Genomic DNA, 1,127,574 nt, shown 5'->3' with positions numbered 1-1,127,574 from the left:
CCGTAACCAGCAAAATAAAACCAAAAGTCTGTTTTCCGTCTTTAGATTTAAGCTCTAATAGTTTTCATAAATTTATTTTTTATTTTATAATGTGACAATTTGTATTGCACAGAACTGATCGATTTTACATTTTGTTTTGCCTGTAAAATCTAATCGTTTTAAACACGCTTTGTTTTAGAAACCCGTCAAGGACGTTCACAACTCAGATTCTCAGAATATGAAAACTTAAAAAAAAACATAAAAGTTGGCATATGATATTGCCCCCAGTTTGCTTTTTCAAAACAAGCGACGTTTAAGAAATCAATTAAAAATAATTTTTAAAAAAGAAAAACGGTACAGGGGTGTGTTCTTTAAAATCACATAGACGTGCAGGATGAAAAAGTAGACATCTTTTACATTTCATCTGCTATATATTTTTAAGAGTTTCAGTGTTTAATTATTGAAAGGACTACCTAGTGAAGGCCCTGTATATTAAGCAAAATGATTGCAATATTCTGACTGTGCAGGATTCAACAAAACCTGGCACATACTACAGAATACATTAAAATGCTCAGGTATTTTAAATCATGTATATTAAAAATGTACAAAAATATTACCATGAGCATTCGTTATAAAGAGTGGGTCAGATGGGGAAACAAAAACGTATTTACAGTTTTAACAATACATTTAAAAAATAGCAATATATCGTATTCAGAGATCTGAAGTAGTCTACAAAACGTCTCGTGTTAACAACTGCAGTAAGACAATATCCCAAATGAAGAGACCACAGCCTCCCATTATTAGCAACATAACTGAATATAAATTTTTAAAAAAAGGAAAGAAACTGCAAGGCACGCTCACCAGTGCTGGCCAAATGGAGAACCATAGTAAAATCCTTTCTTGTCTTTCAAACGCAGCGATTAACAGATAAAACCTCCGTAGAGACCAGCATTTGCAGCTCACAGGTCTCCCTTCCCCGCAGAGCCCATTCATTTCATTATTCTCATTCCCATTCAAGCTCCCCCAAAACAGAGCACAATCTAAACGACTCGTCACTTCATAATTGAAGATTAAATCATTTTAAACCCGAGCAAAATAAAACTGTCTGAGTGAGACAGTAGAACAAAACATAAATCTTTATTTCTTAACGTGAGCTTTCCCTCTGGCTACAGTAGCTTACAGAAGGGGAGCTGTTGTCACCAGAGCGACATTAAGCTCAGCTCCATCTTTCAGCGATCTTGCCAAAATTTAAGTCATGGCTACGGAGGAATGGTCTTGCTTGCGATATGCTGCTTTGTTGTACACATTTGGATATAAAAGGAAGATAATCTCCAAAATTGCTTTAATTACTTTATTTGACAAAAAGACCCGATTTGGGGTGTGAGTATTTTGTATTTAATTCAGAATATAACTGACGAACTAACTAAACAGGAACAAGTAATAGGTTTATTCCATGCTGAAAAAAAAGAAGAAAGAGAACACAACGTTTCGGCCGTGGAGCCTTCTTCAGGTGTGAGGAGTATTCTGTAGTATGTGCCAGGTTTTGTTACTCACACCTGAAGAAGGCTCCACGGCCGAAACGTTGTGTTCTCTTTCTTCTTTTTTTTCAGCATGGAATAAACCTATTACTTGTTCCTTTGCAGCCTACGCATGCTGACACAGCTACCCACCTGAACTAACTAAACAACTACTAAGATGAGTTCTCTTCAAGAAATATCATTCAGTGTTTAACTTCCATTTTAGGATAGTATTTTAAACATGCTATTATGATATTACCAAGCACAGATGAAGTACTGTCTCTACGAAATGTTGTTTCTCTAATGCAATCTGCAATCAAAAGGCACAGAGAGAAATTAATTGAATTATGCTTGAAATACTGATGACACGATCCAATTTTAGACTTTGTTTTAATTTAGAAAAATGCCAACAATTATCTAAAATGATGCAGACTAATGAACCACTGTCACTGATGTTGCAGGGGAAGGGTGTCAACATGACTCCAAGGTGTGTTGTTCAACAAGTGATTTCCAAAGACCAGACTGGGCCCTTCTTTGACAACCGACTGGCCTCTTAGAAAAGTGTGACAGGGTGTATTTTCTATTTACAAAACTGAAGTACACTTCACAAATATAAGTCATATTGTTTCTAATATTTTACCCACCTCAATATAATGTGTTGATCAAGACATCATTAAAGACTTTATGGCAAGATGCTGGATACAGCATGGCAGCCCAGGCAATCACACATTGTAAATACCCTTACACCTTAAGTCTTGATTTTAGTGATAGTTGTCACATTTGGGGTGAGGCCTCAGACATAGTTCCACTCTTATGGTCAAGAACTAGAGACTATCGCAATGCTTGAACAGATGTCAGAGAGCATCAGAACAGGATGTTACATATTGTGTGGGAAAGAAGTATGCAATTCCCTTCCTTTCCCCTTTCATATCATTATGGCTCCATTAACAGTAGTAGGAGTGTTAACCCCAGTGTCCTGGCCAAATTTCCCCCTGGCCTTTACCAGTTATGGCCTCCTAAAAATCCCCATCTATGAATTGACTTCATTACTCTGTTCTCCTCCCCACTGATAGCTGATGTGTGGTGATGAGGATTCACCTTGTGGGGGCTACACCTTGTATATGTAGTACCTGTAAAGCACTTTGAGTTTCCTGAAAAAGTGTAAGGATTATTATTATTATTATAGATTATATTATTTTGCAGAATTACAGCAAATTAAGGATGACATATAGTATAGTTCAGGGCATAAATGCTTGAGTACTGCTGTCCACTCTCTTCATGTTCATAACAGTTTCTTAGTTCTCTGCCAGCATAACTTAGTGTACATGTGGGATAGTACAAAATAGAATAACAATATTCACATGCAACAAGCAAACTGACTTAGTTCTTATCATGCAACAGAGATACAAAAGCCCTGATATTACAGCATTTCAAATATAAGAAGAATGCTACGAGATCTCAGATAGTTCAGGTGGGTACCTGCATCAGCATGCGTAGGCTGCAAAAGAACAAGTAAAGGTTTATTGCATGTTGAAAAGAGAAGAAAATAAACACAATATTTCAATGTTCTCACACCCGAAAAAGGCTCCACAGCTGAAATGAGTTTCTTTTCTCCTCTTTTCAACATGGAATAAACCTTTACTTGTTCCTTTGAGATCTTAGATAGTTAAACCAGTGAAGGCACTGTCCTGTTGAGCTCTGTGACCCAGAAATCTGTAATCAATTGAGATTGGGATTTCCAAAGCAGCACCTAACAGGATTAACACATAACAGCCACCAGATTCATGTGGAGAGCTAGTTGGGTAGGGCTATCTCTGTTCTCTAGCAATTATATTTTGAATGCCCGCAGTGTATTTGCAGTAACATCAGTGAGAAACACAGTGGGTGTATATAATTTAAAACAAAAAACATTCATATTGTAATTTTACGTTATTTTAGAAATTTAACATATGAACACTCAATGGTAGCCACAATGTGCTGGTGTCATTCTGGATGGAGAATGAAATTGTTGTAATATTTCTCACCCATGTAATGCAGAGGTTCAGCTGTGTCACACAAGGGCAATGAGACACCTTTGTAAACACGGGACTTGTAAGAACAGTTTAGAAAATTAGATCAAAGGTTCATTTTCATTACTTTTGATGGGTTTTTGATTTGTCGTTTGAACACAAGAGTACTAATGAATTGACCCAGAGCACAGCATGACTAGCTATTAGATTTCTGCTTTGGGAATAAGAGGGATTCTGTCTGACTCCTTATTATTAAATTTACTTAATGTTAAAATTAATTTTGATGGCAGAATGAACAATTTCATTTACACATGAACAAGTAATAGGTTTATTCCATGCTGAAAAGAGAAGAAAGAAAACACAACATTTTGGCCGTGGAGCCTTCTTGAGGTGTGAGGGCTTTTCAGCACGGAATAAACCTTTACTTGTTCCTTTGCAGCCTACGCATGCTGACGCAGCTACCCACATGAACTGATTTAATTTACACACCACTTACAAACCTTGAAGATACAGGACATATTGATGCGAGATACTCTAGTTCTGCTTTATGCTACAGGATCCATTTAAATCTTTTGCTTTCTTTTCCCACTCTTCAGGTTCTGACTTGTGCCATACATGTTTACCTTGGTCTGCTCTGAGCAATACTTATTAGGGGTGTTTAGTGCTAAATTCCACTCTTGTTATGTATAATCTGACCTAACTAAAGTTCATCTTTAATTTATTTATTGAAGCAATTTCTCATTTTTCTACCTGGACTGGTGTGCAGTGGGGCTGCCACATGTCATATGGGTGGGTCTTGCACTTCATTGCGTTCTCACAGATATTTATTTTAGAAACACAGGTATGAAGTAGCCTTTATAACAAAGCTACCATGTTAGTATTCACATATTAACTAATAGTTGAAAGATCTTTTCTTCTCTACATTTTAACAGTAATTAGTTTCAGCTTTCATTCTCTGCGTTTACAATGCTTTCACTTTCCTTACTATTCTGTATATTATGAAGTACCGTAGGAAGCACTGATGTGATCATGACACACTGATGCCAACAGAGAGTAGTCATCAAGGTTTTGAGTTGAGCCCACTTGTATCATCAGATGAACTAACAAAATACAATGAAGCTGTCAGAGGCAGCACTGTACAGTATCTTTCATGAATGCTCATAAAGGGAACACTACCATCTCAAGACAAGCAAATCCTCAAGTATACACTTACTGATGCTTGTGTACTGCAGGATGTGCAGGGATGTGCAATCCTGTATCAAGCCTCTCAACAGCAGACTTGTACTTCTGTTGGATTACTGTGCACTAAATACTAAAGATAAGATCACTTTATTAGCCATATACAATTTCTTGCACTAGGAATTTGTCTTTTCGCATACCCCAGCTTGCTCTCCATGAGACACACAGACAGAGAGAAGCTTGGTGTCAGAGAGCAGGGTCAGCCATTCTACAGCGCCCCTGGAGCAGCTGGGGTTAAGGACCTTGTTCAGGAGCCCAACGGAGTAGGATTCCTCTGACGGCTACAGGATGTGAACCGGCAACCTTCTAGCCACAGGCACAGATCCTTTGCCACAGAGCCACCGCTCTGCCCCCTAGGTTTTTTCCGACAGCTGAGCAAAGCGCCTGTACTGAGAGAGCAGCGGGGTACCAGCCGCCTCTCTCCCAGCCAGCAAGCTGCACAATAAAGCCTGCACAATGCAGATTCCTACTCCAGCTCTTTACCTCACTCTCTACCTTGAAAATCTCTTCACAGGAGCTTATTTTTCAGAAAAAAATAGCAAATACCAATCAGCTAGATCCGACCATGAATATGGAGAAGTACACATCACTGTCTTTAAATTAAAAGCAGCACATATCTACAAAATGTTATGATTTGTATTCTGAAAATACGAAAGAAGCCCCTCAGGAGGAAACAGAGAGGTGCATTTTGTAACGGACAAAATTAACTGGGTTATAGCATGTTCACATAAGGGAATGGGGACTTTGTTTAGGATTCTTTTCTCTGGATATGTGCAAAGGAGCTAATGTTTAATAAAACATAGCATGGCAAAAAATATGCACTGCCCAAAAAGAAGACACCAGCATTGATACTATTATACTGTGCAGTGATATGAGAGAGCAGAATATGCTGAGGATGTCTCCACATCTGGACACTACAAAATGTTAGAGAAATTGTCAAAGCTCAATCACAACTTTGTTACCAACTTACTTACCGTTTGGAGAGCAAGCTGAGCTCCACAGTTGAGACCTAGGTAGCCAATCAGTAGCTGTGACCAGAATTCCTCAAGCAGCATTACACAGCTGGTGGAGTGCTGCCATCTCTGTGTGCACTTGAATCACGAAGGGAGCCTTCAGCTTGCTGTGTGCCGCTGATCCCTGGGTCTTGCCCAGTGCTGACAAGCCTGCGTTTAACTGTCCTGTAACACTGAGGCCAAGCTGATTAATAATTTGGTTGTTCTGAACTGTCAGAATATAAAGAGAAACAACTGACAATGCATTTTAAAACTAAACATTTTTTTAAAATATTCCTGGAACAAAGGGTTCATTGTGTAGAAGGAGAAGCATCTAGCAAAAAATGCCACCCTCACATGGTTTGAAACTTGTAACAGAAAGTGTAAAGATAATGGTATTTTATGATGTGTTGTTAGTGCCAATCAGTGACCTGGTAAATTGAAACTTCATTCCAATAAATTGTGATTTCACCCTCTTCCAACAGCACATATAAGGCAGATATTTTGGATGCATTGCTCTAAAAATACTCTGCTCACAATGTACTGTGGGATGTATTGTAATCACCAGGTATTATGCCTTCTAAGTACATCAATTATTGATTATAATCAATAAAGTGATTACTTAATTATTATTAAAACATTTTCAGAACAAAATGAAAAGCTTGAGTACAACCTGGAACTCATGAGATTATAAAAAACATTTACAGGCACTTACTTGCTTTCACAGTGTTTCTTTACTTAATTAAAAAAAAACCTGTTGCTTTAAATTAGACGTTGATAACCTGCTGGTAGAATCTCTTTCTTTCTGGATTTCTGTGCCTGGGTTTCTGTGTGGACATAAAACCCTGTATATTTTTGCAACCATAGTTCTGGGGATCTACTGTCTCTACTAGATGTTGCTCTGGACAAACTCTTAATTGCAGGCAAATTAATTTCAGTTTTCTATTTTAGGTGCATTGTTTACTTTTCCTTTCAACTCTGAAAACATTGTTAGGGTTTGTAATTTGTCAACCTTGTGCCAGTTTCTGAGTTTCAAAACAGACAAGGGAAGTCAAGAGTGTTGACCAAGCAAGGAGGTGGCTGAGATACAGAGCAGTTTTACAGGAGGCAGAAGAAGCATGCTACTGTTTTGTATAGTTCTTGTTGAATAATTTACTCATATAGCCACTAAAGGTTAGATAAAACAGCCTCACAGTAGTTAACACATTAACCAAGTACAGTATGTGCAAAATACTGTTTACTTTTAAACATTTAACATAGATTTTCTCATTTGATAATGCAGTTTGCCATTTGTTGTGCAATGTTGCAGGATGGGGGCAAAGAATGCACGAAGGACATGTACAGTACATGTAACACACATCTTTCATGAAACATGCTGTCAAGACAGCCACTTGTGTCCCCACCACAGTTCTGAGACAATAAGCCTCACCAAGTTGTGATGCAGTACCTTTCAGCCTCAGTGCTCACGACCAAGTAGATTTCATAACACCAACATTCTAAGTTCGGATTTCAAATGAACTGATCGTTTTAAGACCATGTACTCATGTATGCAATTCTGTAGAATTCTGTACAGTTGCACAATTCTTCATTTTAGGGTTGGTGCAAGGACTGCACAAAAATATTTGCTAGTTTGTGTGAGAATCACATTTTTCTTTTTAAAAGCAAAGGCAGAATTGAAAAACTTCAACTGATTTGCCATAGCTCTGAAGGTCATTGATGTTAATTCAAATGTAGTACAGTTTGAAAGGGAAAAGTATTTGTCATGAATTAGGATGATATAAATGCCAAGAGAGAGATGTCATTTAAAGACGGATACTGTGAATCAACAGCTTTGAATCCATGAGCTACCTATTGGATCTTTGTCAATTCATCCATGGGTGAATTTATGTACCACAGCTGAATAACATATGTTCATGCAATCCACAATAAATGCATGGCACAGTGAATTGTTTTAATTGTGAGCAGCTACTGTATATGTTGCATAGAATTTCTGGAAATTCTCTGTAGTCCACAGCTTTTTCATAGATTTACAAAGATCTGCTCAGATTTCTATGTCAGCTGCATCATTGGTGCCCTTGTGAACCAAGCTTTCTGCATGCAGTATTAAGATTACCGTTCAATCACGCAAGCGTCTGTAATAGTGAGGGATCTCAAACTATAAACGCAGGCTTTATTTAAAAAGAAATGCCATCTGAAATGTTTAACAAGTACAAAATCAGTGAGGATTTCCTTGTCAGTAAACTCAATTCTCAGCACCATTTCACTTTAAATCAATTCCAAATGTAGTTTTGTAAATCAGTATAGCACACCGAAAATGACAACATTCAACATTAAAGTGGAAGTGATACACACTTTGAGTGCCACATGTGATAAATTGTGATACATCAGATTTAAAAGTCCAACAGTAGCTAGTAATTGCAGTAGTTTTCCTTCCATCTGAGCAATGTCCATAATGCTCACTGGCCTCTGTAACCCCTCACACTGCTTGTGGCCTGCTTGCTGACACAGTTTGTTTGTCTCCCAGCCTGTTTGATCACAGGAAGTCCCAACATGGGAGCCTGGGATTTGAATGGCTTCTTCTGTGATCATTTCACTATGTCTGGGTTGTAATCTGGATCAGGAGACCCCGATGAATTTGCAAGATTTAGGATAATTTGAACTGTTCTACAGGTAGGCCTTAAAGATGAATATCAATCATTTTATTTACTATTTTTCAGACATCGAACATGTTCTGAGATTTGTCAGTATCTCTTAGTGAAATACTTAAATTTGATAGAATTTACAGAAAGCTCCTAGTTTTCTACAATGGCTGCAGAAATGTAGACCACACCTTTTCCCCTCTACTTGTAGCCATTTAATATATTGCTGTCACACCAGAACAAAACATTAATACCAATAAATAACTAGATACAGAACCAGATGGATGCATACACTGTGAAAAACACTAAACCATCAACAGATGGATTTCTAACTTAAAATTCTACCATGTTATTAAATACTCTAATCCTCAAATGGCTTTTCAAAGCTGTGACCTTAATTTTCCATATGATAATTACCCTCAATGAAATATTTATAGAATTGTTTCAAATGAGACTACAAAGACGTTGCTACCATGTGACCAGCACTTCCTTTGGTTGTTACTATTCAGATGAAACATCAATACCCAGAGGGTATACTGTCTCACAGCGGCTTATAGCTGCTGAAGAGATGTGTGGCTTCTACAGAGAAATTCATCCTTCTGCCGTGGAACTCAATCATACAGTATAACTGCTCCTATCCTTCAAGGATCACTGGAATACCAGAGGTCTTACGGGTTTCAGCAACTCAATATATTTAGTTGTCACCACATCTGAGCTTGGCCCTGATATCAGGCACTTGCAAAACTGAAGATTTAGGATGAAAAAACTGCATAGAGAGAATGATATGTGATTTTGTAAACAGACACTTTTCTACCAGTCGGTTGCATTCAACCTTCACTCTAAAGTTTTAGAAAAAAGCAATCTGGGCCAGGAAACTAACCCAATATATATATAACCCAATTATGGAATAGCCTTCCCACTGATGTGCAGGATTCAGTCACACTCTCAATGTTCAAATCTAGGCTAAAAACATATTTGTTTAGTCAAGCCTACAGGTAAATATTTAGAAATAGCAGACCATGCAACCTACCAATCTTTTCTTTCATTGTTATTCACTAATACTTTATCTCTTTTCTATCTATCCCTTCTGAGGTGGATTGTTTTAAGGTCCAGGTCCAGAACACAGATCCTTCTATCAGTTGTAAAATTAATAGCCGATCCTCTACAAAGCCCTTCCTTGTCTACCTGTGTTAAAGCTGATATTGAGCACTTGTCAGACTCGACTTTACAAGGCCACCGGACAGACCGACCCTGATGTATTCTCTCCTGCCTCCACTCCCGAACTCAACTTCCCAGTGAAAATTATAACCGAAGGAAACTAACTGAACATTCTGGACATAGTCGGACATTACCATACAGTACATGACTGATCTAAAACTGCTAGTCTGCTTTTCCCACCATGTAATACAATATAGACGACTTATATATTTGTATATTTTAATCAATCAAGGTTTCTTCCTATTATAGTCTAAGGGAGTTTTCCTTGCCACTGTCGCCTTCGGCTTGCTCACTGGGGTTCAGGCCCAGCAATCTGTAAAGTTGCTTTGTGACAATGTCCATTGTAAAAAGCGCTATACAAATAAAACTAAATTGAATTTAAGTGAAACGAATGTATATTACCGAACATCAGGCAAGACCTACTGTGTGCATTCTAGGAACCATAACAGAGGGTGTTATGTTACAAACTAAAAAAAGCAATATAAGAAAATATGCCTATACAGGTAGAGGGAACAAAATGGAGATGCCAAAGTCACTTGACAGGGTGTTGGGTGCAACCTGTATGGTCTGTATGAGCCAGAGTCATACCTAGGTAATGTAATGGAAAACACCATCTCAGGCATCATTCCAGAATCTCCCATAAATGCTCGATTGGGTTCAAATCTGGTGCCTGAGAAGGCCTTTACATTTTGAAAGACCTTAGTGTCATACTTCCAAACCACTAGGCAACCATATGTACTGTACACTGTAGATGGGGGACAGTGTTATCTCCTCCCCACCCAGGAGGAAAGAAATGCTGCAACATGGTGAGAAGATGATCGTTCATCTTTTTAGAAATTAGCTTTGCATTCTAAGGGAATGAGTGCACCCAAACCGTGGCAGGAAATATTGCCCCACAACATTACAAAACCAGCAGTCAACTGATCTGCAGTTGCTTCTCTATTTTGCTTTGCACCATGAATTAATGCTCAGAGATCAGGAGTGAAACATATGCTTCTGCTCACTATTGCCCTTTGCTGAACTCTTTCAGTTAGATTTCCATGCTGAAATCATCTGAGACACTGTTTCATGAGCAACCTCAGCAAGTTGGACTTCCTTGGTCTCTGAAGCTCCTACCAAAAGCACCCACACATTCACCTCTCTTTTGAAGTCCCAGAGGTCTTTTCTTGTAGCTATGTTAGACATAAATTATAGGCAACCAGGTCTATCCAGCATTTTTCTATACATGACCCTAACCATTCTATGATGTTATTTGCTTAATTAACACAAGTGCTTGCCCTTTGTGGAATCCTTAGCTTGCAATACATTTGGCATCCTTCATTTAATCAGGTATTTCTATGTTGTTGTCCAATATCTGTATGGTAAGTCATGGAGCCCTCCATATCGATAAAATTTTCAGGACCAAATAGGACATCCTACACACAGCTAAAAATGTTTGATTAGTCCTGGTAAAATTGCCTCTGTGAACCTACTATCTTGCCTGATATACAGTGATTTATATAGTGATATATAGTGATCATCCAGGTGGATGCTGCACATTGGTGGTGGTGGAGGGGAGTCCCCATTACCTGTAAAGCGCTTTGAGTGGAGTGTCCAGAAAAGCGCTATATAAATGTAAGCAATGATTATTATTATTATTATTTCTAATGGGATATTCTTTGTACTTTGTGATACTGGCATACTGCCAAAATCTTCCTAAATACTGTTTTTTATGAAAAACTACATGAATCTATTTTCTGTTATATCCCAGATCGCTAGGGTTAAATTTGAATATGCTTATATATCTGCCTTCAATGAGTTGGAACTAAAAACAAGCATTTTTGGGAGTGTAAGAGAAAATAGGTAATACTATCCTCATAATTGGGATTGTCAATTCTGCCAATCAGCCGGGTTCAAAAAGCAACATTAAAGTGAAAATCACTTTTAAATCACCTACCCAATGCCTTCGGAAATGGTTTTGTAGAAACACCTTTTGCAGTAATGATAGCTTTGAGTCTTCTTGACTTCATACCAAGATTGTATGGCTAGGAATCTCTCATCAGCTTTGCACAACTGGATTTCAGGATTTCCGCCTATTCTTCCTCAAGCTCAGATTCTTCTTTTCTACAGATTCTCAGTGGGAGTCTAGGGTTCGTCTGGGCCATTCACCCTCTTGTTGTGAAGCCACTCTTGTGCCACTTTGGCAGTATGCTTGGGGTCATTGTCCTGTTGAAGATCCTTTGCTGACTGAAGCATGTTCTCCTCATGGCTTTACCCCCCAGTGAAAAGCATCCCGATAAGATGATGCTACTGCCACCATTCTTCACAATAGGGATGTTGTTACACTAGTGATGAGCTGTGTGTGCCCCAGGAATAGTGGTCTGAAGGTCTGACACATGCCTAGTAAATTAGCTTCCTCCTAGCCACTCTCTTGTAGTGGCAATATCTGAGAAGTGCTGCAGAAACTGTTGGTCTTGGACAGGTCCTCTGATCCCAGCCACGGAACTCTGCAGTTCTGTCAAGATTGTAACGGGGTTCTTAGTCACTTCTCTTCCTAGCAGCCATATCACTCTGCAGCTGTCAACTGGCAGCCCACTGAAGCTAAGCAGATGTGAGCCTGGTCAGTACCTGGATGGGAGACTGACTAAGTTGCTGCTGGAAGAGGTGTTAGTGGGGCCAGCAGGGGGTGCTCACCCTGCAGTCCATGTGGGTCCTAATGCCCCAGTATAGCGATGGGGACACCACACTGTAAACAGGCGCTGTCCTTCAGATGAGATGTAAAACAGAGGTCCTGACTCTCCGTGGTCATTAAAAATCCCAGGGCGTTTCTTGAAAAGAGTAGGGGTGTAACCTAGCCAAATTTCCCATTGGCCCTTACCAATCATGGCCTCCTAATAATCCCAATCTATGAATTGGCTTCATTACTCTGCTCTCCTCCCCACTGATAGCTGGTGTGTGGTGAGCGTTCTGGTGCACTGTGGCTGCCGTCGCATCATCCAGGTGGATGCTGCACATTGGTGGTGATGGAAGGGAGACCCCATTACCTGTAACGCACTTTGAGTGGTGTGTCCAGAAAAGCACTATACTGTATAAGTGTAAGAAATTATTATTATTTATTCTCTGACCAAGGTCATTCTTGCCCAGTTACTTAATTGGGAAGATGGCTTGCTCTAAGAAAGGTCTGTGTGGTTCAGTTCTTAGTGATGGATGTCACTGGGCTCTTGGAAACTTTCAACATCCTACACGTTTTTATACCTCTCCCTCGGTCTTCATGGTAGAGTTTCTGCGCTGACATGCACTGTCAATTAAGGTGCCTTATATAGATAGGTGTATTTCTTCTAAAATCATATTGACCAATTGAACAGGCTACAGGTGGACTCCATTCAAGTTTAAGAGTGATCTCACAAGGAAATTAGATGCAAGTTGGAGAAGGTGAATACTTATCAATACATTTCAGCGTTTTCTTTTAAATAACATAGAAAACATTTCCAGAATTCTTCTTTTTTTGACAATCCAGAGAAATGTGTAGAATGACAAATCATGTCACATTCAGTGACAAGAAATCCCATATAAATCTACAATATTTCTATTTGAGTTTGCAACAATTTGTGCAAAAATCTAAGAGGATGAATCCTTTCTGAAGGCACTGTAATGAGAGGTTAAGTTGTTTTATACTTACATCTATTTTAATAAAGGATAAATAATGGTAACTGTAACCTGAAATAGTACCAACTTAAGTTTATTCTTGGGTCTTTCACTTCTCCAGGAGGAAAAAAAGAATACGGAAACCATAGACTAAAAAGTGCCATTTTGATATACATTTATAACCCTAATTGGAATACTGTATATATTTAATATTCATTCAGTACATTTTAATGCCATGGTACTATCACACCTTGTAATGAGACATACACTCCCTTCTCAACTGTAAAACTGATTAATGTAAAACTGTTTCCATGTAGTGGAACAGAAAAAACCAGGCAAGGATGGGTGGCCCAAGCTAGTTCATTCCCTGCCTATTCAGAGAAGAGCAGCCTCTGTTACCCGAGTACTTGTAGAGGGCACTACAGTGAGCCTACCAAATTGATAACTAGTAGTGCCAATATGTGTAGAAGTGTAAAATGACAGAGCCACTGTAGAAACGGTACCACATGTTTTTCATTCCATGAAAAGGGAACACCTTTCTTGATTAATTAGCCAATTGTACTTGAAATAATGAGTGAAAAAACAAATACTAAGATCATGCTTATTTTATACACCTTTATTATCTCTTATGTTTTAACTATAACTATCTTCAATAAAAAGAGAACATTTTACCTTACAGTTTAAGAATTTAAATAGGTAGATTTCAATTTTCCTTTGTAATCTCACCTTTCAATTAAACAAGGCCATTTGAAAAAGTACATTTGTTCATTTTTAACTTCACTGCAGACAGCCTTGTACACTTTCTTGCCAGGCCTTGAACAATAATAGTTTATCCGTGTTTTGCTGCTGTTGAAAACTAGTGCAAAGAAAAAAAATTTTAGAACAGAAGAAAAAACATCCTTTCGCTGTATTGCTGTGGATTTTTGTAGACAGCATTGCCCCCTACTGGCTTCTCTGAATGAAAGCCTCCCTTTAGCCTTTCTCTGCACACACAACTGGTCAATATTGAAAACTGGATCAGTCAAAATAAGTTTCCAAGTCAGTTTTCATCTTACTTGAAAAAAAAAAATTGCATTAAAATTACACCTGTATGAATTAAAATTAAAGATGTTACTCCGACATAAATATATGCCTACACTATTTATATTAACAGATAACATTAAAAGGTCTTTTAATCTCCTATCAAGAGCTCCTATATAGATGCATATGATAAAGCAAGTTCAATCCTGTTGATTTACAGTCTCTGAATAATCATTTTCTCTTTTTCAAGAGCTCCTATTAAGTTAGCACCGTAGAACTGGTTTTGGAAAATTTCTTATTTTTCCAAAAAAGAACAAAGCCATCAAAAACAGGGGTCAAAGACTAAAAAGAGTTAAACCAACATTTTCATCTTTGACTGTTCTCCCATTCGTCAACACCTGGATAATTACAAGCACAGATGTTCCTTCATGGCTTTTTTTTTTTAAAGAATGTAAGACCTACAGAAACCTCTATTCCTTCTTATTACATTTTGGACAAACCCGTCCAACTGTACGTACCTGCTCTGTACTCCAGAGGCTTCCAAAGCCAGAATATGTCACTGCTCAAAACACAAGATCAACCACATCACCAGTAACCTGTCTTCTTGTTAATGAATTACCGATCTTCCCATTTATCAACCAATTTAACTCTCTCTCTCCTCTTGTTTATGAACACCTTCAAAATTCATTTTAATATTGCCTGATTCCACCACTGAATCACTTTACTGATTTCAGGCAAACTAAACAATGTAATCTTAAACTGCAGCTTCTAAGGATTTTATGCTACTGTATATAATTCAATACGGTCCTGAAGTAATTCACCATTCAGTTTATTTATTCATCCATGGGCAATTTAAAAGGAAAAAGTAACATTATTAGAGCAGCCCTTTGGTATAACATTCAACAGCAAAGGAATCCAATAGGAATCTATGAACAGAAGGATGATCACCTAACAGCTATCACAGGTCACAATCTTACAATGAATTGTCAAACCATAACTAAGAGCTAGCACACACTGCAGTTACCACGTTAAGCACTTTATTGTACATTGGCTAACCCCCTGGTTTTGAACTGTTCTCAAGATTAACTTTGTTTATCTATCAACCTGGTGGAAGACATCTATCCTTTCGAAATAGGTGTTAATTTCTCAAGTTAGGACTATTTCTTTAACACTTTTTAAAAGGTTGACTTCAATATACTTATACTTTTATACTTTCAAATCACTAAAAATACATCACACTGAATAAATTCAGTTGCCTTTTCTAACTGATTATTGGGTTAAAAACAATTCTATGTGTTAGTCTTCACTGCACAACTAGCCTGTAATGAGTTTTTCCTCCTTCTAATACCGCCATACTATTTCTCCTCAGGGCAAATATTTCTGAAAGCAACTGGTTATATTACTGCTAGCTTATCACTTATTTTGTCCAAAAAAGCGCTATAAAAGTGTAAGAAATAGTCTTGCCTTACCAATCCCAATTCATCAGAACACCATGATGGTAATAAAGAGAAGGCTATTCGCCCTATTTGGCGTTAGTGGTTATACTAGAAACAACCCCCGCCAAGAATTAATCCCCCTTTACCCCCCTGCAGACAAACTGATTTTGATTAAATTGACAATTTATAGTGGACAATTGGGATGTTTTTGTGAGGTAAAAGAAAACTGAACAGCTAGCAAAAATAATGCCAATAGGGAAAACATGCAAATTCCACACAGACAGGCACTCCATCAGAATACAGGACCCTGGACATCTGAGGCTGTAGTGCTAGCAGCCATGTAAATGTGACATTGTTACTTAATTGACCAGACAATGAAAAAGGTGTAGTTCTAATTCTGTTGGAGGAATGGGAAACTTTTCCAGTCCATTAGTAACTTGGCAGCTACATTTGAGAGTAAAAAACAGATGTACAGTTTTTTTTTATTTCATGGCTGAAAAGCAAGGCATAATTGTAATACTGCAAAATCAATCAAAACAACCGATTGCACATTGCATGCATTTAAATCATGCCTATTTCAAAAGCATAACATTTACCTGTTTAAAACCAGAGATTATTGTACTGCTATTTTAGATCACAGATATTAATACTCCCTTAAAAGAATTTATACACATCTTTGTTACTCTTATGATTGGTGTGTACTGTCTGGAATTAACCCTTATACCCTGGGAAAACAATATTTCTGCATACAGTCATGGTCCAAATCCTTGAGGAATGTTAAGCTACCCAACAAAGTAACTTGAGAGAGGCAAGAGTGCTAAATCAATCATATCTGGCCCATACTGTGAAACAAGAAAGACTTTCAGCTGTTGCAAACATGACATGTCTTGAGGTAACTCATCATGAGTGCCAACAAATGCTTCTTGGAGTCAATGAATAGACCAAATTTAAGATATTCTGAAATGAGATAGCTCAGATAATTGCAACTCATAGGACAACCACTCATAGGACAATCAGACAGCCGAAGATCAGAGTGTGGAAATGTATGGCCTGAGGATATGTACAGTATGTTCAGTACTAAACTAAAACAAAAACATTTAAGGATCAATTAATCTGTCAAAGAAATGTACAAAAACAATAAATATGTAAATATGTTAAATCATTTAACTATTAACACAATAGGACTGCATTTGAAATTATTAGGTGAAAAGGGCCTAATGCAAAAAATATATATCTAAAACGTCAGGCTACAAAAAAACAAGCAACCTGTAAGCATTTTAACTTCTGTGAGATCACTACAAGGTGGCAAAGGACTTTTTTTAATTGATGTTATTTACATACAATAATGGTATTAAATTTGGATTATTTCTGCAAAAGGCTTGTGAAGAACTACTAAAAAGAAAGACCTACACTCAGAGCAAAGCAGTATTTCAGCTAATTGCAGTATTACTGCTCCAGGAGCGCTGTACAAATGGCTGACCCTGCGCTCTTAACCCCAAACCTCTCTCCCAGTCTGTGTGTCTGCGTGTCTCATGGAGAGCAAGTTGGGGTATGCAAAAAAGACAAATTCCTCATACAAGAAACTGTATATGGCCAATAAAGTGATCTTATCTCTTATCTTATTAATAACTTCACCACAATGTTGGTGAAACAGACGAGCTCTCCAAGTGGGACCATTACTGGCTTTCACCTTTTTATCACAGCATCATTGCAGGGAGGCTCTCTGGGAACACAGAGGCACTGTAGATCAGTGTAGAATGAAACTATGGAAAGCAAGCAAAACAGTTAAATAAAATAAGGAAACTCATCTTTTTATTCACTTTCTACAGTACTAGGTTAGATCTTAACATAAGCATCACTCAAAGCTACTTTCCTATCTTCATTGTTCATTCTTTTGTACACTGCAAAAGCCAATGCATACAATTAAAAAATATAGGGAAAGCATGTTCCAGAACTTAATATAGAAGGGTTTTTCTTTTGCATCATCCTCATATTGACCACTTAAAGAAAGGAAAAAAAATCAAATATACAAAATACAGATGCTGACATTCTTAAAGCATAAACATTTTGGACAAAAAGCAGTCAAACAGAGGTTATGGTAAAAAGAGGAATATAATTACTTACTACAATTTGGGCACAATACAAAACACAACACAATGTAAGTACCATTGACAATTTTTTTTTTCAATTTAGTGTTCCACAGAAACAGAACTGCAAACCTGGAAAATAAATCCTTTATATACATTGAGGTAAAAATACATTGGTCTTTAGAAGAGGTATTTTTTAACCTATTTTTTAAAAGCAAGTGATGCAAACATCAGAATTCAATCACATGCAGGGTATCATCTCAGGCAGAAAAAAGGCCAATTAAAATAGTCAAACTTAGGCACTAAAATGTGAAAGCTTTCTTCTGCCTGCACCTATCTTTCAAAACAGCAGCCAAATTCATCAAGTGAAAAGCACCTCAGCTGACCCCAAATAAATCACACCCTTCTGTGACCCACACCAGAGCACAGTCACCAGGCAGTATGAGCAGAGCTTCAGCTTTATTTTCATACCACACTCAAAATGCCAACAAAAGGAATAGTGTATCATGGTGTTATGTGATTTTTAAAGTTAATGGCAGCAGAAAAACCCTAGCTCTCTTAAGTGTACTTTCACCCTGATACTTCCCAATTGATGACTCGGGATCACCTTCTAATGAGTGAAACATCACCCATTCTTCCACTTTTATCAAACCTGTCATCTTCAACTAATTTCAATTCTAACATTTAGTCTTCTACATTTTCCAAATTAAGTGTTCTACTGTTTGTTTGTAACAAACAGGAACTTGGTCTCTGGTTTGAGGTCGCAAAAGGGTTCAAAAATAAACCATGAAGAAAAAAGATCACCTCTTTTTATGTTTGGTAATGTTTTACACCTGTTAGCCCATGTCTTCCTCCACACTGTGGAGTGGCAAACAAAATCATGAGGCACGGCATCAAAAGGGGCACTGGTGCCAGCAGGTGACAGGAAACGGTGAACTCGTTATGGGAAAAAGTTAGGTCCAATTCCCAAACTAAGTTCAAGTTTTCCCAACTCGGAAAGCTAAGGGTTGGCTCAGAAATTCCCCTATTGCGAAAACCGCAGAGCAGCAGAAGGCATGGTTTGTAAAGCCACGAATTGGCAAGACCCACAGAGGCTGAGATATGTCAATTTAAAACACCTGGACGTATGCTTGAATTGTACGATTAAAAGGCTGCTGGTGATTTAAGACACGTCATGTGTGAAGTGATATGCGGGGGGGGGTCAGGGTGTTATGATCTCAATATGACATCAACTTCATGAGATGGTCTGTCTGATAAAAAGGTCTGAGGTTGACCTTGGTACTTAGTTCCCTAGATTTTTTAGCTGCAAGAAAAATATTCCACGTTTGTTCACTAGGTCACAGCTTCAATAAATGCATCTCCTCTGCACTGGGGTAGTTTTCACTTCTTTTGTTATGACACTTGCATTTCATACTGTGGAACTGCATTTTAAGTAACCTCTACATCAATACTATGTAATACCTAAGTTTTAGTCTATTTCAACTGGGTGATTACAATCTTAACATGTAACAGGAACCAATCACACATTATTCGCATGGCACAACAGATTTCAACGGCTATTTTCTTTCGAGTCATTCCATGACATTTTAAAGGAAATAGTTGTCATTTTAACATGCCGCCATCTGGGATTTTAATGAAAGCTGTTACCTGGGAAAAATTCACATTTCAAATAAAAGCTGGAATACAGCAGTGAAGAACATTTTTTGTTCTGAATGAAGTTGGAGACATGGTTTTGGAATAATTCTGCATAAATTCCTCGGTCAGCTGAGTTTGATCAAATTAACAGTGACCTTTGACCCTGAGAATTGCCTGCTTCCACACTTATAGAACTACTAATCCAACTAAGGTCCGGTTTGGGAATTGGAGTTGATAAAAAAAAATACACCACAGGCAACGAGTCACATTGAAATCTGAGACAGCGCTATGTTTGCAAGTCACTGTTTGTCACAGAATGAACCTTGAACATAGAATTTCATGGCACAAATCTGGCAAGCATTTTTGAATATGTACATCCAATCTGTGAGCTTGCAAGAACCTATTTTTCCTCAAATGTTCCTGTAAACAAATTGAACAAATGAGAATACTATTTGTAGCAGCATGGTGTCCATTACATTGCATTCAAAATAAAAAATACATTACATATGACCATATTACCACGCATTTGAACGTGCAGTGTTTCATAGAAGTGCACTTATTGCTAAATTGAACCAAAATACAGGCATTATTCTTAAACATGACCCTTTTTTAATGGTTTCCACATTATTTGTCAACATTGACTATTTGTCTTGTCAGAATAGTAAGAATTATCAGCAAAGTGAGGTTTTATTCTTATTCCCAGATGTAACAGCGCATACTTTATAATTTGGGTATATATACAGTAACAGACAAGCTTTGCCAGTCTTCATCTCAAGCAATGCTATTCACTAATGTACATTAACTATAAATGATGCTTGTCTTTTTTTCCACTTTTACTGGACAAGGATTTCGCCTAGCAAGCAGCAGCAATACCTGCTCATACCATTGCAGACTTAACTTCTGGCATCGCCTGTATGAACTTCGGATACAATTCACTTGGAGTCTGACAACTACTCATTAGGAAAAATCCGTGCTCAATACAAGTCCCAAAAATACCTTTGATATTTTATTTTTACTTATTACATCAATAATCCACAGTGTCCTATGGATAAAGGAATTAGTTACTTTTCAAATAAAGAATGATAACACTATTCAGTTTCTTTCTGTAACATACATAAACACACAAAATGTCCAATTTTGCTTTTAAACATACACGATTATGTGTGATAATATGGTACCTGAATTTGTTCAAAAATATAATTGATAATCTGGTGCTACTTTTTTATATGGTACCTACTATTTCTTCTACAAAAAGCCAACAAATTTGAAGCCTTCTGTTGGTCCCTTAAGGCTTTCTCAGAGTAATATGAAGTAGTCCATTTGTAACAGCTGATTGATTTTTGTACATTCCTGTAGAAAAAAAGGTTGCCACATGATGCTGGAAAAGCTATGGCTTCAGTAAAGATCCACTTTCTATATCTGAATGTACCACAAATTCTTTAAAAAATTATATGAACATGTAAAAAAGAAAACTTATGTTTATAAAGTGACTTTTTAAAGATTCCACCATTAAAAAATCTTAAATGACAATAAGAAAATCTAATGTATCATTTATGGAAAAAATGGAAACGTGTAAGAGAACTAAGCATAACATTTTAAAATAGCCACAACAAAATTAAAAATCCATTGTAGTTATATCAGGAACACAAGTTAATGAAACAAAGACAATGGCATGAGAGTGGGCTCATGGCTACCCCTGACCTTAAGCTCTACATGATCCTGTCTTGACCGTCACAGCATCCTGTGAATACCCTGAAGAGTTTCTCTGAAGACCTAATGCAAAGATGTGGGCTTTTCACACTGGCTGGGTGTGAATGGTACTGATTCAGAGCAGTGGCACTTTCTGGTTAACACCTGTCTTGGAAGGCATGGTTTTTTAGAAGAGAGCAGTAATATATAAAATATCTATTGCATATGTCATAGCATGTTCGCCAAGACTGAATGAGGTCATGTCCATATTTTCTTCAAAAATCATAAAGAAATAACTTATGTTGATCTGTAGAATAAAACACAAAGAAAAAGGTGCAATATGTTCCACAGAGATAATTCCACATCTCTTGAAGGCAAAAATGAATGGAAATGCTGATTATATAAAGTACCTGATACTAAAATAAGGAATAGTTAATTCCATCCTTCTTAACACTGTTCTTCATTGATTTGACCAGCCCAGCCCCCACTGCAAGTAAAATCATTTTACTTAAAGCACTGTTACCTATACGTTAAGACCAGCAAATATAAAATATTTTGTCAAATCAAGATGAAACGTTAATAAAAATAAAGCTAGTCTACAACAGAGTCTGTAAATATCCTGGGAGAAGGAGGTGCTCATAGTGTGCAGAGAGGATCCCACTCAGCTGGGGGGAGTAGTGTCTCTGTAGAGAGAGAGTTCAGCTTATAGACATGTTCCTATTAAGTTTCAAAAAGGCAGTGAGATCCCGCTTCAGTTACCTCGGTGAGGTAGAACAAGTATTCTTTCCAACTGATTGCAACCCAGGTGTTGAAATGAAAAACCACCTTCATAATAATGCTTTTTTTCTAAAAAAAAAAAAAGACGTATAAAAATAAAATAAAACCTTAGGTTTATCAAAGGCCTTCAGTTTACATTTTAATTCCTTCCTGCTGGCTGAGCTGTGACAATGTCTTCTTAATGCGAAGGGCTGTGAGGCGGGCTGCTCCGTTAGCGTACCAACACTCGCGCATGATCTTGGCCATCACGCGCAGAGCCTGGGGGAGAGAGGGTAGACCGTTACTGTGCTGAAAGCCACAGCCTCTCAGGCTAGCACCTGGGACTGTGACCATGTGGATGCCACAGTTTTTCATTTCTATTGGATGCTTTAAATAAAAGATCCACACCGGTATATTTGCTCCAAAATTTTGAAGTGGTAAATTTCTCAGTTATACAAGGAAAAGAGAGCCTGCTTGCATAGAGAAACCAAAACTCATGGAACTAACGGTTTTATGTTTAGAGCCTGTCACTGTGTTCCACTATATCACACTGTGAGCAGAGAGAACAGATAGTCTAACCACAGATTAACTTGTAGCACACACATTGGGTGATGGTTAATGCATGGTTCTTTTTTTGCATCCATCAGGAAAAAACACACAATTTTGCTATACTGATTCAAATTAAAAACTCTGGAAGAATACTATCTGGACATTTAAGAGGTTTGTATGTGTTTCAAAATTCCAGTTAAAATGCTGAAATTATGGATTTTTTTTCAACTTTAGTCTTCTTAAGCTGCAAGGTGGAAAACTATAGGCATGAAGACTGGATACTAATGCCCTACAGGAACCTATGTTTTGCTTATTATATGTAACATCTGTTCATAATAAAATAATTGACTTATTCTGACATGATATGGACATTAACAAACAAATGGTCATTAAACCAAGTAATACAGATTTACACAATGACACATCTAAAAATAAGAACAGTGCTTGTGAGCACCATCAGACAGGTGTACCAGAAGATGTTAGTAGTCACACATAACAGGAAATTACCTTTAACTTGCTGATACTGATTGTTGTTTGCAGCCGATTTATGACAAAAGGAGCTACAGTGCTGCTTGAATATCTGGAAACCCCTGTTGTAGTTTTTTAAATGTTGCATTTTTACTTTTAAATCCTTGTTTAGTCCTTACTCTTACAAAAGAAATGGTTTATATCCACAAATTCTATGTATTGTGTATTTAGAGGAATTGATGCATGCAACAGAAAGAGAAATAGGTAAATAAGAACTGGTGCGTGTGCAAAGGTAAGATTCATTAGCTACAATAGGTTATACAATAATTAGCCAATCAAACAGCCAATCACCAGGACCTGGACTGTTTGGGCGGCCTTCTATTAGATAAAGTAAGAAATCTAGTCAATTTGGTCTTACCCATACAGGTTAGCGTAAAACACCATGACACTCTAAAGAGACCTCAGACAACCTCAAGAATAGTGTTGTAAGTGCTCATCTGTCTGAAGGGGTTATAAAACCATTGCAAAATGTTTTGGAATTCAGTAGTCTACTGTACGATAGTCTACAAATGGAGAAAATTTAATACCACGGTGACTCTACTTAGATGTGGACATCCTTTAAAATTATCCTAAAGAGCAATATGCAAACTCATACAGGATGTCCAAAAGAACTCCAGGACCACATCCAAGGATCTCCAGGCCTCTCTTGCTGCAGCTGATGTTCATTCCTCAAAAATACAATGCGAGCTGAATAGCAAAGGCATTAATTGTAGGGTAGCCAGGAAAAAACCTTTGCTCTCAAAAAAGAACACTGCTGTTCATGTTAAGTTTGCAAAAGACCATCTGGATGATCCTTTACATTTTTGGAAGAACGAGTCTGAAATAGATCTTTTTGGCCACAACAAAACTACCACGTTTGGCAAAAACCTTACACTGCCTACCACCAAAATGACCTTATCCCCACAGTCAAGCACGGTGATGGAAGTGTCATGGGTTTGAGGCTGCTTTTCTGCCCTTGGACCTGGACAACTCGCGACCCCTGAAGGATCATTGAAGAAACTATGAATTTAAGATTGTTTAAGACGTATGAAAGATGAATGGTTCACATACTTTCAAGCAGAACTGTACAATGTGAAAACTGGCCTCTATCAATTAAAAAAAAAGAGTGACTAATCACATTACCACTTAAAAGCCAGATTATTCAGTGAAGCATCTGGTCCACAGAAAGATCATCCTCAATTAACATTTCAATCAACTTTTTTAACTGTAGTTAAGTACACTACTATAAATGTACCAAACTATTTGGTAGAACAACAGTGACATTGAGAATGCCTAAAATTGTGAACATTTCCACATGTTCTTCTACCTGAAAATTTGGAAATTCCCAGTGACAGTGGTTTATTGTGAAATGATGCATAATAGATGTGAAGTGCCTAATAGAGGCCTGACAAAGCCAACAATTTATTCATATTAAAAAAATGCTTACATTGCCTTTCTTGAAGGAAATGCCATTTTGAGCTTCCAATTTTCCTCTCCACATACAATTCACCTTTTGTAAAATTACCTTTTCTATTAACCGGCATTAAGATAATTCTATATGCCATTTATTGTTGACTCACCATATATTTTCCTGCAAAGTATTATATTCATGTTCAAGTACTGTACTTTAAAAAACAAAAACATAGTACTTCCTGCTGTCTGCTTTCACGTCTCATTTGTGGTTTGTGATCTAGACACTGTCTGAATAAAACAAGTCAGCATGCTGGTTGGCTTGGGTGTGGAGTGTTAGTCATGCTGAAAAGGTATAACTGTGCTCTGCACCAAAACATAAACAGATAATCACTTGTTCACTGTATGATTCCCTTACCATTCTTTAACTGTTTGTTGACTGCCTACCACATCACATTATAATGCTTTACAAATGGCAGGTTAAGAGTAAGACCATATATTATCGTAGGCTTCTATGTTTTGTGCAAAACACTTATTCACTAGAGAGAGAAAGTCAGACCTTGTCCATTTAATCTCCTAAGCTTATTTCATCAGTTGAGCCCTATTCCTTAAACAGCTTGGCAGCTATTGTAAATTCACAGCAGAAGATTAGATTACAGATTTTATTATTGTGAATTGGGTCTCATCTGATTATAGTCTGTTTCAGAGGACACTAATAAAGAAGAAAAGTGAATCCATCTTTCGCACACATGGTGCGGCAGTGAGAAGAGCGTGTACATTTCAAGTGCCTGCCAGCAATAATGGTTTTGGAAACTTGAGAAACTGTGCACGTCTGAAATTCCCATTTACAAGGGTGCACACTGAGATTCTGAGGTAAATCCAATTATGAAATCCTACACCGATAGGATTAGACAAGTAATTAAATTTCACTACAGATATACACAAAACCCACACATACTGTACAGTTTTGGCTGTGAAGATGGGGGTTGGGCATAAATCTTCTTGAAATCATACAAAAATGATTACAGGTATTTTATCTACTGCCTGATCTTCCTTCTTCTAGGGTGCCCTTTAAAAAGAACCCAGCCAAAAGACTTGTCCCAGCTTTTCACCCAGTTCTCTTGTCTCAGCTTAGTTAAGTTCGATCTTCAGTCCTCTGAGAGAAGGGAATGTTCTCTTCTTTAAAAAGATTAATGGGCATTTAATGAATAACCAAGATAAAATGCCAGTAAAATATATTTGCTTTTGTATTTCCTTTTGAAGCAGATAATAACATTCTGCACAAGCCAAAGGTGAGTGTACAGTAATGTATAGTTAGTTTCTGGCAACAGCCGACAGGTTTAACCCTAATTGTATGAATAAGGTTCTTTTGCCTCTACGCCAAGGAAGGAAACGGAAGACAAACCTCGCAGCTCTGCCACCTGTTGGGAATGTTGGGCCGCAGCTTCTGCTCACACACCACTTTCCTCATTTCCTCCACTGAGGGGTCAGACTGCACCAGATCATAGTAAGGGAGCTGGTAGTCTTCATGGATTCCTGAAGACAAAATAACTGTCAGATTTCACTTCATTTCATTTAAGCAATGCCTGTGAGTCTGAAGCTAATCTGAAGTGCTTTCACTTCCTAAAAGATGGCATTTGTTCGTTGAAACTGGTTAACAATATAATGCAACTAAATCATGAAGGGTTCACATTTTTTCAAACTGCTAGCACAGCCAAAATAGATTTAGACCACTCAGAATTATGAAATACAGAAAAAATGAGCAAGTTAAACGAAAAGATCCGTTTTGTACTTGATATTAACCATAAAATATGTGCACTATTGGGATGCTGCCTTTTTCTGATTTCAGTGGATTGTGATCTACTCCTGGCCACAGTAAGAATTTTACATGCAAAAGCTTAATTGAGTTGGACAAATTAAGTTCTCAAACTAAATTGCTCCCCAACAATCTAGATTAATAACGCAATCCAACAGGAAATCAACTTGAGTAAAGCAGAACGTTTGTTTTTTTAACCTATTGTAACAAATCTCGACTAATTATGATGAATAAGCAAAATCAGTAAAAAAATCCGCAAACTTTCTCTACAGTAAGATTCAACAACGGTATCTTAAACCCACGCAAAAACAGGGAGAACACAGAAACTATGCAAATAGCACCCCAGTTCCACAGTTCCCACTGTGGCATCCTCTACTATTAGTGTTGAACGCAATTACAGCAAAACAGTTGGAGTAATATGAGCCACAATTACATTGAGAATACCTGCTAATGAGTACTTAATAGCTTAAATGTTTGACTAGCGCATAATTCACTTCTATATCCTCAAAACCATGCTGAAATAGAGCCAGGGGATAACCTTCCTTTAAATATTTTTTTTAAATATTGAACTGTACTGAAACCTGGTATTAATATACAGCCAATGCACATTCTTGCTTTCTTTCCAAAACATCAACATGCCAAAACTGCGGACAGAAATGGACCAGCACTCACCACCAATAGAACACCTGCGAGCAATCTCCCAGAAAACCAGTCCCATGGCATAGATATCTGCTCTCTTGAACGACTCAAAATGCTTCATATTTATAGAATCATCCAGGACTTCTGGGGCCATGTACCTGTTGAGAAATGGAATGCAAAAAAAAAGACTAATTTCTTCTGATGTAATACATTGTTACAGCTTTGGGTGACTGAATTAAGTCTTAGATTTTAGATAAAGTTTGTGACACTGGGAAGAGTTAACTTATCTTAGTATGCCTAGGATGTGGATTGATAATTGCAAAGGAGCAGAGCAGAAAGACACAGTATAAGTTCACAATTAGAGGAAAGCAGGGAGAGAGAGAAAAGGAGGGTGGAAGAAGGAAGAAACAAAGAGAAGAGAGGAGTCCAGAGTAGTGGGGACTTGCAGCTTGCGCCAGGCGAGAGCTCCTACTTCATGATCATCCAAATCAAACCTGACTGGAGCTAAGTATTCATTAGAGAGAGTGTGCTTTTCTGTGTTTTAGGGAACTTGGGTTTCCTGGGTAAAAGATACCTCAGTCAGAAACATCTTTCCTGATTAGGGTGCATTTTACGGACAGGGATATAGACTCCCATTATTTTGTGGCATCCAGGGTGCAGAGAGAAAGATTTAACTGCAGATTGCTTTGTAACATGGGGCGGTGGCTCTGTGGCTAAGGATCTGCGCCCATGGCTGGAAGGTTGCTGGTTCATATCCCGCGACCAGCAGAGGAATCCTATTCTGTTGGGCCTCTGAAGGCCCTTAATCCCAGCTGCTCCAGGGGCACCATATAAATGGCTGACCCTGTGCTCTGACAGCAAGCTTCTCTCCCTGTCTGTGTGTCTCATGGAGAGCAAGTTGGGGTATGCGAAAAGACAAATTCCTCATACAAGAAATTGTATATAGCCAATAAAGTGATATTTAGTAAGAAGGCAGCTCATTTCTTGTGTGGCCTCGGTAGGCGTAATAAGAGTTTAGTGCTTAGTAACAGTCTGGGGTTTTCTGGGTGACCAGAATGTTAGGCCTCTGAAACGCCTTGTTTGTAAATACTGTATATAAAGTAACATACTGTAAATAATGTATATAAAGTTTGTTTAAAAATATCTGTCCAGCCCCATTTGTAACAATATAATGTAACTTGGTGTGTTGTATTGTGTCTTGTGCAGTTTATTGTAATAAATATTTGTTTTAGTCGAGGGTGCCTGGATTATTGCTCCTCTCAACAAAGCTGTGCCAGAGAATAAACGTCCCTCTAATTATACCAGCCACTCGGGTATATGGTTAGAAATCACATACAAGTTGGGGGTTATGAATAATTATTTCACTGATTGACGAAACCACTCAGTCAAATCCTGATTTTCACCAGTTTCCTGGTTTCACCTGTAACAATATTTATACATATTTCTTATTGCTGCTTCAGTAATTGATTTGTACTTACAGTAACACAGCTTCTTCTATTTAATCAAAGAACAAATGAAATAACACCTTTTACGGATCACACCACCAAGGATATGAGCGCAGGGGTATTTACCAATACAACTAGTTACTACAAGACGGTGAATAAAAGGATTTCTGCTGTACTAACCACTGCAAGACACTCACTGCATAAAAATACTGTGGACAGTCAAGAATGAAAAAATCTGAACACTAAAGCTATGTAACAGCAGGCACCCTTCCACAATGCCACAACTCAGTCTCATGGTACAGGTGTTTATTACCCCAGTTATTTTAATGCACAGTTACCGATTTTAATGTTTAATTTACTATACAGTCGTTACATCATTTTCATAACACATCCGAACAAAAAGTGACACCTTTAGTAACACCTCACTTTAGCTGTGCCAGTACAGCCAGCCTCTTGAATATAATTACAAAAAAAATCTTTACAAATGCGAACATTATGGAATTTGCTGTTCTCCATGTTTATTTCATACTATACCAGGCCAGGTTTCTCAGTCTGCTTCCTTTGTTAGAGTGAAGAAGTGGGTTAAGAAAGGACAAACCCAAGATGGGGTAACATTTTTGTTGTTTTTTTTTTGGTTTGTGAATGACACTGCAGTTTAAACTGTAATTTGTAAAAGTTTCTAAAGTTGTACATAAGTAGAAAAACAGTTATATGGACATGAAACTGATGATGTGACAAATAAACTACAGAAATGCACCCTGTTTTCAATTACAAATTTACAACAGGTTAAATTTTTTTGGGGTAGTTCCATAAACCACAACGTGGATTCTAGATAATGTTATCTATTAGGAAAATGTTTAAGGTTAAGAGAATAAAATTAAGTATGTTTGGATCTGCCACAGAAAAGCAGACAAATCATGTACATCACTGTCTAACGCACGGTTTGATACTAACTACATCAAAATCTACAGAAGCACAACAGTGCGAGAAAACTAATAATTCATCATATTTGTGGAAGACCTAATTTTCGTGCTCATGTACTACAATGTTCTTGAATCCACATGCAGACCCTTCCATACATCTTCAGCTCTGTTCATACTCTTTGTGCCAAGTCTCAGAGTATCTTCAGAGGCTCAACATGCCAGCAAGGAGAGTGATACAATGTTTGAGGTTTCTCAAGAGGCTTGCAACTGGAAGATCCAACTATTCTCAAGCAGATGGAGAGTAATAATCTAAAAACAGACTATAAATATACTAGACTAAACACTGACTTAAAATACTTGTTGGGATTTAAAACTACCATCTCTAATTAAAAATATAAACCAAATCCAAATCCCTTGCAAACCAAACACTACTGAAGAGCATATCAATGCCAAGAAATCAGTTTGATGACGTTTTCCTTGGCACACATAAGACAAAATTCAACTAATTTCCAACTAGCTTCTTATGAAGACATACCTGCAGTCAAGTCAAAATTAATATTCAAATTAACAGAGCTACAAGATGATTTTGTTCTCTTGGGAAAAAGTTGGTGATGGCCCTCTTCTTCCAGAATGGTATTATTTTTACAGTTTTAAAGACATGGTAAAAGATACATTTAAAACACTAAAATCAAGCATGATGAATTTCTGTTTAAAACATAATAAAGGGCTATATCTGATCTTTTGCATAGTAAAAAATGTTTGTCCTTTGCAGTCAAAGATGTTTGTCCTAGCTGTCAAGAGGGCACAAAACACAAGTCCTTTTCTATGTCTATGATGTCTCATAGAAATGAACTCAGCAAAAATAGCCACCTCTACTGAGCATACCTAAGGATACCACATGGATCAATGTGCTAAGTGTATAAACGTTACATAGATTATACATGTATGGCATGATCAAAGTTTGCATGGCACTACTTATCTCACAGTTAATGTTTCACTTAAACTCTAAATAATCACTCCTAAATAAAAAATTTAAAAAATCTACTTTATGATTCGCATCAAATATAGTCCATGAAATGTGTTAGCATTGCTAAATTATTCACAATGGAGAATATTTTTCATAAAACGTGTGAGAGTTATAAGTCAGTATGACGAAATATTCTGAAAAAAATGCCTCTACAGGAAGGAACATATTCCAGAATGAAACAATGACCATTGCCACAAAAACGACGCCCTCATCTTTCCTTTGTATTGTAACAAACATGCTGTGGGCCTAACATAACATTTACTAATTATATCTTCAAAGGCAGCCTCTGAGGCACACAATGTTGTGCACAGTTCAAGATTTAATGTTGTATTTTGTGTAATGACTTGTTTAATTGTGATTTTCTTCATTGTTATTAATTTGCTCAAGTTTTGGCACTAATTTTATTACTCTTCCCCCAAAGTTGTGCCAGAGAATATAAAGATGTCATGTGCCTCAAATTGTTACTACTGCTCCGGTCAAGTTTTGACATTCATAAATTTTATTATCCAAACTTTATTTCCCATACTTTCCTAGTCTGTAAGAGTATTATAAAATTAATGATTAATGATAAATTAATAAACGTGATGTTGTTAAATATTTTAAATCATTTTATAAATAAACTTCAGAGAGGAAATACACAAGATTCAAATCCTGTTAGTAAAGTATTAGTAAAGATTCTAGGCAAAAGGCAAAAAAACAACCTATTTTGTCTGAAAATATGCTTTGCAAACTAGGACAAAGTGAGCCACTGAAAAGGACGGAGGAGAAATAGGGCTTAATTATGGTACTGAAATTGTGTATTTAGCTTTATAGGAATCCACTGAATCATTATTTGTTTATGCAGACTTTTGTAAGTGATGTGTCCAAGTATTCAACAGTTTTCTAAATCTAAACAGATACTATCTAACAGGACTTTGTCCCATTCCTGTCTTAGATTTCCCTTGACAAGCCGGGTTGCAATTAATTGCTACAATTGGAGTGTTTTAGCATCTGCAAACACTCTTGACCAGACTACTGTACTTGCATCGTGGACTACCACTGATGGTGTGTTTTTGAATGTTGGAACCTGCTTGCTGTGAACACCCGAGATGGTCAGCAACAGACTTAGACTACCTTACATGCTGATGGCAAGGCGGCAAGTTGTCTTGATAAGTGGAGCATATTGATTCCTTTCTCGATTTTCACCAGCTTGATATTTAACAGGTTAAATCACCTCACCTCCTGTGCCCAGTGAACTGACTCATTAATTAGGTGATTTAATGCTTATGCGACCGTCAAAATCACTCATGTGTAACAGGGAAGTCATGAATGATAAAATAATCAAAATGAGTTCTACAGTAACTCAAACTTGCAGTCCTAAAGCTTTTGTTCCAAGTAGTGAACACCACATGTGTTCACTGTTTGGAAAGAACCTCTCCTCTACAGGAACTCTACAATGCTTCTTGCTGCTGAAGATCTCTAATACTGAGTTATCATACTTTGCATAAGCTACGCAAGTTTTACACCATGTATTACCTTTTCGTTCCCACTCTGTGGTTTGGAGCAATATCAATGGTGTCTGTAGCTGAATCATGCCTAACTGCTAGACCTAGATCCGCGATGCAGCACGTCCCGTTCTTTTTCACCAAGATGTTTTTGGACTTGAGATCTCTGTGGGCAATCGCGGGTTTACCTGTTCATTTATTAACAAGAGAAGAAATCATACTGTTACTGTTATGAGTAAAACAACATTGAAACCATCCATAAGTATACAGTTACAGAACAGAATTACGAAAGATGACTGCACTCTGGCTCAACAGGGAAGAAAAGTCCAGTAGTAGAAACTTGAGCAACAAGAAGAATTACTCAGCCTGTCAGATCTGACAATTTAAGAGGAAATAAAACTAAAAGGGTGAACATAGGTACCTTTCCTAAAATAGTTAATGCAATGAATGCCCACATAAAGTTACATCAAATGTCAGCAGTCTGTTCTGACATGCTGTTCTGTGTACCACTGGATAACGAGGGATTGCGAGTCAAAGGCTGCACCTGTATTGTTGACGATTTCAAATCACAGTTAAAATGTAAGCTCCACAGTCCATACAAGGTTCCTCTATTGTGGCCCTGTTATTGGAGCTGTACCTGCCTGCAGGGAATAATTCATTTTGAAAGCACTGCATTCTTGACAGCTCCATTCACTAAACAAATGGCTTCATTATTTCCAGTGCTTAGCTGCTGCCTGTTAAGGACAGCCTTGCATATTGAAGCTATTGCAAACCTATAGGCAGACAAAACAGGAAAATGTCTTTCACAATAAAAGGGAAAAATCAGCAGTTCTTTACTATTTCTGTGCAAGAAAATGGATCGTCCAAATATTTCACTTAAATCAACATATTCCATAGAGCCTGTTTTGACATAAAATTACTGGTTATGATGAAATACTGTTTGCTTTAAGAAGCCATTTACTTACTGATGAAGATCCAGAAACTGGGTACAAGCGTTAAAGAAATATGATTTGTGTGTGTGGACTCATACACCTCACTAGTTATGTAAATGACCGTAGCCTTAAATAATGCACTTACATATCATGTGGACAAGATCACCTAACAATCTGCAATGCTCTGAGATTCCTTAGCTGCCAATTACAATGTACTGGACTGTATTCACATATAATACAGTAGAGAATCCAGGCATATGAAGCAACCACACAAGCGTATCTGTTCGTTTCAGAACTAGGAAAAGTACAGATGTAAAAGAATGGACCTAATATTGCAGTGTTTGCAGAGGACTTTGATCTTTACTTACCTTGTGTTCCAACTATTTCCATGTGGAGATGGGCCAGTCCACTGGCTGTAGATAGCGATAGCTTAATCATGCCCTCGACAGTGACTGTGTATCTGTTTAAATAATCAAATAACGATCCATGCTCATGGTAGTCAGAGACCAGCCACAACTGAGTCCAGGTTCCATTATCTGAGAAAAACAATGCACAAAATAGTGTGAGAACAGACCTGAATTTTGCAGCATGTTTAAGCTTGTATAAAAGCATGTCAATTAGGAGGGACATTTTTTTTGGACATATCCAACTGATCTGCAATAGACAACTGTTTTTCATGTCTCACCTATCTGCTATGATCTCCACAATCACACACATCAGAATGAGAAAGTGGAGGAAGACCTCTCCCACATTCTCCCACTGCTTCTTCCCTCCCACCTTCAAGTCACTTGTCTTTGAGCATGTAACAGGCTAAGCAGCCCATCCTGGACTTTAAACATCACTAAAAGAGAGGGTTCCCCTAACCGACAACACGTGCTCTAGTGAAAGTTTGCAAGTGAGGTCACGGTGTTGCCGAGAGCTGAGCACACCCTGGCCAACTAATCCCATTCTACCCTCAGCCAGCTGTGCAACCCTGCTTTGGGGTTACTAGAGTCAATAAGGGTATCTTTTGCAAAGTAAAAGTGATCTTTGTGACTGGCCAGGTGTCTGTGTCACACCTTAAACTGGAGTGAACTAAGCTGTAGATATTGCAGCATGAAAAAGAGCACCAATATCGCACAATTCAGAAGAGGGGTGTAGCGGTCAGCTGAATACAGCAACAATTACCAATTACTACCTTCTTAAAGTATTGAATTTTGGCTTTTACTATGCATTTTGACATCTTAACAAATTATAGCTGAAGACACAAAAACATCAGACTACACCGAGATGTACACCCGTTACTTTTAAAAATCTAACAACGAGCAGTGCAAAACCTTTATTGTCAGCCGCAATGAATCCCAGGATATTTTCATGACGTAGCATGACGGTCTGGTAAATCTCCGCTTCTCGAAACCATGAACGCTCTTCCCGGGAAGAAAAGATCTTCACAGCAACTTCCTCTCCTCTCCACTTCCCCCGCCACACCTCACCAAAACGTCCTTTTCCAATGCTCTCCTGCAGAACTATTGTTCTTGCGATAGTTCTTTGAACCAACAAGGGCAGACCTGAAAGTGGAGAATTAATTAAAAAATAAGCATTTTGGACTTTGAACTTCAGGTCTACTGACAATGGAAGTATTGAATCATTGAAATGCAAGGGACAGTTTTCTAAGACCACCTAGGGACCCTCTTCAGCGCAGTGACAAGCAGGATCATTCTGTGCAGGACTACTGTATCTTTTTCAAAAGTAGCAGGTGCCCACATTGGACCTAACTTGCAGTCTTATGCTACAGATCATTACACATTAAATGAGGTGAGGCAATGTGCTCAGTTAATACTCATGAACCATAATGAACACAGTAAAACAATGAGCCTGGGAAGGCAATCATAACCTAATTCAGTCTTAAAGATTAGATAATTCTAAGACATACATGCACCTTTGACCTTAAATACCCACACACCCAAACCCCCCTAAAATGCACAATCAATTTCTAAGTCTGTCTTGTTGAACCACTGCATGAATGTAACAGGTGTACATTTGTAGTGATTTATGGAACTTCACTGAAACGCAGGACGATAAACAGAGCAATATATACTGATGGAAAAAAGAAACACAACGCCACTCTGGCACTCCCGTCTGTGTGGAACAGGCTGAAGAGTGACTCATCCATGAAGAGGACCTGATGCCACTGCTGACGAGTCCATCACAGCCTCTGTCTGGCCCAAGCCAATCGGGTGTGATGTCTAGGAGGTGTGAGCAGAGGGCTGACAGGTCGCCTTGCTCTAAGGCCAGCAGCATGCAGCCTCACTGTCCTGTCACTGATGCGGGCATTGTGTCTGCCGGCAGTTTCAGCAGCAGTACGGGTGGCAGATCTGAAACGATCTCTCAGATGGACCAGTCTGATGTGTCGGTCCTGCTCTGGTGTGGTCACTCGAGGGTGACCTGATCTTGGACCTTCATCTGTCCTGCCGGTCAGCTGAAACCTTCTCTGCAGTTGGGACACAGTGGAGCGGCTTACTCTATAGTGTCTGGCAACACTGGCACATGACATGCCTGCCTGCAGCATGCCAATGGCCCTCTCCCTTGCTTCTGGTGACATTCGAGGCATTATGGAATGCACAGAAAACTGACTAAGTGTGGCCTTGTTTTTGTAGTGACCTAAGCTTTGAATTAAGGCCCTTTTAAAGGTGACCTGATCAGGCATTGTTCCACCTGGACCTCGTATGGTAAAAGTGCACCTAACGAGCTTTCGTGTGATTGGCAAGTTGCATTGCCTCATTACATAAGCTGTATTGCTGATTAGAGGGCTTAAAACAAATTGACAACTTTTTGTGAAAGTACATAAGCTATAGTATTCTCATTCAAGCAAATGTTATGTTTCTTTTTTCCATGAATATATATTGTAGGTAAGGCAATATATGTGACATCAGCATTTAACAGTCTTTTTCAGCTTTACACACTTGCTTTAGCAGAAGTGTTATATGGCAACCCCAATACCATCACATTTTAAACAAAATCTGTTGTGTGTGCCTGATTAAAATCACCTTCACGTAGGATTTCACAAGGTCCAATCAGTTGTTGTCGTCAAATTAACATAAGTTAAAAAATGAAAACATAAAAGTCCATTGACTGAAGACCATTGAAAAAAAAAAAGCTAAGCTAATAACTAATGATGTCACACAAATTTATTTGAATGTATTTGTTGTGAAACCAGAGTCTCATAATTGTTCATATTTTAAATTTGATAAGAGCTGTTGAAAATTGTCAGTGTTTCCATCCCCACAGCACATTTTGAAGTTAACTTCATCCAAGCCCTTGAAGTTACTGAACAGAGTAATATCCAAGAAAATGATTCAAATGCTGTTTCAACTAAGCGTGTACTATGGCAATGACTAAATCACCACTGTGGAATACAATGAAAAACATTCAACTGTGGAGAGAAGAAGGAGGATTCTCCTCATATAGCAACATTTTTAAACAACTTTCATGTTAAATAACAGGAAAAACCTAGCAAATGAATGCACAAAGGTCTCTAGTCAACCATATCTAACTCCTTGGTGCAAACTGAATATGTTTTATGCCACTCTAGGCCACGTGTATTTTATGCAAATGCTAATACACTTCTTAGTTTCTACCTAGCAATTGATATGAGGTCCAATGAAGTCTGAAGTAAACTGGGCTCACTGTACCATGCAATAGCACTTACTATACATGACACAGAGAAAGACTTAAAATCATTCTGCCAAGTGCTTTATATCTAGCATGTGGTTGGTCTCTCAGTTTAGCAGCTTGTTTTCACATGCCTGGCACAACCTCTATCTGAAGTTTCACTGAACACAGAACTGTCATGACACAACCGTTTACTCGCAACACTCTTTGCGTCACCCCCAGGAAAGGCAGTGTTGCCGACTAAACCTAGAGAGCACAAGGCAAAGTCCAGAAGCACATGGTCCACTGTATGATCATACAAAAACATTTTTTCAAAGCAAGTAAAGCCTGCTCCAAAATTTAAAAAAGGCCCGATTGAAAAATATACATGAAAATCAAAACAAGTGTGATCACCTCTAATTTCTAAACAAAAAAATAGTTCTGAAAGATAACTGCTAAAAAATAGGATACATTCAACATCAATACATACCTTACAGAAAAAAAGCAAAAAAATAATATACATGAAAAATATACTTGAAAATCTTATTTCAAGATTAATGGACACTAACACCAAATGGTAACCAAATTAGTCTAATCATTCTTCAGACAAAAAAAACAAAGAAATGCTACCCTGTACACATGTACAGCACATTGCCAGGACTGTTCCAGATTTTCCCTGAACAAGATGTCTCCAGGTATATCTTCAAAGAAAAGCTAAATTGCATTTATGTATAAATGAAGGCCTAATTTCTGAAAAGACAATGTTGGCTCCTTTAAAGCTTGAAGTGCAGCCTACCTGATCCTGAGCCTGATGTTGTCATGTCATAGATCAGGTCCTTCAGGGTGGTGCCTTCTGTGATGAAGGGCCGATCTAAAGACGGGTCCTCTTCATTGGGAACGCGGTGGTGAATCACCGAGCGGCTGTGGCAAATATAGAAAACCAACACCAGGACAAAGCACAAGACGCAGACAGGCCCAGCTATCACTGCTGCCAAGGCCACAGGTCCCAGATACAGAGGAGTTGGGTTTGGAGGTTCTGGATCAAAAAACACAAGAAGGGGGAAAAAAGGCAGAGTCAAGTTTAACTAGGATTTAAGCATCTGACCACTTTTTTTTGTTGTTTTACAGTAATCTAACTCCTAGAGGGAAGGAAAAAGCCAGTGAAACACTAGCTCAATTTGACCACTGTTGGAAGAATGCTGAAATACAGAAAGGGCAACTGAACTGCTGACTTCAGCATTCTTTTGTGCCTCACTCTGCTGTTGCGCTGTCACAAAAACTTCAGAAAACAGAATATGATTGGAATTATCCCTCCAAAACCATGTAAAACACCGGAAACCACTGCACTAATCTTGCTGATATTCCAGGAGACTGCTTAACACAGTCATACTTTTGTGGACAGCGTCTATTACATTACAGAACAAGGCGATGCTCAAATATTTAAATTGTTAATCTAGGTTGCTGCATTTGATGACTTTTTTTTTTGTAATGCACTCCAAATGATTGTGAAAAGTACACATCTGTTTATAGCTGACACTAATGAAACTGCTAAATAGTGGATTATCATTTATGGCAGTGTGAATTTAGCATAAAATGAAATAAAAATGGACCAGAAAATGCATTAGCCCAGTGTCAAAAGGTAGAAGAGACTTAACTAAAAAGACTTGCAGCTTTAATTTTTTGGGGGGTTTGTGACAAAAAAGTATACTGTTATAAAAAGTGTTCTGGTGCAGCATTCAAGTTTTTAATTAAAATATTAACTTAAAAACCACAGATTGTCTGTAAGGCAACAAAAGAAGGATAATTGGAAAATGAGAAAATACTTTTGCAAGTTAAATGCCTTGTCTCTCAGTAGAATAGACAAGGATCTAATTTTCAACTGTTTTTATAGATTGAATATAATACAAAAAGTAATACTGTATTTAGATGCAAATATAAATATTGCTTTTCTCAAAGATTTTTAAGCTAAACACTGATGAGAATGAGATAATGATTAGATAAAGTAGGCCATTTCATCTAGTTACTGATAGCACCAACATTAAAACCTTTAATGAACGGTTTGATATCTTCGTGTTATATTGGACCCTGCTTTGTCATTTGAAAGTTGTGTTACTAACAACACCAAAGAGTCATTTTTTTTCATTTACTGTATGTAACATGACCCGATTAAGGTCTTTGCTTCAATTACTTCACTCAGACATTTGCACATCTTTATCAATCTTGCACAAATTGCAAGTGTCCTAAGTTTATTTTAACATCCTCTTACTTGCAAAGCATTCAACAATTTAGCTCTAGGTTATTTTAATGCACAACTATAGTCCAATGTTCAATCTCTGATTGACACAGGATTTCTCATTACACCCAAGAGTAACCTTATACCTAAGGTTCCCCAAAATAAGAAACAGCTTTCTCGTATGCAGCAGAAAGAGTGAAACTTGCTGTCCAAATCCATCTGAGAATGCAGCTGTTGATATTGTAAATGTAATCTAAAAGCAGCATATTTTACTGTATTTACTTTTTTGTTTTATTCAGTTAATTTGCTGCGAGATTCTTTTTCATCATGATAGTGAATGTATTTGTAAAACACCAAGTTCAAGAAAATTGTCTAAATAAAATATATTTAGTATTATTTAATGTATATTTCAACATATTAAAATCTATTATTTAGCTTTTGTACATAGCTAAAGACTTACCAACTGAAGACCATGCCATAAACAAGTTTCTTTAATGTACACTGATGAGGCATAGTAAGTCTTTCCTTTAAAGATGAGAAATCATCTTGGTGGTATCTGAACTATTTTGATACAGTGTTGTGTACACTAAAGGTGAGTAACTGTACAGAAAATCTACCTGAATCACATCCAGATAAATCTCTAGAGCAAGTATTTTAGGAGTACTGTAGAAGCCCCACATCTGGCAATCTCAGATTTTCTTACAGAAAAATATATTATCAGAAAGAGAACTAGAAGACATGAAGAAAAAAGACCGTACATTTCACATTCTTTATACACCTGCCTACAGCTGCTCAATCAAATTCAGTGATTTTATCAATTGAAAATGATTTTTTCAGATCCTGCCCTCCACCCCTGTCTGGAACAGGTACTCAAGGAGGCTAGAATGCCTCAGGGGGGGTTTCCTGTCAGCCACCCCTGTGGCACACAGCCAGCTGTGCAACACCGCTGGCGGCGCAGTCGCGGTTTCACAGGGTGCTTACCAAACAGGTCAGTGCCTGGAAAATATGCATGGGATACTTGTTTGACAGGCTTTCAAGAAACAAGTCAAGGAACCTCTCAGCTTATTCCTAACTCAGCTATTTACTCTTAAATCATGTAAAGCTCATAAAGCCATTTTGTATTCCTGAGCCTTTCTGAACAGGTTCTCTAGAGCTGGGGGACCAAAGATTAACACGCACACCAGGGTTGTAAATGGAACACTTACACGCAGGAAATTTCAGAGGTAAAAAATTAACTATTGTATACACCTGCACAGTTAAGACACAGGGTGACTTAGTGGTTACTCTGCAAGCCCACAGACCAACTCCCGGCTACAACTCCCAGCCTGCTCTGCGGTGCGCCCAGCGAAGGCACTATATTAATCCTATGGGTTACTTTTTTCAAGATGACTTTCATTTCCAGAAAGGAACAATTTTGCTTGTTGTATCGAAATCTGTAGGTTTTGTGCACCAACACAGAGTTTGAATTTGTATGAGAAATAAAGCTTTACATTTTAAGTGTCATGTAGATCAAAGCAAAACATTAAACACTAATTTTTGCAGTTAACACAGAGCTTTCTAAAAATATTCAGTTCCAAAATGTGGCACCTTAGTTATTGGTATCTTGATCTCCTTCATGCATGCTTAGAAGATGGCCCTAATTCTGTCTGGCAGCCTCTCCAGTGTCTGAAGCCTGTTTCAATCACTAGAAGAAGTCCTCAGATTACCTACTGCAAATGCTTTAGTGATGAGCTGTGAGGTGGGATGAGATGTAGTCACACACGCTTGCGCATTCCTAATGCCAAAAGTCACATCACTGTGTTTTGTAAAGTGAGATGCAACATTTGATTGCTGTAGATTTCCTGGCATCTCCTGGAAAACCCCTTCTAAAAAAATAAAATCCTTCTTGCAATAATAATGCAGCATGTGCTTTAGTGCTTAACCCAGTCACAGGTGTCACTACTGCAGAAGTGTAAAAATGCTCTCTCCATTTTTGTTTCATATTCTGGAATGTGTTCTTAACAGAACATTCAAACTCCTTTCGAAACACTGTTCCTTATCAAGTAACACGGGGGAAAAAAAAGACTTCAAAAAACTTTTTCAGGAAATGAGGAGGGGGGACAGAAACACAGGCAACAGTGTGTGGTGAAAATTGTTAAACTACTTTTCTGCCACCTTTTCTGTCCCATTAAAAGTAACTTAAGTTTTTCCAAAAGACAGTATTGCTGGAAAGGTTACTTAGCATAGTCCATCCATCCATTTCTAATCTCTTTATCCAATTAGGGTCATGTTTCCCAGGAAGGAAACAAGTCCAAGGTGGAATACACAATGGATGGGACGCCAGTCCATCGCAGAGCACACAAACACGCACACTCACACCAGGGCTAATTTTTCCAGAAGCCAATTAACCTACCAGTATATCTTTGGACTGTGAGAGGAAATCGAAGCACCCAGAGGAAACTCACTTGAACATAGGGGGAACATACAAACTCCACACAGATAGCACCCTAAGAATTGAACCCAGGGCCCCAGAGCTGCTAGGCAGAAATGTTAACCACAGCTCCTCCGTGCCACTCACTTAGTATAGTAAATTAGAAAAAATGACAGCTAACAGCCTGAATGGTACTTTGAAAAGTTCTTAGTACTGTATGATTATTTTGCACAGTGCTTTACAACCAGATTTTTTTTTATTTATTGATGCGGTTAAGGTTATTTGACTAACCATTGAACCGTTGCAGTCTGCATGGGAGACAAAATTACTCATATCTGAATGAAAAAAACGATATGCTCACCTTACACACTGCTTTCAAAACAAATCATATACAAGAAAAAACATGCTTAGTATGTGCACTGCAAATTTTGCTAGATTATCAAGGCAACAAAATCAACTCTAAAACAACAAAGTATTCATGAAGCAATACCATATTTTATTTTTATTTATCTTAATGAAAATGGATTAACAAGATCCTAAAACAAATACAGTGCAGTCTGTGTTTCCCCTAGAAGTTAGACAGCTCGTATAGAAGCCGAGTAAAGCCTCATACAAGTTTAATCTTGCTTTAACTCCTTATGACTTGTCAGGGCATGAAAGTCCCACCTAGTAAGAAAAGTTTATATATCTGGCTTTCTGGCCAAGTGAGACAGCAAAGGCAAAAGACATTAGACTGCAGAACCGAGGTGGACACTGGCCAAAGTTAATTTCCCAAAGAGCCAGATGTGAATTGTCTGCCACAAAAACTGAGTCTAGGCCATAATCAAGGTGCACACTCTGCAAAGTTTTCCTGTTTTTTCCAGTTGTGTGAATGAAAAAAGTGCTTCTTTGTATTTCACCACACAAGTTTTTTCTTGAGTCATTGTAACAGAATTATTGTGCTATGAATGCATTTCACTTACCAGCCATGACAAATGTGCAAAAATAATACTTTTTAGTATCTAATAACACAACATGCTTACCTTGCTTAAAATAATAATTTGACAACCTATAAACATCAGAATATTGCACATGGGTACGTTCAAAGTCCCACTACTTATATATACTATAATATTAATAATACTGTTTTATAATTCAGCAGTGGAAATATTGAGTTATTTCTCTTCCAAAGGAAGCACTGTTACTATATATATGAGCACTTCTTACATATTTTAAACATTAGCTGTATTGGATATTCTTTAAGACTTTTCTGTTTTACAAAGTATGGTGCGTTCTGTATTTAAATGATCAATTATTAAACAACCAACAACACAGCAAAAGCTTAAATTTAGTCAAACATAACCTTAATCTATCCGACGAACAGACTAAAATCCATTCTATAGTCACTATGGAGTGTTCATGTAAAAAATTAAATTACTCATTTATTCTTTTTCAAGTGCACAACAAGAAGCACTGTGAACATTTCAGCTGTAGGCCTTGAGTCTACTGAAAGATCAGATAATGAATGTTAGCTTGTATAACTTGAATGGCCTTATATTTGTGTCTATACATAATGGTTCAGTAGTAGTGCTCCTACCAGTAGAGAGAAATAACATCTTGACAGGACTTTACCTAATGATGGCAGAAGAGGGGGGTCTTTATTGCAGAGGTCAGTGTTGCAGCACAGAGGATAGATGCTGGTATCATCTTTGTGAGAAGGTGCACACACGAAGGGCCTGTCCCTGGGAATGAGGTCGTTCTCCCCTATGCACATGGAGCTCTGCTTTGTGATCTTGCTTCCTGACCGGGTGATCGATATGAAGCAAAGGCCATCTGTTTTACAGGTTGAGTTGAAGCAACGGTGGCAGTAACACTGTAAGGCTGAAAGGGAGAGAGAAAAGGTGTTATAAACAGTACAATTTGTCAGTAATCAAAACAAAGCATGAAGTAGTATGGTACCCTCTGCTTTATCCCATTAACTCATGTTGCAGACTGAAAATACAGGAAGGGAGCTCACTGCTGCTGTAACATTAGGCAAGGTCCTGTTTCCCATTTACTGAAATGATTGGGAACTTACCAAAGCAATTTTAAGGAACTACGGTGGTTTCCAGTGAAACATTTAATATGAGACATATTCCCAAGAATATGAGGTCAAAGCAAATGTAGAACATTTCTGAGAAATTATGTTGTGCAATTTAAAACACTAATAATAATTAATATTGCTATTTTTTTTCCCATTCTGAAGAAAATGACTCAACATTTTCTACAGGGAATACATGGGTGAAGACTGTTACTGGAAATTCATTGTCAAATTCCCAAGTTTAGACTGTCAAGAACTTCACAATTCACAGGTGATGTCTCAACATTGCTTATAGATGACGCAGAAGAATTTACAATCGTCTCTCATTTTTGTCTCGGTAAAATTCCTTGTAGAGGAGACTGCACTATTGTATCTGCTCAGACTAATTTTCATAATAGTAAACTTAAACCTTTGTAGCTCTCCATTTATGCTCTAACTTGTAACACTCTTCATTTTGAGAATGGTATTGTTTATCCAAGGTCTATTATATTTTGAGATTGATCTCCACAATGAAAATTACAGTAACCACAAAGAATATATTATACTAACTAAAAGCAACATTACATGTTACATGTCTACAGCAAGACATGGTCAGTTTCTGTGAAATAAAATACCAAAACAGACCATTAATTTTTTTATTTATTTATTATTTAATGACAGGAATACCAGAACTTTTAAACATCTACAAGCCATATGAAAAAAATGCAAAAATTTATCTAAAATCTATCTTTAATTTCTCTGTCAAAACAACATATCAACCATGTACTGATCAAAATAACAGCTAAACATACTTATACTACCATTTATATTACCTAGGGAAAATTATATGATCTTTATTTGTTGTGAACAAGTCTTGCAGTCTGAACAGAATCATGCACACAGAACACCTCAGTACAATACAGGACAAAGAATGTTTTAAGTCATTAACATCCATTATATAAACTGCTCCTTTTTTAAACAACCAGATATAGCATTATCCAAAGAATTATACTGTTTCATGGCTATGTCCATCATGTACATACAGTACTAATGCCATTTTCTATTATAAGTCAAGGATTGTGCCAGGCAGGAGTGGCCTTACTGCCTGAGACGACATTTTGCTCCAGAGACCAAAAATCTCTGCACTTCTAGACACAATGCACAAAACCATAACAGACTGTACAGCAGACACAACAGACATTTACATCTTCCCAAATTACAAAACCACAAGATTAAACAAGATTACTGAGCCCCAGCAGACGTCTGGCTGTGTTGATTCAGTGTATGCAAAATGGAGAAAAGCAGCTCTGTATCCTACTTCCTCTTGGCTCCTATTATGCTCTTAATCATATAGCAAAACTAACATAATTGTTGCGGTCTGGACATACTCCTATTATTCAAGAATTAATTCCAAAGGGTAAATGTTACGATCTTTATTCTCCTGTTCAACTATTTTTGACAAAAGCAGCGTTACATTTCGAGAGTTTTTATTGCCATAGTGGACACAAGCATTTAGTATTATTGTTGCAAGTAAAGATACACCACAGTAATTTGATAAAGCCTTCTGCTCCAAAGCCATTCACTAGGAAAGAGATCCCTAACTCTAGTCCTGGGGATCCACATGCCACCTGGTTTTCATCGCAAGATGTGCTCTCCGTTACATATCTGAGCCCTTAATTGACCTAATAATAAGGCTAATGGGACCTCTCTGTTTTAGTTCCTAATCATGTGGGACGTCGACTACTGCATTTCCTAACTTAAGATTCCAACTGCTAGGGGCCTCACAAGTGGTTAAACCAGGAACCTGGTTAAATCAGGAATTCACTCAAGTGCAGATGGAGCTCTTTGACCAATGGATTGAGCCTAAGAGCACTAGCAGACTGTGACCAGGGTTTCCAAAATCATTGGGGAGACGATCAATAGAATGATGTTCATTCTATTTCAGTTTTACCTCTCTTCCAGGTATCCTTTTTTTCCTCAAATCTCTTGGGAACAAGACGTGTGTGATTAGTACTACGGTAGCATACAGTTATATTATATCCTACAGAAGAAAAAACTTAGGTCATGTCCCAAATGCCACGCTAAGCCCTAAGCCCTTCCTCCAAGTCCGCATTTCTGTGATGTAGCACAAGTGTGGACTATAAAAAAGGAAGGGGTTATAAAAAGGGTAATGGGACACCCTCGCATGATATCACTTGTTGGTTACACGGCTCATGGTCAAAATGCCTTCTGTTCTGTGCTTCTTTTCCAGTGGCTAAGTGCATGTCGGCAGATAATTTTAAAAAATCCATTCTCCGCTCGCCGTTTGATTATAGTAAATTATATCGCGTCTATCCTTGCACAGAAGCGGCAACACATCGTGTTCATTCATGTTGAGCAGGCTCGACTCAAAACGGGCAAAGTAATCTAAGGAAAACTTGGCGGTACTGCTCTCTGTTTATTCAAAGCTGTACTACTACATTTCATCTCCTCATTTCCAGTACAAACATGACCGTATGGGGAACATACATAATGTGTTTATTCATGTTCAAAGTAAAGTAAATAAGGTCAACTTTGCAAGAACTCAAAGCTTTGGACTATTAAATACTTCATCTTTTCGTGTACAAAATATACCGTAGGTAAACAAAAATTCATCAGTCGAAACGGGGTGTCACGATTTTGTACCTAGAATACAAACAGTATCAATCTAAAGTAGCCTAATGATGATTTACGATTTTTTTTTACATGAAATATTGTTTTAAAACTGTAAAAAAGTTCAACTTTACCAACACTTGAATATTTTATTATTTAACTTCTTTCCGCTTTGATAGGTTAGAACATGAAACGTCACCATTCCTTGAGGAACTGGGGAAAATTCCTTCAGCAAAGTCTGCTCCTATGTGGTTATCGCAGAAGGGCACATTAGGGGCACTTGTGATCACCCTTGTGAAACAAACTGACAAATTAAAACCCTAAGAGCTTGCTGACTTAAGCAGGATCTAGCATATGAAGGGTACAAGACCACAAGTGTGCATATTGGGACATGGCCTTAGTTCGCAAAACAAATTTAGTAGTTGCCTTGCGCCTGTTGCTTGCCAGTTGCAGCTTGATTGAATTTCATCTCATCTATGCTTGCACACAAGTAGTGACACATCGTTTTCATTCATATTGAGCAGGTTCCACTCAAAATGGGAGAACTAAGGAAAACTTAACAGTACCTCAGGTAACCAAACCTGTGAAGTTCTGCAGGACAACAGCTAGACTCAAAAACTCAGGGAAAGCTTATCAAAGCATTTTCTTCCACCTTTCATGTGTCTTTAAAAATCTCTCTAAGTCTGCATCCCTGAATTTGGACAGGTATAGTCCTGGAGCTGTAAATAGGCAGAAGCCTAGTAAGCACGTTAATGTGCCCAGAAGCCTGTATATAACCAGCACAGCAGTCAGAAAAGCAGTCAGAAGGAAGACACTACTCTAAGGCCTCTCCTCTTGCAACTCTTGAGTCTCACTGCATTTTGCCAACATTGAAAATGCAAATTAAGAAGGCACTTACATGATACATTACTAAGCTAATAACCCACTTCTCTTATAACACTGTCACTCATATTCTTCGCTGTCCCATCAATTATTCTACATTTTTATAGCATCTTCCTACAATGTCTTCCTTTACCTGAAACCATAACCACACCCTAGTAAGCATAGAAAAAACATTCAAAAACAGAAACAGTGGTAGAAGGATATGCTTAATAAGCAATTTGGAGATCTAGATTAATTAACAACTAAAAAGACTGAAATTCTTTAAAATTAGGAGAGCTACAGGAAATTAAGATCAAAAACTAGAATTTTTTAATTTAAATTTAGACTTTTGATTTAATCTGCCACATACTGGAATTTCCTGTAACAGAAGCTCCTCAACCTCAATCATCTTTGGCTGTGTCCTTCACAAGTGTTCAATCTTTTTTTTAGCAGAAGTCTCCCTTAGCCTTGAAGAACGATATAAGATGTGATAAAAGGGTTAACTGATTTCTTTCTGCACAAAGACTTCTTTTGATAAAAGACATTCCATGCTTAAGCACTTTTGGGTTACGGCAGATAACTGATAAGAAATTCCAAGTGCGAGTTAGAGACCCCCTAACCATGGGAAGAAGAGACCAGCCATTCAAAGTGTTCAAGGTCTGGAAAATGTCCGAACACGGGTGACCTCCTACCATTACCATAGTAACAATTTGCATCAGAAACGGTTTGCTATATAAACTGGAGCTTTACAACAATTCTCTAAGCTTATTGTTCCTTGCATGTATTGCGCGCGGAGTTCGGACTGGTTGTGCCTTTGTTGCGCGCGGAGTTCGGACTGGCCTTACTCTGCCAGTCCTTCGTAACTAAAGAGACTTGACTAAAGCAAATAAAAAAGCAACTTCAGTGACGAGAAAATATAAGAGTCATCAGAATCATGACTGGTGGATAACGCCACTGTGGAATTTGCAGAACTGGCTAAACTCTGCCGACAGATTGAGAGAAATATGTTCACTAAGGTGCAAGCAGATCAAATGGGGGTGGATTCCACAGAAATTGGCTAAAGCTCAGAAACTAAATAGACAGGGTGACCGGGGGAGGTCTCCAGTTTACAATTATTGTAAACAAAAATATATAGGTCATTTTAAGAAAAAATTGCAAAAAGCGCATGTGGAATGAAGGAAGCAGGGATCTGCCCTGTGGTTCAGCTGACAGGGAAGAACAGAGAAGAAAATTATCTCCCAGCTGAAAGCTTTGTCTGAGGAGGATACACAGTCTTTTGAGAGATCTGTTTTTTTAGAGAGCTCCCTTGTAGCCTCCCTAAGTCTGTCCCAGCCCAATGAGCAAAATGAGTTAAAACTAAAATGTACCATTAACTGGGTGTTTGTTTCTCTGTTATGGGATACTGGAGCACAACTGTCATGCTTGTCTCATTTCACTGTCAATGGTGTGGTATAGAACATATGGGGAGACGGCAGGAAGCCACAGGAGTAGGGGGGCAGGGAGTCGTACTTGCTGAGTACAAGATCTTAACATTGATTTAGGAGGAGACATGTACTTTATCACCCGAATGTGGGTGGGTTCCATCCCAGATCTATTGGGCTGGGATGTCATGCAGCATTTACAAGGAATTACTTTATACAAAACAGTGTATCACATGGCTCTGAGACGGCATTTACGTGAACTACCTTAACTGACCTCTGTGATCATTCAGTATGTCGATGACATTCTGACTGCTTCCCCTGACGAGGAAACCCACAAGTCTGAGCTGCTTCAGGTTTTAGAGTTTCTGGCTAAAGGACATAAAGCTAGTTATGCGTCCAGGATTGTGTAATTTTAACAGGGCCTGGGTGGACTCCTTTTTCAGAGTGAGCACAACTCCTAACAGATCTGCTTAAGGGGGGAGTGCAGTCCAAGGACAAGATTGCCTTGGCTCTGGCAGAAAAGCCACCTTTAGTGATTTTAAACAAGCTCTTTTACAGGTGCTGGGATTGGGGTTTCCTCAGATGGATCAACCATTCTTTTGTATGTAAGTGTGGAAAATGGGTTCTGGGCAGCTGTGCTGACGCAGGAGCATGGAGGTAGGCACAGTCCGGTGGGACCATTCGGGATCATTAGATGCTGCACCCAAAGGGGTGGGAGGCCATGAAGATTTAATACCGTTTACCGAGGGAGAGCAGAGAACAGGCTGAGCTGTTACTACAGAATTTGATGTGCCAACGACCGGAAAGATGCCCCCCACTGCCTCAGCACAGCAAGCCAAGTTGAGAGCACTGATTGAAGCTGGTAAACATGCCAAAGGAAAAACTTTAAACAAATGTATATATGTATGCATATATCCATATATGTATTTTGTGTGCCACGATTTTGGATGGCTGTGGAGGAATAGGGATTTCCTCAACACGGCAGGGACTCCAGTTAAGAATGCTGGGTTGATCTTTGAACTGTTAGAAGCTTTGCAGCTGCTGACTGAAGTAGCTGTGGTAAAGTGTAAGTGACATCATAAAGAAATGTTTCCAGTAACTTGAGGGAACAACATTACAGAAGCAGCTGCCAGACAAGCGGCCCTGGGAGAGCAGGAGTCTGAGACCCCTGTGAGATCTCTGTTGGTAAAAAAGGGACAGCTACAGGACTTGGTTAGAAAAGAATGTGGCGCTGCCAGAACTCCAGACGCCCTGCATGCCCTCATAGTCTAATGCCCGACAAATGCATTCAAATGCAACCCGAGTGCGAGTCAAATGGTGTGCCGGTTTTCCCCAAATTACCTCCCCAGTGAAGTATGTCCCTAGATCAGAATCGAAGTGGCAAGGCAGTCCCCACCGAGGGCTTATCTCCGTCATCAAGTGGCCTCAACCCACTGGGATAACTGATCCACCACCATTATAAGAGCCCAGGTTTCCCTTTACATATTAGCAAGCTATAATAGTCAAGATGCCAGTGCATGAAAGGTCGCTCTTGAGCAGGCCTTTTGAGCTGTAGCACCCGCACCCGAGTTCCTTTGACAAGCATCAGAACGAGATACCACATCAGAAAAGGCTGAAGTTTGCTAAATAAACTGGAGCTTTACGACAATTCTCTGAACAATGATCTTATTGTTCCTTGCATGCATTAAACATCACCTCAGGATCCGGAACTTATTTGTCTGTTACAGCCTCAAACATATGTTATGGACTGTTAATGAATAAACCTATTTAGGGCACAGACACTCATTTCATGATTTTCCATTTTCCATTTCAATTGTGTGGATATCCATGGAATTATAGAATAAAGGATTCACATGTTGCCATATAATATGTAAGAGTTTAAGTAGGTAGGTTGTAGTAGGTTGACCTGAAGTAGACTCCACAGCTGAAATGCTGTCTCTCTTTTCCTTTCAGCATGGAATAAACCTTAACCTGTTCCATAGAATATGTAATATGCAAAAAATAAATGTTCACTGCCATTTGATAAGATCAAAAGTATCTAATACAATTACATTTAAATCTCCTCACATTTACATATTTCCAATGGGACAAAACATTTGACATTTGAAAGAGATCTCATTTTAGAAAAAAGTAGCTTCAGTTGAACTTGAGACAATAATAACAGCAAACTCACACTGATGCACCACAGAGGAAAGCAACAGCTACCCAGCACTACTGTGAAATCAATTCACTTCCATACCTTAAGCAGGAATTCAAGTATTAATAGTTAACCGGGACCTGATATCAAGTTTTTTTGGATTACAGATCAGTCTGCTGTGTGGTCTTGTGTTGACTAAGCTATTGAGTAGCATTTCTTGATATCCATCTTGCCCATCAGAGGATTAATGCCTGTGCTTTCAGACCAACTTCCAAAAGACAAACGAAGCTGAAATGATGCAGTGTTTTCATGGCAGACAATTTCCTTCTTTCAGTCCGGACTATCTCCACACATCCCCCTTTTAGCATGAGGGTTGCTTCACACAAACAAGCTTGTTAGAAAAACATTCCTACTATCCGCAGGCAAGAGGTCAGGCTGAAAGGAAGGGTTGCTGAGGGCCTGAAGTGTGAATTTGATAAGCTACATTCCCTTCCTTAAACCAAGCTGTCACAGACACAACACCGGCTTCACACTTACTAGGGGTGAAGCCATGAAGCATTTTCAGTCGCAGATAGGCATGTGGTTTATCTGAGCAATTAACACAGCGACGGACTAAGGGAAATTCAATCAAGGACTGAGGACTGAGTGTATTCTCCTCGTTCCTACTCCCATGATGTGATAAGAGACGATGCACTGCGAGGCTTAACTGCTACACTGGAGCTCTCTGCTGTCGCTTCATTATACTGGCAAAAACACTGGTTCGCAAAAAGAGAAGACACAAAGCCACAAACAGTATGTTTAAAGGCAGGCACACCAAAAAAATACTGTAGTAAAGGACGAGGCTAGAATATTGCACTTGTCAAGATCATATTGACTACTACAATCACACTCGCTTATCAATTTGTTATCAAAGGTTTCAATCCAGGATAATTGTCATAGTAAATCCCCTCTATCTTCTACTTTGACGTTCTGCGTGTACCAAGATTAACTCCCAATTTTTTCATTTTACATTGGGTCTCTGAGGCTGCCTTAACGTTTTATTAAATAAGTATTTCTCTACCTCTTTTAATTAAATAAACCACCTTCTCAAAGTACACATCTCCTTAAAATATTCCCAATATAAGGTATACGCTATAAACTTCTGGTTTGGTAAGTAGTTTAATATTATCAATTGCTTGCTGCTCAAAAATGATTAAAATGAAACAGTAATAAGATACTTGTGGAAACAGTGGGCTATATACTTAAGACTTTGGTTTTTCAAAAACTTGTCATACTGTCGTCTCCCTTGCACCTGGGAGAGGTATAAATCGGGACAAAACATTTTTGTCCAATAACTTTAATTTGCATTCAAGATGCAATATTGTGCATAAACATTACCTTTGTGGTATGATTTATGAATTAGTAATGAAGCATGGTAATCTATTGCACCACATATAGTAATGAGCTTTTATCCAACTGTTTTTTGGGACAATATCAACTGTAAAAAATATTATCCAAGCTATATATTCACTCTACAGCTTTGTCTGCCATGTACTTCAAATCCCAAAGCTAAGGAGGACGACAATCCTGTCAAAAAAGCAAGACTTTTCTAGGTGAAAAACGTCCAAACAGGTTTTATTATTAGATGAGAAATCATCTTCCCAGTTTCAGATATGTTGACAGAATAGCCTATAGATACAGTGCAAGCAGTCACATGGTAACCAACCCCTGCAAATAAGCAAGAAGATGTGGATAAATATAGTAATACTGCATGTCATTCACAGATATATCAGCTACATTACATACACCATGACTATCAGACGAAATGATACAATTTACAACGAAAGGGGTTTTGGTTATTAAATAATCTATCAACGTTTGATCAAGGCATCTCATTGTACTTTACAATAAAAGCAAAAATATTGGAAACCACGTTTTTATAAAATAAATTAAAACACTTAAAACCTTTGGAAATTAAGACTTGCAAGGTCTAACGTGCATGGAATTCATTTAAGTGTCAGGCAGGATTCAGAGCATCGCTGCTTGGACCCAGAGAGCACCAATGATGTGTAGGAGCCAGATCTCTGGAGCTCTTGAAACTAGTGAGCAGCAGTATTGAGAACTGAGCATGTGGATCGGAATCCCACAGGGAGCCAGTGCCAAGGAAGCTAAAACAAGAGAGGCAAGCCTGTCTTTCAGTAAAAATCCAAGAAGCTGTGTCCTGAACATATGGTAACTTAAAAACATGTTTTAATACACCAGTAAACACTGCATTACAATAATCCTGTAAAGATATTGCTGCTCAAGGATCAGTTCAGATAAACCAACAAAATACATTCCTGCACTCAAAGGAAAGTCATACACTGACAGGCAAAAGAAACAATGTCTTTAATCTTGAGTACAGGGGAATATGAGGAGACCTCATTCAAGTATCCAAAACCCCCAAAGGCACTGAAGAAGTCATCTGACAGACGTCTTCAAAATCACCACTGAATCTCATCCAGGTGGGTCCTGCACATTGGTGGTGGTGGAGGGGTGTCCCCATTACCTGTAAAGCGCTTTGAGTGGAGTGTCCAGAAAAGCGCTATATAAGTGTAAGCAATTATTGTTATTATTAAACCATAGTATACAAATAGAAGTGACAGGGAAGTCACCTGAAAACTGGAGAAAAGTGCCCAGTCGTGTTGTTGAACCCTTACTTCCTTTATGGAAAAAGCTGGATGAGATAATCGTTCAAAAGAAGTGAATGATCTGAATTAGTGTGCTAAATGCACATGCGTAACTGTTCTTAATCGACCACGAAAAAACAAATGCATATATAAGTGTCTGCGTAGAACACAATGACAGGCATGAATGCATACTGGTGATGTTATGAAAACCTGACAATACTGACATGAGCACTCAGAATGATTCCAACATCATCAGTCTAACCTAGAGTGACCAGGCTGCAGGTTGACAAGACCAGATTGGTCTAAACAAGCCAGTCTAAAGTAGCTTGTTCCTGGGTCCAACAGCAGTGTTCATGATGGCAATATAAACCCATAACCTCAGTCAGGTTCATAGAACCATGCTATACCTCCTTAACACAAACCAGGCATTGCTTGCAGTTGTAAGAGCTGAATAAAATCAAGAAATCAAAATGAGACTCCTCTGTCGTATGATTGCCTAGACCACAGATTAATTGACCTGAATGGCAAAGCTCACCCGTATGATTAAGTAGATTTTGAGGTCTGAACATAAATGCAGCAGCAGGGAAAAAAGAGCAGAAAAAAACCCTACAGCAGAAAAATGTCTCCAGCCCTGGCTCTGAAGATCCCAAATCCAGCATGTTTAGTAGTTCACCCTACAACATATCTGAGATAACTGGGGACCCCTAGAAGCAGCTGATCAATAAAGTAATTTGTTCAGTTATGACAACACTGGTACTTTAATGATCACATTTTAAGATAACACAGGTTCTTGTTTTTGAGTGAAAAGCTCTATGAAACACTAGTTAAGGTGCACAGCAATGTATAAAAACATTTTAGGAGTCTGGAAACCCCAGGTTAATGATGTGCCCTATAAGCAACAGTAAACCTGAACTTTGAATATGCTAATCCCCTTGCAGGTTTATGTTAATTTTTGCGATTCGATCGCCATTGGCAACAACCATAATTTATTTAACATTTCAGTAGCATTTTTACCTTCCAATCACATAGATTTGTGATCCTCACTTCTGGGTCTCAACAGACAAGTCATTAGAAGTTCAGGTCATTATTGACTCAGCTGGCCACAATTTACCACTGTTTCTAGGTTTGAGTTCCCTATAAAACCTTCAGAGCTGTGGCTCTCCAGGGCCAGGTGTGGGAAACACTGATCTAAAAAAAAAGAATCATAAGAACTTTATACATTGGTGATTTGATTATTCAGCTAAAAACAAAACTCAAAGTACGTTATAGACATATAATAAGGAATAAGTGAAATATTCACAGTAAAAGATCTTTAGGGAGAATTCTGATAATTTTGTTGAGAGTTGCCATATAAATCGCTTGACTAAAAATGTGTAATGAATGTGGAAACCCGTGTACTTTGATTTTGCTTCTGGCTTACTTTTCTCATAAAATGTACTCACTTTATAATTTGTAGATAATAAATTACTACTTAATACCAACTTACAATGATTCTTTCTTTTTAAGTGGCAGTAAATGGCTCAGTACACATTCCTTACTTTGTCATAACATCTTCAGCTTTTACAGTGATAGGCATACCCTACTGCCACTCTTGCCAGTGTATCAGAATTGTATCGTACAGCAGCCAGACAGGCAATACAATCCAAACACAACCCCCTCTACAACAAAAGCAGCTAAGACCCTTTATTTTTTACATATGATTTAACACAAATATTGCCTTCAATCTCTCCCACTTTTATCCAATAAGGACCATCACAGACAGGACAGATGATGTTTGGTGCTTTGCCATTCGTTCATTGAGCATACTCAATTAAAACATCAGTTCATGAGTATCTCCGGGGTTCTGAACCTACCAAACAAGCTCTGTTCCAAGCCACAGAGCTGAAACAACAAAATCACAAACGCAGATGTTTGCTATATACAGGGTAGGATAAGTGAAGTATATGCGCCCATATCACGTCTAGGTTAGAGAAATCAAATATTCAAAAGACATGTCTTGAAAGGTGAGGAAATGGGAGCAAGGGCATCCCGAAATTGCATTTTATCCTTTGACTAAGATGATTTTCTGCATGTGTGGAAACTCGTATTCAACTTAAAACAATAGTTTTGAGGCAAAAAGTAGTGCTGGGGGTGTCTTTTTATACAGTTATAAAAGGTAGCCATATTATGGAGATGTGATGGGGCAGCAAAATCTTTCACATTTTGTCCTCTTTCTCTCCTTTTGCTGTGTGACAGTTTGTCCCCGTTTTTCTCTCATTTGTGTTTATCTAAGTAATTTGTGTAATTTGTGTTGATCAAAGTCTAAACTAACCAATTAAAAGATACATTTAATATGTAATACTAAAGTATTAAATACAACATTTAACTGTCATGCCACACCCATAGATGGAGATCAGGGCACGGCAATGAATAATGACTGGAGAAGATGGATAGGTTTATTGAGTAATAAATGAGGTAATGGAGAGAATCCAAATGGGAGGGGTTCTAGAGAGTTCTGGAGGTTCCTGGAAGAGTCCTGGGGGAAGTTCTGGAGAGTCCTGGGACAGTCCTAGAGGAGGAATCCTGGAGGCAAAAACATGGCAAGTTAACACTACACCCTCCTGTGTGTAGCTCAATGACTGAGCTAGTGACTGGGGTTCCTGATTATTGGATAGGCCCTGCCTGTCCTTAATTGAGATGACCCTGACGAGCTCCTTCCATGTGTGGAATGTGGGCTGGAACGTGGTGCAAGTGCACCAGAGCTCATCGGGGCATCACAAAAACACTACAAAAATCTAAAAATGAGAAACTGAATGAGAAAGTTTGAATAAAATTGACTGAAAAGGTGCTGAATTTCAAAACATTGATTAGTAAAGCATGATTCCAGTAACTCTCACTTATATGCTATCTATTGAATATAACAAATTACAGATTGGGTAAGTCCAAGAACATGAACACAGGAAACTGTCTGATGGGGTAGATGAGAAAAAAGTTAATGTCTAGACCCACAATGACAAAGCTAGAGTAGTAAAACTTATGACCAGATGGCCATATTAGGAGAATATGAGTAATTGTTAGGGCATTGTTACACAAGCTGTACACCCTTAGAACAATAGTTATGCCATCTCTGGGTCCTTATTCAAAGAAAATGTATTGCTCTTTGGGTTCAGTAATCAGGACTCAATGCAAAGATTCTTCTAGTGTACACTACAAAATATTCTTCTTGAAGTGTATACTGCATCCTCACTGCTTTAGACTATTTTAGCATATTGACAGAACGCTTTGTTTTAAACTGTTGGAGAAAAAAAGCTCAACTGACCAAGCGCAAGTATCAAATGGCTTTGATGATGAGCAATCAAAGTCAGCTGTGTATGGGTTTACAAATAAGGCAGGAAACAAGCAGAAGGCTCCATTTAAACACAAACAAATCCTTTCATTATCAGCAAATTCTGACATTTCGGATTCAACTGAACTGAGTCAAAAGTGAAGTGTAAAGGGTGGTGCCATACACTCTCTTAAACATCCTGAAATCTCAAACCCTTTTAATTGACTTTCTGAACTGGAGATCACTGATAAACCCGAGGATCAGTAAGACACGAGACTTGTGCGTGAACACTCTGGAGGGGCCAAAGCTTGCCACACACTCAAGGCTGTCTACTCTACCCCAGTGTCTACCCCATAGGTATCAGTGTCCCTACCAAGAAATCCTTTTAGTCAGGAACGCAATGTACTAGAAAAAAGCATTAAACCACCAATCTGTTACAGTGTTTATGTCTCTGAAAGGATATTTTGACTACTGGAACAGTTCTGCAAATACAGTTCTCCTTCTGTGATGCTAGCTTTTTTAAACTTCCCCGTTTTTTTTACTCTGCTCAAATGCATTACGGGACTAGAATGTCATAACTCAATTTTTGCATTCTTTAAGTAAAAAGAACATTTTCAACCTAAGCAGTCCTGCTGTTTCAACCCATGAAGTGAAACAGGATAATTATTATAGAGCACTCATGCACAGGGAAAAGGTTCTGATCATAATACAGTCCACAGGGCATAGACCCAAGCTTCAAGAAAATTAGCAACACAGTTCAAACGTATTACAATCCACCTTTGAAAACTCAGACAATCTTACAACAAACCGATTATTAAGCTGATAAGTAACGAGAAAGTTAGAGGTGTCTGTTCCTAGACTTTTATCATAAAGCTAAAAGGACACCACCCATCAGCCTGGGTGTATGCTGCAGTGAAAGGGAAATTTATAATGATATAAAAAGGTTAAAAGTGTTTGCAGATGATGTCTTTGCGTCGGTGAGCAGGCCTGAAAGGGCAGGGAAAGCCACGAAGCCAGGACTAATTTTATGCCAAGGTCAACAAACTGAAATGGCTGCCAAAGCACCAAAAACAGAGCAGATGGATGCTTGACATCTAAATGCATATAAACAGAACGCTTGTGTTCAAAAAAATAACCATTTAGAAATTGTGTAATTGTACAATTCAAAAAATAGAACAGTAAAGGCAGATGCTTCAGATTTAAAAACTTTCCAGCTCATGAAGGAAGGAGCCTGCCTTCTGCAGTTTACCTCATGCACATTTGAAGCTATTCTTAGCTCTTCTGGCTGTTTATACCAGATAACCGTGATTGCTTCAGCATGGTTTTTATTGTTTTATAGGAGATCTGCCAGATTAAAATAAGCTGTACTGAGATGGAGATGTTGAATGAGGTACAACACCTAGCACATACAGGGTCTGATGTAGATGCAGAATGGCGTTATTCATATTAAGTGTTGTGCAAGAGCTAAAAAGTGTCACTTTGTTAAATTCAGACATATCTATATCTAACATGTAGTGCCTATACATTTCTGTCAATGATACACAGTACATTGTAAAAGTATTCATTCCCTTCCATTGATGTCCTATTTTATTAAAACGGGAATGACACATGCTCATTCTTTTAAAAGTGAAATGTTAATCAAAACCTGAATTTTGATTAACTAAAATTAGAATTTCACTTTTAATTTTGATTAAGGATGTATAACACTTTCATGGATGAGATATTAAATGGCAGCAAAAAATTCAAAGTCATGCAACTTGTTGAACAGCCTCCAATTTAAATAAGAGTGGTTCACACAATTTTAAAAAAGACCCCTTAGGTAGTGAATTTCAAGCAAAGTCCCTGAAAACAAAGTGAAGTCAATCATCAGGAAGTGGACAGTATATCACAGCACCCAGACACTGCCTATATCAACCTGCACCTCCAACTTAAACAGCCAGGTAAAATCAAAGAATGAGGATTAAACGTTGAGGTTAATGCTTGATGTCTTTATTACCACTTAAATTTATATGAGGAAAACCAGAGGAGAGTTAAGAAGTAAACTCATTTTAATTTTCGATTTTATGCCAATTTGCTTGCCTAACTACACAATGCGTTTTATTATTATCTACGCCAGATGCTAGCGAGAAACAATAGCAACAAACAGATTCGTTGTGTGCATATTATACAAGGCATCGAGCTAACTGGGACTAAATCCACTGTTTTTCCTATTGTTCAACATCACATCTTAACAATGTTACTGTATTTGCATGACAATGCACAGTGCTAACTGTGTAAGTAACTACATAAGGAACATCCTTAAGGTCTAAGAAGTAATTGTGAATTTTACTTCCCAACACATAACTAGTGTGTGACATAAAGCATGTCACAAAAAATGCTAACAGCAAGCAGCGTTACTGCCACATTACTGTTTAAAGGGGAAAAACACATTATACCATAATACAATGTTTTTTTCTATCCTACAGTGCCTTCAGAAAGTATTCAGACCCCTCCACTTTTTTTTTTGAGATGTCTCCAGAACCTGATTGTAATCCACCTGTGGCAAATTCACTTGATTGGACAAGATTTAGAAAGGCACACACCTGTCTTTATAAGGTCCCACAGTTCACAGTGCATAGCAGAGTAAAAACCAAGCCACTCTCTGTAGACCTCTGAGATAGGATTGTGTCAATGCACAGGTCTGGAAAAGGGTAGAAAAAAATTGGCAAAACTGGCAATTCAAAAATTGAAGGTTCCCAGGAGTACAGTGGCCTCCATCATTGTCAAATGGAAGACGTTTGGAACCACCAAGACTATTCGTAGAGCTGGCCGTCCGGCCAAATTGGTCAGGGAGGTGACCAAGAACCCAATGGTCACACTCACAGAGCGTCAGAGTTCCTGTGTAAAGATGGGAGAACCTGCCGGAAGGACGACCATTTCTGCAGTACTCCATCAATCAGGTCTGTATGGTAGAGTGGCTAGACGGAAGCCACTCCTGAGTAAAAGGCATATGACAGCCCGCCTGGAGTTCGCCAAATGGCACCTAAAGGACTCTGAGGAAAAAGATTCTCTGGTCTGAGACAAAAACCGAACTCCATGTCAGGCAAAAACCAGGTACCGCTCATCACCTGGCTAATACCAGCCCTATGTTGAAGCATGGTAGTGGCAGCATGATGATGTGGGGATACTTCTCAGTGGCACAGACTGGGAAACTGGTCAGGATTGAGGGAAAGATGAACAAAGCCAAATACAGAGAGGTCCTTGAAGAAAACCTGCTACAGAGCAAACACAACCTTGGACTAGGGCAAAGATTCACCTTTCAGCATGACAACGATCTGAAGCACACAGCCAAGCCAACGCTGGAGTGGCTTCAGAACAAGTCTCTGAATGTCCTTGAGTGACCCAGCCAAAGCGCAGACTTGAACCCCATACAAAATCTGTGGAGGAACCTGAAGACTGCAGTTCACCAAGTTCACCAACACTCCCCATCCAATTTGACAGAGTTTGAGAGAATCTGCAGGGAAGATTGGGAGAAACTGCCCAAATCTAGGCGTGGAAAGCTGGTAGAAGCATACCCTAGAAGACTCGCAGCTGTAATCGCTGCTAAAGGTTGTCCTACAAAGTACTGAATAAAGGGTCTGAATACTTATGTAAATGGGAGATTTCAGTTTTTAATTTTTAATAAATTTGCAAAAATTCCTAAAAACGTGTTTTCACGTTGTCATTATGGGGTATTGGGTGTCGATTGATGGTAAAAAAGGATCAATTCATCCATTTTAAAAAAAGTCTACAACACAAAGTTTGGAAAAAGTGAAGGGGTCTGAATACTTTCTGAAAGCACTGTACATATTACGAAGGATTAATGCTTCAAGTCTTATGGCTACCCAGCAACTAATCCACTTACGTATCAGGCACTCCATTTGTTTCAACATCCATACCTTATTGGAAAAAAAAGGATTCTGAAGCAGCAATTTATAATGATATAAGCACACAAAAACATGGTCTCTCAGCTACTACTAAAAAAAAAAAGGACACCACAGTTGTTTTGCAATTCAGGCAATTCGCAGTTCTTATTGGGGGGAAAAAAAAACAGTATTTTTCTTAAACCAGTATCCACAAAGTCTCTAAAAGCCCCAGAAGGTAGCACATCTGCTAATGATGTCAAGATGGGCAACATCAAAACAACATTTGCATCCATTATCTGAAATCCATTTATTCCATTAAGGATGATGGCATCCTATCCTAGAAGCAAGGTAGTTTATATCCTCAACACAAGGTAGGATTATAACGTGGAAGCAATGCCAGATGATCAGGGAATGCACACATTAGGGAACAACTTAGAGGTACCATTAACCTAAACAGCATGTGAAAAAAGATGGTTTACACACATGAACGGGGTAAAGAACATGCAAACTCTACATTTAAAACATCCAAGTCTGAAATCAAATCAGGACTCATGCACTGAGCTAACTGGCTACGTACCATGCCACCCCCAACAATGAGAATGATCTCAGATATCAAAAGTCTATGTGAAAGCATCTCAGAAATCAAATGGGCATTTCTATTGAATTTTTTAAACCACCATTAATCTCATGAATACACTTTGAAAAAACGTCATTCTGATCAAGTGCTGCCAAGTACAAACTTTACCATTTGTACTACAATTTGATTAGAATAAACATCTCATCTAAGAAATGCTGTTGTGCTCATATTGTACTCTTATAGATAAATAGATCTCGTCATGCATATTTCATAGCTCTGAAGTTTACAAAGCCAGAAAAGTATTGAAAGTACTCTGTGTTGGCTGTTTTTCTTTGACAGAGCAAACTATGCAGCAGTATCACACCCTGTGTTTCATTGGGTTAGAAGTGCCATAACAACAGTTTTCAGCTAAACTAGTGGTAGTGAGAATCCCTGATGTCTTCTGCTTATAGATTTCTACATTTGTATATTACCAGGGTCAATCAATGCTTAGCAACATCCTACAATTCAGGAGATGGAACAGTGACTGAGATGGTCAGGGCAAAGAGTGTGTGATCCAGGTACTGCCCCAAAGACAGATTTGTGTCAGTTTGTGCCATGTGCTTAGAGGAGAACCTGATAGTCTTGATTTTCCTGGTGACTTGCCCGTGTATTTCAGATACAAAGCCCCCAGGCATCACTAAAGCAGTTAATAGAAAAAAGGGACCATTGATTGTATGCACTAACATACTGACAGCATATAAAGCATCCAATTACTACATGGTTCAGTGGCCAGAACTGGGGATTTCAAACTACTATTAACTGACCCTTTTAAAATGGGGACTTCATTCAAGAGTTGTAGGATTTAGTAAGATCACTCAAAGAACTTAATGTAGTCATAGTAAAAGCTCATATAACTGCTTACAAGCCTGATATAGAAAGTGAAAATCCCCAAAACAGGTGTGTGCTACCTCAGTTCACAGACATCCAGTCAAGCTCACTGATTTACAAAAGCTATCGTGGAACTAGGATGGAATATTACAGGACCCCACTACTGGCTGCTGTTTGTTTCAAGTACTGATGAAAGGGGCAAGCTGGCACTTACTCCAGAAATGAGCAGTAATGGCCATGTAGCCTGACAAGACATACAGAGGAACTTTATGGTAAGAGCAAAACACTTCTGAACAGCAAGTCTGATAAGGCCAACTTTCTCAGCCAATGCCTGATCAAGTGTAAAACACCAAATGGATCAATAGCAAGAATCAGCTCTTAGAGAATTAGACAATTGCTTAGCAATATTTGATGGGTTTTTAAAATTGCCAGATTTCAGTACGACACAATATTACAACTAAATATTATAACTACAATGTGGAAACTTTAGCTGAAATTCTACGGGAAATTGGTTTTTCTTCGAGTGGATGGTGCCTACAGTTAGTACTCCAGTGCTCTTCATGGAAGATCTGTGGTCCTGTGATCTGCAGGCTTTATTTCCTTTAAAGCAGCAACACCACAAGAGCTGAAAGAATTTAAGTAAATTGCTCTAATTAAGCCAATAATAAGTCCATTTACGTCATTAAGAGCCAAACAACAGAAAAACCAACAGGCACACTGGATATTTCTGATTTAGACTAAGGACCTCACTTTACCAGAAAGGCACTTAAAATGTATTGCCAGATATTGTGCCACTACAAGACACCACTTTCACATCCCCTATCATCACCAAACCTCCATCAACCATATAAACCACACCCTCAAAGAGACTGAAAAAATCTTAGACAAGAGGACTTTTGTGGCCTGATGCCTTAATGCCAGTATTAATAGCACCACCATTTGATAGCCACAGGGATAAACCTCAAGAAATTCCCGACATGGCTGAAAACAACCCATGTCTGAATCCGAGCACAAAAAGGATAATTTGGAGTTAATATGGAGAGATATTAACTGTTCAGTGACAAGAATGAGAAGAAACTGTATAACAGGTCATCAAAGTGAAAATCAAAATGTTGATATTATCATACCTTACAAAGGTCTATCCTTATGTCTAATATTTACTCAATTTTAGTCTATCTTTACTAGAGCTGAAAATCTAACATAAGCTGTGGATCTGTGTATGCTGCTTCTTGTTACTGCTGTAACACCACAGAAAGCACTGCCTCAAACTAAGGCCATCAGGATGAAAGGACTGATAAACTGACCAAGGGTTAATACAAGAACAAAGCTCAAATGAGCAGGGACAACAGCAGCCTTCCCCACTCGACTATCACCAAACCCCTCATCATAAACTATATGAAATGTTATTCTGCTATTATAACACGACATTTACATTAAATTCATTAATAATAATTCCTTACACTTACTGTATATGGCACATTTCTAGAAACTCCACTCAAAGTGCTTTACAGGTAATGGGGACTCCTCTCCACCACCACCAATGTGCAGCATCCACTTTCTTGACGTGACGGCAGCCATGGAGTGCACAGGAGGCTCACCACACACCAGCTATCAGCGGGGAGGAGAGTGATGGAACCAATCCACAGATGGGGATTATTAAGAGGCCATGAATTTTAAAGCGCAATGGGAAATTTGGCCAGGACGCCAGGGTGACACCCCTACTCCTTTCAAGAAACATCCTGGGATTTTTAATGAGTCAGGACCTCGGTTTTACGTCTCATCCAAAGGACGGCACCTTCTCAACTTTTATAGTGTGCCAGTATACTTGGGCAATATGAATCCACACAGACTGCTGGGTGAACGCCCCCTACTGTCCCTACCAACACCTCTTCCTTAAGTTTTTCCCAGGAGGTTCCCCATCCAGGTACTGGTCAGTCTCACACCTGTTTAGCTTCAGTGGGCTGCCAGTTGTGAGTTGCAGGGTAATATAACCTCTTCAGATATTTCATGTATGAAAGCTGCCCTGGTTCAAGGCATCTAAAAAGATCTTCTAATTTCCAATAACTGCTTAGACCTGCTTAGGGTGAGCTGAACCCTTCCCTCACAGACAATGGGCACAAGGCAGGATACACCCTGGATGAGACACCAGTCCATTGCAGAGCACATACAAGCATGAGAAAGATTAACTGATAAAAAAAAAGAAAAAAAGTTGTTTCCACAGTGCAGGCAGAACAGCTCCTTAGGAGTCTTGCACTAAAAGCACAGAACAGGTCCAGAGGGACCCTGAGTCTTTTAAAGCAACTGCAAACCCTTAACATCTTACTTATGGGTATATGGAGCAGAAACATGACACCATAATGGTAAGATCCCTGTACACACAACATTGTGCACTTCTGAAACCAACTGTGGAGCCTACCCAGAGATCAACAAGTCAACACATCAATATGTGAACAGTGCACAGCAGCCAAGCAATAACTGGTGTAAAATTAAAGGTTTGTTGTTTTAAGCTAAAAATATTTTAACTATTAAGAACACACACATTTGTATTAAAAAAAACTCACAGTACAGTTGCAGAACCATTGTCATTAGCTCACATTCAATGTCATTTCAAGCCAAATGCCTTCTAAAACGTTTCTGAAATTTTATGAAAGATTTTCACAAATATAGTAATACCTGAACAGAAATAAATATAATTAGCATAAAAAACCCATCACTACCCATGTACATTTTTCAAAAAAAATCAACAGAATTTGATATACAAAATGCTTTTGGCATCATTGAATACATCTAGATTAATTAATCATTCAAGCCATACACGTGAGTAACTTGATCTATTGCCTTATAGTGATTTAATATGCTGAATTGGTCCAGTAGTGGTGGCCACTATTGGAAGCAATACAAGCGAATGCATGATTTGCACCAGATTGCTGGAGTCTTATTGGAGTCTGTCCCATCACTCTTGCAGAGTCTGGACAAGCTAGTGTCTGCTTCTTTCTCATCCCACATATGTTCAATGCACACTATTAGCCTGTGAATTGCACACCAGACTCCCCCCCCCCATTGAATGTTAATTGGCACAATTAATTTACCTTTGTCACTTCAATACAACATCAGTGAACCACCTACAAAAATGACTTTTCCCCAATGATAATTTGTTAATTTGTTGCAATTAAGATGTTTCTTTTGATGCGGAGTATATAAGCAAATTATAAATTAATCACACAAAAAGAAACAAAGAAAGAGGGAGGGAAGCAGCAGCATTAAAAAAATGTATGAGAAGATGCCTGGACTCTAGTTACAAGTCAAACGTACTGTAAACTACGGACAGTCATCAAAACTCAAATCCCTTTCTCGGGTACAACAGGACCATCTTCCAACAACCGAAGAAAAAAAGACAAAGCTTATATTTAATATTATGCCACATTGCGCTTTCTTTGTTAGAAACCATGCAACGGGTGTTTTTTTCTGTTTTTGTGTTATACTTTAATATTTTAACTTCTGCTTTTACTGAACCGTTTTCAGTGTTTCAAAGTGTCCATCTCCTCTGAAAACAATGCATCTTTACACTGCTTTCCAAAGGAGGAGTTTCCACCACACTTACAGCTTGACAATCTTTATTTTCCCTCAGTGTGCTTGGGTTTAATTGCAATGTGTGACAAGATTATAATAGTACAAAGCCTACACAATTTATTTCCAAAACATACAACACAAGCAACAGCTCAGATGGATTTTCTAGTGAATTAAGTCCATCCATCCATTTTCTGATGGCTTCATCCAATTCAGGGGCACGAGCAAGCCGGAGTCTGTTCCAGCAAGCAACAGGTACAAGGCAGGATACACGCTGGATGAGGTGCCAGTCCACTGCAGGGCAGGCACACAGACAAGCAGACTCACACACACTCCATGCCCAGAAGTCAATTCGCCTACCAGTATGTCTTTGGACTGTGGGAGGAAACCAGAGCACCCAGCAAAAACCCACAAAAACATGGGAAGAATATACAAACTCACTGCAGAGAGCTCCCCAGGGCACCAGCACTCCAAGGCACCAATGCTAACCCACCGCGCCACTGGGCTGCCTGTGAATTAAGTCATTTGTGATAAAGAACATACAAGTATGATGATGATGTATAGACGTCACGGGGGTGACAGTCATCTAAACTATAATCTTATAACTTAAGAAGCGTCATTCTAATGAGTAATAACTCAGCAGTGGACAACTGAAATTCTAAACAACTTTTCAAGAGAAAGGAAGCAGACCAAGGAGACCTCAGAGAAGGAATTATAAAAATATTTCTTTGTCCTGCTGCTACAATAACCTTCTCATGCAAAATAACACACAATTTGTATCTTCACCTTTTGCCACCATGAAAGCAGAGGAATCTCATACCACAAAAGCTGCAGTCGGCTTTGCTCAAAGCATTGTATTGTTTTGCATCCTAATACTTTCAATTGTTCTTTAACCACTGCAGTGCTTTATATCATGCTATTGTTACATCTGGGTAACTTTCAGAAAACACAAAGCCTACTCTACCCTTTACAGCTCTGCAGATCATTCACAACGCACTAACAAGTCACTAAGATAGCACCGACCGGTCTGCATGTAATTCCAGGAGAAATCAAAATTAGAGTACAGTGCCCTGGTAGAAGAAAATAAACACCGGTGTAATTTATATAAGGAGAGGCCTTTAAAACAAATGCTGTTCAGCGGAGTATTCCATTGTTGCACTTGTAATGCCCCCTGGTTTAGTTATGGCACGAGGGCACATATTTGCACTGGAGGTACAAACGAAATAAAGTTTACTCTAAAGATTTTTATGTGGGCCTGAAATTAGCACCCAGTTTACCCTCAGGCATAGCCTGCATACTGAAAATTCTGAAACATAATGGTTTCCTCTTTCCATCCCACAAGAAATAGCTGTAGTATTATTAAGTAGGCTAGGGGCTCACATGCGATTGCGTTCTGTGTAATAACTGTAACTGTGCTCATATGATAAAGAGAGTTCCTCCATCAAGGCTTCAGCTTCAGCAGGCTTTACACAAGTCAGGAATCCTTTCATTTGGCATCCAGCCCTTAAAAAAAACAAGATTAGACAGAAACAGAACTAAGTGGCACAGGACCAATATTCCTTTGGAGCAGAAAGGGTTACCAATTGTTCCCTCGCAACCACAAGGACAGCGACTCACACAAAGGACATGGACTCCTCTTCTGTTTCTGCTGGCCACAAGATTTTTTTTACAGCTTTCAAATAAAGAGAATATGCATACTTTTGTTGTACATAGTGGAGCATAAAAGTCTCGGCACATCTCTCCTTCTCCCTGTGACACTTTTAACCAGGGCTGGTGGATCCACACTCAGACAAAAGAGCTTCAACTCCTTTCAGTAACCATAGCCCTGATCTACATAAAAGCAAGAGATCCGTTCAACTAACACTGCATTATAACCGTCACCTTTATAAAACCTCACACTGCTGCATCTATCCTTCTGAATGCTTCAACACAAGCGTCCCAGATACTCCAGAGTAACAGGACCTCAGGTTGAAATTGTATGCTTCCATCAACTAGCAGTTTCATTACCTGAACCCGAGAGGGATGCAAATGAAATAATGAAAAGATAGTTCTACCATATATTCCACTGAGACAATGTTTCAGATTTCAGAAATCAATTGCAACTGAATTTCAGATCTTCAGAGCCCATGACCTCTAATTCAATTATTTTACTTTCAATGGCAGGAATCTGTTCAATAGCCAGCCAACAGTTGCAGTAAAATGCTTCAACAAAACCATGATTAAATATACTGCAGAACGATGCTTTCAGGCAAGAAAATCAAAACTGACAGTGTAGCATATGGCATTAACACAACAAAAACTCTGTATGTTGCCCTATACAATAACTGTCACACATCTAAACCAGCAAAAGACAAATTCAAATATGATTCAGCATAATTTGCAGAAGAAATCAATTATGAAATGTCATTTTTCCAACGTCAAATGCAAGAAAACAGCATTGCTAGAAACCAATATATCATTAATTTTGCACTTAAATTTTAGTGGCATACTTCACATTTCAGTAGAAAATGCCATCTGCAGCAAAAGTTATTTTGCAATTCGAAACCAGCTCTGCAGCGCATAAAATGTACACATCTCAGTCTAAACAGTGTGTCATGTTGTGCATCCTGTAGCATCAGTTTGGCTGAATCTGTGTGAATTTCATTTTGTATTCACCAGAAGGTGTAATTGTTTACACACAGCATGATCACCATCATCCCAGACATTGTTTCTCATCATACCTCCTAGAGCGACATGGACAAATTCCACAATTTACCAGTCCTTTCCAACAGTAAAAACAGACACATGCAAATGTGATGTTTGAAGAGATGACACATGAGCATCCGAGCACACGCTGAAAAGAAAATATTTATATCTATGCAAACAGCCAGAAGGCATTTTCTACGACCACAGATGAGGTGTCTGAAAAAAGGCCAAGAAATATTAACCAATGTCACCACCTCCCGTTTCAGCTTCAAAACAACTCACTGCCAAGGAGGGAACATGAAACATTCTTTGTGCACCGACTTCAGAGATAAAAGGAAATGTTAGTATACACGGTAACCAGAAAGCTACCCTCCTGAGTTATCGTGCATGCATTCTCCTTGGCCTGCACACAGCAATGCACTCAAAACCCCTCCCCCCCCCCCCAACACCAAATTCACAGTCATCACACACAGGAGCTGCACTGTTTTGCCTGAAGTCTACACTGCTTTCACAGTTTCGCAATTGCCCGTCTGCACCTTGAGTCGAGGGGGAAGATCTGAGGGTATGTTTTGAGGATTTCCATCCTCAATTACACTGTGAGAAAATGTCCACTCTCACTCGATGGGAGCTTGGCATGGTGAGTACAGGCTGGCAACAAGTGCACAAATAAGCAAGCCATCAACGCACTACTTTAACACTTTATAGTGACCAGATAAGTAGAGATCCACATACATTTATCTGGTCTCCTGGCAACCATATTCTATGTACCCTGCTGGCTCTGTATATATGGCTTTTAAATCATTTCATGAAATAATGCTGTTATTGTTTAAAGAATGTACAATTTTTATAGAACATAATGGCAGTCAATACTATGGGAAAGTGGAGTATATTATCAAATTTTAACTAAAAAAGAAGGATGAGGATAAATGTATGTGAAAACATACAAACCTTTTGAGAAGAAGATGTCACAGAAGATGTTTCTCATCAAAACATCACCCCTTGACGGCAATAACAGCTGCACATACTTCAGGCATTTTGTCACAACTTCAGCAATGGAGTGCCAGCTACTGCTGCCCATTCTGCACTAAGCCCGGAGCGTTTCTGGTCAGGCAACTGGGAAGGCCTTGCCTCAGTGTCAAAACCTGTTGCTCTTGATTACTACATTTGAAGTTAAATCAGCCTGGGTGTTCAGCATCATTATCATTTTGAAAAAAAAAACAGCATTCACCCACCGGTGACCTTCTCCATAACACTGCCGTGAAGAACAGACCAATACTATTTTTAATACATCTTGTGTTTGGACACCAGCAGAACAATGCCAGCCCTTCATATTAGTGTCAAATCCTGGGTTCGGTATAATATTTCAGGCATTCATGTGAAGGACAACAGAGCTTTCACTGGCCGATTATCAAACTTTATTGGTAAAACAAAAACAAAAACTAGCCGACCAAGCCAGAAGAAAACGAAGTATCCAAATAACGGACACAGCGCGAGCCTGCATTCTCTCCTCAACCGTCCACACCACACTTTTCCCTGGGTCAGAGATTAAATAAAACTTCACTCGCACCAAACAAATTACCACACACTGATCACTGAACATGTTAACCCAAATATGTCTCACATTAGTATATTAGCCCAACCACAGTGAGAGAAGCCCTTGTGCTTTACAGGTCAAACTACCACAAGCTCCATACAAATGAACAGGGTGGGCCTAAAGGAGCAACAGTTAAATATTTCAAACTGCAGAGCGACAAGTGAAAATAACTTGATTATGAAATGGAAACCAATGTCCTGATGTTGCCAAAATATACTCAGAACAAGTGTCAGGATTCACAAAGCAGGGAAAGACTGCCGTAGACTGCAAGGTGAACACAGATTATGGCTTTGTCAAAGAAATTAGGGAAACGGGTGTATCCAACACACTTCTACCTGTCTGACGTGTTCCTTTAAATTATGTTTCTTAAAAAACTGAGCACAAACTCCTCATGAATTCTGCAATCTGAGTGCAAAGCATAGTTTATATACTGAAAGAAGGTGAAGAAACCATATACACTTCAAGGAAAATCTATATGGGGAAAGTGGCACTGAAACTCTCTCCATCATATGTTTTATACCTTTTTATCTACTTTTATCTACTTATCAGCCTTTATTTTTATATCAATTTTAAATGATGTTTTGTTATACCCATCCAATACAGGAATCTCAAATTATGTGCTTTTCATGTCTCAGCTCACAGCTACAAACCCTGTGATCAAAACAAGAGAGAAAGAGGAAGTGTAAGCATTCTCCTCTGACCCGCCCACCTTAAACCTGTGATCAGTTAACACATCACATACCAGAGTGATCATATCAGATCACTTTATTGGCCATATACAATTTCTTGTATTAGGAATGTATCTTTTCACATACCCCAACTTGCTCTCCATGAGAGACAGGGAGAGAAGCTTGGGGTTAGAGCGCAGGGTCAACCATTTATACAGCGCCCCTGGAGAGCAGCTGGGGTTAAAGGCCTTGCTCAGGGGCCCAACGGAGTAGGATTCCTCTGCCGGCCACGGGATACGAACCGGCAACCTTCCAGCCACAGGCACAGATCCTGAGCCACAGAGCCACCGCTCCACCACAAACCTGAGGTTCAGCTCTTAAATGGAGCAGAGGCACATCCCTCACTGATAGTACTGGATCCCCTTCAACAGATCAGGGAGCACAGCGGTCTATTTGTCAAGAGGCCTGACCAGCTAATACCATCCTATCCCCCCCACAGAGCTCAACCTGTACTGGAGTGTGTGCTTTTACCAGTTACGCAACTTGGGACTCTATTTTTGCCTTTTACGGCAAATGTTGATCAATGTGCTATTCACACAGAAGGAGAAAGAAAAGACTCCTAAAAGTGGTATGCCAAATGAATGTTCCTTGCATGCACTACACCAAAGTCTCCTTAAAAACAGTCTTTCAGTTTAATATGCCTTTGATTTACAACTCTAGATGACTTATTTTAATGAAGACATAAATAATGTCTACACACAGTTTTGCCCCAGGAAACTAATTTCAGACAACTGCTATGCTGTCCTGACCATTCACAGGACCATCTTGCTTCCATTTGTGTAGACCAAAATACAAGCCAAAACATGGGAATGCTGTGAAGCAAAATCTAATCCCTCAAGGAAACTAAACTGTGTATTAACTTTAACAAGCCAGATTCACAGCCCAGTTCTCAATCTGACTGAAGCAGGGCTGTTTGAATGCATCAATGCCTTTGAATCCAATTACAACTGGCATATATACAACTTTTCAAATTAGTTTTGGTTCCTTAAGCTTGGACAACAGGCAGTTCAGGGTCATACAAATCTTTGAATGCTCTGGATTCTACTAGCCAAAAGGCTGAGCTACTGTATTTACCACGTACAAAACAAGCTTGCAAAACCAGTAACGGTTTTAACCTTCCCTCCCCCCCCTCCCCATTCAACTCCATGAGAACATGAATAATTACTCTTTTAACTATATTTAGATTTTATTTTTTGATTTTCATTTTCATGCAAACAGAACAGTCTGCAGATGCTTATGACTCATGTATTACTTTATTTGCTAAAGCAGCATCATATGTCAACTTGACTGAAACTGAGTTTTACTCTCACTACCGAACACCAGCAAGCTGGAAATGGAAGACAAATAAACACACTGCCAAAGTGTGTATGTAACCGTCTAGCCACTCTTTAAGAAAAACGAAAAGGTGCTCAGTCAATGACATCAAACAGAACGAGAACTGGGAAACAGTCCTACGTTAATCCTGGCAAAACTCAAGCAGAACAGCAGCTAGTCCTAGTCTTGAAGATCCACTGGGTTACCGTTTTTGTTTATCCATGTCTTTAATAGTTCAACTGGTTCAATTAAAGAGCTTAAATGGTAATAACCTCTGTTCCACTGTAACTAGTGATTTAGAACCTGAACTTCCCACCCTGGTCCAGGAGAGCTATAAGGTAAAAACAAAAAAATATATATATTGGCTAATCTGGTCAAATTTCACCAAACTGGGATTGTTCTTCAACAGTCAAATACAGCTATAAAACCTGAAGGTCTGGTGCCATACAAGACTTAAGTTGTAGAACTCCAGTGGTTTGAAATCTTGTACGTGCACAACATATCAAATACAGGCGATATGGACAGAGGCAGGTTAAGTTATGTCACTGATAAATTAATGACTTCTTCAGTAGTAGCTAAGGGTGTTTTCAAAAAACGTTCTCAAAAAGCAAAATGTCTTTCAGTCTGTCTAAACCACATAAATAATAGGGCTTAACACTGTACCAACCTGTTATAACAAATAATTCTTCACTACTCTTGTACACTTCAAAAACTGGAGATAAATTTATAGGGATCGGACTACAAGGTTTGATAACTCAACTCCACACGAAAGATTCTGGGGAAATGAAATCTAAGAAAACATTGTACAACACAACTGGTTTCTGTAAAACAGTTTTAAAACGCTCAGATTCTGCACTTTCATCTCAGTACACTATTCCTTCAGCTGCTGTGCTATGAGCTTCGGGGTGTCGATTTCGGCACATTGTCATGCAAATCTGATAGCTTAATTTCATCCGCGCATCGACTGTGCAAGGAAATCCTGTTTCACCAGTCAACAGCCTCAGTTCCATTAGAAAGAATCCCGCAACGCATCCCAACGTTTTAATTATCTTCCATTACCACAGGTGACAGAAAGCAGCCACCAATTAAAAAGAGAGCAAGAACTTTTTACCACCACTGGAGTCATATCTGAAGCACATCACAGACCAGTGGCACGACGCGTCTAAACACACGTTTGCGGTAAAACAAAAACTGCTTTCTGTTCACTTGAAAATCTGGGACACAGCACATGTGGTTTGTTTCTCCAGACAATTATTCCACGAGCGACACCTTAAAAGGCGTGCAGGCCTACAGGTTATATTTTCCCGTTTCTTTCGTTAACAGTGATCATTACAATTAATAACAATAGCACTACAGTCGTTTACAGGGCAAGAATGTCGTGACAACATCAAAGTCTTTGTGTCTGTTCCCATCACACGCTGGTGACACCGAAATATCACAACAGCAACAACCGTCCTTTTTGGGGTATTTCAAACCACAGTTCGATTCGTGTTAACAATTTACCTTTTACGTCAAGGTTTTTAAGGTTAAACGTAAACAAATAAGGTTTCTTTTACATTTCATTAATGACAAGGCACCCCAAACCCGATACTTTAAAAGGCACGGATTAGGCGTTTCTTTTATCTCCTAACTAATGTCACAAAACATTCAACTACACAGTAACAAGACAACAGAAAACAGCTAACCAGTAGCATGTTAATTGTAAATAAGCCTGGGTTCAGGCAACGTGTTTATGAGTTCAACTGCATTTCAAAGAGTCAAAATATGCATTTATCAAACAGAACCCTGATTCTAAACAATCATTTACCATATGCTAATAGATACACACGTAAATAGTGCGTTTTCCTTGCAATCAAAGTAGAAAAAAAATGCCGGACTGTGGAAGCGAGAAGGCCTTGGCTGTGCCCCCATCGGTGGACAGGGTCAGTGTCCGACGTGTCGAGAGACCTATTATCATTAAGGCCGAGAAGTACAAACACAGCGACTCGACTCCAGCTCAGGACATTTGCCGACCAGGGAATATCAATTCACCGCTACTCCACATCGGACTGCACATGAATTTGCCACTGTGAATCTCGCTTTGCTGTGTAGCTTTCTACTCAGGCCCGTCAGGCGTGCCACTGACTTTTCGATCTCTTTCCCTCCTGATTTTTTTTTCTACCTTGTCAGGAAATCACTCTTAACAATACACATTCCTGACAGCGCGGCTCTCTCTGACCTGCGCCATCTTTGACAAGAGTCTTTCGGGGCAGACGAGTCTTGAAACAAAAGAGCAACAGCGGGCATGAGAACCCCGCGCCAGACTCAATCCGAAGAAAAGAAATATCCAAATTGAGGATTTTTAAAAAGGAACACCACACCCCTCTCTTGCTTACCTTCGGTCTCCTGTAGTCCAGTCCCTAAGAGCAGGACTACGAATGTTAAACAACAACGAACTGCATCCATTGTGTTTCAGATTTACTCCAGACTGGCCGTCTCTCGCACACAACTTCGGCTGTCTTGGCTGGGAGAAATCGCATCCCTGATTGGCTGGCAAGGACGCCGCACCCCGCCCAGCTCTTACCAGCCAACACACATAACGGAGCCGCAAGTCAACACTCGGCTGCGAGCGCCTAGCGCAGTGTGCTAGGGCGCGGACAAGTGATATAGGCGTTGTATTAACTGGGGCTACAGATAAGCGACACAAACGTTAAACCTGTGTGGGAAACGTAGGCTGCACATTGTTCAGAATTACCGTTTTATTTTTGATTAAGCAGGTTACGCACTTAGGTCTAATATCTTATGAGAATTTACTTCCTTAGATAAGCATAGACATTTTGCACGTATTATCTCTGTATCATGCATGTCACTGTGCTTGGTCATGGTTCCCCACAGCTGGCCTCATGATTCACCGCACAGCTCTCTAAGCCTCATTCCACTGTTTACTTCTTCACTGCTTCTACCGTGAAAGTGCACAGCAAAATCGTACAAGAAAAACATTCCCTCTCAAGTAATGACGTTTTCTTAACAGGCAGTAAAGGAATTAATAACGTATTATATAAATATCATTAAAACGGATAGGGGCCAGATAGGTCTTCCAGTTAAAATGTACACTTTCAAAAATGCAGTTGGCTCTCCGGTTTTATTCACTTAGAAAAGCAGGTTGGTAAAATATTTTAGTCCCGTGAGAACAATCACTTAATCTTTACCAGTAAGCTAGACTTGACGTATTTATTAAATATACTGCTGCAAAAAACCCCGATGTCTGTATCTGGTAAACATAAGTGCTGAAATCACTTCTTCATCTATATTTGCTTATTTGTAAAGAGGATGCGATAATCCATTTAGGGAAAGGAATAAATTCCCATTACAGACGTCCTCTTTGGAATCAGACCATAATTCCTCGTTTGTAAAAGTTCTGTATGACCGCGTGTATCCTTTAAATTCACGTTGTTTGATTTAGCAGTAGTAGTTACACCGTTGACACTGTGCTGTAGCCGTTTTGCCAGGACGGTCTGTTAATTGGCCAAAAAGAAGACAAGCGATTCTGACTCGCCAGGGAAGCCCTACAGTCCAAGATATTGAGACCAAGTAATCAGAATACTCTGCTTTGTCAAACATACTGTAGGTGCCTAACTTGTAGAGCAACTGGTTGTATCGTTAAAAATCCGATTGCAAACATTTCTTACGTAGGCATTGTAGTAGAAGTAGTGACCCCAAAACTAATTAAAAAGACACGGTTTCGTCTTATAGGGACTTGAGTCTGCAATTTCATGCAGATTCTTTACAAAGATACACCTATCACGCCTGCTGTTGCCTTTATGACTACATGTACAAACGTTTTAAAAGTCTTTTATTTAGACCATGTTGCCAGTGCCGATTGAAGTGACCTCTTTTATGATCTGCCAAAGATATTTTCTATCTTTAATGTGCATTAACAGGTGTATTGTCAGCATTGCTATGTATGCCTCTGAAAATTTAAATCCAAGTTCAAAGATAAGGTCAGATCTGAGATTAAAATATTTTCTGTTTGATTAATTAAATTGATTGATTAAAATTGGCGACAAGCTGTTCGGTTTCAAAACAGAATCTTAACAAGCAGGTGGGTCCAGGCAAACAGACACAGCTGTGAGGTACAAGACACCAGCGAGCTTTATTTTATGATGTAGGGAAAATCAAACACAACAAAACAAAAGCCTAAACACTTTTTTAAGCTTCTATCTAAACTTCTTCTCAGTGTCCCTAATTACCCCAGCCAAGCAGTTAAACTGCTTAAGAGCCTCAAACAAAAAAATCTTAAAACAGTCTCACTGAGACTCTTCATAAAATTGCCAAATTAGAAAAAATCTCTCTGAGGCTCTTCACCATTTAAGGATTTCATTTCATACAGAATGTTGACAAAACTCTTAGAACTCACTAGTTCCTTCAGTCCATGGCCAGTCTTTCTCCCTCCTGTCAATAGCTCACAGTGGATCTGCCTTCTGGCCTTCAGACGGCAGACATCCCCTGTCTAACTGGCCCAGGAAGCTTCTTCTTCGTGCTTTTTAAACAGTCACCTGACCAATTGTCTTTCAGCAACTGGCTAGGTGATGGAGAGCAGCAGCTCATGTGGTCCCAACAGAAGGACCCCATATGCCCCCTCGTCATAAGGGAGGCCATTGGCCGACAGATTACACGCCAATTCCAAGGCTACATCCCCCTGGATTTTGAAGCGAATGGGGAGGGTGGGAGGGACATACTTTCTTTCCCCTGGATCATGTACCCTTTGGTTTTCCAGCTCCTGTTCTTCTAGTGGCAGCCATCACTCTTGGTAGCTCCACATGTACTCTCCCATCTGGATATTCAAAAGTCTTCAATACCCCCTTCATTGGGGGTTGCAACCATTTTCTTCCATTTCAATTAGTTGTCGGTCAGGCAACCTCTCCCTCTCTTCTAGCACAGGTCTGTGGTTCTCTAGCAACTCTGTTTCTTTCTCTGTTGGAAGATCTGGAAGTTCCACGTCTTCTCCTTTATTTGTCTGCCTGTCCTCAGGTTCAAGCCAGTCTTTCACTTGTTTTCTCACAGTCGTCATCAGGACAAAGGGCATCTACATGTAATTCTGAAGGTTCCACTCAAAGAGACCCCCGTATCGATCTCTAGCACTGGTGATGAGAGCTCCTCCTCCCTCACCTCTGAAACCTAGTAGCTTCTTTGTCCAATGGGTGACACCCTCTGTCTTGGACTGGCAATTCTCTGAAAAAGGCTTGTCTTTTTCCTCATACTTGCTCATTCATTCATATGGCTTGTAAATGTCCCTGTAGTATCTTGACTCTCTCCCTCTCCTGGATCAGTTACTCCTGAGTGGTCTTCAGCTCTACTCTGGCGTGATTCGGGTAAGACTGTAACCTCCTTTGCTATAACTCTCTTCAAATCTCAACTGCTTCTCTGTCCTTCATCTGTTGCAATGATTTACTTAGTTGCTACTGCATTAAAGCTAACTGCTCCCTTGGCTTCTCATTTTCTAATTTGGCCGTTTCTAATTGGCTCTGAAAGTCGTCCATCTTTGCCCACCACACCTGCTTCTGTTGTTAGTTTTGTGAAAAACATTCAGGGCCTCTTTTCCAGCTCATTGTTTAGCTGTTTTGCATGCTGCTCAGCCTTTCTTCTAGTCATGCTGCTCTGCTTCTCTTATAGTTCCTCCATCGGCTGAGAGGCTTTGTGTCACGGATGTCGGAAAGGACGAACCGTGGAGAGGCAGGAGAGCGAAAAGACCCTATGCGTAGCGGCGAGACGGGGGTTAGCCCAGGCCCAGCTGTTCAGGGAATGCCGTATAGAAACCTATGAAGGAAAACACCGGAAGGACAGCAGAGAACCGGAAATGAGAGACAGGACAGAGAAGGAGCGCCCTCTGGCTGCAGAGGGCGTGACACTTTGGCTTCCAAATGCCACTTCACATCTGCCAGTGCTGAGTTTCCCAAAATGTTGTTGGCCAGCTCTCCAGCCCGTTTTTACTTGTCAGCCTCAATCTGCTTGCATGCTTGCTCTGCTGCTGTCAGGTCCTCCTGTAACTGCACTAGCTCAGCCTCTAGGCTCTTGGCCTTCTCCTCGCTCTCCTTGACAGTGGTCAGCACTTTCTCCCCGACAATGCGGGCATCTCCCATCTCCCTTTGGAAGTCCTTCATCTGGGCCTGGTCCTGATCATGATTTGCTGTCTCTATTGCCAGCAGCCATATCACCCTGTAACTCACAACTGGCAGCCCACTGAAGCTAAGCAGGTGTGAGCCTGGTCAGTACCTGGATGGGAGACCTCCTGGGAAAAACTAAGGTTGCTGCTGGAAGAGGTGTTAGTGGGGCCAACAGGGGGTGCTCACCCTGCAGTCCATGTGGGTCCTATTGCCCCAGTATAGTGACGGGGACACTATACTGTGAACAGGTGCCATCCTTCGGATGAGATGTAAAACTGAGGTCCTGACTCTCTGTGGTCATTAAAAATCCCAGGGCATTTCTCGAAAAGAGTAGGGGTGTAACCCTGGTGTCCTGGCCAAATTTTTCCCATTGGCCCTTACCAATCATGGCCTCCTAATAATCCCTATCTATGAATTGGTTTCATTACTCTGCTCTCCTCCCCACTGATAGCTGATGTGTGGTGAGCGTTCTGGCGCACTATGGCTGCCGTCGCATCATCCAGGTGGATGCTGCACATTGGTGGTGGTGGAGGGGAGTCCCCATTACCTGTAAAGCGCTTTGAGTGGAGTGTCCAGAAAAGCGCTATATAAGTGTAAGCAATTAATTAATTATGTGACACTTGACTTCTTTGACGTCTCCCTCCAGCTTTTTCCCTGCGGCAGCTGCCATGTGTCTCTCTGCTTCCACTCATCCTCCAGCTTGGTCTCAAGATCATGCACCTGTTTGACAAAGACCAGCAGTTGCCTGTCTGATTTGGGCTTGAAGGCTTTCTATCCCAGTTTCCCTGTCCTTCAGTCTAGTCTGGAGTTTGGTGAGGGAAGTTATCTCTTGCCTGGCCTTTTCCGGTCTAACCTGGAGGTTGTCGTTACCGCTCGGAGCTGCCCTTATCCCTTCAGTTACTTCATCTCACACTCAATGTAAGGTACAGAACAGACAGCAAACAGCCATCTATGTTTTCAGTTTTCTTGCTGCTGTTTAGGCCGCAGGGCCTCACGTTTCTCTTTTAGCACATTAGTCCGCCTACTGCACTCTTGCAGCAGCATTCAAATCCGCCATTTTCTGCTTACTCACACTCTGGGTTATACCCCAATCCACAGCCAGGGACGTCTTCCCCTCATTTCCTATCTGGATCACTCTTCTCTTAGCCTTTTTCTTCTCTTCAGTGCTCAGTAGGACCTCAGGCTTTGCCATCATCTGGTCAATACGCTTGTTTTGCAGCTCTCCTCTTGAAGACTGCATCAATTGTTTTCTCTTCCCCTCATGAGAGTAGGCTCGTGTCTTGTGGCACAAGCTCTCCACTGAGACTCTTCATAAAATTTCCAAATAAAGCTACAAAATAAATATCTGCTCTGATATAGTTGATATAATATTTTGTAAGTAATAATGAATAGTATTATATGCATACAAAAATAGACTCAATAAATAAATAGTTGGTTTATAATAAGATAAAACAGTCGACAGCTTTATATGATTTTGACATGTTAGTCGTTATCATTTGTCATGAAGCAGGGTTTGTGAAGTAGAAATCAATTGAAGGAAGATTAAAAGACAGAGGCAGGCAAGGGCTTTGATCTCTGCTCTGTCTGTGATTGCATTGTCCCTTCTTTCCCCCAAGTTGTATGATACTAAAAAATCAAGCATGCAGGGACGGCCACAGAGAAAATGGTGACCTGCAGCTGGTACACGGCCCACATAAGGAGCTAATTATCTTAATAACCAGAACTTACAAGTTACAGACTTACAGACAGCTTACAAGACTTCTGATTGATTTAGAATGAATCTGAAGGCATATGTGTTCACTTTGATATTTGATTATTTTATGAACCAAAGTATCAGGAAAACAAAACTGCCCTTGGAGTGAGTGAAGTCTATTTTTGATCTGGCTTCTCTGGCTGAGGATTCATCGAACACAGACTGACCCTCTACCCTTCCCCCACGCCAGCCAGTGGACAGCAGAGATTGATGAGAGTCCATTGTCTGCTCTCCATCCCCAGGACTGTTGTTCTGAACTCTGGTTTTGTACGCACTGCAGTAAAATTTCCCTAAAGAGAGAATCAATGTGGACTGCTGCACTTTTGATTTTGCAACAGTGTCTGTTTGTCAAATTGTGAAACGAACTGTGCTCCCTGAATTGCCAACAAATAAGCAGCACCAGTGGATGCTGGCCAAAATCAGTGTGGATGGCCAGACCTGTTATCTTCCATCTTGTTTCTGATTTGTCTGACTTTCTGTAATCCCTGCCACACTTTTGCCAGCCATCTGGCACCAGACTGCTGTAATCTATCTCCATTACAATAGCACTCCTGTCTGAACAAAGGACTAAGCTACATGGTTATGGGTATTCCACCTCAGTAGTAGATATTACTGTATATTCTAACACTGATTGCCAAACCCTCTGACTCATGATCTGCCTTCACTATTGAAAGATTTAACAATATAGTGGATCTATACCTTACCCTTTTTTATAAAACACTGCCTTTTATAGTACTAAAACTGCCCCCTGGGGATAATATTCTCTCAAAAACTCTGTCAAATTGCATAGTGTACAAAATTAATTCCCTTTAAGGGGATTCATGTCAACTTTTTTATTACAGAAAATACCTATCATTGTTTGCATAAAATATTATGTTATTCAGTAAGTTTGAGTCCTTCATTTTGAACTCACTTTAGAACTGCCCTGCCTTTAGCCAAAATGGAGGGGAAAACACATTACAGGGGAAAATGTGAAAGAGAGAAAATTGTATTTTTAGTCTATTTGTTGACATGCAGAATGACTTGGTTATTATGTTTTACCCAGGGTTTAATTCTTATTTGTGTGTTCATGTTTCACTCACATGGGTTTTATGCCAGACGCTTCAGTTCCCACTCATCTGTCAGTGCAGGTTGGGTTTGCTTGGATTCTCAAAACTCTTGGTTTTCTTTGTCCTTTTCTAAGGGAATGGGGGGGGTTAAAAGGTATTTCATACTTTGGGGTTTGCTATTAGTGCAGTAAATGCAACTAGTACTGGTAATGGGACTTCAGAGAAATAGAACCAAAGCAAACCGATAGGCAAAATGCCTCCTCTCGTCTGTGGCTATTTTGATTATGAGGTGAGTATAGTGACATTGTTGGGAACGGGGGGAATATCTTTCTGTTGTCTTCATGTTTAAGGTTCACAGTGTTTTCAAATGCTTTTAACTTTTAAACTCTGTCTACTTTCTCTGCCATCTCTCTTGACAACATTTGCTTCGCACCTCATCATTGAACATCAGTGTTTGGGTCATCAGTCAGAAAAACAAATATTAAAAATCTGAATATAAGACTGTATTGTATTTGAAGCAGCAATTATTGTCACTTAAAAAACCGCTTCGCTTTAGAAGTCATAAACAAGAAAAAGAAAGATCTATTAAAAGCTGCATCTAATTTAAGAGATGCAGAATATTGTTTCTACAGGTTGACTAATGCTCATTGGAGCTTGAAGTAAATCCTTTAAAACCATGTATTTGCAGTATTTCAACTCAGTACCTTATTTCTGGGGTAGGATCTTCACAATCTGAGTTTTTAAACAATAAGGAAAAGGCTAAAATGGCAAATACATTTCTGACCTTGTTTGATATGTAAAGAACAAGCTTCTCCCCTGGTGTCCTGGACTATAAACTATCTGACATGCAGGCTAGAGTATGTACGGCTACAGAGCTGTGTGTCCGAACAGGTTGTTAGCAGTACTGGGACTCCACGGGGGACTGTCCTTGCTCCATTCCTGTTCACTTTTTACACCTCAGACTTCAAGTGCAACTCTGAGGCATGTCATCTGCAGAAGTTTTCAGATGACTCTGCAATTGTGGGGTGTATTAGTGAGGGGAGGGAGGAGGAATATAAGAGCTTGATTACCAGCTTTGTGGAGTGGTGTCATCTTAATCATCTCCAGCTAAAAACCAGCAAGACTAAAGAAATGGTCATGGACCATAATAAGTCTCCGCTGAACCCTGTTTTCATCCAGGGTGAGGACATAGAGGGGGTGCAGTCCTACAAGTACTTAGGGGTACACCTGGATGATAAACTGGAGTGGACTGTTAACACTGACACCCTGTACAAGAAAGGTCAGACCCGACTCTATTTTCTTAGGAGGCTCAGGTCTTTTGGTGTATGTGGAACACTGCTACACATTTTTTATGAATCAGTGGTGGCAGCGGCCATCTTCTACGCTGTTGAGTGCTGGGGGAGCAGCATCATGGCAAGAGATGTAAATAGACTCAATAAACTCATCAAGAAGGCTGGCTCTGTGTTGGGACTGAGCCGTGACCCCCTGGAGGAGGTGGCGGAGAGAAGATTGCTGACCAAGCTCACAGCCATCATGAGCAACGCCTCTCATCTGCTACATGGGATTGTTATTAGACAGCGGAGCACTTTTAGTAACAGACTGCTCCAGCTACGGTGTTCAAGGGAACGTTTCTGCAGGTCCTTCCTCCCGGCTGCTGTCAGGGTGTATAACACTGCCCTAGGCTAGGACTGCTAGCCCTTAATCTGCTCATCTATGGACAGCATGTTGCACTATTGTACTTTTTGTACTTATTGTTTTAAAGTGACTATGAGCATATTTTATTAGCACACACTAATTCTATATATTTTATTAAGTATTGCTGTACTTATTTTATTTTAATATTTAGTCTATTCTGATGTCTGTTTTTGCTTGTCTTGGGCTGGTCTGCTGTAAAACCTCAATTTCCCTTTAGGATCAATAAGGTCTTATCTATCTAAACTCCTGTTCACATATCATGAGCTTTTTTGGTCTGGCAGAAAAGTGACCTATTTCTGCAAGCTCTTCATTCTCCCAGTTAGCTTTCACTATAAAGTATTTAAAGACACTTCAACAGGAAACTACACTGACCCGATAAGTACATCTACTGTATGTTTCACTTTGATATTTAAGTCTTAGGCAGTTCAACACTTGAAATGTGTTGTCAAAGCCTTTAGCCAGTGACTTATAGTTCTGTAATGTTTAGTTAACTAATTCAAGAACATCAACTCTGAATCAAAGCCAAAGCCAAAGCCAAAAGCACTCTGAAATATTTTTCTACCTTGATTTCTTACTTCTGACTATGTTATGCTGAATTTTAACCTGTAAAAACTGTGAGGAAATAGTTTAATTAATTTAATGGCAGTCCAGACCACCTTGTAGATTTCATTACTCAAAGTATTAACATTAATAAAGCAAAGAGGTAAAAGGATAATATGAACACCAGAATGTTTACAAATGAGACAGGGCTATTTGACCTGTCTAGCTTGTTTGTTGTGGTTTTATAATTTACAGCAGCCTTCAGTCACAGAAATATATAGTAAACCATATTGATTATGTCAGTTTTTCCATTTTAAACACCTGTTTAGCTTATTTAAGCAGTTACCCTTTGTGCCTTCTTTATTACTATTTTGATGATAGAATCATGTGCATTTTCTATTCCAAATTGTAAAATTCTGAAAAAGACATACAGTATTTATCAAGTGGAGGCATTCCAAGTGCTCATGTTTATATAAGATCTTCACACAAATGTGTGCAGTAGCTCTAGATTTAATGAAAGTATCTTCATCCTAACAAAGGTGTTAAAATCATACGCTCCAGTTTGAAGAAAGTCTGTCAGCCAGGTGTGGAAAGCAAGTGGAGTTTGTGTCAAGCATGGAGTGTTGACAGGTGTGAATATTAATATGAAACACACCACAAAGAACTTGTTTGCTAATGACAGGAGATGTGGAGAGGGCAGATGGTGAGGTCCATGACATTGGATGTGTTATTCTGGACAACTGGTAGATGCCCATTAATATCATATCGAAAGTGCCCTATCTATGCCCTTCATATCCATATCCCCGTTATCTCTACATTGAAGTATGTATGATAAGATCATAGCCTGAATTTACGTACCGAGGAACACTCTCACACAATTCTAGATTATGAAAAAATCAATATAGTACCAATATTAAGATACTGTCATTATCGTTTTACTACTTATGTAAGCATTTTTAAACTTTGGTAAAGATGTTTCTGCAATTTTTGTATTAAGAATGTAAAAATAACCATAAGGGCTAAGCTCAACTGGAGAGTAAATATTGACTCTGGGGAGGTTAAAGAGACCAGAATGTCTGCAGTTAACCATTTCACTTGCTTCACCTAGAAAGTGACAGAATCACTTATTTACAGTTACCAGGTTCTCCACATTTACCAGAACTATTTACAAATGGTTTGTCTGAAGTGCAGAATCATTTTAAGAATGAACCATCTTTGAGGAATAATCTTCCTTTCAGGAACAAAGTGGGGTAGTTTTTGGATTTCCCTCTTGAACAGGAAATGCAGCTAAACAGTCTAAATTTATTCCACAACTGTAATTATTTTTTATTGTAAAAAAGGCAACAATGTGTAGCCTTACAAAATATTGACATCTGCTGGTTCAGACCCTGTGTAAACGAGTCATTTTTGTCACTCACGAGCCACAAAAAGAAGAGGACTACAAATGAAATGTCTCCTTACACTATTTTAGCAATTTTAAATGGAAAAAAAGCAAGTGTAAAGCACAACAGGTGTCACCTGATAACAAATAACCAAAACAAGTGTTCATAAATGAGACAAAGGTGAAAAGGGGTAGTTTCTCCCTTCTTCCTTTGAAATGTTTGTGTTTTTTGATGTAACTGTTGATTGAAGACATCTTCTTGAAGGAGATCCTGCAACCTGTGTATTCAGAAATTACCTGTTGTGACCAATTGTGAGGCCAAGGCTGGCAATGACCTGTTCCAGATCTGAATCTTTATCACCATCTAGTGGTCAATATGTGGACCATATGCAGTGCATTTTGTAACTCCATGAAGTTACCATGCCATGTTGCTGTGTATATTATTAACTGTACATGAGATATGGGTGTTCTTCTGTGATAAATGTAATCTCAAACCAGTTCAACAGATTGTGGAGAACAAATACAATGGTCTTGACTCATAATGCGAAAGATTCATTTTGGCATTCAACCACAGCAGCCTCAATGCACACACTGAAGAAACACAACAAGATGGAACACTTTTGACAGAGTTTTATTTTATAGGTAATAAAATATGCATTGTCGACATTTTAAGAACTCACAAATACTGGCTTTTTTGCTAAAACACGATGCAAAAAACTGAGGTTTAAAGTTATGCTTAAGTGCCTATATTTATATATGTTCTACATTTTGGCAGTACATATCACATTTACGTTGGCAAAAAAAACTTTGAAATATAAAAATAAAAACAAACAAAAACAGGAAAATGGAAACCCTTCTGTAAATGTTTAATTCTACAAAGCTGCCTAGCACAATAATACTGAGACAAATTCACTTCATGTGGCAGGTAGCAGGGATGCTTGGACAAACAACGCAAAAACAAACACACAACAGAGTGAGTCACCACAGTACATTCTGGAATAAAACACTTCATAATTAGTCATCATGCAAGTACAATAACATTTAGAATGGCACATCTACTGTATATCCTGCTTCTTAATTGTTTTTAAGAAAACTTGATGGATCCTATTTCAAGCATCCACACATTGAACAAAGTTCAAATTCTTAAAAAATACAATATAAACATTATAAAATTATTGCATTACTTTATATATGATTTATTTATATTTCTTTAGTAAGGCATGTTGTCATATTACCCACATGTGGATAAAGCAATGATTGTCATTATCATAAACATGGCTATTGGTTTTCTTCATCTGAGCGTGTTTTCTTTTAATAAGTTTACACAGGAACAAAATAAATCCCTTTTCTCTTTCAGCTTATGAATGATGGTGTTTTTATAGGTAATAGCTCTTCCAGTTTGATTTTCTTCTCTTCACCTTTCTTATTTACAATAAGAAATGTCTAAAACTGCATACTAGATTTGAATATAGTAACTTCATCCTCTGAGCCTTGGCAATTATTTCTGAGCAGAAGAGAGCTGGCATGTCCATAATACATCACCATCTTCCCAAACCATAATGCCACCAGCTTCTCTGCTGTTTTCCTTTCATTTGACTATAGCTATTTCTAGAGGAAACAAACTATGTGTCAGGGTGCAGAACTGTTCTCAGTCTCTAAACACAAAGAGCAGAACCTCAGCACGTGAAGCCCATCACTTTTCAAAAAAGCAAACGGATTGGTTAACATTCCCTAAGGAGGCAAATGTTTTAAGCCTTCATAGCAGCAGAAGTGATCATAACTGCCCTCATTAGGAAAATACAATTTTCTTTTTTCTTTTTCAGTATCCTAACACATTTTTTCAGGTAAAAGCATGGCCTTTACACACATACTTTAATTTAACTTTCAGCATTCAGTAAGAGGCAGCTACAATCTTAAAGGCTAACAAAAAGAGTGAAGGAAAAGCTCAGGAGAAGTGAGAAAAATACAGGCATGGCGAGAGCAGGTGCAGCAGAGGTCAATGTGGAGACCTTCACCTCTGATACAGTGAAGGCCGACAGTGGCACATGGGAAACTAGGGTGGGACTTCCATAGTTTATCAGGGAGTCAATCTTCTCAGCTTCCTTGTTGCAAGCCTCAATCTGTTCAGTGAAATACACAAGCATTAGGGTTTATCTGGAGCACACAGCTGTGCAAAACTTTATCGCCAAAGAACTGCATGTCCTGAGTATTTTTTTCTGGTCTTGGAAGGCACATGTTGACTTCATTTATACTGTACAACAGCGAATTTACTTTCTTCACAGATAACAGGTTTTTGGTGCTAAAAGTCAAGATTCTGTCCATGTTTTTCAGTTCTGTGGTACTAAGTGTCAGGCACTGTGGAATAACTGTCTGGTATAACAATCTTTCTGTGCAACTAAAAGCCAAGAAGATGTCCACTCTTGAGGATATGTTCTAAGTTTTAGTGGGGCAGCCACCTGAGCTGAACTTTCAAACTGCTTACATTAAGAGTATGTTAGTATATCCTCTGACCCCTTGCATGTTCTGCAAGAAGAATATCAAATAATGCCTTCAAACAGACATTCTAGTCCCTTAATGCAGACATAACAAAAAAATACAATTCCATACTCAGTCAAACTACTCAATGAATAAAGGAGTATTGGCTTACAGGTAAGTGCAATCAGTGGCAAAAATGAAGGGGTAATGTGCAATATAAGGGCCTTTGAATAATTGTGGGTGGAGTAAATTCACAGGTTCTGGTAAGCTGTGTGGATTCCTGTAGGAGTGATGTATAATGACTATGTATGGGTCGATGTCTGGTATTTTTAATGTAATGTTTTTTGTAAGTTTCTCTGTGTATAAAACACACATAACTGCTTAGATGCAAAAGATTGTGAGAATATCTACTCCATATGTACTGAAGAACAGCATGACATGCAAAACATACAACACATTAATCAGTATTCATCTTACATATAAAAAAGGATGAGTTTGTGAGATTTAAACTCACAAGAACTGGTTTAAATACATTAGTAAATAAAGATGTGTTTTATCTGTTACTCTTTAGCATACAGCTGCAATGCAGTTAACTAGCAAATGTGTTTAATCATGTATCACTCCAATAATTGTCACATATTACTATAATTAGTAATAACATTAATTTTAGAAAAATAAAATATATTTTCTCTTTCACATTAAAACAATAAAAATGTTTAATCAGAACAAGTTTCTCAGTCAGTCACATGGCTACCCTGATAGACTTCCTTCAGGAAGTCTTAAGCTATTTTTTAAAAGGACAAACCATGACATTTATACACGCGATGAATACAGCATCTTAGAATAATACAGCACTTCTTATAAGAAACCTAATATACAATGTGAAAAAATAGACTACAGTCTGTCATAATAAAACTATTCTTACCAGGAGCAGTGTGATGTGCTTTCTGCTTTCATCAAAATGTGCTGTTAATTTTACAACTTGATGACAAAATGACACAAAATTATGTCACTCCCACTATTAACAACTTCATGAAAAAACAAGAGTTACTTACCTGGAAAATTACAAACAGGCACAATCAGAACAGTGCCATCTCAGATCAGGTGTTACAGACATCGTAATGTTCTTTAATTTCAATACTTCAATTTATTTTAATTCATTTAGAGTGGCTATCAAAAGTATTCACCCCCCCTTGGACCTTTTACATTTGATAGTGTTTAAAATTGTAATTATAATGCATTTAACTGGAAGTTTGTGCTATTGACTGACAGAAAACACTCTCTGTTGGTGAACAACAATTTTCAACTTCTGCCACAGATTCTTGATTGGAATGAGGTCCAGGCATTGACTGGGCCGCTCTTTTTAAACCACTCCACTGTGGCTTTGGCTGCATGTTTTGGGTCATTGTCCTACTAGAAGATGAATTTTATCCCAAGTCCCATGTCTCTTGCAGTCTGCAGCATGTTTTCCCCTATACGATTTCTCTTTATTTTGCTGTTTTCATTTATCCATTTTTCAACAAATTATACAACTTCTAAAGCATTTGGTTGTACCGGATCTATTTAAGTATGACATAGTGAAAAGGGCTGAATACATATGTAATCACTTATTTTCTGTTTTACAGTTAATTTATATAATATAATTACTTAGTTACTTTATATAATGACTTTAGCAGGATCTGTAGAATTTTGTTTTTAATTTGACATTTATAGAATGTTTTGTGTTGATCAATGGCAAAAATATATTGAAATGAATAAATCGTGATTCTATATTGTGACACAGTAAAATGTGAAAAAGTCCAAGGGGGATAAATATTTTTGATAGTCACTATAATTCCACAGTTTGAACTTCCACTTTTCAACCAGTTAATAAATAAAAGATTTAAGAATAGATTTTTTAAGGGTCTCTAAAGTGGTGGAGGGGCAGACACACACACACACTGTTTCCACCCCACCGTGAAAGGTGCAGGAGACCTGTTTCCACCTCAGCCTCTGCTGTCCAGCCTGTAACAGGTATAGGGCAACATACCTGCAGGGGAGTGGGCCGCTCATCAACAGGCACAATGAGGATCACAATCTCTGAATCGATGCTTAGATAGCCGAATATGTCACACTGCGGTACTGAAATATGCAGTCGCAGTATCTGGAGGATATCATGGATTGTCACAGGCTTGTTGTTATTGAGCTGCAAAAAGAAGAAATAAAGAAGGTGTGGGCAGATTCACAAGTCAACAGATTAATCAGCAGAGTGCACTAGACTGTGGATAGATCTGAAGGGTATTTTAAATGCCACTAAAGGATTTCACCCATCCATTTCTAACTGCTTCTTCCAATTCAGGGTCAGAGAGGAGCAGAAGTCTATCTCAGCGGGTAACGGGCGCAAGGTAGGACACACCCTGAAGAGGATGCCAGTCCATAGCATCACCGCATGGCACATGCTGACACGCACACCAGGGCCACTTTTCCCAGAACCCAATTAAACTGCCAGTATGTCTTTCCTGTGAGAGGAAACCAGAGCACCTGGCAAAAACCCACACAAACAGGGAGAGATGCAAGAGATGCTTCCACTGACAACAAGGAAATCAAAATCATTCCCACTCAGTTTACACTGTTAATTTGAAGACAACTTGAAATACTTTAAAAGGCCATAAATCTACCGACAGTCAACTAAAGCTTGAGGTAGAATGATGGCAGTGGGGATGTCTCATGATCTCCACAATACAAAGACAGAGTGTGCTTTACCTTCGCAAAGACATTCATTTGCTCTTTAGTCCACAGAATCTGAAGCATTCCTGCACACAAGGGACAGCAGGCTCCTATGAACACAAACATTGTGATCAGTTTAATAGGAAAATGACAGTGGGATCCAATAGCACACCCAAAGCTGTTTCTTCATGCATGAACAAAGCTGGTGATTTATGCAGTCCAACACTATTGCTATTTTTGTTGTGTATTAATATTCATAATACTATTTATAGATGCTTCCTTTCAACACTTTAATGATGAAAGACCACACTTTTACTTAGAATCCCAAGAGTTAGTACTGTTCATGCTGATTTACTGCAGTGAATTAAAATGTAAAAATATAGACAAAGTAAAGCTGTGATTTGTGAGGGGGCCTGAGACCAGTCATTTAATCCATTAGTTTACTGCAATATCGTAACCAAGCTAAGTTTTTATATATCACTACAAGAATAACTTTGCAGCAATTTCTGGTGTCAGAAACCAACAGATTAATCCAATCAGCAACTTCCTGAATGGCACTGGACAAGTTTAAAGATCTTGGTATGCAAACAAAACCAAATCTAAAATGAATCAAATAGTAAAGACTTCAAGAGTTGCCTCCTCATCTTACCTGGTGGTATAACTGGATTGCATCCTTTTGTGGGGAGTGCCGGACAGTTGATGGTGGCACACCCTGAATCTGTGCTGACCTCAGACACCACCCCCACAGCATGACAGCGGCCAGGGTAGTCCACAGCCACGCGGTCTGAATAGGCAGCGCACACTGTGCAGTAGGTCTCCCCATTGTGACCACAGACAGGATTTGGTTTCTTGCAGGCATCCTTCAAAGAGCAGTGCAACAAATCAGTGATAGGAGCAGGATTCTGGGCTCTTGTTTCCTCACTGACTGATGAGCAGGCTTTTCAAGGTTCACCCTTAATGCTAATTTATCAGTCCTACTGATAAGCTTTAACAAAGGGTTTCAATAGGAGCCATAGTTTTAATCTTTCAGTACTTCTACAGACATGACTGTACAAAGGTAGAATATTTTAATTAAAACATTCATCTGCATCCAAAATGTAGTCAAGACTCAGGAAAATTGACTGCGATAAGCTTTTTTCAGGGATGGGGTGGGGTACAAGTGGAAGTACGACAACAGGTTAGAAAAAAAAAGAAATGTTAATGTTACATTCTGTTTTATGTTTACAAACTGTCGGTGTGGCGTTTCAGATAATGTTTTCCCACACTTGGGCTACTCTTTTTCGTTCCCACCAGTGCAGGTTTCAGATGCAACTAGCACCTGTCCAAATGTATCTAATATCTACACCGCTGCAAACTGCAACTAATACTCCGGTATTGATCAGTCTTAACAGCATACAGTTTAAATTAAATTACTTACAACCCACCTACAGTACACCTTTTAGAATATCTTGTGATAGAGCACTTTTAGGAAGGTAATACATAACTAATGTCCTTTAACATGCCGCTAAGCCCTGGGTTGCTCCTTCTTAATAATTACTCTTTAAATCCCTATTCATTTTCAGGGAGGATGTTTGCTGTTAAACCCACCAGCAAGACAAAAATCAATTTTATGAGGTGGCAGTATTTCTTATGACTCTTAAATGCATTCATTTGCAAAAATTGTTCTTCTGGAAAGAAGTACAGCTAGACTCCTTATTTCAAACACTATAACTGCATGGTCACATCTTTTCATTAAAAAGCTGTTAATTTAGCCTCCTTCTCATTTTTGTGTCGCACAGACATTTATGTGCCTCTCATTAAACACCCTGATGTACCTCAATAGCCATGATCAGTCCAATAAGTAGACTGTCCCACAGGTGTGTCAAGGACATACCATTGTGCTCACTTTCCAAACAAGTGGAGTACACTTCATTTGACTAAATTACATGTCATTGTGTCCACTTAATGATAATAACTATCCAAAATACATTCATCCAAACAATTTGAGAGACACACAGCTATTGACAGAGGCCAAATTATAGCTTTCAAAGCAGTGTTCAATTTGAAGTGCAATCTGAAAATACTTTCTATTTTGATGCCTTTGCAAATTAGCTTTATTTTATAATTAATATTAATTTTAAGACAGTCCTGCATCCTCTAGTTTGCTTAATAAGCAAGATAAAATGCCCATTAACGAGCGGATAACATTTATAGCTAGAACCCCTTCAAATCATCTAGTGATTTCATGATAATCCGCTAAAAGCAGGGCTGTCTAGTCTTGGTCCTGGAGGGTTTTCATTCAAATTCAGCTCTCAATGAATTCAACATGTAGCTTGAGCTACCTAAGTGGGTTTCTGGCTTAACTGAACTAGTTTAATAGTTACTGTCGGCTCTTCAGGTAATATAGATTTAATGAGACCTAGAAAACCTGTAGACATGCTCTTCAGGAACCAGTATTGGACACCCATGTTCTAAAAGAAAATAAGTTAAATTTACACAAAAGCAGTGAATATTTAGTCAAATATGAACACAATAGTGACTATACAGTGAGGCTCTAAAAAAAGACGGTAAACATTTTCTAGCCAAAATTACATCAACTTCATGCAAATATATTAGAGGGCAAACCTTCTTCTTGTACATTATTGAAGGTGCTTGCTAAAAAAACCCAGATGGAGAAAAGAGGGATACCTATAAGATGTAAGCCTCTGTCCATCGCTATCATAGTTCAGACTGAGGTAATCCCTTGTGATTGGCAAGATAAGAAAGACAAAAAGATGAGAACTGACACAAAAAGACAAAGGTTTCAGCATCTACAGAAGATGAGGAAGAGAAAAAAAAGTATACAAGAGAAAAGACAGACTGAATTATTATAACAGCAGTTGAAAACAAACGTAAGCGCCAGTATGTCTGTAATTGAAGGATGGTTTTTATGATTGGTCAGTTTAGCTGAACTTACAGCCCTGTACAGCCTGCATTTTTATAAGGAATAAAACAGATGTCACTGGCTTTCTTATAACAAAGTACCGCTTGCTCTAAATGTCACAGGCCTATCATTCAAGACTCATAAAGAGCAGTGAAATGCAGGAGTTATGTCACTGATTGCAAAGCTTCTTCTTGTGATGCTTATTTATAGAGTGGGCAAATTGCACGTTGGTCTTAATTAGAGGTGTATAATGGTAGTATTCTCAGAGTTGTTAATTTACCTTCACAACAGTCTGCTTAAAAACAAACTACAAGAGAAAAAAATTGCCCAGGTGTAAAAAAAAAAAGTAGATTAATTTGCAATTTTCCACATTAATAAGTTTGTTTTTCATCGGGTGCTCTGACAGGTCACAAGATGAAATAACTATGTTTGCCATTTGGCACAGAGGATTCCAGATATGACCTTACTAAAAACCTGTTCTTGTAACCTTGAGGTAAAACAACAGAATAATCATATTCTACAGAATTAGATAGTTAATTAACATCAGTGGTTCTCAGTCCTGGTCCTGGAGTATCCCTTTGTCTGCTGGTTTGTTTTCCAACAGTACTCTTCATAATTAATGTTAATTGGAGGCAATGCAAATCCTTCCTATGCATAATATTGTTAAAACTGCTATCACATATTTGGCATTGGGATGACAATAAAGATGATATTCCAGTAAGGCAAAAGTGGTTATAATCACAAAACGTTGCAAAAATATTAAAACTAATAAAACAGAGGAACACTGTATAGCCCCTCTTAGCAGATGGCCGTTGACATGAAGTCTCACCCTTATACTATTGAAACAGACTTCTTCTTGGCAATTCCATCTGATGTTTGTTTTTCCAATTTCAATAGTTATAATACCTATTAAGTCAGCAGGGCTTAAAATGTCCCCATGTGCAAATTGAGAGCTAAGTCCAGAGAACAGTAATGGCCTGTGTTCATTTATATAAAGATATTTATTTGTATTGCATCCCTTCTAACACAAATAGCACTTAAAACCAAAACCCTGAGTAGGACTGGTAAGGACACTCAATCCTGCACTGTGGAACAGAGGTCTATAACCAAGAGGCTATCAAACCCCATCAGGAATATATTTTTTTTCAAAATTATAATTTTCAGATATTCTTCCTCTCATGCCTTCCCAGTATAGAACTGCTTACTGCTAACGAATTCAGCTCACCACTCCAAATCATAAATCAGAACAGGAGAGGTGAAGACCTACAAGTGTCCTTTGAAATGATCTGTCTGGTCACCTGCTTTTCTAAATACAAAACTATCATATTACTGTTAGCACACAGACATGCTGTGCAGTCACTGAAGTTGCTGTTGTACAGGGAGCTGAGGAGAACCTGGACGACTGCTCCACCTAAATCAAGCAAATAAGTTTGAAACCAGTTAAGATGGTCAACCTGCACTGGGGGTGGAGCTTTACGGGTTGAGCTTCTTGGGAGCCATATTGGAGGCTCTTGATTTTAAAAAATTAAATGAAGAAGCCAACCATATTCTGCCAAGAAGCTTCCTCCTATTTGTTTATGTGTGAATGTCAAACACTCAATCCTGTGTCTTTGTCTTTACATTCAGATGGACACTGTAGATGGTGGTGATTCCAGATATTAAAGAAAGTCCTGGCAGCTTAGTTAGAAGTCATCAACTAATTTATCAAAATATATTGAGGAGCTGCAAAGAGAATCAGTCTGCATTCACACTTTCCTAACTCCTGATTAGAAGAGAAAACAAATGATGAAACAGAGATTTTACTGTCATTTTCACTAATCCAGACACTGAACCAGAATTCCTTTATGACACTTCAGCTGACTCCAAGTTTCAGCAGTCTGCTTATGAATGTGGGTCTCAGAGGAACGCTCAAGCCTGCATCTTGTTATCTCAGGGTGTACTGCTGTCTGACTGACACTTAGCCCAGCTGCTGCCATTCGCTGCTGAGAGACACAGTGTGTTTGTTATATTTATCTAAAACTGTCACAGCTGTACATTTGACAATAACTGTTATAATCTCTCTCCTTTTTTACCAAATGGTCATTTAAAAAACATAAAACCAGTTTCAGATGCTCTCCCACTAGGTATCACTGCACTGTGGGCACCAGACACGTAGCAGGAACCCAATCTAAAGACAGACCCTCAACAAAAAGGTACAGTGCGTGATCACGGTTTAACAAACTAAGCCAGTGATCAAGAGACATGTCAGGTCAGGAGGACTTCCATTTAGTGACTGAAAGTTGTACTCTTCTTTTTCAAGGTCTGATTTTCTAATTGCTAAAAAAACAAAGGAGAATGGCACCCTCACTATGTCATAAAATATTTCATTTTTTGAACAAGGAGCCTTGAAGTTTCCTAAAAAGGGTACTTAAAAATGGCCACACTATCAAATTTGTTTTTAAGATCTAGTTCATGTTTCCTAGTTTCAGTTTATTTTCTGTCCATGGTAAATTATTTTTTTTTTTATGTTAAAATGTAGGTACAAAGTAGAAAGGTAAGATCCTAACAAAATATAATTTTCTCTTTCTTACTTAAGTACAATTTAACAAGTCATATAATAACATTATATCATAAACAGTAGTGAAACTCAAAAAAGGAACCACAGACATGAAACCTTCAAATATGTTGGCCCACTAGATTCTATGTGCCAGAATTCAAAAGCAAGTACATTAGAGATCTAGTCCTACCTGGCAATGACCGATGTAGGCAAGGGTCTTTCCACTTTTGTAAAGCTCACAGAGATTAGGATGCTCCATATTGTCTATGTCACACACTGGATCCACCAAAGAGTGGTCACACGGCCCAGAAAATGTCAGACATTCATACTGAGTGCAGGGATAATCATCAATGCTTGTCAGGCACACTTTCCGTTTTGGTATACATCTGAAACAAGAGAAAAAATTCTCATTAGTACTACGGTCATTCAAGATACGATATGTAAACATATATATATGGTTTTAGTGCTATTTTTTTTAATGACAAGTAACAAGTGTGTTACCTCCATAGAACTGTTCATAGGAGAACATAAGAAAGGCCGAAAGAGCAAGGAGGATACATATCCTCTCCCTTTTAGCTCAATTGGTGGAGTGTCTAATTAATTGCTAATTGTCAAGGATCTTGTCCAGCTTTTTGTTGAAAGTCAGGATATAAGCATTGACGCCATGGATGAGTAGCGGTTGGTAGCCTATTCCAGACTGTCACAGCCATCTTTGTAAAATGGTGCTTCCTTCCTGATGTTCTGGCGTTGGTTTTAAATGAACCTTTCGGTAGTTTCCACTTTTGTCTCTTTGCTTTGTGATTCAATGTTGATTTTCTTGACTGGAAAAATTTCCCAGTCAATGGGTGTCACCTCTGTTTTGATTGACTGACAGATTAGTTTTGCTAGTCCATTAATAACATTGCTTGTTTCCTTAAGTACAATTGGAAAAATACTACCTGGCCCTGGAGATTTGTGCATCTAAAGTGTTTCTAATACCAGTAATATTTCTGCATCTTATATACTTAAATTTTATATTATGTAATATAGAGCTTTATCAAAGCACAACGTCTGAGAACAGTATTGCAGTATAGGCAGTGCAGTGTAATACTTATCTTCGTGCAGATAATTATTTATCTTACACTATCGAGTCTTAGTTTTTTGCTTAACCAGATTCAAGCACTTTAAAACAAGAAGCTTACAAATCTGCACTCACATTTCAAAAAAAGTTTAAAAAAATTCTTTAATCATTTATGTAATGCTTAAAAAGCTTTAAACACTAACTAGACACAATAACAAATAACACGTTTTAGCCCAACAGACATCATCAGTGTATTTTGACTTCATGCTGTAGCACTATGTTTTTTTTCCCCAAAACAAACTGCAGATGGTGCCCATGTATATCACCTTAACTGAAATGTCAAACAAACCATGCACTTAGCCAGAAAGCACAAAACCTGTCGTCGTGACAGGGAAGCATTCACTAGGAGAAAATACCGGAAAATTTATTTTTGTATAATAGAAGGTTTTATGCTGGAGTGCTTGCAGTTGGGAACATTTAAGATTAAAGGCTAGGGTTCCTTAATCTTAAAACTGTAGTTCTGCAAAGAACACTTCTAATGAATAGTGGTCCCTGCTAAAGCTTTTTTTCTCCACACCACAACTGTATTAGCCACTTGTCAACTTGGAAATTCAGCAAGAAACCCCTTTAACGCAAATACAAGTATTTTATAAACTAAATCATAACAGGCTTTGCTTTTGACAGAGCTCCTTTCAATCCTTTCCTTGAAAAGCAACCAAATGCCATAGCTAAGCTTTATTTAGGTGTTTTGACAACACAAAACAAACGTCATTTCCATTGGAATACTGGGAAAAAAATATTTAAAATCAGTTAAACAGACATAATTGCTGCATTCATTTAAGAATGCCGGTGCTTGTGTTTTTATTACTTGAACAGGAAAAATAGGCCGAGGTCAAATTGTAATGCAAAAAATTCTTAAATATTTCTAAAGTGCCCTTCAATTCAAGGGTGTTTTCAAAGTGCTTTACAGATTTTTTAAAAAAGGACAACAAGTAGTAATAACAACAATATGATTCCATGCCTTTATATAAGACTTTTTATTTGAACCCCCACTGAAGTACAGTTCCTTTATGGGTAATGTACAGTATCACAGCCATTATGTGTTAGCTATACTGGTACTACTATACTGCTAGAAACTAGTATTGAAAAATTGCTTCCATGTAATCAGGGATTTAATGACAGAGCCTCCTCAATTTGATTTAATTTGCCCTAAGGTATAGTGTCATTGTGGCCCTCGTTAATATAATGAGTAATTGGTTTGGAAATTATGGTCAGAGTGAACGGTGCTATCTACTGGTCACCAACACCACTTACAGCAGTTTTCCTTGGAGATCTCACATGCCAGTACTGAGCAGCCTCAGCCTTACTTAGCTTCTAGGACCTGAGGAGATCAGGCCACGAGCTGGTAAAGCTACTGTACTGCCAGTAACAATATAGACTATAAAATTACAGAACATTTATACTGTATTTAAAAACAATGAAAATGCATACAAAATAGCACACTGAAGCAGTAATTTAAAAGGAAACTGAAGCACCTGTTAGGAATGTTGTCAACCATGATTTCTCCACTGCAATAGGCCAGAATCAAAACAAGTGTCAAATGCCAAATCATCATGCCGTCCAGTAATAATGAGAATCTATAACTATGTGAATTTGGTTTTGGTTAATAAGGGGCTCTAGCAGCTGCATCTATAACATGGATTGTCTAGTAAGAGTTGAGAAAAAAACATTACAATCAGAGTCTGAATGAGTAGAAATTAGCTCATTATTAGAGGCCAGAGGAAAATGGCCTCACTGAAGAAATGTGACTGCAAATACACACAAAAAAAAAATTCAGACTACATGTTTTATCACAGGTGTTGGCAATATCATTCCTCATGAACTCTCACAGTTTTCATACGTACTTCAAATAGTAGGTCATTCATACTTAATTAAAACAATGCATTCATATCTGAAAGATTAGTTCTATTAATCCATGAAGTTCAAAGTTGAAATGAAGCTTTGTAGGGTTCCGGGAATTGAGGTCTACCCCTTCCTCTACAACGAAGTGTAGGAAGAGCTACCTCTGGTTTTATTACAAGAAGAAGCCCTTGAGGCAGGTAGGCAATTATGTAGTCCTGTAATCTTTTATTTCTACTCCCACCCACTGCATTAAAGCAAATGATATTAAAAGAATCAGGCAAGTGCTTTGTGGGTTCTCTCCGGGAGAGCAAGGGGCGTGTTGCTGAGGTTGCACATGGGATTGTGGCTTAGATCAGAGGAGAGAGCCAAGGAACGGGCATATTAAAAAAAAAAAGAATACTGTCGCAAAATTGCTTTATTCTGTTGTGTTTTAAGTTCAACCTGCTATTTTAAATAGCTAGATTCTCATCATCCAATTGATTTTGTAGTTAGAAAAAAAGGTGCATAAAAATAAATTTTAATAGTTATTGGTGGCAATAATTCACCTTCATTTAAACATTTCTGCTGAGTCAATAATCTTTAAAATAAGCAAACTACTTGAATTTTTCAGTCATTTCATCATTTATTAACATACACTAAGCAGACAACCGCTCTATATGCTATACTTGATATTATACTGATAGATAGGGTGGCACTGTGGTTAGCTGCCTTGCAAATTGGCCTTTTAGTGAGTGCATGTCTGTGTCTACATGTGCCTTGCGTCCCGCTTGCCAAGATGTGTTGTGGCTCCCCTATGACCCTCAAGTGGATGATGTGTTTAGAATGGATGGGTATTCTACTAAGAGTTGGGTTAGAGAAAGAGAGATTGGTGAATACTGAAAACCCTTGATTTTGTACGACTTTAATCCACCTGTACATATACTGTTTAAAAAATTACACCACATTTTCCATTCCCATCGTTTGTGTCCCAACAACTTTTATATCCATAAGCTGTCATTGGTTCAAAGTATAAACTTCTTTCTCAGCATTAGCAAGAAATAATAAAATATTTTAAATGTTTCTATAATGATAAAATGATACATTTGTAATATGCTTAATGGGCGAGTCAAAATATAGACCCTGCTAATGATAATGCTACTGTAAATGTCTCTCTTCAGGTTTCATATTGGGAGTCAAGACTCAGAAGACTATTCCTAATAAGTTAATCAGTTGCCCAGAACTTACTTATAATATTTTTGTCCTAGTAGAATTTAATTTTAGAAAATGGATACAATAAGATTTTTCTACCAAGGATAGAGCCCTGTGGGACATCATAGGCAATATTTGTTAAACCTGACTCAGTCAAGTTACAGCAGTGTCACAGGAAGCAATGGCCCTCTTTTACAGATCTGTCATTGAGAGTGTTTTGACCTTTTCCACCACTGTGTGGTACAGCAACACTTCTGCCCAGGAGAGAGGAGGAGGAGAGAGGAGGAGGATCTAAAGATCCTTTGTGGACCCTCCCACCCTGCCAACCCGTTTTACTTTCCTCCCCTCTTGTACTGTACATGGCTTAGGTCTACGAAGACCAGGACTACTAGGTTTCATAACACCTCCCCAGAGGCTGTGAGATGCATGAACTCTGCACTTTAATTTGGAATTTCTGCATGACTCATTGTTGCTTTATCTGGTCTCACTGTTATTTATCTGATTACTGGTGTTAGGATGGTATGTGAAGATGTGTTGGGTGGATGCTGTTTATTATAATAATAATAATAATAATAATAATAATAATAATAATAATAACAATAACAATAATAATAATAAAAATAATAAACTTTATTTTATATAAAATATAAAGGCGCTTATTCTTGGCTCTATGCTGTATACTTGTATGTCTTTTCATTGTATGAGTTCACCAAACAAAATTTCCTGCATCTTTTGGTTATGGCAAAAAAGTACCAAAGTGAATTTTGCAAAAGGAACAAAGTAGCGGTGACAAATCCGGTCCAAAACACATCTGCACACTTCCCGAAAGGCTGACTAATTTATTAAAATGTCAATAGCCTACTGAAGCCCAATAAACCTAGAACAGACAGCATTTGAATTTGTATCAGTAAGTCATTTATCTAAAACTGTCAAGAACTGAACTAGGTAATTTTAAAGTACTCACGTTACCAGAGAGCTATTTAAAGAAAAAAATATTTATCTTTTGGAAATATACATTTAAAACAAGAATTTTATTTTGAGTACAATGAAGTACAATTAACATAATATATATAATAGAAAAGCCACGAAAAAGAGGGGCTTATATTTCTTTGTAATCACGTAAGCAGTATTAGTTCTACTTGCAAAACCTCTCAAGTATGAAATACTATAACCCTTCCCCCCCATCCCTAAATAAAATGAAAGTTTATAACAGCCAATCAAACTTTACCTGCATGTCTCTGAGCGGTAGAAAGAAAGCAAAGCACTCAGTGAATACTTATATGAACATGGGGAGAACATGTAAACTCCACACAGACAGACACCCCAAGCTGAAATTGAAGAAAGTAGCCCTGAGCTTCAAGGCCTCAGCTGTCAGAGCTAACCACTACCATTGAGAGAAGATCACTGTGACGCATCTTGCTCAGTTGGTCCCTAATAATGAATTCTATCCATCCATCGTCTAACCGCTTTATCCAGTACAGGGTCACAGGGCTGTGACCAGCAAGCAATGGGCATATGGCGAGACACACCCTGGATGGGATGCCAGTGTACTGCAGGGCACATACGGACACATAGACAGAGATGCACACACTCACACCAGGGGCAATTTTCCCTTTAGCTAATTAACCTACCACTGTCTTTGGACTGTAGGAGGAAACCTGGAAGAAACTCATGTGAACATGGGAAAAATATAAGAACTCCACACACCACAGGAACTGAACCCAGGACCTCAGCGCTGCATGGCAACAATGCAAACCACTGCATCACTGTGCTAATAGTTAACTAAAATGAGGATTTCATCCAGCTATGTCTTGAAAAAAGCCAGAATACGAACTCTAACAACATGGCTGTGTAGCTTGTTTTCACTTGTGACTTATGGTATCATGGTTCACTGCTGATTCCTAAGAAGTCCTGTAGGTTGAATTTTTTGTGGTCAGGGCTTTCAAGAATTCTGAATACTTGGATCAGGTCCACTTGTAGTCTTCTCTGTTCAAGACTAGAAAGCTTCAGTTCTCTTAACCTAGCCAATGTAAGCACGCAAATACATTACCTCTGGCCTTTACGGCAGGGATTGGGAAAGCACGGATCACTGTCACGACAGGTGCCGAACTCAAACTGATTGTCTTTCAGGCCCATACAGCGAGCCACGCAGGCACTGGGGTAGGTGCGTCCATTCTTGGCACACACAGGCACAAACTGGTCGGCACAGCCACATGGCAGACCTAAAACACAAAAAAACATTTCCTTTCAATGGGAATTTATAGCAGCTCATTGGTAAGAGCCCTTTTAGAAGACTTTCCCAACTTCCCAGATGAACTGCACTCTCACTGTGTGGTTTAATTTACAATAGCTGTAAGCTAAGAGCCGACTTGTGGAAACCTGATCACAAAAGTAAACTGAAATGTACAGTATGTGTAAAGACACAAAGTTCCTGAAGAGGAAATGGGCTATAGAAATATAAAGGCAAAAAGACCCCTACTACAGATGGCGTAACTGCTCATTAACACTGAGACATGTATATATATTTACAGTCCTCAGAAAAAAAAATCTATCACTAGTTATGGAAAATGCTTTGTGAATATTGAGCTGTACATCAGCTCTCAAATTAATAGGATATTGCATTTATTAAAAGAACAGCTGTCACTCAAGCCTCTACAGCAAAAGTTTATTGTTTTGTTCCCAGAGATAGCTCAGGCCCAGTTCTGAGGTATGCCAATGCTTTCCTGTTCTGTACCAGTAAAGCGGTGCCTGTCCTCTTCAGAGCTCTGTTTGCTCAGGCACTGGCGGGTGGAGCAGACGATCTCTCCAGCAAAGCAGGAGCAGGTGTGGCAGTCCACTTTGAAGGATGTCCCATGGCCTAGGAAGAACACAAGGATCAGCCCTCAGAAAACAGGTTCCTAAAGTCTTGTTCGCTGTCTCCTACAGGACAGTCTTGTTCACTGTCATTGTCACCTACAGGTCAGTCTTGTTTACAGTCACCTACAGGATAGGTTTGTTGCATTCCCTGTGTCAGTTCCTAGCAGATTATCATTTACAACTCCTGTTAATGCAGTTTCAGTGCTGTGGCCTGGGCGGAAACCAGATTGGAATTTCTCAAGTATATTATATAAATCCAGATAAGACTGAAGTTTGGCCGCAACTATTCTCTCAAGAATTTTGGATAAAAATGGAACATTTGAAATAGGTCTGTAGTTGTTGAGAACTTGTGGATCCAAATCTGGTTTCTTAAGCAGCGGTCTAACAACTGCTACCTTAAATTGGTCAGGTACAACGCCTGATGCAAGGGACGTGTTCATCATACTAATTATAGGTCCCACCAGTACATCGGGGGAATCTTGAACTAGTTGGGTGGGGATGGGATCTAGAGGACAGGTGGTTGATTTTGTCTTAATAATTAATTTCTTTAGTTCATGTTCATTAACTAATTAAATTAAAAAGCCTCATACGATTGGCGAGACTCTTATTCACCCAGCAGCATTGGCTATTTGTCAAACTATGTACGGGTGTGACGAGGGTGTTCGCATTGTTTTCTCTATGGGTTTTGGGTTGGGGGACACAAGTTCAAACTTAGACAAACTGGGGGGGTGCATTTCAAAAATGGTTGAGAGCCCCTGACCTACAGGACAGTCTTGTTCACAGTCATCTACATGACAGGCGTGTTCACTGTCACCGTCACCTACAGGACAGGCTTATTCACTGTCGCCTACAGGACAGCCTTGTTCACAGTCGCCTACAGGACAGCCTTGTTCACAGTCGCCTACAGGACAGTTCTGTTCACTGTCATTGTCACTTATAGGACAGTATTGTTCACAGTCACTTACAGGACAGGCTTGTTTACTGTCACTGTCACTCTGGAACAGTTTAGCTCACTGTCACCTTTAGGACTGTCTTGTCCTACAGGACGGTGCACAAGGTTGTGCCAGGTCTTCTTAACACAAAAACAGTTTATACAGTATGTGCGATGTATGAGTTTACATCTTTTTCCTTCCTGTTTATGGAGCTATTCTCTCACTGTCAGGTAACATTTCATGCTACAACTTTCTTTCCCAAATTAAACAAATCTAATCTTTTTTTCCCCTTTACTGCTGAATATCAACTGGGAAAATTGGACATGTATCAGTCATGCAGATTGCTGCAATATTTTGTCAAATTAAACTAAATATAGCCTACATAATAATTTTATTAAACATTTATAACATTGTACTGAATAATTGATATATTTTTAACACAGAATGAAGTGATATACAAACGTTAAACATTGCTTAATTTCATATAATTGTACAACTACAAAAAATTAGATGAAAAACATTTAACACAAATTCTCCACTAAAATATTTTATATAAAAAGAATGCAGCAACATTAAAACAATGTTTTTGCATTCTGGTAAAAAATTCCAATTGTGCTTCCAAGGCAGGTTTAGAAATAGTCCTGCAATACAGTCTCTACCCTGAAGGTGACAGTGTTACAAAACATAAGTCTGTGTTTAGTCACTGCTGGACATGGTTAGCTCAGACTGAATTCCATGCGTACTCCTGTAAATATACATGGCAATGAAAAGCAAACAGAGTAGGGTATTTTGGCAAGATAATTCTTTCATGTGAGGACAGTGACATTCCGGGTATACCACAGAGACACCACAGGAAGGAAATTGCTGGGTGCGGTTGTTTATAATTTTGAGTTCGTAAAATACATTCTTATAAAGGAGGAATGCTGTTACTGGATACCCCAATAGCACCAACGAAATGTGTTTTACCTATCTTCACCTGAACACTTGACCCAGATCAGGAATTAATCCTGTGACTGCCAACTGATCCTGGTTTGGATGTTAGTATTCAAAGTGATGCAAAAGATTATAAAAAAAACAACAGAAGTTGAAACTCTAACAAGGCCAGGGGATATATGTTTCTGTAATAAACAATAACAACACTATTGTAGTATAAAAGCCTCAACGCTCTTGTGCTTATTTCCCAGTTGATATTTAGTAGAAATGTATTGAAGTGTCCTGTTACGAATGTGCTATAGCAGTATTTAATAAATACAAGCCCATTTTATGGGTCTGTATTTATTTAATACAAGCAAACACAATTTGCTTATATTTTTTTAGATATAGCACCTTTCTTTTTTCAGGGGGATCGTGTTCCTGTTGTTGCCTTTGTAGGGAGATGAGTGATGTCACATCCCCAAAACAAGAAGGTTGTACAGTATATCTCAGGAATGAAAGCAGCACAAACACTACTTTCCAGCCCAAACAGAGCAGAACAGTGGGTTTCACTGTTTGTACTGTTTGTGGGGAGCTAATGTTCATAGCATGTTGCACAATTAGCCAAATGAAGCCCATTTTATGGGTCTGTATTTATTAAATACAAGCAAACACAATGTATCTTGAAAAAATAATAAAATAAAAAATATATATAGTTTCCACATTTGTTAAAAATAAAATTGAAGATTCATATTAGCATAAGGAAGGAAATAATCAAGGGAAAAAGGAAAGAAACTATACTTTGTCTTTGGCCTCCAACAATGCAGGTTTTCTCAGTGTCAACACAGGGCATGTCCACACAATTCTCCAGATGGCCACTCTGACCACATGTGCATATCTCATAGCAGCCCACCTCTCCCTTAGGAGAGGGAACTTGGATCAGAGCCCTCCTGTGGACAAGGAACTCAGAAGCCTCTCCCAGCTTACAGCCTAGAATACATGTGTAAAGAGATTAATGAGAAATAGAACCATTTGCATGCTTTGGTTTTTAATTCCTAAAGTTAAACGAGACACAACATAGCTTTACACCTTTTTACACCTTCATTTGCTGGTCTACATATTCCCGGTTCGAGCCTGACTATGTCATTAGCTAACTGTGGCCAGGACTCCTTGACTAGTTTGGCTGTGACTGAGTCTGCCCAGGATGTGTTTGCAGAACCACCCCTTGCCAGGCACCTGTAAGCTTGCAGTGTTATCAGTGAGAGCTGCATCTCTCCTACCAACACTGACTGTCCTGTAGACACCGTCATGTTGATTACCTACCCTTAATTTATATTGTGGAGTATAAAGGGAAGGAAATTGGAAGTCCACTCAAAAAAACTGTCTGCTAAGCCTAATATAATATTGAAAATGAAAGCATAACCACAATATATCTGGGATAACTGTATAAGAGTTTTGAGTGGTAGAGCAGATAATCCTTGTGGTTAAAAAGGTATTTAACAAAATGCATTTCAATTGTCCTATTTCCATTTCTCAATACATACTTGTACATCTCAGTCTTGATGAAGGAATAGCCTGAGTGAAAATGTACACAATAAAATACAAAATTTTGTCAAGCTATACAAAAGGAGTTCCTCTGAGAACGTATTTCAACTTTTGCTCAAAGGGGTATTTACATAAAAAAGCGCCAAAATCAGGTTACTTATTAATTTATGCAATGAATGTCACCTTTCATGGAGTTTAAATCTCTGTAATCAGACTACTATACTGTACCTTGTACACAGAAGTAAGGTAGACACTCCTGCCCTGGCTGGCACCCTTTCCTGTTCACCTCACATAGCTGGTTGCTGGGGCAGGGGTTGGGGTTACAGGGGTGAATCACCTCCTCTATGATATCTCCTAGGGAACTGGGGCCTGGGAAAACAAGAAATAAAACCTTCAATCGAAATCAAGGAAGAAGGTAAGGATCGGGGCAGATGTATCAGTTTTGCCATTCCTGAAAAGAGATCACCTTGAAACGAAACACTGTTTAGGTCACAAAAAGGATTCCTGTTATTTTCATTCATTGTATGGTATGGTTGCTAGTTTCAGAAATGAATAGTTCCTGGGCTGCCAACTGGTTCAAATAGTGAAGGTGTGCTCCTGGAACATGGAATGAAGTTTGTCCAGGGATACTGTTGTCATCGGCCAATGGCCAAAGCTCTGTGAAGTTGCCCCCCCCCAACAAACAGCACAAAACAATGTAACAATGCTCAGAATGTGATGGTCTATGCAGCCAATAATAATGTCTGAGGCGCTTTCTTTTTTCAGGGGGATCGTGTTGTTGCCTTTGTAGGGAGATGAGTGATGTCACATCCCCAAAACAAAAGGTGGTACAGTATATCTCAGGAATGAAAGCAGCACAAACACTACTTTCAATGGTACAAACCAGCCCAAACAGAGCAGAACAGTGGGTTTCACTGTTTGTGCTGTTTGTGGGGAGCCAATGTTCATACAGTAGCATGCGGCACAATTAGCCAATTAGGTAATCTGGTGGAGATTACCAGAGTATTTTTGGAAGTGGAACAGTGACACCTGGAAGTGCATGCATGTGAGTGTGCAGTGTTGTCATTCAGAGATCAATCACTCCCTGCAGGTGATGGTAACTCATTTATAAGACACTGCGAAGGCTGCAGATTGTAAAATGATAAGTGACTCTGCAGTGCTCATTTTAGAGGCAAAATTAAGAGTCATCAATCCTTCCATGGTGGCACAAAGGTTGTAGTGGTCAATGCTAAGTTGATTAATGATTGATAAGCCAAAATTGATACAAAATATACAATAATTGCTTATTTAAAAGAGTTGTACTGTTATTATGTGTCATAACAGGAGAGCATCTTGCTAGGCATTATCACATGACAGATTTTTATCAGTTGATTCTTAAGGGTCCATTGTTTCCAGACTTCGCTGTGAAGTGGGGTGTTGCTAAGGGAGTACATGACTCTGAGGATGCAAAATACATGGGTTGAGATCACAATTTCAGATTTGGAATTGAAGAGGAGCTCCAAGAGTTAATAGTGACAATGCAGACAAAAAGCTTTTGCTACGGCCAGGTCAAGTGTGAAGAGAAATTCCAGTTACAAGTGAATGGTGTATCCAGATGTTTCCTTTTCTTTTATTGTAATCTACCAAAAAAAGACTACCATGCTATGCTTCATAAATCACCTTACCAGTACTAGAACATTGTCCAAAGAGCAGTCAACACCTAGTAAAAGCAAATGAAGACCTGATTGTTGTTACTCATGTTAGAATACATGACATTGGTATAAAAACACTCTTTTCGCAAACAACAAATTCCAAGCCCTTAAAACACGTGAAACTGAAGAAAAGGACTAAATCGGTGCATTTTGTGTGCCTCTGTCCTGTGAAGGTGAACAACTTGAAATATTAATCTGTAAAAACAACACATGGCTGAGTACATGGTGTGCTGAAGAAGGCCTTGCCTTGCCACTGGAATCCTTTCAAAGGCAAAAGCCTATTCTAATTTGTACAGATGTGATGGAGTATACAGCCTAGATTATCACCGAAACATGGGTAACAGAGGCGTCAAATACAATATGATTGGATAGACAGCATTACAAAGGAAATATAAGAGGCGAAGAAGAGCACTATACATCAAAACATGCATCCAGGCACCAGAACAGAGAGGAATCAAGGGACCTGAATCTTATTAAAAGCTGTTAAAGTCTTAGGAGTATCAGTGGTGAAGCTCTGATTTGACACAACTTGTTATAAAGCGGTCCCAATACACAATACAATATTGAAACAATATTAAAAGTAAACTGAGAAATAACTGAATATTTTTTTATAGCAGGCAAGACTCCATCATACTAGTCATGGAAACTTGTTTATACAGTAAGTCTCTATGTAGATAGTTGCATCAAATAATCATTACTGATCAATGTGAACTGAACTGATGTCAGCCAAAAAAGCTACACATGCAAACACTTAACTGAGTGAAGTCAATAAATGAGGTAATCAGTTGTAATATTTCCCTGTGACCTGTTTATCAACAAGCAAGTACCAATTAATTATTACCATACCATAATAAAATTGAGTTATTACAGTACATAAACTTGAAAGAAATACTGAATTTCTTCAAATTGTTTGGCAATTTCACACGGTGTTGTAAATAATACAACAGTATAATATAACTATCTTAAATCAGAACATCCACACTAGTTATCCGATTAGTATAAAGATTTTAACACATCTTTTAAGTAATATAGACTCTCCTTCAGTACTTTCAATAAACTCATGATAATAATTAAGGAGCCATCTGAATTAAGTTTTGTGACTTAATCTTAAAAAACACAAAAGGCTAATCTAAGAATTCTGTCAGTCTATTACAGTCAATGCAAAAGCAAACTTCTTTCACAAGATAATCAAAAAATATTATTTGAGAAAATGTTTTTGTAGTTTTATTAAAGGTTGCTTAAATACAGTAGATAAACTCAACAATTCTTGCTATAATTCATTTACTTGATGCTGTTATTCAACATGGCATACAAATATCACTAAAGGTTGCAGCTTTTCCCTGCAACTTTCAAAAATATGAAAAATCTGAACAACAAAACAAAATGCAGCCAGACTTCGTTTCTATGGTCCTTTCCTTTTTTGCCTCATCAAACCCTACATTTTCTACAAGTTCTTGAGAAGCAGAGAACTACAAATCAGTCTACAGCTAATAAAAAAGATCTGTGATTTGTCAGACTCAAAATCTACCCACAGAAGTCCTATCTGAGATGGAGATTTTGCACATCTGCTAACAAACAAGATGTAAATAAGTATTTTTCTTTAACTGTAAAAGATTAATACATAGAGGCAAAAATCACATGCTGAAAAAAAAATACAAAATGTAGTAGCTGTAATGAGAGATGAAGCACTTTTGTTAACACAGGATGAGACCAGGAATCTGTTATTTCAATGTAATATTTTCAAGGATACTTCTAATTTGGTCAAGTTCAATGTCAAGTTCTTTCCTTTCTTGCTATGTAATGTCACACCCAGAGCCACAGCTAAAAGTATCCACATTTGCTAAAACCTCTTAATGTTCACCTGCAAAAATTCAAACAAAATCAGACTTACTGTATGGTTACTTAGGATCAAATTTATTTGTAACGAAAAAGACACAAGGACTTTGAAATACAGTATATTACAGTAGGTCTCAATGTCCTGTAAAACAAGCAGAAAACCTGTAATAAGAACAATAAACAAATAATAGATTTCCAGTCTGGATCATGTTTCTTGCTTAAAAAATGTTACAAAGTAATGTTAATAGCACAGAGATGAGACTTATTTCTCATCTGATTGACTGACAGAAAACTAAAATATAAATGTGAGTTATAACCTGTGCTGTCAGATATCCTATAAGGAAGCCATGGTATATGTATAATCACAAAATATTTCTTTTTATGTGGAACTTATATAGCTATAAATCTATTTTTTTCTTCCTCATACAGGCATAAAAATCATTTCTGTCTTCTCATACCTAGTTTCAAAATAAATATAAATCACAAGTGACTGTAAGTGGTAAACTTACCTGGTAAACCTCATATCTATAGGAAATAAAGGACTCATATCCACTACCCAGAGGCTTAAGGCTGGAAGGAAAGAGATGCCAAGTACTTAAGTAACACACTCCCACTGTTAGTATGTAGGTACTCATAAGATGCTCTGAATGTATACTGTAGCATGATTTTGCCACTAACTACATCTGTCCTGCTGGTTTTTAGAAGCTCAGAAGGAGAACTCTTGAAATGACAGAATACAACAGACTAAAGAGAAGGAAGGTGTGGTTGGAAATCAAACTTTTTGAGAAACAGCTAAATATGAGTGTGTACTGTACACGCAAAGCATTTACTATAATGACTCGAGTCGAGTCCTTTTTTGGAGCGGATGTAACTGACTTGTAAATAATGTATTTTTATTGGGTTATTGCCTTTATTCCCCTAACAGTTTTAGTTGTGAATCAACTAGTATAGGTGAGATTTTCTCCCCATGTCCAGAAAGTCTCAAGTCTGATACAAATGTGATCTCAATATAATTGGGAATAAATACATCCTACAAAACTGGTCACCATTTAATTAAAATGACATTCTGATGTAATGATGTAATTAAAGTGATGCTACAGTGCACCCCTGCCATCCCTTTAAGCCGGGTGAATCGGAGGAAGGTCATCACAGGATACAGGTGGAATGGAGTAACTCTTTCCTTCCTTAGAGAGTCAATGCTATGTACAGTAGCATAGCATTTGTAACACTGATGTCATATGCCCTATCGGGGGCTACGCTCAGACCATTTAGACAATGTCAATATCCGAAATATCACCTCAACAGAGGTTTTTGTCTTTACAACAGCCCAGTTAAAGTGTTCCTGGGCTCTAAGATCTGGAACAATATAGAGAATCATTAAAAAGGTTGTGCATGTATAACTTCTATCTCTAAGAACAAAATGTAATTGCTTCACAACACATAGAATTTAAAAGCAATGATTGTTTTTTGTGCAGTATCTCAAATTTACCATAAATTGTGGAATATCCAAGAGTCATGGATATATTGCTGATGTGACACCATGTGTGATCATCTGATTATACCTATTGTAGACAGGCACATTTAATAACTTGTTGACTGATTTTTAAATTTATTGTGTAATCATATTTTCCTAGGTTAGAAATTATTTTTTACTTTTACATAGGGGCTGTGAATTGATTTTTTTGTTAATATCAGCTCTGTTTGACCCTGTGAGAGCTTTAATGGGGATTTCTGAGCCCGTTCAGAGGAATAATGTAATGTAATAATTAGAAAATCCTGCAAGAAAATGTGTTAATCACAGTATATAGCTACATGTACAGTGGACAGAACTGTATATGAGGACATTACCTGTTATTTCACTAAACCCCTATTTGAAGGTATTCATTAATTCAAGACTCAGAAACACCATGAATGCATGCAAAAACTGTTTTAGAGGCAAAGAAGGAAAACTCTTGAACAGATAGAATAATACAGACTAAATTGGATGAAGGTGGGGTTGGAAATCAAAATGTCAATCCCAAGCATGAAAAACCCATGTGTGAAAGCATCACTTTTTGCACGGCACACTGTTGCTTTGCTGAAGCTCTCTGAATCACCAACATAGTAATAATAATTAATAATAATTGCTTATACTTATATCGTGCTTTTCTGGACACTCCACTCAAAGCACTTTACTGGTAATGGGGACTCCCCTCCACCACCACCCATGTGCAGCATCCACCTGGATGATAGTGTGCACAGTACGCTCACCACACATCAGCTATCAGTGGAGAGGAGAACAGAGTGGTGAAGCCAATTCATAGATCTGGATTATTAGGAGGCCATGATTAGTAAGGGCCAATGGGAAATTTGGCCAGAACGATGGGGTTATACCCCTACTCTTTTCGAGAAACACCCTGGGATTTTTAATGACCACAGAGAGTCAGGACCTCAGTATTACATCTCATCCAAAGGACGGCGCCTTTTTACAGTATAGTGTCCCCGTCACTATACTGGGGCATTAGGACCCACATAGACCGCAGGGTGAGCGCCCCCTGCTGGCCCCACTAACACCTCTTCCAGCAGCAACCTTCCCAGGAGGTCTCACATCTGCTTAGCTTCAGTGGATTGCCAGTTGTGAGTTGCAGGGGAATATGGCTGCTGGCCGTAGTAAAAAACTGCAGCAGCCACAATAAATCTCTACCAAATGCAGAGGGTTTGTTTCTGTTAACATTGAGCTACAACATGTATTAGCCATTTACAGGCTATAGATAATATGAATGTAAATGATACCCTGTGTGCTAAAAAGTTTCTTACAAATAAAAATTATCAGCGAAATGTAAAGGTGTTTGACAATCTCTAATCTTTCTTTCTCTTCATAAAGCTCTCCTGTCAACTGAATCCCTTTAAAAAGGTAATGCTGTTTTTTATAAGGGACTGACCAGGTGATGAAATGTCTAAGTTGTTTGCATGTCACAAAGTATATCCAAGTTTGAACTAGACTTCACAGAGAAGGTGAGGAATAGAGGATGCGTGCTGCTTTAGATGATAAATCAGATACAGTTCAATCTTGCTTTGTAAAACCGAAAAGCCAGACATCAGTTAAGCAAGTCTACCAATCTGCTCAGTCATGTTGTCAAAGCTGGTGTTGTGTTTCTTTCAAGAAACAGCAAGACAGATTTTTGGATCAATTAGCAACTAGCAATGATGTTCGCTACATAGAACTATTTATCTAGCTGCAGTCAGGTGAGGCAAGAGCCACAGGAGGAATGAGACTTAGGACCCACTTTTCTGATCCATCTGCCATCAGAGTTAGCATCAATTAGAACCGTTTTGACATAACTATATTCAGAGCTCTCAGTTCCAAGTGTGTTTTGTTTAAAGGGCTTCATTGGGCTGTGATTCACTATAGTCTGTTCCAGCTCATTCTCACTCCTCTGACAGCATAGCAGAGGATATAGCTGGCAAGTTTTCATTGAATATTCTTAGAAAAAGAGTTCAAAACATCTTTCCAATTCTTAATTAACCATGTCGCTAAGAGTACTGTAAGAACTCTTCTAAACCACATTTTACAAATTAAACCATTTTACTGGAGATGTTAAGTTTACACATTCAGCTAAACCAAAAAACACAATAAAGCAAAGTCTCTGCATCAATTCTTACTGAGGTATCTCTGCAGGGGAATGCAGCGCTCTGGGTCATCTGTTGGTGAGAGAAGGTCACAGATGGTTTCAGGACTTTGTCCCTCGTTAAATTTACTGTGGTCTCCACAGTGTGTCAATATGTCCACACAATCTGACCTGAAGAAATAAAAAGAGATTTACATCAAAATCTTAACATGAATCCAGAAGCTTCCTCTTTTTTTTAAAAAAAGTAACTATACAAATTATGTTCAAGTCCTCCTGATTTCCTAATTAACTTGACTTCAGCTAATACATCTTATACCAAGAGCCACTCGAAGAATGAGAACTTGAACCCTCCTTAGTGATGTGCATTTTCTTACCCATAACTCATTTTCACACTGTATAGCCCACAGTACTCTCACTGACGTGTATGTAGTAAGTAACAGAAGTAGGTACTACATAGCAAGATAAGATCAGACCCTGGCTGATTCAAGTCCACTCAATCTTGGCGATTGTCATTGGCATTCATGTGTTGGCACTTAGGAAGTTCCAGTTACATTCAGCTACAGTATGAACAGAGCCTAGTTTGAAATGTTAATGTCTGGACTGCAGCACTCCTGTGCTCTGAATAAGAAATTGTACTGTCAGAGAGACTGTAAGGTGTTATCAACAGGAAATATATTCAAAGATTATATGTTCAAAGATCATACTTGAACAAAAATTGAAAGACAGAATGTGATCAAAGTAATTTAGTAAACTTATATTTTAAATAAAAATTAACAATTTTCTTATCATTCTGAAACTATGACACTTGTTTTGTGCTCTATGGCATATCATGTACTTTCTCTGCAACTCCCAGGTCTAATGGATTTAATTAAATATTAAGAATTATTAAAAATATTAAATAAATAAATCTAGACAACTTTTTTCGAAAACCTCATTCATTGATCAATCACTCACTCTGCTTCTTATCCCTCTGGTTCAACTGCATGACAGAATACCCTCCTGGCTTTCTAGCAAAGGACACCTTGTCTGAATGTACTGTCCTCTTACACTAAAAATTGATCCATCCATTTTCTAACTGCTTTATCCAATACAGGGCTGAGGGGGAGCCAGATCCTATCCCACAAGCAATGAGCTCAAGGCAGGGTACACCCTGGTGGTGTGTCCATGGTGGGATACCAAACCATAGAAGGGCACACACCGACACCGAAGGAGATCGAAGACCAAAAAGAGTGCCTGATCTGGTAGCAGATGAGCTGTGTATTTATTTTGCTCTGCCTCCTCCTCGGCTCAGAGAGGGTGAGAGTGGCCTGACCGCAGCACCTGGTCTTCTCCTTGAAACTTCCTTCTTCCTACTTTCTCTGCCTCCTTTACCTCAAGGCTCAGAGAAGGTGTACATGGCCTGACCACAACACTTTCCTCTTCTCCTGGAAACTCAGAAGCATTTTCCTCTTTGCCTTTCTCTGCTTCTTGGGTCACTGGTCAGGAGTGGGCATGCATGGCCTGAACGCGGAACTTGCTCATATCTCTGAGACCAAGAAGCACCTTTCTTTCACTCCGTTTTTCCTTCCTGCATCGCTTGCTTCCCTCCTTGAGTCCACTGAAGGCTTCCTTCATGAGCCAGCACCTTGTTGGGTGAACCCCACAAGGCAAAAGGCCAGGTTTCTTTCCTTTCTTTCAGACCACAGAAGAATACCTGGCTGGAACCAGACGTCACCTGTTGAGATTCACTATTGGGACTATCTGGGGAATATGTAGAGGTTTCCCCGGCACCCAGCGCTAGTTACCAGTAGGTAACAAAGAAATGCTGAGAGCTGGGATTTCAATTGCCTTGATGGATGCACAGCCATAAGGTGTCGTAACTATGGTACAGATGGACACACAGCCAAGGACTGCAAGCTCTCAAGAGGTGCAACAGATCTGTTTTGCCAGAAAATCAGATAGTTGGAACCAGCAGTAGGACAAGGGGAGAAACGAGAAAAAAAAGTGCCTGCTCCTCCTAGACAAAGGACAAACCAGAGGCCACACCACCAGCCTCAATGGCACTGGACAAAGATCTGGATCCCCGGATCACCCCCACCAAAGGAGGAAAGGGGAAGAGGCTGGATTCTGGTCGCGAACACTGATCAGAGAGGGCAGAAGTTGAGAGCGACTAATGTCTATGCACCGACTGAACACTCAAAATGGAAGGAAATGTTGGCTGACCTGGCCAGCTGCTGCATGACAAACAAATGGGTGGTACTCGGCGGAGACTTTAAGGTCGATCGGGAGAAGGGAGGCAACACCAGTTTGGCAGAGCTGGAGTCACTGCTAAGCAATTCTTCCAGGTCATTTGGAAAAATTCCAGGGGAGTGTGCAGTCTTCTGGATTACAACTCTGTGCACATGACCTGTTCTCTGGAGATGACAGCTGTGTCCCCACTGTGGTATTCCAACCAGGACCGTGTGTCTGTAGTGGCTAATGCCAACCTGCCAGCATTTGGTCAGGGCTATTGGAAGCTGAAGTGAACGAAACTGAACACTATTCAGGAAACACTATGAGGGCTGGGTTGAAATGAAGTGTGGCTAAATATCGGCGTGGAGTGGTGGGAAGCAGTGAAGGAGTGGACCAGAACCCTGGAGCAGGATCTACTGCAGATGAAAGGCAGCCAGGAGAAGAAGCTGTACATCTCTGATGAGAATAATGAAACCCATTCTTCTTATTTTTTTAGTCAGGTCTGGGGAGCCCAGAAAAAGAGGATGACCCACAGACGATGGAGAGATGGAGAGGTGGTGCTTGAAAGGTGTGATAAAGTGGAGGCGAAAGGCATAATGTCCCTGTTCTTCAAGGGGAGCGGGTTTAGCCGACCTCAATAAACAGAGGCTATAACAATGCTCTATACAGATGTCAGGATTTTGTCCAAGCTACTTGCCAGCAGGCTGAGGACTGCCCTGCCCCACACAATAAACCAGATGTGTGGGTTGGAGGGGCGATCTGTAAGTTGGAACCTCTAGCTCACTCGAGACGCTATCGCCTGGGCTAAGGACTGAAATGTGCCAAAGATGATAGCGAGCCTGGACTGGGAGAAAGCCTTTGATGGCGTAAACCATGGCTATCTGTTCAAAGTGCTGTAACACTTCAGATTAAGACAAAGTTTCAGCCACTGGATAAAGATATTGTACTCTGAAGTGGGCAGCAGAGTTAACATCATCTGGGGGACATCTGGGGGTTTTCAACTAATGCTGTGTTATTCCTGTGTAGATAACCTGTGTTGAAAGATCTTGTGTTCTGTATGAAGCCCTTTAAGATACTGGTGGTTTCATTCTAGAGCCAAGACAACAAGAACATAAACTAGTCAGAGAGGTATGCCTGGGTGAACATGAAGCTGGGTCTGTGGAAAACACGGTTGCCGATCCTCACAGAAAGTGATGGTCTTGAAAGTGGACATCCTGCCGCCTTTAGTATACCTGACTGTGGTGTACCCACTGCTGTCCAGATTCAGACGAGTGCTGCAAGGGATTGTCTTCAAAGTCATCTGGGGGGAGGGGGGGCTTGCACGAATACATCACAAGAAATCGGATGAGCCAGGTGGTTGAGGAAGAGGGGAGACACGTACTGAACTTCCCCTTAAACTCGACAGCATGTTTTTCTGCAACCTCTGTCGGGTGCTACGGGACCCAGTTGGCTAAAAGTACCAGTACTTTGTCAGGCTGTGGTTCAACACTGATTCAGTGTTCCAACACTGGACCAAAAGCAGGAAAGTGATCAGGAACCTACACCCACGTCGTCAAGTGGAGCCAGAAATACAAACCCGCGAGACAACCAACTTTGAACTAATCACAGGACCCAATATAAAGAGGTGAGAGGGGAACAGGTCACCGGGGAGAGGCTGATGACCCCAAAGGAGACCTGGGCACAGCCTCAACCCAAAGAACTTGTTGAGTGAAAAACAAGTTGAAAAACAAGTTGAGTGACCTCAACTGGATGCCTGTACACCAGAGGCTGGCGACCAGGAACCTGCACTTCCCCCGAGACATGTGTTTTGTCGAGGAGGCACCGAAACATGACTTCTGGGGCTGCCCCTTCACCAAATCGGTGTGGGGGAGAAATGGAAAACACTCTGCGACACCTGGAAGTGAGAACAGTGCTAAGCTACCATCATCTACCACCTGCTGGGGCTGACACTGACTGGACTGGACAAACAGACACAGTACCAGCTGTTGCTGTAAGGACAGTGGAATGCACAGAATGCTCTCATCCAGTCCAACATAGAGTGGAGGGCGAGAGAGTTGGAGGAGAGGATCTTCGTGAACCTCAGAGTCAGAATGTAGCGCGACGTAGCCAAATGGGGATTATTTACAGCAATGGAGCACTGCAAAGGACTGTGGGCCCTGTACAAGGAATGAAGAAGTAACATTAAAACCTGTTCCGTTGCAGTCCTGTGGAAAACTGGACTACAGCAACTGTCAGAGCCAGAATACGTTTCAGGGACAGTGAATGGATTACAGTGAGTGGTAACACCCAGAAGCTTGGAGGGACTCTTTGTTATATGAATCCAACCTCAAGGCCCACTGGCTAAAGAATTGATAATAGACAACTGCTGGTTTGAGAAATTTTGAAAGCATGTTTGATTTGAATTGTTTGTAAGAAATGTGTACAGTGTTTGTAATAAAATTTATTTAAATTAAATTTATTAAATTAAATTAAAAATTAAATTTATTAAGTTTACTCAGAGGCTTTGGGAAATGTTCTGGCACTAATCTGAGTTGTGACTAATGTCTCTGAGGTCAAAAGAAGCAATAATTCACTGTCACTCCACTTTGTTTATAAGTACTGATGAACGGCAAGAGTTTGCAAAGAAATTGAGTGACAATTATTGAAACTGGTAGGAAAAAAATTAACTTTCAGGTTTTAAGTCCATGCTTTCTATTTTTTTAAGACAAAAGAGATCTGTACACGTGGAAAATCCAGGAAAATACGAACATAAAGACACATTCTTCAAATGTAAATACAGGTGAATTATAAAAGCACAGAGCATTATGCACGTTTGACACTGAATAGAAATGCTGAGGCCAGCGCTGGGTCTCTGTTGCTCAGAAATGAAGTGTGCCCCGTGAAAAATGGAGGTCACAGCTTATCCTGTCTCACCCTATAAATTTTGCTTGGCTTTTAGCCTCATTCATGATGCAGCTCAGTCTGGATGCATTTATTCAAAAGCAACACATTACATAGACGCAAGAACTCGTCAATACTCACCTGTGGACCTGTATAATTTCATCCTCACCCTCAGTGAACTCAACACTGTTTAATAGTGAATTCAATCATTAGAACTAAAACTGCAGAAGTCGATGCCAAATTACAACCTAAATGAGTAATAAGTAAAACCTTTCTTTTAGGCAATGTACATTAGTTACACAGAATATGACCTGCATAATGAAGAATTTACTTGGACTGAAGTATTAAATGGTACTGAATGTTTTTAATATATTTATATGACTTTTTTCAAGAAAATGTCCACTAAGCTGAAGATGAACATACTTGCAGATGACACTTCCCCGTGATTTGCTGTAGCATGGCTTGATTTGCAGAGCACAGGCTACAGCCTTCCACATTTCTGGGCGACATTTCCGGATGTCCAAGACTGGGATGTTCATGAAGGGCATTTTGATGCTCCCTTCTTCCCAAAGTTTTATATCACTCATGGCTCCCTGGTCCGACTGAGCATTGCAGCTCCTGAAGAGCTCGGTAGGCCTTTAAAAAGCAGACAAAATGAAATCAGTGAAATCGAACTTACCTCTTAAATGTACGACTGGAGCCTTATGGTTCCACAACACCTCTGTAATGTTCTAAGTACTTTGAGAAAAAATGGCAGGATAGACCTCTAGTCACAGAGGCTGAACGATTGGAAATGGAATATTAAAAAGCTGTTTTTTGTGGGTCAGTAAACATAAATTCATATTATGCTTAAATCAACCCCATTTCCATAGGGCTTTTGCAGGATTTGACATTAGGTCATCAGCTTTTACCAGAGAGTTGTTTGGATCATTGCTTTTGCAACTGTCCAGGGCACCTGAGGAACTTCTGTCTCTTTTCTGTCTCAACAGTTCTCACCAGCTTTAGATAAATGGAGCACTATTCCTATAGGTCATCAGCCATGATCGTGGAGAGTTTACAGACACTTTAACACTCAAAAACAGAGCTTGTGAATTATTATAGGGTTAAGGGTTATGTTGAGAAAATAACGTTGTGATCTAGGATTCTGTTGGGCCTGGTCATACCGGGATGGGAGACCTCTAAAGAAAATGCAAGTATAAGTTGCTGCTGTAAGTATTGTTGATGAACCAATACGTTCCTCAACAATACTTCAGTCCAATTCAGAATTTCCAAAATAAAACCCCAGTATTGTGACCAGGAACACTGTGCTATAGGAGGTGCTTTGGATGAGATGTTAAACCAAGGTCTTGATCACTGAAGATCCCATGGCACTGTCTGTAAAAGTAGGGGTCTTAACACTGGTGTCCTGGCTTCCTTGCAGATCTAATGTTTTCCCTTACTTCAACTGGTGAAGCGATTTCTCACTTCTCCATCTGACCTGCTATGGACTGCTGGTATATAATTTCTGCTTGTCATCACCCAGAGAGATGGTGCATTTCAGAGGTGGATTTAGTTGGAGCCTTCACAATGTGAAGAGCTTTGCGATTCTTTGAGATGAAAGGCATTACATAAACATATGTTGATTCTCATAATTATTATTTATTTTAATTAGTGCATTTCTAAAGTCAATCTTGAAAATTATTAAGTGCTTCTCATCTTTTCAGATAAATAAATTGTTGAAATGGATTTCTGAAGGAATTTTACTTTTCCCCTTTTCTAGGTTATTCTTATTTGTAGGTGTTTCCAAGCTGCCATTTTATGTAAAAAGTTAACATCTTGGAATGCCCGAGTTCCCTCATACTTAGACAATGTTTTCTTAACTTGCTGGAGATGGGGTCAGGACACTGGGTTGGAGGAAGACTTCCCTTTGAATCCTGCAGTGTTATTGTTAATGCAATCTTTCAGAGGAATTTTGTTCAGAGGAAATTGAACTGAAACTTTCTGTAACCAAAACAGAAAGCCTGCCCCAGGAATGGCACTGCCAATATAAACAACATCCATAGGCCATATATGCAATATATGCAAACAAATTTTAGTCTTTAGTATATTTGTCTTTCCAGATTGTGCTGAGTGGAAGACTGACTGGTGAACTCCATTCACTCATAAAATGTTCAGCATTTATGTTTTGATTATACAGATTTACTTTCAATAACTGGAAGGGTATGAAGGCCTTTACAAAGCACTGTATGAACAAACAATCCTCAAACCATGCAAGTGGTAAATTAAGAACAATATAAATCATGCAATAATTTGATCATTTTAACGCATCGATCAATGTGATCTCGTGATGTGTTACTGCAGCTCTACTGACCAGACTCTGCTCTTTACATGCTCAACAATCTTCTTGCTACACATAACCAAAGAAAATCTCACTGCTGAGAAATTTCTCTTTGTATGACTTTGCCTCTCACCCCAACAATGTAGGCACAAGCAGGGATGCTAACATCATAAAGCAGCTGAGCACTCGCATAGTAAATAAATAAGGATCTTGTTTTAAGTCCTTAAAATATAAAGCAAGGAAATGAAAAAGTATTATTTTTATGGATACAAGGCAGAAGACATGATGGCTGCCCTGGATATTAACTACAGTCCAATAACATGATGTTACTGGTGCCAGACCTTGACAGTTTCTCAAAAACATAAATTCAGACACCTTTCACAACAGGATGGCAATGAATTCTATAGGTAATACGGAAATTAAAAATATTCCTTGATATATGTTTGGCTCTTCACACAACTGATTCCCATGCAAATTCATTTAACCCCCATGGAGTATCACCAGTGTTTATTTTGCTAAACTGTGTTTATTTGTCATTTTTCTTCCCTTAATTTTAACTGCTTCCGATTCAAAGCTATGTTTTACACTGAGTTCAAATGTATCAAGCTGTGGCATTTTTCATTCTGCTGCCAATTAACCATGTCTGAAGAGCAATATCAGAGGCTCTGAGTAGGGCTTTGTACAGTCCCTCTCCAAAAGCACCAGTCAACCAGGACCTCAATTTTCTCAGTGCTTTTAAAGATGACAGTACATTGTGTTCGACCATGACAGTTCAATTGTACTGTATACAGTCTGAGCACATTATAATTACTTATAGCCCCAGCATAATTTACTTTTAAAAATATTAGTTTCAACCGCATGTAAAATGCAAGATAACATAGTCTTAATTTATTTGTATGACCTAAATAAGCTGTTTCATTTTTCAGTTCTGGAATAAAAATTCACAATTTGAAAAGTCATATCTGTATAACTTTAAGAAGGAATTTCATACAGTATTTCAGTATTTTGTACAGTATTTCAATTTGTGATGAAAAGGGTACTGTTTCCTCCCTAGGCACAGACTCCACTGGATACACTGTAACTTGTCCATTAGAGTTTTGCTGGTTTGTGTCTATGTGTCTATGAAAAGGGTACTGTTTCCTCCCTAGGCACAGACTCCACTGGATACACTGTAACTTGTCCATTAGAGTTTTGCTGGTTTGTGTCTATGTTCCTTGCACATGGTAATTCTGAGTATGGCAGCTTTGTCCCATTACCACCTCCTGGCTGAGGAGTACATACAGAATTTCCCCTCAGGTCAATGTGGGGACTTAAACATTTCTTATACCGGTGGCCTGAATGAATTATTAAGGTGAGAGATCAATTTCTTTGTAACTGCTAACGGTGTCACCAATACAAACATGGGTCTGGCTGGAAAATTCTGAATTCCCTAAAAAACAAACCTAGCAAATAAACCTTCCCCTAATGCGAATATTTATCAAGTAGAAAGAATGTGAAGTGACATTCAGCAAAAAGAAATAGATAACTAAATCTATTTTAGTTATCTAACATTGTTCAGCAAAAAGATAAAAGAAATAGATAACTAAATCTGTTATTGTGAAAAACAAAGTTCCATGTACTCATAATGCACCTCTGGACCCCATTATTTGCCAAATATATGCACACTAAATACAATCTGCACAATAAGTTTTTGACTATCCTTCTGCAACTCCCCGAATTTTTAACAGAAACAAAATAAGCTATTTATAGTGGTATTCTGGATGACACATCTTCATCATTACCTCTAAGAAGTGCAGAAGCAGCATCACAGCACTGTCAGTATTATTATCGGAATACCTTCAATGCTATGTGTCCAAGTATTGATTTAAATATCAGGCTGTGATATTTTACTAGGGACACTTAAGAGAAACGTACCTGTTGTTGAAGTTTGTACAGTACGTCAGATCTTTACAGCCCAGCTGGCACGGCTCCCGAACATCAGCCAAGCAGTTCACCATTGCAGCCTCCATAGGGTTGTACTCACAGAACTGGTCAAACTCCTGCCAGCTCTGCGTGCTGCCCCAGTTGGTACTGACTGTGAAGCACAACTCCCTGGCAGAAACGCAATTTCAGCCCGTCAGGTTTAAAAAAGAAATGCACAGAACATAACACTATTTGTAGCATTATAGGAATATCATACTTCTTCAACTTCAATACTTAACCAATTTTTCTTTGTACTTTAATGATCATAAAACCTACACCCTATAAAGCCATTCAAGACAGTTTTACAAAGATCCTTCTATTTATAGAAACAGGTATTTGATGCAAGTAGGAGGTAATGTTTCACCACTCCTTCAAGCAGACAGCATAACGTAAATAACTGGCTTCAAACTGTTGCTATAATTTTGCCAAATGATCCTTTGGCCTAGAGTGAATTAAAACTTCAACCCACACACCTATCACTAATTACAAACTCATCGCTTGATGATGGCCTTGGGTTTGTCAGAGGTTTCTTTCGTCTGCCCAATGTAAAACCACCCACCAAGGGTCTGTAATTTGCAGTTGGCGGGTACGTTAACAGTTTTGATTTAATCCTGTTCCTTTTCTATTTCAAGTGTAAAAAATAAAGATTTTCCACTGACCTACAGATTGTGGTATTGGCTTTGTAACAGCAGTGCAGCTTTGCACTATCCAGCCCAGTAGATGGGGAAGTATCCACAGAAACACCATTGTTGCCAGATCCAGCATTTCCCAGAAAACACTGCCAGAGTGGATCCTGGGGCAAAGGCTGCTTATCACATTCCTTGATCAGCCCATCTATGATTTCATTTTCCGTCTTCATTGTCCTCAGAATTCTTTTGCAAGCAGTCTGGCAGTGAGCATCATCAGCTCTTTCACAGCAATACAAACCTGACAACCACAAGTTAAACAGAACCACTTTCAATTTCATATACTTTTAAATTCATTTCCTTTAAATTCTCTGTATAACACAAAAATGTCAGAAAATTCCACTGGTACAGTGCCACTACTTGATCACGCAAATGTTGAAAGAAACATGTTGTACACAGATTTAAGTTTAATCTGATCAATTTAGTTATTTTCAAAATTACAGCTAGTCAGAATTGTGATACAAACCAGCAGCAAATTCCGTGTCAAGCTTTTGCAAAGAACAGATGAGGAGCTGTTTGGATGCATACCCCAAAACTACAGCCAAAAAAAAGGGGAAATACCGCAAGAAAATGTTGATTTTGCTATGAAGGGTTTTTATTCTAAGGGATGGGTCAAATATTTAAAAATGAACATCAAAACAGTCAAATGATATATCACATGTGCCAGGATAATTAATACTTGCTTTATTTTGAATTCCCAACAAAAGAGAACAGAAGAGAGACACTTCCAGTCTGACTCACCATGTTAGTTTATACTCACTGTCAATAGGATTTTTAATTGGATAGGATTCTGTGTAGTTCTCAACACAGCTTATTAACTCTGGGCTGATGCTCTGGCAGTAATCTTCAACAGCCTTTATCTGGGAGAGAGTAGGTGGGGAGTCTGTCCGGAAAATTGCTTGACAATATTCTCTGCAGTTTGTGTGTCTTCCTGCATAACTGCAACACACCGAACCCACTTGGGGAAGAAGAAGACCTCAGTCAGAGACAAAGATATCTGCACTTTTCATGAGAAAAAATAAGGAGTTACAGACATGTGTAACTTACTGAACTGAATCATTCAATTGCATTGTTTCAAATAAAAGCTGTCTTCATACATTTGAGCATCACCATGCATATTACGAGATTAGCAGAGTTAATGCAGAGCTTAATTAGCAGTACGCAAATGTATGTTCACCTGGTTCACAAAAAAAACGAGACATAAGAAGAACAAACATGCATGTTACAGAGACTATTACAAAATATTGTCATTTGTTTTCAATTATTGAGACAATTTTAAAAACAATTTTCGAGAATCTGTTTGCGGATTGGAGCACTGGAACAAATTGAAGTCTTTTGGTTTGAAGGCCTTATTTCACATTCTGCAGTTTAGTTAAAAGGAAAAGATTTCTGTTATTCTCACAAAAAAATGTAGTAACTTACACTGTACATCTCAAGTACTAGTAAATCATATAACATCTATGTTAAGGTGCTAGCCTTATGTGTAAAGTCATGGGAAAATAGTTTTAAAGTTTTCATGGGCTAAGAATACAGAGTATACTTAGGATGAGGATGTACTGTAGGATTTTGTATAAAGAGTCTGTGCATGTTATTATGGCTTAGAAAAAGAAAATAAGCATTTAATTTATTCTTGAGATGTGGGACAAACTAATGCATTTTAGCTAAGCAGGGGTCTTGGCCTTTCTCCTGAGGCATGTAAACAAGGCTTATCAGCAAGGGTGGCACTCACTTCCTTCCTGTGTGAGACACTTGACCTCCTCCACTACGGAGGAAAAGAGGTATATCATAAATGTTAGAACATCGAATATATGCTGACCACAGGCCATGAGTATGAAGGCTACTGCAGCATACTGCTATAGATTCTTTGAGAATAAAGTAACTGACAATGCTTTTTGTGAGTGAAAGCTCAGAATTTGTATTCTTTCTAAATGGGGGCTTGAATATAAGTACAACAACACAAAATCCCTCCCTATCTTTTTATCAATAGTCCTCATTTCCTGATTTTCCATATTTCCTCATTTTTCTGTAGCTTCATTAACAGTAATAAAAAGCTACAGAATAATACTTGTTTCACATTTTGCTGCAAAATACGCAAATTAAAAACTATGGATCAAAATATATTTCTTTAGTCACTTTCTTAGCCTATAAACAATGGGGCGCCAATCTTGCAAGCGTATAAGATAATTTTTAGCTACTCTAAACTGTGATATTCCTTCTAATTACTATAACAAACTTTCCCATCTCTTTATTTGACCACTGGCAGGTTCTGGCTGATTCTGGGACTACATTTATATGTACTGACAGTCTGCAACATCAATATTAGAGCGCTAGACCCAAGATGGCAAAGCCAGGAAATCTCTGCTACTTAACTCTTGACTTTGACAGGGACTATAAATGATTTATTATGATTAATGTAACACAAACTCATTGCCTGGAGGAAGCACAGCTCCTGGAACTCTTTTACTGCTGACAGTTTTTGTTTCCCTCTCCTCCACACCCAAACATCCAGTGTACAATATTAATAACTGCTGTATAATAATGTAAGGAATTCAGTAGCTAATTGCTGAGAAGGACATTATACCAAATACAAGACTGATTGATTGATTGAAAACCTTATTGACGTTTTTCCAGAAATTTCCTGTGAGCAAATCACACATGGTGATGGGTTGGATGGGTAGGGATGCTGGGGTAACTCACACGCACCCTGTAAAGCTTTGTAGGAAATCATATTCTCTTCACTGTACAGCCTTCGAGCCAGAGAGCGTGCTGACACAGACATTAGTCACAAGAGCCCCACAAACCAGAAAACTGGGGCCGTTGGAATGTCGTGAACTTAGGTCTCCCCAGACAGCTCAGTTCCCTCCATTGCCAGCAACTCTTATTAGGCCTGTTCCCCTTCTAGGTCACAGGCTCCAGGCTGAGGGGCACTTCCAGCACTCGGACACATTCTGACAGCCCAGCTCTAATTACTGTTCACATGTTTTCCTCGTGTGTGAGCCAGTGTGAACATACATGTATGTATGATTTGATATTTTTATTTATTTTTGTAAGAAAAACCAGTACAAAAACCCCAACAAAACAAAGCACTTTGCTTTAGGAGAATGGATCACATACAGTACATATACTATACATAATACAGCAAAATATACACACTTCAACTGTATACAGAAAGAGATTATATATGTTATACACATTATATATGTTATACACATTACATTATATACTTATATAGTGTACAGACAAACATTAAAAATACTCACTTTCATTTCTGCTGATACAGCTGTAGAGCGCATTCTAAAAACAAAAGTGAAGTACCTGAATCAGTATGTTTGATACTAACACATTAATGGATGAATTATCCTTATAATAATGTGCTACAGGCAAATAATACTCTAGTTTATAACAGCAGGTATGTTAACACTCTAACTTTGCTCCTGTGCAGAAATTGTACACATGTACGTCACTACTAAGGATTAAATACAATTTATTTTGCACAAAGACCTGAGGTGAAGCAGCTTAATCCTGCACACACACAGGAAGGCAGGGACAATGACCAATTAGCTTATTCTCACAGTGTAAGATTCCCACAACAGTATAATATGGCAAGAACCTTTTCTACTGAACAGAAGACCCAGCTTTTGTATAGAGGGCAAAGTAATTTGACAAAGAGCTTTCCACATGTTTCTGTGTTTGAGTTTTGATTTTGTAAACAGAATAATCATTCAAAAAATGTTCCATAAACTTGTCCAGATCATTTTGCTAGAATTTATGGCTGTAAGAAATGCTAGCAATGTTCGTGATCACATCTTTCTGACGTTCACTCTATAAATAAAGAAATTATTGTTTAAATACCGATAAAGCGTTTTTCTCGTTTTTCCATTTCTCATTTTAACAAAGTCAAAAAGAAAGCAATACGATTAAATTTCCTAAATGCCTTCATTGCAACTGACTTTTCATTCCAACAAAATCAAGATGCTGAGAATAATAAATGAGACTAATTAGAACCAAAACATTCTGTGTTTCTGTATATTACTGAATACAAGATGGGCAATGGAATGAAAAGAAATCACTGGTTATGATGAGTCTCAATACGCCAACTAAAAAGTAGCGTACGAAACCAAAGTAACTGCAGAGGATGTGTTCAGAGATAAACCTGACCATCAAAAGAAAAAAAAGAATAATTGATTCCCTCTAGGCTTTTCTACAAAATTACACCATAAAAGTAGTGAAGTCAGAGCACAGCAATTAACACAAACAGCAAGCTTAGCCAGTAAAAAAAAGTTTGTTTTTTTATGGGACAGAGGGACACAACAAAGACTGACAGTAAAGGCAATCTGGGAAAAGACTCTCTCAGTCTGAACAAGCACAATAAATAAAAAGTTGACAGCAATGAACAATATGTCTTATTTTTTGGCAGATCACATTATTCAGTGAGACAGACAGGGGACTTGCCTTTTATCTCTTCATTACTCAGACAACAATTACAGAGCATAAGAATGATGCCTTTTTATTTTAGCCAATGCAAAAAAATATCTCCCTATACATCATAATAAAGTGCAGGAGTTCTATATTTAGGATGTTTCTGTAAAACCTACAACTGCATTTAAATACAAAAACATACCTATATCACAGTTATGCTTTTGCTGAGAAAACCATTTGTGAGGACCCATAAAAAATTCAGAAGTCATAAAGATGCATACCTCAAATCCTTTCTCACATTTTTTTCTAATGTCATTCTTGGATGATGCCTATGGGGGAAGAAGAAACGGTCTTTAAGTGTCTGAAGAGCCAAAATAACATAGATGATATGAGCCTTACTTAAGAAAAGGTCTGTGCTAAGGATAAGGTTGACTAGTTCAGAAGATGAAGAGGAATGATTCTCATAACCTGGAATGAAGTTTTCTAAACTTATACCCCGCAAATTTCTTACCAACTTGCACTCTTGCCGACAATCTGGGTCAATTGCTAGTTCACAGCACCCAAGGCCAACCCACCCTTCAGATTTCTTGGATGCACCTTTGAAATAAAGAAAAGTATTTTGGAAATGACAAGACTGACATGAGAGGCCAAGTGTTTACATTCAAAATATGCCACCGCCTCTTAGCTGCCTTTTAACAAAATTCTTCTTACAAGTGAGCTTGTTTAACTGGAGTAGAAACTGCTCCAGTTACATGTGCATTACCAATAATTAATTTCCCAACCGTGAGTTACTAATAATTCTGGACAAAACATGAAAATAAAAGTTGACTAAAAGATTTAATGACTCCACCAAAGTGACTTCAAAAATATGGATTGGTAATCTGCAGCAGAATAGCTTGCATCTCTTTGTCAAAGGAAATTATTCCAGCTCAGGCTTGAGACTCTATTCTCCATTCATGAATCCCACAAGGAGCTAGAGTTACCTCAGCATGAAGTTACCTGCTTCAGCACTCAGTCTAATTCCACTTCAGCTCTACATAGTAAATCTTTGCTCTAACCTTCAAACGATTCAATGTTTTAGCAAATCCGTGCATGTGATGCTTTTTAGTTCAAGAATTATTCTGGTTGCCCTGCTGTGTCAAAAAAAGAAATGCTTTGTAATGTGGTGATCAAAACGGATACAATATGTACTGTACTGTATGTTGTTCACCCAAGAGCAAGCTCTGTGAAGTTAACTCTGAAGCTTATGTTATTGCAAATAGTTTGACTTTATAAGGCTCTCTTTTAGAGCTTGTCAGTGAGATAAAAAAAAAACTCAGCATAGAACTGACCTTCCAGAGCATGCTTTTGAGAGAGCATGTTACATATATCAAGGCAGTTTGTATGACCTTTTGCAATGCTTTCTAAAGTTGTTGGAAAGAAGACTGACAAGTCAATATAAACACAAAAATGTTAATATATATTTTTACTCTGCAGGAAATACCAAAAAATAATTTTTCTTTAATTTGCAGATGTTATTCATTCCTTAATTTTTGTACTTCCTGTGGTGACCAGACATTTGCATGAGGAACTGAAGGTTTAGTTCCATTTTCGATAAGTTCTAATATTGGTTGTACAAAGAGAGAAGGTATATGGACCTTAAGACAACAAGCCACTTTGCAAACCCACCTCTAAGATGAAATTAAAAATGGTAATACGATTTACAAAAGATCTTACCAGGTAAGGTGGAATTGATGCAAACCCAAAGTTCATTCTGAAAGAAGAAAATTGGGAAGGCTGTATTTAAATTAGAGAAGAAATGCTTTATTTTTCTGGGGAAGGCTCATAAGGATCCTGATTTATCCTGGATCCTGGATAGACTGCTCACATTGTGGTAAAACAGTTCTATAAAGGCAATTGGCACATAGCTTGCCCATACGGAAATATCTGTACTGAAATGTAGAGCAAAAATGCCAACTGATTCATTATATCATCTAGATTTTTCATTAATATCATTAATTAATATAATATTAATATTAATGGCTGAGTTTAATCCTAATCTTCCCATACTCCTAGTTAGATCCACTGCTCAACCCAGGGTTACATTCCCCTCCCAAACTCAGTTGTGTTCCGTTGAAACACTGCTTAACTCTGAAGTCCAGTTACTTTTTGCAATAATTCTTTCACTGTTTTGAAAGTCATTTGCTGTTTGTGGTTGCTTAAGTTCTACAAGATGACAGAACCCACATAATAAAACTGAACACTAACAAAAACCATAACAAATGCTAAACAGAACAAACATTTGAGCAAAAGATTTGTGGCTAATAAAAATAATATGAAAAATTAAATAAAACAAACATTCTCAACTGGTTACTGAAGACAGAAAACACATATATGGATGAACAAAAAACCAAGCATAACAGGAACTGCATTAACCTTCAGAGCTATATTTTGAAAATTTTGTTTTTGTTGTGCTGTTTCAGATTAATTTAATAGTTTAGAGTAAATGTTTTGTCAGGAATTCTCCACTATAGACCATAATCAAGGAGTTCAAAGAAAAAATATATTTTACTAGAAGAATACGAACATCTAAGCTGGAAGAAACACTGGAAAAGCACAGCAGAGAGGGCAAAATAAAATGTTGCTCTCATTCAGTAGTAGTATAGACAAGTCTAGATCCTCATCAGTTTATCCTATTTGCTACAGTGTTAAGAGGATCAGAAATATGCAACTCTAGTCCATCACAGGGTTACCCCTATTAAAGCTGGAGATTCACCCTCTACAGGTAAAATATTACAATTTTTGTGACATGTGGACCCTGTGGACCTTGTGTTTTATACCTTTAGAACAGTGGCTTGAGAAACACTGAGCAAGTTTTTCCACTTGTATTAATAAATGTTTTAGTAATTGATTAAATGTTCTTGTAAAATAAAACTTACCATAGATTCTGGACAGTAGCTTGGTAACCGTTGTAGTAGATGTTTTAAACGGGATTCACTTTTTATGGTAGAAAGCTGTGAAGAGAGATAAATAGATCTGAAGACACTCCTGCCTACAGCAGCAATTCTACCTTACAGCGTGTATTTATCTTGCATATAATGAAGTGGAGAAATTAGAAAATGCTTTACCATCTGAATCAAGGTACAATTTTAAGCATGTCGGATTGTGCAAAAACAGAAGATTTAGGCCAGATACCAGTGTTAGGAGCTCTACTCTTCAAATAATTCTTTAACACCTACAAGAGTCACCAACACCACTTACAGCAGCAACCTGTATTTTCCTTGGAGGTCTCTGTGGCTGGCTGGTCATGACTGCCACTAGAGGCCGTCAAAGGCCTTCAGCACATGTAAATACCTGCACTGGTGTCAATTAGTATATTAACATCTCACATGGATGTTAATGAGTAAATGTTAAGAGTATAAAAAGGACTTGCACTGTGTTACTGGGGGTTGGGTTCGGGTTGGGAAGGCTGTCTCAAAGATTTTGCCATCTTTAAAAGCTCTGTCATACAGCTGCCTGGACTTTCCTTCTACAGTCCTCGTGGTTTTAATGTGTTCATACTCTTTATCAGAAATTTGTTAATGCACAGGAACATCTACAGTACATAAACATTTGATTACACCTCGTAGGAAGGTGGTAGGCTGAGACAAAATGGACTTCTGAGACCACACTCCTAGAAGACAGAAAGGACTGATTTGCCATCCTCAGTCACTTGAGCAAGCAGTAGAAGATAAACAGCTTAGTTATAATTTAAAGACCAAGAAGTGAAGCTTCCAGCGCTGCACAACTGCTATCAGGAGGCAGAGGGCAGATCTCCGGTAATGTGTGGCACCAATGGGATAAGGAGCCCAAATAAAAACAACTGAAGCATGACTTTTGGGGAAAAAAAAGTTTGAAAGAAACTTGTAGAGAGGAACTTTGCAAAAAGTCTAGTTAGAGAGTTACCAAAAAGTAGCGTTTGTGTGTATGTTATTCCTGTGACCAACATATAGATCCTGTTAAGGCACCATGTCTCAGGTATGTCATAATTTTACTGTGGTTAACACTGAAAAGACAAGTAGAGCTATCATTACAATATATATGACACTTAAGAAATTAGTTAATACATTTGCTTCAAAAAATGGTGCTAATACTAATGTAGTGCCCAACCGGTCGATCGAGGAGTGCTTGCCAGTCGATTGATCGCAAGAATGTTTGGCAAAAATAAATGGGCTATTTGACTATTTACTTTTTCCATAGGCTAAAAATTCATTCAGATCTGTGCATGGAATGTCATACATTTGACTGCCCTTGTGTGCCATTAACCCTTGTCGAATGGGTTGTAAGAGTCTCTTCCCTGAGTGCTGGCTGACATTGAAAAAAAGGCTACAGGAGCTCCATAAATAGTGTTGTGTGAGCTACCCAAGAACGTTCTCTTGGCTATTGCTGCACGAACTTTACAATCGCTACAGTGCATTGTGGAGCGAAACAGACTGGTCGTGACAAAATACGTTTGATCGCCTATTTGATAGTTGTAGTGTTTGAGCGAAAATGATGAAGCAAAGAGACCGAAAACTTACCGTTACCACAAGGAATGGGAGCATGATTTTTTTTTGTACTTTCTCATTCAAATCTGCAATGCTAGCGTGTATGCAAAAAAGGGAAATATAGAACAACATTTCAAAACTGCACACAAAATGTATGATGTGGACTTTCCCGCTAAAAGTGAGTTACAGAAAAGAAAACTGGAAAAATTAAAATCTCAACTAGCAGCAGTCGGTGTCCACTGTTCCTAAAATCTTCATGGCAGTGGCCAGGCAAAATCACAATATTCCAAACAACTAACAATTTTTGGCTTCCAACAAAATTACAGAGTTATAAGACAAACAGTTATGGTACTGCTATTTTTTAAAATATTCATGTAGAAAAATACTATCAACCTCAAAACTGTTAATCTCCAGGGCTGATTAATGTGTTGTGCAAATCCACTGGCAATGTTAGTGAAGAATGTCAATAAAAGCTGGCAAAGCAGCACAAATCTGAATGAAACACAAGCAGGGTTGGAACAGAACTCAAATACATATTAAATTTGAAAATACAAACCTTTGATGCCGTATTCTGTCACTAAGCCCTTTGAATCTTGTCATGTCTGACATTCATTTCAAGGGCTATTTAGTGTGTACAGAATAAGCTATACTGTAAGTCTCCATCATCCCTTTTTTAATAAGAAAAACACATTTTGTGCATCGTTCTTAAAAGCAGCTAAAATATACAGACTCCCGGTTTTTCAAAAAAAAATCCTGATCCTGATCCTGACCAGTATATTAGAAACACTTGTTGCACCCAGAAAAAAAGTTCTTACAAAGGGTAACAAATAAAAACACTAAGCTAAAATCAAATATAAACTTTCTGCAGACATCTACTAAGTATTAAATAGTATGCAAAACACAATGAAAAGTGTATTGTCACAAGGAGTGAATAAGAATATTATTTCAAAATTGTTTCCCCAATTTGCCTTTTTGAATGCTGAAACTGAAAATGTTTTTTTTTTCTTAAATTTGTTGAACCATCTTTATTTTGTTTTTTTAAATGTAATAATAAAAAATAATCATTTGTAAAAGGAGATTCTTAGTGTCCTTGGAAGGCAGAGAAAGAGGTCTGCACTGCATTATAAGTTGAGAGAGGCTTTGGCCATGAACGCTAATGATATAATCTGGAGAGCTGTTGTGCACTTCTACTGTCTCAAAGGCAGGGCTGCCAGACTTTCTATCGATCATTTCTTAATTGTTTTTTTTTTTTCAGCAGAGCAGGCAAGCACGCTCTCATCAAAGAGACAGCCTTCCATCTGGAGGACTTATAAAAACCCCTAAAGCACATCCAGCGCCTTTTTTTTCATAGCCCTGGCAGCAGTTCTGCAGCCGATAACAAGACTTGTATTATCTTTCACATTCTGCCTATATCTTTACTTCTGGCAGGTGCAATAAGAACAGGAAGCTGTGCAGCCAGTGTTCAGGGAACGGCAGACAGTTCTGAATGCCTCACTTTCATAGTTAGGGCAGCTCAGACCTCCACTACCAGTGGGGTCAATAGAGTTCTGTGGGTTCAGCACTTTATGCAGAAAATGGCCTTTCAGATATTTCTTTTATGTCTCAAATGAACAAGAGCAGGGAGGCACACAGACATGTATGAATGTCCTTGCACTGGATTCCTTTGTATACAATAAATCTCAAGAACAGTTTGCTTCTTATTGCAAGGAGAACCTTTTCATGAATGGCTCCACCTTTCTCATCTTGAAACTTCAAAAAGAAAACAGTTTTCTAATGCATTTGACTCAAAGATGATGGATTTTCCCTCCTGAAGCTAAAATTTAAATGTAAGTATTGTTGTTAGAATTTTAATGCTCAGATTAATGTGGACCTCAGGCCAAGCTTTTAATTTGTGAGAAATCAGGTCAGTGAAGATTTTAGGTCTGTTCACAAAAATAAATCCGCAAAAATGAAATGTTAATTTATCTGGTACTTTGCTTGTAGAATAAGACATTGAAATGTTTTTAAAAATGCTGAACTCTGTAAGACAAGACAAATCACTTTAACCCCACAACAGACTAATATCAGCTTTTTAAATGTCAAATGAAATGTGCATTAGACACATCAAATTTGTGTCTCTTCTGCTTCCAAACTTTCAACACAGATGATGGTTTTGGAAGGAACCATCAGGGCTGAGCTTATTCACATGTCTGAGTACAGCTTGAACTGATATTGTGAAAACTGTTCTTTGTTAAAATGGTTGAAACTGAACAACTTCACATTGTTTGAAGTCTTGGTCTGGACAGGAACATTATATGGAGAGAGGTTTCAATGAAGTTTTTTTAGACGGACCTCTAAAAAATGTAAAATAGCAGTCGTGTGATCTTGAAAGACGTTTTAAAAGATTTTTTATTAAAAGCTGCTGCAGTTATGATTTGCTATTTGTTCATGTTTCAAAGATTGTAAAGAAGAAATTACGTTCTAACAACTTGGCTCCCAAATCCACACCTATATTGCCTGAGCTGCGTGGCAACCCAACCAAGGTGTCACTAATTTTGCAATGCAATGCATGTTCATCATATAATCTAATAAGGCTGCATAATTTGTAGTATATCACAATACAACATATCACTTGCTAGACAGGTCATAGCTGCTCAGCCATTCTGAAAAATAACCACAGATATTTCAATGTTTTCTATATGTATACCTAAAATGATGATTAATTAAAGTACAGGTAATTCATAGCCTGTATTTATATCTAAAAGTAAGAAAATACAGTTAAGTTAATATAAAAAATTATATTTTTTTCTGCTTGGTACAAAGTCACTGAATCACATGCCTAAGCAAAGCATTCATCATCTGAAACTATGAACAGCTGAAGGAGTAATTAGCCAGTGGCTAGTCTACATTTTGATGACACTGTACTGTTTTTTAATCAGATGGCTCTACACTGTGCTGGGTAAACAGTGAAGGTGATGAGCCTTCAGCCCTGACTGAAGGATTAAGTATATTAAGTATATTAAGTACCCAGGCCATCTTTAGTAATATACAAGTAAAGGTATTTTTTTGTAAACCAATACAAAACAACGGAACATTCACCTGCCCCCACTGTCAGAACACCCCTCTGAGTTTCCCACCAAAGAATCCCTATATGGAAGGCAGAAAATTAAGCTCAACAACCAGGATTTGTGAATATTATTCTATTATCTTAAATATTGTCACAAGAAATTCTACACTATTCATATCCCTCTCTCAAGTAGCAATGTCTTGGATTTGCCCTTGAATTCCTGAAGATTATCCTTCCTGAAGATGCACAGGGCATGCAAACAATAACACCCCCCAAGGGACATGATAAGCACATATTGTAGAATGGAGACTACAAATAGTGCAGCACGCAAAGACCATCAAAGACTGATTTAAAATATCTGCTAGAATGTGAATCTCTTTATATAAGGCGGAAAAGAGAAAGGGTATTTACCTGTAAGGAGTTAATGATGATAAATGTGAATGCCAGGTTTTTGGGGATTTTGTGAATCTCTGTACCAGATGCTAAGTTGTAAATAGTGACTTAATTATGGGGTCACATTTCAATATTAAAAATGTCCAAAGAGAAAGTATAAATTAAATCTTGAAGTCTATATGGAGTGACCAGACTTTCTTCAAGTGGATGCCAAAATAATTTAATAACCTACTGCTTCCTCTTCCATACGAAACTAGAAATTGTACCACACAGTCTATTCCAGTAAACTAAGGGGGGAGAAATAGGAATTTAGGTCATAAAAATGAAGCATTTTGCATTAAGGAAATGCGAGCTTGGACAGAATGGGGGAACTGTGTCTACCTGTTCAAGTCAGTATCTGCCTGCCTAAAAAAGTTATTAATGTGACGAAATGTAAAGGAGCATGAATCACAATACCCATGTGTCTGAAGTCTTTGAACAGTGACAAAATCAGAAGCAGGCCAGTTTCTTGCACCGGAAAGTTTTAACAGCACTAACACAGACTTGGAACGTTAATCTTATACCCAGATAATGGCACCAAAACCACCATAGTTAGCATGAAGCAGGGATAAGGCGTTACTGTCTACATATATAGTACGCATATATTATCAGCATAGAGTGTAATGATGAGTACTGTTAATGGAAATGGGAGTAGAACTGACAGAAAGACAGACAGCTTGAGCTAGCGGTTCCAATGATAAAGGGACTTTACTGGAGCCAAACAGTCAGATAAAATTCAAGAGAAATGCTATCAATACCCTTTGTCATGAGCCCTGAGCCTCCTCTTTCAGTTTACACCAGAAGAAAGATCAGAAGAAAGACTAGGTAAATAAAAAAACAAGAAATCCCTTATATTTTTCCAGTTGTATCAGCTATCTGAAATGTATAACGTAGAACAAAAAAGTCAAAATATAAAGTTTATCTTAGTGGGATCCTACAGTAATATTCCTTGAGTCTATCTACAAAACAAAAATTGCTGTGGGATCTCTGTATACGATATAAGAAATACAGCACAATGTTTAATCAGCTTAATTTTATTTTCAAACAAAGTCAAATTTCAATGCAGTTGCATTAGGAAAAGCTGATCTGTTGAGTATGCACTACAACAATCATTGTCAAATGGTGGCTTTGTGACTCATTCACTAATGGGTTGCAGAACTGCTACATAATCAGCTTAAGTTCATTAAAATAATGTGTGTAAGAGAGACTGAATAAAGTATAATATCTTTTACTGTACGTTAGTGTCTGAAACTGGGCTGTAACAAAACAAGATGCACTCAAGCTATATTTTGGCTCCTCAGTGATCTGTGCTAATGAAAATTACAAGGCTTTCAGGTTTCGTAAAAACTGCATATGAATCATTTGAACGTCATCAATTATAGACAGACATGTTTACTGTTACTTTGGACAAGGGAGGGATACTACACATGTTTTCTGAAAATTATCAGAATCAGACAGTTATTTCAAAGGGGAAATCTCCTGGTATAGGAGAAACCTCTGGAGTTACTGAAAAGGTAGGAAAGCTTGTTGTCAGAAGATATGACCTGGAAAACATTAAGTGTAAATTTTCAGTCACAGGTGATGAAGAATCAAGGGCATAGTGTCAAATGTGGGGACGTGGATGTGCTGGAAAAAACGAAGGAATATGAAAAAAGTTGGATGAGTTCCAAATACAACAGAATTCAATACCTACAACAGGTTTACATCACTGTCAAAAAGTGCCTTGAAGGCGAGCTATCTTGTGGCTTCCTGTGTATCCCACAGTAAGAGTTTAGTACTGTGCTATGGACATGTGCCATGACACTGTGAGGAGACAAATAGCTGATAAGAGTGATGACACTGAAAGACAGATTTTGGAGAGAATAAAGAAAAGTCCATATTTTGCCTTATAAGCTGTACAAATCCACTGATGTTTGTATTGTTGCTTTAGTGCTTATTTTTGTGAGGTATAGCTGTGATCGCACCTTCTACAAACACTTTGTATTAATAGGTCCCTACAAGAACAGAAGCTGACTTCTCTCCAATTATGCACCAGCAGGTACCCAGCAAAATGCTTAAAAAACTTGTATGATCAGTTTTGTTCACCGAACGAGGATAGTGAAAATCCAGGTACAAGGCATCCACAGGTGATGCTCTTATCTCCCTAAAATGCTTCCCTACAAAGTGAGTCTTATTTTGTTAGCACCTAGCAATCTTACTAACAGCTAAAGAAAATAACAGATATTTTATATCTGTGATGTAGGTAGTATATGTACTACAGAGAGTTTGCATTTTTTCTGTTATTTTACATAATAAGCTTTTCAACAGAACAGCATTCTGTTGAGCAAATAAGATTGTTTTACAAATGGTCTGCATATGTTTCCTGTTTTTCTCAGCAATGCACACCAGAAAGCCAGCACTTTAACACACAAAAGACACTACAAAAAAGCAGAAAGCAAAAAAGCACACCTGTACATACATTGTACCTAAAGCATGAAGGATACATTAAATGACTTCTCACTTGGATTATGGGATTTTCAAAAGGCTCATAATAAGCAGTAGAGGAGCTGCTTATCTCTGCCTTAATCTCATAAGGAGTTTATAAAAGAGAAACATAAAGTAAATTGCAGGTGATATCCTCCAGTTCATCTGTTTGTCCCTGGCAGTATCTCTAAATTCATTAACATCCTCTTTGAATCAGTCTTGAAAACAGCTGACCACAATTTGTGTTACAGAGAATTCTGAATGTGCGAAGATCTTTCCCTCACTGTTGCATTTTAAAATCAAAGACATTATTCATCTGACTGACAACCATAATTTCCCAGACAGTGTCCTGAATGTACAGAAAATGTGTAAACAAACTTATCCAGAAATGAATTAGCAAATTAGGTCAACCTCTAAAGGGGGGGGGGGGGAGGAATTCTGTATCTCCACAGACCAACTTCACACTAGCAGGCCACTAAAGAATGCAAACAATGGCTGCCAAGGCTCCAGCCCCAGCCCCTATTAACAGCCAGAAAGACAAACTGTCCTGTGAAACAGAAACATTGAACAGACCTGATAAGAATGTCAATGTCACATCAATGAGCCTTGCAAATCCACCAAAAGGCACCAATAGTCTAAACCAATCAATTGATATTGACAGGCTTGCTTGGATGAAAAACCATCACTCATGTAGGGATCATTATGATCTCCAGCCTGGAGGCCCAATCCTCTACATGATATCTTCTTCAAAAAGTCAGAAACTTTGCTTTCTCTGTCTCTCTGGACCTGGACCATCTTGCCTTGTGCACCACCTCGCTCTCTAGCCAATAATCTCAAAAGTTTAAACAGTTTCTAAAGGCCAGCTACATGTGCATGCTATTTAGAGCAACAGTGCAGAGGTCCATATCCATAAAATTCAGAAGGTCCTGCAAATAACTTTCCTTATTATGTTTCTCCAGCTGCACCACTCTCCCGTTAAATAACAATGCATTTGCTGCCTGTCAAAAAGAATATTGCTACAATAACAATAATAACAATTCCTTATATTTACGTAGCACTTTTCTGGAAACTCCACTCGAAGCACTTCACAGGTAATGGGGGCTCCCCTCCACCACCACCAATGTGCAGCCCCACCTGGATGATGTGACGGCAGCCATAGTGCGCCAGAACACTCATCACACATCAGCTATCAGTGGGGCGGAGAACAGAGTGGTGAAACCAATTCATAGATGGGGATTATTAGGAGGCCATGATTGGGAAAAGTCAATGGGATATTCGGCCAGGGTAATACCCCTACTCTTTTCGAGAAATGCCCTGGGATTTTTAATTAAGAGAGTCAGGACCTCGGTTTTACATCTCATCTGAAAAACGGCACCTTTTATAGTCCCCGTCACTATACTGGGGCTTTAGGACCCACACTGACCAGAGGGTGAGCACCCCCTGCTGGTCCCACTAACACCTCTTCCAGCAGCAACCCCTCTTCCCTGAAGGTCTCCCATCCAGGTACTGTACATTCAGGCTCATACCTTCTTAGCTTTAGTGGGCTGCCAGTTGTGAGCTGCATTTCAATATTCACTTAAGTATCTACTGTAACTGTACTGAAACATCCCAGAACAAACTCCATGTGCAATCATGTAACACAGTTCAGTGAAAAATCTGAACAGACCGACCTGCAGTGGAAGTCTGAGTCAAGGACATCTGTTACCTTTGGAGAACTGCATATATCTGCTGTTAACCCATATTGTCTATTGGTTTGTCTTATTTTAGTTTTGTTGGCATTTGTTGTGTTTCTAAACACGTATGAGTGGTTTTTTACAACAGATCACGGTCTACTCAAATAAAGAATTATTTTCCTGTCATGCTATTATGAGTCATGTCATGCCAGGTTTGAAAAAATCAGACTTTAAACAAAATGTTATCAGCTATTTTATGAAGAACTATCTCAGAATATGTTTGCTCTAGTGTACTAGTTTTAAATGATGTTTTCATTCTTTAAAATCATAAAGTTCAAACCTCTTTCCATGTCTAGGCAGAAGGGACATGCAGAGCGGGGAGGCTACAGTGGCTCAAGCCCCAACCCTTTACCCTCATTGGCCCATGTGCCCTTTTTTGCTTGTAGAAAAAAAAAATCCAACCAATTTCTTTTTTTTTCCGCCATTTGTTATTCTGCTTCTGAATTTAGTATGGGCCTCCCATTAGGAAAAGAAATGCTGGACTTAATTACTCTCATCGGAGCATAAGTGCCCGCCTCTTGTTTGTTGTAAAACGTAGAGAAAAAAGCCGCAATAAGCCACATAGGTTACTACAACTACGGAGGTCGTGTTAAACATTTTTGAACGGTGAGACGACATACAGATTTTTTATAAGGACTGTACAAAAGTAACACACCAATGGTGTCCTATTGAGCACTGTGTTTAAGAAAGACTATTTTCATTCACCTATTCTAAGTTTGCATGGCTACGTAGCTAGCTAGATTTGAGATTTCCTTAAGAAAATTTAGTTAACTGAGGAGACAAACCAGTCATTTTGTATTTGATAGAAACAGCTAACATGCATATTCTTTGTTGTATATATATGGTTCAGTCACAAAAACAGGAGAGCATGCCTTCAGAAAAAAGAAGAAGAAAAAAAAGAGAAAACAATTTTGGGGAGGTAGCTAAAGGGATCATTTCATAACTGGGTCACAACTAGCGGCAAACAACCAGGTAAATGGTCATCAAAAAAGCCAGTTCCTTTGGCTACATTCTATATACGCCTCAATAACAGAAGAGTCTTGCCTCACAAGAATGATTACATTGGTAAATGTTGTACGACTTAAGTTTTGATGAATATCAAAACTGCCTGTAGCCTATTTACAAAAAATATACAGTCTATATGAGTAGTAATTCCATTATCATTTTTGGATATCTCTGCCAAGTTGTTTTAGGACATGACCAATAAATTATTGTATTGGAATTCAATTTATAACTTAATATGTTATTATAAAAATTGATGTTGATGTATAAAATAATGTTTAAACTTTTAGTCGAAATTTCAAGAGATATCCAGTACATAATAATAATAATAATAATAATAATAATAATAATAATAATAATAATAATAGAGATATAATGCTTTATAAGTAAATGATCTGTATCTTTTTATTTAAGGTGGCAGATGATAATTTCTAGCGGCTTCCTGAATATTTGTCCCACTATATACACTTTTTTGGGGAAAAAAATCTTTGATTTGATGTGCTATCATGTGAAATCGTGCTCTTAAAAGGTTGCATTTGGTATTGTAATTAGACGGTAATTCTTTTATTTGCTCTGTCCTCTTGTTAAGATGTGTTATATCAGGAAAATATGGTATATGCTCAGTAGAGGGGGTGTAATATCTTGTCTGTTAATCAAACAAAATCAGCAATTATGGACAAACGTTTTTTGCCAAGGTTGTGAGTATTATAATGCCTCTGAAGTCACATCCAAACTTCCTGTAAAATTAAAAAACACAGAAATACAAGCGGGCACTGATTTGTGTCCAGGATACTCTAATGTAACAAATCCTGCCCGAGAAAGTGCCCCTTCTCCCCTTTTGAGTCACTTCCCACCAGAAGGTCTCTGCACGTCTCTGCTAGACAGAATCTTAATCTTTTTATGTCATGGTCAGTCTGGAAAGTAAAAGGACTAGCTACTCACAGATCAATGAAAAATATTTGTTTGTTAAATGAAGCAGGTATTTTTCCTTCTAGTTTTGAGTTATAAACCAAAAGAGGAGAATGGTTCTTTATATCTTGGGAGGTAGAAAACAACTCTAGAACCCTGTGCTACTGTTGAAGATGTTGTCATAAAATGAGATGGGACAAACTTTTCATCTTAGTTCCAGTTACCAGATTTTGTCCATTTTGTCTGACATTTCCATATTGTGTGAGGTAATAAGCATTACTTTGAGTTATTACTAAACTGAGAAATGTTTTGAATTCTCTCAGCACAAAAGTTCTTTTTAATGAATTGGTTTTGATTAAGTTGCTTTGGATGCAAAACTGTACCTTGTCTGCTATTTGTAAATAACTTAAAGGAAATCATTCTTTATTTGCTTTGCTATGTGCACCATATTATTTCAGAGCCATTTAAGTGATGTTACTATACCGTGAAGCTGTCTTACCTGCTCACAGGCCTCCCTACATCGTGAAATTTCCCTTCCATGGTGACAGCATAATGAATCTATTCATCAAAAAGAAAGAAAAGTTTTTATTCAGAATTGCACTAAAATTCAAGGACATATGATTGATACCATACAAGAGTCTCACTGCTGATTACTTAAAACAGATGTCAAATATCACGGATTCCCTTGTGTAGTTCAGTAATTAAACATTTTCAAAAAACTCAAAGCTGGGTACAATTCCACACAAATAATCTAAACTACTTAAGTAAAAAAATAACTTTGTGAAATAAATGTTGGGTGCCTATGAGGATAACCTCAGTCTTTTCCAGTTTAGTTTATGATATTTTCATCCATATCCTCATAACAGATACCTGTAATGTGCAGAAACCACAGAAGGAATATCTGGCTTCACAATATCTTGTGAACCAGTCATCACCCATAGCAATGAAACCCATTGATGGATGATGGATATTTTGATCAAGAGGCAAAATGGACACCTCAAGACAATCTGTCACCAATGTTTCACAGTACAGAACAGGTCATTTACATCCTTTCTTTAAATCGTGGAGTTTCAACTTATACAGCTTATACAAAATAACCTGCCTGACTATGCCCAGGTAAATAAACAGTGTACTTCACTAATAAGTGCAACCATTTTTGCAAACATATCTTAAAGGATGTTCTCTTGAGATACAACCTTCCCCGTTTTGATGTTCAGAGAGTGTTAAAATAAATGCTACTAAAAATAAATGAATACAGTACATACCACACACACAAGTGCAAAAACTTATATTTGAAAAGCCAAGTCTTAGATGTTAAGTCTTAAGAATTACAGTAAACAAAGTCAGCTATTGAAGTAGAAAAGTACTTGTTTGTCAGAGAACCACTGGCATCTTCAAGCAGTGAAGCTTAAACAAAAGAAAAAGAGGACTTTCATTAACAGTAGATCCATTCAACAACTTGATCAGCCTAAAAGAGAACCGTACATTGAATGGAAATATCACAGTCAGCTGGATAAACAGCTTAACTGATCAATAACATAGCTGTACACCTAATCTTAATAAAACAGGCAAGGTAGTTTGACCTCTAAGACTAATGTCGGTGTCACACTACATGACTCGACATGACTTTTAGTCGGAGAGCATGTCATTTTTAACTGGTGCAGTTGCTTAATCTCGCTGCCTTGTCTGACCTAGAGGGTGTGAAATTATACGACTAGGAATCGCAGGGGGTGACTTATTACATGATTCTCTCACGACTCATCACGGTTCCAAATCTTGTATTGCACCGCCAAAGTACCATGAGGTCGCCTCATTTTGGCAGCCAATCCAAGTGGAGCACATCAGAATAAGAGGAGGATTAACGCACGAAAGTCAACAAACATGGAGAACAAGCAGGTAGTTGCCACCGTTGCTGTAGCCTGTGCCCAACTTTATGAGGAGAAAAAAAAGAAGAGGATACGCCGAAAAACTTGGAGTAGACCACATTTGTTTGGTCGTGGACAATATGGTTTGATCACCATTGTTCTTCACTGTTTGTGGGCATTGTAATTCCGGCTGAGTGCTCATTGGCTGTTGACTGGACAAGAGTCCACCCCTACGACCTGTGACTCGCGACGAGAAAATCAAACCAGTTTGATTTTGTTGTAGCCAGTCACAGAGAGTCGTAGGGGCTGTTAAAAGCGCTATGACTGAGTCGCTGGGGGTGTCACACTACACAACTGACGATATTGGGCGCTCGCTGCGACTCTCTGCAACTTGCTGTGATTTTATTACGATTATGTAAATGAAAGCTACGACTGAAAAGCCTAGGAAAAGTGTGTGGTGTGACGCCAGCACAACTGGACTTGGGCTCACCAACACCAGGGTAGGAGACCCCTGCTCTAAAGGAATGTCCAAAAAGGTATGGTCATTCTAGTTTGGATGGTGTTCAAAAACGTCAGGAAATGAGCTCCATCAATAACCATTTCTACAATAATAAATTAAACCAACTGTTTCCTTGAGACACTGAAACCCAGAATTCCTGCCAAAAAGGACCTCAATTTAACAAACGTTAGAAAAAAAGACACTAAAATAATATATATCTCATTAAAGATACAGTAACAAATGGAAAACACAAAAAGCTCACAAATTATTTTCATGTTGTCACGTAGCACTGTACTTAAAAAATTAAAGACCAAAACAATGTTAACTCTCTCTCACTTCAATCAACCAGTTCCCATCTTCACTATGTGCCTTAAGCTGAGCTCTATTATCAGCTTTATTCTTATCACAGCACTGTTAAACGACTCCCATATCAGACAGGAGCGAATCACACCAAACCCATTGCCTCATGTTTGGATTAGCTATACAGTATGTCAATGCTTACAGTTTTCATTTTCTCTGGTATCTAAATATTTCTGGGGTGAGTCAGTTAAAACAGTCTAAACTGTGTCTCTCTTTTAAAAAAAAAATCCATTAGTGGTGTTCACCACACATTCTTTATACTCTAGCGAGGAATGCTAGTGTTGGGATAAAATAGTGAAATCATTTTAATTAGACCAATTAACTTCAGTATTTTCCAAGCTCATTTGAATGCCAAAGAAACAGTCCATAAATGAACCTAAACCAATATCTTTAAAACATTTTGAATTGATTTTTAAACTTCTTTAACTGTTGCCATAAGTACCCATGTTTTTTGCGATCCAGCTTATTAGATATTAAAAGATGCCTTTTCACAAAGGGACTGTTAGACTCAAATGAAATTTTTATTAAAATGTCTTGGAATACTTTCATTTTTAAAGACATTTACTCAAAATGAAATATTTCAGAAACTTCAGATGCAATAAAAACAATATATACTTGAAATAAATATCCTATCTGATGTTTGTTTAGTTTATACATCAACAATTTTGACTGAACTGTTCTGCAATACCACCCTGTACCAGCAGACAAGAGATGAAAACACGCCCACTGATGATGTCAGATCATCTATACCGCTTTACCTGACGGCACCAGATTAAGAGTGAAGGCATCAACTCTGGGATTAGAGCAGTGGATTCTAACAGGCTGAACAAGCTCATCAGGAGAGCAAGCTCTGTTATTGGGTGTGGCCTGGACCCCCTGGAGGTAGTGGCTGAGAGGAGAATGGTGTCCAAACTAGAGGCCATCATGGACAACGTCTCCCATCCCCTCTATGACATGCTTGTGAAAATGAAGAGCACGTTCAGCAATACACTGATCCATCCACGGTGTGACATGGAACGCTACAGGAGGTCATTCCTGCCTTCTGCCCTAAGACTGTACAACGCAATTTCGTTTTTGTGCAATATATGCCAGGAACCTGTGCAATACATTTATATTTATAGTGTGCAATACAACTTTTTTGTGTACTGTTCTGTTCTTTGTGTGTTCTGGACTGTGAGTAACTCTTCGTAGTGCACTTGTCACTGTACTGATATGTATTGCATTATTATTATTATTGTATCATTCATTACACTGTTGCTGTGTTGTCTGTGTTAAGCTGCTGTTGCACTGCAATTTCCCTCACGGGATCAATAAAGTATTTATCTATCAGGAATCAGAACAAGACCTTGATACAACTTCCACTGATAAAAACAACTGAATTTACGAACTATAGAGCCCACCTTCTCAGTGAAGGCCTCATTCAAGACTGAAACTATTGTTTTTTTTAACATCATCCTCCACAAGGAATGTGTTCATAAATGTTTTTATAATAATAAATACAATTTATGGCAGGATTATGATAAGAAACCATGCATGAGCAACAGCAAGATGAAGCGGATGTTCCGGACTGTAAAACAGTTGCTAATGAAGGCCTCATACTCCACAACGAAGAGCCAGAAGCGACATCTCTTTCCGTGGGCGACTAGTAGCCCAGAGAGGAGCCCTATAGATCTCACATTGGGACATCTTGACTAGCAGTTGTGATAAAAGAGATTCCAACATCCCACTAATTTGCCCACTCTGAATAGAATTCAGAGGCACACAGCTGTTGCGATCACTGTATCAGGCTCTGATAAACCCACGGACTCCATGCTTGATTGTATTAAGGCACCACATGCTGTTAGCGCAAAGCTTCTTTTTTTGATGATTAAAGTCAAGTTTGCAGTGTCTCACTCAATCTTGGAGGACATAATTAGAATCTTCAACAGATGTTTAAGATTTTAATTATATTTTACATTTCAAACCTCTTTTGTGCCAAGCCAAAAGAACCATCAAAAGCGTATCCTACAGTATTCTGTATCTGAGACTATTACTACTTTATGTCCCTTATGAAACTAACCTCAATACAAAATATCATTACCTTCATTAGTAACACCCCGAGTGTGAAAAAATGTGATCTGAAAGTTTATGACTATATATATAGCCTTTAGAGAGAATTATTCTTAAATTTTGATATACTTCTCTAATACTGAACCTTAAAAGCAGAAAAACTGAAATAAGTTAGCAAGACGTACTGTACTCCGGGGCAGGAGACTTTCTCCCAGGTGCGCGGGAGCAGTTCGCTTTACACATTGCACACACAAAGGGTTTCAATCAACTTCAGAGCATGAGGGACTGCTTTTTATACGGAATGCACAGCTTTTTCCACTTTTAATTCATCAGGAACCAGAATGTTCTCCAATGCTCTAGTTACAGAGTATATCGTGCTAGCAGTTTAAGGGCTGCTACTGTGTCCTTGTTTTCTAGGGAATAAAAATAATGCCACCCACAAGCCACATCAAAGGAATTCCCAGATATCCACACCCCCCCCCCCAAAACCTGGCCCCAGGGACCACCCTCTCATCTGCCTTGAGCGCCAAGCTGTTTGCAGGAAGAGAACAGAACAGAGCAACTTCATGTGCGAAAGTCTATAAAGTACGCATTTGATGTTCAAAATTTGAATCTCTGGCAGGAATTAAAGCAACTTGAAAGGGCAGTACTTGACAGCGAGGCACAACTGATCAAACATGAATGGAAACCAGATACAGACAATTTACAATTTCAGACATGTACTCAGTGCCATTCTCTGGCCTGTTCAGTTTCTGTACTATTTTTGTAACAAACGGCAGAGTAAGATATCACAGACACAATTTCATTTATTTGGCAATTGTTCACTTCTCTCAACTACACTTTAAGCAAAAAATTCAGATGAACCACTGATTTTTCTCCCCCAACCCCAACCCACTGCCACCCAAGTGAAATGACTAGCTTTCATCATACAGTACTTTGACGTGGGTTATGTAAACCCATATGAAACATTTTCAGGTAACATAGAAAAAGGGCAGTACAGGCCCCCATGGGCAGTAAACAAATTAAACCAACATATTCTGCAAAATCTACAGAAAAAAAACACATCACTCACAATGTATGTATTTAGGGGGTGCATTGTTCAGTTTTCCTCAGTAATTTTGACTGAGCATAATACGATTAGTGACTGGTGTCAAGTGCTGGTGTTGTCTGTCCAGAGTCAGTTATTAGCTGAAGCTTCTCTCATACTGAACTGCCATATTAACTATACAGTTATAGATGCAGTGGACCATTGGTTAAACTCCCCATTTTCCAATGGAACTCTAGCTGTGCTCCAGGCAACATATGAATGTTCAGGTGGGTAGCTGCGTCAGCATGCGTAGGCTGCAAAGGAACAAGTAATAGGTTTATTTGATGCTGAAAAGAGAAGAAAAGAAACACAACGTTTCGGCTTTGGAGCCTTCTTCGGGTGTGAACATATAAATGTTGCAAATAATCCAGCCTGTACTCTGGCAAATCCTAAGTAACATCAACCCTGTCTCCTGTCATACATTTTCTAAACAATGTTTGAAGTTTTCCCACCACATACACTTTCAGAGACTTCACAGGTATTTTATTGTTTTTTTCTCATTCATTGTTCAGTGGTACCCCTGTTTTTAAGAGAAGCTGCTCTTCATTCTATCTTTACTGTTGTTGCTGATTAACAGAGTATCATTTGGTATAGTGTAGTACAGCATCTGAAACACTCGAAACACATACTGACAAAAGCACAGTGTTCTCATCAAGGAGATCACATTATTACACTCTCAAATTGCAGAACTCTGTCATATGTGTTTCTGCCAGTTTGTGTTTGGCTATGATACTAACTTGTATTCAAGAGCACCCTAATGTCAGACAAAATAATTATAATTTTAACTGGGAAAACACTGCCCTTTCATTGGCTACAGAGGAGGAAATTAAATTATAATAATAATTATAAAAATAACTTGTTCTCCCTGACAAGGAAATTAGGAGAAAGCTGTGTGGCAGCTATCCATGTTAATGTCACTCCTGCTGGGTGCAGGAACTGAGTGGTGCCTGCTGGTCAGGAGCCCACGGCTGAGACTTCAGTCACTGTCTCCACCAGAGGTAAGCTGAAAATAGATCTGGGTGTCTCGAAACAAGACCAAAAATAAACATTAAATAAATAAAAAACATTTACTTCTGCATGGTTTGGGTTCTGCTTTGGAAAAATATAATACAATAAGCCTCGAATTTCATACATCTTTTCACATTAAAAAGGCATTTGGAAAAAATAAGTCAGACCTGAAAAATGGCTTTTTTCTGGACAGGAATTCTACTACAAGGTTAAAAGCACACACCAGACTGTTTTAATTTTTTACTGAATAAAATTGCTTCATCGTGTTGAAAAGTGCATTCTATAATTTACCACCTTTGAAAACCACTGGAAAATTAAATACATAGTAACCTTTACTTCAGTGCTATATACACTGATCAGCATGACTAAAGTACAATTTAGCACAGTTTCGTTAAGCAGCTGAGTTTGAGGCCTGACAGTGAGAGACCAGTTTCTTAAAGTTCATACTGTACTGTTGATGTTACCTCCTTCCACAGAAGGGTGGAACCTAGGTGACTCATTAGGTTTTATACAATTTTCATTTGACTTCTCAACTCAGCCAGCAGCCATATCACCCTGCAACTCACAACTGGCAACCCACTGAAGCTAAGCAGGTGTGAGCCTGCAGTACCTGGATGGGATACCTCCTGGGAAAAACTAAGGTTGCTGCTGGAAGAGGTGTTAGTGAGGCCAGCAGGGGGCTGTCACCCTGCGGTCTAGGTGGGTCCTAATGCCCCAGTATAGTGACGGGGACACTATACTGTAAATAAGCGCCGTCCTTCGGATGAGACGTAAAACTGAGGTTCTGACTCTCTGTGGTCATTAAAAATCCCAGGGTGTTTCTCGAAAAGAGTAGGGGTGTAACCCCGATGTCCTGGTCAAATTTCCCATGCCTCCTAATAATCCCCCTCTATGAATTGGCTACATTACTTTGTTCTCCTCCACCCCCTCCCACTCCGACGGCAGGCTGAGCGATGCGCCGGTTGGAGTATTTCTCGGTCGCAGTTAATGGCAACGTCAGCTCAAAGATTTGGTTCAAACCACCAAATGGAGACTGGTGTGCCGACAAGCAGACCCTGCTGATGCGGGATTAATGCTAGGAAAGAGATTTGACTTCTCAACTTGTGGTATTGTGTTCATATCTACTTTTCCTTGAAAATGTTCCTCAATGCTTAGTTAAAATCATTAATTACAGGATAATGTGGTGTAAAAAACTTCACTTTATGGGACTTCGATATGGAACAAGCTTCCAATTTCTTTCTTTCTACAAAAATAAACAGGTTTTTAATTCAAAAGACTTTTATTCAACACTACCCAGAATAATCTTGCATATCCTGGGTATGGAACATGGGTAGGCAAATTTAAGAATGCTCTTTTCCCTTACCTTCACTTTATCTATGAGATCTTCCTGTATGTTCTATAAAATCTCAGTCAAGATGCTATCAACCACGAATTGAATTAAAGCACACTCTTCAGTTTCACTATCAAGACACTGGAATATATGCAAAAACGCACATGCAAAACACATGTATAATTCTTGTCAAGTCATTTAATGAACTGTTTTCAACATTTAAGAAAATTAAAATAAACAAGTACTACTTTCTGTATTCATAAGGAGAGATGATGCTGAATTAGTAAGCTGCTTGTTTATGCTGAAGTAGAACGAGCATTCTTTTATGTTGTGGAATGCAGTCTTTTCAGAGTTTTGGACAAGGTACAGAGATCACTCCTCATTACTGAGGTCAATCTCCATTAATGTATACAATAATGGCTTGACACAAAGTAGGACAAAGGGGTCATGAAAGAAAATATAAAAAAAGGAATACTGAGCACCCAGGTTGAGGTTCCACAGCATCAATGTGAACTTTGATTAGTAAAGCCGTGTGTCCCAGGGAGAGAGACAGGTTGTCTCCAAGCATCTGCAAACAATTTTTGTAATTATTCATTTGCTTCTACACAACTGTTATGAATCTGATCATGTGTTTTACTTCCTTCCAAGGATCTGCAAATAAAATCAAGCATCTCAGGTCCCATGTTTCTGTGTTAAAGGAGGTCTTTGTAACTATTAAGTTTAATATTGCATTAAGCATAATCTAAGATTAAAGACTCATAATAGGGAAAGTGTCCTCTCCTCCGCTGTCTTCTGGCTTTTTTTCTCTTTCTGTATTGTAATGTCATGTACTGTCACACAGCTTTGTTAAGTGCCTTGGGGCAACCTTGTTGTGCAAGGCGCTATATAAAAATAAATTGAATTGAAAAGTGCCCCGTGTTTTGCAAATCTGAGATATTTCTGATATAATTTGAAAAAAGAGGATAAAAAATATAATACTTATATTACACAAATAGTATACTGTAATTGTAATGCTACCTGGTGACAAAATTTTGACACATGCTCAACAAATAATATTATGCCTAAGGCAACACTTTTTACATTAAAAAATGTATTTCAAATGTATTTGGTCCACAATTCAGAATCCCCCCCATTGATGCTTGACCTGGGTAAGCCACTTCATGCTCAAGACATCTCTTAGCTCACCACACACTTTTTCCTCAGAATACTTATTAGCTGAAGCTGAGCAGCAGTACTACCTAACTGACTTCAATCATGTTATTGTAAGATTTTCAAAAATTCTCCCAAAGAAAAATGTAAATACTGTATATGTTAATGTAAATATATCGGGGCTTCACAAGATCAAGAAAAAATCTAAAAGACAATACTATTTTTTGAACACACAGCGGTTTTGTAGTAAAACTCATAGTTCAGTTGTATGACACTAAAGTCTGTAATTCAATATGAAAACCGGGCCTTCAGAATCACTCCTGTTCTAAGTAGTTTTCTGTGGGTTGGAGCAACGCCATCACCGAGCAGTTTCTTTGATACAGAAGAAATCACCCTAGATACAATTTACTGTGCACTGAAAATCCAAATGTGTGGACATCCACTTTTCTAAATGAAAAATAATGCAACATTTCTCTCCAAACTGCTGTTTAAGTGCATAACTCAAAATCTAAGACACAACAGATTTTTCCCCAGACAAAAGGAAAATCATTATCCTGTCTTACCAGTATACAGTTTATTAGTATTGAGGAAAAACCAAGAACAGGATTAAATGGAAAACCTGTGTAATTTAGCATAACAGCAACATTTAGAAATTAAATGCAACAATACAAAATGCAATAATAGTGCATATACAGTATCTGTTCTCCTATGTGTTTGTGCAACCTGTGGTCCCTTTTGCAAAATACTGTACTCTAAGATAAGATCACTTTATTGGCCATATACAATTTCTTGCATTAGGAATTTGTCTTGTTGCATACCACAACTTGCTCTCCATGAGAGACACAGACAGAGAGAGAAGTTTGGGGTCAGAGTGCAGGGTCAACCATTTATACGGAGTCCCTGGAGCAGTTGGGGTTAAGGGCCTTGCTCAGGGGGCCAACAGAGTTGGATTCCTCTGACAGCCGTGGAATACGAACCGGCAACCATCCAGCCACAGGCGCAGATCCTTAGCCATAGAGCCACCGCACCACCCTAAGCTGAAATTCTGTTCTGTACTGACAACATGTATGGTCACTTGCTTTGTTAATCGCCTTGGGACAACCTTATTATGAAAGGTGCTACATAAAAATAAATTGAATTGAATTGAAATTTACTAGCATGCAAGTGCCCTTTCCCCAGAAATATAGTACCTTATATGTCAATAGAACATCTAGCTTTACTTCTGCTCTTGGCAGCACAGTCAGTTAGTGAATGCCAGGGCAGATCTTCCAGAATGCCACTTGTTAAGAGAACACAGGCCATACAAAACTGCCATTAACAGTTTAATGGGCAATACCTTTTGTGGGCTTGATTGTTAAGTTTGATAAGCTCTGTACTGCACATATTTCCTCAAAAATCAATCATATTGATTTTTGAGAATATTAATGGATTCTACAGAACCAGCCCTAGCTATCAAAGGTGTTCTTATTTACTGTCAAAATGCTTAAAAGGGCACAAGCAAACCCTTTACAAAAACAGAAAAACAGCTAGACAACCTATTACTTTATTTTGTTGAATTCAAAAGAAATACAACTTACATAAATGTTTTTTTTTATTTATATATACAGTTCTGTGACAAACTATTCACCCCTTTCAAAGTTTCTGAATTTTTGCCAATGAATGTTATCAGACCTTCATGTTGGTCATAGTGATATATAAAGGAGCCCTGAACAACTAACACCAAGTTTGTTGTGTGTTTCATTTATTTTGCATACAACGTCATCCTAAATCCACTGTTCACTTGTGAAAAGGTCAACAGCCCCCTAGTTCAAGCAAACACAGGGCAAACATAATTAGAGCCAGCTGTGTATCTACTTTATTAAACAATCAGGGCTAATTTAGGCCAGCCCTCCTCCATATAAAACTCACAAACTTTGGCTCTCATCATCACAGCGAAGTTCTTCTCACCACATACATAGAATCTAAAGGAACATCCTGCCCCCTCAAAATATGTTGCTATATTTAAGACCTATGAAAAAAAATTATTGATGCATATCAGTCAGGAAAAGATTACATCGCTCCACAGTAGGAGACACTGACTTGAAATGGAGAAGATTTGGGACAATAGTAAATATTCCCAGGAGTGGCCATCCTGTCAAAATCAAGCCAAAAGGCTAGTGTAGAATTGTCTAGGAAGTCATAAAGCACCCTAGAGCAACATTCAGGAATCTCCCTAGCCTCTCTCACCTTGGCTAAAGGCAGTGTTCATGACTCCATCAGAAAAGCATGGGGTAAAATTAGGATTCATGGGAGGTTAGCAATGTGAAAACCACTACTCACTAAGAAGAACACTGATGCTTATGTCAAGTTACCTGGATGGCCCTCTAGACTTTTGGTGGAATGTTCTATGGACAGATGAGTCAAAAATTGAACTTTTTGGACATGGGTGCCATTATGTCTAGCAAAACTCAAACACTGTCTCAGAACCTGGATAAGTGAATTCTGCTTTTTTTTTATCAGAGAAGAATATCAGACCAGGAGAATATCAGGCCATCTGTCCTTCAGCTGAAATGCAATTAGGTCATGCAGCAAGACAATGATCCCAAACATATAAACAAGTTTACAAAAGAATGAATGAAGAAGAAATTCAATGTTTTGGAATGGCCAAATCAAAGCCCAGACCTAAACCCCAGAGAAATGTCAGGCAGGACCTGAAACTTGCAGTTCATGCTAGAAAACCCTCAAATATTACTGAAGTGAAGCAGTTTGTCATGGAGGAAGGGGCCACATTTACTTGATGATGGTGCAAAATGTTACTAAATCTAAGGTGTTAATGTTCACACAGGGACTTTGGATGACTTTGTTTATTAAATAAATGAAAGAAGCAACAATCTTTGGCATTATCTGTTCACTCAGACTCCCTTTATGTATCACTAGGGCCCACATGATCTCATAACATTCAGTAGTGCAAATATGCAAAAAGTCCAGAGATTGGAAAGGGAACATGGAACTGTACTGATATACATCCTATACCTTACATACAGTGCCTTACAAAAGTATTCCAACACTTCCCCTGGTGTCCCATTTTATGAAATTACACAATGATGCATACACATTTTTTCTAAGCTTAATATTTTATTCAAAAACTGAATGCTCAAACTGATTACTTCTATGAGTAAGTCACAGTAAATGTTAGCTAAAAGTAGAAACTAAAAGAAAAAAAGAATTCTTATGCAAAGGTGACTTACTCTTTTTCTTTCATATTAATTATATGATTTATTTACTTCTTTTGTTTCTTGCTCTAAGAAGAGTCCATAATTCTCCAGAAAGGGGATTAAATTTAACAATGTATACTTCCTCTTACAGATAGTGAAGCATAGAGTCCAGGGAAACTGAACATGTCACCTTGGTTGCAAGACTACATCAAAGGTAAGATGAACCAAAAGACCGGTCGTAAATAAGCTTAGAAGTCAGGTTCTCCTCCTCAGCCGCAGCCCGAACCAATGACCCTGTGTTCTACAGGCAAACATACAAAACTTGTCCAAATAGGAAATTCTCCATTCGTGGGTTTGTAGTAGTACAAAAGTTTTCTGTGTACAGATAGATGGGTTACGTGCCTCTCTGGTCAGCAGGGGTCAGTCATTTCATAAAACACTTTATGCCTTGTCTATATCAGGGGTCTCCACCCATGCTTCTGGAGAGCCCCTATTCTGCAGGTTTCATAGGCAGCCATTAAATCACTGATTTCTAAAAACCTTAAACAAATCTGCAATCTGTTGAACACATGATTTTTTTAAAGTAATTTAGTGAATACTTCAAATGAAAAAAACAGAATACAGTATCAAAGTTTCCTTAACTAAACAAATTATTGCTCAACTGATCAATAGCTTCCCAATCTCTGAAACTGTTCCTAATCTTAAAAAACAGGTGATTTGGGGTGAGCTATTAGACAAACTGGAGTGTGGTTCTCCAAAACGAATGTTGGAGACTATTGGTCCAAATGTTTCAAAAGAATTACAGTATGCCTTCAGAAAGTATTCAGACCCCTCCACCTTTTCCACACTTTGTGTTGTAGACTTATTTCAAAATGGATTGAATTGATTCTTTTTTTCCATAAATCGACACCCAATACCCCATAATGACAAAGTGAAAAAAAAGTTTTTGCAAATTTCTTAAAAATAAAAAACTGAAATCTCCCATTTACAAAAGTATTCAGACCCTTTATTATGACACTCCAAATGGAGCTCAGATGCATCCTATTTCTTTTGATCACCTTTGAGATGTCTCTAGAACCTGACTGTAATCCACCTGTGGCAAATTCACTTGATTGGACATGATTTAAAAAGGCACACACTTGTCTTTATAAGGTCACACAGTTCACAGTGCATGGCAGAGTAAAAACCAAGCCATGAAGTCCAAGGAACTCTCTGTAGACCTCTGAGATAGAATTGTGGCAATCTGGGAAAGGGTTTAAAAAAAAATGGCGACACATTGAAGATTCCCAGGAGCACAGTGGCCTCCATCATTGTCAAATGGAAGAAGTTTGGAACCACCAAGACTCTTCCTAGAGCTGGCCGTCTGGCCAAATTGGGCATTTGGGCAAGAAGGGCCTTGGTCAGGGAGATGACCAAGAACCCAATGGCCACACTCACAGAGCGTAAGAGTTCCAGTGTAAAGATGGGAGAACCTGCCGGAAGGACGACCATCTCTGCAGCACTCCATCAATCAGGTCTGTATGGTAGAGTGGCTAGACAGAAGCCACTCCTGAGTAAAAGGCATATGACAGCCTGCCTGGAGTTCACCAAAAGGCACCTAAAAGACTCTGAGGAAAAAGATTCTCTGGTCTGATGAGACAAAAATCGAACTCCATGTCAGGCAAAAACCAGGTACTGCTCATCACCTGGCTAATACCAGCCCTATGTTGAAGCATGGTTGTGGCAGAATGATGATGTGGGGATACGTCTTAGTTACAGGAACTGGGATACTGGTCGGGATTGAGGGAAAGATGAACTGAGCCAAATACAGAGAGGTCCTTGAAGAAAACCTGCTCCAGGGTAAACACAACCTTGGACTAGGGCAAAGATTCACCTTTCAGCATGACAACGATCTGAAGCACACAGCCAAGAAAACACTGGAGTGGCTTCAGAACAAGTCTCTGAATGTCCTTGAGTGACCCAGCCAAAGCCCAGACTTGAACACCATACAAAATCTGTGGAGGAACCTGAAGACTGCAGTTCACCAAGTTCACCAACGCTCCCCATCCAATTTGACAGAGTTTGAGAGAATCTGCAGGGAAGAATGGGAGAAACTGCCCAAATCCAGGCGTGCAAAGCTGGTAGAAGCATACCCTAGAAGACTCACAGCTGTAATCGCTGCTAAAGGTTGTCCTACAAAGTACTGAATAAAGGGTCTGAATACTTATGTAAATGGGAGATTTCAGTTTTTATTTAATACATTTGCAAAAATTCCTAAAAACGTGTTTTCACGTTGTCATTATGGGGTATTGGGTGTCGACTGATGGTAAAAAAGGATCAATTCATCCATTTTAAAATAAGTCTACAACACAACAAGGTTTGGAAGAAGTGGAGGGGTCTGAATACTTTCTGAAGGCACTGTAAACATTTACAGAGAAAAATACTCATACAGACTCTATTCAGAGTCTTTGGCTCTTAAATCCCAACTGCTTCCTATGTAAACACCAAAGTGCTTTGAGTACCCCAGGATTGTGGGACTGGGTGTGTTTCCTTTGGCATAGCAGCAGCGTGGCGTAGTGGTCAGGGCTCTGGGCCAAAGGACCGTAGATACAGATCCTGGGTGAGAACATGTTGAATTCCTGATAAAAAGTACTTCACTCAAATTGTACTAGAACATGCCCTGATGTATGAATGGATCTCCAAGATGTGACTGAGAATTTGTTCTCACTTGACCTACCTGGTATAAAGGTATAAAGAAAACGAAGAAAAAATAATTTACCACTTAATTCGTTTTGCACTTCATCACTGCAAACGTGAGCTAAGCAATGTGGCACAACATAAGTAAAGTATACTAGCATTTCAACAACATTAAAACATGTTGTTTTTGAACACTGTATCCAAAAAAAACAAACACAAATTTACAAGTACTTTGAAATCAATGAAGTTTTAGTATTGCAATATAAAAACTCAGTCAAACCTATACCCAGATTCCATTACAACGTCATCATCTCTTTAATGTATGATCACATTACAAAGTCATTAAAGGGCAATACACATTTTGTAAAGAAAAACACTTAAATTGCATTGTGCCTGTGTGTGTATAAGCTTTTTTCAGCAACCTGTAGACCTGTTCTGTGGCTACAAACATTAAGTTTATCGGCAAAGGTAACCTTACGTACCTACAGGGCAATATTGTACTGCAAATAAACTAACCATATTTATTATACATCAACCTCCAAATGCAACAGTTAAACATATCACGTTCTTATCAAAAACATATGTTAAAATAACTTCAGCACATGCAAAGAGCCAGAAAACAAGTCCCTCAAATTCAACGTCAAAATTGAAGGAAAGGCTGACATTTGTTTTTTGTTTTTTTTTCCGTGTTACCGAGTCTTTAAAAGAGAAAATTGGAAGCAGATGTATTGTCTGCAAAGGAGAATGACCAACCTGAACATAACAGGAAAAAGAGGGATTGCTGCAGCTGGGAGGCGGGGAAGGTGGGATGTGGTTACCATCTTTGAAAAAGCTTAAAACATGAAAAAACAGAGCTTCTAGAAAAACAGCGTTGTGGAGTGTGCCATACTGACAGGAGTTTAATACCTGCATATAAACCGTTAAGTTCCTCGACCAATCAGAAATACAGACAATTGAAGTAAACGAAAACGCCTTAGGTATACAAGTCAAAGATATTCAAAGTCTGTCAGGCTAACTCGTGTTAAATATAAATGCGTTTTGCCTCAAGCTTTACCCAGTTTAACTCTGAATACTAAACAAACGAGCTGGATCGTGTCTGGGGAGAAGTCCTAAAAACTGAATTCGCCTTTATGCGCTCCACGCTGTGACAGATGTCTCCTGTCAGTAACTCTAGAGCGGCATTTGCCCCCCAAAGAAATCCACATCCTGAGCGCATTTGGACAAACAGCGACTTTCAATACTTCAAAGTCGACCCAGATGTGAATGTAAAGCCCCCCCCCCCCCCCCCCATCTACAGAAGAATATTTCGATTAACAGTGATATGAAATTAATTACTATATTGAAAGGTTTCTGATGAATATAGCTCTGGGAACATACTGTACGTCACTACAAATTCAGACAAGGAGCTTTGGGTACGTATGACATTTGGATACAAGTAGGATAACCATTTACACAAATACAAAATATACAAATGTTATATGTATATATTATTTACACATTAGTTCTTCTGATTAAACGCATTTCCCCTTATTAAAATCAGTTTGAAAATCATGAGTTTTTTAGTAAAGTCACTTGAACGGCTAGTGTCTAGCGTCTTGCGCGCAACTAGCGGCTTCTCGTACATTAACTCTGCAGGACAACATGTTATGAATAAAAGCAAATTTCATAAGTGAAGAGACAAGCGTTTTATGTTAAATAACAAACTGCTACGTATTTGGGAGCTAAGTCCTGTTAACAACAACAATAACTACGAAAAATAAGAATGAATGGAACTTTGTCATCGTACACCGGTGCGCAGCCTACAAACACTATCCTTTCTCTTTCATAGAGTGACATTTTTTGTGGAGAAAAACCCAAAGTCAATCAATACACAAAATAAATATTAATTCACACGTGTTACGTGGTCATGTCAGAACTCGCATTTAATGCAAACGTACAAAAAAATGCCAACTCGGTCAATTGTTTAAACACACTAGATGGAGTAAAGAGCTCCCGAAAGTTTCGGAAAACTCGAAGCGATCACGTCGTTAGGAGGTGTAGCTTTCAGATGTTCAGTGCTGTCTGTAATACGGAGATTATCCACCTATATCTGCCTACAGTTCTCTTCTTTTGTTTTGCCAACAGTATCATTTCGGGTTTTACTGTACAGCTGTATTGTATGGTTCTCTCCTAGAAGTGCAACTGGTTTAAGTGCGTAAAAAAATTGTAAGCAATTTTACCACACTGCGATTCCTCGTATTTAACACGACAGACAAAAAACACACAAATTGTAATCAAGCAAAGGGCAGAAAGGAGAAGTGTAAATATTTTCTTAAAATTGTAGCAAAAAAGGCCCACACTGAGTTTTTTAAGACATAAAATCAGAAAAGTAACTTACCCTGAGCCTGCACGAAATCGTGGATGTTGAAGACGAGGAAAAAAATGATCATCTCAAAACACACAAACATCTTATTGAAATCCTAAAGCACATCGTGGACGAAAACATAAATCAAACTCGGGCGCAATGACAGGCTCCATGAGACCATCACTTGGGTATCGGCTTCTGCACAGCTTTTCAACAGCACGCAGGCCAAAGAGTGCAGGGGGGAGAACTGGCCCTGTGGCCTCAGCCCTGACTGAGCATGTGCAGAAACAAAACTCCCTGGAAGCGCCGCTCTCTCCGGTCGGAGAGGGCCGGATCAGCGGCGACATCAAAGGGAAACGCCGTTTATTAAGGAAAGAAAAGTTTCCTCTGAGCCATAACTGACATTTACAGTTAATCGTGTTCTATGCTGCAGTTTGAAAAAATACATTACTGTCATTATTACTACTACTATTATTATTTACATTAAATAATTCATATTATTTACAATAACTGTAGTTGGTAAGATGGCTTCGGGTGTGTTACTTCCAAGCACATTTGTACTGTATTATTTCAATTCGACCCTTCAATCACTTTTATTTAAATATTTTCTTAAGTAATTTCTTCAGAAAATAATATTTTGCATCACCACCTTGGCATGAGTCCCATGCTGTTATGGAGCGAAATAGCTCGAGTGGAGTTTGCTTTCATGATGAATACCTTAAATATAAGTCCACATGACAGCAGAATCACCCGTGAAGTACAAAAGAAATCAGTAATCAGCATTTTGTGCCTTTCAGCCTTGTTACAATAGTATTCATGCTGTGGCTTCTTAGAATGGATCTTACTTATCATAAATTAATAATTCCAGTTGTTCTTCCCTCCTGGCAGTGTTTGAAGTCCATTAACCTCTACATGATTCACATGACCCCTCTGAACTCCAGTGCAGGTCTGTAGGTTCAAGACTTAAGGACAGTGTGGTCAGATATGGAGACACTGGGGACACATGAAAGCAGCAACATCTGTGTCTAGATTATCATTCTTGAGGGGAGCCAAAATGGAGTAGCATCCAAACTATAGCAGCCCAAAAAATAGCACAGAAAGAAAATTTGTAGGTCCATTTTTACTTGTGGTTCTTCCTTACGCTTATACAGTATATACATCCACCCATTTTCTAAACTGTTTTGTTCAATACAGGGTTGTGGGGGAAATGGAGCCTAATCCAGGAAACAACAGGCGGAAGGCAGGATACATCTCAGACAGAACACCAGTCCAGTGCCAGGCACACACAGGCACAATACACACACTCACAGCAGTGACAGTTTTGCAAAAGCCAATTAATATATTTTTGGACCTTCAGAGGAAACCAGAGCACCTGGAAGAAACCCATATGAACATAGGGAGAACATACAAACTCCATGCAGATATCATCCCAGGAAATGGGCCCCACCACTGCAAGGTAGCTATACTAACAACTGTCCCATCATTCTGCCTGACATTTATATATATTATTAATATTAATTGTTTTATTTTAGGTAGTAATTAAACTGAATCAGCTGTTTAAGCTGTTGTTGGTAGAATCTACTGAATAGGATCAGAAATCCCAAATCTGGTTATAAAGTAAATGAATGTACAGCAAATTGATACACCAATAGATCTTAATGGCTATATTTCCAGGAAAAACAGTTAAAAAGAAAAGACTTGACCTTCCTTGAGGTGCCATTTACAAAGTCATTCACATGTAATTGTTTGAATGAAAAAACCCCCCCACAAACTGCAGTATATACATTAAACAAGACAAGGTTATCATTTTGATTAAAAATACTGAGGATGTGAAGTAGTGATGGACTTTTCCATTTCACACTTTTCTTTCCTTTTTAAAAGCTAGAGAAGCAGGTCAGAGTTTATTCTTAAATAAAGGCTTTGTTACACCTTTGAATTTGGTCATTCATATGATAAGAACAACAGGCCACTCAGTGGAAAACATGCAGTTTGTTCAAAGTGTGGCCCATATCGGCTGTGTTCTCCGATGGTCTTTCACACCTGGAAAAGATCCTTCTTGGCTATAAACCCACTCCATGTGTAGTAGCATATTTTTAAAGCTATAGTACTCACCACAGGACTCTAATATAGCCATTATAATCACTCAGATTCAGAGTCCTCCTTGATAGTACTGTATGTGGGCTTGTCTACATTTATAAAAACATTTTTTTTCTAATAAGTACAGTACTTACTTCTGTTGGTGACAGCTCTTTAAATGAGGCAAACATAATTTTTAACTGTGTCTGATTTATTTTTATATGCTACATGAAATTGTGATGGGTTTGCTTTACACCCAGCTGTCACCACATTCAGGATGTATATTTTTTCCCATTCATTCATTTATTCTTGGTCTGTAAATGGAAACTAATTTGTCTTTTATAATTGCCTCAGTGTTGTAACTGTGTATATGTGTATATACTGTACCGTATGAATCAATACACAACAGAGGTTTATGGATGTTGAGTGAAACAGACAAACTGAACATCCTAGTAAATCTTTACATCAGAAAAAGCAATTTATACAGTAATTGTATTTGAAAATGACTGAAAGACATTGACACACCATCATCTGTAACTAAACCAGCAGTGAGGTAGTCAAAGATATGCAGTTTATGTGATATTTCACAAATCAGGTTTGCATCAAAGCAAAACCTTCACATCAATTTTACATTCATAGAGATCAATAGAGAAATTTTACATCCATCAAATGTTACTCTCAATATTCAATTTTCCCCACTTTTATAGATCTTTTTCTTGTTTTAATTTTTGATGCTGTAGATTCTTGGTCTTAGTGTACTAACATTTTCAGTACACTACTGTAGTTTTTCAGTTCATCACATGCTGTAGTTTCCTTTCTTAAAAGAAACTTTACACATTTTTTCATATACTGTATAATTTGAACATTATTCTTGATAGTACTCTGTAAGCATTTGAGTTTTTATTTTTGTGGAATTTATATTGGAGTTATATAATGCAAATGTAATGCATATTACACATATTAATTGTTTTATTATTGGTGTTGTGCTAAGATAAGTGCTTTAGTTTTTGTCAAATTAGTTATTTTGTTAGTTTCCCCAAAAGCCCTAGCATATTTCAATGCAATTAATGAGCAGAGGAAATGACCCCATGTTAGAAATGAGCAATGAAAATCATTGGGTGCTGTTAAAACTAATTTTAATTAAAAATTATTTAACAGAAGAAATCTGGAAGATAATAATTTTAAACAGGAAATCTTTTGATTTGTTTAGGACCGGGTCTGCCATGCTGGTGATGGAGAGGTTTTTATTCCAACTGAGCTCTGAATGTTTTATTGTATCTGTCAACCACTTAATTAGGAGGATTTAAAATTTCTCAATTTCACTGAGGTCCTGCCTCTCAAAGACATGCTAACTAGGTTGGTTAGTAACTAGGTCTCTTAAATATCTCTGTGAGCGTGTATGTGTTCTCTGCAATAGATGGTTATGCTATTCGGGGTGGAGATCTTTGTGGATAGGCTTACGTTTACTGTGACCCTTGCAAAGATTAGGTGGCCTTCTGACAATGGATGGAACGACGTTGATATAGAGATTGTCTCATGAAGCCATCTAGTGACGACAGTATGAACTGCACAGAGGGTAGAGCTGACAACCAGCAGAACATTGATCGAACCTAATAGCATTAATTAAAAGTGTCATTGCATTACTTTTCTTTCCCCAGTATGTATGAATGAATTAAATTAAAAATAAAGTGAAAGAGGGTTTTGGATTCATCCTCAGTATCTGAGAACAAATGCAAATCTGAGTTATAAAGAGATTCTGATCATTTAAAAAGAAGAAATGTTTGAAAAAAATAAGCATGTAAGTCTGAGAACTGCAAGTAACTCTTCAGCTGTCTTATACTTTTCAGGACACTTACTAATAACCGTTTTTATAGGAAAATATTCTTTAAATTTAATTGAAATTCCCCAAATTAAAATGCTCTGTCACAATTCCCTGGTCCAAAAAATTAGTTCATTTTTAAAGAATTTACAGAACTTTCCTTGTGAGTTCAATCATGAAACCATTCTTGGGGTTCCTATGATGAGCTAGCATTTCCCTTCTTCGAGTTCACTTCCTGTTGCGGAGGAAACTTGATCCTATGTCTAGGTCTCCATTGAACAATGAGTCATGCTTCTAGGGAGGTTAATTGCAGAGGCCAGAGCCCACACTAGCAGGAAATTGTAAACAGAGTGTAGGAAAAGACTTGCTAAACCAGGAAGGATGTGCAGCTATTTTATAAAACTTGTTTCTATAGACAGTGGCACAGTATTTCTGGTACAATATATTAACCAAAATCCATGGCATGACATTTATATTTCAAATGGGAATCATATACATTTAGAAAGGCAAATAACAAATGAAAAAATAAATAAAAGAAGAGGAAACCTTCAACACACAACACAGGGAAGCAATTATGAAACAAAAGCAGGTATTGTAAGGTGTTGAGTTAAAATCAAAAGAAGGTAATATTAAAACAACACAACACACTAAACCACATTTATAATACAAGACAGAATTATACATATATACATAGTAGTACTGGAAAGAACAAAATCAAGAAGACAGCATAATTAATCTGTGAAAAGGTGTTATTAAAAGAACGTAATATCTTGGGCAAGTAAGAGAAAAGACTTTGCAGGGCTTCAATTCACAGTTTATTTGGAAAATTCACAGAATTCTCTGGTCACATCATTTTAAGTGCTTTAGATTCAGACCATTAGAAGATTCAAATGTTTGTTTTGCTGCTAGGTTAATTAGAACAGGGAACACAGGAGGCACTTTTATACATATCTGAAAATTAGTTTGTATGTTTGGGACCTTGTGACAGTATCCTTGAGTCAATGACTTACAAGTAAATAAATGGGTAAGAGGGACAGAATGGCCATCATTCTCTTATAGCCTGCTTCATACTCCAACATAGGGTCATCAGATGTGAAACACAGCAACAAGCTGATCAAAGACATAAAAATTACAAGTCAAATTTGAACAATTAAGAAAATTAAAGGGCATTTTTTTCTTTTTTCCACTTCCCTCCCTTAATTTCAGCATATTGAACATATTGAGCAGGAATCGACACAGGCGCTTTTCATTATTTCTCACTGGCAATTATGAGGCAAAGAGTGAATGCCATGGCCTGTTAATTAAAATTGAAAGCATTCTAATAATGGACTCTTTTTTTCCTTATATAGATAGATAAATCATCAAAGCATAACAAAGGATGACATCACAGCGCTGTGGCACAAACAGCTCATGTGTGGCTTCTGTAATTAGGTTACAGCTCTGCCCTGAGGCCAACCCAGCTGGGATTGATACCAACACTAAAATATTCTTTCATGCTCATTCCAAAACAGTTTTTTATGTGTTGCATGTTTTACAATTGGTAATGTTTTTTAGATACTTGTCTTACTCAGCAAAGGTGATACTAAAAATGCAAACTTTTTAAAGCAACTTGACATCTGGCACGGAAAATTTCCTTAGGTTAGAAATTACAACTGTCTGCAAACAGAGTTGGACTAGTTCTGCTAACATACTCTTTCAATAATTGGGTGTACCACACTTTTTAGTCATTGAAACCTTCTACTACATGGAGTAGGAAAGATGCTTGTTTTTTGTACTAATCTCATTACTTACAGTAACATCTGAAATAAACCAGTTTCTATTAGATGAAAAAAATAATCCTGAAGTTTTTTAACATGATTGGAGAATCTTTTGATTTAATCAGATTTGCTAAAAGAATGGACATTTCCTTACCTCTAGCTTCCACAGTAAAAAATAAACCCTCTTCCTCCTGGCATTCAAAATCATTTTTGATTATGTGTTTCTTAAAGGAATCAGGGTTATTGATGATATACTTATCATTAAAAGAAACTTCTTCCTCAATTTATGTATTTATGGTTTCAAGAAAATTGTCATTTGTTTATACAGGGATGCCAGTGTTTCATTCTGTGCTTTACGAGTGTTAGTGATGACGGTGTCTGAGATGTCACTGCTCCAAATCCGTTCAGGCACTGTGATGAACTGTGTCATGCACACAGGTACAGATTGACATACTCTAAACTATTCAGAATTATTTTATTCTACAATGTAAAAAAGTTAAAGGTAGTCAAAATCCTTTGAGGAAAACAGACAAGGAAAATGTGCATTTTTAACGACTAGAAGTTCAAGTAGGTAGCTGCAGGAACAGGTAAGTGTTTATTCTATGCTGAAAGGAAAAGAAAAGACACACAACTTAAAGGCTCCACAGCCAAAATGTTGTGTCCGTTTTCTTTTCCTTTCAGGATGGAATAAAGGATAAAAACCAAAATAAAATACCTGTTCCTTTGCAGTTCTGACTCTGTTCTGGAATGTCTTATGCCAATGGACATATACCGATTGCATTTTTTGGTTGTGTTTTGTTTTTTATTACGTTAATAAAGGAAATCAAATGAAGAGCAAAAAACTTTCTCCTTATATGTCACGGATGTTGGAAAGGACAAACCGTAGAGAGGCAGGAGAGTGGAAAAAGACCCAAATGCGTAGCGGCGGAACGGGGAATAAGCCCGGGCTCAGCAGTTCAGGAGTCGTATAGAAACCAATGCCCTCAGGCAGCGGACGTGGGGCGACCTGGATGCTAGGCGGGTCTCAGGACATCCGAACGTCAATGCTAAGCAAAGGTGAATTAGAGACCCGGAAATATATAGCACCAGAGAGAGAGACACCGGAAGGAGAGCAAAGCACAGGAAACAAGGGACAGAACAGTGTAGGAGCACCCTCTGGCTGCAGAAGGCGTGATACTATAGCCCTTCGTCCAACATGGTACTGCCATGGTACAGCTGGTACAACATGGTGCAACTTTCCACTAATAGGGTTCAGAAGTGAAATCACCTCTAAGACATATGCTAACATTCTCAGCAGCACTCCACGTCTTTACCACCTTCCCCGTGGCACCACTAATCTGGGCAGTACAAAGGTCTGTATGAATAATGTCAAGATGGGTCCATGCATGAAGTGATGGCAGGAGAAGGAATGCAGAGGCTCCCAACTCAGCATCAACATCTTTTCTGTTGTTGTGAGGCGAGCCTGACAAATCTGTTTCTGCTGCCATGAAAGACCAAGACCAGAGTCATTATTCGATGTGAGCAGCAGGTGTGAGCACAGATCAGTTTTGTGTAGAATAAAACAGCTGTTCTGAAGACTAATACCATTTAATCTTATGTATCATCAAATATAATTAGGAAATGTGGCTGGATTTTGGAGACATTTAATAAATGTAGAGTGATAATGCAATACTTAATATCCATCCATCCGTTTATGGTGTGGCATAAAGCAACCGTAGAGGAACATATAAGCTATCACACATGGATTATATAACTGCCTCTGCAGGAATAAGAACGGTTAAATAAAGATAACGGAGAAAACTCATACAATTTCCCCAGTCATGTTGAGTGCCTGAACTGTATAATTTAGAGTAAAAAGCAGATCCCTGTACAAGATTTTACAGTAATATGTTGATGTAATTACAGGACTGTCTCTAAAGTGTCTATTGCTGTGGAGTATAAAAGGTAGGAAATGACCAATGGACCAATTGCCATTTGTTACGTGGGAGCAAGCCAGAGCTCGCAGCCCCGGTCTTCACTGGCCACTTTCGCACGTGGAGTCACACACCTCCCTGTGCTTTGTGCTACTTGCCGCCACTTACGGGTAATTACCTCATGAGCGCCAGATAGGCCTTGTCTAGTCCACAGCCAAACACTTTGTCATTGAGCTTCCTACACGTATATGTAGGACAAACCAGTCTGCCAACAATAACTTCAGTACCACACCTGAATCACTCCGACTTCTTGATGCTGATTCCGAGATGGCCCACTGGATCCCTGTCTGTCTTCTTGTTGCTATGGAGCCAGCATTCTTAGCAACCAACTTGACCTGTTTGGCTGTGCAGCTTCCCTGTTCTGTCCTGCCCAACTGAGATGATTTCCAGCAGCATCAGAAAAACACAGCTGTTGAGCACATTTTAGCAAAAACAGCTTGTTTTCAAATGCACTAATTCTACTGGGATGAGATTTAAGCACTAGTGATCAAATTAAATACTTACAATACAAATTAAATAAGTCTTTGACTGTGTCCCATAAAAGCAAGGATGGGTGATTGAGCCTCTCTTAAAATCAAGGGACTCAATTTAGCTTGAAACTGCATCTTACTTTGTTATCGGGTGGCCAGACAAATTAGTTTGGACAAATTAGTCCAGAAATTGGTATGGTGATATGCACTGATCACCACAGAAAATGTAGTTTTATGTTGTTTGCAGTTTACGTTCAGATTAAAGTACTCAGAACTTTATTCAGAAAGCCTAATCCTGGGTTTCTGTAGGATATAGGCTTCTGAAATGCATACATTTGTACATATGTGTTATAGAGTAACTGGTGTATGAATTGTGTTGTTTATTAATGTTTATCATGTCAAGCCTGATTGTGTTACTCTTTCACCAGAGCTGTGCCAGAGAATATAAAAATCATGTGCCTAAGATTGTACCTAATGTTATGGTGATTTTACTTTTCTATTTTGTAACAATAGCTTGGAAGGAAAGAATTACAGTAGTTAATTATTGAGTAGTAAAAAACCAAATTGTTTGGCTATGAGGCTAAACAAATGACATATCTACCACACCCAGATGACAGTTTTTCAATGTTGTTTCATGCCAGAAAAATGACAGTATTCACATCAAAACCCAGAACCACTCTATAACTATTTCAAACTTCATGGATGCATAAATTGAAACCAACATTCTTTTACTTGAAATATCAGTTTCCTAGTTTCTAGTTTATTACACTCTGATCATAACACTGACTTTTGGAAGTGATAATTGCCATATAACACTATGAGCTAAGACTACCCTTTTAAAAAAAACTCTTTTCTTACCCACATGCACAGATGAGAAAAACTAGCAAATGCCACATGGACTGTTTATCCATGAAAAAAATAGATCGTTTTTCCTTCCAGTCTGATGCAGAGACTCCTTTATGGTCTTCCTTCGGGGGGGATTGTATGTTAGTGTAGCACAAACATTTGAAAATAAAAACCTGGGTCTTGTTTTGGTTTCTCAAGTCTCTATAGATTCTGCATGACTACTCCATATCACACTTCTACTGCACCAAACCTAGAATACAACCAGATCATCTCACTGACATCCCTCTTGGAGACAAAATATAAGGATGATGTTTTAATAAGCGCAGTCTTCTAGACAATGCTGCATTCCAAACTCTTAAGTTTCACTGAATCAGTATTAAGAGCTCTTTTCTGTTCCCTTTGTTCATCTGTATCCAAGTCCAGTTTTGAGATCAGTTGGTGATTGATAGTCATCGGAGAGTTTGTGTCTATTCATATTGCAACAGTCAATGATCTCACCACTGCCATGTCAGTGTTTAAATAGCATTACGTTAATGCTTGGTGTGTGCACAATGTCTGGGAGTTTTGTTAGTGCTGACTTTGTAGTTAACTCTGTAAAGAAGTAACATAAAAGCACTTGGACTTTACTTCTCATGGCCATTGTGTGGTTTTGTGTGTGTTGACTGCATATGTAGAGGTTTAAAAGCAATGAACATGAAATGACACTGTATGGATAAGCAATGTTTGCAGGAATTCAAAAAGCTGGAGTTTATAAATAAAAAAAACAAGAATATTGACAATATTAATGATAAAACATATTAGATTTTTTATGAATTCCTAACACCTGACAAACAGAACAAACAAACCATACACAGAGGACAGTTACAGTATTGGCTGACTCCTCTCACCTTCCCACCTTTGAACCCTTGTCTATTAACACAAAATTGCCAGTGCAGCCCTATACTGTTGTTTAAGCACAGACTGTAGTAGGAGAGCTCACCGACAACCCCACCTGCCTTTAAACAGCCAGAAGGCCACCGGACTTACTGTTTGGCAAAATGTTGAGATAAAAAATGTCACTGGCTGACTAATTTTACCCTTTTCTCAGCAGCACTAAGCAAATTTTGCATTGCAACTTGGGGTGTCCCAGTTACATGTGGCTAGTGACATGATCCAAGCCCAACCTCACGATCACAGAACTCAACCCATGACTTTACCAGCTGAGCCACTCAGAACGTCCAATGAAAGTGCCCCTTTTAAAACTGAGAAAATAAGATAAAATAAAATAAGACATTTGTATAAGATAAAAATGAGTTTATGCTTCCAGAAAAAGCTATATGAAGTCGATATTAATGTCCTGGAGCAGGAGCCATCCAGTTTGTTGTAATCAGATGAATCACTTTTAAGGTAGTCCACCTTACTATGCTAATAACATACGTTGCAGTAAAGTTTGTAAAAAACATTTATTCAATGAGCACCAGTAAAGCATACAAACATATTTTCACTTAATTACCATTATACTATTCATCCTTACAAATTGTCAAGATAGGAGAGTATTTTACTGTATGTGTTATTAAAAAATCATAAGATTAAGAAGAGCTTCAACTGAAAAATATATATTTTTAGAAACATTTACAGTCTTAATCATTTTACAGTCCAATAATGTAGTTACATATTGCTGAATTTAATTTTTAAATTAAAATTAATTTGGGATTCTTAATCAAGAAAAAAATGTGCCTTTTGAATAGACTGAAAAATGATCATTAACAGTGTTAAATCACCTTCTACTGAAAAAAGGTGTTTCTTTAGAAAAAGGCACTTCACCACTGTTATGTACAAAGATAGTAACATTATATCTTAAACCTTGGAAAATACTTTATTAAACTATGTGTCATCTCTTTTCATTAGATTATGTGCTGTTACAGTATAAATAAAACCTTGAATTTAACTTAAATAGAAAGTGAAAAAACATTGTTTGCAACAGATGTTACTAAAGTGGACATTTTCAAATACAGAAAAACTCCTTAATGGGAACTTAACAAGAAATACAGTGCACCCAGATTACCTTATCACATTAAAGGTGAAGCACTAAAACTTTCCTTTGTTGGTCAAAGGACATTTTATAATTTTCATTCATTTTTAGTACACTTTGCTTTTGGTCTTCTGTACCACAATTGCTCTTTTAACAATCAAAACACATTCAAGAATTTATAAAAGACATGTTAATATCACAGGAAGCTACTTATCGAATAACAATTGCATTTCAGAATTGTCAAAGGGAAATTATGGGCATGGTTCTAAAACTTTGCCTGTCTTGATAAGGTCAGTAGGGACAAACAAACAAAAAAATAATGCAGTTTTCTTAGAGCTATAGCTTGTTTCAGTACTTGCAATTAAGACCTGTTTCTCTTCCTTTTACACACAACTGAAGTATTGCTTACTGAGGTATCTGTTCTTTGGCATTGTTTCAGAACATGTGTTGGCTGAACAATGTCATCAGAAAGCAACTTATATATATTTACATCTTTCAAAAGTTACACGTATGAAAAAAATACAGTGTCAACTTTTCTTCCGATAAAACCTTGTGCCTTGTTTTCTCACAGGCTCATCGTGGCACTCATTTTCGCCTCTGATTCTGCACATAACTGTTCTCGATGCATAGCACGATAAAGTTGTTAGAACAGCTGCGTGTGTGTTGGTCCAGGAGTCTGCCACTGTGTAGCAGGGATGACTGGCCTGTGACTGCCATGTCTCCTGCTCGCCATGCTTCACAGTAATTGGATGTCAAGCGGATCCCAATTGGACTGGAGCCATGCCATACCATTTTCTGAGGCCTGCATTTAGACATAGAACCATTCAGATTAGAGAAGTGACATACTGTGTAAAACCATCACTATATACAATATATCAGGTGTATTCTGATCATAAAACATTGCATCTTAGTGGAGTCCCGCCTCTTCTTTGCTAAGAAAGATGATTTTTTTCCATGGGTAAGGCAAGGAATTGACTGGGGGTTGATGCATTTCAGTGTGTCACACCCGAGCAAGGATAGAGTCCATCACCACAGACTTGAAGTCCACTGAATGAAACCAGTGTTCCTCCATAAATCAGATTAATTAGTTCCTCTAAATTATTCACACCTGACTTATACCTGATAAAGTGCCTATCCAGTAAGTTCAGGGTCATCGTGGGATCCCACAAAATACACACAGAGATAAATTAAAGATCCAAATTAACCTATTAGGTATGTCTTGGTTGGAAAATGGAAGAACACTGTAACACCTGGTGAAAACCCACATGATCATGGGGAGAACATGCAAATTCCACAGAGAAGCCAGGGGTCTTCTCAGCCCAAAATCAAATCTAGGACCCCAAAAGACAAGTATGGTGGGTATTGAAAGTATTGACCTTGATTGTATTTTGACACATTTTGACAGACATACATATAATTTTCCTCTTTGATACATACAACAACATCTAAAATATCAATATGTTTAAAGTTAGGAGCAAAAAATAAAAATCTTCACTGGTAAAATATCCATCTCCTTAGCAATAATACTCCTTAATATGCTTAGCCTCTACCAGCTACCTTGCGAATTTGCACAAAATGTTGATTGGAATCCACCTGTGTGCAATTAAAGTGGTTAACTATTTAGATCGAACACACCTTTGAGTTTGTAACGCTAAAGGGGAACTGCAGTCCCCATTTCTCAGACTGGTTATTAAATCTCGGTAACAAACTGAATTCATTGAAGGAGTAGAAAATTTTTTGTTAAAGTACCGTAAGTTGCCATGTTGACGTAGTAGTCACTGTAATGACTAAAGTAATGACGTATAGCCTTCTTCAGGTGGAAACGTTGTGTTCTCTTTCTTCTTTTTTTCATCATGGAATAAACCTATTACTTGTTCCTTTGCATATTACATTGTAAACAAACAGGCTTATGAATATATCTCTTTTAATCCGATAAAAATAGTGTTCTTGGCTTCAAGATGGTTTTGCTGATAAATGGAACTTACTTGTTAGCTATGCATGCAAATTACATTGGAATCTTTCTGCTGTAAAATGTCTGTTTCGCAAACTGTACTTATATTCTCTCGTACATCGCATTACTTTAGTCATTACATCTTCGCAAAAAGGTACAGTATGTAGAAATCTCTGAAATAATGTGATAAAATTTGGGTCTGATGAGACAAAAATTGAGTTAGTTGGCTTTAATGCAAGCGTTATTTCTGGCGGAAGAGGAGCACTGCAAAATATCTGAAACTGGGACTGAGATTCATATTTCAACAGGACAATGATGCCAAACACAAAGCAACCCTTGTTGACTTCCAAACCAAGTGAAAGTCCTTGAGTGGCCATTCAAAGTCCAGACTTCAATCCCATAGAAAATCTGTGGCAGGAACTAAGGATTGCTGTAAACTACCTCTCTCCCAGTAACCTGCTACAGCTGGACCAATTTTGCCTGGAAGAGTGGGCAAGAATTAAAACCGTAAGACATGAAAAGCTGGTTGTAGCATACCGCAAAAGACTTGAGTCTGTAATTATTATATTATATTATACTAAATATAAAATACTAATTAAAAGGTCTCAGGGGGTGATACTCGTCCAAGCTGAATTTTTTAGTTTTCTACTTTTCATAAAATGTTCTGTTAAAATAAGAAAATGGTTATGCCCAATAACAATCTTAAGTATTTTTTGTTAATCATCCACAAACCCTGGTCAATTTGAGGTTGTAACACAGCAAAATGTTGTAGAGGTCCAAGGGGGATCAATACTTTCTACACTCATTGTACAGTATATGTCATGCAGGCACACACACCCGTTGTAATCCACCCCATAGCCTGTGATATTTATATTATATATAATCAGCTGTCACACAAACATATAGCAGCCATATCACTCTGTAACTCACAATTGGCAACTCACTGAAGCTAAGAAGGTGTGAGCCTGGTCAGTTCCTGGATGGGAGACCTCTTGGGAAAAACTAAGGTTGCTGCTGGAAGAGGTGTTAGTGGGGCCAGCAGGGGGCGCTCACCCTGTGGTACATGTGGGTCCTAATGCCCTAGTATAGTGACGGGGACACTATACTGTAAACAGGTGCTGTCCTTCAGATGAGACGTAAAAAAATGAGGTCCTGACTCTCTGTGGTCATTAAAAATCCCAGGGTGTTTCTCGAAAAGAGTAGGGGTGTAACGCCGGCGTCCTGGCCAAATTTCCCATTGGCCCTTATCAAGCATGGCCTCCTAATAATCCCCATCTATGAACTGGCTTCATTACTCTGCTCTCCTCCCCACTGATAGCTGATGTGTGGTGCGTGTACTGGTGCACTATGGCTGCTGTCGCATCATCCAGGTGGATGCTGCACATTGGTGGTGGTGGAGGGGAGTCCCCATTACCTGTAAAGCGCTTTGAGTGGAGTGTCCAGAAAAGCGCTACATAAGTGTAAGCAATTAAGCAATCATATTGTTCTTAAATGTTATATAATACAAAGCCCACCTCCAACAAGCACAAAATACATGACACCAGAGGTGCAAAGGGAAAAGGTTCAAATTCCTAAGTAATGTTCTGGTGCGTGGTGTTCAACAAAACCTAATGAAAAGATTTTGAAACTTTTCAATGAATTAAACAAAAAAAGATTACATATAATTAAAAAGAGATTACATATTAATTCAAAGGAAAAAAACAAGCAAATGCTATGTGATATCTATGTAATAATCATCAGCATAATTGGAAAGCATAGACAGAACAGAAAATTATTGGCAATTGATGTGCTGCAACTAAGATTTGTGGTATTAGATAAGTTACATCTCTCAAAACACAAGGCAGACCAGATATTTTTATTGACATATGTGCTGCTTGAGACATGTTCATGTTGAAGCATCAATAAACAACCCCAAGTGTTTGTGAGTTACTGTCAGATTATCCAAGATCCAACAATATATAAACAGAAATGTGGATTGTAAACCCACAATTGCCAGTTTCATATCAATGAATCATTTTCTATAATAAACAAAATGCTATATTTAACATACTAACATATAAATAGACATAAACACTGTACTAGGGTGTGCACTGGCTGCAAATAGGAAAGTCCTGCCAAGTAGGCTTGGAGAGAGACCTCTGTGAGCCTCAATCACAGGTTCCTCATTTGTGGGCAGAAGATTCCATCCTTTGGGGCTTCATAATGTGGATGAAAACTATGATTTCACATAAACCGCTTTTATTTTTCATTGTTTTCTTTCCACATCTATAAGTATAATTATTTAATTGGTTTCTAAGTCTGGGTTTAGTGCTTCCTCTCTGAGGGCCTCTGTCTCATTAAGGGTGACAAGTGCAAGCAGTGGTAACAAGGTCGACACGTCCACAGAGAAGAGCCCGGGCACAGAAGAAGGCAAAGTCGATATACATTTTAAGGTTCTTTTTGTGTTTGGTTTATTATTTTAGAACACACTTAAGACTCCTTGAAGAAAAATGGTAAAAATAATAGTCGGATACTGAAATTCAGTTATTATCCCCCACACACACCTTTAGCAGGTGAAAACAAAAACTTGCAAGATAAAAGCAGCAATATAAGTAAAATGACTAAAATATTCTAAATAAGTTAGTTTTAAAAAAATAATATACATTCATTTAAAAAATGTTTATTTTTCTCAAGGATAATCAAGACAATGTCTGATGGCTGCAATACATAGAAGGCACTGTAATCCAAGTTACAGAGAAGATAATGTGGCTGTACCAATGGATATTTGTGATGCTTTGGGGCTTTGCAGTTATAAACTTGTGATGGCATTTTATGGTCTTTCACATTTTTAAAAGTACAACTGGTGCAGATTCTGAGTCTAGAGTAACAGTAGCCAGAGTTGTTGTTCCTTAGCGGTCTATAGCACTGACCTATAAAACAAATAACAGAAAACAGGAAACAACTTGTGGAAACTTACCAAGATGGGTCTGTCATTACATTCCTCCCATCAAAAGAGTAGATGGGTATTTGTGGATCAAACTGGCCCCCATTACCAGAAAATATAGACATCCAATTGTTGAAAAGCACGTCTCCCTGTTGAGAACCATGTTACACAGATTACAAGAAAGCCACAAAAAAACTGGCCAGTGTTCTCTTTGCTCTCAGAGTTTTACAGAAATTACTGGACCAGCATATCATTACAAAAACTGTAAAAGGAAATCTGCTGTAATTTGCCTTCAATATGTCACAGATGTCTAAATGCAAAGGAAGCAAGGCAATTAAAAAAGACATCAGTAGGAAACCAACTGCATGATCCTTTAAATTACAGATTATCACTCAGATAAGTCTGAGATGGAAATTCCTTTTGGGTTCTTTTTCAGTTTGGCTTTGATCTAGATTACTAAATTGAACCAACTATCTGAATTAAGAGTAAAATCACCTGTTTTAGGCATTGAAATTACCATATCTATATCTATAATATGCTAACATGCTATCCTAGTGATATTATTAAGAAGTTTGCTTTATACTGTATAGATATTTTTGCCACTGAAGTTAATTTATGTATTTAAATGTATTAATCTATTTAGTTGACAAATACTACTAAGAAACCAAGGGTCCTCATTTTTGCTGCAATCAACACAATCTTAAAATGGAAATTGTGCTAGAAGATTTACTTGTAAGGTTTCATACAAACTAAAAAAATCTGTAAAGAGACATTGCTCTACCATTCAATTATGTATTTCTGAATACTAGCATTAGTCCTGAATAGCTGTGTGTTACTGCCCATATGGCTACAGTACAGTGACTATCTTGCCCCTACCCTCAGGTTGACAATGGGCATGCTGAAGCGGTCCGCCTTCTTCACAACAGTGGCTAGATCCTGAAGGTGGGAGGAGAGGAAGGCTCTGTATGTGGCCATCAGGCCCATGGCCCGAGCCTGCTGGAAACACTGGAAGTCAGCTCCTCGGATCCCATGCATGTCCCCCGAAAATGGAGCATTCAGGGCCACCAGGTGCAGCTGGAATACAGCACAGTGAAGTCAAACACAGACGCTCCAAAAAGAGTCATGGCTGAGACTAATGCTTCATAAACTAGCAACCGTGAAAAATACAGAAAAATACAGTACGCTCCAGATTTATTCATAGCTCTGATGAAATAAGAACATCAAACACCATATAACCATATAACGGACAAACTCAAATGGGAAACCGCTTTGTTTAAAAGGAGCAAGTAAAGGTTTATTCTACAATGAGAAGTAGAAAGAACATTGAACATTATCTCTTGAGTCTTCTTTAGGTGGGAGGGAGAGAGAGGAAGGTAGCAGCAATATATCCTCTCCCCTAGATCTCCCTGTACAGTGATCTCTGCTATTACGTGAATTTTCAAAACGTGAATTGGCTCATATGCGATTGGTAAATAGGGAAAAGATGTCTGTAAAATGCAAAACTCGCATTGGCTTATATGCGATTTCACCCCCGACATGTTTATGTTTTGCATCGTGGAGTAACATAACTTAATGTCGCGGTCCACAGAGGTATACACATGATGCTCAGTTGTCCCATGTGCTTTGTTTTGGTGATAGTTGGGAGGTGCCCCTCAATTTTTATGCTATTTTCACTAAATCGTCTGCATTGCTGTAAATACCGTATGAGTGGACAACGTGACAAGAATGTGTCTAAGAAGTATGTTGGTGATAAACTTTCAGGTGGTGAACTTCACTTTTTTTCAAGGTAAAGTCCTAAATTTACTGTAGTATTTCTTTACTATGAATTTAACGTATTTAAAGTGTGCTAAGATTTTTATTGGGATAATTTGGTAAAGCTTTGGTTAGACATTTTGGTTGGGTTTTGAGTGGTCTGCCCCTAACTATATTTTCCCCATAAGCCCTGTTATTTTTATTGCGCGATTTTGCATAACACGAGGTTTTACTGGAATGCATCTTTCACATTATAGCAGAGACACCTGTACTCTCATTTCTCAGTTTTGCTGCACTTAACATCATTGCTACTTTTCTCCCTGCTCTCTGCTGAATATACCTTATTCTACTGTATTGTCCATTTTAAGAATTTTGAAGCTACGGGTATAGTGGCACCCTGTTGGACAAATAGGACAAATGTGTATCTTCTCACTATAGACAAAACAGGTTAACTGTAAATCCAAAGGCAACAGTGGGAGATCTGAAGTGGGCATCATCAGGATACAGAGTGTCGAAAACTACCATTCAAAGTCGCCTGCATGAACGTGGCACTGAGATTTAGGTTGCAAGGAAAAAGCCCCTTCTGAGGGCAAACCACAGAAAGAGGCAACTCAAGCATGCCAAACCCCATCTGAATTACAACATGTAGTTCATTCTACAGTACATCCAGACTACCTATAAATAAACATATTCAGATATATGAAATCTGACATGAGAGAAGTGCTGAAATAATGTTTAATTTCTACAATTCAAAATGTAATTTGGTGGAAATGAAATACTTGCACCATATTATAACCATTTCAGATCAAGGATTAAAATACAAATCAAACAAATCTCACTTACCCCTGGGGTTGTGTGAATTGTGTGAGGAAGTAAACTGTAACCTGGTAGAAAACTCTGTAGCTCCTGAAGAAAGATCAATTTTTTATTTAAAAAAGGATTGTACAGCAAGATAGTAATTCTAACAATGTCATGGGATTATTTTACAAATAAAAAAAATACTCCAAAGCAATTTTGCATTATTATTATTATTTACAACTTTTTTCTGTGCAACACATTTTGCCCAGTAGTGAAAACCTTTGGAAGATGTTCGGTCAGTAAGTAAACCATTTGTCTGGGAAATAAGATAAGACAGTAGCCCTGGCCACTGCATCACTAGGTATTATTGAGCTACAGATGCTTGACTTACCAACCCTGAGGAAACATGAGAGGAAGGGCTGTCAGCTGGGATCGGAATCAGTTCTCCAAGCTGAGTGGAAAAAATATTTAGAAAAAATCAATAGCTTAATCACCACTGTTTTGAACTAAGTCCTGGTAGAGCTATAATTTATTTTTAAGACATACATTTAGAACTTAAAAGGGCTTTCATATAATATGGACTAAACTAAAATATTCTGAAGATCTGATTTACAACAAAAGTAATTATTAAAAAAGAAACAAATAATTCATAGCACAGGTGTTACCTGGATTTTTCTCCATCCTTCTCTTACGCGAATGTACACCTCACTCTTGTCAGCAATGTATGCCATTGTGCCCTCTGCTGTACGGTATGTCTCCTTCAACAGTGTTTCAAGACTTCTATAGGTGGTCACCTGTAAAATCAAAAGAGTTACAACATAGAAGAGTGCTTGAAGAATAAAACACTATAAAAAACGGCCTCCCACTCTCCATCTTTTAAATAATGCTCATTTCCCTCTCGGGGACTCTGCAGGGACTGTTGAAAAATTACCTCGGCAATCTGGTCTCCGAGTCCATTCACAGACCTGACTACCTAAAAAACTTTCACCTTTTTCAAAACATCTGAGTAATCTCTGAAATTCTAATCCCTGATCTGCTGTTGTCAATTACAACAGCGCAGTCAGAACACATAATGCACATAACTGTAGAAGAATGATGGGAAGGTAGGAGATGTGGCCATTTGAAGCCACATGAACTGTATGTCTGTTTTTTTCACTAAAGCAGATCTCAGTCATGGGCACCTGCATTTCAGTTAAACTGGACCATCCTGTTGATGCCTGCTTTACAGAGCAGAGGAGGAGAGTGAAAATATTGCATTACAAGTCACTGTTTTTTGGAAATACATGAAATTCTGAAATGAATAGGGTAATCTATGATGCACTTTTAGATGGAGTTCTTCTATGTACAATATGTGTCTTCGAAGATCAGAGGTATAGACATTATCAGCTGTTTTGCATGTAACCTTCAGCAGCAGAGGGGCAGCAGTAAGCAGTTTTTCACTTCCTGTCCCAAGCAGCTCCTACTTACTGGGTTTCCAATTCCAGGGGGCCCAGGCAGCCCAGGGGGTCCAGGTGGGCCAGGGATAGAAACAGCTGAAACAACACAACCAGCTATATGTTTCAGAAGAAGACTCTGGATAGGAGATGAAGTCATATTCATGCATCAGAAAAATATCCTAAATGAAGTTGTAATGCACTTTGTAGCAATTTCATATTATGCCTTCCTGTGTGTGTTCTCTGCAACAGACTGCTGCTGTTTCTGTCTACACCAGACAGTTTGCTTCCAGTTTTATTTTATAATAAATCATAAAAGATCATAAAACAGAGACAGACAAATGTATTCCATCGGAGAACATATCATTTGCTGTCAGGGTGTGGAAATTAAATCCTTAGCATCAGACTCAGAGTTCCTTACCAGAGCCGTATAGAGCAGGAGCCCCAGGAGGCCCTGGAGGCCCCGGGGGACCCTGAGGTCCTGGTCTCCCAAACCCAGGGGGTCCCGGCTGGCCTGGCATTCCAGGAAGCCCCTGGGGCCCAATAATAGACTCTCCCTTGGGTCCCTGAAACACAGCATGTTGTCTTTGTGAAAAAAATATTAAAAACAATTGTGTAAATTGTAGGTCCTTTAGATAGCACATAAGTACAAGTACCAAAGTATCACCTAACATAGAAAAAAAACTCTTTACACACATATTAAGTTTAAAAGAACTCCACTGAATTGAAATGCCCGCAAAACATTAAAAGTACCTAATCCATGTCAAAATAGATTTTATTTGACAATAACAGAAAAAAATTCTCTGGCTTACTAAAAACAGAAACAAAATAAATGCAGAGCAAAATAATTGGAAAAATATGTCAGATTTTCTTTAAATACATTGTCAGTTTGGGATGTCATGTAACCATCGGCTGGGATCTTTCAGTTGTGTCTTTAGTATAGCATGGGAAAACACTCAGGAGGCCAGCTTAGTGTTCTCTTTGCCTACCTGGAAATGTAGTTTCCACATTGGCACAGAACTGAGGAAACTAGAGACTTTAGCAGACAGGGTTATAGTGGGAAGAGGTTTCTCAAAACTCTTGGCCCAAATATATCCTCTCTATAATCCTGTCTCACTTTCTGTCACTATATACAGTATGTCTAATGCATACATTTTAGATGTAATGCCCTGCTTTGCTAATGCTTCAGTAACAGAAAAGGGAAATCCTTTTTTGGAGAAGTTGTCATTCAGGTGCTTGTTCAGGAAAAGAAAATGCTACTCACCACCAGACCAGACCTCCCAGGAAGGCCAGGGGGTCCAGGAATACCAGCTTCTCCTTTTTCGCCTTTTTCTCCTTTGTACCCAATGTCCCCTTTGTCACCCTGAGGACAGACAGCGTGTTCCATCGCATCACAATTGCAGCAGTCCAACAGAACAAAAAACTATTTACTTTAATTCTCACTGGATTTCTACTGTTGGTTTTAGTGGATAATAAGTAATTTTTGCATGTTCATATCAGCATGTACCTATATTCAACTGGCAAGAATATAGAGTCAAAAATACAAATAAACTATATTACAATAGACCTGAGAATTGTATGGCTGTGAGAAGTAATGAATGAAGAAAATGCAGTAAACTTTCCTGGTAATGCACAATGAAAAGGGCTCATCTACTGGAAAACCCATAGGCTCTTTCAAAATGAGGACAACACACCAAAGAGTAACAAAAGAGAAAGACCTACCACAAATCCTTTGGGAAACCATGGACCTGTGTAAAGATTGGATATTTTAAAAACTTAAAGATTGTATTGAGAGATAATCAAAGATAAAACAAACAACAATGACAACAGGTTAACAGGTCAATAAAACTCCTGATTTAGATATAAATCAACTACAAATTAGTCAAACAACAAATTTCCATTCAAGGAAAATTGAGAACAACAAGAACAAGACAGTTTTCTTATGCAGAAGCAGCAACATTCTGCTTTTATAAAAATACATCAAGATAAACAACTGAACAAAGTTTCCAAGTCATAAATCAACTAAATAATTCAGTCTAAACTATAAAGCCTAAGAAATATGGAGAAATGTAAAAGTTAAACACAAAAAAATAAAACCAAACACAAACATGAAGCTGTAACAGGGAGGAAAATCAAAGGAAAGATTAAAATCAAATTACCATAAGAGAGTGAATTAAAAAGTAATAACACCTTCAGTGGCTTATGGCTGTTTTTGGCAAAATTTCTCAATGGAACCCTTCAGTGTATCTCTAATTTTTTCAAGTTTGATAAAGCGCATTATGTCTCTGATCCAATGCTCATGCAAGGGGAGAGCAGTCGTTCTTCAGCTTCTTAAAATGAGACAGTGAGCCAACAGAGAAAAGAAAGCCAGCATTTCAGACTGATGTTTTGTCAGTGAAGTTCCTGTTAGGAGGATGTCAAACAAGGCTGTACGTGGTGTGGGTGAGACCACACATACTGTATAGTAAGTCCAAAACCAAATAGTATGAGACAGGACCAAAACATATGCACCAGGGAAGCAGGTGTTTGGTTATAGGATGTCTTTCTCAGTAGGGATCTGTATCAGGATAAATCCTGGCCAGTTTAGTTTTAAACATATGGAGTGGGTCTAAAACTTTAAATTGTAATTAACCTATAGTAATTGATGTCTTGATCTGAGAATGTAATATTGAGATCCTTTTCTTAGACAGCTCCCACAAAAGATAAACATGAAGAATATAAAGTGTGCATGTACAGTAGAGATAGCTCCTTTCTAAAATGGGACAAAGAGTATCTTTGTTTTTTTCAGTAAAAATGAAATTAGAAGCCTGATAAAGGGTAGGAGGGACATTTTCAGACTAAAATGATTGTGAAAAGACAGAATTTAAGGTGGGAGAGAACTGGGATAAAATTGTTTTGTAGAAGCCGTCTGGGCCAGGGGCCTTCCCACATTGCAGTGGTTTAATCACTTCTTGTAACCTCAAACACAGAGAAAGGCTCGTCAAGGCTGCTTTTTAAGTCAGTAGTGATGGAGGGGGCATTTAAAATATAAAAAATGCATCTAACAAATAGATATTGACAGTGGATTCTGAGGTGTATAAGTTACAGCAATACTGATTGAATTGCTCATTAATGTGACTGGGATTTCAGATTTGATGGCACAGCTGGCCTCTGAGAGGTGCTACTCATTCCATTAAGGGAGCATGAATTTAAATCACCCCCCATCACCTGCATAAGGTGATACATACAGTGCTGAGAAAAAATGTGTGAACCCCAAAGATAAATATGGAAATTTCAGTTTTATCACGATTGCCTTCTTGAATCAAAACCACTCATCCAATAGGGTTTTTGTCATAATTTATTCCATGTTTCTTGAAATAAAATGATATATGAATCGAAGAAACAATGACTAATTAAAGGGAACTGCAGCTATATTTTTATATTTTGGAATTAGAAAGAAGCATTGATCGGTGCGTTTTAAATTGGAATAAAAGTAAAATGTACACAGTAACTTGTAAAACCTCTAATTTAAACCACAAAATAGACAAAATTTCCAGATATGCGCAGAGCCATGTTCTGCTATTCAGAACAAGGCACCAAAACTTCTGGTGGCGTGATGCAGCCCTATGAAATTGTAATCAAGCAGGCTTATAAATACATCTCTTTTAATCCAATAGAAATATTCCTTTTGATTTCAACATGGTTTTGCCAACAAATTCTACTCACTTGTTAACTCTGCATGCAGAGCACGGTGGAACATTTCTGAGGTGAAATGTCTGCTGCACAACCTGCATTTATACACTCGTACATCACATTACATTAGTCTTTACGGAGATTAGTGAGGAGGAAGGGACGAATCATGTCACAATTTGTGGAAATTTGAATGCGAGTTTGGGACAACATGGCGACTTACAGTACTTTTACAAAGTTCGAAAATTGTAATTTTTTTCTATAACATCAAAGAATTTATTTTGTTACCAAGATTTAATAACCAGTCTGAGTGCGGTTCCCCTTTAAGGTACAGGGGATGTGAAAAAGTAAGTTAATTAGTAAGTTAAAAGTAAGATAATTAGCTTAATTAAGGGAATATTTTGAACCAGATGTTATATATGTTATATACTGTACTGTATATATATGTTATCTTATAGGGCTCCACCCTATATTAAGATTAAAAACATTGTGAGTTTGGCCTTTATCAAACAGGTATAGGAGGAAATAAGTCATACCACAATCTAAGGAAAAGTCTGAGGATCTAAGAAAAAGCTCATCGGTCTGGAGAAGGTTACAAAACCATTTCTAATGATTTGGGACTCCACCAATCGACTGTCACACAGTTTGTCAACAAATGGAGAATGTTAAAGACCCCAGTCACTCTACCCTGGAGTATTGTTCTATCAAAATCTCTTTAAGAACAAACTGAAACATCATCACGGAAGTTACAAAGAACCACAGAGTAACAAAAGAATGGCTGCAGAAGAAAAAAATGCATGCTTTACAATGGCCTAGTCAAAAGCTGTACCTAAAATGTCACGATTGTAGTCCCTCTTCCTTAAGGGCGCTCCGGTTCTTTCACTTCGGACCTAATTTTGTGCACCTGCCCCTTGTTCCAGCCTCCTTCCCGTCCCCCTTAAAAGCCAGACACTCACTCAGTTCGCTGCCCTGCATCTGATTCCCATATCATGCGAGCCCAAGTCCTGATGGGTCTGGCTCCGTCATGTTTTTAAGTCTCTGCTCCTGTTCCCCCTGCCGGTTCCGACCCGGTTCCTGGTTTTAACCCGTCTGTTCCTGATGGACCGCCTGGCTTTGGACTTTGCCCGTTTTTTGGATTCCCCGTCTGGATTACTTTTGGATTGTTTGCCTCGGCCACACCTCCCCCGTGCACCAGCGCACCATGGACACGCCCCCCTGTCCTCATTCCCGTCTCCTGCATGACTTTTCCCCCAGTGTTTCCTCACTTTTCCCCGGATTGTGTCGTCCGCATAGGGTCCGGAAAGAACTGTTTGTTACATAAACCCCGTTAAAAGTTGTGGCAACTCTCAAATGTTGAGCAGAAGGAGCTCAAAACCTGATGTGAGAGGCTAGTCAATGGCTATAGGAAACAGTTGCAGTCATTGCTGCTCAAAGGGGCACCACCAATTACTGAATCTAAATCTAAACTTATCTTTTATTACTTCTTTTACTATCTTTTATAGTATATTTCAATTGAAAAGCCAGTCATATTTCAACATCCATGCTTTATCCAGTACCATCCAACTGCAGTACAATAAGACAGGACTCCAGTCCATTGCAGGGCACACACAGACACAAACATACACATACTAACACCAGGGCCAATTTTCCCAGAAGCCAATTAACCTACCGGTATGTCTTTGGACTGTGGGATTAAACTGAAGCACTAAGAGGAAACCCACACAAACAGGGGGAGACCATACAAACAGATAGCACCCCCGGTCCAGAATTGAAAACAGGGCCCCAGCGCTGTGAGGAAGCAATGCTAACCACTTTACCACCACATATCAACATGTTGTGAAACACATATTTTTAAATAGGAATGTTAATGAACATTTTTAATAAAAAACTGACTGCTCAAGGGCAGCATGATGGAGCAGTGGTTAGTCTCTGTAAGGTTCTGCTTTCCGGTAGTAAAGTTTCAACCAAAAAGTCCAAGGAGCTTGGTTTCAATAAGAAAAGCATACATATGCTCAGTTAAATCCATTGATCTCTAAAGGAGCAGCAAGGAGTCCACCTACATTACTATGCTCGACACAAATAAAGGGTTTTACTGGGCAACAGACACTAAATATACACAGCATGGTACCTGCAGTTCCTGGTTTCCCAGGGAAGCCGACTTCTCCCTTATCCCCTTTAGGTCCCTGAAAACCAGAAGAACCTCTCCGTCTGCTGTTTCCTACTACAAAAGAGAAAAAAACAGATAAAAATAGATCCCATAAGCATGTCAGACAGCACAGAAACACTGTGATGTTTATAAGAAAGGTATGCAGCAGTTTCCTCCTCAAAATGTTTCTTATTAAGACCTCCTTTGTGCTTCTCATAGAGCTACTATACTCTGGGAACACATTCGATTTGGTGTTGCACCATAGATTTTTAATGATTTTTACCTATTAGCCAACTAGTAAGTGACCTAGACCAAAGATTAATGGTATGACATATACAAAAGCAAGTTTGTTTCCTTGGATTACACATTCATAAAGTGTTATTTGCTCCCGAACTAAAGTGTCACCACAACTAAGATATTTACCAATAAAACTGTGTATTAGCATAATAGCCAGTACCAATAAGAATCCTATTCTGTGCTTATTTGTTTTTAAATTTTTTTATGATTTCTCATTGCCTCAGTATTGTATGTTTCATATAGAGAAATGTTCTGGTTCAGAATCACTTACCTTGAGCTGAAGTGTCCTCCTGATTTGCATTCATCTGTACACAATAAGTGAAAAAGAACAGATCAAGAATGGCAGCAATTCTTATTCAACATCTACATATTTTGGGGGGAATTTCAGTCTTTTAAAGGCATTCATATAAAACATGTACTAATGTAGTGTGAATAATAATTTCTTATGTTTGTAAAGCGCATTCCATTATTTTATGTAATAAAATGCTTCACAATCAGTATTTTCTAACTCACAGTGCATTATGACTCATGTGTGTTTCAACTGAATTTTTCTTAAAATGCTCTCATTTATTATCCTCTATTGGTAAGTCAAACATGATTATTTTTTAGCATCTAATTTACAAGATATGAAGGCTGTGTGAAAGGAGATGTCAGAGAGTTCAAGATCCAAAGCACACAGGCCCAACTTATACAACAAGAGCAAGCGCTATAGAGCCTGACCTATCAAAATAAAAATATTTCAGAAATTTAATAGCTTACATAAAACATAAAATGTAATGCGCAGAAGCCTTTTTAAAGATACTGCTGTACAGTCACATATATTACCTAATACATGTAAATTGTATTATTCAAATATTTGAAATAATAACAAAATGTAATTAAATGGAAAATGTGAAATGTATGTAAAACATCAATGCAAATATGCTATTCACAGAGTGGCACCCCAAAAAAAGAGCCAGGATAATAGTCTATGAGACAACAATGACTGTAAAATCTAACATGACAACAGTTACCCAAGTAGTGTTAGACATAATGTAGACTGTTTTGGCTTGAACAGAGAGGCAGAGCTCCTTTCCAGATCCATGCTGGCTTTTTTTTAGGTTTAGTTAACGTCTTTTTACAGAATGTCTTCACCACTAATATTTAGGAGTCTTTGAAGGTAGTCACTGGTTATTAATTAATTAAAAAGTGACTTGCATTGGATCTCTTTTTCTGGGGTCACCCTGTTTGTCTCTTGTTAGTCTTTAACACAATGATATGTAATAAAAAAAGACCAAGACCATATACAGTATCAGTCACGGCAGCATTCTAGCTTGCTGATTCCCCTTCCGTTTTAACTTTCACCCATCATGCTTCATGCTTGCTGAGGTTTTTCCTCAGCCTTGTTTGAGTTAAGGACCATTCAAGCAACAAGCACATTTTGCCTTTCCATTAGAGCACCAGCATGTAGTAAGCTTAAATGTTCAGATTTGGGACAAAAAAATTCAGAAATAAAGTAATCTCTAAGTTTATAAACTTGAATACTACATTCAAATAATAAATCCAGTATAATTTTTATTACGCATGCATAATACCATATACTATATTATAATAACTATTACAACTATTACATTCATTTTAACAAGTTGGGAGCAAGAAGTATGAAAAGATTAACCATATCAGATGATATTATGTTTGCTGGCTACATGCAGTGGTGCTTTGGATTGAAACAAAAAAAGTCAAAGTAGCAGGAACACAGAAAACCAGTGGGTGAGAGAGAAGGTATCAGGAAGAGCTGGCAGCCTTCCTTAACGGGCGATCTTGTATGCAGACTCAAATGGACCACACCAAGGCACTTTGTTAAGCTGTAAAGTGTTTTGGAACACTTACTGGTGTTTTGCAGTGAGGTCTGGGAGGCACCGGAAAAACTGTCTTTAAAATTTAGAGGGAAATTATTCTGAGAACAATCGTTTAAAAAAAACAAACAACTAAAAACAACTTTACAAATACAGTAGTAATGAGGAAAACGAATGTGGAAAGATGTTGCGATATGATAAAAAGCTTAGAACTTACTCCTTTGAGGCCCAAAACTGCTCCAGGAGGTCCTGGGGGGCCAGGAGGTCCAGGGGGGCCCTGTGAACACATAATATTAGAAATACTGTTCCTAGATTCTGAGATCCTGATAGTCTTACATGGAATGGGGAGAAATCCTTCAGAACAAAGACAACAGACTTGAGGTGACTGCAACCCCTTCTGCTGCAGGTGAACAGCAAACTTCTATACTGTACATACCACTGGTTTTACTGCAGCACAGGTACTGGAGTTGCCTACCTAAATTAGCATTAGGTAATCCTATTAGTGCAAATTATGGCCTGTGACACTATTGCCTAATGCAGTATTCTAATGTTCAGAAAGCAATAAAAACATTTAGGTGCTTCATGTATACCCGTACTCAAGACCACAAAATGATCTTCATCTACTACACTTGGGGTGAATTCAAAGTGGAAAATTTTAGAACCCAGCACACCGTGTGTGTGACAGTGTATGAAATCCAGAACGTATATGAACAGAACGGGTTCTGGGTGTTCGCAATTTGTGAATCACAATGTTTGCACTTACTGGGATTGTGCTGTGCAACTTACACTGTTATTAAAACTCTGCTGATTGGTGGAAAAATTGTTTTCTTTTAAATTAATGTTACTGTATATAATCAGCTTTACTGCTTGTTTTTATACTTAATTATTTTAAATTTTCCAAACATAAAGAAAACTGGAAATGCATGGTAGTTTAGATTTTTGTGTGACCAAAATTTTAATTTTCTCAAATTAAGCCCATTTTTAAGTTAAAGATATTGCTCTTGATTTGGAACAAAACGTTGTATTTTACAGTTTTATTAAATGTAAGCTAGGCAGTATCTGGAGCTATCAGTATTTAATGAAACTGCCAGTTGCAAAGGTTGGGCCACAAGACACACAAATGCACACAAACACAAACAGTAAAAAGCAGGTTTATTTTCATAGTAGGTCTGGTCTGTTGTCTGTGTGGCAAAGCTACAGTAGTTGAACACTGCAATATGAACTGGAGGTTTTAATCAATGCAGAAATAACTGCTTTACCAGATTCATTTAAAAGGATTTTATTTAAAAGCATTTAACACACAGAATCAGAATTTGAAAACCTGGTCAAACATCACTGTGAATTTTATACGGGCATGTAACCTACATCTTGACATTCATATAAAGATATTTAATGGGAAATTCATCAGTTTTTGTATGCCTTATTCCGGATGTGTGAATACCACATCGCATACTGTGCACAACACAAATATGCACTCAGTACAGACCATGATATGGACCATGGCTCTGTCAGATTGTTTGTACAAGCAAATGTGGTGAAAGTCTACACTTTTTGAAATCTTTTTATATCCATCTCCTGCTGTGTGCCTTTCCACAGCACCCAGAAGTCTTCAAATAGCTCCTTGTTGTCCACAGATACACGTTAGAGGCACTACCTAGCTGAAGAAACCCACAGAGACATGTGGTTTTATTCTCAAATCATCAGAATCACTACAGCTGAATACAGGTGGAGGAGGCTAATTAGTCTGTTGTGTGATTTGGAAGGCAACTGTTTACACCAGAGGTAATTTACAATTGCTGTACACTTATCCTACCAATCATTTGAAGGCTGTGCTTTACAATGTGTAAAGGTAAAATAAATTCTGATTTAATGCATCTTGATTACAGGCTGTTCAGGCCACAAAACGTTTTTCTTTGGAAAAGGTATGTAGACTTTCTATAGGCAGTGTATTACTGTGTATATGCATGGTCTAATTAGTAGAATAAGGGAGCTCTTGCAGTTTGACTGTGGAGTTGATACCACCATGTATTCATGTTTTGATTCCTGGACCCAAGAAAAGAGGGAGCCAGATACCCGGACTTATTAACTGCCCCAGAAAAAAGTGGATCTGATACCATTTTCCCCATCCAGCTGACGGCTACAGGCAACTTTGATAAACATCATGAGTGTCAGTTAGTCATTGGCCAACAGTTTATTGGAGTTTTACAAATGAGAATATATTGAAGAACCGTTTTTGTGTAAAAAATATTTAATTTCAGCATGAAACTGACTGTCACACTTACCGGCAGCACCACCGCCTCCCCCTTCTCCCCCTTCTTCCCCACCATTCCTGGACGGCCCTGCAGGGGAGAAAACTCGGTGTATCAGAGCAATAATGATAGGGTGCCAGCATGTATAACTGGAGACTGGGAACTTAACGTGTAAGTTAATATCTGGAATATAGCCAAGTGTGTTATGATGGAGGTCACATGTCACAAGTCACAAGCAAATCTTGAGCTACTGTATGTGAATGTCTCTGTGTTGTAAAACACTGACTTCATCTGCCATGCTGAATTTACTACAGATATATCTGTGGTCCTCTACCTGTCTCTACAACACACCAACTTGACTTAAAAAGATAAAGAGACAAGTTCCCATGATTTCTTCCAGCATCTTTCTAACTTTATTATTTTAACCATTATTGTCACATTTCAGATGGAGAAAGATTAGCACTTACGGGCCGGCCAGGAAACCCAAATTCCCCTTTTAGACCAGGTCGTCCTTCTGGGCCCTTTAAAAATATTGTTTTAATCAATTATTAGTATTATTTCCTCAAATTATTAAATCATTGTTCATTTCATTATTATTTCCAAATTATTATTAATGTTCCTAAAGTGTCTTCATGCCTTCGTGTTTCAGTTCTCTATTTGCCATGGAGAGCAGTTAGGATATCAAAATGATTTATGTTGGTCAAAAAGCTACAACCACTTGGGTCTAGAAAATGTCTGACATTTCATCCCCAGATGAAAGCTGTTTTACTCTAAACAAAATAGGATTTTGTAGATTTGAAGTTTTTAACAGATAACTTTGTGTCACTCCATTCTGGAAGAATAGAAGGACACTTTAGACAGGACTCTGAAGGCTTTTTTAACTATGTAGATCTCACTAAGATAAGTCTTGTCCAAGAAATCCTGAGACAGAAACAAAATAGAAAAAACACAAGATAGTCTTTACTGTTAATTTAAACTTTTTAAAAGCCACACAGAACAAGCACAGAAATTTGGCCTTAAAACATTGATACATGATAAGATTTAGTGCATATCATACCATTACTCCGATGGGCCCAGGAAAACCACGATCCCCCTGTATAACGTGGACAAGAAAAAAGTTAGTAAATTTAAACCAGTAAATGAAAAATGGCACAATCACCAGAAGCAACATATCTGACCTTCACTCCTTTAGGCCCCTGTGGTCCTCTCAGTCCTGACATCAGGGATCCATCAGCTGCAATGGTCACCCCTGGCTCACCTTTCTCACCCTACAAACACAAGAGTCAGGGCACTGCACCAGAGCTTCATGAATATTATTTGTGGATAAACAGTTTCTACAGTTTAGACAATCCAAGGTAATGCATCCACATGGATTGAAAATCACTTTATGAATATCAATAAAGAGTTACTCTAAGTGGAAAGAACTCATAACTGGAGTACCACTGGTCTAGTACACAGGTTAAAAGCAACAAGGAGTTTTAAAAAGACTGTGACGGCATCCAGGACTAGAAAGGCCTTGATCCCAAGCCTTAAAAGAATATCTTACTAAGATTAAAGGAATAGCACCTCTTTGGTCTTCATATAGAGGAGAATACTAGGGGATGTCACGCAAGCATTTAAAGACCACCAGCTGACTACTTCAGAATCAACAATGAAACAACAACCCAATTTGAAATTAGGAAGCAGAACATCTAGGACTGAAAGACACCCTTTTACACAATAGGCTTTAGGGGGTTAAGAAGAAAACTGCACATCTATGTTGTTAAAGCAGATTCCCTGGAATCATTTAAGAAATGATAGATATCATATAGGATCAATAAGCTACTAACAACCAAAAGTCCAAGAAGTTGTGTCCAACAACCTCCTCTTATCTGTAATCCTTTTTACGTTATACTAAACATAAAAATAGTATACTAAAATAAAATACTAAAATTGTAGTATATCCATATACTAAAAGGTTGAGTGTTGTGGTTATATTTGCTTAGAAGGTCTAGATTGCTGTCAATGGACTTTTGTTTACAGCTGATGTTGCTTTTTTCAATGGATTTTGTAGAACAGGAGAATGAGAATTAACAGACATAGACACCCCTTATTCAAATCAAAGCACACTTATCATCTGTTGTCCTGTTCTGCAGGAGTACTGTAGGTGTGAGTGGAAGCAGTGAGTGAGTCTACATAGCTGAAGGAGCTGTTAGGGTTTAGCATCCTTTCCCCTAGGGGGCGCTCCAAATTCCGATTGCTGTATTATTTCCAGGTGTTAAGAATCAGTGTTGATATATAAGCCTAGAGCTTCCGAAGCTCAGGGCTCAACGCTAGGACATGGATGTCCAGAGGCCTGCCTAGAACCAGCCCGCGGAGTCGTCTGAGGGCACAGGCCTTGCCAGAGGCATCACGCCCCCTGAGCCAGGGGATCTGAGGACCGGGCCCTGTATGTTCTTGGACTGTTCCCGATTTCCCTGTGTCGGTCTGGTTGGATGGATCGCCCGGTTTAGGATTATTGGACTGCGCCCTGACTTACCCCCATGGATTAGCTTGTACCTGGATGCCTTGTTTTCCCCTGTTCACCAGACCACCTGCTGTCACTGAGCACTACCTTCGCTAATAAACCCTTGTGTGTTTTCTCTGATGTCTGCTTCCTATTTGTCCTGGGTAACACCGCACCGCATAGGGTCTAATCATCAACCCTTCGTGGAAGGCTGAGGCCCATCAGTCACAGGAGCCCTGCTGTTTCATTACCTTTAATCCTGGAGGACCCTGAATGCCCGGAAAGCCTATGTCACCTTTGGGTCCCCTAGGTCCCTGTGAAAAGATCAATAAATTTGACAACAAATTGATACTACTCCCACTTGTACAACAAGGAAATAGAACAAAAAGCAGAAAGTTGTTCAGGGCATATTCTGATGACATATTTTATGTGACCCCAAATAAAGTAGATTCATTTCAAAGACTGAATTTCAATGTATATTTTTGGAACTTTGTCTTGTCACAGAGGTGATGTCTTAGCACTAAAAATAAGCAGGCATTTGCATCTGGAGAGATAAACAAATATCATTAGTAGTATGTTTTACTTTTCCTTCTTCAAATACCTTTCTATTGAAACATTGCTTAATGGAATGCATACTCTGAGAAAACGTGACAGTGTGCAAAGGAGATTAAATTGAAAGAAGTTCTGGATAAAGTGATTTAAAACCCAGTAAGGTCTCAACCTTTAGGAAATATGATAGAAACTTAAACTGAAGACAAAACATTCAAAATAAGCTTACAGGAAATCCTGCTCGGCCAGGCATGCCTTCAGGACCCTGTAACATGCAAAACATTGAAACAAGCAAGCAGAACAGGCAAATGGGCATGTAACATGTGCTTCTGTTTATCTGAATGTGTTTCATGTAAGGTTTTTCTACAGCACTGAGAAAATAGAGAGGTGTGGCCAAGCCAATTCATCAGCTGCAGATAACAAGGGGTGCCTACTGTTAGTATACTGTAATGTCACATCTTTATATTATAGAATTTATAAATCATTGTATAGAATAAACAAATATTCTTTCAAAATATGCTCGGGAGGTATTTGGTATTGCTTTCTCCATTCCTTCAGCTTTGAAAGTTGTGGAGTAAACCTGGCTGCAAGAACAAGAGGTATTATTTTGACCAATTCTTTTCACCTGCAATGGACAGTACCATTTCATCTTTTAAAGATGTCTGAATGACATCAATTTACTGTCTAAGCCAGAGGTGTAGCAATTTGGTCCCTGATAGTCTCAGGCTTTTCTGGCTTTTGTTTATGCAATGCAGTGTTGGAATAAATCAAAATTGTCATTTCCCCCTCTTGCATCTGCTCAGTAGAAAGATACCAAGAAAGTACTACATTTGTGATTGCAAGGTATTAAATAATCATCTTAAAAATGATTTATTTCATCTAAATACTCTTTTACATGTAACAGTAATTATTTAAATCCAGCCTACAACACCTTTTGTGTGGTAAGTTTGAAGGTTCAGATTTGTGCACCTACATATCCAGCCATTCAGAATGCGCGAAGGATGCTACAGTAGGTTGCAGTCCAGCCACTACGTGAGACTGCGGCAGATTGCGGTATACCGCAGCATTTCAGAAATGTTCTGTGCATGTGAGTGCGCTTTGTAAAACCGCCAGGTGGAGCTGTGAAAGCTGATCATGGTGTGTGGAGCATTTGGGCTGTCACCAGAAAACGCCTGGTTACGAATCCCGCTCAATGCTGAGGAACAATCTTTTTTCAATTATAATAAAATAAAAAAAAAAATGTTACCTTTTGAGAAGTCATGTACTGCTTGCAAAGTAGCTGATTTTGACAAACAGCTAATTTTGTTTGAAAAATTAAACATCTGTCTGCTCTAGCTTTATTTTTTATTTAATTGAGCAGAAAGTCACCTTGCTCTTGTTTTTTATTATAATGGGAGTATGAAAATTGAGTGAGCACCGGGGCGCACAGTGAGATTACTGAGATGGATAATTTTAGTAAATATGTTGATATGTCTGGATATTCGGTTTCATGAGGCAAGTTAAAATTGTATCCAGCTGTGATTTAGTTACTTGATGTTACCCCTGTGAAGTCGCAGTGTAGTGCCCATAGAGTGTTAGTTTTAATAAAACAGTGTATTACTGTGATCTTGCAAGTACGTTTTTTTAAATGTTTGTAATCGCTATTCTTCTGTTATTCAGTTTGTGCATGTTAGTTGGTGGGCATACGTTCGAAGTTAAAATTATTCCATGAGGAGGGTACCTTTAAAGCACAGAAAATGGCACCAAACTTTTTTGGATCTGTATTTTTCAAATCTGTTCAGCTTAAGGAATGCCTAAGTCATTCCTCTTTGGCACTTTAGTCATAGGGGTTACATTTACAATTATATTACATTTTTATGTTTTTTGAGAGACTGCAGAAGGCTTCAACTGATGCATAAAAATGTAGCATAATACGTTGTCGCGTCATGAAGTCACTTGCACCTGGGATCTGCTTTATTTAAAAACTAAAGTTTCTAAAAATGCAACTAGGTACTGGATATTGTTTAAATAAAAGCTGTTACAATTTTCACAAATCGATATCTTTTAAATGCCTGTGGTTTGAAGGCTCTGTCATTTTTCACAAAGTTATTGACATCAGAAAAATTGTGGTCCCATAAATAGGCATTTTAATAAGTGAAGGTTGTGAAAACCGGAGAAAACAAATGACTCTAAACTCTAATATCGTATCTGATAATTATTAACAATATTATTGTATTAATACCAGCTGATAATTTTAAACTCCTTCTATCTGTTTCAATTTCAGCTGTCTTTTTAGTACCGCTTCGTTATTCTTGAATATAATTCTACGAATACACACTATTATTGTTCGACTAGCTTGCAGAGAAAGTCATTGCCCTGCTTTTTGTCTATCATTTAATAAAAAGGTCAATGTAGAACACATTATTTATTACTGTGTGTTTATTTTGGGTCTTTATATTTACGTTTATAATGGAGAGTCCCCGTTATTCAGTGTAATGTCTGGGAAAAGTTTCTTTCTTTGAATTGAACACACCAAAACACTGAAAATTGACACAATACACCAGGAAATGTGACAGACGCATTAGCAACTCAATGAGATTCTATTAAAAAGCAGTGTGTGATCTCCTGTCCCAGCCCCAGGTGAGCAAGAACTCATAGTAAATCAACAGGTTCTGTTTTTCAGTGTGCTAATAAAAATAAAATTACTTTCTCTGCAAGATAGTCGAAGACGTAGGTGACTCAAAGCTCGAAGCCCAGCGGGTGCAGCAGCAGCAACAACAATAATAATTTAATAATAATTTTATGAAACAGCTCGGGATTATTGTTATAATTTGTCTATTATTACTGAATCCCTCAACTCGTTCACTTGTGATTATTTTGGAAACATTTTGATATGTTCCTTTTAACCACATTGCTGTCGATACTGTTGCAATAGGCAATGAAACGCCCAGAGTTTGTAATGTTGGGAGCTGTGAACAAGTTAGACTTTGATACAGTACAAAAAAATGTATTTCCCACAAGCTGTACTGTAGTGGCTTTAAAACTATACAGCATCGAGCTGTATGCATGTGGCACATCTTTGTTCAAGTTTTAAAACTACAGTAAGGAACAACGAGTGTTTAGAAACAACAGGACATGATTGCTGATTGCCTTATGTTGAAGAGTGACAAACAACAGAGGGCATGCTACTGAAAATACATCCCCACCCCCAAGAACTGTCTATTCTACATAACAAACACAGCGTGATGTAACACTCCTAGCCTTTGTGACAACTATTTGTTAACGACGTACAGAGCTTACATAAAGTGACTGCAATGGAATACGTAAAAGTTAATTCCAAGCTGAAAATAAAGGACTCAACGTGTCTCCTCTATAATTCTTCAGCTTACAGATCGTCCAAGGTCTTCATTATTAATAATATTAATAATGCCTTTAGTAGTGCATTAAAATTGGAACATTTTTACAAAGTGTAAACCCTCCTGTCTATTTTCTAACCGCTTTATCCAGGACAGATAGGAGTCTCACCTGCACTATTTGGTTATTTTTTACGATTCTGACAGACTTCCGAATGCTTCGACTGTTGCTTAAAAATGGAACATAATGCGTACTGTCGGGAAAGAGCAGTTGAGCACAAAACATCATTCCGACTTCAAAAAGACTTGCATATGTAGTTTATTCTTATCTGTGTGAAAACAGGAAATACAGCGGGAGCTTCACAAATTAAAGAGGTCTGGAACACCCTGTCTCAAAAATAGGTGTTTTAACCAGCAAAGGTTGTGAAAACAGTGCCAAATCATTCCAAACAAAACACAATTTCGAACTACAAGCAATTTGAAATGTTTAGCTATTAATAAATTCATATTGTTAATAAATATCAGATATGTTATTATAGTTTATTTTCAGCTGTCTTTTTAATACTGTTTTGTTATTCTCAATTATAATTATAATTTATACGATTTCATTTTAAGGCTTGTTGTAAAAGCTTGTCTTTGTATGCCCCACTTGAATGAATAAGGTATTTTGAATTGACTTGAATTAAACCAGCTGAACTGCTTCTTACTCCCAATGTTGACAGTATACACGTTTGTCCATTCATGTTGTTGATCTAATTTAACTTTGAACATATTGTGATATGTAGAAATACAAAAGAATTCAATATTTTGTCCATAATATTGACTATTTTACTATTTTTTAAAACAAATGCGTATTTTTTAAAGGAAAACTCACGCCATAAGCAGGATTCGAACCCCAGCTTTGTTTGACAACAAACCGCTCAGCAGCTTAGGCTATATCTGAAAAGGGCAGGCAAAATGTTTCCAAGTAATCACGTGTGAATGAGTCAAATTGATGCAGATGTTTACAAGTGGACTACGGTAATACTTTGAGCTATATAAATATATTCAGATCCTTAAATTAATATTATTAATTTCTTTAGATACACCATTAAATATTATATTCTCTAAAAAGTATTCAGTTTTTAACTGTGATAATGAGCGCAAGTAACTACCACTAATGGCCATATGCAGTTTGATAATATATTTATATTCGTAGATTAATATCGTTTATGGCGCTCAGAGACGTTATGCTTCTCTTATTTTTATGCTCAGCTCCCAATATTTTCCCTTTAGTTGTAAAATTTCATATTAATATTCAATATTAAGCAGATTAAAACATGCACAGTAAAGAGATTAAATGAAGCAATCGTTTCATTGACAACCAATGCACCACAAGTGCCACCCGTCGGTCATGTTGACCAGCCTTAATACTGTGGTATTCCGCAGATAATTTTGCGCAGTACGAGTTTTTACCAGGCTTTTTGAATGGCTGCATATGTACAACTTAAGACACTTAACCTGGGGATGATTCCTGCACAGAAGAGTTCTAAGGCTCAAACTGGTAAAAATGGGAAAATCAAGTCATGTTGTTAAGTCTATGGTGGCTGTAGAAAATCCTATACTCAATTCCTGTTCTTATGACATTCATGTAATGTGATATTATGCAATGTTAATTTCTCGCACAGGCATCAGAGCAATAATAATAAAATAATGACACATGCAAGTAGTCATTTTTTTAAATGCCATCTTATCATTATTCAAAGCAAATGCAGTTATGAGCATGTGAAAAAAGATTTTGCTCATCATCTCACATGGCCAAACTGAAAACCACAAATCATGCAAGAGATGTTTTCTTCACGGTGTCCATGTGAGTACTCACAGGAAGTCCCGGTGGACCCTGAATTCCAGTGAAGTTAAGGATTCCTTCGGTACCATTGAGCAAAAGCTGAGGAAGAAAAATCAATGGTGACTACTGTAGCTTTCGTTTCATGTTATTACAACATATTAAAAATAAAATGTGTGATAATTTTCCAAATTTCATAATGTTCTGCAGAACAAAATCATGAGAAACAAACAGTTTGTGTGACTGTTACAAAAAGGTGCTGAGGATTTTGGTACAGGAGATTACTATTTGTAAAGCGTATGAACAATTAAAAACAGAGGACCAGAAGTCAGCCTGACGAGACAGCCCGGCCATATGCGGGATCATGCTCTCCTCTCCCAGGTCTGCCAGCCCCACCTGCGCTTTAAAAAAATACTTACTTCCTGGAGGGATATAATATCCCCTGGTGGACCTGGGGGTCCTGGAGGGCCTGTTATACTCTTTCCATCCTGTCCTGGCTCTCCCTGTAACACAGAAGGTATTTGTTACTAAAATTTGTTACTACGACAAAATTCTACTTGCCTCTTCAGAGTGAACATTAAAATGAGCTGTACTGTACCTTTGGTCCTTGGCTACCTTTTTCTCCTTTTTCACCCTGCAAAAAACACACTGGTTTAATCAATGTTAATGTTTATCAGTGTTTTGGTTTTCTTTTGGGTGAACCATAGGAAAAACATCTGAAAGGACTTTATATTCTTTGCCTTTGATTCCGAGAAGATAGTTTTGACTGCAATTCTGTTGCCACCTACAGGAAAACTGATGCTACTTATTTATTTCCATTTTTGAAAAGTTCCTGCCAAAGAGGTGTATTTTTTTCTCCCATGGTTAAAATAAAACTAGTTTACAAGCTCAACCGGTAACACAAGTGAGTTTTAACAGTTATTGCCAGCAGACATACTGTATCACCCTGCAACTCACAACTAGTAACCCACCGAAGCTCAGCAGGTGTGAGCCTGGTCAGTACCTGGATGAGAGAAATACAAGGAAAAACTGAGGTTGTTGCTGGAACAGTTGTTAGTGAGGCCAGCAGGGGGCGTTTACTCTGTAGTCTGTGAGGGTTCTAATGCCCCAGTTTAGTGATGAGTACACTATACTGTAAAAAGGTGCTGTTCTTTGAATGAGACATTAAAAATCCCAGGGTTCTTCTTGAAAAGAGTAATGTAGTTACCCTGGTGTCCCGGCCAAATTTCCCACTGGCCTTTACCAATCATGGTCCCCTAATAATAATCCCCGTCTATGAATTTGCTTCATGACTCTGTTCTCCTCCCCGCTGATAGCCGATGTATAGTGAGTGTACAGTACTAGCGACCTATGGCTGCCATTGCAGCCATCAAGGTGGAGGTGAAACATACAGTACTAGACACAGACAACACCCCGGCTCTGGAATTGCCACAGTGCCTCCCAATACTGAACTATCCCTAGAATACTTCTACAGTTTATCTACAGGATTTAAAAATGAGCTAACTGAAGGACATTTTAAACAATTGTTATTGTATGAAGGATGCTTTACAGAAAACTGTTAAGATACAGGATAAAACAAAACAGAAAAAATCAATAATCGTTGCTCATAGAGCACAATGTACATTAACTGTATATTGTAGTCACCTACATTAAAGTTATGGTCACTTGCAAAAGCCCATGGGCACACATAAGCCTTTAATCATTGTGCAATCCACAGCTTTTACAAAACGTTTCCATTCGACAGAAGAAAATTAACCTGGGTTTTATCAATGAACTTCACCTGAAAAAAATTATGAAATTTTGTCATATACTTTAGCACTGGTATACAACAGTCACCTTTATTAAAATAAAATCTATTTTTGTGCATCATTTAAACTCTTGAGCTCTCTGATAAGAAGCCCATGCCAAGGCCGAATTAGGTATTCTCGAATTTGGGTGGTGATGTTTCAGTTGTATACTGTAACAGATGGAAAAGTGACTGACCCTTGGCCCTGGCAGGCCTGCTAATCCTGGTTTGCCATCTAATCCTGGGGTTCCTGGGTCACCCTGGAGGGAAAGATGGAAACAGCATGTTGAGAAAAAGAGCACTAATGTAAAACATTACAAAACACAGGAAGTACAAAGGGATACAATTGCTGTTAATTTGAAAATCTATAAGATGCTCTTCATTTTACTTGCACAGTATTACAATATCAGCTTGCCTGTTATCATGGTAAACAATTTCAATACAGAGAAATATACTGATCCGCAAAGGAAACATTAATCTATTTTATCAATTCAAGTTTTTAGAAAAATAATGGATAAGGATTTTTGATATTTGTTAAATATTTTAGCTTTGTGTTCAGTGATTGTTCATTTATGACTGTGACAGGTACACATCACTGACTTTGACTGCTGCATAAGCACTAAGCGAAAAATATTTGGCAGAGGTCAAACATAGTGAACATGAAGAAGGAACCAATATGCCCCTCTTATAAAATAACTATGCCTTTACATCACTGGTATATTGGAAGCTGGACTAAGGCACATCAGGATGGACTCGCCAGTTACATTCAAGTCCTGTTTAGCGATGAGTTGTTTTACGCAGACTGCCTTGACAGGTGAGCAGAGTGCAGCTGTGTAGAATTATACACTAATTGTTTTGTATAAAAGCGCAGTCAGTGGGATGTTCCAAGAGTGCTGGTTTTGGCGGACGTTTCTAGTTGCTACAGAACTATACTTGTAGTGGTAGAATGCACAGGAATGCACAGTGATAAACTGACAAAGTCCTAGGAGCTCACTTGCTACTGCCCTTCCTGCTGGCTCATCTGGACATGACATCATTTCAGAAGGACACTGGCCCTGATGCTAAATTTTGTAACAACAGCTTTCTATTGAGATGACAATGTGACATTTATGCCAAGGACACGTTCCTAAATAGATTTGAGTGTTATTGATTTGAGTGTTATCTCATGAGACAAGCATTCTTGTACCGGGTTATATGTTTGTCAAGAGGAATTAGAAATGGGAAGTCCCCAACCTGGAGCAAAACATGAATCAAAGCTTCTATTGCTTCGCACAGTCACCACATACACAGTTTTTAACTTTTACAGATGATCCCCAGTTGATCAGCTTTTTGATGAAAATGTTAATCAGCATAATGAATGTTTATGGCTGTTCAAAAAACTGTCAGGGCACTTGCTACAGAAATAATTGTGTCATTTATCTGACAATCGCTTTGTGGTTGTTGCAGTCATATGTATTGTCTTTCTATGCTCAGTACATAACTACCAGGAAGACTGAAATAAATTAGATTTGTGATAAAAGCAATGTTTTTTTTTTACAATCAGGAATTCTTATAACTCCCGTCTAAAGGAAATGACTTACAAGCATTTTCACTACATATTTACCTTTTCACCAGGTTGTCCATCAAGCCCAGCTGCACCCTGAATGGAACACAGTAGCTTTTATTTTTAAAATAATTGATGTTACGTGTAGGACAATGAAAATAATGTATTAATAATACTATTTTAACACTTTGATGGCTAAACTACTAAACTATTAAACGTGTTTTCATTTAAGCTGTTTCAGAACAGTGAGGTTAACAGAGCAGTGGTGACAAGCATCCAAACCTGTGGGCCGAATCCCACACTCAGAACGTTTTACTAAACTGACATCTATTGATGATATAATATCTGCTAATTGCACTTCAAAAGTGGGTACAGTATATTATTGTAAAGAAAGCACCAAAGAAGTAAAACACTATGTAATGGTTGTATCTAGTATTTTAGGAATTCACTGTATGTACAGCACACATAAGGCTTGTTTAGATTAAATTTGACCTGTCATAGCAAATGAGTTTGACACCCCTGGTAAAGAGAGAAGGTGAGAAATACTGTATATGGAGAGGTGACCCATGCTGATTTATTAGGCTAGATAGCAGCTAGGTTACCTTCGGTCCAGGAGAGCCAGGAAGTCCAGGAGTGCCCTGTTAAATAAAGCCAAAAGTACAATTCAGTCTAGTTCAAGCATGAGGAAATACTCAGAGCATTCATATCATAGACATGTTATGTTACCAGCTAATGTACTGCACATTAAACATTCATGTAGGTAGTGTAAGAGGACCCGGGGAAGGGTCATTTATAACCGGTATTTCCGGAACGAAACACTGAAAATACTCTATATAGACCTGGGCAAGATGGCCACCCAGGATAACCAGCTGACCCGCTATTGGAAAAAGCCTGTCCAGTGAAACAAGGAGACACAGCTGAACTACATCAGGAAACAGGATATAAATGCCCCAGAAGCGATGAGCCGGCGTGGAAGCCGATAAGGTGAAAGCGTTTTGGAGGAAGGAGAGATATTAGGAGTGTGCTAGAAGAGAATTAAGAATAACAGACTATTGGATACGGATTTTAACTAGGATTACGGATTACGGCTTGGATACGACGCAGAGGAGTGTCGACATACGGATTTGGGAACTTGGATTGTTTAAGGATACTGACAACGGATTGCGGAACGGATTTGGGGAGACACACGGACGAAGAGCACAGAAGAACAGTGTGGTGTGAGTTAAAACTCTTTTATGCCTATTTTCCCCCGGCGACACCACAGTAGCAAGACAAAACATGCAACATTTAAGAAAAAAAATGCAACATTTCAGCTGTGGAGCCTTTGGCTGTGACACACCTAACACATCTGAAAAAGGCTCCACAGGTGAAAGTTTGTCTCTCTTTTCATTTCCTTTCAGCATGGAATAAACCTTTACCAGTTCCTCTTCTAAACATGCATGCCCATCAAGGCTTGCAAACGTTCTCTCATGATTTGTTACATTCTAAACCTGTACCTTCCAGCTAGAAACACAAGTTACATAAGGAGGGTTTTATTTTCCACCTTTTTTTAAAACCAAATCTGATTTTCTCCTTGGCTTTCAAAATGTTATACTGTATGTGTTTCTGAAATAAATGCAAAAATGTGGGATTCAAGACTTCTAATCATGAAAGGCTGGTGAAAGAGAGGGGAACACAGCAGCCCCAGTGGCTGTGATGGGATGTGAACTCTCTTCTCCTGCTCAGGCTGTCTGGCTGCTCACTCACTGGAGGTCCCCTCATCCCTGGCTCGCCGATGGGGCCAAGTCTCCCAGATCCTTCCATATCCTGCAAACATCAGAATATCAACACTGGAGGTGTTATCAACACGATACCAACACTTTACCGATGGTAAAAAAATTAATCATAATAATAACAAAGTTTAAATATTTTGGACTGGATTTTTATTAAACCTGTTTAAATAATTGGTTCACTTGGTTGGCACAACTGTCAGTGAATTCTAGATTCAAAAATAGGCTGTAAATTACAGACAGAAATGGTACATGGAACTAAAATATTTCACTGTTCTTGTAAGTGAAATACTGCAAATACAGCACATGCCAAACTGGGTTAAAGGATTTTAATTTCTGCTTTGAAAAGAACAATAACAAAACAGCTACTATAACGACAGCTACTAAGAAAATAGTAAACAATTAAAATATGTTTTTCTTATATCTTTTTTAAAAAATATAATTCTTATATTTATTTTCTGTCAGTAAGATTAATTAAACCCATTCCTTTACACTGTCTCATGTTTTTTTTCTGGATTATGTTCAATCTATGAAGGATGACAACACACCTCAAGTTCAAAACTGTAGCCCCTTCCTGGGGGCCCAGGTGGCCCAGGGGGGCCCTGGGGACCTGGAAGGCCTCTCTCTCCGTCAGACCCTGGAAGGCCAGGTGGACCAGTCATCCCAGGTTCTGCTGCATCTCCCTGTGAGGAAGCGAATGGAGTTTTGATTAAATGGCAGGCTGTGAAAAAGCAGAGGTGTGACCAGACTTTTACAAAAGCTGGGGCACATTAGAAGAAACGTTTCTCAACAAGTGAATCAGTATATTACCAATTACCTAATTGGTTAATTCGTTCAGGATTTTTCCTGGTTTGAATAAAGTCTGCAACTTTGAATCAGCCTAAGTTACTGTTCTAATCCCTCTCCAGCAAAGGAAGATGTGGACCGTGTAAATAGTCCCCTAAAATACTGGAGCGATGAGGCTGCAATGGACAATACTGCAATTGCACAGTTGCCTGGCAGACTCCAAGGGTTCCTGCTGTGAAGCAAGCCAATGACCCTCAGCTGACTCAAGCCTACGCAGCTCTGATGATGCTCTGCCTGTCGCAAGCAATACTGGAAAATCCCAGTTGCAAACACCAAAATCTAGCTAAAGACAAAATAACTTATTTTGACGTAACACAGAAATAAGGCAATAATGTGTTATTTTTACTGTAAGAAGATAAATAATGTCTTTGCAGAAACACTTAGTACAGCATGTGGTTACAGATACAAACATTCAACAGACTGCAATTTGTCATGGTTATTTTATGATTTGTTTACCATGAAATACATTTAAATTTTCATGTTAAAACATGAAATGTCATGAAAAGTTATTTTCATGATGGCAGACCAGGTGTTGTCATATTTCATTCACGTTTCCTTTGTTTCATATGTATGAAATACCTTTGGTCCACGCGGCCCAGCCAGGCCCGGATTGCCCTGTAAGAGAAACCAACATATTGTAGTCAAATTACAAACAAGTGACAAGCAACTTTTTAAGAATATTTAAGAATACCAGCTTGATAAAATAATTTGAATGTTCTCATAAATATTTTTTTTTCAGATCATTGTTGACATGCAGTAATTTCTCAGCAACTGATATACAGTAGGTTTTACTGTATAGTACACCAGGTGAAGAGGTGAACAGAATGTACTGTAGAAGTAGTGTCCTCTCACAGGTAGATAATTAGCTCCCCACTGCCAGCTGCAGTACTCAGGCCCTGTGCCATCCTGTCAAATCCTCTGGATACCCTACCATGATATTTTCTAATTTGTTTTAGGTAAGACTTCAGTTAACCTGAATAATAAGGTTTTAGATGTTTGTAGTTTTATGTTTAGTGATATTAGTGTTTTGTTGGTTAAGGTTTGAGTGTTTGTATTTGTTTTAAAGGTAGAAAAAATTTAAACAAGAGGGTGCAGGGCGTCAGATACAAGCACTGAACTCCACTGGTTAATTGCGTCAAGCCGTAAGGTTAACAATGTCTGTTTGTTGTAAGTAAAGTGTAATGTAATTATAATGTTAGAATTTTTTTTGTTGTGTTTGTGAATGAAAGATATATGAGGGTGATAATTCCCTGCTACTAGCTGCAGTGGTAGCTGCAGCTGAAGGGAATTCTTAAAAGAATATTTTCTATTCTTTTAAGAAAATAATACTTTTTAAAAAAAAAGCGATATGAGGTCATTCTAAGTGCGCCTGTGACAACAGACCATCACCAGTGAAGTCACCAGCACAGGATGAGACCTGCAGGACATCACCACAGCCTGGTAGTTTAGGAACTCACGAAGTAACGCTGTCAGGAAGTTGCCCAGTGGGTTTATGGGACTTGTAGTTCCTATAGCTAATGCAGCATCTGTGAGCTATAGTCGCTAGTTTCGGTATACAGCTCCCCAAGATTGAAGCAAACCTATGTGCCCTTGCAGGTGGAGTAAACTTGTAGCTTCTGCCTGCTATGGGCAATTATTAAGACAAGGTTACAAAAAGAGCACATCTTTCATAAAAAAGTACAGACTGATCATTGAAATGAAAACCAAAGGGGATTCTATCTTATCAGTGGCACAATATGTCACTCTGTATCTTTGTTATCACAAAATGCTGGCAGCTGCAATGCTTATAAAGTAGCTACAGTATATAGAGCTTGAACAACACAACATATTTAGTAAACAAAGGGAGCTGTGCAGAACTAGTATAAGTGTTTAGGGTATCTCTCCATTATGTAACAACAGGTTTCCCTTACCGACCACGAGACTGCCAATCATAGAACTCACTCATGCACAGTTTCCATGCTGAGTACTAGCCTTCCCAGCTGCGGCTTCTGCCAAAAGAACATGTGGCTTCTCCACAACCTCAGAACTCTGTTTTGTCACCTTGCCCCCCCTCACACATTTCCCTAACACCCCATGTGTCTCTCCACCCAGCAAGATGCTCCTTTGCATATTTTTCACACTAGTATGCACACTTAAATTTCAGTGCTCTCTTCAAGCTTTGGCTATTTTTATCATTTCTGCTTTAATATTTAAAACATATGCTACTACTTTCATAAGCTAATAATAATTCACATTATTTGTAATTTTTAAGGGACAATATTCCAGGTTATGGAAGAATCTGATGTGTCGGAACTAATCACGGGTGATTTCAGGAACATGACTCCTGCGGTTTGTGAGAAATCTGTATTCTAAAATGCAATCAGATCTGTCCTAGTACCCGTTGGGGTTTCAGTTGTATTGAATTAACAGAATTTATTAGAAATCACTTCTGGGACAGATAACACTAATATTACTATCACGTTGTAACAATGCCGGCTTTTCCACCACCATAAGTGCAATCCAGCTAGTGTGTCATCTTAGTTTTACAGACAGTGTACTACCTCTCATTCAATCTTGTGGACAGAACCCTTCTCTGGTCCTAGCTCTTGTGTTTGTCCCCTTCTGGAGGAGGTCTGCATGGCTTCTGTTTTGTTGGTCTCATTCTGGTTTATTCTTAACATCCTATCTTTACTAATTACCATTTATTAATCTAATCATGGACTCCATGAGAGTATGGAGGATTATACTCTGTGTCACCCAATCACAAACTTGTCTTCCTAAAATACACTTCTTCATTTCATTCACTCTTCACTAATTTACTCACTAGAACTCAGTCAACTGTGCTCTTTCAACTCTGTCTTTCCCACTTGCATGATCTTCAATAGCATTTACATCTTTAACTATACTGGCTGATTGTCAGAAGGCAAATGTAGGAACAGGCGAGGCAGTAGGTGGAATGTCTCCAAGATGATTCCGTAAAATTCCAAAAGCACCAAAACCTAAACATGTAGCAAAGCCGAAAAATAGGAGTTGAGTTAGGGATTCTACAGCCAAGTGTTCGATTATTTCTGTAAGGTAACCAAATACAAACTTGATGCAAAGCCGTAGCCCAGGAGTAATGGGAATGGGAGAGCTAGGGAAAACTAGAGCCGAGAGAGACGAAAAAGGTGTCAAAGGAAAAAATCCAAAAGGACGTTTGCGGGTGAGAAAACCTCAATACTGAGCGGGGACAGGAGTGGAGTGAGAGGGTATAAATAGGGAAGGGTGTGTGGAATGAAAGTTGATTAATTAGTGCATGAGCGTTTGTGGGGGGAGGCGCTTGTGAGAATGGGCAACGTTTCATCGCACGCGTGCAGTTTGTGACACTGATCCTGTCTGTTAGTAGCAACCAAGTGTGCTACCATCCTGACATACTGTAGTAGAAGCCTGTTTGTGGTTCTCTCACTCACTCCACACCCTTGTCTGCTGGTGGCAGAGCCAGGGGTACTCAGAACTCAATCTGTGTCATCTAGACTCCTTATACTCAGCTACAGGTACGTCTGTACTTTGCCAGGTGATGCCTTTTTTCCTCCATGTAGCAACGCCTCTAGCCAGCCCTGTTGCAGTTGGCCAACCCTGTCCCCCAGCTGCACTCCAAGCCCACAGATCCTGGCAAACAAACTGAGCTTTATCTTCAACCAGTAAATCAATGGGAAAGCCTGCATCACCAGCACAGCATAACCTTGGCTCAGTGTGAGAATCAGTTAAGTGTATTTTGCACTATTTTACATTTTTTTTCTTTTAAAAAAACATTTTTTTTTACAAATTAGGAATTTGTACACACGAGAGAGAGCAAAGACAAATGTTTTTCATACCATACATGTTCTCTGACTCAATTATAAACGTACCTTTTCACCTTTTTCGCCTTGTGGTCCCACACCTCCATCACGACCTGGCGGACCCTGAAAAACCATAACAACATATTTCAGATTTGTTGTGTAGGTGGCCTGTGGTTCTTACAATTGGCAATGAATTTCAGCTTCATATTACTGTAGGCTTTGTCTTGACCCTTGAATTACAAAAATCTGAAAATAAAACCTCTCTTTGGACATATAGCCCAGAAGCATAATCTGTAGACCTAATCTAGCACCATAAATAAGTCAGACAACAACATTATTTTATGGAAAAACCTTCTTCCTAGAGTATAAACTAATATTGTCATCTAGATCTTCTTTAAATATGTTTAACATCCTTTTAATGTAAAATAGTCTGACATGTGTTGTGGTGAACCCTGAATTGTATGGTATCTAAGTGATCAATTAATAGAGAATCACTAAATGGGAAACCCGCATAATGAGTGCTACCAAGCCATAGAGTCTGCATAGTCTTTGGAAAAGACTCAGCGACTCAAAAGAGTGAAACCGAAACCCTATCCCTAAACCCTTTTATCAAACCCAAATCTTAAACCTAACCTAATCCTTAAACCTAAACAGCAACTAACTTTAACCATAACCTATACCCTCATTCTTTCCTTAACTGTAAACTTCTAAACTTAAAGGTTAACACTCACCTCACACTTAGCCCTTACCTGACCTTAGTCTTATTTACACTTACTGAATTACCACCAGAGCTGCATAACCTTGATTCAGTGTGAGAATCAATAAAGTGCATTCTGGACCAGATTACATTTTGTGTTATTATTTAAAATAAAACAATGGCTTTACAAATAATGCAAATAGGGAAGTTATGTTTTAATGTAGTTAGTAAAAGCCTCCACCATTACTTAAATGAAAGGCAGATTATATCCAACAATGCAGACAAGCCATGTTTCAGAAGCACAAAAAAACAAAAAGCAACACAATGTCATATTTATGTAACACCTGAAGAAGGCTCCACAGCCAAAATGTTGTGTTCATTTTCTTCTCTTTGCAGCATGGAATAAACCTTTACTTGTTCCTTTGTCATATTTATAAACAGTTACAAAAAACAACTTGTGAACCCTTTAGAATTACCTGGATTTCTGCATTAATTACTCATAAAAATGTGGTCTGATCTTCAACAAAGTCACAATAATAGACAAACACAATCTGCTTAATCTAATAACACACAGACAATTGTACTTCTTCTTGTCCGTACTGTACACATTGTTTAAACATTCACAGTCTAGGCTGGAAAAAGCATGTGAACCTAATGACTTCTCCAAAAACAAATTGGAGTCAGCCGTTCCAATCAATGAGATGAGATTGGAGGTGTGGGTTGGAGGTGCCCAGCCCTATAAAAAGGGCACGCAAAGGTTGGTTACTGACAGAGTCTGCTCTTCTCAAGAAAGAGCTGTTCATGTGAACCATACCCTGATCAAAAGAAATATCAGAGAACCTTAAAAGAAGAATTGTAGAGATGCATAAAGCTGGAAAAGGCTAAAAAAGCATTTCTAAAGGCCTAGGTCTTCATCAATCCACAGTAAGACAAATTGTCTACAAATGGAGAAAATTCAGTACTGTTGCTACTCTCCCTAGGAGTGGGCGTCCTGTAAAGATCACGGCAAGAGCGCAGTGTGCAATGCTGAAGGAGGTGAAAAAGAACCCTAGGGTAACAGCAAAGGACCTGCAGGAATCTCTTGAACTTGCCAAAGTCTCTGTTCATGTGTCCACTACAAGAAAAACACTGAACAAGAATGGTGTTAATGGAAGGACACCACGGAGGAAACCACTGCTCTCCAAAAAGAAACATTGCTGCACGTCTCAAGTTTGCAAAAGACCACCTGGATGTTCCACAACGCTTCTGGGACAATGTTCTGTGGACAGATGAGACAAAAGTCGAACTCTTTGGCAGGAACGCACAACGCTATATTCGGAGGAAAAAAAAGCACTGCACATCAACACCAAAACCTCATCCTAACCGAGAAACATGGTGGATGGAGTATCATGGTTTGGGGCTGCTTTGCCGCCTGAGGGCCTGGACAGCTTGCTATCATAGAGGGAACAATGAATTCAAAATTGTATCAAGAAATTTTACAGGAGAATGTCAGGGTAGCAGTCCATCACCTGAAGCTTAAGAGAAGTTGGGTGATGCAACAAAACAATGACCCGAAACACAGGAACAAATCAACAACAGAGTGGCTTAAACAGAAGAAAATTTGTGTTCTGGAATGGCCAAGTCACTTTACTGTGGAATGACCTGAAGAGATTTGTTCACGCAAGGAATCTCAGAAATATCAGTGAACTGAATCAGTTTTGTAAGGAGTAATGGTCTAAAATTCCTCCTAAACGTGCAGGTCTCATCAGCAGCTACAAGAAACGTTTGGTGGAGGTTCTGCTGCTAAAGGAGGTTCTACCAGTTACTAAATAGAAGTGTTCTCATACTTTTTCCAGCCTGGACTGTGAATGTTTAAACGATGTCTTCAGTATTGACGAGAAGAATTACAATTGTTTGCATGTTATTAGTTTAAGCAGATTGTGTTTATCTATTAGTGTGACTTAGTTGAATATCTGACCACATTTTTATGTGTAATTAATGCAGAAATCCAGGTAATTCCAAAGGGTTTACAAAATTTCTTGCAACTGTACCTAATAATTGATCATAGCCTATGTTTTGATAACATGTTCTTTGGCATCTTGAGAAACACCAACGGCAGACCTCAGACCATAAAATAATTCTAATATTTTATTAACAAAGCACTAATGAGGCAGCACCTTGCAGTGGTTAGCATTGCTGCCTCACAGTGCTGGGGCCCTGGGTTCAATTTCAGAACTGGGATGTTATCTGTGTGGGTAGGGTACACCCTGGATGGGACGCCAGTCCATTGCAGGGCAGACACACACACTTACACCAGGGACAATTTTCTTTACAAGACAATTAACATACCAAAATATTTTTGGTCTGTTAGAAGAAGCTGGAGCACCACGCAGGAAGCACCCCAAGTCCAAAATCAAAAACCATGGCCCCTAAGCTGTGAGGTAGGAATGCTAACTACTGTGCCATAGTGCTGCCCTATTTAAAACTTCAAGATCAGAATTTAACTAAATATATTTGATTGAAAATTAATGTTGCAATGCAGAATTTAAGGTTACAAATCAGGCTGTTACTTCTTGAACTCACAGGACATCTACTTAAGGATGGTTTAACTACAAAGCTGTGAAAGTAGGAGAGCTGAACATGCATCCCTTCCTAACCATTGCAGTTCTGTTAGATATAACCATCACCAAGTTTTATACCGATACAAAAACGTTCAATATTAATGTTAATATTAATTTTATTGAAAATAATTACAGATCTGGTTCAAGGGGGATTCTGTGATGGAAAGGCTAGAGATACAGCAGTTGTGCTTGTAAGTGTGAAGGAAAGAAAGTGAGCAATTCAGGTGTGGATTATAATCAGGTCCTGAATTAATACAATCAAACACCAAGAAAATACTTAAATATCTTCCTCTGCTATCATAGACAAGCAGCACGATTCACAATATGATTTTTACTGTGGGATGCTGGAGTACTTACAAACATGGCACTTGTTTATGAGCCCAGGAATACAAAATGTCAACAAGTGCAAATTTGTTTGGAACGAGTAAGGATGGCATTAAAATGACATTCGGGGTGGAGCGGTGGCACTGTGGCTAAGGATCTGCGCCCGTGGCTGGCATGTTGCCCGTTCAAATCCCGCAGCTGGCAGAGGAATCCTAGGGGCATCATCCAGGGGTGACGTATAAATGGCTGACCCTGTGCTCTGACCCTAAGCTTCTCTCTCCCGTCTGTGTGCCTGTGTATCTCATTGAGAGCAAGCTGGGGTATTGCAAAAAGACAAATTCCTAATGCAAGAAATTGTATATGGTCAATAAAGTGATCTTATCTTATCTTAAAAATAGCAAACAGCAAGGACAGATTCACTTCAGATTTGGCAACACAGTAGTGACTTTAACTCACAAATTAGTGGTAACTCGTATTTGTAAAATTCATCTCCTATGTGAAGTACCCAGTACACACAGTAAACTGTTTTATACTGAGTTAATGTCCTATTCAGCTGAGCTGAAGTTGTGTTTGTCTTTTCAATTCAACGAATTTCCAATAATCCTGTATTGCTGCCTGAAATTTAATGAAGTACCCTGTGCTTTAGGAACCATGCACATTCATTCAATGCCCAAGAAGCAAGAGCTAGATTTTTTTTTAGATTTCCATCAAAGCATTTGGGGTTAAAAACAGTTCCTTTTGAGCAGCCTTGATTTAACTTGTTAGAACAACCTAAAAAAACTGAGGGTGCTTTAAAATTATAACCAATTTGACAAATCTTTAGCACAGGCTGGTCAGCTGAATAGTGTGCATACAGAAAACAACTATTTAATGGAAAACAATGGTGGATTTTTGCACAAAGACCTTTGTGTGCAAAGCATATACACTGTTAGAAAACATGGTGGATTGTGTGTTGGAGGAAAAATGCTGCCTTTATACGTTTCGTAGTAGGACCACTGTACTATAAGCAACCTGAATGAACCAGTGCTGTACCTTCCCAGAACCACTAAACTCCCCATCAAACACCTGCAAAAAGTCCAAGTCACAGCAGGTCAACACATGAAAAAAAAGAATTTTATGAGATAACATAAGATACTGAACGGTGTCACTGTTATCCCAAGACAATAGATAAAAAGGCTAAAATCTCAAAATTCACTTCACTTTGCTCAGTTTGGAATTCATACAACCAAGTTGAGTTGAGAGTAATTTGTGTAAGTGAAAAATTCAGCAGTTCTTCTGAGGCTACAGTGCCTTACAATTCTAACTTTAACGCATTACAAGGTAAGTCTATAGAGTATTCTTTAATTTGATTCCCCATTATTGAACTGCACTGTTTACAGAAAGTAAATGTCTTGATTATAGTTTATTAAATTATTTTTTTATTACTAAATGTAGACATATAGTTTATATGCTGTAGTATTACTACTATACACCACTATCACACTTGATATAATTAGGCATGTTTGACCTTGATTCCTGAATATATTCCTGAATACTCTGAAAGCTTTCAGCATCACCAGTACTTGTTTACCACAATTTACCTAGGTTTCATTATTTTATACATCATCATTATAAAACAATATTGCCAATATTAGCAATATTGCTAATTGTTGATCTACTTAAAAGGCATATAAAGTCCAGCTACTCTTTCATATAATTCTTATCTGATTCTTGGGTAATTATTCGCCCATTAAGATCCATCTATAGTTTTCCAAAAAAAAAATAATGCACTCAGTAAATTGGTTGAAAATAAAATTGACAAACATATCAAAAGTTAACCATAGGAAATTTGTAGTTGCAATTAAAGTACCTTGGTTAACTTTTAAATGGAGGAAATCCAGATTTCTCCTGTGTGCCCTGGTAATGACGGTCTGTGACACTTGCTGTGCTTAAATCATCATTGTTCTGGTCTTCAAACTAATCAAGCACTCATTGTACTTACGGGCAGTCCAGGTTTACCAATCTGGCCATCCTTGCCGTTTTGGCCTGGGGTACCAGGGAGACCCGGAGGACCTGGCAACAGTGCCGCTGAGGCATCCAAGGGTACACTTGGACCAGGGGGACCAGGCTTTCCAGGGGGACCAGGAGGTCCTGGGGGACCCTAAAATAAAAGAGCTCTTATCATTTGAGTCTATATATGAACAACGTTCTCATGATGAACTAATTAAGAACTTTAGGCATTTTCTATGCATTTCCTTTCATAATGGAAGCATAAGAGATGTTACAAACACAATTTAGAAAAAACACACAGATCCAGCCATTCAAAAAGAGGGAGGTACGCAGCAATAAAACGTAGTGGACGTAGCACAACATACCACATGTTTTTTGAAATAGGATAATAGTATCATGAAGTACCTTGTAAAACCCCCAGGTGGAGCTAATAAAGCATAACGTCCAGCATTTGAGGTGTCACCAGAAAACGAACGATTTCGAATCCCGATCACTGCTGAGGGACAATCTTTTTCCAATTAAGAATTTAAGTTGTATACTGTTTAGACTTTAAAAAGACTTTAAAATAAACCGTGTATTACAGAATGTTAAACATTAAAAAGTCGGTATATTTTATAAAAGCAAGATTGCTCAGTTGACAAAAGAACACAACCTTCTACCTTCATCATAAATAATTTAATTATGCATAAATATTTCCTTAACTTGGTAGGATATAGTGGGTCCTGGTTTTAACGTGCTTGTTCTAACATTATTAAGCTTATATTCTGTGCTTCATAAAAAGTTATAACGTTTTATCCTTTCTTAAGAATACATAGTTATTGTAAAAAGATAAATATTGTAGTGATTTAACATCACTTGATAGTAATGTGAATACGGAATCGTGTAGCGAAGAAGCTAAATATCACAAGTGGACATTTTGGAAACATTTTGACATTTGTTTCTTTTTTTAAAAAAAACCTCTGATGTCCTTGTAGTGGTAACCACCCAGGCGGTTCAAAGCGCGATTAGAGCCGAATGCATAAAAATAGTCCACTATTATAGCTTACTGTGAACATGATGTGTCTCTTTTAGGTTTACATCCGAATTGAGAAAATCTATATTTTCTATATTTTGTCATCAGCGTCATTCAAGAAGATACCAGCTGGCTGGGCTAAAGGAGACCTCAGCCCAGATGCCTGATTTGCTCTGGGAGGTTGTGTCTGGCATGAATTACTATATGTGATGGTTTTGTGTTTAAGCATTTCTTAATGGAAATCTTTAAGTTAAACAAGGGAGGGGGGAATGGTTATTTTTTTACAATTGCCAGTAATTGGAGAACAGCCTATCAACATGATGGCCAAGCGATTTTTTTTCATTTTTAAAAAGAAAAGAAAAAATAAGATAATGACGTGTCCCTGCCTAACATCACATGCCTTTAAAAGCTGTAAAAAACTAGTTTAGATAGTTAAAAACCACTTTTTATGTGTGTAAAACAGGTGACTGTTTTTCCTCATGATCAGCTTAGAATTTTTGTGTACGCTGTAAGATTTTTACTTTTTAATTAAATGTTTAAAATGCTTGAATTTCATAAATGCAAAGCACGTTTCAAAAAACTTTTATTGTCCTTGTAGTGGTAATGGACAAAGCACTGCAAGCAGAGTATTACTTTCAGTTTGTTTCTTATAGAGTGAATACATAAAAATAGTTCACTATTATAGCTTGTTGTTGGCTCTGGCATGAATTTCTGTATCTGGATAAATTGTTTTTGTGATTAAGGATTTCTTTGAAAAATTCTTTAAGTTAAACAAAGGAGGGAAGAAGGGTTATTTTTATTAATTATATTTTCCCTATCACAATAAAATTGGAACATTTTTTACAAGTGTAAATCCACCTATTTTCTAACCACTTTATCCAGACCAGGTAACAGTTTCACCAATACTATTTGGTAACATTTTTTACAATTTTGACAGATTTCAGAATGCTTCAACTGATGTTTAAAAATGTAACAATGTCTACTGTGGTAAGAGCACAGAACATCTTTCCGCCTGTGAAAAGATTTGCGTATGTAGTTTATTTATGTGTGAAAACAAGAAATACAGAGGGAGTTTCAGAAATTAAACAGAGGTCTGGAACACCCTGTCTCAAAAATTCACGTTTAATAAATTGAAGGTTGTGAAAACAGTGACAAATCACCCCGAACAAAATACAATTTTAAAATACAAGCAGTTTGAAATTATTAGTTGTTATTAATAAATCAATTCACTTTGAACGTGTTGTGTTATTCAGATTTTAATACCAACAAATTCAATATAGTGTTGATAATATTCACTATTTTAGTTTTTCAAAGAAATGTTTATTTGTTAAAGAAAACTCACAGCGAGAGCAGGGTTTGAGCCCCCCACCTCCAGCATGTGAATCACATGCTAAAAACCATTACACCAATATGCCGCTTGACAGCTTAAGCTATAGGACAGTAATAGAGGGTGAATGAGCGAAACTGATGCAGATGTTTACAAAGAAAGTGTACTATTGTAATAATTTATATTGAATATAATTATAATTATTAATTTTCTTTAGATACACGATTCCATATTAAATTCCCTATTAATCAGATTCTAAAAATAATGTTTTTTTAACTGCGATAATGATCACAAGTATTCATAGAAAAGGTTAAAACATAATAACTTTTTATAAAGTATATAAACTTAATTTAGTCAGAAGGAGCATGTAAAAACTTTTCCAAAATAACCACAGAAAGTAACCAAATGAAAGACTTTGATGCTTAAAATGTTTATGAAGAAAGTGGAATACCGGTGTGTATTTTTTATTTAAAGTACCAATATCAGCCATATACTGTCACGGAAGCTGGGGGCTAGCCGTGGAGAGAGACTGGCGAGACAAGAAGATCCTATGCGTAGCGGTAGGATCGGAACAAACATGGGGGTTCAGTCCGAGTTGGGGACGAGACATAAGCCCTCAGGTAGCGGACGTGGGGCAACCTGTTGAGGCGTGCCTCTCGACAACCAATCCCAATGCCGAGCAAGGAGGAGAGGGAGACCCGGAAATATATAGCCCCAGACAACAAGACACACCAGAAGAACAAGTAAAGCACAGAGAAACTAGGAACAGGACAGAGCAGGAGTGCCCTCTAGATGTAGAGGGCATGACATATACAGCTTACATAATATGTTTATATTCCTAAATTAATATCATTTATGGTGTTCAGACACATTATGTACTTGTTATTTTTGTGCTCAGCTACCAACATTTCCCGTTAGTTGTAAAATTCCATATTAATATTCAACATTAAGCGGATTTAAACATGCACAGTAAAGAGATTAAATGAAGCATTCGTTTCACTAACAACCAATGCACCATGAGTGCCAGCCAATCACGTACTGCGGTATAATGCGCTAATCTGCAGATATTTTCGCACAGTACAGGGTTTTACCGCACATTTTGAATGGCTGCATCTGTAATACCATGGCATTGCTTTATGACATGCACTTTAGCACAGGAATTTGCATAATTTCCCAATGTTCAACTGGCATAAACACAATTTTCCACAGGAAGACACATAATGTCAAATTCTTTACTTCGCTGATTCCTGACTTATTCATCTCCTAGCCTTCATTTATAGAAGCTGGAACTAGATATTCCTGTTTTAGATAAACAGGCATCACTCCTTAAAAAACAAAATTATAAAATTATGCCACTATTTAGATCAATTATTTTGGTCTATGGTTTTGTTATGCTTGATCCAGAAGGGTGGATCCATAAGAGTAAAAAAATAGCTTATGCTCATTGACACCACTTGACCTGACCATTACAGAAATAAAGCCCACTACTGTACCATCTTTCAGTGAACTCTTAAGTTCCCTTAACTACCAGTAAAAATCAGATCTAATTAAATATAAAGAAATTAACAGTAGTTAATGGAATAAAACATTTACATGGTTTTATTAGTGTTAGGGCATGAAAAAGTGCAGGAATTATCTGACATGCTTTGACCTCACAGACACAGTAACCTGGAGTATTGTTAAACAGCGCTATTAACTTTGAGAAAATGTACCTGTACTCTTGCAAACTATAACCACATGTCTGAGGCTGCAAGCAAAAGTGTTCTAAACAAGGTACTTACTCGGATAACTTCTGCATCACTGTCAAAGTCCCCGAAGCCTGAACCATAGCCATCAGCTCCACTCTGAAATAAGAAAGGCAACCTTAGCAAACCACCTTCTGTATATTTCACAACTGAGTCCAAATTCAGAACCTAAATTTCTAAGAAGACAAGGGGTGTTGCTTCAGTGGGATACAGACCAGAAATCGTGCAGGACTGGGAGGGCCAGGCGGTCCAGGCGGGCCAGGCAGCCCTACTCCCGGATCACCCTATGGAAAAATGAAAACACAGCTGTAACAGCAACTAATGAAACTGGCACAACTGGTTTTTTGTTTCAGAATTAAAAAAGCCTGTAGCTAGTTGCACAAAACATCTCTAATATTGTATACTGTAAGTACTAGTTATGGATAGATTTTCACCTTAACTGATGGTGTTTGTGTTCAGTTACTTTGTGTGATTCCTTAAAAACCTAGAAGCTCTAAAGGAGCACACTAATGTTGAATCATGCCAGTTTGGAAGTTTTACTTTTTGACTCACCATTTTATTTTTACCTTATGTATGAGATAAAGTCACTTAAAGCCAGACTGTGGAAGCCTCCTCCATTATGGCCACTGTTGTGTATAAAGGTGTCTCAGCTAAGGAACTTTAATCTTCCTTTAGCTCTTGGCAAAGCCAAGACTTGAACTCCCTCTGTATTTCTGTTAAACCTCTTGTCTTATCTATCTTTCCTATTTAAATGGATTTGATTTGTATATTACTGTTAACTGTCTTAATAAGACAATCATGAAAAGTGATAATTTTATATAATAAAATCTCAAAAACATTTACAGCACGATGGGGACTTCCTGTCATTTAATTTAAATAAGTAGTTGAAATGCCTAACGCATAATCTTACATAAGACAATAGTTACAATAAATAATGTATCCGTTCCTTCAAAAAAATCATCCACGTACTGTACATATCTTTTCCAGAAAGTGAAATCTGAGAAATCCACCGCAAGTGTCTGTGCAATATGAGAGCTGAGCAAACACTGCGATTTTCTGGTTGGCCAGCTCAGCTTACACACTTCATGATTGGAAGCCACTGGCTCCAGTATTAAGGCAACTACTCAGTAGACACATTTTTATGCTTATAAACATATATTACCTCAGACAATTAATTTGTACACAAAGTGTTAAAGAAGATTGAGTTAAACTGTAAACAAAGTTGGTTAAAAATTATGTATATCTTTTATGAAATATAAGAATTACATTAATCCAAAGTAAATTGACTTTGCATAAAAACATCCAATAATATTTATAACATTGCTGTTTAAGCAAACTATAATAAAAAGGAAGAGAAGATTTGTTGTTTGGGGATTGCACACTACTTTTCTGTTCCTATGGACTCTTAGTTGTCCAGTGCCGTAGGACAGTAGTTTCCATACCTTCTCTCCCTTTGCGCCAGACTCTCCAGGCAGCCCTGGAAATCCTTGTGGTCCCTTTTCACCCTGGATGGAGAGAAAATACCAGGATTTTATTTTTTAGACATACACCTTTAGTTAAGGCTTTAGTTAGACCTTAAATGGAAAGATTAGGTATAAGTGGTTTGCTTAAACATCACAACAAAATTGAAAATGTTTTGTTAACAGCTGTGATGATGACTGAAAGACTTGTTTAAGCACATCCAGGGACACTTTGCTTGCATAACACAAATTCAAAGTAGTTATTGGCAGTCTCTCAGTCCATGGTCTTTGTTTAACCGGCTACAGAAATGTAGCAAACATTTCAGCAATTGAAGAACAAAACCAGGATAAATTTACATCTGCCAGTTCTACATTTCAATTGTGTTTACTGTATGTGACACATCAGATTTTAGAGTTACAAAGCACAACTAGAGAATTCTACTACTCTACATGGGCAGAAGAAGTCTCCAGGAAATGTTATTTGATATAATAGTGCCAAATTATTTATTCAAAATAACTTGTGTTTCAACTAACTTTTATTTTCAAATTATATTATTGAAAGGCCCATCTTTCAGATGCCCTTAGAGGAGCAACAAGTGTACTGTAAACACAACAAAAGCATTTGGAAGAAAACAACCTGAATAACAATGAATAAATGGATTTAGATTTTATTCTTTTACCTTCAGTTCTATTTTCAAATTTGTTGTCCTTATCCTAATGGCATTTTCAATAAAAGCAAATTCACATTTTAATCATCAAACTCCATAGTTAACGGGGGAAGATTTGTGAATATCTTAATTCTTCTTCTTCAAAGTGGGCTTTTAGGAGCAAGCACTATTAATTAACATTTGAAAAAATAGATAATTTAAATCTCACCTCTGGAATTACTAAATGCATTTAGTGAGATTTAGTGAATTTATTAGCCTGGAAGTCGTGTGAATATTATTCAGATTGCAATTAATTAGAACTTCCCTAAGAAACTAATTAACCATCAAAAGAGACAGAAGATCTTGAATAAATAAATAAGGAATTCTAAAAAATATAGAGATCTGTGCAACTACCAGCAGTTAACTAATATTAGCAATGATTGCTTTTGAATGTACTTGATATTCGTGGGTGTTCAGAGAAAGAGTGGATTGTGAAAGTAGTTAAATACTCTGTGAAGACACACAGGCACACCACTGTAAAATAACCAAATTTTAGATTTATGATGAGTTTCAAGCATACTTCTCAAAATACAAGAAGTTAGAGGGATATCACAAAGAAGTCTTTGTGTCTTTCATAGGCTTCCTCTAACAATTCCAATCTGAAATGTAGTATAACAAGTAGAAATAATTTTCATTATCCATGATTATCCATTATTTCAGCCATTCAAAAGACCCAGTTGGCATTATGTATGTCTGAATAATACTTACGGGTGTCCCATCTTTTCCAGGAATTCCCTAAAAGACAAGGAATGTTACATTTTAACTGTGACAGTAAGATACAGTACACAAAAGCAAACACAAAGATCTTTACTCATGTTACTGCATATAACCCCCTACAGAAGAACATGGGTTGTTGGAAGGAGATGTGTGTAAAGACAATCTTTTCTGTGATTACAAATGGATGTAATCACTAGATGTTAGCTACATCCCCTGTCTCATGTGTATGCTAGGAATGTATCATGTTTTCTGCAGGGTCCACTAAATCATTTGTTACCAACATTGTGCACAGCAAGCTAAATGATACCTTTGGTGAACTACAGTAATATACAGTACAGTATATATGCATTACTGGGCATGACAATCACCATGTCTCACACTGCTGGGTTCCTAGTTATTATCCTATTGAAAAACAAATGTGTGCCTCAACTATCCACAGCTTCAACCATTGAGCCTCAGGTTCCTGCCAGCCACAACAATTAGCTGATCTCACTGCCTTTGGCAAGCATGCACCTCTGAAAAGCAATGGCAGTGGACATTGTGGAAATTTTCACAAGCACAAGCAACCCACCAAAATGTTACAGAGCATTCTGGTAACTATTTTTTTAATTGTGAAAGATGTCATCATACAGTAGTTTCAGCTGAATGTCACTCAGTAATGTAGCACTCCTTGTAGCAAAATCTATGAGCTCTTGGAAAGCACACAGCCTAACCTTGTAACATTGTAACAATACACCATGACACACAACAGCTTTGTCATGTTAGTACTCTCATTAGGTTATTCTGAAGCCTAGAACTAACATGGAGTTTGAATTCTCCCCAAAATCGGGACCAAAACAAATTGAATTGCTAAATTACAGGCACATTTTCATTCTTTTTTCATAATGTATAACAATGACAAAAATACAGTAAAGAAAATCTCCTTCCTGTTGAAAAAATATATTGGTCATTATTTATTTGTGTGATGCGTACTTTTGTGAAGTTTACAGAATAAACAAAGAAATGACTGACAGACCTCACTACACATTTGCATTAAAGCGGTTCTATTTAATTAACAGGTACAAAAAAGGACCATGTCTGAAAAATTAGTCACAAGGTTTTCAATAAGTGGGAAAAGCTAAGGCTGTTTTGACAGGTATTTGTGGTACTTTCTCCACAGGCCATGGTAATTAAAGGAAAATATGCATCTTACTTTCTAGTTATTGCTACTAGTGTACTTTCTGACTTAAAACACCAGGTCCATCTCTGTCTGTGTGGCTGAAAATAGTATGCAGATTTCCTGCATAAGTACCATATTTGACAGCTTTCATAACTGACCTCAACAAAAACATGATTTTGCAAAACGAGTGAAGAGTGAAGTAGTGTTATAAGAAATTTTGCATTTATTTAAAAAGGAACAAATATTTTATCACTTATTTTCATTATGATTCAGTTTGAGAATTTACTGTTGAAAGAAAAATGCCCGAAAATATTTCTAAAATTGTATCTCATGAAATTACTGCAATATCTGCAATTTGTTGTGGATAGCCTGAGATGACAAATGAAAGTGTTGCTGTTTTACTGTGAAACCCCCACAATAATAGCAGTAGACTTGGCCTGACATAACAGAGAGAAAAAACATATTTTGTTAGATTTTTCATTAAACAATTAAGTAATCAATTTGTTTTTTTCAAGTGTGCTTAAAAGAGTTGTTTCATGTGCCAAAGAAAAGTTCATTAGCAAATGAGAGTGCATCAGGAGACAAAAAATATATCAAGGTAATGTTACTTACTGTACATTCACCTCCCTCACATGTTATATGTACAGTATCTGTCACCAGTTTAGTAACTGCTGGAGGGTTCATTTACATCAGAGTTCAGAAATGGATCACACTGGTAAAAATTCTGTTCTTGTTTAAAGGAGGTCATACTAGGTCATACAAAAGGACATACTGGCTGGCCATCCTTTCCAGGGGGACCCACTGTCCCTTGCAGTCCTGGTGGCCCCCGGGCTCCTGGCTGGCCTTCAGCAGTTCTAGTCTCCCCTGGGGGCCCAGGAGGACCAGGGGGCCCACGTGGGCCAGGGTCACCCCGCTCCCCCTTTTGACTATAGCTTGAAGAACCCTAGGTGAAAAACACAGCAAAATAAGGAAAAATGAAATACATTTGTAAAAGTGCCTGCTGCCTTGTATTGGCCTTGATGACTGTATGGGTTATAAGAGTCATGGTGTTATCTCTGTGAAGTATTCCAGTTCTTTCAGTTTTGTTTTTCACACTGAAGAACTCTGAATCACAGCACGATGATATGCTGCAATGAGACTTTGAACTGAAGAACTGCAGCATGTAGTTGAATGTTAAGCTATTTGTTCTAATTATATACCAATACCAAGACTATACCAATTATACTTAGCACTGCCATTCTACAAAATAATTATTTAATCATACTTTCTCATTGAATTATTTTACAAAAACTGTTTGGGAGAATGTTAGCATTCATATTATTCTGCATTAAAAAAAAAATTAAAATCCACATATCAAACATCAAACATTAAAATTATGTCCAACGATATAATAACTGTTTATGGTTGAACTGCATAAAAAGCAGATAAGCAGTAAGGGATAAAGCTGTTAAGAGACTAGAACCATTCACTTCTGGTGCCTATATTTGTATGTTAATGTATGGGCAACATAATCTGAAAGAAACATTGGCTAATAATCCAGAGCAATCTATCTGGACACCTGCTCTGGAGATCTACTGACATGGCTCCAGCAGGTTTCAAATATACTTTACAGTGTCACCTGTACATGAGAGACTCACACTCTCCACTCTTTCAGCGGGGTATGATTCCACTCCAAGCTCGCTGTCTCCCCTGGACTGATCAGTAATCGAGCTAGATTCTGCAAATACAAAAAAATAAACAATTAAAGAAACTTTTTGGATTTTTGGCCCACAATGCTATCACTGCCTTTGTCTGCACCACTAAAAGAACACAGTAGAGGATCAGACTGACTGAAACTAGTGTTTGAAAGTTGTCACAATCCACAGGAACAGTGTTACTCCCTAAAGATGGGAAAGACTGGACTGGAATAACAAATTATTTGATTAAATTAAAGAGCCTCTTTGGTAGTGGTTGAGTGCTGCTGAGTCGGTATCAACTCATGGCAACCCTATGGACAGGTCTACCATCACTATCCATAGAGTTTTCATGGCAAGATACTGCCAAGACCACCCCAGACCACCCATGCTGCCCAGTATGGGTTATTAGAGAACCTTGCACCTGACATGGGACACGAACCCCCTCCCCTGAGATTATGAGTCTCATGCTCTGCCAACAGAGCTAGTCAGGGGATAGAGTCTCTTGAGACAATGTTTATGCTGCACCTTCTGTAATGACTAATAAATTAGTATAAAGAAACAAAAAGATTTCCTTATATATTTTTTGGGAATGTATAAAGCCTGGAAAGCATCTCTCCCAACTTGCACTAGGTTTTAGTTATAGAAAATGTCTGTACAGCATTCTGATTTTTTTTTATCAATACTTTTTTATTGGTTAAATGACAATTGAAAGAAAACCTGCCAGATGTAAATTTACATGTTTACACTGGTTTATCTCATGGACATTGCAACTACTTTCCATAATGTATACACTTTTGCATTAAATGTGTTGCAATTGGTGAGCTAATGATAACAACAATCATTAGAAAATAATTACAATTAATATTTACCTCAAGCTTTATGTTTACTTATAATTTAAGAATTATGAATTTTAAGATGCATGCGCAGCATGCCACTTCCCTTAACAAGCACTAATTCTCCAGTAAGGCGCTCTGCTGAATGACAATATGTGAGATATGGAGCAGAAAATGATTGGTGAATCCAAATTACCTATACAAAATTATAAAACCCCTATGAAGTGCTTCCACTAAACTAAAAAATGTACTCTCCTTTACTGTAATTAAAGCCTTTGAGATTCCAAGTGTGGGTCTAAGCAGTTGTGCATTTGAGTGGAATTGACCGCACCAAACATTTTGTTTCAGGTTCACAAACTTTATGCTTGCATAATTTTCTCGGTAGAGAACATTAGAAAAGGGTAGAAAAAAGATTAGAAAAAAACACCACATCAAAAAAATGATCTCTTTATTCTAGATTTCAAGTTTTTTTAATTAAATTGAGATCCTGAGTGAAAATGGTGCAAGGAGATCCTACCCCTCTCTTCTGCTAGCACAACATTTGGTGTGTGGGCCTCCTCCACAGCCTCTTCCACTAGGTTCCCGGAGTAATTATCAGTGTCTTCACTGGATTCTGTAGGAGGGGCTGGCACAGGCCTGCCCAGAGAGCCTTCAGGCTGTGGGCAAGAACAGAAGCAGGATTCTATTTACACAGGCAATTTATTTCTTCATTTATTTTTCATCATAATATGTAATATGTGCTCTTCCAAAAGGGCTCAACCAGAATAGACACTTGCCTGAGCACAGGTTCAGTTCTATGATCTAGTGGTCCATACCTGGGTCATGTCAATAGCTAAATGACAGTGATTCCCTGAGGGTAGGGGGGAAATAGTAGGCCAGGTAGAGATCTTTGCAAAATCCAGCGACACTACCTCACAGTCTCCTTCGGTGGTGGAGTTTGTACCATTCGCCAACAGATGAGAAACACTAAACTGGCAATTCCAAAATCTTATAGTAAAAAAAGGCAAATCCAGATCTTTCATAACTGGAAACAGCTGCATGTCAGTTGCTATTGTTATGTTTAAAGAGCATTCTTCAGGGTGAATTTATATTAGGATTTTAATACATTAATTTATCTACAAGTAGTATCCTTTGAACTGTCTGTAGTTTTATGCTTAGCAATGTCACAGTTTTGTTAAGGTTTAAGTGTCCAAATTTGTTTTAAAGGTATAACAATGTAATGTATATAAGAGGTTGCAGTAGGTCAGATACTGTACGTGCACTGAACTCCTTAGTTAAGTGCATTATAAGGTTAAACAGTGTCTGTTTGTTTGTTTTGAAAAAAGTGTAATGTAATTGGGAAGTTGGCAATTCTTTTTTGTCATGTTTGTGAATGTAAGATATAATGTAAGGCTGATAATTCACTGGTGCCAGCTGCAGTGATTGTGTCCTGTGCCATCCTATGAAAACCTTTAGAAACCTTCCCATGATATTTTCTGTTCTTTTTAGAAAATAAACCTTTAAAAATGTAATCCTGTGTGAGTTCATTCTCATTGCGCCCATGACAACAGACCATCACCAGTAATGCCACCAGCACAGAATGTCACTATGGCCAGGTAGCTTAGGGACACATGACATAAAGCTGTTAGGAAGTCCCCCCCAGTGGGTTTATGGGAATTGTAGTTCCTATAACTAACACATTGTCTGTGAGCTATCATAGCCATTTTCTTTGCCTGGCCCCCGACAATAGATGTTAATAAAACCATGTGTCCTGGCAGCAGTATAAACTAGTAGCTTCTGCCTGCTATGGGGAAGCATTAAGATGGGGTTGCACATATTCCTAATAAATATCTAGATTCTCCAAATGTGAGTTTAAAAATAGTACAGCCACATGCCTTTTTCCCCCCAGATTAATGCAAATTTTCAAATGTTTTTGTGTGAAATAAATCCATGAAGAATGCATATTTTTTATACTCTCTTTAAACACTTGGTGAAGATTTAACTGGCAAGTTAAATTTTAACAGCCTGAAAATAGATAATAGTTTTAGTTTCTTGACTATTTTGTTTTGCAACTCCAAATATAGCTGACACCCTAAACCTTTAGAATGCACAAATATTACCTATATTCCTGAGGTCACCATCTATCCTATCAATACTGTGTACCTGTGACATCAGTCTTCCTTAAGTAATGTTTTCACAGGTGTGTTTCACATGAAAGTTTTAACTAATTGAATGTATTAAATATTTTAGAAGTATAAATTAGACCTTAAAGTACAAATGAACATTTTTGAGTTTCGATTTTTACCTACATCTGAGAAGAATGTTTTAATTTTGGAAAATAAAGAGTTTAACATTAATCTAGGAAAGAAAGAAGCATGAAGCCTGGAGCGCTGTACAATAATGTAATTGGACATTATTTTAGGAGTACCTTATTTTGTACATCTGAAATAAAGAAACTCTGGTGGAAATGCTTTGTACTAAAAAACAGCTTTTTCCTGGCGGGGTTTGTGGCAACCTGGAACCGTCAAGTCTAGAGACAATGGGCACGAGGGATGTTCTCGGAGTGGGTGCCATTCCAGTGCAGTGTGCATCCAGAGAAAAAAACACACAAGCAAAGGTTGGATATAAAAACTCCCCACTGCCGTATCTGTTCAGAGTCATCTGTTCAGAACATTTGAAAACATTTTGCACCACAGAAGTATACACAGCAGGGGGCAGTGTGGCCTTTTTCAAAAGTGATCTGGGAAGCTGTGCAGAACAGTGGTTCTTACGTTCCCAGATCGTCACTGCCTTGAGGGTGGTCTTTTTGAGCAAGCTGGAGGCTCTTCCTTACTAATAATTACTGTGTTAATTTTGTGGAGGCCAAGCAGGTTTAGCACAGACCGAAGACTGTAGTTTTGGTTATGAGTGTGGTCAGACAAAAGGATAAGACCTAAACCTCTGTTCTGTGCATGTACTATGAATCTGTAAGTACCGCTGTTATGGGAGATGAATCTCATTCCATTCAACTGATGAGATGAGTTTATTTATAAACATTTCAAGAGAGGAAGTGAGACATAAGTGGAAACAATGCTTCAAACTCATCTGCATAACAAAAGGTTGTAAAGAATACACGAAAATGTATACATGGAAAAGATTTGTTTGGACTGCTGATGGGAATGTAGGAATGTAGCCTAAGAAATGTAAAAACATATTAAAAACATACACACAATTCAAGATTGGGCAAACACCTGGTAGTCAGATAAGTTCAGAGTTCTTCATGCAAGTAGCAAAATATAACTATAAACCTAAGATGGGAAACACCAAGCTAGAAGAAGCTATTTGGGAAAAAAATAGATAATGTGGAGATGTGGAAAACCACTTCTTAAACTTCTAACAAATTATTGGTTATCAGAACATAAACCCAATGACTTCTTTAGCATTAAAACTGAAACATGAAACAGAGGACACGGGAGGAAGCTTTGCTTTTAAAACTGAACTGAGAACAACAGACACTTTTTTTGCAAGAGAGTTGTGGGAGTCTGGAAAAGCTACCCAACAATGTTATTGTTGAAAACGTGATACCCTGGCAACTTCAAAGAAATTGTCTCAGAACAATTTTCTGCTGGCAATCAAAGAAGTGTGATAGGTTACATATCTTTCTTCTGCATATATGTTTATATAACATCAGCTAAAGATATCAAAATGTAATTTCACTTGCCACTGGCTTTTTAAAGTTAGATGAACCAAACTTGTTATGTTGTTATAGTAAAAGCAAGACCCATAAACTGAAATTTGTGGATTTCACAAATCAGAATACTGATTTTTATGTTTTACATACATTTATTTATTTATTTTTATTTAAGATAAATGTACAAAGCCTTTTTCTCCAAGCATCTGCTCTTCTCCTTTCCTTATCAAAAGAGATACCATGTTATCTGCGAATCAGATATGTGGAAAAAACCTTAGCATCTCATCAAAAAGACCCAAACTCATTTCAAGTATGTTGTCAAAAACTCCAGCCCTTTTTAGTAAAGCTCATCCATAAAAAACACCAAATCAAGTCACAGGGTCACAATTTCAGTTTTTTTGCCTACACTTTCACTTGGTAAAATGAAAGCAAATGTTCACTCTCAATGATTACTTTTAAATTGCATTTCAAGTTGCCATGTTTATTAATGGCCTTTATCATGTAAATGTTCCACTTAAAAAGCCTGAATGCTAGACAACTATAATGAGAAACTGAAGGCTCATTAGTGTGTTCCATAATTAATTCTTATCAGTGTTTGCCAGCATCTTTTGATTGTATGAAAAATGGTTTGGTTCTTTTAAGGGGAAACAAATACATTTAAGGTTTTGTGTGCTTGCATTAGACATTTCTTTGAGTATTTAAAATAATTTTGCAATAAGCTTTTGAGGCTTTCCAAAAACTGACAACTATGTGCTTTTGTGTCCAATACAAACAGAATTTTTAAAGCAAAGATGAGAAAAAAGTCCTGTATCTGCAGAATAACTCAGTGAATAAACTGGGAATTCTCCTTCAAAACCAACCGTAAATGTCAGTTGCTTAGGAATATGAATTTTACAGGATTCATTGTTTATACATCTCAATATTACCTATTGTATTAATATATATAAAGCAGACGTGACATGAGATCTTAGGTGTGTTTTACTATGGAATGCTGAATGTATCCCTAGTCTCTCTGCAGTATCTGCAAAGGAATTCCTAAACATTTCATTATAATATTGCTCTGATTCAATGTGTAATTTTATCAAGAAATACATTTAAATTGTCATAAGAATCTTTTTAAAAAATCAACATTGTTTTAGCTGAAAGTACAAATGATCTTTTAAATAACTCTCTATATGGAACAAACTACTAATTAAAGATAAAAAGCCACACAGTGACTTAATTTAAAATGCAGTGCCCTCCAAAAGCATTGGGACAGCAAAGTCTAAACTTTGATTTTCAAATATCACTAAAATAATAATTTCTCAAGAAAAAACAACTTTTATATATCTACCAGTGACTCCCAAGTATGATATTTTTAATAACATCATTTGAATTCTACCCTCAGTTAAACAAATGAATAGTGTTGAATTTCAGACCTTCAGACATTGCCTGACAGTCTATTGGTCAAGTGTTCGCTGTTGAAAACTTCAAAAAAAGATGTGAACATCCTATCATCCTGCCTAACCTTGATTAAAGCATGGTTTAGACCATAATTGAAGGTCAAAATGAAATACAAGAACTACCTGTTAACTACCTGTTAAAGAAAAGCAGACAATAAAGCTGAGGAAGAAATTAAATGAAAGAAAAATTACAACGAAACAACAGAACATAAATCGATCATACTAAAATCAATACTTTGGGAACATTCTATCGGAGGAAGAAACCACAAGTAAGTAAATGTGTTGGTAGGCCAAAAAACATCTGCAGTTGATAACAGATAAATTGTCCTGTAACAAAATCCACAACTGACTGAGACAGCAAAAGACTGAGACAGCAAGGCTACAAAAAGGCTGCATTGCAAAATGTAAGTCTCTCATCTGCAACAAAGAACAAAAAAGCCAGATCTGAATATGATTAATGAAACTGGGCCAGGAGAGTTTTGGAATAAAATTTTATGGACAGACAACAGCAAAATGAACATTTATCAAAATGATGGGAAGGTTAAAGTGTAGATAAAGAAAGGAAGTGTACTGTGAAGCATGGACATGCCAGGCTACCTCTGCAACTGGCTCGCTGGTCTTTACTGATGATGTAACTGATAATGACAGGGAAAGATTGAATTGAGAGGTTTACAGAAAAACACTTAGTCTGCTTTCTGCTTATGTATAAGCAAATGCTTTTATACTTTTTGGGCAGAGCTTGCACATGCACAATGATGTGACAATGGCCCAAAACACATGACCAGCTTGATCAAGTAATTCTTCAAGAGAAAGAAGAAAGTATTTAAGACGGGCCAAATCAACCACAGATTTAATCCATTTAATTACGCATTTTCATTGATGAAGAGAAAAACATGAAGTCAGTACATCCCAAGAATAAGCAAGAACACGAAGTGACTGCAGCAATGGATTGGCAAAGATTATTCCACAATCTCTTGCAAGTTCAGTAAGTCATACAAAGTTATTGCCTCAAAGGCTGATGTAACCAAATACTGACTTTTATGTTCTAAAATGTACTGATGCAAAGTGTCCCAATACTTGAAATCACTGGGTTGGACACACACAAAAACAGGTTTTGGCTTTGCTGTCCCTATAATTTTGGAGGGCACTATAATTCATTCACTTGTGCACTTCTGGGGTGTCTTACTATTTCATCTGGAGCGTCTTACGTTTTCCTTTGGTCTATACTCACCGGAAGCGGACTGTATTCTCTCTCGTTAACCTGCTTTTTTACTTCATCCACAGTGTCTCCATCCAAAAGAGCATCATCGCCGCTTCCAGAGGCCTGAATTAAAACAATTCATCAGTCCAGGTCCAGCCTTCATTCAGGCCCAACACACAAACACACACAGTTTTTCTAGTTATATACATGCTGCAATCATCATGCATAATGATGATTATATACATGCTCAATAATTGTGTTTTTATAATGGCAAATTCTGAAATGAAGCACAATTCAAAAATGATTTCTAGTGACGTAATACAATACATAATGTGCCCCTTCCATACAAAAATCACACTGCTGAAACACTGTACTGGATTTTACCACTAGAGGGAGAACAGGTTCCAGACGTGAGCGGGAAACAGCCTGGCAGTCTTGTCCATTAAAAAAAAGCCTAAACTGGTCCATACAGTATATACAGCATTCCCAGCTATGTTTTAAGGTTAGTGTTTGGGTCCTTAGAGTGTTAGGATCAACACTGAGTTGAGCAAAAAAGATAGGGCTCAGTTAAAGTTTGAGCACAGAGATGCACCACAGGACAAAACAGAATCATTTTAAACACACAAAGGAAGACCTCAGAGGGTTGACTCATTTGTTTAACAGTTAAGTACATTTAAAGTAATATTAGTTTGCACAATACTCACATAAGGGTCATCCTCTTCACACTGCTCTTCTGCAGCTCTGGGGTCAGGTTTAATAAGCAGCTGCTGGATTGAGCCCTGGACACAAGAGGACAGTTTTGTTAAAGGTCAGAAACACTGCAGACTCCAGTGCAATGCATAATCTGGGTTTAAATCTTCTGAACGTTTTGAAAACTTTCAAATCTGTTTTTTTTTCCCTCCAGTGTTCGTTACTTTGCAAATCTCCAAATAATATCTTATCAAAATGCCAAAAGCTGGTTTATGTTTTTTTAAAAAACAAGACAAAGAATGTGTTGTTTTTTTAACTTGATATATCTGAAATGTTTCTGCAGAAATGCATACTCTAATAGTTACATGCACACTCTAACTGTTACTCTTACACGTGTGTAATATCTTTAAAAGCATTATACATTTGAAAATCATAATTTAATAATTTATTATATTTATCATTTTTCAGAGCATGAAAAAGTCTCATACTTTCTAATCCAAGTGTAAAGATTTCTGGGTTTTTTAAATGAGACTCTGATACCATTGTAGCAGTTTGCTTAACAAGTCAAAAGGCTATAATGTCCTATCACAAAGTAGCAGACTCCAGGTATGAACTCAGAAATGTTCTTAAAATCTTTTTCTATTATATACAGTATGAAATTAAAAGAGGAAAAGAGGGTGTCCTGTAGGGCATTACATGATGCATTTTCATCGCTAGGCTTCTACAAACATTTGTGAGAAATATGATAAGGCATGTGCATTCATTCATTAAGGCATCTTTGAACAAATAAAAAATATTATAGTATTAAAAATGACATAGTCAGGGAAATTTATAAGCATCAATGACAAATCCAGGGCATATCTTTCAGAATACATTTATTTTGGTTCCTTAAAAATTAAAAAAAGGAGTAGATATCTGCATGGATACATGTACAGTGGCGTGAAAAAGTGTTTGCCCCCTTCCTGATTTCTTATTTTTTTGCATGTTTGTCATATGAAATGTTTCAGATCATCAAACAAATTGAAATATTAGACAAAGATAACACAAGTAAACACAAAATGCAGTTTTTAAATGAAGGTTTTTATTATTAAGGGAAAAAAAAAATCCAAACCTACATGGCCCTGTGTGAAAAAGTGATTGCCCCCTAAACCTAATAACTGGTTGGGCCAGTTTGCGATAACTGGCAATGAGTCTTTTACAGCGCTGTGGAGCAATTTTGGCCCACTCATCTTTGCAGAATTGTTGTAATTCAGCCACATTGGAGGGTTTTCGAGCCTTAACCGCTTTTTTAAGGTCATGCCACAACATCTCAATCAGATTCAGGTCAGAACTTTGACTAGGCCACTCCAAAGTCTTCATTTTGTTTTTCTTAAGCCATTCAGAGGTGGACTTGCTGGTGTGTTTTGGATCATTGTTCTGCTGCAGAACCCAAGTGCGCTTCAGCTTGAGGTCACGAACAGATGGCCGGACGTTCTCCTTCAGGATTTTTTGGTAGACAGCAGAATTCATGGTTCCATTTACCACAGCAAGTCTTCCAGGTCCTGAAGCAGCAAAACAGCCCCAGACCATCACACTACCACCACCATATTTTACTGTTGGTATGATGTTCCTTTTCTGAAATGCTGTGTTACTTTTATGCCAGATGTAATGGGACACACACCTTCCAAAAAGTTCAACTTTTGTCTTGTCAGTCCACAGAGTATTTTCCCAAAAGTCTTGGGGATCATCAATATGTTTTCTGGCAAAACTGAGACGAGCCTTTATGTTCTTTTTGCTCAGCAGTGGTTTTTGTCTTGGAACTTTGCCATGCTGGCCATTTTTGCCCAGTCTCTTTCTTATGGTGGAGTCATGAACACTGACCTTAACAGGCAAGTGAAGCCTGCAGTTCTTTGGATGTTGTTGTGGCGTTTTTTGTGACCTCTTGGATGAGTCCTCGCTGCGCTCTTGGGGTAATTTTGGTGGGCCGGCCACTCCTGGGAAGGTTCACCACTGTTCCATGTTTTCGCCATTTGTGGATAATGGCTCTCACTGTGGTTCGCTGGAGTCCCAGAGCTTTAGAAATGGCTTTATAACCTTTTCCAGACTGATAAATCTCAATTACTCTGTTTCTCATTTGTTCCTGAATTTGTTTGGATCACAGCATGATGTCTAGCTTTTGAGGATCTTTTGGTCTACTTCACTTTGTCAGGCAGGTCCTATTTAAGTGATTTCTTGATTGAGAACAGGTGTGGCAGTAATCAGGCCTGGGTGTGGCTAGAGAAATTGAACTCAGCTTTCCAAAGATGTGATAAACCACAGTTGATTTATGTTTTAACAGGGGGGGCAATCACTTTTTATCACAGGGCCATGTAGGTTTGGATTTTTTTTTTCCCTTAATAATAAAAACCTTCATTTAAAAACTGCATTTTGTGTTTACTTGTGTTATCTTTGTCTAATATTTCAATTTGTTCGATGATCTGAAACATTTCAGTGTGACAAACATGCAAAAAAATAGGAAATCAGGAAGGGGGCAAACACTTTATCACACCACTGTATATGTGGCCAAATGCATGGTTATATTAATGTACTTTAATTAATTCACTTCCCAGAAAAAGGCTTAATGGGGCATGTAATTTTATCCCAACAGAGACACTGTTCTCAGGATGCCCGATAATAGTTTTGGATCACATTAAAAACCAGGGATCCTGGCAGAACTGCTTCCCTTTTTCCTAGTGGGGGAATAGAACCCCTCATTTGTACATTTGGAAATGATGTCTATGGACCGCATTTTTTGTTTAGGTTGAATTTACTCTTAATAACTCCTGACTTAAGCTGACTCTCTGCAGAGTAACATGAGGCGGGTCTATATATTTCCATTTACTTCTCTTGGTTTTCACTTTGTCTGAGGCTGGATGTGTTGAACTAAACCAAGCTAAAGTGCACCAGGAAAAAATAAAATCATTGTTAAGACCTAAGCAACAGGTTTATTTATGGGTTTTATTTATGGATTTGTAAAGGTTATTTATTGTATCCGGATATTTTATCCAGACTTTTTAAAAATACAATTGGAAATGACAATATCCAAAAAAGGAGTTTGACATTTTATACCCATCAGAATTGTTATGTTAAATCATTAATAAAAATAAATGCTACAATTGCATGAGTATGGTAATTAGGTCAAGTAAAGTAGACCAGCCAGCAGCCATATCACTCTGCAACTCACAACTGACAACCCACTGAAGCTAAGCAGGTGTGAGCCTGGCCAGTACCTGGATGGGAGACCTCCTGGGAAAAACTAAGGTTGCTGCTGGAAGAGGTGTTAGTGAGGCCAGCAGGGGGCGCTCACCCTGCAGTCCATGTGGGTCCAAATGCCCCAGTATAGTGAGAGGGACACTATACTGTAAACAGTAAAAACGGTCCTTTGGATGAGATGTAAAACCGAGGTCCTGACACTCCGTGGTCATCTAAAATTAAAAATCTCAAAAAGAGTAGGGGTGTAACCCCAGTGTTCTGGCCAAATTTCCCATTGGCCCTTACCAATCATGGCCTCCTAATAATCCCCATCTATGAATTGGCTTCATTACTCTGCTCTCCTCCCCACTGATAGCTGATGTGTGGTGAGCGTTCTGGCGCACCAGGTGGGGTTGCACATTGGTGGTGCAGGGGAGTCCCCATTACCTGTAAAGCGCTTTGAGTGGAGTGTCCAGAAAAGTGCTATGCAAGTGTAAGCAATTATTAAATTAATTATAAAGTCAAAGGCAAAAGGTACCTTGTCCAGTCAAGCTCAACCAATAACTGTTGTCAAGAGCAAAACAAAACTGCAGGCAAATTATCAGCTAACACAGTCAAGGAAGTTGTGAAGCAGTACTTCATTCAGGAAAGCAGAAGATGTCCTCCATTCGTCTATTATCTGTTTAATCTAATTTAGGGTGACGGGGGGCCAGAGCCCATCCTAGCATTATGGACACATACTCACACCAGGGCCAATTTTTCCAGAAGCCAATTAACCTACCAGTATGTTTTTGGACTGTGGGACTGCCCAGGTACATGGGGCTGATTAAAGTTTCTATTCTATGCCCAGCGACTAACCAAACCCCTCTGCTCCTTTGTGAAAAAAGGCTCCATGGAGCCCCCCAGCTCCCACATACTGTACATTCACAAATTTAAAGCAACGTCATAATCTGGAGGATTAAAAAAATGAATCTGAAGTGAGAATGTCACCTCTGCCAGCAAGTCATTTCCCCATCAGCTGCACAGTGCAGATAGGAAGTGCTTTAAAACTGAGAAGAGGAGGCACTGTTGTTGAAGCTGAGGCCCTGGTTCCTTTTTAACACCACCGTTACAGATTTATCATCTAATCTCAGAAGCTCAGCAAAACTGGGACTGACCAGTACTGGGATAGGTCAAACTCCAAGGAAAACCAGTTTTGTGTTGGAAGTGGTGCTAGTGGACCAATAGGTGACACTCTTCCCTCACGACCATCTCCAAACAAATGTAATCAGTCATGGCAAGGGACTATGAGCTGAAAGAGGCGTCATGCTTCAGATGAGATGTTAATCTCAGGTCCTGACTATCTGGTTAAGATCCCGTGCTTTCATCCAGGATAAAAAGAATTATACACATGCAAGCAATTATTATAATTTACTTGTTCAGCTTCCTGTGACCCATTTTTCAGAAGCAAGTTTAATTTGAATAGTTTACTACCAAACATTGTACAGCTCTGGACTAAAGGATTTCTCAACTCATTTCTGAAAAATTAATTTGTATTCTCTACTCAGTCTCACAAATCTCATCCTTGAAACCATACAACCAGGCATACTGAACTTGCTTGTATTAACATGTAATTACCAACCTGGATCACTTATCAAACTAAAAAGTTGTCAGAAACACAGCACTCACAACAATGTTTTGTTATGTTCTGTTCACGAAGAATACAGAATAGATGTAAGATGGAACAATCACAGAATCAAGAATATCAAATAACATCTGGTCAAGGGCTGAATTAGAACTGGTTAGACTACACATTTGTATTTCTGATTCTATAAAATTTGAATGACTCTTAAATAGGAACACCAACAGGAAATGACACAGAATGCAAACAATGCAATACATAACAAGAAAGGAATATATAGACAAAGATGATATACAGTACAATACATGTTTTTTTAAAAAAACTTTGAAAGTTAAAATTCCTACGCCCTTAACTGGATGCTGAAAATCAGCTAAAATTGACTACGAATAAACAATTGTTTACTTAACAGTTGCCTTAGTGCTGCAGCAAGCTTGTCTGATTTCTGTGCAACCATCTGTCCTTGACGGTTGCACGAATCCCTAGAGGCCTATAAACTCAAACTTGGCCTGGACTGGTAAACAAAGTAAACAATACAACAACACCCACACAACTCACTGTCCCATGACATTAACGTTACAGCTGCATTCTTTCACAGTCATGTAATTCACTCACAGGGCTGTGCTAAGAGAGTTGTGATGCTGTGCCCATTTCGGATTAATTAGATACAGAACTCAGTTGCTTAGATATTAACTTAAACTAAAATAAATGAGCATATATCTCTTATTCTAGTTTTCTCTCAGTGGCTTCCTTCAGAATAAAATTTAAATTTCTACTGCTTACCTTTAAAGTACAAATGAGACTCTGAACACTAGGAGACCATGTTTTTGGTTCTGTATTTCCAAAACTGTGAAATGATTCTCAGCCCACTTCCAGATCTCAGATGCCAGTCAGTTTAAATCATGTCCTTTAAAATCTCTAGTTTTTTTATTTAATTTATTGCATTAATTTGTGTATTTATATATTTTTTATTTTAAAGCAACTTCTGATGATGAAATCATGAAATGTTCTGTATAGAATAAACAGTATTGCTGTTATTATTCATTTACTGTATGAGTTCTTAAAAAGAAAGTTGCGATATTTTATTTTTTATGAATAAATACTCTCTGGAACCAGAAACAGTTTTACAAAAAAAATTGTTCTTCAAAACCATATAAAGTAGTTATCTTTATGGAACTAATTAGAGGTGAAACAATATTTCCAACACAAATATTTTACCTCTTGGCAAAACTCTGCCTCTGCTTGTTAAAGCTTTTTCCATTCCTCAGATGGCAGGCACTAATGAGCCCAGCATATTTTGTGTTAAGAAGTGAACATGTTACGATTTCCCTCAGTACTTTTACAATCATGAGAGTGTGTGAGGTCTGCTACTGTCCTTTTGAGATACTGGATGTCTTTTCTCTTGACAACGGCATCCAGACCCTTGCTACACTAGAACATTTCTTAGTCCCCCGTCCAACAACAGCTGCTGAGTTTCCAATTTGAAGCGACAGTAATGATTGAGTGCCACCACAGGAGTGAGGAGGGCAGATAAATAGAGGAAAAATGACTAAGAAGAACAGACAGACCTATGAATATTGAAATTCTAGAAAATATTAAATCTAGAGTTAAATAAACAGTGATTACATGTTAGAAACGTTGAAATTTCATCATGGAAAAAAAATTAGAACAAGGGTCTTTAAATGAGTAACATTTGCAAAAATGCATTCTCTTGTTTCTCTACATGTTACTGTTAATGACTGAAATTATTTTTTCTCCAATTAGCCAAAAACATTGAGCCAAAGAATTTCCATTCAGTCTGCCAAATGGTAGTGGTCACTCTGCTGTCTTTTCCATCTAGTTGTTCAACAGCGCAAAAATTGTTGTTAGTATAGTTTACTGTGAGAAGACCGAGGACATTAAGTAAGAATCCTTCTTTTCATAACTGTTCACTTATCACACCACCCTTGCATGCTGCCACCACATCCACTTGAATGGCTTTACAACAATGTACTCCAGTCAAGCTGGAATGCAATAAGCTCATTAACATTTTTAATATAATGCTAGCACACTGGGACAGCTATTAAGTTTTGTTTTACATAGCTCTGTTTTATCTAGGGAGCAGATACTCCATTTTACATTTAAAAAATAATGTGTTAAAAGTTAATAGTTAAAACAACGGCCAAACAGACAATTCTACTTCAGACTACAAAGTCTATTTGTGAAACAACACAGCTGGAAAAACTGTCAATTATGTTTTAGAAAGGCATTCCAGTATACTTGTGATAGAAATGGGCAGGAAAGTTTCACAGTGGAAAATATCCATAAAAAACAACACGTTTGACAAGAACAATTTCACCACTCACATACCTGAATGCCATATAAGTCTATATCTTACCACTTTTCTGAAAGATTAAAAAAAATTGTTATGTTTGATAAAGTCATCATAACAACTATGTTTAATATTGCTACTTTTTAGTAACTAGAAATACATGAATTCTGAAGGTAACCTTAAAAATAACTTAAAAATTAATGGACATTTAAACTATATACTTGGAAGAAAAATCCTAATCTAAAGGTGAAAATTCTACAAATGTCTCTGGCCTCTACCATGTATTAGTATACTTACAACAAACTTCTCTAATCCGGTTCCACCTGCGTTGCCCACGAAGATGCCTGAACTTGACTCAAACTGCAGCTGGTCAGTGGTCCTCTGGAAGGTGACACGGTGATAATCCTCACAGTCCATGTACAGAGTGACCTCATTATCCTGCATGGTCAGTGTAAAGCGGCTCCACTTGTTGGTCATTCCAGGGACCTTGAAAGAGGCCACCTGACGGGACCGGGACGCACCCGGCTCAGTGTAGTACATTATAATCCTCTGCGTCTTGTCCTCCACTGGCGTCAGAGACAGGCCTAAGTGCACAATCTTTTGGAAGGCATCCGTGATAGCAAAGAGAACTCCTCCACGGTTAGTGGTTGGCTTTATGGTGACGATGATGGCAAAGTCCTTATAAAAGGGGTCTGGAATAAAAGTTTTGGTAAGCCGGCCTATGTTAGCATTCGGGCCAAAACTGTAAGCTGGAAACCCTTCATATCCAGTAATGAAAGAGACAGAAGGAGGAAGAGGGACTCCAATTAATGCAGTCAGATCAATGTGACCTTTTGATCCCCTTTCTGTAAAAAAACACACAACAAAAATTGAATTAATGCATTTACAGCAAGCCAGCATCCACATCACCTTGCAGCTCTCAAGTGGCAGCCCACTGAAGCTCAGGAGAGTTGAGCCTGGTCAGTACCTGGATGTGAGACCTCCTGGGAAGCTATGGGTGCTGCTGGAAGTGTTAGTGGGAACAGCAGGGGGTGCCCACCCTGCAGTCTGTGTGGGTCCTAATGCCTCGGTATAGTGGTGGGGACACTATAGTGTAGTGGTGCCGTCTTTTGGATGAGACATTAAACAGAGGTCCTGACTCTCTGTCGTTATTAAAGAGTAGGGGATTTATCCCGGTGTCCAGGCCAAATTTCCCCCCTCTGCCTTTACAAATTGTCCCCATGTTGGATTGGCTTGTACTTGCCCTGCGATGGACTGGCGTCCCGTCCAGGGTGTACCCTACCTTGTGCTCGTTGTTTGCCAGGTAGGCTCTGGCTTCCCGCAACACTGTATGGTATAAAGTGGCTTCGCAAATGACATGACATTTACAGCAAAAGGTGGTTTAGATAGTTTAGTTCATCTACTTTAACTGCTAGAAACAGAAAAGGGCACAAGCATATTGCAACAAACCAGACAGACTTTTAACTTGTAACCAGTGATGGATTCAGAGCTGGAGCTACCAGCAGGACTGAGCTTGTCAACAGTCACAGACACACTGGTATCCTATGAAGAACAAAGGCAGGCAGCAAAGGCAACTATCACGATACACAGGTCAACTTAGCATGTTACATTATGTTCAAGTTTAGCACAATCCAATGGATAGGATTCCTTTCCTTCCATGTAGCTTAAGAACATAAAAAATTGTTACAATAGAAAGAAGGTCTTTTAGCTTATCTAGCCTACTTGATTGTTCATAGCTTATTGATCAAAGATCTCATCTAGCTGTTTCTTGACTGAAGCCAGAGTCTCAGCTTCAACAACATGACTGGACAGCTTGTTGCACCCTTTCACAACATTTTGCCTAAAGAAGTGCCTCCAGTTCTGTTTTAAATGCACCTATAGCTAATAGTTACTATAACCTATAGTTTCCATCTGTGTTGAAGCTTAAACTGGTTTCTATTTTTAAATAGTTCATATTGCCCACAATTCATCAAATCAATGAGAGAATACAGTTATTATTCAAAAGAACTTTAAAGTCCTTTTCCCCTTTGCACTGCGCTATCCACCCCCCTCTGCCTTTGCAAGACTCTGCACATGTTGCTCATTAATCTGAAAGACCCACTTACAATACAATCAGTTGTTTTATAAAAGGTAGCACAATAAACAAGAGTCATCAGGGTTTCTATTAGCTCCGGGGAATTCTTATTAGAATTTCTTTGGATCTGAGGAACTGAAGTGAGTGAATGGACAATTTTGAAAATTAACAAATTAAAGGTGTTTTACTAGTTTAAAAAAGTAATTTCTTACAAACGTAACTTTCCCTAACATGGGAAGTATTCTACTACAATGTATAAAATAGTACAGGTGGGTAGGTGCATCAGCATGCGTAGGCTGCAAAGGAACAAGTAATAGGTTTATTCCATGCTGAAAAGAGAAGAAAGAAAACACAACGTTTCAGCTGTGGAGCCAAACGTTGTTTTCTTTCTTCTCTTTTCAGCATAGAACAACTAAAAATGTCAAGGTTACTTTTGTCTGTAGTACTGCATATAGCATGGGATCCATTTATTTTTAATTTGTAGCAGGCATCATCTCTGAACTGACCGAAGCTCATTCTCTCTGTCACAAAATAGGGCTGTCAATGAAAAATTCTTCAGGTGAATAAACCTGAAAGTCCATCTTCATGCATACAACATAGGGTGTTATTAATCTGGATCATTAACAAGTAGTTTGATCTATTTTCTCACTGTATGTCCCAGGTTAGCCCTGCTTATATACAGCATTTGAACAGTTTCAGTATTATTTAAAATATTAAATACCAAAAAAATCTTTTTTAAGACAGATACACCATAGATTGCATCTTTCAAGCTTTACAATTTCGGCTGACCAAAAAAAAAAGAAATGCAGAATGAAACTGTTAGTTCATTAAAAGGGAATAGCATAACATCTCATAATAGTCCAGAACAGGACTCTTCCAGGCTGGGATGACAATTTTTATCAATGTGGAATGATGCTGCAAATAATAGATGTATTACTTTTTAAAATTATTTGCAATGATTATGTGGTTCTGTACTTTACCTAATTATTTCTTTTTTCCATCCATCTATTTTCTATCTGCTTTAACTAATGCAGGGTTGCAGGGGAGCCGGAGCCTAACCCAGCAAGCAACGGGCACAGGGCACATCCAGCATGTGATGCCATTTCATTGCAGGATTGTTTTTTCGTTTTGTCAGAATTATGAGAGCATCTTGATGTTAACTTGAGAAACTGAAAGAAGTACTATTTTATGTTTTGTAATGATCATGCAGTACAACAAAGTTTATGATGCATGAAAACATGACATCCAAAGAAGCTAATGCATTACTTCTCAACAATAAGAATCATAAATGTTCACTGAAGCAATTATATGCTTGGCTGAATCTTCCCAGTCAGAAACAATCAGGTAATCATAGACTACTGAATTTTTCAAAGATGGCTGTTGGGTTTTTAAATGTTGCTCCTGCTGGGATCATCTCATAATCCTATTACTTTCATAACATGTGATACAGATTTTCTTTAAATAGTTCATTTAATAACAGAGCGAAGTAATTTCTCAAGGAATGTCTCCCTCAGTATTATTTCTCCTTTGTGAGCTAACTTTCCAGTCCTGTGATCATGTCAAAGTATAAAAATAAAGTATTACAGTGAAATGAATAATTTAGCAGGCAGTTTGGATGGAATTTTCGTTTATAATTAACACATACTTAAGGCCCATAGATTTTTAGGAACTTCTTATGCTTTGATAATACTTTTTAATAAATAATAATAATGTAATACTAGAGAACTTAAAAGGTCAGAGATCATGAAACATAACCTGAATGCCTCTAGATCCAAACTTCAGTTTAGCATTTATAGAAGAGTTAATAATAAACAATTACTTTACACAAATCAATTAATCAATCTTCTCCAATCAATTACAGCATTGTTTGATACTGGAAATTGATACTGGAAAATAACATAACAAATTATCAAAATATCAAATCTAGCACCATTTCACACTCAATCAACTTACCTATCTTCCAAAATTTTAGAAGTCTTTTCTTTTTCCTGGAATTACCAGGTACATCTACAGTCTCTGAAGAAGCTGGGTTTTGGAAGCTGAGTGAGGGGGCAGTAGAAAAGCCTATAGGTATTGCCTGTGCAGTCTCACTGTCAGCCTCATCGCTTCCTGCCCCTGTCACATAATTGGAAACTTTGCTTTCACCATTATCAGTCACTATTCCAGAAACATTCAAAGGGGCTGATGTTGCCTCCTGACTGCTCCAGAAGCGGGACCACCACCACTCCCCACAAACTGGACTACAGAGGATCAGAAAGTTACAAAACAAAAGTATTTTTGGCTCCATTGTCATGAGGAACCCAAAGCCTATGTACCCAGGGGAGTATTCGCCACAACGCCTGGTTTCTTCTCATGCTCTGAGGTCTATGCTTGCCATCAGCAGTGATTTTCCTTCTGCTGGGAAAACTGGAATGGTAATAAGAAGATCAACTCCAGATTTTCAGCATGAAACAGATTTCGGTATTTAAAAGAGCAGCTGAATAGCTGGCTCACAACACAAGAGTTTCCAGCAAAATGGTTTTGTTAGCTAAATGCACTGTTGGCAGTCTGCTCCCCCTACCAATCGCCCTCTCCCACTGCACCCCCCTTTATTATGCAAATTAAAGGCATTTTAGGCACTAGAAGGAATTGCTTAATTTAGACCAACCACGAGATTTGCTTACCAAAAAGGCAGTCTATAGCAAACAAAGGAACACACTTTAAAGAGCACTTTTTGACTTCAGCTCGGGTGTTTCCTCCTCCTGATATAGAAAGTTTTTGCTTATAAATGGCTATGGGATGAAATATAATAGATTATTTTGTCAGTTTAGAAAAAATGTTTCACAAACTTTCTTACAGTACAGAAACTACATAATCACTTTGCTCCTTAAACACAATACAGGCACCTAGCCACTGACCTACAAAAGTCCTATTGTCCATTGATGTCTTTTGCAATCCATACAGTGCAGAGAAAAGCTTGTAAACCCATTAAGAGTTTCACTTATTTCACATATTTGAACCCTAATGTACCCAAGTCAAGTCAAGTCAAAGTTTATTTATCAAATGCACAACAATACGGCGTGCAGCAGTAGTTGCTGGCAATGACATGTCTTTTTCTGCGAGCTCACAAAAATCACAAGAATCACAAAAATCACAAAATTCACAAAAACACAAAAATCACAAAACTGAGGTTACATTTTTGAAATTGAATAAAACCCAATATGAGTAGAGCTGTTATGTGTCCATGGTGTGTGCAATATATACAAGTAATGCAGTTATGCTGAATACAGTGAAAACTGTGTGTCCATGTAGCCATTACAGGTGATTTGCTAAAGGAGCTGCAGGTTGGCTATTTAGCAGTCTTATTGCCTGGAGGTAGAAGCTGTTCTGTAGTCTGTTGGACTTGGACCGAATGCTTTGGTACCGTTTACCAGACAGTAGGAGGGAAAACAGTTTGTGACTGGGATGACTGGGGTCCTTGAGAATGGACCTGGCCTTCTTCAGACATCTAGCTGAGTAGATATCCTGGATGCTTGGTAGCTCACAGCTGGTGATAAGCTGCGCTGACTTCACCACCCTCTGCAGTACTTTGCGATCCTGTGCAGAGCAGTTCCCATACTAGGCAGTGATGCAACCAGTCAGGATGCTCTCAATAGTGCACCTGTAGAAGTTGGCCTGGATATGTGACGGCATGCCGAACTTCTTTAGCCTGCGGAGAAAGAACAGGCGCTGCCGTGCTGTCTTGACCACGATGTTGGTGTGGTGGGTCCAGGTTAAGTCCTCTGAGATGTTAACTCCCAGGAACTTAAAACTGCTGACCCTCTCCACTGCAGTCCCATTGATGTAAATAGGTGTGTGGTCTCCTCCCTGATGTTTCCTATAGTCCACAATCATCTCCTTATTGTTACTGATGTTCAGAGAGATGGTGTTCTCCTGGCACCATGCTGTCAGGGTTTCTACCTCCTCCCTGTATGCAGACTCCTCACCTGTTAAATCCTCATAATACTGTTAAATCCTCATAATAGATTATGAAACAAATTACATAAAATATGATACTCTTTCGACATTTATTTGCCCTCAAATGATACAACATTCAAAATGATTTTACTTTTCCCTTAACAATATTCTTAAAACTATTTGTTCGCACTGCATTTATTAGCCTCCCAAGTTTGAAAGAAAACCTGTTTATTTTGGATCTGTGACAAACCATATGAACCTTTAGATTCAGTAACTCATGGCATTCCCTTGAGCAGCAATGACTGCAACTAATCATTTCCTGTAAGCATTGATAGGTTTCTCACATCGGTTTTGAGAAATTTTGTCCCATTCTTCCACCCAGAGCTTCAGCTCTCTGACATTTTGCATGGACAGATCACTTCAGGTCTTGCCACAACATTTTGGGGTTTTAGGACTAGACTATGACAAGGTCATTGTTAAACATAGAATTTCTTCTTTCACAGTCATTCAACCCACTTTCGGTTTACCTATAAGTCACAGATTTATGGCCTAACAATCATCTTTAGAATCTTCTGATGCAAGGCAGAAATCATGGTTGTGCCAATGATGGCAAGCTGTCACGATTCTGAGGCATCTAAGCAGCCCCAAACATCACAGTTCTATAACCATGCTTGATGGATGGGATGAGGGTCTGCTGTTTAAAATTGGTGTTTGGCTTTCGCCAAAGCATAACATTATTAATTGAAATTAAAAGAGTTCCAACTTTGACTTGTCTATTCAGAGACCATTGTTCCAGAAGACTTGTGGATCATCCATGTACAGATCCAGCCATTCAAAATGCGTTAAGTACGCTGTGTCATAACGCGATAGGCGTGGTGCATCATACCGCATTATACCGCATGCAAATTGAAATATGATAATAGTATCTGGAAGCACCTTGTGAAACCGCAAAGTGGATTTAATAAAGCTAAACGTCTCATGTACAGCATTTGAGCTGTCGCCAGAAAATGCCCGGTTTCGAATCTTGGTCGCTGCTGAAGGACAATCTTTTTCCAATTAAGAATTTAAGTTGTATACTCTTTAGACTTTTAATCATTTTAAACTGTGTATTACAGCATATTAATCATTAAACATTAAAAAGTCAGTATATTATATAAAAGCAAGATTGCTCAGTTGGACAAAAGTATACAACCTTCCACCTTTAGCTTGGTAACTTACATGGGTTCTGGTTTTAACGTGCTTGTTCTATTATTAAGCTTATATTCTGTACTTCATAAAAAGTTATAACGTTTTTCTCCTTTTCTAAGAATACGTAGTAAGAACACCACTTGCTGTTATTGTAAAAAGATAAATGTTGTAGTGATTTAACATCACTTGATAGTTATATTAATATAGAATCATGTGACTAAGCAGCTAAAATATCACAAGTGGACATTTCGGAAACATTTTGACATCCGTTTCTTTTTAAAAAACTTCTATTGTCCTTGTAGTGGTAATGGACAAAGCACTGCACCCAATGGTTCAAAGCGCGATCAGAGTATTACTTTCGGTTTGTTTCTTACATAGTGAATACATAAAAATAGTCCTCTATTATAGCTTGTTGTTGGCTCTGGCATGAATTTCTGTATCTGGATAAATTAAGGGATTGTATTGTGATTAAGGATTTCTCTGCGAAATTCTTTAAGTTAAACAAAGGAGGGAAGAAGGGTTCCCTAGAATCCGAGATTCTGACTGATTTAATTCCCCTCATTTAGTTGAAACGGATAAAGAAATCATGCAGTAGCTATTGTATTGGAAGTATTGGAAGGCACTCTGTTTTATTAACAGACACTCCGACTCAAACCTGTGCTGTACAGTGATATAGACGTGGGTAATGTCATCTCCATTAAACCATGTGCTTATCGTGCAAATCTAAAATAAAAATGTAAAGTTCTCTAAAGCTTTCTCAGTCAAGTATGAGAATTCACCTAAGGAGCTGTGTAAGCATGCACAGGCAGCAAAAGATCAGCTAACGAGGGAAGAAAACAATGTTTCAGGTGTGAGGAATACAGATCCCCAATTCAATTGCAGCCTAAACTTTTCCCCACAAACCCTGCCCCCGCTGCGATTAGAATATACACAAAGCACTGAAAGCTTTACAGTAGATGATCAGGTGTTTTGCACACAAAGGGATAGTATGTAATTCTGGCTTTATGAACTCACACCTGGGATTTGATTAATTCAAAATAAGTTTAAAAAAAAACTGCACCAGGTACTAGATCTTGTTTATATTAAAGTATTAAAGTTATATCACTGGGAAGTGGTGGACAGTGCGCTATTTTGTCAGCAACCTGCTAATCTGCTTAATACCTGTAGAAAACATGATTTTATTTCTGTACGGAATGCATGCTGAGTTTACAAAATTAAAGTGTTTCAAATGTTTAGTTAAGATGTAAAAAGAACTTACAGCTTACACAATGACTCAAAGACTCTACGTGAATAAAAAGTGTTTTTAACTGATTTATATTGTCTTTTCATGTTGATTTAAGTGTCCTTCTTTCAGCTGGATTGCATGATTATTGTTATGATTTCTCTATAATTTTCGAATCCATCAACTTGTTCACTTGTGATTATTTTGGAAATATTTTGATAATATGTTCCTTTTAACCCGGAGTTTGTAATGTCGTGCGCTCTGAACGAGTTAAGCTTTGATGCAATACAAATAAATGTATTTCCCACAAGCTATACTGTAGTGCACCTGAGGGCAAACTACGGCCTGTTTTAACCAGGCCTTGAGGTAAAAAATAAATTAATCAATATTGGCCATATTCCACTTTGTTTGGTGGCGTTTTTTCTTACATTTCATTATTCATGCTGTTAGATGGCGCATGAATGTTTTACCACAGTGACTCCAAACTGTGCATCGTGTCACCTAGGGGAGGCACCATTGTCGGTCAGGGGTGTTGCAGGTATCGCCAGTCAAAAACCCGCTGTTGGTGCACACAGAATGTATGAGTCACGCTCTACCTAGCTAGATTGTGTCACATGACACCGGCCACAAGAGTCGGCAGTCTATAAGCAGTGTACCAGTTGACCGCGGCTTCAGTGTTTCATGTTTCTATGCGTGGTCATTTTGTGAGTTTTTTGTTACGTGATCGCAGTTGAGATGTTTTTAAATATGAGTAAAAAACGTGAAGGACATGGAGCCTAGTTGTAGAGAAACGGAAACGCAAATACAGAAAGTATGACGACAGTTTCATGAATTTCGGTTTCACATGCACAATTGTGGACACTGAAGAATATCCTCAGTGTGTTGTCTGCTGAGAGCATGCTCCCCAAAAAATTGAAACGTCATTTGGAAACTGTTCACAGTAGTTTGATAAGTAACCCTCCTCAAAGCTGCTTTTTCTAACCAAACTACAGTCCCCAGCAAAGTTCTTTTTTTCATCATACAAAGTAGTATACTGAGTAGCACAATGCAGAAAACCTCATACTATTGGTATAGTGGTATACTGGTACAGGGCGGAGCGGTGGCTCTGTGGCTAAGGATCTGTGCCTGTGACTGGAAGGTTTCTGGTTTAAATCCTGCAGCTGGCAGAGGAATCATACTCCGTTGGGCCCCTGAGTAAGGCCCTTAACCCCAACTGCTCCAGGGGTGCTGTACAATGGCTGACCCTGTGCTCTGACCCCAAGCTTCTCTCCCTGTCTGTGTGTCTGTGTCTCATGGAGAGCAAGCTGGGGTATGTGAAAAGACGAATTCCTAATGCAAGAAATTGTATAGGGTAATAAAACAACATTACTATTATTATTATTGGAGTACCAAGGGATAAGCAACAGAACTCTGTGAATTCTGCTTCGCTTTGCAATATCCTGCCTTTGTGAAGCTGGGTTTTCAGCACTTGCGGTTATCAAAACCAAGTTCAGATCAAGAGTCAATGTTGAGAAGGAGATGCACGTTGCCATTTCAAAAATACTACCCAGTAATTTTGAATTATGTTACTCAGGTGAATTATGTTAACATAATTAATTAAACAAGCCCACCTACCCATTAAGAGGCACAAATAAAAAGACATTGTATTTCTCCCCCTTTTTAAAAAAACATTGGGTAGATTTTTACATTCTTTGCAAATAACTTCAATAAAATGTGTTGTCAAGTATTTTTACTACTTTGATCAACCCTATTGGTTTGAAAATGATTAAAAATATATAAAATGGATCAACTTTGTTTTTTTTTTTTACCCATCATTTCCTTTTCAAATTTATAATCTTTTGTAAAATATCGCACTGCCATAGAACTTATTTTTGACACAGGGGAGGCATGTGGAAAATTTGACAGGTCAAGGGAGGCACGGACTCAAAAGGTTTGGGAACCCCTGCTTTATTAATCTGATTCACCAGTCAGAGTGGGTCCATCATACTGTAAAGGAATCTGCACCAAAATGAGCGGATTGAGGAAGCAGAAAGTTGACAGTGAATGCAGAGTGTCCAACAAAGAATAGACTGCAAAATACTTTTTCACAGAGGTTGGAACAAAGGCTATATGTTTAATTTGTAAGGAAAGTGTTGCAGTGTTCAAAGAATACAATCTCAGTTGGCATTTTTCTACCAAACATGCCAACTATGCTACTAGCAATCTGTCACGCGAGGAGTGGGCTAATAGAGCTTCCTAACTAGCTGCTAGTTTACAGGCTCTGCAAAATGTACAGGTATTTTTCCACCCTTCTACCACCCAAGAGGCCAGCACAAAGGCAAGCTACCTGCCTGCATATAAAATTGCTAAATAAAGCAAGCCGCTCTCTGAAGGGGAGCTTTTAAAGGAGTGTATGATAGTGTTGTGTCCAACAAAGGAGACACAATCCGGGTGTGCATGGAGCAGGCATTTCCTTTATTACGTATGCATACGGGAGCCAAAGCCAATGAAGCACTGACTAAATTTACTGATACAAAAGGATGTTTTTTATACAACAGTTTCAGTACAATTTCATGCCATATATGGTGTAAAGCCAAGGCTGCTAGCCTTGGTACATGATAAACTATAAGAACTGTAAGAATATTCTTGGGCTCCTTTAATTATTATTTAAGCAGACATTATGTACTTCTAGATTTTGTTAATCATAGCTTAAGCAGATATCAGGCACTCTCAGTTCTGGTCAGGCTGCCCAAAGGTGGCTCTGCCCTCACATTCCAGGTGCGTAGCCAGCTCACACTTAAGTTGCACTTGGTAAATTTACATTATTCTAGCAGGATAGTTAGTAAATTATTTATACAGTAAAAGCAAACTAGTGAAATAAGGGAAATAAATGTTTGATCCGTCAATAGAAACCATGGATATTCATTGTCCAGAGAGCAAGAACAAATTTGAGAAATAAAGTTTATCAAGCAGAACAGTTGTGGTAATGGGTGAAGACTTGGCTTGTGAGTTGAACGTCAAGTTTTATTCAATTTTTATTTTTTTATATTTAAATTATTTTTTTCTCTCAGGTTATCGTTAACCTTGATCTAATAAGCCTATGTTGGATTCTAAACTTATATAAGGCATAGGCTATCTCTAACAGCAGCCTGAAGTGGCCCGCTCTACATTTTCAAAATTTTATGTGGCCCTTGGGACTTTAAAACTATACAACATCGCGCTGTTTGCATGTGTCTTTGTTCAAGTTGTGTTAAGTGTTAAGAAAAAACAGGACATTTGATTGCTGGTTGCCTTATATTTATTTTAAAAAATGAAATAAAAAATAAGATACAATGACGTGTTCCTGCCTAACTCAAACACTGCGTGACTTTAAAAGCTGTAAAAAATGGTTAAGATAGCAGAAAGTCACCTGGCTCTTACAAGTGGCTCTGTTAAGCAGAGTTTGTGTTAACACAAGACCCCCTTTGAATGAGTTTTAATCAACTTTGTCAGTGAAAAAAATGATTGCGGGCACTTTTCCTTCCCCCCTGGTGCGAGGCGACAAAGTGGGAAACAGGTTTTTTATTTTACTGGGAGTGTGAACATTGAGTGAGCACTGAAGTGTACAGTTAGACTAACACGGTGAGATGGATAGTTTTAGTAAATATGTTGACAAATATCTGAATTTTTGCAAGATAAAATTGTATCCAGCTGTGAATCAGCTACGTGACCTTGCCCCAGTGAAATTGTGGGAAAGAGCTCATACCACCATCTGTAATCTAAACACAACACTTGCTGGCACACCTGATCTCACAAGTGCGTGTGCATTTGAAAGCATTAATAACTTCTGTTTTAACAAATTCCATTTGTTTTAGAATTTGTATCTGTGGTAACTGTGAATACAATGGTTAATATTATTGTAATTCTGTTGTTTTATCACATAATAAGATATTGTGTGTAAGTCACTGGGAATGACTTTATTTAATAATCATTTATTTCAAAATAATGTAAATAACATCATTGAATTTTTTCTTTGAAAAGAGAAATCTGCTTCTTGGGTCCTGCCCAATTCAGCCTTGGCTATTTATAGTGATATAACTTACAGTATGTTTGTTCAAATATATATTTTTGTTTTTATTTTGAACATTGTAAGCATTCATGGAAAATGTGAAAGCGAGCATATTAAATCTTTCTAAAATAACCACAGCAAGTGACCAAGTTAAAGAATTGAATAAAAAAAATGCTTATGAAGAAGGTGGAATACTGTTGTGTGCCTATTTTTTTATTTTCAGCTACCACTACCAGCTATACAAATGTATTATATTTAGATTCTTAAATTAATATTTTAATGGCGTATTTTACTTCAGTTATTTTATTTCCAGTTACCAAAATTTCCCTTTAGTTAAATGATTCCACATTCAAATTCCATATTAAGTGGATTTAAAGAAGCATTACAAATAGTTAAATTCAACTACCGTTTCACTAACATCTGAAGTGCCATCTATCGTTCTTCCTTGGGAAAAGCTAAATGTGGCAAGCTGAATTGTCCTGCGGGACAGTGTACTTTGTTCTCATGCACATTCTGGTATACACATGGTATTGGGATGTAAAAGTCAAGCCAGAAGTGGGAAGAAAAATGTATGTTCATCAATCCAACAGGATTTGAAAATCCTACATTCAGATACAGAACAGTGATACCATGTCAATGTGTTACGCATAATTGCATTTGATCACATCACCAAGGTACTTAACGTTGATCTGCTGTGCGTAGCAAGAGTAGTAAGTGGATATTCCTGTTTGCAGACACTGGAAGGTCCATGGTGGGAGAAGCTGGATACATAACCTTGATCTAATTATGTGGAAAGAAGACCTGTCATTAGAAAAACAACATGGGACTCTTGTCAAATTGCCTGGTCTGCCAGCTCCATCATGTGGCACGAGAAGGAACTTAAGGCTGCATCCCAGCAGGGCTGACTGTCATGCACTTGTCCCGGAATCTGGTTAATAATAAAAATAATTGCTTACACTTATATAGCACTTTTCTGCACATTCCACTCAAAGCACGTTACAGGTAATGGGGAGTCCCTTCCACCACCACCAATATGCAGCCCCCACCTGGATGATGTGATGGTAACCATAGTGTGCCAGTACGCTCACTACACATCAGCTATCAGTGCAGAGGAGAAAAGAGTGATGAAACCAATTCATAGATTCCTTCTATCCCAAAATATAGCAGACAAATTGCTTGCTTGACTACTAACAGCAACAACCAGGCCATGTGATCTTAAATCACGTGCTGTCTGTACTCCCACCTTGAGTTCACTTCCTGTACCGACCCAGGTTCTCTACCACTAGGCATCCCATCAATCACATAACTATTCAGAACCAGATCTGAGTGTGAATCAACAGAGTATTGCAACTATCACTAGACTCAGATTAGAATTCAGACGTTCCTTTAGGGGCTCTTGTGTTTACAATTTAATCTCCATTCCACTGGTAAGCCTAAATCAGTTACAACATGAAACTACCATAAAATGCTCACTGTTAAATGTTCGCTCACTAGGCAACAAATCAGTTCTGGTTAATGATATGGTGCTTAACACCAACTCTGACCTGTGCCTACTAACAGAAACCTGGCTTAGACTCACTGACACTATTCCTTTAGTTGAAGCCTCACCTAATGGTTATACATTTTTACAGAAAGCTTGTTGCTCAGGACGTGGAGGTGACCTAGCAGCCATGGGGCAGAGTGGTGGCGCTATGGCTATGGCTAAGGAGCAAGGCCCTCAACCCCAACTGCTCCAGGGGCGCTGTACAATGGCTCTGCGCTTTGACCCCAAGCTTGTTGCTCTGTGCCTCTGTGCGTGTGTGTCTCATGGAGAGCAAGCTGGTGTATGCAAAAAGACAAATTCTGAATGTGAGAAATTGTGCATGGCTAATAAAGTGATCTTATCTTCAGTGACTCTCTGAGAATAAAATTGAAAACTAAGAATTAATTACTTTCACGCATTTGAAGCAATGCTTCTTAAAATAGCACCTGAATCATCTACATACATTCTTTTAGTGTACAGACCCTCAGGATCATATGCATTGTTTCTTGCCGAATTTGGTGAACTGCTCTCTGATGTAGTTATTAATTTAGACAAAGCTATAATATTAGGTGACTTTAACATACATATGGACATACAGACAGACACCTTCAGCAAAAAATTCTTGTCTCTCCGTGACTCTGTAGGTTGTAGTCAGCATATAACATGACCAACACACAAGTGTATACAATCATACACTAGACTTAATTATCACTCATAGAGCTGATATTCATCATGTACTAGTCCATCCCAACAATAACTCTTTTTCTGACCACTCTTTAGTTTTGAAATTTGAATACCCTTGATAGCTGCCAAGGAGAAGACTATTACAACACGACACATCAACGGGGGTACTTCATTAAATTTTATGAACACGATGAACAATGCTAACTTCATCTACAGTAATAATTTTGATGAAATCACACATAACTATAATACAGTGGTCAGACAGGCCCTTGATGGAACTGCCCAGTTAAAGACTAAGGTAGTCAAAGCCACTAGATACTCTCCATGGTATAATGATCACACACGATCCCTTAAACAGGAGTGCCGCAAACTAGAGCGCAAATGGAGGTCTACTGGTTTGCAGATATTCAAGTCGGCATGGACTGATAGCCTGCAACAACATAAGAAAGCCCTATATAAAGCTTGTTCAGTTGGTTCAGAGCAGTGGCACTGCAGCTAAGGATCTGTGCCTATGGCTGGAAGGTTGCAGGTTCAAATCCCACAGTTGGCAGAGGAATCCTACTACATTGGGCCCCTGGGCAAGGCCCTTAACCCTTGTTGCTCCAGGGGTGCTGTGTAAATGGCTGAGCCTTTGCTCCAACCCCAAGCTTGTCTCTCCCCACCTGTGTCTCATGGAGAACAAGATGGGGTATGTGAAAAGACAAATTCCTAATGCAAGGAATTTTATATGGCTAATAAAGTGATCTTATCCTATATAGTGGCAAAGACTGCTGACAGAGCAGGGTAGAAAAATTAATTCAAAACCTAAAATCTTTTTTGTTTTGGCTCAGTTCCTTTACAGGCAACCAAAATCAGCAGTGCTGACAAGCAGAGTGATACAGCTACTATTGACACTAGAGAGGGATGCCCACTATCAAATTTACATATAGGAGGGTCAATACAAAAACGTATGCTCTTCGTAAACAATACCTTCAGACCCAGGAATCGTAATTCCATCCCTTCTCAATACCTTAGACTCGCTTAACTCTCTGGTTAAAACTCTAAAATCTGAGGCTCAGAATTATTATTTCAAATAGGATTACTAGACAAGCTTACATTAGTTTTTCAGATACTTTGGTTATCTGGTTATGCAGTTAAGTGAATCAAGATAATATTGAATTCCGACTCAGACAGATTTCAGTGAATACTTAAGGATGATTTCCTCTGTATCTCTAATCAAGACTTCAGCTAAACCCCATACAGTGGTGTGAAAAAGTGTTTGCCCCCTTCCTGATTTCTTATTTTTTTGCATGTTTGTCACACTGAAATGTTTCAGATCATCAAACAAATTGAAATATTAGACAAAGATAACACAAGTAAACACAAAATGCAGTTTTTAAATGAAGGTTTTTATTATTAAGGGGAAAACAAATCCAAACCTACATGGCCCTGTGTGAAAAAGTGATTGCTCCCCCTGTTAAAACATAAATCAACTGTGGTTTATCACATCTTTGGAAAGCTGAGTTCAATTTCTCTAGCCACACCCAGGCCTGTTTACTGCCACACCTGTTCTCAATCAAGAAATCACTTAAATAGGACCTGCCTGACAAAGTGAAGTAGACCAAAAGATCCTCAAAAGCTAGACATCATGCTGCGATCCAAACAAATTCAGGAACAAATGAGAAACAGAGTAATTGAGATTTATCAGTCTGGAAAAGGTTATAAAGCCATTTCTAAAGCTTTGGGACTCCAGCGTACCACACTGAGAGCCATTATCCACAAATGGCGAAAACATGGAACAGTGGTGAACCTTCCCAGGAGTGGCCAGCCGACCAAAATTACCCCAAGAGCGCAGCGACAACTCATCCAAGAGGTCACAAAAAACCCCAACAACATCTAAAGAACTGCAGGCTTCACTTGCCTCAGTTAAGGTCAGTGTTCATGACTCCACCATAAGAAAGAGACTGGGCAAAAATGGCCTGCATGGCAGAGTTCCAAGACGAAAACCACTGCTGAGAAAAAAGAACATAAAGGCTCGTCTCAGTTTTGCCAGAAAACATCTTGATGATCCCCAAGACTTTTGGGGAAAATACTCTGTGGACTGAAGAGACAAAAGTTGAACTTTTTGGAAGGTGTGTGTCCCATTACATCTGGTGTAAAAGTAATACAGCATTTCAGAAATGGAACATCATACCAACAGTAAAATATGGTGGTGGTAGTGTGATGGTCTGGGGCTGTTTTGCTGCTTCAGGACCTGGAAGACTTGCTGTGGTAAATGGATCCATGAATTCTGCTGTCTACCAAAAAATCCTGAAGGAGAATGTCCGGCCATCTGTTCGTGACCTCAAGCTGAAGCGCACTTGGGTTCTGCAGCAGGACAATGATCCAAAACACACCAGCAAGTCCACCTCTGAATGGCTTAAGAAAAACAAAATGAAGACTTTGGAGTGGCCTAGTCAAAGTTCTGACCTGAATCCGATTGAGATGTTGTGGCATGACCTTAAAAAAGCGGTTAAGGCTCGAAAACCCTCCAATCTGGCTGAATTACAACAATTCTGCAAAGATGAGTGAGCCAAAATTCCTCCACAGCGCTGTAAAAGACTCATTGCCAGTTATTGCAAATGCTTGATTGCAGTTGTTGCTGCTAAGGGTGGCCCAACCAGTTATTAGGTTTAGGGGGCAATCACTTTTTCACACAGGGCCATGTAGGTTTGGATTTTTTTTCCCCTTAATAATAAAAACCTTCATTTAAAAACTGCATTTTGTGTTTACTTGTGTTATCTTTGTCTAATATTTCAATTTGTTTGATGATCTGAAACATTTCAGTGTGACAAACATGCAAAAAAATAAGAAATCAGGAAGGGGGCAAACACTTTTTCACACCACTGTATAGTGTATTGGTAACAACTCTCGCACCTGATTGTCCAAATGACCTGCCACAGTACACAAGATGTTGTTGCTCAAGCATTCCATGTTGAATTTGCGATGGGTTTGCCACTCTGCTACACAGGCCGGTTTTATGGAGTGACAGGGATAGTGTTGTCTCTTGCTGTCCTGTCACAGCTATTGAAGATTGTAACTAATTCAAGGTCACAGTTGGGCTCACTAGCGGCACTCATCACCAGTATCCTCCATACCCACCTGCTTAGTTTGAAGAGACGGCCTGATCTTTTGAAAGCTCCTTGATCTTCATGGATAAAGTTTTGCACGGAATTCACTACCTGACTGATGGTACACAGAGGCCAAATCAAATGTGTGGTTAGTTAAGGTATTTTTTTCTTTTATATCATGCATTTACTTCTTTCTTTTTGTCTCTCGCTGTGCAGTAGTTTGTTTATATAACGAATATTAATTGCTTCTTCAAAGTGTTGTGACTGCATGATTTAAAGCAACAGTGTGAAAACTGTGCAAGAGTCTGAATACTTTTGCAAGGTATTGTATGTGCATTTGATATTGTAGCTAACATCAGATAACACTGCTCTATATCAGATGTGGGTAACAGCTCAGCAGCTTCTTGCTGCCTGAACTGTACTTCCTGTTGGTGATTTTTTATCCACCCTTGAGAGTGAAGTGCGAGATTGACATATTATGCCGGTTTTTTGTTACTATAAGGGATGGTAAGATTCATAATCATCTTCTGATCAATAAATACACTGAATCCTAGACACACACTCACCAAAACAAATCCTGTATCTGAAGTCAAGTACATCAGTTTCCTTTTCAATAACATAACACCCTGAGGAAAAGGCCATGTCTGTTACTGCTTTTTCGGGTACATGACCTTCATGTTTTTCACTTTGAAGGAAAATAACTTCAGTTGGAATGTTTTTTTGTAATGCTACTCATTCCCACTGTTTTTTTTAAGTTGGATTTGAGTTCTTGTCACCTATAGGAGTTTTCTTTGTTTACAAGGAATTTCAGGGTCACATTCTGTTAGCAGTTGCCTGGCTGGTGATGATGCATGGAACCTTTGATGGATGGATGTTTGCCCATTATGGCTTCCAGCATGTAGGGGCAGAAACATCCTGTTGCTGTTTCCGTAACATTAGTTTTTTACAGGACAGGGCTGTTAGCCTTGTGCTCAACCTTCAATATGGAGGACCTGGCGTCCGACATGGGCCATGAACCCACTACCCTGAGATTATGACTCTCATGCTCTACCAGCAGAGCTAGGCGGGGCCCTGGAACCTGGAAAGTACAGTATATAATCATACATCAAGCAAACAGAGCCAATAATACTATATTTTTAATCAAAGAAGTCTTAATTTGTCCGGCTATGTCTTCATAGAGTACATATCTATGGCATTGCAAATATTAAGATAAATATTAATCTCATTGGTACCCAATGACCAGTGTCATCAAGGTTCATTAAACAAATATATCGCTATTAAGTATAGTTTATTAAACAATATTTATAGAAGAAAATGAATCGCTGAGTAACCAGTTGAAGGGTGTTTTTTTATAATAACAGCAATAACAGGCATTTCTTCTGAAGTCACTACATTTAATACTGACAACACGTCATAGGGCCAGTCACTGATAAAATACACTGTTTAAATTATTTAACTTCTATTCAGTCACAAATTTATTGTAATGGATTTCCTGAGCAGGCACAAGAAGCTGACTTCTTCTTCCAGACTGCAGCAATGAATGCTGTTATTCCCGTAACAGATGCAACCTAGACATCCATTTGGGGCTTGAAAGACATCAATGTGAAAGAACTAAAAGAAAGAACTAAACTTTGAACTGATATAACACCTCTCATCAGATTCACTTCTCCATAGAGTGCCTGCCTGCCAGCGATGTCCCTGTAAATGAACAAAGCAGGAACTACAGCTGCAAAGCCCACATCACACCACAGGGGTATCAAAACTAAACAACTAATCAGGGATACTCTCAAAGACCAGACAGGATTAATTTTAATACTGTAATTTGACACTCAGTAGTTAGGCTTTAGAGCAAAATCAGTGAGATAAGACTAGATGAGAGTCAATGTGGGACCTTTGAACCGCTGTACTGTTAGACAAACATTTTCTTTGATTTAACTGAATTGACGCACCTGGTATCATTTGCAAAAAAAACACCAAAGAAATTACATGGATGCATATACTTTACTTCTAGGACTACTGTAAGTGTACCTTTTAATCTTTCTACAACATATACATTCCATTTTTCATACAAAATTGAGAAGCATTGAAATGAAACAAATGAACAACAAAACCAAGAACATCAGCTGAATTTACAATTTCTCAGTATATGTTTTTATGTATATTATGCATCTAATATAAATGAAAAAGCCCATGCCTGCACTGTTAATTCAGATCTCAGGAGCCCACAGTCTAGTCTTTCAGTATTCTTTAATGGGATGTTAGGCCAGAACACATTACACCAACTCACCTGAGGAGCTCCTCACTGGGAGTGTGTGACAGGAGAGGGGGTATAAGCGCAGTGTCTTCACTTCCATGTTTACAAACAAATGCAAGCTCTGTCTTAACTGTTTTGTTGTTTTAATCTACCCTGCTTCATATAAACATTGCAAAATTATACATAGCTCTTTCAATTTATGCATATTTTGTATGTTGGTAATTTGTACCACCTACACTGTAACTGAAAGCAGCCCAAAACACATTCAATTTGAGTTTCCTTCTGATTCATCATTTATAATCATCCAGTGATTGATTGAAAAGATCTATGAAACGTGCAAAAGTTTCCAAAGTCAGATTTTCAGGCCCTGGGTTATACCATGCGTACAGAAAATATACCACCTGTAATGACTTGTTATTGCACTGTCATTAGATCCTGAACTTTCACAAGACATTAGCAAAAATGTCCTATTCTTTACTAGAAGAAAAAGCAAAAAGGTTCTGTATAATAATTAATTATCTTCAAATTGTACAAATTAGTGCCTTGTGGCATTGTCTTATAATGTCACATGAAACGTTATATAAAGGATTAATTTGAAGGAAATTATATAAGCTTTCTGGGTTTCTTCAAAAATGGGATCCTTACATTCAGGAAAAAATCATTTGGGTCCAATATTTTTGTATTGTTGGTTTTTACCTAGTAGGTAAGAAGCTAATAAAGATTTTGACATACTTGTTCTAGCAATATTTTATTATAGCATTAAGGAGGTAGGCATAATGAACAGAGGAACAGCTCCTGGTTGTTGAAGGTAATCTCAATTTACAGAATAATTTTTATGAGTGATCCACAAACCAAAACTGTGCCAACACTTGAGAGCTGTAGTATGTGTGTATGTGTGGTCTTGTCTGCTGCTCACGACTTTTTTTACTCAGAAACAACACTAGCCTTGACTGGACACAGACCTTAATCTAAGAGATGAGAAAAGAGGGGGTTATCTGCACTGAGAAATTATGAAAACAGAAACATTGTGTGCAGCCTGTCAGTATAAAAATCTGAATAGATCTGTAAGACGGTTGGTATTTCTGGTTTTGTTTCCACAACTTTCAAAATTTTAAGTTTTAACTGAAAGGCAAGAAAAATGTATGGGAAACACAGATTATGATAGTTTTGGTCACACAGAAACGAAGACAACCAAATGAAATCCATAACTAGCTGTTGTTAAGTATATATACACATATTTAGTAAACTGAATTTAATTTCACAAGGCAAACCTTTATTGTTTACACTATCATAAAGTATGAAAACAACAGCATCAGGACTTCCGGTTAGGATGCGGACGGGAATGGCAGCATAATACGGATCACCGCCCGACAATTTTGTAATAAAGCCCCGAAAAAGTTTTTTTTCTACATTACATTTGAAAAAATAATAACTATGGCTGAAGGGGCTGTCAGGAGAAGCAGGAGAAAACTACCGACCGTGGAAAATGTCGAAACTGCGACTTCTGACCGCAGTCGGAGCAGCTCAGCGAATTCTGAACAATATGGCGCAGACGCCAGTCTTCAGAAAATATTATACGAACTTACGAAGAATTATACGAAGAATCGGAGGGTCGCTGCATGGTCACCTTCCTTGAAAATTTGCTGAAGGGGGAACTTGATTTACTGAAGGATGTGGAACTGGGAATTGAAAGGGCGCATAGAGCGTTAGCGCCGAAACGCAGAGGTACTGACGGCAAACCGCGCTCCATTGTCACCAAGTTCTTAAGCTACAAGATGAAAGAGGAAGTGTTACGTAAAGCTTGGCAAAAGAAAGAACTTTTCCTTAATAACAAACGATTTTATGTGGATCATGGTTACCCCCTGACAGTACTCAAAAAACATGGAATATTCTGAAGTAAAAAGGTGCTGAAATCTTCAAAAACAAAAATGTATGTTTTTGTTTATATCTCAAAAGGTTCAATTTGAGTTGCTTACAGAAGTTAGAGATAAGGAGGGGAGATATGTATTAGCATTGGGAATAATGGAAGGGGAATTACTAACATTACTTAATGTATATGCCCCACCTGGTAATTTTAATTTTTATAAAAAAAATGTTTGATTTGATGGTAAATGCACAAAGGATACTGATTTGTGGAGGTGACTGGAATGTGCGTCTTAACTCCAGGCTCGATTCTACAAATATATCTTCTCAGAGAGATAAGTCATTGCATAAAAAGATTAATGTACTGATGGGGGAAATGGGAATAATAGATCTTTGGAGAGATTTCAATCTAAGTGGGCGAGATTACACTCACTATTCCTTCCCACATTCAGCATATTCAAGGATTATTTTTTTATACACAAGAGAGACAGACACAGGATTCAACAATGCAATATTGGTAGAACTGATTTTTCAGACCACGCTCCTGTGTCATTGTCCATACGATTAAGTAATAATTGTGGAAATGCAACATGGAGGATGAACTCCAGTCTGTTGAACAATCCACAATGTAAAGCACAGACAAATATTTTTGGAGGAGGATGATAATGGGGAAGTGGGACCAGAGATATGGGACACATTAAAGGCAGTTATAAGGGGGAAAATTATTGCTCTGAGCAGTCATAAGAAGAAGGTAAAGCATTTACAATTATCTAATCTGAATATTAAGTTAAAAGAGTTGGAGAAAAAACATCAAGAAAAACAGTATTCAAAAATCAGGCCAAGAAATAAAGAAGATTAGAAACAAAATAGATGTCTTATATACACAGGAAATTGAAAATATATATATATTTACCAGACAAAAATATTACAAGTCGGGGTCAAAATCACTAAAGCTGTTGGCAAGAAAATTAAAAAAACAACAGACCGATATTACAATATATAAAGTAAGAGACCAGAACTGTAATGATGTATTATATAAATGGGAAGAAATCCAAAACACTTTTACAAATTATTACAGAAAACTATATACACAACCCCATTCAGAAAGTGAAGAAAAGATGGATACTTTTTTGGAATCTCTCAGTTTACCAACTCTTACGGAAGATCAAAATAAAATATTAAAAGCGACGATAACACCAGAAGAATTGAATTCAGTGATTACGAGCCTCAGAGCTAATAAATCACCTGGAACTGATGGTTTTAATTCGGAATGGTATAAAGCCTTCTGAGCAGAATTAATACCAAATCTTCTTTCTGCTTGCAACTCGGCATTAATTGATCATGGAGAGAGGCTATTATTTCAGTTATCCCTAAGGAGGGGAAAGATAGATTAGATTGTGGATCGTTCAGACCAATCTCAGTCCTTAATGTGGATTATAAAATTTATACAGCAATACTGGCTAAAAGAATTGAAAAGATTCTCCCTCATTTGATACACTATGGTCAAACAGGGTTTATTCAAGATAGACAAACCCATGAAAACATTCGACGCACATTGCATATCATGAACCATATTCAACAATATAATTTAGAAGCTTCTTGGATGAGCCTAGATGCTGAGAAGGTTTTGACTCTGTTAGTTGGAAATACCTCTATAGGGTCTTAGGTAGGTTCGGTTTTAGTGAAAATATTATCAAAGGTTTTCAAACACTATATCATAGACCAACAGCATGAATTAAAATAAATGGTTATTTATCTGATAGACTAACTTTAGAACGAGGGACTAGACTAGAACGAGGGACTTGCTCTATATATAGAGCCTCTAGCCAAGTGGATACGACAACATAGCAAAATAAAAGGTATTTCTATACAAGGGAATGAGCACAAGATAGCACTGTACGCAGATGATGTTTTGTTATATCTGGAGGATCCCACTAGTTCATTTCTAGAACTAATGAAACTCTTAGATAGCTTTAGCTTGCTGGCAGGCTATAAGCTAAATGTTAAAAAAACACAAATTCTAACTTTTAATTACAACCCTCCTGATATTTTAAAAAGCAAATACCACCTTAAGTGGGACCAAAGTTTAATGATATATCTAGAAGTCTATTTACCAAAAGATATTTCTGTATTAGCAACAATTAATTATGGACCCCTTATACAGTAACTAAAATTAAAGCAGATGTATTGAAATGGAACCTAATCCCCTTTATGAGTTTCAGTTCTAGAACTGAATCTGTATAAATGAATTTACTGCCTCGAATACTATTCCTATTTCAAGCTCTCCCTGTAGAAGTCTCTGCAAAACAATTTTCAGAATGGGATAAGATGACTTCTAGGTTTATTTGGCAGGGGAGAAAACTTAGATTCAAAACATTGTAACTTTCAAAAGATAAAGGGGGTATGGCTTTACCAAATTTGAAAGATTATTATTATTATGTAAATAGATCCCCCCCCTCATTCAGGCATTATTAGGTAATAGGAATTTAGACAAAATTACTGAAAAAATATTCAATCCATGGATAAAGTTTCAACTAAGGACATGGAATATGATCATAAAAGAGCATAATTTAGGTGAGGCAGTAAAGATACTCAGATGGTGCGCCTATGATACAGAGTTTAGACCAAATAAATTGGATAATAGATTTAAAATTTGGATCACAAAAGGAATAACTGCATTTTGTAATAGTTTAACAGTGTAATAGATTAATGGATAATAATCAGTTAAAAGCTTTCAGTATTTAAAGGAGAAATACAATTTGGAGAATTCAGATTTTTACAGATATCTTCAAATGCAACACTATTTTAATAAGGAGATTATAAGGGGAGATTTAGATATTGTTAATGATAGGGTAGTGAAAATAGTTACAGAAGCCTACAAATCAGAATTAGGTAAAGGTATTATATCTAGATTAAATAAAAGTTTTAGGGAAAATTAATCATTTTCTACATAGTATATAAAAGATAAAGAGCGTGAAGGAAAGTGAAGTTAGAATTTCAAGTCAGAAGGCGCACTACACTAAGGAAAACTTTAAAAGTTGGAGACAGTCTGAAAACCAAGGTAATCATTGGCATATATTCTGGAACTGCCCTAAAATAAGGCTTATTTGGAAGGGGTTACATGAGCCCCTGGAAACTATATTTGAAAGGAATGTACCCTTTACATTTGAGGCTTTATATTTTGGTAAACTAGATTTTGACTGGAGGGGAACTGACAAATATTTGTTTGGAATCCTTATATCAGCAGGGAAGAAAGCTATAACAAGAAAGTGGCTTCTCCCAGATTTACCAACAATGAATGATTGGATTGAATTCATAAAGGAAATGTATATAATGGAAAAAATAACATTTTCACTAAAATTACAAAATGAAAGAAATTGTCAAATATTGGTCTAGATGGGTTCAGTACATTAAACCTTTAAGGTCGGATTTTGTTGAGATACAAAATAACTGATCTCCTCCCTTTTCATATTCATAAATGTATACCTCTTCCTTCTTTTGAATGTATACAGTTTTGTTAAAAAGTTATATAATTGTAAAATACTAGGGGAACAAACAGGAATAGACAATTTTTGCCTGTGATGTAAGCTGAATAATGGTGGGTTATATGTAAAAGGGTTTTGTTTTGTTCTTTAAAATAAAAAAAATAAAAAAAGAAAACAACAGCATTACTGCAGTAACTAAACTGCCCCACTATGGGCAGTTCAAAGACAGTTTCCTCAGTGTGACACCCATTGCTAAAATCTTCTAAATGTCCCACCTGTGTAACAAATACTGCCTGTTTTCAGCTTAAGGATATGTAATTATCCAATTTTTATATTTCTGGCTTCAATATATTCTAAGGGAGTTTTACGTTTCCGATGCAGTACTCAATGAAGCCTCTGTTTAAGGATAAGCAGACATTCTTGTCAATACATGGATGTTATTCTATGCCCCTTTCCATTTTTTCAGCTGAGTATACATTTTGTGACATATTTGTATTACACATTTTTAGGTGGGAAAAATTATAGTAATTGTTCTATTAAATTTAGATGGTGAAAAAATGATAAAAGGTACTTGTGGCAGCATGATTGAAATACAAGTAAAATTAAAGAAAATCATTTCAGGAGCTAATATGATGTAAGGTTAAACCCTCTTATCCAAAATGCAATAAAAATTAAATATTCTTCAGGGGTACAGTATGAGCACCATAAGAACACCACTGACAGTTTTGATAAGGGTCTGTGTTTGTTTCTGCTCATATATTCCACAACTTGGAAGTGTAAGCAAAACACAATAAGGTTTATATTCAGCTTTTAAATTAAAAACCAAGGTTGTCTTCTATTAAACTGACATGTTCCCTTTTTGCATATCACGTGCAAGACAGACTGTAAGAGACAATTAATGATTTTTTAAAAAATTATAAGAAGAATCCTGCTTTGGTCAAGATAACAGACATGTGGTCACGACAAGCAGAATCCAGAAATAGCAACAGGTCAGATTTCACTAAGGACAGAAACTTCCATGTTTTGAATGTTTTGTAAATGCCTGTAACACTGGGTGAGAAGAGTCTGGCCTAGTCCGTTTGGTTCATGGGTAACCTCCTGCCCACAGGACGAGGAGGCTCGATGAAGTAAACCAAGGGGTAACTGTAAGATGGAGATGGGGTAGAGGATGGATGTTTGAGACAAACGTGAAGGGAGTTGTTCAGAATATGTAGCTAGTTTTGTAATTATGGTGATTAGGTCCAGCTGTGTGAGACTGACTTGATGTTGTTGTGCTTCCTGATTTAACTATTAAGTGAGTGAACACTATGACATATAGTACATAATGTTAATCAAGTGTATATAATGGATATATGATAATACTAGCATGTGACTGCCTTTGTTAATATAGTCTTCAAAAATATTTTACAATTTTTTCTTTTCTGTTCTGGATTCAAAAACAAGTTTTTCAAAGCATTCACAATGAAAAATTCCCTGTGTTTTTTCCGGTCAGAGAAAAATGTTTAGGGAAGCCAATGATTTAAGTGCTGGCTGGGGGACACTGCAGGGCTGAAGCTGAGAGAGACTGTTGTAAAATCTCTGACTCAGACAGAAAAGATAAGACGTCTACTTAAATATCCATGAAAAATGAAGAAAGAAAAGGACTTCACTAGGGAACATCTGCTGTGAAGTAATAGCTTTATTTGATATACAGTGTATATAATGTTGATATATATATATCATTTGATTTGAGTTAAACCCACCTTTGTCTTGAAGGATGGTGGTCAGTTACAGCTGTTTATAGTTCACTCTCCTTACAAGTCACCTGCTACTGCAGGTAGTACATTATCATTTCCAGAGGAATCTTGTGTGTTTCAGAAGTTTCAGAGATTTGCTAACTTCAGATAGGAGTGAATATACAGAACCCTGTGCCCACACTGCAGGAATGGAGTTCTGTCTACCAATTTATATCTTCAACTAACATCATGTCACAGTAATCATGTCAAGGTGGATTTCTAAAAAGAAAAGTTGTAAATAACCTGGAGCAGTTTCACATTGAAAACAATTGCATGCTTGTCCACAGCGAACTAGATCAGAAGCTGTGTGAGAAAAGTTGGAAAGACATCCCCTTTAACAGATTCAGTGGACCTCCGCCTTCTCAACATGTTTCCACTGATGCCCAGCCACAAAGCTGAGCTTCTTTTAACCGTCTCTGTAATTCTACTTGGATTGTAATTGTTAGGGCAATTAAACTACAGGACATTTGAGCAGGATAACCGTCTTGACTGGTCTGTGGGTGCACTGGTGGCTCTGGAAGATGCAATGCACCTGTTGTGTGGAGAAGGGTCCTAGCACCCTTAACATTGCTAGGTGACATACAGGTAGTTGGCTGCAAGTTCAAAGTATCCTGCTTATTGAGGTGACTCTTTCTGCAACAGGAATTCTGATTCTGAGCTATAAGCACTGTTTTTCAAAGGAAAAACTGGGACAAAAGATATTTTATTCCATACATGGACAATATGTATAAGATGAATATCATGGAACTGATGATAACTGGTATAACAATTTGATTAATGTGTTCTATGGCAAATGTTTCTCTTTTTGTATATCTATTACATTAACTTAAAGAGGCTGTTTCTATTACATCTGCTGCTTAGGGCATAGACCCACAAACAGAATCAGCACTGTATTCCCCACAAGACAAGGCGGACCTTTAGAAGCACACATCAGAAGTCATGGCTCTGCTTATGTGCAATGCTTATGTGCATTTTCCAGTGAGAAATGCCTTCCACAGATAATTCATGTGAAAGGAAATGTTGAATAGTCCAGTTAGTAGGTCATTTGTTCAGATGACTGATCTTTCTTTACCAGAGAAATTTATTACTTAATGGGGTTTTCCTTTGTTGATTGTGCACTTATTTGGCCTAGCCAGCTGAGAGCTTGACAGTTTTATGGGTGGCAATAAGAGAATTACATTCTTTTTGTGAGTGGGCAGGAAAGGATTAGCAATTTTTTCCTATTAAAATCAAATTGTATGGATATTTTCAGTTTTCTTGGGACTTTTTCCATATTCATAAATGGTTTATTTTCTTTTATATGGCACTTTTCCTTTGCTTTGTTTGGTTTCTCATTGCTTGTATATTCCTTTGCCACACCTCTCTAAGCTTTACAAGGCAGTTACTATGATTTCACTGTGCTTTATGAAAATTTACCTTGATGTTTTTTAATGGAATAGCAGTTTAAATGTGTGTAAAGTTTCCTGTGGTTTTCAGAACTGTTGCCTGAGTTAGAAGCTGGGAATATCACAATAAACATGAAGAACACAGATTTCAAACACAAATACTGATTGTTTGCATTCTGTCTGCTAAAAAGAGCAAAGACATTTTTAAAGCCCATGAAGTCAAATTGAGAGATTCTAAATTCTAGTGTTTCTAAACAAAAGTATTCAGTTCCATATGTCAACAGCCAAAAATAATTCTGAAATCATTTTAGATGTGTAGCAAAACACATGCACACTAGCCCAACAGTAATGGTGCCATGATTTTTTCGGTATCCAAATTTGGCATACAAATTTATCTGCTGACATACAAAACAACTCACTTCTGGGGACATGTGCCTTCTGTTCAATGTTAATGTTTTAAATTGAAAATATATGTGATAAAATTGTCTTATCAAAAACATTGCAGAAGCCAAATAATTTCAAGACAAAGCTAATATCTAAGTGACATTGTCACAAATCGCACGGAAGCATCACCATGGGTATGTACCCACGCGCACTCCACACCGCACATACCCGTGCACGAATGGATTATCACGCTTCTTCCTATTTAAACCCTCTCTCCTCAATCCGTCCTCGCTCACCACTGAGACTTTTACTCAGCTAGAGCTACTCAACCCTTCGATCCCGATTCTCTCTCGACCTTTCGATAATGACCTTTTGCTTTACGTCCAAGACTCCTCCCTTGTCTAACGATTCGGATACAGTCACTTCGTTTTTGGATTTTCGTCCAACCACCTCTCCGGCCATGCACAGGGTCCAGCTATCAACCTAAGTTTGGGCACTACTGACAGATATATCTCTTCAAGGCAGCAACCCTGTGTTTAAACAGCTGTAGACCACAATGTAAACATACTGTAGGGGAAATGATAGTGTGGTTCGAACTGTTGGGTTTCCTAGCAGTTTGCTCCCAAATGTAACTCAAAACTTTAAAATCTTTTTAAATGAAGTGTGAAAAATCTCTCTGTTCTTCGGCATACGACTCAGCATGGCCCAGAAAAATCACTGTGTCACTCTAAAGATATAACTGGCTACAAATGAACAAAACAGCAGATGATTTTATTTTATTTTTTTCTGTAACAAATTACTTTTAATTCTTTCAGCTTTTCAACCAAAAAATAAAACCAAACATATAAAAGGAATTTTCTGGCCAAAATATGCAAAGGGTGAGACAAAGCCCTTTTAATTACATAAGATAAGACTACAAACCCCTGTTTGGAAATTAGACTTTCCTCCAGAGAACTGACTCATACACAATAGAGTTAGAGCAATACCATCTGTCTTGGCTGTGGAGTGAGTAAAATTTCAAGAGAAAATTTCAACTGGCTAATTTGCAACTATGCTGTAGCTGGGATGCTAAAAATGTCACTATTTGGTGACACCTCACCATCTAGCTGACCCATTAAGTTGTCTGGAAAGGAAGATCTGTTGAACTATTCAGTTCTGTGAAATCACAGTAAGAAAATACAAAGAAATCATGCAATTAATCAGAACTTCCTTAGAGTTAGTTGTGCTTCAACTCTTAAGCACCAGATGTTGAATAACTGAATCTCTAGCTTGAGACAGGTCTTCTACAGAAGTGAACACATGACAAAAAATATAATTCTAAATTTACCACTTCTAAACTGTCCTTGATCACTTCAAGAAGTTCTGTGTGCAGTGAATATTACTGATACGTTATTCCCAAGAGATGCTATTGTTCTTACTGCAGTCACGTTGAAGGATTAAGAATTTATATGAGTTTCCTGTGTTTGAATCAGAATAGTACATTGTTGAGGAGAGCAGTATAGTTAGCGTTTGTTTTTAATGTTTAAAAAACCTGAATGATGGAAACCAAGAGTAGCTCACTTGCTTAATTTACTTCCATATTAGAAAGATATGACAAACATGACCAACATAAACAGTCATACCACCAGTGTAGCATTTTCAGGATTATATTCCTGAATTATATATTGAATAATATTAACAAATTCCACAGCAGTTCTTTAGAAGGACTTACAAATTATAGCTATATATAAATCTTTATTGAAGCCAATATTTTGTTTCATTTCAAACAAATGAATAAATGCAATACTGCTTTGACCATATTTACAATGGCTTTCACATTTACTCATAACCTTGATAAAGTAGTAATAAAACATTTCAGATAACAAAAATATATGTGTGGTTTGCTTAAAAAATGTTAAAATTATTTGCAAAGAGCAAAATTATATTTGCAAAAATTAACTGACTTTCATAAAAGGTTATTCACACTTCTAACAATTCAACTAAAATAAATCAAGCAAAAACAAATCTACAGATTACATTTTTCTCTTTGGAATTGCAGTGAAAGCCTCCAGAAGAAGAAGCTTTCTGTTCCCTATTGTATAAAAGAGGTGATATACATGAGAAAGTAATGCATCATTATGGTTTGAGGGATGACTATAAAAGAATACAGAAAAGTTGAATCTACAACTTTTCATGCAGTCCTTTCATTAAGTCCCTTCAGTCCTTAAGAATTTAAAATCGAATTGTACTGTGACAACCCTGTCAGGAAAAGGATAAAAGTATATCTTGCCACCACAGGCTATGAGGCATGGGGTTAGGGAGGTATATCCAAGGACAACAGCTGGAGATGTTCAGCACTAACTGGCATCTTCAGAATAGCATCTGTCCAAACTATTTGACATAGCCAATAGGAATGTGACAAGCCTCTTATGAGAGTTAACCAGAACTAGAGGTAACCACAATTAGCCAAACTACTTACAAATGACAATTAGAACCATATATCTGTCAGATTAAATGAAAATGGAGCTTTTCAGATATGCTCAACAGCATTATATTTGGTATACAAATGTGAAGCTCATGATGAGAAAACACCTACTGTATACCTATTGCAAAATATAGTGTGGGTCTCTTATGTTTTGTGGGTTTTTTTCATGCATCTATAGGACCAGAAGCCATTGTTAATACAGGGGGAATTATAAACTCCAACATGTACCGAGACATTTTGGCCAAATATCTTCTCTTTTCAAGAAGCTGATGCTTGGTCAAGAATGTATGACACTGCATGTCAATGCTACAGTGTATCACAGAGATGCAAAAAGCTTACTGTACATCCACGAAGAAAAGATGACCTGCACAATAAATAAATGCTCTTGACTGGCCATCTCAATATTCATACCTCAATACAATCGAACATTTGTGATTAAAATTTAAGAAGGCATTGCACGAAACAAAACAAAAGAGTCTGAAGGACCTATAGTTGCCTGGAGGAATGTTAAGAAATCCCTTCTCAGACTTGACAGAACCTCAAAGCACTCTATAGAAGGAATATTGTCTGCATAATGCATACCAGAGGATGAATAACAAAATATGTAATAAAAACACTGTTCTAATCATTATTCTATAACAAATGTGACTCTCATGTTTTCTAGACATAATTATTCATGACAAATGTGACACATCTGACTTTCTGTACAATGTTATTAAGATTATAATATTAATAATATACTTTTATTTAAACAGGACACAACATCCAATCCATCTATCTTTCTTTTATACAAAGTTTTTGGCTCCTATTTCATCTACAACATTAATAAATTAAATGTTTTTTTTAAGGAAAGTTTAGGAGGCATGACAACAACCACATTTATTTTCACCCCAGCTGTCTTAGCTCATAATCATTTCTGACTTTATATCCCCAGAGCTATAAAGAGTATAAGGAAGCCTCTCTGTTCACAGTCATCTCTCTTCCTCCCCATCCCTTCCTTGAAAGCTAGCCCTTGGTTTACTCTTGCATGGGGGTCCTAGCCTCCTTATCTTATGGCTGGTGGGCTGGCCTTCAGCAAAGTGGGTTAAACAACTATTATTTAAAATTTATATTTAAGTTGTTAATCCTTGTGAAATAAAATTATGTTTTCCTCATCATGTTTAATGTTATATCCCATCTTACCAGACTATTCTCATGCAGGTGGATGCTGCACATTGGTGGTGGTGGAGAGGAGTTCCCATTACCTGTAAAGTGTTTTGAGTGGAGTGTCCAGAAAAGCGCTATATAAGTGTAAGCAATTATTAATTTACAGTTATGCTTGGGTCAAAGTAAAAAGCATATTAAAAACAAGAGCTTTGAGTAGTCCTAGCACATTATGTTGAATTTATTACATTATTATATAGTAATAATAATTTCATCCTAAAGTATCTTATACAGTATGTGCAAGGGGATTCACTTCAACCACCACTGGAGTGCAGAACATACATGTTGTTTATTTTGTGCCGGCAGCCCCACTACACAGTGGTTTAGGAAGAGAAGTGACTGTTACTTTAACCAATTGAATTGAGCTGTAACTTCTTCTGAAATTATGCAGTTCATGGCCAATGAATCAGATCACAAAGAGCTTAGCCAGGGGTGTGTAAGACCAGGAGTTCTGTTGATTTATCTCTTCCAGAATTTAAAGCGTTTGATGAAAGAGCTTTGTAACTTCTCCCTCCAGTTAATGGGCTGGTACCTTAATGTCCCCAGTGGTTCAATAAATCCGGGAAACCTCCTCCTCAACGTGTTCTCTCGCTCTATCTGCATGTTTTTAAAGGCACAACAACAGAATGCTCACAATGAATGGCCCTCCCCTGCAATTAGGCCAGAGCACTGTTACCACGGTGCCCAAAAGGCAGCTAGCTGCATGCAGCATCACACCCATTGTAAATATTTATTACAAGGACTCCCAGAAAGTAAAATTCCAAAAGTTGCATACATGACTTTATTATACAAAGTGTGATAAAAATGCCCTAAAGCACAGCAGAATACTTTGTTGCACCTGATATGCAGTGCCCTCCAAAAGCATTGGGATAATAAAGTTAGAACTTTTATTTTGCCTTTACATTCAAGCAATGTATATTTGTAATATATTATAATTTCAGAAATGTATCTGATCACATTACAACAAAAACTTACTTTATGTTCAGTACTTTATGTTAGTCATTTCAAGTGACCATAAATACTGGTACACATTCGCGTTCAGTAAATTTAGTCTAAAAGTCGAAAAGGTTTAAGAGTGTGAAAGCTAGTACGTGGTTGTAAAACCTTTTGAAGTAATAACTCAGTGGAGTCTGCATCTCACTGCACTCATCAGACTCTGTATGATCATTTGAGACGCTTTCCCCAGCCTTTATTGCAGCCACGTATTGCCCAAGACGTGATCTAACTTAAGCTTTTCTTCATTGTGTAAAATACACGAGGATTTGGATTTAAATCTAGAGTTTGCCAGTCTTTTTCACTTTGTTCTCCTGATGAACTCCTTTGGTTGCATGAGTCATATACTTTTGGTCATTGTCATGCTGCATGGTGAAACTCTATCCAATAATTACAGAAGTACTTTCTTCTATTTAAGCGGATAAAATGTTTCGTAAGCTAAAGAAATCATTCTGCTGCTTCTATATTTTATATCATCAATAAAAATCAGAGACAGTTCCAGGGGAGGAATTGGGAAAACCCATTTTTGTGAAGAGACCTAAATCATGGCAGCCCACACCGACAGTAGTTTTTAGTAGTTGGAGTACACAGACAACCCAAAATGGACTCTGTAGAAGGCACAGTCTTTCTGGTGTAGTGTGCTAGTATGTCTCCAGGCTAAAATGCCTACAGCTGCAGAAATGAAAGGTTCCATTGGTTTCCAATCATTTTAATAAAACAACATTTTGCCACTCCACAGTGTGAAGTTAACTCAAATTAACTCACCCTCACCCCACATTTCTCACAGACTTTTTTCTACACAGAAAATGAGACTATGGTTATTGCAGACCACATACAGTATGTATTAAAAGCAAACCTGATGGTCAGTTTTACAATGTTTCCATCATGTAAAAAAAACAGCTTATAGGATGCTGAGTGCACACAATATAATATAATACACAATATAAACAAAAACATGTGGTATACCGCAGGGTGATACACAGTGTGTAAAGTCACACATAAAACCATGGCCACAAAAGGAGGCAGGTGTGTTACTCTACAAAGCCATGTCCTGTAAATTGATTTTTGATACATAAAAACAGAAAGGACATTACAATCTAATGTGTTACCAATGAAACTTTAATACCCGTAGTTTAACCAGTAAATGCTAATACGATTTCACATGTCACCTACTTAAATAAACCTCTGCCCTCTCACAGCTTTTTCACCTTCCCCACTCCTTTGCATGACTAGTACTGCTCACTAACCCAGCTAATCACAGCCAAGCTGAATAAATACCCCCCTTTAGAAACAGATAGCAAACATCAATATGGACTGCACAAGGGGTCCCCAGTTAGCACTGAAAGTAAAGTTTTCAACCTAAATCCAGTAACCAAAATCAACACTCCTACACAGTGCATCTGCTCCAACTTTTTTGTCATATCTAGAATTTTGCAGCTTTGCTTCTATGACTTTAAAATGAATAGGGTTACCATTCATAAAAATCCATTCATCCATTTTCTAGCCACTTTATCCACTACAGGGTCACAGGGGAGCTGGAGCTATACCAGCAAGCAACAAGCGCACAGCAGAATACAGCCTGTATGGGATGTCAGTCTATTGCAGGGCACACACACACCCGAGCCAATTTTCCCAGACTCCAATTAACCTATCAGTATGTCTTTGGACTGTGGGAGAAAATCAGAGCATGCAGAAGAAAACAATAAGAACATACAAACTTCATGCAGGGCCCAAGACTGCGCCACCATTTTTAATCAATTTGTTTTTATGTTGAATGTTGTATTGGGAGGGATTAAACAGGGCTTGTAGCCAGAAATATCTGAAAACCTAAGCTTCACTGTGTACTGTATATTGTGCTCATTACAGTGATATCACTCCCTTGGGTTCTCAAATCTTTTTTTCTGGTCTTTAGTGGGTCTGATGGTAGTTATGATTGAGTGCATCTGAAGAGTTGGTTCAAATCTTCAACTTCCACCCCCTTAAAGAATCTTTGAGAAAGAAAATCTTTCTTTATGAATCGTTATATCTAAGGTTATGGGTCAAGCTGCAGGCAGAACAAGCTGAAGTTGCAGAATAAGGTAAAACTCTTGGTAACATGGCTTTCGGACACAGTAATTAATATAACCAGGTGTTACTTCCTTGTGAAGTGCTAAACTGAACACTGCTGAGAAGAAGACTGAGCTCTCTCTTAAAAGTTTTTAAATTGTTATTATTGGTCACTACGAAATTATAGAATATAGTAAATATAGTATATTAGTGCAAATTCACATATTGTTCAATAAATGTAACAGACACGTTATAAAACGGACATCTTTAAAGATCATACTAAAACCAAAAAGGTGATAGCTGAGATGGCAAGTTGAAAATTGTCTTTTAGATGTACTGTTGGTTAGGTTTTACACCATAGGAGTCTTATAAGCAAAAAGGTAATTAAATTTCTATATACATGGTAGTAAAACATAATTATGGAAGTTAAGCAGATTTTGCCTTTTTGACTAAAAAAGTTGTATTCTATTGGAGAGAATTTCATATATGAGGCCACATGTACTTTCAATTAAAATAGAACCACCTTTTAAAACCACCTCTATAGCTGTAGTTAAAACCTATTTTAAGAAAACTGGAAGTATTTATTAGGAAGAAACAACTTAACAGCTTTAAGACAAGAAATGTTTGGAAATTTGCTATAGAAACCGTGCTAACTTCCAGGTTGGATGCCTCGGACCTTATGTCAAACCATCATATGACATGCATAAATATATCTTATTGTTTATTAGTTCCAAGGAAAAAATTATATGGTATAAAAAACTGGAACCTCTTCCAAAAGTCTTTTAAAGGATATTTTCTTAGCCCTTTTGCCAGTGGCTGAGAGCAAGGGTACCTGTTTATTATATTACAGACTCATCAGGGTTTCTCCAGAAATAGCCTTATAAAGTCACTGCTAAACCACTGACTTTGCATTACAGCTGTGGGTCCAATTGCCAAAAAAGCACCACCCTCAAAATAACTTCATATGCTATAACAGGCCAGAAAATTCCACAACTGGGAGACTTTACAAACAAATAATTCAGACAACAGCAAATGGAGCAAAAACATTGTTCAGTTGGGTTAAACTCAATATTCTGAAATATCCATAATATATAAGCAGAGGGAACAGAGACCAATAAATATACTGTATTTAATTTAATGTGTATTGCACCGTGCATGGCTTCTGGGTGTTTCCCATTTGGTTCGAAGAACTGACAGTTATCAAAAACAGACTGTTGACCAAATTCAAGAAAACTTTCTGGTGACACATTAACAACATCACATCATTAAAACGCTCGGCTGCCCAGCCACAGATACACAATCTCTTCCAATATAACCAACATTAAAACACATTTTGAAATAATATTCAATCAACAATATTTCTGACAAGAATCCAATGAATATGATAGTCAAATAAGCAACTTCTATACTTGGAATTAACATGATAGTTCATGATTAATCTGCCAAGTCAAGAAGCAGCCAACTCTGGTTCTGTAAAACTGCTTATTATTTCATTTCATATGATCTTTGACTACTTAACCAAACCAGCTAAAAATGAAAATACATTTTAGAAATTAACTTAACTGACTTGAATTAAGTATTACTTATAGCATTTTCTGGACACGTGTCGGGCAACCCATGGAAATTATTCCAAATTGAAGGAATGTATCTGTTTTAGAAAATGACAAAAAAAATTAAAGTTTACTCATAAGAAATACCTTATATTAACGATTATCCTACTTCTGTTTTTGGAGAAAACAGCTGTTGAGCTGTTCAGGTTACTTTAGGGTCACCAATATGATTCTCCACGCCCTACAAGGTGCCAATCTCTGTTCTAGATCACCAGGGCTAGGACTGTGGTTATATTTACTCAATATAAGGATTCTAACACATCAGGAAAGAGACATCTGAAAGTTCACGTTTCACTTTTCACATTCCAGCTCCAGATGCATTTCTGCTACATTGTTTTACACTCACTCCAGTATTAGTACATAGCTGTACACTTACTGTGAAGAAGGCCAATAGTACAAGATGAAATGCAAATAATTAAAAATACAAAAAAAGCTCATCTACTGTAAGTTCCACACAGCCACGCGGTATAAAACAAATGTAAATTCCTAATAACGATTAGTGTAAAAAATGATGGCCAATGACAAGCAAAATTGGCTCCAGACTGCAGTGTCTGTTCCATCAGTGGTTCTCAGTGCTGGCTCAGCAGAACAGCAACCCTCACTCATCTGTGTTCCACTGATGACTTCAGGAATGCAGCCTGACTGACTGCTGGCTTGGAACACTCCAGCGCACTCTGAACTCTCAGAAGACAGTCTGTAGTGCTCTAAGCCAGGGCTCTCAATCTAGCATTTTTAGAGGTGGCAGTTCCTAAACAAACACAAACTACTGAAATGTATTTTTAAAAAGTGACTGGAATCACTTTTTTTACAAACCAAAAAGGTTTTAACAGCTAGAGACAGACAGATTGATGATACATTCATAGCTAAGACTTAACCTCATATCAAAATTAGCTTGCCTCTGTTGGGCTCCAAACATGAAAATGAATCTTTATGATTAAGTCAACACTTAAGGGCTGGACTCTATGATTAGGACCCTTGTATTTCCTACATACAGTTGTGAATAGAGGAAGGCAACAGTGTGGAATAATAGCAGCATTACACATTTATCAGGTAAGACTTATGTGCAAGAATCACATAAGACGTATGCATATTTTACTGAATTGAATCATTGTGATGCAGTAGACAATAAGAAGTCAGAAATCCTGAAGAAGGGCAAGAAAAAAGATCTTTTATCCCAGGGGTGCCCAGCATTTTTTAATGTAAGATCTACCAGTGTGAATTTGAAGCTCTGATATAAGAAAAACAGACTGTGGGCACATCAGTACAATAACGATACCCATCACTAAAATGACAGCAAATAAAAGCAAGTGATTCATGCTACAGTGAACAAGTGATGTTCCCTATTTTAGAAAAAAAGAATATCCTACCTTAATGTGAGCACTGGCACAGAGAAGCTTACTTGAGAACACTTGTAATTTTTTTTAACATATTGACACTGCTGATCATGTCGATAACATTTTTATTTTGTCCCTGCATCTTGAGGAATGCTAAATCCAGAAGCCACTGGTCATCTTCTAATTGGGCATATTCACCATGTTTAGATGACTTGAGAAACCTCGCCAAAAATGTTTTTGTTTTTGAAATCTCCAAACAGCAAGTCAGCACCCTCAGCAAACACTTTTTTACTTCTTAATCCCTGAAGGACTTCTTGTGTAACGCCAGGACGTGGCTCACACGGATCGATGCGTTTGCCACTTTCCCTTTTGTATTAGGCCTCATGAAAACCGACTGCTGCTAGTTGAGATTTTAATTTTTCCAGCTTACTTTTCCGTAACTCACTTTTAGCGGGAAAGTCCACATCATATGTTTTGTGTGCAGTTCTGAAACATTGTTTTATGTTTCCCTTTTTCACATACACGCTATTTCCGGTCTCTTTGCTTCATCATTTTTGCTCAAACACTACAACTCTCAAATAGGCAATCAAACTGTTGGCGAATTTGCCATGGCCAGTCTGTTTCGTTCCACTATGCACTATAGTGAATGTGGGGTTCGTGGTGGCAATAACCAAGAGAACGTTTTTGGGTAGCACACAACACTATTTACGGAGCTCCTGAAGCCATTTTTTCCATGTCAGCCAGCACTCAGGGAAGAGTCTTTTACAACCCATTCGACAAGGGTTAACCACACACAAGGGCAGTCAAATGTATGACATTACATGCACAGAACTGAATGAAGTTTTAGGCTAGCGAAAAAAGTAAATAGCCAAATAGCTCGTTTATTTTTTGTCAACCATTCTTGCGATTGATCGACTGGATCGACAGGCAAGTACTCCGATTGACTGGTTGGGCACCCATGTTTATATATATGTTGTTGTTGTTAAATATATGTTGCAGTTTAACCCAATGTCGATACTATAATTATAAATCATTAACTAAAATGAAAGAAGCCATTAGCGCCAAACACAAGGATGACATTTGCTTCTGCATATTCTAGATCTTTAGTGAAAAGTCATACACCACTGGATCTGCAAAAATATTTTTTTCGGAAGATATACAGTACTCACCTAATAATAAGGGGTAAAGTTAACAAATTTACTGAAAGGGTGTAATGCACTAGGGCTAGGCTGTCACCATGCTACAAGGATTTGCAAATATACAGAAACATTTGCATTCTTTTGGGGTTCTGCTTGGACCCAAAATTAAACTGTTGAAGTTTAATGAAGCAAGTGTGAACTAGGGAATAGGGACAATTTAGAAACCCCATTAGAGGTACAAACATTTGTTTGTTCATTAATTTAGAAAAAAAATACATTTCATATTGCAATGATGTGCACTCTTTGTAAGGGTTTTATTTCATTTTGGAAAGGCTGGACCTTATACAGTGGTGTGAAAAAGTGTTTGCCCCCTTCCTGATTTCTTATTTTTTTGCATGTTTGTCACACTGAAATGTTTCAGATCATCAAACAAATTGAAATATTAGACAAAGATAACACAAGTAAACATAAAATGCAGTTAAATGAAGGGACTTTGGAGTGGCCTAGTCAAAGTCCTGACCTGAATCCGATTGAGATGTTGTGGCATGACCTTAAAAAAGCGGTTAAGGCTCGAAAACCCTCCAATGTGGCTGAATTACAACAATTCTGCAAAGATGAGTGGGCCAAAATTCCTCCACAGCGCTGTAAAAGACTCATTGCCAGTTATTGCAAATGCTTGATTGCAGTTGTTGCTGCTAAGGGTGGCCCAACCAGTTATTCGGTTTAGGGGGCAATCACTTTTTCACACAGGGCCATGTAGGTTTGGATTTTTTTTTTCCTTAATAATAAAAACCTTCATTTAAAAACTGCATTTTGTGTTTACTTGTGTTATCTTTGTCCAATATTTCAATTTGTTTGATGATCTGAAACATTTCAGTGTGACAAACATGCACAAAAATAAGAAATCAGTAAGGGGGCAAACACTTTTTCACACCACTGTATATAGGGTGTATGCTGCAAGGAACATATATTAAAATGGTACGAGGTGTGTCAAAAACTGTTTGGGACACATGTCTAAATATGTAAACACACTAAGGCGCTGCAAAATGTCATTTTTTTCAGGATCCTGCTGAGTTTCTCAACTATTAAAGGTGAGCTTTGGAGTAGATGTCGATTTCCATGATCACAGGTTGGAGCTTGGGTCATTACATTAGCGAAATACAACCAGGATTCCCAAACAGCAGTGGATAATTGGCTGAGCACCACTGAGGGTAGGATGGGATTAGCTGGTCAGGGTGCTCTCAAATCTCAGTGACAGTGTGACTCCCTTGGCCACCTAGGCAGTGACGGTGAGGGACACACCTGTCCTCCAATTGGTTATGTGCTAAGAAACAAATAGGCTATTCCAGATCAGATATAACAAATATAAGTGGCAATTTTATTTTTTTTTAATGGAAAAAAACTATATTTAGTTTGATGGGTCAGAGTCGAGTGTGAAAAACAGGAAAGGAAAAGCAAGGACTTCTAAACGGGATATTTTCAACAGAAATTATAAAAAAGAAAGATTACAAATTCTTCAGGATGCAATAGGTTGTTGAACTCCACCATTGTGAATAATTCTTTACAAATAGCTTTGAAATACACCACTGGGATGGGTTCATAATTTAATTCAGTTTAAAACATTGCCTCTCTTAGCCCGTACAAGAAACAGAGAGATATGAAATACTGCTCAGTTCAGAGCCAACACCAACCAAAACAAATGATTCTATGAAAATCTCTTTATACTAGTACTTTGGGTTTCTTGTGATGTTTTCATCTTGGCCTCAATTTGGCCACACACATTTAGCCAAATGACTATGCCTGTCACTTGTGGCATAATGTAAAACTAACTTGAAACACATGTTTGAGAAAGCAAAACTGTCAATTCTAACTGTTATTCTTCATAACAGACACCTCTGCTGTTTTGACATCTGCATCAATGTACAGTTAACAAAGGGCCATATGAGAGGGATGCACTAGTCCTTGGAGTCAAACACAAAGAGCAGAGGTGGTTCAGAGAGGCAGAACGTCATCTTCTGACCGCCTTCTGCATACTGTACTCATATAGAGTACTACCTGCAACTAGTAACCAGACCTCTACACCTCTTACATTGTCTCCTTTTGAAATAACTGCACTTCACATGGTAAATTGAAGGTACGGTGTACCATTCAATGACTACTAAAAAAGAATGACATCTAATTAATTCACATCTTATGTCTGGCAGACATTGTCTGTAGCCAGTGTTCCAAACTTAGGGGAGATCAAACCTATTTGCTTCTGCACACTGGAAGAGAACTAAAGATCCAGTGGACATTTAGATAACACACTATGATGAACAAACCGACTTGTGAGAAATTATAATATGTATACAGTAAGCTTCTTGTTTAGCTGAATTAGTCAAAATAATTACAAAAAGCTGGTAAAATGAGGTTTAAAGCAAGAGCTAAACATGCAAATTTAACATTAAAAAGCACTTGCATACTCCTTTTTTTGCTAAAAAAAAATCAATTTATGTTCATATTACTTATATTTTAATCTTTACACATATAAATTACAATTCCACATTTTCAGCTCTATTCCCATGGAGAAATAGTAATTTTTAACAGAAAGATTCTGAACTGGCAGCCTTCAAGCACACAGACTCTGGGGAGAGGGATGTGAAAGGCTATTGCATCCAGCACTGCAACAGCCATTATAAAGTATAGCTAAGGTATTGTGTCTAATTTAGATTTAATTTCCCTTGGAGATTTGGATGGTGGCCTACACAGAAAAGAAAATGCTTTTACCATCACTAACTGGCAGCTCCTTTGGAAAGTAGATTTAAGAACTGAAACTTCAACAGAAGGAATAGGCTTTCATTAGGCAGGAATTATACTCAGGTCTTTGGTTTTGGATGTATAATTTGAAGGTTGCTTGAATGTCTAAACACATGTAAAATGTATAAGGAAAATGGTAATGTTCTATTGTTGAAAAAGTATACATTCAATCGTTAATAAATAAATGCAACAGGTCTGGGTCAGTTGTTCAGCAAGCAGCAAGACAAAATTGACCACATAGCTCAAAGGAAACAAGGCCACAATAATAAATCTTAGAACTGTTATAGAGATTTTTTTTTATTCCAAGTGGAGATTTAATAAGAAATGCTATTTTTTCTACTTCAAAATACTAATATTTTCCAAGAGGAAAAAAGAAAGCAACAAGACAATAATAAACCAAACAAAACAACAAACCTTACAAAACTAATTTTTCAAATGAGTGCATTTTATTATTCTAGGCAAAAAAAAAATGTGTTAAGCATTTCAACATTAATATACAATGCTCCTTTCAATGAACTGAGAAGGGCTTGAGTTGCAGTCCGTTTTGGAGTTTCCATGGTAACCAATACCGTAAAACAGTTTTTTTGTTACACGTATGTTCCATGTTCCAGTCTGGTGGGGAAATAAGTCTGTATCTGTTTGCCAGTTTATACACTACGACGGTTGTTTTAATGAATTAAACCACACTGCTGTGTAGCGTGCATTACGTCACATAAGTTTGGAAATAATTAACTTATTAGGTCATGATGCTTAAAAAGTTAAGAAGGATGGTCATGCTGATCATCTTAGCCTTACATCTGTCAGTGGAATGTTATAGTTGAAAACACAGAATGAAACTTTTGTTTTTCTAAACTAAAAAGACATTAGACATGGAAACTTCAGTCCACCTCAGTTATCCCTACGTATATGGCTTCTGAGTTTGTCTTATTTGCATTGTTGTCGACGCTTTCCGTTTCACTGGAGCTATACAATCCTTTAGGCCACAGAGGGACAAGTCTTATTTATTAGTCAGACAACAGCACTGACAGAGATTTCTTTATTATCGATAACGATTACATGATTAAATCTTGTTTATTTGCTTACTCTTCTATGAAGCACGTTTGGGTTATTGATTAACCCCAACGACAGCAGTTCGACGGCGCATTTGTCCTAAAATGGTCAGAACGTTGTACAGGATGGTGTACCACAGCGGTTTCGCACATTGCTATCAACTTGCAATTTTAAGTTCTTTTCAAAAGTAAATAACAACAAGATGGGCAGTAAGGGCCAGCCGTCTTAGACTCAATTCTTTTTGTCACTTCTTACTCCTACACGGGATCTCCGAGTCTAAATGATGCTATTGTCTTGCGCTATGTGACTTTCACTTTCCGCAATTATCCTTTCAAAGCTGACATAAAAATGCCGACTTCCTCGACAAAACTGTAAATATAGCACCACAACATCTAAAGTAATTGCTAAATAATCATTTAATCATTTAATTTTATAAGCAACCAAAATTAGAAGACTGTATTGAAAACTGCAGGTTTTGTTCTTTCTTTACTCGATACGATTACCGTTTAACGCTATTTATCTACTGATATGCCTGACTCACAAAATTTTGTGATCCCCCTCCCCCCGGTGAGCTCGCAGAAGAGACATTTCATTGCCATCAAATATTGCTGCATTGTTGTGCATGTGATAAATAAACTTTGATTGATTGACTCTGTCTTTAAATTTACCTTTTAAATGCTTCCATCACTTGACACTCTGTATCTGAGCAGTTTCCTGATTTACAACTGTTCCTTGCACGATTAGCAGTCATACACACAAAATAACATTCCAAAATCCTGCTCTTTAGAATGGAGTGAGAAGGACTCGTAATCCCACAAAATAAGTGTCATACTGTACCTTCCATAACCTGAGCTGTGCTGGAAAGATGGCAGTACCAAAGGAGAAGCTGTACCCCAAGAGGCCACCGGGAGAGCCTATATGGATGAAAGGAGAGTATGTATGTATTTTATGGAAAAGGCACGAGAAAGTTATTCATGGTGTGTAAAAACAATTGTAAACTACTTACCGAGTAGTCATCTTGGATTAGTGATAGGGCTTTTTGCGTAAAGTTTGTTCGTGCATAAGTCCTTCTGCTAGGAGTTGGAGCCCGCTCTCTCACTCACTCTTTCAGTCCCTCTTCTCTTTCTCCGTCTCCTCCTAACTGCCAGCAGTTCCAGATGAAACAAAGGCAGCTTTAGTCCTTCAGTGACTCAACCGGCCCTCAAACACTGAAACCTGACTCTCCTTATTCCTCCGGCAGACCACCGCCTTAAACTCCCCAACCTACTCTCCCACCTAACTTTGGCCACGACCCCCCCCGAAAACCAAAGTGGCCTGCCTGCTCATCCCTTCTGATATTCGAGTTTCAAAGGGAATAACCTTGAAAAAAACAGAGAAAAACCCAACGAGTCACTTAACTTCAGTTTTCTGTGTAAATGATGCAAAACTTTCTTATACTCACCGAGTTAATATATGAATTAATATTTGTTAGACAATTTCCAGATCAAAAGATGTTAGAACTTATTCGTGAATTTAATTTAAAAAATGTGTCATCTTGCAGTATGTGGCTACAGAATAACGTCATAACGACATCATGATAGAAAAAGTTGCTGTTGCAGAAACGCCGCGGCGATTGTAGGCTGTCCATGCCATGTTGTAGAAACATTTACAGTACAATGCTGCCATTATCTAAATATTTCATTAAAAAGACGGTGAAGCAGTGTTAACATTTACAACTTTGGGATTTATTAACATTTTGGAGTCTTAATAATATGTGTATATAACATCCTCAATAAACATCTTCAAAAAACTTACTGCGATAGCGTTGAAAAAGTCTTGCTAAAACATTTTGTGTAATTAAAAAAATACAACCTTATTTTAACTTTAAGAAATGTTAATATTCTGTTAGGTGTTCTCTCCTTGAAAGATGGATTTATTCATCAGCATTGCATTTAAATCAGAAAAGAACTCTATGCCAGAAACGTGTTCGAGTCCTTTCATGTTGTACTGTACTTATTCTAAGCTATCGAGCGAATGCCTTAGTCTCTTCTCTTGACCATATGCTACTGTAAACATGACATTTAGATTTCTCAGTTTTACCGCGCCGTTTCATGGTACAGGGCTACACTATATGCTGCTTTTAATATGTACAAGGTACAATTTTATCGGGGTCAGTTTATGTTAGATTTATGCCTACCTTGTACAGTATACTGTAGGTATGTAGGAAACTGCTCAGATCACTGTAGTTGTAGTCCCTGTAGTGTCACAAGAACACTTGTAATGATTATGTTATGAATCCATCTTTGTTATTATATCATACTAATCTATATACATATTACATCAAATACTTACTGTACTATTCTATTCATGTGGATTTAAGGCAACACATCAGATTTAACTCAGATGGAATATGGTACAGAGAGGAACAGCCACAAAGAAGGATGCCGCTCAGTCCAGTTTCCTCAGTCTCTGCAATGGTTGGGCATTCAGTGTTCAGTGTTCTCTCCTGGCCTGTTCATTTGCTCCCTGCCCCCAGGAGATCCCAGCACAGTACCTCCGTTTAGCTGCCCATGTGCTCTTTTGGTGGATCCTGGATTCTTTTTCTTCTCTCCTGCGGTCCCTCAGAATGTGTCGAGGCACTCATGGGAGGAAGAGAGAGCACCCGTCTGCCCAGGGTCAGATCTTTTTATCCCCATCATTAGCCAGTCCCCTTCAGAGGGGATTTTCCAAAGGCTGTGTCAGGGCCAAGTGTGTCCACTTCATTACGAGGAGGAAGCTTGAGTCGTTTGACAACTGCAGATCTGCGGGTGTCATGAGACCCTATCACTTCTTTGTTTCCTTTCCAGCTTTCCCCCTCTGCTCAAGGTCTGCTCCAAGCTGGCACAGCAACCCCATACACCTCCATGTGCCAATACCTAAGGTGTGGTAATCATGTTACTGTATGTCTGGATGACCAGTGTGTTCTCAATTCTTGCTAACTGTTTCCTTCCCCACTGTCTGCAAGACTTTGAAGTTGAAGACTTTGGGTGATGCACACATTGACACATTCCTGGCCACTAAATACAAACTTAATTACTCACAGCCTATTCCTTCTTCATCTGTTGGCACCTGTGACAGTTATTCTTGAATTCCCAGCCACAGATACAGAGCCGAGAATGCAAGTGATTTAGGGCATTAGGAATCCTAGAGTGCCATATTCCAAATATAAAACAATTACAAAGTCAGTTTTTAATAAATGCGAAAGAATGTTGAATAAAATTGTATAGGGTAATATTCTGTTCCAAAAAATATTTCTTCATGTAGGAAATAATTAAATAATCAATACCAAAAACAATACAATTTAAGATTAAAATGTGGTATATAGCCACATCTATGACATCATGTCACCCATCGCAATGAACAGTATATTTATGGATACCACTGAAAAAGAGCACACTTTGAATTGATGTAGGAATATGAAAACATCCTCCTGGAGCCATGTACAATCCGATGCATGGATTTTGCTGGATACACATTTTCATAACGCTTCATAGAGAAAATAATGTCAAGCAGATTGTGACAAAAAAAACTCTATTATTCATCAGACCTGGGTTAAATAAGAATTTAAGTATTTATATTTGAAAATGCATTTTCAAATAAAGAGCCCCAAAATACTTTTATTTCATTTATTTGAATGGCATTTTGTAAAAATCAAATATTTTGTCCAAGTCCCTCCATCCACCCATCCATTTTCTAACCACTATATCCAATACAAGGCTATGTGGGAGCTGAAGGGAGCTTACAAGCATGTCAGGTAGTATGTTAAGTTATTTTCTAATACTCTCCTAAAATACTATTTCAAACCATTTTCAAAATTTATATTTCAAATACCCTTAAATACGGTTTGTGCAAAATGGGTTCACACACAAAATGTTTGTACAGTATAGAGTTCTATAAGTTATTTAAAAAAGAACTATTTGCTACCAATTTATAACAAGGACACGTTAATTTCCAAAGTCTTCAATCTTGATTTGTAATCTGATAGACATTTAAGGGATATGAATGTTGGTTCCCACAAGGTGTCGTCAATCACACAACCCAAGTCAAGTTCAGGCTAATTTGCGAAGTGCATTTGAAGATGTTATTGGAAGAACAGTGAAGAAAGATATAAGATGTGAAAAAGGGGTTAACTAATTTCTTTCTGCATACAGACTTCTTGTAACACAAGACATTCCATGCTTAGGCACCTTTGAGTTATGGCAGGGTTGGGAGTTAATTGATATGAAATTCCAAGTGCAAGATGAAGACCCCCCTAACTAAGGAAAGATAAAACCAACCATTAAAAGTGTCCAAGGTCTTGTGAATGTCCAAACATAGGTGGCCCCCCCATTACCATGGTAACAATTTGCTATATAAACTGGAAGTTTTGTACCTATATTTCGAACAATACTTTGGTCTTATTGTTCCTTGCATGCAATAAACTCAGTTACTTAAACGTCATTTCAGGTTCCAGAACTTATTTGTCTGTTACTACAACAGATAATAGTAGACTGTGTGGACTGAGCTGGCCCCTTCTTGTCTGAGAATCTGTCCTGGCTACTAACCCCTGACATAGAGGGAGAACACCCATTTTGTTTATGTTTTTCTTGTTTATTTATAACCTTCTAGTAAAATCTTACCTTGAGACTAGTGAATTGTGACCCCAGCAATGGACAATCGTGGCTCCTGCGAGATCCAAGATTGTATATCACCAGAAGATACTGAGGGAAACATCAAAGCTCTTTGTAAACACTGCAACAGGAGACTTTCCTGTTTAATGGAGGCTCTTTCCAGCCTGCTTTCACATAGGGAGGTATGTCATGTATGTGAATTGTTTTATTGAAAGTATATATATAGATAATATATTGAACCTAATATATTGAAGTATTCTGGGATAAAGTATAAATATATATATACTGTATAAGTATAAGCACAGAAGACGTGTAGTTTTCAGAGTCAAAATCATTCACCTCCTGGGACACCACAATTCCCTATATCAAATTGTCATTCAGTTTGCAAATTGGTAGCTCTACAAAAGTATATTACTTAATTAAAAAAATGCAAAAACATCTTGACCTGATCAAAGAATTATGATTTGTGATTGATTTATGTGGTGCCGTATGTAAAGGCTGTACCTAAATCGATACAGTATATTTATATATATATAAATATACTGTATATAAAATATTGCGTTTTTGTAAAGGGTTTGTAGAGAACTTATTTGTTTTACTATATAATATTGCAATTTTGCATTAAATTGAGCTTTGTATTTCTTTGTAGGTCTTCTTTCAGAGCCTACACCTCAGCCTCATCTCTGTGCCCATGTCTAGAGCTTGTTCTCTTGTTGGCCTGTAATGGTGGTGCATAATATACTGAATTGTGTTACAGATTACAGGAGAATTCTGTGTTTCTGCATCTGTATAAATGCACTTTTATGTTTAGTTTTTTGTAACTGTATTGTTTGTATTATTTTGTATTGTATCGTCTTATTTTTTTGTTAAAAAAGATTTGTTCGTCCAGGTTGACCCTGATTCTATTACTCTTCTGCCAGAACTGCCAGGTGCCTCAATTAGTTACCTACAGCTTAGGTACACTTTAGACATTTAATTATACTGTATTTATTTAACCCCTCATCTTTAATTTAACAATACTAAATGTAAAGTGTGGGTTTTTATATTGTAATTAAAAAGATAAATGAGACATATAAATGCTGTATTGATTTTTATTACAAATGAGTCAACTGAGCACATGAAAAGGTACTGTATTTTCAAATACATCCAGAAAATCCAAAATCCAAGTCATTTGTTAAAAATACTTTGTTTCAAAAACGTATAAAAAGATGGTAAAGATGTAAATACATCTCAACACTTTCTAAATGTATTTCGAAATACAAATATTCAACAAGTATTTTCAAACAACAATTCCCTAAATATTTTTTCAGAAATGTATTTGAAAGGACCTAAAATATTATAAATATGTATTTGACTCTTTGATTACTTTAAAAGGCAAAATGTGAAACCTAAATAATTGTCTGGAATTACACGCATTATCAGCTCAGCCCAGCAATATAGTGCTGCTGTACACAAGAGGCTTGGTCTTAGATGTCAAGTGAGATAGGAAAAAAATGCTTCTGAAATCTGTGTGACAGGAAAGAGCATAAGGACAGAAGAAAAGTTCGAGAGCTGCAGTGGCTCAACAGGGAATAACACACAGACATTAACCCTGAAGGACATCTTTGAAGTTGATTCACTGTTTTGGGAAGGCCTGACCAAAAGAAGGCAATGTGCAATGATTCAGGGGGCAGGACTGGAGCAAAAACCGCAAAAAGTCCTGAGAGTTCCAAACTTGTAAACATTCCATTTTCTAATTCACATATCTTCAGCTCTGGTCCCAGAGAACTTTAGGTCCTGACCTTCTGGTTATAATTCCAGTGCAGCTCTCTAATTGTTATTTGAACCATTTGTTGTCCTAACAAATTAAGATTAAATATATTTTGCTACTGACTGACAACAATTATGAAACCTAAATAACTGGGGTTCTTTAGAATCAGGTTTGGAGACCATTGCTCTAAAGCTGCCTTGCTTTTATTTAATATAATCTAATGGATTTTAAAAGTGTTATCAGGAAATACCCTGATAACGTCTAATGTAAGAATTGAAGGCTAACAGATTATAACAGCTAGATTATAGTTAGACTAAAGTGTCACTATACACTATCTTTTGCATTTTGCATTTTGTATAATGCTACTATAGAAAATCTAAATTGTGATATGCTGTAAGCATTAAAGAGAAAATGGAAAATGAGCATCTCAACTGAGTTTATGTAAACACAATGAGTGATAAAGCTGCTGACAAGAACCTACCATTGACATCAACAAATAATAAAGCTGTAAATGTCTAATTTAGGGCTTTCCTTCCATAAAAGTACCACATATTTTAAAAATTTCTATATATACAATTAACAACCCAAACCAGGTAAATTAATAGTTTTCTAAAAGGCTCAGAATTGGCTAGAAACCTCACAGAATTTGTTAAACTAGTCCTCAGTTACTTTCAGTCAACTTATCTCATCGGAGATCAAATAAAGTGGTTGGGAGGAAAGGTTACAACATAACTCGGTTACCGAGTTTGTTCTGCCACTGAAATAGTTTTGATGACAAGAAAACACAGACTATCATGGCATTACTGAGAATTGATCATTTAACTCTACAATATTAGCTCTTCATATTTGTTTAAAAACATACACAGGCGCTAAAAATATGATTGTACTTCTTTCAAAAACAAAGAAATCCCTAGCTCTTTTCTAGGGAACAGCTCTTTTCCGTTCTTGAACAAAAGAAAGATGCAAGCTGATATGGTTTTGGGAATACTGTCAGAGGCATGCACTTAAGGGTTTATCATAGCATTCCCATCAGCTTTTCTCTTTACCCACCCTTAGGCAAATACTGTATACCATCCATAGAAACCTTTTCAACTTTTGAAGTAACAAGACCCAGAAGCCAGAGAGATCATAAGTGGAGACGTGGGAGCTACAGGGACACCAATATTAAACTCAAGACAGACTTCCAAGCAGACTAGGCAATAATGTAAAAAAGCAAAGTTAAAATGTTACCTACTGGCATTTTCTGCACTAACCAGACACACCATTAAACATCAATGACTGGCCAAAAAATTGAACTGTGCTGTTAGAACAGGTGAATAAAATCGGTGATAAATGATAAATGGTCTTCTAGTTAAAAACTGGAAAAAAAGTGTTTAGAATTTTTTTTGTCTCACACTCTTTGGTAATTTCACAATTCATGCTTTCTCAATATTTTTTGTGCTGCTTGTTTTCAGTTGCCGAGGGGAAGCTACTGCAGTTCCTGCAGCAATCTCTGATTTGTCTCCTTAATTTGTCTGTCACTATGAATTTCTGCTATGCTGTGTGGCACATTTGCCACATTGAATTTGGAAGCCTTGCTAATCAGCACTGGCTGTGTACTGGAACGTTTTGGTGATCTGTGAATGCTTTCTCCTTTGTGCTGCTTTGGATCCTTGGTTTTGATTGAGGACAGTTTTTGTTTTTTACTTCTCCTGCCTCAGTAGTGCCTGCTTATCTGTGCTCTTTACAGGATTGCCTTTTTACCTGCTGCTGTGCATTGTGCTGTTTATATCCAGCTTGCAGACTTACCTGATGTCAAGGAGTTCTGTGACTGTATTCTGTGGTGGTTTTATGGACTGCTTCTTTTGCAGTCTGACCATGCCAGGTGTGTGTGCCGATGCTTGATGACTTGTAACTATCTGATCTGTGGTGTCTTGCCAACATGTTGACATCTCGACATGTACTCTTTCTACATTCTAAGATCTCTTTGGTGAAAAACATGGTAAAATTTGCTATTTTTAATACCCAATCATTAAAGAACTGGATTTTTTCCTAGCTGAAATGTGGTACTTTTCTTTTGCTGTAGGATAAGGTCACTTTTGCTGTTGAATAAGGTTCTGTTGCAGAATTTTATATATTTTGAATGTATAGCAGTCCCACCTCTTCTGGTAGTTCTAATTTATTGTTCCCTACTACTACGTAGCCTTTTCAACTATTGACACTTTTAACTCCTGTTGTGTGAATGCTAAAGACTCAGATATCAAATATAGATATTGAGTATAATTCAATTGAATATATTTGTATATAGCGCCTTTCACAACAATATTGCCCCAAGGCACTTAACAAAGCTAAGTGATATAATGCAATGTGATATTTCAACCTTGGGAAAGACCCATAAGAATATCTGAAACAGAAACAGGAATGGTAGATATGGTTAATAAGGAACAAGTAATAGGTTTATTCCATGCTGAAAAAAAGAAGAAAGAGAACACAACGTTTCGGCCGTGGAGCCTTCTTCAGGTGTGCCTGAAGAAGGCTCTGAAGAAGGCACACCTGAAGAAGGCTCCACGGCCGAAACGTTGTGTTCTCTTTCTTCTTTTTTTCAGCATGGAATAAACCTATTACTTGTTCCTTTGCAGCCTACGCATGCTGACGCAGCTACCCACCTGATATGGTTAATAGTTGCTTTATTACCAGTTTGACAGAGTACCAAGAAAGGGAAATGCTTCTATAAATCTTGTCTTTTCAAACAATGAAGACAGAGTGAAAAAAACATTACAGAACTATAAACAATGTGGTATGAAGTATATTTTGAAGTTATTCTGGTTGAATCCAAAGGAAAAGTTTACAATTTCGATTCCAGAAAACAGAGTTTGAAGGAATGAGACACAGATTAAAAGACATTGCATGGAACAGGATAATTATGTAATAAGTGGAAAATGAATGGCAACACAGTTTAAGCAGTTTCTAACTGAAAAACTTTTCAGTTAAAGAAAAAAAGTACACTGAACTGCCTGCATGGTCCATTACTGCTCTCACAGGTTCATGTTTTTCTCATTTCATTGCTATGGGTGGCTACTTGTGTGACTGGATAGGTACTGTAGATAAAATGAATTTTACCACCTGTGCGTTGGACCCATTCTTATAAAAATCCTAAATCTCAAATTTAACATCTCTGCTCTTTATCCTTTTATCCATTTTCTATCCACTTCATTAGAGATGCCGAGTCAATCTCAGTATTCAAATCCAGACTGGAGACCTATTACTTCAGCCCAGCCTACTCACACCTTACATTATAGCCTGCTGCAACCATGGCTGCTGGTGCTGCTGTGCATGCCATTGTGTGTCTCTGTGTTGGCCCACCAGGTAGATACATCTGTTCTGACCAAACTATCCTATTCTCCTCCCCACATGTCTGAATGGCGCCCAGGCTTGGCACCATCTGAGTTGGATGCTGCATCACTGCCATGGATCCAAGAGGGACATCATGGATATAGCTATTGTTTAGGTGGATTTTGCTGGTCTACAGAGATCTGCATGGAGTACTGACATACAGAAGACATGATGGATGGATTAATAAGCTTATTCATTTATTCCTTTTTTTAATTGTACAATGTTAGCATGCCCAAAGGGGTTGGGCAGCCAGTTGACCTTGGACCCTTTTTTTCTCCTTACTAAGGAGGATTTGTTCTGTATTCACAGCATGCACTTGTTTTGTTAAGCGCCTTTGGGCAACCCTGTTGTGAAAGGCGCTATATAAAAATAAATTGAATTGAATTGAACGATGCACACAGTGTAAACCAGAAGATGCTGTTTGTTGTGAAAGATAGAGGTCCAAAAGACCGGGACAGTGATTCAACGAGTCCAGGCATAGAGTGTCGAGCGAGCATAAGCAGTGAGGTATGAGACAACGAGAGCATAGATATCGATTATTGATTAGCAATAATAATGCAAACAGCCAAGTTTGGTGTCTCACAGCTAGTCTCATGTGGTCAATTTTGTATTTTTCAATTGTCGACCATGTTTTTTTTATTATAATCATATCTTTTGGAAATTAAATTTTTTGTGCGCAGTTCAATTTCCTATGTGCGCTGATTTCACAACTTGTGTATGCGCGCACAAGTGCACAGCTTAGAGGGAACATTGATTGTGAGTCTCCTTCACTTCACAGAGAAGCCACCTTCCAGTGTCACAGTACAGGCCTTCTTGTTCCTGGGTTCCAGTGCTCTTGGGCTCCTGGACTCTGCCTGGGAGCTCTGCCCGTGGCTGTGCTGTCCAGGGCTTGATCAGGCTGTTTAGAGTGGACCTGAGGTTGGGACCCTGCTTCATACCCAGACCTCAGCAGATGACTGTCTTGACCTGGTCACCAGCGAGTGTCCTTATTCCTACCTGAGGATGCCCAACAGCCTCGTCTCTGGAGAAGCCTGATTGAGTGAGAGCCCCATTCGGCCTGGAGTCAGATGCACCTAGAAGTTGACCACCCTGTCTGGGAGTATCCTGCTTGGCTTCAGTGCCAGACCCCCAGTGGCTTGAACTGCACCTTGGAACGAAGCACAGCTTCAGACTTTGGTAGCTCTTCCCTGTGTACCAGCCTTCCCTGCACTTCAGTCCTCCAGTCCACCTACCTACATCCTGGGCAACCACAGTGGGCTGTCCACCACCCTGCACAACCCTTTCTCCAGGAACCTGGCTGCAGGAGTCCAGACCAATCCCAGCATGTCTGACTCCCTGTGCTGCCCTTGCCAACGTACCCTGGCCATGGACTTGAGCGGACATTTTTGCCCACTCCTCCCTGCACTGTCCAACCCTATATCTTGAGTATGTGACATCTACACTGTCCCCTTCCCCTGGGGGTGGCACATGGTTATACCAGAAAGAAGTCAACAATATGTTTTAAGATGAAAAAATCTCCAGGTCCTGATGATATCTTATTTAATGTAATCAAAGAAATTAGATGTTATTCAGCTGTCATTGACAGAACTCTTACAACTTCAGAGATTGTAGTTAGAGCTCCTTTAACCATTTGTGTGCCACATGATGATATAGAGGAAAGCAGGACTTTTATCTCATTCACATTCAGCACAGGCAGCAGAATTACATGCACTGGCAAGGATCTGTAAGCTAGCAGAAGGAAGGATTATTAATATCTATACTGATACTGATAATATCTTTACAGATATGCATGAGGAGCAATTAATAAATTTGCTAGCATATCAGAAGAAAGTTGGCTCCTTACTGCCAGTAAGACCCCTATTGCAAAACCTATCCTGAGGTGCAAGAGCTTACATTGGCATGTTTGTTACTGACTCAGTTGGCAGTAATTAAATGTGCTGCATATACTGCAGCATATACTACATATTCCTCAGCTATAGGAAAAGGGAATAGTTTTGTTGACACAGCTGATAAAGCAGCTGCTGTATCACAGTGAAGTTTCATATCATCACAAGCGAGGGTTGACTATTTTGATACAGATGGTTAAAGAATTGCAGGGATTAGCATTTTTAGAAGAGATTTGGTCTTGTATGGAGTAAGATTTACACACAGGGCATTTGAATTTATCCTCCTACTCGGGGTGTAGTAGCACCTACAGCTATTTATGATACTCTAGCAGAATTTTATCACGGGCTGGCCCATGTGAATTCATAAAGTATCTATCAAGTGTGTGAACACCACTGGTGGGGAAAAGTTTTACCAACAGCATTTAAACATTTTGCATTGCAATATGTGGTGTCTCAGAGTTATGAGTAAGGGTGACCCCGTCGCGTAAGTGCATCAGCTTAGGCCTGAAGAACCATTTCAAAATGCAAGTGGATTATATCAGGCTCTTACCTACTGTAAGTGCCGTGGTAAACAATATTTATTGGAGATTACAAGGAGGTACAGTAGTAGCCTCCCCAGTACTGAGTACTGAGTTGTGTGGTTTATTGAGAAATGTGTTTAACAAAAGTAATGTTCAAACACACAGAATATGAAATGGTGTACTCCGGTTTTCAGGAGACCTCTGATAAAGTTGCATATAAAAGATTCATTCTCAAATTACAGACATTTGGAATTCAGGTAAATGAATTTAAAATTGTTGAACAAATAGAAAACAGAATACAGAGTAGTAGTGAAAACTCAAACTAGGGTGTTGTAATTAGTAAAGTACTACTATCTGTAAAAGGACCACTGCTTTTCTTAATTTAGAAGAATGATGTAGATATGTTATAGTATGATTAGTCAGGACTAGTCAGGTTTGCAGATGATACCAAATTTGGAGGATTTTTGAACATTGTAAAATTCAGAAGGATTTTAATAAAATTCAAGACTAGACAAATCACCTGCAGATGACTTAATTCAGACATGCCAATGGCAAAAAACATTGACTATAAATACAACATGGGGAACAATCAGGTAGAAGAGGCTACTTACCATAAAATAAAGTTTTCTTTTTATGTGAACACACCATTTACATCTTCTAGACAATGTGGGGGAAGTTTTTGAAGAGAAATGTTAGATTTTAGTCAAAAGTGTGGAATTCCTTCCACCCACATGACCAAGTATGTGGTTGAAACCAATATCATTGCTTCCTTCAGGAAATGGCTGGGTGCTTCTCTCAGTGTAAGCGAACAGTTACTGTACCTGTATATTCCAGTTACACTATTTCAGAGATGCTTGAGATGTTGAACCAACTAAGCCACATGTTTTCATCTTTATTCACATAATCTTATTTGATTACCTCAGCCTAATCTTTTAAAAGTGTTATTTTATCCAGGATATCTAAGTGAAAAAACAGAAATAGTACATAATATAACACCACATTCTTAATAGCATTATCAAATGTTGGACGTGAAGCAAGGTCTAATATTAACAAAACAAGAATGCCTTTGAAGCTCACATAAAATACAAACAAGAACAAGATTTTACCAAGTTTTACCAAGCACAGTTCCGAATTAGAGGCTATGATTCATTGCATGATGACAAGTATTGAGATGCACATGGCACTGGTCTGCAGTTGCTGATGTGTTTCAGCAGTTTCGGAAGTTCAATATTATGTTTGTTTAATTTTGTTTTCATCCCCAACTTGAAAGACTAATTTGTAATTTTAATAATTGCTTTGAAGTCCCCTTACCAAAGTATGTCAATGAGTTCTCTAGTAGTACACATTACGAAGAATCCTGAGATTACATTAAAAGATAAGAAGTATGAATATTCTTTTCAAATATGTATAAGAAAAAAGTCCTGTCTGAAATTTGAAAATGTACTTCTACATATGTGGCATGGATTCATTTAAGAAAGAGCAAGAGTGTTTTGTTTATGTTTAAAATTGCCCTCCATAATATAAATATCTGGAAAAAAACATGTGAAATAATTTGGAAATCCTGACTGTTGAAAAAATATATTTATATTATATTGGTCTATATGACTGGCATCTTGTCCAGAATGTACCCTGCCTGGCACCCATTGCTTATTGGACAGACTCCAGCTTCCTGTAAGGCCCTGTATGGACAGAGCAATTACAAAATATGGATGGTGTACATTAACTTTTTATTTTAAGTTATTTGAATAATTTATCACCCCTTTGAGGTAACAATTCTTGCCCATGTCAGGAAAAAACATATGTGACCATTTTCAATTTTTTTGTTCCAAGTTATTTTTTTCAATGGAAGTCTTTCCCAAACTAAACAAGCACAATCCAGAAGGATTATGAGCATTTGCCGATTGGAGAAGTAATGTAATGTCTTAGCCATTATTTTCCACTATGCTATGTAGTATTCATAGTAAGAATACAGAAGGTTTAATTTAACCAATTATGTAAAAGTATCTTTAATGTAATGGGTCCAATCAAAATAACTATCTACTGCTTCTCCAATGGGCACATCTGGGCTCAGATCTGTAATTTCTAGACATGTCTAATATTCTCTTACTAGCAGGTCCTAAACCCTTTATCTAACCTTTTTATACACTGTTCCGATGTTCCTTGGTTTTTATGTATCTCTGACTTCTGATTTCAATGAAGTCTCTCATGTAAAATTAGTCTTATACAAGATTGAGAACTGGAAATGGATGTCAGTCTTAATTGAGATACTGTCTTCATGATAAAGACTATTCTCAGCTCTCTATGTCACTGAGGCGTTTAATGTGTACTCTGTGTTTATGAATTACCTCCCTTTTTTACTGTATGGTTTTTATATCTGTTAAATTATGTTGTTCTCTCTTGGTCTCACAGCTGATACTAATTCTTATAATCAGGTGCGATAAAAGGAAAAATTAGCCCAGTTAATTCTGATAACAGATTTATGTGTTTTGTTGTCAAGGACATTAAGGATTTTTCACATTTATACTATATACATTTAACTCCATTAAAAATATTAAAATATAAAATCTCAACCAAGAAAAGAGCCTTAGAACTGGAGTATTATTTCACTGTATGTCTACATTTCGAAAAGTAGGTGGGTTATCATAGTGAGACAATAATAATAATAATAATAATAATAATTTGCAAAAGCTGTTAGGCTGTCAATGACTTCTACTCTATTGTAAGGTTTTCTCTTTATTTGGTGAACAAGTTTACATATAAAATTTCACAAAATGGAGGCATTTAAGTGAAAATAAAGAATATTCTTAAAGTGTTTATTTTCTCTTAAACATTTTTTTTTACAGTTAGATGACATTTTCTTATAGACAGAAAAATAATTATCCCGTTAGAAGGCACATGTCCGAACTGGACTAATTTTTAAACTGTTGGCTGGGTTACTGAAATGATGTACAGATCACAGAATAAACAGAACAAATAACAGTCAGATTTTTAGGGAGTGTGACTAACTACCTAGAGTGAGGAGTCCGCCAAATTAAAACAACAGCACTGTACTCAGGGTGTACTCAACTCTGTTCTAGTTTGCTGTTGTATGCAGTATTTGTCAGCACTAACCTGGAAAACTGAACTGAGGCCAAAGGGCTGGCCTTGTGAGGATTTCTGATGCAATAGAAAGAAAGTCACATAAAGAATCCTAACCAGTAGCCAAACATTGTTCACTTATTTTATACGGTTGTTTTGCAGATGAATTAATTATTGATTAATTTTAAACTTTCCAAAAACACAACAAAATAACACATTTAGCTGGTTTTAGAAATTCTTTTACAAATACTAACTAAAGTTTGCATGAAGTCTTTAACAGAAAACATGAACAGAGGAAGTCAACTGCTTTTGCCCCTAAAATTTATTTTTTGCATGGGACGCATCCCAAAAAAGAAAGCAGAATGCAAAACGCAGATATCCTGACCATGTTGAAATTGAACTGAGAAAAAATAAATCACACAGCTAAAAACCAAAGCACTCGTGTGTAGCACATAAATGTGACATCCCATGGATAGTCTGCACTGGTCTCATCCTCAGTGGGCAGACTGCTCAGTAGGATCAGTGCCACACACAGCAGGCTGGATCAGTACTGGAAAGCACAGCAACACATGGGGCCCCCAAGCAGAGTCTGGGTGTGTCAGGAAGCAGCAGGGAGCGACAGGGAAAGTCTAGGTAGACAGGGAACCAGGAATGAGGCAGGTAGGACACCGCTGGGAACACAGACTGGTGATTCACGCATCAAACCCAGGGCAGGCATGCTGGTGACGCAATGTCAGATTGCCAAGGAGAAGATAAGCAGAGTTTAAATAACCTGCACCACCTGTTCAATTTCAATTCAATTTCAATTTATTTTTATATAGCACCTTTCAAAACAAGGTTGCCCCAAGGCGCTTAAATACCTGTTGCAGTATGACCTCTCATTACCAGGGCATTACGAGCCTGGTGCTTCAAGTATCCTGTCTCCTCGGCAATCAGTGTAAAGCAGGCAGGAGGGTGGAGTTGTGGCCCACAGGTACTATGGCTGTGACACACCCCACTGCTTTATAGCGGGGCAGATGTAATATTAAAGACTTTAAATTTCACAGCACCATACTGTATATTGTTTGTAGACACATACTGTATTGTATACACAGATTTGATTGGTTTTTCTTTAAGGCAAATGCCCTTTTAAGTTCTTCTGGATCGACTGACAACAACTATGTTTATTAAGTGTTATACAGATGTTGACCTACTGTAACATTTTTTCTCTTTCTGTAGAAGTGAAAGAAACAGCACTTACAAACTAACCATGTTTCCATTTCCTAGATTTATCTGGAAAGATTTTCAATTACAAATATTTCTTAATACTACAATAATGATAACATCACTTTATCGGCCATATACAGTACAATGTCTTTTTGCATACCCCAGCTTGCTCTCCATGATACACCCAGACAGGGAGAGAGCCTGGGGTCAGAGTGCAGGGTCAGTCATTGTACAGCACCCCTGGAGCAGTTGGGATTAAGGGCCTTGCTCAGGGGCTCAACAGAGTAGGATTTCTCTGTCGGCCAGAGGATACAAACCAGCAATCTTCCAGCCACAGGCACAGATCCACTGCACCACCCAAATCAGATTGCCCAACATGGGGCTCAAACCCATGACCCTGAGATTAAGAGTCTCGTGCTCTACTGACTGAGCTAGCCAGGTTGTGAATCTGATGTGTTCGAAAAACTTAGTTGTGGATTAAATTTAATATAGTAGTATTATATTATATATTTTATTCTGCAGGCTGTGATGGTCTGGCAAGCTCTCCCAATGATAATAATGGTTATAATGGTTTGCCCCTTGTGCTTCAGGGATACTCTCTACGTTGCCACAACGCTTACAAGGACAAAAGATTAACTGATCAGCACATCACTGTTTCTCAATTGTTATGCGTAACTAATGAGAAAGACATGAAAGGTACAATACTTTGCTTAGTTAGCTTTATAAAGAAGAAATAAAACCTTTCATCTTCTGTCAAAGGAACACAAAACCCACATGTATGTACAGTATAAATATCTGAAACAAGGCTTTCATCAGTTTATTAATTGTAACGAATGTTATTCTTTAAACTATAGTTTAAAGTCATACATAGTCATACATAGAGACTAGTATTCCTTCTGCGATTATCAAATATTTATTCAAAACAGAAAGCTGCAGCTGGCTAAGTTGTACTAGACGCCAATATTCATATCTGTAATTGTGCACATTGTTCTCAGCTATGTAATCACATTACAAAGAATGAAGCAATGCAATTAAAACAGGAATCAAGGACAAACCAGAACACACATGCAGTGGGAAGCATCAGAATTTAGCCAAATCACAGCATGCTGTAAGGACTGATAAATGTGCTACATGAAACAGACACATGTGACGGATGGTTTGAGTTATTAATCAGACTATCAGATCTCAAAAAGCTATAAACTTTTAATATTTCTGTAGGCCAGTCTCTGTCAGTTTAAACACTGACAAATAGCGGGAGGGGATATTTAGCTTTCCTTTCTTCAAACACCTTGTTCCATACAATGAATTTAGAGACTTTTGAAAAATTATTGACAGTGTGTTTGGGAGTTTCTACAGGAAAGAATCTGAGCCCCCTTTTGTCACCCCAAGGAGAATTGGCAATATGTTGCAAAATGGCTCACTGGAAAATTGCAATACTTAGATTTTGTAGGTATGGAAAAGCAAGCACAGGATCTCCACTTTAGCTGATCATATGTAACAGTGTTGCAGACTTCAATGGATGACTAGAAAATCCTGGATCTGAACATTAAAGCTTTTTCATGACTTCATACATAGAGACTAATAAACACATTAATAGACCATTAAAAATGCAAAAGTCAAAGTCAATACAGATGCAGTATGTGATTAGCTCTTTATGTGAAACCTACGCATCAATAGAGTGTGTATAAAATAGAAATGCTCTGTATCTTAAACATAGTGCATCTCTCTTGCAGAATTTCATGCAGATTCCCCCACCTGAACTTGCTAAAGATGGATTAATTACTAAAGACGGATTACTAAAATGAAATTCATCATGTTCATGTGATCATATTCCTACAGTTTAGCAGTGTACAGGCTTGTCTGTAAGTAAAATGTATGATCCGTTTTAATCATCGGACCAATGCAAAGTACAAAAAGAGCTTTTTAGGACTGATGTCTGCTATTTTGTTATGTTCTCTTATACCTTAGAACTTCAGTGTTACCTTTAATACTGCTGATCCAACCATCTTTCTGAATATATTAGAGAGGTTTATTGGTATTTCCAAAACTTTGTTGTGTAATTTTATATACTGTAGGTATAAATAAAATTGTTTATATAGGCATATATAAATACCTAGGTATAGGTAAATATAGGTATATATATAAAATCATTGTCTATTATTTAATTGTAAAGTGCCTTGTAATGATGTATTACAAAAGGTGCTTTATAAAATAATAATTATTAATATTATAATGTTGTTGAAGAGAGACTCAAGGCCATGAAAGAAAGAGCACAATCTGTGGTTATTTTCATCCTTGACCCTTCAGACGTTATTTCAAGTAGAAGGATGTGGTTTATGCATGTGGGCAGTGTTGGCAGCTCTATCAGGATGAGGTCACTGCACTTCATTTTCCCATCCCGCCATGGGAAAGTCATCTCTGCAGCCTGGATAATAATTGCAAAGAGGAAGTCGCAATGACTAAGTTTTAATTAGCCTGCACTCCATTTCTACCTGCTCACTGTGAAATCTATAATGACATGACATCTACTTTTTTTGAGAGAAGGAAAGTAGCATTTGTAAACACTCATAACTCAAAAGATGGGCTTAGAAACTCATCTCTTTATGAGGAAATTGTGATCTTGGCAAGGTACAGACTGCGAGCGTCTGTGAGCAAAAAGCTGGAAGGGCTACAGAGCAGCTGATGTGGCCTCAGTAAGACACTAATTTTCCTACTTCTTCCTGCAGCCCTTTAAACCCTTAATCAGAATTGAGGAAGCAGTTTACAATTACCTCACCATATTTTTTTCAAACTCAAATTGTTGTCAATATGGAAGGCAACTACTGGATAGGTTGGAATATAATAATGTTAGAAAATGAGGTACAGTACAGCAATGCTTCTGATCTTGTAATGTCTTTAAAAGATGGTTTTCTATGTCTGATCCCCTCCTACAGGAGTCTCCTCATAAAGCAATGTATTTAGATTTTATCTTACACATGTCTTTGACAACATTAAGAAATCTATTTCTTATACTTGAGATTTTGCACCAGAAAAATAACCCTGCCAATGTTTTGAATGAAAAATATAATTGGGTTAAGGTCATGGTAGAAGGCATTCTTAAAAACTGAGATACTGTACAGCAGGGCTCCACAGCATGTGGCCATTCCAATCCACTCATGTGTAATATTTTAACACAACCAGCCTTTCTTATTCAGACTTCCTGAACTGCAGTTAAAAAATTAAGGAACTTGATATAGCAATATTTTTCAATGGACTGGACTGGAAGGTTCCTGGTAATACAATAACTACACGAGAGAGTTAACCAAGAACTGTAACTGCAGATACTGTATGTCAATAGCCCACTACTTAGAAGAAACATCAGTACGAGATTTTTTTTTTATTCGGTCCAGAGCTGAATCATTTTCCAGCTGAAGACAGACATGTAAAACTACAGAGACAAAATTTAGGGCTTTTTAGAGAATTATGTTCAGGAAATAGACAACTGTTTCCCTCAGCCTATATGCTTCCACATACTGAAAACCTGTGACTAGTTAAAGTTTCTAGTAGGTTCCTTTACACTGTACAGTTCAAGAAAACTGTGCACCTTTAATGCGAATTTATAGTTAGGGCTCTCAGTGAGACCTTTGTTAACTTTTGCCATATCTTTGGAAAAAAAACTTCTAATGTCCTCCTCTGATGCAATTACAATGGCTAAACTGGGATAACAAGAAAATATTGTTAATGAATCATTGGTTATTTCTCGTTGTCTAGGAGAATGTCTTCCATGAACCCAAAGTGACAGATTAGACCTATATGAGATCTGCATGGTCGTGAAGTGCCTGCCTGACAATACCTAATTTTCTGGTTGTGTACTGTGCAATCCAGTCTAGATGAGATCTTTTTCATGCTCTTTGTTTACTTGTTTTGACACCTTTGGGTCATACAAGTTCTTAACTCCTTCCCATGTATTCTTTCACATGCTTAATGGTCAAGGGCTGTAATCTCTCTGGAATTTGATCTATGGTGCATTCCTTCACAGTGCTTTTGCCATGCTTTTGAAAAATACATATGTCCTCCTCTAATGCAATTGCAATTGCTAAACTGAGAGAAGAAGATTTTCTTTGGAGGCCTGGAGAATTACATCCAATTGGCATTACCATCCCAGTGGAGCTGCTGGCGGATGATCATAGCTTCAATGCTATGATCATAGCTTCATCTTTAGAAGAGAATACGGATGATGGTGCATCTATCCTGACACTTGATATGTACATGTCATGCAGATTAAATGCATTCACAAACAAGTTTAACAGAGAGATCTAACACAGCAGATTGCAGCTAGGATTGACTTTAAATTTGTAATAACACCGGACAAGAAGTCTCTCAATTAGACCATCTTATGAGTCCAAATAAAACCAAGTGCTGTTGTTCAGGGCTCACCTGTTGACTAAAATAATGATTGGCAATTTGGGTCCAGTACTTGGCAGTGTCTCCTGTGCATTGTTTATATTTAATTCCTGTACTGTAATCCTACTAGAACAATGACTGCAAAGTAAACCTCTCATTAAATTTAATTAATTTAAATGTTAATGTTCAAATCTTCAGAAACATGCAGAATGAGTGTGTGTATGTTTGTGTCTGTGTCTATCCTATGATGGACTGGTGTCCTGTCCAGGTGTACCCTGTTGCTTGCTGAGATAGGCTCTGGCATCCCCACTACCCTGAATTGGCAGTAGCCTTTAGAAAATGGATGGATGTTTTTTTTTTTAGATAGGATCACCAGTTATTTTCTTTATATGACTCTTTATATGACATACTTTTTATTGGCCACTTTTTAAGCTAAACGTTCTTACTGTTAAATATCCTGTGTTAGCATTCATAGGAGTGGCTGTTTCTCTGAACTGTCGAAGTCAATTTATGACACCAGAGGTTGGCTTAGGAACAGTTCAGAGAGATTTAATTCAATCAATCACAAACAAGTTTAACAGAGAGCTCTAACTCAACAGATTCCAGCTAGGATTGACTTAGAAAATTATTAAAACGATATGATTATATCATGAAACCTATACTGTATATATATCACCTATATATATACAGTACCTATATATATATCACCTATATATATATATCACCTGAGGGTTAATTCAACCTCAGCTCAGTCCTAATAGGAACTTCATGTGTTCAGGTCTTTCTCCATTTTAGTTACTGGCTAAAAGGGATCTTCCACAAAGCCCTTTCCTATTTTGACGTTTGCAATTCCTACTGCAGGGTTACCATCGAATGAAGAACACAGATGTCCAGCAAGTCACAGATCAGGCTTGGATACCAATGCATACTCCAGCCCACACAGTCTGTAGGTCACCTTTTGGGAAATATGGGCTAATAAACTTGACAAGAATTACCTAGACTTTCCCAGAATTGCCCAGACAGCAATATTTCCATTATAGTGCTCAACCTAAGCTAGACCTTCCTAATGAAATCAAAGTGTTACAACAAGAATGCTTTAACACACTTGTTCTGGGAAAGGTGGGTGACCAAATGACTTGAAGGAACAATTGTTAGGAATGGTGTCTTAAGAACAAATGCTCAAATTTTACATCTTTACATGATGCAAAAGTGACATTTACATAGTGTGTGTTTTTTCTGACAAACAAGGATTGATAGATTTCTCTCTTTACCTATATTGCTGTTTTTACTACGTTATTTTTCCAGGCTTCCTATGGTTTAATTTAAAATATACAGTATGTTACAGCTTTCACAAGTTACAGTCATGAAGACAACAAATACTTTTGCAAGATTCTGTCTATAATACAATACAATTCTACTTTTTACTCTGCTCAGAAATGTTTTCTATATATGCTGCACATACCTTGCCCTGAAAGATTATTTATACTCCTGAACAAACAAGAACAAAAACATCACCAAAAATATTTTGAATAATGTTCCTTGCTTAAAAAAATCCCAAAAGTCATACCTGATATAAAAAAATATTCAAGAAAACACAAAGATCACATTTATTCACACCCACTATTTTTGCTTTCACCCACAAAAGTTCAGTTTGAGCATTAAATTTTTTATCAGAAATCTTTACTAACATTTGACACATTTGTGTATATTTGTAATTAAACAAAACTGAACATTATTGGAAGACAGTGAATACTTTTGCAAGATTCTGTATGTAATACAATATAATGCTATTTAACAAGTAAAGGCTTAAAAGATGCATGTATCTGCTGACTAATTCCAGCCTTCTGGCATTGAAAATAATAGACATTTCTTAGATTCCACTGAAGTTCATCATGCTGCATGAAGCTGCAGTTTAGGTTCTACTGAATCTGTTGTTTGATATTGTTTTATAGCAACAGATGTAAAAACATAATTTAACAATCCTTGATGAGTGGTTCATCTAACTATACCCTGGCAAGTTTCCCGTGTATAAACCAAAGCTGCAAAATTAAACCTTGGCAAAATCAGATGAGTTATGACCCAAGAATGAACTGAAGGAAGGTTGTGCAAATACAGGAATATAGGACAGAGTTTTCCATTTACAGTTTGCTCTGTATCAGGAATGCTGGCATATCCTTGGCTATTTATATCCAATTACCTTCATCCAACACAGAGTCACTTGAGGCATTAAGAAAAAATAACAACCCTCATTTTAAATGAACACCAGGGTATTTCAGTTTTGAAAGGTTATCATATAAAAGCTATAAAAGGGATACAAAGCTCCATAAATTCTATATAAGTGGTCAAAAGGAGAGCTTCATTATAAAAAACAGTGGGGAACTGTTACCATAAAACATTTCAATATTAACACTGCAGGTTCATATGATGTTTGAAATTCTGTTGCTCACTTATGTACAGTATGGGTTTGGGCTTATACAGAATCAGAAATAAAAAATACATACATTGCAATACACTGGAAAATGAACATCTGTACTAACTAATCCCTAATGTAGTTAATCTAAATGCTCATTATTGAAGAAAAACAGATAGACACCACCAAACTATGTATAGTTTTGTACTATACTAATAAAATAGGAATTCATTTAATTCATTCATTTTTATTATCAATTATCTCATACTGTTCCCATTAGCTAAAACTTTACAGTAACCATGCAGTTTTGTCTTAGTTCCATTATGAAGTTCACAGCATCCTCTAATGATTGTATTATTTGTTTTTAACTATGAGTAAGGAGTTACCTTAACAATGCTATTTTCTACATTTTTGCTACTATGTATGTAAATCAGCTGTACCGCAGCATGTTTCCATTATGTCTTACATGAGAAATCAGTCCTGGAACAATCACAGCACCATGCCAGTATGTGTCTTCCTTCATCTGTGCACTTCAAGGGTACTGTCTGGAGTAAACCAGGATGCTGTTTTATCTTATGCCTCCCCATGCACACACATAGCACTAGTCGTCAGGATGTGAAAACTCTGCTCCTCTCCTCACACACTGGTCATATCTTTGTTCACATCAAAGTCAAGAGGCAAACAGTGCTGGAGCCCTGGAGGACAAGACAAAAGGGCGAGCAAACAAGCAAACAAGCCTTTAGCAGCTGATTGAGTAAGGGGAAAGCCAGTGCCTGTTCTGCATGTGTTCCGTGGTCTTCCACAGACTTTTATGTTGTGAAGAATGTCAAACTGTGGTCGCAGGCAGGAAAAGCTGACATCTTGCTTCATGATATTTTTTATAGTTATTCAGTCCTCCATGTCTTTTTCATGTGTATGATGCTGTTTTTATGTGCTGAAGCTATTAAATGTCCCTATATTATATTACTTTGTTTTCATAGTCTATTTCAGTGTTTTGAGTAAATGCCTGAAAAGTCAACGTATATATGATTTGAGTACATTTTTTAAAATGTAATAGATTCTTTAACATATTCAATCTACTGACTTGGAAAATATGAAAATATAAACCAGGGATTGGATTTACATTTACCATCTGCTGCATTACTTATCCACAATGGAGATGTATTATGTCAAAACATTAAGTAATATATGACATTAGGTAATATATGACTGTTTACTAGTCATATATTACTGTTTACAGACCTTGATATGTGTTAAGCAATTGATTTGAGGTCTGTTGGTAAACAACTCAAAACAGATACCTCAGGGGTTGCCAAGAATGAGGAGAGAAAAACACTTAATCTTCACTGAAGTTAAATTTAATATTCATAGGACTGAACTGCTGATCTTTTCTGCATTTTCTGAACTAAAATATCTTTTTTTATAATTTATCAATCTATAATTCCTTCTCTAACAGAAATATTTGTCACTGGCGCTTGAAACATGGATTGGATCGTTCCACAACTGAATATATGCAGAGAAAGGGTATTCAAATCTAAGTATATTTTGAAGAGGAATTACAGCTGTTTTGAAAAAGGAATAAAGGAAGTGACTCTGCCTTTCTAAGTATTGACTGAACTCTTCAGTGTTCATATCTATCTCAGACTACACCCTTGGGCAGAAAAGCTTAATCTACTGTAACTAGTAGTTCACATCTAAAAGCAGGAAGACTATTAATATTGTTTCCAAATTAAAGTCAGAAAAAACTCAGGAATTTTGCAAAAAAAACAGTAATATACAGTATATACTGTACAGGTTGTAAGTTTTTTCATATGTAAGATGTACTGCATTATTACAACATACTGTAACTATGTCTCTTCATTTTCAGTTCAAATGAGTTTGAAAGCTTTTTTGATCAAACATTTATTTTCCTTTCATGGATAAATATATGCCACCATTTTTTTACTTTTGGTAACAGCAGCTACTTCAGGTCCAGTTGTATAATACGGAGCCAGAGAAACTACTGAAATGTCTTCCAACGAGCATTTACAACAGGGAGCACATTTTGTTTTGGCTTTAAAATGTAGATCATTAAGCTAGTAAGACTCAGACAAACAAAATGAGCCAATGGCCTTCTGTTAAATGTTACTCAATATATTGGTGTATTCCAAAAACAATGTTGTTTTTTAATTTGTTTCAGCAGGTTCTGTTGTTTTGTGTCTGGTTAGATTCTAAAACATTTTTTTCAGATTTCTCTGATTATTCTCTGGAATGCAGTCTCTTTTGTATATTAAACCATTTCCTCTGGATCCAATTAGTGTGTTCCAGCATGTCACATTCTGGGTGACTGCATCTTAGCAAGCTAGTTATCAGATTCTTACTCAAACACATTTTCCCAAATGGTTTATGCACAGCTAGAATTTCATACTATATGTGGAACTTGTGAGAAACTTGTAAGTTGTGTGGTAAATGGAGATTATTACAATGTGAAACAAGTCAACCCTTGTAAATGTTTAAACACAAGTCAAAAACTGAGTATGGAAGGACAAAGTGAAATGCTGGGAGATGGTATAGCATCTATCCACCATCACACCATATAGGTTGGTGTGATACAAAAAGTGAAAACTGCAATAAAGAAGAGTAAATGCATGGTTTAATTGTTGTAAATACTGTGTTAAATTATAGTAAGGGACAATATGATGCATTATGTTTGAGAACATGTTTGCAATCTTTATGGTGCTTGGTTCATATCTAGGGTTGTTTTTTTCCTATCAAACACTCAGCAGCAGCCTGTGTCTCTGAGTGAGACTTTTCTTTACTTCTTACTTTTACTTTTCTTTACTTAAATACTTTTCCATCCATCCATTTTCATTGTCATTGTCTATACCGGCAAGCAATGGAAGCAAGGTGAGGTACACCCTGGAGAGGACGCCAGTCCATCACAGGACACACACACACTCACAACAGGGCCATTTTTTCCAGGAGCCGATAAATCTTTGGACTGTGGGAGGAAACCGGAGCTCTCGGTGAAAGTCCACATTCACAAGTGGAGAACATACAAATTGTACACTGATAGCACCCCAGGTCCAGAACCGAACTCAAGGGAACTGTAAGGCAGCAATGTTAATTACTGTGCTGCAATGCCACTGTGCCACTCCTCTTGAACAGTTCTCTCTGAGAGTTGGAAATGAATCGGCCTCTGCCAAACTTCATAGAAAGGCCAGTAGAAAAAACTTTTCTATTAAGAAAATTAAATGTATGCACTATGCAGTTACGTTTTAAGAGGGCTAGGAAGGCTTATTTTTTCCCAGCATCTTGCATTATTTCTATTATTGCCAGCCTTAAAAAAAACAGGTATGGTCTTCATCATTATTTCTAGGAACAAAACAGCTTTTCATTTTAGTAAATCACCAAATGTTATAGGAGGATCAAAGTAATTAGATGGAGTCAATCTCCAATAGAGCTCAGAAATGAAAGCACCACACAAGAACAGTATATTGAAAGTATGCCCACAGCTGTGGACAAAAATCTTCAAACTGCCACAGTAAATTATTATGGAGCACGGATTTGATTTTTTCATATGATACTTTGCTGTTTAACACTTATAGAAAAATACTTATATTTAAGATTGTAATGGGAAAACAAATTAAATGAATAAACTATTTAAGCATAGGTACTGGTTAGTGAAATCTTTGTACTCTGACAGCATGAACTTGGTGTGCTTGGATCTTTTTTTGTTTCAGGGTGATGTCATGTTCAAGAACACTAATGTGTTTCCTGTTCATGATTAACTGGCACAGATCCTCTGTATTATTGATAGGTATCTCATTACACATAAAACTCCTCACACAGGTCTTGTGAGTGTCCCAGTGTTAAGTCCTTTAATTTTTTTAACAGATACATGTTTTTTTTTAATTATTGGTACATCTGAAATAAAGAGTTTAAATTATGCTTTAACTCACAAGCAATGTTATTCTTCTGTTGGGAGGCATAAGTACATATAAACAAACCCTAAGCAATTTGAAAGAGCTTGAGAAATCTGGCCAGAAGAAGGTGCAACAATTGCACCAAGCCAGTTCACAGGTCTGAATATGTACAGTATGCACACTTATTTTATTTTTTGACATTCAATGTAACTTAACTTTGAAATCTTCAGATTGAAAAGTCAAGCTTTGAATAAAATATTGTTTAGAATGTAATTTGCAATACCATAGGAAGGGTCAGAATACTTTCACATAGCCCTGTATGTCTCCAGGTCAGTCAGGCTTCATTTGCTATTGCAGAAAGAGCACATTGAGGCTGTCAAATCTTTGCCTGTAGTTTCTTAGCCTTTCTACTTTGGTTGAGGAAATGTATGAGTATTTTGATTTTGTTGTTGCAAACATTTGTTCAATACTATTTTTGTTTTTAAAACAAATCCTAATTTGGACAGAGGGCGAGTTGGGAAACATTCTTAGCCATGTTATTTGCAAAACCACCATTTCGATGGCAGTGGATGCATGTTGTATTGAAATGTCATTTGCCTCTAGCCTGATTTACCTTTAGCCACAAAAGTGCTCACAGAAAATATAACAAATTTTGGAATTCCCTGTGGGGGTGTTTTACCATTTAACCTTTAGAAATTGCATGCATTCAAGTTGGTGTTCGGAAAAACTGGCTTTTGACTACTGTTACCCTCCAATATTTTAATAGTCACGATTTACACCAAGTATTACTCCTGGGTATTACAGTATCTTAAAAAAATTATGAAAAATCAAAAGTGATGGTCTACAAATAATCTTTCAATCGGTTCTGTGATCCCAGAGACAATTGGTGAGCCTCATGGATATTATAAGCGTTGTATTATATTAATTGTGCTTTAAAAACAAACTTATTGTACTATTGCTTTTTCATCTTTTTAATATCTCACACATAAAGATGTATGCCTGAGCTTGCATATGAAACTAATTTCAGTTGATTGTGCCAACAATGCTTGACTGCACAACTGATTTAGTATTATAAATACAGCTAGATTATCAGAAGTGGCAATTAAAATATTTTAATAATCTAGAGACAATCATTAACACCTGGCTAGTGTCAGCATTTATAGTTCTCCAGGAGCTTAAAGCTAGAAAGGAACTGAGGTGTTTACTGAGTTGTATTAAGTCTGAGACACGTTGATCAAAGTCATTGTCTGGTTTACCTAAGTTTTAGAGATAAATGATTGAGTGTCAGCAACAGTCCAGGAACACAGCATAAAAAAGGAAGGGAGACAGACAGAGAGGTGGAGGAGAGAGAAAGACAGGGAAGACAGAGAGGAGAGAGGAGAAAGGAGGACACAGAGAAAGAAGAAAGTGCCTGTCAAGAGCTCCTTGTCCATATTTGAGTTAAGTATTTGAACCTTGTTAAGAGAGCTTTCCATTCTGTTGTTTTTGGGAAACTGTGATTTCCTGTATAAAGAATTCCTAGGTTAAAAACAGCCTTACCATATTTTGCATTTTTTGGAATTAACAGATACTGTAGGTTCTCATTCATTTTGTAGTGTTTCGATTTATAGAGAGAGATATTTAACTCTAGGTTGTATTTTGTTAGGTGCAGAGGGCAGGGCACCCTTCTGCTGGCCTGTGTAGGTGTTATATAGGAGTTGAATACTTGTTAGGACCCTAGGTTTTTTTCTAGTTCATCAGTGTCCCTGACTTTTTGCTCTTCACCAAAGCTTTCCAGAGAACAAATAACTCAATTACACCATCCACTCTGTATATTCCTTCCCGTATCCTTTATAGTTTGAGGATTATCATTATTAATTTTAATTAGTGACTTACCCAATCAGTCTGATTTCTGATATTCTCTGTTTGTGTAACCTCTATGTGTATTACTTGAATCCAGGCTAGTGAAACATTACTTTAATATTAAAATAAACTTAACATTGATATGAATTTCTTTTATTTGAGGGAATGGTACTCAAAATGCTATTTGCTTCTGAAATTATAACAAGAGCAGAACAAAATTATGATTTATGCTATTTACAGGTATGACATTTTAAATGTTCTGGTGCACTAAATTAAATACTCTCAGAAAATTCCAATTTAAAAACATATACTGTAGGTATGGTGATACATACAGTATATGATACATATGTAATATACTGAATAAAATATGTTATGTTATGTACAAACATTACATACATCATTTCTGGAAATAAACCTTTGAGCATTGAGCAAAGCAACTTTGAGCATTCAATTTGGAACATGTCTTGATATTAAAAAAATAAAAATTTTAATTGACTTGAGGACTTGAGGATAACTTAGTTCACTGTCTACATCAGCTGTACAGATTCCAGTTACAATCTGGTAGTAGAACACACAGATGTGCAATCTGACACAGCCTCCTCTCCCTGTAGTCTGTGCATACAGTATTTTGTTACAGACAGATGTGAGCTTGGGAAGAAATATCTTTGCAAGGAAATAATTTTAATATGGTGATGGCATTTTAAATTGTATTTTATTGTAGACTGTACAGGATGTATAGCTACAGGCAGGATTAAAAGGTTTTACTACAGGAAGGAGGTTCAACAGGAACCAAACAAATGATAAAGTTAGGGCCTGAATATGATGAATAAACACTCACACTATGCCTATGTCACATTTCCCCAGAACTCTAGATTACTAGAACATGTATAGTCCACTGAAGTTGAAACAACTCATTCAGTGTTCATTACATACTTGTATTGAATATATTGCTTATTTTTTCTAATAATTATTATGCTTATAATTTATTTCAGAACATTTATAATATAGTATTTAAGCAATTGCCTACACAAACTCTTGCCCTTCTTAAAAAACAAAAATGTATTTAAATCAGAAATGATCTCCAGAGAGTGTCAGGTATCTCAAAGTAGATCCTTAATTTTTTGTTCTCAATAACTTGTGCTGAGTATTTTCAATTCTTCTGCCCTGAATATTCTAGGGAAGAATTACAGAGGTTACTGTACCTTAGGTTAAGAACAACCATCTCAGAATGCTACAGTATATGACAATAAATGAAAAATTAAAATAACTGGTATGGACTGAGCTCTTTCAATCTCACTCCTGGATCATGTAAGATAAGAAGTTATCAGAGCTCAGGAGATGCAAAGTCACAATGGAGATGCACTCCAGGCCCTGGTATACTGTAGGTCAAGGATACTCTGTGTCAAAGATATAATGTGCCACACACTTTGCAATGCAACTGCAGACAGTCCAAGAAGATGAAACTACTGTAGGAGTGAAATGTGATCCTGTTCAGGTTACTGCATTGAGAGCTTCAGGAAGATTGAATGATGGATAGGTACTGTAGATCCTGTTTAAATTGCAATTAGATTAAATTGCAACAATTTATGTCTACTATTAAAAGAAGTGACTGACATTTGGCACACATTGTCTTCCACTCAAGCTCATCAAAAAACATTTCAGATCCTGCTCCAACTTGGTCTTCACCCACAGTACATCCTTATTAATATGTCCAACCAGTGTTTTATAAATAGATAAAACGTAACCCTTTACATGTTGCAAGCAAGTAATCTTCATATCTAATTCTACTGGATTAAGGGGCACTTTGATGTCCTCTAAAGTCATTCCTGGCTTGTAAATGCTTAAAGAAATATGAAGTGTATAAATTATATTTCAACTTCAGCTGATTATGATCATTAAAACATTTTTCAGATAGATACCTAAATATCTGTATTCCTGTTTTGATCCATATTTGTGTAATTACATCTCTTAACGTCTGGGGAAGTGCAGGGTTAATTAATAGGATGTAGCTGTATAAATATGTTTCTGGGTTTTAAGCCTTTTATAAATGACATCATCTGACCTCTGACTACATCTTATGTGTATGTCTAATATGTGGGCTACTAGTGATGCTCTTAATGGAGTGAATTGAAAGGGATAAAACCCACGAAGGGTACCTGTCTGTAATCAGGAGGGAGTATTTAGAGGATTTGCTTGCCATATCCATTTAATCAAAAATTGTGCTGTCCAGTTTTACATTTGTAAATCAGGTAAACCCAGCCCTCCAGGATTTGGGGACTGACCTTAAGTTTAATGCTGGTTAATTTTCCTCTCCAAAGGAAAGTCAATATGATACTATTCAAACCTTTAAAAATATTGCCAGAAGCTGTATCACAACTTGCAACCCTCTGAAACTAAGCAGGTTTGAGCCTGGTCAGTACCTGGATGGGAGACATCTGTATATGAAAAACAAAGGTTGCTGCTGGAGAAGGTGTTAGTGGGGCCAGTAGGGGGCGCTCACCCTGTAGTCTGTGTGGGTCCTAATACTGTAATGTCCCTATATACAGTATAGGGAAACTATACTGTAAAAAGGCACTGTCCTTTGGATGAGACCTAACCTGACTCTCTGTGATCATTAAAAAATGACTTTTGCATTATTGTGCTTAAAACATATTCTATAAATATTTAGATCATTTACTATCTTTAAAATGTATTTAATATTAAATTATTTACAATAAGATTTTTGCTGCTACCTTAAAATCATCATGTCAACATCATATTTAAACACCATAGAAAGAAATCAATTCCTGATTCAATTCAACATTTCCCTTGACGTTACTGCTGAGGTATTTGGACCCTGTGGAACTGTGGGCTTGATACTGTCTCTGTCTTTTGCAGTTGTTCTGACAATTATGAAAGGCTCTTCTGATAAAATAGACAGAGTGGCCTTTCATCCTGTGCTACTGCAACATGTTACACTTCAGTTTAATAAGAAGAGCTGGGGAGTTATTTGTAATAATAAAGACTTCTGTGAAACACAGCTCTGATAAACTCTTCGGGGATACTGCGTTTTTATTTCTTAACATCAGGCAGCCTTAAGTTTTTTAATCATGTTTACTCTGAAAATTTCTTATTTAACTTTGAAACTAGCTACAGTTACAAAACTGTCATTAAAAAGTACAACATGAAGCCAGTTTCATGGCTCATGAAATGATACAGTATGTCACTGTTTACACAACAAATAGAAAACAAATCCACATGTGCATAACATCTATGTACAAAAGTAAACATTTCTAACGACACCATTTTGTTACTGTCTATAATAAGCTGTAAGCCCTTTCATAGGAACTGTGCTAATTTTTCAACTTCTAACAATATATGGGACTCTATATACTGCATGCCTGGGTCAAATAATAAAAATGTTTGATATTATACAGTATGCGGTATCTTATATTATCGATTACAGTTGTGAATGTCTTTGAAAGCTTCATATATAGTAAAGAGAAGAAAGAAAGCACAACATTTTGGCCGTGGAACCTTCTTCAGGTGTGTCAATCTTAAGGTTTATATACAGTAGGGTCTCAGTCTTAGTCTGAATTTAATGAAAAAAATTTTAAAAGGCTGTAATGTGCCAATAAAATCAATAAACCTTAAGATTATGTAAAACAGGAGGGAATTATTGACACAAATCCTAAATATTTCATTATCATATGAGAAATGTGATCAAGAAATTTATCAAGAAATATTATTGCACAGTAAATACTGTACCTACTGCTACTATTACTATAGTGAGAACTGTAAAGAAATTTTAAATTTTCTAATATCTATTGCACTTAAAAAAATTCTGTACTCTTTTTCAGATTACTGTTGTAGCATTCCTGGAAAAAGCCATACTTCTTACAAATATGACTTTCTCGCTGGATTCTAAAAATGTATTTAGACAAACCTCCTATTGAGAGAGTAGTAAGGTTCTGATTACTCTTATAAAAGGCCTTTTGATTTTGATCCTATACATCCATCATAATATCCTACAGTACAGTACAATGTTTCCAGAGGCTGGAGGAAGCTGTGGTAGTGCTACTGGGTGGCCTGTGCTTTTTTCCAATACGGACTTCGACAGAAAAACATGCCTGTGTAAAGAAAATATCTTTAATATAAGGGAATATCTTACTGTGAGAGGGCAGTAGGTTCAAATAAGGTGAAAGCTCATGTCTGAACTACAGTCTCCAGAAAGGCGGAGCAACAATCTACCATCCTCAGTCAGCTCAGCACAGTTTAAAAAGTGTGATGCCTGAAGAAAGAGGGCAGATCCTGCTATTCAAACTGCACCAGAGGGAGAGGGAGATAGAATGAGAGATTGAGCAAGGAAGTGAGTGACTTGTGGAACAGAATGAGTTTTGAACACATGCGTTTTCGAAGAGTCTCAGAGGATTACTTAGCTTCCTGAGTGAGCTTACAGAGAGCGCTCATGTAGATGATAAGTTGTCTGTTTTTTCTCTTGAAAACACAAAAAATGTTCTTCTACTGAAATTATTTGGAAGTTGTTTTTTTTATTAAAAGAAATACAAATTATTTTTATGCAGTAATTGAAAGAACCCCACCTTGTTGTAAAATAACTGCCAATCCTTGAGACTAACAGAACTAGAAGCTCATAAGAGTATGAGAAAGATGAGGAAAAAGACCCAAAAAAGACAAAAGGCTACAGTCTTAAAAGAAACACAGAGGTGACAGAAATGTCAAACACATACAATCAGGGGTCTTGTACTGATAATTGTTGCATGGGCTCCAGAACAGTAAGCACAAGTTATTTAAACTGACAAAACTCAAACACACCTAAAAATATATTGAGTATTTAGGTACACCATGTTCATAATTAAAGGGCAGTGTAAAACATGACTTTAACAGAGACATTCTCAATAAAAAGAGGCAATAAAGAAGAAAAAAGAGAAAAACAATTAAAGTTCAGAACTTTAAGAAACCTACTCAAATCAAGCTGGTGGAAAACAGGCCCCAACTTCTCTTTTGAAACAATATTTCAGGTGTTTACTGTGATACACACCTTATTGTATAAATATCATAAAAAGGGTTACTTTTAGGAAGAAGTCAACAGGCTGCAAAAGAAAGATCAGAGTATTTGATTTATTTAAAAAAGAGAGACTCAAGGGAATAAAAAGAAACAAAAGGTTACAAAATGCAAAAAAGCACGTACAGGATTGTGCTGTGACACAAATGGACACCTTTTTGAGAGTTTTACCATACACTTATTCTAGTTTTAATGCAACTGCCAATGCAATATTAAGTGCACAAAGTAAAAAAAAATTAAATTATGTCATTTTGTCTAGTCTTCCAAAAAAAAGGAAAAAAATAAAAATCCCACCACTAAAGTCATAGCAACGGATCAACAAATAGGACAACTTGTGAGAATTAAATCAAGATTTTAAAGAAATACTTGTGGTTAAAGAGTACTTACTGTAATTTCCACGGAATGTAACAGTCTAAAATACCCGCCCCCATTTGCCAATTCTAAATTATAGTTGAATCATAGTTCTAATCTGACTAATTCTGTGTTTTTGATCAAAAATCTATGCTGAGTCTTATTGATTATTTTCATGTCACATTTTTAATGTGAACAAACTAAGCATGTTTTCCTAGCCCCAGCCTAGCTACTGTACATCAACAATGTTGAACAGTATTGTGCCTCCCCAAGTCTAAATTATTGGAAAAATATCTAACTTGTAGTGAAAACTACAGTATAGTGAGGGCAGTTAGCACTGCTGCCTGACAGCTCTTAGGTCCTGAGTTTGACTCTTGCCTAAAGCACTAGTTCCACTTCCACGGTCCAAAGACATTCTGTGTGTCTGTCAGGTTAGACCCCAGCTCATTGCAACCCTCTACGATAAAGTATTTAAATGAAGGTAAGTGAAAGGTCAACTCAAATGCAGGAAGATCCTGCAGTCACAAAAATAACAAAAATAGATAAGGTTCAGAACCTTTTGACGAAAACTACTAAGAGCAGATGAAAAGCAGTTAAATAATTAAAGTTATAAAATGACAAAGTGACTCACTGAAATGGAATACATCTTCACTTTAGCATATGGCAAATGAAAAACTCCATATTTCAGTGCTCTAGACTGTGACCCTTTTGAGTCATGATGGGATTTCCTATCATAGCTTCCCAGAGTGGCCCTTCCTCTAAGAGGCCATGACTCTTATAGCTTGCCACTATGAAGTGTATTGCAGTACATTCCTCATGGCAAAATGGGGAAATGCTGCACAAAACAGCATTTGTACAGCAACAAATGTACATACAGTATGTAATCATATAAACACATATAGCTTACCACTTTGTCCTCTTTACCATTTGGCATGCATTAGTCTCAGCAAGCACTTTATTCTAATCATATTTAGTGACATGTTATTCTTCATGTCAGAGATCATCCAATTGGGGGTAATATCACACTTATTTTAGGAAATATTTTTCATTACTACTGAAGAAGACATAATATCCCATTAAAAGGAATATCATCTTTCCATTTAACAGTTTCAAAAGCAGTTTTTTACATACATATTTTGCTGATATTTAGTTGATACATTTGTATCATGAAAGTGCACATATTTGCCTAAATACTATGCTAAGAATTCCATTCCTATAGTAGTTCTGTATTAACTTGTGTTTCCACTGCTTTCTGGTGTGGTGAAATAAGAGAGAATTACAGTATATTGGAGCACACTAAAAAATGGAAAACATTTGGTAAAGCACAGAAATAGAGGTGAAAAAAGTTGAAGAATGATATTAATTACAGGAATCCATGTTAATGTGAAGTGCTATAATGTATATAGCATATACTGTACTGTATACATGGTATAAGCTTGGCAAAATCGTTATGGCAAATGAAATTAATGTACCTGTACAAGTTTACAGGGATAACTTTTAAAAAATATTCTGGCCAGCAGAAATCTAAAGAGACACTAACATTTTCCTGTTTAAGAAAAAATGTAATTTAAAACAAGGTCTGCTCTTAAACTTTGGCTGGACATATCTTGGCACTCACTGTGCTTATCCACCCCTGACAACTAGCTCTGCCAACTCATCTCTGTCTTGACCTGCTGGAAACACTCTCAGCCATTGGGTTCCTGACTGTGGGCACAAATAGAAAACCCTGAATACTCCACTTTAATGTGAGAAATCTGTAAGATTCACTCATTAAAGGCCAAAGGTTTGGTCCTCAGAATTTAAGTCATGTTCACTCAAAAAAAACAACAACAAATTACTGTAGAAAGTTAGTGCTTGAAATCTGTCTAAACATTGCTATGGACATCCTACAGACTGGAAAAGAACAATGTTATGGGCTTTATGCACTCTGTGTGGGAGTCACAGCCTTTGCAATTTGGTCTGCTGACCTTTTAAGGGGATGAAGTAACTCAGACCTGGATGAGAGCCCAGATGAAACTGCAGACAGATGTTCTGAGCAGTAACATATACTCTCATTCTAAAAACGTAAAACACTGCAAACAAATGGAATTTAAACCCAATTTTCTACAGTAAAATTTTACACAACAAGTGTAAAATTAACAACTAAAACATTAATTACAGAATGGCTATAGAATGCCCTGTGCTGGCAACAAAATAACAGGAAATAACAGGCCAGTTCCCTGTCCTCTTAAAGAAATTCCAAAAAATATATAAAAAAAATGTCCTAAGGTGCCACAGTGGTTTGGCGCTTTGTGTCAGGATACCTTCTGTTTGGAGTTTATAACTTCCCTATATGTTCACATGGGTTTCTTTAGTTTTCACCCACCCCCCAAAACCACTTTGTTAGGTTGATAAGTTTTCCTATACTGTATGTGTTAGGAGCAAGAGCCCTCATTACTCCACCCTGTTAAGAGAAGCTCTTCTGTAATGCTGACACCACCATAGACGTCTGATGAATTGACCTAAATTAAAAAAAAAAACAAAACCATGCCAAGTGCATCATTTTAAATAAGTAACCTGCTAAAGATGTTTGTTATGAGGCTTATATTAACACAGAAACCATGAAAATGACCTAAATCTCCCTCAAGACTTTGCTGTTGGAGAATAATACAATACATTTTGGTTTCAAATGAAAACACAGCATATAATTTTACTGACATAGAATATACCTTTTTCCTACAGTGGTACGCTCAGCTTTGGATGGTTGCTATTTATTGTCTTCAGCTCATCTTTACAGCAACACAGCCTAGTAATTTTCAGAGACAATGGGTCTATCTTTGACACACATGCTGCTGGGCAGGAGTTAGGAAAATCCAGTGAATCACAGACCCATTGGCCACATGTTATCAAGAAAATGTAAGAATGCTGAGAATGAGAATGCATGGATGAAATGCATGGAGCAAGAGTTTGCTCTTAATTCTTAGTTAAGTGTCTTAATTCTGATTGTATTAATTTGAACTTTGAATTGTTAGTTGTCTATATAACATGACTAAAGCAGAGGCCCATAACTGAACTGAAAAAAGAACAAAGAATACAGAACAGATTACCAGTTCATGAAGGGGAGGAGGGGGTTATAGGATGTTTTAAAACTAAACAGTCATTAGTTGTGTACTTACTTTAAAACTCTGTCAACAACACTGAGAGACTGTCACAATTTACACATAATAAAACAACTGTAGAATTCTAGATTACAGAATACAGATGTTTTATTCTGTCTATAATTTTCATATTGCATACTGAGATTATATAGAGAAATGTTTACAGTTTGTTTAGAATGTCAGTGGTTTCGAATTGTCTGACTTAAAAGACTATAGAAACAGTGAGCTGTGCGGATCAGCAATTTCAAGTCACATGATAAGATGATTTTGCCAGTGGAAAAAAATGGAAATAAAACCTCATGTGAGGCATTACAAATGCTCAATGCTAAAGTCTGGGGAAGAAAAAAATATAATTAATTTAAACATCTTGGCACACAGTAAAATACCCTAATTAAATCAAGCATTCAATAGTGTTCAAGAACACTATCCTTTTTGGAGTATATTTATAATTCTTATGGACTGGACCAACTAAAGTATATCTCTTGATGCATGTAGCTTATGTTAGCACCGGAGGAATGTTTTCAGTGCTATTGCATTGTATATTGATGGTGCTGGTTTAATCACTTGATAAGAATTATCTTTAATTGGCTTCTAATGAGTAGGTTAATTTAGTCACCGGTTTTTGATTAAGTCATAATCTTAGTCAACTAAAATGTCTATTAGTCATAGTCACTTGCTAGTCACCCACGTTTAGTCTTTAAATTATTTACTTTAAATTATTTTTATTGTTTGTGGTTTCATGTTTTTCTTTTTTATATTTATTTAACATGACATATAAATATTTAGTATCTGTTTACCAAAAGGACACCTCCAGGATTAAAGTTCTGATGTCAAAAACTGCTTTATGTACAACTAGTCTTAGATGAAAAACCCAAATTGCCAAGAAAGAAGAAGTGTAAAGGGCAAGGTGCAACTGCTCAGGGGTCCTGGAGGGTCTCAGATGTGCACTTACTTCAGTTCAGTAGTGCTGGGATCCTTTATGTTGACTGGCTTGGGCTTTATTGAACAAAGCCTGCATTAAAGTTAAATATAATTAATAATTATTATTAAACCTGTTTCCCACTCTGCATGTGCTCCTAATATAATGTACGTGTGTCATATTTGAGCTGTTCTGATCTAGTTTGTTTGTGTATGTATTAGCTCATCAGTGTGTTTATTATCACAATGGGTTTTGTCAAGGGAAGTAGTCAAGAAATATTAGTTGTACACTTACACTTTGACTGCAGAAAATAAACCTTTTGAGTCTGAATGCCAAACCTGAATGCCATGTCCTTTCTCTGACACCACAATTGCTCATCCAATTTAAGAACCTTGTACTTTGGGAATCTCCAGACTACTGAACTGGTCTTAGTACTGGTACTCTGAACTCGAGTACTCTGGCATTATCAGAATCGGTTTTCCCCTTTTTGTTATTTCGAGCTATTGATAAACAACTAAAAAATAAATATTTTTTTTATAAAATCTGGAAATACAGTCCTTGCCATTCTGAAACTTACATTTAGCAATATGAGGTTACAGGGTGTACACTCACAGCCATTTCTTTGGCCAGGTTATCTTGGCAATTTGCTGGTAGCAGAAATGGCTAAAACAGTTAGTAACTAGTAATGGTAACACTATAGCTTTAAATAATAAAAGGGGGAATATTTCCTTAGCACTGTTTGCCAGAGCAGGTGTGTTAATTGTGGTGTCCTGACAAAATTACTCTGTGTTTACACAATATAGCCTACCTACAGTTTCTCCTTACTCCAATTAGTAAGGTACTGTAATTTCCCACCTCTTTTTTTAATGTGTAGTGAAACTACTGACACATAATAGCACATCACATAGATACTGTAGGTGTCATGCTTCAGTAATGGTAAGGTGGATGTAAATCTCAAAGTTATATGTAAAACCCTTTGAAATTCTTTGAGATAAAAATATAAATTATAAATATAAAATGTACTGATTATCTGTTCCATGTTTATATCAGCCATGGAACAGATAAAGGGCAAAAAACATGACCTGAACTGTAAAATAAAACAAGGAATTTGGCTGCCTGCTTTCTGAAACACCACACATGGCACTGATATTAAGCACACTTTTGGCTCAAAAGCTCTTGTTGATCAATTTGTACAGTACATGAGCTGAACCTATTCTGTGCTTCCACTCATCCTGGCACTTTGCACAAGACAGAGATACACAGGGTTCCAAAATATATACATACTGTAAAATGCAATAGAAATGCAATAAATAAAGAGGAAGTTTTCAGAAATTAATTGATTACATTACTATTATTTTAAGAAATAATGATAATCTCTCATAGGCAACTGGTCTGATCTGTTTATTCTCCTGTACTTCTTTGAATTAATATGGTAGGAAGTGAATATTGTTAGGCAGTTTCTCATTTAGCTTAGGCTAAGCTTAGGCAACATAGATACTGTATATATGGAAGGAATTCAGCAAAGGGTCACTAGGAAGTGTACTATTTTTTGCAGCAGGAAACCCCACAGCTGGAGAATATTTTACATCTGGAATGCTTCCTTAATGCAAGGAGGATTTCTGACATAATTCAATGACAGACATCCTGAGGTAATCCAATTCATCAGGTTTCCCTAGTACTCTGAAATGAGCAAATACATAAAGTGTATTTGTAAGTATAGCATATATAGTATAAAGTACTGTTTATACTGTTTTCCCCATAAGAAATTGTCATAACCATATACAAGCACATACAGTATGGCTGTGACACAAATGTGGGATTTCTGAAATACTGCATTGGCCATTACAGCACTTTCACCCACCTTTCCATTAGGGGCAGATAGCAATGCTGTGAATATATATTAGGTCGGTTTATTGTTTTCTTAAGGTGCCCTTTCTTAGATATCGTTTTAAAGAAATAAAATATAAGTAAAATAACCTTCAAGTCTGGGTATTCAACTATATTTTCAGTTAATAATAAAAATTAATCAAATACTCTTCCACATCAGAAATATGTAAAGTCCCATCTTACCTCACACAAAAATTATTCAACATACTACCCATCCATTCTTTATTGTATCCACTTCTTCCAGTACAGGGTTGCAGGGGAGCAATGGACTCAAGGTGGGAAACACCCTGGATGGGACGCCAGTATAACACACCAGGACCAATTTTCCCAGAAGCCAATTGACAAACCAGTATGTTTTTGGACTGTGGGATGGGAACTCTCCCACATACGGAGAACATACCAACTCCATGCAGTTAGCACCCCAGGTTCAGAATTAACTCAGACCTCCAGGGCTGTGAGGCAGTAATGCTAAGAGAACTGCACCGCCGTGCCACTTCTAATAGATACTGTACATCAACCCAACTATAATTTTAAAAACTTTAGGCTGCGCAGAAATTTTACAGTATATACTCATCCTGGGGGAGCGCTCTTTGTAAAGCAGGTTTTATCGTAGTCTGTGATATTTTCCTCAGGGTACACAGTCCAAGATGTGCTCCCCAGATTTGCTAACGTCTCAATACTGCTCTATGTGTGTGTATGGACTGTCATCCAGTCCAAGTTGAAGTTCAGTGCTGCACCATGATATTCCAGTTAAGGCTCAATTCACTAAGAAACAATTGGTCTCAAATAGAAATTCTCCATTTTTAAAAGTAATAAAGTAAATTATTAAGACTTAGGAACATATTCTAATTCTAACCTTCTTTACACTGTATGTGGTATAGTTAAACAATAGTATACTGTATATTTTATTGGCTCTAGGTTTTTGCATTGCGGTTTTTATTAGGTTTTGTAAAAATAAGTTCAAAATTAAAAGAAATATTAATCCGCTAAGTCCCTATATATTTAAGTTTTTGGGTAAACTCTTCATAAAGTTTAAAGTTGTTATCAAAAATCAATGTTTAAGGTGATATTTTTCTCAATGTGTAAAAAAAGACGTGTGTAGATGTGTTTGCTCCTCTACTACATCTACGTTAAGGACGGGGCTGAAGTTGGCTTCTTATTTTCTTTCTTCTTCGATTTTCGTTCCACCTTAAATGTATGGAATATATTTCAGAAAATCGCAAACCAATTTTAAAAACTCACAATAACACGAATTTACACTGGGAAAAGGTGATTGCACTTTCTTTTTTTACTATGGCCCTCCCCTCCGATTATAAAATCGTCTCACAATACTGACACCGAGGTGTGAGAGACAATGTAACAGACTGTCAAAGTCCTGAAGTACAAGAAATTTTACTGTACCGTTTTTTAAATATGACCCTCTGAACATTGTCTGAACTTGTCTGTTACATTGTCTCTCATCTCCGTGTCAGAATTTTGAGGTTCATAGCAATAAGCAGAAAGTGCCATCCCCCTTTGCTCATCGGTTACCCACATATTCTCATACGCCATGTTCTAAATTTTCCATTTAATACTACTATATTAAAATTTCTAGTAAAATACAATACTTTGAGACTTTTAAAGATCAGAAGACAAGGTCGTGGTAAATTTGCAGAAAGTGCCAGTGAATTCACGTTTTGCCTTTGTCTTATTTACTCGTTGTCTAACATGCCAGTATGTGTTATTGTGAGTTTTGAAAATTGGTTTTCGATTTTCTGGAATGCAATTTGGACAGTCACTATTTACTTACATATTACCCTTTACTGAGGATATGCACAGTAATTCATCTGGATTAGTACATTTTAAAAAGACTGTAGTCATCTACAGGCGAAAGGCGACATAAGGTCACAGCAGCAGCATTTATGGTGGAACGAAAAACACGAATAAGAAGCTGGCGAATGAAGAAACCGAGTTCAGCCTCGTACGTTACGGTCTTTTGAAACAAATATATTTACAGGCGACAATAATAAATTAAGTGAATAAAATAAATAAATGAAGTAATTAAATAAATAGTAATAAATGAAAACAATAATGATTGAGTAAATAAATTACTTAACTTTGTTTAAGATTAAATTAAAAAAAGATCAATTCTCAGATCTGCCATTGCTGGCTCTAACGGCTGTTAGCAATGTATGTTCCGACTCAATGAACACGGGGATTTCCGCTCGCGCGTTTGCTCGCTACATCTTTGGTACTTGCTGATTTTAAAAAAAAACATCATTAGAAGAGTTGTTAATCCCCGCCATGACTAAGGTACAGAATTAATTAAATATAAAGCTGTTTTCTAAAACAGTCCTTAAAAAGCATAGAACCTAGGCTTTATTATTATTTTGTGCGACCATCGCATTGTAGATAAACGAATCGCACTAAATCAAAGAAGTGGCGAAATTAAGCTTTTGAACAACGCAGGAACAATTAGCGACTTATGTAGAAACAATGCCTTAAAAATATTATTAATATATACTGTATCTACATGCATCTCGAGAATGTAGTTTTTAATTAGGTGGTATTTGGTAATGTTTTGAAAAGCGTCGGTTCTCTTAAAAGTTTTGTAGTATTTTTGATAAATTTAAGAAATTACAGAAATATTCTATGGGTTTATGGTGGACAAAAAAACAGTGAATGAGGCAATAGTCTTAGATTTATCTAAATCTAAGGTGAAGCTTTAGACTGGACCCATCTCCATAGCACAAATATATCAATGACTAAAACTTAAACAAGTTTCTATAGATCTGTTCTCAATACTGTTGTACAGATGGGTTCTGAAGGTGCCAAAGGATTCCTGCTCACAAATGACAAAGAATGTGCTCTTTATGCTTTGGCTCCCAGCTCCATCTTCAGGCCTTGTGTTTCCTTCCTCTAAAGCAGGAAAGAAAGGCCCATCCCTTGACTCACATAGACTACTGAGTCCCACGTCACTCCTAACTCCTAAACCTTACCCCCTAAGACTATGACTGTGACTCCCAACCTCTGGTAATTAAAGGTCCATATTCAACTGGGGTTTGCAGAAACAAACACCAATATTCTATACCAGTGGAACATCCCAGATCAGCACTCCTATGGATTTGCTATAACAGGCTGTTAATGTAGAGAGATTTGTTGACCTAAAGTTTTGTTTTTAAGACTGTTTATTTGTTGCATTATTTATTATATTTACAGACTTTAATTTAAATTATGGTCCTTTTCTGGAAGAGATTTATTTTGATAATCCCTGATAAGCATCTGTCAATATGTTATAAACCTGTGTTTACATTCAGGAGCCCCAAACGTTTTAGTATGATATGGTTTCCATAACTGGTAGACAGTTTTAAAGGTTTTTATCAATACTAAGTTGCCATTTAAGAGTCCAAGGAAACACATCCTTCTGAGAAAGAACAAACTAAGTTATAGAACATGACCATGATGTGGTTAGATTTAGAGAAAGAAAGCGTTTTTCTAAAGTTTGTACAGTAGTTAGTGCTTGCATTTTACTCTTGATGTTGCAAAACATTACTGACAGAAAAAGGACTTGAATTGACAGAAAAAGATAAAAATAAAAAAACACCACTATACATGGGTTGTGAATGAAACTCCAATTAAGATTTAAACAAGAACGCAAATACATTTGTGTCCCCATTTATAAATCTGGTGGAACAAACAGAATAAACTGCATCATTAAAGGGTAAAACACCAGTGTCTGTAATAGGGATTTAGGGACTGTTGTATGGGAACCCAATCTCATATAGAGATTGCTAATCTGACATAATCGGTACAAAGGCTCACCCACTGAGGTACACCTCCCCCTAAGAAAGTGTGGAAATACCTACAAGTTTCTGAAATCAACTAAATGCAAGTTTAGCTGAGAAAAAAAATATAAGAAAATCAAAATAATATTAAATAAATTCAGTGCAGCTTTTTGGTACTTTTAGGAATAATCCTTCTGGATGCACATATTTGGAAAGCCCATAAAATACACATAAAAACAGTAGAGTACTCTATTTGATTAAAGCTTTCATAGTAGCTCTTATGGGGATTCTGATAAGTAGGCAAAGGTATTAGTTGTTATATTTTTGTTGTATAGTAGCCCTTGAGGTGAAGTATGTAGAAAGTCCACTAGAATCCAGCTTTCAAAATTCTCAAAATAAAAAAAAAATCTCAAACAGGCTTCAAAGACAAGAACTAAGAAAGAATCACATGTATGTAGACACAAAGTATGTTATTTTACAGAAGGTACCTGTAACATTACAGGAGGGGTGACATGGCTGAAGTAATACGAAGAATAGCAGCTCACCTGGACCAGCCTTTGAGCGACAGAGACCAGGAGCTCATTAATTTTATAAGGCAAAGGTTTTCCACAAATTTAAAAACAGGTGGGCATATTGTTCTTATTTTGTCTTCACATAAAATGTGTAGGATAAAACAGTACAGTACTCATTTTTTTTTTGGTTATACTTTTTCATACAAACTCTGTGACCTCTGTTTCATGATAGTCCATCATTTTTACACATACTTAAGTGATCATTTTTTAAATCCAGGTGGTTAGAAATTCATGTTCATGCCATAATCAAATCTAAAAAAGACAGAGTACCTTTTGTTATTTGGCCAAGAAATCCAAAATCTGAAAAGCAAACAAGGCTCAGAAGAAACACTATCCAATATTCAAAAGAAGATGGATTATAAAAGTGGAATTTTTAAAAACATAGTAGGTGGGTAAAACTGTAGAAGTTTTAGTTTATAATACATATTAATTTACAATGATTATTATAAGCATATATTTTAAAGAAATATTGTGTATTCAAAGATCAGGGCTATGTTCCGGTGAAGGTGACAACTAGAAATGACACTACATATATCCTTCCACATGAGCAACAGAAGAAGCAGAATTATGATAGGAGAAAAGATCTACTGAGCAATGGATTCTTCACTCCTGCTGATAAGTAATTTGTTAATATTGTTAACAAATATTGGTAATATATAATACTGTATGTAAGAAAAAGTTCTTCTTAACTTGCATTTCTTCAATTTTAGAATTTTTTACTTTAATAAGAACATTTAGTTGGCTTTTTGAATACTTGTGAATAATTTTACATTTTCCTCCTAGCTACTAAATCCTTTGTGGAAAAAAACCAAAAATATTGCTTATCACTTCTTATAAAATGGACAAATCAATTATTTTTATTATGTACGAAACAGTTTCTTAGTACTTTCTCAGTATAAAAAGATACTGTATGCTCACATTTTTCTAATATGTTGATATAAAACTAATATTTCCTCATTTACTGCACTGTGTTTCTCTTCTTCACTCTAAGAGCATATCAGAATGTTGGGACTGTAAGCCTGGACAATGTTGATTTCTTTTCCTACTGTCTGACCTTTGAGGATCAGGAGCAACTCAGGGTGAGAACTAAAAGGACCGATGCACCAAATTTCACTTGACAAAAGACAGGGCATGTGTAAAAACAGAGGTACTTTAGTTTTAGAATTAGTAAAGAAGAGCAAACCGTTCCTCTGAAGTGGTTTTCTCAAAACACTATATCTTGATTGATGTTTAATTAATGTCTTGTACATTTTATTCAAGATCGGAATGGAGCTGTCAAAAAGTATACAGGATAAAACCATGATTTCTAATATTCAGCTTAAACTATCTGTCTTTTAAGAAACAGGAAGCATCAAATGCTAAAATTGTAGATGTATGGATGAAGACACTTGAAAGTTTTGTGTTAATGGTCTTACATTAGTAGTAACATTAAATAATCCAAATCATCTTGAAATTTACATTCTTGTATCAAAATATCAAATCACATTGCACAAGTATGCAGTGGAAATGCTTAGTTGTTCAAGTATCCCCTAAGGTAAAATCCACATAGATTTAGATCAGGTAAAAGGTTGCTAAAATAGCTCTAGACTATGGATCTCAGGGAACATGTTTGAAACTGCTTTATTGTCAGTTTTTCAGTAAAAACTTCCTGTTCATTGCAAATGTCCATCTTTCTACAAAAACGCTAGGTGGGCCAAATGACCTTCTATTGTGTATAACATATCTCATTATACCAAACCAAAGTCTCATTGTGCAATCATGACTGAATTCCTAAACTGACTTTTTCACAATGAAAAAGGGTTTTGATATTCACACTATATGGCATCATCTTGGGTTTTTGTATACCAACCTTGGAAGGTTTCTTATCATTATCATTTCTTATCATTTGTGTACATGAAAACTTTATCTGACAAAAATCTATTTGTCAGATTTGACAGAATCTGTTGTATCCTTCTGAATTTCTGCTGTACATAGTTGATGAAAAAAAAAGGGGTATATTATATATGGGTTTATATAATATCGGTTTTTAAGGTATGTTAAATGTTATAATGTTTTCTGAGATATAATTCTGAAAGATGTAATTATCAAGAGTGTCTGAGAAATACAGATGAACAGAATTGCAACTGCAACATTATACATTGCATTGCAACATTCTACAACTTAATTGTATAATGGTAGCATGCCCAGAGGGGTTGGGCAGCCAGTTGACCTTGGACCCCTAGAGGTTTTTGTTCTCCTTACAGAAGAGCTTTTGGTTCCTCTCCTCCATTGTCTTCTGGCTTTTTCTCTTTCTGTATTGTAAAGTCATATACTGTCACACAGCTTTGTTAGGTGCCTTGGGGCAACCTTGTTGTGAAAGGTGCTATATAAAAATAAATTGAATTGAACTGAGGGACAACAGGAGCTGCCTTTACCTTCTTTTCTGCCATGGACTGAGTCAATCCTGCCAGACTCTCAGATTGCGCAGTCAGTCAGTGTGACTATTATGTATTTTAGTGTAACAATGTGGGATTAAGATTTCTCCAGGACCAATCCTCTTCTTGTTGTTAATGTTTATATATTTGTTTTAAAAAACAAAACAGAAACAGCTTGAAAAGAAATATGTCAAGACAGCAGGCGGTTCTGTGACCTTGAGCAAATTTAGCCAAGAGAAAGACAAAAAGGTAAGGGAAAAGGGGTAATATTTTTATTCTACAAAGAAAATTAAAAAATTTTAATATGAAAATCTACATGTCACGTACAGTATATAAGTTTGCAGGTGAGTCATTGTTTTGCTGGGAACTGAGAAATCTTTGGCAGATTAATCCCCTGGTGGCACTATACCCATTACCACCAGCTGTATAACCCTGCAACTCACAACTGGCAACCCACTGAAGTGAAGCAGGTGTAACCTTGGCCAGTACCTAGATGGAAGACCTCCTGGAAACGCTAAGGTTACTGCTGGAAAAGGTGTCAGTGGGACCAGTACAGAGAACACGTCCTGCGGTTTTTGTGTGTCTTAATGTCCCAGGACTCCCCTCCACCACCAATGTGCAGCATCCAATGATGAGTGAATGATGCAACGGCAGCCATAGTGTGCCAGAATGCTCAACACCCATCAATTATCAACGGGGAGAACAGAGCAATGATGCCAATTCATAGATGGGGATTATTAGGGTTATTATGGGAATTATTAGGCCAATGGAAAATTTGGCCAGGATACCGGGGTAACACACCTACTGTACTCTTTTCGAAAAACACCCTGGGACTTTTAATGATGACAGAGAGTCAGAACCTTGGTTTTATTCCTCATCTGAAGGACGGTGCCATTTTGCAGTATAGTGTCCCCGTCACTATACCCAGGCATTAGGACCCATACAGACCAAAGGGTGAGTGCCCCCTACTGGCCCCATTGACACCACTTCCAGCAGCAACCTTAGTTTTTTTCCAGGAGGACTCCCATCCAGCCACTGACCAGGCTCACAGCTGCTTCGCTTCAGTGGGTTGCCAGTTGTGTGATGCAGGGTGATATGGATTATTATTATTATTATTATTATTATTATTATTATTATTATTAACAGGATGAAAAAGTCAAACCTCCTACCAAGATGATTCACTCGCAGGCCAGCAACGGTTTCTTCTTTCTGAAAACTTATTTGGAGGAGATGGTTTGGATGAAGCATGCCTTACACACAGGACGACCTCTGGCAGTATGCTTAAGAACCCTGGTGTGGATGTTTTAGATGGTTGCAACATTTCTAAAAAAAACTGATGTAGTCCTTATTTCTGAAAATCTGATGGAGATGGTTTGGATGAAGCAAGAGTGGTTTGGAATTTGTAGTTTCAAAATGTTAGAAAATCCATAATGACTTGTGCAATGAGGTTTGAAATGTCTTACTTTATTGTTATATAAGTCATACAGTATATAGAAAGTATGAAGATAGGTATTAGCAAGTTCTATAATATTATTTTTTTACTTAAAAAGGCAAATCCATCATTTTCAGCAAAGAAGATTTTGCCCTCCAAAACACCCAGTGAACTGAATTTGTCAGGTTTGTAAATTGACAGGAAATCCTTAATACCATAGCTGTATTACCATTTCAAAATATTAACTCAATTTCGATATATACTGTACACTCAGAAGTAAAAGTATAAGGATAATAGTAGAACTGAAGAGTCACTTCTATTCACACTACAATAGGATAACAGTTGTGGTAAAAGGTATAGGGATACAAATCACTCTTTACTTTTGTTAGCTCTGTGATATGGATAGTACACAGTAAATCCATTGTCTTAAAATCCCCAGGTTTACTAGGTTATGTTTATAATCTGGTTCATTTCCAAGCCTCAGAAGACCAATTACATGTGGTTTACCTCTCTACAGGTCTAAAGTCTAAAGACTCTGGGAAGACATGCACTATGTCAATTAATACACAAGCAATTGACCCTGAGGAGGAGTACAGACTTAGGTAATGACTTAAAATTATTATACTGGATAAAATGTAATAAATATAAACAAATACATGTGATAAATGTGTAGTCTTTATTTTTTGCTCATGATAACACTGCCACATTATTGAATTGTTGTAGTATTTGCAGTACGTGCATCCATATTCCCTGCATTCTATGAAGAGGACAAACACCGTAAAATACTGTATGGACATGGATAGAAATGCTCTATCGTTTATGTTCTATCATAATATAAAGAAGTCCACGCTCTTATATTATCAGATGTATAATCTATGCCTCATTGAACTGCCATGTTTAACTGCTGTATGTGCATATAGGAATGTGTTGATTAGAAAACAGGAGCATGTTGCAGAGAAGCTCCAGTGGATTTACATGATGCTATGTGGGATAACAAACATGAAGAACAGAGACCTGAAGACTATGGTGAGTTGGGTATTCAGATTGAACTTAGATCCTTATCCATTAGGAGCAGATCAAGGGTTCTTAATGATCTGCATTCATCTATAAAGTAACCTACAGCATGAAAGTCTTGATCAGAGGTGTCTTGTACACATTACAATCTTATTATCCCTGCATATAGCAATGAAACACTGCTGATTGTCCTGTATCTTCTACACATCTTTTACTCAGGTCTCTTGAGGTATAAAGTACAATACTGTACAGTATATATTTGTGCATTTTTAAAAAAAATATGTATATTCATAAATATAATTCTTACACCAGCTGTTTTTTAATTTTTAAAAAAGTTGCATATAATTTGTGTATAGTGTACTGTATCACGCAAGATTAATATAATTTATCACAGAAACCTGGCAGGTAAATCTTATATTCAAAATAAAAAACATACAATAGCTTCCAAGCACACTATCATTCTTAGTGTCTAAAACATCTAGGCATAGAAAATTCCTTTAATAGTCATAAAAAGTGATGTACACATTTTACATTTATCAATATAAGTGCTCAATATTTTTTTCTAGGTCCCTCTCTCTCCTGCGTATGTAAAAGTCATAATGAAAGAAACCGAGATTCTTCCTAGAAGCTCAGCAAGGTAACTAGATAACAGATTAACTTTTCTAAATGATGGTTATCTCAAGTAAGATATTAAAATCAGAACTGCTGCACAGACCTCACGATCAGCATATTGTCCTTTATGCAATTTATCTTATAACTGGATTATAGCAGAACTTCAACCCATGAGCCAAGAGCAAATTCCACATTAATGTTAGCTTAGAAGCCTCTTGGCTTGTTCACAAGAAAACTGTCATCAAGCACTGTTTTGGTACTTCCTTTTGGTGGATGTGTTGAACATTATCCTCTGTGGAAACTAGTTAACTTGCAACTGGTTTCTTTGGATTTCAGCTCTATTCCTCCACCAAATACCAAAAGACAGCAAAGGTCAATTTCCCTGGCATCTGAAGACAGCCAGAGTATCACTCCAGATATATGGGAAACGTTCATCCATCATGATTCAGGTAAGAGTGGATGTTGTCACTCAAATTATTCACCTGTACATCAAGGCAGTTAGAGTGTTCCATGTTTGGTAGAACCTTCATTAAAACCTCACTGCACCAGTTCAATTAATTTTCACAGGTAATACATTCATATGTTCCTCTCGGGACAAGAACAGCAGCTACTTATCTCCAATTAGGGAAATGTGATTTTTAAATGACTTTTTAAATGCATTCACAAAAAGCAAATGAGCTAATGTCACTGTAAGGTGACCTTTCAAACAAGAACTATTTCTGCCTCGTACATGACTATGCCACCTATCAATTATAAAGAGTGCTGGGGCCCTTACTTCATTGCTACAGGTTCTTTTCATCTCCCAGAATCACCAGACCTACTAAAGTGCCATTTTTGTTAACAACATTCAATACATTCCACTCAACACAGAGTACAATATAATAAAAACTCAACAGTAAAAGACACTCATTCCAGAGTGGCTGCAAGAACCACTTTGGACCTCAGTTGCTCAACAAATGTCCCAAAATTATGCAGTCCTGTAGTTCTGGACTCTGTGAAGTTCCTTAGGTATGTTTTCCAATCCTGGACATCCCGAACCATGTATCCCTGGTTGAGAAAAGATGATGCCAGGGTCTTCTTCCACTGCTCCCACGCCCTGTTGTCTAAGTTCTTTCCTGCATCCAAGTGCCGCAATCTGCCCTGGAAAACGTACTTCTTCCAAAGGTCCCAGCCTTTGGGACCCTTTCATAAAAGAGGCTCCTGACTCTTCCCCTCTAGGTGGGAAGTTTGCGTGGGCAGAGCCAGCTGCCCGTGGTTCCTTCAGCAAGGTGCTGTCCAGATATGGCCAAGTGTATGTTTTATATGGCCAAGTGATGTACAGTATTGTTCCATCTCATCCTCTTTTCAGGCCCCCCTTTCAACCACAGGTCCAGTCAAACCTGTTTGCAACCCCACACATTACTCATGAATGGTGTGGCAATTGCTTGGCGCTTATGATAAGAGGAAATGCAGCCATCACTGACGTGTCACTAGCCCTTCAAGGCAATTCACATCCATACCACCCTCAGCTCCTGGCATTCACACACCTACCAAAAACGTTTGGGCATTACAATGCAATTCATACTGTAATTCAATTTACCATCAGAAAATCTGGCCAAACGTTAGAGCCTTTTAATATAGAGTAATTTTCAAAAGATACTTGAATACTAAATAAGTATTGTATATAACGGATTGTTCCAATTAACAGGTTCAAACTAGGAGGCACAGTGCAGTAGTAACAGCCTTACTCTCAAGATAAGACAAGATGTTTATAGCCCAATTCCAGTCAAATTCCAATCAATTCCAGATACACAGGCTTTATATTATGATTGCTGAGCAGGAATAGTTCAAAAAGGAATAACTATCTCCACCAGCTCATCATCATGAGTTTAAGAAGAAAATAAAATATTAATAATATATAAAATAATTAAACTGTTTTTATAATCACGTTAATAATTGTCCAACTGTATTCATTTTGTTGATAAGGTAAAATTAGAATTTGGAGAGCTTGTTGCTTCTCTTGCTACAGAATTCTTTTACATACTCTCTGAGCCTAGAGTTTCTTGAGCCCTAGTTCATTTCCTTGCAGCTCAGACAGTGGGTTTGTAGTCATATGGTTGGTTAACTTGTCAGGATGCCAGGCACTGAGTGAGAAAGAGAATTTCCACTGTTGTGTTCACCTCTTACAATATGTGTTCCTCACCTTGGAATTGCCAACCAAAGGACACTGAGCTGCTGGGCACTTAATCTGTGGTATATCAAAGATGGACCCACTTTATAATGTCCTGGTTTCTTGCTATATATTGTTACATATTCATGCTAATTCTAATAGAACAGAAAAAAACCTCCTATTACTGTATATGTTTATATATTTAATATGTGCAGCACACACATTCAGTATAAAAGTTTGTGAACTAAATGCATTCATATTTGAAAATAAATGCTCATGCTTCAACATAGATTAGAACTAATAAAAAGTAAGATAAAGTTATGAAGATGAGGAAATACAGTATTTATCTGTGGTTAAAACTGGGGTTAATCCCCACTTTTAGAATATTCAGGCATAATCCCACAGTTCAGCTTGACACCATGGCTCCTCAGCCAAGCACGGACATCAAATGTCTGGCAGAATTACTATTGCAGCAACACCATTAGTGTCCTGTCAGAATATGCATCTTAATGCCTACATTTTCTTGACTTTTACAGAAATAAAATCAGCTTCCACAAGATATGCAGGGTAAGGCTTTCTAAAACTTATTAAATAATAAGACATCATTTAAAAATCAACATTATTCAAAATACAAATGTTAAAAAACTGAAAGGCCTAGACAATAGAAAGGCTGTTTCAGGGTTTTTCTTTGGAATAAAGCAGATCAGATCCTGTTCTCCTAGGACTTCTTCTACAGAAGCAGATATTACCTCTGTACACTAAATTAAAAGAAGTGTGAACAAAGCAGACTGTTTGAAATAATTAAAACTGTTAAAGCATCTTGAATTCAATAGAACAACATCAATTCATAAAATGAAAAACAAATCCAATAGGTGTCTTATGGGTCATCCATTTCAGGTACAGACAGTTATTACTTGGGCCCAGGAGGAAGGCAGGACTTCGGGAACTGGAGACAGATGCCAGTGATTTGCCCCCATGGCTAATGCTGCTACTGGATGAGACCAGTTAGTTTCCGTGAAGGACATGTTTTCAGGGTGTCTCACTGCCTTACATCACATTGACAGACTGGCAAAGTTTGCATGAATTTTAGAGTAGAAACTAATAGTTGAGTATTGGCAGGGAAAAAAATGTTTAGAGCCAGTGGGAGACAAGCCAGGTTCACTCTGGTACAGTACAAGTACAAGAACGTGATCAAGGTAATGGAAAAGGTGGACCGTGTCATCTGATACCTTCTTAAACACTGTGCACTATGAGCTTTGTCATGCACTATTTTTACGCAGGTACAAATGCTGCTCTCACAACTGAAATAATGGACATAAGCAGGGTAATTGTGTTGACTTTCTGTGAAGTCACCATTGTGAAGACGTAGAGGGACACATTATTAAGCTTTGTTTCTAGATGTCTGTTTGTTCCACCTTTACAGAACATGCAATTGAAAATGTTAGAATAGAAGATCTCAACAAAACACTGTAGAGAGACAATATGAAAAAAACACTTAAATTGTTAAATTGTTACCAAAAATCTACAGGTCTGAATTTCCATTAGTGGAAAAAACAACAATAACATGTAAATATCCAGGCATAAAGATGAATAAGTCTGGTCCAGTACAGTGCTATGCAGTGCTGAATAAATGAGTATTTACTTCTAATTCATTTGCTTATATTTTTTGCTTTTCTTTATTACTAAAGCTAAATACGATATTGAGCACATGGTATTTAAAAATGTATGTTTTGCTAAATTGGAGTACGATCAGAATGGTTATATGCTTTGTTTTTCTTTTTACAGCTTCCCATGAAACTATTCCACAGAAGTGAGTACCTATAATTTTAAGCATTGTTTTTTCAGGGGGATTAATAATCAGCAATTCATAATAATTGAATCTAAAATTCTCAGGAATCCCCTTGGCGGGTATTACCTGAATGTTGTAAATTAACACCAAATTAAAGCTATTTCATGTCAAACAGAAACAGACAAAAGTAGATGCATTGTTAAATGCTACATGAGTCTTTATGTTGAATCAGTTCTTAAAAAAGCAAGTTGGAAGCATTTTTAAAGTAATTTTAAGGATTTTTAATGCTTTTTTATTTTTTTATTTTTACCACAGCATTTTTTATGCTTTTTTATTTTTATTTGGTAGGTTGGTTCTTATCTTTTTAAGCATAAGATAAATCAGAGCTGTATTCAGTGTTAGGAGAACTTAATTGTGGAGGTAATATTACTAAACATATTAAATAAAGTAGGTGAGAGAAGATTCCAAAAATGTTTTAAATTTCAGCTGGAAAACCATCCAATCCTGGTGATTTTCCATTAGACATGCTGAATAAATCTTTCTACATTTCAGTCAGTGAGAGAGGAGAATCTGTTTGACTCTTCAGCTGAAGGAGAATAAAACAGTAGGGAGTTTAACAGCCTTCAGGAATGATTGTGTATCTACATCATTAGCACAAGATCAGTACTATGATGATTAGAATTAAACTGTAAAAGTTGAATTAATCTCATATTGATTATCAATTAATAATTAGTTATGTAGGAAATAACATTTCTTTCCACGTTCCTCTTAAATTGCTGGGCCAACATTTGGCCGTTTTTTTTACCCTCTTCAAACTGCATAAAGCGATTTCTTTGGAGTAAAAAAATTAGTTTCTTCAGTTAATTTAGCATTTTATTTATATCTGGTTCTCAAAACATTAGCATACTGTAGTTCTCCTTTGTGGTACACTTTACATGTATTTTCTCCCTATCTAAAAGTTTCTTTTCTAGATCAAAATATTGTTTCCTTTTTTACTTTTATTAAAACAAGACAAAATAAAGATTTAATAGTTTATTATTGAATACTTGAATACTTAAGAATACTACAGATGTCATCATAGTCCCCTGCTCAAAACAAACCTCTTTTAGTAGACATTGCTTTAAAGCTACCTTTAAAACTACCTAATATGTACAATTAAAACTGCCTACAGTATGAAACTGATTTCTCACGTCTGGCTTTATTCCAAATAGCAATATTCTGTTGCAATGTGGTGAGCAAAATTGATCACAATTGTTTTGCTGTGGTTTTTATGATATGTCATTATCTACATTAAACAACACCTGTCATGTTTTCACCCAGTGTAGAAGTGAACTTACTATAAATATTTTTTAAATTACCTTTTAAATTAAATTTTAATTACCGCTTTTAACAGCAAATAACATTTACTAATCCTTGTCTTTTACTTTACTAAACTAAGAGTAGTGATCAATACAGATCCCTGGGTGTGACAGAGGAGCCTGTCACAAGGTACAGATAGCACCGGAAATACACTATTCATACACCTTCCATTGAGCGGTTGCTAGATAAGTTCCTGAGGGTGCGAACTCAGGGCTTGACTAGTAACTGCTATTACTTAATCTCATATACATTCACATACATAAAATACATCCTTAAATACAGGTATGAGCGAGTATTGTGGTGTGAATGGAGAGCGCTCTCAAAACGGATGATACTCACTGTTTGTTTGGTGTAGGTACTACCGGCGTGGATCAGCCTATGGTGGCCTCAGAAGGCCAAACCTAACCCCCCTTTTCAAGGTTTATTTATGGAGATGGGAAAAACCACATGCATTGAATTGGAGAAATGGTTTGTTCCAGAGGGGGAGGGGCTTACATGCTATTTAAGCTGGCTCCTCAGCCTAAGAGGGAGTTGGTTGTTGGTATGTCAGGTAGTGTGACTGAAAACAGAGAGAAAGCAATAAGAAAAGGAAGATTTATTTTTATTTGAAGAATTCGTTTTGTTTCTTTTTTGGGGTTTTGTTTTCTGGTGTGGGGGACTGAGAGCACTGTAAATAAACTGCACTTATTTTACTTGAGTGCTTTTGCAGCGGAGCCATTCTGTTATAAAATTGACCTACTTTGGCCTTCCTCAGGCCATTGTGTGACACTGGGGTACTCCACTAATTACATTACCTAATATAAATATTTACCCTTTATCTGTCCTCTGATTTCTTTCTGTTCACCTGTTTTCAAGTCCAAATACAGTGGTGTGAAAAAGTAAGTACACCCCATGAAAAGGTTTGTCTTTTTTTACATTTCTGGACAAAAGGATATTTGATCGTCATTTCAACATTACTGATAGATAAAGGTGATTTTATTTTTAACATTGAAAAATCACATTTTGCACTCATTTGTACAATCTAAATCAACAGAAATGCAATTTCCTTGTGGGGAAAAGTTAGTACACCCCTACCTTTATCATTGCATGAAATGCCTAAAAATAAGAATCAGGTGCACCAAAATAGGTGCAAATGACTAGAACATCATTAGAGAGTAACTTGGAGGTTTATGGAATGGCCAAGTCAAAGCCCAGATCTTAACCCCATAGAAATGATGTGGTGGGGACTTGAAACGGGCAGTACATGCAAGAAAGCCCTAAAGCATCACACAGTTGAAGGAGTTCTGTAGGGAGAAGTGGGCAAAAGTGTATCTACTGTAAGTCGATGTACAGTAGGAGACTGATAGACACCAGAAGAAATGCCTACAAGAAGTGATTTCTGCCAAAGGGGGCAACACCAGCTATTGAAGTCAAAGGGGTGTACTTATTTTTTCCACAGCAGACAATTGCATTTCTGACTTTTTTGTTGAAAATTCTTTGCAATCAAAGAAAATTCAATGTTATTTGTAAATTTGATCACCTTGATCTATCAGTATTGTTGAAATGAAGATCAAATATCCATACATACAGATATGTTCAAAAACACACACCTCTTCATGGGGTGTACTTACTTTTTCACAGTACTGTATATGCATATGCCTACTACATGGAATTTTAGAATGTTGAATCTGACTCATTTATTATGATTCCACAGAGAGCTCTTTCATTTTTCTGCCAAGAGCACATTAATTGCTGTAGAGTTTTAATCCCTGTGCTTTATTATTTCTAAAAACAGATATTCCCTTCTAATGGTTATTAATTTTTATTCATCATTATTTTATGTTATATTTATTCATCAGACAAAAGAATAAAACTGATATACTACAACGAGTGAAGACAGAGTTTTTGGAAGTAAAAAATTCTACAAATAACCTTATTGAGACTGGTATCATTGAGAAAAGAAAGTAAGTTTGCAAAACATAATTCACTGCTTACCGAAACTATATAATACTGCAAGAAATCATATTGTTTTTTGTCTTCCTTTAGTTTAGTAAAATTAATGTTACTAAACACATTTGCCCAGTTTTTCTTCTGTATTATTTTAAATATTGACATTTCTTCAACACCCTATACCAATGAAGTTTTAGCATTCTTAGAGCTCTATGTATATTAATAGTATATTAATACTAGCATTATTTTTTCAGAAACCGTGAAGTCAGAATTAAAACTCTACTTAATGCTTTAATGGCATCAAAAAATAAGACTAGTCTGTCTTTACTTCTGTTACAATTAAAGCATGGACTGAGAGAGCCCAAGTCTTGCAGCGTCTTTTGGTAAGCATACAATGTCTTTCATTCCCTATAATTCCCTATAATAAAATAGTCCTTTAACTAACTAAAGAAAAACTTTTTTTCTAAATAAAAGGAAATGTTATTGTTATACTTTTTTCTAATGATGAAAAAACATAATTACAGAAAATATTTCAGTGTTTGTGGGTGTTTTAGAGCAGCTCTATTGATTTTCAAAAGTTATAGCATGATAACAGCTCTCTTCCTTGCAGGTTGGCAATGCTGAAGAAAGAAGCTACTGAACTGGTCGGTGAAACAGATCAAAGACTTAGTGCCACATTAGAGAAACTCAGCCAGTTTCACACCTTTTCTAGCCAAGCTGTGCCATATTCCAAGGTAGTGCAAAAATCTCAGTCACATTTTAAAATTTCTATGAAGATGTATTATGTGAAAAAATGTTTAAAACACTTAAGATGGACTGTAGATTGTAAAATGATTTTCTTTGTCATTTCAGGAGAAAATGTGCCTGCTTACACTTTCACTTCCTTCTGATAAGCTTCTCCGGCCTGCAGTCCAGGACGCCCTATTATTTCTGACTGAAAATGTCATCCAGCTGCTGCCCAGGCACCTAAAGCACTGGTACCAATATCGGAAACTTCCGTTCTCTTCTTATAGTTAAATCACTTGAATATGTAGCATCTTGCTGTCACTTACAGCTCATTTTCAGGGTGTCGCTAATGTGGAAATGTATTGTGTTGTTCCATGTGTGTTATTTAAAAAGAATAACCTGAAGCAAGGTAACTTTGTCTTAACTTTTTCTTTGTTTGTTTTTATATATATCAAACTCTTTAACAAGGTTATATTTTCATAATAGAGGAACAGGTAAGTTCCTAAAAACTAGAATTTCCTATCTGCTCTTGTATATTCAGTAAGTGTACCATATATACTGGATCAATGGATCAATGGACAAGACAGCTTCTCAGCAAAAAAAGGACAAGCAAAAGTGTCCAGATCCACTGCAATGCATGGTTTAAAGTTTTAGAGACACAGAGGTGCACAGTAAAGGCAAGAAGGGAATTGCACAAGCTCACTTGAGCCAAGCGGGCTAGGTTCGTAGCACAAGAAATTCACATTTCAAATGGTAAAAATGGGCAAATCCGGAGACATATTCAGGGTGGAGCTAGGGTCAGGTATGTAGGAAAAATCACAAGTGAGAACACAGGAACTTGGGAACAAAACTAGGTCAGACCTAAACACAATGGCAAAAACCCCATACCAGAGCCCAGAGCATTGTCAGAGGAGACATAAAATATCCGGAATCACCTGAGGCAAGCTTGATTATTGCCCACAGGCTTCAGTCAGATATTGTATCAATGACAACCAGCACTAACTGACAGGTGGCTAGGGGTGTGTCTGGCTGCCATGGCATTGTTCACTTGCTCCGCAGTGCTCCAGCAAGAGCAAGCCTGACAGATACATTATTTTAACCCCTTTTTCAGCCATTGTATACAACATTATGAAATGGGCGCTTGGCAGGATACACTCTGAACCTCATGCCATTCCATCACAAAGCAAACACAAACACTCACACCAGGGCCAGTTTTCCCAGAAGCCATTTAACCTACCAGTTTAGTACAGTATGTCTTTGGACTGTCAGAGGAAACTGGAGCACCCATAGGAAACTCATGTAAACATAGGGAGAACGTTCAAATTCAATACAGGAATTGAACCCAGGGCTACAGTTCTGCGACGCAGCAATGCTAACAACTGTGCCACCGTGTCCCCTAGTCAGTATTTGATTTTTGTACAGGTTTAAACTTTTAAGTGATCTAGAGCCTTGCATTCTTAATGAAAAGCAATGATGAATTTACCTTCAAAATGCTTATGTTATGTCTTATGTTATTGCTCCAAGAATTCACTTTGTGAAGAAAACACTCTAAATTACATTTTCTAAGTGATTCAAGTATGTAGCTGCGTCAGCATGCGTAGGCTGCAAAGAAACAAGTAAAGGTTTATTCCATGCTGAAAAGAGAAGAAAAGAAACACAACTTTTCAGCTATGGAGTCTTCTTCGGGTGTCATGCTGAAAAGAGAAGAAAAACACAATGTTTCAGACTGAAACCTTGTCTTTATTTTTATTCTCTTTTCAGCATGGAATAAATATTTTTTTATTCATTTTCTAAATGATTGTGATTAGCCTGTAGCTTATCTGCACAGTGTCTATCTTTCTATAATTATTGTTACTATTAAGTCTCTCATTATGTTTGGTCTCCTAGGACATAAAAAGCATGATTCTGCACAAATGACCCTTATGTACTTAAAATACAGTATGTTTTAGATTCACAGATTATTTACGTTTCAAGCCTCACTAATGGCCTTTTGTATAGTACCCCATTTATACATTGATCATATACAGTAGCTTTAGCATGAGGCCTGTTGTGGAGCTGTACACAAGGCTCTAACATTGTTTATCATTTGGAACATTTAATGTAGTAATGTTATGTTACACTATTGAGAGGAACACAGTCATGCCCTTTTTCCTTGAGTGCAATTTCTTGTGCAGAACTGAATTTGTTTATGATTCAGTTAATCATGTAGAGATCATGTGAAATCATCTAACAACACTTTAAATCTTAGATTAAAAGTAGTGCTTTATCTCAGAACATCTGAACTTTTCAATTTTCAAACTGATGTTTTGCCTATAATAGTGTATATGTGCAGCTTTTTTAAAACTTTTAAATGGTCGTTAAAATATTATAAACAGACTTTTAAAAGCACATATAAAGAAGATGCTCTGAATAACAAACATATCATTAGTAAAAATTACTATAAAGCAGGATTTCCCTTAAGGTCTGCAGCCTTTATTCAAGTTGACTGATTGTCTACAGTTGTGGAACAAGTAAGAACCTTGGATACCATCTATAATGCATACACCAGATAAAAATACAATGTAGTCAGGTTCAGCAGCAGAGCTAGTGTCGGTGGCCAATAGGGTTACCATACATCTGGATTTTCCCAGCCATGTCCACTATTTTGATCCTTATATCTCTGTCCAGGGGTAATTTTCAAATATCCAAAAAAGAGGATACTGTTATTGCAGCAGAGGGGACTTGTGCATTTCACACAGTTAAACATCATCACAGTTACTTTACCAATAAACATAAAACGTGGGATATTTTGAAAACCCTCTCCATCCCCACCCCTTCCCAGATAGGGCATTTATTTGACACAAACTAATTTTATTAAAATAGAAAATATGGAATCCGTTCTCAAGCTTTCTAAAAGTAAATTACAGACGAAAATTTTACATAATTTATAATTCCCAATTTTTCAGTGCACACAACAAATTTCCAGGGTCATCTGGCATACCACCTGGGGGTGCTCCGTACCACAGTTTGAGAACCACTGTAGAAAGGCTTATATTACTACAGTAATACACAATAATATACATATTAACCACGAGATGGCACCAGAAGACCTATTTTTTTAAATATGGTTACCAGTGAACCCAATTTTCTGTTAATACTGTTTCATAAGACAAATGATTAAAATAATAATGTATAAATGTAATGTAGTAAAACTATATGGTTGCAGGTGATAACAGCAAATTTAACTTCATTAGTCTTTTGCTGGATGTGGACAACAAAGTTTTAGAAGAGCTACAACTTTTATTATTTTTCTGAATCTGACTTTACAAAAATAATCTCAATTGTGGGTATGAACATTTAGGAGCTGTGTGAAAGAAATGTATGTAGTGTATAAATATAGATTATATCTTGTGTTGTCAAATTGGTCAACACTTTTGTTTCCTCTCGAATTGATTACTGTAACGTCCTACTGATTGGGTTATCTAAATCCACACTAAACTCCAATTTGTCCAGAGTTCACCAGCCAGAATCCTGACCAAGTCTTGTGTTTCAGTGGTCACTTCACTCCTGTCCTGAAGTCCTTGTACTGGCTTCCTTATCAGGTTTCGTGTAGACTTCAGAATCCTCATGCTCACCTGTAAGACTGTACATGGCTTGGCACCTCAGCCCCTGTCTCACTAGCATCCCATCTCACACCGTTCTTTTTCATCTCAAAAGTTTGGTTTCCTGTCTGTCCTCCAAGCCCGTCTACACTCTATGGGTGACAGGTCCTTCTCTTGCTATGCCCCAAAGCTCTGGAAATCTATCCCTAAGGATATGGGAGAGTCACCTTCCCTGAGCACTTTCAAATCTAGACTCAAAACCTTATTCTTTATGAGGGCTTTTATTTAATTGGTTCTGTGTGTCTCTTTGTTTTCCTACTGTATTCCAAACCCTTGTAATTCTGCTGTCACCTCTCAATGTGTGCTTGTTTACTGTAAAGCGATTTAAGAAGCCACTTAAAGGCAATATATAATAAAAATAATTGTTTACACTTATATAGCACTTTTCTGGACACTCCACTCAAAGAGCTTTACAGCTAATGGGGACTCCCCTCCACCACCACCAATGTGCAGCCCCACCTGGATGATGCGACGGCAGCCATAATGCGCCAGAACGTTCACCACACATCAGCTATCAGTGGGGAGGAGAGCAGAGTAATTAAGCCAATTATTAGGAGGCCATGATTGGTAAGGGCCAATGGGAAATTTGGCGAGGACACGAGGGTTACACCCCTACTCTTTTTGAGTAGGGGTCTTGGGATTTTTAATGACCACAGAGAGATAGGACCTTGGTTTTATGTCTCATCTGAAGGACAGCGCTTATTTACAGCATAGAGTCCCTGTCACTATACTGGGGCATTAGGATCCACACAGACCACAGGGTGAGTGCCCCCTGCTGGCCCCATTAACACCTCTTCCAGCAGTAACCTTAGTTTATCCCAGGAGGTCTCCCATCCAGGTACTGACCAGGCTCACACCTGCTTAGTTTTAGTGGGTTGCCAGTTGTGAGTTGCAGAGTGAAATGGCTGCTGGCTACATGTATATACTGTGTACTGTATAATAAAAGTTTATTGTGCTTCAACAACTACAGACCAGCCTTTATGTCTGTTATTATGAAGGTTTTCTAGCAACTCCACCAATTTCATGTTTAATGTGCATTTGGACCAACGCTAGCTTGCCTACAGATTATGATGTAGTCTCCCTGGGGCTCCATGATATATTTCAACATCAAGAGGCACCCAACACGAACGTTCATGTCCTCTATATTGACTATAGTTCTGCTTTTAACAAAACCATGCCTCTCAAGTGTTTTGATACACTAGGAGAGATAGGTTTTAAACAGACCCCGTGTTTTTGGCTCCTGGATTTCCTTACAGGTGCTCCTCAGGGTTGTGTCTTATGACTTCTGCCTTACTCTCTGTACACAAACGACTGTATTTCACTTTCAGATTCAGTCGAAATGTTAAAGTTCGCCAATGATGCTACTCTTGTATCTCATACTCTCGGTTCATCACAAACAACAAGGAGTGAGAATTCAGGAATGAAGTGGCTGAATTAGTAGAAGCCTAAACAATGAGTAACTAATGTCAGTAAAACAAAAGAACTTGTGATGGACGATGGCAAAGCAAGGACGCACTCTCAATATTATACATCAATGGCCATGTTGTAGATGGGGTGGAGAATTTTAAGTTCCTGGGAACCACCATCTCCAACACTTTAAAATTGGAGGTCAACACATCCATTTGGTCACGAAACCTCACCAGAGGTGGTTCTTTCTGAGAACAATTAAAGACATTTTGAGTGTCACAGGACGCAATAACCCTGTTTTACAGATCTGTCATTGAGAGTGTTTTGACCTTCTCCATTACTGTATGGTTTGGCTTCTGCCCAGAAGAAAAAACAGCTAGAGAGAATAGTGTATATTTCCTCTAAAATTATAAGATCCCACCTTCCCTCTGTGGACTCTGGAGCATTTTTCTAGAATGAAATGCATAGTTCTAGAGATCCTTGCTGAACCCTCCCACCCTGCCCACAAGATTTGTTTAACTTTTCTCCCCACTGTTCAGGTCTTAGGTCTATCAAGACGGACTACTAGGTTCCATAACAACACCTGAACTCTGTATTTTGATTTTTGAATTTCTGCATGGCTCATTGTTATTTTATCAGGTCTCAAGTGTTATTTACTCCTGGTGTGTGTTTAGGATGGTACAGTATGTGAAGATGTGTTGGAAGGATGCTATTTATTATTGGCTTTATTTATATATTTGTATTGTGTTGTTTATTTCACACCCGGGCTGGGAGCAGCTTGCAGCCTGCGGTTGCTATGGGCCACCACAGCATTTGCATGAGTGCTCACCCTCCAGACAAGCCCGTGCGAACGAGATTGGGCTGCTTGTCTGTTCGTCCAGCTGCCTTTCAAACAGGCAGCCACTCTACTAATCAAGCCCCTAGTTAACACAATTATAAAGGCTTGATTCACAGTTTATTTGGCACTCTGATATTGTAGCTCTGATACTGAGCAAGACTGCCATAGATGATCAGCTCTGTGTTCAACCATATCAGATTGGACTTCTGACAAACCCTGCATATGCTGTCAGTCTCCGTCTGCCTAGAAAGCAGGCAGCTTCACTAACTCTGAAAGGCTCAGGCACTCCTGCTGCTGTCATCTCTGTCTAGATGAAACTTGGCCAGTCCAAATTCTGACAGCCATCCTGCCTGGACAGACCTTTTAATTTCCGTGCTTGTTGTACTCGACTCTCCCTGAATAACTCTGGAGAAGCCCTGCGCTTGGATCTCAACTAGCTAACCCGCACGTGGCACTTTACTGCAAGTACTTGCGGTGTAGCATTTTAATTGTATGAGCTCACCAAAGCAAATTCTATGCAACTATACCTGTACGTTTTCTTTTTCAAATGTAATTCGTTCCCAGAAGCCTTTTTGTATAGAAAAAAATAAAAAAACTATTTCCAATAGTTCTTATAAGATAAAATTATGAACTGCTCCGACCCTGAAAATGTCACCCCTACCTTTACTTTTTTCAACAAAAAAATAACTAAAGAAACAATAACAACTAACACTTATACTGTGGTATATGTTTTAGTAATAAAACCACTGCATCATTAATCATACCTAAGTATAGTACTCTATAGTACCAATTTTTGTGTAATTACTGTACACACACACAGTTTTTAGTTTCTTAACACCTTTAGGGTCCAACGATAAAGTCTAAACCTCAAATAATCTTACAAAAAGTAAGAGTGCACAGAATAGCACGTCTTACATCTCTCGTGCCACTTCTTAGGCTCTGTACTAGCTCTCACCTATACTAGTTAGTAGAATGTGATGTGTACACTCAATATGAAAAAAGTCGTACTGTATGCCACCTCTTCACTGTCTACATCTGGCTGAGGTTTTGCAATTTTTCTTTGCATCACTTCTTTGTAGTTTCAAAGGTGGCTTTTGTTATTCGAAATGTAGGTAATGATTCACATGCTTCATAATATTGAATTTTCATTTTCAAGAACATTTGGAAAAAGATGTACGGGTGTAGCTGTATGGCAATAAAGTATTGTATTTGAACTTGAGCTTTAATTTAACACATTCTTCTATATTTAATCCATCACTGTGACCATGTTCATGTTATTAGACAGCATAGGTGATATTTCTGAAAGCCACTTCAACCTATAGATGCAGTGCAGGGAGTCAAAGCCCAACCTGGCAGACAGAGCTCAAAGTGGGAGTATGCCCTGAAGGAGATGTTTGCAGAGCATGAACATATTGACAATTAAGAGATACTAATTAACTCATCCAAAATGTCTTTGGAAGTTTGGATCAAACTGGAGAAATTGGGAAAAACCCACTCAAACACAGAGAGGAAAAAAACAGAGAAGGTGTTCTGGTCTAGAATCTAGACCAGAATCAGACCTTCACCCAAAAGTTGTGAGAAAGAAGCCTTAACCCATATGCCACTGCATCACCTTCACTGTGTTTTGGAGATACCAAATCTAGTTATTCACAGAGGTTTAAGTAATAAATCATGGGAGACATACAGGACAAGACTCTAGATACTCACCAGAAATTAATCCCATTGAGAACATGAGAGATATATCATAAAACCCTAGTAAACATACTTCTTGGAACTTTTAATTCAGATTCCTTGCACACAATTGACAATTATTTAGTCAAGGATGAGCATGGAAGCACTTCATTATAAGTCATTGTAACCTTGTAATAAGTCAAAAAATGTCTGCACCAATGAGACACTACTATTCTAAGCAATACTGAAAAGCTGTCCCTTAGAGAATGATGATCTCTCTCTATGCCATACGCACAATTTACTATCAACAGAAATACAAACTAGCAAGCATTTCAAAAAAAGAGTTAATTTAATTTTTGTATTTTTTATTTCATTATAACTGAAGTATCGAACAAATACTGTAGTTGTAAAGCACATTGCAGGCTTCACATACCAGACTTTACAGGTCAGACAAACATTCCCCATGAAATGCAAAGCAGCAATGCAGATTACTGAAGCACAGAGCAGATAGGTTACTCACACAGGTTCACAGAACCAAGCTGTACAAAGGAGTTAGATTTGAGACATTCAAATTCCATGCCATTTCATTTAAAACAAAAGGAACTCATAATTTAAACACTGGTTTTTGCAACAGCTCTCTCCATTATATAAATATAGAATTTATATACCTAAAGTACATTCTCTATTTTATGTTGATAAACATTTTGTTGTTGTCTTAAAATATATACACGTTCATGCAACCATAATATCCATAAATTACAATAATTATATTCATCATCAATATATTACCAAAAGGAAACAACATTTTTGTATAAAAAAAAATAACATGAACATTGAATAAAGGCAGGACACATTCAGGCTGGCTTGCCTGCCTCTGACTAACCACTTCAAAAGGTCAACTAAATAGTTTCTAACCCATTCCAGAATGTCAGTGCACTCTGTTCTCCAGGTTGAAAAAGCTGCTAGACTTATTTGCATTGGAAGTTTGACAGCTGGCACTAGAGATACAAATGATTGATTTCCCCAATTCATTAAAAAAATATCATTCACTTACCTGTTTATTTTTGAATAGGTTTGTTGGGACAATGTTTTTTCTCATTCAGAGAGAACTGATCAAATCCAAAACACTGTAGGCATAGATTAAGCAATGGAGTAAAGCAAGCTGAAAAAAAGCAACTGCTCCTTTAAACAGCCAAAATAAGCTCAATGTGACAAAGAAGCCAAGGAATCTCCATTTTAAAACAAATATCTTTCAATCCTTCCAAGCTTCCATCAGCCTGAAAAACTACACATAATAAGATTACTTGTTACCTGTTGTTTAAAGTCATTTATACAAAGGAAAAAATGCAACCTAATAAATCTCATTAAACAACATCTTCATTCTTCTTGTTGCGGATATCACATTTTTTCCTAGTTTTATAGACTTAATATGCTTGAAGACTGTCTCACCACCTAGCAAAAACTACTAAACAATAGCATAGCCTTTTACCTGTAACCCAGAGCAAAATGTTTTTTCAGTCTGATTTACACTGTGAATGTAGTGTACTCTGACAATGTGATACACCAGGTGTGCATAAAGCAGACAAAATATATTTCATTACTGTCACTTTGCAACAATACTATTTGTTATAACTTTTTTAGGGTTTGGGATTTCATCATTAGTTGCAAGTTCAAATCCTGGGAGAGATACCGTTGTTGTATTCTTGAGTGAGGTACTTCACTTACAGTACATTGCTGTATAAAAGTGTACAGATATAAGTGGTTTTGGCAAAAAGCAGCTCTGAAATAAATGCTAATAATGGTAAAAATATTATTTATGGGAGAAGCACAGATCCAAGGTTCTATATTAGCATTCAAAAAGTCCCATTAGCATGTGGGGTGTTTCCAGTTGTGTTCAGGACAGCATTAAACCTGGCTGCTGCAATCCTTACTGACACTTCCACAGTCCGAATGAAGAAGTAACCCCTCTACCACCTTTTTATTTTTTTCTCATTCAGTTAAAAGGAATAACCATTAAGCCCAACATTAAGAATTAACCATTATGACCATCAAATAGGTCATTTTCCCCTTCAAATGTACTTTGACAAAAACAGTCTTATATATTTTTTTCAGACCTGTCCCCTGCAGTACTTTCACATGTTCTAGTAATACAATTACTGAAAAATGAACTTGACAATGAGGTAAAAGCTGTGCTGAAAAATGCTTTCTTCTTAACAACCTGTTAGGTAGTCTAGTTTTCAAAGCCTCATTCATGGTTATAGTGTGAACAGGCCAAAGCTAAGAGGAAGACTTTGAATGTTGTGAGAACTTATTTCTGCAGAAGCCATATTTAATAAATGTTTTTTTTAAGCAGAAACAGGCAAAATTTTACCAGACCTGCTGTAACAAACCCACTGTCTGTAAACCACTGAATGTGGCTGCACATTTATGTAATTGATAGAGCATCTGAAATATCTGATGAACTTCTTGCTATGTCTTCCTTTAACTAAGGTGTGGACTTCGATATATTTTTTTTGTCCTTATGACCTCTAAGAGCACTCCTGTGGACACTTAACATGTTTTATGAGACTGGCCCAAGCACTGAGCTGAAGCCACGGTGGTGCTAGAAGATCTGGCTTTTTATGTTACCGATTTTAGCAGTTCCTGCTGTCAGAGGCATGGTTATGTGCTATGAACAGAACTATTTCAATGGCCTTCAACAAATGGGCACATTTTAACAAGAGCATGTCTATGCACCAGAAGACAAATTCTGCCTTGGAAAAAGATCCAGAAAAAGCAGCAAAATAAAAAAAATAATATATAACCAAAGCTGAGAAAATACCCTTTGAAATGCTATTCTTGTCTTTTAAAAAAAACTGACATATCTTTTGAGTGCTTATCTAAAATTGTTCCAATAGCAATACTTTCATCTCATTTTTTAAAGTCATACCCATAACTAGACTTGAAACAGAGTGCACTGGCATACCTGATGTGCTTAGAAATACTGTATGAGCTGTGTAAGCTTTTGTGTACCTGGGTTCCTCAGAGACATGATGACATGTTCCAGTGATGACAACAACACAGCAATGCATAACATAACTAATTCATTCTTCATAACTAATATAACTGCTGCATTTCAGCAGAAGGGCTGGTAGGATGACGAAGAGGATGACTTTTATAGTATTTTGGTCCAATGCAAAATTTGCTCCTCATTTTATTAAAGGAATTTTTAAAGATCAATGGGTCTAACAAGAGTTAGTACAAGTAACGAATGGAAAGATGAATGAATTTATCACTTAAAAATCTTTTGGACTTTAGAGGATTTTATTTAAATATGAAAAACACAGAACACTTTTTGCACTGTGTCAAGCAACGCTGTCCTGCGTCTTCTGAGCTGAAAGATCCTCTGAATCTGAAAAGGCTAGGTTTGAGTTCTCAGAGACAAGCGAGTTGGAAGCCCTATAGAATGTGCACTGAAGCAATGCAGACATGATTTTTGGTTAACATGACACATCGCTTTAAAGCCCCACTACCCCCCAAACCTGGTGTACATTAGAACAACTGTTCTTGTACAAATGCTGCCCATGGATTGATGTACAGTAATTCACATTAAAGTATAACAGAACAACAACAAAACACATAACATTTGTAACAAATGTGTTTTCCATGTTTCAAGTTTTAAACTAAGAATCAGAAAGACCTTACATAGTTATAGGCAATGGTGCATGAATAATAACAGTTAATTTAACAGAGGGCCTGTTTTAGTAGCTAGTTCTCTATCACATACAGTAGATGGATAATTAACACAGACACTCCCTACAAATCACACACTGTTCTAAGTACAAAACAAGGTCAACAGATGTAAACCCATCTCCATGTAGCAACAGCCAATAAGTTCTTGCTTATTTCAATGTATTTTTTATCTTGTACATGTAATTCTAAGACTACTTAAAAATTACTCTGAAGTCTAACATTAACACAGCTGAAAAGACTGAAAGAAAGGCATTTTATCACATATCAAACTTATATCACATATCAAAACAGGCTCCATGCATATAAACTTTAGGGGACACATTTTTTTAAGCCTACAATTATTTTGTTTTCCACTTAAAAAAACCAATTCACCAATTCAATGTAGGGAAATCAGGGATTTCCAATGAAAGTAACACTCTTTACTGCTAGTCCATCATTTAATTTTATAACTGCTTCTGCCAAATCAAGGTCATAGGGGAGCCGGTGACTATCCCAGCAAGCAACAGGTGCAAGGCAGGGTACACCAGTCTATTGTAGGGCAGGCAGACACCAAAAGGCCAATCTTCCCAGAAGGGAGAACAAACAAGCTCCATGTAGATAGAACAGATAAGCTAACAAGATCCTATGAAGAGTATGTCTGCCAAACAACTGCAACTATCCTGCTTGTGGACACAAGATGACAACAGAAAGTAATAACTTCGACAAAAGTATGATTTACTCAATTTATAAACCAGGGTAACAGGGATTAAACAAGAAATCTCTGGAAAGGCACAACAAGTCTAACAACTGCTCAATTCCCTGCTAAAAGATCTGGACACAAACATAGTACTTATGGAGTGGGGAGCTGTGTGAGTGGGCGGGGTGCAAAAGAACAAGCAGAGGTTAATTCCATACTGAAGAGTGGAAGAAAAAAAGCACAATGTCTCAGTGGTTGAGCCTTCCACTGATTTCAAACTCTTCCAAGGGGATTTAAGAACATTAAATCTGAAGTAGTGAAAAATGATGTAATGGAAGGGATGATTACTGTCTTACATGAACATTTCTGTGAGAAATACATATCTTGCTTTCCTGTCACCTGATCAAATACGTAAGACCTGTGGAAATACTTTTTTAAATGTCTTGCCACAGTAACAGAGAACGTTATTACAATTATAATAAGAAAAACTATAGATGTTCATTATAAATAAGTGCCGAATTCTCAAGGAAGAGATGTACTGTAGACTTCTATCACCAGTTCGGTATAGGACAGCGACTATTTGCAGCATGTTTCTCATAGTAGTTCTACTGCGCAGATACTTTCTACAGCACCAAAAGCAGTTTTTAAACCTGGACACATTTCAAATCAAACTGACTCACCTGGTGACTATTACACAATTTCCCAAACTTAAGAAATGTTTGTGAATGGGCCACACATTAATATTTGAAAGTAAAAGCATCATGGCATACAACTTATTACTGACTCCGATTGATTTGAAATGGAAATACAATAAAATTCTATGCAAACATTTTTTTAAATGAAAAGCTAATGCAGCTTCTGAATAACAGAAATCTTTAAAAAAACCACGTCTTTACAGGTCATTTCTCCTTACAAAAATAGGCAAAGTACAAAGAAATGCAAGAGCATGCTTGGCTCAAACACTGATCCTCATATTCACCATTACATAAAAATAGTATAAAAACCCCAGTGTCCTGGCCAAATTTCCCATTGGCCTTTACCAATCATTGCCTCCTAATAATCCCCATCTATGAATTACTCTGCTCTCCTCCCCACTGATAGCTGATGTGTGGTGAGCGTTCTGGCGCACTATGGCTGCTGTCGCATCATCCAGGTGGGGCTGAACATTGGTGGTGGTGGTGGAGGAGAGTCCCCATTACCTGTAAAGCACTTTGAGTGGAGTGTCCAGAAAAGCGCTAGATAAGTGTAAGGAATAATTACGATTATTATTAATTAAATGAGAATGTTGTGTTGCACCATTGTCAATTTTATCTGGTGCTTTTAGGAAAATAATTAAAATCTAAACATTCAAAAAGCCTACATTATTCCACATTAGTTTGGAATAAGAAATAAACCTTGAAACAATGCAGACACGCAGACTGTATACCTGCAAAATAGCAATAGGTCATTACTGAAAAAACTGGGGAAAAAACAATTAAAATGTTTTTGGTTTGGAGGTCAAGGAAAGCTTTAAAAAAAATTGAGACCTGTTCCATGGAACACAAAAATACTATAATACCAAACACCCTTTAATTTTCCTAATCATTTACAGTAAGTTATAAAAGTACCTGTTGTTCCTACATAATTAACTGTATTAATAACTTAGAATACAAAAAGCTGTATGTACTCATGCGGCCTGGTCCTGTCAGCTTTTTAACTGCAGACCTGGAGCCATCCTCAACCATAGACAGGCACTCCTCCTTTCTACAGCAATGGCTGTCCACAGCAACACGAAGATTCATCCAACAGCCCGGGTACGCCTCATCCAGTCCTGGTGGGATTTGTTCTGTCACTCCCAGACACTGCTGGCATGTGGCACAGTCTTGGTCTTTCTGGCTGCCTTCAAGCTGTAGGATTGCTCTGCCCTCAGAGGATTCCAGCTCAATATGTAATGTACTGTACATGACAGTGAAGCCCCCATCCATTCTAAAATGCTAAGGAAACTGCCTTTCACATATCCAAATGAAAGCAGACAAGATCCAAGATGTGATTTTATAAAAAAAAATCTAAAAGGATAACATGTCTCTATGGCACACAACACAAAAATGCATTAACATTAGGTTACAACATTACATATATTGCATTTAAATACACATCAACTTTTCAACAATACCAAATTTGACAGAAAAAAAAACTGTTCAATTATAACATAACTCCACTATACCACTAGGGTTACTAGAAGGATTTATTGCATAAATAACGAGAAGGTTCTTTTTATGTAGATCTTGCTAGCCAAACTAGGTGTTAAGGTGTTTTCAGTGTCAATGCATGAATGAAGGACACAGGTAACGTAGGTAATTCAGAGACATAAAGCTAGTATTGCTCTTTTAATTTGCTACTTGTACATGCAATACATTCTTCACACTAGTCCTTCAAATTCAAGATGAGAAGTTAGACCTGCTTCCATGGATGCTGTGAAGCCTTCTCTGGCAAACTCACCGTATGCATTAACTGTAGGACTTTCAGAACTCTGGCATACTATGGAGATGCTTCGCCATGCTCTATTCGCAAACCTTCTCCATGCAATTTCAAGTGGTGTGTTCACATTCATTGTTAGCACACTGAACGGCTGTCCATAAATTCATCTTGCTTTGCTAGCAATACAGAGACATTCGGCTGCGTCGCATTGCTTCACTGATCAAGTAGGCTGGGCTCAGCTCTGGCTCCTCTGTCATGACGACGATGTTCTGCCATTCCCCGGACTGGCTGGACTTCTTGATGGTGTCCACCACACAAAGGGCATAGAGGCAGTCCTCAAAAGTGGCTGCCATAGTCAGTGGTCTCCCATCCCAAGTGCGCTGATCGTCCTGGTCCTCAAAGGCCTGCCGCACAGCCTGGACCATCCGGATGGTACCAGTGAGGTAGGGAGAAGGGATGTCACTGAAGGCCTTCTCAGGCAAAGAGGCATTGCCCATTGGGGTACAGTCTTTCAAAAGTAGTTCCCTGTTTGGAGCATCATTCTTCTGGCCATACAGGTCAGTACCACTGACAGTCAGCCTCCCCACAGAGCCCACCACAATTACCTCCTGCCTGAACTCCCCTGGCACGTTGAAGTTTAAAGTGACCGTGCAGCAGGCACCCCTTTCCAAGACCATCTGGAAGGTGCAGAAGTCATCACTAGTAATCTGTCGTATGCCCTTGATGTGATCAGTCTGCTTGACGAAGGTTTTGAGGAAGCCGTGCACCTTGGCGGCCTTCTGCCCTGTGAGAAAGGTTAGTAGGTCAATGATGTAGCTGCCTACTGAATGCAACCCTCCGCCTCCCATCAGATCGTCGCAGCTCCAGTTGTACTTCTTTCCCAGCAGACTTCCACCGTGTACCTGGGCTTCACACACCAGGAGTTCACCCACATAGCCCTCCTCCAGTAGCTCCTTCATCTTGACAAAAGCCGGCAGAAAGCGCAACACATTTCCCATAATACTCATTAGCTTAGGGTAATAATGGGCAGCCGACATCATTCGGAAAGCATCCAAGGGGGTAGCAGTTCGGTCACAGATTACATTCTTGCCAATACCTGAAAAGAGACAAAAGTGAGTTACTGACTGAAATACAAAGCATTCTTCTGAAAAAAAGATGTAAATCTGCAAAATCATATACCCTAACTGAAGTTTAAATGTATAAATTCAAAATGGAGAGAATAATTATTTGCCATTAGTCTTGGGTAGTGCAGTTATTCTCTGCTATGAAGCCCTGTGTTCATAGTAAAATGCAGTTTTTTATGCGGATCCTATATGCAGTTTAATTCAAAAAGAAATACAGGAAATAAACAAATTTTGCAACAGTGCATTTTACATTATTGATTATTTATTATAACTAATTATGGGTGGCGCAGTCTTGGCCTAACAAGATTTGACCACGTCCTCAATGACGATGTCCATCGACGCATGGGAGTGGCACCAATAATGGAGAAGATGTGAGAAGGAAGACTGAGATGGTATGGACATGTGATGAGAAGTGGCGAGCACACGGTGGCATGGACAGCGATGCGACTGAGCCCGCAGGGTCGACGGCCGCGAGGGCGGCCCAAGAAGCGGTGGATGGATCGGATCACTGAAGACATGCGGAAAGTGAATGTCGCCCCAGAAGACACCTATGACCGCACCAAATGGAGACGGGCGTGCCGACAAGCAGACCCTGCCGATGCGGGATTAACGCTAGGATGAAGAATTACAGGTGGCACAGTGGTTAGCATTGCTGCCTTGCAGTGCTGGGGCCCTGGGTTCAATTCCAGACCTGGGGTGCTATCTGTGTGGTGTTTGTATGTTCTCTCCATGTTTATGTGGTTTCCTTTCACAGTCCAAAGACATACTGGTAGGTTAATTGGTAAAACTGGCCCAAGTGTGAGTGTGTCCATATTTGCCTTGCATCTGCTGCTTGTCCAGAAAGGCTCTGGATCCTCCATGAACCTGCATTTGATAAAGTTGTTATAAAATAAATGGATGGATGGACGATCTGATGATGATATCTGTAAATTATAACACGTTAACAAATAAACTGTGTTATATCATAGCAAGTTCTGGAAAGCTCTGTTATTTATGATAAACTATGGATATGGGGAACTATAACTATAAGGGTCAGATAGGGTTGCTATATATTTCTCCCTGAACTCACTTGGAACTCTCCTATGGGGTCTTCCAGAAAGGACAGGTTTGACAAACAGGTCTCAGATCTTATGAAACTACATTGCTCATTAATCTGCCATCAACGGCAAATTTAGGCTAAATAATTAGATCAAGTGACCCACATTTTCCTGCACTTTGAAAAACATGTAGTGATATGACAGTGCCAGAACAACTTGTTAAAGTCAAAGATGGAGTAGAAAGGTTTCTGTTTTGTTCAGCAGCATCACCCCTCTGTGAGACACTGTTGCTGCTGCCAGACAATGGCAGATCCGCACATTCCATCTGAGCAGCACAGTTTGACTCTACCTTTGATCCACCAATGCAGTGAAAGAAAATCTTATTTTGGAATTCTACTGGCAGGCACCTAATGACTAACCTTCACACTCAAGGCTACAAATGCAAACTAAGAGGAATCATCTGGTTCGATGAGAGATTCTCTTGAACAATGTCTATAAGGCTCTCTAAGCTTCAAAGTACACACCAGTATGTCTACTGAAGGCTTCTCCACAATTGCAGAACTCAGTGTTATCACAGAACACCTAGGTCAAACTGTTTACCAATAATGAATGTACAGCATAATCAAATTATACTTAGCACAGAGGTTTTCTGGAGGAACTTCATGTTATATTAAAAATATTACAGCTGGCTACGTGCATAATGACATTTATTATAAACATTGACTCACTCTAAAGAGACAGAAAGTCACTATTTTTCTATGAAGCGCCACCACTTCAATGGAGAAAGATTCGGGCAATGAAAAATGTTCTTGACATGTTCTCTTGCACTTCACGGTAATACAGTACTTGAAAGTAAACAAAATAGAATAAAACAGTTGAAAATTATATAACATACTGTCTATCCAAGGAAAAAGTAAGATGAAATTTGTGTCAAAAAGCAAACAGGCTGCTTTGTGGCATTTTAGAAGTATACAGCAGCAAACAAGAGAACAAAAAGGAAGTAAAGATATCTTGGACTATGTTTATATAATATATAAAAGGGATGTGTAAAAGGCTCTTGCATAACATTAGAGTATGCTAACTGGAAGTATACATGAATCACCATGGCATTTTGCATTGTCAACAAACTAGGGCTGCAAAACACAGTACTCTTCCTCTCCATACATACTAATTGAACTTCTATTCCCCCTTTGCAGCAGATGAAGGCATACAATATCCAGCCTTGTCAAGTCCAGATGTCAACTGCTTCTTTGTTCTATTGACAAACTAAGGGTATACATGATGTATGATTTTATATATATATGTTATTAAAATTAGAATTAACTAATTGTTAATAAAAATAATATTTTTATGTCTCCATGAAATAACAATAGTTAGTCAAAAACCTATAGATGGGCAGGGAACAGTAAATCATTCCTTCCTCCAAGAAGCAATAACAGAAGATGAAAACTAATTTACAGGTATGTTTACTCAGTCTTTAATCTTGAACCTGGCATTATCCTTTTTCATGCGAAGAAATGTTAATCCTGAGAGTGAGGGAATAAAGACAATAAACATCATGCTGCAGCGTGGGATGAGTGGAGCCACAGTACACCATGCAATCTGTTTAGAAAACACATACAAGACTTTCAAGAACATGACAGAAGGCTATAATATTCAATAATTAAAAATAGTGCTGGGCGATAATTCGATAATGATAATTATCGCGATATAATTTTCCTCGATATAATTTAAACAAAAGTTCGATAAATGTTCGATATATGTTTATGCTTTGCGCATGATATGCGCATGCTTACAAAAAATGAAAAAAAAATGCAGACTGGGCAGCTAACCTGGTGTTTACCCACACGGTGGTGGCTGACAGGATTGTAGTTAGAGTGGAGAAATGAACGACACTGAAGCAAATGTAGTGCTGCCGACGACCAGCTCGAAGGATGATGACACCGTCGACAGAAAAGGTCATTCAACTTTATCACACTGCAGTATTTAATTTTTCTATTAAGATATTTAGTTTGTAAATTTTACTCATGCATATTTTGACATAAAAAAAGACTTGAATACTCTCTACCTCAGATTTGTTTAATGTTTCTGCTGTTTGGCAAGTGTTTGTTGTGTTCTTAAAATAAAGAGTTGTTTAATTTACCAATTAACTGTCTGGTTTCTTCAACTTTCACTTAGGAGAAAAAATCTGCCTTTAAACTTGAAAGAAATAATGATTTGACATTTATCGTGATAATTATCGCTATCGACTGATATGAAAATTTTTATCGTGATAATGTTTTTGGCCATATCGCCCAGCCCTAATTAAAAATGCAACTTTTCAAAACATACAGTGAACTCCATATACACAATTACAATTGAAGAACTTTGATAGAGAAATGAGGTGCTAGGTTTTAAAAGAAACTGGGTTAAAATGCCTTTTGTGCCTTAGGGTTAAGGTCTTCAGTGGATTATGAAACCCTATTATTTTTTATAAAAACAGGGTCTCAACATCCGCAAATTTAACATTTATCAAATTACTTTTTCCGAATTAGGTCTGGCCCACTGGGTCTTGGATGGAAGAAGAGCAGAGCAGAATGAAACCGAGCACCAAATCCTAGAATTGTGAGATGAATATACAGTAGCTAGTGAGTGAGCCACTCCCTGCCCCCTACCCAAGTACCCACTACCCAGTGTAACCAGATGATAAGATGGTGGCACAGGAGTCAGGAGTTGTCCTCCCACAACGCTGGAACAATAGTTAGCTCCCCACTGCCAGCTGCAGTACTCAGGCCCTGTGCCATCCTGTAAAATCCTCTGGAAACCCTGCCATGATATTTTCTAGGTAATATCAGTAAACCTGAGGTACTAGAATTTTTAAATGTCTGTAGTTTTATGTTTAGCAATGTCACTGTTTCGTTGTTTATGGTTTAAGTGTTCACATTTGTTTTAAAGGTATAAAAAGTGTATATGGTAGGCTGCAGGGGGTCATATACAGTACATGCACTGAACTCCATTAGTCAAATGTGTTTAGACATTAGGATTACAGTGCTTGTTGCGAGTTAAACGTTATGTAATTTTAATGTTAGAAATGATGATGTTATGTTGTGTTTTAATGTCTTGTAATGTATGTAAAAGTTTTTAAATGGGAGAATGGGAGAATGTACGAGGCTGGGAGTTCATTCCCCACTACCAGCTGTAGTACTCATGTCCTGTGCCATCCTGTAAAAAACACTGGAAACCTTCCCATGATATTTCATGTGTGAGTTCATTCTTATGAATAAAGTACAGTTTAAAACTCCAAGAAGACAAGGCTTTATTTTCTTCTTTCAAAAGCTTTTTTTAAACTGAGTTGTAAACTATTTTGATAACATTAATTGCCATTACCCTGATGCGTCCAGAATGGCCTTTTCTTCCTTGCAGTCAATGTCCTGCAGTTAAATTCCACTTTTATCACTTTATCTTGGATATATGAGTAGCTGTGAAAAGTCTTTGTATTTTTTCAGTTACTTGCAATATCAACAGCCACAATTTCACTACCGCACAATGATAAACTCCCCACAGCTCACATCCTTTAACCTAATGCTGTAGGTTAGGTGTACTTCATTAACAAGTGCAGAGATGAAGCAGAAACCCCCAAAGACATAATATGAGAGTTATAGCATGGATTTCAAGAATTTAAAAAAAGGAATGTGAAATGGCTTTAATCTTGGTTGTCAAATACTGAAACTCATGCCCAGGCAAAATAACTCCTTAGTTTGTTTATGAAAATCTTGTAATTTATATACTTTCCTCTTCCATTCTTTAGTTGGAACAATCCTCCCAACAGACAATGCAAGGTTACTTACTTTATACAGTATAATTCAGCAATAGAGGGTCCCCACTGGATATGATCACTGATAAAGATTTCTGACCAAACAAAAAGCTGTTTTGGCTTCCTATAAGTACAATTATCCATTCCACCCTCACACCACCACACACACATTAATAGACTTCATGCACATTTTGACATAACAAGCATGCTCTATTATCAATCATAGAGGGAACACCTATCGTCTCGCTCCAAAGGTAATACATGGTTTCCTGTATTATTTCTGCTGTATACAGGCCAGGAGCCAAAGAAATGAGTGAATGCTGACAAAACGTACACAAGACTCCATATCGACATAGTGTTTTCTAGTAATACACTACAAGATCATATGCCAGTTAGCAGTTGCTTTGATACATAATCAAATAACATCAGGACCAAATCTCACAGTCTTACACCTCTGAAAATGTAATGTATTTGCATCAAGTCTAGGTTGATTAAAAAAAAGTCATGTAAGTAAAATTTTGAAATTTTTGTTGATACTCAAATGTTAATTTGTCAATTTGTTGTTTGTTTTTGGTGGTGGAATGTCTGGAGGTTACTATCTAGCTTAAGCTTTTTCCTGCAGGAAATCCTGTGTGGTAATATTACTATCTGGAGCATCCAGCAGTTTTCAGGTGATAGTGTAAGCATTTTTACTGTTGTCTGTGTACCAGGTGTTATAAAAATAAAATTGCTAAACAATTCATTTTCATACACCCCTTAATCTTTTTAAGAAAACATATTTATTTATAGTATCCTAAGTGGATCAAGCAGTGGAAATGTTTGTCTCAGACATGTATGTTCGAGCAGACACAGCCACATTACACTGGTGGCCTCCTACAATTGTATTTTGACAACACCAATGGTACTGTACATGCTATGAACCTTGTTTAAGAACTACTGGTAACAGCTTAAGGATGTTAGTAGAGAAACAGCTGATTGTCCCGTTGTAAAAGTTTCAAACTGATCTTCTTGCACAATGGAGGAATAAACTGGCATTTAAACAATACTATATCACCAACTATCAGATCTCCTTAGTCCTGTGTGAGGTACAGTACAGTGCAGGTACAGAAATTCGCCATGGCTGACAGTCTCGGCTGAAAAGGAGTGGTGCATAAGATGTGCAAAAACTTTTAATAAGGATCTTATTAAGACATACACAGCTAAATAGGGTTGACTTAAAATAAAATTTAAAAATGTTGCTTCCAATATAGCTTATTACAACATCAAAATTGAAATACTTTTGTAATTTCACGGCTGTGATTCTTTTGAGTTTTATAATCATCTATTCAAACTGCATTTTGATGAATTTCACATGAAGGCTTTTCATGTTTCTATTATAAAAAATACAATGCATGCTGAATATTTATGCAAATAAGAGACCCAATGAGATTAAATCAGCATTCCTTATAATTAGGTTTCTGACAAGGAAATATGCATTTTGGCCAGTTTCTGCGTAAATCCTGGCAGGGGCTTTAAGATTATCAGCATAGCTCCTCTGTTGTAGTTTATTTTCATCTATAAACTCTTCTAATTTGTATACATGATTTGCTTCAAAGGGACAGTATAAGACTGAGGAGATGTCAGTTCAGGATGCCATACAGATCGTCCTCAAAGTACCTGAGGTTCAAATGCTGCCTAGACTTTAAGAGTCTAGCTGTCTTGTTGTAGTCAAAGGGAAACACTGAATGGTTTCTGTTTTCCACACTGTCGCTGTCACAAAAAAACAGTAAGCATGACAAATCAGCATTTATCTCAGTAGACTAGGTCTCCACCATTAGAGGGAACAGCGTTGGCTGTGGCTTTCCCACCAGGAAAACTTTCAGTTGCCAGGAATCCACACTCAGTCCAGTCTGGAATTCAGGACTCAGTTGGGCACTGATAATATAACCCCAGGTAGTGAAAAGAAACAATAAAAAGGAAATCATCTTTATTGTTTTTTAAAGGAAATGGATGTCTTACTGTACGAGCTTTTAAAAACTAATTAATGCAGCTCAGAAAAATACAAATATACTACAACCAAACACATGCATAATGCATATTTTTTTCAAAATTCAGATGTCAACTGATACAAAGAATTGAAGGCTTTCATGCTGAGTATAAAGTCAGTTTGAAATAGTTTTTTCCTCTCTCTTTCTATCATGGCCAGAAAGCAAAGAATGAAGGAATCCAAGTTCACCTACTCAGTTTTATAGAAAAACCCATTCCTTTTTCACACCACACACATAGATTTCACTTGTAAGCACCATGAAACATTGTGATCTTTCTGTCTAATAAATATCATAAACAGAATATTTCTCATAGAAATGTTCAGCAGGGCATCCCTGTGATTTGACTGAGTGTTTCATCGAACCATAGAGAGACCACCGGGTGTTCTGTTCAGGACGTAATTGCTCAATCAAAGCAACTTTGTGGAATTTACCACAATTGGTGACAATTTAGGAAAAGGCTTATATGGAAAAGGCTCCCTTAACATCATGTGTATAATTATAATTCAATTAATGCACAATGTATAATTTGATTTTTTTCTCTAATTGCCTAAAACACATGACAGTTAGGGAGTCAGCAGCTGCTAATAACCAGAAATCATATAAGTCCTTCTGGAAAGAGCTGGCACAATGACACAGTCCTGACAGACCACTAAATAGGACTGTTTGCACATCTGCTTTATCTGTATTTGTTTATTTTCTCACACAAAAGCGAATGTTGCTCTTTATTGATTATGTCTAGGCTCTTTCAAAGACACCTTAAGTTAGTGACAAATACCCCTACAGTAAGATAAAACAGGGAATTTTGTTCCATTTAGTTTCAGAGCCTCAGTTAATTAACACAGTAAGAGCAGCGTGCCCCACAGTAATAAAGTTGAAGGCAGTTGATATTTGTACTCTGCATAAAACTGTTCTGAACTTTTTAAAAAATGTCAAAAATAATTATCCAGCAAGAGCAACACAAGATTAAAAAATGAAGATGTACACCAAATCAAAAGAAAGAGCATCAGCACCTTTAAGAGGGACAGAAAACTTGCCTAAGAAGACCTATGAAACCTGGGCCCTTGAAAAACAGACTTGGTACCCATAGGGTAACCACTAAGACTGTTATGATTACAATTATGATTATTGTATGGCTTTCTGCAGTATGGGAGCACCTGTACTGTATGTATAAATGCCCAAAACCTCTCAAACCAAACTATACTCTCCTTAGTCTTCTAGTGCCCTAACTACACCCCCTAAATACACATCCCTCTTATCCCTCAGTGGCACACTTATATACACAAACCACCCAACAATGCACTGCGTTTCAATTAGTAAACTATACAGTTAGTGATATGTGCACACCACAGTGTGAAACTAGATACATGTGTTTAAGGCCCTATTGGGTGGTACCGAGTCATTTTGTTTAGAAAAAAATGTTCTATATGGGTGGGTAACTATAGTATCAGGCAGTTTTATTTGCAAATGCTTAAGGCTGTCACATCAATTATAATAATAATTAATAATTGCTTACACTTATATACCGTAGCGCTTTTCTGGACACTCCACTCAAAGCGCTTTACAGGTAATGGGGACTCTCCTCCACCACCACCAAAGTGCAGCATTGACCTGGATGATGTGACAGCAGCCATAGTGCACCAGAACGCTCACCACACATCAACTATCAGTGGGGAGGAGAATTCATAGAGGGGATCAGGCGGGACTTGGAAAAAAACTTTAAAAAATGGGAGTTCCGGTGTCCAGAATTAGAATGATGTATTGACATACTAGAAATGTCATAAAATTTTCCTTTTGTTAATGTTCCTACACATCTTGCTTCATATGAATGACTCTAGTACTTTTCAGGAAAGGCAAACACGATCCTCTAGTAATCCCACCTATCAGAGCCATTCATGTTTTTACATGCTGCAAGCTCCACAGTACTTGAATGTATCGTAGGTTGAAGACACACATCTTACTGAACTTGAACTTGAACTTTATTGCCATATGTAACCTGTACATGTACTGGTACAATGGAATTCTTACTTACAGAAAGTCTCTCGATTGTTAAAACAAGTGTAAAAACACAAAGTTCAGACAGTGCATCAAGACAATATACAAACAGTAGACAATGTACAAGTAAACAGTTTGAATGTAAACAATGCAGACATGTAAACAGTGACTGGAGATGTGCATTAAATAAGAAATTATAATGAGGTAGATGGTGTAGGTGTGGTCCGAGGGGCATGGCTAAATGTTTTCGCCAATCACACTGCTTGTGGATAGAAGCTATTGAGGAAGCTGGTGGTAAGTGTCTGTATGCTTTTGTATCTCTTGCCTGAGGGCAGTGGGGTGAAGAGCTCATGCCCGGGGTGGTGACTATCCTCTGTGACTGACGTCAAAGCAAACCTATTGCTGTTTCACCAGGAGGCAAGAAAGGCCAAGAATGACTAATCTCTTAGCCATAGTCCAGATGGAGCTCAGCCAATATGGCTCCACTTGGGTAATCACATTCAGCTACTGACATGTCACAAATGTAGCTGATTTCTTTGCCTTTTAGCTCCACCTGCACATGGAGCAAGCACCCCTACTGGCTAAGCCACTCTGGAGCTCCCAGCCGTCTACATTTATAGTGCATATACAGTACTTAAACTTTCAGAAACATTACAATTGATTTCAAATGTAGACAGACCATCTGCATATAGAGTGAACCCTCAACAGACTTCTCTTAACTAGATTTCGTATTTAATGGACAAAATCTGCTAGAGGAGAATTTTCTGTAAAATAATAAACACCTGACTTTCCCTGCAATAACAAGGTAATGCAAAAGTAATAAAACAAGGTAAAATTAAAGAATACGGGTCACTTGCTTGTGATGGTTGTTCTTTGTGTTTCGTAGTGTTACAAATGGAGGGTAACGAAACTGGTAAAAATGAGGAATTCAAGCAGTTTAGTAAATCAGTGAAATAATTATTCATTACCCCCAACTTGTAGAACCATGTGAATTCTTTATTCTTTGGCACAGCTTTGTTGAAAGGAGCAATAATCCAGGCATACTTGGCTAAAACAAATATTTATTACAATAAACTACACAAGACATAAAACATACAACACACCAAGTTACATTATATTGTTACAAATAGGACTGGACAGATATTTTAAAACAATGACACAACACACAACAAAACACATAAAGTTACATTATAAACAGACAAGGCGTTTCAGAGAATTCAATTCAATTTCAATTCAAGCTTTATTGTCCCCTAGGGGAAATTTGTTTTACGGCACAGTCAAACATAGCACAATGACAAATAAACATCACCAAAAGGGAAGAGAATACAGTAGTGTTACAAGAGATAAGAAACAAGAGACAAAATAGTTGCTTTGCATTGTTTAAGAGTGTAATTGCAGTGGGAATGAAAAATTTCCTGAGTCTGTTGGTTTTACACCTGGGGGCACAGAGGCGTCTCCCAGATGGGTGAAGTGTGAATTCGCAGTGGAGGGGTGAGACACACACTCCATGATGCTTTTGGCTTTCTTAGTCACCCTCTGTTTGTAAAGGATATTTAAATTGATTTGATTATTCCTGATTATTTTGCCACTTATATTCACTAATTTACCCAGCCTATTACAATTACTGGTACTTATGTTGCCAAACCAGCAAGTGAAGCAGTATGTTAAGACGCTTTCAATGAATGATTTTTAGAAAAGTGTAAGAATAGTTTTATCTACCAGCAGGGGGCGCTCACCCTGCCGTCCACGTGAGTCCTAATGCCCCAGTATAGTGACGGGGACACTATACTGTAAACAGGCGCCGTCCTTCGGATGAGACGTAAAACCGAGGTCCTGACTCTCTGTGGTCATTAAAAATCCCAGGGCGTTTCTCGAAAAGAGTAGGGGTGTAACCCCAGCATCCTGGCCAAATTTCCCCATTGGCCCATATCAATCATGGCCTCCTAATAATCCCCCTCTATGAATTGGCTACATTACTCTGCTCTCCTCCCCACTGATAGCTGATGTGTGGTGAACGTTCTGGCGCACTATGGCTGCCGTCGCATCATCCAGGTGGATACTGCACATAGGTGGTGTTGGAGGGGAGTCCCCATTACCTGTAAAGCGCTTTGAGTGGAGTGTCCAGAAAAGCGCTATATAAGTGCAAGCAATTATTATTATTATTATTACTATTATTATTATTATTATTATTATTATTATTATTATTATTGTTACCTTAAAGTAGCTGAGTTTCCTTAGAAAGAAGAGTCTCTGTTGGCCTTTTTTATAGTGTCACAACATTTGTCCCATTTTAGGTTTTTGTCAATGACCAGTCCCAAGTACTTATAGTCATTGACAATTTCAGCAGGCTGACCATCAATTATAGTGGGTTGAGGGGGTGTGGTATTTTTCCTAAAATCAATGACCAGTTCCTTTGTTTTTGAAATATTTAACTTTAGGGAGAACTCGTTGCACCAGTTAGTAAAATCATTTAGAATAAGCCCATGATAATATTCTGTGTCCTTTAATAAACTGACCAGGGCTGCGTCATCTGAAAACTTAATGAGATGTCTATCTGTGTGTTTGCTTATGCAATCATTAGTGTACAAAATGTACAGCAGAGGCCTAACATTCTGGTCACCCAGAAATCCCCAGACTGCTACTAAGCATTATACTCTTAATATGCCTACCGAGGCAACAAGAGAGATGAGCTGCCTTCTAACTAAATGAAAAGTAACTTGTAGTTAAATCTCCCTCTCTGCACCCTGGATGCCACAAAATAAATGGGAGTTAGAAAAACATTACTAACTGAGGTACCAGGAAACCCAAGTTCCCTAAAAACACAGAAAAGCATGATCTCTCTAACAAGGTTCGAATACTTGGCTCCAGTCAGGTTTTGTTTGGATGATCATGAAGTAGGAGCTCTTGCCTGGTGCAAGCTTCAAGTCCCAACCACTCTGGGCTCCTCTCTCTTCTACCTGATCCTTCTCCTTCCTCCTGCTTCTTTCTCTTCTCTCCTCTCTCTCTGCTCTTAAGGTGAATTTATGCTGTGTGTTTCTGCACTGCTCCTTTGCAATCATTAATCCACAACTTCCCTAGGTATACTAAGGTAAACATTATCATTGTTTCTCAATTCAATTCAAGGTGCTTTATTAGCATTAGGATGGGTACAATCAGTGTTGCCAAAGCAAATAACATGAAACAAAACTAAAATAAAAGTAAAATAAAATCTACAGACATATTACAGACATTTACAACAAAGACATATCATAAAATATTCACATATACTGTAAACAGATGGAGCATTATTGGGAGGCAGACTCACTGTTCCTCAGGCTGTGACAGGAGATCACATGCTGCTCAAGGGACCCCCAGACCTCTGCAAACATCCTCTCTCCTTTGAAGTTCGAAGTACTGTATTTACTCTTCCCAGTGTCACAAACTTTATCTAAAATCTAGACACTTCTAAGTCACCTAAAGCTGTAACAGCATGCTTGAGCAAATTTCATACACATGCAATAAAGAGCTCATAAAAGGTACAGAAAATTTTAATTGGTGTGAAAAAAGTAAGTCAAAAGTATTACATGATACATAGTAGATGTACATTTCTCATATAATAGTGTGTTTTTTGGCCTGAAAAAACATTATTTGTGATTTAATGGACATCCAGCAATTAAAGACACACCTTCCCCATTAGTCTATTAAACTAAGGGTTTACTGTATACCAATGCATACTATAGCTTTAGTTTCTCTCCTTCAGCAGAATCTAAAAAAACAGCAGGGAAAATGTTACAGCTTTTTTTGTATTTACAGTCAAGAAACCATGAGGTTTCACTATCTAAATGTCAACTGTATCATATTCTCGTTGTTTCATTTTGTCAAGTGACTAGAAAGAATGTACTATACCTTTGCACTTGAAAAAATCACTAAACTCCTGACCTACATACCACAGGAACTAAAATAACCATCTAAATATTAGCTTACACACCACTTTTAAGATTTAAAACAGGTCAAGCATGTTTTCTGATTCATACAATGTTTGCCTTCTAGCAACAGGGGCTCACACGTGACAAAACCTATACAAGACAGTTTTGAAACGTCTGGTCTGCATTTTATCTTGTAGCTCTTCACAGTAGTTCTGCAACCAAAGAAAAAGCACCACTGTCCCCAGTACAATCTCAATTAATTATAATTATAACGAGAGTATATTATTCAGATAGACTATTGAAGAGGAACTGCAGTCCCAACTTCTAAGACCAGTTACTAATTCTCGATAACGAAATAAATTAACTGAAAGTATAACAAAATTTTACAAATTCCGAATTAAGCACAATATCGTGAATTTTGTGAAAGTACTGCATGGCTTTCATTTTGTTGCAAACCTCTGGTCTCAAGAGTGAAAGTTTGCGAGAACTGCAACCTGAAGTGGCTCTTCCTGCTCACTAGTCACTCTAATGACAAATGTAATGTGATGAATGAGCCGATAAGTAAAGGTTGTGCAGCAGACAATTTATGGAATAAATGTTCCAACATGATCTGCATGCAGAGTAAACAATTAAGTTGTATTTGTCTGCAAAAAACATCTCAAGATTGAGAGCAATATTTATATTGGATTAAAAGAGATGTTATCCACAAGCCTGCTTGTTTACAATGTAATAGGGCTGCTACATCACAGGAAGTTTTGCTGCCTCATGCTGAATCGCAGACACCGGCAATATGGTGCTGAGCATATCTGGAAATGTTGTCTATTTTGTGATGTAAACTGAAGGTTTTACATGTTACTGTGTGCATTTTGAACAACAACAATGAAAGTAAAATCTACTCATCAATGCCAACTCTAACCTAGAAATATAAATATAGTGTTGCAGTTCCCCTTTAAGGCATAATTTCTCATTAACATTTTGCTGTTCTATACTATAACCAAACAGTGATCTACTAGCAAGTCACCCACAGGTAACACTCATACACATGCATTCACATACAGTATGTAAGAATAACGGCCGCCATTATGTGCCAATAGGCAGCATGGTGGCTCAGTGGGGAGTATTGCAGACTCACAGAGCTGGGGCCCTGGGTTCCATTTGGGATCTGGGGTGCTATCTGCATGGAGTTTGTAATGTTCTGCCTGCATTCACGTGGGTTTCCTCGCCATACTCCAATTTCAACCCACAGTCCAAAAACATACTGGTAGGTTAATTGGCTCCAGGGTAATCTGGTCAGGGATGTGTCTGTGTGTGTGTGCCCTGTGATGGACTGAAAACCCATCCAGGGTGTACCCTGTTTTGCACCCACTATTTGCTGGGACAGGCTCCGGCTCCCCCACGACCCTGTATTAAGATAAGATCAGATCACTTTATTGGGCAAATACAGTTTCTTGCATTAGAAATGTGTCTTTTCACAATACCCCAGCTTGCTCTCCACGAGACACACAGACAGGGAGAGAAGCTGGGGGTCAGAGCGCAGGGTCAGCCATTTATACGGGGTTATATGGGGTTAAGGACCTTGCTCAGGGGTCCAACAGAGTAGGATTGTTCTGCCACCCACGGAATCTGAAGCAGCAACCTTCCAGCCACAGGCGCAGATCCTTAGCCACAGTGCTACCACTCCGTCCCATAAAGCTGTTAGAAAATGGTTGGATGTATTATGTGTCAGCAGGTGCTGAGTCTATATTGTGAAGATGTCCTAATGGCAAGCTAATACTTTTTCAATGTAAGCATGACTATGTAATTAGGTATTTTAAAAACAATCTACTAAAGAAAGAACTAGGATGTTTTATTTGCTTGAGTTCTGTAAGAATTAAGATCCTGAACAGTTGGTAGAACATTTCAAGTATTGCTTTATTTTCTTACAAATGCAAAAACAGCTTATAATGAAAGGTTCTTGGATGTGTTTACTGTTAATTACTATTAATATATAGTTTTACAGTCTGTTATTTTAATATATATTGATGATGTTATCATGGGTTATGCTACCAACAGATTTGTTCTCATCTGACATTTAAATTTTTGAAATAAAATAATATCACTTTATTAGCCATATAAAATTTCTTGCATTAGGAATTTGTCTTTCCACATACCCCAGCTTGCTCTCCATGAGACACACAGGCAAGGAGAGAAGTGTGGGGTTAGAGCGAAGGGTCAGCCATTTATATGGCACCCCTGGAGCAGCTGGGGTTAAGGGTCTTGCTCAGTGGCCCAACAGAGTAGGATTCCTCTGCCAGCTGCGGGATTTGAACCAGCAACCTTCCAGCCACAGGCACAGATCCCTAGCCACAGTGCCACCACTCCACCCTAATCTATAGCTTATCAATTAAAAAAAAAGTTTTAAAATATTTTAAAACTAATAATATAGCTGTTATCCATTAAGACAAAATAATTTTCAGGGTGATTAATCTTCAATTCCCCCTTTTCCATAAATGTGATGTACCACTGTGACTAAATCACATGCTTTTAGGCTTCTTTAATTTTAAACCAGTCATCAGTTTAAATGGAGAGACTCTCCAATCCTTAGTCATACTAAGCAAGCAGCAGGTGTTAAAGTTGTCTTAAAATAAAAATAAAAAGTTCTTAAAGTGATAGGAAACCTACAGCACCAAATTTATTGTTGTATTTAAATGCAATTAACCTTAAAAGTAAAATTTTCTGCAGTTATAAAACGGTGTGCACACTGTATTTTTTTCTAAAAGTAAAGAAAAAAACTGTCAATATTACAAAACATTACAGCTGTGTCTAAACATTCTTGGATGCTGTTATTTATAGCTCACAAAAGGTTTATAAAATATACAATTTGAATGAATTGTGGTGTGGGCTGAACTTCAAACTGGCTGAGCTACTGTAGCAATGCTAAGGACTGTATCATTTATTTCAGCAGGTGAGAAGAATACAAGTTCAGCGTACTGGAGCCATGAGAGTCCTTGGTATACCTTGATATTGGTACCGTAGACTGAAGAGATTTGTCCTTGTATTATTTCCATTTTCTTTTTCAATGAGAAATGCAACAGAGAACAACCTTCTCTGACTTTTATTAAAAAAAAAAAATAATTAAATGCAATAAAGTATCCCAGGGACTCTAAAAAGCAAAGACATCAACTTGTTTAACACTTTATCCACTACATGCAAACAATTATCACAATCAGCAGGGAGCACTTTACTAATAAACAACTCCTCAAAATAAACTATGACCAAGTTTGTACTGCTATTACAGTTACAGTAATACACTTTTACCAAGTGCATTTTTTAATCAAAATTGTAGCAGTTTATTGTCTTCACTTTGAGTATTTTCCCAAGTACATGACCTGTGTAACAGGCTACATTACATTTGAAATCTTGAAAAATTCCAGTCTTTATTCCTCCTGATCAATTTTGTTGATTACAGAAGATGAATTAGCTGACTGGTAAAGCATGTGACCATTCTTCATTTCAGTGCAAACCCTGTTTTGGAAATATAATGACTGATTAACACTGAGGCAACTTGAATGCAATAGTAGAATGTCACCATTGATCAGTGACGAGCTCCAAGAAGCTGGTACTTTCAACTGCAGAAGGGTATTCAATTTAAAGTAATAAAAAGAATTCGGACCATTTCATTATTTTATTAAAATATTTATTGATTATAAAATTAAAATAACATTGTAGTTTATCCTATTTAAAGAGATCAAACACCCAGCAATCACTTGTCAAACTGGGCTCATCTGGTATTGAAAGACCAGCTGTTTTAGAAATTTGTTTATTACCTGTAATAAAGGGAAATGAAGTAAACATACTGTATCAGAAGGATGTGGTCATTTTCAAAATTGCAGTGAATACCTCCTTCCATATTTTTTTCTGTTTAAAAACCAATCAGTTTATGTTAATTCATCCATCAGATTTCTCTGGCCATTCATCAGATTTCACTGAGGCCAGTGAAAAACTGTTTCTGATACTGAAAAACAGATTCTAACAATTCCATTCACCCATCTCGTTTCTAACCACTTTATATAATACATACTGTAGTTTTGGAGGAGATGAAGCCTATCCCAGAAAGCAACAGGTTCACACCTTGGACAGGATGCAAGTCCATCATAGGGCACACCCAGACACAAACACAGACACAAATATGCACACTCACACCAAGGGACGTATTAACACATGGGCTTACTGGGGCTCAAGCCTGGGGCCCCCAGGCTGGGGGGGGTCCCAGTGGGGCACTTTGGGTATAATTAGGAGACGACAATAGATTACTGCAATTTATCCATGTATCACTAAGTACCGGTACCGTTAATATCTCTCAATCAAATACTCTGTAGGTTCATTTCCCCACTCACCTCCATTTTGCCAAATTCGTCATAGCGTTACTAACCAATAAGAAAATGAAACAAAATGGGGAGGTCAATGTGATATCATTGACTAAGTCGCTGTCAAACTCTTGACGTTGGGGTAAAATAAAAAATCCTGCCAGTTGTGGTGCAACATTGAGTAAGCTACTCGCATACGAGCTCGCCAAAATTGATCAGTTTAGCACGGAAAACAAATGTAATTTAAAAAAGCACGCTTGGACAGTTCCAGTTCTGGACAGTTATCATATTCAATGCCAAGCCCCCCCCCATCGCTTTTTGATGTACACCAAACATCGCATTCCAACTCAAAATACATCAAAGGTACAGTAGGACTAAGATGAATATTAGACTAAATTAGGCCTGTTTACATGGCATTTCTGTTTGACCTCTGTAAAGCTTTCTATCTTGCTATAATTTCGTTGGGACGGTGTGTTGGTTAGTATCTTCACGCCTTTGTTCATTAGTCTGTAGCAAGCTGTTTTTCCACAGACGGTTTTCACATACTGTAGTTTTTTTTTCTTCATGTTGCATTTTGCTTTCATAGACTATTTGCTTTCATAGGCTATGTGCTGTGTGCTTTACAGTGCATATGGGTGCGTTCGTTAATTCACCCGGAATGGACAGTGCTGCACCGGTTCGTCTTTGTTTGGATTCGATTTATGAAGTGCACCAAGTTCAAGAGGAACAGGCCTCAGGAATGGACTGTTCAGAGACTGCTGGCAGAAGACCACAAAATCATTTAAGCAATGTCTGCAGTAGCCTATTGATAACATTTAAACTGGCTTTAGCATGCTGTGCTTCGACAGCAACATGTGAAAACTCTTTCTCCACACTCCAAACTGTTTTCCGACCACCGTTCAGTTCAGATCACATGCGTTGCTTTCAGCTTTACTGATGGTAACTACAGTATTATGTTTTTTTTCTCACTGAACATGAGCCTCTATTGTTATTTGTATTCATCACTGGTCAAAATGATTACGTTGTCTTCCTGTTCACTTTTTACACCTCTGACTTCAAGTACAACTCTGCAGAGGCGTGTCATCTGCAGAAGTTTTCAGATGACTCTGCAATTGTGGGGTGTATTAGTGAGGAGAGGGAGCAGGAATATAGGAGCCTGATTACCAGTTTTGTGGAGTGGTGTCATCTTAACCATCTCCAGCTAAACACCAGCAAGACTAAAGAAATGGTTATGGACATGGAGGTGGTGCAGTCCTACAAGTACTTAGGGGTACACCTGGATGATAAACTGGAGTGGACTGTTAACACTGACGCCCTGTACAAGAAAGGTCAGAGCCAACTCTATTTTCTTAGGAGGCTCAGTTCTTTGGTGTGTGTGGAACACTGCTACACATTTGTTATGAATAAGTGGTGGCAGCGGCCATCTTCTACGCTGTTCTGTGCTGGGGGTGCAGCATCATGGCAAGAGATGTAAATAGACTCAATAAACTCATCAAGAAGGCTGGCTCTGTTTTGGGGATGAGCCTTGACCCCATGGAGGTGGTGGCAGAGAGAAGATTGCTGACCAAGCTCACAGCCATCATGAACAACGCCTCTCATCTGCTACATGGGACTGTTATTAGGCAGCAGAGCACTTTTAATAACAGACTTTTGCAGCTACGGTGTTCAAGGGAACGTTTCCGCAGGTCCTTCCTCCCGGTGGCTGTCAGGGTGTATAACACTGCCCTAGGCTAGGACTGTTAGCCCTTCATTTTGCACATATTTTACTGTTTTACAGTGACTATGAGAATATTCTGCACACACTTAACTCTATATATTTTATTTAGTATTTCTGTACTTATTTAATTTTAATTTTTAGTCTATTCTGATGTCTGTTTTTGCTTGTCTTGAGCTGGGCTGCTGTAACACCTCCCTTCGGGATCAATAAAGTCTTATCCATCTTGTAGCCTATTATATTGTGCTATTAAGAAATGATTCTAACTTGTCTTAAGTTCTGTTTTTGCACAAAGTTTTGAACAAGATTTGAACTTTAATTGTAATGACATGTAGGGCACAGATGTGCTTTTTGGTTGGGACGTGACTTGTGTTGGGGTGGGGGGGGCTCCCTGAAAATCTATAGCCCAGGGACCCGTGATAGTCTTAATGTGGCCGTTCTCACACAAAGGGAACCACAGGACAGACAAGACACACTTGCACCAGGGCCAATTTGACCAGAAGTGAATTAACCTACAAGTATGTTTGTGGACTGTGGGATGAAACCAGAGCACCTGGAGGAAACCCAATCATGAGTAAAACATACAAACTCCATACAGATAGCACTCTGGATATTAAACCCAGGACCCCAGCTCTGCAAGGCAGCAATAATAATGACTGCACCCCTGTTCTGCCCTGTTTCTAACAATTCCTGTGCTTAACTGTTACTTCACATGTTAAGTAAATACAAATGTAAAGTGGATACAGCATTTATTAATCTGACAAAAATAGTCTTATGGATATGAGTGATACAACCCCTGAAAAGTATAGTCAAACGTCAGCGCAACATCCATCAATCTCAGATTACTATTTTGGAATCATACATTACATTTTAAAGAAGCTTACTGTTTCTAAAGAATGGAAAATCACCATCATATCAAGTTGGGTTTATAGTTTTTCAGTTTTAGTTTAATTCATGCAAAAGGTCAATTCTTCTATTTGTAAATCCAGACAATTAATCTATACACACAATTATGTTTGAGAATGGGCACAAAACAGAAGTGAATGCTTTGCTTGTTTTAAATGTAGCATCATCAATACAATAGTTTCCATTAACGGGGTCATCTTTGCTTCCACAAGTTTGACTTCCAAAAGGAAATTTGCATGACCGTGCCTTTTTTTATTCTAATCTTCTAGAGTAGATTTTATCCTTCATTTTACTACCAATTCCAGCAGTAATACAGCACTTTGTGCAGCTTTTAATGATTTTTTCTTCCTCTGGGCATAAAACAGAATATTAAATTATGAGAAAGTTGACAGGCCTTTGGTGCCTTGGTCATTTTTATGCAATGCAGAGGGTCAGATATTAATGTGCTCCCTTTAAGAGAAATGTCTCAGTTTCTCAATAGGAGGCACAGACAAATTAATATATTAAAGTATCCAGATTGAGTAAGTCTCCCCGAAAACAAAAGTAGAACCAATAGTAAATACTATATATTACCAAACTCTAAAAGCAGGCAAGAATAGGAGACCTTTTTGTATACTATGAAACATTTATTACTCAAGTATTACGCATGTAAGATTGTTAAGTGGTCATAAAACTTAAAAACAATTTTAATTGCATGGTCTTTCCTAGGTGTATGTGGGCTAAGAGACAGAGGATAAAGGGGAATTGTTTTGGTTATTCTAGTTAATTATCATTAGAGTCTTCATCAAACCTAGAACATAGCACAAAAAGACAGGGAATAGAAAAGATGAAGAAGAGACAGGGACCAAACAGAAGAAGACAGAAGAACCTTGTTTTAGAGAGATTGGTGTCTTTTTATTTAAATAAACATTGATTTCCTCTTTTGTGGTATCCTCACGTTAAATCATTCTCTCTGATGTATTTTTAGATTGCTATAGGAAGGGAAATGAAAACCAAAGAAAAAGGGTTGAATAAGTGTACACACCTCTAATAGCAAATTTAAATTACTGTAGGTCTAGTGTAACCAACTGCCTTCCAAATCACGCAACAAGCTATTAGTCTCAAAGTGTAGACTTTCTAGAGGCACTGTATATTGTGTTATGATTAACAATGTATGTCCTGTAATGTTTGTGTCAGTCAGTTGTTATTATTCTTTCGCAAGAGCTGTTCCAGAAAATAATGAACATGTGTCTCAAATAAAAGATGCTGCTCAGGTATATCTGTGACATTCATGTTTATAAGCACTTACCACCATTAAGAAACAATTCTAAAAGCTCAGATACAATATAGCTCAGAATGTGAAAACTAAATCTAATTATCTGTAGGCTCAATTTCATAGAAACATATGGGGAACAATCCATAGGGTGCCATTGGCCAGTTACATGTAGTTCCTAATTAGCTGGTATTGTTGTGTTTCTGTAAAACAGTGACACCTAATGAAATGTAATGTACTGTACTGTATTTGAGCTATAGTTATTTTATATTGCGTTGACTGTATATTGATTGTATAAAATCAGTTCTAACTGTCCTGTAAAGCACTTGCAAAGCTTGCAGCATCCGAAAAACTGAAATGACTGAGACAGGTGGGTTTCGTGAAGAATGGTAGCTGCAGGTCTACATTTTTATTGTGTGGTACACAGCTTTCAGGTATAAAACTGTATCTAAAGCAAATGGTTATTCTCTATGTTGTGGCTATATAAAGAGTTATAAAGAATAATTGATGGGTAAGCTTGTGTCCACTTCAAGTGCAGGTTGAGCTCTATGAAACTGATACTGAAACCTAGGTTATATCAACAAGCCAGCTGTAACCCAGATTCCACAGAAGTCAGCTGGTAGTATGCTTGGAATTGAACAGGATTCTTTTGGCCCTCAGCCACACCAGAGCTCTGGTAGGACCACTATATTTAGTTGGCTGCAAAGATTAAAGCTTCACCCTCAGAGGAAAGAAAAAAAGAAATACAATGCTCTGGCATATCTGAGATGTTGCCTTTCTCCAGTGTACCCTCTGTTAGCTTGCTGTGATCTTAGTTTGTGAGTAAAACAGCCCCTCTGTTCTATGAGATGGCAAAGCACAAAGGTGGTGTTTCTCTTCAGATAACACCTGAGGTGCACAGAATGCAGAGGCATCTTATGGTGCAAATGTCTTACAACGTAGGGCAGCATTAAATGATTACTTGATGTCTCAGATTGGATTTACTTAATAGAGTTTGGTTGCGGAGAGGCAATGGATTAATTTACAAATTATTCTGATGATAACGCAATCAAGTGAAAAGTAATATACAACTGAAAATATGTTTACAGATTTAGATCACCCTTAAAATATGAGTACTTCGGCAACAGTTCTTTAATTAGCTAAAGTAAATTAGTTTCTTTCATTGCTTCTCACAAGTTATCGATTAATTTCTTAAAGAGCTACAGCATCTTTAGTAACTGTCCAAGCATGTTCAGCAAGGACACATGAATATCAAACAAACACATTGTAAATTCTGGATCCAGTAAACCCTCCATATAATGGACTCATAGGGTAAAAGGGGTGTGCCATAAAAAAGGGGAAATCTAGAGTATCCTGAAGATGTCTAGCCTAAGGCTTGAAAATGGCATGTTATCATACTGTATGTTTTAGTGATAAAATCAAAAGCATCACATTTATATAATAATGACCTGTACAGTAAACTAATAAAAGTGTATTGTACAGTACACTTTACAGCATATAAGACAGAATTGACATGAAGATAAAATAATAACATAGTTGTATATCCTCTTCCTGGTGAAACAGCAAAAACCCAATTAGTCTTGAAGTTCTTTAAGATGGACACCACAAAAATATGATGTCTTATAATTGTGTCACAAAACAGTGTCACAAAAGCTGTTGCGGTTAAAAGTCTGTTACCTTAGATGTTTTGATAAATCTCTGAATTTCCCCATGGTAACTCGTTGCTTTGCTTTTGTGTTCAGTATTCTTTAATAGCCAGTGGCAATCAAGTTTCAACTTTACAAGACCAGCTGACTAAACAGCATTACAGGATTAAACTTACAGTGCTTATTTTAAAAATATTTACTAGGTAAGAAAACATTTGAACAACATATATTTAGAAATATACAGTCATAGTTAGTTTATTTAGTTATTTCACTATTAATCTGTTCAGTGTTTTTTTCATACACAATTCACAATTGGTAATATTGAAAACTCCTTGATTGAAGTACTATAACACATTATTACATTACACTACCATAATTACTGAAGTATAGCAAATGAGGTTTACTCAATAACAACAAATGTTTTTAAGACATGGATGCATATTGTTTTACAATATGGGCCAAAGCAATTGAACACCATATCGCCATAACATATTTTTAGTATACATAAAACATCTACTGAAACAAACCTTTACCTTTTTAACTTTTAAAACTTTGCCTGACTAAGCGAGACAATGATTTCATAAATGCCCAGGTCTACTCTTAGTGTTATCTCCTGTGTACAGAACTCAATCAGTTGGAAGTATCTTACAGAAACATGTGTGTATGAGTAATTCTTCTGTCACCTGACTCGTCTGTGGCAGATACGGGATGCTGCATGCTGCACGACAACAGCTACAGCCATTGGTTAGCGGCTCCTGTGTGTGGGTGGCAGTTCACACGCAGGCCATGGCTCCGGCTCATGATGACTTGAATTGACTTTAACTTACCATCCCCCAGTTTCCTGTCAGCCGTGTCACAGTGCTGAAACACAGCAGTGCCACATTAAGGCACATAATTGCTAAACACACGTGAATCACTGATCCACCCTCTAAAGTAAAAGGACCAAATTTACCAATATATCAAGGAACATTCATGGAAACAAAAATAAACATCAGTGTTACATTTTTGGTAGCATCACGATTCTTTTGCAAATGATAAAGGCAGTGGTACTGTATGTAATCCCAGCCCTGGAGGGCAGCAGTCCTACCGGTTTTATAAAAACAGAATTAAATCCAACTGAATACCTAGTAACAGTGGTGCCATTACTGTTATAAAATGTTTAGAGCTTAACTTGGAACTTAGGCCTTAAATGTTTAGAAGGCTGTTCAGCAGTATAAGGAGTTTTTTTACATCAACACAGGAATATATCATTTAAAAACAATTAAAAATAATGTCAATGTATAAAGACTTGTGAAAAAAATGTGATCACTGGGCCTACTAAATCTCTTGTTGAACTTAAATGTATGAAATTTGCTTTACTTGTCTTTTGAGTTTATAGAAAGAGGAAGCAACAGTACAATGTTTTGCACTCTCAAAACAACATTCCAATCAATTATCCTTATGACATTTTTCACCTCTTTTTTTAGGAAATAAGGTAAATAATATTCTTTTCCCAGGGACCCGCTGATATATAATTGTGGCTGTTTTGGTGGGACTCAGGATTTAGAGAGACTACAAACCAACAGATAATCCAATAAATGTCAAGAAACTGAATACAGAGCATACCAAGAAATTCAATTTCACAAATATGCAGCTCATTGGCTCAATGCTAAGCATTGCTGCCTCATAGCATTTCGGGCCATAGGGTCAATTATGGACCTGGGGTGCTATATGTGTGGAGTTTGTATGTTCTGTACCAGTTTGTGTGGGTTTCCTCCCACAGTCCAAAAACATACCAGTAGGTTAATTACTTTCTAGGAAAACTGCCCCTGGTTTTGAGTGTATGTTTGTGTCTATGTCTATTTTCCCTAGTGTCCCATCCTGGGTGTACTTTTATCATTGCTTTCTGGAATAGGTTCCGACTCCCCCACTACTTTGAATTGGAAGAAGCAGTTAGAAAATGGATGGATGGAAATATGCAGTTACAGCATCAGTTTGACAAGTTTTAAAATTATAGTTGGCACCGCATAATCTGTAATTCAAAGTGTAGAAGCAACACTTTCTTTTTTTCATAGTGATAAAAAGGAGTACATGCTAGGTCACTTCATTATAAAAAATTACAAGTTTAGATGCCTGTGTCCAGGGACAAGGTTTAAATAATTTCTTTCAGGCCTGTTCCCCTGGGATCAGCTCTGCAAATCTCTTCACAGCTTCTTAATTAGAATCTTGGGTTTTCAGTAGTTCACTAAAGATAATTGAGTAGTGGCACTAAAACCACAACACAAATTTTCTGGCACAGGAAAGCCTGCCCGCTCGGATCATTCTTAGCCAAACAAACAGCCATTGTTGAGACAGCACTGCTTCTTCAATGTTCTGAAGAACTGTGCTAAGCATCATTTAAAAATGTCACCTTCTTGCACATTTACATAATACAACAGAGTGAAAGCAGACTGAAAGGTGTCTAAAAATAAAGTCTTTATTTTTTAATGAAGGATCACATTGTTAATCCTGTTTTTATGTTTTGAGTGCATTTCTTCCATTTTTAAAAATTCAGTTTTACTCAGTCCCCTTGAGAAGATGGTTTTGTACATACATATCTCTCCACAAACTATTACTTTTATTAATCATTTTATCCATGATATATAATTAAAATAATATTACAACATTTTATCAATATATTGTACAGAAGATATGCTTTTTGAAATACCAGATTTCTTTCAAAAATGGTGTGACAACATCTGTGGAACAATGAGCTACTAACTGTTAAACTGTATTATTATTATTATTTAATGTACTAAAGTAAATAATTATCAGTAGGATTTTTGATGATGGAGTAGGTAGAAGAAGAACTAAGAAAATATTAAAAACAGATTTCAGATTTTCAAGGAAACTGGCAGGGATTAATTAATTCTGAGAAGAGGCAGCACTGCTGGGATGAATGTTAAAATGCCCTGTGAGGCACTGGGGAGAGACTGCTTAGGCTGTATTTTTGGTTGCAGGCGCCTGTCTCTCAGACCTACAAGCAGAGGCAAGAATAATAGTGCAAGTACTACAAAAGCAAGGTTTTTTAATTCCACAAATATACACCGCACAAGTCCCGACTCTCTAGTGCTGGATAGATTCTGAATTAAGGCAACATCTTACTTAAACTATGATCCTTTTAAAATCATTACATAGTAAGACCATTTTGCCTTACTTTTTAACAACACAACACCTATCTGATAATGATGCATAGCAACAAAAAAAAGGAAAATTACAAAAATGTTCAGAGAGACTACAGCAAATAATTTTCCAAAGAAAAAGGGGAATGTGTCAATTGTTACACTCCTTAGTGAAGAATCCAGATATCACTATTTTCTAATAAAACATAGGTAGAACATACAAACTTCATGCAGAGCACTTCTAGAACTGAGGCCCTAGTGCGGCAAGGCAGTAACGGTAAACACTGCACCACTGTGCTACCCCTTCTTGTTAACCATTTGACATAATTAAAGTTTCACCACATTCAAGAATTACCTTTAACATGCAAAAAGTCACTGCACCTTCGCTAGCTTCCAGTTTAGCAAAAAGTATGGTATGTTATGATTAACCAAAATTAATTAAACTGTGCAGGTGATGAATATTGTACATTACTTAAATCTGAATAAATGTTTATACTGTACATTGACTCATTGCTAGACAAATACCTGATTTACTAATTTTCATAATGACAAAGCAAATATTTCAATATCTGTTTTTCACTACAACAAAGGCAGTTCCCTTGCAATCTTGCTTACTTACTGATTTGATCATTGAAAATCCTCCTTATTTGTAACATCACGTTAACATCAAGAATACATCAGACAGTATGCTTTACATTAGGCAAAAAAGAACTAAGTTTCCAGATTTGGAGTAGGTGCAGTAGGTACCAGGGTGTTGAGGAGCCTGACAGCCTGTGGAAAAAAGCTGTTATGGAGACTGGTGGAGCTGGCCCGTATACTGCGATACCTTTTACCAGATGGTAGGAGGGCAAAGATTTTGCAGGAGGGATGGGAGGGATCGTCCACAATACTGGAGGCTTTGTGTGTGCAGCGTTTGTGGTAGATTTCCTGAATGGATGGAAGGGAAGCTCCAATGATGTTTCCTGCTGTATTGACAATTCGTTGAAGGGACTTTGCGGTCTGAGACCTTACAATTCAGGTGTTCATTAAAGATTAACTCAACAATGTGCCTCAGGAAGGAGAAGATTACAGTTTAGTACTACAATTATAAGAACTAAGCTGGAGGATTGCCTAAAGGAAATAATATCCTAGGAAATAGTCAACACATAGAAAACACATAGAAAATATCTAAGGTCTTGTTTGACTTTAGAGTTAAATGCAATCTGTGGAATACTGAGCGTTTCTGGATGTAAACAACTATTAATTTTGTTGTAGAGTCTCAGTTACATGCTAACAAAGATAATTCATTCAGCAGGCAGTATGCACTTAGTGTTATAAGAAATGAGAGGATAAGATCCTACGATCAATAGGCTACTGGGCTAAATGGGCAGAATGGTTTCCTCTCATTTGCCTCCGTCCTTAAATATATATTCTTAAATATATACCAACACTAAAATTCACACAAACCTTCTACGTTAAGAGTGACAATGCTTCTCTCATCCTAGCGTTAATCCTGCATCAGCAGGGCCCGCTTGTCGGCACGCCCGTCTCCATTTGGTGGTTTGAACCAAATCTTTGAGCTGAAGTTGCCATTAAATGCGACCGAGAATACTCCAACCGGCGCGTCGCTCCACCTGCCGTCGAAGAGGGACAATGCTTATGCCTTTGCAACACTTCCTTTATCTCAGCAACTTGTTTATGGGATGAATACTGTACATGATCCCCGTACAAATGCTGAACAGCTTCATTCCTTAACCAGAAATACAGGTTTGAATAGGCTGGTAAAACGTGATGAACATGCAAAATCATCTGTTTATGTAAGAAGAACTGGCAAACAGAAGAATGCAAGCTTTTAGTTCAGCACACTGTACAATACTTTAGGGAGATCTGGACCACTGTACAACCACACCTGTTGGTTCTAAAAAAAAATAAGATTTCTTCAACATTTGGGGGTGTCTCCTGTCCATGTACAGTATATCGATGATCAATGTGTCCAAATGAGGCAGCACTTTTAGGGATAATGGTGGTGTTTCAGATCAAACAACACAAGGACAAGAATAGAGTCTGAGAATTGCAGCTCTGCCAAGGTTTGGTCAATCACCACTGAGCATGTCTTGGCTTTTCTGCACAGATCCCTGCTGATCTCATCTACACATGTTGCACATGGTGCCTTAGACTGTGCATTAGGCCTGGGAAAGCACAACAGAGCACTGATAGCACTCAATGTTCAGCTATTCTACATGGTTCTAGAATTTATATATGTATATAAAATATACATGCTTTATATGCACATTCCCAGGAGTCCAATTAGAAACTTGCTTATGTGCATTGATATACTGTAACTTCAGACCAAGAACTTTATTTTGCTTGAAGATCTGAAACATCAGCCTGGGAACTGATAGCCATGTCAGACACCATAGGAAATACAAGAATATTAAAAGAGTCAAGAAAAGGAAAGTATATATAGACGTGGATCAAACACTTATTTTTTCATATTACTATGTAATTGCAGACTGCTCCGGATATCACCCTCTCTGATGAAGTGATTGCAATACATTTGTTTCCTTATATCTTCATCTTCCATGATTACTTATCAGAGTAGATCTAGAGAACAATCCTGCTAAATTCAGAGCCAACAGTGTGCACAGTGAGTATCTAGATTTAGTTTAACATAAAAATAATGGGTAAGAGAAAACATGACCCATGATCTGTAAGCGCAGAGACTTGTAAAAACTGAAGAGACATCCAAAAGACAGGGCTGTGTTCAATTCCAGACCTGGGGTGCTACCTGCTTGCTCTCCCCCTGTTTGCTTGGGTTTCCTCTGGCTGTTCCAGTTTCATTCCATTCCAAAGAAATGCTGATAGGTTAGTTGGTTTCTGGAAAAACAGGCCCTGGTGTGAGAATGTGAGTGTCTGTGTTTGTGTCTTTGTGTGACCTGTGATGGACTGACGTCCCATTCAGGGAGTACCCTGCTTTGCGCCTGTTGCGTTCTGGGATAGGTTCCGGTTCCCCTACAACTCTAAATTGGAGGAAGCAAGTAGAAAATGGATGGATGGAAGGATGTTACTTAATACAGTAGTTTGGTGGCTAAGATAAACTACCTTGATCAGGAAAAGACACCAAAAATCATGGTTTACATGAGGTCACACTGCCTCCGCATTTGATCAATGCCGCTAAAAAGCCTAAAATCGAGTATCAACTCAATTTTCTACAGTAAATCTTATATCTCAGCTCGGTATCTTGCAAGGCACCAAATCTTGATCTTGGGAGCACACTACGAACCAAAGAAATGCAACCTTTGCACTAAAACAAATATTTTAACATATCAAAACAGCTGTGGCTTTCAGTGTTGAGTATTGTTTCATTGACTTCTTACAAAGACATCTAGTCTTTTATGCAGCTTAACAGAGAATGGCCCTCAGCAGGAATATCAGTTACAAGTCCAAGCATCTTTTTTGCTTCTTCTGTGCAGGACTGAAACACGCCTCATCTCTTCTCTTTTTTATCTTCACTGTTCTTTGTAGAGTTACTAATAATATTATAAGCCAATACATACAGTGGTGTGAAAAAGTGTTTGCCCCCTTCCTGATTTCTTATTTTTTTGCATGTTTGTCACACTGAAATGTTTCAGATCATCAAACAAATTGAAATATTAGACAAAGATAACACAAGTAAACACAAAATGCAGTTTTTAAATGAAGGTTTTTATTATTAAGGGAAAAAAAAATCCAAACCTACATGACCCTGTGTGAAAAAGTGATTGCCCCCCCCCTGTTAAAACATAAATCAACTGTGGTTTATCACATCTTTGGAAAGCTGAGTTCAATTTCTCTAGCCACACCCAGGCCTGATTACTGCCACACCTGTTCTCAATCAAGAAATCACTTAAATAGGACCTGCCTGACAAAGTGAAGTAGACCAAAAGATCCTCAAAAGCTAGACATCATGCTGCGATCCAAAGAAATTCAAGAACAAATGAGAAACGGAGTAATTGAGATTTATCAGTCTGGAAAAGGTTATAAAGCCATTTCTAAAGCTTTGGGACTCCAGCGAACCACAGTGAGAGCCATTATCCACAAATGGCGAAAACATGGAACAGTGGTGAACCTTCCCAGGAGTGGCCGGCCGACCAAAATTACCCCAAGAGCGCAGCGACGACTCATCCAAGAGGTCAGAAAAAACCCCACAACAACATCCAAAGAACTGCAGGCTTCACTTGCCTCAGTTAAGGTCAGTGTTCATGACTCCACCATAAGAAAGAGACTGGGCAAAAATGGCCTGCATGGCAGAGTTCCAAGACTAAAACCACTGCTGAGCAAAAAGAACATAAAGGCTCGTCTCAGTTTTGCCAGAAAACATCTTGATGATCCCCAAGACTTTTGGGAAAATACTCTGTGGACTGACGAGACAAAAGTTGAACTTTTTGGAAGGTGTGTGTCCCATTACATCTGGCGTTAAAGTAACACAGCATTTCAGAAAAGGAACATCATACCAACAGTAAAATATGGTGGTGGTAGTGTGATGGTCTGGGGCTGTTTTGCTCCTTCAGGACCTGGAAGACTTGCTGTGGTAAATGGAACCATGAATTCTGCTGTCTACCAAAAACTCCTGAAGGAGAATGTCCGGCCATCTGTTTGTGACCTCAAGCTGAAGCGCACTTGGGTTCTGCAGCAGGACAATGATCCAAAACACACCTCCAAGTCCACCTCTGAATGGCTTAAGAAAAACAAAATGAAGACTTTGGAGTGGCCTAGTCAAAGTCCTGACCTGAATCCGATTGAGATGTTGTGGCATGACCTTAAAAAAGCGGTTAAGGCTCGAAAACCCTCCAATGTGGCTGAATTACAACAATTCTGCAAAGATGAGTGGGCCAAAATTCCTCCACAGCGCTGTAAAAAGACTCATTGCCAGTTATCGCAAACGCTTGATTGCAGTTGTTGCTGCTAAGGGTGGCCCAACCAGTTATTAGGTTTAGGGGGCAATCACTTTTTCACACAGGGCCATGTAGGTTTGGATTTTTTTTTTCCCTTAATAATAAAAACCTTCATTTAAAAACTGCATTTTGTGTTTACTTGTGTTATCTTTGTCTAATATTTCAATTTGTTTGATGATCTGAAACATTTCAGTGTGACAAACATGCAAAAAAATAAGAAATCAGGAAGGGGGCAAACACTTTTTCACACCACTGTATACTGTAAGGCCCTGGGAGATATGGCAGGTATCTAATAAAAAAATTGGGTCAGGAGTGCCTCCTGTATGGAGTTTGCCCTGTGGGAGCATGGGATTTCACCAGGTGTTCTTCCCACAATCAAACATATTATTTATGCTACATGGTGTCCGCATACTGTACTATCCCCCTAGATGTGTGACTGCTCTGAAATGGACTAGTGTCCCATTCAAGATGTATCCTGATTTGAAACCTTTGGCTGCTGGCTTAAGCCTTGTCTCACATCCCTGTATTGGACTAAGCAATTACTGACAATGGATAGAGTATTAATTAATAAACCAGCAAAAAAACAGCAAAGCAGCAATTGTGCACCATAAAAAGTGGTTTTGTGAGTCTATACATTTTTTTACTGAAATAACAACCCCTTGAAGCCTCCTCAGTTAAAACATTGGGCAATCATGGGGGAAGCACATAAAAGTATTGAACAACACAAAACAGACTATGGAAAACCATATTAAGTAATGGTATGGTATAAACATGGGAAGATTAAAAAATACAAAGAGACCTTGAAACTCTCTCTTAACAAGAGCTCAGCAAAGATAATATTTTCTGTGAGGGAATCGGCCTTCATATACAGTACTTAACTTTCAAGGGAATTATGATGTCTTATTGTTGCCAGAATTTACTTAAGATAACCACAGACAACTCAATTAAAAATTATTTATACAGTATGGATTCATGGTTCTGAAAGCCTAAAAGATTTAGGTACATCTATCAGTATTTAAATAGAAGTAGAATTGTCAGTATAAAAGCTTTTTGATAATAAATTGCACAAGAGCCTCAGAGAAAAGAAACATACAACATCCCTGGAGAGATGGCTGGTGTGTGGCTGTTTTCTTCAGTCTAACCCCTTTTGTGGCGTTGTGCCCTAGAATTAAGGTTTTACAAAGTATAACACAAAGACAGGTTATATAACACACAAAACTTTTGCCCAAAAAACTAAAGATTCAAAATTAGACCAACACTGTTAGTCTGCAAGTCTCCTGAGTCTTAGCACACATTTTGCCACATCTGTACAGTCTAAGCACATTTCTTAAAATCTTGTTTTGGTGTCAAACTTCCAAAACCCACTAGACCAGAGTAACTAGAAATCAAAACATTCTGCAGAACACGAATACAAAATGTAACTATGATAAAGTTAAAAACTATAAATGACAGGCTGACAGCAAAGCACACAGGTTATGCACTATTCTACATTTCACAGCTGTCTTCATATTGATTTTTAAATCAATGGGCCTCGTTTTTCATGCAAAGAATCTACTAATTCCATAGAAAAAGAACTATATGGACAATATTCTCATAGTTTGCTAGCAGGGTATGTTTGGGCCCAACATCTACTATTTCTTTGTAAATTAAAGCTATATAACATTTAGAATGTGGCATAACTGGTATTTAATCATTCTTATATATAGTCATAAAACAGTATGTTTGACCTATATCAAACATGTTATTAAAGTTCCCTTAAAACAATGCAGGTTCTAATCGACCATTTAGGTTTTGGAACAGCTACACTGTCGTGTAGCATTAGAATATAGGATCTTCAATTTCTCCCAACTCCAACATTTTCAATACAAAAATTACTAGATTAATGGGACACAATGCAGTGAGCTACACTGTCTTTAAATAAGAAAAACAATTACAGACTGAAGACCAGTCTCTACATCTCGTACATTCACATATGTAAAAAAAACCTCATTGACTTATAATAAAGAAGCTTTCAACTACTGGGATGTCATCTTAAGAAATATCTCAGTCTTAATTCTTCAGAATTACATGTAATACACTACTGAAAGTAGAAAAGTGTTTAGTACTCTGGATTATTACCTAAAAGGTTATGTATTGCTAAGATGGCGCCGACAGGGAAGGCTGCCGTCCTGCGAGATCCCATTGTTTTTTGTACTGCTAAATGCACATACTGTTTGCTTGGAGACTAGATATGCCTGACAAACACTTATAGACATAGACATAAATATACACCAATAATTACTGCCAAATATATGGACTGTGGTGTCTCACCTGTACTTGTACTGGGAAGAAGACGGCATCGCAGGAAGAGGGGTAAACGGGCAGGCATTCTGGTAAGATTGAGGCAGCACAGCAATCGTGCCCCGCTCCCGAGTATACTTCTTGCTAATGTTCAGTCACTGGACAATAAACTGGATGAACTGAGAGCAAGGCTTGCTTTCCAACGGGACATCAAGAACTGCAACGTGCTGGCGTTCACTGAAACCTGGCTTGACCCGTCTGTTCCGGACTCTGCTATCCTCCCAGGAGGATTTTCTATTCACCATCAGGACAGAATAACGGATTCGGGTAAGAGCAAAGGCCACAGGGTATGCTTCATGGTAAACAATTCCTGGTGCACAGATGTGGAGATTATTTCAACATCATGCTCTACACGTCTTGAACATTTGACAATAAAATGTCGTCCTTTTTTATCTCCCGAGGGAGTTCACATCGGTAGTTCTCACAGTGGTGAATATTCCGCTGCAGGCAAATTTCACAAAGGCACTGGATGAACTACACTCTCACCTTAACAGACACAAGAATACACATCCTGAGGGGGCATTCATCACAGCGGGTGATTTCAACGGTGCGAACTTGGTTACAAAGCCCTCCCCCAACCTCCTTTCGGCAAATCCGATCACGCCTCCATTCTGCTACTTCCCGTTTACAAGCAGAAGCTTAAACAGGAGAGACCAGCGTTAAGAACCATTCAATGTTGGTCGGAAGAATCGGATTTTATACTAAAACACTGTTTTGCTACCACTGACTGGCAGATCTTCCATGAAGCTGCCGGAAATAATATCAATCTGTATACAGAATATGTTAGTGGCTACATCAGTAAATGCATTGAAGACGTGGTTCCCAGGATTACTGTTCGCACATATCCAAATCAGAAACCGTGGGTAAATAGCGAGATACGCGCCAAACTTAAAGCTAGGACAGCTGCTTTCAATTCTGGAGATATGGATAAATACAAAAAATCCAGATACGACCTCAGGAAAGCTATCAAAATAAATACAACTACAGAGTAAAATTAGAGTCATATTATCACGGCTGCAACACACGGACCATGTGGAGTGGTATATGCACCATTACAGACTACAAAACCCAACCCAGCTATATCACACAACAGTCTGCCTCTCTTCCCGATGAGCTAAATTCATTCTATGCTCGGTTTGAGGTCAGTAACGCAGATCCAGACAGGAAGATTCCAGAAATCCAAGACAGAAACCCGTTGATCATATCCAGAGCGGATGTATGTAAAGTTTTTAAAAAGATCAATCCACGCAAGGCTCCTGGCCCTGATGCTATCCCTGGCCGTGTTCTGAAGGCAAGCGCAGACCAGCTGGCAGATGTCTTCTTGGACATATTCAAACTCTAGTTCAGTCTATAGTTCCTTCCTGCTTTAAGAAAACCACCCTTGTCCCTGTTCCTAAGAAACCCAGAGTCAGCTGCCTGAATGACTACCGCCCTGTTGCACTCACTGTTGCACTCACATCAGTTATCATTAAGTGCTTTGAGCGGTTGGGCAAAGCATACATCACCTCCTCACTGCCTGACACCCTAGACCCACTGCAATTTGCGTATCACCAGAACATGCTATTGCCACTACCCTCCATACTGCCCTCTCACACCTGGATACGAAAGGAACATATGTGAGAATGCTGTTTGTTGATTACAGCTCAGCATTCAATACCATAGTACCCTCAAAGCTTGTCATCAAGCTCCAGGACCTGGGACTGAACACCTCCCTTTGTAATTGGATCCTGGACTTCTTGACGGAACGTCTGCAGTTGGTGAAGGTGGAAGATAGATCACACACCTATCTACATCAATGGGAGGGCAGTGGAGAGGGTCAGCAGTTTTAAGTTCCTGGGAGTTAACATCTCAGAGGACTTAACCTGGACCCACCACACCAACACCATGGTCAAAACAGCACAGCAGCACCTATTCTTTCTCCGTAGGCTAAAGGAGTTTGGCATGCCATCACATATCCAGGCCAACTTTTACAGGTGCACTTTTGAGAGTATCCTGACTGGTTGCATCACTGCCTAGTATGGGAACTACTCCGCCAGGGACCGCAAAGTACTGCAGAGGGTGGTGAAGTCAGCACAGCTCATTACCAGCTGTGAGCTACCAAACATCCAGGATATCTACTCAGCTAGATGTCTTAAGAAGGCCAGGTCCATTCTCAAGGACCCCAGTCATCCCAGACACAAACTGTTTTCCCTCTACCATCCAGTAAACTGTACTGAAGCATTCGGTCCAAGTCCAACAGACTACGGAACAGCTTCTACCCCCAGGCAATAAGACTGCTAAATAGCCAACCTGCAGCTACTTTAGCAAATCACCTGTAATGGCTACATGGACATACAGTTTTCATTGTATTCAGCATACTGCACTACTTGTATATATTGCATACACCATGGACACATAGTAGCTCTATTCATATTGAGTTTTATTCAATTTCTATTACATCTATTATTATGTAACCTTATTTTTGTTACCTTAATTTTGTGATTTTTGTGATTCTTGTGATTTTTGTGAGCTCGCAGAAAAGACATTTCATTGCCAGCAACCACTGCTGCACACTATATTGTTTGTGCATTTGATAAATAAACTGATTTGATTTGATTTTGATTTAATTTGATGTACTGCAGCTCTACCCTTGAACAAGGGTGAATAGTTAAAAGCTGGAATGAACAAATGTCATTCATTCCTGGAAAATAAAGGATCCCACAGAACCTACAGTATATGCGACACCTATTCTGGCTTAAATTGGCATTTAAATGCTAATGGCATATTACTCTTACGTCATATTACTCTTTAATATTTAAATGCTAATGGCATATTCAGTGCAAGCATAGGAATTACATCTTCATTCTTTCTTTTCAAAGTATATTACTGTCACCTGCTCACCAAATTTTTACTGAACTTTTACTGAACAGTTTGAAATTAAGCAGGTTTCTAAAAGCTATAGAGTATCTGCAGAAAAGGAAGAGAAATAAGGAGGAAACGAATGTAGGTCAGATTGTTGAAGCCCAGAATAGAATCTACAGAGGACAATGGGGTTAACACCCCCAACTTTTCTGAAACACTGCCACTGGGTCTTTTGTGTACTGTACAAGCAGTCTGCATCTCATTATAACATCTCATCCAAAGGACGACACCACATACAGGTTTTAGGAAAGATAAGTCAGGTTGAAAGTTCTGCACCAGCAGTTAGAGTGGCACTTTACAGTTACATTAATAAATGTTCACAAGGACAATCTTTACCACATTTGAACAAAACATTAATTTACTGCTTCTTTAAAACCCTTTAATGGACTCTAATATAGATCATGATTAAGGCACACATCTGTGAACATAGGTATTTCAGTTGTCTTTTGCCCCCTGGCCACCTCTGAAGACAGAGCATCACACTTAATTCTTAACTTGGCACTGAAAGGTGTTTGCTGAAAGCTGATGATTATGGTAAATGAGCCAGTGGGTCATAACGACATCCATCAGGAACTTGTTAGCAAAACAGGCAAGAACTGGCATGTTCTTAATATTGTTTTTCAACCCAAAAGACCGACCAGACAAGGAATTGGGAAATGAGAAAGTGAATTAAGTGAAAAGGAAAGGTATTTGGATTTCCTTAACTCTCTTTAAAAAGTCAACCATAAAAAGAAGCTGACAAAAAACCTTTTTGGCACGATAAGAACAGTAAAAAATCCTGCATTCTGAGAATGTCCTCAACAAACAGTGCGAATGACATGGGCAGTTCATGACTCTAAGCAGTGCATAAGAAGAACAGCTGCAGTGTTACAGAAACTGGGGCTGGTGCTGCAGAATGATCTTGTAATATTGTAGTAGGGTATTCTCCTTCAGTCCTGGAGGAATCCATTGAGCAGCACCTTAACAGCTGGAAAATATGTGAATTGTTCCAATTAAGCCAAAAGTTTCTTTAAGTAGACCATTAAGGGGTTAAGCTGGAATGATATCAGGAGAATGGTGGCATTTCAGGAAGGAGTTAGAGACATAGACATAGAGACATAGAGACCATATCTCTATTAGATGGTTGTGGCGGAAGGTTAAAAAAGTGTGTTACAGATAGCAAGCCAACAAAAGATTGTAGAAAATTATTCACAAAAAAAAGATAAAGAATTCTTCAAAGAATATCAAACAAAGGACCAATCAATGTTAAGCCAAGAGGCTACAGATCGAAAGTCTTAGCAATGGAATGAACATCCAGGCATATAGTACAAGTAAAAGTTAAGAGGCGGAACAATAAGAACAGTAGGAACTTGTTTTACATTAACGTACCTGTGCAATGTTTACAGTACCTACTGAGCAATCAAATAAATAAGATGGCTAGAATCTTCTCCTCTCATTTGTAGTTTTAAATGCATATGTAAGAATATGCAACACTCTATCCTTACATTAGAAAATCTAAACCCTTCAAACAAAAAGTAATTTAATTCCAGTAAAAGAGCAGTTATACCTGAAATTTAGCCAATGCTTATTTACATTGTGGTTCCTGGCTCTTAATACACTTAAAGAAAGCCTGTCTGACTTTTAAGAGAGAATGTATCTTAATTCCAGCCAAGGGCAGCAATTATAATTACTATTTTTAGAACTCCAACAGCCTGTTTAATATAAATGCTGTAAGAAAAGGAGGCTACTGATACAGTACATTTCTTTTGTGATTTTAATTGTGGAAGAAGGAATACATAGAGGCCAAATGAAAATTGATCAGCTAGGAATTTCAGTGTTATTTGACTCATTCTCATGAGTCAGTGTTATTTGACTCAATCCCGTTAAATCCTAAATTCAGTATTAGGTTAAGGATTTAACCATGCAGAAAATAATAAAGTTAATCTTAAGGTAAAGTGCACTCATTTTACTCATTTAATCTATCTGAGCTACTATCACAAACAGGGAATATCTGAAATCTACTTAGCGCAATAAAACTGAACTGAATTAAAGGGCAGTAAAATACAGTAAAATATAGCATGATTATGTTACTTTAACTCTATAACCTTAAAAGTCTGTTTTTTGTTCTTGTTTTCCTTTCTTGACACCAGATAAAAAAAAGAAAATACATATGAAAAAAAGAAAGAAAGCCGATGGGGGAGGGAAAAGAGAAAGAAATGAAAAAAAACTTCGAAGCGCCAAAGACGACACAGTTACGACACTAATAACCTTATACAGATTACACAATATCCTTATAACTGCACATCCTGTACTGTCCCACTTACAGTTCATTAGTGTGTGTCGCACGCTCATGTTTGATAGGACCTGGGGAAGCATGAACATCCATGCTCAGTCTGCAACTTCAAATTTAGAATAATATGTTGTTGTCATTACAAACATCACTAATACACCATGTTTCTGAACACATTTGGTTTCAATAAATTCCTGTACATACACATGCATATCTGTACATCAGTTAACTCCTAAAGACATCCACAAAAACAAAGTATATAAAGTAATAATAAAGTAAATAATAATAAAGTAAAAATACCAGAGGACAAATGAAACAAATAAATTACTAAATATATACAAAACGTAGTGGATAACAACAATAAGCCATCTTTTTACCAAGAATGCAAGCGAGTGTAAAGTACTGTATTCTCAGATCTGATCCCAGAACTGTGTTAACAATCACTAATCTATAAAATAGTACTTGGATTTCTATACTGTGCTTCCTTTGTCTTAGTTCATTCTTTCACAGACTTCCTTTGTATTCTTTATTCGTTAACAAGCTTCTGGACCATATACAGTAATACCACATTAATCAGGATATTTAGTACACTGAATAGGAAATACTTTCCTTTCTTAGTTTTAAGAACAAGTTTATTTCTCCTCAGTTGGGAACACATTTCTAATATAAGAACAACAAAATACAAATGAGGGGATATAACACAGGCTTTCATTCACTCTCCATCCATCTACCACTCCCCAACTGACATCTCATGAGTTCCCCACTTTTGTTTCTGGACAACTATAGAACCCTGCACTTCAAACACAAACAAACAGAGCAACACACAAACATCCCAAATTCCAGTCTTTCACGCATACTGTATCTCTTTGAAAATTAAAAGTAGATTATAGTTTCTTTTGTTTGAAATTATCTTGAAAGACAGCAAGTGAAAAATGTTTCCTGCCCAGGCTCTGCATGTATAAGATTGTCACTGTACTAATACAAGATCATAATGCAGACAGTGGTAATTACAGTGGGGAAGACCTTTTATCAAACCTTGACCTCTATCCCTGCCTTTCGGCGCACGACTCTAAGTCCATCTTGTACCGGTTTGCCAACCTCAAAAATCTCCTCTTACTCCCGCACCTGGAGGGCACTCCACTTCCCCCTGAATCCCCGAGACTGGCTAGATCAGCGCTACTCAATACCCACTCCATAAACAACAAGGCTCTTCTTTTATGTGACATTATCAAAGAAAAAAAACTGGACCTTCTGTGCTTAACCGAAACCTGGCACAAACAAAACGATGGACTGCTGTTTAACCAATTAGTACCTCCTGGGTATGGTTTGTTTGACCTTCCGCGTCTCTCAGGCAGAGGCAGGGGCATCATTGTTATTTACAGCCTTTTTTACAATCTAAGTCCTATTACTATACCTCCTCCCTCTTCTTTTGAGTGCCTTGTTTTAAATGTTTCTATCCCCCAATCTACTATTGTTGCCACACTTTATAGACCACCCAAACCCCGTGAAGCCTTCTTAGGTGAGTTTGCTGACTTACTCTCATTTTTATGCCTTAAGTTTAAAAGTCAAAGTCCATTTATGAAATGCACAACAATACGGCGTGCAGCAGCAGTTACTGGCAATGAAATGTCTTTTTCTGCAAGCTCACAAAAATCACAAAATTCACAAAAACACAAAAATCACAAAACTGAAGTTACATTTTTTAAATTGAATAAAACTCAATATGAGTAGAGCTGTTATGTGTCCATGGTGTGTGCAATATATACATGTAGTGCAGTTATGCTGAATACAGTGAAAACTGTGTGTCTATGTAGCCGTTACAGGTGATTTGCTAAAGGAGCTGCAGGTTGGCTCTTTGTTCATTCCAGCTTTTAACTAGTCACCCTTGTTCAAGAGTACAGCAGCAGTACATCAAATCAAATCAAAGTGTATTTATCAAATGCACAACAATATAGCATGCAGCAGTAGTTGCTGGCAATGAAATGTCTTTTCTGCGAGCTCACAAAAATCAAAAGAATCACAAAAATCACAAAATAAGGTTACATAATAATAGATGTAATAGAAATTGAATAAAACTCAATATGAATAGAGCTGTCCATGGTGTATGCAATATATACAAGTAGTGCAGTATGCTGAATACAATGAAAACTGTATGTCCATGTAGCCATTACAGGTGATTTGCAGGTTAGCTATTTAGCAGTCTTATTGCCTGGGGGTAGAAGCTGTTCCGTAGTCTGTTGGACTTGGACTGAATGCTTTGGTACCGTTTACCGGACGGTAGGAGGGAAAACAGTTTGTGACTGGGATGACTGGGGTCCTTGAGAATGGACCTGGCCTTCTTCAGACATCTAGCTGAGTAGATATCCTGGATGCTTGGTAGCTCACAGCTGGTGATAAGCTGCGCTGACTTCACCACCCTCTGCAGTACTTTCCGATCCCGTGCGGAGCAGTTCCCATACCAGGCAGTGATGCAACCAGTCAGGATGCTCTCAATAGTGCACCTGTAGAAGTTGGCCTGGATATGTGACGGCATGCCGAAGGATCCTTATTCTAGGGGACTTTAATATACACATCGATTCAAGGTCTTCCAGTCTGGCTAAAGACTCTACTGGGATGTTTTGATCTTACTCAGTTTGTTTGTACCCCTACACATAACAAAGGACACACCCTAGATTTAATTATTGCAAATGACTCTTTTGTCTCCCACTGCTCTCCCCTTGATATAGGCCTCTCTGACCACTTAGCTATTCTTTTCAATCTGGAATTACCTGTTTCTAACACTTCCCCCTCACACTCTGTAAATTTCCACAACTGGCGATCAATTGATCACCCAAGGTTTGCAAATTCTGTTCTGTCCTCCTTATCTTGTTTCTCTTCCTCTGACCCTCTAGAGCAGTAGTTTTCAAACTTTTTGGACCAAGTACCATCCCTGATCAAACCAAAGTATCCAAGTACCACCTACAAGTCATCTTCTCATAGGAACCCCAGAAAATCTCAATGACCAACATGAGCGCACACACACACTCGCACACACATATAATAAATATTATAATAAACTTTATTTGATATAGCGCCTTTAAAGGTGGCTTCTCAAAGCGCTTTACAGAATGACAAAAGGAACAACAACAACAATTAAAAATAAACAATAAAAAGCACCATTTCAGTGAGAGGGGTGAGCCTGTTTAGTCAAGCAAAGCAGATGTGAATTCATTGGTCAAGCCTTGATACAATTCACAACAGAGTCTAACAGATTTTAAATCGTCTGGCATTTTCTTGACAGCCAAGGCCTCGCGTTGGATGCTGCAGTTCATATCTGGAGCAACCTCTCTAATTTGTGCAACTACACCACTGTTTTGGCTTGTCATTGCTCTAGCACCGTCTGTACAAACTCTAGATCATGCACCGTCTGTACAAATGATGCATTTTATCCAGTTGATGCCATTCTCTTCAATAAATTCATTCAGAAGCTGAAATATGTGGTCTCCTGTAGTTCCTGTTGGTAGCGGCTTACAGAACAGAAAGTCTTCATGGGACATGCCCTCAAACTTGTATCGAACGTAAACTGGCAAATTGGCCAAATCAACGACATGTATAGACTCATCTAATTGCAGTGAAAAACATCTACTCATCTTAACGTGCTCTATCAGCGTATTTTTGACATCATCTGCCATATTAATAATTCTACGAGTGACTGTCTTTCTAAGGGGGCAGCAGGTCGAGCTATTCAGCAGCTTTTTCTCCAGTGTGGGGTTTACCTGCTTTAGCAATCCGCAAGCTTGCATTTTTCCCAGTTTCTATTTCAGGAGTTTGTCTCAGGAGTTAAAAGAAGTTTTTATTTCATGCGCATGGGAGCGAAACACAGAGACGCATGCTCTGTGTATTTCTCTCAAATTAACCTAGAACAGTTCTTAAATATTTTTCTGTTATCTATCACTCTTTCCTGTGCTCACAAGATTGCCAGCGTTCGTAGTACGCATTTCTATGCTTTCCTGTGCTTACAACATTGGCATTGTTCCAAAATCACGCATTCTCCTACCTCCCTATTTGCTGGAGATAACTTTTTTTTAAATACAATTGGTCACTTGCGTTCGTAGCACGCATTCCTATAGAATGATATAGAATTACACTGTAGCTCTTGTGTCCACTCAAGTATTAGCACACGCTGTATCGTAGTATGTAGGCTGCGTATTCGACACAAACTAATTTTAATAAAATAGAAAATATGAAAACCCGTCCCAATTTTTCAGTGCACACAACAAAGTTCCGGGGTCATATGGCGTACCAGTTGTGGTACGCATACCACAGTTTGAGAACCACTGCTCTAGAGGACAAAATACAGTAACTTGACAGTGCTCTTTTATCTACCCTTGACAGCTTTGCTCTTTTAAAAACTCAAACCATCTCCTTCTCTCGCCCTGCTCCCTGGTACAACGACCATCTGCGAAATATGAAGGCAGCCTCTCGCAAACTTGAGCGTAGGTGGCGTCTTTCTGGCCTAAATGTATATTATCAGGCTTGGAGAGATTACTTGTCTGAATATAAGGTTACTATAGAGTCTGCTAGATCCACCTACTTCTCTCACATCATTGAAAATCACCAAAACAACCCCAGACATCTTTTATCCACCATCAACAGACTGCTCAAGCCAAACTGCCCTACCACATTACCTGCCTCATCACAACTTTGCAACATATTCTTAGATTTCATTAGTTCTAAGATCGACAATATCCGGCATCACATTCTCTCCACTATGCATATCATTTCCATACCTCCTCCCTCCTTATCCAACTTTTCTGGTTCCCTTCTCTCCAGCTTCTCAACATCCCTCAATAAACTAGTTACACATATGAAACCCACCACATCTATTTTAGATCCCATTCCCACAACTTTATTTCAGTCCTGTTTCTCTTCTCTCTGTCCCATTGTCCTCAATATTATACATGAATCCTTGAGCACTGGCACTGTACCAACGGTCCTCAAAACTGCTGCCATTACCCCCATGCCAAAAAAGCCTAACATGGCTCTCAACAACCTTAACAATTTTCGCCCCATCTCCAACTTACCCTTTCTTGCAAAAATTCTAGAATGTGCTGTCACACTTCAGTTACATAACCACCCCATGACAAACAACCTTTTCAAACCCCTCCAATTTGTCTTCTATCAACTTCACAGCACAGAAACTGCCCAGGTCAAAGTCACTAACGATCTTCTAATAGCTTCTGATTCTGGTTCTCTTTCTATACTCATCCTTCTTGATCTCAGTGCTGCTTTTGACACTGTTGACCATAACATCTTACTTTCTCATCTTGAGACTGTGTTTGGAGTTTCTGACACTGCTCTCAAATGGCTCAAATCTTATCTCACTGATCCCTGTCACTTTGTCTCTCTTAATGGGTACAGGTCTGAAATTGGACTTGTTATGTCTGCTGTTCCTCAGGGCTCAATACTGGGCCCCTTGCTCTTCAGCATTTACATGTTTCCACTTGGTCAGCTTTTAAGATCACATGGCCTCAGCTATCATTTCTACACTGATGATAATCAAATATACATCCATACCAAACCTGACACTGATGTGGCTGTCTCTATTCTATCTAATTGCATCTCTGACATAAAAATTTGGATGACTCAAAATTTCCTTCATCTTAACTGTGACAAGACTGAAGTCATGCTTATTGGCACCCCCCATCAACTTTGTAAAGCCAATCCTGTAACCCTATCTGTAGATGGTTCTGTACTTGAGCTTCAATCTAAATTGAAAAACCTTGGGGTTATATTTGATTCTGGCTTAACATTCGACCCACATGTGCAGCATATTGTCAAAACATCTTTCTTTCACCTCAGAAATATCGCTAGACTACGCCCTATGCTATCACTAACTGTGGCTGAAAAGCTGATCAACACATTTGTGTTCTCGATTTGACTACTGTAATGCTCTACTCGCTGAGGTATCTAAATCTACTTTGAACAAACTGCAGTATGTCCAAAATTCAGCAGCCAGAATCCTGACCAGGTCTAGTGCAAGTGTACACATTACTCCTATCCTGGAGTCCTTGCACTGGCTTCCTGTCAAATTCCGTGTGGACTTTAAAATCCTCATGCTCACCTACAAGGCTCTGCATGGCTTGGTACCTCAGTACCTGTCTGGACTATTATCGCCCTACCCCCCACCTTGCAACTTTCGCTCTTCTAATTCTGGTCTCCTTACTGTCCCCCAAGCCCATCTACATTGTATGGGTGACAGGGACTTTACTGTTATGCCCCCAAGCTCTGAAACTCTTTGCCCAAGGATATCAGAGAGTCACCTTCTCTAAACTCCTTCAAATCCAGACTCAAAACCTACTTCTTTAGAAAAGCCTTTACTTAACTGGTTCCAATCTTCACCCCTCTGCTTTTCTTAGTACCACCATCGACGGTCTCCTCTGTATATTGCAATTGTGTTTTATCTTGTGTATTCTTTTTATTTATTGTTGTTGTCATTCAATAAAGCACTTTGAGAAGCCACCTTTCTGCTTTCTATCCAGCAGATAGAAAAAGCAGTATTTTGCGTGCGGAACCTTCTTCAGGTGTGAGCTCACACACTAATGAAGATCAGTACAGGTAAAGGTAAGACCCAGCTCTCCATAAATGAAATTCCACTGCACAATTTCAAGTACCTCTTAAACAAATCATACAACATGATATTGTTCCAGCAGTCTGTCAGGATGATGTTTTCTTTAATGGGACACAAACCTAGGAAAAGACCAACTTGTATTTACAGTGTTAGATTATGGAAGCTTACAGCCATTCAATTGGTACATATTTGTAGCTGGGTGCAGAAGCAAGGGAGTCTCAATTGCTGCAGGTACATTGTTTTTTAACCACCCTTACGACCAAGTCAAAGGTGTTAAAAGGTATATTGCTGCAAATTAGCAAAGCACTGCTTAAGTGGCAAATTGTTATATTCAGTATAAAAGTGTTACAACCGTTTAAAAAATCTAGACCAATATCTAAATCAAGTTGAGATCGTGTTTGTCCGAAGAATACAAAGAAGCCCACTAAGATAGTTTTGCAACTACCCTGTTTAAAGAGGGCATAGTTCTTGGTATTGGCATGAACAAAATCATGAATATAACGAAGACGCTGGTCAAGTAATATTTTCTTAGTGCTCATTTGTTGTTACAAGTGAACCATCCTCTGATCAAACGGTTACGGTGGTGTCCAGTTATTCCAATGCTGACCAGCTTTAAAACTACACTACATTTCTGAGGGTTGTTAAGCAATACTAATGAGTTTTAACAATGACACGACCAAGCTTAAGCAAAAGATTGACTCATTTTTGCCAGGGATTGTCATTTTTGCCAGGGATTGCCAGGGATACCTCATAATCAGGGGTAAGTTACTATTCTTAAATAAGTATCATGTATGAAACTTATTAGTGGGAATACAGATAAACCATGATAGACTACAGATATACTTTTTACTATAAAAAGTAAAAAGTATATCTGGAGTATTCTTTTCTTCTTTTCCTGACCAAGACAAAGCTCTTGTAGTTCAATATTGAATTTTAGTGGAAGATGTAACAATTTCAACACTGTAATGGTGCAATCAACACTGTATCAGCAGTTGGAGACCGAGGGATGTTCTAATCTTGTGGGTACTGTAAACCTCCACAGTGACATAAGACTTTGCACTGTCATGCTGAAGGTTTTGGGGAACATGATATTTGAAAAGGCACACCGCATGCTCCCGATCTCAAACAAGTGATGTTAAACATGAGCATCTGAAGTTGTATAGAACAGTATATCACAAATGCCTTTGGCATCTTAAAAACATCTTAAATCGCTTCCTTGAAAAAAGCACACACACCATCACTGTTAAAGGGTGGCTGTGTGTGCTTTTTGGCTTATCAGAGGCCCTTATTTAGATTGATATACAGTAGCACGCAATCAATATAGTGCTACAATCAATATGTGTATAAATAAAACGATGACATTACAAAAGAAGGAAATACAATAAAACTCTAAACAATGCATCAGCATAAATTTAATATTGTGCAGAAAGAGAATCATTCACTAAATACTGTTTTTAAAGTATTTTTAAAAACTTCTCTGTAATGCAAGAAGGTGATTTTAAAGTACTAACTCATGTGGCATACTTACCATAGTTTTAGGGCACATCAGTTATGCATTGTATTTCCATACTCTCTCACACACACAAACACCTGTTACCATATAATAAGGAAAGTTCTGGAAAGTGATGTGTTTTTTTTCCCAATGGACAGAATATTGTTTATAATAATAAACTTTATTTTATATAGTGCCTTTAAAGGTGGCTTCACAAAGCGCTTTACAGAATGACAACAGCAACAACGACAATTAAAAATAAACAATACAAAATACACAAGATAAACATTATAAGAATATGCAGAGGAGACAGTAGATGGTGGTACTAAATACAGTAAGAGCAGAGGGGTAAAGAATGTACTGAGGTGCCAAGCCATGGAGAGCCTTATAGGTGAGCATGAGGATTTTGAAGACGACACAAAACTTGACAGGAAGCAAGTGCAAGGACTCCAGAACAGGAGTAATGTGATCACTTACACTAGACCTGGTCAGGATTCTGGCTGCCGAATTTTGCACATACTGGAGTTTGTTCAATGTGGATTTAGCAAGTAGACCATTACAGTAGTCAATTGGGGAGAAGACAAATGTGTAGATCAGCTTTTCAGCCACAGTTAGTGATAACATAGGGCATAATCTAGCAATGTTTCTGAGGTGAAAGAAAGATGTTTTAACGATATGCTGCACATGTGGGTCGAACGGTTAAGAATGAATCAAATATCACCCTGTGATATTTTCAATTAAGACTGAAGCTCATGTACAGTACCATCCACATACAGGGTTACAGGACTGGCTTTACAAAGTTGATGGGGGGTGCCAATAAGCATGACTTCAGTCTTGTCACAGTTAAGATGAAGGAAATTTTGAGTCATCTAAGTTTTTATGTGAGAGATGGAATTACAGTAGATAAAACAGAGACAGCCACATCAGTGTCAGGTTTGGTACGGATGTATATTTGAATATCATCAGCATAGAAATGATAGTTGAGGCCATGTGATCTTAAACGTTGACCAAGTGGAAATATGTAAATGCTGAAAAGTAGGGGACACAGTATCAAGCCCTGAGGAACACTAGACTTAATGAGACCAATTTCAGACCTAAATCCGCCAAGAGAGACAAAGTGACAGCGATGAGTGGGGTGAGACTTGAACCATTTGAGAGCAGTGTCAGAAACTCCAAACACAGTCTCAAGACGAGAAAGTAAGATCTCATGGTTAACAGTGTCGAAAACAGCACTGACATCAAGAAGAATGAGGATAGAGAGAGAACCAGAATCAGAAGCTCTTAGAAGATTGTTAGTGACTTTGACCAGGGCAGTTTCTGTGCTGTGAAGTTGACAGAAGCCAGGTTGGAGGGGTTCAAAAAGGTTTTTTACAATGAGGTGGTAATGTAATTGAAATACGACAGCACATTCTAGAATTTTTGCAAGAAAGGGTAAGTTTATGTTTACTCTTGTTGATGTTACTAACTACAAGTAAATTTCTCTTCACTAGTAGCAAAAGCTATTTCTCTTCCACGATGGCATTGCAATTCTGCAAATAAAAAGGACAAATTCGCTTCTTATGTCTGCTGACACCAAACTCATGGACTTGTCAGTCTACTGTACATTCAATGTTAAGCCACAATCTACAGAGCAGATTGATTTAATTAAATATCACAATCAAACTCCAGCCTTGTCCACAATAACCATAAGACGCTCTTTTCATACCATCAGCCAGCTCCTCCATAACAATAGTTTTCTTTTCTATATGTCTGAACTGTTTCAGAAACAAGCACAAGCAAGGGGAATTGTGCAATAAAGATACACTGCACACTACAGCAATTACCAGGTACAGAACGCTCATGAATGTACTACAAATAATAGGCAGTTTAAAAGTCACAATTGACCTACAAGCACCCTTTTCATTTATACACATTAATACACTGTGCAATTGTTTTCTACTGTCCAGACTTTAGACTAATGCAAATGAAAGATGTGAGCAGATACTGCTGTACACTACACACTAAAATCACATAGAAACTTTACCCATGCAGATATTCCAGTACTAGCTGGTTAAGGTTACTTCTGCAAGTCTTTTGTTCAATACTGAATTTACCTTTATTGTCCCTAAGTGAATTTTGCACATCAAGAGCTCCTAACGTATACCTTATATGACAATAATACAACACAGCAACTCTACAATACCATAATACAAAACAATATTTAACAACATTGCTGTCAGACCTAAATCCAATATCATAAGATTACAAACAGACAATTAGCTGGTAATGACGACAACAACAACAATAATAAACAACCTTTTATGGTATGAATGAAGTAAATGCTCCCTTAATCTTTATAAAGGGGACCTGGTACCTCCTTCCAGAAGGTAGTAGAGTATATTCTAAAAAGAGTGGATGAGAGGAGAGACATATAAAATTTTAAGTGCAAGATTAATAATAAGTTGTTCTGTTAGACATGTTATTGAGTCAAAGGATGAACCCATAATCTTGCCACCGGTCCGAATACTTTGTTCAACTTGCTTTTGTTCTGCAAGGTCAAGGCACCTCCCCAGCTCTGAATACAACATTTTAGAAAACTCTAAATTAAAACTACATTACAACATGGTAGTTTGAACAACTACCATGTACAGTGATTGATATGGTCATTAGTTTACCTTAACCCAAGCTGGTTTCTTACCTTCTCAAGCAGGATTTTTTTTTTAAATAACAAACAATTAAAATGTACTTTTCATTAGGACTCCTATTTCTTTGGCTTGTAGAAGGAAAGTGAAGTCGTCCCAACAACATTCATGGGGAAACACATGGCGAATAGTAAAGACCAATTGTTTTCCAGAGCAATTCCCTGTTGCAGACATTTGCCATCCCCCCCCCCCCCCAGCACAACGGAACTTTCAAGCACAGAGAAAAACATGATGCAAAGACGATTTCTCTTTCATGTGCAAAATACTTCAAATATTGCAGTGTGCATTTCATGTTTAGGAAACAGTTAACAAACACAGCCAGTAGGCTAAGAAGTCTTCCTCTTTAAATATACAGTACACTTCACAGCAGCTTTAATATCATCTATCTTATATATTATTACCTTTCCAGGTCACAAAGAAAAAAAGCAAATGTCATTGTTGCCTCTTTATAAAAAGATTAGCAATGTAGTTTTATTTAATTCACCACGTTAAATTCGACGTGGGGTTTCGTTTCACTACACAGCCAACTTTGAACTGTACTGTCTTTGTATAAGAACCAATAATGTCAGAAGGCACAGCAGCACATGGAGTCTCGCGGCTTTCCCTTGTGACACTGCTGCTGGTTACTACAGTGCAAGTATCAGGACTAACCCGTTCCTCTCCCCTTCAACCTTAATTCCGGTCGTATGCAAACATAACGAATGCTTGATTTGCAATGAAAGTCTTGACTTTTAGTGTCCATATAAATATAACTGCCTATACTGTATATACAGAAATGAACGACATTCTAAATTACAGTACATTTGTTAAGGGTTATTTTCAAGAAATAGTGTCATCTAAAAATAATCAACTTCATTCAAGTAAAGTGCGTAACTATATAAGCAGAGAAAAGTAGATTTCGCTACTCTCAATATTGCATATTATTAATCAGAGTAGCCTACAAATGCGAGAACTCATTATAAAATAATTTATTTTCTTAACTCACCCAACGTTTTGACAGCGATCTGTCTAGTTAGAGGAGGAGGTAGATTAATGCACACCAAATCCACGTCCTGATGCAGCAAGACATCGTCTATCCTGTTAGTATAAAACGGCACATTCATTTCCTTGGCTAGCTCCTCGGCTTCTTCCTGCGTGCGTCCCCAAAGAGCTTTCACTGCGAAGCCTTCGTTTTTGAGGAGGGGGATGATCACCCGGGCAGTCAGGCTGGTCCCAAACACCCCGACCCCAGGAAGCATGACTCGAACAGCCGTGTTCACTGATCGCTACCGGGCTCCTTCTTTACCATCACAGACTCACAGCATAGCAGCGCCGCAAGAGCGGGGGACGGAAACAAAATATACACTGTCAGGTCAGCCATCCACCTGCAGCAGCTTGACCCGAGACCAAGCATTTTCCCATTAGATCGGATCTAAAGCATTTGTTTGTGTTTGTAGGTCGAATTCACAAGCATCTCCCTCGATCTTTACTTTTTAAGAAACACCCACCTCCTTAAATCGTGTTGAGGTTTTAACGTGTTTAATCGTCCTTGTCTGACTGCTAATATGAAATCATCACTTTGATGAAGGACGTGTCACCTTTTGTTTTTCCTGCAACGCCCTCTTTGGAAAGACAACAATAAAATCCGGTTCGTTTCTTTTCACCCCAGGCAACCTGCGTTTGCTCTGCAGAAAATGTTATAAGCCTTCTCTTTCATCGGCCTGTAAACCAGCCGGTAGTAACGTGTGCGGATAGTCCTTGATGCAAGTTATTGATGTTGCAGACAGCTCAGTCCTGCACTACGCTGGATACGTCAGGTCTGCCTGTGTGTGAGGCGGTGTGCCCTCCTCTTTTTAACCCTAGAGCTGCAGGACCAAATTTAATTTTTCTTTGTATGTACGTGATGATTTGTAATGATTCACATCAGGAAAAAGTCTGAAGATTTTAACAACAAATAACATTGTTCTACTTTCTTAACATTATTTTAACCAAAATAATCAACTGTACTTTTTAAAATACTTAAAATGTCCATAATATCAACATGCTACATAAAAATCAGGCTTAATGTTACAAATGGAAGCACTATAAGGTATAAGTCTTGTATGTTCAATTTGCAAAGTGTAATTATAATTGCTGTCACAATTGCCTTGGAAATTCTGGTACAAATTTAAATGTGCCTACTGGTGGGTCACCAACATCATCTACCAACAAGTCCCCACTCCAAGGCCTAGCCCCGATTAGTGTCTGTGACCAGATGAGATCAGAATACAAGCTGATAGTGCAGCTGTATATAGTGAGATATATACTGCATTTCTGAAACCATATTGAATATAATATTAATATTCAATGTGCAGCTATCAGACTTTACAGTTAATCAGAAATACTCTGTTAGAAAAAAAAACATTGCAGAACTATTGACCTGCCAACAGCTGGTTTCACAAAGGCTGTCCTGCAAACAGACCCACGTCTGCTTTTTCCTCAGACTGGGTTCAATGGGAGCTATGGGAGTTTAGAGAAATGGATGGTGATCAAATGAACACCTTCTAGTCTGACTTTTCAGGAAGCACAGTTTCTGTTCTAAGCTGAACTAATTTATTATATATGGAATGTCCATTCCTGGTTTAAAGGAGGACAACAAATTAGCCTGAACTAATGCTGTAGCTGTTGACCTTTTCAGGTTACATACTATTGATTTTGATGATTATAACTACAGTATAAGCCTGCCAATCAGTATTTATATGAGCTAACCTATTTGAATATTTGAGTAGATTCAGAAGCATGGTGTATTTTGTGAACTGATGAATAGTGAAGATGGCGCACAAGCCATATGCTCAGGTCCTTAACTCAGTGCAGGCCAGGAACAGTTCCTGAGGTTCACTTTACAGTTTAATGAAGCCTACTAAGTGGACACTAAGCTGCTCAGTTTGCAATGATCAATACAATTGTGTTCACTGAGTGACAGGAATGGCATGCCTCCAAAGTGCAAAAGACGTTTTTTTTTGGATGAAAATGTAGGTTAATGTGTATCAATAAATTTTTCAGAAAAAGTATACTTTCTTGATATTTGTATATGGCAGAGAAAACGTTTTATAGATTAGCGTTAATTATAGCACTAAGTGACTTTCGACTGGTGGAACCCACCCCACCACTGGCTAAGTGCAACAGCACTTAAACAGCTTATCTTCTTAAATTACAGATCATCTGGATCCCTTGCAATTTTCTCAAAAAGAGCACAGGAATACTGAAGATGCAGCTTTGACTTTAGTAGCTAGTCATCTGCAACAGGAAAATTCATATGCATGGATTTTATACAGTATATTGATCTTATTTCAGTATTTAATACGATCCACATATTATTGTAACAGCTGTTGGATGTTCATGAGAGAATTATACAAAATAAAGCACTAAGCACTATCCCAACTTGCACCCATTGCTTGCCCGGGATAGGCTCCGGATCCTCCGTGACCCTAAATTGGAAAACCAGTTAGAAAATGGATGAATGGATACTCATTCATATGAATGCAATCGGAAATATTTTTTAAACTCTCCAGAAAATCTGCTTCTTCCTGTTATTTTTATGCTCACAAACGTTTAAATACTTTTCACAATGAAGACCTGACTATGTGAAAATTGCTGGTCTTTTTTCTCCTTGTATACTGTAACGCAGTGGTTCTCAAACTGTGGTACGCGTACCTGCAGTGGTACGCGGAGTGCCACCAGGTGGTACGCCAAATGACCCTGGAACTGTGTTGTGTGCGCTGAAAAATCGGGACAGGTTTTCATATTTTGTATTTTAATACGTGTCGAATACGCAGCCTACGTACTACGATACAGCACGCGCTAATACTTCAGTGGACACAAGAGATACTCTGTAATTCTATACCACTCTATAGGAATGCGTGCTACGGACGCAAGTGGCCAATTGTATTTAAAAAAAGCTACTGTATCTCCAGCAAATAGGGAGGTAAGAGAATGTGCATGATTTTGGAACAATGCCAACGTTGTAAACACAGGAATGCATAGAAATACATGCTACGAACGCTGGTAATCTTGTGAGCACAGGAAAGCGTGATAGATAACAGAAAAATATTTAGGAACTGTTCTTTTGAGAAAAATACACAGAGCGTCTCTGTGTTTCGCTCCCATGCGCATGAAATAAAAACTTAAATACGGAAATAAAAACGGAAACGCGGAAAAATGCAAACTTGCGGATTGCTAACGCAGGTAAGCCACACTATTAGGTGTGGAGAAATAGCTGCTAAACAGCTCGACCTGCTGCACCCCCGAAAGACACAGTCACTCATAGAATTATTGAAATGAAGTGTTATATCGAAAGTACGCTGATAGAGCACGTTAAGATGAGCAGATGTTTTTCACTGCAATTAGATGAGTCTGTAGTTGATTTGGCCAATTTGCTTGTTTACGTTAGATACGGGTTTGAGGGTACGTCCCGTGAGGACTTTCTGTTCTGTAAACCGCTACCAACAGGAACTACAGGAGAGCACATATTTCAGCTTCTGAATGAATTTATCGAAGAGAATGGCATCAACTGGATAAAATGTGTCGGAGTTTGTACAGACTGTGCTAGAGCAATGACAAGCCAACATAACGGTGTAGTTGCACGAATTAGAGAGGTTGCTCCAGAAATGAATGGATGCATTGCAACATCCACCGTCAAATGACTTTTGCCGTCAAGAAAATGCCTGACGATTTAAAATCTGTTAGACTCTGTTGTGAATTGTATCAAGGCTCGAAAAATGAATTCACATCTGCTTTGCTCGACTAAACAGGCTCACCCCTCTCACTGAAATGGTGCTTTTTTATTAGTTGTTGTTACTGTTTTTTTCTGTAAAACACTTTGAGAAGCCACCTTTAAAGGCGCTACGAAATTTATTATTATAATATTTATTATATGTATGTGTGAGTGTGTGTGCGCTCATGTTGGTCATTGAGAATTTCTGGGGTTCCTATGAGATGATGACTTGTAGGTGGTACTTGGATGCTTTGGTTGGATTAGGGGTGGTACTTGGTCCAAAAAGTTTGAGAACCACTGCTATAACGCATACGGCCTCCATTGCTTGCGAGAGCTGGCTTACCAGAGCGTTGACGTCACCGCCCTTCCCTGTAAATAGCAGGGCCCCCAGCCGCTGGGCTGACGGGAGATTTCCCTTTGGCTCAAGAGGCTGGGTCCCTGTTGAGTGACGCCAGAGGCCTGGGTTCGAGTCCCCGACGGTGGGGGGCCGACCTGACCCGTCGACCAGCGGCGAGGGTGCCCACGTGAACCCTGAAGCGTTACATTGGTGTCAGAGTGTGATGGATGGACAAATCGTGGCAGACACTAGCTGATTCTGTCAAGCACCGGCTGACCCTAAAAGAGACTGAACCCACCGGCAGCACACACACGGAGTATGAGCAACTCCTGGGTGCGACAGGTGGCCACAGCCCTTACCAGGGCTACCCAGTAGTGGTCCCACCGGTAGAAATGGGGCGACTGCCCGCTACTCCCGCCCAGCCGATGCCCCAGAGAGGAGATGCTCTCCCCGCCAGAGCTGGCCAGCTATTCCCACACCTGTTAGTGCAGGTGCGACCCGGTCGGTACGACGGGGAAGCACCTTGGGAATCATATGAGGCGCAGTTCCAGCTTGGGGCCCGAATGAATGGCTGGAGTTGGGCAGAGATGGAAGGAGCAGCCTGCCAGGTGCTCCTGGACGTCCCGGAGGAGGACCGAGGTGAATACGCGGTGCTGGCAGCAGCTCTCTGGCTGCGCTTCGGCGTGGTGGAGGCACCGGACCTGATGCGGGAGAGGCTGGCCCTGTGGCGGCGCCAACCAGGAGAACGACTGGGCCCAGTTGCCGCTGATGTCATGTTCCTCGCCCGCCGAGGATACCCAGCTTTCCCCTAGGAGGCGCAGCGGGAGATGGCTCTCCAGGCTTTTCTCAAGGCCCTCTCACCCAAGGAGCTGCGGTGCCACATACAGCTGGCTGCGCCGGCCTCACTGGAGCAGGCCTTGACCCTTGCTACACGGGCTAAGGCCATATTCGGGGTGGCTGGAAGCGCCAACAGACACAGTGCGCCCTGCCGGCTGACCGAGGCGGCGACGGAGGAGTCCAGCGAGGGGGAAGAGGAACCAGCCTGCACAGCGACCCCCGCAGAACAGCCCCTCAAGCTGTTTTGCCAACGCTGTGGGAAGAGGGGACACCGAGCCCGGGACTACCGGGCCCCAGAGCCTTGCACTAGTAGATCGGCGTCGGGAAACGGGAACGGGGAGGCTCAGCGTGAGGACGGCCACCCTTGAACACCTCAACCCCCGCTCCGGAGAGCGCTGTGAAGACCGGCACCCCGCACACCACCGTGGGGCAAGTCGGCTGTAGCCAGGGCCTGTACCTCCACTGCCGAATCGAGGACCAACCCTGCCTGGCCCTGCTTGACACCGGTTCATCGGTGACCCTACTACGGCCTGGCGTCCTCCCCGACACCGAGGGCACCAACCCCCCAGGATGGGAGGCCTCCGGCCTGTGGCTGAGGACCGTGACAGGACAGCTTTCTGCAATCCGGGGGAAACAGATGCTTGCCTTCCGTCTGGGTACAGCGACGGTGCGCCACCCTTGCTACCTCGCACCCATCCATGAGGACTGCATCCTGGGGCTGGACCTGCTGCAGCGGGCAGGGGCCAGTTTAGACTTGGGCCGGCAGGAGCTGGTGTGCCAGGGAGAGCGACTTCACCTGGTGGAGGGCAGGCCCGGCGAAGGCTGAGGGATATCTCCCTTTGGCTCAAGAGGCTGGGTCCCTGTTTAGTGACACCGGAGGCCTGGGTTTGAGTCCCCGACGGTGGGGGGCCGACCTGATGCGGCAGCGGCGAGGGCGCCCATGTGAACCCCGTAGTGTTACATCAATACGAAGGAAGTTCGTGAGAGCATGGAGTGCACTCTGTGTACTGCTGTACCCTTTGTTTTACTTTCTTGTTGAAAAGATTTTATCATGATTCCTATTTGAAATGTTTTTTAAAGAAGGGCAGAGCGGAAAAAGAAGCTGAGTGCTACAGTAAATTAGTCCTCTGACTAATGTTACACATGGTACACGTTTTTTTTGCAAATGTGACCGAAACAACAGAAATTTTCAAATGAAAAAATGAAAGAAAAATGTGTTTCATTTTGAAGGTATAATATTCAACAATAGTCGATTAAATTATCCTAATCCAGTAAAAGCGGAATTGTAATGAACACAATGTCGAGACCTACTTTGCAATATCCACAGATCTTAGTTTGTCCTCTGTTGTGACATCTTTTGCTCCACCAGGTCCTGTGTATAGAGCAGATCAACCCAATTGCCACTTTGCAACTACAAAATTCATGTTTACTAGTATTGTCATCTGCCTGTATCTTAACAATAAAGAACACAAAATATATTGTATGTAAATCAGTGACATTCTCTCAAATGCCTTCTTTCAAAATGATTCTCTCCAATTATTCAAAAACATTTTTTTTCACGTAATGTTCCTGTAACATGTTCCCAATCTAAATCATACAGCTATTTATTTATACCTTTATTGACCAATCAGAAGAGTGTCAAAGTGTCTTTGGCATCACTATTGAAATTACAAAAAACAAATAACACTTAAAATAAATACACGTTAAAAACAAATAGCTCCTAGCAATGCAGCAACACATACTGTATATACACACATATCTCATCCTATCTATATTACACTATGATTACATTAATCCGATAGCTTCATACAGGAAATAATCTGTTAGCTGTGTTTAATATACAGTACGATTGCAAAGGGAACAAAATATTTCTTATTCCCTTTTTAATTCCATAGGCATACTTAAACGCCTCAACGAAGGTAGCAGTTGAAAATGGGAATGAAGAGGGTGGGAAGGTTCATCAATGATAAACGGAGCTTTCCTTTGAGCTGCTGTATAGTCTGCTCTTTTAGCTGTTTCTGTGGTCAACCAATTCTTTTACTAGCAATATTCACAATTCTGGGTAATTTCCCTTTTTTTAATACTCAGGCTAACATACCACACCATGATACCAAAAGTAAGGCTTATTTTACTAACGTTCCATAAATCTTCTATAAAACGTTTTGATTCATCCCAAACCCTGATCAAAAATATGTGCTTGGCTTTCTTTCCTTTTTAAAAATGCAATTGCAACTGCAAAGTTTAAATACTAAACTTTATTTTATATAGCGCCTTTAAAGGTGGGTTCTCAATGCGTTTTACAAAACGATAACAACAATAAAGTACAAAATACAACGTATGCACAATGAGAATACACAATGGGAGGACACAGTAGATGGAGGTACTGAATACTGTAGGAGCAGAGGGGGAAATAACAGAACCAGTTAAGTAAAGGCCCTTCTAAAGAAGAAGGTTTTGAGTCTAGATTTGAAGGAGTTGAGAGAAAGTGATTCTTAGATATCCTTGGGGAGAGAGTTCCAGAACTTCTGGGCACAACAGGAGAAGGCCCTGTCACCCATAGTGTAGACGGGACTACAGGGACAGATACTGTAGGAGACCAGAATTAGACAAGCCAAGGTTGCGAGTTGGGGAGTAGGACGATAGTAGCTCAGACAGGTACTGAGGTGCCAAGCCATGCAGAGCCTTATAGGTGAGCATGAGGATTTTGAAGTCGACACAAAACGTGACAGGAAGCCAGTGCAGTGCAAGGACTCCAGGATAGGAGTAATCACTTGCACTAGACCTGGTCAGGATTCTGGCTGCTGAAGTTTGGACATACTAGAGTTTGTTCAATGTGAGTTTAGAAACCTCAGCGAGTAGAGCGTTATAGTAGTCAAGAAGACAGATGTGTTAATCACCTTTTCAGCTAGGGTTAATGATAATATAGGACATAGTCTAGCGATCATTTTGAGGTGAAAGAATGATCTTTTGACAATATGTTGCATATGTGGGTCGAATGTTAAGCCTGAAACAAATATCACCCCCCAAGTTTTTCAATTTAAACTGAAGTACAGTACCATCCACAGAATGAGTTACAGCCTTGGCTGAATATAGTGACATGTTTATTCAAGTTATAGAAAGTAGGGCACAATGATCCTACTTACATAGCTTCTCCAACGCTACGCTCCGAGTTTATGGGAGACATGCTATAATTTTAATTCCTTATTTTACAAACTGCTAACTAGTTTGGTCTGTCATTTGGCATCTTGTTATCACAAACTACAACAGCTTCTTATTATTTAATGTATGTGTTGCCCAATTTCAATAAACCATTCTTGATTCTCTGTTTGATGATAGAGAATTAGACATAGGCCCAATTTAAATATAGACTAGAATATAGAAACCCCCTTTTAATTGCACATCATAAAGAAGGTATTTCATAGTGACTTATAACTGGGCACAAATTAGAAGCATCTGGGAAACAAAAAGCGAACATGACGTGCTGGTTTTGTCATTTGTAATTGGCATGTAAGAATTAGAATTTAATTTCCGGGACCAAAAAGAATTTTGAATTGGCTGTATGAGTGACTGATACTACAGAAAAGAGTATTTTGCTTAAATAAAGACCGAGCTAGTAATTTGGAATTTGATGTCTTTTAAAGATACAGGCCACTGGGTAGTAGGGGGTAATCTCTGAGCACTGAGGTAGGCAAAATGTAGACTTGTTAATCACGGTGGAGTCAGGTATCTCTATTCACTGGAGGAAGTGTTTACTTGTGCTTCAGATTAGCTAAATACCCACTTTTATTGACTTCAGTCTGACATCCAAAATGTTCTTTTCAAAATAAGGTTCTTACGTGTTGCACTTTCGATAATAAAGATTCATAGTTTAGGAGAGAGGTTTGAGAGGCTTATTTATTGTACACCAACCAGTGTTATACAAATATTCAATTCCTATCTTAATTCTACCTTGACATATTGAAGGGCATAAACTATGAAGTCAGCATGAAGATTATTAAAACAGATGAGGAATGTTATTAATGTTTTGAAAGTTTGATTCTTCCCAAAAAGCAGGCATATGGGTTGTTTCTGACTCTTGACAGATATACGGCTGTATCTACTAAAAAGATACAGAAAAATGTCTGCTCTCTTAAAGAGCCCCTTAAAAGAGTTTTCTGTCAAATCATGTGAGAGATATATACAAAATGTGCATTGAGGAGAGACCTTTAATATCCGGTTCTGTGAGAACAGGTAATTTATTCAGTATTCATTGTTTTGTTACAAATGAGGGGTTTAGGCAATAAGTGAAATAATTATTCATAACCCCCCCCCCCCAACTTGTAAGTGCTTTTTCCAGAATATACCTGAGTGATTGGTATAATTAGAGGCACGTGAATTATTTGTTCTCTGGCACAGCTTTTTTGAAAGGGGTAATAATTCAGGCTCATTTGGTTAAACAAATATTTATTACAATGACAAAACAAACAACACACAAGTTACTCTAGTACACTATTTTGTGTTTCAGAGGCCTAACATTCTGGTCACCCAGAAAACCCCAGACTGCCACTAAGCATTAAACTTAAAATGTGCCTACAGAGGCCACATAAGAGATAAGATGCCTTCTAACTAAATAGGAGGCACCCCGAACACAAACAAAAACAAAAACACAAAATACAAAACACAAAATACTTCCCCAAAAACACAAAATAGCACGCTTTCTCAAGGTTCAGATACTTCGCTCCAGTGAAGTTTGGTTTGGATGATCATGAAGTAGGGGCTCTCACCTGGAGCAAGTTTCAAGTCCCAAGTCCTCTAGACTCCTCTCTCTTCTCCTTGTTGCCTGCTTCTCGTTTCTTGCTCTTCTCTTCTCTGTGGTCTTAATGTGATCTTATATTGTTTCTGTACTGCTCCTTGACACTCAACTAACCCACAACTTACCTGGGTACACTAAGGTAAACTTTACAATTGTTTCTGCTCAAGGGACCCCCCCAGACCACATCAAATACCCTCTCTGATTTGAAGTTAGAAGTGTTTACTCTTCCAAATGTCACAAACTTTATCTAAAATCCAAGACACTTCTCAGTCACCTAAAGCTGTAGCAGTTTCAAAAGGGTAAACCCTAGTACTTTATGCTAATTATAGGAATTTCATACAAATTAGAGAAAGTCATTAACAGGTAAAGGTCACAAGGCTGTGATTCTAAGTATTATTGTTGATATTTATATAACATTTCTTCTCTGTCTGACAGTGTGTGATAGTTTTACACAGAAAGAAGAAGGTTTTGAATAATTTGTTAAGTAATGTGAGTTTCTAGAGTTTCATGATCTAAGTGAAGTAAAGCTATAATTTATTTTAAAGGACAATAGTGTTCAGATTTTTATACAGATTTAGTAGGTTCATTGGCTATGAAAAAAAAATAATTCTTACTTGTAAACATAAATTCTAACTGCTTCTGTAAAATATATATATCAGAGAATATAAGGTTCTGCTGTGGTTTCCCAAACTAAATAAAGGTATATCAATGAAATAAGAAATTAAATTAACTAAATATGGAAGCCACAAGCTGTGAAGGTACTCTTGTTATCTCTTATGTAACTTGTGGTTGACAAGTTATTTATTTAAATGTGTTTTTCAATATATTATTTAAATTATTTTTAAACTTCTTTAAAAAATATACAGATTATAGATAGGTGCTAGAGGAATATTAAAGATACATTTACAGATTATTGTGTAGTCACAATAATCCATAGTATTCATTCCGATCCCTACACAGTTCAAAACAGACAAAAGACAGTTGTGACAGTACATACCAAAAACAATAAAACAGGGATCTAACTCTAGTCCTGGTGTGACTGAAATATGTTCAGGTTTTCAGTCCAGTCAAATTCTAACATAACATAATTAGGAGAAGTTTCTAGACCTCTGCTCATTGACCATAGATCATTGTTTATAAACCAAAGAACCCAATTTATTTGTTAGTACCTACAGTAACTGATGAACCAATAACCTGGAAGACAGGTGTGTACTGTAGCTTGTCTCCTGCAACCATTTAAGATTTTAGACTACCTATAAAACCTGCAGGACTGGAGGTCTCAAGGATTGCCAGTCTTCTACACTAAACCCAGGGCCTTTCTTTGAGTAGGAGGTACAAATAGGAAGAGACCAGTATGAAAGATGCCCGTATATAGTCTCAGTAACACTAAGGCATGAATGGCCTATCTAGGAGATCCAAGAGATCAGCTGTCTTAATACTCTATCGCTGATGATGAAGTAGAGTCATCAATGTGTGTGAGCACCATCTTTTCTAGGTCAGACCTCCGCAATTCTTTACTTTATTCTTGAAAGTCAAAAACATGCCTTCAAATAAGAATAAGGTTTTGACTTTAAAATTAGAAATAGGAGCTGTATTTTTCGCATTTTATTTGGGGATATACAGTATTTGTTTTTCAAGGTGTGCTCCAGGCAATCCAGGAAATCCTTTTTTGTATTTTTGATGCATTTTTGTGATATAGGGATGAAAATACCCATCTGTTTAGTATGTGTATAGGGTGCAGTTTCATCCATGTTAGGGTCTTATATTGTGCAGAAATTAATTTTGTTTTGCTGAATTTATGTCTGTTTTGCATACCATTGATGTCCATTTGACACATAGAGACCCAGGTGGCTATGTCTTGGTTATGTATATATATTACAAATACTTGTTAAACATAGTTAATGTGTTTTGTGCATTAGCTTTTGTAAATATAATAAGATATATAGCATCATTTCTAGGCTGTGTCCTCAGATATTACTGTTTATTCATATGCACCAAATGAGATCAAGCGGGGAAAAACATCAAATACTGTACATCCACAATTCTTCAGGATGTTTCTGAGTCATGCTAAATATATTAAATGAATTTCTGTGTAGGCAGCATGATGGCAGAGCAGTTAGCATTGCTGCCTCGCAGTGCTGGGGCCCTGAGGTTAGTTCCTGGGCCATCTGTGTGGAGTTTGTATGTTATTCCCCTGTTTGTGTGGGTTTCTTCCTACAGTCCAAAGACAAACTAGTGTGTGACGTAGCTTCAAGGAAAATTCGCCCTGGTGTGAATGTATGCGTGTTTGGACATATCCTGTCCAGGGTGAATCCCCACCCATTGCATGCCTGGATATGCTCTGGCTCCCTTGTGACCCAAAAATGGATGAAGCGGTTGGAAAATGGACGAATGCATGGAACATGTGTTTTCTAAACAGAAATATAAAAATGCTCTATCCTTCAAATGTTTGATTTGTTATTGTTAATTTTCATTTCTCTACAGATATTATACAATATTAAAATACAAGATATATTATACAGTAAGTATATACAGTATTATTATACAAGTTGAAAAACTGGACCAGTGCTTTTGGAATATATGGAAAAGGATTTCCATAAAACTATAGCAAGCAATTTTACTACATACAGTGTGAAAGAAGGGAATGGTGCATTTTATAACACTCATGATCAGTAATTCCTATTTCCTCTTCAGATGTCTGTTTCCCCTCAGAAAAAAAAACAGTTGCTGTTGATTTCAAAACAGTGTAATGCAGTCCACAATTAAGCTGTATGGAAATGGGTGGTGATGGAAATTGCAAGCAGTAGAGAGTTATAAAGATTGTGTTAGATAAAGAGAGGTCAAGTTAATTTCAGGGAGTTAAATATACAGTAATATACTTAAGATAATAAGCCAGATCTGATACTGTATTCAAATGTGCTCATATCCAGGCTCACATATACATTAACAGCTGAATAACTTCATGGAGTCATATGGAAAGAAATCTTACTCAGGACCTAAGTTCCATATATTGGATAATTGTAAAGTATTAAGTTATTGCTAAATATCAAACAGTCTTTAAAAACTGTTTGTCAAGAGGTGTGTGTATTCACTGCTATCCCACAGAATTTAGCTAGTTTGTGGTTTCTAACTTTGCTGATTCCCTATTCATTTTTATCTTCTGTTCAGTGCAAGTTAAAAATTGAATTCAGTAAATCCTTCTACTAGGACACATACACCCCTTTATATTACCTTTGGTCTATCTGTTAGTAACCCCGATGTCCTTGAACTGGTGAACTGTTTTTTTAACAGCACAAATATACATATTCATAAGTTGTTTAGCATGGGTGCACATTTTATATAGGTTATATTATAAAGGTGCACATATTAATGTGCACCTAATCCTGACTGACTTACAAGCAGATTTGAGCACATTTTCTTTATTAGTAATTAGTATTAATTACTGAGTAGCATTGTCAAAGTTAATAGGAGCTATGTATCATCAGGTCTGATAACATGCACAAGTAACTGCAGTCCAAGACTTAACTGTACATTGTAGTTAAAGCTGTGACCAGAGTATCTGTGCAGATATCTGGGTGTGCAGATTGCATCTGATTTACAAGTTCAAAGTATATCATTCAGTTCAAAGAAATAATACTTTTCCATTGATAATGGAACAGTGGAGACAGAGGCATTGCAAGTTAACACCGTGTATCTGTGAATTTCAGATGTAAAGGATTCCTGAGACAATCAGCAAGACCACTCTAGCATTCACTGTGTACTACCTGAAATGACTCCCAATAATTGATTAGATACTACACCTATTCTGTCTTCACACCACTTGATTGGCCTCTCTTTCTGTTCCCTGCTCCCGCCTCTCGCTCCTCCTCTCTCCCAGCCTTTGTTCTCCAGCTACATTACCTTTACTTACTGTCTTGTCTTTCTCACACCTGAAGAAGGCTCCATGGCGGAAACGTTGTGTTTTCTTTCTTCTTTTTTTTCCAACATGGAATAAACCTATTACTTGTTCCTTTGCAGCCTATGCATGCTGACGCAGCTACCCACCTGAACTATTGATTAGATACTGGCTAGTAAAGAGTGCAAAACAGGACCAATACTTAGTGCTAGACAGGAGTCTAGCACTACACCACACCAAACGCATTTTGAATGGCTGGGTCTGTACCTCAACATACAACACACAAGCAGGGAGACAGTAGCCATATCAGCCACCCAGTGCAATTCACTTATTGTTAGATTTACAAGCCTATCTATCTTAAGACTTACAGTAGAAAGCATTTTTTGAATCCACAATTTACAGAAAGTCCTTATGACTATGTGTATTAGCTAAACTGTTGTCCTGAGGAGAGGATATACATACTGGGGAGATGGATAACATATTTACGTTGCTGTGGTTACTCACTTCAGAGATTTTGTCCGGTCTAGTTATATAGAGGTTTGTATCAAACACTGACAGAAACACGATCAGAGTGTGGCAGTCCAAGCTGAAGCTCAAGATACCAAAATGAATGTTTGTTTCAGTTTTAAAAATAAAAAAAATGTTTGCCCATCATGTTGATAAGCTGTTCCCTGATTACTGGCAATTGTAAAAAATAATCCTTCCCCCCTCTCTCGTTTAATTTAAAGATTTCCGTGTAATAATCCTTAAACACAAAACCATCACGTATAATAATATAACATTTTTGGGTTCTCTTGGGTTTGTGCCCACACCGCTCCGGCCCTCCACCTCTAGGGCTTGAAGCTGGACCTCTGGCGTCACTCAACAAGGAACCAGCCAGGAGAGCTAAAGGGAGATCTCCCCTCAGCCCGGGTGCTGAGGTCCCTGCTATTCACAGGGAAGGGCAGTGACGTCACTGCGCTGGCAACTGGCTCACATAACCTTTAATGTTGGCCGTATCTGTTACAATAAATCTTCCAGGTTCCCTGTTGAATGATGCTGACAGACCTGGTTCAATTTCAGCCAGTGTACTACTGTATATAATACACTTTAAACTTTTTTTTAAAATTCAAATTGTCAAATTGTTGGCTGATTACTGGCTGCTGACATTTGGATAAGACAAAATAGATTTTCTCAATTTGGGTGTAAACCTGAAAGAGACACATCATGATCACAATAAGCTATAACAGTGGACTATTTTTATGCATTCGGCTATATGAGAAACAAACCGAAAGTAATGCTCTGATCGCGCTTTGAACCGCCTGGGTGCAGCTCGCTACATTACAGTGCTCATTACCACTTCAAGGACAAGAGAAGTTTTTTTAAAAAAAGAAGCAAATGTCAAAATGTTTCCAAAACGTCTACTTGTGATACTTTAGCTGCTTAGTTACACGATTCCATATTAATATTACTATCAAGTGATGTTGAATCACTACAACATTTATCTTTTTACAATAACAGCAAGTGGTGTTCTTACTACATATTCTTTGAAAAGAATAAAACATAACTTTTTATGAAGTACAGAATATAAGCTTAATAATGTTAGAAAAAGCATGTTTAAACCAGAACCCATGTAAGTTACCAAGTTAAAGACTTTGATGCATAAAATATTTATGCATAATTAAAATATTTATGATAAAGGTGGAAGGTTGTGTACTATCGTCCAACTGAGCAATCTTGATTTATAAAATATACCAAGCTTTTAATGTTTAATGATTAATATGCTGTAATACACATTTTAAAATATTAAAACTCTAAAGAGTATATAACTCAAATTCTTAATTGGAAAAAGATTTTCCTTCAGCAGTGACCAGGATTCGAAACGGGGTGTTTTCTGGTGACAGCTCAAATGTTGTACATGAGATGTTAAGCTTTATTAGCTCCACCTGGCGGTTTTGCAAGGTGCTTGCGAATACTGTTATCATATTTCAATTAACATGCGGTATGATGCGGTATAATGCGGTATATTGCGCCACACCAAACGCATTTTGAATGGCTGGGTCTGTACCTCAACATACAACACACAAGCAGGGAGACAGTAGCCATATCAGCCACCCAGTGCAATTCACTTATTGTTAGATTTACAAGCCTATCTATCTTAAGACTTACAGTAGAAAGCATTTTTTGAATAAATCTTGGAATCTAAATTGTTGATGTAATGTAGTGTATCACTTGTTTTTTAAATAGAACATCAACAGATAAAACAATAAAATCAGAACTGAATAGCTAAAAAATAAAAAGTAGTAAAAGGGAATACACAATCGTAAGAGTGGGGCCTTATCTTTAATATTTGTGCTATTTTGTGTGCATTATTAAATAAAGATATAATTACAATGAACAGATTTTAAAATCAAAATCAATAATTGTTTCCAATTATTTAAATACTCAGCACACCTCTTACCACAAATATGTCAAGGTAGCCCCATCTTAAAGTTGAGGTGTACTCTCTGGTGGTTAAAGACAGAATGGCAGAAAGGGAGTGCAGCATGTAACTGGGATTTAAAGCTGTCACGAAATGTCATTAATTAAGGACATTCCAGGTACATTGTACAGGTACAATCTCATTTTATCTGTCTTGTTTTTAAAGTGTTCTTGTTCTGATCTGTTTATAGAATGAACTACAAACTTTGCTTAATGTATTATATTATTAATATTTTATGAATAGTTAAGAATTTAATGTTTACTTTTCCCATATTAAAATATATTGATATTTGCACAACATATATATGAAAAAATTCAAAACCTCATATGACTTGATGACTAATATGTTAAATATAAGAGAAGGAAGTAACTGTGTGCTTAAAGAACTGACGAAATCCAGAACTGAAACTACTAAAACATACCAAACTTAGTGAAGCCAAGGCAGGAGTTGTAAAACACTACGAGAAACAGAAAATAGAAAAATGGTGATTACAGCAACAAGAAACAATAAAGTAATAACACAAGTAATAAGAACAGCTGTGATCCTAAAGAGGAAAGTAGTCATATCACCCTGAGCTAAATGCTCTGTCACAAAATAAGATCACAGGACATTTAAAGGACTGTGTCTCCTTTAAAATGAATTAGTTCTTTAAAGTAAAAGAGGTTAATCACATTGATTTGAGTTTTGTGGAATCATTTGACATCCATGGACTCCAGAACCGGTGACCTGTGGATTGTTTTTTAGGGGGAAGAGACTGTTTGGAAAATTAACCTGAATATAGCAATAGTGCACATCAGAAAATAAAACCCAACAACTCCTATGGCATTATTTAACACATTTATTAGTTACCTAGAGTCACACATTATATTCTGCACTAAGTATGTACCTTCAAATATCATTCTAAACATTGAAAACTTTATGTAGAAGCCACATGCAAGCATTTTTAATGGAATAAAGCAGCAAAAAACATTTTGGATGTCATACAGAGAGCAATATTTTTCCAGTAGAGACATACAAGTTGATGTCTCATAGTGCACTTCATTCAAACTGTTTTCAACTAATAAGAACGACTTTCATTGCTAATTCCAGCAGAGTAACAGTCCTGTGTTGCTATGTAGCTCAAATGACAAATCTGCTGTCATAATTTATTTTAAACGTTTATTCTGCCATAGAGCAATCAAAAATTGTTCTTTGTGTGACAAACACATCAATTAAAAAAAAACAACACAAAATTAATTCAATACCATGTTACATCTTTTTGCATTTTCACCATGCATCTTGTGGACTGTAATGCCCAATCCAGAAGGACATTAGCAGAAAATGTAGGCCTGTTATATCTACAAAACATGTCTGGTACATTTTGTAGTGACAAACCTACTGTCCCCAATAGTTACAACAGTCCATCAGCACCCTTATCTTAAAGATCCCACTGCTTGTAAGAGTAGGGGTGTTGAACCTAGAGCCCTGGCTAAATTCCACTGTGGGCTTGGTCTGCATAATGGCTGCCATTGCATTAACATTGCATGGTGTGGTGGGTGAACTGGGTCCTCTGCAACATGTGTAAAGTGCTTTGAGATGCAATACACTATATAAATGTAATTATGACAATTATTGCAATTTAACAAGCAACAAAAATCCAAGTACAATACAACAGTTAAGGACAGGAACTACAACAAAACAGTTATACTAATGGTGTTTTCAAAAGAGCGTCATACCTTATGCTTGATTAGGTATATAAGCAGACTCTCTTTACTATAAACTGCATAAAAAACAGTGTTTTGGTTACATATATAAAATACTGTAAAAGCTAAAAATCATAATTGAACATGTGAAAATATACCATTGTTTCTTGCCAAAGAGAAGTATGTATAAAATGAGTTTATGAATAATAATTTTAAAAAAGGTTGTTTCAGCCTTTATTTCTATTAACCTGGCGGTTTAAAGAATAATAAATGCTACTGCAAACTTTTCCTTAATTTTGAAAAGTAACTATAGAGTTTCATGTTTTTGATGTGTCTATGTGTCTGACAGAAATACAATATGCATTAGAATGAAATATATATATTATTATATGGTACATTTAAAACTGATATTCTTCACTCTTAATTGTGTAAATCTACTCTTAGGTTTTCATGGTAAAAAAGCCAGATTCCTGCACTGGTATCTATTTTTGTCAAAATGTAGATCAACCCCCTTACATAACAGCAGTGATTTTTAACCATAATAGAAAACGTTCTCTTTCACAAAATGAGATTTTAGATGTTGCAGGTTCTTATGTAATTGACCTCAATGCTTTTCAATTAAAAACGTGCAAAATGTACACATTATAATAGTTTCGTTTTGGCACATTTTTCCTATGAAAGATTTATATACATTCCAGAGAAGAAAGCCCTGTGCAAACTATAATGTATAAAAAACTACAGTGCCTTGCAAGAGTATTCACCCCCTTGGACTTTTTCACATTTTATTGTGTTACAGCATGGAACTGTGATGTATTTAACCCAGAATGTTTGCCAATCGTCAACACAAAGTGCTCTATAATGTCAAAATGAAAAAAAAAATCCAGACATTTTGCTAAATTAATTAAAAATAAAAAACAAAATAATTGAATGAATAAGTATTCACCCCCTTGATTTGACACACCTACAGTAAATTACCTCTGAAGTAACGAACTCTCTTTTCCTAGTCACATAATTACTTGATTGGAGTCCACCTGTGTGCACTTGAGGTGTTTCACATGATTTCAGAATAAATACACCTGTGTCTGGGAGCTTCCCCACTTACTTAGTGCATTTCCAAGGAAACACTACACCATGAAGATCAAGGAACATTCCAAGCAGATCTGAGACAAGGTTCTTGAAAAATACCAGTCAGGGCAAGGATATAAGAAAATTTCCAAGGCATTGAATATACCTCGAAGCACAGTGAGGTCCATCATTAAAAAGGTGAGAAAATATGGAAGAACTATGAATCTGCCCAGAACCGGCTGTCCTCCAAAACTGTGTCTGGGTAAGAAGAGTCGTAGTAAATGAGGCAACCAAGAGGCCTACGGCTACTCTAAAGGAGTTACAGTTATCCACGACAGAGATGGGAGAAACTGGATGAGACAACAATAGCACGCACACTTCATAAATCTAGCTTAAGGGTAGTAAGAAGAAAGCCTTTGTTGAAAAAAACTCATATCGCATCTCGGCTGGAATTTGCCCAAAGGCATATGAGAGACTCAACAATTTAGAGGAAAATTCTATGGTCTGAGGAGACCAAAATTGAACTTTGTTTGGCACAAACCTACAGTAACACAGCACATTACACTGAGAACACCATCCCTACAGTGAAGCATGGTGGTGGCAGCATCATGCTTTGGGGATGCTTCTCTGTGGCAGGGACTGGAAAACATAAAGATAGAAGGAAAAATGGATGAAGTTAAGTACAGAAAAATCCTTTCGTGCTGCAGTCCGCAAAAGCATTGGGACTTGGAAGACAATTCATCTTCCAACAGGACAATGACCCAAAACATACAGCAAAAGCCACACTGGAGTGGCTTAAAACCAAAAAGTTTAATGTCCTGGAGTGGCCCAGTCAAAGCCCAGACCTCAAGCCAATTGAGCATCTGTGGACTGACTTAAAAATTGCTGTTCACAAATGGTTCCAATCCAACTTGATGGAGCTTGGGCATTTATGACAAGAAGAATGGGCAAAAATTCCAGTATCAAGATCTGCAATGCTGATAGAGATTTACCCAAAGAGACTCACAGCTGTAATTGCTGCCAAAGGTGGTCCTATCAAGTATTAACTCTGGGGGGGGGGGGGTGAATACTTATGCGTTCAATTATTTTCTGTTTTTTATTTTTAATTAATTTAGTAAAATGCCATTATTTTTTTTCACTTTAGACATTACAGAATACTTTGTGTTGATGAGTGACAAAAATTCTCAGTTAAATACATCATGGTTCCATGCTGTAACGCAATAAAATGAGAAAAAGTCCAAGGGGGGTGAATACTTATGCAAGGCAGTGCACATGTAAAGATTTAAAGTGTATTATTGATCTAGTCTTGTCTAGTCTAACAACCAAATATCATTTCCTACTGCAAGAAAATGACAGAAACTGGCAGACTAACTAGAACTATAAGATATACCAGTCCAAAAACACAGAACAAAGCCTTCATAACAAGTAAAACTTAATAATATAACTCCCTATTGGAAAACCTATGTTTCCATTATTCACAAATATCACAGGCAATAAACAATCTCTGCATTTTCTCACTTACTAGTACTGCTGTTACAGTACCTGTACTCAGTCTAAAAGTGCTTCCATTAATATACAGTATGACTGCCAACTGGATTTCATTTCGTCACCTGACTAGTTTTGACATTTTTAATCCTTTCAGACAATCAGAAGGTATTTTCACTCTAGCCTTTGAACTTATGTACTCTACAATTGAAATACGTTAATCAGCAATGACAAACTGTATAGAAAGACAAGAACAGTTTATAGTTCAGCTATTTACCTATACAAAATACATATCATGCATGGCTAAAACGTGAGAAGTCGTCAAATATTCCTGAAGCAGAGAAAAAATGTTAAAAAAATAAATAAAGGGTTGTATTTTCAAATGTACTTGAACAAATTAAACAGCAGTTGACACAGAGTAAAGAATGTCCTATGAATGACATACAATATTAAGAATTACACAACCAACTAAAGTACACAGATTTTTGAGACTTCAGTTTTTCCTTTAACAATACTGCTTCTAAGCAATTAAATTGTTTGATATTAAGTGCAGTTTAATTAAATGTTGCAGAGTATCACATTCATTAATGACAGCGACTGTCAAAAACATAATAAGGACCTTACAGTAACATTGTTTCTTTATCCTGCAACACTGTGAATGCTACCTTTATGGAGCACCATTATAAGAGTACAAATCCTGATATTGCATGACCCCTTTGTCACTATCATTAAATATTATTATAATTATTAGTAGAATTACTACTGCAGGCAATGTTTTTTTAGAAAGGAAGTCAATTATTTATTTGAATTTATTTCAATTTAGATATGCCCATTCTTACTCAATTAATCTCTACAGAAATAACACTTGGACCAGCAGAGGAGAGATAAGGATGTTTTTCTCTGAAACAAACAGCTGCTGTAGCCACCTTCTATAGAGCAAATTACATGTAAATTTAGATTGTTATCATTGACACACTGCAAGCTAACAAATGCCCGGTAAGTCATAAAGGTTGATTTCCTTGAAAGAAAACAGATGCCTTAACCACACAATTCTTGATTAACTGTACCCTATAGGCAGCTAAAGATACAGAACAGACTCACACCTGTGGCATCGAGACTGCTGGGCTCAAGAGGCGCCCTGAACACACATCTTTACTGAACCACATGGGAGTCCTTCGATAAAAAAACATCCTTATTCTAATCCTGGACATGGACACTTAGAAACTATGTAGGGTGATATGCAATTCCACTGAAATACCAAATTTTAAATCAGATTACTTCTCATTAGCTATTAGCTATCAAAGCAGAATGATATCTTGGTTTTAATGCACAACACAGACTCTGACAAACTACACAACTGTCATTCCTTATCACGAGAGCCATGAACATTCTCTAGCTAAGTCTTACATTGGAGAGGTTTAACTGTGCACCATGTCAACAGCAGATTAAAAATAATCGACAAAAAATCCCTTTAAATTGATTATTAAGATATGTAAGTCGCATGGATATTGATCTGATTCTCTAGGCAGACATCTTTTTCTGACAACATCCCTAGTGAATTTGTATTACTGGTATTCAGACCATCTGGACATTTTATGTAAAAAATACAGTATAGAAATTACAGTATAATGCAATTAAATAGATTTAAAATAATTTCTCACATGAAATGCACTTATCTAAGAATCATGAACAGCAATGGTGTGAACATCAATCTTGTGAACCATCATGATGACTCAACCCGCACCTTTCAAAAACTAGCTATGGCTGTTTTTAAACACGAAATAATAGTTCTGACTTACAGCCTAAACAAAACTGATGTCTGAGTAATACTTTAAAACTTTTTTGTGGCAAATTTCCATGTGGATATAAAGGTGGAAAATCACATCAAACACACTGCTTTTCCTCAAAACATGCTCCTTTAACAAAAGCGAAAATACCACTGCAAGTATATGAGGACCTTCTAGGAAAAATGCTGTCAAAGTTAAGTGCAAAGATAGTAGCCTTGCAAAACATCCAGAAGGCAGTCTGGAAATGGACTGATGTGTTTTTTTTTTAAATAGACAACTTCCATATTCGCACTGGTGTCCTCAGCAGCATTTTTATATTCTAAAACAAAATATTTTTAAAAATGGAACAAAAATTAATCTATTGTATACAGCATTAAACTAAAAAATAAACAATAAAACAGAAGTGCCAACATACTACCTCCTCTGGTTAGTGTGATAAAAGGTCCCAGATATTTCGCACTCCATCCTGATCACGACTTTCCCCACTGGACCCTATGCTGTCTTTTTCGACCAATGGCATTCACTGTGCCCCACACACAGTTAGCAGCAGTTTTCACTTGGAGCAGTGCCTGGATTTAGGAGTAGATAGTGACGACCTCCCTTCCTCCACCACGTACTAGCAACACTCTGTTCAGGCCTTCAATCAGAACTTCTAGGAACTCCATGTCTGGGAGGTTGTAGGTAAGGTAACACACATCTCACATCATAAGAGTAATCTTAAGTAGACAAAAAACAGCCTTTTGTTTATTGAATTCATTGATGCCATTCCCCATTTGTTTCCAAATGGAAACCCTTTAAGGTTTTTGAAAGTCTGAAACAAACTTATTTAACAATACTGTCAAAGCTGAAATCCTGGCTTCTTCCAAGCGATTGCTGGATGAGCTCCTCAGACTAACAAAACAAGCTAGAGATGCCAAATAGTCTCCCATCATTCTCCCTTTCTTTTGTTCTGAATAAATTGAAACCACATCTTTTTTCATTCTCAAATCTAGTGTGGTTTGTGGCAGATGTAAACCTAGGAAAGAAAACGAAAGAGGAGAGTAAACAGAGAAAAGGAAGGACAGAGTATGACAGACACTTACAGTGAAGTTTTTTGCATATGTAAAGAAGGATACAGTTTTCATCTCCTTCCTTATTTGTAGGGGGCCCAGGCATGTTGAGCAAGACCAGTTGAGCCTGCTGGGATTTACACAACACCACCTCATTGAGCTTCACAGCCGTGTGCATCCTCCTCACGTTGGACTGGTTCCTACAACACAGATGCAGTGATTACACGCTGGGACACCTTAGGAGCAAGTAACAAGGTTTAACCAGTCTCAACATACAGCACCACTTGGGAGGTGGTGGGGGATGGAGGTAAGATAACTGAAAATAACCGACCAAATCCTACAGAACAGCAAAACACAGCACAGGGAAACATAAGGCGCTACAGTAGAAAGTCAGTTCAGTAGTGTTGTGGTTGTCAAACTGTCCTCTCTGGCAACTCCACACAGCTGCCAGATGTCTCTAGAGTCTCTGTGCTTCTGAACCACATGCAATAAATGCTTCTTAACAGATGCCTCAGTCTAACTGAAGGACATTCTTTTATTTCTTTATTTTTAATGTAGGTAATTTACAATTTAGCAGCATTTACTGTACCACCTTCACTTTCACAAATCAGCACATTTTCAGAAATCAGATCTGAAGAGAAAGTGCATTGTGCTTTTTGCCTAAATGTAACTTATTGGTTTAAGCTTACACAACAGAGAGGAAAGGACAGACTACAAAGTCTAAAGACTACTAAAGTTTTATGTGCCAAGACAATCTAAGCAGCCCCTTTATTATTTTTGGAAAACGTATACCTTTATGTAGTCCATAAACATATGCTTTTTTATTTCATGTGTGTAACAGACAGGCACAATCTCTACCAAGGGTGTTAATTAGATGGGCCTGTAACATATGGGGGTTTGCTGATGGTTAGGTGCATGACACATGGTGAAGCCAGAGGTCTATCAGACTGTAGTGGGTGCTATGTTTGTGCTGGTTTGTGCTGTTGAAAGTAGCGTTTGTGCTGCTTTCATTTCCAAGATATAGTGCCTTGTTTTTTGGGGTCGTGACATCACTCAGCCCCCCTACAATGTCGCAGGGAAACCAAACTGGTCTCATTCGTTAGTGCTACATTTGTGCCGTTGAAAGTAACTTCCCAGCTTCTTTCTTTTCCGAGATATAGTGCCTTTGTTTGGGAGGGTGTGACGTTAATCAGCCCCCCTATAATATAGTAGGGGAACCAGACTGGTCTCATTTGTTAGTGCTGCGTTTGTACTGGTTTGTGCCATTGAAAGTAACTTCCCAGCTGCTTTCGTTCCTTAGATATAATGTCATCTTTTTCAGGGGTGACCTTGCCCAGCCCCCCTACAATGTTGTACGGAAACTGGACCGGTTTCATTCGTTAGTGCTGAGTTTGTGCCATTAAAGTAGTGTTAGTGCTGTTTTCATTCCTGAGATATAGCGCCTTGTTTTTCGGGTGATCACATGACCATTCACGGTGACTTTGACCTTGAGTGACCCCGTATGCGGAGTTCAAGCGCTCTGTTATGGTGCGAGAGTAACAATTCTGCAATTTTGTTTCTGTTTGCCGGGGTGGGGGGCGGCGGTTGATTTTACTTTTAATACCAGTATCTTCTTTGCGTTTGTGTGAACAGGAAAAAAAAAAATTATCATCAATATCATACCCTAATCAGAAGAGTTGCGGATGTAGCTCTACTGTCTCACACATGCAAACCTCAGACGTTAACCAACAGGTACTTTTAATTAGTTGATGTGATGAACACAATGGGTAATATGGAATCGTGTAACTAAGCAGCTAAAGTATCACAAATGGACATTTTGGAAACATTTCTTTCTTTCAAAAAACTTCTATTGTCCTTGTAGTGGTAATGAGCACTTTGAGCTGCACCCAGGCAGTTCAAAGCATGATCAGAGCATTACATTCAGCTTGTTTCTCTTAGAGCCGAATGCATAAAAATAGTCCACTATTATAGCTTATATGATATGTTTATTTCAGGTTTACACCCGAATTGAGAAAATCTATATTTTTATATTCAGCAGCCAGTAATCAGCCAACAATTTAAATTAACAAACTTAACAAAAAGTTTAAACTGTACTATATAGTACACCGCCTGGAATAAAACCTGGTCCGTCAGCATCATTAAACAGGGAACCAACTGGATGAATTATTATACGTGATGGTTGTGTGTTTAAGGATTTCTTCATGGCAATCTTTAAATTAAACGAGGGAGGGGGGGAAGGATTATTTTTTACAATTGCCAGTAATTGGGGAACAGCTTATCAACACGATGGGGAAATGATTTTTTTATTTGAAAAAAATGAAATAAAAAATAAGATTCAATGAAATGTTCCTGCCTAACTCAAACATTGCATGACTGTACATAACTAGTTTAGACTTTTGTCACCACTTTTTATGCGTGACAAACAGGTGATTTTTTTCCCTCGTGATCAGCTCAGAATCCTTGTGTATGCTGTAAGATTTTTACTTTTTAATTAAACGTTTAAAATACTTGAATTTCATAAAAGTTGTACTGATTTAATACCTCTTGATAGTAATATTAATATGAAGTCGTGTAACTAAGCAGCATAAATGTCACAAGGGGACATTTTGGAAACATTTGAGGTTCGTTTTAAAAAAAATATAAAATTGTCCTTATAGTGGTAATAGGCAATGGACTGTCATGTAGCGTGCTGCACCCAGGCGGTTCAAAGCCCGAATATATAAAAATAGTCCACTATTATAGCTTATTGTTGGCTATGGTGTGAGTGTGTGTATCTGGATGAATTATTATAAGAGATGGTTTTCCGATTTAGGATTTCTTCAGGGAATTCTTTAAGTTAAAGGACGGAAAAGGGTTCTATTTACACGTTGTGTGTCACCTCTTCTTATATTTGTAAAAACATTCCAATTTAAATGCAATACGGAATATATTATTAATAATATTATAACAAATTCTGTTTTTTGGCCTTGTGCTTTCACTGCTCCAGTCTTGGTTCGTCCTTCACCACATGGGCTTGAACCCAGGTCTCCTGCATTACCCAACAGAGGTTTTGCCGGCTGAGCTACAGTACAGATCTTCTTCAGCCTATGCAGCCAACATCCCTGTTATGCGCAGGGGAGTGGAGGGCTGTACTGTCACTGCGCTGCAACCGGCTTGTACCATCTGAATGCCTGCCATTCGTTACAATATTAATAATGAATGACCACAGACGAGCTGTGAACTGAAGAGTTAGAGAACACACATTGAGTCTTGTCTTTTCAGCTTGGAATTTAACCTTTACAGCGAATCTTTTGGCTATTTTTTTACATAGCCGGATGAGTAAAAATAGACTGGATTAATAACTGGAGTAAGAGAAGATATTTCACACATACTTTGAAACCATACAGCTTTGGAACAGCAGGAGGCGAGACCCGGCTGGGAGTGGGGGGGGCGGTATTTTGATTTTACTGCACATATCAGATTCGCTACAGTACTATAATGAGTCCCTGAGGCACATCGTTCAAATTTCAGAATGATAAAAATAAACCTTTGTTGAGTTTGCACGAGTTTGTACTGTTGCTTTATTTAATTGAGCAGAAAGTTTGTAATCGCTATTCTTGTAAGTACATTTTGTACTCAGTTTGCTTTTGTGTGTTAGCTGGTGGGCAAACGTTCGAAGTGAAAATTCTGCCACAAGGAGTGTACCCTTAAAGCGGAGAAGACAGCACCAAATGTTTTCGGTTCTGTATGTCGATCAAGCCATTTCTATTTGGCATTTTAGTCATAGAGGTGGGAAGACGCCTATCCCCTCCTCCTTCCCTCTGCCTGCCTGACCTGTTCCCATTTTAAACCATTCTGTGTCCGAATCACAGCGAGTGAGAGACAGTGAACCTTGGTTTTTTGATAGTCAGATTTAATGTCTGTTTAAACACATTCTTACAAATGAATGTTTTTACAAGATGTGGAAGTGCAAAAATTTATCACAGTGCACATTTTAATACTAATTATTGATTACTAATAGTTTGTGCTCCTGTCAAAGAAATTCAGTTTGCTTCCGTGTGTCAGCTGGTTCGGGTGAAAATTCTTCCACAAGGAGTGTACCTTTAAAGCAGAAAAGGCTGCACTATACTTTTTCAGCTCTGTATGTCGTTCAAGCCAGTTCTATTTGACACTTTCTTTAGTCACAGAGTTGGGATGATGCCTACCCCCTCCTCCTTCCCTCTGCCTGCCTGACCTGTTCCCATTTTAAACCATTCTGTGTCCGAATCGTAGCGGGTGAGAGAGAGTAGGGAAAGACAGAAAAAAGGGGAACCCTGGTTTAATTTAAAATTATATTTTACCTTCATTTTTTATTTTGTAAGTTTGTATTTTACTTGTTTTTTATAGTCAGATTTAATGTATGTTTGAACATAGTCTTGAAAATTAATGTGGAAGTGCACATGTGGAAGTGCAACAATTTATCACAGTGCATTATTGATTACTAATAGTTTATGCACCTGATGCCTGACTTTATTTAGATGTATATAAAATATTGAACTGTGACATAACATTTCAGAAATACAATTGAAAATAGTCTGTGATATTTGTGTAGATTAAACTTTTCTATTTTTTTTAATTAAAAACGATTAAAATGTATAATCTTTCCATGTGTAATGTCATTAGAAATTACAATAAGCCCCTGCTTTGTTTAATGATGGTTTCAAATATAAAACTAACTGGTGAGAAACCTATGTTTAATGATAATTAAAAGATTTCAAGTTAAAAATAATTATTTACATTCCATTATTAAGTTTTAAAGGCAGACATGCCCAGTGCCATAAACACTGCAAGCTGCAGAACAGTCTCTTTATGGCGCCACCTCTTCTCTGACTGAGCTCAGTGGACGATGCGATATTTTCTCAGCCACCTGCTAAGTTGCTTCACACCACGGGAAGACAGGAGAATGTGATTGTACTGTATCTGTACGAAATGCGTGTTGCATTTACAAAATTAAACTGTTTAAAATGTTTAATTAAAAAGTTTTAAAAAACTTACTGCTTAGACAAAGATTCTAAGCTGATCACAAGGATTTTGTGTTTTTAACTAATCCCGTTTTTTATGGGTTATAAAATCACGCAATGTCTGTTTTAGGCAGACACGGTATTGTTTCTTATTTTTGATTTTCTTTAAAATTAAAAGAATCAGTTGCCCATCAAGCCACACAATGTTATATTACATTTTTATGTTTTTGAGAGACTTCAGAAGGCTTCAACTGAAGCATAAAAAATATAGCATAATGCCTTCTCGCGTTATGAAGTCACTTGCACCTGGGATCTGCTTTATTCAAACTAAGGTTTCTAAAAATGCAACCAGGTACTAGATATTGTTTAAATAAAAGTTGTGAATTTTTTCTCAAATCGCAATCTTTATATCTATAGGTTGCAGGCTCTATGTCATTTGTTCACAAAGTTCTTGACATCTGAATCATCGTGTCTCATAAAAAGGCATTTTAGTAAGCGAAACTTATGAAAACTGAAGAAAAAAATGACTCTGAAAAAGATACAAGAAGCTTTAAATTATTTTATTAAATTAATACTGTTAATAATGACCGGACACATTATTATAGTTTCAGTGCTATTTTTAATACCACTTTGTTATTCTCGATTCTAATTACAATATATACGATTTCATTTTAAGGCTTGAGGCGTCTGTTAAATTGCCCCACTGAATAGTGTTTTGAATTAAACCGGTTGAACAGTTGACAGTATTCATGTTTGTAATTCACGTTTTTATTTCATTATTAATATAACTTAACATTGCATATGTTATAATATATAAAAACAAAAACATATTAATATAGTGTACATAATATTTACTATTTTATTTTTTAAAAAGTGTCTGTTAGAAGAAAAACTCAGATCACCTAGACAGAATCCCTATTGGCAAACTTGCTGCACCAACGGGCTGCTTAGAAACATAGCTGAGACAAAAAGCTTAAAAATGTTTCTAAAGTAATCGTGTGTGAATGAGTCAAATTAAAAATAAAACATGTTTACAAAGAAAGTGAATTACAGTAATACTACCAGCTATATAAATACGTATATTTAGATCCTTAAATTAATATCGTTATTAATTTCTTTAGAGAAGCGATTCCATATTATATTCCCTATTTAGCGGATTCTAAAAAGTTTGAGTTTTTTTACTGCAATAACGAGCGCAAGTATTTATAGAAAAAGTTAAAACATGGAATACAGAGGGAGTTTCAGAAATTAAACAGAGGTCTGGAACACCCTGTCTCAAAACAGTGACAAATCACCTCGAACAAAATACAATTTTAAAATACAAGCAGTTTGAAATTATTAGTTGTTATTAATAAATCACTTAACTTAAAAAATGTTGTGATATTTAGAAACACCAAAACATTTAATATAGTGTCCATAATATTTACTATTTTAGTTTTTCAAAGAAATGTTTATTTGCTAAAAGAAAACTCCGCCAAGAGCTGGGTTCAAACCTCCAACCACCAGCATGGAAGTCACATGCCAAAACCATTACACCAACGCGCCGCTTAACAACTTAAGCTATAACTGAAAAGGGCAGGCAAAAAGTTTCCAAGTAATCACGGGTGAATGAGTCAAATTGATGCAGATGTTTACAAAGAATGTGGACTATGGTAATAATTTGAGCTATATGAATATAATTATATTGTTATTAATTTCTTTAGATACACGATTCCATATTATATTCCCTATTAATCAAATTTTAAAAAGTATGCTTTTCTTTTACTGAGATAACGATCGCAAGTATTCATAGAAAAGGTTAAAACAATATAACTTTTTATGAAGTATATAAACTTAATATAGTCAGAAGGAGCATTTAAAAACTTTTCCAAAATAACCACATTAAGTCATTAAGTAACCGAATGAAAGACTTTGATGCTTAAAATCTTTATGAAGAAATGGAATACTGGTGTGTATTTTTTATTTAAACTACCAATACCAGCCATATACAGTTTACATAAAACAATTATATTCCAAAATTAATATAATTTATGACGTTCAGAGATGTTATGCTCCCTTTATTTTTGTGCTCAGGTACCAAAATTTCCCTTTAGTTGTAAAATTCCATTTTAATATTCAATATTAAGAGGATTTTAACATGCACAGTAAAGAGATTAAATGAAGCAATCGTTTCACTAACAACCAATGCACCTCGAGTGCCGCCTGTCGGTCATTTTAGCCAGCCAATCACGTACTGTGGTATAACGCAGTAATCTGCAGATAATTTTGCAGATTTTTACCGCACATTTTGAATGGCTGCATCTGCATATTATCCTTTGTCTCTAACACCATGGAATGATCAATCCAGTTTAAAAGTACTACCAGTTTCAGTATGATAGGTCTGTTCAGTGGTTTGATATAATTTTAAGCATTTATGTATATATTAAGGCTGTCCTTGTAACAGCACATATCCTGTATCTGAGCAAGGGAAGCCCTGCTGCACTTTCTTTACTTTTCAAAATGAGAGATTGAGCCAGGACCAAACTGAATTCTCCTTTAATATTCTTAAAGCAGAATCATGAATGGTATTGTTTAGATAAAACACCAATTACAAAAGAAAACAAAATTCTCTTAATCCCATACCATTATACTAATAGTAATAACACTAAAAATACCACAATACCCCACAGCTCTAAATGCACAGTTTAACTTAAGCACAGTAATTCAATTCTAAAGCATCATACAGTGTGTTTAATCAAAGATGGACAACAGATAACGTGTGATGGAAACAACTCTCTTAAAGTTAATGATAATGAAGATGAGTTGTTGTTTGGAAGCTCATAGAATAAAACAGGCTGTTCCGCCCAAACTACAAAAGGTCAAATGAAACAGAAAAAGGTAAAAATTAAATAAATCAATCCAATCCATTATCCTACTAATAAAACACTATTTATACAGTACCTTGCAAAACTATTCACTCCCTTCCACTTTCTTGAAACACAAGTACACCAATACCTCTTTTTATGAACAGAAATTCCCCAGAAACCCTTTCGTACAGATAGAATTCCTAAGAAGAAAAACCTGTTTCCATTATTAACTTTGTCGCGTCACAGGATGGATTTCTCGCTGATGGACTCTCGGACTGTGCCCTGACCTGCCTTTGGACTCGTTTGGATTTGGATGCCGTTCTTTGTCTTCCCCGTTCACTGTCTCACGGATTGTCACTATTATTTTGTGCACTATTAAACCCCTGTGTGTTCCCTTTTACGACGCCTCCTGTTTTCTCCAGCTCTTACCGCATCGCATAGGGTCTACTACAAGATCTGACATGGATCTCAGTCCGTGTCCGTGACACATTCATATTGTGGTTTGTGTGTTTAGTAATAAAAAACACTACTTACCTGCTAAGTTAAGTTACCTCATTAATCATATACAGCAACCACTTAATTTGCTTTTAGTGTAATTACACACACACACAATTTTTAATTTTAACATCTTTAGGGTCCATGATAAAGTTTAAACCACAAATATTCTTATGAAAAGTAAGAGAGCACACAATAGTGAATACCGCATCAAGAAGCAGTGAACTGTATTACACATGTCTCTTGGGCCACTCCTTAGGCTCTGTTTAGCTCTCACCCATACTAGTTAGTGGAATGTGATGTGTACGCTCAATATGAAATGAGTCGTATGACGCCTTGCTCTTTGCTTTCTACATTTGGCAGAGGTTTTGAACATTTTCTTTATATCGCCTCTCCATAGTTTTGAAGCTGGGTTTCATTATTCGAAACAATTATGGGTTATGGGTAACAATGCACATTCTTCTTGGTATCAAATTTTCATAAAAAGAACTTGTGAAATGTAAAAACTAAAATGAAGTTGTTAAAAGAGGTACAGGTGTATACACGTTCATAAAGTGAATATTTTTATCAAAACAAAAGCCCAGACTGGACATTTATATGGGTGGAAGAAGTTAAACATCAGCAAAAATTATGATGGAACATTTTTGCAACCAAAATATAGTATGTTGATTGCATATGTTTTCCACCCCCTGAGTAAAATACATAGTAAAAATACATTTGGCACCAATTACAGCTTGAGGTCTTTTTGGGTGAGACTTGCTTACCATTTTTACACACAGGGATTGTGAAGTTGTCTTTTTATATATCTGCTCAAGCTCGTTCAAGTTGGTTTGAGAAAACTGCTGGGCAGCGTTGCAATTCAAATCTTTTGTGCTTTAGATTATTGTCCTGAATTATTTTTGCAGACATTTAACTTTTCACCAATATACTGTATATATCAAGTATTCACTGTAAGCATTCAAGATGATCAAATATAATTAAAATATTGATTAAAACACTTAAAACACTATATACAGTGTACATCAGTGATAATTCAACAAGAAGAGACATCATTTGAAGGTGGTGTATATTTTTTCAAGGCACTGCATATGCTTGAAATTCTTTTTCTTGTTCTTTCATTATTATTCTGCCAGGTCTTACAATTAAAATAAAACACATTTTGCTCAAAACTAATTTCATTGTATTCAGATGTCAAAATGTATCTATGTGTGTTTTAAGACATTACCATTACAATTATTCTTATATAAATCTTTGAAATTATTAATATAAAAATATATTTTATTATTAAATGTTTTAGATAATTAATTTCAAGACCAAATACCCAGATCAAATTCTATGTAGACTAAGAATCCATTCTTATTAAAGAAAAAGATCATAGCACCTCATAGCGTCAAGTACTTAGTATAGCTGAATTTGAAAAAAAATGAAAATACATTTGTTATAGGTAAATGCAAAGCTTGTTATACACAGGAACATAATGCTTACTGAAACATATGCTTTCCATACACTGCAATAACAAGGAAAAGACTTAAAAATAAGTTTTGTGCAGAATATTTCAGAATACACTATTGCAGCTACACAGAATATCCAATGCTTCTAGTATCTTGTACAACTAATTAGCTTGCTAGCTATTAAGAAAACTGTGTACTATTTGGATTATTTTTGCTCAGAAAAGAATTCATATAAGAGTGGCCAGTATAATTCTGAGTCAAAAATGTCATACATATTCAGGGTAAAGGATCTGATTTATTCAGTCTTGAACAGAGACACAAGAGAGGATATGACACAAGTATTCAATAAAGCCTGAAGGGTACTGACAAAACAATTACTAGGATTTATTTGCAACAATACCCTGGAACACAAATGGAAATTACAGGAAGTGCAAGAGGCTGTGTGTGTCTGGAATACATTACAGAGCCATGTTCTTAAAGTAGATTCCTGTGGCTCCTCCAAGAATCAATGGAACAGGATAATCTGATCAAAACGTTCCTAGCAAAAAAGCAAGGTGGGTGTACAGGTCTCTCATTTGTAACCTTTCCCATGTTCTATATTGTATTTTTTATGTGTTCTTAATTGAAACACTGTTTGGAAATGATACATAACTTGTCTGAATCCTTTGCAATGCAACTTGCAAATTGTGATAGTGTACTGTAGCATGAAATCTCTGCTCACAAACTGACCCTGACCGAAGAGTGGTCTGGAGGTTTTATGTATGGAAAGCAGCAAAATACGTTACAGCACACATGCTATATAAGTTACATGCAAATAATACCGTGAAGCACCATTCCAGCTCACAGGACCTGTCTTGACTCCCGTGTGTGGGATACAGAAAGAAACATGGTTTCCTAGGTTTCAGTAAGCTACACAGCTAACAGAGTGCAGTCCTTATGAGCTGCAAGGCAATAAGTTCAAACCAAGACTATCATCACACATAGGCAAACATAAATGTGACTTACAGATTTTCCCATTCTCTAGAAGGAGAAAAACACATAGGAAAAAAACACTTTAGTCTTTTTTCTGTGCAGCATCATTCATCTTGTTTGTTTACGTGGGTATTTTTCACACATCTGCAAAAAAAATTATCACCACTCATAGGCATGGTCATACAGAAACCTAAGAAGGTGTCAGCTCAAATGAAACACGTTTTCAAAAATGTCTTCTATGTTTGATCTTTTATCATTTTGAGTCAGAGAGTACTTCTGCAACATGTTCTATTTATTTTTTATGTAAACAGTTATCATCCTTACAAAAGTGAAGTAATAACAACTTCATATAAATCTACAAGGTCTTTATATAAGTAGCCTTTTTTTCAAGCCTGTGATGTATAGAAACTTCAACTGCTGGAGTAGGTAAGAAAAGCTAAGAAAACACTAAATAGTCATTATCAGATTGGTGTTGCACAGTTTGGTCAGAGCACTACAAAGATGAGCAAACATAAAACTGTTATCGATCATGCTGGTCTAAGTAGAACATACCAGGGAATCGGATTTCCCCTCACCTGATTAACAGAACACTATTTGAAACCATATTTTGGTTAATAGAAAATACTTAAACTCCGTATTAGTAAATGCTGTAGATTTCAAGTTACTTAACATTTGTACAGACAAGAGTTGAAAATTAATAATAAGAATGAATAATTTCTTGCACTTATACAGCTCTTTTCTGGACACACCACTCAAAGCGCTTTACAGGTAATTGGAATCCCCTCCACCACCACTGAGGTGTAGCACTGCCTAGATATTTACACAGTACGTTCACCAGACATCAACTATCAGTGAGGAGGAGAACAGAGTAATGAAGCCAATTCATAGAATTGGGAATTCCATTAGGAGACCATGACAGCTAAAGACCAATGGGAAATATAGCCAGGATGCTCGTATAACACCCCTACTCTTTTTAAGAAACACACTGGGATTTTTAACAACCACAGATAGCTAGGACCTGGGTTTTACGCCTTATCTGGCACCTTATTACAGTATAGTGTCTCCTTCACTATATTGGCGCATTAGGACCCACACAGACTGCAGGGTGAGTGCCCCCTACTGGCCCCACTAACACCTCTTCCAGCAGCAACTTTACTTTTTCGCAGGAAATCTCCCATCCAGGTACTGACCAGGCTCATACTTGCTTAGCCTAAGTGGATTGCCAGTTGTGAGTTGCAGGGTGATATAGCTGCTAGCCATGCACCTACAGTACATCTTAAAATGCATCTACTTAGCAAATTCTGAAGACAAATGTTTACAAAATTGAACAGTGGGATTAAACCTATCTGGACTTGAGTCCCAGGAAGAACGACTAGGATACTTTGATATCAGGGCAAGGTGCAGTTTGTCAAGAGATTTTCTTACTTCTACCTGCTTGTGCAAAATTTTTATTTTCTCTTTCGATAACTACTAGCTTGAGATGTTCAACAAAGGCTGTAAAATACTCCATTGTTTTTTGTCCACATTGCTAAACATATTTACACAGAAATAAGTGAGAGCTGTCAGGAGAAAACACTCACGGTTTCATGTTGAAGAGGTCCCGGACTCCTATGTTAGCCTCTCGGTTTCGGTTCTTCTCTGAGATGAGCTTGTCTTTGGTCCAGGTCATGTGCACTCTCTCTGGTGTGGCATCTGCTTTGGCACTGAGAGCGGAATGGGATGCTGTGTTCCTGTCGTGGATTAGCTGGGCCTGAAATTTTTAAATAACAAAAGGTTTCTACTTGTATTCAACTACTACTTCTTTCTCAACACAGATAGCAAGTTTAAGGGACAAAAACTGCAAGCATCACCCACGGCCTTCATCAGTGCAGGAGCTCCTAAGCTGTTTTCCTTCTTGCTGGAGTCTAGATACAGACTAAATTCACAAATGTTTACATAATGCTGGGATGTCAGAGACCTGTTCTCCAAATTAATGGCTCTACAATGTAAATAGGCTAAATAATCACACCAGCCAGATAAAACATTTTTTTTTCTCAGGATTTCTTCCTCTTCATTGTTTTATTTCATTTAACTTTTGAAAATAGCTCAAATTAAATAAGGTACTGTAGATGTAACTTTTTAGAATTTATTCACTTTATAGGATTTTACTGGCCACCCACATCCAACAAATATAAGAAATAGGTTTGGAATATTTAATACTTTGATTCTACTGAAAAAATGTAATAACAACATTCAAAAACAAATATTATCTGCTCACAGAATGAGAATGAGATCATTTCTCAATAACAAATAGTTTTGTTTTTCCCTTTCTAACGAAAAGCAAGGCTAAAACAACAAAATCCTATTTATATACTGTTAATTAACTTTACAAATACTGTATGGCTTTAGTCAGCCCTGTGGTATAGTGATTATCATTGCTGCCTTGCAGCTGTGGGGTTGTGGAATCAATTCTGGAACTGGGGTACTATCTGCTTGGAATTTGCATATTCACATGGGTTTCCTTCTGGTACTCCTTACACAATCCAAAGACAAACTGGAAGGTGTCACAAAGCGTCTTTCTGGACCCTATGCAGACAGCACAATCCGGAAGGGAGTGAGAAAACACGGGGAAAAAAGACTAGGATAGGGACTGGAAGAAGAACTGGGGGCGTGTCCAAGGTGAGCTGGGGGTGTGTCCAGGGCAAACAAGTCCAAAGGGAGTCCGTGAGAATAACCTGAGTAAGCCAATGTCCAAAGCTGGGTGATCCATCCTGACACAGACAAACAAAGTTAAAAGCCGGAGCAGGATCCGGCAAAGGGTCAGGGGAATAAAAGGGGGTTACGAGGCCAGGCACTCCCAGTCCCGGGCACAGATGGTCAGGACGCCGTTTTGAAGCCTAAGAAGTCGCTCCTGGAATCGCAGGTAGGTGGGCTTCTGGACATCCATCTTCCAAAGCTGAGCCCAGATTGGCAGGAACGTCTGGGTTTTATAGGACGGAGGCAGGAACCGGAGGCAGGTGCAGGAGATCAAGAACAGACAAGGAAGGGCTGGAGCGTCCTTAAGAGGAGGGGTTTACGATCGTGACAGAAGGTTAATTAGTTTCTGAGAAAACTGGCCAGGTTGTGAGAGTGTGTGAGCCCTGTGGTGGACTGACGTCCTATCCAAGTGTACCCTGAATTGGAAGAAGTGGTTAGAAAATACATAGATGGCTTTATACAAATATTTTTTTTACGAATTCATGTTCATTTCTCAAATGTTAAATTTGAGAGTTTGACTGTAAGTCACAGATTTTGGGAGAAGACAAAGACTAAATAGATTTTTTACAGTATTTTTAATTCTAAACAAAATAAATACGTTTTTATACCACCCCTCCCCCATACATACTGTAGAATTACTAATTATCAACTTTTAGTATCACAACAGTTAGGTTTTTCTATAATTGTTGGGTAGTTTGGGTAGTTTTCCATGGTGCTACTTTAATATTTTATGAATTTAAGTAAAAAAATAGTAAAAAAATAAAAAAACAATGAACCATGGTTTTCTCTTGCCATTAAAAAATATCCTATTAAATACATTTTAACATTAGCAACATGTAAAGCGCTAAACTTTTCTAGTACATAAAAGTGAAACAGACAGGAGGGCCTGAAACCATGTTCACACACTAATAACACACATGCTGGATTATGAGATGAAGGTTTTTGGAGAAACCCACACTTACAAAGCCACTGTACTAGACAAAAAATAAAAAAGGGTGATTCTTAAATTAAAAAAAGTTAACCTTCCTTCACTTAATTTGGATTTTATGTAATCAAAGTACCATGTTTGGTAAATTATTTAGTTGTTATTATTTTGTTATTTTATGCCTTAAAGCATTCATTTTCAGTCCTGAATTGTTGGGCATGAGGGTCTGCCAGTGGCACTGCAGGTGTGAGACTGGGGATGGAGAGGCAATGGTCAGGGGACTCTGGGCTACCTCATCCTCTTGTTTGTCATTGAGCTGGATGACGTGATCATCAGTGCTGTCAGGCTGCGTGCTAGAATGGTTCTTCCTTCTAATGGAGCTACGAGACTCATCAGTGATGCTCTGAATCTGAGACACAAGATGCCACCGAGCACAGCCAGCAGACAAGAAGGAGAGTTCACATGTCAGTTACTATGCTGTGCTAATAAAACAAAATAAAGTGCTGCTGTGCTGTCACATATTTTTATTTCCTTTTGTCAAATGAAATAATCAGCTTTTCTAATTTAAATGGACTTAGTATTTTACAACAGCTGCTCCCAGACAAATTCACTGACAAAGGACTTATAATGTTAAAAGAAGTTAATAAGGCTGGGCTTTCGAGCATTGATAGATGCTCTTCTCAGGTTCAGCTTCTTCAGGTTCAGATTGTAGTTTAAATCCAGTTCATGCTTTTAAGAAGTAGCGCTGCACCAGCTATAAATTACCTACCTCTCTTTCTCTCTCTGTCCTGGAAAGCTGCATCTGCTTCAGCATCTGAGAGCGCTGCTCCATCACTAATGTCTTTTCATATGTGAAAGCTGAGATATCACTGTCATGCTGGTGGATTGAAGAAAACCAAGTACCAATATTAATTGCATTCCCTACATTCAAATTAATGAATAACTAATGCCCTTGATGTTTGAGGTTTTGAATCTGAAAACAATTAATATGCCGCCCTGAGGAGAGAACAAAGGTTGGAACTTTTTTATATTTAGCATTAGATGATATTAGTGTCACTGCGCTATTGATACACAATAAACTAAGACTTGACACAAGAAAGTACTTACCATTTCCACTACCTCTACTTCGGCATCAAGCCGGAGGTGATACAGAAACATCTGCAAGTCTTTTTTCATCTGAATACTATTGTCATTCATCTGGGCTACAGTGAAAATGCGCATCTTGCATTTCCTCCACACCTGCAGGGAGAGCAGGCCAATCAGAGCTGCTGAGGAAACCATGGAGTCTTGCATTGCAGAGGTGTTTGCTAACAATGATTTGAAATCAATTAACAATAAGACTACTATGTCTGAAACATATAACAAATTACTGACATTTGTAAAATATATTGGAGATTGTTTACAGCCACGTGTCTCATCTTTACCTCAAGAGGCCCTTGTAATTGTTTTTCTCTTTTTTCCCCAAAATTGTGCTGGAAAAGTTATGAATATAGATTGTTGATACCTTGTTTGCAGAGAAAACAGAGAGAAATCAGTTTTTTTTAGTTGTAGTTAACAGCACTGCTTGGCGAGATTGCTTGATCCCATCACCGAGGAGGCTAATACACAGCTTATCATCAGTCTGCTTTCTGTTTCATACTAAAGACAGCAGTGTGCCCCCCATGAATTCTTCAAGACCTTCTGTGCCATGTGCTACACTATCCATTAGCATCTGCAATGCATACCTTGTGCTGGCGCAGCAGAAAGGGCAGCAGCATGAGTAGTCCTCCATCATGGACTATCCACCACACGTCAATGGTACCATTACCGAAGCGTTCCTGATTGCTAGGGAATGAGTCTATGTTTTTGGCAACCAGCAGGGCCTGATGTGCAGCTGTGGTCTCTCTCACTGTGTCTGTGTGATGAAAGAAAGACAACAATTACACACAATGTTTTACTTATGGGATTAAAGTTGAACTTTCTCATTATTTGTTTTCACAAAGTTTTACATATGTCTCCCTTTTTAAAGATTTTTATCTGTGCATGTATCAACTACAGAAATTAAATGCTTGAAATCTATTAACGTGTGTCTTGTTCCATATAGACATACATATTTTTAACATTTATAGGTAAATCTTTTAGAATAAGATGTTGCATACAGTACTTTCAGACGACTGTATAAAGCAGAATTACTGTGATATACTGCGAATGTGGAACAGTTCATGTTTATGTGGAAGTATTCTTTTACATAAGGGCTTAGAAAAAAGATAGGCTGGTAATTCATAACATGTTTTCCCCTACACATTCCTAAAAGGCTGTATTCACAGCCTCATGCTTAAATGAATTATAGCATTGTATATCTGAGAGAGATACTGAGAGTTTCTCAGCAGGAGTTCTTTACCAAGCAAACCAGTAAATGCACAGCATACAGGCAAGTGAAATATCACTGAGGAGATACAGACATTAAAAAAGTAAGAGAGATATTGAGGGATATAAGAGAGTTCCAACACTCTGAACACATATTTCTCTTGCTGGGAGCACTGTGTGGCAAACCAGAGCTCTTGCTGCAGATACCCACCAATAAAGTTCCTCCAGCTGAGGGAGTTGTCATCTTGTTTCCAGCTGTGAGGCCATGCCATTAGCACCGTGTTGTGCTTCATGCCACCCAGCCCTGCCGACTGTATAAGGTGGGAGAATCCATCACGCAGGTTTGAGGACACCACTACATGACAGAAGCCTTTGGTCTTCTCTGCAGACATAGTGGACTTTATAGCCTAAAAACACAAGCAAGAGATAGAAAAGGCAGTTGTTTTTGCTTTTACAAAGGAAATACAGGTACTTAAAGGATGAATAGTTTTCTCGAATGCAGAATACCACGAATAGAACACATTCCCAGGTTTTTGAAATTGATACCCTGTGATCCATCATGAAACAGCTAGATTATATGCTTGGTTCCACTAGCCCAAATGCCTCCTCTTTTTCTGACATCATTTTTGTGTTCTTCGGTTAAAAAACTGCAGCATTTCAATTTACTAAACCCAAAAAAAGTTTTTTTTTGTCAAAACAAAGTCCTGTCCGTCATCCAGTTCCAATGGCATCAACTATAATTTAGAACAAATACAATTTTACCTTTAAAATTAAAATTATTTTCTTCATCCAACAGGATATCCTACAATAACCTACAGATAAAATAACATTTTGATCATTTTTAAACCATTACCCAAAAAAGTACTGTTTTATTTTTTTCATTAACAATAATAATAATTCCTACACTTATAAAGTGCTTTTCCGGACACCCCACTGAAAGTATTTTACAGATAATGGAGACTCCCCTCCACCACAACCAATGTGCAGCATCCATCTGAATGATGCAACAGCAGCCATAGAGCACCAGTAGGCTCAACACACATCAACTATCAGTGGGGAGGAGAATAGAGTGATGAAGCCAATTCATAGATGGGGATTATTAGGAGGCCATGATTGGTTATAGCCAATGGGAAATTTGGCCAGGATACCGGGGTAACATCCCTACTCTTTTCGAGAAACACCCTAGGATTTTTAATGACCACAGAGAGTCAGGACCTCAGTTTTACATCTCATCCGAAAGACAGTGCCTTTTTACAGTATAGTGTCCCCTTCACTTTACTGGGGCATTAGGACCCACACAGACCACGGGGTGAGCGCCCCCTACTATCCCCCTTAATACCTCTTCCAGCAGCAATCTTCCAGTTTTCCCCAGGAGGTCTCCCATTCAGGTACTGATGAGGCTCACACCTGCTTAGCTTCAGTGGGCTGCCAATTGTGAGTTACAGGATGATATGACTGCTGGAATTTGCATTTTGATTACAACTGACTAATACAGTGTCTATTATTTTACCCATTATTTAAATGTATATTCACTACAATACTGTATTAATGAACAGAGTGCTTTGCAGTAGGTTACCAAATAGCCTCATGTTTCCATAACCACACAGAGATGATTTTTGATAGTAAAATTTCCAGTGCTCTGCTATACTTATACATACCCCATGAGTATTTGTTTTTTAACTATTTCTCTCTGGACAGATGCTGGTTAATTATCAGAATGTTCCTATAGAAGGTTAATCAGAAGGCCCCATCACAGACACAAAGAAAACCAATACATTCATAGGACCAGCACAGTAAACTGATTCCTCTTGCAAAAGTTACCTAAGTACAGTATATGGAAACAGTATTAACCTTGAACATTCTTTGAAATACATTAAAAGTTATTTTTTAAGAGAAACATTTCTATTGTAGAAAATAGTTGCAATTCTATGACAAAGACCGCTCATTTTTTCTCAGATGGGTCAAAGTTCCAGGTCCTCAGTTTTCACAAGGACCATCCGCAATCACACAGTGATATGGCATGGGCCAATATAGCAGGCTCTCTCAGCCACCTGCAAATAATCAGCCAGGCATTTAACCCCTACTTGCCACTGCATCAGCTCTGTTATTCAAGCTACCCCAAGTATTCCTGAAAAGCTTGTGTATTACCTACCCAGCAGCCATATCACTCTGCAACTCACAACTGGCAACCCACTGAAGCTAAGCAGGTATGAGCCTGGTCAGTACCTGGATAGGAGACCTCCTGGGAAAAACTAAGGTTGCTGCTGGAAGAGGTGTTAGTGGGGCCAGCAGGGGGTGGTCACTCTGTGGTCCATGTGGGTCCTGATGCCCTAGTATAGTGATGGGGACACTATACTTTAAACAGGCACTGTCCTTTGGATGAGATGTAAAACTGAGGTCCTGACTCTCTGTGGTCATTAAAAATCCCAGGGTGTCTCTCGAAAAGAGTAGGGGTGTATCCCCGGCGTCCTGGCCAAATTTCCCAATGGCCCTTACCAATCATGGTCTCCAAATAATCCTCATCTATAAATTGGCTTCATTACTCCTCCCCACTGATAGCTGATGTGTGGTGAGTGTTCTGGTGCACTATGGCTGCCGTTGCATCATCGACGTGGATGCTGCACATCAGTGGTGGTGTAGGGGAGTCCCCACTACTTGTAAAGCGCTTTGAGTGGAGTGTCCAGAAAAGCGCTATATAAGTGTAAGCAATTATTATTATTATTATTACTTTCCTGAATCAATTTAGCCATTAAAAATTCCCTTTTATTCCTTTGCATACTGATTGCACAAGTCCTACAGTTCTCTCCCTCAGCACCTGTACAGTGGTATCGCTGTGCCTCCAGACTTTCACCTGCTTCTCCATTATGACTGTCAGCATAACCTTGGCCCCCCCTTCGTCTCCCCACACCTACACCTCTCCACCAGCCCTCATGCATTTCCATAGCAAAGCCGCCATTTTCATCATTCCTGCGTCTCGCCGATCGATCCTTTTCTTCCTCAGCCAGCCACTGCCTATTCTGTGGAGTTTGTTTACAGTACCACAGTACGTCCCACAGTAAAAACAGTGACTTGCATAAAGTGTTAATTCCATCAATGATGATGATGATGTTATCCGGTCAGTCAGATCCGACTCTCAGTGATTCTATAGGCCATCTCTCGCCACGCTTTCCGGTCTTGGACTTTCAGCTGTTCTATGCCTAAGCCAGTGTCTGTTTTGATGGAGTCGAGCCACCGCGTTCTTTGGCGGCCTCGTCTTCTTGTTCCACTGACCATTCCAAGCATCATTGCTTTCTCCAATGAATCTGATCGCATCACGTGACCAAAATAAGTGAACCGGAGTCTGGTGATCTTTCCCTCAAGCGAAATTTCTGGCTTGATGCGCTCCAGAACCTCTTTATTAGTAACCTTTGCTGTCCATGGTATCCGTAACAGTCTTCTCCAGCACCATAGCTCGAAAGCATCCATCCTCTTTCGGTCAGCTTTTTTCAGGGTCCAGCTTTCACACCCATACATTGATATGGGGAACACAATAGCATGGACCATTTTGCATTTGGTTGTGAGGCTGATGTCTTTGCTCTTCCAGATTTGGTGCATGCTCAGCATCGCACTACGGCCTAACGCAGTTCATCGCCTGATTTCAGGGCCGCAGTCTCCAGTTCGGTCGATTATGGATCCCAGGAAGCAGAAAACCTTGACGCATTCGATCTCTTCACTATTGATGGTTATTTTGACTGCTCCATTTCCTGCTGTTGTCATGATCTTCGTCTTTTTGATGTTGAGGTGGAGACCCATCTTTTCACTTTCCTTTTTGATTCTTAAAATGAGGTATTTCAGGCCATCTTCTGTTTCTGCCAGTAATGTTGTATCATCAGCATAGCGGAGATTATTAATATTTCTGCCTCCAATCTTCACACCGATTTCCGATTCTTCCAGATCTAATTTCCTCATGATCATTTCTGCGTAAAGATTGAAAAGAAAAGGGGACAGAATACAGCCTTGTCGCACACCTATCTCGATTTTGAACCATTCGGTGTCTCCGTGTTGTGTTCGAACAGTTGCTTCTTGATCTTTATAAAAGGATCTTATCAGCTGGATCAAGTGTGCTGACACACCCAGTTCTTGCAGGGCCTTCCATAGCTTATCGTGTTCGATGCAGTCGAATGCCTTACTGTAGTCGATGAAGCAAATGTAGATGTTTTTCTGATGTTCATGACATTTCTCCATAATCCACCGCAGATTTGTGATATGGTCACGGGTACCACGACCTCGTTTGAAGCCAGCTTGCGAGTCAGGTAGTTCTGCTTCAATGATTGGGTGCAGACGCTGCTGTATGATCTTCAGAAGGACTTTGCTCGCATGAGGAATCAGGGCTATTGTACGGTAGTTACAACAGTCCCTTGCGTCACCTTTCTTAGGCAGTGGGATGAATACTGATCTCTTCCATTCCTTTGGCCACCTGCTGGTTTCCCAGATCTTCTGGCAGATCGCTTTGATAGCCACTGGTGGAACAGGCCTCAACATTTCTGCTGGGATGCAGTCAATACCAGGTGCCTTGTTGTTTGGTAACTGCTTCAGCGCCCATACGACTTCCTCATCCAGGATAGCTGGCTCCATTTCCACTGGGTCGTCGTGGGGTGGCTCAGGGTCGCTAGTGCTTGCATACAACTCTTCCGTGTATTCTCTCCATCTGCTTTTACTGGCCAGTCAGGACCTTCCCGTTCTTGTCTTTGATTGCTCCTTTGCGGGCAGTGAAAGAAGTTCGAATTTTCTTGACCTGTGCAAAGAGATTTCTGGTGTGACCTTTTTCGACAGTCCTCCTCCATTTGCTTGCATCGCTGATCCCAGTATGCTTCTTTGTCCTTCCTTGCTGCCTTTTGAAATTCCGCATTTAGCCTCCTAGCTTCGTCTCGGTCCCCAACGGCTTTGGCCGCTCTTCTTTGATCGGCGATTTTGATGGTTTCTGCCGACAGCCACTTGCTCCTTTTCTCTAATTTTTTGTATGGTATATGTTCCTGTGCTGTTTTGTTAATCGTGGATTGGAATTCCTGCCACAATTCGTCCGGCTGTTTGTCTTCATTGCCAAGCAGTTCGAATCTGTTCTTCACTGCGACTGCGTATGAAACAGGTACCTTGGAGACATCAAAATGCTTTGATGGAGTATTCTTTTTGATGTTGCAGAATTTCACCTTGATGGTGGCTACAAGCAGTTCGTGGTCAGAACCGCAGTCAGCACCAGGGAAAGTTTTGATGGCGAGGACTGAACTTTTCCAGCGTTGACTGCAAAGAATGTAATCTATCTGATTGCGATGCTGTCATTCACTTTCTGTCTGGCAAATAGCGGGGTGGCTGTAACTGGTATAATCCCAGGGTTGAGGCTGTATGCAGACTGCGTGGTGCCTCAGGGCTACTACTATGTCTTGATTGCCAGACTCAGGTGTGCTGTTTTCTCACCTCTTCTCTTTTGTAACCTATCCCTCCTTTTCAGCCGGTCTTTTCCACATCCCGTGTCATCAATCCCTACTGTTTGTTTATTGATGGTACCCACATAAATGACATGTATACAATGCACTAATTAGATGAAAGATTAAAACTAGAGCACCTTCATTATTAAAGCTGTGGAGATGCAAGAAATGCTTATGGTACTCCATGCTTTCAGCTGGAAGAAAAAGATCTAGATCTGATCTGGTACTTCAGTACTTCTTACTGCATATGACAAGCAAACCAGGTAAAGAAACAGAATGTGGATGTATTATGAGTTGAAAAACTACATCAAATGAGAAGTGCCATATGAATCACATTAGTGCAAAACAGCATTTTCTTTTTTACATTGTAGCTAGTGAACAAATTAAATAAAAAGCTAAGCAAGAATAAACCATATAACCATAAGAATAAACCATTCAGTTGGCATATTAGGAAATCAGTCATTTCAATTCTTGGCTAAAGATTGATGTGTAAGAAGTTACTATTTTAAAATGAAAAAGTTGGTCGAACAGGCTATGCACGCTGCTTTTCAGCTTTGTAATAGAAATATAATGTGATTTTTGGTCATATCTTATTTTAAAAATGTTAGTGAGTCTATAAAATGCATTTTGTGTACTGTTCATTTCACAGTACATAATAGTTATCAGAGAATAATGTTCTTTAAATGTTCTTTAATTGAAGTGAAGTCGCTGGAGACACAACCGAAGCACAGGTCTCTTCCTTTGTTGGTATTGGCAGGGGCGCCTCTACTGAATACATAATATAATATTTCTTTGAAACTTTGAAAAAAAGTTGCTTTGAAAAAAAAGAATAAAAAACATATAAAATACATAATTATTAACAGTGACAAAATAGATTTTATTATTAAGAAAGATTTATGTCACCATAGATTATTATTTAACCTTTATTGCACAATTATTTTAGTATTTGATATTTGACCTCTCTGGGGATCAATACATTTTAGATTGTGCAACAAAGACTTGTGCTTTTTGATAGAATCTAAGAAAGTATTTGATAGAAATATTTATTTGTGTGAAATATATCATTACAGTCAAAATTTTGTGAACTGGATTGATTTAAAAGTGGGTACCTAGAAAGTCTAGTGTAAAGTCTTTGTGTAAAGGAATACATCCAGTTCTTTGTTAAAAGCACTTTCCCTTAGCTTCCATTTGTGTCTTCTGGTTCTACTTTAACTGCTGCTTTTGAAGAAGTTCATAAGATTGGCTTTGTTAATCCCTTTGAGGATTTGTACTAAATACCCACTACTCTTTGAGTAAATGACTTTCCTATTCCCTGCATTTATCCCACAGAATTTTGTGTAACTGGATCAAATCTCTTTTCAATTTAATTTGTTCTGAACTGAAAAGTTTTCCTTCTTGACATCTCTGTATATGAAAGTTCCCTGAGACCAGCAATGTTTTTTATTTCTCGTTTGATCTCTTTCTAAGGCTAGAATATCTTTTCTGTGCTATGGTGACCAAAACAAATTAAACATCTATTCCTTAAGTAAATCCTGCACTTCCTTCAACATTTCATAAGTTTATATTTGTATTACTTTATTCATGTGTGCTACTGATCTGTTTAAATTGCCATTAATTCTCTATTGATTAGATGTTCATCCTATCCACTAGTTGATCTGTCTCGTTCTTTCATAGACTGCATTCCAAAAATTATAAACCTTTCACTTTAGACTTTACCTGTACAGTAACACAATTTATCTCAAAGTATACCACATTATATATTATTATATTAATGTTTCTCTCACCTGTTTTCCTCCCTATTTAATGAATGTTTGAAATCAATAAATGCATTCCATGTTCCTGTACAATTATTCTAAGTCTTGGACCTGTCAGTTGGTTTTTGATGCAACTTTGCCATTAATCACAGGTGTTAACTGGTGCCTGCAAATGATCTGCTTGCTTGTTTAAATCTGTAGCTGAAAACATTACTGAAATCGACTTCAATTTGAAGAGCTTAAAGCAATTTCTCAACTCAACTCATTAAGTGACTTCCCAAATTGCTTGCTTACTTCAGCTTACGATGAACAGACACTGGAAATGACAATGACAAGCGCATACAACCACAGTGAGTGGGTATTTTCCTGGCCAAGTCCAAGTCCAATTAGTCACATTTTAGCAAACACATCTGAATGAGGGCAGCTCTGAAACTCAAATACAATTTGCATTTAACAGATGCCGAGTTGAGTAACAGACTGAGTAAGTAGCAATTGTTAGTCATATTTCAGTTTTAGCTATTGGCATCCCTGATTAAAAAACACTCAAAATATTTTTCAGCAATTATAAACATGTTTTTAATTGTTTTTGGTGGAATTAACTAAATTACAATTAATCCTATTAAACTTTTAGAATTAAATAAGTAAATTAATAAAATTATCAATTTTGTTTAATAATTTGTAGCTATCTTAATTGTAGTTTTTAAGTTTTAAACAAAATATTTTCCCCTTTACATTTTAATGATCTCATCAAAATAAATCAACCTGAAGCAGATTTACAGATTTACACACATTTGTTTTTCCATTTAATATAATATATACATTTTAATTCTTACAGCTTCTTATGCTTGAAAAACTGCAAGTGATGTAAACAAAGTGGGCAACTCTGCTGACCCAGTTGATAGACATCCCGAATCACTGAACAAAAAGCAGAAAATTCCAGAAGAAAACCGTATGTGTAATCCATCATGGGAAGTTGAATTTTTGTTAGGAATGCCTGGAGAAAAGTCTGTTTGTTTGCTTTGCCACAATTCTATATCTGTTTTGAAAATGTACAGAAACACTACATGTCCATGCATGGATGTGATGATCATTTAAAATCCAAATGCTGATCACTGCCTCTGGAGGTATAGTTCGTACACAGAGACAAATGAGTACAACAACATTGATTCTCTGTTACCTGGTCAGCTCTCTTTGCCTCAGGCTTCTTTGCTAGATATGATCCCTCGAGAACAGAGGCAACAATGGTTAGTCCCTTCCCTGCCTTCAGCTGGGTGGTAAAGGAGAGCAGGCGTGGGTGTTTCACACTGTGATCCAAGTCCAAGTTCAGTAGCACCAAAAGCTGGGGTCTGGAAGTGATACACAAAAAGAAACCATAGCTCAGAAAAGTCAAAGGTAAAGACTCTGGAAACAACATCTAAACTCTTTACTGTTTACAGGTGCTCATGTTACAAATTCCATTTTGTTACGAAAATTACTTACACCTTTCATCATACTTTCATCAGCACCCATGCCTCTAATACTTTTTACAGCATGTTCAAAGAATTATTTTTCTCTCTTTTGTACCTTCCACATTGCTCAGCCCAAATGTACGGCTGAACATGTGTGAAATCCGAGAGTGTCAACCTGTGCATCTCCTGAGGCATTCCTGATATCTTTCATAGAATCTGACAATACCGAGCAATAGATTTCCATATAAAACCAATTCTGTCAGAATTCTGCCAAATATAGTGTTAGGGAAACATAGCAGGTGGGAACTTGTTATCCTCTATAATGTGCTTTAATAGGAATAGGTAATACAAATACAAAGTCATTTGTGCCTTATTATGAGTCCACCCATCTAACAAAGTTTCAATCATCACTGAAGTTTAGAACCGCAAATCATTACAGTAAAAATTAAATACAGCAAAGGTTGTTAAGGCCAATGAAACATATACAAAAATGTAGTGCCTGACTGGGTCCAGGATTTTTAAAACAGTTTATCTCTTTGAAAATGACACATAAGCTTAATATAATCTTGAAATAAAAAATTTAATGAACAAAAAAAGAATTTGCTGTTCAGCATTCAATATGGCTAAGACCGATCCTTTGACTAACCAGGAATATGTTTTGGGATGCACATGGTTGAAAACATATTAGAATGAGTTTGAATAGTCGGATATTTAAATCACACTTTATTTTAAAGGTTGCAAATTCAGATGTATGCTTTTAATCCTTCAGGTGTAAGGAAGTATTATCAGAATTATCGAAGATACAATTTTTATTATTGAACTGGAAAAGTCTATGTTTTTAAATAAGTCTAGGGCAAAAAAAATGGCCACTGAGACATCTCATCAACAACCTGCAAATATCTACAGAATATTCCATTCATTCCATTCATGTGAGTACTTACTATGTTAGTAGGAGCTAGGTAGGAAAATAATGAACCAAATATTGGATGTGTAAAAGATCTTTTTCAAAGATAAACTAGATTTGATTCCATTATCAACAAATCTTGACTACTTTGAAATGGTAAACAACAGATTATGATAAGTCTTGCCAATGATTTCTACATTCCTTGGCACCACAGAGTGGTCAAGTCTGAACATGCGAGGTCCCTCAACGGCACCATCAGCACACACACTTGCGTACAGTGGGATGGTAATTTTCCACTCTGACATACCTCCAGTTTTTGGTGTGAGGTGGCGCCTCCTCCAGCTTGATGAGGGCATAGCGTGCTGCATTGAGGGACAAACCTCTAATCCCATCTCCCCATTCCTTTTCAGCTCTGGATAGACACAAATGCAGCACATCAGACCTTATGATTAAACACTGTAATGGTTTTTGACCAAAAAAGATTGAAAGATGACCAGAAATTTAAAGATAAATGTAGCCTTTATATGGCATGTGTACACAGTTTCACCCATTCATCCATTTTCTAAATGCTTAATCTAATTCAGGGTTGCTGGGGAGCCGGAGCCTATCCGAGTAACCAACGGGCACAAGGCAGGATACACCCTAGACAGGATGCCATTTCAACACAGGACACACAAACATGCACACATGCATACCAGTCTCCCCAGAAAGCAAATTAACCTACCAGTCAAATAGTTTTGGACAGTGGGAGGAAACCAGAGCATCCAGAGGAAACCCACATAAACACAAGAAGTACATACACTCAGAAACCACACCAGGTCCAGAACTGAACCCAAAGCCTCAGTCTTTGGACAAGGCAGCAATGCTGACCACTGTGACACCGTGCTGCCCAAAACTGGGCAAAATACTGGAGCAAAGCTATCATTGTGTCACCATGGTGTCAATTCAAGTGCTTGTTAGATTTGTTTTTCTTGTTTTTAGATTTTATGGCACAGGATCTGTTAAACTGCTCAAGCTGTGATCTCAGAGTTGCAAAATGTGAGGGGAACAGGTGAGGTTTCCCAGTAGAGCATGTGAACTGAAAGGACATGCTATTTTTTTTATTCAATAATTTATTTACGTAAGAGGTACACCATAATAGAAAAAAGGAAGGTATGCTCTCTCTAAATTTTAAGACTGACTCACATTCTCACAGTCTATTTATAACATCAACTTGAAACTATAACTAGGTAAAACCTGCTATAAATGAGTATGGTCTGCAGCATTCAAAATACACTCATCTAAATCTCAAGAAGGTAGCTACATAGCATGCGTAGGCTGCAAAAAAACAAGAAAAGGTTCATTTCACATTGAAAGGGAAAGAAATGAATGAAAGTGGAACGAAAAGAAACACACCTGAAGAAGTCTCCACGGTCGAAACGTTGTGTTTCTTTTCTTTACCCTTCAGCAAGGAATGAACCTTTACCTGTTCCTTCACATCTAAAGTTGCCCAGTGAGATGGCTGTATTTGTCTTACCCTCGATATTCAATATATTTGTATATGCAGCCAGCAATCATCATGGCCATAAGTGCGTAATACCAGGAGCAAATGAACATCAGAGCGAGGCACAGGCTCATCCCTAGGAAAGACAGGGTCCTGCAGTGACAGGCAGACACACATAGACTGTTACTGGCGCACAACACAGAATCACAAAAAGCTATTAATTTATTTATTCATTGATTTAAAGAAACTTAGTATTCCTTTTAAATATTTTCTCATCATTGATTTATCCTAACTGACTCAGTTTACTAAAGCAACCATAATCCTGACACAGGGCAGGTAATGGCTGCATACTCCATGTGTAATATGCATCAAGCTGCAAACTGAAAAGAGCCCTTTGATGACTGAACAACTGGAAGGCTTGCATCTGAAAGAGCATGTTGATTACTTTTGTTTTTTAAATATTTTTTTCCATAAGAGCTCATGATGTTGTATTGTATGTTTTTCCTTAAAATGTGCAAAACTGTATTATTATGCTAATGTATCATAGTCCACATCCAATCATATTTACAGTATACCAACAAAAAAAGACAAATTGACTTCAGAAAAGCATTTGACTCAATTTGGCATGAAAGAATGTTTAGGTAGTAAAGTCTACTAGCATTACTTGCACTATTAGAAATTACCTTACATTACAATCAATGTATTTTGAGAACAAGTAAGTAATGACAATCTGAAACTAAATAACTTCACACTGAAGAACAACAAACAAACACCTAGCCATACATTGGTCTGTGGATCAGATCATCAGGGAGTTTTGATCTGACAGTGAAGGCGATGTAGGAGAGGGCATGAAAGGATTTCTACACTATGGTGGTTTTACAGAAGGTGGTTCTACAATATCAACATTTGCAAAAATATAGCACCAGCTATTTCAAAGTATAATCCAACACATTGTATCATAAGCCAGTGAAGTTTGGGGTCTAATCGCAGGCCAGAAGTACAAAAATGGAACAAACACTTCATTAAAGCACTACACACCATGTTTGGTACAAACATTCTCCGTGTGGAGGGAAAAACACTGAACAATGTGTTCAGGGTTGAATTAGGCCCATGGCCACTGCTAATCAAATAACCTACTGGTTAACCTAAACAGATGTGAGTAATAAAATATTGGTTAAATCTAAAAAGCAATGACCAGAAATCCTTCATCACAAGGCCCTGCTGAGCCAAGAGCTGAGACCAGGGAAAATCTCCCTCAGCCACTGAACCTGAAGCTTACTACTCTGAACCATACTGACCTTAGCCAGTCCCAGAAGCCACTGCCACAACACCACAAATGACAGTCAAGCAAATCAAAGCACAAGCCACCTAAGATCAGATCACTTTATTAGCCATATACAATTTCTTGCATTAGGAATTTGTCTTTTTGCATACCCCAGCTTGCTCTCCATGAGACAGACAGACAGGGAGAGAGCCTGCGGTCAGAGCACAGGGTCAGCCATTGTACAGCATAGCTGCAGTAGCTGGGGTTAAAGGCCTTGCTCAGGGGCCCAAAGGAATAGGATTCCTCTGCTGGATATGGGATTTGAACCAGCAACCTTCTAGCCACAAGCACTGATTCTTAGCCACAGAACCACCACTCCACCCATTTCTGCCCATCGCCGCACATAACACTACCCTACACATTAGGATGCACACAAACACAATACAACTGGAGTGCTCAAATCTGGATACTCTACCGATCAGTTCTTCTAAAAAACAGCAGTAAAGTTTTGGAAGGACCAGAGTAGAACAGCGTGAGTTACCAGTGGTAGAATTTGAAACGAGGCCTCCAGTTGGGGGTTCGCAACAGAGTCTGTACGGCACAGGCCAGGTTGACAAACAAGTAGCACATCAGGAAGAACCTGAGCAGAATATAAAAAAATGTATTAGTTCAGAACAAGCTGAGGCGTCCAGGCAGCTGCTGGAAAGAGCTGAAACAATATGTTATGTTTCATCTCTTATTACAGAGCCTTTACACAACACCAAACTGGTAACGGTTAGTCATGGACTTCCTTAAGACTATATAGAATCTCAGTTTACTCATTACCCAAGTATGTATTATATGGCATTTATTACATGGTAATTTTTCCCTTTTAAAAGACAGCAGACCTGCATCTGAAGCTATCCAGGTCTCTCAAAATTGTTGGGTAAAATGGTCTACACCTGTAATATGCTGTGTGATGTTTGTAATTTGTGAATATTCTTGATTCTTGATAGACAGCGCTGCACAATAAGACAGCTGGAGTATGGGTACTACCTGTATACTTACATTGAGAGAATCGGAGCCACGCTGTCCAAGGATGCAATAAGAATTCCTATTTCACAGATGCCTGCAGTGAGCAGTAAAGCCCAGGTTGGCTCACCGTTTGCTTTTCCATGACCAAAAACCTATGAAAGAAGATAGAAATTTTCTGAATATTCAAGAATAATTTATATGTAATGTTAAGTTCTGGGGTGAAACTCACGTTACCCTATATTGATTTCATATAAGAGTGCTGTAAAATAACACATGATCTGATTACTTTAAGGTAATTTAGAGGACTGTGACTGCAGATTACAGTAGTATACAGTATTTTGTAGCTAAAAACATTTTTCTGGCCAATGAAGCCAAAGAGACAATGAAGAATTTCAGCTCGCTCATTTCCTGAGTAGTACAGTAATTATATGGTGCAGTAGTTTTGGTCTGCTGTGTCCAGATATACAGAAGACTAGAGGATGCAGAATCCAGACAGACAGGTCTCTCACCTGTAGAAAAGGCACAATTCCATCTCTTGCTATGGCCTGCAAAAGCCGTGGGGCTCCTGTGAGACTCTGTAATCCAGCTCCACAGGTGGAAAAAAAAGAGCCAATAACAATGACCCAGGGAGAAGGCCAGGATAATGTACCAATCACCAGATTCCCACTTACTGAGTCTCCAAACCTGCAGCAGAAATAAAAACACTACAATTAAAGAGCCTCCACCTGACATCTCAACAAGAGGAAACCAGACCTCTTGTATACACGAACAATGCAGTGCTGAGACACTTCAGCAACATCAGATGGTTCCGTTACTGAGGAATACAATTTACATTCTACCACCTGCAGAACTCAGGCTGTATCCTGGCACTGTCTAGGTAAGAAGGTTTGGGGAGCCTAAATATCATTTATAAAATGTGCAGCAGCAAATATAGTTAATTTTCAAAATATTGAAGCAGACCTTTAAGTATTAAAAGCATAATTAAGAAAAACATTTTTATCTATCTCTTGATTTCTGAGTATATTTTACATCAAGCACAGTGTTTCTGATCTACATAACTTTATATATTTAATACATATGAAAAGCTTGGGGGCAACAATCTGAAATAAGCAACCTTCTAAGCTAGAAATAAGCTTCTAAGCTTATTAACAACATTAATTACAAGTTAATCAACACCAATAATAATAATAATAATTGTTTACACTTATATAGCACTTTTCTGGACACTCCACTTAAAGTGCTTTACAGGTAATGGGGACTCCCCTCCACTACAACCAATGTGCAGCATCCACCTGCATGATGCGACGGCAGCCATAGTGCACCAGAACGTTCACCACACATCAGTTATCAGTGGGGAGGAGAGCAGAGTAATCTAGCCAATTCATAGAGGGGATTATTAGGAGGCCATGATTGGTAAGGGCCAATGGGAAATTTTTGCCAGGATGCCGGGGGTTACACCCCTACTCTTTTCGAGAAATGCCCTGGGATTTTTAATGACCACAGAGAGTCAGGACCTCAGTTTTACGTCTCATCTGAAGGACAACGCCTGTTTACAGTATAGTGCCCCCATCACTATACTTGGGCATTGGGATCCACATGGACCGCAGGGTGAGCACCCCCTGCTGGCCCCACTATCACCTCTTCCAGCAGCAACCTTAGTTTTTCCCAGGAGGTCTCCCATCCGGGTACTGACCAGGCTCACACCTGCTTAGCTTCAGTGGGTTGTCAGTTGTGAGTTGCAGGGTGATATGGCAGCTGGCAATGCAGTCTTCTTATGAAATACTTCTATTTCCTTTTACTCTCCTAAGCAATACAAATCAGCTAGCAAATATCCACTGACAAAAACATAAAACAGCTCTTACTTGTCTCTTAAGACCACACCTTCAATGCAGGCACCAAACAGCAGCACACATGAAATGTTTGTGTTTTTATTAAGGTAAATAGCACATTCGTGTTGCAGGTGGAATACCGTACATTATTTTTATCAGTGTCACAGTATGACACACACTTAATATCAGTATCACAATAATTGTCCAGATCATAATATACAGAATATCAGCGTCTGACTTTCAACAAATCTTAATTTATTCATAAATATGTTTAGTTGCTCATACGCTATCCACCATTTTATATTTATCAAGTTCACTAATATACAATGGTGCATTTCTGATTGATATTAATGGTAATATCTTTTTTGTCAAGGTGTCAAGGTGTGGGTGACACAGCCCTTTATAAAATGTTCTTTGTTAATTCAATTTAACAAATAGAAGGATACAAATGAAGGAGGTAGTTGCTATAGCCATAATAGTGCCAATCGGGATAGACTTCTGAGCATCACGCAGATCTCCGGACCTGTTTGATCCAGCCATTATTCCTATTAGAAAGAAAGTAGATTAAGAAACACATATTTAATCTGTAAAATAAGTTTGGTTTGGGGTTGAAAAAAGACAAAACTTTCACCCACGACTGCCAAATACTTCCAATTGGCTTCTCTTAGAAGAGGCTTTCCCCATGCAGGAAGGTTTTATTTCATTTGGGCTTAAATTAATATTGCAGGACTGAAGCGGAAAGCCTTTTCCACTTTTCTTGAAACTACCTACAGTATGTTTCTTAATTTTGTAAGACCTTGAAGGACAAACATGTAATACATAAAGCATCTCTTTTTCGGCATTTGGAACATTTTTGTCCAAAGACGACATTGTCTTTACAAGAAGAGTTAAGGCTTTTTTGTTCTTTCCTTTTTACCTTTTGAATTCTTTAATCATAATGATAAACTTTATCTTATATAGCGCCTTTAAAGGTGGCTTCTCAAAGCGCTTAAGCTATATGTTTAGCTCAGCAGTCAAAGCCACAGCCACAGTTGTGTAAGACGTGTAACACAAAACCTAAAGAACACCCCCTTTATGAATAGGGAATAAGCACTTCAGTACAGACCTCTTTCTGCCTTTTCTCTTAGTGTCTGAATCATCCCATGAGTCAAAACAGAAAGCTCACTGTACCGAGAGCTGTTGTTAATATGGTGTGACAGGCAGCCTTAATAATCATCTGAGGGGACCAATCTTACAGTCCCAACAGCGACAGCGGAGCTTCTCCCTTTTTAGATATGCTTCTTATTGGTATGTGTATTAAGTACACCATTAAATACTATGGTGTGTGCATAGCTGAGAGCCCCAGAGCGACAGAGTGATTGAACGAGTGCACCTAATACCAGTGCCGACAGCCGACAGCCGACAGCTGAGGGGCTGACAGTGGGAAACGGAGATAATGACTGACCAAACAAAGAACCGGTTAGAAGGTTAGAACCGTTGAAAGAACCTACTGAAGTGCCAATAGCTGAAAACAGAAACTGAAAAAGTTTATTTTTTCTGTTACATTCTTTAATTTTTGTGATGCGAAAAGAGGGCTGATTTGCTGTTACAACATAACAGCGGAAATGTTATTGTAACAGTGCTATATTTAGCCTTTTCTTTGTTTGTAACTGTTTGTTTTCATTTGACTATTATTTGTGTTTGATTTACCGTATTATTTACAGATCTTACTTTAAAAAAAGAACATACAAGTCTACTTTATTGTACATGAAGCAAACTGACAGAGGAGGATCTACCCTGTCCTTAGCCCTCAAGTTAAGATCTTCTCCTTTTGTACTTCTGCTCAGTTCTTTTAAAAAGCCCATCATGTAATTGCACAGTGCTAGTCAGGTATAGGGATAGTCAAGTGAGAACCATTAGACGAGGACAAAGCCAAATTTACTGAAGGTAATGATGAAAAGCAGAAAACAATAAAAAAGGCAAATCCTATCTGGGAAAGTAGCGCTTCCACAAGTACAGTGATTATCAAAAGTATTCACCCCCTTGGATGTTTTTCATATTTTATTGTCATAGTGTGATTTGTCTCCTACTGATCGACATAAAACACTTCATAACGTCAAAGTGAAAAAAAACTCTACAGATCTTCCCATATTAATTATAAATATAAAACAGAAAATAACCGATTGTATAAGTATTCAATCTCTTTGCTATGACGCACCTAAATTGGCTATGGTGTAACCAATGGTCTTTAATTAAAAATTAGAAGGACACAATTACAAAATTATTACTATGATTACATAAACATATGAATAGAAAACCATGAAGTGTAAAGGTAGCTAGAAAACATTCTCAGCCTTTTCATTTACAATATATCCAAGTACAGTATATTCACATCTCAAACAGATAGCAGAGAGTCACAAGTCTTTTTAAATCTCTTTTGAAAGACACAAGGAGATTAGTCTTTAGTGTTGCACTTGCTTGAAATGCTTTTAAATGATGTGAATAGACCAGAGCTTGTCTAAACCCTGGCACTAGGAGACATGTAAAACACATTCTTACCTGTCACTGAAGGAAAGTAGATCCCAACCAGGAGAGTGAAAAATGTAGCAATATCATTTGACACATAAGGCAAATTAGCATTACTAGAAACGTCCACTGTAGGAACAGAGGGCTGGTTCTTCTTCTCAACAAGCATGGTCTGGGGCCCATAATCGCTCCACAGGTTATCTAGGAACAGTCAAATAAAAAAGGCCATTATTGTGTTTTTCATTGGTTGGTCACTGGCTTTAAAGGAAACATAGTCATCACTCAGAACTAAATAAACTAAATAACTCATGTAATTTACAAACAGAGGAACTGTTGGGGAACTCAACAGAGGTTGCAGTAACATCCAGCAGTTCAGCTTCATTGTGTCATGCATACATCTCATGTCCTAGTTGTTTGCAACAAATTTTACATGTTAATAAAGAATTCAATTAGCTTGGTTCACACATTTTAATAGACTTCCATGGAGTTCTGAAACAACATTATTCGCCCTAAAACAGCAAAGTGGTCAGAATAAAAATCCTGGAAAATAATGGGGTTCTTGAGTGGTTCAACCTGTAGGGGTTTTGTGCATGTACTGGGACAATTATTAATTGTAGCAGTAAATCACAAAATGAAAACTGACCTTGCGGAACAACTCAGCAATGCACACACACGGATACTAATACACGAGAATACATTTATTAATACATAAAATGTGCGTATAAACATAACAGATCTTATAGTGAGGGTTAGCAGAATACAAAGTGTATATTTTCAGTCACAAAGAGTTACAAATACCAAGAGATGCATACATTCAGTATACCATTCATTTATACCGTTTCGTTAATGAGCTTTGATTACAACTTCTACACTAGATACTCAAAGGCAAGTACATCACTCATAGGAATTAAATTGACATCAACTGGGATTGAGGTATTCTCGAGCTGCAATGTGTTGTGTTGAATACTCATCCAATCTACGTGGATTCAGATCTCCAGCGGACACAAAGAAACAGTGACAGGCTGTTGCTGCGTCCAATCGGCATCATCTGGCTTGGTGCCAGACTGTCCTGGTGCGGCTGGAGGTGTGGGAGAAGGAGTGAGAGATTCCTGCTGCGGCGTGCTGGCAGTGACTCTCTGAAAAAAGGCTAGTTAGTCCTGGCTAAACTAGCAGAGTTTTTGCACATGAAAAGTGACTGCGGGTCCGAGCAAGTCACACTCTTTAGATGGGAAGAAGACCGGTTCGTTCCTGATGTAGCACTAGTGCTGAATACTAAGACTCAGCTGTCGACAGTTCTGACCATAGTTCACTCGTTGATCAGGCGGGTTACTGGCAGTTCACGAGGCTGCTGGGCTAACCTCAGGTGGATCCTTTGGTTACGTGCAGGAGACCCCCGGTCTCGACTCTTAGAACAAAGTAAAGTCCTGGCAATTAGACACACTGGCCGTCACGTGATTGTCCAAGCTGAGTCTGAGAATATCCTGGAGGGGCTTATTCTGGGCCCTGTGCTGCCTCTTTTATCTGAAGGAACTACGGTCGTTCATTGGTTGAAAGTTCCACGGGCATTCGAGACCCATGTGGGGTTATCCCGCTCTACCAGTTCCTGATTGGCTGATCAAGGTGGAGGATGAGTAGCAGTGATCTCTGACCTTAGGGTTGTAAACACCTTGGGATGAGACTCTCCCTTGGAATCTCCTAGACAGAAAGGAGCCAGAGATGACCATTCATTAGGGTGGCTGGAGAATCTCAGCCCTGGGAGTTGTTCCTTATCAGGAAACTCTATCAGACAAGAAAACACCTTAAATCTGAATGACATGGAATGGCTTCTCTGTGTCCAACACCACTGAGATAAGGGAGAGAGAGACTGGCAAGGGAGTAGCAAACTTAATTCCTTTATTATTAATAAGCATTGCTGCTACAAACCTGTGAACATGCTCACTATGAGCACACATTGAGTTCTTAGATCCAGATGTCTTTAGCTGTTTGTGATCAACTAGTAAACACAATTGGTTTAGCATTTCCCAAATAAACTTTTTAGAAGCCCATGTCTTGCTATTAAGCCAGCGAGGGATGTTACTTTCCTCCAACTGATGCTTAGCCTCCAGTACAGGAGTGTAAAAATATGAATGGTGTAACGAGTGGGTAGCTCTGAAGAGTCTCCACTTCCTCATTCTTTCTTCTATGTGGGCATAGGGATGATCCAAAATATGAAAGCATAACCAAACTGGTGGGAAAACATCAACTATAAATAAACCTAGTTTGTAAAGTAAAAAATGCTCTGCTTTGGTCTTTACAGACTCTTTCAAAACTGCACAATGTATGTATGCTCATTATTCAGATTGGCATCTTGGAAAACAGAGATCCCTGAAAGACCTCAGTAGCCCAAGCAAGGTGGTCCGCAGATGCCCTGGTAAAAAGTGGAAAAGATGGATTCCCCTCTTATAAAAGCTTTTAACTTTTAATTTTCTTTTTAACTTTTAACTAGACTGAAGCAGTACAAACATTATATGCTGATTTGACAGCCTGTATCTAAACAAAGGTTATGATGTTTATTAAATCTAATATTCAAACTATACTTGTGAAGTGGGACATGTAAAAATCTCATGTATCCAGCTTTGCAATATTACCACTTAACCACATTGTTGAAAGTGTTGCTGGGTCCGCTAATTTAGCCTTCAACAAAAGTTATGCTAAGATGCAATTAAGCTGACTTGCTTTAGCAGCCACAGCAACTTAACGTTACACAACAAAACACAGGACCAACACCCACAAACATACCATTAATAGGATAATGCAGATGAATGTGTGCTGCATATCAAAGCCCTCAGATTGTGAAACAAACTTCTTTCTAACTCTGTATAAACATTGGGAAACATTTTCAGTGTGTCTGTTCTGCAGGGCAGAACCAGCGTGCGTTGCTGTCCTTACAGAGCTCAATAAAACTGCACAAGACTGTGTCCTGTTCCTCTGATGAAGAACACTTGTATTTGTTCATGACACCTCTTTTAAGTTAATGGATATCCTAGCTAGTGGTAGTTAATGTGTTCTGGGGAACTAAACAGATTGTTTTAAACAAGGTGCTAATATACAGATCCAGCCATTCCAAATGAGCGAGGTATGCTGCGTTAAAAAAATATAATAATAGTATCCAGAAGCACATTGCAAAACCGCCAAGTGGAGCTAATAAAGCTTAACGTCTCATGTACAGCATTTGAGGTGTCACCAGAAAACACCCGGTTTCGAATCCCGGTCACTGCTGAGGGACAATCTTTTTCCAATTAAGAATTTAAATTGTATATTCCTTAGACTTTTAATAACTGTAAACTGTGTATTACAGCATGTTAATCATTAAACATTAAAAAGTCGGTATATTTTATAAAAGCAAGATTGCTCAGTTGACAAAAGAATATGACATAAGAAGTTGACATTCAAAGAATATGTAGTAAGAACACCACTTGCTGTTATTGTAAAAAGATAAATGTTGTAGTGATTCAACATCACTTGATAGTTATATTAATATGGAATCATGTAACAAAGCAGCTTAAATATCACAGGTGGACATTTCGAAAACATTTTGACATCCGTTTCTTTTTAAAAACTTTTATCGTCCTTGTAGTATTAATGGACAAAGCACAGCACCCAGTTGTTCAAAGCCCGATCAGAGAATTACTTTGTTTCTTACACAGCCGAATAGATAAAAATAGTCCACTATTATAGCTTCTTGTTGGCTATGGTGTGAGTGTGCGTATCTGGATGAATTATTATAAAAGATGGTGTTGAGATTTAGGATTTCTTCACACAATTCTTTAAGTTAAAGGAGGGAAAAGGGATATCTTCACACATTGTGTATCGCCTCTTCTTATATTTATAAAAACATTCCAATTTAAATGCAATATGGAATATATTATTAATAACATTGTAATGAATTCAGATTCTTGGGCTTGTGTCCTCGCTGCTGCTGCCCCAGTTCACCCTTCACCACATGGGTTCAAACCCGGGTCTCCTGTGTTGCTCAACAGAGGTTTTTCCAGCTAATTTAAAGAAGACCTCTGTTAGCACCAGCACTTCAGCCCTTCAGCAGCCCTGTTATGTGCAGGGGAGCAGAGGGCTGTACTGCCACCGCTCTGCAACTGGCTTGTACCATCTGAACGCCTGCCGTTCGTTACAATATTAATAATGAATGACCATGGACGAGCTGTAAACTGAAGAGTTAGAGAAGACATTCTTTTCAGCTTGGAATTTAACCTTTACAGCGATCCTTTTGGCTATATTTTTTACATAGCCAGATGAGTACAAATAGATTGGATTAATAACGGGAATAAGAAAAGATATTTCACACATACTTTGAAACCATCTGGCTTTGGAACAGCGGGAGGCGAGACCCGGGTGGGAGGGGGAGGCGGTGTTTTGATTTTCTTGCGTGAACCGTATTCGCTACAATACTATAATGAGTTCTTGAGGCATACCGTTCAAATTTCAGAATTATAAAAAACAAACAGTTTGTTGAGTTTGCCTGAGAGACAAAAGGTAAGACTTTTGAGAAGTCGTGTACTGCTTGGAAAGTAGCAGATTTTGACAAACACCTAATTTTGCTTGAAGAATTTAAAATCTGTCTGTAGCTTTATTGAATTGAGCAGAAAGTCACCTTTCTCTTACAAGCGGCTCTGTTAAGCAGAGTTTGTGTTAACACAACACACCCTTTTGAATTAGTTTTAATCAACTTTGTCTGTCCAGGGGGGATGGGCAGAGTGATGGAGAGTGAAAAAAATTACAGCGGGCACTTTTCCTTCCCCCCTGGTACGAGGTGATAACGTGGAAAACAGGGATTTTTATTTTACTGGGAGTGTGAACATTGAGTGAGCACTGGGGCATACAGTGAGACTAACACAGTGAGATTACTTCTTTAAGTTAAACAAAGGAGGGAAGAAGGGTTATTTTTACAATTGGCAATCTGAGATTCTGACTGATTTAATTCCCCTCATTTAGCTGAAACGGATAAAGAAATCGTGCAGTAGTTATATGTATTGGACGGTGCTCTGTTTTATTAACAGACGCTCTGACTCAAACCTGTGTCGTACAGTGATATAGACATGGGTAATGTCATCCCCATTAAACAATGTGCTTACTGCGCAAATCCTGCTAAATTAGATGCATTGCAGAAGGTGATAAACTGTACTATATTTACTGGAGTGCAGTTGAGTTCAAAGGAGGAAGTTTGTGAAATCCCCTGATTATTGGTACCAAACACTGATGAGACGTCACGGTTCTATACAGATTACAAAAAAGTGAACGGTGAAACTCCACCAGATATCATATATACAGTACTGTTTAGCCATAGTCAAGGACCGATGCACTGTTCCCATTTGTAACAGGGTTACCCATGGGAAATTAGTTCCTTTTAACTTGGAGTTTGTAATGTCGGGCGCTCTGAACAAATTTGATGCAGTATAAATAAATGTATGTCCCACAAGCTATACTGTAGTTGCTTTAAAACTATACAACAATAGCGCTGTTTGCATGTGGCACGTCTTTGTTCAAGTTTTAAAACTACAGTATGGAAACATTTGATTGCTGGATGCTACTGAAAATTCCTTCCCATCCCCCTGAACTGTCTATTCTACATAACATTACACAGCTGGGTGTAACACTCCTAGCCTTTGTGAGAAGTATGGAGCTGCGTTACATAAAGTGGCTGCAATGGAATATACTAGTAGGTAAAAGCTAATTCCAAGCTGGAAAGAAAAGACACGTTTCTTCTCTATAAATCCTTTAAAGTCATTTATTATTAATAATATCTTCCATATCGCATTCAAATTGGAACGTTTTGTGCAAGTGTAAATCCACCTATTTTCTAACTTAGTTGTAAAATTCCATATTAATATTCAGTATTAACCGGATTTAAACATGCACAGTAAAGAGATTAAATTAAGCAATCGTTTCGTTTCACTAACAACCAATGCACCATGAGTGCCGCCTGTCGATCATTTTTGCCAGCCAATCACGTACTGCGGTATAGCCCGGTAAACTGTAGATAATTTTGCACGGTACGGGGTTTTACTGTGCATTTTTAATGGCTGCATCTGTATATATACCGTGCTCCTAAATTCAGAGCTTATCTGAAAGGCTCCAGCTGGTAAAGTTCTCTTTCCTTTCTGAATTTAGTGCAGCACCACAGCAAAAGTATTTTAAAGAAAAAGAAAGTGAAATAATTGTAAAATGATTGTGAAAATTATTAAGATAAAATACGATGAGAAAAATATGGAAATTGCAAAGATATGGGAAACCAGCAAAAACACTGAAAACTGATCATATTAAGCTATTGAATAGATAATGATATAATAATAGATAATGCTGGAGGTTTTAAACTTCTCTACTGGTGAGAATCTGTGACACATTTCCTCCCTTCATAGTTTATTGAAAACACAGCCATCTTTACTGCTACAGTGAAAATAATCCATCCACCCCATCTTCTAACCACTTCATGGTTGTAGGGGAGCCAGAGCCTATCCCAGGAAGCAACTGACGAAAGGCAGGATACACCCTGGACTTGGTCCTTCAACGGGCACACACAGACACAAATAGAGACATAGACACACACTCATTCACACCAGTGCTAATTTTCCCAGAAGCCCCATCTTTGAAAAGATGTCTGTGGACTGTGGAGGACTGCCACGTAAACATGGGGAGAACACACAAAGTTCACGCAGATAGCACCTCATGTCCAGAACCGCTGCAAGACAGCAGTGCTAACCACAGAACCACCATGATATCCCAGTGAAATTATAAGAATGGAAACTAAGTTTACATAAGACAATATGTTTAAGAGTTCTTACCTATTATTACGTGACTGCCCAGTCCTGGAATGCCCTGAATCTCAGTGACGTTGTTCATTACAAAGTACTCATCGCAGGTGGCGTTTAAAAAAGGGCTATCACAGAACAGGTTCCAGAGCTTGGTGGTAATTGTCTCGTTGTTCACTATGTCAGTCTTGGCACACTTGTCAAAATTGTGCCTTGCCAGGGTGCGGTTTCCGAGGAGGCAGATCCTTTTTCCAAAAAGAGAAAGACATGTGATAAGATAAGATAAGATTTGTCTTAGATTTAAAGGAAATTTTTTATGGACACCCAGCACTCCTGTACATTTCAATAGAATGCAAAAAAAGAGAAGAAAAGAAAAACATTGCACATTATTCTATTACAAAAAATAAGAAAAACATTGCACATCATTGTAATGCACATGTTCAGTATAACACATAACAACATGCAACATTTATAACACATCACAAAACATATTGCACTCAAGTGGGTTGTGAGAGTCAAAATTGTGTTTATCCTTGACATTTGTGTTGAGAGCTTTAATGGATAGTGGAACAAAGGAATGCTTGTATCTCTTTGACTTTTTGGGAACCCTAAAATGTTTGCCAGAAGGAAGAAGTTGATATTCAGAGTTGAGGATATGGGAAGGATCGGATATATTTTTTCCTGCCTGTTTGATTATGGATTTTTCAAAGATTGTCTGCAGGGAGGGGTGCTATTTCACTCCCATGAACTTCAAAGCTGTCTGGATGAGGTGGGTAATTTGCGATTTAAAATGAATTGATAGATTACCAAACCACACTGAAATACCATATCTGATAATTCACTCGATTACAGCACGGTAAAAGAAGAGCATTACTTCCTGCCAAACCCAAACACTCTTAGTCTTTGCAGGAAATATACAGTATGTGCTGCTGAACTTTGGAGCAAACACTCTCAACATGAGTAGACCAGCACAGGTTACTGTCTATGTGTAAACCTAAGTACTTACAGTATATGAATCAACCTGAGTGATAAGTTCATTGTGGATTACTACCTGTGAGTGATCATCAACTGCTCTAGGATCAAAAACTATTTTTTTTAACATTCAGAATTAGGTTATTGTTGTCACACCATTGCAAAAACCTTTGGATTTCTGACATGTATACAGATGAGCTGCTACCTCTATGCATTAAGGTAAGAACAGCTGTATCATCTGAAAATGAAGTTGCTTTGACTACTGCTTGTACAATCATTTGTATAAAGTGTGAACAGAACTGGAGAGTTCACACAGCCCTGAGGGGCACCTGTGCTAACAGATCGTTACTCTGAAAGAGTTTTGTTGACCCTGACATACTGTGTACGATTTGTTAAAAATGAATGCTACCATCTTATAATGTTATGGTTTACGGACATTTGCTTCAACTTGTTTATCAATAGATGGGGTTGCAGCATATTAAATGCAGAGCTGAAGTCCACAAAAGACATCCGAGCATAAGCACTGGGGTCCTCTAGGTGTTTTAGAACAAGTTGCATAATGCTGTTAATTACATAATTGGTACAGACTTCTGAAACAGACTTCTGAAAGAGAGGACACCATGCTGGTGTAAATTCCTCTGCACAATTTTTTAAAATAGAGGCAGTGATGCCATCAGGGCCTGTTGCCTTTTTCGCACATATGTGCTTGAAAGATTGTGTGGTCATCTGTGGACTTATTACAAGGCTACCAGCACTCCTGTCAGCTGTAATAGTATCTAATATACTGTCACATGCACCAGAGAAGTCCTCTGTCTCAAACCTCAAATAAAAGTCATTCAGCTCGTTTGCTTTAGCCAGCTCATCCATTGTATGGAAGCTCTTCTTTGAAGAATTCATGTATGTGACTGTTTTCATTGTTTGCCACAACCTCCTGGAGTTCACTGTTTCAAAGTCACTCTCCATTGTCTCCTTGTGTTGATTCATTGCATTCCTGAGTTTAAGTTTAAGCTCTTTTTGCAATAATTTCAGTTGCACTTGATCCTGGTTTTTAAAAGCGAGTCTTTTGCGGTTGATGCAGTCTATCACATCCTTAGTTATACATGGTTTATGATTTGGGTACACTGTAATGCTTTTCTTGGGTATAACACTGTCCACACAGAAATTAATGTAGTTTGTCATAGTCTCTGTTGCCTCATTAACCTCCAGGTTATGAAATATCTCCCAGTCTGTGCAAAGAAAACACCCTTTCAGCATCTCAATGCTATCATCAGTCCATACATTTACAGCCTTAGCAACAGGTTTGCTGTTCTTGAGAGCTGTCCGCTAAGTGGGGATGAGATGAACAGTATTGTGATCAGAGTTAGACAGAGGTGGTTTGGCTTTGATGTTATAGGCTTGTTTTATATTACTGTAGAATTTGTCTAGAACAATTCCCACATTTGATATACTGTTCAAACCCAGACAATGCCATCTCCAGTTTACAGTGGTTAAAATCACCCCAAAAAAACAGCTTCTGAAGTCTGCTAGAGTTGCTCATGTACACAATCGGCTACCTGAGAAGCGGCAGCCGCTGCATTTCCACTGGAAGGAATGTAAACAGCGCATATAATAATGTTACTGAATTCTCTCGGAAGGTAGAAAGGCCTGAGACTCAGGCACAAAAGCTCAACATTTTTATTGCAGATAATCTTCCTCACAGAGTATTGTCTGCACCACTTATCGTTCACAAAGACACAAATACCACCACCTCTGTTTTTCCCAGATGTTTCAATTCTATCTGAGTGAACATGGGAAAACCCCTCAATTTCCACAAGAGAGTCGGGCAAGTCTTGTTGAAGCCAGGTCTCAGTAAAGATCATCATTCAAGACTCAAGGTATTCGAAGCACGCATCTGATAATGGTCAGATGAAATGTTAGTCTGAAAGCAGCAGAGAACAAACAATTTAATCTCTATGGGGCAGTAAGCAGGTCTGTTAATAATGGTAAACAAGAATATCTGCATCATCCAGTACTTGAGTACTTGGAAAAATAACTAGAATTACACAGAGAAAATGTGTTCATTGATTGCAGCACAGTGGATATCACTGCACCAGAAAAGCAAGCAGAGCCTGAATAACAAATGCATGCAATAAGGTTTGAGGGGAGAACTCCATCAGTGTAAAGCCATGAAGGACTGGACAATATTGTTATCAAAGCAGCAGACAAGGATGGTGCAAAGTACCTGTATAAAACTGAAGCCTCAAGACACTTATCACATCCATGTACCTTTTTCATTTACACAATGTGGAATAACTTTTTATTTGTTTTTACTTGTTTGACTGTATCTAATGTTCTTCTTTTTGCTGAAGGGTGGACTATTTAATTTAGGGCTTGTTTAAGCAGCACTGATGCAGTTCAGTAAAGAACTCCTTCTTTCAACATGTAAAAATTCCATATACTGTATACATTGAGACAGTCCTTGTCCGTGCAAGTATCTTACAAAGCGGTTTTAAAATAAATTATATGTATTGATTCATCCTGGCTCACCCCAGCACTCAACTTTTCTTATTATTTTTCTATTAAAAGGGCGGAGCAGGGACTCTGTGGCTAAGGATCTGCGCCTGTGGCTGGAAGGTTGCTGCTTCAAATCCTGTGGACGGCAGAGGAATCCTACTCCCTTGGGCCCCTGAGCAAGACCCTTAACCCCAGCTGCTCCAGGGGCGCCGTATAAATGGCTGACCCTGCACTCTGACCTTAAGCTTCTCTCTCCTTGTCTGTGTGTCTCATGGAGAACAAGCTGGGGTATGTGAAAAGACAAATTCCTAATGTAAGAAATTGTATATGGCTAATAAAGTGATCTTATTATTTCATCAATTAATTTGCACATACTGATCATTTTTTGCCCTAATCTTTTTTTCTACTGTACCTTTATTCGTTTTCACCTGTCTTAGGTTCAGACTTGGATAAAATCAAAAAGTTGACTGAAGGTGTTATTGCATAGATACATGAAGTCACTTTTCACAAGTTTTTAATTTGTGATTGGTAGCTTGGTATAAATCTTGAATCAGTTCAGGATTACACCTGTTTGACAAAAAACATTTTTTTCAGTGCAGTCTCCTAAGCCAGGAGTGGCATGTTCTGAAATTTGTACTGTAGCATCCATGGAATCACTACAAACCCCATGCAGAACCATCAACATAGGGCTGTGAACAACAACAACTGCAAACACGGTTTTGTGCATGTTATTAGAGGGTGTCAATATTTTGTAACACAACATTTAACTGTAAGTCTATATGTGTACCAAAACACATCAAATCCCTTTCCTTGTGGTATGTGTTGAAGACATCTTTTCTTGCTTAGGAGGTCCAACAACATGGTGGTGCACATTATGCATATGTATAGGCGTGCACAATTATTATACATTACCTAATATGTTCAAAACAACAGCTGAGGATTGTTTGATTTTTGTTTTAGGTAATCAAGACTGAGATAAATAACATGCACTGAATGCACTGGAGCCTTAAGGATTTGTCAAGCTTAGCTACTCCTGTCCAGCACAACACAAACCACCAAAGCCTTTAAGTGATGACTTACGGGAAATCTGGTGGATCGAAGGCGGTCTTGATGACTCCAGCATAGATTGCTAAAATGGACAGCACCACACAGGCCAGGAAGACTAGGGCTAGCTTGTTGACATACTTCACTCCCACAAAAACCACAAGTGCCATAAGAATGATGCAACATGTGCCGTAGACCCGCATGTTATTGAGCATGGCCACTGTCTCGTATTCCTTTTCCTCTGCTTTGAATACAGCAGCGCTGGGAACAATATAGGTCTGCAGGACAAAATGAGTGTGGAAAAAACAATAAGTGACATATACACTCTTTTACTGCAGGAAAAACTATTGATATTTAAAGCAATTAATCTAATTGAACTCTGATCCTATTCAGCAGTCATTAATACACGTATGTGCTAGACAGGAAGTTCTAATGAGCTCACTTATTCATCTAAAAGGAAGTCAATATTTACAGAGAAGTGGTATAACTGTCAAATCATTCTTAACAAACATTGCTACATTTATAAATAGCCCATAGTCGTGTTTCAGATACATTGTCTGCAACAACAGAAAGCAAACGCTTCTCCCTGCCCAGCCAGAGAAAGCAGCAGGTGTCCTTTGCTTTCGGAGTCAGATGAATAAGAAAAACCGCAGAGCTTGTCAACAGAATCCAGAAAGAAAGCCCAAATACTCCATATGTGAAGGGTTAAACTTTGAGATAGTAATTAGAAAGGCTAAAGAGATATCAGACTTATATTGTATTATAATTATATTCAAGCTTAGGTGGGGTTACATACCCACTAATGTACATCCTGAATGCTCCTGAAATCTTACAAATACTCACAAGTAGGATCTCAATGGTACCAAGAATATACATGGAGCCAGCAAATGTTGTGCCGAGGTAGAAGCACAAGCCCACAGCTCCTCCAAACTCCGGACCCAGAGATCTTGAAATCATGTAATAAGAGCCACCAGCTGTGACATGAACAGTAATGCAGCAGTCAGACAAAAAATATTACAATTTCTATGACACAAATCAATTGTATGCACTTTATAATACCACATTTAGTAATCTGGGTTTTCTGTGTGTGCCTTTACGCTGTTAACTATTTAATGAAATTACACAGGTAAGCGCAGAACATCTAAAATATGTACAATAACAAAAGCACATACAGTGAGTGTATGAAACATTAGGGAGGCCTTCCTAATATTGCAGTGCACCCGCTTCTACCCTTAGAACAGCCTCAATTCGTCTGGGCTTGGACTCAACAAGCTGTTGAAAGCGTTCCACGGGGATGCTGACCCATGCTGACAGATGTATTGAGTTGGCTGGTAGTGGATCTCTACTCCAAATAGCTTGTTCCATCTCATCCCACAGATGTCCAATTGGATTGAGATCTGGTGACAGTGCAGTCCATTGCATTAAGATGAATTAATTGTCACGTTCATAGAACCACTCCTGGATAATCTTAACCTTGTGGCACAGGGCATTATCCTGCAGAAGAATCCATTCACAAATGGATACACTGCTGCCATGAAGGGATGCTCCCGATTGGCAATGATGTTCGGATATCCTGTGACATTCAAACGTTGCTCCACTTTTATCAAGGGGCCCAATCTATGCCATTAAAACACACCCCACACCATGATGGATGCATGGGCTCATGTGGTTTTCTCCATACCCTAGTCCTCCCATCAACATGAAACAGCAGGAACTGCCAACTGCAACCACAGTTTCTTGTTTTTTTTGCTGAAAGAAGTGGAACTCTATAAGGTCCCTGGCTGCCATACTCCACTCGTGTCAAGGTGTGACAAGTTGTGCATTTTTTTTGGTCTTTCAACACCAATGGTTGTACTGGACTGTCAGTTGACTAACTGTAGACCATCTATTGATCTGCACTTTTATGTCAGCCTCCGTTTCACCTCTTTTATTAATGAGCCATTTTCAACCACTAGCCTGCCAGTGATGGATATCTTCTAGGTGGTGAACTATTCCAGATAGACATGGGATACTGTGGAGCTTGAAAAACTCAGCAGCACTGCAGCTCTTGACACACTCACTTGACACGCTCCTGGCACCTACTACCCTGATCAAAGGCAGTTAATTTTTTTTCTTGCCCATTCTCCCTCACATACACAACCCATGTCTCAATTGTTTCAAGCCTTAAAAATCCTTCTTTAACCTGTCTCCCCCACTTCATTTACACGGACTGAAGTGCATTTTACAGGTGAAATCGATAAGGGATCATAGCTTTCACCTGGATTCACCTCGTCAGTCAATTTCAAGGAGAGAGCAGACCTCCCTAATGTTTTGTACAGTCAGTGGAAGTACCTATGCTTCTACTGTGGTATTAAAATTTATAGATGACACCAATATATAAATTCTATACTCAGGGCACAGCTGAATCCATCATAGAGCAAAAATACTTTTTCAATGCAGTCTAAGATCCAGTAAACAAATTAGGAAGCTTGCTTGTTTTTAAAATCAATCACTAAATGTATTGCAGTTACTGGTATCTCAGAAGTACCACAATCAAAAAAAGAAAAGAAGATAGAAAATCCTACCTGGTACAACACCATTGGTTGCAATGGCACTCATCGATATCGCCGTCAGCATTGTCTGTCAGCCAGCAACAAAAGTATTGTTACAAATAGGAGTAATAAAATTTTAGAATACCAGAAACAGGCTGAACAGGTTAATTAATAATTAAAATAATCATAACCCCCAGATTGTATAGATTCTGCTAAGAATCTACCAGGGCAGTTGATATAATTAGAGGCACCTGTTGTATTTTTTCTCTGGCACAGCTTTGATGAAGAAAAATACGTCAGGCAAACTGGATTAAACAAAAATTTATTGAAAATGAAAAACACAAACTAACAACACACAACATAAACATACAACATGCAAGTTACACTATTTACAAACAAGGCATCTTGATGGCCTTCGTCCCGACCAAGCAGAAAAAGTATTTAAATCACGTATAACGCCTAAGTGGCCCCAAAATAGAGATAAACCTGCCTTCTGCACCAAACAGAATACAATCTAGAAATAAATATCTATATAAACCCAGATGAAACAAAATGAATGGAATATCTCCCTTTTCTAAAAATGCAATCATTAACCAGGAGGGGTTAAAAATTAATTGCTTCTACATACAAAAAAATCAGTTTCCTCAAAACATCCGAATAGCAAGCTCTTTAAAGAAAGTTCAAAACTTCAAATACTAAACTCAAATCTGGTTTTAACGACTAATCGGAACATTGACCTCCCTTATACAGTATATACTGATCTCTCCTGTCATTCACTCCTCTCTGCTCCTTCTCTTCTCTGTGTCCTCCCCTCTCTCTGCTCCTTCTTTTCTCTTTTCTCTACTTCTCTTTATACCTGTCTGTTTTATCTTCTGCTCCTCAACTTTTGATGACTCAATTAACCAAGATAAACCAGATTATTCCTTTGATCAGTGTCTCAGAGCCAAGTAAACATATCCGTTCCTTTCTTGCTTTAAAACTCCTGAGAACTACAAATAGCTAGATGTTTGACTGTTGTCTCTAGATCACCTGTGGGCAAACTACAGCTTGCCAGCCAGTTTTAAGTGGCCCTTGAGGTAAAAAATAAATTAGTCAGTATTCGCCATATTCCACTTTGTTTGGTGCCGTTTTTTCTTACATTTCATAATTCGTGCTGTTAGATGGCGCATGAACGTTTTACCACAGTGATTCCAAACTGTGCATCACGCCACCGTCAGTCAGGGGCGTCTAAGGTATCCCCAGGTAAAAATTTTATAACGAGCAAAACGCATTGTCCATGCACACAGAATGTACGAGTCACTCGCTACCTACAGATGCAGCCGTTCAAAGTCCCCGGCACAGACACGTACCGGGGGTATCTGGTTACGTTATCGCGCATCGTGACGTGCGATGACGCGCAATACCACAGTACGTGATTGGTTGACCGACAGGGGCACTCATGGTGCGTTGGTCGGTCGTAGAAAGATTTAAATGTCTTTACTGTGCCCGTTTTAGTATTGAATATTTATATGGAATTTTACCACTGAAGGGAAATCCTAGTAGCTGAGCATAAAAAGAATAGGAGCATAACACGTGTGAAGGCCATAGATGATATTAATTTTGGAACATAAACATACAGTATTACAGTATATGGCTGGTCTCGGTACTTTAGAGAAAAAATACACACCAGTATTTCATTTCTCCCTAAACATTTTAAGCATCGAAGTCTTTAACTAACATGTGAAATAGCGTGTATAAAAAGTGGTAGTTTTAAGCTTTTCTGCTAATATAACACAGAATCACATATCTAAAGAAATTAATAACGATATAATTATATTCATATACTGCAACACAGTAATACAATATAGTCACTCGTTGCTACGCAATGCAGAAACACAGCCACAGGTAACTAGCAAAGAGAGGACATTAGCTAGCCAATATGATAAAGGAATAAATGATTTTTTTATTTCTTTTGCACATTTATTTGAACATTTCCATCGATTGTACAAGCACTTTCCAATCCCTAGTTCGTCTGCACTTTCTTTTACGCTCCCACTGGCACCGGTCTGTATCTTCTAGGATATAATGCCGGCGATTTGTGTTAAAATTGGGTTTCCAATAACACCCCAGCAAACTCTTGTTTTTATGTCCACTATAACGGACAATCTCCCTTGCTTTTAACCGAGCATAATTTCCTAAAATGAAAATGCAACAGAATTCTGGGCTACCCCTATACCAGAGATTACGGTAGGCTTCAGAATGGTGATTGGCCGACACGAGCATATGCTGCTTCTATATTGAAATGCATATTTTAAAAGTTTAATTAGGAAGTAAAAACCTTACAGCGTACACAGATTTCTAAACTGATCAGGAGGAAGAAAAATCACCCGTGTTTCACACATAAAAAGTGGTTATTAACTATCGAAACCTGTTTTATTTATTTTATTTTTATTTAGATTAAGAGTTCCCGTCACCCCCATTTCCATTTAAATCGCAAACCCGTGTTTAATTTAATATTTTTATTGATTCACAATCTGGCAATGCAACATAAATCGTTATCTTTGTCTTCTGCATAATAATGTTCACCTCTCTGTCCAGGAAATTAATAATAAACTTTATTTTCATTGTCTCCGCTTTAAAGGTACCCCCGTAATATTGTATTTCATTGCACTTTGACAGATTGTCTTTAAATCAATTGTTGTCAGAATATCCCCACCTCCAAACAAGAACAAAATTGCAACAATTTTATTAACTGGCTGTTTCGGTAACTTAAAGTATATATTTAAAGTAATAATTTAACAATATATGTAAATGTTTTAAGATATGTTTATGTTGTGAATGTCTGTAGATTGTATCTTATTTTTAGTTTTTGTTTTGTTTCACATTAATTTTATAAGGGAATCTTGATTAAAATACTTTTATTTTTTCAGACAGAATTCACATTCGCTGCAGCCAAATGGCCTTGCAGATCAGATATCAAGGAACCAAACAATTATCGCGCCCGGCTCCTCAATGGAATCGCTTTAACATGCTAATGCGTTGGTGTAACACTCTGTGTCTACAGTACATTGTAAACAAACCAGTTTCACAGGTATTTTCAACCCCCAGCCACTGTTGTTTCATCTGTTGTTATCCTGTAAAGCGCTTTGAGGAGCCACCTTTAAAGGCGCTATATAAAATAAAGTTTATTATTATTATTATTATTAATATTGATCATATTTTTCCTCAATGAACTTGTAAATTGTTGTTGTTATTGTTGTTGTTATCCTGTAAAGCGCTTTGAGGAGCCACCTTTAAAGGCGGTATATAAAATAAAGTTTATTATTATTATTAATATTGATCATATTTTACCTCCCTGAACTTGTAAATTGTTGTTGTTATTGTTGTTGTTATCCTGTAAAGCGCTTTGAGAAGCATACTGTCCAGCTTGTCAGGTGCATTCTCTTGTAAAATAATAAGTAGAGCTTTGGGCTTATTAGTGCTCCACTTACAGCAACCCAATGTAAATACATTTTGTCTCCAAATCCACCACCACTTGTATGAATCATAGCCCTGCCAAACGATGCAAATTCCGCTGCAATGGTTGTGTGCAGGAATTATTCAGTATGGCATCTCCATGTTCAAGTAAACACTGCTCTGTGTGCAAATGCAAATGCATTTAAAACGTTTTTTTTTAAAAAAACACCTTTAAAGGCGCTATATAAAATAAAGGTTATTATTATTAATATTGATGATAATCTTCCTCCCAGGACTTGTAAAATTGTTGTTGTTATTGTTGTTATCCCGTAAAGCACTTTGAGAAGCATACTGTCCAGCATGTTGTATTTCATTGCACTTTGACAGATCATCTTATAATCACTTGTTGTTAGAATATCCCCCAAGAGGATATTCCCCCCAAGAGGATATTCCCCAAGAGGTATCCAGGTAACAGTGAAACGGGCGTACAGTCTGGGGAGATCGCCCGTTTTCCATGTAAATAGTTCCCTGGTTCCGCACCCCTTGGTGTCTCTCTCTCTCTCTCTCTCTCTCTCTCTCTCTCTGTCTCTCTCTCTCGGGCCCGCGCTCTTGGCGGGCTTGTCTTGTGTCTGGGTGCGGGAGTGCTGCTGGCGGGTTGTGACGGAGAAGAAATAAAGTGCAGTTTTTAACTCCACAAGTCAGAGTCTCTGTGTTCGTCCTCAACGAACCCAAATTCATTACATTGGTGTCAGATGCGGGAGGATTGACAGTGAACGGCCGATGATGTCGGACTCAGAGAAGCACCGGTTCCCCCAGCAGCCGAGTGACCCCCTAAGGCCACAGCCCTTATCAGGGTTACCCCAACGGTGACCTACTCAGCGGAAGGGAGGCCCTTTCTCGGGTCGCCTCAGGCCGTGTGGCAGGAAGGAGATGCCAGACAAGCGGGGTCCAGCCTGCCACCCCTCCTCCAGCCTGCGCCAATGAGACCGAGCCGTTATAATGGGGAGATCCCATGGCAGATGTTTGAGGCCCAGTTCCAGATGGCGGACTGGGCAAACGGCTGGTCTCAGGTGGAGATGGTGGGCCACCTCACCGCCGTCCTGGAGGGGAAGGCCTGCCAGGCGTTGCTGGATGTACCCAGGGACCAGCGGTACAACTACGCGGTGTTGGCGTTGGCCATCCGGAGGCGTTTTGGCAGGAGAGAGGGGAGGCGGTGGGACTGCTGTGGGCAAGGTTGGCCCAACGCAGCTGCCTAGCGGGAGAGCCACTGGGTCCAGTCGCCGCAGACGTGGCCTACTTGCCAGTCCAACCCCAGGATACAGTCCTCGCGGACTGGGGCAAGGTAGAAGGGGTGTTTCACCCTCGCAGCCCCAAAGTGCACGGTGAGCGCCCTGGGGGTCTGGCTGACTCGGTGCCCGGCAGGACACCAGGCCGCAGCAGGGTGACGGTCGAACCGGTGTCGACGAGGGCCTGGCAGGGTCTGTCCTCGGTGAGGCAGGGAAGAAATAAGCCCCGGCTGTGGCCAACCCTTCCCACTGCAGGCGGGGTGAAGCGCTCTTTCTGGCTTTCCGGAGCGGGTGTAGCGTCGCTCAAGGGCGGCCTTCCCCTCTTTAGGCCGCCCCGCTCCCGTTTCCTGACGGCCTTCGGAGTCCCCGGGGCTGGGGGAACCGGCGCTTCTCTGAGTCTGACATCATCGGCTGTTCACTGTCCATCCTCCCGCTTCTGACACCAATGTAATGAATTTGGGTTCGTTGAGGACGAACACAGAGACCCTGACTTGTGGAGTTAAAAACTGCGCTTTATTTCTTCTCCATCACCACCCGCCAGCAGCACTCCCGCACCCAGACGAGAGAGAGACACAAGACAAGCCCGCTAAGAGCGCGGGTCCGAGAGAGAGAGAGAGAGAGAGAGAGAGAGAGAGACAGAGACAGAGACAGACACAGACAAAGAGAGAGAGAGACACCAAGGGGTGTGGAACCAGGGAACTATTTACATGGAAAACGAGCGATCTCCCCAGACTCTACGCCCGTTTCACTGTTACCTGGATACCTCTTGGGGGATATCCTCTATATCCTCTTGGGGGATATTCTAACAACAAATGATTATAAGACGATCTGTCAAAGTGCAATGAAATACAATATGCTGGACAGTATGCTTCTCAAAGTGTTTTACGGGATAACAACAATAACAACAACAATTTTACAAGTCCTGGGAGGAAGAATATCATCAATATTAATAATAACAATAACCTTTATTTTATATAGCGCCTTTAAAGGTGGCTTTTTTAAAAAAAAAATTTAAATGCATTTGCATTTGCACACAGAGCAGTGTTTACTTGAACATGGAGATGCCATACTGAATAATTCCTGCACACAACCATTGCAGCGGAATTTGCATTGTTTGGCAGGGCTATGATTCATACAAGTGGTGGTGGATTTGGAGACAAAATGTATTTACATTACACAGAGACTCAGCAGCAATAGCAATTAGCAATATCAAAATAGCAATTTTATGGACTTTTAAATTGAATTAAAAAAAAAACGTTTTTTTGACAGCTGGTTTTTGTTGACAGCTTGACACAGGTTTATCAGTGAAAAGACCACGGGCATTCTTCCTCCCCCCTACATTCTCAGAATAGAATAGAATTTATTATTAGCACAATTTATTACAGTGCTAAATTTAATATTATTGATTACTTATAGTTTATGCTAACACCTAGCTTTCTTAACGCGAGAAGTTCTACCGTAAGTACTGTACAGTAAGTACTTAACTAGTAAGTACAGTAAGAGCTACTAGTGTAAGCAAAAAAAAGGGTTTTTTGGGGGGGGGGGGGGGGGGTGTTTCGCTGGAAGACTCGCCGCCTTCTACTTTGAAAATACCTGTGAAACCGGTTTAATTCGTCACAGCCAGCACTCCCGCAGAGAGTGCTGAAAACCGCGCAGCGCCAGGCGAATGCACATTAATATGTTGAGCTTTTGGGTTCAGGTCGATTTGCGCCCTACAGTTCAAACTGCGGTACCGTTGTGTACTGTACATACAGTATAGTACGAACATGTTATTTTGAAATATAAAAAATGTCAATATATTGTAGGAGAAATTGAGTTTTGGTTTGTATTTTTTTCTTTAAAATACCAATAACAGCAACATACAGTTTACATAATATGTTTATGTTCCTAAATTAATATCGTTTATGACCTTTATGACCTTCGTTATGCTCCTCTGCGTTTTATGCTTAACTACTAAAATTTCCCTTTAGTGGTAAAATTCCATATAAATATTCAATACTAAGTGGATTAAATTGTGCACAGTAAAGAGATTAAATGATAAAATCTTTTCACTAACGACCAATGCACCACATTATCTTCCGTGTCGCATTAACATTGGAATGTTTTTTTTACAAGTATCAAAAGAAGCGATACACAACCTGTCTCCTCTATAACTCTTCAGTTTACAGAGAAATTCTGCCAGAGCCTCACAACATTGTTCAATAATACTCTTCTTGTGTCTAATTTTTAGTTAAGCAGGATTTGAGCTACAGACCATAACAGACCAAAAAACAGAATCCACCTGCGATTCGAGTGTTAACAAAACGTGTTTACAAAGAAAGTGAAATACAGTAATACTACCAGCTATATAGATACATATATTTAGATCCTTAAATTAATATCATTATTAATTTCTTTAGATATGTGATTACATATTCTCGATTATAAAACAGATAAATCCGGTCCTGGAATCTGACTAGCTGACACCCTTCTGAAGCGGTACCATAATCTCTGGTATACGGACGCCCCAGAAATTTGACTTTTTACTGTGTGATAAATTTTAAAGACGTAGATAAAAAAGCTTGGATTCTCACGTATCTGGTACAAATATCTTTTAAAACAGTCTTTGTTGTGCTCTTGAGGATCCTTGTGATATTTTGAGCTCTGGTTGAATGGTAAGTGTTGCAGTTTAAATAATTTCCGTTGTTAGAAATTATGAAACGCTCTGTTAAAAGCAAGGGAGTTTTTATGTCTGTTATACTAAAAGAAAATGCCCGATGAACTAGGGATTGGACAGTTTTTCAGTGCTTGTACAATCGATGGAAATGTTCAAATAAATGTGCTAAAGAAATAAACAAAAAAAGTAATTTATTCCTTTATCATATTGGCTAGCTAATGTCCTGTCCTTGTTAGTTAGATCAACGAAATGCTGTGGTGTTACTTTTTGTCGATGAAAAAATAAAGTCTTTTCATTTAAAATGACGGTTACAAATAATGTGGACCAGCGTAATACTTTGAGTTTACAGCTTGTCCAAGGTCATTCATTATTAATAATATGAGTAATATCTTCGGTAAAGGCTTTGATGCATAAAATATTTCTGCATAATTAAAATATTTATGATAGAGGTAGGTTGTGTACCAACTGAGCAATCTTGCTTTCATAAAATATACCAACTTTTTAATGACTGATGATTAACATGCCGTAATACACAGTTTAAATTTAAAAGCTCAAATGCTGTACATGAGACGTTAAGCTTTATTGGCTCCTCCTGGCGGTTTTACAAGGTGATTCCGGATACTTTCTGGTATGACGTCAAATGACGCGATACACCGCGTGATACTGCGTGAAACTGCGTTTTGATGCGACACGCCCACCGGGGTATACCGCGAAATACCCCACCCGTTTTGAATGGCTGCATCTGTAGCTAAACTGTGTCACATGACACTGGCCACACGAGTCTGTAAGAGTCTGTAAGCAGCGTACCAGTTGACCGCGGCTTCAGTGTTTCATGTTTCTATGAGCGGTCATTTTGTGAGTTTTTTGTTACACGATCGCAATTAAGAGGTTTTTAAATATGAGTCAAATCCGCAAAGGACATGGGGCCTATTTCTAAAGAGAAACTGAAATTTAAATACAGAAAGTATGAAGAAAGTCTTGAATTTTGGTTTCACGTGCACAACTGGACACTGAAGAATGTCCTCAGTGAGTTGTCTACCTTAAAGTGTTGGCTGCTGAGAGCATGCTCCCCAATAAATGGAAACGTCATTTGGAAACTGATCACAGTTGTTTGATAAGTAAGTCTCCTGAGTATTTTTTGCGCCCAGTTCTTTTTTCATCATACAAAGTAGCATACCGAGTAGCACAATGCAAAAAATACTATTGGAGTACCAAGGAATAAGCAACAGAGCTCTGTGAATTCTGCTTCACTTTGCAATATCCTGCCTTTGTGAAGCTGGGTTTTCAGCACTTGCGGTTATCAAATCCAAGTTCAGATCAAGAGTCAATGTTGAGAAGGAGATGCACGTTGCCTTTTCAAAAATACTACCCAGTAATTTTGGTGAATTATGTTAACATAATTTATTAAACAAGCCCACCTACCCATAAAGAGGCACAAACAAAAAGACGTTGTATTTCTCCCTCTTTTTAAAAAAACATTGACGTTACATTTTTATTTAGTCATTTTATTTTACAAAGATGTTGACTATTTTTTAATTTTTTCAAATTGTTTGCACATTCAAATAATTTCAATAAAATGTGTTGTCAAGTATTTTTACTATTTTGATCAAGCCTATTGGTTTTAAAAATGATTAAAAATAATAAATATTGGATCATCTTTGTTTTTTTTTGGACCCATCATTTCCTTTTCAAATTTATAATCTTTTGTAAAATATCGCAGTGCCATAGAACTTATTTTTTACACAGGGGAGGCATGTGGAAAATTTGACAGGTCAAGGGAGGCACAGACCCAAAAGGTTTGGGAACCCCTGCTTTACCCATTTAATTCACCAGTCAGAGTGGGTCCATCGTACTATGAGGGAATCTGCGCCAAAATGAGCGGATTGAAGAAGCAGAAAGTTGACAGTGAATGCAGCGTGTGCATATAAAATTGCTAAACAAAGAAAGCCGCTCTCTGAAGGGGAGCTTTTGAAGGAGTGTATGGTAGAAACCGTAGATATTCTTTGTCTAGAGAGCAAGAGAAAATTTGAGAAAATAAGTTTATCACGCAGATCAGTTACCCATCCTGTTGAGGTAATCTGTGAAGACTTGGCTTGTGAGTTGAAAATCAAGTTTTATTCAATTTTTATTTTTAAAAATTAAAATATTTATTTCTCTCCAGTTATTGTTAACCTTGAACTAATAAGCCTATGTTGGAATCTAAACTTATATAGACTATCTGTAACAGCAGCCTGAAGTGGCCCACTATACAGTTTCAAACTTTTATGTGGCCCTTGGGATAAAAAAGTTTGCCTACCCCTGCTCCAGATTCTTGAGACACCTCAACGGCCACTGCCAATAATGGTAACAGTATTTTATTTTTTAAAATGTTTTTTAACATTTGCAACAGAATGATAAAAGCAGAAATTTACTTTGCTATTTTGTGTGTAATATAAAAATTTGCACTGTAATAAATTGTTGCACTTTTTACACATCTTGTAAAAATATTAATTTACAAGACTTTGCTCAAATGTAAGTCAAACATGACTATCAGAAAATAGTAAATACTAAAAGTAAAATACAAAATTATAAAAAATTAGGGTAGAATATAATTTAAAATATTGTAACGCAACGGGGGCTCAGGCGGGCGCCCTTGCCGCATCAGGTCGGCCCCACACTGTCCGGGGCTCGAACCCGATGCGGCAAGGGCGCCCGCCTGAGCCCCCGTTGCGTTACATTGGTGTCAGAGTGGGATGGGATAGCCCTTCGCCGGGGACGGCGATTTAAGCGGGGGAGAGTGTAACGCTTACGGCCGACAGGTACTGTGTAAGAGCCGGCGTACCAGAGCAGGTGACGTCACCGCCCTTCCCTGTGATAGCAGGACTACAGCTACTGGGCTGTGGAGAGATCTCTCTAGCTCACGGGGCTAGGTCGCTGCAGAGAGACGCGGAAGTCCCGGGTTCGAGCCCCGGACTGTGTGGGGCCGACCTGATGCGGCAAGGGCGCCCGCCTGAGCCCCCGTTGTGTTACATTGGTGTCAGAAGCGGGGTGGGATAGCCCTTCGCCGGGGACGGCGATTTAAGCGGGGGAGAGTGTAACGCTTACGGCCGACAGGTACTGTGTAAGAGCCGGCGTACCAGAGCAGGTGACGTCACCGCCCTTCCCTGTGATAGCAGGACTACAGCTACTGGGCTGTGGAGAGATCTCTCTTTAGCTCACGGGGCTAGGACGCTGCAGAGAGACGCGGAAGTCCCGGGTTCGAGCCCCGGACAGTGTGGGGCCGACCTGATGCGGCAAGGGCGCCCGCCTGAGCCCCCGTTGCGTTACAATATTTTGCTAACAATCAACAATAACAATGTTTACTGTTCATAAAAAGTAAATGTATTAACTAAAGAACAAAGTAGCACAGTGGTTAGCAGCTTTTTGTATCTTTTTTCATAAAAACTGTAGCACCAGATGTCTCCGTGGCTTTCAAAATTAAATTATGCATGCACATCTTTGAACTAGAAAGATGACTAAACTATCTATCCATCCATTTATAGTGGTGGATAAGCATTGTTATCTTGCAGCGCTGGGGCCTTATGTTCAATTTCTGGGGTACTGTATAAGTAAAGCCTACTTTTTAAGCTTGAAAGACAACCTTGAAAGCTCACTGACATTCACAAATTTCATTTTCTACTTTTGCAGCTCAAATTTCCTTGTGAGGTAGGCACTATCTGAGCTCTTATTTCATAAAAACAGATTGTTCATTTTGTGATTTTAAGTGATTTTTAAGGGTGGAGTTCTCTCTGGGTTCACATGGGTTTCCTCTGGTAATCTGATTTCCTCTTGCTGTCCAAAACATACTGGCAGGTTAGTTGGCTTATGGGAAAACTGTGTGTGTGTCTCTGTGTCTGTGTGTCTGCCCTGTGATGGACTGGCATTTAGTCCAGGGAGTATTCTGCCTTGCGCCTGTTGCTTGCTGGGATAGGCTCAAGCTCCCCTGTACTGGATAAAGATATCAGAAAATGGATGGAATTAAAGACACTGTGTAACTATACACAGTGATAAAAACCCAGTATGAGATGGCAACAATTACTCATTGAGGATACATTTTAAAGTGCTGGCTTAAGGAAATAGCCTTTCTACCTATCTGGCTCATCTGTATACAGTACATAGCTAGTTGGTTATTTAAACAAATTGCCTCTAAATATAAACATCTTAAGATGCTAGTTCTGTGGATGCTTGCCTATTCCTTCAATTTATCCAACTAACAGTTCAACACTAGCAACTACACAAAGTCTAAAATACAACCTTCATTTCAGTAGCTATGTAAACATTCAACAGTGGTTATTCAGTACATCTGTTACCTTCATCATCTTTCTCTGCAGTCTACAACATCTCCTGTCATTTTGTCAAAAGTATGCCTAACCCTCTTGAAAGGAAGCGTTCTTGTTATCAGTGTATTCCTCAACTTTTCCAAAATTATCTTTTTCCTACCTACATCTCTAGTCCTGTTATGCTCCATAAGAACTTACTTTTAATACGTGCCTATGCCATTTCCTGTGGCCTGCAGATAACACTCCTTAAGTCAGTCAGTTATTCTAGACTAAACCTTTTCCCCTACTTTGAAAAAATGAAAACCTCATTGTAATTTTCATCTATCTCAACTGCACTTCATTCTTCATTTCAGATATACAGTTACTACAGGAAGTTTCAGGTCCACATTCCAGCTTCTAACTTGTTTATTTATTTCTTCCCTCATTGTTTCAAGCCCCTCTTACTTTCTTAACTCTGCTGCTATTCGATCTTTTGTCTGTACGTCCTCCGTTGCTTCTTTTTCAAGCCTTTTCCTTCAGTGTCTGCAACCTGGCATCTCTTATTCTAACCATTCTCTCATAAACTAAGCTTTCTGGTTTTTAACAGATGCTTTACCCACAGATAAAAAAATATCAAGAAAATACATCTATGTCAGCAAATAGGCATTCAGTACTTTTCCTCTGACAAATTACTGATATCTGTATGCCATTCCTTTGGCTTACATAAAGCCCCCATACCTTGCATTAATTTCTAATACAGATCGAGCCATTCAGAATGCACACCAGATACTGCAGCAGCTTGCAGTGCCTGTGACGTAACGCACCCCATTTATTTTAAATCTGTTTTTGGACTGCACTACTATTTTGGTCACAGAAAATAAAAACAGAAGTATAACATAATGTATACCTAATGTACATACAGTGGATGGTAATGGTAGCTAAATACAGAATGTGTGCTGGATACTGCAGCATTTTGCAGTGTGCATGCCCTAACTCACAGTAAAGCAACCCTATTTTTTAAACAAACTTTGAGTGCGCTACTCTGTAAAACCGCCAGGTGGAGCAGTGAAAGCCTAATGTGGCATGTGGAAGCATTTGGGCTGTCACCAGAAAACGTCTAGCTTGGAATCCCCGTCAATGCTGAGGGACAATCTTTTTCCAATTATAGAATTTAAGTTGGTTGCTGTTTAGACTTTTATTAATGTTATACGGTGTAGTTCAATATGTATAATATTAAACTAATATTGTTTTTATTAACAAAAAGAAAATTATTAAGTTTAATATATAGAAATGTTTATTAATATACTGTGGCTTGGTGTGAACACTATGTGCTTCTTTCAGGTTTATTTCCACATTTAGATACTGTAACGCATACGGCCGACATTAAAGGTTTTGCGAGCCGGCTTGTCAGCGTGGTGACATCACCGCCCTTCCCTGTGAATAGCAGGGACCTCAGCTGCCGGGCTGAGGGGAGATCTCCCTTTAGCTCAACTGGCTGGGTCCCTGCTGAGTGATGCCGGAGGCCTGGGTTTGAGCCCCAGCAGTGGAGGGCCAACCTGAGGCGGGAGAGGCTAGGGCGCTTACCCACGTGAACCCGAAAGTGCTATGATACTTTACATTTTACCTTAATGCAAATTTCGGCAAGTAAGTTTTGATTATAAAATATGTTTCAGATATATATTGTAGTGACTTGTAGCGGCAAGGCTTATTAAAATACAGGAATTAAGTTTTCTGCTCCCTTGCCAGTGAGGCCCCATCTCTCTCTTCATCTCTGTGGTGCAGCCACAGAGAAGCTATTCATGCAGGCTGATTTAAAGATGTTTTCTTTTGATAAGGGACAGCTCCCAAATGGGGATGCACTTAGCTAAGCCTGGCTATCATGATCAATGGTCATCCATTGGCGCCTAAAAGTCTGCAAGATTCCAAGGGACAGCCTCATCCAAGTGGTTTACAACCCCAAGGTCAGAGGGCATGGTTACTCATCATCAGCCAATCAGGAACTGGTAGGGCCGAGTAACCCACGTGGGTCTCTGATATCCATGAAACTTTCAGCCAATGAATGAGCTGAAGTTCCTCCAGGTAAAACAGGCAACACAGAGAGCCTGAGGAGGGGAATTCTAAGGAGAATTCCAGGGGTGCGAGACAATTCCAGGGCAGGACGGCCCAGGAGCAGAAAGGCTCCCAAGGGCAGGACATTCTCGCAGCATGCCTCCTGACCATCCTGAGACTCAGCCCTGACAACCACGTAACGGCCAGTGTGTCCGAGTGCCAGAACTTTCCTTTGTTCTAAGAGTCGAGAGCGGAGGTTGCCAGAGAGTAACCAAAAGATCCACCCGAGGTTAGCATCAGCAGCAAGCCTCGTGAACAGGTCGGAACTGTGGACGGCTGAATCACTATTCAGAACTAGCGCTTCATCAGGAACTAACCGTCTTCTTCCTGACCTGCTGGGACCCACAGTCACTATTCTCCTGTGCACAAACTTCGCTAGTTAAAGCCAACACTAACTAGCCGGTCTTCAGAGAGCATGCCCGCAGGAGATCTGAATCACCAGAGATTGGATGAGTATTCAACTTCACTGCATTACAGCTCGAGAATTCAATTGTTATCCCAACCAGTTGATATCAATTTATGTTATGTACTTGTTTTGAGTATCTAATGTAGAAGTTGTAACCAAGTTCAATTACGAAATGGTCTAAATGAATGATATACCGAACGTATGTCCTCTTGATATGTGTAACTCTTCATAACTGACTGAATATATACCTTTTGTATTCTGATAACCCTCACGATAAGATCTGTTAGGTTTATATGCACATTCTATGTATTAATAAATGTATCCTCGTGTATTAGTACCTGTGTGTGCATTGCTTGAGTTATATCGCATGGTTGGATTCTAAGGCCATTAAAAGAATCAATTTTGTGATTTACTGCTACAATTAATAATTGTCCCAGTAAATGCCCAAACCCCTACAGAACTGGTGCCTCGTGAGAGCACACTACATAATTTGGGCCTGGGTGGGCATGGTAAGACTGAAATGAGTCAACCAAGTGGAATAATTCATATAAAACGCCGCGGGTTTCATACACCACAATACAGTGTGCTGAAAGCCGAAAGGAAAAAAAAGTTCCTCTTTGCTCTTTAAGCAGTGCTTGATTGTTTTGTGATCTTTTGCGATCTACCGGGTTGATTGCATACTTGATCTTGTGGTTTTCTGTGGTAAAACTGTGATTTCGTACTTAAAAGTAATACTCTTTAAGTTTAACGATGGTTGCTAAAAGGTCTGAATTCGAGTCGCTATTAAGCACTCTCTCTAGCAGCGACAAGTCTGACCACGATCTCCGCCATATCTCCGTCAGCGGAGAAGCTAGGAGAATAAATCTCCATTCTCTGAGAGAGCTAGCGAAGGACATAGAGAGATTTGACCCCGCAGTGTCAGAGAATAATATCGAGAGTTATATTCAAGACCTCAGATATACCCTACAGTTCATGCCATACGCCACCGAACCGGAGAAAGTGTTTCTGGTCAGGAAAACTACCAGCAGAGCTGTACATGAGTGGATGGCTACGCAGATGAAAGAAGTCTGTAATAATTTTGAGGAGCTTTGTCAAGCACTTTTCTAAGAATACAGTGCGTTTATTGACCCGACTGCTGCCGTAGCCGCCGCCCTTAACATTAAGCACGAGAGAGCAGAGTCCCCTCGCGAATATTACGAGAGACTTAGACGAACTTATTTTGCAGGGCGAAATGATGAGGGTTGTGAAGAGAACACACATTTCAAGGGTTTATTCATTGTGAATCTCCACCCGTCAGTCAGAAAGATGATCTTAATGCATACAGATGCACAGACCATGAAAATGACTGATATTAAGAGATTTGTGCAGAAAGCCTGGGAGTATGATGTCCAAAGTCGCTCTGAGCAAAAAGCTGTTAAAGCGACTGTGTTCGCCGTCAGAGCCAGCAGGGTTAATTCCCCCCTGCTCGAAGGAGCACAGGCTCCTGAGCTGGCTAAGCCCCGTTCCAAAGCAGGCACACAGGACCGCACCAGCATCCTAAGTGCCATGAGAACACCGGGGGAGGGAAAGGGCTAGAGAAGGCTGAACAAAAAGATTCAGTAGCCGCCCGCCTGGCCAGGCTTGAACAAGCTTTATTAGGACAGGGACAACCACTCCCCAAGGCTGCCGGAAGCGTGAATGAGCTGATACTCTCCACTGGAGGAGGCGGAGACCCGCCCCCTCTCCCTCCCTCAGTCTATCTGATTGAGCGGAAGGGTTCCTGCCTGGATGAGGTCAGCCACTCCCAAGCGAGTGCTGACTCCACCCCTGAAGTCACAGGGCAGGCAGTAAAACACAGAGGAAAAGCAGGAAGCTTTTACCTCAAGGCTGCCATGGGACATGTCTTACCCAGTGAGACACTGATTGACACTGAGGTTGAAAGGTGTTTGATGTCACACGGCAAGCTCAAACGGGTAGAAAAAGAAAAGGGCATTCGACTCAGAGTGGAACCTTTGGTGGATCACCAGAAAGGCAAAGTGTGGAAACAGGTCAAGGCTCTTAAGCCTTCTGTACAGAAGGAAAGGGGTGCCAAGAGGCAGACTGTGCTCACACAGTGCCCACCGAACACAGAAGCCTATGTGGAGATTCCTTCTGTTCCCTCTGGACAAGAAATAAAAATATTATCTTGTTTCCCAGATATACAGGGAAGTCGTGTCCCGGTTGAGGTCCCAACAGCCTCCCTGCCACAGGAGCGGTGCTCCGAGCAGCCGCCTGATCCACCAGGTAAAGCACACCCCTTTCACATCCCTAAAGAGGAGCGGATTTCCCCACTTGGTGATGAAAAGGAGCTTTCCCTGTGCACCCTGGCACCCAAGAGGGGTCAGGACCACCACCCCGCAGGGGTGGAAGGGATCCAGATGGCAGGAGAGCAGGTTGGTGATGTAGCCCTCACCCTTAGCCCTGAGAGGTCCTCTATTAGTGAGGATCTGCTTGAGCAGCTGTCACAGGGCCACCGCCAAGTGCCCCTGGTGCAACATTCACAGGTTAGACAGGAGGCCCAGCTGGACACTGGGACTACTGCGCTGTGGACACACCTGATCCCAGATGCCGATTCCCTTTGCTGTGACCCAGGGAACCTGCAGTCAGATAACATTATTTCTCACAACTACCAGGTAGTGAGTGAGATTGACCTGATTGTTCTTGCCTCGACAGCAGGGTTGCCAACACACCCAGTGCCACAGAAGGGACAGGGAATGAAAGCCAAGCCGGTTTTCCTACAGCCACCAGCTCAGTCTGTCAGTCTGAGTCTGACCAACAGTGGTTCAGCCAGACTGGAGCTGGATGGTCAAGCCACCCGCCTGCCAGTGCAGAACATGGAAAAGTGGGGTGTCAGAATCCCCGCCTGCACTGACATGGGCCTGGTGGGTGATAGCGAGTTCGAAGACTGTGAACTGGCTATCCCAGTGCTGGGGCAGCTCCCTGAACCCCATGAAGAGCAGGTGAGAAGTAAATGGCTGGTCAGCACACCAAATTTAACTGTCATTATGACTTACGACAGGCATGATACAGCTACCACAATGCAGCTGCCTAATCAAACAGTTTTCCTGCAAGTTCCCGAGGAGGCCATAGCACAGCTTGGTGATTTAACACTGTACGGTCTGAAACCAGACAATTTAAGACCAACTTAAGGGGGCCACACTATTGAATTGGATAGAAATCCAAGAAACAGTAAGCCCTGAAGAGGTACAGGTAGTTAGTTTGCTTTAATGGAACAAACCTCCAAACCACCCTGGCAGGTGCCCAACACAGGTGTTGTGGTTCATCAGGGGGGCTGGGAACAGGAACCGGTGTTATTGTAACACTGCTGCTGGGTAGCTGAATCATGACTGACAATGTACTCTGAATGCTGTACTCTTACATCAAGATGTACTCCAGGTAGCATGAATGAGTCAAAGGTAGCATGTCAAAAGAAAGGAAGTTACTTCTTCCCAAATATCTGCCTACAGAGGTATCAGATACTGACAGTGAACTTCCTGATGTGTAATTCCTAGACTGAGATAATGTCTCCTACCTTGTTTATACATACTCCAGATGTTGTTCATAATGTTTGTATCCAATGCTGGTTCCGGTATGAATTCTCGAGGAGTAATGTGGACATTTAAGGTTAATGTTCTAATGACAAGGGACATCGCTTAACTCTGTTTTGTTTTGAAGGCAACAACGCCTCAGGACCTCGTGACCTTCAAAAAGGGGGGATATGTAGCGGCAAGGCTTATTAAAATACAGGAATTAAGTTTTCTGCTCCCTTGCCAGTGAGGCCCCATCTCTCTCTTCATCTCTGTGGTGCAGCCACAGAGAAGCTATTCATGCAGGCTGATTTAAAGATGTTTTCTTTTGATAAGGGACAGCTCCCAAATGGGGATGCACTTAGCTAAGCCTGGCTATCATGATCAATGGTCATCCATTGGCGCCTAAAAGTCTGCAAGATTCCAAGGGACAGCCTCATCCAAGTGGTTTACAACCCCAAGGTCAGAGGGCATGGTTACTCATCATCAGCCAATCAGGAACTGGTAGGGCCGAGTAACCCACGTGGGTCTCTGATGCCCATGAAACTTTCAGCCAATGAATGAGCTGAAGTTCCTCCAGGTAAAACAGGCAACACAGAGAGCCTGAAGAGGGGAATTCGAAGGAGAATTCCAGGGGTCCGTGACAATTCCAGGGCAGGACGGCCCAGGAGCAGAAAGGCTCCCAAGGGCAGGACATTCTCGCACCGCGCCTCCTGACCATCCTGAGACTCAGCCCGGACAACCACGTAATGGCCAGTGTGTCCGAGTGCCAGAACTTTCCTTTGTTCTAAGAGTCGAGAGCGGAGGTTGCCAGAGAGTAACCAAAAGATCCACCCGAGGTTAGCATCAGCAGCAACCCTCGTGAACAGGTCGGAACTGTGGACAGCTGAATCACTATTCAGAACTAGTGCTTCATCAGGAACTAACCGGTCTTCTTCCTGACCTGCTGGGACCCACAGTCACTATTCTCCTGTGCACAAACTTCGCTAGTTAAAGCCAACACTAACTAGCCGGTCTTCAGAGAGCATCAGCAGCGCCCCGTCACAAGCCGCACAGCACAGCCTGGCACGGAGCCAGAGAGCGTGGATTGGACAGCAACAAGCCTGCAACTGCTTCTTTGTGGCCGCAGGAGATCTGAATCCCCAGAGATTGGATGAGTATTCAACTTCACTGCATTACAGCTCGAGAATTCAATTGTTATCCCAACCAGTTGATATCAATTTAATTCCTAAGAGTAATGTACTTGTTTTGAGTATCTAATGTAGAAGTTGTAACCAAGTTCAATTATGAAACGGTCTCAATGAATGATATACCAAATGTATGTCCTCTTGATATGTGTAACTCTTCGTAAATGACTGAATATATACCTTTTGTATTCTGATAACCCTCACGATAAGATCTGTTAGGTTTATATGCACATTCTATGTATTAATAAATGTATCCTCGTGTATTAGTACCTGTGTGTGTGCGTTGTTTGAGTTGGATTCTAAGGCCATTAAAAGAATCAATTTTGTGATTTACTGCTACAATTAATAATTGTTCCAGTAAATGCCCAAACCCCTACAGAACTGGTGCCTCATGAGAGCACACTACAGACTTTAAAACCATACAGTATCATATTGTATATTCGCTATATTTATACAGTATACGACCACACTACTGTTTCAGTATACTGTATCTGGGGATATAACTTCATGTCATTTGTGTGTGTGGCACATTGGGAGGCAAGAAAGCACTGTGAAAAAAAATCCTGATTGGGAGAAAAAAGTCCTGTGTATGATTTTTTTTCTCATTGCAGTATGTAGCCTAACAGTGTGATTTAACAATATGTAATACAAACTATTCCATAAATAAATAGAAATGTGTGTTCAATTTATTGTAACCCCAAAAACCACATCACACAACATACAGGTTATAGCAACAATACTTATTAATAAGACTGAATTAAGTGTTGCTGTGCTTTTCCCAGTAAGGCCCATCTCTCTCATCTCCGTGATCCAAGTCACAGAGGAGCTATTCATGTTTTTGCACTGATTTAGGGATGTTTGTCTTCCTGATAAGGAACAGTTCTCAGGATCAAGATGCAACCAGCTATCATGATAGATGCCTACTCTTGGTGCCTGGTTGTCTAGTGAGACCCTAAGTACATCTGGATGGTCATAGAGTCAGAGTTCATGGTCAATCATTCCTAAAGTTGACCAAACAATCAGGAACCTGCAGGGTATGGGGACCCCAACTGTCTGGCAATCACCAATCTTATGTCCTCCAGTTAAATTGTATGGTAATCACCAACCATGTGTCCTCCAGTTAAAAGGCATTGCACAGAGCTCTGAGATTGCTCTTTTGTCACTCTCGCGCTCCTTCAGACTTGCTTGAGAAACTTGGATGTCTGAGAATCATGTGACTGGACAGTGCTGTTATCTGAGTGTTGGGACTTATAACTTTTTCCCAAAGTGCTGAGCCATAGAGGTGAAGCCTGCAGCAAGACATCGTGAACTGCTAGCAACCACTGGTTGTATCCACCTGATCACTGGAGCAATACAGTTGGGACTTTTGTCGACATCTGAATACTTTTATGCAGAGGCAGCCGCTATGCCGGGAACAAACCAAGTTTATTTCCCCAAAGAGAGACTTGCTCTGACCATGCTGTCACCTCTGGGCACAGATTTCCACTAGTCCAGCTCGGCGCTAACTAGCAGATCCCTGGAGAGTAACAATGGTCCAGGTCTCTTTGTTGTGCCCCAAACCTCTGGATTTGTATTCTGTGTCTGTTGAATAGTGTCTGTATCTGCTCCATTTTCTAACTTCTGAACCACTTGTCTTTCTTATGTGTATTTACTTTGTAAGTTGTGGTTAAGAAAAAAAAGATTTAAACTGTACTGCTTTAACACTTTCTCACACACTTTGCTGAATAGCTTTGCATACTGATCTGTTTTCTGTTCCTTTACCTATTTTATGTTCTTGCCCTATCTTTTTACATTTGCAATTTGTAATCGTAATTATTCTGGAAATCTCCTTTTTGAAATTAGTCATTTCTAAATGCCTGTTTTCACTGTTAACATCTGACACCAACTCTGCGACAAAAAATACATTGAGCTCAGCCCGACAGCTCTCTAAACCTTAAATTCATTCGAACAAGTAATAGGTTTATTCCATGCTGAAAAAAAGAAGAAAGAGAACACAACGTTTCGGCCGTGGAGCCTTCTTCAGGTGTGCAAAGGCTCCACGGCCGAAACGTTGTGTTCTCTCTCTTCCTTTTTTCAGCATGGAATAAACCTATTACTTGTTCCTTTGCAGCATACGCACCTTAAATTCATTCTGCTACCAACACCTTTACACCAAAAACCTTTAGATTTCTATATTTATGTCTTTATTTAGTGGTTCCATTAGTGACAAGGGCTAAATTACTCTACTGGAAAAATGTGTCTGCTTTAACAAAATATATTTACAAACCCTTTTCCCTGGCAATCTACAGATCCAGCCACTCAAAATGTGAGAGGTACACTGCGTCAAAACGTGGCAGGCATGGTGCATATATAATGCATCATACCGCATGTTAATTGAAATATGATAATAGTATATGGAAGCGCCTTGTAAAACTGCCAGGTGGAGCTAATAAAGCTTAACCTCTCATGTACAGCACTTGAGCTCTCGCCAGAAAACGCACGGCGAAATTCTTAAACAAAGGGTTATTTTTACAATTGGCACTCCGAGATTCTGACTGATTTAATTCCTCTCATTTAGCTAAAACGGATAAAGAAATCATTCAGTACTTATATGTATTGGAAGGCGCTCTGTTTTATTAACAGACACTCCGACTCAAACCTGTGTCATACACTGATATAGACGTAGGTAATGTCATCCCCATTAAACAATGTGCTTGTCGTGCAAATACTGCTAAACTAGAAGCATTGTAGAAGGTCATAAACTGTACATTATTTAGTGGAGCGCAGTTGAGTTCAAAGAAGGAAGTCTGTGAAGCCCCCCTATTTATTGGTACCAAACATTGATGAGACGTCACAGTTCTGTACAGATTACAGAAAAGTGAACGCTGAAACTCCATCAGACATCGTAAGTACTGTTTAACCATAGTCAAGGACTGATGCGCTGTTCCCTTTTGTAACAGGGTTACTCCTTGGAAAGTAGACACAAGAACAGTATTATTGGACAATTTTTTGTGGCTCTGGCAGAATTTCTCTGTAAACTGAAGAGTTATAGAGGAGACTTGTGTATCGCCTATTTTTACACTTGTAAGAACATTCCAATGTTAATGCAACACGGAAGATTTTATTAATAACCTTTTAAATCTGAAGCTGTTAACTCTACTTCACACCTGCATGTCAAGATCACGGTTTCAAAATAAAAAAACATCAAACCTTCAGTTTACATAATATGTTTATATTCCTAAATTAATATGGTTTATGACCTTAAGATATGTTATGCTCCTCTTCTTTTTATGCTCAGCTACTAAAATTTCCCTTTAGTTGAAAAATTCCATATTGATATTCAATATTAAGAGGATTTAAATATACACAGTAAAGAGATTAAATGAAGAAATCATTTCACTAACAACCAATGCACCATGAGTGCCGCCTGTCGATCATTTTGGCCAGCCAATCACATACTGTGGTATAACGTCCTACAGTGTAGATAATTTCACACAATATGGGGTTTTACCATGCATTCTGAATGGCTGCATCTGTACTTGTGTCTGAGAATATAAATTTGATTTAGTTATTTGAGAGCAATAGGACCTATTAAGTAAACTGTAACACATTATAATCTACGCATATTTTAACTCTGAAGTTATGAACTCTGATCTTTGTAATTCCTGAGTGAACAATCAGCCATTTGTGTTTACAACAGATCTTTTAAAAAATATATTCTATTACGCTATGTTTGTTATGCATGTATTGGTTATATCAATAAGTTGTATTAGGATATAAAGAATATGTGTGTAAAACTATAAATTATTATGTTTAATTTGGTTCCTAAAAGTTGTCAAGTACACTTGCAATTTACTGTTTCAATTTCTGGTTGTTAAAGCAAATTAAAACCCTTATCCTCTATAATAGTGAAACATGCAGTTAGTAAAATGTAATACATAAATATTGCATAGGACACACTGCAACATATGATAAAACACAGCGATTTCTGTTGACACTTCCAGACTAGTAAGGATGTGGTTAAGAACAGACCTGTAATGAAGGGAAACAATGTTAAGGACTACAAAGCACTAAGAGTTCACTACAAATATATTTTTTAAATCATATTGCAGCATTAGAAAAATAAGACACTGCTCTTCTGGAAAGTTTAAAGAAGAGCAATTAGAATAACTCCATATAAAGTATAAACAGAATGTCACAGATTAAAAAAACTGAATACTTTCACTCTTGTACAGAGGTGATTATGAGACGATTGTGATACAAGTGTAGGGGTTTTGTGCATTTATTGGGACAATTATTAACTGTAGCAGTAAGTCACAAAATGATTCTTTGATGGCTGTTAGAAAACCGACCTTGCGGGATAACTCAGCAACACACACACACGGATACTAATACACGACAATACATTTATTAATACATAAAATGCGTATATAAACAAAACAGATCTTAATAGTGCGGGTTAGCAGAATACAAAAGGTATATATTCAATCACGAAGAGTTACAAATACCAAGAGGAACATACATTCAGTATACCATTCATTTATATTGTTTCGTTAATGAGCTTTGATTACAACTTCTACACTAGATACTCGCAAGCAAGTACGTCACTCATAGGAATTAAATTGATATCAACTGGGGTTGAGGTAACAATTGAATTCTTGAGCTGTAATGCAGAATGTTGAATACTCATCCAATCTGTGTGGATTCAGATCTCCCACGGACACAAGGGAACAGCGGCAGGCTGTTGCTAAGTCCAATCAGCGTCCTCTGGCCCAGTGCCAGGCAGTTCTGGTTCGGCTGGAGGTGTGGGAGAAGGAGGGAGAGATTCCTGCTGTGACGCTGGCAGTAGGCTGTTTGAAGACCGGCTAGTTAATCCTGGTTTAACTAGCAGAGTTTGTGCACATGAAAAGTGACTGCAGATCCAAGCAAAGTCACACTCTTTAGGCAGGAAAAAGACTGGTTCGTTCCCAATGCAGCGCTAGTCCTGAATCCTGAGATTTAGCTGTCCATAGTTCCGAACGTAGTTCACTCATTGATAAGGCGAGCGTTCGTGGTGGGTTCACGAGCCTTGCTGCTGGGCTAACCTTGGGCGGATCCTTTGGTTATGCGCGGCGACCTCCGTTCTCGACTCTCAGAACAAAGTAAAGTTCTGGCACGCGGACACACTGGCTATCACGTGATTGTCAGAGATGAGTCTGAGAATGTCCTGGAGGAGCCCCCATTCTGGGCCTTGTGCTACCTGTTTTATCTGGAGGAACTACAGTCATTTATTGGTTGAATGTTCTGCGGGCTTTCGAGACCCATGTGGGGTTACCCTGCCCTACCAGTTCCTGATTGGCTGATCGAGGTGGAGGATGAGTAACCATGCTCTCTGACATTAGGGTTGTAAACAACCTGGGATGCGACTCTCCCAAGGAATCTCCCAGACAGTAAGGCGCCAGAGATGACCATTTATTAGGGTAGCTGGTGAATCTCAGCCTTGGGAGCTGTTCCTTATCAGGAAACTCTATCAACTAGAAAAACACCTTAAATGTGAACCAAATGGAATTGCCTCTCTGTATCCAGCACCACTGAAATGAGGGAGAGAGAGACTGGCAAGGGAGCAGCAAACTTAATTCCTGTATTTTTAATAAGCCTTGCTGCTACACAAGCATTCAAAAAACCCGACAGGTAATATAACATGAGTCAAGCCAATAAATAACCTTATGATCAATAGCAAACCAATCAAAGGCACAACTGGATGTTACAAGCTCAATTCCCTAGGAACCTTAAGAAATCACAGGAGAAATAAGCCACCAGCAACCACACACAATACATTTAATCCTCTCTTCCTGTTTGTACTATTCTTACATTCTAGTGGTTACACACCGATTCAAGATAGAATAAACTGGACTTACACAAGCACAGCACATAAAGACAATGGCAAAGGACTCCAGAATCCCAGCAGTTCCAACAATCCATGTCAGACGCAGGAAGAGGATGACACCGAGAATGTTCTGCATACAGGGGAGGTACACACCAATGAAGGTGCCCATTTGTGGACTCTAGAAGGCAGAGAAATAAACCATTAATTTTATATACTAAAAAAATGTACAAAAAATAATTATTTGAAAAAATACAAATTCACCACATTAGTGTTTATATTTTCACTTTAGAATGCTGTCTGTAATGCACTCTGTACAGATATATCACTCAGAACATGTGTTCTTATTACCACGTCTGCAGTACTCCGGCGTAGTACATTGTGTGATTCACTGGCCAATGACAATTGACAGCACTTTTGGTGCATTAAATATTAGTGAATGATTGCTTCATTTAATGTTTCTCCAATGTAATATGTATATTTCTTTAAATCCACGCAATATGGAATAATGCTAAAGGGACATTTTTGAACCTGAAAATAAAAATGTCTTTGAACATCACAGGTAATATTAACTTATGAATATGAATATATTATACCTATTGTACATACAGTAGCTGGTAGTGATAGCTAAAAATAAAGTACACAACAGTATTCCACCTTATATATCAACATTTTTGGCATCCAATTCTGTTACTTACTGTGGTTATTTTGGACTGATCCTTCTAACTGTATAAAGCTGATATATTTTATAAAAAGCTATAATGTTTTAACCTTTTCTATGAATACTTGCCATCCTTATTGTTGTAAAAAAAGTACTTTTTTAAATCCACTTAAATAGAGAATATTAATATGGAATCATGTAACTAAAGGGTAATTTTAGTAGCTAAAAATAAATAAAACTGAAGTATAATAACATTTCAGAACATCATTAACAATGTTCATTAAAGAATAACAATGAAAATAATTACATGTATAGCAGGTAGTGGTAGCTAAAAATAAAAAAAGTACACAACAGTATTCCACCTTTTTCATAAACACTTTCTACATCAATGTCTTTTAACTCGGTCACTTGCTGTGGTTATTTTGGGAAAGTTCTGATATGCTCCTTTTATCTGTTGTGATGGAATATCAAACACTAACCAGAGCAATGCATTGTTGGCTCAGATGTAGAATTCTGCTCTATCACATGAAACAGTCTGAGTTCGATTTCAGCCAAAACTCAAGTTACCTCTTTAACAAATTATCACTTGGGCATAATAAAGACTTTCTCTCACAATAAAATAATATGAAAACTATATTCACATTTCTGATAATTATATATATCACAGAATGTAAAAAAATAAAACAAGATTAATAATAAAGTAATAAAATGAATGAACCTCCAGGCCAGCAATCTCCAGGATGCTTGAAAAGAGCAAAGGAATTTACAGATGTCCTTAAACAGAAATCGCAATGGAGTTTTTTATGTGTATACGACATTTAGTTTTAAATTATAAATTTTAACACTAAATGTTATTTTTGTAAGTTTTTGCTGCCCTTTTTTCTTCTTAGTACTTGATATGATTATGATCAGTTATACGCAATACGTGAATGTACTATACACGAGAACAAGTTGCACTTGTGGTGCATAGCACTTATTTGCACTTAACTTTTCTGATTTAGCGCTGTAGGGAGTGTTTTTATGCCTTGGTGGTACATTATCGCCTAGCAGCTGGAGGAGAGAAACTGGGTGTAAGCTTTTATTTTCACTCTCTGTTTTCAACATACATTCCCAGTAGTCACTTATTCAGCTGTTTAGGATGATTTTCTGATGGTTACTAATGCACCTTACCATATGGTAAGTTACAGAACACAGCAAATAAATTCAAATGACTCTGCATTCAAAAGTTCTGTTTTAATCTGACCATTTAAATACAAAAATTTTAAAGTCGTCATGTCTAATATATTTTTATAATAAAAACTTTACACATAGTACATAGTACTATAGTGCGTTTTTAAATGCATAGCTCGATAGACAGTTTGAAACTTTAAACATTCTTTGAATTGCCTAGTTACTTAAAGAGGATTCAATGAGAAACTGATTAGAACCGAGAACTGTCTTAATTGACACAGCGATGGAGTATTATGACAGTTGTTAGTTAAAGCCCTTAAAAGAAAATTGAATAGTTTGCTATTAATTTTGCTATGTAATTTTGTTTTGTAAAACAGCTCTACTGTCTTTTTAAATATTTATTTAATATTTAACATACTGTAATATATGGTATAAAATTAATAAAAGTAGAAACAGTGTACAAATTCAATTCTATAATTGGAAAAACATTGAGCTGAGCATTGAACGGGATTTAAAACCATGCGTTTTCAGGTGACAGGCCAAATACTTGCACATTTAAACATTCACTGCACCACCTGGAAGTTTTACAAAGTAGGGCAGCCCAGCAACAGAATATTAAAAAAACCCATGGTGCAATGTGGTATGTACACCATGAATATATTATTCATTAATATAATATGCATTATTCGTAGATCAAATGTTGCACAACAATATAATAGGTGATGTAATTAATAAATATCCAAATATCTAAAATGCCACACAGAAACAAAAACAAGAGGTTTATAGTGAAGACTGCACAAATGAAACAGCTTATAAAGGTAACGTTTTAAAAAAATGTGAAATAATTAAGGGGTGATATGTATTTTGAATTTACTGAATAGGATAAGTGATTATTGAAAAGTGTATGAATGGGTGCATTTATTTAAATGTTTCTGTTGTAATGTATTTTTCAAGTTCAGTCTATTAATTCAAAAGTGTGGATTTTGTAATCAATGCATCTATCTGCACTCATCTGATTTGCCAAGCCACATGGCTTTTTTAGTTACCAGCTTTCTAATCAAGGTAAGGATCAAATTGTAACACTGCAAGAAGGGTTATTTATAAAATAAATAAAAAGATTTATTTAGAAAATTCATGTTCCTTGGAATACATAAAGTAATATGCTGATGTGGCAGATCTTTTCAAAGTGTTCTGGAAAACCTCATGTAAATATCTCTATCCATATTCCATATTTATAATCAGTTAATCACATAAATTTTATCCAGCAAATTTACCATATGATTCTTGAACTTTAACTACAGTTTTGTTGTTGTTTCCTACCATTTCAAAGTATAATTGTGCTTATTCTACAGTGGACCAATGGAATAGTATTACTGTTATTCATGACAAATATTATGATAAACCTCAATACATGTCTAGGGTATGTATTTAGTATATGTTTACTTTAGTCTGCTGTAATATTTCAATGTAGTTTTGTAAAGGATGCTAAAACCACCAGAAACAACAGGGCAGTCAAAAAATATCAAATGCTCTTCCTGTTTTTTGAAAAATTGAATAATAATAATGGAATAATAATATTTAGGTACCCTAGAGATTATTTTGTGCTGCCCCAAGAATTATAATCTATTAACTAAAAATGATTTATTTTAAAGAGGAAAGTTTCCACTGCCTAAAAATTAAAAATTATTCACCATGCTCTCTCATTACATGCACAGTACAGCAGAACACACAGTATGACAAACAACACCACACAATGCACATTACAAAGTGGTACATAATAAATAGTAACAACAAGAACAATAACCTTAGAGAGAACAATAACTAAGCAAAAAGTGCTTAGTGCAGAGATGCACTGAGTTCTGAGGCATTCAGTTAGCTATTAAGGAGGGGCACTGCAGTAGGGTAGAAGCTGTTCTTAAGCCTAGTGGCCTCTGCTTAAATGGTGAAGTACCACTTGGCCAGAGTGCAGTGGGGGGAACAGTTTGTGGCCAAGATGGTTAGGATCATGAATGATGGATTGGGCTTCATTGCGACAGCAGATAGTGTGAATCTCACTGATTGATACCATACAGTGATACCACTAGTGAGCACACTTTCTATGGTGCTGCAGTAAAAGTTCATGAGTAGCTGCTTCCCCATACTGCATTTTTTTAAGCACTGTACAAAGTGCAGGCGCTGTTGTTCCTTTTTCTATAAACTGCATCCTAGCATACAGATGCAGCCACTGAGAACGCGCATTATTTCTTCCAACTACAGTAAAAGTTGTGCAGTGCATTGGGGTATGTACTTTACTGGCCAAAGATGATCGACAGGTGGCACTTGAGGTTCATTAGTTAGTGAAATTAGTGTTTTATTTATTCTCTCTGTTGTGCATGTTTAAATCCTCTTAATATGGAATATTAATATGGAATTTACAATGAAAGGGAAATTTCGGTAGCTGAGCATAAAAATAACAGGAGTATAATGTCTCTGAACATCACAAACTGTATTAATTTAGGAATATAAATATGTCATACATACTATATATGGCTAGTAGTGGAAACTAAAAAAATACCCAACAGTATTACACCTTCTTTATAAACATTTTATAAACATAAATTTTTAAATAATATAAATAAAAACATGAATGAGTTAACAAATGCGAATACTGTAAACTGTGGGAGTAAAAATCAGTTCAACCGGTTTAATTTAATTCAATTCAAAATACTTCATTTATCCCAGGGGGGCAATTTAACACAGCCTTTACAACTGGCCTTAAAACAAAATCATATATATTATAATTATAATCTAGAATAACAAAGTGGTACTAAAAAGACCACTGAAACCAACATATAATAACATCTCTGATCATTATGAATAATATGAATTTATTAATAATAATAATTTCAAACTGCTTGGAGTGATTTGTCACTGCCTATTTTTGACACACGATGTTTCAGATGTTAATAACTTTGCGAACAAATGACAGAGTCGTCAAACCACAGGCATTTCAAAGATCGTGATTTGTGAAAATTTGCACAACTTGTATTTAAACAACATCTAATACCTGGTTGCATTTTTAGAAACCCGAGTTTGAATAAAGTGGATCCCAGGTGTAAGCGAGTTCATAACGTGAGACTTACTATTCAAAAGCCACTGTATGTATGCAAAACACCTGACAATATTTGTGAAACTCCTTCTGTATTTTCTGTTTTTACTCAGATAAGAATAAACTACATATGCAATTCTTTTGACAGGTGGAAAGATGTTCGGTGCTCAATAGCTCTTTCACCACGGCATGCATTATGTTACATTTTTTACGCATTAGTTGAAGCATTCTAAAGTCCCTCAAAAACTTGAAAAATGTAACCTGATACTGTAGGTTGCACCCCTATCTGTCCTGGATAAAGCGATTAGAAAGTAGATGGACTTGTGGATTGTAAAAACTTTTCCAATGTAAATGCAATACGGAAGATATTAATATTAACAATGAATGAGCATGACTGAGCTGTAACAGAAGATTTATAGAGGGGACATGCTGTGTCTTTTCCTTTCAGCTTGGAATGAACTTTAATATTCTATAGCAGCCAATTTATGCAACACAGCGCTGTGCTTCTTTAACTAACATTTTGTTTGCCACAGAGGCTGGGGGTCTTACATCCATTGCGTGTATTATGTAAAATAGACAGTTTAACATGGGGGATGGGGATGAATTTTCAGTATCATGGCCTCTTGGTCACTGTCGCGCTTTAACATAAGGCAATCAGCAATCAAATGGCCTGTTTTTTTTAAATAAAACTCTTGTTTTTTCCTAAGTGCATGTACTGTAGTTTTAAAACGTGAACAAAGACGTGCCATATGCACGAGTCACATTAAGTATACTATATACAGTACTGTACTGTAAATGCAGCATGATGACGTATGGTTTTAAACAGTTCAACAGTAATCAACAGTACAGGTTATATGAAAAATATTTATTTGTACTGTACAAAAGCATACCTTGGTCACAGAACCCTACATTACAAACACCGCAAGTGAATGAGTTGAGGAATTTGATTATTATTTTTGCTTGTTTCTGAATTCCTGGGATTCAAGCTTTGAGTTGCCCTGGTTTTTGTCAAGGTTGTACATATGATATATTACTGTATGTTTATTTTGGTGCTGGTGAGTCCCCATTATCCCCAGAGGGCAAAAGGTGAGAAGATGTTTTAATGTACAGCATTTTAAAGTTTCGTTTTCATGCTATTTCTTATATTTATGTATAATGTATTTGATTGATTAGCACATTGAAAAGCAGAGCCTGTTGATTTGCCATGATGTGTTACTTTGTGCTCACTGTCAGACCCTCAGCCTGCTTTATAATTGACTTGCTAAACACATTTCATGGTGTATTGTGTCAATTTAAGTTGTGTATTTTAGTGTTTTAATTAAAAAAAGAAACACTCCCCAGATATTAGCTTGTCAGTACAGTACACATTAACTTAGCTTAGGTTTGCTAAGGAGACAGACTATGACCACAATCAACAAGACACTCTTATACCAAATAAGGAAGATGGAAAGAAATGGGAAGTCAACAAGAGACATTCAAGATTCAAGATTTTTTATTTGCCATATACAACAAGTGCATTGGAATGCTTACTCATTCAGCTGCACCCAGTAACAGTAGAGAATAAAAATAGGCAGAAATGACAAACAGACATGGGCAATAAATTTAGACAATAGACGTTATAATACAGCCAAGACAGGAAATACAGTAGTGCAAACAGTGCAGTACCTTAAAGTGCAGGTGCCAATATGTGCGGGTGCTAATTTGAGCTGTTTATGATATGGACTGCTTGGGGGAGGAAACTATTGGTCAGTGTTCTGATACTGTGATACCTTCTAACAGAACCCAGGGGTGAAAACAGATCATGACCAGGGTGAATTGGGTCCTGAAGTATAGCTCGAGCCCAGTTGTGATAGTGGTCAAGATATATCCAGTCAATGGAGGGTAGCTCGGTCCCAGTGGGTTTCTGCACGGACCTCACAACCCTCTGTATGGGTTTTCCCGTCCTGTACTGTGGCTCTACCATACCAAACTGTAATACCACCGGTCAGGACACTCACAATGGTTTTACGGTAAAAATTGGTGAGTGTTGTCTAGCTCATCCCCCACTTCCTTAACCGTCTCAGGAAGTGAAGGTGCTGTTGGGCTTTAGTGAGGATGGCAGCAGTGTTCAGTGATCTGGAGGCCGAGGAACTGTGTGTGACGTCCTCTGTGCCTCCTCAAGTCCACAATAATCTCTTTTGTTTTGCCCATGTTAAGTGTGAGGTTGTTGTTGTGGCACCACTCCACCACCTCTGCTACCTCATTCCTGTCGGTGGTTTCATCAATGTTGTTGATAAGACCGATTACTTTGGAGATATCAACAAACTTGATGATGCAGTTGCTGTTAAATCTAGCCACACAGTCATGTGTAAATAGAGAATACAGCCGTGGGCTAAGGCAGCAACCCTGGGGGGGCCCTGTGTTGAGGATCAGAGGGGATGAGGTTTTGTTTCCAATCCTCACCGCTTGGGGTCTGCCTGACAGGAAGTCCAGGACCCAGTTGCAGATGGAGTTGCTGAGGTCCAGACCCCTGAGTTTGACCACCAGCCAACCTGGCACAATTGTGTTGAAGGCTGAGCTGAAGTCAATAAATAAAATCCTGGCATAGGTGTTCCTCTTGTCCAGGTGCTCGAGAGTGGTGTGAAGGGCCAGTAAGACAGCATCGTCCACTGACCTTTTATTTCTATAAGCGAACTGCAGGGGGTCCAGGGAGTCTGGGACAATACTGTTGATGTGTCCCATCACCAGTTTCTCCATTCACTTCATGACTACTGAGGCGAATGCCACCGGGAGGTAATCATTCAGACATGACACCTTGGTTGCTTTAGGCAGTGGCACGACAGTAGTCCTCTTGAAGCACAGTGGGACAGTAGACAGAGATAGTGACATGTTAAAGATTACAGTGACCACAGGGGCCAGCTGGGTTCCGCATGCCTTTAAAACACAGGAGGGGATGCCATTAGGGCCGGCAGCCTTGCGTGGCTTCACCTTTCGGAAAGCTCTCCATAGCTCCTGTTCAGACAGCTGCAGCACAAATTCCCCAGGCTCACTGGGCGTTTTGTGTGAAGGGTCCGTATTGTGAGCGTCAAACCTCGCATAGAAGTTGTTTAGTTGGTCAGACAGTGAATCATCAGCTGTTGTTATAACACCCATTTGTCCTTTGGAATTAGTGATAGCCCTCTGGCCATTCCAGAAGCGCACTGTGTTAATGCCCGCACATTGTGATTCAAGCCTGTCTCTATAGTCCCTTTACGCATGTCTGATGGCCCTCTCCAGGTAATACCTAGCTTTCCTGTACAGCCCAGGGTCTCCTGTGTCTGCTCCTTCAGCTTGGCTTTGATGGTATTGTTGAACCATGGTTTTTGATTGGGGTATGACTTAATTCTTTTAGTTGGAACACAAATATCAACACACTATTTGATATACTGTGTAACTGTCTCTGCAAACTCGTTGATGTCTGTGGCTGAGTCTTTGATCAGTCTGTGTATTCAAAGCAGTCTGAGAGCAGCTGCTCCACCTCACTGGTCCAGCGCAGCCTGGTCCTCTCTGCAGGGGGTGAAGTTTTTAGCTTCTGCTAGTATCCTGGCCGCAGCAAGACAGAGGCATGGTCTGGTTTCCCAAAGTGTGGTCGGAGTACGGCATGATACGCCCCTTCATTGGTTGTGTAACAGTGGTCGAGGGTGTTACAGCCTCTGGTTGCCGTGGCAACGTGCTAGTGAAATTTTGGCAAAACGGTTAAAGTCCCCCATAATGATAAACGCAACATCGGGATTCAAACTTTCCTGTTTGTTTATCACGCTGTACAGTTCACCAAGCGCAGCCTCAGTGTTTGTGTGTGGCTGGATGTAAACAGCGGTTAAAATAACAGAGCTGAATTCCCTAGGTAGGTGAAAGGGTCTGCATTTTACCATGATATTAGCTGAACAAAACTGAGACAGTACCTTAGTGTCCGTGCACCAGGAGCTATTGATGAGAAAACACATGCCATCTCCAGGCGGTGTTTTCAGTAGAGTCCATGCAGTGAACTGTAAATCCGAAGGGCTGCACAGCTGAGTCAGGGTTGTTTGCGTTCAGCCATTGTACAGTATTTGGCTTCCATGGACATCTTTGTTTCCAAAAGCACCGTGAGACGGCATTATAAAGAGAATTAAAAGCAAAGAGAATCAAACCAAGGAAAGTGCAAAAGTAAATAACTTTTGAAAATAGTTTATTACATGAGAACACAACAACACAAATTATTTTTATAACAAATTAACTGTTAAACTCTTTTTTCAAGTCCTGTTGTGCAAGCCGTTGACAAAGTGATGGAGGAGAATAATGAGATATCAGCGGCTCATGTTCTAAGACGGCTGTGGGCTGACCTTGGTGTAAACCCGAGTCCGACATCGATAAGAAGAATGCGCAGAACTCTTGGATGGAGATGATAACGGTAAAAAAGAAGAAGGGCTCCAGCAAGCATTTCAATGGATTAAACATGAAGAGGCATTTCACAATGTACTTTTCACTGATAAAAAAGCAGTGGCTTTGGAACAGTTTCTAACCATGTCATTTAATAAAAAGGGCAGATATATAAATAAGCCAAAGCCCAAGCAGCCAGTTAAGTTCCATATCTGCAGGGTGTAGGACCACTTCTTATTTGTCAAAGAATAATAAAATGAAGGAATAATAACGAATGAAGGAATAAAACTCCAGCTGAATCCACTGATTTAAATCCAAAAGAGATGGCATTCACTCAAAGACTATATTCAGAAGATGGCAAAACCAAGCACTCTTCAGAGCAATTACTGTAAAAGGTTCTGGGACAAGGAGCTGATAGAACGAAGTTGCAATAATTTTATTAACAGGCTTTTCGTGTTCTTCCGAACATTGTTGAGCACAGTGGTGGACATTCAGGAATATGATTTTACAAATGCTTTTGTTCCATCTTACATTGTCGGATTGTGAATCAATAAAAGTATTTAATTAAACAAGGGTTTGTGTTAATCAACAATAAATAGCATAATACGACACAATACAATGCTGTACATTAAAACGTCTTCTCACCTTTTCGTCCCCTGGGGATAATGGAGACTCTTTAGCACCTGACCAGGTCTAGTGCAAGTGTTCACATTACTCCTATCCTGGAGTCCTCGCACTGGCTTCCGGTCAAATTCCGTGTAGACTTTAAAATCCTTATGCTCACCTATAAGGCTCTGCATGGCTTGGCACCTCAGTACCTGTCTGAACTATTATCGCCCTACTCCCCACCTCGCAACCTTCGCTCTTCTAATTCTCCTCTCCTTACTGTCCCCCAAGCCCGTCTACATTGTATGGGGGACAGGGCCTTCTCCTGTTATGCCCCCAAGCTCTGGAACTCTCTCCCCAAGGATATCAGAGAGTCACCTTCTCTAAACTCCTTCAAATCCAGACTCAAAACCCTCTTCTTCAGAAAAGCCTTTACTTAACTGGTTCCATTCTTCACCCCTCTGCTTTTCTTAGTACCACCATCCATGTCTCCTCTGTATATTGTAATTGTGTTTTATCTTGTGTATTCTTTTTATTTATTGTTGTTGTCATCCTGTAAAGCGCTTTGAGAAGCCACCTTTAAAGGCGCTATATAAAATAAAGTTTATTATTATTATAACATTTTCTGTGAATACTTGCGCTCATTATCGCAGTAAAAAACGTGTATTTTTTATAATCCTCTTAATAGGGAATATAATGTGGAAATGCCTATCTAAAGAATTTAATTCCGATATTTATTTAAGGATCTAAATATATTTATATAGCTCAAAGTATTACCATAGTCGACTTTCTTTGTAAACATCTGCATCAATTTGATTCATTCACTCGTGATTACTTGGAAACATTTTGCCTGCCCTTTTCAGCTAGACCTTAAGATGCTGAACGGCACGTTGGCATAATGGCTTTGGTATGTGACTCGCATGCTAGAAGCAAGGGTTAGAATCCTGCTCAGGGCATGAGTTTTCCTTAAACAAAAAAACAGAAATAGTAAATATTATGGACACTATATTTAATTTTTTGGTATTTCAAAATATCACAACATGTTCAAAGTTAAATGATTGATTAATAACAACTAATAAGTTCTTGTATTTTTAAAGTTTATTTTGTTTGAGGTGATTTGTCACTGTTTTCACAACCTTCATACATCTTATTTGTCACAAAGGCTAGGAGTGTTACACCCCACTGTGTTTGTTATGTAGAATAGACAGTTTTTCTTGGGGGATGGGGATGGAAAACATTCACGTTCTCATAGCGGTGTACTGGGGACCCCATAGACAAAGGTGATAAAGGTGTTAAAAATTCAAAGGGGTGCGTGTGGCAGAGTTCAGCGCGTTTTAAATTACTGAGAGGCTATGAAGAACAGCAGCAGCACCGATGTTAGTGGTTTTATAAAAAAATAATATAATAATAATCACAAGTGCAAAAACAATTTGCATAACAAAACCGTGAAAGAAGCAGACCTTAAATTTAGATCGGATTTCTCCGAACAGTTCAATGAAATAAACTTCAATACAGTCAGGCAGACAGATTTTAAAGTCTTCAAGCAAAATGAGCTCTTTAAAGTTTGTCAAAAACAGCTACTTTGCAATCAGTACACGACTTCTCAAAAGATACTGTACCCGTTTATCTCATCCAAACAAAGGTTTGATTTTTTAAAATGTCAAAACCTTGGATGGCACGCCTCAGGGATTCATAGTGTAATCCAAACAAAAGAGCTGCTGGGCACACTGTGACCCTGACATGCAGGCGCGTGACTTGCAGGGGTTCAAATCCTGCTCAGGGCATGAGCTTTCCTTTAACAAAAAAAACAGCTTCTGTTTTAAAAGTTTCTGTTTTAAAATATTTTGGATTTGTGTTAAGATTTGTATCAGTTGGAACTGGAAATATAATTGAGGTTCTACTGTTTAAAGTTTAAGCTTTTAAAGACATGCAATGTCTAAGTTAGGCAGGAACATGCCATTGTTTCTTATTTTTGATTTTCTTTAAAAAATGTTGAAAAAAATCAGCTTCCCACTTGTACCATGCTGTAACTATAGTTAACTATAACTTTTTTTCTCCTGATCATAATTGTAACAAATTGTCACGTTTCACTTCATTGCATAGCAATCATGACGTTCTCATCCAAATTTTTTTTTTTCATTTTGAAACCTTGGCTGGTATGCCTCATGGACTCATTCCTAGAGTAATCCAAAAAAAGAGCTGTGGGGCGCACCGTGATCTTGACATGCAGGAGTGAAGTAAAGTTAACAGCTTCCGTTTTAAAAGGTTATTAATAATATCTTCCGTATCACATTAACTTGTTCTTACAAGTTTAAAAAGGTGATACACAACGTATCTCCTCTACAACTCTCCAGTTTACAGAAAAATTCCCCCAGAGCCACAGAACATTGTCTAATAATACTCTTCTTGTGTCTAATTTCCAGGGAGTAACTTATAAAAGGGAACAGGGCATCGGTCCTTGACTATGGTCAAACAGTACATACGATGTTTGTTTCAGTGTTCACTTTTCTGTAATCTGTACAGATCAGCAATGTCTCATCAATGTTCATTACTAATAAACAGGGGGGCTTCACAGACTTCCTTCTTTGAACTCAAGTGTGCTCCAGTAAATAATGTACAGTTTATCACCTTCTACAATGTTTCTAGTTAAGGAGGATTTGCACGATAAGCACATTGTTTAATGGGGATGATATTACCCACGTCTATATCACTGTACGACACAGGTTTGAGTCGGAGTGTCTGTTAATAAAACAGAGCACCCTCCATTAAATTTCTTTTTCTGCTTCAGCTAAATAAGGGAAATACAAAGTAAAATCAGGATCTCAGTGATCTTCAGAGCACTTTGGTCTAAAATATTAGTAAACAACAGAGTTACTGGCTCAGTTAAAGGTGTTACATGATTTAAAGTTTTAATTTAAAGTTAAATTGTTGGCTGATTACTGGCTGCTGAAATTCGGATTAAGAAAAAATATAGATTTTTCCCAATTCGGGTGTAAACCTAAAAGAGATACATCGTGTTCACAATAAGCTATAATAGTGAACAATTTTTATATATTAGGCTATGTAAGAAACAAACCGAAAATAATTCTTAAATTGGGCTTTGAAATGCCTGGGTGCAGCGCACTACATTACAGCATTGTCCAATACCAAGGACACTTATAGTCCACTTTTGATATTTTAGCTGTTGAGTTACACAATTCCATATTAATATTACCGTCAAGTGGTATTAAATCAGTACACCTTATTTTTTTACAATAACAGCAAGTGGTGTTCTTACGACGTATTCTTAGAAAAGAATAAAACGTTATAACTTTATACCGTGTATAAGCTTTATATACTAAAGGTTAAGTTCCAAGCTGAAAAGACAAGACTCAACGTGTCTTCTCTCTTCAGTCTAGAGCTTGTCCATGGTCATTATTAATATTGTAACGAATGGCCAACATACAGATTGTACAAACCGGTTGCAGCGCGGTGACAATACTGCAGTCTACTCCCCTACGCATAACAGTGATGTTGGCCGCCCGGGCTGAAGAAGGTCTTTTTTAGCTCAGCCGGCAATATCCCTGTTGAGCGATGTTGGAGACTCGGATTTGAGCCCATGTGGTGAAGGATGAACTGGGGCAGGAGCAGTGATGGCACAAGCCCAATAATCTGAATTTGTTACAATGTTATTAATAATAAATTACATATGGCAATTAAATTGGAACAGTTTTACAAACATGAGAAGAGGCGATACACGTGTCTCCTCTATAACTCTTCAGTTTATAGAATAATTTCCGCAGAGCCACACAACATTGTCACAACATAGTAAACAACAGCCACTGGCTTACTTAAAGGTGTAACACATCTTCACTGTCATGGTACGGTTTAAACAAGCTGTTCTCCGGTTACTGGCAATTGTAAAAGTAATGTGTAATGTGTACAGTAAATATAACCCTCTTCCCTTCTTTAGCTTAAAGAATTCCGTGAAGAAATCTTTAGTCACGGAACCATCACACACTCATCCAGATACACACAAGCTATAATACACACAAGCCAACAACAAGCTATAATAGTGGACTATTTTTATATATTTGGCTATGTAAGAAACAAACTGAAAGTAATTCTCTGATTGGGCTCTGAACCGCCTGGATGCCCATTACTACTATAAGAACAATAAAAGTTTTTTTTTAAAAAATGTTTCCAAAATATCCACTTGTGATATTTTAGCATTTTAGTTACACCACTCCATATTAATATTACTATCAAGTGATATTAAATCAGTACAACTTTTATATTTTTACAACAACAGCAAGTGGTGTTCTTACTACAGTACCTATTGTTAGAAAACGTTATAACTTATCAAGTACAGTATATAAGCTTTATAATGTTAGAACAAGCACGTTAAAACCACAAACCACTGTAAGGAACCAAGACTTTGATGTATAAAATATGTATGCATAATTAAAATATTTACAGTATGAAGAAGTTGGAAGCTTGTGTACTTTTGTCCAACTGACCAATCTTGCTTTCATAAAATATACCTTTTTAATCAGTTTAATGTTTAACATGCTCTAATACACAGTTTAAAATTATTTAAAATCTAAAAAGTATACAACTTAAATTATGTTATTGGCAAAAGATTGTCCCTTAGCATTGACAGGGATTCGAAACCAAGCGTTTTCTGGCAAGAGCCCAGATGCTGCACATGAGACGTTAAGCTTTCCTAGCTCAACCTGGCGGTTTTATGAAGTATTCACCCTATTTAAAAAAAAACATGCGGTACTTTGCGGTACCTTGCGGTACCTTGCAGTTCCTTGTGGAATGTGCACTGCGACTGCATTCTCTGCACATTTTGAATGGCTTGATCTGTAGCTTCTTTTTTTAAAGGTTTTGGATTTGTGTTATTTGTATTTGTTGTAACTGTTAATACAATGGTGGTTCTTAAATTATGGTTCTACTGTTTATCGTCTAATATTGCAATTATTATACACGTGTGTTGTATGATGTGGTTTTTGGGGTAACAATAAATTAAACATATTGTAACACAAGTCATACCCACAGATACAGTATACAGAAACAGTAGCATACACAGGTCAATTAACTGTAGTGTGATCGTATACCATATAAATATACTGTGTATACAGTGTGATACTGTGCGGTTTTAAAACTACTACACTACAATATGTATGAAACATTTTTATGATCAAAATGCAAATTTCAGCAATGAGTAAATTAAGGCAAAATATAAATAATCTAAATGTGGAAATAAACCTAAAAGAAGCACCCCGGGGTCACACCAAGCCACGGTGCAATAATAAACTCTTTTCATATATCATTGTATATATCTTTTATATATATATAGCCTACTTACTTTCACCGCTTTTTTCTTCACTCCATCTTCATTTTCAGCCTCTTCATGTTCAATGACACCTTGGGTCAGGTTGGTGTAATTGGCCAGTTTATTAAGCAGTGATGACACCATGGGATTACTGTCCATTTCTTCCTGTTGACAGAAAGAAAATCAACACTTAGGTTTTGTGTGCTTGAATAAAACAACCACCAACCTATAAGAGTTTTCATTTTTCTTAATCTAAAACCTTGTGAAACCTGATTCTCTACTGTAATAAGCTGCAAATTCCTTTCTTCATACTGCAGTTTTCATCAAAATTGACATTTCAAGAAACTGTGTGATAAGGTCCCTCATAAAGGCCTGATTCTCAAGTTATTCCCAATGTATGTAGATGATTTAAGAACTAGTTAAACATAAGACAGCATGTTAACTTAAAGGGCATAACCTTTAACTAGGCAGATTTGCTGATGATACTAAAATGCAAAGTGATCCACACTGGTAGTTGGAATATACATTATATATAATTACAGCTCTGACTGAGGTGAGGTAACTGAGAAGTGTAGGGGTTTTGTGAATATACTGGGACAATTGATTAATTGTAGCAGTAATCACAAGGTGATTCGTTATGGCTATTAGAAAATCAATCGATCAGCGACGAACACACACGGATTCAATACACGAGATACATTTATTAATACATAAATTGTTCATATAAAACATATAACTGTCTGCCTGGATACAGATGACAGATCTTACTGTGAGGGTTATCAAAGTGCAAGGTATATAATCACGAAGAGATGCAAAACACAAAGAGATACAAACAAAGAAAATGCTTCAGTATACTTTTTGGCTATACTATCATTAATCAGTCTACATTAGCTACTCAAAAGTAAATACATTTCTCAGAAGAACTGATATCAAACTTAAGTTAAGGTAACAACTGAATTCTCGAGATGCAATGTAGAACATTGGGTTTACTTATCCAGATATGGATTCGTATTTCCCAGCACGGACACCAAAGACCAGCTTGCGGCTGCGTCCAATAAAATGATAAGATAAGATCAATCGTCGCGGCGTTCAATAGGCATCATCCTGGTATCCTCAGGCACCCGGCCAACCAGACGGGGTGCAGTTCGGAGTTGGACGAATTAAGAGGAGAGATTTCTGCTGTGGCGACGTGCCCGACAGTGTCTCTCTCACAGATCTACTAGTAGTCCGGCTGACTAGTAGAAAGTCTCTATGCACAGATGGAGTCACTCTTTAGGGTGAAGAAACTTGGTTTGCTTCTGGTGTAGCTCTGCTGCTGAATAAAAACTTATTCAGGTCATCGACAAGAGTTGAAACGTATACTCCGGTGATCAAGTGAAGCGTCCACATTGGCGTTGGCTAGTAATTTACAAATGGGCATTCCCCGGGCCGACACTTTGCTGAAACAAGGTTCCAGTCCCTATACAGACAACACTGGCTGTCATGTGATTGTCTCTGAGGGTGTGTAAATGGCCAGAGAAGCAAAGTTTCTGAGCAGTTCAGTGTCTTTTAAAGCAGAACCAAGACAAGTGATGATTGGTCGAAAGTATAGCGGGCATTTCAGACCCACATGGGGTTACCACACCCTGCAGGTTCCTGATTGGTTGGTCAAGGTGGGAGATGAGTAACAATGACCTCTGACATCTAGGACCGCAATCCAGATGTTCTCAAGAATCTCACAGACAGATAGGCGCCAGGAATGGCCATTGATCATGATAGTTAAGCATGGCTGGGCGCATCCACATTTGGGAGCTGCTCCTTATCTGAGAGAAAACACCTTAAATCAGAACTGCATGAATAGCAGATAGGACCTCATTTAGGAAAGCACAGCAACACTTAATTCTGACTTATTTATATGCATTACCACTACAGAAGTGTCTCTTAGATTTTAGATAAAGTTCATAAAACTTGGAAGAATAAACACTTCTAACTTCAAAGCAGGGAGGATGTTCAAAGCTGAGGTTTGGTACAATTGAACAGAAACAGTTGTAAAGTTTACCTTAGTATACCTAGGTAAATTGTGGATTAACGATTGGCAAGGAGCGGGACAGAAACAGACAATATAAGATCACATTAAGAGCACAAGAGGAAAGAGAGAAAAGGAAGAAACAAGAAGTAGGCTGAGATGGATAATTTTAGTAAATATGTTGAAATGTCTGGATTTTGTTGATATGTCTGGATTTTTGGTTTCACGAGGCAAGATAAAATTGTATATGCCGTAGGTGTGTTATTCAGTTTGTGTCTGCGTGTTAGTTGGTGGGCAAATGTTCAGAGTGAAAATGCACCAAACTTTTTTGGCTCTGTATTTTAAGCCATTCCTCTTTGGCACTTTAGTCATAGTCATAGGTTACATTTACAACCATGTTACATTTTTATGTTTTTTTAGAGACTTCAGAAGGCTTCAACTGATGCATAAAAAATTGTTTAAATAAAATCTGTGACAAGCAAAGAAACAGCTTCAGTGTCTTACCCCGAATCCAAACTAAAAAAGAGAAAATATAGCAGTGACTACCTGGCTCTGGGCTTTATGTGCGTGGGCACTGAAAACTAGTCGCTGCCGCTGTGTGTTGTGTGTTCCGAAGTGTTATCAAACGAGGCTTTAAAGCCAAACAAAATATGTCTCTGCAGCCCGACATCCAGCATTTGTTATCTGTCAAACAGCACCAGCCCTCTCACTAAGTGACCCAGAAAGAAGGTGTGCGTGTTTACTGCCAGGCTAGCTGCAGGCTATTGGGTGTGTGTTCATGCGTCCATTGGAAAACCTACGTGTTAAATATAATGTAACGGATGGGGAGTTAACATCTACTTTTTTAAATCAATTGTTCTGTTAGTTATTGTGCATATTTTTGTTTCTCAACATCTTCATAAGTTGATTTGCATAGATGGCTACCCTGAACTTCTGTAAAAATTTTCAGTTCGTTTTGATTCTGCCTGATCAGTTTTGTTTTTGACAAAGCTAACGTTAAGTACGTGAGATATCATAATAAAGGAAGAGCCGTACTGGTGCTTTAGTTTTTATAATATTTTTCTTATTTTTATTGTAATAATTTTTTTTTTGTGACGTGATGAAAGGACTCCTTCTGTAATCAATAAAAAGTCTTTTTAAAGCCATGTTTCTAGCTTGTACAGTGTGTACGTATTTTCTCTGATAACCGGTGTTGTTTTTATGGTTGGTCGTGTGGGCCGCGAGCTGTAATAGATTGGGAACCTCTGGGTTAGACAAATGGAGAAAACCATTTAGGTTGTCCAGAGCTATTTGTTTTTAACTGAATATAACTGAAGATGTTTTATAAAGGCTGTTGGTAACATACCAAAGTTCAAGGACTCAGTTATTATGTTGAGGACAACAGGTCAGGGAGTAGAGAAACAGGACTGAAATAAAGCAGTAGGAATGTGATCTAACAGACATGTTGTGGATTTCATACAAGATACCAATTGACTGAGGCATGCAGTGTCAGTGTCAGAGATATGAGAGCCGCTACAGAGAAGGGCACCAGTAAAACTAGGCATGCAAGGAGGTGGTGGTAACATGCATTGTGGAGAGAATGTGATACTGGATGTCCTCCATCCTGGAGCTAAAAAACTCTAAGAATGTGTTACAAAGTTAGGATAAGGCATGTAATTTGATGGGACAGTTTGGCTTTAGCAGTCTTTTGATCTTGGTGAACAGGTGTCTAGGGTTGTTATGGTTGTTTTTAATAGTATGGGAGAAATAGCTGAATTTAGCAGACTCTACAGATGCAGCCATTCAAAGTGCGCGTCACAGACACGTACCGCAGGTGACGTCGCTCAGTATGACGCAAGATGACGCGTGGCACCGCAGTACGTGATTGGTTGACCGACAGGGGCACTCGTGGTCCGTTGGTCTGTCGTAGAAAGACTTACAGTAAAAACGTCTTTGCTGTGCCCGTTGTAGATATTGAATTTTACCACTGAAGGGAAATCTTAGTAGCTGAGCATAAAAAGAATAGGAGCATACTGTAACGCGTGTGAAGGCCATAAACGATATTAATTTTGGAACATAAACATACAGTATATACTGTAGCTGGTCTTGGTACTTTAAAGAAAAAAATACACACCAGTATTCCATTTCTCCCTAAACATTTTAAGCTTTGAAGTCTTTAACTAACATGATACCGGAGTCAACAAGCATACTTTTAGAATTTGATTAAAAGGGAATATAATATGGAATCGCGTATCTAAAGAATTTAATAACGGTATTCGTGTGCTGCGACAGGGCTGTGTAGGGCTTTTTCGCCTGCCTGTTCATGCGAGCTGTCTTCTAGCCGACTGGTCTAGGTGCGTGACTAGCAACTGGGAGGTTGTGTGATCGAATCCAGCTGGTGCCGGACTTTTCTTTTAACAAACATTTCTTCGAAAAAATAGAATAGCGATATTATGGACAATAAATTGACTTTTATATTTCAAAATATCGCAACATGAACGATATTTGCGATATTTTGAACATATCTTCCCTTCTGACAGCGGTTCCTCCTTCTATTGTGTGTGTGTGTGCAACAGAGTAAATTTTTATAGAGAAATGGAGGCTGGACAGTATGCGTTACAATATAAACATTTATATTGATTTAAATCGTGTTCTGATTTAAATCGCAAACGCGTGTTTAATTATGTGTTTTTTAATCATAATCAGGCTAATGCATTTCTACATTTTCTGTATGAACCAGCTTAGAGGTTCATACAGAAAGACAGCTTGTGTTTAAATTGAGTGTAAGGTAATTTATGCTTCTAAAGTCATGGTCAGCATTTATTATTGTACTGTGCTGTAAACTTTTTCTGTGCCTAGTCACATTATTTTATAGCGTTTTTATTGCGTTATTAAATCCGGTGGCGCTGTGTGTTAGAGTAGTTTCCTGACTCCCTTGTCACATGGTCTGTGATTGAATCCCATAGAACTATGACTTTATTTTTTAACAAACATTTCTTTGAAAAAATGAAACGTTTCCCTTGGTCAGAGATTAAATAAAACCTCACTCGCACCAAACAAATTTATATTTCTAAATATCACAAAATACGTTCATTGTCTTCCAATCGAGTCGAGTTGACATTGGAAGCCTGCCACACCCGGACTGTTAAACCAACGCATTAGCACGTCAAAGCCCATCGAGGGTATTGAGCCAGTATTGCCTTTAGTATTCCCCCCTCTCCCCTCAATTCAATTCAATTCAAGGTGTTTTATTTGCATGACAGATGGGTACAAGCAGTGTTGGGTATGTATATTGTAACGCTTACGGCAGACAGGCACTGTGTAAGAGCCGGCGCACCAGAGCAGCGCACCGAGGGAGCGTCTGCATTTCTAACTTAGTTTTTAAAATTAGTCAAGCAATATGAAGCATCTCCTTTTACTTAGTGCCTGAGCATAAAAAGAATAGGAGCATACTGCAACGCGTGTGAAGTCCATAAACGATATTAATTTTGGAACTTAAACATACAGTATATGGCTGGTCTCGGTACTTTAAAGAAAACATACACACCAGTATTCCATTTCTCCTAAACATTTTAAGCATCGAAGTCTTTAACTAACGCGATACCGGAGTCAACAAGCATACTTTTAGAATTTGATTAAAAGGGAATATAATATGGAATCGCGTATCTCAAGAAATTAATAACGATATAATTATATTCATGTTGCAAAAGAACTGCAACGGACATAAAAACTCCCTTGCTTTTAACAGAGCGTTCCATAATTTCTAACTACGAAAATGCCAGGTGAAAGGATTTGTAAACATATTTTGTTAAAGCAAGTCAGAACCCATTCAGAGCCTACATTACATTTTAGCGTTTCATTCTGAGCAGAAGACCCTCACACCTGAAGAAGGGGGAGGTGTTTTTCGCTGGAAATCTCGCCTGCTTCTACTTTACAACCGGAGTGCTGGCTGTGACGAATTAAACCGGTATTACAGGTTACAATCACAGACCATGTGACATGGGAGTCAGGAAACTAACACAGCGCCACCAGATTTGATAACGCTATGAAAACGCTATAAAATAATGTGACTAGGCACAGAACAAGTTTACAGCACAGTACAAAAATGCTGACCATGACTTTAGAAGCATAAATTGCCTTACACTCAATTTAAACACAAGCTGTCTTTAGCCCTCTAAGGTGGTTCATACAGAAATGTAGAGATCCAGGCTCAGAACACACAGCTTCATTAGCGAATACATATGCAGGACAACTAGAGAAGACGTTTTACAGAGGATGGATTTTTAGAAACATCCCATCAGTGACATCACTGAAGTCAACTCCTAGGTACTGTAACTGTCGTGTGGATAGTTTCACAAGAATCAGACAAAGGTTTAAGCATCGCTTGTTCTAGATAAAACTGCAAAAAAAAACAACAACCCATAATGTACTTCTTTGCGGCTCTGTTTGCCCAAATCATATATTCACAACGTGAAATCTAGAAAATAATATTACGTAACCAAAATCTGCAATATGGAAACAGAACCTGTGTAATTGTTGATAGATGATGTACTCGTAACATTTTTTCAAGACGAACTACAACATTTAAAAAATGACTTGTATGTACTTGATATCTCTAATCAATCCACGGGTCCCAGCACGAAACGAAAGTAAAACGCATACCGTTTCGCGCTTCTTATTAGTTGCTCAAAAGTAATTTGACCGTATGAAATGCATAATATAAACCTAGAAACATATACGTGAGTAGTACTTAAGCACTGTAGTATCGGTGTTAAGACATACCTCTCAAATACTGTAAATCAAGTTAAAAATATCTCAAGATTCTGGTCATAATGAAACCATGTTTCGTGTATGTTTTCTTTAAAGTACCGAGACCAGCCATATACTGTATGTTTATGTTCCAAAATTAATATCGTTTATGGCCTTCACACGCGTTGCAGTATGCTCCTATTGTTTTTATGCTCAGCTACTAAGATTTCCCTTCAGTGGTAAAATTAGATATGAATATTCAATACTTAAACGGGCACAGTTAAGACATTAAATATACATATACATACTGTATACAGTACAGTTTGCATACGGTAATATGTTTATGTCCCTAAATCAATCTCTTTTATGAGCATGTGAAAGGCATGGTGAATCACTGTACTTTGCATGATTGGAAAAAAATGCGTGATTGCGAAATGCTGTGGCGTTACTTTTACAAAGACGGTCAATGAAAAAAAGAATGTGGACCAGGGCAATACTTTGAGTTTACAGCTTGTCCAAGGTCATTTATTATTAATACTATTATTAATATCTTCGTTAAAGACTTTGATGGCTACAGCTCAAACATGAGAGGTTGAGCTTTATTAGCTCCACCTTGCGGAAATTCCGGATACTATTATTTTGCTAGCGGTATTTACCGGTAACTCGCGGTATTTACCGGTAGCTTGCGGTAGACTGCGTACAGCGTACCGGAAAATAATGCGGTATCGCCCGCGCATTTTGAATGGCTGCATCTGTATTGCATCTTTGTACTCAATCAAGTGCTCCTCAGGTGATTCAACTAAAACCAACCAAATTAACCAGACTGACCACAGGAACTCCTGTCGTACATAATTCTTGTTTTCTGTGTTCTCAAGATCAGTATCTTCATTAGAAGCATTAGAAGTTTGCTACTGGAGAGCCTTGCTGTGTCAGATGTCACAGGGCATCAAGCTAGTAGTGCTGTAAATATATCTCAATAATTCCATTTAGCTCTCAGAAAGTTATTATTCTTGCTAAGTAACTTCCTATTCATCCTTTAAAGCATTAAAAACCTTTAAACATACTGTACCTCAAACAGAGCCATGTTCTTTCCCTCGTACAGATTTCCTTTGTCAGTGTCATTGTTAATGAAGGGGCTGCTTTCTCTGGGGTTCTCATCTCCTATAAACCAAAAAAACATATTAAAGCATAGCATGTAGCTGCAAGAGGAAATAAATGGAGCTAAAATACAGAAACCTATTACATATCAAAATGGAACAAAATAACATAAAATTATATTGAAGGGAACAATAGTAGACTGTGCAGTTTAGAGTTACCAGAAATGCTATCGAAACTAGAAATCACAAAAAGTGATTAAAGTAAAACAAAAAGAAGGGAACTCTGAATCCAACGCAAAAGATCTGTTTTCACTCGACTGAGCAAACTTTTTAGATGTCTAAAGTTCTTTTTTAATGGTTAAATTTTAAAATGCCTACCTGTGCATAGAGGGGTGTGAAATTGAGTAACATTTGAACTACAGACAAGTGCCTAAGTACAGTTCAGTACCGAGCTATAGTTTTGCACTGAGTTACGTAAACAAAGGACAGTATTTTTTTTAAAAAAATGTGATTGCAACTGAAAGCATACTATTTGCGGCTACTTCTGAAAAATAAGGTATACAAAAGATAAACCAACTTTAAATTAACTAAGAGTAAGTCCAAAATCTGCATCACACAGTAAAACATGTAGAAAACATCATTTCAATTATAAAACTTTAAATCCTTAAAATTTAGGGTTTATTTCCTTTAAAATACTGCACAGAGATATGCCTGTCTCTATATACAGATCCAGCCATTCAGAATGCGAAGACGTTTGCAGTTCAGGGGATGCGGGAAACTGCAGCTTTTTAGAAATACTCTACAGAGGGCTGCACTATACTGTAAAACCACCAGGTGGAGCAGTGAAAGCTTAATGTGGTGTGTGGAGAATTTGGGCTGTTGCCAGAAAACGCAAGGTTTCGAATCCAGGTCGATACTGAGGGAAAATCTTTCTCCAATTATAGAATTTAAGTTGTATACTGTTTAGACTTTTATTAATTTTAAACTGTTTATTACAGCATGTTGAACATTAAACTAAATAAAATTTTATAAAAGCAAGATTGCTCAGTTGGATATATGAAAAAGAGTTTATTATTACACTGTAGCTTGTGAACTTGATGTGCCTCTTTCAGGTTTACATCCACATACAGAAAATCTAAACGTAAATTTTGATAGCTGAAAATAAAAACAGTAGTATAACGTAATACATAACCCAATGTACACACAGTAGATGGTAGTGGTACACAACAGTATTCCACCTTCTTCATAAATTTTTTATGCATCAAAGACTTTAACTTGGTGACTTACAGTGGGTTATGGTTTTAACGTGCTTGTTCTAACATTATAAAGTTTATATACTGTACTTCATAAAAACTTATAATGTTTTATCCTTTTCTAAGAATACATAGGAAGAACACCACTTGCTGTTATTGTAAAAAAAAGTTGTACTGATTTAATACCACTTGATAGTAATATTAATATCGAATCGTGTAGCTAAGATGCTAAAATATCACAAGTGGATGTTTTAGAAACATTTTGACATTCATTTTTAAAAAAAAACTTGTATTGTTCTTATAGTAGTAATGGGCAATGGAACGCTCATGGACTATAATGCAGCATGTTGCACCCAGGCGGTTCACTATTATAGCTTGTTGTGAACGTGATGTGCCTCTTTCAGGTTTACATCTGAATTGAGAAAATCTATATTTTGTCTTAATTCAAATTTCAGCAGCCAATAATCAGCCAACTATTTAACTTTAAATTTAAAACTTTAAAATGTATATTGTACTGTATACTACTGCACAGTCCAAAGACTTACTGGGAGGTTGTTTCTGTGAAAATTGACTCTGGTGTGGCTACGTGTATCTGGATGAATTATTATAACTGATGGTTTCATGGAATTCTTAAAGTTAAACAAGGGGAGGGAAGAAGGGTTATTTTTACAATTGCCAGTAACCGGAGCACAATATTTTGAAACTGTAACATGACAGTGAAGACGTGTTACACCTTTAAGTGAGTCAGCAACTGTTGTTGTACTATGTTGTGACGATATTGTGTGGCTCTGTGGATTTTTTTTCTGTAAACTATAGAGGAGAGATGTTGTGTATTGCCTCTTTTTATATTTGTAAAAACAATCCAATTTAAATGCAATATGGAATGTATTATTAATAATATTAATAATGAATGACTGCTCCAAAGTCGGGAGCAGAGTAAAATCCTCTAAAGTGAAATCCATGATGGACAACACAATTACCCATAATACAAACTGTAGTACTGTAATACGTGTAATACAAAGGACCACTACAAACTACAACAATCCCAAGTGTAGCATGTTTGAACCAAGAAAAAAATATCGGCTCCACAAAACAAATCAGAGATACACAAAAATACAAGATACAGTTCCTCTGAACTGCTGAGCCCGGGCTAATCTCCCGTTCCGCCGCTACGCATATGGGTCTTTTTCTGCTCTCCTGCCTCTCCACGGTTCGTCCCTTCAGACAACCGTGACATCTACATTGATAGGATAAGACAAGAATGTTCCGAAATGTGGGCCATGACACAGTGGTGTGCTGTACAAGGATCTGAGGTGTGCGGTGGATTCAGAAGTTATCTTAATCAAAAATTCAGTTCAGCATTTTATTGCAGCTCTTTTCAGCACAGAAACAAGTATTATTGTAGTCAAAAAAGAGAAATCAATTTTTTTGCAAAATTGTATAGTCTATGTTTCAGTTTTAAATATTATTTCTTGCAATAACAATGAAAACTATTTTAAAATCAAAGGGTGCTGCAAAAAGTTTGGGATGTTAAAAGTGGGCTGCAAGCTGAAAAGGTTGAGATGTACTACCCTACCATGTATGAGCTCCTGGTTTCAAACCTCCAAAATTTCTTAGGTACCTCTGAGTGCCAAACTGCACAACCCAGACAAGTTGCAGAAATTTCCCCTACACCAGAAGGACAGCCCCTGGTATTGTTAGGTTAGGCAGGTTTGAACTGTCTTGTTAATGCTAGGAAGCTGAAATATGTATTCTCAAGATTTCATTGGAAGAAGAGTAACAGTAACTAATCTCTGAAGTGATTTAACAGGAGCTAAAAATACTATAATCCTTTTGATCACACAGTACATTTCACAGTACCTGTTAAGAAAACGAAAATACTGCTAAACAATCTGTTAATGAGAAGTTCACCTTTACAAACATTCAGATATAATTTCTTTTCCTTAATATCTAACTTCAAGACTTACACAGATTGTTTGTAATAAGTCACACTTTTTTTCCTTTATATTTTTGTTATATTGACATGTGACATTATGTCACTAGAAAATGTCAATATAGTCTGTATCAAGCTGTTGAGCATGTAAAAATTCATTTATTTTATATATATTGAACATATCTGAATACAATTTTCTATATGTAGTACAAGAAGGACTTTTCTTCATTTATTTTTTCCAGTCATGAGAGAAATTTCCACAAGCAAAATCATGTGACCATTAGATCTGTGATTAAATTAACATTAGTAATTCAGATTTCTATAACCTGAAATGCCATACAAAGGATCATTTTTTAATGTTCTCTATTGTACTTAACGTTGACAGCTTATTAACTGACAGATTAAATGAGCCTTCAAAAACTAGTAAATGTCTCACAATAAAAATGTTTTGACAATATGTCTTTCTGTTACTGTATTGCTAAATGAATTATACAATACTGTAGTAAGCTTCGTTTAACCACTCACAAAAATGACAGTACATTTCAATTGATTACTTATGTAAGCTTAAGGAGTTAAGGCGCTTCCTGCTCAGTGAACTATGGCTTGTTATTTTTTTATCCCTAACTTTTACTAGCCTATCCATATGGTCAGAATAAGAAGCTTTCCAACTAAGCTGCACAGTAATCATACAGAAAGTCAGGATGCCCTTGTCTAATATGTATCTAGAAAAAAGCTCCTCAGCCCACTTCCTCTAAACACTCTGTAAAAACATGATACAAAAATAAAAGTTACAGCCAAAGCAGGAAAGTTGCAATCACTGCTTCTCCTTCATACCAGTACTACTTAAAACACAAAAGGTGTGCGCCTCCCATTCAGAAAGTCAGTTGTTGTAATGGTCACAAATCCACATCTCAAATCCTTCCTGAATACACCTTTGTGTTAACTACCCTAATTTTGTTTCTCCTAATTTGTGTTGATTTTAAACCAGGGAAGTCTGATTAATAAAACTAAAGACTGCATGTTCAGTTGTTTTACAACATTGTGCTATAATTTGATAGACCAACAATAAATGAATGTGTGAAGTCTGGCTCCACACCTTAACTTAACTTCCTTCTTCACATCAATATTATCTGCATAACTTATTTGTTCACATTATGAAGGATGCTACATTTGTAAAACCTCTAACCTAGCTCTTCTCCCATCAAGGTGCTGTCAGTTAAGTTTAATGTTTCAAATTGGGACTAGACACCTGTCTGACTCAGACAAGAGTCACTAATGCCATCACTATTTATTTTCTCTTGTTTAAGAAAATAGTTTAAGTTGTTTTGGGGGGATTTCTCCATCACTCTCTGCTTAACATCAGTTTTAATTTTTATGCTGATGACAACCAATTTTGTATTTGCATGATAACTGCCATTATATTTCTTAAGTGCAATTATTGCAATTATATTTCTTATACTTCTTAATGGTGTTAAAATGTGATGCAACAAAACTTTCACATCTCAATTAAATCAAAGATAAAAACAAAAATCAAAAACGACCCCCGGACCATCAACTTGATCAGGAACCACTGGCCTAACAACCGCATTCCTTGGTGCTTCCCTTCCACCCTAACACACTTTCTACCACCCCATCATCTCATTTCGCATATCTGTGTAACCTTGTTCACAGCTCCCTTGTCCGCCCTCAGCAGCTATCCACACCAGGCACTTTCCCTTGCAACAGAGCCCACTGCATCACTTGCAAGTACATACCTAACACCACACTCATTCAAGGCCCCTCAGAACAATTCCAGATCACCCAGGCGACATCTCGTGCCTGCAGCAACCTCATTTACTGTATCTGTTGCAGGAAATGCCCAGCTATCTCTGTTGGGGAAACCAGAAGGAGACTAGGAGACCGCTTCAGAGAACATGTTAGGGCTGTGAAGATTAAAGATTTCTCCAAGGCCATAGTTTCTCTTTTCACCTCAGATGGCCATGATCACACTAATCTCTCCATCTGCCTTCTTAACCTCCATAACAGAAAGACATCAGAAACAAAAAAAATCCTGAAACTTGGTTCACACCTTCCCCCTTCTCTCAATGACAGACTTGTTTTCGTGTAATCTTCTCTATTTTCGTGCAGGTTTCGACTTCACCCCTCTCTTCACCTCTCCCCACTTCGCACCACCTGAGTGGCCTCTCTGTCTCTCCCCTGCTCCCGCCTCCTCCACTGTCCCAAGTTATGTTCTTCTAGGTTATTTAATCTTTGCTGTCTGCCCTGTCTTTCTCACAACCAAAGAAGATTCTACAGCTGAAACCTTGTATTTTCTTTCTTCTCTTTTCAGCATGGAATAAACCTATTACTTGTTCCAAAATCAAAGATATGCTCATTGTCTCTCTTTATCATCTCTAATATGTTAAACTTAGTTTGACTATTAATGGTACTGGAACCAGTACAGTAAATCAGTCTCAGTGTCTAATCAAGCCTAGAAATGACAAAAGCGTGTATTAAATTTTTTAACACATTGAGCAAGATGGAAATAGATGTGAGCAATGGCACAAAATGAAATTAAAAAGCAAATTTTACAAGTCTCAATTTAAAGATGACAGTATTATTATAATGCAGTGCTTTTTGATAAGCTCCTGACTCCTGTTTGTTAATGCCTTATCTACTTTGCTCCAAAGCTATGGAGTGGGTGGGGAATCACGCAGCCCACGTCAGACTTGCAAGTCAGTTTGCATTTTTGGTTGTACTTGTTACTTTTGTTTTATTGTAAAGTGTCTTGAGATGATATACTATACACTGAAAAAATGAAGATTCTTCATTATTCATTAGATTATTCTGTGTTTAACTTGTCATTGAAATTGTTTGATTTTCTGTCTCAGTATTATAAACAATAGTCAGGCATTTTATCCATTTTTTGGAAATAGCTAGAAGGAAATGTCATTATCTCCACATTGACATAATGAACCGTTTAGATTTTAGGAGATAAAAGTTATTACCATAACCATTAAAATGTGATAATTAAAATGACAATAGTAATTAAGGATTCAAGCTGAGGTGAATGAAATCTAGCTGGTGTCCTGGACAGCTGTATTCAGAGGTCTTATAACATTAGAGTCATTCTTATGGGATCCAAGCAGATGCTACAATCGCTAGGTGGAACTAGAGGGGCAGTGTAGTTGAGAAGTTGTACAATTGTTTATGTTAGTGTGGAAAACCCCCATAATTTAAACAAATAAAACTTAGAACAGTAAAAGCATACATTGAAATGATAAGACAAGAAACAAATGACATTGCAGATAGAAATTCCTGTATGTCACTTCATAACCTTTAGATGTAGACAGTTAAAAACTGTGTTCGGTATTCTCTCTCCTTCATGCTACACTGTCCAAAACAAGCAATATATAGTGTAGCAAATATCAAAATAACAGAGTTTAAATTAAAGTCAATATAATAAAACAACATTCCCCTATATTCTACTTAGTTTTATGGAGATCTTTCAGTCCAAACAACTGACTCTAGGTTAGACTTACCTGGATATTCATATTTTATTAGAAGTTTATGAGGTGATATGTTACATCGACCACTTACATTTCTGAATGTTTAACAGGGCACTGGAAAGCTACTCCACTCCATTAAAATTAACTTAAAATATTGCTGTTATAAAAGTTTACTGTGGTATAGCACAATTAAAGGATAGTGAAGTGTACTACAGTAAATCACACTAAAAGTTTATTATTATTATTACTTCTTTATCTTTACTCAATTATACAGTTGGGCCCACAGAAAAATTGAAAACACCATACAAACTTACTTCAGTAAATTTTTCATAGAGGCATAACAATAATTAGGGTTAGGTCCATCTTAGTGAAAGATCAGCTCAGGTTCATCTTTATCATGTTACACTCTAAAGGAAAAAGAGTCTCTTAGCAGTTCAACTATAGCCACATCTATTAAGGGCAGCTAGGTACAAAACAGCACTGTATGTTTACCTGCTCTTCAGGGACATTACATTACATTTTACCACATATTTCCATGTATCTTGATTTGCATAGTTTTACAGGTCTAAAACTGATAAATTTACAGAGTTCTTGTTTAATACAGTTGTTGTAATTTTAGGTAAAAATAGTTTAAGTGATGTTCTTGATTCCAGGAGATTGCCAGTTCAAGTCCCTGAGTCTGCCTCAAGTTACTGATCTTTCTTTTGCTACATTCATAGTGAGCAATACCGCAGTTATTAACTCTTAAGTTAAAATTAGGTTACGGCCTACTACATTAATAGAGGTTCAATGGAAAGTAAAGATAATCTAAGACCATGTATTAACTTACAGTGAGGGTAATCATGCAATAGTACATTAAAACCTAAACACTCAGGATGTCAGCCCCGTGTCCTTCCAGACAGGGATTTGTGTGCATCTCCAAGCATTCATATCACAAAGCTAGCAGGTGAGTAGAAATTCTTGGGATTCTCAGAATTTCCTTTGAAATCCCTGAAAGTCAACAGTAGAGGCACACAGGCTAGCATAACACCATCGCTGTTAAGCACAAGAGCACAAGAAAAGATAATAGTTGTGTTAACCCACAACCTGATTCACAGCTTTTGTCTGGTTTCAAAAATCAAAAGCATAGTTAGTATATCAAATCCTCTATATGTTTGATGGAAATATTGTATATGAAATATCTGTTGCAATAAATGATTTCACAACAAAACCATCCACCACAATTTACACCTCGATAACTAAAAGTACTATTGACATAAAAGTACTATACACTTGCTGGGATCTAAAAGGCCCTACGTGTATTGAATATGAAGTCAGAGTCTGAAAGGTTACATTACATATGATGTTAAAATATTTGAATACAGACCTAAAAAAAAGTTTTATGATAAATACATACTTAAGTTATGACTGGTTCAGACAATAAAGTACAGAACCTATTAAGGGTCTTAGAATAATACGATATCTAAAATAATGCAAAGCCCATTACAGACTGCTTACGGTCCACATAGTTGTACTGTATTTTCCCTCATTGAGAGATGTTCTCCTAATCCTACAGAAACCAAAAAATGATGGATTTACACTACATGCATTAATACAAACTTATTTTATTAGAAGAAATACAGACCAAACAATTCAAATCTTACACATTTTTCATACACATAATAATCAGTGTTTGTGGTAGAAAGAGCCTGGTAATGAAGAAAAGGAATCGGTTTCTCAAGGTTAATTCCACTCTGAAAAGCAGGTAGCCAAAGCACACACACAGCTCCTCACTCCAGTTTCTTGATAATGTGTATTTTAAGGAGAACACGCAAAGTGTCAAATATCATCAGAAGGTCATATCTGTTTAAAGAAAACTAAGTTACAGAATGTTCTCTATCAAAAGCAGTAAGAGGATTTTTGAGATTTTTTTGTGATTCTGTGGAGGGTATGAAAAACATTATGTCCGTCTATGAAAATGCTGTAAACAAAGTCTCAAGATAAGATAAAGTGAAGGAAAAGTAAAAAGTTCTGAAATTACAAGACAATTTTGTGTTGACAAATACAGGAAAGGTCTGTTGCATCTGCTACAAATATAGTACAAAAGTGCACACAAACAATCCAGGATAATTTAATATTTCAATCTTAATCAGAAGGGATCTAAACCAAATTACATTTGATAAAACAATGCGGTTAATGTATAAAAGGGTAGGTTGCTGTGATGTTTGTATATGCTTTAGTTCTATTTTTAAAACTAAACACAGTAAGGAAGTCATAATACTGACAGATAAACTCTATTACCCCCCACTTTTTAAGTTTCATTTTAATTCTACCTTTGATAATTACAATTAAAATGTGGTCATTTTAAGCCCTAGCTGTGGTGTGTTACAGAGAAGTTATGGCCTTCAAAGGAATAATCAGCTCACAGCACAGATCTGAGAAAGAGGATGTCATTAGTATCACATGAATGGAAACAGCTGCAAAAATGTGGAAAACTAAATCTGATGTTTCTGGAGTTATGAACATTTAAAGCAGCACTTTAAATAGAGGTATGTACTCCTTAAATCAGGCATTTCAGCAAAGCACAGTAAATAACACTTAATAAGCAGACAGCACTGAAAGCTCACTTGACAGTAAATTGCTGTTGCTTATGTGTCTACTGTTATCTACAGATGGAAGGGAGAGGCAATAAGTAGCAGGATTTTTACTCACATGCTAGGTACTGCTTTGTATCTCTGCATCATCCACCCAAAGCTACTGTGTTAATGGAAACAATCCTAACTTCAATATTTAAGAATTGTCAAAAGTAATGAAGCTTTGCCAGACATGGGATATTTACATTATTACATTAAACTAAGTCCTTACCAGTGCCACTTCAGGATGTTAAAGAAGTGTGTTTAGGAATAAAACTTTGAAGTGTGTTTTACAGGAATCGTTTTCAAAATAAATAAAACAACAAAAATCAGCCCAGCAGATAGTATATAAGCATCAGGTAACACTAATTAGGAAAGTGTCTATAGTATTAAATGGCTGCATTTGCTATTTTTAAATACTAAAGCCTAACTCTTTCAGACTTATAAGCTGCCTAACTAACAGGATGTTGGGATGAGTGTGTTTGTGAAATGCTGCTATTACTGTAATCCCTTTATATAACACGGTGAATCTGGTCTCAACAGTCATACACTGAAATGAAGTCAAACCAGGTAAATATATAAGCAACAGTGTAAACGTATATATACAAAATATCTATATAACTAGTAAGAGATGGAATCCAGTTTATCTAAAAGACGCCTCAGCTTTTTCTAGAGAAAACTTATGGAAGGAAAGAGCAGTGGCTCTCTAGGCAAGGACTCACCCAGCTGGGCTCCACTCTCCCCTACATCGTGCTCAGTCATGTTGCAAGACTGGGTGTCGGTCAGCTCAGATGATGTGTCCAGAAATGAGGAAGATGCAGTGAGCAGGTGTTTCTCAGGCATATGATGAATATCCCTCACGCTGTAAGGAGCTCAGTGAACTGTGGCTCAGTGATAAGACACAGCTTTTGCAACACTGAGGGAGATGGCACGGCACCAGCTCCTGAGATCCTGATTCCTGATCAGTGCAGCAAAGGGAGGAGGGTACTGAAGCTCACAAGCCTTGGGGTTGTGGAAATTAACCTGAATGTGATCATACATTTTCTTTACTGAGCTCCCTACTCCCCTGGCACACGCCTCATCAAACGTGATGGCAACCTCAGTTCAGAATGCTTTTAGTAACAGCATTTGGTCCCAAAACAACATCCCTGCCTTTCAAGCAGTTGTTTTCAAACAATATGTCTGTATCTGCACAAAACCTGCTCCTCAGGTGTGCGTTACTATGTTTTTCAGGAATTTAAAGACACAAACCACTCAGAATAAATCTTGGACAACTGCTAACTTTAAAAGGGCAACACAGAATTAAAGAAAAACTAAAAGTACTGAGCTGCTTATCACTGATTTTCTATTAAGCCAGTAGAACTTGGACATGGTTCTATGTATCCATCTAATGGGTCCACAGATGCAAAGCAAACCTTTTAACCTCTAGACCAGAGGTTCCAAACCTATTACAGCTCGCAGCCCTCATGACAAACCATATCAACTTCCGCAGCCCATACAAGGACCAGGCCATCCTCACTGTTTTGAAATGGACTAGCGCTATACCTCATTCAGTAGCCTAACCGACACCGGTAATCAGAGAAAATACACATATACAGTGCCCTCCAGAATTATTGGCACCCTTGGTAAAGATGAGCAAGAAAGGCTATGAAAACATGTCTGCGTTGTTTATCAGCTTGATTTTACATTGAAAATATGAGAGAAATCTAACCTTTCAGTTTGGTAAAATTATTCAAAGAAAAAACAATCCTCATAAAAAAATAAACATTTTCTCAAAAACACATGTGTCGCAATTATTGGCACCCCTGCATTTAGTACTTTGTGTACCCTCCCTTTGCCAAGATAACAGCACTGAGTCTTCTCTTATCATGCTGGATGAAGTGGGAAAACACATATAAAGGGATCTGAGACCACTCCTCCATACAAAATCTCTCCAGATCCTTCAGAGTCCTTGGTCCTTGCTTGCAGACTCTCCTCTTCAGCTCACCCCACAGGGTTTCCAATGGGGTTTAGGGCAGGGGACTGGGATGGCCACTGCAAAAGCTTGATTCTGTGGTCAGTGAACCATTCCTGTGTGGATTTGGAGGTATGCTTTGGATAATTGTTCTGCTGGAAGATCCAACCATGACCCAGTCTTAGCCTCCTGGCAGAGGCAGACAGATTTTGATCTAAAATCTCCTGGTATTCGATGGAGTTCATGATGCTATGTATCCTAACAAGATTCCCAGGGCCTTTGCAAGGTGAACGGCCCCACAACATCACAGATCCACCACCATACTTCACAGTGGGGATTAGGTTCTTTTCTGCATGACCTTGACTCTTTTTATGCCAAACCCACCTCTGGTGTTTGTTGCCAAAAAGCTCTATTTTTGTCTCATCTGACCATAGAACCCAGTTCAAATCAAAGTTCCAGTGATGTTTAGCAAACTCCAGGCACTTACGTTTGTGGTTTGACGACAGCAGAGGCTTTCTTCTGGCAAGCCTTCCAAATAGTATGTTGGCATGGAGGTGGCGTCTAATTGTAGTTTTGGAAACTTGGAGACCCCAGGATGCAATCAACTCCTGCAATTGTCCAACTATTATCCTTCAAGCACGTTTTTCCTCTCGAACCATCTTCCTCATTGTGTGTGGGGGCAAAATACACTTGTGTCCTCTTCCAGGCAGGTTCGTCAGAGCTCCAGTGGTTTGAAACTTGTTAATTATTGCCCTGATAGTGGAGATGGGTATTTTCAGGTGTGAATCTATTTTTTATAGCCATTGCCTGATATATGAAGGTCAACAACCCTTTGTCTCATTTCAGTTTTGTATTCTCTTGTCTTCCCCATGTTGATGAATGACTAAGGGTGTTTTGCCCGCATGTTACCTCATATTTTACCCCAGTGAAACAGGAAGTCATGGATGACCACTTAAGAGTTCCTAAAGACTCAGGTGTGCTTAAAAAACATAAAATATGAATGGGAATATATATTAATTAGATCACCCTGAAAGGTTAGATTTCTCTTATATTTTCAGTGCAAGATCAAGCTGATACACAAGAAAAGACATTTTTTTCATAGCCTTTTTTGCTAATCTTTACCAAGGATGTCAATTATTCTGGAGGGCACTGTACAAGCTACAAACATGGCTTTACAAAGACCTTTTATTGATTACAGAACGAGTCCAGTCAGCACCTCACAAAAAATAAATAAAATCAATTTAAATAAAAATAAAAAATATTGTAAAAACTAAGGCACCGGTACTGCTCTTTCTTTATTATGATATCTCACACAATAAACTCTAGCCTTGTCAAAAACAAAACTGAATAGGCGGGATCAAAATGAACTGAAAATTTATCCAGAAGTGTGGGGTAGCCTTCTTTGCCAATGAACTTATGAAGATGCTGAGAAACAAAAATATGCACAATAACTATCACAACAATTATAAAACAGAAGTAGATGTTAACTCCCCATCTGTTACATTATATTCAACAGGAAGGTTTTCCAATGGACGCATGAATGCACAGTCACTCTATAGCCTACAACTAGCCTGGCAGTAAACACACACACCTTCTTTCTGGCTCACTTAGTGAGAGGTGCTGTTTGACAGATACCAAATGCTGGATGTCGGGCTGCAGAGAGGAAAGCTGCAAGCGGAGGTTTGGCTCAAGCTTAAGCTTACTCCTGTATTTGGTCTTTAGTGCCACCAGCGCAGAAAATCCAGTTTCACAAAGATATGTTGTCAGAAATGGCATAAAATATCTCAATGCTTTGTCCAAAAGATCAGGATACTCCGAAGTAACATGAAGCCAAAAATCTGTTAAGAATTTCTGTGAAAAAATCAATTTCAAAGCACTGTCACAGGTTAGGTCCACAAAGGCTGTCTTGCTCCTTTTCGCTCAAATTTGCGAGGGCCTCTTTGCATAGGTTTACAAAAGGATGTTCAATCCAGCTGAACCAAACATCTGGAGCCGGGAAGTAGTCGTGCAGTTGCGTCCTCAAACTTTGCATCTGCTCTGTAATTAACCGAGTTTGCAGCTGGTACTGTAGCTTCATTTGTTCTTTTGATAGAAAATCAGACAAATTTTCAAATGAGCCGTAGTTTCACTGGTCGATACGTTTGGCCCACATTTCCAGTTTCTTTATTGTGGCTTCTATTTTAGTTTGGACGTGAACAATCGTCACTGCTTTACCTTGAAGAATTTGATAACACTTCGGAACACACAACACGCTGCGGCAGTGGCTCGTTCTCAGTTCCTACGCACGTAAAGCCCAGAGCCAGGTACTCACTGCTATATTTTCTCTTTTTTAGCTTGGGTTTGGATTTTGGGTTATGTGTATGAGACACTGAAGCGGTTTCTTTGCTTGTAGATGGGCCTCTGTGTCTTTCCTCATAAGAGAACCAAACGCAAGCAAGGACCTTGGTTTAACGTCTCATCCAAAAGATGGCGCCAACAACAGTATAGTGTCCCCGCCACTATACCGGGGCATTAGGACCCACACAGACCGCAGGGTGGGCGCCCCCCGCTGGTCCCACTAAGCAATCAGCAGGTATAATGCTTATGTATACACACTGGAAATTAGTTTAAAAAACATGATATCACTCATTATTTTTTCAGAAAACTTTATCTTCTGCAGAGCTAAACTTCTGATCCTATAAACAATTTGAGTGTGTAAACTCAATCAAATATTTTTCATCTGGCTACTGTGACTTCCAATGCAATTAAAAACATATGTAAGCTGACATTCAATAACAATGTTTTTGTAATAAATACTTGAATGTGTCATTTAGCCCCATAAAGGGTGAACAAGTCTGTTAAGGATGTAGTCTCTCTGTGCATCCACTCCATTTTATAGCACCTTGTGGCACCATGTACAGTACACATGCAAGGGTCTTGTTTGTAGATTACAGTTCGGCCTTTAATACAATTGTCCCCCAGAAGCTTACATGGGTGTAAGTCAACCAATGTATATCTGGATTTTTATCAGAAAGGAGGCAGGTGGTCAAGTTTCATAAGAAACTCTCACATGTTTTTAAATCTGGGTACCCACCAAGGCTGCTATCACCAAGACATCACCATGTCTGCATTCTACCACCGAATCTATGAAATTAGTGAAATGAATGCAGATGATACTACCTAGGGCTAATAAAAAAAACAATGAATCTCCTAACAGAAAGGAGGTCACTGCTGCAACCAAAACAATCTCCACCTCACTATAAGTAAAACCAAAGTTATTATAGTTTGAGGTAGTCTTTGATTTGAGATGTGACAGGAATCAAAAATCAATGTCTTGTGATTGATAGCCAGATAGTGGTGAGGATATATGCCTTTAAGTTTCCTGGCACAACAAGCTCCTCTACCTTTAAATGGAAAGCCAATGTACACCATACAGTGAAAAAAGCTCATCACAGACTATTTTCTCAGGGAGCTGAGAAAGTTTGGTGTGCCTCAGCAAGCCATAGGCCATTTTTACACGGCAACAAATGAGAGCATGTCAGCTTCTTATGTTGATGTCTGGTTAGGGAACCTAACCCCTCAGGAGAGAAAACTGCTGGAAAGAGTGGTCCCCACAGCTTCTAAAATAACTGTTGCTTCCATATATGCCACAAGTTTAAATCATATAAAACTCTAAGGATTATTATTACCACTCCCACCCACCTTTTCCCTTGTTTGAGCTTATTCCCTTGGGAAAAAGTTGAAGATGTATCAAATCTATAACAGAGAGGTTCCAGTAGATCGCCTGTCCTGAGACTATTCCGTCTCTAATACATAATTATGTTTTAGTGATTTTACTTGAGGAATTTAAAATATTCCACATAGTGAAGTATTGTGCACTCGATTGAATGGATTTCTATCTTCACTGTAATGTAGCATTGCATTATATTTGTGTATTATACTGTAATGCCATCCAGGGCGTGGAGTCCCTGAGGAGTAGAGTTCTCATCATGGGGTAAGAGTTGCTAGGCAACCAAAGCTGAATGGAGCTTACAAGTCAGCTGTGGGAGGTCTTTAAGAACACGCTGAGTACTTTCCTGGAGTAGCGATCTCCCCAGATCCCCCATCACACATACTGTACAAGGAAGCAGCAGACATAACACAGATGTGTGTAGAGTCGATGTTTACAGAGTAGCGTGTCAGCTTAACTGCAGAGTTGAAGCAAATGAGAAAGAATAGATCACGTTCTGCACTGTGAAAGAGAAAGCAGACTAGTGGGCTACAGCTTTAGTTATCCTGAGTAGGGGAGGGTTTTCCACATTGATCCTGGAGGGAATCGAGAAGAATAAATGCCCAGAAAGGACAGAGAAGCACACCCAATCCAGAGGGGATTGTCCAATGGAGAAAGACCAGTTTTAAGAGTAAGCCTGTTTGGCATGTGAGATGGTGGACATGCCTGTTTTGTGCCTACAGTGGCAACCCCAGTGGTATCACAATATGTATTATGTAATTTAGTTTTTTTCTTCTTTTTTTGTCTCACTGACTTTTTGCATATCTGATAGTTTAAGTGAAGTTTCAGTGCACCTCAAAAAATTCCAAACAACACAAAGGGTTGGTTTGGCAATAAAGTTGACTTTGACTTTGAACATATAGTGACAGTGCATGTGCGCCAAAGAGCTCAATGGGGAATAAACAAAATCTACCAGCCTGGGTATAGTGGATTTCACCCCAATGTTTACCTGGTGAAAGCAGAAAAGAAAAACAGAACGAAGAATATGAAAATAAAGATATACAAGTAAAGATACACAATAAAATGCACAAAACGTATATGCTGCTTGTAAGACATATTTATGGGACCTAGGAGTTTGAATCCCAACAACTACACTGGTATGTTGGGTCTGAGCAGAAATATCAATTAGAAAAGGATGCAGCAAATCCAATTCCTAGCATTTAAATTAGAGGACAAATTACATGATTAGGCAGTCTGATGTTATCACAGAAATTGTATCTTCTTACGCATGGGCTAAAAGTCTTCTGTAACTCAGGCCTCACCAAGAAATTTAACTTTACTTTAGATATTAACAGTGTTGTGAGTTCAGTGCAGAGCAAGCTGCAAAGCTGTGGCATGCATTGTGCCAGATGGAACTGGACTGAGAAGGTAATACCCACATGGTGAGCTATCCTAGACTCTCACAAAAGTTCTCAAAACCACATCCAAAACACATTGTAAGGTTTTATTATCACAGTTAATAAAACTACTACAGCTACACTGATGTTCTTTAAAAATGATCACAAAGACCAAGAGAGACTTCATCAATGTGTTATTGTGAGATATACTGTACAAAAGCCTTTAATGTGTTAGGAAACTGGCACATATGAAAGAAAATTTACTATACAGCAAAATAATTGCCACTGTTATAGCTTTGCTTTTGTTTCTTCCTCCAAATTCACAGCCCACTGGGAAGTAATTCAGTCAGATTTAATTTTTCTTGTTACTTTTTAATGTAATTTTGAATGTACTTGGTTTTTGCTGTGTTCTAAGGCTACAGTTCAAGACAAGTCCTTTGGACTTTTCTAAGATATCAATATGTAAATTACTAGATAAACACAAAACAAATACAATGTGTAACACAGTGTAAGAACACTGATCATCATCGTTGATGTACTGGATAAAAGTAAATAAACACATTCGCTCATTTAAAAAATAAAATACTGTTTCAGCAAGATAAGTTAGCTTTGAGTTACTTACTCAGAACATTTTGAAAAATGGATCTTGTTTTGTTGTATTTAATTCACTGCACAATAAACAGCACAGTAAATAATTAGAACAGCAATGTTACATAATACATTTTCAAGCATGACTGTCCACTGTCCTAGGAAGGTCATTAAAACAGCTCCATAGGGATGGACCACAGCATAAACACAGAAACAGAGATACAGAAAATAGTAAAACACATTAAAAGAAGAAGGATGATTATGAAGTTTTTTCTTCATTATTAAAACTCCTTTCTAACCAGACTGAGTACTGTAAAGAGTAAGTATTATTACAGGAGAGCTTGCAGTCTTATTTATTTTAGGAAATTCTTATTTACTATATTGTGGAATCCTCAGGATAAAGAATATCTATCCTATATTAGTGATGCATTATTAGAAAATGCGGAAATTCCGTTGTGGACATCAGTGTTTTAGAGAAAGAGATTAAGTCCTGGGTAGTATCTGTATTTGTTAGGAATTCCGGAATTTTCTAAGTCTAAAATACATAGGACTCTAAAACCCAATGACTGTACTTATCTATTTATAGAATAACTGATGCGTAGTAGAGTTTATTTTTTAATGATATCTGTTTTGTCTAAGTTTGTGTTTTATTATCTATTATCAGACTTTGACAAAGAATTAAAGAGCACACATGCCTCATAATGTTCTGTAATCCTTGATTTTATGTAATGAAATTACTCATTTAAAGAATAGTAACCTGTCGTTAGGATCTGATTTTCATATTGATTCAATCATTTATTTTACACATTTATAATTTATTACACCACCAATTTGTAAAAATACATACATAAGAGATTAAGTGCACTGCATTTGCGTCCCAGAACTTTGAAAAGCAAGCAAGTCAATTCTACAGAAGTGCCCCAAATGTAGCACTGAATGAACAAAACACATCTCCAGACTGCAAGAGATAATACTGAAATTTGAGCATCAAATTTTACTTTAAAGGCTCTGCCTGCCTCAGCACAATTCAAGAGACAGTGATTCAGAACAGCATTTCTTCCTAACCGACATCCTTTTGCTTAACTGTTTTGTTTGTAAAAGCAAACACCCTGCTTGTGGCCTCTAAAAAGAATTCACCATGGACTGTACAGAATAGCATATAGGGATAATAGTGATACTGCCCACTGTGTGTATAAGTGTACTAAAGTCTACCCTTCTAAAAGCCTGCTACAATAAACCTATGCTAAAAATGTGCATTTACTATAGAGGTGCTCTGTTTTGCCACAGTTGCCAACATTCTGTATAAAACTGGGCCTGCACAGAATTACACCCAAATTAGGTAGGGTGACATTTTCAGAGAAAAAAATTGAGGGCTTATCATTTAGAGCACATTACAGCTGTGCAGTTGAAGAGCTGGAGAGGTGAAAGGGTTAGGAAGCAGGCTGTGTTACACACAGATATCTCAGGAATGCAGATCAACCTTAAAAATTAAGTGAGAAAATGGCATACAGTAGGTTGGGATAACACTGTCCTTTGTTCCTTAAGTCAGGATCGAGTAACTCACTGGTTATGTACAGATCCAGCCATTCAGAATACACGCCAGATAACAGAGTACATTTTGTCGCGTGCTACAAGACACTGCACGTTTTAAAAAATATTCAGTTGTTGGACTGCACTTTTTGTAAAACCGCCAGGTGGAGCACGTGAAAGCTTAACGTGGCATTTGGGCTGACGTCAGAAAACGCCTGGTTTCAAATCTCGGTCAATGCCGAGGGACAATCTTTTTCTAATTATAGATTTAAGTTGTATACTGTTTAGACTTTTATTAATTTTAAACTGTATTTTACAGTATTTTCAATATTAAATTAATTAAAAAAGAGAGTAGCTTTTTTACAAAAACAACATTACTCAGTTTGATATATGAAAAATAATTTATTATTCTACTATGGCTTGTTGTGGATCAACGTGCTTCTTTTAGGCTTACATCTGCATTGAGATCATCTATATCTGTGCCTTAATGAAAATTTCAGCAATGAGTAATCAGGATAACTTAACATTAAGTTTTGAAAAATATATTTCACACATACTGTACTGTAGTGGCTTTAAAGCTACAGTTTGGTATATCTGTGGACCTGACTTCAAGGGATTCTTGTGTGTGGAACGCTGGGAGAAAAGACCCAAAGGGGGTTTTGTTTTGATTACACTATAAATCACTATGAATCAGTCCCTGAGGCATATCGTCCAAATTTCAAAATTATAAGAAAATTAAACCTTTCTTGAGTCTGCACAAGAGAAAAGGGTACCTTTGAGAAGTCATGTACTGTTTGCAAAGTAGTGGATTTTGACAAAGAGCTAATTTTGCTTGAACAATGTAAAATCTGTCTGTACTGTAGCTTTCATTTAATTATTTAATTGCTCTTACAAGCACTTCCGTTTGATAATTTGGGAAAGTTGAGGAACATATCCATAACAAGAATACTTCCTAAGAGGGTCAGGCATGCTTTTGACAAATGGACACGAAACGTAGACTGCAGAGGAAGTTGATGAAGTCAATAGACTCACTAAATATACACTGTTGAATGTTTACATAGATACTGAAATGGCATTAAACATATTTTAATCATATTTTAATTGAAACATATTAAACATAAATGTATGTTAGATTTTGTATAGTTGCTAGCATTAAACAGTGTGTTGGATGCACATAAACATAAGGAATAAGCAGACATACAGTAGCTGATACTGATCCACAGATCCACAGCATCTTAAAATTTTTATACAGATGTAGCCATTCAGAATGCACGGTAAAACCCCGTAATGCGGGAATGGGGCTGCAGGCTAGCGCGGCACGTGATGTACTGTCCAAAGATGATGAACAGGCTGTACTTGTGGTGTATTAGACGTTAGTGAAACGATTTCTTCACTTAATCTCTCTACTGTACACATTTAATAGGAATATTAATATTGAATTGTAAAACAAAACAATGTTTACATAGATACTGAAATGAGATTAAAGATATCTTAATTGCATTTTAATAAAAATGTATTAAACATAAATGTATTTTAGATTTTGTGTAGTTGCTAGCATTGAACATTGAACTGTGTTGGATGCACATAAATAGAAGGAATAGGCAAATATAGAGTAGCTGAGGCTGATCCAGGAAGCCAGCATCTTAAGATGTTTATATTTAAGGCAATTTGTTTAAATAACAAACTAGCTATATATACAGATGTGCCAGAGAGGTGGAAAGGCTGTTTCCTTAAGTGAGTAACTGCTGACATCTCATAGTGGGTTTTTATCATTGTCTATAGTTACTTGGTATCTTTAGTTCCATCTATTTTCTGATCTCTTTATCTAGTACAGGGGAGCTTGAACCTATCCCAGCAAGCAACAGGCGCATGGCAGGATACTCCCTCGAAGTAACACCAGTCAATCACAGGGCACACACAGACACAAACACACACACTCACACCAGGGCCAATTAACCTACCAGTATGTTTGGACAGTGAGAGGCAATCAGATCACCTGAGGAAACCCATGTGAACCCAGAGAGAACTCCACCCATATAGTACCCCAGAAATTGAACCTAGGGCCCCAGCACTGTAAGACAGCAATGCTAACCTCTGTGTAGTTCAAAGATTTACATGCATAATCTAATTCTGAAAGCCACTGATACATCTGGTGCTATTGTTGTATTTCTGAAAAAAGATAAGAAAAGCATGCTAACCACTGTGTCACCCTATTCTTTTGGTAATACATTTTATTTATATAAAGAGATACAATCTAGAACAGTTTGTGGCATTTGTATAGATGGAACGGATCTAAAATTTATTTAAAAAATACAATGATTAAAATGTATACTCTTTCCAGGTGTAATGTCATTAGGAAGTACAGATGCAAAATGCAGGGTACAACTCCGCACCGCACACAATTAACCACAGGTCACTGCGTTGTACCGTGGTACAGGATTGGCTGGCCAAAATAACCAAAAGGGGCACTCGTGGTGCATTGGTTGTTAGTGAAAAGATTTAATCATTTAATCTCTCTGTTAGTATTACTGTATTCCACTTTCTTTGTAAACACGTTTTATTTTTAATTTGACTCATTCATACATGATGAATTGTGAGACAGTGATAGATGGAGACAAGATGGAGGTTTCTTGTCAAAACAACATTCCCAAGAATGCAGTGGGAAATAATGTACTGTACCACCCTTAGTCACCTGACCAGCAAGCCAGAATTACGTACTATCCCTACATCTGTGAAACACCTGATCCTGTATTCTTCATAGATGAAAATGAGTCACCTCTTGACTGGGAAAGCTTTAAAGAAGTTTACATTTTTATTTTCAACAAATTGTAAATATAACATTTACATTGGCGTTTTACTCCTTACGGTAACTGTAACAAATTGTCACGTTTTAAACAATCATGTTGTTCTCATCCAATCTAAGGTTTGATGTTTTTTTTATTTTAAAAACCATGACATGCAAGTGTGAAGTAGAATTAACAGCTTCAGATTTAAAAGGTTATTAATAATATCTTCAGTGGCACATTAACATTGGAATATTCTTCCAAGTGTAAAAAGCTTGCTAAACTAAAAATTAGACAGAAGAAGAGTATTTAGACAATGTTGTGAGGCTCTGGCAGAATTTTTCGGTAAACTGAAGAGTTATAGAGGAGACACGTTACAAGTGTAACTCTTTTTACACTTGTAAAAAAACATTCCAATGTTAATGGAATACATTACATATATACAGTTTATATAATAAGTTTATGTTCCTAAATTAATATCGTTTATGACCTTCAGACGCGTTATGCTCCTCTTCTTTTTATGCTCAGCAACTAAAATTTCCCTTTAGTTGTAAAATTCTATATATTCAATACTAGGTGGATTAAAACATGCACAGTAAAGAGATTAAATTATTAAATCTTTTCACTAAAAACCAATGCACCACAAGTGCCCCTGTCGGTCATTTTGGCCAGCCAATCACGTACCACAGTACGACGCAGTGACCTGTGGGTAATTGCGGGGTTGTACTGTGCATTTTGAATGGCTGCATCTGTATCTGGATGAATTATTATGCGTGATGTTTTCATGAGCAAGGATTTCTTCGCAGAATTCTTTAAACTAAACAACAATCGCCAGTAATCGGAGAACAGCTTATCAGTATGCCGCATGTGTAGAAACAGTTTGTTATTATAGCATGTTGCGAATGTGATGTGCCTCTTTCACAGGTTTACATCTGCATTAAGAACATCTTTATTTTGTACAAATTTCAGCAATGAGTAATTTAACTTTAAATTTGGATTAAGAAAAATATTACACAAATACTATATATATTCAGATATATATTATATATTAATATTTATACAGTATACATCACACTGTCTTCCTGTGATTGGCTTGTGTGTAACAGTGGGAGGAGAGACCTGGCGGAGGCAGGGCAGAGTCACTGAGACATACTATCCAAGTTTCAGACTTATAAAAAACTGACCTTTGATGAGTTTCCTCGAGAGAAAGGTGCTTTTTCAGCAGTCTGAAAAGTAGCTGAATTTCACAAACAGCTAATTTACATTGTATCTGATGGTACTTTAGATAATAATAATAATAATAATAATAATAATAATAATAATTGCTTACACTTATATAGCGCTTTTCTGGACACTCCATTCAAAGCACTTTACAGGTAATGGGGACTCTTTTTGAGAAAATGACCACAGAGAGTCAGGACCTCAGTTTTACATCTCATCCAAAGGACGGCGCCTGTTTACAGTATAGTGTCACTATACTGGGGCATTAACACCCAAACAGACCACAAGATGATCACCCTCTGCTAGCCCCACTAACATCTCTTCCAGCAGCAACCTTAGTTTTTACCAGGAGGTCTCTCATCCAGGTACTGACCAGGCTAACAACTGCTTAGTTTCAGTGGGTTGCCAGTCATGAGCTGCAAGATGATACGGCTGCTGGCTGCTGCTTCAAGTGTGAAGAAGGCTCCACAGCCGAAACGTTGTGTTTTCTTTCTTCTCTTTTCACCATGGAATAAACCTATTACTTGTTCCTTTGCAGCCTACGCATGCTGACGCAGCTACCCACCTGAACCACTTCTTATGTTTACCTATGTGGATTAACTTGTTTTCTATTGCTTAATGTTATGGGGCACCTTTTCAATTCTACATAATCTACTTGTACCACTTCTTAATTCCTCATTTTTAGCATGGTTTTTTTTAGCACCCCCCTCCTTACAAGTGTGTGAATTGTGTGACTTTAGGTAACTTATAGATTGCCAAATGGTCTTTTGGGTCTTGGCTCATGATCTAATACCACATTGTTCATCATGAATTTCTTGCATTTTGTGGACCTTACGGATGCTGCTGCCCGTAATAATGAAGCCCTTCGCCAGGCCAAACAGGAGTCCACTGAGTATAGCCGACAGGTGCAAGCTCTCACCTGTGAAGTGGATGCACTCAAAGGAACCGTAAGCAACTTCCATGGCTCCAGTACTAGTGAAATGCTTGCAGGGCCTCTGAAACTACCCTTTGGTGTAATTATTTTTTCTAGAAATGTTCTCAAAACCTTTCACCCATTGTCATTTTACATTTAGCAACCATACTATTGCTCCAGTACTAGGAATATTTTCAAGATAAATTCAGTATTCAAATTTACCTGGTATAGGTCCCAATTCATGTTAATCTTTTCATTTGTGCTTTACTGATGTACCTGCAGTGTCCGCCTTTAGGCCAAAAAAAGGGATTAAGATCTTGTACACATTCCTTCATTTTTCGGTGTGGGAAATATCTTAAATCTGAAGCAGTTTACCCTGATGTTTGGTAACTGATTATATAAATGCTGCAAGCTTTCTGGCATATAGCAAAAGTTAGATGAAATTGTTTTCCAGAATGAGTCTCTGGAACGGCAGATGCGTGAGCTGGAGGAAAACTTTGCCCTGGAATCCTCCAACTACCAGGACACCATTGCCCGCTTGGAGGATGACATCCGCAACAAGATGAGATGTCGCGTCACCTGCGCAAGTACCAGGACCTGCTTAGTGTAAAGATGGCTCTGGACATAGAGATAGCTACCTACAGAAAGCTTCTGGAGGGAGAGGAGAGCTGGTGAGCACAGCCTACTCCCTTTTTGGTCCTTTTCATGAGGTCTTGTGGGATGCTTTTTGTACAAATCCATTTTTGTTATGCGTCACTGTTCAAACTGAATGTTAATAATAATATCTTCCATATCGCATTAAAATTGGAACCTTTTTTACAAGTATAAATCTATCTATTTTCTAACTCCCTTATCCAGGACAGATAGCAGTCTCACCTACAATACTTAGTTAATTTGTTTACGATTTTGACAGAATTCAGAATGCTTCGACTGATGCTTAAAAATGTAAGATAATGAGTACTGTGGCGAAAGCGCTATTGAGCACAGAACATCTTTCCGCCTGTGGAAAGATTAGCATATGTAGTTTATTCTTATCTGTGTGAAAACAGGAAATACAGAGGGAGTTTCATAAATTATAGAGAGGTCTGGAACACCCTGTCTCAAAAATAGGCGTTTTAACCAGCAAAGGTTGTGAAAACAGTGACAAATCACTCCAAACAAAACACAATTTCGAACTACAAGCAATTTGAAATTATTAGTTGTTATTAATAAATAATTTAACTTTGAATATGTTGTGATATTTAGAAATACCAAACAATTCAATATAGTGTCCATAATATTTACTATTTTAAAGGCAAACACGTTCAGTGACATAAGCAGTATTGCTGAGGTCCACCGCTCCTCTCAGTGACGCCTCTTCTCTGACGGAGCTCAGTGGGTGGTGTGCTGTTTCACACTACTGTAGGAAATGCGTGTTATGTTTACAAAATTAAAGTGTTTAAAAAAACTTACAGCTTACACAGAGATTCTAAGCTGATCATGAGGAAGAAAAATCACCTGTTTTTTGTGCATAAAATTGTTTTTAACTATCTAAAGCCTTTTTTAATGGATTTTAAAGTCATGCAATGTCTATTTTAGCCAAAGACACGTTATTGTTGCCTATTTTTTTTAAATTAAAAGAATCAGTTGTCCATTTTACCATCCAATATTATGTTACATTTTTATGTTTTTGAAAGACTTCAGAATGCTTCAATTGATGCATAAAAAAGCATTATCCGTTCTCCCGTTATGAAGTCGCTTACACATGGGATCTGCTTTATTCAAACTAAGGTTTCTAAAAATGTAATACCAGGTACTAGATATTGTTTAAGTAAAAGCTGTGAAAATTTTCCCAAATCGCAATCTTTAAATTGCCTATATGATTTAAAGGCTCTGTGTCATTTTTCATAAAGTTACTGACATCTTAAAAATCGTGTCTCATAAATAGGCATTTTAATAAGTGAAGGTTGTGAAAACTGGAGAAAACAAATGACTCTTGAAAAAGATACAAGAAGTTTGAAATTATTATTATTAAATTAATACTGTTAATAATGATCAGACACATTATTATAGTTTCAGTGGTATTTTTAATACCGCTTTGTTATTCTCGATTCTAATTATAATATATATGATTTCATTTTAAGGCCTGTTGTAAAGGCTTGTGTTAAATTGCCCCACTGAATTCAGAGTTAATTTAATTTAATTAAACCGGTTGAACTGGTTTTTACTCCCACTGATTGACAGTATTCATGTTTGTTCATTCATGTTATTTCATAATTAATATTACTTAACATTGAATATGTTATAATATTTAAGAAAGCAAATTAATATAGTGTACATAATATTTACTATTTTATTTTTTAAAAAGTCTTTGTTTGTTAGAAGAAAAACTTCTGCCCTAAGCAGGTAATTAACTCAGTTCTTCTAAATAGCACTCCTATTGAGGAACTCACTGTGCTATTAGGCCTCTCAAAAACAGACCTGAAACTAAAAGCTTAAAAATGTTTTGAAAGTAATTATGCGTGAATGAGTCAAATTAAAAATAAAAACACATTTATAAAAAAAGTGGACTACAGTAATAATACCAGCTATATACATTTTTTAGATCTTTAAATTACCCATTAAATGACCCATTTTGAATGGCTGCATCTATAGTTTATTCTTATCTGAGTAAAGACAGAAAATACAGAAAGAGTTTCTCAAATTAAAGAGAGGTTGAACCCAATAAGTCTGTGTTATTCTGCTTTATATGGTCTGGTGTTTCACACACATACTGTACAGTAGCTTTTGAATTATGTTTAAATAAAAGCTGTGAAAATCTTCACAAATCACAATATATAAGATGCCTATGGTTTAAAGGCTCTATGTTATTTGTTCACAAAGTTATTGACACCTAAAGCACTGTGTCTCATAAATAGGCATTTTAATAAGAAAGTGAAGGTTAGGAAAACTGGAGAAAACAAATGACCCTGAACAAAATATAAGAAGTTTGAGATGATTATTATTAATAAATTAATATTGTTAATAATGATCAGATACTTTATTATAGTTTAGTTTAAGTTTTCTTTTTAATACCACTTTGTTATTTTCAATTATAATATATACAATTTCATTTTAAGGCGTGTTGTAAAGGCTTGTTTTAAATTGCCACATTGGGAAGAATAAAGTATTCTGAACTGAATTAAACCAGTTGAACTGGTTTTTACTCCCACTGTTGACAGGATTCATGTTTTTATAAATATCATTCAACATTGAACATGTTGAACATAAAAATAATAAAAAAGTCAATATAATAACACATAATATTTACAATTTTATTTTTTAAAAAGGAGTCTTTCTTTGTTAAAAGGACAACTTGTGCCCTGAGTGGAAAATAAACACAGACCTTCTCGGTGAGAGACATGCACCAAACCCACTGTACCAGCACGCTGCTCACAAATATAGCTGAAATGGACAAATGTTTCCAAAGTAATCACGAGTGAATGAGTCAAAGAAATTGATGCAGATGTTTACAAAGAAAGTGGAATACAGTAATACTACCAGCTATATAAATATATCATATTGAGATCCTTAAATCAATATCATTATTAATTTATTTAGTTACGCGCTTCTATATTATATTCCCTATTAAGCAAATTCTAAAAAGTACATGTTTTTTTTAACTGAAATAACAACAGCATATTCATGAAAAGGTTAAAACATTATAGCTTTTTATATAGTATGTAAACTTAATACAGTCAAAATGGTTTTGAGTTTAAGGAAACAGCCTTTCCACCTCTCTGGTACATTAGCATACATAACTAGTCTGTATTTAAACAAACTGCCTCTAAAGATAAACATCTTAAGATGATGGCTCTATGGATCAGCATCAGCTATGTTTGCCTATTCCTTCAATTTATGTGTATCCAACACACAGTTTAACGCTAGCAAAATCCAAAATCCAATCCTCATTTCAGTATCTATGCAAACATTTAACAGTTGATATTAAGTGAGTCTGTTAATTTCATCATCTTCCTCTGCAGTCTACATCTCCTGTCCATTTGTCAAAAGCATGCCTAAACCTCTTAGAAAGTCTTCTTGTTATCAGTGTATTCCTCTCCTTTCCCTAAATTATTTTACCTACCTACCGCTCTAGTCTTAACATGCTCCATAAGACCTTACTTTTAACCTGTGTCTTTTCTTCTGCTACATGTTCTGGTGGTGCCAAACAATCTTTGTCTAATTTTAGTACCTGTCATTTCTTGTGGCCTGCAGATAACACTTTTTAAGTCAGTCAGTTATTCTAGATTAAAACTTTTCTCCTACTTTGAAACACTGAAAACCCCCCTGTAATTTTCATCCCTATCCCAGATCCTCTTCATTCTTTATTTCTACTATACAGTTACTACAGGACGTTTCATTTCTTAACTCTACCACTAATAGATAAATGTATTTTGTCCATACATACTGTCATGCTTCTTTTTCAATCTTTCTAGTCTTCTCTTTCAGTGTCTGCAACCTGGCCATCTCTTATTCTAACCATCCTCTAACAAAGCTTTCTGATCTTTAACAGATACTTTACCAAAAAAAAACCCATCAAGAATGTACTTCTATGTCAGCAAACAGCCATATCTCACTGATATCTGCCGGCCATTGCTTTAGCTTACATACAAGATCTCTATACATTGCATTCATTTCTAATAGAAATGAACAACTTTTTTACAAGACCTCTTCAGATATGCTGTTACTAGCCTGCAAATAACTCCTAATGCTTTGCATCCTGCAATAACTCAACCTACAGTTGAATCCTCAAAAATTGCTTAAATCCTCAAAATCCTCAAAATCAAAATCACATATGACATTAAATCGTTTAATTAATTTAATATCATATGTGAGTACCGGCCATGTAGCATTAAAAAAACCTGCATTGTGGAACATCACACTGATTTGGTTTCTTTTAAAGGGAGCTATAGAAATCAGAAAGGCTCTTTTTCTAGAATTAATGACTGCACATCCTGTTAACTGGGGTAATTAAATCTACACTGAGCAATCTCCAGTATGTTCAGAACTTGGCATCCTGACTGGGTCACAGGCAAGCAATCATATTACACCTGTCTTCGAGTCCTTGCACTGCCTTCCAATTAGGTTTTGAAAACTTCAAAATCCTCATCCTCATTCAGTACTTATCTGGCTTATTATCTACTTTCCACCTTGCAACCTTTGTTCGTCTGACTCTGGTCGTCTAGATGTCCTCAAGATGTCTTCAACAGGTGACTGTTCCTTCTCTTGCTGCACCCCAGAGCTCTGGATTTGTAACCCCAGAGCCACCTACTGAGTGCATTTAAATTTAAACTCAAAACCTTTCTTTTTTAGAAAGGTTGTTATTTAGTGTCTGTATCTACTTCATTTTCTAATTTCTGCAGCACTTCTAACTGCTTGTCTTATATGTATTTACTTCTGTAATTTGTGGTCCTTATAACTGTTTTTTTACACCTACTGTACTGCTTTGAGATGCTACTTTTAAAGGTGCTATAGAAAATAAAGTTCACTATTATTGTTAGAGACAAAAATAATCAGATTTTACCTTGTTCAGAAAAAAAGATCTAAACTACACTGCTTTGTCATTCTTCTCACACCCTCTTTGCAAAATGGCTTTGCATACTGCCCTATCTTGTTAGATTTATAGTTATTCTGAATTTTCACTGTTAACATCTTGCAGAAACTCTGCAACAAAATATACACTGACTTCAGTTATGTGTTTATTTAGTGGTTCTATTAGTGACAAAGGCTAAATTACTTTCTTGGAAAATTGTCTTTTATGTGTTGCAAAAAACTGACTTGCTTTAACAAAATATATTTATAAATCCTTTCCTCTGGTAATTTACCTGAATGCCCAACTATTTGAGAAACCTTCTTTTGTTATTAAATTCATATAAGGCTATCTGACAGAATTGCTCTGTTTTTCTGTGTGTTCATTTTCTGACTCTCTATCTCATCAAACCTTCATGCTCTACTTGCCAGAAATGTACCTGTTTATTCAAGACCCTCACTCTCTGCCAAATTTGCTTCAGGTTCACATGTTCTTTTCTAACATACAGCTTTCTGTGCAAGTGTTTGCAAGTGTTCCTTATGAGGTGCCGTTTAGGCCATTATTCAAACGTTACCTCTCATACACACACAAAATGCTCTCACATTCAGAAGTTTTGCTTCTCATATACAGCCAAATGCTCTCACATTCACTTAACATTAGCACCAGTATCAGCTTAGAGGCAGTCTGTACAATACAAACCCCTTACAGAATCTTCAGCAGCAGAAAAAAGTAAAAAGATATTATATGGAATTAGATTTAAAATGGTCATTACTCCAACCTGACATCCCATCTTTGAATTGACTGCAACAACACAAGCCGACACATTACTCAATAGGAACAAGTAATAAGTTTATTCTATGCTGAAAAAAAGAAGAAAGAAAACACAACGTTTTGGCCATGGAGCCTTCTTCAAGTGTGAGCCTCACACCCGAAGAAGGCTCCACGGCCGAAACATTGTGTTTTCTTTCTTCTTTTTTTCAGCATGGAATAAACCTATTACTTGTTCCATTGCACCCTACGCATGCTGACGCAGCTACCCACCTGAACTATTGTTTGTTAATAATGATTTGACAGTTATACCAGTTCTCTGTAAACATTGACTTCCTTTTTGATGAATAAGTGAGCTCACTAGAACTTCCTGTCTAGCACATACGTGTATTAATGACTGCTGAATAGGATCAGAGTTCAATAAGATTAATTGCTTTAAATACCAATAATTTTGCTTGCAGTAAAAGAGTGTATATGTCACTTATTGTTTTTTCCACACTCATCTTGTCCTGCAGACCTATATTGTTCCCAGTGCTGCTGTATTCAAAGCAGAGGAAACACACATGAAGATAAAGAAGCCTTTAAAACAATAATAAAGTGCTCAACAGATCTATACCACTTACAATTTCTATTAAAAACATGCTGAAAAGAGAAGAAAGGAAACAACGTTTCGGATGTGGAGCCTTCTTCGGGTTCCTCACACCCAAAGAAGGCTCCACAACCGAAACATTGCGTTTTCTTTCTTCTCTTTTCAGCATGGAATAAACCTAATACTTGTTTCTTTGCAGCCTATGCATGCTGACGCAGCTACCTACTTGAACTATTAAAAAACTTTTTTGTCAACTGTGCCTTTTGAAAGCAGGCCCATATCTCAAGGCTGGAAAGTTTTGTTACAGTGAGACACCTGAGTTGTAACAGATTTTACCTGTGTAACCTCTACATAGGCTACTTAAATGCACGATACATCTTTCATAATGTATACCTGCCTTGTGCATGAACAAGTTCTACCAGAGAATATCTTAAAACAGATGTCACTGCTTTCTTCTCCTGTGTTAAACAGTTTGATAGCAAGTAAACAGCTTGAATAAAACAGCTCTGAGAATGCTAGACAGTGAGCAAATATAGTCTTCTGTTAAACCGGCAAGCAGACAGCAATAATCAGGGCAATCAATACAATTAAGTCTGACTTCAATTAAAAAAAAAAACAGTACACTGTTGGTGATCTTATGTAACTGAATATGGGTAAATGTTACTCTTCACTGAATCATTAAAATGCAGCTTGTACTGAGAGATCAGCTCTAATTACTATGTACATACTATGGCAAAATATGATTAAACAGAATGGATTCATTCATCATAAACTGCTGAAAAATTAAAATAAATGTTAAAATGTGAGGTTTGATTAATGTAGGCTGTCCTAAAAAAATATTTTCCTTTTTACAGCAGGGCCTTCAAAAGAATAATTGATCATCTTTAAATTATCCTTTTTATTATCATAAAAAAAAGCATTTGAGGACATTTAACAGAGGCTTCCTATACAAAAAGCATCACAAAATATACTGTATTTTATAAAAATACTTCATAGTACTTAGAAAATAGAATGATCCTAAAGACAAAAAAAATATATTTACACACTTGAATTGCCTGGTGTAAGGACAGTAAAAATTACCAGCATTATTTCATGTCTCAGACAAAGTGTTCTCCAAATCACACAACTTGATAAAAGCTATCTCCTCATGATTTGTTAATAGAAAAAAGTTACATTTTCTTTTCTTTTAAAGTCAGGAGGATCACTATCGTACTACCCACTAGCTTCTCCACTTGACAGCCTAACATTAGAGCGCTTTTTCAACATGCCTCACCTGAGAAAGTTCTGGAAGAAGGGTCCAGCCCATACTCGTTCTCCTCCCTGACAATGTTCTCGTCAAAGTCTTGGCCTTCAACAGGGACTACTGTAAAGCTGGTAGGCATTTTCACACCATGTGCTTTCTATATCTCTTTTCTTGTGCTTCCTATCTCCCTCTTTCCCTCTAACTGCTTCCAACAGTTCGAAGGTCTAAGTTTCACCTCTATTGCTTAGATACTGGCCCCATGTGATCACTTTTCCAAATAAGGAGAGTTGCACAACTCCTCCCTCCAGGCTAGAAGTTCACCACACTACAACATCACGTCATCAAACTCCCCCAGAATCAAAGACAGCACTTTTTTTACTAGAACCTTTTCCTTAAAGTGTTTCCAATAACTGATTCTAAATACAGACTCCTAAAGGCAAACAGAAGCCTTTTCTGTACTGAGTAGAAAAAGAATAAATTATACTAGGCTTGTTTAAACAGGTAGGGATATGCATCACTTCTTGAGTTTTGTTTACACCCGTTTACTTGCACTGTGTTAAGGCACTGTGGTTTTGAGTCTCTTCAGAAGTTAGCAGTCGCCTAGCAAGAGCTCTGAAATTGTCTAGAACCACTCCCAGAGACTGTTAAAGTCTCTAAAGCACTAATATTATTCAACACAATATGGCCAATAAAGTGATCTTATCTTATCATAAATTTGTAGGACAGAATTAATGCTCGATATTTATGCAGACTCTTATGTGCAAACAAAAGTAAATGGGGTCTAAAATAAGCACTGACGTGAAAAAGTACAGGTCATAACAGGGCTTTTTTTCGTTAATGTGTGATGTTGAACTGGTTATAAACAGCAATAAATATATTAGTTTCAAAAATCTTTTAAATATTTTGGTTTAGGTGGAAATGAGTCACAGGCTCATGTAAGGATTCTATTTTTGGCGTTTCCGCATTTTTGTGTTTGCAATTTTAGTTTTCCTTTATAAGAAAACCAACAACAGGGTGCCTCCTAAAACTCAATTTCCTGCCCCGCCCTGCTCAACCAAACGTCTTCTTTTCCATTGTTTACTCAGTTTGTTTTTATGGTAATCATAGTTAACAGCTGGTGAGAAGAATGAGAATGAGGTCAAGAAAAAAAACATGGGGAAGACTGTGAAGCAATCTGCACCACAATCAGAATATGGTCACGTCTTGCCTGACATAATTTCAGCCCACTGATCTCATAAAACTACTGAAAGTAACAAAGCACATGACCTTAGAGGATACTACTGGAAGCCTACAATGTTTGGAGAAGAGGGACTTTTTCCTATATCCCCAAATTCTTAAATTTCCTACTGTTAGTCAGTTTGACTTTGGCAGGGGGAAACACTTATTTCCAAAACAAATGCTTGTCAAATGTTTGTTAGATGCATTTTTATTTTTTAATGCTCCCAGTCTGATAGTACTTACAGGATAGTTATTGACTGCAGAGATTCAATTGATAATAATGCAATTAGAGATGGGAGAAATGGCCATTGGAAATACAATTCCTATAGAAAGTCACAAGTTTTTTAAAGTTACATTAACACATTTTGTGGCCTTATATTCTGACATCAAGACAAACTAAATGATAATTTAATTTACCTTTATTTACACATTTAAACACACAACCCCCTAATGAAATGCTTGTACACACTGAAAAATAATTACAAGCAAAAATCTAGAAAAATGGGCTGGATAAGTGTGCACACCCCATAGTAACAGCAATTATAAATTATCTTTGGTGTAACTCTGTGAGCATGAGCATGTTTGTCCTTGTATCTGTGATATAAGGTCTATCCCTGAGATGGACTGGTGTCCTATCCTCAGTGTACCGTGCTTTGCACGTGTTCTAAGCCTGGACAGACTCCAACTCCCCTGTGACCTTGAGTTAGATAAAGCAATCAGAAAATGGATGGATGTATTTATCAGACAAGCCTTAACAACAGCAAGCAGTCATACCACCCTGCAACTCACAACTGACAACCCACTGAAACTCAGCAGGTGTGAGCCTGGTCAGTACCTAGATGGGAGACTTCCTGGGAAAAACTAAGGCTGCTGCTGGAAGAGGTAATAGTGGGGCCAGTTGGGGGATGCTAACCCTGCGGTCTGTGTGCGTCCTAATGCCCCAGTAGGGTGATGGGAGCACTATACTGTATAAATGTGCCATCCTTCGGATGAAACGTAAAACCAAGGTCATGTCTCTCTGTGGTCATTAACAATCACAAGGTGTTTTTCGAAAAGAGTAGGGGTGTTTCCCCAGCATCCTGCCTAAATTTCCCTTTGGCCTTTACCAACCACGACCTCCTAATAATCGCCATTTTTTAAATGGCTTCATCACTCCGTTCTCCTCCCCACTGATAGCTGATGTGTGGTGAGTGTTCTGGCGCACTATGGCTGCCGTCTCATCATCCAGGTGGATGCTGCACATTGGTGGTGGTGGAGGGGAGTCCCCATTACCTGTAAAGTGCTTTGAGTGGAGTGTTCAGAAAAGCGCTACAGAAGTGTAAGCAATTATTATTAATTAACAGTTAATAAATGCAAAACCAAAGAAAGCTATAATTATTTACTCAAGTTGAAGCATTTTTTCCAGTTATACAAACAAGACAACATTACTATTTTAATTAAAAACCTGTTTTCCATTTGCTCAGGACACACAAGTATGTAATATTATAATCACACATTCTCTTTTACTGTGTGAATTAACTTTCTAAGTAGTGAGTCATTAAACTGGGATAATGTCTTGGCAGGCATTTTAAAATCCCATTTTTAATTTCATTCAATTTAATGTAATCTAATTGCCGCCAAACAAAATCAATGAGTAAGAATTGAGTAATTAATGTGGTAAGCCTAATGATTAGGTGCAGGTTTAGGATTTGTACTGTGCCACAGAACTTCCTACATGGGTGAATCCATCAAAACATTTTAGGCTCTCTAAGCACACTTTCACATGTTATAGGGTAAGTAGTAATCACACTACTACTATTACTTTACTGTAGCTCTTATCCAGTCGAACAACTACTTTTGATAACAATTCAAAGCAGTGATAAAAAACAGAAAAAAGGATAAAAAAGAAATGATTTATTATGTACAATTTACTAGTTTGTTCTTCTATTCTTCAGGTGATCATCACCTGTAGCTGAACTCACAGAGAAACAAAACCCTGGCCACCCCTGAAGAGCTCTTAACTTCAGAGAATGAGAAGCTTTGTCTGATGTTTGAATTCTAAAGATTAATCATATTTTATGGAATTTATACTTAAAAGCCAGTCGAGTTGCATTGTGTCACAATGGTTAACATTGTTGCCTCACAACACGGGTCCTGAGTTTCCTCTTGGGTTTGCTCTGCTTTCCTCCCACATCCCAAAAACATACTGGTGGTAATGGGCTTCTTTTGCTCTCTTGGTTGTTTTAAAAAAAACAACAATCTCGCCAAATTTTAAATAATTTAAAACAAACACTAAGTGTTGGGTGACAATGGAAAAATGAAGAAGAGGACTCAAAACTACCCGACAAAGGATTTTGAAGAGGAACGGGGAGACCGAAATAGTCCTCCCCCTGCTCAGCAGGGCGTAAGGAGCCAGTCCGAAGAATCTGGAGACCGCGAATCCCCTGTGAGCCTCGAATAAATCTTGAAACGAACTGAAGGATTTCAGAAGGGATATTAACAAAAAATTAATGGACTTTACTGAAGAAATAAACAGAACGAATAAGAGGGTAAACGAAACAGAGGAACGAATTGAGCAAACCAAGGCGTGGGGTGAAAAACAGATGGCGGGCTTTTAGACCTGCTGCTGAAACAGAAGCAGTTAGAGGCTAAAATAGCGGATTTGGAAGGCAGGTCAAGGAGACAGAACCTGAGGATCCATGGAATACCGAAAGAGGGTCAATAACCAAGTTCATTAGAAGACGTTTATTAGAAGACAACTTGAATTCCCCCCCGAGATCAATCTAGAGATTGAAAGACCTCACAGAGCTCTGGCCCCCAAACTAGTGAACCCCCAGTCCAGACAAAGATCTACTGTCATCAGGTTTCTAAGATTTAGAACCATGGAAGAGGAAGAACATACATTTTAAAATACCTTTTCCAGCCAAACTAGGTATTATTCGACTAGGGTGTCCAAACGTATAACTGTGCCACTGAAGCTATTAAGGACGCCGAGGTCTTGCGGATGCGACCGGAGCGGTGACTGCAGCGATGTCCACGGAGGAGCGGATTAGACAGGGCTCCTGGCAGCGGGCACACAGCCGCAGGGGGAGACGCAAGGAGGAGACACTGACAGAGGAGCAGTACAAGACAATCCAGGCTTTCTGCTGTTGAACTTCACCAGTGTCACGCCCTCTGCAGCCAGAGGGCGCTCCTTCTCTGTCCTGTCCCTAGTTTCCTGTGCTTTGTTCTCCTTCTGGTGTCTCTCTTTCTGGGGCTATATATTTCCGGGTCTCTTATTCTGCTTCGCTCAGCATTGACGTTCGGATGTCCTGAGACCCGCCTAGCACCAGGTCGATGCTCCGTCCGTGGCCTGAGGGCATAGGTTTCTATACGGTATTTCCTGAACAGCTGAGCCCGGGCTAACGCCCCGTTCTGCCGCTTCGCATAGGGTCTTTTTCGCTCTCCTGCCTCTCCACGTTTTGTCCCTTCCGATATCCGTGACAACCAGATAACTGTGACTGTACTTCTTGCCTTAGGACTAAAGTATCTGTTTATCTATTGGATTCATGTCATAATTTACCGTAAGGTTTCACCTTTTCACCCTTTATTCCCTTCTAAAAGTACTAGTTTCAATTTAGTTGTGTAGTAAAATTAAGAAACTTATGGAGCTATTCGTGTTTTGTAATGTACGTTTGGTTGATGTGGATAAATTACTTGATTTTGCAAATTAACATTTCATATAATATAATTTTTTTATGATAAAAACTATAGTATTGTATTTATTTAGGGCCCTCTTTCAAAAGAAGAGGTTTAATTTTTTTCTGGTTCCCTAATTCCCCGAGATTTTTATCGGGGCACAAAGGGTGGGGTTATACTGTATTTTGGACCCCCCACGTGAAGCCCTGAAGTTTAAAATGTTTTTTTTATAGTATTTTGTTTTCGTAGTATAGTTCAAAATGCCAGCATGTTTGAAAGATTGGGAGGTTTCAACACCAATAAGCAGAATTACTCGTTTAAATGAAGTCATTCCCAGGATATTAAAGTAACTTCTTTTAATGTAAATGGTCTGCATAATCTGATTGAAAGAAGTAGAACACTAATAAAAGTTAAGTGAGATAAGCCCCAGGTAGTGTTTCTCATCTATCTGACGCAGAACATGCTAAATTGAAAAGAATGGGTTTTGATAAAGTGTTCTATTCATCTCATAAAACGGGACGTAAAAGGGCAGTAGCTATACTCATTCCATCAACAGTTAACTTTGAGTGTTTGTCAGAGATTAAAGACAAAGATGGTAGATTCATCCTTCTTAGAGGCAAAATAGAAGACTCTCTAATTACATTGTTTAATATCTATGCACCACCAGGAAGCGATAAGTTCTTTTTTTAAAAAGTGTTTGATTTAATAGCTGCAAAAACAGTAGGAGTGTTGATATTTGGAGGAAATTTTCATCTTTAGAAAGCATTTCATCTTTAGAATTGTAAAAGGTATTAGAGAAATATGTAAATAGATCTATAGAAGACCTAGATTTATTTGAAGTATGGAGAGATCTATATCCTACAGGAAGGGGGATTATACACATTTTTCTGCACCTCATAATAGTATTTACAGAATAATGATACGGGAGAGGTTTCCCAAGCAATACTTAAGATGTACTTAGAGGGAAACTTATTTCAATTTGTTCATATAAAAAGAAAGTAAGACAAACCAAATGAAGAGCTTTACAATCCGAATTAAAAACTATAGAACAAAAACATAAAAAACACCCACTTGTACAATATGCAAACACCTATTGACAGTTAGGGAAGAAATAAATTACAAATCCTAGAAGTAGAAAAAAAACGAAAATTGCTAAAGCAAAGTTATTACTAATCAGGAGCCAACTCAATGAAAATATTAGCAAGAAGATTACGTAAACAACAATCCAAATCAACAATTCCTAAAATATTGAATCCAGTAACCAACCAAACACATTCTAAACTAAAAGAAATACAAACAACCTTTACAGAATACTACAAAATAAATATTCTATTCTGAAATTCAAAATAAACTATAAAGATATAGTTCTTTTATTAGAGTCACATAACCTGGCAATTTTGAGTGAGGAACAAAATAACATATTAACTAGAGTAATAAATGAGGTGGAAATGAATAATATTATTTCAGATCTTAAATGTAATAAACCACCAGGGACAGATGGCTTTCCAAGTGAATTTTATAAGACATTCAAAGAACAGTTGGCTCCCCTGCTCCTGTCCACTTGCAATTGGATAAGAGGTGGAGGGGATTTACCATCCTCTTGGAATGAAGCTGTCATTCTGTTATCCCAAAAGAAGGAAAAGATCAAACTAGGTGTGAGTCATTTCGCCCAATCTCCGCACTTAATGTAGATTACAAGATTAATGCTTCAGTAATGGCGAGTAATTAGAGAAAATATTACCTCAGATAATAAATTTAGATCAAACCGGTTTTATTCAGAACAGACAAACACAAGACAATATTAGAAGCACCCTTCATATTATGAAGCATATTAATGATCAAAGGAAGGAGGCTGTTTTAGTCAGTCTAGATGCAGAAAAAGCCTTTGACTGGGTCAATTGGGACTTTTTATATCGGACATTAGAGATTTGGATTTGCTGATGAATCTATCAATATAATAAAAAACAATTTACTTAAATCCTACAGCACAAATTAAGATCAATGGACATCTTTCTAAGAAATTTTGTACAGGACAGGGGTGTGCCCTGTCACCTCTTCTGTTTTCTCTGTATATAGAGCCTTTAGCAGAATGGGTTAGACAAGACTCAAAAATTAAAGATATAGAAATTAAAGAACAAGAACATAAGATCGCATTGTATGCTGAAAATGTCCTGCTATATTTGGTTTTATCAGAGTTATGGATCTTTTGGAAAGATTTGGTCAGGTATCAGGGTACAAATTAAATATAGAAAAATGTTTTACTTATAACCCCACAGATCAAGTAAAAGAAAGTCACCATCTATTACATATCTGGGAGTATGTTTACCAAAAGATTTATTAAAATGATTTAATTAAAATTTCAGCCCTTTAATATGTAAAAAAAAGATGACCTGGCTGGCTGGTGTTTACTGCCTCTTTCACTGGGATCTGGAGTGGAAGTTATTAAATGAAATATTCTACCCCGATTACTATATCTTTTTCAGTCTCTTCCAGTGGAAATCTCATCAGAACAATTTAAGGAATGGGATAAAATGATTTCAAGATTCATTTGGAACGGAAAGAAGCCAAGAATTGAATTAAAAACACGACAACTGACCAAGGAGAAAGGTGATTTAGCCCTGCCTTGCCTAAAGTCATACTACCAAGCAGCTCAGCTTAGAACACTCATCTGCTGTTGTGATAGATATTATACTGCAAAATGGAAGGAGATGGAGACTTTGTTTATAGGTGAATTTCCAATACAGATAGTCCTGGGAGATATATCATTGGCAGAAACTATATGTAAAACAGTTATACCCTGGATAACTTTACCAATTAAAATTTGGATTAAGATAATAAAAGCCTATGACTTAGAGAGAAAGGTTAAAATATTAAAAATATTAAGGTGAATAGTTCCCAGAAGGGAAATCTGACACACGATTTAGGATTTGGGCAACAAAAGGGATTAAAGCAATATGTACTATGATGAAACAGGATGGGAAAAAAGATTTTTACAGATATTTACAAATCAGACATTATAAAATAATAATTTTAATTATAATCATAATAATAAACTTTGTTTTATATAGCGCCTTTAAAGGTGGCTTCTCAAAGCGCTTTACAGAGCCTTATAGGTGAGCATGAGGATTTTAAAGTCAACACAGAATTTGACAGGAAGCCAGTGCAAGGACTCCAGGTTAGGAGTAATGTGATCACTTGCACTAGACCTGGTCAGGATTCTGGCTGCTGAATTTTGGACATACTGCAGTTTGTTCAAAGCAGATTTAGATACCCCAGTGAGTAAAGCATTACAGTAGTCAATTCAAGAGAACACAAATGTATTGATTAGCTTTTCAGCCACAGTTAGTGATAGCATAGGGCGTATTCTAGCGATATTCCTTAGGTGAAAAAAATATGTTTTGACAATATGATGCACATGTGGGTCGAATGTCAATCCAGAATCGAATATCACTCCAAGGTTTTTCAATTTAGACTGAAGCTCAAGTACAGAACTATATACAGATAGGGTTACAGGATTGGCTTTACGAAGTTGATGGGGGGTGCCAATAAGCATGACTTCAGTCTTGTCACAGTTAAGAAGAAGGAAATTTTGAGTTATTCAAGTTTTTATGTCAGAGATGCAATTAGATAGAATTGCAGATGGTCGTTGTACCAGGGGGCAGGGCGAGAGAAGGAGATGGTTCGAGTTTTTAAAGGAGCAAAGGTGTCAAGGATAGATAAAAGAGCACTGTCAGGTAACTGTATTTTGTCCTTTAGAGGGTCAGAGGAAGAGAAACAAGATAAGAAGGACAGAACAGAATTTGCAAACCTTGGCGGATCAATTGATCGCCAGTTGCAGAAATTTACAGAGCGTGGGGGGGAAGTGTTAGAAACAGGTAATTCCAGATTGAAGAGAATAGCTAAGTGGTCAGAGGGGCGAGGCCTAGATCAAGGGGAGAGCAGTGGGAGACAAAAGAATCATTTGCGATAATTAAATCTAGGTTGTGTCCTTTGTTATGTGTAGGGGTACAAACAGAGTAAGATCAAAACATCTCAATAGAGAAAGGACGTCTTTAGCCAGACTGGAAGACCTTGAGTCAATGTGTATATTGAAGTCCCCTAGAATAAGGATCCTTTTAAACTTAAGGCATAAAAAGTTTATGACTTATGTTTATTATATAAACAGCTGGAGAAAACAACTCCATATAAAGGAAGGCAATAAACTGCTTGATAATTTTATAGCTGCTTATCAGCAGGGTAACTTGAGAGAAATAATATCAGAGCTGTACATATGTAGATTTCAACAAGGCTCTACAAGTCCACGGACTTGGAGAAACTTCTGTTGGAAGAATCTGACCCATTTTTTTACCAGCCCTAAAATTCAAGCCAAACAAAAAGGCAGCAGTTCACAGTGTTGGAGGTTATGTGAAGAGCAAGTTGGGACTCACTCACACATATTCTGGTCATGCCCAAAAATACACCAGTACTGGAAATCTATACATACAACCCTTAACAATATAGTAAATGTGAACATACCATTTGAATTTTCTGTTATGTATTTGGGCAATCTTGACTTTGACCATATTGAAGTAAAGGATAGATACATTAGGGATTCTTCTAGCAGCCAGTAAAAAATAAATCACAGGTAAATGGCTTATAAAAGAATCTCCACGTGAACAACGGGTTAATGTTGTGAATGAAAATAGTTTATTTTATATGTATGAACATATTGCAACAAAAATGAAACTTGAAGGCAGACGTTTATTTTGCTGTTTTGGACGTGTTCTGTTTGTAAATGTTTTCATCGCTAAATAAAACATTTAAAAAAAGAAAATGAATGGATGGATAAAAAGTAAGGCTGCTTACTTAGTGTCAAATTTACAATGCATACAAAAAATCAATAACATCTGAACATGCCATATCCATGTTACTTTTTTGTTACAAGTGTACAGACAGAATTCAAAACATTAAATTTAGGCAGACTTGAGATACACTGTACTGACTGAATAGGGATCGTGTGACACAAAGATGCTGTAGAGTGAAGGTGTTCAAGTAGGGACTTGCATCGGCTGCAAAGGAACATTCCATGCTGAAAGAAAATGAAAAAGGCTGTGGAGCCTTCTTCTGGTGTGAGGGAGAGAGAGCCTTATTTATTATTTGCTACTTCCACTTTCTCCATCATAGAGAGAAGAAGGCTCCACAGCCAAAACGTTGTGTTTCTTTTCTTTGTACCTTTACCTATTCCTTTGTATCTTACACATGCTAACGCAGCTCCCTGTTCGAATATCTAATTTCTACAGTGACCCACTAGGCCTTCCACTAAAACTTTCTCTAGATCTTTTCATCATTTCTTCTCCTTTCTCCTATGCCTTACTGTATTTATTTGCTACTTCCCCTCTCTCCCTCACACCTGAAGAAAATGTTGCGTTTCTTTTCTTTACAGACTGAATCATAATAGGGTTTTAAAACTAGGGACACAGCTTAAATCTTTCAAGGCTACACTTATATGACTGCCTGTTTAGCTGTGCTCTTGAGTGAGTTTTTTAGCTCCAATGAAAAAGATATACACAACTCACAATAAAACAGCACTGTGAAATGTCACCTGTCACTATTATTTACTCTACTGTGTTCTCTATATTATTATCAGAAATAATCTTAGTCAGGAGAAGTCTGCACTCTCAGCTGCTCATGTGCATTAGTCCACAGCAAGACAAAAAATAAAAAAAAAGGTTGCAGGGGAAAATATCCAAAGGGATAATATTCTATGCAGATGAAGAGGAGGTTCTACCTGGGAAAAAATACAAAAAGCTGTATTTATCAAATAAGTTTCTGTTTTATACTACTGCAATTATACAACTATAGCACATTTCAGGACCATGCGAGTTCAGATTAACTTGCAGCTGATGACTCTTCACCTTCAGTCCTGTACATATTTCACATATTTCAAACCTAAAATGTTATTAGATCTTAATGTAAGCCCTAATAATAGATAAGTTAACAAATGAGACAGAACAATGCTATATCACAGCCGGGCTACAGTGGCTTGCCCCAGGAGACTGTGAGATCCCCATGAGCGACCACAGTGTTCTTATGGATCTAAGGACTTGGTCGGGCAGCCTCTTACCAATAAGGCACCTAATCTGCAGATGCAAAATGCACGGAGTACACTGCATTAAAATGCAGTAGGTGTGGTGCATCACAACACGTCATACCGCGTCACCCGCAGTTATGATAATAGTATCTGGAATCAACTTGTAAAACCGCCAGGTGGAGCTAACCACCAAAGCTTTTTAGGCTAAAAAGCTTAACCTCTCATGTACAGCATTTGAGCTGGCACCAGAAAATGCCCGGTTTCAAATCCCGGTCAGTGCTGGAGGACAAACTTTTTTCAATTAAGAATTAAACATTAAAAAGTCGGTATATTTTATAAAAGCCAGATTGCTCAGGTGGACAAAAGTATACAATCTTCCACCTTCATCATAAATATTTTAATTATGCAGAAATATTTTATGCATCAAAGTCTTTACGGAAGATATTACTAATAGTATTAATAATGAATGACCTTGGACAGGCTGTAAGGTCAAAGCATTACCACTTTCTTTGTAACCATCTGCATCAGCTTAACTTTTGCGACACGACAATACTTCATTTTTTTATTGACAAAAAGTAACACCACAGCATTTCATTGATCCAATTAGGCAGTTGTTTCCAATCACACAAAGTACATTTTGAGAATCTCCAGTTCACAATGTCTTTCACAAGCTCATAAACTATATTAATTTAGGAACATAAACATATTATGTAAACTGTATATGGCTGGTATTGATAGTTTAAAGAATAAATACACACCAGTATTCCACTTTCTTCCTAAACATTTTAAGCATCAAAGTCTTTCATTCAGTTACATACTGTGGACATTTTGGAAAAGTTTTTATGTGCTCCTTCTGACTATATTAAGTTTATATACTTTGTAAAAAGTTATAATGTTTTGACCTTTTCTGCGAATACTTATGCTCGTTATCGCAGTAAAAAACACATACTTTTTAGAATGTGATTAATAGGGAATACAATATGGAATCGCGTATCAAAAGATATTAATAACGATATAATTATATTTATATACTGTAGCTCAAATCCTGCTAAACTAAACATTAGACACAAGAAGAGTATTATTGGACAATGTTGTGAGGCTCGGGTGGTAAAATAAAGAGTTATAGAGGAGACACATTGTGTTTCGCCTCTTTTTACACTTGTAAAAAAGAAAATTCCAATGTTAATGCGACATGGAAGATATTAATAATGATGTAGCACTTTCAGGCTTACATGGGTATGCCCCCTACACCACTGGGGGATCAAACCAGGGCCTCTGGCATCACTCAACGGGGAACTCAACAGGGAACCAGCCAGTTGAGCTACAGTGAGATCTGCCCTCAACCCCAGCGTATCAGGTCCCTGCTATTCACAGGGAAGGCAGTGACGTTACCGCACTGCCAAGCCAGCTCGCACAATACCTGTAATATCGGCTGTACAGCGTACGCATTACATTATCCTTTTAAATCTGAAGCTGAAAATTTAGCCTTTGTCACTAATAAAACCACTAAATAAAGACATAAATATAGAAATCCCTACATTACAAACTACAAGCGTTTCATTTTGTCTATTGCTACAATATTGACAGCAGTGTAGTTACAAGGAACACGTCAAGATGTTTCCAAAATAACCAAAATTTAACAATTTGAGGGTTTTGATAATAATAGAGAAATCATAACAATGACCCCATGTTGCTTCATGCTATTCATGTTTAACCAACCTAAAAAAGGACAACAAATTCGACACGAAAAGACTTTCATTTTCATTCACAAAAAGTAGCGCCACACTCTCTTGTTTAACCGGACTGTTTTGTTTCTGCACAGACTGTTAAACCAGAGGAAAAGAGCGCCTCTTTCTTCGAAGCATTTCATTGATTTATTCATTTTCAATCGTACAAAGTAAGTTTTGAGAATCTTCAATTCACCATGCTGATAACTGTTTCCTGGAGATTGCAAGGCAATGCCCTTTTGCCACTGGGCCCATAGAAATTTATGGATGTGGTCCATTCCCAGTAAATTTCAAAAGTCACAAGATTTTGAAAGTCGAGAGCGGTCAGCTCTGGCTTTCCCAACTATGCAGATGCACTGAACGTACAATCCCTCCTCCTTCTCTTGACTGATGGACAAACGTTGGATATCTGGGAGAACTGTACGTTGCATTGGCATCTGTGAATTCCTAAGATTGTTGAGCGCAGTGGGGGACATTCAGGAATGTGATTTCACAGATGCTTTTGTTCTGTCTTGCATTGTCAGATTGTGAATAAATAAAAGCATTTAATTAAACACGCGTTTGCGATTTTAGTCAAAATTATTAAAATTATGATTAATAATTTTAAAATGGAGGTAATGGGGACTCTATTATTATAAACGCCCCCCGAAAATTCACAGTAGTAAATAACATGTTCTACAATGACCTTTTTATTAAGTGATAGACAAAAAGCAGGACATTGACTTTCTCTGCAAGCTCGTCGAAGAAGTAAGTAGGCGACTCAAAGCTCGAAGCCCAGCAGCAACAATAATTAACACAGTGTGTATTCTCCTGTCACGGTATAAAATAGAACAAGGCAGAGTACATAACGTGGTTATGTGTGCAAATGTTGCGATAATTGTACAGTATATGCTTTTGGGAACACATTCGTTTTCGAGCAGGTAATTGCTCACTTCTGCTGCCGTAGAGTGTTTTGGAATCTACATGCTCTCCCCGCATCATTATCGGCAATGAAAATGTCTCTGGAATAAGCATACTGTATAAATGATAAAGCGGGACTATGGAGAAAAAAAATTGCAACGGAAGCGCATCTGCGACGAAAGCAACCGGTTTGACATGTACAGTAAAATGTGACATCTCTGGAGCGTCGAATACATATCCTACAGTGTGAGCTCATTTGCAAGGCTATTAAAAAAGGTTGATCGAGTTAACAGTCCGGTTGTGGCAAGTTTCGACTGTTTCCTGCCAGACGAAAGGAACCTGTCTTTCATTGGAAAGTTCGCCTATTCTAGTCATACATGAGAATATAATATGAATACACCAAGGGATTTCATTAAGTTGAGTTCCCATTACAAAAAAAAATCCAAGAACCTGTACTACAACAGCCATAGTATGGAGACCAAGACTGTACGGGAAGAGACGTGGTGCTTCAGCTATCTCCACTTGCAACGTGCGAAGGATAAGTAAATACAGCGGGCTTCATCAGAAATACCTGATTATATTTTATAATACAAGGTATTATTGCTGTATCGAATTATACATTATATTATAAATATTTCTTTGCAGCCTGTTCTTCAGGAAAACACTGCACACACGAAATGATCTTCAAAGACTACCAGGACAGTAAAAAAGAAAGATGGATGAAAAGAAAAGTTTATTTTGACATCTGCTCCGCAACTGCTGAATACTACTGTGTGACGTTCTTTCTGTTATCTTGGCAAAGGCAGTGGGACTCTGCTCTCGGCCACTGGCCAGGGTGCCAGCCTGTAAAAGCAACACCTGTGTGAAGACTTTTCGGCAGCAGCGGGAGCAGTACGACTCATTGCTGGGAAGGGTTGGGAAGTTGGAGACACTCCTAAAGATGCAGAAGCCGGAGACAGTACGTTCCGGCAGTCAAACACTAGGTCAGCTGTCTCCGAACAGACCATCTCCTGATAAGTGCCTCTCCCCGCCGTGCAGGTTGCTGTGTGCGGAATGCGTATTTCCACACAGCCCTCTGCACCCAGCAGAGAACACACCGCCTCAGGACACTCCATCCCGGCCTCACTGCTAGCCAGTGCCCAGGAATTGGCTGGTGCTGTCCCCGCTGTCTATCTCCCCTCAGGAAGCACCATCTAAACGGAAGAATTCACAGATGCCAATGCAACGTACAGTTCTCCCAGCTTTTTCTCCCAGTGTTTTCACAGCCTTCACTGTCGTTTTTACGCCATTTCTTTAACAGGAGCATAAATTATTAGTAATCAATAATTAGTATTAAAATAAATTGTTGCACTTCCACATCTTGTAAAAACATTAATTTGTAAGACTGTGTTTAACAGACGTTAAATCTGACTATCAAAAAACAAGGGTTCACTTTTTTTCTGTCTCTCACCTGCTGAGATTCAGACACAGAATGGTTAAAAGTGGGAACAGGTGAGGCAGGAAGAGGGAATGGGAGGGGGAGGCGTCGTCCCACCTCTGTGACTAAAGAAAGTGTCAAATAGAAATGGCTTGAGCGACATACAGAGCTGAAAAAGTTTAGTGCAGTCTTCTCTGCTTTAAAGGTACCTTTAAAGGTCCTTGTGGAAGAATTTTCACCTCGAACCAGCTAACACATGGAAGCAAACTGAATTCAAAATGTACTTGCAAGAATAGCGATTACAAAAATTAAAGAAACATACTTGCTCTATACTGTTATACCGTACAGTGTATTAAAACACTCTATGGTCACTACACTGTAAGTAACGCTGTCCAAGAAACCTCTTTTCCACAATTTCACGAAGGACAAGGTCAAGTAGCTGATTCACAGCTGGATACAATTTTATCTTGCAAAAATTCAGATATTTGTCAACATATTTACTAAAACTACCCATCTCAGTAATCTCACTGTGTTAGTCTCACTGTACACCCCAGTGCTCACTCAATGTTCACACTACCAGTAAAATAAAAAACCCGTTTTGTCAACATATTTACTAAAACTATCCAACTCAGTATTTATGCATAGTTAAAATATTGATGATGAAGGTGGAAGATTGTGTACTTTTGTCCAACTGAGCAATCTTGCTTTTATAAAATATACCGACGTTTTCATGTTTAATGTTTAACATGCTGTAATACAGTTTAAAATGATTGAAAGTCTAAACAGTGTACAACTTGAATTCTTATCTCTATTAATGCTGAAATTCAAGCCTTGGTAAGGTATGGTGGTGGATCTTTGATGTTATGGGACTGTTTTGCTTTCACTGGTCCTGGGGTTTAAGGTATCATGAACAGGTATCGGCATCATGAACTCTACCAGATACAGATCCAGCCATTCAAACTGAGCAAGGTACGCTGTGTTAAAATGCGGTGGGTATGGGCGCAATATACCACATCATACCACATGTTAATTGAATTGGTCCATCAGCATCATTCAACAGGGAACCAGGTTGATGAATTATTATATGTGATGGTTTTGTGTTTAAGGATTTCTTCACGGAAATCTTTAAATTAAACGAGGGAGGGGGGAAGGATTTTACTTTTAAAAAACAAAATCAAAATTAAGATACACTGATGTGTTCCTGCCTAACTCAAACATTGCATTGTGAAAAACTGGTTTAGATAGTTAAAAGCCACTTTGTATGCGCTACAAATGGGTGATTTTTCTTCCTAGTGATCAGCTTAGAATCTTTGTGTACACTGTAAGATTTGTACTTTTTAATTAAACGTTTAAAATACTTGAATTTCATAAAAGGTGTACTGATTTAATACTTCTTGATAGTAATATTAATATGGAGTTGTGTAGATAAGCAGCTAAAATATAAAAAAGATTTTGGAAACATTTGACGTTCATTTTGAAAAAATATATATTATTGTCCTTTTAGTGGTAATAGGCAATGGACTGTCATGTAGTGCGCTGCACCCACCCATATACAAATAGTCCACTATTGTAGCTAGTTGTTGGCTACAGTGTGAGTGTGTGTATCTGGATGAATTATTATTAGTCATGGTTTCATGATTTAGGATTTCTTCACGGAATTCTTTAAGTTAAAGGAAGGAAAAGGGTTATATTTACACGTTGTGTATCGCCTCTTCTTATATTTGTAAAAACATTCCAATTTAAATGTAATACGGAATATATTTTTAATAAGATTATAACGAATTTGGGTTTTTGTGCCCTCACTGCTCCCGCCCCAGTTCACCCTTCACCACATGGGCTCAAACCCAGGTCTCCTGCATCGCTCAATAGAGGTTTTGCCAGCTAAGCTACAGATCTTCTTCAGCCTATGCAGCCAACATCCCTGTTATGCGCAGGGGAGTGGAGGGCTGTACTGTCACTGCGCTGCAACTGGCTTGTACCATCTGTATGCCTGCCGTTCGTTACAATATTAATAATGAATGACCATGGACGAGCTGTAAACTGAACAGTTAGAGAAGACACGTTGAGTCTTTTCTTTTCAGCTTGGAATTTAACCTTTACAGCGATCCTTTTGGCTATATTTTTTACATAGCCGGATGAGTAAAAATAGATTGGATTAATAACTGGATTAAGAAAAGATATTTCACACATACTTTAAAACCATATGGCTTTGGAACAGCAGGAGGTGAGACCCGGCTGGGGGGGAGGGGCAGTATTTAGATTTTCCTGAGGGAACTGTTTTCGCTACAATACTATAATGAGTCCCTGAGGCATATTATTTCAGAATTATAAAAAATAAACCTTTGTTGCACGAGAGACAAAGGGTACCTTTTGAGAAGTCGTGTTCTGCTTGCAAAGTAGCAGATTTTGACAAACAGCTAATTTTGCTTGAAGATTTTAAAATCTGTCTGTACTGCTGCTATATTGAATTGAGCAGAAAGTCACCTGGCTCTTACAAGCGGAATGTGTTAACACACCACACCCTTTTGAATGAGTTTTAATCAACTTTGTCCAGGGGGGATGAGCAGATTGATAGACAGTGGAAAAAAATGACCGCAGGCACTTTTCCTTCCATCCTGGTGCGAGGTGAGAATGCAGAAAACGGGTTTTTTATTTTACTGGGAGTGTGAACATTGAGTGAACACTGGGGTGTACAGTGAGACTAACACAGTGTGATTACTGAGATGGGTAGTTTTAGTAAATATGTTGACAAATATCTGAATTTTTGCAAGATAAAATTGTATCCAGCTGTGAATCAGCTACGTGACCTTGCCCCCGTGAAATTGTGGGAAAGAGGTTTAGTGGGCAGCGTTACTCACAGCGTAGTGACCATAGAGTGTTTTAATGCACTGTACAGTATAACAGTATAAAGCAAGTATGTTTTTTTTAATTTTTGTAATCGCTAGTCTTGCAAGTACATTTTGGATTCAGTTTGCTTCCATGTGTTAGCTGGTGGGCAAAAGTTCGAGGTGAAAATTCTTCCACAAGAAGTGTACCTTTAAATCGGAGAAGACTGCACCAAACCTTTTCTATTCTGTATGTCAATCAAGCCTCTTTGGCATTTTAGTCATAGAGGTGGGAAGACGCCTCCCCCCTCCCAGTTCCCTCTGCCTGCCTGACCTGGTCCCATTTTTAACCATTCTGTGTCGCAGCAGGTGAGAGAGAGTAGAGAGAGACAGAAAAAAGTGAACCCTCGTTTTTTGATAGTCAGATTTAACGTATGTTTAAACACAGTCTTGCAAAATTTTACAAGATGTGGAAGTGCAACAATTTATCACAGTGTGAATTTTAATACTAATTATTGATTACTAATAGTTTATGCACCTGATGCCTGACTTTATTAAGATATATTTAAAAATTGAACTGCGACATAACATTCAGAAATACAATCAAAAATAATCTGTAATATTTGTGTAGATGAAACATTTCTAAAATTTATTTTTAAAAATTAAAAATGATTAAAATGTATAATGTTTCCATGTGTAATGTCATTAGAAAGTACAATAAGACCCTGCTTTGTTTAACGATGGTTTCAAATATAAAACTAACTGGTGAGAAAGCTATGTTTAATGATAATTAAAAGATTTCAAGTTTCATTTACATTCCATTATTAAGTTTTAAAGGCAGACATGCTCAGTGCCATAAACACTGCAAGCTGAAGAACGGTCTCTTTTCTGACTGAGCTCAGTGGACGGTGCACTATTTTCTCAACCACCTGCTAATTTGCTTCACACCACGGTAATTTGCTGTACAAATGGGCTGCTCAGAAACACAGCTGAGATGAACAGCTTAAAAATGTTTCTAAAGTAATCATGCGTGAATGAGTCAAATTAAAAATAAAACATAAAATCCACAAAGAAAGTGGAAAGATTACTACCAGCTATATTAATACATATATTTAGATCTTTAAATTAATATTGTTATTAATTTCTTTAGATAAGTGATTCCATATTATATTCCCTATTTAGCGGATTCTAAAAACTTGCACAGTAAAGAGATTAAATGAAGCAATTGTTTCACTAACAACCAATGCACCACAAGTGGAGACTGGAGATAAGGGTACTGTACAAGCTCGAAAGAGAAACTGATGTTAGGGTTACCGTCATGTTGTGCTGCTTGACAGGCGCCATCTGATTATTCTCAGAGGGATTCCTGGAAACCAGGTGCAGAGAGTTTTTTCCCTCTTGAGCTGAATGGAAAGGGTTGATGCTGCTTAGTGGTGTAGAACCTCATATGTTGCAAAAATGGATTGAAATCCTAATTATTTTTGCCCTATTTGATTGAGCATTGCTTCTTTTTAATCTCATTGGGGTTGTTTCCTAGCTACCATTGCATACTTAAGAGTTGAAGAGTGGCAGTTCTTTCTTTTTTGCTATCTGGATGCTGTTAGGTATTGCTATCGCTATGAAGCAGATAGCTGAGACATGGCTCGTGGACATATCATGTTTTGGTGAAAATAACCTTTTATGTACCATAGGCAACACTTATAGCGAATGACTGGAATGACTGCTCACATGTCCTTTAAGACAATTCTTGTTCTCTTTTAAATTGTAAACATTTTCATTATATGTTTTCTGATCAATTTTATATTGCCTTGGGACTTCTCATTAGCTCAGCTAGTACAATTATTTGGACAAGTGAAGAATAAGATGATTTGAGTGTGGGTCATGTTCTAGTGGAGAAGCCTCTCAAGTTTGTCAAGGGCTTGGGAGAGTATTAGTACATATTAAAATGAGATCCATTTTGCATTATTTCTAATTATGCGTCCAGGCTCAGGCTAAGCAAAATAGTAAGGCTATTGTTACAGCTTTAGGTGACTGGGAAGTGTCTCTGGCAGAGTAAACACTTCTAGCTTCAAAGCAGCGAGGATGTTTGCTGAGATGTTGCAAGGTCCTCTGACCAAAAACAACTGTAAAATCTACCAGCAGTGTGAAGCTAGCGACATTAAGCAACGCTAACTTGGCTGCACCTTTCAAAATAAATGTCCCTAAAACCTGCCTCAAGAAAAAAAAAACATTTACACACATTTTTTCAAAACATTTACAGCACAACATCCTCAGAACTGGGTGGAATGTGATAAAGAGACCCACAGGTAATAGGAATTTGCCATTCTTCATTCATTTTTTGCTTTCTTGAAATCTTTTTGGTGTTTTATATCACTTCCTATCTGTAAATTGACACAGTGCCATGCACTGCTGGACATAAAAAAGTTTCATTCCTGACCAAGCAAAAATTCATGCCTCTCCAATAGTAGCTCAGTTCTATTCTACAGATCCACAGCTTATAGTACATAACTATGGTTTTGTCAGACAGGCGTCTTTGCCAATGTTGCTGGGGTTTATAGGCACACTTCTTGTTCCCAGCATGGGACTGTGCAGTGATGGGAAAAGTAAACAACAACTGTGATCTCAACCAAACTATTGCTGACACTGAAGATCATAGTACTGGGATCAAAACCACAGCTGTGACACAAACCATACGATAAAAAAAAATCTTTGACACAAAGTGGATGACTGGCAATGTTCCGTAAAGGCAGAAACTGTACTACATCTGTAAATCACCCAACAAAGAAAAAGCATGCGATGTTTGCAATGAGTGGTTTAACTTTGGTCTTACACAGAATGACATAAATATTGAATCTGCAGGGTATCTGTGTTGCTCAGAAAAATGTGATGTTAAGCAAAAGTGTTATAGATAATAAGTCAGCTGTAACCAAAAATAAAATGTGAAGTTGATGTATCACATGTCAGCATCGGTGCTCAAACAGCGCTGGATTATCTCATTTTTGGGGCTGGAGAACAAAGGGCCCAATGCCTATTTTGGTTCAAAACTGTCGGGAAAAAAAATTAAATTTCCTGTTTTTGATCCCAATATGGACTGACATGCGGGCAGATTACTGCAATACCAAAAAATGGAAAGTATATTGACAGGACTACATCAATTTCTGAGGCTAATTTAAAAAATATTAAACAACTCTTTCTTAATAATGAAAAAATCAGAATCCCTGAATGTGTGGAAAGTTAGGAACTCTTTGTCAAATTGTCAAATTGGCAATCTTGATTGGGTCAATAAAACATGTAGATTTGAGAACACCCTAAACAAATGCTGGTTTAATTCTGTCATGTAGTGTGTCAGTAATATAAATGCAATACAGACCAAAATTAATCTGGAATTCTATTCTGAAGGTTTTCAGATTATGCCTCTGTTTACTAAATTTGGTCAAAATGGCCATTAATAATCCTGGCAGCTACTTTTCAATGTCCCAGGTAGAGTCAGTGTTAGATAAGATCACTTTATTCGCCATATACAATTTCTTGTATTAGGAATTTGTCTTTTCGCATACCCCACCTTGCTCTCCATGACAGACGGGGAGAGAAGCTTGGGGTTAGAGCGCAGGGTCAGCTATTTATACAGCACCCCTGGAACAGTTGGGGTTAAGGATCTTGCTCAGGAGTCCAATGGAGTAGGATTCCTGTGCCAGCCATGGGATATGAACCAACAACCTTCTAGCCACAGGCGCAGATCCGATAAGATATGCAAAGCAATACCTGCACTAGATTTCAAGAGAGGAAATGACCCAGCTGATTTAATAATTCTCCTTATGTCCTGGCTAGTTTGTAGCCAAGTAAACAGCACCTTTATTACTTCCCATGTAGACTTCTGCCAGAACTGTAGTTTCTTGCATACCAAAACACGTGTAATCAGTCCTTTTTTGGTAGCAGTAATAGATGAGTTTTTGACAGAGAACACAGTCACACAGAAAAGTGTAAGCAAACAGTGGTCCGGAAGCAACAATTTATCTCTTGTCCAGAAACTATTGTGATTCAGATTCCCAGAGCTCATTCCACAGGTGTGATGAACACTCGGGATTTCCACTGGCAGAGAACTGCAATTGGAATTGGAAGTGTTGATAAAATGCAATATACCATCAAATAAACTATATGAAGGAAAGTCAATAAGCAGAGGTGGACATTATTGGGTGGTACTTTCCTGCATTGGACAGAAATTTAGAATTAAAGCAAATGACCAAAGCATCACAACACCGCCAACACATAGTGTAGGTGAAACCGTGTTTTTTTAGAAATAAAAGAGGCATCAGACAGAGACATATGGTGGTCAAACCCTGTACTCACAGTTGAGAATCCCAATTATTAATGAAACACAAAAAAACCTGGAGCCACTGAACACTTACACATCAACTCTACTGGATAGTACAGCAGCACTGAAAGAGTCTTTGAATAGCTTGCAATCAATGACAAAGAAACAGACAGCATTACCTGCAACAATAGACTTTCAAGACCCTTCTGGAATCTAGAGCTATTCAGATTTCCAAAATACTTGCCAAACCAGGCAAAATTTACACAGAAACTAATATTAGAGAATTTCTCGCGAAATATTTATCATCCAAAATTTTGGAACATCGTTATCTCTCCGTTCAGACCATGAATACATTTGGCTACAAAGATTGCCAAGGTGTTCTGATTTCACAAAAAGAGCTGCAAAATTAATAAAAACTTCTTATTATCTTAGATTTGTCAAACTTGGGGATCAGTGGAGGTGATTTACAATTCAAAAAAGTACCCTAAAATAATTTGGCAGAATGTTCAAGTAACCATGAAGAAATAACAAAGCAGGTGTTTTAGCTGCTTGTCACTTCGCTTAATGTTGCAGTACTCCTTATACGCTACTGTGGTAGCTGAAGGGCTTTTATTTTGATAAAAATTGGGGTATTTACATACACCTCCTGATCATTCCCATCACTTAATGTCACTAGCTTCAGGCTGCTAAGTTTACCTGGGTATACCTAGGTAATTAATCATGAGTTAATGATTGTCAATGAGCAGTACAGACACACACCATATACAGTAAGACCACAGAGAGATAACAAGAGCAAAAAGAGAAAGAAGAGGAAGAAGTTGAAACTTGAAGCTTGCACCAGGTGAGAGGCATTCTTCATGATCATCTAAACAAACCCTGACTGGAGCTAAGTATTTGAACCTTGATAGAGGACAATTGCTGTTCTGTGTTTTTAGGGAGCTTGAGTTTCCTGGGTAAAAGATACCTCAGTTAAAGACGTCTTTCCTGCTTATGGTGCATTTATAGAATAGAGAGATAGGCTCCCATTTATTTAGTGGCATCGAGGATTGCAGAGAGAGAGATTTAACTGCTGGTTGTACTGCTTTTATTTAGAAGGCAGCTCATCTGTTATATGGCCTTTATAGGCATTATTTAAGAGTTTCATACTTAGTAAAAGTTTGGGGGAGGGGGGGTTCTGGGTGATTATAATGTTAGGCTTCTGAAATGCCTTGTTTATAAATACTGTTCATAGAGTAACTTGTGTGTTGTATGTTTTGTTGTGTGTAGTGTAGTTTGAGTATTGTCATTGTAATAAAAACTTGTGTGCCTGGATTATTACTCTTTTCCTCAAAGCTGTGCCAGAGAACAAAGAATTCACACGCTCCTAATTATACAAACCACTCAGGTACAGTATATTCTGGAGAAATCACTTACAAGTTGGGGGTTATGAATATTTATTTTACTTATTGACTAAACTGCTTGGTCAACCTCTGATTTTGACATTTTTGTAACCCCCCATTTGTAACAATTATTCATCTTCATCTCAATTATCTGTGTCATGGAATACAAAAGTAGGAGGACCTTTGTCCCTAAGGCCCAGCCTGAAGTAACCTTTATCTGTTTCAGAAAGAGTCACTTGGTAGCTCAGGCGCATATGGTGTCGAAGCATTGTTTTAAATTATGATATATCTAACCAGTAGCTCTTAATTAGTTACTATAATTATATAGTAACTAAGTAATATAATTATAATTTATAATATTTATCTACAAATACTGCAAAGCTTGACTTATGGCTTCTTTGCTATTTTTCGACAGTGTATTTCGTATTATCTTATGACTTCTAAGGTGTTTGAGCTCAAAGCTGAAAATTTCTCAAAGGTATGTTTCTTGTTTCTTTTTGATTTTTGCTTTGAATGTGTGGTATAGCTTGTGCATATAACAAATATCAGTTACTACTTAAAAGTGAGTATGTATGACCAATCTTCAAAGCAAGGAAATGTGAAAACCGTACAAAGGTATGAATAATTTTACAAGGCACTGTAGGTAAGACTGTTGATGGCGATGACCTCAAACCTTTGATGAAACTTAATAAAACCTGAGGGTATTTTTTGGCCTGTTTAATTCCATTTGTGATAAACAGATATCTTTCTGGGCAGTGGTTAGTATTGGTGCTTTGCAATACTGGGGTCCTGGGTTCAGTTGCTGGGGCACTTTCTGCATGGAGTTTGTATGTTCTCTCCATTTTTGCATGGGTTTCTACCAGGTGCTCCAGTTTCATCCCACAATCCAAAGACTTACAGGTAGACACATTAGGCACCGGCTCCACTTTGCAACACATTACTGGATAAGTGGATTAGAAAATGAATGGAGTTGTAAGTCAGATTTTGAAAATTTTCCTTTTGTTTTTTAGACCTTTTGCTTTTTGAACATTCATTGGAGTTACATAGAAAACAACTGTGGGAATGACCAGTGCTCTCTCCTTACTGTATAATTACTGTAATTGAACACCAGACCAGGAACAGGACACCAATGCTGACCCACAGACATCTGACAGCTGCAGGATAGCGCCACTCAAACACAGACACCTGGCCAGCTACAGCACATTGTCAGTCACACACAGACAATAGCCAGCTACTGGACATCATAGCTCACACACAGACAATCGCCAGCTACATGACAGCACCACTCAAACACAGGTAACCGGCCTGCCATGACAGTGCCAGTCACGCACAGATAATGGGCAACTACAGGACAGCACCGCTCACACACACAGACAACAGCCAGTTACAAGACAGAACTTCTCACACTGACACCGACCAGCTACAGGACAGCACCACTCGCACACAGAAATCACTTTCCAAAAAATATAACCTCTTGAATGTGGCTTAATACTGAACACTGCCCCATGCAATTAAAGTGTGTTACAGTTGATGACATCGAGCAGAGCTGCACACTGAGCTGAAGTCTCTGCTGTTCCAGGCTTTAAGTGTGTCTGTAGAGAAAAATAGCAGCTGAACTGGGATTAACATCCATGTGCACTTTGTGGTTTTTTGTTCTTTTTATAAGGAAGCCTTTTTGGGAGAAGAGTCATGGATTGTATTTGTCTTTTGAAAATTATAAGTGCTTCCAGTGCCTGAATATTTTCTCATTCTTTCCATTGTGATCTACAGGCATAATTAGAAAACCTTACAATAAATTAAGTATAATTGACCAATATTCCTTTACTTGTATGTGTTTTCATGTATAAGGCTATATTTAAAAGGAGCTTTAGAGAAAATGTCCTTGCTGTTATGATTTAAAAATAGTGAATTCTCTGTTTCTGTCTTTAAATGACAACAAAAATTTGAAAACACATATTGAATAAAAACCTTATTAAAACTAATTTATAAAATTGAATGTCGAATTTATTAATAAACTTTTATCTAGACAAAAACTCACCCTTTCCTTTTCTGTTGAAAAGAAAAGATCTTTGAATATACTGTATATTACATTTTGAAAGTTATTCTTAAATGTGTCTTATAGCTCTAAGGGTTTGGGTTCAATTCCAGACACCTTTTGAAATTGAACTGGCATGTTCTTTCTAGGTCTGCATGAGATTTCTTAATGTGTTAAACGTATATTAGAACATAGGAAAGGTAAAAAAAAAGATTTCAAACAAGAGACAATTTAATAAAGGTCAAATTATTTAATCTTCACAATTTTACATAGTAAATATGTACCTTCTTAACCATTAATTAAACAGATCCAGCCATTCAAAATGAGCGAGGTATGTTGCATTAAAACGAAGTAGTCATAGCACAATATACCTCATGTTTTTTTTAAATGGGATAATAGTATCTGGAAGTACCTTGTAAAACCACCAGGTGGAGCTAATAAACCTTAACGTCTCATATACAGCATTTGAGCTATCGCCAGAAAATGCCCGGTTTCAAATCCCGGTCACTGCTGAGGGACAATCTTTTTTCAATTAAGAATTTAAGTTGTATACCGTTTAGACTTTTAATAATTTTAAACTGTATTACAGCATGTTAAACATTAAACATTAAAAAGTTGGTATATTTAAAAAAAGCAGATTGCTCAGTTGGACAAAAGTACATAGCCTTCCACCTTCATCATAATTTAATTATTTATAAATATTTTATTAATCAAAATCTTTAACTTGGTAACTTAGTGGATTCTGGTTTTAACATGCTTTTTCTAACATTATTAAGCTTTTATTGTGTACTTTATAAAAAGTTATAACGTTTTATCCTTTTCTAAGAGTATGTAGAAAGAACACCACTTGCTGTTATTGTAAAAAGATAAATGTTGTAGTGATTTAACATCACTTGATAGTTATATGAATATAGAATCTTATAACTAAGCAGCTAAAATATTACAGGTGGACATTTTATTTCTGTACGGAATGCGTGTTGCATTTACAAAATTAAAGTGTTTCAAATATTTAAGAAGTAAAAAGAACTTACAGCTTACACAAGGCCTCAACGTGCATAAAAAGTGTTTTAACTGATTTATATACAGTCTTTTCATGTTGATTTAAGTGTCCTTCTTTCAGTTGGATTGCATGCTTACTGTTATGATTTCTCTATTATTATCACTTGAAATACTTGTGATTATTTTGGAAATATTTTGACATGTTCCTTTTAACTTGGAGTTTGTAATGTCGGGCGCTCTGAATGAGTTAAGCTTTGATGCAGTACAAATAAATGTATTTCCCACAAACTATACTGTAGTGGCTTTAAAACTATACGACATCGCACTGTATGCATGCGTCTCTGTTCAAGTTTTAAAACTACAGTATGGAAAACCAAGTTTTAAGAAAAACAGGACATTTGATTACTGATTGCCTTATATTTATTTTTAGAAATGAAATAAAAAATAAGATACAATGATGTGTTCCTGCCTAACTCAAACACTGCGTTACTTTAAAAGCTGTAAAAAATGATTAAGATAGCAGAAAGTCACCTTGCTCTTACAAGCGGCTCTGTTAAGCAGTTTGTGTTAACACAACACAACTTTGTCTGTCAGTGAAAAAAATGACCGCGGGCACTTTTCTTTCCCCCTTATATTCTCATGACCGAGTAGAATAGGCGAACCTTCCAATGAAAGACAGGTTCCCTTCGCCCAAGACTGGCAGGAAACAGTTGAAAATCGCTACACCCAGAACTCAATCAACCTTTTTTAATAGCCTTGCAAATGAGCTCACACTGTAGGATATGCACTCAACACGCCACAGGTGTCACATTTACTGTACATGTCAAACCACTTGCTTTCCGTTGCGAATTTTTGATCTCCATAGCGTCTGCTTTATCATTTATATAGTATGATTATTCCAGAGACATTTTCATTGTCAATAACTATGCGGAGAGAGCATGCAGATTCCAAAACACTCTACGGCAGCAGAAGTGAGCAATTACCTGCTCGAAAACGAATGTTTTTCCAAAAGCATAAACTGTACAATTATCGCAACATTTGCAAACATTCCTGATACATAACCACGTTATGTACTCTGCTTTGTTCTATTTTATACCGTGACAGGAGAATACACACTGTATTAATTATTGTTGCTGCTGGGCTTTGAGCTTTGAGACGCCTACTTATTTCTTTGACTAGCTTGCAGAGAACGTAATTGCCCTTCCCTCTGCTTGTCTCACCTGTTCCCATTTTTAACCATTCTGTGTCTGAATCACAGCAGGTTGCAGGCTCTGTGTCATTTGTTCACAAATTTATTGACATCTGAAACATCGTGTCTCATAGATATTTTAATAAACAAAGCTTATGAAAACTGAAGAAAATAATGACTCTTAAAAAGACACAAGAAGCTTGAAATTATTATTATTAAATTAATACTGTTAATAATAACCAGACACATTATTATAGTTTCAGTGGTATTTTAAATCCGCTTTGTTATTCTAATTACAATATATACGATTTTGTTTTAAGGCCTGAGGCGTCTATTAAATTGCCCCACTGAATAAAGTGTCTTGAATTAAACTGGTTGAACAGTTGACAGTATTCACGTTTGCTAATTCACATTTTTATTTCATTATTAATATAACTTAACACTGAATATGTTATGGAACAAGTAATAGGTTTATTCCATGCTGAAAAGAGAAGAAAGAAAACACAATGTTTCGTCCGTGGAGCCTTCTTCTCGTGTGAATATGTTATAATATATATACAAAAAAAACATGTTAATATAGTGTACATAATACTTCATCAGGTGTGAATGAGTCAAATTAAAAATAAAACTTGTTTACAAAGAAAGTGTATTACAGTAATACTACCAGCTATATAAATACATATATTTAGATCCTTAAATTAATATCTTTATTAATTTCTTTAGATACGCAATTCCATATTAGATTCCTTATTAATCAAATTCTAAAAAGTATATGTTTCTTTTACTGTGATAACGAGTGCAAGTATTCATGGAAAAGGTTAATCACTTAAATCACTTAACTTTCAATATAGTGTTGTTAATATTTACTATTTTAGTTTTTCAAAGAAATGTTTATTTGTTAAAAGAAAACTCATGGTAACAGCTGGGTTCAAACCCCCAACCTCCAGCATACAAGGCACACACCTAAGCCATTACACCAACGCGCACTTAACAACTTTAAAACTGTACATTATGTTCTCCATTACCACTATAAGAACAATACAAGTTGTCAAAAAGAATGTCAAACTGTTTTCAAAATGTCCAAAATGTTTTCAAAATATTTTAGCTGCTTAGTTACACGACTTCATATTAATATTACTATCAAGATGTATTAAATCAGTACAACACCCCTTCAAGAAAATAATGAGGACTGGGATAAATATCCTGATTGGGCATATCCAGATGGGTGGTGTGTTAACTAGCCCTTTGGGAAAAAGGGGACAAAGCCCCAAGATAAAACTACTAATAAGCTGGTGTGCAGTTACTGTAAAATAAACAGGGGATTTTTGGGAAAATTGTAAGAAATAGAATTGATTTCACAGTTAAAGAACATGTAAGAAGCTGAAACAAGAGCCTTGTGTGGAATAATAGATTTAAAAGATAAGAAACCCCTTTGTTGCCTCCCTAAATTTATCTCAGGATTTAATAAAAGACAAATAATCTTACAGTGTACAGTAAATGGTGTCCAGGTTCCCCTATTGGAGGACATAGGAGCACAGTTGTCCTGCTTATTGACCAAACCAGCAAAAAGATGTGATATAAAGTTTTCTAAAGGGTGGCAGGAGACTACAGGAGTAGGGGGGGCAAGGGTTGTGTTTAAAGGAGATACAAGCTGTCACAATAAGCTTGGGAAAAGATGTACAGTTTCAACTACAGATGTGGGTGGGGGACACACCAGACCTATTGGGCTGGGATGCGCTGCAGCATTTTTAAGGAATTACTGTATGAGACAGCATTTATGTGAACTACCTCAATAAAGCTCTAGGGTATTGTGATTGTTTTACCTGGTGAGGGAATCCATAAGGCTGGGCTACTCCAAGTATTAGATCTTCTGACGGGAAAAAAGGTATATAACCAGCTACATAATAAAGCCAGGGTGAATTCCTTCTCAGAACAAGTTCACCTGGTGACGAACTGGCTTAAGGAGGGTAGTGCAGTCTAAAGACAAAATTGCCCCTCCAGCAGAAACCATTTTTAATTATTTGAACCAAGCTTTCTTGCAGGCACTGGCCCTGTGCTGTATTCCCTCAGACGGATCATCTGTATGTAATCTGTATGTAAGTGAAAGAAATGGGTTGTGAGCTGCTGTGCTGGCGCAGGAACATGGAGGTAGGCATTGTCTGGTGGGTGATTATTCAGGACCCCTTGATGCGGTGGCCAAGGGGCTGTGTTTATGTGTTGAGCAGGCTACCTGCCTGGCTGTATAAACTGTGAATAATCTGGTGTAGAACCAGCAGACAGAATAAAAAGATTTAATTGAAACTTGTAAATATGCTAAATGGAAAACTGTAGCAATTTATACAGATTCTATCTACACATGTGGTGTGTGCCACAATTTTGGATGGCTGTGGAGGAATAGGAATTTCTTCACCATGGCAGGGACTCCAGTTAAGAATGCTGGGTTTGTCTCTGAATTGTTAGAAGCTTTGCAGCTGCCGACTGAAGTAGTTGTGGTAAAGTATAAGTGACATAATAAATAAATGTTTCCAGTAACTCGGGGGAACAATTTTGCAGATGCAACTGCCAGACGAGCAGCCCTGGGAGAGCAGGAGTCTGAGACCCCAGTGAAACCTCTGTTGGTGAAAAGGGGACAGCTACAGGACATTCAGGCTGGGCCCTCTAAAACAGAGAAATGGACATGGTTAGAAAAGAAAGTGGAGCTGCTGCATGATGATGAGGTGTGGTACTGCCAGCACACCGGATGCCCTGCATGCCCTCACAGACTAATGCCTTTGTAGCCCGACAAATGCATTCTGTCGGACTCCCAGGTGTGAGTCAAATGGTGTGCCGGTTTTCCCAAAACTGGGTGGGAGTGGGGACCGGGTTTGAGTAGTAGCCACCAATGTTGTATCTCGATGTGATGCTTGTCAAAGGTACAGGTGCTACAGCTCTAAAGGCCTGCTCCAGAGGAACCTTGCATGTACTGGCAAATTGGCTATTGTAGCTTACTGTTATGTAAAGGAAAACCTGGGCTCTTATAATGATGGTGGATCTTTTTTCCCAGTGGGTTGAGGCCACTGCCTCTGTGATTGCCAAACACTTGAAGCCCTCAGTGGGGACTGCCCTGCCACTTGTATTATGAAAAAGGGACACACTTCACAGGGAAGGTGTGTCAGGCTGTGGCTGTGTTGTTTAGGGTGAGATGGGATTGCCCCCATAACCCTCAGTCTACAGGAACAGTGGAACGGAGGAACAGAACTCTGAAGGATCAACAAAACATCAGACTGAAGGAACACCGTGGGTAGATGCTCTGCCTGCGGTCCTGTGTAGCCTTTGGGCTGGATCAAACAGAACTGTGTAACTGAACCTGTTTGATATCATCACGGGCCAACCAACGAAACTTCCTGGAGGGCCAAATTTGGCTTATGGACAGTTGAATTTGCTATCTAATTCTCTATTGTTGTATTGTAGGTTGTTAATTGGGGCTGGTGAATAGGTGCTGGATGCTTGGGGACCTCCAGTAGAGGGAAGACATGACCTGGTATCTGGCGAGTGGGTGTTGGTAAAGAAGATACCCTGCCATATGTTGCAACCCCGCTGAGGAGGGACCATATCAAGTGCAACTGACTACCAACTCTGCCATACGAGTGACAGGATGAGATCGCTGGATCTACGCGTCACACTGCCACCGAGCCACTGCACCAGAGACTGCGTGAACAGAAATAATTATGTTGTTACTGTTTCTGTGTCTGTCAGGCTTCCTGAGGGGGGGCGCTGACAGAATGCCTGTTAAGCATAAAGAGAGTTACTCTCATGGGGAAAATGGAATCAATACCTTCTTGGTGTTGTCATATCAGCCACAAATAATAATCAAAGCTCATGTTCGGTTTGTATTGCTAGACAAGATGCTCATAGGAGTAATCCCCTTTTATAGAGGTGATTATTTAGGTTTATTGGCATGGGTAAATAGTTCTGCTTTTAGTCTGAGTGTGACTCAGATGTATTAGAATGGAACTAACCCTATGCTTTCTGCTATAATCACAGTTTTAGGCCATCCTCTATTAGGGTGATAAGCAGCTGTATGTAGTACTCATATTCCAGACAATTCTGAACATATCACGGACTTAGCACAGCACATCCATGATAGCATCCATGATGATCCAGCACAAAAATATCACGACTATAAGCACGATGATTGGGGAGTGGAAAAGTGGCAGTAGTCTGTGTTCGGAGCCTGGGGAGGATCACTGGATCACTAAAATTTCCTTCTTTCAGTTGGGTATGCATGATTAGCAACACTGGGTCATTGTTATGATTTCTCTATTATTATCAAACCCCTCAACTCATTCACTTGTGGTTATTTTGGAAACATTTTGACATGTTCCTTTTAACTTCATTGCTGTTGATATTGTAGCAATAGGCAAAATGAAACGCTTGGAGTTTGTAATGCAGGGCTCGCTTTGCTTCGAATATGTTGTGATATTTAGAAATATAAAAAATATCAATGTAGGGTCCATAATATTTGCTATTTTAGTTTTTCAAAGAAATGTCTATTTGTTAAAAGAAAACTCATAGCAACAGCTTGGTTCGAACGCATGCAAGGCACATGCCTAAGCCATTATACCAACACACTGCTTAATAACTTAATCTGTAGCTAAAAAGGGTAGGCAATCACGTAATCATGGGTGAATGAGTCAAATTTATGCAAATGTTTACAAAGTGTACTAATGTGATAATTTGAGCTATATGAATATAATTACATCGTTATTAATTTCCTTAGATACGCGATTCCGTATTATATTCCCTATTAATCAAATTCTAAAAAGTATGTTTTTTTACTGCAATAACGAGTGCAAATATTCAGAGAAAGGGTTAAAACATTATAACTTTTTATGAAGTATATAAACTTATAATAGTCAGAAGGAGCACTTTTCAAAATACCAAATTACGTAACTAAATGAAAGACTTTGATGCTTAAAATGTTTAGGAAGAAAGTGGAATGCTGGTGTGTATTTTTTATACTACCAATATCAGCCATATAAAGTTTACATAATATGTTTATGTTCCTAAATCAATATCATTTATGACCTTCAGACGCGTTATGCTCCTCTTCTTTTTATGCTCAGCTACTAAAATTTACCTTTAGTTGTAAAATGCCATATTCATATTCAATATTAAACGGATTAAAACATGCACAGTAAAGAGATTAAATGATTAAATCGTTTAACTAACAACCAATGCACCACGAGTGCCCCTGTCGGTCATTTTGGCCAGGCAATCACGTACTGCGGTACAACGCGGTGAACTGCAGATAATTTCGCGCGGTACGGAGTTGTGCCGTACATTTTCAATGGCTGCATCTGGATGCTGAGCAAATCACACATCATTCTATGACAATTGCAGAACATAAGCAAATTGTACTCAGTAGTGTCTATGTGAAAAAGAATCCATGCTTGTGTATATACCCAGCTACATAATACAACTGCTTAAAAATAAACTGCTTCCTTGTATTTGAAAGTACGTGTAAAACAAAATGAAGCCAGAGAGGTTGCATAAATATCTGAATTTCCAAAGGACAGTGCATCTGAGCGCAGGGTACTGTGACATTTTATTTCGCATACAGCTGTTGTATTCAATTACCCATTTGAACTCGTTCAAACGAGTAGAAATACAGGGAAATTGTGAAATTCCTATAGGCAGTCAACAAAACTATAGATCAGTTACACTATTAGAAGATAACGGGATGGTTTCTGCAATATGTTTACATCAACGAATTTTTTAATTAAACGACACACTTTATAATATTTATGACAGTAAACCCGAAAGTGATTTTACAAAGTTCGGGGTGTACTGTATGTTAGGGTGAGGTAAACCGAGAAAACACTGCGTAAGGTCAAAGACGAAGGGTAATCCACACATGACTAGCATTCATTTTCAATTCCCCACTCCCTGATTGAGACTTTTACAGTCTACCTACTAAAAAACGCAATCCTTCGTTGTCACAATTTGCATTGAATTGAAATTCCTATCAGAGACATTACCAGAAGAAAGGTACAGGCATTAAATCTCCGGACTAGCATTGTAGCACGTACTGTACCGCTGCTTTCAGAAACTCAAGTCGTTCCGGTAGGAAATGTAGAAATGCACATTTTTTCAAACTTACTACAATGTATATATGCATCTTGTGATAGTGACAATAAATAGTAAAAATAATTCATCTCCAAAAAACCAAAAAATGGTTTAAAACAATCTTCAGGAGAAGAGATTTATCAAGAGTGCTTACCCCGACCGGGTTATTACCCTAATTTGTAATAGGTGTATGTACTAAATTACTGTAAAACGTAGTGCACCGTTCGATCTAGTAGTGAACTCAAAACTGAAAAGTAGAAATTTCGACCGCTTTATTATTGCACTTTGACTTTCGTTTTTCTTTAATAGGTTTAATTGATTTATTTATGGGAAGCAGAAGTGCATTTCACAACAGTGCCACGTTATGCTTATACTACTACGTAGAATTACCACTACAATTATTACTACGAATAAAAATAATAAATCTTAAACAGTCTTACCGTATCTGTTGGGCTCCCTATTGTATTCCAAGATGGGCACTTCGTTATCCCTATGATTTGCATTGCTGTCCTCTCCGCCTACAGGTAAAGTGCCAGCCTCAACAAAGTCGGCAGTGCTCCCAAAAGGGATAACAACAAACCTGTCGGTTAACATTAGTCGCCTAAACCTTTTTTTACTGCCAACGTTTGCCAAAGCAAAACTTTTTGGAGAAGTACACAGCGACAAGCCGTAGAACACACTTGAGTAGTCACAGAGCAACAATGTCAGTAGCTTGAAGCTACATTTAGCGACACTAGCTTGGCAGCACCTTTCAAAATAAAAGCTCCCTAAAACCTGCCTCAGAAATAAAATCCTGGACCACATAAAGTCACATTTATAGCACAACAACAATTTGTACATCCTCAAAACTAGGTGGAATGTGATAAAGAGACCCACAGGTAATAGGAAATTCCCGTTCTTCATTCATTTTTTGCTTTCTTGCAATCTTTTTGGTGTTTTTATATCACTTAGTCTTTGCAAATTGACACAGTACTGTGCACTGCTAGACAGGAAAAAGTGTAATTCCTGACAAAACAAAAATTTGTGCCTCTCCAAACGTAACTCAAATCTATTCTACAGACCCTCAGCTAATAGAACATAAGCATGGTTTTCTCAGGTAAGTGCCTTTGCAAATGTTGCTGGGGTTTATAAGACCACTTGCTGTTCCCAGACTGGGACCGTGCTGTGATGGACAGGGAGTGGTCTCACTCCCCTCCCAACCAAACAAAAATTTGTGCCTCTCCAAAAAGTGACTAAGATCTATTCTACAGACGCCCAGCTAATAGTATATAACCATGGTTTTGCCAGATAAGCGTCCTTGCCAATGTTCCTGGGGTTTATTAGTGCCTTTTAGTGACTGATACTAGATTGTTCTCGAAGGGCATGTTTTCGCAATGTGGGAATTTGTTAACACTTCACCGGTGGATCAACCTTACTGGTTTGCAATAAAGTGTCAATTTCACTCTTTTTGCCTTGTTGTCTGTGGGATAATTGTTTTTGGTGTAAATGTAAGACATACAGTATCATTATATTACATAACTTTGGTATTCTGCTTTATTAAATTTATTACAGTGTATTAAAACAGCCAAAGTATTGAAAAGACCTTCGATGGCGATGTGTGGGTTAAGTGGGTTAAGTCTCTCAGAGCGAAGAGCAGTGTCCAAACCTCTGGTCTCCTCTTTCATCTCTTTAACTGGTTCCCCGGGGCGTCAATCAATTCCCGGGGTGTGTTTGAACAGCTTGGTAAACTTACTGAAGTCCCAAAAGAAAATAGCATTAAACAACGAGGAGAATTATAAAATGTCCAGTGTAACTAAAAGGCAATCTTCTTAGTACAAAGGGATGTTTGGTGGAGAGAGACCTACCATCTCATACTTCTTACTCAAGCCGCCAGTATTCCAGTCCAATTCGATCCAGGGTGTCCTACAGCGTGTCTTCTGCCCCGGCCATCTATGTGATCAAAACCACTAGGCTCTAGAGCAGCACTCTGATGCCCAGATTGTCGACGGACATGCCATTGTGTGTCTCTGTGTCGGCCCACCAGGTAGATACATCTGTTCTAATCAAACTATCTGTAATATTTGTGTGCTTCAGCAGTGAAACTGTATGTTGATTGGTGGAGGGCAGAGCGGGATTAAAGGTTGCTCAGGGTAACAGGCTATGGTAAATGTAGGAGTTAACGGGTTCGAAGTTACGAGTTAAAATAAAGAGTTTGTTCGAGTGGCACATCGTCATCCTGGATTATTATTTTCTACACTATATGTGTACAAGAAACAAGACACTATCCAATTCTCCTCCCCACCTGTCCCGATGGCGCCCGGGCTGGGCACCATCTGAGTTGGATGCTGCATCACTGCCATGGATCCAAGAGGGACATCGTGGATATAGTTTAGGAGGATTTTGCTGGTCTACAGAGATCTGCGTGGAGTACTGACATACTGTACAGAATATATGATGGATGAATTATTACCCTCATTAATTTATTTATTTTTTTATTGTATAATGTTAACATGCCCAAAGGTTTTGGGCAGCCAGTTGACCTTGGACCCCTAGAGTTTTTTTTTTCTCCTTACTAAGAAGATTTTGGTTCCTCTCCTCCATTGTCTTCTGGTCTTTTCTGTTTTGTATTCACAACATGTATGGTCACTTGCATTGTTAAGCGCCTTGGGGCAAGCTTGTTGTGAAAGGCGATATATACAAATAAATTGAATTAAATTTAATCATTCTATCCATTTTTTATTATGAAGATAATATGGGATATTTAAGTGGAATTTAAACTAAGCAGTTTTCATTATTTCCAAAATGTTAAGATTCATTATTCATTGGAGTAAATTGCATACTAAATCAACACTGAATCCTGGAACTTAAAAATGACAAGGTTCAAAGCAGAGTAGCTCATAGTCGCTCACTTCTGTTTATTGCAGGCAAGTACTGTATTAACATTCACTGCAGTTAACTCCTGGTGATTCAAATGCCCATAAAAGTTTTAGGGTTTTATAGTTCCATTCATTTCCAAAGTAAGCGACTCAAACTCCGGAGTAACCCAGGTTGCGATTTGCTCATGAATTCTTCTGATCTTTCCGTTTCAAATGAAGGCACCAGCAAGTTTTAAAAATGCTCCTATTTCCCTGACGTAAGATTTTTCCACTATTTCAGAATCCAAGATGAAATGCTTCAGCGAGAGGAAGCCAAGAAGAACCTGCAGAGTTTCAGACAGGTATGCGATCTTCGCCAGCAGTAGTGCAGTTGGGTTCAATAACTTACTGCATGTCTGTTGTAGCCAAAAAGAGCTTTCTATCTGCAATCCACCTGTGTTGTATTGCCACCGCCACAGCTCTTGTTTGTCATTTCTTCTATTAGTTGCATTTTGAAATGCTTGCTGGATGCCTTATTTCAAAACTTCTTTTTATAATGGGCACTTTAAATATCAAATGCCTCTGCAATACATCATACTTCAAACACGGACTTGTAAAACTGACTTTGTAGTCTGCATGGGAACTATACTGTCACATCAGTATATTCCAGCTACTAGAGCTATCAGATCAACTCATCAGTTTAGCAGTTACATGTAAGTGCAGATCTAGTCATTAACTCCAGAGAATCTAAACTGCTAGGTAAAAGGGCACACTTTGGACAACTGCAGTTGTCCTGTGTGGAATGTAGCCCTGTGGTATAAGGTCAAAAGTTAAATGTTATCTAGTGTGTGACGTCTTGTTCACATTATGGCATTGTGCCAGAGAGAAGGTTAACTGGTTACTTCAAGTTTGAATCCTCTCATGATTAGAGTTGAAATAAAACTAGTCATTAAATGTGGCAAATTTCATCTTGTCTGCACCTCAAGATAGACAAGTTCCCAATTTCATGCTGGTGTCCAGTGCTTTTATTTGTTCTAAAGCAAGTTCCTCTAGATCACTCAACTGGAATAGTTAAATGGATCTTTATAGCAAGTCATGGATGTTAAGGGACTTTTTAAAATGTCTTGGAACCAAGTTCTTCTGTGCAAAACAAGAAGGCTAAAGAGACTAATCTTTCATAAGACTAAATCCCCATGATTCAGGACTGAAGCTGTTCTGGTTTTAGAGTCCCAGAAAGTCATATCAAGTGCAATTGTATAAGTGTTGTAGATGTTGCTGACATGCTGTTATTTAGACAGCCTACCTTGAGAGCAGGACTGCCAGCATTAGCAGGAAATGCATCTGGCAGGGAGCCATGTGTTGTGCACATTCAACTAGCAAAATGGTTAAATCCTATCAATGAGAAACCCGCTGGGTACATTAACTACACCTCGCATGCTTACACCAATGCAAATAAACATGTTTCAGGCATTAACGATATTCTTCAATACAACTTCAATATTAATGTAATGTGGCAGTAGCCATCTGAAATTTGAGATTATTATAGTGATGAACACTACAGGGCAGTATTAGTAGTTTAGACTGCTTTACGATTTTAAAAAAGGTACAACTCCTATTTGGTAGTAATGTTTTGTGAAGAAATATAAATACTGATGGTTTGTGCTTGTAATGCTGCATGCTTATCATTGGATTAACAAATCTTAGGGTTTTAGTGCCGTTGTGCCAAATGTTTAGGCACAAGCCTTTCAATGGTGGCAAGTAAATCCTTCCAACTATAACTATAACTTCTCTAATTTCTTTCTTAGAAACCAGCCTTGAATCCAGGTCCATGGCTGATTCCTTTTTCAAGAAGGTTGTGATAAAGACCATTGAAACCAAAGATGGCCATGTATGTATAAGTGATAAAATGAGCAAATAGTTTAAGAATCCATTCATGATATAGCTGTAAATTTAAACTAATTGTGCATAAATGTATATTGTGCGGTTTTTTTTTCTCCAAGGGTAAGCAATGTTCTGGTTGTGGCTCAATCCTATAAAAACTTTAATCCTCTCTAAACTCATTGAGACCACATGCAATGGTGTGTAATTCTAGGTATGACTTCAAATGAATCAAGAATGATGTGAAAGATGCACAACTCCCTAATGTTGACTTTTATACACTATATATTTCCTGGCTGGACAATTCCAACGTTGTGTATCAAGACTAACTTTTAGTGGTTTTTATGAACATTTATTTAGGTTTCTTCTTTGTAATATTATAGTCAGATAATCCAGTATCTGGATAACTGCTGTTGTATCCTTAATATCTGGCCAAGACTCTAGTTTGGTAAAGAAGTGACCAGTCCTGGCCAACAGATTAAACATGTCCCGGACATATTTTTTTCCTCCACGGGCATTAGTGATTGGCAGAAATGGCAGTTTCCCTTCCTTGGATTCACTTTGGTTATACAATATGTAAATTGAGGACCATTACAGCTCAACCTATATCTTGTGTGCCAGCTCCTCAACCTCTATTTCTGCTACTTGGTTCTTGCTGTACCTTTTCAAATGGGTTTTCTTTTTGGCAGGTGATTAATGAATCGACCCAACACCAAGCTGACAAAAAATGGCTATAATAGAAGAGTTTTGCACGGCAAAATTGAATTACCTGAGCTTCTTTTGAAATGGGGAAAACTGCTTTAAAAGGTGCCTTTTTTTACAATAATCTGGAGTGCTGGTTAGTAATTGGAGCAGGTGTTAGATTCCATACCATTCACTGATGTCTCTAGGTTACATTTGGTCAAGTGCCTTTTCCATTGAAATTAAACAATGCATAAAGTTATTGCTTCTGTATGTTAATAAACCCTGTGGGCAAAGTTATTGTCTTGTGTGTTAATTTGAACACATGGCATCCCAGTAAGCCATTTGGAAGAAATTATAAATGTCGCACAATTTTTACATTCCTATAACACTCAATGTTATCATGTTTAGCTGTGAGAAATCAAATCTAGATAGAAAGATGAAATATCAAAAACTTTACTCTTCAAAATCTAATTTCACTTCAGTGCACAGTTACCTTAAGGAGCCATCTATTTAGTTGAATGGCCAAGAACCTGTGTGTCAAAAAAGTGATTTGCAAGATATCTGCAAATATCTGTAAGCGTGTTTCAAGCTATCATTAAACCATGACAAGTGTTCTGTAGATATCTCTACAGAAGCAAGAGAAGGCTGTTTAACCATTTTAAAGACCTTTAACTTCAACCACTAATAGGTTGAAAGCACTCTATCACAGCTCAGGTCATGCTGTTGAAAATGGTTGTTAAAGTGGATAAGATAAGGATATCCATATGCTGTTGTAGATGTGGCAAAAGGTGGTGGGATCAAAGGACCAAACTGAAACCTTTAAAGACAGGGTTACAAATCCAACATTAACACTATTCCTGCAGTCATGCAGGGTAGTGGCAGCTTTGTGTTTATAGTTCTGCTTTTCAGCAGGGACTGGGAAGCTTCTCAAGAAGAAAAGGGATGTATCAAAGTAATCTCATATGGGGAGGAAATGACAAGAATTCCCGTTTTGGCATTAAAACAATCCAAAGCACAAAGCCAAAACTGCCCTGGGGTGATAAAGTGAAAACTCTAGACTGGCTTATTTAAAGTCCTGCCATGAATCCTGTCTTTTTTTTAACAGTTTCAATATACCATTTTTCCAGATTTTCATTGTTCAAACAATTCAATAACTAATTACACAGTTTCAATTAACACAACCAACATTACTGCTTTAGTGCTGATTTACAACATATTGTGCGATGCCTTTAACTCTTGCACATTTAACTGAAGTCCATTTGCAGTTCCACTATTATCATCAACTCCCTCTGTGTCACCTGTTGCTTTATATATGCACCACGTTTCTTACAATTGAGTTCGCCATCTTGCTTCAGTGTATAGCCGCATGGCAAAAGTAATATTTCCAATCAACGTTTACTCTAAACAACACATCCTTACCCAGTGTGGCCTCTACATAAACGTTAAACTAATTTCTAATTACTTCCATAACTCAAACATAAGTGCATGATAATCACATCTTGTATACCTGCCTATTAGCTTACCGAATGGCTAAATTAGTTTAAACAAATTTGTAGAATAAATGCATTGTAACAGCAATTTACTTTTATCAAAAACTTTATAGCCACAACATCCAATCATTCGCTTTGTGCTCATTTTATGAAGAAACTATGAGGTTTTAAACAGTTTTTTCAACCTGCAAAATGATAAGGAAACCAGACACGAATTGTGCAAAATGTTCTGGCGGTGCCTTTTGACCCTTGCCAGAACCGCAGATTCCTTATCACTGCCAGTGCCAAACATTATCTACAAGATAAACTGTTAAACAGCCTTTAAGCTTGTTCTCAATCCATTAAGGAGTTTTCATGGTGTGTATTATCTTGAAGAAATCTTGTTTAAATACATTTATTACAAAGTTAAAATACAATGACCTATCTATAAAATATGAGTTTGTAATAACATTTCAATTCTCGGGAATTCTCATGTGAATAAAAACATTATTGTAACGCAACGGGGGTTCAGGTGGACACCCTTGCCTTCTACCTTCACAGGTCAGCTCCGCGGGGGACGTGAACCCAGGCCTTCAGCATCACTCAACAGGGACTCAGCTTGTTGAGCTAAAGAGAGATCTCTCTACATCCCATTGGCTGTAGTCCTGCTATTACATGGAAGGGCCGTTGACGTCACCGCTCTGGTAAGCCGGCTCTTACACATCACTGACGGCCGTATGCGTTACACTATATTCAAAGATCAACTGGCCAAGTATTCTTGGTGATTTAAACTACCTGTTGGGAAACAAGAGATTGGCTGGGTTCCATGGTCCGACTTCTTCAGCTGCTTGCTCTGTGCTGACAGTGTCCTGCAGAGAGGTCAGAGAGACAGAGGAGAGGGCATTACCTCCTCTGAAGTAGCATTGTGCTGACATTTGTCTTTAAATAGTCTGTGCTGCTCTTGTTTGGGCCCAGCCACATATTTGCATGGGAGAAAACTTGTTTTGTCAGCTCAGTGAAGTTGGCCCCCTGCAGAAAGTACAAACGATGAAACCCACCTCATTTGTTAGTGCTACATTTGTGCCAGTTTGTGCTGTTGAAAGTAGCGTTTGTGCTGCTTTCATTTCCGAGATATAATACCTTGTTTTTTCGGGGTTGTGACGTCACTCATCCCCCCTACAACATTTTAGGGAAATCAAACGAGTCTCATTCGTTAGTGCTATGTTTGTGCCGGATTGTGCAGTTGAAAGTAACTTCCCAGCTTCTTTCTTTCCCAAGATATAGCGCCTTCTTTTTGGGGGAGTGACATCACTCAGCCCCCCGACAATGTCGCAGGGAAACTGGACTGGTCTCATTAGTTAATGCTGCGTTTGTGCAAGTTTGTGCCATTGAAAGTAACTTACCACCTGCTTTCATTCCCAAAATATAGCACCTTCTTTTTCGGGTGATCATGTGACCATGCACGATGACTTTGATCTCTAGTGACCCCGTCTGTTGAGTTCAAGCGCTCTGTTACTGGTGTGAGAGTAACAGTTCGCAAATTTTGTTATTCTGTTTGCCCGGGTGGGGTCAGCGGTTGATTTTGCTTTTAATACCAGTAACCTCTGTGCGTTTATGTGAGCAGGAAAACAAAAATTGTCATCAATATCATACCTTAATCAAAACAGTTGCAGATCTAGCCTTAAAAGGCGAACATTAGCCAGCAACTGCATGTTCTTAGAAAGAGGCTTTAACTAGCACATCTAAATTTTTAGTAGCTGTATCCTTTTGAAAAATCTGAAGAAGTACTCGGTTGACCCAGGTAGTTCATAATGTAACTGCAAAACATTGGGAAATCTACCATCTCGAACATGCAGAGCCATGGAAATATTGGAAAATATTTTTATCTTCAATTTTTATTTTATTTAAAATAACCGAATATATATCTAAGGTCTTAAAAGTCAGTCATTATCCATGTCTTTGTATTTACAGTGCTCTTACATGCAAACATTAGGTCAAAGTCCTTTTATATGTGTATTCCTGGTCAATCCTTGGTTTAGAATACAGTGTGGGACAGACCCTGACCTCTGAAGACACAGATATGAGTGCCTTTGTTAAGTCATCATATTTCTCCCAGTTGAAATTGTGACTTTTATAGTGTGCAATGTAATGACACAGGGCGTGTTTGCTTGTCCAGGTTCGGGATGTCACCCATCTCCCCCAGCAAACAGCACAATCACTGAAACCCACTGCATTCGTTAGTGCTGCATTTGTGCCGGTTTGTGCTGTTGAAAGTATCGTTTGTGCTGCTTTTATTACCGAGATATAGCGCCTTGTTCTTTTTGGTAATCACGTGACTGTCTACAAGAAAGTTTAAAGGTACCAACCCACTCTGTACTTTTAATTACTCGATGTGATGAAAATAACTGGTGCAATTTGTTTCGGAGCAAGCTTCTCACGAATTGCAATTGTAATCTATATTCACAACTGTAACAATATTTTTCAAGTTTCACTGACATGTGTAACAATCATTATAACGTTCTTGACAAATGAAGCTTTCAAAGAGGTCTTCGCTGGAGATGCAGGCAATATACCAGAAATCAGTTCAACTCTAAACTCTGGGGTCAACTTATCATAGATCACAATTGAAAGATCTGATGGTTGTGATCTTTCTGTATTCGCGTCATACAGAAAATCACAACCAGGGAGCTGCTTTATTGAAATGCAATCATCTCCACCGAACCGCTCAAAATGCAAACCCGTTGTTTTCATCACATCAAGTAATTAAAAGTACTGTAGCTGTGTTGGTTAACTTCTGAGGTCTGCATGTGTGAGACAGTACGCCTTACCATTACATATGCATCCTCTGGAAGATCATGATGTCCAGAGATGTTTTTGTCCTTCAACCCAAAAAGAGATTGTTAAGTGGTGTCTACATTAAGCCATATTGAGCATTAACATTCAATATTTACATCAATTCTGATTAATTCATTGAGAATATGAAACAAAACATTTATACAAGCAATATACACAATAGAATACACAATAGATTGAATACACAATAGAATACAAGTTACTGTTATATACTGTTAGTGACTGACAATATTCCAATAAGTAGTTCAAGTAGGTAGCTGTGTTAGCATTCATAGGCTGCAAAGGAACAAGTAAAAGTTTATTCAGTGCTGAAAATAGAAGAAAAAAAAAACATTTCAATGTTCTCACACCCAAAGAAGGCTCCACAGCCAAAGCACTGTGTTGCTTTTCTTCTCTTTTCAGCATGGAATAAACTTTAACTTGTTCCTTATATTCCAATAAGCTTAATTTAACATACATGGCTACCATATAAACTTTGACATTACAAATGGTCAGGATGTTTCTGTAAGGGGTGGTCTGATAGAATATTCTGATTTCCACAACAGATTTGATTTACATGTCTCTAAACCAATTCAGTCCCTCCTGTAAGGTCCTGGTACATAAGAGTAAAGCTCAGACTACACCACTTACCGTGTCCCAGCTTCAAGAAGCAGTATCATTGTCACTGTATCCTTGTTTTCCACTCATGAGACAAATTACATTGATGTCATGTCTGGTCTCAGAGGGTGCTTTTGAGTCCTGTCTGTTTAAAGACAAACTCAATAATCTGAGTATTATCTGGATTGACAGTTACTTGGATGATGCTATCCGATTCAACTGTGTACTTTTTAAAGGCATCAACAATTGCACTTTTTGTAGGGTGTTGCTCTGATTTTAGGTGGTACAAAACTCACCAAAAGTTACCATGGTGCACTAGACATAGCTAGCTGTATCATGTTGATAGTGAGTTCTATGACTGTTAACTATGGTGTACTACCTGTAACATGCCGGAAGGTTCAGCAAGGGGATTGGACCCTATGCGGTGCTTAGCTAAAGATGTTAAGCAAGGAAATTATATGGAGAGCGGATGCCGGGTGTACTTAGCCAAGTCGCATTGCCAAAAGTCATGGTCAGGATGATGCATAGATCGAGAGGCTGGGTTTTCACAAGACGATAGTTCTCTCAGATGAGGAGTTTATAAGGAAGGTGAACTCTATAAGAACAAACTTAATACTGAGCGAGGAGGTGCAGGTGAGGAGCCCTTAAGTAGTGGGTGGTCGGAAGGTGTGGTGCAGGACTAGGGATGTGGTTGGATAATTAGGATGTGTGTCGGCATCTATGGGAAGTAGCAGGGGCTTGTGTCTGATTAGTGGTGGCCGTGACACTACCAGATGATTTTTTTTCATTTTTTTTAAATTGTTTTGCCATTTGTTAACTATTCTACAAACTTGTCTTAGGTTTGTGTACCTGCTGGGTCTACCCTGCTCTCTCCTGAATGTCTCTTCTCACCATCTGAGGGCACTGTACTCTTATTGTTAAAATCCATTTTTCCTATCTCAGGGTTGAAGAAACACTTTACCACCTGGAAAGCTATCATCCTTTTAGTGTCAGTGTACACATCTTCACTCCTTCTTTTCCCCACCAGGGGGAACTGTTGCAAGGTTGGAGTAATGAGTTCAAGGTTAGAAAACTTGCTGTTATTTGACAGACCCATGTCTTTGCAGGTAGAGATCTTGATACCATCCTTTTTGTTCTGTGAAGGCATGTACAGGTCTTGATCACGCAGTTCAAGGTTGAGGATGTTGCAGACCATCAGGTTTGATGTTACAACCTGTTTTAAAGAATGGGAATCATTTACTTTTATCATTGTATTTTAAAAGACTAAAAAAGCATTTTAAAGGTGACACTTACTTTAGATTCTATCTATGGCTACATATCAATATTGGCAGTAGCCACCAATGCTAAAACAAAATTTCAATGTAACACAATAACAGCAGCCCCCCTCTTTTCCTAATCGCTCCTGTAAAAGAGGTCATACGACTGAAGGTGTTCATGGTGTATACATACAGTAATAACTCATTTTTATAAAGCCAAGCTAGGATGAGGGTTAGAAAAACCTTACTCAAGCCCTTTGTGGAAGCAGGGTGAAGGAATGGCATATTTCTTTGAATCAGAACACTTTTATAATAGAGTTACTCTACACCTAGTCTGACAAGTCACAAGTGATGATGTAAGATTGACTTACATCCTCTTATATATTTACTGTATATATACTATATATAGACTACACACTACAGTATATATATACTGATATATAGACATATATATACTGTATGTATATTTACAGGACACCAAAGAAGAATCTCTGTGCGCATTCCATATATCAGAATTCAGTGATCTACATGCTCAAAGAGGTTAGGAATTTACTAGAACTGTGATATTATGTTCATATGATATTTACTGCATAACATGATATATTTTACATGTTTATGTACACATGTTTATCCCACATTTGTGCACTGAATTGATGATGATTCATCCAATGGTAGGGAGTTAGGGAGACATTACTAGTAGATAGTACTAGACAGCATATCTCTATAAAATTGTACATGAAGATTTTAATCAGGGAAGTATGGCCTGTATAGGCTTGTGATACCCAAGTGGCTAAGTTAAAACACTCCATATACTCCATATTTTTCCTGTATGATGGGAAACCTCAGACCTTTATTGAGGATTTTTCTTTATGAATATACAAATTTGTACCTCCTATATGGATCTAATGCTTTTGTTTGTAACTTTTCTTATATATTTCTGAGTTTCTTGCATTGAAGAGATTATAATAATTAATAATTATTAATGACAATTAAATCATATTTAATCCATACTACCTTCAATTTCTTTCAGCAAGAAAGCCAGTAGCTGCAGGCAAATTATCTCATTACAGTGTGACACCTAACGTCCAGCGGGGTGCTATTGCACGCCGGATAATATACTGTAGAACGCACAATCTGTTCCAGAGATCTGCTCGGGAAAGTATTGCTGTCAACTTAGCTTAGAGTTCTGTCTCTTTATGATAACATGAATAATCTTATATGCTTCTAAAACATTCTGATCATCAATAAACCGACTACAATCTTCTTAATATAATGTACTTAACCCACACATAAAAGGTTTCGAAGATGTTGAGTAATCCTTCTTGCACCAGGTCTGGGAATGGTTATAAAATCCACGTTTTTGAAAGAAAATATATTTATCCATGATACTAAAGAGGGGTAGCATGCCGTAGGAAAATAAATAGATAAGGGAAGTGTTCAGTAATTGGATGGAATTAACGTTCCATCAATAAATATGAGGTTTAAGGTGAATAAAACCATTTAGTGACCAAAATCGGTACGTTTCTATATCCCATAGTGTTTTAAATATCGTATTGAAATCTCTCATTGCCTCTTTTCCCATAGACCCACTGGGCAACGTCCTGTGCAACGTGCGTCTTCGTCCACTGTAAAGCACATTAGTAAATTTAAAGTATGTACAATACTATTTACAAGGACTTGCGCTTCATTGTGAATGACGGGGTTATCATTTAAATTGTGTTTCGATGTTTTATAAAGATTTAAAATGCCTGATGTACATGTCAACGTAGCTCTAAATTTCAGAAGAAATTTGTATTAAAGTGCCGTCCTGTGGCATCACGTGGTAAATTCGCAAAATTTAATGAGCCAGAATCGTATAGACGCATTCGAAATATTGTATCTGTGGTTAAATAAATCATATTTATACATTTGTAGAAGATCCCTTGTTTATCAAGGTTTTTGGAAACATGTCAGATTATTCCATGTTGTCATCAAAGGGTAAATTGACAGCAACTTTTAGTCCTTTTAGTTCCTTCACAGCAATCACTTTGGAATTTTGTCCATTCCTGCCTGCAATAGCACACCGTGGCCGCATGGTGTCATACTGCCCCTTGTAATGACATAATTGACGCTGGCAGACCTCACTACTGTCTTCATTATTATAATAAGTGATTATAAATATACCCATAAACACCCATAAATCCCAATTGGTAGTACAGATTTCTTTATTCAGAGGGCCAAGCTAGGATGAGGGTTAGTAAAGTCGCTATTCAGCCGAATATCAAAGTTTTTTGTTAAACGTGTGTACTTGACAGATATTTGCAGCATTCAAGTCATTATTACAATCCGTTTTTTTAAAAGGAATTTAAGTTTTCTTTGTAGCTTCATTGGCTTTCCTGAAAGAGTGCAATGGTAATACTTTTTAACAGGAAAACAGCATTACTGGTGTAAGACTTACTTCACCCAAAAATTAAAGTTTCTCGGAAATGTTTTTCATTTGTGGCATTCAATTGATTATTGGTTTTTCTACATGGAATGTACTGTTGTTTTTAAGTACAAAGCTTTTAAAAGTGTGCCAGACATTATATAAAAGCTGTGTACCTTTGGCAACGGACTTACATTTAACTAGAAGTGTCTTGTTCCTGGGAAATGTGGTACTTACACATCATTTAAGGCATTCAATTCATTTTTATAATCATTTTTCTCCATACTATTGTTTGTAAGTGCAGAGCATGGACAGCAATATGGTCCACAGAATGGCCACTAGCAACTTATTACACCCCAGATACCTACTGTAACTAATATCCCAATATAATGCAGCCCAGCCCTCTGTGTAGTTACTTAGGTTGGGCAGGTATCTTCTATAGTTGATCCAAACAACAGTTTCCTCATGCTCCCCCTCTCTACCTTGATTTTTATGAGGCCTGTGCTAAGTAGGGGGGAAGGAGATAATGTTGTAGCCTTTCTAAGCTGCTGCCTGTAGAGTCCTTGGTGTCTGACACCTCTCCTGGGTCCAGTGCTGAGATCTGTCAAACAAACCTTCCAAAAAGTCCCAGTTCAGTCTTGACTTTGTTTTTTAAGCCTTCTTTACAAAGGCTCTTGACTCTTTTCCTGGGGGTAGAATTGTCCCTGCCTTTGCTTTGTAATCATTTGCTGCTATTATGACCACTGTCTACATCCTCCCTGACATTAATGGCAAAGAAGCACTAGAGGTACTGTACATTGCAGCCTTCATCGTCGCGAGTGACTTTAATCACACAAATCTCAACACTAAGATTCAGAATACTTACAAGGCCGTACCTCTTCCCCACTTTGGAAACTCAGACCACATCACTCTGTTTCTCCTCCTGGCATACAGACAGCTGCACAGGTGTGTGAAACCAGTGGTCAGAATGGTGAATGTGTGGCCTGAAGGAGCTGAATCAGTCTTGCAGGACTGTTTTGAATGCACTGACTGGGAGGTGTTTAAAGAGGCAGCCACACACTGACATACAGGAATATGCATAATCAGTCACTAGCTACATCAGGGAATGTGTTGATGATATTACACTCACAAAAGAAATAATTACTTTTCCTGAACAGAAACCATGGATGAACAGTGAGGTTCGCATCTTAATCAGAGCAATTCCTTTAGTTGAAACCTCACCTAATGGCTATACTTTTTTTACAGAAAGCTTGTTGCTTAGGGCGTGGAGATGGCCTAGCAGCCATCTTCAGTGAGTCTCTGAGAATTGAATTAAAACTATTAATGACTTTCACACATTTGAAGCAATGGTCCTTAAAATAGCACCCGAATCACCTACATACATTCTTTTAGTGTACAGACCCTCAGGATCATATGCATTGTTTCTTGACGAATTTGGTGAACTGCTCTCTGATTTAGTTATTAATTTAGACAAAGTTGTAATATTAGGTGACTTTAACATACATATGGACATACGGACAGACACCTTCAGTAAAAATTTCTTGTCTCTCCTTGACCCCGTAGGTTGTAGTCAGCATATAACTAGACCAACACACATATACAATCATACACTAGACTTAATTATCACTCATAGAGCTGATATTCATCATGTACTAGTCCATCCCATCAATAACTCTTTTTCTGACCACTCTTTAATTACGTTTGAGATTCGACTGCCCTTGATAGCTGCCAAGAAGAAGACTATTACAACACGACACATCAATGGGAGGCTTCATCTCCAGTAATAATGTTCATGAAATCACACATAACTATAATACAATGGTCAGACAGGCCCTTGATAAAATTGCCCCATTAAAGACTAAGGTAGTCAAAACCACTAGACACTCTCCATGGTATAATGATCACACACAATTCCTTAAACAGGAGTGCCACAAACTGAGCACAAATGGAGGTCTACTGGTTTGCAAGTATTCAAGTTGGCATGGACTGATAGCCTGCAACAATATAAGAAAGCCCTATATAGAGCTCGTTCAGCTTACTACTCTGAACTTATAGAAAGCAATAAAAATAACCCTTGCTACCTATTTAAGACAGTAGGTAATCTAACAAATAAGACAGATTCTATAGCACCATCTAACTTTAGTAGTGACGATTTCATGAACTTCTTTAACACTAAAATTAACACCATCAGACTTCAAACACAATCAAATAAGCCCTAAAGAAGTCTGGTACAGAAACAATATGAGCACCTCTTAAGTATTTTTCAATAAGTTAATGAACAAGAACTAAAGAAATTAATTATTAAGACAAAGTCAACCACCTGTCTGCTAGATCCCATTTCCACTCAGCTAGTCAAAGATTCCCTCGAAGTACTGGCAGGACCTGTAATTAGTATGATGAACACGTCCCTTGCATCAGGCGTTGTACCTGATCAATTTAAGGTAGCGGTTATTAGACCGCTCCTTAAGAAGCCAAATTTGGATCCACAAGTTCTTAACAATTACAGGCCTGTCTCAAACGTCCCATTTCTATCTAAAATTATTGAGAGAAAAGTTGTGGCCCAACTTCAATCGTATCTGGATTCAAATAATATACTTAGGAAATTTCAGTCTGGTTTCCGCCCAGGCCACAGCACTGAAACTGCATTAACAAGAGTCGTAAATGATATTCTGTCAGCCACTGATGCGGGGAATGCAACAGTGCTTATGCTTCTAGATCTTAGTGCTACCTTTGATATGGTTGACCACTCTGTTTTGTTACACAGGCTTGAGTTTGAGGTTGGCTTATTTGGAACCATGCTTAAGTGGTTTACTTCATATTTAAGTAATCGTTTTCATTATGTTCAAATATCTAATAATTGTACTGCATCGTCAATGTCACCAGTTCAATTTGGGGTACCACAGGGATCAGTGCTGGGACCAATATTGTTCTCTCTCTACATGCTGCCGCTAGGTAGGATAATACAAAAACATAATATTAACTTTCATTCATATGCTGATGACACTCAAATATACATTTTGTTTACACCAAACGACAATTCTTCTATTATCACTTTAGTTAATTGCATTAATGAAGTAAAGACTTGGATGTGTGAAAACTTTTTGTTACTCAACTCTGATAAAACTGAGGTTCTGTTGTTTGGAGGCAACAATACTGATAGAACTACTATAACTTCAACACTTAACTCAGAGGATTTAAAAATTTGCCTCAGAGACTCAGCACGTAACCTATGCGTCATATTAGACATAAGGCTCTCATTTAACTCTTATGTTAAAACAGTATCTAAAACATGCTTCCAACAGTTAAGAAATATTGCAAAACTAAGGCAGTTTCTCTCCACTCAAGACACAGAGAAATTAATACATGCTCTTGTATACAGCAGGTTAGACTACTGCAATGCCCTACTATCATGGAGCACCCACCACTCTTTCAACACCTTACAGCGAATTCAGAATACAGCAGCTAGAATTTTTACTACTAGCAGAAAGTACGACCATATAACCCCCATACGTAGCTCTCTTCATTGGCTTCCTGTCAGGTACAGGTGTGCTGTGCGCAGATGAGGTGAGGAGATCTTAGCTAAAAGGACCTGACCACCCAGTCGCGTCCTCAGAGCCTGCACCAATAATCTGGCAGGTTTATTCACAGACATTTTCAACATGTCCCTGGCCCAAGCTGTAGTCCCCACCTGCTTCAAGACAACCACCATCATCCCACAGTGACCACCGTAACATGCCTTAATGACTACCTCCCAGTGGTACTAACTCCTGTTATCATGAAGTGCTTCGATAATAAGGAGAAAAATGGCCGGGTGACCAGGTGGTTCCTTGCCCTGCAGCTGTATCATTTCGTGGTACAACACTGGGCAGGGATTGCCCACCGAAACCCAGATGCCCTCTACTGACAACACCAATTGGACGCTTAGGGGATCCCCTCTAAGCTGAGGGGGAGGGTATGTGAAAGTGGAGCACGCCTCCCACTGCACTCCCCACTCCGCGGCACGTGGGAATGCGCAGCTACTACAACTGACGCTAATCAGGGCTGCACTTTAAGATGATAATAATAACAATAATAATAATAATAATAATAATAACAATAATAATAATAATTATTATTATTGCTTACACTTATATAGCGCTTTTCTGGACACTCCACTCAAAGCGCTTTACAGGTAATGGGGACTCCCCTTCACCACCACCAATGTGCCGCATCCACCTGGATGATGTGACGGCAGCCATAGTGCACCAGTACACTCACCACACATCAGCTATCAGTGGGAAGGAGAGCAGAGTAATGAAGCCAATTCATAGATGGGGATTATTAGGAGGCCATTAAGATCCCCACTCGTCCGCGGATGGTGTTCAAGCTTAGAACCAAATGTGTTCACAAGCCGGCTACACAAAGGATTATTCTTTGCCACAAAAGGATTTATTCTTCTCATTGGAATACGCTTCTCTCGTATATCGGAGAACAGTTTCCTTCCCAGAAAACTACATACTGGCACTCCGCATAAGAATAAGAAGCGCTCTGCCGATGCTCAGGCAACACCCTATTGAATCCAACACTATTACACTCTGAAATCACACTCTCAGTGTAAAATAACTTTCTGATCTTTTGTAACCCTGTTGTATTCTTTGCTGGTGATCTATTTCTATTTTTGTTGTATTATTATATTGGATAAAGCTTGTATTGAACTGAATAGTTTTTTCTCTGTGTCTTTAATATCACCTCAACTGGACATAGTACTGTATCTTTTAAATTAGACAATTGTTTGATTCTTTGTTTTCTTCAGAAATTATTTTATTGAAGTAATTGCTGGGTGGTAATGTATTTATCTCTCAACACAGCTCTTTGGATTGATTTTGGCATCTTCTGTGTGGAGTTCGCATTTTCCATGTATCTGTGTGAATTACAGTAACATTGTAACATTGCTACACTTCATACTGATGTTGAATTCTATTTATAATTAAATATGATGTAAGAGACTGTAAATACCATTTACCATGACTCTTAATTATTGGCAGGAACAGCATTAGATGTTATTACCGTATTGTTACATTTTATTCTAAAAATGAAATACAATTCAAACATTCCTAGACAAGCAAGTTTGAATTACTTTTCCTTGAAAGTGCTTACTCTGCTGGGTTTAATCACCTGCCAGTTGCCATATTTCTGTTGCATATGAATGTCTGCAGTTTGGAGGCTTCCTAACTAACACATATAGTGAAGCAGGCAGAAATAAAAGCCAATAGGTTGTAGTCCAGATTCACATAATGTGTTTTACCACTAGGGACAACCAAAATATACACTAGCTTTTTGTCACCTGCAGCTTTGACAAGAAGGCAGAATTTGGATAATATACCTTTTACCTTTTGTTATAAAGTGGATTGCGTCCTACAGTATATTAGCACAAAAAAGGGAATGAATGCAATTGAAAACAGATATAATCATTATTCTTGATTTAAAATCAATCTGTTTTAAAATCAATGTATTTAAATGAAAAAAAACACTATTTGAGAGAAATATTATTCAACAGCAGGAGAGCAGAAGAAGATACAATCAAAATATATTGTAACGCAACGGGGGTTCAGGTTGGCCCCACACCGTCAGGGACACGAACCCACGACCCTGAGATTAAGAGTCTCATGCTCTACCGACTGAGCTAGCCAGGCCTCCAGCAGCACGCAACAGGGACTCAGCTTGTTGAGCTAAAGAGAGATCTCTCTACAGCCCAGTGGCTGTAGTCCTGCTATTACAGGGAAGGGCGGTGACGTCACCGCTCTGGTAAGCCGGCTCTTACACACCACTGATGGCCGTATGCGTTACAATATTATCTTTTACCTAGAAATACCTAAATCACAGAAGCTACTTGAATTATTGTACAAAGAATTAGTTGACCTCCAGTCCATCATGTACATATTCTGGGAGAATACCACATGTGATTTTACCTTAGACTCTGTTGCAAGCACTTTCGACCACAAGACCCAAACCTCATGTTCTTATCACCACACCAACCTTTATATGACCATGTCCTCTGAAAACATAGCTAGATTAATGCGATAATTAACACAATACTTAAAAACCCTAATTCAAATTAGCAGTGAGGATGATCTGCATAAACTCGAGTCAGGACTGCTTTAGTTTATTAAAATAGGTGAGTTTATTAGAAATAACATTAATACAAACAAAGGATTATGGAAAGAGATGAGGAAATGGATGACAATAAAGAATTAGAAAAATGCAAGTTGCTCAAAAATAAAACAGCTAAGTATTAATAAACTCAAATTATTTCTTGCTTTGCCCTATTTATTAGCCTCAGACAATATCAATACCAATATCTTGTCTGCCAGGGTTCTGGTTGGCGAATTCAAATCTGTGCTTTCTATACAAGCAATGGGAGGGGGTTATATCCCATTTTGCCACTAGAGGAGTGACTCGATTTTCCTAACTGTGACCTTCAATCTACATGGATGGATCAGAATAATAATAATAATTGCTTACACTTATATAGCGCTTTTCTGGACATTCCACTCTCAAAGTGCTTTACAGGTAATGGGTCTCCCCTCCACCACCACTAATGTGCAGCATCCACCTGGGTGAGGCAAAGGCAGCCATAGTGCACCAGAACATTCACCACACACTTGCTATCCGTGGGGAGGAGAACAGAGTGATGAAACCAATTCAGAGATTGCGATTATTAGGAGCTCACGATCGGTAAAGGCCAACAGGTTGTTTGGCCAGAATGCCGGGGTTACGACCCTGCTCTTTTCGAAAAACACAATGGGGTTTTTAATGACCACAGAGAAGGCCTCGGTTTTACGTCTCATCTGAAGGACAGCGTCTTTTTTACAGTATATTTGTCCCGTCACTATACGGGGGCATTAGAACCCACACAGACCCACACAGTTAATGGGTGAGCACCCCCTACTGGCCCCATTAACACGTCTTAAAGCAGCAACCTTAGTTTTCCCAGCGGGTCTCCCATTCAGGTACTGACCAGGCTCTCACCTGTTTAGCTTCAGTGGGTTGCCAGTTGGGAGTTGGGAGTTGCAAGGTGATACGGCTTCTTCATTTCATAGCAACAGAATGGTAAAACATGGTGTTTTCGGTACATACTGTAGGCTATATATGGATAATTTTTAAGGTATGTTTGCTCAGTTTCTTGAAACTGCAGTGTCATACCCTCTACACTAGAGGGCGCTCCTACTCTGTCCTGTCCCTCGTTTCCTGTGCTGTGCTTGTCCTTGTGTCTCTGTCTGGGGCTATATATTTCTGGGTCACATTTTCTTCCTCGCTCAGCATTGAAGTTTGGATGTCCCAAGACCCGCCTAGCACCAGGTTGCCCCACTTCTGTGGCCTGAGGGCATAGGTTTCTATACGGTATTTCCTGAACAGCTGAACCCGGGCTAAACCCCGTCCCGCTGCTAAGCATAGGGTCTTTTTTCGCGCTCCTGCCATTCCATGGTTCGTCCCTTCCGACATCCGTGACATGCAGCTTACAAAAGTCCTTTCTTGCATTCCTTGCTAAGTAGCGGTCCAAAATGTATACCCTTGTGTTTGGTGTTTGTGAATCTCTTCTCTTGACTTAAGTTTTATGGCAGTGTCTGTGCAACTCGTATCTCTCCTTGAGAGAGTGGTTCACAGTTCTTGTAACTTCTGTGGAGACACAAGGAATAACAAATCCCCCAGTATTCAGAGATGCAGGCATGCAAGAACTGAGTACGAACACACTCTAACATCAAATAGTATGACTTAGGGAAGCCACAGCCCAAGCTTCCTCTATCTCCTTTACCAACCTTATTACACAGTTAAATAAATCTTCATTTTTAAAATGTAATTAATGAATTAGCCAATTAAAAGCTGTTTGTCCTAAAATACTGCAACAGGAATAATTGAAATGGACATTATTTCACTAACCCTGTCCTGAATATTTATTTCTAACCTTGCATTGTAGGAGTCTTAGCTATGCAGGACAATTAAAAGATTTATGCTCTTTCATATATTCTGATTAAAAAAATATACTGTGATTACCATGAAAACTCTTTCCTGATCCATTCTAAGTGTGGCATTCTGACTGTGTGGTATTTAAGAAAAAACAATAAGAGAAAGATAACCTAAATTCTTTAGTATTGTAGTGTCAAACAAATGACAAAGTTCAGGTGTCTGTGAAGCAGAAGTCCCTTTATTCATATGCATATGGAAGTCTGGCTTGCGACCACCAGACTTAAAAAATAAGTAGCTGAAGATGGTCCTTTATACCTTAAAACACAAAGAGTTACTATGACATATTCTAAACAAATGATAAAACAGCAACACCTGCCAATTAATTATATCTAAGTTGCAGACTAGACAACAGTTAGTTCTTTTCATGTTCTGGGCGTATAGCCAGCTTACCAAATACATGCCCCTTATCTTACTGACCAAGGACAGGCAGCATCTTTATATATGTTTGAGCACAAAGCCTACTTCAAGCCACTAGACTGCATAGTTTGCAAAAAACATACAAAAACACTAAAATGATATTATTATCTCACTTCCCGGGCATCTCTCTTTATCTCTTCATTCTTCAGTATCTACATGTGATTATGAAATATCATCTTCATCAATTTAAAGTTCCCAATATATCATTTTCCACAATATAGTTTGAAAGAGTGCTCCTATATGTTGTTTTTCCATCCTCCATGTAATTGAATTTGTTCAACTGTTAAAGTACTTTTCAGGGTTGTATAAGATGAATCAATTTATAGTAGGTTCTATACCTTCATCTTAAATCCCCTCACTTTTAATACTCTTAGCAGTTTTTGACACAGCCTTAATGAGATTGGTCAGCATGCTGTCTACGATTAGGGCTAATCCATTGTTTTTTTCAGCAATGTTCAGCAATGCCACTAATAGCAAAGCCACTAACTCACTGCTTTAAAGTTGGTGGTACCAAAAACAACATGATAGTCTACACTTACTGTTAATTCATATGTCAGTTACAAAATGTGCAAGAACTGTTCAGATCTGTAACTAATACATTTTTAAGGTCTTCAGCAGGTATTTATTTTTTCTTATGGCCAGGTCTGCTAAAAACCACTGCTATACAGTATATCCTTGAAGAGTACATAATGGAAGAGTACATAATATACTCTTCAGGGATACTGTAACAACTTACTAATTGATCCTCATCATTGTAACAACTCACCAATTGATGCTCATTATCTCATCATGCCCCTTCTTCCGTTATTTAAACCTTCACCCACATTGCACCGGTGCTCGGTATTGGGAGAATCTCCAACCTCGAACTGACTGCCCCCTCGGCAGTCCCCTCTCTAAATTTGTTTAATCTGTTCAAGACTTTCCAAGTTTTTAACCTCGATCTGCTCCTACTCGACCATGCTTTTTGTCTCTAGTCCTTCGGATCCTGTTTGCCTCATTAGACACCTCGACCTCTAACCTGCATAGGGTCCTGTAACCACCTTCTCTTAACAGATACATAGAATAGAGTAATTTAAGATGGTTAGTAATCTGTGGAAGACGTAGGTAGGAAAAGCTGTATGTAGGTTGCAGATCTATTGGCAGGAAAGGCTGCCTTAGATCTCTCCCACCTTCAGCTAATTACAAATTACTTACTGGAACCGGATCTCAGGGGATTAAGTCAGGAAAAACTTTAGTTTGGGTATTAGTGGGATACCCAAAGCAGTATCTGGGTTTAAAATTTGTCACATTAACAGAAAATATTGGAGTTACAAAGATGTCTCAGTTGCATACACAGGATTTCTTTATAAAGGGAAGGTTTATAATGGACTGGAGAGGAAATACATAAGGATTTGAACATGTGATAACCAATCTTTTTGGTTACAGGATTCACGGCAGGACTAAGCCAGTCTAGCAGTTTCACTTGATCACCCCAGGGCAGCTTTGGCCTTGTGCTTTGGATTGTTTTGATGCCAAAATGTTTGTCCTTGATTTAAATCAGAAGCAGATTTCCTCTCCCATTTGAGATTACTTTGATACATCCCTTTCATTCTTGAGAAGCTTCCCAGTCCCTGCTGAAAAGCTGAACTATAAACACAAAGCTGTGTTAATGTTGGATTTGTAACCCTGTCTTTAAAGGTTTCAGTTTGGTCCTTTGATCACACCACCTTCTGCCACATCTACAACAGCATATGGATATCCTTCTCTTAGCCACTTTAACAACCATTTTCAACAGCATGACCTACAGTAAGCTGTGATAGAGTGCTTTCAACCTATTAGTGGTTGAAGTTGAAGGTCTTTAAAATGCAGGTTTGCTTCTGTAGAGATATCTACAGAACACTCTACAGCTTGAAACATTTACCCTTACAAACAGTTGCAGAATCCTTGCAAGTCACTTTTTTGACACACAGGCTCTAAGCCATTAAACTAAATACTGTAGATGTACCCTAAAGTGAAATTTGATTTGGAAGAGTTTGAGATTGCACCTTTTTATGTAGATTTGACTTCTCAAAGTTACACATCAACATTGAATGTTACAGGAATGTAAAAATTGTGCAACATTTAACATTTTTTCCAAATGGCTTTTGGGTGCCATGTGTTCAAATTAACACAAGAGACAATGACTTTGCCCACAAAGTTTATTGACATACAGAAGCAATATCTTTCTGCATTGTTTAATCTGAATGGAAAAGGCACTTGACTGAATGTAAACTAGAGACATCAGTGAATGGTATGAAATCTAACACCTATTCCAATTACTAACCAGCACTCCAGATTATTGCAAAAAAGGCACTTTTAAAGCAGTTTTCCCCATTTCAAAAAAAGCTCGGGTAATTCAATTTTTCCTTGCAAAACTCTTCCATTGTAGCTGTTTTTTTTTGTAGGGACATGCCAATTCACTCCAGGTCATCTTGGTGTTGGGTAGATTCATTAATCACCTGCCAAAAAGAAAACTCATTTGAGAAGGTATAGCAAGAACCAAGTAGCAGAAATAGAGGTAGAGGAGCTGGCACACAAGATATAGGTTGAGTTGTAATGGTCCTCAATTTACATATAACCTAAGTGAATCTAAGGAAGGGACACTGCCGTTTCCGCCAATCACCAATGCCTGTGGAGGAAAAACACAGTCTAGGATATGTTTATTAATCTCTTAGCCAGGATTGGTCACTTCTGTCCCAAACTAGAGTCTTGACCAGAGATTAAGGATACAACAGCAGTCATCTCCATACTTTCATATTTGACTATAACATTATAAAGAAGAAAGCTAAATAAAATTGAAATTCTTAAAAACCACTAAACGTTAGGTTTGGCAAGACTTGGAAAGCGATGTTGGAATTGTCCAGCCAGGAAATTATATGGTGCCTTTGCAAGTTGTGGACTTTTATACACTTGAGAGACTCCACATTATGTCATGATCGGCATCCCTCCTCTTAAAGTGCGCTCCGACCCTTTCACATTTTAGTTGATTATGTGCACCTGCCTCTTGTTTTGTCCCACTATTTAAGCCTGGCACTCCGCTATTCCTGGCTCAGGATTGGGAGATGGACACCTGGAAGCCCACGTACCAGTGGGTCCAGGAGAGACCTGACGGCATAGGCCTCATCATAGCGTCCTGACCATCTGAGTCTGGCGCTCGAAGCATCTGGTGTCCCTGTTCTGGATTTTAACCGTGTTTGTCTTGCCTTGGATAGATGATCCGGTTTTGGACTTTGGACTGTGCCCCGGATTTTTCCCTTGGACTGTCTGAACTTGTTTGCCAGAATCATGCCCCCCGAGGACTGGATCACCAATGTCACGCCCCCCTATCTGTCAACCCGTCCTGTCCTGCTGTACCTTCTTCTGATGTCCTTCTCCACTTCCGGATTATACTGTCTGCATAGGGTCCTTAACTACGTTACGCAGGAGCCTGGACCAGCTCCCGTTACACATTAGGGAATTTTAGTTTTGGATTCTTAAACAAGTTGCTCATTTAATCACTTATACATACATGGCCATCTTTGGTTTCAATGGTCTTTATCACAACCTTCTTGGAAAAGGAATCAATCATGGGCCTGGATTCAAGGCTGGTTTCTAGGAAAGAAATTAGAGAAGTTATAGTTAACACTTATCCTTGACTTCTGTTGGCTATAATATAAAAGTCTGCTTGGTCCATTCCACTTGTGGCTTCAAGTGATTCTTGACACTGTTCGGTGTGGCTTTAACCTCTGCTTGCTCCTTTGCAGGCACTTACCAGCCTGAGTGGAAGACTCCAGTGGGAGAGAGCCCGATTCTGCAGAGCAAACTAATATTTGCCATGGCAGCCAACCATACCCTGCACTCACCCATCACTCCATGCTGGTTACCATGGAAACTAGCTGACAGGAAACTGGCATCATCGGCCAGCTTTTTACATCCATGCCTGCATCAGGCATTTTAGATTTAATGCATGCTCAAGGCTCTTGTACAAAGTTTGTGATCAAGTTTTCTCTTAGTGTTGCGTGGAACCCTGCAATCTTGCAATTCCCCATGTTCATCTTGTTCTCTGCAATGTCAGGAATCCCAGTAAGCTCAGCTACCACAGCTCTGCTTGGACCTTGGCTTCCATCTTCCCAGCTTGACCCTCAGTCATTTCTCATCACAGACTTTGGACCGTGTTTTGTGTCCCCTCTCATTGCACAGTTTCCCCAATTCCCTAGCCTGCTACAGCACCCTCTCTGTTGGCATACTTAAAACAGCAGCTGTCCTGTTTTGCCTCCTCTTCCAGTGTGGGTTTCTTACAATTCAGATCTGCTTCAGTTCACCTCAAGCAGCAGAATGACAGTGAGGAAGGAAATAAAGGTTTGTTTTGCAAGTAAAAACACTGAATTTATTATTTTATTCCCATGATAAAGAGATCAAAGTTCTTTAACTTTAATCAGCACATTGTAAAACAGGTGTGATAGTCGCCATAATTGTGGAGCATAATGGAAAGAACCACCAAGCTAATTCGATGGACAATGACACACTTCTAAAAAAAAGCTCACCATTAAAGGTTGTTGAGCATCTGATTGACAGCAGATACTACCAGAATGACTTAATTCATGTCTTGGGTCTTACTCGGAGTTTGGATGCATCTTTGGTCACTTTCATATTCATGAAAATAGTGCATTCCCCACTTGGAGAACTACTGTTGCACCCATGAGGAAAGCACCTCTTAATTTAGTGAAATGCACTGTGGTTCAAGTGCTATAAAATGGGACATATCCAAGTCACTTTGGACATCACCATGAACTCATTTTCCCCCCACATCTTTGAATATGGGCCCCAACATTTTCATTACAAACAAATGCCTTACCTCTTAGATTTAGTGAGGCAAAGGTAGGAAGTGGGGTGGTGATTCTACAAGGAGGAGAAAAAGAAACGTTACATGATGATATGAAATGTAGGTTGGGTTTTCATTTGATGGGCTTGGCATAGTAACACATGCCAGTTACCCATTCCAGTGACAGGGTTTAACAACTAAAGAAATTTTTTTTTTTTACCAATTTTCTTCCCAGAAATCTAGGCCTTGGTTCCAGGACATAAACCAGGTAAAAATCCTTCAAAGGGGCCAAATTCTTTCCTTATTATTCAAGATGTGAACTGTGAGCAGCTTGATCTTTTCAAGCTGCTTATCAAGACCCTCAAACAATGGATTATTTCTAGTGAATCACAGGGACTAAGGCTGAACTACAGTACATCCTAGATGGGATGTCAGGCCATTGCATTGCTAATTAAGAGATTTAACTCAAATTAGCATGTTGAGAGGTATAAGATCATATTAAATTTCCCTTTTAGCGCCTCATTTGATCAAACAACCAGAGCAGCATCCTGGACTATACAACTGCTATACAGTCCCCCATTTTGTCCAAAATTCTAAAAACTCAAGTGTTGGCCACCAGCCAGTAACTGTTGGTGCCTTTGTGAAATTTTACATGATGTTAAATTTGAACAAATTGTAGTTTTACTTTCAGCACTAGTTTATGGTATATTAACATTCAGTTTAAACAGTGACGCATAACAAAAATGGATTTGTACAAAAAGCATCCCACAAGACCTCATGAAAAGGCTGTGCTCACCGGCTCTCCTCTCCCTCCAGAAGCTTTCTGTAGGTAGCTATTTCTATGTCCAGAGCCATCTTTACATTAAGCAGGTCCTGGTACTCGCGCAGGTGACGCGACATCTCATCTTTCATGTTGCGGATGTCATCCTCCAAGCGGGCAATGGTGTCCTGGTAGTTGGAGGATTCCAGGGCAAAGTTTTCCTCCATCTCACGCATCTGCCGTTCCAGAGACTCATTCTGGAAAACAATTTCATCTAACTTTTCCTATATGCCAGAAAGCTTGCAGCTTGCAATCAGTTACCAAACATCGGGGTAAACTGCTTCAGATTTAAGATATTTCCCACACCGAAAAATGAAGGAATGTGTACAAGATCTTAATCCCTTTGTTTGGCCTAAAGGCTGACACTGCAGGTACATCAGTAAAGCACAAATGAAAAGATTAACATGAATTGGGACCTATACCAGGTAAATTTGAATACTGAATTTATCTTGAAAATATTCCGAGGACTGGAGCAATAGTAAAATGACAATGGGTGAAAGGGTTTGAGAACATTTCTAGAAGAAATAATTAGACCAAAGGGTAGTTTCAGAGGCCCTTGTAAATAAGGCCTTTTAAGGCAACATCTTTTGCAAGCATTTCACTAGTACTGGAGCCATGGAAGTTGCTTACGGTTCCTTTGAGTGCATCCACTTCACAGGTGAGAGCTTGCACCTGTCGGCGATACTCAGTGGACTCCTGTTTGGCCTGGCGAAGGGCTTCATTATTACGGGCAGCAGCATCCGTAAGGTCCACAAACTGCAAGAAATTCATGATGAACAATGTGGTATTAGATCATGAGCCAAGACCCAAAAGACCATTTGGCAATCTATAAGTTACCTAAAGTCACACAATTCACACACTTGTAAGGAGGAGGGTGCTAAAAAAAACCATGCTAAAAATGAGGAATTAAGAAGTGGTACCAGTAGATTATGTAGAATTGAAAAGGTGCCCCATAACATTAAGCAATAGAAAACAAGTTAATCCACATAGGTAAACATAAGAAGTGGTTCAGGTGGGTAGCTGCGTCAGCATGCGTAGGCTGCAAAGGAACAAGTAATAGGTTTATTCCATGCTGAAAAGAGAAGAAAGAAAACACAACGTTTCGACTGTGGAGCCTTCTTCAGGTGTGTCATACCTGAAGAAGGCTCCACGGCCGAAACGTTGAACATGGAACTTTTCAGCATGGAATAAACCTATTACTTGTTCCTATTACTTGTTCCTGTGCAACATAAGAAGTGTACTATAGATGACTGTGATATCGTTGAACTCCCAAGTCCCGGGATAAGCTCACTTCTCAGCTTTAAGCCACAGGGTGGCTTGCTGGCTACAGTCTCATCAGAATCCTCATGTGCAGGGAAGGGAGACTAACCTTGGACTTGTACCATTCTTCAGCTTCAGAAATGTTCTTTGATGCCAGAGTTTCATACTGTGTGCGTACATCACGGAGAGCCGCTGTGAGGTCTGGTTTGGCCACATCCATGTCAATCTGGACGTGCTGATTTTGAATCTGGGCTTGCAACTCAGCTATTTCCTGTGAAAAGCATTACACTTCAGCCGATATTCAGCTACACTCACCAGAAGGCTACTCTGTATGCAAGATTCAGATCATTTCCATACCCAAGTATGGAAGTCCCCTACTCAGTCACTGTCAATGCACAGATCAAGTCATTAGGAGGAGGGTAAAGACTAGCTTTGAGTTTACTGGGAATAATGCAAGAGTAGCCGTAGTGCTTATTAAAGCAGTTAATAAATTGTAGCTTCCCCCTGCCCCAAAATAGTGGGGGGTCCATTACGTTAATTTGGCTTTATCAACTTACAAAAATTCTTTGCAACATTATCAATACATAACTGGATCAAACTATTGTTTTTCAACCCCTTAAATCAAAAGTTAATAGGAACTCACTTCATCATGGAGTTTCTTCAAAAAGGCGATTTCCTCCTGCAGGGACTCCACTTTACGTTCCAGATCCAGACGGGCCAGAGATGCATTGTCAACATCCTAATTAAATTAGATTTCATAAGGATTTACTTGCCAATATTGAAAGTCTTGTACCTAAAATGTGGCACAACTGCACTAAAAAAACTCAGATTTCTGTCAATCCAGCGATGAGCATTCAGCAGTACAAGCACAAACCATCAGTATTTACATTGCTTCACAAAACATTACTACCAAATAGGAGTCGTACCATTTTAAATCTTAAAGCAGTCTAAACTGCTATAGTAGTATACTGCCCTGTAGTGTTCATCACTATAATGACCTCAAATTTAAGATGGCTACTGCCACAGTACATTAATATTGAAGTTGTATTTAAGAGTATGTTTATTTGCATTGGTATAAGCATGTGTGTTGTAGTTAATGTACCTAGTGGGTTTCTCATTTATAGGATTTAACCATTTTGCTATCTATGCACAACACATTGGTCCCTGACATGCTTTGCACAGAAGAACTTGGTTCCAAGCCATTTTCAAAGTCCCTTAACATCCATGACTTGTACACAGATCCGTTTAACGATTCCAGTTGAGTGATCTAGAGGAACTTGCTTTACGACAAACAGAAGCACTGGACCCCAGCATGAAACTGGGAACTTGCCCATCCTGAGTTGCAGCCCCTAATGACTACTTTTGTTTCAACTCTAATCATGAGAGGATTCAAACTTGAAGTTACCAGTTAACCTTCTCCCTGGCACAATGCCATAATGTGAATAAGACGCCATGCACTAGATTACATTTAACCTGCAGAAATGCAGCCACAATGCCAAGGGACTTTAAGACACTCAGCAAATCCTAATACATAAATTTGAACAGACATTAACAGGGATTTTTATGAAAAAAGTATTAATACCAGAGACAATTTGCCTGACCTTATACCATAGGGCTAAATTCCACACAGTACAACTGCAGTTATCCAAAATGTGCCCTTTACCTGCCAGTTTAGATTTTCAGGAGTTAATGACTATATCTACACTTACAAGTAACTGCTAAACTGAAACTGACGAGTTGATCAAATAGCCCTAGAAGCTGGAATATACTGATGCGACAGTACAGTTCCCATGCAGACTACAAAATCAGTTTTACAAGTCCACGTTTGAAGAACGATGTACTGCTGAGGCATTTGATATTTAAAGTGCCCATTAAAAAAAAGACGTTTAGAAATAAGGCATCCAGCAACCATTTCAAAATGCAACTAGAAGAAACAGGAAGCTACAGTTTTAGATTAAAGGGTCACTGTTTTCAAAAGATGAGAAAGTTCCGTTTTCAAAGATGGATTCGCTTTGCATTCACGGACAAACTAGAGCTGTGGCGGCGGCGATACAACACCGGTGGATCGCAGATAGAAAGCTCGTTTGGGTTACAAGACCAGCAGTAAGTTAGTGAACCCAACTGCGCTACTGCTGGCGAAGATCGCATACCTGTCTGAAACTCTGCAGGTTGTTCTCTGCTTCCTCTCGCTGAAGCATTTCATCCTGGATTCTGAAATAATGGAAAACTCTTACGTCAGGGAATGCTCTTAAATTAGGAGCATTTTTAAAACTCGCTGGCTCATTCATTTGAAACGGAAAGATCGGAAGAACCCACGAGCAAATAGCAACCTGGGTTACTCTGGAGTTTGAGTCGCTTACTTTCGGCGAAATGGATGCAACTATAAAACCCTAGATTTTTTTAACTCCTGCATCTTTTATGGAGATTTGAATCATCTGGAGTTAACTGCAGTGGAAGTTAATACAGTACTTGCCTCCCGGTTTACGCATCCTGCGCTGCAAAAAACAGAAATGAGCGACTATGAGCTGCTCTGCTTTGAACCTTGCCATTTTAAAGTTCCAGGATTCAGTGTTGATTTAGTATGCACTTTACTCCAATGAACGAATCTTACCATTTCGGAAATAATGACAAGCACTTAAAGTTAAAATTATATATCCAATAACTTGGTTATCTTCGTAATAAAAAACGGATGGAATGGTGAGACATAATGTAGAGATATCGCCAAATATCGTATACTGCGGTCTTATTACTAGTTTTAAAACAGTTTGACGTATTGGATCATTTCAACCCTCATTGTGGCATCAAATCTGGTTACTTACTTCTCCCTTAGCCTCTGGATATCATCAGCTAGGTTATCCCGGTCGACCTCCACCCTGGCTTTCTCGTTGGTAAGCTGGTCCACTTGTCTGCGAAGCTCTCTCATCTCATCTTCATAGAGGTCTCCAATGCGCGAGGTCCCCTTGCCTTTCAACTGCTCCAGCTCTGCTAGCAGGATCTTGTTTTGCTGCTCCAGAAAGCGCACCTTTTCGATATAACTGGCGAACCTGTCGTTAAGGTGCTGCATCTCCGCCTTTTCGTTGGTTCTATTGGCTTTAAATTCAGTATTAATGGCATCGGACAAGGCGAAGTCTAGAGCGTCCGTCGACAGCCTGGGCATCGGAGCGCTGCTCCGGAGCCTAGTGGTTTTGGTCGCATAGATGGCCGGGGCAGAAGACACGCTGTAGGACACCCTGGATCGAATCGGACTGGAATACTGGCGGCTTGAGTAAGAAGTACGAGAGACGGTAGGTCTCTCTCCACCAAACATCCTTTTGTAGGAAGAAGATTGCCTTGTAGTTACACTGGACATTTTGTAATCCTCCTCGTTGTTTTATGCTATTTTCTTTTGGGACGTCGGTAAGTTTACCAAGCTGTTCAAACACACCACACTCCAGCAGATCAACCCCAGCGAGATCTAGTGGGAGCTGCCCTTCTGATTTTATAGTCCGTTCATTATGCAAATCGGATAACGGTACCTGGGGTTGATTGACGCCCCGGTAAGCCAGTTAAAGAGCTGAAAGAGGAGACCAGAGGTCTGGACACTGCTCTTCGCTCTGAGAGACTTACCCACTTCAGAAATATGCCGTGGAGTTTTCTGGGTGGAAAATACAAGAAGTTGAGTAAACGGAGAACGAATAGTGTAAATGGGCTATTTACTTTTTTTTAACTTATTTACTTTACTTATTTACTATTTTATCCAAACTGAGGTCTATGGGGACTTACATTTTTGACACTCACATAAAACGAGAAATAACGTCATGAATTTTAGTCGCAGAACGAAACGCATTAGTGGTTTCCTTTCCCTTACTTCTAAGTCGCATTTGTTGAATCCATTTTCAACTTGATTTAGTTTTAGGGCGATGTATTTTACAAGGCCTTAGTATGCACATCGGCTTCTTTCCTGAAACAGAACTGAGAAAGTGCACAAAACGATTTATGAAGATTGGAAGGAAAACATTTAATTATTTATGAATAACCTACATGATTAATATAAGTAATAAAAACACCATAATACAAACTACCATCATCATATAACCTCGGGGTGATTATACCGTATGTAGCTAAATATTAAGAAGAATGCAAACATATACCGATACTGTACATTCATAGCGCACATTGTAATTTTAATCAATTGATATGCTAAAGAAAGTTTCTAATTTCTGTTTAAACAGCACCGTCTGGTCTGTTTAAACAAAACCGTAATAATTTACAAGAAGTTAATTAAAAGTTAAAACGGTTAAAAATGTTCATTCTTAAAATAGATATACAGTAAATATGTACAGAGTACAGACTACGTAATTCCTTATACACTCATCCTCCGCTATACGAGCAGAATTGGGTCCAACATTTCTGGTTGAAGGCGAGAACTTGTGATACCAACACTACATTCCCTTTCAAGTGCTCGTAACAGGACAAAACGAAGTTGTGTTTAGGTACTTTTCTGATGTATACTGAAACAGTAGCGCACACAGGTCAATGATTGAATAGTATGGCGACTTAAATTGTTAAGTATATGTTACAGTATAGTCATCTAACAAAGATTAAATATACGATGTGTCGCTCGTTTTAGTGATTACTCGTAAGAGCTAGTTTAACGTGGAATGTTTATTATTATTATCCTTAACGGGAACAATATTAATACCATAAACTTTATGATAAAGTTCTTTAGTTTCTGGTTAAAACTTTGCTACGGAAATGCGCCTAACAGTAACTGTTAAAGCAGGACAGTTCACTTCTGCACAACATGGTTTACTCAACGGAGCCCTGTAAAGGGTGTGGCGATGTTTCAAATGTATGTGTTTGCTGCTGGGGAAAACAAATGGGTCTCTTAGCAGCTCTTCCGTTGCACAAGTTGCTAATAAATAAAATACGTTACCGTTTCACTTGGCTTTTAATTCGAGTTTACTCATATATTAATGACTTGATTTTCAAATGCGTGGAAAACAAAGAGTGAATACGGGAATTTCATTTTATGAAAAAGGCTACGAAAGCCTGTTGTGGCAAATGCTCGATCTAATTAATTTCGCCCCCAAAATGTTCCATTTCAGCCCAAACATTAAACGTATAGATTTTTAAATAAGGATTTTATAATTCATTCTTATACTTCACGTAGAATACTACTCCCGTGTAATTTTAAAGCGTTTAAAACACATGGAAAATCAGTAGGCACCCGATAGAAACTGCTACTAGCCCTATAATCCAGAAATGGCTAATAAAGGCGTCATATAACGTAATATAAACTAATAATAGTATAGCATGACGTAGACTCTACCAAAAAGGACGGTGTTTTACCCTCGATAAACCTATATACAGGATTCTGATATAAGGTTGCCCAACTAAAATAAAAACGAAATATTAGAACAGCACGGTAGCGCAGTGGTTAGTATTGCTGTCTCGAAGCACCGGAGCCCTGGATTCAGTTCTGGATCTGGAGTGCTATGATGGTATCTGTGAGGAGTTTGTATGTTCTCGGCATGTTTGTGTGGGATTCTTCCGGGTACTGTGGTTTTCTCCCACAGTCCCAAAACACACTGGCAGGTTATTTGGTTTCTGAGAAAACTGGTCCTAGGTGTGAGTATATTTATACGTCTGTGTCTGTGTGTGCCCCACGATGGACTGGCGTCACATCTAGCTGAATCCCTCTGAGCCGGAACAGGCTCCGGCTCCCCCGCTACCCTTAATTGGATGAGACGGTTAGAAAATGGATGGATAACAGTCAAATAAGATAAGATAACTTTATTGGCCATAAAAAATTTCTTGCATTAGGAATTTGTCTTTTTGCATACCCCAGCTTGCTCTCCCGTGAGACACACAAGCACACAGACGGGGAGAGAGAAGCTTAATATATTTAGCGCACATCATGTTTCTTACAATATGCCGCTCAGCATGGTGACCTTAAATGCTCTCAGTGCAGTTTGCAACATCTACACTTAAAACACAATATGGCTGATGCAACAACATTTTTTAAAATAAAATTGTTCCTATGGAGGTAACTTGTTCACTAATATTAATTGAAACAGCTATATTGACGTCAATATAAGAAAAAACATAAAATATTTATCGTAAATGAAAAGATCCACAATCATCGGTACAGGAGGCAACAAAATAGAGCTGATCTTAAGTGGGGGGAATTAAAAGTCCACCAAGGTCGGAACGTTTTTCAGCGCTCGCAGGATTGAGGAACAAGTCACTGTTGCGGACTCATTGTGTGACGTCCATCGCCGGTGAGACAACATGGAAAACCTAAAGGTTCTGGAATTATACAGCGGAATTGGAGGGATGCACTATGCACTGAAAGGTGATGCGTTTTCCATCTGTCCCTAGTTGGCACTCATAATTTCTGCCGTTATACATTGGGTTTTATTCTCATATTTTTATTAGTGATGTGTTTAATTTGCTTCATGCTACCTGAGTTTAAAAGGAGACTGTAGACAGTTTGAAGGAAATAAGGGCTTGATTTCAAAGTTGTTTGGCGTATATAAAGTAATGGCAACTCAGTGAGGGTTTAGGGTTACTTTACATTTTACTTAATAGACTTATCTGACGTTTTTACCCAATGTTACTCGTAATCTATATCTACATAGATGGGCATTTATCCTTACTGGATCTGAGTGAAGTGTTGCTTAGTACCTGGAACTCACAACTTGCTTTGCTTGACAGGCGTCCCATTTCAACAAACCTTTGAGGGTTTGGGAATTATGCTTTCAAAGCTTTCTCTACTAAATCTTTGTAAAATTCATGCAAAATAAGTAGGCTTATATCGATTCATTGTTTCTGTACAGCTAGGGGCCTTAAAATGGAAACGTTTGTTAATTTGTTTGTTCTTGAGGGATTGTTACTTAGTGTTTCTACTGTAGACGATATATCGCTTTCAGACTTGCTCAGGTGTGTTTGTTAATTTTAATACCATTATTACTTTATTATTATTATTAACAACACCCTGCTGTGAGATACTGTTTTTTTTCCTTATGAGCTAACTTAAATCTTTCTTTTAGTATTTTAAGATTTTTGATATCTTGGTTTATTATTTGCATAATAATCGATTAACCATTAGACAAAAACATAATATAATATATAAAAGATACAATTGATTTTGTGATCTGTGATTGTTGCAGACAGCATTGGTGTACAGATGCTGGAAATACTAGCAAGCAAATTGGTAAGATGTTGGTAAATTTCTTAATTTTTTTCAAATGATTTGGAGTTATTTATTTTTTAAGTCTTGGTTTGACTGGCATAGGTTCTGTGAAATAAGACAAAAAACAAAAATATACCGACATTTTTCACAAAACAGCTGGGTGAGGTTTTGCATCAGTAAGCTACTAGTGACATAGATGGGCCAAATGGTTTCCTGTCATTTATAACATTTTCTTATGTTCTTGTAAGTTTTTTTTCTTGATATAACTGTAAAAAACTTGTGTTTTTTGTCTTGTGTTAACTGCTGTGCTAGGCCCTTGTTGCATGGACTTGTGGCCTGTCATAGGATATATGTATAGAATTTATTTCTATGTTAATAATGTATTATATATGTTGTTGTATATATGTCCACATTTCTTGAAATTCTTCTTCAGGTAGATCCCAATTCTGTCGTGAATGTTCCTCTGTTGTACAGCAGGGTATGTAATAAAAACCTCAGCAGGTGGCAGTGTTAACTGACGCGCACTACCTGAGTGTTCTCTAAGGGTGTGTCTGTTGTATTATCCGTTGATATCTACTAACAATACCTGTTGACCTTTAACTTTGTTTAACTGAAAGTTACTGAAAATGCTGATCATCCTTTTTTTTAAACTGATTTGATTTGCTATTTTATCTTTTAAGCACGGGCTGTATATTTTAATCACTGCAGGTAGAATCACAAAACGTAACTTTGTCACAATGCAGCAGGCTTGTGATATGAGTAGGCATTCATTACCGTAACAGAATGTTTCAGAGCTAAGTTGCCTATTACCAAAAAATAAATTTGGTAATGAAAAATGGCTCTTTGAGGTTAATTCTTCAGCATTGTTTTTTTAATTTTCAGTTTTCTCTGTCCTGACCATGTAAATGTATAACAACATGGACATTTCACCTCTACAGTTAGATGCAAAAGATTAGGCACCCCTGGTAAATTGTATGTTTCAGTGAACACCTAAGTGAAAAGAAGTTGATGCAACCTGTGTGTGGTACAGACTTAAACATGATGTGTTTCTGCAAATTTTAATGCAAAATTACTATTTATTTGCTGATTTAAAAAAAATAAGTGTATGTGGCATGCGGAAAAGTTTGCACACCCTTTCTATTGACTTATTACTACCTTTATAATTTGTTTTTCAAAGGTCTCAAAACTTGATTGACTTGTTAGGACTTAAATTAAATCAGGTGAAGACAATTTACAAATACCCTCTAACCTCTGAGGTTGTAGTTGTTCTGCCTACTTTCTATAACCATGGGCTCCCCTAAGCAGCTGTCTGAGGAAAATAAAGATAATTTAGTCTCATAAAGCGGGAGAAGGCTATAAAAGGTCTCGGATTGCTTTCAGCTTGTAATTTCAACTGTTAGAAACATCTTTAAGAAAGAGCTGCTCTAAAACTGGTCAGACCTGCAAAGCAGAACCCACAGATCACTGCAAAGGACCTGGAGTAGTGGTCCACATGTCCACAGTCCAGTGTTTCTTACACAAAAATGATCTCCATGGGAAAGTTGTCAGAAGGAAACCTTTCCTACAACTTCATCACAAAAGTCAGCATTTAAAGTATGCAAAACAAAACTGTGATAAGATGGAAACCTTTTGGAACAAAGAGCCGTGGACAGATATAATGAAAATATTTGGCCACAACCACAGAAGATACAAACAGGTGAAGCATTTTAAGACAAGAACACCTTGCCGACTGTTAAGCATGGGGGTGGATCTATTATGCTTTGTGGTTGTGAGGAAGCCAGTGTCACAGGAAATATTGTGCGGCTGGAAGGAAGAATAAAACAGCTAATATCAGCAAATCCTAGAAGCTAATATCCAACAGTCAATGAAGAAACTGAAGCTGAAAAGAGGTTGGATACTTCAGCAAGACAACAAACAGAAGCCCTTAAAATCAGCCATGTAGTAGTGAGAGGAATGAAAGATTTAAGATTTTGAAATGGTCTTCACAGTGCCTAGACTTGAATGTCAGTGAAAATCTGTGGGGAGATCTCAAATATGCAGTGCATGCAAGAAGACCTAACAATATTTCTGAGCTAGAAGAGTTGTGCAAAGAAGAGTGGGTAAAAAATTCCGAAAGCAAGAATAGAAAGACCTTTAGCTCACTACAATAAATGTCTGGAATTCTTGCCAATAGAAGTGTTACAAAGTATTGACTCACAGGGTGCCCAAACTTTTGCAATGCCACATTAACTATTCATTATGTTAAAATCAGCAAATAAATCGTAATTGCGCATTAACTTTTGCAAACATTATGGCTCAAATTAATCCTAGTGCCACTAGCCATTGCTGGAGAGAATGTGGGGAGAGTATAGTTACATATACTTACATATTTGCATGTCTTGTAGCATTGCCTTAAATTAGATAATTGGTTTATCATGCTGTAAATAGCATTGTAGACATAGATTTGCCAAAAGACTCTATAATGGCAAAACTAGGGGTAAAACTAGAGGTTCATGCAACAAAGCAGGCTTACTTGCTACAAATCCTATGAGTAGCTGCAAAAAAAACAATTGCCTTAAAAAAAACCCTCCAACCTATGGGCAGTGGCTGTCGGTAATAAAAGACATTTGTCTGATGGAAAAGATTACCTTTTTGTTGAGATTGATTGCAGGTGAAGAATTTCTCTTAAAGTGGTTTCCATCTTATAGACAAGGTAGAGGGACCATAGGATGAATTAGTATAACATAAATTTTGATGGACAATTGTAATGGTATCAAAAAAGTTTCTTCCCCAAGTTAATAGAAATATGTAAATAATTATGTAAAAGTAAGACTCCAGTAGGTCACAGCAATATTATGAAGCTTACTTGTATATCTTCGTTTTTTTAAAATATTTTTATCAAGCGTGATCAATGCTATCTTCAGTGTTAGGTCTCAGTGTTTTCCTTTACTAGAGTTAAATTCCTTAAGATGCAGGGTTCAAGTAAGAAGGTAATATTCTTTTTATATTAAATGTGTTTTAATGATGGAAAACAACAAAATATAAGTTTATAGTATGTAAAGTATGTTTTCACTCTCGTTCTCTATCTCAGCTGTTGCTAACATGAGATCTAATCCTTTTTTATTTTTTAAATCTACACTCTTCAAACAAAAAAAAAACACTCCCAATCAATCAATCAAAGTTTATTTATCAAATGCACAACAATACAGCGTGCAGCAGTAGTTGCTGGCAATGAAATGTCTTTTCTACAAGCTCACCGGGGGGGGGTAAAAATCACAAAATTAAAGTTACAAAATAAAGGTTACATAATAATAAATAATAGGGCAATAGAAATTGAGTACGAAAAACTCAGAAAAAAAACTCAATATAAATAAAGCTGCTGTGTGTCCAGGGTGTATGCAATACATTATGTCCAAGTAGTGCAGTATGCCGAATACAATGGAAACTGTATGTCCATGTAGCCATTACGATTATTTGCTGAAGGAACTGCAGCTTGGCTATTTAGCAGTCTTATTGCCTGGAGGTAGAAGCTGTTCTGTAATCTGTTGAACTTTGACCGAATGCTTCGGTACCGTTTACCGGACGGTAGGAGAGAAAACAGTTTGTGACTGGGGTCCTTGAGAATGGACCTGGACTTCTTAAGACATCTAGCTGAGTAGATATCCTGGATGTTTGGTAGCTCACAGCCGGTAATGAGCTGCACTGACTTCACCACCTTCTGCAGTACTTTGGAATCCCGGGCAGAGCAGTTCCCATACCAGGCAGTGATGCATCCAGTCAGGATACTCTCAATAGTGCACCTGTAGAAGCTGGCCTGAATATGTGATGGCATGCCAAACTTCTTTAGCCTGCAGAGAAAGAATAAGTGCTGCTGTGCTGTTTTAACCACGATGTTGGTGTGGTGGGTCCAGGTTAATTCCTTTGTGATATTAACTCCCAGGAACTTAAAACTGCTGACCCTCTCCACTGAAGTCCCATTGATGTAGATAGGTGTGTGATCTCCTCCCTGGTGTTTCCTATAGTCCACAATCATCTCCTTAGTGTTACTGATGTTCAGAGAGATGTTGTTCTCCTGGCACCATGCTGCCAGGGTTTCAACCTCCTCCCTGTATGCAGACTCTTCACCATCTGTGATCTGGCTGATGACTGTTGTATTGTCCATAAAACTTAATGACTAATATCATAAATCCCAGTTCAACAGGAATTTTCATACTCTTACCATCATTGGCTTCCTATGTTTGTTCACAAAAATCAAATTGCAATGGACCAGAGACTGTCACTGCTAAAGTCAGAATCTTGATTATGTTATTGTTTGTGAAGCAATCAGACTGTCATTTTTAATGATGGGGACATGATAATGACCAATTACAATGTTGTTCACTCTTTGATTGATTGTAACATTTAAAAGTAAGCATAGTTTAACAGTATTTGACAATATCTGTTCAAAGTCTATTGAACACTCTGTAACTGTTACGATTTCTAGTAAATTAGCTGTTTCACAACATATTTCTCCTGCTCCATAGACTTCTACAAAATTATTTCAATGAGATAGAGTATGACAAAGTTGTTGAAAGTTATACTGAAAGTGCAGTACTCTTTATAAAGTACTGTAGATATTGATAATATTGTAGTGTAACCATAACCAGAGGTATAACATTCAATTATACAGTATATAATATTACCTAGGTTCTTAACATGGAGGAGGGATCATTCATTCCCACTGCCTCCCCTGTTCCTCGCTTCACCCACGAGCCTCCAGTACCCTGGACTTGCTGGCTGGTGTCTTTTGAGACTTACTGGGCTGCACATGACGTCAGAAACGTGCCCCCACACTGTTGCCATGATAGATGTTCTCCATTTTTTCTCTCAGGATATGAAGCTGCAAAAAGTGTTGGCTGTAAACTCCCTTCTATCTACTCAAGCTGTACCTCCAATCAGGCCAAAACAATCATATAAGACCCCTCTCAGCCAGCTCATAATCTTTTAGCTTCTCCGTTCTGGAATATATTTCAAATCCTTCCTCTCATGGACTGCTCACTTCAAGCTCAGCTTCTTTCCCACTGCCATACGAACTCTGAATTCACATTGAAATCTGAATTCCATTGTATAATTTTTCCATTGTATAATTTAATGTATTCTTCTAAATGTATGCTGCTCCATGGAAAGTCATTTACATATGTATGTGACAATGTTAGTCTGTCTTCTGTCCTATTTAAATTTGTACTGTATATATTGTATGTACTGTGTGTCTTATCTGTGTTCTTGCTGTACCGATAGCAAATTCCACCAGCTATTGTTGTGTGGCAATAAAGAATAATCTATTCATGTAGACTTGGACCCTCCCCATTCCAGTGAACACAGTACAGTTTATTTAACCTGGTTGGACTACATCATAACTTGCATTTAATCTGAACATATTTACATTAATGTTTTATTCACAAAATATTAAAACAACAAAAAAATACAGCTATTTACATAAATTCACACAAACCCTACAGTAGTGAAGGTTTTTAAAAATGCTAGAGGTTAACTCTACTAACCTGTCCATGTAAGATTACTATTGTGGGAAATTCTTTATCAGAGGAGCATAGACAGTCTTCTGCGCATTCATTCGTTTTTATTAAGCTCAATAAGCTCAGCAACATGTGTTGAGTATGCCCCACAGAAAAGAGACATTCTTAAGGGTTTCTCCCTTAGAGTACAGAGTACACAGACTCAGAAATAAGTTTGTTTCACATGTTTGTCCTGTTTTATGATGTTTGCGAGCATCTCTCCTGTCCTTCTGTACATGACAGAAGTTGATTTCCCATTTTAAGTGTTATTGAGAGATGATTCCTTTGAGAGATGATTTATTCTACTCTTAGCACCTTGTAGAAGGAAATTAGTTTAAGCAAGTCAGCTTTATTCTGTCTTAACATACCTTTTGGTAAATAATAATAATAATTCCTTACACTTATATAGCGCTTTTCTGGACACTCCACACAAAGCGCTTTGCAGGTAATGGGGACTCCCCTTCACCACCACCAATGTGCAGCATCCACCTGGATGATGCGACGGCAGCCATAGTGCACTAGAACGCTCACCACACATCAGCTATCAGTGGGGAGTAGAGCAGAGTAATGTAGCTAATTCATAGACTCTTAGGAGGCCATGATTGGTAAGGGCCAATGGAAAATTTGGCCAGGACGCTGGGGTTACACCCCTACTCTTTTCGAGAGACGCCCTGGGATTTTTAATGATCACAGAGAGTCAGGACCTCAGTTTTACGTCTCATCCGAAGGACTGCACCTGTTTACAGTATAGTGTCTCCGTCGCTATACTGGGGCATTAGGACCCACATGGACCGCAGGGTGAGCACCCCCTGCTGGCCCCACTAACACCTCTTCCAGCAGCAACCTTGGTTTTTCCCAGGAGGTCTCCCATCCAGGTACTGACCAGGCTCACACCTGCTTAGCTTCAGTGGGTTGCCAGTTGTGAGTTGCAGGGTGATATGGCTGCTGGCCAAAGGCTAATTAAACAGATCACAGCAAGTACTCTAATGCCTTCTACAATGTGGTTAAGCAGTAATACTGTATTGCTAGATATGTGCAATATTCTGTATATGTACTGTATATGTCCCACTTAATTAACAATTGTTTTGGATTCTTTTTTGGTCATCTTTTTAAACTAAGAAAGCTGGTCCATGGCACAAAAAAGACTGACAAATACAGCAATAGACAAGACTTTTCATCTTGTCTCCACTGTCTTGGAACTTGTCCCATGGGCTGTTAGCTAACATTTATACGATAAGTGTAACGAGCCCGGATTGGAAAGCTGTGAAGGACGCTTGACTATAAGGTCTCACCAGTTCTTGCTTATTTTTACAGAGAGCTCAGTTCCTGCAGAAGTAGTAGCTGCGGTGGATGTCAGTACAACAGCCAATGAGGTTTACAGGCACAACTTTCCCAGCACCCCTCTCTGGGCCAAGACAATTGAGGTGAGATATTGGGACCCTTTCTGCTCTTAATGGGTCGGTGCGGTGGCTCTGTGTCTAAGGATCTGTGCCTGTGGCTGGAAGGCTGCTGGTTTGTATCCCGCTGCCAGCAGAAGAATCCTACTCATTTGGCCCTTGAGCAAGGCCCTTAACCCCTACTGCTCCAGGGGTGCCATATAAATGGTTGCCCCTCTGCTCTGACCCCAAGCTTCTCTCCCTGTCTGTGTGTCTCATGGAGAGCAAGTTGGGGTATGTGAAAAAACAAATTCCTAATACAAGAAATTGTATATGGCCTATAAAGTGATCTTGATCTTAATAAGGAGCTAGTGTACCAGAATAAATAATACATTAATATTGAGAGGAAAACCATGGCCCTCATACATGTATTTCAAACTGCTGTGGGATAGTGTTAGTTGATATGCAAAACAGTATATGTATCTCATGGAGTTTTGGTGAATGTCATATTTGTCAAATGTGATGTGTCATATAAAATTGTCATTTGATTCATATAAAATTAAGAATGAACACACCCTCTTATCACATGCTTATAAATAACTTACGGTGTGCTTATATTAAAAAGAAATAGTTTAACGTTTCAGAAGAAGAACAGTTATAGTCTTCCCATTGCTTCATTAATTTCATTATGTCACTTTCACATGCAACTTGTAACTACAGTGCAACTAGCTAGACTTCTTCGTCCCATTCAACTGGTATGTATTTAGAATCACTAAATCTTTAAAACCTCTTCCTTTGAGTAGTTTTCTTCCCATGGTTCACTTAAAAGATTTGGTGGCCATCATAAATTTTGTCCAAAAGAAAATTAAATAATGTGAAAAATAACAACACTAAATAAATAATAAACCTAGACTTTCTTATAGTTCTTGCACGTCTCTGAGCAATGCTTTGCTATATCGGGAGCAATGGTTAAGTTTATCCCAATACATAAGTGGTTAAAAATGGCATGAGAAGTTGTGTAGCCCAATATGAAAGTTCCTGATGCTTGTCTTCTATTTGCCTCCAAAAGTCCAACAGAGAATGTGTTTTGAATTCATGATTCATCAAAAGATGCAATCATTAATGGAACTCTCATGCTCAAAGACATCAGTCCTGACAGGGTTTCTGATCCAGTTGTTTCTGCCGGCAGTAAGAAAAAATCCAAGACCTGCACAGTGACACAAAGTGCTTAATGATGTTATCATCAACATTACTGTCAAGAACCTCTTTATTTAATTTCAAGTGAAACATTTTCCACCATGGCTTGCCACCCACATCTAAAACTACAATAGAGTATCTGTAGCCCTAAACTCTTTGAAACATGAAAATATATCTGACAGATATGACAGTTGATGGGGATTATTACAAGCATTATGAAAGAAAATTCATGCTACTGCACAAATATCTGAACCTCTGAATGCAATTTGAACAACTGTGTGAGTACTTAACCTCTTGATAACCACCATATTACCATGGTTAAGAACATGAACCTGATTTTATAGTCCATAATCAACTCTGAGATTAATTATTGTTGCCAACTCTCCTCCTCTGGGAAGTCGTTGCTGACCTGCAGAGGTCTGAAGTCTGCTATATAACCAACTAGGGAATGTTTAACTGAACCTTATACCTCTCCTCCTGAGTGTGATACTCCATATGCTGCCTAAGCCTTTAGCTCACAGATTCTCAGACTTAGGTTTCACCCTCTTGTTTAACCATGGTATATTGTAGCTCTGAACCTTCAAGCCATTCTCAGAGTTATTTAAACTACCACTACTTGCTCTTGATTAACCATATAACATAATTTGGCGACTTCTGGATCCCTTTTGGGAAACCCTTAGCTACCTGTTGAGAAACCAGGGTTATAGTCTCTGGTAACCAAGAGATGGCTGAGTTCCCTTGTAACTGCTTTATGCTCTTGAAGGGCTTACTCACTGCTGCATCCCTAACTACTTTGTGGATTTGGAACCTTGGGATGCTAACAGCTGTCACCAGCTTACTGATTGAGATGAACCTTTTTTTTTCTTCAGTCTATTTCCAATTGAACCCTGTCTTAAACTCCCTCCTAAGTTTGGGAACCTTATTGTTTGTAATCTTCTCCTTTCAGGGCATGATGAGAAGTATAGGTTTCATGTTCTACTCATGTTGAAACCTACTTCGTACTTCCAGCCACCTCTGTGTTATGATGCAATGACAGTACTTTATGAGAGCTGCTTGTCCTTTAACCTGAGATCTCCCCCAATTCTTCCTTTGTCAGGCTCCCTCTGAAATTTGTAACTTATGACCTCTGTTATCTTTTGCCAGAAAACCTTATATCGTTCTGGGGTTTATAACTGTCTGAATCTTAACCTTATAACCAGACCGAGTTACCTTGCCCCTTCCAGGATAGATAAATTCCTTCCAGGATTAACCAGATATTGTTAACTCCTCAAGGGGTACCAAGGAGAGAACCTTATATTGCTACTACAACTGGCATACTGGCATACCTGTATACTGATTTTTCTCTCCCCATTTCCTGTATAATCCAGTGCCTGGCCCGACACTGCTAGGATTGTTTCTCTCGTGAATAGAGGTTGTCTTTTTTACCCTTCTAGACATGAGCTTTTTCATAGAATTCTAGCGCCTAACATGGTGGTGCTAGGACAGCTTCTAACTGAGGCCTGGTGTCTCACGTTAAAACTGAGACCTCAGCTCCTAGCCCGACAGAGCTCAGTTGAAGGGTGCCAACCTCCCTCTCCACCCAACATTTGACTAAAGCCCTCTACTCAGAGCCAAACCATTCCTGATTAGACAAACCTTTTGAACAGTCTGAGAAATGAGCAGATTTACCTTTGGACTAGTCATATCGATGGTTACTGCCTTTTCCTCTCCCTCCCTCAGGTTCTCTTCTCATGTTCTCTCTCCCTGATGATTTGACTAAGCCCAGTTCTTCCCTTAACTTTGTGTCACCCAGAGCAAGTTACTGAACCCCTGTGTGCTCTGTGCTAGGATGTGATGGAAGATCAAGGTTATACTGTGACTCTTGAGCAGTACTTGTTACTTTAGCCCCCCTTCCTAAGTTTTTGTCATTTTCTATAGAAAGAATTGTATGCTATGTAATCATTTGCATTTGTATTTAAGTATGTCACAGTCTTCCAGTAGCTGACAAATACAATAAACAGTATATTCTACAAACTCTGGAATTGATAAGTTTACATGTCAGTTCAAATATGATTGGCCTTGTTTCATTTCACAAGGCTTTTTTCAACAGTGTGGCTCATTGTGGTCTCGGATCGGCTGAACACTACACTATGCCTTGCAAATCAAGGAGGCTTTATTGCATTTAAATTTTTTAAAGCTTGATGCTTGCCAGTTTTTGTACCTTTAAGTTTATCATGTAAATAATTTTTTTTTGCAGCAAGGAAAATCAGAGACGGCAGTAATGTTTAAGTTTGTCATATATTGTTAATTGATTTTTCAGTGTCATCACTGACACTAAAATACTGTATATTTCTGCAATAGAAAGTTAAATATATACAAAGTATTTATATAGTGGTATTTAAATGGTGTCTTTTATAATGGAACAGATAAAGGTTTGTTCCATGTTTAAAAGAAAACACAAAACGTTTTGCCTGTAAGAGAGAAGGGGAAAGTAGCAGATAAATAAAGAGGAACGAAGACAGAGTAGTTACAGATTAGCCCCCTCCCCTTCTTAACATTTCTGAAAATGTAACTTCCAAGGATGCAAGAAAACCTTTAACGGTGTTCCCTTTCATCTTTGCTTTTTAAATCATTTTTTTCTTATTGTAAGGCATTTATTTTTTACATTTTTAACTTGGTTTTGTATGTGCATTCTTATTACTACTGTAATTGCTTCATTAACTTAACAAATTCCCATTGCAAGTTGCAAGCAGAGAGTGTGTCCTCTTTTAAACCGCTATGAAATGCACCATGTTGTGTTTCTTTGGGAAATTTTCCTTACCTCATAAACTTGGCTTTTTATTTCTATTGCACTATAATTGGATGTTTTAAGTAAAAGAATAACCCTGATAGAGCTTTACTGGTGGTTAAAGGTTGGTTGCTTTGTCAGCAGAGGGTAATTATACCCAAGTCTAAAACCTCTCCATTTAATACCTGATAATATTTATGTATCTTTCCCTGGAATCAAGGCTGGAACATATTCTTCATCTTAGTTGTAGAGATAAGAACAACCCCTGACAAATGTATGTAACTGAACATAACTTTAATCTGTAAATAAATTTGAAGTAGTTTCCATAAATATTCAAATTCACAGTTATGTGTATAGAAATGTCTTAAGTAGTTTACTATTAAGGAGTATGCAGCATCTGTGACTGCCTACATCAGTTAGTGTATAGATGACGTCACTGTCTCCAAATCTACCATCACACTGGCCAACCAGAAGCCATGGCTGAGTGCAGAGGTCCACGCACTGCTAAGAACCCTTGGTTGCAAAGGCACAACCCCCACATTTCCTGGTCCGATGGAGAACTTCTGGCCTGGGGACCCCATTGTCGTCGTCGGTGCTGCCAGCTGTGTCTCAGACTTTCCTTTGCCCACATCTCCTGTGGCTCCCACCTGCGATCAATTGTGGTGATTTTTATTAGTTCAGAATAAAAGCAGCTGTTTCTAGAGGATTTCATTGCTTGGATGTGCATTTCAAAGCAAAGAATCCACTATGTGCGGAAAGGTAATTTCAAAAGAACTTCAAGATAAAGTTGTGGAAAGGCACAAGTCAGGAGATGGTTTTAAAAAGATGTCAAAGACTTTAAGTATCCCATGGAGCACAGTCAGGACCATCATTACAAAGTGGAAGGCATATGGCACCATGCAGACCTTGCCTAGATCAGGCTGTCCCTCCAAACTGGATGACTGAGCAAGAAGGAGACTGATCAGAGAGGCTACTCCAAAAGGCGGATGGCAACTTTGAATGAGCTCCAGGCCTTTATGGCAGAGACTGGTCATCAACAACAATATCACAAGCACTCCACAAATCTGCTTGTATGGGAGAGTGCCAAGAAAAAAGCCACTCCTAAAAATTTCCACATCAGGTCTCGTTTATATTTTGCTATAAAGCACCTTAAAGATTCTTTGGCCAAGTGGCAAAAAGTGCTGTGGTCAGATGAGACCAAATTTGAACTTTTGGACTGGAATGCAAAACGGTCTGGCGAAAACCCAATGCATCTTATCATCCAAATGGTTAAAACCTTAAAGTAGAATTCAATTATGATTTCCAAATGTAAGAATGATATTTTGCCCATTTTACTGATATGAAAAAAAAAATACACCTAATGGTATTTTCTAGCATAATGAGTTAAAAGATGAGACATTTATGAGCCCTATACATTCTCAGCTTCAGAAAGCAGTGAACCTTGATAGAGTCCCAGTGTGTAAATTCAGAGGGGGTAATATTATATGTCATCATTACAAAGTAGCTCTCTCTAAATGCTGAACCTTTTAGGAAGTGTTACCCCATTCATTAAGATAACAGCATGCTCAGTGTAGAATGCTTGGTTTGATCCTTCAGTAATTCTCTTGTCTCTTTTGAGCATTGTAAGGATGTCTCAGTGTGCCGGGCAGGATTAAAAATCCAAAACTGAAGACCTCAGTTTTTAATCATATCATTAATAATGAAACTTTCTTCTCTGTCTTTTACTTGCAAAAGCAAAACTCACAGAGCAAATTCATATGGGTAGCTGCGTCAGCATGCGTAGGCTGCAAAGGAACAAGTAAAAGGTTTATTCCATGCTGAAAAGAGAAGAAAGGAAACACAACGTTTCAGCTGTGGAGCCTTCTTCAGGTGTGAGTAAGACAGGGCAGACAGTATATAGCATAGGAGAGTAAAAGCCGGGAGAGTGGAGGAGGCGGGAGCAGGGGAGAAGCAGAGTGGCCACTCAGGTGGTGCGAAGTCGAGAGAGGTGTGAAGTCGAAACCTTTAAATGAACGGAGAGGATTAGAAGAAAACAAGTCTGTTATTGAGAGAAGGGGGAAGGTGTGAACCAAGTTTCAGGATAATTTTAGTTTCTGATGTCTTTCTGCTATACTGTAGGAGTTAAAAAAAACGTTCTTTGAGAACGCAGATGCAGAGAGATCCATGTGATCATGGCTGTCAGAGGTGTAAATTCATTATCTCTAGCTTGTCTTGATTCCGGTTCATTTTTCTTTCCAGGGTGTAACGCTTAGTGATTTCAATAAGATGGGCTTTGACATGGTTTTGATGAGTCCTCCTTGCCAGCCCTTTACCAGGTATGTCAATCAAATATATATTTATTTTCACTGATTTGTCAGGAAGCAGACAGACTTAATTAAAATTCTCACCTCTTTTGTAATGGTGATGACTGTTGTAATGGTGATGACATGTGATGGATTTTTGTTTTAACTTAAGATTAAAGAATCTTTGAAGACTGTGATCTTCAATTTTCAGCATCGAGAAAGTAAATCACAGATTTGTGATCTTTATATTTTTATTAATGAAAGGTCTTGTGGTTTTTTGCCATCAGAATTGGATTGCAGGGGGATGTTTCTGACCATAGAACAAAGAGCTTTCTCTACTTCCTTGATATTCTTCCAAGGTAGGCCTGCTGCTGAATTATTTTGACTTTGCAATATTTTATATTCTTTTCTGTTCATCTCTTATATTGAAGATCTAATCAGGTGGCAAGGTGGTGGCACAGGAGTTGGAAGTAGCATTCTGTTGCAGTTTGGTAGTTAGTTCCCTATCCCGTATTCAGTATCCCGATTCGCAACACATACCTGACACTACAGACCACACTGTCAGGCCAGGGCGGGACCTGTGCAGGATGGCACAACTAACAGGCAACATATAAGCACTACAGGAAGTTGCCCACTGGATTTATGTCATGTGTAGTCCACATAGGCAATGGAGTGCCTCTGAGCTATAATAGCCAGCTTTATGTATCCATGTACCCACCTTTCACCAATATGTTTATAACCCATGCTGATGGCAGCTGCCTGCTTTTGGGAATCGTTAGAACAGAGTTACATAGATTTTTACAGTTTTTTTTCAATGGCTGAAGCTAAATCTGACACCTGGCAGATATTTTCTTGGTTTTAATCGAATTAAAATTTATCTTTTTAAAACCGAAAAACAATTTCATTTAATTGTAAAGTAGGGTTTGTATTAAATAGCTAACATTTTAATAACATACTGTAAGAGCATAAGCATGTGATGAAGAAAAGGCCTTCTGGCCTATCTAGCTCATTTGGTAATTTGTATCTAATCGAACATTTTCTTGGAAGAAACCCAAGTTGTGGTTTCAACCGCATGCCTGGGTATCTTAGTCATTATTCCCACAATCCTTTGTGTAAGAAAACTATAATAAACTTTATTTTATATAGTGCCTTTAAAGGTGGCTTCTCAAAGCGCTTTACAGAATGACAACAACAATAAATAAAAAGAATACACAAGATAAAACAATTACAATACACAGAAGAGACCGTGGATGGTGGTACTAAGTATAGTAGGAGCAGAGGGGTAAAGAATGGAGCCAGTTAAGTAAAGGCTCTTCTAAAGAAGAAGGTTTTGATTCTGCATTTGAAGGAGTTTAGAGAAGGTAACTCTCTGATATCCTTGCGGAGAGAGTTCTAGAGCTTGGGGGTATAACAGGGGAAGGCCCTGTCACCCATAGAATGTAGACTGGCTTGGGGGGACAGTTAGGAGACCAGAATTAGAAGAGCGAAGGTTGCGAGGTGGGGAGTAGGGCGATAATAGTTCAGACAGGTACTGAGGTGACAAGACATGCAGAGCCTTATAGGTGAGCATGAAGATTTTAAAGTCCACACGGAATTTGTGAGGAAGCCAGTGCAAGGACTTCAGGATAGGAGTAATGTGAACATTTGCAGTAGACATGGTCAGGATTCTGGCTGCCGAATTTTGGACATGCTGCAGTTTGTTAAATGTAGATTTAGATACCCCAGCGAGTAGAGCATTACAGTAGTCAATTCGGGAAAACACAAATGTGTTGATCAGCTTTTCAGCCAAAGTTAGTGATAACATACGGCACAGTCTAGCGATATTTCTGAGGTGAAAAAAAGGTGTTTTGACAAAATGCTGCACATGGTCGAATATTAAGCCAGAATCGAATATCACCCCAAGGTTTTTCAATTTAGACTGAAGCTCAAGTACACAACCATCTGCAGATAGGGTTCCAGGATTGGCTTTACAAAGTTGATGGAGGTGCCAATAAGCATGACTTCAGTCTTGTCACAGTTAAGATGAAGAAAATTTTGAGTCATCCAAGTTTTAATGTCAGAGATGCAATTAGATAGAATAGAGACAGCCACTTCAGTGTCAGGTTTGGTATGGATGTATATTTGAGTATCATCAGTATAGAAATGATAGCTGAGGCCATGTGATCTTAAAAGCTGACCAACTCGAAACATGTAAATGCTGAAGAGCATGGGCCCCAGTATTGAGCCATGAGGAACACCAGACTTAACAAGACCAATTTCAGACCTATACCCATTGAGAGTGACAAAGTGACAGCGATCAGTGAAGTAAGACGAACCATTTGAGAGCAGTGTCAGAAACTCCAAACACAGTTTTAAGACGAGACAGTAAGATGTTATGGTCAACAGTGTGAAGTACTGAGATCAAGAAGGATGAGTATAGAAAGAGAACCCAAATCAGAAGCTATTAGAAGATCGTTAGTGACTTTGACCTGGGCAGTTTCTGTGCTGTGAAGTTGATAGAAGACAAATTGGAGGGGTTTGAAAAGGTTATGTGCCATGAGGTGGTTATGTAACTGAAGTGTGACAGCATGTTCTAGGATTTTTGCAAAAAAGGGTAAGTTGGAGATGGGGTGAAAATTGTTTAGATTGTCGAGAGCCATGTAAGGCTTTTTTGGCATGGGGGTAATGGCAGCAGTTTTGAGGACCGTTGTACAACACCACTGCTCAAGGATTCATTTATTTTATTGAGGACAATGGGGCAGAGAGAAATGAAACAGGATTGAAATAATGTTATGGGAATAGGATCTAAAATAGATGTGGTGGGCTTCATGTGTGTAACTAGTTTATTGAGGGATGCTGAAGAGAGAAGTTTTAGAGAAGGGAACCAGAAAAGTGGGATAAGGGGGGAGGAGGTATGGAAATGAGAGAACGTGAGGCCGTATGTTGTCGATTTTGGAGGTAAAGAAATCTAAGAATGTGTTGCAAAGTTGCGATGAGGCAGGTAATGTGGTGAGGCAGTTTAGCTTTAGCAAGCTGGATGGGGGAAAAAAGTCTGGGGTTGTTATGGTAATTATCAATGATGTGAGAGAAGTAGGTGGATCTAGCAGAATCTATTGTAACCTTATATTCAGATAAGTAATCTCTCCAACCCTGATAATGTACATTTGTGCCAGAAAGACACCACCTATGCTCAAGTTTGCGGGAGACTTCCTTCATAGATGGTCGTTGTACCAGGGGGCAGGGCGAGAGAAGGAGATGGTTTGTGTATTTAGAGGAGCAAAGGTGTCAAGGGTAGATAAAAGAGCACTGTCAAGTAACTGTATTTTGTCCTCTAGAGTACCTGTGGGCAAACTATGGCCCGCCAGTCAGTTTTAACCAGCCATTGAGGTAAAAAATATGTCAGTATTCGCCATATTCCACTTTGTTTGGTGCCGTTTTTTCTTACATTTCATTATTCGTGCCGTTAGGTGGTGCATGGACGTTTTACCACAGTGATTCCAAACTGTGCATCGCACCACTTAGGGGAGGCGCCATTGTCGGTCAGAGGAGTCTCAGGTATCACCAGTCAAAAATTTTAGTACAAGCAAAACCCGCTGTTGGTGCACACAGAATGTACGAGTCTACCTAGCTAGATTGTGTCACATGACACTGGCCACGAGAGTCGTCAGTCTGTAAGCAGCGTACAAGTTGACCGCGACTTCAGTGTTTCATGTTTCTATGAGTGGTCATTTTGTGAGTTTTGTGTTACACGATCACAATTGAGAGGTTTTTAAATATGACTAAAAAATGTGGACATGGCGCCTAGTTGTAAAGAGAAACGGAAACGCAAATACAGAAAGTATGACGACAGTTTCTTGAATTTCGGTTTCACATGAGCAGTTGTGGACACCATAATGTCCTCAGTATGTTGTCTGCCTTAAAGTGTTGGCTGCTGAGAGCATGCTCACCAATAAATTGAAATGCCATTTGGAAACTGTTCACAGTAGTTTGATAAGTAAGCCTCGTGAGTATTTTTCACACCCAGTTCTTTTTTCACCGTACAAAGTAGCGTACAGAGTAGCACAATGCAAAAAAACCTCATACTATTGGAGTACCAAGGAATAAGCAACAGAGCTCTGTGAATTCTGCTTCGCTTTGCAATATCCTGCGTTTGTGAATCTGGGTTTTCAGCACTTGCGGTTATCAAATCCAAGTTCAGATCAAGAGTCAATGTTGAGAGGGAGATGCACGTTGCCATTTCAAAAACACTATCCAGTAATTTTTGTGAATTATGTTAACATAATTTATTAAACAAGCCCACCTACCCATTAAGAGGCACAAACAAAAAGACATTGTATTTCTCCCCCTTTTTAAAAAAACATTGAGGTTAGATTTTTAAATTTATATTTAGTCATTTTATTTGCATTTTACAAAGATGTTGACTATTTTTCAATTTTTTCAAATTGTACATTCAAATAATTTCAATTTCAACAATTTTTATTTTTTTATATATAAAATATCTTTTTCTCTCAGGTTAACATTAACCTTGAACTAATAAGCCTATGTTGGATTCTAAACTTACATAGGGCATAGGCTATCTGTAATAGCAGCCTGAAGTGGCCCGCTCTACAGTTTCAAAATTTTATGTGGCCCTTGGGATAAAAAAGTTTGCCCACCCCTGCTCTAGAGGGTCAGAGGAAGAGAAACAAGATAAGGAGGACAGAACAGAATTTGCAAACCAGTTGTGGAAATTTACAGAGCGTGGGGGGGAAGTGTTAGAAAACAAATAATTCCAGATTGAAGAGAATACAGTAGCTTAGTGGTCAGAGAGGTCTAGATCAAGGGGAGAGCAGTGGGGAAAAAAAGTCATTTGTCTAGGGTGTGTCCTTTGTTATGTGTAGGGCTATGAACAAATTGAGTTAGATCAAAGCATCCAAGTAGAGAAAGGAAGTCTGTAGCCAGACTGGATGACCTTGAGTCAATGTGTATTTTAAAGTCCCCTAGAATAAGGATCCTTTTAAATTTAAGGCATAAACATGAGAGGAGATCAGCAAACTCACCTAAAAAGGTTTTGGTCTATAAACTCTGGCAATGATAGTAGATTGGGGGATAGAGACATTTAAAACAAGGCACTCAAAAGAAGAGAGAGGAGGTATAGTAATGGGACTTAAATTGTAAAAAAGGTTGTAAATAACAATGATGCCCCTGCTTCTGCCTGAGAGACACGAAAGGTCAAACAAACCATACCCAGAAGGGACTAGCTGGTTAAACAGCAGTCCATCGTTTTGTCTGTGCCAGGTTTTGGTTAAGCACAGAAAGTCAAGTTTTGGACTGTATCCTGTTTAAATGCACTTATGCATGATTTCCATGTGCATGTTTTTTAAATGCACTTATGCATACTTTTCCTTTTGTCAATGCCTTTGAGGAATTTCAATATTTGGATGCTTTTGAATACTAAGCTCAAGAATAAAAAAGTTTAGATCTTTTAAGCCTGTCAGTGTAGGACATTCCTTTAAGCCTGGAAATGTATCTGATTGCTTTTTTTATCTGAATGGATTCAGAGCAGCAATCTCTTTCTTTGACCAGAATAGAACACAATATTTATAGTATTACTTGTTCATTGTACTAGTTTAACATAACATAATTTGATTTAAATTCTTAACCTTTAACTATATAGCTGAACATTTTGCTTATTTTGCTTTTTTTAATGCTTCTTCACATTGTCCTCCAATTTTTACAAAATTAACTATTTAACTAACTATACCAGTATACAGATAACTGATTGATATATATATTATAGGAAGAACAATAGTTCTGATGTGTATAAATCTGTATTCCACTAATTGTATGTACTACAGTTGTACTAGTATGGATCCATACACTACTAATTGTGTCAGGCCACTTTGAGCATTCACCCCTTCTAAATCCAGTTTGATAACAATGAACTGAAAGAGAAGGGTTAATACAGACATATTGACTGGATACAATAGCACTGCACTGAGAGAGATACAAACATAAGGAAAACATCCAGACTTCAAACAGTCTAGTATCAAACCCAGGGAACTTTGAGCTTTCATGCTACGACATAAACTACCACTCTACTGTGCTGCACACAGAAAGGAAAATGATTATTGCTTTCCTAAATGTTTTTAGTTTAAAGGATTGTTAATCTATCACAGCACCACCATTATAAATTAATTGGCCTTAAAAGCTGTTGGGCATTTAATAGGTATTGTTGGGTATTTCTCTCAAAATGCCCAATTTGAGAGAAACTCTTAAATTTAAAGGTATGTTATTTTTAGGGTAATTGCTGTGGATATAAAATAATCTTTAAAGGAATGTGAAATGGATTCTGACCTTGTGATTATCTTGAGGCAATAAAAAATGACTTCAGGAAGTCAGAAATCGCAGATTGACATTTAAAATGCAAGTAGTTCAGGTGGGTAGCTGCGTCAACATGCGTAGGCTGCAAAGGAACAAGTAATAGGTTTATTAGAACAAGTAATAGGTTTATTTTTTCAGCATGGAATAAACCTATTACTTGTTCATTTTAAATGCAAGTTGAATCTATTTGAGTGTTTAAGGTTTTATGCTCATCTTGGCACAAAATGGAGTTAATTTTTTTATTTTTTCTTCTTCAACTGTTCCCTTTTCCATAGACTCAACAAGCTTCCCAAGTACATTCTACTAGAAAACGTCAAAGGTTTTGAAACATCCTCTGCAAGGTAATTTGCGAAAGTTTGAGTTTTCCTGTTAATAGGTGGGATACCATGTGAGGTATCTCAGCACAAATTGTAGTTTAGAATAACTATAGCCCTGTTAATGTTAGATAAATCCTATTTTTGGAACTACCTTGTTGGGATGATATGTGCCTGTGAGAAGTTTTGTAATATGGTTTAGATACTATGATTTTTTTCCTTCAGTTACCAGACTTAGATAAATCAAAACGTTTAACCCATCTACTAGTCATTAATTACAGATGCAGTTCTTGATACCAGCTTTTTGGTTCTTACTGGCTTCTCAGTTGTACCTAATGGAAAACTGCTATCAATAAATATGTGTATTTTGTGTTTTGCAGGTTAGTTAGTTTGAGTTAAAAGCAGATCTATGCCAGCCTTGAAACAATTATTTATTTTGTTTATAAACAAATACATTCTTAAACTTTCTCATGAAATATGAGTTCTATATATTTTAAAATGAGCAGATGAAACTGTCTAATATTCTTTTCACTTGGCTTTAAATAACCACATACCTTACAGTTACGTGAATTTGCAAGTTGAGAATATTAAATAGTTCTTTGTGCTGCAGGCACAAAACAGATAGGCAATGAACAGATTGAGAGGTGGAGGCTGCTGTAGTCACAATGCCATTGCATCCTTTATCGTTTTAAAAAAGCCTTTTCAAGAAGAATGCTCACATTGTGAAGTTTGTTCAAACAAAAGAAAACATGTAACCACTTGAGCCACTCAGAAACTTGTTTCTTAGAGGCCCTTTGGGCTCATGATTTAGTTGCTCTTACAACTGGTCCTCTGCAGTTGGCTCCATGGTGCTCTGTTTCAGCAGCTTGTCCCTGGTGAACTGTATGGCAGCTACTGTACATCATACAACTGATACACAGACAATCAGGTTTAAATATGGTGGAGCCCAGCTGTCAGATATCATGATTTTAAGGTCTAACAGCTGGCTCCTCTCTGGCAATGATTGAGGCTCACTGCTCACTGGCTGGAAGTGTGCCGGTTCGTATCCCGCAGCCAGCAGAGAAATCCTACTCCGTTGGGCCCCTGAGCAAGGCCCTTAACCCCAACTCCTCCAGGGGCACAGTGTAAATGACTGACCCCAAGCTTCTCTCCCTGTCTGTGTCTCTCATATGCAAGTTTGCATATGTGAAAAGACAAATTCCTAATAAAAGAAACTGTATATGGACAATAAAGTGATCTAATCTTTTCTTGTCACACTTGATTCTACTGTGTAAAATAGGTTTAGATATGAACTTAAAATCATGAAGCAACTTATGATGGAAAATGGTTCCGTGAACAACTGAAATGGCCTTATTTTAAAGGCATTTAAAGAAACCGAAGAACATTATTTTTTTTTACCTAAATTCTTTCTTTGCCTTATTGTATCTTATTATTAATAGAAATTTGCTTGTGAGGACATTAGAAGAGTGCAAGTACACATATCAAGAGTTTCTGGTCTCTCCAACATGTGTAAGTATGGAAGGTCTTATCCTACTTCTACTTCCAGGTTGCTAATCATGTGGTGACCTCTTGGCTGCAAGTGCAAATTGTTTACTTTTTTCCTGCCTTTTTATTATTGTTTGTTTTTAATTTTTCACATTGGTGATGTTGTTTATTGGTCCTACAAATTGACCGTTTTAAAACTTTTTTTTTTCTTTCATGAAAGCACCGTGTACTGGATTTTGTATTCACTGCTTGTTTGAGTAACATGGGAGTAAAAAGTCAGGGCTCACCCTCAATGAATAGGGAATTCATTCTAAGTGTTCAATACAGTGGAGCGTGCATCATCTATCCAGATTGAAATAGACCTTTGGAAATTTGTCAACTAGCAACTCACTTGGACAGTCGAAGCACCAAAGAAAGAACTAAAAAGAAAAGAGGAAAGACAGTTGGGTTGAGACAAAAACTGAAATGATAAATTAAAAGGAGGCCTCTGCCATTGGTGATATTAGGAAATATGCACTCATTGCAGAACAAACTGGACAACTGCAAGCAAACATCAATTGTCTTAAAGAGTACAGGGTTGCATCTATCCTTACTTTTACAGAGACGTGGCTAAACAACAGGTCACTGACCAGGACTTGTTTATTAATATCCATCCTTGTTCCAATAAACAAAAGACAGCTGAATACATTGTCAGTGTTATTAAAAAATTGGATTCCATCTCTGCTGATGCCCATGAGTTTATTTTAGGTGATTTTTATCATTGCTCACTGGAAAGTGTTTTGCCATATCACATAACAGATGCTATGGCTCTCTCCCTGGAGCATTCAGTATAGATTATTCTCTATGGCTGGCCTTTGTGTTACTGACCATAATAGCATCCTGCTTACCCAAGCAACTAGTCAAGTGTGCAAAGGCAGTTGTGAAAACAGTCAAAGTATGGTCAGAGTTGAGTACTGACACTTTCAAAGGTTGCCTTGACTGCCTCAAATGAGATGCTCTTATGGCATCATGCTCGGAACTCAATGAGCAAGTTGAGTACAATTTCTTTATTCTTACATTCTGTGTTGATAAAGAAATTCCCTCTATAATAGCATCACTTTTTATCTGCATAATAAGCCTTGGGTCACAAAAGGGCTCAGAGTATTCTGAAAAATATAAGAGAAGAGGTTATTTCACTGTGGTTATTCACTCAAGGAAAGAAAACAAGTAAATGAAGTTAAATAAAATAAGTTTGCTTGCAATACGGCACACTAAAATAACATAGAGGAGTATTTAGAACAAGACAATCTCTGCACGGCCTGGCAGGACATTAAAACAGTGGCCTCAGTGAATATCTAGGAGGGCCACAAATTCATCCTAGTAGATGGAATTAACAGATAGACCCTACCTGCTGAGAGGAAAAAGAATACTTTTTGAAATGAGTAAAAAAAATATTTTAACTCAACTCAGTGATTTCCAACAGTTACTTAATCCAGGAAAAACACTGTAAATATCAACTTTTACAGTCTCAAACTGTTTTAAAAAGATTCAGGTCAACAAAGCAGCAGGTCCAGATGGAATATGTGGCAGAACACTTAAGTGTTTGTTCAGTGTGGATCTAGTTTCTTTAATGTGGATTTTAAAACCCTGGCGAGTTAGAGCACTTCAGTAGTTAATTCAGGAGAAGACAAATGTGTTGATTAACTTCTCAGCAACAGTAAGAGATAGCATTGGATGTAGTCTGGCAGTATTTCTGAGGTGAAAGAATGATGTTTTGACAATATTTTGCACATGTGGGTCGAATGTCAAGCCTGAATCAAATATCACCCCCACGTTTTAGCCTGAATCTCAAGTACAGATAGGGTTACAGCACTGGCTTTACAAAGTTAAAGGGGGGTGCCAGTAACCATGGCTTTGGTCTTGTCACAGTTTAGATGAAGGAAATTTTGAGTCATCCATGTTTTTAAATTTCTTCTATTGCTTCACTTCACAGTCAAAAAGACAAAAAGCACTTTCTAAATGTTGTCATCCTCAGTTCTAAAATTAATGGAAAGCCTTTAAGACCCTGGCACAGCTTTATGCCCAGCAGATCCTGAGGAAGCCCTGTGCCATCATTGAAGACCCATCTTTCATCCTTCACCAATTTTTCACCAGTTTTACCTTCAGGAAGATATTTTTGCTTTCTACAGTGCAAGACAAATAAAAGTAAATTTAGGTTTATCTTTGTTCCAGAGACCATCAGGCTTGCAAACAACGAATGTAAAAAAGTTTTATCAATATGACGTCTATTGAATAGAGCGCCCTCTGCAAATGAGCATATACAGTACTTTAATACCGTCTTAAATATTTACACACAGTTGCTTTCAATCATTGATATGGTCCGTTTGCTATTTTTATGTATATATTTTTCTTTCTAAGTAATTGGCCCCCGGGCATGAATGAAGTATTTTTCAATTGAATTATCTAGTAATTCATTTTTTTGCTTAAATCTCACACCCACACACTCTTGTGAACAACTGCAACAAGTGTGCGTGACGAAAACAAAAAAAGTCTCTTTGCGTTAATATTGATATAAAATTAGATGTAGTAAGGATAATTATGTGAACATGCAGTTCACCAGCTATCACTATCAGCATGATAGTGTTAGAAGAGGGGGGTTAAACATACAAATATATAGCTATATAATTAAATAATTGTGACCCCCAATTGTGACCCCCACAAGATATGCCAAAAATGCGCCTTAGTGGTGGGTATAGTTTGAAGCACCAAAGTTCTTTATCCTCTTGCACAGCTCTGGTGAGAAAGTAATAAATGAGAGTCAAGCTAGAACAAACATTTATTAACTGTAACACAGCTAGACAACGCACAAGGTTAGATGACAAATTATAGGCAAGCCATCTCAAGAGGTCTACGTTTCGATGTTCCCCAGAAACCCAAACAGCTCACGTTACTGGGTTAATATAATGCCTAAACAGGCCAACAACAGAGAAACCTGGGTCCTGTTAAACTCTTCTCAAAAAACACATGGCTCTGGTAAATCCAGCTGGAGATTTCTTTATACTACGAAGAAATGAGGACAGAAGTATCTAAGAGCTCACCTCTTTCTCACTTTTCTAAGGACTTTTATTTATTTTATTCAGACTTTTATTTTTAAAGATGAGTAAAGATTTCATACAAACATGCATTTTTGGTTGGTCATTAATAGTTTGTTGCTATATATAGTAAGGTGTAAACAAGGTCAGGAAGTTATGCAGTTAGGTCAGCCTTGGGCAATTAACCAAGATCCCTAATAAGCTACATTGCTTTCATGTTATCTCCACTTGAGAGACCTTGAAGAAACCTAGGCCAGCTGGGAATGGACAAAACAGTAGAAGTTTTGTCAGTTCTTGAGGGCTAAATTGTTCATTCCTAACAGGAATGACATGCTTCTTTTCTCCCTCTATACCACTCCTCTTGCTTCCCTGCCTGTATTCTTATCCTGTTATTTCTGGACTGATGATGATTCTTAATGATTTACCAAGGAGTTAACGTAAACCAGAATAATGTTCCCTTTGATTATTGTCCTCTCAGACCACCTACAGGTCAGTTAAAGTCTTCTATCCTACCTATTGTTTTTAGGCCCTGAGAAGTGTAAATGGTAGCTTTTATGATCATTGTAACAATAGTTCTGAAAACAATTTCCTTTCTAATGTACTTTGTTTAATATGGAAATAGCAATGATAACAAAGTTATAATTTTAAATGACGTTTGTCTAATGTCTTTTTATGTAATCTTTGCTGTTCACAAAATGTATGATGTACTTTCCCATATGTACTGTATTTGAAACAAACAACAGTATTACTCTGTACATTGTACATGTTTAACTTTTGGAACAAACACTTGCGATATTCCATTATACCTCTAGGGAAAATCAGTCCTAACTAACTCATTCCTAACTCCGATGCTACATGGGGACTCTCCATTTTAATTTTAATAGATTGGGATTCCAAATGCAAGGCTGCGCTACTTTCTGATCGCCAAGGCACCACCAAATTTGTTCTCCTTTGAAACAACTATGGAGGTAGGAGATTTTAATTTTATTTCTCTGTCAAGTGGTGCCATATGAAATTGCCCACAGTTTCTGTGTTAACCAAAATAATGAAAATTGTCTTTAAATCAATTGTTTAATTTACAGTTGTCAGAGTTATTAAATTCAGCTAGAGAGTTATTAAATTTAATTTAATATACAGATGTATTAAATTGTCATGCATTAAAATATATTTGCATCATTTTCTAAAGCTAATTACTTCATTTCTTTATATGAAATTGCTAACCTTACGTGTTTTAAGTTTTGAAATAAATCAGCTTGGTCCTTTTCAGTGTTTATGTACAGTGCTTTGCAAAAGTTTTCAGATCAGATTGCACAGTTTTTACATGTTGTTGCTTACAGTCAACAACTCAAAGTTTGGAGTCATTGCACTTGGAAGTAGCAATTAATAATCGTTATATATACAACCTACTAGTACTGCATGTTCAAAGCATCACGTTTTGCTCAAAGATTCTTCAATATTTGGCTCCATTCATCTTCCTTTCTATCATGACAAGTTTTCCAGACCCTGCCATTGATCAACATCCCCATCACATGATGCTGCCACCACCATGCTTCTGTGTACAGTTGCATTTGGGCCAAACAGTTCTATTTTAGTTTAGTCAGAAACTGTTTTTTCCTGCATACATCAATTAGGATTCATGTGGGCTTTTTTACATTATTCTTTTCTTCTTTCTTGCCCCCCTCCTTGGCATATTATTAGCACATTCACACTTTAACCTGTCTTGGCCATAAAAACCTGCAGCCCTTGCTAACGTACTATTAGCCCTTGGTAGACTCTCTGATCTGATCTTGCTTGGTCATCCATTTTGGATAGACGGCAGGGTCTTGGTGGCTGTGTACACCTTTCACTTCTTAATCATCTTGACTGTTCTCTAACATTCAAGGTCTTTTCTATACCCATCCGCTGATTTGTACTTTTCTACAACTTTCTTCCAGAGTTCAAGGTTCAAGGTTCCTTGGTGCAGATGGTTGAGTTTTTGCATTGAAATGCAACCCCCAGATCTGAGAACATACCCATGCTGAATTTATCCTAAGACCATGTGAATCACTGCAGTTTAACACTGCTTGAAGCTAGTTAACGTGGTGTGTGATTTTGAAGGCAATTGATTACACCTCAGCTAACTTAGGTCTGGTATTACAAGTGTGTAGACACTTATTCAACAAACCTATTTCAGTTTTAATTTTAATAACTTAAATAAAATATTTAATAATAATATTTTTTCCCAATTGGAAGTTGTATGGCAGGATGTGTAGATAAATGTGAAAACTTTAAAATGGGGTATAGACTTTCTGTAGGTACTGTAGGTGTACAAAGATACCTTGACAAGCCACACAATCAGAGACCTCTGTGTGCAGTAGTGGTTAGTGGTTCTCATTATTTCTGAATATCAACACTTTTCTCTGTGAGGTTTTTTGCTCAGGTATTGAATTTCAAGCATAGACTCATCTGTGAAGCTTTCCAAGTGAGTCAGGAACAAAGTAATTGAAAAGCACAAATCAGGAAAGCGATGGGAAGAAATATTAGCACAGTCTACTCAGTCATTATGAAATAGAAAGTGTATCTGTGTGGTAGAGTAGAAAATAATGCTTTGTAATAAAGCACCTGAGTGATCTTGCAAAAATATGGCAAAAGGGTGCTGTGGCCATCACAGCACATCTCAAAGTCAACAGCACATCTACTGTGTACTAGAGAGAAACCTATTCTAGCCACCTAAAAACTGAAAGCTGGGGAAAAAAATTACATTTCAGCAGAGCAATGGCCCATAAAGCACAAGGCCTGAGCTACACTTGAGTGGTATAAGAATAAGAAAGTAAAGTGAGTGTCAAGAAGAATAGGCAAAAATTACACCAAGCTGGTGTGAAAAGTTTGTATAGAGATTTATGCAGTGTTGTGGCTAAAATTGCTTCCAAAGATACTTCCACCATATATTGAGTTCAGAGGTCTAAAAACTCAAAGAAAATTTAATTTTTTCCTCTTTACTTTTAACTGACTCTTCTCCTTAGAACTTGTCAGGGTGAACATTGTTTTAATAAAATGTTTAATAAAATATTAAAGTGCATTTGCATCATTTTGTAATTTTGCATATTGGGACACCATAATAAGGTTCTGGATACTATGGTAAAGCACTGTATATGCGGAGTGCATGCAATTTACAACTTTTTATCATATAATTTATGTTCTGTAGATTGAGTTTATGTTCTTTTAAAAAAACTACAGATTAGTGAGGTGTGAAAGTTATAGTCAACCTTGATTGGAGACTGGTGGCTATAAGTGGGAGCTGGATCTAAAAAAAAGTTTTAATTCTATCACAGATTATGGTGGATTTCCCTAGCTCTGGTTCTACAAACGTCAGTTCTTACAAGGAGTGTTCTGCCAGTAGTGAGCCTGCTCATAAGACAGGGGGAGAGCAGGCTGTTGTTTATAAGCTGGAAACTGCCAAAGACCTGGAAAGGAAGAAGTCCCAGGACAGTGATGTGTCAGTACGGAGGCTCCAAGACTACCTGGAGGAGGAGCCAAAGGACTTGACCCAGTACCTTCTTCCTCCAAAGACCTTGCTACGCTATTCCATGCTTCTGGACATTGTGAAACCCACCTGTAGGAGATCAGTATGCTTCACTAAGGGGTATGGCCTTTGGAGTTTTGCTGTGGTGCATTTGAAAAAAAGATGAAGGCAAAACAATCTTACATTTAACAGTTTGAAATATTGAAATGTTTTCCTTTGATGTTTTTTAGCATATTTCTTTGAAAAATACTGTTTTTTCTATGTTGTTTAACTTTACTTTTTTAGATCATTGTGTCCTTTTACTTCATTTTTTGCTCATTTTCTTAATGTCTGATACATTTTAACTGATTTACACTTCCCACTCCAACTAGTAAATCGGGTGTTTTCATATATAAATGTCAGCCCCTCAGGTGACCGGGAGACCTTAGATTCTGTGTTTGACTCTATGAAGTTGACTGCTTTTTGGATTGTAGAATGACACGGTACATTGTTAATTCATTATTTTAATCATCTAAGCTGTGGTGATTTTATTTTTTTTCCAGGTATGGATACTATGTAGAAGGCACCGGCTCTGTTTTACAAACATGTTTGAACACACAGGTACAGGCTTTTTTGTTGAAAACGAATACAATCAACTAAAACCGCAACCACATAAAAAAACAAAAATGTTTAGTTATAACATTTAGAACATTAATATAACTGACTGATAAATTATATAATTATAAAATAAAATAAGGAATAATGTGTTCAAAAATGTTAAAATAGTGTTTTTATGATTAAGCAAGATAAAGTGCAATGATTTTCTTTAATGCAGCATTAAAAATGCAAATTTGTCAGCATAAAATACATTGTTGACCTAGCAATGAAACTCAGTTTCTATGATTATGAAACTTTCATGTTTTTATTGTGCATTTATACGTCAACAGTTTGTGTTAAGAAACATAGTACACAAAGGGTGTTTTCTTAATAAGCTCATTAGTATATACTAATGTGATGTAAAATGACATTGGTAATTTCAATAAAAATAATAATTTTACATTAAAAAAATTGAACATTTCTGTTGAACATATCTTGTGAAGGCATAATAAAAAAATTAATAAATAAATCACACAGTTCTAACAGTAATCAGACTATCGATCTTCCAATAGATAATCGATTGTTGACTGTTATCATTAACCTTATTATCATAAACTGTCTTTTAGATAGGGCTAGGAAGCAAAGAGTTAAATTGAATTTTTCCAACAGCCATACTGTCATTATTCCAATAATATGTTAATTATAAAGTGATATTTTAAAAAAATGGAGAAAAGTTAAATATTTTTTCTCTCAGTTAGAGGATGTCTTCAAGTCCCTGCATTTGTTGTCAGATGAAGAGAAGCTGAATCAACTGTTGAAGTTAAAACTGCGTTACTTCACTCCTCGGGAAATTGCCAACCTTTTGGGCTTTCCTGCGGAGTTTGGTATGTTTTCAGTCAAATTAAATATTGATAATTTTATTGAATGGCTTTACATTTTTTCCAGTCTGTACTTGAACTTCAACTTTTCTCTTTTTGTTTTTATTCTAAACATATTTTAAAATATTTAAGTTCAAATAGTATTAAATCTGCTTTTAATTCCTATTGGTAACTGTTTTTTTCCTTTTTAAGAATTTGACAGCACTTATCAGGGCATTGAAAGTACAGATTGAAGGCCAGGGGTAAAAGAGAGGCCTGTCTGCTCAATAGGATTTTACAGTGTCTTCCTATCACAGACCCTAGTCCTACCTCATTGGGTGAGGTTGTTGCGGGCCTGCACAGTACATTAACTTTGCTCTCGCACCATCTCTGCTCACTTGTTTTAGCTCAGGCACCATCCAGACATGTGGGGGGAAGAACAGGATAGTTTGGTCAGAACAGATGTATCTACCTGGAAGGCCAACACTGAAACACACAATGGCATGTACAGCAGCACACCGAGCCATAGTTACAACAAGCTATGATGTAAGGTCTGAGTAGACTAGGCTAAAGTAATAGGTATTCTGTGATCTAAGTGGGCGACTTGGATTGTATGCATTAATAAGCTGCATTAAATAGACAGGTGCCTGACCTCCGAGAGCCTTATAAGTTAGTAAAAGAATTTTGAAGTCTGCCATGTACCTAACAGGAAGCCAATGGAGAGAGCTACGTATAGGTGTTATGTGGTCGTACTTTTTACTCCTGGTAACAATTCTAGCTGCCACGTTTTGAATTCGCTGTAAGGTGTTGAAAGTGCGATAGGTGCTCCCTATAGTAGGGCATTACAGTAATCTAATCTGCTGTATACAAAAGCATTTATTAGTTTCTCTGTCTTGAGTGGAGAGAAAATACCTTAGTTTTGCAGTATTTCTTAACTATAGGAAGCATGCATTCGATTCTGCATTAACATGAGAGTTAAATGAGAGCCTTGTGTCTAAGATGACGCCTAAGTTACGTGCTGAATTTTGAGGCTAAATTTTAAACACTCAGAGTTGGGTGCTGAGGTTATAACAGTTCTAGGTGCACTGTTACCTCCAAACAGCAGAACCTTAGTTGAGTGACAAAAAGTTTTCACACATCGAAGACTTTACTTTACTTTTACTTGTTACCTAAAGTGACAATTGACGAGTTGTCATAAGGTGTAAATGAAATGTATATTTGAGTAACAACAGCATAGGAATGAATGTTAATATTATGCTTTTGTATTATTCTACCTAGTGGCAACATGTACAGAGAGACATGTACAAACAACAAAACGTCCGAGTACTGATCCCTGTGGTACTCCAAATTTGACTGCTGACAGTGACGAAGCAGTATAAATATTAGATATTTGAACATGGTGAAAACGGTTAGTTAAATCGGAGGTAAACCAGTTAAGGATGGTTACATATAGGCCAACCTCAGACTCAAGCCTGTGTAACAAAACAGAGTGGTCAACTGTGTTGAAGGCAGCACTGAGATCTAGGAGCACAAGCACAGAATGTCATTTACAACTCCTGTTAATGCAGTTTCAGTGCTGTGGCCTGGGCGGAAACCAGATTGGAATTTCTGAAGTATATTATTTGAATCCAGATAAGACTGAAGTTTGGCCGCAACTATTCTCTCAAGAATTTGTGATAAAAATGGAACATTTGAGATAGGTCTGTAGTTGTTGAGAACTTGGATCCAAATTTGGTTTCTTAAGCAGCGGTCTAAAAACCGCTACCATAAATTGGTCAGGTACCAATGCATCAGGCGTTGTGTATAATGAACACAACGCCTGATGCAAGGGATGTGTTCATTATATTAATTATAGGTCCCACCAGTACATTGGGGGAATCCTGAACTAGTTGGGTGGGGATGGGATCTAGAGGACAAGTGGTTGGTTTTGTCTTAATAATTAATTTCTTTAGTTCATGTTCATTAACTGATTGAAAAACACTGAAAAGGTGCGCACATTGTTTTTGTACTAGATTTATTTGCGGCCTGTTTGATTGTGTCTGAAGTCTGATGTTGTAAATGTTATCACATACTATTTTGCGAACTTCATGTAGGATTTGAGTAGTTAAGTTGCTGTATATACTTGCAATTGCAGTTCTTCACTACAGAACGGTATGTACATATGAGTTAATGCATTACATTAATCTCAAAGTGACATTTTGTTAATATCTTAGAGTAAACGTTGAAATGTAAGTGCTCATTTTCTTTTCTCTTTTTTCATAGATACAGTATGTCTGTTCATCTGATGTTATTTGTAAAAATGTAGTACAGATTAAAATGAAAATAGAGCATGTTTCTGTAAATCAGTAAGACGAAATCTTTGGATTTTCCCTTTAATACCTTGTGAATGGAGTTAATCTTCTCCTGGTTTAAAGAGTAATTTTCTTTAAACTGAATTAATGGTTCAGTTTCACAGGACTCCAAATATTAAATATTAACTCTGCAACAACGCATAAGAATGTGGTTAGGCTGCATGCTAAGTTCAGTTCTGTCCCCCTTCTCCTGGATTGGTGTTAAATTTGTGATTTTCTAATCCGCGGGTTTTCCTCTCATTCTAAGTGTCTAGGGGTATATGAACTTACTTATCATACTTAAGTAATACTGGGAAAATCTGTATTATCAACTACCTTTTCTAGATTTTCATTGTAATTTTTTTCAGAATGCTTGTTAATTTAGTTTTTACTTTTTTTTTGTTTGTGTATTAAATGTCTAAATTAAGGTAAAATATTTTTAATGCGTCTTGATTTTAGTCTGTTAGGCCACATAATTAGTTTGGAAAGTTTTCTATAGGCACAGTATATACAGCATATATATTTAAACTAAGACCTAAACCACATCTTTCCTCTAAAAGTGTCTGTAACAACAGGTCACAATTGTAGGGCTGGAAAGACAGATTTTTTTCAAAAGAATATGTTTTCATAATAAATGCATTCGAAGTACTTCATGTTGTCCATGTGTTTATGCAGATAATGAACATTGAATTGCATTTAGCTGTTATGTCTACTTTTCTTCATCTCTCCAATTCTGCCGCTTTGGTTTGTGTACACACATTTGGATGTTCTCTTGCTTACAAATTGTACAAGGAGAAACGCAGATTTGAAGGGAAGTGACCTTTATCATGTTATTTAGTGTATAGATGTTATACAAATCATTTTGTATTAAGCAGCCTTATTGTAACCTTATTTAAATGAAGTCCAGTTGTTCCATCTTTACCTTCCTTTTTTTTCCAGGATTCCCTGAGAAAATAACCACCAAAAAACAATATAGGCTCTTGGGAAACAGCCTTAATATACACGTGGTCTCCAGACTCATTCACCTGATGTTTGCATAGCCACTGAGGAGACATCTTGCTCTTAATGAACTACCCAGTCCTTCACATCTGAAATGCAGCCTACTGTAGAGACATTTGAAACACTCACTGGGTTCAAAGAAGACTAATGTCCAGCAATCTGACATATACAGCACAAACCAGGAGATAACATTTAGAGCAACCCTGTTTGCTGACAAATTTATCCTTTTTGGTTTGAATGGTGCACAAGCAGTTGTCAATCTAACATCAGTTTGGAATGGAAATTTGACTTTCCTTTTTTATTTTCTAAATGTATTGACATAATTTGTTTTAATAAAAAAAACATAAAGTTGTCATGATGGTCACGATGTCATTGTAATTATTTTGTTGTGTTTTAACATGTCAAATTCTCAAACATTTACCACTGTGTTAATTTTATTTTTTTGTGGCACTAAGGACTCAAGGTAAATACATGCATCTCTGTAGTAAGTATGCTTACAAAAGAAATGGGATATTCCAAATAATTTGGACTATCAAGGTTGCTGGTTTATGAGGTAAAAGACAGGGGAGATGCTTAAAAAAGAGTTTAAACCTCTACAGAAGCAATATCATATTAAAGTTGTTTTTGTGTACAATGTATACTGGTTTTAGTTTTTACTGTGTTGGTCCTTGTAAAGAACTTTGGTTATAAGTTTACTCTCACACTTTTAAAGTTTTTTTTTTGTTTTCACAAAAATGATTTGCTGTAATTTCAGAAGAACTGAATTTAGTGTAACTTCAATAAAGCTTGATGAAATTTGAATCCTTAGTATACCCTTAAAAATCCGTAATACATCATTTGGAAAAATAATTTTTAAAACATTATTTGGATGATCATATCAGTGAAACGAGAATGAGCTAGTTCACTTTGTCCAGATCAGCAAAAAATGTCAGGCTGTCACCACTCTGGTTAAATATCTGTTAAAGCATGTGATGCTTTCACATACTCACAAAATAATAAAATGAAGCAGAAAGACTTTAGGTTTAAAGTTGAAAAACATCAAGTGATGCACTTTTCTGGACCATATTATTGGCTCTCAGACTTCCTGGAGGTGTTATCTACATTCAGAACAGAGCAAAGTGCATCCTCGTGAGTTAAAACAGTACAGGGTTGAGGAGTGTGATATAAATTTTTAACTCTTGCTCCTTGTGAGACAGTAGGAGCAGGTTGTGAGTGTCAGCACACATGGCTTGTGCTGGTCAGCTCCCCTGGCTGCTGGTCATCTTCCTCATCATTGCAGGACTAAAATGCAGTTCTGAACAGTATGGGGGCAGTAAGCAAAAGAGAGACATATCCAAAGATCAGTGAGTACCACTGCGTTTCTATAGAGATGGTAACATGACAGTAGCTTCATTTTATATTTTCTTAACTTTCCAGTACCTGCTTCAGAGATTGTTCTGTTTTGTATTACATTTATTGTTAAAGACAAAACTATAAGTCCTACCAGGTATTTATGGTAAAGGAAAAATAAAGAGTTCATTCCATGCTGAAAAGAAAAGAGACAATATTTTGGCTGTGGAGCCTTTGTCAGGTGTGGAATGTATTATTTATTGTATTTCTGTGTTTAAAAGGCCTCGCATGACATCATCGGAAGGAAACTTAATATTTAAAACTGGAGATTATAAATACATCATATTTCAGCCAGGTAACCAAGGAAGTGTAAAAATTGGAGAAGAAAACCTGAGTCAACTTATAGATCAGGTAAACTGAGAATAAGTGCTGTAGCATAACAGATTTTTTTCTGCGTTCAGTTATGGGTTCATTCTGTAATTCTTAATTTTTACTGTAGCAGCATTTTTATATTTTAATTCTTAGTTCTCACATGAATGCTAATTTTTTGTTTAATCCAACATCTTGTGCGTCAATTGTATTGATTATTCTATAGTTTCCATTTTCACTATATAAACTTACATTTGCCTTGGTTAATGGCATCCACAAGATTAATGTTAAGGAAGTATAAAGTTCTTAACAATGCATTTCTATTTGTTTATACCAACTCGAAAAGAAGATATAGAAGCTGAAACATACATGCATGCCAAAAGAAAGTGAAGGATAAACATGTTCAATTTCTCTTTCTTTAAACTGTTCTATAAAGTGGAAACATGGAACTATCATCTAAATTACAGATAAAGAAAAACAAAGACGACATTACATTTATTAAGGCAAATGGAGGAGGAACATCTCAGAATGTCACAGACCAGATCAACCAGTTGCGTACAAGGGTATGTGAAGCTGGAATAAAGCCCTATGGAAAGAAACACTACTTTAAGTTGTTTCAACGAATTTCAAGATTTAACATGAAACTAAAACAATTGCTAACTTTTTAAATTGTGAATGTCTCCTATGCTCCATCTATTTATGTTAGATGCCCATTTATTTTTGACAAGAAGTATCATACAGTATGTTTGTCTTTAAGAGAGTTTTGTAATACGTATAGTGAAACACCTGACATCAGACAGAATGGATTTTTGACACTACCTAAAGTAGACAATACCTTTCTAGTACAAAATAATGGTCCCTTTTGGAAGTTAGTTATAGGATTCCTTAAGAGAAAGTGCTTCTGCAAAAGAAATGGGATCGGTGTATCTGTTTTTGTGTAAATTATTGTATATGATGAACAGTTTATATGAAGAAACACTTTCAGAGGAAATCATTTGTACTTAATTCATAAATGTACTCAACATTAATTCCAGATGATGACGTTGGAAGGAAAGGTTCAAAATATAGAACAGGTAATATAGTATTTTTATTGTCATTTTGAGAAAATACATCTTTGGTGCCACTTTAGCAAATACATGTGGACAGTTACTTATAATACTGTGCTGAACATCAAAAGAAACTCATTAATGAGCTGAATGAGGGCTCAGAGCTGTGAACACACAAATGCTTGTCCAGGGTCTATGAGGGGAATGATGCACAATCCCACAACTTAGTGTAAAACATATGTCACCCTGGATTGCTTCTAGCAATGGCCACTTAAGTTATTAACCTGTGCATTAATGAACTGTAGATTCCCTGTTGATCAACCAAGCTGATGTCAATCAGCATAAATTAAATTAGGTCATGTCTATTACATAAAATGTGGATGACATGTTACAAAAAATATTTTCCTCAGTGAATATTTTGCAGTTCTAACTAGTTTTATGGGATTCTTAGTACATAATTTTATATTTTGCAAAGTGATCATAGCATTTTAAATGTATACTGCTTCTAAAACTTCTTGAATAAATCTGCTTAAAATGTTTTTCTAGCATGTACAGGTTAACAATATGTCTCTGATTATCTTGTCTGTCTGGTCATTAGTTTATCCATCCATGCAGAATGTTAGACATTTGTACAGCAATAGTAAACTACAATGCAGACTTGTACTCTTCACTTTAATAGACAATACAGAGAAAGACCTGCAGCAGCAATCCTTGTCAGAACACTGGAACCTGCCTGAGCCTACTGGATTCTTACCACTGCATATGTCCTAGCAACTGGCAGGTGAGCTACATTTCAGCTGGATGCTATCAAACATAACTTTAAATAATAACAATGAAAAAAAACAGAGTGAGCATTCATCACTAAGAATCCCATAGTTGTTATTCTTCCCAAGTTGCAATTGTACCAAATCTGATACTTAAAAGACAAGCACCTTCTTCACCTTCCTTTTAAATCCTGAACCTGTGCTCTAGTTCTTGTCTTTTTGGAAGTTAAAGAATACACAATAAACATAATTAAAATCACATATTCATTTCTTTCTTAATTATATTTTCAAAATGATATGGGAATAAGCTTCATTTAAAAATGTGATCAAACCCTAATGAATATTTGAAAGACACTGTCTTTTGAAAATAAAGAACAAAGTTCTTTGGTGTATTGCTGATCCAACTACATTCTAACTTTTGTCTGCCATAGCATTATTGAACAATCTTTCTTTAGATTTGATGCACATCTAAGTAAAGAAATTCCATTTAATGTTGGGAGGAACCTTGAGAAAACCCTCACTGACAAGAGGAGAACATGTAGATTCCTGGAAGAAAATGCTTGGGCTGGAACTGGGATCCAGTTCTGTTAGCAGCACTAACTACCACAACATCTATCCATTTTCAAACGTTCATCCAATTCAGAGTCACAGGGGAGTCAGAGCCTATCTCAGCAAGCAACGGACACAAGCAGGATACACCCTGGACAGGATACCATTTCATCACAGGGTACACACAGACACAAACATAGTTGTAATTAGGTTGACCTATTAGAACAGTTATATTACTATCTTCCATTTTTCTCTTGAAAAGAGAATTAAACTTTCACATCTATGCACAGCTGTTAATTAAAAGAAAAGTGTATGTTTTGTATGTTTATTAAAAATATTCAAAATAGAACAGAGAACCGTGATTTACAATGCATGAATTGTATTCTCATGTGTGGCTCCAGACACTATACTGTATCTCTCCTAAATCTGCTATCTCCGGCGGACTTAATATTAATATTATTTACGTATTGACAATTTAGGGGCCGACATGCGCAGCTGACGTCAATGAGTGCCAGATTTATGCAGGAACACCCCTTGGTTGTCAAAATGGAGGAACTTGTGTTAATGATCCAGGATCTTATAGGTAATTGTACATTTTGGTTCCCGTGTCTTTTATTCAGTGAGTGGTGTTTGGAGGTCTATGAAGAATGACAGCATGCACCACCTTTCCACCGACAGTATGACAGTGAAGATTGGACTTTACAGAAATTTTGGCTTTTTAGGGACTGCTTATCTAATCAAGCTAAGACAGTGTTAATGGTAGATTCTGTATTTCTTGTGATATTCTTAGAAAACTTCTCTGAGAAGTCTATTGTCAGAAGAATAACTGAACTGGAGGCTTCAAAATGACTGGCTAATGGTGTGACTGTTTTTTGTTATGTTTTGTGTTTGGCTATTAGTAATGCAAACTATTAAGCTATACTATCAATCTAAGTCAAATATAAATATAAAAAATCAATTAAATCACGTTTCTAATCTAAAAACATGACATGCGTATTTAGTGAATTGCTCTGATTCACTTTTTATATTTTTGAAGAATACAGGACCAGCTGAAATTTACAGGATGTTCATGAATGTTCTGAACATAATCTATGCTTTTTTAAAATTATTATTGCTTTAATGGCCTTAGCTAAAAAAAAAACAGAACAATAATTGTAACAGAGCATCACATAGACAGGGAAATTATTTTAGAAAGCTTCTATCAGAGCTGCTATTGTCTAGGGACACACAGGTAGGAAGAGGCTTAAAATGTTTCATTAGGCTCTATGTAGTTCAGAAAACAAGACAGTGGGGATTTAAGCAAAATGTATCAGGCATATGACGCTTAATTAATACAATATTCGTGTTAGATTATTGATGGACTTCTTGTTCAAATGGGTAAATCTCTGTTGTTTAGTTTGGGTTCCTGCGAAGATGGTGAGAAGAATGACAACATAACACTGAATTATTTTATGCCTTTCTGTCTTAATTTCTCATGACATGTACAGTAATTGCACTGAAAACAATGTTTTCTCAAAACAGAAATCAGCATCAAACACAGCTGAATGGTCCGTTGGTTTAGATCTACATTCTTACATGTTTAAAATATTAAGTGCCATTTCCTATAACTTTTATTGCTAAACCTATGGGACTGCATAAAGTTCTGTTATTGGTGCTGTGATATTCTGGATTGAAACATCACCTGCAACTTGATTTAGTTCATTGCTGTATCCTAGTAAAAAACAAAAAAGCCAGAAAGTGCAGATAATACGCTAGAATTGTAGTTGGTGATTTATTGCAATTTATTGCCAGAAATCAGTTAATAAAGGTAATTCAGACACACACTAGTTACAGTAATATGACTTGTAATACAAACACATGAAAGACTAAATAGTTTAATGATTAGTTTAAGGAAATGAAACGTGCTCCTCCCCCATCTATCTCTATACTTTAAATTAAATATTCATTGTGATCATTGAAGATCCCATGACACTCTTTTTCTGTTGTTGTCTGTTGTGAAGTTTGTCTCTTCCTGTACAGTATGTGAAATGCTTTGGGATAATAAGTACTAGACAGATATAAGTAATCATTCATATCTCTGTGTGTCTGCTCTGTTTTCCTCCAGGTGTAACTGCCCTCCAGAGTGGTATGGACCACATTGTACTTCTCGCTATGATGACTGCGAAGGTGGTTCTCAGGATCTCTGTGAACATGGTATCTGTATTGACTCGGATAGAGTCATCCCAAACCAGGTGAACTGCCGGTTGCTGATCTTCAAAATCAAGACGACAAAACAGGGTGTTTAAATAATTACTGATGTTGACATTTTCTCAGGTATTAAGATGTAAGATGTTTCTGATGTATGAGCAGTTATTGTTATTTCTGATATGTTAAAAAAGAGTAATCTTTTCTGACTGCTCTATCTTTCTTACACCCGAAGCAGGCTCCACAGCCGAAACATTGTTTTCTTTCTTCTCTTTTTAGCATGGAATAAACCTATTACTTGTTTCTGTGTTAAAAAAGAGGCCAGCTTCTTTTGATCTTTTAAAGACTACATAAAACAACAGACTTTTGAAAAGAAGCAACTGAAAAATATTTCCCAGAACATTAATGAGATTAATAACAAATCAGATAATTGGTTCGCACTAATGAAGTCTGTCTATTTTTGTATATGCATATTTATTATAGAAGCAGTAAATATCTCTCAAGCAAAGCAGATCCTTTGGTTGGTATGCTGAATCACTTGAAAACTGACTATAAACTGATTTCTCAACAGCATATGTGTGAAAGCTCTTAGAATTACAAAACAGCAGTGAGGCTGAATAGATTTTTATGTACAATGAATAAAATACAAGGAGTTAGCAAGCAGACCTAATTGCCCTGTGCAGTTAATTTAAAATCACATTAAAATTTATTTTAATTTATTTAAAAATGTGTATTTAAAAATAAATTGTTAAAGAAAAGAATTGAGGTATAACATATGTTTTTACAAAGCACATACAAACACCAACCAATGCCATGGTTTCACAAGAAGTGTAACATTTATGAAAGATTTTTTTTAATATTTGACTGTAGTGAGACATTTGTGCAAGAGACGTCAGATTACATATATACAGTATATAATTGTGTTCAAATGAAGTAACGTAATTGTCATTCACCGATACCTGGTTGAGTTGTTGCAGAATACTGCAATAGCTTTTTCTCTTTAACATGGTTTAAAAAAATATCTAGCTGACAAGAGGACAGTCCTGGAAACTGCAAATCGAACAGGTTTTGTAAGTCACCCTTAATCATTGTTCTATAAAGATTTGTAATGAAATGTGGGGAACCACAGAGGCTTGATGATCACTGCTACTTCACAGCTCTTGGGACCCGAGTTTGAATGTAGGACCCCAGGACATGGGTTTTTGCTGGGTGGTCCAGTTTCCTCTCACACAGCACATCCAAAGAAAAAGCTATCTGGTTTCATTAACGTCTCATAATTATCCTCTATAAAGTATACAGTATATGTCCTGTGCTGGACTGATGTCCCGTCCTTAATTGAACCCATTGTATGCTAGATTACACTCAGGGTCATCAGGGTTACTTCAGGGTCACCCTGAAGTAATTATTAAAATGGGTGTTTGGACTTATTGAAATCTAATAATCACTTTAGAAAGCAATGTGTTAAATTAAGGAGCAGACAGCTCCTTTAATTTTGTTAAAGACTTTGACCTAAGTGGTATATTGGTGTGTTAAGAAAATATTCATTACAGAAGATTGAACTCTGAAATGTATTTAATTTCATTTGTAGGACTTTAGCTCTGCTGATCCATGACTGGTAATCTCTGGTCTGGTCATATGTAGACATTTCATAGCTGCTTATTGTAGCTGCATTGGCTACACGTTAAGCTAACAGCTGTGGCAGCTCTGTTGTACAGGACTATTCATTAAGACTTTCTTTCTGTTTTCAGCCCAAATACAAGTGCATATGTGATGCTGGGTGGACATCCCTCCCTGGTAACCCGGCATGTACAGCTGACATCAATGAGTGTAACCTTCCCAACAAACCCTGCTCCACCAATCCACATGTGGAGTGTTTCAACACAATAGGCTCCTATTACTGTGGTGCCTGCCCAGCAGGTAGAATGTCTTTGTATTAGTCAGTACTCTATTTCAACAACAGGTTCAAACCACTGCAGCACAAAATGCACAAGACAATAACCACACAGTAAATTTCTTAAGATATGCAGTTAGAAAAACTAATTATCTTGAGACGAATATAAAACATGTATCTGCCTTTAAAAAACATGTCTGGAAACAATTTCCAATCCTGGAAATGCTTCTGATGCAAAATGTCTCATGTTGATTTAACAAAGTAGCTCAATGTCCTTCTGAAGCATCAGAAAAGCCTTGTATATGGAGCAGTGCTCTTGAATGTGGATGGCATTCACAGGATGGAGAGTGTGTATCACAAGATCCAGTAATAAATAAATAGAAAATGGGTTCAATTGCCTAAAACAATATTAAAGGAAAACCTGCAAGGACAGAATAAGAACCATATGCATAACTAATAATACAATCTAATTAGTATGAATTATATAAAGTCCTTGCTTTCATTAACAAATAATCCATTTTGAATGTATTATATGTAAATACAAAACACAATGCATTTTAATTTTTATCTAGTGTAGTTCATACTTGAACAACATATGCTCCAGTTAGCAGAATTAGCAGTACAAAAGTTCAGTTTAGATTTGAAGAATTTATAGGCTTTAAGGCAGAAGGGCATCCCAGAGGCAAATAGCACCACAGCTGAAAGCTCTGTGCCTAGCTATGTGGAATCGATGCCTTTGGACTGAAAATATATTAGGTTAGGTTTCAATTAAAAACACATGGAATACAAAAACACCAAACTATGACAGCCTTAAATAAATTATTGCAGCTTTTAAACTAGTTCAGCTCAATTTTGGGTGACTGTTAAAATTCTTTGCCTGCGTGTTACGAGCTTTTTAGGATTGTTCTACACGCACGGGAAGGTGTTTTGAGGTTTTGTCCCAGTAACAGCCAAACTTTTGTTACCCACGTCTTTCAGGTTGGCAAGGGAATGGCTACAGTTGTCAAGATGTTAATGAGTGTACAACCAACAATGGCGGCTGTTCCACCTCCCCAATGGTGCAGTGTTTGAATACTATGGGCTCTTACCATTGTGGACCCTGTCCTCCAGGTAGGCACCAACAGAATATAATGGAAAAGTCACTGTGTTGTTATATCAATCAAATGCGAATTCACTTATAACCTCCCCTGCGTTCATTTATGTTCAACACACTAGTAAGGTATTCTCGTTTTTGAATCTGGGCCATCAGGTGCCATTCTGTGACTGTGACTGAGATTTCTTAATCAGCTGTTTTTCAATTTTGCTGAACAACAGTGACCTCTTTGGTGTTCCAGGAATATGCAAGTTGAAGTGTCAGATCTGCATCTATCCTCCCTGAGAGGCTCAAGTTCTCTTGCTGGCACTGTGGACTCTCAGAGTGAATAAAAAGCATATGATCAGGATTTGGGTTAATGGAACTGTCAAACTAAAAAAGCAGATGATCAGAATTTGGTGTGTTTTCCCAGGCTTGATAATATTTCATAAGAATAATTGGCTGATTCATCTCCCCACATTTGCTTTGGTCCTCAATGTTGTTTGCTAATTGAATTAAATAAATATCATATCTTTAGTTGTAATAAGTTAATACTACTGGTCATCTTTCTCAGCATTTTTGTCTTAACACAGACATTGGTTAGACTGATTGGATTATTTTTTTTAACATTTGACGACAAAATTATATTTAAAATAATGGAACCACCATTAAATATATGTTGAGAACCACAGAAGAATACTACCATTGTTTCCTTCCTGGAGTGCTGGAAGCCAGATGACAAATTAAAATTTGATGACTCATGCACATTATCACACTGATTTAAAACAGATGTGCTTTTGTGCTGAAACCAGTCCCCAGCTGTCCTGAGATTAGCTGCTTTAGCTGAGATGTCTCAGTCAGCATCTTCCTATTCTTTCCAGGGTTCAAACTGAATTATTATTGAGAAATATTCATAATATGTAACATTAGTATCCTAATATCCAGGGACACACTCTGTATTTGTTTCCTAAATTAATTTACTGGTATTACAGAGTCTGGAAACATTTCTTTGCTTTTAATAGTTTTTATATCATTTTATGTATTTACATTTATTTTTTACAAAGATTAAAATCACTATTTTCAGCACATTAAATTTCCTTTGTTAGACTTACCTGGAGCCTGGGGAACTTGAAAAGAAATGCCTGGGATTTTAGCAATTGGGAAAACAATCCTTGAGGTTGTTTTATAGAACTGCTTGCTGTTCCGTGAGATGCCATACATGCGATTCTGATTTCTTCTTCTTTTTTTCCTACTTTTCCGCATGTGAGCAGGCTATGAAGGAGATGGAAAGACCTGTACACAGGCTAATGTCTGCTCTGTAAACAATGGAGGGTGTCACCCACTGGCAACCTGCACCTCCAGTTCAGGTATTTTAGCATCAACAGTACATTGGCTGTAAAATTGCTGTGATAAGGTATCATAAAAGAAATACCAGACTTCTGTATGATCCCTTGTTTGCAATTATAGGAAATGTTATGAAGAATCAAATGAGTACTATCAATGCAGCACTATAAAAGATAAAGATGGAAAATAAACATGCTAAGTAGTGGTTTAGAACCCAGTAGGGTCCCTACTTCCCTGTGAAAGATATCTGAGGTTGCCAGATATCTTAAGTTCATGTTTTGAATATTTGAGAGGGATACCTCTCTGGAAAGTACAACATAGAGGTTCAACACAGCTATAAATAAAGAAAACTACAACAGGCCAAGCAGACAAAGCAGTTTCTTCTGTAGAGACCACAGAGAGAACAAGGATAAACATTACGTAGCTTCCAAAGCTTGATCTGGCTGTCACAGACTCTAGATATCTCACTTATTAAACTCTTGTGGGATTCATCTGTGTGTTTGTGCATTGTTACGTATTTTGACTACTTGTTTACATTCCATATACTCTTATTGAAAATAAATGTTTTATCTTATTTCATGATTTATCTATGTCAGACCTTTATATTGTACTGTACTGGATGACAGTTACTTAAGTCCTGCCAGGGGCCAGTACTCTTTAGTTTGCCTTCAGTTTGTCAACACTGGGCTGAGAGAGTTGCATCGTTCCTTCAATCAGTGCTGAATCTCTTGTAGGAACTATGGACTCACAGAATGAAAAATGAAAAATTATGCTTGAAACTAAAGTATTTGCAGTAATAACCAGATGTTTAACCATACTGTAGTTATTGTAATTGATTGTTTCTAAATTGACTCCTTATAGTAACACTTAAAGGTTTATTCCATGCTGAAAAGAAAAGAGACACAACATTTTGACTGTGAATAAGGCTCCACAGCTAAAAGGTTGTCTCTTTTTTTTCTTTCAGCATGGAATAAATCTTTACCTGTTCCTTTGCAGCCTACTCATGCTGATGCAGCTACCTACTTGAACTACGATATAGTAACTATGGTTTTCTGAGGAAGTGCATACATTATAGACTTGTGACTCACATTTATTCTAGTCCACCATTGGAATTATTCAAATTTTATATACAATTATTGGTTGTTTTACCAATATGCACTTATAAGCATCAGCAATATGAACACAGAACTGATGCTTTTTAAATTAATCTTAGCTTTTAACAAGGTAATTTATTATTTAGATATACTGTACCTCTGCATTAAGCACTGAGTTTCTGCACATCCCATACATTATGTGGACTGTCACTGTTCAACGTTTGGTGCAATTTAAGGACACATTCTTGTGAGGAATTAATATTGCTTGTTATGTATGTAACATTAACATCACACTAACGTAACATCACAGGCACATCTAGTGGCACAGTATAGTTCAAGTACAGTAGGTAGCTGTGTCAGCATGCGTAGGCTGCAAAGGAACAAGTAAAGGTTTATTTCATGCTGAAAAGAAACAACGTTTTGGCTGTGGAGCCTTCTTCTTCTTCACACCCGAAGAAGGCTCCACAGTCGAAACGTTGTATTTCTTTTCTTCTCTTTTCAGCATGGAATAACCTTTTTACATGTTCCTTTACAGTATAGTTTCTACAAGTTCAGCCAAATGGAGGGGGACGTGTTTGTAAACAAGGTGAAGACAGACTGACCAGTCTTCTACGAGTGTTTGGTTGCTTGGTAACAACTTAAGCATGTTTGAGTGAGCATAGAAAAAAGTTGAAAAAGGTCATTTGATTTTTGGTTAAGCATTCATTAAGCCTCAGGAGTAAAGAGGTTATCTGGAATAAAAAACTGCTGAAAAGACCCCAAGTGTACAGGGCAAGTTTGTTTTGAAACTCTCAGAGCAGGACGTGCAGAAAACTCAGAGTAGGGTGAAAATCTGTAAGGCTGCAGGGCCTGATGGGATACCACCCTGCGTCCTCAGGATATGTGCAGCCCAGCTGACCACAGTGTTTACGGACATCTTTGACTCCTCCTTGTCACAGTCCATTGTCCCCACCTGCTTAAAAAAAACCATTGTTCCACTCCCCAAAAAGGCAAAAGTGACGTGCCTGAACAATTACCTCCCAGTAGCATTAACATCTGTGGTGATGAAATGTCTGGAGAAGCTGGTGTTGTCACAGATCAACTCCTCCATCATGGAGTCCCTGGGCCCCTTGCAGTTCACCTACCAGAACAACAGATCAGTGGATAATGCTGTCTCCCTAGCTCTACATACAGCCTTGGAACACCTGGACACTAAGAACTCAAATGTGAGATTGATGTTTGTGGACTACAGTTCAGCATTCAATTCCATCATACCCAGCCAACTGGTGACAAAGCTCGGGGGACTAGGACTGTGCAGCTCCGTCTGCAACTGGCTGTTGGACATCCTAATCGAGAGACCACAGGTGGTGTGGATAGGTAATAAAACATCACCGCTCACCCTGAGCACTGGCACCCCACAAGGCTGCTGTCTGAGTCCAAGGTTGTACTCCCTATTCACTCACGACTGCACAGCAATACACAGCAACAGCCGCATCATTAAATTTGTGGATGACACCACTGTAATAGGCCTGATCAGTGATGATGACGAGTCCACTTACAGGGATGAAGTCGTACAGCTGCTGAGGTGGTGTCACAACAATAACCTGGACTTGAACGTGAGTAAAACAAAAGAGCTAATAGTGAACGTTCGGAGACACAGGCCGCATACTCACAGCCCACTTAACATTGATGGGACCGAAGTGGAAACAATCACCAGCTTTAGGTTTTTGGGAATTTACATTTCTAATGGCCTAACCTGTACTGTGAACACGGACATTATCTTGAAGAAGGCTCAGCAGTGCCTCTATTTCCTGAGGTGCCTCAAGCGATGGTGGATGCCAGTACCTGTATTGGTGAACTTCTACCGCTGCACCATAGAGAGCGTCCTCACCATCAGGATCACCGTTTGGTACAACAACACCTTTTCTCAAGAGAGAAAGGTGCTGCAGAGAACGGTGAATGTGGCCCAGAAGATCATCGGCTGTGGTCTCACAGAGACTAAACAGCTCTTTAAGGACCGCTGCCATGGTAGAATTATGGCCATCACAGAGGACAGTCACCACCCCGGACATGAGCTCTTCACCCAATGCCCTCAGGCAAAATATACAAGAGCATGCGGACACTTGCCACCAAATTCTGCCAGGAGCCAGGAGCCATATCACCCTGCAACTCACAACTGGCAACCCACTGAAGCTAAGCAGGTGTGAGCCTGGTCATTACCTGGATGGGAGACCTCCTGGGAAAAACTAAGGTTCCTGCTGGAAGAGGTGTTAATGGGGTCAGCAGGGGGTGCTCACCCTGCGATCCATGTGGGTCCTAATGCCCCAGTATAGTGAAGGGGACACTATACTGTAAAAAGCCAATGTCCTTCTTATGAGATGTAAAACCGAGGTCCTGACTCTCTGTGGTCATTAAAAATCCCAGGGTGTTTCTCGAAAAGAGTAGGGGTGTAACCATGGCATCCTGGCCAAATTTCCCATAGGGCTTTACCAATCATGGCCTCCTAATAATCCCCATCTATGAATTGGTTTCATTACTCTGCTCTCCTCCCCACTGATAGCTGATGTGTGGTGAGCGTTCTGGTGTACTATGGCTGCCGTCGCATCATCCAGGTGGATGCTGCACATTGGTGGTGGTGGTGGTGGAGGGGTAAATCGCTTTGAGTGGAGTGTCCAGAAAAGTGCTATATAAGTCTAAGCAATTATTATTAATTATTACTCTTCAATAGCTTCTACCCACAAGCAGAAGCTATTGAAGAGTAATGAAGTGCGAATGGCGAACACATTTGGCCATGCCCCTCAGACCACACCTACACCATCTACCTCATTATAATTTTATTAATTGCACATCTGCACTCATTGTTTACATGTCTGTATTGTTTACATTCAAACTGTTTACTTGTTTACTTGTACATTGTCTACTTTTTGTTTGTATATTGTCTTGGTGCACTGTCTGCACTTTGTGTTTTAAACTTTTTTTTAACAATTGAGAGACTTTCTGTAAGTAAGAATTCCATTGTGCCAGTACATGTACTGGTTACATACTGTATGGCAATAAAGTTCAAGTTAAAAAAACAAACGACACAGTGGTATTGCAAGACCAGACTTCAGAACCCCTGGTCTTCTCTTCAGGTTGACATTCTCCCTTGGTGTTAGTGGCATTGCTGGCTTTTAAATTCTTTTTAATATTTTTTCCTTGGGAATAATTGCCTAACAGCAGAGTACCCACAAAGCAGTTTGTCATCTTCTATCTCATTCATAAAACAGATAGTTCTGTGGTGTGCAGAAATATATACCTGGAGAAATACTGAAAAATGTATATAAGCAGTTAAACAGAATAATTAAATGGTTATTTTTTCATATAATGAAAGTTATAGAGACAAGGAAAATGGACTATGCACAAACAACTGGTGCTAACATTTGAGATGTCAAATGTAAAATCCAGTGTCTGGACTGAAGCAGAGCTCATAATTTCTCTATAGGAAGCCTCCTCCCTATCTGCACCTGTCCTCCTGGCTATGCTGGGAATGGTTATGGGCCTGCTGGCTGCACTCCTGTCAGTAATATTTGCCAAAGTCATAGTCCCTGTGTAAATGGACAGTGCATGGTGAGTGTACACATTCTGCATTTGCCAAATGAAACCCACTGGAAACTTGATTTGAAACCCTTGCCTATAGTGAAATCTGCTAAGGTCACATCGCTGTTAAATTCAGGACTGCCAAAGCGAACGTTTTTAATGGGCTGAGTGATCCGATAAGATCAGTGATTGATCAGCATTCAGTAATAGCTAAATTCATGGTTCAAGTTAATTGGGTGGCTTAAAAATCAACCAGATGGAGAACTGCAAAGAAAATGGCACAGTAGTCTTTATAATTCATATTGATTGCTTCTTTGTCATTTTCTCAAAGAATAATTTGTCTAATTGATTTCCTCCAGAGCCCTTTGCACAGGTTTAATGTTCCTTGAGTGGCTAATCTGCAAAATAGGAAAATTAAAGTAAAATAAACATTGATAATGACTAAAATGTTAGTTTCAAATTCTTCTTTATATCTTAATCTTATACTCTCTTTGTATTGTCTAACATGCCTTTTGAAATCCAATTACCATTAATTTTAGAAATAAAATAAAAACAAAAAAGAAGAGGCATCAATTGAATTGAGGAAAACAATTTTTAAATAGTGCAGATGTGTGGCAGCATAGTGAAATGACAGGTCCAGGGTTTGGTTCTAGAAGAGCAGGTTCTGTGCAGATTTTTCATATTCTCCCAATAGTCGTGTGGGTTTCCTCCTACCTTCCACAGACATGCCAGTTATGTTAATAGGTGTTTCTTTTGTGCGTCCATGTGTGTTGATGAGTGTGTGGGGTGTTATTCTAGTGCTTTGCAATCGACCAGTGCAATCCCTACCAGGAATAAGCAGTTATCCGGTAATGGGTGGGTGTTTGGTGTAGATATGAGTTAAAAATGGTTTCTTTCAAGGCTGAGTAATGTTTTTCTTACTTCTTCCTCATCTGATCTGTATTCCTTTTCCAGAGTACCACTACTGGCTACATTTGCACATGTGACCCAGGCTGGTCAGGGGTGAACTGCACAGAAAACATCAATGAGTGTGTCAGCAATCCGTGTCAGAATGGAGGCACCTGTGTTGATGGCATCAATGGATACAGCTGCACCTGCACTGATCACTGGATGGGCCTGCAGTGCCAAACACCACAGCAAGGTGCATGAAAATGTTTCATTGACTTTGGAGTTAAAGGATTGACACAGAGCAGTGTTATACTGGTTGATGTTTGACAAAGCCATTTTAAATATTTAAAATCTATGTTTCTAATTTGAATAGTCCTACTGCCAAATAATTAATCTTTCTCACAAGCTCTAATTGAGAAATGTAAAGTGTTCATTGCCAACAATTTCAAATAAATCTTTTTTTTGTTATGGCCATATAAGATCAGAGTATTTTTAAGAATGAATTTGCTAAAATCAAAGATGTCATTTTTAGAAAAAATATGTAAAAGAGTCTAATACTAAATGTGCAAGTAATACTTGTGTTATTAAAATAAATCAACAGAAATTGAATCAAGATAAAAGTTTAGGCTGAATACATTTACTATTTTCATCCAAAGTCTGAAGTTTTCTTTTGTACTGGATTCTTGATTTCAATTAATTGTTGACTTTATTGTATGCTCCAGTGTGTGGGGGATACCTCACAGCAGTGGCTGGGACATTCAGCTATCCCAATTTTCCTGGAAATGATCAGTATGATCATCAAGTCAGCTGTGCCTGGGTGGTCCGTACTGATTCGGACAAGGTTAGTCCCATTCCTTGTAATCCAGAGCTCATTGGAGCTGCAAGAGACTTCAACACCTAAGAGAGTGATGATATTTAATCACTTCTTAATAATCAATTTTATTGAACAAACTCTTCAAAAAGGTCTCACTAAAAGAGTAAGTATCTTTACTATTAAATGTGTTTTACATAAATTCAATCCTCTGAAATATGCATTTAAAAATGTTGTCTTTCGTGAGCCACTTCTCCTTTCTGACATATAGCTGTATTCTGGCTATTCTAGGGTCCCTCATCCTGATGTCACTGATATTTAACAAAACTACAAGCTTTGACATCTAACTTGCTCAGCACAAAGTCTTCTATGAATCTGATGGATAGTCTCTTTTTCCAGGTTCTCCGGATAACTTTCCCACATTTTGATTTGGAAAACAGTGCCAACTGCAACTATGACTTCCTACAGATACATGATGGAGAGTCAGCCTCTGGCTTCATGATTGGCAGATACTGTGGCACCAATGTCCCAACTGAACTCTTCAGTTCCCACAACTCATTGTACTTCTGGTTCCGCTCTGACCACTCGGTCAACGCTGGGGGCTTCACTGTTGCCTGGGAGTCAAGAGATCCTGGTATTATTTTCTCCCGACATTTGGTCCTGACATAGGACAAATACCAGACAGTGAATTATTCTGGAATAATTACTGTCCTCTCTAGATAGTAGACAGTAAAATATTCTGAAACCATTCTCTTACCTATTTCAGGCTTAATACTAGTTAGTTGGGGTATACTTATTCAAAGCTCTAACTACAGTATACCCCAAATGTTAATATTAGCCCTGAATTTCAGCTTTGTATTGGCTCTTTGCCTTGGCCTTTGTTTTGCTTGTGACCTTACCCTAGTATTAACACAGGTCTTAGGTTTTCACCCAGAGGATTGTAGTGGTCTGGGCAAACTCCTCAGCCATGGAGCTAACATTAAGAAACAGCTATTAAGAGATTCTTGGATCATTATGATACTGACAACCAAACATGCAAGATTGGCCAAATGGCCTTTGTTTGCAGCCTTGCTAATGTTCTTAGGGTAAGCTCTCTTATCTTTACTTAAACACCTGTATGTTCCATTTTCATAATGACGTCTCTGATATTTAACAATACTAAATATTAACCTGAATTATAACCTCTTCCAAAACCTTATTTTCTAACCCTAATGCTAGACTTGGTCTGAAGCATGGGAAATTTTTTAGCCTATGCATGATGCATAGATAATGTCAGCCTTTAACAGGAAATTCATCCTTTTGATTGTTGCTATGGTGACTGAACCAAACATATTTTCCATCATTAAAAAGTTATTTACTGTTAGGCTAACAAGTTTTTAAACTGAAAACATTTGTATTTCCATTGTATCTTTTCACTGAGAAAAAAGAAATGTTTAGAACTCAATACCTGCTTAGAAATAGTAATATTGTGCTCATATTGTGCTGACCAGTTAAGGAAAGGCTCTTCTAAAGAAGAATGTTTTGAGTCTAGATTTGAAGGAGTTTAGAGAAGGTGACTCTCTGATATCCCTGGGCATAGAGTTCCAGAGCTTTGGGGCATTGTCACCCATACAATGTAGATGGGCTTGGGGGACAGTTAGGAGACCAGAATTAGAAGAGCGAAGGTTGTGAGGTGGGGAGTAGGATAATAGTAGCTCAGCCAGGTACTGAGGTGCCAAGTCATGCAGAGCCTTATAGGTGAGCATGGGGACTTTGAAGTCGACATGAAACTTGACAGGAAGCCTGTGCAAGAACTCCAGGATAGGAGTAATATGATCACTTGCACTAAACCTGGTCAGGATTCTGGCAAATTCTGGTCATAGTGAAGTTTGTTCAATGTGGATTTAGAAACCTCAGCGAGTAGAACGTTACAGCAGAAGACAAATGTGTTGATCAGCTTTTCAGCCTCAGTTAATGATAACATAGGTCGTAGTCTAGTGATACTTCTAAGGTGAAAGAAAGATGTTTTGACAATATGTTGCACATGTGTCAAGGCTGAATCAAATATCATCCACATGTTTTTCAATTTAGACTGATATTCAAGTACAGTGCCGTCCACAGATAAGGTTACAGCATGGGCTTTACACAGTTGATGGGGAGTGCCAATAAGCATGACTTGTCACAGTTTAGATTAAGGAAATTTTGAGTTATCCATGTTTTGATGTCAGAGATGCAATTAGATAGAATAGAGAAGGCTGCATCAGTCTAGGGTTTGATATGGATGTAGATTTGAGTATCATCAGCATAGAAATGATAGTTGAGACCATGTGACTTTAAAAGCTGACCAAGTGGAAACATGTAAATGCTGGAAGTAGGGGGCTTAGTATTGAGCCCTGAGGAACACCAGACTTAATGAGTCCAATTTCAAACCTAAATCCACCAAGGGAGACAAAGTAACAGTGATCAGTGAGGTAAAACTTGAACTAGTTGAGAACAGTGTCAGAAACACGAAACACAGGTATCATGGTTGACAGTGTTGAAAGCAGCACTGAGACCAAGAAAAATGAAGACCTTTAATCTATGATGATGTGGTTTGAGTATGGAACATGATTTATATAAGTGATCCATTCAGAAGTACCACCACAGTACCAGCATTTTTCAGAATATTGTAAGGAGACAAAGCTACAGAAACAAAAGACAACTTTTTTATGATAAATCCATGTGTGACTATCTCATCTGATTAAAAATTGTTTGCATATAGTAAATTAACTTTTTAATGAGACACAAAATATGGCAAAAGTCCCACTTAAAGAACTCTGTAGTAATTTTTCCTAAGCTGGTAATTAGATGGAATGAAAAAAAATATATATTTTTCAGGTTAAGAAATAAATTACTAACAGTATCTAACCTTTAATTGGAGAACAATATTCCAGCACACACACAAGATCCCTGTCTCACCATGTCCAGAGAAAATACCATTACCATCTCATGCCCATTAATTTGATTAAAAAACTCTGGGCTAGCCATCTCTGGTCTTTGACAAACAGAATCTACCCTTAAATTACCACTTTATAAAACAATCTTGTTAAAATTTTGAATTATCTCTGATTGACTCTGTAAACAGATTTTTTTTTCTCCAGGTTAGCAATTAAGAGACAATATGGAATAATGGACTGCCCATTTTACCTGTAGTCTTCCAAGCCCAGTGTTTGTTTGTTCTATTCACATCACTTACATGCTAAATGTTCAGAACATTTCATATTGATCCCAGTTTGCATTAATAACTTTTTTAAAATTTGCCTATAAAACCTGATAGATTTTGCCTTTCCAAGAGTAAGATGTGAAACTATTTTAACTTTTAAAATGCACCTCAAGTTTTTATACCTAAATCTGAGACAGAATCAACACCAAAGCTCTTAATAATAAAATTAAGTTTCTTAAAGCCTATGAATTCAGCTTTAATTTATAAAAAAAATGTAGATGAATGCCATTTTCTATCCTTATGTAATTTGTTTTTTCAGAATGTGGTGGAGAGATGACGAGTACATATGGCTCTATTAATTCCCCTGGGTACCCTGGAAACTATCCACCGAACCGGGACTGCTACTGGACTGTGACAGTGAACCCTGGACTCCTCATAACATTTGCCTTTGGGACTCTGAGTCTGGAGCATCATGATAACTGCAACTTTGACTTTCTTGAGGTGAATCTCAATTTAGACCAAAGTTTTAGGAGCAGATTTAAAAAAAACTATGATCAAACGTATTTTTTTAAATCTGTTTGTTTTTAGTGGGATGGCACTTTGGCACAGAGATTAACTTTGTTACAACAAGGTTCTGTTCTGGACCTGGGTAGCTACAGTATCTGCTTGGAGTTTATATGTCCTCCTCTTGTACACTTGGATTCTCTGGGTGCTCCAGTCTTCTCTCACAGTCCAAAGACATGCTGGTAGATTAATTGTCTTCTGGGAAAATTAGCCCTGGTATCACTGCATGCATGATTGTCTGTGTCTGTGTCTGTGTCAGTGCCCTGCAACGGACCGGCATCCCATCCAAGGTGTCCAGTTTCCCCTTGACTGAATTGGATAAAGTGATTAGAAAATTGATAGATGATTGGATGGTGTCTTTTTATTTGATATACCTGAAAAACACAAAAAAACCTTAACTTTATTATATTTGCATACTACATTTTTCTCTTGTTAAGAAATGTACCTTTTGCTTTATACATTTGCATATTCAGTAATATATTTTCAAAATTGTTGGGATTTATAAAATTCCAATTACAGGGGCTTCACACTTAACGTCTTCCTCCTTTATGCCATTCACTTTTTGTGACCGTGGACGTAAAAACTCCCCAATTTTACATCAAAGGACGTAAACTCCACCTTAAGAAAGGAGTCCAGAGTGTACAAATGTTTCTAGTAATATAATTGCAGATATGTTTGTATAATCTAAAAATCATTATACATATCACTGTGTTGTTTTATAAATCTATGTATTTGAAATGTTAATGATTTTTTAATACGTTTTCTGTGCCCCGACTTGTCCTTTGAAAGCAAAGCGTCATTAACAAACTCGGAGAAAGGTCGAGAAGCGCAAGCGAACTTGGTTGGTAAATAAGTTAAAATTATTAGTAACTCACTATAAGTAATTATATGTAGTATCATCCTGTACATAAAAGTTAATGTAGTATTTTGCTTCGTGTTTTTTTTGTGTACTGTGTATACGTGATACACTATGGGTTAAAATTATTTTTTAAAAATATGTTTAATTGTAATATGTTTTTCATCACTCACATGAGGCATACAAGCTCGCACACTCTCACACAATCTCTCACAAGCTCTCATTTATCATTTAAAATGATTAGTACTTCTAAAACGTTTCAAACAAGGTTAGATTACATTTAAGTGCTCTACTTGTGTCATTACAGTAATCATTTAGAAAACGTGAATGTTCTGTTTCCACAAAGAAAAAGTGAATGGAAGCTACTGTAGACATAAGTCATCATGTCCTGGTCCCTATTACTTTTGAAATAATTTATTGTTTTTGAGAAATGTGCTGCACTTAACGTCCTCCGAGGAATATTTACATTCTTTCGAAAGAACATCCTTCTTTTACAGTCCCCATTAAGAACTTTAGACCGGGACCTCCCAGAATCATTTGAGGTCCTGGAAACCTTTGTCCTTGATGTCCTTGACTTTGTAAAATCTGAAAATTTAAATGCACATTTTGAGTTGTTATTCTGATTACGTTTATTTGATAAGCAGCTCTGCTGTCCAACATTTGGCCAGTGTTGTTCCTAAAGGATTTTACCCCATGTGCACCACAAGGACCATGGACCATATTGGTTTTGTGTGCTGTGTAACCCTTACACACATCTATTGTTTGACAGATAAGGGACGGCCTTCTACCAGAAGATCCTGTGCTTGGCAGATTTTGCAGCAGTGTCTCTCCACCTCCACTGCAGACCACGGGACCACTTGCTTGGATCCATTTCCACTCAGACTTCACTGTGTCTGATCGAGGATTCCACATCACCTACACAACATCACCATGTCAGTACAATTTACTGTCTAACACAGTGTTTGCTTGTGCCAGATTGAGGAGAAGTGAGTTTTTCACAGCAAAGCATGATTACTTTTCAGAAAATCAGAAGAAGGTTTTGCTCATAGGCATAAACTGTACCAGTTTCCCTTACAGAGTGAGTAGTAGGATTATTGTTGATGGAGTGCTGTGTTGACTCATCAGCCCTTTGAGTGATTGACATCTAGCATACTAGTTTAAGTATTGAGATGACATGAGGGATTGGATTCAATGCGCTTTGCCTTGACCCCGAGGAAGTACACTGCTCTCCCTTGTAATACCCAGGGAATTCAGATCAGATGGGTACTCCTGGCACCCTAGCACACATCAATGAACAAGAGGCAATGAAATCTTATTTCCAAAAGCAACTAGCCCCTTCTACTGTTTAAAGCAAACTTTACCTTTTGTTTCAAACTTTTCAAGTAATCTAAAATTATGGGTAACATCTTTATAACTCAAGCAAAAAAAGTTAATCTTGATTTAATGTGCACCATGTCAATTTCCATTTATACATCAAGCTACCAAAGTCTGTGGGCTTGTGTTTCAAATTTCATATACAGTTGTACACTCAATGTTATTTGTTTTCTGTGGAAGTAGTTTGATTGACTGAACCATTTTATTATAGTAATTATAAAGAAAATATATTTTTGTTTATTGGTGGTGAACCATCAGTGAATGTGAACATTCTGGGCAGTTGCAGAAAATACGGCTGAGCTCACCTTTTGTATTATTGTAAAGTCTTACAATATAAAGGCAGAGAAGCTGGCATTATAAAGGTACCATGACAAAATCTGGTTACAAGGTGATATAATAAGATATAATTGTTCTCCAAAGTGCTTCAAAAACTAGAGAACAGTGAGGTAAAATTTTATTCATAACTGCCTTTCATTTGTATTTTACACAGTGAGTGTAAAGAATCCAGAGTTAAAATCATGCAGCATTGAATGCTGCCTACAAGCCATCCTTAGCTTCATGGAACTTCAGAAGTACACATCTTGGCACAAAACCTTCTGTCTAGTTTCTACCAGAATCATTACTAGACAGGCATGGAAGGTGCATGCCAGCATTGGTCAGCATTACAGTAATAAACTCAGCAGAAAACCTTTTGCAGCAATTAGTAGTCTTATTAATTTCTGCAAAGGAGTATGTACTCTGTCCCTGGAGAGCACTATTAGCCTCTGACCTTTTTTATAGGTGACATACTGTGTAGTGTCTGTATAGTGTCCAAATTGTCTTGACCTAACCTATTAGAAAATGGAAATATGATGCAGTGCTGAGGGAAGCTGTAAGCATCTGGTGCTTTTTTATGTTTGTGTTTCAGCTGACCCTGGTTGTGGAGGCACATACACTAACAGTGAGGGAGTCATCATTTCCCCTAACTGGCCAAACTCTTATGCCAATAACCGGCAATGCATCTATATCATCCGACAGCCAGTCAATGAGATTGTCTCTCTCAACTTCACCAACATGGACCTGGAATCTCACAGTGGCTGTGCCTTTGATTATGTTGAGGTAAACTGGATTTAGTCAGCAATTCCTAACTATATTAAAACGAAACACACAGTATTTTAATATTTTGTAAATATTGATTAATCAATTATTTCTGCATACAAATCTATAGGATACTTGTATTTCTTAGAAATATGTATTATATAAGTAATTATTCTTCTTACATTAACATTAACCTTCCTAATAATAGTAATAATTCCATGTCATTTGCCAAAGAACTTTATACCATATGGTGTCGCGGGAAGCCGGAGCCTACCTGGCAAGCAACGAGCGCAAGGCAGGGTACACCATTGACGGGGCGGCAGTCCATTGCAGGGCCAGTGCAAGCCAATCATACATGGGGACAATTTGGAGGCCACAGTAAAGGCCGAGGGGGAAAATGTGGCCCGGACACCGGGATAACTCCCTACTCTTATCGAGAAATACCCAGAGACTGAGAGTCAGGACCTCGGTTTAATGTCCACTATACTGGCGCATTAAGACCTACACTGACTGCAGGGAAGGCACCCCCTGCTGGTCCCTTTAACACCACTTCCAGCAGCAACCATAGCTTCCCAGGAGTTCTCCCATCCAGGTACTGACCAGGCTCAACTGATTATTATTATTATTATTATTATTATTATTATTATTTTGACGTAGTTCAAGTAGGTAGCTGCGTCAGCAGCGTAAACTGCAAAGGAACAGGTAGCGGGTTTATTCCATGCTGGAAAGAAAAGAAATGCAATGATTTGGCTGTGGATCTGCCTTCATAATATTATTAATAATTAATGCGCTTCGTAAAGCACAATGGTGCTGACATATTCCACAAAACTGCAGTGATTCTTTGCAAGCAGTCAGAATGTATTGTGGCACTTTTTTCACTACAGAAGTAAAATCTAATTCGAATAAATTATTTCTGTCAGAATTTATTTTATTATCAACATTAATGGTACGGCACAGTGGTGTAGTGTTTAGCATTGCTGCCCTAGCACTTGGCCCTGGGTTCAAGTTCAGACCTGGGGTGTTATCTGTATGTTCTCCCTGTGTTCAAGTTGTCTCATCTGGCTGCTTCGGTTTCCTCCCACAGTCATAAAAACCCAATTGTAGTTTAATTGGCTTCTATGAAAATTGTCTCTAGTTGTGAAGGTTTGTTATTCTGCCCTGTGATGAACTGGTGTCCTATGCAGGATGTACCCTGCCTTGCACCCGTTGCTTTCGGGACAGGCTTCAGCTCCCCTGTAACTCTGAATTGGACGAAGTGGTTAGAAAGTGGATGAATAGACATTATAATATATTCTTATGGTATTACTATATATATAATTTTTGGTTTGTAGAGATTGAAAGATCAGCCTTTGAAAATAAAAAAGGTGCATATTTCCACTCTAGCTCAAAATACAGACACTAGAGAGATTATCCAAAGGATATCCATACTGTAGATATATTGCAGGTATACTGTATCTGCAACCCTGAATCTAACCTGGCAAGTCAAATACAAGTTCAAGCATTGTGAAACTTCATTATAACACCAGACAAATTATGTTTTAAGGAACAAGACTTAAACAAGCATGGATATGGGCATATCATCCTATAATAGGCCAGAGATACATGTTGACATTTCTGTGCATTACGCATTGATTTTGCCTTGCTGTCTGAAAGACGATGATTTGAATCCTTCTCAAACTGATGTGAGACATACAGTACTTCATCTCAGTTGTGCAGAAACTAGGTCTTTAAATAAATAGGTCAAGCTCTATTTTTATACTTAATTGCTTTGTTTTTTCAATTTTTTCAATGACAATTGTTTGAAAACTAGAACCTCTCAAGTCCAGAAGCAGTAAACATGCAGCAAGTTTTTCAGCTGGCTGCAGCATTTGTGGTCTGGCCCCATGGGATGCAAATTCTGAGTTTTCTCCCAACTATTTCATTCCATCTGTAGAGTACAGTGTCTATCTGTACTATATCATCCCAGGATGCTGGTGTTTGCTGATTTTCTTGTTGTATTTTAAGTGCAAGCTAGATTTTTAGTAGAAATTCAATTCACACCTCACATACTGTGTTCCCTTACAAGAAATACAGAACAATAATTTTTGAAATAATTTAAAATCTTAAAATTTTCGAAAAAACTAAAACTTTGAAGTCTAAATGAGCCACATTACATATTCTTATTTCTTCTATGGGAGTTCTCTCCCATAATGGTCTGCCAGAGATCTTATAAACTCAGCTGTCAGTTTTCTCAGATTGTTTTGGGATATCAAGTTGTAGACTTTTATATGAAACAGAATGACTGAAACAGACAGAACATACAATATATACTAAGAGGCTTTCAAAACACAATAAATGTGTTTTGGAATAGTAGTGTTTTTTGTGTTTTTAATGTCTCTCAGTGTGCAGTATACAGTATATAATAGTATTTTCACATCTTTGCAGAGGATTCTTGCCAGCCTCTGGCCATAGTATATTGGTATTTGTATTTGGAACTAAGTGTGAAAACACATTTCTGCCTTTGAAAAGCACTGTGTTACACTCTCTGTGATGAGTAGAAAATGTGTAAATATTGATCAAATCTTGATAAAACAATAATAAAAAATAAAGAATTCTGAGTAAACGAATACACTAATACAGCAATACATTCCTCTGGACTCAGAAAGCACGGGTGGAACATGAAATGTGAAGGCTGGCAGGCTTGTGGGACAGGCTTCAGCTAATCAAAATAAAAGAGCCGTTATACTTTAGTAATGGTAGCTGTGTGTTTAAAAGGCCAAGCTGCAGTAGAGTCTGCAGCGAGTGGGCTGCCATCGGTAATTGTAAAGCAGCTGGCTGGTAGGACTTGTTACTGCCCAGGCCTACATAGTTGATTGAGTCTTTTAATTTAGATGGATGGCAAAAATAAGATTTGTATTAGTATAAATTAAGTATTTCATATTTAATTATTTAGAAATGTATTATCAGTTGTCTTGTTTAAAATATGTGTTTGTGTTTAAAATATGTGTTATGTGTTTAACTGTTTAAGAACAGGAATTTACAATGTGTGCATTGTGTTTACTGTACATTATGATGATTAGATACTGTACAAATGTATTTGTATTTAATTATGAAAATAATGTGTTAAGATTTTCTCCATTTAATGATGTTTTCCTTTGAAAAAGAATTTATCCTACCATGGTCATACTAGGCATTCTCAGTGTTTGTGCATTTACGGAAGAAGGTGCACTGCAGCATGTAGATGTTCACTGTCCACTATCGTTGATCTGTGGGATTATATTCCCATTATATAACTTGCCCAGTTTCTTTGCTCTGTGGTGCACAGTTCAGAATACAATTGTTTGAATAGACCAACTAACTTTGTAACACTTATATTGAGTTTTCTTTTGCCATTTTGTAGCAATTCAAAGCAATTTCTAGCGTCTTCAGTGTTGTTTTTAAAAGTAATCCTTTTTGATTATTGCTTTCTCATAAATCTTTTCAAAATTAACATACAATTAATCCACTCTGCTTGTGAAACTAAATAACTATAAAGAAGCCATAAGATTTAAATACATTAAACCAGATAAAGGGTTAAAAAAATACCAGATTAAAAAAAACATAAATATTTTCAAATTTACCGGGCATTCCAAAAGTGGAAGAAAGTGTGATATTTATCAGAAAGGGGGTGGGTCTTGGGGCTGTGATGAATGTCTGTGTGAGAGTGCTTTCCCCTGTCCTCATGACCATGAATCATGACTAGAACTCCATGGTAACTAAACAAAAACAGATCCTGAAATAATTTCTAGTCAACAGATACAACTTGTAGGTGTTGTTTGTTATTTACTTAATGTCTGAATTTCCTAATGAGCTCATGACAAGAATCCAGAGTAATGAAACGAAGAAGTCAGGCATGTTAAAAACCCTTTACACATGGCCAATAATGTAATGAAAAGTGTGAAGCAGTGGATGTCCATATAGTCACTATACATAAACATATTAATTATTTTGAAAAGTTTTAAAAGATCAATTTTAGTAAAAAAATCAAGTATAAAATTGCAGCTGTCATGGCACACTCTGGAACACAACTCATAGAAATGTAAGATGGAGATGAGGAGATCTCCGTAGGAAGTATAAAGGTGTTATTTCCTGGTTCTCTCATTTTTCATTTATAGTGGCTATATAAGTGTAAAATCAGAAGTACCTGGTTGCAACACCAAATACATTTATATATACATATATAAACAAGGCAGCAATCTGGGACTCAGTTGGTTGCCCATTCACAGCTGTTCTGACAAAGTCTGTCTGTTTCTTCATTTCCAAGTTCCAGTCCTGAATTTATCTACTGTATAAAAAGCCCTGGTGTTTTGCCATTTGCAGGTTCGAGATGGGTCATTGGAAACAGACCCACTAATTGGCAAATACTGCGGCTCCTCCCTGCCAGCTCCCATTACATCCACTTCGAATGCTCTGTGGCTCAGATTCAAGTCTGACGCCTCTGTGACAAGAGGTGGATTCCGAGCGACTTATCAAGTTGGTGAGAGATTGAAACATTTTATCAACCACTGTACAGACTCACTTTTTCCTCGGCAGTTAATGTATTTATCCATCATTTACACATTGCCTGTGTGCTTGTTTAAAATGATCATTTTTTTTCACATCTGTATTTAGAAAAAGACAAAATATCTTGCATCACCCACAATACAAAGTATACAGAAATGTTTGTCCATGACTCTTCCAAAATATCTGGGAATATTACAGCCATATTATCATTTTTGATGAGAAATTATGAGGTATAAACATACCTCATAACCATGTTAATTTGGTTTAACATATTAACATCTATAATCTTACTTTTCTGATTCAGTGTAAGAAGTTCAAAATTCAAATCTTTCACTTCAACTCTCCAATACAACACTTAATCCCTTTGTTTTAATAAGGCACAGGCACATTTAAATGGCTTTTAACCTCTCCTTTTGAAGTAAATTCCTCCAAAGTTTGTTTTTTAAGTTTTTTCATACTTAAAATCTGGACATCCAGACCAACTTGGTCTTTTGTTTCCAATTAATTTTTTAACTGAGCCCCAAACTCAAACTTGATTCAAAAGTTAGTTAAAATTATCCTGTCCTGCAAAAACAGAAAAAATAGTTTTATTTTTGCACTATAAGCCCAAATCAAAAGCTAATACCAATAGTTCAGGTGTTGGTGTTCAGGAAATTCAATGAGCAAGTTTCTTTTGTGCAACAATTAAAAGAGCAGGTCTGCTGTGAAACCAGCTTTGTAAGGTAGTGTGCGTATTCATTCAGCTGGGTTTGATGAGTAGAATTGTGCAGAGAACTGGTGGAGTAGAGAGCTGTTGCCATACCCTCAAGCCGATAACATCTTGATCAGTATCACATCCTGTTTATCACTGTGACATTTTTTAAAAGCAGTCTATATACATCTCTTCTGTGTTGAATTCATTGTCACCAGTCAGTGCATTGGGCCACAGTGTTGGCAGTGCTGGTTAAGGAAAAGGGCAATGTGCCAATCTGGTACCCGGTTACGTAATGGTGAACCAAATCCATTAACATGAGATTTAACATTTCTGATAGCACTGTGCTGAATTCAGCTGCTTTTTAAAATACAGTTATACTGTATCTTCTTATCACACATCCTGTCAAATGTTGTAAGAGGCAGGTTTTATTGACTTTTGGTAACCATGTTATCAAACGGACCGCCTCTTAAGGGAAAAGATAAAGATTCTTTGTAATTCCTTTTAAAGTCACACTCTAAATACCATGTTCTTTCAAGACGAATAGTAGTCTACACTCATTCATAGGCACAAAAATTACACAAAATCCATCTTTCTCTATTCCTCTACTTAATTTCATGTTTAGAAAGTATTATTTATTTATTAAAACACTGCTTTTTATTTCTCAGTTGGAATGAACTGTGAGATTGTAAAATTAAGTCATATTTTCATAATGGTTAGCTCAGTGTCCTACATTATGTTTGTAGGACCATAATGCTGTCAAGCATAACCGTATGCCATTCCATTAACTCTTCTTTTTAAATGTAGACTTGAAATGAAGGCATGGAGTCCGTGTCTGAATGACAAGCTTTCTTGAGATCCTCTGTGTGCCTATTGTACAGTTGTTGGTTTGTGAGCACCTCTAAACTCTTTTGCTGAGGGGAGGTGAACATTCTTGTATTTTCAAGTAACATGTACTGTACTAATAACCAAATCACAAATAACATATTTGTCAAGTGTTTAAGTGAGGTGTTCTTTATGCCTCATGGTGAGCCTTTACATGTTCTTACATGGCCATTGTTAAAAGCAGAATGAGTTACAGAGTGAGTTTTTTTCCCCACAGCATGTGGAGGAACCCTTTCTGGCTCAGGCTTAATTCGTTCTCCCTACCACCCAAACCCTTATCCTCATGACAAGAGCTGCGAATGGGTCATCACCCAGCCTACAGGCTATGTGGTCACTCTCAACTTCCTTTCCTTCGACATTGAGAGTGGAACGAGTTGTGGTTTTGACTATGTGGAGGTAGGTCACTGCAAAACTAGTGCTATTTATATCAGGTGTGACCTTCCCACTTCTCTGTATTGTTTAGTATGGATTACTGTATATGTGTAAATTTCATATTACACTAGTCACTAGCACTGAAACATTAAATTAAAATTGTTTTTACCAGTCCAAGTTCATTTTTGTGGAATGTGTGAAAGATCCTTGAATAATTTAATTTAGTAAATGCCATTTCTTTTACAATGGATGATTGTTCTTTTACAAAGGAAGCATGGTAGAAGCATGGTAAAGAGAAGTGTGATAAAGTGCGGTTTAATACACTGCGGGAAATCATGGTCCAGCTAAGATGGAATAAGCATGGTTAAAACAGAGGAAAAGATATAAACTACTGTGCAGATACTTCAGATCTTATTAAATTATTCCTGTCTTTGGGTTTGTCATGTCTTCGATACTGCTGAATGTGACCAGGCTTTCTCTTGGCTTCTGTTCCAAGGTCAGGGATGGTGCCACAGGTAGCTCCCCTCTGCTTGGCCGATATTGTGGACTGCAGATTCCCAGTCTGATTCAGTCAACCCAGAGGTCTATGTTCATCTTGTTCCACACCGACTCTTCGGTCACCAACCATGGCTTCACTGCCGAGTACAACTATGCTGAAGCAGGTACTGCTGAGGGGCCTCTGATTGTCTTAGATTGTGGGACAGAGCTGACATCCCATCTCATTTTGATCTCCTTATTCACTGTTACTTTTACAAAAGGGGAATGAAAATATATTCTTGTTCTATACTGTTTTATATTATGGTGCACTGATGTACTGTAAAAGTACCTTGTTATGACTATTATGTCATTGATTTATGTTATTGATAACTGTATTTTGTTGGTAGTACTTCATTGTTAAAAAAAATAACTACTGTAAAAATAATATGATCAACCACTGTAGTATTTTTCTTTCACCTTAATATAGGTATTCATTTGAGGACATTTACAGATTTGCCACTTCATTTTATCCAATTTATTGTCACACACATTGAATCCTTTTGTTATTAGTGTATAAGAACCCCTGATAATGCAGAAAACAGAAATATTCCCATCATCTCTACCTTTTTCTTTTTCTGGGATGGCCGTTGATAATCTGAAGATGATCATTTTACTTTTATTGTGTTATAAGTGTTCAATTTATGTATTACTAATCATAGTTTCTGAACAACTACGTGTATTGCAATTACCGACTGTGCCTTTTGAACTGAAACAGCTCTTTCCATACTAACCAGCTAGATCTGGTTCTGGTTATCTGGTTTAGGTTGTGGTGGGACACTTACTGAACCCTCAGGCACTGTAACCAGCCCTGGCCACCCAACAAATTACCCACATGGAGCCAACTGCACCTGGTACATCACTGCTGCCCCAGGGCACATCATCCGCCTGACCTTCTCGTCCTTCAATCTGGAATATCACCACGAGTGCCACTATGACTATGTAGATGTGTATGACAATGGCACTACTGCAACAGGATCCCTGCTTGGAAGGTACTTTACATTACTCTGTTCCAACAAAAACAAAAAATCTGGTATCAATGACAACATACAGTATTTTTTTATTTTAATATTATAATTTTATAATTATACTACAAAAATATAAGTAGGCAGCAGTCAAGTTTCTCATTCTAAGATTATTTTACATGTATTTTATTTAATGCACTCTAAACATTATATTACAGAATCAGAAAATAAATACAGTTAAATACCATAACTAAGGTAGGGTAAATATGTATATATTTTAAAACGCTTTTGGATTTGTTTTGTAAACTGATGGTAGTATACAATAGGTTACTGGGGAATATTAAGCAAATAGTAAAGAATTGTCATGTAATCAAATGATGGAAATGTTCAGTAAAGTCAGTGAGGAGAAAATCTAATGTATTAAACAATTAGAAATTATTGATTTTCTTTGGAATGAAGAATTTATAGATTCTAAAAACAAGCAAGAGGAGACCAGAAGCACACAGCTTTGAAAATATGTATTTCCTTTGTTACTTTGGCTACAAAATCAGTATGTTTTTTACGCGGTCTCTAACAGATATTGTGGGAGATCAGTTCCTCCATCACTCACAAGCACAGACAACCTGTTGACTATCCTGTTCGTCTCCGATGCAAGCCTAGCTACAGAGGGATTTTCTGCAGGCTATGTGACCATCAATGCCACTACAGGTATCACCCTACTAAGTGTTCATCAGCAGATATGGCAAAAAGTGAAAGCAAAGCCAGTGAGAAAAAAACACTAGTCTTTCCTGTCACTTACAGTGTTACACTATATGTACAGTAGCTCTTGGTGAACTGTGGTGTAATCTGTCAGTTGCTCCAATTGTAAAGTATGTGTTATAAAACTGTGGGATTAGTCACAGTTGTAATACAGTAGTCAATGTTACTAATTTTAAAATGGCAGGTCTATGCTAGTCTCCTAGTTACACTGTATGTGATGCACTGGTGACCAGATGAATTCATAAAAGATAGTTCTTAAACATCTTCTGTATTTCACTAAATGTGATGCAAAAGAATTACTGCATAGAGTTTACTTCAATTGCTGATCTTGTTTGGAATTAAAGAGGGGGTCAATGAAATAAAATTGTTTACTAAAAAGAAATATGTCTTGCATGTGGAACAAAAAACAATAACTAGGGTTGCCTGTGTCCTATGTCCTGTATAAAATCTACAAAGTGAACAGGGCTCTGGTTTAGTCTGGTATCATAGAATGTGAATTGGTTAAAAAAAGTTAGAAAGCTATTATTTCAAGACAGGTAAGCATTTTTAAAAAGAAATACTTAAACAACTCAGCACTTCAGATATTATATCAACTGGTATATTTTAAAAAAATGTATTCTTGCAGAAACAGTTACAATATGCCAAACACTAGGAATTTATTTAAGTTGGATCACGAGTAGTGATCTTATTACATTTAATAACAATAAACATATTCTTGTGCCACAAAAGAAAACAATTTCTTTGTGGCCTTCTGAGGTATTTTAAATAACTGTTACTTATTACATAGTTATATATTTTTATTTTTTTCTAACCCTGACAAGGTTTTAAATTTGTATAAAGCATACCTGCTGGTTCCACTTTCAAGATTTCATCTCTTGGGGATATCTCCAAAGCTGATGTTTTTTTAACATCATTTGCTGCTAATGGAGAAATAGTAGCTATAAGAGCTTCTGTTGCTTATGGTTTAGAGATATTAAGAGCAGCCTCACAAAGCATATGTGCATATTTTTACATTATTATTGGGTGTGATAATTATCATTGTGTGATTTCTAACTCATAAGTAAGAACATTTATTAATATGGAAAAGACAAAAATAGATAAAAAAAGATAAAAATCCATCACATAATTGCTAGCTCAAAGAATTAATAATTACATGTTAAGGCACTTCTGATGTTTTATAAATATATAAAATTGGTTCATGAAGTATATCATTATATATACAGTAGGGTGAGCAATCATGGCATTGTATTAATGTTGTTAACTATAAAACTGGAAAACTATGAAAATCTGTAACAGTAAAAATCACAGAATGCCTTTCTGGGCATTGGAACTGAAATGTGTTCATGTGCTCAAGAGAACTGGAAGGGTTTCAAAGCGATTTTCTAATTTAATTAGATGTTTTTCATGTTGGACTGAGGTCTGTTTTACCCTAACACACAAAAACACAGTCACGCTAAAACCCAGTTTTACTTTCCATAGTCCTGTCTGCCAGTCACCACAAAGGATCTTTGTACTTTCTGCTGGCTTTTTAAAAAGAGTAAAATCAGTAATTGAATAACCAACATAAGAAGGAATGCAACAATTTGATTTTCCATTGCCTCTGGAGATGAATGTATTGGAGTTTAACTTACATTAGTTTTTTAAAAAAGAGACTAGTCTATAAATTGCTGTGTTTTTTTAATCAAAGCACTTAAGAACAGTTACAAAGAAGAGGAGGCCATTTGGCCTATCTTGTACAAAGCTAATTTATCGGAGGTTCTTATCCAGTCATTTCTTGAAAATAAATTTAAATGTGGTAAGCAACTTTTTAAAATTTGTGCTCTCTTTGAGGTGTTCCTATTTTTTCCCCCCAGACTGTGCAGAAGTGTACACGTCCCCTACGGGAATATTGACATCTCCCAACTACCCAAATAATTACCCCATGAACAGAGAGTGTGTATACAAGATCATTGTAGAGACCAACAGGCAGATCATGCTCAACTTTACTGACTTCACGCTGGAAGGCCCTTATCCCTCCTGCTCCTATGACTATATTGAGATCAGGTAAAGATACAGAGCTTGCTGCTGGGATTTATCACATGGTACTGTTGCAATTTTTCCATGAGCATGTGCTTCAATTTTCAGGTTATTTCATTGAATTCCTGACGTCTGATTGTTTTTTAGATGCTTTATATTGACAAGGCTCTATTTTACATATGTATATACGTATGCTCATTTGTACATATAGTGTACAGCTAATCTGCCGTATTCAATCAGAACAATCAGAAATTGTAACAGTAAATTGCGTGAGTACTTGACAACTTTTAGGAAAATCAGTCTCACACACAGATTCTTAAGACACAGTATACAATTTATTGCTATAACCAAAACCTGCATAAAAAGCAACAATGTAATAGGATATATCTGTGAAATGATTTACAGACACAAGTTAATATGCATTTACTATTGTGACCTAAACATCAAATGTGCATTTGCAATAAGAGTTCAAATCTTGAGAATTATGATGTGAATATTAAAATTTTACTCAAAAAAATCCGTTGTCCAAACGTCCTTGATGAGTTTAAACTTAAAATAAACTGAAGGTAAAAAGCTGGGCTGGGCTTGTCTGTGGAAGCAGAGGAGAGAGAGGCCTCCTTGCATTGCTTTGCAGCTTCCATTGGCCTCACGCAACTCTGCCAAAGGTAGTGTTTTGCTGATTTTGGTCTTTAAAACGGTCTGTGCAGTTTGTCTTCTTGGTGTCCACAAGGTAGACAAAATGAGAACCCACTTCGTTCCGTGCTATAGCTTTTGTTCGGAAAATGCTCAGAAACAAATGGATGCCGACAAAATTCAATGCGATTCAATTTATTTTTGTATAGCGCCTTTCACAACAAGGTTGCCCCAAGGCACTTAACAAAGCTGTGTGACAATACATGACATTACAAAAACAAAGAGTATGTGGAGATATTGTGAATTTGCTGGCACAATATTTAGCTGTAACAGTAAATTGTGTGAGTTTATTTTGATTATTAGGAATCCATCAGCAGAAGAACAAGGAGTCTCCACAAGGATTATAACACACAGAATACATTTATTGATACATAAAAACAAAAACACTACATTTAGTACTAACTTCCTAATCAGTTTATCAAAATAATCAACAGTCAGGCACTCGTAAGTAACTACAGCTAAAATAAATAAATGAAATTGATATTCACATGTGTTAATATAGCAGTTTTATTCTTGTGAGGGTGAATATTGAGTTACACACATCCACAACCGTGCATTTGTAACTCATGCACAGAAATATGGGGGAACAGCTGACTGGGTCTGTCACAGCAGTGTCCAATACATGCTCTACTGGTTCAGAGAGAGAGAAGGATCCTGCTGTAGCCTCATGCTTACAGTTGATTCGCTCAAATAGAATGTCTGGGTCAGTCTGACTGGGGACAAATTCTGTGCAAATGAGTGCGCATTTGGAGGCAATCATTAAAAAGGGGAGAAACTCGGTTCACTCCAAGCGTAGTGGCTACTGTTGAATAATGCTTTATTCAGGGTTGTCACTGAAAAGTCCAACCGTATTGCTCTGGTGATATCTACCACACAGTGGGAGCTAGCTGGTCACAAGGTCCTGCTGCAGGCTATACTTAGGGCAGAATTCTGTTTTTAAACATGGGCTCACTCTCTAACTCAGCGCTTCAGGAAATATTTTAAGTCCCAAAGTTTAGACAACAAGTGTGGCAAGGCACATGGTTCTGTTGTCAGTCAGCCAAGTTGCTTCAGCAGAGAGAGGGGCCACTAAGTTAGAGGTGATGCACCGCTTTTTAACTGTGGAAAATATAGTTGGTTTTTTGTCAGTAAGCTACCATTTAGAGTGGAGACCCACACACTGCAGGTCCCTGAATGGTTGGTCATCTTGTTAGATGATTGCCCTTGGCCTGTGACCTTTAGGATTTCCTCCAGATGTGCCTATGTCCCTCTACCAGATATCTAGGCACCAGCAGTGGAAATCCATCTTTAAGGGGAATTAACAATGGATCTGGACTATCCTGGTAAAGATCCTTATCCGAAAGATTAGCTCATCTCCCTTACTTGCTCACACACAAAGACCAATAAGTCTTCCTGTGGCCCTACAGAGAGGGAACCCTTTTGCTACATTCCTGTGACAGGCTACAGGATGTTTGGTCCAAGGACACAAGATTGTTAGAAATACTTAATATCACTTAATTCTAAGTAGGCCTTGTCCCTGTCTAAGTTTATTGATGGGGTGAAATACAAACAAACAATCCATCTTCACTATATATTATTATATTGTTCATTTTGATACAGCTTTTACAATGTTTCTTATCAGAGGGGCCTCTATAGCCACACACAGACAGAGACAGCATCAGGCTGCTTGGTCAAGGCACACAAAGATTATCAGAAATTTTTAATACAGCTTAATTCTAAATGAAATGATTGACCTTGTTGCTACATTACAAATCAAGCCTTTGTTTATTTAATTTCTCTCCGTGATGTTGGACATCAGTCTATAATAAGGGTCTTTTTAAAGAATGCTTGCTCATGTGAAAATAAATTGTATAAACTTAAAGTACATTGATACTCCAAAATAACTGTACTGAGTGAAACTGTCTCATTTCATTAAATGAGGTGTAGATGAACTTTAAATGAGGATGAGCTAACATCACATCTGAATCTGGATCTTAACACTAAACTGTCAAGGTAGGTTTGGGTCTTCTTTTCGCTCACAGAGAAAGAGCAACTTCTGAAACTTCCCGGGCGCATTGCGTCCTACAATTGTAAAAGAAGATGAATATCTCAATGGGTGATAAGATGAATATCTCAACAGGTTGATGGTTTGGAGGAGTCAGTCCACAATTCCTCCTTCTGCCTGTGTGGCCACAGGGGTCTGTACTGTGAGCCAAGGCATAAAGTTATGGTTAGTGATTGAGTGGTTCTCATTTTAACTTATAGGGAAAATATTTACAGGGCCTCTTTAATATACTCTTTTTTTATCTTTCTTCAGAGATGGTGGCTATGAAACATCCCCTTTGATAGGAAAGTACTGCAGCGAACAGCCTCCGCCTATTCTCATCTCCCACAGCAACAGATTTTGGATCAAATTCCGCTCAGATTCCAGTGTGACAGCAAAAGGCTTCATGGCACATTGGGATGGGACACTGACAGGTAGAGACCCAGAGAAAGTCTTTCATTTAAATACATATTATTGTGTGATTATACATTATCAAAAATTAATATAGCCTTGTATACAGTAGCTGTATTAATTTATCTTATATACTGTAATGCTTTTAAATAAGTATAACACTTGGGTACAGTTAAGCTAAAGTATGCCAGTAATAAAATTTTCATATTGGGACCTGGGATATGCAGAAATCTTCCTAATAATTTAACATAGTGAATTTGTTGTATTTCTGTCATCCTATTGGCATCACTATGCTTCACTGCTTGGGACCATGAGTAGTAGTATGGTGAAACCACAGAAGTGGAAATACAAAGTTACTATTGTAAATTAAAATAGAAATTGGTGAGCTTTTGTTAGGGGATGGTTGCAATATTTCACTAAATTCAATTCAAGAAAAGTCATGTGTGTGAAGGCCAAACTATAGTAACACAGGAGGGGAAGACAATTGGAGCCAGGTACTGAGAACGTGTTGCTGGGACATCTTGACTACTATTAAATTAGTGGGCACACTTGTTAGATCAGAGTTTTGTAATCAAAATAAATGTATTGTATGTTAATTAGCTAAATGTTTCTCTGTCCCAGTTTAGTCTGCACAATGGAAGAACCATGTCTTTCAGTGAAATAGATTGAAACATTCAGGTCGATATAATAATTTTTATTCATATAGTAATACTCCAATAGATGGTATAGATTAGTACAGGACAAACAGCGTAAAAAATGATTGCACTAGAAATATTTTATATACCCATCCTGTTACATCTGCATCACCTGTAATTCTGCACTCAGTGGATATAAAAAAGTATTCCATCCATCGTAAAGAAGAACTATTTTTAAGTCCATTGGCATCATTACTGAACTGACCATAGCAAAGATTGTGTAAACAGTATAGTGGATCACTTGCTTTGGTTCATAAAAGAATAAAATGCTAGTGTTGCTTCTGACATACTCATTCTTCACTATTTTAATTTTTGTTTTAGTTTTTTATGGTATGTTGTTGGTGTTTTTTCTATGGACTCCATAATTTACAGTAAGGCTAAGCCTTTGTCTTAGTCTTGTACAGGGCTGTGAAATAATTCCTTGAAATTTGCATGGTCATTTTTAGGCTGTGGTGGCACCTTAACAACAAACAGTGGAAGTTTTTCTTCCCCAAACTACCCTCTGCCATACCACCCCAATGCTGAATGTTACTGGATGCTGAAGGCCCCAGGAGGTAGTCTGATCCAACTTCAGTTTGGAGACTTTCACTTGGAGTCCAGCAGCAATTGCAACTATGATTATTTGGCGGTATGTGAGGCTGTGCCGGTACTTGTATTTTAATGCACCAGCACAGAGATGCTCTGCTCATATTCAATAAATTCACTATTAGATAGAATGATTTCATACTGGTGTCTGAGCTTGCAATGAAGAAATAATGTATATTTTTGTGAATGTTTGGATATTTTTAAAGACATTTTGGTATAGCCGTATTCTAAGAATTATTTATAGAGTGAATTAAAATTCACTTAATAATGAATTATTATGCTGCAACATTGTAAAATGCAATTATTACATATAATTATTAAAAAATGAAGTATTCTATGGCAGATCTATTAACCATGTTAATGAACAAGTATGTTATTTAACACCTATGTATTGGTAAATGATAACTGAATAATAAGCCTTGATATATTGAACTAACAGCAATTTAATTGCCCATATTTATTAAACAAAAAGTGATGTAACTACTTTGTATTATAACACTTTTTTGCTAAATTGTAATTGTTAAACAAACCATGACTTGATATGCTTCTTGTTATGGATCTAGATCTGTAACAGATTGTCTGAAGACTCTCACTGAATTATTGTAAACTAGACAAACCAAATGTAACAGAAATCTATGTCATATAAACATGCATGTTATCATCTCATATCAGTATTTCAGGATTTTTCTTTTTCTGGATTTGGATTTCTAAAATCCAACGTATGTTGCAGGTAGCTATAGTGTTTACTCTCTGTAGTAGGGAATAAATAGCTTAAGAAATCATATTTCTGGTATATAATTAACATTATGTAAACTTACACATTCAAATATTTATGCTTCTTGCTTTTTATCGTGTATTACAAAGATGTTGGCTAACAGTCCGTTCTGCTTTTCTAATAATTGCCAACGGAAACTCTCAATGGGGTCTTATATGTGTACATCAGTCACTGAGTGGAACACACTTTCAACCTTTGAACATGTAAAACTGTTAAGATATAAATTCACAGTGACTTCAGTTCAGAAGAAAAATAAATTCATAAGCCACAGTGTACTTAACGCTTTTGGGGGTGTGATGAACCTAGCTTTTAAATATTTTTTCATTTATTTCCACGGTGCAGGTATATGATGGTAACAGTAGCAACGCCAGGCCTCTTGCGAAGCTCTGTGGCAATGAGCTGCCTGCACCAATTCGCTCCAGCAGGGAGAAAATGTACATCAAGCTGCGCACTGACAACTCTGTATCGGCTGGTGGATTTCTGGCATCATATAATCAAAGTAAGCATTCATGGTTCGATGTCAGAGCAGTTAATAGAATATGCAGTGCCTTCATGACAATGCTTTGGAATCTGTTTCAATTTGCTGAAATGGGAAAAATACTTCCTTTAATAAACAGCTGTCAGATTTAACCTTTTCTAATGACATTTCTTCATTTTTCTTTTCACAAATGAACAGGCTAAAGTGATCAAAGATCTATAATTTTTTAATAAAAAAATAAATGACAAGGAACATTTTTACTATTCACTTGTGTTGAGGTATAGAATAAAAACACTGGGATTAGTATTACACTTACAGAAACAAGAACACTAACTGCTTTTGTGCTTTATTTTGAAAAAGTCCAACATAATTGTATTTTGGCATTGGGTTTTGGGGAGGACAGGGGAGAAATTTCATACTGTACATAAATTTAACACTATTTCCCAACTTTGCTCTGAAGATTCCCAATGTTTTGTAAAGTCTGATTAAGAGTCCCAAACCTAATCGCAGTATAAACATACATTTTAAATTCTTCTCCATTGAAAATATCTTTAAATCAGATATTAATGCAAAATGGAATGACTTTGTTTTCTTGAGCACTTACTGAATGAATATCTGTTTCCCTACTTACAGGATTTATTTTGATCTTAAGAATATGCTTTAGGTGTAAAACAATATCAATAGTGGATTATTGTCCTTTATACCGGCCTTCAGCCATGGTGTTCATGCTTTCAAACCTTAGTTTTACAGATCTTTCTACAATCTTACCTATACTATATAAGGATGTAATTTTTACATTTTCTGTGTCTGCACCTTGTATCACAATGGTTCTGAAGAGATCTTTTGGTCTATTTGTGCTCATCACTCCAAGACAATGAATGAAAATATTTTTTAACTATGTTAAATGCAAATATCTAACGTGGTCCTACTGAGGTATTTGTGTTATTTGAAAAATCACTTCCCCTTTACATGAAATTTAGCTCCAGATTTAAATTACATTAGGTAATACATAATGTACATTATTAGACGTTTACATCACAAAAAGTTCTGAGAGCAAGTGCTTTTGTTATAAGAAAAAGAAATGGAACAAAGAGTTTTGGGGAAAGAAGGAATGTGTTGATCTCATGCCGTCTTATTTTGCAGTCTGCCAGGGTGTGGCCATTGCCAATCAAAGCACTGGATTTGTCGAGAGCCCTAACTACCCCAATACCTACCCCCATTATGCGCAGTGCAGCTGGACCGTTCAGGCTTCTGCAGGGAACACCATTAACTATACGTTCACTGCCTTCGATATAGAGCCACTGTGCAATTATGACTATATCAAGGTGAGTTCCAAATCTCTTTATGGTGATACCATTGTCATGCCACATAGTTGTTTTTTACTTTGCTTTGATTAATTTGTATAATGCATACCTTATCATATGCTTTACCACAATTTAATTTCACATTGCTACATGTTGCTGTGCTTTTACCATGCTTTTACACAGTACACTTGTATAAGGCTCTGCCTTGCAATCAGGCATGTGCACTCTGAATGGGGAGGTGCAGTGTGATTGTGGTTGAACTGGCAACACAAAACAGAGTAATTTTCCCAGAGTGTTATTCCAGCTGTTAAAAGAGGATGCAGTGGATTGTGTAGCCTCCTGACTGGTGTGGCCCATGAGAAACACTAACACTTTAATGACAGGATGTGCATTGGTAGGATATCTTTATCAAACTAGGTATTATTGCTCGGTTCTCAGCATGCCATCTCATTGTTGTCTTATTCTATTTTGGGTGAGTTTACTCAGTTTATAAAAGAGAAAAAATAAAATGAGATGAGCTCAGACATGTCTATAATGCCATTGAGATTATTTAAATGGAAAGGAAGGACATTTCAGACAACTTTTATTTTAACATTTTGCTTCCAGTAGAACTGAGAAGATTGTAAGCTTTGATTGGGAAGTATTCATTTAAAGTTTGGGGTAGGTTTGCTTTTTTATTTAATAGGATTTTAATTTGCACACAGTTTTAGATATTATGAGCATAACCTTTTTCTAGATTTAGAATATCTTTCCACTGGAAAAAGCAGAGATTGAAATGATACGATTGATTAGAATGAATAAAACAGGTTACAAAAATCAGGTTAGAAAGCCCACAGAGAAGGTCACTGCTGTTAGATCATATTTGTCATTTTACTTGGGTGGAGTAATGTAATTTTTAAATGAAGGCCCTGGTTGTTACTTTACTTCCTGGTGACCAAGACTGAAGCGTTGCTATGAAAACATGTATGACATCACTTGGTGAGTTAAGCATATTACTTCACTGCCCAAATGCTGTTTAGACCTTCTTTCATTTCCTTATTGGGTGAATGTAATGTGTTTTGCTCTGTTTACCAGAAAGTAAAGGCTGTGGTTCCACCAAACCACAACCTTATCTGAAGTAATGATCTTACTAACAGAAAAGGGGTAGCCTTTAATTGCATTAAATTCCAATGATATTTAAGACTCAATTTGTATATTTCCAGTCATACATTTGTAATATGGACAACCAACTGCTATATTTTGACAAATGGACAAATCACAGTGCCATAAAAGGGTTTAGGCTTTTATTGTATTTTAGTTAACAGTGTTGGTCAAAACCTTGTAGATTCCTCTTGGAAGGAAGCTCATAAAGGTGTAGCACAACAACTGTTTTCTGTTTTACGCACACCTTCAGATGCGGCAGATGGTCATTTTTATTGTCAGGGTGAAAATGAAGATAATATTTCTTCATATTTTCTTTACCAGTTTGGAAGACAGATTTCTTAATGAAAGTACCTCAAAAACTATGCCCCTCCAGACATCTATTTGCACACTTTTAATTCTGTGCCAATATATCGTAGGTCTTCTTTAAAAAAAAGTTACTGGAGATGAATTTCAGTACATCCACATGAATACCGCAGCAACTAAGGCAGTGTTTCCCAATCTTTGGAACTCCTTTCATTAGTGCTAATGTCTGCTACTTTCCTTTAAATGAGCTGACTATTGCCTAATTGAACCCATAAATCATCAAAACATTTATATTTCCAAGAATATGTAGTTAGCTAGAAATTTAAAAAATAAATATAAAGAAACAGGAGCGATTAAAAATATAAAAAATAAATTGGGGAATTAGACAGCAGTGGGGATTAGGATTAGGACATTAGCAGTTAAGGTTATGGATTTTCAACAGAAAAGTTGTAGATTCAAATGCCATGTCAGACACTGCAGTTGTATTCTTGATTAAAGTACTTTGTGTAGACTGTAAAGGAAAAATGGTTAGTAAAATGTGTACAAGTCCAAGGCAGTTTAGAAATAAGTTGAATAAAGTAATCTGGAGCTAACCACAAAGCTATAGTTTAACATGTCACAAGGCTAAAAAGTGAAATCATATTTCTCTTCCAAAATGACTGTCATATATTTCTTTAGATGCAACAACAATTCCTTTATGAGATGCTATTGAGACTAAAGGAAATACCATCAACCGCAGATGTAGTAACATAAGCACATAAGAATATTTGCAAACAAGATGAGGCCATTCAGTCAATCTAGCATGTTAAGTTTTAAGTATTCTGTTGATCCAAGGATCTCTTTCAGAAGTGTCTTTAGAAGGGTGATTATATCTCGCCCATAGTAAGAGACACAGTGAGGTAGTAAGTGATGAGGGTCTTAAATTATGGTATCAAGGCCTTTCCTTTAATTTCAGGATGTTTAAATTGTATGTAGTTCCCATAGGAATTCTTTTTAAATGTCCTGATTTTGCATGTGGTGGCCTAAGAATCTTACATATTACAAATAAAAGCAAAAAGAGAATTAAAAGTTGCACTTTAATCACATCAGATCTCTCTGGTAATGAGTGCCTTTGATAGGTGCTCTGACAGTCCAAGTTGGGCTGAGTCAGATTCAGCAGCAGAAATGTCTTCCTATGTCTCATCTTAATTTAAAATGACTATCTTACTTGCTTTATTGCATCCGTGGTTTTGCTCCATTTCAGATTATTGTTATATTGTACAGTTTCATTTAACAAAGTTGTCTGATTTCTGTTTTTCCATACAAATTAATTGCATGCCCACATTTTCAGAATAGTGAGCATAACCCTTGGGTGCTGTTGCTTAGGGTTTATTCTAAAGCTGCTAACGCTTGATGCTTCTCTTTGGCCCTCTCACAACAAAACACTCCCTGTAATCACCTACTCTTTAAACACATGATCCTCTCAAATGCTAATCTCTGTTTCTAAATTTATTCCTAACCCAATCCAATAATATTTCAAAAAGACTATGTTAGGTTTCTCCTGCTCAAAAATTCGTCAAAGACTGCTTTTCAAATTATTCATTGGTAAAAACCTGAAATATAATCATAATAAACTTCTTTTACATTGCACTGTTAAAAGTAGTTTCTCAACATGCTTTACAGAAAGAAAAAATCAATGATATTAGATAAAAGAGTACAATAAAAAACAGGGGTTTTGAGTGCGGTGGAAGATGCAAAGGCACAGACACAGATATCAATAAAGTAAAAATATTTCTGAAGCTCAGAGTAGATAACTTTCTAAATATCCTTGGGGACAGAATTCCAGAGCTTTGGGGCAGAACAAGAGAAAGTCCGGTCACCCATTGTATGTATAAATATTCTAGATAAATAGATAAATAGAAGAAGATAAATGTGTTGACCAACTTTTCAGCTATAGTCAGAGACAATATAGGATAAAGTCTGCCTATATTTCTGTGATGGAAGAGTTTTTACAATATTTTACACATGTGAGGCAAATGTCATGCCTGAATCAAATATTACCTGAAGTTCTATTTCGATAGAAGTATAGTGCCATCTACAAATAGGGTTGTTGCATTAGCTTTACAAAGTCAATGAGAGGTGCCAAGAAGCATCAGTTTTGTCACAGTTTAAATGAAGAAAATTTTGAGTCATCCAGGTTTTTATTTAGAGATGCAGTTAGAGATAGCAAATATGTCCACTTCAGTGTCAGGTTTAGTATGGATGTGGATTTGAGTATCATCAGCATAGAAATTATAATTCAGACCATTGGACCAAGTGGGAACATGGGAACATGGAATAGTAGAGGACCCACTATTGAGCCCTGAGGAGCAATAGATTGAATGATCCCAACTTCAGAGCTGAAACCCTGAAGAGAGACAATGTGTTGGCAATCAGTAAGGTAAGAGTCGAACCATTTATGAGCAATGTTAGAGACTCCAAACATACTGTAGTTTCAAGACAAGAAAGTAAGATGTCATGGTTAACAGTGTAGAATAAGGATCAATAGAGAACCAGAATCAGAAACCATAAGAAGATTGTTAGTGAATCGAGCTATACTTAGTACTCTCTGGCTTTATGTGCTTCAGGGACCTTTAATGAAATGATTTTAATTTTCATATTGCGTAATAATTTTCATTATTGGTCTAACTTTTTTCTTACTCAGAACTCTGATTCTAGTGCATTACAGCTCTACTTTGGCAACATTATGTGGAATATAATAAAAAATGGAAAATATTTAAAATAAGATGTAAAGAGAAAAGTGATTAGTACTGTACAACTGTGTTTTGTACTGTAACAAAGAAGATTAATACCAGAAATCTTAACCACTGACATGTTTAACCTTTAGGGCAATCTAGTTCACAATGGAGGCATTACAACACTACTTTGAAGTGAGAATCCACCAAAGAGATCGGCACTTTTTTTCTTCATTATTATAATAAGTCAAAGTTATCCATCATGGTAATCACTCATTCAGACAGCTCTAGAGAGCTAGAGAGTAAACAGCTACTGTACAGTATATCTACAATTCGGACAACAGGACCTTTTTGTTTTATATTATCAAAAAGACAGAGCAGAAGAAAATACAGTGACCTGGTTAGGATAATACCTGATCGGTAATTTAATGTTAGATCTTAAACTTCCTTTTAATAAAAAGGTGTACCTTTTAATAAAACTTAGTGAGGAATACTCACCCTCCTTACTACGGCAGGAAGAGTATTGGTGACAACCTGTTCTGTAACTGTTTTAGGAGAAAACAAGATTTTATTTATCCTTAAATAAAGGAATATTATTATATTTTCCCAATAATGGACATGGGAAATTTTAGACAAACATTTTTGAAGGTTTCAGGGTCATAAGGGTTACGTTGCAGTGCATTGTTTTCATTGAACAGGGCAGTCCAGTGAGAGCTGACTGTGAGCTAGATGCAGTTTACCCTCCGTGATGTCTCTTTCTCTCAGTTACACTTACAGTAGGTGTGTAAAAGCTATGTGAGCTCAGGGTGTTGTTGCCAAAACATCTCTACAGTTCATTCTGTCAGTTCTGCATTTCCCTTTGTGTCCTCTTGTCACATTTTACACTTTGTATTCAGATGTGTGGCACATTGTACATACTTTAGCTTCATTGGTATGGAAGATGAAGAAAGAACATTTCTACTGTGTATCATGTATTTCTTTTTATTTCAAACAAACAATTCAAGGTGTTAAAGTCATATACTCTCTTGGCATTCTTTTCATATTTTAATGTTATCCATGTACAGTATCAAACAATATTTGTCTTCATTCTTAAGTTTAAATAAATTTGATCATGTTTTCTACTCTTTTTGCTTTACTTTTTGTGTTTTAGAATTATGTGACTGCATATATTGTATGCTGTGTATTTATTAAGTTTCATTCGTGTCTCACTTACTATGAAATCTATCTCATTCCAGCTCTATGATGGGCCAAATGATCAGTACCCTCTCATTGGCACTTTCTGCGGTAACACACCACCTCCAGCCAACACCACATCAGGACCCAGCTTGCATGTGGTCTTCCGATCGGATTCCTGGGTGGCGCACAGTGGCTTCCAGATGCTGTGGTACCAAAACGGTAACATGGATTCCAGCTATGGGATCACTGCTAAGCCATTGCTCAAATCCCGCTTCACAAACAGGGCTCTAAAGGAAGCAAAAAGCTGTTGCTTCACTGAATTCTTGCTTTCTTACTTTGCATTTAACAGCAAAGAGATTTTTGAATGCATGATGGTTTTATTTTTTGTTTATATTTGTAAGAATTACAAAAGAAAGGAATAAGGAAAAAAAAACGTATCCTTTGCAACTAGAGATGTCGGAACAGATTAGCTTCTTGTTCGGGCGTGGCAGCTCTTTCAGTCCTCAGTATGATGGATGGCATAAAAGCCCTCCCTCTGCAATCACTTCACACGCTCTGTTCAGTCTAGATTGCTTCTTTTTGGCAGCTGCCCTCTGACTCAGAGGCCCCAAGAGGGAGAAGACAGTGTGAATTTTTCTCTTTTTCTCCTGGTATTTATTAGCTGCTTCCTGTACATTCATTCTTCCATTCTTTCCTGGAAACAAGCAAAGGCTAAAAGATTTTTAAAATTACAGGATTATAGGATTTTTGTTTTCAATCTAAGTCTTTTCTTTTTGAAACTTTCATTCCAGAATGTACAGAATGTTGTAATGAAATTTAATCTGTAGAATGCGTTTTTGTATTTCAGTACTAACTTTTCCCAGTCAAACTCAAAAGGTTAAGGTGAAGTTTTGTGGAGTTTGCCGTACTACTTAGGATAGGACTTGGGAAAGACAGGTCCCAAAGTAGAAAAGTCTGACATTAGACTGTTACTTTTATTTGAAGCCTGATGTCATACTTTGGATTTAATATTATTTATATTGAAAGAAAACTTAAAGTCACAAAATGAAGTGGCAAAACTAGCTAGTTATCTAAAGGTTTCTTTAAAAAAGGACATGTTACATCAAATAGGAATAGGTATAATATTTTGTTACTAAAGCCCACAGTTGAATTGACTCTACTTATCTTTTGTCTCTGGAGTGTCCAGAGTTTTTGCTGTTTGTAGTATGACAAGATCATAGCTACCTTTTAGTCACACATCTCTCACATTACACTGCATAATCAATGCAATTATCATTCTGGTGAAGGATATCCTTGAACTTTTGGAGAGCTTTGAGGATCAAGGGTTAACTAAAACAAACCACGTTGAAAGTGGATATGGTCTATAAAAAAATGAAGGTTCTGTGTCAGCTTCCCATTAGTTCCAATTCAAAACCCTGACATGCAAGTTTTATAACCCACATCTGTACAGCAACCAATATGGTTCCTTAATTACTAACATTTGAGCCAAAGAAGCAGGAGGTCAGTAACTTCTTTATTTTTGCAACTTTTTTGTTTGTTATTCAGTTTCCTAGCAACGGGTCTCGGGACAGGGGCATTTGTAGATTTTTAGGAGGAATAAGAGATTTGTCACAGTCTTAATGTAGAGGAAAGGACCATTTAATATTTTTTCTGAAAGTAACTCATGTTTTCCAGCAAAGAGGTATGGAAAAAGAAATATAAAACATATCAGTGGTGGGTTCTGTGGAAACTCCAAGTCTCCAGTTTAGGTATTTGGACTGGAAACCCAATATTCAACTGTTATATAACTTCATGTTAGCCATGATCACTTGTCTCTCTTTAGCAACTATTTAGCACCTTGTCCTGGTGAAATTTTTTATTAAAATCCAAACCAATAGAACATCAGGTGAAAATGTAACTAGATATTTCATATTGTGATATTGCGTGGATTGCTGCAGACAGTTGTGAATTGAAATCTTATTGATGGGAAATGAACAATATCAGAACTTATAAAAGTGCAGGCAGGTGAATCTTATCTAGGTAATAAACTCCATATTCAGCAACATCTTAACAAACTTCTTCCTTTTCTTTGTATTTTTGTGAACTAAAATTGATTTAAGGTCTTTTTTCTGAGAAATGTATTTAACTGTAATTTAAACATTTGTTAATTGGAGAAATATATAAGAACATAAGAAAAGTTACAAATGAGGGGAGGCCATTCTGCCTATCTAGCCTCTTTGATATTTAGTTTTGAACTTATCTGGGGTCTATTCCAGCTGTTTTGTAAAAGAATCCAGGGTGTTGGCTTCAACAACTTGGCTGGGCAGCTTGTTTGATATTTCCACTGTTTTTTAAAGAAAGTTTCCTATTCTCAGCTTTAAATGCAGTTCCATGTACATGTAAAAATACATAAAATGATATATAAAACATTCAGAAACAAAGAGAGGAAGACAAGATACACCTGTCATTAAGGGTCTGGCATACATTTTCTTTAAAGTATAGACCAAAGGGAGGCAGTCTGTGAGTCATTTCCCTCTGGTGTGATCCATGATTTCTGGGTAGGGCTTGGGCTATTTTTAATAATTGGATGAGAATCCTGTGCTCCAGCTCGTGCATTTTAGTGCTAGGCTTGCTCTGTTTTTGTTTCTGCCTGTATTTCAGATCTCAAGCACTGTTCTAAGAATTGGTGCACACCTTACAACTTCACTGTCAGGAGAACATTGGGAGTAAAGGAGTTGCAGCTGAGATCTGGGTTGCAGGAGAAAGTCCACAAAAGCCTTGTTCTGCAGGCCTGCCAGCCACATTTTTAGCAGAGCTCATTGATGAATAGTCTTAATTCTATGTGAGAAAGTCATTTGGACTACAGATAGTTTTGGTAAAATATTTAAAGGGAACAATGTAACGGAACAACATTACATCTAGGGTTCTGTGCCATTTCCCAGCTAGTATTGTAAATGCTAATACAGTAGTAAAGGTCCAGTTTCTGTAAAGCAAAGGAAATTAAAATAAACACATAGAAGCTTTAATTTGATTTTGGAGAGTATAGTGTAAGTGCAAAGACAAAAATTAAACACAATGTTTTAGGCAAGAGAGAATTTTTTCTGTGGTCTACAGGCCAAATTAGATTTTTTTTGCAGCTTAACTGGGCTTCAGCAGAATGGGTGTGTATTTTTTACTTACATTTTTGACAGAAATAAACAATTTTGACAAGTAGTGCAATACTGTCTGGTAATTATGTTTTTCCACATGGTCTCCCTGGAGAATGAAAGATGATGCCCTGCACTATGTCTGGGGTCTGCTACTACTGAGAAGTAGTTTTAGACTTGTCAGATTCTGATTCCAAATTTTCAGATTTACGATCGTAGAAATACTGATCCTCATACTGTGAGGTTTATAAAAGCAGGAATTTCTCTTTATCCATATTATGCTCCTATTTTCCTGCCTGGTGAGGCAGTGAGAGTAAAGAATAGGAAAAGACCTGGAATTGCCTGGGGCAAAGATAAGACCATATCCAGTCATGCTAGTATCACAGTGCACATGGGCAATAATAAGCAGATTGTTTTATGAGAAATGTTCAATAGGTCATTTATATTTCTGAGTCATTGAATGATTATACGCTTCATGTCTTTCCACATAATGAATATATGAATATAGACTTATTTTGTTTAAGGCAAATACTTTTGAAAGTAAAAGGGCCTCTCTACCGGGAGAAAGTAAATCTTTTCCTAACCTTCCTTATTTTCTTCTCCGAGTCTTGCTGTTGCCACTGGTGACCTGGGACTCTCCGACAGTCTTACTGCTGTCTCTGGCAACTCCAGTGCTCTGCTTTGACAGTCTTACTGTTTTACACCAGTCTTACCAGAGTATTATCACATTCAGATTCTAGTTGGAGCTGTGTCAGCATGTGTTGCCTGCAAAGGAAGAGGTAAAGGTTCATTCAATGCTGAAAGATGAAGCCCTCTTCAGGTATGAAGGAAAGAGGTAAAGTACTCCACAGCCGATATGCTGCATCTCTTTTCTTTACATTTCAGCATGGAATTAACCTTTACCTGTTCCTCATAATCACAATCAGCATTGAATGCAGACAGACACTATCTCTTGGGCACTACAGACCACTACAGACACTACAGACTTTAAGATACTCAGTTTGGCCTGAGTATCTTAAAGTCTCAGGATGAAAAGCGCTTGGTCAAAAATTTATTTTGATACAAACTATTTTACTTAATCTGATAAACGCCTACAATATATATAGTTAGCAATTCTAATGTAATGTTATTTACATTAAGATCTTTTGGCTACCCAGTAGAAATGATGGAATTCTTAGTGCCTATTGTGATAGGCAAGAGAAAAAAACACACAATTTTGTCAACTCAAGGCATGTGGTTGACATCAAATTTAGATACTGCAATTAAGTTTCTTAAAATCAATGAAGGGCCTTATCAATCCATCCGCTTTCTGTAAAGCAATTAGTGGGCTATACCATTGCAATTTTGAGTCTTCATTTGCTTCCAACTCATTTACACATTTTTTCAGTCTCTTTTTGTGTTATCTGTTGCTTGTCATACAGTAGTTGACCTGTATGCAAATGTCGGAAGCTGTCTATGGTGACTTAATTTATCTATCCTGGTTGTTCAGAAAAGACATCTCTATAAATGATGAGAACTGGGTTTCTTTATTGTACAAGTGTACCTGTCATGCCTGTGCCCTAAGAAGATGGTACTGCGATAATCGCAAGATTGTGTTCACTCGTGTCCTTAGGTCCAGGACGTGCTGTACCTCAGAATTGTGGGGAGTTTGATTATTCCTTCTGCTTTCCATTAGCAAATCCTACTAACTATGAGCAACAGCAACCGTTGGCAACGCCTAGGATATAAATACTGTTCTATAATTTGGAAGTCACTGGTACGATAATCCACTCTGTAAAGCAGATCATTCCATAACTGAAACAGGATATTGCTTGGCTCCCCAGGGTTGTACCGGTTGTCTATATATCATATATATATATATAATAGCCCTCATTTAATATATATACATATAATATATAATATTTATAATAGCCCTCGTCTCTGGACAGTTCCAAAGCAAAGTTTACTACAGGCTCAAAATGTTGGTTTGGATGGTTCTCCTCCTGGTTGACTTCCTGGTCAGAACTCCCTGCAGGAGGTTCTAAGGCCTTCATCGGAATCTCTGCCCAAGCTGTCAGCAGGAGGTGGGATTACTAATATCTCATCATTGTCCTTCCTTGAAGCTGAGAGACGTATCAGCCCCCTTCTTTTATTTCCCATGTTGCATTGAATGGGCACTACACAAAACTCTCTTATAATAAATTTTCCTGTGAATTGTCAGCATCACTGTGTGCAGAGGATACCACTTCCCCCCCTGTGAATACATTGTATCAGAACCTATTTTCCCTTAACCCCATGCCTCTTAGGAAAGGCACTTGTGTTTGTTCTCCCTACAGGCATTTGTCTCACTACAGCTGGGGTCCAGGAGAGCCTTGACTTCATATCCTCCTACTTTTATCAGTATCATGACTAAATCTGTGCTAGAATGTAGTGAGTACTAGCATGCATCTCTTCTCTTCATCTGAAACCCCAAACTCTTCTATCTCTATTGAAGGCACTCAACGATTTTGCGTCCAGCAAGTCCACAGTGCCCGCTCACCCTCTCCATTCTTCTAGGGACCCACCCATGGGTTTCTGGTGGGGTAAATGAGGGGATCAGGAGCACTTGTCAGAGTGACAGATGGCTCCAATCAGGTGATCATTAGAGCTGGCTCCTTGAGACATCTAGAATTTAGTTCCCATTAATATTCCATGTCACCTTTGCAAAGTCCTATATTACAGTTGTGAAGGATTTATAAACCTTCATGTTACTCTGTCTGGAAACCTACAATTCTGGGATGTGTCAGCAGAACATCATAATTAAACATAATTTGTGTTCTGGTCTGTATTGTTTAGTTGAAGGCCTCTCTAGGGATATCATACTTACTATAAATCATTAATACAATGCAGGTAGGGGCCATAATAATGCAATCTTTTTGGCTGGAAAGTTATTTGAGAGACAGGACTGGTAGCAGAAATTGTTGCCATTTTTACGTGTCTAATTAAAACATTACTTCTAGTCTACAGGCCCTATTTCCTAGACTTAATGTTAGGTGCTTCAGAATTAGAACTAGAACCATCTAGTGTGAAGGACAGCACTCACTAACACTGGGTAACACTATTCTACAATTAATGAAATGTCACCAAAGCCTTTTTACCCTCTGGTGTCAATTAATTTAGATCAGTTTTGTAATTAATTACAAAAAATAACAGAATAGAAATAAGACCCAGAAAATTAAATATGCTCAGAAGATGAGAATAATCATCTGTCAGTACAGTTACAGTTTTGTACTGGCAAACATAATCTAGTAGTGTATCTTTCCATACAAAGAATGGTTTATACAAGTTTATGCAACATGATTGCATTTGCACTAATTAATGCAAATCAATGAGTGGTTATCTCAATTTCCACTCAGCTTTGTAAAGTACTTTGTTTGGCTAAAGTTAGACCCTCAAACTAAAGATTATATTGATGAACACTGATGGTAACTTGGGAAGTGTCACACAGAAGGATGAGTCAAGCTCAGACAGTCAGATCACACCAGTCATATCGAAAAGTATGTGAGTCAAAAGCAAAAATGCTCTTTAAGGGCATATTCCCCAAACATATGTGGGTATGTACCAGGTCCACCCCATGTGTATCTGTGACAGATAGGATTAGGAGCAAAATTAATTGGGAGCCACTAGTCTGGTGTGTACCTCCTATGTGCAAGTTTAAAATTGATTTGCTGCTGTGCAGTTTTTAGAGGAAGAGAAAGTATTGTCACCGATTGCATTCCAAGCAATAGCATCCACTTGTGTTTTCTATATCTAATATAATGAGAGCACAAATCACACATGCCCGATTCCCTGCACCTTAGTATCATTGGGGCCAACTACAACGGCTGCTCACTTGTACCATAAACCTGGCACACAACAAAAACCCACTTTAGGAGGGTTGGGAGAATTCTTTAATGCACGTAGTACTAAGGAGATGTGATTCTTTTCTCCCTCTCTCTGTGGTCTGCAAAAGAGAGAGAGAAACACAGCCTCTACAGATGAGTCAGACAGGCCGTTTAAGTAGCAACACCCACAGCTGTAGTTCATTAAAGCACCACGTTGCCACAGCTGGTTTCTTAAAGGCACACTGACTGAAGGCCTGTTACACTCACAATGTAGTATGTAAACCATCTTATTGTAACAACTAGGCTGATTACATTCAGGGTTTTATAACCTTGCATTTAAACAGCTATAATTAAATAAAATAATAAAATACATTATCATTACCTGACATTATTTATTAATAAAGGAAATCAAATAATTTAAATAAGAATTCTAAATACCTGACAAAACCACTATGAGAAAGTTTTGCATGTGTGTCTTTCCTGATTTGTGGTGCTTTTATTATAATACATTTTTTTGTAGATTGCTGTATGGTCCTCTCACTTGCACAAATCTAGTTATGCCCACCTCTTAAGCAGATTTTAAATCATTGACAGTTATTAAATATTATGCAAGGAATTCAGGAAGGGGGAAGTGAGACTATTAGCACAGCAATCAGCCACAGAGGATGTGAGATCCTGTGATGCATTGTGTTTAATCATGGGGAAATGTGTCATTTATCAGGTGTCTTTTTTGAGGTAAAACAGCAAAAGGTGGTTATTTCTACAAATGCATTAGTGACACAGTGCATAAAGTCTTAGCTTTGCAGTTATCCTCTAACAGCAGTGTGTTTTTAGCTATTGTCAATGCAGCTGAATTATTGTCTTTTAAAGTTTAACTGACTGGGGAGTTCTAGGGGCATTCTAGAATTAGCTCATTGGCTAACAGGTTGATTCTCATTCTGGGTCTTTTTATAACAGAAGAGGAATCAACATTTCTGTTCACATGTATTTGCAGTTATCTCTTCGGGAAAGCGCTGCTGCAGGGGGGTTGTCTTCACCCAGAGTTTCCTGAGTTAGAACCTTTCTTCTCCCAAGCCTCTGGGTCTTCTCCAGTGAGCCCCATTTAGGACCAATAATACATGGGCAATCTCCCAGAAGCCAAATACAAACAAAACAATTTCTCTTTTTACTTTTTACTATGTGGCTTCTTATAATGAGGTTGTTCTTGAAGCTTTTAATTTGTACCTCTTCAAAAAAAGATGCAGTTACAAGACTTGTTTCTTTGTCTGCTGTTAAATTTAAAACCTCATTTTCTAGTGTAAAGTGCTCAGATATCTTCTCTTCTCTCTGTGCAGGATGTGGGGGAGACCTCTTTGGTCCTCAAGGCTTCTTCAATAGCCCTGGTTACCCCAACAGGTACCCTGACAATCGTGAGTGTATCTGGCACATTGAAACAGCCCCTGGAAGCAGCATCCAAATCACCATCTATGAGTTTGACATCGAGTACCATGCTGACTGTAACTACGATTTACTTGAGGTACAACTCACTTAAATACTTAAATATGTTTTAATAAATATTTTTTAAAAAGTTTAAATTTGCCAAGTAAATGATCCCACATTGCCTATTATTGCCACATTATTAGGAGGCATGGGAAATTATTAGGAGGCCAGGACGCCAGGGTTACACCCCTACTCTTTTCGAGAAACACCCTGGGATTTTTAATGACCACAGAGAGTCAGGACCTCGGTTTTACGTCTTATCCGAAAGACGGCGCTTGTTTACAGTATAGTTTCCCCGTCACTATACTGGGGCATTAGGACCCACATGGACCGCAGGGTGAGTGCCCCCTGCTGGCCTCACTAACACCTTTTCCTTATAATAATCACGTCTATGTAATTTAATTCAAAATGTCATTCTGTTCAAGATTCTAAGCTATTATTATTAAATTAAAATTCCTTTTTATTCTTACTCTGTAACTAGAAAGGACAACACTTAATATTTTGATTAAGCATTTTCAGTTGTCAGTGGGATGGCATTTCTTATTCTTCATACTTTCAAGGAGAAATGTACCTAAAAACCCTAACCCTAAAAATTTAACATAATGCATTCTTTAATATTGTTCTTTTCACCTGTTGCCACATCTCTGTTTTAGCATGCTTTGCTATTAGTTCACTTTGCCTTGGTTGTTTTTGTATTATTTTAGTCAGTACCTTAGTTTCTGGTTCAAGGAAACATGATTCGTGCAGATGAATGTGGTACAGTGCAGAGGCACAAACACTTCCGCTGTTCTTGCCAGTGTTTTAGAACAGAACACAATGGCAGGAAGCTGGGACTGGAACGGTTAATAATACCACCATCCACATCCCCTTTCTGCCCTTTTGGTTTTTAAAATCTGGTGTGCTGTTTTATCTTGCTTGTCCAATACAAAGTACAGGAAATGCTGTTTATTTTGCAACTCATATAATGTAGTGAGAAAACGCCTGCTATGAAGCTGAATCAGAATTAAGACAAAACTGGTATTTATATACTGTATTTCCTTACTGGTTAGAATGTTCTAAACTCCTCCACTTCCAAATATTGTGTTGGTGATCCGGTCACAACAAGCACAGCTTGAATGGAATGTAAAATCTGCTCAATGTTTATCCTGGTCCCATCCCAGTCTTGTACAATCAGATTGAGATTTGGGAATAACACTATACAATAGGGGTGGGGGTCCTGGGTGCTATTCTGCATCTGGGGTGCTACAGTATATGTGTGGAGTTTGTATGTTCTCCTTGTGTTCACATGTGTTTCCTGCCACAATCCAAATACTGGTAGGTGAAATTTGCTTCTGGGAAAATTGGTCCTACTGTGAGTATGTGCGTGTCTGTGTCTGTCCTGCGATACACTGGTGTCTCATCCAGGGTGTATTGTGCCTTATGCACAGTGATTGCCAGGATAGGCTGTGGCTCCGGCTTCCCTGCAACCCATTCTATCCATCTATTACCTAGTTCATCCAACACTGCAATTGTAGCTTTAGTTTGATTTTGGATTTATAATTGTTGGCTGGTGAGTGCATGTACTCATGAGAGATGGTTTGTCTAGTAGTTTAAGGGAGAGAATAAATTTAATATCATAATATTGAGATCTTATGCAGAAGAAACTGGAGGACAAAAATCCAACCTCTCTCAAGATCTTTTTATTAGTGGAGAACTTATGCAGCTAAAGGTAATTCTTTGGCAACGTATACAGTGGTGTGAAAAAGTGTTTGCCCCCTTCCTGATTTCTTATTTTTTTGCATGTTTGTCACACTGAAATGTTTCAGATCATCAAACAAATTGAAATATTAGACAAAGATAACACAAGTAAACACAAAATGCAGTTTTTAAATGAAGGTTTTTATTATTAAGGGAAAAACAAAATCCAAACCTACATGGCCCTGTGTGAAAAAGTGATTGCCCCCCCTGTTAAAACATAAATCAACTGTGGTTTATCACATCTTTGGAAAGCTGAGTTCAATTTCTCTAGCCACACCCAGGCCTGATTACTGCCACACCTGTTCTCAATCAAGAAATCACTTAAATAGGACCTGCCCGACAAAGTGAAGTAGACCAAAAGATCCTCAAAAGCTAGACATCATGCTGTGATCCAAACAAATTCAGGAACAAATGAGAAACAGAGTAATTGAGATTTATCAGTCTGGAAAAGGTTATAAAGCCATTTCTAAAGCTTTGGGACTCCAGCGAACCACAGTGAGAGCCATTATCCACAAATGGCGAAAACATGGAACAGTGGTGAACCTTCCCAGGAGTGGCCGGCCGACCAAAATTACCCCAAGAGTGCAGCGACGACTCATCTAAGGTCGGAGGTCAGAAAAAAACCCACAACAACATCCAAAGAACTGCAGGCTTCACTTGCCTCAGTTAAGGTCAGTGTTCATGACTCCACCATAAGAAAGAGACTGGGCAAAAATGGCCTGCATGGCAGAGTTCCAAGATGAAAACCACTGCTGAGCAAAAAGAACATAAAGGCTCGTCTCAGTTTTGCCAGAAAACATCTTGATGATCCCCAAGACTTTTGGGGAAAATACTCTGTGGACTGACGAGACAAAAGTTGAACTTTTTGGAAGGTGTGTGTCCCATTACATCTGGCGTAAAAGTAACACAGCATTTCAGAAAAGGAACGTCATACCAACAGTAAAATATGGTGGTGGTAGTGTGATGGTCTGGGGCTGTTTTGCTGCTTCAGGACCTGGAAGACTTGCTGTGGTAAATGGAACCATGAATTCTGCTGTCTACCAAAAAATTCTGAAGGAGAATGTTCGGCCATCTGTTCGTGACCTCAAGCTGAAGCGCACTTGGGTTCTGCAGCAGGACAATGATCCAAAACACCAGCAAGTCCACCTCTGAATGGCTTAAGAAAAACAAAATGAAGACTTTGGAGTGACCTAGTCAAAGTCCTGACCTGAATCCGATTGAGATGTTGTGGCATGACCTTAAAAAAGTGGTTAAGGCTCGAAAACCTTCCAATGTGGCTGAATTACAACAATTCTGCAAAGATGAGTGGGCCAAAATTCCTCCACAGCGCTGTAAAAGACTCATTGCCAGTTATCGCAAACGCTTGATTGCAGTTGTTGCTGCTAAGGGTGGCCCAACCAGTTATTAGGTTTAGGGGGCAATCACTTTTTCACACAGGGCCATGTAGGTTTGGATTTTTTTTCCCTTAATAATAAAAACCTTCATTTAAAAACTGCATTTTGTGTTTACTTGTGTTATCTTTGTCTAATATTTCAATTTGTTTGATGATCTGAAACATTTCAGTGTGACAAACATGCAAAAAAATAAGAAATCAGGAAGGGGGCAAACACTTTTTCACAACACTGTAAAAGTTGGTGTTTTCTCAAGCTCATCTTATGTCCTTATAATCACTGTATTGAAATATTAGAGAACATCCCGAAGGGATGTGGCATCTGTGTCTGCAGATGATATTCAGAGTTTTGGTTGCCTTAAACAGGTACCACCAACCCAGCCCTGGGGCCTGAAAAACATTAATTAGAAGTAATCAGTGTTCAAGTGCCACAGAGACATCATTACTGTACTATCAGTGATAGCTGGGGATTCTAATGCAAAGGAACTCTTAGGCTGAGCCCTGTGAATGTGATCTTCTCGTACTCTCCTGTATGATAACCCCTGTTGATGGCAATAACAAGGGCTCAAGTCCTTGTATCTGTATCTACCATCTGTGTCTAAAGTGACTCAGGAATAAAACACAAACTCCTTATGTAATCTGTGTTATTTCAGGTACAAAACATTTGTTTTCACCGTGGGATGTTCTAATATGTCCTGTTCTTTCTGTTTAATTTATTTCATCCTTACTTGTTATTTAATTTGGTTGCCGATTGTTTGCATGGTATTGCAATGCAGGCAGAAGATGATTAAGCAACTTTTCAGCTGGAGAAGTTGTACATTTACAACATAACTTTGTTTAATCTCTAAATATCTGCGGATGCAGCTGTTTCCAGAAAAATACTTGTGTTTTTTTGTCATTGCCTGCTCAATGATGCATGGTTTAAGTAACATACCCCTTCACCAGTCCTTGTTACTCAAGTCCTTTCTGCACCTCAGTCCACATATTTGTTTGTACCTTTCTTTGTGCATATCAGAAAGGTTTTTTAGTTGAAATTACATAATATATCACATTGATCTAATCATTCTAGTTCGCATTACTGATCCCATAACCTATGCCATGCTGTGGATAGGTCCTAGACCCCAAATGTATCAGATGTGTGGGGTGCTTATCTCAGAAACAGAATGCTTGAGTAACCATGAAATTCCCATTATACTGTTTATGATTTCAATCATTATTCCCCCTCTAATATTCAACACACATTATGTTTATGGAAAAAACAGCTAGCTGATATAAAATAAAATAACAAATAAGCAGGTAAATGTGCCTGGTAACAGTTCCGAAATGTTGATGTGACTACTTTGTCTTCCAAAAGACCCACACAGCTGAATATAATAATAAAACTTAAAATAATCTCATATAAACTTTTGTTGAAAGTCTTTCAAGGAAAAATTAATATTTATGTACCATGCTTCATTTCCCTTGGGTATTGAGGTCAAATGAAGATAATAATAAAAGACACTGAGTAGAATCAGTGTCTGTTGGAGTCTGGCTACCAGCTATATTAAAGCTTACCCATGTTGACTGTGTGCATAGTGATCAGTGGCCACTGTTGAACTGGAATTTTGTTGCTCACAGCTTTGGAATGCTGACTTCCACTGTAAAAATCAATAGAACTAACTGAGCAGAAGGGTTCTGAAAAACAAAGATTAAAAAGCTCGCTTTGTGGATGGTGTACCAAGAGGAAGAGACCAGTTCATTATATAACCCATTTTTATGTTTGGAAATGAATGTAAAAAACACATTGCCTTTTTTCTAAATGCAGTTTTGCAGTGGTATTAAACTAAAAAAAAAACTCATTGTACCACACCCATTCTTTCCACTAGATTCACATCTGCAATCATGTGTTAATCATTAGTTTCTTCACTGTGTGCCAGAAAGCTTCATTATTGTCGCTTTTGCCATGGAAACTGTGCTGGGTCTGTTACACACACAAGCAGAAGGCTGTGTTTTTCAGACAAGCTATTATACATCATGCTATAAACAGAGATTTCATTCAATTCATCCTGAAATGGGGAACATATGTCAGCTCTCCAGTTTCAGATGGCGTCTATATTTTCCTCTATGATTATTAAACAGAGTTTTGTGTTAACCTCTAACTGCTTCCTTTGAAAATTATTTCTGGTTCTGTTAGAAAAGTAAACTCCCTCTTCTTTCTCACTGTTAACTGAAAATCTCACTGAGTTTTCCTGGAACTTTTTAAGGTTATGTGACAGAGATCTAAGGTTTTGAGGCAAAGTTACTAATTTGGAAGTTAAAGTTTCTAATATCTATGATCCCAGGACAAACAAGTGTGAAGAGGCAACTTGGCAAATCATCCATTTCCATAAACGCTATGCTACAACTCATAAGAAGAAGATTTTGTCTCACTTAAAGTACTTTAAGAAATAATTGTCTGACCAATAATATTTTTAAACCTGTCTCTGATATGTTAATATTTAAAACAAATATATTATATTATCATGGCCTCATGAAATCAAATTCACTGCTAGTATTGTTTTTTTTCTGAGGAACCTTTGATTATTTTATTACTTTTTAAATGTGATGAATTTGCTTTTTTGAATTTGCACATTTAGTTTATTGTTTTTTTTAAAGAACAGATATACTGTAGTCTTTCAATTTGTACAGCTAACCTAGGACACATTCATCTGTCATTAATCTTATGAAACAACATCCTCCTAAATGTCTTCAATACATTTTCAATGGAGAACAGTTATTTTCAGGCTGACACCATGATACAAGTAAGCCACCATTTCCTCTTATTCACCAGGCAGGAATCTTTTCAGAAACCACTACTAGAATAGTCTGCTAAAATTATGATAAACTTTTGGATGAGTATTTAATCAGAGACATTTTTAAAAACACATCTTTGTTTGGTCGTTAATTAGATACACAGACATTTTTTAAAAACTTTGTCTGCCTGCTACGAAACATGGAGGATGACAGCAGCCTATTCCAAAATAGAGGAAGAAAAATGCAAAATGATTTAATCTTACACTCCATGTGAAGGTGCATAGAGCTGATGTTATGCATTATGTTGTCTCTGTGTTACTTATTTCACATTCACTGTTCCATCCAGGAGATTGCTTCCGAAATTGCAATAAGCTCTGTCTTAATGAGCCTGTAGGCTCAAGTACTGGCTTATTCTTTGGATAGAAGGTGTGTAGAGGCAAAATGCTTTGACTGTTTGTAAATGTGGGGAAATACTGAATGTTGTAATGCTTTGTCCATATGTGAAGGTGTACGGAGGTCCTGACCTGTTGTCCCCCAGACTGGCCCGGCTATGTACCACTCGCCCTCCGGGTCAGCCTCTACATGTCTCCACAACTGGGAACTTTGTCACTGTCCGCTTTAAATCTGACTTGTACGTCAGTGGCAGGGGGTTCAATGCAAGCTGGCAGGAAGTTCAGGGAGGTGAGTAGGAATAAGAAACGAGGTCAGGACCACTGCAAACTGACTGATCAACTGACAGAATGATTGGTTCCAACATTTTGCTCCTTAGCTTTGAATTCCATTGCCATTTAACTGCTGTAACCTTCATGTGATTGACAAAGACCTAAGCTAGACAGGTTTATGCCCTATTTTGTACTAATGACCAGAAGACCTGATCAGCACGAGGTGACTAGATTTTCCAGATCTAGTGTTGCTTTATAAAATAATTCAGCTTGAGATTTATAAGTGCCAAGTATGATTCTACTTGTTTTTCATCAGGATGCGGAGGTTTATTTACAGCACCCACTGGTGAGATTCATTCTCCTGGATACCCCAATAATTACCCTGACAACGTAGACTGCTCCTGGGTGATCAGTGTGGATCGACATCATCGAATCATCTTAAACTTCACTGACCTTGATATTGAGCAACATGGAACTTGTGCATATGACTATATAGCTGTAAGTACAGTGCTGCACCAGCTTTTCTGCCAGTTCCCATTTTCATTGTGAATACTTAGAATTAGCAAAACCCCATTTAGAAAGATGTGATGATAACATATTTTACACATTAATTATTATTAATTAAATTAATTATTTAAAAAGTTATTCAATCCTTGTCTAAGATCCTATTGTGATATACACAGTAAATCACACTCAAATGTAGTAAAACGTTATGAATTAAAAGTAAAAGGATAGCAAAGCATAGAAAGATTTGGCGAAGCATGACACAATCCTTGGAAAACTACAGCAGAACAAAGTAGCAAGATATAAACATGATAAAGAAGCAAAAATGCCATGTGATTCTACAGTAGTGCATTACTAATGCTCTATCGGCACCGACTTTATTGTATTCAGATACTACAACAATAAAACAGTTTGTTAAAACATTTCGTAATTAAATTATGTTTTAATCTGTTTTTATAGTGATACACAGTTGGAAGTTATTTTTTCAGAGAAGAGAAAAAGATTTCTGAAGTGTAAGCCAGATTCACAGCATGTCAGACAGTAGGATCTGTAGCTTGAGCAATGCAACAGGGCTGGGTCTGGCTATGCAGTGACCAGGCATCCTGTACTATGAGTCAGAGATGTGGCCACTTGGGTGTGGTCAGTGCATATCTTTCTACAGCTCCAAGACAGAGAGGCCTGCAGAGTGAAACTTGACATCTTATTAATAAATGCTGTATATGCCTTTCGACAGAAACAGTTAAACAGCTTCACAACACAAGGGGTTCAATGTACAGTGCCTTGTGAAAGTATCCAGACCCTTGAACAGTTTTCACATTTTGTTGCTGTAATGCTTGCAACAAACTTGTCACCTTCGATATCAATGAAGTAGAAATAAATATTTGTTATATTCACAAATGTCAATACACATTCAAAGCAAGAATCAAAGAAAAGTAAACAGAAAATTAAAATGAAATAAAACATGAATAGATTGCATAAGTATTCAGACCCTTTGCTGTAGATTAATTTAGATGCATAAAGTACTGTACCTTAATGATCCACATAACTAGTTGAGTGGCCTCTGTCTGTGTGCAATACTAGTTATTCTTATGAATAAAAACTCTCTGTGAGGTTCCTTGGTCAGATAGTCAAACATACACTCATCTGTGAAGACAAGGAGCTTTCAAAGAAAGTTAGGAATAAATTAATTGGAAGGCACAGATGTGGAGAAGGATACAAAAATAAATCTGAATATCCCTATGAACACAATCTAGTCATTCATCATGTATTGTAAAATGCAAAACCCCTGTGGAGTTTTCAAGCAGCCACTCAAGTGAACCTACAAAAATGTGGTGATGTTGTGTCCAAATGAGACCAAATTGGAACATTTTGGCTTAAATGACAAGCCTTATGTTTAATGCAGACCTAATACACAAAATATCCCAGTTCCAAGATGTAAAAGTGGGGTGCAAATTCACCTTTCTGCTGAACAATGGTCCAAAGCAAAAATGCCAAAGCTGTCCTGGACAGGCTTAAGCACGAGGAAGTTAATGTCCTGAAATGACCCAAAGTGCTGAATTGTATCCTATTGAGAAGCTGTGGAAAAATCTGAAATCCTCTATCCCCATGCAACATAAGAGCAAATCTGTCAAGAAGAATAGGCATACATTACCAAGCCACTGTGCTAAGTTGATAAGTTGAAGATTTATTCAGAAAGTCTTGTTGCTGCATAAGTACTACTGAAAGTGCTTCTGCCAAATATAGAGTTAATGGGACTGAATATTTATGCAATCAGCATTTCATTTTTTCTCTTTAGATTTTGTTGATAATTACTGTAGTGTTTCTTACCCTTGAAAGCCTTCAGTTTGATCATTCAGGTTTTAAATAAAGTATTATGTTTTAAAAAGTGTATATGCATCATTTTGTAATTTCACATGTTGTGACACCATAGGAAGGATCTGAATACTTTTGAAAGGCACTGTATACTTTGTTTGCATTGGAAAACATGAAACAATCAACACATTTTATACAGACTATTTATTTTATTCTATTCATTTTAGATTTTTTTTATTTGCTTGCCAAATTCTTGAGCTACCACCCAGTCGTTTTCTGCTTTCATGTCATTTTTTTGTTTGAGAACTTCCACTTTTCCTCTTGTCTTGTGACTCAGCCAGGAATGTCGTTCATTGCATTTCTGACTGCGAAAGGGCAGCTCCCAGACCACACCATGCTAGAGTTTTGAAAGACAAACATATGGTCAACCCTAATGGCTTAAATGATTGTATAATTTATGCACTGACTAATTTATGAGCTGACTTTTCTGCATACATAACATTTCTACATTGCACCATTTCTATAGCAATAGAGTTCCCACTGTAACAAGGAATGAGGGAGTGAAATTAAGGGAATATATCATTTGTTCAGCATCCAAAATAAGGAAATATTTCTAAGGTAAACTATATATAAGCTAACTTAATCTCTCATGTACCGACACACAAAAATAATGAAAAAAGCTTCAGACTAAATGCACTATATTACCTGAATTATACCAGTACATTCATCACTACCATACTAAAATCACCCTAACACTCAATACTAATGATTTAACACTGGTGGTGTGTGACCTCTGCTACTCTCATCTTTGTTGATTCTTAGGTGAATTGCTTTAGGATTTGGCCAAGTTTTCTGATTTATATTACCGAAGTTTATTAGCACCACAGAGAAAGTGTTTATACGAGACAGTATTGCATTTAAACAAGAACATTATTGCATTTATATGAGGAAATTATTGTTCTTAAATGCAATTGTTAATTTGTGAACATTATTGCTTACTATTTTAATATCTAGCATTATACTATATATGCAATAATATTGTCCTATGCAAAGTAGCATTGACTTTAACAACAGAATAATATCATCACACTCCTCCTTTTGGAAAATAAATAATAATACGTACAAATAATGTAAAGGAGCACATGTACTGTCTTTTGTATACATGAAGTACATCACAGTGTCAGTGAGCATTCCTAGGTTAAATGCGTGTCATTGTCACCCTTTCTGTGCTTTCCAAAGCTATCTTATTCTTGATGCGAAACTACAGAAACATGTACTGTACATAGGTTTTTGCCTACTCTATTTAAACATTGAGCTGAATAGATTTATGGTGATTTGATAGTCAAGCTTACTATATACAGTACCTACTGTTGGCTTACAATATTAATATAGTTGGCAACAGAGTTCTCAAATTAACTATTGCATTTAATTGCAGTAATGTTCTTGTTTACACACAATCATTTTCTAATTTAAAAGCTATCCTATCTCATATAAACGCAATACTTTTTTTCTCCGTGGTGCTAATAAGCATCCATAGTTAAGAAATGAAGAACTAAGAAGGAATTAACTTGAACATTTTCCCAGTTTTTTATTTGATGATTTCATAGCCTTGTTACCAGCTTGCTACTACCAGTGTTTGTGACCATCAGAATAAACTTAAACACTCATGATGTCCTAGAAAAATGTCAAAATGGTTGTGGGAATGATGTTGTCAAAATGTTTAAAGTCCTAATATGTGTTTTCCTTTTTTTTCTAGATCTTTGATGGCCCCAGTGCATCAGACCCAATACTTGGGCATCTGTGTGGTCAGCAGAGACCCTCCCCTCTGACCTCTACCCAGAACACCATCTTTCTGCGCTTCCGTTCAGACAGCAGCTACAACCACAGAGGCTTCAGGGCCCAGTTCTCTGAAAGTATTATTATTATTATTATTATTTTATTATACAGGCTTATTCAGGGATACTACCAAAATAAATCAAATTCAGAATGAAGCTAAATCAGGTTCTCAATAAATATATAACTTGTTAGTTGGAAACTGGGTGTCTAGTCCTGGAACATGCATACTGTGGGAAAATGGTTAGAACCTAAAAGTTACAGTCTCCCCAGAGACGCATTAAGGATGGACTGTTAAAAGAAACCCAGTCAACCAAAGTGACACAGTCCTATACAAACTTGTATTGAAAGGATGTGACGTGAAAAAACTGACAGAAACTATAAATGTCTTTCAATGGAGGTATGAATTTGGAGTTGCTGCTGTGTGTGAATAGAAAAAGGAGAGGTTAGACACTCGAAGTAGACTCCACAGCCAAAACATTGTTTATCTATTTTTTCTTTTCAGGGTGAAATAACGACTTTCAATGTCTTCCAGTGTGTCACCTTATGTACTTTGATTCGCTTTGTCTCGTTGCTCCTGATCACCTCACTAGGCAAAGTGCTGGCTGGGATTCTTTGAGACTGTGGTCTATATTTCAGCTTGTGGAGCTATCATCCAGAGCGATGACCTTGGAGGAGCCATTGCCTCACCACGGTACCCTGCAAGTTACCCGGCTAATCAGAACTGTAGCTGGATCATTAAAGTGCAAGAGCCATGTATGTACATGAAAACCTTTCCTGAGACTTAACAGTTAGAAGGACCTCTGGTAAATAATTAATTTTAATGAGTGTGTGTGATCTAGGACATACCAGAGTTTAATCAGGTCTGGAATAATTACATTGTCTTCCCTGTCTTCTCATGAAGGGCAGTTTAATCCAATCTAGTTTCTGAAATATAAAGAAATCAGTGATGTATTATAGTTAGCTGTTAAACTCTAAGGAAACCCTTTGTTCTTTGGAATGTAGAAGTTTACATTCTGGTAGTTATGTGCAGCACTTTAACAGTGGTAATTGTGAAATGTTAACAGTTAATACAGAGATTTGTTTATCTATTCACACAGTCAACCATGTCACCCTGTCTTTTACTGACTTTAATCTGGAAAATAAAAATAACAACTGCTCCACGGATGTGGTTGAGGTTCTGGATGGGGATAACTATGCAGCCCCTTCAATAGGTAAGTGTTGGTGAGAGAAGTGGAGCTCAGTGTACTTGTAAGAAATATTAATTTGATATTTCACACTTTCTGACCCTAGTATGTACTGCATCATGCCTGTTCACATTAATATGTATTATACAGTGTTGATTTAACCAAGCCCTTCCCTATACCCTCATGTATTTTACTACAGTATTTAGAATGTATGATTAAAAGACATATAGTTATATTAGTACTAATGGATTGGCTTTTAGTTTAACATTAATCAAATAAAATAAACAAAAGTAATTGCAGATTATCATAAAGTCAAAGTCAAAGTTTATTTATCAAATGCACAACAATACGGCGTGCAGCAGTAGTTGCTGGCAATGAAATGTCTTTTTCTGCGAGCTCACAAGTATCACAAGAATCACAAAAATCACAAAATTCACAAAAACACAAAAATCACAAAACTGAGGTTACATTTTTGAAATTGAATAAAACTCAATATGAGTAGAGCTGTTATGTGTCCATGGTGTGTGCAATATATACATGTAGTGCAGTTATGCTGAATACAGTGAAAACTGTGTGTCCATGTAGCCATTACAGGTGATTTGCTAATGGAGCTGCAGGTTGGCTATTTAGCAGTCTTATTGCCTAGAGTTAGAAGCTGTTCCGTAGTCTGTTGGACTTGGACCGAATGCTTTGGTACCGTTTACCGGATGGTAGGAGGGAAAACAGTTTGTGACTGGGATGACTGGGGTCCTTGAGAATGGACCTGGCCTTCTTCAGACATCTACAGTAGCTGAGTAGATATCCTGGATGCTTTGTAGCTCACAGCTGGTGATAAGCTGCGCTGACCACCCTCTGCAGTACTTTGGGATCCCGGGCGGAGCAGTTCCCATACCAGGCAGTGATGCAACCAGTCAGGATGCTCTCAATAGTGCACTTGTAGAAGTTGGCCTGGATATGTGACGGCATGCCGAACTTCTTTAGCCTGCGGAGAAAGAACAGGCGCTGCCGTGCTGTCTTGACCATGATGTTGGTGTGGTGGGTCCAGGTTAAGTCCTCTGAGATGTTAACTCCCAGGAACTTAAAACTGCTGACCCTCTCCACTGCAGTCCCATTGATGTAAATAGGTGTGTGGTCTCCTCCCTGGTGTTTCCTATAGTCCACAATCATCTCCTTTGTCTTACTGATGTTAAGAGAGAGGTTGTTCTCCTGGCACCATGCTGTCAGGGTTTCAACCTCCTCCCTGTATGTAGACTCCTCACCATCAGGCCAATGACTGTTGTATCGTCCGCAAACTTAATGATGGAGTTTGAGTTATGCCTGGTGACACAGTCATGGGTAAATAAGGAGTAGAGGACAGGGCTAAGCACGCAGCCTTGGGGGGCTTCAGTGTTTAGAGTCAGGGTAGAGGATATGTTGGTGCCCACCCTCACCACCTGCGGACGTTCTGTCCAGAAGTCCAGGATCCAATTACAGAGGGAGGTGTTCAGTCCCAGGTCCTGGAGCTTGATGACAAGCTAAAATAAACATGACCCCCCCTCTTCATCTAGCTTGCACTTTCTCTCTCCACTTCTGTTTATCATAGCACATTGTAATGAAACATAAAATTAAACTGTCAAAGAGCCTATGAAGTCATCTTCTTTAAAAAAGCTGTCATTCCCCATCCTGCCAACTTGGAACAAGTACATTTCATACCAATATTAAAATAAGATGCTGAATAGTGGGTACTTGGGCAGATGGCATGGAGAGGCTAATTCACTAGCTAGATCCCACAATTCTAGTCTGTTGCCCACTAACTTGAAAACTGTAGTTAAAAACCTTCAGCTCTGCTTCTTCCCACTCTGCTCTTCTTCTGTATAAACCCTGTCAGCCATACCAAATTGCAAATAAGCAAATAATGTTAAATTTGCAGATGTCGAGATTTTACTGTAGTGATACATCATTCACTGACAATAGCAGGTGGTAGAGTGTGCTGGTCTTAAGGGAAGATTACGTTGCCTGGTCAGTTTGAGGTTGATTAGATTACCAGATTAGCTAGCACTTGATAAAATAATAATAATTTTTGCTTTCACTTATATAGCACTTTTCTGGACACTCCACTCAAAGCACTTTACATGTAATGGGGACTCCCCTCCACCACCACCAATGTGCAGCATCCACCTGGATGATGATGTGATGGGACATCTAGTTTTAAGTTAAGGAAGGGGTGTGGACATATTTGGCATTAATTGACAGGCTTTGTTTCCTGTGTTCATTTATTAACGTTAGAAAAAGCTGGAAACATGTTCCTGGAAATTTCCAGAGATGCCTCTAGTACAGATTAAAAATTAAATTAAAAGAGACATCATAATGGAATAAGGCAGACATACTCCAACTTTTATCACTTAAAATGCTTCTCTGTGAATATCTTTGTTCCTAGGACGCTACTGTGGAACAGATCTCCCTCACCCTGTGACATCTTTCAGCAATGCCCTAGTTGTGAACTTTGTCACAGATGGACAAGATTCTGAGAAGGGCTTCAGAGCTGTGTATACATCTTCCACCTCTGGTAAATACCCAGAGTTTGGTATTAATAGATTTGTCTTGAATTGTCTGATGTCCTGTCACTGCTTCTTTGGAAAATACCTGTGGATACTTTAAAGGAAGATCACCTCTCTCGACTTTTTATATTTCATAGTTTTTGTCTGCATATCGAAGACTTATATTTCCACTTTTTTACATGAAAGTGGAGTATTAGAAGAGGTGGGGTTTGCATAAACAAAAAATATCAAGAAAAAATGTATTCATTAATTTGATTGTAATTACTCCAGAATATGTTATGCACAATTGTTTTGTCCAACTAGTCTAGATCAAAAGTTTTTCAGAATTTCTGTGCCCTGAACTACTTCTTACTGCAGTTTCCTTTTGATTTTAGCTTGTGGAGGGCATCTACACATGGAAACAGGAGCCTTCAACAGCCCCAACTATCCTGAAGCCTATCCACCCAATGTGGAATGTGTCTGGAGCATCACTAGTTCTCCTGGAAACCGTCTGCAACTCTCTTTCATGTAATTCTGGATGCATAAATTTTGGGAATAACCATTACTGGTTACAACAAATGGTTTTAATGAGCCATTCTGCCCAAAATGTAGGGAGTTATTGAAGTTTAGCATCTAGGGATAGCCTGAAAACTAGGTGACCACCCTACACTTCAGGCACTTTCCTTATGTCATTACACGATTCTGAATGTTTCAGTTGTCTGAACCCTTTTACATTTCTTCATGCTTTGTTATTTTTTTATTTTTCGCCTTGTGCTAACACTTTATGATAAGCATCAATAAATTCCAATATACTGTACAAGAAGTAAGACAAGCAGCATAGTGACAAAAGACTTATAACAGTGTCCTTGGTATGAGTCTGGCCTCTTCCTGCATGGAGTTCGTATGTCATGCCCATATTTTCCAGGTTCTTTGGTGTCCTCCCACATCCTAGCCATGCTGATAAGATTGATTGGCTGATACTGACTTTGATTCAATATTCCCTTCCTACATGGCCCTGTGATGGAGTGGCCTTTCCTCCATGAGGACAGAATTTGTGTGTTCTCAGAATTGTCTTGTCCTCTTCGCTTCTGGGATAGGCTACAGGTTGTGACCCTCACTAGGATAATAACACTTACACCCCTACTCTTATCGAGAAACACCCTGGGATTTTTAATGACCACAGAGAGTCAGAATTTCATTTTTACGTCTCATCCAAAGGACGGCACCTTTTTATAATAACACTGGGGTATTAGGACCCACACAGACCTCAGGGTGAGCACCCCATGCTGGCCCCACTAACACCTCTTCCAGCAGCAACCTTTTTTCCCCAGGAGGTCTCCCATCCAGGTACTGACCAGGCTCACAACTGCTTATCTTCAGTGGGCTGCCAGTTGTCAATTACAGGGTGATATGGTTGCTGGCAATGAGCATCTTTCTGATCATGAGCAACTTTCTGATCTTCTGTATCGATTACGTAAATCTTCCCCCCTAGCTTCATATTAAAACACTTTAACTCACTAAATATTCCATATATAGTCAAGTAATTTGCCTTATTTGATTTAACAGTCACTGTTTATACTATTCTGCTGTCTTGATGCTCAGTCACACTCGTCTGTGCATATATGTTTTTTAGCTGAATTTTATTTATATTTTATAAGTTAATCTAAAGGATATTAACAGAATTTGGGGATTCCATGACTTAAGTATTATGCTATTTTCCTTCATCTTTGCTTATGGAGAATGTTTTCTGTCTAAACTGACTTCACTCTGACTTTCTGATTAAACCTTTTCACAAGTGCTTTGAGGTGCTTTGACCAAGAGGTGTATTCAGATATAAGAAAGACCATTTGTCTTCTGGGGTCATATAAAAACTGCAATATAATTCTGACACGTGATCAATCCATTGCTATAGAACCAATAATCTTTCCTGTTTGATCTTATCATTGGAACATTTTAAAAATCATATAGACCAACTAATAACTTTAAATTTAAGAAAGGTTGCAAACATAGAGGAAAAGGACTTGTTTGGTAGTAACTTATTGATTTAAATATCTTACTCCAATGGTGAATACCTTGTACCAGGTACCCACTACTCTCAGTGCAGTGTAGAGACTCCTGTTATTTGCCATTTGTTGTTGGTTTTGGTTCCATTGCTGATGGGTTGAATTTGTCAACACCTTTCAGGTTTTGGTACATTTATATTCAGTTCTTTTAGAATGATCCCTTTTTGAGGCCATTAAGATCAATTTATGTTAGCCTCTCAGTTATAATATGCTTTTGAGTAGAAAAACTTTGGTACTGCAGTTCTGAGTGAATCATCCCATAAAACAAGAATATCATCAAAGTTGACTGAAATATTTTTGGTGACCATTTTTCCTTTACCTAAAAATTAGTCTTCTTCACTGCTTTTTCATCTCATATGCTTTTTTTTACACTGTTGTGGTTCTTGGCTACACAGATTATATGAAACATATTTTATCTTGAGTGAACTTGTCGTGTTCTCTGTTGTAAAATGTTTGGCAAAAACAGAACGAATAGGCAATTTTGGCAATGTTAGGATGTAAATAAGGAATGTACAGTACTAGGAAAAGGGTCTGCAAAGTCACCAAACCTACTACTACATAATTAATAAGTTACCAAGTTTGTTTCTCTTTCTCTTGCCATCAGATCATTTGACATCCAGCAGAGCTCTGGGTGTAGCAGTGACTACCTGGAGATCAGAGAGGGAAATTCCACTGGCCAGCTGGTGGGGCGATTCTGTGGGGGTCACCTTCCTGCTAACTACACTTCTGTCATTGGACATATTCTCTGGGTGAAATTTGTCTCTGACTCCTCAGTTCCTGGGGCTGGCTTCAGGGCTACATTTGCACACTGTAAGTGAACAACTGAGGAAACCTCTAATGCTAATGAGAAAGAATCGATTTCAGAATTACCTGCAAGTTGTCCAGCTGAATTGTCACACATTACTTCCCTCAGGTTATGATTACTAAACTCCTAGGACTGAAATTACACAGTTGCAGAAATAAGCATTGCCTCTCTGTACCTTTTATCCACAGATTTTTATGAAAATATCACATACCCTTTCACTCATTCATGCTAGCAAGTAGCAATAAATATTCTGAATAAGTGTAAGATACAGTGTCCTAATTAGTTTGAAGTCATAAATCAATGCTACAGTTGGCTGTAGAACTGCAGTTTCTTAAAGAAGTATGCACCTTGGAGCTGCTCTTCATGTCTGGTATTTTCCTTTCTAGTGTACGGGAATGAGATCTCAGGAATTTCAGGACAGATTGCATCTCCCCTCTGGCCCAGGAATTACCCTGTCAATGCACATTACCGGTGGACAATCACAGTTGATGCTGGCTTTTTCATCCAAGTTCATTTCTTAGACATGGACATTGAAGATCTTTACGATTGCTACTTTGACAACTTGAATGTAAGTCCTTTAACTCCTTTAAAGAGTCAAAATATAAATGTAAAACCAGCACAACTGGATTTATCAGTAATGTCATTTGTACCACATTTTGTGTCAGAAAACATTGAGAAAGCACAATATTTTTAATCCGTTAATTTAAACATTTGGAATTGGCAATTGTTTTTTGTTTTTACAGTATATGCCCTCTAACTTGGAATGATCAGTTATTAATCAGCTCTGCCTTACTTCTATGATCCCTATAGCTTGCAAAAATAAAATTTTACCTACTGTATGCAGCTACTCAGATTGCATGTAAGGATAACTTCGGAATGTCGTGGTAAACTGCCCAAAGAATCTTCACTGAGCAAAGGAGATCAAAAGGTGGCCCTTGTAGTGCATTAGATGTTGATGAAAGCATGAGCTTAATTTTGCCTGTTGTCCTACTTCTTTAAATCCACTTAATATGGAATTATGTAAATAAAGATAGCTAAAATTTAAAAGTTTCTCAACATCATTAACAATATTAATTTATGAATATAGATATATTTTATATAGTTGGTAGTGATAGTGTATTACACTTTCTTAAAAACTGCATCAGGTTATTTAACTCAGTCCCTTGTTGTGGTTATTTTGGAAAAGTTTTGATGTACTTGTGTTTAACTGCATTTTGCTGTCATTAGTATTGTCATGGAAAATAAAACAGTAGTTCAGTGGTAGAATTTTCATTACAAGCCAACACACCAGTTGTACTTGACAAATAATGGTTCTCTTTCTCTTCTGCTAAAATATGATAAATAATATGTGAATAGTATTTTGACATCTTTATTAATTTTATATATTAGAATATGTATACATATACATGTATATATAAGTATGAAAATAATATCAAGAATATGCGAATGAACATAAATGAGCAGATATATGAATACTGACAATGGCAGAAATAAACCAATTTTACCAGACAAATCAGATCAACAATCTTCAGTTGTTTAATGCCATGAAGTGGCAATAAAAAGATAATAAATTACAAATATTTAAGATTATTGAAATTAAGAAACCAAACCAAAAATGTGTTTACATCTTCCTTGAATTGGCCTGTATACCTTCCCCCCTTTGAGAAGTGAAAAAGGGGTAGTTTTTGTGTGAACAGTAAAATTGAATCAGTTTCCAATATCATTGAGATATTGCAATACCATGAGAGTTGCCATTTAAGCCTTAAAAAGCGAACATTATCAAACAATTGTATTTTTTTGCTATAACTAGCATGCCATAATACTTTGTAGCAGTGACAGTATTTTTTAAAACTGAAAAAAGTAATCAGTTGCTCACTGTATCATTTTAAATAGGATTTAAAATATGTTTAAAGAATGTTTAAATATCAGCCCCTCTTTCGAGCTATGTATTTTCTGTGCATTTGCATCAATAGTAAAATAAAATGTCTCCAAATCTTAAGCCACGATAGTTGTGTATTAGCCTTAAAAAGACTAAAAAACAGAATGTTCATGTTTTTAAAATGATGTACATTATACAGAATGATTTACAGAAATACATTGATACAGAAATGTTTAATCCAGTACTCTCATTACTGTTATTACATACAGTTATTATAACCTATTTTGAGTTTGTGGTATTCTGCTTTATATGGTCATATTTAGGTATTACACATAAATACGTGCTGAATAGTAATTCTCAAAGTATGAACTGATGATTGTGCAAAAACTGAAAGCTTAGCTTTGTAAAATCATATTTCACATTATCATATTTAAATGCAAGTTGTGAAAATAAAGCAACAATCCTAGTCTTTAAAAACGGCATTGGTTTGAAAGAAAACAAAACTGCAGAAGCATCGATAAAGAAATATCCAGTCCACACACACACACAGAAACTCTGATTTTAATGTTTTTTTTACTAAACTGAAAAAGCATGAGCTGTGAGATAACACCAAGACGGTTTTCCTGATGTACTAATTCAGTGACAAAAAGCAAAAGGACAAGTGAATTAGCCTGTAGAGACAAACTACCTCAAAGTACAAAGGTCCAAAAGCTTAATTCTAACATTATTATATATACAGTTACCTGATCATTTAAAACAGAACAAATAAGTTACAACGTGTTCCCATTGTAAAACATTTAGGAAAACATTTAGGCCCAGAGGGCCCTCAAAATATTTTTTAATTTTTATGATTAAAAGCTAAAAGCTAAAATATTTTATTTATATTTTATTTTTGTGTAGTTGCTCTTTTATCTTTATCATTAGTAACACACTCTAGATAACACACTCTAGTTAATAACTACACCTACGATTCAACCAATAGGTTATCAGAATAACTGGTTTCTGGGTCAGTTTACATGATAAAGACACCTCTATTTTGTATGTTTCACGCTTATATTGGTTCATCCATGTCGTTGCTACTTTTATTGATATTATAATATTTAACATACTGTGATATAAAAATTCAATACAAAATCAGTATAGTACTGTACATACAGTATATGTTACATGTTGCATTTTATTATCAGAGAAAGAGTCTTAATTATCCCAGTTTTATTGAAAATAAAACGTTATTGTGTGTTACCTTATGGTGTTACATGCCATGTTCTTTGTGGCACTCCACAAAACACCCTGAGCTTTCTGAGTAGCTGCATCTGTATATTTCAATGAAGAATGGGGTTTTAACCTATGTAAAACTTTCAGAAGGCAAGGAAAGACAAAGATCATCTTGACTGTGTAAACCAAATAAATGGGTTTCATTGATACTGTAAGCGCAGCAGTCTCCAAAATCTGCTAAACATCAACAGCTAAATTCCCAAAGCCTATTATGTAGGCAGTATTCTCTTTTTTCCATTTGTACATGGCTTAGGAGTCACTGTTCTTTTTGGATCAAAAGCAGCAGTTATCCTCCTACTCATATCCTGAAGTTACTGGCTCTAAATAGTTTTTCTTTTAGTGGATATAGGGAAGACCTGGAGATCAAAACTGGTCATTTCAGTTCAACTGATTTGAATAGAAATTGAGTTTTAAATGCATTTTAGGGAGACCTGGGCCTTCTAAATCCTGTTGTCTCAGAAGTTATTTAACTATTGAATCAAGAAATAACTTGCAACATATTCAGGAGAAGTTCATAGTACAGATGCAGAATGAATTGTATTTACAAGAAACTCAAATCATTGTTGGATTATTATTAATTCTTCTCACTGCACACAGATGTACCATGTTCAAACAGAAAAATACAGGCCTTTTGTTTTCTCTCCCATTTCTATATAAGATAAGATAAGATCACTTTATTAGCCCTATACAATTTCTTGCATTAGGAATTTGTCTTTTTGCATACCCCAGTTTGCACTCCATGATACACACAGACAGGGAGAGATAAGCCTGGGGTCAGAGCGCAGGGTCAGTCATTGTACAGTGCCCCTGGAGCGGCTGGGGTTGAGGGCCTTGCTCAGGGGCCCAACGGAGTAGGATTCCTCTGCTGGCCACGGGATTTGAACCGGCAACCTTCCAGCCACAGGCGCAGATCCTTAGACACAGAACCTCTGCTCCGCCCAAATATATATATTTGATTTATTCATTTGTATTTTTATTATGGAATATGGGAGTACATCAGATTTTTGGATTTTTGTAATGTGGTCTACTTAACTAGAATGCCCTAATTTTTCAATTATATTAAGCAGCTGTTAGCGTATTGAGTTTTCTTTATATCCATTTCAGTGGATTTGAGAATTAACTTCTGGATTGACAAATTGAGATACCGGCCTGCAAACCAGAAAGTTAGTTCAGTTTAATCTCATTAATTTCTTGGAGATGTTTTTATAATGTTTTGGCATTGTTTAGAAGGGCAGGTAGAATCAGGATCCATAGTCTTTATCACAAGATACTGTTAATGCCCTATAAAATAGTAGATTCGTGTTTTTTTCCCCCTGTAGAGTAACCGAAATGTGTAATCAATCTTCTCTTTATCTTTTCATTGTCTCTGAAGGAGTGTCAGTATTGTTCCATGTCACTGACATAAGGATACGTGACACATGGACACTATATTGTTGTGTGATTATTCTAAATGGTTTCTATATCTGCTCCTGAAAATTAGCTAAATGGATGCTTGTTCTCAGTGTCTGTAGATAGATGTAGTGGATTGTTATGCCGAGTGTCTGAGGATAATCACTAGAGAGTCTTCATCTCTGCAGATCTTTGATGGCCCTAATGCCCATTCCTACTCTCTGGGGAAATTCTGTGGCCTTTCCCTTCCTCCCCTGGTGACCAGCTCTGGCAGTACTATGACAGTGGAGTTCCATTCTGACGAGAGTGTTAGTGGGAGGGGTTTTCTCATTGAGTGGCAGGCTGTACAGAGCTCAGGACCTTTGCCCACCATTGCTCCAGGTCAGTCCACTTGACTAGTTACAGTATTCTGTTTATATAAATCTTTAATTCCCCAGAGTCCTCTGAACTACTCACTGTTAAGGTTTTTAAGTAGTTACCTGGTTTAGGTTTTGCATCATGGACAGATGCTCAATGGAGGACAAGTTTGGGAGTACTGAAATCTTCTCATTTGTGTGCCATCGTTTGCAGTTCACAATCAAGTCTGTGCACATGTTCAGTGTTCAATTTCAAAAGAAATATGTCCAGTATCGTCGTTCATGATAAATCAATTTTCAGACAAAAGACTTTCAAGCAATCTTGAAAACCATTTGGATTATTTTTAAGCTATTTTGTTTTGGCCCAACCCTCATTGTTAATGATTAATATAAATGTCATATTCAAAGAATACTATAAGTGTGAAAATTAAAATGATTTCCTGTTTGTAAATTGAAATTAATATTAAGTAAAAAAATAGCTTGTTACACTAACCATGGACATATTGAAATGCAATAAAATTTCCTGTAATGCTTGCACCATATGTGATGTGTGTGTCGCAATGTGTGTGCTGCCAGGGGCCTGTGGGGGTGCTCTGATGACCAGTGAATCACCCATGTTTCTCTTCTCACCTGGCTGGCCTGAGAACTACCTGGAGAATATTGAGTGCACCTGGATCATTAGGTCTCCTGATTCCACTGTGGAGTTCAATCTCTTGTCCGTAGACATTGAAGCTGATATCACCTGCTTCTATGACAGCCTAGTCATCAGAGATGGTGAGGGCCCAACTTCACCAGGGGAATTTGTTATACTCATTTTGAATATTTAAAATTAATGGTTTCAATATTTCTTTCAAAAGAAAAAAAGATAATTTAACTTAATATTACACCGTGAGGTTTTTCACCACTTTTACAGCATATTTTCTATGCAGTATGTGATTTAGATGTCATTTTCAGTTATATATGAGCCACTTTCCTAATTGAGCAAAATTTGCATCTGTAGGACAATATCTTTTGTCTCAAAATGCTCTCCTTTTACAACGAGTTCTGTCTATTTGGCTTCTTCGAAGGTGAGACAAATCTTTCCCCATTGTTAGCCACTATCTGTGGCAGGGAATTGCCAGGACCTGTTCATTCCTCTGGAGACACTATGTTCCTGCGTTTTACCTCTGATGGCAGCTACAGTGGTGCAGGGTTCAATGCATCCTTTCACAAAGGTGAGTATCCAAAATGCCTCTTAAAACACTCTTACTTCATCTTTGTAAATAACACTAGGCTTTTCTTGACTTTTTAAAAATAAAAAAACATGTTATTCTTCCCCAGTGTACTACCCAGTAGCATGTTATTACATGTTCAAGCAGCAGAGTCTTGTCACAGTAGAGCTCAGAATAGATGGAGCAAAATATAGGTATATCCTGCAGCACAACCTGGAACAGTCTGCAAAAGATCTGAAACTAGGATGTACAGTAGATTCCTGTCTCACAAGGACAATGACTCCAAACACAAAGCCAAGGCAACCCATGAGTGACATAAAAGTCCAGACTTAAATCTTTGGCAGGAACTGAAGATCGCTGTACACCACTGCTCCCCCAGCAACCAGCAACAACTGGATCAATTTTGCAAGGAAGAGTGGGCAAAAAAAAACCCCACAAGATGTGAAAAGCTGGTTACAACATACTGTACCGCAAAAGACTTAGAGCTGTAATTGCTGCAAAAGGGGAGCAACATATAAAAATGCTTAAGGTCTCAGAGGGATGAATACTTTAAAAAGTAAATATAAATAAAAAAATATTTCAAATAAATGAATATGCCCCATCAAAATGTTAAGTATGTTTTGTTAATCATAATAAAACAATTCTGTTCAAATGTGTTGCAATTGGAGGTTGTAACAGCAAAATGTGGTAGATGTCCAAGGGGAGTCAATTTCTACGCCCACTCTATGTACAGTAACACTTCTGTTTTCTTGAGTAATTTCACTTTCAGCATGTTGCTTAAAGTATTTTAACCTAGCAGAAATATAAAAATCCTCTGTCCCAACTTCCCATGCCAAATAAGTATGAAAATAATAGTAATCAACTAAATACTAATAAATGAGGAGTGGTCAGTGTTGATATTAATTTAAAAAATGCATGGTTCATGTTATATTCTAGAAATGTGAATTCTTTTATATTTTTGTATACTATAAGGTGTCTTCAGAAGACTGTGTTTTCAGGGTTAATTCCTTGCAAATCTGTAGATTCAACTCCAGGGAAGCTAAACTGCAAATACTTGTATAAATTGACTTATTAAAATTACTGTTGATGTCCAAAAGGTGTTACATTTCTGTTTAAGAAGATGCAGTGGGTTGAATGATTGGGTCATTTCTGGACAATTAAGAGAGATTACACTCAAGTGTAGTATAATACTGGAATATCCTCTTAAACAGAATCATACAAAGAGTTTCTAGCCACACTGTGGTTTGCATATATCCTGTTTCTCTTTCAGGCTGTGGAGGTCTTTTCCATGCAGATAGAGGTGTCATTAGCTCTCCAAGATACCCAGAGAACTATTCCCCCAACCTTGACTGCACCTGGCATGTTGTGGTGACCAGTGGGCTTACTATTTCATTGGAATTTGAATCTCAGTTCCATGTACAAGGGCTAAATACACAGTGCACCACAGGAGACTACTTGGAGGTACAGTATATAGAACTTTGAGAGAGGTTTAGTTTGACTCAAGACTGTGTAAGTAAAGTGTAGTGAAGAAATCATAAACCACAGAAAAAGCACAAAAAGCTTGAAAACATAAGGTAAAGTAAAGATTGTAAGAAATAAAAGTTGATCAAAATGAGTACATGGTATAAGTATGGTGAAACCATAGGCAAATTATAAAAATCAAATGCAAATTCACTGTGATAAACTGTAAGGAGGGATGAGTTATATCAGTAAACATACTGTATAGTTATATCACTCTGCTCAAATAGAAACAAAATTATAATACAAAAGTATTTTTTTAGATTGAATAATACATCTTAATTGAAGTAATTCTAAAATGTGGTTTAGTGTAATGTTAATAGCGTTGCATGGAGCATATTCAAAGTTCTTGTAAATAATGGAATTCCAGAAAAACACAAGGCTCACATCTATTCACAACCCTATAGTTAGTTTTAAGTACATCCATGTCTTTTATGAATTTGTTCTTACAAGACACCTCCTCTATTAGGTTTTGGCACTTCTGAGGGTTTTTTTTTTACTATTCTTCCAGGCAGAATTTCTCTATGTCCTTTAGAAACTTTCGTTTCTGTTTGTGAATTGCGTTCCTGAGTTTGAATAAATGTTTGATTGGTTTGAGGTCTGAAGATTGAGATACATTTATTTTGTGAGCAGTTAACTCAATCTTTATTATTTTGGAAGTATGCTTTGAATCTTTTGTCAGGCCGAAATGCCCAGGTTGTGCCAAGGTTGAGCTTTGTGGTATAGGTGTATACTGTATATACTGTAAGCAGGTGTTAGGCCTTAGATTTATAATGTAATATTAACAAGGCTTTCAGAACCCATAGATTAAAAACATCCCAAAGTATAACAGACTTCTCACATCAAAGTGGGCATTTTCTCAATATGAGCTTCATTTTGTATGGCAAACATAACACTGATGAGAATATACAAAAAGTTTATTTTTGGTTCATCTGACCATAATGGGTGGTGCGGTGGCAGGGCGGTGCCGTGGCTCTGTGGATAAGGATCTGCACCTGTGGCTGGAAGGTTGCCAGTTCTGGCAGAGGAATTCTACTCCGTTGGGCCCCTGGGCAAGGCCCTTAACCCCAACTGCTCCAGGGTAGCCTTATAAATGGCTGACCCTGCGCTCTGACCCCCAGCTTCTCTCCCTGTCTGTGTCTGTGTCTCATGGAGAGCAAGCTGGGGTTTGCGAAAAGACAAATTCCTAATGCAAGAAATTGTATATGGCTAATAAAGTGATCTTATCTTATAAGTAGATTCATGCTACTGATATTGCTACTAAAGTACTTCAATATGTTAGTTCCTTTAGAAGGCTAAGGGAACAATAAACCTTCTGAGGCATCTGTCTGGTTCTGAAAGCTTTTATTAAAGTTCTTTATAAAGTTCTAATAAAGAACTTAATATGATTGTAGATTTATTTTTTTTATTCAGCCTTCTCCCACATGAATCCACATGAGCACAGGGAGAAACTTCATGCAGATTGCACCCCAGGTCTAGAATTGAACCAAGGGACCCAGCACCACCATGCCACCCTTGTTTTTGTTAGATTTTATTTCATTGAATACTAATAGGTGTGAATAAATGTGATACATGTTTTCAGGAATTCAATTATGATAAATATGACTCTGTTCAATGCAATGTTATTGCTTTTTTAAGATACATTATGATGTTTATCATTTACTGTATTCAATAATGCTTTTGTTTTTATTTCATTGGTTATATTTATTCATTCTCTAAGATACTGTATCAAAATAAATATATATAACAAGAGAATATACTTTATCATAGTGGAAATACTATTTCAAATTTCACCCCAAATGTACTGGTTTTAACTTGTGCATTTGCATGGTCGACAGTGTAGAAACCAAGAGATTCGACCCTGAAATGTTCGTTTGTCCAGCCAAGCTTTATTGTATGCATACATGGAACTACAATAAAGGCCATAAATGAGGGGGGAAGCATCTGTGCTTAAGCAAGTGTGACGTCAGAGTTCAGCATGTGAATTCAGCAGATATGGTTACAGAGTAACACACAGATTCTGCTAGCAGGCTCCATCAACAGAGATCAGTATAATAATGTGTAGGTTTTTGCAAGCTTTGCAAGTTTTTGAAATTGCCTTTCTGCTTGAGGACCCATGCTTTTGTTTTGCTTTTCCATTACTTACACATGGTTATGAAAATGTCTGCCCTGTGCTTCTGTAGCTGAGGAATGGACCTGATGGCTCATCTCCACCCCTGGGTCCCAGTGGAGGGAACGGACATTACTGTGGGACCAGCTCCCCCTCCTCCCTACATACAACAGACAACACTCTCTTTGTCCATTTTGTCTCTGATGGCTCCAGTGAAGCACTTGGATTCAAATTCACCTTTGAGGCAAGGGGCCTGGGTGAGCACTCCAGCTCTTACTGTTTCCCCTCCTTTAAAACAGCATACATCTTGTACAAGATATGAATAGCTATCGATATGTAATCTTGCATATGTACTTATCCTGTGTTTTGTGCTGTATGTACAATTTTTTTCTTTATTACATATTTGCGAACTAATGAATTTACAGTATATAAAAAGGTTTTGGCTATAGTTTTAGAGCTGTATTTTTGCAACTTCATGCCATTACACATTCAAAGTCACTACTTTCAGAAACAAATTATTTACGCTAGTTCTCTAATTATTCTATTTAATTTTTATTAGTCCAACTGTATTGAGAGTACGGTTAAGAATAGTAATTTGTTCTAACATGCAGATTTTTAAAAAACATTCTACTTGATTAAATCTTGATTTTAACATGCTATTATCGGTCTTTTCAGATATCACATCATTCATGTTGAGAAACCTCATCCCTCTTCTTGTTGTCATAATTTTGTATTAGCAAGGCCAGGTTTTATACTATACTGTACTGTAAGTGTTACGGTTCATCTGTGAGGCAAACAACATTGTAGCATACTGCCTGCTGACTGCCCACTAGCCCACCAACAATACTGATCTCCCAAGGTAGAATATCTGCATTATAAAGGACTTCCATCAAATAACAGACCAGGCCATACAGAAATAAAATTCGTTTTAAGCGTGTTTTAATTGCTGCCCTCTGTCTTTATTATTAAACTTAGACGTTTAAGCCAATTTTCTTAAGTCTTCATTGTATAAAAAAACACATTTTTATTATTTCTACAGTATGTGGTGGAGGCATTGAACTGAGTGATTCAGATCCCCCTGGATACGTAATGTCCCCCAACTATCCCAGCAACTACCCCCAGAACGTGGACTGCATTTGGGTCATCACTGTCCCCAGTGGGAAAGTCATTCAGCTAGACTTTGAAGATGAATTTTACATTGAGTCATCTGCAAGGTAGTAGTGACCTGTGATGTTAATGTTAACAATTGTTTCATTAAAGAAATAAATATACAGTACATGTACTGTATGAACAAATGTAATGATAATAAAGACAGGTGGTGACATTTTAGTTGTTTATACCTACTGTATGTGTTTGAAGCCGTATTTTATTTATATAAATGGGTTTTTAAGATTAGGCAAAAAGGATTAAAGTGGCCAGTGTCTGAAAAGAGAAAAAAGTTTATGAATGTTTAACTTAATAGATTTAATTTTTGCATTTTTTGCTATTAAATGTGATTTTTTGATGATTTCCTAGTGCTGATTTTTTTATATGCTGAGGGATTTAATGTCTTGACAAGTGGACAGGCAATGTTAGAATTATGAATACCTGCTTCTATGGTATAGGATTCACTTTGTGCCACTGAGTGGTAACAGGACTTATGTGAAGGTAGAACTTCATCTACAGTGACAGTGCAGTTTCAGATAAGGAATAGTTTCAGATAAGGAAATGACTGTAGGACTAGGACTGTAGTTATAGAAGTTTGTGCTTTTTGTTGGTTTTACAACTATTTTTTCTAAATGATTCAGAACCTTGTTTGCCGTCGATTCAGCTGCAAAAATGAACGCGTATTGTATTTTGTCACTCCAGGGAATAATAATAGCGAGAGTGCTGTTGAACGTGAAACTGTACTTCATCGCTAAATACAAGATTGCTCGTCGTCATCTTCTATCATGAAGCACTTATCAGTTGTATTGTTGCAAGATTTTACTTGGGTAGTTGCAACAGCTCCATTTCAACCGAAATTTCAGACGCCCCTGTAGTGTGCTCTCACGAGGCACCAGTTCTGTAGGGGTTTGGGCATTTACTGGGACAATTATTAATTGTAGCAGTAAATCACAAAATTGATTCTTTTAATGGCCTTAGAATCCAACCATGCGATATAACTCAAACAACGCACACAACGCAGTACTAATACACGAGGATACATTTATTAATACATAGAATATGCATGTAAACCTAACAGATCTTATCGTGAGGGTTATCAGAAAACAAAAGATATATATTTATTCAGTTACGAAGAGTTACATATATCAAGAGGACATACGTTCAGTATATCATTCATTTAGACCGTTTCGTAAATGAACTTGGTTATAACTTCTACATTAGATACTCAAAACAAGTACATAACTCTTAGGAATTAAATTGATATCAACTGGTTGGGATAACAATTGAATTCTCAAGCTGTAATGCAGTGAAGTTGAATACTCATCCAATCTCTGGGGATTCAGATCTCCTGTGGGCACAAAGAAACAGTTGCAGCCTTGTTGCTGTCCAATCCGCGCTCTCTGGCTCGGTGCCAGGCTGTGCTGTGCGGCTTGTGACGGTGCGCTGCTGATGCTCTCTGAAGACCGGCTAGTTAGTTTTGGCTGAAACTAGTAAGAGTTTGTGCACAGGAGAAAAGATGACTGTGGGTCCCAGTAGGTCAGGAAGAGGACCGGTTCATTCCTGATGAAGCGCTAGTTCTGAATAGTGATTCAGCTGTCCACAGTTCTGACCTGTTCACGAGGCTTGCTGCTGATGCTAACCTCGGGTGGATCCTCTGGTTACTCTCTGGCAACCTCCGCTCTAGACTCTTAGAACAGAGGAAAGTTCTGGCACTCGGACACACTGGCCGTTCCGTGGTTGTCCGGGCTGAGTCTCAGGATGGTCAGGAGGCGCGCTGCGAGAATGTCCTGCCCTTGGGAGCCTTTCTGCTCCTGGGCCGTCCTGCCCTGGAATTCTCCTCTGAATTCCTCCGTGTTGCCTGTTTTTACCTGGGGGAACTTCAGCTCGTTCATTGACTGAAAGTTTCATGGGCATCAGAGACGCACGTGGGTTACTCGGCCCTACCAGTCCCTGATTGGTTGATCAAGGTGAGATATGAGTCACTTACTCCTGACACATGTCCATCTGGCACTCCCTAGACAGATAGGTGCCAATGGATGATCATTGATCATGATAGCCAGGCTTAGCTAAGTGCATCCCCATTTGGGAGCTGTCCCTTATCAAAAGAAAACATCTTTAAATCAGCCTGCATGAATAGCTTCTCTGTGGCTGCACCACAGAGATGAAGAGAGAGATGGGGCCTCATTTGGGAAAGCACAGCAACACTTAATTCTGTCTTATTAACAAGCATTGCCACTACACTCCCTTCAGATTTTTCCCCTGGCGCCAGCCCTATGTATGCTGCTTTGACGGAAGAACACTCATCGGGGGCGTCGTAGCCGATGACAGTGAAGCTATTGCTTCTGGTGTGACTAAGATGTTATTAATTAAAGCTACGGCTTGGCTTAGTGCTTGTTGCGGTTGAGGTTGATTTCTTTCCTCCATCTTGGAGCGCAGCAGAAAATGAGAAAGCTTGTTGATAGATTTTCTCAGCCAATCACATTGTGCCACTTAGACGGACCGCCAACATTGGGCCATAATTCACCTCTCATATATGCATAAAATGCTCTCACATTCACTAGTTTTGCATCTCACGTTCACATTGTGAAGGAGTGTTTTATGTATATGTGAGAGGTAAACTAGCGCATGTGAGGGGTAAAACTAGTGAATGTGAGAGCAATTTGTGTGTGTATGAGAGGTGTATTGAATAATGGCCTAAACAGCACCTCATACATTAATGCTTGGATTTTCATGAACTTGTTTAAAGGCTCATTGTGAGATGTATGAGACATCTTTGACCTACTGTATGTTTCTGTGTCATGATAAATTCTACAGCCATTTTACAAGGAGACTTCTGCTGTGTTAAATCATCCTCTGTCATTCAAACCTAGCTGCTTGTATGATTACCTGGAGCTACGTGATGGAGCAACTTCCAGCGCTGACCTGATTGCAAGACTCTGTGGTATTCAGCTCCCATCTACACAGCACTCCACTGGCTCTGTTATGTACCTGCGCTTCCGGACTGACAGTAGTGTCACTCACAAAGGATTCAAAGCCAAGTACTCCATAGGTATTTGTGACTGGATTTTGCACTAACACTTTAATCACTTTTAAAAGTTAGGTCTCTTGATAATTAGTAACTATTGTGTTGTGAAGTTACTCTTCATAACTTTTAACGTTAGCATGAATTTACTGTGTCCAGGGTTTTGAATGATAAAATGAAGAGAAATAAGAAACATTAAAAATACATGCTCTAATTACAGTATTTGCCTTGCACTGAAACAAAGAGCTTGGCTTATAATGTTAAAAATATTTGAAAACAAATACTTTAATTGTCATTTAAATGAAAAAAAATACAGAGTTTATCAAACGCCTTTTATGATACCAGTATGATGGCTGTGATATAGTGATAATTTGAAATGTCCTGTTTGTTTTTCTTCTCTATTTCAAGCAGAGAATGTGGTTTAGAAAACTATTTTTAAGTAGATAACTTCTGCTTTTATTTTTACAGCTACATGTGGTGGCAGATATGTTGGACAGAGTGGAATAATAAAAAGCCCTGGATTCCCTGACTCCAGTTATCCAGATGGGTCATATTGTGAGTGGTATTTGCAGGGGCCCACTGGGCACTACCTGACCCTCACCTACATTGCCATGGACCTACAGACCTCTACTGATTGCAGTGCTGACCACGTGGAGATCAGAGAGTATAATGCTACAGGTCAGTGCAATTTTCAGGTCTGGGTTTTATATTTTCCCCATATGACAGTGTTTTATCCTTTTCTATCACTAAGTCTGTTAAGAGTGTTCTTGATGCTACCTTTCCAAATCCTAGAAGCTACTGGCAATGTTAGTGCAACGGATTTTTACAATCAACCATGAAACAAGGAACTGAAAACAGAAACTGATATAGAGAGTTAGTGAGTTCTATTTATGAATGAGAATAGGAAGTTTTTTAAACAAGGATTGCTATATGGGTATCTAACAAGTTTCCCAGCCAAGCTGTGGAACTGATTCAATTGGATCTATCAAGACATGGCTGGAAAAGGATCTCAGAACATCTAATTGCTTGTAGCCAATCTCTTGTTGTACCCTTTGATCATTTTGAATTGATGTACTTATGATATGTAGTGAATTGCTATACAAACTATTAGGCCTTTCCTAAATAGAAATGTTGTTGTATGTAGATTTGCTTGCTGGATCTATTTCCTTTGGTGGATGTATACCTCCTTGGAGGCAATATTATATGTGATGTGTAAATGGAAAGAAGTTCCATGCAGTCCAGTAAATGAGAAGAGCAGCCTGCAACATAGTCCTTGCCTCCCGTTATTTTGTTTCTTTTAGTAGTTCGTGTTATAGCACATACACGACAGTTGTGCATCTAATTTTTAAATGTTATAGCTGTTGCCCAAGGAAATACATTTCTTTGTTTTGTGGAAAATAAATACTTCTGAGGTTAAACATGAAAAGCTTTCATTAAATTAAGATAAAAATTCACTTTCCTATAGAAGCATTTTTTTAAAAGCATTTTTTGTTTGTACGTTTCTAAGATACAAGTAATAGGTTTATTTCATGCTGAAAAGAGAACAAAGAAAGAGCCTCCTGCTCCTCCTCTCTCCCAGCTTTTGTTCTCCTACTTTGTGCTCATTATCTTTGCTTACTGCTCTGTCTTTCTCACACCTGAAGAAGGCTCCATGGCCGAAACGTTGTGTTTTCTTTCTTCTCTTTTCAGCATGGAATAAACCTATTACTTGTTCCTTTGCAGCCTATGCATGCTGACGCAGCTCTCCACCTGAACCATTTCTAAAATAAATGTTTTTTTCTTAAAAATATTTGTACTTTACAGAAAATGATATTGAAAACACTTTCTGAAGGGTATAAAGATATATAAAATATTAAAAGGGGGATATATAATTTAATGTTATTTATCTGTTAAACATCACAGTAAATTATTCTGTAATAAATGAAAGTGTATTATTATAAAGTTTTCTCTGTCATGTGTGATGTAAACAAAATCTTTTTAATATCTCAGGGCATCTCCTTGGCAGACACTGTGGAAGTGCCCTGCCTTCACCGGTGGACACAGCAGACAGCTATGCCTATGTGAAATTTGTCAGTGATGGGAGTGAAAATGCTCTGGGGTTCAGCCTGAGATTTGATGCCAGTGTGGAAGGTGAGTTTTGTCCACTTTCAGCCTGAACTAGATCAAAATTGCAGCCCAATCACCAAAATTGCAAAACATGTATTGCAAACACAGGATTCATTTGAGGGATTCCAATGGGAAGTAAAAAAGGAAAACAAATTTTATTAATTATTGGATTTATATTTTTCTGTTGACGAGCATTTCAGTTTTAATTTCATTCAGGTTCAGTCTGCGTATTCTGTTGAGTGATTTTCTTCATAGTACAGTATTATTTTCTGTTGATTGTTATATCAAACTGAGCATTAAATGCAAAATTCTTACACCTTTTTATAATAATAAACTTTATTTCATACAGCACCTTTAAAAGTGGCTTCTCAAAGTACTTTACGGAAAAAAATACACAATTAGAGGAGATGGCAATATTACACAAGTAACAGTGAGGATTTGGAATATAGTTGGAAAGCAAAGGGGCACGCAGAACCAGTTAAATAAGAGCCCTTCTAGAGAAGAAGGTTTTGAGTCTAGATTTTAAAGAGGAAAGTGACTCTGTGATATCCTTAGATATGGAATTCCAGACCTTTGGGGCATAGCATAAGGCCCTGTCACCCGTAGAATGTAGACAGGCATGGGGAACAGACAGAAGACCAGAATTAGATGAATGAAGGTTGCGAGGTGGGGAACAGCATGATAGTAACTCAGACAGGTACTAGGGTGCTAAGCCTTATACAGTAGGTGAGCATGAGGATTTTGAAACCTCATAAGGAAGCCAGTGGAAAGATTCCAGGATAGGAGTAATCACTTGCACAAGACCTGGTTAGTCTACCTGGCTGACCTGGATGCCAAAATGTGAACATACCGATGTTTGTTGTGGATTTAGAGACCACAGCAAGTAGGAAGTTAGAGTAACTATTTCAAGAGGAAATAAAAATATGTTGGCCAGCTTCTCAGCGACAACATATATATGCCATATACTGTACATGGCATACTGTATATACAACTATAAATATGGCAGGTGGTGGATTTCATAAGAAATATCAATTTACTAAGACATGCAGCGTCACGTAAGGAGAAGCTAGAGAGAAGAGAAACAGCAAAACTAGGAAAGCAAGGAGGAGGTGTGGAGATAGCATATATTGTAGAGAGAATGTGATGCTGGATGTTGTTGATCTTGGAGCCAAACAGCTCTAAGAATGCGATGCAAAGATTGGCAGATAATGCTTACTGGGCAGTTTGACTTAAGCAATCTGTTAATGATGGAGAACAGATGTCTAGGATTGGGATGATTGTTCTTAATGATGTGGGAGAAGTAGCTGGATATAGCAGGCTCTGTTGCATTCTTGTATTCAATCAAGTACTCTTTCCAAGACTGAAAATGTACATTTACACCAGAAAGATGCCACCTGCATTCCAAATTGCGGGAGACTGCTTTCTTTGAACTCAGCTGATCAGCATACCATGGGGCAGAGCGAGAAAAGGAGATGGTTCAATTTTTAAGAGGAGCTAAGATATCAAGAGTAGACACGAGAGAGTTATTAAACATTTGTGCTTTGTCACCTAAAGGATCTGAGTTAGATAAGCAAGATAAAGAGAGCAGAATTCACAGACCTAATCTGATCAAGTGATCGCCATGTGTGAAAACTTACAGAGCGTGAGGGGGATGTATGTGAAAAAGAAAATTCTAAAAAAAAAGAATACCTACAGTAAGTGGTCAAAGGACCTAGTTTAAAATGAGAGAAACAAAAATGTAATTTGAAATGACTAATTCCAGCATGTGACTTTTGTTATGATTTGGGCTAAGAACAAGCTGGGTTAGATTAAAGGATTCCAACAAAGCTAGACAATTCATGGCTAAATTGGAAGACTGTAAATCAACAGGGATGTTAAAGTCACCAAGAATAATGATTCTCTTAAACCTGAAATGGAAAGTAAATCAGCAGACACACTCTAAAAAGGCATAGTGAGGCTTGTTAAACAAGAGACCAGATCATTACATCTGTGCCAGGTTTCAGTCAAACACATAAAATCAAGTTTTTCTCTGTGGTGAAGTCACTTAGTAAATCAGCCTTGCTGTTCACGGATTAAGTGCTGAATAATGCTGATCTAGCCGGTCTCAGTGAGCAAAGGATTTTGTGATAAAGCGATGTAGCTTCCAGGCATGGAAGAGAGAGTATATTGTTCATGTCAGCACCGGTGTGGGATGTTCTAGCACTAGCCTTGTGCCGAAAAACAGGCACAGTAACTGCTAGTGGATGAAGGTAGAAAACGATGTCTAGAGCTGCAGTGGGTGTATCTCATTGGACGCAGGATCCCAATATTACGGCAGTGATCATAGGTACAGGTAGATGCGATTTCACCGAAGAGAAACTGAACAGGTTTTAAATATCCTTGAGAATGACTTCTCACTACAGCCAGATGCTCAACATGTCTCCTCAGCAATCAGTACAGGGCAGAGGAGTGGTCCATCACCCCTACAGCTGCACACACCCCAAAGTTCACAGTGGGGTGCACATAACAACAGTTACAACATGCCCTGCAACTTCACAGTGGGGTGGAGATAACGACCTCCATATGAATAGATCATAATATAAATATAGGAACAAAGAGACAGAGAAAAGATAAATCACATCATTATCAAACACCATCCTCCAGCTGTGCCATGGGAGAGGTCATCCTGCCAATGAAACTTGGACTCTTAGCTTTTTTTATTGAACACAACTTGCTCTCTTATTTATTTGGAAATTCTTATTTCCTTTATGGATTCTGCAGACTAAAAAAAGTCTCTCCTATTTTATTGATGTATTGACAGGGCAGGGAAATCAATTCCCTTTTGCTTGTGTGCATCTGTTAAAGAGGAAAATTAAGTCCTGGTTAGGATTAATTTTATTAGGATATAGGTCCTCTATATTCTCTCTATATCTTGTCAAGGTGTTTGTGGTATTCAGTTTATAATGGAGGAATTCTGGATTCTCAATGTCTACAGGAAGCAGGACCAAAATCCACATATTGTACATATCTGTCTATAGTGTAACCATCATGTGTTGTGTAGTTGTGTTATTGAAAAATATTTAGGTGGTCTAAATTTGGGTCTGATTATTACTATATCATAAAGTTGTACAGGAGACTAAAGAACACACATAGTGCACAATGTTTAGAGATCCCTGTTTGTAGTGTTTGTTTTTCATTAAAAAACCTCCCTGTTTTCTAATTTACTTACCAATTCTAAAATTAACATTATGATCTCAAATCCAATTTGCTTGACTTACTTTTACTCAGTAATGGAAAACTTAATTGATAGCAGGAACACATCCAAAAAGCATCCCAGCCCTTCAGTTTGCTCTTTAGCTGGTATCCTTGTTTGGCTCAAAAATGTTGGATCAATGGTTATTTGGCTGAAGACTAGTGATTATAACAAAGTATAAAGAATAATCAATGAAACCTGTTTGCTCATTTTAAATGGGAAGGCTCATGGGATGTTGCAGTTAGCTACACCTCTGAAAGTGATGTTTAAGGTAAGTAGCTAACAGTTAACTTTTCCCTACAGTTTAAGTGGGGATCAGCACTGGACAGCAGATTGTGAGTTGGCAGATAAATTAAAATTACTGTTATTGTACAGCCCAATGATACACTTCAGTACAGTATATGCACAATACCAACCTTTTTTTGACCTTGTCAGAGCTAGTGGACCCATCATTGACTCTTCCAAGTAATATATTTTCTTGACTTTGGGTCTTACAAATGTATTACAAAGGTATTATAATTTTTTTTTTAACTGGCAGTATTGGAGGAACATAATTTTCAAATATTTTGGTGGAGCTTTCAATACAGTTTCTTTCAGTTTCAATACTTACTTTCAATTCCCCCAAGTGGGCAAATATTTTTTTCAATTTAATGGGAGCAATAATCAGCCAGTTTTGTGGGCATCTCTGACGTTTTTCTAAAGGATTTTGTTCTTGTGCAAAGATTTGTCTCGATGTCCTTTACTTAATGTAGAGTGTGGAGGTGATCTGAATGCACCATCGGGGACCATCACTTCTCCAAATTACCCCAACCTGTACCCTCACAGCAGGGTGTGTGAGTGGAGGATCACTGTGCCCCAAGGCAGGCGAGTGACGCTCACCTTTAATGACCTGCATCTGGAAGATCACAACACCTGCTTCTATGACTATGTTGCTGTGAGTATGACTCTAAAGCAGTGGGGAAATCACCCTGAGCAAGTGCACCTCAATCCCAAACATGTTTAAGTGGCATTCAGAAAGAAATCTTGACCAAACAGTAGCATTTGCTACATTTGTTCCTCTGTGGTTAAAGGAGAAATATAATTGGGATTGATGCTTGTCCTAAACATTACATCTTGCAGTGGTGATTTATCACTGTAAACAATTGTCAAGGACATGATCCTCTTGTGAAGATCTAATTTGAACAATAGTTTTTGGTGAATTCTGTTATGGCGTTCTGCATACAATTAAATCAGTGTAACATGATTTTGTCATATTTCAACATTATTCTGTTTTTCGCATTTATTTTACTGTAATTTCACTGCATTTCTCTCTCCTTTAGATTTAACATGATGCATAAAATAAAGCATTTTTAGGGATATATTGCCTGACTCCATTCTTTTGGGAGAATGCTTCAGGGGTATTGAAAAACTGTTGTATTTTTTCCCAGGTATACAATGGCCTCTTATCCAGTGCACCTACCTTGGCCAGGTACTGTGGTACTGTGAGCACAGGAACTCTGGTGAAGTCATCAGGGAACACCATGGCTGTTGTTTTTGTCACTGATGCATCAGTGTCAAATGGAGGATTCAGTGCTGACTACTCCTCTAATGAGCCAGCAGGTGATGTGATGAAAATAGCTTGTTTTATGAGAATAGTTTCCTCTGTTTTCGCACTCCAAAAACTGCACCATCTGAAGATGGTGTAACTCTGCCAAACATATTGTATGTTTTTCCTTAATTGTAAAAACATAATAACTCTTTATACAAGCAGAATCCTTAAATTAACATTTCCCCAGCTTGTAAGGGAGATAAAACTCACTCAAGAAAAATATAGGTCAAATTCTAAACTGGAGACATTTGATAGTACTCATATAAACTCATGCAAACATAAATGTATTTAAAGGTGCTCACAGCTTTAAATGTTGTTTTTAGTCCTTGCTTGATCTCTGACATTACTGTTTCCTATCTTTGTGTCTGCAGTTTGTGGTGGGATTTTAAATGCTCCGGGTGGGGGAAACTTCACTTCCCCAGGGTATGATGGTGTGAGCAACTATACAGACAACCTCAGTTGTGAGTGGCTCATCCAGAACCCAACTCACATCAACTCTTCCATTCAAATCAGCTTTGATGACTTCCATCTGGAGCACCACCAGACTTGCGAGTGGGACTACATAGAGTTCCGTCTTGGTCAGTACCATATCTTTGAGTAGACCCACTGTACAAAACTTTTTCAATTTCTCCTGTACAGCCAAGAGGTTTCTTTAACTGACATTATGTGGCACTCTTTAATTCTGTGACTGCAAAAGGTTGTTCAGGACTCGTACAAGGATACAAATGTTTTTCTTCCGTACTGAGTAGGATCATTTGTTTGTGTTTGTTTCTGAAATTTACAATCTACTCCATCTGGGTTAGATTCTGTAAATTTGGATTTTGTCTTTTTTTCTTTTTATAAAAAGTAAGTTCATCTTCTCAACACCTTTATCTTGGGTCCACTTAGCGTAATAAAAATGGACCCAAGCACACTTTTATTTCCATGAAGTTTCTCAGTTTGATGGACATGGTTAGGAACATTTTTGTAAGTGGTTATCTGTAGCAAACTGTATACATTCTCTGTAGGGTACTACCCCCATAACCTAGTTTGCCACACTGCCTTATTGCAAGTTTTCTCCCTACAGGTGATTCGAATGGTGAACTGGTGACAAGGTATTGTGGTCAGTCTGTTCCTAACATGCCACTAGTTGTGTTTGCCCCTCAGCTCTGGGTTCACTTCCTCACAGACCCATATGTGGAAGACATAGGTTTCAAGGCACGATACAGTTTCTCAGGTATGTATTCACACTCTTCTAAACAAGTACATAATATGTCAATGAGAAGGTGATGAAAAATTAAAGCCTTGTAAGCAATAAAAGGTGAAGTCCCAGCTCTTTATATCAATTAACAGCACCCAAACCCCTTCATATTGAAACACGTACTTCAGTGCAGCATTACATTTGAACAGCGCTTGAGGATCCTAGCTTTACAAGGACATATAATGTACCTTTTTCAAAAACTGCAATGTTAAAAGAAGAGATTAAGAAATTACAGTACTTATTGGTCTCCGTCCCCAATTGTTTTAAAAAGACTATTAGAGGAGATTAGAACATGAAAAATGTATTTTAATTGCATTATGACCAGAATCCATTATCAATTTTATCAGCTGATGTTTTCTCTTCATAAGTCCAAGAAGGTTCAAAGGGGGAGAATTTACATGTCTTGTGAAGTCAGACCTGAAGTTGGGTTGGCAGCCTCTTGTTTTCTTTCTTACAGGTTGCGGTGGTTTACAGAGTGGTGAAAGTGGTGTGGTGTCAAGCCCCAACTACCCCAACCCATACGATAACTTGAGCCGTTGTGCCTGGCTGCTTGAAGCCCCTGAGGGCCATCGTATCACAGTGAGTGGGAATCATTCCCCCATTGTCCTGTGGTACAGTTTTTTTCCATCCTCCTCTGAGCTCTGCATCATCTTGAGGGTTTTAGAAAAATGCTTAATTTTCAAATATAATGCAAATTACATAGTTTATAAAGCCAAATATGGAGGTCCTGCTTGATATATTTCAGAGAATTGCAGCTGACAAATTATAACTGTTACTTGGTTTGAACAAGATTTTTCTGCAAGAACATAAGAAAGGTTTCAAACATGAGAAGGCCATTTGGACTATTGGACTCATTTGGACTCAGATACTATTGAGCTTTGGTAATTTATATGAACCTTGAGTGCTTCTAGTACAAAAACTCCTCTTAGTCTTTTATGGTAAAACTAACACAGACCTTTGTCCTTCTGCTGCCTGAGGCATATTGTTAACTTCTTCCTTAGTGAATACCAGAGTGAAATACTCATTTAGTACTTCAGCAATTTCCCTTTCATTTTTTAAAAACATTTTTGTCCCAGATATACTTTACTCCATCTGTGACGGTTCATGTTCTGTTGTAGTACTGAAAGAACTTTTGTCATGCTAATGACAATGGCAGGAATTTGTAGCCGATAGTGGTATCTAGCAATTTTAAGGTAATAGGAATCAAATTGATCATTATTATTGAGCAGCTAAATGAGAAATGAAAAGTCAACCTTGGAGTTATAAAAACATTAGAACATAACTTAAAAGAATTCTAAGTAAATAGCAGATTTTACCCCAAGATCGACCAATATACTCAAATAGACGTGGTAATGACCAACAACATAAAGCATACATGAATTGTTGTGCTCTGTTCTTATAGATGATAAAATGCACTTGCTTGAAGGAAGGCCATGCAATCCACAGTTAACTGCACAAACAAGGTAGCTCAAAATATTACACATACAAAACAAACACACAGCTGGAACCCTAACATGAAAATATTTGCTTTTATAATAGAATATATATATATATATTTTAATTCGAAACTGTCCTGCACCAATTTCTTTTAAATCCCAGCATTAGACATACCAAAGAAAATCAGGGCACTCAGGCAAGGTACTAAATAAAACTTTTTTTGCCGTGAGGTTAAGGGAAAAATATTTTAAAATGTATAATGTAATGAACCTCAACATCACATTTGTAATAATCAGTGGTAGTTTTATTCCTCTGTCAACTACAATCTAACTTCTCTTCATAAAAGAACACACAAAAGTATCCGCAAGAGGCACACACTCACAGACAAGACCTGCATGTACACCATTTACCCAAAAGTAATATCTTACAGGAAAAATCCAGCAGCCTCCTTCTGTCACAGCGAAGAAAGAAGAAAATTGTCTAGTCCTTTGGTTCCGCCAAAGTGTTCTCTCCAGTCATGGCTGTCCCGAACAATATTGTCCCTTATGCCCCCCTATCCAATACAGGGAAGGGGGGCTGGGAAGATGATGCCTGAACCTACCTTTGCTGCACTCTGTAGAGTCCTTGGTGTCCAAGGCCTCTCCTGTTACCTTGTGATGCACTCTTCTCAGATTCTTCTCACCATGAGTCCTCCTGACTGAGGCTTATGAAGCCCTTTCCTAACCAGAGCTCATGGGAGTTGTGGTGAAACAGGGTGGTGTATGCAGAAATAGTGAGTGAAGCCTAACTGACTACATGCAGATGGCCAGGTGTAAAACCGTATTGTCTCCTCCACCTTTGTTCCAGTGCATCCTCTATTATCAAGGTCTGGTTTATATACAAGGTCTGTTAGGTTGGTAGGCCTGTTTGAGCAATCCCACCTGACACCAGCTATTGTGGGGTAATTAAGTGAAGTCTGAGAAAGCAGTGAGTCGTTTAATTTTTGTTGATTGTTGATTGTCCCACTTTATTCCAGAAAGCATGGGAGGCTTTGATTAAAGGATGACTATAGACATAAAAATAGACTGTCTGTATATACAATATACTGTAGTTCCTGCCCTACCCCTACTTTTGTCTCAACATGACACACTTTTTATTCTTTTAGCCTCCAATGGAATATTCTATATATATTTCTCTTTCTTTACCTATGCTTACAATCCATTGTACTCAGTGTTTTTTCCTTAAATTAGATACTGTTGTTTTTTATTAACTTTATGAAGTGCTCTCTTTTATTAATTTTCCTAATGTATTTTTTTTAACCATTTGGGAAATTGTTTTTTAGCTTATTATTTACTCAGTTTTGTAAAAAAAATGTTCTGTGCTTCATGTAGTATGTGTTTAAATGGATTCTTCCTTTCCAGGTGTTTCCATGTATTTTCCACTGATTTCATATCTTTCCTATCTCATTTTACTTCTCTTGTCTTATTCCTTCAAATTGTACTTTCTGGGCATTGAAAACTGGTGGACTGAATCTTTACAGTTTATACTTTAAAATATATTTCCAAGTACATCATATTATGATCATAGTTCCCTAATAGTTCAGGTGGGTAGCTGTGTCAGCATGTGTAGTCTGCAAAGGAACAAGTAATAGGTTTATTCCATGCTGAAAAGAAGAGAGAAAACACAACGTGTTGGCTGTGGAGCCTTCTTCAGGTGTGAGAAAGACAGGGCAGACAGCAAAGATTAAATAGCACAGAAGAACAAAAGCTGGGAGAGGGGAGGAGGCAGGAGGAGCAGAGAGGCCACTCAGGAATTGCAAAGCGCAGAAGGGTGAAGAAAGGTGTGAAGTCAAAACCGGCACGAGAATAGATGCCACCCAATCATCTCATACTGCCGACCACCAAATCTACGTAAACTTCTTGTTCACAGTTCTTGACCGCACTCGGCAATCATCCCCACCAGGCACCTTCCCCTGCAACAGAACTCGCTGCATCACCTGCAAATACATATCTAAACATGCTCATTCAGGGCCCCTTAGGACAATTCCGGATCACCCAGATGACATCCTGTACCTCCAGCAACCTCATTTACTGTATCTCTTGCAAAAAATGCCAGCTGTCTACATTGGGGAAACCCGGAAAGAGACTAGGAGATCACTTCAGAGAACATGTTAGGGCTGTGAAGAATAAAAATTTCTCCAAGCCCATAGTTTCCCATTTCACCTCAGATGGCCATGATCACACTGATCTCTCTGTCTCTGTTCTCAAAGAAAAGTTTCTCAACTTCCATAGCAGAAAAACAACAGAAACGAAACTCTTATTTTCGTGTAATCTCTATTCTCATGCCGGTTTTGACTGCACACCTTTCTTCACCCCTCTCCACTTTGCACTTCCTGAGTGACCTCTCTGCCTCTCCCCTCTCCCAGCTTTTGTTAAGATAAGATAACTTCTGTGCTATTTAATCTTTGCTGTCTGCCCTGTCTTTCTCACACCTGAAGAAGGCTTCACAGCCGGAACGTTGTGTTTTCTCTCTTCTCTTTTTAACAGTTCCCCAATGTCTGTCTCACTTTTGCTTGCCTCCCTTGTCTTGATTGTTTCATATCTACCAAAACAGTTTCTGATGCTTATATTCCTATAGGTCTATAGGTATATGTTGGGGGAAATCTCCTCTAATAACTGCTTATTCTGTACCTGAATTCCTAATTTCATTATACAGTTTTGAATTATAATCAATTCCTGCATCTGACATTCTATAATACAAACCTAAACTTTTTTTTTAGTTACAGTGCTTCACCTCCCCTTCTTCTATATATTCTGTCTCTCCAGAACATCATTTTCATGTAGCCAGATTTCTGTGATTTCAATAACATCAAATTGTCTGAGCTAAAGTGGTAGCTTCTATCTCTTCTAATTTATTTCTGTTATTCTTAAGATTTAGGTGTAAGCACTTAAATACACGATAATTTGTTGGTATTTTAACCTTCGTTTCTGCCTTGGTCTTTGTTTCCAATATAACTTTGTTTTTGCTTATCTTTTCTCTACCCTTTCTACTTTAAAGATCTCTGGATTTCTTATTGGGATCGTGTGCCACAATTTCCACAGTTAGCATTTCTTTTATTTATAGTTTATTTCTGGGATTGGTGCTCTTGAATGTTTCTAATCTCTGCTAATGCTAGGCTGCAAAAATAACTGTTTTGGGTGTAAATTTTTTTACACATATTTTATAAGCAGCATTTTTAAAAATGTGTTTCCTGATGGACAAAGGCCTGAGAGGAAATAGTGTGTGACTTCATCTAATGCTTTTAGAAATAATCAAAGAAAAGCAATTAACCTTACTGTGATGAATGAGAATCTTGGGAATATTTTGTTTTTCTCAGTATCTGTTTAATAATGCTTTCGATGTTTTTCTTATTAACATAAAATCTGATCATTTTGTTTTGTGTTCTTTTGTTCCACATCCTTTACATGGATAAACATTTTAGTTTTTAATTTCCAAACACAACAGACTGGACTTTGATGAAAAAGGTCCTGTAAAATCTAACCAGTAATTTTTTTTTACTAATTTCCTTAGATCACCTTCAACTACTTTGATGTAGAGCAGCACCCACAGTGCTCATGGGACTCAGTAACGATAATGAATGGGGGTTCTCCAGGGTCACCTGTAATTGGACATTACTGTGGAACCAGTTCACCTGGAACTGTCCAATCAGGTTCCAACAACCTGGTCATTGTATTCATAGCAGACCACACTGTATCAAGAGGTGGCTTCTACGCCACATGGACTGCAGATTCCTCAGGTACAGTTATCTGTTGAATAGGTAACCCCTTACTTTGTCTCACAATGAGGTAGGTATACAATACTGCAAATAAAGACTATATCCTGATGAAATACACTATTTGTGAGAGACTAAATTGTGTATCTTTGAAAGAAAAAACAGTCTGTCTCACATCATCATCCATCACTTTCCATAACTGCTTATACAGTGCAGGGTCATGGGGGCCCAGAGCCTATCCCAGGAAGAGATGGGCACATGGAATACACCCTGAATGCGACACGACTGTGTCCATCGCAGGGTATACACACTCACTCCAAGAAGGTTTCCCCACAAGCTGATTAATGTACCAGCTTGTCTTTGGACTCTGGGAGGAAACCGAAGCACATGGAGGAAACCCACATGAACATGGGGAGAACATGCATATTCCATGCAGGCAGCACCCCAGGAATTGAACCCAGGCTGGTGTTTGAAATATACATTTTTTGACAGTTTAATATAGAGAAAAATTTAAGAAAGGAAAATAATCTACAGTCTAATACAATGTACAGGTTATATTAATTTATCACTAACACTGGCAGTTTTAGCACTTGCCAGGGACTTGTTTTCCCAAAACGACCTATTATAATATTACTAAAATACTTTTTCTATTGGAGATTCTAATGCCACTGGTACTGTTGCTAGTAATGGGTGGAGTATCCTGTTTTAGGTGTTTCTACTGACTTTGTCTGGAAAACAGGAATATGAATTTAAACAGCTAGTCTGTAAAAACAAATTAAAAACAGGTAATGTAATCCCTTAGCACAGTAATAAAATCATAATTACCCTTTATTTTAGTTAAATAATTCCCCATTTAACTTCTGACAGTCATGATCATACTGAGCTCTCCATCTGCGTCCTCATAGAGGGGATTCAGAACTCCTATTATGCCAGCAGCCATATCACCCTGCAACTCACAACTGGCAACCCACTGAAACTAAGCAGGTGTGAGCCTGGTCAGTACCTGGATGGGAGACCTCCTGGGAAAAACTAAGGTTGCTGCTGGAAGAGGTGTTAGTGGGGCCAGCAGGGGGGTGCTCACCCTACAGTTTATGTGGGTCCTAATGCCCCAGTATAGTGATGGGGACACTGTACTGTAAACAGGCGCCGGCCTTCTGGTGAGACATAAAACCAAGGTCCTGACTCTCTGTGGTCATTAAAAATCCCAGGGCGTTTCTTGAAAAGAGTAGGGGTTTAACCCCAGCGTCCTGGCCAAATTTCCCATTGGCCCTTACCAATCATGGCCTCCTAATAATCCCCATCTATGAATTGGCTTTATTACTCTGCTCTCCTCCCCACTGATAGCTGATGTGTGGTGAGCGTTCTGGTGCACTATGGCTGCCGTCACATCATCTGGATGCTGCACATTGATGGTAGTGGAGCGTGTCCCTTTTATCTGTAAAGCTCTTTGAGTGGAGTGTCCAGAAAAGCACTATATAAGTGTAAGAAATTATTATTATTATTATTACAGAAAGATATCTGCCAGTTTCCCTCACTCCCTCACGCCTGAAGAAGGCTCCACAGCAGAAACATCTCTTTTCTTTTCCTTCCAGCAATAAACCTTTGCAGCCTATGCATACTGACTACTTACTTGAACTTCATCACCCTTTATTTTAGTTTTCTTATTTCTAAGAATATAGAAGTACAAAATACTGCTTTTCTGAATTATATGGAACATAGGAATAGACTATCCTCCTAAGAGTCAACATTTCAATAAAAATAAAAATAACCTGAATAGTTAAAAATCTATTAAGAACTAGAGTATGGGTATTACCCCAGTGTCTTGGCCAAATTTCCCACAGCCTTTTTCCAATCATAGCCTCTTAATCCCATCTATGAACTGGCTTAATTGCTCTGCTCTCCTCCCCACTGATAGCTGGTGTGGGGTGAGCGTACTGGTGCATCATCCAGGTGGTGCTACACACTGGTGGTGGAGAGGAGTCCCCATTACCTGTAAAACACTTTGAGTGGAGTGGAGTGGAATGTTGATGATGATTATTAAAAAATTAGTCACTAAATGAAAAAAGACTTAAACTAAATCTCTTAGACTCTCAGCTTCCTGTAACTTTTGAGATGAGGATTTGTATAAGAGCTCTGGCACAGTCTAATACCTTTGGTGCTGAACACTTTAATTACAAGAGCACTAAATGGATGGTGGCTGCATATGAGTTTTATAAAATATTGTAGGATTCCTGAAAAAAAAACAGAAATCCAAATGCAGAACATGACTGACCGCTGTTGATTTAAGTGTAATTTGTGTTGCATAGGCTGTGGCGGTATCATCCATGCTGATAGTGGTAATATCAAGTCACCGGGGCACCCGCAGAACTTCCCAGCCAACAGCGAGTGTGTGTGGAGGATCATTGCTCATGAAGGAAACCACCTGGAGATGAACTTCAGCAGTGATTTTGAGATCCCTGGCAGTGGCAGACAGTGCCAAAGCAGCTATGTGAAGGTACAGTATCTGCCCACTCTCAGGAGGAGCTGCACATGTTCAACATAAAATGAAAAAATAATTGAAAATATTTTAAAACTGCAATGTTAAAATTAATGTGGAAATTGCAGTTACAGTACTTGTACATTTGAGACATTGCCAGTTTTGAATGGTTTTATTAATTTGTCCATCTGGATCAGAAATTAGCTTGTTTACTGCTTTCCAGAAAGATTTTGTTCCACAGATTTCAAGGCACACAAAACAGAAAGGTAGGGAGGGAGGAATGGAATGATCTAGCATATACATGTATACAGAAGTACAGTAGTTCAGGTGGGTAGCTGCTTCAGCATGCGTAGGCTGCAAAGGAGCAAGTAATAGGTTTATTCCATGCTCAAATCAGTCCACACCCGAAGAAGGCTCCACAGCCGAAACGTGTTTTCTTTGTTCTGTTTTTAGCATGGAATAAAACTATTACTTATTCCTGAAAAGAATTGATCCACATCATAAAACAGACAGCTTTGTAAACTGAGTGGGTAGAGATTACGCTATTTATTTATAATTCAGATTATATATTTATTTTCTATTCAGATCAATCTGGTGTGTTTTTGTGACTCCTCTTTAACTGAAACAACCTATCCAGGTGTCTGAGTGATACTGTGAATTCAGCCATTCAGATCTTTGGTCCAAATTCAAACATTGTCACATTTGCTGAATATAAACAATTCCAGTTCAGTAGCAAAGGACTGAAGGTTCATATACATTTCAGGTTATTTACATGAATAAATCTTGTGTCTGTGTTGTCTCAGGTTTGGGCGGGAGGAGCAGATCAAGAAAACAGTCTGCTAGCCACAGGCTGTGGAACCACTGCCCCAGGATTGATCGTTGCCCCATTTAATGTGATAACAGCCAGGTTCCAGTCCCAGGAGACCACAGGCAAAGGCTTCTCTGCCTTCTTCACCACTCGTATGTTTGCACTGCAGTGCCATGGTTACTCTCAACTACTGTTATCTCCTCTGATAAGAACTACAATTTTTTTTTTAATTTGCCAAGAGAAGCCAAGAGAATATGATTTTCAGTTCAATTCAAGCTTTATTATCCCCTAGGAGAAATTTGGGCACAGATGAGAGGAGCGTATATTCACAATGAAATCCCCTCCAAACAGCTACGCACATAATCCTCTTGGCCTACTTTAGAATCCTCTGTTTGTAGAGGGCATTTAGGCCTATTTGATTTGTCTCAATTTTATTTTAGTCAATGTCTTCATTACTGGAGTTTGCAGTACCTGTCGTCTTGAGTTTCTTCATTGTTACTCATTGTTCTGCCAGTTCCTGCTAGTCTGCTGTCTAGTAGACTCGCATATTATACTGTGAAGTGGAGTGTGTTCTGAAAGTGTACATAAAACATGTGTACTCAGATATTCTAAAATGACCCGTGTCTACTGTATGCTGATTACTCCTCTCCTGGTTTTCAGGCTGTGGAGCAAACTTCACTGCCCCAGAAGGTCGTGTTGTATCTCCCAATTACCCAGAGCACTACCCTCATGACTCAAACTGCAACTATCTCATCAATGCTGGGCAGCAGAAAGTTGTCATTCTGCACTTTCAGACTTTCCAAGTGGAAGGTAGGTGTTTATGCACATTTGTAAAAAGGCAGTAACGTCTGCCTTATGTTTTCTAAAGCAATGCATGTTGTATTATGATGAAAAATGTCTGATAAAAATATTGTTAGGAATATTTGAGTTAAGAAAATTGGAGAATTAGAAAATACAGAAAATTGAGTGGGATAATCTAACTAATCATAACCCCAGAATTGTAAATTATATGCCAAGACTATACCTGAGTGGTTGGTATAGTTAGACACTTGATTCTCTATTCTCTGGCACAGCTCTGACAAAGGAGTAATAAATAAATGGCAAAATGAGATAAATATTTATTATCAACACAAACTAAACGACAGACAATGTATAACTTTTCAAGTTACTCTATATACCCTATACAATGTGTCTCAGAAGCCTACGTCCTAAACAGCTAGAAGAACCTAGCCTGCTGTCCAGTATTCAAAAATCCTATATAATGCCTAAAAGGGCAACAGGGGAGATAAACATGTGTCCTAAATAAAACAGAATACAACCCAGAGCTAATCTCCCTTCCCATAAATCCTGATGCTCCAAACTGAATGGGACCCCATCTCCCTACTCTAAAATGCATGCACTAACCAAGAGAGAATGTTTTTAATCTGGGGATTGTGGATAAAAAACATCAGAGTTTCCTAAAACAACAGAATGGTAACCTCTCTTAAAGAAGGTTCAAATACGTCCATACGTCCATCTAGAAACTGGTCTTTAAGGATGATTTGCATGTGGTGCTCTCACCTGGCACAGTTCTTCTCCTTTCTCACCATTTTTCTGTAGTTCCGCTCTCCGTCTGTCTCTTTTTTTCCGTCTCTCCCTCCCTCTGCCTACCTGTCTTTTTATCCTGTATCATGGACTGCTGATGACTCTTAATGATTTACCAAGAGCCTAATTTTTAATTAAGGTAAACCAGATGATTATTTGATTAAATGTGTTGCAGACCCACTTCAGCTCAGCAAACACCTCACCTTCCATGTATTGTTTTTACTCACTTTGAAACCTAGAGAACTACAAATGTTGATACAACTAGAAGTTGACCATTGTCTCCAGATCCTGAGACACCACAATAGCTATAACAATATCTCAGGGTTAAAAAACAATCCTCCCAGTTTAATGCAGATGATAATAACATGAGCCACCAAACAATACAAATCCAGCCAAGAAGTTTCATATTTGTTTTTCCAAAGAGGAATATTATACCTTACAGATAATTTTCTAGAAATTTATATATATATACTTTATTTTGTTTGATTCATGAATGACTTTAATTTGGGTAAAAAAAGATAAAAAAATAGAATTCTATTATAATAAATTATTTTTAATTACAAGAATAATTTGTATCATAGACATATTATGGTAGATATAATACACATAAAGAAAGAGTAAACTAAGTTTCTATATAATTTCTGCAGTGTTAAATGAATGGCAGTTTATTTCCAAAGAAGATTTATGCTGGTGTTTGACTTTTCTGAAAATTGAAAATATTTCACAAACATCTGTTGTTACTCATATCTATTTAGGGGAGACAGAATGATGCTTCATTTTTTTTATAGCACTCAAGGACTCATTTTCTATAATATGTCAGGAGGCTGTAAAACCCTAAAGAGAATTTCTTTGGATGCACACCAAATCCTTCATGAATAAGGAACATGTTCAATGTGGAGAGAGGATGCATTGTCTAATTTGTGAAGCATTTCTTAGAGTTCTTGCCAGAGCTGTGTGTATTGTAACACAACGGGGGCTCAGGCGGGCACCCTTGCCGCATTAGGTCGGCCCCCCACCGTCGGGGGCTCGAACCCGGGACTCCCGCGTCACTCAGCAGGGACCCAGCCCGGTGAGCTAAAGAGAGATCTGAGCCCCCGTTGCGTTACATTGGTGTCAGAAGCGGGGTGGGATAGCCCTTCGCCGGGGACGGCGATTTAAGCGGGGGAGAGTGTAACGCTTACGGCCGACAGGTACTGTGTAAGAGCCGGCTTACCAGAGCAGGTGACGTCACCGCCCTTCCCTGTGATAGCAGGACTACAGCTACTGGGCTGTAGAGAGATCTCTCTTTAGCTCACCATGCTGGGTCCCTGCTGAGTGACGCGGGAGTCCCGGGTTCGAGCCCCCGACGGTGGGGGGCCGACCTAATGCGGCAGGGGTGCCCGCCTGAGCCCCCATTGCGTTACAGTATTATACAGGACATCATTCCTACTTAGATTGCATTAACATAATAAATTAAATAATGTATGCCTCAAGAAGATTTAATTATATGAGATACATGAACAGCGTTGATTGAATTAAATTTTATTTAATAAGCAGAACCACAAAAGAAGGGCATTGAATATAGGAAAATATGTTTTGGGGGGGATGGGGGTTAAAACCTAAAGATGAAATAAAGTGGATTTTTAACATGTGATCACAATGAAGATGGTAATGGAACAGAAAGCTTTTTAATGATATAAAGTTTAAAAGAGGGAGCTTTTCTCTGAAGCAATTGATTTTTTTTAAAATCACTTAAAGGAACAACAAGAAATTATAATCATAATTTGAGCTATGAGGAGTTCTGACAGTAAATGGTTATTAGTTATCATGAAAGCGGATGATATTGTACCTCCTGGCTACTCTTCAGAAGAACTTCTCAAAGGATATTTGTTCAATGTTCAATGTAAGCAACTGTCCTTTGACAAGTTAAATATCTGGATGAAAGTCTGATTCCTGCTCTCACTCTCTTGCAGGCCTACAGTTGCTGGTATAGCTGGGGGTTGTTACAAAGACCATTATGATCATTGTAAAAGTTTGTACTTTCAAACAAATAAATCTTTAATGAGGTGTTTTCTGGGCTGATATTCTGGTACAGAGGGCAGACCTCTAGTTCTTTAGTTCTGTTTTTTTGTCCAAATAAGCTTACATTACATAATTGAACTAGTTATTTTCTTAATCAAACATGTTTAGCCCTTTCTTGTGTTTTTTTGGCAGCTGGTGATGCTTAAAGTGGTTCAGTTAAACTTAAATCAAGGCCAAATAATCTTTTCAAAGAACTCTCCACTTTTCCCAAATCATTTTTGTCTGAGGGTCAAGCCTTTGGGACCTTCAGAATAAGAAGGATTAAGGCATCTTATTTCTGTCACATGTATTTGGATCAGATTTGAGTTAATCAAAAACATATGGTGTGAATATTAAGAACTTACAATGTGGTAAAAATGTGTGTGTTGATTAAAAAGAAAAGGATATTGAACAAATTGTTGTGGATGTTTTATTAAGAATTGAATCAGGAAATGTGTATCATAATAAGATTACTTTTAAGTACAAGTGAACCTTTTGAGGTCTGGATGCTGCATGACTTGCTTTATTAAGAATGTTTTAGTAGTTGAGAGGTACAGTAGTTTATTGGACTGGATATAAAAAAAATCAATGTGCACCTAAGTGCCTGTAAATGTGGCTGTTTCACAAACAACATATTGTGCTGTGATGCTGGTAAAACAGAAACAGCAATACACAAAATTGCAATACAATCCACAGAATTATACTTTTTTCTTGAAAAGGGCAAAAGAGCTTTACAAGAGTTCTTTGTTTTTTTTTCTATAATCTTCAAGACAATGTAAGAAATATATTTTGTATTCAGAAAAATAATACAATAATCATTCAGAGAAACTTACAAGGGGCATGAAGCAAAAAGTACAGTATGAGTGCAAGAGAGTTCATACACCCCCTAGTTTATGTAACGGTTTGGTTCCACAATTATTTACCAAACCTGATTTTGGAGACTCTAGATTGTATGCAATCTCTTTGGCTGTTATTTTAGTGTTTTATTTCACAGCTCCAATGATTTTTCTGTCATTAGCTGCTGTTGTCTTGCTTGGATGACCTGGTCTTTTCCTCCAGTATTTAATTAGAATTTTCTTTACTTTCATCCTCAAAATTCATTGCTTTTCCATCATTGAAACTCTCTAGTCTTCTTTGCTTATGCCTTCTAATTCAAGAGGCAAATCCAAAAAGTAAACTCCAAAAGACTGAAACCAATGCTGTACAGCTGCTCTTTTATGTTTTCACAATTAATGCATCATGGTATCACATCTTTTGATGTGAAAGGAACAGGTACTGTAACAGGTTTATTCCATGCTGAAAAGAAAAGAAAGGCCATCCTTGAAATCTTTTTCTAGATCTCTTCGTCATTCCTTCTCCTCCTCCCTGGGCCACTTGGCCCCCTCTCTTACTAAACCCGCTTTTGCACCTCTTCACAGCGATCTGTTCCAAGACCAGGCTTTCCAACCACCTCCTTTTCCTTTACAGATGTCGTCGTCACAATATTATTCCCAAAGGATTTCACCCAAAAAATTAACACTTTTTCTTTTGACTCCGGTAATACTCAGAGACTTCTACAACAGTGTTCGCGGAAACTGATGCTTTCTACCATTTATTCCCTCCAACAACAGATTACCCTTTGCAACAATAACATCAATGAGTCCTTTCTTTTGTTTTCAGCATGGAATAAACCCGTTACCTGTTCCTTTGCAGCCTACGCATGCTGACGCAGCTACCCACAGTAATTGAACTACTTCTGATGTGAAATACAGTTATCACTTCACTGATCCAATACATAAGTTTTCACTGTGCACTTTAAGTATGCATACAATGGCCAGAATTTCTATTAGGTCTGGTGTGTTTTTCATCTTTTAGTCAAAGCCACCAGTCTTTCCTGGTGCAAACAGTAGGGCAGGTGCCAATCAAAAAAGACTGAATTACTATGCTGTTTATCTAGACTCTCTTTAATTACCACAAATTCAGTGGTGATGTAGGTTTGAGGAACAGGGTTAAGCAGACCTGAGTCCTGGAGACAGAGAGGAAGCACAAGGTAAAGGGAAGAAGGGTCAATGCACTGTTATACCTATACCCAGTCAACTGCATACAATCATTTAATTAATTAGCCCCTACTTGTTAGTTTTGGCTACTCTGGCTACACCCCCCTTGATCACCTGAACACTCCTGCTCTTGATTTCAGACCTGGAGCTCTGGCTGGAAAGGTGATATATAAGCCATGACCAGAGCTGCTCAAAGTGGAAGGATTTAGGACACAGATTTTGCAACACAAGAGAGGACTCATAGAGGAGTGGGGACTCAACAAAGAGCAGCAGTGTTACTTGGTGTAGAGAGGCAGGGTAGGGGGAGTATAATGAGACCTATTGTTTGGGACTGTTGTGTCTGAAGAGAATGTCATGGACAATCAAAGGACTACTGTATATGGAGTTTTGTTCTTCTTTCGGTGTTGTGGCAGGAGCTATGCCAAGACATAGGACAGACCTGATTTCAGAATAGTAATGCCTTTTTTTCTGAACTTTAAAGTAAATTAATATTAGAAACATTTGTGTTTTATTACAGAAGTTTAAGTGCAGTACAAATATAAACACTGAATTTTATCAAGCATAAAATCTTATAGCTTATATTTTCAGTACAGATGAATATAAAAAGGGATAAAGAGGGTGTTAAAAACATCCCAGCCCTGCTAAAATTTTGTATTGAACTTTTCTGTGTTTCTGTAGCCCAGTCAACATGTGCCTATGATGGCCTAAAGATCTACAGTGGAACCTTCCCCACAGCTCCTCTGCTGACAACTCTGTGTGGTTCTGAGATACCAGGACCTTTCACTACATTTGGCCCAATGCTGTTAAATTTCTACTCTGACAACATTATTAATGATAATGGCTTCCTGGCTCAATATGAAGTGGTCTGTAAGTATTTGCTAAGCATTTTTACTTCTCATTCTTATTCTATAGGAAAGCCCTGTGTACCAAAGCTTCAGTATTTTTTGTCTGAACTGTTTAATGATATTAGATCTATAACATGCTTTGAGGAAGCTGAGAATGTGATCTCTGTAAAATGTATCTGCACACTCTCCCTGGAATTTGAGGACCTGAGAGGGTGACAGCCTCACAACACGCCTCTCACAGGCTAATCCCTTGAGCTCAGGGAGTGCACTTCTGTTCTTCATACTACTCTGTTCACTGCTGCAACAAAACTTAAAGGTCCCAATGTTCAAGCAGCTCTGCTATAAACTGCATGTACATATTTCGTGCAGAATACTCCAGACAGACCATTTTATGAAGTTTCTTCCTTATTATCAAACTTTAAACCCAGAATGAGCTTCTGTACCCATCTTATATTTAAACATCCTACATTATGAACTAAAAACTTCTCAAATTATTATTATTTTTATTATTATTAGTAGTAGTAATACTTATGAAGGTACAGTGCCTTTTTGCGAATATTTCAATTCAAAGAATTCAGATATGTGTAGAAATCACAAGATTATTTATCTTAGTTCTTCAAAATGTTACATTTGTTCCAATGATCTTCCAATGAGGTTTTTTATTTCCTTGACATTATTGTTCCAAAGGTACATGTATTTTTTTAATCTATATGAAATATCAATTGGATCCTGTGAATTGACAACCTTCTTGTCAATGAAGTGATTTTTATTTAGGGGCAAATTTATGGAACTTTGTTGGTGTGGTAAATGGAGAAAATTAAAATATTTAGATATAATAAATAAAACAGTGGACCTTGCGCTATATGGAGGGATGCTAGTTCTAATGAGAGACTAGGTGGGCCTTTAACCCCAGGAGTCAAATGAGAGGTTTCTACAAGCACAGTAAAAGTAATTATGACATGAAGGTTCAGATTTTCAGATTCTCTACCTCCACTCCTTATGTTTACTATATGAGACTCCAACAACCATTAAATGATTGATAATGATAGGAAAAGCTCATTGGAATTCAAAAGTGTACAAGTGTAGAATTCAAAATGTATTATAGAGATTTATTTTTATTTAATATAAAACAATGGTAATACTGTATGTCTGACCTGAAATGTCTTAATAATCTCCCGTTGTCTCTGAGTTTTCTGCTGCATCTGCAGTGTCATTCCAGATTGACTGAGGACAATTTATCCCATGAACTCAGCAAATCCAACATATGTTTCCATGTCCTCAATTGACCCTAAAGTGCAAGTTATTATACTCAATATATGTGCATATCTTCCCCTTCTTTAGAAGATACTTCAGAATTAAAAGGCAAAACATTTTAAAAATATAGGAACTTCTTCATCGCACGACATTCAAAAATGACAGATTTAAAGAATTTATCTGTCTGGGAATTTCCATGTTTTGTTCAGGCTTCTTTGTTGATGAGTGACAGAGAGTGTCTGAGTTCCCATTGAGCTTCTGTGGAATTCAGAGAATGAGAGACCCTGCAATTCAGCACAATCAGAGGGATTCTGTTCCTGTCTGTGTCAGGGGCTAGGCTTTGGCTTGTGGTGCCACAGAATGCCAGAGGACGCCCTTGGCACATTTTTCTGCTGAATGGTTTCTATATATAATCCAAGCCTGACAATAGTGCCATTTCACTGGGGTGATGACTCATCCTCACTGTTAAAATCTACCAGACACACAGTCTTCTGAAATGATAAAACTAAGAACATTGCCCATTGCTGGTGTGAAACACATGAAAATCATGATTTTCACACTTTTTGTAAAATTTTAACAATTTTGTAAAATAGTAGAAAAATTAATTAAATTGATTTTACTGATGTGCAATAAAAAGAGACATAGCTGACATATTGCCTTCGAATCAAAATGTACTGTTTAGACATTACCTCAAAGAGGTTTAAGACACAATGTTGTAGGTTCAAAATACTGAAATAATGTATGCTGGTTGATGTGTTTTTTGACATGGGACAGCACAATGGCACAGTGGTCAGCATTGCAGCTTCACTTTACTGAAGCCCTGGGTTCAATTCCTGGGGTGCTATCTGCGTGGAGTTTGAATGTTCTGTCTGTGTTAGCATGGCTTTTGTCTGGGTGCTCTCCACTGTTCAAAGACATGCTATAGGTTAGGCAAAAAATGTTTGAATTTGGGGAATTTAATGCTTACTGTCCACCAATCCTCCATTATATACAGTTACAGGGATTACAGGGAGCTTTTAATCGTAAATGATTAAACAATAAGGTATAATATCTTAGGCGAACCACTGGGCCGGCCTTAATGTCTCCTAATATCCTTTTCTTTCTTCCAGCCTGTGGTGGTGTGTTCAACAACAGTGCCGGTACAGTCAGTAGTCCAACTCTCTCTATTACAAATTACCACAACAATATGAACTGTACCTACCACATCATTGTGAGCCAGGACCGGGTAGTGGAGCTAAAGTAAGTTTGCAGTTTTCTGTTCCTTAGTGCCAGAAATCATCTTTTGTTTTAACGTACATTTTCCATCTTGGTAGGAGCACTTGACTGGCAAAGATGCAACAGAGTCTTCTTCAGCCGGCTACTTCTCCAATATCATTGAGAACAGCCATAACAATCCTAGACTCCTGTACTCCACCATCGACAGACAGCTAAAGCCAAAATGCCCCACCACATTACCTGCTTCATCCCAACTTTACAAAACATTTTAGTGTTTTTTAGCTCCAAGATTGACAACATCTGCCATCACTTTCTTTCCACAATGCATGTTCCTACCACAACTCCTCCCTGCTTGCCTAGTTTTGCTGGTTCCCTTCTGTCTGGCTCCTCTCTTCTTGACGCTGCATAAAGTACTGTAAATCGGTATCGTGTATGAAATTCACCACATGTCTGTTCCCATTCCTACTGCTTTATTTCAGTCCTGTTTCTCTACTCTCTGCTTTGCTGTTCTCATCATAATAAATAAGTCCTTGTGTACTGGTGTAGTACCAGTGACCCAGCTGCAGTTACTCCTCTGCCAAAAAAAATGTTTTTGTTCGAGGAACACTTAACTGGTGCTCCTGGGGGCCCGATACTGTTCAGTATTTATGTACAGTATTCCAACAGCTGTTACGATCAAGCTGTAACGATTAAATTGCGACAAGACTGAAGTCATGCTTCTTGAGACCTCCCATCAACTATGTAAGCCAGTGCAGTAACTCTATCTGTGGATTGCACTGTACTTGAATTTCAATGTAAATTGAAGACCTTAGGGGTGATATTTGATCCAGGCCTCATGTTTGACCCACATGTGCAACATATTGTAAAAACATCATTCTCCCACACAGAAATATCACCAGACTACATCCTATGCTGTCACTAACTGTTGCTTGGAAGCTAGTCAACACTTTCATTTTCTCTTGAATTGATTACTGTCATGCCCTACTCGCTGGGGTATCTAAAGAGTATCTACTGAAGAAATTTCAGTATGTCCAGAATTACAGGTCTGCCAGATAGACTAACCAGATCTTGTGCAAGTGATCACATTACTCCTGTCATGGAATCCTTGCATAGGCGTCCATGTCAATTTCAAATCCTTATGCTCACCTATAAGGCACTACATTGTTTGGCACCTCAATACCTGTCTGATTTTCAATTTAATTCAATTTATTTTTTCATACTTTCTATCATCCTACTCCACACCTCGCAACCTTCTTTCTCCTGTCTGTCCTCCAAGCACGTCTACATTCTGTACAGGGCCTTCTGTACAGGGTGACAGGGCCTTCTCCTGCTATGCCCCTAATCTCTAGAATCCTATCCCTAAGGTTGTATGAGAATTACCTTCCCTGTGCACTTTCAAATCTAGATTTAAAACCTTCTTCTTTAAGAGAGCCTTTATTTAACACTTTCTGTGTCTACCCCTTTCCTTTCCTACTCTATTCCGAATGCTTATTGTACTATAATTGTGTAATTCTGCTGTCTCCTCTAATGGTGTACCTTTTTTTCTTGCTGTTAAGCACTTTGAGAAGCTATATAACATACATTTTTATAAAGAATAATACATTAAAAGAATATATGTATGGAATATGTGGTTTAAATCATAATTTATATGAATATTAATTAACCATAGCTGTTTTGCAAAGTTGGAAAGAAGAACCATGTAAACAGACTTCAAATATTTGTGTATTTTTGGTCAAGATAGATTACAGTTCATTATTAGAACACTGCTAAGGAAAGAAGAAGTATATATTGCTATGAAAATGTTTTGTTTGCTCTTGCTCATTTTTCTCTTTTAGCCATGCTCACATTGCACAAAAATCTATAGCTGTAGAAAATTATGTTCACACCTAATGTGTTAAACAGATTCACTGATTTAATGTCATAAATAATGATTTCATGGTCAACAATTATGTCAATAATACCTCTTCTAAGTGTATTGAATGCTCATTCACCCTAGCAAGAAGTAGTTTAGGTGTTCTAGTGAATTAACCATTTTAGGATTAGCAATGCCAATGTTTATCTGAGCAACAGCTTCATACAATACCAGTTTCAGTTCTTAATTTGTGGAGCCTCAAGCCCATCGCCATGGTTTTGTAATCACGGTAGTCTTTAACAAGACCTGTAAAATGGGAAGTGCCAGGCTGACTGGAGAGGCCAGCAGTTTTCAGCAGCACATTAGGGACTAGACAGCTGTCTAGACACTCTCCCCCCTATCTCTCAAACCAGAGCACAAGGCCACACTGGCAACATTAGCCCTGTGGGTGTCTCCACACAAAGAACCACAGAGTACTGTTTGAGTCTCTTGGCAACTGGCAATGTGATGCTGCTGTCTGGCTGCAGTCCAGCTGTAGATGAAGCTCTTCCTTGTTAAGAGCTGACGCTTTAGCACACCCCTTTAGTAGTCAATTCAATTTTTGTTGAATTTTTCTATTATTGTATGACATTATAAAGTTGCACAATTTTTTTAATTCCTGAGTTGCAGATATAATTCATTTCTGGATGTACAGTATTACAGGTTAAAATACATTTTTTTATGAGAATTATTTGAAGCTTTGAAAACTTCAATGGTTGCACACATATCACTTCCATTATAACATTTACAAGTATGAGTAAATGTTTTAGGTATAATTCAGGTCCTAAGATTTTTATCCTTCAGGATTTCTCCTAGACATAAAGTTTTTTTCTTCTGAAGTTATCAAATTTACCAGCTATGCCATCTGTTTCCTTCTCAAGTTATTGCATACAATCTTTAGCCGTGCACGGTGGAAAAAGGGAGGTGCTTTGTGTTTGTGCATTGTGTCTTTCAGAAGAGGATTTCCTGCTGGGAATTTACATTACCCCCACTATGCATATTAAAAGATGTTGTTCCATTGTTTCTTCTTTGCAGGTTCAACACTTTCCATCTGGAGGCCTCATCCAACTGCAGATATGACTATGTGGCAGTCTATAATGGGAATGACTCCAATGCTTCTTTGCTGGGAAGGTTTTGTGGCAGGGAACTCCCCCTTACTCTCAGGTCTTCCTTCAACCATCTATTTATAATGTTCATAACTGACTTCTCTATTGGGGCTGGGGGCTGGAGAGCAACCTACAGAGAGACCTTAGGTATGTGTTCATTCTCTTCTGACTCTGCTTTTGCTGGCTGGAGCTGGCATTACCACCTTATATCCTGATCTCATTAGATCTCAGAAACTAAATAAGATTAGGCTTAGCCAGCACTCTGATGGGAGACCTACAAAAAATTAGGTTTAAAGAAACCAGGTAATTTCTAAAAGGTGTCCAGCATTTGGACCTCAAACATTTGTCTGGGAAGCTTGTTCCAGACACTCACTTATGTTTGTGTAAAGAAGTGTTTCTTATTCCCCTTAAATTTCCAGATGTGACCCCATATTCTTGTTTGACTAGGACACTAACATTCTCCGAACCTATACCCTTTTGTATTTAGTATATATGGATCAAATCTCCTCTTTTCTAGATTGAAGAGATTTAATTCCCTTGACATGTCTATATACAAGACCATTTCAGCTTTTCAGTTTTCTGTGGTATGGTGGCCTAAATGGAACATAGTGGATGAGGTCGTACTAGTTAATTGTAGAGTTTAAGCATGATCTGCCTTGATTTAAACTCCATGCTTTTTATGAACCTAAGTATTCTGTTGCCTTTTTATTGCTTCCCCACATTGTCTCAGTGAAAACATAGAAGAATATACATATGCACTCAGATCCCTTTTGTGTGTAACATCCTGCATCCTTCGCACTGATCAGTACTGATTTTCAATTACCAAGTGTCAACCACAATCTAAGATATCATCTTTTGGAACTACCTTACCACTTTTTCTGTTTGTACCTCCATCTGTGTTACTATCATCAGCATATTTGAGCAGCTTGCTAATTGTATCAGAATTGTATACAGTAGATCAGGAAGATCAAAGAGTCTAAAATGGATCCTTGTGGTAGATCACTGCTAACATCAGCCCAGGTAGAGATTATAACCTCTTACAATAAATTCACTTTTTGCTGTTCGTTAACCAGTTCTTGATCAATGTATATACATACTTGTATATCAGTTACTCTACACATATGCTACCCCAATATATCCATGAGTCTCTGGTTCAGGTGCAAGCAGAACTTCTTGTACAAGACCTACCTGTTTCTGGAAGGATCCTCAATACCCCAAAAACCTAAATCCTACCTTTCTGCACCAGTCCTGTATGGTGTGCATAGTTTTCTTTGCCTGCTGGTGCTACCTACAGTCACCTACCTTTCTCTGTCTCTTTTCTAAAGATTTCTGCCTCCCTGCTCATAGTGTGCACAGTCTCCCTGAAGGGTATGTCCTCTGGTTTCTGTGACTCATGACACAGAAACCAGATCTTGGACTCATGACAGCATTCACAGATGTATTCTCTCTGGATGTGTGGCCAGAAAGACAATCATCCTGCTCAACCCAAGACAAAGAGAGGGCCTTAAGTATTAAGGTTGTTTTTTTCGTGAATAATTATGTTTTTATGTACATACATTTTTACCACCAAGTTTTATTGTATGCCGAGTTTGCAAGAAATGTTTGAGAAAAAGTAAAGAATTAGAGAAAATAAATACATAATTAGTTCTGACTGCCAACCCATTTCCCAAAAAAGCTGTTGTTCCTAAGGAGGCATAAATGCCAGCAAAATAAAAAGAACTGTTCTTTTTCAAACTTTTTATCCAGGAAAATTTATCTGAAAGATCCGCCTATCATTTTTTCAACACTACTTAAAGTAGTGTTGATGTTACAGAATATCCTTGTTCTTGAAATGATAGGCAAAAGAGAAGCAACATCTGGAGATATTTAACACAAGTACAATAAAATACAAAAACTGTAATGAATTCTGGTTTTCACAAAAGAAACATGGTCAACAAAATGTTTATAAAATCTGCAATTTTATAATTATGTATTGGATACCAGATGTTTCAAAGTTACTATAAAAAGGGCTAGCCTGTAATTCCCGGGATTTCCTGGGTGCTCTATCAGTGTGTGGATAGCATCTGGCTCAAGAAAAGAAGGAACTGGCTCTGGATTCACTGGCAGATAGGATTAAAACCTTTTCAATTCAAGAAGTGAAGTCTCATTATAAATGGGTTGTCATATAGTAGTCCCCTCAAGTTTACCTACATTTCTATATCTGCACTGCTTTTCATGTACAGTAGATCTAGTACATGGTCTGTTATAGGGCAGCAAGGACACACCCCACTGAATTTCCAGACATTTCTCTCAAATTTTCCTCACTCGCTTTCCATCCAGTCTCAAACTGTGCTACGTGTTTCAATCCACAGTGGTTATGACAAACTGAGGGAGGGCATATTTGTTGTATGACTCATAGCCGTCCACAGCCAATTACTGACTTCCATGTGGTGTGGCTTGAAAGGAAGGATTTTTTTCACCATAATTAAAAAAAGACATTGACTTCTTTGCTTGCTGCCAAGATTCACATTCCCGTGAATCCTGCTGCAGATTAAAAGTGTGTTCTTTGTGCTTATGAAACAGCAGTTAGAAGAATATAATACAAAAGGCCTTTCAAAGATAAAACCAAAAGAAAATTGTTTCAAAGCATTCATCCCATCCCATCTGGCTAAAGATGATATACCTTGAACTCCAGAGTCTTTAAATCCCAAAAGAAAAAGGTCTGTCACTGTTACAAAACCAAAAGCTGATGCAATTGCCTGCCATCAGTATTCCTTATCCCATTTTTCACTAGGTTAAGGGTTTTGCACTTTATTTAGAGAGGACTGTCCTTATTGAAATTAATGTCAGCCTAATAATTTTTGTAGCATTACTAATAATTATGAAGTTGTAAAACAAGCCATCTATGTGTTATGAACTAAAGATTTAATAATTTAATAATGTGTCAGACAGACAAATTTATAGGCTAACTTCAGTATCAACTGTAGCACCTAATAAGTGGTATTCAAGATGGAGAGCTTTGGCTGGGAATGTTTAGAAACAGTGGAAGAAAAAGAAGGTGTCTTATAGATGTTGTAAGATACTTCCCCTCCCATATCCACCCATTACTCATGTAGAACAAACAGAAAACCCCAAATGGAAAAGATGATCAAATGACAGGAAATCCTCTGAAATCCCATAATGTCCAGTACAATGTAGGAAGATATTATGGGAAAATTTTCTTTCTCAATGACTTTTTTTTGTTGGTAGTAGTATTTCAAAATTCCTTAAGCAATTGGAGGAATGATGTAGTTCTCACCTACAGCACTGCAGCCTCACAGTAGTCAAGGATAATATATCCCAGATTCAATCCAGCAATTTCTGTACTATACTGGTTGATCTACTCAAGAGCTCTCTCACATTCTATCTCCTGTGAATTCAGGGCTTTATATTATTTTTTTTTAAAGTCATTTTGAATAACACATTTTACACACACTTACACAATAAAGTTGGGTCTTCTATGTTTTGCTGTTGATTGTATTTTCATTTTTAATGTTGGGTATATGTTGTGCTGGCCAGGATAGACTCCTTCTCCATTGAATTTATTCAATAAAGTGGTTAGAAAATGAATGGATGATATATGTAGTACAGAAAAGACTAATTACAGAATAAAGTACCCTTCAGAAAAAGTATCTCTTATTTGGGATGCAAATGTGATTTAATTTTCTTAATTTAGGTTGCTATAAAAGGAACATTGAGATACAGTATGTGTTTCTGAATGTTTTTGTGTTTAATAAGCCAACGTCTTTGTAGTAATACTGTCGCACTTGCCAAAATTATAAGAGAAAGAAGAAAGAGGTGTTCAGTTAGGAAAGGAGACAGATGGCACCTGGGGGTGATCTTTGTTATACAGCTTTTCTATGTGCAGCCAAAAGAGCTAATGATCTCAGAGATTAGAAAGCCAGATAGTAGGCAAATTAATTTACAAGACCATAGACTCCCTCCTTCTTGTGAAATTAACATTTTCAGATTTAATGACTCTTTTCCCATGGGCTGGGATATAAGCCCTTGGCTACTCTGAAATGTAATGAAATGAAACTAAAAAAAAAATGGCCAAAAGAATGACTGAATCAACTTAACCCTGTCTCCTAAAATTGTAGGAATTCATACTGCATAGATGTGCAATACTGTTCAGTTTGTCTTGTACCTTTTATCCTTATCTCATGTCAAATCAAGACCACAGTAAACCTTTCATTAAACATCTAATATAAAAAGAATTAGCTTAAGATAGGTATGTATCATCTAATGAAAATTAAATTTGTTTGATTTACATTAATGAGTTAAATGAGCTAAACACACTCAAAGTATCACTGGATAAATGGTGGAATGCTAAATCTGGTGCCATGTATTTATGGCCATGTAATGAAGTGCACAATAAATCACATGCACTCCAATGGCACTTACAACATGGAAATGCTAGTGAAATGGATTGCCTGGTGTGTCTCATTGTGTGACTATCTCCTGGGGCTCTTTGTGTATTTTTGATGCATTTTCTTTTTTATTGTTTTATGCAGTATATGGGTTTAATGGAATGGCATAAATTACAAATTGGTCATCCTCTCTGATGTGGATGCTTTCTTCCAGGGTGCATTGTAGTAGCATGATTGCCTGGTTTTGTCTATATTTTCCTGACAAAGGCAGATGCTGGACTGGGATTTGCAGTTAGCCTTGTACAAAGCAGCAACAATGTGTTTTTGGGGAAGTTAAAATGTCTTTGTATCCAGGAGCAGAGCACTCTTTTTAAAGATTGGAATTATAAGAACTTACTGTATGAAACGCTATAATTGAAAGTTGGCCTCTTGACCCATCTTTTTCATTTGGTTTAGGTTAGTCATACATACTGTACAGTGGTAGTGATGCGGCAACAGTGATTAAGTACCAGAGTGGTTAGTGTTCTGCGTTCTGGCCCATAGGGCTGTGGTTTCAGCTTCTAGGTAGGATGCAGGTGTTGTGTCGTATTCTTTACTAAGTTTGCTCCACCAAACGGCTTGCTGTATACAGTGGAATAATGAATGTGGAATACAGTATATTTCTCAAAGTGATTTATTTAGTTGGAGCTTATTTTTGATCTTCCAGTACTTCCATCAAGTCACAATCAGTTATCATCATATATGCCAAATAAGAAACTGCTTTTTATATAAGAAAAGGTTGTTGTCTGAATTACAGTGAGAAATCTCAATTTAAATAGCTTTGTTTCACAGTATTTTCTTAGTAAGTTTTGGATTTTCTTAATCTCACAGCCTTTCACAACAGAATTGTTTCCTCCTCTAGCTGTGTCCTCGTATCACAGTGAGATTTAATGCACATTCAGTGGCTGCTCCTTTAAAGCTCTACAGTTCTTTTGTTCAAAGTCAGTAGTGGACTGAACCTACATCTGTCTCCAGCTGGCTTAAAGTTTATTGGCTCACTAGACAGAGAAAATAAAATTGCTGAACAGATTAGGGTGATTATTTTTATTGCAGTTGCAACAGCATTTTTTTAACAGTCTGAAATGATGCACTGTGTACGACATCTAGCAGATGAATGCATTAACTCTTAATGCTACCCTCTCATTCTCTGCATGCTGGTTCCCTTAGGTCATATTCAGCAACTGAGAAAATAATCGAAGGCTTCTTACGGCTTAATGTTATTTTTCAGCAGATATATACTGGTATGTGCTATGATTATAAGCAAATATGAGCAGGGCACTTCTGTGAGGCTACTGTGGAGAAACAACAATAATGGGAATTTGAGTCACATCTAGGTTTGGGGAACAGCAATTTGTAGCTTCGATGTAAGACATAAAACAGACATAAGCCCCAAGAACACACCTCCTGCAAGAACTTAAGATACAGATTTAAAGTGATTTCATTTGCTTTATAAACTATTTTTTTTAAGTTAGGATTTTATAAAAATATATACAAATTATCAATCAAGATATTTTATAATCAACATGGTGAAGTGTAACTATATTTATCACAGTCCCACTAATTGTTTTTTTTCTAGTATCATGTAATGAATGATATTTGCTTCTGTTTTATCCAGTATAATATTCAATTGTAAGTATTTGCACAAACATGCAGAATTGTGTGATTAGGTTAAAATCTTTAAGCCCATTTTCATGTTTCTTTGTGATTTTTCATTTTAAATTTCAGTTTTTACTGTCATTTTGTTTGAGAGGAGTATTTATTTTTTTTCAAGATGTTATGGTTAAAAAAATACATTACAAATGTAAATTGAATGTATGTTAAATGTAGGGTACATTTACAACAGACAGAAAATCAGAATAGCTCTGCAGTCTATTTGATCATTTCTGTACTTTACGGTACTGGGCTGCAGATGCACTCAAACATGAAATCAGTTCCAAAGCCATGCAAACATGAGGTCTGACTTTTCTGCCAATGTCTGAGCTTGCAGGTTTGTCTAATCAGGCTATTTAAGATTTGATTGTTTTCTTCAGCCATTAGAACAAAGAAAAGAATAAGAAAAAGCTTTTGCAACCTTAAAATCTTTTCAGAATGCTAGGGAGCCTGGATATTTTATACTATGGTGTAATATAGAAGAAAGAAAACACAACGTTTCGGCTGCAAAACCTTCTTCAGGTGTGTGATGAAGGCTTCACAGCCAGAACGTTGTGTTTTCTCTCTTCTCTTTTCAGTGTGGAATAAACCTATTACTTGTCCCTTTGCAGACTACGCATGCTGACGCAACTACCCACCTGAACTTGAATATAGAAGTCTTGTATATAGCCAGGACATGGAATTTAACATTCCAACTCTTTCAAAAAGTTCCATGGGATCTTTAATGACCAAGAATTCAGGTTTTTCCTTTAACATCTCATTCCAAATTACAGCTCCTTTTGCTCCACAGAGTGCCTGATCACCACACAGGGCCACTGCCTTAGAAACTCTGGTCTAGGTTAATGAGTGCCACCTTCTGGCCCACCAACATCATTTGCTGCAGCAAATTGGTTTTCCTCAGGGTTCTCCCATTCCATTACTTACTGTACCAATCCAGACTTATTTACTGATAAGGTCTCATGAGATCAGGCTACAGAGTGGTAACATTTCTGTCATTGAGTTGTAATATGTTAACATATGTTTACAGAATATGTAAATATTGTATGATATGTCTTTTGTACATTTCTTTAGATTTTCTTATGTTAATTTTATTTGCTTTGGCGTGTTGTCCGATGATTTTACTCTTATAAAAATAAAGCTTCAATTGAATTGTAATAAAAACTCCTGCTTCAGGACTGAAAACAGCAATAGTTGTGTCTTGCTCTGCATTTCCCTCATTATGCTGCTGAATTTCTGAAGCACCACTGTCCCCTTGTGGGTGTGCTGGAGACCTACAGAATTTAGAAAATGTTATGTGGAAAATGTGGAAAGTTGTAACAGACTAACAAAATTAATCAAAAGTTAATTTTGAGGTTCACAATGACTGAAAAGTAAAATAAAGTGCCTTCTTGAATTTGTTTTATTTATTAGGAAAGGTGTTTTGATGAGAATGGTCAAGCCCATTCTGTCTTAACAAACACTGTGTTGAGTAATGAAATGTGGTTAGGGTAGTACTTTGTATCTTCAGAGTGGTATTCTCAGTAATCAAGGTATGCACAGGGCAAGTGTGTAAAACTATAAAATACTTGGTAGAGGACACGCGAATGAGTTGTGATAATGAATGTTGAATTGTAACTATGAGCACAGCATACATGGTGTCTAAATGAAAATGAGTTTTGTTGATGAATGGTGTGCTGCAAAAGGCTTTGTGGGCTTTATGTTCAGCCTGTTCGTTTGAACTGGCCGTGTATGTCAAGAGATGTGGACTTGGAGTTCTCACCTGCCTCTTCTTATCCCTTTCCTGTTCAGGACCACAGCAGGGCTGTGGGGGATACCTCACCAGTCTCACTGGCATGTTTGGCTCCCCTGACATTAACTATGATGGTAAGTATGAGGCTGGACTGGACTGCCTGTGGAACATTGTAGTGCCTCCCAACAAGGTGGTCAACTTGACTTTCACTTCCTTCCACCTGGAATCACCATCGGGAACCTCCTGCAGATATGACTATGTGAAGGTAAGGAAATGCATCATCACATTTCCTATTCCTGCTCGGCTCTGCTACAACAGAGCAAGCAGAATGAAAAGACTTGAGCTTGCGCTCTGCCTGCATCTCTTTCTCTCGTTCAAGTACAGTACCAGACCACATTCCACAGAACCAGGTGTTTGTACAAAGAAATTGATTACCTTAATTTATACACTATGCACTAAGTATTTATAAACATATATTAATATACAGTACATGTGTGTTTTTCGCTACTGCAATATTCTAATCAGTGGCTTTTTCTGTTGGTGTGAAGGTAAGAAATTATATACTGTATGTCCCTGTATGTAAGATCATAGTAGCAATTAATTATAACGGTATGAAATGATGATAGAAGTACCAATGGCTTCAACAGCATGTATTATCCCAATGCTTACTCACCACTGGGTCCCTTCTGTGTCCTCCTCTCTCCAGATCTATGATGGAGACAATGAGAACTTCCCATTGGTGGGGACCTTCTGTGGGACCATTGTGCCTGCTTCTTTCACCTCGACGAACAACTTCCTCACCATCAGATTCATCACAGATGGCTCTGTTGCTTTCAGCGGCTTCAACGCCACCTTCACGGCAGTGGACTGTAAGCACTGACACCTCATTGTTTGTTCTCCAGCCCTGAAAGCTCTGTAGTATTTAGGTGCAAAGAAAGAGGAAATTTTACCTGCCGAGTTAGAAAGCTCAGGACTCCATACACTAAAACAGGCAACGGCTTATTGCAGATAATTACCCAGCTCATGTTTTCAGCCTGGATAGCTTGCACTATGTAGCATTTCATTAATCATTACTCATTATAGCTAGTTTTGGAAACATTTTTTTTGTCTGCTTTGGTTGATCTTTGTCACCACAGCTAAAAAAATGTGGACATTGTAGTGAGACTGTTCACACTCCCTCTCGTGGCATCACTGGATATGGGAACAAGCAAACTAATGCAGCATCTCTCACCTATAACTTCATAATTGGACCCTAGGTTACCTTGAAAAGAAATGTACTGTACATGGGACTTAACAGGCAGGATCAGTGGTGCGAGAGCGTGGGCAGGTTTCTTGGGACTTAAAATACTGGTTCTGAGAAGGTGCATGATACATGATAAGGTCCTTGTGCTCTGGAGGGGAGTACCACTAGCCATGTGTTAGGAGGAAATGTTTTAATATTGTAGTTTTATTATTGTTAGTCAGGAACTGTAAGTTCTTACAGCTGCTGTCACACAAGCTTCATTAGTCTATGCTTCATAAGAAACATGGAACACAACTATATTTACAGAATGTACAAACAAGGTGTATCAGAGGCCTAACATCCTAATCACCCAGAAAACCCCCAGACATCTACTAAATATGACACTCATACCCAAGTTACCTAAAAACAGAATAGCAAGCTCTCTCTAGCATGTTTCAGATACTTAGCTACAGTCAGGTTTTGTTTGGGTGATGAAGTAGGGGCGCCTGGCGCATGTTTCAAGTTTAAACTCTTCCCGACTCCTCTCTGTCATTTTGAGACAATCATAATAACCAGATTATAATTTCCCTTAATTGGTAGTCTAGAACGGTTAAAATCTAATTAGACTTTTTTGTTTTAAGGAATGTGTTAACAGGTACTTTCAGTTTTCTGTAATTTATACACTTGTGGTACTGATTGTTAGTAACACTTGTTCAGTTTGAAGCAGTATATGATTATCCACTTCAGTTCAGATACTTATGATGTAGATCGAATGTGAAAGTGCTTGTACTGTCTTCACAACCGAAGAAGGCTGCACAGCTGAAACATTGTGTTTCTTTTCTTCTTTTTTCAGCATGGAATAAACCTTTACTTGTTCGTTTACACTTGTACTATAATGCTATCATGTTATTTAGAATGTCAGTTTTTTCCTCCTTTTGCTTAATGTTTTTTAAAAGTTTTCTAATGTTGTATGAGGCTATGCTGGAAGTGTGGAACATACAAAAACATTTGGAAGGAATCATCAATCTATTATTCCATATTTTATTCACAGAGATCCTACTAATCTGTCTTGGGAAAATTAAAGTACTTGAGAAAGAAGCAAATTGCTGGAGATTATTAGTTTATATCAAAAATAGTCTCAAGAGCCCTAGAAAGCATCATATGTTACTGATTTCTGTTCTGTTTAGCATATACATTAGTGTTTTATTGCACTAATAAATTACAAAGAACAGATTTTAAGCAGTTAAATGCACTCATTAAGTACCAGGCATGGTTGACCAGTTAACCTGTTTGTTCCCAGTGCTTTGTGGAGGACTTCTCAATGCCACTACTTCCCCCCAGACCATCACATTCCCCCAGCACCCCAACAACTACCCCGACTTCACCAACTGCCGTTGGACACTGGATGCGCCCACACAGGAGCATGTCAGGCTCTCGGTACAGCACTTCCACTTGCAGTCCACTCAGAACTGTGCCCAAAACTACCTGGAGTTCAAAGACTGGCCAGGGGTAAGGAAATAATATTAATGCTGGTTGTTGGCCATATCTGTCTTTCACAGGGATCTACTGAATAAAATGCAGGAGTTTTCAGGAGCTGACAAAGAAGTTTCTTGTAAAATTATAACACACTTATAATGAAGAATGTGGGCTCAGCTATGTGCTGCATGGGATTTTAAAGTAAATTTGTGTTCTGTTATACATTTAGTATTACTTTTATAACTGGTAAAAGCAAACTTTATTAATATTTTTCTGTCTGTTACTGTACACTGCTGTTGTATTGTTGCTGCAATATTTTTCTGTCTGTTACTGTACACTGCTGTTGTATTGTTGCTGCAGTATTTACAGTAGATACAGTGGCACACATACATTAAGGGGAGCTGCTTATTTCACTGTCTTACAGGGAGACTATGGTCAGTCGCACAAGTTCTGTGGGACTGATGTTACAGTGCCTGATTTCTACTCCTATGGCCGCACTGTTCTTGTGAGCTTCAAATCTGATGAGTATATGAATGGAAATGGCTTCAGTCTGACATATCAGATTGCAAGTAAGTTTTTAGAATTCATGATAAGTATATTTTCTAATGGCAGCAAAGGAACAAATAATAGGTTTATACCCACCTGAACTTTCTAATGGCAGGTTACCTGTTTTATCTACTCTACTATTACTAACAGGGCAAAAGATTTCCAGCTGGGTAAAAAAATCTACAGCAACAAAAATAGTCAACGCGTTGGTTGAGTGCAGAAAACGGAAAAATGTGCATGAAGTTTATCTGTGAAATATATTAACATCAGAATACATTAGACATTAGAATTTAAAATTTTGCTGCAACTCAAATATCTTATTATCTTATACAGGCTTATTTTGCTGCAGACTTGCTCCTGTTCTTCACACACAAGTACCATTTTCTTAAGAAAAAGTAAATCAATATTTAAGATTCTTATTATCAGAATCAGGTGGCACAGTGACATTATAGTTTGCAGTGCTGGGAAACTGGGTTCAATTCTGGACTCTGGTCTCCCTGGAAGAAGTGATTAGAAAATGGATGGATTATCAGAATCAGAAGTGGATAATGTACTTCAAGCAATGTAAATCATAAAATACAGACAATATTTTTAGTTTTCCAAATGTTTTCTTCTCCAAATGATCTTGTATCTGTACGGTGAAAATATTACTTTTGAAACTTTTGAAAGAGACTGCCATTCACATCATTTGTTTTTAATTACTGTAGCTATTCTTTGCTGTAATATATAAGATATTCAAAAAAAACTTTCTGTGTTGCACTCCAGGCTGCAGCAGGGAGTATGAGCAGGCCTTTGGATACTTGAAGAGCCCTGGATGGCCAGATATGTACCCTCACAATATTGAGTGTGAAATTATTCTCCATGCTCCTGAGAACAATTCCATCTCCCTCTTCTTCAACAGCTTTGACCTAGAGACACATACCTCCTGTGCCTATGACTTCCTGGAGGTGAGTCATGTCTGGCAGGACATAGCCGCAGTTTTCTGACCCGTATCTGTCAACCTTGGGTAGAAAAATGGGTAGAGGTTCTAGAAGTGTAAAACAGGAAATTCAAAGTTAGTTATACCAAACATTTATCTTAAATTAAAGTGAATAATATCACTATATGCAGTATATCACATTACAGGAGATCTTAATGTCTACGATATAAGCAAAGCCTGAGCATAGCTGGAATAGGTGTTTTATAGTATGTTCTGCACACAATATTGCTCAAGCAGGAATTTGTTTTATTAGTTCAGGTGGGTAGCTGCATCACCATGCGTAAACTGCAAAGGAACAAGTAATAGGTTTATTCCATGCTGAAAAGGGAAGAAAGAAAACACAATATTTCAGCTGTTGTGTTGTGTGTTGTGTTTTCTTTCTTCTTTAATCATCATGGAAAAACCTATTACTTGTTCATTTTTAAAATTAGTTTTTACTGCATATTAATAGCAATTAAAATAATAGGATTTATTGCATAATAATAGGAATTGTTTTGAAGATGTGTTTTGTAGATGCCTGCTAGATGCTTGTCCTAATACTCAGGAGAAAAGCCATATATTTCCCTTCAGTGACTAAAACAGATACATTCGATCTGGTAAAGAGACAATTCTAAATACTGAGGACACTCACAGATCTCCAGTCTTCTCCAACTTAATATAGGTTACAGTATTAACACATATACACTATTTTCACACTGTGATTTAAGGGTGGTTAAACAATCTCCTGCAAAGGGGTTGTTTTTGGAAATAGTCAAAAACTAATCTCAGTTTATCGAGTTGTAATATTGAACACATCTAACCCTGACCCAAATGATGTCTATGTGCTTTCCCCATGGAGTTCGGAATATCAATATGGATATTAAAGAGCAAACATACACAAATATGTATGAGCAAAGCCAGTTAAAATTATTTTGTTTTTGTCACAATTTAAATGTCGTTTTTTTCTTAAAGTGGCATAACCCTAGACATCAGTAACACAATGGAGCTGTAATTCACTGACTCATACTGATTATGGGTTTCAAATTATATCTTATATTGTGTGACTTCCTACTGCGTTGTTTTTACTTCCTCTTTTTCTTGTTTCATGAATCAGTAAGGAGTCAATCACTGATCCAAGTGCTTATTTTGTGATATATTGATTTAACATTGTATCCAAAGGATGGTACCTGGTATAGCACATGATTCTCTACAAATTCTGATTTAGAAGTAGACGTTCTACCTCCTACTGTACTTGTCTGTCAACTCCACTCTCAGCAGTGTACACCTTGCATAACTTTATTTTTCCTCAAAATCAGAATTCAGAAAATTGAAGGGTTTAATACGCCACACAAATCCCTCTCGAAGCATAAGTAACAAAGTGTAGGACATGCATAGTATAGAGACAAAAAAATTAAATATTGGATATACAAATGACTTACAGTACTTAACCCCCAATCATATCACTTGTTGTTGCAGATCAAAAATGGTAGCACTTCCAATGCCCCATTGCTGGGTAGATACTGTGGCCAGACACTTCCTAGCCCTGTCTTCCCCATGAGCAACCTGCTGTACCTCCACTTTAAGAGTGATTTCTCAAATGCTCGAAATGGTTTTGAGATCACCTGGACTTCCACACCAACTGGTAAGATGGCACACTGAACAACTGATTACAGATCTACAAAACCCTAAGAAAAATGGAGTAGCTAAAACTGATTTTTTCTAAGGGGGAGAAACATAGATATTATGTAAAGAAAAGAGCCCCTGTGACAGATCTTTCTTAACTGGTAGTGTGGTGTTGGAGGACCTATACACATTAACCATTCAATAGTCAGTTTTCTGGACTACTTATAATCTGAAGCAGAATACAGTATAACTGCATTATGGATCTCAGGGGTGGGCTGAGGCCAGACCAACTTTGGTGTTATAGAATCACCTTCCCTGCCTAATCTAGTCCATAATCCACTTCAATTACAGTAAATAGTTTCCCCTTCTGTCAAAACCTAACAGAGTTTCTTCAGTCTAATTTGTCAACTAAAGTTACTTCATCCAAATGAGAGCGCCCACCAATTTTCCCACTGGAGCAAACTGGCTTCTTGGAAAGTGAGTTAATTGTTGGTCGCAAAACATATTTGTTGGGCGATTTAACAATGCAACTTCCCTTACATATCTCGAAATAACCTTTTCCCTAACCACTAGGAAATGATTTCACAACATAACCTTATAGTTTTTAGTAAACTCTAAGTTGACAGGCAAGAACCATAACCTCATTGTTCGCTTTAGTTGCGATTCTTTTTATTCACAACTGGTCTATCTTAAAAATTGGGATTACCCAGAGAACTTTGTCAAGAGATCCCTTCTACTGCGTTCTCTACCTATTTAATTATATCAAATGTTGCTCCCAGATGTGAATGCCTGCACTTAACCCATTTACAAATGCCTGCAATTTTCTCTGTTGCCCTTAAGTCACCTTCCTGCAAACCACTATGGACAGCTCAGAAAGACATTGTACTTTGTGAGCCTAAATTGCTGCATCTGAGTGACTATATTTCTTGCTTGGTCTGCTTGGAGATTTACTTAATCAACACAGCTAACTTGTTTTACTTGCTCTTTTTGTTTAGGATGCGGTGGTGTACTATATGGGGATCATGGCTCCTTTGCTAGTCCTAACTATCCAGGGACCTACAGTAATGGCACAGACTGCGAGTGGACCATCACAGCACCAGTGGGACGAGTTGTTACTGTGACTTTCTTTTACATCAATATTGATGACCCAGGAGACTGTCAGAACAACTATTTGAAGCTTTATGATGGACCAAACTCAAATACACAACCTATTGGACCATATTGTGGAGTGGTAAGAAAAAATTAAAATTTTAAATGTAAAATACCATATGATTATAATGTTTTCTATTTGAATTATTTGCTATTTTGTTTATGGGAAGGTCAAACTTTCAGATTGGTGCCCATATTTATCACATCTTATTTAAGTTACGATGATTACACATTAATTTCATTTAATGACACAATTAATGTCACATTTTAATTAATGAAATCATGATTGCTAATACCTTTTAACACAGCTGGTAATCTACTTATTAAGCTTTCCTTTATTGGAAAGCCTATTCTATTGCACTGCCTCTGCAAATAATATGAGCTCCTCATCACCTTTGCCATTTCTTTCATTGTTATGAACAACAGAGCACAGATACAGGTGAAACTTTTTACCTAAACAACATATTCAGTGAATATGCAACCTATTACACGTTATAAATAAAAAAATGATATTTTAATTCCATTATATTACTGTCACATAGTTTATTAAATACAATAATCATGCTGTGGACTGTAACGGGAGCTAGTCCTGACTCCTGTGAAGTGTGTAGTTTAGGACCCTGTGCAGACTGTATAATTTGGAAGTGACTGGAGTACGACACCAGGGGAAAGATGGCAGGATCAGGACAGGATGACACAGGGGGGTGTGAAGGCTGTGGTCTGGTGTTCAGTGGGCGTGGTGCAGGCAAACAAATCCTAAACAGTCCAAATAGGAAAACCAGAGTGCAGTTCAAAATCCAAAACCGGGAGGTCCATCCAAGATGACGACAAGAATAAAAACAAGGAATGGGGACATGGAACAAAGAACATAGAAGTTAAAAATAGAGTGACTAGGCCAAGCGCCCGAGCCCCGGACTCAGCTGGTCAAAACGCTGTTCGAAAGCCTGTGCCCTCAAGCCACGGACATGGGGCGACTTGATGCTAGGTGGACCTCTGGGCGTCTGTCTTCCAAGGCAGAGCCCTGAGCTTCAGAGACACGAGGTTTAAATAATAAATGGGGAACAAGAGGCAGGTGAACGTAATAATGAAACTAAAATACAAAAGGGTTGGAGTGCCCTCTTAAGGAGGAATGACAATCGTGACATGCACCATCTGTTGATGAAATGACATTTCAGACACTATTTTTTTGTGATTGAATTGTATAAAGGACTGCTGAGGTTGTTGAGTTTATACTTCTGTATTTGAACATTAAGCTTCTCGCCTTTGAAATTATTTTAAAACTTTTTACAGAAAGCAAACAGGATCCCAACAGGATTTTTTCAAATATTTTTCTGATAGATATTTCTCTCATTCATTTCTACTGAGAAATATACCTGTGAAAAGATATTGAGTAACAAAAAACATCAGCTGCACAAAATCAAATAATTCTTAGTCCACAAAAATACATTATCTAGCTGTGTGATGAATAACACAATTTATATATTGATTTAAGGTCGCATTTATTAATTTGTAAAACTACAATTTATATGTAAAATCTAAAATCATATTCTTCTGTTCATTATGATGAAGACAGATTGAGTACATTTTTTTTCTACCACAATTACTCTTCCACCTGGAAGCAGACACAATGCTCTTTTCAGCACACAAGATGCCACAATGTAACCATGCAGTGTGGTAGTAATTCCTGACTACTTTCAAGGAGAGAGTTAAGCCATAGGACAGGAATATTGAAACATACAGAACAACAGCTTAGGAATGCAATAAATTCACAAACTGCGGTAGAGTGTGCACTGACATTTTATTGAATAGATATAACAATTAAACTCATTGTGCTGAGTAACACTGGACATCAACAGTGTTGATGAACTGGTAGTATACCGTGAATGGCACATGCTAGTAGAATGTGTGGCTACCTTTGGATAATAATAATAATAATAATAATAATAATTATTATTACTATTATTATTATAATGTCACAAATGGGGGTTACAAAAGTGATGAAAATCAGGATTTGACTAAGCGGTTTAGTCAATAAGTGAAATAATTATTCATAACCCCCAACTTGTAAGTGATTTCTCTAGAACAGGGGTTCTTAACCATTTTGAGAGTGTGATCCTTTTTTGGGATTAAAAAAATTTCGTGACCCCTCCACACACACAGAGATTTAAAAATCATCACGTTGCATAAATTGTAAGCCTACTCACTTAATAATTATTTTATTTATACAGCACCTCAAAGAGCTTGTTACAAAAAACTAAATTAACACTTTAAGCAAGTTAAAATAAGCAACAATAACAAATTTTAAAAAAACATGCACAAACAATACAAATAGCACTGAAAAATTAAGTAAAAGCAAGAGTAAAAAATAAGTTGTGAGCTGGCATTTAAAAATATCCACAGAGCCAGCCTCCCTAATACTTTTAGGGATACTATTCCACAGTTTGGGTGCATAGTAGCAAAAGGCTGCCTCTCCAGTCCTCCTTTGCTTAATTTTTGGAATGACCTTTAAAGGTCATGCACTTGTTGCACTGGCCTTGATGGAATTTACAGTACGAACAGCTTCATCAATTACTTGTTTGAGTTCGGGGGGCATTTTCTTAGCTGCAAGTGTTTGTCTATGAATCATACAATGTGTCCACAAAGCGAACGGAGCAACGGCCTGTACTTTCGTGACTAGCCCACTGTGATTGCCAGTCATAGCTCGTGCACAGTTTGAGCAGATTCTCACACACTTGTCCAGTCAATTTCATGGTCACGTACATATGTGTCCAACAAAACGAAAAGTTGATCGCCAGTGGTGCACTCTGGAAGAGGACAACAGAACAAAAAATCCTCATTAATTTCTCCCTCTTCAACAACACTGTTGTAAACAAGCATTTGTGCATCTCCGGAGACATCAGTGTTTCATCAAGTTGTAAAGAAAAATACACACTAGATTTTATCTTAGTGATCACCTGCTCTTCCACATCTCTTGCCATACACCCAATGCGGTTAGACACAGTACCATTTGACACTGGTATCAATGCTAGCTGCTCTGCCACATATTAAAAAACCCTCCATTGCTAGGCTAATCACGACTACCTTGCACTAAAAAAAAGTGCTACAAATATAAACGCAATCGTGGCCCACCCGACAGAAATTAATGTAGCGCCCTCACCGGGCGCACCGCAGAGCAGGCTGGGAGTTGTGGCCTGGAGATGGTCTGTGGGCTTGCAGAGTGACCACTAAGTCACCCTGCTAATTTAAATAGTCTTAACCATGCAGGTGTATATAATAGTTAATTGTTTACCTCTGTTATTGTCCTTTGATGGGTAACCACCCTGAAACAGCGTATGTGTCCTGTTTACCGCCCTAGTGTGTCAACCTTTGGTCGATTCTGTTTCTGTTGCCTTTTGTGCGACCCCCTTGGGACTATGTGGGTTGCGAACCCCAGGTTAAGAACACCGGCTCTAGAATATACTGGAGCACTTGGTATAATTACAGGCATGTGGATTCTTTGTTCTCGGGCACAGGTTTGATGAGAGGAGTAACAATCCAGGGACACTTGGATAAACATATTTTTTTACAATGACAACACAAACTGCATTTCACACAACAAAACATAAAACACATAAGTAAGACTATGTACAGAAACAAGGCATTTCAGAGGCCTAACATTCTGGTCACCCAGAAAACCCCAGACTGCTGCTAAGCATTAAACTATTTATGCTTACAGAGGGCACAAAAGAGATAAGCCTTCTAACTAAATACATAACTAAATGCAACCTGCAGTTAAATCTCTCTCTCTGGACCCTGGATGCCAGAATATAAATGGGACCCTATATCCCTATGCATAAAAATGCACCCTAAGCAGGAAAGACGTTTCCAACCGAGGTATCTTTCACCCAGGAAACCCAAGTTTCTTAAAAACAGAGAATAGCATGCTCTCTCTAGTAAAGTTCAAATACTGAGCTCAAGTCAGGTTTGGTTTGGATGATCATATAGTGGGGGCTCTTGCCTGGTGCAAGCTTCAAGTCCCAACTCCTTCGGACTCTTGTCTCTCCTCTCCTTCTTCACAGCTTATTCTTTCTTCCCTCTCCTCTTCTTCTTTGTACTTTCCCCTCTCTATACTTTTAATGTGATATTATACTGTGATACATCTAAATCTGTAACAACAATAATAATAATAATTATTCCTTACACTTATTGCTTTTCTGGACACTCCACTCAAAGTGCAGATAATGGGGATTCCCCTCCACCACCACCAGTGTGCAGCATCCACCTTAATGATGCGATGGCAACTAGAGTGCGCCAGTACACTCACCACACACCAGCTATCAGTGGGAAGGAGAACAGAGTGATAAAGCCAATTCTAAGATGGGAATTATTAGGAGGCCATGATTGGTAAAGGCCAATGGGAAATATCAGAAACATAAAAGCAATTGAATTACTGTAGTAAATTGTTTTGGAATGATTTCCCAAAACATGTAAACTTATTTTTCTATAATTGTACATGGATAGACTGATACATTTGTTTTGATACTTAGTTTACTTCAATGACGTTATCTTAACGGTAACAGTGCAATTCTACTCAAGGAAAAAAGCAGAAACATTTGTCTGCAGGAATATTAATTATGTTGTATCACAGTGGAGTTTCACACAAATTATCCCAAGTTTCAAAAATGGAGTAGATGTACTGCTGACAGACTGGGCTGCATACATACTAAAAGAAGTACATTGGTGCAATAACAGCAGCGTGAGTCACGCCTATGAGTACATTATTACATATGAGCAAACAATTAATGCAGCTTTTGTGTTTTGTCCCACAGGAAACAAGCATTGCTCCATTCACATCTTCCTCTCACCAAGTATTCATCCAGTTCCACTCTCAATATGTAACACAGCCCTCTGGGTTCAGACTGACCTGGAGAAGCTGAAGAAAGAAGTGACAAATATAAGTCAGTTTTAATGCCAACCATCTTAAATTGCTTATTCCAAAAGAATTCTTCAATGTCTTTCAATGAAATCCATGTATCAGTTGTTAAATATATGTGAATGTACTAAAACATTTTTTAAATATTTCAAATTATTTTATTGACTGTTCTGTTTATAAATAAAGGCTGCTTCCTTTCATGTGATTTTAATGTAATGTAAAAATGAATTCTTTAAATAAAGGGTTTGGACAAATATATCTGAGCACATTGCACACTTTCCAGGTACTGTCCATGGCAAATTTTTAAAACTAAGTTAACTAAGTTAACTAAAACTCATAATAACATTCTGGGGGGTATTGCATCAACTAGATTACATTTTAACCCACTGAGAACTATGAAAATTATGTTTAGTGTCTCCAAATAAAGAAATCAAGGTGAAAAGACCAATTGCACCAATTTCTTGGATTTTATTTCATTTCTGTTCCTAAATCTATTTTGTTTATCCAAACATTCAACATAAAAAATATATCCACTTAACATGAAAAAAAAACATGCCCACAGTATTTAAGTGCACTTAAAGAAAATAAGATTTTGAGCTCTGTAATTCAGGTTTTGTCTGTTGGTATCCCTCCTTTTAAATATATAAAGTCTCTATCAGAATGGCTAATTTTGTTTGTTACCAGGGCAGTCTAACATGGTCAGCATATTAATTTTACAAACTAGTATTCTTCTTGCACACACATCAGCTAAATTCCTGACAGCAGCACAGTCAGAACCTGTCTGTGAGATTGCTATCAAATCCAGAAACTTAACAGACATCCTCTAATAGCTCCCTGACAAGAAATTGGACAGCATCTATCAAGCTCTTGACAAGATTTCTGCACAGCAGAAAGCGACTGAAGTAAGATGCTCACGAACTGCAACATTGCAAATGTGTCTTATTTCGCTGCAAAATACCTCAAACACATTCTTTGTCATAAATGCCTGAGGGTGGTCTGAAAATTTTATATATATATAAATCCTAATCAGCAATATTGGTATCTCCCAAGAACTATGCTGTTAGTGTCACGGAAGCCGGAGTCTAGCCATGGAGAGAGACCAGCAAGACGAGAAGACCCTATGCGAAGCGGCAGGAACGGAGCAAACACGGGGGTTCGCTCCGGGCTCAAGGTATCGGGCGGAGTTGGATCGTGACATAAGCCCTCAGGTAGCAGAAGTGGGGCGACCTGTTGGGGCGAGCCGCTCGACAACCGATCCCAATGCCAAGCAAGGAGGAAAGGTGACCCGGAAATATATAGCCCTAGACAACAAGACACACCAGAAGAACAAGTGAAGCACAGGGAAACTAGGAACAGGACAGAGCAGGAGCACCCTCTAAATATAGAGGGTGTGATAGGGCAGCTCCTGACATCCAAAAAATAAATGAGCTGCACAGCACTGGGGAGAGGAAAAACCTCATTTAACTGAAAGGAAACCTCCAGGAGTCCACGGCTGAGAGCTACCCCCTCCTCCGGGGTAAACCTTTATTGAGTAGAGGAAGGGGGGGCCAGGTGGGGCTCCGGAGGAGCGAGACAAAAAACCAGACAAAACACGTAAAAAAGCATGCACAACAAAAATAAACCCTGATGGAACAGGGGAACAAACACATAAAAAAATGACTCACAACAGATAGGAAGAGCAAGGGGCATGAAAGCCAGGAACCAGAAGAATTTTTTTTCCCAAAAACCAGGAAACAAAAATAAAAAAAAAACACTCGCGGAGTCAGGTAGTGGACGTGGGGCGACCTGTTGAGGCGAGCCTCTCGCCAACCAATCCAAATGCCGAGCAAGGAGAAAAGGGAGACCCGGAAATATATAGCCCCAGACAACAAGACACACCCGATGAACAAGCACAGAGAAACTAGAAACAGGACAGAGAAGCAGCGCCCTCTAGATGTAGAGGGCGTGACAGTTAGAACTACATATGATGGGATTATAGATAGATTTTTTATGTTTTGTCTTTTGCAGTTAGACTATGATAAATGCCACATATTAGGAGAAAAATAAATTGTCATGTTGTCAAGTTGTCAAAGGTCTGACACTAAAGAACCCTTAAGCAATACAAAGCATTTAAAAAATGTTCTCACATCAATATTCTGTTGAAAGCAGGACAGTTGCGATGTGGATTTTTTTCCAGGAACTATTCTAGTTTCCTTACAAAAGCCTGAGTATAAACAAAGAAAACAGCTAAGCAAGATTTAAGAACAGCTGTTTCAGTATGCTCTGTGTGTCGACTATAAATCGCTGCAAAACCAATGTTCCCTTAAAGCTTTTGGAAAAGTGTTTATACATCAAATGTTTTTATAGATACCTTCAGTATGACTCATTTTGAATTATTGAATCATATTGCATTATGCATCTGATGTCTCTCTGGAATTCTCTTTACTTGTGTTTTGTATTCTAAACTTTTGCATCTGAAATGTGGAACAACAGGATCACAGCTGAACTGCATTTTCACAAGTGATATATGAATTTACCATTTAGTTAACTATAAAAATTAAGTATACACATTTTTGTTTTAGAACCAACATCACTAAATAACCACTAACAGCTTTAGTTCCCAGCTGCCATAAATCATCCTGTCATCACAAGAGGATTGTCCTCAGTGACGAGTGTTCTATCATGAAAACATAATCCACTGGGAAACAATTCTTGTTGTTTCTTCTGTATTCACTGTTGAATTTGAATTTAAACATCACATTGTTCATGAGGAAATTCAATGTTTTTTTGTAATAGAAATATGTTCTCAGATGACTGAAGAATATATCTGTATGTAAAGTACAAAGTACAAGCACTTTGCTGTTTATATATGCTCTTTTGTACATTTTTCAAACTGAGTGCTTTACAAAAAAAGATTCAGCAGTGCACTATTTTCATGAACAATACACCATACTGTAGCTTCAGTACTAGTAAAGTGGCTTTGTACCAAAATTCTATTTTTAATTGATTATTAAAGTGTACAAGTATATAAATAGTGTCGACCTACTAATGTATCTGATTAAAAAAAAGTTTACAGTTTAACATCAGGAACGATTTCTTATTATTGGTTGTTGTCTTTCAAAAACTGAAGTTCAGTACCCTGTGTGGAATTTGTTCCTGCCAAATATAATCGGTCTAAATATAGAACAAACTATCGGGCCCTTCTAGTTAACTAAAACCTTAAAAAAATATAAAGGTTCAGGCTAGCTCTGCATCCATAGATACTGTTTGCTCGAGAAAAGTATCGAATTATTCCTGGAGGGCTTTCGGGGTGCTCTTATACAGCAGGGCACCGAGGTGAGAGAAGAGGAGAATGTGCTTCCCATGGAAGGTAAGGTCGGGAGCTGTGCTGACAGAGACCAGCACTGTTGGAAAAACAACAGTGTGACGAAAGCCCCCAGAAACAAAAAGAGAAACACCTGGTAGCGTCCTCATGCTTTTGGGGTTCTGCTGCCTTTCCAGCAGTTCTGTTTTCAACGACCTGTGAAGGCATTTATTGAAGTTTTAGCAAACACGTGCTTTATATTTGCTTTAAGATTTTTCAAATATTCTGTCTTGACGTTGTGTGCACAACTATATGGATTAAAAAAAAGACTACATTTAAGTAGGGTGTAAAAAGTCTGGTTACATTTCGAATTGTGAACTCCCGTGACAGAGTGCCCTGTGATGGACTGGCGGATGTAGACGGCTTTAAAAGTAGTCTTAACTGTCATTTAACATACAAATATATATGAAACAGCCAATAGTAATAATTTTCTTAAACCCACTGTACTATAAAGGCATGCAGCACTATGTACTTCGCCAATGAAAAGAAACACCTCCTTTAAAGAAATTAATTTGTAAGAAAGGAAGTAAATGCTTCTTTTGATCTCTCATGGAATTATACGCTGGGCGGCTGTGATAACTTGGTAGGCAAAAAAGAGGTTTCTAAACCTGTGCGTTTTACAGAGGTCTGGAAATGAAAACGATGTTTAAAAATGATAAATTTATAATACCTCCTTGGTTTTATGTTAGAATGTAATCGTTTATTGAATAATGTTTAATATTACAATTAAGAAGTTTATATTAAGTGTAGCTACATAGAGAAAATTAACATGTTTATTATGCAATATTATTAAAATACGAAAATACCCTTTTACTATATTCAATAGTAAGATTTTACTATACATAGTTTAACTGTCCGTAATAGAAAAATGAACTGTAGGTTCCACTTAGGTTAAGGAATGTTTAAATGGTTTGAAACGTTTACTAGAAACAGTTGTTTTAATGAAGCACTTCACTCAATACTATAAAAGTGCAAAAACACTACTGCAATAATTTTAAAGCACATCCTACTTAAGCCTACGTTACGCAGTTTCACTGCGGAACCTATTGCTGTTACAACTTCCTCTTATGGAAGCAGTCTATAAAGACGCTGAAAAAAAAACAAATTTTCTGATTGGGTGCAGTTCCTAATTTCGACTGTATTTACTATGGGATACAGACAAAATGAATCTGATTGGATCATATGAGAGAAAATATTCATATCCCTTGGCATTCCAGACTCTCTGGCCGGCTGAGGAAGTGTCCTTTTAGGGAATGTGGACAATTTCACAACGCATAGACTGACTTCCGTTTGGGTTGGGTGTGCGTCTGTTAGGGTTCTGTTCTGTGTTTGGTAAACGTACAATTTTAGCTCAGACATATATTTGAGAACGTAATATAATTCCGATTTTATTGACTTCTTTTATTTGGATACAACCGAGAAACAAGGTTAGTGTTATTACTTTTATTTAACTTGTGTTCACATTGTTTAAACACAGCACCTCTGCACTACAATGCATCCGGTCTGCAAGCAGTGCATTAAGAGTTGTTCACCCACTTCATATACCTGTATTTTCGTTTAACACTGCTTTAATTTACGTGCAGAAGATGTCGAAGTCTTTAAAGAAAATTGTGGAAGAAAGTCGGGAAAAGAATTTGCCCGAAGTAGATATGTGTGATAGGGGAGTCTCCAATATGCTGGACATCCCTGGTCTCTGTAAGTATCATAAAGCAAAGAATAACATCTTTCTCCAATGTTCTTGTATGTTTTAGAATTATGTGACTGACCCATTTGCAAGCAATTTCAGTTTATTTAATTTAAGTTTAATCAAAATAAGTTTTAAAAAGTTCACAGCAGTGTACCATTGTGCTATAATAATAGGGCGGAGTGGTGGCACTGTGGCTAAGGATCTGCGCCTGTGGCTGGAAGGTTGCAGGTTCAAATCCTGCAGCCGCCAGAGGAATCCTACTCCGTTGGGCCCCTAAGCAAGACCCTTAACCCCAGCTGCTCCAGGGGCGCTGTATAAATGGCTGACCCTGCATTCTGACCCCAAGCTTCTCTCTCCCTGTTTGTGTGCCTGTGTGTCTTATGGAGAGCAAGCTGGGGTATGCGAAAAGACAAATTGTATTTTGCTAATAAAGTGATCTTCATTACTCTTATTTAATGACACTACTCTGCAAATGAACCTTTGCATCTTGTTTTACTAACAGTGTAATAGTGTTCAAATATGACATTATACTGTATTTATACCACCTGCCACTGTTTTTCTCTTTTTGTAAGGTGCTATTCTGTAGCTACAGGAGGTGTAGCTACAGAATATGATACTTAAAATATTTTCAATGTTCTAGTTGGCTGTTTGATCACTGTCTACATGGTAATGTTTCCTGAAATATAGTAGATTATGATGGAATCTTTGCCTTTTTGTGTTGCAGTCACCTTATCTAACATCACTCAGCTGGTCCTCAGTCACAATAAACTTACGAGTAAGTTTTTTATTTCTTAATTAAAAAATGTTTTGTTTTATGTACCATTTAATTATTGGTTGTTTTATTCTGGAACATATCAGACATGGTTCTTAGAGGTGTGGTTTAATGATGACAAAATGTCCCATAATGACACAACTCAGATGTAGGTCTCATCAGATGATTTGAAAATAAGCCTCATTGCAGGCATTCACAAGCAGGCAGGTTTATAATAAAATGCATTTGTTCTGGTTACAACTGAGTACAGAATATGTGAAGAATAATAAGCAATGCTATTGCTTTTTTGTAAGTGTGGACATTAATATACTAGGTAAATTGATTATCAATGGAGCAATTATAATTATCATATGTAGCATTTTAACACAACATCCTTGATTTCAGTTTTTTCTATACATCATACATCTTAATATTCCTTGTCTTTGTTACTTTCCCACATTGTCTAGAGGGCATAAATGTGTCAACATAAACAACTAGATCTTTTGCTTTGTCAAACGCAGCCATTTCTGTGTTGTATTTGTAGTTTAATTTTTCTGTCTGAATATGAACTCTCTGCACTTGGGCATTAAATATCGAATGTCATATGTTTGCCTAATCTTGAATTCTCTTTTCTTATAAATTTTCTTTCAGCTTCTGTAATGTTTGCTAATCATCCTTATTTTGTATCATCTGCTAATTTGACTATATTAGTCAGCATATCCAGTACCTTGCAGAAGTATTCAGACCCTTGACCAATTCTCTCATTTTACTGAATTACAAATCCTAATTTGAAATGTACTTTTTGTACGAGGCAATTTTGTCCTCGTTAGGGCAGTTGTTTTTCATTTGTCTAAACTTAGAGTTTCCACAACAGAGGGATTAAATACTGATGCAAACAGCATATTTCATTTTTTTTTATTTTTCTTAAGAATATTTTCTAACATAAAACAATATCACATTAAAATAATTTTGAGTTTCAGTGCTTAGAAATAAAAATATCACAGAGAACTAAATTTAAATGTAGGATTTGTAATTCAGTAAAATTAGAGAATTGGTCGGAAAGGGTCGGAATTCTTTTGCAAGGCACTGTATATAAGTTATTCTATAAATTATATAAAAATATAAATCTGGAAGACCAGTGATTCTAATACAAATGCCTGTGGAGCTCTACTGATTAATCCTAAATAGAGCATCTGTCTCTCATCTAGACTGTTTTCTATAAACCATTTCTTAATCCAAAAACCTGCATTTACTGTACTTGAATGCTATCAGCATTTTAAGAATTCCTCTTAAAAGATTAACTGATTTTGTGATGGGGCAGTATTATGTTAGCAATAGGTCAATAGGGGAGCTGGAGCTTGTCACATGAGGTGTAGTGATATGAGGATAAATTATTAGTAATCAATGTTCAGAAAGTGAATTCTTCATTTAAGTAAAACCTAATATATTTGAACAAACCCCATACACATGTGTAGAAAGGCTTTCTATGTATTTGTGATAATAAAGCAAAAACATTAAAAAGTAAGTATATGGTATTCAAATACAGTTAGTCTGAAAAGATGTGTTTTGACTAAGGATTAATACTCGGAACCTGTTCTGATCTGTTTCAGGAGTGGTATGAGCAACATTTTGTTTACTCATTGGAGAGGATTCTTAAACCTTGATTATATCAGTCTCATAATTTTCTCTGCGTCTGGTGCACTGGTGCACCAATGTGATAGGCATTGGTGTAATCACTGACCCTTTCACCAACTTATACTTCATCCTAAAGAGACCTTTGAGCCAAATCAGTAGTTCTACTAGCATTAAAGTGATTTCTAGTAGTACTAGACAGCAGAAGTGTAGTGGTCCTGATGAAGTAAACCAAGAATCAAGAAATAAACCAATAAAAAATACTGTTGCAAGTTCACAGAATAGATAATAGCAATAATTGTATACCTGTATATAGAACAAAAACACTACTTTGTCTTGATTGTAGTGAGAGCAGAGAAGCTTTTCTTACAAAAAGGTACGAAGTAGTAAAAGGCATCAAAAACCGCAAAGCCTTTAATGAGAGGGCTGGGTATTCACTCTCTTTGGATCCAGAAATCCAACAGTGACTGTTGTTTCAATTCTGACATCAAAGTCGCATTGGATAATAACTCGAGCAACTTCTCGAGTTCAGCACAAGTCAGATCCTTGGGTATACCTACAACATCAACAGTAAAGGGGTTCCTGATCCACTCTGGTGTGGCCTCAACTGGAAAGTACTCTGAGAACTGTTCTCCCAATGACAAATGGTGCACTGCAATCACATCACAAACAGCAGCATCAAGTGCCACACCATATGTGTGCAGATAGTTCTTCAAAGTTGGGAAAGCAGGGACATCACTTGCGTTGATTTTATTCATAAAAAGCTGCAGCTTTTTCTTCATAATCTTGTCAGACACATCAACAATTGTTAAAGAGAGTCCCTGCAGTCCCATATTCGGCTCATTCAAACGTGAGAATATATCAGCCAGGTAGGCTAATTTTGCTAGCCATACTACAAAGCACTCTGAACAGATGTGAATTCATTGGTCGAGCCTTGATACGATTCACAACTTTAACAGCAGAGTCTAACACAGATTTTAAATCCTCAGGCATTTTCTTGACTGCCAAGGCCTCACAGTGGATGCTGCCGTGCGTCCACTTCATATCTGGAGCAACCTCTCTAATTCGTGCAACTACACCACTGTGTCGGCATGTCATCCATCGCTCTCGCACCGTCTGTACAAACTCTGACGCATTTTTTCCAGTCGATGCCATTCTTGTCGATACATTTATTCAGAAGCTGGAATATGTGTTCTCCTGTCGTTCCTGTTGGTAGCGGCTTACAGAACAGAAAGTCCTCATGGGACATGCCCTCAACTCGTATCTAACGTAAACGAGCAAATTGACCAAATCAATGACATCTACAGACTCATCTAATTGCAGTGAAAAGCATCTGCTCATCTTAACACACTCTATCAGCGTACTTTTGACATCATCTGCCATATTAATAATTCTACAAGTTACTGTGTCTTTCTAAGGGGGTAGCAGGTCGAGCCGTTTAGCAGCTTTTTCTCCACACATAATACGTGTCAGCTCTTTTGCCAATGGTAAACAAAGTTCTTCACCAATAGTGTGGCGCTTACATACTTTAGCAATCCGCAAGCTTGCATTTTTCCCCGTTTTCCCTTAAAAGACAGTTGGGAGTCCGTCTCGGAAGTTAAAAGAAGTTTTTATTTCATGCACATGGGAGCGAAAAGACGTTCTGTGTAATTTTTTCGGCTCGGTGTATTACCCTAAAACAGTCCTTAAATATTTTTCTGTTATCTATCACGCTTTCCTGTGTTTACAAGATTGTGCGTGATTTTGGAACACTGCTATTCTCCTACCTCCCTATTTGCTGAAGATAACATTTTAAAATACAATTGGTCACGTTCGTAGCACACATTCCTATGCTTTCCTGTGCTTACAAGATTGGCATTGCTCCAAAATAACACACATTCTCCTACATCCCTATTTGCTGAAGATAACATTTTAAAATACAATTGGTCACTTTCGTAGCGCACATTCCTATACAATGTTATAGAATTACATAGTCGCTCTTATGTCCACTGAAGTATTAGCGTGCACTGTATCGTCGTAACTAAGACAATACGTAGGCTGCGTATTTGACACATAAACTAATTTTATTAAAATAGAAAATATGAAAACCCGTCCCAATTTTTTAGTTGTTTTAAAAGTTTGTCTGCACCAAACACTGCTTCATCACTGGATGATCAGAGCAACATCTTTGCAAGCCTCAGACAATGAAACTGAATCTTGGTATACATGTAGAGGCTATTTTTTTGTGACTAAGACAATAAAGAATCAATCAATCAGTCAAGGTTTATTTATCAATGCACAACAATATAGCATACGGTGGTGGCTGTCAGCAGTGAAATGCATTTTCTGCGAGCTCACCAAGGAGAGCTAGAACAGAATTTGATAGAAGGTTACAAGAAGAATACAATAAATTATACAGTAACAATTTACAAGATTACACAATAATAAAAAACACAGGGGGAAAGAAACAGAACGCAATGGACTGACTATTTATCAGTGGTTGTTTGGGTAATTGCTGGTGCCTACAGTGGCTGGCTGTTCAGCAGTCTTATTGCCCTAGGGAAAAAAGCTGTTTTAAAATCTGCTGGTCTTTGTAGGTTTCGGTATCGTTTTCCAGACGGTAGTAGGCAAAACAGATTGTGGTTTGGGTGACTGGGGTCCTTGAGTATAGACCTGGCTTTCTTGAGGCATCTAACTGAGTAGATATCCTCGATGTCTGGTAGCACACAGCTGGTGATGAGCTGTGCTGACTTCACCACCCTCAGCAGTACTTCGCAATCCCGGGCGGAGCAGCTCCCATACCAGGCAGTGATTCAGCCGGTCAGGATACTCTCAACAGTGCACCTTTAGAAGTTGGCTTGGATGTGTAACAGCATGCCAAATTTCTTTAGCCTGCGGAAAAAGAGTAGGCGCTGCTGTGCTGTTTTGAACACGATGTTGGTGTGGTGAGACCAGGTTAAGTCCTCTGTAATGTTAACACCTAAGAACTTAAAACTGCTGACCCTCTCCACTGCAGACCCACTGATGTCTGCTCTTTCATATTTTCCGTAGTCCACGATCAACTCCCTAGTGTTGCTGGTGTTTAGAGAGAGTCTGTTGTCCTGGCACTACTCTGCCAGGATTTCAATCTCCTCCCTGTACGCAGTCTCATTGCCATTCGTGAAATAATCAACATATGGTACAATATACCTGTATCTTTAAAGTTTATATTCATACAACACAATTTGTTATTGGTCTCGAACAAGGTGGTAAGAGGGAGACCTTATACAAGTATTCAAAATTCTTAAAGGCATTGAGCAAGTCGACCCAGAAGATTTCTTCAGAATGATCAGTGAAACATGAACCAGAAGACACAAGTGAGAACTGTGTGGAAGAGCATTTAAAACCAAGAGCTAAAGGCACATCTTTACCCAAAGAAGTTTGAGACTATGAAAGAAGTTACCCATTTCGTGTTATTGAAGTTAATTCCCTGGTTTCTTTCAAGAAGCAACTGGATGACATACTTGGATTAATTAACTACTCAATACCAAATGGGCTAGAGGGACCAAAATTGCCTTCTTTAGTTTGTAACTTTTTTATGGTCTTGGACAGCAGCACCATCTGTCATGGAAGTGAATTTGCTAAATCGTAATGCCCAGAATATCTGTTAGGTTGAGAGCAAATTAACCTTAAAATGTTTCTTTTTTTTTGCTATGAGGGTGTGACCATTTAAATATAGTTAGAATTAAGTGGTCATGGGCCTTATGGCCTTCTCTCATTTGTTACCATTCATACAATCATATACTCCTTCCCTGGCAGTTTAATTCAAACAGTGTTAACCAGCAGGCAGATAATCAGTATCCACTCATCTACCACATTATAGCTGTCTGTGATCCCTAGCTAAAAATTAACTCACAATATGAATGTTTTAAGAATGTCTTAAAAATGTAATTATGCTGACACTGAAGCTGAAGGTTTTATGCTTTCACACAATAATACAATAAATTGATATAAATCCCTGAAAAAATAACATTCTAAGCAAAGCTTTATCTTAGATAAAAATGTCAGATATGGATCTAAAAATAATAACCGTTCAAAAACTTAATGTGAACGACACCATATTAATTTTGTTTTTTTTTACATCTGCTCATATAGCTAAATTGCTTGATCTAGGAAATGCAGACTAGCTAACTTTGACTTACAATGTGCTGTCAAAAGGAAGTGTTTCCTGATGAAATTGCCTCTGACCTCTTTGTAGCTTGCATAAACTTGTAAACAAGTCTGTGAGAAACCACTTTTGACCACTGGAGTGTGCACTTGCCACAGCTGCATTTAACCTGTGTAATTTCCCCTTGAAGAACTGCAAGAAAAGCTCAGTCATTTCAATTGTATTATAGTTAAATATCCTTGGTTATTGCATTTCCTTGCATTTTTATAGAATTTTTGTTTCTATAGCAGTTTACATACAGGAACGGCACCCACTTCATCCACCAGAACCCATACTGGTGATTTGTAGAAGCCATTATGGTCCAGCATACCCACTGCACAGCGTGTGAGGTAGAAAAGTGAAAACTGACTTAATGGTGAAATATATCTACTGCTCTGATATAGAAGCTGGGTGCTATTGCAAAGTAGATATTTAAAGAAATATAAAATGCATGTTTTTAATGGAGGTCGAGAAAGATAGAAATAAAAAAAAAACATACAATGTACATTAACTGAATGCTAACGAGATATAACCAGTTTACACATAACCAAAATACTGTTTTTTATTTTCCATACAATAGCTAAACCCCATTTAAGGAGGTTCTGCTCGTCTCTGTCTTATGACCACCAGTTGCTGAATGCAGTTTAGTACCAGTGTCACTCCACTAAACATTCACGCTGAAACAGTAATGTGTACCCTTTGTTTTCTTACAGCTTTTTGTTTTGTAGCAGTTCTAGTACAGTTTGCTGTAATGATTGGTAAACGCCAATGAAAAATTTGGCCAGGACACCGAGGTAACACCCTTCTCTTTTTAAGAAACACCAAAGGGAATTTGGTATAGAGTTTAGTAGAAATGTAGAAATTACATATGCAATCAAAATATTTAAGTTCTCGATTTTTCTTTGCAGTTTTCACTGACATTTAACCTCTTTAACTTTCACCCATAAAAGTGTTCAGTTTGGACAGGCAGTTTTTGGAAAATACTTACAAAAATGGGTGATTATTTTTGTAAGGCACCACGTATACACTGCTTGATCTTTTTCCAAATTTTTTCTTTGTAACATAAAGTCAAGACATTTTATGCAGCAGATCGTAGTGCTGTTGGCACTTAAAGGTCCTGAAATTATTTCCTTACTTAGTTTGTACCCACTCTTTTTAAACTGTAATAACATCAGTGAGAATTATCACATTTTACGTTTAAAGATAAGATGGTGTGCAACCTTTTGTTCATGACTTCTTATTGATTTTATTTCCGCAGAACATTTCAGCCTAGTGTGCAAAATTAAAAATGTCCTATTGTCTAGGATATTGATTGAACAGCCAGAGTTCTGTTGGATAAGTAAAAGTTTGTTGTTGTTCTGCCTCACATAAAGTGCAGGACAGAGAGAAGGGTGATGCTGAAGTGTATGGCAAGCCTCTCCTCTGACTTAGGTGAGCTGGAGTGGCATGAGTCATTGGTATAGTGCAAGAAAGTGGCCAGGAAAGACCTCTAAACCAGATCAATTCACAACATTGCTCAGAAAGCACACTAATTGTGAGGATTATACTGTTTTTTTCTTGTTATTTTTGGTGCTTTATGATACTGATGTATGTTAGTTATAATACTGTTTAAATAAAAAAAAGAGAAAAATGTATGAAATATCTACATTTTTGTTGTCCGCAGCTGGAGTGTGTTTTGGGGGATTTCAGCACATTTTATAGTGTTATTTAGATTTTATTTCATTTTGAGTCAGGCACAGATTTTTACAAAGTAAATTTTTGATTTATATAAAATGGTTAGAGCAATACATCTTTTGCCCACAGTCTAAATAACTGCTTAAAAAGAAGTGCACTATACTATAGCATACTTAATAGAGAATTTGTTTAATTAATTTAATTATATACAAGACAAAGAAATTGAGCATAGAAAGATATAAAGTCTCTTTATAACCTAAATTCCATTACATTACATAGTCTTTGAATCTTCCAAATTATTAATACTGAGCTGATTGTTGATTGCTTAATTAACCCGAGTGCTACACTTAGATAATACGCACTTGTTTGCTGAATATGCATCAAGGTTAATAGTTTACCTCTTGGAATTTGAAACAAAAGCTTTCCCAATAATGCTGAAGACAAAAATAATTCCCCTTGTGGGAATGGTTCCCACAGTTAAGCACTTAAGAATGAAACGCATTTAAGTGTACAGTGCTTGTAAGTAGATAAGAAATTGAGGAGCAGTTTTACAAAACCATTGGATGGCCAAAGGCATCCATCCAGCCATGATCGGAAAGCCACTTATTTCTGATAAGGGTGGTGGAAACTTAACTTATCCAGGAAGAATGGGGTACAAGGCAGGGCTGCCCTTTGAATAGAATATTTGTGTACCACAAACCACAGACACAGTTTTTAGGGCATATGTTAAGCATTTTAAACCCTGTTGGCGAAATCAACTCCTCATATACCCACATTTTCAAGCATTGAAAGTTGTTCCTAACCTAATGCAATTTTTTAAAGCCTATCAATCTAAAAATAAACTGTGTTCTTTCCTTAGGCCTCCAAATAATGGTAGTACTACTTCCCACTTCACATTCAAAGACACAGTCAGGCACAACTTTAGTTGTGGCTAAGAAAGTATACTGGGACAGAAAAGCCATTAATTTATCATAAAAATTAGGTACCTGTGTCAAGCAAGATCTCTCCTATTTGAACACCTATTTGAACTTGTTAACTTCAACCTTTTTAGGTATATATTTTTTTATCAGCAGGATTGAAAATAGAAAAACTGCATAACTGCAGCATAAGTATCCTATAATACTACCTTCTACCTGTTAAAAAAGTGCTTGATCATTTACAAAGATGATAAATAGTATTCTAGTGATTATATTATTAAAATCTTATACATTATTAGTCCTCATTATTCTAAGATGGTCTTTTTTTTCTTTCAACTGAAAGCGCCTTTGTCTTGGGAACCACAGTGACACATTGAATTGACACTTGGAAGATTTCATGAACAACCGAAGCTTCTTCTGATTAGCTCTTCACATGTTGCTGTGGTGATTTCTCGCCCACATCTGGTCATCATATATTTGGTGGAGTGCAGACTCCTGTGCAAAGCTCTGTTCAAAGACTGTTTGGCCAGTTAATTCCAAATGTGGTACATACCAGTCTGATACTGGCACTACAGCTGACATATGGCAAAATGGAGCTCCTACACAAATTAAATGGTGCCTGACCATGGCAGGTTGTAGAAGCTGCTGGACTGTTTGACTTCAGACTTGCCAGGTTTCATCACGCCAAGACCTGTTTAAGAATAGCACCTCACAGTTTGCAGCAATAGTCTATATACCCACACTGGATAATACCTTGTTTGGTAAAGGGTGCCCAATGGTTCTACCTGAGCTCCGTGAAGTTGTCCCCCCTACAAACAGCACAAACAATGAAACCTACCTCATTCATTATGCGTTTTTGCCGTTGAAAGTAGCATTTGTTCTGCTTTCATTTCCGAGATATAACACCTTGTTTTTTTGGGGTTGTGACGTCACTCACCCTGAACTGATCTCATTCGTTAGTGCTGCATTTGTTAGTGCTACTTTCAACGGCCGGTCTGTCCCTTTGAAAGTAGCATTTTTGCTGCTTTTGTTTCCGAGATATCTCACCTTCTTTTTCGGGCGATCACGTGACCATGCACAGCGACCTTGACCGTAGGTAACCCCGTCTGCTGAGTTCAAGTGCTCTGTTACTGATGCAACAGTAACAATTCTGCAATTGTGTTTCTCTGTTTGACCGGGTGGGGGGTGGAGGAAGATTTTGCATTTCATACCAGTATCTTCTGTGCGTTTCTGTGAATAGCAAAATTAAATTTTCACTAATATCATACCCTAATCAGAAGAGTTGCAGGTGTAGTCTTAAAAAACGAACATTAACAAACCATTGCATATTCTTACAAAGAGGCTTTAACAAGCCCATCTTAATACTTAGTAGCAGTGTCCTTTTTTAAAAATCTGAAGAAGTAATCAGTTTCTCGGTGTCTCCTTAAATAAACTTGCGCACCAAGGGATGTGTAAAGATTCCATCTGTCAAGCCACATATTTAAAAAGTCTTGAATTTGCAACTTTATGAGCAAGATCACTGTTGCTCTTTTTATACACAGCACATTCGTCAACATGAAAAGAAACAGGTTGTTTTTTAGGGGCACTATGAACAAAGTTGACACAGGTAGTTCATAAAGCATTTGAGAAGCATCATTGGAAAGGCTACCATCTCACATATGCAGACCATGGCGATATTGGAAAAATGTTTATTTTCACAGCAGTGAACAAATAAGTTATTTACTAAACTGTCATTATCCATGTGTTTGTATTTACAAAAGTCGTGTCTTTTGCAGTATGCATTGTTAATGACCCAGGACATGTTTGCTTGTCCAGCTCCATAAAGTTGCCCCCTACCCAACAAACAGTACAAACGATGAAACCCACCCCAATCATTAGGTGCTGCGTTTGTGCCGTTGAAAGTAGCATTTAAGCTGCTTGCGTTTCTGAGATATAGCGCCTTGTTTTTTCGGGTAATCACGTGACTGTCTACAAGGAAGTTTGCAGGTACCAACCCACTTGGTACTTTAATTACTGGATGTGATGAAAACAATATTTTGTTACCACTGACTGGTGGATCTTCTGCGAAGCTCCCAGAAATAATATCAATCTGTATGCGGATTATGTTACTGGCTACATCAACAAATGCATTGAAGTTGTGGTTCCCAGGATTACTGTTTGCACATACCCAAATAAAAAACCATGGGTAAATGGCGAGATATGCGCCAAACCTAAGGCTAGGACAGCTGCTTTCAATTCTGGCAATATGGACAAAAAATCCAGATACGACCTCAGGAAAGCCATCAAAATAGCTAAATTCAACTATAGAGTTAAATAAGTCATATTATCACGGCTGCAACACACAGAACATGTGGAGTGGTATACACACCATTACAGACTACAAAATGCAACCCAGCTATATCACACAACAGTCTGCCTTTCTTCCTGATGAACTAAATTCATTCTATGCTCGGTTTGAGGTCAGTAATGCAGGTCCAGCCAGGAGGATTCCAGAAATCCAAGGCGGAAACCCACTGATCATATCCAGAGCGGATGTGTGTAAAGTTTTTAAAAAGACCAATCCACGCAAGGCTCCTGGCCCTGATGCCATCCCTGTCCATGTTCTGAAGGCATGTGCAGACCAGCTGGCACATGTCTTCTCAGACATATTAAATCTTTCTCTAGCTCAGTCTATAGTTCCTTCCTGCTTTATAAAAACCACCATTATCCCTGCTCCTAAGAAACCCAGAGTCAGTTGCCTGAATGTCTACTGCCCCGTTGCACTCACATCAGTTATCATGAAGTGCTTTGAGCGGAACAGTTGGTCAAAGCATACATCACCTCCTCACTGCCTGACACACTAGATCCACTACAATTTGCGTATCGCCAGAACAGGTCAACAGAGGATGCTATTGCCACTGCCCTCTCATACCTGGATAGGAAAGGAACATATTTGAGAATGCAGTTTGTTGATTACAGCTCAGCATTACAATAGTGCCCTCCAAGCTTGTCATCAAGCTCCAGGACCTGGGACTGAACACCTCCCTTTGTAATTGTATCCTGGACTTCTTGATAGAACGTCCGCAGGTGGTGAGGGTGGGAACCAACATATCCTCTACCCTGACTCTAAACACTGCTTAGCCCTGTCCTCTACTCCTTATTTACCCATGATTATGTCATCAGGCATAACTCAAACTTTCTCATTAAGTTTGCGGATGATACAACAGTCATCAGCCTGATCACAGATGGTGAAGAGTCTGCGTACAGGGAGGAGGTTGAAACCCCGGCAGCATTCCTGGGAGTTAACATCACAGAGGACTTAACCTGGACCCACTACACCAACATCCCGGTCAAAACAGCACAGCAGCACCTATTCTTTCTCCGCAGGCTAAAGAGGTTTGGCATGCCATCACATATTCAGGCCAGCTTCTACAGGTGCACTATTGAGAGTATCCTGACTGGTTGCATCACTGCCTGGTATGGGAACTGCTCCGCCCGGGATCCCAAAGTACTGCAGAGGGTGGTGAAGTCAGTGCAGCTCATTACCGGCTGTGAGCTACCAAACATCCAGGATGTTACTCGGCTAGATGTCTTAAGAAGTCCAGGTCCATTTTCAAGGACCCCAGTCATCCCAGTCACAAACTGTTTTCTCTCCTACCATCTGGTAAACAGTATCGAAGCAAATCGGTCAAAGTCCAACAGATTACAGAACAGCTTCTACCTCCAGGCAATAAGACTGCTAAATAGCCAAGCTGCAGTTCCTTCTGCAAATCACTGTAATGGGTGTTTTACGGTATTCGGCATACTGCACTACTTGGACATAACATATTGCATACACCCTGGACACATAGCAACTTTATTTATATTGAGTTTTGTCTGAGTTTATTTTATTCAATTTCTATTGCACTATTATCTATTATTATGTAACCTTTATTTTGTGATTTTTATCTCCCCCCCCCCCCCCCGGTGAGCTCGTAGAAAAGACATTTCATTGCAAGCAACTACTGCTGCGTGCTGTATTGTTCTGCATTTGATAAAGTTTGATTGATTGAATTTGTTTTCTGAGTCTGTCTGGTCGGGTGGGTGGGTGTTTTACATTTCAATATAGCGTCTTCTTTTTTTGGCTGTGATGTCACTCTGTGACGTACTAAAACAGCAATATAAAACAGCTATATAAAAGGGGCGCCATATATACGGCTGACCCTGTGCTCTGGCCCCAAGCTTCTCTCCCTGTCTGTGTGTCTCATGGAGAGCAATTTGGGGTATGCGAAAAGACAAATTCCTAATGCAAGAAATTGTATATGGCCAATAAAGTAATCTCTTGTCTTATCACAGAAACCAGCACAAACTAACAATGAGGTGGGTTTCATCAGCTTGTGCTGTTTGTAGGGGGGCCAATTTCACAGAGCTCTCTACTGGCTCTTAAGTAGCTTTTCAGTCAGTGAACACTAAACTTGGTTTGTGTCTTTGTAGTTTCCCCTTGCAGGCCATTCACTCTCTTAAAGCAAGTGGATAGGGAATTGCTAGGAAATCTTTGAAAGTGCTTGCAGTTTTCTAGTTGTTTTTATAATGTTGTAATCAATCTATTTAACATCCTCCCAATAAACCTACTGAGAATATCTGAAGTCTTGTTTTAACATTCCATATCTGTAGTCAGCATCTTGTGTGCAGAACCTAGTGCTAAAGGATGAAGGAATAAAACTTCTTGAACCCAGACACAAACATTATGATCGGGTCACAAGCATTTTGCTACTGGGCAAAATCAGTGCATTAGGTCAGCAATCAAAGTAATATATCTTCCAATGTATTAGTCATAGTTTTAGTATCGTTGTGGTCTGTTTCAAGTTTATGAATTAATTAGCTGTTAAGGACTGCTTTTTAGATTCCTCTTACCAGTTTTTTTTTTCTGAGTGAAGATGCGACTGGAATAAGTTGCTTTTTCTCCTGCAGTTGCCTTGTGCAATTAAAGTCAACAAATCTAAATTCCCTTTCATCATGTTTATGTATTGTAGGTGTTTTCACAGTGTTCTCTAGAGCTGAGAGCTACAGTGATCAGCTAATATTGAAGGTGACTGATGCTTGTTCAGACTATAGCATCAACACAAGTTGCATTCTGCAGCAGTATTGCAGTACTGTGTTAATCACACCAGACAGGTGCCTTGTAATTCCTTCAATCCATCTTTTGCAAATGTTGTCACTCGCCTGCTTTCTCTCTTCATGAAAATTCATTTCCAGGATATTTAATCACCAGCTACAGTATCATGGCACCTAAAGCTGGTAATGGCACAAAGTGCTTTAAAACTAAGATACTGATTTCCATGACTCTGGCCGAGCAGCTTCATTCATTGATTATACAGATTTCCCCCTAGTATAGCCAAATAATTATTTTTGTTACAACTAGATGTGTTGATTTCTCTTTGTTCTGTTCTTTCAGTGACTGGATTTCTGTTGCTTTCATTTTAATATTCACTTTGCAAGTGCTCACAGCTTATAGTGATAACAGGTACCTAACTGTTTCACATCTCATCTAAAGCTTTCACATCTCATCTCATTCCTGAGCTAGGAATGATCACCAAAAATTGGATTTCAGATTTTGATTCATGAGCATTACCCTTATATACTTACAACTACACAGATGGCAGATTTAATGAAGAAAGCTGGTTTATCTTGCCCGTCTCGAAGTATCTTAAACTCTTTAACTGGTTATATCTCAGAAGGGGATAAGTTAAATTGGTGCTGTTTTTCAGTATCAGTTTTCATTACCTGAATGAAAGTTTCTGTTATTTGTGATCACAGGAATGCAGCCTCTTATTGCTAATTTGAAAGTCAGTCTTTCCACAGTGGCTAACATCACGACAAAATTGAGTTGTGCCAACTGTAAACAAAATCTGTTTTTTGTTGGTTTGTGCCTTACTGTTGTGAATGTGCAAAAAAGCTAAACTGTTTCTTTAAGATATGTGAACTTGTTCCATGTTTTTCTGCTCCCAAGAATTCCTTGAAGATAATTCCTATATTGAATCTAGAGTGGGAAGTGTTAAAAATGAAGCTACAGTAAGAGTTCCTATGGGTTAGAAACCTTAAAAAACTCATTGAAATATCACATTAAAGAAAACTGCTTCTTTGCAAGAGATTATTCAGTGAAAGGAACAGAACTTTTAATTTAACATTTATAAATACAAGAAAGCTGTTCATTTGAGTGGTGACATACTTGTCATGCATTAGTAAGTTATTTCTCTGTTTTCATTAAACATTGATTAGTGAATGATTTGATATAGGTGTTATGATTGATCTTTCTCTTACTTGAATTGAGTCAGGGGAGAAATAAATTGGTCATAGTAAACATTTCCATCATTAAAATGTCAGATCCATTCTGTTATGAATGACTGATAATTCAGCTGTTCACTATGTAGATTCTAATTGCACACTCTAGTAGCTAATTAAGATATAAAGAGTCCATAGGTGATGAACAGCACTCAGTTTTCTTTTCCTTTCAAGGTCATTTGGATTTGTGACAATTTAATATTATGAACCCAGATTTTTTGTTATCAATATAGTTTTTTAAAAAGCTAATACATAATGAACCAGTGCCATGACTGGATAAAAATATGAATACAACTTGAGCTGTGTATTATAGTGTAGCATTACTTGTACTGTACATGACTAATCAATAAATCAACTATATACCTTAGTTTATGCTGGCGTTAACACCAATTTATTCTTAACTGCAAACCCTTTAATGAGAAAAATCAATAGACTATAAATAGGTATTTACTAGTACCAAGCAATGCATTCTCTCATGCTTTTCAAGAGAAATTATGAATATATGCTTTTGTCCCCACTTTTGCAATTGTTTTAATTATTTTCACATAGTTCTGTTCTATGTGGTGTTACGTACTTTTCCCAACCTGCTAAATTTCACAGACTCACTAACATCCTTTATAACCTTAATTTGGGTACCTTATTGTATGAAATAAGCTAAATAAACTAATCCCCTGGGAATTTGTCTCGTTAAGTGATTTTTTTCTTTTCCAATGCAGCTGTTCCACCAAACATCGCTGACTTGAAGAACTTGGAGGTGCTAAATTTCTTCAACAACCAAATAGAGGAGCTTCCCACACAGATCAGCAGTCTTCAGAAACTCAAGCACCTCAACCTGGGGTGAGTTCTCACAGCACAAAATACAACCTTTTCACTCTTTCATTTTCTTTCTGCAGGTGAGTTTAAAATGGGTTATAAGAGGATGCACAAAAAACATCTGACACGGTTGCTAGAGAGAAGCTAAACATTAACCTGTCAAATATTATACCGGAAAACCTACCAGTGAAAGCTGGCGTTGGCATTCACTATTAAAAGTATCATTAGAAGATTTTTTTATCCAATTTTAAGATTACATTATTTTTGGCAAATATACCATGTAGGTTCGGGTTAATCAACTGCGCTTCTGGTTTTGTTATATAAAAATGGATTATTATTCCTCCCTTAAGTAAAAATGTGTGTTGTACAAGTAAAAAGGGACTAGGTACTTCACTCATGTTCTGTACCTGGTTACAGGTCAGGTCAGTCTAATGTCTAATCACATTAGACACATACAGTTTTTAGTGCTATAACAAAACTGTTTGGCTCCATGATCATTTTTGAACAAGGCAGAAATAAATTTCAACTAATTAACATCTGTCTTTGAATGATGCACCCAACTGATAAGCTACTTCATTACTTTGACCTCACAATGACATGGTCAGAATTCAGTGCTGCCGGCTCCATCACAGTCCAGCAGGACAGGTTAAAGAAGCTCTATAGAAGTACCTCTGAGAAGTAACTTTGCTATATGTTGGAAGTGATTTTTCCAATTTTATTTCAATTCAATTCAGTATATTTTTATATAGCGTCTTTCACAACAAGATTGCCCCAAGGTGGTTAACAATGCATGTAACCATACATGTTGTGAATACAAAACAGGAAAGACCAGAAGACAATGGAGGAGAGGAACCAAGAACTCCTTAGTAAGGAGAAAAAAAAACCTCTAGGGGTTCAAGGTCAACTGGCTGCCCAACCCCTTTGGGAATGCTAACATTATATAATTAAAAAAAGAAATAAATGAATGGGGGTATTAATCCATCCATCATGTCTTCTGTATGTCAGTACCCCATGCAGATCTCTGTAGACCAGCAAAATCCTCCTAAACGATAGCTACTGTATATCAACGATGTCCCTCTTGGATCCATGGCAGTGATGCAGCATCCAACTCAGATGGTGCCCAGCCTGGGCACCATCCGGACATGTGGGGAGGAGAATAGGATAGTTTGGTCAGAACAGAGGTATCTACCTGCTGGGCCAACACAGAGACACACAATGGAATGTACAGCAGCACCAGCAGCAACGGTTGCAGCAGGCTGTAATGTAAGGTGTGAGTACACTAGGCTGAAGTAATAGGTCTTCAGTCTGCATTTGAAGTACGTTTGAAAGTATATTGAAAGAAATATGAAAATAATTGACAATAAGTAGAAGGCTCATGAAACAATTTGAATTTTGAATCTTAGATTTCAAGAATGTTTTCTTTTGCTTTTTCATGTATCTGAGGGTAAAAGCTGAAAATCAGCTGAGTGATTTGAATCATTGTAGAACTGAAACGTTTTCTTTTGCCTGTTCCAGCTGACAGTTACAGATTTTTTAAAACACTTTTAATGATAATTGTTTCTGGATATGAAGCTGTAAGTATTGTGCTACATCATAAAATGCCAGTTTGTTTCATAGGAATAGTGAGATATTTACAGTGTCTGTGGTGTAGTATAATATTTTACAACCAGAGCTTTTTCTGTTACCCCAATAATTCTTGACTCTTTTCACATCTGGGTGAAACACATGAATATAATTGTATTTAAAATTAAAAGTTTAAAACTGTTTTCTCAATACAGTTCTGTGAAGGGAACATTTAGATGGAAAATGTTATCAAGTACATAGCATTGTTGGTTCTTTCCTGTAATAGGAAAAAAAAAGGTAACTTCTTTCCTTCCTTCAAATGGGTTATAGTGTATCTGAATGCCTTGGAGTACACCTAAAAGGCTGAGAGGTTTGAAACAAAGGATGTAGTACAATGTCATTTAGGATTAGGGCTTTTTTCTTCCTTCTAAATTGTACAATCTTCAATCTTAAAAGTATCTTTCAGAATAAATAACATATTTCATTGATTTGCTGTCAGATATGCCATTTTGGGCCATAATCTTAAACCATAAGCTTTGCTATGGTATTCATAGCACTGTAATCCGTTGAGAATGTCTGCTTGATCATATTTGTCAAAACCTTTCCCACTGTATGTAATTGCTTTTTTAATGCAAATTCTGAGTCAAACAGGTTGGTTATATTTTTCTAATAACAAAATTGAGCAGCATACTTTCAGAAACCACTGTCTGATTCAATTTTTTTAGCTGTGATTGAATCAGGAAGAACACATTTTCAAGAAAGTGATTATTAGTTTTCTTTTAAATGCTTAATAGTACTTTAAGATCATAAAATTGAGTGTGTTCCACATGACTGACTCAAATAGAATTCTAGCCTGTATAGAATACACCTTATAACATAATAGCAGCAAGAAAGAGAAACTGGTTATTATCACCAGTCTATATAACATCACTTCAGTGGGGAAAAAAAAGATTTATCCTAGAGTTTTGTCAAACAGTTCCACGACATATGATATGATATACTCTCATCTTTGAAGTTCATTTTAAGTCAGCTCAGCACAGTAATGATGTGAAATTATTTAATATTTAAATAACTAATTTCAAATTGTCTGACTGCAGTGGAGTAAAGAAGCAACATCAGAACAACCAAAAACACACGTCCTTCTAAGCTTTGACCCCTGTAATTAGTATGAACAGGCTGAGCACCCTGCCACGAGGCTTCGGTTCCCTGCCTGCGCTGGAAGTCCTGGACCTGACATACAACAACTTGAACGAGTCTTCACTGCCAGGAAATTTCTTCTATCTCAGTAAGTAGAAGTAGTTCTCAGTGCTGCTCACAATCCCAGTACACTGCGGGCAGTGTGGCTTCAGTTACGGCTGCCAGTAGACATTCATTAAGACTGGTATATCTTAACATTACATTGGTCTAGTGAGTAAACACTTAAACTGTGCCTCCAGTACTAGTTTAGTAACACACCCTTTGACACTTGGGGATGATTCTTATATCCAAGTAAACTAAAACAAATACATGGATACACCAGTGCAGATCAGTATACTCTCACTAATAGACATGTAAACTATAATATGGGGTGCTTTTGTATTTTGTGAATTATCTGTACTGGAGCAATGAACATACAGTAAATACCAAATGACAGTAGGTGGTGATCACAGTGATAAAGCACCCTCTGGTGTGTACTGTTAAATGTTTACGTTGGTCACATTTGTATGTGATGCAGATTTCATTGCTTCATGATTCACAAATGTGTTATTTCAAGCACAAATGTAACCTTCCAGATTTACTGCAATACTAAAACACTCACCTGCCCCCTCCCCGAAAATAAGTGTTTATTAGTTGACCCACATTAGCATCTGTTTCCGACCCTTATAAAACACATGAAGACAAACATGTTTGTGCATGCTCCAGTTTTTTTGCATTTTCACAGTTGTGGCAAGGCAGGATGTCTGTGTATATGGAAAAAAGTTACAATGACTGTTCGGTAGCAGGGAATATACTATTCACTAATTTCAGTCAGGTATCTGGTACGTTGTCACATTAAAAAGTATTATAACTACAGATTACTGTGAGGTTTTGACTCAAGCTTTGGCGACAGAAATACAAAAGGATGTTTGTGTACTTTTTGATGCACTAACTTGGATGTACTCTGATAAGCATTTCCTTTTTCCTGTGTCAAATATTTTAATGAGCCAATATTGTGCTTCTGACATCCATATATGATCTAATAACTGCCATTAAACAGAAGGTAGTTGTTTAAAAAAATAACTGTTTCTTGAGTTCAGTATCAACACCCTTAATGGAATGCAGTACTACTAGAGTAACCTCAATGCAAATGTAATCAAAATAATTCGGCCTTTATCTTCTTGGCTCGCAATTTATCAAGGATGTATGACAGTCTCCTAACTACTGTGCACTGACATTGCTTATGATGCTGAGAGGTGTTAAAATCAACTGATTAACGAACACATTTAGTACAAAGTAATCAAAGGAACAAACCTGCAGAAATATCACATTGCATATTCACTGAAGGTGGTATGAAAAATGGAGAGCGTTTATTCTGAACATCAAGAGATTAACCATAAGCTTGAGGGTGTTTTGCCTCTTAACTAAAAATTACATTCCAGATCTTTTACTTATTAATCACAGATGAACATCCTTTAGTCTTGAGCTGTACTGTCTTGAATGAGATCACAATCAGCCCTTCTCTTTTAGACAGTTCCATTTTGAGAGATGCCAAAGTAATCTGGCATGTGTGTACTGTTTATTATCCCTGTCAATTTGTTAACCATTATAGCTTCAATAACCTAATATCCCTTATACTTGAATTTTGACCTAACCCAAAAAAATCCCAAAAATATTCACTTAGATTGAGATCACTTGACAGGGGAAGCCACTGCATTAAGCTGAATTCAATATAATGTTCCTGGAACCTTTCCAGGACTTTCCTAGCCTTGTGGAATGGAGATTTATCCTGCTGAAAAAGCCCATTCGCAGATGGGTACACTGCAGCGATGAAGGGATGCACCTGATCATGTGCAGATATCCTGTGGTATCCTTTTATTCTGCCCATTCCTCCCTCTGAATTGCACTCACACAATCTGCAGGTACAGTGGTGAGACGAAGTTTGTGAACCCTTTGTATTCCTGCAGTTATTATTCTCATCTCTGTCATAATAATAGATGAACACAATCTGATTAAACAAATAACACACAAACAGATGTACTTTTTTATGTCTGTATTGAACACCTTGTTAAAACATTTACTGTCTGTGCTGGAAGAAGAATACAAACCTTCTTTAGCGGCAATGACCTCAGCCAAATGTTTTCTGTAGTTGCTTATCAGTCCTACACATCGGATTGGGGGGAATTTTGGCCCCCAAAATCTAAATGTTTCTCATCGTTTAAAACTATTTACATGTCTACAAAGTATTAAAATCTGCTATATATTTATATATATATATTTTTCAGAAACTGTGAGCGTTTCACGCTCCACCAACATTGTTTTATAAAAAGATAAGAAAATTTTAATTTACCCATGCAGAAAATGTAGAAAATGCTCAACCCCTGGACAGACCAAGAAGGCAATTGATGGCATCAGCGTTGGCTAATAAAAAACAATTCCCTTTCAATGTTCAATTTTTTATTAAAGTAATTTGTGTGAAGAAAAAATATTGAACTGGAACAGTCCCAAGTTTCCTCATAATAAAATAAAATAAAATGTATTAAACATATTTACAGCAACTACTGAATGGTTATTAGTAATGTATTAGTTAACAATAGTATAACTATATAAATACTTGTCTTGTAACCAAAGGTTGGAATATTCTATGGGAACTCAGAATATAGATTTGGGGAGTAACCTCACTCCCCTAAAAAAAACAATTTCTAATATCTCAGAAACCAGAGAACATAAACTCTGTTTTCTGTGATACTAGAGATTAGATATCCAAAACAAAATATCCAAACAAAATTAATTTGGTGTCCCTGCAGTTCATATTCATACTACAGAATCCCTGTTGAGTACATTTCCAGGACCTAGGAAATGACCTGATCTGTACCACGTACAAATATGCACACTTCACCAGCACACAGGGAAACTCATATAAGTAGACAGTCCCCTCTCTACCACAAACCAATCACTTCATACAGGAGCAGTCATGACACTGAGATGAACAAAAACAGACATGAGCTGCCACAGATCTATTAAGGGCTGTCCTTGTACATTGTCGATGTGAGGGTCAGAAGGGACTCTGGGAAGGTTCGCTTACAGCAGTACTGTGGTGGAATATGCTGTCCTCTATCGGTGCATTTGCTGTGAGGCCACAAACCCCCCCACAACCAAATTATACTGTACATCAATTATACACCAGCCCAAAGACACAGTGACAGCCCAGCAAGTTGTATGACTAACAAGTCATACTAATGGCCTAGAGCAGTGGTTCTCAAACTTTTTGGGCCAAGTACCACCCCTGATCAAACCAAAGCATCCAGGTACCACCTACAAGTTACCTTCTCATAGGAACCACAGAAAATCTCAATGACCAACATGAATGCGTGCACGCACGCGCATACACACTCACACACACACATATAATAAATATAATAATAACAGGAACAGCAACAATTAAAAATAAACAATAAAAAGCACTTACCATTTCAGTGAGAGGAGTGAGCCTGTTTTGTCGAGCAATGCAGATGTGAATTCATTGTTCAAGCCTTGATACAATTCACAACAGAGTCTAACAGATTTTAAATCCTCAGGCATTTTCTTGACTGCCAAGGCCTCGCGGTGGATGCTGCAGTGCGTCCACTTCATATCTGGAGCAACCTCTCTAATTCGTGCAACTGCACCGCTGTGTCGGCTTGTCATCGCTTTAGCACCGTCTGTACAAACTCCGACGCATTTTATCCAGTTGATGCCATTCTCTTCAATAAATTCATTCAGAAGCTGAAATATGTGCTCTCCTGTAGTTCTTGTTGGTAGCGGCTTACAGAACAGAAAGTCCTCATGGGACATGTCCTCAAACTCGTATCTTACGTAGCAAATTGGCCAAATCAATGACATCTACAGACTCATCTAATTGCAGTGAAAAGCAACTGCTCATCGTAACGCGCTTTATCAGCATACTTTTGACATTATCTGCCATATCAATAATTCTATGAGTGTGTCTTTCTAAGGGGGCAGCAGGTTGAGCTGTTTAGCAGCTTTTTCTATACGTGTTGGCTCTTTTGCCAATGTTAAACAAAGTTCTTCACAAATAATGTGGGGCTTACCTGCTTTAGCAATCTGAAAGCTTGCATTTTTACCTTTTTCCATTTAAGTAGTCTGTCTCAGAAGTTATAAGAAGTTTTTATTTCTTGCGCATGGGAGCGAAACATTGACGTGCGGTGTATTTTTCTCAAATTAACCAAGAACAGTCCTTAAATATTTTTCTGTTATCTACAGTATCACCCTTTCCTGTGCTCACAAGATTGCCAATGTTCCAAAACCATGCACATTCTCCTACCTCCCCATTTGCTGGAGATAACTTTTTTTAAATACAATTGGTCGCTTGCGTTCATAGCACGCATTCCTATACACTTGTATAGAATTACATTGTAGCTACTGTGTCCACTCAAGTATTAGCGCGCGCTGTATCATATTACATAGGCTGCGTATTTGACACATCAACTAGTTTTATTAAAATTGAAAATATGAAACCCGTCCCAATTTTTCAGTGCACACAACAAATTTCCAAGGTCATCTGGCATACCACCTGGAGGCGCTCCGCAGTTTGAGAATCACGGGCCTAGAGGAATAGCCGATTGATCAGGAAATTCAGGCATTATTGAGCACATTCCTAAATGCACTGTATCAAACCAGTAAAACAGGCTGTGACTATAGAAGATTAAATATTAGATATTTGTGCTGTTTGCAGGGGGAGGCAACTTCACGGGGTGAGTGACATCACTCCCTGGAATAGAAGACACTATATCTCGGGAGGGAAAGCAACACAAATGATACCTTTAACGACATAAACTGGTACAAGCGAATGAGACTAGTTTGGATCTCCTGAGCCATTATAGGTGGGCTGAGTGACGTCACCCAGAAAAAAATCCGCTACATCTCGGGAAGGAGAGCGCAACAAACGCTACTTTTGCACAAACATGGCAAAACAAATACATTGACTGTCATTATGCTTTTTGCAGGGGTACTAACTTTACAGAGCTTAATATTTTTAGTCTTCCTCTACATGTATTTAGATATTAAATTTGCATTTAAACACTGCTTTTCTGGGTGTATTTTAGTTGATACAAGCTACAAGACGTAAAAAGCTGTGACAGCCCTAATTTAAATGTCAGGCCTCAGATGGCCTGTACTGTTGTCAAAGTTAATTGTTAATTGTGTCTGTGCTCTGTGTATATGGATGCTATCCTGGCCACAACAGCACAGTAAGACAGTAAATCTAAGCTTGACCTGCTTGTTATTGTTGGGTGCCCTGGGTTTGTCAGACGTGTTTCAACCAGACCTGGTTATTAATCAAACCTGACTCCTTTTATTGATCAAGCCTCAAACTGTCTGCTCTGAAGCTAGCCTGTTTATATATTGCTGTTTAATTTGCAGCCACCCTGCGTGCACTCTATCTCAGTGACAACGACTTTGAAATCCTACCTCCAGATATCGGGAAGCTCACGAAGCTGCAGATAGTGAGTAATTTATCTAAATTCCTAAAAAAATCAATTCACTTTTTTCTTATTTGCCAGACTTTTACAGGCCTTGCATCAAGTCAATTGAAAAGGGATTTTGGTTTAGTTCACTGCTTTAAAAAAGAAGGTAGCTCCTGGTGCTTAATTTAAGATTTGTTGAGAAGCGAAGAGTGGTGATACTTATGTACAAAATCTTCTGATTTCAGAGCATTGTCTAAATTTTGTATATTGATACCTCCTGCTATCTCCATGCCGGTCTCATCAGTCTCATCCTTGATCCCTGGGTATCTTACTGATGTTTCCAGCTATACCGGCTACCGAACCTTGTTTTAAATTCTTATTGCAGTTTTGCGTGTTTTCCCATGGTTTTAGCCCACTAAGGCTGTGATAAAGCAAACTTTCATGATTTAGTCCATGATTTCCTGTGCGTTAATGTACTACTGTATATTGTGAACACCACATCTAGCACTAATAAGGGTACCATTTATTTTGTTTGGACCTGTGCCAGTTTGATGTCTTTTGTTCCATGTGTGCTTTTTGAGTGTTGGGTTTGCTTTTCTGTATATAAATTAAAAGGGATCCTCTTTCCAGCTCAGCCTTAGGGATAATGACCTGATTTCCCTGCCCAAGGAGATTGGGGATCTGACTCAGCTCAAGGAGCTCCACATTCAAGGCAACCGACTTACTGTTCTCCCCCCCGAACTGGGTAAGTGTTCTGTAGAACTTAAACATTTGGCACCTTATTATAAAGACTTGGACTAACTGTGTCACTCTTTTATCGCCTAAAAAAATCCAGAGAAAAGGTTTACCTCTTAAACTGCTAACCCCTGGCCAGGTATTTTACAGTAGGAAAAATGATGTGAAAAATGTGTAGAGATAATCCAATGTTGATAACAGTGCATTCTATGGTCCCTGGGAGCCTGGATAATAAAGGACCCTGATAAATGTCTTGAGAGTGCTCGTGTGTGCAGAACTGGTGCTGCCATCCCCCTCCCCCCATAGTGATCTCTTGCAGAATTGGAGCGAGCGCCCCCCTTGAATTGGAGACATTATAAACCAGGGCTCTGCACAGCAGTGCAGTTCAGGCTGAATGATTATTTCAAAACACTTATTCAAATTCTGATGTAGGGGAAGAAGCAGCTCTTTTTTCATGTTTGTTATGTATTTCTGCTCAGAGCTCACAGCTTGAGATGGAGATGGGTTAGTGCTGGGTTTACTTTTTTTTAAAGTAAACATTGAAGTGGAGGGGGCAGCATATTGAGGGCAAGTCTCTGGGCTACGTACTGGCAGGTTGTGGGTTCAAGTCTTCACTGCTGTTGTACCCATGAGCGAGGTACTGTACCCTAGCTGCTCCAGTCCACCCTGCTGTATAAGTAGGGAGTAGTCCCTGCTATGGACCAGCATCCTCTTAATTCCATGATAAGTAGTATGGACTCTAGGCCGACGAGATACTGTGTATGCTGATATGGACTTTATTTTAAACACCGTGGTAGAGGGGTTTTGTTAAAATAACTACTCAGGGGCCATATTCAATGGGTGTAAATGAAGCCATCTAGTCAGCCTGACATTTTTTTCGTTTTGACCCTCGTGATGGAGAAATTGTAATGGCTTTATATTAGTACTGAATGTTGAATTAGTTCAGATTGTAGATGACAAGTATATCTGTGTGAATAATCCCACTGAACAATCAAGAATAAATGAAAATGAAGGTATTGAACAAGGTTTAGTATGCAAAGAATTGTTACTCATGAATCAAAAAGCCACTTTATCATTAAAAGTAAATTCATAAAAAACGTTTTTCACGTAAGAGTTTGACTTTGTACTTTGGACTTTGTATGTCAATATACTGTGGCCGATATGTAGCAGGGAGATTCAAAATTGTCAATTGTTTTTCTTCTTCGATTGTGTTAGATCCACCTCTTGTGCATCACAAGATCACATAAAAGATCCCATTGTCCAAAGAACACAATTGAAAATGTGAGGCACATAATACAGCATACTTACAGGTCCCTGTATTCTGTTGTATTCTGTTTGAACACCTTTCACTTGTTATTATACATGTTTTAAACATTAAATCTTTAAAGTGCGTGTCAGATTTATTGCCTGTCCCACCTTTCTTAAGCAACAGCAGTGGAACAGTGTGCAGAGCCCGCTTTGGTCTTTTTTTCTTCACTTGTTCTTCATTAGTTTCGACAGATTCAAATCGAATCCAGTGAACTTCAGTGAAGAAAGGTGGCACAGAAGCCCTGTGAGCGTACAGTTGCAGACATAGGTATTAACATCCTTTCTCTTAAAGTAATTACTTAAAAGGAACGCCTACAGTACTGCTTTTTACAATGAAATGGACTGGCAGTAAATATATTGATTAACAAAATGTATAGTGTTGCAAATGGGGGTGGGGGGGGGTTACGAAAATGGTGAAAATCATGAAATGAACAAGCAGTTCAGTAAATAATTAATCATATTCAGAATATTTCTCCAGAATACCAACCCGAGCAGTTTTTAGAATTATAGGCACGTGAATTCTTTATTTTCTGTTACAGCTTTGGTGAGAAGAGTAATACAGACACACTTGGTTAAACAAATGTTTATTAGCAAAGACAAGACAAACACTGTGCTACAGACAACAAAACACATTAAACAAATATTTATTAGCAAAGACAAGACAAACACTGTGCTACAGACAACAAAACACAACACACAAGTTACTATATTTACAGTATGTACAGACAAGGCATTTCAGAGGCCTTAGATCCTATTCACCCAGAAAACCTCAGACTGCTACTAAGTATTGTACTCTTTAAATAATGCCACAATAAGAGATGAGCTGCCTTCTTAATTAATGCAATACAACTACAACCTGCAGTTAAATCTCTCTGCATACCCGGATGCCACAAAATAAATAGGAGCCTACCTCCCTATTCTAAAAATGCACCCACAAGCAGGAAAGACGTCTCTAACCAAGGTATCTTTTACCCAGAAAAATTATGTTCCCTAGAACATAGAATAGCAATCAATCAATCAAAGTTTATGTATCCAATGCACAACAATACAGCGTGCAGCAGTAGTTGCTGGCAATGAAATGTCTTTTCTACAAGCTCACCTGGGGGGGGGTAAAAATCACAAAATTAAAGTTACAAAATAAAGGTTACATAATAATAAATAATAGGGTAATAGAAATTGAGTAAGAAAAACTCAGAAAAAAAACTCAATATAAATAAAGCTGCTGTGTGTCCAGGGTGTATGCAATACATTATGTCCAAGTAGTGCAGTATGCCGAATACAATGGAAACTGTATGTCCATGTAGCCATTACGGTGATTTGCTGAAGGAACTGCAGCTTGGCTATTTAGCAGTCTTATTGCCTGGAGGTAGAAGCTGTTCCGTAATCTGTTGGACTTTGACTGAATGCTTCGATACCGTTTACCGGACAGTAGGAGAGAAAACAGTTTATGACTGGGATGATTGGTGTCCTTGAGAATGGACCTGGACTTCTTAAGACATCTAGCCGAGTAGATATCGTGGATGTTTGGTAGCTCACAGCCGGCAAAGAACAGCGCTGAGTTCACCACCCTCTGCAGTACTTTGGGATCCCAGGCGGAGCAGTTCCCATACCAGGCAGTGATGCAGCAGGTCAGGACACTCTCAATAGTGCACCTGTAGAAGCTGGCCTGAATATGTGATGGCATGCCAAACTTCTTTAGCCTGCGGAGAAAGAATAGGCGCTGTTGTGCTGTTTTGACCACGATGTTGGTGTGGTGTGTCCAGGTTAATTCTTTGTGATATTAACTCCCAGGAACTTAAAACTGCTGACCCTCTCCACTGAAGTCCCATTGATATAAATAGGTGTGTGATCTCCTCCCTGGTGTTTCCTATAATCCACAATCATCTCCTTAGTCTTACTGATGTTCAGAGATAGGTTGTTCTCCTGGTTGTTCACCATACTGCCAGGGTTTCAACCTCCTCCCTGTACGCAGACTCTTCACCATCTGTGATCAGGCTGATGACTGTTGTATCATCTGCAAACTTAATGACAGAGTTTGAGTTATGTTTGATGACATAATCATGGGTAGATAAGGAGTAGAGGACAGGGCTAAGCAGTATTTAGAGTCAGGGTAGAGGATATGTTGGTACCCACCCTCACCACATGCGGACGTTCCGTCAAGAAGTCCAGGATCCAATTACAAAGGGAGGTGTTCAGTCCCAGGTCCTGGAGCTTGATGACAAGCTTGGAGGACACTATGGTATGAGCACTATGCTGAGCTGTAATCAACATACATCATTCTCACATATGTTCCTTTCTTATCCAAGTGTGAGAGGGCAGTATGGAGGGCAGTGGCAATAGCATCCTCTGTTGACCTGTTCTGACGATATGCAAATTTTAGTGGGTCTAGGGTGTCAGGCAGTGAAGAGGTGATGTAAGCTTTGACCAAGCTCTCTCTAGCAAGGTTCAAATACTGGGCTTCAGTCAGGTTTTGTTTGGATCATCATGAAGTCTCTCACCTGGTGCAAGCTTCAAGTTCCAACTCCTCTGGACTCCTCTTGTCTCTCCTTTCCTGTTCTCTGTTCTTGTCTTTTCTCTCCCCTCGTCCTCCTCCTTCCTCTCTCTTTACTGTCTTTTTCTCTCTCCTTTTTTCTGCAGTCCTAATGCGATCTTATATGGTGTGTTTCTGGACTGCTGGAAGGCCACACACTTTAAACCCTTTGAGACACTTCCTAGTCATCTACTGTATAGCTGTAACAAAATTTCAACAAACTGTTTCTAAAAAAGGGTGCTTGGTGATCCACTGCATATAGAAAAGGCTACAGTTGAGTGTTTTAAATGTGATTATATTTTGTGCTTTTTTATCAGTTTTCTTCAGACACTGTAGATAAGGTTAAGGAGTGGATGCTTTTGCATTCTTGAATGATTGTTTTTGAAGCATACAATACCTATGTATTTATTTTACTATTGGATCACTGTACCAATAGTTCCAGTGTACTTTTGGATCCTGTGTTTAAGTAAACAGGGAAAACCATGTAAAAAACAGAGGTCAAATTATCTTTTTTTACTCCTTATCCTATGTTTGATTTTTGCAGCGTGACAAAAACTGAGCCATATGCAGATTCTACTGCTGTCTGTTCAGATCTTTTTTTCACTTTACTTCTTGGCTCTTGGAGACTTGTGCTGTCCCTGCTTTTCTACATCAAATCATGTCTCTGGGATCTTTGGCTGTCTCTTCACAGTGCTGGAAAAAAGAAATCACCTGTGCTGAGCTGTACAGTATATGCTAGAAAGCTTGTTTGAAAAGTCATTGGAGTTTTAGTACTTTTTGACAGCATTTCCATCAAGACATTGATTTCGAAACGTCATTGTCTGTATTCTTGTGTTTAAAGTTTATTTATTTTTATGAGTTAACCAAGAAACTAAAACTTCCAAGCCCTGAAGCATATAGCAACAGAGTTTAGTGTTCATCTGCTGGAGATGGGTTTCACAAAGTTGTGGCACTTGTGAATTATGTAATATCACACAGAAAAGTCCGTTTTTCATGTAGCTGTCTTCTTGAATATATATGTACCTTTAAAACATAACAATAAGCAGCTGCCTATTTTGAATTTTGGTGAAGTAAAAAGTATAGAAAAAGGCAATGTCTCTAATAGATATTTGTATTGAATGATATAGAAATAATAGCTATAATGCAGCTATATTATAATTTTTACAGTTTGTGACAGTAACTGCACTTTAATTGTTGCTTTGACTTCTGTGAAAGGACCAACCGTGCGGCTCAGGTAAGGGATGGAAAGTAATCTGAAGAATGGCACATCCTCTGCTCATTTGGGTGACTCTAATGCATGTGCAGCACATGCTGCATCGCTAGCCTTTCCCTGGCAGCCAAGCCTGGAGCAGCTGGGTCCCAGAGAGCCATCAGCGGCAGTTGGAAGCATCAGTTCTTTTAGCTTGTTAGGTTCCCTTCGTCACGTTATTTAATCCTCCTGCCAGCTGCATGATCCTTGTTAGCAACAGCAGCAATGCTCAGCTCTCTAATGACAGGGATGGGTGGGAGACTTCTAACAAGGAGCAGTGAAGCGTAAGGCAGTTAGGGCTATAGCTGTCTGACTGACACAAGAGGTCAAACACCCTCAGCACATTGTTTAATAGAACACACCTCATTGAGCTGACGGGAAGAGAGCAGGGTACTGCTGGAGGTGCTGGGACTTCTTGATCGACTTGATTCCAGAGTAGCTTGTCAGTGGTTTTTCCCAGTTCTGTGACAGCCCCTGCATAGTATTTTTCATAAGGTGAAGTGTCCCTTTTCAAAAGGCATGTGCTAGACAGCTGGCTATAAACTGCTTTTTAAAGATTTTTCTTCCTCTCCCTTTTTTTAAACTCCATCCATATAAATACTTCTGAAGTTCATAGTTAAACAAATTAAAAGGAAAAGTTCAGAAAATAAATCAATGGATGTTGTTATACAATAACACACGATGCAAACTTGGTCACCACATTATAGATTATAGCTGTCCTGGACTCGGTCCAGAGGATAGCAAACAAAGATACATTCTGTGGCCTAAATGAATGTCCTACTCTGACAGGCAGAAAGAACTGAATGTTTAGTCTTGAGCCAAGAAGTCTGATGGGGAACCGATATAAGTATTTAAAATCCTCGAAGACAATGACCAAGTCAACCTAGTGGATTTCTTTAGAATGAAAAGTGAAACACAAATCAGATGTCACAAGTGGAAGTGCATGTAGAACTTAGAACAGAAAGCACTTCTTTACACAAATGGTTGAGTATGGCAACAAGTTACCCAGACATATTATTGAATCTGATACCTTTCTGTCAAGAAACGGCTGGATGAAATCTTTGGATACGTTAACTATTAACAACCGAACGGGAGAGGTAGGTCAAACGACTCGTCTTTTTTGTAACCTTTCATATGTTCTTAAACTATTCTGTGTTGAAAATATACTATGGCAAGAGAATGAGTTGGTTTTGTATGTAATAAGGTCCCAGGAACTAAATCTTATTAGTTGAGCTGATTGTTGTATTACTTGTGTGGCTCAGTGTGTTGAATTATCATAACTGCATCAATAGATCAATAGATTTAGGGTACGTTTTACCTCATCTGGTTTGGGGAGCAGAACAAAGGCCTTCAGGGACTGGTGAGTTAGGAGTGTCTGGATAACTCTTGTGCAAAATGACACAAGAAAAATAAGAAAATATCTATTCATTTTGTGAAGTAAACAAAGTGTCGTGTTGCAGGTGTGTATGTACGTACAAGATATGGGCCTCGCTCTATAGCTGTTCACATGGACTTCATACATTGTGAACATTTACGTAATTAAATTAAACGAACATCACGTAAATAATAAAAAGGAGAATGTCTAAGAACAAGAGGTCCAAGCTTCACCATCATCAGTTCCTAACAGGATACGGAACACCTCAAGGCAAATTCAGATTAAAATTCAGTTTTGTTTATAATATTAATAATATTGTGCTGGGGCTGGTGACGTGGGAATGTGGAGTGGGGTGATGTGCCGCAGCATGTTTATATGTAAGTGTGCCATGCGGTGGAGATTGAGAAACTGAAACTATCATATCTCACCGTCTTGGTGGACATGCTACAGGATACTGCTGTATTGTGATTTATATGTCATCTGATATAAATTTATTTTTTCAAATTATACCTTGTTCCTCCTTAAAAATGTTTGTTCTTATTCTTTTAGTGTCTATTAGCTATGCTGCTGTCTGTTGAAATAATTATTACTTGATCACAATTTTGAAACCACCATTGTTAATAACTGAAAATGATAAATGTCTCTATACTGTTCTTTCAAACAAAATGGCATTGTAACTACGACATTAATTAATATAGGTAACTGTTTAATTTTATGCTACAAGTCTCAAGCTGAGACACAAGTATACTGTAGTAACAGGTAGTGTTAGTGTTAAATTAGAACAAATAAAGACACTGGATACAGTTAGCTGTGGCTTCTGGTTTTCCTCATTTATTTTTTGAGGGAATAATAATCTCAAAACATTACAACAATTACATTACTACAAAATATATAAAATAATTAGATACTTTTCCAGTCTGATACTTTGTAGATTCTGGTCTTAACAAAGTAAAATGTACTATTTAAAACATCCTTTAAAACTTGATTCATTCCTCCAGTATATTTCTGTTATTTAAAGCACATTTTGTAATTAAAAAGAAAAAAGAATGGCAAATATAAATGAACATGGATCAGAAGTGTCCAGTTTTAACAGTTAAATCTCAAGCATGATTTACTTTTATAATAAAAAAAGAACAAGAGTCATCTCACCTCAACCCAGACTTAAGCAGTAAAACAATCATTGAGTATTAGTTCAGCCACTATTGCCTTTTTGTCATGTAGCAACCAAAATTGTACAATTATTATAAGTGTAGTTACAATAAGTATAGTACAAGAAGAAAATATTATGAAAATCTTACCTGTGCATCGTATAGTTTAAATATAGCCTTCCTTGACATACTATAATACTAAATACTATACTTCATCCAATATTTACAGATTACCAATATTTGTTGGACTTTTTTATTCTTTCATCATATTGTGTTAAGATCAGACCTAGTAGTGTAAGTCTTGGGAATGGACCTAACCAAGGTAACAAATGACATCCATCCATCCATTTTCTAACTGCTACATCTAGTTTATAGTTCTGGAGGAGCTGCAAGCAACAGGCACAGGATAGGGTACACCCTTGACGGGATACAAGTCCATAACAGGACACACAGTCACACCAGGGCCAGCTTTCCCTGAATCCAATTAACCTACCAGTAAATCTTAGGATTGTTGGAGGTAACCAAGCGAAAAAATCCACACAAACATGGGGAGAACATACAAACTCCATGCAGATAGCACCGCAGGTCCAGAATTGAACCCAACACCCCAGTGCTGGGAGGCAGCAATGATAACCACTGCACCACCTGGCAGATTAAACAGACTCCAGACACTTGCTGTGTTTACAGACTCAAAGACAAAGCCATGAGTGAGGCAAAGGCTTGTAGGCCCTTGGTAAAAACAAATGTATTACTTCATAGCACAGATAAGTGGATATAGTCCACATTCTTTTCCATCCCTTCTAGTAGTGTTTTCCTTTTTGCCAAAATTTCCTCTTGTTTTCAAAGTTTGAAGATTGTAGTAGACTACTCGTGTGTAAACAAAGTATGAATTTTAAAATGTAGTAATCCCAAGGTTGGTCACCAGTATTCCATATGGGGTAAACAAGTTATAAAACCTTTTTTTTAAACAATTGTATTGATTTCCTCTGTCAGAAACCTGATAAGAACAAACCCTCCATATCATTAAAGTTTCTCTACCAAACCAAAGTCATCTGGTGAGCAAAGAATCCACCCTTTTAAAGTTATCAGCTATAACGTTAGGAGGTGGTGTCAAGGTCTTTGGGAACAGTTGAAGCAACATATATTAAAGCTCTGTAGGAAAGGTTGACTCAGATAAGAAACTGTAATATTAGAAGATGAAAGGTTGAAATTGACTTTAACAAGTCTTGATATTGACAGTTGCCTGGCCAGGCTTACAGTTATGTGGTTAAGCACAAATGATTGCACACTTGTTATGCTGTAAACTTGTAAACATTTGCCACAGTTGGCTTTCTTCTTGCCTTTCTTTCAAGCCTAACCTGTCACTGTGGCATGCTGCGATTCCCACTGAATGCAGTCTGACTGTTATATTCTCACCCACTTGTTTGACAATAAGGCATGGTCTCTAGTGGCTGCTGCACTTCTTGATGGTTTGACCTTTTAATTGCAAGGAATCAGAATATTATATTTCTTTGTGGTTGCAACTCCATGACTCTTAGTGGACAGGCGAGACTGTACCATTAACATCAACTTCACCACTATTGAAAAGTTTCTTCTGTTACCCACCACTTTAAAGAAAGTGTTAATGTTTGAATGAATAAATATTCTAAATTTGCAAAGCATGACATTAGCTGTGCAGTACAGGCCTAAATTTTCTTTTATATTTCTTGACAGATTTTTCAACACTTAGTAATCTATAACAATTTAATTAGCCCCATGAGTACCCAGAGCTGCTTTAGCAGTGCCACAAGCTACAGCGGAATATTTTCAGAACTGTTCTTTATTCTTTCTTCAATGTCTCATTATAATTGCAGGTAACCTGGATCTGACAGGGCCCAAACAGGTGTTCAAGGCAGAGAACAACCCATGGGTCACCCCCATCGCAGACCAGTTCCAGCTGGGAGTCTCTCACGTCTTTGAATATGTTCGCTCTGAAACCTACAAGTAGTAAGTAATCAGCTGGCTAGATTCATAGTGTGAAGAGGTATGGTCAAAAAGAAAGAATTATGACTAAATAAGCAACATATTCTGAGTAAGATCTTAACTGTCTTGAATCTTCTGAGTTCTTCTAAATCTTTTTTATTTGTGCGGTAACATTCATAATATTTTCTTTTGATACAACAGCAAAATTTACCCGAAGTATGCAGCTTTGCAGGTATATTCAGCTGGGTTGTTTCCTGTACAAACTTGCTATAGATCAAAAATAAAAAATAGCCTGCTTTCCCAAAACCATATCTGTTGTTTATGCTAAGTTTGTAAGCAAAGAAAAAACTTTAAAGGATCCTTATTCTCTGACATCATCTGTATTTTACAAATGTATCTTAATGTTAGGATGTGGCGAAAGTTTGCCAGACAAAAACAGAAAGAAATCTTACCTGAAAGAGCAATAATCAAGACCTGCGTATATTTTAGGAAGGGCTGTGAGCTATAAATACAGTATATTTTACCAAGCATGTTGGTGTTGTTTCATTAAAATCAGAATCTCTAATTATCTCTAAACGCATGAATTGTTAAGAAAACAGATTTTTGGTTTGTAAGGAGAGTTTATGAAGGTGCTCTTACAAGAAAGAAAAGTACAGAGCCAAACTATTTCCCCCTGCGAAATTAGAATGTGCAGTCATGCTTAGGTGCAAAATGGTGTGGAAGCAGATTGTGCTGACCTCAGAGGTGTCACGGTTTGAGTAAAAAAATATTTAGCAACAAACTTTTTTTTTCAGCTGGCAAGGCCAGTTATACTTGTTGTAAGTAGATGTGCCTGGTTAACTTACCTCCACGCGGTAGTGTTGTTACACATCCTGGATTTTGTGCTGGTTTTGAAGCTGCTTTGCAGAAACCCTTTTTTCTCATTAAAGAAAACAAAAAGGGTGAGAGGAATGATTCCTCCCGAGTCCTATACCTTTTGCTAAATTTAAGTGGCATGCACAATGGACTTGTGAAACTGTGGCTATTTAATGCCCCTCTCCATCTGCCTCTTACAGATTGCTGCATTTTTCAGGATTAATTCCAGTTGATAAAATGCCTTTAAAAAACTTAAATATTAAGGTTAACCCAAGGAAAGAGAAATTTTGCATATAACTAGATTTTCTAACGGCTAGTCAAATGTTTTGCATAACAGGAATTTTTGCCTCTCTGAGTAGGTTTTGTTTTTTTTGTACTTTGGGTTAAGGTTGTCAGAAATATGGATTCAGTGCCTCATGTAGGCTTTCGAGTTTATTCTACGCAAGAGAAGTCTTAGAAAAGAGTTTCTTCATACTGCATACTTGGAGCATTTCAGGCCTGTTTCCTCAGATTTCAAGAGGTTAACAGATTTAATGGCAGTCTTCCAAGTTGTTTTGTCTCAGTAAAGAAGATTGTCACTGACATTTATTAAAGTGAAATGCAAAGAGAAACATAAAAGGATGCAATTCTCTGGGTCATTTTTCAGGTAGAGGGATTTTACAGCTTTGACTACTTTGCTTAGTTCTCTTCATCAGTTCAAAACAAATTTTCATCATCTGTCCAGCACTGAGACAGAGTATATTAAGGATTTTTCAAACATCCAGATGAATAACATGCAGTAATCTAAGAAAAAGATGCTGTCTTACAGTTCAAGAAAAAATCCAGTGTAAAACAGAAAATGTTCCTCTAAAGATCTAGCCATTCAAAATGCGCGAAGTACGCTGTGTTAAAACGCAGTGGACGTGGCACAATATACCGCATACTACCACATTTTTATTGAAATAGGATAATAGTATCCAGAAGCACCTTGTAAAACCACCAGGTCGAGCTAATAAAGCTTAATGTCTCATGTACAGCATTTGAGCTGTCGCCAGAGAACGCCCGGTTTTGAATCCCGGTCACTGCTGAGGGACAACCTGTTTTCAATTAAGAATTTAAGTTGTATACTCTTTAGACATTTAATACATTTTAACTGTATATTACATCAAGTCAATGATTAACCATTAAAAAGTCGGTATTTTTTATAAAAGCAAGATTGCTCAGTTGGACAAAAGTACACAACCTTCCACCATCATAAATAATTTAATCATGCATAAATATTTTATGCATCAAAGTCTTTAACTTGGTAACTTAGTGGGTTCTGGTTTTAACATGATTGTTCTAACATTATTAAGCTTATATTCTGTACTTCATAAAAAGTTATAACGTTTTATCTTTTTTTGGAATATGAAGAATACGTAGTAAGAACACCACTTGCTGTTATTGTAAAAATATAAATGTTGTAGAGATTTAACATTACTTGATAGTTATATGAATATGGAGTCGTGTAACTAAGCAGCAAAAGTATCACAAGTAGATGGTTTGGAAACATTTTGACATTCGTTTCTTTTTTTTTTTTAAATTATATTGTCTTTGTAGTGGTAATGAGCATTGTAATGTAACTAGCTGCACCCAGGCGGTTCAAAGCGCGATCAGAGCATTACTTTCATTTTGTTTCTCGAACAGCTGAATACATAAAAATAGTCCACTGTTACAGCTTATTGTGAACATTATGTGTCTCTTTTAGGTTTACATCCGAATTGAGAAAATCTGAATTTTGTCTTAATCCAAATATCAGCAGCCAGTAATCAGCCAACAATTTAACTTTTTTTTTAAAAAGTTTAAACTGTACTATATAGAACACCACCTGGAACTGAACCTGGTCTGTCAGTGTCATTCAACAGGGAACCAACTGGATGAATTATTATACGTGATGGTTTTGTGTTTAAGGATTTCTTCATGGAAATTTTTTAATTAAATGTATAATCTGTATAAGTATAAGTTTTAAAGGCAGACATGCTCAGTGCTATAAACACTGCAAGCTGCAGAACGTTCTTCTTGCGGCGCCGCCTCTTCTCTGACTGAGCTGATTTTCTCTGCTACCTGCTAAGTTGCTTCACACCACAGGAAGACAGGAGAATGTGACTGTGCTGTATCAGTACGAAATACGTGTTGCGTTTACAAAATTAAAATGTTTAATTAAAATGTTTTAAAAAACTTACAGCTTACACAAAGATTCTAAGCCGATCACAACGAAAATCCCCCATTTTTCGTGGAAAACCCCCCGTTTTTTATGGGTTTTTAAATCATGCAATGTCTGTTTTAGGCAGACATGTTATTTTTTCATTTTTGATTTTCTTTAAAATTAAAAGAATCAGTTGTCCATCATGCCACATAATATTATGTTACACTTTTATGTTTTTGAGAGACTTCAGAAGGCTTCAACTAATGCATAATAAATATAGCATAATGCCTTCTTCACGTTATGAAGTCACTTGCTCCTGGGACCCGCTTTATTCCAACTAAGGTTTCTAAAAATGCAACAAGGTACTAGATATTGTTTAAATAAAAAGCTGTGAATTTTTCAAAAATCACCATCTTTAAACCTGTAGGTTGCAGGCTCTGTGTCATTTGTTCACAAAGTTATGGACATCTGAAACATCGTGTCTCATAAATAGGCATTTTAATAAGCGAAACTTATGAAAACTGAAGAAAAAATGGAAAAAAATGACTCTGAAAAAGATACAAGAAGTTTGAAATTATTATTGTGATTATTATTAAATTAATACTGTTAATAATGACAAGACACATTATTATAGTTTCAGTGGTATTTTTAATACCGCTTTGTTATTCTCGATTCTAATTACAATATATACGATTTCGTTGTAAGGCTTGAGGCATCTGTTAAATTGCCCAACTGAATAAAGTGTTTTGAATTAAACCAGTTGAACAGTTAACAGTATTCACGTTTGCTAATTCACGTTTTTATTTAATTATTAATATAACTTAACATTGAATATGTTCTAATATATATATAAATAAAAACTTGTACCCTAAGCAGGTATTAAACTCGTATCGCCTAGACAGAACCCCTCGGAAACACAGCTGAGATGAACAGCTTATAACTGTTTCGAAGGTAATCATGTGTGAATGAGTCAAATTAAAAATAAAACATGTTTACAAAGAAAGGGGACTACAGTTATACTACCAACTATCTAAATACATATATTTAAATCCTTAAATTAATATTGTTATTCATTTCTTTAGATAAGCGATTCCATATTATATTCCCTTTTTAGCGGATTGTAAAAAGAAACAGTACAGTCTTTGAAACAGTTAATTCTGTTAGAGCATCCTGCTTGGTGATTTGGCCTGAACAGTTAAGTCATACTACTTGTGTACAGAAAATAAAATAATAATGTTCTTCATTTATTTTTACTACAGGTTTTACTAGTGTTTACTAGGTTTCATCTAGTATAAACCTGTCATTATTGAGGATCTAATTAAGCTATTTTTTAAACATTCTTATTTGTTGAACTCATCTTCAGTAACCCACCCTGAAAATCAGGTTTTCTGAGTAAGGTCTTATTATACAACTGTTATTGGATCTCAATTTAAATGCAGTGACTCCTTCAATTCTGTAAGACTCTTAAGACGTTCTTTTGAAATGATTTGCAAAGCCCTAACTGCAGCCTCTTTCAGTTGTTGCTTATGAGGTTTTCTCTTCAACCAGTAAATTGCTCCCTCACAAGGATTCAAATTAAGAGATTGAATTAGCCAGTTCAAACGTTTCCCCGTCTTCTTCCCAATGAACACCTTAGTTAAACATGTATTATGTTTTGGGTCTTTGTCTTTTTGCCACCCACAGAGTTTGGAGGCATATTTTTTGGGCAGACAAGATTTTCTCTGTACAATTCAGAATTCATTCTGCTGCTGCCATTATTCATTATTATGCTGACACTAGTTCCTGAGGCAGCCATGCCTGCCCAAGCCATGACACTGCCTCCACCATGCTTCACAGATGAGGTGGTGTGCTTCTGATCATTTGCAGTTCCTCTCTTTCTCCACCCTTTTGCCTTTCCTTCACTTTGATCCAGGTTTATCTTTGTCTCTGCTGTTGTTTTAGGGATTTTCCTCAGATTTTTCTGTCATCAGCTACTGTTGTCTTCCTTGGACCACCTGGTCTATGCTTATTTCTCTAGTAGTTTTTCTTTTTCAAGGCATTCCATACTGTTGAATTTGTGATGCCTAAATTCTCTGCAGTGAAATGTTCCTTGCTTTCATCTTCACAATTCTTTGCTTTTCAGTCATAATCTGTATGTATCATAATCATCTTGGTTTATGCCTTCTTAATCAAGAGGCAGACAATGCAACATGGAACACCTGAGCAATTAGAAACACTATCCTAATATTTACGCTCACCTGAATTTGGGGCTTGAACACAACAGATTACATTGTTTTGGATGGCTAAACATGTATACAAGTTCTTGGAAACGGAAGTTGAAATACTATACTTTTGCAACATATTGATCTTTTGATCTGAAATACAATTTCTTTACTAGCCTGCAAAAATGACAAATGCCACTTCACTGCCATAGTTCTTGCACTTTAAGGTGTATGGAGAATCCTTGGTGTTGCTTCCTTATTGAGAAATAATTCTGTGATTTGCTCTACATATTTAGTGGTGAAAGAATCACCCTCAACCTCAGTGATCCTTATGAAAAAGGATAATTTTCTTTCCATGTGTTTGTGGATTCTGTGTTTAAGGAATCCATCAACACTGTGTGTAATGCATGCACTTGCTTAGTTTGTGGTTTGTCTGACATTAGTAGAGTGGAGTGGAGCTTGTTCCTTCTCATTCAAAGCGGTCCTGTAAATATGGGGATTGTGTTCAGTCACTCAGACCCCAAGTGGTTTGAATGACTCTGAACAGTCCCTTTTTTTAGGGACTATTTCAACAGCAGGGCAGTTCTTTAACCCGATGATTTGAGGTTTGGATAGATTTCCGAGGTTACATGCAGCATCCCCAACTCTGCCACCTTTCCAGGCATCAGAGAATGCTGTGCTCACACTCGCACTTCCTGTGGAGGTTTTTCGTGGTAATCTGTTAGCTAAGAATGTTACCAGTTCTTCCAAAGATAGTACTGTGATAGAGCAGCCAGCTGGCCCTACCTTTCCAACTGTCAAAGTTTCTTCTAAACTATAAACTTGCTAATCATTGTAATCATTGTATGAAGGCCCTTAGTGGCTCATGAAAACTGGGGCTGCCACGCTGTTTGACCCGGCCATATTTACATATATCAATGTCTAAATATCGAGATGCTCAGACTTAGTTTGACATTTTTCTAAAATACATGGTACTTTCAAGTCATTTTGTGAAAATACTCTGAAGGTAGTCTGCTCTATAAGCCAGAGGAAGGCCAAGTGAAGGCTTTGGAGAAATTATACATTACTGAGTTGTTCAGAACTGAGTGGAGAGGAGAGATTGATAATGTCACTTTTACAAAATTTTGCATTTATCTTTTTACTGTATTAGGTACAAATTCAGTTTAATTATTTACTGCGTGCAAACTGTATACCCATTACAGTCAAGGTGCTGAATCAAAAGTGCCATAATGCCGGAAAGCTTTATAACATACAAGACAGAAATTGAGCATCCTTGTTCTTTCTCTTTCCAGAGCTCTATGACCAAATTGCTGGAACAAATTCATGGGGATTTGTCCTTAAATTGAAGAATTTATTATGCTGTTTGAATTCGTGCTTCTTGGCCTGTTTAGAAGCTCTCAATAGCTTGTGCAATTTTTCTGAATATATTAAGGTGCTTATTTCAGATTTTGTATGCTATATATGATTTGTGAGGTTAATCTTGTGTAGAGAAACCATTCATGTGTTCACACATGGTCTTTCTTCTCTTCACCATCTATGATACCATATGGGAAATAAGCCCAATGATGTCCATTATTGCCAAATCCTTGAATTTACCATACTTGTTTTTACAACTTTCTAAGCTCATATCTGAAAAACTAATAAATTGATTACTAGAAGGTGATTTACATCTCTCTTACAGGGATTACAGGAATCTCAGAAAGTCTAGTTTACAGTGATTAGGACAATTACATTGTTAGAAATGGAGGTTATGAAAATGGTGAAAAACAGGAATTGACCAAGCAGTTTAGTCAATAAGTAAAATAAAGATTCATAACCCCCAGCTGGTAAGTGATTTCTCCAGAATACACCCGAGCGGTTGGTATAATTAGAGGCACGTGAATTATTTATTTTCTGTCACAGCTTTGGTGAAAAGGTAAATCCAGGCACACTTGGTTAAGCAAATATTTATTAACAAAGACAAGATAAACACTGTGCTACGGACAACAAAACGTCCAACACACAAGTTACTAAATTTACAGAATGTACAAACTATGCGTTCCAGAGGCCTGATGTTCAAATAACCCAGAAAACTTCAAGACTGCTACTCACTTTGAACTCTTGAATAATGCTCACAGAGGCCACAATAAGAGATGAGCTGCATTTTAAATAAATGCAATACAATTGCAAATCCGGATGCCACCAAATAAAGGGGAGCCTATCTCCCAATTCTTTAAATGCACCCCTAAGCAGGAAAGACGTCTCCAACCAAGGTATCTTTTAACCAGGAAACCCAAGTTCCCTTAAAACACAGAATAGCAAGCTCTCTCTAGAAGTCCTCTGGTCTTATATTAACACACAATTCAATTATCTAGGTATACCAAGGTAAACTTTACATTTTTTTTTTATCAGGGGACCTTCCACATCTCAGAAAACATCCCCTCTGCTTTGCAGCTAGAAGTGTTTACTCTGCCAGGTGTCACACACTTGATCTAAACTCTTAGAGACACTTCCTAGTCACCTATAGCTGTAACAATATCAAATCATGTTTTTCTTAAATAGCTAATTTTATTGATTGATTTGTGCATTCAAATGTCCGCAAGAAACATTTTTACTATTGAAATGGTCCTATACACCTAGTTACATTGAGGTACAATTTTTTCTGTGAGCTGTGCCCTATCCCGGAGCTGTAATATAGCTTTGTACACTGCAGATAGTCTCTCACCTCCCTTTTTAGTATTATGCTGGTTTGGACCATATCTGTTTCTCTGTTACACCATTTCTTAAATATAATGTACATAATAAACCAAGATCGGGATCTTCGTTCCTTTGTTTTTTTGTTAAGTGGTTTCAGTGGCTGTTCTGTTGAAACCAATATCAACAAAGTGCTTTTTGCCTAAGATAGAAAAGAACAAGTGATACTAGTTTCTTAAATTAACACTTTCAGTTGGACATCTTGGCTGTTCAGATTTTTGTCTCTATATTGCTTTTCTTTAAACCTTAAATAAATCTATCTGCTAGTTAATCTCTCTGCTTGTTTTTAATTCTCATAAGAACATAAGAAAATGGAATGCAAAGATTGAGGGCCAAAAGACATTACAAGCTTTAAGAAAGAAAAGTCAAGAAATATACACGAACATTGTGAAAGATATGCTTAGATTTCTGAACTGATGACAATAAGAAAACTAATTAAATAGTAGAAGAGACAGATTCTGCAGAAACATACTGGCATAAGACGAGCGTTAACGAGAGAAGGTTTAATCTTTGAGTGGGTATGGCAGCTTTCAACAGCTTCTCTCACACCTGCCTTTGAAAGTCCTTCAGGGCTCTTCCATTCTGTAGCTGATTTGTTAGCAAAGAGGTAACTTCATATACACACTCTGTATTCTATATTGAAATTTTCTTGAAACTCAGTTATTGAAACAGTATTGTCTTCATGCTGCATAGCAGAGGAGACTATACAATTGTATAAATACTATGAGTCGTATTTTAACAACAATGGCACTCTCCCCGTTAGTATCCTGACATTTAATGGATAATTCATACCATACCGGTATAAAACAAAAGCAGCTGCATTATGTTCTGCCTATAAACATGCATGACATTTATAGGGTTAAATATCTATGATATTTATTCACCTTTTTGTTGCAGATGCTCTCAGTAACAGCTATAGCCATTATTAAATTCAGTCTTTCAATTCCAGTAAGAACATGCACCTGTCATACATATTTCATTTACAGCTTGTTATACTGACAGCAGAACCTCAGCAGACTGACAAGGAAAGGCTATCACATGCTCATAATGCATTAACATGTTGTAAACCTTGTTTCTGAACCAGAACGGTCATGTGTTATTCATAGCCTTGAAATTCTTTTTAATAGCTACCAAGTTATTACCTGGTACTGTAAATAAACTGCATTTACTTTTAGTTATGTGTAATGTGTATATACTAAAATGTCCAGTCCACTTTAACCATTTCTTAGTTATGTAGTCTGTTTTGCAAACTAGTAAAAGGAATAGCTGATTGCCAAGTAATCTGATCCAGAGTAGTTCAAAAAGAGGCTCAAATAAATAATATAGAAACACTTCTCTGCAGAATGACACATTATGTAGAAGATGCTGAATCTCATCTGGGCCATTCATCCAGAGAATAGCAAAGGTGCACTATGTGGGCTTTTTTACGTTTTTGTTGATCACTGCATGATAAGCTGGGATCCATTCCTTGGTTCCTCCTTGACTGCCAGCCCTAGTAAGCGAAACTGGAAATCAATAGTGTAGCATATCCCATGTTTGGCACAGATGGGAAACAAAAGGCAAGTATTTCTGTTTGCTGTGGTGTTCATTTCTTGATGCCTATTTCTGGCCTAACTTAATTTTGCTGTTTTTCTAGGGGAAAATTCATTTACATTTTATAGGCTTCTATGTTAGAAGTGAATGTAAATTGAAGTTAATTTGCTCACCACTATTTCAGCTGTTAATATTTAATTTAGATTAGCAGTGTTTCTTGTAGTATTTTTGCAAGCATAAACAAAGGGTGTCATGAGGCAAAAACCCTGGGGAGTTTCTACCAAAGAGGTCATGTGGATAATTGGCCCTTAGTTCCTTGGTTGTCTGCACTTCAGAAAGCTAATTGTTTTCTAGCTTTCATGTATTGGTGTGATAACACTTAGTACTACTACAGCAGTCTCAAGAAATCCCTCATTCTTATTGAAGCAATTTGTGATGGCAGTGTTTTTGTACTTTATTGCCATTTAATTTACTACATATTACAGTTAATAAAAGCCTGTATATTACACTTGAAGCAGAATGTTATCCTGAGAGTTAAAATGTTGCCGAGTTCATTTTGCTGTATTTCTTGTTAGAGAAACAGCTTATTTTTCTTCTTTGCTGAGTTAAGTTTATATATGTCATAAATTGAGTGATAAAGTGATTTGAAGTAAAATTAATGCAAATACTAAACTCCACAGAGAAATCTGACAAGGTATAGAAGGGAATTTCAAGGTGTTGATACACCTTCTGTCCTTTTTTCCTCATATGAAACATTTACAGGCTTGCTAGCACATCCTTTACCTCACGCATATATTTATGGTGTCCTTTTCATGAATATTAAAACATTTCACATACTGTGCTTTAATGTATTTTTATGTTTTTATTAACTTCCGTTCCAGAAGCAGTATTTCTGCAAGACAGTTTCAGGTGTATGAATTGTACAGCTCTGGTAATTATAATTTATTTCATTTTAGAGTTGCTGGGGAGCTGGAAGGCATATGAGGTTATTTTACCAATCTGGAGACAGAATGTGTAAACAGAGGATTTATCACAATATGCAGCTTGTATTTTGCAGCTTATAACGGTTTGTTCTATTCCAGGGCATTTCTCATCCTGCTCTGCTATTATTTAGCTACCAGACTATGTGAAACAGACAACATAGAAACATTTTGCATTTTGATTCATGCCAACATAGCCATTGTAAATACTGGACTGTAGCATTTGACCCTGAACTGACCACAATTCCGTCAGCCACTCTCAGGCTTGGAATCTATATGAATTTTAAGGATGAAGTCGCCTAATCTCTATGACATGAGACTTTTCTGGTTTTCTGGACTTTTCTATGACTTTTCTGGTCTGGCGGCTCATTGGTGAAGTGCTCCTGGTCTTCTTTCATCAGTCTGTTTTTCAGAAGGACAGGGATTGAATGGCTCAATCACTGGGTTTTCCAGGCCTAACAAAGGTTCATTTGCTGAACTGGAGGGAAGTGCTAGAGTTAATGAGATGTATGCCCAAGTAAAACTCTGAAATTTTAATGATCTGTAAGCTGATTACAGTAGATAACTGTGGTTCTCCTTAAGCAAAGACATTGTACCACCCCATTTGTTGATCGAAAAAACTATTTAAAAAGCAGATGGCAGGTCCCCTGTGGATTAAGGTCATCAGGTGGGATTTCCTCAACTGTAAGATTGTATTGAACCTTATCAGTTCTCATTAAATGGGCACTGGGACAGATGCTGTAATGTCAGTGTCACAGAGGCCACTTAAAGGTTATCAATAAGGCATCTTATTAAGGAACTTGTTTAACACAGCAAAACTGAGTGCTGCCGACTCTTGTGACTTATTTAATCTTAATTAAGCTGGAAAAGGGTAGCTTTCTCACTAACATTGCTTCCTATCTGTTTCCTAGAAAAATTATGATGGAAATCCCAAATGTATTTTGTGCAGAATGCTGAATGCTTTGCTGTAGTTATCTGTTAGGTGTTACAAATATATGCTAGTGTTATGCTGTTAATAACCAGAAGTATTATCTGATTTTGGAAATAATGTTATCTACAGTGGATATCATAAGTGTACACACCCTAATTGAAATGTCAGCTTTTGTTGATGTAAAAGCTGAGATCAAGACAAATCATTTTCACCTAAGTGTGCTACGTTGATAGAGACCTATCCAAACAGACTCACTGTAATAATCAATGCAAAAGGTGCTTCCACAAATTATTGGTTAAAGGGTGAGAACACATGTGCAACCAATGCATTGAAAGGTTTTTTTTTATTTTTAATTATTTTTACTAAAAAAATCTGTTTTTCACTTGTTGTTATATTATGAATATTGTTGGTTACAAGATCTTAATAAAGTGAAAAAAGGTCTGACATGATTTCTCTTAATTTCAGCCTTTACATCAACAAAAACTGAAATTTCAATAAGGGTGTGTACACTTTTGATATCCACTATATATTCCTCTGTGTGATGTGAAGGAGAATTGCTGTTACAATAATTAGATTTATTGGAGAAATGATAGTTAACAGTGTTGTTATTGTTACTATTCTGCTGCTCTTTGCAAGCTGTCAATAGTTCTGCATCTGTGAGCCTCAAAATGAAATATGCTTGTGAAGAATTAAGGAATAAAGGATTGACGTAAATCAGATCTGTATCTGTATTATTATTTTTTTTACTTTTTTTTTACTGTTTTTTTAATAATATACAAAGGTAACCAGAAAAAAAAGAGTTGCCAGTCATCTCAACACCTCAAGTATTACAAATATAAATGAGTATAAAGTCTGTCATTCTTTTGCATTTTTACAGAGGGTATATTGCATAAAATCATTATCATTAGATTTTAGTAATGAACCACCTCTCCCAGTATCTCTCAAAATGTCCTTTGGAGTCTTAACCGACAGGTTAATTTTTCCATTTCATAAATCTCTGAAACAATAACAATCCAGTTTTCTGTTGTAACTGTGTTATAGCTTTCTTGCTTGCTGCCAAGAATACTTTTAGAAAGTAATAATCTCTCTCCACAACCTCGTCAGTCAGATTACCCAGATACAAAACTGAACAAGACTTTGGAATTTTGTAAACATATGATAAGATCACTTTATTAGCCATATTTCTTGCATTAGGAATTTGTCTTTTTGAGTACCCCAGCTTGCTCTCCATGAGACACACAGGCAGGGAGAGAGAAGCTTGGTGTCAGAGCGCAGGGTCAGCCATTTATATGGTGCCCCTGGAGCAGTTGGGGTTAAGGGCCTTGCTCAGGGGCCCAACAGAGTAGGATTCGTCTGCCAGTCACGGAATTTGAACCAGCAACCTTTCAGCCACAGGCGCAGATCCTTAGCCGCAGTGCCACCGCTCCGCCCTAGATAATCATATTATCTTGAATCAGAGACCACTCTTCTTCCCAATAAAATTGAATTCTTGGACATTGCCAAAATACAGTGTATGGAAATGTCCTGCATCTCTATTATCACAGTCTCTCCAACATGGTTGTGGCAGTCCAGGCTGAGCCGATTTTATTTTTGGGGTTATGAAGGATTGAGCGAAATTCTTCAAGCAAAAATCCTGCCATCTTTTTGAGTTTGTGGAAGTGCGTTGTTTTTCACGCATATTCTCCCATTCCTCGCTTGTGATGGCAATATTTAGTTCTTCTTCCCATTTTGTCTTAATATAATCTGTCGTTTTTTTTCTAAAACTCAATATACCCTGATACAGTGTTGATACTGACGCATCTGTAAGTAGCGGGGGAAAAGTCCTGGTTTGCCAAACACTATTTATGTTTAAGGGTCTGAAAACCTAATAGATTTCCCTTTTCCATTGTTGTACAGAATGAAGTAATCCCTCTATGAGCCCACTGTCTAAGTCTTCAATCAAGTATACTTGGCAAAAATGCTGAATCATAAGCAAACCACCTCAGTACCCTAATCTGTTTTTCTAATTTTAATTTATTAACAATCTCAAACCAAATTTTTAATGTAAATGCAGTTAGGGAATCTAATTGATCATATTGAAATGTGGTTCGATTGCCAGTTATAACTTGGAATGAATTATTTTTTTATTTTGTCTCTGTCTTTCCACTTGACTGTCATTTTATCATCACACTAACAGACCAGAGGCTTGAGTTGTGCTGCATAATAGGAGGGCCGTCCCTCCCCTGTCTTTATTTTGCTGTAAGGTAGCATACAGTATCTTATTCTTGGTCTCTTTCCATTCCAAATGAAACGAAAAATGTGTGTATCCCATTCTATAAATTGTTGGGGGGGGGGGATATCAGGGATATCAACAGGTAAAGATTGAAATAAATATAATAATCTTGGATCTAGATTCATTTTTATGGTTTCAATTCTTGCATGAAAAATCTAGAGAGATCAAAGAAAGTCTCAAATCATCTTTGATTTTGGTAATGGCTGGATTATAATTTATTTAGTATCATTTTGCAGTGTCTTTCATTATCCATATGCCTAAATACTTTATTGCATTTAAAATTCCAATTAAATTTAAACCTTTGCTTAAGTTCTATTGTTGGAGTATAACTGTAAGACAGAATCTGTGTTTTTTGTACATTGAGTTTATATGCTAAATACTGGCCATATCTCTTAAGGAGAGAATTTGGAAGGGAGATACTATATCTGGATCCCTTAGACATACCAGAATGTCATCAGCATTAAGGGCTACCTTATGTTCCTTTCAAAAAGATCCCCTTTATGTCCTGACCCTGCCTAGTTGCTTGGGAAAGAGTTTCAATGTAAAGAGCAAAAAAAAAGGGAGATATTGGGCATCCCTGACGCTTGCCCCCTTTCTAAAGCAGTGCTGCCTGTGAGGCTACCATTTACCCATTCTGTGGCTATGGGGAGTGTGTAGAGAGTTTTAAAACACTTAGCTGACTCTTCTGTGAAACCAAACCTCTCTAATACCTGAAATAAGTATTTCCCATTCACACAGTCAAAAGCTTTTTCTGCATCTAAACTCACTAGAATTGTTCCAATTTGTTCTTTTTTAATGTGGTGAAGCATGTGAAGTGTTTGTCTAATATTATCCTGGGTTTGTCATCCACTGATCCAGTTTGATCTGGCTGTTAAGTCTGACACAAATGTCCCCAATCGTTTTGATATAATTGAGGCATATAACTTAAGTCCACGTTTAAAATTGAAATTGGTCAGAATGAGCTGCATTTTCTCTTTAATCTTCTAGATTATTTGATTATATTCTTTCCAGTCTGGGAATGTTTTATTTTATAGATTGTGTTTGAGACTTGCTATTTACGCAACCTTCTTGCCAACATTTTTGTAGCCTTTGGGCCTTCGTCATAGTATGTTTGCCATATAAATGTGTACTTTTTCTCCAGTTCTTTCTCATATAACTCACCTGTTTCTTTCCTAGTGTTTTTAATCTGTTCCACGTCTATTGGATTGTTATTCTCCTTATTTTTGTCTCCTAGATCTTTTAATTTTGCTTCTAAATTTGATGATAGCAAACATTTTCCCTCTGAGTATTGCCTTTGTGGCATCACATTAGTATGGCAGGGTTCACTTCTTAATTATCATTATTCTCTAAATATGACTTAATTTATTTTTAATTCGGTCAATAACTGTTTTATTATTGAGTATACCTGTATTCAGTCTCCCAACTGTATTTCTAGGTCTACTTTTTAGATGTAAAATAAGATACACAGCTGAGTGATCTGACACATCAGTGTTTCCATTTGTAAATTCTTTCACTTTATGTGTATCCCTATTAAACATGAAAAAGTAATCTATTCTAGAGTATGCTGAGTGTGGGACAGAGTAGAAAGTGTAGCCTTTCTCTGAAGCATGAGACTCCCTCCAGATATCTATTATTTCTAAATCCTGAAATGTTTTATTAAGCAGTCCTGTGTGTGAAGTCTGATTTCTCTTAAGGTTAGTTGAATCTCATTTATGATCAGGTACCATATGTTGAAATCCCCGTCTGTGTTCCCTGAGTTTCAGAAGCCAGAAGGTCAGAGTATCTTTATGAAATTCCTATTACTTCCAGGGGGTGCATAAACATTAAATAAGGTTACATCATTATTCTCCAGTCTCCCCTGAATTAATATATATCAACCCTCTTTATCCTTAATTTCTTTTAAGGGTTCAATGTTCAGAGACTTGGGTATTAAAATAGATACACCTCTTTTATTACCATTTCGAAATGAGCTATAGAATGTATGTCTATATCCATACTTTTTCAGCTTCTCGGGTTCGGTACTCGAAAGGTACGTTTCTTTTAAGAATATAATACAGTTTGTGAAAAAGTTTGGGCACCCCTGGCCAAATTACATGTTTTGTTGATTTTCTAAGAGAAAAGAAGTAAACACAACCTCTGCAGTGAACAAACTTTGCATATTTCTGAAAATTGAAAGCACAGTTACTTGCTGTTATTTATTTGCTGAATTTAACAGATTGAAAAAAAGAAAACAGTAAATGTGGCATGTGCAAAAGTTTGATCCACTAGGGTTTTTTTTTTGTAAGGTCTTAGAACTTAATTGACTCATTAGTCCTTAATCTAAGTCAGGTGATGACAATTCCAGAGCTTCATAAATTCTCTGACTCTTCGAACCTCTCAGGGTGTTGTGCTTACACTCAACAACCATGAGCTTCTCTAAGCAGTTGACTGAGGATCAGAAAATATTGACTCTTACAAAGCAGGGGAAGGCTTATAAAAAGATATCTAAACGCTTTCAGCTTGCAATTTCCACTGTCCGAAATGTCATAAAGAAATGGAAGTTAAGGGGAACTGTTGAAGTCAAGAAATGATCTGTAAGACCAAGAAAAATCTCTGATAGAACTGCTCATAGACTGGTCAGGAATGCAAAGTAAAACCCCCATATCATTGCAAAAGACCTGCAGGAAGGTTTAGCTGGCACAGGAGTAGTGGTGCACCGGTCCACTGTGCAGCATTGCTTGCACAGACATGATCTTAATAGAAGAGTCATCAGAAGGAAACCTTACATGCAATCTCATCACAAAAGTCAACGTCTGAAGTATGCAGCACAACACTTAGATTTGGAAGTGCTGTGGTCTGATGAAGTAAAAATTGAGCTCTTTGGCTACAATCACCAAAGGTACATTTGGAGAAAAAAAGGGAGAAGCATTTGAAGAAAAGAACACCTTGCCAACTGTTAAGCATGGGGGTGGATCTATTATGCTTTGGGGTTGTGTGGCAGCTAGTGGTGCAGGAAAAGTATAGTGCAGGTAGAGGGAAGAATGGATTCTACTAAGTATCAACAAATCCTGGAAGCTCATGTCCCACAGTCAGTGAAAAAACAACAGCAATGCAATGATCCAAAACATATCTCAAAATCAACCATGAACTGCTTCAAGAAATGAAAGATTAAGGTTTTGGAATGGCCTTCACAGTCCCTAGACTTGAATATTATTGAAAATCTGTGGGGAGATCTCAGACATGCAGTGCATGCAAAACAACCTAAGAATATTTCTGAACTAGAAGCATTCTGCAAGGAAGAGTGGGTAAAAAACTCCTAAAGCAACAATAGAAATACTGTTAGCTGGATACAAGAAACGTTTGGAGGCTGTGATTTCTGCCAAAGGGGGTGTTACTAAGTACTGATCTATAGGGTGCTCAAACTTTTGCACATACCACATTTACTGGTTTATTTTTTTCAATCTGTTAAGTTCAGCAAATATATAGTAACTGTGCATTAAAATTTGCAGAAATATGTCAAGTTTGTTTGTTTGCTGCAGAGGTTGTGCTAACTTCTTCTCACTTAGAAAATCAACAAAACATGTAATTTGGCCAGCGGTGCCCAAGCTTTTGCATACAACTGTATGTTCTTTTTACCGTTTCATTTTGGCTTCAATCTTACTCCTCTTAACCGGGTTATTTAGCCCATCAACGTTAAAAGTCCCTGCATTCAAATTTCCATACATAACCGACAAAGGCAAGATGTAGATGCTGACAACTTGAACATATTAAACCAAACAACGTGAACAGAAAACAAAGAACAGTTTCAAAATAAATGACTTCCATTGATGAGGTCAAATGATGACTAAACAGTTTCAGGAAAGGAGGGGAAATTCCCGGGTCCTGTGGGGGCCCCTCGCTAACACAAGCAGGTGAATTAGCTCCCCCTCTCCCTCAAGCTCTGTGGAAAATCATACTCCACCTTCCTGGTCACTTTGCAAAGTCACTGTCTTACAGCAGGTCTTTATATATCATATTTTAACTGAACAAAAACGCCATTTTTAATCACATTAACCGTCTCATCTATTTTCAAAATATGATTGATATGCAAACAAAAAAGGGAACGCATGTTCTTTTATAATTTGTTGATTATTTAACTTAAATATTTAACATTTAAGTCATTTTTTTTACACTAATGTTAGATCCTTTACCATCACCAAAAACAAAGTCATGTATTTTTTGTCATAAAAACTCACGTATCCAGCAATGTAAAAATATCCACTGTGATTGAAATTCTCGGAACTTCGCCCTCACCCGTTCATTTTTATCCCCTCCGACCCCCTGCCGGTGCAGGGCTTGAGTGAGTTTCTCATCCCAAGAGGGGACAGTCACACTCCAAACTGCTTCCACATTACAGATCCAGTCAAGTCATTCAAAAAGCGCGAGGTATGCTGCGTTAAAGCGCAGTGGGCAAGGCGCAATATAGTGCATCATACCGCATGTTAATAGAACTATGATAATAGTATCCTGAAGCACCTTGTAAAACCGCCAGGTGGAGCTAATAAAGCTTAACGTCTCATGTACAGCATTTGAGCTGTCACCAGAAAACGCCCGGTTTCGAATCCCGGTCACTGCAGAAGGACAATCTTTTTCCAATTAAGAATTTAAGTTGTGTACTCTTTATTCTTTTAATAATTTAAAACTGTATTACAGGATGTTAATCATTAAACATTAAAAAGTCGGTATATTTTATAAAAGAATAAAATACATCTTATACTGTATATAAAAATACAGAATATATTATTAAATAACATTGTAACGAATTCAGATTCTTGGGCTTGTGCCCTCACTGCTCCTGCCCCAGTTCACCCTTCACCACATGGGCTCAACCCGGGTCTCCTGTGTTGCTTAACAGAGGTTTTTCCAGCTGAGCTATAGAAGACCTCCTTCAGCACCAGCGGCCAGCAGCCCTGTTATCCGCAGGGGAGCAGAGGGCTAAACTGTCACTGCGCTGCAGCCGGCTTTTGAACGCCTGCCGTTCGTTACAATATTAATACTGAATGACCATGGACGAGCTGTAAACTACAGAGTTGGAGAAGACATGTTGAGTCTTGTCTTTTCAGCTTGGAATTTAACCTTTGCAGCGATCCTTTTGGGTATATTTTTTACATAGCCGGATGAGTAAAAATAGATTGGATTAATAACTGGAGTAAGAAAAGATATTTCACACATACTTTGAAACCATTGAACAGCAGGAGGTGAGACCCGGCTGGGGGCGGTATTTTGATTTTTCTTCACGGAACTGCATTCGCTACAATATAATGAGTCCCTGAGGCATACTGTTCAAATTTTGGAATTAAAAAAATAAACCTTTGTTGAGTTTGTACGAGAGACAAAAGGTACCTTTTGAGAAGTCGTGTACTGCTTGCAAAGTAGCGGGTTTTTTATTTTACTGGGTGTGAACATTGAGTGAGCAATGGGGCGTACAATGAGACTAACACAGCGAGATTACTGAGATGGATAGTTTTAATAAATATGTTGACACATATCTGAATTTTTTCAAGATAAAATTGTATCCGGCTGTGAATCAGCTACGTGACCTTGCCCCCGTGAAATTGTGGGAAAGAGGTTTAGTGGGCAGCGTTACTCACAGTATAGTGACCATAGAGTGTTTTAGAGCACTGTACAGTATAACAGTATGAAGCAAGTATGTTTTTTAATGTTTGTAATCTCTTTTCTTGCAAGTGCATTTTGTATTCAGTTTGCTTCTGTGTGTTAGCTGGTGGACAAATGATCGTGGTGAAAATTCTTCCACAAGGAGTGTACCTTAAAAGCGGAGAAAACGGCACCAAATGTTTTCAGCTCTGTATGTCGATCAAGCCATTTCTCTTTAATCATAGAGGTGTGAAGACCCCTCTCCTCTCCCCCTTCCCTCTGCCTGCCTGACCTGTTCCCAGTTTTAACCATTCTGTGTCAAAATCGCAGCGGGTGAGAGAGAGTAGGGAGAGACAGAAAAAAAATGAACCCTGGTTTAATTTAAAATTATATTTTACCTTCATTTTTTTATTTTATAAGTTTATATTTTACTTATTTTTTGATAGTCAGATTTAACGTATGTTTGAACACAGTCTTGCAAATTAATATTTTTACAAGATGTGGAAATGCAACAATTTATCACAGTGTGAATTGTAATATTAATTATTGATTACTAATAGTTTATGCACCTGATGTCTGACTTTATTTAGATGTATATAAAATATTGAACTGTGACATAACATTCAGTAATACAATCCAAAATAGTCTGTGATGTCTGTGTAGATGAAACCTTTCTAAAATTTATTAAAAAAAAATAAAAACGGGCTGCTCAGAAACACAGCTGAGATGAACAGTTTAAAAATGTTTCTAAAGTAATCATGCGTGAATGAGTCAAATTAAAAATAAAACGTTCACAAAGAAAGTGGATTACAGTTATGCTACCAGCTATATAAATACATATATTTAGATCCTTAAATTAATATCATTATTCTTAGCCCATAATCATTAGCCCATAATTTCTTTAGATAAGTGATTCCATATTATATTCGCTATTTAGCGGATTCTAAAAAGAGTTTTTTTACTGCGATAACGAGCTCAAGTATTCATAGAAAAGGTTAAAACATGGAATACAGAGGGAGTTTCAGAAATTAAACAGAGGTCTGGAATATCCTGTCTCAAAAATAGATATTTAATCAGTTGAAGTTTGTGAAAACAGTGACAAATCACCCCAAACAAAATACAATTTTAAAAGCAAGTTTGAAATTATTAGTTGTTATTAATAAATCACTTAACTTTGAGCGTGTTGTGATATTTAGAAATACCAACAAATTCAATATAGTCTCGATGATATTTACTATTTTAGTTTTTCAAAGAAATGTTTATTTGTTAAAAGAAAACTAATGGTGAGAGCTCGGTTTGAACCCCCAACATAAGCCATTACACCAACGCACCACTTAACAACTTAAGCTATAGCTGAAAAGAGCAGGCAAAAAGTTTCCAAGTAATCAAAGGTGAATGAGTCAAATTGATGCAGATGTTTACAAAGAAAGTGTACAACTGTGATAATTTAAGCAATATGAATGTAATTATATCGTTATTAATTTCTTTAGATATGCGATTCCATATTATATTCCCTATTGATCAAATTCTAAAAAGTATACATTTATTTTACTGCGATAACAATCGCAAGTATTCATAGAAAAGGTTAAAACATTATAACATTTTATGAAGTATATAAACTTAATATAGTCTGAAGGAGCAGGTAAAAACTTTTCTGAAATAACCACAGTATGCAACCGAATTAAAGACTTTGATGCTTAAAATGTTTATGAAGAAAGTGGAATACTGGTGTGTATTTTTAAACTACCAATACCAGCCATATAATGTTTACATAATATGTTTATATTCCTAAATTAATGTCAGTTATGACCTTGACACGTTATGCTCCTCTTCTTTTTATGCTCAGCTACTTAAATTTCCCTTTAGTTGTAAAATTCCCTATTAATATTCAATATTAAGGGGATTTAAACATGCACAGTAAAGAGATTAAATGAAGCAATCATTTCACTAACAACCAATGCACCACGAGTGCCGCCTGTCCGTCATTTTGGCCAGCCGATCACGTACTGCGGTATAACACACTGAACTGAAGATAATTTCATGCGGTACGGGGTTTTACCGTGTATTTTGAATGGCTGCATCTGTATATCCTCTTTTCTTCATATCTGCTGTCTTGTTGGCATTATTATAAATCTGTGTTCCCATTTCCGAGTGGCCTGATATGGTGTCTGGAAGTGGATTTTGTTAGCTTTAAGAATCTTTTTAATCTCCTTGTACTCCTTGAGCTTCACCTCACCTCAGTTGGGTAGTTGTGTGCAAAAGATACCACCTTGCTCTTGAAGATAATTTGCCATCTTCAGGATAAGTACCACAATGAACCTCGGCGTTGCATCACCCTGAGATTTCAGGGAAAGGGACCTGTGTACTCTTTGAATCTGTAAATCAATGCCCTCTTGCGAGAAGGAATCCATCTTCAGATCTTTTCTATGAAACTGTACATCGAGGTTCCCTCCGAGTTTTCTTTGATACCATAGATTCGAATGTTATTTTGTTGAGATCTCTCCTCGAGGTCGGTTAGTTTGGCCTGCGTTGTTTTCTGTTGCTTAGGGCAAGGCGCAGGACGTCCCTCAGGCAAACCTTCGCTTTCAAGCTCCTCAATACGTTTCCCTGTCTGTTATCCTAGTGCCTAGGTTCCATATATCACTAATAGCATTTTGCAGCTTCTGGTTTATTTAATGTTTTAGATCGTACAGCTCTGTTTTAATGTCGTTTTTGAATTAATCTGAACTCCTTTAGTTCCTTCTTAATCTCCGTCTTTAGATCATTTATTTCTTTCCCAATAGTGTAAATCGCCCATAAGGTTTCACTCGTGTTTTCGACATTGCCATGTTCTTTCTCTGTGGAGTAGTGATCATCATCTGTTCTCACTTCGGAAGAGTCTTGTGCTTTTTGTTTTTGGTAGACCTTTCTTGGACTTTGCCCCACATCATATTTGAATTGTAAAATTGGTTAAGTTTTTAAAAAATAGTTGAATTTCATGGGGTTTTACTCTCAATGACCGGGACCTCGTGTGTGTGTGTGTGTGTGTGTATTCTGCTCTGCGCCCGTTACTTGTAGAGACGGGCTCCGGCTCCCCAGTGACTCTGAACTGGAAGAAGCAATTGGAAAATAGATGGATGGATAGGACATTTATAGTAATGGAGCAAATTTAGGAACTCGTATATAGTAAATCAATAAAAATCCTTATTCATGACTTTTGATCTCTTTAAAGATCAAATGCAAAGCTGTTAACTCCAGGCCTTTTCTTAAGGTCACTTGTAAAATCATATATCTAATTACAGACTACCCTTAGAGTTTTAATTATAATTAGTTTTGTCTCAGGGTTTGGATTTTATAGGCAATAATGGCAGAAGAAAAACATAACATAATATTTAACATGATCTGTAACTATAGGTTTTGCTTTGCACCCAAGTTATGTTTCTTGTTAATGTTTAAAAGGTTCCTTTAAGTAACCAACCACTGTTTAGTCTGGAGCCTTAACCACTACACCGCAAAATCCTTTGTTGATAAATTGTTAAAAATGCAATGAGGCATTTCACTTATGTGTGCATGTAAAACTTTGTTACATGTGCTGTAAAACTAACACGTGGGCTGTGCTTTTAGGATCTAAGCTGTGGGCTAGGAGAGGAGATCCTGCCATGTACAATATAGGTGCCTGAGGTTGCCCTTCAGGCAATGGCTGCGTGCAGCTTTGCTCATTGGCTTCATCAGACAACAGGAACAGCTGCTAGAGTTCTGGTAGGGGAAAAGTGTTCTTCAATGCAGTTTTATCACATTTGTGGTTGCAGGCTGAAAAATGAAAAGTGAATTTTGTTATTAAATAGGTGAGGAGCACACTGAAGCACACACAGTTGAGTACTTAATAATCCTTATACAGAGTGTTAAAAAATGAAGAGAAAAGAGAAACAGGAAAAAAATATTTGAAATAGAAAACTTGTCAGACAGGTGATATGCAGCTAATAGGCATAATCTATCCAAATCCATCTTGATTAATTCAGGAAGCATAACCTGTAAAACCTAGCCTGTAGGGATGGATGAATAGACCAATAAATCGTAATAAAAATTGCCTGTTAAGTATTGTTCTGTTTTTGGAGTAAATACCTATTGATAGGTATAATCTAGGGAAGAGAAAATATGCATCAGTTCAATTACTTTTACAACTCTCTGGACAGTGTTGGCTGCAATTCTAAATACAAGAGCTTTATACTTTAACAAACCATTATGTGAATGTGCAGTACTGCAACATACACTGTGAAGTAACAACCACCCTAGGGTATTACAAATACTGTGCACCCTCAAACAGCACAACTCAACTGAGACTGCAAAATAAGAAAAGACAATAACTGAGCTCATTGTAGAGGACTGAAGTATCGTTAAAGTGTCACACTCTATTTTCTAGTGCCATTCTTGATTTCCTCATGATTTCAATCATTCTTCCTAAACTTCACGTTCTTAAAAGTCTCACCATTAAATGTGTAGATATTTTTGGCAGCTTTTTACAGTTACATTTTTGATACAGTCCACAAATAACCAGATACATCCCTGTTACTAGTATTTTCTACAAAGATGCAGTATTTGCATATTGCATCAAAAACAATATTACTTCTCACTTTGGTCCCATGAAGAAAATATATTTCAAACTAGATTTCGACTAGATGTTTTTCCCATATCTATCTATTAAGCTCACAGCCCTTGTGGTCCAGAAATATACTTAATTAGTTCTGCTTCTTTCACATGAAGGGAGACAGAAATGTGTTCAAATACCAGGGTGGTGTATTGCCCCTTTTAAGTGGCAGGAGTGACTCCTAAAACTAATTAAAGACTGTATGGATGAGACTGCAGCTTTTCATGTCCCTGTTTTGTGGAAACAGTTCTGAGAAATTAGATTCTCCAGTCATTTCCAGTATGTAACCTTTCACCTCTTACTACCTGCTGCTAGGAAAAATGCCTTCCTTTGAAATTAGTAGTACAACTGTTGATTATTTCCCTTTAATTGCTGTCAAATTACATTTTTACGACCCCATCTCAACATTCCTGGACAGTAGAGAACCTGAGGTTGTTTTGTGGTTTTTGTTAATGCTTTTTAAACACTTTTTGGCAGAATAAGAATGAGTCTGTATAATGGCTAGTGTATTGAACAACCTGTTGGAATAAACCAGTGAAGTATTAGTACTTGCTATATATGGTGTGAAGTTTTGGGCAGGCATTGCAATATGGGAGGAACAACCCAGGCAGCACAGAAAGATCAGCATGAGATTTTTATTTATTTATTCAGTGTCTCAGTGTCTTAGACTGCACAGTGTAAAAATCTTAATTGTAGTGGACAGTATAACTTTCCATTTTGAAAATTACTGTAGCATATTATAGTAAAAACAAAAAAATATGGTTTAGGGCGGCATAGACCATGGGAATCAGCTCCACAACTCTGACCACAAAGTTCAAAGTTGTTTTGATTCAAACATTTATTAACAAGGTTGGAAATCTCCTGACTTCATAAAGGGCCGCACCATTCAAATGAATGCCAGCAGGATTTTACAAAAAAAGGAAAACTCCACAGTGAGCACTGACTCTCATAGAGTCTGATTTTTAAGTTGAATATAATAACATTAAGGGCATCATGGTGGCACACCTCATAGCATTGCTGCCTCATAGCACTGGGGCCCTGGGTTCCAGTTTCCTCTCACAGTCCAAAAACATGCTGGTAGGTAGCTTCTGGTGTGAGTGTGCATGTGTCTGTGTGTGCCCAAAGATGAACTGGTGTCCCATGTAGAGTGAAAATGGTTGGATATTTACATTCACATTTTGAATGGCAATCACACCTGTGGTTCATGTTTTTTTTTGTTCAGGGTTAAAACCATTATGATGAGGGAAACCTGACATTTTAAGAATTGAGAGACAGACAGTTTTAATGTCTTCACTAGAATGCATTGAGTTGGAGTTGGACAGTATCTTCCCTAAAGGTACACTTAAGCACAGATCCCTATGTTTCTATTTAGTGCATAAAAATATATGTGTTTTCAGAGCTCTGAGAAAGCAGGTCTAAGTGTCCTTCTGGAGCCAATCCAGGGATAGTCTGTGTCCCCTAGAGCTTTTGGTTCTCGTTTTTCATGTGTCATCATACATTAGGCTACAAGGTAGATTTTTGCTTCTTAACAGCTGGAAGCAGAAGCTTTACTGTTCTACTTCTGAGAAAGTGATTTCTGCTTCTGTCCTTGTAATGGCCAATGTATCTTGCAGAATACATTAATGAATTAGGAAAGTGTTGAGATCCTTTGTTACTCTCTCAAACCTAAAATATATAATTAGAAAATAGAATTTGTCTCATGCTACCACCTGATTGTTTTTTATCACTGCCTTAGAGATAACAGGGTATAGTGGTGGCATGAATAGAAATGCAGATCTTCATAAGGGACCCCACTAGCATTGCATGTTTGAAGACATTGCAATAGTTATGTGCTCTGGATTCTTGCAGTCTCAATGACAGCAAGTTTTTACATTTAGCTGAAATTCATGGTAGCCTGTACAATTCAAAGGTTTAACCTGCACCTAGGCAACCACTGTATACAAATATGGTAAACTACTATTAGAGAGTTGCATGGAGCGAGGACCAAGTTTTCACTGACATGTCAGTGCTATGCTGTAAGGATAGGTAGGATCATTATAAAAATCTGATGGGAAATTTCTGCTTCAGGCAGCCACAATAGGAAGATATTTTTAAGACCAAATCCACTGTGTGATAGTTATTGCTGTTTTCAGAGAGCCTTTGTTACAACAGTAACCTTACGATTTTCCAAAGCTGACACTTATTTCTTGTATTGATCAGTCTTGCTCACCTTGAATGGCCAAGTTGTGGACAAAAATTAAACTTACCAACAAAAGCTTCTCTTCTCCTGCACCTCCGGAACAGATGGTTTTGGGAAAAGAGGGGCTCTGGCAAAGAACCTACTGCTGCAAATTAAACTAAATTTAATCCACAAATAGACACTGTACTTTTTTCTGTAAGTCTTTTACTGTATATGCAGTGCATGTATGAGACATTTTGCAGAAGAAACTAAAGCTACCGGGTGATACAATCTACCTAACTGGACAAGCTATTTGCAGATATGGTGGTATAGTTGCACAGTGGTACAGTAAATGAATCCACAGGTTCAGTGGCAATATCCCAAGGTTCGAACTCTTGAAGTGGTGTGCAGTGAACTATGGAGGATTACTTCTAGCCATCATACAAACATGGTCACTTAACTGTGACATCTTATTTTCAGCACAAAAAGTCTTTGCACACAAGGCTTTTCCTATTTTTAGTCACTGTTCTTCAACCTCAACTGCTTCGTGGTGTGCCATGAAAATGATGCAATTCAGAGTGTCATTTCAAGCAAGTGCCAGCAAAAGCACTAGGACACCCGAAGAAAGATGTAAATCCCAATGATAAAAAATCTATATTCTACAGCTGGTTCATAACGGCTGGTCCACATGAGCATGTATTAATTGCATGTAAATCTTTTGGATGAAAAGTTTTTGGATATGAGCAATTATTATTACTACTGTTTTTCAGCTCACCTCAAAAGTTATTGGGAGAGCATATTCAATTCAATTCAATTTTTATATAGCGCCTTTCACAACAAAGTTGCCTCAAGGTGCTTAACAAAGCAAGTGACCAAACATGTTGTGAATACAGAACAGAAAAGACCAGAAAACAACAGAGGAGTGGAACCAAAAGCTCCTTAGTAAGGAGAAAAACCTCTAGGGGTCCAAGGTCAACTGGCTGCCCAATCCCTTTGGGATTAACATTATACAATTAAAAAAAGGAATAAATGAATAAGGGTATTAATCCATCCATCATGTCTTCTGTATGTCAGTACTCTATGCAGATCTCTGTAGACCAGCAAAATCCTTCTAAACAATAGCTATATCCATGATGTCCCTCTTGGATCCATGGCAGTGATGCAGCATACAACTCAGATGGTGCCAAGCCTGGGTGCCATCCAGACATGTGGGGAGGAGAATAGGACAGTTTGGTCAGAACAGATGTATCTACCTGGTGGGCCAACACAGAGACACACAATGGCATGTACAGCAGCACCAGCAGCCATGCTTGCAGCAGGCTATGATGTACGGTGTGAGTAGGCTAGGCTGAAGTAATAGGTTTTCAGTCTGGATTTGAAGACTGAGATTGCCTCGGCATCCCCTGCGATGGGAGATTGTTCCATAAGCTAGGGGCCCTGAAACTAAAGGCTTTACCACCAACTTGTTTTTTTATTAATGCGTGGAATATGAAGAAGACCTTCATTCTGTGATCTAAGCAGGCGACTTGGAATGTATACATTAATAAGTTCCATTAGATAGACAGGTGCCTGACCTCTGAGAACCTTGTAAGTAAGTAGAAGGATTTTGAAGTCCGCCGTGTACCTGACAGGAAGTCAATGAAGAGAGCTAAGTATGGGGGTTATATGGTTGTACTTTCTGCTCCTAGCAACAATTCTAGCTGCTGTTTTCTGAATTTGCTGTAAGGTGTTGAAAGAGTGATGGGTGCTCGCTGATAGTAGGGCATTGCAGTAGTCTAACGTGCTGTATACAAGAGCATGTATTAATTTCTCTGTCTCTTGAGTGGAGAGAAACTACCTTAGTTTTGCAATATTTCTTAACTGTAGGAAGCATGTTTTAGATACTGTTTTAACATGAGAGTTAAATGAGAGCCTTGTGTATAATGTGACGCCTAGGTTACGTGCTGAGTCTTTGAGGCAAATTTTTAAATCCTCTGAGTTAAGTGTTGAAGTTATAGTAGTCCTATCAGTATTGTTGCCTCCAAACAACAGCATATGATGATGACCCACATGTGTAGCTCTCGCTGTTACCCTGCATTCGTTCAAACCATCTGTGACAGAATTTGAGGATCTACAATATTGCAAATGTGACCCAAACATGATAACAATCCCACAGTCTCAACCACTGGAGAGTTATAACTGCTATTGCTCACTAAAGGTGATAGACTTAAACAAAGCATAGCATTTTAACCTTTTAGGTGTAATCATTCGAATATGTGATGTTGTGGTTCACATCTCTACCCCTGAATAAGGATTGTTTTTTTATTATCCTTGTAACACTTCTATGCACTTGAAATTGATCAAGCCCCTGATTATCTATAGAGACTTCAATCAGTTCTGAACGGCTTTCTGTTGTACTGTTCATTTCTAAGAAAAAATCATTAGGGAGTGGGATACATGTACAATTTGAATGAGCTTCATCCTTTACAGTGGCCAGGTCCTAATACCTAATTACACTAGGAGACAATCCTGGAATTATTTTTGAAATAGTTATTAATCATTGTTTGGCATGCAGCATTGTAAAATTGAATATACCACTGTGAAAAGGCTTTTTTATTATTTCACATGCAGGAAACCACTGATCATCCTACCAAAATACTCTCCAGGTGTTTTATATAATAGACATCTTCTTAATGAAAACTGATCTTTGTTGCATTATGCATGCGGTCCTATAATGCAGAAGATACTTCTGCTATGCATTATCAAGACTGGTAATATATACCAAAACTCACTTTAATCCCATTAATAGGAATGGGGAGCTTATTGTAGTTAAAATAAAATTAAAGGTATAAAGAGCAATATGGGTAACTCAGTATTTGTTCAGTAAGCAGCAGATATCAGACACTCACTCTGCATACGCAAGCATATATCAGAATAAGATATATGCTTGCTTGTAATTATGATTAATTAAAGTAGTTGAATGAATATTAGACATTCACAAGTATACATGGCCCTGTGTTTACTTGGCCAAAAGCTGCTTCATTCTCTTTTAGAATAAGTTCATGAGAGAGGATGGTAAGAATAGGTGTTCATTCTAGAATGATAGGAGAATTTTTGTATTCGTGAAGCACAATGTTGTAGTAACAAGCTGTCTTTATTGATTCTTTCTGCTTTTATTAGCTAGATGCTGTATTCCCTCATCACCTGGGCATTGTCTGTTGAACGGTTCTGAACTTAGTAAGGGCCCAGACCATGGAACCTTAAAGAGACAGTCCTGTTCTACTTACTCATAAAATGTCGCACAGTCACTGGGAGTGACTTAATTGTAATCATTGTTTCGCCATCAAACTGCCTTATACTTGCAGGAGATTTGTTTCTTTTGATTTAGGAAATTCCTTGTGTTTATTATCTGACCAGTCTAGTTCTCTGATTTGCCTCCACTATGCCATGTATCTCCCACTCATTTCTTCAGACTGTTAATAATGACCAGACACATTGTTATAGTTTCAGTGGTATTTTTAATACCGCTTTGTTATTCTCGATTCTAATTACAATATATATGATTTCGTTTTAAGGCTTGAGGCGTCTGTTCAATTGCCCTACTGAATAAAGTGTTTGAATTAAACCGGTTGAACAGTTGACAGTATTCACGTTTGCTAATTCACGTTTTTATTTCGTTATTAATATAACTTAACATTGAATATGTTAATATAGTGTACATAATACTTCATCATGCGTGAATGCGTCAAATTAAAAATAAAACGTTTACAAAGAAAGTGTATTACAGTAATACTACCAGCTATATAAATACATATATTTAGATTCTTAAATAAATATCGTTATTAATTTCTTTAGATATGCGATTCCATATTATATTCCCTATTAATCAAATTTTAAAAAGTATGCGTGTTTTAACTGCAATAACGAGCGTAAATATTCATAGGAAAGGTTAAAACATTATAACTTTTTATGAAGTATGTAAACCTAATATAGTCAGGAGCACGTAAATACTTATATGTTAGAGTATTTCATTCAGTATGTAACCGAATGAAAAACTTTGATGCTTAAAATATTTAGGAAGAAGGTGGAATACTGGTGTGTATTTTTTATTTAAACTACCAATACCAGCCATATACAGTTTACACAAGGAACAAGTAGTAGGTTTATTCCATGCTGAAAAGAGAAGAAAGAAAACACGTTTCGGTCGTGGAGCCTTCTTCACATTTTCTTTCTTCTCTTTTCAGCATGGAATAAACCTATTACTTGTTCCTTTGCAGCCTACACATGCTGACGCAGCTACCCACCTGAACTACAGTTTATGAAGAAAAAGGTATTCTGGTGTGTATTTTTAAATTACCAATACCAGCCATATAAAGTTTACATAATATATTTATGTTCCTAAATTAATATCATTTATGATCTTCAGACACATTATGCTCCTCTTCTTTTTATGCTCAGCTACTAAAATTTCCCTGTAGTTGTAAAATTCCATATTAATATTCAATATTAAGCGGATTAAAACATGCACAGTAAAGAGATTAAATGATTAAATCGTTTCACAACCTGTGCACCACGAGTGCCCCTGTCAGTCATTTTGGCCAGCCAATCACATACTGCGGTACACCGCGGTGAACTGTAGATAATTTTGTGCGGTACGGGGTTATACCATGCATTTTGAATGGCTGCATCTGTATGTGCAGAAAATAGTAATGTATTTACATTTCCAAAATTTAGAGGTGGTGATGAGCCCTTACCTTCATCTTAATTTTGAAAAAAAGACTGGTGGATGATGCAGAAATTAAACGCCATTTCTGTGAGAACTTTTGTTATAGCTTTATTTAGAAGCTGAAATCTAAAAGAGTAGGTTAATAGCTGCCTTTTTACTATTTAATTAGTTCCTTACTTGATGGTCCCATCAAATGTTTGAGGAGTTATTGTAGTTATTTCTGCTCAGTAGCCAACCAGAAAAAGCTAAGAATTCTGGAGCCACACACCTGAGGAAAGGATGCCACCTATTGCTCCATTTGCACCACTTCCATGAGATAGACCTCATGGAATAATCTCTCAGCTGAATCTCATAAATAGAAGTACGCATAACAGGATGTGGATAGTATAAATTACTGCTGCAAGATAAGGGTGCCAAACTAAAACTCTGCTCCTAAGGACCTTTGTGAACTGAACTCTTCAGTGTAATTTAAGCAAAGGTGAATTTTATGTACATTGTGTTAAGTTTAGGTTTTATGCTTAATATACTGTCTCTTTTATCACAGCAAGCAATAGAATAGAAATCTAAATTGAAGTCTGAGAGATAGAATTGATTGAAATAACATTAATGGTTTTCCAGCTAACTGGATTTGCATAATGAGCCTTCTCCACAGATGCTTTCATGTTACTTTTACAGATTTATCCCACAGCTCCCCCTAACTTGTAATCAGTTTCTCAAGCTCTGTCAGAAAAGGAACGGTCTGCTGATTTTTTTTTATTTTCAGCTTCCCAAAAATGCAAAATAGGGCCAATTTAAACATGAGACGAAAGATGCATGCATTGCAGAGAATCCATTTAAAGGCTTGTTTGACATCTGAAGCTGAATAGCTGATGTAAGATTCAAGAAAATATTACCACCCCGAATTAAAACAAAACAATCCAAAAGCAATTTTAGTGTGTTGGAACTGTGTGCACTTATCGAATGTTTTTGTTGTTTTGTCAACAATTTTGTTGCTTTGAATTTGAAGACATAAGCCAGTTTCAGCAATTCATAGTAGTGAGCAGTTTTCAACTATTTGATTTTGTATAATAGTTGAATAAGGTGTAGCTTTTTTAATGAAATATTACCTTTAACAACATTGTTTTCATATTCTAAAATGTCATGACTGTGGTTATGGCTGTTTGGAAGGAAAAACTAAAATAGAGAGATTGCAGCCCAATTTGAAGTTTTACCCAGTGCTCTCTCTAAGTGAGGTTTATTAAACTGGCACTTTTGGCAATAGAAGTGCTTGAAGTAGAAAACCCAAGAAGTTTAAAACTAGTGCAAATGAGAAGGACCAAATCAGTGGTCTTCTCAAGCATATTACTGTACCTGCACTGTGCAGAGGTAAATAACTGAATGTTAGTCCTTCTAAGTAACATAGCTGTGGGAATGATATGCTGAAGGAGGCTTTCTCAGTCACTATAGACCAGACCAGATGAGTTACATCAAAATGAGCTGGGCACCAGTCGTCATCGCATGGACAGAGAAATGCAGAACCATTTAAATTAGAATGAAAAGGAGTAAAACCAAAAAGAGAACCAAAGGAAAAAACACAAAAATCAGTCAGGTAATTAAGTGTTTATCTAAATGCTTGGAGTATGTGAAACCAATTGCATAAAGGTAAAAGCCATCATTCTAGCAGGAAATGATAATGAAGAGTCATGGTTACGAATACAACATTTAACAGATACTGGGTTCTGGAGAGAAAGGAAAGATGGAAGAGAAACACTATACATACATACTATATATTATACATACTGTATATATTAAAAGTCAGCAGCCATATCAATAACTGAAGGTGAGTGGGAGTGAGCCTGGTCAGTACCTGGATGGGAGACCTCCTGGGAAAAACTGAGGTTGCTGCTGAAAGAGGTATTAGTGGGGTCAGTAGGAGGCACACACCCTGTGGTCTGTGTGGGTCCTAATGCCCCAGTATTGTGATGGGGACACTATACTGTATAAAGGTTCTGTCCTTCGGATGAGACATAAAGCCGAGATCCTGACTCGCTGTGGTCATTAAAAATCCCAAGGCATTTCTCGAAAAGAGTAGGGGTAATACCCCAGCATCCTGGCTAAAATGTCCCATTTATGAATTGGATTCATCAATCTGCTCTGCTCCCCACTGATAGCCGATGTGCAGGTGGATACTGCAATTGGTGGTGGTGAAGGGTAGTCCCCATTACCTGTAAAGCAATTTAAGTGAAATGTCCAGAAAAGTGCTATACAGTATATGTGTTATTATATGAGTTATTATTACATCAAAAAGAGCACAGGAACATGACCTAGGTCAACTGATGTTCTCAGAATCTACTGTATATGAGTCAGCTTTATAAAAAAAACATTCAAAAGCCATAGTCCTAAGAGTATGCTACAGATACAAATACAGATATTATAATTTTCAAATTTCTGTGGCATAAATATGAAGGAAGAAATGTTTTTTGTAGGAGACTTCAGCTTTCCTTACATAAACTAGGAAAGCTAGTAAGAATGTAAGCAGCAGAAACTGAATGGTTGCTGTAAGTAGTGAATTGATTCAAACAGAAAGTGACAAACTTTAGTGTCACTCAAGTGACAAAAACAGGTGAAGGGACCAGTAGGCAACTGTACTCATACAAAATGGAAATTCTTGAAAGATATTCTGCTTGAAGCACAAAACTAAATCAACGGTTAGAAAGCAGTGGCTATAATTGTTTCAATGATTCAGGTCGAAGAAATACAAGGAGTAAAAAAGCACTATATCCAACAATTAAAAATTAGTATGATTCACTGAATATATGAAAATGAATAAAATAAATTACAACTATTACAAAATTATATTTAAAGGATGAAAGAGAGAAGGGAGTTCTGCGCAGGCTAAAACAAATGTTTTTTCTCTGTATTGAAGCAGCAAAAAATGTTTAATAGATGTAGGAAATCACACGTAGAACTTGTGAATATTGAGACTATTGTATTTAGATTTACAGAATCCTTGTGAAAAACCTTCTGAACTTCCTAAACTTTCCTGAATATGTTCAGTTTTTTTTATAAACAGTCAAAACAGTGTTATAAACTGTAACCATTTCTATTTGGCGTTCAAGGTAATAAGCTTGGTTAGATTGAGAATTGGTTAATAAAACAATAACGATAAGGGGTGAATGCTCCAGCTGGCAAGATATGATTGGTTTGCAGATCCTATCAAAATAGGAGGATTAGCAAACAGAACTTGCCAAGGAAATGCCAAAATATCTACCAATAAACTTCTGGTAGATGAAGTTTAAAGTGGAGATTATTACATTCTTTTTGCAAAAACAAACATGAACTATAGAGTATTGGGATACATAGTTAAAAGTATATAGTTTAAATAAATGTATGTTATGTAAAAAATGTATTTAGAAACAACGGTGAAACATGAACCAAAAATTACCAGTAGTAACTCCATGGAAGTGCCTTTCAAGCTTACAACAGGTTATACTTTTTTACACAGAGGGTGGTTGGGAGCAAAATGGTGTTGAAGACAATATACATGCTTTTCTCAAGAAATGGCTCGAAGACATGCTCAGATCTTACCAGGTGGCTTCTTGTTATTTGTAATATTTCTTGTGTTCTTGTGTTTCACAGTTAATTTGCACAGGGGATGTGGTTCACAACTACTGATCACTGTTTGGTGATGTTATGCAGAAGCTAAACTTTCTTTCTAGGGGCATTTCCAATTTTAGCTTCTGGGATGCCATATTTTACAGCTGTTACGAATGAGTAAAAAATAGAGCCAGTTGAATGGGCAGTTTATTTTATGTGAGTGTGTGTCATCTAGGATTAGGTTACACAAACCCATATACACTGAAGAGTGATCCCAGGATAGAGATAGGACTATCCTCTCAAGGAGCCAGTTAGGGCTCATCCACTGAAAAAGCTCTGCCTCTGTTGTTCTTGGGCTCCACAGGGGGCTATAGAATCTGCCACACATTCAACACAATTCAGAGTGGCCAAGTAAGAAGAGGGATTACTTTTAACACTGCAGAGGAGTCAACACTGGGCCCAGTGTGAAGTCTGCGTGCTTAATGGCTGTACAGATCACAGCACAGGTTCATCCCCTCAGTGAGCCATAAGCTGAGAGAAGGCTGCTTCTTCAGACTCTAAGGACATAGAAAAAAGTTTTACAATCAGGGTTATCACAGATTGGAAAAGTTTTTCTCCTTTCATCGTTTTCCCCCAGTTCTTTTCAGAAACTTTTACAGGATTTCATTGTCAGCTGTGCCTTCGTCCAGTTGCCACATGGCCAGGCATTGTGTAATTCAATTTTGCATTTTTTTTAGCTTTACCAAAGAAAAAAGCTTTCATGTTTATTATGCTGCATTCTAGTGGGACTGAAAATAAAACTCAGAAGATAGGAAAGTTTAAAAACCTTGTTTCTGTTTTTTATTTTACTCTTGTATACACTCTGCTCTGCAGTACGTCTATGGCAGAGTTGCCATGTGCTATGTTGAGTTGTATAAAGACCTGTACTGTGTTTTAGCAACTAAAACAATGCTTTAATGAAGTTAGGAAACATTAAGGTTTTTCTCTTCCGAGTATTTGATACACCATCAATAAAAAAAACTGAGATATTACTTATACAAGCAGTTTTGTTTGAGGTGACAGCGTAATTTGAATGTCACTCATATTGGCAAGTAAGTCCTTCTAGCTTTGCAACTCATCAGTCTTTGGTGGGTAGAGGGTTTCCTGGATTCACTGCTCAACTGGCTTGTCATGGTCTGTATGGGTCCTTAGCAAGGTGTGACACACATTTTGATTTCTGTGTTCCTTTGGGCCCAGAATATTTCACCAAAATACCATGAGGCAAATCACAGGTTAGGAGACTAGATCTTGAGTAGCTTTATCATAGAGCCACGCGGGACACTCCAGTGACTCCATGTCCTTCAGTATAACCATGGCCAGCTGTGGGAGTTTTACCTCAGTTAGGTTGTAGGTTTGATTAAAAGTCAAACTGATGACTGCAGGATCATCACTAAGCCAGTATTCTCCACACAAAAGTGTCTTAAAAAGCCAGCAAAAACTAAAAACAAACTTTTGTACAAAGTTTGTAATGATTTTGAGCATACCAAAAATATAGCAAAACGTTGTTTTTTCATTAACAAATGTAATAGAAGTTAAACTTTTAGTTATCGTGATGTAACTTATTTTATGTAGTTCCTCTAAAAAAGTATTGAAACAGCAAGGTCAATTTATTTTACAGTCATTTTACATTTGTGATAGTAAGATTATGAAATATTATGTACACTCTTTTATTTTGGGGTAATTCCTTGAATAGATTTAATCACAAAATTATACTTTGTGTTCAACCTAGTGATTTCAAATGACCTTAGCTATTATGACATGGTAATTTCAAGTAAAATCAGCATTTGGTTGTACTACCCACAACTCATTGAGCTCAGAACACTCTGTATGTGATTAAGATTTGGGATGCTTTGCCTTTTCTGCATCCTCCTTGGATTCTTATGTGTTATTGGGGTGTTCTGACACTGAAGTTTTTCTTCAGCATGTAAAGTTCATACTTAATTGGATTTAACTCTAGGAAAATTGACTTGGCCAGACCAAGATTTTCTCTTATTTTAAGTCCTTCAGCATGGGCTATATGTTTTGAGTAATTGTTATTCTGAATTACTGCCCAATAAGTATCAAAAGATTTTCATCTGCGTAAGCAGAAAGAATGTTTATGTAAACTAAAGAATGTTTATATAAATATTTTGTACCTGCCATCCATTAGTTTAATCATGAATAAATATGAGTGAGATAGTTCCAGATGTGGAAGCCTATGAAAATTTCTGGAAAAATTGAAAAAAGGGATTACCTGTAGTCATCATGGCAAGCAGTTTTGTTCACCACAACTATAACTGTCTTGAGCACTGTGCATCATTTAATTGACGAATAGTACATACAGAATTTGACCTGATTACCAACAAAATCACAGGCCTTGCCAATCTTTAATTCTTCCATAAAACTCAACATTTTATTTATGACTTTGTTGCAATAATGTTTTCTCACAGCTTTCCTAAAGCAATCCCTGAACAAGCTCCTGCTCTTGGTTTTAGACGTGCTTATTGTTGAGCCTCAGTATCACTGTAAAAGCCATCTATCAGGATTTCACTGTGCAATTTATACAAGCCTCTAAGCAGCTCTGCTCATGGCTGCACTGAATTCTTTTTCTAAGGCTTAGTCTTGTTTCCCTTTGAGGCATATCCTTGTCTGCTTTTTCACCTCATTGTATCTCTGGAAAGCAATACGAATCACAAAGAGCAACTTTGTAATGAATCCAACTACTTATGTACTTATGCATTATTTAATTTTTAAGAGATTTTTTTTTGCATTGGAAGAGAAGTACAAAATGTACAAAAGTACAAAATGGAACAGCCGACTGGCCTATGCCATTTTGCATAGGTGATGCTGGTGCAACTCAGATTAATTCTACCCCTGCCTTTTTGTACACACAGCCTACTGAGACTGTCTTATTGCCAGCCTCTGGTAAATATTTAATGTGAACTATATTATAACTAAAACCTTTGCTTGACATTTTGCTTATCTGCTTTTAGAATTATTTCTCAAATGACATGCTTTTATTACAAACGCTTAAACCTGCCAGCACTGCACGCACTTGTGTAGCTGCGTCCTGCATGCTGGCCGCCTTAATCACACAAGCTACTTTGTCAACATTTAATCAGTGCTACTTATTAGCGTGGCAGTGATGGCTGAGTAGCTATCCCAGTACCATCAATCACAGTCCAGCAGCTCAGCCATAGCCCTGATACCATTTCTCTCTGTCACATTTCTGAGCCCTTGGGCTTTCTGCTTAGGAATGAAACTCACTCAGCTGTAAACGGGCACTCTATCTCCGCAGCTCACCCCAATTTATGTAATTGTCTACTAGTTGTTTTTCCCCCCTCTACTGAATTACATTTTTTGCTTAAAAGAAGGCTTACAAGGAAAAAATGTCCATTTTGAGCAAACTGGAAAACAGTACCTCTTCTTTTCATGATTTTCATTATAAGATAATATCTCTATACTGCCTGTGTGTGTGCTCTGCAATGGACTAGCATCCCATCCAGAATATGCCATGTGCCATCTGGAACTCTAGGATAGGCTCAGGTAGGAATAAGTCTCTTTCTGATAAAGGATTGTTGAAGATTCCTACACAAAGCAGTTCAAATATGGGTCTCTCCTACCCATAGGATAATAATAATAATAATAATAATAAACTTTATTTAATATAGCACCTTTAAAGGTGGCTTCTCAAAGCGCTTTACAGAATGAGAACAACAATAAATAGAAAGAATACACAAGATAAAACACAATTACAATATACAGAGGAGACCGTGGATGGTGGTATTAGGAAAAGCAGAGGGGTGAAGAATGGAACCAGTTAAGTAAATACAGAAAATCAGAAAGCAATAAGGAAAGCTTGTCTCTTGCATCCTTAATAACAGGTGCACATTGGAATTACTAATATTGCCCTGAATGTCAAAGTGAATGAATGGTGTCAGTTGGAAGGTGTTCACAGTATATTTAAAAACCCATTCAAGCACTTAATATTCAGAATAAGAAATGCTTCCTCAGGTAATTCAAATTACATGAGTGCAACATGTTTCCATCTACATTTAATTGACCTACATCATGATAAGATATTGCTGGTGCAATGTTCATATGTTCTTAATGGCATTTTAGTTGTAAGTATTTTGTTGTAAAATGGGTTAATACCATTTAATCATACAAGATCCCTACTACTTTTGTTGTGTTGATTCACTGTTTCAGCTGTCAATCAGAACAGCTTTTGAAAATCAGGTGCATTTTTAATTACCTGATTTCACATTACTCTTGCATTATAATAAAATAGTAAGATGAAAGAAAAACACAGCCACAGAGGAAAAACTGCTTATTTTCACTCAGTGCTATCGTATTTAGTCCATCATGTCTCTAGGATGAACCTTGATTTGAGCAGAATTTCATACTCCAAGAAGAAATTACTTAAAACACAATTTTAGGAAAACTATTATCAAATATTGAGTATATGAATGCACTTTTAAATGCAAAGCTAATTAAATAAAATGGTGCTCAAGACAGTTCAAAAATAGTTGTGTCCCTGCATATTAGGTTGTTTTAGAAATGCATTTTTCTTATTTTTCAATGAAATGATTAATAGTGCTTTTGTAAAAGGCAGTAAAAGTACTATTAATAACATAAAAGTGTGTTATTACTTTTAAGAATTCAATAATAATAACAATGGTCATCTCAGGCCTTTTTGATATACTGTTGAACAAATGTAGCTAGTCAGAGACAAAAGTCTCTTTCTAAAACAAGGTTATTGGCTAATTTATATTTTCAAAATATACTTACATGTTAATAGCATTTATACGTATTTACATGTATAACAATATGTTACTTAGTTTATAAGTATATATATATACACCATAAAATATATAGTTTATGGTATATAGTTTAGTGAATAACCCTTTATCCGATAGTGACAATACCTATATAATGTATGTATCAATAAAGTAACTTCTGCTTTTTATAAATACTATGCAAATATGGTCTAACATATTTTAATCTAAAAAGATTATGAACTGAAGATGCAAGATGATCTGTTATAAACTCCAATTATTAGTAACGATTAACAGCCCTGTTGGATCAAAAACAAGACGAGACAGAGATATTCCAGAACCAGGATTGAGAATCAGTATAATGGCTTTTTTGTGAGATAAGGATTTGACAGACATTTTGAGCCCTGTTGAACATTGGTGGTATGAGCTGTGACTTCTAGTGCTCACAAAGCAGGTAACGGGCACAGACGTATACAGGCTCTATAAAAGGAAAGGGACAGAGTCTCCCTAGACAGGATCTTAACCTTGTGCAATGCATGCATCACAGATAGCTGATATTGTTTCTAATTAGGGTCTTCTACCCTCATTTTTACTGTTTACTGTGGTTTACTGTGATTTATGCAGTAAACCACCATTGCTCAACTCTGTTACTGACAAATATTAATAAAATGTCATTGAACTTGTAGCAAAAACAGCTCATAATTTTCTTGATAACTTTGTATATGTGTTGCAATTATAAGAGAAAGTTTCTAAAAGAAATTCAGTATAAAAAATACTTTTCTTTTATTCTTTTTTCAGCATGGAATAAACTTTTACTTGTTCCATTGCAGCCTATGCATGCTGATGCAGCTACCTACTTGAACTACATAAGAAAAGTTATTTTTCACTTGGATTTTATGCCACTACAGGACTTTTAACCTTGCAGTAACTTAACTGCAGATCCTTAAAGTTTAATATATCCAAGTGCAGCAGATCACATAAATAATTAAAGTTTAGCTGTAGCAACGTTTTGCAATCAGCTGGTCCAGGTGCCAAGTTTGACCACCCAAGTTTTTTAATGAAAAATCTTAATTTTTTACTTTCTCCTGTGTATTCTTCATATTCAGGTGTTTTACATAATAGTTCTTAGTATCACTGAAGACTAGATTCAGAAAATTTGCATTTCCCACATTTCTGTTGAGGCATGAAAATAAAATATTTGTATTGAAAAGACAGGACACAGTAAATGCTCCATATCTCTGCCAGTACATACTGCTTGACTTTCGGCAGGAATCCAGGAGGATTCATCTTCTCTTATCACGTATTAATACGGGTAGAAGAGGAATTTAACACAAAACAAAAAGGCCTTTTTCTACCCGTCTGTAATTAGTGCTTAATTCTTTCTTGCAGTCTTTATGGGAGGCACATGCAAGCCAACCCAGAGCCTCCAAAGAAGAGCAACGACAAGTCAAAGAAGATCAGCCGCAAGCCTTTGGCAGCTAAAAACAAATGAGGAGGAAGCCTCTTGTCACCAAGTGTGTCCTTGCATGTGCCTTGTCCTTTTCTGTTAATCAAGTATTGTTTTTCCTTCTTTCCTTTCCTTTTTACACCTTGTGTTTCGAGACCTATGCTAACCTGTTAACTGTATGCACCACACACTTATCAGTTTTGGTTTTGCCGTATTATCTTATTTCACTAAGTGGTTTAATTTCCAAACACTCTGTTTGGGGATGGGTTTTAAAAGGGTTTGTTACTGATGGATCTAGGTTTCTGGAGAGATTTAACTTGTGAAACAGTAAAGTTGGATTTCCTATGGTTGTTTAACATTTTCATTTTGTCTGGACATCACTGTCTATTGATTCCTTCTATCTCATAGCAATAGAACTACAACAAATATTTTTTTTCCTCCTGTTCAAGTGTTTCCCTGGGTATTCTCTTTATATTGTGTGCTGTAGATAGCATACGCCAGACCCGCATTAGGTGTACAGGGGACAATTGCAGCCATATATTGTAAAAAGAAAACCCTAAGACAAAACAGGAAAACAAATTGGGTGTAACCAAGAAGAATATTCTCATACCTAAACTGTCATGGCAAGAGGTCCATTATAGTTTACAAATATACTGAGAGGCATTACAAAAGCAACAAATGCGTTGGTTGCAATACTCATTTGTTGCGTTTTTAATGCCTCTCGGTATATTATTCCAAAGCCTTCAAGAGGAAATGTGAAAGTTTATTTTTGACATTTTAAATACATATAGATTTATAAATGTTATGTAATTTTAAAACTTTGTTTTTTTGATACCCCTTTAAGGCAAGAAGAACATCAAGAAGCAAGAATAACAAATTTGAAAAACAAAAGCAGTGATTGTGCCACATTATTAAATGTTTATATAGAGGTCAAAACCATTTCATAATTCTGTATGTTAATTGTAGTTATTTATATCCAGGTCACTTTTATTATTGTACTGTATCAGACCACAAGTATATGGTAATATGTTTATGGATTTTTTGTCTGTTTTAAATAAACTTCTACTGGTTTGATTTTTGTTGAATTTGAGATTTTGTTGTTTTTTGTTTTATTAACATTCTGATTTATTAGTAATTCCACAACTATTTAAATTCCACTGGACAAACTTACCCATTTTAAAAATTATTTATTACATGAATACTGTGAAAATATTTCTCATTCGAGCTTGACAGATTTTTTTAACCTTTATAGACGTTTCCTTGTTTTATTTCTATGAATATCAAACTACCAAAATAAGAAATAAATGCAATGTTAAAAATTGGTTTTACTGTATTTTCTGTAACATCACGCAGAAGACCATAGAATCAGGTTCAGTGTGAGGATGTACAACTTATATTGGAATTATTCTTTTAATTTTTATGTATTATTTTTAACTTAATGTTGTACTCCTACTGTATTTAAGGTCAGAATGCACCTTCTGCTGTGGCTGTCTTCACTCTGTGCCCCATTCACCTGTTCTCTACGTAGTTTTTTTATCCTGTTTTGTGGCTGAACACTCTCCATTTCTCCCTGACAAGAACTTCATGTTTTTTTATATGATGTGATGCATGGCTGTCTTACAGTACTGGGGGCCTGGGTTCAATTTCAGACTTGGGGCACTATCTGCATGGAGTTTGTATGTTTTCTCCATGTTTGTGTGACCAAAGACAGACCAAAGACATACAGATAGGTTAAGTGGCTTCTGGGAAATTTGGCCCTGGTGTGATTGTGTTTGTGTGCGTATACCAAGATAGGGCAGTCTCCCCCACAACTCTGTATTGAATTAAACCATTAGAAAATGAATGCACTGTATAGATTATCTAAGTGTGAAGAGGGTGTTGACTCTGTAGCCCCAGACAGCAGCTAACAAATTTCATAGCAATGTTGCTGTTATTTCAAGTTACAATCTGACTTGAAGGCATGGGAATAAAAATCTCTTAAAATTAAAACTGCTAATTACACTACAAAAAAATGTGATCAGGATTTGGAAATTTGTATTTAGGTCAGTGGTTCCCAATCCTGATCCTGGGGCCCCACACTGATTTTTGTTCCACCTGACTGGCTAAGTAACACAGTATGAAACCCAGCATTGCCCCTGTCTTGGGGGCTAAAGGCACTTCTACTAGGCAAAAGGACTAAACAGGGACCAGTGCACATTGACAGGGATATACTGTATAAACAGCACTCCCAGGCAGGCATCAGTAGGACTTAACACAACAATCTGTGGAAAATCTCAGTGTTGTACAACTCCAGGGTCAATATTTCTTTTTTTTTCACACCTTCATTCTAAATGACCCATTTGAGCCAGCCATTAGCTTAATTGGATCATTTACAACACTATTCTATGATCTTGAATTAAAGCACCCTAGAAAACCTGGGTTCTGGACCCTGGGGACTGGAATTATGCACCCATGATTTACATGTGAAGTCTTCAATCCAGATGAGTACAGAGTCCCTGTTCAACAGATTTTACAGACACCCATGAAATTGCTGGTTTCTAAAGACCCGGAACAATTTAGCTGTGATCAATTCAATAGGTAATCTGTTACAAAAATCAGAAGATCATTAAAGATCATTTGGAAACTTCAGCTCTCGGTAATTGTAATTGTAATTGAACAAATTATATCGTTAATTGATAAATGATTTTTAAAGGCTTATTTTAGAGTTTACTCCTCTCCAGGGTCTCCAGGACCAGAGTCAAGAAAGCCTGAAATATCCTATATTTCATTGTCACAGATTTGTGGTTTGACCCTTGCCGAGGAATATACAAGATATTTGCATAGGCTTTTCTCAGCACCCTACCACTTGTAGTCCTGTACCATGCTGCCAGAATATAGCACTCTATGTTGAAGGGTAGAATTTATATTGAGAAACCACTTACATGGTATTAAAATGTTTTCTTAATATGTGAAAGTTCCCTGCATAACACATTTGCTGTGTTTAAAATTAAACTTTGTAAAGCTAACAAAAATACTGTTTTTAAACTCCACAGGAACATTCACCCTGGAAGGGCTCCTGGCACTCTTTAATTATTACAAATAATTGGATTTCCAGCAACTGACCTTTCAACACATATGCCTGATAACAAGAAATATTAAAATTAAAGATGTGTAGTCTGCTCTTTATCTCTGCATGGGTTTTCCTGGTGGATACATTTTCCAGTCCATCGGCTGTTTATTTTTTTAGAACAGTAATATTAATTTTCACACACACAGTTACATCTGTGGCCCTTCAAGTATTTAAAGTAAAGACAACAGTTCACAACATGTAATACCCCAGAGGGTCTCAAAGTGTTTTAAACAAAGGAACTGGGAAACACTGGAATGTCTGGTCTAGAGGAAAGAACACTGGTTATTGTTCCATCAACAAATTTCCAGTACTTATCAACTTATGCTGGTGGTAATGCTCCTGCCTACTCCACATAATGGCAGGAATTTCTTAGACAAAAGACACTGCTCTTTACCAAACACCGTTTTCTAGATCATAAGGATTACAAACTCTGCAGATCTTTGTAACCAAAGATCAAACTGGATGTACTCAGGAAACCCAAACATATATAACATGTTTTAAACTTCCTTGCATTTCAGAATAATATTAAAAATACTGCTGCTTGAATGGTTTTGCTCCTGACTATCAGTGAACTGCTCAGCTATACTGTACATATACATGTAATTTGTGCTTTTGGCCCTCTTTCTGTTCCCAATACCAGGCTCTGAACACTGAAAGAATGAGCTTTCTGTTCATTGAATGCTTTTTTTGTACAGCACCTTGGGATTAAAAGCACTATATTAAACCAAGTTTGCTTTTAAATTCATGAGATAATAATAATAATAAACTTTATTTTATGTAGATCCTTAAAAGGTGGCTTCTCAAAGCACTTTACAGAATGAGAACAACAATAAATAAAAAGAAGAAAGATAAAAACACAATGACAATATACAGAGGAGACATGGATGGTGGTATTAAGAAAAGCAGAGGGGTGAAGAATGGAACCAGTTCAGTAAAGGCTCTTCTAAAGAAGAAGGTTTTGAATCTGGATCTGAAGGAGTTTAGAGAATGTGACTGTCTGATATCCTTGGGCAGAGAGTTCCAGAGCTTGGTGGCATAACAGGAGAAGGCCCTGTCACCCATACAATGTAGACGGGCTTGGGGGACAGTAAGGAGGGCAGAATTTGAAGAGTGGAGGTTGCGAGGTGGGGAGTAGGGCAATAATAGTTCAGACAGGTACTGAGGTGCCAAGCCATGCAGAGCCTTATAGGTGAGCATGAGCATGAGGATTTTAAAGTCCACACGGAATTTAAAATATTTTTATGAATTACTCACATTCTATTGTTTGCTTCTTGGGATGGTGTTATACAAATGCAAGGAATTCTTATTGTAATGTATTACTATAATAATGGAACAGGTAACTTTTTTTTTCCATGCTGGAAAAAAGGAAACAACATTTTGACTGTGGAGCCTGTGGAATACTGTACAATAATTATTACTTTCATGTATTACTTTAATATAAAAATGCATAACTACAATGCAATATAAAAATCCTTGCATGCTATTTTTTCTAGACACCTGTTAGCATATTCTTCCATTATTGTAAACAAGAATAATGTATACAAAAGTTCTATAAAATTTATAAAATTAAACATTTTGGAAAAGGGTGATTTCAGTTTTCAGAGTATTTGTGCTCCAGATAAAATGAGGACACACGGAGATTTTAACAGATGTTTTGGATGAAGGTTGAATATTAACCTTGCTTACTTCGGTTCTCCTACAACTACAGTATCTCAGTTCCTCAATGTCCTGTTATTTCTTTCAACTCCTCCCACCTCCCCATCTTCACCCTTCCAGCAGCTTCCTAGATCATTCTTCAGACTGCTGTTCCATCAGCTGGACCAAACAACCTCTAATGCAATTCATCACTCTATTGTATTCATCAGAGTACAATGCAGCCTAACTACTGGAATTAGTCAGTACAATGTACTTGTGGTTTAAAATCTCTATGTCATCATGTTAATTCTCATCCAGTAAATCGCACAGAAGGTGCACCATTACAGTCAGTTTTGTAAAAAACACTTTGCTATTGTTTGCCTATTTAACCAATTACATTCTTTACTACTTTAACGGTCTGTCACCACTAACTAGTACATAACCATAACATTATAAGATTTGTTTTCTGGATCTTTTTACAAATGTACACTATTTGCAGCAGATTTCAAAGAAAGAGCTGTTGTTTAGTATTTTCATAATAACTTTAAAGAGTTAAAAAAGGCATGGCAGGCAAGGACTATTGTGATCATATTTATGTGGAAACACAAGAGTTAGAATTTATATACACACATGAGTTATTTAGCTAGAGCAACAACAGACATTTCATGTGTTGTGTTATATTCACTATGTAAGATAACAATGAATCAATATGAAAAATTGGTTTTCTGTTCTCCCACAAATTATATTTTGGGAACTGCAGTTGGGTTTGCCTTTAAAAACAAAAGAAAGGTTACAAAAAAGAGGAGGCCATTCTGCCTATTTTGCTTGTTCGGTTGCTAATAGCCTATTGATTCACAGATCTCAGCCAGTCATTTCTTTTGCTTCAGCAAGTCTGGTCAGCTCCAGTCCCTAAGGTATTACAGAACTTTTCTGCCAAATAATTCTTTAAAATTTTATCTTTTCTGGTCAAATTAAATAAATATATAAAGTGTTGATTGGAAGCAGCCTAATCAAACTGCTTATATTGTGGCATTTTTGGACAAAGATGGCCACCTTTGTTAAACCATTTAACCAGTTGTCCTTATTTACTCATTTACTTATTTGAAGGTTTGTAAGGAAATTACTGTCTCTCCAGGAAAAATGTTATTATGTGAACTGTACCTCACCATTAAAATGGTTCTTCCCTGGCCTTTGAAAACAATTGATTTGTTCAAGCACTGTTTAAATGCAATCGAAATCCAACAAAGCACTTGAGTTCTGTGTGCAATCAATTACTGCCTTTTGTTGTTTTTTTCTAGAGAACAAGCCATTTTTTCCTCTTTGTGTACCTCACTATTTCAAGGACAACATTACCAACACAAACCAGTAACATTGATTTTTACTGTGTGATTTATGAAGGTGGAGGTCCAATGCATGGGACCAGCTTTGAAGATCCTCTTCAGACACTCCAACCCCCTCTGTGTGACAGTACTGGCCCTGTGCAGAACTGTGTTAAGGCTGTAGGGCTCCATACGCCACAATGTGTCTGTCTGTTGTAATGTACAGTTTAGCAGACTGGTTAGGGAGTCTGCATTCCGCCTATTTTGCTTGTTCTGTTGTAGCCACCTGGCTGCTAATCCCTAGGGTGCTCTTGGATAGAACATAATTTTAAATTGCTCTTAAACTAAAATAAATTAATGTTAATTAGTTGTCAAACCTTTGTTGAAGTGATACTGTTGGTTATTTCTTCTGTGCATTAAAAAGTTTACAAATCACCTGTGAAAAGAATATTTCTGTAATTATTTATCCAGTTTACTTGAAAATCAAAAGATACATACAGTAGATGGGATTACAGATATGTGCATGACAATGATTAAAAAAAGGCATTTTCCTCTTTGAGATAATAGCGTTAATTTTCGTGGAAGTGATTGTATACTTTACAACCATCCTGTTTAAATCACACTGATCAGCTGTTGTTCATCATCCCTGATGCTGATCAGAGCATAGAATGTGTTATTTGTGTGAGTGATTTAATCTTAGCAAGTCAGTGTGAATCAGGATGCTATGGACAGTTACAACTTAATAATGAGTTACTACAAAAAAATGAATTAAAATGTATTTTAGATTATTTTTTTATATTGGTAATTCATCAAAAGGTTATGCTGTGCATGGTAAACAAGCAAAACATATTAATCCGTCTATCCATTTTGTAACCCACTTAAGCACAGGGTCGCATGGCATCCAGCAAGCAATGGGTGCAAATTGGAACACACACTGGACGGGACACCAGTCTATCGCAGGGTAGACATACATTCAGAAGTGGCCATTTTAAAGAAGCCAATAACCTATCAGTATAGCTTTGGTCTGTGGGGGGAAACTGAAGGACCTAAAAAAAACACACACTAACACAGGGAGAACATACAAGTTCCACAAAGATTACATTCCAGAAAATGAACCCAGGAGTGTAAAGCAGTACTTCTAACCACTGTGCTTCCCCCAAAACATTCGGTTGCAGTTCAGCTTAGGGAAAATTATTATAATAATAAGTGCTTACACTAACAATTAATAATTACAATAATAATTATTGCTTACACTTATATAGCACTTTTCTGGACACTCCCCTCAAAGCACTTTACAGGTAATGAGGACTCCCCTCCACCACCACCAATGTGCAGCCCCACCAGGATGATGCGACAGCAGCCATAGTGCGCCAGAACGCTCATCACACATCAGCTATCAGTGGGGAGGAGAGCAGAGTAATGAAGCCAATTCATAGATGGGGATTATTAGGAGATCCTGATTGGTAGAGGACCAATGGGAAATTTGGCCAGGACGCCAGGGTTAAACCCCTACTCTTTCCAAGAAACACCCTGGGATTTTTAATGACCACAGAGAGTCAGGACCTCAGTTTTACGTCTCATCCGAAGGACAGCACCTGTTTACAGTGCAATGTCCCCGTCACTATACTGGGGCATTAGGACCCACATGGACCACAGGGTGGGCGCCCCCTGCTGGCCCCACTAACACCTCTTCCAGCAGCAACCTTAGTTTTTCCCAGGAGGTCTCCCATCCAGGTACTGACCAGGCTCACACCTTCTTAACTTCAGTGGGTTGCCAGCTGCTGGCCATATCACTCTGCATATCATTATGGTTAGACTGACATGTTGCCTTTTGCATTTTAAAGGCAGTATTAAACATCTGTTCTGTCTCCAACTGTCCTAGGGTAAATTCTAAAGGTAAATTCTAAGCTTGGCAAACAAAAAAAAACTAATGTTTTTCTTAAAAGGAAATAATGTAGAGAAAGCCAACTCAACCTTCACTTCAGCCTCACCACAGAGACTAAAAGGTATGACATCATCATTTAAATATTAGGATATTTATAAATCATTATCATCTAAATATAAGTATTACTTTTTTCGTACGTATATGCTTACATAGGTAAATGTAGACTTGACCCAGGTTTAAACCTTCATTAAGAACATATCTGTGTTCTCAAGATTGAACAATGATGGAACAAACAACTTAGCACTGAGCAGAATGTAGTTTTAAGTGTCCAGCTTGTTTTTTCACTCTTACAGTTTTAGTATGAGCATATCTGACTTGCTGCATCTCCAGGTCACTCCTTCTTCCATTGTGAAACTTTGGTAATTAACAAATTAGTTCATTATACTTATATAATACTCAGCATAATGGAAATGAAAGAAAATCAAAGAATGAGAACAACACTTTAAAATATGATAACCAAAAGCTCATGAAGCCCTCTGCTTAGCACAAACAGAAGCATTTCAGACACAGCCTCTAAGTTCTGAGGTCATTCTGCTAACAAATAATGTTGATGACATTATCACTAACAGCCCCAAATTCAAGGGAATACTTAAGGAATAGCTATTTAAAAAAAATATAAGTGAGGAGTATTCTGCTACATACAAGTTGTGTCTGGTACGGGGTACCAGAGAAGAATGCAGCAAGAAGAAATATAAGGTTTCTGGTGTGAGAAAGCATGGCATGGTGGAGCAGTGGCTAGCATTGCTGGGGTCCTGGGTTCAGTTCTGGACCTCGGGTGCTGTATCTTCTCATTATTTTCTTTTGGGTTTCTTCCCACAGTCCAAAAACATAGTGGTAAGTTAATTGGCTTCTGGGAACCCTGGTGTGTGGGTGTGATTGTGACTGTATTTGTGTCTGTGTGAGCCCAGCGATGGACTGGCATCCTTTGTGCCCTTTGCTTGCCCAACCCTGAATTGGATAATAGAGTTAGAAAATGGATAGATGTTGTGAGAAATAATAGCAGAGACATGGTCAAGGCTACTTCCCATATCAGATGTCAGAAATCTGATATCTTTAGAAGGCTAGGTTAAGGATGGGGGGGGGGGGGTAAATCCACTTAAACAGGTAACGTATGCAAATCATCGTCAAACGCACTGGACTAGACACCTACGGATATCTGAAAATCCTTGAAGAATTTTCCCAAAGTGATAAGGCTTCTCAATACAATGCATTAAAAGTGTAGTTGTGCCAGGAGTTTTCTGCACAGTCTGTTGTCTGATTGACCTCCTCACATCTGGCTAGTGAACAGAAGTAGGCTCTCTGGGTTGTTTACATTAAGATGCCATGCCTCTGAGAAATGACAATGCAGTATGCTTATTTTTTAAACGATTATTTGCTAATTGGAAGTAAATTATAAACTTTTTTCCATTCAAAACGTTTTAGTATGCAACTTTTAAGCTTTACCTATACTATTTTATTTTACTGGTACTGTATATCAGTTGTCCAATAACTGGGTTAACATAATGAAAATAAGCACCCAAAGATAACGTTTATTATGCATTATTAAGTAGACCCTTAATAACCTGTTGCCTATTTCTCGATTACTTCAAGAAATTACCTCGAAATAATCATATGCTACTCATTCGATAATTACGTTTTTTCTAAAAAAAGATTGCTTTTTATTTACTTTTTAAAATACAAAGTGTAAAACGAATAAATAATAATTAATATCCTCATCCACTTGAAGATAATAGAAATTCTGTTCATTTTAATTTAATTTGGATTCGGATCGTTAAAGTCAAACAGAATTTTAGGTACGAAGCATAAAATACTGTAAATAAAACACACAAAGCAATGATACACAGCAATTTAAGCTTTTGGCGGCATGCCTAAAACTAAAAGAATTATAGATTTCTTTCTGACACTAACAGATTGGCTTAATGTCTCATCTAAGTAAAATGAGCAAAAATGACAGGTCTACCGAAATGTAAAAACTATTGCTACTGTATGCTTTGTTTTTGATACAAAGAATCACTTTGAAATGTCCCTCGTTCTTCCATTAAGAGGAACTGTCATTTTCATATTTGTTTAAATCGTCTACAGTGCAAACAAGTGCAACACACACTCAAGCCTTTTGTTATTTTTGTAGTATGCAATATTGGATTTCAAACTACTAATGTTAATCTTAAGGGCAATTACTCCCTCTACAGTAATCTATTCATTTATCTATCAGGCTGGTGATATCATCGGCATCATAGTTTTGGATTAACATTGCTTATTTTGAACTACAGTACTGTCATTAGAATCCTCTATAAAATTTATCAGTGTATCTATCTACTTGTGTGCTTTGATAAGTGTTGGTATACTGTTAACAGGTTTATGACATTAATGCTAAGGATAAGGAGATAAAGGGGATTGCAGAATTTACTTTGAAATATGCGTCACGTTAGCTTTTTTTTTGCCCCGTAAAGGTTTGGATAAATTATCTTGTGCGAAATGCGGTATACTGTATAAGACATTGTCGAAATCGCAAACCTACTCCCTTTGTGACACTTACGGCCGACATGAGAGGATGCTAAATCGTCAAGCCGCTCAAAAGAGCTGTCAACGGCGCACAATCACCATCACCACAAAAGGACTGTGCTGTGCTCCAAGTTTGACTATGGATCTTTTTTTTTTCTGAGACGCTAGCTGTTGAAATGCCACGTTAGTCAACCAGATGGGAGCCTCGGTTCATGTCGCTGCCTTCACATCTCTTTTATCAGATGCTACTGCAGGGAAACTGGAGAGATGTCAAGATAGCCGTATAAGTGGCAACGCCTGCTTAACATTTCTGTCTTTTTTATGAGACGTCGCGCTCGTTTTTTATAGGGCTCTCTCTAAGAGATGCAGAACTTTCAACACGTATGCACGTTTCAGATTCAGGTAAACTAAATTCCGTAGCACTGGAGGTTTTACTGGTAATCTGTAAAGTGGTGTGCAAACTTGTGCACGCTCTCTGTTGTACTGGCGGATTTTGTCTCGCCCTCTTACAGTCGATGCTATATCCTTGAAAAGTAGCATGGCTTTGAAAACTCTGTCACCTGCGAGAGGATAAAGGAGTGTGATCCTTCATTCACTGTCGAAGGGAGGTGGATGACCGCACATGGATATAGAGATTTTAAGGTGGAGGTGGTGAGAGATGCTTAAGACTATTTTTTAACCTGGGTGCACTTGTGATGCAGCCTTGAGAAGGCTGGAGTTCGAGACACATAAGAGCAAACATCAGCACAAAAAGTGAAGGAGAAAAAGGGTGGCTCTGGCCAATTAAACTAATTAAGATTAAAACCAAACAAATCCCATTTGTCTTTTTTCTTTATAAGAAGGTCCCTCGTCAACCAGCAAGATTTCGTCCAAAAGCAGACAAGAGGATCGCCCTGCTCTGACGAGACTAGTCGGCAGGAAGCGGCTGATCGCTGCTGGGGCTCTGGGGGTCGTCATGGTACTGGTGTTGGTCATTCTGATACCGGTCTTGGTGAACTCTGCGGGGACTTCGGCGCACTACGAGATGCTTGGCACCTGTCGGATGGTGTGCGACCCATATGGCACTAAATCCCCAACTAGCACAGCCACAGCGGAGACCGTACGCGACCACAGTCTGATCCAGTCTCTGCCCACCTTCATTCAGGGACCGAAGGGGGAGCCAGGACGTCCGGGAAAGGCTGGTCCCAGAGGTCCGCCAGGTGAACCGGGACCACCAGGTCCAATGGGTCCACCTGGAGAGAGAGGAGAGCCCGGACGGCCTGGACTACCCGGACCACCGGGTCCAAATGCTGCTGCCGGTGCCATAAGTGCTGCGACTTACAGCACTGTCCCAAAAATAGCCTTCTACGCCGGGCTCAAAAAGCAGCACGAGGGCTATGAAGTACTGAAGTTCGACGATGTGGTCACCAACTTGGGCAACCATTACGACCCGACAACGGGGAAGTTCACCTGCTCTATACCAGGAATATACTTCTTCACCTATCATGTTCTGATGCGAGGGGGTGACGGGACTAGTATGTGGGCTGACCTATGCAAGAACAACCAGGTAAGATGATCTGGGGAGGGACGATGGAACGGTAGGCGCCTTTAAACCAAAACATTAAAGCCTACTGTGACCGAACCAATAATGGGAATGCAGATATAGAAACGTATGGTTGTAAATAACAGGATATATAGAGAGGTATAGATCAGGTATATTCCTCTAAATTATATTTAGCAGCCGATTCCCCCAAAACTGAAAAATATAGATATAGTATATCCCAATGATGCATAGATATCTGATCTCTGCTTAACTCATGGGAAAAAAAAATAAGGTTCTGGAAATTTAACACTGTATAGCCACTCAAATATTGTTTCATTTTTTTATTTATCTAATTCATACGGAAAAAAACTATGTCGCACCGATTTGCTACAATCAAAGTAAATAATTCATTGGTAGGACGTCTCTCAAGTAGTTGTCAAAGTTATTTTTCATTACTATATATTTTCTCCAGTTGTTGTATACCAATTGTCATTTGCTCCCAGTGTTCTAATTATCACAAAGTAATAACAAACTCTGAACTGTGTAGGATTATTAATAATCTAAATGTTTCTTACAGATCTTTACAACCATTGTGCAAAAGAAGGAAATTATTCTTAAATTAATTAATGTGATTTGAAATAAGAGGAATACTGAGGTCACCGGTAAAAAAAAGGAAACCAAATGAATAGAATAGTATTTTACTTGTGGTATGGCTTGGTTTATGGAAACTTTAAAACGCTAGATTTAATTTAAATAAATTGTTTAGTCCCGCTATATATGAAGGAGGAGTTGACTGGCAATTTTAATAATAAATTAACAATAATGGAAACTCAAGTCAAACACACATGTTTTAAAAGGTTTCAACTTTAAATCTTTTAGATGTACTATGCATAAAATCGCCAGCTACTAACAGGCAATAACGTGATGTGTTGATTGAAATTCGATTCTGTAATTCTGTCACTAGAAACAGCAACAAAGTGCTCATTTCTCATTTTTAAAGTGCCAACACAAGTTTTGTGAAATGAGCGGAGATGGAGCAATACCAAAACAGAAAAAAGAGCTGGGCAATTCAGAATGTATCTGAACCTTATTCAATAATCCAGTAAAGTTAAGTAAATGTGATTATCAATTAACTGGAGTTCACTGTATCATTTCGAGAATCAATAGTTTCACGACATAAGAATTTATCCTGATGCAAAAGAACAAAATCTACTTCGCATAACTGTTTCGCGGATCGCGGAGATTAAACAAATATGCAATTTTATTTTATTTAATCTTGGTTTATAGTGAATGAGATAGGCTCCAAACTCATTCACGTTAGAGCAGTTTGTCACTTAGAACTTCGCTCGTGTGAGTTGCAAAATGTTGTCTTATGAAAAGCACAAGAATAAATCGTAGTAGCTGGAGGTAAATAATTTTCAAGATTTAGAAAGGGAGCCCCAGGTGGGTGGGTGAGAAAACAGTGCCTTGAAAACATTTGTGTAATGAAGAAGTGTTTATGAATATTGAATTAACGAAGAAGAATAACTTATACTGTGTTTCATTGTTTTATGTTTTTTCCTTAAATACACTCAAAATAACACAAATTACTTTTTATTCACATAACTTTTTGGTTTAATGTTTTTACCGAGACTCGCGTTAGCAACGAAGGACATTTAACAGGTGCTCAAATAAAGTGTCAAATCTCTCCTCAGTTGGACAAATATAAAATTGTAAATAATTTGGCTTTGAAAAGAAAAGAGAAAAGAAAAGTACGTGAAAAATCCATCACCGCATTTTGTTTTTGTTTAGACAATAACTTTATTTAGACAATAATCTGTTGTCGCGACCTTTTTTGGAAAATTCTTTAAATTCAAATCCATAAATTGGAAGTTTAAACTCAGCAGTGCCTTATACTTTCATTGAAGACAAATCAACGTGGGTCTGAGTGCATGCGAATAATTATGTTCTTTCCAAAATTTGTTTTATTGTAGGTTTTATCGCAGTAGGATTACGTTTTCATATATCAGGCTTTCGTGTTGTTGGAGTAGCAAAACTACACGTGTCGCCTGAATAATTTTTTGGCAAATGAATAAATCATTAAAAAGCTTTAAAAGGGTTAAATTTTAAATTTACTTACTTGTTTAATTTCTGTAAATTACCCTTTGAGATCATACATTTAACAATAAATGGAAATACTGGTTCTGTAACGTGCCAACAAAATGACTTTTAAAAACGACTGCCTTCGCCGCTGAGCTTTATTTTTACCATTTTATTTTTTTAGAGAGACCGATACTGCTCTAAAAATAAAAGACAATATGAAAATATGAGGTTGGCGTTACCTTTTCTTTCATAGTTAACAAATTGGCCTATGCCAACTGAAGAAGAAAGCACTTATGTTTAAGAAAGATGCTTGGACTGTGATAAAATTTAAAGTGGATTTGGATTACATGTTAACCTGCTAATAAATAAAAAATAAGGATATCACATTTCCCTGTTTTTTGTGTAAGATGAATGCAGAAGATCAGACGTACATTGCCTTGCTCTCATTTTCAGTAGATCCTCTATGTTCACAGTGAAAGAACTCAGAACATGTTTTAACCACACAAGTATGTAGCATTTTTCTTCAGAACAGGTTAAGGTTATGAAAACCATTGCCATTGACTTCAAATCTACATGTCGTGAAAAACTGTAGTCCATCAAATTTCTGAGTGATTTCTTTCTAATGTGTGCAGGAAAACAGCCATTCAACTGAAGATTGGCTATAATCTAACTTAAAAAAATATCCAAATCAGATAGCAACAGTTGTTGTCAAAAGTGAGTTATAATATTATTTTTTACTTCTAATATTTATTTTAGCTTAAAAATATAGTTTAAAGCTGAGCAATGAGAATAGGCCTTTCAACTGAAAACCTAAAATAGAAATAGAAAGCAACAAAGGTGTACACAGAAGAAAGATTTCTAGTTCATATTTCTTTTTGCATTAGTTCATGAGAGTACTAACACATATAATAAACTGGGATACAAAATGCTAGATAATATGATAAATAGAAACAACTGTAAAAGAGCAGTAGAGGTACAGAAAGTGTGACTGGAAAGATCAACAGTACAGTGCAATCGCATTATTCAATGACTGTCATCTCTGTCTGACAAATGCTCAATAAATTCAACAGTGCCTATTACATTAATTATTCTAGACATTAAAATGTCTGGGGTTGTCGATTAATTTATTCAGAGCCATTCCAGCTAATTGCAAATGACTGTTCAGTCAGTTCTAATGAGATGGAAATCCAAGTTATCACTGCCTCTTCTAGATGGTAATCATCTGTGTTCTTCATAGAGTCTAGAGCACCAGAAAACAAGATTTCAACAGATGCAATTATATTTATTGTTATAGATGATGATTTTAAAGGCTGTTTTTGGTGAGCCTTTTAAGCTAGTATATGTTAAAGGCCCTTGATAGAAACGCTCGACAGCTAATTTGAACACTATTGAATTTGGAAGCTCCAGAAATGTTCTGAGATGATTTGATAAAGAATATCAAATAAATGCTTTATGGGGAAATATTCAAACTCAGATAGTGCTACAGAGAAAATATAGAAATACACATAGCCTGAAAATAGGATGAACACAATAGAGTTTGAGTATAGTCATGTGGACAGTTATACAGTATGTGAGTATTAGTCATGTAGGTTTCTGGAGAATACATTGTGGTGTTTTTTTCTGTGAAAAGGTGTGATAATGGCCTCTTTACTTGTTTATTTAACACTACAAAAAGACATTAGATATTATATTTTAGAGATTTATGATTGACTTAATGCATAATTAACCCAAAAATTACGTTTCGCAAGTGGAATAATAGGTCCATGAGTGTCAAACTAGCACTACAACTTGAACATTAGTTATAACTAACATTATAACATTAGTAAGTTATAATCCTTAAATCAAGAGAAAAATGTTGTTATGATTATTCGACAATTAACTAAAAGACAGTGGCTTAACTTTTAAATTATTTGATCGCAGTTGCATTTATAAGTTAGTTGCATATATATATACAACCTCTTAAAGAGAAACTTAAAGAGAACACGTCCGAGTTGTGCAAGAAGATTTCATCTTTATTTTTCCCTTGAGTTTTAAAATTTCTTTTTGGTTAAAAAAAAAGTGTACTGAATTTTTTTTAAAAGATTAGAATAGTTTTTCTTTACTTGGTGCTGATGACAATCAAATTAATTGTCAGATACCGCAGAGTGATTAGAAATAGATGGCCAAGAAAATAATACAAAAAACAATTCTTTAGGTGAGTGAAGCATAGCTTTTGAAAATAATGTTCTTCTTTCATTTTAGGCAATTGTCACATCCTTTTGTGTCCACAATTGTTCTGAGTGAGAGGAAGTGTTTGAAAAAAATAAAACACACTTGTGTATTAACAGATGGTTTTGTCAACTGCAGGTTCGAGCTAGTGCTATTGCCCAGGATGCTGACCAGAACTATGACTATGCCAGCAACAGTGTCGTCCTGCATCTTGAGCCCGGTGATGAAGTCTATATTAAACTGGATGGAGGGAAGGCACATGGCGGAAACAACAACAAATACAGCACATTCTCTGGATTTATCATTTATGCTGATTAAAACATCCTGAAATAATAGATCTTTTTCCTTGGTTAAGTTTTATTCTTCCTGTCCGAGGGCTGGAGCCCTGCCAGCCTATTGTCAGTTCAAGTGAAGAAAAGTAGATTGGTGTTGGGAATGATTTAATGGAGGTCAGTGAGCAAGAAGAGAGCCAAAACTACCTGATTAACATCTGTACTCTCTAAAAGACTATCTGTAAAAAATGTGAGTTAAACAGATGTGCAAATCTTCTATCGCCAAAGCAGTTACTGTGCATATCTTGTTAATGTAATCTGAAGCATAAGTATGTAAGACTTTTTATATAAAACAAAATCTAAGGTTGTACTTTTAATAGTAGTATATCCCTGTTGTTTGTGACATCTAATGGTTTCGGCCAGTGCACTGCATCTGATTCTTGTGTGTTGCCTGTTAATTTGGATGCTGAAAAAAACACTGGTAATGTGTAATGTGCCAGACAAAAGGATGGAAATTTCTACTGTAAAGTACAGTAGAAGTGTAATACTTATTCTACACGGTATCGCAATGTCTATTTTAGGAGGTGCACAAATGAGAAAAAGTTAAATAGTACAAAATCTAAACAGATATAGTCTTTTCTGACAATAGGATGGCTTAAGTAAAGCGTACTATACATTTCCATACTATATTGCTTACTTAGTAAACTTAAACAATGGCTAAATAACATGAGCATCACACCTTTGCATATTTTAATTTTGTTTTAATTTATAACTGTAAATGCCAGCGCAAAGATCACAAGAACTGTGCACTCAAAGAAAATATCATTTTGGCTTAGTCGTCTAGATATACCAAATATACACTTAATTAAATCTTACATACTACTGATAAAACAGTTATTCTAAGACCGTGAATTGGGTTATTCTTGATGGAAGTTTCCCCAAATTAAAGCAATGATAGTGCAACTATCTAATGTTTTACAGGCTGGGCAGAAATTCAGGCTGGTTTGGGTCAGATCTCAGTCTACGTCTGAGATCAAAGTAATTAAGAAGTTTTCTCTGTCACAGAAATGCTTGATAGTATCTGACAAAGCAGCGATCTAATTTTATTTTTATAAAATGTGCAATGCAAAAATGCGAGCTAATTTTCTCAAAGTAGGCAAGAAGCAAACTACAGTATTTATCTGAAATGTAAATAAAATGATAAAATTAATATATAAATGTTAAGTGTTTGAGATAATCATATTCTTTCTTAATGTTAGCCATAGGAGAATTATGTGAACAGCAAACTAATTTGCGAAAGGTCGAGATTCTGATACTGAAATCATATGATCACCTGTGTGCCACTGATGCAGGAAGAAAATAAAATTAATATTTATTTTTCTTAAAAAAGCACATTTCTGACCCCCAAATTATTGTAAAGCAGCCAAAGTACATAGTAATTAATGTATGTATATTCTAAATCTTACTTTATACTTCTTGCTAAAGAGGAGAAAGTTATGAAAACCAAAATGAATAGTCAAGAGTAGTACTATTACATTTAACAATAAAACTTAATTATTTACATTCACTGCCTTTTGGGATCTAGTTTTATTGCTCTAGCCTGTTTTTTTTTGTTTTTTTTGTTTGTTTTAGGACTGTTTCCTATGATGGTACAGATAGGTATTGACAGAATGGGAGAGATTCTTCATATTGTTTAAAAATAAGTCTCTCTAAGGTTTTTAAAGGAATTTAAAACCAGTTTTTCTGGGACTGTGATGTGTAAAATCTTTGAGAGACCTAGTGCTAAAACAAAATGCCAAGAATAGTAGCATATCCTGCATGTATATTTTTTCATTTTGAGGGTATATATTTAAAAAATTAAATTCAGTAACCTTTTTTTCTTTACTTTGTGATATACTTCGGAAATAAAGCTGCACTTGAAATGTATCTCAGTATTTAACTTAATTTTAATTTATGTTAAAATCAAACAGTGCCTTTATAAAGGCTGTTTATGAGAATTGTGATTTTATCTATTACTGGTCAGGAGTAGGATTTGAAGTGTAGGTTTCTAAAGAATATTAAAAGATTAACTGAAAAACACTAATTTACTAACAGATTGTTTTACTGATCTACAATAATGTGCTGTGTCAGTAATATGGCTAAGGGAATTATGACAAACGTTTCCTTTCATATCATTACATCACAAAGGACACCAAGTATTACCAGTCATCTACAACAATAATCCTGCATCTTTTGTAACATTATATTGTACAATTTATTCATCCCTAAGGTACAGAGCATTGATGAAAGAGAAAAAAATGACATCTGCACATATTTAAATGTGGCTTGCAGTATTTTTTCTGCCCTATCAATTCACTAAAGAAAATGAAGACAGGCCTGTCATTAGCTATAATCCGCTCACACCTCTGTTTGCAGTACAGATGGTGGCCCAGCCTGCTCGCAGTTAAGATACCAAACAGTGCTGTGGTTTGGAGTGACCTCAGCTGAAGTGAGAACTGGCTCACTAGCTCCTTTACAGGCTGAACTTTCATATGGCTCTTCTCAGCCTTCTGTTGTTTAGTACCTAATTAAATACTTAACTGTATTAAAAGATTAAAAAAGAAGTAAAAGGTGTGACAAAAAGCATGAGCTAGAAATAACATTCCTTTTTTCATGGCTTACTAGATATAAATTACTAAATGGAGGAAAAGGATTTATCAATTAAAAAGTTACTCAGAATCAGATGACTTCAATTGCCTGCAATGTACTTATTTCTTCAAATGTATGACTACTACCTTCTAATTAGTCTAGATTACTATGTCTGTCCATTAAATACTATAATTAAAATTAGTCTTATCTCCCTTTCAGGGAATGAGAACTTGAGAGTGCTTTCTGGTAAAGGGAATTTATCTGGAATAGAGCAAACTCTAGATAAAAAGGGAAGATTTTAGTCCTCCTGTCTGATAGCCTCAAGCCTGATAACCCCAAGTTTAGAGGTCTGTTCTAATCCTCATGGGATGCTGTTGAACACAGGACCCAAAGGTTATATCTTACCATTGAAGAAGTGATCAGACCCCTGGCTTTCTGAACATTCCAGGGCGCAAGAACAAGCACATTAACTGCAGCAAATCTGCTGAAAATTCACTTAATATTCTACCTTTCCAGCATGAAGTTTGCATTCCCAATGGAGAGCATTTACATGGCCTAATCAGTAAAAAATGTCATGCAGTGCTCTGTTTTTCATCTGAAAAGCTAAATTATCTTCACTCTTTCAATCAGAGCAACACAGTTAATTTAAATCTGTAAGACTGTAAAGCACTGCATGGCTGGCCTGCCTGAAAATAATATCAGAGAAAAGCTAAACTATAGATTAGAAGCTTTTATATTGTGGTATTGTAGGAAAAAAAGGCAAAATTAACCTCTTCCAGTCTCATGTAGGGATACCCTAACCTAACCCTCATGTGGGGTTTAACCCCATCAAGCCTGCACACTGCTCCCATCAATGGCACCAAAAAGACTTGTTCAAGTCACAAAATCATCACATCACAAGTAAACCTAAAACACTTTGATGATGAAAATGGTTTTGTTATGTACAACTGAACTGTAATGTTTGTTTACTGTTTGTAATCACCCAAGAGAAACTGTCAACAAGATAAGAGTTGAATGGGTATTCCTTATTTTTCCTTATGCGGATTCCTTAGCACATTTCACAGAATCCAACCACTTTGTACCTTACAACACTTTGACAGGCCCCGGTGTATTGTACCGCTAACAGACAACTCTAGTGTAACCCAGCACTATCTACTCACTCCAACTCCAGAGTTCTGTTGCTCAACCTGCCATTTCTCTTCCTCACTGAAATCTGGACATCCTTCAATGACTCATTCTCTAACTGGTAATGTGATTCCACTAATTAACCTTATTTATAGTAAACAATACCTACCTACAGATTGTTAACATTGCTGTTGCAATCCATTGTTCACTGTTATAGTTCTTATATTTGTAATAGTGTGACAGGTGCTCACACAAGTTTGGCATCATACAAGTGATGCTCGGCATCCATCCATCCAGCAATTTTCTAACTGCTTTACAGCATGGAGCAGGGTGACCTCTTTATGCCTCTCGGCACAAGGCAGGATACAGACCCTGGACAGGAAGCCCACATATAGACATGCACACACTCACACTAAGGCATTTTTCCTGAAGCCAATTAATCTGCTGTATCAGTTATGTCTTTTGACTGTGGAAGGAAACCAGAGGGCCCAGAGGAAACCCATATGAACATGGGGAGAACATACAAACTCCACACAGACAGCACACCAGGTCCAGAACTGAACCCATGGCCCCAGCATCAGTGCTATGAGGCAGCAATGCTAACCACTGCGCCACCATGCCTCTATTATTGCGGCCACAATGCCACCATTATTACATTTGTCATAATTGAATATTTTAACTTATTGTGCCTGTGAAACTTGTCCTTTCACTCCGACTTAACGTAAATATTGTATAGTCCTCATATAGAGGAAGTGACGTCAGAGTGAGAATGACCGCGCATGTCGCTACTGCTACTACTGAATTACAAACATTTCATAATATATCTATAATTAACTATATTTATATAACAACAAACACTGTTTCTATAAAATTTTACTTTGCGTTGTTGAATTACTACGCCAACTGCAGAGAGAAAGCCCTGCTTTCCGCAACCGGCTTAGGCATTCGGCCTCTCCCCGCAAGACAAACTCCGGCAAAACCAGACGACAAACCACCTGGCTTGGGCAGGATAAGGACAATCTCCGACAGTGCATCTTACAAAGGGTGAGTCATGATTATGTCTTCCACCGGGAGCACTCCTGTGTTTTGTGAGTCCTGCGGCATGTACAGCGTGGACTGTTCCACCAACAATATAGATAATTTTAAATGCCAGAAATGTTTAGTTGTAGGGTTGGAGGACAAAATTTGCGTTTTAGAGGGGCGCATAAACACATGATTAGATATTAAGCAGATTGAAGGATGGATAGATTCAGCTCAGTCGGAGCACTCAGCCAATTCAGAACTGGCTGTAGTCCCTCCCAGCCCAGTTGTCTCCAGTTCTGCGCCGGTACCAGCAGTAACCACGCGCAAGTCCTGGGTCATGGTCAGACAGGGGTCTAAGAGCTCAAAGACTAGACCCCCTGCACACCAGTCACCAATCTGACTCAGCTTGAGGTTCTCTGCTTTCGGCAGCACGTCTGTCAATGTGGATAAGGTGCTCATAATTGTCAACTCGATAATCAGGAATGTTAGAATTCCTAACCATCACAAAGCAGCGGTCTCTGTAAAATGCCTCCCTGGGGCCAGAGTTTCTGACATTGAGGCGAAACTAGACATTTTCCAGCAACGAAGTCTCCATCTTGGTTGTTTACACTGGAACTAATGATATGGAGTACCAACAATCCGAGGTGTTAAAGAACAACTTCATTTCTATGTGCAAAAGAGCACAAAGAAAATGTCAGAATTTAATTGTGTCTGGTCCCTTACCAATCCTATACAGAGGGGACGTACCAATAGTAGGCTATACTCACTAAATTGCTGGTTAGAGACTTGTTGGCATCCTTTATTAATAATTGGGACACTTTTGGGGAACGGCCTGGCTTTTATAAACGGAATGGTCTCCACCTTAACCCGAGGGGTTCATTAATTCTATCCCAAAATATAGCAGACAAATTGCTTGCTTGACTACAAAGAGCACCACCCAGGACTCAGCCATGTGATCTTAAATCGTGTGCTGTCTCTACTCCCACCTGTAGTTCACCTCCTGTACCGACCCAGGTTCTCTAAGCTGTTTCTTAGCATCTGCTAAGAAAATACCCCAAAGCTTGACAGCTTACTTCCTAAACTAAAACTTATATAATCTATTACCTGATATGCTACACATAAACAATAAGATCCCAAAGGATCAAGGACCTGTTGCACAAAGTACAAAATATTTCCGTGAAAGCATTTCTTCCTATTTCAGTGAAACATTGAACACCTGAGATTTTCAGTGTCAGTCTCTATTGTTAAAATAAATTTCAAAGACATATACAGTATGTAAATCTTACAGAATTTCTGGTGGAGTCTGAAGGTAAAAGACCATCATCTGTTTTTTTATCCATCTACCCTTGTTTAATTTACTTTGATTTTCGCTGCTCAGACTTATTTATTCTCAACAGATCAATCATACAGAATATAGATCGATATTTACTCAACGGATGCGTTTGTTTTGTCATTCCATGCAGAAAATGCAAATGAGAAGGCAGAGAAGCAACTCTGTGAAGTTGCCCTCCCTACAAATAGCACAAACAATTAAACCCACCTCAGCTGGACAAGCAAACATGTCCCGGGTCATTACGTTGCAGACTGCAAAAGACAAGATTTAAGCTGGGTAAAATATGACAACTTAACAAAGGCACTCATATCTGTCTCTTCAGACATTAGGGTGTGCCTGATTTTTTTTTGCATAAAAAAATGATAAAAACAATGGTTTTGTGATACAGGAAGTTGCTAATCCTAACCTTCTTAATTACTGGCTCAAAAGACGGTTCAATCTTTAAATGGCCCTTGATTTGCATATAAATTTAAAAAGGAAACAAAAAGAAAATTATTACTTCTTCAGACTTTAAAAAAGGACACACATACAAAGTATTAAGACGTTCTACTTAAAGCCTCTTTGTAACAACATGCAGTTGCTAGCTAATGTTCACTTTTTAAATCAACCCCGCAACTCTTCTGATTAGGTTAAATGTTGGTGACAAATTTAATTTTCCTGTTCACACAAAGGCACAAAAGATTTTTAAATGATAAGGGTATTAAATAAGAATATTAGCGAAAGAACCTCAAACACACAAACCAGCACAAATGCAGCACTAACGAATAAGACTGGTTTGGTTCTCCTACGATGTTGTAGGGGGGCTGGGCAAGGTCACCCCCTGAAAGAGAAGACGTTATACAGTATCTCGGGAACGAAAGCAGCACAAGCATCGCACTAATGAATGAGGTGGGTTTCATCATTTGTGCTGTTTGTAGGGAGGGCTACTTCACAGAGTCCAGAGAAGAAAAACTTTCCAAACTGAATTTCACTCATTTTAAACTAATTATGAAGCTATTAAAAGAAACAAAGATCATTTAAATAGTATTAAAGCACTGTGCTGCCCATGTGTTTACCGTAAAAGTAAAGCAATAGTCTTATTAAATAAAACGTGTCAAACATTTATACTTGTATATTTAATATCTGTATAGTTAAAGTTAATCCCATTTTTACAGAATACTAAAAAGAACATACATATCTGTAAGTGAGTGGCAACAGTGAAGCTACCAGACACTGCTCCTAGGGATACTGTCATTTTCATAAGCAGGAGAGATTAAACAAATTGCCACACTGCTGCTATGTTGTGTATCCTGAGGTGCATACACCATTCTCATTTCGTACAATTACTAAGACTGTGGTGACAATATTGCTATTGTGTAATGAGTGGTTTGTATGACACATACTCTTTGAAATAAAAAGCTGACAGTACTGATATCACAAATGCAGATGACTGACAAAAACAGACCAAATAAGTTTCACAAGGAAATTCACACTTCTGCTTTTAGCAGTGCAGAAGCACCATATTGAAATTTAACTATTCAGTTTAATTAAGTCTGACACTGCAACAGAATGACTGCAACAGAATCACTTTATGTGCGGAAAAATGTCCTGTTCTTGTCATAAGACTTTCACATGTGACAATGTACAGAACAAAAAGTCTGACACCAGTAGAATGTACTGGCATTGGGATAGTTTAGTCAGGCTAATGATTATGCTGTACCACATTTTTTCTCTAAAAATGTCTTCTGTAAACAGAATTTCTTTTAAAAAACTAATTCTGTATTTGAATACTAAAGCTGATCTCACTAAAGGTTAACACAAAAAGTACAGAGAGATGAGCTTAATGGTAAGCTTGTATTACACATTCATTAATCATACACATGAAGAAGAAATGTCCTGTTTGTCAAATGCAGTCAAGATAAATTAATCTTTAATTTACAGTTTTATATTATTACAGAAAAATCAATTTGTGAAATAATAAAAAAATCCATAAGATGTAATATTATAATACAGTGCTTTGGAAAATGTATTTGTCCCTTTCCAATGAGGTCCCATTTGTTGAATTATAAATGGTGCAGACATTGCAAAAGTGAATATTTAAAATTATTCTCTATATTGCAAACAAGAATGTACAGTATTTGCTCCACAACAGTATGCAAAGCCAGCAGTAACATACCCCAAATTACTCCCAGCTGTAACTGTTACTACCACTAAGTATTGACTCAGGGGGTGAATATGTACAGTATGCAATATCTTATGGCTTTTTGATTTTTTTTTGGCAGTTTTGGAATAGCATTTAACTTATTAAACATGCAATGTGAACATTGAAGGTTAGAAGTATTCTTCTTAAAACAATGTGTACAAATCATTTCTAATTCAATAAAATGAGAAATGGTGAATACGTTTGAAAGGCACTGTGATAATAATACTTATTAATAATTCCCTGTCTTTTAGAATAATAATATATTACTAATAATAATATGATTATACATTATATATATTACTGTATAAATCAAATATAATACTTTAGCGCTCTCGGGATCATGTGGGTATGCACCCTCGCCGCTGCTGCCTCAGGTCGGCCCCCCACCGCTGGGGACTCGAACTCAGGCCTCCGGCGTCACTCAACAGGGACCCAGCCAGTTGAGCTAAAGGGAAATCTCCCGTCAGACTGGCGGCTGAGGTCCCTGCTATTCACAGGGAAGGGCGGTGACGTCACCGCGCAGGTAAGCTGGCTCGCACAACCTGTAATGTCGGCCGTATGCATGACAATACACTCATACCCCTGTATAAGAATGTTCAGTATACAAATCTGAACACGAAGAATTTGTACCTTGTAATTAGTTCTAAGAACGAATCGAATCGCTAATCTGAACTCTGAAGTTCGATAGTGACCGATTTTGGACGAGAACATTTTAATTTGGCGCCACCAAACAACTGTTTGTTTCTGTACGGCATTGTGGTTAAGGACGCCGTGAGGCAGCAGGGCTTTGTTTACGATCACAGCTAAAGCTTGTGCTCTCATTTTCAAAATGTTTTTTTGTATTTGTTTTGTAGTTGCTGTTCATTATGGAGTCTTAAGGAAGAGAAAAGGATTCTTTAGCATAATATTCGAAAACAGTATGCACATCGTTCTAGCCGATCGCTTGGATAGGAATCTATTGCTAAAGAATGAAAAATGTAAATATGATCTAATTAATTATTTTACAGGTATAGTTGGCTTATTTGAGTGCGTTGTTCACTAAGATTTCTATAATGGTCTGTGTTTAGGGTGGTTTCTGAGTGAACTTGTCTTTGGTTTGGAACAGGGTGGAATGTTCCCCATAAGAAATAATGGAATTTTTATTTTCGATTTATGATCTCCCACCTTCCAAACAGATTTTCAGAAACTAATTAGGTTTGGATACTGGGGTATGAGTGTAATTGAATTATGCAGTTGAGATAATGGAAGATTCAATTAATGTGAATGTAAGTTTTGCATTTTAAACTGTAAATGAATTTAAAACACTGCTGTGGTAGTGAAAGTTCAAGGTAAGATTATTTGCAAATTCCATGTTCAATTTTCTTTTGCTCTTGTGAAGACATATGAACTCACAATGATCATTTTTTTTGTTTCTGCTGTGATGAGGAATTGTAACCAACGGAAAGATTAGCAAAACATTACAAAATCCCTCAAGAAAAAAACTTAAATATCTTTATAGCCACATTAAAATTCAGTTACAAAACTTCATTATTGAAAATTATTTTAAGAAGCACCTTAATCTGAAAAATATAATTACATACATTTTGTTATTTGAAATGGACAGATTATCTGTTCTCCAAATAAACATTTCTTTGTGCTTACTTAAAAGTGAGCCAGTGTTTTGGATTTTCAATTAAAATTTTATCCACAACACTTTGCTTGATGCCCCTTGAGAGCATTTTTGGCACAATGTTGGTAAGGATGTGAGAGTATCCATGCCCACCGAACTTTGTCAGTCTGTTTTTGGTGTGGATGTCATGGGCAACAAGAACTCTGTCTTCAAAACCTTCCTCCACCAGCAGTCTGATACTGAAAAAGTAAATACATAAATAAAACAAACATAAAAAACAAGGAATTAATAAATTTATCAATGAAAACATTGCTAAACGTAATTTCGTACATTAAAAATAAACTATTTTTCTTGCGATCTGGAGCTCAGTCAGCAAGGGGAGAGCATGCATAGGAATTCAGTATTTATAGACTGGGTTTTGGGGGGAGACTGGAAAGTACTTTTGTCCATTATTAAAATAATAAAATGTTGATCACAAAAATTTCAACTTTTAGCATAATCCTTCAGTTCAGTTTGTCATATGCACAAGTGCAATGAAATGCTTATTTGCATGTATGCTCCAATACAAAGACATAAAAGGAATCACCAAAAACAAACACAGAACAGCAGCAGCAACAGCAACAAGTTAAATAACATATGACTTAAAAAAAAGTAAGATGAGCAGTATGAGAAAAAAAACATCAGTGTAAAGCCAGTGGTAGGGGTAGAGTTCAGTAATCGGACAGCTTGTGGGAAGAAGCTGTCTCTGAATCTGGACGTTCGTGCCTTTATGCTCCTACAACCACACTGTAATACCACATGTGAGCACAATCCCAATAGTGTACCTGTAAAATGTAAAAAGGACAGTTGAAAATAGACACCAAATGTTTTCAACTGTCTGAGGAAGCAAAGGCACTGTTGTGCCTTCTTTGTAGCTTCAGTAACTAGCTGGGACCACGTTAAATCATTAGGAATGAAGGCACTCAGGAACTTGAAGCTGCTCTATAGCCACCCCATAGATGTGAATCGTGGTGTGGTCCTCACCCTCCTTTCTAAAATCAATGACCAGTTCTTTGGTTTTGCTGACGTTGAGGAAGAGATTATTGTTGAGGCACCACTCCTGTAGGCTGTCTCATCATTACTGGTGATTTGGCCAATAACGGTAGTGTCATCAGCATATTTGTAGATGGAGTTGGAGCTGTGTCTGGCCACACAATCAAGGAAAACAGCAGGAGGCTAAGCACACAGCCCTGAGGGGCACCTATATTAACGGTCAGCATGGCAGAAAGCTTTCCATTAACCCTCACAGTCTGTGGTCTGCCAGTCTGGAAATCCATAATCCAACTGCACAGAGAGGTGCTTAACCCCAGGTCATTAAGCTTCCTGACTAGTCTGGAAGGAACTATAGTGTTAAATACAGAGCTGTGGGCCAGGGCAGTGTGATGAGCCGGGGAAATGGCATCGTCATTGGACCTGTTATGCCAGTAAACAAACTGCATGGCATCCTATTCTTTGGGGCAGAACTATTAAGTGTTCTAAAAATGAAAATAGTTTATTACTCCTCTAATAGTTTATAAGTCATCTAAAAATGAAAATGAAAAAAAACTAAAATAGTTTATTACTTTAGAAAATTATACTGTATTTCTAAACTAATTTTGAATTGACTAATTTCTGAAACAATTTAGAAAAACACATTTTTAATTTTCAGTCCTTTTATATTCAATATTATATTCACCACTGAGTAATACTCTTCATTGTAATTTGACCCCTTTAAGAATAGCCATTGTTGTTAAAATGAAAGTGTATTTAAGATCTTATTTATTCTGTATTCCATTAATTCAGAGCAAATATTATTAATCCACACAGTCAAGATAACTGGCCTGTGCTCATGTTGTCTGTGCTTGTATGTTTTATAATCCCCTTCTGAGAAAACATTTAGATTCAAGATTCAATACTTCAAAAAAAGTACAAATCAAAAGGTTTATTCCACTTATATTTACAGCATATCCATTCCCATATAATGCTTGCAACATCCAAGATCTACATATGAAGGTGTCCCAGATAAGTGCTATTTCCAAAGTACCACATTTGATACCTTGAAACCTACTCACCAATGGGATACGTTTAAAAAGGAAGGTCCTGAAGCTACAGCTTATTTAAACAGTTAAAAGAAAGAAAGGAAAAATACTTTGTAACAGTTTCTTAGCAAGAAGGTAAAATGATAGATTATTATTTATTTTAAAGCCCTGTGGAATTCATTCAAATTATATTTATTTCATTTGTTTTCTGAATGCAATTTTGCTTTTTGATTGTTCCTGGGGAAAATTCCTCATAATGTGAATGTTTTTTTGTATGTCTCTGATGAATGCTGATCATGTCATATATGTGAAGTATTTACAGGGGAAATGTTTTGTTGCTTCTTCTCTGGATTTGTGTGTGTGAGGGCGGCAACACTGTTTTAACTTCAGGTTCCTACTGTTGTTGGAAACGCCTATATCCATGTCTGACCTAAAGGAGGCATTTCAGGACATGAAAAAACCTCCTGAATTGTACTTATTCTCTGGCCACTGTTAGGTCCTTCTTTCACTTGAAATGATACTGTACATATGGATGATCTTGAGGTCTTTAGTTATTTAAAGAGAAGTTGAAATAAAATCAGCTGCAGCAGATTTCAATTTGGCAAGGTGTTGTGAATGCCTACAGTTTCTCTGCAAGATTGTCTCCAATCTCAGACAGCTCAGACCAATATATAAATAATGCTGAGGAACAGCTGCTGTTACAGTGGGATTAGGTTCAGGTCTCCTCTACTACTTCTACACCTGTTACTGTTAATAATGCTCAACATTCTATGCAGATTATATATTGGTTCTGTAGACAACCTTTCAATCCCACTCTCGTTTACTGTTTGCTATGATTTTGACATTGTGACTGGGTATAAAACTCATTTTTCTAACTCTGCATTACTACCATTACATTTTGAAGTGGAGATGGCTGGCTGACCTTTGACTGTGTGGTCAGCCTTACTCTTTACATTCCATCACAGGTTTTAAACAGATAGATGCTAACATGAAGAACATTTCTAGGCTTTTGGGAAAGACTGTTCTAGAATTTCAAAATTCATATGGAAAGGGAAGCAACCACATATTAAAATCTCCACTCATAGCATGAAGAATCTGGAGTGTGCATTGTACTGACAATCCCGTAACTTGGCATTCACACAAAGAAAGTCTCCTAATTTTTATAATTATAAACATTTTACTGGTAATTCTCATTTCCTTTTTATATTGGAATGTTATATAATGCAGGCATATTATTATACCAGTATGCACACCATACAGTATATACACCAGCATATAAGAAGAAATTTAATGTCTTTCAAAATTCTGCAAGGCTACGTTTTGGTTTCTTTGCTTTAAACTCTATTTTATTTCTGTTCTTCTATATAAAATACAGTGACTTTTATTCGATGGCATGGAGCAAGGATTTGCTCACAGTGGTGTGAAAGTAGTTTTACAAGTTCAAAGGTAAAAATCTGAGGATGAAAAACATTTTTTTTTATTTAAAAACCTTTTGTGCAATAATTTCTCTCAATTACTCCTGTAAGGTTGCTGCAAACCTGTTTTATACATCCTGTGTTATTGTTCTAATGTACAGGTCTTTAGGTCTTTGCTAGTTTACATGTCCAAAGCATCCAGGGCTTAAAATTCTGAAATAGGGATTTCGATGCTCTTGATTGTCATTATACCCACAAATGCACCCCTCTCGGTAGGATTCAGAACTCCCACCTACTGAAAATGAAATGAAATGCCAGGTTGATATCACAGAAGGGAAGAGCAATCTCCTCCCCACTGATAGCTGATGTGTGGTGAGTGCACTGGCGCACTGTGGCTGCCATCGCATCATTCAGGTGGATGCTGCACATTGGTGGTGGAGGGGAGTCACCATTTACCTGTAAAGTGCTTTGAGTGGAGTGTCCAGAAAAGTGCTATATAAGTGTAAGCAATTATAATTATTATTATAAACAATTACAGCTTAAATGTATACATTTAAAATGTTAGTAAAGGCTGGGCTGAGTATAACTACTCTGGAGGTAGCTTTAGTTTATTCTGACATGTTAAAAGTGGCCAAAGTAATGATGGTTTTCTGTAGGTGTATATTTCATACAGCAAGACCCGTAAAAAATAACATTAATGACAAAAACTCTAGTACAAGCTCTGGCTGTTAACAGAGTGGCATAATGCAAAAAAAACATAATAAATTGAAATCATTCATCTGAGATATGGCTGGGCACAGGGATTACTCACCTCTTGATTCTGTCATTGTCACTTGGCATATCCACATCAGGATTAAATGGATAATTCAGCATTTCAGTACCGAAAAGGTCATACTCCAAGTAACTCCCAAGACTGGCAAACTCCAGCAGATCACCCATGTCAAATATTGTCCTAATTATAAAAAAAACTAATGAAAATATGCAAATACTTACAAATAACTTACTTAAAAATAACTTATGAAGGACTATGCTCTCTGCTTGTACCCACGTCTGGTTAAATATGGACACAGCTGAACAAACAATTAATCAAATCATTTAAAATTAATTACTTTGTTGCATTTGTGAAGATGAAACATCCACAATTGGTTCATCAAAGGCAACAAAATCATTCAGAAAGGGAAGGAGCACTGACACTAAACTTATGAAAATCATCCCTATCTGTCATCCATTCTTTAATCATGAAAGCTTATAGAAATGGGGAAAAGGCAATGCTTTTAAATAAAGGTAGGGTTTAAAGACATTGCTGTGATACATACTAATTATATTCTGCAGAGTACATAATTAACAGAGTTGGCTTAAAATGACACAGGTCTCTAGAAGTGATGGATGGAAGGGAGATAAATATAAAATGAGACAAACAATTCTAATTAAAAACATGTAACACATACCTATCAAGATGGGACATAACTGTCTTGGGGATGTCTCCCCCTGCCTCCTGAAGAATGCGCACAATCTGGGCTGGAGCAGTGGGGTTTCGGCCTGGATGAATGATCACAGGGCAGCCCAACTGGGCCTGAGCATGGGCAGTGGCCTGAAGGACCTTCTTCTCGCTCTCCATGATGGGCCAGGAGACACCAATCTCTCCTATCACCCCACACCTGACATCTGTGCCATCTGCTCCATGGAGTACTTCACTTACAATAATATCTGTGAGCTTGGGAAACAAAATAAAAAAACATGATGGTTTCTTCATTACCAATGATGTATGGCAATAATAAAATAGAACTGGCAGCAAGCCTTCCATTATCACACTACTTTGGTATTTCAATACACACCACTACACTGGTTAGCATTGCTCCCTCACAGTGCCTGGATTCATTCCTGACCTTCGGCACTATTTGTGTTCTATGTTCTCTCTGTACTGCATTCGAGTGTGTTGATACCTGTAAACTTCCATGTAGACAGTCATGTGATTATCCAAAAAACACAAGGCACTTTTTCTCGATAACGAAAGCAGCACAAACACTACTTTCAATGGCACAAACCAGCACAAATGGTGCACTTATGAATGCAATGGGTTTTCAGTGATTGTGCCGTTTGTTGGGGGGGGGGCACTTCACTGAGCTGGACAAGCAAACTAGTCCTGGGTCATTACATTGCATACTGCAAAAGACACAATTTCAGCTGGGAGAGATATGACAACTTAACAAAGGCAGTCATATTTGTGTCTTCAGACTTCAAGGTGCATCCTCACGCTGTATTCTACACCAAGGATTGATCAGGAGTACACAGAAAGACTGCAACCTATGTTTGCATGCAAGAACACTGTAAACACAAAGACATGGATATTACTGATTTTTAAGACCTTAGATACAGTATATGGTCAGTTATTTTATCTGAAAATATTTTTTGAAAATAAATATTATCTTTAATAAATATTATCTGAAAATAAAATATATTTTTCCAATATTTCAGTCTCAGTCTGCATGTCTGAGATGTTAGTTTCCAATGTTCTTTTGCAGCTGTGTTATGAACTACCTGGGTCAACTACTAAGTGGCCCTTAAAAAGAAATCCTGGCATAAAAGGTTGAATCTTTAAATGCCCCTTGATTTATTTAAGAAGGACACAATGAGAAAGTGATCACGTCTTCAGGTTTTAAAAAAGAACACAGGTATGTAGTATTAGACAGTTAAAGTCTAGTTAAAGCCTTTTTTAAGAACATGCAATTGTTTGCTAATGTTCACCTTATAAAGCTAAACCCACAAATTGTCTGATTAGGGTATGATATTGAAGAAATTTAATTGTATTGTTTCCACACAAACACAGAAGATACTGTTATTAAATGCAAAATCAACCACCGCCCACCCCCACCGGGAAAACAGAGAAACAAAATTGCAGACATTGTTAATCTCGCACCAGTAATAGAGTGTTTGAACTTAATAGATGGGGTTACTGGAGGTTTAAAGTTGCCATACAAGCAGCACAAATGCTATTTTCAATGGCACGAACTGGCACACACACAGCACTAATGAATGTGGTAGGTTTCATCATTTGTGTAGTTTGTAGGGGGGGGCAACTTCACAGAGCTCACAGCTTGCAATGAGAATCGATTCACTCACTGTACCTGCTCCACAGACATTTTCTGAGTCTCAATGGAGTGGGTTTCACCCACATAGAAGCCAGCGCCGGCCACCACGTGCACACCAGTATCTTGTGAGAGCCTCTTCAGCGTCTTCACATCCCGACTGATCCCAGTGGTAGTGTTTTCTACTATGGTACCACCACCAGCTCTCTTGAACAGCAGGAGCTCCTCCTTCACTGCTTCAGTCTCCTGGTTGAGCAGCAGGTTTTCTTTGTTGCTGTAGGCATTCTGTTTTAGCCAGAAGAGGTTCTTCATCTCAATGGGCGCTTCCACAAGGTGTTCCTGCCCAGGCAGGGGAGGGCTGAAGCAGCACTCAAAGGTCATGGTTAGATGCTCGTGAGTCAAGGTGAGGCCCAGTTCGGTGGGCTCAACAAGGCCTAGCACCGTCTGGACTTTACCACTGAGTGCAGCCATCTCCCTCTGCTTCTTCAGAGCCCTAGTAAAGCCAAACAGATTTTTTTAATTTTATATGAATATTTTTCTGTTCTCCCAAGCTCTGAAGAGATTTTTTTTGTCATGCTTAAGTTTTTTTATATTTGTTTTTATTGCCATCCAATATTTGCCACAATTATCAAATAAATAATAATAAAGTCAATAAAGATTTATAGTTTAAATATGTAATTAATATATCTGAAAAAACAGACATACAGTAATTTCATTAATATTACAGTATTACATTAATATATAATTTCATATTTATTGGAATAAGAATATACATTATAATTGAATAGTTAAATATAATTTACATCCATAAATTGAACAATTATTACATTTATCCTTCATTATTTCACATACAGATGCAGCCACTCAGCCACTATTTCTTCCAAATACAGTAAAAGTCATGCAGTGCGGCGCGTTATGTAATTCACTGGTCAAAGATGATCGGTAGGTGGCACTTGTAAAGCGTTAGATGATAGTGAAACGATTGCTTAATTTAATCTCTCTACTGTGCATGTTTAAATCTGCTTAATACGGAATATTAATATGGAATTTTACAACTAAAGGGAAATTCTGGTAGCTGAGCATAAAAATAACAGTAGCATAATGTTAAATGATGAAATATTAATAGATTAAAAACATGAATGAGTTAACAAACATGAATACTGTCAATGTATAAATGTGCCAATTAAACACAGTAAATACAGTATGGTACTGTATGGTTTTAAAGCTACTATAGTACAATATGTGTGAAATATATTTGTATAATTAAAATTTAAAGTAACATGGCTTCATGATTACTCATTGCTGAAATTTGCATTAAGACAAAATATAGATTTTCACAATCCAGATGTAAACCTGAAAGAGGCACATCGTATTCACAACAAGCTATGATAATAAACTATTTGTTATATATCTGGCTATGTAAAAGAACCAAAGGTATGGTCTCTCCTGGATTTGAGCGAACATGTAAAAATGTTTTCAAAATATCCACAAGTGATATTTTTAGCTGCTTAGTTACATGATTCCACATTAAAATTCTCTGTCAAATGTTATTAATCAGTATAATACAATAACAACAAGTATAGTGTTCTTACTACACATTCTAAGAAAATGATAAAACATAGCTTTTTATGAAGTACAGTATATAAACTTTATAATGTAAGAACAAGCATGTTAAAACTTTTCCAAAATACTCATAGTAAGTTACCAAGTTAAAGACTTTGATGCACACAATATTTATTAAGAAAGTGGGATACTGTTGTGAACTTATATTTAGCTACCACTGCCATCTACTGTGTGTACATTTGGTATATATTATACTTCTGTTTTTATTTTCTGCTACCAAAATTTACTTTTAGTTGTTAAGTTAAATTGTTTCCTGATTACTCATTGCTGAAATTTGCATTAAGACAAAATGCAGATTTCCTCAATCTTGTTCACAACAAGCTACAGTATAATAATAAACTATTTTTATATATCCAACTGAGTAATTTTGTTTTTATAAAATAGACCTGCTTTTTAATTAATGTAATATTTAACACACTATAGTACACAGTTTGAAATTAATAAAAGTCTAAACAGTACATAACTTACATTCTATAATTGTCTCAAGAGTCTCAGCATTGACCGGAATATGAAACCAGGCATTTTGGCGACAGCATAAATATTTCCATATACCATGTTAATCATTCACTGCGCCACCTGACGGTTGTACAAAACAGTGCAGTCCAAAAACAGATTTAAAAAAAATGTCACATTACGCTAGGGCATGCTACAAATTGCTACATTATCCGGCATGCATTCTGAATGGCAGGATCTGTAATATCACTTCACATAATATTAATCCTTCTAATTCTCTCCCATCTATTTTCAAACAGTTTATTCTGAATCTTTATTCTATGAGTTATCTATCCCACTTCACTAATTGTTTCAGTCCATTTACTGATTTGAGATGCTTCTGGTTTAATCTTGTTATCTGCTTTAAATCAGTTATCCTAAATATTCTAAAGAGGTACTTGTCTATTTCAGAAAACAACACCCTTGGAGTACTGAGAAGAAAGTTCTCTGGGCATAGAGTTAACATTTATAAATTCCATGACTTTAATACATCCCAGAATGCTTTCAAAATAGTACATACAGTGGTGTGAAAAAGTGTTTGCCCCCTTCCTGATTTCTTATTTTTTTGCATGTTTGTCACACTGAAATGTTTCAGATCATCAAACAAATTGAAATATTAGACAAAGATAACACAAGTGAACACAAAATGCAGTTTTTAAATGAAGGTTTTTATTATTAATGGAAAAAAAAATCCAAACCTACATGGCCCTGTGTGAAAAAGTGATTGCCCCCCCCATTAAAACATAAATCAACTGTGGTTTGTCACATCTTTGGAAAGCTGAGTTCAATTTCTCTAGCCACACCCAGGCCTGATTACTGCCACACCTGTTCTCAATCAAGAAATCACTTAAATAGGACCTGCCTGACAAAGTGAAGTAGACCAAAAGATCCTCAAAACTAGACATCATGCTGCGATCCAAACAAATTCAGGAACAAATGAGAAACAGAGTAATTGAGATTTATTAGTCTGGAAAAGGTTATAAAGCCATTTCTAAAGCTTTGGGACTCCAGCGAACCACAGTGAGAGCCATTATCCACAAATGGCGAAAACATGGAACAGTGGTGAACCTTCCCAGGAGTGGCCGGCCGACCAAAATTACCCCAAGAGCGCAGCGACGACTCATCCAAGAGGTCACAAAAAAACCCACAACAACATCCAAAGAACTCCAGGCTTCACTTGCCTCAGTTAAGGTCAGTGTTCATGACTCCACCATAAGAAAGAGACTGGGCAAAAATGGCCTGCATGGCAGAGTTCCAAGACGAAAACCACTGCTGAGCAAAAAGAACATAAAGGCTCGTCTCAGTTTTGCCAGAAAACATTTTGATGATCCCCAAGACTTTTGGGAAAATACTCTGTGGACTGATGAGACAAAAGTTGAACTTTTTGGAAGGTGTGTGTCCCATTACATCTGGTGTAAAAGTAACACAGCATTTCAGAAAAGGAACATCATACTAACAGTAAAGTATGGTGGTGGTAGTGTGATGGTCTGGGGCTGTTTTGCTGCTTCAGGACCTGGAAGACTTGCTGTGGTAAATGGAACCATGAATTCTGCTGTCTACCAAAAAATCCTGAAGGAGAATGTCCGGCCATCTGTTCGTGACCTCAAGCTGAAGCGCACTTGGGTTCTGCAGCAGGACAATGATCCAGAACACACCAGGAAGTCCACCTCTGAATGGCTTAAGAAAAACAAAATGAAGACTTTGGAGTGGCCTAGTCAAAGTCCTGACCTGAATCCGATTGAGATGTTGTGGCATGACCTTAAAAAAGCGCTTAAGGCTCGAAAACCCTCCAATGTGGCTGAATTACAACAATTCTGCTGCAAGATGAGTGGGCCAAAATTCCTCCACAGCGCTGTAAAAGACTCATTGCCAGTTATCGCAAACACTTGATTGCAGTTGTTGCTGCTAAGGGTGGCCCAGCCAGTTATTAGGTTTAGGGGGCAATCACTTTTTCACACAGGGCCATGTAGGTTTGGATTTTTTTTTTCCCTTAATAATAAAAACCTTCATTTAAAAACTGCATTTTGTGTTTACTTGTTTTATCTTTGTCTAATATTTCAATTTGTTTGAAGATCTGAAACATTTCAGTGTGACAAACATGCAAAAAAATAAGAAATCAGGAAGGGGGCAAACACTTTTTCACACCACTGTATATAAAATATGGATGTAATGAGCTTTAGACTCCCCACAATTCTTCCAGCAAGCTTTTTTTTAGTTCTATTATATGTAGTTTGTATTATGGGTATTTAAAAAAAATATCTGAATTTGCATATTCCCTCCAAAACAAATAACTTTTGTCTCAAAAGTATTCCAAAAAATATTATTCCAAGCATTAGAAAGTGATTCTGCTTGTAGCTTATTTTCCCATTTGGAACTTTAATTTCTCCTACTTTTAATGCATCTCCCATCAAATGAGTTCATTGACCTAACACATTCTTAATGTTTAATTTACGATACGTTTTTGCTATAAACTGAATCAAAGGATGAATTTCATCTAATATTTTCTCGATTCCCTGAATCTTTGTAATCTAACTTCTAATTTGTAAATATATTAAAAAACTAAGAATTTGGGAGGTTAATAATATTTTAGATATATTCTTATATCAGTCTACGCCTTTTTCTGTGATCTCTGATTAGGTGATGATTCCTAATCAGTCATGCAGCTTACCCATAACTTAAAAATGTAATTTAATGTATCTGGTTTAAAGTCTGAGTCAAGTTTGTTAAGTCCTGTTTTATCTGCTTATTTTTACAAAAAGAAACTCATGCTTACAAAGTATTTGTATGTAAATATAGTATATACAGTACCATGCTTATGTTTTAAATGCAATTTAGTTAATATCCCCATATTACCAGACAAAAAATGATCAATTGTGAATTTTCTTGCTTACTGTGGGGAGTACAGTTGCCTCATTCCACCAAAGACAGAATAACACACATTATTCTGAATATGAAAGGCACAGTGGTTAGCACTGCTAACTCGCTGCGCAGGGGCCCTGGGTTCAATTCCTGGAGTGCTACTGTATATGCATGGATTTTGCATGTTCTCCTTGTGTTTGCATGGGTTTACTCCAGATGCTCCACAGTCCAAAGACATTCTGGTAGGTTAACTGGCTTCTGTTAATCGGCCCTGGTGTGAGTGTATGCATATTTGTGCACCTTGCAGCCAGTTCTGGGTAGGTTCTGGGCTACCATTTCTCCGAATTGGATTAGCAGTAATAGGAAGTGCTATAAATGCTAAAGCTGGATTAACACTCCTCTACACGAGTAATGTAAACACATTGCTTTAAATGGTCATTAAATGGCAAATAAACTCTAAATCGTGCAGAAATGTTACTGGGTTGTTTGTGTGGCTTTCCATTATTTTTTCAAAATGATACTATGGGGTTGTTTTTTTCTCTTTATATTTTTAGCAACCGACGGCGAGCGTGTTTACTTTCTCTCCAGTTTGCAATGAACTATGGGCTGTTTTTTTTTTAACAAGGACTGAACTAAATTTTAACTAGCAAAATCAACTGTACTCTCCAAGGGTTGCCAATACTTTTCAAAGTCATACAGTAAATCCTCGGTGTAAGGACTTTAAACATACAAAATCACGTGAAGGAGGATTTTGTCTGTAAAATCAAAAATACCATCATAACGGGAAAACGCACAAATAATAAAACAAGATAAAATTAAATAGTACGTATGTTTAAAGTCAGGAATATCACGTGCTCTACAGGCACAACTCAATTGCTTACGCTGGGTATTGCTACTGTTTCTAACGTTTTAGCGGATTTTAAACAGTATGTTTACGACTATTTATGAAACAAAGAACTTGCATATTTATTATAAAAAGCCACAGTAACACTCGAGAAAGCGTACTGTACAATATACACCGATAGTGATATACTGTATATTCTTTTTGGGCTGAAAAACGTCATTCGTGATTTAACGAAAACACGGCAATAATAATTTATTTTACTTTTTACCAGATGAAAGAAACAGTTAAGAGTAGTCTTCAGAACGTTCCGCAGATCATAATTAAACGCTGATCAAATACAGTACCCTTAATCACCCTACAATGTTGCGGTCTCACTACTTTTCTTTATCAATCTGGAAGCACGTAAACGATCACAGTAATTTATTTCTCATATCATCCTGGCTGCCTTGCTGGTCTTAACGTCTTACACTTGATCAATTAATTTTACTAAAAAATATCATGTGCATTTTAAAGCAACCCTCTAGCAGCATTTTAAAGAACGCTATATTGAAATTAGGAGCTTTATAATAAAATGTTCTATTATTTTATGCCATTATTATCTGCATGAAAAAATAAAAGAGCTTTGTGACCTGAAAACTTTCGCTCCTTTCTTCACTCCTCAGCAGACTAACTTGTTGCAAGACTGACTAAAGGTCGAGACCGGAAAACAAGAATTTACAGGGAGTATCGCGAGACTGCCATCGGCATTGGCGAAGTGGTGGCACAGTGCTGTACAAAACTTCGCATTGCCCATTGAGCGGTGGCTGTCATGTTAGCGTAATAAATAGATAACTCTATTCACGGGTAAATGGATAACATTATTGCTTGGGTGACGGTTCACCCACGGAGTACCGATACTTTGCGATATCCCTTTTCAATCCAACACTATATATAAGCTCTCTTACAAGAAGAAGCTCATCACTCTCTATAAGAAACAACCTAACTCAACAGTAAAACAGATTTCGAAACACAACAATGGGAGAAAAGGGGCTGATGTAACCGAGTTATGCAGCTCTTCCTAGCACAGTTGTGGGACATAAACAGCAACTCGACATACAGTAGTAAGGGTAAAACTACATAGTAAGGGTAAAAACTACTTTTTACCCATACTATATTATCATATAAAATTAAAATCTGTATTTAAATCGGTTTCTAAAGACCCTGTCAATCTGCTGTGCAATTCAGATGCTTGAGGACTGGTATTTTGCAGACTAGAGAGAAAAAGCTCCCCCACAAAACTAACAGAAGAGATCTGTGAAGAGAACTGGAAGTTCAGTGTTGTAAAAGCTTGATGGCAAATAACAAAACCACAATCTCTTCTGCAGACCTGGACGGTGTATTTGACCTTGAAGTGATCTGGGGAACAGAGGTGGAAATTACTTCATATCCTTCTCTGGTAGACACACACATCTCCTCACACTCACAATGTCACACACATCCACACACACATCCCCACCACACACAAAAGCAGACACATGAATGCACACACCTGAATTCCCTCACACACTTATCTCTCAGACACACAGATTGGTGAGCAGCAGACACAAGTGCTCACTGCAGGCAATGATTCAATGTATAACTGATTTTTTAAATTATTAATCACATTTTTCCTCAGTTCAGTATGTCTCATTTGTGACAATTAAAAAGAAATACTGTTGAGAATAAGCTGTAGGGACATAACTGTACAGAAGGCCCAGATAAATGTATTGCAATGTGCTATCATGTAGCAAGTAAATTATCCAATAAAAGTATCAATCTGTTCACCTGTTTCAGTGTACTTATATTACCACTGGAATGCTCTTGAAATAGTGTAACACAAACAGGGAATCACATTTTATTTATAAAGACTTGTAATATCTATAAAGTAATAAACAAGGTGATATTGCACTGTAATTACTTTACAATAATTATAACGGTGTGTATAAGGAGTAGGAAGTTGCAGGTTTGTCAGGCATACTTATCAAGCAATCTGAAATGTGTCCTTTAAGTTGTAGGTCTGATGAGAGACAATGATGAGAGGGCCAACAGGGAGGAGGTCAATCTCCTTACAACGTGGTGTGAAGACAACAACCTCACCCTCAACGTCAGCAAAACCAAGGAGCTGTTCGTTAATTTCAGGAAACTGCAAAACGGACATACCCCTATCCACATCAACGGGACTGAAGTGGAACGGGTCAGTAACTTCAAATTCCTTGGCGTCCATATCACCGGGGACCTCACATGGTCTCTCAGCGCCACCTGTCTGATCAAGAAAGTGCACCAGCGCCTGTACTTCCTAAGATGGTTGAAGAAGGCTAAGATATGTCCCCAGATCCTCACTAACTTTTACAGATGCACAACAGAAAGCACACTGATTGCATCACAGTGTGGTATGGCAATTGCAGTATTGCTGGCCGCAAAGCCCTACAGCGGGTGGTGAAAACTGCCCAGTTCATCACTGGGGTTGCCCTCCCATCTATACAGGACATTTATAGATGGGAGATTGTAAGGAGATTTATGACAGACAGTGCTTGAGGAAAGCTCTAAGCATCATCAAAGACCCCACACACCCCAGCTACAGACTGTATGACCCTCTACCATCTGTAAAACGGTATCGGAGCATTCGGGCCCGGACTACCAGACTCAGAGACAGTTTTTACCCCCGCACTATCAAACTATTAAACTCCCAGACTCTCTCACCTACGATCTGAACCTCACAGTGCCTTCTCTCTTACCAAAAATGTCACATGTCAAGAAACTCACTCCCCATAATTTTCTATCCTTTATTTCATTCTGTTGATGTATGTTTTTGCACATCTGATGTTGTTTTGCACATTATCTGTTACCTTTTGTTGTTTTGCACATTCCCTGTTGTTGTTTTGCACACTGCGTGTTGCCTCTGTCTTTCTTTTATTATACAATTGTATTGTTGTTTTTTTGTACTACTTATCGTCTGAGAGCTAGCTAAATACCATTTCGTTATACCATATACCTGTATATAGGTATAATGACAATAAACTTGAACTTGAACTTGAAATATGTCACAACTGAAAATGCATTAGTATACTGTATCCCTTACTTATTTTTTAAAAAGTATGTAGACAAAGCAGCTGTATTTCTTTTGTTGCCTCAGGAAGGTGCTTGCTTACAATAATAATTATAAAACAATGGAGTTTTCTTTATATCACCCTGCAGCTATATTACCCTGCAATTCACAACTGGCTCACAGCCCACTGAAGCTCAGCAGGTGTGAGTCTGGCCAGTACCTGGATGGGAGAAATCCTGGGAAAGCAAATGTTGCTGCTGGAAGAGGTGTTAGTGGGACCAGTAGGGGAGCACTATCCCTGTAGTCTGTGTGCCCCTGAATTGTGATGGGGAAATTATGCTGTAAATAAAGCACCATCCTTTGGATGAGACATAAAACTGAGGTCCTGACTCTATACACTCTTTAAAAATCCCAGGGTGATTTTTAAAGAGTGTTCAAGTTTATTGTCTTATGTACCTGAATAAAATGAAATGCTTACTTGTGTGTTTTCCTCACATAACAAATAACATAACACATGACATAACATTGACATAGAAACTGACATGGCAAATGACATCATAATTCTTGGATACAGAAACAGGGTAGCAGCAATATTATTAACCAGCATTTAGATAGCAGCTATGTGCAAAATTAAACATTGGTAGTATTTTATGAGTAAAAAAACAAGTGGTGGCAGTATATTGAGTTCAGTGCAAAAGGGCTTTAAGTCGGGGTAGGAGGATTTAAGAGATGGAGTTTAGGAGTCTTATGGCTGTGGGGTACCCTGGTGTCCTGGTAAAATTACCCCTAGCCTGTAGCAATCATGGCCCCCCAGTACTGCCCATCTATGAACCGGCTTCATTACTCTTTTCTCCTTTACACTGATAGCTGATGTGCTGTGAGTGTACTGAGGCACTTTGGCTGCAATCGCATCATCTAGGTGGATGCTACATCAGTGGTGGTCCCACTAATGTGGTGGTATTATTGTTATTATTATTATAATCCCATGCTATTACAGGAATTTAGATAGCTCAGCTATGAGGGATTTGGATGCTAAGGACCAACAGCTGGTTCCCACCAGATGGCTATGAAGGTTGATTACATGAATGGTAAGGGGTGTGCTTCAGGGCCACATGAGAGGCCCTGAACATAATTTGAGTTGCCCCTGCTCTGCTCCAGGACATTTAAGTGTTAGAGGATTTTAGAGCAAAAAACATAAAGTTCTTATGGATCACTAGGATAACTGTGGTTAGGAAAAACCTAACAGCAATATGGCAATTGAACAGAAAAAGAATGACACCTCCAGTGGCAGCGGGACAGGGAATAGAATTTGTTCACCTGCCATTATGTTTTACAGGATACTTACCAAAGATCCCTCAAGAAGTCACAGATCACTCTGTTATTCAGAGCAAGATAAACGGGTAGGCTGAGCAGCCTTCGTCATCATTAATATTTCATATAAATCCACATGTACATTTTCTTCCCATTGCTACATTTCTTTTAGTTGTTTCCAGGTAATGTACTCCAGAAAATCAGTGGATCAGTCTGTGCTGAGATTATTAAAGTGAGGCCATTGCTTTGCAATCAAATTGGCTTGCTGACATTGTCCTGGCTAAATGCCTCTAGAGGTTAATTTCATTCAGTAAAAAAAACTCTTACATTCTTAAGTTCCCTCATACTTTGAGTGATTCACAAAACAGTGAGTTTCCAATTGCCTTTTCTTATTCCCTTGGTCATCTCTGAAAATGAGGAAGTGTCATTGCAGTGCCTTACACAGTTACAGGAAGGAAATGAATTGGAGTGAGCTGAATAAAAGTAAACGAACAGAAGATTGAGGTTTTTGCCTTGGCAACATGAGGAGTTATACAAAAAGTATGGCTAGTGCATTGCTCATATTATTTTAATTTTAAGTAAAATAGGAAAAACCATGGAAGTTTTGTTTTTTAAAAAAGAAAAGTCTATCATGCATAAACACTATATATTTTATCTGACATACATTTATCCAAAAAACAGGATTTACTTTAGATTTAAATTTTTAAAATTTGTGTAAACTAGCATTTCTAAGGAAAGAAACAAATTGTTGGGCCCAATGAAACATCTACAGTAGCCATACAGGTTACACTGTAAGACTATATAGAGAGGAAAATAAGTCCTGACAATTTTATTACTTCATAATTGTCTTTAATTCTGTGATGCACTGCTATATAGTCTTAGATACCTTAGACTCTATTTTTCCCTCTTTTTAATTCAGGAGGCAAAATATACTGTATGTTATGAGCATCAGCAGTTTACTCAAAGCTCGACTAGTGCTTTTGTCCCCCTTTCAGCAATTATTAATACATCTTGGTTTGGGTAAGTGTCATGCAGTTACAGAAAGGCTAAGGGGACTAGTAGCTAGTAGCTTGGGGACTACTGTATATTGACTTTGAGTATGCATGTAATCGCTAGTATCTTTGTCAGTTAATTGTTTCTATTTTATGGTTCCATCTCCTCCCCTCATTTAATCAAGGTTTCCCAGCTTTCCTGGTGAAAGCAGTAGGACAGTTGGCAATCAACAAAGATTGAATGACACAAGGTGTGTACAGACGCTCTTTAATTACTGCACAGTCCTGAAGTGACATGTGTGATTGCAAAACATTTTATGGGACCCAAGACCAAGAGGAAGCTCCAGAATAGAAGAAGAATAGACATCTGCATACATTTTGTTAATTAGACTCCACTCATCAGTTGTGCCTGAACCAACCCATGATCACCTTCCACGCCACTTTTAGAGTCTGAAGGACACTTCCACCCCTCCTTTAGAGGTCTGAGCTCCGGCAAGGAACTTTATAAATCTCAGTCAAGGAAGAACAGTCAGAGTAGGACTCAGGACACAGATTGCAGCACTGGACTCGGGACAGGAATCTATAAAGGATGACATGGGACTGTACAGAGAGCAGTATATGAAGGTACAGGCATCATCTTCTTCCCCTTGCCCTGTACTGGTTGCAGATAAAACAGAATATGGGGAGCATAATGGGACATATTGTTCAGGGCCTGCCATGATTGGAGAACACTCTGGCCACTGACGGACTAGACGGAGTTTCATCCTTTCTTTGCTGTGGCGGAAGGAAGCACACCAAGTTTCCCACTGGAACTGTTTTTGGATAAAAATCCTGAAGGGTATTTCCTCTGGAGCCCATTTGATTTTGGGAGGGTGTGTTTGTCCCTTGTGGACACTTTGTTTCTCTTGTATGTTTTATTTGAGTAGATAATGAAAGACTGTAGTTGTTAGAGGAATTAAATTTCATTTATGGCGGATAACTGTGTTGGCTGGTCTATAGTTGCACTGGCAGCTCTGGGAGATACAAAGAACTTGTTGTGAGGATAGAGCCCTAACACCCTTAAAACTACTGCAGTGGGTAGTGTATTCAAATACAGTTCCTGCATTTTGGGATCGCTACTGTGACATAAGAAGAAACCAAGCTTGTCATGTAACAATCTTTAAGTTACCTCATAACAAAAACTTTAAAAACGTGATCACAACACTTCAAAGCATTTGGAAATGATACATGAGTATCCAGCATCATGGAACAGGTAAAGGTTTATCCCATGCTGAAAGGAATAGAAAAGAGGTACAACATTTTGGCTGTGGAGCCTTCTTCAGTCTTCTTCATGCCTATGCATGCTGATACAGGTTGCGAAGGTTGTTGCTGGAAGAGGTGTTAGTTGGGCCAGTAAAGCCCTGTGGTCTGTGTGGGTCCTAATGCCCCAGTATAGTGGGAGGGGGGTAAGATAGTAAAAAGGTACCGTTCTTTGGATGAGATGTAAAACTCTCTGTGGTCATTAAAAGTCCAAGGGCGTTTCTCGTAAAGAGTAGCGGTGTAACCCTGGTGTCCTAGCCAAATTTCCCCTTGGCCTTTACCAATCTTGGCCTCCTAATAATCCCCATCTATGAATTGGCCTCATCACTCTGTTCCCTTCCCCACTGATAGCTGGTGTGTCTACTGGTGCACTATGGCTGCCGTCACAACATCCAGGTGGGGCTACACATTGGTGGTGGAGGGGAGTCCCCATTACCTGTAAGCTGGTGTGAGTGGAGTGTCCAGAAAAGCACTATATAAGTGTAAGGAATTATTAATTATTATTAATTGTAGTAGCTAATACATCATCAGTTACATCTAATTGACACATTAGGTGTTCTACACCATGCATTCCTCTCTAAACATCAATAAAATTAAAAGGCTGTTCTTTGTCATTTAAAATGCAGAGCTTTCAGGACTAACAGTTACCTTAAAACAATCGGGCTCCATTTTCATTAGAAGATTGCCATAGAGTGGTGTTTCTGCATGAAGAAATAAAAACACAGAGTGAAAAGAGTTGCACAATGCAAAACACTTAGGTCATTTACACTTTCTCTTCATGTGTCAAGCATGTGTCCGGAACTAGGAAAAGAGCTCTTCCAATGACTTCCAATTCTGTCCTCCCCAATTTACCTTGCCTGACTGTACATGACATGTCATAGTAATTGGTAGATTTCAATTTTGTAGCCTTCAATAACCAAATGTGTTGATTTTTTATTTGAATCCCTGTGTGCTTTCCCCCCTTCTTCTGTGGGTGCCAGAAGAAAGGCCTTGGCTGTAAGAAGATCTGTTTGATAAAATCTGACAACTGCTGTACTGCTATTTAGGCTGGGACACAACTCACCATACTGATCAAATCTCCTGAAGAAAAAGACTATTAACTCAAAGTAAATTGTACCAAGTAGCTTAAAGGGCTCTTGTCTGTTCTAATTTAATTGATGTGTCCATTTGTTGTGTAGTGAAACAGAGGCTACAGCAGTCTGTTAGCAGGGATATGATAGAAAAACACATTTGTCACAGTCCTTCTTATTGGTTCCAACATACTTCTTAAGTTACTACTATTAGCAGCATGTAGACATTGTACATTAGTATATTAGCAGTATGCACATACCATTGTTAAACTCAACTGAGAAAGACTCAACATTAATAATTTATCCATCCATTTTCTGACCACTTCGTCCAATTCAGGGTTGCGGGTGAGCTGGAGCCTATCTTGGCAAACAACTGGTACAGGCAGGGTACACCTTGGATGGGACGCTAAGTCCATCGCAGGGCATACACAGACACACACCAATTTTCCCAGAAAATAATTGGTCTGTCAGTATGTTTTGGACTGTGGGAGGAAACCAGAGGAAAACCCACAAGAACACAGGGAGAACATACAAACTCCACACAGATGGCACCCCAGGTCCAAAATTGAACTTAGAGCCCTAGCTCTGCAAGGCAACAATGCTAGCCACTGCACCACCGTGCCATTTATTTAAAAATGTATACAAAATACCAATTTTTAAAGAAATATAAATGACCTCAAAATAAAATGCATCATGCAGTATGTTAAACAGTCTTTTTATTAAAAGCCTTTCTTAAAATGCTCCCTTTGTGAACAGAACAAACACTGTGATTTCTAAAATGTAATGGCTCTGTTTAGTTTTACCAAAAAGGATTTGTTATCATTGTATGTAGTTGTGTTGGTGTGCATCAATTTAATGTTTTAAATGTAAAACCAGAATGTGAAGCTCTGTGAGAATCCTGTAACCAGTGTGCTTGAGTGACAGAGTCAGTTTGCGGTTAGAATCTGAATGAAATGGTCACAAATGGAGGACTTCAGTCACAGGGACAGATCTTATTCATTTATTTTATTTCTTCTTCAGTTATTTATTTAGTTTGAACTTGTATTTTATTTAACAGACCACAGTATTCATTTCTTTTCAATTCTCTGAGGACATGGTGAATTCTTTGGCACCTACTGATAATATAGTGGTTTTGGTCATCCTCTTAAGATCTTTGATACTTACAAAGCAATCTGTGGAATGAAGTGGATGGGCTGTGTCACAATATTATTTATAAAAACATGCAAATCCACACTCTGAATTCTTTAACTGTATGTGAAAGGTGTCTCAATGATAGAGGTACAGTTTTAACCAAGAAGGCAAGGATTAGAAATCACCTTCAACTGTGAAGATCCAAAGATTTGCTGGGTCTGACATTGCTGACATGAGATATTCTGTCATTATGTTATAGTTTCTTCAGAATGCTATTATTTTCAAAAGATGGTTGTATGCAAACAATCATCTAATACTATCAAATAATACTTTTCTTTTCCTTAAAGTTTCCTTGCTTTTCTATGAATAAAATGGCTTGTAAAGGACCAAAAGACAAAACATGCTTTAGCAAAGTGAAAAACTCTCATTTTTACCCTCTGTTCTAACCAAACTATCAAAATAGTGCATAGGCAGTATACCTACTAATTGATCAAACACATTCAGCACGCAGTGTTACATACTGAAATTGGGCTTCTTGTGTTTAGCAGAATAGCTTTAAAATGAAGTAGTTCAAGTAGATAGCTGCGTCAGCATGCGTAGGCTGCAAAGGAACAAGTAAAGTTCGACCCGAAGAAGGCTCCACAGCTGAAACATTATGTTTCTTTTCTTCTCTTTTCAGCTTGGAATAAACCTTTACTTGTTCCATTGTAGCTTTAAAATGGCTCAAAGCCAGTGAAAGTCCTTTACTTTTTATAATTTAGAAGTAACATGAGCATCATGGGTCTTTCAGCTATCTGTTATTGTGCTGAAGAAAGTATTGGTAACATCACTCATTGGCATTTCTGAGGCTTATTGGCTGGACTGTGATCTGTCACCCGTTTCAGCCTGCAATTGTGTATTACAGGGATCATCTCTCATCTGTGTTCCTCTGATCCATACTTCATGATCCATTGAGCTCTCAAAGCAAAAATGAACACAAGAGAGAGCTGCTATGAAACAGTGTAGTTTAATCAATCTAGTGAGAGATTCTTCATGACAGTTTAGTGAAGCTATAACAAATAACAAATAAATAAGATTTAATTAATCTAGCATTTGCAATATTTTTTCTCCTTCAAAACTGTGCTTCTTGAAAGAACAGCAAGGTAAGTAAGAACACCCTTTCCTAATCTATTGTTTCCTGGTGAATGTTTACCACGGTAAACCTCAAGTCATTTTGTAGTTACTTATGGCTCAAACCACACAATGCTTTGTCAAGATCTGAACCTTTCTTTTCCTTACCTCTCTCTATTTTCCATTCTTTCATCAAAATGTCATTGTGCCTTACTATGTTCTTACTACAGTCTATGTCATTTAACTTTTATAAAGCTTTGTATGTAGTTTCATGGAACTCAGACTGTCAAAATTAATAACTTATAAAGAGAGATTTATATCACAGGATATAGGACAGGAATGTTAAAGTCAAGCAATGCTGTCAGAATTATTTTCAAAAAGTCAAAAAAGATTATGTACAGCTATTGTGTAATCAAGCCCTTGGATGTCTTAATTTCTTATTTCTACAGATTTCTATTACATTTCTTGGTATTTTTGAAGCACTGAAATTAAAACATATGAGTAAGATAAAACCTAAGCAGCTACAAGTTGTAGTTTAGTTTCTTTTAAAGGAATAAACTGGCTATTGAGTAAACTAAGAAAGCACAAACTTCCAGTGCATTTTTCCAGTATATTTGAAGAAGGAAAAGGCAATACTCTCATTATCATTGAAAACTTTGAAAACAATCACAAAATTAATCACAAAAAAGGAAAGAAAAAATATAAAAATCTCAGGGAGATGTGGGCAGTTTCATACCAAAACTTCTCATTTGACTCATATTTAATCCATCCATCTATTTTCTAACTGCTTCCTCCAATTCAGGGTTGGGAGCCGGAGCCTAACCCGGCAAGTAAGGCAGGATACCAGTCCATTGCATGGCACACACAGCCACAGAAATACACATACCTAGGACTGGTTTTCCCAGGAGCCAATGAACCTATGTATGTTTTTGGACTGAGGGAGAACATACATACTCCATGCAGACAGCACCCCAGTCCAAAACTGAATCCAGGGCCCCAGCGCTATAAGGCAGCAATGTTAACCATAGCACACCACAGCCCACCTGAGGTTTTATTAATGTCTTACGTTTAACATAATATCTCCTGATTTAAATCCTACATGTTAAACTATATATCCTGACATTATGTGAGCCTTTTATTATAACATATTGCCTACTTTGGAAGAAAAAAAGCAGTGTCAACATAAATAAATCTTTCTCATAGGCAGTTTCGTCAAGATCAGTGTTTCACATTTTACATTAATAGTTTATTTATATTATCTGCATGTAACTCTGTCATCTATAAATGTCATTTATACAAGGCATTTATATATTTATATTAAATATATATATATAAATGTACATATATTTATATTTGTAGTTCACTTATATGTCATTTGCCAGGTTTGTGCAGTATTGGCTTTTTAAAAAAATTCCATTTTGAATTTTCTTAGCTGCTTCGACCGTATTTGCAGATCCTCCTATTTTAGTATTATCTGCAAACATGATTGGTATAATAGATCATTGATATAAGTTAGGGAGAACAGTGGTCCTAATATACTGTAGATCTCTGTGGTACTCCTCTTCCCACCACTGAAGCTAAGCAGGTGTGAGCCTGGTCAGTACCTGGATGGGAGACCTCCTGGGAAAAACTAAGGTTGCTGCTGGAAGAGGTGTTAGTGAGGCCAGAAGGGGGTGCTCACCCTGTGGTCCAGGTGGGTCCTAACGGGGACACTATACTGTAAATAAGCACTGTCCTTTGGATGAGATGTAAAACCGAGGTCCTGACTCTCTGTGGTCATTAAAAATCCCAGGGTGTTTCTTGAAAAGAGTAGGGGTGTAACCCTGGTGTCCTGGCCAAATTTCCCATGCCTCCTAATAATCCCCCTCTATGAATTGGCTCCATTATTTTGTTCTCTCCCCCCACTCCAACGGCAGGTGGAGCAATGTTCGGGTTGGAGTAATTCTCGGTCGCAGTTAATGGCAATGTCAGCTCAAAGATTTGGTTCAAACCATCAAATGGACACTGGTGTGCCAACAAGCGGACCCTGCTGATGCGGGATTAACGCTAGGAAAGAGAGAGAGTGCTCTGTTTTCTATCCATCAACCAGTTCTCAAATACCTATCACCTGCACTTTAATTGAATGTTATTAATCCATCCATCCATCCACTTTCACTCCGCTTTTCCTGGTGAGGGTCGCAGTTGCAGCAAGCCGAGTAGATCAACCCAGACTTTCCTGTCCCCAGCAACAGATTCCAGCTCCTCCTGGGGGATCCCTAGGTGCTCCCAAGCCAGCCAAGAGATATAATCCCTCCAGCGTGTCCTGGGTCTGTCACGGGGTCTCTGCCCAGTGGGATGTGCCCGGAAAAGCTAGACCGGAAGCCGATCTCATCCTTATGAGATGCCCAAACCACCTCAACTGGCTCCTCTCGATCTGGAGGAGCTGAGACTCTACTCTAAAGTTCTCCCAGTTCTTTGGTCATTACCCACAGCTCATAACCAAGAGCTTTGTCTTCAAACTCAGATCTCACTTCACCACCACAGACCGGTACAGTGCCTGCAAAACAGCTGATGCTGCCCCGATCCGCTTGTCGATCTCACACACCCCTGTTCAATCACTTGTGAACAGGATCCCGAAATACCTAAACTCTCTCACTAAGGCAGCTGTTACCCCCTCACCTGGAGAGAGCAATCCACTCTTTTCTGGGAATGTTATTAATCTGTTATATAATTAATAATATTAATCTATTTTGAGAAAAATTATGAAAAGTTTTAAAAAATACATATAATTTGATCGTGGTGGTTCAGTGCAACTGTTACGGGAGACCTACTTTTCCCCTTTCCATTCTGACTATTCCCTAGGCTTTTACTGTCACATAAATTGTTCTCTGATTTAATTCTAATTAATGGTTTAATAATATTATATAAAATTGCCACTACATTACTAACAGTTGTCTCAGGGGAATACCCCTGTCTTGAATAACCGTTGGGGAAGGATTGTTTTAATGGTCTGATTTCAGACAAAGGTTTTCAGGTTGTAGGGCTACAGTTTACAATAGAATGAAAACTATAGAACACTTCATGTTATTTGACAATAGGTTGGCTGTGGTCAGTAGAAATTTTAATAAATTACACAACTTATCAGGTCTACATTTTGCCATCCTTAAACACAAAACTATTTAATTGAAAGTCCTTGCCATAGGTGTCTAGGCTTCCCTCTACAATATGCACTGTGTAAATTATATATTAGTATATTTATACACTGCCCTCCATAAGAATTGGGACAGTGAAGTCAAAATAGCTTTTTTTGGTGTATACTCAAGTAATTCAGATTTGATATGAAAAAAATGAAGATGAGGCAAAAGTACAGAATTATTTCTGGGTATTTCTGTGCTTATATGTTATGCCATTTTAGAATAAAAGTACTTTTTGTGTTCAATCAACCCATTTCATAAGTATTGGGACAACTGGCTGGCCTTTGCTCTTCACTTTGGTGAAGACATTAGTAAGCCTAGACCAACATAAAGGAAACAGTCTATGAAAAAAAGTAAGCAATTGTCATGCTAAAAGAAAAGAGGAATTCAATCAGAACCATAGCACAGAAGCTGGAGATAACAAAATTAACAATTTTAAATATCTTGAAAAAAAAAGAAACCACTGGTACTCAGTAATTCGCAATGACAAGGTCGGCCAAGGAAAACAAGTGCAGCTGATGAAACGTTATCAGAGCTGTGAAGAAAAACTCTAAAAGAACTGTCTCTGAAGTCACCAACAACCTCAACAGTGCAGGGGTGAAGTTATTACAATCTGTTCTGTTCACAGAAAGACTTCCACAGCAGTATTATAAAAGCTATACACCAAGATGCAAACCTCTCATCGGGTCCAAAAATAGAAAGACGAGATTACAATGTGCTAAAATGTACAGAGGTGAATCAGTAGAGCTATGTACCAAAGTGTTATGGATAGATGAGACAAAGCTTAACCTCTGCCACAATGATGACAAGGTGAAAATGGGGAGAAAGGAATGAACTGCAGTTAATCCAAAGCATACCTCTTCATCTGTGAAACACAGAAATAGTGTCATGGGAACCAGCTCACTCAACTTTATTGATGATGTATGTGATGATTGTAGCAGCAGAATGGCTTCAGAAATGTACAGAAACATCTTGTCTGCCTGTGTACAATAAAATTCCTCAGGACTCATTGGCCAGCACTTCATCATGCAACAAGATGGTGACCCAAAATACTGTACACTGCAAAAGTAACAAAGGAATTCATCAGAGGGAAAAAGTGTAAAGTCTTATCTCGGTCTGGCCAACTCAATCTCCTGATTTAAATCAAATTGAGCATGCATTTCACTTGCTGGAAAGAAGACTGAAGTCAAAACCCCCAAATCTGAAAATGGCTGTAGCGAAGACTTGGCAAGGTATCTCAAAGGAAAAAAGCAAGAGTCTGGTGATGTCAATGGGTCACAGGCTTGATGCAGTTATTGCATGCAAAGCATTTGCAACCAGATACTAAGTTTTATACTACTTTAATTAACTTTATGTTAAATTTTCCCAATACTTACAGTATATTCACCTAAAATGGGGGATAGAAAACAAAAGTGGTGTTATTCTAGAACTTTAAAGCATATATGTGCAGAAATACCCAGAAATATAAGGTGACATTTTGTACTTCTGCCTCATATTCAATATTTCACCCCAAAAACAAATTACTTGATTATACAGCAAAAATAGCAATTTGGCCTTCACTGTCCCAATACTAATGGCTGGCAGGCAGTGTTACCATTGTTACCACTGTGCTATATTTTTAGCTGGCTCTGAATATGGTTATATATATGAATTCAATTTCAATTGCCACTCTGCATCTCAATTTGTTGTGCCACTTCACAAACAAAACATTTACATTAATTTCCTCCTTACATCTTATGAAACAAGAGGCTGATGACTGGAGCCACAGAGAACCGATGTGTTTTCGACTGGCCTGATGACAACAATAAATGTTTTAAAAAGCTAATTGTAAATGACTTCTGTCTTGGGTCAGTAGGATTTCCAGATAGCCCATTAGGGAACCTATAGGACCTTGACCTCCAGAGCACTCTGGTGATTGAGACAGATTCCCAGTGAATGACTGAGCTAGATTTTGTCATCTTTGCCACTCTAGTCCTACAGTCATCCCCATTACCACTGAGTTGATCAGAAGACAAACTGACCCTGCATTGGAGAGGCCAAAGGTGGGTGCACAGAAAAAATCTTCAAATAATCTTCTGAAACAAGGTGATAAAACTATTATTTCCTTCTAGTTTCATTACAAAATCAGACAACATAGAGAAATCATTATCGATGTTTTGTTTGCTGCCTTTATATTGTCTTTCCTAGTCTTTCCTGTTCACTGCTCTTAGACATGGAGCTTCAAACATTAGCATGTGCTACCCTATCCTGTGTTTCTCCCCATCATAGTAATCAAGAATAGATAGGATTGCTTGGAGACAAAGATTCACAACATGTACCTTTATCCTTGGTAATCAATTAAGGTCCTGCTCTAGTCAGAATAGGAGTAGATGTTCATTCCTGGAGAGCATGTTTTCCCTTTCAGTCCCACATTGGGATACATGGCATTCCACATACATGCACTGGGTCAACATTTTCCCTTATTAATGGGGAGCCTTTCTTGTTATTACTTTATTTTAAAGGTTGACAAAATTGCTAATGTTATTTTCCTCACTGATTTCGTTGATAATTTAGACTCTGCTTCACAATAGGGAAATGTATACCTTTGATCATGTGGACTCAGATGTAGAAAATCCAATCCCAGGTTTTTTTCTTTAGGGTAAGAGCATGGTTCTCCTCTTCACCAGTTCTCTTTGTAAAATTAACTATGACCTCAGCACAGTTTTTCTGGACAGTGTGACAATGAGACACATGAATAAGTGCCTTGTCCAAGAGAGGTCAGCAGAAAAGAGCAGAAGAGAAAAGATGAGGGCAGCAGATGAAACATCTGTAATGTTTTTCCTGTATTATTTGCCAGCATACCTTTAGCCTTCTCCTGCCCGGAGGACTACAGAACATTAAGAAAATGATCACCAAACTGAGAGCTACTTTTTGTTCATTCCCTGAGAAAATTCCCATTGAGAGCTCTCCATGTTCCATTAGTGAGTTGAGATTGAGACTGCTGTTGCCATTGGCAAAACTATAGAAAGTGCTAGGCACAGCCAGATTTAACCTGGCTGTGACTATCTCTTTTGAATACACACAGTATATCAGTGGCATGCAATGTTTGCTATACATTACCCTTTTATATAACTTTTGAACTGACAGATACCACTTAAAAGAAGGAAAGACCTGTCAATTAATTAAATGCAAAACATGATTCATTACATTCTGCTTTATTTCAGGTGATCTGAGTTCATTTTTAAGTAGGTTAAATACTCATGCCTGAGATGAGGTAATATGGATCACGCAAACACTGTTGTGTACACAATTTACACTTATTTTTAACTTTGATAATGTCATCTGACACTTGGTCAGCTACCACAATAATTTGTGTTCATTTGTTGTCTTCAACTCCACTCTACTAAATCAGTCTCCATTATTTTTACAATATAAATGCACAGATTGTGCAATGTTAACACATACTGTACAACTGAATCCTCTTGTAGACTAATAAAAACATTAATTAAAAACATTTACTGAAAACACCACATAGGTTGACAATTCAACAAAAGCAAGTCTCATTTAGCAATTAAAGCATTATTAACATTATCATAATCCTACCCATCCTGGGGTTGCCAGTAAATCAACACTGCAACAACAGAGGCCAGACGGCTGTTGGCCAGGACAAACCCCCCAGCAATACACTCAAAAGCACTAAAATATGAATCTGACTCGGTTTCCCTAAATGGAGGTACAAAGTGAATATGTATACTTATATTGATAGTGGTTGGACTCTCTATGGAATTAGGAAGTAGGTCAACAGAACTAGACTGCAGAGACCTCATTAGCTCTCAGGGCCTCAATGTCAAACTGACACAAACGCACCCCATTATCTGTCTCAACCTCCAATTTATAAAGCTGAATTTCTGCCAAAGCCAGTTCCAGCTCTTTAAGATGTGCCACTGTACCTGCATCCTCAGGCACTAAAGTAGATATAGCCACTAACCCTGGAGATGTTGTAACGGGAGCTGGTCCAGGCTCCTGCGAAGCGTAGTTCAGGACCCTATGCAGCAGTATAATCGGGAATTTAGTGGAGAAGGACATCAGGGGAGGAGATGAAGAGGATCAGGACGGGTTGACAAATGGGGGGGCATGACTATGGTGATTCGGTACGCGGGGGGCGTGGCGATGGCAAACAACTCCAAACATTCCAAAAGGGGGAATCCAGAGTGCAGTCCAAAGTCCAAAACCAGGAAATCCATCTGAGACAAGACGATTAAAAAACAGGGACATGGAACAAGGAAATTAAAAATAGAGTGACGAGGCCAGGCCCTCCAAGCCCCGGACTCTGCTTGGTCAGGATGCCATTAGGAAGCCTATGTCTTCAAGCCACAGATGTAGGGTGACTTGATGGTAGGCGGGCCTCTAGGCGTCCATCTTCCAATGCTGAACCAGGAATAGCGAGAGCGCCCAGCTTAAATAAGGAGGGACAAACAGAGGGCAGGTGCACATAATCAACTAAAATACAAAAGGACCAGAGCACCCTTAAGAGGAGGGATTCTGAACATGACAGATGGCAAGGCTTTTACATCAGCCCTCGCTGTTTTATCAGAGGCAGGTGAAATCTGCATCTCCACTAGAAGGCTCCACGGCGGAAACGTGGTGTTCTCTTTCTTCTTTTTTTTCAGCATGGAATAAACCTATTACTTGTTCCTTTGCAGCCTACGCATGCTGACGCAGCTACCCACCTGAACTATCTCCACTAGTATACCAAGTAAGGTAAACTTCAGCTCTTTATTCCTAGCACAGGAGGAAACTGAGATATTAAAGAAATACGCTGTCAATAAAAGGTATGTCTTGAGACATTTCTCAAACTGCTCCAAAGCGGGGCACAGACTGACATCCTCTAACCTGAATGCCAGGAAAGGCACACCACCAATTACCCCTACACAACACCCGTAATACAAAGGACCACTAAAAACTAAAACAAGCCCAAGTGAGGTTGTGATTTTTAAGAAATTAATGGAATCACATCCTTCGTTAGGCTTGAACCACCAACCTTTCGGTTAACAACTGAACACACTAACTGATAGCACCCTAGTGTCCAAGTGCACCCAACAAGAAAAAAAATCTGACTATACAAAACAGATTAAAGAGCCTGGATGAGCCCCCAGATAAATTACATCCCTACAATAGTTACGTCTAGGGGAAAGTTGGGAGCAACATATAAGACGGATATATCGAACACGCAGACACGAACTGAATAGCAATACAAAGTATATTTGCAAGAATAGTAATTTAGTAATAGTAAGTTTTTTTTTAAAAAAATTGCAGGCTGTAGGAATTTAACAATAATAAAATAAATAAATAATTCCTTACACTTACATTGTGCTTCTCTGGTCACTCCACTCAAAGCACTATACAGATAATGGGGACTCCCCTCCACCACCACCAATGTGCAGCATCCACCTGGGTGATGCAATGGCATCCATAGTGCACCAGTACGCTCACCACACATCAGCCAATTGCTAATTCATAGATGGGGATTATTAGGAAGCCGTGCTTGGTAAAGGCACATCACTCAATATATATTATATCTCAGGATCCACCTGGTTCAGATTTCTGGACTTGTGCATGACTACTGGTAGGTAAAGGTGGCTCCAGAGGACAGGCCAAAGATGTTTTTTTTCCTTGTGCAGGACTGTGGAAGTACACAGTCACGTCTTTCGGACTGTGCAATGCCCCATGCACTTTTGAACGGCTGATAGAGAGAGTGCTGAATGGTATCCAGGTCAGAGTGCTGGTGTATCTGGATGACCTGCTGGTGCACACACCCTCACCCTCCAATTTAAGGAAGGTTATGGGCCCATAAGGAAGGCAGGTCTCAAGTTTCACCTGAAGAAATGCTGTTTCCTCTTGGTAGCAACTGGTGATACAACATGCCCTATGGAACCTGGTGCTGCAGTCAGCACAAGGACTGCCTGGCTTCTGTCACTCTGGGGAGTTGAAGACCATGAGATGTGTCCAAGAACGGTTTTACTGGGTCCAATGCTGTCGGGATGTGGAACAGGATTGCTGAACTTGCTGACACCTGCATGCCAAAGAACACATATATACATCTTTTCAGTCTCTTCTAGGTGGGGGCATCCTTGGAGCAGATACGAATGTATGTTTTGAGCCACTTCTATGCTTGGAGTTTGGTAACCAATATGTTTTGGTGGCTATCTTCACTATTTGACTTCACCAAATGGCCTGAAGCTTATGCATTGCCAGCCCAGAGTGCCACCACTGCTTCGGTTGGCCTTTAGGGAAGGTGTGTTCAGCAGGTTTGGAGCTTCAAAGGAGCTGCACAGTGACCATGGGCAGAGCTTTAAGTCAGCTTTCTTTATGGAGTGCCAGTGTTTAGGAATCCATAAGATTAGGAACATCCTGTTACATCCGCAGAGTGATAGGTTAGTGGAGCTCTTTAATCAGACTCTTGCTACACAGCTCAGCATCCTCACAGCAACCCACTAGAGAGACTGCAATAGACATTTGCCACTATTCCACTGGGTAGACTGGATTGTGGTCCAGAAGGTCACTGGCTGTACTGGTTGTGGCTCTGACGCAGGGGTGGGTAGTGTAAATCTCAGTGGACATGGTGTTCAGCAGGCCCCCAGCTGACAGCTAGAGAATGAACAGTCCCCTACAGAGTACATAATCAGCCTGCTCCATTGGTTCCAGTTTAATCTGGAACATACTGTATTATTGTAAGTACTGTAGTACTATGATGTCCAGACATTTTAATATTTCCTAGATCATTTACAACTTTTGGGTTAGATGTTAACAGATATACTGGATTTACAAAATTAATACATTTCCCGATTGGTTATAATGGTGAAAAATCACCCAAGTGATCATTGCACATCTTCTCTTGTTTATGTCTTCCCTATTTATTTGTTAAAAAAATCCTAAAGCTTTTCCTTTTTGTTTCTACTGCTGCAGTTCCTAATATAACAGTACGCAAGTATATTCCTTACTGAATATAATAGTAATGAAGAAGAGCTCATTATTATGAGGCACACTCTGAATGCTAAGAATAATCTTCATTTTCTTTTGCTTCTTCCAATATAGAGTGATAATTAATCCTTAATTAGATTTTGTCATCATTGTCCAGTTTATATGTGAACCAGAGTACATTAATTAAAATAATTTAAGTCACAATTACATTGAACATGCTAGTTATTTCAAAGGCAGTGTGTAACTCAATGTAACACATTGTATTTAGAGTAATATACTATATATTTATAGTATTATGTCTAGAAAATATATAAAATATATCTTTATATATGTATAAATATATATATATAGTATTATGTACAGTCTAAAAAAGCACCACATAACTACATGGCATAAATAGGTACAAACGCATCATACACTGTCTGTAAACCAAGTTTATACTTTTCATAGATATTATTAGATAAATATATAAAAACATTTTTCTAGTGTTGTAAATGCTTTATTCTGTCTTGTATTTAAAAAAATATTGTAGCCCCTTTGCCTAGCGCTGCGGCCGAAGAGCACCTGGCTGGGGTACACGGCGAGGGGCGGGATGGGAGTAGTAGTGGCCAGGGTGGGGACTAGGAAAGCCACTGACCAGTGCAGCTGACTAATTGTAAAACGGGTGTACAGAGTGGTGAGATCGCCCGGATTCATGTAAATAGTTCCCTGGTTTCACACCACTTTTTATACTTGTACCCAATTGCCACTCTACAGCAGTGTGACTGTACCCGAATAGACCTCAGTGTGTCGCGCTCTCTGTTCTTCTCTCTCTGTTCGTATGCGGGTGTTGTGGTTGTGCTTGCTGTGCCGAGTCTGAATCACTGTGTCAGTCCTCGCCGAACCCGAAAACTTTACAATATATTTGTTTACCTTTGTTTTCCTTACTCCCAGTTGGGATCTGTTCTGTGCTTCAAGCAAAATATCTTTAAAATGCCCCAATCCATTCTTTACTGATTCCAAATCTCTTTTATCCCATTATAATTGCCTAACACATTTTTATTCCTTCATAGTATGCTTTTTTGAAGCAGTAAATCTTTGTTTTAGATTTTGTTTTGTCAGCAATAGCTAGCCATGTCACCATTTCAGTTTCAGTTATTGACATCCTTAATGTTTTTTTCCCCAAGCTATGTGAGAAAAATTAAAATCTCCAGTGATAATGATTCTCATGATTTGAATATATAACACTGCATTAAAAGTGATACATTAAATTGATTGGTATGTAACATACACCTAACCATATGTCTCTTATATTATTCTGACCAAGATTGTGAGCCCCTTGTTTCACTTAGATTAAGTTCCTTTCCATGAATACTTATTTTGATCCATCTACCTCTTTTATCTTCCCTGTGTCTCGAAAACACTGTGTATCCACTGATGTTGTATTCATAAAAATTAAAAGGCTAAAAGTATTTCACTAAGCTGTCCCTTATTTTCTGCAACATTTTACATATGAAATTTTATTACATTGGTGTGGCAGTGTTTTTTGGCTGTTTAGGCAGTTTTACCATGACTGTATCATATGCTTTTTACCATTATTGTCTGTGCTTTGCCATGATTTCACAGTGCTGTATTAAAATTTGTTTTGCTTTTACTGTACCACTATTCTATCATACAAGTACTAGAGTACATATTTGTAAGGGTGGTAAGTCAGCACTCTGAAAGAAAGGGATTAATCTTCACCTTACCTCAACAGCAAATGACTTTCTGCTCATACAGCTCTTCTAATTTGCTAGAAAACAAGTTGTTCAAATGAAGTGAAAAGGCCCGAAAGGTTATTTTTGCCAGAATATATTGTTGCACGAAATGTCGGCTGCACATCAACCATCATTTCATTAGAGTGTACGAGAAGAAAGCAGAAACTGGCAGAGTGGAGAGAGGAAGCAAATTAACTGCAGCACTGGTGCATTTTTAGACTTGTAGCTGTAACAAAAAAGGCCTTATTTGTCAGAATGATAAGATATGGAATGATGTCTAGGGACTTTGCCAATCTTATTTGAAATAAATATGTCACACAGTTGTGAAGTAAAATATTGTGGCAAAGAAGGACTGATTAAAAAGCAACTTAATATTCATGGACCCTTGCATGGATTTGTGCTTTGAAAGCTTCCAAGACAGGTCATACAATATAAGCTTGAGGTCTGGCTAGGGTCAAGACTCAAATACGTTTGACACTCAGAAATTGCCCCCTGCTTTCCCCAAGTGGTAACGTAATCTAGAGCACAGTGGAAGGTAACACTAAACTACCCATTTAACTACAAAGGGTTTTGTCACCAGGGGGGATTAAAGCTCTCATTATACATTGTTATATTCACTGAACATCAAAATCATAGGGCTTGATTTTGTTGGTTCTGCACTGAGGATGTAGCCTTCACGAGGATTCTGTTATATAGAATCACTGAAAATCTCCTACTGTATTTGCTAATAATAGGAAAAAGCACCTATAATTGAGTGAAAAAAAATGAATCACTAAAGAAGTGTCCTAATTATTGAAGACACTGGATATTACCAATGCAAAAACATCAAACAAACATTTTTTCTTTTAATATTGTACCATACTGCATATATCTTTGTGAAACGCATAAGATGTCAACGTGATAAAGTGTCTTTTGACATTTTTGGTTAGGGACCAGTGCCAAGATAGATGCTGGGCTTCTACTGTATCTCTAGCTGTCTGTTCATGATCTAAATCAATAAACACCCTCTCACATTCTCAGTCATGTCTTTAATTAGCTGATCCCTCAGGTATTATTTACTGTGGAGTGAATATAATAAACCCAGCTAGCTATGACTATCAACCTGACCACTAGGGTCAATTGTATTTCAATATACTGTATTGTCTCTTCTCCTATTAGGCTAAGGGCTTTGCCCAACTGGCTCAATTGCAGGACTATACATCTAAAAATGGAACTTTACTCAACTGCTTCTGATTTCTTAATCAAAAATACAATGAGAAAAATAAATGCTGTCTTGATCATGCAAATATTTTAGCTCAGAACAGTATTGATTTAGTTCTGTGTCTAGCCTAATCAAGAGTGATTCTTTGAGTTTCTGTTTCTTTATTATGTCTGGTTAAAAATAAAAAAAATGACAATTCTCCATAGTTTTTTTTCTTTTAACCATTAAGTATTCATGACACAAACTGGGACAGCACAAAAAGTATCCCATTCTACTTAAACCAGGGCATGCAAAGCTTTGTCATTTTCAGACACACAGTGTCAGTGTCAGTGTCACAACTTTGATATTTTAGTGCATAGAAACAGCTTTGCTGAGTCTTTGTATTTTTTTTTGTTTTGCGCTGACAAATAAATTATTACTTGCAACAAAATTCAGAGTTTTTCATTGTGTACTAGAAATACTAGAAAATATTTCTTATCGTAATGCTTAGTTTTCCAGTCTCCCTTCAGACTTCAATCCTACTGTTGTTATGCTGCGCTCCCAAAATGAGCCTTGGGACGTGGTCCAGATACAAGGAAGAACCCAATCACAAGGTCTGGGGCAATCAACAATGCTCCCCAGCCACAAGCAGCACCACACCCGCCTGCACACATGAACACCCACCCGTGCTGCCAAGGAAAGGACTGGCAGAATAGTAAAGGCAAAATAGGGCTTCGAGAGTGCCAAGCAGCAAAGCACACAGATTTGGCACCAAGCACTGGCAGATCCAAGTCTGTATTGAGCACCACACCTGGCCGGAGCATGGCTGAACACCAACTCCAGGTGCTCAGTGACTCCAGGTGCCTGTTTCCAATGCAACCAGTACGGAGATGCCAGCGGCTGTGATGTTACTGGTTGACAAAACACTGCTAGCTCCACTGGTAGCACAGCCTCCAGAAAGGAGACACTGTAACAGCAGTTCCCTGAAATTATTTTCCTATATTTTCTACTAGAAAAGAGTAACAGTAAGAAAAAGAGCTAAGGAGGTTCTGTACAAAACATGGGAAGTCTTTATAATTGTTCCATTTTCAGCTAAATAGGAAATGGAGCTTTTGCTCTCAGGATTTATAGTTTCTACCTATAAAACTGTTTTCATGGTGCTGCATACACCTGATGTATTCTTGTGGAGTCTTGTAGAGCAGTGTGGAGGCTAAGATATATTAAAGAAATTGGTGCAATTAGCAGCCATTTGATGTCAAAGAGTAAAGACATTTAATCTGAGGAATTGGCAAAATGTGCCAAATAAATGGCTAGAGCTCCTTATTATCACTCAGCTGTACATCTCACTTGACGGTCAGATCCCCCTGTCCACTGTAGCTGCAGCTCTCACTGATTTATTGGGCAATTCCACCATTGCCGGTATATCTTGTGCTAATTAAATGCATCGCACTTCATCCAGAAATGTCACAATTGATTTGTCTTCTGTATGCAGTGACTTTATTTCAATCTTTTTTTCTTTTTTCAGAAGATATTATGAGTCCAGGATAACTTATCCTGGTGCGTACATCTCCCTGGGTGCTACCTCTAAGTGAAGCCTGAAGGAACAGAAAGCAATATTTTGCAGTAAATGTTGAATGGTGTTGCTATGCAGTGCATATTTCGGTTTTGAGCAATACGTTCACTTAGGAGGTTTAAAAATAAGCACTACCATAATGTAATATGTACTGAGATTTGATACACGTGTGCAAGGATCCACAAAAAGATCAAGCAACATTTAACTTGCAGAGAAACCAAAAAAATCCAAAAGGAAGTTACACTGGAAACTTAGACAAACAAAATAAAGAACCAGATAATTAAGTGCTCATATTATTTCATGGGAGATTTAAACCTCACATAAAGGAATAAACAGCAGAAACTAAAAGATATACATGGTTAATGACTGTTTTCTTTGTAACACCTTTTGAAATATTTGAATTGATTTAATGTTTTCCAGCAATTAGCACAAAGGTGAGAAAATCATTAGGGAGCTGTAGTCACCTTATGGTATACTTTGTAGTGAACTTTGAAGTTGTATAGATTAAATCCATATCAATATTTCAAAATTTCAGGAAAGCAGATTTTTAAGTAATGCAACAGAATTTAAGAGGAGAAGAATGGGAAATGATAAATATAGAATTAGCAGAGAATGGATGACAACAGTTTAAGGAAATTCAGCTTAAAGCACAAAACAGATTTGTCCCAAGGGTAAAGCTAAAAACACAGTATCCAAAACAAGATCAACAAATCAATTAGGAAAAACAAAAGAGTAAAAAGCCCCTGACAACACAGAGATGAGAGGACATCCAACTGTTCAGTCAGGTAGTTGAACTTGGATACCCTGCTCTCCACAAGAAAGAGCTTTTTTAAATCATTTGTAAAAATGTAAGACACTAAAGAGAAAACTGAACAATTTGTTCGCCATTGAGAACACACATATTACCAAAAAATAATATATACAGTATCCTGTATGTTTAAACCACATTGTCTCTATAACTGAAATCTTCAAAATGAACTGATTCAATTAACTTCTGAAATGCTATAGTCTTTGAAGACTGTGTACAGTAAATACAAGAAAAAGTAAAGCATTTACATGTACAATTAAAAATATATGATGATTAAAGACAAAGTATGTTCATAAATTACTAAACAGATCTTTACATGATTTATGCTGAATTTATGATTTGATTATCAATATAAATGATTAATTTTCATGAATCATTTTTTTCTTTAGTTCATAAATACATTACTTGATGCCTATTACTGTCTCTCAAGAACATCTCCAGGTGTATTAAAACAAACAAGAAGTAAAAAAAAAATATTTTCAAATATCAAGAGGTTTCATAAGTCATGTGCCTACAGCCAAATAACAAATATGACAATTTCCTTTCTGCAATGATAAAATGAAAAGATGACACAAAATTAAGTCTTAACCCTGAGTAATATCACTGCAGACCCTTAAAATAGTGTCTGTTGTTATAGATTCTACCACAGCACATTCTTTCCACCTGGTGCATTGTGTGCATCTCATGGGAAACTACATCAGAAAATCAATACTTTTACAGCCAATTTGTTTCTCTGCATGCCCGGCTGACCACTGCTAATGTATACTACTTTCTGAGAGCAACACCACTTCTACCTGTCTAAATAACTGAAAGAACTAAGGTCTGGGTCTGATACATATTTTGTAATACCATTGGAGGAACCTGGAAATCCATTGTAATGCATTATATTTCTTCCAGCACTATTTGTAAAATTTTAAATAAACAGTGCCCTCCAGATTTTTGCTCCTCAATGTTATAAAAACAAAAAACATTACATACTGTAGCAGAATGAGTTACATTTTGGATAATGTGTCTCACTTGCTAGTAATATTATACTTACATTATAAAATAATAATCTAATACTGGATCTTACTATAATCATACTAACTTTACACAGAACAAAATCATACTTATCAAAAATAATTATTTGAATTCATAAAACAAGAGGGTCACATTTATTCAGCACTCTAATTATTCCTTTAAATAAAAACTAATCTGCAATAACATTATGTTGTTTGGAACTGCAATGGACTCCTCTGAAACTCTACAGGGGCCTCCAAAGTTTTCCTGTTTCCCTGGACTATAAAAGGAGATAACACAGATCATGTTAATGTTAACAAGTGGCTATAAAAAGATACAGAAGAAGTTAAATCTACAATCCTTTACTGTAGTGTCCTTTTTATAGAAATTTAAGGCTACAGATACCTGTAGACAACCCACCTAGGAATATGAAGCAAGTCTATCTTGCCGATTGGGCGCAAGTGTCTTGGAAGGCAAATTGGAGATGTCCAATACATACTGACATCTTTACAATACGAAGTTCAAAGTCATCTGTAAAAATGTGGCATTCATAGCTGGGTTGCATGGAAGAAGTCTCTTACAGCATGAAGACAAATCAAAAAAAGAGATTAATCAAACTTGCCACTATAAATGTCATTTGAACGACATTGAAACCAATACCCTTTGGACTTTTACATGAACAAATGATATGATATAAATGCATTGTTACTGTAAATATACACAGATAAATAAAGCAGGTTTTGATTTGAAATTTTCCATTTCCATGATTGTGTTTGTTTGTGCCTGTCACATTCATTTCTGGTATTGTAAGCGACATTGCTCCAGCTTGTATACAGTATGTCACAGCCAGGGGGCAACATTCAATTAATCTCATACATTGTTCCTAAACTTGTATTTAAAAAAATAATTGTGAATTGACTAAGGTTGATATTGACTGCTCTTAATTTCTTGATCCTCTCACTGATATTGTTCATATTCCAAGAAAGGGAAGTTCCAAGAGATAGTTGCTAATTTGTAATATTTAACAGATACTTTGAGATGTTTCAACTGAATTTTTTAAAATCTCTTTGAAATCTTTCCTAATGTGTCATCTTCAAAAAATAAGGATGTACCTGTATTTCTCAACCATTTTTTGTTGTTTGACTGAAATGAGAGTGCTGTGTCTTGCATCCCCTATAAATGATCCTTACCACGGCAAGAGCAAAATCTAAAAATAAATTTTAAAAATCTAAAAATGAATAATGGACCAGTACTGAAATTCATTCATCTATTTTCAAAAACTGCTTAGTCCATACAGGCCCACAGTGAGGCCTTGCAGAAACTAGGTGCAATGCAGAAACAGCAGTGCATCACAGGACACACATGTACACATGAGTACACATAAGGAGGGACAATTTAGAGATTTGAAATAACTAAACTACTTGTCTTTGGACTTTGGGTGGAAAGCAGGGCAGCTAGCAAAAACCCATGGTGATGACATGGGAGAACATGCAAACTGAACACAGAAACCAACTTCAGCCAGACAAAGCAACAGAGCTACAGTAACTATGCCATGATGCTACTCACAGTTTCACAGTACAGAAATAGTTTCTCTAAATTTTATTTTATTAATTGCAGTTCTTTACAGACTGATAGAAAATAACAGAAACATTTTGACAGGTTGGATAATGTTTCTTGCTTTAAAAAAATCTAAAATTGTAATCTGGCACGCATGTACACACTTTCAACAGGACCTGTATTCCAGAAGCCAGTTAAACTCTTTCAACATGTCTTTAGGCTGTGGGAGAAGACTAGAGTACCTGGTGAAAACACAGGGTTCCAGTGCTGCAAGACAGCAATAATAACCACTGTGCCACCATGCCACCCTACAGTATGATAGTATCAGAATTTAAGTGAGACACACTACGCAATCTGTAACGCATTCTGTTTTGTGATGTTTTTGGTTTAAATTTCATGGGGGTATGAATAAATAATAATAATAATAATAATTAATAATTGCTAACTCTAATATGGCGCATTAAATGTCTGCCCAATGACATTCTCAAATTTCTAAAGTGGAATTTAAATTAGAAATAATTGTAAAACTGCAGGCAGTAGGAATTTAATAATAATAACATAAGTAAATAATTCCATACATTTACTGTACATAACGCTTTTCTGAACACTCCACACAAAGCACTTTACAGTGTAAAGAAGAATATGTGATGTAGAACACCTAATGTGTCAATTAGATATAACTGATGATGTATTAGCTACTACAATTAATAATAATGAATAATTTCTTACACTTATATAGCACTTTTCTGGACACTCCACTCACACCAGCTTACAGGTAATGGGGACTTCCCTCTACCACCAATGTGCAGCCCCACCTGGATGATGTGACGGCAGCCATAGTTTGCCAGAATGCTCACCACACACCAGCTATGATTGGGGAGGAGAGCAGAGTAATGAAGCCAATTCATAGATTGGGATTATTAGGAGGCCATGATTGGTAAAGGCCAATGGGAAATTTGGCCAGGATACTGGGGTTACATTCCTAATCTTTTCGAGAAATGCCCTGGGATTTTTAATGACCACAGAGAGGAGGGACCTCGGTTTTATGTCTCATCCGAAGGACAGTGCCTTTTTACAGTATAATGTCCCCCTCACTATACTGGGGCATTAAGACCCACACAGACTGCAGGGTGAGCGCACCCTGCTGGCCCCACTAACACCTCTTCCAGCAGCAACCTTAGTTTTTCCCAGGAGGTTTCCATCCAGGTACTGACCAGGCTCACACCTGCTTAGGTTTAGTGGGTTATCAGTTGTGAGCTGCAGGGTGATATGGCCACTGGGAAATCTGGAGGCTGGGTATTTCAAACCAAACAAAATACATAAGATAAAGTTTCACAAATTAAAAAGTAGGTTAGTTAAATATGTTTTACAGTGTCTACTGTTCCAGTTACTAGTATCATAACTGGTGCTCATTGTTAACAAATCAATTGACTAGCATTGATTGTTAATCAGTTTCTTAACCACTGTTAACTGTTATCCAGTACAACCCTTGATACTGTAGTTACTGTAAACAGTATCTTATCTAGCCTCAATTGTTAACAAATCCTTAATTGCTTTTGTTCTTACTTACTTTATTGTCTCAGATGGTATATTTAATTGGAACTGACTTGGAATTGAACCTAAGACCACGACACTGCAAGGCTGTTGTGCCACCACGCAGCCCAGTCACTAAGCCCATTTCATGCATTCATTATTAGAACAGAGCTGAGGAGGTGGCTTTCTGAGTCAACACATAAAGCTTCTACATCCCATTAGACCATGCCTAAATCCTTGTTCAAGGTGGGTGATACACATTGGTGGTGGTGGAGGGGAGTCCCCATTACCTGTAAAGCTCTTTGAGGGGAGTGTCCAGAACAGCAACAATATATTATTAAATTGATGTGTTTAGATAAAGTAAATTACATTCATACACATTTTTGCACCTGGGTAGTTTACTGAAACAATCTTGAAGCATGCGAAGCATGTTACTCAAGGGTAAAACAAAAAGCAGACGATATTCAGGTTACAAGTCTAGAACCCTAACCACTACTCCATGCTGTCTTCTTAGAACTTTTGCAGAAGTAAATTGCTCTGCAGTTTTCCTCAATATAGAAAATGACATAAAGGATCAAATCTTATTATTTGCAAACAGTATTTAATGGTCTATCTTTTCCATGTGTGTCGTATGATACGGGGCTTCTGTTTTCCAGCAGATTGTGATGTGCCTGTCTGATTGAACTTTTCTAGCAATGTAACTTCTCAATAGACTTTTCAAATGTAGCTTTCAGGAAGTAATTATTGGGAAAACTTGTTACTGTTACATACTATTGTAAGGCTCACTGGAATGGCATTTTACACATAAGCCTGTGTAATGTTAATATACTTCCCCACCTCATTTTCTTCTTTTATACCCCATCACTGTGATGTTTCATATCTCTCTGCTGAAACAAATGAAACTATTATACTGGTTTAATTAAATTTTATATTTCAAACATTCAGGTAGTGAAAAACAAATATATCATCTGATATCTAAAATTGCAAATTAAGTGAACAAAGCTCAAGCGTTTCTTATAAATTTGGAGAATATTATACATAATATTCAATAGCATATACAATAGCTAATATACAATAGCAAATGTGAAAAATCTGAATGCGCTCTGTTCTCTGGTTAATCTTTCTTTCTTAGGCCATATAAGGTAAATTATCCTACTTGTGACGTGTCCATACTCAGGCAACATTGAAAGAGTATGTCACGTTCTCCAAACCCCTGTCTCCATGATTACTAGGACATCAGACATCTCATGATTATAGCCCTGTCAGCTTCCATTGCATGATCTGGCTTATATCAAATTGCTTTCATCTTACTTGCTCACATACTGTAGAAACTAAGAAGATTGATATAAGTAACATTTTCAGACCCTTTCATTTCCGTCTATGGTTAGTTTAACTGCTTTACTCTTCCATACTCTTTACTCTTGCATTACTCTTCGTTAATTCAGATGAATACAACATACATACTTTAGAGAAAATGAAAACAAACAACTTTTAACCAGGTTGAACATCCAAAACAAAACTGATCTAATCTTCAACAACTAGACTCTTCTGTGGTTAATATCAGTACTTTGTTTTTTGTCTCAGTGATTCACACAAAAGGAGAACTTGAGAGGACCACTTCTTCTACTCTTCTTGTCAGACCCTGTAAAATTACAATTTTATTTTAATGTTTGCAAGAATCAGAACTACTGTATAATATTATGAACATACCTAGAAGAGCCTCATTTTTGGGGGGCAGTTCACATATGTTTTATAGTTCTACTCAGCATTCTTTGTGTTTCACTTTTTAATATTATTTCGTATTACAATATTTGTATGATGTTTAAGAATTATGACAAAATATAAAGTATGAATTAGAAACTATTTTCAATTGTAATGGTTAATGAACTTCAACTGAGGACTTCAACTCAAAATATGAATTGCATTTATACTACACTTTTTTATCCCAAATGATCCCAAAAGCCTAATGTAACAAATGACATAAATCTACATTAAATTGATTACAGTGTAATTGTTTCAGATCTAGAGAAATTCTAGATTTAAAGGGGAACTACAATACTGTTTTTATATATAGGGGTCAGAAAGAATCCCCATTGATGAGTGCATTTCAAACCACAATAAAAGTAAAATGTACACAGTAACCTGTTAAAACTCCAATTTACATCAACAAAATGGATCCACAGTGCCGTATTCTGCAATTCAGAATGAGGCAACAAAATGTCTGGTGAGGTGAAGCAACCTTATTACATTGTAAACACGTAGGCTTGTAAACACATCTCTTTTAATCCAACAGAAATATAGCTCTTGATTTTGAGATGGTTTTGCCAACAGATACTACTTACCTGTTAACTCTAAATGCAGAGTTGACTGTTAGAAGATTTCTGTGGTGAAATGTTTACTGCACACCCTGTACTTATTGGCTTGTACAGCGCATTACTGCTCGCTAGTTATTACAGTGACTAGTGAGCAGGAAGGGCCGCTTCACGTCTCAATTCATTTGAACTCTCACTCTCGCCCATGGTGTGACCTGTAATGGAAAGTTACTGAAGAAAAGTGTTTTATCCTAAAAATGTCATTTAAGGGCAGAGCTGTGTCGTAAAAGCAGCCGGATTCTATGAACAAAGTGTGATTGTACCTAGCGAATCAAGGGCATAGGATGTTTTAATAATGTTTATCTCTGCCCCAGCAAAAAAGGCAGGTACAAAACTGCACATAGCTGTCTTCTCTGTCCTTCAAGGCTAAGACCTACAGTACAAGGACTGGAAAATTACTGTCTTTCCTGTCTTTGTATTACTAACCAACCATAATGAAGTAAACAAAGTTGAGGTGTTGCATCAGCTAAGTGTATAAAATAAGGGACCTTTTCCTATTTTACTTTGGAAATCGGCTCGCACTTGCTGCACAGACTAGGGGTTGCTGTCTTTCCCTATTGCGCAATATGAATAAATGCCTTAGTGAGTGAATGAGAACACCTCTCCTGGCTCTTCTTTGATAAAGATTCCACGACAGACCACATGGTGACTTACAGCATTTTCACAAAGTTCAATGATTTTGTGCATAAAATGGGAATTTGTGGAATTTATCTATACTGTCAATGAATTTATTTTGCTACCACGATTTAATGACCAGTCTGAGGAATTAGAACTTCAGTTCCCCTTTAATTTTGACTTACAAAGCCTACTGTATTGGGGCTTTCTTGGTCAAGGGCTGAAGAGCCATACTCTATGGTAAGAAAAATACAGAAATATATTTCCATTGCTGTAAAAAAAGTTCTGTGAGATTTTAAAACTCCACCATGTGTATTCAGAGAATAAAATAAACGGATAAATCCAAAAGCTTGGATGTTCCAATTAGTGTAATTTTATTTGTTCTGCTGCAAATACAGAGTAATGAGGTCACTAGATTACAAGTGAAGAAAAGCTAATTTACACTAAAATCAGAGATGTTAAATTTAAAAGTTTTTTTGGAGAAAGTATCCCTCACAGGTTTGTTTAATTAGTATGTTTCTCCAGGCATTATTTTCACACTTTGTTTACGCCCTCACTATCCATTTGACTAATCAACATTTATCTTGTGGTTTCAAATCCATGCAAAAATGATTGTCAATTCAATATCACAAACAAAAACAACAAAAAAGGAACAAGTATAGAGTATATAAACTAAGAGTTAAATCAATTCTACTATGTTTTTGAAAATTTGCAGGAGGTATCTATTAACCCCTTCTTGAAATGCTCCATGGTAGCCAAAGGAACAAGGAACACATCAACTCAATATAGCTCCCCACCTGCACAGTAAAAAAAAGAACTTCATCTAATTGATCCACGTTCAAGAGAATTTAATAATGGATGTTTGTCCTGTCACCTCAACATATCACTGCAGCTATTTTTGCCACTGGTTTGGAAACCTTGGTGTGAGTTTGATGAATAAAGATGACCGATATATGTTTCAGTTACCATAGAAACCCTCAGCTCTTGGTGAACTGAGACAGAATAAGAAATCAAGGCTAATGTGCAAATCTATGGAAAGTTTAACAGGCAGTTCTAACCTACAGGGAAGATTATATGTATACACAAGCTGTGTGAAAGTCATTGCATTTCTTCCATTGCGGTTTTTGTGGTAGAATGAGTTAGAAAACTAGTAAATGATAACATTGTGTATTCTATATGGATTTTAAACAAACTTTAACAACCATACTTCACTATATATTCATTCATCACTGTTACGTAAGAAAATAACCTGATGACTTTATTTCGAATTTCAAAAGAAATTCTCATGATGGTGAATACCAAGAGACCCACAAAAAGCACACAAGTGAGTTTTCATGAAAATCTTAATTAAACACTCATCTCACTCTCCCTTTTCCAAAGTGCTATATTATCAACAGCCTGTATGAAGGCTTGTTATAGTCACTGCAATCTGCTTCTGAAAAAGCAACATAGTGTAATTTTAAAGAGAAGATTGATATCCTTTTTGTCATGGTGTAATTACCTTTTTTGCAAGATAACACTATTTAAAATGTGGAATGCACAGTAATTAGAGTTGTAGTGCCTATTTGTTATCTTGATTACAAGGTGCTACATTCCTTAGTGTATACAAACTACCATGAATTTTCTTGTTTGGAACATACCCCTAAAGCAACAGAAATGTGTGTCAATAAATGTAACTGATATGAAGTGACACACTTGATTTAGGCCTGAAAGCCACAAGCAACGAGAAACGTACTAAAACTTTTTGTCTTTTTTTCAGACATCTAATATCTGTCTTTTTAAACGATGGAAACTCCAGAGTTGAGTAACTTTTTTTTGGGTTAAAAATCACAATAGTGCAATACGAGATGTCCTTCCATCCCTCCTTCCCGAAATTCCCAAGCACCACAAAAGGACCCCCAAAATGAAGTTAAACTATGGCAAAAGTAATATATAACAATGCTTGATTGCATGAGCTGCTGCACTTCCATTTAATTTAATACCCCAGTATAGGACTGATATTACATACTGAAGTTTTACTATACTTAGTAGAAAGTTAATAGATGAGGCAGGAATTGGAAGACATTAGGATAATAATATATCACCAGCATTAAACAATATGTACTGTAATGTTGAGTATAGCTAATCAAAATACAAGTAGAAATGGTAGATTTCTTGATGGTAATCCAGTACTAGATTGGAAGCTAATGGCTAGCTTGAACTAATGGTTGCAATGGCAAGGCAAACGACAAAGGTGAAAGTAAGCATTTTGGAGATAAAACTCTTGATGCAATCATGCAAAATTTAGTGGAGGAAATCTTTACAGGATCTGACTGTAATACCCCCATGATGATCTTAACAGCAGGAATATCTGAAAAACGTATATAAAAATGCTCAGGTTCATTCTTAAAAAGCTTGATAAAGAAAAATCTTTACGTAAAGTTCAATAATTTTGCAAAGATATACTTCATGTAATTGTGAGGCAAAACATTATCTTTAATGAAACACTTGACTGTTTCCCATGGGAATGTAGGGGTGTTGTATCCATACCATGCACAGATCAGACACAATTTGCCGATCCTGTAAATGGCAGAGACTGGACACTTTTAACAGTCAAGTATATTACTCATGACAGCATTGACATCTGCAACCAAAATCAAATCACACTCAGGAGATTCCAAAGATCCAGCAGAGGTCTGACTAGAAGATTAAAAAAAACTTTAGTTCATTGAATTAAGTGAAACAAAATCAAACTTATTGTATCAAATATACCCATAAATATAAATATAGTCTCTCAAGCATATTATCTCCTGACCCCAGTATAGTGATTCAAAAATGTATTTGTAATGTAATTTAAAACATCTCTCCTGTATCAGAGCAACATCTATTTTTCCCTTCATGGAAAATCTAAACTGCTAGCACATTTGACAAGCAAATTCCATTTGTAGACTTCCCAGGACAAAATAAAACTGGGAACCTATCCCATTCCATCCCCTCCTGTTGTCAGGATACTTGTACTTACTGTATATGACACGTCATCAGATTACAAATGCACACCACCCTGATGAACAAATTAAAAACATTGAGCAAGAAATTCCCCCCAGTAAAAGAAAACGATACTGCTATTTGTCTATAAAAAATGTAATTTCCAAACTACTTTAATGGAATCAAAGATTGCACAAATAATGTGTATTTAAGCAGTAAGAAAATAAATGGGGATCAGGTGTCTCTTTAGGATGAAATAATAAACATAATGAGAATTGCAATATTACAAAACAATTTCACCCTATGCAAAATAAAAAAACAAGAAAAGGAATGCTGTACACATTAAAAGGCGACATATGCTATAGGTTTGGTTTCATCCATAAAGGGACACTGCAGTGGATGAGAATCCTTGGGAAACATGTTGTTATTCATAAGAACATAAGAAAGGTTATAAATGAGAGGAGGTTATTTGGCTTGTCTAGCCAGTTTAGTAGTTAGCAGTTAATTGAGGATCTTACCCAAATGTTCTAGGGTATTGGCTTCAACAACACGGAGAGGTGGCTTATTCCATACTCCCACAGCTCTTTGTATAAAGAAGTGTATCCTGTTCTAAGTTTTAATTGCACTTCCACATATTTTGTCTTCTGGTTTAAGTTTTACTTTTCATTCTGAAGATATCTGCTAGGTTGACTTAGTCAATGCGTTTGAAGATTTTGAATCAAAGTATTAGGTTCCCTCATAGTCTTCTCTGTTCAAGACTGAAAGGTTCAGTATCTTTAGTTTGTATAACATTCCTTTATTCCTTGTATGAGACCTTATTAGTGCCTTGTGCATTATTAATATAACATTCCTTTATTTACATTCTAAGTCTTCAGCTACAGTATATATCCTAATATTTTTTTGCCTTTTCATCTTCTTGCCCACATTTCCTAGAAGATGTAAGTGAGGTATCAGCATAAGCACCTACATTCCCATTTTTGTCTTACTACACTGCAGTACTCAAATTTAAACATCATTTTTCATATTTGCCCCCAGTCATTAACTTTATCTTCACCTTTTTTAATTTAATCATCTGTTTCTGCAGTGTCGGGGTCCTTGTACAGATTCCAGAGGTGCTCCACTTAACCCCCCATAAACTAGGCTCAAATACATGACTTAAACATTCTCCATTGTAAAAGCTTGAATAATATGGCAGTATTAAATATAAAGCCACAACTCCTTTAATAATAACATGGGGAGAGGCACTTGTGACTCTTCTATTATGTTCAGCTGGATTTTGATCCAACCAGGACCACACAATTTTAAGGTGTGGATCCAAAACAGAATTACTAAATTTGAGTCATATACTTTACATGTCATTTTCAAAAATGAATAGTTTAATTTAAATTAATACTAATGCATTTGTATAGTTTTTGTTCTTGCTAGCCTCCATCTCTCTTTTGCCACTATTGATAAATGCATCAACAGTGTGGATGCTTTGCAGCATGTGCTGCATGTACTGTCGAATTATCCTTGTCAGCTGAAGTATAGACGAAGTCCTGTCAACAGAGAGTAATGTTTTAATTTCACTCATTCTCCAAGTATTCCTCAGGAGAGCCCGGTTAGAATTCCAATAAACCTACCACTCATGGAATAAAATGAGCAGTTGGCAGCTTTCCTGTACTCAGTATAAAGCTCTGCACTTGCCCTCTTTTAAATCACCGTGACCTTACCTGCCAGGAATATTCTTCATCACCTGATAAAGAAAGTGCACAAGTGGAACAACTTTAGAATTAGGTATAACAATTTGATGTAAACATTTTTTGGAAAAAACCTGATTACTAAGAACTTGTTGACCTATTATTCTATAGTATCACAGAACGTTTTTGTTTTGTTTATCACGGTAAAAACATCTGTCTTATTGTCATCCGTTAACACCTTGTAGCCTGATCACATCACCTAAGCAAAGTTGAGCTTAGTCAGTAATGGCACAGGAGACCTTCAAAAAAACCAAATTGTTGCAGTAAGTGAAGAACAGGTAGTTCTCTTCCCTCATTATCATAATTTCCAAAACCAGCTCTCTAGTATGATGACCACTGTATAAGGTGCTGCCTTTCTGATGAGATGTTAAACCCATGCTCTAACTATGTGGTTATTAAAGATGTTTTAATTATGGTTTATTAATTTTAGGTCCTTCTTAAACTTCTAAAGACTAAAAACATAAAAAATAAAGACTAAACATTTTAAGTTTTTAAACCGTATGCTTATTACATACCTTTAAGAATGGGAATTAACACAGCGGCTCCTCACTTTCAATCCTATCCAGAGCAGCAATACCATTTTTATACTACTGTTACAAATGGGAGGGAACATAAAGGAGAAAATAAAACAAAATAGAGTCATATGAACAATAATTAAAAATTATTAATTATCATAACCCCAAATTGTTTGTTAAAGCTTTACCAAGAATATACCTCTGCACTTGATATAGCTAGAGGCTCCTTTGTTCTCTGGCACAACTCTGGTGAAAGTAATAAATCAGAAGAAACCTGGGATAAACAAATATTTATGAACAATAACACTACAACATACAACATCCAAGTTACAGGTGTCTGATAGGCCTATGTCTATGTCTTCACCAATCAGAGAAACACAGTACTCAGAAATTCTATATAATCCCTAATAGACCAACAAGAAAGATAAAGCTGCATCCTGAATAAAATATAGAATCCATCCCAGCTCTATCTCTCTCTTCCTATAAATCTGGATGCTCCATAGTGAATGGGAATCTATCTTTCTATTCTGAAAATGCATGAGAGACCATGAGAGAATGTCTACCCTGGGGATTACTCATAAGGGAAAACAGAGTGCTCATCTCTCTTAAACAAGGCTCGAGGTTTTTAAAGCTGATTCAAAAAAGGTCCTCTGACCTGGCATGTTTCTTCTCTCCTCTACCTGTCTCTTTTCTTACTTTCTTCTCTTTTTTCCTTTGCCTCTATCTTTTTATTCTCTGTTTCTGGACTGTTGATGACTGTTGTCCTTAAATATTTACTAAAGTAATACCCCAGAAGTTCCCCTTGGTCTTATAATAATAATAACAATAATAATAATAATAAACTTTATTTTATATAGTACCTTTAAAGGTGGCTTCTCAAAGCATTTTGCAGAACGATAACAACAATAAAAAAATACAACATATGCACAATGAGATTAGACAATGGGAGGACAAAGTAAATGGGGGTACTGAGTACAGTAGGAAGAGAACCAGTTAAGTAATGGCTCTTCTAAAGAAGAAGGTTTTGAGTCTAGATTTGAAGGAGCATAGAGAAGATGACTCTCTGATATCCTTTGGGAGAGGGTTCCAGAAATTTGGGGCATAACAGGAGAAGGCACAGAGTGTAGACAGAGTGTAGACAGGCTTGGGGGACAGATAGGAGACCAGAATTAGAGTAAAGGTTGCGAGGTGGGGAGTAAGATGATAGTACCTCAGACAGGTACTGTGGTACCAAACCATGCATAGCCTTTTAGGTGAGCATGAGGACTTCAACACGAAACTTGACAGGAAGCCAGTGCAAGGACTCCAGTCGATATATCAACGATATTTCTGAGGTGAAAGAAAGATGTTTGACAATATCTTGCTCATGTGGGTCAAATGTCAAGCCTGAATCAAATATTTTCAATTTAGACTGAAGTTCACGTACAGTACCATCCACAGATAGAGTTACAGCCTTGGCTTTACAAAGTTGATGGGGGGTGCCAATAAGCGTGACTTCAGTTTAGATGAAGGAAATTTTGAGCCATTCGTATTTTGATGTAAGAGATGCAATTAGATAGAATAAGGACAGCCACATCAGTTTCAGGTTTGATATGGATGTAGATTTGAGTATCATCAGCATAGAAATGATAGCTGAGGCCATGTGATCTTAAAAGCTAACCAAGTGGAAACATGTAAAGGCGAGCAAGGGGTCAAACATTGAGCCCTGAGGAACACCAGACTTAACAAGACCAATTTCAGACCTATGCCCATTAAGGGAGACAGTGACCATTTGAGAGCAGCGTCAGAAACTCCAAACACAGTATCAAGACGAGAAAGTAAGATGTCATGGTCAACAGTGTCAAAAGCAGCACTGAGATCAAGAAGGATAAGTATAGAAAGAGAACCAGAATCAGAAGCTATTAGAAGATCTATTAGAGCTATTAAAAGAGTTAGTGACTTTGAACAGGGCAGTTTCTGTGCTATGAAGTTGACAGAAGCCAGATTAGAGGGGTTCGAAAAGGTTATTTGCCATGAGGTGGTTATGCAACTGAAATGTGACAGCACCTTCTGGAATTTTTGCAAGAATGGGTAAGTTGGAGATGGGGTGAAAATTGTTTAGATTGATCTGAGCCATGCTTGGCTTTTTTGGCACTAGGGTAATGGCAGCAGTTTTGAGGACCGTTGGTACAATGCTAGTGCTCAAGGATTTATTAATTATATTGAGGACAATGAGGCTGAGAGTAGTGAAACAGGACAAAGTGGTATGAATGGGGTCTAATATACAGGTGGTGGATTTCATACATGAAACCAGTTTACTGATGGTTGCAGAGTCAAGTGAGAAGTGAGAAGTTAGAAAAAAGGGAACCAGTAAAGCTAGCTAAGCAGGGAGGAGGAGTGGAGGTGACATGGGCTGTGGAGAGAATATGATGCTGGATGTTGTCGAACGTGGAGCTAAAGAAATCTAAAAATGTGTTGCAAAGTTGCGATGAGGCAGGTAATGTGGTGGGGCAGTTTGGCTTTAGCAGTCTGTTGATGGTGGAGAAAAGGTGTCTAGGGTTGGTATGGTTATTTTCAATGATGTGAAAGAAGTAGGTGGATCTATCAGACTCTATCATATCCTTATATTTAGAGAAGTAATCTCTCCAAGCCTGGTAATGTACATTTAGGCCAGAAAGACGACACCTACGTTCAAGTTTCCAGGAGACTGCAAGGAAATGCATTTTGTACTCTAGAGGATCAGGGGTGGAGAAACAAGATAAGGACGAAAGAACAGAATATGAGAAACTAGGCTGATCAATTGATCGCCGGTTGCGAACGTTTACGAAACATGAGGGAGAAGTGTTAGAAACAGGTAATTCCAGATTGAAGAGAACAGCTAAGTGGTCAGAGAGCCCTAGTTCAAGGGAAGTGAGAAACAAAAGAGTCATTTGCAATGATTAAATCAAGGGTGTGTCCTTTGTTACGTGTTGGGCAAACTGGGTTGGATCAAAGCATCCCAAAAGGGCTAAAAAATTCTTAGCTAAACTGGAAGACCCTGAGTCAATATGTATGTAAAAGTCCCCGAGAATAGAGATCCTCTTACATCTGAGGCATAAAAATGAAAGTAAATCAGCAAACTCACCTAAAAAGGCGCCGAAAGGCAGGGATAGAGACTCTTTGAGAGAGACCTTTACTGTGGTGAATGTAATGCATTGGTCGCAGGATCCCAATATTACGTCCGTAATCATATGTGTTTTTTTCCAGAAAATAATTCTGTTTCAGTTGCAGTAGTTGCAGTGAGGAGTACCTTAAAAGCATCTTTGTGGAATCCATGACGATGCAACAAAAACCAGGAAAGAAATCCTGAATCAAGGCAGTAGGTGGTTAAACAGTCCTCAGTGGAACAATTCCATCAGTGAGTAGTCGGCAGTAGAAGCAGCAGTCACAGTGGAAATCCCATTTCTAGATTGCAACATAGAAGTAGATAAAAAATAAAAATTAAAAGTTAGTGATAGGAGCAGCAGCCAAACACGCCAAAATTCCCTCTCAGCCGGAACCAGAAGTCTTTTGGCTCTCAGATCAGCTAAACCTAGATTAAACACCTCATCTTCTACCGGTTGAAGCCTAAGAAGTGCAACTATTTTAATGACCATTGTAACAGCTGTAACAGTATGATAACCAAAACTAAATGAGGCAAATGTATTGCATAATTTTTAACACCTTCCCTGGATCTAAACTTTTCACATTTCAGTAGCATTTTGAAAGCATTTTCAAAAAGTGTCTGTGTATTGCTTTTTTGCAATACACCTGTTGCTTAAAATGTGTTCTTATATGACCAGTCCTAAACAGTACCTTTGTCTTTTGGAATTTCCTTTGTTTCTTCCAATATGTGCTGTCTGAATGTCATCTGTAATCTACATTAATTATTCACATGTTTTCAGATACTATAGTTTAACCCCACTACTTAAGGAGTTTATAACAAAGGCTCAGAAGGGATGATAATAACCAAGTTCAATCAGACTTGTCTGTCAGGAATTAGCAAAGACGCTTGATGTCATTTCCTCTCCAAAAACACTGTAAATGCTGTAGATGATCCCCTTCTCTCCCTCGCATACGTCTTTTTGCATCCCACCTCCACCCCATCTCCACCTTTACAGCTACCCTTTGTTCACTCCTCATGTGCATGGAGGCCCTGGCTTCCTCATACTATGGCCAGGAGGTTAGCCATCAGTCAAGTGGGTTAAGCAAAAGTTTGACTAAACATTCCACAATCATTTCAGTACACTTAATTCTTGGTTGTTCTCGTTCCTAGTGAACTGACAAACACAAAGCATTCCACTAAATTTTGTTCCACTAAAATGTATTTCAGAACCTTTAATTTGTGTGAGACCTTCTGTGAATCTGGTGTGTTTCCTGCCAAACAGTTTAGTGCAAAGTGCACCTGCTTTTATTGGATGTAGAGTTTAGTAAACTTTAATCACACTAAAAGACATTTTACTTAAAATGTAAACATGTATACTTATAAAGTATACAATATCTGTTTCCAAAAGTAGCAGGAAAGAGCTCTTGTATTGTGAAAGTGTTTATCATTGTTTGATTATCCATCCCCATAGTTTTGTCTGGATGTGGTTCTCTTACATAAACCAATCTCAGGATCAGTCTTTAGAAAAATAGGATGCTAGGTGGACAGGTTGTTAATCATAAAGTCTTATCTGCCACTGACTCACCACAGTGAGTGGTACAGCTTTATGCACTGTCCCCTGGGATGATGTAAAATCAAAGTCTGTCTGATAATGGCTTTATGTACCTGCATGTCTCTGTAAGTAACAAGTGACTTTAAATAAAAATGCCTGCTTAATGACAATGAGCAGACATTTTCAAATTTCTAAAGTGGAATTTAAATTAGAATTAATTCTAAAATTACAGGCAGTAGGAATTTAGTAATAATAAAATAAATAAATAATTCCTTACACTTGCATTGCACTTTTCTGGAGACTCTACTCAAATCACTTTACAGGTAACGGGGACTCCCCTCCACCACCACCAATGTGCAGCCCCACCTGGATGTTGCGACGGCAGCCATAGTGTGCCAGTATACTCAGCACACACCAGCTCTCAGTGGGGAGGAGAACAGAATGATGAGGCAATTCATAGATGGGGATAGGAGGCCATGATTGGGAAAGGCCAATGGGAAATTCGGCCAGGATGCCTGGGTAACACTCCTATTCTTTTCAAGATTTGGATTTTTAATGAGCACAGAGAGTCAGGACCTCAGTTTTACCTCTCATCCGATGGACAGCACCAGTTTACAGTTTGGTGTCGCCGTCACTATACTTGGGCAATAGGACCCACCAGAGGGTGAGCATCCCCTGCTGCCCGACTAATACCTCTTTCAGCAGCAACCATAGCTTTCCCAGGTCTCCCATCCTGATACTGACCAGGCTCACACCTATTTAGCTTCAGTGGGTTATCAGTGGTGAGTTGCAGGGTGAATATTCAAATGGGAGGGATGAAAATGTTGCTGCACTGCAAGGTTCTGAGCTAGGACCACTGCTCTTCTGAATTTATAAGTTTGCACATGATCCCAAATTAGGAGGACTTAGCTTCTACTTTGTAGAAGCAGCAAATTAAATAAAAAAAATCCAATGTTAAAATTCAAGGCTGGGCAAACACCTGGCAGATGATTTAAAGTAAACAAATGCAGCGGAATTTGTTTTATGGCATGGTGCCTCTCATGCATCTGTACAAGTAAGATTTATCAGGCCTGTTCTATGTACTGTATTAGAAATCTCTTTTAACAGTCATCTACAGCGTAAGTGACAACAGTCTGTGAGGCACTGTTGCACTTTTTGGTAAGTGACATAACTCATAGGTAAATGCCCCACTGTATAAATGTACTCTCCAAGTCATCATTGGAAACAAGAATTTAATTTTAATTGATGTGGTTAAATAAAGAATTAAATCTTACCATACTTTACTATGGTTTCACATTGTGTATATTGTACAATGCTTTAATGAGCTTGTTACGTCACACCCCCAGTGAACTCACTGCCCTTAATCAACTCCTTCACATTCCAGTGCCGTTTCCAATTACTAATCAGACACCTTCTTCAACCTACCTACTTAAACCAACCTGACACACCACTCCTTGCTCAGTACTGGGTTTTACCTAGCTAGAGCTGCATTGTTTCTTGATCCCTTTGGCTCTGACCCCAGGCTTTGTTTCTGACTATCTTCTGGATCTTGACTTGGTTATTGTGGATTTACTGGTTTTTGACCCTGGCCTGACCTCCTGACCCACATTTTTGGATAAACTTCTACTGGTACTTTTGAGTTCTGAGGATTCTGCTTAGGGTCCTTCTTCCAGATCACAACAGAATACTACACCTGGAGGTAGGTAGGTTTAAGTAGGCAGGTGGAAGAAGGTGTCTGATTAGTTATTTGGAAACTACACTGGAATGTGAAAGAGTTGATTTAAGGGCAGTGATTTCACTGGGGGTGTGATGTAACATGTATTTTCATGGTATTCAACAATAATGGTAAAGTCAGTTATGTGTTACATCAATAACTACAATTCCAGATTAGTCCACCTGTCCCCTTTTATAAGTTGTGTAAAAGCACACCAAGCAAGCTATCTGAAGTATGAATTGATAAGTTCTTGATTCAACATATTTTGCTGAATACAGTAAATGTGGATGAAGGAATCCTATCTAATTAATTCATAGACAACCAGAAATGTAGTCTTTAATAAACTCCAAGGAAGTATTTTTACCTTTAATCAACAGATCCCCATTAGGTTAAGTGATGCAGCAAACCAGCAAGGATCCCAGGGCCTGATGAATCCTGGCTACAAGGAGAAGATGAAGTGGTCTTCTGAATACTTCCTTCTGATGTGGCTGAACAAGTGTCTGGCTGTCAAAAATATTGTTAACAGTCAGAAATAATTAATAAGGTGTCATTTTTGAGAAACAGATCTTGCACCAAAATGCTGTGTGTGAATATTGCAAATGAACGCACCACCTGGGTACGAAGACAGCTGTTGTCAAGGTGAAGCAGGTGCTACGGACACCGCTGATGCGCCTTCAGTCAAAATCACATATTTCTCAAAAAAGCTTTCATCACCTGCAAAAAACACAGATCATGGAATACTAAAAAGTTTGACATCATGTTGTGAAACAATTTTACAGCTGCAAATATTAAACATAGGGGTTGTGCTTTAAGCCTAGAAGAAAACTAAATTATCCTGCTTATATACAGGTAATTTTGAGGAAACAGTGCAGTGTAAGACACTTATTACTGTGAAACTGTATCACTACTTATGTTGCTGAAGCTACATATGTTCCACCTGTTTCAACTTTAAAGATCACAGGGGTAAAACTAATTGGATCACCTTTGAGAGCGATTCTTATTTTATTCTATGTTCCAAGTTTAGAGAGAGCATAAAATAGCTTTAAAATGCTCTTTACCACATCCAGGGTGCAGACCGTGGATGCTTATGTAAGGTGTTCTTGTACAGAAGGCCATATGGCTCCTGGTTTCATGGTTGGTGCTGATGGCCTGCACTCTCTTTCTTACAGATATAAAGTAAACATGACACAGAGAGAAATTCCTTAGTGTTAGAATATGGTGAGCACTGCTGGTTTGAATGGTTGGATCTCTACATGTCACTTATGAAATAATAGAAAAAGAGCTTTCTGTAAAACGTATATAATGCTATATGCATAAAAAAAGCCTCCTTTAAATGTGAACAAAGTGCTCTTGCTTGTTCCAAAACATCATGGTCCCAGGAGCTTCTTGAGTATAAACTAAGTTGTCTCTGTAGCAAGACCTGAGTGCTCTCTTTATGCCTCCTGGCACAGTCCCATATCTTTCTTCAAGACAAGCAATAAAATCATACACAAGAACAAAAAATATTGATGTCCTCACAAGGGCCTTTGGCTGCTTATTAATGTGAGATCCATAAAGTTGTCACAATGTTTTTTTTTCTTTTCAACTGTTCATGAAAAAATATATTTGCTTGCATATGGAGCAATTTAACCTGTCAATGCTAATACTGGAGCCATGACCCTTACCAGTAAAAAGTGGCTTTCTGTTAATGGATGGTTGAATGTCCACACTGGCACATTGGAATCAAATATTCTGATAAATGAGCCGTAGTCTCAGGGGTGAAGTTAGATGGCTACAGCCTTGATGGCCACTCTTGAATTATTCATTCATTTCTGTCTTGATAATGTCCCATTAATTATGCAAAAATCAATGAGTTTGTACTTGAATGAACTAAGCCTGAAACCAGCTTAATTAGCAATATTAGCTTAACTGGATAGAGGGTCGGGTGGCTGCAATGGGTTTCAGTCACACCAATACAAAAGAGAAGATATGAAGGTTGTGAACTGGGAACTGATGATATTTCACACAGTATTAGATAAAAATACATCAGTCAATATTGGACTCCTAATGGCCTTTGAAGCAATCAAAGATTTGAAGCTTATTGTCCCCATCTTATGTATATACTGTATATCAGACTCATCAAATCTGCATGACAAATGAAATTGGGCAGACACAAATTGTTATGAATGAAGGAGAAATTTGAGTTTCAAATGATTCTAGTCTAGACTTTTAACAGGATTGATGCTAGTTGAAGATGTCATATTTTATGCTTCAGCACTACATTGCACACAGAAATCTGTAATAAGAGAAAAGAGATACACAGCAAAACTGCTACCGTGAACATACTGGAGTGGTAACCACTCAACTTAAGGTCAGTTTTGTAAAAAACCCAGCTGTGTTGATCGCTTTAAGTGGCCAATGTATGCTATTCCTTCTCAGTTCAGAGCACAGATTTCTATATTAACAGAACACTTTTCAAAACCGAACGCACTCAAAGAAGGCTCCACAACCAAAATGTTGTGTTTCCCTTCTTCTTTTTTCAGCATGGAATAAACCTCTGCTTGTTCCTTTGCAGCTTATGTATGCTGACGCAGCTACCTACTTGATCCACGTTTCAAAACCTCTTGCTTAAGCATAAAGCATTTTCCATCTCTGATAAGTCTAGATGAATTCCAGCTGAACTGTTTAAGTGAATATATGCTTCGAGAAATGACACTTAACAAAACAATAGAATCTATCGTATTTTACGTTTCTTAGTATATATTCATATCTTTTGATGCTTCTGTCTCTTGTATCTTTCACGTTTTAATTTTCTTTTTTTGAAAAAGGACCCAAACTTGCTCCACATCAAAACAAAAATTTGGCCATTTCAGTGCAAGTGGAGAAGAAAGCAGTAGTACCCAACAGGACATTAAATTCAAGAAAGACCTGCAGATTGCTATAGCCCTTGCAAAAACTCTTTGTCAACATTCTCACTCCATAAAAAAAAAATATACAAATGATGCTAAAAAACTCAGGCATTATAGGTATATTTTTCTTTGATGACCAAGTTTCTGCAATTTTATGTAAGATAAAATGCCTTTGTCTAACTTACTTGTGAATATCTTCACACTATTAATTATTCTGTAAAAGATGGAGCAGAACCATAATCAATTTGTCTCAAACACATCTGACGTTCTTTAATACCCGTGTGCCTTGGATGCGAAACACATCCTGTTTGAAGTTTTCTCTATCTTTGGTGCTAATTACAAAAGGTGTTAAAGGCACTGTCGCACATGAGCTGTGTCTCCCTCCAGCACTGACAAACAGATGGCTCCTGATCTCTGGCAGGCCTTTTATAAGATGTTTTAACTCTTGGATTCAGTTAATAATTATTTTGCACTTGGAAAGGAAAATGAACTAGGCATTCGCATGTTACATATACAGTAAAGTTTATTAGAAACATAAAATAACTTAAATTAAGAAAATGGAAATGCAAATTCCCACTTTAAACAGATAAACTTGCTGGGAGGAGTTCATTTAAAGTCAAATAACAGTTTACAGAACACATAGCTACAATTTCCTGTATCCCTGAATCCAGTGAGTTTGTAAAGATATACTGTACATTGTGGATTAAGAACACCTCCTTATGTGTTTATTGGCAACCCACTAAGCCAAGCAGGTGTGAGCGTGGTCAGTACCTAGATGGAAGACCTCCTGGGAAAAACTAAGGTTGCTGCTGGAAGTGGTGTTAGTGGGGCCAGTTGGGGGTACTCGCTCTGTAGTCTATGTGGGTCCTAATGCCCCAGTATAGTGATGTGGACACTATATTGTGAAAAGGCGCCTTCCTTTGGATGAGACATAAAACCAAGGTCCAGACTGTTTGTGTCATTAAAAATCCCAGGGTGTTTCTCAAAAAAAGTTCAATTTCCCATTGGCCTTTACTAATCATGGCCTAATAATCCCCGTCTATAAATTTGCCTTCATCACTCTGTTCTCCTGTTCTCCACTGATAGCTGATGTGTGGTGAGCGTACTGGTGCACTGTGGCTGCCGTTGCATCATCCAGGTGTGGCTGCACATTGGTAGTGGTGGAGGGAAGTCACCTTTACCATAAAGCAATTCGAGTGGAGTGTCCAGAAAAGCACTGTATAAGTGTAAGGAACTATTTATTATGTGTTATTATTAGTATTTATATTATTAATAATAATAAATTGAGGTGCAACATGACATACTTTATAGATTTTAAAACTGGTCTTGTACTTTGTTTCTTAATTAAAGATTTCCAATAGAATTCAGACTTTCGTAATTCAAATTAATCAGAAAATGGAGGTTCTATTTCAGTCAAATACAGATGTCTGTAAGAACATATGTTACAGAATGGTGTTATCACAGTTAGACCACCAAAAAAAGTTTTTACATCAAAAATGTGTTGAAAGTAGAGGTGATCAAGACAATGCAATTTGTTTCTTAAAATGAACAATAGATTTTGGTACTGTATGTTGAATTACCATAAAACTGTATTGTCCTTGTTTAAAGAGATTTCAGTTGCTACAGTCTTTTGCTATTACCTTCTCGTAACACAGTCATAATGAATCTCTCACAGGAAGCAGTGGCACTGTGGCTAAGGATCTGCGCCTGTGGCTGGAAGGTTGCTGGTTCAAATTCCACACTCAGCAGAGAAATCCTATTCCGTTGGGCCCCTGGGCAAGACCCTTAACCCCAACTGCTCCAGGGGCGTTGACCCTGCACTCTGACCCCAAGCTTCTCTCCCTGTCTGTGTCTCATCGAGAGCAAGCTGGGGTATGCGAAAAGACGAATTCCTAATGCAAGAACTTGTATATGGCTAATAAAGTGATCTTATAACTGGGGGACAGGTGGAGGGTAGACAGGCAGCATAGCACACTGATCATCCTGTCTGTGCTGCTCTTCATGACACCTCAGCTCCTGCTGTTCTCATCCAAGCTATATTAATAGATAGCAGCATTGCATACCCTGGTAATAAAGTCGTAACCTACCCAGGGGGGAGAGTGCCCCCATGTGTGCTATAAAAACTGAAATAAATCTTGGTCTAAGGAGACCTTTGGCACATTTTATAGACCTGCCTACATATACTCACTGGAATGGATAAAGTGATGATCTAACCTTTCCAATGTAAACCCCCACGTAAATTAATCAATTTAAGAAATTTTCAGGAAAATAATTGTTCAATAATTAGCAAATCTCACTCATACACATGAGAAAAAGAGTGGGTTTTGAGAAAAGCTGAAAAGGGATGAGGGGTGTGGTGGTGAAGGGATTATAATGGGAATTTTACTGTTGTTTGTACAGTATGTTCATTTTTTGTTTGTTTCCATTGATCAACAATAAAGTATTCCTCATCTCCCCATACTCATATATCATTGTTGTTATTTTCATTCCTACTACTATCCTAAAGCTGAGATGATTAAAAATTGCCAGTCCAAAGATAAAACATGAAAAAAACTGGAAAATCCTAATTCAAAAATGAAGTTTTGATATTGTTATTGGGTTTCATTAATCAGCACCATACTTGTCATAGATATATAACATCCCACTCTATGTTCCCCTTTCTATAAGTGACTGTGTATTAAGTGAGGCAAGAGACTGAAACTGTAGCTCAGCTTTAGGCTCCTCAACGTCAGGCCCCAGGACTGCTGCTGCTGGGCTGGTATTGAGTGGAGGGCTGGAATGAGAGTCTTGGGCCACAGCTGTGTTACCTCCCCCCTTTGGTAAGAGTGGGTCCCTTCAGAATCTTGCTGGAGCATCCCTTGGCAACAAATGGGCTTGAGTATGCTGGTCAACTCAGGGAGTGCATCAAAGTGGCTCACCACTATGCTGTGAGGCAGGCCAGTGCAGCAGGGACAGCAATTCCGGCAGAAGAACGTACAACATACAAAGTTCCATGAAGTCTGAGGTCTGGGTCTACGGGCCACTGCATAAAAGCTCAAGGCCAACTGACTGGGGCTGTGCACAGTTGTGGAATGCATGTGCGAGACCAGCTACCAGGTGCACTTGCCCCCACGGCACTGGCAGTCTTCACAAAAAGTAGCTGGCCACTTCCAGAGGTAGTCTGGCAGTCTCCTTTCATTCCCCCAGTCGAAGGCCCGACAAGAGGACAGATCCTCCAGCAGATGAGAGCTTGGAGGCAGTGGAGCTTTTCCATTCATGGAGTATCCTAACCTCCACTCAGAATGACCCCTGACTCAGGTCCTTGCTGTTCCCAGAGGTGGAGAAGATGGCAGTCCACCTCTGGAACTTCAAAGTCTTCATTGGGAGTGAGGAATCAGAGGGGGGCTATATAGCGTTCAACTACCTCTAAATGTTGGAGTGCGCTGCTGCACCCTGTCTGCTTCTCCTTCCTCTGCATCAACCTACTGTATAATGTCCTGCTGTAGCAGACTGCAGTCGTCCTCCCCTGTCTCTAGAACTCTCTCCCACTCTCTCTCCTAGTGACTAGGATGCCCATATAATAAGGGCAATAAATAATAAGGGTAATAAACCCCCTTTTGTTTGAGGTGAATCCTTGTCTTTAGCCTCCTCTTTGCCAACTTCTAGCTGCAGAACTGGAGTGTAGGGCCATTTGCTGCAATATTATCAAATGAAAAATAAACCACTCTTTTCAAAAGTATTTTAAAAATAGCAAGAAGTTCACCTCATCACACAAAATGGCATGATTTTGAAAGTTCTTTTTAACCCTTGTAGCGTATACTAAATGTAAGAAAAGTTGAATAACAATGCTGTGCAGAGCCTACAAAAAGGAGCAATTCTGTTTTAGATGTCTGATTACAATTATGATAATGATATAGAAATTGGAAGGGGGAGGAAAGTATTTCAAAGATTGCTGAGGGCCTTAGAAAACCACTGCTCTTGCACAGCTTGGCAAGTGGTTGTCTCACTGACTTTATTTGTGTGAGGGTAAAACTGCGTCAAACCAATAAGTGAATGACATCCATTTTACATGTACATAATTATACAATTTTTAATTATCAATATTTATTTAAGCAATGAAGAGATTGAGTACACCCTAAAAAAATCAGAAAATAAGTAAACTCTCAAGAAGAGATTAAATAACGCATGGGAATCAAAGGACATAGGGACTTTCAATTGTCATCATTGTATTGAAACAGTTTAAATCTATATACTACTATATATGACCATATACTACTATCAGATACTACTATTTGATCTCTAAGCATTCCACTGTTATTATAATTCTGAGCAGTACTGGAAATATATGTAAAACAGTAGAATATGACTCTGTATGTAATTCGGAGAGTAGCGTCTGTGAGCCCTCTAGTGGTAAAACAATATATTTTTGGGTAAATGAGGGATCTCAATGATCAATTTAGAGATTTTATTTCCATTTCACAGATGAATACAGAATATCACAAAAAAGAAACTTTACAGTATTACCTGAAACATTATATGAGCACACATTCAGAGAAGATTACACAGCTAAAAGAAAAATATATTTGCTCAGGTACAGTAAATTAGATCGTATATTATTTTAAATCACTTCCTTGAAAAACAATATTTAGTGGTGCTTTTTTCACATTAAAAATAACATCTTTCCTTACATTATTTCTCTTTTTATTATCACAAAGCTTTGAGGTGCAATCATTATCCCTCTATTTTCCACAGATTTTCTGCTTTCTCCTTCCCAAGTCTCCACAGATCTCTGAGGTAACCGTTGTCTTTAACAATGATAAGGGCCATGTTCCCTTAACTTCGATGCCCTTTACCAGCCCCATATTCCTCATTCTCCAGAGGAAGTCCTTTCCACTTTTCAATATTGCCCAAATTCTGTCAAAGGGGTTGGAGGGGTGGAGAGATGCTATAAATATATATAGCAATATAGTAGGGCAGCAGTCAGGGAAAAGGTAGGGGAAATGGCCTGTAACCAATCCTGAAACAGGGGCCCAGAAAGCCTTAGCAAAATGGCAAAACCATAAGATAGGTTACAGTCTCTTCCTCACACAACAAGGATAACAATACCTATGGGGTCAAACTATGTTTATGAGGTGTGACATGATCTTCCAGTTTTTGGATGCTGACATCTTGGAGAGGAATGTGACCAATTGGATAAGATTTTAAAAAGTTCCTAGCTTTCTCATAAAGTGCAGGGCCATGTGTCCAACACTCTGAACACCACTCTACCTATCCAAGCCTGGCAAAATAAGTGCAATTACAGGTGGATCAGGTGTTGTTACAAAGAGTTATATTATTATACTAACAGCTTATCTGGTACAGACTTTCCCCCCAAAGGTAGCAACCTAAACATTATTACCCTCCTGTCTTTCTTGCTTCCAAACTCTATAGAAATTGAAACATCAATCTTCTCAACACTGCCACATAACAGTGTGGGATTGGGAAGGTGGAAGACAGAAAATTCAATCTATCCAAGAGCTCGACTTTAATAACCAGCACCTTCCCTGTCAGGGTGAGGTCCTGGTCATTCCACTACATATGTTTACTGCTTTGAATTAGCAATCTGTTCTGCAATTCACCATTTCCATACCTTCTCTGAAATACACTCCCAGGATCTTAATTCTATTCTTTTGCAGTCTTATCATAAAATTATATTCTGTGACCATATAACCCCCATACTTAGCTCTCTTCATTGGCTTCCTGTCAGGTGCAGGGCGGACTTCAAAATCCTTCTACTTACTTACAAGGTTCTCAGAGGTCAGGCACGTGTCTATCTAATGAAACTTATTTTAATGTATACCATCCAAGTTGCCCGCTTAGATCACAGAATGCAGGTCTTCTTCATATTCAATGCATTAATAAAAAAACAGTTGGCGGTAGAGCCTTTAGTTACAGGGCCCCTAACTTATGGAACAGTCTCCCACCCCATATTCGGGATGTCGAGTCAATCTCAGTATTCAAATCCAGATGAAAAACTTATTACTTCAGCCTAGCCTACTCAGATCTTACATTATAGCCTGCTGCAACCATGGCTGCTGGTGCTGCTGTACATGCTATTGCTGTCTCTATATTGGCCCACCAGGTAGATACATCTGTTCTGACCAAACTATCCTATTCTCCTCCCCACATGTCCAGATGGCGCCTGGGCTGGGCACTATCTGAGTTGAATGCTGTGTCACTGCCATGGATCCACATTGGATTAATACCCTTATTCATTAATTTATTTTTTTAATCATATAATGTTAGCCAGCCAGTTGACCTTGGACCCCTACAGTTTTTTTTTTGTTCTTCTCCTCCATTGTCTTCCGATCTTTTCTGTGATGTTTTCACAAAATGGTCACTTGCATTGTTAAGCGCCTTGGGGCAACCTTGTTGTAAAAGGTGTTATATAAAAATAAATTTAATTGAATTGAATTGATTTTGGCTCTCTCCAGTTCCAATAAAAAATCTTACTGTTACTTTGATTCATTAAGTTTCACAGAGGAAGCGAAAAAAACATCACAGCACTGCAAAGCCCTGCTAATAGAACCATTGTCAAAGAGGAGAAGTGTGACATCATCGATGTGTAGAGATGTCTTTACCTGTCATCCACCAATCCCAGGTACTAATACCTCTTTCTGGTCACCGGCCTCTGGGATGGATGCAGTGGTGGTCAGGCACAAGGAAGGTGTGCCAGCAGCTGTGAGTATACAACCTGAGGCTTGAGAGTGAGATGCCAGAGAAATTGTGTGTGGTTTGTGAAGGACAGTGTATTGAGTCTTGGCATGAGTGTGAGGTGTTAGAATTGGGTTGCAGTCAGTGTGTGAGACCCAGCCTGGTGTCAGGTAAGGCCCTGGTGGCTGGAGATGGATGTGGAAGTATGACAGCTGACTGACGTGTGACCCAGTAATCATCGTGGACCGTGGCTTTTGATGGAGACTCTGGTACTAGGAATCCACAAGCAAAAGGTCCAGAATCTCAGTGGGGCAGAGCAGTGGCTCTGTGGCTAAGGATCTTTGCCTGTGACTAGAAGGTTGCTGGTTCAAATCCTGCAGCTGGCAGAGGAATCCTACTCCATTGGGCCCCTGAGCAAGGCCCTTAACCCCAACTGCTCCAGGGGTGCTGGACTCTGACCCCAAGCTTCTCTCCCCGTCTGTGTGCCTGTGTCTCATGGAGAGCAAGCTGGGGCATGCAAAAAGACAAATTCCTAATGCAAGAAATTGTATAGGGCTAATAAAGTGATGTTATGTTATGTGTAGGTGACCCCATGCATCTGGGCTATCCTGACAAGGGGGCCAGTATCAGCACCACTCTTGGAGGAGGCAAGTGCGGGAAAGGTTCTATAGCAGGCAAAAAGGGGCATGTCTGTAGTGTGGACACATCTGTCCGTGCCAGACTGACAACACTCAGCTTTAACAAAGATTTTAGGTAATTGTCACGCCCTCTGCAGCCAGAGGGTACTCCTACTCTGTCCTGTCCCTAGTTTCCTGTGCTTTGCTCTCCTTCTGGTGTCTCTCTCTCTGGGGCTATATATTTCCGGGTCACTTATTCTCCTTCACTCAGCACTGACGTTCGGATGTCCTGAGACCCGCCTAGCATCCAGGTCGCCCTACATCTGCTGCCTGTGGGCATTGGTTTCTATTCGACTCCTGAACTGCTGAGCCCGGGCTAATCCCCTGTTCTGCCGCTACGCATATGGGTCTTTTTCCGCCATCCTGCCTCTCCACAGTTCGTCCCTTCCGACATTTGTGACAGAATGCTGAGCCTCCTACTGACACCAAGAGCGGCGCTTTTTGTTTTTTTGCATTTCTTTTTCTCAGCTTTTTTTTCCTCTCAGCTCTCCTCTTCATATCTCGGGATGCTTTTACTGACTCCTGTTCCTGTGAGTGGGCTGCGGCCTGGCTTTCCTCGGGTTGTCTTGCCGGCATTCGTGATTGAATGTTGAGCTGGCCCTCCTGTCCTCATCGCTGGATATCACTCCGGTCATCCGTGCCTATGAGCGGGCCGTGTGCTTGGCTTTTCTTGGGTTGTCCACTCCGATATCAGCGATAGAGTGGTGAGCCTTTTTTCCTTCTCCCATTCTAATTGCTGGATATCACCTTCCTGGCATCCGTGTCTGTGAGTGGGTTGCGGCCTGGCTTTCCTCGGGTTGTCTTCTGCCGATATCAGCGTTAGTTTGGTGATCCTTTTTCTTCCGTTCCTCCATTCTTTTTTCTGGATATTACTTCGGACATCTGTGCCTGTGCCTATCAGTGATAGAATGTGAATGTGCCTATTACCCAGTCTGCTGTATTTTTTCTGGGTTTTTGTTTTTATTTTTTGTTTTTTGCTTGGTGTTTTGATTTTTTCCACTTCCTGGTTCCCCCTTCTCTATGGTCCCCCTGTCCCTTGTGTCTTGGAACTTTTGTCTCCTATCTGTTTTTTGTGATTTGTTTCCCTGGTCTCCCAGGTTTATCTTTGTTGTGGTTTGTGCTTGTGTACTTATCTTTTTTTTGTTTTAAGTCTCCAGAGCTCTACCTGACCCCCCCTTCCTCTACCCAATAAAGGTTTTTACCCTGGAGGAGGGGACAGCTCTCAGCCGTGGACTCCTGGGGGTTTCCTTTCAGTTAAATGAGGTTTTTCCTCCCCCCAGTGCTGTGGAGCTCACTTTTTTGTATGGGCGTCAGGAGCTGCCCATGAAGGGGGAGGGGTACTGTCACGCCCTCTGCAACCAGAGGGTACTCCTACTTTGTTCTGTCCCTAGTTTCCTGTGCTTTGCTCTCCTTCCGGTGTCTCTCTCTCTGGGGCTATAGATTTCCAGGTCACTTATTCTCCTTCACTCAGCATTGACGTTCGGATGTCCTGAGACCCGCCTAGCATCCAGGTCACCTCACGTCTGATGCCTGAGGGCATTGGTTTCCATTCGACTCCTGAACTGCTGAGCCTGGGCTAATACCCTGTTCCGCCGCTATGCATATGGGTCTTTTTCCGCTCTCTTGCCTCTCCACGGTTTGTCCCTTCCAACATCCGTGACAGTAATACTGGTTTAGGCAGTCAAATGTTTTTCCAGGTCTACTGCTACAATGCACAAAGAGAGAAAGCAGTCCTCTGAGTACAGAGAAATATCTCTCAACAAGGGCAGGGCAGGCTGTCTGTTGTTTTGCTAGGAGTAGGAAAAGGGATTTCGACAGGATTTTAATGTCTCCGCCTAACGTGTGAGGGTTCTCCTGTTTTTGATGTCATTTTTCTTTCCTTTCTAGAACAAGAGAGTCGGTACCTTCCCTTTAAGAGTTGGGTAAAAATCCTGTCTTGAAGCTTTCGTTATACAGTGGAATAGTGGGTCCTTAAGGAGATTCCAAAAGGTGCAATAAAAATTCTTTGAGAGCCCAATAACCAGGTGTAACCAGTAAGGTGCCAGCTACTACCCCCATCGTTGTGCTCTCAGGAGAGGAGACAGTTGTTTTTTTTCCTTTTAAAGAAGCAGTGCCGATGACAACATAGGGAATATACATATAATTTAAAAAGTACTATAACTTTAAATCATTGCACTCCCTTGCAGTACACATTTGGTACGTTTTCTTGTGTATGAGAATGAACTGCAGAGATCTGTCCTATTTTCTTGTAGCTGTGAAATGATTTGATTGGCAACAATAAAACAATGGGGAACTCTGTTGTATTCTGCTCCAATGGTTCCTAAATTGAGGCAGTTGTCTGACTGCTTTGCAGAGTTATTCCAGGTGAGTTCAGAAGTTCAGAAACATAAATTAGAATGGACTAAGAACCACAATGGAGACACAGAACTAGGCAAATTAGCATTTCAGATTAAATAATAATAAAAATGTATGTAAATGATGATAATATGACAATATGTTGATGATATAATAATATGATCATAATTGTATGATAATAAAAATGTATGTAAATGTTAGAAATATTACACATTAATTATCATGTAAAGAAAAGACAACCATGGCTCTTCTATTCCAAATAAGCATAGTTATTGTACATTCTTGTGTCATGTCTCACATGTTACAGCCTAACTTTCCTTCTGCATGTGCTGTTATACAACAGATCATGCTGTCAAAATATTACTCATGGGGCAGATCAGCCCCCCTGGATACAGCAGGACGATGCCTCTCAGAGATCAAGATTTATTAGAAATACTGTAACTGAAATTAGCTCCCACAAGTCTGTGCAGGCACAGTATTCCCCGTAGCGTTGATTCAATTTCACTCCTTATCAACAGTCCCGTTAGCACAGATGCTGGGCAATTAAAATACTATTCGAAGGTAGTTGGGGTTGCTAAGCAGACTTGACTGTAATCGAGGGGAGGGGACCCTTAGAAGAGGGTGGGATCGAACAAAGTTCAATAACATTGTTACTCCTGGCCATGTGCGTACCGCCATTTCCTGAATGAGCCCTGGGCAGCATCTCAGGGAGTTGACATCCCTCAGTCAAAAGCTTCAAAAAGCCCAGTCAGCAGAGAACAGAGAAGTATTGCAGGAGACTACAGCAGCTGGACATAAGAGTACTTCATTTGGAGCCGAGGAACTGGCAGCAGTGGAGGAAGACCCCACCATCATCTTCATCCCCCCTACCCAAAACTGGACCCAGAGACAAAGATGGTACACCAGGGACACATTGTTAACAGGACCCTGTTACTGAGGAAGATATCTAGAAATCCACTGCTTCTTCACTGTATCATAAGGAGCTATTCCAGGTTACTACTCAGAGCTGTTTCCAGAGAAAAATGATGCTGTACTTTTCCTTGACATTTGACATTTTGGTTTTGGGTACTTATGCAGGTCTGGGATGTGTGTCATTTGTATGTGTTGTGACATACCTGTGGGTGTGTCATAATAAAGCAAAGACAGTACAGTATATTACAACTTTACAATGGAATTAACATAGATATAATACTGTGCAAGAAGAGATAATTGCAGGCAGGGTGGTTATTACAATGCAGGACTCCAAAGAACAGTACTTCATCTTCCCAAAGTAAAGTGTAATACAGATAAGTGCATATACAATGTAGATAGTGAGAAGGGCAACAAATAAGGGGGCTGAAGATTTTAGGTAGTAAGTAAATTACTGTATTTGGATGTTATTTGGAAAGAGTGACTGGAAATAGGATGTCATTTGTAGTGATTTTTAAGGGGGCATAGGGAAGTGGTCATAGGGAACTGTGCAGTTTTGAGTGCTGTTACCAGGCTATATTAGAGAAAGCTCAAGCTTTAGAAAAGGGATATTGAGAGGGTTGGTTGTCCGGTAGTGAAATAGCAGAAGCAGAAGGAGGAAGTGCAAGGAGAAACAAGGGATTGGACATAGGAGGGAGTAGGGGTGTTGAGAAAGTAATAGGCCAAGAAAAGAGGTTTAAATTTGGTACCGACAACAACAGGGTGTAAGATACTGGAGTGGCAACAGGGAAGCATCTGTCAGAATCCAAAATTTAGATCAGATGGAGTGGATATAGAGCAGAAGCAGTGAAGCCTGTTGAGACAGAATGACTGTTGTCCAACTGGTACAGAATCAGGGCCAAATGACCAACTGATCAGGAAGGGGCATATTCTGTGAATAGTTCTGAGCAAAATGTGGCAAGAGTACATCAAACAAGAGATGTGCTGGGAGGGGAATGCAAAATCGTGTAGAATTCATTCAGGAGATCAGAGTACGTGATGTCACTTAAGGCATGACACATGTTGACATATCTACTTAAATTTTATATGTGGTGTTTTAAGAGACCTAAAGTTAATCTTTTAATTAATGGCTCTGGAGCACTCAGTAATTGACTTTTCCGCGAGAGACAGGAGTCTAAACTTTCCTCTGTCTCCTTGTTTTCTTGAATTTCCTCCTATCTTCTCTGTCACACTATCCTGACTATTTCTGATCACTATTAATATAACTACCTCTGGAATTACCATTTTTCTTTATTATGTCCCATCTCAGGACTGGAAAATACTGTCATACCCTCTGGAGAATGGCAGAGCTAATGTCATAGTGAGGTGAACCCTCAAACACAAATTATTTCCTGCCTCATATATGACTATGCCATCTAACAATACTAGGGCCTAGGTGCTAGGGCCCCTCTACATTACCACAGGTTCTGTTTATCTCCCAGAATCACTAATGCATACATAGACCAGCAACAAACATATGTATCGTATAAGTGCCCTTTTATTTTTTAACTACATTCACATTCACTATCACCCAAAGACACAACAAAAATAGCATTCGCAGCAACAAAAGGTCCTTCCAACGGCCGGTTTCTTGCTCCTTGCTTTCAGGTATCAAAAGTCTTTGTACAGTACCTCTGTTCCAATGCCAATGTCTCCTGTGGTCGTCAGTTCCTGAACCAAAAGGTCCTGGCCTCCGTGGTCTTGCACTCTGCAGCCTCCCTTGTGCTGCCTGTGTCGTCTCCAGGGTCTTGTTGGGAACTGGGCGCGCACTCTGTTCTGGCTCAGATGTTTTTATTCCTCCCCTTAGCCAATCCCCCTCAGGGGGTTTTCCACTGTCCCTCTCAGAAATGGGTTTGCCCAGTATTCTACCAGGAGGAAGGTTGTGTTGTTTGAGGAGTGTGAGAGTGCCGACCTCGGTGTTATGGGCCCTTATCACTTCTTTGTTCACTCTCTGGCTCTCCCTCTTCCTCCCTTGGTCTGGCTAAAACTGGCTCAGCGACTTCTCACACCAAGCATCAGTACCTAATTGCTTCCTGAATGACTTGGGTGTGACCGTTGTTACTGACTGTTCCTGCTGGACATTCATTAGTATTAATTAGAACAACTGAAGTTGCCACCCTTGAGTGAGAGGCAACATTGACACCATCCTGGAAATCAACATAACCCAATCAATCCCAGCCTGTTACTGCCTCAATGGCCCACATCCTGCGACAGTAACAACATCACTCGGTCATGTTATTCCCTTACCTGGAGTGAGCTCTGCCTTAGTTCTGTCTCTGGTCTAAGCAGTGGAGAAAGCTGTGCCAGCTTATCTCTTCAGGGGCTATTAGGGGAAGGTTTACTCTATAACCTATTATAATGGATTCCGCCCCTGAAATGGCTCATATTAAACATCTCTGAAAATCCAGTATATCCAATAGCAGAATTGCAAGCCTGTCAAGTGTTTCTTTAAAATTATTACTCTTTCATGGTCATATTGTTGGAAATATGGCGAGAGCTATCACTAAGCTGATAAATGAACTTAAAATCGATTTGGGGGACTGAAGTGATTAGAAATAATGCCAGCAAACTTTCTGGTAATTATTCAAGACTAAAGGCATGGATTAAAAGACTGTTCATTTGTAGCTATGGCCAGGCTATGGCCAGGCTATGGTCAGGCCTAGACTGAATTGTTCATAAAGATTATATTAATAATTTATGACTGCTTCTGAGATACTCTGCTCTGATAGACATGATGCCCTGGTATTCCAATACCCAAAAAAGCCACCATAAATTTGGTCCATCCTGTGGTCTAATGCTCAAATCAGCATATCTCACTATTCTAAAAGGAATATACCTGGAGTTGCATCCCTTCTGGAGATGACCTACCATAGATCCACTGACAGGGCAAGAATGACCCACCAGTGAGGAAGGGGCTACATAGGTTTTGTACTACACATCCTCGAGCATGTGCCTTAAGAATTGCTGTGTTATCCTCTGAGGTCCTGGCAGTGTGATAAACTAACTACATGACTACAACTGCTTTTCTCTGTCCCAAGACTTAGGCAAAGGAATTGAGCTAAAAGAAAACTCGCTGGGCTAAGTGAATCTTATTAATATTCTGCCCCATATTTCCTCAAAAACTAAAGACGTTCAACCATAAACTGCAAACTGTGATTTCTCCCAAACACTGAAATAACATTTGTCAATATAACTAAATATCAACACATATTCAGCATAACTGCAACAAAGTACCATCAAGAAAATTTTTAAGTTCATAAGTGCTGAGATTGTACACACTACTCATTAGAAAAAGTGAAGTACCAAGTAAATTAGCTATTCACTCTTCCTGCACCACAAGGATGCCCTTTTGGCCCAGCAGATAAGGACAGGACAAATTAGGACACAGGTCCAGCTCATCCTCACCAGAAAACCACCTGACAAAGCCTGTTAATTCCAAGAAGTACTCAATGAAGGAGCTATGGTAGCTCAGACGGCAAGGGCATCTAGCTCCTGACCGGAAGGTCAGAAAGGGGCAAGCAATGTAGATTGCTCTAACCCCTTCTAGAGAGCACCCAGGTCCATTCAGTATTACAGACAAGGCCTGCCGTCCGTGTCGGGTTCTGTAGTGTGATGCGGTAAGAGCTGGAGGAAGCAGGAGGTCTGGTAGGGGAAAACACACAGGGGTTTAATGTTGCACAGAATAACAGTGACAGTCCATGAGACAGTGAGATGGGGAGACAAAGAGTGGTATCCAAATGTGAGCAGGTACAAAGGCAGGTCAGGGCACAGTCCATGAGTCCATCAACAATAAATCCATCCTCTGACGTGACAAAGTTACCCTAATGTTGAGCCCCAAGGACTGGAGTAGCTAGACTTTAAATAGTGGTAGACATACTGTAACAGGCTACACCTGTGGAACATGGCAATAATCACGAAACTAATGTCGGCCGTGACACTCAACCTGCTTTCCAAATGAGTGCCAGGAGTTAATCCTTCTGGGGTAATAGGCTGGTCAGAGTGTGATGCTGACCACATCACCTGCACCTCCAGTGTTGGATGGTTTTTGCCTCCCATAGGCTTTTATGGACTGAAAAGGGACCTACCTACCTACTACTCAATGAAGCTGAAAACAATTGAATACTTGTCCTTAATGAGTATTTACAAATGTTAGTTCAGGTGGGTAGCTGCGTCAGCATGCGTAGGCTGCAAAGGAACAAGTAATAGGTTTATTCCATGCTGAAAAAAAGAAGAGAAGAAGAAGAGAAGAAGAGAAGTGTTCTCTTTCTTCTTTTTTTCAGCATGGAATAAACCTATTATTTACAAATGTTGATGTTTATGTTTTCAGACTGATTTAATAAGGTCGAATAACAAACATCTGACAATTATACTCAATGTATTTAACTCTGTGTTAGTTAGGTCTTGTACTAGCCAAGTGATCAATCCGTTGTTTGTGTGGATTATAACATTGTGATTTTTATTTACTACAGTCCTCGTTAAACTGCTACATTAATGTGTTAATAAAACTGCATATTGTACTTTTTGAGTCTGTGTAGGAATTGCTAATTAATTGATTCCTAGTAATTATAAAACCCTCTACGTTTATTCATTTAATCTGAAAACTAAATTTAAACCATCAAATAACTTCACAGAATGTTGTTTTCAAATAATTTCTTCCTTTCAAATTTATTTAGATTCCGTACAATTTCTTTTCTTCATCTCAATGGTGTAAGAATCTAACATCCCTTTTCAAAAATTGTGATCAATCTGAAGCTGAAATGCCTGTCTTCCACTAGGTGGTCAGTGAGAGTTGATGTGAACAGGGATTTAAGAAATGACTACAAATCCATACAAAGTGGTTTGACAATGGAGATCCCATTTCCATTGATACAAACCATATCAGTTAAGAACTGCAGTTGTCACTGTTACATGGGACACTATTCTTCAGATGATCAATTATACAAGTAAAGCTTTGTGACAGATACACATAGATCACTGCACTGTTTCTACTGTATTCTGTACAACTCACTGATTGAACTCATTAAGCATGTGAGAAATGACGTTTAATTCTATGAAATAGAAGGAGCAACAAGAATCTCAAACTGGATAACAAAAGGAGCAGAATCAGGAAATGTGGTTGATAGCTTTGTAATTAGGGGTGAAATGTTCTGAAGTAGAAACATTCAATCAAAATCCAAATGCACTGACTTTATTTAGCATGTGACAGTTAATTCATTCTATTTTTTACTAATCTGTTTTAAATTCTCCTCTTAGATACCTTCTGCAATGGAGACCTCAGAACTCTATTGAAATCTTGGTTGAACTCCATTTATAATTCCACCCACGGTGGCACTTATTTGGCTTCTGAAAAAAAGAATGATTTAGTTTTCCATATAAAAATGTATCGTTTCTACTGAAATAGTTACCTGCATATACAGTAGAAATTCACAAAATGGCAAGGTTATTATAATGCACACCAACACCAAATATCAGTATATGATTATTATGAGGCTGCTGGAAAAAATAAATTATGCAGATATACAGTATATATGATCGAAAGAATGGCTTTCTTTAATTTTAACTTTTCATTGGAATGAATTAAGATTCACGCTAGAAATCGTGGACATATTACATCTAGAACAATCCTTTACATACTCTCACATACACACAAGAATGTCTGTCTTAAAAAATAAGCCTATTGCAAAAGTGAGAAAAGCCCAACCGTTCAAATTAGTTTAGATATGGAAGATTTAACACTACTGGCATATTTCCTGATGCTGTGTTACGTCTGTTCTCATAGCCTTAGTTTTTTATTCCTTCAGATTGCAAAATATAAACTTTACTCTCTGAAAAAACCCCTTTAGTTACCCTCAAACTGGATTACAGCGCACAGTTTATCTGAACAATAAACTGTAATCTGATAGGCAGGAATCATTAGAGAGGACACTGCCATTTCCACAGGCACTTTTAAACCACTTTCCCAGGCTGCTGTGGAGAAGTCATTCGTTCCAGCTGTCAGTGGCTTTCCATGGAGATGACAGCTATCCAATCTCCCCAGCATCAGCACACTCATGCACTCTCTTCTCAAAACAGCTTAAAGGCCCATATAGACACACAATATCAAACTCAAAAAGCAAGCAGTCCACTAATTATGTTATCAAAAACTATAGAAACTTTAAGACCTTGTCATGAACCAGCAGGCTGTTTTCCTGGTGAGGCCTTGGTTTATTTGTTTGTACTTTATTTTTTGTGCTTTTACATTTACACATAATTGTCTACTTTATTCAAGTTTGATTTTAAGAATTCCCATTTTACAACTTAGTCCTTAGGACCTGCTATGAAAAACTAGTGAAAAACACTAAGAGCACAAGTAAAATAATTAGAATGGTTCTAAATTAGGTAATAACAGCCCATCTAGTTTATTTGGCTGTTTTAGATAATTGATGTAGGATGTCAGCTTCAACAAAATGGCTGGGTTGCTTGTTCCACGATCCCACAGTCCAATCCAACCCTGTACAACTATTGATTTGTACGTTACTTAGATCCTTATTACTTTACTAGTTTCCATTTTTACGCATTTACTGTATATGGAAAGAAAATACAAGGAATCTTCACAACAAAATAGAAAAGGTCACACAAGAGACTTATTGATCCTCTAATTTTACCACATCTTTTCTTGAAAGAGCCTAGTAAATCAGCAGCAATAATACAGTGTGGCAGCATTACTTTTTTGTGGGAAGAGGTATCCCATATCCTTAGCCGTTTGGGAATGAGCAGAGCTTAATTATATGCTGAAAAGCAGAATGAAACAAGAACATACTGTACACAATGTGTTCTGTCTTTTAATTTTGGTCCATAGGGTTTCATTCCTCTGCCAGGTTGCTCTGTTCTAATGTTGGAACTGCCAGGTTCACAGGGTATTAAAGCTTGCCAGGTCATGTTTCAGAGAACACGTGTTGTCTTCATCCCCCTTACTTACCAGGAGGTCAAACGATTAATAATCCTTGACCCCAAAACTGTATAATTACCTAAAATAATAAAAGAAAACTTTGACCTGTGACTCATAGGTGATCTTACAAGAAAGTCTTTAAACCATCTATACTATATGCAGAGCTGTTCATGAGATTATTCAAACATTTAGTCAAAGCCTTTTGAGCACATGTGTGTTTGAATTAACTAAAAATAATTTTAAAAAAGCAATAAGGGCTGCATTGACAATTAAAATGACAAATTTCAAGGTATACAAACTTATTCATTATACTGTGCTGTCATGTCTAATTTGACAGTCAAGAACACCAAGAGGGGTTAACTTTGGTCATTGGTCCCAGGATAGTAAATCAGACGGCTTCAGAGACCCTTCTAACCGCATACTAAAAAAAGCAAAACAATTCCATACATTTGAATACATTTCAAGTCATTCAATACATTTTAATATACCATGATTCATATATACAGTAAATCAAATGGGCCTCAGTGTACACAAGCCTGTTGCAGAAGGTGAGATCACCCCATTGAAACTTACTCTAGACTCTGCAGCATGATCCTGCTGCAGGAAACCTTATCTTTCAGTATAGAGGAGTGGAATTGTGTTCACAAGTGATTAAGATAAAATCCTGGCAGTGATAGAGGTATACCCATCACAAATTATATAAAGAGAGGAAGAGGGAGAGAGGGAAATATTCAACACATTCAGATATATAAATAATAAACAAAGAGAGGGGTTTCTCGGGGTGCTAATGATTGTAACAGGTTGAAAATTATTTACATTAAAAAGCAATTTGCCTCTCCAGTCCAGCTGACTGGACTCCCAGGGATGCCAATCCCATGAAGGGCAGAAGGACACAAGTTCCCTTCTGTAATCACATTGTCTGCCAATATCTACTGAGAAGGTTCTCTGCCTGTACCTTTAATAATTACTTTGAGAACAGAAAAAAATGAGATTCTAGTACTCCGTGTGCGCTCTGAGCAGAGAATCCACAACATCCATCTTAACCATCTGTGAGACAGTGCTTTTAATTAATGGCAAGGGAATCTGCTTTGTCTTATGAAAGGATAATGTCTAATTGTAGTCCAAATTAGAGTGTTTAATGAAACTTGCTCCAGGGGCAATTCATCAAACCTAATAAGGGAATTGCTTTAACCAAGAAAACCTTTAGGTTTGTTTTAAGGAAAAAAGAAAAAAAGGAAACAGCAATTTCTTCTGGGAATTAAAGCCCCATTTGTCTAATAAATGGCACACCTAGTTACACCTAAGCGCTGGTAATTAGCATAAAGTAATTTAGATTCACATTTAGCATTTCCTGATGGAAAGAACAGAAAAGAGTTCCCAAGTTTCAGGCAGAGATTTTAAAAAATATGTTCCTTACACAAGAAGAGAATGTAATAAAGGATGGGCTTCATCCATAGGATTAGTCCTCTGAGAGAGAGAGAAAAGGGGCAAATATTCACAAACAATGAAGCGGGTATTAAATGTACAGTAATACATCTGCATATTACTGAAGGAAAAATAATCATGCTAGGAATTGTTTAAGTGTCGATTAAAATCACATTTGTGGTTCTGTATTGTACATAGTAATCACAGTATCTTGTGAAAACTGCAAGTCTAGATATTAGGTTGATCTGAATTACACCCAGAATTAATTTTTTTTGTGCATTATATACTCTCATTGTACATAGCATAAAACCTATAAACCCAATGGAAAAGTCATCTTGTTTTGAGCACCATCAAAACGTTGTAAAAGATACCCATGAGCAGCCTAAAGAATAACTCTATACTGCTTTTGAGTAGTCAGATTGTTAAGAAATGTGTCAGAAGAGGATGTAAAAAGAAAAAACAGAAACACTGGTTTGCTGGGAAACTGCAGCAGCGTCCCTCATGCCCTGATTAAAGTTCTCCCAGAAGAGAGATCTACTGTAAGACACAAACTGTAACTCCTGATTTAGTTTAACGTTTTCTGCAGGAAAAGATAGCAACTCTAGCTATAGCAGACATGTAGGAGAACAGAAAGCATTAAAACCTGACTGCTTCTCCTTTGACTAAAATCAAAATACAGTATTGTGGGAAGATGCCACTTTCACAATGTTGAAATTTTTCAGTATTGAATTTTGTTTATATTAAAGCCATTTAATAGACTTCTAAAAAGCTCTCTAAAACTCTACTCAGTAAGTTGCAATATGTCCAAAACCCTGCAGCTAGACTTCTGACTCACACCAGACCTTGGCAACATATCACTTCTACACTTAAATAAAGTCACATATTCAATATAAGATCTTGTTACTGACTTTTAAGGCTGTAAATAATCTAGCTCCGTCATCTCTGAACCCCTCCATGTTTACACTCCCTCCTGGAAGCTCCAATTTTGATTTTTAATAACTTTATTTTCTTTTCACAAATAAATACAGATAATCACAAAATGGAAAACTTTACATTAATATACAGTATATACTTAAAACAGTATATATGAATGCATCTCGTTAAGTTTAGACAAGGCAACAGTTACATAACAATAATTTATCTTGTTCAAGTGCATTTTTCCAAGTCATTTTGCTTCACTTTCAAAACTGGAGAAATCCTACTGTTTACCTTTACATGATAATCTATATTATAGATTCTTGTGATACAGCCCTATGCCCTCTATTTTCCACAGATTTTCTGCTTCCTCGTTCCCTTCGCTCCACAGATCTCTGAGGTAATAGGACAGGGTAATGGACAGGGCCAGGCTACCTGCTGCCTTTACTGGAACCTCGATGCCTTTGAACACCCCTATGTTCCTCACTCTCCAAAGGGCGTCCTTTCCACTGTTCACCATGGCTCAAATCCTGTCAAACACGTCAGAAGAAAATTTGACAGGAGAGACGCCGTATATAATGAAAGCAGCAGTCATAGAAAAGTGGGGTGAAAGGGCTTGCAACAAGTCTTCAAACTGGGCAAGAAAGCCTTAGCAAAATGGCAGGACCACAGGAGATGGCTCACAGTCTGCACTTCACCACAGCCCACCCTAACACAGCGAGGGCTGGGAGTGAAGCCCCTGCGGTACAAGAAGGTTTGGACCGCTAAGCACTGGTGAACGACACTCTAAGTCTGAAAACTTAGAGGAGTTGCACTGAAACTTAGAGGAGTGTATTTCCACACCTTGCTTGTGTGGGCTGATGGTAAAATGCCCACACGGGTCTGCCTATTATTCTGAGGCACAATGACATCCTCCAGTTTTTGGATGCTGACATTTTGGAAGGGAATATGGTCAATTGGATGAGATCTTAGAAAACTTTTAGCTGTCCCATAAATTGCAGGGCATGTGTCAGAGAATGGGATATCCAGCTTGGGTCTGATACCCCACATTCTGAATACCTCCTTACCTAACCGACCCAAAACCTGGCGAAATAAGTCCAGGTACGCGCTTCAGGTGCTGTCGCAAAGCCTCTCAGTACAGAGGCCAGGAAAATGCACAGCAGCTTCGTAGCAATATCTGGTACAGACATCCCCCTCCCAAGGGTAGTGGCCTTTACATTATTTCCCTCCTGAGTCTTTCCTGCTTCCCACCCCATAGAAATTGAAACATCAATCTCCCCAGCACCGCCGCAACACGGTATGGGATTGGGAAGGTGGAAGCCAAAAAATTCAAGACGGGCAAGAGCTCGGCTTTAATAACCAGCACCTTCCCTGTCATGGTGAGGTCTCAGTCCTTCCATTGCATCAGTTTTTTTTAATTTAAGGTTGGCAGTTTGTTCTCGCAATTCACTGTTTCCATCTCTTCTCCAAAGTACACCCCCAGGACCTTAATTCTCCTCTCTTGCAGCCTGAGATCATTTTCTTCTTTTGGCTCCCTCCAGTTCTGATAAAAAATCTCACTCTTGGATTCATTAATTTTTGCAGAGGAAGCCAAAGAGAACTGATCACAGCACTGCAAAGCTCTGCTAACTGAAGCATTGTCAGAGAGGAGCAGAGTGACGTCATCCATGTACAGAGATGTCTTTACCTCTCCTACCCTGCTTCCATTGGGCGTGATCTATAGCCATTTACCATTATCCTGCTGTTGCTACCTGTGTACAGCAGGTTAATCCATTTTCTAATGATGGGGCCAAAATTCATGTGCTCAAGTACCGATGTTAAGTACTGCCGGTTTAGGCAGTAAAGGGCCTTTTCTAGGTCTACACCTAAAATGCACAGACGGACATCCCTCAACAAGGCCAGGTTGTCACTCATTTGGCGTCCTGCTATCCCACAAGTCTGTTCTTTCCCTACTAGTGAGGCCACTACATTTTGAAGCTTTCCTCGTATAGGTGCAGTAGCGGATCCTTAAGCAGGTCCAAAAGGTGCTATCAAATTCTTTTGGGAGCCCATCAGCACCCAGAGCTTTGCCCTTCTGTAGCTTTCCAGAGCCTGCCTCAGCTCTTCTACTGTCAGATCCCTCCGTAGTACTTCCCTATCTTCTTTGGTCAAAACATTTTCTAACTTCGAGGTAAATAAATGGATTTCTTCATCCTTTACCTGTGTAGAGCTGTACAGTCTTGAGTAGAAGTTCTCGATGCAGGAAAGGATAGCACTAGGGTCTGTCCTCTCTCTTCCCTCCTCATCAACTACACTTTCCAAGCGAGTACACTTCTCATTTTCTTCCAAGAATTGCACTCTGCTTCTTAACAGAACACCTCGACTACTTTCTTCCGCTATGCTCTGAATGTCCTTTTTTAAAAGGGTGATATCCTCGAGCACATCAAAACCACTGTGCAGCATTGTGTAGAGACACTGCAGCTGCTGTTTCCTGGCTAGGACCCCTCTCCTTCTGGCAGCTGCCTTCCTCCTCTCAGCCATGAAAAAGGCCCTTGACCTCACCTTCGCCTCTTCCCACCACTCTCCCACTGACCCATACAGACACTGCCAGGAAGCTCCACTCAGTTGAAAGTGGTCCTTTGCTCATTGTACCCAGGACTAAATCTCAGACTTTTGGTGTCTGTGCTTTTTCTGTCAGTGTTCCATTGTTATGGGATCCTTTTCATCTGACTCTTTGGGAGACTCTTTGACATTTTCAAATCTTAACTTAAAACTAAGCTTTTTACAACTGCCTAAGTCTGATTGTTATGACCAGCACCATCCCTCCAGGAAATGGGGCAATGCTGAAGGTGTTACAGACCCAAGAGCAAAGGCTTGACAGACCAGGGGGAGTGGCCAGCTCACTGCACCTTGGGTGAAGATATGCGCTGTGTCAGCCCAAGGGCGAACTGTCCACTTAAGTCCACATGAACAGGTGTGACAGAAAATTAAATAAGTAAATAAAATGGAATTGAATTGAAAAAACTTCCACACAAAACAGTTTTTATATTGTTTTCCTTTCATGGGTACCTACAGTATTATCATTTGGTAATAGATAAAGACATATATTTGTTATTTGTGTATGACATGTTGTTTGAGAATAAGAGTGCTTTAAAAGCTTATGCTTTTAAAGGGGAACTACAGTCCCAATTTCTTAGACCAGTTATTAAAACTCTGTAAAAAATAAATGAAATGACAGTATTGCCAACTTTTACAAATTCTGAATTAAGCACAAAATCGTGAACTTTGTGAAAGTACTGTATAGTTGTCATGTAATTGAAAACCCCTGGTCTCACCACAGGCGAGAGTGAGAGTTCGCACGAATTGCAACATGAAGCGGCCCTTCCTGCTTACTAGTCTCTGTAATGACTAATGTAATGTGATTGACAAGTGAATAAGTACAGGTTGTGCAGCAGACATTTCCCTGCAGAAAGGTTCCTACATGATTTGCATGCAGAGTTAACAAGTAAGTTGTAATTGTCAGCAAAACCATCTCAAAGTCGAGAATAATATTTCTACAATATTGGATTAAAAGAGATGTATTCACTATTACAATATATTAGAGCTGCTTCACCTAACTGGACATTTGGTAGCCGCATGCTGAATCGCAGAATATGGCACAGTGCATACCTGGAAATGTGATCTATTTTGTGATGTTCTGTAAATTGGACGTGTATTACTGTGTACATTTTACTTTCATTTTAGTTGGAAATGCAGTCACCATTGCCAATTCGTTCTAACCCAGAAATATAAAAATAGTGTCACAGTTCCCCTTTAACTTAACACAGGGGTTGAATGGCTACTGCAATGTAGCACAGATGATATTGCCTAGACATTTCTCATTCAATTGGTTATCGCATGCCCAGTGAGGGGAGTGGTGAATAATCAACTCTGATTAGGACTTACCAAGTGGTGACACGTGTTGTTGATATGAATGGTCCTCTAGGTCTCCCATGTTTCACAGGCACTCCAGCCCTGAGCTGATGCATCCAACAAGACTAGGAGGAAGCACAGGAAGCACAGGAAAGTGGCCAATGAGAGTAAATTCATTTATGTTAAAACTTTAATTGGGAAATCCTTTTTAAATATCTGTACAAAAATTTCCTTTCAAAAGGTAACTTTCATCTTGAACAGAATAAATACAATCTCATAATTTCAAACTATTTGTTGTTTTTAATTGCTCAGTAAAATAGGTTTCCCCAAAATGTAAAGTGGTGTAAAATGGAGCAACATGTAGAGGTAGTAGACTGAAGTTGTGTTGGACTTTTTAATGTTGCTATGAAATAAAATGTCCTTGGTCAGTTGTGTATTTGATGACTTGTCTGATAATAACAGGGCATATATACCTTATAGCAGCTCTGTGGCTGTTATTGGCTGTCATTGGTCTGTCAAACCCTATAACTCTCTGCAACAATTTGGAAATTGGCTCAGAAACAATCTTCCACAGGTCATCTGTACTGGAATATTTTTCAATTCACCTTCCATGTCAGTAAAATGGTATTCCATCTATCTCAAATACATGACTGAGTGAAGCATGCAAGAAAAAACACACACCAAATTTTATGGGTTGAAATAAGGTGAGGCAGTGTAGGTCATTAAACAATGAAAAGTTTATTTTGACTGAAATAGAATATCCAATTTGGATCAGAATGTTTTTTTTATGGTGTCTATAAAATTTCACTGGGAAAGAGAAGGTATACCATCAATTAAACATCAATTGTGCCTATAAAATACTGCTTCTTCTGAGATGAGGCCTGTAAATTTTATCACACAAAAAAGTTTTACCAGGTAATAAATCACAAAGAACCTGCAGTTGACCCTGTGAGTGAGAATGACAGAGAATCAACAAAAGTTTCACACTAAGTGGCATAATGTTTAAGAACTGATTGCTTTATATCTGTAATCCTAATTCCATTGCTTTAACTGCTGTTTTGAGATACAGACTGGACAGACCACCCCATAGGATTGGTGAAAGTCTCTGTAACAATTTCTCAAGGAAACTAATGAACTGTACAGCTGCACAAAATTCAGCAATATGGCTTTTTGACTTGTGGACAAGTTAATTATTAGTTTTATGTGGGAAGAAGACAGCAGGGTCTAGTGCCAATGCCTAATGTAACATTTTGCATACATTAGTCATAGCAGACATACAGGCTGTTTTCTGAACTTTGCAGCAGCATTTCCAATGTTGTTTCATTGTAAATACATGTTTTACATGCACACAAAACTGCTCATGTGCAATGTTTACCACAACAGCTCTGCAATCCCACCAAAGTTTTGTGTAGAACTGTTATCAGGAAATCAGAAGAGACAATTCAGTCCATTGTGCTCATTTCATTTTATCTGCAGTCACATAGCCAGTACTTGTTGTGTGGTTAACAAAACAAATGTAAAGAAATCCCTTGAAACTTTCCTGGGACCGAACCGGTTTAGAACAGTTAATTATGCTAGTGCAATTAATTGTTTTCCTTTAGGAAGTAAAGGGAAACCAAACCAGCTGGAAAAATCCCATACAAACTCAGGAAAAACATACAAAATCCAAAGATAGACACTTCAAGTCTTAACCTAGAACCCTAGAAGTGTGAGGCTCCGTTCCATCCATTTCATTTCGTGCAACCTTAAGATCTTTGGAGTGAGATTGTCTTGACAGGTTTAGAAAAGAGAAAAGGAAGGCAAATCTATCATCAATCCATTTATCCATTTCCAACCATCACTTTTTCTAATATAGGTTGGCAGGGGAGCTGGAGCCTAAAAGAGAGGATGTCTTTATTATCCACAAGGGACAATTTGTTTTACAGCAGCAGGCATATACAGTATATGCAATATAAAGAAAACACACATCAAACAATACAAGTTTGTAAGGTTAAGTAAGGTAATGGCCACAGGTGCTGTATAAATGAGAACTTAAACCTCTTTGCTTTTAAATTGGTAAGTCTGTATCTGCATTATGAGGGGAGTAATTGGAAATCATTAAACAAAAGGTGTGAAGCAACCTCTAAGATGGAATACTGTATGCTTTACGCAAGACTAGTAACTAATAGACATGGGATAGAGCCAAAACCAATGAATTTCTGACAGTCAAGCAATACCCCTCATTTTGTTATTACTCTTTAGATTCAGAATTCCCAAACAAGTAGATCAGGGTAAAAGTTAAATCAGATTCATTAAAAATGATCAAACATGATCCACAACATCTTATTAATCTTACAACTTATCAACCTTAAAGTGTTTAAACTTCCTTAAAAAAAATAGATGCTGTTGACCTTTTTTTAAAATAGAATCAACAATCAGTAGCACAGCTAACAAGATTAAGATCAAGATCAAAATTAGACAATATCTTAGTTTCCAGTAAATACAGTGGAAAACAATGAAATGCTGAAAAAAGTCCACAAACAGCAACCTAACATGAGTTTTATATTCTTCAGGATGCTGGAAGATAAGGTTAAGAAGGCATATTGTAACAACAATTGGAAAATAAAGGAAAATATGCCACACAGACACCTAGCATACTTTTTTTAATACTCTACCCCCACAGAATGAGGACCTTGAATCCTTATCTCTTTAACATGACAGAAGATTTTACAACCCTTAAAAATCTTTCATGTTAAAAGCACAATTACAAATCCTGCCTCTAAAAGCATTGAGTTTGCTTGTAAAATCATGTCCGTCAAGCCAAAGATAAAATTGATTCAATTAATCAGCAAAGCAAGCATCCGATTTTCCACCTGTGCTAATGCTCCTGCCCACCACTGACTTAATACACTCCTATTCAGTGTGTGAATTACCCTTACGCCCACAATATTATCTTTATACCTTAATTAAGCCAACTTAATCTCTCTTTTAACATTCTTTTGAGGCTCCCAAGTTCTCTTCAGTCTCCCTAGATCTGTAGTTAAAACAACATTCCCTTGGTGTAAAATATTATTTTTCCTATTACCTGCTTGTTATTACAGAATAAAATGCAAGATTTCAAAGGCATAACAGTATTTTCACAAAAAAACAAAAAAAAAGTTGTGTAAACTTTAAATACAGTAAAATATCCCCTTTCAGGTATGTAGTCCTCTGTTTGCGTTGTTTGGTTAAAATATATATTAAGTAACTAAGCTGCAAAGAAACCTAAATTTGAATGACTGTCACAGGTAGACTTCAAAATAATGGATCCTCACATCTCAGAAGAGCCTTTTTATTTTGATCTGAAATCAGTTTTCAATAGTACACAACAAAAATGGCAAATTTTACTTTACTGTCCAAGTGCTCATGCTTTTCACTATATTTTGCAGGCATATAAAAGATTCTTTGTGATAGGTCTCCTGATAGTGAGGAAAGACATTTTATGGTGTCAAGTTCATTTTACACTAGTCACAAACAAATGATACGTAGTATCATCCCTAAGAAAGGAATGGTGAATAGTTATAATTCTTAAAAATGTGTAATGTGTAAGAATGTACTTATTATAGAAGTTCATTTTGATAACAATAATACAAAAGTGCTTGAGTGATCAAGATTGTGGGGGCTGTAACTGCCTGAAGGTCAGACCTTCAATTAATATCTTTCCCTTGCACTTTCTACTAACTATTTCACTGTGGTTTGAATTGAAACTATGCTACCAAAAACATTTCTCAAATAGAAAGTGTTATTCCTCTTCCTACCACCTGGGAGTCTTTTTGTGATGTAAAGTCAACCACTGGAGGTCTCACCTTCCATCGTTTTTTTGCAGACTTATACTATGACAGTTTCTTTGTGATGCTGTTGTCCTCTGACTGGGATAATAAAGTGAATTCATTGATCCTGTTCAAGCAGTCCAGCCTTACAAAAGGCAGCGTGTGTTTGTGTGTGTGTGGGGAGGCTCTGTGATTTATGGTGCTGTCTGTGGAGGGCTCCTCTGAGATACAAAGGGTATTCTAATGCCCCACTTGCCACACATTGAAAGGACAGTCTAACAAGTGGCATTCATCTTTATCACAGGTCACAGCTCTGTCTTTTATTTTTGTGCTCTTCTGCAAGCGTTCTCCTGAAAAAGATTGAGATCTGAGATAGGTGCTGTGAGAGCAGCTCCCTTCTTTAAGACTCCCAGCCACTCTTTTCAACAAAGATCAGGAAGATTGCCAAAATAAAAAATATTTTTGGAGGCAAATGTTCCATCTACAGATTGTGGGATACAGAAAATACCAGTTGAATGCCTTCAACTGAGTTGAATGACACTGAACATTTTTAGCTCGTAACCTTCTGGCTCAGTTCAAAGAGTAATATGTCTTCATTTTAAACCTACTTTTACTATTGTCTGATTTGTCTTTGATTCGCCAAGAGATTTTCATTCTGGTACTCCATCAGAAAGGTATTTTTTCAGATATAAACTTGCTGATATTCTTATTATTATTATTGAATATATTATTATTGAATATATAAATATTGCATATCTTGTATGAGGAATGTAGGAGTACGTTTGGTGAGGTAGCAAAAAGAAAAGCAGCTAGAACAGAGAAGGGAAGATAGAAAGGAGATAGATCAGTTGGAGTGGAGATGACGGAAACTGAGGAAGGCCTGGAGGAAAGCAACTGAGCTGCAGAAGGAGGGGCTGAAGATGTTATGGGACTAAGTTAGCACAAAATTTGGTCAATTGCGCAGGGTGGAACATATTTTCAAATGCAGACGAAGGAAAAAGAAGGAGACATTGAAGTTCTTTAGGAATCCATTCCAACATGCAAGAGAGTTGCAAAAAGCAACTGGGAAGCTGCAAATTGCAAAGGAGAAACATGAAGCTCATTAAAAGCTAGTACACTGACCCAAGGAAGGGGGACCCACTTGGTACACTGTGGTATATACCACGTCAAGCAGAGCCAACAGTAGTTTTTGATATAGTACCACCGAAACTCAGTGCAATTAGACAAGTGGTAGAAAAGGCAAGGTCTGCTTCAGCACCAGGACCAAAAGTGATACCCTATAAGTTATACAAGAATTGTCCAAGAGTTTTAAAAAAAAATTTGAGGCTAATGCAAGTTTTCTGGAAAAAACAATGCATTCCATCAGAATGGCAAAGAGTTTACATTCCTGAGGATGGGGATGATCACATACCTAAAAGGAAATGGGTACATAGATACCAGTTGTCAGAAAGAAGGAGTTCAAGGTTTCCCAGGATGTGTGTAGCATGCTTCAATGATCTGGGAGCAAATTCAAACTGTGAAGAGGGTGAAAGCTGACCTGCATGTCTTTGGTTGGACCTTGCCAATATGCATACAGATCACGATCGCACCAACCTATTGTATTTGCCTTGGACTTCTTTTACATCCCAGAATGTATGAAGAGAGTGGTAATCAACTACTTCAGTATTTTCAAATGTGCTTGTGCTACAGAATTATATAACAGGCTTGCAGCAGATGGAAGTTGGAATACCAATGGGATATTCCATCTCTCCAATGTTCGTGGCAGCTTTTGAGATCATTCTCACTAGAGCAAGACAGGTGGTGGGTGGTATAAGGCTAATATCAGGGCAGTGCTTACCACCACTGCAAGCCTATATGGATGACCTCACAAACTTGCCGAGGACAGCAGAATGCACAGCCAGATCATTGAGGAGACTGGAAGAGCTGATCACGAGGATGAAGTTTAAGCCAAGTAGGTCCAGAAGCCTGTCGATAACGAAGGGGATAAGTAATAACAAGATCTCCTTTTTGGTAGGTGAAGAGCGCATCCCCCTGATTGCAGATCAATCCATCTGGAGTCTTGGCAGATATTATACAGCAGAGATGTCAAACAGAAAGATGGGAAATTCCTTCTTTAGCTGCTTTCAGATGACCTGGCTAAAATTGATCAGAACCAATTACTTATAAAAAACTGGGTATGGTGCTACCAATTTACACTCTACGAAAGGATTGTGTGGCCACTGAAGATATGTGAGATCACCTCAACAACAGTCAAAAAGATGGACATAAAGTCTTACACTAACTGTACATCCAAATGTCGTTAAGCCTCCCACAATGTCTTTCAGAGACAGGTCTCTTTGGGAGGAACATTCTCCAGCTTCCTATAAAATTGATAAGCCTAGGCTATAAGCAGGAGAAAAGCAGGCTAACTGTGGAACTAAGAGAGTCCAGCGACCAGACAAATCAGAGGTGTAAATGCACAGGTGCATACTGGAAGAAGTTGGAGAGCACCAGATGACGTGCAGAAGGCAGTGAATAGGCTGCAACACCAGGAGGTGGTTGTCTCAGTCCAAACAGCTCGAGCAGGACTAGGATGGGGGCAGCCACTTTGCCTATGGTCCAAAGCCAACAAGAAGGAGAGGAAGGAGATGGTTGTCATGGAAGTAACAAAGATAGAAGAGGATAGATGGAGGAGGAAAGCAGTGTGAGAAGGACAACAGGGACAGGGAAGTGGGAGAGTGTGGTGAATAGGAAAATCAGCTGCAGGGACATGTGGAAAGTCCCACAAGCATGCTTCAGCTTCCTGATCAGGGTGACCTATGACATTTTGCCTGGCTCCAAGAACCTCACTGATGGTACAGGATAGAGGAGGCCTGCCATCTTTGTACCCTCAGTACAACCACCCAGCATATTCTGCCAGACTGCAAGATGGCTCTCTCACAGGGATGAGTAAAGGTGGCAACATGACCAGGTCCTCAGGAAGCTGGCAGAGGTGCTGGAGACCAAGAGGCAGGAGGCAAAAATAAATAGTCCTCCACCAACAGCGCAGCAAGTTGTGTTTGTCAGGCAAAGACGGGAGGTGGGGCTGTGCAGAGGGAGGGTGACATCAAAGAACTTCACACCAGGAGTGGAGTGGTGTACCTTGGCAGGGACAGCTAGGGATATAGTGATATAGTGGTGTGCGCAGAAGAGCCCAAGACCATACTCCACATAGAACTGACAGTCCCATGGGAGGAGGGCATGGAAGCTGAATGAGGAGGAGGCTGAGGTACTCTGAGCTCGCAGCAGAATGTAGAGAAGGTGGCTGGAGACTCTTCATGTACCCTCTGGAAGAGGGATGCCGATGGCTTTATAAACACATCTGTTAGGCATCCTTAGGGGTGTGGGAGTGTCTTGCATAACATTGAATAGGGCAGTAAAGGACCTAGCGGAAAAGGAAGTTTCTGGCTATGGCTGAGGAGAATAAGGGGCAAAACATCAATGAACGGTGGTCCCCTGGCTGAAGACCCTGTAGCTGGTCTGTAGGAAGTGCGACAGACAAACGCCATGCAGGTTAACATCCACCTGTTATAGATGACGATGAGTATAAAACAGCACAAATGCAGTGCAGAGCAGGACAGCACTCTGTATGTGTGAGGCAGTTAAAAAATAATGTTGATTAATGAAAATATCTGTACAGTATTATTGCTATCTGCGACAGTGTAGTAAGATAATACACCTAACAGGTGACTCGTACAAGTACCTGGGAGTGCACATCGACGATAGACTGGAATGGTCTAAGAACATCGAGGCCATCTATAAGAAGGGACAGAGCCGACTCTACTTCTTGAGGAGGCTCAGGTCCTTCAATGTGTGTAGTAAGATGCTACACATGTTCTATCAGTCGGTGGTAGCGAGTGCCATTTTCTACGCAGTGGTGTGCTGGGGCTCTGGGATTAGAGCAGTAGATTCCAAAAGGCTGAACAAGCTCATCAGGAGAGCAAGCTCTGTCATTGGGTTTGACCTGGACTCCTTGGAGGTAGTGGCTGAGAGGAGAATGATGTCCAAACTAGAGGCCATCATGGACAACTTCTCCCATCCCCTCTATGACAGGCTTGCAGGAATGAAGAGCACGTTCAGCAATAGACTGATTCATCCACGGTGCGACAGGGAGCGCTACAGAAGGTCATTCTTGCCGTCTGCCATAAGACTGTACAATGCATCCACCTTGCGTCTTGGCAGAGGCAACATCGACAGTGACCTGTTTCTGGACTAAACGCATCTACACATCTACTGCTACATCTGTTCTCTTTCTTTTTCTTTTTCTTTTTCCCGTTTACAACCACTTTTTGTGCAATATATGCCAGGGACCTGTGCAATACATTTATATTTATATTTATATCTATAGTTACTCTGTGTTCTGTGTACTGTTCTGTTCTAGTTTGTTCTTGTGCATCCGGACTGTGAGTAACTCTTGTATTGTATTGTATGTATTGTACCATTATTATATAATTCGTTACACTGTGGCTGTGTTGTGTGTGTTAAGCTGCTGTTGCACTGCAATTTCCCTCACGGGATCAATAAAGTATCTATCTATCTAAAACTCTTTAGCTCAGCTAATCTTTTTTTCCTTTTTGTGGTATCTACCACTCTCTATCTAATTTACTCTTCTATTCTGAAGCACTCTTTGGTATTCCTTACACTTATATAGTGCTTTTTTGGACACTGGGAGTCCCCAGCCTAATCTGGCCAGCCATTGTTATGTTAGGAATTAATAATAATAATTCCTTACACTCAAATAGTGCTTTGCTGGACACTCCACTCAAAGTGCTTTACAGGTAATGGGGACTCCCTTCTACCACAAATGTGCAGCCCCCACCTGGATGATGCAACAGCAGGCATAGTGCGCCAGTACACTCACCACACACCAGCTATCAGTGGGGGAGGAGAACAGAGTGGTGAAGCCAATTCAAAAATGGGAATTATTAGGAGGCCATGGTTAGTAAAGGCCAATGGAAACTTTGGCCATGATGCCACGGTAATACTTCTACTCTTTTCAAGAAATCCTATGGGATGTTTAATGACCACAGAGAGTCAGGAACTCGGTCTTACATCTCATCTGAAGGACAGCGCCTGTTCACAGTATAGTGTCCCCGTCACTATACTGGGGCAGAAGGATCCACACAGACCACAGGGTGAGCGCCTCCTACTGGTCCCTCTAATACCTCTTCCAGCAGCAACTTAGTTTTCCCCAGGAAGTCTCCCATCCATGGCTCACACCAGGCCTAGCTTCATACCATCCTGGCTGTGACCAGGCTCACACAGGCTTAGCTTCAGTGTGTTGCCAGTTGTGAATTGCAGGATTATATAGCTGCTTGTGGCTAGTAGTTAACATAGATTCTATATCAGTGTTTTTGGGGTCTTGTGAAAGGTCTGGGCAGCCTTATCCTCTAGGCTGTCATTCCCTCAACTAGTCGAGTCACACTTTTTTCTTTAAAAAGCATAGCTCAAGTACAGTACATATAGTTCTTATAATAGTAGTACATGTAGTGTATTTTTGTGCTCATGTTTATACTTGTAAATAAACATTTATTCATCATTTATAAAATAAAGTTTTGTGATTAATACCATAACAAATCATAACAAATAAAAGATGCCCGAATTAGTGGTTGTGCTATGTTGCTAGTTCACAACAGGGAAGACACTGAGATTTTTATATTATTAAATGTGTACTTTACTTTTGCAAGTGGTGTTCACCTAGCATATTTTTTGTGTTCCCTGTCTTCATGTCTAGATGAATAGAATCACAATTCTTCTCTTCTATGTTTTGTCTTGTCGTGAAGTCAGTAAAATAGCCCTATTATACAGTGTACATTCTTCCCTACTTTATTCCTGCTTGTTTGGAAGAGATACATTTTTCAATATAGTTTTTTTTATTATTTATCCCTAGCATGGACAGAAATTTGTTGTTTTATTTTCTTCACTCCCTCTCTAATTTGTCTTTAAGTAAAAGCTGCAGTACCTTCAGAGTTCAGCTGATCTTGTTATTTAGAGAGGACTCACAAGTAAAGGCTGAAGACATGAACCCAAAAGGGCTATAGTATGTAAAGAGTCAATTGCTTCTGTGAATAAATAATGCTGACTTTAAAGGAAAATGTACTGGTTTGACTAATGAACAGCATAAAAAAATATGATTTTCTGTTTACATGTTTCACAATCAGTGAACCCAGTGGTCCTTGTTTTCCATACCTAGAGAGGTATAACTGCCCAGTATGTATAAATAATATGAAATAATATGGTTGGGCAGTTTGCCCTCAGATTGCACATGGGGATAATTGGGCTTTATATGTTTAAACATGAATATCACTGAAGGGAACTAATGTGTTGAATGAATAATACTCTTGCTGACTATCAGTAAGACTAGATCTCACAACTACAGATGTATTATGATACTGAAAGTAAATCAGTTTTTAGAGTTAACAGAATTCCAGACAACCAATAACTTTGGTCACTTAATTTTCAAACTTGTGAAATTAACTCATGCAGATTCATACAAGAGTAGTCAATAAATTCACAGGTTTTAATAAAACTGGTAAGAAGAAATGGCTTTTAAATTTCACGGGGGGTTATTAAAATGTTGACAGCCAGCTGAGGTAAATGTCATTTCCAGCAAATATGGCTTTTTGAAATTGAATAATTCATTTGATTACATTGAGAAAGAACTAGCAAAGGGTTACTGACCTGCAATGGGAGACTCCATATGTATTTACAGCATATACTATGTACTGTATTTACTGCTAAACAATGCTTTTCCATCATGTTTTTGTGCAATAAAAAAGGTATACAAATGAAATATCAAATGCTAAAAATAACATTTAAGAAAATATTTCATATTATAAAATACTAAAAATCAACAAAAAATAACCCAAATGACAACATTTTAACATATACATATTATATTATATAACATATTAGATTCTATGCTATTCTATTTAAATTTAAATATTTTCTAATCTGAGAGAAAGAATAATCTTTAAAGAAAAAAATGTTAATTAAGATCTTAAAAATTAAGCTTAACAAACTAAAGGAAAACAGATTTAACTACTCCCATGCTGTGTAAATTGTGTGTGCAAATAAGTAGAGATACGCCTGTTGTAATGTAAAATAACCAAGATGGCATTGACGAGGAAGGCTGTTTCTGTCTATTTTTTTGCTTTGTGTTGTTTTCCGTACTGCTAACTGTACATACTGCTTGTTCAGTGATCAGCTATGACCGACAAATGCTAATATACATAGGATTGACTATCGGCACAACCAGGTGAAGAAGAATTATAGCATTTATCTTTTATTAAGTATATAATATAGTGACTATTTGCCTTTGCTCATATGCCTTTTTGCTTAGCAACAGTATAAAAGGATAATTCGAGCATACTATTTGACTTTTTGATATTAATTAATGTCTAGCTCATTTTACACCTTCTGTTTACTTACTTCCTTTTCTCTATATACAAGGGAAAATTGCTTCTTAAGATGAACGTGGTCAATTACAAAGAAATGTTTTGTAGAGAGAAAAAAACAACTCCTAATATGGACATTTCAAATGAGCTTTTCTGTGTGAATTTCCTGAATAAATCTCATTGCTCATACCATCTCGTTTGGAGAGGTTACTCACTGTAACTCTGTAACTTACTGAGATCTGTGTGAGAGACAGCTTTCAGATCTGCTTGATTGTATCCTCCCCATGCGCATTAATAAAGGACTGCTTGAGCACACCTAACCTGAGTGAAGAGTTTCCTTCAACAAAGGCTTGCACCAAAAAAAACGATGGATTACTTGAACTACCTGGAATCAGATTGGTCAGATTGAAACAATGCAACAATCACCCTCCACTTCCAAGCATACTTCTCGCTAATGTTCAATCACTTGACAACAAGCTGGACGAGCTGAGAGTGAGGCTTGCTTTTCAAAAGGGACATTAAAAACTGCTAACGTTTACTGAAACCTGGCTTGACTCATCTATTCCGGAAACCGCTATCCTCCCAAGAGGTTTTTCTGTCCACCGTCAGGACAGGACAATGGACATGGGGAAGGTCAGGGGCGTAGAGGTGTGCATCATGGTTAATAACTCCTAGTGTACAGCTGTGGAGACTATTTCATCATCATGCTCTCTACACCTTGAACACCTTACAATAAAATGTAGTCTTTTCTATCTAGGGAATTTACATTGGTGGTCCTCACAGCAGTGTATATTCCACTGCAGGCAAACACCACAAGAGCACTGGAGGAACCACACAAACACCTAAGCAGACATGAAAACTCATAGCCTGAGGGCGCATTTATCACAGTCAGGGACTTCAATGGTGCAAACCTGAAGAAAATACTGCCTAACCTGCATCAGCATATAAATTGCCTGACACGTGGAACAAACATGTTGGACAATGTTTACACTCCCTTCCTGGATGGCAACAAAGCCCTCCCTCGACCTCCTTTTGGCAAATGTGATCACACCTCGATCCTACTACTCCCTGCCTATAGGCAGAAACTCAAGTAGGAGAAGCCTGCGACAAGGACCACCCAGCACTGGTCAGAGGAATCGGACTCTATTCTAAGTCACTGCTTTGCCACCACTGACTGGCGGATTATTTGCGAAGCTGCTGGGAACACCATTACTCTGTACGTGGACTATGCTACTATCTTTATCAGCAAATGCATAGTAGATGTTATCAACAGGATTACTGTTCACATATACCCACATAAATTACCGTGGGTAAATGGAAAAGTACGAGCTGAACTCTAAAGGGTTACAGTAACAGTCAAGGACACATACAGAAAATCCAGATCCAATCTCAGAAAAGCCATCAAAAAAGCCAAATTTAACTACGGGGTAAAACTGGAATAACACTATCAGGACCAGAACACTCGGAATATGTGGAATGGAAATCGCACCATCACCATCACAAAGTGAAACACAGCAACACGACACACACCGCTTTTACCTGCGATGAACTAAATTTATTTTACGCACTTTTTGAAGTCCATAACATGGGACCAGCTAAGGAAATCCCAGTAAACCGGGGGGAACACCCACTGTCTGTCTCCAGAGCTGACATGTACAAAGTCTATGCAAGGCTCCTCGCCCTGATGCTATCCCTGGTCGTGTCCTGAAGGCCTAGTAGTGGACATCTTCATGGACATATTTAATCTCTCCCACACTCAATGCACAGTCCCCTCTTGCTTCAAGAAAACCACCATCATCCCGATCCCCAAGAAAACCGGAGTCAACAGCCTAAATGACTACGGCCCTGTCGCACTCACATTCATCATGAGCGGCTGATCATAGCACACATCACCTCCTTACACTTTGGACCCACGGCAATTTGCATACCACCGTAACAGATCAACCGAGGACGCCATCACCACTGCCCTACACACTACCCTCTCATACCTAGACAAGAAAGAAACGTATATGAGAATGTTGTTTGATGATTACAGCTCAGCATTCAACATCCATTGTTTCAGCATTAGCATTAGCATCGATCGTACCCTCAAGGCTTATCACCAAGCTCCAAGACCTTGGACTAAGCTCCCCTCTGTACATTTGGATCCTGGACTTTCTGATGAGCCGACCGCAGGTAGTGAGAGTAGGCACAAATATATCCTCCACCCTGACTCTGAACATCGGCACCCCCCAGGGCTGCGTACTCAGCCCTCTCCTCTACTCCCTATTCACCCACGACTGCATCGCCAGGAACAAAACAAACTCGATCATCAAGTTCGTGGACGATACAACAAACATCATCTTGATCACGAACGGTGATGTGTCTGTGTATAGGGAGGAGGCAGAAAGGCTGACAGCATGGTGTCAGGACAACAACCTCTCTCTGAACACCAGCAAAACTAAAGAGTTGATCGTGGACAAAAGGAAGCATCGAGGAACAGACCGCGCACCCATTCACATCAGTGGGTCCGCAGTGGAGAGAGTCAACAGTTTCAATTTCCTAGGTGTCACAGACGATCTAACCTGGACCCACCACACCAACCTCGTAGCCAAGACCGCATGGCAGCGCCTATTCTTTCTCCGCAGACTGAAGAAGATCTGCATGCCGTGACACATCCTTCCCAAATTCTACAGGTGCACCACTGAAAGCATCTTAACCGGCTGCATCACTGCCTGGTATGGTAACTGCCCTGCCCGAGAGTACAAGGTACTCCTGAGGGTGGTGAAACTGACACAAAACACTACCGGCTGTGTGCTACCAAACATCGAAGGATATCTAATCTGTTAGATGCCTCAAGAAGTCCAGGTCTATCCTCAGGGACCCCAGTCACCCAAACCACAACTTAATCTCTCTAATATCATCCGGAAAACAATACCGAAGTATACAGACCAAGACCACCAAGTTTCGTAAAACAGCTTCTTGCCCCAGGCAGTAAGACTGCTAAACAGCCGACCACAGCAGATGCAAGCAATTACCCAAACAGACGCTGGCGAATAGGCAACCTCCTTGAACTGACAGGGTGCACCGGCGCCCTCCTGTAACTTGCATTCTCAGGACACATACAAAGAGTGCTAAATACCTCCTATCCTTGTGTTACTTTCGCATAATCTGTAAATTGTATTGTAAATTGCAATTGTATAATTTATTGTATCCTAATTTTAATCTAATCCCTATAAAATCCTGTCCTTCTACTCTTCTATCCCTCTTAATGAGCTCGCGGACAAAGCCTTTCATTGCCGACAACACCGCTGTATGCTGTACTGTTCGTGTACTGATAAATAAACCTTGATTGATTGATTGATTGAAATGTCATAGAACCTTATGGCCTACAACAGATAACAGTGACTGAGAGGGAGGGTAAAGCTTGGTAAATTATTGTGAAAAGAATTCACTCTGATATACTTTGTTTTTTCACTCAAACACACCAGGCTAAGGAATACCCAGAGAGGATATTGCCTGTTGGTGGGGTTGACTTTTAATGACAAAGGCTTCACATACTGTAACCTTCAAACAAGACCTTAGCACAGGCCAATCACAGGCATCTCAATAAGTCCCAGTGCTCCAATAAATGTCATACATTCATCTTTCACTGTGTGCCAATTCGAAACTGCAGTTAAACAGAAACTGCACATATCCAGAGCCCTGCTTTGTCAGGTATTGTGCAAGGTGTAAGAATCAGTACCATGCCTATAGATTGTTTTTGTGCAAACATTTAAAACTGTAGTTTTGGTTTCTGACCTTTAATAAGGATTTTAATATTTACTATGTGGAAAAGAGAAACAGACACTAAATTGATGAGGTAGCAGTAAGATATCAATATTATTGACTTATATGGTGCTGAGATCCCTTTGCAGAGGGAAAGATCAAAACTGTAACACTTTATTAAACATACTTTCGAAATTAACCCAGAAAATATCACTGAAAAAGAACAGTTCAGGGCTCAGCTGTACAGTCACACCAATCAACTGGAAAGCACAGAATCACAGAACAAAAAAACGGACATACCTACAGTAACATCATTCTCTGTGATAGAGAAGGCTTTGGTCAATCTTCTACTGTGTGAAGCTGTGTGCATTGTACATTCAAGTTTAAATGGACTAGCTAATGTGTTTTTAGAGAAGAAAAAGATTAGTTCCAAACTTCATCCTGGTCAGGACCATCTTTCAAATGAAAAAAAATGCAAATGAAACACCCATTGTAACATAACACAAAACTTAGCTCATGCACTTGTTTTTTTATGGATTTGCATGTCACTGATATTTTTTTAATGTCAATATATTGCACTAACATTACATTTAACACATACCACAACTTACATTTTGATTAATGAAAAAATAATATTAAAATATAATATCTAAAATTAATAAGTATGCACATCTTCCCTTTGTTTTCCCTCTCTGTGTTATCCAATCTCAGACTCATAGCTTGACAGTTTAAGCAGCACACAAGCCCCTGAGTGTTCAGTTAAATAGCTACAGGAGGAACAAAGCACTGACTTCATATGTTAAAATACCTGTTCACAGAGTTATGTTGATGCAAATGCTGAGAACAGTGAAAATGTCACTTTCTTCAAACAGTCACATTTAATTGGCAGGGACTTCTAACAGACTGTGACAGAGATCCAGTTATTGCTTTCAGAAGCTGCAAGTGTGGTTCTCAGATCCCAGAACATTGAGTTCCAGAAGCTTGATCACTGTAATTAGCAGCGTTTCAAAATCCTCATCTATCCACTGAAAAATCCATGTCGTTGGTATAAAGCTGTCTGCCCAAAACACTGGTAAACCTGAAATCTGACAGAAAATTCTAATGCCAGTTCTCACATGTATTATCCAAACTTGACAACACTGATTGTGCAAAGTTTTATGTGGTATGCTACTGTATGTGTGATGATGTCTGCTGTAAATATTAGTTTTGCAACCATTTTTCATCATCTGGTTTTGAGTAGTTTTGACCTTTTTCTCACAAAAAGGTCTTTATTGCATTCATCTCTCCAAAAGGCCCAAAATGATCAAATATCTAATTTTGCTTTCTTAGCAATCACCATTTTGTCCAAAATGTTTGACTTTACACTTAAGCGTGAATTGTTATCAGCTGCACACATTGAGAGCTTTCCTGTGAACACAATAAGTTAGCCCCGCTAATTACAATGCAACCCCAATTGAATAATTTTTTCTAAGCCTAATAGCTTTCATTGGGTACCATGTTGTAGAGAATTACAGAACAGTCAGGCACAGCTCTGAACTGTCATTTCTCAATTTCTGTGTGACTTATTAGACTTTTATTTTCATTGCTTGTGTCGTTAAAAATCCCTTTGCATGACAATAATGGCACATGTGCCATAGGTTGCCAACACCTGCAATAGAATATATAAAATAGAAATCAATTAAAATAAGAAATTAGTGAGAAGTTAATTCGTTATTACAATTTTTTACACTTACAATACATTTTAGCTTATAAAGAAGTATCTGATATATTTTCAAGTTTGCTTTAGTTCTATACAAGACAATTCTATACATCCTCAGCATATTTAATTTATGAATTACCACTGGCATTCTAAAACAACCCATGTATCACATTATAAATGTTGATTAAGTGTTTTATATGCCTGATCTAGAATATGTAAACAAATCAACCTGTTTAAGAAACCTGTTAGGTCATTGTAATACTGGTTACTGTCGCAAGGGTGGTGATGCAGCAGACACCAAGCACAAGTGACCTGAGAGTGGCGGGACACCCAAGGAGACCCAGCTGATAGGATGCTCTGGGAGAAAGGGAAGGTGAAAACAGAAAGGTGAAAATAGAATAATTAATTACTGGCTGGCAGGGCTTAAACTGCATAGGCTAGACAGTAATGGAAAGGAAAAAGGAAAAAAAAGAACTGTCTGGCAGAGCAGAAAGGCCCTAGCCAGTCAACAAGAAAAGATACCAAGTGAGGTGCAATGGTCTGGGAGATGCCGGTTGTCCTCATCCCTGGCGACCAAAGAGAGAGGCTGATACGGCAAAGTGCCAGCTCCAAATTATACTGCTCTTCCCAGAGTCTGAGACTCTCGGCTCCTGGACAGAACTGCCACTGAGCTCCAAGAAGGAAAGAGGGCCACACAGATCTGGGAGGCAGCCCTCCAGGCAGCCAGGTGTGCTGGAGAGTGGTGATGTGTTGAATGTTGCTCCTTGTCTGTACGTCTTTGCCTGTTTCGTGTTGTGGGCTTCTTCTATCCAATCTGCCTTTTCAGCAATTTTCACCAATCTTTTTTTTATTCCCCTCCACCTCCCCCCAATATCGGAGGACATCTTAATTTTTAATACATTTTTTTCTTCCTTAAATACCTCATTTTCATTTCCTTAATATACCTCTTTCTCTTCCTTTACTTTCTTTAACAAACCATTTTAATTTCCTTCCACTCCATAAATTCTAAACACAATATTTACAACTTTGTCTTTTTTTCCCACAGGAACAATAAATTACAATCATAAGTGACAATTAAGCAATATCCTTTCTCTATCCTTAGATCACTATTCTGTGTGTTTTAACAGGAAACAGATATATAGAAGCAGTTTATTTATTTATATATATTAAGAGGTGAGGACAAATAAACAAGTTTCACATTTTCTTATAGAACACCAAAGAATACACTAGACAGATACATAGAGTTATAACAGTTAATCATTGTACATAGTGGTGCAGATGAGAAAGGAAGCAGTAACTTCCACAGAGTTAAGGCAACTTGAGTAGTAGCCAGTTTACTATTATCTTTCTTCCCCATCCTGACACCTGACCCAATCTGCATTCCTCTCAACTGTATATAAGGCTGAATCTCTTATTCTGTCAAGGTGGTCCCAAACTTCCCCCTCAATTAGTTTCGCCCATTTATGTTGAAGGTACAGTAATTAATATACTTTTGATAATTTTAAATTAGTGTTTCAGGGTGCCAGTGGTATTTTACAAACATATTGAATCTGTTTAGGTTTAAGTTTCTTGTTGATTTTTTTTATTAAAGACAAAGGCTTTCCCTAACATTATAATTAAGTTTCCAATATCATCTGAATTATTTCTTAAGTTTCCCAAAAGTCTGAGCTCGGTCGGGGTCCAAAATAAAACCACTTTTGGACAAAACCAAAACAGGTGAGTTATATCTTCCTCCTCTATATGGCAAAACCTACACATAGGGGAGTTTTCCAAACCCTTTAAAGATTCAGTTTATGTTTTTGTATTGGAGCATACATGCAAATAAGCATTTCATTGCAGTTGTAATAAACAGAACTGTACTGAACTTTGCAGGCCGGCAACCCCACAGGCCAATGTGTGGGACAGATAAAGAAGTCTCCTCAGAGCACAGATGTGCTTGCCCCAGGGGCTTTACTGAGAGGAGGCATCTCACAAAGCTGGTGAGGCATGAAACCCTCACACAGTGGTCCAAGAGCAGGTGACTGAAGACACTTGCACTTTTGGGGGGGTCTCCTCCAAAACCAGGCAAGGTGTGCGTTGTCAGCACAGTCTCCCAGTTTCACTGTCTGACTCTCTGACCTAGGTGCCTGGGTGCAAACTTATATCCATGCATCCCCTGGACCCACTGGGGGAGCATCTGTGAAGGATGAGAGGCAAAGTCCCATCCTAAGACCCCTCTCAGCTCTCAGAGCCCTGACTCAGCACAGATGCAGGGAGTGATCCCAGTCAAAGCCCGGGAATACAAATCCTCAGGGAAGCCAGGGTAACAGGAGAATGCTCTCCAGACAGAGCAGACACAGAATGCCTGACTTCCCAGGATCGAATAACCCGGCTACGTTACACACAAAATCCTCCAAGCTCTGCGGCGCCTGGCAAGGACACCTGCTGCGGCGAGGTGGAGTCTGGTAGTCCACCCCCTCAGCCCCCCGTTGCTCCCCGGGCTCCTCCGCGCCCTCCCGTTCAAGCGCCCCTTCGCAAGCCCTGAAGGGAGCCAGGTGGTCTCGGTGCAGGACCACCACTCTCCCTCGCTTCCCAACCCGGACACGGTAGCAGACTTCCCCTATGACCTCCAGGACCTCCCCAGGTCCCACACACGCCGGCGCCAGCTTCGGGCTGAGCCCCCTGCAGCGTTGTGGGTTGTAGACCCAGATGAGGTCCCCCAGTCTGAAGGGGGTCCCCCTGCATCGCAGATCATAATACCGCTTCTGCCGCAGTGGAAGTCGAGAGAACTGAACCAGGTCGACCCAGAAATGTAATCCAGGGCATCATCTATCTGTGGCAGCGGATAGGAGTCCTTCTGGGTGAACTCATTCAGTTTTTTGTAGTCAACACAAAATCTCCACGAGCCGTCCTTCTTCCAGATCAAAATGACCGGAGCGGACCACGGTCTCACAGAAGGCTCGATCACTCCCGCCGCGACCATCTCCCGAACCTTCTACTCTATGGCTGCCCGCTTGATGTGGCCATCGACTGGGACGGAACGCAAATGGGCCGCGCATCCCCAGTGTCAATTGTGCTGTGTGAGAGCCATGTGGGTGCAGTCCTCATCCCTCGCCACTAACAGATCTAACAGAGGCCACCCCGCTCCCATTTCCCAGTGGCCTCCAGTGGCCCTGGGGCTCCAGCGCCTGGCAGTCTCGGGTGAAGTGCCCCCTCTCTCCACAGAGGTGACAGGTGACCCACCATTTGCTGGTGTTGCCTCGCTGGTCATCTCCTCCTCCCCACCTGATTCCTCCAATGCAGCCTCCGCCGCCCGGCAGGGAGCGCCCTTGCGGCTGTGCCAGCCAGTCTCCTCGAAGACAGCATTGGCCTGCTCAGCCAGAGCCAAAGCCTGCTCTGAGGAGACCAGCTTGACCAGCATCACATAGCACTGCAGCTCCCTCGGTGCCAGGGCCCTGAGGAACGCCTGGAGCGCTATCTCCCAGTGTGCCTCTTCCAAGAGGGTAGGGTAACCCTGGCGGGCTAATGAGTCCAAGTCTGCAGCAACCAGCCCTAGGGGCTCTCCCAGTAGGCGCCGGCATTGGGCCAGCTTCTGCCACAGCAGTCCCAATGCCTCTTCACCTCCGCCGAACCACCTCCAGAGGGCCGACGCCAACACCATGTAGCTGTACTGATGGTCACCGGGGGACATCCAGCAGAGCCTGCCGTCTCCACCTGGGATGAGCCGTTCGCCTAGGCCGCCATCTGGAACTGTGCTTCATACAGCTGCAATGGCACATCTCTGTTGTAACAGCTAGGCTGCACCGGCAGGTTCAGGAACAGCGGGCTGGTCCCCGCTGGTTTGACATCTCTTTCCCACCGCATTGGCTGGGGAGACACGGGGACACTGAGTCCGACCTGTGTCACCAGTTGCTGTCCATCCTTCCTGCTCTGACACCAATTGTAGCACGACAGGCTCAGCAAGGATGGAGACAAGAACTCAGGCTCTTTTAGTACAAAACTAGGCGCTTTATTAGTCGGATGTGTCCAGCACAGCAACAACCACAAAAGAAGTAAGACCAGCCAAAGCAGGGTACAACACACTAGGGTCATTATGGATACCTCCAGTGATCACCCAGACTTTCCCACCACCCATTCAACTCCTGGCCAGAAAGATTATTTGTAAGCCTTGGTCAGCAGAGGCCCATGGACTTCTTCCCTTGTCTTCATCCTCTTATCTGTATTTGTTGGAGACAGCAGGGCATGTGGAGTATAATGGAATATACTGTTTGGGACTCTTGGGATCGAAGAGGATGCTAGAGATAATTGAAGGACTATGAAGAGTTTTGTTTCTTCCTTCAGAGTGGTGGAAGGAAGTGTGATGATAACAGAACTGAAGCAAGAGAGTGCTACTGTTGGAAGTTTTTTTGGGGTGTCACAGAGACAAGATTGTACTTTCCTGACAGAGTGCTCTATGTGTCTTTACGCAAACGTTTTACACAAACACACAGCTTTAAACTATTATTACCATTACTTGTCAGGAGCTACTGTAAAGCTATACTGTATATCAGTGTTGCAGCTGTCTTAGTAATATTTATCTTAACTTTAGAAGATTCTTTTTTATTTTATTCAGTCTGTAAAGAATAAGCAATGACATTGTGGTGTCTATTCTGAGGAGCTCAGATTCATTGCCAATATGGTGTTTCTTTGTTCTTTGTGGTCTGCACAAAGTGGTGTAGAAATTCATTTTCTTTTCCATCATAATAAAGAGTAAACATTAAACACCCAAAAGAGAATAATAAGACACAGGAGACATAAGGTGACAGAGAGGAAAGGAATGGAAAAAGAAGTGACCCAGTGGAAGGGATCTTGTTCTGATCAGTCTTGGAGACCAGAGTCTTGCTAAGTAATTAGAAATTTGTTTAACAGAACTTGCTGTCCTTTAAGGAAATTCTGATTTCCTGTGTTGTGGAAAACTCAGGCTGGTGATGGATGCATGTAGAATAGGTGATAGACTCCTATTCACTCTAGGACATCCAGGATTTTAGGAAGGTAGATTAAGCACTGGGTCATATTCTGTTAATATAGGATACAGTGTATTTCTCTTGTTGGCTGGTTTAGGTTTTGAATATGATTTTAGGTTACACAGTTAGCAATCTGAGTTTTTCTGAGATGGTAGAACTGAGATGTCTTGTTTTGTTAAGAGCCAAAGAAATAAAGAACTTACTTCCCTCAGATTATACCTAGTGCACAGGTACTGTATATCCTTGACATTTATGGTTACTATTATTTATTTTAAATATTTTATTTCCAAATCTATTCTTTATTTAACCCCATATTTGAAATAATTGGTGTAAATAATTGGTATTTTCTGTTGCTGTTGGGAAAGAGTGATAATTATATACAGTAGAATTAGATTTCATTTGGCACAGCTTTTTCTTAAACTTAACATTGGCAGAAATCCAGGAAGCGGGTATGCATGATGAGATCTCAGAATTAAAGTCTCAGGTGAGTGAAGTCTCTACCTGAAACAGAGTGATAGTGGCAGTTGTACAACAAGCAACAGGGATGATTGTAGGACAGGTGGAAATGTGAACCATAATGCAGTTTCTTGACAGGCTAGGAAATAAAATGAACAACAGTGAAAAAAGCCATCAAGAGCTAGCAATTAAAATAAGTAGCTTGGAAAAGCTAGAAAATGAGATGAAAAGCAGCCATATCACTCTGCAACTCACCACTGCCAACCTACTGAAACTAAGCAGGTGTGATCCTGGTCAGTACCTGGATGGGAGACCTCCTGGGAAAAACTAAGGTTGCTGCTGGAAGGGATGTTAGTGGGGCCAGCAGGGGGCGCTCACCCTGCGGTCCATGTGGGTCCTAATGCCCCAGTATAGTGACGGGGTCACCATACCGTAAACAGGTGCCGTCCTTCGGATGAGATGTAAAACCGAGGTCCTGACTCTCTATGCTCATTAAAAATCCCAGGGTGTTTCTCGAAAAGAGTAGGGGTGTAACCCCAGCGTCCTGGCCAAATTTCCCAATGGCCCTTACCAATCATGGCCTCCTACTAATCCCCATATATGAAATGGCTTCATTACTCTGCTCTCCTCCCCACTGATAGCTGATGTGTGGTGAGCGTTCTGGCGCACTATGGCTGCTGTCGCATCATCCGGGTGGATGCTGCACATTGGTGATGGTGGAAGGGATCCCCATTACCTGTAAAGCGCTTTGAGTGGAGTGACCAGAAAAGCGCTATATAAGTGTAAGTAATTATTATTATTATTATGAAAAGCACTCTATAAGAGATAGGAGTGAAAATAGATAAGAAAATATTTATGTAGCAGTAAAAGGCTTGTGGGATGAAGTGAACGAGGACTTAAGAAAATTGGAAGAGAAGATAGATGTTGCAATGACAGAGCTTTGTGAAAATAGGATGGATAGGCTAAAAAATAAGTAAAAGGAGTGGAAAGTGTATTGTTCACTAAACGGGAGAGACACATTTTGCCTGTGGATAATGTAAAGGCACAGTATCTGGTGACTACTGTAATATTGTTCAAATTGCAGAGCTGGATAAATCTGCAGTAAATCCTCTATTTGCACAACAGGCTGCACACAGTAACACACTGCAAAGATTTGCATCATCAGCCCTTTATCGCAGGCTGATGAACTTCAGTCTTCCTCGCCTTCACCTGGCTTTCACAACACCTGAGATAGAACAGCTCCAGCAAATAGAAGACACAGCAGACACTAGTAGCAGACTTCCCAGAGCCAGCAGAGCTGAAGGTTTGTGTCAGTAGACTACTTTTATTTCCATTTACTTCTCATTCTTATTCATTTTAAGTTCAGAAACTATTTCATTTATTCTTTATGTTCTCACCATTTTCTGGTTTCCAAATGTTTCTTTCATTGCCGATTCACAGATAGCAGCATATTATTATTTTACTGTTAAGTCATTGGATTTTTCTTTATGGCTGTCATTCAAATTCTTGTACAGGGCAGTAATATAAAATGTGTCAAATAAAACTAAAGTTTATAGGGGTATTGTCCACTCAGTGTAAACTGTGGAAAACACTTTTTTTTAATAATTGTTTTGGTAAACAGTAATAACACAGTAACACAGCAATAACAGTAATAACTCTGTTTTGCTTTAGTTAGAGATTCTCCAAGGTTCAATCTTCATTTTCATTTACCATGAAAAAGAAGTTTATGTCTTGGTTAATTCAAACAAACTGTGTTTAACAAACAAGTTTGGAGTGGCTCTAACAATAACTTTGGAGTAGGAGAAAACAGACTTTCACACTTTACTGTATATCGGAATAATGTTAAGACCAATATCTGCACCTTTGTTGCAGCTTAAGGATTCTATATTTAACACTGAAAAACAAATTTCTGTTAAGAAAGTATTATTAATAATAATAATGATAATAGCATATATTATTTATACTAATATTAGTAGTAGTAAAGGACACCTCTGTTTATCTGTAACAAACAGTTTGTTTGAGCAAGATTTGTGAGGTACCAAATTAATAAGTGATATAAACTCTTGCTGGATTAATCAGCTTTCAGGAACAGAGGTTACAATCCTATTATCACATCAATAAGGCTACCTTCCACTGTTCAGGATAATATTTGAGTTCATATTCATATAGGGTAACTCTAAGCAAAGTTGTGCATTGTCATGCTATGACAATTAGCCATGAAATTAATGTTGGTTACAGAGTGATCATCCTAACATTGACAATTGGGCATCCTACTGATAAAATTATAGTAAAAGAGAATCAAGATGGAAAAACACTAAGAGGAGGATAATGCTAAGCTAGGAGGTGTCTTAAAATCTAAAAACAATGGGTTTCCAGTGGAGGTGTTGACCTACAAGTTACAGCTGACCTTAAGGCCAATAAGGACAAATCATAAAATGGGGATTTGAAATTACTCTTAATTATTTCTTCTTCAATTTTCTATTTTCTTGGCCCTCTTTTTGTAACAGTTTTGCTCCTTATTCTTTTTGGCTAGACATAATTACACCATTCTTTGGAAATAGAACACATTTAAACTTTTAAAGGTTGAAACATTTCAATTAATCACAAAATAATATTCAATGCATTTATCATTTAAAAAAAACAGTTTTAGGATTGGAATTCAGTTTAGTCTTCATTGATGAGGTTTCCATAAAATTGGTTCTGTAAAGACGACAGATACTCTTCTTCATTCCTCCCAAAAGATCAGATTATTGTGCATGGAGTCACTGTTGATTGTGAATCACCGGGTGAGCAGGGCAATTCCATTGTCATCGCCCTCATCAGAAGGAGGGACATCCTCAGCACAAATAATCACCCATGAAATTAAAACAGAGCCGCACTGTGGCCATTTTATCATCACTTGTAAGTGACAAAGTGCTAAAATAAAGCTATTTGGCAGCTGCAATACATTTTTGTCCAGCTGGAGAAAATCTTTACGTAGCTTTACCCTGCCTGTGAGTCAAAAAGTAATCTTCTCCAGCACTAAGTCTAATTCCATTGTTTTTCACTGCACAAGAATATTCTGGATCACGATCCACAATGACTGATACTAATACACAGGGCTAGGGAAAATGGATGAGTGAGCCACAGTGAGGGATTGCAAGGCTACCTAATGTTAGCATTAAGAGTTATTTGTGTGTTCAACTTGGAAGAGATCGAATGTTTGGAGGACATAAGGCAATACTTTTCAGTGGTCAGGATCCCTACTTGTTTTGTGTGTGCATTGCAAAACACTGAGTGGTTTATCTTTGAAATTAAGTTGTAAAGGTTCTTCATTTTGCATTCCGCTCTAGAAAATACAGTATATATAAATAAAAAATAAAAAAGCAAAGAAGAAAATGACATATTTTAGCTTTAGTTTTCCAACTGCTTTTGCTGAGAGTTTGTGGGTTATTCTGTACAATTTGTTATACATTCTGAAGTTAATTCTCTTGTTGCTCTCTTGTTGGAAAAAAATACTATATTTTACCATGTTTCATTACCTTTCTTTTAATATTTATTTGTACAAATACATGTGGATGTCAAGTACTGGCTCTGATGATAGATTCTGACAGGACAGTTATTATTAACTACAATCCAAAAGCAGCTTATTTCAGCATCAATAAAATCAGCAGGAATAAAAGTCCTATCAGGAGGGGAGCATATGAAACCTACTACTGGCCAGAACTGTACAGTTCCACTGGTCATGAATTTCTATTCTCTTACCCCAGTCACCAGTGCTGGGTATGAGGTGGGGTAGTTTGCTGTTGGCTGATAACAGGCAAGTTGATACTGGTTATAAAAGCAAACTATTGACTACCAGTTTAAACACTGGAATTATTTTGCATTCAAACACTGTGCACTGTACACCACCACAGTGGTGTAGTAGTAAACATTGCTGGGACCCTGGAGCTTTGTTTATTCTCCCTGTTTTCAAGTGGGTTTTCTAGTTTCCTTCTACAGTCCAAAGACATGCTAGTAGAGTAATCAGCTTCTAGGAAAATTGGCTCTGGTGTGAATGTGTGCATGTGTGTGTGTCTCCCAGTGATTGACTGTCATCCTGTCTAGGGTATACAGTATCCTGCCTGTTGCTTGCTGGGATAGGCTTCAGCTCTCCAAAGTGGTTGGAAAATGGGTGGATTTACTTACCTTTGAAATAAATCAATTTGGTGTTTCAAATTACATACCTTTAAAATTAAGTAATTCATTGTATACAGATTCTAAATCTGTCTTATCCCATTCTTCTCATAAACCCCGTCTTGAATACATTTCACCAGATCCACTTATTTGGTACCTGGAGAATGGAACAGAGACACCATTCCCTTCCTCTCCGGATTCCTGATCCATGTGAATTCTGGAAAACATTGCAAAGTATGTTTCTCTTTATATGTTGTATATGATTGCCAAAATCATTTGTGCATAGTTCTGTGCCATAGTTCAAGAGAAAATGGGTCCAACTTCTTTATTTTCTTTGACATGCCCTGTAATAATATTATAGTTTTTTTTTAATTTTTCTGCAAAGTAAAATCTAAGGTATCTGCCTGAGGAGAGCGTATATCTCAATTTGCTATCTATGCTGACAGTGACATTCAGTCATTTAAACGGACATGAGGAGATTTTGATAAGAGGTTATGAAAAGGTTAGACTAATAAATAATGTGAAAAGCAGTCTCACTTCTTACAGTTCAACCATCATGAATACAGTTCGAAGCTAAAGCCATCTGATAAACAAGCAAATGAAAATAATCCTATTAATCTTTCTATTGAAATTGTGTTTGCTTTCAGAAATCGAAAGGTATTACTTTGTGCAACAAGGGACAGTTAGCACCATGACCCTGTATGGCTAATAGTTCTCTTCTTTCAATCCTCCTGGCTAAGATATTTCATTACATTACTTGCTTGCTTCTAAATCCCCTGCACCCGACAATCACAGAGACAGGAGGCTGAACTCCCCAATCTGCTTATTAATACCCATGTCAGGGCTCCACTCCAGACAAAGGGATAGTGTCACCGTCCTCCATCAGTGTCCTTTCTTTCACTTTCATTAAGTCTTGTGCTTCCCTGACAAAATGTAACAAATGGACACAGTTGGTCCCTAATGTGTTTTTCGAATGGAAAGCTCACATCATTCCTTCGTGAAGAAATTGCAATTATTTGTCATTTTAATATGACTGATCAGACACTGAAAGAAAGAGAGAATGAACATGTATATACAGTATATACATGACCACCATTCATCATTCTTTCCCCTCTGTCTTCTCCTAAATTAATGTTTGAATATAATTATCACTTCCCATACCATGGATGCCTTTGCTAAATGAAATCATGTGAAGTAGTTTTCATTAAAATGCATCAAATTAAAATTGTTACTTGAAAGGCTGCTGTAAATCTTGCACTTGAGACAAGATCTCTTGGGTTGCTGCTATTTATTTTAATTTGTGGTGACTTGATCTTTGCAGTATACTATGAAAAAAGGAATGATAGCAATACCTTATTAATTTTCCTGGTTTTAAATGACAGATAAATCAAAGATAAAGGGCAACCCTAGAAAATTTGTTGACTAGGCTTCTTTATATTGACATTTCATTTTTTGCAGATTTTTTCACCCCTCTTTTGTTTTCTTTGAATGAGTTTCTGTCAACAAAGACACAGATTACAAATTAATGTATTCATTTTTTTTGTGATATGTACTGTATGCAGTCAAATCCTAATTAATGTGGAGGAGGCGTGATTTGAATAGTGAATTCAAAATTTAACTAGGATTCTCCTGGTTGAGGAGAATAGCAACCAGTCTATAAGGTTTTTGGCTGTTGGGAGGAACCCCCCTTTAATAATGTATGAACCAGGGATGTGCTGCAAGAGCAATTATTCATTAGGTAATCTTTTATCCTGGAAGCCCAAGTTGCCTAAAAACACAGAATAGCATGCTCTCTCTAACAAGATTCAAGTACTTAACTCCAGTCAGGTTTGGATGATCATGAAGTATGGGCTCTCACCTGGCACAAGCTTCAAGTCCCAACTCCTCTCTCTTCTCCTTGTTCCCTCCTTCTTATTCTTTCTTCCCTCTTCTCTGTGCTCTTAATGTGATCTTATATTGTGTGTTTCTGTATTACTCCTTGACAATCATTAACCCACATCTTACCCAAGTTAGTATACTAAGGTACTATAAATGTTACAATTGTTTCTGCTGAACGGACCTCCCAGGTCTCTCAAATATCCTTTGAAGCTAGAAACATTTACTCTGCCAAGTGTGACAAATTTTATCTAAAATCCAAGAGACACTTCTTATTCACTTTAAACTGTAACAATACGTACTGTAGAAAGATGGAAGTGAGCAGGAATAGGGTTTGTCCTACCCCCAAATGTTTATTTGAAACTATATAACGTTAAGTGATCTTTCTGTTACCAATCATTTATGCGAAAAAATAAAGACCCTGTGCAGGGCTCAAGTGGGTAAATTCCCTGAGCAGTAGCAGGAGGTCCTTACAGAAAAGGTTACAAAAAAAGAAGCTCAAGTCCTGATATTCAAAAACTAATGGGCAGGCGAAAGTCAAAACCGGGCTGGGAAAATTCAATCGAGACAACAAATCCAAATTGCTAAGGCAGAAACGGGGTCAGAAACTAGCGAGCGTCCAGGAAGCAATGAAGAGCTCGAACTGTTAGAAGAAGGATACGCGCACTAGGGAGCTCCAAGGAGAATCTGAATTAGTGAGCGACAATAAAGAAAAAGAGGAGGGTTTAGATTAGTTGCGGCGTGAGCATCTGTTTAAGTGGGTGTGTGTGGGAATGTGAAGGCGTTTGTCAGAGCATGTGGAATGCGTAACACTTTCTTAGTTTGGCATAAAATGTCTAGTTATCATGTACTTGACAACATAAGTATTGACAGTTTCGCCTTTTTTAAAGGTTAGTTATGATTTATTAAGCATAATAAAATACTTTTCAATAATTCCACTTATATAGTTAGATTCAAACAGATCTGACTAATGACACCCATTGTTTTTACAGCAGGTAACAAAAACTATGGGCCAAGCACATTATTATTTGAATTAAAGTGTTAATAAAGGACTGAAAGTGAAACATCTTTCTACCTTCACTTAAAAAAAAACCCAAAGACATAAGGGTCCCCACAAATATTGTTGACAATACCTGGTCCAGCCAATTGTACCCAATTTCAAGCTAGCAGTTCTGAGGCAATAGTGTCTCAGGTATCATGACATCAATGTCAGAATGGTTACAGATAACAGGGATGCATTCAGCCAATTTTAGTCAATTGGTTAGTAAATGATTGATCCAAGGTCTTAATGAGAGCTCCTGGGATGAGCTGGCTGGAGTCTGCTTTCAAACTTCTGCAGGGTTCATTCTGAATTCTGACAGTTCTGCTAGATGAGACATTCAAGACCTAATATTATTTCACTCATAGCATGAATTGAATTCAAATAGTAAGATTTTTTTATTTCGTGTTACTCAAAGGGACTGTTTTTCAGTCTGGCTTGTGCTCTGTCTTAAGAAATACTTCTGGTTAAAGTAGCTACCCAAAGCTGGTACTGTATGTGTTTCAGCTGAGTTTTCAAACTGTACTTATTTTTACAATATGTAAATCACTTCTATGCCAATTCTTTTTTCCCTTTTTCTTGTTACTCACTATCAAAATAAAAAAATAACCACAACCATTCAGTCGGCCACTAACAGTAAGTTGATTGTTTTCATTTCAGTTTCCTCTTTGGCAGCATTAGCTTTAACTGTTTCCATTTTCAGTGAGTTGGTAAGTTGCTTTTTATCCTTTTTCAGGTTTTAGTAATAGAAATATTCATTGTACACTGAATTTATCCATTTTTAACCATTTCATCCACTTTAGTGTTGCCTATCCTGGCAAGCAATAGGTCAGGTACAAGACGGGGTACACCTTGGGCGGGACACCAGACCATCGCAGGGGACACAGACACACAAATGCATACATGCACATGCACAAGGCCAATTTTTCCAGAAGCCAAATAACCTATCTGTCATGCCCTCTACAGCTAGTGGGCGCTCCTACTCTGTCCTGTCCCTAGTTTCCTGTGCTTTGCTGTCCTTCCGGTGTTTCTCTGTCTGGCTATATATTTCCGGGTTACACTTTCCTCTTCGCTCAGCAATGAGGTTTGAATGTACTGAGACCTGCCAAGCACCAGGTTGCCCCACGTCTGTGGCCTGAGGGCATAGGCTTCTATTGTATATGGCATTTCCTGAACAGCTGAGCCCAGGCTAACCCCCATCCTGCCGCTACGCATAGGGTCTTTTTTTCGCTCTCCTGCCATTCCATGGTTTGTCCCTTACGAGTACCTGGGGAAAACCCATGTGAATACGGGGAGAACATACAAACTATCCACCGTGCCACCATACTGCCCACATATTCAATCTCAATTAAAAATCATATTGTAGCGGCAAGGCTTATTAAAAATACAGGAATTAAGTTTGCTGCTCCCTTGCCAGTTTCTCTCCCTCATCTCAGTGGGGCTGGATACAGAGAGGCCATTCCATTGGGTTCACATTTAAGGTGTTTTTCTAGCTGATAGATTTTCCTGATAAGGAACAGCTCCCAAAGCTAAGATTCACCAGCCACCCTAATAAATGGTCATCTCTGGTGCCTTACTGTCTGGGAGGTTCCTTGGGAGAGTCGCATCCCGGGTCGTTTACAACCCTAATGTCAGAGAGCATGGTTACTCATCCTCTACCTCGATCAGCCAATCAGGAACTGGTAGGGCAGGGTAACCCCACATGGGTCTCGAATGCCTGCGGAACATTCAACCAATGAATGACGGTAGTTTCTCCAGATAAAACAGGCAGCACAAGGCCCTGAGGGGGCTCCTCTAGGACATTGTCAGTCTCAGCTCGAACAACCACGTGACGGCCAGTGTCTCCAAATGCCAGGACTTTACTTTGTTCTAAGTGTTGAGAATGGAGGTCGCCGCGTGTAACCAAAGGATCCGCCCGAAGTTAGCCCAGCAGCAAGCCTCGTGAACCCACCGTGAACGCTCGCCTGATCAACGAGTGAACTACGGTCGGAACTGTGGACAGCTGGATCTCAGGGCTAGCACTACATCGGGAACAAACTGGTCTTCTTCCCGTCTAAAGAGTGTGACTTGCCTGGACCCGCAGTCACTTTCCATGTGCACAAATTCTGCTAGTAAGCCAGAACTAATTAGCCAGTCTTCAGAGAGCCCACTGCTAGCACGCTGCAGCAGAAATCTCTCCCTCCTTCTCCCCCACATCACACCAGACCAGCACTGCCTGGCACCGGGCCTGCCGCTGTTCCTTTGTGTCCTCGGGAGATCTGAATCCACACAGATTGGATGAGTATTCAACATTCTGCATTACAGCTCGAGAATTCAATTGTTACCTCAACCTGAGTTTATATCAATTTAATTCCTATGAGTGACATACTTGCTTGTGAGTATCTAGTATAGACGTAATCTAAGTTCATTTACGAAATGCTCTAAATGAATGGTATACTGAGTGTATGTCCTTCTTGGTTTGTAACTCTTCGTGATTGAATATATACCTTTTGTATTCTGCTAACCCTCACTCTTAAGATCTGTTATGTTTATACAGTATGCATGTTTTATGTAATAATAAATGTATTGTCGTGTATTAGTATCCGTGTGTGTGCGTTGCTGAGTTATCCCGCAATGTCGGTTTTCTAATAGCCATCAAAGAATCATTTTGTGACTTACTGTACTGCTACAATTAATAATTGTCCCAGTAAATGCACAAAACCCCTACAATATAAAGTATGTTATACATACAGTATTTTAAAAGTAAAATATAATATTAAAAATATTATTTTAAATAATTACATTTTAATCTAATGTATTTTTATAGATTATTCAATCACTAACAGTGATTTCAGGATGTCAGGATTTCTAATGCCAGAACTAAAAAGTCCAAAATAATGCTGGGATTTGAGTTTGAAAATCAGGATGAGAATATGAAATATGGAATGAGCACATACCATTCAACAGGAATTGCGTTTACTTTGATGCTGATCATCTACACTCAGGAAGGGAATCAAATAACTGCAGTTAGAGTGAAACACATGGCTGGACTGATCTTCTTGATGTGCTCTACTGGGTACAGGCTCATGTAATAGTAGTGTGGAAACAAGCAGCTTTCAAGACAAATTAACTCAGGATAGAGGATCTTTGTTTCCCTAGAAACAAACAGAGTGTGGCTAAGTAAAACAGAAAGGAACACTAATTAAAATTGCATTAATGAGTATTGTTCTCTCCACGTTACTATCTAGAATGAAGACACATACTGTACTTGTATCAACAGAAGACACAGGGGTCATACTAAGTAGTCCCGGACTAGAAGAATCTTTACTTTGCCATCTGCCATTCATGAGCATGTGTGAGTTAGAAAACACCAGCTCCCCATTTTTCTCTGAGGCTATGAGTGAATTCTCTTCTTCCCACCTTTTGATGAAGGGACGCAGTGGTAAATTAGGTTGTATAGAACTCAGAATTCCTGGCTATAAAAAGAAGAAAATGACTGGGGAGAATATACAGAAATATTTTTGCATTACAGCAGAAAAATCTGAAATATGTTCATTGTGTAAGCATTCAGACCCATTAATTCAATATTTGGTGTAAGCACCCTTGATAGCAATTACAGGTGCTAGTTTTTTTTACCTTAGTCTCTTATCAACTTTGCAAGCTAGCTTGGTCTAATTCTTGCCTGATCTTCCTGGAAAATTTGCTTAAGCTCAAGTTGCTTGGGTGTCACAAATGGATAGTAATTTTCAAGTCTTTCCTCATATTCTATTCAAACAGGATTCAAATTAGAACTTTAACTGGGCCGCTTCTGAACATCCATTTCTTATTCTTAAACCTTTCCAGTGCTGGTGTAGCATTGGCAGGGCCAGCCAGTGGCTTAGATAACTAGACAGCTGCCAAAGGCCCTGAAGCCACCATACTTTTCGGCACATTCAAATGTAAGCCAAAAATTCCCTCCAGTGGCAATTTCTGTTGCTGCTGTGCTAACCTTGGCTGTTAGTTATTAATTATAATATTATTTGTTGTGAATATGTAGTAGTTTATTTCACTGTCGATGTAGTAAATGACTCTCATCTTCACTGTAAGATGACAATATCGGTGTGGTTTCAGCTGCTGCTACGCCGAACACTGTTCGTTTAATTTCAGAAAGTAGTACATGTTGTGATGACCAATTTTATTAAACTTGCAGTACATCTGGCATGTAATGAAACATTAAAGGTGACTTTTACTTACATTGCAAACTACAGTATTGACAGCACATGCCATTCAACAGGAATTGTGCTCATCTTGATGCTGATCCTCTACACTCAGGAAGGGAACCAAATAACTCCCATTGCAGTTAGAAGGGAAGCGAAATACATGGCATGTTATCTATAGTTTAAAATTAAAATTATTTAGTTGCAACTGGTATGCACATCGCCCTGTAAAAGGACATACCCATCCGGCACTGAGAAAAAGAAGCACAAAAAGAAGAGAAGTACGCCAGATCAAATCACTGCAATAATGCACTTGTATTTAATTTGTTTTTGAGTCTGTCAGATTCATGTAACTAGTGAATGGTACACAAGCCACATTTTCTAGCCAGACATGTAGACTATTAGAGGTGTTTTTATGAGAAGTTAACAGATTCATGTTTCATGTAATTACTTTCAATGTTAAAATGCATTTTAACTTTGTAAAATGTTTCTTGTTCTTCTTTGTAAGTTTTTATGTGATCTTCAAAGCTTTTTAATAAAGGTTTTCTAGTTATATATTTAATTTATTTAATTGTTCTTAATAATGAAGTAGGTTTGGAGTGGGAGCTGAGCCTGTGCCTTTATACAACTTTATCCCAGTTGTTTTGAAAGGTCCTTTCTCTTCATAGCTGAATCTTTGTCTTAAAATCACTGTCACTATCACTGAATAATAGATGTCACAGACACTGATGTATTTTTTCTGAAATCATGTAAACAACTACTATTGCACAAAGAGGCTATTCAACTCTTGGTATGGTTTGTGAAGGTAATTACTGCACCTAAACTAATTTTGGTTTGTCACAGCAATAGACTTGAAAATGTATGTCATAAGTTTTCATTTTTCTTTTATATTCATGATCAATTTACTTGAATCTTGAACTATTTCTTTTTTGCTTTGGATGTGTGGAGTAGCTTGTGAATGACTGCAAGCCTTAAAGCAACAAAAACTGAAAATTGTGCAAGGGTCTGAATACTTTTGCAAGGTGCTGTATACCTAAATTGATTGTGAATTCTGTCTGTCACATTGTGCTCAGGATATGCAAAGCAGCAAAAGATTAAGTAGGTGTCATTTGCAATATTGATTGTGTAGTGAATGGAAGCAGCCCATTCATTTAAAGCTTGTTAAGAAAATGTTACAGAACTGAATTCAATTCGATTTTTCCAATGATCTCCAGTTTTGTCAAGTGAAGTTGAGAAAGCTAGGCAATGTGATTCATAATCCATGTCAGGTTCTTCAAAGATGTCACATTCACTGTCTGTGCTGCTGCTGTCTAACTACTGGAAGGGAAAAGCAAAGATGAAAAAAAAATCTTCATAACAGTTGTTGTGACATCTGTCACAAGTCCAGTACCAGTATTCTTACAAAGATTTTGAGTAAAAGAACACTTTGAAATCCTTTAGAAACATCTACATCTTTGGTAAGATACATTGTAAAACTTGACGAGGAAAAGTTTGGTATCCTGGGATTGCCGGCAAGCAAAACATACAGTATTGTGTACAATACTGTTACCATTGTTTCTGTTTTCTGATGTACTGTTAAGTGCCCTCAAGTATTGGAAATGTAATGTTTAAAGTCCTAACTATTTTATTTTTAAATAAATCAATTCAATTTAAACCTCTTGGATCAATTGAAAATACTACAAGTGTTGAACGTCCTTCTACAAGTAACAAATGTAATGGGAGAGGTTGTAGTGTGTGTAATTACACAAAAACAGACGCCACATGATTCTAATACTTGGAATAAATGTAATTATTGGACCAAGCTGGATGAAGTCATCATATTTGACAAAAGGCAATCTCCAGACTTAATCCAATTTATTTTCATGAAAATTGGATACTACGAATATGTAACTCATATTTCGAATAACAAAAGCTACCCTCAAAAGTACGAAGAAGTGATACGAAGAAAAAGTTCAAAACCTTCCCCCAGTTGTAGAGAGTGAAGATGAAGGCGTCATACAAATCATTTCATATCGAGCATACTGTACGCAATACATTCCACTAATTGTGCTGGGTGAGAGCTAGCACAGAGCCTTAAAGAGTGACACAAGAGACGTGTGATACAGTTAAAGACTTGTTTTATGCATTGTTCTCTATTGTGTGTGGTCTTACTTTTTGTATGATAATAAAGTGGTTACTATACAGTACTGTACTCTATGTAGGTACGATTAATGATGTCTAGGTAAGCAGTGTTGTTTATGGCTAAAAACATAAACCACAATATGAACTTTAGTCATTATTGTTTCTTTTTGTGATTTTTTTGTTCAGAATAGTAAAGGAAGGGGGGACATTTTGTCATTTTCCTCTCAAGAAATTATAGAAATTGTTTTTTTCTTTTTATGAATTTTCACTATATGAATAGGTTTCTGGAAACAAATTAGTTCATAAAAAGAGGTGTACTGAACAATTCATAGACACTTGTATTGAAAGAATCAAAAAGTTTAAGAAAAGGGAAATTAATCATATATTGGCAGATTTATGTTTTCTTTAATATTTTTCATTATGGTGAATAAGAGTGACATGGGGAAAGCAGATACCCTCCAGCTGATGACTCTAATGTTTGGAATAAATGTAATTATTGGAACAAGCTGTATGAAACGATCCAGTGCAAAAGCATCAGGAAACAACAGCCCATGGAGGTGGCACAGAAAATGGACTGACTAAAGGACAAGATTGCCCTCCAAGGCTAACACACTGGTGTTATGAAGAAATTGAATTGGTAAAAAAATACCTAGTTACCTCAGTTCTTAAGAGGATAACCTGTTTGTCCTTGAATGTCTGTATCCAATGTAGCTTTCAGAATGATTTATTGTATGCTATTGTTGCAGTTTTCAATATTGTTCAATACCGACTTACTGATTACCCCTTTCCACTCTGGTTTTGTTCCATCACAGCCTGTTATATGCCTCCCCCTGGGGCTAAAACAGCTTAATTGGTTTTGAGAGGATTTTGCACCCTTTTATCAATGACAAATGTCATCAAAATAAAAACTGCCTGAGAGCTGAAAACAATCCTTTGCGTCTATCTTCTGGGTTTCCAAATCACACTGATGAAAGGGAGTTATTCTCCACAACAATATACCCACATTGCTCTCTGTAGGTGCTACATTCAAATCTATAAATACAAGAAGGAGTCTACAGTACATACTGTATTTCACCATGGGCTAATGTCTGGTCCAATGTTCAAATGTTTGCAAAACAAAGTCTTTCTGTCCTACCTGAGAAGGGAATTCATGTACTGTATATGCACTAAAAAAACAAAAATAGCCATCATTTTTTTTGTCTCATGCCTTTTAAATGCAGTTTGATTTTGAGATATTAATGAAATACTAATTTCTTATTTTAAAAACAATTCATTGTTAAAACCATTAGCTTTACGTCAGATTAAAGAAACCTAATTCAGTGTTTGAGATGAAATAATCTTTCTCACTTTAGTGTGCAAAGTAAGATTTTCATCTGCTGTGCAGTGGGATTATAATATAAAATGTTGGTGTAAAAAAACTACACTTTTATTTAGTAATTTTGAAAATGCTTAAATTTAATATCCAACACGTTTACCCAACAAGCATTAAAAACCCAACAAGTTTGATTATTTCCAATACACATTTGTTGTGCCACTTAGTACAGAATGCAATGCTTTAATGTTGTACTCTACAGTACAAAATTAATAATTCTCCACACTATACTGTACATCACCATGCAATCTCTCAATGGTGTTTTCAGCGTTAGATTTCTGGAGACCAGAAGCTACTGTAATGATCTCAGTCTCAGTCCTATACTAAACATTGCTGCAGTTTGGGGCTATTATGTGACCTGGAAAGCATGTGATTCTGAGAGTTCTGTTTGTTGACTCATTGTAGTCTGCAGTGTTTGAGCTGCATCGCTTGGAAGTGTTGTTTTAAAGTGAAACTTTGGGAGAGAACGCTGGGACCTTGCATTACTGTAGGCTATGTCATCATTCTGTTTCATTTCAAACCATTACTCATATAAAAAATGTCCACTGGCACACCCGATTTCAGAATCAACTGTAAGCTGCCAGTTTGTACAATTGAAAACATTTATTTGAAAGAAAGGGGAAGATATGTTCCCTAAGGATCCTCTGGTAGTCTGGAATGAAGAAATGTCCTCAAAGAATTGGATAGTTAATTATATTTCATTAATCAATTTGTAAGAATATTGCCTGTGCTTATTAATGTTATGAATTGATGCCAATATCAAAGCTTATTTGGGAGAGAATAGCCCTTAGAGAAAATGTAAATGTAAAAATGATTTATAGTCTTTTAAAAGAACATTAATTTCTGTTTGTTACATTTTTTTCTGAGTTGGTACCAAGTGCTTTGTCTCATTCTTCTAAGTCTTGGTAACATCTTGTATGCTTTGCTTGTTTTAATCTAAGACTGAACTAACTACTGCAACTATGGAGTCTGTGCCATCTAGTGGAGCACCTAGTAAAGCAGACACAGACATACTGTATAAAACCATGAAATACAGAACACTGACATCGACATACACCAAACTGAGTCATTCAGAATGTTTCTTTTTGATGTATGAGTCTCCTGTTAAGAATATTTTTGGCCTAATAAACCCTCAGCAGTTGCACAACTGCATTTAAAGAGAAAAGTCCGTTAATCAAAATGCACTGAAGATTTCTGGGCTCCCACACCACTTTCCACACCATGGCTGTTGTGGAATACAAACAAAATGTGTGCCAAAAACAGGAGCACACATACTGTACAATCAGACAATGTTTGGATGCAATAAATGCTGTTTCAGCACACTCTAAACCAATTATATCTGGAAACAGAGGGCCATGGGGTGCTTAGTTATTGACTTCACTCATCTAAATTATCTGTTTCTAGGCTCTCAGCAATTGATATTTGTGTTTTATATAAAGTTTTACAGGAAATCAAGGAGAGTATCTTGGCTGGTTAGGTTACTTATATCTAGACAAATCACTGTCTCCTAAATACACTATGTTAATGTGGAAAGGTTTTCTCATCAAGTGCCAGCTTGAAGCTGCGTGTGTTTTTTATTAAACCAACTTTAACTGCAAATTAAATGGTTTTTCCTCTCTCAAGTTACAGAATTTACAACTATTCAGGAAATTGCTATACTGTACATGTTTAAATAATCACTTGCAGTAAAGGCATTATTGATGAACTGAGATTTTTTATCGAAAATGTAATCTGGCAATTTAAATGTAGACATTTTTAGATTCCTCTGTATGCTTCTCCATTAACGACTTAAAGTGCAGTTTCCCTAGTACTTCCCTAGTAAGGAAACTTACCATATACCCTTGAACTTTAATATCTCCTCCTTGTCACAGGAGGGCAGCCAATTCTACATTATAAACCCTTCAGATACATGTATCCAAGTTATTCTTCCCTGTGAACGAAGAAACAATACAGTCCTCTGAACAAATGAGTTTGCTGACATCTGTAAGTATTTTTTGGTAAGATTTATCTTTTTACTTTTGTTAGTGAGCAGACTATTGTCCTGACTATTGTCCTGATCCCCAAGAAAACTGGAGTCAACTGCCTAAATGACTACGGCCCCGTTGCACTCACATTCATCATCATAAAATGCTTCAAGTGGCTGATCAAAGCACACCACCTCCTTACTGGCTGACACCTTGGACCCACTGCAATATGCATACTAACAAAACAGTTCAACTGAGGACGCCATCACCACTGCTCTACACACTACCCTCTCACACCTAGACAAGAAAGAAACGTATGTGAGAATGCTGTTTGTTGATTACAGTTCAGCATTCAACACCATCGTACCCTCAAGGCTTATCACCAAGCTCCAAGACCTCGGACTAAGCTCCCCTCTCTACAATTGGATCCTGGACTTCCTGATGGGCCGACCGCAGGTAGTGAGAGTAGGCACAAATACATCGTCCTCCCTAACTCTGAACATTGGTGCCCCCCTGGGCTGTGTACTCAGCTCTCTCCTTTACTCCCTATTCACCTACGACTGCATTGCCAGGATCAAATCAAATTCGATCAACAATTTCGCAGATGATACAATGAACATCGGCTTGATCATGAACAGTGATGAGTCCACGTACAGGAAGGAGGTAGAAACACTGGCAGCATGGTGTCAGGACAACAACCTCTCTCTGAACACCAGCAAAACTAAGGAATTGATCGTGGATAACAGGAAGCATCTAGGAACATACCACGCACCCATTCACATCAGCATCCTTTCCAATGCATAAATAATTTTAAATTAATATGTAAATCTAAAAATCTCTTTTAGATTATAACGTGAGTGTTACACAGATGCTTTTTCTTGTCATACTGGAATTGTAAAGTTTGTAAAACTTTCATCATTAAAGGCTTCAATCTACCATTATAAAAATACTGTAATGTTATAACTGTGACATCACTGGGGTTTCAAGCAATTCTTACAATTTCTTCATCTATTTCTACAGTACATTTTTAAAGGGAAGATTGTGATTTTTCTGCAAATAAGATAATGGAAAATAAGGTTCATAGCAAAGACCAATGACTTATGTCACCCTGGATGAAATCCAGTCTCTCAACAACCCATGTTTGTTTCTTATTAAGTGTGGTGGAAATCTTTATAAAAAAATATTCATTGACAGAAATAACTGTGGAGATGGTCAATCTGAAATTCTTATATTTCTTGAATAATAAAATAACATGGCTTTAACAAATTAGTATCTGTGGGATTGCACTTTATTTTCCTGAACACTAACAAATAGTTATTTACTGTCGCACATGAGAATATAAACATATCACTTAGCAAACTAAGTTCACAGAAAGGCATGTGAGAATGCAAATATAAATGTGTTAAGAGCACCTTACCTAAACAACATCATTTTACACAGTCTAATAAAGAGTGTTTAAACATTCATGCTGATTGTGAGACAAAATCACAGGCTTTATTCATAGGTAAGTTATCCTTTCAATTTTCTGAATGAGGCAAATCTAGCATATGAATGTAGCTGTGAAATAGAATACACATACAGTATATAAACGTACACATTTTATCTTTTAGCAGATTTAACTTGGAGCAATTTTATTTTCTTGAACAAAAAAGTCAAATGACAGCAAGCTCTGGAAGACATGAGACCCTTGCTTTGACAAAAGTCAGTACAATACTAAATATATTTGCACTGCTTAGGGCATAAAAATATGACATGCATGATATATCTTCTCAGTGACAGGTGAATTATTTACAATGCAGCCATCTAGAATGTATGTCAAAACGTGCATCAGTAGTAAACAAGGTGTGGTATATTGTGGTACGTTTTGGCATGCTGAATTTTGCTCATCACTGCCCAATGAAGATTGATAGGTGGCTCTAGTGGTGCATTAGATGTTAGTGTAATGGTAGATTCATACTGTATAATCATGTTTTACAACTTCTTTAACTTCCACTTAATATAGAATATTAATATGGATTCAAATGACTAAAGGGAAACTTTTGGTATTCTGGTAGCTGAAAGTAAAAATAACCAATGTAAAGTAATGTTTACAAAGGAACAAGTAATAGGTTTATTCCATACTGAAAAAAAGAAGAAAGAAAACAATAATAATAATAATCGCATACACTTATATAGCACTTTTCTGGACACCCCACTCAAAGCGCTTTACAGGTGGGGACTCCCAATGGGGACTCCCCTCCACCACCACCAATGTGCAGCATCCACCTGGATAATGCGACGGCAGCCATAGTGCGTCAGAACGCTCACCACACATCAGTTATCAGTGGGGAGGAGAGCAGAGTAATGTAGCCAATTCATAGATGGAGATTATTAGGAGGCCCTGATTGGTAAGGAATAATGGGAAATTTGGCCAGGACACCGGGGTTACACCCCAGTTTTTTAGAGAAACGCCCTGGGATTTTTAATGACCGCAGAGAGTCAGGGCCTCGGTTTTACATCTCATCCGAAGGATGGCACCTGTTTACAGTATAGTGTCCCCATCACTATACTGGGGCATTAGGATCCACATGGACCGCAGGGTGAGCGCCCTGTGCTGGCCCCACTAACATCCCTTCCAGCAGCAACCTTAGTTTTTCCCAGGAGGTCTCCCATCCAGGTACTGACCAGGCTTAGCTTAGCTTAGCTTCAGTGGGTTGCCAGTTGTGAATAGGAGAGCCTATCCTTCCTTCCTATCCCCAGGACATCCCCAGAACAACTTTTCCATCCTACAGGATGATCCCTCCATTGGAGGTTTCATTTCACACCTCTCTACACCTATTCTGATTTCACACCTCTTGATTGGCCTCTTTCTGTCCCCTGCTCCCACCTCTCGCTCCTCCTCTCTCCCAGCCTTTGTTCTCCAGCTACATTACCTTTGCTTACTGCCTTGTCTTTCTCACACCTGAAGAAGGCTCCACGGCCAAAACGTTGTGTTTTCTTTCTTCTTTTTTTCAGTATGGAATAAACCTATTACTTGTTCCTTTGCAGCCTATGCATGCTGAAGCAGCTGCCCACCTGAACTACTAATGTTTACAAATGTTATTAACGATATTAATTTATGAGTATAAATATATTTATACTATATACAGCAGGTAGTGGTAGCTGAAAATAAAAAATAAGGAATACAATAGTATTCAAACTTTTTAACTAATATTTTTATTGAATTTTTTGACTTGGTCGCTTGCTGTGGTTAATTTGGGAAAGTTTCAACGTGGTCATTTTAAGTATATTTCCCATGAAAACTTTTAATGACAAATTAGAAACAAAAAAAAACATCTACTTGAACAAATATACAATAAGCTATATACGTATTGTAAACCACCAAGAGAGGGTGGAACCTGCAGGAATCAAGAAAGAATCTTGGATTTCTGGGGATGTCGGTTTTTTCAATGTAGTTTCCCAATCAGCGTTATTTTGGAATTACCTATTCCTTCTCTGATCAGTTAACTACTTAATCACATAGCCTAATAACACATGAAAATATGTTTTTCCTCAGAATTGTTTTGTGCATTTTATAATTCAATTATATTAATTATTTTAATCAATTTAAAATGTTATTACTACTGTCAACTACAGTATGTTACTCTTACAGTATGTCAACTGTGTTACCTTCATGTCAACTATGGTATTTATACATTTGTCTGAAATATATATTATTGTAATTACATTTGTTTGGTTTGAATTACACAAAAAGAAGAACATTATCTAATTTACTCAAATTGATTAAAATGTTCATTTGAAATTTGACTTTTATGTGAAACAGGTACAGTAGTACCACAATGTTTTTGTGATTTCATGTTTAATAATTGTTTAATCTGTTTCTCTTTAGATAAAAACAAACTCAAAATAACAATGGGTCAAGGGAATATACATAAAAATCAGCCTAGTTTGACCCTGTGGTGGCTTTAATGAGGATGTTTGTGCAGTCCAGAGCATCTGTTATATTAAACATGTCCCTTAACCTGCCCCGGAGCAGGTTAAGAATAGAGGATGTGTTTCTGTAGTTACTTAACTGGATACAATCAATTCTTGGTTCATGAAACTTTAAATCCAGACATGTCTCCATGTTTATTAAAATTACCTGTTTATCCGAGTAATCTCTCTTTGTGAAACAGCCCCATCTCTTCAAGGGGAATTGCTGCAATATAGGTAACATTGTGTTGATTCCTTTCCCCTGGATGTTTTTTTATTGTTTTTAAGTAAATAGTACAGAAATGCAGAACAGAAATGTCTGCTCAGTTAATGTTTGTCTCTGTTACAGGTTTTTCCTAGTCACATAAAGTTTCAATGAGCAGAAGAGATTCTCTTTAAGGAGCAGAAACCACACTTTCACCACATTGCTGCAATAATTACAATTAAATGATTCAATTTAAATAATATGCTGTTTTTTATGTATTTCTCAATAATTTTACGTTTTCATTCAACTTTTCTATTCATATTATTTTAGAAATACTTCTGGTTTATTTAGTTTAGCATCTTCTGCAAGCAATTCTAACATCACTCATTTTAATTATTTGTTTCTATATTGTATAGATCATATATAATCTTTCTTTGTAGAAAGGGAAAATGAAACTTTGATCCAATAAATCCATCATTTAGCAATACTTGTGGTTTTCAGTTTACATGTTTTATTACAAATGACTATGAATCAAATATTGTGATAAAATTAATTGAAATTACAATTCAATTTCAAATGGTGATTCCTTTATTAGTAATTTAGTGATTATTGATCAAAACCCGCCTGCTTGCTTTTACAAACCAAATGGTGAAAGAAAACCACTTTAACCGAGGCTGAAACATTTTGGCTTTGTTAGAGAATATTCTGTGCTAAAGGCGGAACAGCAACAGCAACAGTAGTCAGTTTAAATTAAAACTACATACAGTAAATACTGAAAAGGTGAATGAGGATGTTTGTGGAGTGGAAACAACATTATAGATGGAAAGAGGGGAGCACTTTGTGGTAATTAAACAGCACTTTGCATTGCTGTTAATTTTTTCATTGTCGTTAATGTGTCAAACAGAGAGTTGGTTAATAACAACCATAAAATAAAACCGTTAATAAAGATAAACAGACGTAATTAAGCTGCTGAGAGCTCAAGTCAGCCTCAGTAAATAGTACAATTAGCAGTAGAGTGCTGAGTGCAGATAAAATCATTGGTCACTTCCTTGTAGTCTGAGACACTGGTTAGTCCACTTCCTGCATACAAAACAGAAAAGTAAGCAGTTATAATAAATGGCACAGAGAATCAACAGTATGACATATTAAAAGGTGTTAAAAAAGCAGATCCCCGTTCTTACCCTCCACAAGATTAAAGAGGTTGCAGTAGTTGGTGCCATAATCAATAACAGTGTACCAGGCCTCAGATACTGAGAGAGCCTGTTAATGATTAGAAGAGCAAATCAGAAATATGAGCATTTTAAGATTCATCTTTAACATCACAATCCATGGCATTAATAAAATAAGCAATCAGAAACTGGCTGCAGAATATATATATATTATTATCCAAAGAACATCAAAGTATCTATTTGCATTTGGAAGAATTTACTGTATAACACTGGAATTGAAAAGTTTTAGCATCACATAGCCAGGTTGGGTATAGTGATCCCTTTCTTCATAGAACTCATAATTCTATGGTTAAGGTTTCTAAGGTTAGGAATAAAAATATATTTACAGTGCAGGATTTTAGTTTATCTTCAAGATGACTTACTTTTAATACAGCCTTCCCACTCTGCTCTGTTGCAGTATTTTTAATACAGCCAACACCTTAACTGTTGTACTGTTCCAGCTCCGATATCATTGTTCAATTTTAAGGAGCTGTTTGAAGATAGTCTTCACATTGGATTTTGGATTACGTGGTATGCTAGACTTACCGAGACATGGCAGTGAGCATTGAGCTGGTAAGGGACCAACCTGAAGCTGAGGTCATCCACATACCTCTTCACAGGGGTGGTGTGCTTCGCCTTGATGAAGTGCACATTGGCTGACTCCAGCTGTGGCAAACAAAGACATGATTTCACAATGTATAGGTTTGGTACCTTAAAGGAAACAATGGCATAAAATTTGGACTTTGTTCCATTTTGAACTTGTCAGAGGTTCCTTCATAAAATCTTTTACAAAGCCCTGTGACCAATGTCTTTTGGAAAGGCTGCTATTTATCCTCTAGGACACCAGTTTGCTTATTTTATATAATTTGGTTCTTCCCGGAAGTCACATTACACTAATTTTGCATGACTCTATGTTACTATGTCTTGCTAATAATATATTCCAGATAAAGACAGCATTTTGAATATTGAATACAAACCTTCTCCTAGCTGAGACATGACATGAGTGAGACAGGTGATTTTCTAAGGTCATATACCTTACTTATCATTGCACTGCCAGGGTGCTGTACAATTTTTGCTATATTTTTATGGAAAAATGAAAGAACTGCCATTTACATTTTTAAAAAATATTTTACAACATATTTACTATGACCATACCATGGTAAAGCATACAGTACAAATTGTAGTAAACAGATTGTAAAGCACTGAGAGCTGGAAAAGCAAAACTAAGCAGGAAAACAAATGCATCATGGTGTTGCAATTTTCTGTTGAAGTATTTATGAAAACTGCTAAAATTTACCATAATATTGTTATAAAGAGTACTAAGGAATCTTTATCTAATGTTTTAGCTACTCATCTCAGGTTTTGAAATATGTAGATTTAAAATGTTAGATTAGTTCCTAGTCAATGTGTTCTGGGGATTTGGAGGAACCGGGATGGGTACACACCTGATACAAGCACTTCTCTCCTCCATGGGCACAGCCAGCTGCTGTCTTCCAGGTCTTTATCTGAGTGACCAGAGACGTATACACATCTCTGCATGGGACACCAAAAAACCTGAAACAAGATAGCAATGCCTCATCTAGTGGTTTAGCTCAAAAGCTCAAAGATGCTTCAGCTGAGAAGTCATTCCCCACACATAAAAACATGAGCCTGTCTTGCAAGTTCCCGTGACCTAAAAGTTGAGTTTGAAATGATTTTTTGAAGATGAAAGTGACCATAAACATGATTAGTCACAGATGACAAGATGTTTTCTTCAAAAACATAATGGACTTGTATGTACAGACTAAATGTCTTTCAATAAATGTCTCTCATACATTTTAGGAGGATTGAGATCAGAAGAAGGGTAGAAAACAATCTCAAAGATACTTAATATTTCTTTCAGCATGAAGAAGGCAGTTATAGAGTTCACTGGCTGGAATGGGAAAAAATGTCCATGGATCAACCAACAATATCCTGGTTACTCCACAAAGGGGGCTTGTATGAAAAAAAAACATTGAAAATCCCATATATGGTTTGGAGGTTTTGTGCTCAGACAGGACAAAATCTGAACTTTCTGATCTAAATGAAAAGTGTCATGTCTGACACAAACCCAACATGGTCCATGAAACTGTCAACATGATTCCTACTGTCTACCATGGTGGTGGCAGCATTAGGTTTTAGCTGCGGTTCTCATCAGCAGGGTTTGTTGAGACTTATGGGAACATAGATGGAGCCAAGTACTGGAAACTCTTAGATGCAAACCTGCTTTAGACCTGAAAATGGGACTAAAATTCACCTTTCAATGTGTGGCTTAAGAATAAGAAAAAAATGTTCTTGAGTGGCCCAGTCAAAGTCCAGGCTGAAATCCTACTAAGAATCTACAGAAAGACGAAAACTGCTGTCCATAAGTGGCTCCCATGGAATTTGAAGGAGCTTGAGCAAAACTGCTAAAAAAATGGGCAAGAATTACACATACAAGCGGAGACTTACCCAAAAAAACTTGTGGCTGTAATTGCTGCCAAAGGTGCTTCCACTAACTACAAACACTATAAATATATATTTCAGTTTCTGGTAACATTTAATGTAACTTATTTTACCCTCAGAAAGTTTACAAAATATGCATTATTTTGTAATTTCACAGAATGGGATATCGTAGGAAGGGTCTGAATAATTTTGTAAGACACTGTAATTAATTTAGCGGAATGATAACATTGATAACATGTTATTATAGAGACAAGATCTTTTTATATTTTTGTTGGTGTTACTACACTATATTTCTGTTTTTTTCTTAACCAATTTCCAAAGGGATCAGGATTCTTGTCCTGTAGAACAGTCCCACCTAGAGGGACTTAGTGGTACAATATTTTCTTGTGGCCTTCAGTAGTCACAGACATTATGAAGTATATAAATGAAAATAAATGCATACACTGTGCTCCAGAGCTGTTACTTGTTGTTCAAAATGAAAACAGATGCAGAGTGTATTCACAACTCCGCCATTACTGTTATACTATGTAAAATTAATTGCTACTGCCTCTGGAGAACAAACTAGCATTTTAAGAATTTAAACATTAGCTAAAGTGATGATTCTTAAGGATCAAAGAAGTGTAAACTAATTACTAATTACTAATAATAAACACAAAAAATGGAAACTTAAAAAGATGTGCAACAATAAGAAAAAAATTCATTACATTTGCCTCAATTTGCCTTGCTTTTTTGTTAAAACCTCGTTTTACTTTTGTAATGTAATTTTTGTAGCTAGAACACACTTTTATGGTTGAATTTTAGCTTTTGTTTACAAAAGACCCTTCAGTTAAAGTTAATTTTGAAAAAAATACATCCTCTGACACCTGGACACACCACAGTGATGTTAGCTGGAGTCACATCAAAGGAACTACAGAACAGATGATATACACAGATGATACAATAGAGAACAGCCTGTAGATAGCATTAGGCACCCAACAGAATGATACTGTTACAATACTGGAAAGTCACAATAGTGTACTGTTACCATCCAGTATAAGAAGAGAGCTGTTTTACCATGTGCTCTGGTCTTTCTCAAACAGAGGATCTGGAATTACTCAGACTGACTCTGAAGATAAATGAAAATTAGCATCAATGTGCATGACAGAACAAACACTAAGGTGACAGAGTTCCATTGTTGGCAGGAAATTCCTTAGGTGGTGCTCACCTTGATATGGCTGGATTTGTGCAAAAATACAACAGTCTAACATACACTGAATGAAAACATGAAGTGTTGTCACTGTAGCCCAGTATGGACTTCAAGCCTTCTCCTGCTAAGACATCTGTGTCATATTATATTGCTTACACAGGTGTACACCACATCCTTCCATTCACCTGATAATATTTAATACAGTTCTGAACTTCTCTTCTGAAAGTACTTATAGACAGGAATCTCCGATTTCGCTACAGATTGTAAGCACCACTCTATAGAAATAAAGAATGCAGAAATGTAGTATTTGTTTACCTAAGAAACGTGCAGTACTGTAGTTTGCTCTAAAATAACTGTTCCACTTACTAACTTTTGTATTATCCTATTTTTTAAGTTCTTGTTTTCAAGATATGTTTCCTTTGATAAAGGTATCACCTAAAGACAGTTTTTTTTTCCAAAAACAGAAGATGTAATGTATTCCTTGCCAGTTACGTGGCTAACATGTTTAATTCAAGAATCAAATAATATATATGAGATTGTATAGATTTATTATGTCTATAATTACTATTAGATTAAAATTACTTTATATATCAGAAAGTACATTTTAAAAATAACAGAAATAGTAAGCTATTGAAAATTACATATTCCAATATAAAGTCTATTGAAGGCAAACAAACTAATTTAACACACCCGAAGTTCCATAACCGAAACGTTGTGTTTTTCTTCTCTTTTCAGCATGGAATAAAAATGTACTTGTTCCTTTGTAACTTATTTAACATTATATTTGATCATTTTAATCTGAAAGTATTTTTTTTACAAGAAATACATTTTTAGTCCAACGGGCTGTGACTTAGAGTTGTGACTTGGAACAATTAATGAATATTAACGTCATTCACATAACCACACATTGGCTCGCTGGTTGACAGATCTGAGATACACTTCTTACATTACACTTTACTAAATTGAACAATTACTGTACATTAGCAACTCAACAACAACAACAACAACAATAATAATAATAATAATAATAATAATAATAATAATAATACCATTCCACTTTGCATTGAGCATGAAGAGGACCCGCTGTAGCGAAATCAAAAGTTTTCAAAACAAGGGTAATTGTAAAAACATAGGAAAGCTCTTTCAAACTAAAACGCATTTTTCTTCCAGGACTGCCTTCTCTCGCTCTCGGCCCTGTGCAGGCAAATGTGAAAGAACCTGTGGGATCTAGGAAACATGACACTTTAAAAAAAAGAGTTAAAAACTTAAAGCGTAATAATGTGAACATGCGCGCTATCACAAGACGGTCATGAGTGTCGCTGAGAAGAAGCAACACCGAACCAATTAACTTTTTAAGCGTTTATCCGCAGTGGGCTCCTGTTAGCACAGTCATAGTGCCCTCTAGGGGACTCCGAATAAAGGCCGCTTTCAGCTGTTTTTTGCTTCATCAACTCACCTTCAAAAGTTCTGTGTACGAAAACAGCTGATGATGTTGGTTAAAGTGTTTATTCCCTTATAGTACAGTATGTTTTGTTTTTTAGTTTTATTTGATATTATTAAAATTAAATACGAGCGAAACGTTGTCGAATTATATTACTGCCTATAGTAAAAGTGGCAAGTAAGGAGTTAGGGCTGTCATAATTAACATTTCATTAAAGTACTCCCCTTAGAAAACCGATCGGGCCCTGTCTCGGGTGTATCCCGCCCAGTGTTTTCCGGGATAGTCTCTGGCTCCCCTGTGACCCTATGTTTGATAAAACAGTTTAGTAAAAGGATGGATAATTTTAACGATTAGTTGATACACACATATTTCAGATAAATCTTAAACAAAATCACTTGAAATTTTAAAATACATGGTCATTTTGCACGGTCACATTAAAAATATTAACGTCTCATTTTTTGTCATGCTCAGCTATGTTAATTTTCAGAATGCTATCTGTATCACATACTGTATATCACATGTTTTATGATAATGTGGCTTGAAGAACTCAATTTTCAGGATGATAGCCCTGGTTACACCATCAGAAAAAACACCATTAAAAAAAGAATACTAAGAATATAAAAATTGCTGAGTGGACCCTCACTTGAAACAATGTGAGATTAACCTGACGGAAGAGCAAGAAATGACGGGATAAATCAGCATAAATCTGTTATGGGAAGTGATTAGGACTGAACAGAGGAAAACATGACAACACAATTCTAAATTTGTGGCAGCTTTGATTGCTAATCTATGGGGCTTATGGGTATATCCTCTTAGCACCCAGTGCTTCCTGTGATGGACTCCAGGCCACTGTGACTGTGACTGAGAATAAGTGGTTATTAAAAGTGATGTGATATACTGAGTTCTTCTGTAGATTACAAAAAACATGGCTAGGCTGCAATGTACAGCAGAGGTTATGAACACATGTGACTCATGTATGCTGTGGTAAGCTTATAAACTTTAACTGAAGGGCCTTTTGTAAATAACAACTAAAAATCAGCCATGAATCATACCAAGTTTGTGTTCTAATGCATTAAATTAATTTGTTGTAGTTTTTATTATTGTTGTAAATCTTTTTAAGTTTCAATTTCTATGCTTGTTGGTCATAGTAATTACTTCACTTATCAGTTTTGATAATGTTTAAAGAAATATTTTAAAATGCTTGTGGGATCTTTAGAGGGAGGGAGAAGCAATTAATTTGCCAAAGCAGAACAGTAATGACAGGGTTGTGACAGTCTTCTGTCCAAATACTCAGACCCTGCTCTCTCATTGATAGAATGCTATCAATTTCACATATAGTATATCACATATACTGTATGCTTTATGACAATTTGGCAATTTACATGGAGTGATAAGTACTTTTTTTGTACTTTTTTACTTAGTTTTACATCTTTGTAAAGTCAGTATCTAATTTTGCCTTGAAATGAAACTCTTAATGATTCCAAGTGAAATTAATCTATTTTTTACTTTATATTTTTAAGTACTCCTTGAACTAAACGTATTGTTTTCAACAATCTGATATGCTTTTATGTGTGACGGTGATTTATTTCTTTATGTTTAAATACCTTTCTTCTTATAAATTTGTAATGCTTTTCATTTAGAAAGTGATTGGTCCAAATCACCAACTTAGCTGATGTTTGGATGATGTTTTCTGTGGTATTTAGAAGGCATATTGTGTGAACAACTGTCTGTTGGGAATTAGTAGTGAGGACCCTATGCAGAAAACCAGGGCAAACTCCAAAAGGCATAGTCGAAAGAACAATCTGAGGTCCGAAAGCCGAAGGTAAACTAGCCAGAGACAAGGTACAAATAACCAGAAACGGAGCTGTAAACCGTGAGGAAGCCGAGAGTCAAAACCAGAACGAGAGCAAAAGTACCAAAACCAAAACCAGGAGACGTAGACGGAGAACAAACCAGAGTCAGGAAGCCAAAAACCAAGTAGTAAATATCAATGAGACTGGGAGCAGCTCTAGCCAGGAAAACCCTAATACTGAGCACCGGGAAGAGTGTGAGGCAGCATTCAATAGGCTGGGGAAAAGGGCTAATTGGGAACTGTGCTGGAATGCCGATTCCTCTGGGGGCGTGGCATAACACTGTCCTGGCACTGTTTCAGAGTTGTTGAGCCATAAGTAGGGCTGCCAATGCTCTGGGCTCACTGTCATCCCAGTGGGATCTGCTGTGCTCCAGCACTGGTCTGGCTACAGAGCTCATAAACACGCAGCTCCAATCTCCAGTAGTAATATTATGTGTTACATCTATTCAAAACATATCCAAACTTGTTTATTTGTCTTCTTTAATAATGTCTCAGACACCTCTTGCACTGCAAAATAAAACAAAATATCTGAGCAGCAGACGTAGTAAACTTTCATGCAGGTCAGATTATATTTATGACACTGGGCCACAGGAGCTAGAGGTGTAGGAAGAGAGCTGACAGTTTTTGGCACCCCTACTCAGGGATCTCACAGGAATTTTTCCAATGTCTACTCTATAGAGTGTAAATAGGGCCCTTCTATGAAATCTTATTAAAAAGAAGACAACTTCATTAAAAACCCAGAACTTGCCAGTACTCTTGAGCTGCCAACATACACTATAAGCAGTTGTCACACATTACTACTATACATATTGATTTTTTCTTATAGAAAATTAAGTTTACCTGGAATCATTAAGATTTTCTTTTAAACACAAAATTAGGTACTCACTTTGCAAAGAAGTGAAACTAAGACTAAGTAAAAAATAAAAAATACTTACTGTATCTCTTCATGCAAATTGCCAAGTTGTCATAAAACATATACTGTACTGTAGGTGATATACTGTATGTGATATAGATAACATTCTGAAAAAAAACAGTTTAGCATGACAAAAAATTATATACATATGAGACTCAAAGTGTTTTAGACATTTCACTAATTCACTAAAACATAGTCAATATTTAATTCCATATTCTCAGAGGATGTAACCTTCTTTAGCTTGGATGACTATGGACATTACATTAAGACATCTACACCTCAGCTCTGCTATATATACTTTTGACATCTTTTTATATACTGTAAATGATATTTAACTTCATTAAAAATGAAGGCTAAGGGAACAGCTGCTTCACCACCAGGTCTTTTACAGATGGGTTAGGGTTATCTTCTGTACCAAATCTTTTCTCAGTAAAATGTTCTTCTGGGAAAATTGTCTCTAGCGTAAATGTGTACGTGTACAGTGTGTGTTTGTGTCTGTGTGAGCTCTACGATGGATCTGCATCCTGTTGAGGGTGTTTCCCGCCTTACGTCCATTGCTTACTGGAATAAGCTCTGGCTTGCCTGCAACCCAGAACTGGATGAAGTGGTTAGAAAATTAATGGAAGAATGTAATTCAGATGGTAGACAGACATTTGGGTGGTTGCATCAGTGAGTCTTTTAAAACAGTTTTTGTGCTTAGCATTTGTGTAGTATTCTGTTAAGCTAATTTAATTAGATCTTCTTAACAATAAAGTACCAGAAACACAGCCATTAAACATAGGATGATAATTTACTTCATAGTTTAAGTCTTAATGGCACACTGCTCCCACCAGTTTTAAAAAGTGGATAAGCAACGGCTATATTTATATGACCGTATACATAACTATTTATTCTATACTATAGATAACAAGCTACAATACTATTGTTGAACTTAACTTTTACACAGAGTGAATTTGTCAGCCAGTTTTAAAATACTGTAGCAATTGTACACCTACTGTAGCCAATTGTCATTGGCTCTTGATTTTGTTTCTTTTTTTTCCAAGCTTGTCTCTTATCCTTCTTTTTTATTTGAACCTTAAGTGGTAGGTATGTCCAACGAAATATGGGTAGATATGAAGCTGATGCTAAAGAAATGGAAATTTGGGGTTAGAAATTTCAAGGCAAGGCAGAAATCTGTAATTGAATGGAACACTCTTACATTATCACCAGCTTGCCATTGCTTCTGTTTAATGCATTAAACTGTTCCTGATCCCTCAAGACAGTATATTTCAATTAAACATGCACACAATTATGAAAATCAGAAATATGTTTGGGAGCTATTTCTACATCTGTACAGTGCCTTGAAAAGGTATTCAGCTCCCAACACAGTTTTCACATATTTTGCCACAGATTCTGAATTTGAAATAAATTAAAGTAAGATATTTTGTCACTGATCCACAAAGTACTGAGTACTATGTCAAAACAAAATAAATTTTCCAAAACCTTTCCACGATTTACTAAAAATGAAAAACAGAAATGGTTTTAAAAGTATTCATACCCCTTGTAATTGCAAGCTCAAATTTGTACAAGTGCAATCAATACATTACCTCAAAAAGTCAAGCAACATCATCCAGGTGGATGCTGCACATTGGTGGTGGTGGAGGGGAGTCCCCATTACCTGTAAAGCGCTTTGAGTGGCGTGTCCAGAAAAGTGCTATATAAGTGTAAGCAATTATTATTAATTTGTTGATTGACTCCACCTATGTAAGAAATGAGTGGATCACATGTTGTCCATTCTTTTGTAAATATAAATGCCTCTCTCTTAGTGAGGTCCAACAGCATGGTAGAGACTTTCCAAAAAGAAAAAGACTCAAAATGAAGATGAAAGAGCATCCCAAAGAAGTTAGAGATATGATTATAGAGAGGCACAAATATGGGGAAGGGTACAAGACCATTGCCATGAAACCACTGCCACACTGCCTAGATCAGGCCACCTCTCTAAGCTTAGTTGCCACAAAGAAGGGCACTTATCAGAAAAGCTACTCCAAGCCCAACTGTGACATTAAACGAGCTACAGAGCACAGCGCAGAAGTCAGTGGTGGAAATGAATGTACTGTACATGGGTCAACAATCTCCAAGGTGTTCAGAGTTGCAAGGAAGAAGCTGTGGCGGAAAAAAACTAACATATGCTTGCCCGCAAAGAGTTTGCAAAACACCATCTAGAAGGTACTGCAGAGACGTGGCAGGAAGTCTTGTGGTCTAATGAGACTTTTTGGTCTGAATGCTAAGCAGCATGTAAGGTACAAAACAAACACTGCACACCAAGCAGGTGGTAGCAGTGGTTATGGGGATACATTTAAGTGGCGGGGACTGGCAGTCTTGTCAGGAAAGATGATTGGTGCACATTACAGACAAATCCTAGACAAAAAAAACAGCTACCCAAAAAGCTCAAACTGGGGAGGAAGTTTGTCTTTAAACAGGTCAATGATCCAAAGCACACTGCAAGAGCAACACTAAAGTGGCTTAATATGAAGTAAACTACTGTACTGCTCTCCACCTAACTCCTCTCAGCCTGAGCAATTTTGCAAGGAGGAATAGGCAAGTATTAACCAAGGGGGATGAATATTTATTCAATGTTGATATTTCAGTGTTTTTATTTTTAACTAATTTATGGTTTACTATTATCTTTCTTTTTTGGGTGAAATCTGTGAAGATGAATGTGTGACTCACAAATAAAAATTCCAATTCTAAAAGAACAATTCCAGAGTTTGAGATTCTTAAATGTGAAAAATCGAAAAGGGGCTGACTACTTTTTCAATGCACTGTACAATATATTTATTTTAAGGAATCTGGAGGAAGAGTAATACATACAGTACACCTCGAACTAACTTGTGTTTTTCTTGTTGTTTATCATGCATTAGTTTATTAAATATTACTATCAAAAGTATCTGAAATTAAGAATTACACATTCAGAATGTATAATGACATAAATACAAAAGAATATTTCTAAGTCTAAGAATGAGCTACTGCAGGTAGCAACTTTCACCCAAAATAATTTTGCGAATCAAGTTTTAACATCATAACATCATTTTAACAAAAAGAAGCCCTCTCAGTGAAGAGGAAGTTATGTTTGAAATGCAGTTTTGTCCTTAACCTTTCTTGATCTGTACTTTATTACCCATTGCTATTTGACTATGCAAAGCAACAGTGTTTACAGGTGAATGTGCAGGGTCTTTTTACGACAACATTGCATAAGACTGTGCAAATGAAAAAATTGATTTAGACAAAATGTGAATAACCTTGCCCTGCCAGTCCAACTGAGCAATTCTTGTCAAGATATCAAGATATCTTTGTCCAGATATTGTCCCACATGTTATCTTACCCAGGCCTTTGGATGTTGATGAATGTAAGATACCAATAAATCCTGCAGGACCCAGACTCTCATGTCTGGCTTTTTGGGCCTCTGCCAGGGAAATTCAGTTGCAGGACATGATGAAACAATTGGTGTTGTTTAAGAAGGTGTCTGTCTTAAATGACTGTCGTCTTTTCGTTTCAAGTAATAAATAGTAGTAAGTGACCCTAGTGAACTATCACCTAAGAGGTAATTAAAAAAAAACTAACCAATTCTTAATTCTCATTTCTGTATGGTTTTGTCCCTGGTGCTAGCTGTCTGTACTACAATTAGTGCAAGTGCTGAATGTCTCTAGGATATGGATTTCTTTTTAAAGAATCCCACAGAAGGCCCGCTGCACTTAAGACACTTCTACAATAGGACACGAATTTCTTAATAAAAATGTGTTCATGTATACTTATTTATAACTGTATTTCAATTTTAAAATAAAACAAGTGGATTTGGAACACTTTCAGTGTTCATTTCATTTCCTTCATTGGCTATAGCCCAAATGAAAACATAAAAGGAGGCACTTGACTGCCTGTCCAGAACAGTGCTGTGAGCAAGATGAGATATGATAGACTGCCACTTCTGAATCTCCCCTGGTCTTTTTCACCCAGTTTTGAGGTGTATTTCAATAACAAAAGGAAATGTAAGTGACAGTAATGTAATGTAAGTAAGCCACACTTATCTGCTGTTTATCTTTTTTTTCTTTTCTGCGCAGGGCTCTGGGTTACCAAGTTAGAGGATTCTGATTGGTGCTGCTATTGCTGTAGTTTTTGCTGTGAAAAAAGAGCAGGTAAGGTTGGGATTGTCATTAAAAGCAGCACATACTATAAGTCAGATATTCAAGTCAAACAATAATACAACTGAATAAAAAAATACTGGTAACTGTTTTTCATTTTCATTATACTGTTTAAAAAGTGCTGCTTACCTCTGTCTATGTTTTTCAGTTTTCATTATTTTTCCTTCCACCCATTTTCTAACCATGTTATCCAATTCGGGGAACGTTTGTACTGGTCACAGGTCACACACAGACTCACACCAGGGACAGTTTTCCCCGAAGCCAATTAACCCAGCAATATATCATTGGACTGTGGGAGAAAATACAAACTCCATACAGATAGCTCTCTGGGAACTAAACTCAGGGCCCCAGCACTGCAAGGCAGCAATGCTAACCATTGTGCTGCTGTGCCTCCTCTAATTTTCCTTCCTTTTTCTGCCATTGAGAATGATCTCACCCATTCCCAGTGCGTCAATTATTGCTTATGAAGCTAACCTCACAAACAAAAGGCAGTGCCACAGTTTCAGTGAGCTCACAGAGATCAAAAGTAATATATGTCATAAAAGTAATATACAGTATGGCTGTTTGTGACCAGGGACCAGGGGTCTTAAAAACAGCCTAGTAAATCTAAGCTGTATAAAATGCACACAAATGTTCTATTAGAATCTAAAGTTCAATTAAATCATCCAGTTGTAATTTAATGACTTGAGACAAATGTAATATTGTCACAAAGTAACTCAAACTTAGAAACCAAACCAAAATCTGTAAAGCTTTACAAAAATGCAGAACACACAAGAAGAAATAAAAGATGGGCAGTTTTTATGTTTTATTCTTTTTTAAAAAATGGAACTGCCCAAAAATATGAAATTCTCCAACTTTTCATACAAGAAGTTGTACTGTACATCTGTTGCCAGGCCAGGACCCATGGGACAGAGACTTCGGTTCTGGATGAATCGTAGAGAAGAAAAGGAAAAGAGAAAAGAAAGAAAAAAGAAAAAAAAGCTCAGATGAAAAAAAAAAAGACTCCATCCTCTGCACCAACCCCAGGAGGGTTTATAAATAGGCGTTGCCCCCATGCCATGAGTTGCACCCTACACTGGCCTAGTTAGGGTGGCATATTACCATTGCATGTCTATTATAGTTTTCTCTCTTATTCAACTCTGTGTCTAGACCTGCATGAAGCATCTTTTGTGCCACAAAATTATTATGAGTACCCTCTGAAACAATCTTCTCTGTCACTGTGTGTATTCTGTTCCGTGAAACTTTAAAATTTTTCGTTGCTTATGAACAATAAAAAATAAAATAAGATACAATCAAATTAATTTCAGTCTTGCATTATACCCAACCGAAATTTTGTTTGTGGAAAGTTCCAACCTGCATTAAAATATATTAAAACACGTGACTTGTTATTCTCTGTCAGTAAAAAAGTACATTTCTATCTTTGGCAAAAATAGCGGAACAGTTTAATTGTTAGCAAAACTACAGTTGTGCTTTGGTATAGCACGTGATTTATATTACAATATTCGCTTGCTTGCGACCACTCAAACGGGAGACCTGCGAATTCATAGTAATTCAGCGCCTTCTAATGGACATTTCTGGCATAAAACAAAAAAAAGTGCATCATTCTGGTACGTTGGACTAGACGACAGTATTTCCCTAGTACTGATTGTCTTGAATGCTCACACACTCACGTATGCCTTTTTGAAAGAACATTAGAATATAAGAATGGTTACAAATGAGAGCACTTTTAATTGTTAATACTTAATCGTTTTATGTTTTTTAAAAGAAATCACGGAATCAGCTTCAAAAACAAAGTGGCTATTTCCATATTCCCACATTTTGTGTAAAGAAATGCCCTGTGTTTAGAAGTAAGGCATTTATTTGCACAATAGGTTGTAGGAGTATGGAACAAGCTACCCATCTCAGTTATGTCTTTTTCCCGTTTTGTTTCTTCTTTTTCCGGTTCAAAATGCACCTAACCTTTCAATGTATTTTTAAGTCAATTATTTAAATAGTTCGTAATGGGATGTACTGTATACATAGAAACAATTCTACCGTAATATAAGTGCCGCCATCAAAGAAATAGCATCTAACACATTTTGCATCACGTTTCGTTTTAGCACGTCTGACATGAGCTAGTAATCAGATTTGATCAGTTAATTTAACTAAAACTAAATCTTCCACTTGTTAATATAGCTATTACCTAAACCTTTAAAGTTATATGTTGGGAAACAGATTAAGAAGCAACATTTGTTGTTATACATTAGAATAGATACTGTATGCACAAAACAGATAATCAGTTCCTAAAACTTAACCGACTATGCGCTACAAAATATTATTTTCAGCCATCTTACGTATTGACATTCTTCATTAACTTAGAGTATCTTTTCAGTAACGTTCTCTAAATTCTAATAAAAAGTATTTTATTAGCCATTAAGACATAATTTAAACATATTACATATTATCATCAATGTCCAGCTAAGGACGTTTCCAGCGCCACTATGTCCACACTGCACTCATGCAGTCAGTCACATGAGTCATCCCACTAACCAAGCAGACAGCCAAGTAATGCTCCTCACCGCAGGACGTGTCCTGGGACTGGGAGGCGCTCCTGGGAGAAGGAGCTGGAAGGCGGATGATCCCTCCTCTCACCCGACTGAGCGCACACCGTCCTGTACCGTACTAAACATCGCAATGGGCCTTGCTGGGTTTGCTTAGGAGGTGCCTCGTACGAAAACCTGGGCGGTACTGACGGTAATATTGGTCATTTTTCCTTTAGTGAAAGTACAGTGTTAGACGTTGTGGATCATAGCAGGTTTCATCTCATGATCTTTTGGAAGCATTGATATCTGATGTCCACATTTCCTGCACTTCATGAGTCTCCGCACGTTGAACGCAGTCTGGGAGTTTAGTAGAGAACAAATACTGATTTAAAGTACTCGAACGTAAGTCATACTGTTACAGTGATTCTGTTCACATCTCTTTTGTGTGAGAAAAGTAATTTTTTTACAATTCTAAAAATGTTTGCATTTATCCGACTGTAGCTGAATAAATATTAAATCTAAACGCTATATTGTTTTAGATAGGTAGAAAGGATAACATTGAACGCAACAATTGCTTTGGTGAGTTCAGATAAGGTATACGTGTGATAAACGCTTCCAGTCCTTCCGTACTGTGTCACTGATTAAAATATAATGCACTGCTGCATGTCAGTGTAAACGTATACAGTATACAGTACACACCTGAAGAAGGCTCCACGGCCGAAACGTTGTGTTCTCTTTCTTCTTTTTTTCAGCATGGAATAAACCTATTACTTGTTCGTATACAGTATGTCGTGTAGTAATTAAGAGACGACAGGCATCCCGTTTTAAAAAAGTAGTGGTCTCAACATTCAGATAATTTAATTCACCAGATAAAGTGGAGCATCATTTAATTAAAATACTATCAGAATAATCACAAAATTAAAGACGTTACTGATTAATTATCATTTTAGGTGTTTCTGTTTGCTTTTAGTTTTCCAAGATGTCAAATGATGGGTAAAGTATGGCATAAACTTATGGTTTATACTGATATTTTCTGTAAATTATGAAGTGTGGAAATAAAATACAAATAAAATCTCAGATTGATAAATGATTAGTAAATCATTTGATGTAAATTTATAATTAAAGGGGACATTTTCTGTGTTTGCCATACCTTTCTTTCATAATGTGTGTAGATGAGGTACATATTAAAGACACTACAAATATGTCAGTTTTATGTAAAAAGGCTATCTCGAAATTATTTCATTTTGAACAGTGCTTGATTATTTAAGCATAACTATATAACATTATAACTATGAGACACATAGCTTTATACATTCGGAACTAAAGCCTTAACATTATACAGTAAGATTTTTTATGTCACTTTAATTGAATTGTAGTCAAGTAATTCAGACTTCCTTGTAAATCCAGCCACACCTACTGTAGTCTGAGATCATATCACCAATGACAACTATTTCTCTGTATTAAGTGCATTCTATAGCAGAAATCAGTTAGGTTTTCAATGAAGGCTCATATTAAAATAGAAAATCCTAACAAAGCTAAGATGTTCCACAATGCCCGACTTTACCCTATGCAGTTTATTCTGTTAATGATATAAAAACTGCTACAATTAATTTAGTTTTAATAATGCCTTCAATACTAACAGCAGCCTTAAAAATTCTTAATTTTATTTAATACGTTTAAAAGGTGATTATTACATTTGTAATCCATCTCATTTAAAAAAGAACAGATGAAATATTGTACATTTATTGTAATGTACTTTTTCATTCACTTGACCTAATAATGAAATTCAAACACATACACTACAGAAGAACTGCATAGAAAATCATGTAATGTCACTTCAGTGAGTGATTTATCTAGAATTTTAAAGCAAATTGGTTAATGTCTTAACCCAGAACTGTACATTACTTTATGTTAAGCAAATACAAATACAGTTTAATGGATGATAATGGCAGGGATTATTGATTATTGGTTTGAGAGCAGGTTAGACCTCAAAAAAGTAAGAACACTCCCCTTAAAACTTTATGGTTTAACACATTTAGACATATTTCACCTTCACTTAGTCCTCACCAAGTCCTAACTCTATATAAAATTAACCTCATTTGACAAATAACACAAAATTCAACTTTGTCACTACGTTGTGACAGATGTTGGCCTACTTTGGCCTTGCAGCTGCTCCCTGGGTGATCCGTCTTTGAAAGGTGGGGGGTTCTGGTAGCCTTGTCCTAATATATAGGTTGTCATTTTTCCTTAGCCAGTTGAGTAATAGCACTAAACGTTCACCAATTCAAATCATACATCATCTGCATCTTTAATTGGGGTTTGCCCAAACTATTGAGGGTTGGCTTGAGTTTAAAACTGACATACTGTACAAACGATATTTGCATTTTTAGCTTTAGTTTCCAAAGAGAGATGTGTGTCATGTATCATTGTTATTTTGTCTTGCTCTCTGTTCTACTGGTCAGTTGTCTTGGAGCTGCACTGTAACGCAATGGAAAGACTGGGTGAAGAACTGAGCTCAGTCACGGTACAGGATGGCACTGGCAATGAGATGTCTGAACACAATCCAGAAATCCAAAACCTTGAGGAACAAAGGGTAAAGTGAACATCTTTAGATAATGTTTTTGTTTTGTCATTTGATTATTATAAGAATGCTGCTCTGAATCCCTGTCTAAGGTTGAGCTTTGCAGTAAATTACTTGTGTTTTATTTACCTTTGGTGGCACTTGATAGGTTATTACTAGCATGCCACTTGATTAAGTACTAGGTACTGTACTTATTCAAATAAGAGTTATTAACTGTGAAAAGAGAGACTGAAAAGGGGAACGAACTTTGTATGATTTGAACTCCTTGCCTTTTATATTTGTATAAAATTTGTTATATCATAAAGTATTCTTGAAGAATATTATACAGTAGGTACAGTACATGTATACAGTAAATGTCACCAATAGGAAATCAGTCCCCTTTAATTTGGTCCTTAAATTGGGGTTCAGATTTTGGTTCAATTGATTATGTTTCTCACCCCTTTCACAGTTGTTGAGGGTACCCCAGCTTTTTTTCAATAAACAGCTGTATGACATTCTTAGGTCAGCTACTAACTGTCAAATAGGCTACACAGGCTTTTTTGTAACTGTTCTTGTGTTCTGGCTGGATGACCCTTTCTGAGCAAGACAAACAGTTGGAGTGAGATGGAATGACCTGCCTCCTCTTACTGGTAACTTTTCTATCTTGTGATAATGATCACCAAATTGGGCCCCCAAACAAATTAGAATATATTATACATATACTATATATGATTGATTGTATAAATATACAGAAATAATAAACATGTTAAAAGCAGAACCACAGGTAAATAGATTCATCAGCTGTGTCAAAGTGGAAATACTGAAACTTGTGTTATATTGATTTTCAACAATGATAGTCTGAGAATGAAAGGGTCTATGCTTGTTATTGGTGATCTCATGTGTCTGAGACCCCATGGGGTCCTACTCACCTGTTGGATAGCTATTGCTTTGATGATTTCATATTTTTCTTGAATTGCCTCACTACTGGGTGTCCAGTCACTTTTAAAACCAAGAGCACCACAGAAACAGATGCTTGGACCCAAATAAACTGATTACTTCACAATCGTAGTAATTTGTGCTTCTTTCATCTTTTCTGAATCCACTCTGGTTTAAAGTGACTTCCAAAAGCATCTAGACCCTTCCTGGGGTGCTCCAATTTGTGGAATTTACAAATGATGTGTATACATTTTTAAAACATTTTATGAAGGTTAGATTAAATGTCAGCAAAAATTAAAGAAGCGATCATATTCTGATTGCATACATACAGTATTAAGACCCATGAGCTCAATCTTTGGTTGTAGTAACTTTGTTATACCTTTGTTAATTATAGCCTGAAGTCTTTTTGGGTAAGTCGAAGGTAGGAATGGTGCCCACTATACTGGGTTAGCGTCAGATGTAGCACTTTGCAGTTTAGACCAAAAGTTCTAGTTTGTCTTGTCTGACCTTTTGCCACGTGTCTGCGATCACTTAAGTGCTTTGTTGTAAACCCTGTGCAGGATGTGAGATGTGTCAGTTACACAGAAGTCTCCTTTGTGGAGTGACCCATGGACATTTTCACCCTTTTCACTCACTGAATTCTGTAAATCTTTTTTAAAGTCACTGTTGGCCTTTCTCTGGCCTCCCAGACATGCTTCCTCCTTGCCTGGCTACTCAGTTTGGAGGCACAGCCTGATCTATTCAGTTACTGGGTACCTTCCATTTCTTAATGATTGACTTAACCATTCTCAAAGAGATTAAGTAGTAAGGGATATTGAAATACTTTTATACCTTTCTCTTGATCTGTGTCTTTGTACAATTTATCCCTGAGTTGTTTTGGACCCCCTTGGTCTTCATTGTTGAATCATTTCTTGAGATTCACTACCTAGCCAAGGTACCTTACAATGGTGAATATATTTATTCTCAAATCATATAACTCATGATTATTGCATATCGATGCCACTAAACTGACTGTGTGGCTTGATATGGTAATTTTGTGCACCTAAATTAATCGCCTCAACAGGTTTAAATACTTAATGCTTAAATGTTGTCACAACATTTTCTTTTATATATACTATTTACTTATAATAATAATATTATTTCCTTTATTGTTTGTGTCAATTTTTCTTTTAAAGGCCTCTGATATTCCGGATACTGGTCTGCTTACCAATCACTTTCCACTTCACCATCCCTTCTCATTTGCTTTTGAGGACTTCGAAAGCCCTCCTGGTGTTAACAAGTTGGACCTTCAGCTTTTTCCACTGTGGCATCTGCCACTGAAGCTAGCTGCCATGTTTTCAACAGTGTTTTTCCTATACACCTTCCTGAGGGACGTCATCCACCCCTTTGTGTCTCAGAGCAAGAACGAGTTCTATAAAATTCCCATTCTGGTCATGAATAAAGTTCTACCTGGGGTGGCAATCACCCTCCTAGCCTTGGTGTATCTGCCTGGCTTTCTGACTGCAGTCTTCCAGTTGCATCGAGGTAAGAATGTTTAAAAAAAACTGAGAATTGTAAAAGGTAGGGAAAGCCACTGAGTAATCCATAAAGCAAAGGAACAAGTAAAGGTTTATTCCATGCTGAAAAGAGAAGAAAAGAAATGCAACATTTCGGCTGTGAAGCCTTCTGCAGGTAACCCAGCATGTATGGGCTGCAAAGGCACAAGTACAGGTGACCCGCAGAAGGCTCCACAGTAGAAGTTGTGTTTTTCTTCTCTTTTTTCTTCTCTTTCTTCTCTAATGTGATCATTTGAGCTATATGAATATAATTATATTGTTATTCATTTCTTTAGATATGCGATTCCATATTATATTCCCTATTAATCAAATTCTAAAAAGTATGCGTTTCTTTTACTGAGATAATGATCGCATGTATTCATTGAAAAGGTTAAAACATTATAACTTTGGATGAAGTATATAAACTTAATATAGTCAGAAGGAGCACATAAAAACTTTTCCAAAAATAACCACAGTATGCAACCGAATGAAAGACTTTGATGCTTAAAATGTTTATGAAAAAAGGGGAATACTGGTGTGTATTTTTTATTTAAACTACCAATACCAGCCATATACAGTTTACGTAATATGTTTATGTTTCTAATTAATTGTTTATGATTTTCAGACATGTTATGCTCCTCTTCTTTTTATGCTCATCTACTAAAATTTCCCTTTAGTTGTAAAATTCCATATTAATATTCAATATTAAGCGGATTAAAACATGCACAGTAACGAGATTAAATGAAGCAATTGTTTCACTGACAACCAATGCACCACAAGTGCCGCCTGTCGGTCATTTTGCCCAGCCAATCACGTAGAGTGGTATAACGCGTTAAACTGTAGATAATTTCGCGTGGTATGGGGTTTTACCATGCATTCTGAATGGCTGCATCTTTAGGTGTCAAACTTTAAACAGATCATTAATATAATGTTAAATTAACATTCCTAAAAGTTACTACAGTGTCCTTTATCTTTGTCTTAATATTTTTTTTATTTTAAAAAGTCACATTTCTTACTCATTCAACAAAACATAACAACAATAAAGTTTTTATAGTGTGATAATATGATTTTTTTACATTTTTCCGTCTTTGTTTTTACATAAATGAACAGCTAGGTTAGGTTTGGTTTTTCATACTTTCATACAGGACTTTGCAGGTTAACAAATAAATCAGCTTTATCATCTGCTTTATAGTGGACTGTATAATAAGAGTTTTTTTTGCTCCAGGCACCAAGTACAGCCCATTTCCAAGCTGGCTGGCAATCTGGTTGTCAATGCGAAAGCAGCTGGGCCTCCTCTGCTGTTTCTGCGCTGTGCTGCATGCAGTGTACAGCCTCTGCTACCCAATGAGACAGTCCTACAGGTATAAACTGCTGAACTGGGCCTATCATCAGGTGAGAGCCGAGTCAGTGCTTGAGGTTTGACTGGAACTGTAGAACTACACAATAAGCCTGCACAGCATCACTTAAAGGGGAACTGCATTCCCAATTTCGCAAACCGGGTATGAAATCTCTGTAACAAAATAAATTCATTGACACTATAGCAACATTTTACAAGTTTCAAATTAAGCGCTAAGTTAATCATGAACTTTATGAAAGTACTGTATGGTTGCCACATTGTTGCAAACTGCTGGTCGCGCCACAGGTGAGAGTGAGAGTGTGCGGGAAGTGAAAATTGCTCTTCCTCCTCACTAGTACCTGTAAGCAAAGTTGTTTGGTCTACAAAACAAGTTAATTATTTTTTGGCTTTCTTAACTCAAGTATATATTTTAAACGACACTTTACTGTCATGTATTTGGTTGTACAGAACATAGTGGTTGTACACAAAACAAATAATCATCTCACTGTACAAATGTTCCAGTGTGATCTTCATGCAGAGTTAACAAAACTGTCTCAAAGTCAATATGTTGGATTCCATTCAATTGCACTAATTCAAATTGCTAGTCTAGATAAAATGTCTACTAAATGTTGCCTTGTTATGTGTCAGTTTCATAACATTACATATAAATTGATACAGTATCAAAATTCACTTGGTCTAAAGCATGGGCTTTATGCAACAGAAATAGATTGGTTTTGACAAATATTGTCAGTTTGGGATAGGTTATATGTATTGAAATTTTCTCTGCTTTGGAGTTTGGACTTTATGTAGCCTAAAAGTTTGTAATATGAGATAGATAAATATATATATATATTTCAGATACTGAGCTAAAACTTGTGCTCAAAACAGGTGCTATTCCTACCATTTTTGTCCATAAAAAAGCAACCTATGAAAAGAGAAAGCAGTGAGAGGATAATATCAGTGCTTGATAGAAAAACAGAAAATAATCTTCACGGTTTACGTGATCCTTTGTATTAGAATTTTGTTTAAGATCTGTATTAGATATGTTTTTATGACTGATTGCAATATTTCTATGGGATTAAAAGAGATGAAGAATAGATTAAAAGAGAGCATTGGATTGTAAGGATGAATCATCACTACAGTAATGTAAGAGGAGCTGGAGCTGTAGAATATCTCCTCATGGATAAGAGTTAGGTAATTTGTAGAGTGAACCTTCATTCTTTCTACTTGGATATACTGTATACACTTGCAGATGTGAGTATCAGTCACTATATCCTAAATTAGGAAATTTTTAACTTCTACTGGATAGATGAATAATTAAATTTGAAATGTCACTGACAGTTAAGTGTAGATGTGATTTTGAGAAATTTGTGAATAATATTTTTTTTAAGAAAGAAGGTAATAATTTCTACATGCCCCCCAGACATTATTAAGTACAATTAACTCAAGATTAAGTTAGCATTCTAGATTCTTTTTTTCATGCTGTGTATATTTCACATTTAAATAGAATAATAGCTGTCTGGTGCAAATGTGAATGTGTCATTTCACAAATTCACAGTTTCATCTTTATTAGTAGACCGCTGTTTTCTATTTTCTTTTCATGACATCGCAAAGAGTTGCCTGCTTGACCTGGACTTAACAACGAATTTAGCCATTTGTGTTCTCTATGGTAAATTTAGTTTTAAAGCTGTAGCTTCAAAGGTGCCCAAATGGATTGCACAGAAAGTGCCTTTTGATTTTTGAGTACATGTGTATTATACTGCTACACATAGAGGTTATGAAAATATAAGAAATATCTGAGCAGATTAATCAGTAAGTAAAATAAAGAATCATAAGCACCAAATTGTAAAGATTTTTGCTAAGAATATACCTGAGTTGTTCAAGTTTATTGTCATTATACTCATATACAGGCATATGGTATAACAACATGCTATTTAGTTAGCTCTCAGATGATAAGTAGTACAAAGAACAACAACAATACAATTGTATAATAAAAGAAAGACAGAGACAACAGGCAGTGTGCAAAACAACAACAGGCAATGTGCAAAACAACAACAGGCAGTGTGCAAAACAACAAAAGGTAACAGGTAATGTGCAAAACAACATTAGATGTGCAAAATTTCACAGAATAAAATAAAGGATAGAAAATTATGGGGACTGAGCTTTTTGCATGTGAGGTAGAGGTAGATTTCAATGTGTGTTTGAGTTTTTGGTATGAAAGAAGGCGCTGTGAGGTTCAGATTGTAGGTGAGAGAGGCTGGGAGTTTAATAGTTTGATAGTGCGGGGGTAAAAACTGTCTCTGAGTCTGGTAGTCCGGGCCTGAATACTCCGGTACCGTTTTCCAGATTGTAGAGGGTCATACAGTCTGTAGCTGGGGTGTGTGGGGTCTTTGATGATGCTTAGAGCTTTCCTCAAGCACCGTCTGTCATAAATGTCCTGTATGGATGGGAGGGCAACCCCAGTGATGGACTGGGAGGTTTTCACCACCTGCTGTAGGGCTTTGCAGTCAGCAATACTGCAGTTGCCATACCACACTGTGATGCAACCTGTCAGTGTGCTTTCTGTAATGCATCTGTAAAAGTTAGTGAGGATCTGGGGACATATCTTAGCCTTCTTCAACTGTCTTAGGAAGTACAGGCACTGTTGCGCTTTCTTGATCAGACAGGTGGCGTTGAGAGACCATGTGAGGTCCCCGGTGATATGGACGCCAAGGAATTTGAAGTTACTGACCCTTTCCACTTCAGTCCCGTTGATGTGGATAGGGGCATGTCCATTTTGCAGTTTCCTTGGTTTTGCTGACGTTGAGGGTGAGGTTGTTGTCTTCACACCACGTTGTAAGAAGATTGACCTCCTCCCTGTGGGCCCTCTCATCATTGTCTGTGATCAGACCTACAACTGTGGTGTCATCGGCAAACTTGATGAGAGAGATGGTGTTGTGTTTGGCCTTACAGTCATGGGCGTAGAGGGAGTAGAGTAATGGACTAAGCACACACCCCTGGGGGACCTCAGTGTTCAGAGTTAGTGTGCCAGAAGTGTGGTTTCCAAACCTGACAGCCTGAGGTCTGCCTGTCAGAAAGTCCCAAATCCAGTTGCAGTGGGTGGTATCGAGACCCAGTGCACCGAGTTTCGTGACTAGTTTCTCTGGAATGATGAAGTCGATGAATAGTAGTCTTGTGTATGTGTTCTTTTTATCCAGATTGGATAGGGCAGTGTGTATGGCAATGGAGATTGTGTCATCTGTGGATCCGTTGGGCCGGTAGGCAAATTGGTACGGGTCCAGTTTGTTTGGAATGGTGTCCTTAATATGCTTTATGTGCTTCAGTTGTTGGTATAAATAGTTGTTGGTATAAATAGAGATACCTACTGTACGTTCTTTGTACTCTGGCACATCTTAGGTGAAAAGAGTAATAATTCAGGCACACTGGGTTAAACTAATATTTATTAACAGTGACAATGACACACTAAACACCATACAACATACACATACACCACACACGTTACACTATTTACAAACTTACAAAAACGCCGTCCCAGAGGTCTACATCCTGAACACCCAGAAAATACCTGGACTGCTTCCAAGTATACTGTTTGGAAGTATACTGCTTTCAAGTATACTTATATAATGCTTACAAAGGCCAAAATAAGATAAAGCTGCCTCCCAATCAGAAAAGACCTGCAGTTAAATCTCTCTGTGTAATCTGAGATGCTACAAAGTGAATGGGAAACCTATCTCCCTATTCTAAAAATGCACCCAAAAACTAGGAGAGGCCATTTTTAACTAAGGGATTCTTTTAGGAAATCAGAGTTTCCTAAAAACAACAGAATGGCAAGCACTCTTAATAAGGTTCAAGTACTGGTCTTTCTGGATGATCTGGACAAGGAGCTCTGGCCTTTTGTCTTCCTGTCTCTCATTTCTCAGCTTTTCTCCTTCCTATGTCCTCCCCTCTCCTGGAGCTCCCTAAAGCTTCCTGCTTTATGCTGTGTGCCTGTGAACTGTTGATTGACATCGAATCATTTACCCAGAACTAAATTAACCAAGGTGACCCAGATGATCCCTGTTTCAATCTATTTAATGGACAGTAGAATTTCCTGGACTAGGTATAGAGTTGTAGCTATGTTTAGAATTAAGACTAAAGTTAGGTCTTAGACTATGTTCAGAGTTTTGTTAAAGCTAGTTTTAACCCTAGCCTTAAATCTTTGTCTGAGGTTAGTGCTCTTCACATTTTATTTTTTTGCCTCAATATGTTTCTAGTGTCGTTTTTGATGTCCTCTCAGTTTTTAAATTGTTGAATTTGACTAAAGTGAGAGGACTGTTAAATTACTGTAAAGTCGTAATCAAAACATACTTTTATGAATCTGAATCAACACCAATATGGAAAGTACAGGTTTAAAAAATTCTCAGAAGGAGAGAAATTAATGAGCTTGCAATTAAATGTATCTTTCATCAGAAAGCCACTTATTCTGCGGCAGGGTTGCAGCCATAGCCTATCCCGGAAGCATGCAGTTGTACACTGGATACACATACACACAGACCGAATTTAAACCCATTAACCTATGGAGAATATTTTGTACAAACATGCAAAAGTCATCACAGAATCAAACCAAGGAGCTCTGAGGTAGCAACTCTAGGTGTCATGCCATAGTACCTCTAGGTAAATGTTTAATCAAGAGTCTGATAAAAAATAGCATCCCAAGTCAGGTACTGGTATCACCACAGGTAAAACAGAACAAAGAAGATGCCTGGATTGAGGATGATGTGTGGAGAATGGAGATTTACCTGTTCCTCGGGATTCTGAGTCTAGGAATTCTGGCTATGTTGGCACTGGCTTCCATTCCATCAGTCAGTGAGACTTTAAACTGGAGAGAATTTCGCTGTGTTCAGGTAATAACTACTTTTAACAGCTGATGGTACAGTATGTGGTGTTGAAGTGCATAACAGCATAGGATGCTTGTAAAATTAGCTATCTCATTGGAAGAACTCTCTAGCTAATTTTAAAAACACCCTGATTGTTTTTCCTAAAGAATTAACTGTGAAAAGATTAGTTGATCAAATTTGAAAGTTTCTCATCGTGCACATTTTTTTACTGCATATATTTCCATGCTGCAGAGGAACCTGGGATGCTGTGCCCTCCTGCTGTGTACTGCTCATGCCCTGGTGTACGGCTGGCGGAAGTGGGCAGAGGTGAAACACTTCGTATGGTACACTCCTCCCTCGTTCATCCTGGTGGTCCTCCTGCCCCTGGGAGTTCTGCTGTGCAGGGCTGTGTTGCTTCTTCCGTGCCTGGATAGGAAGTTGCAGGCGATTCAGCGCGGATGGGAGAAAAAGTCTTCAGAAGCCACGAAGGAGGTGGCTGAGTGCACTTCCTTATAAACCCCAGGAAACTGCTGTGGACTCTCACCATCAGAAGGTCTTTATGTAACACCTTTTCTATTTCTATCAATTGCAAATCAATCTTGTCTAGGTTATCTAACTCTCTTTGAAACAGCTAAATGTCTTCTGAACAAGCTAGATCTTGCTCACTTTTTGAATTCATAAAAATTGTTGACATGCGAGCCTCTCCTACATTTTGAAGGTTTGCACAACATATTACAGGGTATTTTTATTTCAGGGATTTGTCTCTTCTTCTGCCATGCTTGGCACAATCTCTAAATACAGAACTCCACATGTTCCAATAATTTCAATAACTGGATCACAACAAGACATTAATGACAGATTTCATCTATGCACTTTCAAACACAAATTATGTGGGTGCACAAATCTTATTCAAATACTAGTAAAAATATTCTTTTTTTCTTCTTGCCCCATTCATATACAAATGTCCTAAAGTGATTCACAAGAATAAAAGAGATTCAATAAAAAAGAATGAACCCCAAGCAGTGTATTTCAACTAGAAGAAATAATATTTGTGCAGGTATCAATTAATTGAAACAACCCTTTTTAAAATTTGAATATTATATAGGAATATTTTGGACACCTGTAAATTGCATTCGCCCAATGAATGTCTAATTAGATCAGTCTAAGCCTTTACCTCAGGCCTTAAGACCCTTAGAAATTCTGATGTATTTAGTGTATTATGTGTATGATAACTACAAAAATTACACTTGATCTGAAGTGGCCAAAGTCTAGCCCTAGGATCTAAAGGTTAATATAACTGCTAATACTGGACACTAAAGGATAAGGGTAACAGGTTTATTCCATGCTGAAAAGAAACATTTTGGTCTTCTTCAGCTGTGAAGGTATCAGGTGTGACACCAGGCTCCACGGCCAAAATGTTGTGTTTCCTTTCTTTTCTTTTCAGCAATAAATAAATTCAGGAATAAACCCATTACCTGTTCCTTTGCAGCCTATGCATGTTGATGCAGCTACTGTACCTACTTTAAAAAGTGGACTCTAGTCTGCAATCTCAAACCCAGATTCAATCTTGATTGTACTTGCCAGTATAATGCCAGTCAAGGGACTGAGAGTTGTGTTCTGTGTCATGTAGCAGGACACAGTAGACAGCAGGGAATCTATAGTGATGTGAGCAGGAATCTGCAAACAGGTAAAGACAGCACCCCCATGGCTGAAGCCTGAAAAGTGGTATCCTCGATTACATTGTAGTGGTTATCATGCATTTTCTCTGACACCTTGAATTTGTGACACCTTGAATTTGTAAGCAAGCGGAAACAAATTCCTTTAAACAAATGAGTAAGATGGGCTGAATGGCTTGCTCTCATTTGTAACCATTCTTGTGTTCGAGGTATGCTAGTCTATTTGGCTCAGACTTCAGTTTGTTTTCTTTGACTGCTTTGCTTTTCAAGCAAAGATTATCACTGCTAATCTTCAAGAAAAATAAATGGAATGACCCATGAGACAGAAAAATCCAAAACTCAGTCATTCCAGGATTTGGTATGAGGTGGTGCATGATGCTCTTATTGCAAAGGAAGTGTCAGCTGCTACAGCAACAGATTGAAAGGATGTATAGTACCAGGCCAGTGAATGTGACTTGTATCTCATCACAGATACATTTACTGTACTCTCTGATCATGTGCAAACACAAAAAATGTTAAAAATACTGTATGTTCAAACTTTTTCATGGAACTCTGTATGACGAGTGTGTCTTTTTGTTATGAGAATCTCATTTAATGGATTTTTTCTTGTAATGCATAATCCAAAGGACAAAATGCTCATTATCATTATTATCAATTCAATAAGTTGCACTGTGTGAAATTCCTCTTTCTTTAAAACTAGCGGAATTGTATTTTAAAATGTTTCTGTACATCAGATAGACGGTCTCAAGTAATCAAGGTTAAAGTAAACCATTTAAAATATTACGTAAAACAATTATACATAATTCATGATTTACAAAATAATTTGTCCCAATCATTTAAGAAAGAAAGTTTTCACTTTATTCACCGTTTTAAGAAAAAGACTGACCTTTGCTATTTGCTTTCTAAACATCAGAGCTTCAGTCACAATGTTGCTATTTATCTCTATAAACTTCCCTATAAAAGGAAATTTGATAAATTCCTGATTTGGATTTGATGAAAAAATGATCATGCTCACTAACGATACCTAAAATACCATTTCTTACCAATTCTAGAAGGTACAGAAATAAAAAAATAACAAAACAGGATAGAATTTTCTGCAAGCTTGTGCACCATAGAGTAAAAGCACAAGTACAATAATCTGTTCTTAGCATTCAGCTTTTCTTAATCTTTCATTCTACGATAGTGATGACTTAACAGTGGCAGAAATGTAGTTTTTGTAGTGTGGTAGTGTCACTGCCATATACAGTACAGAACAATGCTTAAAAGTAGCCAGAATGTAAGCATACAGAAAGGTTTACAGTATTATCACTGAAGTGCTAACCCAAGCAACCATTGGTAAAACCTAGCAACACATTTTAAGTTCCTGCTCAATGTTGTTATCTGATAAAGGAACTCTTTTAAACATAAAATGTAATTTATAAAAGCAACTCAAATACCTTATCCATAAAAATGTCTTCACTGTCAAGTTTAGACTTTTGGAAACATACATTGTCATTCTTCTCCTTATTATAATACTACTCTTTGTAGTGTAACTCACCTTTCAATGCACCTATTGTGCAAGACTTTCTTGTTCCTATTCAGTATGTTTAAAGATGCCTTGTTTTCAATAAAAATGAAACACCTACCCATCTATTATCAAAAACCGACTTATCCTTGTGAGGGATGTGACAGGTTAGACCCTTTCCCACAAGGCAGGACTGAGAGGACAAATCTTCTGCCCCTTGGGCAGAACACCAGCGATCACAGGGCAGCCAAGGGACTATAATAGTCACCTAGCCTATGCACGATTTGGAAGACTCTGGAAAACACACATGAACACTAAGACAACATGCAAATGCCACACAGATAATCAAAACTGGAACAGAACCCAAGAGGAGTGAAGCAGTAGTACTGAACATTATGACATAAATTGCTATAACAAAAATATTTTTTATACAAAACATGCGCATTTATAAGACAGCAAATTAATAATGAACCAGAAAACATACAGTATACTGCAGAAAAAGATAATATAAATTGACTGGGCTTTGAGTCCTGAGTAATTTAAAATCACCCGTTTATTTTTAGTTTCAGGAAGAATTTCACAATTTAATGCGTAGTAATAAAATGACTGGTCTCCCAAGCAGCGAAGTCTTTATTTAGGGAAAGAAAACAAGCTAGAATCTGTCGAAAGCGCTATTTTTCAGGGAATGGCTGTCCTCACACAGCTGTAACAACCACTTTAACAATTTTATCCACGGGACTTCGTTTGTTTAAACCTTTTCAAGCTAGCCCTGACAACGCACTTGGTAGAAAGCATTTCACACGTTGTTGTAACCCGCTAGAAATTTGGGGTAATGCATATGTTCTGCATTCGGACTCTTCTCCTCGGGGTACCTTCATCAGGATATGTAAATATATCGACTCTCAACAATTAGTCTCAGAATGTCGTAGCCATGTATCAGAGCAAATGGATATCCAGTCGAATTTTATTTATGTGCGCAACTAAATAGGCTTACAACTTTTTCATACGTTTAACATCACATTTATTGCGTTGTATCCAAAAATTCTTAACATTTCAGGTCGCGCTGATAAATTTCTCCCGACGCTTCCTGTACAGTTCTCCGGGCACAGACCATCTGACGATGCTCACTGGTTTCTCATCCATATGACGTCTGCATTCACTCCTCGATCGGCAAGCTGGTACTGGCAGAAAGAAGAGGAGAGCGCCTGCGTTGCTCCGGAGAGCTTTTTCACCCCAGCTTGGTGCGATAGTGAAACGTGCTCCGCCTGCTTGAAAGGAAGAAGAGTTGGCTGGTTCAATGCAGAGCGATTCTGGTACAAGAAAATCATTCAACAAGGGCGGAGAGAGAACAGGCATCAGCTGAGCACAGCAACTACTGGAAAGCTCTATAAGAGCTCCAGAATACTATTAAGGTAAGTCTGTGGCATTGCGTCATTGCATTTAATTTAAAATTGTATATTTTAGTACAGTTTTCTAAAATAAAGGTATTTTAAATCATTAAGGCTCCTCCGAAGACATGCTGCTATGTCTCCTGCCTGCGCAGTACCAATATTGCTTTCTGGTTCTGCACCACTTTTTGCTGCACTAATTTTATTTGACTAAATGTATTTTTCTTTTTCAAAATCATTCTCCAAAGTGGAAATAAGACAAACCTATCTAACCCGAAATCTGCATGCCTAATCTTGTTCGTAGCAATGTGCAGTAGTCAGGTAAGAAATGTATATTACACAATAAAAATGTAATTTTCATGTTTTCTTAGCATCAAGCTTTAAGTACCACGTATTCATTTGATTCCTCTTCCTTGTCCGAGTGCCCTGCAAGAATACATGATAGTCTGACAATGACTCCCTTCTCTGTGTCCTTGAGGAGAGAAGGCCCCCTTGCTGTTTTGCCTTAGCTAAAATGACTGTTGTATTTAGAGTATGGAGCTTAGAAGCCGTTGACTCATTGTGTATGTAATGAAGAGCTTCAGGTTATCATCACATGGCAATTTAAATCATTGGAGCAGATGTCTACTGAGAGAAACGTCGCTAATAAACACTAGCATCGTTCTTTGTATTTATAGTAAATGTGTCAGTGTATGCAAACTGCAGTCGATTTTAATCCTGTAATTCCTATTATAATTAATTGCCTTTTATGATATGTGACATCAATTCATATTATCCATCAATGTGGGGTTTTAGTGTTTAAAAAAACGTTGCCAAAAAAATAGAGTGGAAGAACACATTTGAGTTCTATTCCTGACCCAGATGATCCAGATGTACTGTTTGGTTTTAGTTGGTCTTTGGGAATGTATGAACAACAGTATTTTGAATTCAAAAACAGAAATTAGTATTTGTTGATTTTATATCAACCCATCTTATATGCTTATAAATATACATTTCCAACTAAAAACAGAATAACCAATTTACTGCATTATTACTACATTCCTTGTGGCAAGATACTGTATAATGTTAGGAAAAGGTACTCATTACAATTATGTCAAAAACATGTGGATTTCCTTTTATCTTTTATATCGATAGTTACTTCTAACCCAACCTTCAGTTGGGGTAATTCTGATCTTTGAACTGTTGGAAAGCAAATGTGTTCATTGCTGTGCTCATTAACAAGTGCTGATTGATTGGGCTTGTATTCTTCAGTATGTACTGAAGAATTATTCTGAATTTCCCAAACTGCTATACTGCTAAACTGCTTTTGATGCCAAAAAACCTTTGTAACTTATTTCATTCTAGCACCATAAAAGTTAAGCAAATGTTGTTTTCAGCATATACATTTTGGAAATAAGTACTGTATTTGTTTCAGTCTTTTTACAAAGCTATTGTTCTTATTTCATTACCCATAGCAGATGCATGATGGGTATACTTTTAGTAAATGTGCTTTTTATTGGCTTGGTTATTTGTCCTAGAACCCCAAGAAATAAGACAGAGAGCAAGACAATGGAAAGCATTTCTATGATGGGAAGTCCACTGAACACCAAGGAGACTTTCCTACCAAATGGTATGAAGAATGGACTTAAAGAAGGAGCAAAGGCCACAGTGGGAATCATTGGATCTGGGGACTTTTCCAAGTGTCTGACAATAAGGCTGCTAAGATGTGGCTACCATGTGGTAGTCGGCAGCCGGAATCCCAAGAGGGCTGCAGAGTTTTTTCCTCATGTAGTTGATGTCACCCATCATGAAGATGCTGTGGCCAAAGCTGGACTTATTTTCCTTGCTATTCACCGTGAACATTATGCGTCCCTATGGGATTTGAAACACCTTTTGGTGGGCAAAATCCTAGTAGATGTCAGCAACAATGCGCGTATGAACCAGTACCCAGAGTCCAATGCTGAATATTTGGCCTCCTTGTTCCCTGAGTCCATTGTGGTGAAAGGGTTCAATGTGATCTCTGCTTGGGCCATGCAGTCCGGTCCAAAGGATGCCAGTCGACAAGTAAGTACAATGAGAGCTGGAGGTCATTGATTCATGATATACAAAATTGCATATGTTGCCCTATCAGAATGGGGTAAGTGTACAGATTTGCAGGGGGCCATATCATGTTTGGAAGAATTCTCAGAGGTGAATACCCTAAGGACAGAATAATTTTCAACAGTATAATGCCATAGCAGTTTTAGATAACTGTCACTTCAACATGTGTTGTAATCTTTCAGATCGTGCCCAGAAGTATGCTTTCTTAATAGAACAATTAAGGACACTGGGCATCTTAGATCTTTTGCTTCACTCTGTGTGCTCACAGAACATTGTATGTACTGCAGACACAGCAACAGGGTTTCGGGATGTTTTTTTCAGGATACAAAGATAAAAAGATGAAAATAGACAGAATTATTGTGCTTGAACTGTCTTCTTTTCTATTGGGACCCCAGAGAGAGCAGATCATTAAATGATCATCAAGATATGTCACTTGCACTTCCGCAACCAGACCCTGTTCTCAGTGTTGACTTTCTTCTTTATTGTTTATTGACATATTCTGAAAGGCAAATATGGTCTTATAACATTAAGATAATAAGATTTCTTTTAAATTCCTTTTAAATACTCTGAAACCATTAATTGATTTTTCATATGTAACATTACTGAAATTATAAGCTGGGAACTGTTACGCAAGGTTTTGATATTTGCTTGATAGTTTTTGATATTTGCTTTACAAAGTATCGGGCATTTTAAGATAAAGTAATTTCAGCTTATATGATAGGTATTTTCAAAATAATGTACCAATTTACTATCTTAAATATCACAGAAAAGATGCTTTCATGCCATCATTTGTGTTGACATTTCCAAAAATATCTAAGTGATAAATGTCAAGGAACATGTTGCAGGGTTAATAATTTCAACTTGCTTACAGGTGTATGTGTGCAGCAATTCCGTGGAAGCCCGTCAGCAGGTCCTAGAAGTGGCTCGGCAGCTGAACTTCATTCCGGTGGACATGGGCACTCTCTCCTCAGCCAAAGAGATAGAAAACATCCCCCTGCACCTCTTCACACCCTGGAAGGGGCCAGTGTTGGTGGCTGTCAGCCTGTCCATCCTCTTCTTTGTCTACTCCTTCATTAGGGACATCATTCACCCTTATGTGAAGAACCAACAGAGTGACTTCTACAAAATCCCTGTGGAGATCGTCAACAAGACCCTGCCAGTGGTCGCCATCACCCTCTTGTCACTGGTATACCTAGCAGGGCTCCTGGCAGCAGCACACCAGCTGTACTATGGCACCAAGTACCGCCGTTTCCCACACTGGCTGGATGGTTGGATGCAGTCCCGGAAGCAGTTGGGGCTCCTCAGCTTCTTCTTTGCCTCAGTGCATGTGGTCTACAGCCTGTGCCTGCCGCTGAGGAAGTCTGAGCGCTACCTCTTTCTCAACATGGCCCTCCAGCAGGTGAGGCCCAGAACAAGGTGCCTTAAGGGTTTTTCAAGAAAGACAAGCACTGTAAATTCAGGGAAATCATTCTCTTTCATTATAAAATTGTAGACAAGAAGACAGATTTTGAAATGGTAAGGCAAAACTGGTCTGTAAACACAGTAAGATGCTGCTTTAGTTCTCTGGAGTTAATTTCAGTGTGTTCTATTTGTTTTGTACAATTAGGATGCTAGTAAGACCAGACTCTCTTGTGCCTATGAGCATTTTAAAGTAAATCATATTGGAGTGTCATATCTACTCACATATTTTTTGGAAGATGGGAGGGAACCTACTGTAAGTACCTGTTGAAAATCCAGACAAACACATGGAAAACATGCAGCCTTCACACAGACAGGAGCTATTGGCCAGAATCAAACCCAGGACCCTGCAGCTAACCACCATGCCATTGACAGTACAAGTGCAGTTCTAATTGACCACCTGGTTTGTTCTACAGGTTCATGCAAATGTAGAACATGCATGGAATGAGGAGGAGGTCTGGAGAGTGGAGATGTACATCTCCTTTGGAATCATGAGTCTAGGTCTGCTCTCTCTGCTGGCCATCACATCAATACCTTCAGTGAACAGTGCCCTCAACTGGAGAGAGTTCAGTTTCATTCAGGTGGGTCCTGTGCTTTCATCTTTAAAGGCTACTGCAAAATTCAATCAAAATCATTAACGGATTGTTGTGCATCCAGACTATTGCTACTGTGAGGAAGTGTTACATTAGTTCAGTTATGCAATTAAGAAGCTGCTTTTTAAAAATGTATTGGAAAGTAAAATTGGACAAGTCCTAATTTTCTTTGCTGGAGGAATGCATGTGTGAGCAGTACCCCAACAGTGGAAAGATGATGGCATCTTACTACATTCATGTGTAATACACAGTATAGGTAATTCCATAACAGCAAGTGTTAAATATTGTGTGATGCTTTTATCCAACTCACTTTAATGCAGCTTCATTTTACACAATATTATATTAAATATACGTAGTTTAAGACATAGTATAAGTATGCATAGAAAATAAGATGTAGGATTACAATACAATGGTCATTATAGAACCAACTTTCAAAGGTCTGGAGACCCAGGACATACACATTACCCTTCATTCACAAAACAGAAAGAATTACAATCAGTTACTGTCCCAGGACAAGTGTGCCTAAAACATGTTTTTTCTGTGGTCTTCTTAAGAGTGATGAGCCCCAGTGCTACAATTGTGAGTCTCCATTGAATGTCTTGCCAAAGATTTCCATCAACAGCTAGGTTACAGTATGCTTACAGGAATTTTATGCAACTAATGTGTTAAACTGGACCCTGCACATTTAATTAAGCAAAATAGGTATTACATTTCAGTTTTGAATTTAATCCTTTTTAACCAGAGAAGTGAATTGAAAACATTTACAATGGCCGGCCTAGATGGGTATTCATAGAGCAGAAATTGACCAGATTGGTAAATTTACCAATTTACTGTTTACCAGAGGAGTCTTGCACTAGAGCACCCCACCTGGAGTTTGAACACATAATCCTCTGACTTGGAGTCAAACCTAACCACTACAGCACCTTACCAACCCTAGCCAAGAAAATACTCAGTTTTGTAGAAGTGAAGGCATTATTGAATTGCTATTTTGTATGCTATTTGCAGTCCACCCTGGGGTATGTGGCTCTCCTGATTGCTACATTCCATGTGCTGCTCTACGGCTGGAAGAGAGCCTTTGAAGAGGAATATTATAAATTCTACATGCCTCCAAACTTTGTGGTGGCCCTGGTGCTGCCTGTGATGGTCATCATGGGAAAGGTACTTCTCCTCCTCCCCTGTGTTGGTAGGAAGCTGAAGCGAATTCGGCGTGGCTGGGAGAACAGCCAGTATAAAGAGGAGACCATGGGTTCTGCCACGCATGTCTCTCCAGAAAGAGTCACCATCATGTAACATACTGTGAGTCCTTGAAAGACCTGTTCAGCTAGTTCTAAACAGAGATGTAGAGATGTATCTGAGGGCAGTCTTCTTCACCAGAATAACATGGTTTGCATTTTTACAACTATGTTCTCAAAAATCACTCCTCATCACGCTGCGATGACTTCTTTAAGAGAACTTCATGAGTGTGTTACAAAATAAGAGTTATTTGAGCAAAGTATTTTTCCAGTGCAAATTTACACAACATATTTTCACACATAGGGAAAGTCTTGACATCAGACTAAAATAGAGAAGATTCAATATTGATAAAAGAAGGTTAATTATATTTATAGACACATAAATGTATTGTATGAAATGGTAGCCAAAGTCTAAGCTACTTAAAATAATAGAAAAACACTGAATTGGTTGTCCATGATGTATACTGTACATTCAAAATCATGTTCCTTAGTACAGTGTGAGGAAGGAAGAGAGGAACTTAGTGATAAATATATTTTAAACATATTTTTATGCACTATGTCTCAGAGGTATACATACTGTAGTGTTAATGTGATTCAGTAACTCCATGTAATTTTAAGAAAATCTGTATTAAAAGAAAATGTAGGTCAGAGAGATCTTATTTACCTTTTTTGGATGATTCACACATTTTACTCAGCTGTTAACTGTATGTGTGCTCCTAGTGTTTAAATGGACTGTTTAACACTGACAGCTCTGCTGTTGAGAATTAATCAGATGGAATCTATTTGCGAAGTGGCCCATAGTCTCAAAAGTGCACTTGCTGTGATATGTATCAGGACATAAAAAGACTGGCATGCACAGCTTTGATATAAAAAAGCTATAGTATGATATAAATTGGATATGTCCATACAGTATACTGTACGTGAATTGTGACATTTAAGTTTCAAGAGTGATTTTCTGACTCTTTTTAATGTCTTTGCCAAACAGTTCAGCCTGCTGAAGGATGGTACAGACAGTACATACAGTACCAGCCACATGGTAGAATAGTTCCTCCTATGTTTACATGTAACTCAGTCCTGAAACTCAGTCACAATGCATGCATACACTCACAGAAATACCCACTCATACTCACTTATATAAACCCTGTTTAACTGCCCTTGAATGTTCAGTATTGCCTGCTAGGATGAATCAGGGTTCAGTAACATAACTCATATGAAGCTCACAATAATGGTTTCACTTTTGTGGATGTTTTGGATAAACAGTGTATATACATATGCCAATAATTATTGTATATTTTTCTCAGTATGTATGCAATGATATATTTTGCACAGCATAGAGAAATGATCCTCTACATTTTAAGGTGATGCTGCTATCTAGGTAAACAAACGGCCTGGAGTGACCAGTTTATCTTTGTACCTCTGTGAAATACTGTATGTGAAACCATATGGTAGATTGTATTTGACAGAAATATAAAGTGTTTGAGTGATGTTGTCAGATAACCTTGTAGTTAAAGCACTAATGTTTTTGTATCAGACTTGATATAATAATATTTTAATGTCAAGGTTTGTTAAAGCAGTAAGGATCATTTTAAATATTACATATGTTTTATTTATAGTTGGGGTGTATTTTAAAGAGTTTACATGTGTGTTGACTGTGCAGTGCTGGAATATTCAACATTGCTTTGTCAGGAAGAGACAGCTTGCTTCAATTTTATGAAAAACACAAGCAGAAAAAATAACAGTAACATATACAAATGCACCTTTACAAGAACCAAGAACCAAGAACAAACCCTGAGGATTCTCTGAAAAACAAGCAGAAAGAGAGATAATTCAGTGTCTTACTGTGAGAATCAGGGCAGCTGTTCTCTGCAAATTTCCTGAAATCAATCATTCAGAGCAGGACGTCCATGATATTTTTTGTCATAATTATCAACTGTTTCTTTGTAGGAATGAGTACTGTTAATAAACATGCCATTTTTGTGAATCACAAGCAAGTACTGGAGTGTATATAGCTTTTCAGTATTCTATGTCCTGTAATGTACTGTACATGCTGTTCTCAAGATACAGTAGTCTTAAAGTACCGTAAATGCTTGGTGTTTCTTTATTGCTGACAATGTTCTTAAGCGTTTTTAAACACTGAGCAAACCTATCATTAATTCCAAATCATACTGAGTTGGAAATGACAAACAAAACTATCACCTTGATTTAAACTGAAGTTTAAAACTTTGCATTCTTGGTTGTCTCCTGAAGACAGAGCTTGTACTGTAGCATCATCTCTTTAAACAAGTATGTTTTGAAGTTTGATTTGGTTTGTCTAGTTTACCATAAAATCGGTATTGTATCAATTCAGAGCAAACCGGGGCTCTTAATTCAGTGGTTGGTTCAGTTTAAGATATATATATATATTTTTTTCCATTTCAAAGCGTATTAACAGGGAATTTTTTTTTCAATTTCCCTATGGCATATTTTTATGGAGTGACACAACACCAATGAATACCATATTGAGAGAAATAATTTGTAAAAGCAAAGCTTTTAGTAGTTCTGTAAGATCCTAGTAAATGTGGGAGAACAAGGAATATAATACAGTATTTGGCAAGGCTCACCTAGCTAAGGGAATGGGAGCCAACCTTTTTTTCAAACCACCTTTGCAAATAAAACGTCTTCATATCCTTCTTTGTGTCACTCAAACTAGCATTAGAACAGTTCGTTCAGGCCTTTGTCTTTATTTCCTTGTATTTAAGGATGTTGGCACCATGTAAAAGTTAGACTCCCACACGCAGTTAAGCAATTCTGGAATAAGAACAGGTAAATTTGTACAGACAGCATGTTATCTTGATGTGTCATGTATGCTCAGTTTAAATTATTACATCTGAAATATATTTAGGTTTTTTTAATTAAACATTTAAATACATACAAATTTGAGACTAATTAACAAATTTCATTTCACTATAAAATTACTTAACTAAAGTAATGATGCCCAACCAACAGATCTTTCACATTGTGTTCATGTAGTTTTTTTATGAATAACCTTAAGAATATAGAATATCATCAGTCCCATTTAATTTCCATTTGGAGTTTTATACTGAACTAATTTACAGTATCTTCGGTACTACAGTATATAGTAATTTTAGATCAACATAATTTAAGAAAAAGAAACCAGTTAAAATATGCCAAGCTAATGTAAATTTGTTCAGTTAAGAATAAAAGCAGCATGCCTTCTAAATCAGTAACTGTCAATTTGCTGAATGTATTGACAGTATTGTGTATGCTTATCTTATAAAGCAACTCACAACTGGCAGACCACTGAAGCTAAGCAGGAGTGAGCCTGGTCAGTAACTGGATGGGAGACTTCCTGGGAAAAACTTAAGGTTGCTGCTGGAAGAGGTGCTAGTAGGGCCAGGGGGCATTCACCCTGTGGTCTATGTGGGTCCTAATTCCTCAGTATAGTGACAGGGACACTATATTGTAAAAGGGCTCCATCCTTCGGATGAGACGTAAAACCGAGGTCCAAACTCTCTGTGGTCATTAAAAATCCCAGGGTATTCCTTGAAAAGAGTAGAGGTGTAACCCTGGCTTCCTGGCCAGATTTCTCATTGGCCTTTACTGATCATGGCCTCCAAATAATTCCCATCTATGAATTAGCTTCATCACTCTGTTCTTCTCCACTGATAGCTGGTGTGTGGATGAGTTTGCTGTCCGCACTATGGCTGCTGTCGCATTATCCAGGTGGGGCTGCACATTGGTGGTGTCCCCATTACCTGTAAAGTGCTTTGAGTGGAGTGTCCAGAAAAGTGCTATTTAAGTGTTAGCAATTATTCTCTTAAACCAAGGGGAAATAATAAATTGTAAAACTCTAAGTTTCATTAAGGCTGCTTGATGTTTTTCTTATATTCTTTTGTTGTTCATTTACATGTATTTAATGCTCTTTTTTTTAAATAAATGGGCCACTAAGATAACTATCCCATGTATCATCCTGCACTGGACTGCTATAAAAAGAACACCTCCTACTTGTAGAAGGCTCATTCTGCTTTAATTATGAATAAAATAATGTTCTGATATGATCATTTTGTTAATTACAGCCTGTCTTAGTGCAGTAAGGCATTTTGATGGTTTTGGATGATTTATGTTTTTCATGCCTTTCCCTCAGGTATCACCTTTAAACCTGAGACTCAACAAAGAGTTAAATACATATTCATTAAAGGTGGGATTAACTTTTTTTTATTCATGCCTGGGAATCTGTTGTGCAGTTGTTTCATTATGCTTGTGTGTTCAGTTTAGCTCTTGGTCATGATTGTTAAATTAATAACACAAACAATAACTACAATCAGATGTGAGCCATAACTATAGCAATATTATTCACCATGTACACATTATTAATCTGGTAATGTTCACACCTAAAGAAGACTCCACATCCAAAATGTAAACATTTACATAGCTCCCGTTTAGAACACTAAGTACTTGGCTTGCTAGGGTACTGTAAATGCATTTTAATTCCTTTGTAGTTCTCCTAGTGTTCATGAGAAGTGTTAGAAATTGGAGAACAATTCTTGAGGAATACCACCACCCAGCCGCAAAAAGCATTATGAATGGTTATTGTCAGGTGTAAAGAGCTTTGGATTAATCCGCTTTGGCTGAGGGCCAGCCACATGACTGTGGAAGGAGAAAGTCAGGATCCCCAGCAGACCACAGTGTTAACCAAAGGCTGGCTGCCAGGGTAGAATGGGGTGGAGTCTGGATGTGAAAGAAGAACGATGAGAGGAGGGTTTTTTATAGCATTTTGGGAAGTAACATCAAGGAGCATTTCAAGAGCTGCAGGAGTAAAGGAGGATTGCTATCATTACTCCTGAATTTTCATTAAAAATGCAATTAAAATGTTCTTAAACATTATAATGATGTATTTATTAAAAATCACATAAACTCTACAATGATGTGACTGGTCACATCCCATTGGTCATATAGTTTTGTAAGATTTAATATGAGTATGTCTATACATACTTTGTTTGCTAAATTCTTTATTTGTTTAATGAGCAGTTGTATTTTACCACTTTTGACCCTTTATTTTTGAAAATATAGGCTTATAACAGATATGAATCTGTTGGTGTGTCCAAAGTTCTTTGGAAAGTCTGGTGCTACTCTTCAGATGGCTTACACCAAAACCTGCAATTCTCCCAAAGTAGCAGAGGAAGGACATTTTTGAAGAATTTGTAAACTCTCATTTAACATGCATTCAGGTCTGCAAAATGCTCTATTTGGTTGCATTTTTATCTGCTATTAAAACAGTATAGATACTGTTACAAATGGGGGGATTACAAAGTGTTGTAAATCAGGAATTGACGAAGCGGTTCAGTCAATCAGTGAAATAATTATTCATAAACCCTCCACTTGTACGTGATTTCTAACCATATATCCAAGGGGCTGGTATAACTAGAGGCACATTAATTCTTGATTCTCTGGCACAGCTTTGTTGAGAGGCGTAATAAGCCAGGCACACTTGTTTAAAACAAATATTTATTACAATAAACTACACAAGACACAAAACATACAACACACAAAGTTACATTATATACAGTATTTACAGACAAGGCGTTTCAGAGGCCTAACATTCTGGTCACCCAGAAAACTCCAGACAGCTACTAAGCACTAAACTCTTAATATGCCTACAGAGGCCACACAAGAGATGAGCTGCCTTCTCACTAAATACAAAGCAACCTGCAGTTAAATCTCTCTCTCTTTCTGCACCCTGGAAGCCATAAAATAAATGGGAACCTATATCCTTATCCATAAAATGCACCATAATTAGGTAAGATGTTTCTAACTGAGGTATCTTTTACCCAGGAAACCCAAGTTCCCTAAAACTTCCCTAAATTCCCCATTTTAAGAGAAAATTTGTGTCCTTTACTGAGAGAGCTTATAGTGTTTTTCCAACTTGATTTCCCTTAATTATAGGCTTATCAAGGGGATGCCCAATTAGCAACATTAGGACAATCATTCTGTGTCTGATATGTCTTTCTATGGCAAGTGGTCTTTGCAAAACAAAAATGCAAAATATTTATGCAATTCACACAGATTTTAGCTCACAAATTTCTGGTGCTTTGCAAACCCTGTTCAGTAACACACCTAAACTGTTTGCTATAGACCACAGCTTTTTCAAGTCAGTAAAGACAGAGGTGTCCATTACTCATTATAAAAAACAATTCCCTACTCAAAATAAGCTCTTCAGTATGGACCACTGCAATTCACTCTTAAAACTTTAAGAAAACCCTTAAGGTACAACAAAGGTACAGATACTGTTGTTAACATTATAAAAATATAAAAGTGAGAAAACGTTACTTTTCCTTCCTTCAAAGTGACTTTGTTTGAAGTGACTAAGACATAGAACAATGAAGGAGATTTGGTCCCAGGTAAAGCTGTAACCCAAAACCGAAGTTACCTTTTACCTAGAAAATGCTGGCAACATTAGAGCTCATAATCTCCACTGATTGAAAGACAATACTGTTGTAAACCTGTGTCTCCATTAACAGGTTGATTATTATTAAAGAGTAGATGTGTACTAACATTTATACAGTATAACAGCACTAAACAAATAGACCAGAGACCTACGTAAACTCAAAAGTTACGATACAAACAGAACAATAATAGATTTTTAAAAAAGGTTATTAGGTTTTTAAAACTTAAACTACTAAAAGAAAAAACTTTGGCATGTCCTTCACTAAAAATTAAGCTCAGTAACAATGAGGCAAAATAAGTGATGGCAAAGGACATTAAAACAAGAAAACAAATGTTAAAAAAATATTGAAGAACCAAAAAAATACTAAAACAGTTCCTACTGTATATCAAAATAAAACAAAACAACAGAACTGTAGTGCATCACACTACAAGCAAAAAAAAACATGCTAAAGTATAAAAAACATTAAAAAAATACAGAAGCTGTTAAAACACAACAAAAAGACTGGTATTTAACATGTATTGAAATCAGCATCACTTAAAAAAGAACCCGAGATCAGTCCAGTTTCTTTCTTCCTGGGGTATCCAGACAGTCACTGGTTGGTCCTTTTCAACCAGGTTCCCTAAACAGTACCCTCATGTGAGGCCAAATCATCACAGGTGGCTTTGGTCTGCCCAACACAAGAGCAGGCCTGGTTCTCTTAAGCAGCACTGGGTTACTGGGAGTGATGCTGCTCTGGCCCAAATCAGTGCCTGCTGGCTCATGTCGGCACTGCAGTGTGAGCTCCCAGGTAGGTTCAAATTGGTGCTGTTGAACTGTGCTGAAAATGTGTGTCGGATAATGGTAGTGAGACAGATGCTGTCTGGAGACAAGATGGATTCCGTGTCCTGCCTGTGTTCCTGCTGCTGTGAGACGGGTGGATCAGGGATGAAGTCAGGGCTCCCCGATATCTGGCAAAGCTTGTTTGAGGATGCAGAGCGCCCCTCCATGCTGTCTGTGTCTCTGATGCAGAAAGATGTAGGAAGTGAGACAGCCAGGTGGTTGGTACTGCAGAAAGAAGTGCGTTTTCAGAGAGGCATATTATCATTGCTCTGGGACAAGGAAAAACTGTCCTTGCTGTAGCACACAGACAAAGATGGTCTCAGAGCAGTTGCCCTCCTCTTGCAGTATCTCGCAACTCACCCGGTCCTCATTTGTAGCCAGGGTGTTTAATAGGCTCTGGTTTGGGAATGACACAGGCTGCTTACAATCTTCCTTTGTGTCCAAATTCATTGGTCACTCATTTCAGCACAGGGACCCCAGAGCTCACAGAGCTACTGACACTATAGCACTGTCAGCACTGCTGGATTTGGGAAGGCTGCTTCCACTGATAATAATGTGATAATGTTTCTTTATTAGCCCTATACAATTTCTTGCATTAGGAATTTGTCTTTTCGCATACCCCAGCTTTTCTCCATGAGACACAGACACACAGACAGGGAGAGAAGCTTGGGGTCAGAGCACAGGGTCAACCATTGTATGGCACCCCTGAAGCAGTTGGGGTTAAGGGCCTTGCTCAGGGGTCCAACAGAGTAGGATTCCTCTGCCGGCCACGGAATTTGAACCGGCAACCTTCCAGTCACAGGCGAAGATCCTTAGCCACAGAGCCACCGCTCCGCCCTATAAACTGCTGTACTCTTTGTCTTCTTTCAACAGGGGCTCTTCCTCTTCTGGCAGTTTGTGGAAGTCAGCTGAAGGTGCAGGAAGCTGAGATTCAATCTCAGGTGCTGCTGTCCCTTCAGTAGGAGAGGGCTGCTGCTGTGGAGCTGGTGGCTGTGTGGCAGTCTCTGTCTCGAGTGGTGGATTGCTGCCAGCAGTCTTTTGTGCTGTAAAACATTCTATTGTCGACTGTTCTGTGTGTAGCCCTGACACTTGATCATCCAAAGAAAAGAAAGACTGGGCTTTTTCAGTGTTAACCTCCTGCAAGACGTGTCTTTCCTGTTTAGAGAGCAACTCACTCTCCCCTGTTTCTGCTCCAGCTACCTGGTTGGCACTAATCTCACACACCTCTACCTTTTCACTAACAGCATTCACAGCAACACCTGTCTTGTCCTCCAGCATTATCACTTCTGATCTCACAGTCTTTACATCTGGAGGTTTAGATGACCCTGGCACCTCTCATGTATCAAATTCTCTCCCAAATTTGAACACCAATCTCATTTGTTTTCTAGCTGTTTTTGAAAAGCACTCATAATCCACATAAATCTGGTTAGATGATCTTGTGTTAATGCCTTTGTACAGTAAAAGTGAACTATTACTCAAATATAAAATCTACCTCTGTAAATTATTCTTCTTCTTGCACAAAACTGTTTAAGACAGAGAACAGAGAATCCCGTACTAACACCAATTGTTACAAATGGGACTGGACAGATATTTTAAAACAATGACACAACACATAACAAACACATAAAGTTACATTATATACACTATTTACAGATAAGTCATTTCAGAGGCCTAACATTCTGGTCACCCAGAAAAGCCAGACTGCTACTAAGCACTAAACTCTTAATATGCCTACAGAGGCCACACAAGAGATGAGCTGCCTTCTAACTAAATACAAAGCAACCTGCAGTTAAATCTCTCTCTCTCTGCACCCTGGATGCCACAAAATAAATGGGAGCCTATATCCCTATCCATAAAATGCACCCTAATCAGGTAAGACATTTCTCACTGAGTTATCTTTTACCCAGGAAACCCAAGTTCCCTAAAAGCACAGAATAGCACGTTCTAATACGGTTCAAATACTTAGCTCCAGTCAGGTATGGATGATCAAGAAGTAGGGGCTCTCCCCTGGCACAAGCTTCACATCCTAACTCCTCTGGACTCCTCTCTCTTGCTCTCCTCCCCCTTCTTCTTTTTTCTGTGCTCTTAATATATTGTGTCGTTCTGCCTTTCTCCTTTGCAATCATTAATCCACAACTTGCCTAGGCATGCTAAGATAAACTTTACTTTTGTTTCTGCTCAAGGGACTCCCAGACCTCAGCAAACATCCTCTCTGCTTTGAAGTTATAAGGTTATAAGTGTTTACTCTTCCCAGTGTCACAAACTTTATCTCAAATCTACGAGACACTTCTCAGTCACCAAAAGCAAATAATTTGCTTTTATTTGGCAATCTCTAGGTTCTGGAGAACAATGTCTTTCAAAGAAAGTGATGTACAACATTTAAGGGGGAATGCTGTCAGTTTGAGAGACAACGGGCTGTTTAAGAAATTGTACAAAGCATTGTCCATGGCAAGACAGAGGTTTCAAGTTCTGGTTATCAGATAAGAATAATATCTAGTCAGAGCACAAAAAAACAAGTTTATTGGAATTTGTGTGCCCTGGTTTTCATTGAGAAATGAACAATAAAACATATACACTTTTATTTGTTTTGACACACAATAACTCCATTCACGTTAAACCTTCACCCTCCCTGTGTTTAAATATTGAAAAGATTATTTTAAACTGTTAATGGGACAAGGGTGCTAACAATGGGCGGATGATGAATATACAGTGAAATTAGCTGTTAAGTTCACTACATAAGAAGGTTCGACAATGTTGGTGCTTTTTACTCTATTCACAATTCTCTCTGAAAGAGCTTATTTTATTTTAAACAAAGCTTATAATCATTTTTTTCCTCCACTTTTCTGTTGAGATACAGTAAGTGTACACACTGTGTGTCATAACCTTCAGACCTACTGTTTTACACCTTGAGTCCTAAGTATGTTTAGTAGTCTTGTATGTTTAGAAGTCTAAAGAATTTATAATAAGGCTGGTCTATGTCATAAAAATAACTGTCATTGGCAAAATCTTTTGGTTACATCAGTAACTACATTTTCTGTCAATATTATGTGTAAATTGTTGGACGGTTTCTGTTATATTTTTGAAGTTGTTCATGACATTGTATGAATCTTAAGTGTACTTACTGTACCATGGCTGTTTTATTTCAAACAATAAGGATATTCAATATACATTTTGTGTTGGTCTGTCATCACTGTACATTTCTTCACAGGTATGTTGTTTATCCACAGTATTATTATGTTTTTTGGGGTTATGGAAATGTATCATTGAAATGATCTACTCCGTACTTAAAAGCTTAAAACAATAGCTTAGGGAATAAAACATAGTGATGAAGATGACTGAATCCACTACCACTATTACCACTGCAGCAGAGTACTATTAAATTATTACAATTGTCCAATTTTTAAACCTTTTCAATTTTTCAAGGACTTTTCAGTTTATCTCCCTTAGAACACAACCAAATAAATATATTTCTAGAAAGTTTTTTGTTAATTACATTCCGTAAAACAAACATATACAGTATATACACAAGAACATTACAATTCATTTAATTACTTCATTAGTCATTAGATGTTGGAAGGGATGAACCGTGGAATGGCAGGAGAGTGGAAAAGACCCTATGCGAAGCGGAGGAACGGGGAGTTAGCCCGGGCTCAGCAGTGCAAGAGTTCTGGAAATGCCATATAGAAACCTATACCCTCAGGCCACGGACCGGGCGGCGGCCTGGTGCTATGCGGGTCCCAGGATATCCGAACATCAATGCTGAGTGAAGGTGAATGAGTGACCCAGAAATATATAGCCCCGGAGAGAGAGACACTGGAAGGACAGCTAAGCACAGGAAACTATTAACAGGACAGTGTACAGTAGGAGTGCCATCTGGCTGCAGAGGGTGTGACAATTACATTTTGTGGGGAAAATACATTTTGATGTCTAGGCTAAGATCAAATAACTAAGACATAGGAAACAAAATTATTGAATTTTTCAATTTCTTTACAGTGTTCCTACTTTCTGTGCAAGAACGATTTCAGCCTTTCAATTCTGCCCACAGCAAACCTCAGCGTTACAAATTTTTTTCTTCTTCATCTCCATCACCTGTTTACTGTTACTTGGAAATGTTTTCCCACACAGTCACCACACACACAACCCCCCCCCCCCTCCCCTTGTGCCCTCCAAAATCCCTTCCTCTGTGTCATCAGAAAATGATATGTAAAGTTACTGGGTTTTACTGCTGGTCTGTTTCTCCGGCTCTGTGTCCAGTTCAGTCAGGCAGGAATAGCACAGGATCTGGGTATACCTGGTGATAGTGGCTGAATAGCAAACACCAACCAAAAGAAAGAGAGACAGGAAGAAAAAAAGATTCTTAGTCAACATCAGGTAAGTGCACAAAATCAAAGCTGACTTACATTGAAAGCTTATATATCATAAGTCCTGTTTGTAAAACATATAAACATGTAAGTTTAATTGTTTAACTTTTCACATTCATTATTCATGTATTATCAGTGGACCTAGGTCAAGATTAAAAAAGGCAAATATGAAAACCATGTCACCATCTTTTTAAAAGATTTAAAAAACAATTTAAAAAACAAAATCAGTCCACTCCTTTCCACTCCTTTCCAGTCCACTCCTTTCACTTTCCCTATCCATATAATTCATTTCCACTTCATGTTTCCTGTCTTAACACTTTCTCTGAGACAGCATAACCAAGCTGTCAACAATGAGCACTGTGGGTTAATTTCTACCAGTTAGGTTTTTAGAATGTACCGATTTTCTTACCCCCTATCCAAAGGATAATCTTAGGCCTCCTGTCTTCAGGTAGATAAACACCAAAGAAATACACTGGAATCCCCGACAGACCGATCCCGATTCCTATCAGAGAGTTGATGGTGTCTCCATACAGAGGGACTATGACCAGGAACAGACTGCACAGGCAGTAGATGATGGGGAAGAGGAGAGTCAACTGCATGGAAGGGATGTAGAGTTAGACCATGATAGAACCCACTGGCATTACCTCACATACTGTACCTGCTCTCTGAAGTTATGTATTTTCTGAAGGGTAAAAAACTGAACTGAATTGGCTGATACTGTAATAATTTACTGTAGAAGGATCTTGCAATCAAGGGATAAATGGAAAGCTTCTTGTTTTCTTGTGGGTAAAACTGTAGGCAAGGTGAACAATGCATTTTTTAAACTATGTTTATTAACTTTTCTTCTTTCTTATCAACAGTTACGCACATAAAAAAAGACCAAACCGAACAGAGAAAAAGTAAAAAAGGACTCAACTCAAGTACACCTGGGTTTCTTATACAGATAAAGAACACATGGCCTCAGGAGATAGACATACACATCATAAATACAGGCAAGCATGGTACATCATGGAATTCCTCTCGTCAGTACGGCTAAGAAGTCTGGACCAAAGTATGCTAACAAAGATTCTCACACTTTATAAATTATATAACACTTTGATTGTAATAGACAAGTTACACTACATGATCTAAAGGAACATACTGTACCCCAGTACAATCCTATGCCAACTTGCTATAGTAAACATCTTATCTAAGGACCACATCAAAATATATTTTTTCTTGCACAGACTGTTAGCACATTTTAGAGCTTTTTCTTAGCGTTGTTTGCCCAAGTAAGAGAGACACCAGTTTATTCATCCCACCAGTACTTCTGCAGCCTGACACAGGACCAGAGGCAATGAGTGAGACTACAGTACCTATGTCCTTTTTGCACTTAGGACACAGTGGAGAGAAACTGTTGTGAATTTTTTCGACGACTGGGACATATACTACAGTATATGTACTCTATGTTTTAAGTTAAGTAAGCTTTTGCCCTGTTACAGGCAGTTACTTTTTAGCTTTCTCCCAGACCTCTTACTACATTTCCTCATGTGAGAAAAACCTGTCTCTCTAGGAACTTTGCACTTCTCAAAAATCTGATTAAAGAACATCAGTGTGGAACAATCTAACATATCACAAAAATTAACAGCTCCTATTAATTGACACCCATAATGTAAAACCAGAATCCATAATACCTGGTAAGAAGGCTGTAAGTAAATGCAGAAGCCAGCCCTGATCTCCCTTCAGTTTGCCTCTCCATACATGCACCTTGACAGTATTGATTGTTATTGGTTTTCACAGCGCTCTCTGATTTTAAACTCTTAAGCAGGAATACATTTTATGTACACAACCAGCTATTGATTGTAGGTATGCACACTTAACAGACATTTTTGAACATCTGGGAGATCTAGACCTCCTTAGCATTTGGTACAACACTGGCATCTAAAAACGGGCTCTCCGCTTATGCAACATAAAGAGCTGAACCAGCCATTTAATTTTTTTCAATATTTTGTGAGAGAATGTAATGGGAATCAATTGAATAGGATAAGCAACCAAGGGAGGACTTTCATTTTCAGATGCAAAATATGGGCCGGTGAGCATTCATAATTCAAGGTCCTGCCTACTGTAATTCTGTCAAAGAGGGGAATGAAGTTATCCTTTAACATTCAACTAAATCTGTGTGTGACAAATATACTAAGTAAACAAATCCTGAATGTGACCAAGTAAAAGGGAATAGGCACGTACAGTAATACTGTACATACATGTTACAGGCTACTTAGTGGCATGGCCTCAGATTTAGTGACATTTATCTGATAATCAGAAAAGGCACTAATCAAATAAAGTGAATTAAATTGGGAATTGGCACATCAGATTCTGATAAACAATAATAGGACTTTGTTTGTGTATAATATGATTTAGTGCTGTTGCCTGATGATATCTAACCCAGATATAGTAGAGTCCTGATTGCTTCAGCTAGTGCTGTACTGCTAATGCAAACAAGAGTGGTGGCAACTGACAGCCCTGTCTTATAACTTTCCAAGTGCCAAAATGGTCAGACCGTAATCCATTGGTAAGAACTGCTGCTAAGGGATTTTTATACAGGACCTTCACCCATTGAAGGAAGTTGTCACCCAGACCAAATCTCTGTAGAGTGTTAAAAAGATAAAGCCATTCAACATAGTCAAATGCCTTCTCGGTGTCCAGAGAGATCAAAAGACCATCTATCACTTGCTTCTGAAATACCCGAATAACTTAAAAAGTGTTTGAACAGTGTTAGATGACTTGCAGCCTTTAATGAAGCCAGACCAATCTTCGTTAATTATCAAGGACAGCTGCCCCTTGAGATGTGTCACAAGTATTTTTGACAGAAGCTTGAAGCCCATATTTAAAAGTGCAAGAGACCAACTCTTTTGGACACTTACCCTTCTAAAGAATTAAGGAAATATTGGACTTTCTCAATGATGATGGCAAAAAGTTATTTTCAAATGAATTATTAAACATATTTAGCAAGGAATCTAGCAAGAGGTTCTGAAATTCTTAATAGAACTCACTGCTTAGCCCATCTGGGACAGCTGCCTTTTCTGATTGCATCCTTTTAATAGCTTTATTAAATTATCATTATAATTTCTGATTTATGTAGATTTGTAAAGAAAGTCTTATTAATTTTATTTTTAAAAAAGCTTAAAAAGTCCCTTTTCTGTCAATAATTGAAGCAAAAATTTGAAAAGCAGCCTTCTTTTTGGTAAGATAACCTATATATTTCACCATGTTCAAAAATCCTATGCTTGGCAAGTCTCACTCTGTGTCAAAAGGGAATCTAGTTCAGAATAGAGGGCAGGCATTTCTTTTAGTCTATCTGAATTTGGGCTTTTAATATATTATTATATTATTTTTCAGCAGTTGTCAATTTTGATTCTAAGATCTTTATTTGGAGATTTTTGTGCCTCTTGTTGGCTGCATAAGACATAACCAAACCCCTTGCAGTCTTCCATAATAGAGATGGGTTGTCAGTGGATTGGGTGTTGATAGACAAAAATGACTTAAACTCCGAAAAGAAATAGGAAGTGAAATTATGATCTTTAAGTATGAAGGCATTAAATCCCCAAAGTCTAGATTGTATTGAAGGGCTTTTAAGTCTTATAGTGAGATAGATATACTGCCGCATCGTCTGACATAGCTTTTTACAACTGTTTACAGTTAAGCTAGAGACAAATGTGTAGAAGCCCTATAAAATAGTCAATTCTCATGCAACATTTATAAGGATTGGAGAAGAAGATGTACTCTTTATCTGCTGAGTGTAGAGCTCTCCTTGCTTGTGGTGATTGAGTCAATTTACCAGAAGGAAACCTATCCATTAGTAGTTTCAATTGACAAGGCCCCTCTACCTCTGCTCTTGGAAGTAAAAGAAGAAAAGAAGATCAATCCAACCCACACTGCTAAAGCAGATCAGTCTCTTGTAGTGCATATCAATATCAATATCAATATCACTATCACTATCAATATCAATCTTCTCTTCAGAAACTGCAGCACTTTCTTTCTTTTTTTCTTTTAACAAGCATACGATTCCCCTTAATATTCGAAGTGTATAGCTGTGTTACTAACCATAATAATTGTTGCAAATGTCATAAAGGTCTCCGAAGCATACAGAAGACATTCTGCTGGTCAGAAAAATGTATATAAGAACTGAGTTGACTGATGAAACATAAACAATAACTCTATGAGGGTGATTAAGTAGATGAACAATTTACATACAGTAAAGTATCAAACAAGCCCATATAGTATCTATGATAAAGATATAAATTCTGTGTTTTTCATGCATTATCTGAATCTACAGAGTTTAGTTAATTTCTAATAATTACCAAAAACACAACTGAGCTGTTTAACAACAGGAGCAGTCTTTCACTACAGATTTCTAGGTCTTTTGCCAGTCTTTGCTTTGTCTAATTCTATTTAGGCTTACTCAGAAAATTGAAAAATGAAATGTTATAAAGAAAAACTGTTGGATAATGTGTCACAATGCAGTTGTGCAATGAAGTACATATTTATGAATAATTCTGTTTAAGTCATATGTTACTATCAATTAAATATCTGATCTGCTTTAATTCACATATATTACCTTCACAGGCCTGGGTCTGTCAGGCTGAGTGATACGCAGGTAGATGAGGCCCACAACGGACAGGCCAACAAATAGCCAATAGCTGAAGCTGTAGTAGTTAATGAGTAGGAAAACATCTTCTACACAAAGAAACACCAACGCCATTAAGCCCTAGAGAGAAAGAAACAGCTTACAAAACACTCAAGATGAAGTAAACACATAAAGGTCAAATACAGTGTACATTGGAAAGAAAAGATATACAGAACAGAAATAACTTTTACTAAGAAGTTAAACCAACCGGATTTTTTACTCATTAAGGCACAATCAATAGAAAGAAAGCTAACGTAGCAGTTTTGTATTATTGCTGTTTAAATTATTCTTTTTATGGTTTATCTAGTTTACTTTCTTTCCTTCTAGGTTTTTTTTTTTTTATTTTTAAAGCCAGCACAAAATTTTCTACTGTTATAGCTAACATGTGGTTAATAAGGGACCCGTGATTTAAAAGCACTAGTATATTTAACAATATGATTCAGTTACAGTAGCTTTCTGACACATTTGAACCTAGAAATTATAATTGCAGTGTTTTTACTAGGTATTGTAAGTATTAGAATTAAATAATAAAATGTGTGGAAAACAGAGCTTAGCCAAGATTTCTTGACTGTTTATTTGCACAATCTTACTGTGGCAGCTCACAAGCCTGAGGTACTGTATCTGGTCACACTAGAAACTACTAATGGGACTCTTTAATGAGAACTGATTTTTCACCAGTTATTACCAGTTTCACCAGAGTTTCACTATTTGTTCTTTCACCGTTGGCCCTGCACTTGTTTGCCTGAACAGTTTCCTCCTTTCCCGGCTGCTCACTCAGGTGGAACAGCCTGATTTAAGCAGTGTGTGGGTCTTAGTGGTATACATTATCCCTTGTATTATTTTAATGCATGTTTATCCAATATCTCACCAATTTAATTTTAAATCATAAGATTATGTCCACTATTATTGCATACAGCCACCGTTCAACTTTTATTATTAATACATATATATTTTTTATTAATACATAATACTTTTGCGAAACACTGTAGTTCATAGTTACAGTAGGTCATAGCACTGAAAATTGTTTGAACATTTTCAGTGATAGTTGTTTTCTCTACTGTCTTTCTTCTTGGGTTTGTTGTGTTCAAAGTTCTTTCATACCCTAGTGAATGTATTTGAGTTAATTGTTTAGTTTACACTCAAGGTCCATATTAACTTGATGAGTTTAATTAATTAATTGAATCTAGTGACCTGTACCTTTTGTGAGCTAGTGAATGGATTCCAGAAATAACATAATTCCAGCAACAAAGAAATCACATGCAGAGAGGAATATATGAAGTAGTGATTTGAAATCCCTTCTCTTTTTCTCATACTGTACATTGTAGGAAAATACAATGTAATGACTATACTATGTTGAAAAGAGAAGAAAGAAAAAACAATGTTTCGGCTCCACAACATTTCTTCTCTTTTCAACATGGAATGAACCTATTACTTGTTCCTTTGCAGCCTACGCATGCTGACACAGCTACCCACATGTAATGACTATTATCAAGATCTACAGAGATTCTTTTCTCTCAGTTAGTCTGAAAGCTCATAAAGCCCTTGCACTTACATTGAAAAGCAGTGCAGGGACTGGAGTGAAGCGCTCAGCATGGATGAGACTTAAACTGTCAGGGAGATGTCCTTCTCTTGCTCCCACATAAAACAACCTATAAACAGAAAGTCAGGAAATCTTGTGAGAAACCTAAAGCAATCTAACGGTTAAATCTTTTCACTATCTCTTATCCTGTGAAATCTGGCTGTAATTTAGCATCTTACACACTGAAGCCTATTATCTGATTCTGTTAACATGATGACAAAATGGTAGATGTACTTTACAAGCAAAAATCTAGCTTAGTAAATTTATTACAAGCTCTCAGTTATAAGAGACTGGATATTTTTGTGTTGTTGTTTTTGAAAAGTTCTTGTTTTTGAAACAGGTCCTTAATTGAAAGGGAGCATAATGGTTGGAGGTGACAGATGCGCTCCTAAATTGTGTGTGCTTCTCTGGAAATCTGCTTGCCTTAATGACCTGTAGAATTCCTACTGTAATTGTGACCTAAGAACAAATTCTCCTCTCGTCATTATTGCTGTGATTTTATCTCATTTATTTCTAACTTATTATTATATAGCAGACTGTGATATTCTCAAGTGGTCCATCTTTTAGAAGTGCTGAAAATAAGGTTTTTTCTGTTCCTATCTAAAAGATTTGTTTCATCAACAAATACCTGGAGGCAGCAATAATAGAGGCATTTAACCCTCCATAGCATGACATGGCCACAGCAATGGGTATAATCCAACTGGCATGTCCCAGGACTTCATTTCCAAATGTCTGCAGGAAAACCAACAAAGCACATAAAGAAGCACTGCAAATGGGATTTATTTATGATGCTACTGTATTTATACAAGAATTCCATTCATCCATCCATTTTCTAACTGCTTCTTCCAATTCAGGATTGGTGGCTATCCTGGCAAGCAATGGGCACAAGGTAGTGTTCATCCTGGGCAGACAGACACACACATGCACCAGGACCAATTTTCCCAGGAGCCATTCAACCTACCAGTATATTTTTGGAGGACATTTCCATTTAGGTGTGCTGAAATAAATCTTAGTATGAACTAATATACACAACATATTAAATATTATAAGTAGGTAAACAGTTAAAAAAACATTACAAAACATTGTTGATCTATTTGTAAGCTTTCCACTTCATTTTTTACTTCATCTAGCAAATCAGTCAAAACTCTTACTTAAACTTTTACAACAAAAGAACACTCAAAGGAGGCTTGTCATTTCTATGTGTGCAGAAAAGAAAAGAGACACAACATTTTGGCTGTGGAGCCTTTTTCAGTTCAGTTTACCTGTTCCTTTGCAGCCCACAAATGCTGACACAGCTACCTACTTGAATTTCTATGTGTCTGCCAGTAGAGGCAGCCTTGCAGGGTTAGTTCACCTGGTGTCTAGTGGTTTCATACAGTATATACAGTATCTTTATATTTTATAAATGGGAAGTGATTTGAACTGTAGATTTTCAAATGGGTTTCATTACAGGGGTCATTTGTGTATTGAAGGATGTGGAAGCTCTGGGAAGCAGGGGGTTTGTGTTGGTGCAATGTGACCTCTTGGACAGACTTTTAATTTGAGGAAGATCTGCTTTGTTTATAAGGCTTTGTGTTATATCTGTTTTAAAGAAGAGCTTCCATGTGTAAAAGTTCCTGAGCTATACTATTCAAGACTCTATAGCCTACACTTCTTTTTGGTTTTGTCTGTCAGGGTAAAATGGCATTTATGCTGCCCCCCAGGCTCAGTGTGTGGTGCTGCTCAGGCCATCAAAATGCTGCATAGATATCTGTATAACATAAGAAGTTCAAAAGTTAGATTCTCACATTCTAATAACAAATGATATGCAATACCAGTGGATAGGAGAAGTTTGCCCATCTAGACCATTTGGAAGTTAATAGTGAATTGGTCTAACAATGTTATTTAATTAACAAGTAATAGGTTTATTCCATGCTGAAAAAAGAAGAAAGAAAACACAACGTTTTGGCCGTGGAGCCTTCTTCAGGTGTGAGAAAGGACACACCTGAAGAAGGCTCCACAGTCGAAACGTTGTGTTTTCTTTCTTCTTTTTTTCAGCATGGAAAAAACCTAATACTTGTTCTTTTGCAGCCTACACATGCTGACGCAGCTACCTACCTGAACTATTACATGTTATTAAATCTTTTTGTGAAAGAGGTCCGTGTTTTGCTTCACTATAATGGGTGGATGACTCGTTCCAGCCCCCCACATCTCTTTGTGTAAAGTGGTGTCTCCTGTTTCAGGTTTTCAGTAAATACACACAAACATATTTTCTCCTTGTACCTTCTTTTTATGTTTTATGTTTTATTGATCATTCTGAAGAAGTCTTGGTTTATTGACCCTTTTGAGGATTTTGAATACCTGCATCAAGTCTCCTCTTAGTCTTCTCTGTAACTACAGACACTGGAATGTAGGAAGTAGCCATCCTTCGAATTAGATGTTAAAATCAAGTCCTAACAGCTTGGTCAATAAGACATCCTAATAGTAGGGGTGTTCATCCCATTGTCCTTTTACAATTTTACTCTGGACTTCCCTTAAGTGTGTGTGGTGAAGCAACATCGTGCTTCTCTGTCTTCTGTGTAGTGGGGCTGCTGTGAGTAATGGCTACCATGCACCACGTGTGGTTGGAGTTGCACCTCAGTGAAATATGTCTCCTTCTATAAAGTAAATCCAACACTACAGCTTACCACTGCAACGGCATCACTGGATAAGAGGGATGGCATGTCCAGCACCACATAGTAGGCCACATTGGTGAGAAGGTAGATGATCGTCACTATTGGCATGGATATAGCAATGGCAAGTGGAAGATTCCTAGACAATGAAGAGACGAGAAAAGTAGTTATTGTTAATAAAAACAAGTGAGATAAATAACACATGCATAGGGCATAATATTGCTTCAGAATAATACAATTCTATTAATCAGTATTTTAAGTTTTTGGTGCATCTTCATGAGGAATGATCTTCAGTATCTTAAGCTAAGAATGTAGCTTTCATCGTTCTTCTATTCAAAATTCCTTCTATTTGCTGTTGAAAAATATTAGAATGTCTAAAGGAATTACTTCACATTTAAAAAAAATGTAGTGTTACTTATCCTCTAGAGATTCACAGCCTTTGCAGTTTTTATGGGGATGTGACTGAGGACCTGGAAATATCACTAGTCTGGATAGAAATAGAAGGAGCCTAATTCAGTTATAAGAATATAAAAAAAATAAGATGGGATGTGAACAAACTGCCCTCTAGCTCCCTGGCTCATTTGATTGCTGCTAGCTAATGTATCCCAAGATCTCAACAGCTGCTACATGAAAGAATCTAGGGTACCTTTAACAAGATGGCTGGGTAGGTTTGTCTATGTTCCCATCACTCATTGTGCAAAATGCACCTCCTGTTCTCAAGCCTAAATGAACATCTCTAATTGGGTGCTATTTACACACAAAGGGGCAATTTCAAGATGCCATGTACACAGCAGGGAGTGAACACTACTATTTGGAAAAATTGTTTGCACTGTTCTAATATTTCCTTTTCTGGAATGGCTGAAATGTTGAAGAAGTGTTGCAGTAGTTTAGGTAGAGGCTGAACCCCATTAATATTTGTGTTTAAGCTCTACATCCCAGGACTAGTCAGGGCTGTGCCAATCTGAGATATGAAAAAACAGGTTACCTTTCCGGGTTCTGGATTTCTTCTGTGACAAAATTAAGGGTGTCCCAGCCAGAATAGGAAAAGAGGGCCGAGTAGAGAGCCAAAGCTATATGTCCTGTCTGCACCGTGGAGCCCTCGAAAGGATTGTCTAAGTTCTGTGTCTCTCCTACACGACAAAACAGAAATTTAGTCCCTAACAAGCCTGCTTGGCCAGAGTTCCTGCTTTTAGACAAAGCAACAAATTTGTGTTACTGTAAGAGGGCTTGTTTATGAGACCTATTACCAAATTGTAATAATACAGTATATTCTTTATTTTTGCAGAAATTATCAATGATTTGTTTTCCTCAACATTTATTACTAGGCTTAAGATCTAGTGTGTGTTATATAAATGTCTAAACAATATTAATTATGTTACATGAGATATTGCATTAAAATCCAAGAAGTGTATGCATGTTTGTCCCTTAAATAAATAGATAGTGCATCACTCAGTCAGCCCCTCCCTACAGTCAAGCGTTGTGGTGGCAGCATTATGATATGGTTCTGTTTTCTTATCAGCAGGAACTGGGAAGCTTGTCAAAGCTAATGGAACCATACTGAAGTATGGAGCAAAGTAATGACAAATCTTAGAGGAAAACCCTCTTCAGGCCTAAAATAAAATTTCATCTTTCAGCAGGACAATGTCACAAACAATGCCCTTTAGTGGCCTAGTTAAAGTTTTGGGAAATATGCTGTTAGGAATCTGTAGAAAGACTTGAAAACTGCTGTACTTTACATAAGTAAATTCCAATCAACTTTAGAAAGCTTAAGCACATTAATAGACAAAAAGTGCATCAGGCCAGTGCGCAAAGTGAGTAGTGAGTCACCCAAAAAGACTTGTAGCTGTAATTGCTGCCAAAATTACTTCTAACAAAAAGGTTCACGGGTTTGAATACATATGAAATCAACATATTTCATATTTTTCTATTTAGTGTTTGCTGATATTCACTGTAACTCATCCTACCCTTAGACATCTTCAGTTGAGCATTCAGGTTTTGAATAAAATATTACAGTAAGCTTAAAAAAACACTTGCATTATTTTTATTTCACAAAATGGGATACAGGAAGGGTCGGAATATTTTTTCAATACACTGCTTTTGCATGACATTTTGTTATTCCTTTCATGCTATCTTGGATTATAAGTATCAGGTAAATGAACAAAGAAAGCAACAAAAATGATAACTGGGACAGATCCACAGAGACTTTGAATCTGTGCTTTGTCATAGAGTGCTATCTAACATTGGATCTCATTGCAGTGTACAAGGGCTGACCAGTTTTCTTACCTTGGATGATTTTTGTTAGTCCCACAGATATGATTAAAATAAGGGCTGCTAGTTTGGCATAGGTAAAGATGTCTTGTACCATAGTACCCCACTTCACATATGCACAGTTAATGAAGGTCAGCATGCCTAATTGGTAGTAGAAAAAAAGGAAATGAATCAGTTTTTCACAGGAATCAATGCAAATTAGAAGAATAAATACTGCCTCCAAATATTTAATGTGAAGAAATACCTTCTCTAAGAGCAGTGCCCCAAAGAGTATAGTACATCAAATTTATCTTTACATTTTCTTTTAACATAATATGCTCTATTTAATTTCAGTGTTACACCAAAAGCAAAAAAAAAAGAAAACTCTAGAAACTTTCCTTGGACTGTACATTGTGAAGCAGTGGGATTAGGGAAATAACACATACCTAACCTCTGACAGCTTGTCACAACAACATTAAGAGCTTGATATTAAATTTAAAGCACAGTCTTCACAATACAGTTTGAAAAGGCCAACTAGTTTTGGAAGCTCCTTGTTAATGAAATACATATATGTAGATCATAAATCATCACACTCTAAATGGGCTAGACAAGACCCTGAAGGATAACGATGGGGTCTTCACTACACCGGCTGGATAGAGACCAAGCAACCACAGGTAAACATCATGGCGGAGAGGTCTGTCAAATGGTAAATAACCATTGGTTTCAAGTAATATTGTACATGAGAGTGTGTGTGCCTGATATTGAACTGCTGTTTCCTTTACTATTCAAGAGTTTTTACCCAGCGTTTTATAATGACTGTTTATATCCACCCTAGAGCAAATGTGGAAGAAGCATCTAAAATGATTTTTAACATTACTCAGAAACAGGATAATACGTTCCCAGATTCATTTTCATTATTTGGTTTTGGGTGATTTTAATAGTTGCACACATAGAGCAAAATGATTGGGGCAAATCGTATAAACCTGAATGCCTTCTACAGAAATAGGGTTATAAAGAAGACAAGCTCTGTGGAGTATGTGGCTTACCCTGTCCAGTGTGAATTTATACTATCTCCTACAATCTTGGAGATGCCTCTGTGTTTCCATAATAAATCAACAGTAGATGATTAAATCACACATATCAATGAGGAATATGGAATTAAAGCAAAAAATGTACTGATACAGTGACCAGAAGATGTTTAAGCAAGTACCAGAGGACCCACCCCAGTCCTAAAACCCAATTTTCTAATCCCATGTTATGTCATGGTACAATAACTCATCATATTCCAGCATTTTTTTAGCTTGCTATATTCAGGAACACATAATATCAAGCCCTTACTTAGTGTAAATGTTTAAAAATTATATATTTCTGTTCAGGATTTTCTTTATAATACCCAGGAAAATTTCTACATAAAACTACAGCAGTGTGTCTATTTCATATTAAGATTCCACACAATTCTATTTGAAAAAACGCTACCATTTCAAGTACCAACATGCTCTGAAAAGCTATATGATCAATACGGCTATATTTTTTTAACTCCCAATTGCTGTAAGTAAAATTAATCTACCAATCTTTTTAGTTTTAATGCACCTGAAGAAGGACACACTGTTGCAATTATGTGTTTTTTCTATTTTCTTTCTTTCTAAAAATAAAAATCTAACATGTTGTATACTGCATGTATCTTTTACTCTTGTTACTCATTCAAAGAACTCTAAGTTACTGAAGCAGATAATTCATACACAACAATTTTTTATTTAAAATTAAATGTAATAATGAAATGAGACAGCCTTTAGTTAATAATTGCATCAACAGCTGAACATTTAGTTCTTGTTAGTGCAAGTGAACACAGAGAGCAGATTCAGAAGGTGGTTCTTCTCTTAAAAAGAAAACACCCATCAACACAGAGACTATAAATGAAACAGCAGAATTTAATTTCAAATATGTGTTTCTTACTGTAAATATGCTTGGAATTTTTAGGATTTTACCTTGCATTTCCATTTACATTCCTGTGCTTCAGCATGACCTCTTGGAAAGTCTAAATTCATTTTTGTGCTTATACTGTATATAGGAGGTTTACCTGACAAATAAACATCAAAATAACTAATAACAAGAATTAAACAGGAAGAAATGAAAGAAGAATGAATGCAGAAAATAAGTCTCCTCCAGGAAGAAACACAACAGGCTCTGAGAAGATGTACTTACAGAGGCAGGCTGCTGCAATAAGTCGTACTGCATCGTATGGTGGCTGGCAGATGGGGAACATGGCCTGCACCAGGTAGTTGGCGAAAGTGAGGGCAATAACAGCCTGAGTGGATGGTTCAATGATGAGGAGGGAGGACCATAACCTGATGAAGGCTATGAACCCACCAAAGGCCTCCAAAATATAGGCATAGCTGGCTCCTGATTTGGTGACTGTTGTGCCAAGCTCAGCATAACACAGGGCACCAAAAACTGAGAATATACCGCCTAGGGCCCAGATGACCAGAGACAATCCATAGGAAGCGCTGTACATGAGAACCCCCTTTGGTGAAACAAATATCCCAGAACCAATCATATTGCCCACAATCAGGCAGATGCCATTCAACAGCGTGATTTCCTTCTTCATCTGCATCTTCTCTCCCGTTCCTTTCAGGTTCTCATCGATGGATGTTGCATCGTCCCTGGAGCACAAAGTGCTGCCCCAGGAAGGCATTTCATAAAGTTTCTTCTTCATTATTCACAGAGAAGGCAACTATAAAAGAAATATAATTAAATCAAAACATTGTACTAATAAGATGTAACCATTTCTCAGAGGCACACCAGACTTACTTACTCCTTGTGCTATACAATATACATCAACTGAGACCTAAAGGTGCATGCTCTTGTCACCAGCTATGTAGCATGGTTTTTAGCATTTGGATTTATTTTATTATGCAAACTGCAAAGGTTGCTGTTTCTAGGTATTTGACATATTAATTTCCTTCTCCAATCTTTGCAGGATTCCTGAAGGTGATCGTGACGAATAGAGAAAGGGATGCCAAATAGTGTTACACAATGCTCTGAAGCCCATTGGAAAATCACGTTGTCCATTTCTAAAGTCCTGACACTTCAGGGATCCTAAGCCTTTTAGCTTTAAGTTTTGTTGCAAAGAAATTGTAGGGTACTGAGCTTTCAAAATTGTATATATTACAATTTTCATCTTCAGATAATAATAATGCTGAATTTTATATATATAGTGTTTTTATACCAAAGGATCCGAAAACACTTGTTAATATAGGAAAGGACATGTGCAGCAGTCATTATACAAAAGCAGTTCTATTACACTACAGGCCAGGTAGAGAGGTGAGAAATTGATTCACTGATTGAATTAAGAGGGGCTTTTAGGTAGTCCAGATTGGATCTTCAGAGTTAATATCTCTACTCTTTTGAACATTGGCTTAGGAGAATTAATGACTAAATAATCTAGACCTTATCACCATACTGGGGAAGTGGACAATGGAAATTCTGATCCTGATGGAAAAGTGCCACCTACTGGTCTACCAACAACAATATACAACATCTACATACAATAGAGCAAGTAACGGTTTATTCTAATGCTGACGCACCTACCTACTTGATCTACAAAAAGCAACCTGTTTTATTTTCTGAAATTAATTTTTAATCTTTGAAGTATCTCAGAAATGAAAAGCACCAGGTTCATACTGTGATCATACTGTGTTCATACAGTGATTTAGTTTAATATTTTCTATTTAAATGTTATTTGTTGTGAAAAACTATTTTTCCAAACGCAATTAAATCAATTATGAAATGAAACTCTTCCTCTGCTACTCCACTTCAGGTTTCTACCTAAGGACCCCCAAAATCTGGTCAGACAGGTACAGTGTAACCCCCTATCCAACAAAGCTTTGACTGCACTGGCAGCAGAACTTCAGGACCCCACTGTCCTCCTACAGGCACAACAGAACCTAGCAGTCAGAAATTCCAAATAAGTTCTATCAAGACAGGCCAGGAGCAGTGATGTCAGACCACTGTCAGCCAGATCAGCCAGCCAGATCCTTTACTGCCACTGTGAGTGGCACAGATAAGAGTCCTAATCCAGAAAGTATGCTTAATGTGAACACAGAATAACCCTCTTTAGAATAATGGGCAAGCAGGGAGAGACCTGTTCCCAGAACTTAATATGGCCAGCAGCCATATCACTCTGCAACTCACAACTGGCAACCCACTGAAGCTAAGCAGGTGTGAGCCTGGTCAGTACCTGGATGGGAGACCTCCTGGGAAAAACTAAGGTTGCCCCTGGAAGGGATGTTAGTGGGGCCAGCAGGGGGCGCTCACCCTGTGGTCCATGTGGATCCTAATGCCCCAGTATAGTGATGGGGACACTATACTGTAAACAGGTGCCGTCCTTTGGCTGAGATGTAAAACTGAGGTCCTGACTCTCATTAAAAATCCCTGGGTGTCTCTTGAAAAGAGTAGGGGTGTAACCCTGGTGTACTGGCCAAATATCCCATTGGCCCTTACCAATCATGGCCTCCTAATAATTCCCCTCAATGAACTGGCTTCATTACTCTGCTCTCCTCCTCACTGATAGCTGATGTGTGGTGAATGTTCTGGTGCACTATGGCTGCTGTCACATCATCCAGGTGGATGCTGCACATTGGTGGTGGTGGTGGAGGGGAGTCCCCATTACCTGTAAAGTGCTTTGAGTGGAGTGTCCAGAAAAAAGTTATTATTATTATTAATTATTAATAACCTGTACAACATCAATGTACACTTCACCAGACAGAGTGGACAGTGATGACCACCTTTGTAAGATTTTGCCTAAGGCAGATGTCTAAGGACATCATAAAGGATCATTTGATGGTTATGATTCTTCAATGAAGATTTTAAATTAAATATTTTTATAGGGAATAGCCTTTTAAATTTAAATTTAAAATTCCTATTCCAAAATAGTCTCTGTGTCGGAAAATGTCGGAAAGGACGAACCGTAGAATGGCAGGAGAGCGAAAAGACCCTATGTGTAGAGGCGGGACGGGGTTTAGCCCTGGCTCAGCTGTTCTGAAAATGCCGTATAGAAACCTATGCCCTCAGGTAGTGGACGTGGAGCGACCTGGTGCTGGTGGAGAGATAGAAACACCGGAAGGAAAGCAAAGCACCGGAAACAACAGACAGGACAGAGAAGGAGCACCCTCTGGCTGCAGAGGGCGTGACAGTATCTGCTTCTAAGGGCTTATTTGAAGCCTGTAATGCATACATAGTACATAAACAAATTAAACAAATTGTGCATTGGGGTGCAAAGACATAGACATAGACAAACATTGCAGAATGGAGACACACCTGTAGGAAAAAGAAGAGCCCAGAAGTATTGCGATTAAAACCTAGAATGAGCAACGTCTATTCTCATTAAAAGTTACTGAATCTGATTTTACATACTTTACAAGAGGATATTTACTGTTGGATCATTTGTTTCAAATACGGTTTATGGTATGCATTAACGTTCTTACAGTATGGTTAATTAAGTTGTTGGTGGCTAGCCGCTGCCCTGGGAAACAGTTGCATTCTCATGAGGGCTCACAGTTTTCCAGGGCTTGTCATTCTGACCAGATCCCCTTTTTATGATCCTTCCTAATAAGTGATTATGTTTTCAATTATTCAATTTCTATTTCCTCTATTTAATGCTTAGGCAACCCTTTATCATTATGCATTTTCTTCCCGTTCTTCATCCCAGTTGGAGCACTGCTTTCACTCTCTCCTTGACCCTGCACAGCAGCTTCATCTTTGAGTCTTCACTTGCCAGCCTTGCTCTCTCAGAAAGATCGGTGTCTGTGTACTGTAGAAACTGTTTGGAAGTTAACAAATCTCTCTGCACCAGAGTATTCAGGAATCCTGTCTGGATTCTCAAGATTGATTATTTTGCATCCCAGATTTTTCAGTTTATCTGCATGTTTGTTAAGAATCTATTTTATGCCCATTGCTCATGACATAGACCAACCCAGTCTCCCAGCAATGGAAAAATACAAAAAACATGGGGGGCAATTAGAAAAAAATTAAAGGGGATTTTGTGGGAGAAGCTACAGTGTCAGACTGGCATCCCAGAACCCTGGCCACCTGATCCCATGAAAATAAATTATGAAAATGTCAGAAAGTATACATTTTCATCTGACCTACAGTATATACTGTATCTATATATAAAGCTAGGTTTAGCTTTAGGTTAACTATACAACCTGAGCCTAGAAAGGATCCCAATATTATTTAAAGGTAAAAAGCAAATAACCAACCCAGCTGTTGTTCCCTTGACTGCTCACTACACAATGTTGAATCATCATTATAAATAACACAAAATATATTCGTATTAAAGGCACAACTTTCACTCTCTCTTTAGAAATATTATTTTTAATAAATTATACTAACTTCATACTCATTTTGGAAGGACAAAAGAAAGTCCTAGCCATATATGTTAGTGATATAAAATAAACCAACCATAGTTATTAATTATACGAAGAGCCTTTACAGTTTCTTCTATAAACCTCTGGCACATACTGCAATAAGCACAAAGTAGTACAGACAAGTGATACAACATTCTGTAATTTTCAGGTCAGAAAGATTTAACAGGGCACAAACAGAAAAAACACATATAAACAAAGCAAAACTTACCTATAAAGAACATAAATTGAGAACAGCAGTTCAAAAGGCTAATGTCAGAAATACACTTGTCCTTTTGATTTAGGTATAGTCAACAACAAAATGACAGCATATACTGTATGTGAGGCTGAAACAGTAATCGCAGGAAAAAGCTCATGAAGTCTTTAGCAGAAGGCCACACAGCTCCAACATGTTTTCAGACATAAACAGTCTCAGGTTTCCTCTATTCCAGGAACTGTGTGTCTAGAAGATAATATTTTCAGCTGTTTACATCATGCAGCCTTCTTACCACAAGATGGAGTACTGCTCCAGTTCCCAGATGTTTACAAGTGAATAAGATAAGATCACTCTATTAGCCATATACAATTTCTTGCATTAGGAATTTGTCTTTTCACATACCCCAGCTTGCTCTCCATGAGACACACAGGCATAGAGACAGAAGCTTGGGGTCAGAGTGCAGGGTCAGCTTTTCATACATAATACATTTCATACATAATACTGATTATGCAGTGGATTTTAAGATTTTCCCTATTCAGGGATGAGTGAGAAACAGCTGAGAATGTTATATATGATAAGGAAGCTACTGTTCAATTTATACCTCCATTAATGTTACCAAACGGAATTGTTCTTATCAGACATATGCTAGTTCACAGCCCTGCACACAGCTGGTGAGTAATTTCCAAAAGACAGAGGAAAACAGATATAAATAATTTAATTCTTGTGTTTGCTATATGTTAAAAAGGAAAAAATATATTTTTCTTTTGTTATTTTTTAACAGGAAAAGCAAATAGTATGACATTTAGTTTATGTTTTATGACAAAATATTGGTCCCCTGGACAGAATCGTGGTCAAGATCAGGATTATGGTGTCATGGTTCGGTTTAAAAGAACAAGTAATAGGTTTAGTCCATGCTGAAAAGAGAAGAAAGAAAACAACGTTTTGGCTGTGGAACCTTCTTCGGGGTTTAGGCTGGATTTAGTTCATAATAAGGATTACAGAATAGAGAAAGCCATTTGGCCCAGCTTGCCTGCTTGAACGCTAGCACTAGATTATTTATCTAAGAATCCAAAGTAGCAGAAAAAAAGGAGCGCAAAGCTTGATGTTGACATCTGTAAATGTTATTGTCTATATTGGCTATTTACCACTTTCACTTTTACCACACCTACCATGGCTGTCTCTGGAATGTTTTCTTCTGCTTAAACAGCATGAGAACATGGTAAACAACACACAAGCTCATACAGTATATTAGGCTACAAGACACACATCTAATTTTAAATTTAAAAGTGAAGTAAAATCTTACTAATTCTCTATTTCCACCTTAAGAAAATTAAGGAGCATGAGAAACGTGACTCACAAGAAGAGCCTCTTTGGCCTGTCTTGCTCCTTTGATTGTATGAATCAAAATCAAAATGAATCATTCAAAATGAGTCCAGAGTTTTGGCCACAACCATGTTGCTATGAAGCCCATCCAGCTGCTCACAACTCATTGTGAGAAAAAGAATTTCCTGTTCTCCATCATAATGTCTGTTTTAGTTTCAATTTATGATTCCTTGCCACTCATCTTTCACTGAACCTGAAGTAGTTCCATGGGTTGACCCTATCTATAACCCTTAGAATTTTATCACCTCTTATCAGTTCACCTGTTCTACACAGAAGAGATTTAGCTGCATTACAATCAATCAATCAGTCAAATAAATAAATAAATTACCAAAGGCTTTTCACAAATTGTGAACTGCACAGGATTATGAAGAAGTTAATACTACAGTAAACTAATGGGTTTGTGGTAAATTAACTATAACAGATCTTTGACAAGGGTTGGCCATCGTGAGTCTAGCGTTCCAGGTTTCTGATGTCATAAGCTGCCAGGATATCCAGGTTCGGTGTTGGATCCTAGCAGTGGGAATATAAAAAGTTGTGAAAGTGTGTAACAGTAACTGGGAGGAAGAAAACAGTTTGAACTAAATAAAATGATGTAACATAATATGAACATTGGCAGCCCTATTAGGGGCTATTAGGGAAGTCATTCCACAATTTAGAAGCCCTGTATTTAAAGGTTTTGCTGTCAAAAGTTATTTGGTAAATTCTCTCCACTACTAGGTAACTCTTGGATTGAAATGCTGTATTAAGTGTGTATTTTGTTAGCAATTCACTTAAATATGGAGGAGTCCACTCCTATAATGAACTGGGAGCCAAAGAGGCTAACATTTGAGTTACAGTCTTCTTTTTTTTAGAAATAGCATTTGAAAGCTAGTCTTGTTATGTGAATATGTACGTATATTGTATTGTATAGATATACATATTATATATTCTCATATATTGTATATGAAAGTTGCCCGAGACCATAAATCTTAGTTATTGCTCTTCTTTAAAGTTTCAAAATAAAAATATTTCAAAATAAAATAAAATGGTGCTTTTTATCCACCATTAGATAGATAGATGAAGACATTGAAGAATTTGCATAAAGACTCCAATACCGTTTTTGTGTAGCCCCCTGCAATTCATAATCATTCATGCAATATGAGCTTATGTTCCTATTTCACTGCATTCATCAGCATTTAAATTCCATTTATCTAGTGTCTTCCCAAACCACGACTTGGTCTAAGCTTTGTCACTCCCATACAGTTGCTTTCCTAAATGGGTTCAGACAGCAGTGCAAAGCTCCACTGCAAAACTGCATAACACTTTAAGCTGCAGATTAGAACATCCATCCAATCATTTTCTAACTGCGTCATCCAATACAGGGTCACAATAGAATTGGACCCACACACAAACATACACACTCACCCCCAGAAGCCAACTAATGTACCAGGATAGTGAGAGGAAACAAGGTCCCAGAGAAAACCCATATAAACATACAAAATTCCAGATAACAATCTCAGGTCTGGAATTAAACCCAGGTCCCTACTGCTGCTAGGCAGCAAGGATAACCACTGTACCATCATGCTACCCCCTGATCAAGCATCTAGTTTTAATTTTGATTAAATGTTTTGATTTCAGGGAAGCACAACAAGAACATTGTTTCAAATCTCATTTTATTTCTTATTTCTCTGTTTTTTAGTTAATGCGAAATATTGTTGCTTTAATATTTGGTTTTACTTTGCATTGTAAAGTAAATATGTAAATGTTTTGATCCCCTGTCTGATGTTGCCATTGGGCTTAAAGAAACTAAAGCAGATCAAGAGAACACAGTAAAGAGAGTACAGATAAATGCTCAGATTGGGGTAATGTAGTTAATAGAGTACTACAGGAATAGGGACCGGGACCACTCACATTCCCTAATGTTTATCAATGATCTAGATAGTGGTATTGTTAGGAGACTAGTCAAGTTTGCAGCTGTTACCTGAATAGTAGGATCAGCTAATGCTGTACAAGTAGAAAATGAAATTAAAACAGATTTAGATGAAGGCTGGGCAAACACCTGGCAGATGACATTTAATGTAAGCATGTACACAAATATTAATGCAGTGCGTCAGGATATAGGGTAAAGTTGTAGAGAGTGTCATTTTGGATAAACCTCCCTGGACTTTCCATTTTATATGTTTGTAGTAGAGGGATTTCATAAGGAGGGGCTGGTTCTGTGTAGGGTTTCCTGAATTAATTGAGCGCAAGTGATGTTCATAGTGTATATAATGGTGAGTTATTTGAGCCAAATTGCATGCTGTATGGCAGAAAAAAATAGAAACCTTTTTTGATGAGAATATTGAACTGCAGGGAAATTTAAGACTGATTTTTTCCTTCTACCATAAGACTGCCATAGTAAATATACATTGTCAACAGTGACTGGACGATTCATCAAGACTGAGGTAAGTATCCAAACATATGGACCATAGTATCAATACAGAAACAGACATAGAAAAGAAGTATCATCTGTAATCATCATCAAAAGTTTGTATCAAATTTGTGAGAGGGGGATCCGATTTAAAATCTCCTGTTCACTGGGTCTTTTTTCTAAGTACAACATTTTTAAACCTGATATCCAAAATATTGTCTGATTTATAATGTTGTTTTATTCATAAATTAATACACTTAGTAATAACAGACTGATGAAAAGGTGTATTTATTGAATGAATGCACTTCCCAAAGCCCCCTCTCTCAGATTAAATACTCTTGTTAACACTTCAGTTTAGAGCTCCATCAATAAATGTACAGTATATAGAGTGACTTTTCTGTCACTTTATTAATACTTCAGAAATTTACTAAACATACAAAGTGTTAATAAATCCTGCTTGCAACACCTAATTTAATGTGTTACGAACATGTTCTGGACTGAACCCCTACAAAATCTTACTGAAAGTTTACCATGGTAAAACTGCATGACATTACCAGGGTCCTCCTAGGTTTCCCATACTTATGCCCATACTCATACTGTACTTATTCCCATTCTCATCATACTTATAGACTGGCTTTAACATGGTTTCTTAAAGTATGAATAAAGCTTTATGATTTCTTTCTGTACTTCAGTATGCTTTCTCTGTGTTGCATTACAATTTACTCTGCTTGTAACATGGTACACCACAGTAAAGCTACAGAAGGGGAAGCACACTGGGCAAACCCAACAGCATACAACAATTGGTAAAACCCTCCCTCATCATCTCCACATTAACACTCACCTTAACCAAAACTGGTTGTGAATTCACCATTCTCTGTTAAAATATTCACCATCAAGAAGCACAACAAAATCTACTGTATTGCATGCAACAGAAAAACAGGTTCATGTGGAGAAAAGGAAACATGAGCATTGGCTTGATAGCCTCTAATTTTGCTACATTTGAGATGAACTTTAATAAATGTTCATTAAAAGGTCAAAATGCAGGAAATGTAGGAAAATGACACTTTCCTTTTTCATACATGGCATTAAATAAATGTTTGCAAAAAGAGCAGAAAGGTCTCCATCATCAAAAAACTCCATCATCATAAAAGAAAAAAAAACCCTTCAACTTAGCCCCATTATGAATATGAGGAACAAATAGACTTTTCTGCAGTCTTAATCACTTTACACCCCTTCCTCCATCCCATCAAGGCCACTGCATCACCCCCTTGGCTCCTCTTCAGAGTCCCATAGTCCAAGTGTTATGGCCAAGCTACATTTCCTCCAGCCACTGCGGTTTTATTAAGTTGCCAAAGCTGTAAAATATTGCACACCAAAGGAAAAACAACCACTGCATACATGTGTTCAGCATCATCAACCTGTTACTGTGTAGTGCAGACATGCTGGATGTGCTCTTCCAACAGTGAGGTATTAAATAGTAGAGCCTGCACAACAATGCACTCTCCTTATCACAGTCCTATCCAGTATGAAGATCAATAGCACCTTGGATTGAACACAGGTATTCTGTATGTATGCTGCTTGCTTCCTGTACTGTATGTAATTTTCACCTTGTGATCCTATAAATCAAAAGTGCGATTGTATTGTCCTTTTATTTCTAAAGTATTTTCTTGCATATGTTGAACAGACATTTCTACTTATCCTGTTTAGTCCAACACATTGTGTCTGAAAATACTACTGTAAACTGAATTACACAAGGGAATATATCAATGTTACACTTTTTAACAATATAACACCTGAGCACTGCCTTTTATACCATGTGCACTGCTGTCTGAATGATCCTATGTCCCTTCCCTGGTGTGAATAGAGTTAGAATTCTAAACAGACATCTAAACACAGTTAGCAGACAACTTCAAGTTCAAATCCAGACAAACACGTGCTTCCAAAAAACTGAGACAACTTACGGAGAAAACAGTGGGAAAGAATCAGTCTTTTTCTCTAATGTGGGGATTTAAACAGTGCTTAATCTTCCTAAGATGTAATACTAATTTATTCTGTTAAGAACCAAAATCAGAAACCCACTTTTTCCCAGTAAAGGCCTAGAAGCAGAGCCATACTAACTGATATACCACCATTCTGCAACATTTCATTTATTAACCAGTTCCGAATATCATACTCCTTCAGTAAAGTAATGTGTTGAAATCAAGCATTTAATTTCATAATAACACTAATAAAAAGGATACAACTGGCATAGTCTCATTTAGAGTAAAAAAAACAATTGGTCATGATGAACCTTGTACCACTTATGTACTGCTTCTTTTATCATTTGCTTAGCTTTACTGTTCCCCACTATGCATTATGTTTGATCACCTTAATGCTGTTCATTTTCCTAATGTATGATTACAGGTAAGAATCTAGATTTTATTGGTAGCACAGTAAAGACATACAGTATTTGCACTAGTTGATCCTGATGAATGACAAGAGGTATTATAACTGCAAATAGTTTTGAAGGATCCATTCAAAAAGATGCAATACAAACCTTCATAAGATATTCTTTGCAGTTCTGTAATTTTTTGTTCTCATTTTCTGAGTCACATACCACACATTGCAGTGACAAAAATAAAATGTGACATAAATAAAGTGAAAGACATGAAAATATTTCATTCTGGTTGACCAGCTGAAGGAAACTATAACTGCAATACACCCAGGAGGACAGGTCAGTAGTGTGAGAATGTAACACTTTCCCATCTGTTTTTTAAAGGCTGTAAAATAAAATATTTTACTTTACTGGACAAAATGTTTTTTTCAGTCACATCTATCCAGCTGACTGTCAAGTGTGACGACTACTTAAAACAAATCTTTAAAAACATAGTTCAGACACAAACCATCTGAGAAAAGGGCTCTCATTAATGTATCACAGAAAAAAAGTCAATTTAAGGGAAGAAAATCTTTCAGAATTTCAGAATTAAAATTGCAGTTGTGGATAACAATTCTCGATGTGAAACAGACCTACAGGGCTTTGAAAAAGTATTTATTCCCTTGGACAATTCCCACATTTTGTTGCTGTCTGTTCTTGCCATCAAGACACTTTTAAATAGGACTTTGCATTTAGAATATTTACAATCTACTCCAAACTGAGAAATCTAGAAATCCCTAAATGGCCCCTAAATACATTTTGCTGGCACAGGTGAGAAAAGAAAAAAAAGTAAGAAAGAGTAGACTACTGAAAAAGACTCATCTTAAATCCTGGATGTAACAGACTATAGATGTAGTGGGTGGTTTTATAGTTAGACAAGAGAGAAAACAAAAATTTTGTCTAAACACAAAGCCTACGTAAGTGCAGGGCAGTTAGTCCAATACATCAGATCACTGAGTCAGCACTATTCCAGCAAGCATGGTGGTGGCATCAACATGTTATGGATTAAGAAGCCGAGGGAAAATCGATGAAGCAAAGTACGGGTGCATCAAAGGAAAAATCTGCATGAATCACCATAAAATCTAAATTGCACTGAAAACTTCAGCATGTCAATGATCTGAGGCTCAATACCAAAACCATACCGGAGAGGTATGAGAAGAAGAGAGCAATTGTCCTTGAGAGGCACAGTTAACATGCTGATTTAAATCCAATTGAATACAGTATGTATGGTGAGACCAGGGGATTGCAGTCTATCTGGAATGCCAAACAATCATGTCAGAACTGGAGCAATTTTCCAAGGAAAAATCTTTAAAGGTGGTACAGACTTCTCCAGAATACTGACAGTAGTAGCTGTTGCGAAAGGTGCTTCCACCACCTTCTGAAGCTTCTGATAAAAGATGCAGTACATAAGTGGCATAGGAGTATGAATCAGTCATTTTATTTTGTATATATGTATGAAATTTGTATTTCTTTTAATCAATGTAAATTAACTGACAATCCCTTTTAAATTTATATATCTTCGTTGTAAGTTATTCTGACATTCAATCTTCTTCTTGTTTAACAGTGCTCAAAAGTTTTAAATTAAAATGTTAATTTGTAAAAAAATAGCCTATATGATCTGTAATTAATGAAAATGGGAGATTATTGACAGGGGGTGAATACATTTGCAAGGAATTGCCCATTATTGGTTGTGAGTATTACTATCACATCACTAGAGGTTGCACTAGATTTTGCTTAATGAGTGGTCAGGTATATATCAAATTCACCCATTTTTATGAAAATGTGTTCTACTTGGGTAATTAGTGGCTTATTTGTTCTACTAATGACCTAGACTATACTTGTACCTAATACTAAACTATATACAGTACTTGTACCTTGCCATCTTTGTTTTTTTGTGTGTAGAGTTGCTTCATTCAAGTGATCCTGTACAGAGATTGTGAAATATTCCAGAAACATTTCTCACTGCTAATACCAACCAAACTGCTTACCTTAATGACCAATGTTTTTATATTCCAGAATAACTTTTTAAAAAGATGCATATTATGGACAGACTTGCTGTAGAGTAATGTTTAGAGTAAAGTTCTACATTATGAAGACCTGGCATACCTCTGCCTCCCTTAACCCTTAATTTGCCCTGTAGAGATAAAATACAATTTTTCTGTCTTAAAGACTTTGTTTTTTCAAGACAGAAAACAAAGTATTTTCTAAAACTGCATTCACAAGTTGTAAACACTTCCAACTGATTAACAGCAGAAAATGAGAAGTTAGCTTCACTGGTTTGATAAGTCATAGTGAGCCAAGCAGATCTCTCCTGGGCATACAACAATGCCCAAGAGAAATTTGAAAGATTAAAGGCTGAAGTCCCATTTTGCTGTTGTTTCTGAAAAAAAACTTTAACACAAACATTCCAGTTGCAGTATGTTTTGGGGGCATTCATAATGTTTGGCATAGTGAGCAAGTTTCGACAAAGTCTAATGATAAATACTGGAAAAAAAGTTAATATCTTTTCCTTGATATTATTTAGATGAATAAAACAGTCCTCCGTATGCTTATTAGAAATGAACCATGTTAAAATAAAGTAAATTTCTGTATTTTGTTGCTCGAGTGCTTGTTTACATCTTGCGGTTATCGATTACGGACATCAATATGGGGCCGCTGGGTGCAGGGCTGGGGGAAGACAGGTCTGGGTAAGGCTGCAGGCCCATCTGCTTGTTGTCCTTCAGCTTCTGAATGACAACTCTGCAGAACTCCTCTGCCTGCTTGTCACAGGTGTCCAGCAGCTGCCTGACTTTGGCTGTCCTGGTGGGCTTGGTGGAGATCAGCTCGTAGTCTTCTCGCATGAGGAGCTCCCTGGACAGAAGGGCATCCAGGGACTGGTTCAGGCAGGCCTCAGTCATCTGTGTCACAATGTCCTCCCTCTTCACCTGGATCCACTGAGCGGCTGGGCCTGGCTGTGTACACTGCGGGACAAAACCTAAAACGAGATTCAGAAGATTGCACAGTAAGATGGTGAGGCTGCAAAGCTCAGAATGTTTCGCTAGAGGTGCATAAGTCACTGAAAACAGCAGGGACATTTTCAGACGTTTTGTGGTGAATGTGGGAATGAGCTGCACAGCCAGGTTGCAGAATCTCACACTCAAGGATTGTTGCCAGCAAGATTAGATTTTAGGATGCATATCTACTAGTCACAAAATGAGCAAGATGTATTGAATGTCTTCCTCTTGTTTGTTCATGGAAAGAATGAATGACATTAACAGCCATTTAGCAAAAAAAAGTGATTTACAGGGACTAGGGGGGTAAATTACAGCATCAACAGCTGCTACTGCAATCTCTGACATCAGGATCTTATTACAGCTCACATGCCAGATGGAGAACATGGCTACATATCTTATTCCGTTATCGTAGCTATTTCCTGAAACTTCATCTTGAGAAAGCCGGCCTTTACACTAGCTTAGTTTTCCATAAGAAAAGTTATAAAAGTGAGAGAGAGGTGTTAATCTTATATACTGCAGCTCTTCCACATGAAAAAAAGAGCTAATTGTGTAGTCCTGCCATGCTGCCAGTGCTTCATTTTTGTACACTGGTGCTATTGTTGAGTGATTCTTGGCCAAAAGGGAGATGCAATACCTGCTGTGCATGGCTGCAAAGTCATGTAGCTGAGCTTCTCCTCATAATCTGTTTCTGGGATGCTGGGCTTGAAAGGGATATTGAGGTCTGGCTGATGTTTGGCAGTTTGGTATGTGCCCTCCTGCAGGTTATTCTCCAAACTGGGTGCAATAAGAGACATGGGAAGATCCTGCATTGGGTTGGTCATACAGGACAGAGGATTGGCATCAGAAACACCTGTTTCACAGAAGAAAGACAGAACAATCTATTCTTCCCTCTGTTTAGCTTATATACTGTACACAAAAGGGTAAGTACTTCAAGATATTTATGTTCCTATAAGCTCCTATAAATCCCAAAAGCCTCTGCCCTCAGCCTAGAAAAGCCATTAAGACAATGCAAAACCTTTTATGTTTAAGCAACTAAAAGGCAAAGGTTATAAGAAACAGGTAATTTTGACACTTAAATAAACTGCTTTGTAACAGGACAAATATAACAGGGCAAGAAAACAAAATGCACAAATTTGGTCAATTACAGACAGACTTTTGTTTAACAAATCTGGCAACCTCTGTGACAAAGGCCTCGTTCTTAATGAAGTACCAGTGCTGATATTTCTCAAATTTCATTAGAGGTAAGTACTGTATATTGTAGTGGTATGCAGGGAGTGTTTGGTATGGGGAGTGGAGCCTCTGATTAAGAGTGATGCCTTGCTGTGGAAACCACACCTAATGTGGATAAATGGAATGAGCCACATGTGTCGGAGTGGTTTAAAGCCACACTGAATACTTCCCTGAGAGGGAGAGACCCAGTAGGACCACAGTCTTGCTGCAGCTGCAGTGCTGAGAGGACGAGGGAGACTAGCTCTCCCGAATGCATGGCTCTGCTGTGAGAGAGCCAGGCTGAAGCACGACAATAGCGGGTGTGAGATGCTACTAGACGGGGCGATGTTAGAAGAGAACAAAGACTGACTAGCAGCTGCAGTAACCCCTTGAGGGGTTGGAGAATGACAATCCCGGAGGGGATAGTGAGAAGAATACCCTGTGAGGAAAGAGTGAGAAGGGAGACTGACAGACAAAGTTTGGGGGAGACTGACATACAACATGGAGCTTAACGAGGTCAATGGATGATTTCAAGTTCGAGGTCAAGTTTATTGTCATTATACTCATACACAGGTATATGGTATAATGAAATGCTATTTAGCTAGCTCTCAGATGGTAAGCAGTACAAAAAAACAACAACAATACAATTGTATAAGAAAAAAAAGACAGAGACAACAGGTAATGTGCAAAACAACAATAGGTAACACTGGAACACATAAATTAATACCTAAAAGACTCAGTTACTGTACCTGCATTTGTGCATGAAAGTATGTTATATTGACTTTTGTTTGGCTGATCCAAGTGCTTTAAATCTAGTTCGCAAGGACATTCTTCACTTTCTGAAAGGTAAGAAAAAACAGCATAATTACATTGCGATAGCACGACTAAAAGTAATGGTTTATGTCATCAGTATTTTACATCGTAGTCTGCCATACTTCACTGTATATGCCACTTAAGGTGTGTGGGACAAACCAATTCTATTAAATGTCTTTTACGTTTATTCCATTCACTAGATGTGTCTACTTTTCTGTATAATGGAGATACTACTGTTGACAGCTGGCATGCACTGAGACTTCAAGCACACAAACTCCCACAGTTAAGTGCAAGAATGCCTTTAAAGCATCCTTAAAGTTGGCACAAGCTTCAAAGCACCCCAGTGACGCTGAGGCTTGACTGAAGGTGGTGGGACAAAAATACCAACCTAAGTGAAATGGTGATTTCATTGAGCAAAGAACCTGAAACACAAACCACAAAGAAACTGTAGCAAAGATAAGGATCAACTCTAGTTGAGGGTCGAATGATTCCCTTGTTTACGTTCTCCACTGATCTACGTGACTGAACTAAATTTGGATAAACAGATATATACAGTACCAGTTTAAGGTCTGAATGAGTTCATTTCAATGAGTACCAATGAAACCTGCAAGATGCTCAAAGAATTGGAATTTACCATCCCCAATTTTACTTAACGGGGTTAAGTAAACCCATGTTGGGTACAACATGGCGATCACATGTGCATCAGTACAGAATCCCCCAGGCACATCTGCGAGGCAAACCTGCCTTTGGAAGCCGGTGCACTGCTGACAGTCAGGAACTGGGGCTGAGACATCTCTGCTTCCTGCGAGGAGCAAGATCCAGAGGCAGAGCTTGTTTCCTGCAGAGTACATAGAGTACAAAGGGAATCAGAATGACAGAAAACAGTACAGAGTTTATTTATGGATTTATTACATATTTAGTTTGCTACAGCTCCCCACAGATTGTTAAAGAATCTTTTTATTAAACAATCTTTATCCCTACATCACTTTGCTTTAGACTTACTAAGACTTCTCTCTACTTTATTATATTTGACTCTATTTTTACCACAGCTGTGTGGCAAAGCTTTAGAAATGATATTCATGAACCCAGTGGTCATTTGCCTAAGTGCAAACTCAGCCTATAACCCTAATGTTTTTTATAAATCACCTCTCAGATTTCAGAATCGTGAAATCCAATTAAAAACTGAAAATTATAATAATGATTATTACATTAATAACTAAATTAGAACACAGTAGATATATTATTATAAATTGGCAGCACAGATGACAAACAAATGTTTAGTAACTGACTACTAACTCAGAAAATACCCTTAATAAGTATTCTCATTCACAAGACAAATTTTTCTAAGTACAAAGGTTCAATTAAGTAGCACAATTGCGGAAAGGGACTATACAATGTTTGTTCTGAAACAATCATGTTTTCCTTTGACTGCAAATGAATATGTATAATATTTTTATAATACTATAATATACTATATATATATATTAAAAGTGTGGAGAGGTTAATGGATGTATTGAAACATAATCTCCTTCAGTATTTGTGAATCAAACCAACTGTATTTGGAGTGGGGCAATAATGGAAAACACCACAGCCATTTCATGTTTAACAGAGGCAACTGAAAAAGGTTTTACAGAAAAGAGCTGTTGTACTCTTAACATTTTTTTAACAAATGTAGTTTGCTTTTCAATGAAAAGTCTACACACAAGAACACTAAGATGACAGAAGACAAAAACAAGACTGACCAGCCAAGGAATGTTGTCTTTTATTATATTTAGAGTTTTTTCTTCTTTGGAGAATTTCTTCTCACGTAAAGATCCTGAGGAATAAGCATGCCTGCTAAATAACTAGAAAAAGAAAACAGAAAATGCAGGAATCACAATGAAATAAAAATCAAAATCTGACTGCCAGGTTCAAATACTGTATAGCCTCAATGCTCACTCATGGGTACTGTAATTTTAATTTATTTTCCTGATGCTTACTGTATATGCAAGTTACATGTATAGCCATTTATATAAAGTTAGACATTTTACTGAAGCAATCTAAGTGACGGAGTTTTCTCTGTGGTACAAAAAGATTCCAGTTATGAGTTCAGAGCCCTAACTACTCCTCCACATGACACAAAAGAAACGGAGACAAATCAGAAAGATAGGTAAAAGAAAACATTTACAGAAAATCTCCAGAAAGTAAAAGAGAAAGTGGTTTGCTACTACAAAAATGAATTAATTCCAATCTGTATTAAGGTACCTACAGTATATGGTAGGCTGCCTTGTCAAAATGGAGTAACAACAAAGGGGTTTTCATAGACTAGTATATAATTAATGTACTGTACATACTTCACCCGTATTCGTAATTAGAGCATAAAATATAAGTAGTTGAGAGGCTGGAGCCTGGGCTTCCACTATAGACAATAAGGAAAGAGCAGCAGCCAAACATTTTCAGTGTCTGGATTTCTTCCAAATCTTCCACCCTTTTACTCAAGACTTTCAGCTCCCCCTCACTCTCAGTCTGTCTCTCAACTTGCCCTATTCTCTCTCCAACTGCTGTGACCCACATTCATGTGAGAATTTCATTCAATTCGTACTTTAATTCCAAACAATGAATTACAAACAGGTTTAGTCTTTGAGGTTATAGTCTTTAGTCAGGAAGGCAACCTGCTGTACTACTGTACGTAAACTTACAGTATTTCTAAGGTTTAATAGCAAAATTCTTTAAAATTATGATCTTTTATTTGCTTTTTAAACTCATTTTAGGGAGGGGAAAAATTATAAACGTGATTTCAGTTTACTGAATTCTGGTATGTTTTATTCTGGGTCATTACTGAAAAAAACATCATACAAGGATGTACTTACTTTTGCTTTTTTCACTTCCAGCACAGCTTCTAGAACCATGATTTCATCAAATCTTCTAACCATAGGCTCCAGTTCAATCAAACACTCTTCAGGAGAAAATAGTAAACATTGCTTAACTAATCATCATGGTGTGCTTCTCTTAATTCTGCAATTTCCCTCACGGGATCAATAAAGTATCTATCTATCTAATTTCTAAAATCTGTACAATTAAAAAAGTGATTGTCGTAATGTCAAAAGGTTTTGTTTTACATATACCATGTTTTTTGGTACATTACTTGGATGCACATACTGTAGCTTGAATAATTATACAAATACAAAGACAGAAAGACACCCAGAAAGACATGAATCTCATAAAAGCAATGTACACATTTGTGATATTAATTTAATTACCCATGGAATACTTAACTCTCTGGGTGGACTACGTTTTCAACAATTATGGCTCCTGATTTACTAAGAGGAAGCGCATTTATAAACAAGAACAGGAGGCACATCTTTCCAAAAAGTTATTCTGAATCGCCTCTCCCTGATTTGAACTTTTCTAATGGTTTTATATTTACGATCAAAATGAGATTTCACTAAGAAGAGTTTTCTTCATTCAGTATATAATATAATAAACTCAGCAGTAAATACTATATATACAGTATACCTTTTGTCAGTGACTTACTCTGAAATGATGGGCGGTCGTCTGGGTTACTGGCCCAGCCACAGCTCATCAGGTCGATAAGAGTGTCTCTGCTGGGAATCTCAATCGGCAGGCTCTCAGGGCCCGTGTCAGGTCGGCTTCCTCGCAAAACGCTAAACATGATCTGCATGGGGTTAGTAGCTTCTGTGCCACAAATTAACAAATAGGAACATTAATATTCAAAGAGCCGCCCTCAAAACACACTAAGCAATGCTAGAAAAATAAAGATATATTAACATCCTGTGCTACCTTGCACTGTACAGAGCCCTCCTGATTTATTCATACCCCGATGAAAAACTTTGTCCAATCTGTTAATCCTTCTGTTATTTATGTTTATTCTTCCTTTCTCACCATATATATATATGCAAAACTATGGGTTTTATATTTAACACCAAAACATAAAAAGTACAATACCACTAAACTGAGATTTCAAGGTTTCAAGGGAAGGACTCAGGTGCTGGATCTTAGTAGAGCTCACACATAATTAGTTAAATAGTACTAAAACTGTACCACAGCTGATATCATTGTCTAATTAACAATCATGTCCTACAGCTGAAAACAGATAAAAATATAAAAAATTCTGAAGACAAAAGTGAGTGTTTTTATTTCTCCATTTAGGAAAAAAACAAGACTTTGCCGTTACCTTCAAAAGGTATTTTTCTTGACAAAACTTCCCACATAATTATCGAATAACTGAAAGAAAAAAAACATGAATAATAAAAATTAAGTATCAGAATACTGTATAACATCCAAAGACTTTTGTTCAGTAAGATTCCTCATCCATTGTCCAGTAACTACATGACTCAATCTCACCCTGATGCACTCAGATCTTGGTGGCAACCAGTGACTCAGTACAGAACGACTTTGTAATCTATGGTCTACGAATATGCTTTCTGTTCTTGTTTGATTATAAAACCACAAAAGAATGAGAGGAATGTCACTTAAGCCTTTGAGTCAAAGAGGCTGAGGAGGTCCTGTCTGATGGCACTGCTGTCTTTATACTGTAAATGAAGCCTTTCAGCCAAAGGATGAGTCTTGTAACTCCTACCTGAAATCCACTCTGTTCTTCTGCTGTCTGTTTCAAAATGGGAAAACAAGATAGGAAACAAATGTCCAGACACAGCCCTGGTAGAATATTCATTTTTTCACTGATTTGTACAAGAGGATAAAGAAAAAAACACCTCACTCTTTAATAAGTCAAAATAACAAAAACATGAATCTTCTTTCAAAAAGGTCTTATTATGGACAAATTCAAGTCTGAAAAAAAGCCATTGTAACTAAAAGTAGAGAAATAAGAAAAAGCAAACAATTGGTAAAATAGTAACTATGCTGCCCATATAAAGTAGCTCACTTCATATTTCACTGAGAAAGTAGTGATTAAACAAATAAAAAAAATGTAATTTATGTACAGTAAATTGTGCAATGTACAAAGCAAAAAGGCACTGTAAAACCTAAGAATGCATTAAAAAAATTGAATGCATTAAAATAATCTAATACACAACAAAACTATATAAACTATCTGTTTATCTAAAAGACCTTCGGAATTCACTGGATTTTTTCTTTCACTGGTCTGAATTATACCACATTATTTTGCTAAATTAAATCCAGAATTTCTAGCTGATTACAGTACTCCTAGTAATTCACCACTGAAACCTGAATATTTGCTCATTCTGAAGGCTACACCTGACCAGGAACCATTTTCTTCAAAACCGGCACTCATGACCCTGTCAGTATTCCCTTGGCCACCCGTGAACATTCTCCAGCTACTTTAGTCTCTCCTCAGTTCAACTGCACAATCACCTGCCACTTACTGCCTTAGCACGCAAACGTCTTACTGAAGGTCGCCCAGTCTGGACTCAAACACGGGATTCAAGAGCTGTGAGGCAGCAGCAATAACTGCCATGTTGTCAATTATTTCATGGACATGGGTAAGAAACAAAAGTAACTCGAAAATTTAGTACTTAATCCTTAATCCTTGTTTCAGATTCTCAAATTAAACCATTAAATAAACCTACACATACAGTAACACAATGACTACAGACATAAAAGTCAATGATTGTTTTTTTTATGCCCAGGATGACAGACTCCAACTGGCTTTGCCTATTTCCCTCTCTTACTCAGTACTCTGCAAAGATAACCGCAACATGCCTTCTTCAGACTTGTCTTGAGCACAGTTCTGTACTTATGGGAAAATGGGGCTCAGATCTGGAGGATGTGACAGATCAACAAAATTTGGTTCTGTTCTCCCCCTTTAATAATTATACCATTGGCAGATGGCTTTGCCAAAAATCACTCAAAAATACTAGGAAGTTACCATGTGGTCTGCAACAGCAGTAACTCGGTTGAACTAACTCACTCAGGGTGACACCAGGTGAATCAGTGTCAGATTTAAGGACTTGACAAAGAACCTCCAGGTTACAAGAACTTTTCCCAAACCACTTTTCCCAAACCAGGTCACCAAAACTCCTTACCTGTACATATCATGCTTCACATCACCTCGTCGGTTCTTGGAGGGCTCATACTCCTCGGGGGGCATATAGATCACTGTACCCCCCATTTCTGGAGGCTTAGAACCAGATGCCTTACTAATGGACAGCTGGCGCCATTTAGAAAGCCCAAAGTCTGCAATCTGTGAAAAAATAAAAAATAAAACAAAATGTATCATAGTTACTTTAGGCTGGGCTATTCTTCAAGTTAGTGTAGTTTGTTCACCTTTGAAGTAAGTAGTTTTCTTTTCCAAGAGAGCTGCAGTATGGTCAAAAAGTAAGTACAGTACACCCCCTTAAAATTTTATGGTTTAATATACTGTACTTAGACATATTTGATCTTCACCTAGTCCTCACCGAATCCTAATAGTAGATAAAACTAACCTAATTTAGTAAATAGCACACACAAATTCTACTTTGTCACTTTTTTTAAAAAAACATTCAGTAGGTAGAATCAGATGCACCAAAACATGTGCAAATTATTAATCATCAGGAAGTGATTCCACCTGTATACAAAATAAGAAACATTGTCAGTGTAGTCTTAAGCACACATGTTTGTGGTAACACTTTATGCCTAGATCAAAAGAAAACTTTGACAGTCTTAGAGAAAGATCTGTTGCAGCTTTTCACTCTGGGAAGGGTTACTTAGCCATTTCCAAACAATATGAAGTTCATCTTTCCACAGTAACAAAGATAATCTTACAATGAAAACATTCAAGACTGTTGCCAATCAACCCAGGAGTGGCCGTCCTACCAAATCCTCTCCAAAATCTGACCATATTATGCTCCTAAATGTCTCACAAAACTCCAAGGTTACATCCAAGGATCTACACCTCTCTCGCTATGATAAATGTCAAGAGTTCATGAGTCCAGCATCAGGAAAGTATAGAGGGAAGCCAGGAGGAAAGTGTAAAGTAGCAATGCTGCTAATTTCTTATAAAACTAAGTAAATTTATTTTGCTTTTTAAATGATGTTTCTTTCAAAGCAGAATGGCAATGCGTGGTCTTGGTCTTATGTAGTTTTCAGTGTGTAAGGCATGTGGTCCAAACGTATGGCAACGATGAGAAACTTCAATACCAAATATAAAAAATATACACTGCTGTTAATTTATTAATGTGTTAATATGCATAACAACAGTTCTAAGAATCTGCTTTACACCTCCATCCATATTATGTCACTAACTCAAATCTTTAATTAAGAATCTGGGCCCCTCCTGTTTCCTTAGAAAAGCAGAATAAAAAAAACGAATAAAGCTTCTTCTCTTTAACAACCGTCTGCCACTTAAAATTCAAGATTATGTTTATCTCACTTACAGTATAGGGATGGTAAAGAAAAAGAAATTAAGATTAATGCAAAGCATTAGATAAGAGCAGTAGATTACAGGTTTGTTTCTTTTGTTCAGTCTTGCTCCAGTAAAAGTAATCATGTTTTGAACAATCAACCAGGACATTAAATGACACTATGGCATATGACATGACATATTCAGATTTCCAGAGAGCATATATAATTTACCTCATAAAAGGCTTATTCTCTAATCTGTAGCCATAGGAATCTAAGGTAATAAATGTACATGAACCAAGAACTGGTAAACAAATAATAAACGTTTGTTATCTTAAGCCGCATAACTGCTAATAATGCAGATATAAGCAGTGGAGTGCTGCAAGAATCCCTTTAAGTTCCCTTGCACTTCCGGATTTATATCAATGAACTGGATTCCAGAAGTTAGTTACACCGTACATATTGCATGTACAGTGTAGATCCCTGTCAAGAAGTGACACTCAAAAGGAATCTCAATATTTATCTAGATTATTCTTCAAAAAGTGTGGAATTTAATTTTGGTAAAGTTCCACAATGAACTTCTTGTAGAATAAGACCTCATCTAGAATACTGTGTTGAGTTTTGGTCACCATACCACAAAAAAGATATTAAAACAATAGAAAGATTTCAAAAAAGAGCAACAGAAATGATTACATGGTTTCAGGGGACAGGTATGGAAAGGTTGAGAGAGCTAAACCTTTTCAGGCTAGAAAAGATAAGAAGAGATTAACTTCACAATACACAATAGATATCCTTCTGATATCTGTTATCTTCATAAAGGGAATGTTATCTAGCCCTAGCTTTGCGCTGTTTACTGCATCAGAGCCCGATCTCCTGCCTCTACACTCAATCTCACTGCCATGCATAGCAGAGTAGGCATATGTGAGTGTGGCTGTGTGAGGGTATCAGCTGGCAGAAACACATCCTGGCTTGGTGCTTTAATGCAAATGAAACTCACATTGCAATGTGTTTTTCCTCAATTTTGCTATTTGTAATTTCTGAAATACTATTTGAATATCTCAGTGTTTCTGTACTGTCAGTGTAAGAATGGAGTATGTGTCTCTAAGTGTACATGTATGTAGTCTCTATGTGTCTGTAATGTATTGTGTGTACATTTGTAAAATATCGTGTTTGCATACATCACTTCAGGGGTGCTGCACATGTGGCAATGTTGGTTTGCAAGTGCAAATTGTTTGCTTTTTTCTTTTGTTGTTGCTGTTTTTTATTTTTTATGATGCTGTTTATTGGTCCTGGAAAACAAATGTTTAATTTTTTTTGCAGCACTGAGTAATTTTATTCACTGTTTTGTTTGGATAACATGGGAATGTACTACAGTTAGCACTCACCTATCACGAAAAGGGAATTCATTCTATGTCAACAGTACAGTGGAACAGGCATGATCAGACATGTAAAATTGGAATTACAATGTAGAGAATCTCACTCAGACAGTCGATACATCAAAGAAAGAACTAAGCGGGAAAGAGGAAAGAATGGAAAGTTTTTAAGAAGACAATGTAACTATTAATTAAAAGGAGGCCTCTACAATCAGTGATATTAGCTAATTACCAATTATCTGCAAGAGTACAGAGGTGTATCTACCCTTACTTTTACAGAGGCTATACAACCAGGTCATCGACCAGGACTTATTTATTAATGGTTTTGAAACACCAGTCCTCCATGATAGAGATAAAGATAGTACCTGTAAGGAGAGAGGGGTGGGGTCCATCTCTACATTAATCAGAGGTGGTATAAATCTGTAATAGTGTGAGAGAAGGCATGTTTACAAGCTATATAGAGCTTTTGCTTGTCTCTCTCCACTCATACTATTACCTTGTGGATTCCCACAACATTTCTTTGTTAGTGTATATCCATCCTTGCGCCAATGCACACAAGGCAGCTGAATACTTCGTCAGTGTTATTAATAAATTGGATTCCATCTCTGCTGATGCCCATAAGTTTATTTTGGGGACGTTTATCATTGCTTCCTGGAAAGTGTTTTAGCATATCACCAGTACGTCAACTGCGATACACACCATAAGCAAATCCTTGACAAAAGCTATGGCTCTCTCCCTGGAGCATACAGTATAGGTTATTTTCTATGCCTGGCCTTGATGTTGCTGATCATAATAGCACCCCTCTTGCTCCTGCCTACAAGCCACTAGTCAAGCGCATAGAGGCAGTTGTGAAAATGGTTAAAGTATCAGAGTATCAAAGAATCAGAGTCGAGTATTGACAATTTGAAAGACTGCCTTGACTGCACTTATTTGGATACTCTCATAGCGCTATGCTTAGATGTTACTGAACAAGTATGAAATAATATCTTCATACACTACTTTCTGTGTTTATAAAGAAGACTATCATTAACGTATATAACTGTATATAAATGTATATAACTGAATAATACGCCATGGGTCACCAAAGTCCTCAAATGTATCTTTAATAAAAAGAAGAGGCTATTTTACTGTGGAACACTCAAGGAAAGAAAAAAGTAAATAAAGAATTAAAAATGCAATATGGCACTCAAAAATGACCTATAAAATAAATTAGAGGCGTAATTTAAGCAAAGGAATCTCTGCACGGTCTTGCAGTAGTGAATTGCCGCAGTGAATATCAATGAGGGCTGCAAATTCATCCTATTGGATGTTTAATAATAAGTTTAATAAGGTACATAAGTGAATAAGGTCAACAAAGCAGTAGTTCCAGATTCTGGCAGAACAGTAAAGTATTGTGCTGCAGAACTGAGTGGAGTGTTTTAACGCTTATTCCAGCTTCTTCAGTCACTGGCACTGTTCTGGCTAAGAACTGTACAGTTGTACTGTACCTGTCCTTAAGAAAAACAGACCTAAAGCTTACTTGAGAACAATAGCTCTATCTCCATTAGAGGTGAAAACTTTTGAAAAAACAGTCAAGTCACATATTGTGGCTACAATACGAGTCAGATCTAGACCCCTTCCAAGTTTGCCTACCATCCTGGAAGAGCAGTTAATGATGCTGACTTTTTTCTACTAGATGTTCTTTAGAAACATTTAGAGTAGAAAAAGTTTTATCTGCTATAGACTCCTCTTCGCTGATTTTTCATCAGCCTTTAATACAAAGAAGCCCCACATTTTAGTTGAATAATTTATCTTACTTTTCAAAGTGGACCTTCAGCTTATCATATGGATTATTAGTTTCCTGACTAAGAGAACCCAAAATATAGTTACTAATGGGTTGGCATGTGACCCTGTTTGTACTTTTACTGGTTCACCACAAGGCTGCTTTGTTTCTCCTCCCCTTTTCATGTTATACTGTATACTGATGACTGTTGGAGCAACTATGAAAACCATTTTGTCACCATGTTTGCTGATGACAGTGTGTCAGTCTCCTCTCAGAGCTTGGACAAACACATGGACCTATTCTGGACGAATCTGTCAACTGTTGTAATATTTCTTACCTCACTATGAATGTGTCAAACACAAATGAAATGATTGTTGATTTAAAAAAACAAAGCAATATCATTCCAACAATAATCCATGGTGAGTCTGCTAGTATAGTTAGAAATACCTGGGCACTGCGTTTGATAATAAACTCAAGTTCATGGAGAACACTGATGTCATTGTGAATAAATTTCTTACAGTATATGGTTTGAGAAAGAGTTCCTTTGGAGTACAAAATGAATTCTGTCACCATTTTGTTGCTATTTTATTGAAAGTATTTTTTGTCTTTTATCTGTTGATTCACAAGGATTGGACAGAGCCACTCTGCAAATGTACTGTACATGTATTTCAATACTTTCTTAAATATTTCATGGGCTTTTTATTATTTTCTCTTGTAGTATAGGACAGAGTCCTTATAATGCACATGCAATTTGTTACTTCATAATCATGTTACGAACTTGCTGTTTTTGTTTATCTTAATTTTTCTTAGAAATGTTGTGATACCATGTCTTTTTACCAGTTTTATTTTGACATGTTGTATGTTGTATATTTTTTCTACTTAAATTGCCACATTTGGGGATGAATAATGTATTTAAATTAAACTGAATTTAACTCGTATTCAGTGCATCATGTCCTCTTTGTATGTATTTTTTAGTACTGCATATATTCACTTTCATCATCTTTGTGGCTGGATAAGCTGTAGAGTACACCTCCACTATGAAAAGTAAGCTGGATGAAAGAACTTCTTGTACAAAGTAAAAATTTCTTATGATAATATAAGTTAATTCAGGGAAACGGGGAAATAAAGAGTGGATACTAGAGAAGCATGCTCTTTTTGTCAATAATATAATATTATAATAATATAATAATATAAATTCACTTCCCTGAATAAATATAATCCAGAAGCATCTGAATTCATTTCACAATGACCTGCATTTATATACTGCCATTCTTACTTCATTTTCTTAGAACAGTGCTAATTACCTGTATCTGACTGTCTGCAGCGTTCTCTCACCAGAGGTTTCTTAATGACATACTGTACATGCAATGGATATAAAAAGTCTACACATCCTTATTGAAATTGCAGGGTTGTGTGATGTAGAGCCAGAAATCAAGATAAATCATGTCAGACATTTTTCCATCTTTAATGTGACCTTGCAACCAAGAAAATTCAAGAGAAAAACAAATGGATAATTATCAGGAAAAATAATTTAAATTAAAAAACTTACAACACCCCGGTTTCATAAGTGTGCACACCCTTTTATAATGGGGGCTGTAACTGTGCTCAGAGTTAACTAATCACATTCAAAATCATGTCCAAAGGTAAGTAGCATACACCTGCCATCAATGAAAGTGATTCTGATTAACCCCAAATAAAAATCAGCTGTTCCTGTACGATTTCCTTGAAACAATCTTGGTTGCATCCTACTGGGAAAGCCATGGTCCGCAAGAAGCTGATAAAACATCTATGGGATCTTATTGTTGAAAGGTACTGATAAGGAGAGGGGTATAAAAGAATATCAAAGGCATTGGATGTACCATGGAGCACTGTGAAGACTATCATCAATAAGTGGAGAAAATGTGGCACCACAGGGACATTGCCAAGATCAGGATGACCCTCCAAAGTTGATGACAGGACAAGGAGAAAACGTATGAGGGAGGCTACCAAGCCTCCCTTGAACAACATTCAAGGAACTGCAAGAAGTTCTGGCAGGTACTGGTCACTCCTTGCATGTGACAACAATCTCCCGTTTTCTGCACATGTGGCTATGTGGTAGGGTGTCAAGACGGAAGCCATTTCTCACAAAAAAGAACGTCCAAACCCGTCTAAATTTTGCAAAAAAATACATTCAATCACCCATAACCATGTGGGAAGATGTCTTATGGTCTGATGAGACAAAGGTTGAACTTTTTGGTCTTAATTCTAAAACATATGTTTAGTGCAAAGACAACACAGCTCATCATTCAAAGAACACCATACCTACTGTGAAGCATGGTGGTGGCAGCATCATGCTTTGGGACTGCTTCTCTTCAGCTGGGACAGGGGCTTTGGTCAAGATAGATGAGATAATGACTAGCTCCAAATATCAAGATATTTTGGCACAAAACCTGCTGGCCTCTGTCAGAAAGCTGAAGACGAAGAGGAATTTCACCTTCCAACATGATAACGACCCAAAGCACACATCCAACCAAGGAATGGCTTCAGAAAAGGAAGATCAAAGTCTAGGAATGGCCCGGTCAGAGCCCAGACCTCAATCCCATAGAAATCCTGTGGAATGACCTAAAGAGGGCTTTGCACAGGTGATCTTCTGGCAATATGCAGGAGCTTGAACTTTGTTGCAAGGAAGAGTGGGATAAAATTGCAAAGTCCAGGTGTGCAAAGTTGATAGAGACTTAGTCACAAAGACTTATTGCTGTAATAAATGCAAAAGATGATTCCACAAAGTATTAGTTGGGGGGGGAGGGGGGGGGTGCACACTTATGCAACCGGGGTGTTGTAGGCTTTTCAATTTCAATTGTTTTTCCTAATAATTATCTATTTGTTTTTCTTTGGAATTTTGTTGGTTGCAAGGTCACATTTAAGGTGGAAAAATGTATTTATGCGAGTGCTGTAACACCTATAGTCAGAATGGCAGACACAGCACTGCATAAAGAAGCAGGTAACTGTCTTCACATTCCACATGCCTTAGAAAATGGCTGCCATCTCCAGGAAAAACTGAATAACTGAAAAACGGAATGAATATGCAGTGAACACTCCATATGATATGATTTGTAGGTAATCCATAAACTCAAACCACTATTCATCAAATAGAATCCTAAAAATTGGTATTCCTAGAATTTAGAAAAAAAATCAAAGATTAAGAGTTAACAGCATGACACAAAGCTCAATAATGAAGTTACACAGTTCCATAAAAAAAGCAAAACTTGAAAGAAAAATGTAAACAAGGTGGTAGTAGGTCCTAGATGACAGGAAAGACCTCATCAATGAAGGGTGGACATGAAACGTTTTGTATCTACTTCAAAATCCACTTAAAGCATTAGCTGGTTGCCAATGTAGATACATGAGCACTGTTAGGAAGCATTCAGAAAGTAACTGGGCTGATTAAGAACGTAACACCTAGCAACACTGTTCTCAACACCTGGAGTATGCACAATGGCACAATAGCGAAGAAAGAACTGAAGAATTGCATTACATTGGTTGAAAAGTTAGAAAAAGGCATAAACCAACTCTCTCTATGTTCTTCCTATTAAAGAAATATTTTAGTTTTGTCATATAAAGCAAATATCTTAATGTAATATATTAATAACAGTTTTAATATACAGACTGAAAAACAGTTCTGAATCTGTGATATTATGCAAGTTTTTCACTTTTTCAGTTTTTCAAGTTTTTCAGCCATGAAACAATGATAAAGTTCACTTCACTTATCTCATGAGAGACCCAACTTACAACACTTACGTTATTTCAAAGTTTATCAACAGCACATACAGTATCTATGCTCGTTTCCTTGAGTAAATTTTCAAGTTATAGACTCTGACAGGATAACATATATTACATCTGTTTGCTGTGAAAATACCAACTCTAGACATACAACATATTAAGAAATTTTATTTAAATGTTTTTATACATCATGTAAAGTGATCTAAAAAGACAAGAGTGTGCCAAATTCTGTAGTCTTGTGGACATCATCTTTGGCTCTCAGAAGAACAGTATTAATACAAAAACCCCAAAATACATTTTTCTACCAACTATGTTCTGCAGTAGTGGTTATGAAGTCAGTCATGAACACTTTGGATGATTTAGTTGGAATTGAAAACTGTCCACATTTCCAAAAGACACTATAGAGAGATGTTCAAGACAAGTATAATACGACTATGATCAAAAACACTGAGACATTATATTTAAATGATAAATCATAACTTGTAGAATGCCTTAAGGGCTTTCTCTCATATTTCCTCTAAAACGTACTGTATAAATCATCAAGAACTGTTCAACACAACTAATAGCATGAAATAAATTAATTTTTATATATGCTGATAACATGGATTTATACTTTTTGTTAACTACAGTGCTTGCAGTGCCAAAAAATACTAAACATAAGCTTTCACAGTTTCTGCAATAAAGTCCCAGGAAGTGTTGTACAGTACCTTTACATGGAACTCAGCATCCAGCAGAATGTTCTGAGTCTTCAGGTCATGGTGGAGTAATGGGGGGGTCATGTTATGCAGAAAGTTGACCCCCAGGGAAATCTCATAAAGAATCCGCAGTCTCAAGGGCCAGGCAAGCACTGGATACAAATCTTTCTACAGAAAATAGAAACCCACACCCTCTTGAATTGTGAGACAAAAATACACTGTGTCCATGAATGCAGGAACTATTCATGCAAATCAACCACTAATTATTGAAGCGCTGTTTCCCAAAAAACACTTTATTCCACTGGAGCTTCCCATCCTAGAATAACATATGTTCTGTGAATGTGGAATGTAAGTCACTATGAAATAGGACAATCAAAATCTGATGGTGCAATACATGAATCACTATGTAAAGCGAAACAGTGTCTGGACACACAACTGTGATGGATGCACTTTGCTATTAATGACACAACACTTAGAGACTAAGAGGAACTAAGGGTTGGGAGTTTAAGGGGATTTCCAACAAATGAATTTTACAATCTAATACACTTGCACTTCAAACAATAATAGAAACCACTAGCTCCTCAATCAATCCAATCTAATAACAGACTAAAGCAAATGTGTTTTAAGGATAAGGTTAAGATGCAAAAGATCATGCAAGGATTCCAAAAACAGATCAGGTCCTAATACAAAGGCAAGAAACATAACTATGAAAAGACCTTTATAACAGCCGGGCTCAAGAAACCACAACGTCTTTTACAACTTGTATTCAGAACAGAATTTAGAAAACCAAGGTCTATTATTTCTTTAAAAAAGGATAGTCCCAGTACAAGTGCAGGCTTCAGTGCTGAAGTGGTAACTTAGCACATAATTGTGCTGTAAGTGTACATGCCCAAAATAATATATATACATCACACATAATAAAATTTGTGTTGGTCCATGTAAGGCTTCACACACCTCATGCAGAAGGTGGTCTAGTGATCCATTGCTCATGAACTCTGTGACAATGCAGAAGAATTCAGGCTCATTGCAAACACCAAAAATCTGGATGATGTAGTTGAACCTGGCTTTGTGGAGAACCTCTGCTTCTTTCAACAGGCAGTTCCTTTCCCTGAGGAGAGGGTGGGAAAAAAGATCAATTCAGTACCATACTAATAAAAACTACTCCCTATGAACCGGATGCAAAATAGGAACATATTTTTTAAGAAAACCTGATATTTATATGTATATTTGTAAAGCTTATAAATAAACTGTGATAAATACATTATGCTTTTGTATAATGACAGATATATTAATGCATTCTATTCTCTTATTTTAGATTTGGTCCTGGCTACTGTAGCCACACTATGGATATCACAATGATAAACACTAATCTGTCAGAATTTGCCCATACTTCTCGTGCCTTTTAAGACTAATTTTACAACTGCTGTCAATGAAATAGCAGGCACTTTATAACAATGTGGGTTATACAGTCATAACATGATGGGGAATTAAGTTATTAGTCACTCAACTGCCCGATTTGCAGAGATACTTTTCCAAAGAAAGTACTATTGTACAATGAAAAACAGGAAGACATTTTATATAGAGCTAGGCTGATACTAAATTCAGTACAAATTTCCAGATCATCTGCATGATCCTGAAAGTAAGGATGAGGGAATGGTTAAAGGTTTTTTGGAGTTTAAGAAATGATTGTACATTGTGTCAGATTTACCAACCCTGCCTCAAGACCATGTCTGGCCCAGTACTGAGAAGGATTAGCTAAAACTGTAATAGCAGCAAATGAAATTCAAAAACATTTGGATACAACAGAGAGCTGGGAAAACACCAGACAGATGATGTGTAATGAACACAAGTTGTGTGCAGGTAACAATACAAAATGGGAAACACCGAGATAAAAAAGAATACTTACTGTATGATAAAGACTTAGCTATTTATGTTGACAAACCATTTATATTTTCTAGAAAATGTGGGGAAGCAATTAAAACGGTAAACAAAATGTTTGGAGATATAGCGAAAAGTACATAATTTAATTCAAGGGATGCTATGTTAAAATTGTATAATGCCATAGTAAAGCCTAATTTAGAATACGTCTCAAAATGTTACAAAAAATATATTTATCCTCTGAACTCCAGAGTCCAGAAACATACAGTACCAGGACTTAAGGGAATGTCCTATACTGACAGGCTGAAGAAATTTAACCTTTTTAGTTTAGCAAAGAGAACATTATGAGGGGACCTGATGCTATTTAAAGTATTCAACATCCTCAAAGTCACTGACAAATTTAACACAATGATTTTTTTAGAACTGAAACACAAACCAGTTTTTAAGACTGAAAACAGGAGGCACTTCTTTACCCAAAGGATTGAGGGAGAATGGAACAAGCTATGCAGGCACGCTATTGAAGCTCATACACTAGCATGTTTCAAGAAAGGCCAAATGAGATTCTATTATCAAAAAGCTACAGTAAATGGGCTGAAAGGCCTCCTTCCATTTATTTCTTATGTTACTGTATGTAAGGCTCACAGATGCCATTGTCCCTTTAGCATAAGGAACTAAGACAGCTGCTGGTAGGAGTCATCCCTAGACAATGATGGTGAGGTGAGTTCTGATGTACCTCACAACTAATTACCATTCAGTTATCATTAGCAAGAGTTTCTGATGAATACACTGTAAATTTGAAAACAATATAACAAAGAGGGCTATAGGTATCTTGGATCTACTAACCAGCCATGTTGTTAAAGCTTATACCCTTGCTTCTTTCAAGATGAGATCCTTAGATTAAACTTAGCATCAAAAAATGACCGATACAGGTTGATAGGCCTGTAAGATCTGTAGAATTCAATTTGACAAGAGAAAAAGGAATGTAATGCAAATAATGAAAAGCAAATAAACACAAAACCGAATACGAGGTTGCACATTAAAATGGCTAAATCAAAACGTATTTTCTTTTTTCCAAGACATCTTGCTTCAGCACAACTGGAACTTACCATCTTGTGCTAGGTAATTTTTTTTTCATCCTGGTCTGTGTTCATTTTCTTTTAGAGAATAAAAGCTCATTCTGTCGTGAAGATTCTTACACACAGATTATGAAACACCACATAAAATAAATTATCTGATCAATTAACCTGGCATGATCTAGTAAAGCCAGCAACTATCTGCATGATCCTGAAAGTAAGGATGAGAGAATTAACATTTGTATAGTTAAAGGAATTTTAGAGTTCAACAAACTACTGTACTGCACATTGTGCCAGATACACCAGGCCTGCCTTAAGACCATGTCTAACCCGATACTGAAACATAAAAATAAAACTACTGTGAAAGAGTCCTGCAAACTAGGTGTAAGTCTGAATACAAAGTATAAATTCAACTCTTGTCTTAGGAATCACATAAATCGTAACACATTGTTCTGTAGAGATTAGATTATTAATGGTGTTCCTTTATGTGATCCAAGCAATAGTACTCAACCACCTAATTCACAGGAAGTTCCCTGGGACAATTCTGTGAATTCCCCGTAAAGCCCTGAACTACACTGAGTAAAGAAGAGAGTTTCATAGGTTCTCTTGATAGTGCCATCCCTAAACCCATGGGTCTTATATTCATTAAAATAAAGAATGAATGAAAATATACACAGTACAACTGTGTGCTGACTACTGAATAGTAAGCTGCACAATTGTACATTTATCATAATAAAGCAATGCAGGGACAAAGGCGCTCTCTGTAATCTGACTGATTTCGAAAAAGGGCTAGAATAAGTTATGGTTATTTAACCCTTTGTAGATACATCCATCCATTTTCTAACCTCTTCATCCAGGACAGCGTTGTAGGGGACACAGGAGCTTATCTCGACACTGACAAAGACACATTCACACCAGGGCTCATTTTCCCAGAAGCCAGTTAACCTATCCACAGAGAAAGCACTCCAGGAATTAAACCCAGGGCACCGGGGCTATGAGGTACATACAGCAATGTTAACCACTGCATCACTGTGGTGCTCACATACTGTATTAACTTCAAATAATTACAGTCAGTGCTGTTAGGTTTTTTCCCCACCAAAATCAAGAGGATTTAAAGCAAATTACTGTACATCTTATTGTACCAGAAAAAGGTCAAAATTCTGGAAGGCATTAAAGAAGTAATTCTTTTTTGATTTGGTTAATGGGTGCAGTACCAGAAGAAGTGTTATACTCACTATATACTGTATACCTACACTGTCTTACCTACTAAGGCACAGTTAGTGTAACCTTACGTATCTAGAGTGTGTTAGGATTTCACAACTCTTATCACTAGACAATAGTCCGGTTTCCTACTGGTATATTTTCAAGCTACCCATTTCATTCATTGACTGTGGAATGGACTGCTTTATCCACATCAAAGAAATAGAATTAATTATCATCCTCTCACAGACAGAACTGTCTATATCCTTTCTGCTTAACTCTGTCACAGTACTTTACCTTGTATAGTCTGCTTGGAATAAAAATAATTTTTTTCTTCTTACTTCAGATGAAAACAGGCTGAAAAGAATAAATTTTCTAACCTCATTCCAAGGACAGCTACACCACCTTTTTCAACTAAAAGCTTTTGAACAATTTTAGGCACTCTGCAACATTTACAATAGAATACTTATGTACCCTACACCCCCACACATAATCAATTTGTTTCTTTTTGGCTTTATAACATTTTTTTTCTTTTCACTCTGGAGATAAAGAAGAAGACCTTCACTTAAAACAATGGACTGTTTTCCTTGAACCGTTACCAATTAGTTGTTTATCCTGGTAAGGGTTGGACCACACTGGAATTTAATCTGGAAAGAAAGAGTACTAGGCAAGACTGACAGCATACAGTTGCTCTCTGCTGGGACAGGTCGGAGGAAACTGGAGCATCTGATGAAAACTTACAGGGCAAACATAGAGAACATGTAAACTCCACACAAATAGACCTCTGAGATAGTGCTGTGCTTGTGTTTTGTAATATTTTCCAATCAATATTTGTATTGTTACAGTTTACAGAAAATAAAAAAGGCAAATTGAATTAAAATAGGTACTGTATATGCTGTGGCTTACATTAAGTATTCCGTTAAAGGCATCAGAATATTTATCATCAAATAGCTTAAAAAATAAACATTTCTATCATTACTATTCACAAAAATAGTAGTAACTGTACATAACCTTTAAGAGCCTTTAAGCCTAAAATTACACAAGTTATAAAGGTTTTGAAATGAAGGACACATACACTGAGCCATTTATATCCTGGACCACTTTTTCAATGGAGCCCCAAGTGTTTATGAACGGATTGCTCAGCCCTTTCACAACTGCTTTTCAAATCGTGCTGTTGTCCTTACCATTTGTAACCACTATGCTACAGAAAGAGGGTTTTTTCCCCGTCCACTGTCTACAGATAATTATTTTAGCTATGAATCTGAAAGATCTGATTAACTCAATTTCCAAAGTATTATCTTACACAGTATGTCAGGTCCCTAATACATTTAAAGAGGCATTCTTGAGGCATACATTCTGTGGCTTTCTTGTGAACCCTTGAGCCCAACAAACATACATAGCCACAGCTTGTTGTAATCTTGTCCCTAACACTTTTGTATTTATACTGTACAGAAGGTAAATGTTGATAGCAAGGTGGTCAATTATTTAAGGAAACTTGAAACATACTGTATACTGTATGTATTCTGGGTTTCCAATTATCTTTAGAATAATATTATGCTATTAAAACATTTCTTTGTACCAGGTGAAGATGCCCTGTAGAATAAATAACAAGATGTTTTACAGTTTTACATTAATCAGTAGTTCACTAGGGACAAAACATCTAAGGATTGAATGATTTGTGAATGCTTGGATTACTTGGTGAGAAAAGTTTGGGTCAACCATCTTGGTTAGTGGGTAGCCTCCTGGATACAGGACTTGAACCTCATTTAGACTGAGTAAACCAAGGAGTAGCTGCAAGGTGGAGATGAGGTGGAGGAGGGATGCACGAGAAGAACGTGAAAGGAGGAGTTTGATTTCAGTTTATATATCTAGTTTGGTGATGATGGTGATTAGGTACAGCTGTATGAGACTGACTTGTCATTTTATTCCTCCCAGCCTTCCATTAATAACTGCAATTTGTTGAAAGCAAAATGAGTACGGTGGAGAGATACTCTCCAATGGGGACAGCGACATACTGAGGAAGATTGCTAAAGGTACTGTCTATTCCACTAATCTTAATCTTCAAAATGCAAAATAACACTGACCTGGCTTCATAAAATGCAAATAACCTGCTGACAATTACTGATAACATAACTTAATGAATATATAATGCTTGAAAGTTTGTGAAGCCCTAGTGCAACTTTTTAAATGTTACATTTTTACTATGAAATCCTCATTTAATCAAAACTAGTCCTTACTTGATGCATGTAATAGAAAAAAAATAGGTAGATACGAATTACTGCATGTGCAAAAGTAAGCGAAGGTTCATTAGCTCAGTTATCAAGGTAAGAATAAATAATTGGGTACCAATTTAAACAATCAAAAAGCCAATCACCAGGACAAAGTCTGGGAGGCCTTCCACTGTAAATCTGGTCTTACCCATACTCACTACCCATGAGGTCTCTTTACATCATGGTATTTTGTATTATACTAAACTTAGTGAAATACACCATGCCATGATCTAAAGAGACCTCATACGACTTCAGTAATAGTTTTGTTAGAGCTCAATAGTCTCAAGAGGGTTATAAAACTATAGCAATTTCATCAGTCTACTGTAAGACTATTAATCTACAAATGGAGGACATTTAAGACCATGGTAACTCCACCTAGATGTAAACACTACCTAGATGTGAACGTTCTTTAAATTGACCCCACAGAGCAACAAGACACACATCATACATCATACAGGAAAAGAACCCCAGGAACACATCCAAGGATCTCCAGACCTCTCCAACTGCAGCTGATGTCCATGTTCATTCCTCAACAATACAATGCGAGCTGAATAGCAATGGCATTCATTGGAGGGAAGCCAACAGAAACCTCTGCTTTCAAAAAAAGAACATAGCTGTGTGTCTTTGAAAAGACCGTCTGAATGACCCTGTAGATTTTTCAAAGAATGGTCTCTAGATAGATGAGTCTAAAATTAACCTTTTTGGCTGCAACAAAAAATGCTATGTTTAGCAAAGACCTACCACCAAAAAAACCTTATCCACGCTGGTAGGAGTGTCATGGTTTGAGGCTGCTTTTCTGCCCATGAACCAGGATGGCCCATGATCATTAAAGGAACTATGAAGTCAGAATCATACCAAAATATTGATAATATGATATGAGTTGAAGTTGAGCTGAAAAAAGGGTCCAACGACATGACAATAACCCTAAACATTTCAGGAAATCTACCAAATACATTAAGAAGACCTTTTGTGTTTTGGAATGGCGAAGTCCAGATCTCAGCTCAATACAAATGTTGTGGCAAGATCTGAAGCAAGACAGCAAGACAAAACAAGACAGCCAACAAATCTGTAGCAGCTGAAAAAGTTTTTTTAAGGCAAAAAATCCTCAAAGCAGATGCAACAGATGCATTAGTAACTATAGGAAACATCTGGTGACTGTCATAGCTGTTAAAGGATGTGCCACATTGCTTATTGAATTAACTTTGCACACAGGGATCACTTAGTTTCTGTTAAATAAGCATTTAATAGATAATGAAACAATATATATGTGTCTGTCTGTTTTTGTTGTTGTCTGTTATTTTGGGTACTGTCATTAAATATTGGAGTTCAGATAAAATATTTTAAAGATAATTTGGGTAAAACGTATGAAAGTTGAAGGCTTCACATACGTTCAAGCAGCACTGTATTTCAAGAACTATTAATGCTACTTTAGAATATGTCTTTCTTTAATACTGTTACTATTCACAGGATGAATTGTAAATGAAAGTTTAAATCGATTAAACCAATTTTCGCTGCCTAAACGGGCAACTTCCTCTGATGGCCATCAGACAACAGAAGAACTCTGTCGATCGAACTGACAGCAAACAACTGGACGCACGTGCTCAGCGTGACTGGTCTGCTAGTCACTGTCTTTAAACTGGTGACAAACTTTTTCTCGCATTTACACCAATCTTATCCTAGACCACGGACCTCCGAGCATCCTGCACCAGTAGTGTTTTCCTCCTTTTTGAGAAATCAGATCCGAACTCACTGCCTGCTAGATAAGTGGAGGTCTAGATGGGCTAGTAACGTTATTCACCACATATTGTAGCCTCCAAACATTTAGAGAATTTTTACACGAATTACCGTGTTTCCGTACAACAACAAATGTGTGAAATATTACAAAAAATGTCAAGAAGCAGTGGGCTGTCAAATAGGTACAACTATTGACAAGAAAGACATAAGAAACACAAATCAACTTCGCAAGAAAAAAAAATATTTGTTCGACAGTGGCGAAAACGTAGCCCATACTGGTCATTTTAAGGCCACTTCAAAAGCCATACCGTCGAAACCATCCCAATAGCCTAATATGGCATTTGTTTTTCTGCCCTCATAGTTCGTGTTGTTTTCCCCAAGCTCACGACTCGGTTAACCCACCTTTCTCCAACCGGGGAGTCCAGCTGGAGGCACTTGATGGCCACGGTGGTCCTCCAGTCAGAGTGCTGGGCTCTAAACACGGTGCCGAAGCCGCCTCGGCTCAAGTAATGCAAGTCCGTCAGTTTCTGATAAGGGATGACCGGCAAAGTGCTGGTCAGGCTGCAAATATTAACGCAGCCCGAATGCTCCATGGTAGTAATAATAATATATAAATGCAAAGGCCTCAAAAACAGGAGGGCAACCCAATAAGGAGAAGCGGAATTGAAAACTACAGCACAAAGCCGAGTATGATTCGTAAAAAGACCTCAGACAAAAATACTAATACGGTCCTTTACATTTTCTTCTCAAATACGTTTTAGTTAAAGTAAACTACCAAGAAAAAAAGCAGTCCAACTCCACGAATTAATACAGTGATTAATAAAAACAAAATTAAAATAAGCAGACGTCGCAGAAACACAATATTTTCCACATTTCCGCCAGGTCTTCTTATTACCGTCGAGGCAATCAGGTGTGAGGTGCAAATCCCAAAGTGGTCGTATCTTCAGCGGAAAAAGTAATGAAATCGGCAGACATGGTTGGGGGGTTGTGGTGTTTTATATTTATTTTACCCCTATGTTTTCTGCGGCGAACGATGTTAACCGATTTATTGCATTTTTGCGCCTTCGCGATGTGTATTTCTAAACCACGCACACCGCGTCATACAAAATATGCCTCCCAGCTGCTTGGACGAACGTATTATACAGCTCAAGGCTGCATAGTTGTCCTACAGGTTATTTCCTAAGCAAGTATCTTCCGGGTTTGACAACGTAAAAATTACCGTACAATCGAGAAACCATCACGCAATACCTTGCGTCGACATATTCAGATTCTAGACTTATGCCCACTGAAAAGCAGAATTTGATCTCATTTTACCGAGTTTCAGCACATGCCATGAAACGCACTGTTGCCATTTCGGCAAAAATGATAAACAGCACTAAAGAGGGTTTTGGTTTGCAGGCGCTATATAATCATAACCGACTTTCCTGAAATGACAGTTCCAACACTTGATTTTACATGGTGCGTGTCTTCTCCTCTCATCTTGTTTCCAGTATGTGTCATGTGAGAAGCGTTAATTTATATGCTCATTTTTACAATATCGAAGTGGTTTCATTACAGCGAGACTGTCATCCCACTTGGGTCAAACTCGTACTAGTTTCCAAATGTCACAAACAGCTGTACAGTACATTTTGTCACTTAGAAGAGACGGCACTAGATTATTTTATTCTAGAAGGGTTTTATAACTAGACTCGTTAATTTACGGTTGGCACATTAATTATACTGTACATCTTTCACATGAAGCGGACCGCTAGCATATTACAGCACCCGCTCATTTGCAGGATCTCACGGCAGCCCTGTCTTGTGACCGAGAGTTCAGACAGCTTGTTCCGGTGTTACGATGGCAGCGTGTTGTGGTGCAAAACAGCTCTTGGAGCTGGGTGATAGAATACAGTGGTTTTTGGTGTAGGCCTGCTTCATTGCGTACAGTTTATTGATAGAAATTAATAAAATAATTATTTAAGTGCCTTTTTATAAAATCGTTTTCTTGAACTGCAGACATACAAACCCTAAGGCTGTAAAACGAGATGGAACTTGTTTTTTTCCCTTTAAACGGGCTGACATATTGCACAACATTACGTATGATATTTAGGAAATTCCAACTTTCGACTTTACTGACGTTGGAGTGTATAATTAGTATATTTAAATGCTGCCACGAGAGGG

General features: G+C 37.8%; 18 protein-coding genes across 29 annotated transcripts; 8 read left to right on the top strand and 10 right to left on the bottom strand.

Moving 5' to 3' along the window:
• Positions 1–17,766: 17,766 nt before the first annotated feature.
• On the bottom strand, positions 17,767–73,580 carry tgfbr1b (transforming growth factor, beta receptor 1 b). Its single transcript, XM_088919045.1, has 9 exons — positions 73,480–73,580; positions 42,457–42,705; positions 36,999–37,238; positions 33,889–34,119; positions 32,941–33,108; positions 31,672–31,828; positions 26,795–26,919; positions 25,712–25,842; positions 17,767–22,119 (listed from the first exon to the last, which is right to left on the bottom strand). The coding sequence occupies exons 1-9, from the start codon at positions 73,547–73,549 to the stop codon at positions 21,994–21,996; spliced, it is 1,497 nt and encodes a 498-aa protein (XP_088775171.1). The 5' UTR covers positions 73,550–73,580; the 3' UTR covers positions 17,767–21,993.
• A 10,700-nt stretch (positions 73,581–84,280) lies between these two features.
• On the bottom strand, positions 84,281–158,225 carry reck (reversion-inducing-cysteine-rich protein with kazal motifs). Its single transcript, XM_088918714.1, has 21 exons — positions 157,974–158,225; positions 140,879–140,937; positions 129,208–129,282; positions 128,006–128,042; positions 126,801–126,886; positions 126,571–126,618; positions 125,131–125,164; positions 122,631–122,828; positions 121,844–122,111; positions 121,137–121,313; positions 117,329–117,541; positions 111,849–111,985; positions 104,908–105,048; positions 103,936–104,124; positions 101,169–101,291; positions 100,485–100,656; positions 94,475–94,670; positions 89,496–89,706; positions 88,883–88,956; positions 88,170–88,325; positions 84,281–85,785 (listed from the first exon to the last, which is right to left on the bottom strand). Exons 1-21 carry the CDS (start codon positions 158,041–158,043, stop codon positions 85,579–85,581), a joined length of 2,871 nt encoding a protein of 956 aa, XP_088774840.1. The 5' UTR covers positions 158,044–158,225; the 3' UTR covers positions 84,281–85,578.
• Positions 158,226–168,304: 10,079 nt separating this feature from the next.
• On the bottom strand, positions 168,305–280,954 carry LOC148832868 (collagen alpha-1(XV) chain-like). Of its 3 annotated transcripts, XM_088918877.1 has the most exons (43): positions 280,774–280,954; positions 280,605–280,681; positions 236,542–237,089; positions 229,120–229,194; positions 228,446–228,538; positions 222,641–222,779; positions 221,252–221,331; positions 220,387–220,557; positions 218,447–218,473; positions 217,014–217,076; positions 215,787–215,855; positions 215,608–215,670; positions 211,480–211,638; positions 205,947–206,000; positions 202,660–202,695; positions 201,783–201,917; positions 201,212–201,271; positions 200,068–200,103; positions 199,526–199,561; positions 198,120–198,182; positions 196,735–196,770; positions 196,556–196,639; positions 196,173–196,238; positions 191,209–191,244; positions 190,682–190,744; positions 189,124–189,213; positions 189,003–189,038; positions 188,413–188,466; positions 187,979–188,035; positions 185,914–185,973; positions 185,731–185,772; positions 184,133–184,166; positions 183,547–183,639; positions 179,472–179,497; positions 179,014–179,112; positions 178,171–178,315; positions 177,784–177,848; positions 176,982–177,110; positions 176,708–176,767; positions 176,362–176,424; positions 174,643–174,840; positions 173,800–173,915; positions 168,305–169,694 (listed from the first exon to the last, which is right to left on the bottom strand). In XM_088918877.1, the coding sequence occupies exons 1-43, from the start codon at positions 280,782–280,784 to the stop codon at positions 169,478–169,480; spliced, it is 3,864 nt and encodes a 1,287-aa protein (XP_088775003.1). In that variant the 5' UTR covers positions 280,785–280,954; the 3' UTR covers positions 168,305–169,477. The 3 variants fall into 3 exon arrangements, with proteins under 3 accessions (XP_088775003.1, XP_088775005.1, XP_088775004.1); XM_088918879.1 differs by lacking the exon at positions 185,731–185,772; XM_088918878.1 differs by lacking the exon at positions 191,209–191,244.
• A 43,426-nt stretch (positions 280,955–324,380) lies between these two features.
• On the top strand, positions 324,381–332,632 carry LOC148832867 (uncharacterized). Its single transcript, XM_088918299.1, has 11 exons — positions 324,381–324,492; positions 324,924–325,059; positions 325,432–325,519; positions 327,023–327,103; positions 328,001–328,129; positions 328,405–328,471; positions 328,804–328,888; positions 329,207–329,312; positions 329,867–329,937; positions 330,249–330,361; positions 332,598–332,632. The coding sequence occupies exons 1-11, from the start codon at positions 324,381–324,383 to the stop codon at positions 332,630–332,632; spliced, it is 1,023 nt and encodes a 340-aa protein (XP_088774425.1).
• A 281-nt stretch (positions 332,633–332,913) lies between these two features.
• Positions 332,914–338,155, top strand: LOC148832866 (uncharacterized). The gene is made up of 7 exons (XM_088918155.1): positions 332,914–332,933; positions 332,986–333,065; positions 333,847–333,871; positions 337,048–337,152; positions 337,393–337,521; positions 337,749–337,872; positions 337,991–338,155. The coding sequence occupies exons 1-7, from the start codon at positions 332,914–332,916 to the stop codon at positions 338,153–338,155; spliced, it is 648 nt and encodes a 215-aa protein (XP_088774281.1).
• Positions 338,156–351,408: 13,253 nt separating this feature from the next.
• gfod1 (glucose-fructose oxidoreductase domain containing 1) lies at positions 351,409–404,096 on the bottom strand. The gene is made up of 2 exons (XM_088919080.1): positions 403,360–404,096; positions 351,409–353,382 (listed from the first exon to the last, which is right to left on the bottom strand). The coding sequence occupies exons 1-2, from the start codon at positions 403,610–403,612 to the stop codon at positions 352,463–352,465; spliced, it is 1,173 nt and encodes a 390-aa protein (XP_088775206.1). The 5' UTR covers positions 403,613–404,096; the 3' UTR covers positions 351,409–352,462.
• Positions 404,097–420,248: 16,152 nt separating this feature from the next.
• Positions 420,249–588,567, bottom strand: slc12a7b (solute carrier family 12 member 7b). 4 transcript variants are annotated; one of them, XM_088919322.1, is made up of 25 exons: positions 588,329–588,567; positions 522,517–522,608; positions 514,748–514,879; positions 499,527–499,673; positions 474,783–474,837; positions 473,062–473,192; positions 472,255–472,496; positions 467,743–467,954; positions 460,943–461,110; positions 458,851–458,949; positions 458,438–458,495; positions 457,085–457,259; positions 456,609–456,727; positions 456,103–456,201; positions 454,331–454,450; positions 453,122–453,226; positions 451,640–451,808; positions 443,458–443,653; positions 442,625–442,794; positions 442,008–442,139; positions 441,670–441,777; positions 441,193–441,309; positions 438,820–438,989; positions 426,563–426,696; positions 420,249–426,114 (listed from the first exon to the last, which is right to left on the bottom strand). In XM_088919322.1, exons 1-25 carry the CDS (start codon positions 588,480–588,482, stop codon positions 426,023–426,025), a joined length of 3,396 nt encoding a protein of 1,131 aa, XP_088775448.1. In that variant the 5' UTR covers positions 588,483–588,567; the 3' UTR covers positions 420,249–426,022. The 4 variants fall into 4 exon arrangements, with proteins under 4 accessions (XP_088775448.1, XP_088775449.1, XP_088775450.1 ...); XM_088919323.1 differs by lacking the exon at positions 588,329–588,567 and adding an exon at positions 554,083–554,279; XM_088919324.1 differs by lacking the exon at positions 441,193–441,309.
• LOC148832864 (vimentin A2-like) lies at positions 545,798–546,579 on the top strand. Its single transcript, XM_088919034.1, is given in 3 exon segments — positions 545,798–545,938; positions 546,359–546,461; positions 546,464–546,579. Coding segments are annotated over 3 exon segments (360 nt in total).
• A 23,880-nt stretch (positions 588,568–612,447) lies between the features above and the next one.
• On the bottom strand, positions 612,448–620,641 carry vim (vimentin). The gene is made up of 9 exons (XM_088919321.1): positions 620,003–620,641; positions 619,334–619,394; positions 617,827–617,922; positions 617,293–617,454; positions 616,554–616,679; positions 615,900–616,120; positions 615,137–615,180; positions 613,811–613,893; positions 612,448–612,761 (listed from the first exon to the last, which is right to left on the bottom strand). Exons 1-9 carry the CDS (start codon positions 620,530–620,532, stop codon positions 612,720–612,722), a joined length of 1,365 nt encoding a protein of 454 aa, XP_088775447.1. The 5' UTR covers positions 620,533–620,641; the 3' UTR covers positions 612,448–612,719.
• A 2,782-nt stretch (positions 620,642–623,423) lies between these two features.
• trdmt1 (tRNA aspartic acid methyltransferase 1) lies at positions 623,424–657,342 on the top strand. The gene is made up of 11 exons (XM_088919417.1): positions 623,424–623,520; positions 631,206–631,315; positions 637,470–637,546; positions 637,801–637,872; positions 644,131–644,196; positions 645,609–645,678; positions 649,610–649,693; positions 652,037–652,347; positions 652,770–652,827; positions 653,558–653,687; positions 656,930–657,342. The coding sequence occupies exons 1-11, from the start codon at positions 623,457–623,459 to the stop codon at positions 657,028–657,030; spliced, it is 1,143 nt and encodes a 380-aa protein (XP_088775543.1). The 5' UTR covers positions 623,424–623,456; the 3' UTR covers positions 657,031–657,342.
• An 871-nt stretch (positions 657,343–658,213) lies between these two features.
• Positions 658,214–792,170, top strand: cubn (cubilin (intrinsic factor-cobalamin receptor)). The gene is made up of 67 exons (XM_088918786.1): positions 658,214–658,332; positions 658,600–658,729; positions 659,155–659,250; positions 659,722–659,760; positions 660,413–660,514; positions 661,526–661,629; positions 663,151–663,277; positions 664,979–665,147; positions 666,100–666,231; positions 667,465–667,560; positions 672,092–672,216; positions 673,141–673,327; positions 673,797–673,915; positions 674,285–674,519; positions 677,386–677,567; positions 679,256–679,418; positions 680,768–680,958; positions 685,276–685,432; positions 687,252–687,430; positions 687,903–688,068; positions 688,707–688,932; positions 689,483–689,613; positions 691,518–691,707; positions 694,670–694,830; positions 695,949–696,130; positions 697,205–697,361; positions 698,484–698,665; positions 704,040–704,199; positions 712,282–712,463; positions 718,832–719,006; positions 719,304–719,485; positions 723,060–723,216; positions 723,776–723,892; positions 724,237–724,350; positions 726,740–726,868; positions 727,235–727,367; positions 729,507–729,712; positions 730,094–730,275; positions 734,439–734,631; positions 735,183–735,380; positions 735,674–735,820; positions 737,088–737,278; positions 739,519–739,702; positions 740,485–740,659; positions 743,462–743,640; positions 744,082–744,291; positions 745,603–745,743; positions 749,704–749,885; positions 750,379–750,550; positions 750,911–751,117; positions 751,606–751,755; positions 752,237–752,358; positions 756,766–756,991; positions 759,274–759,461; positions 760,247–760,403; positions 760,912–761,061; positions 766,590–766,778; positions 769,120–769,249; positions 772,152–772,369; positions 780,088–780,293; positions 780,735–780,897; positions 782,551–782,759; positions 783,151–783,295; positions 784,038–784,219; positions 785,707–785,872; positions 786,849–787,084; positions 791,811–792,170. The coding sequence occupies exons 1-67, from the start codon at positions 658,214–658,216 to the stop codon at positions 791,916–791,918; spliced, it is 10,908 nt and encodes a 3,635-aa protein (XP_088774912.1). The 3' UTR covers positions 791,919–792,170.
• A 4,132-nt stretch (positions 792,171–796,302) lies between these two features.
• rsu1 (Ras suppressor protein 1) lies at positions 796,303–873,369 on the top strand. 3 transcript variants are annotated; one of them, XM_088918518.1, is made up of 9 exons: positions 796,303–796,684; positions 796,841–796,952; positions 797,669–797,719; positions 813,100–813,220; positions 815,926–816,044; positions 821,357–821,439; positions 822,031–822,145; positions 831,599–831,731; positions 872,238–873,369. In XM_088918518.1, exons 2-9 carry the CDS (start codon positions 796,844–796,846, stop codon positions 872,338–872,340), a joined length of 834 nt encoding a protein of 277 aa, XP_088774644.1. In that variant the 5' UTR covers positions 796,303–796,684; positions 796,841–796,843; the 3' UTR covers positions 872,341–873,369. The 3 variants fall into 3 exon arrangements, with proteins under 3 accessions (XP_088774644.1, XP_088774645.1, XP_088774643.1); XM_088918519.1 differs by having other exon boundaries at positions 796,333–796,684; positions 796,844–796,952; XM_088918517.1 differs by lacking the exon at positions 796,303–796,684 and having other exon boundaries at positions 796,844–796,952; positions 872,238–872,362; positions 873,140–873,369.
• A 10,367-nt stretch (positions 873,370–883,736) lies between these two features.
• On the top strand, positions 883,737–888,935 carry c1ql3a (complement C1q like 3a). 4 transcript variants are annotated; one of them, XM_088919127.1, is made up of 3 exons: positions 883,755–883,904; positions 883,950–884,351; positions 888,756–888,935. In XM_088919127.1, exons 1-3 carry the CDS (start codon positions 883,761–883,763, stop codon positions 888,933–888,935), a joined length of 726 nt encoding a protein of 241 aa, XP_088775253.1. In that variant the 5' UTR covers positions 883,755–883,760. The 4 variants fall into 4 exon arrangements, with proteins under 4 accessions (XP_088775252.1, XP_088775253.1, XP_088775251.1 ...); XM_088919125.1 differs by having other exon boundaries at positions 883,761–883,889; XM_088919124.1 differs by having other exon boundaries at positions 883,761–883,904; positions 883,965–884,351.
• A 7,935-nt stretch (positions 888,936–896,870) lies between these two features.
• pter (phosphotriesterase related) lies at positions 896,871–911,866 on the bottom strand. Its single transcript, XM_088919665.1, has 5 exons — positions 911,795–911,866; positions 905,387–905,840; positions 903,710–903,975; positions 903,073–903,213; positions 896,871–899,028 (listed from the first exon to the last, which is right to left on the bottom strand). The coding sequence occupies exons 2-5, from the start codon at positions 905,816–905,818 to the stop codon at positions 898,818–898,820; spliced, it is 1,050 nt and encodes a 349-aa protein (XP_088775791.1). The 5' UTR covers positions 905,819–905,840; positions 911,795–911,866; the 3' UTR covers positions 896,871–898,817.
• Positions 911,867–1,025,505: 113,639 nt separating this feature from the next.
• Positions 1,025,506–1,028,222, bottom strand: LOC148832856 (uncharacterized). The gene is made up of 5 exons (XM_088918154.1): positions 1,028,176–1,028,222; positions 1,027,532–1,027,640; positions 1,026,633–1,026,752; positions 1,026,060–1,026,138; positions 1,025,506–1,025,958 (listed from the first exon to the last, which is right to left on the bottom strand). Exons 1-5 carry the CDS (start codon positions 1,028,220–1,028,222, stop codon positions 1,025,867–1,025,869), a joined length of 447 nt encoding a protein of 148 aa, XP_088774280.1. The 3' UTR covers positions 1,025,506–1,025,866.
• A 27,964-nt stretch (positions 1,028,223–1,056,186) lies between these two features.
• On the top strand, positions 1,056,187–1,063,867 carry steap2 (STEAP family member 2, metalloreductase). Its single transcript, XM_088919395.1, has 5 exons — positions 1,056,187–1,056,453; positions 1,057,947–1,058,472; positions 1,059,380–1,059,907; positions 1,060,383–1,060,547; positions 1,061,565–1,063,867. Exons 2-5 carry the CDS (start codon positions 1,057,978–1,057,980, stop codon positions 1,061,847–1,061,849), a joined length of 1,473 nt encoding a protein of 490 aa, XP_088775521.1. The 5' UTR covers positions 1,056,187–1,056,453; positions 1,057,947–1,057,977; the 3' UTR covers positions 1,061,850–1,063,867.
• A 7,685-nt stretch (positions 1,063,868–1,071,552) lies between these two features.
• LOC148832854 (Y+L amino acid transporter 2) lies at positions 1,071,553–1,091,421 on the bottom strand. 2 transcript variants are annotated; one of them, XM_088919386.1, is made up of 10 exons: positions 1,091,190–1,091,421; positions 1,086,759–1,087,287; positions 1,084,593–1,084,718; positions 1,083,295–1,083,439; positions 1,082,325–1,082,448; positions 1,080,287–1,080,390; positions 1,079,632–1,079,728; positions 1,078,011–1,078,160; positions 1,073,826–1,074,009; positions 1,071,553–1,073,359 (listed from the first exon to the last, which is right to left on the bottom strand). In XM_088919386.1, the coding sequence occupies exons 2-10, from the start codon at positions 1,087,267–1,087,269 to the stop codon at positions 1,073,265–1,073,267; spliced, it is 1,536 nt and encodes a 511-aa protein (XP_088775512.1). In that variant the 5' UTR covers positions 1,087,270–1,087,287; positions 1,091,190–1,091,421; the 3' UTR covers positions 1,071,553–1,073,264. The 2 variants fall into 2 exon arrangements, with proteins under 2 accessions (XP_088775512.1, XP_088775513.1); XM_088919387.1 differs by lacking the exons at positions 1,071,553–1,073,359; positions 1,073,826–1,074,009 and adding an exon at positions 1,077,388–1,077,549 and having other exon boundaries at positions 1,091,190–1,091,331.
• A 3,798-nt stretch (positions 1,091,422–1,095,219) lies between these two features.
• ripk2 (receptor-interacting serine-threonine kinase 2) lies at positions 1,095,220–1,126,573 on the bottom strand. Its single transcript, XM_088919134.1, has 12 exons — positions 1,125,817–1,126,573; positions 1,118,214–1,118,367; positions 1,117,272–1,117,427; positions 1,108,377–1,108,534; positions 1,106,549–1,106,598; positions 1,105,888–1,106,049; positions 1,105,224–1,105,309; positions 1,104,117–1,104,218; positions 1,103,119–1,103,212; positions 1,102,311–1,102,400; positions 1,100,987–1,101,202; positions 1,095,220–1,100,333 (listed from the first exon to the last, which is right to left on the bottom strand). The coding sequence occupies exons 1-12, from the start codon at positions 1,126,005–1,126,007 to the stop codon at positions 1,099,972–1,099,974; spliced, it is 1,821 nt and encodes a 606-aa protein (XP_088775260.1). The 5' UTR covers positions 1,126,008–1,126,573; the 3' UTR covers positions 1,095,220–1,099,971.
• Positions 1,126,574–1,127,574: the final 1,001 nt, after the last annotated feature.

Source organism: Atractosteus spatula, chromosome 6 (assembly GCF_055471065.1).
Source record: "Atractosteus spatula isolate fAtrSpa1 chromosome 6, fAtrSpa1.hap1, whole genome shotgun sequence".
Classification (NCBI taxonomy): domain Eukaryota; kingdom Metazoa; phylum Chordata; class Actinopteri; order Semionotiformes; family Lepisosteidae; genus Atractosteus; species Atractosteus spatula.
This window is presented reverse-complemented; position numbering and strand designations above follow the sequence as displayed.

Excerpts from the sequence above, each read along its gene's own strand:
- tgfbr1b (XM_088919045.1), bottom strand. The coding sequence starts at position 73,549 with ATGGATGCAGTTCGTTGTTGTTTAACATTCGTAGTCCTGCTCTTAGGG. Across the intron at positions 42,706-73,479 it reads TGGACTACAGGAGACCGAAG|CCTTACAGTGTTACTGCCAC; the intron begins GTAAGCAAGAGA and ends TCTCCCTTTCAG. Across the intron at positions 31,829-32,940 it reads GGAAATAGTTGGAACACAAG|GTAAACCCGCGATTGCCCAC; the intron begins GTAAGTAAAGAT and ends ATAAATGAACAG.
- reck (XM_088918714.1), bottom strand. The coding sequence starts at position 158,043 with ATGTTTGTGTGTTTTGAGATGATCATTTTTTTCCTCGTCTTCAACATC. Across the intron at positions 101,292-103,935 it reads TGTTGGAGGCCAAAGACAAA|GCCATGGGACATCCTTCAAA; the intron begins GTATAGTTTCTT and ends TGTTCTTCCTAG. Across the intron at positions 100,657-101,168 it reads GGACAGGCACCGCTTTACTG|GTCTGCCATGTGGCTGTGCC; the intron begins GTACAGAACAGG and ends TTTGTGTTTTAG.
- LOC148832868 (XM_088918877.1), bottom strand. Across the intron at positions 218,474-220,386 it reads CTGGAAAGGATGGCCAGCCA|GGAATTCCTGGAAAAGATGG; the intron begins GTATGTCCTTTT and ends CTTGTCTTTTAG. Across the intron at positions 178,316-179,013 it reads CTGGGAGGTCTGGTCTGGTG|GGACCCAAGGGAGAGTCTAT; the intron begins GTGAGTAGCATT and ends GCTGTGTTTCAG.
- LOC148832867 (XM_088918299.1), top strand. The coding sequence starts at position 324,381 with ATGGCTGAAGTAATACGAAGAATAGCAGCTCACCTGGACCAGCCTTTG. Across the intron at positions 325,060-325,431 it reads TTCTTCACTCCTGCTGATAA|AGCATATCAGAATGTTGGGA; the intron begins GTAATTTGTTAA and ends CTTCACTCTAAG. Across the intron at positions 328,130-328,404 it reads ACACAGGACGACCTCTGGCA|GCAAATCCATCATTTTCAGC; the intron begins GTATGCTTAAGA and ends TTACTTAAAAAG.
- LOC148832866 (XM_088918155.1), top strand. The coding sequence starts at position 332,914 with ATGAAAAACAAATCCAATAG. Across the intron at positions 332,934-332,985 it reads ATGAAAAACAAATCCAATAG|GAGGAAGGCAGGACTTCGGG; the intron begins GTGTCTTATGGG and ends ACTTGGGCCCAG. Across the intron at positions 337,873-337,990 it reads AAGCTGTGCCATATTCCAAG|GAGAAAATGTGCCTGCTTAC; the intron begins GTAGTGCAAAAA and ends TTGTCATTTCAG.
- gfod1 (XM_088919080.1), bottom strand. The coding sequence starts at position 403,612 with ATGCTTCCTGGGGTCGGGGTGTTTGGGACCAGCCTGACTGCCCGGGTG. Across the intron at positions 353,383-403,359 it reads GATCGCTGTCAAAACGTTGG|GTATTGGCAAGAATGTAATC; the intron begins GTGAGTTAAGAA and ends GTCTCTTTTCAG.
- slc12a7b (XM_088919322.1), bottom strand. The coding sequence starts at position 588,482 with ATGTTAACCGACAGGTTTGTTGTTATCCCTTTTGGGAGCACTGCCGAC. Across the intron at positions 456,202-456,608 it reads GTGGCTCCGATTCTCTCAAT|GTTCTTCCTGATGTGCTACT; the intron begins GTAAGTATACAG and ends TATTCTGCTCAG. Across the intron at positions 438,990-441,192 it reads ATGACAAACAAGAGGATGAG|GCCCAGCTAATCCACGACAG; the intron begins GTAGCCCAGAGT and ends TAAAAATTTCAG.
- vim (XM_088919321.1), bottom strand. The coding sequence starts at position 620,532 with ATGTCCAGTGTAACTACAAGGCAATCTTCTTCCTACAAAAGGATGTTT. Across the intron at positions 617,923-619,333 it reads ACCTGCAGAGTTTCAGACAG|GATGTTGACAATGCATCTCT; the intron begins GTATGCGATCTT and ends TAATTTAATTAG. Across the intron at positions 615,181-615,899 it reads CTGGAGGGAGAGGAGAGCCG|AATCACCACCCCACTTCCTA; the intron begins GTGAGCACAGCC and ends TCCTCCTTGTAG.
- trdmt1 (XM_088919417.1), top strand. The coding sequence starts at position 623,457 with ATGGAAAACCTAAAGGTTCTGGAATTATACAGCGGAATTGGAGGGATG. Across the intron at positions 637,547-637,800 it reads CCTTGCCAGCCCTTTACCAG|AATTGGATTGCAGGGGGATG; the intron begins GTATGTCAATCA and ends TTTTGCCATCAG. Across the intron at positions 649,694-652,036 it reads CCTTTGAAACAACTATGGAG|ATTATGGTGGATTTCCCTAG; the intron begins GTAGGAGATTTT and ends ATTCTATCACAG.
- cubn (XM_088918786.1), top strand. The coding sequence starts at position 658,214 with ATGGCTTGTGCTGGTCAGCTCCCCTGGCTGCTGGTCATCTTCCTCATC. Across the intron at positions 694,831-695,948 it reads TTGGGATGGGACACTGACAG|GCTGTGGTGGCACCTTAACA; the intron begins GTAGAGACCCAG and ends GGTCATTTTTAG. Across the intron at positions 760,404-760,911 it reads CTCTGCCTTCTTCACCACTC|GCTGTGGAGCAAACTTCACT; the intron begins GTATGTTTGCAC and ends CCTGGTTTTCAG.
- rsu1 (XM_088918518.1), top strand. The coding sequence starts at position 796,844 with ATGTCGAAGTCTTTAAAGAAAATTGTGGAAGAAAGTCGGGAAAAGAAT. Across the intron at positions 796,953-797,668 it reads GCTGGACATCCCTGGTCTCT|TCACCTTATCTAACATCACT; the intron begins GTAAGTATCATA and ends TTTGTGTTGCAG. Across the intron at positions 822,146-831,598 it reads TGTTCTCCCCCCCGAACTGG|GTAACCTGGATCTGACAGGG; the intron begins GTAAGTGTTCTG and ends TTATAATTGCAG.
- c1ql3a (XM_088919126.1), top strand. The coding sequence starts at position 883,761 with ATGGTACTGGTGTTGGTCATTCTGATACCGGTCTTGGTGAACTCTGCG. Across the intron at positions 884,352-888,755 it reads ACCTATGCAAGAACAACCAG|GTTCGAGCTAGTGCTATTGC; the intron begins GTAAGATGATCT and ends TGTCAACTGCAG.
- pter (XM_088919665.1), bottom strand. The coding sequence starts at position 905,818 with ATGGCTGCACTCAGTGGTAAAGTCCAGACGGTGCTAGGCCTTGTTGAG. Across the intron at positions 903,976-905,386 it reads AGAAAATGTCTGTGGAGCAG|CTCACAGATATTATTGTAAG; the intron begins GTACAGTGAGTG and ends TTGTTTCCCAAG. Across the intron at positions 899,029-903,072 it reads GACAATGACAGAATCAAGAG|TATCAGACTGCTGGTGGAGG; the intron begins GTGAGTAATCCC and ends TTACTTTTTCAG.
- LOC148832856 (XM_088918154.1), bottom strand. The coding sequence starts at position 1,028,222 with ATGGTAGACAGTAGGAATCATGTTGACAGTTTCATGGACCATGTTGG. Across the intron at positions 1,026,753-1,027,531 it reads GAGAGAAGTGCTTGTATCAG|CTGGAGTCAGCCAATGTGCA; the intron begins GTGTGTACCCAT and ends TGTTTGCCACAG. Across the intron at positions 1,026,139-1,026,632 it reads ATGCTCACTGCCATGTCTCG|GCTCTCTCAGTATCTGAGGC; the intron begins GTAAGTCTAGCA and ends AATCATTAACAG.
- steap2 (XM_088919395.1), top strand. The coding sequence starts at position 1,057,978 with ATGGAAAGCATTTCTATGATGGGAAGTCCACTGAACACCAAGGAGACT. Across the intron at positions 1,059,908-1,060,382 it reads TCAACATGGCCCTCCAGCAG|GTTCATGCAAATGTAGAACA; the intron begins GTGAGGCCCAGA and ends TTTGTTCTACAG. Across the intron at positions 1,060,548-1,061,564 it reads GAGAGTTCAGTTTCATTCAG|TCCACCCTGGGGTATGTGGC; the intron begins GTGGGTCCTGTG and ends TGCTATTTGCAG.
- LOC148832854 (XM_088919386.1), bottom strand. The coding sequence starts at position 1,087,269 with ATGAAGAAGAAACTTTATGAAATGCCTTCCTGGGGCAGCACTTTGTGC. Across the intron at positions 1,084,719-1,086,758 it reads TATTGCAGCAGCCTGCCTCT|GCATGCTGACCTTCATTAAC; the intron begins GTAAGTACATCT and ends ACTACCAATTAG. Across the intron at positions 1,073,360-1,073,825 it reads GATTATCCTTTGGATAGGGG|CCACTATCACCAGGTATACC; the intron begins GTAAGAAAATCG and ends TTTGCTATTCAG.
- ripk2 (XM_088919134.1), bottom strand. The coding sequence starts at position 1,126,007 with ATGGAGCATTCGGGCTGCGTTAATATTTGCAGCCTGACCAGCACTTTG. Across the intron at positions 1,117,428-1,118,213 it reads TAGACCACCTTCTGCATGAG|AAAGATTTGTATCCAGTGCT; the intron begins GTGTGTGAAGCC and ends TATTTTCTGTAG. Across the intron at positions 1,108,535-1,117,271 it reads ATGCTGAGTTCCATGTAAAG|ATTGCAGACTTTGGGCTTTC; the intron begins GTACTGTACAAC and ends ATTTTTTCACAG.